At 42.9% G+C, this 1,153,433-nt stretch overlaps 1 protein-coding gene, 4 non-coding genes and 1 pseudogene across 5 annotated transcripts; 4 read left to right on the forward strand and 2 right to left on the reverse strand.

Annotated features, from left to right (window-relative positions):
- Positions 1–87,464: 87,464 nt before the first annotated feature.
- On the reverse strand, positions 87,465–662,195 carry LOC126184299 (uncharacterized). The gene is made up of 5 exons (XM_049926676.1): positions 662,176–662,195; positions 661,526–661,912; positions 468,328–468,360; positions 221,359–221,406; positions 87,465–87,578 (listed from the first exon to the last, which is right to left on the reverse strand). Exons 1-5 carry the CDS (start codon positions 662,193–662,195, stop codon positions 87,575–87,577), a joined length of 492 nt encoding a protein of 163 aa, XP_049782633.1. The 3' UTR covers positions 87,465–87,574.
- Positions 289,855–289,929, forward strand: Trnas-cga (transfer RNA serine (anticodon CGA)). Its single transcript has one exon. It is a non-coding gene; the product is annotated as a tRNA-Ser (tRNA).
- On the reverse strand, positions 515,293–515,366 carry Trnas-cga (transfer RNA serine (anticodon CGA)). Its single transcript has one exon. It is a non-coding gene; the product is annotated as a tRNA-Ser (tRNA).
- Trnas-cga (transfer RNA serine (anticodon CGA)) lies at positions 515,792–515,865 on the forward strand. The gene has a single exon. It is a non-coding gene; the product is annotated as a tRNA-Ser (tRNA).
- Positions 516,092–516,165, forward strand: Trnas-cga (transfer RNA serine (anticodon CGA)). Its single transcript has one exon. It is a non-coding gene; the product is annotated as a tRNA-Ser (tRNA).
- Positions 662,196–1,120,785: 458,590 nt separating the features above from the next.
- LOC126185778 (5S ribosomal RNA) lies at positions 1,120,786–1,120,903 on the forward strand (annotated as a pseudogene).
- The last annotated feature ends 32,530 nt before the right edge of the window (positions 1,120,904–1,153,433 follow it).

The following is a 1,153,433-nucleotide window of genomic DNA, read 5'->3' on the forward strand; positions in this document are numbered from 1 at the left end:
AAAAGATGAATAAATAGCAAGGTGGAACCTCAGTTTTTTTTCTCTTTCTGTTATGAACGCGTCACCCCCGTGTGATGTCGTCGCACAGCAGATTTCTCGTCTGGCGTTTACTACAGGAAAGAACTGCTTTCCCCGGTTATAGACAGCGCGAGGAAGTGAGAAAACAGTGGAAAGTTTGGCAAAACAGAACCATAACTCACAGCAGGAATCGTGCAAGTGGGTTTGCCAGAAGGATGTGTGGACGAGGCGCAATATGTGCTTGTCGCGGCCGCAATAATAATCGGCGCGTAGCTGTGAGTTACGAGAGCCGCGCACGTGCGCTTTATAGCCCTACTTTCAATTACTCCGCCACAATATCAGCGCCCGCCTGCCATTACACCCCACAACACACATATATTTATCAAAGCACTCTACGTTTTACTTCTTGTTGGCTCTATCCTCTGATACCGTTTGCCTTTTTGCTGCTTACTGTCCGCATATGTTGTCAAACGATAAAAAAATGCAAAATGTTTAATTTATTGTGCTTACCGTGCGTAGATGTTAAACACTGTGGGACAAAATGAGGAAATGGAACACACTTTTGAAGCTGACAGCATGACGAGTTGTCCTATGCTGTCAGCTGCATAAGTACACGGTGTTTCATACGTGATGTGTGTACTGTAGGACTTCCTGTTCCAACCTACTATACTGAGTTGTGCTAGGAATAAACTGAAAAATATACACTAAAGAGCCAAAGAAACTGGTACACCTGCCTAATATCGTGTAGGGCTCCCGCGAGGACGCAGAAGTGCCGCAACACGACGTGGCACGGACTCGACAAATGTCTCAAATAGTGCTGGAGGGAACTGACACGATGAATCCTGCAGGACTGTCCATAATTCCATAAGAGTACGTGGGGGTGGAGATCTCTTCTGAACAGCACGTTGCAAGGCATCCCAGATATGCTCAATAATGTTCATATCTGGGGAGCTTGGTGGCCAGCGGAAGTGTTTAAACTCACAAGAGCGTTCCTGGAGCCACTCCATAGCAATTCTGGACGTGTAGGGTGTCGCACTGTCCTGCTGGAATTGTCCAAGTCCGTCGGAATGCACAATGGACATGAATGGTTGCAGGTGATCAGACAGGATGCTTCGTACGTGTCACCTGTCAGAGTCGTATCTAGACGTATCAAGGGTCCCATATCACTCCAACTGCACGCGCTCCACACTATTACAGAGCCTCCACCAGCTTGAACGGTCTCCTGCTGACATGCAGGGTCCATGGATTCATGAGGTTGTTTCCATACCCGTACACGTCCATCCGCTCGATACGATTTGAAACATCTACATCTACATCTACATTTATACTCCGCGAGCCAAATAGTTCAAATGGCTCTGAGCACTATGGGACTTAACTACTGAGGTCATCAGTCCCCTAGAACTTAGAACTACTTAAACCTAACTAACCTAAAGACATCACACACATCCATGCCCGAGGCAGGATTCGAACCTGCGACCGTAGCGGTCACGCGGTTCCAAACTGACGCGCTTAGAGCCGCACGGCCACACCGGCCGGCTCCGCAAGCAAGCCACCCAACGGTGTGTGGCGGAGGGCACTTTACGTGCCACTGTCATTACCTCCCCTTCCTGTTACAGTCGCGTATGGTTCGCGGGAAGAACGACTGTCTGAAAGCCTCTGTGCGCGCTCTAATCTCTCTAATTTTACATTCCTGATCTCCTCGGGAGGTATAAGTAGGGGGAAGCAATATATTCGATACCTCATCCAGGAACGCACCCTCTCGAAACCTGGCGAGCAAGCTACACCGCGATGCAGAGCGCCTCTCTTGCAGAGTCTGCCACTTGAGTTTGTTAAACATCTCCGTAACGCTATCACCAAACGCTATTACCAAATAACCCTGTGACGAAACGCGCCGCTCTTCTTTGGATCTTCTCTATCCCCTCCGTCAACTCGATCTGCTACGGATCCCACACTGATGAGCAATAATCAAGTATAGGTCGAACGAGTGTTTTGTAAGCCACCTCCTTTCTTGATGGATTACATTTTCTAAGGACTCTCCCAATGAATCTCAACCTGGTACCCACCTTACCAACAATTAATTTTATATGATCATTCCACTTCAAATCGTTCCGCACGCATACTCCCAGATATTTTACACAAGTAACTGCTACCAGTGTTTGTTCCGCTATCATATAATCATACAATAAAGGATCCTTCTTTCTATGTATTCGCAATACATTACATTTGTCTATGTTAAGGGTCAGTTGCCACTCCCTGCACCAAGTGCCTATCCGCTGCAGATCTTCCTGCATTTCGCTACAATTTTCTAATGCTGCAACTTCTCTGTATACTACAGCATCATCCGCGAAAAGCCGCATGGAACTTCCGACACTATCTACTAGGTCATTTATACATATTGTGAAAAGCAATGGTCCCATAACACTCCCCTGTGGCACGCCAGAGGTTACTTTAACGTCTGTAGAAGTCTCTCCGTTGATAACAACATGCTGTGTTCTTTTGCTAAAAACTCTTCAATCCAGCCACACAGCTGGTCTGATATTCCGTAGGCTCTTGGTTTGTTTATCAGGCGACAGTGCGGAACTGTATCGAACGCCTTCCGGAAGTCAAGAAAAATAGCATCTACCTGGGAGCCTGTATCTAATATTTCCTGGGTCTCATGAACAAATAAAGCGAGTTGGGTCTCACACGATCGCTGTTTCCGGAATCCATGTTGATTCCTACATAGTAGATTTTGAGTTTCCAAAAACGACATGATACTCGAGCAAAAAACATGTTCTAAAATTCTACAACAGATCGACGTCAGAGATATAGGTCTATAGTTTTGCGCATCTGCTCGACGACCCTTCTTGAAGACTGGCACTGCCTGTGTTCTTTTCCAATCATTTGGAACCTTCCGTTCCTCTAGAGACTTGCGGTACACGGCTGTTAGAAGGGGGGCAAGTTCTTTCGCGTACTCTGTGTAGAATCGAATTGGTATCCCGTCAGGTCCAGTGGACTTTCCTCTGTTGAGTGATTCCAGGCTCGTCCGACCAGTAAACATGTTTCCAGTCATCAACAGTTCGATCTCGGTGTTGACGGGTCCAGGAGAAGTGTAAAGCTTTGTGTCGTGCAGTCATCAAGGTTACACGAGTGAGCCTTCGGCTCCGAAAGCCCATATAGATGATTTTTCGTTGAATGGTTCGCACGCTGACACTTGTTGAGAATCCAGTATTGAAATATGCAGCAATTTGCAGAAGGGTCGCACTTCTGTCGCGTTGAACGATTCGCTTCAGTCGTCGTTGGTCCCGATCTTTTTCCGGCCGTAGTGATGTCGGAGAGTTGATGTTTTAGCGGATTCCTGATATTTACGGTTCACTCGTGAAATGGTCGTACGTGAAAATTCCCACTTCATCGCTACCTCGGAGATGCTGTGTCCCATCGCTCCTGCACCAACTATAACACCACGTTCAAACTCACTTAAATCTTGATAACCTGCCATTGTAGCAGTAGTAACCGATCTAACAATTGCGCCAGATACTTGTTTCTTATATAGGCGTTGCCGACCTCAGCGCCGTATCCTGCGGGTTTACATATCTCTGTATTTGAATAAGCATGCCTATACCGGTTTCTTTGGCGCCTACAGTGTATGTGTACTGATAACTGTGATCACACAGTATACATACTAGACACTTTATCAACAGGTTGGAGGAAAACAACAGCATACATTGGAAGTAGTACTACGTCTTTGTCCTGTGCTCGAAGTTGTACATGGGACAAACATTTACTTTCATATACTCATATTTGCCCAAAAGTGGAATCCCACGTGAAGTGTCGTGTCACCAAGACATAGTATGTTACCGTCGTGTTGTCACAAATTTTATTGGTCATCTAGTTGTCTGTTCCAGACAGAATGGTCAAAATACAATGCTTTTTACAGTCATCACTTTATCAAAACTGGTGTGTGAGGAACTTAAACTCTGATGTCATGCATCACTTTTCTACGAATATCTATGCAATTTATATCTTTCTACCTTGGATATTACTTTACACGCAAGGTTTCCACTACCAATATCTGCTGCTATTATCAACTATATACGGACTGTAAGTTTCACAGTTAACTATCCGAGATATTAACAGTGGACGGATCGGTCACTATACAGCTCATCTCTTCCCATTTCAGTGCTACACAACTACATGCGATCACCTATACCATGCAGAATGATTCTACCATTGTATCATCTCTACAGGATACACCTCAACGGGGCGTAAATATTGGCCTGAGTACAAAAACATTACCAGTGGACACTTGAAGCGTGAGAACAGGTCGCCTGGACTGATGAGTGGCCGTATTACTTATACTCTCTTATTTACTTCCTGGGAGGTTCTTGCCCGATGGAATCGTTTCTACTGAATCCACTTCGGTTGTGAGTGTTCGACTGTGTGATATGTAACAGTATAGTGTCAGCGTCTGTGTGTGATGAGCGTCTGGAGAATGCAGTATCGTGTTTTTGTCGTTGTTGTTATTAATGAAATGGAGTGGATGTGTCGGAACATAACCTTCTCCTCGTAAACAGCATCTTGGGGACGGCCAATTATATATACAAAGTGTCCCCATTTATCTGCGACAAGTGGACGAGTTACTGTGGGTATCTGCAAGGAGTGTTAGTACACTACAAAGTCTATTTTGTGTTACGCTTTTAAGAACGACGCGTTTATGTGAAAAGTATACTGTGATTTATTTATTTATTTATTTGACGAAGCTTCAGGAGAGCATGTGGATTACCGACTAAACAAGAAAGGGCGCTATTTAAAACAGACGTCCTGCTGCTCATATTTTCGTAACGATCAAAGTTACAAGAACGGCAGTCATGCTCGTTAATGTCCCGCTGGTAGCTTAACAACATTTTCGTGGAACATTTTTTACTTTTCTACTGGAAGAAAAAGTTATTTGTGGTGGTCAGGGTAAATGGGACACACTATTTATGCTCCGCAAGCCACTGTACAGTGGTGGCCGAGGGTACTTCCTACTAATATTATCGATTTTCTTCGCTATTCCTAATCTTAATTTTATTCTTCTTATATCCCTACACGAGATGTACGAGGATGGCACCAAATTGTAGAATTGTGTTCATTGCATACTGGTTCTCTATACTTACCCAACAGGGCTTTGCGAGAATAACATCACTTTTCTTCCAACATGATGAAAGAGAAATATCGATGTCAGCAGCATGAAGGCGTTACACAGGTACGACATACTTTACATTGTTCTGTACCTGAAGACTAACAAAATCATCTAATAATACAGCGAAGTTACCAACATTATAGTAGCATAAAGCAAACAGAACATGTAGGACACTTCATCATAATGAAACGAAGATGAGAGTGTGAATTCCTGTCCGAAACCGGTCGCGCATGTGCTAAGTAAATAAGTGCATCACAGATTGACGGACAGTACGACAGTATAAAATGAATTTTTCAGTGCTTATAAACTAACAGAGCGACGCACCGTTTCCAGGATAGCATAGAAAAATCTCAGTTGGTAATGTCGGACTACGAGAGTTTCTTGTCGAACTAACGGTTAATTTCTTCAGAACTCTGAACTGAACCTGAATTCTGCTGGACAGAGGTAGCCGTGATTGTAACCGATGTTACATATTTTGCATGAAGTGGAAGAAGATCAATGACGCATACTATAATCTGCTATTCATCTGTTCTTCTGGCATATAGAGCGTGCAGCTCACTTCAGTCCGCTTAGAGAAAATCAGATTTAAGAGGCCCGTGCGATGGGCTCCGCAAAATCTGGAGCGAGCGACGGTTCTATTAGCTAATCAGCTGCAGCGCAATTGTGGGAAGGTGAAGGGTGGGTGACACATTCCAGCGTGTTGGCGGTGCAGGAATAGGCAATTAGCGTAGTGCGGAGCTGCGCGCGGGCCGACTTCCCACGGTGGGCCGGCGTCGCAGAGGTCGGCTGACATTGACCTCAGTTAGCTGGCCCGGCGGCCGCTCAACTGCCCACCGGCCAAATCTGTTGCCGCTCAAAACAAGGCCCGCGGCCTGCGGTGGCACACTCGCTGCCCCAGGCCACGGGGCTCTATACTCTTCACATTCCTAGAGCTAGCTGAGATACATCCTCTCAATCGTCAAACCAGCTCCTTGGCTGCTCAATTTCAAATTCTGTGAATTGACAGTGCCTTCCAGAGTGAATTTTCAGTCTACAGCGGAGTATTCTCTTATCTGAAGTTTCAAATCTGTGATCTTCTAGGGCTTTTCCAGGACAGCTAGTTCCGCAAGGTATACAGGACATTTGCGAAGTTTGAAAGGTGCTAGTCAAAGTAAAGCAGTGAGGCGAGTCGTGAGTCGTATTTGGATAGCTCAGTCGACATATCACTTGCTTGCGAAAGGCAATGGTCCAAGCCAGGTACGAGTCCTGCTCCGGTATACAGTTTTAATCTGTCAGAAAGTTTCAGATCAGCGCACACTCCGCTAAGGAGTGAAAATTCAATCTGAAAACAAACCAACAGTCTGTGGCTAAGCCATGACACCGCAATATAATTTCTTCTAGTCCCGCAACGTATGCAGGAGAACTATGGAATTTGGGAGGTAGGAAATGAGGTACTTGTGGAAGCAAAACGGTGAGCGTTTGCCTTGAGTCATGCTTGGATAATTCAAAGCGGTGGAGCGCCTGACCGCGAAAGTCAAAAGTCCCATGTTCAAGTCCCGGTCGAGCACACAGTTTTAATTTGATAGAGCCTTGGCCGGCCGGAGTGGTCGAGCGGTTAAAGGCGCTACAGTCTGGAACCGCACGACCGCTACGGTCACAGGTTCGAATCCTGCCTCGGGCATGGATGTGTGTGATGTCCTTAGGTTAGTTAGGTTTAAGTAGTTCTAAGTTCTAGGGGACTTATGACCACAGCAGTTGAGTCCCATAGTGCTCAGAGCCATTTGAACCATAGAGCCTTGTTTCAATTTATTTCACCGAGTGAGCTGCAGTATTTGAGACACATGTCTCGTATTAGGGAGGAGCGAGTTCAAATTTGCCAACGTGTTTTATGCCGGCGGCGATAGAGAGCACTGGGTGCATCCGACTGCAAATTATTGCTCATGTCGGCACCAATGACTCCCGCCGTCTCGGTTCAGAGGTCATCCTCAGTTCGTACAGGCGGTTGGCGGAGTTTGTGAAGGCGGAAAGCCTCGCTCGCGGGGTGGAATCTGAGCTAACTATTTGTAGTATCGCTCTCAGAACCGATCGCGGTCCTCTGGTTTGGAGCCGAGTGGAAGGCTTAAACCAGAGGCTCAGACGATTCTGTGGAGATCTGGGGGGCTAATTTCTCGACCTCCGCTATCGGGTGGAGAAATGTAGGGTCCCCCTGAATAGGTCAGGCGCGCACTACACGTAGGAAGCAGCTACAAGGGTAGCGGAGTCGTGTGGAGTGCACATTTGGGTTTTTTAGGTTACAGAATTCCCTCCCTAGGCCCGACAAGACGCCTCCTGAGACGCGACAAGGTAGGAGTAGGCAAAATGCAACATAGAATAACAATATTAATCTGCTAATAAGAAACTGCAGGAGCGTCTATAGAAAGGTCACAGAACTGCTCTCATGAATAAACGGTCACAACGCCCATATAGTACTAGGGACAGAAAGTTTGCTGAAACCAGATGTAAAAAGTAATGACATTCTAAACTCAGATTGGAATGTATACCGCAGAGACAGGCTGGACAGTGAATGGGGAGGCGTCTTTATAGCGATAAGAAGTGCAATAGTATCGAAGGAAATTGACGGAGATCCGAACAAGTGTAATAATTTGGGTGAAGGTCACGGTTAAAGCAGGCTCAGATGTGGTAACTGGATGTCTCTATAGGCCCCCTGGCTCAGCAGCTGTTGTGGCTGAGCACCTGAAGGATAATTTGGAAAATATTTCGAGTAGATTTCCCCACCATGTTATAGTTCTGGGTGGAGATTTTAATTTTCCGAATATAAACTGGGAGACTCAAACGTTAATAACGGGTGGCAGGTACAAAGAATCCAGTGAAATTTTTTAAAGTGGTTTATCTGAAAAGTACGTTGAGCAGTTAAACAGAGAACCGACTCGTGGTGATAACATATTAGACCTTCTGGTGACAAACAGACCCGAACTATTTGAAACAGTTAACGCAGAACAGGGAATCAGCGATCATAAAGCGGTTACTGTATCGATGATTTCAGCCGTAAATAGAAATATTAAAAAAGGTAGGAAGATTTTTCTGTTTAGCAAAAATGACAAAAAGCAAATTTCAGAGTACCTGATGGCTCAACACAAAAGTTTTGTCTCAAGTACAGACAGTGTTGAGGATCAGTGGACAAAGTTCAAAACCATCGTACAATATGTGGTAGATGAGTATGTGCCAAGCAAGATCGTAAGAGATGGAAAAGTGCCACCGTGGTACAACAACCGAGTTAGAAAACTGCTGCGGAAGCAAAGGGAATTTCACAGCAAACATAAACATAGCCAAAGCCTTGCAGACAAACAAAAATTACGCGAAGCGAAATGTAGTGTGAGGAGGGCTATGCGAGAGGCGTTCAATGAATTCGAAAGTAAAGTTCTATGTACTGACTTGGCAGAAAATCCTAAGAAATTTTGGTCTTCTGTCAATGGTTCAAATGGCTCTGAGCGTTATGGGACTTAACTTCTGAGGTCATCAGTCCCCTAGAACTTAGAACTACTTAAACCTAACTAACCTAAGGACATCACACATATCCATGCCCGTGGCAGGATTCGAACCTGCGACCGTAGCGGTCACTCGGTTCCAGACTGTAGTGCCTAGAACCGCTCGGCCACAAAGGCCGGCGGTCTTCTGTCAAAGCGGTACGTGGATCAAAACAAAATGTCCAGACACTCTGTGACCAAAATGGTACTGAAACAGAGAATGACAGACTAAAGGCCGAAATACTAAATGTCTTTTTCCAAAGCTGTTTCACAGAGGAAGACTGCACTGTAGTTTCTTCTCTAGATTGTCGCACAGATGACAAAATGGTAGATATCGAAATAGACGACAGAGGGATAGAGAAACAATTAAAATCGCTCAAAAGAGGAAAGGCCGCTGGACCTTATGGGATACCAGTTCGATTTTACACAGAGTACGCGAAGGATGTTGCCCCCCTTCTTGCAGCGGTGTACCGTAGGTCTCTAGAAGAGTGTAGCGTTCCAAAGGATTGGAAAAGGGCACAGGTCATCCCCGTTTTCAAGAGGGGACGACGAACAGATGTGCAGAACTATTGACCTATATCTCTAACGTCTATCAGTTGTAGAATTATGGAACACGTATTATGTTCGAGTATAATGAATTTTCTGGAGACTAGAAATCTACTCTGTAGGAATCAGCATGGGTTTCGAAAAAGACGATCGTGTGAAACCCAGCTCGGGCTATTCGCCCACGAGACTCAGAGGGCCATAGACACGGGTTCACAGGTAGATGCCGTGTTTCTTGACTTAGGCAAGGCGTTCGATACAGTTCCCCACAGTCGTTTAATGAACAAAGTAAGAGCATATGGACTATCAGACCAATTGTGTGATTGGATTGAAGAGTTCCTAGATAACAGAACGCAGCATGTCATTTCCAATGGAGAGAAGTCTTCCGAAGTAAGAGTGATTTCAGGTGTGCCGCAGGGTGGTGTCGTAGGAGCGTTGCTATTCACAATATACATAAATGACATTGTGGATGACATCGGGAGTTCACTGAGGCTTTTTGTGGATGATGCTGTGGTATATCGAGAGGTTGTAACAATGGAAAATTGTACTGAAATGCAGGAGGATCTGCAGCGAATTGAAGCATGGTGCAGGGAATGGCAATTGAATCTCAATGTAGACATGTGTAATGTGCTGCGAATACAAAGAAAGAAAGATCCCTTATCATTTAGCTACAATATAGCAGGTCAGCAACTGGAAGCAGTTAATACCATAAATTATGTGGGAGTACGCATTAGGAGTGATTTAAAATGGAATGATCATATAAAGTTGATCGTCGGCAAAGCAGATGCCAGACTGAGATTCATTGGAAGAATCCTGAGGAAATGCAATCCGAAAACAAAGGAAGTAGGTTACAGTACGCTTGTTCGCCCACTGCTTGAATACTGCTCAGCAGTGTGGGATCCGTACCAGATAGGATTGATAGAAGAGATAGAGAAGATCCACCGGAGAGCAGCGAGCTTCTTTACAGGATCATTTACTAATTGCGAAAGCGTTACGGAGATGATAGATAAACTCCAGTGGAAGACTCTGCAGGAGAGACGCTCAGTAGCTCGGTACGGGCTTATGTTGAAGTTTCGAGAACATACCTCCACCGAGGAGTCAAGCAGTATATTGCTCCCTCCTATGTATATCTCGCGAAGAGACCATGAGGATAAAATCAGAGAGAGTAGAGCCCACACAGAGGCATACCGACAATCCTTCTTTCCACGAACAATACGAGACTGGAATAGAAGGGAGAACCGATAGAGGTACTCAATGTACCCTCCGCCACACACCGACAGGTGGCTTGCGGAGTATGGATGTAGATGTAGATGTTTTCGGTGGTTTCCGTAATCACTTGAGTCTAATGCCACGTCGGGTCTTGAAAACAAGACTCTGACCAAAAGGCACCTGATCCTTGCCCAGTCTCTGTTTGTCTCGATGTTAGAGAGATCAACAAACTCTAGTCTTCCCCCTCCACTTAATTTCTCGTGGCTTTAAAGAATGTCCATAACATCTCACTGTCCCATTTTCATGGATTTTCATCAGCTAAAGTGTCCGACCCTGGTAGCTGAGTGGTCAGCGCGACAGAATGTCAATCCTAAGGGTACGGGTTCGATTCCAGGCTTTTCACCGCTCAGTGACTGGGTGTTGTGTTGTCCTAATCATCATAATTTCATCCCCGTCGACGCGCCAGTCGCCGAAGTGGCGTCAAATCGAAAAACTAGCACCCAGCGAACGGTCTACCGGAAGGGAGGCCCTAGTCACGCGACATTTACATTATTTTATCAGCTCAATTCAGTATTTATGTTCTGCGCTTAGCTTTCGAACTTTTCGATCTACCTATTGCTGACTTGCAAAATCTTCCATTTTCCCCACCTTAATTATATTTCTGAATAATTTAAATCTTTAACTCCGAACCATAGAGAGAAAATGAGTTTTCTTATTAATTATTTGAATATGAAAGCATTGGTTCTCTTGCTCACTCATATGATTCCTTTCCGAGATACAGCGTTGGTGATGCACAGATGTAATTTATACGCGACAGATGGGAAGACCGGAATATGGAGTTTTACCTTTCTCATCATAATTCTTCTGGGTGTACTGTCTCGTCACCTTATAAAATATTTAAAATGTTTAACTTCAAAAATAACGAGACGTTTCGGCCGTGTTGCAACGGCCTTCCTCTGAGGAATTTTATAAGATGACGCGGCAGTACACCCAGAAGGAGTTTAATAAGACTGACACATGCCACGGCAGCCTATTTACCCCGCCAGTCCAAAACGTTTCGAAAATGGGGTTGGTGAAAAATAAAGAAAAGCTGAGATGGTGGTGGCCTTAATGCTTCAGGGGTTCTACATTATGTCTCGCCACACACTTGACTATAACGTACAAAAGCTTCATACAGCCATATGAAACTTTCTGAACAGTCGTACTTTGGGATGTTGCTGAACTCACGCGTCTCATTGATTTGAATGTCAGTTACACAATCAAAGCGGTGACCCTTTGTTTGAATTTCTGCACTTTTTTGTGGCAGGTTCGTAGTGATGAAGTCTCGTCACCCGTGACGATCTTCTCCAGAAAAGTATTTTGCACGTTTCGCATTTCAAGTCATGGAACGTGTCGTTGTTTCTGTTCCGGTGTCAATGTGTGCAAGACAGGCTTCGCAGACACTTTTCTCTTCTTCAAAACGTTCTGGACAATGTCTTCAACAGTTTATTTAGAGATGTTGCTCCACTACGATCTGTGACACAGCAGCGTTGACACACTACGGCCGCACGTTCACAACTTAAAATTACCTGCTCACAACTAGCTGGTCGAATATATATCTATTGTTTACAGTTGTTAGTTAAAGCTACAACCATAGTTACTGCCCTAGCGTCGTTTATTCCCCAGGAATAAAGACAGTGTCCGAACATTTTTACGCCAGTCTATACTCTGTTTATGTGGGAAGGCCACGGCCGACTTTCTTCTTCATCCTACCTTAATACGAGCTTTTACTTTGGCTTAATTCGATGGGACGTTACACTCTGATCTTGCTTTTTTCGTAGCAGTGATTAGTATCATGGAAGGTGAAATGTGTATATTCGCCAATACATGTTATAAGTTGTAAAAAATTTCTTTCTCTTATAGAAAAATTTCAAATGTTATTAACTGCTGTAGCAAAGAAGTCGATTGTCTCCATGTATGGCCGGCCGTGGTGGCCAAGCGGTTAAGGGCGCTACAGTCTGGAACCGCGCGACCGCTACGGTCGCAGGTTCGAATCCTGCCTCGGGCATGTATGTGTGTGACGTCCTTAGGTTAGTTAGGTTTAATTAGTTCTAAGTTCTAGGCGACTGATGACTTTAGAAGTTAAGTCGCATAGTGCTCAGAGCCATTTTTTTTCTCCATGTATGCTAGTTTCGGCGCCTTTCAGCGACGCAACGCTTTGAAGCACTCCAATTTAATTCACACAATAAGCTAGCATCGGTAGGCAACATCAGTGCATATGCTACGTTATTAAAAATTGTTAAATCGTGGGCTTCATTTTCACTTTAACAGATTCAGTTCTTTCTGTCCTTAGTGGTTTAAAGAAGATGGAGTAATTACGCCAGAAGGCCGTGTCACATTTCAAGGTAAACTGGATAATTTGCTTTTTCTATGTATGTAAATACGCAAAATATGCATGCACTCAGGACTCCACTACGCATAGAATCTCTTTGATAAAGTTTCCGTGGCAGGGTGGTAACAGAAGTATCCGGCTTTCTGGATGGCTGTCTGTGGTAGTGTAGTGGTCACTCTTTGACAAACAAATTAAGATGATTGGCTCTCTTGTACGAGGGAAAATTCACCATATTGAACGGCAGACCCAGTCTGATAATATAGTCACAAAATAACCGAAAAACCTTTCAGAACCGTTTCGTTATTAATATTAATATCATTCAGACTCTTTGTTTCTACATCTTCATCTAAATCCATACTCCGCAAGCCACATGACGGTGTGTGGCGGAGGGTACCTTGAGTACCTCTATCGGTTCTCCCTTCTATTCCAGTCTCGTACTGTTCGTGGAAAGAAAGATTGTCGGTATGCCTCTGTGTGGGCTCTAATCTCTCTGATTTTATCCTCATGGTCTCTTCGCGAGATATACGCAGGAGGGAGCAATATACTACTTGACTCCTCCGTGAAGGTATGTTCTCTAAACTTCAACCAAAGCCCGTACCGAGCTACTGGGCTTCTCTCTTGCAGAGTCTTCCACTGCAGTTTATCTATCATCTCCGTAACACTTTCGCGATTACTAAATGATCCTGTAACGAAGCGCGCTGCTCTCCGTTGGATCTTCTCTATCTCTTCTATGAACCCTATCTGGTATGGATTCCACACCGGTGAGCAGTATTCAAGCAGTGGGCGAACAAGTGTACTGTAACCTACTTCCTTTGTTTTCGGACTGCATTTCCTTAGGATTCTTCCAATGAATCTCAGTCTAGCACCTGCTTTACCGACGATTAATTTTATGTGGCCATTCCATTTTAAATCACTTCTAATGCATACTCCCAGATAATTTATGGAATTAACTGCTTCCAGTTGCTGACCTGTTATAGCGAAAGATGGCTGGAAAGACCAGGTATTAGTGGTAGAATACATAAGGAAATATATTTGGAAATTTCTGGTAAGGTCTTATGGGGCCAAACTGCTGAGGTCATCGGCCCCTAAGCTTACGCACTACTTAATCTAACTTAAATTAATTTACACTAAGGACAACACACACACTCATGCCCGAGGGAGGACTCGAACCTCCGACGGGGGGAGCCGCGTAGATCGTGACAAGTCGCCTCAGACCACGCGGCAACTCCGCGCGGCTAATACATAAGGGTAACCCAGTTTCGGATGCAGTGCCATTTATCGATCAGCATCCGCTGCAGATGCATACATGATGACGCGTTATTACAGTTCTTATTTAACATCACCTCACTAGGAAGTTGTTCTTTAAATCGTATGTTGTACTTTGTGTGAATGACTTGCATTTCTTATCCCCAGATTTTCGATCCAGAATACAGCATAAAAGAAGTGTTGTAACTGAAGTTCCTGGGGGCGATTAGAATGCTGAGAATCATGGGAGAGGTGCTGACTGTTCATCCTAAGATTATATTCCCTGGCTTCAAGCAGACAGCGTCCTCTGTTGATACTAAGTGAAATGCTGTGCTAATACAGACCGAATACGTACCCATCTTCCTTAATTTTTTTTCACGACAGTCATGATCCACCTCACATTATGGATAATTGACGGAAAGACAAAATCTCATCCACTCTACGACGTGCATGCAGTCAAATTTTCCTTTTACCCCATACCCATTAAATCTTTAGGAACTGAACTTCACCAGAAAGTTTTCCCCCGCGACCCCTGCCCACAGAAACGCAATCTCGGTTTCGACTTCATCACAGGCGACGCATTTAACCGCCCTTACCGGAGACGACTTTATTGTGTGAAAAGTCGTAATCTGAAAATTCGTATCACACGTCTTCCTGGCGTCGTAAACCTGCCCCTAACTTTTTCAATGCGTACTAACTTTATTATAAACTCGCGGCCGTTCCTTCATTTTGAGCAATGCCGGAATGAAACACGACAGTTGTAAAACAGGATAGCGAGGTGTGCAGGATGTTTAATTTGTGCTTGCCGTTATACGGCTCGCGTCAGCGCAGGGAGGGTTACGAGAAATCTCGCTGTGCAGAACGTGACCACCTTCATATTTCACAGTAGCACCATAATAAATTTGTATGGAACTTAAGTTTCTTACTCGTGACACCCTATAAAGGAAGAACAATGCCATCGGCAGCACAAGAAAACCGGGCCTACAATCGCTAAAGAATCATTGTGACATCAGAAAAATCATACAGGCCTAGTCCCGAGCTCCCTGTCACGAGCTGAAAGCTGTAGATCTATTTTCATAAAGCAATTCGCGTTATCCGATAAGTCGATTGGCACTTATGTAACGTTGTGTAACACATACTGTGAATAGCAATTAGTGCACGTTATGTAAGCATATGTCGATGGTCTAATCCCTAAAATCTGAGGATGGGGTTTTGTTCATCTTCGCGAAGTGTACACCTTGTTGACTATTCTTTACATGTTATCTAAACTGTGTGATCAAAAGTATCCGGACACCACCAAAAACATACGATTTTCATATTAGGTGCATTGTGCTGCCACCTACTGCCAGGTACTCCATATCAGCAACCTCAGTAGTCATTAGGCATCGTGAAAGAGCAGGATGGGGCGCTTCGCGGAACTCACGGCCTTCGAACGTGGTCAGGTGATTGGGTGTCACTTGTGTCATACGTCTGTACGCGAGGTTTCCAGACTAATAAACATCCCTAGGTCCACTTTTTCCGATGTGATAGTGAAGTGGAAACGTGAAGGGACACGTACAGTAGAAAGGCGTACAGGCAGACCTCGTCTGTTGACTGATAGAGACCACCGACAATTGAAGAGGGTCGTAATGTGTAACAGGTAGACAACTATCCAGACCGTCACACAGGAATTCCAAACTGCATCAGGATCCATTGCAAGTACTATGACAGTTAGGCGGGAGGTGAGAAAACTTGGATTTCATGGTCGAGCGGCTGGTCATAAGCCACACATCACGCCGGTAAATGGCAAACGACGCCTCGCTTGGTGTAGGGAGCGTAAACATTGGACGACTGAACACTTGAAAAACGTTGTGTGGAATAACGAATCACGGTACCTAATGTGGCGATCCGATGGCAGGGAGTGGGTATGTCGAATGCCCAATGAACGTCATCTGCCAGCGTGTGTAGTGCCAACTGTAAAATTCAGAGGCGGTGGTGTTATGGTGTGGTCGTGTTTTTCATGTAGGGGGCTTGCACCCCTTGTTGTTTTGCGTAGCACTATCACAGCACAGGCCTACACTGACGTTTTAAGCATCTTCTTGCTTCCCACTGTTGAAGAGCAAATCGGGGATGGCGACTGCATCTTTCAACACGATCGAGCACCTGTTCATAATGCATGGCAATGGCGGAGTGGTTACACGATAATAACATCCCTGTAATGGACTGGCCTGCACTTTGTCCTGACCTGAATCCTACAGAACACCTTTGGGATGTTTTGAAACCCCGACTCCGTGCTAGGCCTCACCCGTCGACATCGACATCTCTCCTCAGTGCAGTACTCCGTGAAGAATGGGCTGCCATTCCACAAGAACCCTTCCAGCACCTGATTGAACGTATGCCTGCGAGAAGTGGAAGCTGTCATCAAGGCTAAGGGTTGGCCAACACCATACTGAATTCCAGCATTACCGATGAAGGGAACTTCTAAGTCGTTTTCAGCCAGGTGCCCGGATACTTTTGATCACATAGTGTACGTGACTAACCCGAAATCCAGCGACAAACGTGATGGCTGTTCAGCGAGATTTCCTGACTATTTCGGTATGAGGAACCCGTGGTCATCCGTTGCTCGTTCTATAGTAATTTTTATCATCATTTATCTTTGTATCTGCACTTCACTGAAAGTATTTGCGCAACAGAACATATGTCGAGGGCATGTGCTATTTGTTTTGTTTGGAAACAACATTTTACATTACTCAAGACAACTGCGATTGACAACAGTGTTTATTTTTTTAGTGTATGGCGTAATACATTACATGAATTAATTGAATATAAATAGTCTGTAATACAAACACGAAGTATGTGTATAAAAACATACAGGTCATATAAAAAGAAACAAAGAAAAGATATGAAAATACGTGAAGTATATAAAAGTACAAAATATACAGAAACACGACCACAGCCCAATGTCCAAACTGCTGATTATTCTATGGGCTTTTCGGTAGCATACAGGAATTCAGAGCGGCCACACCAATGAAAGCTGTAAGTGGGTAATCTTGAACTCTATGTTTAACTGTCTGCCTAGCCATGCCAGAGTCGCACTTGGGGTAATCTATTTTCTCCCGGCTATTTTCTCCCGAGTCAGCAGAGCAACAACAGTTTGTTAGAATTTTATTTGGGGTAGGCCAGATTTTGCGAGGCTTGTCGAATCCGGGTGGTATGGTGCACGGCATGTTAAGAAAGGCAGGGGGTGCCTGTGTGGTCCATTCCTCTTTCTAACGATCACTTAGACTGAATTCATTTCCGTTCAAAATTGTTGCACTCTTTAGCTTCAAATGGATCTGAGCACTATGGCACTCTTTAGGGGTTGTCTCACTGTCGGAGATGTATTGTTGGACCTGCAGAAGAGGGTTGTCTTCAATCCTTCTCAGTTCTCCAATGAGCGATATCTCTCGTCGCAGATGAGGAAGAGCTGCACGGTTCAGCGTGCGGTCGCCTTTATTATTCCTATCGCAAGGCACACAGTTTTTTTTAGTTGGACATCATTGTGACAAGTGTAAGTATTGCTGAGCCAAACTGGTGCACAATATCCCACTACCATGCAGACTAGACCAAAATCTGAAGGTCGTAGCGTGGTGAATGAAAATCCCCATAAAGTGCCAGTTAGTTATTGTAAGGTATTGTTGCGAGTTCTGAGTTTGACAGCTATGTTTGAGAGATGATCCTAGAAGCTCAGTGTTCTACCTAGGATGGCACCTTCCTATTTTGGGTGTCAATTGTAGGACAGGTTTTCGTTCTCAAAGTAAATACTGAGTTCTCTGATGGCTAACTTGTTGCTGACTTGGAACGTAAGGACTTCTGTCTTTTTGTCACTCGGTTGCAATCTCCAATGGCGGAAGTATTTCCCATTAACTTTTAGCGCCTTCGTCAAGATGTTCTCACTGGCCTCTGTATCCTGACAGTTTATTGCCAGGGCGCAATCTTCAGCATATCCAAATTTCCGTGAGGTGGTTTCGGGCATATTAGTTATATAAAGGCTGATTAACAGTGAAGCCAGTACGGGACCCTGCAGGAAACTGGTATTCAGCTTGATGTAAGCACTCAGTCACCAGTGATCACTTGGAAGCATGTATCTAAAAGCATGGCACTAATAAAGTTGATGATAGTTTTGCAACGGATCACTTTCTTGAGTTTTTATGTTATACCCCATCTTCAAACTGTATCGTATGACTGCTGTGGGGTCGAGATACACGGCTGGGGTTTTAAGCTGTTTTGGTAGCCTGCTTCTATGAAAGCTGTTAATGAAAAACCATGATCCGAACAGTTTCCATGAGGGTGAAATCTGCCTGTTCAGTTGGAATATGTAACGAAGGTGATCTTGCCAGTTTTCAAAATTAGGTCGGCGAAGTGAGAATAAAGGGCAAATTTTCATTATTTGATGTCGTATACGTCACTACGATATAGGCTCTTAGTATGATGCTCCGAGCAAATCAAAGCCAGATTTTCCCCCTTCAGATAAGGTTTCCTTCGGATTCCGCGTGTGTCTTCTGTATGGCTACCAGGTCGATATCGTTTCACTTAATTTTTATAGGATTTGACACTTAGCTCTGCTTAGTAATGTACGATTGATAATTCGCCCTCAAACTTGCATTCCGTATTTCTCGGCTTCGTCTCTAGTTTGTTTTTCCGGTAGTGTCAGTTAACAGTGATACATAGCAGTGTGGATACGTTTACTGCCGGAGAGTTGGTCGATATGCCCGTCGTGTATACTGTCACTGAATTGTGTGTCGTAATTATATTATTACTCTGTAATGAACTGCCGTGGACCACCGGTCTTATCAGCAAAATACTTAGGAAGTATCCGTGAACTACCTCTGACACTTTGGCGGTGGTGTCCGAGTCCACCCTGTATGTGCCGGACCAGACCTCCATATTGAACAGCTTCTTTGTGCAAATGGTACTCTCCCGATGGGCCAACTGAAAACACGTCACAGACCAGCTCAAAGTTTTAAATATCTCCTCTCTATTTCTTTTAATGCCCACACAGAACTTCTACGCTGTGGGAACTACACCGTTAAACGAACAGATGCAGCTGAGAGTTTTATTTCACACCGATTCGTGATTGTTCAAATGGTTCAAATGGCTCTGAGCACTATGGGACATAACTTCTAAGGTCATCAGTCCCCTAGAACTTAGAACTACTTAAACCTAACTAACCTAAGGACATCACACACATCCACGCCCGAGGCAGGATGCGAACCTGCGACCGTAGCAGTCGCGCAGTTCCGGACTGAAGCGCCTAGAACCGCTTGACCACCGCAGCCGGCGATTCGTGATTGTTACTGAGGATAAACTGCCACATTTAGAATTTGATTGTCTATTTCCTTATTTGCGACACTGAAGTGAAGACCCCGAAGTTATCTCGATGGCTTATCTTTCGGAGCTGACATCGGCAAAATAGTTCGTATACGTAAAGCAGAGAACTAAGGGAAATAATGGAACTGTAAGAGCTAACCCGTAGAACTAACATTTACAGGAAGTCTATTCGATAACGTCGAACAGATAAAACAGAACATGATTTCTGCATAACTTAGGCATTATGATAAACAATCTTAAAACATTATACGCGTCAGGTATATAAAAAGGCGCATATCCTTCATTAGTTGATAGTGTACTGACAGATGTTCAGCCGAGTTGTTGTTTCCATTTTTTGCAAATATTGAGCATAAAATGGAGACAACATCTCGACTGAAAACCCAAAAATAAACCATTAATGAATTATGAAGAGAATACTTGAGAGGTCACATGGTGAATGAGTGATAGTCATCATCAAAGAGATACGCATCTGAGTACACATACATCTGCATTTGTTTCTTCCACTACTTAAAATATTTTTGCACATTATTTTCTGTAGAGCTTATAGAGCGAATCGCCGTTTCTCCCGTCGGTGGAGCACAAGGTCGTGTTGCCGCGTAATGATACAGTTCAAGGACGAGAAGTATCACTCATAGCATGTTAAGACAAATAGCTCCTTAGTGATGAGAGCAACTGTATTTTTTGACGAGGTACATATTCTGATTTCGCGTTGTCTGAGCGATGTGCTAGTAGTTCTGACAAAACGTAGGGCCTACTGTTTGCCATTTGGAGCCAAAGATTCACACACCTAATAATCACGTAGTTGCACGGTATGGCACAGTGGTTAGGTACCGCAGAGTACAATAAATATATTTATTGTAAATCTCCCATTATGGCTGACTGCGTAAGCAGAGATTTTCGTTCGTTAATCATAAGTTCATGCTTGTTACGCACACCATCTTTCATTATTCGTATTCGTGGTTAATAAAATGCATATCCTGTTAGGGCATTTTGGTTTAGGGCAATCATCTAAACATTGTTTTCCTATATAAGTTCATACGTTGTAGGTCACGGACTGTGATGAAATTTTAAACAGTTTTTCGTCTCTAAAAAAGTAATAAATGAAAAACTATTCGTCGCATATTTCGACGTTTGGTTGGAACTTCGTCTTTAAAAAAGTCGATATTCTTTTAGTGAGAAACATTCGTTCAGAATGTCATCAAAATCTGTAATCTATTATTGCCGGCTTCTACTTTTGTGCCCGTGCTCCGCCTCTAATGTTATCGCCGACGTCGACGAGACATTATTCTCTAACCTTTAATCCGTCTTTCCTTTAAAAATTTTCATTGCACACCACGTTCACAATATGCAAGTAACCTAGGACGTGCGAACTATACTCACAATAATTCGTTCCAGCTGGAACGGACTAAGAGGAGCTCATAAATTACTTTCACGAGCACGCGCAGCTAATAGTTCGGGTCAGATCGTTCGGAAATTTACAGTAAATGCTACTATAAACCACATTTAAAGCAAATCCCGAGCCATTCCTCTTGGGATGTGCCGCACGATGAATTTTTATGCCCCGCGTAGAGACTGATAGTGCGGTAGCAGCAAGCCAGAAGCTTTATACGCTCCTGGGAGGGTTGCTCCATACAAACATGCATACATGACATCTGCCGAATAATTGGTTATTTCTATTATTATGGCCGCCGTTATGTTTACTGCCCGGCCATCGCGTTATGGGGTTATTATGCACAACTGCCCGCTACAGAAACGGCGTATAAATAAAATAAGGTCGGCACTGGCTTGATAGCCGAATCTTCCCCAGTCGGGCAGTTACCGTCCTCCCCTGCTGCCGATATTGCAATTCCATGTTCCTCGACTTGGCGGAGGCGTTTTACTGCACTTTTACGGTCGCGCAAGGTGTGGGGGTTATGGCGATTAAAACGGGGCTCGTAAACCGCGTAGGGATGTGGGTCAGTGAGATATACCACTTTGTCACCCACGCCCGCCTTGCTCGATTGCGTCGACTGCGTCCTGCTTGCACTCATTCTGTTCTTTTTCCGTTCTGTCCGGAGATACACATCTTCATCAACCGAACCGCTCTCTTCAGAGACCGCATTCTGCTATCGTTCTTGCGGATTTCCCATATAATTACAAGAGAGGCCGCGGTTTGGATAAAGTAAAGGTGCAACATAATTTATTTTGCTGTAAAATATCTTAGTATTTGACGGAAATGATGTTGAGAAAACATTGACATAATAAAAATACTACGAGTGAGAAAATAGGACAAACGCCGAACTGTTACTGGTGCCTAATAAATTAACCTGCTGGAACTTCAGTATGTACACCATAATTAATAGTGAAAACTAGAGTGGGGTAAATAATATGAGTGTAATATTGCATCCAAATGCGGGGACGACACCTGGATGCCTCTGTTAACAGATACTACTGTTATACACTGAGGTAGCAAAAGTGATGGGATAGCGATGTGCATATGTACAGATGGCGGCAGTATCGTGTACACAATACATTGGCGGAGCTATTATTTGCACTTAGGTGATTGATGCGAAAAGGTTTCTGACGTGATTACGGCCGCACGACGAGAACTAACAAATTTTGGACACGGAGTGGTACTTTGGACTAGACGCATGGGACATTCCATTTCGGAAGTCGTTTGGGAATTCAGTACTCCGAGATCCACAGTTTCAAGAGTGTGCCGAGAATACCAGATTTCACACATTACCTCTCACCATGGACAACGCAGTGGCCGATGGCCTTCAAAATATTCAAATGTGTGTGAAATCTTATGGGACTTAACTGCTAAGGTCATCAGTCCCTAAGCTTACACACTACTTAACCTAAATTATCCTAAGAACAAACACACACACACCTATGTCCGATGGAGGATTCGAACCTCCGCCGGGAGATGGCCTTCACTTCACGACCAAAGCAGCGGTGTTTGCGAACAGTTGTTAGTGCTAACAGACAAGCAAAATTGCGTGAAATAAACGCGAAGCCAATATGGGACATACGATGAACGTATCAGTTAGAACTGTGCGGCGAAATCTGCGTTAATGTGCTCGTCTCGTGACCATATCGACTGGATACTACAAGACTGAAAACCCGTGGCCTGGTCAGATTAGTCCCGATTGTAGTTGGTACGAGCTTTTTTATCGTTCAAGTGTGGCGCACACCCTAAGAAAACATGGACTCAAGTTGTCCACAAGCCACTGTGCAAGCTGGTGGAGGCTCCATAATGGTGTGAACTGCGTTTACAGGGAATGGACTGGGTCGTCTGATCCAACTGAACCGATCACTGCCAGCAAATGGTTAAGGTCGGCTACTTGAAGACCATTTGCAACAATTCATTAACTTCATGTTTCCAAAAAAACGATGGAATTTATATGGATGAAAATGCGCCATGTGACCAGGTCACAATTGTTTGCAATTGGGTTGAAGAACATTCTGCTAATCAGAACGAATGATCTGGCCACCCATCGAAGATTTATGGGACACAATCGAGAGGTAAGTTCATGCACAAAATCCAGCACCGGCAACACCTCCGCAATTATGGATGGCTATAGATGTACCGGGTGATCAAAAAGTCAGTATAAATTTGAAAACTGAATAAATCACGGAATAATGTAGATAGAGCGGTACAAATTGACACACATGCTTGGAATGACGTGGGGTTTTATTAGAACCAAAGAAATACGAAAGTTCAAAAAATATCCGACAGATGGCGCTTCATCTGATCAGAATAGCAATAATTAGCGTAACCAAGTAAGACAAAGCAAAAATGCTCAATATGTCCACCATCATTCCTCAACAATAGCTGTAGTCGAGGAATAATGTGGTGAACAGCGCATGTCCGGAGTTATGGTGAGGCATTGGCGTCGGTGGTGGTGGTGGTTAGTGTTTAACGTCCCGTCGACAACGAGGTCATTAGAGACGGAGCGCAAGCTCGGGTTAGGGAAGGATTGGGAAGGAAATCGGCCGAGCCCTTTCAAAGGAACCATCCCGGCATTTGCCTGAAACGATTTAGGGAAATCACGGAAAACCTAAATCAGGATGGCTGGAGACGGGATTGAACCGTCGTCCTCCCGAATGCGAGTCCAGTGTGCTAACCACTGCGCCACCATTGGCGTCGGGTGTTGTCTTTCAGCATCCCTAGAGATGTCGGTCGATCACGATACACTTGCGACTTCAGGTAACCCCAGAGCCAATAATCGCACGGACTGAGGTCTGGGGACCTGGGAGGCCAAGCATGACGAACGTGGCGACTGATCACACGATCATCACCAAACGACGCGCGCAAGAGATCTTTCACGCGTCTAGCAATAAGGGGTGGAGCGCCATCCTGCATAAACATCGTACGTTCCAGCAGGTGTTCATCAGCCAGGCTGGGGATGATGCGATTCTGTAACATATCGGCGTACCTCTCACCTGTCACGGTAGCAGTTACAAAACCAGAATCACACATTTTCTCGAAGAAAACAGGCCCGATAACGGTAGATGTGGTAAATCCAACCCATGCCGTGACTTTCTGGTCGTGCAATGGAGTTTCCATGACAGTTCTAGGATTTTCGGTAGCCCAAATTCTGCAGTTGTGGGCGTTGACAGACCCTCGGAGCGTGAAATGGCTTCGTCGGTCCACAACACGTTACTCACCAATCGTCATCTTCCGCCATCTTTTGAAACGCCCACACCGCAAACGCCCTCCGCTTCACTAAATCGCCAGGTAACAGTTCATGATGCCGATGGATTTTGTACGGATAGAATCGGAGAGTACGCCTAACTGCCAACCAAACAGTAGTGTATGGAATGCTGGTGCGACGTGCGACTGCACGAGCGCTGACTTCCCCGTACATAGACGAACCGCCGGCCGCGGTGGCCGTGCGGTTCTAGGCGCTCCAGTCCGGAGCCGCGCTGCTGCTACGGTCGCAGGTTCGAATCCTGCCTCGGGCATGGATGTGTGTGATGTCCTTAGGTTAGTTAGGTTTAAGTAGTTCTAAGTTCTAGGGGACTGATGGCCACAGCAGTTGAGTCCCATAGTGCTCAGAGCCGTTTGAACCATAGACGAACCCGCTACAGTCTCCATTTCTTCTTGAACTGTCTCAGCAGCATTACGCTTTGGGCTCGGTCGGCCACTACGGGGTCTATCGTCTAAACAACCCGTGGCTTCGAATTTCGAAATCATTCTCGCCACAGCTGCATTTGTCAACGGACCTTTACCCGTTCGAAAACCCTTCCTATGGCGGTAGGATTGTAACGCTGAACTAGCACATTCCCCATTCTGATAATACAGCTTCACTAAAAGCGCCTTTTCAGGTAACGTCAACATGCTGCGACTGCTGGCGCATCTGATTCTCTCTCTCATTACAGCTCCTTTTATACACGATTGTCATGCGCAGTCACTGACGTTTTGCTGTCCATCGCCGTCTGTCGGACATTTTGTGAACTTTGTGTTGTTTTTTTTTGCTCTAATAAAACCCCATGTCATTCCAAGCATGTGTGTCAATTTTGACCTCTCTATCTACATTATTCCATGGTTTATTAATTTTTCAAATTTATACTGACTTTTTGAACACCCGGTATTATGGCTCAATAATTCTGCAGGTGCTTCCAACGACATGATGAGTACATGATACTTCGACGTGCTGCACTGCAACAGGAAAAAGAAAGTTCTGTACGATATGAGGAGGTATCCCAGGATTTTTATCACTTCAGTATATAACAAGTAACGTGCTGAAGTAGTACTGTACTTCTTGTTAAGGTGCTGTAAGTGAATTTGTGCCCAATTACATGAGGACTTAATTGAAAAGTTTACATTTCAAATATGTTTGTACTAACTGGGACAATATTTCGCCGGCCGGTGTGGCCGAGCGGTTCTAGGCGCTTCAGTCTGGAACCGCGCGACTGCTACGGTTGCAGGTTCGAATCCTGCCTCGGGCATGGATGTGTGTGATGTCTTTAGGTTAGTTAGGTTTAAGTAGTTCTAAGTTCTAGGGGACTGATGACCTAAGATGTAAAGTCCCATAGTGCTCAGAGCCATTTGACAATATTTCATAGCGAAGTCAGTAGCGGATCGTAAATACACATTCGCAATTATCTCGTTTGCGTACCCACGTTTACTGGAACGAGTTTCGTTTCTGCTACCATATTCTTTCACCTGCGTTAATTTTCGCTGTTAATTGTGATATTCCTTGTACAAAGCATGTTACGTAACACGGCACGCCCTTTATAATAACTGACAGCAGGGTGAAATACACCTACCTACACGAATATTACACGGTAAACCCAGGTAGTTGCTCTTTGTGACAACATTGTAGATGGTAAATATAAATCGTATAATCGAGAAAAATAGAAACGACCCACTGTCCATATAACCTCAATAGGTGACCAAATGATGTCGCAGAGTCTATGGTATGTCAGTGCTTTATGTTACATCCTAAATCACTGTAAATGATTTCTCTGTACACAAACGGCAAACTACATGAGCTGCTCACTCTCGAATGTTTACAAAATCTTTTAATGACAGTTCTTTACAACGGTACTCTGAGGCGTCACTAATTCATTACACCGCGAAGCTGACAACAAAATCTCAAGTGGAGGTGTATACAAACTTGCTTCCAGGAGACAGAGTAGTATCCAGTCTTCTTGTAAGGAATTTTGTTACAGCGTACTGGCGAGGCGTCGGTTATGGGGAAAATTAAAACCTAAATGAGGCTGGCTACGTAATTATCCGTTGTCAGCGAGTCATAAACAGACAGAACCACAACCATAACGACTACAGCCAAGCCGAAGGAAAGTCCTTTTTCCGTGACGCATCGCTATTGCACTTCAACGTGTGCTGGAGCTGTAGCGACACAGGGCTTTCGTCGCGGCTACGTCGGTGTGTTCCCAGGAAAACAGAGTTCTGACCAAGCGAAATGAAGCAGTCCGGAGATGGAGCTAACTACTGGGTGATTGTAAGTGCAGTGCAGCTACTCACAGAGATCCAGTGTCGGCTGTAATTATGATACGATAGCGCAACTTGGTAGATATTCTAATGCGTTAATGCAGAAGCGATTTACGCTGAAAAGAAAGGTTCCTATTTTGGCCACCAGATGCGAATCTGGCGCTGTGAATGCAAGAAAAACGTATAGAAATGTCTCCATATGTACAGGTTAGGAACGAAAAGTGGGCAGAAAAGATCAAACAAGTGAAAAAGTCTTGTAAAATATAGATTGCTGCAATCAGTCGTCGCTGAGTGCAGCCGCTTTCCGAATGGAAGGTAACCTGAAGTGAAAAAGGCATAACGTTGATATTATTAACCGCCGGTTACACAATTTCTTTAATACGAGCATCGGAGACGTCGACGAGATGCTGTATAGCGCCAGATTTGCACCTGGTGGCCAAAATTGGAAATAATTTTTATAGCGTAAATCGATTCCGCATTAATGCATTAGAAACTCAACCAAGTTCCGCTGTCATACGATAATTAAATCCCACGCTGCATCTCTGTGACTAGCTGCACTTTAATTATAACCACCCGGTATAATTATGCCGGATGGTTTTCTACTGGCGGCTCATCATGTTAGTATTCTGGAAAATGAAAATACGACTATGTTGCATCTGTACCCAGACTCAATGCCGTCGTCGAAACAATTCGGTGTAGGAGCATGCAATCTGAACTACACCTCAGTATCTCTCAGTAACATGCGCCTATTTTGCTTCAGGCAATGGTGTGTCAATAGTATTGTCTAATAAAATCAGGAACCATATGTGAAGGAGAATAACACCCAATGATTGAGGGTCTCATTCGTGTTTTCATCTTAAACACTGTCTTATTTATTGCTGGACAATTGGTTAGTAGACACGAGCATGCAGTGCTCCTTCGTGAAGCTATTGCTGAAACGCATTTGGATTAGTATCAGTCAGTGGTAGCTGTAGCATCAGAACTCTGCTACTTGGATGTAGTTTGGCTGTTGCTTCAAACATCCGTGAAAATGTATCACTAATAAGTGGCCGATTCAACATGCAGCCGAGATCCACCGTAACTACGCAGTATGAAATGCTTCGCCTGTAGCTTCTTCCACAGTCTACGAACGTCGAAGTACGAGTCTCTTCGTAATGTCTGTCTTTATCTGTCCTACACCCTGCTATATGCAATTGCAGTTCATGAGACAAATGTTTCTACTAATCACCAACGCCGCACAGCAGTTATCTAGTAAAGCTGTTTTACTGCTTTGGAGTAGAGTCGGTAATGCCTCATACTGTACCTACTTCCGATATGGGCTACCTAGAAGACGAAGAAAAAGGAAGCAACTAGCATAATAAATTAAAGAACCAAAAGAAATGGTAGTACAGAAGTTGTAAACATTTTTAAACACTTAATTCCCAGTGCTAACATTTAAGACGAAGTGCAGGGTGGTTATAATCAAACTTTCTCTACCTGAGAGGGCCCTCCTTGAGAAAGAATGATCGTAGAACAATGAAACATTGTGGAAACATTTGTAAGGACATGCAGAAGAGAAGTAACGAATAAATCACTGAAATAAACACATTTCAATTTCCACATGACAAGGTAATATTAGTTAGTTGGGTACCATATTTACGTTCCAGGTTACCAACGTTGCTCAAGGTGACGACTATCTGCATCCACGAAAGCCTGAAACAGCACTAGAGACTGCCCTACTGCTGTCCGAAACATCTCAGGTGGAATGTCGGCTACATCCCTCGCTCTGCTCATCTTCAACCTTCAGTGTATGTCAGTGTCCCGTTAATAAACCGCGTCCTTCAGGTAACCGCACAGCCAGAAATCACACTGGTCCAAATTTGGTGATCTTCGTGGCCGCGTAGTTTGGGACGACAGATCAATGATTCGGATTTATGAAAATACGTTGAGTAACCGTGTGACCTCACGATCAAGGTGAGGTGGAGCTTCATCGTGTATTGAAACAGCTGAATGCAGAACACATCTCTCCCTTACAGCAGGGATCACATACTGGCGAACCAGAACACAGTAACAAGTGCCGTTCACGCCGCATGTCCTTGGTTCTTTGGAGTACAAGTTCCTCACCAGTAACTGCGCCTAACGGCAAGTCATGACACTAACACTACCAACAACGCAAATCCTGCAGCACACAGCCTGAACAGCATTCTTATTTGGGTACTCATCCGGTATATAGTTTTCCGCCTATACTGCCTCAAGTAGCCAAAGTTTAACTTTAACTACCCTGTACTTCGTCATAGTGTTATCACTGGCCATTAACTGCTCAAGAAATGATTATAACTTCGGAACAACTCTTTCTTTTGGTTCTATGATTTATTATGCCATTTATTTTCTTTCTCTTCTCTCTGTTGATAGTCCGTATAGTAGGCTTAGCACTACATGAACCTGCACTCCCTCACGTTGCAGCTATCACTTGCTTCCCTTCCCAGATATCATTCCCGGTATAGGAACGTCACTTCAACGTAAATCCCAAAATACACAACAAATTAACGAGTGAAAGAGCGCTTATACATCGAAACTGTGTATTAATCCTTGGCGTATAAACTATCCAGTAAACACGCTGGCGCAGATAATCTAATCGCTTATTGGTCATTTTACACGCCAGGTGTTGTACACAGTAATTGGTTCTGACAATTTGCTCGTACCGAGTGACATGGTGCAAATATCAGGAATCTGGAATAACAGTGTTCAAATCCCCCGCTAACTATCTCCGTAGCTTGTTCTCCCGGTTACCCTAAACCAGTGTCAGGACAGTGAATTAAAAAAAAAAAGATTACGGTTGACTCCTTTCGTCATCCCCGTCCGAGTGCGAGTTAGTATACCGATTCTAATGACGTCTGTTTCGATGGAAGGTTAAGCTCTAAACTTCCTTCTATCGTCGACTGCTGGATAGTTTGTTCTCTTTATGTTTACGACTCTTCAAATTTTTATTTTGTGTGTGGGTTTGTTGTTTGTTATTTTTTGTTTTAATTATCTTTGTTACATTTCTGAGGCAGAAATGGGAACCAGCCCGCAATTCGCCTACACGGGCTTGGATTTCATCCATATACTACTCCTAGGCTAGCCGGAGTGTTACATCAGTGGATGTCAATCAAACGCACAGACTCGATCAACAACTAGTTCACCTCATTGTCTCGGGAACTAGCGTACTACGCATTGCAATGTATGAACGGATATCTTACGATGTACAATATAAATAAATCATTCATTGGGCAGACAATTAAAAATGTGTACAGTGTGATGACGAAATAAAATCACGTCAATATGGCAGCATTCACTTATTATATACTACAGTATATGACACCGTGCGTGAAGTACGTAAAATGTCCTCAGCTGATGCATTGGGTGAAAAATGACTTTCCTTGCTTGGAGTACCAGTCGATGGGTAAGAATGGATGAAATTTACTAAAAACCCAACGAACGCAAAACATGTGAGATTATCAAGTGGCAGGTAAGAAATTTTAATCGCAGTCGCTACTTTACGTGCACTCTGGTCTTCGACAAAGCAGCAGTCATTCACTAGAGCGATATCCCACAAATAAATGGTTACACCTGTCGATTTCATGTTTTCTAATCTTACTTTCCAAATTCCAAATAAAAAAATCTTTAGCTCTTGTTTTATTTCTCTGATTCATATCTTGTCCATCAGTGCGCAACCTTTGACTGTCCTGATAACTTTCTGAATATTTTGGTATAATGTTCAGTAGTCTCCGTTGGCACGCAACAGACTAGTTATGTAATTGCGATTTTTTCGGTTTATTATCCCATTTATCTTCGTTCCTGTGAAACTACTGCCGCAACATTGAAAAATGTTGTAATATGTGGTCACCTTAACACGAAATGATCCGTTTTCTCATTGGCGCCTATGTACAGACGCAAAAGCACTGTGGTGTGGTGGCTATCGCTGTGGGAACAGGTCAGGGTAGTGTCGTTGTGCCGCTACTGCATTTTATTAAGTTAACCAATACAAAAGGAGCGTATAGGCCAGCTCTTTATCAATAAACCTATTCATACAGCTTTGTATCAGTTTTAAAGAACCACTAAAACTGGCGGAAAAACAAACCCGAGTCGGTACCGGGCAACAGCGAATACAAGCTGGGAGCGAAGAGTAAAGTGGACGTTACTATCGTCAATAGCATGTACCATGAGTGTGTTGAGTAAGTTTGTTTCCAAACAAGACATCAGTGCATACCGCCGACGTCTAAACTGTTGTGCAGATATTTTCAATGTGGTACAAAAATAAATGGGGGTAAGAAATCCAACAAAATGGAATTATTCTGGAACGAGCCATCGAAGACCACGGGTCCCCTACACAAAAATACTCAGAAAATATCCCCAGTAGGTAGAGTTCAGGTCCAACCCGGATAAAATATAATATGAATAATTCAAGCACTGTCGGAAGGGTAGAAAATTTTAGTGACAAGGGTGAAATCCTAAGGGAGTCCCACAGGGCTCAATTTTCGGTCCACTCATGTTCTTTATATATGAGATTGACATTTCACTTTATATTAAACAAGCAGAATTGGTACTTTTTGCATACGACACTGGTGTTATAATAACTCCCATTAGAGAGAAAGCAACAGAAGAGATGGTAAATGATATTTTCCAAACAATTACAAAGAGGTTCTCAGAAAATGGAGTCTCCTTAAATTCTGAGAAAATATACCATATTCATAACTTGTATTTAATTGTCTCGATCACATAGCGTTTTGAATACAGTTACCGGTTTCTATTATGCAATAGCCATGGTCAGCCTCTACAACAGAAGTGAAAGAAACTGCATTACTAGCTACTACATTAAGAGATTAAAACTAAATGATAAAAAGTTATAACAAAAACACAATCTATCTCTCATTCTGCTGCACTGCAACAAGTCATAACACACAAAAAATGAGTGAGAACTGCCACGCATGCTCCAACCAGTTATACACAGGGTGTAAAGCAATCCTAGGGATCGTTGATGCGTAAACAACGCAAAATAATTATACGAGATAATTAACAGGAATTTCATTGCAACGTGTAGTTTTTAAATTATTCTCGGTTACATATAAGCAAGAAAGATTTTTAAAAACAAGTTTAGCCATACGAAAAATGTATTTGTCTTCTGACAGTTAAAAACCGGCCGGAATGTAACAAAATGTTCAAAAACTAAAAAATTAAAAATTGAAACTGATTACAGAAATAATTCTAAAACAGAATACGTCGTGAGGGCTATAAAATTAGTCTTATAAAGGAAGAAGAGGAAATAAACTTCGAGAACATGCATAGTATCCTGTTTCTCATAGTCTATTCCAGTTTATATTTTTATTAGGATAGTAAGTAATAAAGACTATTGTAGAGTCTGAAGATGGTTATTCCATAGCCGAAACGTAATTCTATTCGAAAAGCTGTGCTATCAAGACAACTAAATAAAAATTATATACATCATTATCGCTTTCCGGATGTTCATTGTATGTCACATTCTGTACACAGGGTATTCAGTTCTGTATCAACAAATGTCGTACCAAAGATTGATGTGGCGCATGAGTAGGAGTTAATAAATAGCGTTCCAAATTTTTGGGTGTACATACCGACGAATACTTGAACTGGAAGAAGCATGTTACTGAGCTTCTCAAACAATTAAGTTTACCTACTTTTTCTCTTGCTAATCTTGGGAACAAACTGCCCGATATAGTTGGCATATTTCCCCTTGCCTTATGGAATAATTTTCTCGGGTAACTCATCATTTAGGAAGAAAGTACTTATTGCAAATATGCGAGCAGTAAGAATGATATGTGGCGTTCACCCAAGGAAGCAGTTTAACTGCGCCCTAACAGTACATATATTCTATAGTGAAATTCGTCATAAATAATCCATCACAATTTGAGATGAATAGTGATGTCGATACCTACAACACTAGAGGGAAAAATGACCTTTATTACCCATTATTAAAGCGGTGAGTGGATCAGAAAAGAGCTCAATATGTAGTAACAAAAGTTTTTGATCATTTACCCAATAACTCAAAATGTCTGATAGGTACCTAAGCAAGTGTAAAATCTGACTTAATATCATTTCTCCTGGACACTCCTTCTATTCCATTGTCGAATTTATACTTAAAAATTGGTAGCCAGTAAAAGTTTGCTTTTAAGTGTTGTTGCGTGAGTAGGACTGAAAAATAACGTGTTCATTAATGTTAACACCAATCATGTATACATATGCTGTAAACTGACTCATTCCACATCATCTCGAGAAAATAATCGTTTAAATGATCAACGAAACATGTAACTGACTAACTGAGTGGCGAAACGAATGATCCTGGTTAGTTTCAATGGACTAGCGAAGGCCTTAGCCTCTGTTTATGACGAAATGGCGTACTATAGCTTTGGTCCACTTGTGTGTGATAGCAACATAGCAGCCACCGTCTTTACGATTCTGCAGCGGAGCTAATGGTCTCGCCATACGGAAATGGCCGACGATAGACAGGTGGAAGGCTGTTCAGTGGTACTTGTCCCAGCACATATCCCTTCGTAGGCTACAACACGGCGTCAGCACGGGGCAGCACTGCGGATTACCTACTTAAGGGGTGTCCGGCGGCGAATGTAATGTTGTGAGAGGGGCTGTAATTTAGCGGGCTGGCCCCTGTTAGCGCCCGCTCTATCAAGAGCTCCCCGCAGGCTGCTCACTAAAATTAAACGGCAGCGTGCAAACAAAAGTAGGCGGTCACGCCTGGATCGACGTAAACAAGGGCAGTATACCGGCCACTAGTGCTTACAGGCGCCACACCATTCTCACGGTCACCTATACACTCGTGCAGCACGCAAAAATCGGCTTGTCGGCTGTAGTGTTTTATCCACACTGTTTTCATTACGGGCTTACTATGACGAGTAGGCATAAAGATTTAATTATCAATTCGAAAAAAAAATGAGCTACAACCACGACATTTCTTCCCTACATATTCTCCCTTCAGCGCGACCGACCGAGTTAGCGCAGTGCTTAGCACCCTGGACTGGTATTCGGGAGGACGACGGTTCAAAATCCCGTCCGGACGTGTCGATTTAGGTTTTCAGAGATTTTCTCAAAATTGCGTAAGGCAAATATCGTGAATCTTGAAAAATGAACAGTCAGTAGCTGTTGTATGATCATTTAGCAGTATCACCGGTTTCACAACGCTAGAGTTGCATTTTTAGGTACACCTAAATAAAGGAAAATAGCACATGAGGGATTTAAAAATTATGAAATTTTTTAGAAATGATAAGAATCTAGGGAGAAGAAAATATTAACGTGATATACGATATGTAACGGACAAAAACAAATTTAAATATAACACTACTTTATATGCAGGGCAACCACAGCCCAAATATTCCATTATTTGAATGAACAAGACCTCGTCAATTAAATTTTCATCTTCAAGTGCATTTCAAAAGATTAAAGCTTCTATTTGAACCGGATAAATCCATTTTAATAGGTACAACGTTCTTACTATGATGTTTTTATTGGATTCTTTTTTTAGTTTGGGGATGGGCTTAGAACCCAATACATTTTATCATAGACGCTCGCACATTCGTGAGTCAGTAGTTTTAAATACCTGGATATAAATGTTGGGAATGGCTTTATTCGGTTTAATTAGAACCTTTAATCTTTTGACTGTAAGTAGACATAGACCTTAACGCTTTTATTTGTCTGTGTCTTGGAATGGCTCAATTTCTGGTAAATTCTTTTATCTCTCTGTATACAGTGAAGCACCTGAAAGTGCAAATTTAATTTGTGAAACCAGTCATGATCTCCAATAAAGAATTCTAACAGCCGCAGCGGTATTGCTTATTCCAATCATTATATATAATAGTCAGCTTACTTATTTTCATATCACGCACATCAAAAAGCTTAGCGCTTGAATGTCCCATCATTCCCAGACAGGTTACAGTACATTCGTCGAAACAGTGACGATAGTCAAAATTTGAAACAGGCGGAAGGAAGAAGACGGCTATAAAAGCAGAAGAGCTTTAAAAAGAACAATTAAGTTTGAAAACAAGGAAAAGGGGGACTTAAAGATGAACAGCGATATTAAATAGTTGTCGCGATCAAAACACAGGACGTAGTGAAAAATACAAAAGAAAAAGGTTCGTAGAATAAAATTAGAATGAATAAAAGAACGGTGAAGAGACACAAAACAAAAACATGTCTTACCCGTATTACCCCTTTTTTAGTGCTTTCCACTACGTCCTGTCTTTTGATCGCGATGACTATTTAATATAGCTGTTCATCTTTAAGTCCCCCTTTTCCTGGTTTTGCAACTTTATTGTTCTTTTTAGAGCTGTTCTGCTTTTATGGAAGTCTTCTTCGTTCTTTCTATTTCAAATTTCGACTGTCGTCACTGCTTCGACGAATTCATTATAACCTAACGGGAAGTGATGGGACGTCCAATGCCCTCAACTTTTTGATGTAAATGATCTGAAAATAAGTAAGTTGACTACTATATTTAAATTGGTTTTTTGTCAGTTTTACGTATCGCATATCATGTCATATTTTCTTCTCCCTAGATTCCTGCCATTTCTAAATATCTTTTATAATTTCTAAATCCCTCATGTGTTATTGTTTGTTGTTCAGATGTACCAGAAAATACAATTCTGACGTTGTGAAACCGGTAGTACTTCAGTTGTTTGGGGTTTATCTTTGAAGAATGTATACCTTCTGCTACAGATGCTCATATTATAAAGTTTCCTTAAATGTCGGAATGGTTCCTGTAAATGGACACAGCTGATTCCCTCCCCCTTCCTACCTCAATCGGAGCTTGTGCTCCATCTCCAATGACCACGATGTCGACGGAACGTCAAACACTAATCTCCCTTCTTTCAGTGCGACGTAATTTTGCAGTGCTGGATGACTTGGCGGAGACTATGGCTGTAGAAGTCTGCATTTCGGCTGTTTAAGAAACGTTCCATCTGCTTAACAGTCACCTCGCCGCCAGTCTGAAAACGCCTGCCAAGCAATAACTCTTCATCCGAGAAAAGAGGAAGACGTGATTGATTTCCACGAGAGGAGAACACGAAAGTTGAAGCAAAATTCGACATTCCACAGAAGCAGCTTGCGTCGTGTACAGATTGAGCTGATGCGTTCTCCTGGAGAAAAAAAACACACCCCCCCCCCCCCCTGAACAATTTACCAGGAGGCTTCGTCTTCACAGCACCCCGAAATCTGTGCAGGATATTTCGGTAGTGTGCTCCTGTGTCGGTTCGCTCCTTACGAGTCTGTTAGCACCACATCGTGACAAGCCTCCCCCCTTCCCCCCTTCCTCCCCCCCCCCCTCTCTCTCTCTCTCTCTCTCTCTCTCTCTCTCACACACACACACACACACACACACACAAGTACCCAACTCAGCATCTCTTTACCTTACCTTGATGGATCGTCTCGTCACTCCAACACAGACTTTTCCAAGAGTATGTAGTCTGCGGCGTTCGCACAACACTGCGAATGAGTCTCGTTTGTCCATTGTCGATAACGCACTCTAATCTTCTTGGGCGGTTTGTATGTAAAGGTTGTTGGAAAAGGTATTCCATATTTATAGAGGCGATAGTATGGACCAAAACAAGAAAAAACTTCCTATGAACATGCACTCTAAACAGCACATTTCAAGAGCCATGAGCATTTGTTCATCGTCTCAACTGTGAAACATATCTCTACTACTGCAAGCTCCTTGCTATTAAGTACGACCTACGGCATGCAGTAAACAAATGTTCTGTTACGGTGAAAAAGCAGAGCTTCTAATGTATTTATTTATTTATTTAGCGTATGGCTCATAACATCACAGTAAAAATTACAGAAACAACACGATTTAAAAAAAATCACATATGTATAAACAGAGCAATAAATAACAGTTTGTATATAAGGACACCGCCAATTGTAAAGTTACACTCACAGAAGACCAGTCACAAGCAGACGTCCAGCTTAGATAGTAAATAGACGATTGCCTCTTGGGTCGCCATCAGGAAATCTTGTGGGTCACCCTCGTATGCCCTTAGTGGGCATTCCTGCACGATGTGTTTGACCGTCTGTCTCTCAGCGCCACAGTCGCAAACGGCCGAAGGAAGTTTACCCCATCTGTGTAAGGAGTCGGCACATCTCCCACAGTTGGTTCTGATGCGATTAAGAGTTGACCAAACTTTGCGAGGGCAATCAAATCCTTTTGGTTTTCTAAAGATGCATGGCATACTGTGGCAGTTTACTACTGTTCTGCTCTCCCATTCCTCTTTCCATCGGTCATTTATTTTGAAGTTGGTTTGGTGCAGAGCCTGTGCGGTCTTTAGTGGAGGGTGCCTAGACCGGAGTCGGTTTCCTTGGATGTCGTGAGTATCTTCATGGATTTGTAATTGAGGGTTGGTCATGATTTTTTGAAATTCTCTAACCAGAGCGTGTTCACGGCGCAGGTTAGGAGGGGCTATGTTACTGAGAACGGGCAGCCACACTGTAGGAGTTGGCCTGATTGTGCCTGATATAATACGCATTGTTGCATTAAGTTGGCTATCTACCATGTGTGTGTGTTTGCTGTTGAGCCACACCTTCTAATGTAATCTGCTTGCTATTAAAAGGGGCGACCAAAAAGTTTCCGTTCCGACGCACCAGGTTGAAGATACCCGTTTGGTAAAACACTGTGTTCTGCTGCTTGAATAATTTCGTAACTTCCCGCTGCACACCCTCTTCCGACAGAGATCGTCGACCCTTTAGGGCTTTCTTAAGGGACAATAGGCGTAATAATCGCATGGGGAGAGATCAGAACCATAGGTCGGGTGCTCGAGTGTCCCCCACTTGAGTTGACGTAACTTCTGCGTTACGACATTTGCGGTATGGGGACGTGCGTTATCATGGAGCAGCAGCACCCCTTGCCGCGCACCATTCGGCAGAAATGCTCACCTATACGCATTCTTCATTATCCGGTGGATAATGTCCTTCGGCAGCCAAGAAAAAACAGCACATTGGTCCTGTTTAAACCCATTTGGCAATAACGTCACAAAGTTCAAGTTTCCGCATTTACCGCAAGCACGCCCTATAGACACGAATGCCACACTAATCCCTTGCCTACATATCTGTGCTTGTATACCTACACCGGAGTCGTGCTACATTGCATATACGCTGCAGCAACGCCCTCAAACAGAAACTTTTTGATTGCTCCTTAAACATATGACCTGCACTAGTGATCAATTGCTAAGGAGGCACTAATTATGGTGCCCATTCATAATAAAGCATTTTTGTCTTGTTGTGGCCCATACCACTGCCTATCAGAACATGGAATACTCTTTTATTAACACCTTGTATACAGGGTGGTCCATTGATCGTGACCGGGCCAAATATCTCACGAATAAGCGTCAAACGAAAAAACTACTAAGAACAAAACTTGTCTAGCTTGAAGGGGGAAATCAGATGGCGCTATGGTTGGCCCGCTAGATGTCGCTGCCACAGGTCAAACGGATATCAACTGCGTATTTTTTTTTAAATAGGAACCCCCATTTTATTACATATCCGTGTAGTACGTAAAGAAATATGAATGTTTTAGTTGGACCACTTTTTTCGCTTTGTGATAGATGGCGCTGTAATAGTCACAAACATAAGGCCCACAATTTTAGACGAACAGTTGGTAACAGGTAGGTTTTTTAAATTAAAATACAGAACGTAGGTACGTTTGAACATTTTATTTCGGGTGTTCCAATGTGATACATGTATCTTTGTGAACTCAAAATTTCTGAGAACGCATGCTGTTACAGCGTGATTACCTGTAAATACCACATTAATGCAATAAATGCTCAAAATGATGTCCGTCAATCTCAATGCATTTGGCACTACGTATAACGACATTCCTCTCAACAGCGAGTAGTTCGCCTTCCGTAATGTTCGCACATACATTGACAATGCGCTGACGCATGTTGTCAGGCGTTGTCGGTGGATCACGATAGCAAATATCCTTCAACTTTCCCCACAGAAAGAAATCCGGGGACGTCAGATCCGATGAACGTGCGGGCCATGGTATGGTGCTTCGACGATCAATCCACCTGTCATGAAATATGCTATTCAATACCGCTTCAACCGCACGCGTGCTATGCGCCGGACATCCATCATGTTGGAAGTACATCGCCATTCTGTCATGCAGTGAAACATCTTGTAGTAACATCGTTAGAACATTACGCAGGAAATCAGCATACATTGCACCATTTAGATTGCCATCGATAAAATGGGGGCCAATTATCCTTCCTCCCATAATGCCGCACCATACATTAACCCGACAAGTTCGCTTATGTTCCACTTGTCGCAGCCATCGTGGATATTCCGTTGCCCAATAGTGCATATTATGCCAGTTTACGTTACCGCTGTTGGTGAATGACGCTCCGTCAGTAAATAGAACGCGTGCAAAAAATCTGTCATCGTCCCGTAATTTTTCTTGTGCCCAGTGGCAGAACTGTAGACGCAATGCAATTCCTGGTGCATAGAAATATGGTACGAGTGCAATCGATGTTGATGTAGCATTCTGAACGCCGACGTTTTTGAGATTCCCGATTCTCGCGCAATTTGTCTGCTACTGATGTCCGGATTAGCCGCGACAGCAGCTAAAACATTTGTTGCAGGTTGTGGTTGACGTTTCACATGTGGCTGAGCACTTCCTGTTGCCTTAAATAACTTAACTATCCGGCGAACGGTCCGGGCACTTGGATGATGTCGTCCAGGATGGGCATTTTGATCACAATAGCCATACAACACGATATCGACCTTTTCCGGAATTGGTAAACGGTCCATTTTAACACGGGTAATGTATCACGAAGCAAATACCGTCCGCACTGGCGGAATATTACGTGATACCACGTACTTATACGTTTGTGACTATTACAGCGCCATCTATCACAAAGCGAAAAACGTGGTCCAACTAAAACATTCATATTTCTATACGCACTACACGGATATGTAATAAAAATGGGGGTTCCTATTTAAAAAAAACGCAGTTGATATCCGTTTGACCTATGGCAGCGCCATCTAGCGGGCCCTCCGTAGCGCCATCTGGTTTTCCCCTTCAAGCTAAACGAGTTTCGTTCTTTATAGTTTTTTCGTTCGATGCTTATTTCGTGAGATATTTGGCCCGGTCAGTATCAATGGACCACCCTGTATATCCCTTCCGCCGTGTTCATGCAATATACGGCTGATTATGTACATCACTCTGAGGATGCATGGAGAGAGGACGCGCTCGACATTTCTCCTTCTAACTTCTCGCTTCGCAGTATTCGGTTCCGTGACAATTCTTATACCTCTCCTGGACTATCCATTGTTTCTCAGGAAGCATTTCAGGTATTGCATCTGGTGTGCGAGGTGCAGCGGCTCGCATATTAGTCACGCATGTTTGGTTTTGTAAGATATCTTTTCCATCGTATTGGTTTTACGCTGCTGTCGTTACACCTGTTGAAATTTTCTTCCCTGCAGACGTGGCACATGTCCTGTGTTCGGCGACCCTTCCGGAACTGAAGTGCCAACTCTCCTATAGAAGATCGAGCGAAATGGTGAAGCTGTTAGGACGCCGGACTCATGTAGGTAATGAGAGGGGTTAAATCGACATCATGGAATTCTAATATATATTTTTCTTGGCTTTACTAATACAATGATTCTTTCAAGGAAGCCGAGGCCGGGTTCCTTGTCCTTACTCAGTCTCTGATGACTCGACTGGTGACAGTTATATTTCCTTACGGGCAGTCAGTCAGACAATCCATACCTTTTTGACAAATAACTAACAATACTTAACAAGGAGACGACTCTTGAGTTGCCACAATTTGACCCAGACTTTGGAAAGCAATCCGTACAAAATTAAAATTTCCAGACCGGGAGCATCAGAAGGACTGAAGCACTTCTGGTAAGCTAAGGATAATGAGAAATGTAAAAATACAAACTTATGCTTTACTAGTGGAAGACAAATTAACAATTACGTCTTTCGAAGAATGTAGCCGATACAACCACAGGAAAGTCCGATGTACTAACATAATAATATTCTATTAGAGATTAAATTACCACTTTTGTGGACATACAGGAGTCAGCTGTTCAATGTCGTCATGCACTGATACGATGTTCTGTGCGTGCTGTTGAGAGACACAGCTGCCACGGCGTGTACGTGTTTGAGACTGACACTTAGCCCTTGGCATCTTGCAGCACACAGCATGACCTAACTATGCACAGGATTCTACATTTTACATTAATGAATTACTACTAGGATAATATCGTATATTTCAGTAAAATGTCAATATTTTTGAGCGTTGACGGAATTTATGGTTCATAGAGACTGCCAGTCTACATGGAGGTCGAGAAAATAAAGGTGAGAGGTTTGATAACCTCTGCTACACGCAGTCAGTGCCTTGGCCAGGTTTCACGGCGAACTCTCGTAGAGCGCAGTGCGACTGCAGAAGACCCACCTTACGTGACTGCGGTGCGGTCTTTTGTCCGGTGCTGTTACGCTAGAATGAATAAACATGAGCTCAGGTTAACGGGATATACAGAAAAAAAAACGTCTCACACAGAGAGCCGCTATGCTCGTGATTGTTTTATTTAATGGTTATAATAGAGTATCTTACATGAAAATGAGTCTCGACCAGAAAAACAATTTTTGCTTAGAGCTCTGGCTTTCTATGAAACGTTCCCACAAGTCTATCATGCTCAGAATCCAGTTTAGTTGTTGAGACTGATACTAAACACAATACGCCAGATAGCCAACTAATGAACAGTTGACATTTTATCGCATCAGTTGCGCGAGTAATTGACTAGTTCATGGATGGAAGAGCCGGCCGGTTCAGTCTGGAGCCGTGCGACCGCTACGGTCACAGGTTCGAATCCTGCCTGGGGCATGAATGTGTGTGATGTCCTTAGGTTAGTTAGGTCTAAGTAGTTCTAAGTTCTAGGGGACTGATGACCTGAGGTGTTAAGTCCCATAGTGCTCAGAGTCATTTGAACCAAGGGTGGAAGAGGTAACAAGGAAACACGAAACACATATTGTCGCGCATTTACAACAATTCTCCTTTAGTATTCTGATGTCTTATTTCAGTACTTATTGCAGATCTTCTAAATGCATCACACTTTAAAAAAGCATCTGCAGTGCCAAAATAAAATATGTTTTATGTCATAATAAAACTAAACATCAAAATTTTAAGAATGGAAAGCAAGACTGTGAATGTTCGTCTTCTACATATTTATATAGCAGCCTTGGTTGTGACTTAAAAAAGCATCATCAGATAGCAACTCATTTTCGTGTTGGAAGATAGTAATATGTAGGAAAATATAAAACACCTGTAGCAAAAGCTAAATTTCTAACAAAATAAATAACACCGTTTGCAATAAAAGCAAACTGTGATAGAACATAACAATAGCGTCGTTGCAACGACTTCATTTTATATTTTTGCTATTCTTTGATTCGTTGCACAAATCAGATACTATCTAATTTTAGATCTCGAAACACTCTAGCTACGAAGAGTAGGTTCAATGTGATACGGATCCCGAATGGTCGAGTAGTGTTAACGGTAAACCTTCGGAGCGTTTTGTATTGAAGTACCTTTGTACATTAACTGCGTTTTTCGGTATCCACAGCCCTCCAACTTGGTACCAAAAAAGAGCCTATGCAATTGTTACATTTCGCATTTTCATATTCTTGCACCAAAGTACTTATATGATTTGACAAAACTCATTTCCCTGTCAAAATCCTATAATCAGGCACAATACCCACACATTTAATGTATTATACAGTTTCGTTTTTCTACATTTACAAAAAGCTTCTAGAGCTTGAAGAAGACTCTGCAAGGGACTGGACTCTCGAGTAGTTCTCTTTGGGCAACACTCATGTACAACAGCATCACATGCGGAACGTCTGGCGATACAGCTAACATCATCTGTCAAGTTGTTAATGTGTACTACGAACAGCAATACTCTACCCGGAGTCACACTGGGAGTAGTCTGTGGGTATGTATAGGATAACAAGCTGCATTATAGCTTCGGAGAAATATTCAGACCAGTCGCAAACTGTGTTACATGTCCCAGTTAATAGTATTTTCTTAGTAGGTTGTGGCGCTGCACTGAAAGTTTTAAAGAAAGGGGTGTGGAGACATGCTGAAAAGTAAACAAGGACATTTGCGATATAATCACGGTAACTGACAGCCTACATAGCATTAATCATGGAAATCTATTGGCGTAAGAACAAGAAAACTGACAAAAGAGACATGCGCTATTTATTTTCCTTAGATATGATACAGCAAGCTTTTTGCGAAGTTATATAAATCATCAAAAAAGGCAAATAGTATACAGTTATGAAAACAGATAATTTTGGATAAACTGACGAACTACTGTAGTTTTAAATCTACGCGGAAGGACACGCATCGCATCTGTTGCACAGTACTAGTTGTAATTTAAGCATTAATCATGAGATAATACTGCGAATGAAGTCGCACAGATGACCATAATCATACGACACAGATTAAATACTAAATGTAAATGTTTATCCTTTTCGGGCATTGATTTTATCTTGGCACGGAGCTTATGAGAAACTTGACACTATGTCAGTTAGATAAGACACATACGTGTAGGAATCAGTCGTCTTATTTTTCTGAGAACCTGTTGATGACATTCGCATGAAAATGAGAGGAGCAAACCAACGCTGTATGTCGTATTATCGTCGAACTATGACATAAGAACGAGCATACTGGCTCAAACAGGAAAGAATTACGTCGAGAATGCAACAATAGAAAACTAGTAGGATGAATTAGGGAAAGTAGAATTCTTCTATCTTTTCTTTCGATTTTTGTTTAAAAATCCTGCAGGCAATGAGGTTATTAGATATGGATTTTTATCTTGTTTTCCATTATCACCTATTTGCTATAGATATCATCCTGCTTCCTTCACAGGCAAAGTTTGCTCCATTGTCAAATATTTTGTTCTTGCGTCAAAAAAATTATAATAATTTGAGTACACAAGGAATGGAAGGGATAAGTGCGTATCAAAAAAGCATATGCTGGTGTAGCTAAAGCTTGAAATATCATTTATTTAGACAGACACATAGGAAACTATGTAGTCTTACTGTACTGTAACTGTTCATTGTTCTTTACAGATGAGAGAACCCTTAAAGGGTGCATAATAATATGAAGCATATTAAAGTTTCAACGGAACGTTTACGCAGACAGAGTTAGTGAACACTGAGAGCGTCTCTGACTCCAGTACTGTGCAAACATAACATAACGAGGCGAAAAATGAGCTGCACGGACGTTCACACTTTGTAAATTTGTCTCATTTTTTTTGCAAGATTTTTCTCTGCATGTTATAACAAGCTACATATCATTAGGCTCCTTTTTTCAAGGAATCTCGAACCCTATTTAAGAGAATTATATAATTAATTTACCTGATAAATGCAGCATTAGCTAAGCCCACTTTAGTCGAACAACGCGTGTATTTGAAAAATTAATGATCGGCGCGTCTCTCAAATTCACTTTATGTACAATTACACCATTTTCACTAATGACTAACCATAAATATCAATCATACGGCAGTGGTCACTTCAAATTTCTGTTGGAGTCACTTCTAGCATTTATCTGCATAGATTAATACAGTTACATAAACCACCCAGTGTGATATATACATCACTCAGACATTTCTCACTCTAATTAGCATCGTTATGACTAGTAACTAGACATGTACTACTCTCATTTATGAGGCAAATAAAAGCTTTTAATTGGTATCTATTTTCTCTCCGCTCGAGACGAGCAAATTACCAACTGGCCAGAAAAGTTGATGCAAATTTCCGATAAAATTGCGCTAAGCCACTAAATTTTTTAGTTATTAATTTTCGTTGATGAAATGTCTAGACACAGACACACTTGCACAGCAGGGCTCGCAGGTTTAGCACACGTAAAGACAATTCCGGGCCTCAAAGTCGCGTCTTTTACACGGTAACTGCTTCGATATTGGTTCACTACAGCACAAAACAGCTAACTCACTCCATTTATGGACATCAAACAACACCCTTCCTCTCCATTTCGAGCTGCTTATTCATTTGCATTTCCAATGACCACCTGAAATATTTGGCTTGGAAAATGCCGTTAAATTTGGGCGAAAAACTGTAGGGGCCTGACGGAACGTCGGGGATGAATATATTAGGTAGCTACTGGTCCTATAAAGTGTGTAGTGTATGTTGCCATCTCCGCTATAAGCGCCGTTACACTTAATTGGCAAGGCTCAGCTGGCTTCTTTGACACCGCGCAGTAGGCAGCCGCGCTGCGCTGACGCGCGTATTACGGTCATTAGCACCAGCGTCCCCTGGGACCAGGTTAATGAATATATGCACTTAAGAACAGGTATTTGCAGAAAGGCAGAAAACTAATTCGTACATCGTGTGAAAAACGGTGCTGCTCTGTCGAACGACAACCTTGTCTGCACATCTGCTGTGAAGTTCGTGATGCCTGTCTGAGAAAGAAATCAAAGGATCTCCCAATTAAGTGGTTTTATTTTCTGGAGGAGCGGGATTTAAATGCATCCCTGACGATCTTAATTAGGTCATCTGTGTCTACTCTAAATCGCTTCAGACGAACTGTCCGCGTACTTCCTCCGGCGTGGACATTGCCGATTTCCTTGTCCGGTCTTGTTCACTTGCTCTTGTGATTCGCCTCTAACGATATTGTCGTCGACGAGGTGTTGCACTATAAACTTCCTTTTTAATATCCAAGAGAGAATGTACATCTGAACATTTAACCTTCAAGCTTTGGGCTGCATTTCCTCCAACGGTTCTGTAAACCTCTGGTGCATTTTTAACGTACGCCGGAATAATAAACCATGTAGTTAACAATTACATTGATTCCTTGATATGTACTCTTGCCTTCACACAGAAGTACTTTGGAAAAAAAAATGTAGTTACTTAAATTAGAGATATAAATGGTCATGGCATTTAGCCATTTTACCTCTGAAGATGTCTCCTGCTGTCGGACAGGAAACGTTAGGAGAAAGTGTTATACATTGACCACGGCCTAATAGCCCAGAAGTTTTAAATGACGTCAGTACCATCAGTGAAAGCTTACATTGTACGATTGGATCCGATGTTGATTTCCTTAGGTAATGGATGACTCAGCTTATGTATCTGTTGCTTTCAGCATAAGGCACCTATTTCCTTGCATTTCAGAACGCTGTACAGATCATCGACGTCACATTAAATACCGCGTTTTCTACAAGTATGCTGTCGCCGAACACAGCCTTATGAACACAAATACGATTATGTTTGATGTAAAGGAAAAATTAATCCATGAACCAGCCTGCTGGGATTCTGTCATCAAAGAATAGGTTGAGATCAGAATGTTTAACAACAGATTTAACAGGGTCAGCGGCTACACCGGTATTGGTGTATGGAATGGTCGCTTGATGCTGAAAGGCAATAGAGAAATGAACAGCCGAAATCAGCATCGCTGCTAATGGTCTTCCGTCATAGACACTGACGTCATCTCGTGTAGCATATGGAATTTCCTTAACTTCATAATGTCTCCATCACATAATTTGCTCAAATAAATGAATTATTATACGACCCAAGTATAACTTCGGGCGATGACGACAGAGGAGGTCGTCGAAAGTTTGAGGCTGAATATACAGAGAGTCCCATTTTAATCTATACCAGCCGATATCTCTGGAGCGCCACAATTCTGCAGAATAAGTCACTAGTAAAAGTTGTAAGGTTCGAAAATTGTTCTGAGCACTATGGGACTTAACTTCTGAGGTCATCAGTCCCCTAGAACTTAGAACTACTTAAACCTAACTAACCTAAGGACATCACACACACAGCCATACCCGATGCAGGATTCGAACCTGCAACCGCAGCGGTCGCGCGGTTCCAGACTGTAGCGCCTAGAACCGCTCGGTCACTCCGGCCGGCCCGTAAGGTTCGAAGGGAGGTCATGGAGTGGTTACCTTGAAATGACCCTGAACCCTGTTTTCAAGATTAAACCAAGGTCAAGTTCATTTTTGCAAATGGTAACCCCAACTTCAAGGCTAACGATGTGCGAAGTCCGCTGGGCAACCTCCACGTGGTGCACATTGGGTTCCGCAAATGCCAATGATATTTGCTTTCAGGTTAATCCCTAATGCAGAATTTCAAGGCCATTTCAAGTTCACGAAAATTTCACCAGTAGAAAGAGTTCAGAAACCATACAAGATTTTCACTGAAAATTTTTCCCGATCTCGCTTCGTTCTCGAGATACTGGCAACCTGAGAAAGCCGTGAGTAACCGTGAAGCATTCATTCGACATTCACACATGTTTTGGGCAGTGGAAGGAACGACAGCAAACGTATGTGGAGTTAAATAGGCTTATAGGGTGGTTGTAATTAAACTTCCTCTACTTGAGAGGACCCCATGAAAAATGAGTGATCGTAGGGCACTGAAACTTTGTGAAAATATAAGGACCAGAGGAAGAGAAGTAACGAATGAACCACATAAATAAAGAAATTTTAATTTCGACTTGAGAAGGCCACATTTGTTAACCGTGTACCATGTTTACGTTCCAGGTTAGAAACACTGCTTAATGTCACGACCATCAGCATCCAGGACAGCCTGGAACCGCACTAGGGATCCCGTTTCCAACTGTTCGCAGCACTTTTCGACTGGTGGGCCATGGAATGTTCAGCTTTCTTGACAAAACTCATGGACGACTTGAAGATCGCACATTGCGTCCAGTATTCTTAGCCGTGGCAACAGCAACTTCTTCAACAAGTTATGAGGCAATTAATGGTCGGCCTCTCCCAAGAGCAATTCCCAAATTCCCAGTTAATTCGAACTTTCGAATCATATTCTTCGACCCCAATGTGGAAAGAGGACATTCGTATTCCTTTAATGCGTCCATACTCGCGAAGAGCAACAGCACTATTGGTGTTGTGTCCAAAAAACAGCTTTGCGATTAAAGACCTGCTCACGTTGTCCAGGCCCAGGTTGACTGTCTGCAACTGTAATGCACACTGGTGCTTGTGTTGCAGTCCTACGTCGCAATACCGGCGCCTAACAGCAAGTTATGACACTAACACTGCTATCAACGCGAATCATGCGGCGCACAGTCTGAACATCATTGCTGTAGTGTTGGGTTCCCATATAGTAAATAGTTTTCTGTGTACACTGTCTCAAGAGGCGAATACTCTGAAGGAAAACAGCGCAACCTTAACACATTTGGTAGGTATCCAAGCTTGTCGCAGCGGTCTTGTTTCTTTTTTGATCCACCTCATACTCTGCCCTTCCAGGAGAACAGTAAAAACATTCCTCATCCACTGCAACGGAAACGATCGATTCTGATGAAACATTCACAGAATAATACTCAGTACAGAGTTGAAAATGAGTCGCGCAGCGAAAATTCACCGTGACAGGTCCTTAGCAATACGAGTAGCCTTGACTCTTTTGTGCCGACGCAGTACAGCGCGATACAATCAATCAAATAATTTTATTCTGCATTTGCGTTCTGTAACCACACAGCCTGACAAAAAAAGTGTAGCACCCAGAAGAGAGAAGTGAACGTAATGAAACTTAAGGGGTAGAGAGCCGTTGTATCCTTTCCTGAGGCAAACAGGCACCCAAATGTTGTAACTTGTACGTGACATCCTCCATACTCACACCGAGACGCAGTTGACGTCCGATCTGACACAACACATTCTGTAAAGGGGACAACTCTGGAGATCTTGCTGGCCACGAGAGAACCTCAACATCATGCAGACAAATCATAGAGAAATGTGCCATATTTGGGGTAGCATTATCTTGCTGAAAAATGGCACCATGATACTATCGCATGAGGGGTAACACATAAGGACGCAGGATGTCTGAAGTACCGTTGTGCCGCCAGACAAGTCCCAGTCACGATCAGCCGTGACCCATTGACACCCCACAACATGAGGCCAGAAGTAACAAAGCTGTTCCTTTCGAACACATTGGAAGAATTACGCATCTCCCCAGATCGCCGCCATACTCCTGGATAGTGCAGAACCGCGATTCACCACTGAACTCAACGCGATGTTATTTGTTAGCAGTCCACGCTTCTTGGTCACGGCGTCACTCCAATTGCAGCCGTTAGTGCGGTGTTAACAGCAGCGTACGCATGGCACGGTAATAGCCTAGTTCAGCCAATGGTGCGGGATGAGACCGAACGTTGCAGGGAGTCTAGTGCTTGTTCTCAGATGGTAGCCGCAGATGAAAGGGATTACGATGTGGTTGGTGCACAGTAAGACGATCCTCCCTTGTGTTAGCTTAGTCACCCGGAACCTGATGACGATCATGCCTGCACTCAAGTACATACGCAGTCCAATATCGAGCCACTGTCTCATACGAAAGCCCCAAAAATCTTAATTGCACTGTTCGACTAGCTGGCAAAAATGGAAACACATTACACATAATAGTACCCTTTCAGGCTCTGTTTGACTGCGCGGCCCCTCCCGCAGGAGGTTCGAGTCCTCCCTCGGGCATGGGTGTGTGTGATGTTCTTAGCATTGGTTAGTTTAAGTTAGTTTAAGTAGCGTCTAGGCCTAGGGACCGGTGACCTCTCCAGTTTGGTCCCTTAAGAACTCACACACATTTCAACGCAGACTCTTTTTGATTTCACTAAATCGCTTCAGGCAAATGCCGGGATGGTTCCTTCAAAAACACACGGCCGTGTTCCTTCCCCATCCTTCTTTAATCCAAGCTTGTGCTCCGTATCTAATGACCCCGTTGCCGACGGGACGTTAAACGCTACTCTCATCCCTGCTCCTCAAACTCTGTCAGGTGTTTATAATGCTATCGCACACGGGTACGCGACATCTCCGTGTCCTTCAGACCGATCACTTAACGTCTGACGCTGTTATTCCCCCTTATACGCTACCAGCCCTGGTAACAACTCTAAATATAAACCGTTACCTCTCACAGAAAATTGCAGCTGTTAATCATTTACATACCAGCCGATGGTGCGTGCGTGTACGAAGTGAAATTGACATCCGACCGTGCCTTCTGGATGCTTCATTTTTTTGTCTACACAGCTGAGAATGAAACAAGAATCCATCTCGTGTTTGTATTAATAGATGTGGAAAACCAGGGTGTCGTTATTAATCCGGTGTACGAACTCGATTGGAATTTGACAAAACTTCTTGTGTTGGACGTAAAAAAGCTGCTCATTCCGTCATGCACATAAGCCAAGTAATATATAAGACAGATAAAAAAAAGCGAATGAAACACCAGACGGCATTTCTTCGACGCAGGAGCTACTGTCAAAATCAGGATTTATACGAATGGTGTAACCAATTCTGGGATAAAACTGTAGAATTAAACTCCATTTACGATAAAATTTCCATCTCGAAAAGTCTTTGTATATGCTACTTGGGGTGTAAAGCAGTGGAATAAAGCTGTTTAGAATTTAGCATCCCGTCCACATGGAATCCATTAGAGTTGAACTCTACGTCTACATCCATGCTCTGCCAGCCACCATACGTGCGTGGTGGATGGCACCTTGTACCACTACTAGTAACTTCCTGTCCTGGTCTGCTTCCATACAGAGCGAGGGAAAAGTGACTGTCCATATCCCTCCCTATGGGCCCTGATTTTCTTATCTCATCTTCGTGGTCCTTACGAAATGTTCGTTGGCGGCAGTAGAATCGTTCTGTAGTCTGCGTCAAATACCTGCTTTCCCAACTTTCTCAAAATTTTCTCAAAAAGAACGTCACATTCCCTCCAGGGATTCACATTTGACTTACAAGGCATCTCCATAATACTTGCGTGTTGATCGAATCTGTCAGTAAGGAATCTAGCAACCCGCCTCTAAATTACCTCTTGCCGTCATTCATTCGACCTCATGGGGATCCCAAACACTCGAACAATACTCAAGAATGGGTCGCACCAGTGGTCTATACGCTGTCTGCTTTACAGATGAACCACATTTTCCTAAAATTTTTCCAATTAATCGAAGTCGACCATTCGCCTTTCCTACTACAATTCTCACATGTTCGTTCCATTTCCCATCGCTTTCTAGCGTTCGCCTAGAAATTTAAGGGGCTTGACAGTATCAAGCAGTACACTACTAATGCTGTATTTGAACATTACGGGATTATTTTTCCTACTCGCCTATATTAACTTAATTTCTTTCTACATTTAGAGCTAGCTACCATTGATCACACCAACCAGAAATTTTGTCTCTGTCAACTTGTAACCTCCTACAGTCACTCAACGACGGCACCTACCCGTACACCACAGCACATTAGTAAACAGCCGCAGACTCCTGCTCACCCGTTCTGTAAGATCATTTATGTGACTGAGAATAAGATTCAAATGGTTCAAATGGCTCTGAGCACTATGGGACTTAACTTCTAAGGTCATCAGTCCCCTAGAACTTAGAACTACTTAAACCTAACTAACCTAAGGACATCACACACATCCATGCCCGAGGCAGGATTCGAACCTGAGACCGTAGCGGTCGTTCGGTTCCGGACTGTAGCGCCTAGAACCGCTCGGCCACTCCGGCCGGCGACTGAGAATAAGAGCTCTCGTATCACACTTCACTGGGGCACTCCTGACAATATCCTCATCTCTGATGAACACTCGCCGCCAAGGACAACGTACTAGGTTCCATTATTTAAGAAGTCTTCGGGTCACTCACATGTCTGGGACAATATTCTGTACGCTCGTACCTTCCTTAAGTCTGCAGTGGAGCCCCGTGCCAAACGCTTCTCTGAAAATTAGAAATATGTAATCTGATGTTACTCTTCATCCATGGTTCACAGGCTATCATGTGAGAAAAGGGTAAGCTGAGATTCGCACGAGTGACGCTTTCTAAATCGGTGCTCATTTATGGACAGGAGTTTTTCCATCTCAAGGAAATTTACTGGAAATTTGTGGTAAGATCCTATGGGACCAAACTGCTGAGGTCATCGGTCCCTAAGCTTACACACTACTTAATCTAACTTAAACTAACTTACGCTAATGACAACTCACACACCAATGCCCGAGGGAGGACTCGAACCTCCGACGAGGGGAGAAATTTATTATATTCGAACTGAGAATGTGTTCAAGAATACTGCAGCAAACCGATGTTAAAGATATGGGCCTATAATTTTGTGGATCCTTCCTTTTGCCTTTCTTGCATATAGGAGTCACCTGTGCTTTTTTCCAATAGATCGGTATTTTGCGCTGGGCGAGACATTTGCGATAAATGCACGTTACGTAGGGAGCTAATACCGTACAGTATTCTTTGTAAAACCGTACTGGGATTCCATCCGGATCTGGTGACCCTTTCAGTTGCCAATGATACCTATACTACGTCCTCCACACGGGTGTCTTAGCAATGGTCAAACGACGGTATGTCTGTACGATCATCTTGCGTGAACGACTTCTCAAATGCGAAATTTAAAACTTAAGCTTTCGTTTTGCTCTCCTCTACTGCCACCCCAAACTTGTCAATGAGTGACTGGATAGAAGCGAATTTACGTGTGACCAGAATTTCCTCGGGCTCTCGGCAAGAAGTTTGACAAATGTGTGACGGTGGTAGCATTTGTATGCTTCGCGCATCGATCTATTTAGAGACGCACGAATCTCTACTAGCTTTTGTTTGTTGTCATTTTCACGTTCTTCTTTGATTCCTCAGCATTTTCCGAATTATATCATTAAATAACGGTGGCTCTTTTCCGTCCCTAATCCACTTTCTCTGCGCATTCTTTTCCAGAGCGTGATTTATAGCTCGTTTAAGCTTTGCCCATAATTCCTCTACGTCCATCATACTGGAACTAAATGTTGTCCATTTATTATCTAAGAGAGATGCTAACAACTGCTTATCTGCTCTTTCTAGCAAAAAATCTCTGCTAACCTTCGTGATTGATTTATTAACTTTAGTAATTATCGTCGCTATGATGTCGTCATGATCACTAATCCCAGTCTCTATACTGACGCCGTCGATACAGTCAGGCCTGTTTGTGGCTACGAGGCTTAAAGTATTTCCATTGCGAGTGGGCTCTCGAACTAGCTGCTTAAGACAGTCTTCGGAAAGCCTGTTTAAAAGCACTTCACGAGAACGCCTGGTCGAACCCCCAACAATGAGTCCCTAGACGTCCCAGTCTGTACTCCAAAGTCGTATTGGCAAGGTCGGTGAAGTCATCTGGTTGCGGTCTTACCGAAATAACCATTCTAGTGCATTGGATGAAATTATTTTGAAAATTACGGCAAGCCTAATCAGACTTCCTGTGCGACGATTTCAATGCCGCTATTTGCGAATGAAAGTCTAGTGTGTTAACCAATGCGTCACCTTGCCTTGTTGAACAGTGATGAAAAATAAAAGGAAGTAATAGTAAGAATAAGGATAACAGGAAGATTAGAACTGAAAGTACTGTTGACGATGATACTTCTTAAAATGTAACACAAGCACGACTAGGACGAGCATGGGGAAGGAATTAGGCCATGTCCTTTTCAAAGGAAATATTTCTGTTTTCATCTTAATTGGTTTACGAAATCTATTGCACACCTAAAAGTGAATCTCTCCCCTCTCGGATGAGGTGCACTGGCTCAGCAACTAAGCCACCTTCTTCGGTGGGAGTAATAGTGTCTTTGATTTATATAGTCAGTGCTTGTGACACGCAGCTGGGTGCGATTTTAAGCTTGTTTTTCACGACAAGACTGAAAGAATGCTGAGCTGCTTCGCCTCTCCAATCTTCAGTACTCGAGCCATAAACGGAAACATATAAATAATATTTCAACGGTTTTTGCTTATTTCACTGAGAGACATCATCATACGTGCTTTCCGTCCGCCTTCAAAATACTCTGATGTGCTCGCAATTACGTAATCTTGATATGCTCAATTTTTCTTCAGTTCGTGGTGATGTCTATCAAAAATCACCACCGACAGCTTCCAAGAAGCTCCTACAGAAGCCAATAAACCACTTCTCGAGAGCCACTTCTGCATTCTTGCGCAATGTGTTACACTTCTGATGCGAGACTGAACAGCAGCTTTTCATTTTATTTGTAATAACGCACCACCTAACCGTCAAAATCGTCGTCGGTGGGCAAGTTTTTCTATGCGACCGGAATTTCGTGTAACGTCTGTCGCCGCATTACGTAACTGGAACAAATTGGTATCGTGGCTACGAAAATTACTCCCCAAAAGAAGTCGCCGAGCGCTACTCCCTCATTAAATAATGCTCCTCCTGCAATTTATTTGTCGCCTTTCAAGTTTTGCTTGACGATTATCAGATAATTTTTTGTCATTCGGCCAAGTATACTGTCCCTTCTCTAGCGAACGCAGTAAATGGCAGGTTTATTTTCAATAGCGGTAAAAAGCATGCATGCTGATTAATCCCAATCTTCGATACTTATAATGTTCATAATATGAATATATTAATACGTATTACAATTTTTTGCGTTAATTAGCTAGTCTACCCGAAGTACATGTAGAAATCTCTCCCTTTTCTTCCATTACGTGCAGATTTATTAAATCGTATGACACATGTCATTATAAAGGAAACGGATTTGTTTTTAAAGTAAGCGTGTCTTTATCCTTTGACCTCCGCTTGAAAATAACGTAGTTTGTGTTCCCTCTCCAGAAGACACGATCCTTTTGGAAGGTGTCCAGCGAAGGAGTCCCTGATCTCAAAATTATCTCGAACACTAAGATTGATAGACGAATGAAACAAACGGTATGTTTATTGTGAAGAATTTTATACAAAAGTTATACAGAATTTTCGAAACAGTTCGAAAAGCTGCAAACACATAGAGATGTAATCGCAATACGTAGTGCCTATAAATAGTGTGCCTCAGTTCAGAGCGATCAGCTCCGCCATTGAAACGCGAAAGGAGGTTAGTGTTCCGAAAAAAGTGGTGAAATCATGTATTCCATTGAACTTGTTTTCTGATATTGGAATACTGCAGGTTAGAACATAATTCTACATCAACAAGGTGCCGTTTTAAAACAAGATTTAATGTTCCAAAAATACTCGATGCGAAATCTATTCGCAAGCTCTTCCAACGGAGAGGCAGCGTGATCGCTAATCAGTCGAGGAATGTTGGCCCCGTGCAAACTGGAGTTACTCCTGAATATTTCGTCTCGTTTTCTGGAATTATTAAGCACATGACGAGGAAATGTAACAGAGTCTAGTTTTCAGTATTCCAGCACGCAGAAAATACTGAGACAGAGCCGACATATGTTTCCATTCAAAATCCAAAGCTACCAGGCTCTAGCTGTAAGAACTGTACGACAGCGGGCTGACTTTGCGAACCAGATTCTCACAATGATTGATAGTGAAGGATTTGATGTTGTATTCATCTGGTTCACAGGTGAAGCATACTTTCACCTGGATGGAGTCGTGAATGAACAAAACTGGGCTTTCAAAAATCCCGATTTGTGTGAAGCGAAACCACTGTACTCTCCCAAAATTAGCGTTTGGGCTGCGGTATCATTGGCCCTTTATTCATACGAGGAACGATCACTAGCGAACGTTACGCTGCAGCGTTGGAAGAACGACCAGGCACCGAGTGTTTCATGCAAAATGGGGCCAGACCACATAGCACAGAACAGGTATTTCGCTTTCTTGATGAACAATTGGGGAACAGAGTCATTGCGTTGCATTATTGCAAATTTACTGACACAGGGATGGAGTAGCCTCCATGTTCGCCCGATATGATTCTTTAATTTCATTGTTCGTTTGCTCCATCTCCGTACTGCGAGTGGAGGACATTTCGAAAAGACTTAGATGTAATTGCAATGACTGCTTGCAGAGGACGATACTGATACCATACGAGCTGCACAGCGTACAGCTTCATCTGTTAGCGGCTTTTCGAACTATTTCGAAACTTATGTATAACTGCTGTACAAAATTGTCACAGCTTTCACAGTAATCATTTCTTCTGCTTCACTCGTCTATCGACCTTAGTCTTCAACATTTTAAATTTGAAATCAGGGACTCCTTCGCTGGATGCCCAGTATATGCTTTGTGCCTCCAGTTCATTTACATAAGGTCCGCCTGCTTAGCTGAGTGGTAGCGTGCAAGCGGGTTCGATTACGGCCAGGTTGCAGATTTTCTCTGCTCGGGGACTGGGTGTTATGTTGTCCTCATCATCATCATTTCACCCTCGTCACCGGCGCGCAAGCCGTCCAATATGGCGTCGACTGAAATAAGACTTGCACTTGGCAGCCGAACTTCCCTGGTTGTGGCCTCCCGGCCAACGATGCCATACGCTCATTTCATTTCCATTTACATAAAGAGCATATCGGATAAATCTTTCTCAGTACCTGAACTGTAAGAGAACGAGTTTAGAGAGTCCACAGGGTAAACCCGAAAAAATTTCGTACATTCTTCTGGGATATTTTTTGAGTAATTTGGTATACGGGACTTATTGTCTCCGTGGCTCATTACAGAATAAGTGCATTTCGTTTAATTACTAACCCCCGTTATCTTCATATCTGTTCTGCACAACAGTGCAAATATCGACAATAAGTGTCATGTGCTTTGTTTGGAAATAAACTTGTTTGATTCATTCACTGTACTCGCTGTTGACAACATTAACGCCCACGTTTCTCTTGACCCTAAAGACTGCATTAAGTACTGCTCAGTTGTCTTTCGGTTTGTTTTTTCGTCAATTTTAATTGTACATTAACAAGGATGCACAACAGTTTCGATACGTTTAGTGATGAAGAGTTGGCTGATATGCATCTTCTACTATATGTTGGTTACTTGGTTGGTTGGTTGATTTTGGGGAGGGGAGCAAACAGCGAGGTCATCTGTTCTATCGGATAAAGGAAGCAGGGGGAAGGTAGTCAGCCGTGCCCTTTCAAAGGAACCATCCCGGCATTTGCACGAAGCCATTTAGGGAAATCACGGAAAACCCAAATCAGGATGGCCGCACGCGGATTTGAACCGTCTTCCTCCCGAATGCGAGGCCGGCATGCTAAGCACTGCGCCAGCTTGCTCGGTGCTACGTATTCACCGAATGCACTGGAAGAGTTACGCAACGTCACTATGCAGTGCGCTTCCCGCAGCGACGGCAACCATATCACAGTGTTTTTGCATCTAATGGATTTTGCCTTACTGTGTGTTTTGCGTTGTACGTTTTGATGAAAGCATGTTACAGGCTTCCTCACCACTGTGAAAGATCTTTTACAAAAATAATAGTTATTGGGGTAACAAGCAGAATAAACCGTAATTATATTATTGCTCTGCAACGAGCCATCGTAAGCCATCGGTACGAAATACAGAAATACTCAGAAAGTATCCCTGAATTACCTCCAAATTTTCTCGATACAGTTAAGTTTCCCCCAATATGTATAATAGGGCTATCTTACAAGAATTCTCGCCTGCGACCCTACGCCTCCCTACGAGGGTATCGGAGGGCCTTGTATACAATGCACATCCGTTATCTTGCGATTGAAATTTGCCAGGAAGAAGCGGTGCGAATAGCAGTAATCTAAAAAGGAAAAACGCTTTGAATTGAAGATGCAGTGGACATTGAAGACATTGAAATGGAGCTGTCTCTCAGACAAATTGTGATGAGAAGGGAATTTGCTATGGTTATGAGAACTGCAGGTATCCCTTGCAGTAGTTTATAGAAATCAGTTGTTCCATTACGAATTGCTTTCAGTGGAATTCCATGGCAGCTGTAAATTTCAGCTTCAAAAAACGTATTCCGCTACAAATTTCATTAATTAAAGTAGCTCAGTCAAACATTGACGATGAAGTAAATCGACCGTGGCCTATTCGGAAGGACTGTTCCGAATATCGTCTGAAGTGTTGTTGTTGTGGTCTTCAGTCCTGAGACAGGTTTGAAGCAGCTGTCCATGCTACTCTATCCTGTGCAAGCTTCTTCATCTCCCAGTACCTACTGCAACCTACATCCATCTGAATCTGTTTAGTGTATTCACCTCTTGGTCTCCCTCTATGATTTTTACCCTCCACGCTGCCCTCAAATACTAAATTGGTGATTCCTTGATGTCTCAGAATATGCCCGCCAACCGATCCCTTCTCCTAGTCAAGTTGTGCCAAAAATTTCTCTTCTCTCCAATTCTATTCAATACCTCCTCATTAGTTATGTGATCTACCCATCTAATCTTCAGCATTCTTCTGTAGCACCACATTTCGAAAGCTTCTATTCTCTTCTTGTCTAAACTATTTATCGTCCAAGTTTCACTTCCATACATGGCTACACCCCACACAAATGCTTTCAGAAACGACTTCCTGACACTTAAATCTATACTCGATGTTAACAAATTTCTCTCCTTCAGAAACGCTTTCCTTGCCGTTGCCAGTCTACATTTTATATCCCCTCTAGTTCGACCATCATCAGTTATTTTGCTCCCCAAATAGCGAAAGTCATTTACTACTTGCCTCTCATTTCCTAATCTAATTCCCGCAGCATCACCTGATTTATTTCGACTACATTCCATTATCCTCGTTTTGCTTCTGTTGATGTTCATCTTATATCCTCCTTTCAAGACACTGTCCATTCCGTTCAGCTGCTCTTCCAGGTCCTTTGCTGTCAGTGCTGAATTACAGTGTCATCGGCGAACCTCAAAGATTTTATTTCTTCTGCATGGATTTTAATTCCTACTCCGAATTTTTCTTTTGTTTCCTTTACTGCTTGCTCAATATACAGATTGAGTAGCATCGGGGACAGGATACAACTCTGTCTCACTCCCTTCCCAACCACTGCTTCTCTTTCATACCCCTCGACCCTTATAACTGCCACCTGGTTTCTGTACAAACTGTAAATAGCCTTTCGCTCCCTGTATTTGACCCATGCCACCTTCAGAATTTGAAAGAGAGTATTCCAATCAACAATGTCAAAAGCTTTCTCTAAGTCTACAAATTCTAGAAACGTAGGTTTGCCTTTCCTTAATCTATTTTCTAGGGTAAGTCGTAAAGTCAGTATTGCCTCACGTGTTCCAACATTTCTACGGAATCCAAACTGATCTTCCCCGAGGTCGGCTTCTAGCAGTTTTTCCATTCGTCTGTAAAGAATTCGTGTTAGTATTTTGAGGCGCGGCTTATTAAAGTGATAGTTCGGTAATTTTCACATCTGTCAACACCTGCTTTCTTTGGGATTGGAATTATCATATTCTTCTTGAAGTCTGAGGGTACTTCGCCTGTCTCATACATCTTTCTCACTATATGGTAGAGTTTTGTTAATCCTGGCTCTCCCAAGGCTGTCAGTAGTTCTAATGGAATGTTGTTTACTCCCGGGGCCTTGTTTCGACTTAGGTCTTTCAGTGCTCTGTCAGACTCTTCACGCAGTATCATATCTCCCATTTCATCTTCATCTACATTCTCTTCCATTTCCACAATATTGTCCTCAAGAACATCGCCCTTGTATAGACCCTCTATATACTACTTCCACCTTTCTGCTTTCTCTTCTTTGCTTAGAACTGGTTTTCCATCTGAGATCTTGATATTCATACAAGTGGTTCTCTCTTCTCCAACGGTCTCTTTAATTTTCCTGTAGGCAGTATCTATCTTACCCCTAGTGATATGCGCCTCTGCATCCTTACATTTGTCGTCTACCCATCCCTGGTTAGCCATTTTGCACTTCCTGTCGATCTCATTTTTGAGGCGTTTGTACTCCTTTTTGCCTGCTTCATTTACTACATTTTTATATTTTCTCCTTTCAACAATTAAATTCAATATCTCTTCTGTTACCCAAGGATTTCTACTAGCCCTCGTCGTTTTACCTACTTGATCCTCTGCTACCTTCAATATTTCATCTCTCGTCTGAAGTATCGTGGGCGAAAACACGAAGAACTTATATTTTGGATGATCAATGGGGACGTTGATTCTGCTTCGCCCAGAAATGAGTCCACTGTCACAGCCATTGCGTCACCCCTGTGGAGGCAGGCCGCCGTCTACATAGGAGCGTCTGGCAGGCAACGGGCACTTGGGGCTCGGAGTAAGAGAGCCGCATCCCGACCGCGAGCTAGCCAACGTGTCCGGCGGGCAGGCCGTAAAAAGGCCACGCGATGAATCATTTATCAAGCTATAACTCGGATCGCAATGATCTTCCGCTCCTGCGCCCTCACCCCAGTAGACCCTAAAAATTGATCAAAGGTGCTGTGCACCTCCTCCCGTTGCCTGTCCCCATATTCTTCCTAGTCGTATTTCGGAGTAATGGCGCTTTTGACACATCAGTGTAGGTCCTAGAGCTTCCGCGTCCAGTTGGCACTATAGGCTCCCGATAAGGAGGACCTTAGATGATAGAAATAGGGGATACGTAGTGTAATCGATAGCAATCAGGTTCCTTTTCCTACAATTTTTGCAGAAAGGCAATGTAAGTAACGTATTCGATTTTCGACACAATTCTGGGTGGCAAAGTTCTCGCCGATAATTTCAGGTTATCTAACCAGATGTCGCCAGATGTGTTTCTTTTTGAAGATCAGTCGCTTCTTTATTCTTACTTCCTTTCTTGAAAAAAAAATAATAAGTATCAGCCCCACTGGTCTTTTCTTACTCTTCTTGCTTAGAATATCTGGACTTCACAGCATGTTGATACTGACCAAGTCATACAATTATAGATTTTGAAAGAAGAGTGACTATTTTAATGTACTTAATTGTTTTTATTTCCAAAATACTTAGGCAGCTATAACTTTCTTTTTTATTGGTTCCCTGAGCTTATTTTTCAAGTTCATTCGATAGTTCGAGAGAACAGTTTAGTACTATTACACATATGACGGTTGGCAGAGAAACTTTTCGCAAAAGAAACCGGAAATATCACGAACTTGAGGCGAACGTCTGCCAACAAAGTGCAAATTCACCACCGTTGTGAGATCTTTAGATGAAAATGGAAGGGAAAAGACGCCGAAACTGTCCTCGAAAGTAGCACCCGTGGCTTCCTTTGCAAAAACTGTCATTGAACGCAATGACTTATGTTGCATTACAATGCTCCTCTTTTCACGAGTTATTGAATGACTGGAAACTCCATTTTATACTGAAACAGCGATAATTGCTTTTTTATTTCTTTAATCATAAACGTTTCTAATATTACCTATACAATAAAATACTGGTCTTTTTATTTACGCCTTGACCCGATATCTTTACTGCTTATTAAGTACTGCCAGTGTCCGAATTACGTGATACACAATGCATATGACGTGAGGAACTTATGACTGTCTGATCAGTACAATCTGTTATTCTTTCATATTTTTCCAACTTGTTGCTGGCGTCGTCAAGATGTTACTTAACTTTATATACTTTAAACTGTTGCTTTAACAGAAGATCTACTACAAGGGCGTGCTAAAAGTAATGCTTCCGAAATTTTTATGTAAAAACTCTTAAGTTTTTAAATAAAACAAAAGTAATGAACATACTACATTTTTACTCTTCATGTCTACATATTTATTTCTCAATATAGTCACCCTAGCGACGAAGACATTTCACCCAACGAGAGACTAGTTTGTTGATATCGTCAAAGTAGAATGTTGGATATTGTTGATGGAGTCACAACCTTACCTCTGCTTGCACCGCTTCATCACTATCACGTGAATTCCTCGAAGGTGTTCTTTAAGTTTTGGAAACAGATGAAAATATAATGGGGTCATGTCAGGACTGTATGGAGGATGATCGAGGATAGTGAATCCATAACTTCGGATTGTTGGAGATGTCGCAGCGCTCGTGTGCGGTCTGGTATTGTGATGCTGAAGGAGAGGGTGATGCACGTGTGTACAAACTCTTCGAATTCGAAACACGATTAGAGCACGCTTTTTCTCAGGCACCGACATAGGTACGTTACACACCACTTTGTTACACGCAACATTTCGGCGCCCTCTAGCGCGTAGGGGCTGCAAATATGTAGACATGTAGAACAAGACATTTAGAATGTTACTCATGTTTGTTTTATTTAAAACACGTTAAGAGTTTTCGCATAAGAAAATCGGAGGCATTACTTTATAGCACCCTTTGTAGGAGTCTGTCTGATAGCAAATGACCCAAACAAACACATCGCCCGCAAGCATGGATATATAAGTATTTCCAGATTGTGACACATTTGCCCGCGAAATTTAGAGGTCCCGAGTTCGAGTCTCGATCCGGCACACAGTTTTTATCTGCCAGGAAGTTTCACACTCAAAAAAGTAACTTCTTGGGCCACGTCCTCACAAATGCATTGTGAAAGGATTGTAGGTGCATAAAACATCTTTATCTCTGTCTGGTCATCTAGATCTAGATTTGATGCGATTTCCCAGCACCGTTTAAAACGAATACTTGAGTGGTTTTACTCTCCCAACATCGTTCAGTCCGAGTTTGTGTTCCATCCCTAATGACATCATTGATGGTTCAAATGGCTCTGAGCACTTTGGGACTTAACATCTGAGGTCATCAGTCCCATAGAACTTAGAACTACTTAAACCTAACCAACCTGACATCAAACACACCCACGCTCGAGGCAGGATTCGAACCTGCGACCGTACCGGTCGCGCGGTTCCAGACTGAAGCGACTAGAACCTCTCGGCCACACCGCATCATTGGTGACGGGTCGATAAATAACAATTGGATTGTTGTGGTCTTCAGTCAGTGCCAAGACTGGTTTGATGCAGCTCACCTCGCTAGACTATAAAGTGCAAGTCTCTTCCTCTCCGCCGGCCGGTGTGGCCGTGCGGTCTAGGCGCTTCAGTCTGGAACCGCGTGACCGCTCCGGTAGCAGGTTCGAATCCTGCCTCGGGCATGGATGTGTGTGATGTCCTTAGGTTAGTTAGGTTTAAGTAGTTCTAAGTTCTAGGGGACTGATGACCACAGATGTTAAGTCCCATAGTGATCAGAGCCATTTTTTCTTCCTCTCCGAATAACTACTGCCACCTGTTCATTTTAATAAAGTTACTGCATTCATCTCTTGGCCTCCCTCTACAATTTTTACTCCCCACACTTCCCTGCAATACTAAACTGATCATTCCTCGATGTGTCAGAATGTGTCCTATCAACAGATCCCTTGTTATGGTCAAGTTGTGCCACAACTTTAGTTTCTCCCGAAGTGTATTGAGTATCCCATCATTAGTTATCTGATCTACCCATCTAATCTTTATCATTCTTTTGTAGTACAACATTTCAAAAGCTTCTATTCTCCTCTTGTCTGAAGACAAGGCTACAGTCCTGACATGTACCTTCAGAAAAGACTTCATATCACTTAAACGTTTATTAGATCTTAAGAAAAATCTTTTCTTCGGAAATGTTTTTCTTTCCATTGCCAGTCTACATTTTATATCCTCACTGCTTCGGCTATCATCAGTTATTTTGCTGCCCAAATACTCATGTACTGCTTTGGTATCCCTTTTACTAATCGAGTTCCCTCAGCATCGCCTGATTTCATTCTACTAAATCCCGATATCCTTGTTTTAATTTTGTTGATTTTCATCTTCTAACTTTTTTTGAAGACATTATCCATTTCGTTCAATTGATCTTCCAGTCCTTCTCCATCTCTGACAGAGTCACAACGTCATAGGCTAACCTTTAAGTTATTATTTTTCTTTCTGAACTTTAATCGCCTTCTCCTTTGTTGCATTTACAGATTGATTCCTTCCTACTTCGAGGCACAGGAGAAATTACTCGATTCCGCGTTAGTGGTCGCGCGGAGGTATCCAACAGACGGGTGATAGGTTCGTCGATTGGCAGCCGCTGAAGTTCTCATTGTGGCATGATCCCGTACCGTAAGATGGAGAAATATCGGACAAAGGGATAAATTCGCACGGGAACACTATATTTGTGTTCATAGGTTGGTGCCACTTAATGCAAACTGGCATTTCGATTACTCGTTTTGATGATTACACCTTACGGATTGTCAAGCAGATTCAAACATGCATTGTTGCCCTAGGAACTTGAGACTGTAGTATGTTGCAGATTTCAATGCAATGTATAACTATTGCTAGTTATCTTTATGGGAATACTTTCGTCATTGTACTTGAAGAGAAAAACATGGTAAGCATAATTTTCTTATAATGGAAATGGAAATGAGCGTTTGGCGTCATTGGCCGGGAGGCCCCTCGCGGGGCAGGTCCGGCCGCCTTGGCGCAGGTCTTATTACATTCGGCGCCACATTGGGCGACCTGCACGCCGGATGGGGATGAAATGATGATGAACACAACACAACACCCAGTCCCTGAGCGGAGAAAATCTCCGACCCAGCCGGGAATCGAACCCGGGCCCGGAGGACCGCAATCCGTCACGCTGACCACTCAGCTACTGGGGCGGACTTCTTATAATTTACTTATTTAAATATTAAGAGGGAAATGTGAATGTAGTTTGTCCATGCATTTTACTTGCACTAATTTGTAGGAAACTATTTACTGATATCTAAGTGCTTTGGGGGAACATCGGAAAATGTGTGGATTTATAAAAGGAGACTCGGTGCCCTTCCGAGGCGCAGATATGAGCATCAAAATGTTGAAAAGGCAGGTGCTGCCTCAAGATCAGAAAACTGTCGTACGAAAGGCATAATGCAAATTTATTATACCACGTACAATAGTAGATTACAAACACGTGATTGGAAGGAAACAGCTTAACGGGCATTTTGTCGGAATAGTAGCAGAAGTGAGTGCCAAAGAAGTGGATGTCAAATTTCTGCGTCCATTTCAAGGCAGCAGATCTGTGTTTATTTTTCCTTAGGTTGCAGATGATGATACTGTAGAAAAACACCAAACCGTCAGAGTGTTGCCGACTCCTAGAGAAAGAGAGAGGAGACTGGTCCCGGCGGAGGTTCGAGTCCTCCCTCGGGCATGGGTGTGTGTGTTTGTCCTTAGGATAATTTAGGTTAAATAGTGTGTAAGCATAGGGACTGATGACCTTAGCAGTTAAGTCCCATAAGATTTAAAACAAAACAAAAACAAAAAAAGAAGGGGAAAGGAAATATTTATCCACTGAGAACAGATTGCAGATTTATGATTGATGCTATGAGTTGACTGTCATTGTAACCGAATATTTTCTAAATGTGTGTGTCTAAATTTTTCTAAACATGTGTCAGCTGTTTTCTGAACACGCGTAAATTATTTTGTGATCATGTGTAAAATATTTTCTAAACATGGAAAATGAATTTCTAAGCAGATGTATTTTTTAAAAGGATAGTTTGTGTCCGAAATTAACTCACTGAAGGGAAATGTGGAACTTGGGATGGAAATTCAAGGAGCCTCCGAAATTACATCGTGCGGGGTAACGTCGGACACTTTCGTTTTTTATGATCTAGTAGCTTTTTTTTATCATATTTTCTTCAGTATCGTCCCAAATATCTCGCCCTTTTTGAGACATGAATTCAATATTCTTTGCGAAGCTGCCTCAAAGAATACTGCAGTTCCGTCCGATATTACTTCACCTTGCGGTATCTCGACAGGACAGAACTGACAAGGTGACGGTACATTTGTTCTTTCAAACATTCATGTCTAACACATCTGCGAACACATTCCTTGTGATTCGAGAGCGGAAACATCCAAATGTAGGCAACCTGAAATGTTTTCTGTTGTCTCCTTAACCTATTTCAGGTGGATATTCTCAAAATCCCTTTTCAAAAGGTCGCAGCCAATTCCTTACCCCCATATTCATCCAGCTGAGCTTCTGTTCTCTCCCTAACAACGTCGTGTTCAGAGGACGTTTAACTCCATAAGGAAAGGTATATAACGTAAGGATATCGGGCGATTTTTCTCATCTCTCTGAGGTTTCCAGAGCAGTATCAGCTACGGTACAGTTTAGCATTTGCATTTTAGTGCGGAAAAGGTCGACTAATTTTAATGAGACTGGACGGCAGCAGAAGTGAGACGTTTTGGCAGGGCGCCGATGACAGGCAGGCTCCCAAGCTGCGTAATGGTTCGCCGGCCTCCCGTCCCCCGACCACATTCCGAGACAACTCCGGCCTATACGGCCCGCTATTAAAACTAATATTACGCATTATGTGTCCAGGCTAACCATTCTCTTCCATTTTGAGCCGCTCGTCGTTTTTAAGTAATAAAAGATTACGGCCACCGGAATAATCATAAGGGGATATTTTCGTCTTAACTGGAGACAGCGAGCGATTCTTTCTGCTCGAGGTATCTACAAGGACATATTTTAAGAAGAAAGTACATAGCGCAAACTGCTCGATTTACATACGTAATTATTCATAACGACGTTACACGGCGTGATATTACCCGACTGGCTGCTTATCCCCTACTGGCGGGGAATTTCATTAATACAGCCGAGTTAAAAAGCGTTGCCTTTTTTTTATCAGAAAACTCGAGGATCACATCGGATACACGTTAGATATGGTGTGGATTCCGTTGATAACAACTGCAGACTTGCACAAACACCCAAATTGTTTCAGTTATTACGAAACTTACCGCTGGTCGAGTTCACTGAAGATATGTTGCGGTAAAATTTAAGTGAGGGGATGGAAAAAAAATATTTAAAATTTTTTGAACATTAATGAAGCTCAATTTGATATGATTGTGAACTTAGAACGTAATATTACGTCGCACTAGGTGCTCGGATTCAGCTCACGCGAATTAAACTGGAATCACGCGGGCTGTTCCATGCAGAACGTGTTTTTGCGGCAGTAATTCTCCGCGCAAGCCTGGCAACCTGCGAGCAAATACACAGACGGAGCTTTCCTCGGCGAGCGATTTCCGACGCAGCGCGCGGGGTCGGGGCGCCCTATCCGTGTTGCCAAGAGGCGGTCTCGGAGAAGAACAAAATTCCATTTGAGCGTGCCCCTGTACACATTACGGGGGAGAGCGCCCGCCGAATGGCTGTCATTATGCAAACGAGAGGGTCGCCCCGGCCATCGCGGAGTTCAGAGGTCAGTGTGGCCACTACAGCAAGGTGACGGCGTAGTTACGACCGCAACGAGGGGACGGCTGCCTGTCGCCGCAACCAGCCTATCTTGACCGGCCGCCCATTCCCAGTCCCGCATCCCGGGGTCGCCAGCTGATCATTATGCCTGCACATCCCCAGTTTCTTCTTTACTACGCGCAATTCTTATTAAACGGTGGTGTAATGATGTCTCTTAATACAAATTCATGTTGCAACTATGATATGTAGTGGAGTACGAACGTAGAGTGCCTCTTTCTCTCGGTTTAGTTTCAAGAACCAGTTTTAAATGAAGACTCTTGGAATGTACTACAACCGTCTACGTATCGCTTCCGCAGACAGAATCAGCTGATTACTCAGCGCACAGAGGCTTTTAACCAGTCAAAGTTCTCGCCCTTCATAGGCGACCAGAATGGAAAGAACTCCTTAAAACTGGTAGAATGGGATCTAAATCTGCATCTGCATCTGCATCTACATATATACTCCGCAAGCCACTGTACGTTGCGTGGCTGAGGGTAGCAAGTACCAGTACTAGTCATTTCTTGTCCAGTTCCTCTCGAAAAAGGGGACTGATGACCTCAGAAATTAATTTCCATAATGCTCAGAGCCATTTGAACCATTTGAACCTCTCGAAAATAGAACGAGGGAAAAAATAATTGTCTAAAAGCCTCTTATTTCTCGAATCTTATCTTCGTGGTCTTTACGCGAAAGGCACTTTGGCGGCAGTACAATAGTTCTGTAGTCGGCCTCAAATGCCTGTTCTCTAAATTTGAAAAGAGCGTCGTCTTCCCTCCAGGTATTCCCATTTGAGCCCATGAAGCATCTCCGTTATACTTGCGTGCTTGTCGAACCTACCGATAACAAATCTAGCAGCCCACCTCTGAACTGCTTCGATGTCTTCCTTTAATCTGATCTGGTGAGGATCCAGAACACCCTAACAGTACTCTAGAGTGGGTCGCGATAGAGTTCTACACGCCGTCTCCTTTATGGATGATCTTCACCTTCCCAAAATTGTCCCAATAAAACGAAGTCGATCGTTCGCCTTCTCTTCTATCAACAACAAGTGCTCATCCAATTTAATATCGCTTTGCAACGTTATGCCGAGATATTTAATCGATGTGACTGTGTCAAGCAGCACTCTGAACCTTACAGAATTGTTTTCACTACTCATTCACACTTAGAGCAAACCCATTCATCATAACAACTAGAAATTCTGCGTAAGTTATCTTGCATACTCCTACAGTCACTCAATGATGACACCTTCCCGTGCACCACAGCGTCATCAGCGAACTGACGTAAATTGCTACACACCCTGTTCGTCAGGTCATTTACGTACACCTCTGCCCCGCACATCACACTAATTCTCAAAGTTTAGATGTAGGGGTTTAAAAAGGACCCTTCCACGATTCATAAATTGTAGCCATTAGGTGGGTACAATCATGTTGTGTTATTTGACTCCTAAGGGGAGTAACTGGGCACAGCTTTGAATGTATCTACGTCTACACACGTACTATGCAAAACACTATAAGAACAAAGGAAGGTATAATTAGCCTTGTAACATATGTTGGGATTCCTTCCTGTATTAATCGCGTATGGAGCTGGCCAAAAATGACTATTTGAATGCCTCTGTGCGCGCTGTAATTAGCCTAATTTTGTCTTGGTGGATTTTGCTGATGGCACATTACTTCTGGCAGAAATACCCTAAAGTTTTCAACTGATCACTGCCAAGCTATAAGTAATGGTCATTTCTGCGGGGCTAAAAATAAATGATGAAAAGACAAAAGCAATGTGCATATAAAGTGGAAATGTATCTGCGGAAATTACAGTGCAACAGAAGGTACTACAAGACCGAGTCCCATATCGCGACAGCCTTATCTGTAACAACGGAGATGTAGATACTGACATTAACAGCAGAACAGGGAAAGCTTCTGCAGTCTTCCAACGAATACGATACAAATGGCAATTAGGCTCTATAAGTGTGTCCACAAAGATAAGACTGTACTCTTTTAACATCCTACCGATGGCCACATAAATGAGATCTTGAAAATGTCAGTGAAATAAGCATAGAATCTCAATCATCTGCACCAATGTTGCCAGAGGCGAATTTTGAAGATAAGTCATCGCGGCCACGTTTCAAATGATGAAGTGTTGAGAGGAAGTGCTCTACACAGTCTGCACAAAATCGTTGCTGAACGGAGACTGAAACTTGCGGGGCATGTTCTGTGCATGAAAGATGAAGTACCCTCAACTCAACATTTTTGTGGAAATCGATGGATTGATACAAAAGTGAAGGATCTTCAGTGCATGGACAGAATTGGGAGAAATCTGGCATCTGATCGAAGTCCGGTGGAAGAAGCTTGCTGCCCGATGTGTTCTCTGGCGTTGGAAGAACTAAGCCATTCAAAGATCCCTACGGGAGTTGCTATACATTATTAAATTCTTTGCTCAGTACCGGTTCTTGTAACTTTGTAAAAAGGATTCCGCGAGATAATTGACGTCTGTTTTAAGATGTCTGACACTTAAGGTTTCACAGCATTTCCGTGACGCTCTCCCATGAGTCAAACACATTTGTGAGCATTCGTGCTGCCCTTCTTTGTATGTGTCCAATATCCCAGTTAGTGACATTTTGTGCGCGTGCCACACACTTGAGCATACCCTTCATGACTAGTACTGCTGGAAGAACAATGCTGCAGAAAAGTAATTTAGCCACAGCCTAGGGGTTTTCTTTCAGCAAGAATTTTCAGTCTGCAGCTAAGTGTGCTCTATTATAAAACTTTATGGCAGAGAAAAAGAACCCCACATTCCACTGCAGGGTGAAACTTTATTCTGGAAACAATCCCCTAGGCTGTGACCAAGCCATTTCTACGTACTATCTTTTCTTCCAGAAGTGCTAGTCCCTCAAGGTATGCAGGAGATCTACTGTGAAGTTTGGAAACTAGGAGAGAGGTACTGACTGATATAGATCTGTGATGGTGAGTCGTGTGTTCTACCTGAATAGCTCAATCGGTAACGATATTGCCCCGTAAAAGCAGGTTTCAGATTTGAAAGCCGCGCGGGGTAGCAGCGCGGTCTGGGCGCCTTATCACGGTTCGCGCGGCTGCCCCTGTTGGAGGTTCGAGTCCTCCCTCGGGCATGGGTGAGTGTGTTGTTCTTAGCGTAAGTTAGTTTAAGTTAGATTAAGTAGTGTGTAAGCCTAGGGACCGATGACCTCAGCAGTTTGGTCCTATAGGAACTTGCCACAAATTTCCAAAATTTTCAGTTTTGAGTTCCAGTCCAACACACATTTTTAATCTATTAGGAAGTTTCGAAAGTGCTAAAAGTCTTCTGAGTATATGTTAATTTATAGACTATTGCCTGATCCACAAAGTTACTCCAACAACCATCAAAGTGCTCTGTGGGTAATCTCAACCTGTTGATTTGCAAATGTCTTAGAGAAGGCTTTCGTAGTTTTAGATGCTGTACGAAATGTGCAGATAGTTTCCGTGGCGGTGATAAAATTTTACAGTCGTGATGGAGGAGGATTAACATAATAATTTGAGACAGTGAACACTGATCCGAAAATGACTGAGTCGAAAGTTACGAAGCTGTGGAATAAGATTCAAGTCGGAAACGAGAACCTTCGAACTGTTCTTTCTGCAGTGTCATAAAATGATTTATTATGTACGTGATTGTTCACATTATATTAAAGACAAATCCGACCAACTTATAGGAGTATATCGTCAGAAGTCTTGTCAGGCAACTACATTAATACATTGCACTCGGCGTGATATGTGTATTGACTTGAACTGTCATGACGGAAAGGACTGTAAGACTGCTTTCCGTGTGTCAAGGTGAAGCGTACAGTCGATCTGCTGCAATGAAATATTGTTGTACAGTGTTACAGACTTAGCAAACGTGATTTCCGTGCTCTGTAGACAAGCTGAGAGTTTGTATTGTACTAAGTACCCACGTCAGAGATCTCCCTCGTACATCACGTTTCTCAAACTGCTCCATCAATTAAAGTGAACTGGATAAGTAGTGCTACAATAGAACGACCGTGAAAACCAACAGACTGTAGAGGCTCGACATCGAATAATCGTGGATGATTTGTCGTTAATCAGCATTCTATCAGACACACTTGGATTTGGTATTGGTCTCGGTACTGTGTGGAAAGTAAGACGGAAACAGTAGCTACACTCCAATATTCGCAGAAAGTGCAGGCTTTAATTCCTTCTGACTTCAGCCAATGAGTGCTCTGCCAAAGAGGAGGGTAAAGCTACTTTAAGTATCTTATTTTTGGCCTCATAAATTGTACTAAATTCCATACAACGCATATCATTACCGCCTGTTGAGAGGAAAGGATAAGGAGCTATTGTGAGGGTTCTATGGCCAGCAGTACCAAGTGATTCGACTCCAGAGTCCAGGATTGATCTGTAAAGACTTTCGGGGAATTTCAAGAACCTCGATGAAATTGATCCGCACTCTTAAGGCAAACAATCAGAACACATGTTGACGCCAGCTATACTCGTAGTGGCCGATTATACATTTTACTCTGTGTTGCGTAACACAGTAAGCTCCTGTTCATTAATCCTGGCCTGGCTTCGGCAGCTTATTAACCAAAAATGAAGAACTGTGCAGAATCTCACAAGGAATTTAACTATAGTAACTAAACACTTCGTGATGCAACACCATACGTAACCTCTAGCAGTCCACTACAGCATAACTAAACCTTCATGATCTATTTCGTATCGGGAACTGAATTGTCTGGGTGTAGCAGACACAGGAAACCTCGCTTTTGGCACGCAACTAAAAAACTGCTGTCTTTCATACAGTCTTAGAATTTTTTTCTACCCCTGCTTGCCTTGGCACTTCTTTCCATCTACTCTAAGCTCTTTCTTTAGATATCCCTCTACTTTCATCCACCTGTGGCCATATCCGAGAGTGGACGTGACCAAACACGTGGAATGCGTCACGTCGTGGTGGCTTTCTAACGTTCGCGTTGGTCAGTTTGCACTATGGTGAAGGCGGCATTCTTTCTCTAGGCGTTACTTGCTGTGAGAAGGAAGGTGGTTCCAGCCTGTTTATGTAAGCATTCCTGTAACATCTTTGTCCCTCTCCTCTGTTTTGTCCTCGGTACTTGTCTGAGTAAAGAAATATAACTTACGCACACTGACTTGCAAACTACTGAATGGCATCAAGCCTTCCTACGCCTTTTTACTTCTTAGGCCAATAAAGAAACTTATTCAGCTTAAGATACATTTGCCAAATAAAAACTAGTATTCTTACGTGGCTTACTTCAGACGAATCACGAGGAAAGGCATCAGATTATATTTGTATCCTCATTATTTCTGTCTTTTGCAAAATTGATGAGGGCAATAACTCCTTTGTTCCAGTATTTACTGACGCTAAACTTTCTTAGATTGATGTTATGGAATCAGTATGATTATGACAGTGGTTTCAGTAGTTGCACAGACTGTTTCATGGAGGAGAGTGTATGGAAAATGTAAAAATGTAATTTACTGGTAAATTAATGAAACAGTATAGTGTTTAATGTCTTAATTCTAATGAAGATTTAGAAATCAACACATACTTAGAATTACCATTCCTCAACTACATATTTTGTACATCTTTTTTCATTGGGGTGAAGCAGCTAATTACTTGTAGAGGTACTGAGTGGACATCAAGAGACCCTCATTCTTTCAACGACGATTGATATGGAGTAGTGTCTTCCTTTATAACATCAGGATATTTTGGAGCACAGAAGTAAACATACAAAAATATCGCCAGCAAATGCCCGCAACTATATAACTTCTGTGCATTAACTACTTTACAACAATAGTCCTCAAAACAGTAGCTGTCTGTTGTTCCTTACCGGATATTCCCGCAAGTACTTAGCTGCCTCGAAGTGAGAGGACGATTATATCTTTTCGTACGATCGAGTTTACAAGGGTGTATCTAATCGACTTCGTAAATTGTTTATATTTAGTTGTAGCGAAGACGGAATTCATCCTTTTAGACAGCAGGTAAAGACAAAATTCCTCTTCATTGGTAGCAGGCACACCTACTAGGCGTTTCACTGAAGCACATCACTAAAAGTAGATTTCCTTTCACTTTAGTAGTAAATAAGACGGAAAGGTGACATCATTTCTCTGTTTTATGCTTACAGTAATGGTGTCTGTTATTTCAGCTGATTTCTCGTTCTCATGTATCATCATTAACTACTCAATACTACATGATGGATACGTAAGGGTTTTTTAAAACACGCTCATTTACTGGTGACATTTACTTGCAAACACCTGCGCCTGAAATATCAGGTTATTAGTAGCAGTTGGCACATTTATTTGACGATTTTATTTCACATTCTTCCCTGGATCTGTCATTTTCCTTTTAATCTGGTCAATGGAACGAAGTACTCGGCAGTTCAGGACAGCATTAACACTTGAACTTCGTGCTCTGTCATCATAGCGATTACATACAATATTTTTTTTTCAAATGTAGTGAAAGTGTAAGCGTAATCTTTTATTTTAGTATACATGATAAATTCTCTCAACACCGTAATAACATTTTGAAAAATCTGGAACTTTCTATTCCGTATTTACGTCATTTGCACTATACGAAGTTTTGGCAGTTGCCGGCTGCCTAAATTGAAAGAAAAAAATCATAAGTAATGGAAGAAAGGTCACAATCGACAGAGATTTGTGCTCAGCTGGACAAGGTTGAGAACGGAAATAGCCCACGGTCCATTCGAAGGTACTGTCTCGGGATCCACCTAAAATGATCTAGGTAAACCACAGAAAAGCAGAGTTTCAATGGTCTTGAGTGGGCTTGAACTTCGCTTCTACCAAATTTGTGTCCGGGGTCAGCTACTGCATATCACTCGGTAAAATTCGGACGTAGCGATAATAAAATACGCTGAGTGATAAAAAAAAGTGAGGCACCCACAGTGGGAAGAGAAAACGAGAGGACACGTGACGTTATTATAGTGGAAATGGAAATGAGCGTTTGGCGTCAATGGCCGGGAGGCCCCTCGCGGGGCAGGTCCGGCCGCCTTGGCGCAGGTCTTATTACATTCGGCGCCACATTGGGCGACCTGCACGCCGGATGGGGATGAAATGATGATGAACACAACACAACACCCAGTCCCTGAGCGGAGAAAATCTCCGACCCAGCCGGGAATCGAACCCGGGCCCGGAGGACGGCAATCCGTCACGCTGACCACTCAGCTACTGGGGCGGACGTTATTATAGTGATTTGACCTGACAAAGAACTTGGCAGTATGTGCCTACTTATCAGTATGTCGTTACAAGCGCTCTGGCCTGGATGCACGTACTGACTTGGTTGGGGTGTCACACAGCCGTTGAATCCTCTCCTGAGGCATGTTGCCCCACAACGGTTGATATTCTCAATACTGGCACTGGGACACAGTCCCACATGTGTTCTGTCGCATACAGAAAAATTTGAAATTTGTAGTAAGTTCTATGGGACCAAACTGTTGAGGTCATCGGTCCCTAGACTTACACACTACTTAATCTAACTTAAACTAACTTACGTTAAGGACAACACACACACACACACACACACACACACCCATGCCCGAGGGTGGACTCGAACCTCCGACGAGGGGAACCGCGCGAATCGTGGGAAGGCGCCTTAGACCGCACGGCTACCCCGCTCGGCTCGGGGACAGACCTGAGAATCATGCTGGCCATGGGAGTACTTCAAAATCACGCAGTCATTTCACAGCGATACGTGCCATATCTGGACGAGTACTCTACTGTTGAAAAATTTCACCGTGATACTATCGCACGACAAAAACACATCACAGCTACTGTGATACTGTCGCACGGCAGCTTTGGATGTCCGTTACATTGTTGTGTCGTCAGAGTTCCCTCAATCACTACCAGCCGTCTCGCGAAACCATACCCGATGGCTCCTCACAACACGAAGCCAGGAATAACACCACTGTGCGTCTACAATGCATTGCAAGTATGGGACCTCTCCTCAGATAACCTCCATACTCTCCGACGGTGGTCATTGGGGCATTTGGGAACTACGACTCACTGCTGAACACAATGCGACGCAATTCACTGGCGCCTCGGGCATGGACGTGTGTGATGTCCTTAGATTAGTTAGGTTTAAGTAGTTCTAAGTTCTAGGGGACTGATGACATCAGAAGTTAAGTCTCATAGTGCTCAGAGCCAATTCACTGGCAGTGCATGCTGCCCTGTCACGACGCCATTCCAAATGCAGCCGTTTGTGTTATAACGCAACATACGGATGGGACGGTAGTTTCGTAGTACGGCTGCTGCTAGTTTCCTACCGATTGTGCGGGATGACATAATGTTGTAGGCAGCCCATTACTTGTTCTCGGGCTGTACGGCGGGCAACAGTCATGTTGGTATTCCTCCGCTGTCCGAGGTGTCTCCAGACACGTCTTGACTAGTCATCGGAGCTCAATTCAAAGCGAGACTCGTCACTGATGACAGTTCTACCCTAAGATTCCTGGTCGAAAGTGTCCAACACCACTGAAAACGGGCTTGTTGATGTACAGAGGTCAATTGCAGTCGCCGGCCGCGGTGGCCGAGCGGTTCTACGCGCTTCAGTCCGGAATCGCGCTGCTGCTACGGTCGCAGGCTCGAATCCTGCCTCGAGCATGGATGTGTGTGATGTCCTTAGGTTAGTTAGGTTTAAGTAGTTCTACGTTCTAGGGGACTGATGACCTCAGAGCTATTTGAACCATTTGAATCAATTGCAGTCGGCAATACGGCGATCCTCTTTTGTGGTGGTCAGACTTTGCCGACCGGTAACTTGACGACGGGTGTATCTGTCCTCAGGTTCCTATGTAGTCCAGCATCAGGTCGCTGTCATACCCGATTGCCCCACAAATACGGATATTGCACGTTTCGACGTGCTGGCCAAATGGTGACCCACAATGAGGCCCTTTCAAACTCTCTCAGATGCCGACAACGCTGACTCACACGAGTACGTGGCAAATCCGTGTCCTTCACAGTGACCACTCAATATGTGACACTGTTCACGCCCCTTATATACACTACCAAGACAGGTAACAACTATAAACACGAGCAACACTAAATCACTCTGATGACCGTTCTGCCTGTCACATAGAATTGCAGCTCCAACACAAGGGGCGTTCAGTAAGTAATACACACATTTTTTTCTCGCACAATTTCGGTTTAAAAATGTAGAATATGTTTTGGGACAGCGTGGAAAATTTGCGCTTCAGCCCCTACAGTTTCTGATAGGTGGCGGCGCTGTACGTAGCCAGACAGAGAGCTGTCATTCAGTTTCTTTTGGCGGAACACCAGAGTATCGTAGATATTCATAGACGCTTGCAAAATGTCTTCAGAGGCCTGGCAACTCACAACAGCACGGTGAGTCGTTGGGCGAGGAGTCTGGATCATCGAACCAAGGTCACGCACACCTATACAATCTCTCACGTGCCGGCTGGCTGCACGCATCTGTGACCCCTGTAGTGTTGCCACGCGCGGCCACTCTCATTCGAAGTGGTCGACGGATCACTGTCAAACACCTGGACGTCTCTGGTGGTAGTGCTGACATACTCTTCCACCAGTCGGGGTGTCCCCGCCACGTTCCTCGTCGCCTAACAGAAGACCACGAAGAGCACGAAGGAGCATCTGTGCGGAATGGCTTGCGCGTTACGAGGCTTATCGTGACAATTTTTTTTGTCGGACAACGCCTTAGGCGATGATACACGGTTTCATCACTTCGAACCGGGAGGAAAACGGCATTATATGGAGTGGCACCATACAAACCCCCCCCCTCCCCCCCTCTGAAGAAACCGTTCAAAGCCGCACTCTCAACCGATAAAGTCATGGAGACGGACTTCTGGGATTCAGAAAGGGTTTTTCTGTTTGATGGCCTCCCTCACGGTGCAGCAATCAACTCGGACGTGCACTGTGCTACCCTCAGGAAATTAAAGGAACGACTTCAGTGTCTGCGTCGGCAAAAAAATGCAAACGAACTTCTCCTTCATCATGACAACGCAAGGCCTCACAAAATTCCGTGGACCCGAGAAAGCTGAGAAGACTTTCAAGCAAATTTTAAAGAATGTAGCACGTTGTCTTTACCTTTCCTTAGCCACAGTATTGACGATATTCCCTGAATGCTAAATTTTGAGTAGGAGGGATGGATATGTCTATGATCGTTTAAAGTTGTTCACCTGATGATGCGGCTTGAAGCCGCGAAACCGGTCGTGTGTTAATAAAGAACAATGTCATAACCTGTAAGCTGAGTTCTTCCTAATATCATGCCTTTCAACAGCTGCGGTTGCCCGGAATATAAAATAGTTTGGAGAGGTTATTGTTGCAGCATAGGGTTTGGCAGCCAAAAAAGTGGGGAATAATATAGTATATTGGAATCCTGAATAAAACCAACCTACTTTCAAAAAAAAAAGTGTTGTCTTACTTGTTGACCGCCCCTCGTAATTTACATACACGTCGATGATGTGTACTTGTACGTGCAAGAAGCTACATTGGCATCCGACCATTTCTTCTTCATTTTTCACTCTTTTTGTCAGGCTGTGTAACTACACCAGAATGACGTGTGAGCTGTGATGATGCACCTTATACTTCGTGAATTAAATCTCGCAATCTTTGTTTGTTATATGCAAGTGAAGATGTAAGTGCGACAAGCTAGCGAGAAGTGTAGCCGGGCAGGCGTCCATGCACGAATTTCATCTGGTGAGCAGCTGCGGGCGCCGGACTCTCCCCGTGGCCAGGCGCGCGAAGATTGGTCCGGGAGGACGGCCGCGGGATCAACGCCAAGAGAGAAGCAATAGCGGCCGCGGACAGCTGCTGAATAAAATATCGTATCGGAAGTCCATTTAGCGGGACGCGCCTCCAGCAACAGATCCCACTTTCTATTAATGCCTGCCAATTTGCGGCAGGGCTGCGTCGCCGAGATGACTTCAGCTACGCGCCCCTCTTGTCCTGCTATTCCTAATCCGGAGCACGTTTAGTAGTGGAATTCAAATGTGAATACAGCAACATCGCTCAATGGAACTAGTGCCAATGCCAATCAAATATCTTATAAGTGCCGTCAAAGATGGAGTGAGACTTCGTAAGAAAGACATTTTCTGTTGTTCTTGCCATTTGTTCGACGACTGGTTGGATGCAATTCTTGTGCAAGTCTTTTTATATTTTCATAGTTACTACGACCTACATGCATTTGACTTTTATACTGTATTTAAATTTACGTCTGTAACTTCAACCCCCCCCCCCCCCAAATCTGCCCTCGCCTTCGCCCCCCCCCCCTCCCCCCACACACACCCACACATCCACCACTCTGCCGCCCAGCACACATCCAACTTCCCAACTTCTCTCAGTTATCAAATACAGTAGAGCATCGATTATCCGAAACTACTGGGAACGCGGAGAGTATCGACACAACTGACTTTTCGGATAACCGAGCTTTTATGAAGAACTTAGTGTACCAGTGTTCATAGAAATAAGAAACAAAGCTTTTTCGTGTATATTTTGTATCTCACGTCTTACAAATAACAAAAAGAACTACGTAATAACGCAGAGACTACATATCCTAGACTTAGAAGTTCAAAATGGCAACTAACGTAGCCCTGCAGTTTAGGAAAAGAAGTCAAAAATTTGTTTCTGCCTCAGAGTGGAGACTCTGTTTTTGTCGCCATATCTCGCAAACGTTTTAAAGACAGCAACTGGACTGAATCACAATCCTCTTGTTGTTCTGACCACTTCATGCCTGTCTCAAGGCAGTGAAAGCTTCCTCCTTGGGTGGTACTTTTCCCCGTAGGTAGCGGTCATCCACTGCAGTAGTAGCCTTTGGGCGGCCTGAGCGTGGCATGACACCGACACTTCCTGTCTTTCTGTATCTCTTCCATGTCCGAACAACATCGCTTTGGTTCACTCCGAGACGGCTGGACACTTGCCTTCTTGAGAGCCCTTCCTGACACAAAGTAACATGCGGACATGATCGAACCGCGGTATTGACCGCCTAGGCATGGTTGAACTACAGACAACACGAGCCGTGTACCTCCTTCCTGATGGAATGACTGGAACTGATAGGCTGTCGGACCCCCTCCGTCCAATAGGCGCTGCTCATGCATGGTTGTTTACATGTTTGGGCGGCTTTAGTGACATCTCTGAACAGTCAAAGTGACTGTGTCTGTGATACAATATCCACAATTAACATCTGTCTTCAGGAGTTCTGGGAGCAGTGGTGATGCAAAACTTCTTTGATGTGTGTATTATATGAATGATTGGCGTCTGTTCTTTTGGACATGTCCAAATCCACAAACTTCAGTTCGGAAGCACATTGACATTCAATTTGCCGGCCGCGGCGGCCCTGCGGTTCTAGACACTTCAGTCCGGAACCGCGTGACTGCTACGGTCGCAAGTTCGAATCCTGCCTCAGGCATGGATGTGTGTGATGTTCTTAGGTTAGTTAGGTTTAAGTAGTTCTAAGTTCTAGGGGACTGATGATCTCAGATGTTGAGTCCCATAGTGCTCAGAGAAATTTGAACAATTTTTGACATTCGATTTCCAGCGGGAATCTAAAATTATGGATCATAAAGGACATGGGCGGGGACGGCGGATATGTGGCGCTAGGTAAGAATGTTCGTCGGCCTGGGAGCAGTCTGCTGCACATTTGCCATAACTACTGTGTCTGGGGACGCAGTGGTTAACGCAACTGCATAATAAGCGGGAGATCCCGGATTCGAATCCCGATCCAGCACACATTTTCACTCATCGCCGCTGATTCTGCATAAAGTCCCGATGTAGCTGATATTATTAGTTCCTTCCTTTTCCTTTCCTTTCTCTCCCCGACCCCCTCCCCTCCATATTCGATTTACATAGAAAGGTAAATATCTTGTTCCATCTTCGTGACTTTCAACTCCCTTTCTATATTTCTTCATGGTTTCCTGTGCCGTTTGCTCTATATATAAGCTGAATAACACTGGGGATAGGCTACAGCCCTGTCTCACTCCCATCTCAATTACTGCATCCCTTTCATGTCGCTCGATTCACATGTGCTTTCTGGTTTCCGTACGAGATATAAGTAACCTCTCGTTCCCTGTATTTATCCCCGGTAACTTCAGAGTTCGAAAGAGAGTACTCGAGGCAACACTGTCAATAGCTTTGTCTAAGTGTGCGAAACTAATAAATGTGGCTTTGTTTTTTCTTGAGCCTACCTTCTGAGGACGAGGGAGAAAGGGGCGACGAGACCTGGAGGCTCTGAAGTAGCTCGGGAAGGCAAGGCGCGAGCTCTGAGCCGGGAGCCGGGAGGCGGTCTGCGGCTGAGGGAGGGGGTGTCCGTTGATTTGCGGAGTCGGGCCATCAGCGCGACACGAGGTCTAATTGACGGACGCCCTCGGGGCCGCGTCTTCATTACGCAGCCAAGATTTGCCGCCTTCCTTCCGCTCCCGCCCGCTGTTCTCGCTTACACGCTGTGCCGCTGCAAATTGTCCTTATGGCAAGGGTGCAACCGGCCTGTGACCGTCTCATACACCAGGGGCAGTCAGAGTTTTAATTATCGCCTCGAAAAATGAAGTTACCTAATTAATTTTTATTCGCATATATATATATATATATATATATATATATATATATATATATATATATATATATATATATATATATATAGTAAAAATTGGCACACATGCTTGGGATGACATGGGGTTTTATTAGAACAAAAAAAAATACAAAGTTCACAAAATGTCCGACAGAAGGCGCTGGACGGCGAAACTGCTACCGTGACGGGTGAGAGGTACGCCGATATGTTACAGAATCGCATCGTTCTCAGCCTGGCTGGTAAACACCTGCTGGAACGTACGATGTTTATGCAGGATGGCGCTCCACCCTATATTGCTAGACGCGTGAAAAATCTCTTGCGCGCGTCGTTTGGTGATGATCGTGTGCTCAGCCGCCACTTTCGTCATGCTTGGCCTCCCAGGTCTCCAGACCTCAGTCCGTGCGATTATTGGCTTTGGGGTTATCTGAAGTCACAAGTGTATTGTGATCGACCGACATCTCTAGGGATGCTGAAAGACAACATCCGATGCCAATGGCCGGCCGGTGTGGCCGTGCGGTTAAAGGCGCTTCAGTCTGGAACCGCGTGACCGCTACGGTCGCAGGTTCGAATCCTGCCTCGGGCATGGATGTGTGTGATGTCCTTAGGTTAGTTAGGTTTAATTAGTTCTAAGTTCTAGGCGACTGATGACCTCAGAAGTTAAGAAGCATAGTGCTCAGAGCCATTTGAACCATTTGAACCGATGCCAATGCCTCACCATAACTCCGGACATGCTTTACAGTGCTGTTCACAACATTATTCCTCGACTACAGCTATTGTTGACGAATGATAGTGGACATATTGAGTATTTCCTGTAAAGAACATCATATTTGCCTTCTCTTACTTTGTTATGCTAATTATTGCTATTCTGATCAGATGAAGCGCCATCTGTCGGACATTTTAGAACGTTTGTATTTTTTTGGTTCTAATAAAATCCCATGCCATTCTAAGCATGTGTGTCAATTTGTACCTTTCTATCTACATTATTCCGTGATTTATTCAGTTTTCAAATTTATACTGACTTTTTGATCACCCGGTGTATATATATATATAATGTGTGTGTGTGTGTGTGTGTATGTCTGTGTGTATGTTTGTACATGTTTGTGGGCTTGGCAAACATGGAAACCCCTCCCCACAGTATCACAGGACGCCGCTACAGAAGTAAAAAACAAAATGGCGCAATCCGTTGATAAAGCGGATGAAAACTCCGTCCACAGGCTCTAGCGGGCCCATCGGTACTGACAGACCGCCGTGTCATCCTCCGCCAATGGCGGCATTGGGTGTAGTGTGGAGGAACACGGGGTCCGCACAACTCTCCCTGCCGTTGTCAGTTTTCTTGACCTGGAGCCGCTATTACTAACTCAAGTTGCTCCTCAAATGACATCACGAAGCTGAGTGCACCCTGCTCTAGTCCTCTCACCAAGGAAAAATCGCTGGGAGTACCAGGAATCGAACTCGGGTTCTGCGCGTGGCAGTCATCTGCGCTGGGAACTCAGCTACGATAAAGCGGAGTGTCGTGCAGTAATTCCTTTTCTGTGAAACAGGAAATGTTGTATCTGTGTCAGGCCAATCCAGAGGACTAAATAAGTCGTCTCGATTGGACTGTCACAGCTCCAACATTTCCTCTTCAGCTGAAAACGAATTACAGGACTCCAGTTCGTCGACGGGGTGTGCCATTTTGTATTGATCCTCTAGTGTCGTGCAATAGAACTTCGGTGTGGCGATTTAAACGTGTATCAAGAATTTAGACATGTTCCCGTACCTGAAAACAAACAAAAACTTATTTATATAACTATGTATATTTCTTCGAGATTATAATTAAAACTTTTTTACCCCGTAAAAATCTCAGGATTTGGGTACGACTACCTTGTAAAGCCCCGTAATCTATGCACACAATTTTTTTAAAAAAATTACTAAACGTATATGGTACACTAGAGAACCTCAATTTGTAGCACCATTGCCTAATGGTAATACGAACAAACAAGCGAAGTACCTATCAAAACTATGTCACAACCGAAAACTCATGTTTTGAGCCGCTTCTTCCAGCTGCAAGGTCTCCTTTAGGTCGTTCTTTGAACGGCTTTGAATTATATAAGGGGAAGTAGACCCTTTCGTAGGTTGTTCAGGGATATTTTCTGAGTACTTTGGTATACAGGACACATGGTCTCTGGTGGATCGTTACGGAGTATTAATATGTTTTATGCGGTTTTGTTGTCACAATTACGTTTGCTACTCTGAAAATCCGCGTTACACAGAGAAGAAGCGTGTAATATGCAATCGTCAAAGCTTACCACATATGTAATGGAACAACCAGCAGACGAAACGTGTGTAGTTTTATCACTACGGCTTAATCAGTGTGCAGTATAGTACGCAACAATTGCACAACTGTCCCTTACAGGCACTGTTCAAAATGTCGACCATGTTGATCACACAAGAGCAGAGCTACTCAAAATGTGTTCCGCGGAAGATTGGCGTTCGTCAGGAAGTGAATAAGTGCTCCGTGAGAAACTACTAATAACTGGCGTCTTTTCAACATTTTGACGAAACTATTTTTTTTTAGAATTTTAGTAAGATTTCTGTGTTGTTAGTTATGTTTTAAGTCCTCCTTCGTAGATGAGTGGCCAGCTTAGATGGCTGCCATCCAGAGGATCCGGGTTTGATTCCCGGTACCACAAAGGATTTTTTTTTTTTTTTTTTTTTTTTTTTTTTTTTTTTTTTTTTTTTTTTTTTTTTTAGGAGGACTGGTACGAGTTGCACTCGTGACGCTAACGGAGGAGCTACTTGACCGATCAGCAGCGGCTCGACGGTTTGGGTACTCTGCAAAACGGCAGGGAGAGCGATGTACTGACCACATGCTCTCCCCACCGCATCCATATGATGGCGCAAGGCAGAGGTTGACACAGCTACCGCTAGTTATCCCTGGGACTTTTCGGCCCGGCGAGGAGTTCGTTCTTATGATTTAAAATTGAAGTAATCACTGCATAAAACAAGTTTTCTACATTTTTTAGAAACAATTATTAACCTTCAAAATAAACAAGATGTCTCAACACAGTACCAGGATTCTCAAAGTGTTCCATCTGGGGAAAAGTTTGGGAGCCCCTGTACTAGCGCGTACAGCGACGCACCATCGACTGTTTTAAAAACTCAAGAATCCTAATAGTTTAGCGAGCTACTACTACGGATGTGACAATCATAGCAACAAGTCCTTGTGTGTATCGCAGAGAGTCTCGTATACTAGGTTCTTCACATGTTTCTAAACAAGACACAAGCAGTGTATACTGCAACACTGGAAATACTTAGCACATATTTTCGATGTAATAAAGACACAAAGATAAAGGAGTGAATGAAATCAAACGAAATGCGATTACTCCGCAACGAGCCACCGTTCGCCACGGGTCCCCTATACCAAAATAATAAAAAAAACGTTTTAGTAGTAACAGTCCACATTATGATCTCCTAAAATGTTCCCAAATTCACAGATCATATCCGCGGATAACCTGAAAAAATTTGTCTACTGAGTCTGAATTCGTCCTGTACAATAAATCAGGCTATTTAAATCTATTTTTTGTAGGTAATACCTGCCAGATTTTCAATCCTAAATTACAACACGTCACCCACCACATATTATGCCTATGTTCATGATGTATAGTGCTGCAAATGCCAGTTTGCCATGATGCACATACACTGACGACACACACCAAGTTTGGCGCAAGAGTACAGTCATTGGGTAGTCGGCCGGACAACAGCTTGCGCAAACCAAAGACTTCTGAAGGGATTGGTGCTCTAGGTTCAAATGGCTCTGAGCACTATGGGACTTAACATCTATGGTCATCAGTCCCCTAGAACGTAGAACTACTTAAACCTAACTAACCTAAGGACATCACACAACACCCAGTCATCACGAGGCAGAGAAAATCCCTGACCCCGCCGGGAATCGAACCCGGGAACCCGGGCGTGGGAACCGAGAACGCTACCGCACGACCACGAGCTGCGGACTTGGTGCTCTAGTTTTTGAGTGCATATATACACAGCCGAACCCCCATTAGCATGACCACTACCCCTTAGGTGGTGTAACATACACTGAAAGAGTGGGTATGTAAGTGGACTAGGAGGCTGAGTGTACATTTCTCACTGTTATCATGGTTCAGACAACAGATTTAACCAAGTTATAAGAGGAACGAGTATAGACAGTTCGATCAAGCGGCGAAGACTTTCTGAAAATATGTGCTTCGTGACCTGTTGTTGTGCCATTGTCATGATAGTGTATAATGTGTTGATCAAATGACACCATTGCCGATGTGGCCGAGAGGTTCTAGGCGCTTCAGTCCGGAGCCGCTCGACTGCTACGGTCGCAGGTTCGAATCCTGCTTCGGGCATGAATGTGTGTGATGTTCTTAGGTTAGTTAGGTTTAAGTAGTTCTAAGTTTTAGGGGACTGATGACCTCAGATGTTAAGTGCCGTAGTGCTCAGAGCCAACAGAACTTCATGTGACACTTACGTCTGAGGTGAGATGAAGGGAACAGGGTGTGTCGAGTTCAACCAACATGCTACGGTTGAACATCTTGCAGTCCAAATAAACCAGGGGGCAACCAAGCTTGTTTCTTTCGCTGCCATTTAGCGAATTTTGCATTATTTAGGACTATGAAGCAGACAGCTCGTGCCTGATTCCATTACAACTAAGACGGAGAAGACTTGTATTTTCTCGGCAGTCTTGAGCCTTAGCAGGTACTGATTAGTGTCCTTTATAGCCATATTATGTTCCAGAAAGTTTCTCAAGAGGTTTTCCGGTGTTAGAACCAGACTATAAATCTGCTGATAAAAGCGTGCAGCTTTGCTTCTGGCACCTCTCGACATGCCCAACTGCTGTTGTGAATACTCGATAGGTGGAAAAGTATAGATCGAAGAGAATCAGGAAGAACATGATGTTTTCTCGTCTGTGATTCATTTACTGGGTCCCATCGGGCTCAACACAGTAGTTACCGAATCAGTAAGCGGCCATAATTGTAACCGAAAATTGACGATACCTTTTGGACAGCGCAAGCTGTTGTCCGGCCGACTACCCAATGACTGTACTCTTGCGCCAACCTTGATGTGAGGCGTCAGTGTATGTGCATCATGGCAAACTGGCATTTACAGCACTATACATCATGAACATAGGCATAATATGTGGTGGGTGATGTGTTGTAATCAATAGTTACGACCGACACGAATTGCGAATGAGCCAGTTCAAAATCACAACCTCTTGGAAGCTGTAGAAAACAAACTAATCCCTTCGTTCGGTATACTGATGAAATTATACGGAAACAGTCAACAATTCAAAATGGCTCTAACAAGGGAAGCTCCCCATCGCACCCCCCTCAGATTCAGTTATAAGTTGGCACAGTGGATAGGCCTTGAAAAACTGAACACAGATCAATCGAGAAAACAGGAAGAAGTTGTGTGGAACTATGAAAAAATAACTAAAATATACTATTTGAGTAGTCCATAAGCAAGATAGGCAACATCAAGGATGGCGCGATCTCAGGAGCGCAGTGGTCCCGTGGTTAGCGTGAGCAGCTGCGGAATGAGAGGTCCTTGGTTCAAGTCCTGCCTCCAGTGAAAAGTTTAATATTTTATTTTCTGTTTATGTGACAAACTCTTATGTTTTCATCACTTTTTTGGGAGTGATTATCACATCCACAAGAAAACCTAAATCGGGTAAGGTAGAAGAACCTTTTTACCCATTTGCAAAGTGTACAAGTGAGGTGGGTCGACAACAAATTCCTGTCATGTGACGCACATGACTTCACCAGTGTCGTATAGAATATATCAGACTTGTTTTCCTGTGGAGGAATCGGTTGACCTATGACCTTGCGATCAAATGTTTTCCGTTCCCATTGGAGACGCATGTCCTTTCGTCTACTAATCGCACGGTTTTGCGGTGCGGTCGCAAAACACAGACACTAAACTTATTACAGTGAACAAAGATTTCAATGAACGAACGGACAGATCATAACTTTGCGAAAATAAGAAATTAAAATTTTAACTCGAGGGCGGACTTGAACCGCTGACCGTTCGTCCCGCAGCTGCTCACGCTAACCACGGGACCACGGCGCTCTTGAACTCAGACTATCCTAGATGTTGCATATCTCGCGCATAGACAACTCAGTTTGTATATTTTGCTTATTTTTTCATAGTTCTATACAACTTCTTCCTGTTTTCTCGATTGATTTGTGTTCAGTTTTTCAAGGCCTATCCACTGCGCCAACTTATAACTAAATCTGAGGGGGGTGCGATGGGGAGGTTCCCTTGTAAGCACTATGGGACTTAACATCTGAGGTCCCCTAGACTTAGAACTACTTAAATCTAAGTAACCTAAGGACATCACACACATCAATGCCCGAGGCAGGATTTGAACCTGCGACCGTAGCAGCAGCGCGGTTCCGGACTGAAGCGCCTGGAACCGCTCGGCTACAGTGGCCGGCTCTGCCAACAGTACTGATATTTTCTTCCTAGCGTAGCAGAAAACTCATGCTTCCATTTGTTTTGACAGACGCGTCACTAATTACTTAAATACAGTGTGCGATCTGCTGATGCCGTACTCTAGAACTCATTAAGTATCAGCTTTGGATTTGGATCGAAGCAGTCTGATCGCCGATGCCCCACGAACACACAAAACACCTCTCTGAATCGGTTTTATGAAGTACAAGTACATCACATTCTGATAAACATCGTAACAACTCACTCAGTATCACTCTTTTTTCGGCTTTAGTAATTTCATGGACTTCTCTGATTGTATTACAGGTCTGCAGTTTCTCTGTGCAAAAGTGTGCGAGCAGAGTTCCCGGCGATCCCCCATCGTCACCCTGTCGCAACTTTCTTTTTTCTCGGAGTGTAATATGCAACTGATTCTCGATGAACCGAAATATCTGTCTTTATATACATAGAGGATGGTGATGATGTTTGGTTTGTGGGGCGCTCAACTGCGCGGTTATCAGCGCCGGTACAGATTCCCAACCTTTGCTCAGCCCAATCTCGCCACTAATGATGATGAAATGATGAGGACAACACAAACACCCAGTCATCTCGAGGCAGACGAAAATCCCTGAGCCCGCTGGGGATCGAACCCGGGACCCCGTGCTTGGGAAGCGAGAACGCGACCGCGAGACCACGAGCTGCGGACAATAGAGAAGGGCTGCCCTTAGAGTCGTCGAGCGCATTTTCTCTGGTGTTTCGGCAGATATTTGCAATTTCATTTTTGTTGTAGGTAGGTAGACTGAGCTGAAACAAATACTGCACATCACGTCCTTCATGTGACGCCCAGTGTCAACCGAAATTGTCTGTTTGTTCTCATTAAAATCAAATGATTTTAAAGCGAAATTTTACAAGCACATTCGATAGAGCAGTACCTAAATTAGTCTAGCTCGAGATGCGGTTTAGTGATATGTTTTAACAGTTATGGTGAAACACGGAAAGTAAACAGTACTCCAGCAGCGACTGAGCAGCGCTGCTTTGTGGTGGCAGCAAGCGCGGGACAGGGCCAGGCTGTTGCTTCTGAAGTACTGGTTATTCTTCCTGTTTTACTGTCGCTTTTAATACATATCGCTAAACCGACTATCGTACTAGACTAACTTGGGACCGCTCTGTCGAATGGGCATATAAACTTCCTCTTTAAAAATCATTTTGTTTGCAATGGGAAACAAACCGGTGTTTTCTGTTTACCCTGCCGCATGAAATACGTAATAAACAGTATCTGTTTGCAAAACGAAATACCAAATACCTGCCGGAACACTAGAGGAAATACGCCTGATGGTTATTAGAAGAAACACTCGCTACAAGCACAGCAAAAGATGCAGTTATTGACACTTACCGTCAGTGCCACAGATCGCAGAGCTCTCAAGTCTTTGCAATGAAGTATATACAGCGACTGGTACTCACCTGCAAAGAATAACATACGATTAAGAAGTCTGCTTAACAGAATTTTAGCCGACATTACACTTAATTATATATTAACTAAAGAACAAAATATACTAATGAGATGCTGTTGACAGTTCGGCTGACATAGTATGGGCGTAAGAAGTATAAAAATGTTGTATAATATTAATTCAGACAAACGAAAATGTTTGTGATTTACTTTGAGACCTACGTAGCATACGAAATTCAGCTAGTTTGTAGTGGGAAGTAAAGTTTCCTTTACTATTCATTTAGATACGGTAGTTAATCGTGAGGAGGGAAGCCAAAGAACGAAACAAGAGGATTCTGCACAAAAAATATTCATAGATTTACAACGTAACAAAGGAAATAGTAAAATGAATTGCATTAAACCTCTCCCATTTGCTGAGAGCTGTACTAATCCACTGACAGCAAACATAGACATGAAGATGAGTTAAGCATTTCATGTTGCAAAATATTCTGCGCTATAGATTTGGTATCCAGCGATATTCTCTCTCTCTCTCTCTCTCTCTCTCTCTCTCTCTCTCTCTCTCTCTGTGTGTGTGTGTGTGTGTGTGTGTGTGTGTGTGTGTGTGTGTTTGCGCCCACGCGTGCGTTCGAGCACGAAGAAATCGTATGTATTACGTTAAGTACTCTTCAGTGTTTCATTTTCTAGCTGTAAAAAGCGACGCTTATAGCGGGATGTACACGTGAATCTTCTATAATTAACCTTCGTGAAACTGACTAGCCGTTCTTGTGCGTGATAATACACGCATAATCTACACAACACGTAAACGACTCTCTCAAAGCTGAGGGTAAACCACTGATGAAATTTCATCTGCGGCTGTTCCTACACCCGTTTACAAGATATATTGGAAGTATTATTCCGCATCCCTCTTTCTTGGAAAACATGGCGGCTGGCACCACGTCGACGATTAGTTACATGAGGATGGTAGTCAGCTGTGCATTAGCGCCGCTCTTCATGCACGACGTAATTTTTTACAATCCAGTAAGCTCTGTTTTCTCTACTTCGTTTCTTTATGGATAACGGTTATCTCTGCGCCGACAAGAAATTATCAATATTACTGTTTTAACTTCCATATTTGTTACGTTTTACAGTACTTTCGAGCATCAACATTTAAACGAGTTAGGAAAGAACTTACAGAATAAGTAAGCAGCTACGAGATTCCAAACGAGTTAACTGTGCAGCCGAGCACCGTCGTGAATAGAGGCACGTAGCAGTGGAAACACGGATTAAAGATGCGGCCACTCATTCTTCTGGTTAATTATGCGCCGGCATAACGCGTGTCCTTCCACCCTTCTGCAAGCCTAAGGACATGCCGCAAAGCGGTGCACGACGCTCACATTCACAGACCTCTTCTCCAGTAAGCTCTAGATTAACATGAGAAATATGACTTCGAAAACAAAGTCTGAAAATTTTTTTTGTCAAATGATGTTCCTCTTCACCCGGAGATGCTTTGTGTATTAACTGAAGTGCGCGCCAAAAGTAAAAAAATAACAACATGCTTACTGTGTGTACTTTGAGAAAATGGAGCACTTAAACGTACAGAAATCACGTAATTAACATTATCAAACGCTTAACACAGGTTTCGTAAACAACGACCATGTGAAACCCAGCTCGCTCTGTTCATACACGAGACCCAGGAGGCTGTAGATACTGATGCCTAGGTTTATGCCTAGTTGACTTCCGAGAAGCATTCGATACAGTTTCTCAGTGCTGCCTAATGAACAAAATACGAGCACACAGAATATCAAACTGCGTAGTTGGATTAAAGAGTTTGTAATAGACAAAACACTACATAACATTCTCAATGTAGAGCAATCTTTAGACAGAAAAGTGATTTCGAGCGTTTCCGATAGAAGTGATGTAGGACCATTACTTTTCACAATATGCACAAGAGACGTATTGGGCAACTTGTCAAGTTCTATGAGGCTTTTCCTGTCCGGCATATTTTGACAGACTGCAATTTTATACCGTGATGCAAGGGCAGAAGCACAAGTTGATGTGGATCTGCCCTGTGTTTTAGCTAACGATGAGACGTGTGTGTCTAGGGTTTTTAAGTTTTGTGATGTGTCTGGACTCTGGCCTAAACTTTTAGGCTGGAGGTTTTAGTGTATTGCAGAGTGGCTGACTCCTCCCTTTTTTCCTTGCGGTCAGCCAGCCACTTCCATCTGCTCCATTGTTTTAGCTCCCTCTACCTTTTTCTTCCTGTGTTGTCCATGTTTTACTGCTGACGCCCTGCTTCATCCCACGCTTCGGTGTGGGTGAGCACATATTTCTTTATGATTGTTCCCTGTGTTTTATGTTCCGTTTGATGTAAATGTTCTGAGTTTTTTTTTCTTGACACCCGTCTCACTATGATACTGAACGGGTGCTGAAGACCTTGCTGTCGTGCGCCCACAAAACCCTTCTACTACTACTACTACTACTATGAGGCTTTTCGCTGATGATGCTGTTGTATAGAGAGAAGGCGCCACGCTAGAATATTGTATCGAAATGCAGGAAGAGAAGCAGAACATCGACGCTTGGTTTAGGGAATGGCAACTTACCCTAAACCTAAACAAATGTAACGTATTGCGTATAAGAAGACAGAATGATCCATTATTGTATGACGACACGTTTGAAAAACAAACGCTGGAAACAGCTACTTCCGTAAAACAGCTAGGGTTGTGCGTACGGAGCTATTTCAAGTGGAACAACCACATAAAACTAATCGCAGGAAAGTCAGACGCCAGACAGATTCATTGGAAGAATCATCAGGAAATTTAGTCCGTCCACATAGGAGCTAGCTTACAATATCCTCGTTCGACCAGTACTTGAATACTGGTCGTCAGTGTGAGATCTGTACCAGACAGGATGAATAAAGGAAATACAGAAGATCCAAAGAGAATCAGTGTGTTTCCTTACAGGTTCGTTCAGTAAGTACGAAAACTTCAAGGAGATGATCGGCCAACTACAATGGCAGACCCTGCAGGAGAGACGGTTTGCATCTTGACCAGAATTCCGAGGGCGTACGTTCCTAGAAGAGTCAACAAATATATTGTTTCGTCCTATGTATATCTCGCATAGAGACTATGAAGACAAAATCAGAGAGAGCCCGCACTGAGACTTAACCGGCAATCGTTCTTCTTGCGACTGGAACATGAAAGTGGGAAATGACAGCGATATGCAATTCACCCTCCGCGACGTATCGCGAGGTGGCTTGCGGAGTATACATGTAGTCGTATATGTAGTTTCATTTTACTGCAAATATACTGCATTTGCAAAAATACCTTGCTTAGGTTCATGAAAGCTAAGATTTCCATGTGATACCACTTGACAGGACTGTGATGTTCCAAAAGTAGTTTACTAAAATGGCACATTTTATACAACAGTAGTACAGTTTAGGAAGAGTACTGACGGTATAATGCAGTGTGCGACGAACTAAACTTTTCTGTCGTTTTTGGTTGTGTGAATTATTGTCGTCGGTGATAAAGAAATTCGTTATTCACGACTGTAATTAACCAATAGCGTAGGAAAGTATCCTCAACATCGGAAATAGAAATCGAAAACATAGTAATCGGGAAACAGAAATAAAGTATTGATTCCATTCCTTTATCCAGAACTAGGTGACTGATTAACTAGAATTTACACCGTTATTAGTAAGACGTTATAAAAAGTTAATCAACATAAAACGAGACGGACATTGTTCGAAAATGCAGTCAAGGCTGGAACTAACAAGGGAGAAAATTGCGTGCTGGTAATAACGAGAACAAAGTGTAAAGCATGACACTTTTTGTCGAAAGAGAAATGGTAATTAAAAACTCCTGAAGCAACAGCAAAACTGTATTGCTTCCGACTGTACGTCTCTTCCAACAATCTCAAGAACATTTAGGTAATTAATATTTACAACTAACCTTTTAAGGTAACAGGCAGCAGACTTTGTATTGTTCGGAGCTACGTACATAAATGATTCCAGAATGAGATTTTCTCTCTGCAGCGGAGTGTGCGCTCATATGAAACTTCCTGGCAGATCAAAACTGTGTGCCGGACCGAGACTTGAACTCGGGACCTTTGCCTTTCGCAGGTAAGTGCTCTACCAACTGAGCTACCCAAGCACGACTCACGCCCCGTCCTCACAACTTTACTTCTGTCAGTACCTCGTCTCCTACCTTCCAAACTTTACAGAAGCTCTGCTGCGAACTTTGCAGAACTAACACAGCTGAAAGAAAGGATATTGCGGAGACATGGCTTAGCCACAGCCCGGGGGATGTTTCCAGGATGAGATTTTCACTCTGCAGCGGAGTGTGCGCTGATATGAAACTTGCTGGCAGATTAAAACTGTGTGCCGGACCGAGACTCGAACTCGGGATCTTTGCCTTTCGCAGGCAACATAAATGATGTTCTGTTCTTCACTGATGTCAGTTACTGGTGTATTCTAGTTTTCTTGTATTTAATCTTCATTGACAGTGATGTCACTGGAGAAAAGGAATTCGCCCAGCTTTGGGAAGGACGGGGAAAGAACTTGGTCGTAGGAGTGTTGCGGCAAGATGCTTACCGAGCGTCTAAGGCGATTTCGGAAAAGCGCGGGAGTATTACTGAAACGATACATTTAGAATCTGAACATGCATATCGCTCATTGTTATTAGAGCGTTTTACAGCTATCTCAAGTCTCCGGGCTGGACTCTGTCGCAGGAATATAGACGCCAACACCTTCTGGATAAGAGCATGCCTGCCGCAGGTGCAGCCTATTTACCGACTATCGCTCCGAAAGGAACTGCAGTGGTAAAGTACCGAACTATTCACCCAATATCACGCCTGTCAGGCGTGGAAATTACGCGTGGGAAAGAAATAGGATAAACGTTGACTGCGGAGGGTTCATTCGTATGCACTACCACTGGGTTAAGAATGACGATGGTTAAAGTTTACACTGAGAAATAATGTTTCTGATGAAAATAATAAAAATTAATATGAAGGAACTACTGTAGAGAAAAGGAGATTTAAATGATTTCTATTTTCTCATCCCACTCCTTCCAGCCATTAAATAGCAACAGTCCTCGTGCAACACAATTTCCCAAAATACTGAAGAAACTGGGAAAAAGGCAATACGGAAAACAAGATATTAATTCCGCCCGTGCGTACTGATAAGAAATGAAGTTGTAAATTTCAGCAACTTACGTATGATTATTGACTTTATTGCTCAAAATGTTACAGCCTTTCTTGGCTCTGCGGTATTCTATTAGCCGACATCCAACGCAATAGTCTGGGAATGTCTACATTTAGATGTTAAGTGGTTGATGTACCTTCATCATCTTCAAGTATCTAGTAGAAGAGTATTGAACCAGTTAGGGACGCTAACATCGCCTTTGATCTACATTTACTCTCTTACAAAGCAGTTAAATAGGATCGGTAAGAATTTGAGAACAATGGTACAATCCATAAGTATATCCTTGGAATTAATACAGTAAGACCTCCATTATTTACGAATGAACCATATTGTTGCACAGAAAGTGGAGAATGATGCGCCAAAAAATTTATTCAATAGCCTCTCTAGTGAATGCCAACAGACAGTAAATACAAATTTAAAAACCAACTGAAATCATTCTTGCTTTACATCCCCGTCTTCTCCATAAAGAAAATATCTATAAATAATGTGTGTGGTGTGTGTGTTTCAGTAAACCAATTTAATCACGCACTGAGTACAATGTAAACTTGAGTTAGAAATTCTCACCTGATCTGCATGGAACCACAAATTAATGAAGAAAATATATTTTTTTAAATTAGTTCGCAAGTCACACATTGTAAAAAAGTACCAAAAAACGGCGTTATGGGCGTGTTTCCTTTCGGAGATAGTATGAAGGAAAGCAAATCTTTTCCTTCGCTTTTATAGAGGTCATTTTCCGTAACACGTGAAGAAGCTGTAGCGCTCGAGGAGTCGACTGCATTATGCATCTCATCACAACAGGGAATACGGACCGAAGTTACACTGGGAATGGAGACAGCCTTCACTTAATTTGTGCAGGGATTATTATGGCCTCATAGCTCATTTATCACCGAGTGCGGAAATACGAACAATATGTCGCGACATAAAGCAAGAGCGGAGAGCAGTTTCATTACTCGTCACCCTAACAAATAGACACGAATTACCATAAAGAAAAACGTTGCACCCAAAAGGAAATTACCTCAGGCGGCGACGAGGGTCGTGGAGGGTGTTCATTTCCTCAGACGGGGCACTCCAGTCTCCAGATCCAATAAACTGCCTCCCGCATTTGTTTCCATTTCTTTCAATACACCGAAGGGATGGAGGGTCCGACCAACGGCTTTAAGCAATTACGGAAAAATCCTGAAGCGTCAGTTTCTAAAAATGTAGCTCCAGCAACACACAGACAGAATTTAGTCAACATCGTTATATCGGCATTTTTGCGATGTAGACTCATGAATTCATATACCATAGTTTGTAAAAATTGGAGTGGGACGATCCCAACAAATCCCGATATGTTGATCGCAATAACACAGAAATGCTTTTCGAGTCGAAAACAATTTAATAATGAAAAAGTGTACGTAAAGAACTCATGTGTATTTACAAAATTAGCATATGGTTATTTTTAAAACTGTAGATACAGACGTCTTACGACGCAGCATTTATGAAGAAGATTAACAGAAGAATGTGATGTGTAAAACAAAACGTATGAGATACGTATAAAATGTCCAAAAAATGGTGAAATATCAACGCCCTTTCAAGCCATGAATCCCTTACACGAGTGTGAAAAACTGCATTAAAAAGCCCTTGCTTGAAAAAGCAAGGAATCACAAGTTTTTCTACGAATACGTGATGGATAGGCGGTAGCAGCAATTATAGCTTCGACAGTCTAATTTTTCAGTCAAAGATCACTTTACATTTGCATGAAAATATACAGATATTTCAGTTCTTTAACATTGCACGAAAACAGTTGAGTGTGAGTATTTTTATTTCATAGATGAATAACACTTTAGCCCCCTAGAACACGCATACATTATCAACAACACATTTAATCTGAAGTGTTACTCCACGAGTGTTGACTGGACGCTGTGAATGAAGAGTTAGGCATCGTCACTTACAGCAACAGATCTCTTGCTGTTATAGTCTGTAGCATATATCTTCAGCTGTCGTACAAGGAAAACAAGGAGGAGATTTGTCACAACTACACAATGGATATTGTAACTAATAAACTGATTTCGATGAAAGTAGGTAACTTTGAAAGCCTGTAATAAATATGAACTCATGAAAATTCTCTAGTTAAGACGCAGACATTAATTAAGGAACTTGATTACTCTTACGGTGCTTTAGTCTTGGATATACAGGGCGCGCATGTTATCAAGACACACCTAATGCTTCACAAACGACTGTATATGAAGGGTAACGTTTCGGCAGTACGCAAAGGAACATCTATGTTTCATCTTACTCTTTTTATAAATACCCTAAACTACTTGAACTGCTCAGATTTCGAAGGAGTAACACGACTTTTAATTTTGAGTGACGTACTTCTTTATCTGTATTTGAGTTTTTGGAAGGGGACTAAAACTGTATAACGATTTTAACGTCCACAGTGAATCTTCTACAAAAGAAAAAATGTAGGTAACAAAAATTAATTGTAAGGTACATCTTTCACCTCTATTGTCTGTAAAATATAAAATCCACTAACGCCTTGATAATTAGAATACTTCCCGAATGTTTTATGCACAAAATTCTAATGTGAACATTGAGCATGAGCTTTTATCACTATACTAGCCTTTTTGAGGGATATCGGATTTCGTTTAAAAGAATGTGTTTCACTTGCGTGCGATAAATATGTTACGCGTCTTAAATACACAACAAAGTGATTAACTTTATCGATATACTGAAATAACTACTTCTCTGTGGAATCGCAGAGTTCTTCCAATGTGATTCAAGAGCCCTTGAAAATAGAAGTCTACAGATAATACACTTATTAAATTAAAATATAAAAATTATCAGCTGCATATGAAGATCAAAATAGACGGTATAACGAAGTTTCTGCTCGTTATCTCAGATTTAATATTTAATGTTCAACGAAAACGAGTCAGCTCTTGGCTTTCATATTTGGCATATTTTCTGTATGCGAAAAATTCTTTGTGAAATCTTTAAAAACTTAATGTTCTTATACTTGAAAGGTTCTTGAAACCTAATATACAACGCATAATTTAACACATCGCTAGATTAAAAAAATTCTAAAGTTAACGATACAACAAAATACTGGTTTTCTTACGAAGAATTTGTTATCTAAAACATTGCTTCGGTATCTCCTTTATGAAGTATCAGAGGCGTTGATAGTAAATGTGTTACGACCGGCTTTCTGCGCCGTGCATTTGTTTCTGTGTTCCATTCTGCACAAAAGCAAGTACAGAAGTGACATTTTACTAAGCGTCAGGGAGAAAGGGATCGTAATTATAAAAACAAGACACGTTTCATTCAAAGAGACTCATACTAATTAAAAGAGCCCGGCAGCAATTTGTTTGCTCGTTGTCCCGTTTCTTATTCCAACTGTGTGTTAGCCATTTGTTCGCTTCGTCCCCCCCCCCCCCCCCCCCCCACGGTCCCCCGCCACACCCCTACCGGCTAGCGCGGCTCCTTAATTTTTCCCCTTCCTTATTTATTTTTCCCCTCTCTTGTCTCAGCCTTTCATTCCTGCAGGCGCTAATGGTGTGTTAAACGCGCTGGTACCCTCTGGTTCCCGAGGAAACCAAGCGAGCCAGCCGCCAGCAAGGAGCAGAGCTTAGTTTCCAGTCTAGTATGTTGCTTCGGGCCATTTAGTAACTCCTCTTTCATTAAACAAACGACACACGGTAAAAAAACGTCGCAACAGGATACTCCGACGAGAGGATTCTTGAAATGTCGCCGGGGTGTTTAGCAAATTCTTTATTTAATCTCCTGGAAAACAGACGACAGTGCTGAAAAAAAAAGGAAGAATGCCATCCAATTGGGAGTTTCTTTTCATTATGATGAATTTTCGCGGAATTGTGAAGCATCTAAAACTCCCATTCTTGTTTTCTCCTTGTGTTATTTAAAAAAAATACAAATCCTGTCGAACGAAATCCACAGAAGTGGTGCATGAGTGGACTCATTTTCGAAAGTCTGAGTTCAAATCCCCGTCGCACTACCCACAGTTATGTCTCCCGTGGTTTCTTTTAGTCACGTCAGGTGCATGCTGAGTTTGTTCCTTTGAAAATGCCTCTCCCATTTCTTGTCCCAACCTTGTCCATCACGAGTTTGGCATTCTGTTTAATGGCCTCTCCATTGACGGAACCTTTAACTCTAGTCATCCTCCTACTCTAGGCACTACAGTCTGGAACCGCGCGACCGCTACGCTTGCAGGTTGGAATCCTGCCTCAGGCATGGATGTGTGTGATGTGCTTAGGTTAGTTAGGTTTAAGTAGTTCAAAGTTCTCGGGGACTGATGACCTCAGAAGTTAAGTCCCATAGTGCTCAGAGCCATTTGAACCTTCTACTCTTTAATGTCAGACAGTTTTATAAAATCATGTTAGGCTTTTATAAGTAGGATGGTGCTACTGATACGTTAAAACCGTGAACTGAGCCTTGAAAAAGGAAGGAACATTATTTATCAACGTCCAGTCGACATCGAGGTCATTAGAGTCGAAGTCCACGCTTGGAATGTTTCGAAGACAAGCAAGGAAATCTACCGTACACTTTAAAACGAACCATCCCGTCATTTGTCGGTAGCGATTTAGGGAAACTATGGAAAATTTTAATTTGGATGGCCGGACGCGGACTTGAACCGCCATCCTCCCGAATGCGAGTCCAGGTCGTGACCACTGCGACACTTCGCACGGTCGGCTTCAGGCTTTGAGCTTCAAACGTTATAGAGGAAGCTGAGCATATGAGTCCAGCTCGAGATCAGACAGATAATTTGAGTCTGTCAGGAAGATTTACGTTACAACATATGTGACGGACCTGTTTCGGAACTGTCCACAACGAGTTACGTCAGTATTGCCTTGTTTCTGCAAGGAGCGGAATCCACTTATGAGTCAGACACAGAGGATCCAACGTGATAAGTTTCGATACATGGACTGTGTTAAATGTGTGAATGTGCAAAGTACACCAGGAAGTTTAACTGAAATTAATGCAATTTCTAATGACTATGCTGTATATATAATATTGTGCACCAAATCTGTAGTTACTCCTTCTGTGGCTAAATGGTTAATGCCAAACACCAATAAATATTTAAAAAATTACAATAGTGTTAGGTGCAGAAAAATAGGATATACTCTTCGGACTCAATTGAAATTCTAGTTGAAAGCAAATCAGAGATCTCAGAAGAAATAGGAACATCCCGTGACTTATGTATAACAGAGCGAGTATCGCTTACATGGAGTAAAAGGTAGAACAATCGCGACAGCGTATTCATCCGCGAAAGGAACAAAGATTATTGTGCAGCGAACGTATTCTATTTTGTACGCTGCAAGGAAGGGTTAAAAATTGGCGTGAAGATCGGGCGCCTCTAATTAACACTTGTTCCGTTAGTAGCTTAGAAACATAAAAAAGAGAAACTTTTAGAAACGTCCGCACTTTTAATTAAGAGAATTTACTGCTGATAAACTCCTGCACGTCGTAACACATCTCTCAGTCTCCTCCCACACTCCCCCTCAGTTTCTTCAATGCACGCTGCTCATTCTGAAGAGGGAAAGGAGAATAAACGCGGCGTCTGTTCGGTAATTAAACATTTCTCAGCGAAAGAATTCAATTACTGCAGAATAAACTTAAATGCTTTCAACACATTGACTGAAAATATTTATGGTCTCGGATATTAACAAAAGAATGCTGTTCCCTATTGAGTTTTCCTGTTACAGTCACTTCTTGGGCACATTGGGTCTAGGTTTCACTTTATAGTCTTTCATTGTTTCTTTATTCGTTTCTCTAGGGAAAAAATCGTTGTGCACGCCCGTTTGCAGTATAAAATGCCATAGATGCTAACGACTGTTCGGTTTTCGACAAGCCGTTGAAGAAATATGTTATAAATCTCGCAGCCAATAACAGGGTAAAATCTTATACTCATAAGATCACAAAACACTGTTATCCATCTATTACTTAAAGGACGTAATGTTAAGTTTATGACCAACCTCTTGGAGCATTCCATCGTTTTACATTTATAGAAATGAAAATAATTACTAGCCCTTATGTATGTTCCCACTGAAAACGATGCGCCTACTTCCTTATTCGTCTTCAACCGACCAGAGCTTGAGCATCGTCTCAAATCACCTCACGTCGAAATTTTATTTTGTCAAATATTTTTGGATGGAGTGAAAACAAGACTCTTTGATTTTCGTCCAAATTTTCGTAGCAAAAAAAAGAGCGAGAAATGGAGGAATGAGGTGTAAAATTCACGAGCGTCACGTCTACTTTTTCAAAAAAGATTTAATTGATTTCTGAACAGAATTAGAAAGTAAAATATTTGAAACAGTTGTTCAAATATTCTATGAAATGTCTAAAGGCAAGTACTAAAACAGGTTATCAAACATTTGACGTGCCTTCGATTGATACTCGAAATAATATACAGCAAATGAGGGGACGACTGAGAATTTGAAGTTCAACGATTAACTTGGAGATTTAAAATGTTAAAGATACGAAATCATATTTGTCTGGTCGAGACCGTGCAGTCTGTGCTGTGTGACCTTGACATTTCTATCATCTATGGCCAGAGGTGTAAGAAAGGTCCAACATTTTTCAGTTTCTAACATATATGACTATGATAACATTTTTCAATATACGGGGCGGTCAGACACAGTCTGAAAAGCTTGTCAATGTGCTGCAGGGTGGGTTATGTTGAGAATTCGATACGTTGCGTCGTTTCAGAGTTAATCGTCATTGAAGTTAGCCGATCAGGCCTTTGTGCTCTCAAATTCAAGCGGCCCGCCAGACACAATTACTGTCAGATGTTGTGATAGTGTAGATGACAGCGCACGAGAATGCTCACTCTTTAGCTCGGATTCGATCCTTACTACCGTACCCGTGTCCAATCTTTGGCAACATCGTCACTCGCGGCCAATACAATATGTGAGAGAAGTTGCCTGATTGGCTAACTTCAAATTTGCTGATTAAGTCGGGAACGTCGCAACGTATCGAATTTTTTTCTTAAAAACTATTTTTCAGCAGAACCTGCGCTGCAATATCAAAAAGTGGCTCTGAGCACTATGGGACTTAACATCTGAGGTCATCAGTCCCCTAGAACTTAGAACTGCTTAAACCTAACTAACCTAAGGACATCACACACATCCATGCCCGAGGCAGGATTCGAACCTGCGACCGTAGCGGTCACGCGGCTGCAATATCCTTAAAAACTTTTCAGACTGTTTCTGACAACTCTGTTTACTCCTTCCAACATCAGGAAAGTGAATGCGTGAGGAGCAAGAAGTAATGTCTCCGTCACACGTGATTTTGACATCACTGTTCTTGTTTACCCATTTTTCCGATATAAAAGTAAATATGGAAAGAAAAGAATAAAATTATGTACAACCGTAACTCAGACAGCAGTTACAATCAATCTAGGGATTATATATAGTGCTCTTTCTACATAACTAGCACATGGACGTTGCAGCTGCTACGTTTCTTTGTTTCTGACTTTAAATATATAAATACTTGAGTTTACATACCAACGTCAACCATATTTTTATTTTAGTGTTCGAACTGAAATTTTCAGTGGTTCTAGAAAATATTTCCCTGGCGGATATTTCTTAAAATACTCAGAGCTGCTGTGTGGCAATGACATAGTTCCTTGATTTGTGAAATTATGTGTGAAAAGGTTTCAACAGTTTTAGAGCCTGAAAAAGCTTTTCACTAGAGAATCGCTCAAATACTAGAAACAGGGATGCGTGTGGAGAAAGAAGTAGTATAGCTCCTCACAGTGCTGTTGATAACACTGTTCTTGTTCACTAAAGTTTGTCAACAGGAAAAGGTTAATCGAGAAAATTGAATAAAAGTGGGACATTCGACCAGTAGAATTTGCACTCAGTGAACTCGTAACATCATTAATGTATGATTATCTCAGCTGTCACGGATAATTATTTCCAAAGCTACAGTATCTCAACTGTTTACATATTTTACCGCTTGACTTCACACGGCAATTGTATTACAAAGCCACACAACCGCAGGCTGCGTGGTGTACATAATCGGCAAGACAAATATCCTCTACTACTCTTTAAAATTCTAAGTTCAACGCAGAACTTCAAATTCTCAATCGATACCTCATTTACTCTACATGATATCGAGCATCTTTCGAATGTGCGTCAAATGTTTGCCTAACCTATTTTATTACTTTATTTTAGATAAATCATTTCACAAAATATTTGACCGATCTGTTTTCCAGGTCTTTTCTTTCCTAACCATAACACTGGGTGTCATCCATGTAGCTCTTATCAATGTTTATTCCCCACGAAGTTGCAAAGTGCAATTGTTATCATAATCATATAAGCCGACGATTGTTGCATCGAAAAAGACGACATCTTGCCGTCTGTACGGAATTATTTGAGACGATGGCACAGATTTAACTATGACGTTGGAGCCCTTGCAGTCGGAGAGGACAGCGGTACATCGCTTAGGGTAGGCACAATAAATCGTGACGAGTGGAAAAGTCTCTTCTTGGGACCGAGCATATGACACAAAGGTTTTAACGTGGATTTATATTGCGGATGAATGCGGTTGAGATCTTGTCCAATCATCCTCATTTTGAGTTCCGTTAATTCCCCTAAGATATTTAATTCGGATATCGGTCAAGTTCCTTTAACAAAACTGCTATTCCCATGTATCCTTCGCACCTAGAGCACCACCTTTAATGAAATCATCCTGAAAGGGACTGTAAACCAACTTCCTCTTAGTGGAGGCACACCTGAACACTCGCGGTGACTAACCAAGTCCTTGGATTCAACTTCTATTTGTATTTATCGAGGTGTCCTGTTGCCTGATCTTCGTTCAGAGTTTGATGAAAAGCTAGTTACCTTTCGGATATGGCCATTAATCTTTATTTTACACGGAGACATTAATATTTCCCGTAAGAACGCAGCCTACATAAATTTCACACCAAACTTTTGCCTTCCTTTTCTTGTGTCCCTTCTTCTCGGATCAACTTCACGTCTTTCGGCACTTAAATCTCGTCACGGCTCACGTGAGTCTGCTTAATATTTATTGCCATGCCGGAGACACGGGCGAGGCACTTATTTAATATCGCCACCCACTTTCAGGCCGGCTGTGTGTTTAGGGGAGTGCAAGTTTGCCCGCCTGGCCGGTCCCTGATTTATGACGGCGGTGCCTTGTGAGCCTGTGATGTATCGCACACGCCTCGCATTATGCCGCGCAACGATTCCACAAAGACGGCCGTCTCCACAAATGCCACTCGCGGGCTCTTCGATTGGAACAATTATGCAGAAATTTCAAGTATGAGCCCGCTATTTCTTGTAATGATGAGTCTTTTTTCACTCTTTTTTACTTTTTCATTCCTGCGTTCTGGTTACTTCTTTTCTACTTCTTGGTGAGATAAGGTGCTGGATCTCGCTTTCTGTGCATACCATTTGCCGCCGCTGAGGCAAATCCTCCTCCTCTCCCCCAACACGTGTGCACAAACGACTTAAAACTGCTCCGACCAGCACACCTAGCTCTGTTCTAAAGGTGAAGGAGAGGTATCTCATGTGATAAAAAAGCAACTTCTTTTTCGTTTGATGCATGATACTGAAAGACACAGGTGACGAACTATGAACGCACATATCCTGTATTCAAAATTGTGCTAAACAGACAAAACATTTATTTAAGGCAAAGATAAATATTGTAGAGCACATCAACACAGGTAAAGGCGATTATGTAAAATAATCATAATTTTTAGGTCTGTTTTCACAGAAAGAATTGGTGTAATTGTGATTAACCGTCTCTCTCTCTCTCTCTCTCTCTCTCTCTCTCTCTCTCTCTCTCTCTCTTATTCGCAAAACTTTATACCAGTTCATGGTGCAATAATAAAATCAGCGAACTGAAAACAGGTGAGTGAATGTGCAAGAGACAGATGGAAAGAGATCGGGGGAGGGGAGAGAGAGAGAGAGAGAGAGAGAGAGAGAGAGAGAGAGAGAGAGAGAGGAGAGAGAGAGAAGGAGAAAGAAAGAGAGAAAGAGAAAGAGAGAGAGAAAGAGAGAAGCATGAGGTCACTTTCTCTTACAGAGTAAGATAAAGCTGTCTGAATGAATGAAAACAGCTTCATACCAGGTTATTTTCCGTAATGTGCTAACCCCTTTTTTATTACAAGGACGTAAATTAGGTTACAAAATAAGATATTTTACGCACACACATAGGTGTCTTTCTACCATGTCTGTAATTGGAAACTTTTAACCTTTTAGTGCCGTAACCAAAACGGTCCCCATAAACATTCTGTTATGTTGTAGTGATATCGATACTACACTATCTGCAACTATCTAGTTTTAAAATTACTATTTCTCCACTAAAGAGACGCTAAATTTCTGCATCAAATTGTTGTTTGTTAGAATATGTCATGCTGACCGAATCCAGAAATGTTCTCAGAATGGTTTAGTAGAGTATGTTGAACTTCGTCGATTAATTTGTACTGAGCTTCCAATCCTCGATGAGCCGAAACATTATGACACTGACCACACCGAGACTGAATACCGCATGGTGACTTTGAGAGCACGTGTTGCAGTGATTCAAGTACGATGCGCATTCAGTTTTCGGTAGAAAAAAATGCAGAATTTGTTGAGGGTCATCGTGGAATATTACCGCTTCAGCCTATATCATTTCAAGAAATTCCGATAGGTGGCGGCGTTATACGCAGCCTTCAAATTGCCGTCTGTAACGGAGAAGTGTTCCAAACAGAGAGCTGTCATTGAGTTTCTCTTGGCGGAAAACGAAAGCATCGCAGATATTCGTAGACGCTTGCAGGATGTCTACGGAGACCTGGCCTTGAACAAAACTACGGCGACCATCGAGCGAGGCGTCTGTCATCATCACAACAAAGTCGCGATCTCTCGCGTCTCCGTCGGCTGCAACCATCAGTGACGTCAGCAATGTAGGTACTTTCGGAACTCTCATTTGAGGTGATCGACGGATCACAACCAAACACCTCGCTGCTCTACTGGACGTCTCTATCGGCAGTGTTCACACATTCGTCCACCAGTTCAGTGGCGTCAAGGGGGAGCTCATAGGACGGCAGGATTGAGGTCTGTTTGTTTTCTGATTAAAGCCCGTTCTGCCTCGGTGCCAGTGGCCCTGTTTTGGTCACAGGGAGGCCAGTTGAGAGCATCCTACCAAGCTGTCTGCTTGCTAGACACATTGGACCTACACCTGGAGTTACTGTGCGATTTCGTGTGACAGCAGGAGCAGCACTCTGACTGAAAATTTTCTCGTCAGTCTTGTGATTCGACCTGTTATGCTGCCATTCATGAATTGCATCATAGGGTGGTTTTACCAGCAGGATAACGCTCGTCCACATACCGCCGTTGTAACCCAACATGCTCTACAGAGTGTCGACATATTACCTTGGTCTGCTCGATCATCATACACTATGTGATCAAAAGTATCCAGACACCCCCAGAAACATATGTTTTTCGTATTAGGTGCATGGTGCTGCCACCTACTGCCAGGGACTCCATATCAGCGACCTCCGTAGTCATTAGATATCGTGAGACAGCAGAATGGAGCGCTCCGTGGAACTCACGGACTATGAACGTGGTCAGGTGACTGAGTGTCACTTGTTTTATACGTTTGTAGGTGAGATTTCCACACTCCTAAGCATCGCTAGGTCCGCTGTTCCGATGTGGTAGTGAAGTGGAAACGTGAAGGGACATGTACAGCACAAAAGCGTACAGGTCGACCTCATCTGTCGACTGACAGCTGAAGAGGGTCGTGATGTGTAATAGGTAGACATCTATCCAGACCATCACACAGGAATTACAAACTGCATCAGGATCCACTGCAAGTTCTATGACAGTTAGGCGGCAGGTGAGAAAACTTGGATTTCATGGTCGAGCGGCTGCTCATAAGCCACGCATCACGCCAGTAAATGCCGAACGACGCCTCGCTTGGTGTAAGGAGCGTTAACACTAGACGATTGAACAGTAGAAAAACGTTGCGTGGAGTGACGAATCAGGGTTCATCATGTGACGATCTGATGGCAGGGTGTGGGTGTGGCGAATGCCCAGTTAACTTCATCTGTCAGCGTGTGTAGTGCCAACAGTAAAATTCGTAGGCGGTGGTGTTATGTTGTGGTCGTGGTTTTCATGGACGAGGCTTGCAACCCTTGTTGTTTTAGGTGGCATTTTCACAGCACAGGCCTAAATTGATGTTTTAAACACCTTCTTGCTTCCCACTGTTTAAGAGCAATTCGGGGATAGCGATTGCATCTTTCAACACGATCGACCACCTGTTCATAATGCATGGCTTGTGGCGGATTGGTTACACGACAATAATATCTCTGTAATGGACTGACCTGCACAGAGTCATGACCTGAATCCTACAGAACACCTTTAGGATGTTTTGGAACTCCGACTTCGTGCTAGGCCTCACCCATCGACATCGATACCTCTCCTCAGTGCAGTACTCCGTGAAAAATGGGCTGCCAGTCCCCAAGAAACCTTCCAACCCAACACCTGACTGAACGTATGCCTGCGAGGGTGGAAGCTGTCATCAAGGCTGAGGGTGGCCCAACACAGTACTGAATTCCAGCATTACGAATGGAGGGGCGCCATGAAGTTTTATGTCATTTTCAGCCAGGTGTCCGGATACTTTTGATCACATAGTGTATCTGTCTCCATTCGAGCACATATGGGACATCAGCGGACGACAGTTCCAGCGTCATACACAAACAGCATTAATCGTCCCTGTACTGATCGGCCAAGTGCAATAGGCATGGAGCTTTTTCGTTGTTTTTTTGTTTTTTATCTTATGGGACTAACTGCTAAGGTCATCAGTTCCTAAGTTTACACTCTACTTAACCTAAATTATCCTAAGGACAAACACACACACCCATACCCAAGGGAGGACTCGAACCTCCGCCGGGACCAGCCGCACAGTCCATGACTGCAACGCCTTAGACCGCTCAGCTAGTATGGAACTCTATCCCAAAAATTGATACCTGCGCATCTCTACGACACAATGCATTCACGTTTGCATTCTTGCCTTCAACTTCCTGATGGTTCCACTGTTTGTTTATGTACCACAATTTCACATTTGCAATGGCTTATTTCCCGCTTACATTAACCTGTTATCTCGTAATGTTAATAACTTACATCTGGTACCTATACAAATATACTCCCGAAATTTCATTAGTCTACATTAATTTTTTTGATGTTGCGATTTTTTTCCGTCAGTGTATTTCGTTGCACGAGCTTATTAACCGGGGTATTTCTTCCATCTGCAGTCCTGTGTTAAGTGTGACGCTTCCTGACCTGGCACGGGCGCGTCGCGTTAAGCAGTCGAGGCAGCGGACGAGGAAGTTTCTTATTGTGGTAGCCATCCGGCTCCTCGCTTAGGAGGGACATCAATATTTCACGGCACGCAGCGCGCGCCCTGCGGATCAAAACACATGGCTCGGCCGAGGCCTTTTCAACGTGGATTTAACATTAAAATATTCGCCCAACTGTCGGAGACCACATCGCGATTTGTGAAAAAATAAAAAAGCAATATGCCGGAGAAGAAACGGAAGGCGAGGCGTCTGGCGCCCCCGTGCGTGGGAGAGCGCGGGGTCGAATAAAGCAGGCAAATGTACGGCTGGCGGGAGCCACGAAGAATGGAGGAAGAAAGGGAAATGACATGCTGCTCCCGCGAGGGTTGTACCGGGTTACTGGGTTACACCGAGGGGAGCGCCTCCCCGCAAATCGTGACGAATGTCGAGAGGTGCAGCCCTATAAACCTGCAATATTGAAGAGCTGCGCGTGTTTTATTGCCGCTTGTAAGACAGATACGGGCTCGCTAGGTGGATACGTACAATTAGAGCGATGAACCCTCCTACGGCGCTCGCCGAGACGAGGAAACAACTCCCATTTTCTTATTACAAGCCGCGACATATGCAGTCCCTGTTGGTCTGTTGTCTGTCCAGGATTGTTAGTAGAAGTATTCGATCTGAAGAGCAATACACAGTCTGTCCACTGCAAAGATTGAAGAGTTAGTTTGGTTCCACAAGAATTGTGTGTGTGTGTGTGTGTGTGTGTGTGTGAGTGAGAGAGAGAGAGAGAGAGAGAGAGAGAGAGAGGGAGGGAGGGAGAGAGAGAGAGAATTTTTATTTGTGTGAAGAGCAGAGGACAGAGCGAGGTGGCGCAGTGGTTAGCACACAAGAATCGTATTCGGGAGGACGACGGCTCAAACCCGCGTCCGGCCATCCTGATTTAGATTTTCCGAGATTTCCCTAAATGGGTGAAATGGCTCTAAGCACTATGGGACTTAACATCTGAGGTCATCAGTCAACTAGAACTTAGAACTACTTAAACCTAACTAAACTAAGGACATCACACACATCAGTGCCCGAGGCAGGATTCGAACTTCCGACCGTAGCATCAGCGCGGTCCCGGACTGAAGCACATAGAACCGCTCGGCCACAGCGGCCGGCTTGATTTTCCAAAATCGCTCCGGGCAAATTCCGGGCTGGTTCCTTTGAAATGGCACGGCCGACTTCCTTCCCCATCCTCCCCTAATCCGATGGGACCGATGACCTCACTGTTTGGTCCCCTCCCCCAAGTCGACAACCAAGAAGAGAGAAAGAGGCGAAGCCTACAATCCACAACTATGAAATGTGTTGGGACAAATCCAGCATTAAACGATGCAAACCGACTGTTCACTAAATTTTATTTTATGAAGAGAGTGTTTTCTCTCCAAATTAATGTAAACTGCAGTCCCTCAGTGTTTCCCTACAGCAACTGCATTTATCATAAAATATGAAACATTTCAATGTATTCTTAAATTTTTTTCACATCCACTGAAGTGCTGTCATTTCTGGCCACGAAACATTTCGGATTTCAAGTTTTAAAAACAGGTGAAGATGTTTGCTTCGCTAAAGTTAGACGCACTACTCAACCACGGTATAGTTGTATTTGGCCCTTACAGAAAGCACGCGGTGACGTTACAGTTAACAAGTGCAGTGGCGACTAAGAAAAAGGCATTGTTTCGTCAATGTTATCTGGTGAGCTGTGCATGTACTGTCAACCCCTATCACACTCTAACTCACGACAAGTCGAGCAAAACGTCCTCACTACCAGGTGCAAAATATTGTGGTCGACTAGTTGGACGAAAGCTAGATATATTTTGTGGTAAGTGCTATAAAGTTAAAAGAAATACTTTCGGATAAAAAAGTGACTACATAGTGCGTGTCCCGAAGTGGGCATCGAAGAATACCGCTGCCTCGCAGACGAGCACGCGGCACGTTTTCCGTGGCGGCTGCTAAAGAGAAGAACCGGCCCTACTGGAACGGACTCCAGGAGTGAATGAATGCAGCAGGACGCGCTGAATAGAAGCCAACTCCAGGATGGCTCGACATTTTCAGCGCCGCGCAGAAGCCGCGGAAAAAGCTCGTCCTGAACTCAGGCACCCAGCGACAATACGTGTGAGCGGCTGAAGTGCGGTTATGTATGGATTTTGCTTTCACGTACGACTCGTTATGGAGGCCTCCGTTTTAATAAAGTGAAAACAAGCATTTCGTATGCGGATGAACGATAACTACACTATTCATACCGATTGGTTCAATGTGGAAGGAATGTTAAAGCAAGGTACACGCATTGCGCAGTTAGGCGTTACCGAGTGTTTTTTGGCTAGTAGTTATAGTGGACATAGCAATTCCGGTTGGACGCTCACTGACAGTTTTTGTGTACCCGGCCACTACAACGTTTCATCTCCCCTGTAGCAATTTTTGCATACGTAGTTCACTGACCGGATTTTGACCGTGTTTGGGGAATCGAGTGAGGCGAGGGTGATTACATCCCAGCCGTCAATGGGGAGACCAGTGCATGTCTGACAGATAGTTTACTACGCGCAACGGAAAAAATCGGTGATGACTATTTGTATGTGAAGGGCACAAAGAAACTTTAAGTGGGAATCCCACTGTATAGGACATTATTCCAGAGCGTGGGTTGGAGTTATGTTGAGTAGTGAGACAGAGACGTGATATTCAGCGCCTGAATAAGCCAGACAAACGCGCTTGTACTTGGTGAACACTTCGACCATTATTCATTTACACTTTGTCACTCTAGACCAAACCTTAGAAAGAGATACATTTTAGCTTTTTTTAAATGTCTGATGTTAGCAAAAGCTACCACTGTAATAATAACACAAGGGACAGACTATTTCTAGTATCATCCAACACACTATCCGTCCCAAAAGTAAGGAATACCTTACTCGTGAATGATAATTTTAGTTCTGAAGTGTACATCCGTAATAAACATCTACGTCGATAAATACACTGGCGTCCAAAATTAAAGCAACGAACCGCTATTTCCCCGCCTTGTGTCTAGCTCTCCGTATAATAATTCTAACTGTCAACAGATGTCTGTACAATCGTCCTTTGCACGGAAAACGGCATTCACGTCAATGGACAACATGTCAACGATGACGTCAGGGCACCTACCAAACAGGGTAGTGTTTGCCGGGTAGTCACACATCCACAATCGCTGTGTGTATAGTCACCGATGGTGCAATATGGCACAAAGAAGATACCTACCAGACTCTCTGCGGTGGAGGGCCGTAAGAAGAATGGAGGCAAGACAGTCGAAAACTGATGAGACCCGATGACTTAATGTAAACCGTTCTGTTGCTTCTCGGATGTGGCAATAATTTATAGAGATGGCCATTATGTGGATGTAAGGACACGATGGTACCGCCTTAGCACTGCGCAGCAATTGGCATCTGACCTCGCAGCATCCATTGGACGCGTTGTATCGAGACAAAAGTTGCACAGAAGAATTCGGCAGATGGCCTTTATTGTTGGAGACCTGCTGTATGTGTACCTGTGACGCGTCTTCAGAGAAGGGAACGTCTAGAGTGTAGTCGCCATTATGCCACCTGGGCCGTCGAACAGTGGGCCGTTGTTCTTTTTACAGATGAGTCCCAATTTGATCTGGAGAGTGGTTCTCGACGCTTTCGCATCTGGAGAGAACGTGGAACACGATTTCGGGACCCAAACGTTATGGAAAGAGATGGTTATCGAGGGGGATCCCTAATGTTGTAAGCAGGGATTATGTTGAGCTCAGGAACGCCTTTTCATGAAATTGTATGTATGATTCGGCAAGGTTTAAGTGCTGTCAGGTATTGTGACGAGATCTTGGGACTTCATGCGCGGTTGTTGCGAGGTTGTGCGGGCCCTGACTTTGTACTGATGGACAATAATGATTGACCTCCTAGAGCAAGAGCGGTTGATGTTTTCTTGGAAACGGAAGATATTGCACGCATGGCGTGACCTGCTCGCTCTTCGGATTTGAATCCCACAGAGCATGTCTGGGGTGCACTAGGAAGACGCGATGCATCATTGCAGCATCCACCAACCACTCTCGAAGACTTGCGAGCAGCTCTCCAGAAAGAATGCACGTTTTTGCCTCAACATGAAATTGACGATATCATTCACAGCATGCCCCGCCGTTGTCAGGCCCGTATTGCTGCCAGAGGTGGTCACACCCCATACTGAGCATATTAACCAGTTATCGGAATGTGCGTGCAAGTCCGTTAAGTTGGATAAAACGAAGAACATTTTTGTCTACTGTTATGCATATTGCAGTTGTTTACGCTCTGTTTTCTTTACATTGTTTCTACTTTAATATCACCTGTATATGCTGCTTTGTGGCAAAATAAAGACATCCTTGCAAAATTCCCGTCTGTTGCTTTCATTTTGGAGATCAGTGTACATTACTTGTGGTATGACATAATGATGCAGATCGTAAAAATTGAATTACTAGACTATTAATATTGGTAATGATATCTACTTTATGTGAAGAGCACGATATCCGGAGAAACACGGTCAACTCTAATATCTCAGTTTCTATGTACAAAATTTTTTTTTAAAGCATAAGAATAATTCGAGCCGTTATGTCAGTTGTGAATAGTGATGAGACCAGAATGTTAAATTAGTATCTGACACGGTTTTTATTTTTAAAGTACTATTCCAAAAAGTTACCATCAAAAAGCAGTAATCGATAATGTGATTACTACTGCTGCTGGACGTTCATCAAAGATCTTTTCCTTTATTTTGCACTGTTATAAGTGGGAAGTGCTAGTTCCAAAATGCTCCTTGCAAATATTATCTCATTTTCTACGAATTAATAGTGTTTTTAGAGATGTTACAGTTACACATTCAGCTCTGAAACAGGTGTTGTTAAAGGAGGAGAATTGGGGTTCGACGTCCAGCCTGTGACGAGATCGCTAGAGACGGGATACAAGCGCGGATAGGGAAAGAAATCTGGTTCGAGTCCTCCCTCAGGCATGTGTGTGTGTGTGTGTGTGTGTGTGTGTGTGTGTGTGTGTGTGTGTGTGTGTGTTGTTCTCAGCCTAAGTTATTTTAAGTTAGATTAAGTTGTGTGTAAGCCTAGGGACCGATGAACTTAGCAGTTTGGTCCCGTAGGAACTTACCACAAATTTCCAAAAACTCGACCTTTTCTTCTATTATCGCATACTTCCGCCCCTGTAAGGTTTCACTATTAATTATGATATATCTTTTATACACGGTGTTTCAAGAGGAATAATATGTAATTTAGCAATTATTAGTATAGATTAATTCGAATAAAACACTCCATATAAAATTTGTCTATTTATTATTGGTTACATAGTTACAGCTATTAAAATGTACGCAATGACATTCTCAGACAACGTGTTAAGTACAGGGTTACAACTCAGTCCGAAGTATTTTTTCATGATTTCCACCTTGAACTTCAATGCTCTTTCGACTTACCATGACGATATCGGGTGTAGCTTTACTGAAGGTATCGTAGCATTCGTCTATCAGAGAAGCACTATTCACACTCCCAACGATCAGTTGGTCTCTTTTGTTTACTTTTTCTTTGCAGACATCGTCTTTTAATCATCCCCACAGGAAAAAATCTGAAGGTGGTAATACCTGAACAAGTTGGTGCCCAAGAAACGTGAATATTTTTCCCAACCCATATACTGGGGAATGTTAGGCTTTGCCAATGTGTAATCTGACTCCTAGAAGTTTGAGTTGCCCCGTCATGCTGGAAGAACGTACCCGTCGTTTTACCCTAGCAACTCACTTACAGTATTGCTGGAAGCTCATTTTGAAGAAAGGCTAGACAGTGGGACATGTAAGATGTTGACCGGAGATAATGAAATCTGGAGCAGCACAAATATAAATAAAAAGGTGGAATCGTAGGGTTTCGTTGGCTGGGAGATGAGTAAAAGGTAGGTTCAGGAGCCCAGTCGAATAGGGTATCTTCCTCTGTTCACAACGGCTCCTTTCTCTGCGTGTATGTGAGAGTTGTGTCGTACTTGCATTTGCCGCGTGTAGGTGTTTGTAACGAATATGTGAATATTGTGTTGATTTTTTGTCTACATCTACATCTTACTCCGTAAGCCACCAAATAGGAAGTGGCGGAGGGCACTTTTATACCACTAACTGAGCCCTCCAACCCTGTTCCGCTCGCAAATAGCGCGTGGGAAGGATGATTGACGGAATGCCTCCGCATTAGTTCTAATTTCTCGAATTTCTCCTCGCAGTCATTACGCGAGACGTATATAAGGCAAGTAATACGTTTACCGGCTCTTCCCGGAAAGTGCTCTCTCGCAATTTCAATAGTAAATCTCTCCGTGATGCACAACGACACTGTTGTAACGTATGCCAATGGAGTTTGTTGAGCATCTGCGTCAAGCTCTCGCACCGGCTAGACGGTCCCGTGACGAAACGCGGCGCTCTTCGTTGGATCTCCTCTATCTCTTCTATCAGTCCTACCTGGTAGGGATCCCATGTAAACGAACAATAGTCAAGAATCGGTCGAACAAGCGCCTTATAACCCACTTCCTTCGTGGATGAGTTACATTTCCTTAAGGTTCTTCTTAAGGATCTAGGTTAAAAAATGGCTCTGAGCACTATGGTACTTAACATCTGAGGTCATCAGTCCCCTTGAACTTAGAACCACTTAAACCTAACCAACCTAAGAGCATCACACACATCCATGCCAGAGGCAGGATTCGAACCTGCGACCGTAGTGGTCGCGCGGCTCCAGGCTGAAGCGTCTAGAACCGCTCGGCCACACCAGCCGGCAAGGATCTAGGTCTGGCATCTGCTTTTACAACTAGCTTTTTGTGTGGTCGTTCCGTTTAAGGTCGCTCTGGATAGTTACTCCTGGATATTTTACGGTAGATACTGTTTCCAGTGGTTTGTCATCAATAGTGTAGCCCTAACGTAGTGGATTTATTTCATATGCTCGTGATCAGAGAAGGGAGAGTGGGACACCTGATACCGGTACAAAACCTACTCCTCATGAATAGCACCAAACCTTGGGTTCACGTCCACATGCCACGGACGAATCACCATCGACAGTGTAAAATGCCCCCCCCCCTCCCCCTTACTTAGACAGTGCGGAGAGGTTTGCAGTTTAACCCTGAATATTGGCACCTAGGGTGGTGATCGAGAAATGTACATCACCACATCTCCTCCTGCGCCGGCCTGTGTGGCCGAGCGGTTCTAGGCGCTTCAGTCTGGAGCCGCGTGACCGCTATGGTCGCAGGTTCATATCCTGCCTCGGGCATGGATGTGTGTGATGTTCTTAGGTTAGTTAGGTTTAAGTAGTTCTAAGTTCTAGGGGACTGATGACCTCATATGTTGAGTCCCATAGTGCTCAGAGCCATTTTTTTCTCCTCCTGGTGCTGGCCGAATACAGACAGTGAGAATTTCGTCCACCACCAGGATACGAACCGGCTTACCGCCGAGTCGACTGCCATCACACAGACATACGTTAGCGACCACGGCTACGGAGGCCTATAGTATAGAAATAAAAATACATGTAGAACGGAGACTCAGTGACGTGTGTCTGATGAGGTGGAATGGAAGATCGCTGTTGAGCATTAACTAGACGTAAAACTAGCACTAGAGCTTTATATCAGTTCTGTTACTTAAGGGGAATTTCAGACGTAACGGTATCAACTTGTGTAACATGGTGTCCTCTGAAACTTCCTGGCAGATTAAAACTGTGTGCCGCCGGCCGCGGAGGTCTAGCGGTTCTAGGCGCTCAGTCCGGAGCCGCGCGACTGCTACGGTCGCAGGTTCGAATCCTGCCTCGGGCATGGATGTGTGTGATGTCCTTAGGTTAGTTAGGTTTAAGTAGTTCTAAGTTCTAGGGGACTGATGACCATAGATGTTAAGTCCCATAGTGCTCAGAGCCATTTGAACCATTTTGAAAACTGTGTGCCGGACCGAGACTCGAACTCGGAACCTTTGCCTTTCGCGGTAAAGTGCTCTACCACCTGAGCTACCCAAGCACGACTCACGCCCCGTCCTCACAGCGCACACTCCGCTGCAGAGTGAAAATCTCATTATGGTGTCCTCTGTTCAAAGAAGCTGCTCACACCTCGGCAAGTTATGGGCTCGTTCTTTGCACTAGGTGCTTCGTACGCCGCGAGTAAGCCTTAGCCCGCTCGGCTGTGCTAGGCTCGCCGTTCTCAGCCGAGGGTAGAACATAGGCGCGGTGTCGAGGGCGGACGGGGTACGCCAAGTCGCGGTAAAGAATAGTGGAGCGCGACGGCCGCGGTATAGGGTGTCGAGTTATGCATGGGAATGAGCCCCTGCACCCTCTTCAATCACGGGCAGAGGCGAAATTGAATCCGGTGTTGTGATACACGCTAATCCTGAGAGGCCGCGCCGTGCTCAGCATCGCAAGCCCGTCCGCGGCCTCAGGTGGCGCCGCCTCCTCCTCTGCGCTTCTTCCTGCTTCACCAACAGTCCTCGATACACAGTGTCTCGCGTCTTGTCTCACCTGTGGCTGAAGATAGCCAGCTGCCATACACGTTACTGGTAGCAGCAGGTTTTCCGGCCACACTTTGCCCGAGGCACTCTTGCTCTGCAATAAAATGCAAATAAGGCAGCAGTACTTAGCAATGGGACCTTACGAACTTTGAAAGTTAGAAGATTTTCGACTGCTGTTAAGTATAAATTGTTTTGTCTTACCGCATAGTGTAACAGGATTGTAATAGGTCGATAGTTTGAATCCTGATAGAAACTTTTTTTTTACTGTTATATGAATTCGTTGTTTATTAACAAATAGAAAAGTTACTTAACGAACATTGAATACTAATTTTTCATGAAAATAAAATTTTATTTTTAATTAATATTCACATGAAAACGTAAGTATTTACAGTAAACTGAAATTTCGTAAAAGATGCGAAACATCACATATAAAATAAACATCATCTTTTATTTCTAGAACTTAACAGTATTATTGATATACAAGGTGCATTCAAAAAGTAACGAGCAGGCAGCCGTAAAATGGAAACGCTAAAACGATCGTAATGGCATTGCCTGCCGAAGACTGTGCTGTCCCTATAAGAGCGCTGATGTCCTAAATTCGCTACTAGGGGGGCGTGGCCGCACACACTCGGGACGGCAGAGCGAGCGTACCCATGCATCGGCTGTCCACCGCACTCAGTTGTGCTGCAAACAGAGAAATAATAGTTTCAAAAGAAGAACAAAAGGGTATAGAACGGTTCCTTATACTGGAAGGAGTGCGTGGAACGGCGGCGTAACATTACGTTGCATTCAGTGGTATTCATTTTACGGACTCTGGGTTATTTTTGAATGCAGCTTACATACAACTTTTATTTAACAATAAGCAAGCCGCATGTAAGTATCAAATTTTATTAATTTTCATATGAACAAGAATTTACAACAAAAAGATGTTATTTTTATTAAAATTATGATTCAATATTTCTTAAATGACATTTCAATTTTGTAATTAACAGCGAATTAAAATAAAAGGAAAAAAAGAAGTTACAACAAGCTAGACACGACCCTGCCACAGCACGATTACGCTATGCGCTTAGCTACTGACGAATACGTCAAGAAGCTAAAAATAATTTTTTCTTAAACAACACTCCGAAATCTTCTCATCCTCAAAGGTAATATTTCCTGAGTTTCTTTGAGAACTGCGTCGTATAGCATTAACTAATTAATGTGGGGTCACTGACATTGCAAAATCTGTAACTGCGAAGAAAATCTAAGGTAATAGAGTCCGTAAGGTCTCCTTGTCCGACGACATCCACGTCTCTGAGAAGAGCAAGGAACTGCGATACGAAGCATCTCAAGCTTGAGGTAGCCTGTTAGAAACTTGTTATTGTAAGAAATTTTCATGAGCGCTCAGGTTTTCTCGCCGTGATACAGTAACAGTGCGTTTTCCAATGTTCAACCAAGTTGTTGGTTCTATTTTTTCTGGGTGATATTTTTCAAAAACAATTGCAAAGTTTAGGATTGTTCAGCATTTGAAATATAATTAGATCTTTTTCATTTTCTTTAATTATTATTTTAATTTTTTAAATTTCTTCGTTCATCTAACTTCTACTTAAGCTTCATGGAAAAACATCACACATTGAGTTTACGCCAGATCCAAACCTTCGGGGACAGGAGGACTTCTCCCTACGAACCAAAGAAAAAGTGCTCTCGATAATCGGACAGTCAACAAAACAACACAGAAAAACAATTTTGTGTTGAAAATATAATTACGTATGAAGACATGTGCGGAAAAACCGGCTAACCCTCAAATGTAAAAACTTAGATATAAGTGTTGCCATCTGTTGCTGGGTACAGGAACTATCAAAATTGACATTGATCTCACCCCTAAATATCACTTAGTGGTAACCCAATGTCAGTTTTGATAGTTCCCTACCCAGCAACAGGTAGCAACACTTATCTATAAGTTTTTACATTTGAGGATTAGCCCGTTTTTCCGCGCGTGTCTTCATATTTGGAAATGCACGGTCTGCGAGAGCATCAAGGGAGTTGATTCTCCAAAGCTAGGCCTCTGTACACTGTGATACGTAAACCGAGTGAACCTGAACTCTACTGACAAAATTTATGTGGTTTTTTCAGGGTAATTCTCTTAGTATTTTACAAGGGTATCTTGGTCGCCAATGGCCCGTGACGGAATAATAATGTACTTATGATCTGTTCGGTTTGTTTACCAGTGAGTGACCTTACCTTCTATGAAAATACCAGGTAGTTATAATTAATCTGACGGTGTCCCGAGTGCTGCAGTGCGGGTTGTATACATCGTAGTATACTGAAACAACTTAGGTATGTTCATTAAAAAGTACGCTAGCGGAGTATACTGAAAAAAATAATAATTCCACTTCCTGCGATCAGGTGAAAATTTGACGCAGGAAGCAGTCATAATGAGAATGTGTCCTGTTTTGACGTCAGTATGCTGTTTGTCGCTTGTCGTAGCGTATTGATTTCTTTTGTGAAGTGACTGTTCGTGTAAAGGGTTAAGAAGGTTTTCCATACGAAACGCAATGGCTGTTGAGGAAAAAGACCGTGCCCTGGTCGTAAGTAGTTTTATTAGAACACCACCAAGAGCAGCGTTCCACCGCGTTAATGTCGCCAGGAGAAACACACGCGAAGAGGGTCCATACCAATAAATGGGCTAAAAAAGTGATGAAGAAATTTTAAAAAGCAGGTGAATTAGGTAGCGCAGCATGGAGAGGCAGGCGGCTCACTACCTTGGCTGTTGTTGACGAAGTTGCTGTAGCCACAGCGGACAGTGCAGCACAGACCTCAAATTCTGCAGCCAGTGCTCGAGCTGTGTCACGGGAATTGTCTTTCCTCTGATTATCATTTAAAAAGATTTTGGGGCGCATTTTACATTATTATCCCTACAAGGATGTGCACCAATTCAAGTCTCAAGAGTGGTTAAAACGCCGCGAATCTGCATTTCCTTTTTATGTCACGACTGGAAATGGATGATACGTGGCCGGGGAATATTCTTGGGACGGACGGGGCGTGTTTTACCCTGCATGGTGCCTTGAGTGCACAGAATTGTCACGTTTTCCGCTCTTCCCCGCCACAAGTTGTGCAGGAACACCCAGTGCACTCAGCTTTTGTAACTGTGTGGCGTGTTTTCGCAAGCTCCTTCGTTCTCGGTCCGTTTTTCTTCGAGGAAATGACTCCTCGCCGGCCTGTTAGGTGTACAGTGACATCTGCATGTTATTAAGACCTCCTCCTGTAACACGTGATTCCAGCTCTGCAAGAACGCAACTGTGTCTACAGTACTATTTTCATGCATGATGAAGCGATACCACATGTCACTTGCCAGGTGGATTTGCTTCGAGAAACCTTCGGTAACGACCGCATAATCTCTAGGCAATTTCGAGAAGTGTGGTCTCCCAAATCCCCCGACCTAAATTCATGTGACTTCTGGTTTTGGGAATATTTCTGAAAGATCGTGTTTATCAGGGATGCATTCGGACTACTACTAATCTGAAGGATAGCATACGGTGACATATCAGTATAATTACACCGGATATACTGCGAGCAACTGTTGACCATGACGTGTAACGGTTGCGGCGTGTTGCTGAGTCGGGAGACCATACTGAACACATGTTGTAACTTGTGACCATATCCTAATAAACGTGCCAGAATCAATCACCGTTTTAATGTGTTTGGTCATTCCTCCTCTTTTTCCTGGCCCCGCACTACATTCTGCCTGCTTAAAGAGCCACGTTTTCACCTGGTGGCAGAAAGTATAATTATTACTTTTCAGCATACTCCGCGAGCGCCCTGGTTAATGAACGTAACTGCGATGTTTCAGCGTTCTGCGATGTGTACAGCCCCAACTACAGCATCTTGTACTATCACAATAGTGAACAATCCTGTAATACGAATTCTCCAAAAGTTATAACAAATAACCCTCAGTAATGCAACAACCCTCAGAATTACTGTGATGCGTCTGCCGTCGCTACAAGTACAGCTTAGCCTAGTGTTGTTGTACCGTCCTTCCACTGCATTCAGTAAATCTACACATGACGTACATATTGACTAAATATTCTCCAATATATCTATCCATACTATCATGTACGATTATTGACGTACAACTAACGCTTCCGCAAAAGCAATATGAAACAGAAACGAAAATTACTGAACGTTATCTTGATGCCCAAAATAAAGTGGGCATTACTGTTGTCAGCAGAAAGTACCGTGAGTGAATGGAACAAGTTTATTTTTTTTAAAAAAAGTGGAGCGTACTGTCGGAATTTGCACTGTTGTGCAGAAGTGCAATACAAATAGAAAAATGACTTTATGTTTGAAATTAAACGGAATATAATTACCCTGTAACGAGGCGCTGTTCCCAAGGGTACCTAGTACTAAATACTCAAAAAATGCCGGCCGGAGTGGCCGTGCGGTTCGAAGCGCTACAGTCTGGAACCGAGCGACCGCTACGGTCGCAGGTTCGAATCCTGCCTCGGGCATGGATGTGTGTGATGTCCTTAGGTTAGTTAGCTTTAATTAGTTCTAAGTTCTAAGCGACTGATGACCTCAGAAGTTAAGTCGCATAGTGCTCAGAACCATTTGAACCTTTTTGAACTCAAAAAATAGCTCTGAACAACCTTCGAAATTTCGTATTAGTAGTAACTGCCTTCATCATCATCATCTCCTATAATATTTACTACTAATTCTGAAAAGCTGGGTACACATGATTAGAATAGGAAAAAATGGCTCTGAGCACTATGGGACTCAACTGCTGTGGTCACAAGTCCCCTAGAACTTAGAACTACTTAAACCTAACTAACCTAAGGACAGCACACAACACCCAGCCATCACGAGGCAGAGAAAATCCCTGACCTCGCCGGGAATCGAACCCGGGAATCCGGGCGTGGGAAGCGAGAACGCTACCGCACGACCACGAGATGCGGGCAGAATAGGAAAAGCAAGTGTTTGTTACCTCACATAACGTAATGCTGAAACCCACAAATTATCCAACATTATGACAGACTCAAGTAGAAGTATCCAAAACCTCAATGCCCTCAGCAACGACTACAGTATTTGCTCTAGTTTGCTGTTGTTTGAAAGCCAGTAATGCATCGAACGCGGACTAAAGCGAACCAAAATTCGACCGTGTTTTATGTGACAGCGCAAAGCGTCAATGCGAGACGATAAAGTTCTCCCGGTAACCCAGTTTTGAGTGTACCGTAAGCTGCGGGCAGTAAAAAGCAGACAGCATTATTTGCGTGCCAGTGGGGCGGTTGGCTCCCAAGTCACGGCGGCGCGATGAGCCTGTGACGCATTCCGCATCGCTCCGTACCGCACGTCTCAGCTTCCTGCCGCCGACACCGCACTCCGGATTTGCTGCAGGTCACTGCCCGCGGCTCCTACGTTCCACAACAGGTTTTCAGTCTAGCGACGTCATTGTGTTCGCTTTGCGCACCAAGTACACCATTTTGTGATTAGTCGCGAGCAAAACTGGCCCAGTACGAATCAGCGCGGTTCCAGGGTCCAAGGTTTGGTTCGGCAGGAGTGGGAGAAGGGAAGGCGTCACAGTCATTGTCTCTCGTTTCTCCTCCCCCCCCCCCCCTACCACTACCACCACCACCACCACCACTACAAATATAATTTGCCGTTACCTCTAACCCTAATCTTAACGTGCCACGTAAGTGTACGATTATAATAACAACAATAAAATTTATAACCTATTTTAATAAATATAATACTAATAATACAGTGTTTATGTCATGGTTAGAACATTGCTGTACCTATTTCTTCTATTTCTTTGTCCCGTTTCAGTACGATGCCCATAGTGCCGCCACCAATCTCGCCGAAACGGAATCTGTATATCCCATTTGTCGGCATCTAGAATAAATCTAAGCTCACCGGACAACAAATTACTCCCCCGCACAGAAATCATTATAGACATCATTTAATACCGTGTAGTTCCGTCCGTGGAGGTGATAACCGCTTGGATTCGTTTAGGGAATGAATCCACAGGGTTGAGCATCTACGTCGCAGCAAAGTCAAAACACTCGCCGATGACTTGTTAGCGCAATTCCACCTAATTGCGGGGATCCTGATGTCGCCAGTTTACCCGCTGTGCCATGATGTCCCACAGATATTCTATGGGGTTCAAGTGGCCGGCCGTGGTAGCCGAGATGTTCTAGGCGCTTCAGTCCGGAACCGCGCGACTGCTACGGTCGCAGGTTCGAATCCTGCCTCGGGCTTGGATGTGTGTGATGTCCTTAGGTTAGTTAGGTTTAAGTAGTTCTAAGTTCTAGGGGACTGATGACCGCAGATGTTAAGTCCCATAGTGTTCAGAGCCATTTGAACGGTGAACAGTCCGCCGCGAAACAGTAACAAATCCAGCAATATCACACACTGTATGGCCATGGCACGGCCAAGCACGATTGTCCCTTTTTGCCACTCTGTCACGTCCTTACATTTACCCACGTTTACTTACAATATCCGCTTGAAATACACTGAAGAGCCAAAGAAACTGGTACACCTCCCGAATACCGTGTAGGGGCCCCGCGAGCACGCAGAAGCGCCGCAGCACGACGTGGAATGGACTCGACTTATGTCAGAAGTAGTGCCGGAGGGAACTGACGTTATGAATCCTGCAGGGCTGTCCATAAATCCGTAAGAGTACGAGGACGTGGAGATCTGTTCTTAACAGCACGCTGCAAGACATCCTAGATCTGCTCAATAATGCTCATGTCTGGGGAGTCTGATGGCCAGCGGAAGTGCTTAAACTCAGAAGAGTGTTTCTGGAGCCACTCTGTAGCAATTCTGGACGTGTGATGTGTCACATTGTCCTGCTGGAATTGCCCAAGTACGTCGGAATGCACAGTGGATATGAATGGACGCAGCTGATCAGACAGGATGCTTACGTACGTGTCACCCATCAGACTCGTATCTAGACGTATCAGGGGTCACTCGAAATGCACGCGCCCAACACCGTTACAGATCCTCCACCAGCTTGAATAGTCCCCTGCTGACATGCAGGGTCCGTGGATTCATGAGGTTGTCTGCATATCCGTACATGTTCATCCGCTCGATACAATTTGAAACGAAGCTCGTCCGACCAGGCAACATGTTTCCAGTCATCAACAGTCCAATGTCGGTGTTGGCGGGCCCAGGCCCTCGTGCTGCGGGTATGAAAGGCTGTATTCTCCCAACAGTCAGGCCAATAGCCCGGTCACTGTGTCGGCCTTGTAAGGGTACAGATATCGATCCTATACTTGAAGGATCTAATCTCCTATACACTTTTTTGCTACAGCAGAGTGGCGTCTATAATGGGGATGCTCCACAGTTCTGAAACGGAGTGATTGGTGCCTGGAGATCGTTTGGCGCGAAGGAATGATTCAGCCGTGCCGGAGTATGCCTGCAGGGCATATTCTTATGACACGTGCTTCCAACGACTGCGTATAAAAATGAAGTATTTTGTTGAGAGATTACGGAAAGTGACGCTAGAGCCATCACGTGAGTGCCACGCGGATGTGTGTGAGCGAAGTGAGAATTTTGAAGCATATTATTAATATCATATTGGAGGAGTTGTTATAATGTGAAAAGGAGCTCGTGCAGTAGGTAACCTGTAATGGTAAACTCATATAAGCTCGTGACAAATTGATTGTAACCTTTGTGTGGGTAAGATCAGATCAAGTAGGGAAATGATAATCAAGTTTAAAGCGGAATAAATTAACTGTGCCGTACAAAAGTAATGATGTATTACAACCTAGTCATTATTATTACAATATTTTGGAAGGGAAGAAATTATAAGATAGTGTGGTACAATAGATAGAGCTGTGGACTGACGGTCAGAACTTAAGTTATCAGCGCATGCCCATTGGGAGTAATTTCTCTCTCCAAATCTAGCTACTTATGAATGTCCGATGACTAATTTTCCAACCAGCCAGACTTAAGCAAGTGATGATCAGTAATATATCAATAAACAGTAAGGGGGACCGCGTATAGCTTGCACCACAGACTTTATATCTTTATCATTATTATATTAAAACATTATATAATAATTATTTTTATTATTATTGAAGCGTTAGACATCTGTGGCAGTTTTAAAGTGAAAGTGACGACAAGCTGAATGTGAGAGGATGGTGGAGCTCTTAGCAAACTGAAGCCCCCGTACAAATCCGAATGCTGGGTCCGCGCCTCATCCGATTTCAATTGGACAGCGATGTGCCTACCTACACGAGTTGGCTTATTTGTTGGAGCAGGTTCTTCTTTGCCCGCACTTCTCATTGGACCCAGTCTCAGAGCTTCAGTAATGGCATTCATCTACCCTCTACCACTAACATTAGCAAGTCCTGATCAACGTGCCGACCCCGTGCGGAGATGGGATGAAGGCCAGTAAAAATGAGATCAACAGTACCCAAAAACAGCATTTCTACAGTCGCTGCCAAGAAGAGCCGGCCTGGACATTCCACTAGTGATCGCAGTTATCATTCACTGGATTCAGGGCTGCACTAGAGTTAAAGACAGATCAGTGTGAGTGAACACTGAAGTGTTCCATGCACCATCTCCACTTTACAGTTAAGTATTTGGAGGGTGTCTATAATGAATTATTGTAAATTGTTACTAATCTTTGTTGCTATCATTTTGCTGTAACTGTTGCCTACTCCTGTACCTTCTACGGACGTGTGTAGATAAATGAAAAAAAAAATAATAAAAATAATTATCGGGTTCCGAACACGGGGCGCATAAGTGGAAGGTCGTGTTGCTAGCCCCTGTGCCACCATTTACGCTGAGATTATCGAGCGCTAAAAGGTATTTAAATTAAATTGAAAACATTGACCGCCGTTTTCTCAGAAACAGTTGTGTATCTACGGCTAAGCCGAGACACGTATTCGCTGATTTTGACTCCTCTTCCACTGAGCGACGTTTCTGGGAAATCGGGTTATGGCACTTGCCGTGTTCTACTCGCGAGCGTTGTATGTGATTGCCGTTGTGTGGTTCAACACGTAGCATCGCGGAAAGCTGTCTAAGGTGTGTTTTTGCTCCACGACAACGCCCCAACTCATTCTGCACAGGGCACGGTCACACATGCTGCTTCTCTAGGAAGTCAAATTTTGCCTCACTTGTATCCTGCGACAATGTCACACAGTGAAATATTATTCTTTCTTCGGATGAAGAAACCATTTCGTGGCAGGGGTTTCCAGAACGACGAAGAGGTGATTTTCGAGTTGAAACGTTTCCTAAACAGCCCACATGAAGTCTTCTATATCCATGGTACTCCCCAAATACCTAACGTTGGGAAAAATGTGTCACATTTAAGTGTGAGTATGTAGAGAAGCACTGACACCTTCACTAGATTTCACGGTCGCATCCTCATTTTTTCGAGGTGATTAAAACTTAACGACTACCCCTGCTTATTTTCTTCTAAATCCTTAAGAAAAACAGTAGACTCTAGCAGCGTTAAGCTTGGACTCAGGATTGTGTCCAGGAGATATGCGATAAATATGAACTGTGAGGATCTCAAAATCAGCGCTGTGTCATATATGCGCCCTGGCTGGAGACGAGCCGTGACGGAGAATGGATGCTGCGTGTGCGGCGAGCTGCGCACACACGAATACTGGGAATGCGGCATAATGAAAGGCTGGGGGCCGGCTCCCCGACCTTCAACTCGCCGGCCCCGGCTAGCGCAAGCTCTCCTCGCACTCGCTCGGCGGCCACACTGCTCGTACTCCGCAGCCACCACCGCCAATATGCTTCCCATCGGCGTCTGAGAGCCATCGGGAGAAAGCTGAAGCTATGCCATACTGCTCGTGCTTAGCGGGACGAAAAACGGAGAACTACGGGGGTCATTCCGAAACTAATGCCTCCCATTTCTTCCTGTCTGTTGACTCTGTGTGTCCGAACTTCATTCTGTTGGTGCTGTACAAACTTTCGAACCTTTCCCGCTGATGCCCTCTCGGTTTCATTGCCCTGTGATAGATTACAGCAGCAGGGGAGCGTCCTAAAAGGGCACCTTGTGCGTGCAAAACAGAGATGTGTCACTAAATCAAAAATGGTTCACATGGCTCTGAGCACTATGGTATTTAGCTGCTGAGGTCATCAGTACCCTAGAACTTAGAACTACTTAAACGTAACTAACCTAAGGACGTCACACACAGCCATACCTGAGGCAGGATTCGAACCTGCGACCGCTCGGTTCCAGACTGTAGCGCCTAGAACCTCTCGGCCACCTCGGCCGGCGTCACTGAATCCCTCACTGATGAACAAACTGCACCACTGATATCCATCGGCGCTTGCTACAGGCGTATGGAGACGATACAATTGACCTGAGTATCGTGAGGCGGTTGGTACTGCGTTTCGGTAGTTATGGAAAGGATATGCACAACAAAACATGAAACAAACATGTGAATAACAGATGCCAGATTGAGATTCATTGGCGGAATCTTAAGGAAATTCATTTCTCCACGAAAGAAGTTGTTTGCAAGCTACTAGTTCCAATAATCATTAAGTACTGTTCATCAGTCCGGAATCCTTTCCAGATAGAGTTAATGGAAGAGGTAGAAAAGATTCGACGATGAGCTTCGCGTTTCGTCATAGAATCCTTTAGTCTGCTCGAGAGACGCTCAAGAAACTCTATTGGAAACGCAAGAGAGGCACTGCATATCGCGGAGAGGTTTGCTGTTGAAATTTCGAGAGCGTGCTTTCCAAGAACATTCAGGTTACGTATTACTTTTTTCCACATACGTCTCGCGGAATGATCACAACGAGAAAATCAGAGAAATTCGAGCTCATGTTTAGATTTATCGACAGTCGTTCTTCCGAAGCGCTATCCGATAATGGAACAAAAAGGGAAGGAAAAATCTAGTGCTAACGGAAGTACCCTTCGTCACACACCGTCATGTGGCTTGCGGAATTAAAATGTAGGTGTAGATGATTCGACTCTATTACCTTGAACAAGAAGTTACGCAACTTTGGTTATTGCCGAGTGTGTGCGAGCTTGGTCCCGCGGCAGCTTACACAAGGAAAAGTAAATGGAAATTTGTCGAAAGCTGCTGGATGGATGAGAGGTTCATGGTGACTGTTTTCTGAACCTTTTCAATAAGGCCAAGGTGGAAAATGAATACGTCTTTTTAATAAATGAAAGGAATCTTCTATTTTGTCTAGTGCACGCACGGTTCGCAATACACAGTGCTTTGTGTTAATTTGTGTGCTTTATTGCAGTTATAATTAATGTTTCTTGATTTCTTATAATTATGATAATTTTCAAATGTTCTGTCGCTCTTCTTTTTCAAAATTAAGTATCACATTTTTTTTTACTGAGACACTTCTGGCGTATTTTAACATTGTATTAGTGGTCTAAATAGCTTAAAATAAAAATTAAAAATTTAGAACAGTTCTGGGCGGGAACGGACTAAAAATAACTTGGGTTGAGTAGTGTCAGATATATTTGCCTAGGATGCCAAACCACTCGGAGTGGGGCATGGTTTTTGCTTGCAGAGGAAACGTATCAGGGAGGAAATGTTGATCTTATTGTACTTCCGGTGCTTCTTTAAGGTCCCGTTTATGGTAGAATAATTAACAATGAAGAAATAGCCTGGATTTGTCAACATTCAGGATAGAAATCGAGAAGAGCTTTGTGTGATAACCATTTCGGCATTTGGGTAATGTCATTGCGGAACGTACGTACGGTCCAAAGCATGGTATCAGAGAAATTATTCGAGCAGTATTGGCGGTACTACAGAACTGATTGACACAAAGCTTGATAAAAATAAATATTGAACTACAGAATTGTATATGTGAACTTAAAATGAGCGACTCTGAAAGCTTTTAGCGATTACTGCAACGTAATATTAATGTGAGAGTGCCCAAAAGGTCAATAGAATGATTTTTTCTTGTATTAGAGCTTTTACCCGTACAGAAATGACAGTGAAGTGACATGTTCACCATATGTCATCGAAGATCGAGGTTTTGTTCCACACTGACCTACAGATACCGCTAAATTGCGAGAATGAACTCAAACCGCAGCTGTTAAAATAACACCTCACTTTATGGAACAGATTTTGCATTAAAATGACTTCACCTACAATATTTTTTGTGTCGCCGAGTATAGACAGATATGTTCAAAATTCCTATTTAATTCGGAAAACGTATGTTTTGCTTAATAAAGAGACCTCAACTGATTCTGTAAGTTACATGAACAGATTTATACATTGTGTGAATTTTGAAGGTTTGAGAGCGTGTCGAGTATTCCATGGAGTTCCGGGATTGCTGACCTGGTGATCGACATTTTACTACAAAATTTTGGCTGAAAACTAGGCAGATATCTGCAGATAAAACCCAGCTGGAAGTGGTTGCCTGGATATCAGCCGGAATATGGCGGCAAGATGTTGGCTTCATCTGGCTGCCATCCGGAAACTTAACGCGATAAATTTGTCAGTACTTTTGAAGATACGTAGCTATTATTCAAACCTTATGTACAAAGTTTAAAGTTTGATAGAGTCGTCGATAAAATCTTGCTAGATGATGAAAGGAGACGCACTTGAGCACAATCAGACTGCGAAGTAAACTGTACAGAAGTGGAGAAGGGGTATGTCTTTTGTGAGCCTAAAGCGAAAGTCATTGATGTAGACAAGCGTTTCACGTGCAGTGACAGCAATGTAATGACCGTTAGCATTCAGAGGAATTCTCTTTAAATTATAGATAAATGTTAGCGCACCGAGCAATTTTCTCTTCAACTTGAGACGTCTGTTAACGAGATAGTCATCTTCGAACCAGATCCAGCGACTACAAGGTTCTCTTCGCGGCAAACAAGAGTGGTTAAAATACAGTAGTTACTTCAGTGTTTTCACCCGATCGGGCTTCTTAGACATCCATTTGCGACCGACCTGATCTCGTTTCTACAAAAAGCTCCCGTGTGGAAGGGTATAGAGGTAGAAGAGTCGCGGATCAGTCCCTTTTCTGTTGAGAGAAATATACACCGCGGAAAGGAAGGCGCGTACTTAAAAGCGAAGCCGGCTTGTCGTCCTGCTTTCGGAGGTCTTTACGGCGTCGGTGGGCGCTATCGCGGCCGTCTGACGGAGTTATTGGCGAGGCAGGCCTGGCCAGTAATAAATGTGCGTGCGCTCGGCAGGCGTTCTATAATTGTGGAGCCTGCTAATGTGACGGATCTATTGCCCCCATTTGTATGGTTCGCTAAACGGCGATTGACAAGGGGACCCGAGTCGGCTCAGCATAAATATTGGGCAGCTGACAGCGCCGCCAGACCGTCTTCAATGACCAATAAATTAGAGTCCGGCCGGCCACACGGAGGTAAAAAGCAACGCGGTCAGCGCGTACTGCAGCAACCAGTTCAATATCGGCCCAGGGTCTTTGAACCTGCCCCAGAAGCTGTCAATCTGCGCGCGTGCCACTGCCGCTAGTCTTGCCATTCAATGACGCAGTAAATCTCGGGCGTTTCGCCCAACAGAGGGTATACGCAATATACGGCGACATAACGGCTTCTTAGGTGCAACCAGTGCGCTGCAGAATGGGTGATACTATCTCTAAATACGCGAAGTTTTTTCGACCACATTAATCAGCCAGCCTCAGTAGCTGAGTGTTCCTGTGTGTCTCATTCTAAAGCGAAGGACCCGCATTAGACCCCCATCCTGACAAAACTATTTTTATGGTAAGAGGACTGAAGAGTATTTCGTAGGTTCTTAAAGAAGGTTAGAGGCTTTGGTCTGGAAAGCTGTCATTATCGGCCGGGAGAACGGTGTGCTACGTATTCCCGTCCAATGACTCCCCAGAGGCTGTAACATCAAAAGGTCTAAACCGCACGCCCTCCTGAATCTCATCATAGGTTTACCTGCGTCATTCCTTCTCAGGGCGTAAGATGTACAGGGTGGACACGAACTCCACAGACAACGTTTCGGGAGTTGTTCAGGTATATTTCCTGAGTATTTTGTTATAAGGGCCCGTGGTATTCTGTAGTTCGTTACAGAATAATCACGCACTTAGGATATATTTCAACCTCCATTTGGGATCAGGGCAGCATTTGCCTAACGAGCGTGGAAAATGGCACAAAACCCGCACTCATAATGGACGGTGTACCAGGCGAATGGTCGTTAATCCGCTGCGCTGATTCGATCCGGATCTGCCTCACCTCCATGTCTCCCAATCCAGAGTGCTTCGCGGTGAGCTAAAATAATAGGTCAAGATCGTGCTTGCATTTCGAAAAGGATTTAAATAAGGATGAAAATACTGAAGGTTTCTGGGCGGAGTGTGCAAGAAAAAGGCAAAAAACAATGTTTCCATACATATCAAGTGAGGGACATAACGTTCAATATAATTTATGAATCAAACTGCTGTCATAAGTGTAGAACTAATTACAAGTCATAAAAGTTTACCTAGTCAGTACAGAAAGTTACGAGACTGGATGAGCAAAAAATAGGTAAAAGTTGAGATGGCGGTTTTAGTGCTTCAGGTATTCTACATAATCTCCCCGCCCTTTGTTACAATGCACCTTGTGAAATTGTCAGAAAAGTCCTACTTTGTGGTGTCGTTCAACTCGCGCATCATGTCGGCTCGAATGCCCGTTATGAGGCCAAATGTGAAACTTTGCACTTTGAAGTTTTGTGGTAGGTTCGATTGATAACACGAAGCCCTGTCACCCCTGCCGATTTCTTCTAGAAAATAACTGCCCACATCTTGTAGTTCAGTCAGGTCACGGGAGGTGTCCAAGCGTCGTTGTTTCTGTTCGGGAGCCAAGGTACACGGGACAAATTATGCACACGCTTTTCTCTTCTGCAAAAAATTCTGGAAAATATCTTGAACTTTGGATGTAGGGATGTTACTCTGTTGCGATTTGTTACACAACAACGTTGGCACACAACGACTGTACGTCCACTACACAACACTGCCTGGCCACAAATGACTGGTCGAATGCACACCTGTTGTTTACAGATGTTAGTTCTTGTTGCCTCCGTAGTTGCTGCTCTGGCGTTGCTTATGCGCCAGGAATAAATCATCTCGGAACTTTTTGGACGGACGGTGAACATATCATAATGTAATTACGATGTTCACAATCAATGTAGATAGTTTGTTTCTCCCATGGCTCGTCAGGGGCTTTTTCTCTGGTGTTTCGCCAGATATTTGCAATTTACTTTTTGCAATATGTAGCTGGGATCACTCCGAACAAATACTGCTCATCACTTCTTTCACGCCACGCCCAGTGTCGACGTAAGTTGTCAGCCACGCAGCAGCATTTTTCAGTCGCTGCTGTGCTGGAGTACTGGTTATTATTCGTATTTTACTGTCCCTGTTAACACAGATCGATAAAATGAATATCGCACTAGACTAATTTGAGACAGTTCAGTCGAATGGACAAGTAAAATTCCACTTAAACCATTTTGTAGGTAACGGGAAACAGTCCGACGCTTTCCGTCAGCTATGGATGTCGCAAGGAAGACCTGATGAGCAGTATTTGTTTGGACTTGCTCAAGCTACACATTCCAAAAACAAAATCGCAAATATCTGCCGAAACATGAGGGAAAATGTGCCTGACGACTTTTAGGAGACACACGATGTGTGTGTGTGTGTGTGTGTGTGTGTGTGTGTGTGTGTGAGAAAGAGAGAGAGAGAGAGAGAGAGAGAGAGAGAGAGTGAGAAACTGGATAGCATGTCATGAATCAAAAGCTGGAAGAGTGGCATATGTACGAAGCATTAGGAGCATAAATTCCTTGATCCTGGAAAAATTCTCACACAGCACAAAGTCACACTATGAGGGTATGCAAAGTAAAACACTGACATTATTTTCTGCTGGCTCAGTATCGGCAAGCGAGGCGAAGCTGTTGCCTCCGCTTTGGTTTCGTTTAAAAAGTCCGACTGCTAAAGTCAGTGCGGTGTCTGTGAATACGTCACCACACCGCGGCACGCCTCGGGTCGGCTCGCCCAGCGTTCCAACAGGTGACGCACGCGTCCGTGCCGTAAGCTGCGGTCCCAGAGGGCGCCAGCTGCGGCCGGACAAATCCCACTTAAATTAAACAGGATTGCAGCAGCCCCCACGGCGCCTCACTGCCCGCTGCTCGCTGTCCTCAACTTCTGCTCTTCCCGGTCGTGCTCCCCCATCCCTCGACCGACTGGACGAACCAACTATCTTATAGAAGAGACCAACAAAAATTTCTGGCTTCTTAGTTCCGCCTCTGTATTCAAATGCTATCGTCGGTCAAACACTTAAGCTTGTTTGGCAAGCTACCGACACTGTGTGTAGACAAAAGTACGAGGAGGTGCTGAAAAGTAATGCCTCCGAATTTCTTATGTGAAAACTCTTAAAGCTTTTAAAATAAAACAACCTTTGTTAACAGTCTACATCTTTATTCATCATGTCTTTCTCAACATAGTCATCCTGGCGACGATCTCATTTATCCCAACGAGAGACCAGTTTGTTGATCGTCGCTGTAAAATGTTTCACTTTGTTGTCCGAGTCGTGACCGCACCTGTGCTTCATCACTATGGTAGTGAAGTCCTGGAAGGTATTCTTCAGTTTTTGTAGACAAACGAAAATCGGATGGGGCCAGGACGCGATTGTACGCAGGATGATCGATGACAGCGAACCCAAGGCAGCCGGCCGCTGTGACCGAGCGGTTCTAGGCGCTTCAGTTCGGAACTGCGCTGCTGCTTCGGTCGCAGATTCGAATCCTGCCTGGGGCATGGATGTATGTGATGTCTTTAGGTTAGTTAGGTTTAAGTAGTTCTAAGTTCTAGGGGACTCCTGATCTCAGATGTTAAGTGCCATAGTGCTTAGAACCATTTGAACCCAAGGCGTCAGATTGTTGCAGATGTCGCAGCGCTAATGTGTGATCTGTCATTGTCATGCTGAAGAAGTGGGTGCTCCACGTGTGGACGAACTCTTCGGTTGAAAGCCGATTACAGCACGCTGTTTCTCACGTAGCGGCATAGTTACGTTACAAATGGCTCTGAGCACTATGGGACATAACATCTGAGGTCATCAGTCCCCTATAACTTAGAATTACTTAAACCAAACTAACCTAAGGACATCACACACATCCATGCCCGAGGCAGGATTCGAACCTGTGACCGTAGCGGTCGCGCGGTTCTAGACTGAAGCGCCTAGAACCGCTCGGTCACACAAGCCGGCAGTTAGTTTACACACCACTACAGTTTGGAGCCGTCTAGCGACAGAGGGCAGTAACTTGCGTCATCGAAACGGGAAATTCGACCGAGTAAATTGCATGAAATGTAATACCTAAACCGATATTGAGAAGAGAATAAAAATTCGGAGGCATTAGTTTTCAACACGCCCTTGTAGAAATAAGTAGGAAACTAAGGATGGAGAAAATTAACTGTCTTTCACGTTATACTAAAAAACTAAACTCCGCTCGAACAGGCCATGAGGGCGCGATGGTACCGACCGGCCGTCGTATCACCCTCAGCTCACAGGCGTCACTGGATGCGGTATGGAGGGGGATGTGGTAGCACACCGCCATCCCGGCCGTATATCATCTTACTAGACCGGAGTTACTACTTCTCACTCAAGTACCTCACAAGGGTTGAGTGCACCCCGCTTCGCAACAGCGCTCGGCAGATCGGATGGTCACCCATCCAAGAACTAGCCCTGTCCGACAGCGCTTAACTTCGGTGATCTGACGGGAACCGGTGTAAACAGTGCGGCAAGGCTGTTGGCTTGACTTTATATTGCATAACTAAAAAATTAGTAAAAGAGATGAACACATGAAATGTAGAACGATTATACAGGGGGTGTAAAAATATTTAAAAAAAAAAGCATTCGATATTTTGAGATCTGGTAGTATGAACCAAAACAAAACAAAAATGACAAGTGAACATGGGCTTTAAATGCATACTTTAAGAGCTATGAGCAATTATTCAACTTCGCTACTAAGAAATATGTATCTCTCTCGGAAAGTTCATTTGCTATTACGATCGAACTGGAGAAGATAGTAGAAAAAATGAGAACTCGTCATTCTGTTACTCTGAAAAGGTAGAGTATCTTGTGTATTCTACTTGCTATTACATACGACCTGCAGTTGTGAGACATCGCTTAAGTATGTGATCAATATGGTATCCATTCGTAGTAAGGCATGCTTAGGGAATCACGCACTCTGAAAAACTCCAGCAGGTTGGTCATCGCTTTGATGGCAGACACTGATGTGTAGTTTTTGTACGTGAGTGATGGGGCTTGCAAACTCCAAAGATGTCAAGTGTCCCCACAACCAAAGATCCAGAAGTGTATGACGGGGGAACCTGCCGGACAACGTACTGGTCCTCCCTGACACAAACTGGTTTCATTAGAACTAGCCAATGCGCTTGCTGTGAATACGGCTTACTGCAGCAACACTAAGAGATGTTTACTGCACTCTGTAACCATGGACAGTAACAGAGTAACGTGTCCTCATTTACTTACAACATTGTGCAGGTTGTTCGTAACAGCGAAGGACTTGCAGTAGAAGAGATGTGTTTCACAGTAGCAGAGACGAACTAGTGCTCATAGCTCTTAAGGTATACATTTTAGAGCCCATGTTAAGTGGACTTTTTTCTTGGTTTGGTACATACTAGCACCTCAAAAAACATGGAATACTTATTTTTAACACCCTGTAGGCATTTGAAAACTGCAGCATAATATTCGTCTGTCAAGTTAGAAGAGGCTGAAAGGAAGGCACGTGGTTACCGTAAAGACGAGGTGCTTCAGTGTAAGGCGTTCGACTCGCATTCGGAAGGAAGACAGAGTTGAACGTTCCGTTGACACGGGAGTTATTAGAGATTGAGCACAATTTTTTATTTAACAAGGATGGAGAACGGAATCGGCGTTGTCTGCTTTGAAGGACCCATCTCGAAATCGGTGTTTAGCTGTTTATAGACATCACGGAAATTTAAATGTGGATGGCCAGACGGAGACTTGAACTCCAGTCTTTCTGGACGCGAGTTCAGTATGGTACCCACTGAGAGACATCGCACGACCATTCAGGAGAAGCCGCCCGAGTTTGTTTTTCCATGATTTCACTGACTCATTCTGTGGAAAGGACATGGCCGATTTCCTTCCCAATCTGTGCCCCATTCCAGCTTTCGCTCCAACAGTGATGATGATGATTGGTTTGCGGGGCGCTCAACTGCGCGGTTATCAGCGCCCGTACAAATTCCCAACCTTTGCTCAATCCAATCTCGCCACCTTTATGAATGATGATGAAATAATGAGGACAACACAAACATCCAGTTATCTCGAGGCATGTGAAAATCCCTGACCCCGCTGGGAATCGAACCCGGGACCCCGTGCTCGGGAAGCGGGAATGCGACCGCGAGACCACGAGCTACGGACTCGCTACACCAGTAATGACCTCGTTGTCGACGGTTTGTTAATCATAACTCTTTTTATTTGTAAAACTGAGTAAAGAAGCTCAGTTTTCCGGAAGCACTACAGAACAGAAGTAGTAAACTGTGAAGCGTTGAAGAGTAGAGAAGTAGAGAATGATCGTGAATATGTGACCATCGGGCTACGGGTACATTCTGCCTGCAGTATTCTCATGAAATTTATCACGTAAAACGAAACGATGGTCAACCACCTAAGTATACTAATGGTGATAAACGCCTTCTCTTGTTTTGACCATTATGGTTATATTGCATTTCTGTAATAAACACCCGATCTTTGAAGTGTAGAGGGCATTTAATATCATAATTGTACGTCAGAGAAGATGCATTTTAATTGCACGTTATTCTTAATCACATGTACTCAATTAAATGAAAGTTCTTATGTGCAGGATGTACGATACCGTGGTCCACTCTGTATTCTTTATACTCGGGGAGCCATGTCCTACGCTTTACAGAAGTCTTAAAAATAAAGTATTAATCCGATAAAGACGCTTCAGATACAAAATTCAACATATTTTTTCGGTTGTAATGTTTGAATTTCGTCATGTTCTCTTTAGTATCAGTAGCTGATTTGTTTAAACTTTCTGTTTAAGAAATTAAATATTCAACGAAAAGGAATATTTTCTTCCGTCATGTTAATTGTGCTCCCAGTCTGTCAACTAGCAGTTATATTTTAGGAAAGAAGAAAACCAAAAACACGTCACCTTCGAAACGGAAACGTGGTGAAAATCTCAGAAGAGGACATTTTCAGTTGTGATTCTAAAATAATATTGTAAATTTCTTCTAATTTTTAAGCACACCCATTCCAAAAGTGTCTTAGCAGTACACTTTCTATTACCCAGCTGAATCGAGGAAAGATAACAACCTCAACGTGAAAAAATATTAAAAAAATGAAATAACTGCAGTTAACTATAACGTTTCGCATGTCTATTAGACCTCATGTATGCTAACAACGACGACATACTACTGCTGCTGCTGCTTTGGATCTGAGCACTATGGGACTTAACATCTGAGGTCATCAGTCCCCTAGAACTTAGAAATACTTAAACCTAACTAACCTAAGGACATCACACACATCCATGCCCGAGGCAGGATTCGAACCTGCGACCGTAGCGGTCACGCGGTTCCACACTGAAGCGCCTAGAACCACACGGCCACAACGGCCGGCTGCTGCTGCTTTCAGAGGCACGTTATGAAGTTTTCAGATATCTGTGATGCCATCTGGATACTAGAGTACAATGAGTGGTTGAAGGCCTCCTCTAGCATCTTCATGGAAGTAAAATATATTTTGTTTAGCATGCTATCCATCCAGTGGCAGTTTACTAAGCATTTAAACTGCTGAGAAAGCGAAAGGCTTAGGATCGTGAAATCATCATCATGGGGAACAACTTTTGTAAGCTACAAAATGTTCGCTGGCGCTACCCGGCGACCCAAGGCGTCTTTTACAATCACTTTATTGCAGTGCCTGTCTTATTCCGAATTACGATGCAATGTTCCTTTGACACGCATGCATGGGCGAAGGAACACGTACAGCGGTGACTACAGCCGTTATGAAATACGTGAAATGCATTCGCAGTTGTGAATATGGACAACCATCAGCTGCACAATGGAGTGATGACAATGAAAATTTGTTGTGGACCGGGACTTGAACCCGGATTTCCAGATAATCACGAGCAATCATCATACGATTTTTCCCACTTGTCGCGATCCTTCATCTTAACTACTCTTTTCTTTATTCGTCTCTTCTTGATATAAGGAATAAAGTTTTCTTGTAGAGAACAAAGAAGAAAAACTCCTGTTACATGAATAAAATGTTGCAGCTAAAATGACGAAGCTACTAAATATTCTACTGTGTGAAAATAAGACGATGTTTCCAGAACGAGATTTTCACTCTGCAGCGGAGTGTGCGCTGATATGAAACTTCTTGGCAGATTAAAACTGTGTGCTGGACCGAAACTCGAACTCGAGACCTTTGCCTTTCGCGGGCAAGTGCTCCACCAACATTTTTTTTTTTTTGCAGAATGTTGTAACAATAACAAACATAAACGCTTCTAGCATTTTTTTAAATACATAAGACGATGACTTTTATAAAATAAAATTTTTCTGGGAAACGTAAATAAGTGGACTTTTTTTTACATAATAGTGAAAAAAAAAATCCTACTTCTGTCAGTACAAAACAATAACGGTCTACGTTCATCTTTTAGGCGCGTACCTCGCTAATCCCGTTATACCTCGCGTTGGTGTCGGGTACGTCTTCACGTGTGTTTGTGGATCCTCTCCACTGTCCTGGTCCTTTCTTGTTCTGATACTTATAGACAATAATTACATTCTCCTACCCGGGACACCCCAACTGGGTGGGGGATAAAGCAAGGCACTCCCTAAAAAATTTGCGTAATATGTTCGATATCTCGGATGTCTCATAAGCTGTGAGAGTGGTGATGTTTGGTTTGTGGGGCGCTCAACGGCGTGGTTATCAGCGCCCGAACTATTACTCAATCTTTGCTCAGTCCAATTTCGCCACTGTCCTGGATGATGATGAAATGATGAGGACAACACAAACACCCAGTCATCTCGAGGCAGGTGAAAATCCCTGACCCCGCCGGGAATCGAACCCGGGACCCCGTGCTCGGGAAGCGAGAACGCTACCGCGAGACCACGAGCGGCGGACGAAAATAAGCTGTGAGTGATGTTCCCGTAGTAAGGCCCAGAAGTCGAGCACATTCTTACTGTACCTCGGAAAAGATAACGCACAGTCAAACCTCGAATCCAAGTCACTGCGTTTGTCTTTGTTCGGGGATAATATGTCCTATCTGGGAGAAGTAGTGTGCGTGGTTCTATTGTTTGCGGCCCCACCAGAAGGAGGAAGGCGATCATTTTTTTTGACCAAACACCATACGTCCGCCGAAGGTCCGCATATCAGGCGATGCTCCTCTGTGTCTATAACATTGCACTGCGGACACAGTGCCTCGTCCGCCATATGAATTGTATGCAACCTGGAACGAGTCACGTATTTCCCATTTACCATCTGATACCACAGTGAGCGCGTTCCCGTATCAAGGTGTGGGTGGTGCATTGTACGCCATACCACTGACCACGTAACTGTTGGTTGGCGGCGCTCTACGGCATTATTCGGCCGTCGTCGAGTCAAGATGTGATATATATCACGTGCCATTGCCGTCCTGGTAGTCGGTAGTTCCATATGTACATAACTGTGTTCCACAAAAAAGGTTCGCATATGGGGAAGCGATGGTGAGATGTGAGCCACCTCTACCGGAGCCGAACGAGAAGGTGGAGCGAGTTCGTCTATCAAGGTGCCCGTCAGACTTGTCTGGTGTCGTGTCCACATCTTTATCATTGTGGTTACATAAATAGCCACTGCTCGGTTGCGTACGTGGACTAGTCCAAGACCTCCACGACTACGAGGAAGGGTGAGGGTTTCGTATCCTACCTTAAAAAGCAGATCCTAGTGCCGCCAGGATTCGGCGGGCCAACACCACCGGCATAGGAAGAACTTGTGCCAGGTGGGGGATGCGAGAAGCTAGATAAGTGTTGGCAAAGATGACCCGTTGTATCATATCCAGTGCCCTTAACCTGTGACTTCGGACACTCGCACGAATTGTTTGAAGAAGATGTCTGTAACTCAGTGCCGCCGTGCGTCGAACGTCTGTAGTGAAGATAATTCCTAGGCATTTCATCTTGTTGATCGGCTGTAATGGTGCTACACTTCTTGTCGGGAGTCCTCTCCCGATGTTCATCGCTCCCGACTTTGCCATGTTCAGGCGACTTCCCGTAGCCATACAATACAAATTAATCCAATGCAAGGCCGCTCTTGCCTCGTCGCCTGACCGTGCTAAAAACACTAGGTCATCTGCGTATGTTCGGCATATAAACTTGTTGTGCCTTATCGTCATTCCTTGGAGTCGATTCCGGAGCCCGCAGAGCAGTGGCTCGACAGCGATGGCATACAATATCGTTGACAGCGGGCACCCTTGTCTGACCGATCGTGAGATTGTGATGGGCCCCACCAAGCGTCCATTGATGAGCACTTTGGATGCGGCTCCGTGGAGTAGTCTCATGACGACGGTGACAAAACTTTCCGGAAACTTCATTTTCGACATCACGTCCGTGAGATAAGCATGACTCAACCTGTCAAATGCGCGATCAAAGTCTATCGATAGCAATACACCCCGGAGACGACATGTTGATGCCAGTGCGATAACATCGCGGTAGTCGCTAAGTGCCGTTTGTATATTGCTATCTCCTCCTAGCTGGGTTTGGTCGAGTGAAATCACTTGGCGTATTACGCGTTTAAAGCGTGCTGCAAGTATCCTGGCGTAGACCAAAAAATGGTTCAAATGGCTCTGAGCACTATGGGACTTAACATCTGTGGTCATCAGTCCCCTAGAACTTAGAAATACTTAAACCTAACTAACCTAAGGACATCACACACATCCATGCCCGAGGCAGGATTCGAACCTGTGACCGTAGCAGTCGCGCGGTTCTGGACTGAGCGCCTAGAACCGCTAGACCACCGCGGCCGGCTGGCGTATATCTTGTAGTCGCAATTAAGAAGAGTCAGTGGCCGGTAGGTCTGTATCCCTGTGCCGCCAGATGGTTTTTGGATGGGGATGATCATTCCTTCCACGAAGGAGGATGGAAGAGGCACGTTGGGAGACATCAATTCGCAGTACATGCCAGTCCATCGTGGAGTCATTAGATCTTTAAATGTACGATAGAACTCTAACGGAAACCCGTCGAGCCCCGGCGATTTGTGCGACGCTCCCTTACCAATCGCTTCCATTACGTCGTCAACTGTGACTTCACCTGTTAACTCCAGGTTGGCCGACTCGTATAGACACGCGGAGAGCGTTCGTCGGACCTCATGAAAGGCTGCCTGATCGTGTTCCGCTTCTTCATAGAGATGACCGTAGTGTTCCACAAAAGCGTTGGCAATATCTTTTTGCGTTGTCATGCGGCGACCATCTGGCAGTACGACCGTCTGTATTAAGGTTCTGCGGCTACGTTGTTTTTCTCTGATAACGTGATAACACCCTCCAGACGGCGGCGCGTTATGGAAATTATTTGGACCTGTGCTCATTTTATACCGGCACGACGCTCCTGTGAAGGTGCTTGTACAGAAAGTTCGCGGAGCATCGTGAAATAAAATTCCGTCGTGTGTCGCCTCCACATCATCTGCTCTCTTCCGTATGCAATTAACGCTCGGCGCAATGCAGGCTTAACGCATTCCAGCCACCACTGCAACGTCGTCGGATATGTCGGAAGGCGTCGTTCAAAAATGTTTCAAATGGATCTGAGCACTATGGGACTTAACATCTTTGGTCATCAGTCCCCTAGAACTTAGAACTACTTAAACCTAACTAACCTAAGGATATCACACAACACCCAGTCATCACGAGGCAGAGAAAAAGGCGTCGTTCACACACGTGCCAAGTGTCTTCGACTAAGCGTCTGCACTCAGGTTCCCTGAGGTGTGCTGTATTCAGTTTCCAAACACTGTGACTCCTCCACACTTGTTGACGACTCAGGGAGACCGTGCATATATATGCTAATGAAAAGGCGACAGGCCACAATTCCGCATCGAGGATCGCAGTTTCGAGACGACGTGTTACGTAAATGCGATCGAGACGACTTGCGAAGTGACTTGTGACTTAGGTGTATCCACGTCTGTCGCCATGTATCGTCTCCCATGTATCAATGAGATTCATGTCCTGTACGAGTTGCCGCAGCTCCGGGCATGAAGTATAACGTGGGTGTTGATCTTTTGGTGCGAGCGCGCAGTTGAAGTCGCCTCCAAAGAAGACATGTTCATACCGACCTAAGAATACTGTTGCAATCTCCTCTGCGTAAAATCGGGATCGGTCGCGCCGTCTGCCGGTGTGTAAATGTTAACGACACGTACTCCCAGCACTGTGAGCGCCAGTCCTCGCGCTGACGGCAGGTACACCACGTCCTCGGTTACTATGCCGCTACGTAGAAGTATCGCTGTTCCGCTGCCGCCGTCGGTAGTAGGTGTAATGTACGTATCGTACTCATTGAGGTCGGGGAAGCTCTCAACACATACTTCCTGCAGCAGAACGACGTCGACGTCTGACGCATGCAACATGTCTCGTAATAATTGCAATTTGACAGGCGTTCTGATCGTATTAATATCAATAGAGGCTGTTCGATATGCCTGCCGCTGTTCCTCAGTGCGTAAAGTGCACATGAACGCTTATGTTAATTTGTGTGCTGCTTCCCGGTGACATGCTGTCTGTGCATCAGTCTGCATCTTCTGCGTGGTTAACATCCGGTGGACGCAGCACTCGCCATTGCGGGTGCGTCGTCGGTCTGTGGGTCAGTATCGGATTTGTCGGCCCAGTTCCTGAGCTGGAGGTCCAGCTCCCGTCGTGTCTCTCCGGCCTGGCTGACCGAAGGCGGTGGCGTTGCTGCGGTGGGTGGAGGGACTCCTTCCGTCGGCTTTCCGTCCGGTGTGTCTGTATTCAACCCCTGTCTAGCATGATTCGCGTCGTATTGCTGTGTGGGAGGTAGAACCTCCCATTGCGCATCCGGATGCTCGGTATCGACGTTACACCCATGTCCGTCTGACGTGGACTGCAGTAAGCAGGTATCCGACGGCGCTAGCCGTCGTTTCTTGTAGCGCTTCGGCGGTCGCTGTTTACGCGTGTGCGCCTCCGTATCCGAGTGCGGAAGTGACTCCCGGTGCTCAGGGACGAAAGCAGCTGTCGGCACAACAGCAGGATCAGTTTCCATACCTCCTATCGATCCTTTCCGCTCGGTTAAGGGCGTCGTCGGCGCCGGAGCGGCAGAAGTGTGCGTCGTTTCGTCACTGGAGGCGGTCTCTGCTGCAGTCGGTTGCCGTAAACTGTCAGGATTCTGTAGCTGGTCATTCTTCGAGATGGGATCTGTTCGAAATGCGTCCGCATACGTTAGTGGCAGCGGCGTCAACGTGGACGGAGGCACGGGTTCGCCGTTTGGAACTTGCACTATCCTCCGCTGCATACGTTCGGAACGGACGTGGCCCTCTTTCGCTCAGCCTGAGCATGTTTTGGGTTGTCCATCGTAGATGACTATAGCTCTGCATCCGCCGATGAACAAGTACGAGGGTACATGTTGTGTCAGTTCTATTATGATTTGACGCACCCCATTGAGAACGGGGTAAGTCGTCAAGTTGGATCATTTTTCCTCAACGTGGCTAAGCACTCTTCCATATGGGCTTAAGGCGTCAACGACCAAGTCAGACAGAACCTCGAAGGGAAGTTCGAAAATACGTATGTTTCATAAGCCTAGTCCTGCGTGATCAATAGTTACTTCTCCAACATGTCCATCAGAGTGACGAAATTTGAGTCCATGTTCAGTATCTCGGATGATTCTGTCACATACTGCATCGTTAATCAGCTTGACGTAAACGACACTGCTCACTATGGAGAGGTGGATTCCGATAAGTTCGTTGTAGTCAAGTTTAACTTCGTCTCGTAGGAATCTTTCTATTTCGTAGGCTTTCGGTCTCGCATATTCATTCGAAAAACTAACTTGAGAGTCGACTTGCGGTATGCATGCGCCATTCTATATCGAGTCGTCGTAACGCGCGAGTACGCCGAAGAGGTAAACAACTGCGCGAGCGCGAACTTCTCCGGCAGGGACGTAAACAGACGTCCGTGCAGTAGCACCGCCGAAGGCAGACTGTAGCTGAGCCACCCAAGCACGACTCACGCCCCGCCGTCCCAGTCCTTACAGCGACGCAGCCTTTTTTTTATATTGGACGATAACACCATAGAACACAAATGCAGCTTCGTAGTTTATGTACAAAACTGTCCTAGAGCCGCATCTTTATTTAAAACACCAATTACAGCTTAATTTTCCGCCTAGATTCGAAACACAGTATTCTATTTTGATATCCGGTATTAGTGCATGCTCAACGTTTCGGTAGAATCCATTTCATCAGCAGCAGATGTTGGTGCCTATTATTTCCTTATTCCTCTGCATACGAATACTGCATAATCTTATACAATTTCTTATTTTAAGTCATAAACAGTGGTTTCACATTTTAAAGAAAAGTAATTCTTGGTATTTCGGTGTTTCACATGTATTATTCCATTTCTTTCATTCGGTCCTGCGTCGTCTTTTACTTTCTTTTACCATAACATGGCGCATTTCCAGAATTAGCATTATTACTGTTGTGTACATAGTTCCGCGTAGTCAGCGCGTACACAACTTTCGCACTAGAGCGCGCCCCGCTAAGCACAACAGCGCAGGCGCAGCGCTCGTCCATCTCCGCACTACGAGATGGCGCTGCCTTAGAGACGAACCAAATTCTGCTTCCGCCGATCCGCGTATTAATATGTAACGCAGCCAATGAGATTGCTGCTAATGTAGAACCTTTTCTCCTCGCGGATCACAATCGCGCAGTGATGCCTGAACGCGCGAGGTATTATAACGAGTGTACAGACCTCCGATCATCCAGTTTGCATTTGTCTGCACCAGTCTGTACCAGTCTATAGTCAAGTTTCAGTCTGCACCTAATAAGATTATCATATTCCTGTACATAGCCATGAAGAGAAATGTATAGACACTTTGTCAAGTAATAGAGATATGTGAGAATAAGATTAACGTACCAAGACCAAAGGAACTTCAGATTGTCAATTGTAAATAGCATCCAGAATCAAGTTACATAAGGTTTATGCTTGTTACTATTTTAATAAATGTGTGTGAAAATTAATCAAGTTCTGTTTAAAGTTGGTCACTGTCAATCTGCTACTCTAAGAGTGTAAGTGGCATTTCTATCGTCTGACCTAACGGCAGAAGATAAACACGCCACGATAAGACCACGAGACATATTGCTGCCACTTGCCTACTTCGTTAGAGCGACAAGTCAAATAATCTGATGGTGTGTGTACCGAAGGTCTTACAGTACGCACACCATAATTACAAAATTCTCATTCTGTTTTATATTTGTGTTTCAGTCATGGTCATTACTGCATCGATTATGGAAGTAGTTTTTCTTCTACATAGCTCCAGAATTTTATCTAGGACTGTTGCATTCGCACTCTTCTTTGTTTTGTCATCTCTTGTCTCCGTACTTGTCGGTTTTTCTCAGGCTTTCGAAATTAGCATTGAAGAAGTTGTTAATCATGTGTTGTTGAGGCAATATGTCCATTTGAAATGAAGTTGTATCGTATATTAGTAAATGCAACTTTTTGGTGACTTCAGCAACCTGATTTCGTCACTGTAGATAACAGAGCCTGCGCATATAACGACCGTTTTTGGTAACCATTTTATGATACAGTTATTCATTGTGTATCATATATGTTTGTTTTATTTCTGCCAGACTCTCTGTGAATATGTTCTCGTTTTTATGTGTACATTATACAGGGTGTTACAAAAAGGTACGGCCAAACTTTCAGGAAACATTCCTCACACACAAAGAAAGAAAATGTGTTATGTGGACATGTGTCTGGAAACGCTTACTTTCCATGTTAGAGCTCATTTTATTACTTCTCTTCAAATCACATTAATCATGGAATGGAAACACACAGCAACAGAACGTACCAGCGTGACTTCAAACACTTTGTTACAGGAAATGTTCAAAATGTCCTTCGTTAGCGAGGATACATGCATCCACCCCCCGTCGCATGGAATCCCTGATGCGCTAATGCAGCCCTGGAGAATGGCGTATTGTATCACAGCCGTCCACAATACGAGCACGAAGAGTCTCTATATTTGGTACCGGGGTTGCGTAGACAAGAGCTTTCAAATGCCCCCATAAATGAAAGTCAAGAGGGTTGAGGTCAGGAGAGCGTGGAGGCCATGGAATTGGTCCGCCTCTACCAATCCATCGGTCACCGGATCTGTTGTTGAGAAGCGGACGAACACTTCGACTGAAATGTGCAGGAGCTCCATCGTGCATGAACGACATGTTGTGTCGTACTTGTAAAGGCACATGTTCTAGCAGCACAGGTAGAGTATCACGTATGAAATCATAACGTGCTCCATTGAGCGTAGGTGGAAGAACATGGGGCCCAATCAAGACATCACCAACAATGCCTGCCCAAACGTTCACAGAAAATCTGTGTTGATGACGTGATTGCACAATTGCGTGCCGATTCTCGTCAGCACACACATGTTGATTGTGAAAATTTACAATTTGATCACGTTGGAATGAAGCCTCATCCGTAAAGAGAACATTTGCACTGAAATGAGGATTGACACATTGTTGGATGAACCATTCGCAGAAGTGTACCCGTGGCGACCAATCAGCTGCTGATAGTGCCTGCACACGCTGTACATGGCACGGAAACAACTGGTTCTCCCTTAGAACTCTCCATACAGTGACGTGGTGAACGTTACCTTGTACAGCAGCAACTTCTCTGACGCTGACATAAGGGTTATCGTCAACTGCACGAAGAATTGCCTCATCCATTGCAGGTGTCCTCGTCGTTCTAGGTCTTCCCCAGTCGCGAGTCATAGGCTGAAATGTTCCGTGCTCCCTAAGAAGCCGATCAATTGCTTCGAACGTCTTCCTATCGGGACACCTTCGTTCTGGAAATCTGTCTCGATACAAACGTACCGCGCCACGGCTATTGCCCCGTGCTAATCCATACATCAAATGGGCGTCTGCCAACTCCGCATTTGTAAACATTGCACTGACTGTAAAACCACGTTCGTGATGAATACTAACCTGTTGATGCTACGTACTGATGTGCTTGATGCTAGTACTGTAGAGCAATGAGTCGCATGTCAACACAAGCACCGAAGTCAACATTACCTTCCTTCAATTGGGCCAACTGGCGGTGAATCGAGGAAGTACAGTACATACTGACGAAACTAAATGTGCTCTAACATGGAAATTAAGCGTTTCCGGACACATGTCCACATAACATCTTTTCTTTATTTGCGGGTGAGGAATGCTTCCTGAAACTTTGGCCGTACCTTTTTCTAACACCCTGTATGACCAAGTTTGTTATATTCCGAAAATGACTTCCTTTATAAAAGTTGGATCATGACCAACATTGTGGTACTTGAAAATGTCCAATGGCCTAAATCGTGATTGTAAAGTAGAATAAACGATCTAATCCAAGTCAAATGGCGAAACTTTCATTTAAAAAGTACTTCACGATTTTTCGGCTTTTGCAAACCAACTTTTTCTTTCGTTGCATTTGTATTTTTTTCGCTTTGTTTTTGTAAACATCGTAAACGTTGTTCCCATAGACATAGTAGGGGCGAGTGTTGCACCTGGAAGATAGTGTACCTAGCAACGACATAATTTTGCTCGTAGTTATTTCAATCTAGAGACCGATTTTAAGATCGCATGACTGTCGCCCCAAATCATGGTAAAATTATCATCTGCTGTGGTAGTTGCCAATGAAAAGAAACATGTTAAAATCTAATGACTAATTTGTGATAGACCTGTATCAGCTTTGTTATAAGGAACAACAGTTGGTCCAATTCTTGGAAGAGAATGGAGACGGGGAGGTAGCGACTTTAGGATGTCTGGCGGCGGCAGCGGGAGCAGTAGACAGCAGGCCGTGGTCGAGGTCGGGAGAACGAGTGTGGGGTGGCGCCGGGAGGCTAGAGGGCTAGAGGCTAGGGCGCTCGGCTCGATCGAGCCGCACCTCGCAATGGCTCCATTCTCCGGGAAACAAGGCGGCACTTTCAATATTTTAAATGACCGGCTGTCCGGCGAGGAGGCGGCGCTAAACTGCCGATGCGATCCGATCTGCGGGGATGGAACAGCTGGGGTGGAAGGCCACGCCGCGATCAATACCACTATTGTTGTCGGCGCGCTGCTGAGGCGCTCTCTTTTTATGTACACACCTCGGGCGGAATCGTCACTGAAGTAATCTCTGATGTGAGAACTTCCGCTCGCGCCCCAGGCGCCGATGCGCTTCTAATATTGAACAGCTATACGCAAGAACTGCGTACTCGCGCGGGATCGAAACCTAAGAGTCCCACCCCTACCTACCGCCGCCTCTGGGAAGAACTGGCGCTAAAGAACTGACGCTCAGTCAGTGGAATACATATCACTGACTGAACATACTGACATCATAGTTCAACAGAACTTAACCCTACTCCACTAAAGAGGATAAATTGTTACATTACTACTAAACCATAGTAAATTGCTAGTCCAAATTTATTCAAAGTAATTCAAAATTTATAGGTTATGCATTAGTTAATTACTATTATTAGATCTGCAATGGTATGTTAGATACCAAAGTATGTATAAAACGTCTTGTTTTATACACTAGTTGCCGGCCGCGGTGGCCGAGCGGTTGTAGGCGCTGTGTCCGGAATCGCGCGACTGCTACGGTCGCAGGTTCGAATCCTGCCTGTGTGATGTTCTTAGCTTGGTTAGATTTAAGTAGTTCTAAGTCTAGGGGACTGATGACCTCAGATGTTAAGTCCCATAGTGCTCAGAGCCATTTTATACACTGGCGCAATCGTAAATTTTACGAGGGTTTAGTAATCTACGGTTAAAGCTGTATTTGCACAGGTACGGCTGATTATTAACTCACAGGTTGCTCCCTTAGTTACTACGGGGCTTTTTAATTATCAACAGTTATTAGATAACATTTAGCTGGTATAAAAATATTTCGACAGTTTCCTTGTAAAAAACATCATTTTTAAGTATCATATAACAATGAGCATAATTGCTGTGCGTAATTACTGTAGAGAAACAAGTAAAAATTAAATTCGGTCTAGCCTGACTGGTATTCAGCCCCTCCGTCTTCGCCGAGAGGATAAATACAGAGTTGCATCACATATCGAGACACGCGAGTCGTAACTATCTTTAATATGCAACTAATTAGCGACATAAGAGTCGAGCCATGAAGAATTTCTGAATTGGCATATTCTATTTATTTGTTGCAACTTTCAGTAACTAGTCCCAAGCATAAACCCACAAATAAGCTTTTTAATCACTGTAATTGATTCTTAATCTCCTACAGTGGCGCTGTTTCTTACATAACACAGCAGCAAACGACATATTTCTAACCTCATACACAAAGTAGGGGAAATAAGTTCACCCACATGTAAATGGGCACAGTAGATTGAAACCAGTTACACGTTAAAGATGAATTTTATAAACTAGTGACTATTTGCATTTTATGCCATTATGATAAAAATTAATAAAAATCGATTTATTTATTCTTAAAAGGGGTAACAGATATTATGAAATTAATAACAATTCTTTATTTTTATGCACAGCCCAATGGAAGCGACATCGTGGTTCTACGAGGGCGTGCTGAAAAGTAATGCCTCCGATTTTCTTATGTGAAACTCTTAAAACTTTTTACATAAAAGCAAGCTTATTAACCTTCTAAATCTTGATTCGTCCCGTCTGTGTCTCTATTTCTCAACGTAGTCGTCCTGGCGGCGGACGCATTTCTCCAAATGAGAATCCTGTTTGTTGATTGTCACTGTAGAATGTTGCTTCCACCGCTTCATCACTATCAAAGTGAAGTCCTCGAAGGTGTTCTTTAAGTTTTGGAAACAGATGAAAATCAGTTGGGGCCAATCTGGAACCGCATGGAAGATGGTCGACGACACTGAACTCAAAGCGTCGGATTGTTCAAAAACGGCTCTGAGCACTATGGGACTTAACTTCTGTGGACATCAGTCCCCTAGGACTTAGAACTACTTAAACCTAACTAACCTAAGGATACCACACACATCCATGCCCGCGGCAGGATTCGAACCTGCGACCGTAGCAGTCGCGCGGTTCCGGACTGGAGCGCCTAGAACCGCTCGGCCACCGCGGCCGGCTCAGATTGTTGCTAATTTAGCAGCGCTCGTGTGTGGTCTTCCACTGTCATGCTGAAGGAGAGAGTGTTCCACGTGTGGACGAACTATTTGATTTCGAAATTCCATTACAGTATCCTGTTTCTCACATACCGACATAGTTACGTTACACACCACCATATTACGCGGTACAATTCGGAGCCCTCTAGTAGTAGAGTACTGAAAATATGTAGGGATGAGGCATAGGGAGATAGAATCTTTGTTTTATTTAAAAAAGCTTTAAGACTTTTGATATAAAAAAATTTTGGGGCATTACTTTTCAGCACGCTCTCGCAAATTAAAAATCCAAGAAAATAATTCACCTCAACCGCAATTACTATGTTGACCACCGTAGACTCTAATTCACATCAAAAAGGACGCCTTTCGAAGATCGAGCTACCATATACTGACACACACCATCAAAAGAAAAGTTTGGTCTTCCGAAACGCGTCAGTTTTAACAGAACAAGGTTTCAAGGTGATTAACGTTCCGAATGTGGCTGAGACGAATTCTTCTCTTAAACTGTAACAACGACTCAGTTTGAGGATTAAATATGTAGTCACTGGCTTTGTTAAACGTACAGTACTCTTCACTATTCGATAAACCATCCAATTTTCGGTGCACTAAGACGTTACGAGCGGCCAGTATGGCAACCATCCGATGCAAAATTCATTTCAGGTAAGTGGCACCTTTCAGATAACTACTACTACAAGTTTACTGCATTCGCAGGCAGATACTGATAAATTGACAACGTCGTACTGAATATTGTAACAGAAACAGAAGATTAAAGTTTAGCGTCCGTCCAGACAAGGGCTTTGGTGTTATCCCGGCATAGGTCGTAAGAGATTTAGGGGAAATCCAAGTCAGGGTGGCTGAACGGACATTTGTACTCCGCTGCTCCCGAATGAAAGTTAGGGATATAACCAGTGTATCGCGAGCTTCAAGTGACAGAACGCTGGTCAAGTGAAGCATCCCACCCATGCACCTAACACGATTTAGTGAAACAAAACAAAAATTAAATTCGGTCTAGCTTGACTGGTATTCGCCGAGAGGATAAATACAGCGTTGCGTCACACGCGAGTCATAACTATCTGCAATCTGTGTTTGATGACCATCTGAAGACACACAGGTATCCAAAAAATGGTGGTTTTTATCATGGATATTGAAGAAGAATTATCTATTCCCGAACAAGAAGGACATCTATGGCGGTACGAGCCGTTGACTTCTTCCTGATGTTTTCCCAAGTAATGGACTCTGGACTGGGACCTCCTTTTACTTACCTGCATGATTTATCTAGTGACTATAGCTTCACTTATCCCTGCTTCGCTCACTGAATTTGGGCGACGACGGAGATACAAAGAGAAACGTCAAGTTTACCATCGCTTAAGTGTATCTCTATGATATTGGTTAATTTCCACACCTGCGTAATACGCCTTATGGAATGAGGGGAAAAGATATTGACGGCGAGTATCCGTTCGCCGGATAGGAACGTTAGGGTGACGTCGTCGACAACCACTGATATTTCTACAGACGTACACTCTGCCATTTTCAAGGCAAGTCTGCAGCAAGTAAGCGCTGTGCAAGCGCTTCCACAGAAACGCCGTAAAGATAACATACACGCACGTACTGTAAGCACTATCGTCATCGCAAACAAAAGATGACCGACGTGAGAAATTATCGATAGACTGCACAGCGCTTACTTGCTGCAGTTTTGCCTTGAAAATGGCAGTGTGTGCTCGTGTCCAAATATCGGCGGCTGTCGACTACGTCACCCGGTTACTTTATCGTAAGTTATTTGAACACTGTATAGGCCGGGAGAAACTTGCGTCTTACATTGTTTGCCTGCACGAGGAGGAAATGTACGGTGCTTGTGAAGGTTTGATAACATTGGCAGCAGTAGAGAAAGATTGCAATGTGCGTTGTCGTTTTTGCTGCTGTGTCGTGATCAAAATATTGTTCCAACGTTTGCCAAGGTTGTGCATCATATTAATACTCCTGCCGTCAACATCCAAGCGACGTGCTGGCCTAGCTCTTGTTCGCGAAAGGATCCATTACACTCGTCAACACCTGGATTTAGTTTCCAAGGAATTGTTCTGGCTTCATTTAATGGTTGCTTCTACAATTAATTCTTTTTCTTGAGGTTGGCTGGACAGTGCTTCATGTTCGCATTCTGACTGGGTATTTCATTGTATAACTGCCTGGCATTTGGCGAAGTTTGAACGTTTCCAGGGCTCATAGTCTAGTACTATTGCTCGACGTTCTGTGGTTAATCTCGCGGAGAAATCTTTCGACGATGCAGCTTTATCCATGTAAGGAAAAGGTTTAAATTTTGTACCGACTCGTAAGCGTTTTCCAGTGGATGATTTTATTAGTTCAACTGAACAGGCTGTTTTGAAACTACCTCCAAAACATCACAGTGGATGCAAGGGATACTTTACGTTCACTCAGAGTTGATCGGATACTGTTAATTTACCTACGGACGAGGGCAATGCTACCGTTGTTTTGGGCAAGCAGGATTACGTTCGAAAGATGCAGTGTTCACTGTTTGACTCAACGTATTGTAGGATCAGTGCTGCCACACAAGAAGTGTTGAGAGAAGGACTAACAGCCACCCGTAGAAAAGTTCCTTATCATAGGAGACCATCAAGACTCTCAATTCTTATTCTGTTGTTCCTCCTAGGTTATATGGACTCTTAAGGTCCACAAGGAACGGGTTCCTATTCGTGAAATTGTGAATAACATTGCTGCTCCGACATATAGTACAGCAAAACACCTTGTTACCCTATTGAGCCCTACAGTACGTCGGTGTGAGCACCACATTAAGAACTCGGCAGATTTCTTTCGTCGATTAGAGGGTATGCCTTAGAATGACTCTGATATTATAGTAAGATCTGGTGTGGTCTGTCTCTCTTCACTCGTGTTTCTCTGTCTGATTTGTTACGGTTGATTGAGGTTAGATTTGGTGCCGATTTAACGAACCTATTTCGACATGTGTTGAGTTCCATTGCTTTTTATTGAATGGCCGCTACTACGAGCAGAGAGATGGAGTTGCAATGGGAAGCCCGTTGTCACCCATTATTGCCACTTTGTTTATTAAAGGTTTTGAGGAACGTGAACTGGAGTCGCGGGGTTGAAACGTAGGTATTTTTTCAGACTTGTAGACAACACTATTGCGTGGGACTTATGGAAGTGAGAGTTTGAACGACATCTGTATTCAATCCACATGAATATTCATTTGAGGATGGGGATGGAAAAGGGCCGGCCAGAGTGGCCGAGCGGTTCTACGCGCTACAGTCTGGAACTGCGCGACCGCTACGGTCGCAGGTTCGAATCCTGCCTCGGGCATGGATGTGTGTGATGTCCTTAGGTTAGTTAGGTTTAAGTAGTTCTAAGTCCTAGGGGACTGATGACCACAGCAGTTAAGTCCCATAGTGCTCAGAGCTATTTGAACCATTTTTTGATGGAAAAGTATGCCTGTTTTCCCTTCCCTTATGTGGTGGTCAGGAGGATACTGGATGGTACGTTGGGATATACTGTTTACAAGAAGTCTACTCACACTGACTTGTGTCTGCAGGCTGCCAACTGTGACCATACTGCTCAACGTGAAGGGGTACTTCGTACCTTGGTTCACAGTGCGCATGTCATATCGGACCCTAAGAGTTTGTCAGCTGAATTAGCCCATCTTGAAGTCACCTTTTGTCAGAATGGTTATACTGAAAGACAGACTTGACGTGCGTTGTGCTATCGACCAACAGTGCGCCGGGTGAGTGATGATAATACCAAGGTGGCACCAAAGCCTACGGCCCTTTCGCCCTACGCAGGGAGCATTTCAAACAGAATTGGTCATATTTTGCTGAAGTAAGATGTGGTGTCTGTTTTTCGAACACCATTCAAGATCAAGATCCTTTTAGGTTCCGTAAAGGACTATCTTGGTTTGCATAAGGCGGGTAACTATAGTATTCCTGGAAGTTGTGGTATGTCATATGTTGGTCAGACTATCAGAACAGTGGAGGACCGATGTACTGAGCATAAGCGGCACAAATGCACATCAGCCATTGCAGAACATTGTCTTGACTCCGGTCATACTACCATGAATTGGCAAAGAAACCAGTATTGGCATGCCCATTCAAGTACAAAAGGTACGTAAACAGGCAGTATACGGCGCTGTGTTTGCCAACGTCTATATAATACAAGTGTCTGCGCAGTTGTTGGATCGGTTACTGCTGCTACAATGGCAGGTCATTAAAATTTAAGTGAGTTTCAACGTGGTGTTATAGCCAGCGCACGAGCGGTGGGACACAGAATCTCCGAGGTAGGGATGAAGCGGGGATTTTCCCGTACGACCATTTCACGAGCGTAGCGTATCAGAAATACGGTAAAACATAAAATCTCCGACATCGATGAGGCTAGAAAAAGATGCTACAAAAACGGACCAATGACGACTGAAGAGAATCGTTCAGCGTGAGAGAAATGCAACCCTTCCGCAAATTTCTGCAAATTTCGATGCTGGGCCATCAACAAGTATCAGCTTGCGAACTATTCAACGAAACGTCATCGATATGGCCTTTCGGAGCCGGATACCCACTCGCGTACCCTCGATGACTGGACGACACGAAGCTTTACGTCTCGCCTGGACCCGTCAGTACCAACATTGGACTGTTGATGACTGGAAACATGTTGGCTGGTCGGACGAGTCTTGTTTCAAATTGTATCGAGCGGATTGACATCTACGGGTACGGAGACAACCTCATGAATCCGTGGACCCTGCATGTCAGCAGGGGACTGTTAAAGCTGCTTGAGGCTCTGTAATGGTGTGGGACATGTGTAGATGGAATGACATGGGACCCCTGATACGTCTAGATACAACTATTACAGCTGAAACGTAAGTGAGCATCTTGTCTGATCACCTGCATCCATTCATGTCCATTGTGCATTCCGACGGGCTTGCACAATTCCAGTAGGACAATGCGACACCCCACACGTCCAGAATTGCTACACAGTGGCTCCAGGAGTTGAAACATTTCCGCTGGCCACCAAATTCCCCAGACATGAACATTATTGAGCATATCTGAGATGCCTTGCAACGTGTTGTGCCGAAGGGATCTCCATCCTCTCATAGTTTTATTGATTTATGGACAGCCCGGCAGGATTCATGGTGTAAATTCCCTCCAGCACCACTTCAGACAGTAGTCGAGTCCATGCCACGTCGTGTTGCGGCACTTCCGCGAGTTCGCGAGGCCTTGCACTATATTACGCAGGTGTACAAGTTTCTTTGACTCTGCAGTGCATGATACATAACAACACCAAGATTCTGGCATGCATTTCCAGCTACTGGGATAGTGTTTTTAAGGAAGCTGTTGAAATTAAATTAGGAAGTTACTTTATAAATAAAGATGTGCGTTTTTGTTTGAATTCTGCATGGAGTCCCACTCTGTCACTTGTCAAAAAACAGAGGGGCAGAGTATATGGTATCTCATCCGTTGATTATTAATTTCACTATCGATAACTTCTGACGTCGGTCATCTTTGGTTTGGGATGACGCTAGTGTTTACAATGTGTGTGTGTGTGGCCCTGAGCACTATCGGACTCAACTGCTGAGGTCATTAGTCCCCTAGAACTTAGAACTAGTTAAACCTAACTAACCTAAGGACATCACAAACATCCATGCCCGAGGCAGGATTCGAACCTGCGACCGTAGCGGTCTTGCGGTTCCAGACTGCAGCGCCTTTAACCGCACGGCCACTTCGGCCGGCAATGTGTGTGTGTGTGTGTTATCTTTACGGAGTTTCTGTGGAAAACGAGGTTTAATTTTGCTCGCACAGCGCTTAGTTCCTGCAGTTTTGTTCCTGTCGAAATATCGGCCGTTGTCGGCAACGTCTCCCGGCTGCATTCCCGTAAATTATTTGAACAAGTTAACTCTTTTTTAGCACCAGGCTTCATCATCTGTCGCTTCCAAAGCCAACATAAGACACACAGTCGTTGACGTGTTGCACACTACTTTCAGTTTTATACACTGAATCGTAATATTTGTTTGTTATAATAAAACAGAAGGGTGTCCAGTGAAACTGTCTTTGCCAATAATGGTAGCCAGACTCCCATTCCTCGTCTTCCAGTCAGTCCAACCACCCGACTAAATTTACCTTACATTGTTTGTATAAGTAATGCTCTGTTTAAAGAACAACTAACAAGCTATTGACCATACCTGACAAGATAAGACTGTGTGGCTGGCCGGATTCGAACTTGGGCATCGCCCACGCGATGTCGTCAACCTAACGCATTATCATCCTTGGTATGGCTGTAATAAGTAATTACAAAACGGCCATCCAAAGAGATGTAATGCTTCTTGAATCCAGACCCATTGCAAGACAGAACATAGATTTATGCAAGTGCTCGATGAAATATTCTCATCGTCACTCATAAATGATGTTGATATCAGTGACATTTAGTTTCGTTGTTTCTATATGTTGCACAATAAAGTGGTAAAAAGTGATGTTTTGGTGTACAGAATAGTTTAATTTATACGGATTTTCAAATCATTGATGTCATGTGGGATTCGTTCAGGGGGATAATCTGGGATACCAGTACGCCATTTTACTTTTTTCTCCTATTGTTGATTTATCACTAAAGGAAATTTATCCAAATTTGATAAATGTTTTTAGGGATTTTTCTTCTTCACATTCAACTATTGAGATGACTGATTTCAAACGTGTCCGTGCTTCTCTCGAAGATGATATACATGAATGTGGTACCAAAACTGCAGCCGCAGATGAAAGCATCCAGAAAGTGTATACGATGACAATAAACAACCGATCTCTGAATCAGCTGGCAGCGTAGCCGTGTCAGAAGGTAGAGTGAGCTACATTTCTCAAGCGTTGTGCAAAATGGGCATTGTCGAATGATGGCCTAAAACAAATATGGAACAGAATTTCTCAGCAATGACTGGACTATTTTGCGAAGATTCCTACTGATTTTGTGCGGCGATTTATTGCTCATGACGAGACGGGGGACCTTCAGTTCACCTCATACACGGGAAAGCTATCGAACCAATGACTGCAACACGGAAGCTGTATACCAAAAAACAAGTACTCGATTCTAACTGACACAAAGAAAAAGAACGCTACAGATACAAATCGCTTGGTTAAATGAATACAAAATGCATAGGAGGAGACAAGACAATGCACAAAGGTGTTTTACAATGGAAAAATGAACGTTTTGAGGTACTAATTTTTGAAACATCCAGTCTATTCACCAGGTTTGGCACCTTCTGCTTTCCAACTAATCCCATGTCTAAAAGAATTTGTGGCTGGGAAACTTTTTGAGTCCAATGAAGAACTTAAGGGAGCTATGGATGGGAATTCTGCAGACCTTCGTGAGTCACACTTCACTAATGGAATCTACTCACCGGTAAAAAAAGCATTGCACACTTGACCTAAAAAAACAAACTGGAAATTAATTTTTTTACCTACCAAAATCGCAATTTTTACTGTCAAGTGGAGAACTTTTGTCCATACACGACTCCACATCTACATCTACATGTACACTCCGCAAGACACGTTACAGTGTACGGCGGAGGGTTCTTCTGGTAGCACTATCTCCCCACCCTGCCCCCGTCCCACTTATCCTGTTCAATTCGCGAATGGCGAGTGGTAATCGGTAGACCTCCGTATTAGCTCTACTCGCTTCATAGGACGTACATCGGAGGAAGTAATATGTTGCCCGACTCTTCCTGGGAGCTACTCTCTCCGAGTTTAAATAGTAAACCTCTCCGTGGTTCACAGCAGCTTTCTTGTAGCGTCTGCTATTGGAATTTGTTGAGCATTTTCGTAAGGCTCTTGCCCCGACTAAAATCCCGTGACGAAACGCGCCTCTCTTTGTTGAATCTTATCTCTTTTTTCTATTAATCCAACCCCATAAAGATGCCAAACTGATAACCAACACTCAAGAATCAGTCGAAGAGCTTTGTAAGCCATTTCTTTCGTGGATGAATTACTGAAACGATTAAAGTAGAGAAATGCCGCAAAGTGAGACTATATAACACTCCAGTTAATTTTGCTGCCGCTTTATAGAGGGGTCGTGAGCGAGTGGGGTCCGGGAGGACAATCTTGAAAAGAGAGTGGAGGCTGAGGAATGCAGCGGGCGCCGATATTGAAATCTCCGTGCGGATTATCGCATTCCCACCGCCTTTTGTGCGAGTCGCTCGCGTTTATGCTCGTGACATCCGCAATTAAATGCCACCACGTCACGAAATACTCCCAACCTTTGCCCCAAATATTTCAGTTGCAACACACGAAGTTTCTGTCTTTCCTGTTCTTCCAGGATACGAAAAAAATACATAAATAACTTTCACCCGTCATAAACAGCAAGGTTTTTCATCCCAAGAGAGAATTCAGCTCAGTACACACAGAACCAATGAACAAAGCAGTCACAGAATTTTCTGTTATACTAAAACAGAGAATCGTAATTCCGAACAGTTTAAGAGACAGATGTAAAGTGAAATTTGTCGGAGGAACATCTTAGCAGCTTGAAATACTAAATGAGTTAAGACATGGAGTGGCTTATCATTTTTACTTTTTAACAGTACATTAGGGGCTCCAATTTTATAAAGTTAAATCCATGTTTACCAGATGCAAGTCAAATGGAAATAACGGATTCGCAGATGTATCCAGGATAGTTTCGGGAAAACAATAATAATCTAGTACTCAAATAATCATTTTGAAGAGGGAGTAACGAACAGCACTAATGGCAGAATTCTGGTTGAAAAAATGAATAGGGTTCATACAAATATCAAAGATACGCCAAAATACACAGAAAAATTAAATAGCAAGACAATTAGCGCAGAGTCTGTATTTGACAGTGTCAGTATAGGTCGATGCAAATGTCCTTCACAGATGCATCCATGTCTGAAGGAACCCACTCTGCCGATAACCTACAGCCGTATTATATTATGAAATGTATCTGCAAACAGCGAATACAATATTACACCAGCTGTACGGCTTACTATAAACACACGAAAATCTGTGCCAGGTTCGAGTCCAGTTCGACGCAAATTTTCATGTGTTTATAGTAAACCACACAGTTGGTGAAATATTGTTTTCGCAATCTGTAAATACATTTCATAAAATAAATAGCAAGAATCATCGACATTAAATACTTTCGAGAAACCATGCCAGAAAGTGATTAGAAATATCTGCAGTACATACAGGGTAGTCAGAAAAAGTTTGAGCTTATAACGGCGTTAAAGGGCAGCTTGCGCTGAAAAATAATTGCCAAGAAAGAAATTCTATGGGTTGCGCCTTTTCCGAGTTAATTAGCATTGAAATTATCCAATTAGACCGTTACGGGCGCTGCTTCAAGCGGCTCGACAGTGGCCATGTCCCCTTCGTTCAGTTTCGTAAAAACGAACAAGAGAGCAATACAAAAATTGGACATAGGATGGCAGTAAGGACCGAACCCGAGCCAAAAGCTTAGCAGTCTCGTGCTCCATCTACACTATGAGAACAACTGACACTGGGTTATAAAAGAGAGTTACAATAGCGGCAACGAATGTTGCGAGCTGTTAATATTGCCAGCAGCAACCACTGCCTGAGAAACTTGGTTGGCAAAGACGGATACAGGCCTTGGACACCATAATCCTGCATTTGAGGAGCATGCTATACAGGAAATTTTGCAGTGTGGAAACCGCACAGGCAACAATTGTTAGATTATCGTTGGATTTGGCTCAAAATGGCTCTGAGCACAATGGGACTTAACATCTGAGGTCATCAGTCGCCTAGAACTTAGAACTAATTAAACCTAACTAACCTAAGGACATCACACACATCCATGCCCGAGGCAGGATTCGAACCTGCGACCGTAGCGGTCGCTCGGTTCCAGACTGTAGCGCCTAGAACCGCCCGGCTATCGTTGGATTTCCTTGCGGCAGTGGAAGCCTAGTTCTACCATAATAAAGAGACGAGACCTTAGCGAAACTTTAGTTTGGTATGCTGTTGTTTACATATGCATACAGGTATCACATGCTTTTCTAAATTTGCAAGAGACATCACTAACATATCCGGTGTTATACAAGTACGTCTTACGTCCTTGGCAGTCTCGACAAGAGGAGTTGTGAATGGACTGATGGAACAGAGTATGTTTGAATACGTTATAGTGTGTGTGTGTGTGTGTGTGTGTGTGTGTGTGTGTGTGTGTGTGTGTGTGTGTGTGAGTAAACAGTGAGTTGTTTTTCATAGATAAGGTGAAGCTATATGATTGTAAAAATCAAAGATATTAAAAATTAAAATCACAGTTTCAAGAAATTTGTAGGTGCAGATGGCTTAGCTTCGATACAACCACCTTTCTACAGTGTATCCCGAAAGGTACTTCACAATTTCAATTGTCATATAACTTGATCTGTGATTAACTTACAGAAAAAAAGTAAAGTTTGTCTGATGCACCGAAACAAAATTCTTTTTTGGAAGGTATTGAATAAATGGTTTGCCTTTCTAGGTGACAAGAGCAACATAACTGAAAAAGTTTTTTCTATGTTGTTGCAGTGTGGTGGGAGCACCATAACTGAATGGAGTCTGCACAGGAAAAGGCACAGCTGGGGACGGGACGTTAAACCCAGTCTTCTTTCCTTGCTTCCTTCCTTCCAAAACGCACAGCTTCGTTTGTCTCGACGCGAAGTCAGACACCGAATTCCAGACAAATTTCAGAACGCAATACGCAAGACCACAACCCTCTCTCCCATCCATAAAAAGTGCACAGGAACCTCATGGAAATCTGGAGTGTGAATTTGAAGCACCATGTAGGCTGGTCAAGGAGAAGTGAGGAAGACACGGAGAGAAATCGACAGGTTTTCCAGCGTTCATCACAGTAGTCTGTTCGCAAGGCACCAAAAGAACAGCGGATCCCTCGTACGACAGTACACTACGTATTGCTACTGTGTCTTCATCCGTTTCCGTACAGACTGCAATTGTCACAGAAAATCGAAACCATATGACAAGCCGAAACGTGCTTCGCTTAGTCAGTGCATTATTGCATTTATCGATAGGAATGAATAATTTCTGAAGCGTGTTGTATTTTCAGATGAATCGACTCTTCACGTGTGTCGGAACGTTAATAAATATAACGCATGCAGAACCTCATTAAAGTCTCCAAAAAATCTTTTTGTTTGGTGCGTCGGACGAACTTCACTTTTTTCACTACGCTAATTACAAGTCGAATTATCTAATATTGAAGTTGCAAAGTACCGTTTTGGACACTTTATAATTTTCAATACAACGAAACTCATGTTTATCTGCTGCAGAATACCGATGTCTTCTCCATAGCACAGCAATTGCCATTTCTTTGTTAGCCTGTTCGTCAGCCAGACACGTCAGCAATTGAACGTGTGTGAAATAAGGTCACTCGCTAACTGACCCATGATCGACCTTTGGCATTCACGACCAGTCATCTGTGAACTCGCATTGAAACAGCCTGGTAGGAAATACCGTAGAATTATTCTCTACTAAACTGTCTGTTTCATGTAACTCGTGAAGAAAAATGGATTTTTTATCGGTGATGTGATTCTACTGGTTAATCGTTTGTGTCGTATATGGCATTAGTTTCAAACTTTTTGGCTTTGTCACAGCCTAGGTGTACAAGTTACACTTTCCTAGAACTTACACTGTCACCAGACAAAATTTTCTGCTACTGATCAGACTATGTCGTGTACTACACACGCGGCTAAGCTGTAACGAAATATTTAATTCCTCGATTAAGAATGAAGCAAGTAGGTCATCTTCTAGTGACAAAGAAATTGCCTGCATTCTTCTTTCATTTCTGCTCGTTCTTTGTTCTTTCGGTGTTAAAGCACTTCAAGTTTGTAAAATCAGTTAGGAGCTGTTTAATTAAGCGGAACGCTTGTCTGTAACCGAGGTCAGTGACTCGCTAGTAGTGTAACTGTGGCCGGCACGGATCTAGATAGGTAAATTATGTTGGAAGCTTGAGTGCGTAGCGTAGAACCGGGAGAAAGTTTTTGCCATTGAAATCACTGCTCGGCCGTTTTACTGCCCTAGACTCTGTATGAATACCCATCATGCTCTGCAATGATGAGGTACTTCTCAATGACGACCACAGTGTTGGGCATGATTTTAATATTATGGAGGTGGAATTTTATATTTTACTGTTGCCTTTCGACTATTTTTAACGTCCCTCTGCTACATGTAACCGAGTTATAGCTAATTTCGTTCTGAAGAAGACTTTTTATAAATGTAGAGACCACGGTCAATGGGTTTAAATAGAACTTCCATTTTGCAAATGACTGGCTGCTTATTATTTCTTCACGAAGATTTTGGTGCAACTTTACTGTGCAGTATCTGAAAACAACCCACTTGTCTCTTACCACTGTTTACAACGGAGGTCTTCAAATAAATGGGAAATTCTTCCAATGTCGATGACTCTCGAAGACAAATGCTGAAGGTTTTGAGGATGGCCTCGTTACTCATCCTTAAGCAGGGGAGGCAGCGCCAACTCACGCAGACAAGCCAGTGGGTCGGCAGCCACTCTACTTAAAAAAAAAAGGTTGTCCGACTTTTTTCTCAAACGAGAATGGCCTAAAGGTGACGCTAAAGACGGGCCGCCACAGAAGGGAATGAGCGCCAAATGAAGAAGTCAGTCCACTAAAGACGCGGCCGGGGTGAGCGAACGGCGCCTGCCGCGGGGCTCCGGCTCCTAACATTCCTGGATGTTTATCCTACCACGCAACGAAATGACTCGGGGAGAATGCGGAGATAAAGAGGAAACCAACACCTCGACCGCCCACTTCCGTCACAGATAATAGCGGGATTTATAATTCATGCGCACACAGCGCGCGCTATCTGTCACATCAGCGCCGGCGCGCCGCGGCCGCCGGCTGGCGCGCTTATCTCGTAGCGATTCGATTTACTCACTCGCCGAAACCGCGGCGAGCGCTGCGCCGAGATGCGCCAGACAAGAGGGCAAGCTCTCAATCCGACGGCCCATCTAAATGCCCCCCGTGCGCGTATTAGCAGCAGCTACCCTGCCGGCTGGAACGGCGCCAGTCGACCAGAGCAGACAACCGACTACGACACACGTTTCGATCCTCTCGATTTACGACTACAGTGCATTTTCAACCTCGTCTACGGTAATACGGTAGTACCGATAACACATGCAGCTGAACTGTTAAGAATTCGTATACATGATCAGTGGCAAAGAATCAAACAGATTACAAATTACGAGCTACTTCGTAAGTACTAGGTTGATGCGAAAGTTCACAGTGTTTTTGTTTTCCATGCTACTATTCTGGTTGCTTTGGGTTTATTTATCGACTCTCATATTCTATTCGTAGTTCACTGTTGCTATTTGAGTTTACAAAAAATGGCTCTGAGCACTATGGGACTTAACATCTGAGGTCATCAGTCCCCTAGAACTACTTAAACCTAACTAACCTAAGGACATCACACACATCCATGCCCAAAGCAGGATTCGAACCTGCGACCGTAGTGGTCACACGGTTCCAGACTGCAGCGCCTAGAACCGCTTGGCCACACCGGCCGGCTTGAGTTTACACACTGTCATTTGCAGATAGTGACTGGAGATGTGAACGACAGAAAATGGAGTGCCAAGTGGAGAAATCAGAGCATTTCTGACATATTCTTCCGTTCGAGTTCAGTAGAGAGATAACAGCGGTGGAGGCAGCCGGAAACATTTGCGCCATGTCTGGGGTTAATGATATTGGATAGAGCACGACAAGAAAATGGCTTTCTCCTTTTAAGGAGGATCGTTTTGACGTTAGTGACTCTCATCTTTCAAGAAGACATTCGGGGTTAGACGAAGATCATTTAAACGCATTGCTGCACATTAGTGTATTCGAGAAATGACAAATGTGATGAACTGTGATCATTCCGCCATTGTGCGACATTCGCATGCAATGTGGAAGGTTCAAAAACCTGGTGTGTGGGTACCGCGCGCTGTACACAAAAATCAACCGTTGGCAATATGTGCACCTGTGCTTACTCGTCATCAAAATGGTTCAAATGGCTCTGAGCACTATGGGACTTAACATCTGAGGTCATCAGTCCCCTACAACTTAGAACTACTTAAACCTAAATAACCTAAGGACATCACACACATTCATGCCCGGGGCAGGATTCGAATCTGCGACCGTAGTGGTCGCGCGGTTCCGAACTTAAGCGCCTACAACCGCTCGGTCACAACGGCCGGCACTCGTTTTACTGCTTTTCCCGCCAGATGCCGCCTCCTCCGTCGTTGACCAGTTAGTAGCTATCATCAGTGCCTCGAGACGTCACTCCAAACTTCAATTAAATATGCATCAGGTAACAGTACATCTATTACGCACCCATCATTCTACTTCTTTTTCGTCTTCTTCTTGTTATCAGCCATTACAAACTTTGACCAGCTTTGGCGTCCTCAACAATGTGCCTCCATCCATGCCTGTTCTCGCTTTTCTGTTCCATCCTCGGATCTCCTTCTTGGTAAGGTCAGCCAACACATTATCCTGACCTCCAGGTTTAGGTCGATCCTTCTGGTGGAATCAATCTTCCTTTCATTATTTGTTTGGTTGTCCTGCCATCTGCCATCCTCTTTAGATGTTCTAACCATGTTAAAATCCCTACAGTAGTTCCTAACAAATAAGTCTTCACATTTAGACAAAAAAAGCGCAGCGGGGGACTTCAGTTCATAATATGTATAGAAGTCAGGGTCAACTTTATGCCAGGGGAGTTAAATATCTAATGCAACACTTTTTTTCTGAAAGCGTGTTGGTTTTATTCATAACTCCAATACACCATATTATTCCCCACTCTTTGGCATTAAAACGGAAGACGTTGAAGTCCAACACTGCGGGAGTCACAGCTGTGAGCGGCCAGCCGGCACGTGGGAGACCGGACAGGTTTGCGCGACCTTGTTGCGATGATGACAGACGCCTCGCCCAACAACTGACCGTGCTTTTGTTCACTGCCAGGTCTTCGTAGAAATTCTGCAAGCACCTACGAATATCTGCGATACTCTGGTTTTCCACCAAAGAAACTCAATGATAGTTCTATGCTTGGAACGCACCTTCGTTACAGACGTTATAGCGCCGCCACGTATCGGAACTTCATCAAACTATAGGGGACCTAAGCGGGAATATTCCACATTATAGCGCCGCTAAGTATAGGAACTTCATGAAAATATAGGGGAATTAAGCGGGAATATTCCACGATGTCTCACCACAAATCCCGCATCTTTTGAACCGACAATGGCTAAGAAGAAAATATGTTGCATCACTTTCTCTTCTCTCGTTAGATGTGGGTCTGCAAACGACATGTAACAAAACTGGAAACCGGTAAACCGAATAAACATAAGAAGTGCCATCAGGCATCATGTTTTCACTTACTAAATATTTCGTAAGTTTATGTCTGTACCAATAAAAAAGGAATACATCATATTTGCATTACCATAAAGAGGAAAGCTTAAAATTTTCAAATTTTTACGTGCACCAGCGTCCCATCCTCGACAATCCCTCTGTAGCACGTCTCTTGCGACGTTTATGATGGCTTGGTGATATGTCTTCTCATCTCTGTCAGTGTCTCTCAAGTATAGACATATAAACACTGTCCTTGATGAAGTGTCAAAGGAATAAATCACAGGCTAAGTGACCCTACGACTGCCGTGATCATGTCCAAAATGTATTGTCTGGGTCCACCTACATGGTACTTGACACGCGAACGTATGTCGCTACGGTGGAATCTGTCTTTTCTTTCTCCTCCTCCGATATAATTTTATCATTAGCCTATGACAGAATGTGACCACGTTCCCGTACTGTCCAATAACAGTTTCCCCGGCGAAGAAAATTGGCCGGCCGAAGTGGCCGAGCGGTTCTAGGCGCTACAGTCTGGAACAGCGCGACCGCTACGGTCGCAGGTTCGAATCCTGCCTCGGGCATGGATCTGTGTGATGTCCTTAGGATAGTTACGTTTAAGTAGCTGAAAGTTCTGGGGCACTGATGACCTCAGAAGTTAAGTCCCATGGTGCTCAGAGCCATTTTTGAAGAAAATTGAGCAAAAAACACGTAATTTAGGAATCGGTCGAAACACGTTTTCCTCTGACACAACTACAGCACTTTGTTTCTCTGACCCGCATATCCATTCATCATTCCTACTGGTCTTTCATGATTCATGATGATTCCTTCTGGAAAACAGAAATCCTCCTCGCCAAAGGCCGTAAAATTCTCAAAGCCAGCCTTACTCTTTACGTAATCATTTGATTGCAGGTTATACCCTTTAGCAGACTGTACTGTGTCTACTGCCAGCGCTTCCTTTTGATATTCCCCTTGTATATGTTAATAACGGTAGCTGTTGTCTGGATTCCCGTAATGTTATCTGTGGACTCCGTAGCAAAAGTCTGAACGCCTTAACAACTGTATCTTCATTTAAACTTATCTCCAGTATTATCCTTTTCTCTTATGGCAGTCGTAGCCTCTGTCGGAAACATTGTCCGACTTTCCTTCCTGTTGATGTCACTGGAGAGTTAGACATTAAAAGTGTAGTCCAAATGTCAAAAGAATCACAAACAAATTGTGTCGTTGTGATTAAAAATGTCCGGAAACCCCCCAAAACATATGTTTATCATATTAGGTGCGTTGTGCTGCCACCTAGTGCCAGGCACTCCATATAAGAGACCTCAGTAGTCACTAGAAATCGTGAGAGAGCAGAATGGGGCGCTCCGCGGAACTCACGGACTTCCAACGTGGTCAGGTAATTGGGTGTCACTTGTGTCATACGTCTGTACGCGACAGTTCCATATTCCTAAACATCCCTACGTCCACTGTTTCCGATGTGATAGTGAAATGGAAACATGAAGGGAAACGTACAGCACAAAAACGTACAGGCCGCCCTCATCTGTCGACTGACAGAGACCGTCGACATTTTAAGAGGGTCGTAATAGGCAAACACCTATCCAGACCATCACACAGGAATTCCAAACTGCATCAGGATCCACTGCAACTACTATGACAGTGAAGCGGGAGGTGAGAAAACTTGAATTACATAAGCTACGCATCACGCCGGTAAATGCCCAACGACGCCTCGCTTGGTGTAAGGAGCGTAAACGTTGGACGATTGAACAATGGAAAAACGTTGTGTGGAGTGACGAACCACGGTACACAATGTGGCGATCTTGTGGCAGGGTGTGGGTGCGGCGAATGCCCGGTGAACGTCATCTGCCAGCGTGTATAGTGCCAAAGTAAAATTCAGAGGCGGTGGTGTTATGGTGTGGTCGTGTTTTTCATGGAGGGGGCTTGCACCACTTGTTTTGCGTGGCACTATCACAGCATTGATATTTTAAGCACGTTCTTGTTTCCCACTCTTGAAGAGCAATTCGGGGATGGCGATCGCATCTTTCAACACGATCGAGCACCTGTTCATAATGCACGGCCTGTGGCGGACTGGTACCACGACAATAACATCCCCGTAATGGACTGGCCTGCACAGAGTCCTGACATGAATCCTATAGAACACCTTTGGGATGCTTTGGAACGCCGACTTCGCGCCAGGCCTCACCGACCGACATCGACACCTCTCCTCAGTGCAGCACGCCGTCAAGAATGGGCTGTCATTGCTCAAGAAACTTCCCAGCACGTGACTGAACTTATGCCTCTGAGAGTGGAAGCTGTCATCAAGGCTAAGGGTGGCCCAACACCGTACTACTGAATTCCAGCATTACCGATGGAGGGTCAAAGAACTTGTAAGTCATTTTCAGCCAGGTATCCGGATACTTTTGATCACATAGTGTATGCAGGTAAGACTCCGTGTTCTCCAATAATTACAACGTCCACGATTCCTCCAATTCGGTATATAAAAATCAAACACAAACGTGTAACTTCAAATTTTCCTCGTTGAAACTGTGGTAAGTTCGTGTGTAAAAAAATGGCTCTGAGCACTATGGGACTCAACATCTTAGGTCATAAGTCCCCTAGAACTTAGAACTACTTAAACCTAACGAACCTAAGGACACCACACACACCCATGCCCGAGGCAGGATTCGAACCTGCGACGGTAGCAGTCCCGCGGTTCCGACCTGCAGCGCCAGAACCGCTAGACCACCGCGGCCGGCAAGTTCGTGTGTTAACATTCAGTAGGTGAAAATATATTCTTATGAAACTGACCAATAATTTTTAACCGCCCTGTGTAATATTCCATGCGACAATGAGTGGCGAACGAAAATTATGTAGCTATGTAGAAGTTCGTAAAACCACCTGATGTGGCCAGTCAGAAACCGTAATAAATTCTGCGTTGGCTTCATGTTACTTGTTTTCATAAGCTTGCCTTGTACTGTACAGACTGTCGCATGCGAAACAGACAAACATCGTTCTCGGCAAATCGTGTCCACTAGGTGCTTTAATCATCTCCTGTCAATAAAATGGTGTGTTACAGCCAGATAATATTAAACGAGAGACATTGCCAGTTTAAGTCAGTTTACTGGGACATTGCGTTCTTTAATTTTTCTCTATCGTACTGTTTCGCAACGTACGATTTATCTCCACTTTGTATACAAAAGGGTACACGTATCCTAGTCGACTTTTTCGGTAGCTAAAAATAGTCAAAAGGCCTGATACAAACTATTAGGAGCATCTATCGTGTTACTTCATTTTCAAATAATACACCACGAAGGAGCTGATGAATGATCCATGCCCAGTGACACAAGAATTGTTCGAAGTGTTAGGCGCATATAGTTAGATTAGTTTAACAAAAAGAAAATTATCTTTCAAGAAATGTCGTTGCAAGCAACAGTCTCACATTTTCTAAGACTCAAAAATTCGAAGCTAGAGAGCTATAGAGGCGGCATGGGTCAATATTCTGCAGGGGACTTCCAATGACTTGTTGAGTCCATGGCAAGTCGTGTTGCTCTAATACGCTGGGCAAAAGGAGGTCCGACACGATATTAATAGGTATCCCAAGACTTTTGTCACCTCATTGTAAAGTGGGGAGCAATTTTACAAACGGCAGCTACTATTTGTGGCTGTGGCGGTCTGGCGGTTAGAGAGCTAACTCCAACCACGTAGGTCTCGGTTTGAATCCCAGGTTAGAAAGAGAACTTTTCCTCGTTCTAGTCTCTCCATGATTGCCCCAGATCAACTCAGCCTACTCTCAGTGCCACAAACCTTACATTTACCTTTATCGGTTACTATTTGCGTGACGAACTTAGATGTAAGAAGAAATCCTGATTAACATTCACAGTGCAAGCCGTCTGTTAGAAACGTCTTTCATATTACATGTTGAAGGAAGCGCTTCATGGCATTCACTTCAGAAATGTTACAGAGATTCATCATCAGGCAACAGACCGCTCCACTCGAACTGTCGACACATTTGTTGCTGCGTACGATCTCCACATCGCCAGCAACGGGTTATACACAATGCCGGTGACTACTCTAAAGGACAGCAAAGCTTTCAAACATGTATCTGTAGTGTATAAGGTGTGAATAAATAGTTGCCACTATTAAGGTTCCAAGCCTCGTATATCCACGGTCATAAGCATCCACTGTTCTGGAACTTTAATTCTCATTTGTTGTTTAGTAATTGGAGTTAGTGTCCAATTCTTCCTCTACTATTTTATTCCTGACATGATCGCTCAGCCTTACGAATTTTACGTTCGATCTTCATTTGCTCGGTTATTCATTATTCACGTCAATAACCGATACGAGCACTGCTTATTTGAAAACAATCTACCCGTGCCAGAATTAATATTATTATAAACGGCTTTTATCAGATAGAATATTTTCTTCTTTGCATGTAATTTTCAGCCAATATAGGGTAGATATCAGCTGCAGAGAACCTAGAGATACGTGTTACAGTCCTGAATACAGGGAGAGTTGGTTCCTTTGGGATCCATGTTTCTTGTATTAGATGTTAAGCAAGAGAAAGTGCAGTTTATATCTGCACTATACGCCTTTTCTATACAAGACAAGACGCACCTGTACGTATAGGCTGTGTTCGAGTCGTGCAACGTCTTGGTTATAATATTGCATTCCTTTAACACTTGCTAAAGATCTCTTCATATATTTTGTTGCACTATGAAAGTGTGCTTCATGCCTAATACTCCGTTAACAATAGTGAGATTGTGCTGGTTTTCATTCACGGGTCAAAATTTTGTGCAAGAAGAAGAATATTTTTAGGTAATTAGTATCAGAGTCATAATTGTTATGCACGCAGGTTAAAGTCTAACAGGTAGTATGGCTTAACTGCATAGTTTTGGCTGCTACTTAGGTCTCATGGAACTTATTGTTACAAATAAATATGAAGAGTTTTCGGAATCCACCTAGACAAGCGTGGAATTCTAGCAGGGATATTTATTATGGTTGTTATTTTGTGTTAAGTGTATGAAAGTGATCGTCAGAAAGGGTAACTTGTCTCTGATCGAGAATTGTTGATGCGTACATCTACATCTACATTCTACATCTACATTTATACTCCGCAAGCCACCCAACGGTGTGTGGCGGAGGGCACTTTACGTGCCACTGTCATTACCTCCGTTTCCTGTTCCAGTCGCGTATGGTTCGCGGGAAGAACGACTGTCTGAAAGCCTCTGTGCGCGCTCTAATCTCTCTAATTTTACATTCGTGATCTCCTCGGGAGGTATAAATAGGGGGAAGCAATATATTCGATACCTCACCCAGAAACGCACCCTCTCGAAACCTGGCGAGCAAGCTACACCGCGATGCAGAGCGCCTCTCTTGCAGAGTCTGCTACTTGAGTTTGTTAAACATCTCCGTAACGCTATCACGGTTACCAAATAACCCTGTGACGAAACGCGCCGCTCTTCTTTGGATCTTCTCTATCTCCTCCGTCAACCCGATCTGGTGCGGATCCCACACTGATGAGCAATACTCAAGTATAGGTCGAACGAGTGTTTTGTAAGCCACCTCCTTTGTTGATGGACTACATTTTCTAAGGACTCTCCCAATGAATCTCAACCTGGTACCCGCATTACCAACAATTAATTTTATATGATCATTCCACTTCAAATCGTTCCGCACGCATACTTCCAGATATTTTACAGAAGTAACTGCTACCAGTGTTTGTTCCGCTATCATATAATCATACAATAAAGGATCCTTCTTTCTATGTATTCTCAATACATTACATTTGTCTATGTTAAGGGTCAGTTGCCACTCCCTGCACCAAGTGCCTATCCGCTGCAGATCTTCCTGCATTTCGCTACAATTTTCTAATGCTGCAACTTCTCTGTATACTACAGCATCATCCGCGAAAAGCCGCATGGAACTTCCGACACTATCTACTACGTCATTTATATATATTGTGAAAAGCAATGGTCCCATAACACTCCCCTGTGGCACGCCAGAGGTTACTTTAACGTCTGTAGACGTCTCTCCGTTGATAACAACTTGCTGTGTTCTGTTTGCTAAAAACTCTTCAATCCAGCCACACAGCTGGTCTGATATTCCGTAGGCTCTTACTTTGTTTATCAGGCGACAGTGCGGAACTGTATCGAACGCCTTCCGGAAGTCAAGAAAAATAGCATCTACCTGGGAGCCTGTATCTAATATCTTCTGGGTGTCATGAACAAATAGAGCGAGTTGGGTCTCACACGGTCGCTGTTTCCGGAATCCATGTTGATTCCTACATAGTAGATTCTGAGTTTCCAAAAACGACATGATACTCGAGCAAAAAACATGTTCTAAAATTCTACAACAGATCGACGTCAGAGATATAGGTCTATAGTTTTGCGCATCTGCTCGACGACCCTTCTTGAAGACTGGGACTACCTGTGCTCTTTTCCAATCATTTGGAACCTTCCGTTCCTCTAGAGACTAGCTGTACCATGTACTGTACATGAGGACAATGGTGTACAGCGAACAGGAGCTATGAAAGGAAACTTGAATAATTACATTTTAAACTGATTAGTAACAGTTACAACACTCACAATGTTTTTGTAACACTACTAAAATCAGAACTTTGCGGATGGAATAAAAATTTAGAAATATATGTTTATTTAACCACATTATGCAAGTTGAATGCTCCCACGGCAAAGGAGGACGTACAAGAATTCTAATCGTTGCAGTGTCCTAAGAAGCAGTAGCATAAGAACAGGTATCATACTGGAAGAGAAGTTTGTTTCAACAACGGAGTAGCGTCGTGTGGCATAAGTCGTATTTATTGGAGGAGTAATCGGCCGAACAGGTTAGCCCGGATTTCTGGTACTTGTAATTTCTGTAGCCATAACAGTCATACTGCAGCCAACATTCCATTACGGAATAAAGAGTTCTTCAATTATTACGATCAGTTACGCCTACCATCACGTACCAATGGCAGTTCCATTCGCCATAAATTTAAAGTGTCGTACCTCGTAAAGAAACAAATGCCACAGATGTTAATGTGTTTCATGGAACGTCGTGTGCGATATACCTCCCACAGAAGGAATGAGTTCTGGTTCCAGTTTTTCTCACGTATTATTCGATAAATTTAGCGTAGCTCTCCTGAATATCTGTATGATATTAGTGTGGAGTATCGTTCAAATAAAACGCAATAAACATCGCATAAAATATGCACATAGCCTGGCTGGTGTGCTAGAATCAATATGGCAAATTCCAGCACCGAGGCTGTAAACATTTATATAGCTCGTAATGAAATTTTATTTCTGTTGGCAAAAACAGTACTAGCTCACGAAGGATTTACATTGATCAATTATTTATAAGGCCGCTACACATTTCTAGGATTAATCTCATTAATAAAACGTAGCTTTGCAACTAGTTCATTTATACTGTTAGTAATTTGTTGTTAAGTAACTATCAAGCAAAGAGGAATACCATAACCTTTATATCATTAACATTTGATAAGAGGCATAAGGATAAAAGCGAGTGAGTGAGACGGTGCAACTGTACTTAAAGGAACCTGTCCCGTCAACGGTTCAGTCTTTATGCACATAAAGTTCAAAACTGAGCGACTCATCTGCGGATTACAATGAATCGTCTACTGACTTTGTCGTTTTCATCATGCTCTGCGAGCACACCTAATAACTTCTCTCGCGGCACTTGACGAATGGGAATGGGTGTGTTTTCAAAACAGGGGTGCAGAAACATGGAACAGTCAATCCAGATGGTAGCTGCAAAATGTACTATCTATAAATAACACCTGGAAAACACAGAGGGTTGTTTGGGGAAGGAGACCAGACAGCGAGGTCATCGGTCTCATAGGACTAAGGAAGGATGGGGAAGGAAGTCGGCCGTGCCCTTTCAGAGGAACCATCCAGGCATTTGCCTGGAGCGATTGACAGAAATCACGGCAAACCTAAATCAGGATGATCGGACGCGGGATTGAACCGTCGTCCTTCCGAATGCGAGTCCAGTGTGCCAACCACTGCTCTACCTCACTCGGTGGAAAACACAGAAAGGAGAGTTGCTGGCACAGAATTTACGGCTTTCACGACAGAAAGTTATAGAGCAACGTTGTTCTGAGGACTACTGTTCCACATTTTGAATTGCGCCTCAAAACCGGATGCATCTACATCTAAGCATTGTTTAATCTGTACTATATCTTGGTAGAGGTATGATTCGCTGTCCACTGTATAGACTAATGTTCACGAGCTTTTTGCCGCGATCGACAAGAGAGACAGTTTTGAGAACTATCTGTCCCCCTACTGCGAAATGGTACTGTTCAAGTCTCAGTCTGAAAATGTCAATTTTTCTTACTGATTTTCTCTTAATATGTAATTCTTTAGCCGGCCGGAGTGGCCGAGCGGTTAAAGGCGCTGCAGTCTGGAGCCGCACGACCGCTACGGTCGCAGGTTCGAATCCTGCCTCGGGCATGGATGTGTGTGATGTCCTTAGGTTAGTTAGGTTTAAGTAGTTCTAAGTTCTAGGGGACTTATGACCACAGCAGTTGAGTCCCATAGTGCTCAGAGCCATTTGAACCATTTGTAATTCTTTTTGTCTGACATTTGACTGCTTCCAACGTATCCTTCTTGGCCTTATTGGGTTGAATGGGGTGGAGTTATTGGACACACTGTATGCCCAAAAAGGCCGTTTACTACTTTCTGAAATTTCAATTTAGAACATACCTCAGCAGTTTTGAATGAACAGATATTTCTTTTCTTAGTAATCACGAGCTATTCTAAAGGCATTCGAAGTTTACAGTTAATCACCAGAGATGATTGGCGAAGAAAAATCGTGAAACCTTAGGTAGTCTTATTTGGTGCACCTTCCTTAATATTATTCATAAAACAATTATATTGTACGTATTATATATTAATGTAAAATATTTATATACATTACTATAACTATTTTATTATATAATAATATTTAGTGAAGTGGTTACACGTCGCGATAACAACACTGCATGAAAAATTATAGCGGATCACATCCAACATATCAAAATTTCCCTGCGAAATGGCGTCATAAAGTTTCTACCAGAGTTCAAAGGCCACTAAAATTGGCTGTCAAGCGAGTCAGCGACAATGACCGGGCTTCCCTCCTCCACATTCATATGCACACAGTGCATTGCGGTCGGACCGGAGGTAGCTGATCCCAATCTCGCTAGTGTAAGAAGTTTCATTACTAGTATTTAGCCGGCAAGAAGATGCAAGAGGGTGGTGTGATATACAGTCCGTGATCACCAGACCGTGTACGAAGTACCCTGGGGTTAATTCCAAAGCCGTCTGCACTACCTAATGGAATGAAATATGTGACACTATTATTGGTCCGTCAGTTGGATGGGGTCGTTATGCTCCGAGGTTCCCATGGTGGTATGCAATAGGAACGGACTATGTACCTGAAACGTCTGTCATTCTGCCCTTTTCTTTCATCAACAGAAACAGAATCATAGCACTACACCGCTAAGGCTTTCACAGCAGACTTCCTTGCTCAATGGAGGCAAACTGCAGGAAACGATCCCTGAGAGGATGAGGAGCAAAATAGGTAATATGGTCATATAGTCGGAAATGCGTTCCATGGGAAGTTCACCCACGTGAAGCTGGAGATAAAAGATCTTTGGCGGCGTAGGTTTGAATGATTGAAAGCACACAAGAGAACACACCAGAAAAGTGGGAATGTTCCGTGTGTACTAGTGTTGTAGCTCCACGCTCAAGACGGCAATGAGCTGGAGCACCATGATGTGGTAGCCATTACCCTTCGTACCAACAAAGGCACATCTTCCAGGAGAGGAGACAGGGTCATCCGCAGGAAACGCAGATAAGCATCGCCTGTGAGGCGTTGTGGAAGGATGACTCCCACGAGATGGTACCCAATAGCCTCGCCATCTCATTAAGGCTGAACCGGTGTTTATGGTTCGCTGCCACCATACCATGTGGATTCTCCATAGCTCACAGTTGGGTGTTGTGATGGTTGACGATACTGCCCCTCGCAAAGGTAGCTTCATCTGTGAATATGTGAATGACAGAAATCCCAACACCGTGGTGGCGTGTGCGAGGAACCAGCGACGAAACTGTCGCCACCGAGACAGTCCATAGGTAATAAGGCTTGCACGCACTGTAAATAATTCGGATGGTGGCAATCAGCGTAGAGATCACTCCACACCCCGAGCGAGATGGCGGAGTGTCTAGCACAATGGACTCATTCGGAAGGTCGGTGGTTGAAATCCATGTCCGGCCACCAGGTTTAGGTTTTCGGTGATTTCCCTAATTCGTTCGAGGTGATTGCTGGGGTGGCTCCTTTCAAAGGGCACAGCCGATATCCTTCCCCATCCTTGAACACAGACGGAGGTTGTGATCCAGCTCCAATGACCACGTTCTTCCCCGAATGGGGCCTCCCAGCCCTTAATGCTACGCGATCATTTCATTTCATTTCATGATGGCAGAGTACCTGTCTGGCACCGATACCGAGGTCACTGTAAAAGGTTCTTCATCTCCAACTTCAAGTGGGGTAACTCCCTTGGAACACATTTCTGGCCTCATGTCCAAGTGACTTTTTTTGCTCGTTATTGTCTCAGGGATGGTTTCCTGCAGTTTGCCCCATTTATCAAAATCATTTTGTAGATACAGCTCAACCGAGCGAAGTAAGTGCATGGAAGGACAGCGGTCCATCTTGGAACTGAATACGTGCGGTATAATAGCGAGTCGATGTTAATTGTTTCTTTTCTCCCGAGAGGAGAATGCCTGGGATGTAGCGAAATGAATGTACTTAGCGTTACTTTTTTTATCTAGGAACACGAATAGCTCCATTTCTTCCAACAGACATAAAATATAACGTCTTTCTGCTAGACCCACAACTCACTTGATAGAGACTTAACACTGGACACTATGTTGAGAAGTCGTTAGAAGGCCTCCTTCACAACGTCAAAGCACATTCACGTGGACCTTGGGGAGGTCTGTAACCCCGCACATTTGCGATTCCCAATCTCTCGTAGAAGAGCATGGAACTGATTTTAATTGCGAATCACTATGAACTGTCAGGAACACAGTTCACGGATTAGCCAGTGCTCGACATCAAGACGTGTGTCAATAGATGACAGAGAATTATTTCTTGTGTCACGCATCAAAAGCCCCACGCATTATATGGAACGACTCTACGCAAGCAAAAAAACCAATTCTGTCTTTATTGCTTTATTTTTACGTATATTAGGCAATTAGTGGTTCTGGAAAGCGCTATATTCTATTTAGATTTATTCGAATGCGAAATTTTCTGGAGCATGTTATGTAAGCTTCAGTAATCAAAAATCAACGAGACACTTAAATCACCGTGTTGCAGATGACGAACAAGGCTCTCTGATCCCGAAATGTCATCTCTGAATGAATAAAAAGATAGCTTTTGAGTGAGAAGACGGTCGTCCGCTTTGTTCGGACTGCATTCCTTGCCAGGGCCCAAGCGACTTAAAAACACGGCGCGGACAGTCTACCAAACAAAACAAGAGAGACTTGGGAGGCTGTGGAAATTGAGCACAGAAAATGACGGTCATTACGCAGAGGGACGCGGCTGTCAACTGGCAAGCAGCCGATCACGTCTCGCCCGGCGTTCGCAGCGTCTAGATTTAAACACATGCTGTCCTAATCAGTATTACAGCTCCCACCTTACTTCAGCTTGGATTTATTCTCACACCATTCTGTTCTAAAATACGAGAGATTACCGGATTTTGGATTTCAGGAAAAAATACCATACCATATAGTCTTCAGCTTGAATAATTTGGCGAAGAACGAAGGTTGGAGTTCATCATCGCGCTCGTATCTAGACCTGCAGAGACACAGCAGTCTCACAAATATTCCTAGACTGGGAATGAACTTGATGCGAACACTTGAAGGCATTCTCCCAGCATTCTCGTGAAGTTATTTAGGGAAACATCTGCTTTAGTGGCTGGGAGATCGTTAATTAATATGCAAGGAATGTCAGGTCAGTTATTTGGCCTGACTATGTAAATTATAACTATTCTTGCTATTTCTGTATCACTACAGATAATTTCTAAAGAAAATTTAGAGCAGATGTAGGTTCTAGCAACTCCCATTTTCTGAGTTTCACTTTTCGCTATCAGAGGCGAGTGCTCTGCTTTCAACTCGTTCCGATAATGCACACTCAAATATTTTCACCACAGCTGGGGACATGTGCGAGACAGCTTTCATATTCTGACGCATGGAATAATCGCCAATTACCCATTCCTACTACTAGAGACAAACCCTATAAAGCTTGTTCTTTTCTAACAGACAGGAAACTCAAGATAACAGCTGTTGATGGACATATATCGGAAAGCCATTTGTCTTCCCTCGAAGGTGTACAGACTTCACGTAGGTTTTACTGCATCGGCATCAGAGGGTCACACTACAGTGGCTGCTCCCGACGGCTCGGCTGTTATACTGTTCCTAGCTGTTTCCTGGTAACCACTCCTCCTAACTCATGGTACTAACTGACTTGGCCCTACGCGCTAGCCGTTTACACATCGGTTTCTCAGGGGCTTTTGTGTGAGTTTTTGGCATAGAGATATTTTACACTGACTCTTCAGAAAGTCTACGTAAAGATTCCTGTAAAGCCTTCTAGAAGATTCTCGAACATTCTGGCCAGCGTCTGCTAGTTACCTCGGTGCCTGAGCGTGTTGCCCCCACATAACCATTACGGCACCGCCGCTTCCTCATCAGGCCGTCAACAAATCTGACTTCTTACTAAGTGCTGTCCCACTTTTTGATGTCCTCCTGCAACCACGCTTTGTACTACTTTAATAATACTCTTAACGATGTTTCTCTCCTTTCCTCGCAGCCATGTCACTCCTTATGAAATTCGATAGCCATGGCAGTAAACCAGAATGTGTCACTAGGACGGATTTCAGCAGTGACGTATGGGACAACTAGGTGAGACTACTGAAAGACGTAGACGTAAGGTGATGTGTAGAACTTATGTTCAGAAAAGAAGGGAGCTGAAGAAATAATGTCTCATCAACGAAAAGATCACTGATGACGAAGCAATGGAGCCACCCATATATTACTTATTTATTTATTTATTGGAGGATCAAAGACCTGTTACCTGGTGTTTTAAATTTTCATTGTCATATTTTTTGTAGTTTTTTGTTTTGTTTTTATCTACAGCATTTGACAAAGAATAATACTTTTTAAAATAACAGTAACATAAGGCCGAAATATAAATAAATTTTTTTTTTCAGAAGAATGTAAACAGATGGTAGAATAGAGGAGAAATTTGTTAGTGGCATCACCAATTCTGACCGGCGATGAATACCTCGGGATGATTTCTTCGAGCTGTTGACCGCCAGTCACAACAAAAGAAGTTTGGTTAGTACTAGAGAAATAGTACTAGATCTACTGCATCATGCGGATTAACTACTAGGGCTGGTGTGCCGGCCAGCCTGGTTGTTGTTTTTAGGAGGTTTCCCCGCACCCGAGTAGGAAGACTACCGCGCTGATTCCCATGTCCCACCTCAGTTCCACGATTTGCAAACATTTCGAAAACTCTCTCACACTTTAGCATAGATAACACTAGAAACGGACAGAGGAGGTATATTCTTTGCCGGTGGTTTGGGGGGGGGGGGCAGTGACTACAGGAAGGGCAACACCGCCAAATCAGAAAAACATGCCGACCCCATGAAAGCAAGGGATAAGGCTAGGAAAAAGAAAATTGGAGGGGAAGCGTAACATTGAACTGGAAAAGGGTATTAAAGGAGCTCGGCCGTGTCCTTTACAATGGAAAAATCCCAGTATTAGCCTTCATCATAAGTAGAAAAGGAACTAAAATCTAAATCAGAGAGGTCAGATGGGGACTCGAGCTCGTCTCTTCCCGAATCCGAATCCAGTGATAGAATCACTGCGCCATCTCGCTCGGTTGGTATCCGGGAGTATCGAAATACATATCTCCGCCCATCCGTCACGCCCAAGTCGCTTTTCCAACAAGATCACTTTGGATTCCTATTCCCATCCATGGCCAACCAAAGCAACAACCCGTCTCTAACGAGCCTGGTGGTGAGTGTAAGTTGCATTATGCCGAAAGTTAGACTTCATTATTTCGTTCACATATTTTTCACAGAATTTAGAAGAGCACAGGAGGCCATCACGAGACAACATTGCACATTATCTCTCTTCATTACAGTATTCTTCCTAATACGGTGTATCTGTCGCCTATGTGCTGTGCAACATCGACACGGACATAGGAGACTAGTAGGCAATACTTGTAATTTCCAAACAGTGTCTAGCTTCGAATGTACAGAACAAACTGATTGGAATGGCTCTGAGCACTATGGGACTTAACTTCTGTGGTCATCAGTCCCCTAGAACTTAGAACTACTTAAACCTAACTAACCTAAGGACATCACACACATCCATGCCCGAGGCAGGATTCGAACCTGCAACCGTAGCGGTCACGCGGTTCCAGACTGTAGCGCCTAGAACCGCACGGCCACACCGGCCGGCAAACTGATTGGAACCAACGTGCCGCAGACCGAGAACGCCTCTGGAGCTCATTTATTTGGACAGTCGGCTTCGGTTAGTGATCTATCCGACATTCGACTGAATGACGTACGGGAGCAGCATTATTCATGGCTCTAGGCGGGACGCGACGGCTGCCGGAAACCGGTCGGTGCGTCTGTCAGCCCATCCCTGACCTAATATCGGCCCTCTATTAGCGATTCCGGGCGAGTGCATTTCGGCAGACGGCTCGGCTCGCCACCCCAGCTGAATGGCTCTCGCCTCGCCCTCCTCTCCACCACTCCTCCCCCCCCCCTTCCCCCTCCCTGTCACACCCGGCAACCAAACGGCCAGGCCCTCGCAATCCGCAGCTCCCGCTAATACCACAACGTCCACACCTCTCAGCCAAAGTCGATTCCCCTCTCGTCAACGAACGTTGAGAAAGGTCTCAATGGAAATGGTCTGCCGTTGTCTTAGCTCTGGTTCCTGTGTACTTGTACCACGGTCACACCAGAGGAGCGAGGCGCATACAAGAGGAAAGTGGCCCTTGCGCATGCGCAACTGGAGTAGCGAAGTCCTGGCGGCAAACATCAGCCGACTCATTGGTAGCGTAGTAAGTGGACTAATGTTGGTTGTTCAGACTGCAGCGTAGGCGCCAGCTGACAAGCCTACAAACTGCTACGTGTCCTCTCAATGCAAGTAGCGACATCATTCTCCACTATGCAAGGCATCTACATCTACTGTATAACCCGTAAGCCGTCTTATGGCGTATGTAGGAGGGACCCACTTCCCTCTTCATACAGGTTGGTGCGTAGGAAGAACAACTGTCTCAAAGCCTCCAGATGAGATCAAATTGCTCTGATTTTTTCATCGTGGTCATTTCGCCATAATTATATGATAGAGAGAAATACGTTTCCCAACTCTTTTGGATTACATGAAATAAATGAAATGTATTCGCAGGTGCGAATACGGACAACCATCAGTTGTATAATGTAGTGACGGCAATGAAAATTTGTGCCGAACTGGGCTCCAGATTTCCTGCTTTACGCGAGAGATCGCTTTACCCGCTTTTGCTGTCTGTTGCACGACTCACGACCAGGCCCATATTTCATGCGCCTAGTAACCTACCAGTTTACCATAATAAAGACTTCAGAAATTATAGAAGGGTGTACAACTGTTCCCTGATGTATACCGTTAGTGTCTAGAATGATACTCGAAAATGCTCTCCTACTTGTTTTAACTTCGACTTAATTTCAGTTTGATAAGTACAGTGAGGCACGAAACAATTTAACCATTAGCATGACATTTATCTACATATAATGGAGATAATAATTACATTAGTATTGAACCTCTCTGTTTAAAATTACAGAAAGTGCTTTGACGTACATTGTGCAAGCAACAAATTTAAGGTTTTTTTTGGAATAAAAGTTGTGTGTTGTTACGGAAGATTTATTGTTCATTTCTTTTTATTTTTGTTTCATTTGATTCCTCCTTCTCTATATTTCTGTACCTAAATGGAATCATTTTCTCCCGGTTTCTGTTACCGTTCTCATGCCACATACCGTAGATGTAAATTTTTCTCATTGTCAAATATCATAGGTCATTTTGAAGTGTCTTGTGAACGACATGTTTTACATTTTTCACAACCGCCTCACATACACCACATTAACTTCCCACGTTAGGTATTGCTTCCATGTGTTGCATAAATTCGCGAGAGCTCATCATATAGTTCGCGCATATTTGGAGATGCACTCTACATTCTTCGTACATTCTACCATTTCATACATGCAGGGAGGGTGCTCACCTTCTCATGAACGTTACCTTTTTTTTATTTCATTGAACTTTTCTTTTCTAAGAACGGCGATGATAGTCTCGGGGATGTGGCTCTGCGAATATTAATTTAGCAGTGCTTGCTCTTTCCTTCATAGAGTTTTATTAATGAGACACCATTGAAGACAACGTCGTGTCGCTGGCAAGAAATGCTGGTATCGCGCGAGGCACTCCCGCTACTTAGTATTCAGGGCAGCGATACCGTGTCCGCAGATACCCATCGCCACATGCAAATTGCTTGCATTCACTCTCGCCTCCCGAATTGGCACTTGATTTATAGGGAGGATGCTACTCGTACATTGCCGCCTAGCAGGGCAATTGCAGTCTAAACCGTAAGAAGAAAACCTCCCGACATAAAAGACTGAGTCTTTAAAAAACAGAGGAGGATGAGATGTGAGATGGCAAAGATCGACTTAATCGAGCAGGATCTGTAATGAGATACTAGTAAGTTGGAATATATCATTTGAATAAAGACAAGCAGCGATTTTCAGGGAGCCTCGCCTAGTCCAATTATCAGAATCTGGCTCAGCTGTAAGACTTTTGTAAGCAGTTTTCAACGCTGAACTTGATCAATAATTGAATAGTTTCCGTTGACACGCTCTATTTAGCATTAAACTGTAGGACAATTACACATTCTGCCACGTCCCCTTATTTGGAGATGAGATATAGAGTCTTTCTCCCGCTCTCATACATTAGCGTCGTCTTAATCTGCGCCAGTGATCTCTCCTTGGACAGAATGAAAAACAGTAAGACTAAGAATGTTAACGGCGGTGGTGGGGAACAATTCCTTTTGTTGGTAAACGGTAAGTCCTTAGTCCCAACTTTACTTCTAGCAGTACTTGGAATCTTTCACTGTGCCCCCTTGAATTACTTCGCACACGACTATATATATGTATATCTAATATCTTCACTCAGTTTTCTGTAACTTCAGCTAGAAGCAGGTCGGTGTGAAAGAAAGTAGGAAGATTAGAGCATAACGTTCTGTAGGGGTCGAGGTTATTGGTGACGAAGAATAGTACAAGAATAGAAAGGAAGTCGGGGTTCGGATGTTTAAGGAACCATCCCAGCATTCATCTGAAGTGATTTATAAAACCCATACAAAATTTAAATGTGGAAGGCTGAATGGGTATTCGAAGAGCTCCCTCCGAGCGCTTGTTAAGAAGACTAATCACTCAATGGGCAGGATCACTCGGTACGCTTGTACTAAGGATCTGTCGTCCACGAATTATTGTACTTGGCCGTTATCGGAAACGCGCGGTGACGTTACAGTAGCCAAGTACAGTGGTGGCTAAGGAAAGCGCGCTGCAGAATCAATGCTTTCAGATCAGTTGTGCGTGTACTATTAACCCCGACTACGCGCTGACTCACGACAAGCTGATCGAAGTTCCCTCACTCCCTGGTGCAATAATACTGTGGACAGCTAATAATACTGCAATATTTCGAGTGGCTGCTCTGAAGCAGACAAGGTGAGAAACTTCTACAGTGCGCATGACATACTTCATACTCCTGAGGCATGCACACTGAATTTCAGTTTGAAGCTTGATTCTTATTTCGTTTACCAGAATTGTTGAGTGTCATTAAATGCTTTCAGCTTCTAGATATACGATAGAAACATTCATAGTGAGATGAAAGAAGTATATGAGTGTAGTAAATCACACAGGGCTTTCTCATTCTTCGAGGAGGAAGACTCGAGAGAAAGTAAGAAAGAAATGGTAATCCACCGCTAGCTAGATATAAAACATCCTGCCAGTTGACTGTAAGAAATGAGAGAGTTCTATTGTTATTTTGTAATTGAGAAACAAAATGATTAAAGATGCAATTGAAAAATATCATCTCCTCGCCCTCAGAAGGACAATGTATAGATTTAGCGTATTCGGAAAGCTGGTCACCATTATCTTCATGCAGGTGTGTTTGCCGTAGGACGAAACCCTCACTTACCGCTATTATTCTAGACTTCTGGCTGCCTTAAGGGACGAAGTGAGATTTTAGAGATGAGGAGTGCTCACGAAGGCAGGAATACTGTTAGCGGGAAACGTAGAAGTTCATTCTACTATGTCTTCAATTCATTTCCAAAGTTTCACAATTGAGGATCCCAACTTGCCTTAGTTCCCGTATTTTGGAGATATTGTGTCGATACACGTATTCACTTTTCTGAAAGCCTATTTTAAAGGCAAAATTTTCTCGTAATTCATTGGGTCCTCCCTACATCTGAATCAGTTTTTCAGAAAAGAAGTCCAGATTTCTTGTTGTGATACTTCGATTGATCAGTACTTTTCAATCACGTTACTAATGCCTACGTGCTATCGTCAACCCGAAGGTAGGCTTAACACCGCAGTGGTTTACTAGGAAAGGTCCTATTGGAGGTCCTACACATTTTGTTCTTTCCCAACTCTGAACTCTCAGTTAAATGTGTCCTCCAAACCACAGTGTTATTTTGCACCTACACAAGTCATTGCCGTAGACGAATACGATTACAGAAACAAGTTCTTGGTCCGACTAGAGTTGAACTCCCTCTTTTACATACTTACCCACTTAGACACGGATCACATCTGACATTCTTACTGATCTGTTACGTAAGTTGTATTTTAGTCAACCCACCGAACGAAGTAGCTAAGGCACTAAACTGATACTTATGAGTAAGAGGAGTGGGAATCAATTCCCATACTGGTTTCCATTGCTAAGTCATTTAAAATGTATGCCAGGATGGTTTTTTGAACTAACTTTCTTCCCTCATATTCCAACAACTGAGATGGGGGTGCTTTCGTAATGAGCTTTCAGTCTTGATGATCTACTACACACTCAACAATTAAATTGGTTACTCCTTGTTGGTTTGGCATATATGATACAGCATTCTTTCATCTTTTGATAAACTAACTCCGTTTTCGCCTGATCCAACAGATCCTCATCTATTACTTTGTCAGCGACGTAAGTGTTCATCTTCTTTCGGCAGTGGTATATTTGATTTTTCCCGTTCGTTATGTAAAGTTGAATATTGCGGGGAATTCAGCTCCCTACGATGGTCCTTTTTTATTCCTATAATCCAAATCTGGAAGTACTTCTACAATTGATAATTCAGGGATTGAGGTCTCTGATGTTGCTTATGTTTTATATGTATTGTCGGTGAAACGTGTTGCCTCTGAACAACGGTATTTTGAAGAAGAGTATACAATGCATAACGTACGCACAAAAAACGATCCAATCACCGTCTCGATACAACTGTCATCAATTGCCAAAACTAGTCCAGCATATATGTATGAAAAATTGGTCCAGTAATGTAGCCTATACGGCTGAACGTACCTTATGTCATATATCAGTTTTATGTGATTGTGCAGCTATTTGATCAGTATAGCTATTGGGAGTTTGAGAGATAACTGGCACAGCTTCAGTTGGAGTATATGGCAGGTTGTAATATGCGAAAGAAAACAAATCCGATAGTGAAGGTGTAGCGAGGCTGGCGTTTCTCCTTAAATTTGCGTATTCTGAGGAGAAATCTCTGTCATTTAGGAAAACAGTTGACACTCATCTAAATGAATCGACAACTCAGACTGCAGAATCTGAAAAAGAATATATTAAATAATAATGCCAGTTACTTTCAAAGTTTGGTATCTTATTCCCACAGACCAGTCAAGAAAGCAAAGTAATATTATCGTGTCGTCCCAATAAAAGGGAAATTTCGTGAGAAAGATGTGATCAGAACTACTGTTCAGGTTGACAAAATGGCAAATTTAATGTCCAAAACTGATCTGTACTAGTTTGTGTAACCGCTTCCGTCACCCAGAATCGTATTTCATCGTCGACAGGAGGAAATTGCTGTAATATCACTTAATCGGCGAGTCTTATAAGCGATACTCATCTCCACCACATAATACAGAAACAGCGGTGACTCTTTTGTTGAAAAGTCTGAGCAGAACTGTCGCGACAGAATGAAAAGCAGTGTTTCAGAGAACTGTGATTTAATGCCCCGCGTCAGAAATCGCTGCACGTATAGAATGATTTATTGCTCTCATCGGTCGACCGCTGAGGTTACATCAAAACATATATCCATATGTGGAAACAGTGACTTAATTGTTCACGTAATTTCACGTAACCCGAGCCGAGCTTCACTCTGGGTTTCGTCGTCGAGTGCAACCTATACACAAGAGAAAGCAAAAAGACTGTCCAAGACAACGATACATGTTTTACTCAAAAATCTCGTGATCTTTAAAAATGTAGTGACAATAACGATACAGTCACACAGCATGACAAATAAGAAACAAATTTGTGGTAATAATAAGAAAAGAACGTTCGACATACGCATGGCTGCTATGAATTACAAAGGCACTGTATGAATTCCGTTAGACTTCAAGACGAGACTGGTTTGCTGATACTGGGTAAAGTACGGAAAAAGTGTCGGATTTTAATACACGACTGTAGCGTCTCATCAGCCCTAACGTCAGCTGGAGAGAGGTATCAATATTTTGACACCTTATACACCCACAAATTTTTTACATAAGGGGACATTACAGGCGAAAAGAACATACTTAGCGTCATCTGTCACCTGACGAAATAAGCTTTGTTAAAATGAAATTGTTTGTAATACTGCGTAAAAGCCATGCTAGCGCCGGTTATCTAGATATGTACACTCTTCTTTACGAATTTTCCCTGCTTTATCGTATATACTTTCGCTTTGTACCGAAGGCGTATCTTTCACATTAATTTCATCGTTGCAATAAATACAAAAACATATGTTTTCCATAAAATTTCGGGCGTGCAGCCGCATAAATTCAGTTTCTTCTTCTAATATTTCGGCTGAATACCGTCCAGCCACCTTCAGAGTGAGCCGAGGTGACTAACGCTCCAGCTTTTTTTTTTTTCCTTTATTGATTTTCAATTCCCCCTGAAGGGGACGGGCTGGCAGCAGCTTAGTACGCTGCTCTACAGCCTACAGACTTTTATTTTAAAACACGGAAGAAGAAAAGAAACAAGAAAAACAGGGGATAAAACGGTGACGTCAAGTGTAAAATGGCGGAAAAATGCGGAAAGTTAAAACAGAAAGCGAAAGGGGTTGGCAACGTTAATAAAAGACACAGGAATCAGACAAGTAACATAGTACACACACAATTAAAAAAACACGACGATAGTCTGGTTTCTGTTCACAAGAGATAAAAGGCACACCCAGCGACAGTATGATGGCGGTTCGCAACACTTCCCAAAAAACACAACACGGAACACTCACTGTAAAACACTCACTGTAGAACACTCAATGTAGAACACTCAATGTAGAACACTGCACGAAAATGGCGGCACAAAGATGACACCCCCGAGCCAATGGCAGATGGGGGGGGGGGACCTGGAGGAGGGGGAAGAACAAGGAGGGAGGAAGGAAGAAAACGAAAAACGGGGGGGGGGGGGGACCAAGGAGGGAGAGGACTAATGAAAGGGAAGAAGGGCAGATGCGAGAGGGAATGAGAGGAGGCAGAGGAGGGACATCTAAAAGGACTCGGGGGAGAAAAGGGGGCAAAGAGAGGGGAGGTGCGGGAGAAAGAGGATGGAAGGGGGGGGGAGGAGAGAGCCTGGGAAAAGGACAGAGGAAAGGAGGGGGAATGAGGATCAGAGTTGATAAGAGGGATAAATGGAGGGAGAGAGGGCATCATCCGGGAGGGGGAGTTGATGGAAGCCACCTTGGGAAAGGAGATGTAGGGTGTAGAGATGGAGGGTAGGGGGGACAACAGTGAAGACATGGCAGGGGGCGGGGATGGGAGAGGAGAGGTGCAACCAGGGGGTGAGGGGGTTCAAGGCGGCGGGAGGTGTAGAGGATGCGGATATGTTCGAGGAATAGGAGCAGATAGGGGAAAGGAATGAGATCATAGAGGATCCGCGTGGGAGACGGGAGGCGAATACGGAAGGCGAGGCGGAGTGCATGACGCTCAAGGATCTGGAGGGACTTATAGAATTTGAGGGGGGGGCAGATATCCAGGCAGGACTGGCATAACAGAGGATGGGGAGGATTAAGGATTTGTAGGTGTGAAGGATGGTAGATGGGTGCAACCCACATGTAACACTCCAGCCCTTGCTACGTCCTTTTAAACCCGAGGACTGAACCACTGCGGATGCGGCCAAAGATAAACAAGGCGCCAGAGACGTTGATGGGCGGCAAAGAGGTGTAACATACGCATGGAAATTAAATCTATGGCTGCGCAGTCGATCCACAGGGTGATATCGATGTCACGGAGAGCTGTACCGTCGCGACGTCTTTGTGTTTTAATTACATAAATTGCCGGATTCCATGATTTGTCCAAGCTGAAGCCACTATCTCTATTAATTAAATTCGTCGCCAACCGAATTTCAATTGCTTCTTTCACTACTGAGTCCCAGAAAGATGAAGCAGTGGTTCAGTGCCCGAAATTTTATGGAACAGTCTTTACGCCGCGAAAACATGAATATGAACATATGTTTTTTTCCAGCTATTGCAGTGATGATTGATGACATTTTGATGTCGCTTGGGTAGTGGTGCCAACAGTTTTGGAACATTTTGTAGAAAACATTCACCCAACAGCGAGGTGATGTGAAGAAATTTAAATGTATTTCAATTTCCACCCATGAATTCATTAAATACGCGGGTAAATAACATTGGAACATGGAAAATCGCGATATGCTACCATCATTTTCTTGCGTATGTCAAACTGTTGTTGTTGTTGTCGTCGTCGTTGTCAAAAAAAATGGCTCAAATGGCTCTGAGCACAATGAGACTTAACATCTGAGTTCTTCAGTCCCCTACAACTTAGAACTACTTAAACGTAACTAACCTAAGGACAACACACACATCCATGCCCGAGGCAGGATTCGAACCTGCGACCGTAGCGGTCGCGCGGTTCCACACTGAACGCCTAGAAGCGCTCGGCCAAAACGGCCGGCCTTGTCGTTGTCGTCGTCGTCGTCGTCAGCTTGAAGACTGTTGTAATACAACTTTCCACGCTAGTCTGTGATGTGCAGCCCTTATTTTAGGCAAGTTGTGGAATAAATTTATTTTTCCGCAATTCGAGTCTGTGCCTTTTTAAGATTTGAAGATGGCTTTGCTATTCTGTCAAAGACGACAAAGGACTTTCAATGACAGTTTAACAGAATGGATAGTGTCTTGAAAAGGAATTATAAGATGAACATCAACAAAACTAAAACAAGGGTAATGGGGTGTAATCGAATTAAATCAGAATGAGAGTAGAAAATGAGAAACTAAATGCATTAGATAAGTTTCGCCATTTGGGCACTAAAATAACTGGTGATGACCGAAGTAGAGAGAATGTAAGAGACTGGCAATGTCAATAAAAACTTTTCTGGAAAAGAAGAATTTGTAACATCTAGTACCAATTTAAGTGTTAAGAAATCTTTTATGAAGATATTTATCTTGAGTTTAATATTGATACATGGACGATAAGCATTCAGACAAGAAAAAAAAAAAAAGGTTTTGAAGAATGATCCTATGGAAGAATGCTCAAGATGGGATGGGTAGAACGAATAACAAATGAGTACTGAATCGAATTGAGGAAAAAGAGATTTAGGACACACATTTAGTCACGCCAACTAAGGCATCATCAAACGCGGTAGCACTGAAGCGAATTGGGGGCAAAAATTATAATCCAAATTTACTAAGGTATCAGACTTAGGGAGCCATCAAGGAATTATCATTTTATTATTGGAAGGAAATGGGAAGGCGTAACAGATTATATATATATACAGGGCTATTACAAATGATTGAAGCGATTTCATAAATTCACTGTAGCTCCATTCATTGACATATGGTCACGACACACTACAGATACGTAGAAAAACTCATAAAGTTTTGTTCGACTGAAGCCGCACTTCAGGTTTCTGCCGCCAGAGCGCTCGAGAGCGCAGTGAGACAAAATGGCGACAGGAGCCGAGAAAGCGTATATCGTGCTTGAAATGCACTCACATCAGTCAGTCATAACAGTGCAACGACACTTCAGGACGAAGTTCAACAAAGATCCACCAACTGCTAACTCCATTCGGCGATGGTATGCGCAATTTAAAGCTTCTGGATGCCTCTGTAAGGGGAAATCAACGGGTCGGCCTGCAGTGAGCGAAGAAACGGTTGAACGCGTGCGGGCAAGTTTCACGCATAGTGATGTGAAAGATTCAGTGTTTAAACCTCCTCTACCAAGAAACGTGCCAGAACTGCGAGCTCGCATTAACAATGCTTTCGAACTCATTGATGGGGACATGCTGCGCCGAGTGTGAGAGGAACTTGATTATCGGCTTGATGTCTGCCGAATCACTAAAGGGACACATATCGAACATTTGTGAATGCCCAAAAAAACTTTTTGAGTTTTTGTATGTGTGTGCAAAGCATTGTGAAAATATCTCAAATAATAAAGATATTGTAGAGCTGTGAAATCGCTTCAATCATTTGTAATAACCCTATATATATATATATATATATATATATATATATATATATATATAGAGAGAGAGAGAGAGAGAGAGAGAGCCGGCCGAAGTGGCCGAGCGGTTCTAGGCGCTACAGTCTGGAACTGCGCGACGGCTACGGTGGCAGGTTCGAATCCTGCCTCGGGCATGGATGTGTGTGATGTCCTTAGGTTAGTTAGGTTTAAGTAGTTCTAAGTTCTAGGGGACTCATAACCTCAGAAGTTAAGTCCCATAGTGCTCAGAGCCATTTTAGAGAGAGAGAGAGAGGGGGGGGGGGGGAGATAGATAGAGAGAGAGAGAGAGAGAGAGAGAGAGAGAAAGAGAGCAAAGCTTGAATACAGTAAGCAGGGTTGAAATGGGGATGGCTTGCGGTAGTTACGAGGAGATGAAGAGGCTTGCACAGAATAGACCAGCGTGGAGGGCGGCACGAGTTCAATCTTGGGGCTGAAGACCACAACTACCCCATATGATAATACTTCTGCTAATAAGTGATGGTCTGATACTGTGTCAAATACTTGTAAGTCGACAAAAACTTGATCTACGTTGCTGCCTTGATCCATGGCTTTCAGGGCGTCTTGTGAGAAAAGCACTAGTTGGATTGCACAAGAGCAATGTTTTCAGAATCGATGCTGGTTAACATGGAGGATGTCTTTCTGATCGAGAAACCTCATTACGTTTGAGCTCAGGATACGTGATAAGATTCCAGTACAGCAGGGTATCATAAAATTGGACGGTGTATGATGGGCCTTTTTGGAAAATCAAGCTGTCAAGCAGTTGAGACAAACAGTTCTCTGCGACCAGCCTCCGTCGGACCAGCGAATGCGCTCCAGCAGAACACGTGCCCCCCCCCCTCCCCCCCCCCCCCCATACCTATGGGCAAGAAAGGAGGTATGAGACACTAAGCGGGAACATAAATCGCTGTTCCATGCTGTCTCATCGAAGCAGATATCCTGCTGCTTTTTCACGTGAAATTTGTAAGTTTTGGTACTCTTTTTAGATGCAGAGATGCATCCGGGGAGAGGCAGGTGGGCCGTGATTGGCGAGGGCCCGCCGTGCGCACAGGAGTGAAGAGGCAGCCCACGCCGGTGCGGCGGCGGCAGCGGGAGCAAGGTCAATTGGCCCCATTAGCCCCGACCGGACACCAGGCCTTCCACCGCACCGATTAACCCAGCACGCTGGCCGCTGCACCATGCCGCCGCCAGCCCACCGCCTTCTGGACGCGCGTCTCACGCTGCGTCACTCCTCGCCGCTCAACGTCCAGTCTCCCAGGCCACCGTCGGTGCCCCGCTCTGGAATTTTGTATGCGTGCCGGAACCATTTAATCAGCGAAGTTCACATAAAGGCGGAAGCTGACATATTTTCATGACAATTTTCAGCATACGATATATGAAACTTCCTGGCAGATTAAAACTATGTGCCGGACCGAGACTCGAACTCGGGACCTTTGCCTTTCGCGGGCAAGTGCTCTACCAACTGAGCTACCCAAGCACGACTCACGTCCCGTCCTCACAGCTTCTCCTGCGAGAGCTTCTGTACAGTTTGGAAGGTGGAAGACGAGGTACTGCCAGAAGTAAAGCTGTGAGGACGGGGCGTGAGTCGTGCTTGGGTAGCTCAGTTGGTAGAGCACTTGCCCGCGAAAGGCAAAGGTCCCGAGTTCGAGTCTCGGTCCGGCACACGGTTTTAATCTGCCAGGAAGTTTCATATCAGCGCATACTCCGCTGTAGAGTGAAAATTTCATTCTAGATACGAAATATGGTCCAGAACTACAAGATCTCCGTAGTGAAATGCCTTGTGCAGGTGTATGCACAAACGACGGATTAATCGCTACGCTCTGCCGGTTTCGAAATACAGCGTGTTTCAAAAAGTTTCATCCGATCTCACAAAACTATACCCCCTACACGAATGAAGACAGAAACTTCAAGTAGACGTTAACTGACGCACTGAACTAGAATTTTAGCTTGGCCCTAGTTTGAAGTCGTTAGTTCATGTGGTTGCTGGTACGGGCCTTCCCGGCGCAGCTGGCTAGCTCATCTGTTACCGAATGTACGTCGAGACGAGCTGGAGATAACACAGGAACAAGAGGCATTCTGCGTTCTGTTTCAGCAGGTGCAATTCAGTTACAACCGTGCGACGTAATTTTCGTCGAGTGCCCGGTGTTGCACCTTTTACATTTCCAACCATTCGACGAGAGCACCAACAGTTTCACGTTCAAAAAATGATTCAGATGGCTCTGAACACTATGGGACTTAATATCTGAGGTCATCAGTCCCCTAGAACTTAGAACTACTTAAACCTAACTAACCTAAGGACATCACACACATCCATGCCCAAGGCAGGATTCGAACCTGCGACCGCAGCGGTCGCGCGGTTCCAGACTGAAGCGCCTAGAAACCGCTCGGCCACTGCGGCTGGCAATAGTTTCATGACATTGCCTGTTTACGTAAGAAATCCAGAGGTCGCCCCTCTTGCTCGTCCAAGGTGCAAAGTGCATTCGATAGTTCTGCACGTCGTCCACAGAAATCTACTTGTTATACCAGAAAAGAGTTAGTCAATCTTCATGTGTCTATCTGGGGTGTTTTGCGGCGACGTTTGTATTTCAGACCATACAGAATTCAGGTTCTTCAAACTTTTCTTGTTAATGATAACAACCTGAAGAGCCACCTGACGGTGTGTATCGGAGGGTTTCGTGAATTCATTCTCGGTGTGGAAAAGATGATAGTAGTTTCCTTTCACATTTACTGCTCGGTGATAAGGTTACGTTGCATTTAAATCCAAAAGTGAACCGCCACAACCTAAGAATATGAGGAACACAACAACCACGAGGATTCTCCAAAACTGCTTATGTTCTGCGCCGTTTCCACAGGAAAGAGTTACAACCCCTCCTTTTCTGCGGAAAAGACGGTTACATGAATCAGATATCTCGATATGCTGGAGATGTGCCATTTTCCACAACTGTGAGATTATATCGAAAATTTCAGTTTATACGGGATAGAACACCACCCCTGTGATACCTCCGTTTAAGAGGAAATTTCTTCAACGATGGGTCGTGCACCATTGGGCACCAAGGTCACCTGATCCCACTGCATTATTATTATTATTATTATTATTATTATTATTATCGTTGTTGTTATTTTAGGGACTTTCGATGACCTACGACGCCGCACCGCAACAGTAGTTACTCCACACTTGCCCCAAAAATATGGAACAATAGATGGAGCGCCTGGCAGAGGTCGCGTATAACATCAGCGAAAGATAAATTAAAACTTTGATTATATACCAAATGTTATGGTAAAACTGCAAGGTTGCATAAGTAAAAGGTTGTATAAGTAAAAGATATACCTTTGTAAAATCGAGTGGTTCTTTTGAAAATAAAGACGTTGTAGCCCTATGCACGAGTTAAAATCTACCCGAAGTTTTATGTGGAAAAATAAAAGAAAAGGAAAGCTCTGCGGGACCCATCGATCACCGTGTTATCCTCTGCCAACGGCGTTATTGGATACGTTATGGAGGGGAGTGGGGTTCAGCAAACCTCTCTCCCGACTGTTGTCAGTTTTCTTTACCTTGGAGCCACTTGTTCTTATTGAAGCATTTCCTCAATTGGCCTGAAGAGGCAACATCCACCCCGTACCCGCCCTCCAGGCAGTACCGGGAATCGAGCCTAGATCCTCCACATAGCAGCCAGACACGCTGACCACTGAGCAATCGGATGCATAATTTTGGAACACCCTATAGGTTTCTGCATATGGCGAGCTTTTAAGCACGTTTTTGAGTCTGCTACAGCTATTATCGTCTTATTTTCATGAAATGTAAAATGTTAGAGTAGGATATATCCATATAATTCCTTTGTGAAGCGTTTGTACGTTTGTGACATACATGTAAGGTCTCTATGGATCGTACAGTGAAAATTACCCCACTGTGTAAGATGGACGAGTGGATGGGCAGGGGATTCGACTTTCAAGCGTCAGCAGACTTTTTCTCTTTTCTGAACGATATGGAAATATGGCAGGAAATATTCCAAACATGGCTTCGGAAGTGAAAAGCTGTGTCGTTTGCGAAATGTCGACAGAACGATCTCTAACAGAATACATGATGACGACGAAAGAGCCATGGACGTCAATTACCGCAGCCTGTAATTCGCGTGCTCGGGCTTTTTTCGTATTACTTACACCACGAGTTTCGCCAGGTTTCTCCCAAACGTCAAAAGACGCAAGCTACGAAACTAATATGTTGTATATTTTGTATGCACGTAATACACCTTGGCCTCTAGATTTTCATTTTCTTTCTAGAATTTTTAGAATATTTCATTTTATAATCAGTACCTACCAGATAATGCAATGGTAAAAGTACCTGGTACCTCTCCTCACATGCGGCGATGTGGCGCCGTGGTTACGGTACTGAATTCATATCCAGGAGGAGTGTGGTTCATAAACTGTCCTCCCATTCAGATTTAAGTTTTTCGTGTTTTCCCAAGTCGATTAAGCTGAGTGCCAGGAAAGCTCCACAACACCCAATTTCCTTACCTCTTCTTGTCAATTCCGAGCATGTACTCTGTCTCTAATGATCTCATCATCGACGGGACATTAAGCCTTAATCTCGGTTCCATCTTTCTCCTTAAGAAAGTTCGATAACGAGATTTAACGCGCTGATTCTTGATCGGAAGTATTCGGTTTGAATCCTTGTGACTGGCTGCATTTTCATCGTCAGGATTTGATCAGAAGAGGACAAAGTTGTGTCCATTTCCTGAAATTTGGAAATTTGTGGTAAGGTCTAATGGGACCAAACTGCTGAGGTCATCAGTAACTAAGCTTACACGCTATTTAACCTAACTTAAACTAAATTACACTAAGGACGACACACGCAGCCATGCCCGAGGAAGGACTCGAACCTCCGACGGGGTAGCCGCGCGGACCGTGGCAAGATGCCTCAGACCGCGTGGCTACCCCGCTCGGCTCCATTTCCTGGTCATAACACTTCAAGTTAATGTTCTGTGTTCAACTTGAAACTTCTGTGTCGTGTTTTGTAATTTGTGACATAATGATCAGTTGTGGTAAGTTGAATGTCGGACGGCAACGGCGGGGTGCTTCGTGCTCCTCGACAGACGTAGGCTATCTGTCACCCTGGGGTTTCAGCCCTCTTATTCGTTTTGGGAATCATTCACAACAAAACAAAACCAGCGCCACACTACACAACTGATTACAGTCATCCACGCCACAACATAAATAAACTCAATACGCCACCCACAGCTGTGACTTGAATGCCTTCTTCCTCTTAGGCCGGCCGCGGTGGTCTAGCGGTTCTGGCGCTGCGGTCCGGAACCGCGGGACTGCTACGGTCGCAGGTTCGAATCCTGCCTCGGGTATGGGTGTGTGTGATGTCCTTAGGTTAGTTAGGTTTAAGTAGTTCTAAGTTCTAGGGGACTTATGACCTAAGATGTTGAGTCCCATAGTGCTCAGAGCCATTTGAGCCTTCTTCCTCTTAGCACCATTTTGGATACGTTATCCGATATCGTCACCACACATAGGCAACATTTATGTGAATTTACTAGAGATCCGCTTCACGCAGGCTATAATTCACGCATATTACAACTTTTTCTTCCTTCACCCAAACTTTTCTGGAAAGGCTGCGAAACGAAAGCTGCTATCCGTCCCCGCTTCTCTGAGTCATGTCTCCTGTAAACTTAATACAGATGAAACGCATTAGACCAAAACCTATACGGCAAGGAAACTATATTTCTGTGCTCCACTACACAATTCGACTGTTTCTGTAACGTAATTTCACCAATCCATTCAATAGATTTTATGAAAGTTTTCTTCCGTTTTCAATAATTATACTGATCAAATTTAAAAGTAGGGAAATGATAATAGTTCCCAGAGAATTGGCTCTATTATTATAGAAATATATCCCTACCCGACAATTATATGTTGTATCTATTTGCCTAGGTAACAGGTGTAGTTGTCTGCCTTGGTAGCTGCGCGGTCAGCACTGCAGATTGCTAACCGAAGGAGCCAGGTTCGAATCCCGCTCGGGGACTGGCTGTTGTGTTGTCCTTACGTGCGTATACTCATAATTGACATATCATTATTGAGATGGCTGTATGGGCTTCGAAAGCTGAAAAGCTTAAAAAAAACACATGCTTTTACAGACGATAACGATCATAGGTTCATATCGCAAAAAACTACTATTACTGATCGGACACCAGGGCATTAAATCGAGTTATCGAACTAGCTTAAAGAAAAGGAAGGAAGGAAGGAAAGAAAGAAGGAAAGACTAGGGTTTAACATCCTGTCGACGGAGAGATCATTAGAGGAGAAGCGCAACCTCAGATTGGGGAAGGTATCAACTCTGGCATTTGCCTTACGTGATTTTAGGGAAATCACGGCAAACCCAAATCTGCATTCCTAGACGAGGCTTTGAACCTCTGTACTTCGAAATACAAGTCTAGTTTTCTTTCCACAGCGCCATTTCACTCTGTCTTAAGGAAAAAGATAGAGCAAAGTATACATAAATAATAATATGTATGTTATCAAGGCGCATACTGCTCGTAACGATATTGTTTCTATACACTAAGTAGCAAATCACGTGAGGCAATACTGACCTTACGACTTATCTTATAAGAAAGATTAAGGAAAGGCAAACCTACGTTTCTAGCATCTGTAGACTTAGAGGAAGCTATTGAAAACGTTGACTGGAATACTCTCTTTCAAATTCTAAAGGTGGCAGGGGTAAAATACAGGGAGCGAAAGGCTATTTACAATTTGTACAGAAACCAGATGGCACATATAAAAGTCGAGGGACATGAAAGGGAAGCAGTGGTTGGGAAGGGAGTGAGACAGGGTTGTAGCCTCACTCTGATGTTATTCGATCTGTATATTGAGCAAGCAGTAAAGGAAACAAAATAAAAATTCGGAGTAGGTATTAAAATCCATGGAGAAGAGATACAAACTTTGAGGTTCGCCGATGACATTGTAATTCTGTCAGAGACAGCAAAGGACTTGGAAGAGCAGTTGAACGGAATGGACAGTGTCTTGAAATGAGGATATAAGATGAACATCAACAAAAGCAAAACGAAGATAATGGAATGTAGTCGAATTAAATCGGGTGATACTGCGGGAATTAGATTAGGAGATGAGACACTTTAAAGTAGTAAAGGATTTTTGCTATTTGGGGAGCAAAATAACTGATGGTGATCGAAGTAGAGAGGATATAAAATGTAGACTGGCAATGGCAAGGAAAGCGTTTCTGAAGAAGAGAAATTTGTTAACATCGAGTATAGATTTAAGTGTCAGGAAATCTTTTCTGAGAGTATTTGTATGGAGTGTAGCCATGTATGGAAGTGAAACATGGACGATAAATAGTTTGGACAGGAAGGGAATAGAAGCTTTCGAAATGTGGTGCTACAGAAGAATGCTAAAGATTAGATGGGTAGATCACATAACTAATGAGGTGGTATTGAATAGAATTGGGAAGAAGGGGAGTTTGTGGCACAACTTGACAAGAAGAAGGGACCGGTTGGTAGGACATGTTCTGAGGCATCAAGGGATCACAAATTTAGCATTGGAGGGCAGCGTGGAGGGTAAAAATCGTAGAGCGAGACCAAGAGATGAATACACTAAGGAGATTCAGAAGGATGTATGTTGCAGTAGGTACTGGGAGATGAAGAAGCTTGCACAGGATAGAGTAGCATTGAGAGCTGCATCAAACCAGTCTCAGGACTGAAGACCACAACAAGAACAACAACAACAAGTAGCAACTGACAGAACTTACTTCTTACGGCCAAAATCAGTTTTTAATACAAGGTATAGCACGAGACATAAAGGATGTCTCGTTGTTACAAAGCTGGCCCTGCAGGTGGTACAGCGCAGCTTACAACAAATGCTTTCTGTCGAACTACTTCGTTAGAATTCGGGCGCCACTGCCAGTCACATAGCTCTAGTTCCGATGTCGTAAGACCACTGCAAGGCCGTTGTGTAGAAATGGCTAGTTCTTTGCCACTTATTGTATTTACTGTTACAGCGCGCATACGGTAGAAACACAAACAGATTTCGTTCGTTATCGTGACGTCTCCGCTTTCTTCGAAATGAAATCTAGTCCAGACTTCCAGTATTGCATCTGGAACACCGTAAACGAATGTACCGTAGCGAATCTTGAGTCAAGCCAAAGCAAAAAAACATTTACCGAAAGCTCGCTTACAGCAAAGAATGTCGGCGGTTTTTGTAGCAATCAGTTTCCAGACCCTCAAAAAGTACAGCAGCCGGCGGTTCCTTTTGTTACACTATACTGCAACAATTTGGCTCACTCGGTAATTACGCTCTAGCGGTGGAGATCTCTCCGTGTGTCGCAAGCTAGCCATTTAAGCAATGCACCGCTCCGCAAAGCGCAAGCACAAGAACTACGAAATTCCCAGCCGAGGCATATTGCAGCATAAATATTCGCCGGCCTTATAGCTTTCGATCGGCCGGTACTGGTATGCGAACGTTGTGGTGACGCTTTCGCTCGGCTGCTACTGCTTTCACATACTGCTCAGTTTTTACTAAGCGCCTGAGCAGAATGACCTATGGCAGCCAGCAGCGTTCCTATAGAAGCGCCGCGGAACGCTCGCTTCTGCACTGCCGCCAGTCCGTGGGGAAACACTCTGGGGCAAACAGCAGGCACGTTTCGTGGCTCTTCACTCTGTGATTCAGGAACTGCAGTTCATGTCTCAGACACATAAAGAAACGTTCTCTGGGAGTTGGAAAGAGTGTGCGTGTTAGAAGAAAAAATGCATATTGTTACCAGCAATACTTTAGACTGCACTGTATTCTGATGGGAACTGAAACTTCAGCTTTCTACTTTATTGCCAGATTATGGATATAAACGTCTGGAGTTTGATCCCTGATCATTCTCAGAATTTTTATGTTGCGCTTATTCACTCTTTCACGTAAGACAGCTAATAATGTGAAAAACGTCGGTAAACACTGTAGTTTGGAATTCACGTTAAACTTGGGCCCCTCTGAAATTGTCTGAGTAAGTCAGTGCAGAGGTCGGAGAAAGCCTAGAGACATCTACATATACGTGATTACTCTGCTATTCACAACAAAGTGCCTGGCAGGGGGTTCAATGAACCACCTTCAAGCTGTCTCTCTACCGTTCCACTCTCGAACGGCACGCGGGAAAAACGAGCACTTAAATTTTTCTGTGCGAGCCCTGATTTCTCTTATTTTATCGTGATGATAATTTCTCTCTATGTAGGTGGGTGCCAAAAGAATGTTTTCGCAATCGGAGGAGAAAACTGGTGATTGAAATTTCATGAGAAGATCCCGTCGCAACGAAAAACGCCTTTGTTTTAATGATTGCCACTCCAATTCCCGTATCATGCCTGTAACACTATCTTCCATACTTCGCAATGATACAAAAAGAGCTGCCCTTCTTTGTACTTTTTTGATGTCATCCGTCAGTCCCACCTGATGCGGATCCCACACCGCACAGCAATACTCCAGAATAGGGCGGACAAGCGTGGTGTACGCAATCTCTTTAGTAGACGTGTTGCACCTTCTAAGTGTTCTGTCAATGAATCGCAGTCTTTGGTTTGCTCTACCCTCAATATTATCTATGTGATCGTTCCAATTTAAGTTATTTGTAACTGTAATCCCTAAGTATTTAGTGGAATTTACAGCCTTCAGATTTGTGTGACTTATCGCGTAATCGAAATTTAGCTGGGTTCTTTTAGTACTCATGTGAATAACTTCACACTTTCCCTTATTCAGGGTTAATTGCTACTTTTCGCACCATACGGATATCTTATCTAAATCATTTTGCAAGTCGTTTTGATCATCTGATGACTTTCTAAGACGGTAAATGACAGCACCATCTGCAAACAATCTAAGACGGCTACTCACCTCTAATAAAGCGATGTCTAGCAAAGGACTTTGCTGGTCAGGCCAAACTAGTGGTTAATGTCAGCTTTACTATCCCTGCCAGAAAATGAGTGGGGTTCAAAATGGGATCTTACCTGTAAGGTTTGAGGTGTTGGCTTCAGCAGCTGTACGACGATCGCTCTTATTGTAGCCGCTAAATTTTTCGTGTACATTTCTCTAGCAGAAACGCGGAAATTACGGGAAAGTTGGGATTTTAACATTTTTCCCACAATACTAATGGTGCATGATAGCACTTGCAAATTTAATTACGACCAGACGAACGGAGGCGGCGTTTAAGTCAATAGAAATGCACTTCGGAGGAGCTGCGTTCCGTCTCCAGATGTAGATTATCTGCGAATTCCCTAAATCATTTTTGGTAATTTCAGAGTTGATTCTTTTGAGGAAAAAGAAGGAACCATGTACGATTTTCATCACCATATTTGTTCACCTCAGCAAGTCCTGTGTCACTTATCTCGACATCGACTAGATGTTTCACATAAACCTACCTTCCTTTTTCCGGTGACGTTCATTTGAAAAAATGAAACATCTAGCTTATCATTGATTGTTTATTTAGGAAGTAAATAAAATGCTTATGCATGCCCTCTTCAGATCACTGCTAGACATATTTGCCGGACAGTTATTTAGTTATCTGGTAAAAGAAATGCTTTGACGCTTTAGAAAGAGAGCCACTGCTCAGAATGACGTTATATTTGAACAGCATATGAGTGACGCATGTGGTAACGTCATGGAAAAGAATTACCAGTAGCTGGCGCTGTTAGTGCCTTAACGTAAATGGGGTCTGCTACAAATAACAGATGAATCGCAATACGATGGCTGTGGTTTGAACTGCACATCACACCATCCGTACTGTTCAATGTGCATGACTGCACAAGTGCACTGTTAGTTAGGTAAGCCCATCCACCACGGCGTGGTTGTACCATACAAATGGGAAAAATCATTTTTTAATTGTCCTGAGGCCAAAAACCACATACAACGCAAAATGAGGAAGGTTTTTAATTTTCCTGCGGCCAAAACACGCGTGAAAAGCAAAATGACATCGGTTTTTAACTGTCCATGGCCCAAAAACCGCATAAAAAGCAAAATGTCATCGGTTTCTAACTGTCGTGAGAGTGACGCAAGTCATGTTCAATATGCTGTCCACCGTGTTCTGACACAAGCTGAAATAGAGAACAGATCTGAGTGTATCGGGGGTCACATTCAGAATTCATTATGCAGTGTTTGTCTTCATTTTAGTTACGTTTGTAATTGGAACAGTGAACACAACATTTTTCAGATAGCTCCATAGCCAGAAGTCACACAGATTATGACAGGTGATCTGGTCAGTCAGGCTGCAGGGAAATGACATCTGGTAAGTGGAGTGTTTCCAAAGTGCAACTGCTTCATTGGCTGTGCCATGAGCGAAGGAGACTCTCACAGCATTCGCCACTGACGGCACAGATAACAGGACTCGCAGCACTCATCTGCTCGAAAAAGCACGGCCCCACTATAAACGATACACCACACAGTCACCTTCGCAGAAAGAAGTGGTACCGGTTGATGTGCGTGCAGATTTAGAAATGGAAATGGGCTTCATTAATCTACATGTTCTATGGCCATTGTAGATCCTTAGCAGACATCGGACCAATGCCTTTTTTCATACCCTTGAATGTCCGGAACATCTGCAGGGCTACTGGCGCACAGTCACCGTTCTTGTAAGAGCGCTTTACCAGCAGCAAGCGATCCTTCGTGGAAACAACCGTATTGAGCGTGTAGGACACAAACTGAGGAACAGCTGTGCGCCGCGCGTCTGTTGGCGTGCATATTCCGATGTTTACAGCGCCATCTATTGATAATATTTTCGTTTTTCTTTCCTTCATGACGTTCCCCCTGCATCAATAACACTCTGTTCATATTTGACGTCGTTCTTAGGTGTGATGCTCTTTCTACAGCGTTTTTAAACCGTAACTTTAATTATGGACACCCTACGTTGTACATTGTTTTCTCGTTTTCCTTTTTATTTGGATTCCTTAAAGAGATGGGGATAATCTTTTAGAGTTACGGAAGACTATCTCCAAACAGGCATAAATACTCGGTAACAGTTGGAGGAAAAAGTGTGTGACTGGTTTGCTCAGAAATATCCCACTGCACTCTTTGTCTTCTCGTGGGCACACTGGCTGGACATTCCCCGGCGACCACTTTTTACCAGTACACGTTTTCGATTCGATAGGTGAAATATCTGGCGATCGCTCGGACAATGGCACAGCTGGAAACAGCCCAGTGCCAAAGAACTCAGGTGCATTCCGAGCTGGAGGTTGATGCACCTAAAGCTGATGGGAGCAGAAGCCAAGAAACTTTACAGAGAACGACTGTAAGCCATGACGTAGGAAACACTGATATGTTGCTAACAGTTTTGGAGTTGAAACTGCACATGTCATAAATGTCAGAAGAAACGGCAGAACTGCTGACCCTGTCTCAGTATTGCTCACTGTCTTTACGGAATTCTGCAACTCATGTTTGCAAGGCTGAACTTTGGAACTTCGCCATCTGAAGGGATCAATCAGAAACTACTATGAGTAAGACATTTAATTTTTTTTTAAATACGGCATTGGATACTTATCAATGAAAAGGTTTAAAGCTTAAAATGTAGGGGCAGAAGTTTTAATAATCATGTGTACCTTACTGCCTTATCAGTCTCCAAAACTGCATTACAGATACAGCAACGATTTTCTACTGTTGTCTTATTGACGGTTTCATAATAAAGTCAGGTTACAGTTTAAGAAGAGGCCAAACATTAAGATTTATGAAAAGTGTAAAGTAAAGAGACGTCACAAAATTTACGTCTGGATCAGGTTTTCTGTGTTCTTTTCTGTACAAGTATAGTATCATTTCCAATATGCAGGCCTTGAAATATCTCAAGCATCCCTAAACTTGAGAACATCTATCCTATGGCCAGTCTCTATTTTATGAAGGGTTTCTTTGATCAGTGTGCAGACACAAGCCAATGAATCACAAGCATCCCTAAACTTGAGAACATCTATCCTATGGCCAGTCTCTATTTTATGAAGGGTTTCTTTGATCAGTGTGCAGACACAAGCCAATGAATCATCAGTGATGCTAATATCTTTGAAAATGCTCACTTTCTTTGTAGAAGCCATAGCTTTAATAATAAAGAAATTGTGGACATTCAAGTGAATACTTTTAAGTGATTCACCAACCATCACGAGTCGCTTGGGTCAAACGCCTTCGTGCCTTTTTTTAATTCTTACGGACAAGGAGAAGCCAGAGGTAACAGATATACAGATAATCAATTTGAAATCCCTTCTCAATAGCACTCAATATTTCATGCGGCTAAAGAGCAAGTTGTGTTTCACAAGAACTATGTTTTCTAAATCCATGTTGACTGCGCGTCAATAGATCGTTTCCTTCGAGATAATTCATAACGTTCGAACACAACATATCTTCAAAAATCCTGCTACATTTCTACGTTAATGATATGGGTTCAAAATGGTTCAAATGGCTCTGAGCACTATGGGACTTAACATCTATGGTCATCAGTCCCCTAGAACTTAGAACTACTTAAACCTAACTAACCTAAGGACATCACACAACACCCAGTCATCACGAGGCAGAGAAAATCCCTGACCCCGCCGGGAATCGAACCCGGGAACCCGGGTAATGATATGGGCCTGTAATTTAGTGGATTACTCGTAAATGGTTCAAATGGCTCTAAGCACTATGGGACTAAACATATGAGGTCATCAGTCCCCCAGACTTAGAATTACTTACCTAACTAACCTAAGGACTTCACACACAACCACGCCGGAGGCAGAATTCGAATCTGCGACCGTAGTAGCAACGCGGTTCCAGACTGAAGCGCCTAGAACCATTCAGCCACGGCAACCGAGAGCTATGTCGACTAACAAAACATCGTTACTCTAGTCTTTAAAGCAACCCATTTGCTCCATGCAAGAGATAAAAAAAGACCCTGATCCGATTCTTTTTCATGAATCTTAGTTATTAAAAGGAAAGTTAATGGTTAACATATCGTCGAAAACGAGGTCATTAGAGACGGAGCACAAGCTCGGATTAAGGAAGAACGATGAAGGAAATCGGCCGTGTCCTTTCAAAGGAACTGCCCCGGCATTTGCCTTAACAAATTTAGGGAAATCACAGGAAACCAAAATCAGGATGACCGAACGCTGATTTGAACCGTCATCCTCACGAATGCGAGTCCTGTGTGCTAACCTCTACTAGCTCGCTCGGTCTAAGTTATCACTCAAACAGCAAGTAAAACTGACAGACAAGTGCAGGAGAGATTGAATCGTTCTTAGACGTAGGCCACGGATGGTGACCTCACTTTCGCTTGGCAAATGTATTGGTAACACATTAAAACAATTCGCTAGATTGCCTTTTAAGTATGAAATGGTCCTTAACGTTTTGTATCTTTATAATGCAATACAATTTTTTGGACACTTGGTACTGAGCACTCAAATACAGTCAAGTTTCCAAGTCTTTTCAAGTTGTTGCCCTTGATCCTGACTGGTTGACATGCATAAATATGGAACCATCGCGAGACAAACTGAGTACCAGACCATAATTCGAAGACGAACATTTATGTATTGCTAATTCATGTTCACTGGTTTTAACTGTCCTCGCTAGTTTGACGATAACTTTCAAGTCTCGAAGCTGGCTCCTCTGCCCCATTTAAGCTTTTAAGTGATTATTACTGAGATAAATAATTTACAAAATAACGTTAACGTGAGGCTCTTGCAACGAGGGATTAATAGTTGCCCTAATAGCGCTGTGTGTAGAAAAAACTAATCACGGCTCTTTATTTAAACGTTTTACCCTGGAAAGGTTCTGGACAGAAAACTGAGGTAGAATTTCTGTACAGTGATGTTTCAAGGTGAAAACTAGGGACGACGGCTGTCACTGAAACGTCTGGTTTTCTGTTATACTAACGTTCAAAAATAATCGGTTTCGGAAATAAGCGATTTTCTGTTTTTTTTTATTACTATCACTTTCAGTAATAAACATAAGCTTTGAATATTTATTGAAAAATTCTAATGAAGGTGAATGTCTAAGAGATCGCGATCGGTATGTGGTTGTGTCTGTGGCAGAAATCGGTCTCATTATCTCCAGCATAGATTGTGAAGGTGAAGGAGATGGGGGCGGCGACAGCGAGAACGGAAAGTCACTAGTTGATGATTACCCTGCATCTTCATTTTTGGATGATGTGAAGCAACCACAAAATAAAGGGTTCAGTTATTATCTCAGATTTGTCGCTCGTCATTAAAATAATAGGTGTATCGATTAAATCTGCCTTCTCTTCCAATTAACATCGGGGATATTTCCTTCTTATATGGTGTTGCAAGTTTGTTGTGCCTCCTTCCGTTTTTAATCTTTTGAAGCAAATAGAGCATTGTACTTCATTGCTCCCTCACTTCGTATAATACTTCCACACTAGGGATGGTATCATTCTGAAATACAACTGACGTGCGGAGACGACAGCGAGAAACTGCTGTATAGACTAGTTTGGGGCAAGTCTTGTACACTGTACGTACCCGCGTACCGTCTAATACACCAAGTCACGTGGAAACACGTCTGTGTTGCTAGTTTCTAACTGTAGGTGTTGTTATAAAAATAGTGCCGATCGCTTTCCCCAATTTCTACAATAGTCCAATATTTGAAAACAGTGGATCATTTACGAATAAACATTATTAGTTTTTTAAAAAGATGTTTTAATTACAAGCAAAAAGTTTAGCACTGCTGCTATGGCAAGCTGATAAGCCGTTCTTTTACCCAGTTATTATCAAAAAATGAAGAAAGGACCTGTTATAACCGATACCATACAAATACCGACAAATACCGGTTATTCAGACTAAAATACTGGTATCGGTTTTAACCTTTGGTTTTTCTCGCACCTCAGGTACGTATTGTTTAACTGATTGAAATTCGAGAATATTGTGAGTGAAATCATTTGAAGCAACCGCGTATAAGTTACAAAGGCGCATATGAAATAGCTAACTGTGGCGCTCGATCAGGAAGTGAGAATTACGCTGTTGCTCGTGGTACTCTCAAATGTCCTGTCAGACGCTTCTGTTTACAACATTCTGAACAGACCGTTCTCAGCGGAAAGATCACAACCGCATGGGTAACAATTTCGTGGTGATCAACGCAAGTCTATTTCCCCAATATTTTCATGCCGATTATGTAAATTAATACTGTCTCGTTTATATCACAGGGGGAAACACACTGTCTAGCGTAGAGGTCTGTACGAAAGCATTGCAAGCTAAAAATGGAATGCAATTAAGAGTTTCTGAGAGAAGAATAAAAAACACGAGGATGGTTGAGAAGATGAACACAGTGTGCGGCTATGTAAATGGATGTACCTGTGGCGCAACGGAGTAATAACTTCTCTCGCAGCGGAGCTGCTCTCGTATGGCTGTCAAAGTAACTTGGTCTGACAGTTTCCACAGACGTCGCCAAGTGCTGCGAGATAAATGCGCGATTCACCAAAGCAGAAATCAATGAAATTTCCTCTCCAGGACGGCCAGCATACACAACTTACAATGGTTTTCATGTTAAACAAAAAGCAAATTTACTCGTGTGTAAATCAGAGGTACATTCTTACATAAAGATAATTAATCTGAGCGAGAGAGTGTGAGATCTGAACAACTGATGTATTTATACCTACTTCATAGACGTCAGTGGATAGCTTGTACATCAACTATATTGAGCGATTTAAAAGTTAGCTAAGAAAAGTTTGCAGTTTTTCTCATTCAGCAGAAGCCACAGACGGAAATCTAGGAGGACAGGAAGTAATTTATGAAAATAATAAATAACATTTTTTTTCATTTTCGCATTGTTAATGAGTACAGCGTTCTAACAGTTTAGCCTCTTTGAATGCAGCAAGGAGAATTTTCATATAAAGACTGCAATTCTTAGTATGTTTGAGTGCAAAGATGGTGGAAAATAAGAAAAAAAGGTGCTCAACAGGATTGATGATTCCATTTTTATTCACAATATTGCACCGACTGATCTATAAGTCGTCGCCAGGTGCTGCGAATGATGGATTTAGCCGCGCTCGCTTCCAGCTCATCAGACTTTCTAGTTCGCGGCCATACGTCGAAAACTGAAAGGGAGATTAGGGCTTAAATTCGCCAACACCGATCTAATTAGAGGCGGTGGTCCTCCTCGGTAGATGCAGGTAAGCATGGCAGATTGCCAACCGAAAGGGCCCGGGTTCGATCCCCGGCCGGGTCGGAGATTTTCCCCGCTCGGGGAGTGTGTGTTGTGTTGTCCTTACGTTCGTAACTGACAAGAAAATCGTCTGTAATAAACTGTCACATCGTCTTTCCGTGACTGAGAAGCCTGAATCTGCACGAACCGAAAGCAGATAAATTGAAATAAAAAAAAAAGGCAAAGCGGAGCACAAGCTCAGATTGAGGAAACTTGTGAAAGGAAATCGGCCGTGTCAGTTTCAAAAGGCGACATTTCGGCATTTCCCTTAAGCGGTTCAGGGAAGTCAGAGAAAACTTCAACTGGTTGATAAGTGAAGGTGAACCCGAAGGAACCCGCAACGTGAGCCAGAGATAAATAAAGTATGTGTGTTTCAAAGATATTCTATCTTCTGAAATCATCAAGCAATGCATCTGCAAAGCAAATCACATTCATACACGCAACATAAATAATATGTTGAAATCTGCCACGAAAATAATTTCAAGTTGTTTTATAATTTTTATAACTCAGGTGTTAAATTACCAAGCAGAAATGGTAAATTTTGATTTGTCAGCTGTTCAGTGCTCCAAGTATTACATGCATGGATAGCCGAGCGCGTTAACGCTGTGCGTCCTGGATTCTGGGAGCGACCCTGCCCCGGATCGTATCCGCCGCACGGATTAACGACGACGGCTGGTGTGCTAGCCATCCTGGACGCGGTTTTCAGGCAGGTTCACACATCCCACTTGGTAATTTCCGGACTGGTACCCATGTCTAGTGTAAGCTACTCGCTACACAAATATTTAGTAAACGATTTTACAGTTGAATCTCAGACTTAATCTAGACACAGACGTATACCGTCCCGTGGAGAGTGGTGGCGTCAGGGACGGCATCTGTCTCCAGCTGTCATTGACATTTCCAAAACCCGTACAGTGCTGACTCCATACAGAAACGGAAACAGGCAGGGAAAAGAATAAGGAGTGTTCCAAGTATGAACCCGGTGAGGTTTCTATTTTTGAAAGCATCGCAACAGAATAAAATTATCAAGCATCATTAATAACAGATTAGAACGTAGACGACGTACGCTCATAGTATACAGTACATATCATTATTCAGGCTCATATTTCATTTTTGTCTGTGTAGCAAAAGTATTCTCTACAGTCCTGAGAAAAGCTCAGGGTATTTGGTGTCCATGGCAAACTATAACATCTCGCACCATCCACCCCCACCCCCCTCCTCCCCCGTACCTACCGGCCACCTACCCGATGTCTTACCCTTTTTTTCTATTTCTTTAATACTCAGTCCTGCTTAGTCGCCGGCCGGTGTGGCCGAGCGGTTCTAGGCGCATCAGTCTGGAACCGCGCGACCGCTACGGTCGCAGGTTCGAATCCTGCCTCGGGCATGGATGTGTGTGATGTCCTTAGGTTAGTTAGGTTTAAGCAGTTGTAAGTTTTCGGAGACTGATGACCTCAGATGTTAAGTCACATAGTGCTCAGAGCCATTTGAACCATTTTGCACCTGCTTTGTTTATTCGTTACTGAGATCAACACGACTTCACAACGACGTAAAATGCTCGCATTTCAATAAACTGGAGAAAAAAACGGTCCAACGTTGCATTTCTTGCGACAGTAACGCGATTCCTTTTCATTGTTTCACTGCCGAGCAACACAAAACCAAACGCTATACATACTCTTTACACTTTCGTTGGCTTACTTGACATAACGAGTGGCTCCGTCTCCTAACTGAAGAAAGACGGAAGCGTTTATATACCGAGAAGGTGCAGGTCTTCTCGAACTGCTGCACAACACAAGACAACCTGAGTCTCATTTTCTGCCTCCTCCCCATTTCAGTATCCTGCAATATTGTCCATTCTCTTTATTCTACGAGGGCCGGCCAAAAAGTAGTGCTTCATAATTTTTTTTCTCCTTAAATAAAGTTTCTTAAGGGAAATTTAGAATTTAGCGCTATTCGGCAATATTTCTTCCCAGTCCTCTGCAGTAGTAATTTTCTGTGCCAACAGAGGCAAGTGTTGCAGTCGCTCGCAAAATGGGCGACATCGAAGTTCGTATTAGACAACGTTCTGTGACTGAATTCTTGGATGCAGAAGGTGAACCTCCCAGTCGCATTCATGAAAGACTGGGATATGTGTATGGTGACGCAACAATGGATATCAGCACTGTTAGACGACGGGTTCGTCACTTTAATGAAGCTGAAGGACACTGTGTCTTCAGACAAGTCTTCGGCCTAGAATGTCATTGACTGGAGTAGAATTCTATTCAGTGATGTGTCCCGCTTCGAACTGAGCCCCGATAACCAGCGAAGATCTTCAAATGGCTTTAAGCACTATGGGACTTAACATCTGAGGTAATCAGTCCCCTAGAACTTAGAACTATTTTAACCTAACTAACCTAAGGACATCACACACATCGATGTCCTAGGCAGGATTCGAACCTGCGGCCGTAGCAGTCGCGCGGTTCCGGACTGAAGCGCCTAGAACCGCTCGGCCACCGCGGCCGGCAGCGAAGATGTGTCTGGAAACGCCCCGGACAGTAGTGGGATACAAACCTGATTGTCGTCCGCCATATCGTCCGACAACCAGGAGTGATACTCTGGGGTACCATTTCATTTCATAGCTGGACCACTTTAGTTGTCATCCGCGGCACCATTACTGCACAGCGGTACGTCAACGATATTCTACGCCCCGTTTTGTTGCTCTCCACTGCAAGCCGTCCTGGGCTTGCATTATAGTATGATACCGCATGCATACGCAAGGCGAGAGTTACTACTGCCAAACCCTACCTTGGACAGCAAGATCGCCGGATCTCTCCCGATTTCAGGACGTTTGGAGCGTTGTGAGCAGAGCCCTCCAACCGGCTCCTGGTTTTGACGAACCAACGCGACGATTGGACAGAATTTGGCACGATATCCCTCAGGAGGATATCTAACAATTCTATCAATCATTGCCAAGCCGAATAACTGCTTGCATAAGGGCAATAGGTGGAATATCGCATTATTGATTTGTTCAATTTGTGAAGCTCTTTCTCTTGACTGTATCATAGAATTGTTCTGAATTTTTAATCATTTGTTCAGTCTCCACACGCTCATCATATCTACCGATTTCCGTCTCATTCTGATGATTCCCTCGTGGTCGGACCTTTTTTTTTCTTACAGTGTAGCCATTCTTCATTTCTTAGCTCTATTTGTATGATTGTGCTTGTCGTATTCTACGCGCTATGGCCGGAAGAATACATTTTGGAGCCACTGTAGTTGTTATCAGAGAGCGCCGTAAGGTGGTAGTTGTTAATGCTAGCTGCTGGGCAGCGTTGCGTTCCAGGTCACGTGCTGTCCCCTGGGGTGCGCGGGATCACACGTGTGTAATGGCGGTCTTAGCCCGGCTTGCGAGCATTACGGCGCCCTGCACCAAACCACACAGCTGCTAAAAATCGCATCCGCCGCTGGGTCTCCTCCACTGCTTCTCGTTCTGGTTGTAGTGCCTGCTGTTTCGGCGTTCAAAGAAATTTTGCCTTCATCGGAAAACAATATGAGCAAACTGCTACATTTTAGTGAAGCCAAAATGTACATTCGTCTGGTGTTAGATGCCTACATTTGTAAGTATACTCCGTAAGTCACGTCACGGTGTGTGGCTGAGAGTACTTTTTGTACCAATGTCAGTTCCTCATTTTCCTATTCGTGGCGCGAATGACTAGCGAAAAGAACGATTGCTGGTAAGCCTCCGTGTGAGCTCGAATCTTTCAAATTTGACCTTCATGGTCTTTTCACGACATATATATGTAGGAGGAAGTAATATACTGTTTCACACTTCAAGTACTGTACGCTCTCGGAATAGCTATAGTAAAGCACATCGTGATGCAGAACGCCTGAGGATATGATAAAAAGTTCTGCGTCTTTAACAGAGGCTGTGACGATGTCAACGATTTTTTTTCTTTCTGTTGACACGTGTTGCGAAGTAATTGAACTCTGTGCAAAACTTTATCTCTGGAACGTTACGTGTTCTATCAGAACAGCTTACAAACCAACGGAATTCGTGTAAAGTTAGCGAGGAGGCCAGCTATTTTATTTTCAACAATTGTGAACTATGGCTGCAGTACATTAGGACATTGCTTTTATAAAACAGATCTGAAGATGGTCGTTATAGGCCGAAACTGGTAATCTGTTGACAAAAAGTTTGTGACCATAGACATAGAGTAAAGGAAATATAATTATGAACTAATCCGTAAACCCAAAGGTGGCTGTACTTTCCTTGAAGGTTATCCACGTGAAGAGCGATCCATCTATGGACAGATTAAAATGTCGATTAAATAAATGCACAGTATGGTATAGGATGGTGGGTCATAGCAAGGAGGTAGAATGATGCGTACTGGACTTTAACAACTGTTCTGCAGGCTACTTAATGGAATGCCTTGAATCAAAATCACATTGTAGTAAAACTATATGGTGTATTCATCAAGGAAACAGTTACAGCTATACATTTGATATTTGCTGCCAAGTAAATCGATATTCAGTCACAAACTGAAGCAACAGTACTTAACTGATATATATTCTAATTAACACTCGGTTTAACAGTTATATTTCAATACCGATTAAATCTCAATATAGGGTGTCGTATGTAATAGGGATTCACAATACATAATATTTCGTAAGCTGTGCAAAATATACAAACAAAGGTAAATTACTGTGTACCTAATGCGCCTAACATTTTTATTTATCGAGATGCCAAAATAATAAAATGTTTATTTTTTAAAACTAAATAATTTTTCTTAACGGAACTCAACAGGTCGTGAGGAATACCCTTGTTAATGTCTACAGCGAAACTTTTCGCACAGGTGGGAGGACAACCTAATATCAGTGGAATTGCACGTACACCCTATTTCCTATTTTTTTCCTGATATATTTTACTGCGAACACTGAAATTTCACTGTGTACCTCATTTCGACAGACCTGATTACCGATAAAGAAAATTACATCGTGTCATGAGAAAGATGATTGCTTCAAATTCATGGCAAAGTACAATGTTGCAGTTGTTGATCTTGTGGTAAATTACTTGCTCTTTTTACTGAATACATCGTTTAAATATTTAGAATCATGTATGAAGTGCAAGACGTATCACATTTGTGCTAGGTATCTTTCGTGGTAACTGTCAAAAGTAATATTTGTTTTACTAAAGGTTTTGTTATACAAATAGTGCCAAACTTTAACACAGATCTCCAATGAAAAGCACTTTCAGAGATTTACACTTTGAGAGTTATCGTTTCTCGGGAAAGAGAACTAGGTGATGATACACGTATCTAGAACGATTAACAAAGGATCCTATAAAGGAAACCGGAGAAACAAGTAAGAAAGGCAGAGAGGGAAAAAATACGAAACGAAAGAAAAGTAACAATAACACAGCAGTGGACACAGTGACATTCGGCCAACTCAAATCAAAAATCACTATCTTGCTTCTGCTTCTCCTTCTCCTCCTCCTCCTCCTCATCATCAACATCATCGCCGTAGTCTTCAGAATCTATCTGTGTCCTGAATATACACCAAAGGAGGAGATGCAGTAGCTGTCATACTTAACTCATATTCAGTTGGAACGGGCAACAAATCTACATTCGGTTGAAATTGTCGCCCAGAAATACTGACTTACGTTTCCCTACAAAACTTCTTTGGAATGCTGGGCTGGATCGTTGAACAAGGCCTTGCCTAATTAATTTCCTCATCTAGTCTTGTGCAGTTGAGCCAGTTCGTCATTTCTAATGAGTTAAATGTTGACGGTATTTTCAACTCTAATTCTGATTTCTAGTCTGTGTCATCACAGAAAAGGACTCGACCAATGCTGTTGCCTTATTGCAGGAAGATACAGCTAAATGACCTGACCTACAACTACATACATACTCCGCAAGTCATCATACGGTGCATACTGTAGTCATTTCATTTCCTGTTCGACTCGTAAATGGACCGAGGGAAAAACAACGGTCTATCTTCTTCAGTATGTGTCCTAATTTCTCTCAGTTTGTCTTCACGGTCCTTACGCAAGGTATATATTGGTAGTAGTAGTATCGTTCTGCTGTCTGTCGCAAATGCCACGTCTATAAACTTTCTCAATCATATTTAGCGAAAAGAACGACTTATCACGTCCAGGGATTCCCATTTCATTTCGTAGAGAATTCTCGCAATACAAGGCCGATGACCGAACCTGCCGGTAACCAGTCTACCTGCCCGCCTCTGAATTGCTTCGATGTCTTCCTATAACATGACCTGATGTGGTTGTCAAACACTCGAGCAACAAAATGGCTCTGAACACTGTGGGACTTAACGTCTGTGGTCATCAGTCCCCTAGAACTTAGAACTACTTAAACCTAACTAACCTAAGGACATCACACACATCCAAGCCCGAGGCAGGATTCGAACCTGCGACCGTAGCGGTAGCGCGGTTCCAGACTGTAGCGCCTAGAACCGCTCGGTCACCCCGGGCGGCCACTAGAGCAACACTCAAGAGTAGATCGCACTAGTTTTAAACAGGCGATCTCAATACATGAACTACACTTTCCTAGAAATCTTTCAGTAAACCGATCTCATCATTTGCGTTCACTATAACAGACATGTCCGCCTGCTAAGCTGAGTGGTAACGTGTTTGCCTCCTATGTAGCGGGCCCGGGTTCTGTTCCCGACTGGGGTTGGAGATTTACTCCGCTCGTAGACTGGGTGTTGCACGAAGGTGATAATTGAGGAGAGCACAAGTCTCCCATTGTAGCGTCACATGAAATAAGACTTGTAGCCAGCGGATGAACTTCCCCGGCTGGAGCCTCCCGGCCATCACTGCCAGACGGTCATTTCATTTTTGCCCTTTTACTACTGAACTTACTTGCTCGTTCCATTTCATGTTACTTTACAAAATGTTGTATTCGAATATTAGATTACTGTTTTTCCTACTCATCTACATGAAGTTACACTTTTTCCACGTTTAGAATAAGCTGTAACTCATACCACAAAATAGAAGGTCTATCCAAGTCCTGTCCTGTACTGTCCTACAGTCAGCCAACGACGAGTTTCTCGTACACACAGCATGATCGGCATACAGTGGCAGACTGATGTTCAACCTACTGTCATACTGTTTATAAATAGAGTGTGCTCAGAAATAATTTGAAAAGCTAGTAAGTGTGTTGCAGGGTATGTTGTACTGAGAAATGATTGTTAAGAATAAATTCTGTATGTTGCACCGTTTCCGGGTTAATTAGCACTGAAGTTAGCCGATCAGGCTGTTGCACGCACAGATTCAAGCTATTCGCCAAACACAAGTAGTGTCAGTTACCCCCATAGCGCAGATGATAGGGTGCGAGATTGCCCAGGCTTTGGCTCGGGTTCGATCTTTACTATAGTTACATGTCCAATTTTTGCGTCGTTGTCTTTTTCGAACTTAGGAAACCAAAAGAAGAATACGTTTGGTGACCGCGTCTCTGGCGAGCCCCTTGAATTTGCGCACGTAATGGCCTGATTGGCTAACTTCTATGCTATTTACTCTGGAATGGCGCAACGTATCGATTTTTTTTTCTGAACAATTATTTTTCAGCACAATCTGCACTGCAACGCCCTTACAGACTTTCAGACTGTTTCTGACCACCCTGCATAGAGAACAAGAGCGATCATATCACACTTCCCTGGGCTCTCCTAGCGACACCATAGTCTCCGATGAACATTCGCCGTCCAAAAAACGTACTGTATTCTATGACTTATGAAGTTTCGAGCTACTCATAAATCTGAAAATCTATTCCGAGTGCTTAGACCTCATTGCTGATGTGATTTCTACATCTACATCTACATTTATACTCCGCAAGCCACCCAACGGTGTGTGGCGGAGGGCACTTTACGTGCCACTGTCATTACCTCCCTTTCCTGTTCCAGTCGCGTATGGTTCGCGGAAAGAACGACTGCCGGAAAGCCTCCGTGTGCGCTCGAATCTCTCTAATTTTACATTCGTGATCTCCTCGGGAGTTATAAGTAGGGGGAAGCAATATATTCGATACCTCATCCAGAAACGCACCCTCTCGAAACCTGGACACACCGCGATGCGATGCAGAGCGCCTCTCTTGCACGGTCTGCCACTTCAGTTTGCTAAACATCTCCGTAACGCTATCACGCTTACCAGATAACCCTGTGACGAAACGCGCCGCTCTTCTTTGGATCTTCCCTATCTCCTCTGTCAACCCGACCTGGTACTGATCCCACACTGATGAGCAATACTCAAGTATAGGTCGAACGAGTGTTTTGTAAGCCACCTCCTTTGTTGATGGACTACATTTTCTAAGGACTCTCCCAATGAATCTCAACCTGGTACCCGCCTTACCAACAATTAATTTTATATGATCATTCCACTTCAAATCGTTCCGCACACATACTCCCAGATACGACAGAAGTAACTGCTACCAGTGTTTCTTCCGCTATCATATAATCATACAATAAAGGATCCTTCTTTCTATGTATTCGAAATACATTACATTTGTCTATGTAAGGGTCAGTTGTCACTCCCTGCACCAAGTGCCTATCCGCTGCAGATCTTCCTGCATTTCGCTACAATTTTCTAATGCTGCAACTTCTCTGTATACTACAGCATCATCCGCGAAAAGCCGCATGGAACTTCCGACACTATCTACTAGGTCATTTATATATATTGTGAAAAGCAATGGTCCCATAACACTCCCCTGTGGCACGCCAGAGGTTACTTTAACGTCTGTAGACGTCCCTCGATTGAGAACAACATGCTGTGTTCTGTTTGCTAAAAACTCTTCAATCCAGCCACACAGCTGGTTTGATATTCCGTAGGCTCTTACTTTGTTTATCAGGTGACAGTGCGGAACTGTATCGAACGCCTTCCAGAAGTCAAGGAAAATGGCATCTACCTGGGAGCCTGTATCTAATATTTTCTGGGTCTCATGAACAAATAAAGCGAGTTGGGTCTCACACGATCGCTGTTTCCGGAATCCATGTTGATTCCTACAGAGTAGATTCTGGGTTTCCAGAAACGAAATGATACGCGAGCAAAAAACATGTTCTAAAAGCCGGCCAGTGTGGCCGAGCGGTTCTAGGCACTTCAGTCTGGAACCGCGAGACCGCTACGGTTGCAGGTTCGAATCCTGCCTCGGGCATGGGGGTGTGTGATGTCCTTAGGTTAGTTAGGTTTAAGTAGTTCTAAGTTCTAGTGGACCTCAGATGTTAAGTCCCATAGTGCTCAGAGCCATTTTTTTGTTCTAAAATTCTACAACAGATCGACGTCAGAGATATAGGTCTGTGTGGGGGCGGCTCCAAATTCTGTTTCACGGCGTTCCCGTACAGTCCACCGCCGCATCGTGCCCGTTTAGTAGGTAAACGCGGCCAGCCCAGCTAGCGGCCAAACCTTTGGCATTAGCTGCGGGGACATCAACGATTAACCCCACAGGAGACTCGCCGCCTTCATGCCTCCCCGTTCCCAGAAATCGCCGCATGTGGTCCGCGTGGCGTGCGCTTCGCAGGTGTTGTATGGAAGCGGAGAAATAAATCGGATGCGGCGCCGTGAAAGCTGGACGCGCGGCCGCAAAAGCCGGCGTGAAATATCGCGTGCTTAGGCCGGCGCCGCGCCGCGCTGGATTTATGTCGACGAAGCGTATGAAGTCCATCGGACGCAGATAAATCAACTACGGCCTCAGACTGCCGCCCGATCGGCTACCGTTTGCTATTTAATTAGGCCTGCCCTCTGTTCACTGATGGCCCCAACTCCCAAATTACACAGGAATGCGGCAAGGATGCAAAATATTGCTGCGATCGGCTTATCGGCTCAGGAGCCATTAGTTAGCAGTCGCGCGCTGGCCCCGAAGATGGATGAGTAATGGGAGTAATAAAAATCCGATACCCAAAGGGCCGTCACAAAAATAACGGAAATGCCACGGGGAGGCCGTACGCCGCACTAAAAGCTGCTTCGCGTCTTATTGCTAGTATGGGCACAAGATTTCTGTTTAGCGTACACGTTTAACGGTACTCTGCATTCCGCTTAAACTCGTCAATCGTTTTGTCATGAAGGGTCGATTTATTGCTGCGGAAGACAAATGGCCTCTGGAAAAATAATGATTGCATCGTAGTCGACGTAGTACTGTAGTGAACCATCCCCGCGTGGATAGAGCGTTGTGTGGTGCCTTGCAAGGCCAATGCACAGTGTTTCAGAAATTCGGAGAGACTTAGAAAATCAAAGCGAATCAGTCGGACGCATAAAAAGGCTACTGACCTGCTGGTTGATTTCACTTGTTATCTTCACACACCTGAACAAGTTTTGGATTTGAGAATAGATTTATTTACATGTAAAATCCGGCGACAGCTACATCGCTACTCAGTTCGTCAATGACAGCAAAATAAAAAATAGAAAAGGAAATCAACACCATATGAATCCACCCACAGACTTTCACAACCATAGAAGCCTCAAAGGAAACAGAGAGAAGTGTGGCTACAGTTAAAACACTGGGTCAGCATTACGGAGGAATGGGGCTCAAATTGCCTCCCGGACTTCAATATTTAGGTTTAAAAGCACCGTTGCCGGACATACATTAAGTATATGCTTCAGGTAGTAGAAATGTTTTGGATTCTGTACAAGCGCTTGTGTTTCGGTATTCACCCAACAGTGCCCCGATAGAGAAGTCGTGATCATTCAAACTATTAATACGTAAGTTCTCTGCGAAACTTTATAGTTCACTATGAGAAGACTGTCACATATTCCCTAGAACTAATTCACTCGAAAAGATTATTATACTGATATGCTTCAAAGAAATGACACGTACTTACTGTCAGCGGGAAGGTTCCACTTGGTCTGGTACGACTGCTTTAGACTAGAGGGTTATCGTAACTATGCGTTCAATAAAGTGTTCTATGTTCATTGAGTGTCGCAACAGAATAATAGTTGTTTCTGAGAAAATAACCATCTCAACAGATGTAGGACATGTTGGAACGTTATTATATACCTCAGCTATGAATATTCTAATGGAACGCTAATTTTCCAGACGCTCATTAATGTCAAACCAATTTACAGAATACCTAACAATGATTCGACACTAATAGAAAGCCGCTTTACTAATAAAGCAGTGCAATTGGCGCGTCTGTTTGCTTATTATAAATGAAAGGTCAAAGAATGAAAGTGCTAATCCTCAATTTAGTAAAGAATAGACTGACTTATTGTGTTTTAGAAAGTACCACATTCGAGTAACACGTAGTTTCAGTTGTACTACTAGAAAAAGTTGTCTGCCATTGAATTTTTTTGTTTTTTACTGTTTTTATGTTCTTGATTTTGAATTTAACTCAACGTATAATAAGTAATATTTCAAAATTCACTCCTGTTGTTCAGCGCTTTCTCCCGACGACCACTTCAAACCTCTACAGGTGCATGACGCCGTTGTGTCTCGTGGAGAAAATAATTAATTTGGTTCGTTGGCTGGCTGGTTTATTTGGGGAAGGGGACCAAACAGCGAGGTCATCGGTCTCATCAGATTAGGGAAGGATGGGGAAGAAGTCGGCCGTGCCCTTTCAACGAACTATCCTGGCAACTGGGTGAAGCGATTTAGGGAAACCACGGAAAACCTAAATCAGGATGGCCGGACGCGGGTTTGAACCGTCGTCGTCCGGAATGCAAGCCCAGTGTGCTAACCACTACGTCACCTCGCTGAGTATGATTAATTTAAGTTATAATACGGTACAGATGAAATTCTTGCATTTACTGTACCGTTCAGGTCATTTACAGTCATTTAAGAAAGACAAAATTCTCACTGCCGTTGCCCTGTTGTGTTTCTGCAAGACATGTTAGACATTAGAAACCTAGCATATACCAAATCTGCTAGTTTAGTCTGCGCTACCTGCTAGTGATTATACGATCAGCTTGCCTCTTTTTTTCCCCCCCATCAGGCACAGATGAAGCAGGCTGTAAGCACCTAGTGTGTAGGGTGAATCCGAACTGCACTGACAAAATTAAAGAACTTTTTGAGACACATATTCTGAGTATTTTGGTGTAAAACACATATGGCCTCCGTTAGATCGTTACAGAGTAATAATTCAATTACAGTTAATTCCATTTGTCATCCCAATTACCTTTTCTGTGTAAATTCCGTTACAAAAGTGAAAAAGCCAGTAGTGTGACACCACCGAAACTTACAAAACATGACTGTTGTCAACAGCAAGTACCGTGAAGGAGTGGATTAAGTTGTGTTTCCAGACAAGACAGAGCGCACACCGTCGACCTTTGCACTGTATTGTAGATATTTTCAATGTAATTCAGTTACAAAGATAAACAGCGGTAGGCCATCAAATGAAATGCAGTTATTCTCTAACCAACCACCTGAAACCACGAGTCCTTTGTACAAAAGTATTCAGAATATATTAGCAGACACTTGGAAGTTATTCTCAATGCAAATATGCTAGACTCTACCGGAATTCGCCTCTCTCGCTAGCTTCCGGGATACACTCTAATAAATATAAATAAATAAAAACTGAAACACCGCGAAGGTGCCAAATTCTGTCAAATAGGCGCATTAGAATTCCGAGATGGTTGGAGGGTCTTACCCATAATGCTCCAAGCTTTCGCAATTGGGAAGATATCCGACGACCTTGCTGGCCAAGGTAGGGCTCGGCAGGCACGAAGACAAGCAGCAGTAACTCTCGCCGTGTGCGGGCGGGCATTACTTGCCATGAAGGGTAAGAAAACGGCGCATAGGATATCGTCGACGTACCGCTGTGCTGTAAGAGAGCTACGGAAGACATCCCAAAGAGTATTGCTATAATAAGAAATGGCACCCCAGGCCATCACTCGTGGTTGTCGGGTAGGATGGCGGGTTGATATCCCACCGCTATGTGGGCGTCTCCAGACACTTCGTCACTGGTCATCTGCGCTCTATTAGAAGCAGAGCTCATCACTAAAGACAATTCTACTCCAGCCACCGAGATTTCAGGCCGACGACGTGTCTGGAGACACAGTGAAATACCAACCAGAGTGTCGCCCGCCATACGGCCTGACAGCCAGGAGTGGTACGACAATCCATTGCCAGCAGGCATGTCCGAAGGAACAATTACATCGTAATTCGGAATAATATAGGCGCTGCAGTATTGTATTTATCCCCCGAATCCGGGCAAGCTAATCTCAAGTAAAATGTCTTCCCTGTACGGGAATATACATAATGGACGTACGAGTACAGGTTGTAGACACATAGCTGACGATATATGGAAGTTTTGGTCGGGCCGTGAATCATGCTCAGGTAGCCAAATTGTAAGTCGACCGCTCGCGATAAGCGGAAAACTCGGATTCGAGTCCCAATACGGCACAAATTTTCATTGTCGTCATTCCCTTGTACAGCTGATGGTTATTCATGTTCGCAACTGCGAATACATTTAATGTAATGGATGGTATTTCATTTCACGGTAGGACTCCTTTGGTTTTCATTCGCGACACCCTTACAGCACAGTGGTACGTCGACTATATTCTACACCTCGTTTACTTGCCCTTCGTGTGCAAGCCATACTGGGCTTACATTTCAACAAGACAATGCCCGCCCACACACGGCGAGAGTTGCTACTGCTTGTGTCCGTGCTTGCCAAACCCTACGTTGGCCAGCGAGGTCATCGGATCTCTCCCCAATTGAGAAAGTTTGGAGCATTATGGGCAGAGCCCTCCAACCACCTCTAGTGATTTACGAAATTGTAAACATTTGTTTGACTGCACATGTACATCTCATCTCCCGATTACCGTCCCATTCCGGTAATTACTTCGCGGTGCCTCATTTCTTTCTCTTAGAGTGTCTAACTCATTCTCTCCACAAGGCTTCCTTGACAACACTCGCTTCGTATCACTAGTTTCCCCATATCTTTTCGATACTAACTAAAAAGATTCCGAAAACGTACAAGTTCCTATTAGCTCATTCATGTGGAACAAAATTAAATCAAAACAGTAAATAGAGGTGATGTTAATAGGCTGGGGATTACAGAGAGGGCTCCTCGTGAGGGCGAGGTGCTGCCTTCGTTAGGGGTAGCTTGTACCTACATCCTAGCAACAATGTCGACGATTGGCGTCTTTGTTTCCTCCACAATAAGAGCACAGACTTCTGAAAGCAGCGTCGCTCGGTATGTTTTATTAGATAGTGTCAGCAGCTTTGTGGCCGCCTCAAAGAAGGCTGCCGGAAGAAAAGTCGAACGGAACGGAACGGGGACAAAGGCCGGTACCGTACACCGTCTTGGCATGCGAGGCGCGCGGGTGCCCATTGTAGGCCTCGCACGCGCCATAGCCGACGCGTCGCGTTGCCTTACATAATTTAGGCCATATCGCCGGCCTTCTCTGAGCACACCTCACAGCCGGAGGCGCCTCTGGGTAGCATAACATTTTCTCATCTTCGCATTTCTCTGTACAAATTCATAATCGCCTGCACTATTGTCAATATACAGGGTGTCCTATTCCTCTTGACTACTTTTTGCCCAAAAGGAAAATAAAAACGAAATGTACCAATTACCGGGTAAAAATTAACCAGAATGTAGAATTAAAAACACCTGCAGCTTGTGAATGTAATTTATTTATGCAACCAGTTTCGACGTTTCAGTACGCCATCTCTAGACCCCCTGGCAAAGGTGTACGTGGAATCTAACCCCACTTCCTGTCGAAATAGAGGCCAGTATTGTGTAAATGGTATCCGTAGAGTTCTAGTTTCAACAACGGGATTAGTTCATCCTCAGCGAAATATTCGTAAGCGCTCGTTGTACCTGTTTCAGACGCATGTATCAAGCAAACTGTGTTTCTAATAGGCAGTCGTTCATCTGAGCTATCCGAAACTACAACTTTCATATTCGCATAGCTTAAAATCTATCGCCAGCTCTCCGCTATCCTTCCGAGGGCAGAAATTCGTGATGGAAGACCAGGCCATCACATTCTCTAACCTGTTAGGAGCTGCTTGTAGTTACCTGGTAACTTATCGAAACAGGTGAAGTAGTAGTACAATAGTTCCTCCATACGTGAGAGGAGTCTGATTTGAATTCTGGTCCGAACATCGTGACTGAAGTTTTTAAAAACGGAAAATCAATGAAAAAAAGCGAGGTTGCTCGACTTCATTAGCGGCAAGACCCTGAGTGTAAGTTTCACCCTCCTGACTGCAGAGGTTTTCTGTCTTCGCACATTTTGGCACTTCTCTTTCGTGGTTCCTGAATACTGTGTTTTAAGTGTAGCTGGTTATTGCAGAGTGTTATGTGGCATGCGTCTAGAGTTGGTGTGGTGTTTATGTAATTCATGGCCATGAGACACAACCCACTCCTCTTGAACTTCACCAGGGAGCCGCCGAGCTTAGATCTGCGTCTGCTGGATGGATCACCGTGACTGTGTCGCGTGCGCCCAGTTCGTGAAACACTGCATGAGGGTTTAGGATCTAATCCACGAACTCGGTAAATATTTGTGCCATTTTACACAAGAAATTTTCCTGAAGACCCGCACTCGTGCAGTTCGTCTAATTGTGTTTATGATCAGTAATCATGACCTCGAGCCTACTAAAAAGAAGAAAATACAAACCTTTTTTTATTCAATATTTTACTGACGAAAACACAAATGTGAGGGAAATGTAGAAAAAAAATCAGTCACAGAATAGAAGCACTTAGCATCACCATTACAAACAATTCATAGGTAAGAGGAAATGGTTCAGGATGATAGACGGATGTGTAATGTGAAACGATACCGACTACCTTCCTGTTCCACTACAAACACACGCGACATTATATGTAATCCAAGCCAATTTTGAAAGAACTTAAAACAAGAGTCGTGATGTTAATCGGTTAAATCGACGGTTAGCAACAATTTTGGCTGTAAGAGGGGGTTGCGTTCTATGTGCAATGAAGATACGTATCTGGGTACAGGTTGGCAGAGCAACAACTATTTGAGCTATAATACTGTAATGGAAATATAAAATCTGAACTATGGCGTAGTTAACTGTAATAAACGATGAGCGTTTTATGAACTGTAAGTACTCCAAAGCTTCAGTCTGTGTCGACATATCTGTTGCGCACTACGTAACTGATGTGTGTATGTGAAGACTGCCAAATTTCACCGTTCTTCGGAGTGCACGATATAATATAAGTCCCCCCTACAACTGACTGGGTAAGTCATTTCCAGTGTGGTTGGAAGGCAAGAGCAAGCATCCGATAGGACCATTCCTTCCACTGTTCGAACCAACTTTTGGGTTGGGGACAGCTGTACTTCTGTACTGTTATACAAACTTTCAATTAGACATTCGGTATCTGCGAGTAAGTCGCAAGCATTTATTCTAACTGTTCCTCTCTCTTGCCAGTGTTGTCTTCATGCAGAGATCAGGCAAGAGAATTCATCTCATCTATCAACTACGGAACAGGCTGTTTCCTCAATTTCGCACAATACACTGATGAGTGTTTCGCTGCCGCACAAGCTTCACCGGTAAGAAAAATCAGAGCGATGCAGCTTCACTTACCGAGCGTTCACGGACGTGGGGTTGCTCACATCGTCTACGGAGTGTTTCCTGCAAGAGAAGCAAGTACCCACACCATTAGCAATTGGCTCATCGTGAATTTCCCGTCCGTTACCGAAATCAAAACCTAAATTGCATTAAAAGCCCTAAGGATACTTGTACAAAAAACATGTATACGTCACTAAAAAAGCTGATACTGCTGAATAGCCATGGAATACGTTCTTTTCGTACATGCAAAGTACTGAATTAAGAATTGTGAAATATTTTTATTTGGCTCGGGGAAAATCCCTACTGTGTCCTTTCCCAGTCATACCGTGCGTGTCCCCTTTAATTCTCGTCTTATTTTTTGTCATCTGAACGAGATATCTTCAACCTTCCGCGGCAAAACATGAACATATATTGCAACGGGCAGATAACACGAGACACTGTGTTGCGAATATAGGCAACTGGAGATGGAGGGCTAGAGCGCTAGGATACAATGCGTTGCTGAACAATTGTAATTCAACACACAACAACCTCTGCTAAAGAAACGGGCAAAATTTCGTCACTGATTGGTTTTTAATCACAACAGACTCGTAAAGTGATAGAGATATTAAACATAAAACCTAGCCCGAAAATAGCTAACTAAATTCTACAATCACTACATAAGTTAGAAATGAAGGCATAGAAATTAAAGGAGTGTTTATTGCTGCGACTGAGTGATACTGTTTTCACACAAATCAGCCTCTGGTAATAGATTCTAGACTGATGTAGTATTATGCAGAGAAAAATGTACGTCAAGGTAACAAAGAAGGAAGTACATCCACGGAAAACCTAAATTTGTCATTTTAACAAAGTAATTTTTCGTTTCACGGATAATTTAAAGCTTCTGAGCTGAGTAACAGCCAATGAAAATAAAACAAAGTATCTCAAAAATTTTAATAGTGAATGCGGAGGCACCACATACCTTTCTACAGCCCTCTGTTCGAACGGTGACTGACGATGGTATCGATGTTATCAGTCTGTCGTTGTATGCGAGAAATTGTTGACATAATTAATATATAGAACTTTTGAAGGTGTGGACGGTGGATAATTTTAGTCCTATTTGACGGAACTCACTTTGGAGCCTTACATCAGTAATCGCAGTACACGCACAGATGGCGAAATCATCATTCGAGGTGAAATTCAATTCAGAAGCTTCGTAGGGGCGTTTCTGTAAGAACATATTTCTTGTAATGCATGAGCGATAGTATAAAATTAAAAGTGAAACCTTCTGTGTGATTCAGAACTGGCTATTTGTTGTTGCCTGTTTTCTTTTTGTGGTGATGGTACTTTCGTGACTCATCAACAGAGTCCAAATTTCAGCACTAACTTTCTTCATATAAGTGCAAAAAGAAAACCATGACTTAAATTTCTAACACACATGCTGAAGTGGAACACTGTAATGCTTAGAGATATTGTTTTTATTACGAAACCGAAGATATGTCGTTACAGATATATGGTTTTGTTGATTAGGGGTGATTCAGTTTCCTTATTAGAAAGAACGTCTTTCATACACTTGGTGAACTTTTCATTGGACTGTGCGAATATTATGTCCTATGTGTTTCTAAATATCGCTCTAGGCAGGTCATATTCCATTCGGTCTAACACTTTGGAATACTGAGCCTGAAATTTTTTTGCCAAAGAATGAATATTCTAGTGAAATCATGTGGTTTTTTGTGTGAGCAGAAAGTGTGGGGCACACAGCGCAAGTGTTCATGGCAAAGTGTTAGTCGATATATCTGAGTTACCTATGCCTTCATCCACCTGTGGCTGTGGCATCAGTTGTATCGTGCAGATGGCTGCAATATGTAAATGTGCAATTCAGTGTTGTGTTCGTATTGTTTCGCATGCTTATGGTGCTTCCCGTGTTGTTAGCATGCTTATGGTACTCCCACTCAGTCATTCCTCTCTATCAGCATCACAGAGATCACTGAGCATAATGTCTCACACGAGTAGATTACTATCACCTATCTCTTACGCTTTCACGCCATGAGACACTGAAGAGAGATTTGTATTTCACCTATTACAATGGAACACAAACTGATGACAAGGATCTGCACCATCTCTCCTCTCCTACATTAATTAATTTTTGATGTAGAAAACTCTCTCATCATCATACTTCATATGCGCTACTTACTGGTCGATCACAACTTCATTAACACAATTTTGCGTATGCGACGTCACAGGAATGTCCGTGTAACAATATGCACAATAATAATGTAATGAAATACAAAGAAAACAACTTTATATACCACTAAAGTTGTAGTACTGTCTGGTAACGAGTGGGGTGTTTCAAAGCAGCGTGCTGGATTCGCATCTCAGCGAGTCCGTCCATCTTGGGATATTGCTGTGTCCTCCAGAAGAACACTATACGGAGAGAGTGCCACACGGCATGGACAGCCTCCAGATGGCGCAATATAGCTATGGTCAGACGCTACATAGATCCCACACAGCACAGACTGTGTTATGCTTCCGCCTAATGTCACGCAAGTAGTTTCAAATGGTTTAAATGGCTCTGAGCACTATGGGACTTAACTTCTCAGGTCATGAGTCCCCTAGAACTTAGAACTACTTAAATCTAACTAACCTAAGGACATCACACACATCCATGCCCGAGGCAGGATTCGAACCTGCGACCGTAGCGGTCGCGCGGTTCCACACTGTAGTGCCTAGAACCGCTCGGCCACTCCGGCCGGCAAGTAGTTTCCAAGTGAGCATCCATCCGCCAAAGGTGGATGTCAACGGACACACAGGTCCACTCAGAGAGGGTATCAACAGACATTTCGACAGCAACACCGAGCCTCAAAACCACATCAGGACTACGTAGAGTCGCCACCCAGACTGGACCTTCTACTAGTTGCATTTGCCATCATTCGAAATACATTTGCTGACTGCGAATTTCTTCGCATCAACTGTGTTAGTTATAGGTGCACTACCCGTTAGTGACATATGAAAATGTGTGCCGGCGCGGGAGTCGAACCTGACTTCTCCGCTTATCCGGAGTGGTCTCCTCAACAACTTCAGCTCTCCGTGCACGTTCCCCAGACCGACCCAAACCTCCACATGTCACACTGTCTGCATCCATATGTCATAGTCCACTGTGTCACCCAATGCTCGTATCATTACTTGGAATCCATCAACAAGGAGGATAAGACTACGACGAATCGAGACCAATGTTGTCGTCGTCGTATGCCTAGGTGGTCATACGTCGATAACAACTATGGTCTCGATTCGTCGTAGTCTCATTCTCCATGTCAGTAGTGGGTTATGACGTAGGGAGTAGACAATGTGACATAAGGAGAGTTGGGTCTGTTCAGGGAGCGTGCACGGATGTCCGAAGTGCTAAGGCGACCGCTCCTGGTTCCAGTTCAGATCCAGCACAAATTTATATCTGTCACTAATATACATTTTATCTATACCTAATACAGCTGATACGAAGGAACTCGCTGTCACCGAAAACATTTCGAAGTGTTTCGTACAGCTGTGGATCGTCAATAATGCCTGTTCTTCCAGACACGCAAATAAAATTTAATCGTCATTCGCTGTAGTCAGTACTAGACTAGTGTTCAAAGACTGATTAGTGAAAGTGAATTTCGAACTTCATTACAATGCATTCTCTTCAAATTCAAGTTATTTAGTCAATTAATTCCTTTGATAAATTCTTGTAAATTCTTGTTAATTTGTGTTGCACTCGTTTTACCGTAGTCTGACTAAACCTATTATGCCCTGTGACGGGGCTGTGCAATTGCTGTGTGCAAGCAAGCCACCTTAATAACAGAAACTACATTCGGTTGTAGGGGGTTACCTTCCTTCCATATTTATGCTCGACTCCGAGGGTATTTATAATTTCTTAACTGCTGCAGAGAGCTGGAATAGGCAGTTGCACAAAGATAGAGCGTGTTATTTCCCCAACTACAATCAATTCTGAGCGAGTACTCGATTTCTAATTATCGCGCTGCAGACGGGACAAGAAACTGATAAAAAGTGTTGACTACGAGCTCTCGAATACAAGAGGCGCTGCAGAGACTAGTAGCTGAGAGCAAAAACGAAAAGGAAGGCGTGGGAGTGCGGGCCCACCCAGCCAAGGGTCACGCGAGCGTGAGTGTGCGCTCTCAGCTCTGCACTCCGCGCTCTGCACCACACCTGCTCTCAGACAGCCCGTCAGCTACGAGCAATCACAAAAAGTCCAAGCAAACCATCTACGGCTCACCTGTTAACCTATGAAGAAATTTAGAAATGTTCGAGATAATTTTGCTTTATCAATGATATTTTGGGAAAGTCGAAGCTGTTTAGGGATAGATCACTGAAGAAAAAACTGCAACCAGCGACACCTTTTTTTAGCGAATGATTAATTTCACAGCCATCTTCACACGACAGAGAGGATCTCTCGTAGAAATTCCACATATTTATCTTATAGTAAAGCAAAATATTCATGATTTTGTAAGTTAAAGTTTTTTCACATTATATGTAAGATGCATAACTTTTACTTAATTGAGGAGAAGTTTTACTTTATTCAGTACAACATCGAGGTCTGCTTCATTGATACGTGACAAGCTCAACCATGGAGTAGACTAAGGATAAAAATGGTGGACACTAATGTTTACGTTCACTATGTTTGCGTCTGACTTCGGATACAAGAAAACTCGGTTCGAAAGAAAAGAGATCCATTGCTAAGTAAACATTATGTGTTATTTAGAAAGACTTGAAGCTTTCGTAGGCAACTTTTTACTTTCACCTGGATTAGTTTCGGTACTGTTTTTCCATCTAGCTATGACGTAGCAATCGCACACAGGTAAAAGCTATAACTTTCGTTCAAATGCACGATAAACTTTGAGGAGAACTTAGAACCCATGTCCAGATATTTGATATACTCGTATGTCAAATATTTAGCTCTTATTATGCACATGGATATAAGGTTTTCTCTATATTACGAGCTTAGTGTTCAAAAATCGTCGCAAAACATCCACATCTATATCTGCTTAACCATTCAGCAATTCACGTTTAAGTGCATGGCAGAGGGTTCCTCGAACAACCTTCAGATTATTTATCTACCATTCCACTCTCTAACAGCGCGTGGGAAAAAAAGAGCACGTAAGTCTTTCTGTACGAACTCTGATTTCTCTGTTTTTATTGAGATGATCATTTCTCCCGATGTAAGTTGATGACAATAAAATATTTTCCCATTCAGAAGAGAAAGTTTGTCACTGAAATTTCGTAAAAAGATCTGGCCGCAACGCAAAATGCCTTTGTTTTAGTGATTGCCACCCCAACTTGCTTATCACATCCGTGACTAACTCCCCGATTTCTCGACAAGACAAAACGCGCTGCCCTTATTTGAACTTTTTCGATGTCAGTCCTATCTGGTGATGATGCCATACCGCACAGTAGTACACCAGCAGATGACGAACAAGCGTCGTGTAAGCAATCACATTAGTAGACCTGCTGCATCTTTTTAGTGTTCTGCCAATAAAACGTAGTCTCTGGCATGAATTTCCCCTCAACATTAGGAAATGTAATCATTCCAATTTCAGTTGTTCGTATTTGTGTCGCGCGGGATTAGCCTAGCGGACTAAGGCGCTGCAGTCATGGACTGTGCGGCTGGTTCCGGCGGAAGTTCGAATCCTCCTTCGGGCATGGGTGTGTGTGTTTGTCCTTAGGATAATTTAGGTTACGTAGTGTGTAGGCTTAGGGACTGATGACCTTGGCACTTAAGTCCCATAAGATTTCACACACATTTGAACATTTTTTCGTATTTGTGATTTCTAGGTATTTAGTGGAATTTCCAGCCTTTAAATATGTGTAATTTATCATCTAACTAACATTTAACAGACTTCATTTCTTATTCATGTGAATGACCTCAAACTTTTCCTTATTCAGGACAATTGACACTTTTCGCACCATACAGATGTCGATTCCAAGTTATTTTTCAATTGGTTTTGATCTTCTGAGGAATTTACTAAACGGTAAATGAGAGCATCATCTGCAAACAATCTTATGAGGGCTGCTCAAATTGTCTCATAAATCGTTCATATAGATTAGATTAGGAACTGCAGAGGACCTAGAACACTTCCTTGAGGAATGCCGTTTATCACTTCTGCTTTACTCGATGATTTTCCGTCGATTACTACGTACTGTGACCTTTCTGGCGGGAAATAATGAATCCAATCACACAAGTGAAGCGTACTTCATAGTCATGCAGTATTATTAGAAGTCACTTGTGACGAGTGGTGTCAAAAGCATGGTGCAGTAAGCTTCTGTGCAACACGAGGCAAGCAATCACTACACAGAATGTCCGATTAACCGTCATTTGACTATTTTTGTAAACATCAAAGCACGGCTTTGTTGGCATGCAACCAGAAGAAAAAAGCTGTATCATGTAGTGTGTGGTCAGCAGCCTGATCTCCATTTTTTCCCATACAATCCGGAAGCTGTTTTTTTTTTTTTGTAATTGAGTCATGGATTGTCCCCAAAATTACTATTAAACATTCCTCACTCTACAACCTTGTCCCATTTAACAGTAAATTCGCTGACATGTGAGCGTGTATTGCTTTCGTTAGTTACCAGACCGTGAACAAGTTGTAGGTGTCTGAGCCTGCGCCCGAGGTTGCCATTTCGCGATGAGGCATTCGTGTTCGAACCAGTGGCAGGCTGATCGTATTCCGGTGCTAAAGGGGGACTGACGAACAGAGCGGTGGTGGCGTAGAGATCCTGAGAACCAGACTGATTTCAATTTTCACCATTATGTGATGTTGCATATCAATCAAAATCATGGACTCATAGTTCGGAGCAGCCACTGTCAAAATCCTGGCCCGATATTTTCGAAGTAGGTTTCCCTGCCTTTCCCTACCACCTTGGGCGAATTCCACAGTGGTCCCCAGGTGTAGCTTGTGTCCGATCCTTTCCATAACTCTTGTGGAACAGAACAATGTCCTGTCTTTGATGTCGATGTCGATAAGATGTTAAATTCTGCCCATCCTTCCCCTCTCAAATCTCTCTGCACTTTCGTACAGAGTAGGATGTCTTGGAGACTCGTAAAGGCAAAGTATCAGCCAGATACAGACGTTAAATTTGTCAGCCATGTTGTTCTGTATCAAGAGGAGAAAACTAAGATTCCCGTACCTTTTCATACATTTCCAATATCTGTAACAGAAATACAACGTTGCACTTCAGAAGCAGTCACAGAAGTCATCTACAGTAACACTTAAGACACATTAATATCCCTCAGAAAGGGTGCCGAAGTGTGCGAATTGCGAAGGCAAATCAGAGTTTTCTGCACTTCCCCCTATATCTGCTAGTTAACAATGGCACACAAATTAGTTTTGAAGCGTAAAATCCTTTATGAGACATTAGTCTAAAAAAGATAAATAAGACGCTCTGGTACACGTGTAGCAATTGCCAGGTACTACGAGTTAAATTTGTAATTCTGTTTTCGTAAGAGCCGTACATTGTTAAACATCCGTGAGGTCAGTAGTAAATTTGAATTCCTGGCAAACGAGGAAGAACTCAACAAGGTGTTAGTAACCATGTCACTTCTCGATTTTTCTTGGCACAGTTGCAGACAGTCATTTGGTGTTGCCTTATTCAGATGGATGTAAACGAACTTGCGTATCCTGGCACCTGTGCCAGTAGGCAGTGACGCCAGGCAGTGCCAGGAAGACAGCTGTGAGTAAGACATCTAAACTTGTTTCGAATTCGATACGTGCGTGTGAACACAGCTCTCGCAGTTGCCCTGCATCTGATATGAGGAGGCAAGTACTTAACACTGTCTCAGTCTCCGGTGTTCCGTGTCCTGCCGTTGTCTACTTGTGTGTCGGTGACGTAAATTATAAGGCTGCGCAGACCTTCTGTGGCATACACTTACATTCAGTAGGGCACAAACGGTCAGTCTATTAGTATAGACTCAAAATACTGAACTATATAACATCATGTAGGTCGAGTGATGTCCCTTAAGTAATCGAATCGAATACTGAAGTTTCTAGGGAAGAAGTTTTCGAAACCAATATTCAGATATGAAATATATCATTGGAAAAGCGACTTATAACATTGAATAAATCATGGAAGATATCTCTGTGTAAACTATAATTATTTCTTATTATTAAAAAGACAAACTGGATTCTTCAATAGCACATACAACATTAAGAATATCTTACCACCTTCTGAAACTGCTGTTGTCCTTGTATTGCTGAATGCTCTGCCCTACGTGGATACCAGTGCCACTAGGCTCTGTGAATACACATTTCACAGATTTAGTGGCCCTTTTGCAGTGTCTTGCTGTTTTGCGACAAATACTTAGCAACTTTTGTAGGTCGCACACAACAAAGAACGTGATTGGTTGTACGACCAGTGGCACACGTTTGTCACTAGAAGCTGACACAAAATGTCTTTTAAAGGCTCATGTCCATATTCAGATCCCATTGATATCTAAAGTGGCAAATGACACACTGGGCCATTGCTTTCACTCCTTCACGGGGAAAGCTCGACGGGATAACACTTTAGCCAACCGCAGTGGCCGAGCGGTTCTAGGCGCTTCAGTCCGGAACCGCGGTACTGCTACGGTCGCAGGTTCGAATTCTGCCTCGGGCATGGCTGTGTATGATGTTCTTAGGTTAGTTAAGTTTAAGTAGTTCTAAGTCTAGGGGACTGATGACCTCAGATTTTAAGTCCCATAATGTTTAGAGCCATTCGAACCATTTTGATAACACTTTATGGTACACACACAGCCAAATTTGGTATGGCTGGTACTGAATAAACGTTAGGAATGTTGCAAATTGTCATCACCTCTTTCTACCACACAATATTTGACGGTGAAAATAGTAGAGAATTAAAAGAGAAGTAAACTAACTATTGTTATCAGATATAAACAATCATGTCAAGTTGTCTGCAGGAATAAACATTTCGCAATATGTGAGCCATGAATAATGGATCTCTAAACGTGGAGGATATCGTTTGCGTAACGTAGATCTTCATTTAATACTGAGAGACGCGTGACTGGGCGCCAGGTATGAGCAAGATAGTTCTTTTTGAGCGTGTGATATATGTGGTTTAGGGAATGATGTAAATCTTTGAGAACCATTGGCTGGAAACATACTCTCATCTACACTGATATTCCGTTAGTCTTGTTGACAGAAAACTCACTTCTACTAGGGGTAATCTTACACCTCAAATACAGATATATTGTCCCTAATAATGATAACTGTGCAAGACTGAATTCTCTAAGTGGAATGTTCCACTATAGTCCACTACGTCGACTAGATGCATTATACCAAAAACATCAGTCAGCCATATGCCACGAATCAGCAGATAATTTACGATACTGGAATCAAGGTAAGTTAGATTTTTATGATCATCAATTGCAATAAAGTACTTAAAGAATTTAGCACTTCTAAAATGCTTCTAACCAACTCCATATTTGGGACGATGAATATGGGAAATTGATACACATTCATATCTGCAGCGCAATATGGAATCAAAAGGACAAGTCACTTTCCGTCGATACTGAGAGTAGTATATATAGGTATATGTTACACACACACACACACAGACACAGACACAAACAGAGAGAGAGAGAGAGAGAGAGAGAGAGAGAGAGACAGAGAGAAAGAGAATACAGGCTACTGGGTGCCTTACTGCGTATCACAATAACTTGTACCACAGACTTTGAATTTCCGTTCCACAGTCTCGGTGCGTCATCAGGTCAAATTAATAACATTATTACTTACCGTTGTTGAAGACACAAAAATTATAAAAGATAAGTGCACTGTAAATGAAAGCAAAAACATGTGTGTAAAGTGTAAGTAGTAAATATAGCACACGTTCAATAAACAGATTTCCGCTGAAAGCTTGTTTTCCGCACAGGAAAGCTGTGCAGATGTTGATAGAATAGCCGCTCTGGTAGGTGATAGCTGTCTGGTTCAAATCCTCATGTGAATCTGGATTTCACATCAGATGCAGTGACTAATCAGTTTGGGACATCTGCTCTATCTGGATGGTGTGCGACGTGATAGGAAAGATGCGTAATACGAGCAGAAAATATGGAGGAGCAACTCGCTCGAATCCATCTACAGAGAATGGGTAAGCTGCTGAAGCGATTTTAAGAAAAGGCAGATTATGGTGTAACGACTGGTCGAGACGAGAGTCACAGAAACATCATATATCGTCAAGTATTCCCGTGTTGCTATAATCAGTATGTATTCGGAGCGGATGAATGACAAAGCTATGGATGGCTGTCTATACTTCGTCAAAGGAAGGACACATCGGAGGTTTGCATGCTTTGTAAATCATAACAGGTAACTATAGTGGACATACCGACGGCACGCTGCAGTACTGGAGAGTGGCCAAAGGTCATGGGAAGGTACTAGATGTGATGTCGGCCACAGTAGGCCGTCGATCGCTCCGTAAGGCACTGCGTCTTGCACCGATAATCATCCCATGTTCCAAGTCGGTTAACTCGTGACTTGCTCCAAGTTCGCTACACACCTGTCTGCAACAGACTGCTCAGATATCGTATAAATCGCTAGCGGCTTTCTCTCTATCTGTCCGTAACACATTCAGCTGTCATACACGGCACATATTTAAATGTGACAAACATTCCTGTGACTTTTGACCACTCACGTTAATCCAGAGCGCACTGTTCATGGCATTGTACTGTGAGGTGGCCTATTCAGCTGACGATCGGTAAGCGTGTCTTCGTTTAGCAGCGGCATGAAAACTACGATTGCAGTGGCGAGGAAAACATCGTCATTAACCAGTAGAGCAATGGAAACGAATTGCCTTGACGGAGTAATCACGTTTCCAGTCACGCCACATCGGTAGTTGTGTCAGGATGTGTCCTCTTCCGATATATCGGCTGCTGGAAAAAATATGAGTGCTACAGGAGGCGTTCTACTGGGGCCTGGTATTGTGACAGAGGGACAACAAATGCTTTGTAGCATGTCAGTAAAGTTGTTGACGACTTGAATGCGTTTGTATCAGATGACTTCCACACATTTAAAAGCAACTTGCAGCACGCACTAGGCCAGAACTGTGATACAATGAATTGAAGAACGTGTTAATGAATTCTAGATGATGTCCTTGCTCCAAAATTACTAGTAATTCAGCGTCATCGGACTTATCTGACATGTTATAGAACACAGCCCCACAGGTAAGAGTCCATCTCCTGGTAGCTTATTTGAATCACGTGTCCTAGTCGTTGACATCTAGTGCTAAGCACCGCCGATAATGTATCCAGGCTCTGTACAATACGTGTCATCTAGAACTAAAGATGTTACGTGTGTCAAAAGTTGACCAACGGGCTACTGGAGAGCTAGAATGTAAAAAACTAATAACAGTAAATGAATTTCATACACAAAGGAACTGGCTTCTAAGTCACTCGTTTGGCCTATTCTTAGGCACTGCACATGAGTATGGCACCCTTCAGAGATGATATTAATGGAAGAGGTAGAGAAGATCCAAAGAAGAGCGGTGCGTTTCGCGACGTGATCGTGATCGTTTAGTAAGCGTCAGAGCGCCACGGGCATGCTCATCAAACTCCACTGGCAGACGCTACAGGAAAGGGGACATGCATCACGCAGAGGTTTACTATCGAAATTCCGGGAGGCTATGTTCCCAGAAGAAACGGGCAACATATTACTTCCTTTACATACATCTCGCAGAATGATCACGAAGAGAAAATTAAAGAAATTATACCTCATTTCGAGGTTTACCGAGAGTCGTTCTTCACCCGCACAATTCGTGAATGGGACGGGAAAGAGGAGAAACGGTAATGGTACAGAAGAACTCTCCATCACATATCGTAAGGTGTCTTCTGGAGTGTAGCTGTAGCTGTAGATGGATAACTTTCGTGAAACTGCAGAGGAAAAGCCCATACGATCCATACAAATTACTGTCGCAAAAATCGTTTTTGGTATAACTAAAGTTAGAGTAAACAGAAGTTACAGCAAACTATTCGATAAATATGTGGTGGCCTAGGCAAGGAGAAAACAATACTTCCGAAAAAAGAGCTCTCCGACTTTGTGCAGCGTGTTAATCGTGGATATGGGCCACCACACTGGCTTAGTAACGTTCCATAAATATATATTGCCCCGTTTGGCGGTTTCTGACGATGTCTGGACAATCTGACAGCTTAAAAGTTGAGTGAAACTTATACGGGTCAAATGGTTCAAATGGCTCTGAGCACTATGGGACTTAACAGCTATGGTCATCAGTCCCCTAGAACTTAGAACTACTTAAACCTAACTAACCTAAGGACATCACACAACACCCAGTCATCACGAGGGAGAGAAAATCTCTGACCCCGCCGGGAATCGAACCCGGGAACCCGCGCGTGGGAAGCGAGAACGCTACCGCACGACCACGAGCTGCGGACGATACGGGTGATTTGCGCCTTCTGCAGCGATTGCTACTGTAAGACGCGTTTCGAGTTTTCGCTAAGCCTGTGGTGTAAGTGTTTCTACCACGCTTAATTCCAAATTTTCTGTTGATTGCTGATGCAATTTAAGTACTTGTAAGTCAAAAAGTGAACCTCAGATACCAAAATATTTACGATCTCACTACATCAGTCGTATAACAAAATTACCGCCAAAATATAACAGCAACCTGTCATACGCTTCGAAGAAAAAGAATAAAAATGTCTGAACCTAACATTATTACTTGTACTGTATATTTGAATATATCGGAATGCATCAAATTTGAAATAATTGGAATTAACATCATTATGACGAACTAATTTACTGAAAATGGACTGATGAGACAAAACCCTATTCGTCCATCTTTGGAAAAAAGCAAAGCGATGATTTTGCCTTGCATGGTTTTTAAATCCCCTGGGTAGGCTACGGGAGGTATGTGGCACCATACGTCAACACGCAAATCACGCATATCCCGCAACTCGCGGGCAGTTTTAGACTGGGAGAATCTGAAACGGGAGTTCGCCATCATGATACTCAAGCCCCTATAACACAATTATGGCCTTGTTATACGGATAGTTACCCTGCTGGAAGATGCCATGGCAGTTGGGGAAGACATCAAGGATGGAGGGATTCACGTGGTACGCAATAATTTCCACGTTGTCCCCAGTTCTCGTGATGCCTTCGATTACTTCAATATGACCGAAGCAAGTCGAGATAATGTCTCCTATAGCGCAATACTGCTCCTGCCTGCCTGTGTTCGTCGCGTGGTGCATGTTTCGATCGGCCGTCGACATTGTGTATCAAGAAACGTGATTTATCCGACCAAGAGGAGCATTTCCATTGATACATTGTCCAATCTCGATGAGCCGGTGCCCAGAGCAAACGCAGTTGACGATGTTGATGGGTCAACAAGGGAACACGTAGGAATACGTGTACTCCGAAAACGTTTTGCCGCACCTGCATTGTCCTGTGTCGCCAGATCTGCCACAGATCGCCGCCTATCTAGCTTTACGGATCGTGCAATCCTCTTGCCAACTCGTTCTGTGATGAGGCTTGGACGTGCAACACTTCGTCGCCTATTTGTGGTGTCACTGTCCTTCAACCACTTTCTATAGATGCTCACGTCAGCAGCACGCGAATGGACGACCATCTTCGTCGTTTCCAAGATAACTCGCTCCTAGGCGCCGGGTCGTAACAAGCTGCCCCAGTCAAAGTCACTTATGTCACACTGAATCTCTCCATCTGCTGCCCTTACAGTCGCCAGAATGGTTCGCCATTCGTCTCTGCTCAGCTTATACAGGGTCAGCAAGTCTGGAAAGCTTGTAAGACTGTTGAAGGCTATGTTGTGCCGGGAAATAACTGTTAACACAGAAATTCAATACGTTGTGCCGGTTCGTGATATTTAGCTGTGAAGTTAACCAATGACGTCGTTGCGCGCACAAATGCAAGTACTTGCACGCTCTAAAATGCGGTAATGCACAGACATTTGTGGGTCCGTGAGTTACCACTTGTTCAGATCCTGATTACCAGTTAATATGTGTCTTTCTCGGAAGTCTCTGGTAGGCTACTAGAATTTGCAAGCGTAACGGCCTGACTGGCTAACTTTAGTGCTAACTAAATTGGAAACGGCGCAACGGATCGAATTTTTTCTTAACAATTATTTCTCAGCACTGCCTACCCTGCAACACCCTTAAAAGCTTTTCAGACGGTTTTGGGCCACTTTGTATACTTCCCTTCACATGTCATACGCCTGCAAAGGCAGCAAGCGGCATAAAGGTTCGTGGAGGGGAGTGGTCTAAATGTTTTGGCACCTCAGTGCGTGTTATGCAGATAAAACACAAACATCTACCGCCAGGGAATTGTCAAATGCGGCGTAGAACATTTACGAAATTCTGAGCAGTGCTCCGGAATGTTTATACATACAATGTGTTTGGCAACTAAATGCGGCGTCGTTGGTAGTGCAGTTTACTGCTTATGGTACGTACGTAATTTTTTGTGAGCATTTAAGAAAAGAGGCAGTAGTTTAGGGACTCCGAGGATCTGGAGATCATAACGTGAACAACGTACATAATTTCAAAACGGAACAGGTAACAACGACGAAGTCGCCATTCTGAAAGTGCACAATTTGCAGCCATCAGCGGCAACGCCAACTGTGCAGTGCTATGACAAAGAGTCAGAGGTACAGTGCAGAATACTCTAAGCCCGCCTGGTGGAGCAACTGCCTGCTGTAACGTCTGGATTTCAACTATTTAGGCACAAAGGAAGATTCAGCTCGGAGACTCAGCGAAAACACGCAATGAAGGTACCTCATTCAAATGATTTGCTATGAGGGCTAAACGTTACCCGCGGAAAGCACATCCCTTCAATTATTCGTCAAACTATTACATCAGTTTACAACAAGGGATGTAGTTCAATAAATCGCCGATAAGTCGCGCTGAAAGAGGTGGGTTAGAGATGGCCGTCGACGCGAGACAACGGTGGCAGCGTAGTCCACTGAAGCGTTCAGGGATGACGCCACACTATGCAGTGTCTTGGTTCAAATGGCTCTGAGCACTATGGGACTTAACATCTGAGGTAATCAGTCCCCTAGAACTTAGAACTACTTAAACCTAACTAACCTAAGGACATCATACACATCCATACCCGAGGTAGGATTCGAACCTGCGACCCTAGCGGTTGCGTGGTTCCAGACTGAAGCGCCTAGAACCGCTCGGCCACATCGGCCGGCCAGTGAATCGGTCTTAATGATGACTGTGTACCATAGGACGTTATAAGACGGAATTGCTACAATTCAAATCCACGAGGAAATACAGTAAATCTTATCGTCATAGATTGGAGTGCCTCATAACTCATTAAAAACGCAGTTCATGTTACGTTCGTTAATGAGCCAACACTATCAAATGACTGTTGAAATAACTGTTTCGTACAAAGCATGAAATTAAATGCTAACAGTTAAAATGAAATCTTCGAAAAACCCATTGAAAACTTCAATACAGTTACAAGGTTTCTTCGCAACATTATTCGCAGCTCTTCTGAAGACCTCTTCGCGTATATTTATGAGGGTAACACTGTTGACGAGTCCCCTCCTGCAATTACATTTTCTTTGCTGTCTTCGCTTTGTATTCATCCAAGCAGTATAAAGTCTAATAAAGTAAGTTTGGACGAATAATGTAAAATATGAACGTAAATGGTGTGGCCGACCCATTGCTATGGTAGAATGAAGAGTCAGATGGCACATTATCTGAGCGTATAACATGCGAGGACTTGATTTTCCTGTGCAAGACATCTCCCTGTGGCACTCCTGCAAGACGATGCGATATGATAACCGGACCAGTCAAACGACTGGCAGCCGCAAAGCAGCAATTATGTACAGAGAAGTGATACTGAAAAATATTTCTACACAGTAGGATTAGAATTTCCGTCACACAACAAATGTGAGTTACGAATGTAGCTTATGTCGTCACCCGTGAAAGTAAACTGAAAGTAAATTCATTAGTAATCAGTATGAATGGTATTAATCCGTGATTTCCAATTATGAATCGACAAAATCCAACTCTTCGAGCTTATTAGTAGATATAGCAGCAGTTGATGATGCCATGGATATAATCCATGTCGACTAAATGTTAGGTATATCTTTATATACTGATCATACATGAGTGTTGAATTTGTGACTTCTTGACGTAGGACAACTGTAGCTTCTATTTCGACCTCACCTTCTTCAATTCCACTTTAGGTAAAAATATGTGCACTGGGAAGTGTTTAAGTTCGCAAAAAACACAAGGGAACACTTTTGAATCCGTGAATATGAGGATAGAAAACCGTCTGCGTCATTCTCCGCAGGCATTAGTAACGTTTCCACCTGAAAACCTCCAAATCACGTCGACCTAATCAAGATGTCTAAAGGAATACGGCATTGTTTTGGATACTACTTTGTCAAACAATGACAGTATTGGAGAACCTTGACTGTTATATATTTTATTGAATGACGAGTTTCGACAGAGCTGTGCTGCCACTATAAGGATCTGCAGGAGGAGGAACAAAAGTTGATAAGAAAATATTTTACAATCATGATATTACAACTTGATAAACTGTCTTGTTACATAACCTATGGACTTATAACACACCTTACGTTGCAAAAATTTCGAAACATAAAGTTTGTTATAATTCCGAAGGTTTTTCAGCAAGACAAATATCAAGTTATAATATCATGATTGCAAAATATTTTCCAATCAACTTTCGTTCCTCCTCTTGCAGATCCGATGACACACCGGTCGAGCAATAAATTTCTTTTTTAGCGATCTAATCTCTCCAAGTTTTCTTCAGTTGCCATGACTGTTATATGACATATAATGTGTATTGTGCACAATAGCAACCAACCACAATTTGATTTCGCATTATTTTACTGAAAAGGCACTATCACCGCTGCGTAAATTACAGAGTCATCACCTGACAGTTTTCACGTTTTTTTGTCAAAACGACATAAAACCGCTGCTTTGAAAAAAAGTACGCAAGTATCTGACGCTGAATGTGTATAGCTGAAACCGGTAACGGTGCATTTTCAGCAAAGCAGACTGAAAGAAAATTGCTGTTGGTTTCTGCCGTACGCTATAAACACTGTTTTAAACACTCGTGTTGTCATAGGCAGTAGGCCTGAGACCAGAATCACGCCAGCGATCATCAGATTAAGCTCTTGGGTCCGAAATGTACGTGTCGACTCGAAGCAGCCGTACCTCCACACACACTAAAACCTGGACAGTCTGTTATAAAAAGTTTTTAACACGGAACTGTCAAACAGAAACCTCCCGAACTGGTAGGTCCTCCTGGAAGACCCTCGATGTAGAACATCTCTCTTTTATCCGAAGCACGCTACGGTCGCAGGTTCGAATCCTGCCTCGGGCATGGATGTTTGTGATGTCCTTAGGTTAGTTAGGTTTAACTAGTTCTAAGTTCTAGGGGACTAATGACCTCAGCAGTTGAGTCCCATAGTGCTCAGAGCCATTTTATCCGAAGCAAAGAGTACAGTCCCTATGTTTTCGCACCGTTTGGATCGTAAACACACGCATCGCTGGTTGAAAAAATGTCGGTAGTAGTTTGCGCGTATAGAAGGCGACTGAGGTGAGTATGGGGCGCTCACCAGCATGTGGAGTCCGGCGGGGGCGTCTGCGTGTGCGACTGCATGACGGTGGGCCGGCATGGCCCTCGCTGCTGTTGCTGCTGCTGCTGCTGCGGCGGCGGCGTTTTTTGCGCTGGCGCACTCTCCGTGTGATTAAGCCGCGCCCGACAGCACGCTGCTCCCCTCGCACCCCCCACCCGCCATCCCTTCCCCTCTCCTTCACTATCCCCCTTTTTTTGATGTTTCGTTTTCTACACGATTTTTACTTGTCTCACCCCCTTCCCCCCTCTCCTTCCAACCGCTCCTCAGCTTCACGGGGCGGCCGCTCGGGCCACCGGTGCGAACAAAAACACACCTTACGGTGAGCGACACGATCACATGTATGAATATTAATAAATGTGTGCCACCAGGGAGGGCCAATTATTAGCAGTGAGGTCCCCGTACTTGGCGGCTAGGGCTCTAACTCGTTTGGTTTCCGTCCAGTTGGTCCACTATTCGCAGAAGGCCGAACCGCCGACGGGCGTTAATTAAATGCAAAAAGTTTGCAGGAAATGTACACCATAATCAAAGTATTTGTAACACTGCAACTAATCTTACTCCTATCCACTTACATTTTTACGTTATGTCAGTCTACAAAAACAGAGAGTGAACTGTAACTGCTTACAGCCTATGACAGTGGTGTAGCGGAAGTCGAGACAAACGTTTTGATGCAGGACACTTGTGGTCTGTCAAGCCGGGAAACAATCTCAAATTTGCCTACAAAAGCCACAACGGTATAACGCATGCTCGCCGCGCCAGATGTTGAATATACTCTCGGTTTCTCATGCCAACGGCTTAGTCGTGCACTTTAAAAATTTTAAAATTGACATTGGTGCACATTTTACCTTACAACTTTTACAGAATTCAAGATCTCGCGCGGAGCGTTAATGGTGTATCTTAGGTGGATTTTATAGGCCAATTTGAGGTTGTGTCCTGGCTTGATTGACCACAAATGTCTTATAACAAATTGTTCGTCTTGAGTTCCCCTAAACCACTGTGGTACGTTGTATATCCTGTATACCTATATTTGGTCAAAAAGCTATTTTTAATTCATTAATTAAGTCTTCCGTCGGAATTGCAAATAATATTTTTATTAGTGACTAGTTTCAAACTTTTAGTTCATTCTCAATCCAATGTCAATAACATTTTATCTTCTAACGTAGGTAGTTGTTTGAGAATGAGCAAAAAGTTCGAAACTAGTCAAATGTCAAATGTGTGTGATATCTTATGGGACTCAACTGCTAAGGTCATCAGTCCCTAAGCTTACACACTACTTAACTTAAATTATCCTAAGGGCAAACACACACACACACACACACACACACACACACACACACACACACACACACACACACATGCCCGAGGGAGGACTCGAACCTCTGCCGGGACCAGCCGCACCGTCCATGACTGCAGCGCCCCCAGACCGCTCGGCTAATCCCACGCGGCGAAACTAGTCACTAATAAAAATATTATCTGCAACTCTGACGGAAACCTTAGTTAATAAATTACAGACATATTGAGCTGCTGATCCTTATACCAACACAATGATGCAATTACATAAAAAGACAAATGTTTAAATTATATTTTTATATTTCTTCGTATTCTGTCGGTATCATTATTTACATATCACATGTTAAATGCCCATTTTGCACAATTCGTAATTTTTATATTCTCCAAATAACTCCAATAATTTTATCTACTCTTACGTACTAACATTTTACGGAGACCGCGACTCTAAACAGTTATGCGCTACAATTCTAATTCATTGTTCTTAAAACCACTAAACAAGCCGCAAGTGCGTGAAAATGGTAACATGCTCTTGCTCTCTCTTATTACATGTTTTAGAAATGAGGCTACATGTTCCAGTTTTCATGTTTCTTGGCATCTTCGTATGTGGTGCTGGCACATTTATAATTGCCGCAACCACTCCGAAAGAGATATTTTTTTAAACATGCATCAAATATCCTTACAACTTCAACGCGGAGTCAAAGGATTTACTTAATCCTCTACCCACTTCTCAACGATTTACTTTGTTTTCAGCAGCCTGTTGTTGAGAAACGACTACTGCATTCACTTCTGCAACGTAGCAGAATGTTGATTGTATACAGCGCCAACCAGTTACAATTTGGTTCAGATTTACTTTATTACATAGAAGATCAAAGCTGTGTACATTCAACATTCTGTACTATAAAACGGTCACGGTTCTTCATCAACGTCATTATTTGGCAAAATAGCAGCTACTGACTCAATAGTCTCTCAGCTGTAGCAAAGCTACACAGCTTGGAACATATGACGCCATAATGCAACAAGGACTCCCCTTTTCTGGGCGCTGGTCTTCTGGATGCCTTTCGCAAATGACAGCTTCTCTCATTTATGTGGCTACTCGCTAAACGCAGAGCTGTAAATCCACCAATTATACTCTCCCAAATGCCGAATATTCATAGTAGTCATATATAACTGTGACTGGACTTAAATGTAGCAAATCGCCCCGACATTTTCACGCTCTAGTTTAAAAATAACCCAGACTTCAGGCAGCTGCGTGCTATCGCGCCATTGATTGCAGAAAGCCCTCGATGTGTTCGGGGAAGTTCGCAACGGCTCGGCTGTGTACCTGAGGCTGCTGGGTCCAGCAAATAATTTGGAAACTTGTTCATCTTTATAATCCCCAGATCTTTCCGACTTAGTATCGTCTGAAATCAGACATGTCTATGAACTGTCGGTCACGGAGAATCAAACTACCATAGCTATTCCTATTCACCAGAAGAAGTGTGTGTTGGTTGCACAGTCTCTAAGTGGTGAAGAAAGAGGTTTTTCTAGACTGTCTCTAGAATGAGATGTGCACGATTCTAGGAGGAGGGGCCGAATTAAAGACATCTGGAGAGGAAGTGCAGCAACAGTGGGCATCACGAGGAGCTGAAACTCTTAGAATGGCATCGAGGCTACGGAAAAACCAATGGCGGAAGTCCGTCTTTACAGTAGCAGAACAATAACCATCTCATATTTTGTTGCACGAGAATCTTCAGACTATCGTTTTTGATACCCCTTCGACGTTAGGAAATTCATATTTTTAACTTTTGGTGCGCATGCATTCATTGTTAATTCGTAGCTTCGTGAGTTTTCTCCAATTCCGTGGTGGCAGGGAGGTTACATTTACAACGGAGACATAACTTTCACATCAAAACCAGTGAACCAATCACTTAATTGGTTGATACCTTCCCATGGACAGGTATTGCGGCCTTAAGAAACTATTCACATAGAGAAAACTGGCGAATTACTTGAATGAGCTGATCTTACTTCTGCCCCTTTTTTGTCTTCATAGCTACACCAGGTTATAGTTCCAAAATTTCTAAAATATTCTCAATGAAAAAATCTTATATCTATGAAAATGAATGAAGCTTTAAGTGTGGAAAAGTGTGGAACGTGCAGTAGGAGTTGCCGTATTGGAGAGAATCATGGGGTGGACTCGGCGCGGGCCGCAGACCCTGTGGTCCGCTTGCAGCCATTCTCAATCTGACGTGGGAATGCGGTTGCGTCATCGCCGTACCACCGCCGTTGCGGCAATTCGTGTAAGAAAGGCCGCGCGCAGAAATACGCGCCGGATCGGAACGGTAGTAAATTTCTCTCCGCCGAGTGAAAATTTAGCTACCGCTGCGCCGAGGCTCGGTCGTGTTGCTACACTCACCGATCTCACATGGCCGACATTCCGTTATGTGATAGGTAACTCACACCGAGGAGCAATGCTACAAGCTAGTTGCTCATCAACTCGTCTCCGCCTCATCCTTGGCTAGAAGGTCGAATTAGGTAAACGTAAAGGTATTTTCAAAGTAACTCGAACAGTGACAACCTTCAGTCTCTGTCACTTGAAAAAGCAAAGACTGGTTGGACGTCCCATCGGCATCAAGGTCATTACAGAGCAGGGCTAGCACAACTGTAAAAGGTCCTGAGAGAACATCGGTCGCGGACTTGCTTAAGGAACTGTTCAAGCTTTCACCTGAAGTGATTTAAGGGAACCAGAGAAAACTAAAAATTGAGTGGTATTTGACCTTATTCTCATCGAACATATGTTTATCGTCTTGATCTTCACGTCACCAGCCGCGTGGAGTGGCCATGCGGTTTAGGGCACCATGTCACGGATTGCGCGGCCCCTCCCGCCGGAGGTTTGAGTCCTCCCTCGGGCATATATGTGTGTGTGTGTGTGTGTGTGTATGTGTGTGTGTGTGTGTGTGTGTGTGTGTGTGTTGTCCTTAGCATAAGTTAGATTAAGTTAGTTTAAGTAGTGTGTAAGTCTAGGGACCGATGACTTCAGCAGTTTGATGCCTAACAATTCACACACATTTGAACATTCACGTCACATGCCTAGGAGTTGAAGAGATGTAGAGTTTTTGTTTCATGTTCAAGTAGCTGCCGTCATTGCACTTGATGTCTGATATCACTGACTCCATTAAATGTACATTTTGCGAAGACACACATTAATCCCGGAAGAAGGAATAGGGCTTACTGAACTTTATTCCCTCGCGATTCACGCGAAAGGAAGTCGTATTGGGATGTGTGATGGACATAACGATGTAAACCGTTATCAGTCTCGAGGACAAGGTATGACACAAAGTTATTGCCTCCTAGATGATCCGCGGTATCCTACTATGACTCCTTCGACGAGCACACAGCCATATCCGTCCCGGGTCCTTGTGAAAACTATGCTACTGTTCCCACTGTAATGCAGTCTTCTTCCACAGGACATTAGCCTTTCACAACCAGAAAAGGTTCTGCAGTCACGCTTGGGAACAACGGTGAGTGGATATATTACCTGCATGTGGGGAATTTTGCAGCGACGTGAAATTGCTCGCCGTCATGTATATTTGTGCCGAATTTATCTATCTATGAACAAAACACCTTGTTAGTTTAGTAGCTGCAGCTTTAAATGCTTGTTGTGGTGAAATGGGCGCTATTTTATGTAAAGTCAGGCAAATAAAAGTATCTCGCAGAACAGAGTTCGAGTGTACAAAGAACCACAGCAGAGAAAATGAAATACAGCGCTGACCTAACTGTAGCAGATGTCGAAAGTGATCATCATTTACCTCTTGGCACTTCTGGCCACTGGTCAGCAAGCTGCTGAAGGCGGATCGAAGCTGGACTGCCAGAAATGCTGCAATCACATCCGAAATATTCTGCTGTAGTTCATGAAGACTACGAGGTTTGTTGCCACACACCTTAGACATGAACGCTCCCCACAAAAAGTAATCACACGCTGATGGATAAGGTGGTGATGATGATGTTTGGATTGTGGGGCGTTCAACTGCGCAGTTATCAGCTCCCGTACAAATTCCCAACCTTTGCTCAATGCAATCTCGTTACTTTCATGAATTATGATGAAACGATGAGGACAACACAAACACCCAGTCAACTCGAGGCAGGTGAAAATCCCTGACATATCAGGTGACCTGTGTCGTCAGCTAGGACCTCTGACAGACTGACGTCTGCTGAGAAATCTGTACACGTGCTCCGAAGTTTGGTCGGCTGTATGAGCAGTTGCTTCATCCTGTTGTAAGTAACTGCACGTCTTTTCCTCCTCCGTTAATGCTGCCACAAATGGTTTCAAAATGTTGTCAAAATGTGTCGGGTGAACGAAGATGGGACCAATAATGCGACGTGCAGACACTGCATACGAAACCCCAACCTTCTGATCATGCAACGGTGTTTCGTGGAAGCTACGCGGATTCTTCACTGCCCAGAACCTGCGATTCTGCGAGTTGACATAACCACTCAGGCGAAACCAGGCTTCATCAGTCATAAAGAACAGATCCATGTCCAAGCCATTCATTGTTATCTGAGTGAACAGCGACTCACAAAACTGGAGGCGCTGAGGAGCATCTGCTGGATTTAATGCATAAACAACAGACTCTCGGTACTGATGCATGTGCAGGTCCAGGTAGAGTACTCGTCCACATGTTCGACATGATATGCTGGTGTCTAGCGACAGGCGTCGGGTTGATTTGGTAAGACTCTGAAGCATTCTCTGGTGAACTGCAGCCAGATTTTCTGGTGTGCGGGCGTGTTTCGGAATGTTTTTAGACTTGTTCAAAACATCCTGTCTGACGCCATTTTCGGACTAAGCGTTGCCTGACATTCTTTAGTGGCACTCTGATATCATTTAACTTCTCAGAAAACAACTGGTCACACCGTTTCCACGACTTTGTTGTCACGTAACTCTCCACAATGAACACCCGCTGCTCCACAGTGAGTACCATCGTCCTCTTTGCACTGAGACACTCGCACTGACACAGCTCGCACTAAGCTCTGAACCGGTGCGGATGCTGGCTGTTGTGGCCGAGCGGTTCTAGGCGATTCAGTCCGGAACAGCGCTGCTGCTACGGCCGCAGGTTCGAATCCTGCCTCGGGCATGGATGTATGTGATGTCCTTAGGTTAGTTAGGTTTAAGTAGTTTTAAGTCTAGGGGACTGATGATGGTTCAAATGGCTCTGAGTACTATGGGACTTAACTGCTGAAGTCATCAGTCCACTAGAACTTAGAACTACTTAAACCTAACTAACCTAACGACATTACACACATCCATGCCCGAGGCAGGATTCGAACTTGCGACCGTAGCGGTCGTTCGGTTCCAGACTGAAGCGCCTAGAATCGCTCGGCCACCTCGGCCGGTGGGACTGATGACCTCAGATGTTAAGCCCCATAGTGCTTAGGGCCATTTGAACCATTTGAACCGGTGTGGATGACGTGGCGGGCATACACGTGGTGTGCGCGCACGGGTTGTGGTTATATGCAAACATTCACGTCCAGTCGTATCCAGTCATCTGAGATACTTTTATTTGCCGCACTCTGTAGATACGGCAAAGAACAATATGTGACTACCAGACTGACGCATCTTCCTCAGAAATGTAACAGCAGTTGCGAGGAGATCGGCAGTAAGACGCACAAATAATAATGCTGACAGGCTATCACATGAATCATAAAAATTATTGGAACACTGTCGTCCGCTTGCAGCAAACGTACTGCGAAGGGAAGGTTGCGTTCGAAGATTTCTAGGACTGATATTGTTGCGAATACGGTCACTGGTGTTAAATCGTAGATGAGGAAACTCACTTACAGAACAACACGGAACGAGATGACTTATTATATTTCTGCTTATGAGAATACCCACTAACCTAATCCGGATTTTTATAGAAGTTATCACATTATTTAGGAGATATATTATTCCCGGTGTTATTTTTGGCTGTCAGAGGAATTTCGTTTAGATTCATTTTGCAGCATGAGAGTTTGAGAAGGCAGCCTTGTTGACAGGTTGTGTGATCGACATGAGAAATTTGTTGTGTTCAAATGTGTGTGGAATCTTATGGGGTTTAACTGCTAAGGTCATCAGTCCCTAAGCTTACACACTACTTAACCTAAATTATCCTAAGGACAAACACACACACCCATGCCCGAGGGAGGACTCGAACCTCCGCCGGGACCAGCCGCACAGTCCATGACTGCAGCGCCCCTGACCGCTCGGCTAATCCGGCGCGACGAGAAATTTGTAATCTCCGTTCATAGACCTGTTAATAACATAGCTTCACGTAAGTGGAAAGATGTACGCTGCCAAGTTAAATGTACACTAATTACTGTAGAATAATTACTGTAGGCTGAACGCTCATCGTTACCTCACGGCAGTGATAACATTAAGCGGCCAGGCCTTGCAATCAGTTCATTGATCTTTATTACACATTGGGCCTACACATAAATAAACTGAGTGACTTCCTTCTAGGTTGTATCAAACGAATTATCACAAACGTTAAAGATTCGAGGAGATCTGAACTTTAGGCAAAATAACTAAAGAACTCCGCAACTCTTTCCATATGATCAAGATTCAAAATAATTCTCAGAGAAATATAGCACCCTGTTCGGATGTTAAATCAATGTCAGAATGATCATTTTTGGTCTTTGTTCACAGCTTCACTGAATTTCTCTTCCCTTTCTTACTTTCATTCACAGCCTTGGAGTCCCGAAGGGGTTAGTGGAACATGGTATAGCACAAAAGAATGGACAGCAGCATGGCAGCACAGCATATAAAACTATCCAGCACTATTTTCGTGGTTCTTCAAAAATTCAGTGGTACTAGGACTACTTCTACTAAATTTATTTATTTTTTCAACAAAATTTTTCAACATGTATAAGCCAATTCTAGCGTAGTTTATCCCGAAGCTTTGAACAATGTAATACTTTATGTCAGTTTTTGTTTTTATCTCTATTACATTATATCCCATATGACAAACATACTCTGAAGGGGCAGTCAAATGAAAACGGGGCAGGTAGAAAAAGCGAAAGTAAACAGTTTATTTCTTCAAAAGTAGTTGCCATAACTGTTAATACATTTATCCCGCCGAGAGACAAAACTGTCAATGCCTCCATGGAAAAATATTTGCCGTCGCCTATGGAACCGTGATTGTACCCAGGCACGCGCCTATTCGTCCGAAGCAAATCGATGGACACGAACGTTTTTCTTAAGGGCTCCAGAAATATAGAAATCCCATCTGGAGAGATTGGGACTGTATGGAGGACGCGTAGGGCTTTGTAGCGAAACTTCTGCGCCGTAGTCGAAACAACCTTGGCAATTTGTTCCGACAACGCTGCAGAAGTTTCGCTAAGAAGCTCTTATGCATCGTCGATACAGTCCCGATGCCTCCTCAATCATTTTCCATAGTTTTGAAGCCCTGAAGAAAGATATTCGTGGCCGATGATTTGCTTCGGACGAAGAGGTGAACACCTGGGTACAATCATGGTTGCGTAGGGAACCGCAAACATTTTTCCCGTGAAGGCATTGACCGTCTTGTCTGTTTGTGAGACAAATGTATTAACAGTTATGGCGAATACTTTTGAAATCATAGACAGGTTTACTTAATTTTTTCCATCTGTCTCGTTTTCATTTGACAGCCCCTTATAGATTTCTCTAGCAATATTTCGATACACCACTGGTATTTTTAGAGAAGGACACGCTCATATTTACTACAATAAAGATACACCGTGATAGTCATTAGTCTACGTATTGGATAATGAAAATATTCTCATAAGTTAATGTAACGTCTTGTTCCAATGAAGAAAGAGTAATATTGATGTCGTCGCGAATAAATATTTAGCCAGGGTAGAAACGTGGCCACCGAAAGATAATTATCTGAAACTTTGAAAGAAAATATGTGTTGCCATACTACAGAGATTGTACCATTTGCTGCTCCCGTTGCAGATTTTTTTCAGGTGACGGCTGAGTGTGGCCGACTAGCTGCCTCGGGGAAGCAGGTAATCCCAGTACAATGGCAACTCTTTCTCTCGTCTGCTCGCAGCCTAATGCTATTGATCAAGTCCTAATCCGCGCCTTGCGATAACCAATGGAGCGAGAACACACAGCCACCGTAAGGTGCGATTTTCTGGTACAGTGTTCTTGAGGCCCTAATGAGCTTATCCGACAGCAGATGTTCGGCGCGCCTGCGGCCGTTCCTTCGGGACGTCGCAGCTTGCGCGTTGCGTCTTGGCTCTCACAGAAGAGAATGTTGCGGGGCCAAATCACAAAATGTTAGCGTTGCTCGGCTTTCAGTTTACGGCTGAACGGTGGAGCTTAACCCTCCGGTGCAGCTCGCGGTTTAGATGGGCAGCTGGTATGGATGGAAAAGAGTAGCGCCACGGACAATTCGCATCGGTATCTTTAAGTTTTCTGCTTCCACTGTTGCGACCGATCTGTTAGGCTGTTTTAGCGTAGACGCATAATGGTTCTTTTGCGTGCGGAATGGTGAGGCACGTCTCCGATTGAATGTTGTTGTTCCTGGGATTTTCTGAGCAAACTAAATGCTCACTGGATAGACAAGTTCTGTAAGTTATGCACTCTACTAAATATAATAACACGAGTCTCCTTACTTAGTTAACTTACAAAAATGGTTCAAATGGCTCTGAGTACTATGGGACTTAAGATCTGAGGTCATCAGTCCCCTAGAACTTAGAACTACTTAAACCTAACTAACCTAAGGACAGCACACACATCCATGCCCGAAGCAGGATTCGAACCTGCGGACGTAGCAGTCGCGCGGTTCCAGACTGAAGCGCCTAGAACAGCTAGGCCACCGCGGCAGGAAGTTATCTTACACTAAGGGATGTTGCGCTATATAATATGTTTCATAATTCCTACTTCAGGCGTCTATGTGTTGTAGAGGGGTCTTGGCTGATAAAGTTTTGATCAGTAACCCAAGTCCGGAAATGTACACTTTGGACGTAAAATAAGTTTGAAGAACGGATCACTTTCAAATCTCCCGCTTAACGGTATGCACACAGCAGCGAGCTCTGATCTGTGTGCTCTACTGGAGCTGTTCCACGTGGTGACCCTACTGTTCATTGCGCGATATGAATCTGAGACCCGAGCTTTCATACACACGGCCGACAAACAATGAAGTACGTCCCCGGATCACCACAGGCAGTCTTTCTAGTTGCGAAAGTGCCAGTTTCTCGCAATAGTCGGACGAAAATGGTACGTGATGGACTGAGGCGATTCGTGAAGCATTCTCCGTATATTCGTTGTACAGTTCTACCATTATGTGCCGCACCGAGTGACGAAAGATTTAAAAGTGGTCTGTTCTTCAAACTAATTTCGCGAGGAATGTTCAATACGTAACGCAACACAATTTTTTCTTCAAAATGCCAGTTTTATTCCGGATTCCAAAACATTATATTATTTCCTATTCTTTTGGCTGGAAATCCCTATTTTTCGTCGTAATCTCCGTTGAATGCGGCGGCCATACACCTCCTTCGTGGGAGGGCCTGTATGCCCGCACTCAAGTTGTCGACGTCGGAGCCAACAACTTGTTGCATCAATAACCTCCGCATCATCCACATATTGCTTCCCGTGGAGTGCACTGCTCATTGGGCCAAACAGATAGAAGTCGGAAGGTGTGCGATCTGTGCTGTAGGCTGGATGAGGAAGAACAGTCCAATGACGTTTTGTGAGCTCCTCTCTGATACGCATACTTGTGAGGCCTTGCGTTGTCATGGAGAAGGTCGTTTGCATTTTTGTGGTGACGAACACGCCGAAGTCGTTTCTTCAATATCCTGAGGGTAGTGGGTACACACCTTTGAGAATCCCATCTTGTGGACGAGTGTGTCAGCGCTTCCAACAGACACTTCCAATTTTGCAGTGATCACCTCGAATGGGAGGGTCCGCACGTTCCAGCACTGCAGGAGTCACAGCCGTAGCGACCAGTCGGCACGCGGGAGATCGGACAGGTTTGTGCAACCTTGTTGCGACGACTACAGACGCCAGCGACACGACTCACCGTGCTTCTGTTCACGGCTAGGTCTCCGTAGACATTGTGTGGGCGCCTATGAACAACTGCGATGCTCTGGCTTTCCGCCAAAAGAAACTCAATAACAGCTCTCTGTTTGGAATGCACCTCCGTCACAGACGCCATTTTGAAGGCTACTTGTTACGCCGCCACCTATGGGAACTTACTGAAACGATACGGGCTAAAGAGAGAGTATTCCATGATGTCCCAAAAGAAGTTCCACATTTTTTTTCAAACGAAATTGGTCTAAGAAAAAAAAAGTGTGCTGCATTATTTATTGAAGGCCCTTCGTATATCCAAACAGACCATTTTCAGCCATGGGTTCCTTATCTAACTTTATCTACTACGTCCCCTCTGCAACCCATAAAAACGTGAATAGGATTTATAAAAATCCTGTATACTATATTTGGACGGAGCAGATTCATGGAAATCTCGTAATTTTGCACCGAAATAAACTGACGAGGATCAAAATCCTGCTCCTGTCGAATACTAGTTCAGCGTTTTAACCTCTGCGCCGCCTCGTAAGACGACAAAATTGCAAAAATTTCCACATATCATTAAAGAATAATCTAGCTTTCGTTTAGATAAGTTCTCTACGCAGCGTTAAGCAAAGTAGAAAAACTTAGAGTTCTCGTGTGCACAACTGGAACTTCTGAGCTTCTTATTTAACACTTTCTTAAGCTCAGCATTCTATAATTCATGATCGATCAGCCTGCCCATGCCTGTTTCAAGACTTCTCATTAATTTCAAGGTTAATATTTGGTGCTGCTAGGTCCACTTCCATTGGAAAGTTATTTTTTTCTCTTACTTAGGAAGCTTCAGCGTATTTCCAATGATATCTGTCTTAAGTATATAATAATTTCGTATAACTGAATCGCTCATTTGGATGCTACTTCTGTATCGCTAAACTACCCCAGTTATCAAACCGTGGAAAGAGGACCTACAGTTTAACGTGCAATCCGAACCAAGTGTCGTTCCTGACGAAACGTCACACCATTGACGAAAAAGCAAAAACGACTGCAAGCATACTTCGGTCTGGGATGTCGATAAGACATCATCGCCAAATACAATACTAATGTTACGCGACGATCAACGAGTGAACGATCGATTGAACTAGAGTGGGATAGTATTCGTGGTCATTTGTCCTGCCTCTTCTTACAAGGGTCTGGATTGTGAATGGACAGTTAATGCGACGGGCACATACTATGGTTCACTCTCTCTTGTATCTTGGAATACGGTCTTAACCCTGCAAAAACGTAATCTTGTGCGACCAAATAAAATGTGCATATGATTAACTTTGCTATTTGGGGGACAAAATAACTGATGATGGCCGAAGTAGGGAGGATATAAAATTAGACTGTCAAGATAAGCATTTCACAAGAAGAGAAATTTGTTAACATCGAATATAGATTTAAGTGTTAGTAAGTCTTTTATGAAGGTATTTGTCTGGAGTGTAGCCATGCATGGAAGTGAAATATGGACGAAAAACAGTTTAGACAAAAAGAGAATAGAACCTTTCGAAATGTAGTGCTACAGAAGAATGTTGAAGATTAGATTGGCGATCATGTAATTAACGAGGAGGTAAAGAACAGAATTAAAGAGACAAGTAATTTGTGGCACAACCACACCAAAAGAAGGGATCGGCTGGTAGGCCACGGTCTGAGACATCACGGTATCACCAATTTAGTATTGGAGGGAACGTGTGGGAGGTAAAAATCGTTGAGGGAGACCAAGAGATGAATACAGTAAGCAGATTCAGAAAGATGTGGTTGAGTAGTTAATGAGAGACGAAGAGGCTCGCACAGGATAGAGTACCATGGAGAACTGCATCAAACTAGTCTTCGGATTGAGGACCACGAAACAATAACTTACGCATAGGAACATTGCACCATTTTTTGCGATCCATATTTATGCGGTCGAACCAAAATCATTCAGACGTAGAATATGTCAGAACTAAAATGTTCTCGATGAAAGTCGAAAATTGAACACTGGTTACAATTTTGAAAAAGAGAAGAATTTAAGCAGCCTCATGGAACAGTAAATAGAAATAAAATATTTGATAGTTAGTTAACGTGGATAGCTGAGGTGCTACAAGAGTACTTAAATTTTTATGGAAGCATGGTGGTCGTCAACCTCCTCTGAGCACTTCAGTCTCAGTTAGAGAAGTTGCTTTACCGAATTTTTATCAGTCTTAATTCTCAGCATCCTGTAATCACTGTAGCAGCAGCAAAATACGCAGTAAGGAAAATTTGTCATTTATTCACTAGCTACACTGCGGTTCAAATACATTGGTTCCAGGGAAGCTCTGTTACACGTCAGGACTAGCGCAAAGAATTAAGTACGCTCTAAGCTCTTCAAGGTAATTCTGTTCTCACAGAAATAGATTTAGGCACTCAAAAGACATGGTAAAAAGGTGAGCGAGAGCAACTGCGTGCGGTAGATGGTAGGAAGTAGCAGAGGGAAGCGCAGCGTGGACCTGTTGACATCAGGTACGTGCGCTACAAACACGCCAGATTCGATATGGTGGTCACGCGGCTGAGAGATAAACAACCTGACCCCCCACCAAACACAGGCCACATTCATATTCAGATCCCTGGACGTGGAGGCTCACAGCCGCCGTACGTCGACCCGGTTGCACCAGCTTCTCCGGAGATATTTTTCAAGTTGAGTACCTGAACGTATTCTTTTCTCTGCACTTCAAGCTGCCCTCTACAGATACGAGAAGAGAACTAGGAAGTACGAAAAAACCCAAGGATGTCAGCTAGTTTTCGGAGGCGCCATCCTTAGAATTCTCGGGACCTCTTTCAAGCAGCAGATGATTTATAACACACGTTTCAGTTCGGAACCGGCTTTTAGTATAGCCGACACATTACATCACTGTAAGAAAACTTCCGTTCGTCGGCGTATAGTTCACATTAAAGTACTGTCACTAATACTTCGCAGAGAAGTAAAATGCGTTATGCTAACTTCAAAAGCAAAAGAAGTACACTGAAGATATGTATGTAAAAACTACACTATGTGATCAAAAGTATTCTGACACCCCCAAAAACATACGTGTTTCATATTAGGTGCATTGTGCTGCCACCTACTGCCAGGTACTCCATATCAGCGACGTCAGCAGTCATTAGATATCGTGAGCGAGCAGAGTGGAACGCTCCACAGAACTCACGGACTTTGAACGTGGGCAGGTGTTAGGTATCACTTGTGGCATACGTCTGTACTCGAGATTTCCACACTCCTAAACATCCCTAGGTCGACTGTTGTCGATGTGTTAGTGAAGTGGAAACGTGAAGGGACACTACACCACAAAAGCGTACAGGCCGACCTCATCTGTTGACTGACAGTTGAAGAGGGTCGTAATGTGTAATAGACAGACATCTATCCAGACCATCACACAGGAATTCCAAACAGCATCAGGGTCCACTGCAAGTACTGTGACAGTTAGGCGGGAGGTGAGAAAACTTGGATTTCATGGTCGAGCTGCTGCCCATAAGCCACACATCGCGCCGGTAAATGCCAAACGACGCCTCGCTTGGTGTAAGGAGCGTGAACATTGGACTGGGAAAACGTTGTGTGGAGTGACGAATCACGGTACACAATGTGGCGATCTCGTGGCAGGGTGTGCGCATGGCGAAAGCCCAGTGAACGTCTTTTGCCAGCGTGTGTAGTGCCACCAGTAAAATTCGGAGGCGGTGTTGTTACGATGTGGTCGTGTTTTTGATGGAGGGGGCTTGCATCCCTAGTTGTTTTGCGTGACACTATCACAGCACAGGCCTACATTGATGTTTTAAGCACCTTATTGCTTCCCACTGTGGAAGATCAATTCAGGAGTGACGATTGCATCTTTCAACATGATCGAGCACCTGTTTATAATGCACGGCCTGTGGCGGACTGATTACACGACGAATTCCCTGTAATGGACTGGCCTGCACAGAGTCCTGAGCTGAATCCTACAGAACACCTTTGGGATGTTTTGGAACGCTGATTTCGTGCCAGGCCTCACCGATCGACATTGACACCTCTCCTCAGTGCAGCACTCCGTGAATAATGGGCTGCCATTCCCCAAGAAACCTTCCAGCACCTGATTGAACGTATGCCTGCGAGAGTGGAAGCTGTCATCAAGGCTAAGGGTGGACCAACACCATACCGAATTCTAGCATTACCGATGGAGGGCGTCACGAACCTGTCAGTTATTTTCAGCCAGGTGTCCAGATACTTTTGATCACATAGTGTATGTATAATCAAATGAGTGTTATGATCAACATGCGAGATTAAGACTGAATATGGGGTGTGGGCAAAAGAGTTAAAACTTGTAAACATCGTGACTTGAATGGAGGAAGGATGAACAGAAGGTTACAATGCAGTTGGTACCGAAATCGTAGGAGGGAACAGTAACTGAGTTGGATAAATTTGTAGGAAGAAATCGAAAAGTCATACTGATCAAGCGTGATGCTGCAGTACTATCAATTTGCAGAATCCATATCAGTCGGGATCATGTGAATACAAAAAAGGCAGCACGAATAGTCACAGTCTTGTATGACCTAGGAAAATGTGACACCAAGTCTGAGAAATATGGGCTGGTAATCACTTGAGCAACAATAGAAAATATCTTCTAAAACCGTACTTGGGAGGATGTGCACAAGCAGGCGTTCCTTAAACACTCCTTCTATCAATACGTGGTATAATAAAAGGTACTCTTTTCCTATTATATTAGAGTGTTCAAATAGTCTATTTGAAGAAACCATTCCAGTATCTCTCTAAAGTCGTTAGATGAAACCACGGAAAATCCAAAGTGATGTGGTGGATTTAAACCCCGGTCCTCCCTAATCCATTTCTAAGGCCTTAACCACTCAGCCACTCCTGTCGATTGTGAATAGCCAGAAATTGCATTCCTACCAACTTTGGACTGCTGGTTTTCATAAAAACTCAGCAGTGTGGGATCCGTACTAGATAGGGTTGATAGAAGATATAGAGAAGATCCAACGGAGAGCAGCGCGCTTCTTTACAGGATCATTTAGTAATCGCGAAAGCGTTACGGAGATGATAGATGAACTCCAGTGGAAGACTCTGCAGGAGAGACGCTCAGTAGCTCGGTACGGGCTTTTGTCAAAGTTTCGAGAACATACCTTCACCGAAGAGTCAAGCAGTATATTGCTCGCGAAGAGACCATGAGGATAAAATCAGAGAGATTAGAGCCCACACAGAGGCATACCGACAATCCTTCTTTCCACGAACAATACGAGACTGGAATAGAAGGGAGAACCGATAGAGGTACTCAAGGTACCCTCCGCCACACACCGTCAGGTGGCTTGCGGAGTATGGATATAGATGTAGATGTAGACGTAGAATATTAAAGGTGAGTACTGCCCTTAACTTTCAAGTAACTTACGTTCCCAGAAGTTAAATCCTCAGGCTTGCCTAGTAAATTCTGATGCCTCTGGCTGCCTCTACAGGCCCAGACAATCTGATTCGTGTTTCTCACTTTAAGTGATGCTCAAAACACTTCCTCAGTGTTGTACAGGACGAAATATCACTCGTTGGTATAGTGGTGGGTTCTCAGCTTTACTCCTCGATGGGGCTGAAGTGACACTTCAACACAAAATGTCGGATGACTTTATTAGGACTTGAACAAGATGAAATACGTAACTCTGTAAAAATCCATGTTCACAGGAATGTTACGAGTATTCATCAATGTCACTCTACATTAATGCATCAATTGTTGCAGACAAGGTACTAGTCCCTTCTCAGAGAGTACAATTGAGTATAAACAAATACGCAGATTTCTGTCTAATGCAACTGTCGCACTGCTGCCTCAGTAGAGAGACGTTGCTGTCGACTTCGACGATGACGGCTGACTGGACTGCGCAGCACTGCGCTCTGTCGGAAATAAGCGAGCTGACGCTGTGGCCTCTGGAAAATCTTCTGAGCGTGTCTACGCCATCGCCTCTCATTTTCCGTTGCTTCAGGCAGCGACTATGTTTATTTAAGGTTCCTTCGCGAGGTACCAACCTTGAACTGTCTCTTCGCTCTTCGGACGACACCACTCTCGGAAAAGCTATAGTATGTGTAATTTGGATCCAGTGACAGCCGAACTATCTCCAGTTCTCTTATTCTGTGCCACAATGACACCGCAGACGTGAACGATTTGTCATGACTCTGACGGTGTTTCAGTTTCGAATTGTCGAAGGAAGACTAGGCAGAATTAAATGCATCTCAGGTGAAATATTAATTGGCAATGACCAGTGCCTTCCATTATGTCATATAAGTTTCAACTACAATGGAACAGAGCTGTCTACACTATTCTGTGTCTTCTTCTCACACTGTGTATGTGTATTACACTTTCACTAATCTAAGATATCATCATTAGTGTCGCACTTCTTTTAGCGTCACTTCAAATTATTCGTTGTGTCACGTTGTCATCTATGCGAATGATGTTTTTTTATTAGTTTCTTCCCATCTTTAAAAGCTTCTGAGCAATATGTCGGAGTGGTTAAGGCACTAGACCTGCTTTCGTGAGGATCGGTACCCACTCCCCATCCAGATACATTTCATTAATCACTTCTGGGAAATCCCGGAATGGTTCCTTACGTACACCATGGCCCCTTCCTTTCCTCTTCCTTGTCTAACCGAGATAGCGGTTCAAATGGTTCAAATGGCTCTGAGCACTATGGGACTTAACTGCTGAGGTCATCAGTCCCCTAGAACTTAGAACTACTTAAACCTAACTAACCTAAGGACATCACACACATCCATGCCCGAGGCAGGATTCGAACCTCCGTCCGTAGCGGTCGCGCGGTTCCAGACTGTAGCGCCTAGAACCGCTTGGCCACTCCGGCCGGCCCGAGATAGCGCTTGGTCTCTAATGACCTCGCTGGCGATGTGATGATAAATTCTAACCTTCCTTCCGCAATAGGTTCATTGCACGTATACTTACGACACCCAACATTTAAAACTTCACACACCACTATAAAAGAGTAGTATCCTATTACTACAATACAAAGTAGTCTCAACTGCAATCACAAATACTTGGGTGTAACAGTTTGAAGGGGTATGAAACTGAATGTTCACACAGGCTCTGTCGCATGTAAAGCAGGTGGCAGCCTTCGCTTCATTGGAAGGATACTGGGAATATGCAATCAACCTATAATGGAGAATGCTTACAAAACACTCGTACAATCCATCCTAGAATATCGCTCAGATGAGTGGGACCCGTACAAAATCAAACTGTCAGGAGATACTGAACGTAAAAAAGAAGAGCAGCACGTATGGTCACTGATTTGTCTCAGCCAGCAGAGAGCGTCGCGAAGATGCAGAGAAACCTGACTTGGCTGACACTTCAAGAGAGACGTCTATTTAAACAGTGTCAAGAGCCAGCATCAAGTAAAGAATCTAGAAATGTACTAAAACCCCCGATTTATGGAGCCCGTGGGGACCACGACGATATCTTTAAACTAATTACGACGCGCACAGAGGCATTTCAGCACTCATTCTTCCCACGCTCCACTCACGAACGGAAAGGGCTGAAGCCATAATAACTACGAAACAGGAAGTACTCTGTACTTTACAATGTCTTGCAGGGTATAGACATACTGAACGCATTTTAGAAAAGTGTGGTTCATGTGTAAAGAAGACCGCATGTAATAAACTAGTGCGACCCATTCTAGAATACTGTTCGAGTGTTTGGGATTCCCACCACGTCGGATTAAAGGACGACATCAAAATAATTTAACGTCCTAAAGATATTTACCGGTAGATTCGATCATCACGCAAGTGTTACAGAGATGATTCGTGAACTCAAATGGGAATCCCTGGAGGATAGACGATGTTCTTTTAGCGGTACGCTATTGAGAAAATTTAGAGAAACGCCGACATTTGAAGGTGACTGCAGGACGATTCTACTGCCGCCAACATACATTTCGCATAAGGATAACAAAGATGAGATAAGAGAAATTAGGGTTCGTACGCAGGCATAGAAACAGTCCTTTTACCGTCGCTCAATTTGCGAGTGGGACAGGAAAGGAAATGACTTGTAATGGTGCTAGGTAAACTCCGCCACGCACCACACGGTGGCTTGAGGACTATGAAGGTAGATGTGCTACTACACTGTAATAGCTTGACTATCTACACTAATTGTATTTATTTCGAGGAACGAATTGTCATGTCTTACTAAACTTGCACTGCTCTTTAAGGACACTTCATACTTCGCCAAAATATCAGAACCTCAAATTAATTGTATTAAAGCATAACATTATTATAATTACCACGAAATCCGTGCTAGGCAACACTCGAACGTGTGAAAGATCATGTGCAGCCAGGTAGTATAAGCGATGAGTACACAGACTGTTGTAAGAGTCTGCTTGTATTTCGGGAAAGCGACAAAATAAGGTTACGTAGACCTTTCACTCTTCTGTTCAGCGTGTAATGTTATCTTAAGTATACAAGGTGTTCCTCGTAAGAGTCGTCTGGAGACTTTTCTCTGGTGTTCGGCAGATATTTTTATTTGTTTTATTACGTTTTATGTTTTTGCAGCATGCAGCTGGAGTCAGCCAAACAACAATTACATCTATCACACCTTTCATGCAACGCCCAGCATCGGTCGAAGGTGCCGATTTATTTCCCACTACAAAAAAATTAAGTGGAATTTTACGTGCCCATTCGATAGAGTGATAGTCATTTTACCGACGTGTATTAACAGGGATAGTAAAACATGCAGGATAACCAGTAGCCTAGCAGCTACAGCACCTCCCTGCACTGACTCCTTCCGCCAAGCAGAAGCGCTGTTCAGTCGTTGTTGGAGTACTGACTGTTCTTGGTGTTTTGCTGTTCCTGTTAATACATATCGATAAAACGAATAACGTACTAGACTAATTTGGAACCGCTCTATCTAATGGACAGATAAAATTCAGAAGGCTGAAGGCTGATTTTCTTAATTTCTGAATAATTCACAGTTGCTGAAGAGCTGCACTATGTTAAAGATGGGCACATAAAATGCCACTTTTAAAGTAATTTCGTTTGTAATGTGAAACAGACAGACGCTGCAGGTGACAAATACGAAATTGCAAATATCTGCCGAAACACCAGAGAAAATGCGTCTGACAGGGGACCCTTGGTATAGAGACTACCGGTCCTGTTTCTGAAATATGTAGATGTCTATTCAGTGACTGTCACTATGTTGACATTATGTAAAACTGAAGATCTGTGCTGTAGGAGAACAACTGCAACTCAAGAACACGGCGCTCAGACTGATGAATGGCTTATGAAACTACGTTAAAAAAAAAAAAAAGTTCAAATGGCTCTGAGCACTATGGGACTTAACTGCTGAGGTCATCAGTCCCCCAGGACTTAGAACTACTTAAACCTAACTAACCTAAGGACATCACACACATCCATGCCCGAGGCAGGATTCGAACCTGCGACCGTAGCGGTCGCGCGGTTCCAGACTGTAGAACCAAGAACCGCTCGGCCACCCCGGCCGGCAAACTACGTACAAATATAGTCGATTTCTCCGTTCTTCAAATGAGAAACCAATTTAACCCTTTGACTATCAATATTTTTGTTCTGAGTGAAACACATTAATGTAAATTAATTTCAGTTATGCCATAGTCGTATGTAGCAACACTAAAAAAAGAAAATCTCCTGCTGTTTCGTATTCCAACGCGGGGAGAGTAGATACATACAGTGTTTTGTTGAAGTACCAGGAAGTTATAATTAAAGTGCAATTACTCACGGTGGTGAAACTCGGTAGATATGCTAATGTGTTAATGTGGAACCTATTTACAATGGAAAAAAATTAGTTCCAATTTTGGCCACCATGTGCAATCTGGCGCTGTACAGCATCTCGTCGACGTCTCCTGCTGAACAAATCGTGTAAGCGGCTGTTAATAATAATAAAATCAACATTTTGCCTTTCTCACTTGTTTAGCATTTTCTGTCCACATCCCGTTTCTAATCTATTACATTGGAAACATTTCTATATGTCTTTCTTGCATTCACAGGCCCAGATTTGCATCTGGTGGCCAAAACTGAAACTAATTTGTTTCCAGCGTAAACTTGTTCCACATTAACACATTAGAAAATGTACCAAGTTTCGCTGCTATACAATAATTATACACCAAACTGGAGCCCTGTGGATAGCTGCACTTTAATTACAACCATCCAGTACTGTTGGGTTTCAGAAAACGTCTGTTTTAAAACTACAAGGCATACAGAAAACAGACACACATCAGTGGATAGATCATCTCTGCAAGTTTATAACTCGCAATATAGGTGCTCAATATGGATACTGCTTGTGATGCGGTAAATGTCAGTAAGTGAGTACAATCCATGACGCGAATTGAATGATAATTAAATCAAGACCCTACGATGTCGACAGGCGTTGATATACATCAACGCGGACAGTTGAAAATGTGTGCCCCGACCGGGACTCGAACCCAGGATCTGCTTACATGGCAGACGCTTTGTCCATCTGAGCCACCGAGGGCACACAGGATAGTGCGACTGCAGGGACTTATCCCTTGTACGCTCCCCGTGAGGCCCACATTCCCAACTTAATGTCCACACACTACATTTGTAGAGTCCCTGCCCATTACACTCATTATTCGCGGCAGACAATCTTACCAAGTCCAGTAAGAGTTCGGGCAATACGTGTACATCTGCACAGAAGAAGAAGGTCAATGGCCGGTTAGCAGTAACTATACGAAGATGGTATCTGTTCTTGCAGGCACGTCCGAAAGAGCAGATACCATCTCTTCATATGACACCAATTTTCCAGTAACGTGCTACAGCAGCTTGCTATGCAAATGTGTTCACTGGGTTGCCTATCTGCAGTGGAGAAGTAATCCAACACGACAATACGGAGCAGAGGTTTAGCGATTAAACTTGAAGATAGCACAATCTACAGGTACAGCCTGTAATTGGAAGAATTCTGCAAACTATTGGCGGCTTCCCCTTACCAGCGAGACATTGATACATAGCAATATCATGCAGCAAATTCCCACTAGTTAAGCTGTCGTGGCATACGTTCGTCCCAGTGGTAGACAAGGGTTAAAACTGGTTAGCACCTTCCGAGCATGTCTTTGCTACTTTCGCGTACTATAAGGATGTGTAGCATTTACCAAGAGCTCATAAAAGAAACATGAGAACCCACTATCTTTCTCCAGAGAAACGATTTATTTTTTGGCGTTATAAAATGTGGCAACTGGAACCACCACGTAAGCGATAATTTGAGGTGAACCGGGCTGCAACATCGATGCAACCACACCGTTAAATTTTGTTTCCTAGCTGAAGAGCAATATGGGGAAGCCGCAGACGGGCTCGCATCTTCTGGTTCACGTCGCGAGGGAGAAAAAAAGGCGTAATGAAGGCGGTTAGCCAAGCTGTTTGCCTCGCGTACTTTCTTCCCCTTTTATTGACAGTAACGCTCACATAGATTCCGCGGTTAACTGCGATGCGCGGCCACATACTGGCAGCCATTCCGCTAAAACCGATGGTGTCAATACAGCACCCGGGGAGGACGCCCTCAGCACGGGGAGCAAGTGCCTACTTGAATTTAAAATTTCATGAGGGCGAAAGATCAGCGGCTCTCCGAATGTTTGCACATCTCATGTAAGATAATAGCGGGCCAGAGCATAACCCTTACGTGGGCGGTCTTCCGTTTTCCGTCCCTGGCGAATCGAGTTCGACAAATGTGCGAGCGGAATTTACCGATGCTAGGTCCTGTGCACTCCACCGTCAGATCTGAATTTTTCAACACTGTAACCACACAATCACAAGAGGAAGCTTTCACGACCTGCTCATTAAAACGTCTCTTCGTAGTCTCTCTGCAATTCTTGAAGCGGAGAAAGACTTTCAAAGTATTCTTACTGCTGTTATCTCGAATAACTACAGTATTGTGATGCAGAATGTTTATAACGCACAGCAGCAATCAGCCACAATTTGAGTTTTGTTTATACTATCGCAAAAGTACAGTTAACGGTTTTGAATTTACAAATTCATCGTCAGACGGCTTGCATGCCACTATCAAAACAAATGGTACGGTGATTTAAAGGTGAGCTGCCGTGAAATGTCCGCCCGCTACATTCGTTTTTAGCGGATTTCTACAACAAATAACAACCACGTTGTAGTTTTTTCACATTCCTCATAGTGTTCTTGATTACTAGTCACGTTCGATGAGATATAACACAAATTGTGGAGGAGTATCACGTGTTCTGACTGACTTCTACCAAGCGAGAACAAAATAGGGAGTACTTGTTTACTTTTACAAGCTGGTGTGTTTTGATAAAACTATGCAAACTGTTGACGATGAATATGTTAATTCGAAACCAAAATCAATTTGTGGTTCGTTATTGCTGTTCGCTATAAAGAGTCTACAAAATACAATGATCTAGGATAGTGCATAATTTCCCTATCACGTCCTCACTAACTAGAATAAGCAACGAATATGGTCATCATATTATCATGATTCCAAAAATAAACGTTTTCGTGTTTTTACTCTTTCATACTTACTGATAGCTAGATATGACTATTGTACAAGCTTGGAGGAGTGAGAAATTGTTTCTTTTACAGAAGACGTGTTATAGTGCTTTTATTTTACAGAAAAATCCGCCACTGAGACAGAACGACGTGTTGCAAAGTACTTGTTTTCAGAAGAATTAGGCACTAAATCCTAGTCTGAACTCCGTGATGTAGGTATCCAGTGGATTTTCTGAAACCACTAAATCACTTCAGGTAAATTCCAGCATGACTACTTCAAAGGGATACACCTAACTTACACCATCTCATTTTCCGATTAATTCAATGTTCCTCCTCTAACGTTCTCGACGTTCTTAATCTCATACATTTTGGAAATGATAATTTCTCTGCTGTGTGTACCGGACCTGATAATGTAAAAATAGTTTTCCGTGATACTTACTAATTACTAGTGAAATTTAAACCATAGATTTCAACAGCATACTGCCATCCACAAGTGCCTTACTAATGTTTGCGTGTAATATCTAAGACCGTCGATTTTCAAACATGTTCTACCTATGGGAATCACACCAAAAGATTTTACAGAAACATCCAAGAATAATGAGATTTTCACTCTGCAGCGGAGTGTACGCTGATATGAAACTTCCTGGCAGATTAAAACTGTGTGCCGGACCGAGACTCGAACTCGGGACCTTTGCCCGCGGAAGGCAAAGGTCCCGAGTTCAAGTCTCGGTCCGGCACACAGTTTTAATCTGCCAGGAAGTTTCATCCGAGAACAATGTATCCTTAGTTATATGTAATGTGTGTGTTTACATACTTTCAATGTATATGTTACCTTCACCGTAAGATATATCACACAAGAGAAGTGGGATACCTTTGTTGAACCTATGGCAAACTATCTAACATTCCGTCTTACTTGTACTTTGGACCATCTTTCAATAGATTTCTCTTACACGATTTCTCAGAAACAGGCACTTTTTGTAAGCATGACACTTCAGTGCTGATTACTTAAAAGTAATGACGTAGTTCATAAACAAAAACTAAACAAACCAGCGCCAGAGTAAAAGTAATAACTCTCTCTAATCGTCCTGACGAGCCAGCGGTGAGGCAAGAGAAGTAATAAACAAAGCAGAGAGTACACACATACAAAACCGTAAGCGTACTTGCGCTTGGTTTCAGTTTTATACATCAGCGTCATACAGAACCCATCACCAGTGCTGGGTAATACTCTTCCTCATTTCCTCTGCATTCAAAAATCCATAACTGGAAACCGCTCTTAACTGAGTTACTAACAGTCACACCAAGTCTACGAACATTTCTGATCAGTGGTGACGAAACGCAGAAAAACATATGCGCGATGTCTACGCTGCACCTCACCTAATAACTAAAACTTTCTGTCTTTTGAATGAGCGTACAGTTCTCGTACAACGAAGTCCATGTTTTTTTTTAATATCTGGTTGGCTTATAACTGCATTTACTCTCAACTTTGTTTATTGCTACCTTGCTTCAGCTTTATGAAAGTGTGTGTGTGTGTGTGTGTGTGTGTGTGTGTGTGTCAACCGTTTCAAAGGAACAATCAGCGAATTCATCTGAGATAATTTAAGGAAACAAGGAAAATGGTTATTTGAAACGTCGGGCTAGAATTAGACCCCCAACAATCTTCAAACAATGAAGTTCTAAACGTGCATCTACATTACACCATGATTCTCAGGTAGTGAAGGCTTTAAATTTATCTCTGAGTTTCAACTTATGCAGAGCTATGACTATTAATTTAATAAATATGGAGTCACTTTAAATAAGAAAGAGTACTCCCTCTTACTTAAGTCCCATAAAATATACTGCGAACATTTAACTGTACACATAAATACATCATTTTCTTCAGTCTAGCGTACTACTTGCCTTGGGAAATAAATACGCACAATGTTATGCTGTGACGTCCACTGCCTTTCTCATGCGCGGAAAGATCTGAATTAAGCCTTCCAAGGCATCTGTAAGGACCATTGCTTCTATTCTGTTCACTATTTCGACGGTGTTCAGCTTCCTCCAGCTGATTTTTTAGTAACCTTAACGGACGAGCCTAAGATGCCACGTCTTGATGGGGGCAGCTGCTTATCTTCCGAAGAAGGGTGCGTGGGCCCGTGAACGAAACAGTGGCCTCGCACGATGTAAGTAAACAGACTCAGCAATTCAACTCCAGTATCGTTAATGAATGGGGGAATCGGTCGCTTGTTCTCTCTCTGGAATCGCCGTCACGCTGATAAGATACCACAGGCAAGTTCACTTCCGATAATGGACATTCTTCGTCTCTACAGGTTCCCTGCGTTAGATCTTTATAGTAATCACCGCCAGTGGAAGTGGAAGTAGCTCCCGGAGATAAAAGGAAGAGAGCAATCTGGGTTTGTGGCTCCCGCCTCGTTTAATTATGCTACAGTATTTCTCACTCCAGCTAGTTAGGTACAAAAAATTCTACAAATATTGTTAAAAGTATTTGTCTTCATGTTTATGCTCTGATTATGTGCGTGTGCTGTTCCTCCTGCAACGTTTCCTCGTTTTTCTGGAAGTAAACTTGAAAATGAGTTGCGAATATGTAGCAACCGAGTAATGCATGCGTAACAACTGCTATGCAGGATACACCATTCAGTACTAGAATGTCCTAAGAATAGATGCGAGGAACAGAAACGATGTGAAATAATCCGAATAAAATATTGTCACACAGTAATTGTACCACGATTATAGAATCTAATGAAAAAAAGATTTGGTTACTACTTATCATTCTCAAGCTTTTATTTACAATAACTGACTTTATCATTTTTAAAAACCTGAAACAGAAGTCAGAAAACGCTTGATATTTGTGTTTTTGCTGCAGGTACAGGTGAAAGTAAATATTGCACGTTAATGTGACATAGTTGTCTACGATTAAAAGAATATGGACAAATTCTTATGGCATACATAAACTCTAGCGCGAAAGCACAATAGTATTGTTGCAATTAGTTATTTAAGATTGGTGGAAATTGGAAGTAATTAAAAAACCGAGAAATTAGTTTTTTTAATTTATTTATTCCATTAGTTATCTCCGCTCTCGCTCTCATCCGATCAGACAAGTAACATGCCACATCAAGTGTACGTAACGACTAAAGAGAAGGAAAAAGGGGAAACAGAAGACCACAGGGAGAAAATTGTAGATGACTTAGTACAAGAGGTGGAATTCGTACTACACACAGGCACTCAGGAATAGATTGAGATTCTGCTACCGTAACTTCAGGGGCTATGACTGAGGTTTATTTTTGGATTGGTGAAACGTGTAGCTCCGCTGGTGTTAAGAAGGTTTCACTAGGCTACTGTACAGGGCATAGAAGAATGTACGTAACTCCAAATCGCTGCCTTTCCTAAACCTTTCTCGTGTAGAGTTAGTGAAAAATAACTATTTCTGTGGCTCCGAACGAACAGTTACCTCTCCTACCTCACAGTTACAGTCCTTAATTGAATTTCTTTGAAATACTGAAATACGCTACAAATCTTCGAATAATTGCCGATTCAGTTCCACGTGCGTCTAATTAATAGTTTTGTGTGGAGTAAACGGAGCTATAGAAACCCTCCGATCTCTCTCTTCAGGTCGACTTGATGAGGATTCCAGCAACATCCCAACATCGTTTGCACGAGCCTCATGTGTGGCATCCTTCGCGGATCCACTAATTTTACTCAGAATTAAACCAATACAATCATGTCTTACCTTCACAGTTACCACCATATATTTTTGTTTCGCTCAGTTTCATGTAACATATCATTTGCTCTACGAGATTAACCAATGTAAAAACTGCAAAGACTAATCGATGGTGGAACTGAGTATTTTATCTCATATACATGTCACCTTGCAATTATCGACATTTTAACCGTGAACCCATTCACTACATTGTCTGGAATACCCCAGTCATCCATCAACGATATTTACCCGTAGAAATCAGCAGCAGCATCGACACCATCTGAAAGTGTTTTTCACTCTGTAACATAAGATGTTTATTTAAATTATATGAATGAGTGACGTCTTTCGTTCTTTCGGACATATCCGAAAGCACAGACACCATGTGGAATCCGCAGCTGTCATACATATTATGTAAACTGAAGGTGAAGGAGGAGAAAATGAAGGAACAGGAAGGAACTCATGATGTTAGCTGCATCGTGACTTCATGGAGAATCAGCGGCGACGAGTGAAAAAGCGTGCCGGACCTGGATTCGAAGTCGGGATCTCCTGCGCCACCCGGACACAGTTTGAGCGCTCTTGTGCGAACTATCACGGTACGCCTTCCGGCCGACCTTCATTCCCACCCAGCGCCACCTTTCCACAGTCCCAGTACCAGTCCACGTACTTCCTGCTCGATGGTTTGGATTCTGCAGGAGGTCGAACGTTTCCGTAATATGTATCACAGTTCGCGGATTCCGCGTGGTGTCTGTTTTTTCGGAACAGACGCCACGTATTCATATAATTGAGTAGCCTCTATGGGCAATAAATCCACCACCTTCAGCGCGATTCCTCCTCCGGGAATCTCAAAATGGCGAGCATGGAGAACATAGACGGGGACTGTGGATAGGAGGCGCTGAGTGGGATTGTGAGTCGGTCGGGAGACGCACCGGGACATTCTGCCTAATTGCGCTAAACACTGTCACCGGATAGCGCAGTGGTTAACGCAACTTCCTAGTAAGCAGGATGAGATACCGGGTTCGAATCTCGGTCTGGCACACATTTTCACACTGCGCCGCTGATTCCGCATAAAGTCCCGATGCAACTCACATGAGTTCCTCCACTTTCCTTTCCTTTCTGTCCCCTCCACCTTCACTTTACATAAAATGTTTATGTAAATGCTGAAGAACGATTCTCTTGGACACATACAGTGTATAAAGTAAACGACCTTCGAAAGAACTGGAAGACGGTCGTTGCCTAGTAGCTAACCTATCGAAAAATGTCTAGGAGTAACTATCCAGAGCAATCGTAAGTGGAATGACCATATAAAACAAATATTAGGGAAAGGGGATGCAAAACTGAAATTCATACGAAGGATCTTAAGGAAAATTGGCAACGGCCTTGCCGCAGTGGATACACAGGTTCCCGTCAGATCACCGACGTTAAGCGCTGTCGGGCGTGGCCGGCACTTGGATGGGTGACAATCTGGGCTGGCATGCACTGTTGTCATTTTTCGGGGTGCACTCAGCCTCGTGATGCCAATTGAGGAGCTACTCGACCGAATAGTAGCGGCTCCGGTCAATGAAAACCAGCATAACGACTGGGAGAGCGGTGTGCTGACCACATGCGCCTCCTACCCGCATCCTCAACTGAGGACGACTCGGCGGTCGGATGGTCCCGATGGGCCGCTTGTGGCCTGAAGAGGGAGTGATTTTATAAGGAAAAGTACCACGCCAACGAAAGAAGTGGCTTACAAGGCGCTTGTTCGACCGACTCTTGAGTACTGTTCATCAATCTGGGACACTTACTAGGTAAGACTGCTAGAAGAGATGGAGAATATCCAACGAAGAGCAGCACGTTTCGTCACGGAAACGTTTAGCCGGCACAAGAGCGTTACAGAGATGATCTCGAACTCCAGTGGCATACGCTACAAGAGAGGCGTTCTGCATCACGAAGAGGTTTACTATTGAAATTTCGAGAGAGTACGCCAGGAATAGTTAGCTTCCTCCCACAAACATCTCGCGAAAGGACCACGATGCGAAAGATCAACTATTTAGAGCCAATACAGAGGCTTGCTGACAATCAGTCTTCCCACGCGCCATTCGCCTCCTCGAAGTCCAATGTAATCACATGTACTGAGAGTGGAATACACTGTTGAGCCAAAACACTGGGACCCACAGCGTGGTGGTCCACCTTTGGAGTGCAAGAAAGCAGCGATTCTGCTTGACATAGATTCAACATGATTTTGGTTAGTTTCTGGAGGTTTGTTTAACCAGATTGTCTACGTACGCGTCACGCAATTCCCGTATACTACGGTAGCGGAGGCGGCAGCCGATCGGGTCCCAGATACGTTCCATCGTTTACAGACCAGGCAAATTTGGAGGCCAAGACATCAACGTGAGTTCACTATTACGCTTCTCAAAGCACTTCAGCACGCTTATGGCAGTCTGAAACGGGCGGTTATTCTACAGAAACACGCCATCGCCGCCGGGGAACATGTTAAGCAAGAAGGGATGCAGGCGGTCCACAATAATGTTTGCGTACTTCACAGCTGTCACGGTGCCTTCGATTACCACCACAGGTCCCATGGAAGTCCAGAGGAAAATCCCCCTTAGTACATAAGTGGCCGCATTGATCTGCATCCGTTGCGCGGTGCATGATGGAGCAGCCGTTGGCCTAGAAGGTGATGTGTCTGGACACGACCAACCAATAGGTGTAACGAGACACGTGATTCACCCGACCAGGCAAACACGTATCTATCGATCCACGGTCGAAGATCAATGATCCTGTGCCCACTGTAACCGTAATCAATAAGGTCGTTCCGCTGGAGATTCGAGTTCTCCCTCGGACAAGGGCATGTGTGTTGTTCTTAGCATAATTTAGTTTAAGCAGTGTTAAGTCTAGGGACCGATGACCTCAATAGTTTGGTCCCTTAGGAATTCACACACACACACACACACACACACACACACACACACACATACACGAGGTTGTTATGCCAACAGAGGAACATGGGGTAGTCTGCGGAGGAGCCCAATGTTCAACAACGTGCGTGCAATGGTGTATTCCGAAACATTTCAGCCTGCACAAGCATTCTGTCGTGTCGCCAGAACTGCTATGATCGCTACCTTTCGTTATTTACAGAGCCGGCAGGTCTCCGAGATTCACGTTCGGTGATGATTCGTGGACGTCCAGCTCCTTGAAGTCTACTCCTGATTTGATCGTTCTTCAACCCTATTCCGTCGGTGTTCCCGACAGTAACACGCGAGCGACCGACGAACTTCGACGTTTCCGAGGTGTTCGTCCCCAGCTGTCGGTAATAACATTTGCCTTTGTCAAAGTCTCTGTCAGTGGTTTTTCACCATGCATGGCGAAAAGCGAGACATTCTAGCAACCATATGGGCCACCCATATGGTCGCTAGAATGACTCACTTTTCTCCCTGCCCGGGTTAGAGCCTCACGTACCCGCAACGTCGCCAGGCTACATTCAGTCCCACGCTGGGCCGTGGCCATAATGGTTTGGCTGATCAGTGTATGTCTGAAACGAGGGTTCTTCTGAAATCTATACTGGTTAACTGAAAAAAAACCTGTTTGTAAAGCAACGTTATTCCAGTTTGGAATATATTTCATGATCCTGCAATAGTCGACGATCAAGAATATTGGTCATAAATTTTCTCTGTTGGCCTATTCGCTGAGTGAGACAATCGGAAACTATACTCCAAATGCACAGTCCAGTCACATTAATGTGACCACCGTCTACATTCGAGATCAACGTGCAATAACCACTAACAGATGGCAGGTGGCACCACTAACAATGCAGGGCATATATATAAAGTGTGTTTCGGTGGGGTGGGAGAGGGGAGAAGATGCGAACAAAAAGTGCAGTCGTTGTCGTAATGTGGTTCAAAAATGGTTCAAATGGCTCTAAGCACTATGAGACTTAACAGCTGAGGTCATCAGTCCCCTAAACTTAGAACTACTTAAACCCTACTAACCTAAGGACATCACACACATCCATGCCCGAGGCAGGATTCGAACCTGAAACCGCAGCAACCGCAGCAGCCTCGTGGTTCAGGACTGAAGCGCCTTGAACCGCTCGGCCACCGCGGCTGGCTCGTAATGTGGAAACGGAGCGATTTATTTTAGGTCCAAAAGAAAATCATCATTTGCTTTCGAGTCAGAGTTGGAAACATTTCCGAAAAGGCTGTGTTTGTTAACTGCTCGCGTGCTGCCGTGGTTAAAGTACACCGTGCATGGTATAATGAAGCTATCCAAAGCCAGCGGCGAGGTAGCTGTGTGTACCACTGGTCATAGAGGACAGAGGTGAACGATGTCTGCGAAATGTTTACTGGCGAATAGACGTGCTACTGTTGTGCAACTGACAGGCCAGTTGAATTAACGGACTACCAACAGCGGCCCCTCAACGACTGTTCAGCGAACATTGCTGCGTATGGTCCTCCGCAACAGGTACCTGGTTCATTCACCCATGCTGACTGCTGGAACCTGCAAGCCAATACCTCAAGTGGACGTCCACTTAGTGGCGACAGTTGATCTTTTCAGATGAGTCACGTTTTATGCTTCATCGGACAGTTGGCCACTGGAGTGTACGGCGTGAAACGTCTGGAAGCAAACACCGTGCAACAATCGTCGGAAGGCTCCATGAGGGAGGGCATTCCCTCGGTAATCTCGTCGTTTTGGAAACATGCAGTTTGTTTTTTCCTCGGCGTGGTGTCATCTACCACACTGCTTGCTGTGCACGTGCGTGGTTCGAAGAGCACCAGAATGAGTTTACTGTACCCCCTTGACCACCAAATTCCCTAGATTTAAACTAAATCGAGAATCTATGGGATCACCTCGCTCGGTCAGTTCATGCCATGGATTCTCAACCGAGAAATCTAGTGCAGCCTGCCACGGCTCTAAAATCTGCCTGGTTCCACATCTGTGTCAAATATGTTGAAATGTACGTGAAATCTAATGGGACTCAACTGCTAAGGTCATCAGTCCCTAAGCTTACACACTACTTAACCTAAATTATCCTATGTTCAAACACACACACCCATGCCTGAGGGAGGACTCGAACCTCCGCCGGGACCAGCCGTACAGTCCATGACTGTAGCGCCTTAGACCGGTCGGCTAACCACATCTGTGCCGATACCTTCCAGAACCTGACTGACTCTCTTCCTGCACGCCTCGCAACGGTCCGCGCTGCAAAAGGTGATTATTCAGGCTTTTGACAGCTGGGCACATTAGCGTGACTGGACAGTTTAAGACGATAATTATATAATGAAAGTAAGGTGAGTGACCAAAAGTTTAGGCCATTCTTGTCTGATTAGAAGACGCCTTAATGTTTCGGGAGACGTTGCACGTGGCGCGAGTGCACCTGTCTGTGCGCAGGTGTGTAATGTAATCGGCAACACGTCGCAAATTAACCGAATTTGAATGTAAGATGATAACCGATAAAGACGCATTGGCTATAACATATCGGTTTTTACGCAGGAATTCGGATTTCTCAGGTTGCAATGTCTAGAGGGGGAAGGGTGTTGGCCTTTAATACAGCAGAGACAAATACACGTATAAACTGCCGTGCAAACGAATACATGCCACATCGGCTGCATAGTTCCATACGTCTACATCCACACGACTAGTCTGCAGCTCACACTTAAGTGCCTTCCACAGGGTTCGTCCAACTTCTTTCACACTGTTTCTCTACTACTGAAATCACCATCAGTGCGCGGGAAGAACGAACAGTTAATTTTTTCCGTGCGACTTCTGATTACGCTTATTTCATTATGATGATCATTTCTCCCTTAGTAAGTGGGCGCAAAACAATGTCTTCGCATTCGGAGGAGAAAGTTGGTGATTGGAATTTCGTGAACGGTGCAATCGAGGATCTACTGTGCCACAGACCGCCGCCAATTTGAATTTTCAGTGTCAGAAACCCGTTTCTACCAGGACTGTACGATGTCGAGTACAGATGCACCTTATAGGCTTCAACAGAAAACTACAGACTTGTTTGACAGTGCATTTCCATGTCTTTTGGCCAATAATTCGAAAATGGAACAATAAATGCATCAATGTCTCTCATCGTACTCTTTTTCCAACGGAGGTGGCTTTCTAACTCGGTGATGCTCGCTTCAGTAACACACAACACTCGTTGGAGCTCGTGCGGCAGTCAGGCGGCGGTAGCGTAGCCGAGTCAAGTCTGTTTAGAAACACGGCCGTAATCTACTCACTCACTTCGAGATGCTGCCCTATCGCACATCTGCAACTGTCGCACCTGCCCATTTGTAATATTCAAACCGGAACACGTCTTCTGGGACCGTATTTCAGCAGATAAGTGCCTAGACGCAGAAAACGCAATAAATTTGGCGGCCCGAAGAAGCGAAGCGTAAACGAATATGGGGAGGCTGATGGGTTAGCAAGTGGTCCGGACACGCGGAGATGCCCGGCATAGCGGGGTGACAAACTCCGGGATTAATACGAGCCGCACGCGCAGCTACACGCGGCTGCCGGAATGCGCGCCGCCATATTCTGCGAGCGCCTTTCCTTTCTGTTTCTTTTCTTGCGCCACCGCGGCCCGCCTTTAAACGCCCGCGTCGTTTCTCAAATCTAAAAAGTAATTTGATACAGGTGAATGAATAATAAGATCTTTTTAGTCGTGGGCCACAAAGGAAAAAAAGGATGAGGTACACGAAAATCCCCTATCCAGATTTTGACAAGAACACTGCACTTCGCGTTGCAATATTTCACTAACTCATTTCCGCACAACTCGCTACTCGCGACCAGGAAGCAGAATACGTATTCGTAATACGTTCTGTCCCAGAACACGTCTCCCCATGGAGATGAGTGGATGGAGAGGCTCAAGATATGTGGATTCTCAATACTGACACAAGAGTCATTAAATTATTTACACACGGTTCTATTTAGCATTAATTAAAATTAATTTCCCGCATTGATACACAGGCTGAGTTTGCTAAATGGGGACAAACGGCAGGAAATGTTCCCTGTATGATAAGGAGCAAAGAAGTCCATATGGATGTATGGCCGCAATGCGTTCCAAAGGAGAAACACCCACATGAAGGTGGAGATAACAGATCTGTGATAGTATACATAGGTATCAATAACTGAAAGCACACATGAGAAGACACCAGCCAAGTGGGAATTTTACTTCTGTTCTAGTGTTTTACCTCCACACTCAAGAGGGCGGCGAGTTGTAGAACAAAGGGCGTTTAATAAGTAACGAAACACATTTATTTTCTTGCCAAATTTCGACTGGAAAAATCCGGAATTTGTTGTGGGACATCGTGGAATATTCATGCCTCAGGATCAACAGATTCATGAAGTTTCGACTGGTGCTGACGCTATATGTAGACTTCAAAATGGCGTCTGTAGTGCAGGTGCGTTCCAAACAGAGAGCTGTCATTGAGCTTCTTTTGGCGGAAAACCGGAGCATCGCAGATATTCATAGCCACCTTCAGAGTGTCTTCGGAGACCTGACAGAGAGCAAAAGCACGGTGAGTCGTTGAACAAGGAGTCTGTCGTCATCATCGCAACAAGGTCGCGCAAACCTGTCTGATGTCCCGCGTGCCGGCCGGAGGCTCACAGCTGTGCCACCTGCAGCGTTCGAATGTGCGGACACTCTCATTTGAGACCATAAAGAGCTACGACAGACCTTCTATGCGGAACTGCTTGCTCGTTACGAATCGGGTGGTGACAATTTTTTGTCGAACATCGTCATATGAGACGAAGCATGAGTTCATGAGTTCGAACCGGAAACAAAGCGGCAATCCATGGAGAGGCACCACATCACCTCTCCTCCGAAAAAAGTTCAAAGCCGCACCGTCAGCCGGTAAAATCATGAAGACGATGTTCTGTGACTCTGAAGGTTTACCCTGTTTGATGTCCTCCGTCATGGTGCAACGATAAACTCTGAAGTGTGTTATGCAACCCTCAGGAAACTGAAGAAACGACTTCAGGGTGTTCGGCACAACAAAAATGCAAACGAACTACTCATTATCCATGACAACGCAAGGCCTTACACAAGTCTGTGCATCCGGGAGGAGCTCACAAACCTTCATTGGACTGTTCGTCATCATGCACCCTTCAGCCTGGATCTCGCACCAGCCGACATCCATCCGTTTGTCACAATGAAGGGTGCACTTAGCTGGTAGCAGTTTGTGGATGATGTGGAGGTTACTGATGCACCAAGACGTTGGCTCCGACGTCGACCAGTGGCGAGGTACCATACGAGCATACAGGTCCTCCCACTAAGGTGACGCAAGACCGTCTCATTGAACGGAGATAACGTTGAAAAACAGGGATTTGTAGCCAAAAGAGCGGGAAACAGTATGATGTACCCGAATTCTGAATAAAATCAACCTGCTTTCAGAAAAAAATACGTTACATTACCTACTGAACTCCTCTCGTAGTAGCGACATTACCGTTCATACGACCAAAGGCACATCTTCCAGCAGGGGAGACAGGGTCACTGGCATGAATTGAAGATTTATCTCGTCTGTGAGGCGTTCAGGAAGGATTACTTGTCTCACGAGGCGGTCGTCATTAACCCTTCCCAAATATCGAGGCTGAAATGGTGCTGATGGTTCGCTGCCACCATATCATTGGGGATCCTTCTAGCCCACGGAATGGCGTATCTGGGTTGACAATACCGCAGTCTTGAAGGTAGCCTCATCAGTAAATGGGATGGATGACAGAAATCCCAGCACCGTTGTGGCCTGACTGAGGAACCAGCTCCAAAACTGTCGCTCAAGTGTGTCTGTAGGTAATAAGGACTGAACGCGCTGTAAGTGATACGGATAGCGGTAGTTGTCATGGAGACTGTTCCACACAGTCGTCTGGCTTATTGCAGCTGGTGTGCCACCTGCCTGGTACTGATAACGGGATCACCGTCAAATATTATCTCTCTCCTCCTCCAAGTGGGTATACTTCCCTTGGAAAGTATTTACGGCCATACGTCCATATTAACTTTATTGCTGATTATCCTCTCAGGGGTCGTTTCCTGTAGTTTGTACCCATTTAGCAGGCTCACCCTGCGTAACTGACGAATTTTTGGGTGATCTATAGAGTAGCAGGTATTTTAATAATTCTTTTGCCCTACTACTGTGACGAGATATCCTGAAAAAAAAACTATATGCCGGACCAGAAGACGAAGGGTTCACTTTGAACCCTTTCACTTTTGCGAGAAGTGCACTATCCAGTAAAGTGACGACAGGCTGAAGTTTTGGATAGAGCCTCACTGCATGAGTTGTGTACCACAGAAGCATACTAAAGATTAGGTAGGTCCATGAAGAGGTTCTGAAACGAACTGAAGAGAAAACCAATTTGTGGCACAACTTATCTGAAAGAACGGATCGGTTGATAGGAGATATACTGAGGCATTGTCAGTCTAATAATGGAGCGAAATATTTATCTGCGGGGTTGGAGGCTAAAAGTTGCAGAGGGCGACCAAGGCTTGACTGCAATAAGCCAGTTCAACTGCGTGTATGACGGGCTTTCAATACATAATGCAACACATTTTTTCTGAAACTAGGTTGTTTTTATTCAGGATTACAATAGACTATATTATTCCACACTCTTTTTGCAACAAAACCCTATTTTTCAACCATCTCAAAGATCCGTGGGAATACCAGGAATTGCACCTGGCTTCCCCGCAAGATAGCCAGACGTCCTGACGACTGTGCTACGGAGTCAAATCGTGGGACTGAAGACCTCAACAAGAACACGCATAACTGCATAGCGCAATGTGTAATACTCCACTAAATGCGAGGGTCTGGGTGAGTACTTTCGTATATCTAATGAATCTGAACAGATTTTTCGTTTGTTACATAACAATTTGACTGTTACCCTACACATCTTCGCTATCCGATAAGCAACAGTCTAACACATTATACTCTGAAGATCTTTTCCTCATAGCAGGCCGCTATGGCCGAGCGGTTCTAGGCGCTTCAGTCCGGAACCACGCGGCTACTACGGTCGCACGTTCGAATCCTGCCTCGGGCATGGAAGTGTGTGATGTCCTTAGGTTAGTTAGGTTTAAGTAGTTCTAGGGGACTGATGATCTTAGAAGTTAAGTCCCATAGTGCTCAGAGCCATTTGAACCATTTTTGTAATACTGATAAAAAGAACAAAAGTAAAAATTTTCGCGCAAAGATACCAAGTAACATATTAAGAAATGTCCACGTCTTACCCTTATATTCATTAATCCGGCTATCTCTGGTAGTACCAGCAAAACAAATATCTGCTGTCGAAGGTCAAAGGCACACATCACATACAACAGCAAACAAATGGATGTCAGTTTCTCTGTGTATAATTACTTCAGTGGAAACAATATGCTATTTTATTTAATATAAGGACGGTAAGATAGTCTCTTAGTAAATGCTGAAAGTACTGTTGTGCTTATCGTGAACATTTTCGAGGAAATGAATGCTACGTAGAGCCACGCGGGATTAGCCGAGCGGTCTAGGGCGCTGCAGTCATGGACTGCGCGGCTGGTCCCGGCGGAGTTTCGAGTCCTCCCTCGGGCATGGGTGTGTGTGTGTTTCACACACATTTCGCTACGTAGATGACGTTCTAGATGTAAAAATGGGAATGGCGAAGACAGAAAACGTATACGGAGCTTAATCTGCTCCTGCCGAAGCTGTGCGCCAGTTCAGATGAACGATGATCCTCAACCGCTCAGAGTGGCCGCGTTGTTTAGGATGCAATGTCACGGATCGCGCATCCCCTCCAGCCGGAGGTTTGAGTCCTCCCTCAGACATGGGTGAGTGTGTTGTTCTAAGCGTAAGTTAGTTTAAGTAGTGTGTAAGTCTAGGGACCGATGACCTCAGTAGTTTGGTGCTTTAGGAATTGACACATTTGATGATCCTCAAAACATTATTATGCATTTGCTTGACTAATCATGTATAGACGTTTCTCACGTAATCAGTGCAGTGGCGCTCAGTTTTTCAGCTTGAGAGTGTACAGTACAATCTACCCAACGACAGCGACAAAACAAAAGTGATGTATTTTCTTTTCGGCAGGCAGACGCATGCGATATAACCTTGTATGAAGCGCTTTTACGATGTCGCGGTTTATGCAGTACGACCACGGGAAAGAATTCGTGTAGTCAGTTCAATACGCTTATAACAGGAACTGGGAAATGACCCGACAAATCACTATCATATCTTATCGCGACTGTGCGGCTTGTCCCGGCGGAGGTTCAAGTCCTCCCTCGGGCATGGGTGTGTGTTTGTGTGTGTGTGTGTGTGTGTGTGTGTGTGTGTTTTTACTTAGGATAATTTAGGTTAAGTAGTGTGAAAACTTAGGGACTGATGACCTTAGCAGTTAAGTCCCATAAGATTTCACACACATTTGAACATTTTTTTTTTTTTTTTTCTTTTCGCGACCAGACCTCGGGAACTGCGAAGGGCTACAGCGCTCCATCATCACTGTGTCGCATTTCTTGTTCCCTTAGGCTAATAATGTTGTATAATGGTCTGCAGGAACTCCTCACGGAATAAATCTCTTCACCTTTCTCTTGTCCCATCCCGTGAGCCACGAGCTTCTACCACCGGGAACAGAATCGAGAAGTTTTACAGTACACCAGCGACGTCTCATTCTGACGAGATAATCTGCTCACGCAAGAAGTTTGCTTCTGATTAGTCCTAAAATGCTGTGCTGTAGTGCATTTAATCCAACTAAGAAATCTATCAGATTCCCAATTCTCCAGTGGCTAAGTTTTATGTCAAAAAGTTGGGCCTAGCGGTCCAACGGTAAGGCGCGTGTCTGGAAACCTGGAGGTCACGGGATCGGATCCGGGGCGGAGCTCAAAAATTTTCAGTCTGCCTCTGATCTAGCTTTCACCTCTCAATGATATGGGGAGTCGCCAGGGACGACATGTGGTTCGGATGCTACAATAAATTACAGGTCCCCTGTCCACGATTGGATAACTGGGGTTGATGAGGCAAACGCAAGTCGCCTAAGCGGCGACCAATTGAAAGACTTGCACTCAGCCATTGAACCACACGAATTAGTTGTAATATCGGAAAAAGCTGCTTCTCAACAGAGTCCCTCAAAAACGAGAATATCGTAATAGTCTTGTCTGTGGGTCTTTCAAAGCTCACAAACATACTAATTTACTGGTACTGTCAACGTCCTGTTCCTCATTAACACGAAATTTCTGTTTTGTCAACTGATGTAAGCAACTGATGTAAGATGTATTAAGATCGCTTTCAGAATTTTTTTCTGTCTTTAAACACACACTAACATGTTAGTCCTCTATCGAAATAAATCTCCGGTTGAGTGAGACATAAAATAATGTTGCGCAGCCCGAATTAGCGTTAGGCGAGTCCTGAGCGAAGGCAGCTTGGGAAACTCAGCGAGAGAGCCAGCACTGGCGAAGTGTGTGCCGGTCTAGCTGTCGAGAGCGCCTCCAGCGGTCTACCGTACAAGATTGTACCTGATCGCTGTTGCTGGAAATTGGCAGGGACTCCTATCAGTACCAAGTCTTGATACCTTCTCTACAATAGATAGTATTTAAAAGCCAAAACCAGCGTACTACTCAGCAAAAATATAAACTTCTTTTTAAAACAGGAACACTTTTCATTGGACAATAAATGATCGAGTCACGACAATAGTAAAGAGTGCATTTTAACATCTACTTTGAAACTTTAAGCTGTAATGAAGATGTCATACGACGACATATTACACACGCGGTAACGAATGCTTATGAAAAGTCTGATCAGTATACAAACTTCAAGCATTTATTTGACATAATTGTAATTGCAGTTAAGGGATTAACTATTTTAGAGTAAAGTAACAACAAATCACAAAAGAAAATTTTAAAATTACGCACACAATAATAGAATGAAACATTGTGTACCTATCAAGAAACTGGGGCCAAAATTGCCGTGTTTGGTGTTGGTAGATGAAGCTTGAAAGTGACACACTGTGATGTCAGTAGTTTTAATGTGGGTTTTAAGCTGTATTTTTATCTTCCTTTTTCTGTATCTGGATGGTAAAAGTAAGAATTTGGAGGCAGAGTGGGGGTGGAGGTATTTAAGGAATGAACACGCAGAGCGAGGTACATTGTACGAGCCAAGGCTTACTTGTGTGGGATTCGCGTGTTATTAGAGTCGGAAAGTTTAGTAGAAGTTACGGAGACAGATTGTGGGTTGCTGGGGCGGCGTAGTGTGAAATTTTGTACAATTAAGTGCGGAAGCAAAAGTTTCGTGCTTAGCAGAATTGTCATTTAGTGTCACCAAGTTTTACCGATTTACAGTGAATAGGCGGTACTGTCAGTTTTAGTAGCTGATTCATGACTGTTCAAATGGCTCTGAGCACTATGGGACTCAACTGCTGTGGTCATAAGTCTCCTAGAACTTAGAACTACTTAAATCTAACTAACCTAAGGACAGCACACAACACCCAGCCATCACGAGGCAGAGAAAATCCCTGACCCCGCCGGGAATCGAGCCCGGGAACCCGGGCGTGGGAAGCGAGAACGCTACCGCACGGCCACGAGATGCGGGCCCCCGATTCATGACTGTCTTAAACTTAGTTTACGGTGCTGAAATTTGCAGAACCAGTTGACAGAAATCTGTGGCTTAGATCTGAAAGGTAACCTCACTAGAGCAGTGTCACGTTTGACTAGATACTCGTACGCCCACTCTGAGGAATGGACTGCCGAAGTTTGTTACTTAAATGGAATATCAAACAAATTCACGTGTGTTGCCTAGTTACTGATTACCCACTTCCTATATTTCAATAATCACTGGTGTTATTCGCAGAAACTGAACGTGAGTGGAACAAATTGGTACCGTGTGTGGTCGTTACCCTAGGCAATCATGAGCCTAACAATCTAGCGGCCACACATCGCTATAGCAACGTTGGTGCTGATGGGAAACATTTACTCCTATGAGATCGCAAGGTTTTCAGTTCATCGTCTCCTAAGGATTAGATGCTGTTGTTACCTGTTCCGAACTCTATCGTCCATTCAGCCAGCCATCCATTCATCTACCTCTTACGAGGTCTACCTAGTTCTCTCTTCCATTGCACCAATAATTTTTTTTATCTTTTTTTGGCAATCTGTTTTATGTCATTTTATCAAAACGATCCTCCCATTTCATTCTGTTCACTTCTTTCTTGTCATTAACTGAAAAGATTTTTACATCTGATCTTGTTATTTCATTCCTTCAGTTATTGCATCTATTCATAGAGCTGGAAGCCAATCATCCCATCAAATAAAAATGTGTCTCATCTTTCCAATAAATAAAAAAAATGGAAAATTCGTTCAACACATTTGGGGATGTAGTTAGTATAACAGCATTAAGAGGGCCCAATTAAATATTTAGTGACGTAAATGCTGAAAAACATGTGACAAGTTCACTTACTCTACTCAGCACACCAGCATGTACGCGGCGATGTCCCAGAAAACTCACTCAATAAGCACGATGACCACCCATCAAGCAGTTAGGGTCATTTGTGCCATATTCGTTCTCCGGCCGCTATTACATCCTTACACTCAAGTACTCGACATGTTAATTAGTTACACCGCCAGCGGAGGAAAATGCAAAACAAAGAAAAAATTGTCTTTAAACTGGTTGACCCCTCAGGCAAGTACTTCATCTGAAAATAACAACTTGATTTCCACCTTCTATTACGCGTCTTGTCACTTTGACACTTCCTTATAATGAGACACTTCAGATGAACAATTTGCCCCCTAAGAATTCTCTCTCTTTTCACATTTAGGTACCGTGGTCAAGCTGTACACCACCTTTACAACGTGGCTCCAGCGTCGGCTAATCTCCACGAATTTACCACGCAAAATCGTTCCATTGTGACCTAGCTCGGACGGACGTTTCGGCGAAATGCTACGGTGTTTAGTGCTTACTCCAGTAGCAACCCCGATAAACAAAAAATTCCGTGCTAGTCATGCTGCAGAGAAATCGATAGTCATCATCACCTCAAAATTTAAGCCTTAAAGAACCTGTTCTCTCGCGGCAAAAAAGACTACTGAGAGACTGTGGCTCTGTGAGAATACCATTCTCCGACCGTTCAGGAGGAGGGGTGGGGGCAGGGGTGGGACTTTTATAAGCTTACGCTGGGCAACATTCCAAATTGCCGCCTATATTTCTTGTCACGATTCGTGAGGCATTCTTCCTTTTTTTTAAGTATACATGTTTCATTGTCCCACCTAACTCCTTCCCAGAGCGAGATTGTGTATTATTTTCAAACGGTGCTAGGTTTCCTGACTTATGTTCTGTTCTATCATCTGCACTGTGATCGTGTTAGGAGGCACGCGTCCTCGTGACACTCGGTTGCTCTAGTGCGCCAAACCACGTTTCGCCGTTTTGGGACGCTACTACGCGTATCACGTGGATGGCACTGTGGTACGAGTAATTCGGTCAGCTCATAGATGAGGTAACTGGGCTCAAAATCCTGTCTGACTGTCTAGGCACATTGTTCCCGTTGTTTCATCAAATCACTAGAGGTGAATGCTGGAATGTCTCCTTCGACAAAGGCATTGGCAGTTTCTTGCCAATGTAGTGACCTTGGCATTGACGATACATTAAAATAACGAAGAGAGATAAAAAAACTTCGTCATATTTTCAGTGGTATGATGTATGGTCAAACCGTTAGGACAATACCACATTTAGTCACCGTGTATCAATCAATTTAGAAGAAATCCGACTGATGCGTTAAGGAACTTCCTAACAGAATAGCGTTACCACTATCTTCGTCTAACCTTTGCCGCTATTTGTGTATCTGGTGAGAGCTTTATGGGGCTGGATCGACAAGCTTGGTAACTTCTATCAAATGTTAAGCGACAACGCTGTTAGTAAGTGTGGGCCTTGCATATGGTCGTGAAAAGTTTAGAAACATACAATGCATAGTTGTTTGTAGGAAGCTGTAACAAATGTCACGAGTTTTTTTACACGTAGATAAAGATGAGCATCATTTAACGATAAAACATTTTCATTCGGGGAGTGAACTACATTCGGCACAGAAATGTAATTGTTTATTAGCTTGTTGAGATTATTTGAAACTGGTATGAGATGGGTAACCGAAGTTTCCCACCGAGCACACTCTCCATACTTTGTCCCATGTGACTTGTTTCTATTTCCTAATATCAAGAGATTGGCTTAGAGAGAACACATTTTTGTTGAATAAACGGATTATTTGCGCTGTATATGATTATTATGCATAGACGGGAACATTACTTGGCTTTGGCTATCAGAATTTCATTGCTGATAATGTATTAACTACAGTGAGTATCACGATGCGAAACAATTTTTCTTTCCTAAAAACATTTTGCTTCTTATTTTGTCAAACTCAGACTTCCATTAGAATAACACGTAAGACGCAGGCAAATTGGTGAATCGAAAAAGGCTTGAATATACGTGTGAGGTTAATGACTGTAAGCTTGGAACAGCTTCACACACACACACACACACACACACACACACACACACACACACCTAAGCAAATGCGAACTGGTTCCCATTCTCAGACTCAGAAATACAGCCCACAACAGCTTTAAAAAATGTACGTTCATACTATACCAAGGACATGTTGTAGCGCTAGGATCGTTATCTGGAGCAGCTATACAATACCACGGAATTTAGATGGAGAGTGTGTCAATCACGTGAAGTCGCTGAGTAAGTAGGAACAACTGCAAAGTAAAATAAGTATAAGAAAGCTTTATATGCGTAATGTAAACTGTTTTGTGTGGTTAACCCATGTCTTCCTCAAGGAGTGAATCTTATAGCAGAAAAATACTGAGGTTAAGACCAACTGCAGCTATATTCGAATATTCATATGTACAACCGAACGATACGCTAAGAAATTTATAATGAAAGCTCCAATGAGCATATTTTGGGTCGTAAATCAAGGAAGAAAAACGTTTAACATTCCGCCGATGACAAAATTTATATTACAAACTGGCTGACAAAAAAGTTGAAGCACCCAGAAGACATGGTCAATGATTAATACAATTTTGCACATGTATACTCCATCAGCAGGTATATAAATGATTAAAGTTGAAACTGTCTGTGACAGGTAGGACGGCCACTAGAGTGCATTAGTTTAGAAGCGGGTGGACAGTGTCAGACGTTAAATGATCACTGTGAAGGACACGGAGGTGCCTTGTACTCGTGTGAGACAGCGTTATCAGCACCTCCAGAGTTTGAATGGAGCCTCGTTGTCTCATTGTGGGTCTCCATTTGGTCGGCTGGTCGAACCGTGCAATATCCAGATTTCCCTGCCATTCGGATGTGTCAGTGAGCCTATGTTGGACGGCGTGGGAAGGTGAGGGTCGGCATACTCGTCGACAAGGATCCGGTCGACCTCGTCTGACCAACATGATGGAGGATAACCGTAATCGGCACCAAGCACATCATAACCCCTTCACGTCTAAGTCTGCCATCCAAAAACAAGTAATGGCCTCTGGGAAATATTCTGTTTTCTACCGCACCATTGGTAAGAGATTAGCAGCAGCCGGACTAGGGAATTGATGTTCCATGCGTAGGCTGCCGTTAACACCACAACTGGTCCCGGCGGAAGTTCGAGTCCTCCCTCGGGCATGTGTGTGTTATCCTTAGGATAATTTAGGCTAAGTAGTGTGTAAGCTTAGGGACTGATGACCTTAGCAGTTAAGTCCCATAAGATTTGACACACATTTGAACACCACAACACAAACGGCTGGCTACATTTGGCGAACCGCAGTTCTGCACTACCCTAGATGACCAATCGTCGACGAGCATAGCGGCAACTTGGGGAGAGGTTCCATTTCTCAAACGATTTGGAGAGGCACAGCAATGTTACTCCTGGTGTCATGGTATAGGGAGCCATTGATTGCGACTTCAGTCACGCCTGGTAGTGACAGAGAATTGTAATGACACAGTGGTAGCTCATGGACATGCTGAGACCTTAAGTGCTCTCACTCATGCGGCAGTAACATGGTGCCATTTTTCGAGAGGACAATGCTTGTCCACACATGGCACGTGTCTCTCTGAACCGTCTGCACGATGCTGAGGTGCTGCCGTAGCCAGCGTGATCCCAAGATCTGTCTCTAATAGAACACGGGTAGGCGCAGATCGAACCATCACTCGTTTCCAATGCCAGTAGCAAGGATGGGGAAGACATTTTATAACAGTTGAGGGCCACCTTGCCTCAGGAGGATACAACGTCTTTATGACACCCTTCCAACCTAACCAGTGTATGCATCCTGTCAGAGGGGGCGCAACGACATTCTGAAAAGTAGCCTCATATTGCCAAGTTATTTGTATATTTGACTCTATAATGTAATCACTGAAATAATGTCACATACCCTCTGAAGCTGTGAATTTTCATTCTGTTTCCTCCTACCTGTTTGGTTGCTGCACTTTTTCTGTGTGGCAGTATAGACAGAGCACATCTGATATGACTAGAACGTGAAAGGAAATTGGCCATGTCTGTTTCGAAGGAACCATCACGGCATTCGTGGTTTAGGGCAACCGCTGCAAATATAAATTTAGATGAATGTGGCTGGATTTGAACCCTGGTCTTCCCGAATATGATTCATGTGCTCTATACATTTCGGTATTGGGGTTTTCATGCGCACGATGGTGCAGCGTCTATGTGAAACTGTCGCTATTGTTCTGTTCTATAGCGAATTATGGCTGAAAATTTTGGAAATTTGTGGTAAGGTCTTATGGGACCAAACTGTTGAGGTCATCGGTCCCTAGAATTATGGCTGAGAATACATGAATATCGGAAAGCCATGCAAATGAATTTCAGATAATAGCCAGAACCAGCTGTAATGAGCGTGTCGAAAATCGACGGACTATGAAAAGACGGCGCAGTAGTGCTATAGACTGTTAGTTGCCGCAGGCCAAGGCAAGGCGCTAGCCTGCGTGAGCCACACAACAAACAGATCTGTTTTTATTATCGCCACTACAGTGTGAAATCGGTGCTTTAGTCTGTTAAATAATGGATTTAATCGGTATCTTGGACTATTTCTGTGTGTCTTTACCTAAACGTACGAGGGCTATTTCTTTAACATCCGATCGCTCGCGGAATTAAAACCACCGTGAAAATCCAATGTGTAGCTTTGCACAGATGTGTTGCGCAGTGTCTCTAGTATACCCGTCTATCGCGTTACGTCGCACCTTTCTGTTATGAGGACACAGTGAGCACGTAAAGATGTCTAGAAGGTAGTGTCACCCACCAAATTAGAAGGTCTGGTGAAGGGTTTCGCTTGATTTTATGCAGCCCACATAACATAACTATCATGCGTTTCTTTTTTCACGACACTTCTCGCCCGCAGACGGCAGGTGAAACGAAGGCGCTACTGCAGCGTCTTCAATGGGAAGCGTTTGATCGTCCATCATTCAGCCCGGACTTGGCTCCCTCTGATTTTCGTTTCTTCGTTCACATTAACCGCTGGCTATAAGGACAGCATATTGGCACAAACAACGAGCTGCAGACCAGCGTAGGGAATTGGTGGAGATCACTGGCGGTTGCCTTCTATGAAGAGGGTATTGGAAAGTTGGTACCACGCTACGACAGATGTCTAATTCGAAACGGCGACTATGTAGAAAAGTAGCTGAACGATGTAACTAAATTCTGCAAATAAAACGTTTCTGATTTTCACTGCGGCTTCTATTACGTAACCGAACGAAGGTAGCAAACAAATAGCCCTCGTAGACACTGGGTGATGCCATGATGATGTTACAAAATTTCAGTGATAAAGAAAAAGGGTAAATGTATCAGTTTCATGTAACGGACCCGACCGTGTCAAAGCGAAAATCTACACCGTTCCGCCTATGCCTCGAGCAGTGCTCAAACCAAGGACCCAGATTTCCGAACTCTGATCAAGATGTATAGAATTCCGACTGGCTGGCTAGTTTTCGGGGATGGAACTAAACAGCGAGGCCATTAGTCCCACCGGATTAAGGAAGGACGAGGAAGGAAGTTGGCCGTGCCTCTTCAGAGGAACCATCCCGGCATTTGCCTGAAGAGATTTAGAGAAACCACGGGAAACCTAAATCAGGACGGCTTGACGTGGGTTTGAACCGTCGTCCTCCCGAATGCGAGTCCAGAGTGCTAACCAGTGCGCCACCTCGCTCGGTCAGAATTCCTACTGAATACTTCGGAATACCCTCAGATAATGACCCCTGTTGATGGGCTAGTAACGGTGCACTTAATTTGATTTCAGAGAGGCTGAAAATCATAGGTCTACGGTACAGTAATAATAAAATTAAATTCCATTTACGTACACAAGTTTCACAAGCTGCTACATTTACGACAGTTGTTTAAAGTGGCGTCACACAGCTTCAATATAGGCATAGCATCGTCGCAAAAAGTTCTGTCATACCGAGAATTCTTGCCAGGAAGTCCACTTCACACTCGACAGGTGTATCGTGCGCAAGACTTTTTACATGGCCCCATAAGGAAAAGATCAAGTGGGGTGAGATCAGGCGAACGTGTTGGCCGCTAAGCAGGAACTCCTCTGCCTAACTCTGTTTGATCCAGGTGTTCAGGAACATTCAGTTCAAGGTGAGGTGGTGCTCCGTCGTGTTGGAACCGCATCCGTTGACGAATAACAAGTGTGGCATATTTCAGGAACCCGGGTACTATGTATTCCACTTTTAGAAGTATCAGAACGATTTTCGGTTTTGACTTTCGACTCGCAGTTACTAATAGGGTACATTCTGATTGGATACAATTTCACGAGGAAATGCGCACAAATTATTATAAGCTAGTGTTCCTGATTAGTTCGTGAGTCATTATGTAACGCGTTCTTACTTTATTTTTTGAACGCGAGGAACATCGTCATTGAAACATACAGTGCTGATCTTAACTGATAAATCTTTTATGTATTTTGAGAAAATTAGACCTTCACAGTGTCAAGAGTGCCCACAGGGAAGTGTGATAGGACCTATATTAGTTTCTATATACATAAATGATCTGGCTTACAGGGTGGGCAGCAATCATCGGTTGTTCGATGATGATTATGTGGGGTGCGGGATGGTGTGGAAGCTCAATGACTGTAGGAGAAAACAAGATAACTTAGACAAAATTTCTAATTGGTGTAATGAATGACAGCTAGCTCTAAATGTAGAAAAATGTAAGTTAATGCGGAAGTGTAAGAAAAACAAGCCTGTAATGTTCGGAAGCGGCATTACTAATGTCCTGCTTGACACAGTCACGCCGTTTAAGTATCTGGGTGTAACGTTGCGAAGGGATATAAAATGAAACGGGCATGTGAGGCTCATGGTAGGGAAGGCGAATGGCAGACCTCGGTTTATTAAGAGAATTTTGGGAAAGTGTGGTCTATCTGCAAGCGAGACCCCATACAGGACCCCAGCGCGACCTACTCTCGAGTAATGCTCGAGTGTTTGGGATCCGCACAGGAAGACATCGAAGCAATTCAGAGATGCGCTGTTTTATTTATTACCGATAGGTTCGGACAAAACGCAAGCGTCCGAGAGATGCTTCGGGGCCTGAAATGGGAGTCTCTGGTGGGAAAGGGACTATTTTTGAGGAACACTACTGAGAAAATTTGGAGAATCGGCATTTCAGGTTGACTGCTGAACGATTCTACTGCCACCAACATACATCTCGCTTAAGGTTCAAGAAGATAAGTTACGATAAATCAGGGCTCATACGGAGCCATTTTGACAGGTGTTTCTCCGTCGCTCTATTTGCGAGTGGAATAGGAAATAAAATGAGTAACAATGGTACAGGGAACCCTCTGCCACACACCGTACGGTGGCCTGCAGAGTATATATGTAGATATAGATGTACCTTAAGACAGAGGGCAAAAGATGAGGGGAAGGAGGAAATTTGTTGACAGTATTCTGAGTGTTCTTTTCCAGTTGATTATGCTAGGTAAATCTAATAGACAATATTCGAACAGGTTCGCGCATGGGACTTTAATCAGTGTGCTATCTTCAGCAATACTTTTCCTGATATGTGAGAGATACTCTCATTGCGACAGTGACCAGAACGTTGGATTTATGAAAAACGTGACGACACACTCACAGAAGCGTAAACGTTTTACTGAACGCGAAAATGAACGCGGAAGCATACACTCGCAGCACAGTGTGCCGTTTGCTTACATGTGAAGCTGGGCATTTGAACAGAGAGACTCATCATGCGAGCATCTAGTGTGTCTTGACAATTACTCTCGTACTTCGGAGGAAAAAACGACAAGCTGTAAAACATCGAACACTTACGTTATTTCTGTGTTTTTCACCTGCATCAGCTTCATTGCACACTGAGCTCCTTTCAAAAATTAGCAACACGTATTCCTCAAAAGCAAATCAAAAGATTGCGTCCGTTCCGCACGTTCCCGGAAATTCTGAATGCCAAAAGGCGGCAGTACTGCAACGTAGCCAGTGTTATAGAGCTGAGCAGCAGTTAGCGCACACTTTGTTGGCGAGGAGCAGAAGTGGGAAGCTGGCCGAAAAAAAGAAGGCGCTACAGGAGTTCTCACGACTCCCACCGTTCGTTCAACCTCCCAAACTGAGGCGCGCAGCACGCCGTTTCGTCAAGCACAATGAATAAAACATGGCGGCCGCGCTGCATACCCCCGACATTGCGAAAACCATTCAAAAGATCGAGCGGTATCTTCACCTGAAAACTTCCAAACAATAGATCCAAATTACCTTGATTGCCACACAGAATAATGGAGGAGCGGCCCTCTGTATGTGCAATTATGCAAAATGAAAATCGTGATAAAGAAATAATCCTAACGTAATTACACCTCGTCTTCCCGAACAGAAGATGACAGCACACGGTACGCGGTAATGCACTTAAAGGTTTCACTGCAGTAACCGAACGTGAGATACGAGTAGTTTCCAGCCTGTCAGGTTGTATCCGGAACACTCTGAAGAGACTGAGACGTCAACGAAATCGTGTAGTTAGTAATAACAGGTTTCGTGTTTCTTTCCATGACATGAGTTCACCGAGTTTCTTAATTTCTTTACATATTAGATAAGTACCTCTGTTACTTTTCATTTCTTCTTTACATTCGTACATAAATGCGTCCTTACGTTTTCTACATGTTATAATCTGCAATTTCGATTCACATTATTACGACCAAAAACCCTGTTTGCCGTTTACAACGTATTTCATAACACATCTGAAGTAGATACAGAAGGGAATACATGGCTCTTTCGTTCAGTGGTAAAGGAAGCGATCATTCGAACATGCGGACACGGTTCTGTGAAGGAGGCTGCGGGTGTGGAGGAATGGGTACGTTATTTAAACTTCTTCTGCGACGTAAGTGTGAAACAAATGAACTAATGGCTCCATTGCATATAACCATAGTGGACTTTGTAGCGTTCTACACTTCTAGGTCTACTTGAAAATGTCCGACGTACGTAAGTATGTGACATACAGTAGTGTCAAACAAACCAGGGGAGAACAAAATCGTGTCTCAGTGAAACCTGCAGAATTTGGGGTTCCGGAGGCAGATCTGCCTCGGTAGCTCAGTTGGTAGAGCACTTGCCCGCGAAAGGCAAAGGTCCCGAGTTCGAGTCTCGGTCGGGCACACAGTTTTAATCTGCCAGGAAGTTTCATATCAGCGCACACTCCGCTGCAGAGTGAAAATCTCATTCTGGAAACATCCCCCAGGCTGTGGCTAGCCATGTCTCCGCAATATCCTTTCTTTCAGGAGTGCTAGTTCTGCAAGGTTCGCAGGAGAGCTTCTGTAAAGTTTGGAAGGTAGGAGACGAGGTACTGGCAGAAGTAAAGCTGTGAGTACCGGGCGTGAGTCGTGCTTCGGTAGCTCAGTTGGTAGAGCACTTGCCCGCGAAAGGCAAAGGTCCCGAGTTCGAGTCTCGGTCGGGCACACAGTTTTAATCTGCCAGGAAGTTTCATATCAGCGCACACTCCGCTGCAGAGTGAAAATCTCATTCTGGAAACATCCCCCAGGCTGTGGCTAAGCCATGTCTCCGCAATATCCTTTCTTTCAGGAGTGCTAGTTCTGCAAGGTTCGCAGGAGAGCTTCTGTAAAGTTTGGAAGGTAGGAGACGAGGTACTGGCAGAAGTAAAGCTGTGAGTACCGGGCGTGAGTCGTGCTTCGGTAGCTCAGTTGGTAGAGCACTTGCCCGCGAAAGGCAAAGGTCCCGAGTTCGAGTCTCGGTCGGGCACACAGTTTTAATCTGCCAGGAAGTTTCATATCAGCGCACACTCCGCTGCAGAGTGAAAATCTCATTCTGGATGTCTCGACTGTGTTTAAAAATACACATATTTGCCTACTGCCTTCTTACATCTAATCAGCAAACGAAATTCCTTAGTCATGATCAACAGCTAAGGCAACTCAACTCACACACACTGTTCTGTAAAGATATACAAGGAAGTCTGTTGTACGTTGACTATAATATAACCCGAAGAGTTTTAAATTCTAATTCATTTCACAGTTCCTCGTAGCCATTGTCCACGATGTTGCTCTGAACTTAATAGTTTCCAGTACTGTTTATAAAGTTGTAACTGCAACATAAATATAAGCATTCTCAGAGTGAAATCTTCACTCTGTAACGGTAACACTCTGAAGTGAAACTTGATAGTTGGCTGGAACTGTGTGTTAGACCACGGATTCGAGTCCATGGTTTTGCCTTTTGTGAGCAACGTTGAACCAACGGAGACAAAATAGCGCGTTTTGCTGTGCTACTCGATGTTACAATATCCCTGTACCACTTGTGAAGTACTCACATACATACAAAATCCCAACACATATTGGGTATATATAGATACGCCTTAATGTTATAGACAAGCTCGCCTGTAGGCACTTAATTAATAAAACAAATCCCCAGTTGCTAAAGAGGCAGAGTGTTTACTCACTGTCAAAGGGCCTCTCTCCTGTACAGATACTCTTGTCTGCTCGTGTCAATTTTTTGAAAGTTACCAACAGTTAATAGTACCAAACAGTCAGTAAAGGGGCTCGTAGATTTGTGTACCCGTGTTACCTTTCCCTGTTTTCAGTTAAATAGTTTACGAAGCTGAAAATAAAGGAAACTGACTCAGTCTTCCTTGTTGGTCATACAGAAGTTAGACCACATTTTCCGTAATGTGTAATTATCCTCCCCTCTTCCGTTTTTTTCCACATCGCATAATTGTTACTCTGTTGGGATGTAACGCAATCACCTTCTCTTCCTAGCTCCACAATGTTTTCTGAAATACTGAAAAATTGCAGGACCATGAGACAGACAGCACGGAACTTGCAGAATAACGCCACAAATAATACATTACTGATTAAATTTTCTGCTCAGTATAGTAACACTCGTCCCTTCAAGGAAGTCATTTTCCAGCATCATGCTTTTTTAAAAATCTGAAACAATCTCTAAGATGTTATTTCAATGACAGTTAGCTAATTTCACCCCTTAGATATTACCAAGGAATGTCACACAATGCAACGTGTTATATGCTTCCATTTCCCGGCATTTCATGATCCAAGAAGCAGTATTAAATACGTAAAGTGCAATCAGAAGAAAACCCAACAGCCGCCACAATTGGGCTATGGAATGGTCCCATTCAAAGGTAATCACAACACCTGTTAAGACATTTATCCCATTGGGAGAGGAGATGATCAGTTCCTGTTTCGTAGAGCGCAGTCAGCCGCTGACGAATCCACAGCTGGCCAGTGTGGCCGAGTGGTTCTGGGCGCTTCAGTCTGGAACTGCGCAACCGCTACTGCCGCAGGTTCGAATCCTGCCTCGGGCATAGATGTGTGTGCTGTCCTTAGGTTAGTTAGGTTTAAGTAGTTCTAAGTTCTAGGGGACTGATGACCTCAGATGTTAAGTCCTATAGTGCTCAGAGCCATTTGAACCATTTTTTGAACGAATCCACAACCGCACCCACTCGTGAACTTTCTCGTCCGACGTCCACGCATGTCTTTTTTGTGGTAGCCAAGTGTGTGAAAATCACACGGTGAAAGATCCGGGCTGTACGTAGTATGGTGCAATGTTTCCCAACCAAATGGCTGCAGCGTAGCCTTCGTCCGATTGACAGTGTGGGGGCGGGTATTATCGTGCAACAGGATCCTTCCGTCCGACAGAATGCCGACAGCCCGAGGGTAAACGAAAAGTCAGTAATGGAAACATTCCACATCTCGCCCGCCAAAGAAATTCAAAGTTGTTCACAAAAGTTCCTGTAAGGTCATGATGACCTCCTTCTTCGACTCAGGGCCCTCTGCTCGTCGAGTTCCTCGACCGTAGAACCACAATCAATGTGCAACCTACGAAGATATTTTGCAGAAACTGCGGCGCATGCTAAAATCAAAACGCCCAGCAATGATGTCGGACGGAATCATCCAGATGTACGATAACGCCCGCCCGACGCTGCCAATGGGATGAAGGATACGCAAGAGTGATTTGGTTGGGAAACACTGTAACATCCTCCGTCATCCCAGATCTTCAACCGTGTGATTTTTCACATTTTTGGCATCCTGAAGAAAGATATGCATGGACGACGGTTTCAGTCGGACGAGCGCAAGAGTGGGGTCGATTGTGGATCCATCAGCGACGGATCGTGTTCTACGTATCAGGAACTGAATGTCCCGTCTCCCAGTGGGATAAATGTCTTAACGCGTGTTGTGAATACTTTTGAATGGAACCAATCCACGGTCCAGTTGTGGCGGGTTTTCGGTTCTCATATGACTGCCTTCTTATAAACATGTAAAGGCGTCCCATATCTCGCTGAATTAACAAATACTGTACTTTTACATATACAAGGTTTACATCTTGAATGAGAAAAATGTAATTCATATTCGGATCTAGTCATCGTAACATCAGACACAACATGTTACGTTATAATTTGTCACCATATGTCCCGAAATAACGAAGAGTCATGTCATGGCCAACGTATTGTCAAGCTTATTGACTATGGTATTATCTATAGAAAGATTGTCACGCTAGAAAACTATAGTGAAATGCAGGAATACCTGCAAACATTATATGAGTGGGGTGGGGTTGGGATTAGCTGCAGACATGGAACATGAATAAATTTAACGTATTGGACATAAAAAGACCAAGATTTCCATTACCGTTCGATTACACTATTAGCGATAAAGCTTTGGGAACAATGGTCCGCCTCCGTAGCTCAGTGGTCAGTGTATCTGGCCGCTATGCGAAGGACACGGGTTCTATTCCCGTTACTCTCAGGGATTTTCGGTGGGAGGACTGGCACAAGTTTCACTCAACCTCGTGATGCCAACTGAGAGAAAAGTAGGCAAGAAAGCGGGCAACGACTGGGAGAGCTGTGTGCTGACCCCACATCCCTCCACCACGCGTACAGTGACGCCACTGCCACAGGATGACATGGAGGTCGGTCGGCCGCGATTGGCCCATTAGGGCCAGAATGCGGAGCTTTACTTTGCTGTCGAAACCGGTAGCAACCGCAAGATACCTAGGATTCAGCATCCACATCAACCTAAAGCGGAATGACGATATAAAACTAATTGGAGAAACAGCAGATGCCAGGCTGAAATTCACTGAAAGAATACCATGGAAATAAAATTCATCCATCAAAGACGTGGCTTACAAAACAATTGTAAGACTGGTTCAAATGGTTCAAATGGCTCTGAGCACTATGCGACTTAACTTCTGAGGTCATCAGTCGCCTAGAACTTAGAACTAATTAAATCTAAGGACATCACACACATGCAGGCCGGAGGCAGGATTCGAACCTGCGACCGTAGCGGTCGCTCGGTTCCAGACTGTAGCGCCTAGAACCGCACGGCCACTCCGGCCGGCACTTGTAAGACTGATTCTTGAATACTGTTTATCAGTATGGGACGCTTACGAAGTTGGATTAATAGAAGATACAGGGAAAACGCAACGTAGAGTGGAACGTGTCATCACGGGGTCATTCATTAAGCTCGAGAGCGTTATAGATATGCTCAGTAAACTCCAGAGCATACTCTACAACAAAGGCATTATGCATCACCGCTAGGGTGTTATTCACAGAATGAATGCTCTAGGAGTGGGGCAACATATTACTTCCTCTCACATATGCATCCGAAATGGCCACGGCAAGAAAATTTGAAAAATTAGAATTGGTACGGAGATTTATCGACAGTCGTTCTCCGCTCGCATCTTTCGCGAATGGAAGAGAGAAGGAGGGAATATATACTACTAACAGAAGTACCCTCCGCCACAGCCGTAAAGTGATTTGCAGAGTATAGATGTAGATTTAGATTAAAATTAAACGTACTGTTTCGTTCAATTCAGTTAAACTGCTTTGCAAAACAAATTTTTTACTGTTTATGGGATGGTGTACGGAGCTATAATGATATACTTTCAAGGCTAGTGAACGAACACTAGAAATGTCAGAGAACAGCAGCGGGAGACGCAAGAGAGATTGCGCGGTCCAGTGGCCGTGCGGCCGAATGGCGAGGGACGAGGGACGAGGGACGAGGGCAAGGTGCAACTGCGGCTCGGAAGAAAGGCTGCGTCCAGTGGCCGCGGTCCCCCCGGATGGCGCGTATTAAGGCCCTTATACCCCAGATGATATCATCAAGCAAGAGCACGCCAGGATTAAGGGAACGCGCCGCGCCGCGCACCCTCCCTATTTGCATAACCAGACAAGGGACAAGGATTCGTCCCAGATTAGGGTTAATAAAGCAGAATAACAGAAAAAAGCCGCCCGCTGCCGGACACTGATTCCGCCGTCGTAAAACAGTCTTCAGAAACAATTGCACTCGTTAAAACTGAGCGGCCGGCTATCGCCCTCGTGATTAAATTCCACAATACACACACCGCCGAGCTGCCGCACCCAGTATGTAATTTTAAATCGAGTTGCACCCAGAGACAAAAATTAACTTAGTGCTAATACCGATACTCGAGCCCGCCCGCACAGTCCACTGCGCAGAACTCTGGCGAACAAAATGCACAGCCGTGTCGCACTCGGGTAAAATATGAGCTTAAGTAACTTGGCTCGCAACCGGGAGGATAGCGTTTCGGATTGTAATCCGGTCATTAATATTTAGGTTTTCCATGGTTTCCCTAAATATTGTAAGGTAAATGCCGTTACGATTCCTCAGAAAAATAGAGGGGCCATATCGTTCTTCATCCTTCGCAATCGGAGCCCGTGCCCCATCTCTCATACAATCGATATTACATCGCTCGTCTTAATAACACAGGCATTGCAGTTTCTTAATTACCTGCTGATACCAGGCATCGACTTTCAATTAAAATGTCCTCCTCCTGTACGGGAATAACATAATCTGTACGAGTGCGGGTTGGGACGCATGAAAGACGATATATGGAAGTTTGTGTCTGGCCGTGAGTCATGCAAGGGTACCTTGAGCGATTAAGGTTATCGCTCGCGTAAAGCGGAAATCCGGGTTCGAGTCCTCAAAAATGGATCAAAAGGCTCTGAGCACTATGGGACTTAACTTATGAGGTCATCAGTCCCCTAGAACCTACAACTACTTAAACCTAACTAACCTAAGGACATCACACACATCCATGCCCGACACAGGATTTGAACCTGCGACCGTAGCGGTCGCGCGGTTCCAGACTGTAGCGCCTAGAACCGCTCGGCTACTCCGGCCGGCTTCGAGTCCTCCTCTGGCACAAATTTTCATTATCGTCATTCATTATACAACTGATGGTTGTCCATGTTCGCATCTGCGAATACATTTCATGTATCTAACACAATAGTCGTTGGGTTTTAATCTTAATGTTCCTTAGAATCGATGTGCCGTATTGACAACCGTAGGTCTGCAATATCGGCCTATTCGTATTTAACTGTGGTTTGTAAGTGGTTCGGTGCTACATCCACGCATATTTCGGACTGATTCCTCATTTTCACTTGAGGATTACACTATAAAAACAGTTAATATACGAAAACCATTTACCATGTACACGCGACTGAGTACTCAATTCTCTCTCCTGTTCTGGGTATAGATGACGTTAAGACAACACATCCCTTCCCGCGCCCGGGTTCCCGGGTTCGATTCCCGGCGGGGTCAGGGATTTTCTCTGCCTCGTGATGACTGGGTGTTGTGTGATGTCCTTAGGTTAGTTAGGTTTAAGTAGTTCTAAGATCTAGGGGACTGATGACCATAGATGTTAAGTCCCATAGTGCTCAGAGCCATTTTTTTGAACACATCCCGTTACCCGATCACAGAAAGAATCCAAAATGAGCAAATGGCGGGTACAACTGGACCCGAGGCACTAAGAACAACACAAAATTGAGATGTAAATTTATTTCAGTGCTGTTAGCAAAGCAATACTTTAAGACTGACGTAACGTTTCCCATCCACATCTTATAGTATCCATTACCCGTCGCGATAGAGAAAAAATAATATCTGTCTTGACATTGTGATTTTTACTGCTTTACTGTTTCACTAAGTCCATTCGAGCGACTGAGCTATCTTCTGTGGTTAAGACAGTGCGCTCTTCTGAGACAGAAACATGATTCCAATCTCCAGACAGCTGGCCACATTCAGGTTTTGCTAAATCATCGGAGGTGAATACTGAGACGTTTCCTTAAACAATTATGACCGATATCCTTTCCCACTCAGTACGAGATTGCAAATAGTCTACACTAACTTCAACGGTGACCGTACCTGAAACACCAGTCTACCTTTTTAAACGCGTAAAAATACGAGGCTTGAAAAGTCTATAGTAACCTCGGTGCTGACGATACTTTAAATGCTAATATACCTTTTCACAGTGTAATCTCCGTTCATTAATTTACTTTTTTCGGTTTACATTATAAATATGGAGGAGGAGACCGAGCATGTGCTAGTCGTTGGTAACATCTCGGCATTCTTACGAAAACGGTAGAAAACGTAGAGTCAGATGGCAGAACGGGGATTTGAACACTGCACGTTTTGAATATAGAAATGGCGGCTACCTCACTTCATCGAACATTTTTTGAGTGGCGTATCCGAGTTGTTTTATTTAAACATCACAACGAATCAGCAGCAACATTTCAATTAGTTTAGTCTTATAGTGTGTTTTAATTAAAGCATACTCTTTCTCGGGAAGCAGGACAATTTAGCCTCTATTATTCCCGATTATTTTTCCGAAAACATCGTATACATTCATGAAAAGTCTCACTAAATAGAAATAAATGAATTCACATAAAAACACCAGGAGCAACTATCACTGATATTTTTATATATAAGTTTTTAAATGCTTCATCGACTCAGCAAATAGTTACAGGTAAAGCTGACAGGGCCAGGCCGAAGGTAGCTTTCAACACCGCACTGGTTTATTATGCGTGATCCAATGGGAGGTGGTAAGCCGTTGTTTTCCTGCGACCTCCGAACTGAGGTACGCAGCCAATTATAAGGGGATCTACCGTTTATTGTGGATTCCGAACGACGGTGCAGCTCGGAATTTTTCATATTAACGTTCGTTATCACTGACGAAAGAAGAGGTAAGGGATACACAAAAATCCTAGTACCGACCAGAGATCGAAACATTGAACTTTGTAGTCTTACTTTGTCACTTTCCCTCCGAGCTACGTATCTAATGGAAATCTAACGGACGCTCCTACGAAAATGTGGTTCCTTTTACTTCACACAAACAGGAGTCACCACCTAAAGAGGCAAATATTTTGAGATTTTTAAAAATGTGTTCAAGCCCATTTTTACGTAGTGGAGACGATTACTTCATTCAGCAGCTTTATTTCGTGATGATTTACTGTGCAAGACTACTCTCGCTCACGGTTTAAGTGACGCAACCCCTCCAATTAAAGGGAAACTGTGTCTTGGGCGCGATCTGATAGCCACTGACGAAAGATGTGGGCTACGTCTCCAGCAAAATCGGGAGAAAGGTCGTGATGCTGGTGAGTGAATCATGGCGGGGCAGGTGCAGTTGGACACAGGCCGTGGCTGCCCGAGCCTCGTTGCGGGCCGCTACTATTATCCAATTGACAAACATTTAGCCTCTATTGTCACCACTTGCTCCAGGAACCTGAGACACTGCGGCAACTTGGGCTTTTCTTCTACAATGCCCTCGCTACTCTCGAGGAAAGGCAGATTTCTTAAGTCAGAGGTTCGCGTGATAACTGTAACTGTCCAACAGTTGTACTTGGATGCGTCACACATCACGACAGTGGTCTGAGTTGTGGGCATACAGTTACATAAACCTGCCGCAGCGTGGTAAGAAATACGCACGATTCTCTACCGTTCCGCTATGTGGTCATTCGATTCGCAGAACGAACACACTTTGAAAAGGGCTGGTAGAAACGACGCAACAATTCCCTTATTGAATAACGAAAGAACGAGTCATTGAAAGTGTCTTGCGGATTGAACCATTTTGAAAACCGCCTATAGAAATAATATGAAAGAACATTACCAGGCATTTAAATGGAACTAATCGCAATTACAATTTCAAGTCATCTGTCAGGAAGATTGCCAACACAATTTATCGTTGTGTCTCCTCGATTCTGTTTGTTATTCCTTACGAAGTAAGTCGTTTATTTGAGTCAGGAACCATTTAATCAAATTTTTATGGCGCCGTTATTACGAATACAAGAAGGATGACTTCAAGTCATTCCAATACGCTAGAGTCAAAATTATAAAGGCAGAGGAAGGATCTAAATTGAATATTTTGAGATAAAGAACCAATAGTCATTATTGAATATTTCTGGTTCTAATGGGTGTTGGATGAACAACACATGTGTATGTAAATTACTTCTATTTCTAAACCGACGTAAGTTTCCTGACGTAGAGAAATAATACACTATACACTGTTATCGGTGATGTGTCCACGTTGTAATTTTTCCTGTTGGATTACATGCAGTCGTTGGTGTATAAGCTCCCAGTAGGAAATGAAGAGGAATAGGTTTGCAAGATCCTAGCTGCTTGTCTCGTTCTACATTGGACAACAAGAATATCTAAGGGAATATGAACGGTCGTCAGCTGCTATGATCATAACTTGTTGCTGTAAGTAATGAGTTGCTTTTGTCAACGAAAACAACGTATGTGCAATTCCGAACACTAGTACCTTCTGTGAAAGAACCTAGCTTAGTATCCTTTACCTTCTGTATAAGTCCCATCCCAGAGATTTGGAGCATTCTGTTTAAGGGAGTATACAGAAAAAACTACTATCCTTCGTAAAACTGCTTTCTGTTACTTTAAGTAAAAGTTCAAAATTTTCTCCAGTCTAAAGTGGAAATGGCAGGAGTTGTTTCACTTGTCCCCGGCACAAGATGGGGAAACATGTCATACCCCTGTCATCGAAGCACAGTAGGTACCAACACAATGTACTACACCTGATTGTCCGACAGAGCTGAATATGAAATGCTCCACAAATACTTCCTCACCAGATCTGTTCAGGTGCATTACGATGAAACTAATAAACTGTGCTCCGAACATTTACTCACCGGTGCCTAAACCTATTGCTTGTATGTATGTACCTAGTTTGTACGTAAGTTACGCCATCATACTAGTGACTTTTAGCCTTTCTTATAATCTTTGCATGTACTTCGTCGGTATATAAGCATTGATCGCGATCGCAAACACGATTTCCTTTCAAATTTTTAAAATTTTAGCATCTATTCGACAATAAGACATTTACAGACGGAATAATTAGACAGCTAGGGAATATTAGACGAATGACTGGACCGTAGCGAATTTACAGATCATACCAACATTCGTGTGACTCTGGTCGAGGTAAACCACGATCTCTACTTCGGAATGCATGGACTGAAATCCAGACATCGCTCCACATGAAGACAAGTCCAATGATCTAACCACTACACCACCATGGTTGATTTCCGTCAAGTGTGATTACTGACGCGAAATTCGACTATGCACAAAGTCCCTTTGGTAGTCCCGTTATCTTGATGACAGAAACACCATATTGTTCGAATCAGATACATACGATCGCGTGTTTGCTCTGCAGGGAGCGAGCGAGGTGTCGCAGCTCTTAACACTAGAGAGGAGCAGAATTCATATCCCTGGCTAGCCACGTCGATTCAGTTTCGCTGTGTATTTTTCTAAATCTCCTCATCTGAATTCTTGGATGATTTCTTCAAAGAAATCCGGACCGATTTTCATCTACGTGTCTGGATGACATATGGTATTGTCTCTCCAATGACCCAGATGTCGATTTCAATTAACAACAGTACTGAAGTCGACGGCTCGTTAAACTATAATTGTCCTTCCTCCGACGAGGACGGGACATTGAACTGACTTTATTATTCTTATTATTGTTACTACCAATTGTATGATTTATTTGTTACTTTTTAAAAACTTATCCTCTTATGTGTCTAAAGCATGTCGTCCAACACGCAGTAGTATCCTCTAAGTTCTTAAAACTAATAATGCTAGTGCGAAATTTATTATACTGTTATAATACTAAATACATTATCCCTTAAAAATGAGTATTGTAAAAAAACTAAAACTAAAATTAATACATTAAAGTCACTTTTAGTGTTCCCAGCTATGTGGATTTCCTTTGATGGCTTATAGAGACCTCGGTAATTCTTCAAGTTTTGTATGCACTGAGTAGGAAAATAACTACACTTATGGTCATTTGTAATTTTCTCAAATATTATCCATATACTGTTCGTATTCTATACGTAGTTCTCAAGTTATTGTGAGGTTCCGTATCTCTCGAGACGGGACAATTCCATATTGGTTTCTTACTACTTATTTAAACTAAAACTAAGGTTAACCCAACGGTACAGACCGCCCGCTGTGTCATTCTCAACCGACAGGCGTCAGTGGATGCGAATATGTAGCGGCATGTGCTCAGCACACAGCTCTCTCGACCGTTACGCTTTCATGATCAGAGCCGCCACTTCTGACTCAAGTAGCCTCTCCATTGACCTCACAAGCGCTGATTGCACCCCGCTAGCCAGCAGCACTCAGTAGACCCGGACGGTCGCCCATCCAAGCGCTGGCCCAGCCCGACAGTGCTCAACTTCGATGATCTGACGGGGACCCGTGTTACCGCTGCGGCAAGGACGTTGATACCATTGACGTAAGTAAAATTTAATATTTTCAGTACAGTTAATTGTCTAGTTACTGAGCGATTCCCCAAAACACCACGTCGTCGAAATTCTTTGTACACGTGGTATCCTGTTACTAGTTAATAATGTACATTCTAATACAAAAAAAAAGAAGCACCACGAAGGGATTATCCAAATGGGACGGAAGTCAGTACATGTGATGTACATATACAAACAAATGAATAAAATTTCAGAAGAAATTGATGATTTATTCAAGAGATAGAGCTTACAAAACTGAGCAAGTCAATAGTGCGTTGCTCCGCTTCCGGCTCTTAAGCAAGCTGTTAACCGAGTAGGCTTTGATTGGTAGAGTTTACGGATGTCCTTCTGAGATATATCGCGCCAAATTCTATGCAACTGGCGCGTTAGATCGTGAAAATCCTTAGCCCCTTAATGCTCCAACGTTCTCAATTGGAGAGAGATCCGACGACGTTTCTCTGCCAAGGCAGGATTTGGCTAGCACGAAGAAAAGCAGTAGGAACTCTCGCCTCGTGCGGGCGGGCATTATCTTGCTGAAACGTAAGCCCAGGATGGCTCGAATGAAGGGCAACAAAACGGGACATAGAATATCGTCTGTACTGAATAGAGTACTGCTGTGCTGTAAGGGTGCCTCACCCAACTACCAAAGGGGTCATGCTGTGAAAAGAAATGACACCCCACACCATCACACCTGATTGTAAGTCAGTATGGCGGGCGGGCGGTATTCCACTGCTGTTCTGGGCGTCTCTAGATTCGTCTTCACTGGTCTTCGGGGCTCAGTTCCAAGTGGGACTCATCACTGAAGCCAATTCTACTCCAGTCAGTGATATTCCAGGCCTAAGAAGTCATATAACAATGTCGAACCCCAGAGAAACGGGAAATCTCAAATAATAATAATAATAATAATAATAATAGTAATAATAATAATAAGAAGTAGACGATTACCTGCAAATCACTTTGTAAGTAGGCTGTTTAGGTTTTCTTATTGGCAACGTTACGTAGCGCTCTGTATGAAAATCACTGGCTGTGCTGTGTGCAGTCTGTGGCTAGTTTGCATTGTTGTCTGCCATTGTAGTGTTGGGCAGCTGGATGTGAACAGCGCGTAGCTTTGTGCAGTTGGAGGTGAGCCGCCAGCAGTGGTGGATGTGGGGAGAGAGATGGCGGAGTTTTGGAATTTGTTAGACTGGATGTCATGAACTGATATATATATTATGACTATTAAGGTAAATACATTGTTTGTTCTCTACAAAAATCTTTCATTTGCTAACTATGCCTACTAGTAGTTAGTGCCTTCCGTAGTTTGAATCTTTTATTTAGCTGGCAGTAGTGGCGCTCGCTGTATTGCAGTAGTTCGAGTAATGAAGATTTTTGTGAGGTAAGTGATTTGTGAAAGGTACAGGTTAATGTTAGTCAGGGCCATTCTTTTGTAGGAATTTTTGAAAGTCAGATTGCGTTGCGCTAAAAATATTGTGTGTCAGTTTAAGCATAGTCATGTATAATTGTTGAAAGTGGACGTTTCATAACTTCAGGAAACTCATGCCTCACCTTCAGCACCATTAACGTCTATTTTACATCTACTTCTATATCAATAGTCTGCGAACCACTGTGAAGTGAATGGCAGAGGATACTTTCCCTTGTACCATTTATTAGGGCTTCTTCCCCTTCCATTGGCGTCCGGAGCGCAGGAAGTGAGATTGCTTAAACACCTCCGTGAGCGCTGTAATTTGTTTAATCTTATCTTCACAGTCCCTATGGGACATTGCGCTGGGGGTTGTTGTCTATTCAAGATTCCTCATTGAAGGCTGGCTCTGGAAGATTTGTAAGTTTTTTGCTGGGTAGTTGGCGTCTAAGAGTTCAGTTGTTTCTTTTTCTCCCATAGGTCAAGCAAACCAGTGACCATTTGCGCTACTGTTCTCTGTATATTTTCAATACCACCTGTTAGTGCTTTCTGTCACGGGTCCCTCACGCTTGAGCAGTATTCTAGGATAGGTCGTACGAGTGTTTTGTAATCAGTCTGTTTTAGACTGATAGCATTATCTTATTATCCTATCAAGAAACCGAAGTCTGTCATCTACTTTACCTGTGCATGGCCCCAGGTGACCTTTCCATTTCAAGTCCCTACAAATTTTTACACTCTATTGGCATCTTCCTCTCACTCATGATGCCCCTTCTTTCCTCTACAGACAGCGCTCGATGCAAAACGGACGTATGGTAAGCCACAGCCAATGTGGACACTTTGAAATGAAATGATCGTATGGCATTATTAACATGAAGACCCATCTGTTTCTTTTTTTTTCTATGTATTTATTGGACTTCGGTGTAAGCATTTGGTCAGACAAGTGAGCAATTATAGATTTGGTGTACAATATCATACATATAGCATGGGCATCGGAAAATACATTAACACCAGTCAAATTTCGTAGTACACTTTGTATATTAACACATTCAACACAGTTCATATATCACATCCTCTCATGCTGGATCCTTTGTGTCTGACTTCTAATTGGATATCCGCTTCTTGCAGAAACAGGGCAAAACTGACGTAGTCCGTTGTGGACAACTGACAAAACAAGTCCGTCACATATGTATGTTTGGGAATTACTGCTCTGATCAAGGCCATGAGAAACTAACAGCGCTCTCTATCGTAACGCAAACACCCGAGTAGCACTTGGTTGAGGCCTGCAAACTCATCTGACAACGCGGTACGAAGATGGCTCAACTTTCATCCTGTAAAGATGTGAAAGATAATAGCCGTAATCTAGCAGGATGCGCGTTGAAGTAGTGGTATGACGCCTAAATAGCTTGATCTGGCTTTATCTTGGCAATGTCTTCCTTTGGACTGTTGTGAGATCTGCCACGTCTGTGACCATTCTTGAAGGACTTGAATCCAGCAACAAAATTTGTGCCGGCCGGTGTGGCGGAGCGGTTCTAGGCGCTTCAGTCTGGAACCGCGCGACCGCTACGGTCGCAGGTTCGAATCCTGCCTCGGGCATGGATGTGTGTGATGTCCTTAGGTTAGTTAGGTTTAAGTAGTTCTAAGTTCTAGGGGACTGATGACCTGAGATGTCAAGTCCCATAGTGCTCAGAGCCATTTGAACCATTTGTGAACAAAATTTGTATGTGGGAAGCAAGTGTAGTAAGGCTGGCCTTCAATCACACTTTGTTTCGCCTTGTCTGGAGTTGTTCCGTTGCCTGATGCAAGTCTCTCTATTTGAAGCCACTTCGGAGATTTGTGCGTTCATGAAGAAAATAATAATGGCGTGTGACAAGGGCCTCCCGTCGGGTAGACACCTCGCCTGGTGCAAGTCTTTCGATTTGACGCCACTTCGGCGACTTGCGTGTCGATGGGGATAAAAAGATGATGATTAGGACGACATAACACACAGTCCCCGAGCGTAGAAAATCTCACACCCAGCCGGGAATCGAACCCGCGCCCTTTTTTTTTTTTTTTTTTTTTTTTGCATTTTGTTCGTTATTGATCGTTGTGTTCGGTCGTTGCGGACGTCGCAAGACATCCTGTTCAAGTTCGGTGGTTGATCCTTCCACTCAGTTTTTTATTACAGAGGCCAACCGGCTCTCTGACCGAACACGCTGAGCTACCGTGCCGGCTATGCCCTTAGGATTGACAGTCCGTCGTGCTGACCACTCAGCTACCAGGGGGGGACGTTGATGAAGATGAGGAGGTACGATTAGGACAACACAACCATCCGATCCTTAACAGAAGAAAATATCCAACGTGGTCGGGAATCAAACCCGGGACCGCACGCTCCAGAGGCAGCGATAGTGACAAAGACCAGGAACTGAGGACGTGGACACAGCCTCGCAGTCCGAAAGTTCCTCCCCGGTGTGCCAGACTACATGTGTGCAAACATGAGGGAGATGTGGCCCACATTTAAACAGTGACGCCACGAGCCGTTAGGAAAGAGCACTCGCGGCAAAAACGAAACAGGTAGCCGGGTATCTGGGTATCGGCTGACAGTGGCGGGACGAGACACGTCACATTTGCTTTGAGGGAGCCGTATTAGCCGGCCGCGGACTTAAGGAAGCGCAAGATTTACGAGAGGTCGGGCCCCGGCCAAAGATCATTACCGGGCCGGCGTCGTATGTCGCCGGCGCGGAAGTATGCAGTACGCCGGCCGCTGCCCATTTTAGGAAGGTAGCTCTGCGTGCGCATGCGCGCGATCAAAGGCGCAGCCCAGCGCCGTGAAAAAGCGCGCAACATATTCGTAAATTAAAATATGCGCGCGGCCCGGCTGCCCGCCGACACGACGCGTAACAAGGCTTCCATCAAGGCTCCGCTCGCGTCTGCTTCCTTTTGCCCCGCCGGGAATTCTAAACGATACCATTACGTCTTGTATTACCAAACACAGAACAATGTCAAAACGGTTCTCTCTTTTTGTAATGCGTTATTTATATCCGGGGTTTTGCCTTAAATTTTATTCCTCCGGTTTTTTCGTTATTTTTGTTCTTCCGTCGCGGCCGTCGTAGCGTAGAGCAGCTCCGGGCAGAAAATTCCGCATGTCTGGTGGCCTTTGTGAGGCAGACAAAAGGCTCATCGTGGACGGCCGTGTCGCAGCTGTGATTTCTGCTGATTGTGAGCCGGCGCATTTACATCGGGACACTTCCTACCTCCCCCGAAATCGTGTTGCTGCGCTCCCAGGAACCGCTGCCGAAATTCGAACTATTTTGCTTCGGAGCATACACGTTCCTCGATACGCCCCTCTGCGGTTTCGCTTGCGTACGTATTACTTTGAAGCTAGGCTTGGAAAATTTCGTACGAGAATTTGTGTTCCAATGGACAACATTATAAACATATACTCTGTAACTAGAGGTCTGCCCCGGTGTAGATATCCAGGACAAATCAGCGGTAATGATAACATTACGAATAAAAGCCTGCACCGGTAGGAATATCTGTTGCTGTATCTGTGGATATCCGCAAAATAATTAATCTGTGGTTAAAAATTAAAGGACAGTGTAAGTATTACGATTTTCATGTATTTGCATAATACGCTCATTTGTAGTATGTCGTATAAAATCAGTGAATCCATCAATGTTTCTCTTAAATACAGAGTGTTTTCAGTGTCTTTGCATCATACGTCTAGGGATGATAGTTCACGTCATAGTGAATAACTTTTGTTAGACGCAATATCTTCGCACACGCTCCCTGACGCCACAAGCTTCATCTTCAAGGGGCGATCAAAAACTTTCCGTTTGAGGACGCTGCTGCGGCTTATATACAACGGTTCAGATGCTGGTACATAAGCACCGACGTGTACGAAAGGGATTAGTGTGGCACTGGTGTCTCTCCGACGTGCGATGGGTAAATGTGAAAACATGAATTATGGCGACGTTACTATAAAAAGTGTCCAAACAGAACCAACATGCTGTTATTCTTTTCTTGACTGCCGACTGGCCACTGGAGTAACACAGCAGCACGCAGACAGTTCATAGAGACACGTATCATGTGTGGACGAGTAACTCGACGTTACTGTTTCATGAGAACTAACACATGAGGAAGTGGAGTAGAAATGTGCCGTCAGAGTTCCCTCAGTCATTACCAGCTGGGACCTGAAGTCATATCCGATGGTTCCCTGCATCATGACGCCGCTGTGCCTCTCGAAAACATTGGAATAATGGGACCTCTCCCCAGGTCACCGCCATACTCGCCGATGATGTTCATCCGGAATAGTGCAAAATCGTGATTTATCGCTGAGCACTATGTGACACCATTCATCAGCAGTCCATGCTCCACAGTCGTGGCACCACTCCAAACGCAGCCGTTTGTGTTTTGGTGTTAATGGCAGCCTACGCGTAGGACGGTAATTCCCTAGTCTGGCTGCTGCTAATCTCCGACCAATGGTGCGGGATGACACAGAACGTTGCAAGGAGTCCATTACTTATTGTCGGATGGCAGGCGCAGATGTGAAAGGGTTGCGATGTGCTTGGTACACATACGGCGATCTCCCTTTCACAAGGAGTGGACCGGAAGCTTCACGGCGAGTATGCCTGCCATCACGTCCAGTCCAGCATCAGGCCACTACCACAGCCGAATGCCCTACAAATTTGCATATTGTGCAGTTTGACAGCAGGCCAGTTGAGCTGATAACGCTGTCTTACAAGATTACATGGCATTTGATGTCGTGCATGTCCGTTATATACTCCAAGAGGCCTGCTGACAACACTAAACACGGATAACACTAACGCACTGTTGTTGTCCTCCTACCTGTCTCAGTGAATTGCAACACTAATCACTTGCATACCTGTCGATGGTGTGCAGGTGTACATTGATATCCTACCTCATGTTACGTGTGCTTCACTTTTTTTGTCAGACAGTGGTTTTGGGCAGTCGATTGCTTTCCTGTAGAATGTTACAGAGAATATTGTCGAGAGCTTGGAACTTTATACTTAATCAGGGCGAGAAGAACACTGCGAACATTTGATACGTGACATCGGTGGTTTTTCGGTTCGTCGACAGCCGATGGTGGCTGGCAGTGAAGGCCACGGCGCGCCGTTGAGTCAGCGCAGTCAGCGCGCATGCGCCAGCGCGAGAAGAGCGGCGCCGAGTTGATTTATCGGTCGCGTTATGAGAACTCATAAACACGCCGGCAATCGGAATTTGCCGGACATTTATATGAAGTCCTTCATCACGGCCGCATTCCTCGCAATATGAGGTCTGTTCTCGGCGGGGCGCCGCTGTTATGGAGATGATAGGGCGACGCGAGGCGCGGCCGGCCGCTTTGCGCGGCTTTTACTGCGCCAACACTTGCGGCTTTACGGTGTCGTTCTCACGGAAATCTAACAGGTGGCGAGTAACCGATGTATGGTCTGGGGCCACACTACGCGCCTTTTAAATGCCACCTTCCGGCTCCCGTGTTACGCACCGGCCATTCGGCATAAAGTTACCTGCCGCACGCGCGTTTCGGCTACCTGGGGTCGAAAAGAAGATGTAAACCACCGGTAATCATTGCCGTAACAGTAAAATTCGCATTACGTTTTAGCTGTCGTTGGAGGCCTTGTTCCAAATTACACCTTTCCCAAGCCGTAACAGATTTTATGCCTCATTACATTTGCTGTAACATCGAAGTCTCTCGCCCTAAGTCCGTATGTTATTTTTTCCGTGTTATTCCGCTAGCGTCGCAACCATGGCGTAGAAGTGGCACTAACCCAACATACATTTTAAGCAAATAGATAGTTTCCAATGATTCTGAACTACTGACACGATTTCAGAAATTTTTACGGTGTTCATTCACGCTAATCAGTGCGGCTCAGCAGCGCATTTCATCCCGAGTCTGATAAAAACGGAATGTTTGAAATTGATATAAAGATGGGGCCTGGCAGCTAAGAGGTTTTTAATCTGTGACCTTACGTGCGGTATTACCCAAACTGCCTTTTGTTTCAATTTCACGTTAAACTACAGTAACCCCGTCCCATCTACTCACATTCATAGCTTTTTCAGCAGATTCTTAGGCAAGGACCGAACTCACACGTCTCCTGAAAGGAAGCAAAGCAAAATTTCACGTTCTGGCACAGACGGGCCAATAGTTGCCTACCGACCTCCGTGCCATCATTCGGATGCGGTTTGGAGGAGCATCCGGTCAGTACACAGCTCTCCTAGTCGTTGCAGGTATTGTTGATCTTGAAGCCTCTACTTCTCACTTAAGCAGCTCTCCAGTTGGTCTCAAGAATGTGAGTGCACCCCCTTCCAGTCGTCCACCGTGGACAATTCACTCGCAACACCGGGAATCGGGCCAGGGTCCTCCGAGTAGCAAGCAGACGCTCTGACCACTAAACTATGGAGGCGAACAAGTCTCAAGCAAAGTACTCTTCTTTTCCAATAAACTTTCACGACGACGACCGTAATGCCGACCTAAAATGCTCTGCTTTTCAGAAGCTCAAACACCTTTGATTTTTTCTGCTCTTTACCTCAACATAATTAGTCACTGTAAATTAGGCACAAACTAGTTAAGTTTTTGTCATCTTTTTTGTTACGTGTCATTGCTGTAAACTCAGCTAAGGTCAAAAACTGAGTTAGTTCCTTAACCTGGAAGTAACGATAAAATTCAATCACTGTTGAAATAATTTAATTTTCCTTATGCAGGGTGAACATTAATAAAACCGACAAACTGCAGGGACGGTTTCCTAACTGGAACTGTAGGAAGAAAAGTCCTATGAACATGTGTCCGGAAATGGACCGTCTGCGTGCAACGACAACAAACCGTTCCGGAACACAGTATAGAACTGAATCGCATCCACGTCACACAGGTATGCAAAGTGGCCTCCATGGGATTGCTGGCGATAGGGATAGTAGCGATTGTTCTGCTGGATACACATAATCGTACTTTGGCTTACACCATGTTGGCGGATCACTTACCTGGAGCGTGTACTAGGGTTCGTCTCAATGTTCTGTAAAACCAGGTGTGGTTGGCGTCTGTGGGGGCACTTGTATTGGTATAGCCGTGCTGCCTCTCGACCTTTCCTATCTGCTTGGCCGTACATGAACACCATCTCGGCTTGTTCCCGACATGAATACCGGACCATTCTGTTGCTTTCAGTAGCTGTGTCAATCACACAGCCTGCAATACTGGAGGAACACACGGCTACCACGGAAACGACGCATTTCCGGACACATTTTCATAGGACCTTTTTTATTCCATTTCCAGTCATGAATCCGTCCCTGCAGTTCGTCGGTTTTTATCAATGTTCACCCTGCGTTCCTTGGAGTCATGCAGTAGCTGTAGACCGTTTATGATCAGCTACGCAAGGGAACACTGTACGTGGAGGTGATGGTAAACTTTGTGCTCGCTTGGTTGAAATTATAAACTAAAAGGCATTTTTTTTGTGTGTGTGGAAAATGAGTATTAAGGATGGCTTGTGTATTAGGTACATAGGTTGAATTACTGCCAGAGTGAAAAGCTAATCAATGCAGGGAATTCTAAATGCAGTCTACACCATGTTTTCACAGCCCAATAAATATTTAATGATAGAGCGTTACAGCCGACTCTGATGCAACATTGTTTTCAACTTGTTGCTGTAAACGGTTTCTTCTGTTGTCAAATCTAGTGTATCCGTTGAATTTTCGTCGAACATTCTAAATCGTCTGCTGTGATGTGTAAGTCCATATCAATTGTTTCGAGTCAGATACATTTTAATCTGGAAGTCATGTTCGAATACATGAGCATCAATTCTGCTAACTCACGACAACCCATGCATCATTCGTAGCAGCGCTCGCTTATATTCTTGTACTTCAGGACTGCCAGTTTCGGCTACAGGAGTACATCATTTGCTGTCTTACGTCTGATGAGTGATACTCGTTGTCGGATCAAAATATGTGGACACCCCTATACAATACACTAATGACGACAAGATGGGCCGGCCGCGGTGGCCGAGCGGTTCTAGGCGCTCAGTCCGGAACCGCGGGACTGCTACGGTGGCAGGTTCGAATCCTGCCTCGGGCATGGATGTGTGTGATGTCCTTAGGTTAGTTAGGCTTGAGTAGTTCTAAGTTCTAGGGGACTGATGACCTCAGATGTTAAGTCCCATAGTGCTCAGAGCCATTTGAACCACTAAATGCCACGAGAGGCAGACTCGCCAGTATAAAAGGAGGCGGAGAGTATTTTGTTGTCAATAGAGAAGTAGTAAAAGCTCAAGGGTTCTCTCGGGGACATTCCAATCCTTGTAAAGCTACCAAGTCAACTGTTGGTGGTGTAATTGTGAAATGGAAACTCGAAGGAACAACCAAAACTAAACCAAGACCATGCAGTCCTCAAGTACTTGCGCCCAGGGATCGCTGAACATCGCAAAGGGTGGCTGTAAAAAAACCGACTGAAATCGTCGGAAGGTATTACAGTAGAATGGGCTGGTCAAGAGAGCCCGTTACTTAGAACGTGGACGAGTCACTGGATGTCACCTGAGAAGCAAACCCATCAGGGATATTCCAAACCTTGTAGAACTGCCCAAGTCGACTGCTGGTTTAGTTATGGTTGTCCCTTCTTGTTGTCACTTGCCACTTATATCACCAAGACCAAGCAGACCTCATGTGCTGACGGATTGGAACCATCGAGCATTCGGAGGCTCGTCGTAAAAGACTACGTGAAATCAACGAAAGAAATCACTCACAAGTTCCAAAGTGCTACCAGCAGTCCACCTAGCACAGTGACTGTGCGTAGGTAGTTCAAAAAGTGGCGTATAGTGGTCAAGCAGGTATTCATATGCCACACATCTCTGAAGCGACGCTTGAGGTGACGTAAAGAACAACGCCACTGGACGCTGGGTAACTGTAAGTAAGTGTATTCTATTAATGAATCACACTGTACCTTACGGCAGTACGGTGGAAGGGTTTCGATTTGGTGAATACCTAGAGTACGTTACAAGCCATATTTAGTGCCAACAGGAAATATGGAAGAGATGGTGTTGCGGTATGCAGTTGGCTGCCGTAGTTAGGGTGGGGTCTCTCTATTGCGCTAGGAAAATACTCAATGAGGAAGGACCTGAACACATTTTTCAACACTGTGTACTGCGTACAGTAGAGGAACAGTTAGGAGACAATTATTGATTATATCAGCAGTGCAGTGCACCCTCGCAGAAAGAAGCATCTGTGAGCAATGCGTTGTGGACAATAAGATTCTTGAAATGGACTAGCCTGTCCAGATTCCCAACCTGAACCGAAAGGAACACCTTTGGGATAACTCGGAACGTCGACTTCGCTGCAGCTCGCAGCTTCCATATTCACCACCTTCTCTGGTTTCGGCTATTGAGGAAGAATGGGAAGCCATTCCTCCACAGACATCCAGACACCTTATTGAAAGTTTCCCCAGCAGTGTTCAAGCCGTTATAAAGGCGAAGGGTGAACACATCCCTCATTAACATTCGCTAGTAAATACCCTGTCCCTTTTCCTCAGATATCATTGGTGAATAACTAACTGCAAAACTTCTGGTCTGTAAGTACTCAAACACACGTGCTGTTCATGATAGTGACGATAACGCTCCCATCCACATATTAAACGACAGCGAGCGCCGCTGCATCTGCTGGGGTGGGTGTAACAAGGATAGCGTAGCTTAGTGTTGAAGCATCGGTCGTTAGCCAGGTAGGACAAATGGCTGCTGTCGTCATCAGTGCAGACGTACCCTGATTTCGGCCGTGTGTTTCCCTTAAGATAGTCTACGCATGTTTCTATACATGTTTCCATACCTTTTATTTTGAATCGTCCCTCATACCTTCTTGAGCAAGTTGATACAAATTCTCCACTGACAAACCGCAAGACGCTAATCTACGCTTTAGGACATCCTTGTAGTGGAGGTATTGACTCTCAACCTTGCGCTTGCAGCTCTGAAGTTCTGAATAAAGTACAGCGCCACGTAACCACGTCATTTTAGCTGGCCCTTCATACGAATTTCGTTGTTTTGCACATGTTCTTCCGTTTCAGTTTAAGAATTTTCGAAAGGCGTTTCATGTCGGAGTTTCCCAAATGTTTGATATCACCTCTGCGCAGACACCAAGCGATAGATACATACAGCAGAAAGAGCAAGATCGAGGGCTGATTTGGTTTTCACATTAAATCGTGGGTGACCCTGCGCTATGGTTTAATTTAGTGAGGCAGCAGCAACAGTATCAGCAATACGGGTAGTTATTTATGTTTATAAACTGTTGTTGCTCCAACTCATGCTTCCCAAATATCAGAAAGATATCACTCGTTCCATCTTGTTGGTGACTAGTTTTATGGGGCTGCTGATGACAGGTACAACTCTGGCAGGTAGCACCTACGTTTTTGCCACAATTATCAACAGACAAGATTTCCGCCAAGAGGTATATGTGTGTCCGAGATATTGTGGCAGACTATACATAGAATAATTTTGTCATACGATCTTTGCTTTGGTTTTGTCTACTCACATTTTAAAGTTAAATAAAGTATCAACCCTTAGATACCTGTTGTTTAGTGAGGCAGCAGAAAACAGGAAAATAAAATATTGCCAAATGAAGAACAGACTGGAGATACAGACCGAAAAAATGAATTTTAGATTGACAGAGAGAAAAACAAAAGACAAATATAAAACAGTGTTTACAATGTCAGTTGCTGGAAACAGGAGAATGGAGGAGGACATAAATGTATTAAGTCTCTCTCTTGCTCGTGTAAAAATTTATGTCAGTGCCCAAGCACTGGTGGTCTGACTTTGTTAGGCATGGGAGGCGCGCAGGGGAAGGACAGTTAGTAGCTTCCAGCGTTGTACTTTCATTGCGATAGTGAAGCTTTTGCTGGTGCGGAAGATAGCTCTGCTGTGTGTCGCGGATTTGTAGAGAGATCGGTAGATAACATCTGCAAGTGGCTCTCATAAAAGGCCCGTAAACCGGCTTGTTATGCTCCGAGATTTAATAACGGCTCCGTGTGACGACACAGTGCGCTCTCATTGCCAGCCTCGCGTCTGCACGTTGATCGCACCAACCGCGTTCCCGGTTGGAACACCGCACTCATTTGCATGAACGGCCAGACTACAGCATTTCATTTAAGTAGCGGCGCCTAACCTTTAGCCTAAAAAACAAAATTTACCTAAGTGTTATAGGCAAAGGATGACACTAAGTTTTGCATTGTAAATATGAGAGGAAGTTCTTCAAAAGAATAAAAAAGGTTGCGTTATTCTCCTCTACGATGACTGATTATGTAAAATTAGTGTTGTGGCAGGACTAGTTTTTGAGCAGGAAGAACATTCCTAGTTTATCGACAAGTTGGTGTATACACATGGCTGACCAGGAAGGAAAAAACAAAGCCATTCCCGTCGACATCGAGATCCTTTCAATGGAAACTCAAATGGTTCAAATGGTTCTGAGCACTATGGGACTTACCATCTGAGGTCATTAGCCCCCTAGAACTCAAAACTACTTAAACCTAACTAACCTAAGGACATCACACACATCCATGCCCGAGGCAAGATTCGAACCTGCCACCGGAGCGGTCACGCGGTTCCAGACTGAAGCGTCTAGAACCGCTCGGCCACACCGGCCGCCTCAATGGAAGCCTCCGGCCGTCTACCTGGTGTGATTTAGGAAGCTAGTGGAACATCTAATCTGGATTTATGGATACCGATTTGCAGCGTCCAGTGTCTTCAGGTCTCTTCCACCTATACAGCCTTCTCTCGTGATTCTTAAACCAAGGGTTAGCTATGATTAAATTATGCTCTGTAAAAAATTCTACGACGCGGCTTCCTCTTTCATTCCTTTCTCCCAGTCCATATTCACCTACTACTTTTCATTCTCTTCCATTCCCTACTATGAAATTCCAGTTCCCATCACTATTAAATTTTCGACTCCTTTAACTATCTGAATAATTTCTTTTATCTCATCATACATTTCCTCAATCTTCTTCTCATCTGCGGAGATAGATGGCATGTAAAGTTGTACTACTGCGGTGGGTGTGGGCTTCGTGTCTATCTTGGCTGCAATAAGGCGTTCACTATGCTGTTATTAGTAGCTTACCCGCATTCCCTTTTTTTTTTACTCATTATTAAACCTACTCCTGCATTATCCCTATTTGATTTTGTATTTATAATCCCGTATTCACCTGACCAGAAGTCCTGTTCCTCCTGCAACCGAACTTCCGGTAACATAAAGAAATTAAAAAAGAATTATCTTCGATAATGGGCTATCTTGAGTAATTTCTGTTCACCCGAAAGTGAAATTGGGAGCTAGCTGAGGTATATGCGGCAGCTATGCGTCGGTTCAGATTTATACCTGGCTGTGCTGTGAGAAACACGACGCTAACAACGAAAGGCGAAGGGGCACCGCCTGCAGAGTGCCCGACAAAAAGAGCCAGCGGCGCGTCGTCCTTAACGTATGTAGGCATTCGCAGTCAGGTGCATCACGAGCCGCACGCCATGAGTTATGGGGCGATGCGTAATTGGAACCAATGTTGTCCGAGTGTCACTCCATATTCATGGTAGCCAGAAAAACTTAAGACACTGCCTGCACATCGTCTCCAGCGAAACCGAGCATCCCTTCCCTTGGCCAAGGCAACCGAAACAAACTAAATTTTCAAGAAATGAAGTTCTTTCAGCATAAGAAAAACATAGTTGTTTGTAATCCGCCCTAATAGACGATGTCAGTGGGACGGTTGTCACATTTGAAGTTTTAACTCGTCAAGGTAGTCGGTTTTGCTTGGCATGTGAATTAAATTACGCAAATAAACTAGTTAGGATCGAGAGCAGAAGTGCTATAGAATGAAATAGTTTGAACTCAAAAACTTAAAAAAAATAGTCTATTTTCTTCGATCCTTATGTGTATCATTATTATTGAACCTTCATGAACAGGATCTTTTATTTCAGTAAGGATATGTTATTAAAAGCGAGATTATTCATGTAATGAAGTTATATCTGTTGTACAGGGTGGTTAAAATTAAACTTTCAATACTTGGGCCTCTGTAGACGGAAAACTATTTACCGTATGGGTATTCAACTTTATAGGAACGATGTTCCGACTGTGCGCTGCAAGATTTCCTTTGTTATTAGTGTTAGTATCATGACTAGCCGGACTTGCCGTTAGGCGCCGGTACTGGTACGGCAACGTAGGGTTGAAACACAAGCATCATTGTACATCACAGTTGCAGACAGTCAACGTGGGCCTGTGCAAGGTGAGCTGAGCTTTATTCGCACAGCTGTTTTATCAAATCAACAGTAATAGTGTTCCTGTTCTTCGCGAGAATCGACACATTAAAGAAACGCGGAGAGGTAATCTTTCCGTATAGGGATTGAAGAACACGATTCGTAAGATCGGATTACCTGGAGATTTGGAAATTGCACTTGGGAGAAGTCTAGGATCAGTTGCGCCAACAGTTGTTCAAGAAGTTACTGTTGCCATGACTAATAATGCTGGAAGCAATGTGCGATCTTGAAGCAGTGCACGAGCTGCCTCACCACAGCTGAAAATCCATGGTCCACCGTTCGGAAAGTGCTACAAACAATTGTAAAATTGTAGCTCCACTGGGGTTCCAGGATGTCGTGGCCGTAGATGGTTGTCACGTTGAGCAACGTTTATAACCTCGAACGTGAAAGTGGTGCACAATTAACAAATATTACCATCTCATATGGAAATTTAAATGTGTTTCTCCCAGTAATGTATCTGTTATTTCTCTTCAGCACGACTTTACAAATGTTTCCATAAAGTTTCATTGTCCTACGATCTCTCTTTCTCCATGGGACCACTCTCAACTAGCGAAAGTTTAATTATAACCACCCTGTATTACTCACTTGTTTCAACGTAGCACACGATTTCAGAAATAAAAGCAGGTGCGGTATCTATATATATCTATGGGCAATGAGTCCGCCCCCGGTAGCTGAGTGGTCAGCGCGAGAGAATGTCGATCATAAAGGCCCGGGTTCGATTCCCGGCTGGGTCAGAGATTTTCTCCGCTCAGGGACTGGGTGTTGTGTTGTCCTAATCATCATCATTTCATCCCAATCGACGCGCAAGTCGCTGAAGTGGCGTCAGATCGAAAGACTTGCACCAGGCGAACGGTCTACACGAGGGAAGGCCCTAGTCACACGACATTATTATTATGGGCAAGGAAGTAAGAAAAAACAGAGTCTTTCTGCAGGTGGTGAAGATACATTACTCTCATGCTTGGGAAAATTTCCAACTGCAAGGAGGATACACGTAACTGAAATTAACCAAATATCAAAGATTAAGTAAATGTGAATACTTAATTGAACACCATCCTTCCCTTCTAGAATTTGCCATATTCAGATGTAATAAGACACTCCAAACCACACTGATGTAGAGACTGCCGTTCAGGTTACCCTCAATAAGTCCGAATCGAGATAGATTGTTGTACCCAGTTGCGTCCCAAGCCATGATTTTGCTATGCGGCTGAAATACACTGCTCAAAACAATTAGGGAATCAGGTGAAATATCATACACAGTAGACATATGGTAACGTATTTTATTCAGATATCGATTACAATTGTAATTTTTGTGTGATACAGTACGAAATTTTCTGTCTCAACCCTTTACTTGAGATTTACATGGAGTTTACGTAGAGCGAGGCACCAAGGGGCGACCATAATAGTGGAACAGTCATTCTCGTTGCCCTCTAATATGGTGTGTGATCACCTCGGACGGCCAGTACAGTTGCATGGAAAGCATGGTGTTATCAGTCAGCTCTTGAGGGATATTTGGCAATTCTTCCAGGAGTGCAATATCCAGCTCTGCAACAGTTGTGGGAGGTGCGGGTTTGGCTGCAATGCGTCTGCCAAGTGCATCCCGGACATGCTCAATCGGGTTTAAGTCCGGTGAACACGCTGGCCACTCCATTCGTTCAGTTCCCTCAACTTCAAGTACGTTGTCCACCAGTGCAGCTCTGTGGGGACTAGCGTTATCGTCCACTAGAAGGAACCCATCTCCCATGGCGCCAGCGTGGGGCACAACGAAAGGTCTAAGGATCTCGTCTCTATACCTCTGAGCAGTCAAAGCGCCATTCTCAACGGCATAGAGGTCCGTACGTCCGCCAATACTGACTCCTGCCCACACTGTTCGTCCACCACCATGATATGGTGATGTTTCCTGCACATAAGCAGGATTGTTCAAATGGTTCAAATGGCTCTGAGTACTATGGGACTTAACATCTGAGGTCATCAGTCCCCTAGAACTCAGAACTACTTAAATCTAACTAATCTAAGGATATCACACACATCCATGCCCGAGGCAGGATTCGAACCTGCGATCGTAGCAGTCGCGCGGTTGCGGACTGAAGTGCCTAGAACCGCTCGGCTACCGCGGCAGGCCAGGATTGTTCCGAGTTCCACGTTCTCTCCAGATGAGGGAACGACGATTGTCCGGCTGAACACAAAATCTTGACTCATCTGTGAACAGCACGCGGCGCCATTCTTTACGACTCCAAGCCTGATGTTCCTCCGCCCAGTTTCTTCGGGCTAAAGGGTGTCGTGGATTTAATGGGACACACACCATAGGCCTCCGTGCGTAGAGGCCACATTCCCGAAGGCGATTTCGGACTTTGTGTTGATATTGCGCGTCCTGTTCCTACCTGGAGGGTGCGGTGCAGCTGATATGCATTCAGCCTCCTGTCTCGACGGGCTGTTAACCGGAGATAACGGTCATCTCTTGCTGATGTTATACATGGACGACCTTCGCCTTGCTTTCTTTTAACGGTTCCTGTTGTCTGAAATCGCGTCCAGGCCCTGGAAAGTACACTTTGGGACACTCCAATAGCTGCAGCCACATCCCTCTGTATCTGTCCAGCTTCCAGCCGTCCTATGGCTCTCCATGCCATAGCTTCGGGTAAGTCACGTTGTTGATGCACTGCACTACACTATCTGAACCCAAATGCTTGTGCAATTCGTTTGGTAGAATAAACACAAGTCAACACCAACTCCTCTGCAGGAATTTTCCGTTAACACCACTATCTCGGTGACCGTCAAGTTGTTGTCTCCATTCCGTAGAACCGACAGAAAGACGTCGAACCATCTTAGTTCTCTGCCGATGACAATGCTTCAGAATCTAGATATCTCAAATGATCCCCTAATTGTTTTGACTAATGCATAAAGGCTGGCAGATATGGTCACACTGTAGCTTCTGGAACTTACAAAGCTGTAACCGTTGGAAAGAATGAAGCAAGACACGTTCGGAAGCATTAAATTTTACTGAGGTTTCTGGACAATGGAAAGCCATGCGATGACATCGTACTGCTCCCGTCTTTTGCAAAGCTGGTGTCACGGATAAGTCCACAACCACTGCAGTAATTCACTATCGACACAACTTCACGGGTGAAGATGAACTCGTCGTTATAGCCACACCGCAGGATGGCAAGGATGGCGATCATCTCGTGCTGTGTATACACTGAGTGGTCCACTACGTGGTCGTCGCTATATACGACATCCACATCCTGTGCCAGTCGAATTATCACGAGGAGAAAAATACGTTGTCAGGAGGCCGATCAATCTGCCACATTCGAACTCTCTCACAGGCATGTGTGCTTTGATGTGGGCGGGGCATTCTCGCACTTGAGTTTACTTTTCCACGCCATTTGACGAATCTTCACTGAATGAGCTTGGCGTGACAACCACCTTTTTGATCAAATAAGAAAGAGCGCTGTTGGGTCTATGTGTGCATTGTATCCCTATAAGTACATTCTGTTTTTGGTACAATTTTCTTCATGTATTTCGAAGTTGTAATCAACACTTTCATTTCTTCACGATTTCGTTATTCTCGCTTCTCTTGAATACGAGTCCGTAATCTCAGCCAACTCGCTCGGCGAAAGTGTACGAGAAATGAAGGCTACGGTCGTGAAGCAATAAATCCGCTGGAAGATGCTACAGATTCAGGGGCAGACACACAGCGTCCCGAGCGTTGAGAAGTCTCTAACGAGCCATGCAAACATAGCGCCTCACAGAGCCCCACACTCCAACTTAAGGATTGCTGTAGCCAGGGCCGCTCTTTCTTCTCTATGCCATACAGGCTACTGTGCACCTGCCAGACTCCCGAAAGCTAAGACTTGCCTCTTGTCTTGCCGTTGACATCTAACGCATTGAAAACTTATTTACAGGGTTGCTAAAGCAGAGAGGTAGTTGGTGAATTTAGTTTCCAGGAGTTGTTTGGTGAATACAGTACCGAATATGGTCAAAAGTGTAAACACACAGTTCCTCGGACAAAACAATAATTACTTCTCGCTGTAGATCCAGAATTAGTAACAGATGGTCATGTGACCTTCCACCGCAGACATGTCATGCTAATAAAATGATGGATAGTTGTCGGTATATGTAATTAGCGCAGTAAGATTGGGCGAAGTGTAGACGTTACAGAACAGGTGAAAAGAGCTATCGTGTTTTGATGTGCCCATAACCACACCGTGAATTATGTTGCTGGTGGAGCGGTGTCCAAATCACCATCCGGGCATCCAGATTTAGTATTTCGACGGTTTTCCTAAATTCAGCATGGTTACAATTAATCTTAGACTACTTGAGCAAGTTTAGACGCAATACTGTTTACCATATCGGCAGCCGCCCTGAGTGGTCGTGCGGCTAGAGGCGCCATGTCACTGACTGCGCGGCCCCTCCCACCGAAGGTTCGAGTCCTCTCTAGGGCATGGGTGTTTGTGTTGTTCTTAGCATAGATTAGTTTAAGTTAGTTTAAGCAGTGTGTGAGTCTAGGGACCGATGACCTCTGCAGTTTGGTCCCTTAAGAACTCACACACATTTGAACATTTTTGAACCATATCGGTATCCAACTTGTTATTGGTGTTAGGGACATGACTTTCCTTTAGGCGCCGGTACTTGTACGGCCACATGGGGTTGAAAAACAGGCATCAGTGTGCAATTCTGTTGCAGACAGTCATGGTTCTGGACAAGGAAAGCAGGGTTTTACTCGTAAAGCTGTTTCATCAAAACAACAGCAATAGAGCTGCTACTCTCCGCAAGTATCGACGCATTAAAGGAATACAGAGAGGGGTCCTCTTTCCGCATCGAGGATGGAGAACATGATTCGGAGTTCGAAGAAACTGGCGATTTGGGAACTGCTTCTGGGAGAGACCGACGGTGGAATGCGCCACAAGTTGTAGAAAAAGTTACTATTGCCATGGCTGAGAATGCTAGATGCAATCTGCGAACTTCAAGCAGTGCACGAGTGTGCCAGGAGAGCTGAACATTCCATTGTCCACCGTTGGAAAAGTGCTGTAAACACTTGTGAAACTGTTCCCGTACAAACTTCCAGACTGTCGTAGACACAGATTGTCGCCACATTGAGCAACGTATGCAACCTGGAGCTTAAATGTGGTATACAACTAACAAACGTTACTCTCTCATTTGGAAATTGAAATGTGCGTGTTTATTTAATGACCTAGTAGTGATTTCTCTCCCGTATGTCCTTAGAAATGTTGCATAAAATTTCGCTGTCCTGCGGTCACTCAGTTCTCGTGAGGCTCTTCTGAAACATCGGAAGCTTGATTATAACAACCCTGTAGATTAAAGCGAATGACTGAAAAGATATTTTCAAATTAAATGGTGTATTTTCCGCCCATATTTATCTTACGAAATTGTGCTTAGTTCCTAATGGTAGTGTCATAGATTGGAAGCTAGACGCAGTCTCCCATACTCAGGTCAACTCATTCCGGTTTTGTAACTGAATGGATCGTGAAATCGATGGAGCTGATTTTCAGCTACAATGACACTTGCACACAGAAAAGTCGTAGAGGCAAATCATCTTCAAAACCCCCAATCACCAAAAACTCTACTGCATTATTTCTGTGGTTTTCAACGCGTGATTTACAGAAGTTTTATTTTAAGATTTATAGTGTAGGTATAGGTTTTATTTTTATGCTCAATCTTCGGCGACTGGCATAGTCATATTGTTCAGGTTCTGCTAGCAGTGATATTTGGTGCGATTGTTGCAACATATTTGCTTTTTCCGTATAAATTCAACTGAGCGGCCTCGTGGCTCAGTAATTTACTTACTGCATAATAACGCCCTAATTGTAAATCCTGTCATATTATTACAAACTGTGCCGGCCGCTGTGGCCGAGCGGTTCTAGGCGCTTTAGTCCGGAACCGCGCTGCTGCTACGGTCGCAGGTTCGAATCCTGCCTCGGGCATAGATGTGTGTGATGTCCTTAGGTTAGTTAGGTTTAAGTAGTTCTAATTCTAGGGGACTGATGACCTTAGATGTTAAGTCCCATCATAGTGCTTAGAGCCATTTGAACCATTTATTACAAACTGTAAGAGCGAAATAAAATGTAATATTTACTCTTGTAGTCTGTTGCCTCAGAATAACCTATTGAATTAAGCATTATTTTGAGGAAAAGGGAGTGTAGACAGAAACGTATTGTACCCGTCGGCAGGGTTAGCACTGAAAGGTTCACCCGCCCGCCTGCATGTCGATATGGCGGTGTATTGCACGCCTGTTTACGGGAGTGCTGTGTTGGTTAGCCAACTGTACGTGAGATAAGCCAATTCAGTACGCAAGCATGAAGAAAGCTGTGCACTCGTGCAGACAGGCTGCTCGACAGCTTCATTAGTGGCTACACCAGCCTATGGACATTGTCTTACAGGAGCTGCTGCGAACAAGGCGGCAAATCGGCAGAACAGGGGAGACTAGTTTAGCTAGATACGCAGGTGCGCAGCCGACCCGGATGACTAGATCTGCACTCACAGCTAGTCATACCCAGATATGAAAAACTTCATCCTATAACTATGAACATTTCATTTATTGTATATTGAAAGACCTGCTGCCTATTTTAAAAACCAGGTCGTACATTTTACTATTTTGCATGTTACAATACATTGTTCCATTTTTCTACCGTTTTTTGAGCAATAAAATAAGAGCAACAATAATGAGTTGGTAGTGGAATAAAATGAACATAAACTGAAGAAAATAAAAGAGAACCAATTTAAAAACTTAAGAAGAAGCTAATAGATGATAGGTGAGGTTTTTAATGGAAGGAAGTATCCCACTACCTGGCTGTTCCAGGTGGGAGGGCATCGGAACAACTTCGAGCCAGTCACAGATGGAGCAGCAATTTGCTTAGATCTAAGTACAAATGATATTAATATGTTGTTTACAATTTTCCATTAAATATAAAAAATTAGTAGGCATTTCTCATGAACAATATCGCACATGAACAATATCACACAAATTAATTTCATCACTTAAGTCATTACGGCCTTAAATTAAAGAAAATATCAGTAAGCCTTATAAACATTAGTGGTTCCTGAGGAACACTTACGTGTTTTTTTTCTGACATGGAAAAAGAAGTTAATGGAGACAAAATTCAGTACTACTGTGAGGTTATTACTTAAGATTCTTATGATATATTTCACTCATATATGTGTAGCACTGCAAGAAAAGACAGACTGAGACTGCTGTGAATGATCAACACGAGAAATATTTATCTAGCCACAGCAAGTAGAAAGCGTTACCTTTATGTTCTTCAACTTGAATCAGTTTTTGTAGTATATGAAATTTGTTAGAACGTTAGTGACCTACATTTAGTTCTGCTACAGTACGATACTTCACTAAAAATTGTGTTTAAATGTATACATGCGTTGTTTCTTTCATCCTTGCACTATATTTGTAAAGCAATAAACAAGGCTACGAACGATTTTGAGACCTGAGTCATTTGCTTTTCCTTCCTATCGTCGTGTGAGGAAATGATTTGGAGATTAGGGCGCTTACTTCATTTCGCTGCAGAACACGTGCTGATTGGATGAATCTCTGTCACGTTTCAGGTTATCAGAAAACAATAAGAGATTATCGTCGTATTATTTGTAGTACTAAAGCAACATGCAGCACTGAAAACTGGACCGCATGTTTTGTATCGGAATATACTGCCACTTGTCATTAAGATGATGAGGTCCCATACTCCGAGGAGCATAGGGGACGATGGGGGAAACCCACACCGCCGCGCTAGGCAAGGTCCTAGCGGAGATGGTTTGCCATTGCCTTCCTCCGACCGCAATGGGGATGGATGATGATGAAGACGACACAACACCACCCAGTCATCTCGAGGCAGGGAAAATCCCTGACCCCGCCGGGAATAGAACACGGGACCCCGTGCGCGGGAAGCGAGAACGCTACTGCAAGACAACGAGCTGCGGGCACTTGTCATTAAAAGGCATGAGATTTATCCTTTACCTTTCAAAACTCTGTATAAAAGCTGAAACTATGTTCAGCGCGTGAAAAAAACTGCTGAAAACGCTTTGAGTCAGATCTCTTGGTAAAATCGCAATGCAACATTTGTAAGGGGACTAAGTAGGAATCTCGCAGTCGTAACGTGCAAAACCCATAGCGAGTTATATGGAACAGCATTAACACATTGTCCAGATACTTCTGAGGAACTTTACACAGCAACTAGTAATGTTATGTAGTGTAAAGATATACAGTCGTTTCCCAATACCATTCAACGAAAATTTTGAAATAATAACCTAACCACAGATGTAATCCATTCCCTTCTTTTCAGATTAACATTTCACGGGATGTTTATGAAGCCACATACAATTTTCCATTAAATCACTTTACTGCGGATTATAAACGACACGAACAGCCACTGAGACATTTCTTTGTAAAAATTTAATACATTTTAATGTGACGTCTCTAAAAATGTAAGCACGAGTTCCATCATTCCTGTGTGGACCGGAACACCCTTGCTAACACCCCACAGCTACAAAAATGAGGTTTTTTAGTTGCTGAAGAATGTTATTTTCACTTGATACAGCTCGGACTTGATAAATCCGCAGACGAAAAATTCCATTCGGGACAAATCGGGTGAGCGGGTAGCCCAAGTCTTGGCGAGGCACGGTCAGTCTCCCATCAGAAGTGACATTCGCGTGACCTCGGACAGGTGGGAAATGGTGCCTTGTCGCTGAAGAGAAGGTGATGGATTAAACCTTTGTTTCTAGCGGCATTCATTAACTCATATCACATAGCTTGTGGTAGCATAGTCCTCACATTCAAGATTATAGACGATTTGAAATTGTAGACACGTTTGTCCGATTTGAATCGCAGTGTCTTCCATACGCTGCTGATTAGGCCTTTGGTTGATGTTGTGTTGCTTAGAGTAATCACTTCCTGAATCCTTTCTACACATTCTTCTGCTACAGCCAGCCTTCCTGAACGCTACGCATTACTAACACGATTAGTTCGCATTAATTTGTTGATCATGTTCCTAATTGTAAGCCTGTAAGGAGCTGGTTTGTGTAATTTACGTGCGAAATTGTTCCGCGTCTCATGATACGATTTTCCACGCAGTCGGTCAGACACAACAGCTGTTAATTTTTCTGTTGCGTACATTCATTTAGATTCTGTGCAAAAAGTCAAAATTTTTAACGTTAAGACATAAATGGAAAGTGACTTTATAAACATGCTGCATTGTCAGTCTTCATAGCCGAGACTTCTAATGCACGCTACAGCAGTAGCGCCCGATATGGAAAACTCCGATTCGACTCTTGCATATACGCTCTGGTATTATGCCAACTAGAGGAAAAGACTTGAATGCTTACATTTTAGTAGACATCAGCCTCTACGTCAGTGTCTTGGCTTGAACCCCAAACGTTTCCACAGTGCCTTACTGAGTGAGAGCGTGTGACACTTTTGATCTAATCCGTCTGCCAAGTACTGTGTAATGCCACAGCGCAACAAATTTACCTGTCACTGCACAGTTATATTTTGATGTTTTTGCTCAGATGTTAGGCGCTGCATCAAAAACAAGATAAATAGACAATAATTGTATAAAACGTTTCACTGCTAAAAATACTCAATTTTACATAGTGCTTTTTCTTCAGAAAAGTCAATAATAGACTCCACAGGCTTGAAATGTATGCAGTCGTTCGAGTTTTGAGGACAATGATAAAATCAAGTGGCTCTGAGCACTATGCGACTTAACTTCTGAGGCCATTAGTCGCCTAGAACTTAGAACTAATGAAACCTAACTAACCTAAGGACATCACACACATCCATGCCCGAGGCAAGATTCGAACCTGCGACCGTAGCGGTCACTCGGTTCCAGATTGTAGCTCCTAGAACCGCACGGCCACTCCGGCCGGCAAGAGAAAATACTATTGATGTCTTACGCAAGATGCTAATAGAGATGGGTTTGTCGTTATCTTTCCTGTATCGTGTGGATGACTGCCGTAAGTGTTTGTGTAGTGTAATGCTGTGTTGTTATGGATGATCATGGAACACAAAAACGGAGATGGTGATATACTGAGGAGGTACATAGCTAAACCTCTTGGATTACCGAGCTGAAATTCCATATCAAATTACCATATTATAATCATCACTTGTGTAGCCCTCTACCGTCAATATATTGCAGAGAGGCTTAAAATTTAATCGATGACTTTGGCACACACTAACGATCGGTAACTATACTAAAATCTCTCCTTCCTTAGTTGGTGCAACACAAGTAATGAAAATTTGTTCTACCGCCAGGTTTAGACGTAGCTACCTTCGGATCGAATACCAATACACTTGGACGCGTTAGACATGTGAAATAAAGAGGTGTGTGTGTGTGTGTGTGTGTGTGTGTGTGTGTGTGTGTGTGTGTGTGTGTGTGTGTCTGTGTGTCTGTGTGTGTGTGCGTGCGTGCCGGCGCGCACGCATGCGTACGAGCGCTAAGTACCGTACAGGTTACCAGGAAATTTTACAGGGATTATAGTCTTATACAGGTATTGGTGATGAGGCAGAAGATCACAATACACGTTACGTATGCGTGTATTAACGCGCGTAACACATGACTGTGACACATATAATATTAGAACTTTACCACTAGAGTACAGCATCTCTTAACGTATCGTTACAGCGCGGAAGAGCTGTAAAAAATACACTGAGGTGACAAAACTCATGGGATAGTGATATACACGTGTGCAGATGGCGCTAGTACCGTGTACACAAGGTATAAAAGGACAGCGCATTGACGGAAATGTCATTTGTACTCAGGTGATTCGTATGAAAGTTTCCCAGCGTGGTTATGGCCGCACGACGGGAATAAAGAGACTTTGAATGCGGAATTGTACTTGGAGCTAGAAACATGAGACACTGCATTTCGGAAATCGTCAGGGAATTCAATATTCCGAGATCCGCAATGTTAAGAGTGTACCGAGGACACCAAATTTCAGGCACTCCCCCTCACTACGGATAACCCAGTTGCCGACAGCCTTCGCTACCGACCCAGACTGGAAATATGTGGTAAGGTCTTATGGGACAAAATCGGTCCCTAAGCTTACACACTACGTAATCTGAAACTAACTTACGCTAAGGACAACACACACACCCATGCCCGAGTGAGGACCGACGGTGACAAGGCGCCTTAGACCGCTCGGCTACCCCGCGCGGCCTAACGACCGAGAGCAGCGGCTTTTGCGTAGACTTGTCAGTGCTAATAGGCAAGCATCCCTGCGTGAAATAACCACAGGAATCAATGTGGGACGTAAGACGAACGTATCCGTTAGGAGTGTGCGGCGAAATTTGACGTTAATGGGCTATGGCAGCAGACGACCGACGCCTTCAGCGCCTCTCCTGGACTCGTCACCATATCGGTTGGGCCCTGGACGAGTGCAAAACCGTGCCGTGGTCAGATGGGTCCCGATTTCAGTTGGTAAGAGCTGAGGTTAGCGTTCCAGTGTGGCGCAAACACCACGAAGCCATGAACACAACTTGTCAAGAAGACACTGTGCAAGCTGGTAGTGGCTCCATAGCCGTGTGGGCTGTGTTAATATGGAATAGAGTGGCTCCTCTGGAGCAACTGAACCGATAATTGACTGAAAATGGGTATGTTCGGCTACTTGGAGACCATTTGCAGCCACTCATAAACTTCATGTTTCCAACAACAATGTCATGTCACTGGGCCACAACTGTTCGTGACTGGTTTTAAGAACATTCTGGACAGTTCGAGCAAATGATTTGGCCGCCCAGATCGCCCGACATGAAGCCCATCGAACACTTGTGTGACATAATTTACAGGTTAGTTTGTGCATAAAATCCTTCACGGGCAACACCTTCGTTAGTATGGACGGCTATAGAGACAGCATGGCACAGCATTTTTGGAGGGAACTCAAGGGAGGTCTGACACGACGTTAAGAGGTACCTCATGACTATTGTTACCTCAGTGTATGTCTGAAAGGCCGCGCGCAGGTTCAGTCTTGGTGCTCGGCCCCTATTTGAGCTACGAACATGGGGTGAAAAATTTATCGTTTAGGCAGGACCAGTGGCCGATGGCATAGACATTCGAACATCTGTCTTACCACAGCTATATTACGGTATATTAAACAAGGTTTGAACGACGAACCGGAGCTGGCGCCCAGGAAAATTCTGCGAATCGATTAACTGCTTTTGCTAAAGATTTTAACTGGGCTGAAATTAATGCTCAGCTAATGACTCCCTTTGTAGTGCACGGTTCAGATTTTACGTGCAAAAACAGTCACCCTTAAATAACTCCGGACTGGAGCGAGGTTGGTGATTCAAATTTGGTCTACCAATGTATCGGAACCTGTTATGAGGTAAGTTTTAACCATCTGAAAAGATACTGCTTTGTTTGTACTGTATGTGTAAAAACACGCTTTGTTTGGGGAGGGTTTTGAAGCGCACCATACCTATACCTTAAATTGTACAAATCCGTTAAAACTTTGCGCGAAGGTATACAAATGGATAAGGTCAAAACGAAATTTTTTTGTGCAATGATCTTTGTCCCTTGTCGAGGCACGATGGCTTAAAGTCGACCTAAATGTAGCACGTAAAATTCTTTATTTCATGAACTGAATGCACGGAAACGGTTTAAAGTGAATTAAATAAAAACTGAATTCTTACGATGAAACTGAAAACTCGCTTTCGAAAATCTAGCTTGAGTCGGACCTTACGCGGAAAAAATACGTTTTTGCGAGTTTTCTTACGCTGTCACTTCAGTGTTTCAAACTTGTGTGAATCGGTTCAAATTTTGCAAGAAAATAGACAATACATATAATTAATAGCCATCCCGTTGTTTTGTAAATGCTTTATCCGTTGCCACGATATAAACAACATGTTTCGAGAGACAATAAAAATAATACCTACACCGGATAAGTCGTGACCTGAGTCGACAAAAATCTCCATTGGTTGCCGAGCTATGGCAGTCTAATGTCAACGTTATCGTAGAGTAAAAGTTGGGAACCAGAGTGAAAAATGCTCCTATCGATGCTTACACAAAAGAAGGGCGAATTCGTCCAGGGCAGAGTTAGGGATGTATTTTACCTGGCCGCTACAGAGATATTTAAATCAAAACATCCCTACATATTAGCACTTCTTTACGAGTCAACACTGCTTCCCCAGCTCAGTGAGCTTTTTTAGACCCCACCTCATGTTAATGTATGGTGAGGGGTTTAAGAAGAAATAGACACAGATTTATGTGCTCCTACAGAGTGCGCTGCATCTACAATAGGAAGTGTACAAGAGCGGGAGTGAATCTATAATAGGAAGTATCGCAGAGTGGTAGCTTTAATGGCACATTGTCTCATACTGAACCAGATGAAGAACGCCATTCTGAATGACATGATAACATGTGCCATGTTATATGACGTGACGTCATGCATTATGTTACTTTACTTGACACGATGGATTGTATTACATGACATGGGTACTAATACCAACAAGTAAAAAAGTGCGTATGTATCAAGATGTTTTGATTTAAATGTCTTTGAAGGTGCCAGATAAGTGGAAAAGTTAGTTCCCTTCTTTACATCCTTAAATCTGCCCAGGGCATATTCCCCTTTTTCGTGTTACGATAGGAGCAGGTAGTCATTATGCTTTAATTATCATCTAGATGATATAAAATTGTCCAATTTGTTTTTTCAGGAACGTGTCTGCAGTCCTGTTACGTGCTGACTGTACTGACGGGCAACTCCACGCTACACTGACGTAGCATAACGCTACAGGAGCCAAATGAAAATGGCGTAGTCCATTGGCGGTGGCGTACCGCGCGGTAGTGCGTTTTCTTCATTTTATGAGCAACAACTCCGCATGAATCTACGTTGAGTTGGTGAAAGTGTATAGCATCAATGAACCATCATATGACACTGCGTTCAGATGGCACAGACTCTTCCATTGAGGTCCAAAAAAGTCTGAATAACGAAGAATGAAGTGGCGGACCATCTCCTTGTGGAGAACCGCAAACAAGTGAAGGAGCTGATGTTCGAAGATCGACGTATTACAATAGAGGCGATTCTCTAAAAAAATAATATCACTCACGGATCAGTTCTCAACCACCTGAACGCCATTTTGAACATGACAAAGGTCACTGTCCCCTGAGTTCCACGACTGTTCACACCCATTCAAAACTCCCGGAGAACTGAGGCCGCAGGTAGAACGTTACAGCAAGTCACATCAATCCATATGACTTCAAAAGCTGCCTGATCACCGTGGGCGAGTGCTAGGAGTATCAGTATCATCCCGAATTCATGGGCAAAGCAAACAGTGGAAATACGTGGATTAACCAAGATAGAAAAATGCTAAGACCCAACCATCATCGGGCAAGGTGGTAATGAGTATTTATTGGGATTTCCACTCTAGTTGTGTGACAAAAAGGTAAGTTGGTAGGCGTGTTTCTACATCGAAAGATGATGACTATTCCAATTTCACGCCAGTCGCATAACAGAGGCACTAGTAGCGCCACTATGAGGATGCAAATCAGATTTGATTTAAATACACGCTGTAACGGTCTTGAGTGTTAGTTACCTTTCAGATTGGGCGTGATGAGTTGATGTTAGTGAAGAATGCCTTTACGGCAACAAAGACGCCATTATGAACACCTCACTGACTTTGAAAGAGGTAGTGTAATAGGGCTATGAGAAACTGGATGTTCCTTCTGCGATACTGTAAAAAGACTCGGCAGGAATGTAGCCTCTATATATGATTGCAGGCAGCGGTGGTCACGATAATGTACGGTCGCAAGAAGACCGGGATCCAGATGGCTACGTACACTACCGAGAGGGAAGATCTTCGTGTTCGGCATGTGGCTCTGTCGCATCGTACTGCATCTGCAGCAGCAATTTGAGCAGCAGTTTGCACCACAGTGACGCAACAAACAATTGCAAGTCAATTACTTCAACGACGGCTCAGAGCCAGACGCTCTGTAGCGTGCATTCCACTGAGCCCAAGGCACCGTCATTTTCGGCTTCAATGGTGTCAAGCGAGATCTCATGGGAGGACAGAGTGGAGGTCTTTTGTATTTTCTGATGAAATTTGGTTGTGGCTCGGTGCCAGTGATGCACGTGCGTTAGTTAGAAGGAAGTCAGTTGAGTGCCTGCCAACCAACCTGTCTGTGTGTTAGACACACTGGACCTACACCAGAAGTTTGGTCAGGGAAGCGATTTCGTATGACAGCAGGAGCAGTCTCTTGGTTACCCTCCATACCCGCACTGCAAATCTGTATGTCCTTCTTGGTGATTCGACCACTTGTGCTTCTATTCATGAACGGCATTCTATGGGTGTTTTCCAACAAGATAATTCTTGCCCACATACCGTTGTTATAACCCAATACGCTCTAAAGAGTGTCGACATGTTACGTTGGCCTGCTTGACCACCAGATCTGTCTCCAATCCAGCGTATACGGGACATCATCGGGTGATAACTCCAGTGTCATCCACCAACAGCATTAACAGTCCCTGTATTGTCCGATCACGTGTCACAGACATGGAACTCAATCCCACACACTGACATCCGGTATGTATACAACACAATGGAGGAACGTTTGCGTGCTTGTATTCAACATTCTGCCGGTTACACCGTTTATTAATGTGCGAGCGTTTCACATTTGCAATGGCTTAACTCGCTCTTATATTAACTGATGATCTTGCAACGTTAATCACTTAAATGTATTACCTGGACAAATTTATTCCCCAAATTTCATTACTGTACATTAATTATTTTTTGGTGTTGCGACTTTTTTCTGTCAGTGTATCATGCTCGTAAGTTGCAAAATGTCCTAGGAGCATAATTTCATTTATTTATTTATATCGAGGAGCATACTAATGGAATTTTCTGACGAGATTACGTGGGGCTGTCCAAAGGGGTGGTTCTGCTCCACCAAAACGCCCCAGAACACAGCCACACGTAATGCTTTTCCGTGCTATCAGATTTTGCCTCGCCCCCTGATTCTCGTGATATGGCACCCAGTGACTTCCTCCTCTTTCATCGGATGAAGAAATCACTGCGTGGCAGTCATTTCCAGGATGATGACGAGATGATTTCAGTGGTAGAACGTAAGCTGAATAGCCAAAATGCACACTTCTGCTACCAAGGTCTCCGCCAAGTCATCCATCGTTGAGAGAAAGTAATGTACACCTCCGTTGTTTAGTGATCAGCGCGTGTGCAGGACACAGGTTCCATTCCCAGTACTACCAGGGATTTTTCCTTGGTGGGAGAACTGAAACGGGGTGCACTCAGCCCAGTGATGCCAACAGAGAAGTTACTCGACCGAGTAGTAGCGGCTCCAGGTCACAAGAACTGGTAACAGCCGGCAGAGCGGTGTCCTGAACCTACGCCCCTCCAGACTGCATCCAATGACGCCACTGGCAGCGCTCGACACAGCGGACAGTGTTCAGCTAGCTTCAGAACATGGACAGAATAGAAATAGATAAAGGTGTGCGTTCCGATTTTACTCTCGCGGAATATTGTGTAGATAGCACTGGTGCACACTTGTCGAATGTGGTGGTAGGTTTCCAGACAGAAGTCGATATGATACGTGTCATTATTTCCGGCAAAAAGTGAACCGGACAACGAAACATTTTTTCAGATATTATTTACGTGGTTTTTATGCAGGAAGTACAGCGATCATGCCCATTTGTCGAGATAAAATTAGGCGAGGAGCATTCCAGAACGAACATTTATGACATTTTTAATCGGTGTAATGACGTATATCGAATGAAAATTAAACGACTACCGCTATTATTCGAAATCGTTAACTACAAAATTTCCCTTGCGTGGCTCCACTTTTGAAATGGCTCTCCTACTACCTTAATAGTAGGCCTATAGTTAACAAGTTCAAATGTATTTACGTGCGCATATTTGTGCACTTTTAGTGGACGCGGGTCATTTATCTAGTGCGGCAGTGTTACACAGTAGACATTTATTGTGCAATAATGATCAATATTCTGCAAATAATGGACAATACTATAGAAATTATTGTGCAATAAAGCAAAAAAAATATAAATGAATTAAAACTGAAGTAAATACTTGCTTCATTATTGAATTGAAAATTAATCAATAATTGTGGATAATTCTGTGATGAACATTTTGAACGACTTTTTTTCAGCATCTGCTTTCCATTCAGAGAACTGAAATCGTAGCCAAGTACTTGACTTTGTACGTGATGTATGGGCTGCAGGACTTGACCTTCAAGTCGCGGCTGTACAGTAAAAATTGTTCGAGGACGTAGGCAGTCCGTTTCAGCTGAGTGCTGGTAATGAAAGGCAACTGTGATTAATTTTATCGAAATTGTGGATAAGGTGGAACCAGGACCAATGGGTACGCGATGGATTTGACGTTGTCAGTAAGCAGTGTTTGGACGGAAAAACAGCATTTGTAATGATTACCATTCGCGTTCGTATTATCGTTCATTTCAACACTCCGTGCTTTATATTAGTGTGATAATGTTAATTTTATATTATACAATAGCAATAACGAAGGAAGCGAAAAATGTGACTAAGATTTCCATTGAAAAATGTATAATATCAAATAAAGCATTCTCAATGTGGCAATTCCGACTCCTAGTTCGTTATAAGCGACCTCGGAATATCTTGTACCCTAAATTTTACTCAAATTCGCTAAATTTATAAATTCTGATCCGCCATATTGGATTCGCCAATTTGAATTTTGTAATTTCATCATCGGATTCATAATCAGCGACCTCAAAAATGTAAAAGGAACACAGTTTTGTCGGATTTTATATCCATTTTTCTATTATGCCAGGTTATCAAGTGAGTTAGCCCACTGTGCGCGGCCGATAGGTAGGAACGGGTTCGCCAGAGCCTGTGGGCGGTGTTTTAGTTTAGAGTTGAAGGATGAATATTTAGAGAAGGACTGACACCTACATCAAGTTTAGTAGCCCCGGCTTGATTTGTTCGAAGTGATAATTGAAACTATATCATAACTGTTCGTACGTGTGACTAGTAGAGCTGAATGAGCTGAAGACAAGTAATGGCCAGACGCCTTGCTGCAGTGGTAATACTGCTTCCCGTAAGGTCACGAAGGTTAAGCGCTGTCGGGCTTGGCTATCACGTGGATGGGTGACCGTCCGGGTCTGCCAATCGCTGTTTGGCAAAGTGGAGTGCACTCAACCCTTGTGAGAACAGCTGAGGATCTACGTAATAGAGACGTGCCGGCTCCGTCACGAAAACTAACAACGGCCGGGAGAGCGGTGTGCTGACCTCGTGACCCTCCCTCCCCCCCCCCCCCCCTCCAATATCCGCCGACAGTGACGCCTTTCGGCTGAGGATAACACTATAGTTGTTCCGTACCGTTGGGCCTCCCGTTCTGGCGGAGTTTAGTTTTAGTTTATAGACGAGTAATCGTTCTGATATTTCTGGCTACGCCTCTGAAAACGCGTAGAGTTGTGAATTACACAAAATGAGTTTTATTTATACATAATTGATCATTCGCAGACATCACACTGTGGTCCATAAAGTTCGAAATAACATCGTTGCTAGGAGCCGACAAGATGGCTTTTCCAATCTCTGAGTGTTGTGTGGAAAGCGAGCTACCTGAGGCGCCGTTTTCCGGAAGCGACGACGCGTGGTACGACGTGTGCGCCTGTCTGCGTCTGCACGGCAGCCGAGGGGTCAACGAGCAACGAGGTCGCCTGCCCACTCCGTTAAGGCGGCGGCTGCCCCGGCGCACGCTCCGCTGCCCGCCGTGCGCAAAAACGCTCCGGCCAGCTACGCACAACGGATCGTGCTATTCCACGCCGCGCTGCTGTTTACATATGATCCAAGTCCAATGGCTCCCGACCTGTCCGGGACCATTAACCTGAGTGTAAACAGATATTAGCTAGTAACCCTCTTCGCCCTCACTATCATCAACATTGCGTCTAACTAAATTTTAGAATGAAAAAGAATGAACTTTGAACACTTATTTTTAACGGAAGAAATGTTTTCGCAATTGCAGCACGATTAGACTTCAGCTGCACAACTGATTAGTGAGACATGAAAATCTGTACGGAATCGGGACTCGAACCTGGATTTCTTGCTTTATACGCGCTGTCGCCTTGGCCACTTTTTTATCTCACTTTGTTCGTTGCATTTGCTCGGGGTGGACGTCCCATGAAACCCGTTCAAGTTCATAGTTGATCCATTCATTCAATTTTTATTACAGATTGCAGCTAACCCTCTGAACGACTGAACGAACATGCTGAGCTATCATCAGCTACCCGAGCATGCTTTCAGGACCGCCCCAAACCGCCATATGTTACCGTAGGTCCACATCCTGCACTCGCACAGTTGCTGAAGGACTTTGCATAGTACACCGTAAAACACAGACGCTGCAAAATAGTACTTTTTTAAAATGACGAAAGATAGATTACATTTAGTTTTTGTAGGTGTTTTACTAAACACCAATGAGACAATTGGTACAATGAGACAATTGGTAATGCTTATTTATATCAACATTTTTATAGAATGACGAAGCAGTTTTTAGTGCATCGCGAGCGCTACCTACACCTCCTCAGAAACGAAATCAATCTGTCCACATTGGGGGTAGACACCTGTTACAAAATATGCTTTCTCTAGACCACGCCTCTGCGAAGCGCCACCCATGCCCAGCACCCCCACTTAAAGTCAAGTAAGTTAAATAGTGTGCATTGTATTTTTTGTTTGTGAATCAGTTGTAAACTGACAGACTTCAAACTGCCACTAATAATAATATAATAACAACACTGTATAGGTCTTACGGCAATGTAGTAGTGGTTACACAGTTACTCTTGTGTTCTGCTGTTAATTAGTTCGTTTATCTGTTGCAAAGCGAATAACGTAGCAAGTACTTTGTGATAGGTACCTACCAACAGCAGAAGACATTTTCATGAGATATTTAAACATATATGACATAAATATCTGAGCCAAAGGTTTTCAGTGACATTATGCGCATTTGTGCATCGAAAGGAATCGTTGATTACAGGTGAAAATTTGTGCCGGCGTGGGACTCCAACCCCAATCTCGCTCTTAACTCGGGCAGTTGCCTTAACCGCCTCGGCCATCCGGGCTCGCTTCCCGAATTCCCACCCTGTTACGCACTTCTACCGTAGCGTCACCTAGCCATGAACCCCTTACTCGCCATTTCGGAACGCGGATGCACAAGAGATCAGGTCTGATGTACATCCGCAGTGAAAGAACAGATCTATAGTCGCCGAATCTTATATACAGGGCGACTCACCAACTATTACCACCTATAATAACTCCGAAAGTACGATAGTAGCTGAAATGTTTGTGGGACAAATGTTGCATGGAACAACGAGGGCCATAATATGACGTTGGTTTTTTGTTGCTAGATGGGGTCGCTTCAGAGATATGAAGGTCTACTTTGTTTTTTTAAATGGGATGCTATAGCTTTGTATTTATTTTCTGATAGAGGCTAACGAGACGAATTCAATGACGTGGAACAGGAAGGTCTTCAAAGGTCAATGAAGGTCACAAAGGTGGCATGACCGTCCATTTACAGAAAGCGTTCGAAGTGTTGACCATTGGTATCAATGCAGTGCTGTAGTCTTCTTATCATGGATTAAGTGGTATTCCTTATCACATCGGCACTTATCAATGCACGTACAATTCTCTCTCTCATATCTTCAGGTGTAGTTGCAACGTCTTTATAAATAATGTCTTTTACGAATCCCCACGAGAAAAAATCCACAGGCGTAAAGTCTGGCGAACGAGCCTGCCACGACACATCTCCGCGTCCAATCCAACGCTTTGGGAATTGTCTCTGCAACTCATTTCTAGCCAGCAGCGAAAAATGTGCCGGGCACCCATCGTGTTGATTCTACATTCTGTTACTTGTTCCCAAAGGTATTTCTTCCAAAAACAGACCCAATGTTTCTTGCAGGAATGTGGTGTACTTCCTACCATTAAGATTTCCTTCGTGAAATAGGTCCCAATAATGCTGTCCTCCAGAATCCTACACCATACATTCACCGACCACGGTTTTTGGTGTGCAACTTGCAGCAGTCAACATGGATTTTCAGTTGCCCTGTAATGCATGTTATGCAAATTAACATTTCCATGGCTCGTGATTGTATAAAATCAGATTAATAAATGTGTCATCACTCTGAATCTGAAGTTGAGCCGATTGGTAGAATTCATTGCGACGCATACAATCAGTACCAGTTAATTCTTGGTGTAGACTGATGTGATAAGGATGATATTTATGGCGATACAGAACACGAACAACACTACTCTGGCTCATGCCAGATTCCCTTGCGATTTGACGCGAACTAACGCCAGGATCTCGAACCACAGTGGCAGGGTACCAATTTTCGTTTCCTCGTTAGTAACTTTCTTTTTCCGGGTATGTTTCCGATGCGTTAAAGATCCAGTTGTTCTCAATTTATCAAACACATATTTAAATGTACGGCGTGCAGGGTGAGTACGTTGAGGATATCTTTCAGCTTAAAAGTATCTACCTCTCACTGAATTTCGTTGGCATTCTCCGTAAATGGGAAGCATATCGACTTGTTCTTCGAAGGAATACATCATTCACTTTCCCTTGATTAGACGATAGTGTTACCGTTCCTGTCAGTGTTGTATTACGAAACCGTCGAATGGTGTTTACATGTCCATGGCACGTATTCAGCGAATAATTACTACGTATATTTGCACGTTGTACGAGAGAGAATTGTCAGAGCATATGCTTCGAAAAGTGCCGAAGTGATAAAGAATACCACTCAATCCATGATAAGGTTGGAGCACTGAACTGATACCAATAGTCATCTGCCGGCTGCGGTGGCCGTGCGGTTCTAGGCGCTCCAGTCCGGAGCCGCGCTGCTGCTACGGTCGCAGGTTCGAATCCTGCCTCGGGCATGGATGTGTGTGATGTCCTTAGGTTAGTTAGGTTTAAGTATTTCTAAGTTCTAGTGGACTGATGACCTCAGAAGTTGAGTCCCATAGTGCTCAGAGCCATTTGAACCATTTGAATAGTCATCACTTCGAACACCTTCTGTAAATGGACGTTCATGCCACCTTTTCGACCTTCGTTGACCTTCGAAGACCTTAGTGTTGCACATCAGTGGATTCGTCTCGATAGCCGCTATCAGAAAATAAGTAACAAACTGTAGCATCCAATTAAAAAAAAAAGTTGACCTTCATATCTCTGAAGTGACCCTACCTAGCAACAAAAAACCAACGTCCCACAAACGTTTCAGCTCCTATCATACTTTCGGAGTTATTCTTGGTGACAATAGTTAGTAACTCACCCTGTATATGTGGTGTCTGTTATATCTGAGTTTTAATGTCATAGATACATGATACAAAGTGCAAAGCATGTGTGTAGTGCGTGGACTGGGTGAGGCAGATGATGTTCATCATTTGTTTCACGGGATTTAGGGCCCTCCACATTGTTTCATATGTTAATGCTAGTATTTATTTAAAAAATTTAAGTGTTGCTAACTTAGGTAACTAGTATGACACTCTCATTAAATAATTATATTAGTGGTTGATGTTCTTAGGTTAGTTGGGTTTAAGTAGTTCTAAGTTCTAGGGGACTGATGACCTTAGAAGGTAAGTCCCATAGTGCTCAGAGCCATTTGAAGCATTTTTGAATGATATTAGTCATAATATTTCACAAATAGTGTAATTCCGTGACCTGAACTCAATCGTACCTTTTAGTTTTTGCCTTTCGTGAAGTAATTACCACAGGTTGGGAGCCACTGTACTAGTTGGACCCTGCTGTTTGGGAAACAGCGTGAAAGATTTGCGCAGCAAAACCTGAGAGTCTTCTTTTTAGCTGAGACGTGTAAAAAATTTCAATCCGGTTTCTGGACTATGTGCTCAGTATTCATTGTACATAGTTCAGAAGAAGAAATGATAAGCATCTATGTGCCAACTCAGATTTTACATAGAAGCACCAAATGAAAACTGCTCTTTAATCGATCATGGTAGATAACATTCAGTATAAATGTAGCGGTTTCGCGCTGAAACAACATGTATGATTGTTACCTTTGTTGTCTCACTTTCCAACTAATATAGTAAAGGGTCCATACTCGGCCCATTTCTTTCTCTAACATCCACCTATAACAAACCAAGGGATATCCGGAGTTACACCAACATATTAAGCTTACAAGTGACACCAGCGTTCGCTGTAATGAGTATCGTGAAAGTACAACAGTGAATGTTATCAATATCCGGCAAAAAAATTGATTACAACTATAACAGAATGCAGTGCCCTCAGTTTCTTTCACACAATGCACATCACAGGAACATTCAAAATGGAATAAAGGGAAGAAAGAAATGTTGTTGTTTAACATCCTATCTATGCCGTGGTTATCACAAACGGAGAACAGACCGTAACTAGAAAAGGACGGGGAAGACAATTGGCTGTGGTAAATCTATATTCGGCTGTCCAAGAAAATCCCACTCACCTGGAATGTAAATACGTACTTCAATTTCTGTGCCATTTCGCTCGATAACCTCACTTTGAACCCACACATTGAAGATCATATGCAGTTACCACTGTAATTGCATCCATCGTTGCTGAAACTCATAAAATAATGTTTTCTGTTTCATTGCTTTTTAGTTCATATCGACAGATAATAAGAGATCTTTCCATGATTCAGGGCTCTTGCTCCATGCAGAATACTCGTAGACTGAAACACTCACACAAAATACCCGCGTATCAATTAGCTCTCATAGTCAAACAATAAGAAGAATTTCTTACGTTTTCGAATTAAATTTGATTCAAATTATTCAGTTTCATTCTGGATGGACTAACAGTCCATCTGTTAAACTTCATCCAGCGTGAGAAGCGTGTTTAAGCATGGACATATACAGGTCTGTCCAAAAAGAAGGAACAGATTTCAAACGTTTATTGCTTCCAAACAGCAAAAGATAGAAACAGAATTCCAACGTTCCAGGAAAGGGAACAGTTCAAATTGTTACGCATTGAATATGAGCACCATGTGTTTCACGAAAAATGTGAAAACGGCGGCTCTTTTCCTGCAACACACGAAGCAGATGGTTTATCGTTATCGAATTCACAGCTTCAACAATGCGATGTCGCAAACTATCAAGAGTGTCAAGCATAGGGGTTATAAAAGCGCAGTCATTCACGTAACCCCACTGATAAAAGTCAGAAAGCGTGTGCACGTCAGACGTGACCTGAATGACACTGTTGTAGGACGTTGGAGTGGAAGAGGAGGAGCGAAAGATGAACTTCATCGCTAGTAGTCTCCGAGGTCTTCAGACCTCACAACTTGTGACTTATCTGTGAGGTTTCATAAATGATCGCGTTTTCATCCCCCCCCCCCCCCCCCCTATGCCTGACGCTCTTTGCCGCAGTGGATCCACCGGTTCCCGTGAGATCGTCGAAGTTAAGCGCTGTCTGGCGTAGTCAGCACTTGGATGGGTGACCATCCAGGCCGCCCCCATGAGCTGTTGCCATTTTTCCAGGGTGCACTCAGCCTCGTGATGCCAATTGAGGAGCTACTCGACGGAATAGCAGCGGCTTCGGTCAAAAATACCATCATTACGACCGGGAGAGCGGTGAGTTGACCCCACGCCCCTCCTATCCGCATCCTCCGCTGAGGATGACACGGCGGTTGGATGGTCCCGGTAGGCCATTCATGGCCTGTAGACGGAGTGCTATGCCTGACGCTCTTAGACGTCTCTGACATCGCATTGTTGAAGCCGTGAATTCGATTACGAGAGACGGTGTGGCAGGAAATGAGACACCGTTTTGATTTTTCGGGTGACACATGGCTGTTGACATTGAATGCATAAAAATTTTAACTTTCCTCTTTTCAGGAAGGTTGGAATCGTGTATCTATCTTTTGTAGTTTGTAAGCAAAAAGTGTTTGAAATCTGTTTCTCCTTTTTGAATAGCACCGTATTTCGTAATGACGTCCGTCGTATCGAAATGGTGTAATCAGCTGACAAGATGCTTCACATAAGTTTCCTTCACAGATTGCCCGTTTATCCACGGGACGTGCATTCTGACTATGCCAGAACTCGTTAAACAATGATCTCCATCATGCGCTTGCTGCCAGCTCGCCAGGCCTATCACGAATAACGTCAGAAGCCGTTCACGGATGATGCTGTAGGATATAGGAAAGTTGAAATCCCAGAGTACTACAGAGAACTGCAAAAATATCTACAGAACCTTGATATTTATTACAGGGACTGGTAATTGACCATCAACGTAAACAAATATCACAGATTTTGCTTAAATAGGATACGTTAACGGAAAAAGTAACAACCGTAAAATATCTGGGAGTAATCGTCCGGAGCAACTTAAAGTGGAACAATGAAACAAAATTAACGTTAAAAAATGCAGATTACAAACTGGGACACTTACCAATTAGGCTCATTACAAGAGATAAAAATATCTGAAGCAGAGCTGTGTGTTTCTCCACGGGTTCTTTAAGTAAGCGCAAGAGCCTTACCGAGGTACTCTTCTAACTCCAATGGCAGACGCTTCAAGGGAGACACATGCATCACGGGTGTAATTACAGGTAAAATTGTCACTATTTGATCAAAATATCCGGACATTGACCAGCAGACGTCACGAGAGACGGATCCGCCGGTGTAAGAGGGGTAAAGTTGTGAGAAAAGCTCTTACACCAAAACAGATCGGTCAGTAGAGTTCACTGAGTTCAAACGTGGACTAATCATTGGAAATCATCTTAGTAACAAATCCATCAGGGACATTTAAACCGTTCTAAAGCTGTCGTATTATTTAAATTGTGAGCGATGTGACTGAAGTGTAAACGCGAAGGAACAACCATAGCTAAACCAAGACCAGACGCAGACCTCATGTACTGAAGGAGAGGGACCGTCGGGAATGCGAAGTGTGGTTGTAAACAATCTCATGAAACGAGCATAATGAAACACTCGTGAGTTTGGAAGTGCTACCAGCAGACCACCTAGCACAATGAAAGTACGTGGGGAGTTAAAAAGAATGAGCTACGATTGTCGGGTAGTTCCTCAGAAGCCACGCGTGTCTGTAGTCAGTGCTAAGAGAGGCACGAGGCGGTGTAAAGAGCGATGTCACTGTACTGGAAACGAGTGATTTGTGGTGAAAAATAACGCTGTACCCCGAGGCAATCAGATGGAACGGTTTGCGTTAGAAGCACACCTGGGAATAATTCCCTGCCATCATTTGTGGGTCAATAGTGAAAAATAGAGTGCGTGGTATTAGGGTATGGGAGTGTTTTTCGCAGTTCGGTGTAGCTCCTTACTGCACGTAATAAAACGGTAATTGCGAAAGGATGTGACACATTGTTTGCATCGGCATGAAAATGCGCGCTGCCATAAAGCAGTACCTGTAAGGTAATGATTTAGGGACAATGACTTTCCTGAAGTGGACTGGCCTGCCCAGAGTCCCAACCTGAACTGAATGGAACACCTTTGGGATGAATTAGGACGTTGTATCGGCTCTAGACTGCAGCGCCAATCATCACTACCTTGTCTGGTTTCGGCTCTTGAGGAAGAATGGGATACTACACTCCTGGAAATGGAAAAAAGAACACATTGACGCCGGTGTGTCAGACCCACCATACTTGCTCCGGACACTGCGAGAGGGCTGTACAAGCAATGATCATACGCACGGCACAGCGGACACACCAGGAACCGCGGTGTTGGCCGTCGAATGGCGCTAGCTGCGCGGCATTTGTGCACCGCCGCCGTCAGTGTCAGCCAGTTTGCCGTGGCATACGGAGCTCCATCGCAGTCTTTAACACTGGTAGCATGCCGCGACAGTGTGGACGTGAACCATATGTGCAGTTGACGGACTTTGAGCGAGGGTGTATAGTGGGCATGCGGGAGGCCGGGTGGACGTACCGCCGAATTGCTCAACACGTGGGGCGTGTGGTCTCCACAGTACATCGATGTTGTCGCCAGTGGTCGGCGGAAGGTGCACGTGCCCGTCGACCTGGGACCGGACCGCAGCGACGCACGGATGCACGCCAAGACCGTAGGATCCTACGCGGTGCCGTAGGGGACCGCACCGCCACTTCCCAGCAAATTAGGGACACTGTTGCTCCTGGGGTATCGGCGAGGACCATTCGCAACCGTCTCCATGAAGCTGGGCTACGGTCCCGCACACCGTTAGGCCGTCTTCCGCTCACGCCCCAACATCGTGCAGCCCGCCTCCAGTGGTGTCGCGACAGGTGTGAATGGAGGGACGAATGGAGACGTGTCGTCTTCAGCGATGAGAGTCGCTTCTGCCTTGGTGCCAATGATGGTCGTATGCGTGTTTGGCGCCGTGCAGGTGAGCGCCACAATCAGGACTGCATACGACCGAGGCACACAGGTCCAACACCCGGCATCATGGTGTGGGGAGCGATCTCCTACACTGGCCGTACACCACTGGTGGTCGTCGAGGGGACACTGAATAGTGCACGGTACATCCAAACCGTCATCGAACCCATCGTTCTACCATTCCTAGACCGGCAAGGGAACTTGCTGTTCCAACAGGACAATGCACGTCCGCATGTATCCCGTGCCACCCAACGTGCTCTAGAAGGTATAAGTCAACTACCCTGGCCAGCAAGATCTCCGGATCTGTCCCCCATTGAGCATGTTTGGGACTGGATGAAGCGTCGTCTCACGCGGTCTGCACGTCCAGCACGAACGCTGGTCCATCCGAGGCGCCAGGTGGAAATGGCATGGCAAGCCGTTCCACAGGACTACATCCAGCATCTCTACGATCGTCTCCATGGGAGAATAGCAGCCTGCATTGCTGCAAAAGGTGGATATACACTGTACTAGTGCCGACATTGTGCATGCTCTGTTGCCTGTGTCTATGTGCCTGTGGTTCTGTCAGTGTGATCATGTGATGTATCTGACCCCAGGAATGTGTCAATAAAGTTTCCCCTTCCTGGGACAATGAGTTCACGGTGTTCTTATTTCAATTTCCAGGAGTGTATTTCTCTACAAGAATTCACACACCTGACAGTGTCCCGAAGAGAGTTCACGAAGGCGAAGGATAGACATACCTGATATTAATGTCCGCTAATAGATGCCCAGGTACTGTATATCCTGTAAAATAAGAACAGTTAGTGCTCGCCGGCCGCGGTGGTATCGCGGTTCTAGGCGCTCAGTCCGGAACCGCGTGACTGCTACGGTCGCAGGTTCGAATCCAGCCTCGGGCATGGATGTGTGTGATGTCCTTAAGTTAGTTAGGTTTAAGTAGTTCTAAGTTCTAGGGGACTGATGACCTCAGAAGTTAAGTCCCATAGTGCTCAGAGCCATTTGAACCAATTAGTGCTCGGATGGAGGCTACCTTAGGCTAGCGGAATTGCGAAGTGCATCTGTATACAGCGTACCCATTACCCTGCTGGTGATACTTTAGGCTGTAGTCGGAAACGTACCAAACATTCGACTGTGTCAGATCGCAGGAAATCTACAGTCAGGAGTACTGATCTATCATTTATTGCGCGTTAATTCGACCACAGTTTTCAAACTTCATGAAAACCCCATAATTTCATAGCGGTTTGCGGTGCTTTAGGAGAAGTTAATGAGAAAAAAGCAAAACAACGCAAGTACTTGTGCTCTGTAGAGTGTAAGAGTCTCAGTTTTGCAGTTCCTCCATCATGATAACAGAATATCGCTGGAATTATTTTCCAGAGTGATAACTACAAAATGCTAATAAGGACCGTGACTAGAAGTGTGGACAACGGCTGTCAAAACAGCGTTGCCAGAAACTTCTCGTTGAAGGAGAAGTCATCAAAGACGGTGTGCAAGTTCAGGCAGGAGAACAGGTGGGAAGGAACTCAGTTGCGTTATTTACAAGCGAACCCAGCCGGGCATGGCCTAAGCAATTTCGGGAAGCCATAAGAAACTTACGTCTGCATGACTGTACGTGGACTTGAACCCTGCTCCTCCCAAAAACGAGTCCAGTGTCTTCAACAAAGCACCATCGAATTCGTTAAAATTCACAACACCTTTTATTCACTGGGCAATATCAGCAAGTCGCTGAAACGGAGCACATATTTCCTTTTCTTCTGTGTGAAAATCTGAAGTTAGCGAAAAATCGCAGCTGGCTTCTTTCCCCCGTTACAAATACAAACAACGCGGCGCGCGCTTTATTTGTTTCACCTTGATGGCACTAGCGACGGCGCCATCAAATGTTCGTTAGCGAGGAGGACATTAAAGCACAGCCAGAAGTGCGAAGCTATTTTTTTGTATTTTGCGTGATCTGTGCCCCGGCGTGGCGTGTGCAATATGACCGGGGCCCGCGCCCCTCCGCTCCTTGCGCCCTAAAAACCATTACGGCTGCCACCTCTCACATACTGCGCTAGCGCGCACTCTCCGCTAGCTATCTCGCGAAAGCACCAGCTTTTGCAGGGATGCTTTTGTCTAATAATGACAACACTTCTACGTAATTAACACATTTCACGAGCAAGCTGTCACGGACTGTTACACCGTTTTCAGTACCTCTTTTTGTGACAATGTTAACATCTCAGTATTTGTTCGGATTCGAATTTTGTGTGTCTTCCAACCGCATAAAGAGAATCATTTCCAGCTTTTTTTATGGAAAAAACCGCCCAAAATGTCAATGTATCGTTACGCCTCGCCTCTGAAAGCAACAATGCCCCGTCTGCTGAAGGCAGGTAGTCGGAAACCTTCCACAGACGGTATCTTTACGACATGTCTCTTACAATGTTGGCCTATGAGTCCAGAATATCATATGAAAATGGCCCAGGATACCGTCTTGGGACCACTTCCGTTCGTCTTTATATAAATGACTGAGCAGTAAATATTAACAGTAGCCTAAGACTTTTTGGAGATAATGTTGTTACTATTATGAAGAACTGTCTGAAAAAAAAGCTGCACAGATATTAAGTCAGATCTTGATGAGATTTCAGAGTGATATATAGACCGGGAACTTAGCTTCAATGTTCAAAAATGTAAACGTTTGCTCTTCACAAAACGAGAAAACATAGTATCCTGTGATTACAATATCAATACTTACTATAATATTGAACAATATCTCTGTTGACAATTCACGTTATACAGTGTTCCTTCAGACATCCATGCATGCCTCAAGGAACAGACACTGGGTAACAATCCACAGCTGCTTATTAAATATTACGAAATTTGATTCGCAAATTGTGAATTGACTGTACTATTTATCAGCGACATATGAAAATTTGCGCCGGAGTGGGACTTGAACCCGGATTTCCCGCTTAACATGCGCTGTCGCCTTAACCACTTTGGCTATCCGTGCACACCTCCAAGACCGATCAGAATCTCCACATGTCACACTTGTCCACATCTAGTGCGCGCGCTCACACACACACACACACACACACACACACACACAGTGTGATTCCCACCAAGAAGGAAAATTCGATCGCTACGTAGTTTCTATTCCGTTAGAAATTTATGTGTACATGTCTGAAGGAATATTGCATAGCCGGCCGGTGTGGCCGTGCGGTTCTAGGCGCTTCAGTCTGGAACCGCGCGACCGCAGGTTGCAAGTTCGAATCCTGCCTCGGGCATGGATGTGTGTGTTGTCTTTAGGTTAGTTAGGTTTCAGTAGTTCTAAGTTCTAGGGGACTGGTGACCTCAGCTGTTGAGTCCCATAGTTCTCAGAGCCATTTGAACCATTTTTGAATATTGCATAACGTGAGTTGTCAACACAGACATTGTACAATAACATAATACGTATAACGCGCCTCTACGGGTTAAAATGACGATTACATCGAATGTCCCTCTCTGGTGAAAATCACATGGTGTGTGTGTGTGTGTGTGTGTGTGTGAGAGAGAGAGAGAGAGAGAGAGAGAGAGAGAGAGAGAGAGAGAGAGAGAGAGCATTAGGAGACTTGGGCAAGTGTGACATTTGGAGATTCGGATCGGTTCCCTGAGGCGTGTTCCAACAACCGAAGTGGTTAAGGCAACCGCGGGAAATGCGAGTGTGACTCCTGGTCCAGCACAGATTTTTATACGTCACCGATAAATAATACAGTTGAAGTCAATTTAAATTTGCAATCTTTGAATCAAGTTTCGTAATGTACAATATCAATAAGTCACAACTGGGTTTGGTCAACTCATAAAAACACATGGGTGCAACAGTTTGTAGGATGTGCAATGGAACTGTCACATAGGATCGTAGATAAAGCGGGTGGCAGACTTTGTTAATAGAATACTAGGGAAATACTATCAGCCTACAAAGGAGATGGCTTACAAAACACTTGTGCGACCCGTCTTAGAACATTGATCAAGTGCGTAAGACCCGTACGTCATAGGACTAACAGGGGATATTGAACGTATACGAAGGTTCAAATGGTTCAAGTGGCTCTGAGCACTATGGGACTTAACTTCTGTGGTCATCAGTCCCCTAGAACTTAGAACTACTTAAACCTAACTAATCTAATGTCATCACACACATCCATGCCCGAGGCAGGATTCGAACCTGCGACCGTAGCGGTCGCGCGGTTCCAGACTGTAGCGCCTAGAACCGCTCGGCCACCCTGGCCGGCATACGAAGAAGGGCTGCACGAATGGTTAGGCATTTGTTTGTCTCGTAGGAGAGGGTCACGGGGTACTGAATAAACCAAACTGGCAAACGTCTGAACACAGAAGAAAACTACGGCTTGGAAACCTCATTAGAAAATTCCAAGAACCAGCATTACGTAATGAATCTAGGGACAGTAGAGATCGCGAAAACAAAATTAAACTAATTACAGCGCGCTCAGAGATGTTCAAACAATCGCTCTTGCCGCACTCCATACATGAGTGGAACGGAAAGAGGACTTAATAACTGTTACAATGCAGTGGGAATTATCGTCTGCCCTGCTCTTCACAACGATTTTTAGAGTACAGGTGCAAAAGTATATGCTTCACTGATAGGATTGGAACAGTCTAGTATCGTATACACGAAAGTGTAATAGAGAGGCTCCTGGAACTTAAATGGCGATCGAGGAGAATAAGATACGAGAGCAACGCGTTGGAACAACTGTCTCATTAGACAAAGACAGAATAAGAACTGAAATCAACCACTACATTGTTCTAAGAATTGTAGTGATATTCATTAGAAATTATTTAGCAAATATAAACGTTAGGATTCGAACCCGGGCCCTCCAGAACACGAACTCATTGATAAAACGTAAGAAGTGATAGTCTCTATGACTGAGGCATGCCTTGTTAGCGCTCGTCCTACCGATAATGAAGACACTAGTGATAGTGCAAACTTGGATGGAACGAAAATGGGGATGGAAACTGAGTGTGTACCTTTCAAAGGAATTATTACTCCATTCGCCATAATCGATTTGAGGAAACCAAAATCTTAATGGGTCGACGGGCTTCATTCTTGGTTCTGTAGAATGTGTGAAGCTCTACATCAAAATCGAAGGTAGATGTACGAATTCTGATAATTTATTCTCCGGATTTGGCCAATAAGCGAAGAAAAGCTGCCAGCGTGCAGGGCCCGCTTGCCAGATGATGCTCTATGTAGCATTAACGAAACTGTTATAGATTCCTCATGGATATTAAATGGGATATTTCATTCGAAATGTGAGGTTGTTCTCTTGTAACCTTGCTGGATAAAGAAAAGCAAAAAGTATTTCAGTTACATTATGCGACAATCTTGCTGCTTCCATTGTACACACATCAAAAAAAGTTTTGCATCACCCATGCTCCCAGAACACCTGAAGATAGACGGTGACTGTGGATACAGTATCACAGGCACAGTCCCTTTGACTGCTTAGAAGTGTCACTAAACCCGACCAAAGTTGTAAACAACCATGCATGAGCAGCGCCTCTTAGACGGAGGGGTTCCGACAACCGATCAGTTCCAGTCAATCCACCAGGAAGGAGGTACACGGCTTGTGTTGTCTGTAGTTCAACCATGCCTAGACGGCCAATATCGCGATTCGATAGCGTTCGCATTGTTACTTTGTGCCAGGAAGGGCTCTCAACAACGGAAGTGTCCAGGCGTCTCGGATTGAACCAAAGCGATGTTGTTCGGACATGGAGGAGATACAGAGAGACAGGAACTGTCGATGACATGCCTCGCTCAGGCAGCCCAAGGGCTACTACTGCAGTGGATGACCGCTACCTACGGATTATGGCTCGGAGGAACCCTGACAACAACGCCACCATGTTGAATAATGCTTTTCGTGTAGCCACAGGACGTCGTGTTACGACTCAAACTGTGCGCAATAGGCTGCATGAAGCGCAACTTCATTCCCGACGTCCATGGCGATGTCTATCTTTGCAACCACGACACCATGCAGCACGGTCGAGATGGGCCCAACAACATGCCGAATGGACCGCTCGGGATTGGCATCACGTTCTCTTCACCGATGAGTTTCGTATATGCCTTCAACCAGACAATCGTCGAAGACGTGTTTGCAGGCAATCCGGTCAGACTGAACGCCTTAGACACGCTGTACAGCGTGTGTAGCAAGGTGAAGTTTCCCTGCTGCTTTGGGGTAGCATTATGTGGGGACGACGTACGCCGCTGGTGGTCATGGAAGGCAAACGACTGTATGATGCGTAAAAATGTCATCCTCCGACCGATAGTGCAACCATACCGGCAGCATATTGGCGAGGTATTTGTCTTCATGGACGACAAGTCGCGCCCCCTACGTGCACATATTGAGAATGACTTACTTCAGGATAACGACATCGGTCGACTAGAGTGGCCAGCATGTTCTCCAGACATGAACCCTATCGAACATGCCTGGGATAGATTGAAACAGGCTGTTTGTGGACGACGTGACCCACCAACCACTCTGAGGGATCTACACCGAATCGCTGTTGAGAAGTGGGACAATCTGGACCATCAGTGCCTTGATGAGGTTGTGGATAGTATGCCACGACGAATACAGGCATGCATCAATGCAAGAGGACGTGCTACTGGATATTAGAGGTACCGGTGTGTACAGCAATCTGGACCACCACTTACGAAGGTCTCGCTGTATGGTGGCACAACATGCAATATATGATTTTCATGAGGAATAAAAAAGGCGGAAATGTTGTTTATGTCGATGTCTATTCCAATTTTCTGTACAGGTTCCGGAACTCTCGGAATCGAGGTGATTTAAAACTGTTCTTGATGTGTGTACGTGTAGCGTATGGATCTCAAGAATAACGTAAGTGTTATTATTGAACAACCGGAGGAGTACAGACATTGTTTTCTCGTTCCTTATGTAAATGGAACAGAACAGAGAACCGGGTGAAATATGTTAGCCCTTACTGTTCAGTCACCGATCAACTCATTGGTGATGGAGCACGGACGCAGATTGAACAAGGACGGGGAATAAAATCTGAAGTATCCCTTTCAAAAGAACTTTATTCCTTCAGTTTGTCTTTGGGAAAGGTAAAGGCATTAAAGTGGCAGTTCTGACGTTGCGCTTGATAATGGAAGCAAGGCTTAAAAAAATCAAGACCCCGACCTAGAAAAAAATGTTACACAATGCAAAAAGGTGCAAGATGTTCGAAATTCTCAAGAAAGTAGATGCAAGCCACAGGTAAGAAAGATACGTAATATACAATCTGCACAAAAACCAAGAGAGAAAAAGAAGAATGGGAGACTAAGAACGAAGTACTCGGACTAGGAAGCGTATGAGACAAGGATGTCCGTTTCACCCCTTTTGTTCGATCTACATATGGAAGAAGCAATGACGTAAATGAAAGAATGGTTGAGGAGTGAGATTTAGATTAAGGGTAAAGGAACGTCAATCATAAGATTCGCTGATGACATTGCTGTTCTGTGTGAAAGTCAAGAGGAACTGCAGAACCTGTGCTGTAATGAGCGCACACAATGAAATGAAAGCAAACCGAAGAAATACGAAAGTAATGAGATTAGCGATGAACTTGAACATCAAAATTGTGGATCACGTAGCAAACGACCTGAAGGAAATTCCCTGTCTTGGAAACAAAATAACATATGACGAACGAAACAGAGAGGACATAAATAACAGATTATCACATGCAAAGAGGGTATTCCAGACCCAGAGAAGTTTTTTATTATCAAATATAGACCTTCATTTGAGGAAGAAATTTCAGGGAATGTACGTTTGGAGCACAGCACTGTATGGTAGCAAATCATGGACTGTGCGGAAACAGGAAAAGTAGAGAATCGAAGCGTTTCACATGTGGTGGTACAGAAGGGTGTTGTAAATTAAGTGTACTGATAAGATTAGGAACGAGGAGGTTCTCTGCAGAATCGGCTGTGAGAGGAACACGTGGAAAACACTGACAGGGAGAAGGGAGAGGATGGTAGAATATTTGTTGATACATCAAGGAATGACTTCCATGTTAATTAAGTGAGCTGTTGAGGGTTAAAACTGAATGGGAAACAAAGTTTTGAGTATATCCAACAAATAATTGAGGACACAAGTGCTGCTCCGAGATGAAGAGGTAGGCGAAAGAGAGGAATTCGTCGGACCACATCAAACAAGTCGGAACACTAATGACACAGTTCGTTTCTCTGTTCATGAGTCGTCAAGACAGAAGTTTCTAGGAATGTACGAACCACTAGCGGAAGGAGTTACATAAGGCAACCAGAATTACAATAGGTAGTAGTAAGATCAAAGAAAGACCACTGAGCAGCATATTTACACACAGGCGTTGTTTTCTTTATTTTTTAATCTGTGTAGGTACTTAAACGTACCATTCGTTGAGGTTATTGCAATGCGAGAGCAAGCGTGTGCCCCACTTCGTTTATAGAAGACGTCCGACTGTGTAGCATGAGAGCGCGCTAGTGTTTTAGTTTGTTTTCACTTGTGAGTCGGCTGTTAAGGGGGCAGACTAATGCGGCCGCAGAGGAGGCTGAAGCTGAAGTTGCAGCCAGCGCGAGGACGGCCGCGCTAAGTGCATGTGAGCCAGGAAATGAACATTTGACGCCGCAACGAGCTCCGCTTGTAACCTCAATCTTGAAAACGCTTCCATTTCCTCGCGTTAAACTAGCTCTTTCCTCCAGATGGCTTAGGGCGCAATCTGCATATTTTGCACATCATATTACAAGCAGTTGCCGGCGCAGTATCGTGTGTAAGACGAGCGCTGCTCTGAGCACCCCTGTCTGTCCGAGTCCACGCTGCTTCACCCCTTCTGCGCCCCCGCGCGCAAATTCTGCCGCTTTCACACACTCCACATAAACGACAAATAACGGAGTTCCGAGTCACATAGAATTTTAAGATTGGAAGATCGACGAAAATACCCAGATTAATTATACACTTCTAGCTCTTCTGTTAATTGAGCCAGGCCTGATGAAAACAACTTAGCATTCTTAGGTGTGCCGTGGCGCAAAACACCGCTTTGCTTTTAACACGTCGAGAAATATGAGCTATCGTAAATGGGTCATTATTTCTCAACTGCGGAAAACGACCAACTTGTATCATCGTAGTTTACCATGCAGTCTTAGTAAATCTTATTTATTTTCCACGTTTCAAAAATAAAAACCAGATGCCAATGATCGAAAACTTTTTAAGGAAAAAAAATTGTTTATCGTGAAGAAGGAATTACAAAAAAAATGGTTCAAACGGCTCTGAGCACTATGCGACTTAACTTCTGAGGTCATCAGTCGCCTAGAACTTAGAACTAATTAAAAATAACTAACCTAAGGACATCACACACATCCATGCCCGAGGCAGGATTCGAACCTGCGACCGTAGCGGCCGTCGGCTCCAGAATGTAGCGCCTAGAACCGCACGGCCACTCCGGCCGGCAAGGAATTACAAATATTACTTTCCTGGAGAGATGACTGATAACACCATTCACAATGAAATTTTTCTAAAAGGTAGAAGGTTTTCGCGGTGTACGTATTTTTGGATGCTGATTCCAGGTAAAGTACTTCAGAAACATACAGTTTTGATATAAATTTAGAATTTCTGTGAGATATGCAAAATGTAGCCATGTAATTGTTTGTGATTGCAGGCCTTTTTGGGGCATTCCAATGATAAAATCATCTTAGGTGATGAGCAGAGTGGTGACATCCTCTTGTCGCAACGAGGCAATGAGTTTCTTAACCGTCATTTTTAGACGAAGATGATGGGCACGAGACTCATGATAAAATCTTCTCGGGTGATCAGCCGAGTGATGCCGTTGTCATGTCACAACGTTGTGCTCATTATCTTCAGGTGAAGATGATCATATTCGCCTGAAGATGATGGGTACGAAACTTATCGAAACGTTGCGACAAGTCGATACCACCACTCGACTGATCACTCAAGAAGATTTTATCACATTTAATTGTTATAAAAATGTCAGTTTTGTTCTGTGAAGGATCGAAATGTATCCGGCTACAAAGATAAGTTTAGTTTTATAGTCTATAATACAGATATCCATATATTTTGGTGATATTGTAATGTTCAGTCCTATACGTTTGTTTCAAATATCGTTTTTCGTGCAAACTTCAACGACGAGTGATAAATCGACTGGTGCTTGCTTTTGGGAATTCCATGGCTTCAAAGCATTATATTACTTCTCCTGACCACTGCCGATACATCTGTGGCAAACTTGTAGTGAAAAAGCAGTAGCGGACTATCTCAGACTCTGTCAGGGAAGTGTATTTTGCGTACTGTGGCGTAAAGGTTGGGGATCAGAACAAGTCATGCGCCCCACATCGACTGTGTTCAAGTTGTGAGGACCCTTGCTTCCTATGAAAATGGAAAAGTCGTGGTAAAGACAAGCACTGTTCTCAAAGACTCTGGCCAATTCCGTTACCGTAGCTACAAGAAGCTAAGATGAAAGGAGGTAAGTTTGGAAACTGACACGCGAAACATTTGAAGACGAAGTGAACGAAATTGAAAGATCGTCTTCCAAGTCCTTTAAACAAGTTGTCAACAAGTTTCTTGGGAACTGTAAAGATCTTGATTACGGGAAGCAACATGCTGGATTACTTCAAAGTATAGGATGCTTCAAATAACTTGAAGCTGAACTTTCTGAACTCTCGTGTCAGTGTTTCCTAGAAAATCTAGTTGCTGTGAGTGAAGAACAGGGAGAAAGGTCCCATCAAAACATTAAACAAAATGGAACAGGGGTACCGGTATCGATGAAATGTCAGCATGATAGCTGGCTACTGCTGGATGCTGCATGGGGAGAATCATCAGTCAGTGCACACAAGAAAACTCAGCGGATATCTGAGAGAAAAGAAAATAGACATTAAAATTTATGCCTTTGCATTATATCTGTAGAACATAATATTTCATTATAATGTTGGGAGTGCCACAGTCTATCTTGCTTTTAACAAGGTTTCCCTGAATGCTTGTTTTGTATGAATTTCCTAGAAATTCATCATTATCTTGTGAATAAATCTCAAATAATAGAGGGAAACCATTAGCGTTTTTGAACTTAGCATATCAATAACATTAGAATCACCTGCAATGACTAAGAAAAAATCGGAATATATTCGTTTGTAGACACGTGTAACGTTGTTTCCTAACAGATGTCAGTTGTCACAGAGCTGCTGACCTATTTTTAGCGGTTAAGTGTTAGAATTAATGAATTTTCTTAACAATGAAATTTGGGTGATCAAACCAACTACAGTCATAGACTCCGACGATGTGAATCGTATCAGGGGAATAATTGTGCAGAAAATTTCGTCTATGATCGTGACCTAATGCCTAAATACCATATTTCAGCTACATAGTATACACCATCCATGAAAGACTGAATTTTATAGCCACAAAAAACTTTAATAATAAACTAGAAATGTCTTCTCTTGCCAGTACCTGGATAACCATATAACAAAATTAAGTAATGAATCAAGCAACTGCGCTTTAGTAACTGTCTTTGTGTAAGCAATGTCATTTCTCTGAAAGTTTCTTGTCAATGTATTTCATCCAACTTTCAAAACTGATCAGGTAAGCCGGCCGCGGTGGTCTCGCGGTTCTAGGCGCTCAGTCCGGAACCGCGCGACTGCTACGGTTGCAGGTTCGAATCCTGCCTCGGGCATGGATGTGTGTGATGTCCTTAGGTTAGTTAGGTTTAAGTAGCTCTAAGTTCTAGGGGACTGATGACCACAGATGTTAAGCCCCATAGTGCTCAGAGCCATTTTTTTGATCAAGTAAGTCGTGTGCAAATAAACACGACTGGTTATTATATAGCAACATCAAAAGTGTGTGACGAACTGAAGTAAGTTGTAAGCAATTATCTTAAGACGCAATGAACTCATAAGTATTTCTACGCAGCTGTAATACGACTTCAACAAAAATTAAATGTCGAGTCAATTTCGCCATTGTTCTGACAGTGGCACCTACCCAGATTATCTCAAGCGTTCCGTTCATTAGGTGTATTCTTGTAAAAGGTAAAGTGCTGAAGCAACTATACTATAGAGGAGACGAACTCTGTTCCTCAAGATGTCATTAGCTGCAGATAATTGGTGAATGTTACTGCCACGGTATTATTCTGCACTGGGTTTCAAGGCAGAGGTTCTCACGTAAACCGTCGATGGCACATAGTTTGTTCTTGTACGCATTACCCTTACGGTGACACTACGGAAAAAAGTCAGGGGTGGGAGTCAAGTCAGATGTACATAATTCTTTGGACATCACTGTCAGGGAAAAATGATACCACCACAACCGTACTCGCTTTAGCCATGTTGCATATTGGCCCAGCTTGCTTGTACCAAGTATTAGTTCCTCGTCAATCAACTGCTCCACAAATGATAGGCAGAGACACGGATTTAGTGGGGAAGTGGAGCGGACTGGTTGTACATTGAAGGTCGAACGCTGCATATTACAAAAGTTTATTAATTTTCAGTATCCCAAAAAACTTTTTTTATAAATTGGCTGAACAGTCAACACCGTGCTCTACCATTCCATTTACTTTGCAAACGGCAAGTGTGAGTCTCTTCCTTTAAATCCAACAGTTATTAGCTAATCAGTTCCATCTTACACTGACATCCTTTTGTTTTGTTTTCTAACATTCACTTACAAGAGGTTATGCAAAGACAATAACCAAAAAAAGAAGTTTACACAACGATATTAAAACAATTTTTAAAACTACCTCCATTGAAGAAAGTTGAATTCCAATCTCTTAAGTCGAAATAATAACTTAAAAAAATAAAAAACTCAGAAAATATCAGAAGACAGTTCTTTGACAACAATCTATAAACTAACAATTCCAGAGGATACTTGCCATTATATTTCCACAGGTTAAATCAGTCTACCAAAAGCATTTACGAGAACACTTGATAACAAATAATTTAACCACATCTCACGCAGAAAACGATCAGTTTAAGTTCTCACGCGATCGTTTACAGGTAGTTAACCGAAGGATATGCAGTTTATAAAATTTAGTTTACCAAGAACAGTTACCAACATATTAATCTGAGAGTTCTCCACGATTTCCGGTAATTACTACATTGTTCCAATACACACAGTCCTCAAACAAGTAAAATTCCAGTGTGCTATATAATCGTACACGGTGAGATGTTACAATTACAAACAAGACAACCTTTTATTATAGTACCATGCACAGAATAAACTTTCTCAAAATTACATAACATCTACCCACCCCTTGGACCTGTCGTGCCTTTGTACTACTCGTGCCACTCTTCTCAGGCCTAACTACCACAACTACAGATCCTTCTCAACCAGTACAGTACGTTACTGTTCGTACCTCATTTCCACCAAACCAAATCAACTTATTCGTTGCCGGCGCCGTTCATATTTCTCTCCCTCTTTGATCAGCTTGTTAACACAGTTCTACGAGGTTCTAGAACAAGATCATTTCATCGGCTGAAACCGAAACCAGTAGCCTCGGTGTCAATGTCCAAAAGCGTCAAAAGTTCCAAAAGTGACATACCATCGTTCTACACAGGATGGCTCCCATGGCGTGCCGTCTCATTCTTCCGAACTCGCGAAAGTCCGACCATGCGCCTTCGTTGACACACGCACGCTCTTCTGCTGCCAGCAGCCTCATCAGAGCCCGTCCGCTCGCTCGCTGTCAACCTCGCAAACTCTTGCTGTGCGTACAGCACAGCTGGCGCGCCCCATCTCCAGGCCTCGCACACCTCATCCATACCGTCAAAGACATTCTGTGAAGATAAACCACTTAATCCATTCCAGTAGAAATCTCGAACCATCTAACTTGGTTTAACAAATTCATCCAGTACGCTTCACTGGTGACATTTGTGTAACAAAAATTAGTAATTTAAAAAAAGGCACAGATAATGCACAGAACACTTCCACCTATTGTTTGGGAACGACTGCATGCTGGTCGTCACTGCTCCGTAAGCTCCACACTGAAACAGGAGACAGACACACAGGTCGCGGATCCTCACTGTTACCACATTCACAGATGCTGCCACGTCGACGACTTACGTGAGAACACCCACCGTGAAATCCGATTCTCTGGCAGCAACATTCAGGAACATGCATTGCCGTGTTGTACTGTGTATACAGGTGGTGGGACGCTACTTCCAGCAACTGCTGTAATGTGCTTTTATTTCTCAATCATAAAGGTATGTCATGAGCAAATTTGGTTTCATTTCCTCTTCTACTAAGAATTTTGTAACACTTTTCCTGCAGCCACTTACGAGACGGAAACCCTGTAACTGTAACCCTATCATCAGTTTGCTACAGAATACTTGAAGATATTCCCAATTCGAGTACCATAAATTTTCTTGAGCCAGAGAAGCTTATGTCGACGAATTATCACGGTTTTAAAAAGCATCGCTCGTGTGAAACACATCTTGTTCTTTTCTCACATGATATACTGCGAACTATGGATGAAGAGAAACAGAAAGATTCTATATTTAAAGATTTAAAAAAGAATTTGACACGGTACCCCACTGCAGACTGTTAACGAAGGTACGAGCATGTGGAATAGGTTCCCAGTGAGCGGTTGGAAGACTTCTTAATAATAGAACCCAGTATGGTGTCCTCGACGGTGAGTGTTCATCACATACGAGGGTATCGTCAGGAGTGCCCCAGGGGAGTGTGACAGGAGCACTGTTATTTTCTGTATACATAAATGATCTGGTGAACAGGGTGGGCATCAATCTGCCGTTACTTGCTGATGATACTGTGGTGTACGGGTGTCGAAGTTGAGCGACTTAGATAAAATTTCTAGTGGATATAATGAATGGCAGCTAGCTCTAAATGTAAAAAAAAAGTAAGTTACTGCCGATGAGTGAGAGAAACAATCCAGTAATGTTCGGATACAGCAATAGTAGTGTCCTGTTTGACACAGTCAAAGTGTTTAAATATCTCGGTGTAACGTTGCAAAGCGATAGGAAATGGAAAGAGCATGTGACAGTTGTGGTAGAGAAGATGAATGGTCAACTTCTATTTACTGGGAGAATTTTGGGGATGTGTGAGTCATCTGTAAAGGAGATAGCATATAGCACGCTAGTGCGAACTATTCTTAAGTACTTCTCGAGCCTTTCTGATCCTTAAGATGTCGGATTAAAGGAAGACATCGAAGCTTATTAGACGTTCTGAGAGAGCAGAATGAGACCCTCCGCGGAAGTCACGGACTTCGAACGTGGTCGGGTGATTGCGTGTCACTTGTGTCATACGTCTGTACGCGAGATTTCCACACCCCTAAACATCCCTAGGTCAACTGTTTCCGATGTGACAGTAGAGTGGAAACGTGAAGGGACACGTACAGCACAGAAGCGTACAGGCCGACCTCGTCTGTCGACTGACTGTTGAAGAGGGTCGTAATATGTAATACACGGACATCTATCCACACCATCACACAGGAATTCCAAACTGCATCAGGATCCACTGCAAGTACTATGACACTTAGGCGGGAGGTGAGAAAACTTGAATTTTATAGTCGAGCTGCTGCTCATACGCCACACATAACGCCGGTAAATGCCGAACGACGCCTCACGTGGTGTAAGGAGCTTAAATATTCGACGACTGAACAGTGGAAAAACTTTGTGTGGAATGACAAATCACAGTACATAATGTGGCAATCCGATGGCAGGGTGTGGGTATGGCGAATGCCCGATGAACGTCATCTGCCAGTGAGTGTAGTGGCAACAGTAAAATTCTCAGACGGTGGTGTTATGGTATGGTCGTGTTTATCACGGAGGGGCTTGCTCCCTTTGTTATTTTGCATGGCACTATCACAGCACAGGCCTACATTGATGTTCTAAGCACCTTCCGGTTTCCCACTGTTGAAGAGCATTTCGGGGATGGTGATTGCATCTTTCAAACCGATCGATCACCTGTTCATAATGCACAGCCTATGGCGGAGTGGCTACACTACAATAGCATCCCTGTAATGGACTGGCCTGCACAGAGTCCTGACTTGAATCCTACAGACCACCTTTGGGATGTTTTGGAACGCCGATTTCGTGCCAGGCCTCATCGACTGACATCGATACCTTTCCTCAGTGCAGCACTCTGTGAAGAATGGGCTGCCATTCCCCAAGAAACCTTCCAGCACCTGATTGAACGTATACCTGCGAGAGTGGAAGCTGTCATCAAGGCTAAGGGTGGGCCAAGACCATATTGAATTCCAGCATTACTGATGGAGGGTGCCACGAAGCTAGGTGTCCGGATATTTTTGATCACATAGTATATATTCAATCTGGATTCTCATTTTTTACTGAATTGTTTTAAAAAATGCGAGTGGGCAACCTCTACCCAAAAACTGGAGACAAAGTCTTGTCACTCTCTTCTGATTTTTGATGGACTTCGGGTGTACGCATGTAAGATTCCTCAATGCGGCCAGGGCCAATTTGCTCTTTCATTATTCTCCTACCGAACTCGTCCTGCGTCTCTAATGTCATCACTGTCTACGGGATTTTAAACTCTAATCAATATACCTATCGCCTCTCTCCTTTCAGCAACGTCAGAATTTTATGCACACGCAAAAGTTGGGCAGTGTTTCACCGAAGCGTGAATCTACTCGACGAAGGCGGAGGGGACAGCGCCAACTTCTTGCGGCAGCGACGAACTTGTTGCAGCCCCGCACTTAATTATAACAAGCCAATCGCGGGGGAATGGCATATATTCCTGCCGGCTCCCCTGCAAAGAAGCCCTCTGCACATTTGCATAGCATTCAAGTAGCAAGATACTGCTCAGACCTCATCAGGACCTGCGTCCCCTGCCACTTTTCTTGCAAAAGTTGTCACGCTGCCTACAAGGGACACTTTTACAAGCGCTTTTACGTCTCTGGAAGTGTTGCACTATGAAATGAAACTTAGCAAGCTCAGAAATATTTCCGAGAAAAATAAATTACGCGAGTTTGTTTGCCTAACTGGTTGTTAAACGCCTTCTGTCAGGTCAGCACAGACATTAGTGTCACTTTATTCTTACGTCTGGCTGCGTCAGAAACAAATACAGAATTCATTTGAAGCCTGAGTATCTAAGGGAAATCCTGTTATCTCTGCCTCGTGCACTCCGATTAGGAATTGAGAATTTTAAAACTTAATGGAGAAATTTTTGAACTGTATCTGCTGCAAATCCACTGTTCTCTTGAGAACGTTTTGAAAATGCAACTTGAAATATTTTCCGTATTTGGTTGATAATGAAAGATTATTACAGACTATGTTATATGTCACTACAGCATGTCAAAGCATTTTAAGGATTGACTGTTTGTCCATTTGGAAGAATGGTCATATGATAGGGCATCCCACGTGATTTTTTTAAAAAAAGCGCTGTGTGACATAGAACGGAAAGGGATTAATGCACTGCGCAATCGAAGGCATTCGAGAAAATCGATTTGCAACGCAAATAACCTGTCTCCTGCCACACCAAGCATAGTTGCTTAATCCCATTTCGCGTGTCATTTATTTTTCTTTTTGTGTCTTCCGAAACAGTTTCAGGTCTTTTCATTAATGCTCATACTAAGGAACGTGGTACTTAGAATAGATTTTCAAATATGGACTAAGATTATTTTTTCGCAAAAATCATGCATTCAACGATGTAAACGCTTTATTTCCGTCATTATTTCCCTCTTTCTTCGCTATAGCTTCTACTATTGTGGGCTTACTCAAATTTTTGCTCTCTCTGCAGCACAAAGCTGTTCCACGCCGGACCACTAGAGTCATATCCGTACAACAGGGGCTGGGGTATCAACGAAGAACCTCAACAACTGCGTGGAAAAACAAAAACTGCGGAAGTGCGATAGGAGCTAATTAGTCAGTGTTAATTATTCTTAACTTATGTTCCCCTTCATACAGAGTAATCCAGAAGTGTTGCGACAAACTTCGAGCGTTTGTAAAGAGTGTCTTAAGGAACGAATCTAGCATAGGAACCCGTGTCGGGGAACGTCGTGCAGCAGCTATATAGAACATCGGAGTTACAGACGCCGGCGTGTACCATTGGACTATTTTTTATCATTGGACGTTTTTTCTTGTTTTGGCGTATACTTCCACCTCTGGAAGTTGCTTACCCCGCAGTTTTAGCAACTACAGTACCGGTACATGTATTCCACTGTCAGAGGTATCAGAACGATTTTCACTTCTAACCCAGCGACTGATTCGTTCCCGGACCAGGGTCCCTTAACTCTGATTGATACATTTATCCTTTTACATTATCCCTTAACTTTGACACTCTGTAGCGTCGTTGGATGCCGTTTTCGGTCACGGGCTCCTATCCTCATGATGTTATTCAAGACACCCTCTACATCCCCTCGAAGTTTGTTGGTGAAATTTTGTGGCACCATGTATATATATATTTCAGAACTTTAGTAGAATGCTGATGCACTGTAGGTATTGTCTTAAATTGTCAGCTATCCTTTTCTCGCTTTACCTTTCTCCTTTTTCTCCCTCCTCCTCCTCCTCCTCCTCCCCCCTTTCTTCTTCTTCTTCTCCTCCTTCTTCTTTTTCCTTCGTATTTCGGTTTTCGAACAAGAGAAAGATAACCTTTCTACTACGAATCTATATTTTTCTACCACCAGCTTCTCAACAATTCGCTGATATTTAATTTAGTACTATTTTTCCATCTTTGCATTGTATCTTGTGAACATAGCGCGTGTGTTATCCATCATACTTGTCTTTATTTTCTTTTGATATTAAAAGTTCTTAGTGTTACAGAATGAATCGTTCACTCTGCAACTGAGTGTGCGTACTTCGGAAAATTTCTGACGAATGGAACTCGGATAGGGGCTCTTGCCTTTTTACCGAATGAGCGATCAGTGCAAGAGCTTAGGACCCATCATTACGCGTTAAACAGTATCAGTAACCCTGTCCCATCTTTAAATTTTCCATTGTGATGGATGATAAATAAATTAGCTTCTGGCTGCAGGGATTTTTTTCAATTTCTTCCTTGCACTATCTATTTCGGCGCTACCAGAACCATATTGAGATGCACCTTCTTACATATATCTAACCCGTATTAAGTTAAACTATCTCGGGATTATAGGTTGCTGCCATCACCGATGAACTGTACGTGCAACAAACCCGTGTCTACAAAACCACTACCGATCACTGAGATGTTAGTTTTGTGCAGTGTTGGAAAGACAGGTTTGTTTCTCGAATTGATGGTCGCTGATGGCAGCTAATTTTAATCCCCAGTAAGTTATAAAACATGGATTAGAGGTATGTTACCAGGTGCATCTGAAGATGGGGTTGGTAACCCCTAAATTGGTAAAGCAATAAAGAAATTGAAAACCATGCTTGCTCCGAGAGGCTAATTTATTTATACTTTCAACTTTGTCCCACTTTTTGTGTTCAAGTTAGGGGCACATTTTTAGTCTGTCAGGAAATTTCAGTTCTCAGTGCTTTTAGTACTCTATGTTCTTTGACTTGTTTGCTTTATTTCCTTGTAGTACTCCTCTTGTGTTTCTAAGAGATGCGGCAGATGAATGGATACTTTACTTAAGATATTTCTTTTTGTTTAGTATCCCACTACTTCGACGGAGCTGGAGGTCATTTGGTACTTATTTATATAATTTGCTGTTGTCCTCAAATTCATACATTTCTCATATCCATTAACGACAAAATGGGACAATTATTACCAAATATATACATTTAATATCAATTTGGTGGTTATCATTGGCGTCGTACCAGGTCTTAAAGAAGAAACGGAAAAAAAACACGGATCACGAGAGCGTCAAGTCGGTTTATTTGAGAACGGAGTCTTTCGCGACGGCACAGTTGTGCAAAACATTCTTGGACTTCTTGCCTCATCAGTTCAGAGTAAATCCTGGAGGTTTTGAAGATTACCTCCATCGTATTAGTCAGGTGCAACTGACTGTCAAAAAGCAAGCTCTCGATGCAGAGATATTCGTCGCAATGTTTACGCTATAATGGCACCGGTGGCGCTATCAGCGAGGACGTTGACACCGTCTGCGACAGCATTATCTAATTACCGACCAATCAGAAGCCGTCTAAGGGAAATATAAGGCCACTACAGCAGCAGTTTTGACATAAATTTGCTCCTGACGAAGACGATGAAGGTAATCGACGGAAGCTCGCGATGTCACCCCGAACCGACGCGGCAAGAAGTCCGAGAATGTTTTATGCAAGTCGGTTTAATTATTTTCGAATAACACCGTACGTTTGAAAAGGAAACTGTTGGTCGCAGTCACTCGTCAAAGAAGATGAAGAATCAGACAGTATCGAATTAATCCAAAGTGAGCAAGAAAGACGAAAAGGAGCTGGCAACTGGAAATATCAGTTAGCGGCAAGTGGGCAGTGCCGCGAATTACGCATTGCTAAGGAGCCGCGTCAGGAAGGTTTTCCTTTTGCCAAGAGCTGACAATACGGAGACAACAATGGCATGTAATTAAAAGGCTAGGCGGCCGCCGTTAACGAGCCGTGCTGGAATCTCGGCGGCTAATCACCCGAGATATTGTTCCGCCCTCCTCCTCTCCCGCTCACTGTTTTTCCTAGAGCACCTTGGCGCCCAGCGCTTTCCGTTCACTATCTGTCACTTGATTGTCTTATAGCAAAGAGAAGACGAATGTGCAATCCTTCGCCGCTCTGGCCGAGTTTCTTATATCAACTTACACTTTCAATATTTTTATTTACATGGCTGAACAACTGATATAAGGATGCTACCACGCTGAAGTATTTGAGCTGTTGCCACCACAGTGGCTAGAACAGGTCGGTATGGAAAGTGGTCTCAGTGTCGTCTGAGATCGCACTGACAGTCTAAATGACATCGTTCGCAGAATCTGCAAGACAAGGAATCACAGAACGTTCGGTCGTTGTGAGATCATCGGGACAAGGTAATGGGTGAACTCCATATCGTAAATCGACCAGGTACTGGATATTTTACACATCGCCATCTTAAGGGGTTACTGCTAATACCTCAATTAGGATAAAACTTGCGGGATCTGGTGTCTTGGCCAACAACAACGAAACAGATGACAACATGAAAGCACCTTACTATTCAGAACTTTCTTCACGCTATGATGAGCGAAGGTCAGTGCCCTGTTCGTGTACCTCAGCTGATTCAGAACCTTAGGGCGCAGAAATTTGCTGACGAATACATAAACGTAAACATCGGCCAAGGATTAGGTTTTTTCCCTGTTCCGACAGACCGACTGCTGCCTACAATGCAGTTCGAGGAGCGATCTATGATCGTGGGACATGTGATCAGCATGCAGCATGTTGTCAATCCCTCCAGCTGTTATTGCCAGTAGATGAAACCTGATGATGCCGCTGCTTCTCTATTCAAGCCGTTCCTTGTTTGGTGTCATGAGGATGTGTTTTCCCGATTCCAGATATATCTGAGGAGGTACCGGGAATCGAGCCCCAGTCCTTCCACACCGAAGGCAGTAACGCTAAGTCCACGAATATAAACACCCTAAACATGGTAAAAGGGCTCCTGGACTTAATAAGTCACGCCTTACGTGATGGCGATGGTGTTATCGGTACACATTAAACTGCAAAGCAAGCTACACTTCAAGTAGGTGATGGTCCTAATACTGACGTCATCTGTCTGCGTTGAAATTCAGCGAACTGGTAAGTCTGCTTGAGGAGCTAGCAGGCGAAAGATACGATGCTCTCACAGCAAAAAATTTGCAACTGTTTATTCAGCTACTTCATCCCGCTGACAACCTGAACATTTGAAAAGGCAAGTCACCATCTCAGCGAGTACAATGTGTGTGCGAGTCGGTTGATGAAGACTGCACAGACATGAGTGTTCTTGCCTTGACCGTGATGCCACCTATACCTGTTTTTGTTCGGATGGATGGCTACGTCCAGTAACCGCGTTTAAAGTGATGTATGCGAACTACGTCTAATCGCTGTCATCATCAAGGATGAAATGGATGCTACATTCTACCAGAGAATTGTATACAGTGTAGGAGCTCATCAGCAGATGCAAAGGGAAGAGGGAGCAATTTCAATATACTCTGAGATTTCTGTCTATGGACCTCTGAGCACTGTTAGCTAGCGAGATGGCGCTGTGGTTGAGACACTGCACTCATATTCGGGAGAACTGTATTTCAGATCCACCTACGTCCAGAGAGATTCAATTTTTCCACAGTTTCCCTAAATCACTTTAGGCAACTGCTGACGTGGCTCCACAGAATATACCTCGGAAATTTCCTTGTCATCCTGAGACAGCGCTTCAACCCTAACAAACCGAATCTGGGCTGGACGTTAAACTACAACTTTCCTTTCTTTATTTGATCATTAACAGTAACGCGTTAGGTCGGTTATATGTATGGCAGATACCCAAGCAATCTTTTCGGTCCAAGTCCTGTTTATCTCCTACTGTTTATTGTGGCGATGGCACTAGAGACGTGGAGATGAGATTCATGTCATTCGTCTGACACACCAGTACCGATACCTTTTCACTGAGTAACTATGAACTAAGGTCCCTAGGGTATTGTAAGAGTAAGGTCGATGGAGACGGGTTAATGGTGGGAATGGACAAGGGCGTATCAGTGATTTCAATACAGCTGCTCCAGAATACGACTCGCGTTTTAACCACTGCATCAGCTCGCTAGTTACAGATATTTTAGCAGAGCGAGTGCATCTCGGGGTACACATGTCTCTCTTGATCCGTCATGAAGACAGTGACCTACCCACTTCACATAGCTGCCCCCGCTCAGATGTAAGTTCTGGGTAACTGAAATGTCCTTTAGTGCTTGGCCCTGTCTGGACAGTCACCTGATTTAAACCATCGAACACGCCTAGTAACAGAAAGACGGCTGCAGATTTCCCCCTCCATCACCCCAATCTGATCTCAGAGTCGCGCTGAAAAGCTTCTACATGAAAGATGTTCACAAGTCTTACGGATTAAGAGCATCTTTACGACAGAGTAAATGAGGCTTAAAAGGGTATTAACAAAGTTCTATGAGGCGTTCTAATTAAACCTAGATTGATACCAGTATACGTATTCAGTATTGGTCCAATGATGTTTAGATCCTCGTAGTACAAACTATTCAGTAAGGGCGTTGTTCTCCTCCAACTTTGTTTAGAGCAATAGGCAGAATCTGTAGCAAGCAAACGGTATGTCTCTGATAGTGAAAGTTGGCTGCAATGGTAAAAGGAAAGTTCAGTTCTCCCAGTGGAGATTACTGCTAAGAGCATCAGTCACTGCCTTCCTCGAGCCAGGCATCTCAATCGATAGAGTGGGGCTTTCGAGTATCAATTATTATCTAGCCTGGTAATCCAAGGCCTCTATTCAAGATAGCAGCGAGCATGGATAAATATACCTGATATATTGTGGAGGATCATATATAAGAAATTTCTGACCCACAATCAGGCACGTTCATTACTAACACTGGGTGTAGAATACACTGTCGAGACACCTGATTGTGACAGAGACCAACATGCGCCGCTGTTAGAATGTACTTCCTCACGTATGCCACAACATGTGCACCGGCAACGAAGGTACTGACAGTATGTGAACACGCATATACCTCACTGTCCTTGTGATAGAAAGGAACTATTTATTCAATTTTCAAGTAGACGTAATCATTCGATGTCGGACCAGATGGACGCTATTACTAAAACAACGACGTTCGTGAAGTATTTTTGTGCTTTTGTGCAGAAAACTTATCGCAAATGGATTAATAGCAACATTGTTAAAAGCTGCTGTGGAGACTGCGGAACTGGATGTGCCGTTGATGGATAAGGTGAATGCCGACGACGACATCTTATGTAGCCTGACAGAAGTACAAAATTTCGAAATTACTCTCGTGTCCCGCACTGCAGTCCGACATTCGCTTTAAACGGATGCTGTAAATAAGGTTCGGCGGTATTTATCGCTTCGTTAGGTCTGACGATAGATTTTAAGTGTAGGTTTCATCTGCTGCATTGCGTACATGTGACTACCTCCACAATCGGTGCTCATTTTTTGAGGGTTACAAAGGAATTTTGGTGAAAATAAACTGCAGTGACATGCTATAAACGAAGCGTTGTGCAGCAGGGAGAGGTTTACTATTGAAATGTAGAGACCGTACGTTCCAAGAAGAGTTGGCCAAAATGTTACTTTCTTACACATACGTCTCTCAAAATGATCACGACCAAAAATCGTCGAAACTAGATTTCATACGGAGATTTACCAACAATCATTCTTTTTGCGTATCATTTGTGAGTCGAACAGGAAAGAGGAAAGTGAAGATAGTGGTACCGGAAGTACCCACACGCACACGCACACGCACACGCACACGCACACGCACACACTACCTGACAAAACAGAGAAGCACCCAGATGGGAAGGAGAAAACGAAATGAAACAACACACGTTGAGAGGGTATGTGATGCTATTGCACTAATTGACATAGAACTCGGCAGTATGAACACATTATTATAATGTCGCATCCTCTGTGGCCTGGATGTATAATCCGATTTGGGGGGGGGGGGGGGCATAAAGCCGTTGTACCCACTCCTGAGGAAAGGTGCCCCACAACTGCTGTAGCGGGTCCTTCCTATCCTAGGTTCTGGCATTAGGACGACGTTGGAGACCCAGCTGGTCCTACACACGCTCTATCTGGGACAGATCCTAAGAAAATATCGGCTGCGCGAGTACCCCAACAGCATGCAGACAGACACACGTGCGATGTGTGGAAAAGCATTGTCCTGTTGAAAAATGGTTTCGCGATCCTGTCGGAAGGCGGGTAACATGTGAGGATACAGAATGTCCGTGACGTACTCCTGTGCAGTCAGAGTTCCTTCAATCGCTACCATTCTTTGAGTGTCGATAAGTAATGTAGATGTGTTGCGTTTTTTGTGGAGTACTTCTTTTATGTCGCATGGTGTATTTGGTGTATATAATTCTGTGTGTGGTATATAGTCCAAGTATTGGAAGCTGTGAGCCACTCGATGACGGTAGTAGTAACACCGCTGCGCCTCTCCAAAACATTGAAATAATGGGACCTCTGCCCAGGTCGTCGCCATATTCATCGACGATGGTCATTCTAGGCAGTGAAAAACCGTTATCTATCGCTAAACACTACGCGACACCATTCATCAGCAGTCCACGTTTCCACGTCGTGACACAACTCCAAACGAAGCCGTTTGTGTTATCATGTTAATGGCAGGCTGCACATGGGACCGTATTTCCCTATCCGGCTGCTGCTCCTCACCGATCATTGGTAAGGGATCACTCAGAACGTTGCAGGGAGTCCATTCTCGGATAGCAGGCGAAGATGTGAAGGGGTATGATGTGCTCCGTGCACAATACGGCTATCCTCCCTTGTGGTGGTCACACTTGGTAGACTGGAAGCTTCACGACGAGTATGCCTGCCTTCAAGTTCCCATTCAGTCCACCACTGGGCCACTGTGACATCTGATTTCTCCACAGATAGTGATATTGCACGGTTCGACCAACCAGCCAAATGAGACCGACAATGAGACCCCTTTCAAACTTTTTCAGATGCTGAAAACGCTGTGTGACACGAAGTACGCGGCTTCTTCGTGTGGACTTCACAGTGTTCACTTAACATCTGTCGCTATTCGCTTACGTTATTCACCCCACCAGGCCCCGTAACAACACTGAATACGGTCGACACTAATGCACCCTGGTGGCCGTTCCGCTTGTCATATATAATTGCAGTTTGCATCATTTACATCCCCGCCGATGGTGTTGACGTGTACTAGGTTACATTTACTCCGTGGTGCTTCACTTGTTTGTCAGGCCGTAAGGAACTCACCTGCATGTGTTTAACAAAATTATTACCGGTCGAAATTATATGTGTGGAAACGGAGCTCGGGCGCGGATTTTGAGGATACATGTTAAGGGTCAGTGACCTAAGGAAGTCTCATGGTGATGAAGTGTTTCCCTTATGTTACTCTAAAACAGAAGTGCTGACTGCTACGCAAACAGTGGGCTTAGTATGGCACACACAGCAATATGAAACCGCACGGAGGAAGGTCCTCGGGTTCGGACGAATGGAGAATAAGTGAGCACCATCTGGTACATATGTCCGGAAGACCATGTCCTGGTGTAAGCGGCGGGACAGATTTGGTGGAGTCTTCAAAAATGACGAGGGGAGCAGCAGCGACTTGGGTGCGGCGCACATCTTTTTCGCGTGCACCGCCGCTAAAAAGTGCAATAGTTGGAAGAGTGCGTGGTGAGCCGGTGCGCCGCTTGGCAATGATCAATCAAAGTGTCCACACTCAACAATGGCGAGTAATGAGATGCGGCCTCCCGAGCAGGCGAGATTCCAAACATCGGTCGGCACATTTCATCAACATGGACGACACACCGACAATGGCAGGCGAACCGGTCCCGGCGATACTTCTTGTTCTCAATCAGCGGTCGCTCCGCCGCAACCCCCTTTTGTAGCCCGCCACTCGCGACTGCAAGACCCGCCGCAAAAAATACAAAAATGCCCTGCGGCTCGCCCGACAAGGTCAAAATAATTATAACAGTCCACCTGCGCCACCGAGACTCTTGACAGAGGTCAGTTCTCTATGTGCCGCGGAAACGGCCGACACAAAAATATCTCGCGCCATGTCGCGAGTACGGTAAAGGAAATGCTTTGGGCGAACTGCAGGAAACCACCGTCTCTTGCTTACACAGCTACGGGACCAGCAAGAGGTGGCTGAACGCCACAGTTCAAATGAAATAAACAAATTAAAAGTTTCAGAGTTTCCATAATGATGTAGTACCTGGTCCACTTATTGTAAAGCATATCATGTTTACGCTGACTTCGACAGCATTTATTCACTTTTATTTCTTCAAAAACAGACTGTGTTACTTACGTAAGTAGGTAAATCAGCTTATTCCTCCAGTTACAAATTTTACTTACTCAGAAATCTTCACACACTGTCTTAACGACCTGTGAAGCTTTTATAGTGTTTTTCGTTATATTACGCTGTGAGTTTAGTGAGTAGAAAACAATTTTTTGTTTAAAAATATTAATATTTTAAGTACAGTATAATCAGTCGTTTCTATTTGGACTTCCTGACTGTCTAAAAACTGGGCTGTCACATATCATTTATGCACAGATCAAACATGTTGTAGGTCAGGCAAACGTGTCAAAATTGCATAACAGCTGTCTTTAGAGATTCACTGTTTACTGTCCATCTGTAATTTACACACGAGTATATCTATGAACTCTGTATTTCTTGTGTCAATCAGAGTTTTGATGCAGTTCAGAAATTTGATAAGGTAGCTTAAGCTACTGAAATGTGCCCTATAATGTGTCTGGAAATTCTTTCTATGCTGCTTTTTACTTTGTATTGTGGATCTGAGAAGTGAATGTGTTAGTTTATGTGCTCTGCTTCATTTTAATAGAAGTCAATCTAACTCTTTTCACCTGATTAGTAGAATATGTTCGCTGCAGCTATTTTCATCCAGTGTTCATTGCGCATTTGAACTGCGTGGCTAAATTTGACAAGACACCCTAGATCAGAAACGATACATCGAAATGTCACGCGAAAGTTAGAGACTTTGTCTCTGAGCACTATGCGACTTAACTTCTGAGCTCATCAGTCGCCTAGAACTTAGAAGTAATTAAACCTAACTAACCTAAGGACATCACATACATCCATGCCCGAGGCAGGATTTGAACCTGCGACCGTAGCGGTCGCTCGGCTCCAGACTGCAGCGCCTAGAACCGCACGGCCACTCCGGCCGGCCAAAGTTCGAGACTTTGGACGTTTAGTTAAAAGAGTAAAAATTTAAATTCCCATAACACAAACTAATAGATGATGTAATCGATTTCCTACGATTGACGGATACAGCTGTATAAAAAGTTAACAAATTGATATTAGTCTTCTTATTTAAGTTTTTCCAAAGTCATTACATCCGTTCCTTGCTCCCGATGTTCGTTGTTAATTATTAATATAGCGGAATATACACCTAAGTTCTTCTCGATCATCTCCTCTTTTACTTTATATATCTACAGCGACATATACGAGTATGCTCCTCAGGTCGTAGAAAAGTGAGCAGAGAAGATTACTTCGGAAAAATATCATACAACCCCTGCCGTGTACCATTTGCATATGGAGCGAAGCGAGGGCAGTTGTCTGCATGTGTCCATAGGCACCAAAATGCTTCTAATGTTATTCGCATCGTTCCTGTGACATATTAAATGGAGACCGCAGGGTTGTTACACAACTGCCTCGAACGGCAGTACTCTAAATTCACCCAAGAGGGTTTCACGAGAACGTGTCACCCTTCGTACAATGATTCCCACTTAAGTCACTTGACTTCTCGGCTCTACTTTTGTCTTGGTGTTTCAGCAGGACGGCTCTGAATTCTTTCGAAGTCTGCTGTTACGTCCAAGTGACGCGGATGCCAAACAAAGGAGAACTACTCTCGAGTAAGTAGCTTTTACGTGTGCTTTTCTTCACAGACGCGGCGCACATTCCCAGAAACCTCCCAACATACGCAATTCTTCCTTCCCTTAATACATAAACTATGTGATACAGTCCACAAGCTTAGCCTCTAATCTTGTAATTCGGTACAATCGCGTTAATTCTCTTTGCGGTGACCGTTACCTTGTATCTATGCACACTGTCGTTCATTCCAGCCAGTGAAAATACTATCTAAGTTGCTTCCCCTTTCGCTGCAGCACAGCAACACAAACAGCTGGGATTGGAGTTTTGGTGTGACCAGGAAGCATGGACTGCTGATGATTGGCGTCGCATTGTGGGCAAAGATGAATCACAGTTCTGCGTTACTCCGGATGACTATCTTCGGCGAGAATGGCGGCAGCTCCGGGAAAGCTCTCATTCTTCCATTGTTTTAAAGAGGTGTCATGGGGTGGACTTCAGGTCACGGCTGGTAGGGATTGAGGAAGCTCTGATGGTACAATTGTACATCACGGACATCCTGCGTCCTCTCGTGTCACCTCTCATGTGCAGTATCGTGGCGCTGTTTTTCAAGAGGATAATTATCATCTAAATAGAGCACGTGTTCCATGACCTGTCTACATGATGAGGCATTATCATGGCCAGCAAGATCCTCAGATCTGTCCCCGATAGAAGATGTGAGAGATCAGTTCGGACGCGAACGACATCTCAGTGCCAGTATCCAGGATATGGAGGACGAACTGCAGCAGTTGTAAGGCAGATTACTTCAGTAGAGTATACAGCGGCTTCATGGCACCTTTCCCAAACGAATCAGTGCATGTATCCAACCAGAGTGGGCACATCATCGCACTAATAAGTGGATCATACTGCCTGGCGACTGCTCTAGCGCCTGATAGTTTGGCAACCCCTTCGTCACCACTTGGATGAGGTTTTCCTACCCTCAAGCAGTAGAGCAGCCGCCAGGCTTATTTGGTGTCGAAATTTCTGAGGGTACACTTCCAGTGAGCTCAGCAAGTGTGTGTGGGTGCCACCGAGTGTATTGCCGAACTCGAGGGGGGGGGGGTCTTAGAGAGACATTTTGCTGTTTTATTTACGCACATATTAATGGTGCACTCCTAAGTGATCACGCCACAGGATGGAGAAAAACAGGAGGGTTAAAAAAGAGTAAGTACCCTTTTCTGCTTCGGATCGCGTTTAGATTTCTTCGATGGTTTGAAACGATCCCTAGCTGTTTCATACTGTACACTAAAGCAGAATTGTGGTCACTTTGCACTCCAAAGGGGTGCGATCACATTTAATGGGTATGCAGCCCCAAAGTGTCCTTAAAGAAGGCCTGAATCCGATGGGTGTTGTGATTCTGACCTCCACTGCAGATAGGTCAAAAGAAGGGGTGAAATGTGGGTAAGAAGGAATGTGACAACCTTCTCATCGTGTGACACGTCCACTGAGGCGTTGGGTAGAATTGTGGCGAAATTTGGTGCCAATGTCGCATCATTAACCCACCTTACAGCTCACATGAACTTCCGTGCTGTGGCCTTTCCTGCGCATGTGTCGACACCTTGCTGTTTGAAAAGTCGCCGAGCCCGAGGGTGACGTCACAGTGGGCCAAGCTTCTGCACCACTGCAGAGGAATATCATATTGCAGTGCCTGTGTTGTTCAAAACATACACTCATATATGTCTGAAGGAACGTTGCATCGTACTTTTGAACAATACAGGCCCTGCAGTGTCATATTTATCCGCCAACACATTGCACGCGACTTTCAATTAAAATGTCTCCCCTGTGCGGGAATATAAGTAATGGATGTGCAAGTGCAGGTTGGAGACACATGTTTGACGACGTATGGAAGTTAGGGTTTGTCCGTGAAGCGTGTTCGGATAGCCTAATGACATACCGACGCGATTACTCAGCATGTTCTGTCAGAGGGCTTGCTGCCCTGTGTAACAAAAGAACTGTGTGAAGAAATCAACGATGAACTTGACTAGATGTCATGTGACGTCCACCCATATCAAATGCGAAAAATAATAAAGAACATAATGTTTAAAAAGTGGTATGGCATCTGATCGGGGTAAGCGGGCAGTCCGGGTTCGAGTCCCAGTCTGGCTCAAATTTTCGTTGTCGTCATTCCATCAAACAGCTGATAGTTGTCCATATTCGCAGCTCTGAATTCGTTTCTTGTATTATAGAGGAAGGGTGTAGGCACCTTTGAGCCAAATTTCAAACTTATGCGTCGCAGTGGAAGGCAATTAAGGGGTTTCGAAAAAGTGACCATTCAGTTCTGTTGCGCAATGAAGATCAGGCACCCACGCTTCTTGACCAGCCTTCATTTATCGCAGCGAGATGAAAAAAAATAAACAAATGCATTCTGTGCCTTTTATTTGGGCTATGCAATTCCACTAACACCATTGTTCTTTTTACCCACTGAGTTTTGTTCTAACGTGATGACTTTGTATAAATCCAGTAGTGTTCACCACGTTTATTTATCAATAAGTGGCAATATGTAACATTGGCATGGCATTCTTTTGTAATACATCTAGAACACGAGGTAGCAACGGTAGGCCTTGTAAAATGTATTTAAACAGTTTTTAATCTGCGACGTAGGTAAGACCGACAAATAAAAAATTCTGGATTTCCAATTTTGGTAACAGTTTTCTATTGGACTTTCCAGCCGGAGAACGCTAGTCGTTTTATTACTATTCTGTTCCCCTAATATTTACACATAAATGAACAGATGGTCAATGTACCGTAAGTCAGTATAGTGCGATCAAGTCAAAATAGTACCCTTACGACCGCGCGTGAGTACCGAGCAAAAAGCGAAGGTGCGGTGGGGACAGAGCGAGCGTCTGGCGGCTTGCAGGGCGTGTTTTTGTCTCGATACGTCTGGCTGCAGCTCGAACAACGGCAACACAAAGAAGCGCTCCTGTACACTTTTTCAGCGTTTCCTTCGTCTCAGACGTATCGAGGCGCTACTGCAGGGACAATAGGTACTGTCCGTGGTTATGGTGTTAGCGTCTCCCTAACATCCAAGTCATTAGACACGGGACGTTCCTGCTTAGACTAGCAATGAACGCAGAGCCGCCTCCGCGTTGAACAGTACTGGGCGTAGCTTACCATTGTCGATGCAGCAGGAGCAAATATAAAAAGGACAGCCCTCTTGTTAATCCTGAGTGAACTTTCCAAATTTGACAGCTACATAATTATATTACAGCACCTGGCTCAGGTTTCTGTTACGTAAAAGTTACTTCCATGTCGTACCTAATAGTAAAAATGTCGATAGCGTGACACACCCAATTGCCTTGGCCTTAACCAGCTTGCACGGCAGGACACAAAGGTAACACACACTCGTCCCTCGTCATATCTGTCAGCATGTACTCAAGTAGTTTATACGAAAACTGAAGGCCAGCCTAGTATTCCACAGGGGAGCTATCTTGAAGTTCACAGTCAGCCTGTAGGTTCCCCAATGGGCAAATGGAGACCAGAGCTACACAGCCCCTAAACTCGTTCGCTATGGGACAATGGAATTTCATTTGAGCACACAAATATCAGTATTGGACGAGGCATCTTAGTTGTTGAGGAACTGTGTTCGCCCGTTGAAAGCTCAATCACTCGTCCAGCCACCCGATTTTAGATTTTCCGTATTTCCTTTAACTTATTCCGGCGATTGCTTAGAATGGCCACAGCAGCTTAATACCCCAAATTCACTCCAACTGCACCAGCGCTTCGTCTCTGATGACATCGATGTCGGTGTAGCAAGAAACTAGAACTGTCATTCCTTTCACAGTTAACCACTGAGAACCAGAAGTTCCCCGTCTCACTGTAATCAGTCAGTCTCTCTATCAAAGTCTGGAAATTGGCATTTGAGTCGGTCTTCAGCCGCTGTACGAGGGAATAGTTAACAGGTCTTAGCCATACAGTAGTAAATTATGTACTTTGTCATTTGAAAAAAAGCACTTCTTTTGCTACGGCGTCCTCATTTAGGTCTACGCACTATAGACTATATACCCACGGCTCATGTAATATTTTTTGTTTTTGGTCAGTTGGTGCCAAGCCGTGTGGATAGAATGGACGTTCGAATTACTCATACCTCAGATCCTTTAGTTTTCCCATTGGAAACCGATCTTTTTCGACAAATGCATTTGACTTTTTCATTTTGTTGTATGGGCTTCTTTTTTGCATCCAGTGATCCAGAAGATTTGCGTGATATTTGTCAGTAATTCTTCTATCATTCTGAAAGCGATCAATAAAAACAACCTTAGTAATACTGGCCGTGTACTTTCAGGACTCGACTGTTTTCATACCTATGCATCACTTTTTATCTTATTATTACTGTTTTATTTCTAGCGTGACTTGTCGTACCAACTTCTCTGCCACTGCAGCAAATCTATGCATAAAATCAAACAGATTCTTTTCAAAATAGCCAAATTATGCCGAAAATTTCGTTTCTGCATTTTATATTCGTATTTCATACAACTTAAATCACCCACATTTTCACATCTTATTGAGCAACCTCCCGTTATTTTTGTGTTTGTAGTTTTGGAACATCCTACACGTGAATCAGTTTCGAGAGCAGACTGGAAAGTCAGATGACCGATCGCCAGTTCTCGAAGATATTATGCCCTTTCATCAGCTTTAGATAGGTTTCTGTTAGCGAAAAATTTTACAAAACAGTAAATTTTATGACGAGACAGCATACCAGTTTCTCCAGTTGAACGGAACACACACAAAAAAATGGCCGGCAACACAGGGTGCATCATAATTAACAGCAAAATCCCAATAAACATTCCGCAAACGAATGTATGGTTACTAGGTGCTTAGTTCTGTATGAAATATCTTTATAGTTGACATGAATGTACTGGATATGACAGCTTTCGATTAATTCCTCATGTCATTGGGCTCAAATTGCAACCATTGTCTAACTTAACAAGAAACACAATGGTGTTGCTGCACGTTACATGTAACAGTTTACTTCATACTCATGAAGGATTTGTTCCTAATGTCGTTCTCGCCTTTGAATGCACCCGTCTCTTAAATGAGTTACGAATTATTTCAAACAGTCAAGCATTATCTCTTAAATCTTGACAATAATGCATAATTCGCAGCTTCAGTTCTTCAACCATATCAGCGGTAGTGCTGTACTCTTCACTTTTGATATGACCCCAGACTGAAAAAAAAAAAACAAAAAAAAAAAAAACCAGACGATTGAAGTCAGATGGTCTCGGAAACCAATTAAGTGCGCCTCTCGACCTATTCACCTAAGACCATATTGGCGTTTATCATATAGTATTACATCAGCAGCAGCGTCACACACACACTGCATAATGCTTCAATGTCGTGTGGTTTGTATGTTGATAGCCGGAAGCTTTTGGTCTACCAATGGACTTACGCTGAATTTTAGGCAATTACGAGACAATATCAAGAAAACTGTAGACATTTTGTGTGGCGTCGGCACTCCGGCCCAGTTTAAATGGACGAAGATTTTAATGTAGTCCTGCATCGCTGGTTCATTCTTTTAGTTACGCGGTGAACCTGCTACTATTACGCCGTCGACTATTTTTTTTAATGCTAGTAACGTAATACAACGGCATGAACAGATCTGCTGGAGAACGTATGTGAAATTTTTATGACTATGGCTTTAGTTATATGGTATTAAATTTTCGTTTTAATAAGAGTGACTACTCGTACAACGACCTTGAGGAAGGGCGGCGATGACCACGCTGTTTCGTGCCCAAAAATTTTAGATCCACCCATCCACACATCAGCAACAAAAATATGCCGGTGCTCCATCACGTATTTACCACATTCCCCAGCCAATGACACCAGTGAAATCTGGGCCCATTAGGTGTGGATTTAATCGAAATCTTCATATTTCAAATACATCTGGGACAATATCTAATATTTCAGCTCGTAACCACACATTCCCAGTTAAATCTAGGTTTACTGGAACATTTACTGGAGCATCTACATCTACACGATTACTCTTCAGTTCACAATTAAGTGCCTGGTGGAGGGAACCATCTTCAACCTATTTCTCTACAGTTCCACTTTCGAACAGCTCGGGAAGACGAACACTTAAATCTTTTCGTGCGAGCTCTGACTTCTCTTATTTTATTACGATGATTATTTCTTCTTATGCTGCTGAGCGCCAACATAATATTTTCACATTCGAACGACAAAGATGGTGATTGAAATTTCATGAGGAGATCCTATTATAGTAACAAAAATGTCTCTGTTTTAGGGATTGTCACCTCAGTTTGCGTATAATATCCGTCGCACTCTTTCCCGTATTTCGTGGTAATACAAAACGAACGGCCCTTTTTTGGACTTTTTGGATGTTCTTCGCCAATTCTAAATGATGTGACCGAGCGAGGTGGTGCAGTGGACTCGCATCCGGGAGGACGACGATTCAAACCCGCGTCCGGCCATCCAGATTTAAGTTTTCCGTGATTTCCCCAAATCAGTTCAGGCAAATGCCGGGCTGGTTCTTTTGGAAGGTCACGGCCCATTTCTTCCCATACACTTCCTTAATACGAGCTTGCACTCCTTCTCTATGACCTCGTTGTCGACGGGACGTTAAACACTAATCTCCTCCTCCTCTAACTGATGTGCATTCCACACTGCACAGCAACACTCCATAAGAGGGCGGACAAGCGTAGTTTAAGCAGTCTCTTTAGTATTACTTAGTAGTCTCTGAGTTATTGTATATTCTCATTCGTGTCAGTTTTTGCTAATAATAGCTATACGACATTTCGTTTAAGGAGAGGGTGAGTGACTTATAAAGTTTTGTTTATTTATTATACAGTTGACAGGGTTGCTGCGTCCTACATACGCCAACTAATGCCCCCCTCCCCCGAGGCCTCCGCCCTCCGCCCTCCGCCCTCCGTCCCACGACTCCCGCCTCCTGCCCCCCACCCCCGCACCCGGCCCCTGTGACCGAGTGCTGCCCTGTATGATCATGGCCACGCCGACACTTGCTAGCATCTGCCCACCAAATGTAAACACACCTCGCAGCCGGAAGAAGAGTGTCAGCAAACACAGAATGCCAGCCCGTATCATCTCTTCTAAGCTTAGGGGCAGTACGTAAACATCTAGCAACCAGAAGTGCAGTGCCATCAGCTGTCAAAACTTTGCACTACAAGCCTTGTTCCGTTGTTTCTTTTATTATAAAAAACGATATTCAATTATTAAATATCTTTTTATTGATTTAATGACCTGTATTCTGTTTTTATATTTTACGAATAACTGACAAATATTATTGGTATGTTTTATTGTATTCAAACTACAGATTGTCTTATAGAGGACGTTCGCATCTAACGCAAAATGTGTGGAAAGGAAAGTGCAGTTAGATGTTCCTATATAACTTCCAGAGTTTTGGTTTTACGTTCAGTTTGACAACACACGAACATGTGTTCACCAAATGTCGCTTTTAGGTTTGATCCACAAATATTTGAACAGCACTTTACTTAGCTGACAAGCAGACCTAGTAAACATATTCTTGCTTTTTAAGATTTTAATATCAACTTTTTTTATTTTCAGTATTTGAAGATGACCATCGTGGCCGAAATAAGTTACGACTGTGTCATAAAGAAAGTGACTGCGTCAGGAAATAAACAAGACTTTGTAATTGTGATACAAACTGTATAAGTGAATTATTCCGTAAATCGAGCTGACACACGAGTTACGTTATTACGCAGCGTGTACCAATCTAACTAAAGCAAGATTAGGCTGCTGTCAACGCCATCTGTGAACAAGGCCGCCAACTTTGGAGCTCACCCTCCCAGAGCCACCCCGCGGCGTGTTGCCGTGGTGCGCACCCCGTGCAGCGGGCGTCGGCGGCGGGCGGCGACCCGCGCCCTGCCTCGCAGAGATTTATCTGGCTTCGTTACCGCAACAAAAGGACACGGCGCTGGCTAATTCATGCAGAGGCCGCCCGATAAGGCAGCTCAGACAATGGTAGGTTTTTCTGCACGGCAGACGAGGCGGTCAGCCGCGGACGCAGACGGAGCCGGCCACGTCCGTCACCGCTGCGCAACGCCCACTCGCATTAATTGCTCACCGCAGACTCCTCACTGCCCGCTGCTGCTTCCCAGTTCCGGCTGCTGCATTTCTCTTGCGCAATCAGTTGCAAACCGCAACAGCACACGCACCGAAGTGCAGCTGTATCTACTTGCCATTCGTGTGACTTTCCACATTAGTGATAATACAGGGTGATTCAAAAAGAATACCGCAACTTTAAAAATGTGTATTTAATGAAAGAAACATAATATAACCTTCTGTTATACATCATTACAAAGAGTATTTAAAAAGGTTTTTTTCACTCAAAAACAAGTTCAGAGATGTTCAATATGGCCCCCTCCAGACACTCGAGCAATATCAACCCGATACTCCAACTCGTTCCACACTCTCTGTAGCATATCAGGCGTAACAGTTTGGATAGCTGCTGTTATTTCTTGTTTCAAATCATCAATGGTGGCTGGGAGAGGTGGCCGAAACACCATATCCTTAACATACCCCCATAAGAAAAAATCGCAGGGGGTAAGATCAGGGCTTCTTGGAGGCCAGTGATGAGGTGCTCTGTCACGGGCTGCCTGGCGGCCGATCCATCGCCTCGGGTAGTTGACGTTCAGGTAGTTACGGACAGATAAGTGCCAATGTGGTGGCGCTCCATCCTGCTGAAATATGAATTGTTGTGCTTCTTGTTCGAGCTGAGGGAACAGCCAATTCTCTAACATCTCCAGATACTGTAGTCCAGTTACAGTAGCACCTCCGGCCGTCCAGAACTTTTCCCTTTGCACAAACACCCATTCTCTGTAAACTGTTTATACCAACGTTTAATACACCACCTATCAGGAGGTTTAACACCATACTTCGTTCGAAATGCACGCTGAACGACTGTCGTCGATTCACTTCTGCCGTACTCAATAACACAAAAAGCTTTCTGTTGAGCGGTCGCCATCTTAACATCAACTGACGCTGACGCCTAGTCAACAGCGCCTCAAGCGAACAAATGTACAACTAAATGAAACTTTATAGCTCCCTTAATTCGCCTACAGATAGTGCTTAGCTCTGCCTTTTGTCGTTGCAGAGTTTTAAATTCCTAAAGTTGTGGTATTCTTTTTGAATCACCCTGTATAATAATGTCGTGTGACGACGGCCTCCTGTCGGGTAGACCGTTCGCCTGGTGCAAGTCTTTCGATTTGACGCCACTTCGACGACTTGCGCGTCGATGGGGATGAAATGATGATGATGATTAGGACAGCACAACACCCAATCCCTGAGCGGAGAAAATCTCCGACCCAGCCGGGAATCGAACCCGGACCCTTAGGATTGACAGTCTGCCGCGCTGACCACTCAGCTACCGGGGGCGGACACATTAGTGATGACAAATATATACACCTATAATGAATTTCCACTCTGCAGCAGAGTGTCCGCTGATTCGAAACTTCGGGGCAGATTAAAACTTCAGTCAATCTTGGGAAGTATAAGAAGAGGTGCTGGTGGAAGTACAGCTGTGAGGGCGTGTCGTGAGTTGTCTCAATCGGTAGTCGCGAAAGGCAATGGTCACAGGATCCACTCCCGACCCTGCGCACAGTTGTAATCCGCCAGGTAGTTTCACCTACATCCAAATCTATAACCTGCAAACCAATTTGAAGTCCATGGCAAAGGGTACTTATAATTCTATCATTTTAAGGCCTTCCTCCCCTTCCATTTGCATCTGGAACGAAGGAAGTATGGTTGCTTAAACGCTCCGATCTGAAATGTAATTTGCTAGAGTTTTCTCGCGGTCATCCCAGAAACGGTACGTATATACACTCCTGGAAATGGAAAAAAGAACACATTGACACCGGTGTGTCAGACCCACCATACTTGCTCCGGACACTGCGAGAGGGCTGTACAAGCAATGATCACACGCACGGCACAGCGGACACACCAGGAACCGCGGTGTTGGCCGTCGAATGGCGCTAGCTGCGCAGCATTTGTGCACCGCCGCCGTCAGTGTCAGCCAGTTTGCCGTGGCATACGGAGCTCCATCGCAGTCTTTAACACTGGTAGCATGCCGCGACAGCGTGGACGTGAACCGTATGTGCAGTTGACGGACTTTGAGCGAGGGCGTATAGTGGGCATGCGGGAGGCAGGGTGGACGTACCGCCGAATTGCTCAACACGTGGGGGTGAGGTCTCCACAGTACATCGATGTTGTCGCCAATGGTCGGCGGAAGGTGCACGTGCCCGTCGACCTGGGACCGGACCGCAGCGACGCACGGATGCACGCCAAGACCGTAGGATCCTACGCAGTGCCGTAGGGGACCGCACCGCCACTTCCCAGCAAATTAGGGACACTGTTGCTCCTGGGGTATCGGCGAGGACCATTCGCAACCGTCTCCATGAAGCTGGGCTACGGTCCCGCACACCGTTAGGCCGTCTTCCGCTCACGCCCCAACATCGTGCAGCCCGCCTCCAGTGGTGTCGCGACAGGCGTGGATGGAGGGACGAATGGAGACGTGTCGTCTTCAGCGATGAGAGTCGCTTCTGCCTTGGTGCCAATGATGGTCGTATGCGTGTTTGGCGCCGTGCAGGTGAGCGCCACAATCAGGACTGCATACGACCGAGGCACACAGGACCAACACCCGGCATCATGGTGTGGGGAGCGATCTCCTACACTGGCCGTACACCACTGGTGATCGTCGAGAGGACACTGAATAGTGCACGGTACATCCAAACCGTCATCGAACCCATCGTTCTACCATTCCTAGACCGGCAAGGGAACTTGATGTTCCAACAGGACAATGCACGTCCGCATGTATCCCGTGCCACCCAACGTGCTCTAGAAGGTGTAAGTCAACTACCCTGGCCAGCAAGATCTCCGGATCTGTCCCCTATTGATCATGTTTGGGACTGGATGAAGCGTCGTCTCACGCGGTCTGCACGTCCAGCACGAACGCTGGTCCAACTGAGGCGCCAGGTGGAAATGGCATGGCAAGCCGTTCCACAGGACTACATCCAGCATCTCTACGATCGTCTCCATGGGAGAATAGCAGCCTGCATTGCTGCGAAAGGTGGATATACACTGTACTAGTGCCGACATTGTGCATGCTCTGTTGCCTGTGTCTATGTGCCTGTAGTTCTGTCAGTGTGATCATGTGATGTATCTGACCCCAGGAATGTGTCAATAAAGTTTCCCCTTCCTGGGACAATGAATTCACGGTGTTCTTATTTCAATTTCCAGGAGTGTAGTTGTACCATATTCCACGACACCTCACTTAAAACTGGCTCTTGAAACTTTGCAAGTAAGATTTCACTGTACAGGTGTCGCATTTCTTCAAACGTCTGCCAGTTTAGGTTTTTAGGTATCTTCGTGACGCTCTCTCACGAGACAGACAAACCTGTGACCGTTTGTGCTGCTCTTCTAAACTATCTGATAATAAGTATGCGAACACCACTACGTAATGCGAATCTGACTGCTGGAAATCACCTGAGGCAGGCCCTCCAGTATAAAAGGGTGATCTAATTAACAGATATGTAAGGGACGTGTCAACCCTTCTAAAGATGCCCAGATCGACTGTTGGTGATGTAACTGTGACGCGAAAACACGAAGGAACAACTACAGCTAATCATGTACTGACGGACAAGAATTGAAATTTGTGGTAAGGACTATGGGACCAAACTGCTGAGGTCATCGGTCCCTAGGCTTACGCACTACTTAATCGAACTTAAACTAACTTACGCTGAGGACAACACACACACCCATGGCCGAGGGAGGACTCGAACCTCCGACGGAGGGGAGCCGCGCGAACCGTGACAAAACGCCCTAGACCGTACGGCTATCCCGCTCGTCTGACGGGCAGGAACCGTCGAACACTGCGGAGGGTGTTTGTCAAAAAATGGCATGAATCAGCAGAAGGAATCATTCGAGAGTTCCGAAGTGCTACCGGCAGTTGTGGTTAGGGTATGGTCCCACTATTGCGCTTAAAAAAAACACTGAATTAAGAAGGATATGAAAATAGTCTGTAGCATTGTATACTGCATACAGTAGACAAACTGTATGTAGATGGTGACTTTTATCAGCATGACGATGCACAATGCCATGAATAAGGATGTATGAGACAATCGTTTGTGGACAATAATATTTTTGTAATGGACATGGAGCCAGAGGAACACCTCAGAGATATATCAAAGCATCGACTTCGCTCCAGACACTAGCGTCCAACATCACTAGCTCTTGAAGAAGAATGGTCTACCATTCCAACACAGACACCTCACTGAAGGTGTCCTCATCAGCGATCAAGTCGTCATAAAAGAGAAGTGTGAGCCCACCACTAATTAATGTCCGTTAATAGGTGTCCGGATACATTTGATCAGATAGTGTACGTATAAGTGTCAATATCCCCTGTTGAACGTGCTTCGTACGGGTCTCACTTACTTGTTCAATATTACACAATGGACCGCACGAGTGTTTCTAAGCACTTTTCTTGCAGACTGCTCGAAATTTCACAGTTTCCTACCGGCCACTTTCTTTATCTACGACTGAACATACGTCGTCATTCCATTCGATATGCGCAGAGACTGTTATACCCTGTAATTCGATTAGCTGACTGTTACCATTTATGACGCATTTATATTGGAATCATAGGATAATACGTTTTAGAGTTACATTTTGTAACATTTTAAACAAGTCACCAGTCCTTTCAGCACATTGAAACTTATAGAAATCTGACAGGTACTGCTTTTGAAATACGAACAACCATCACCTGTATAAGAGAATGACGACAATAAAAATTAGTGACGCACCGGGACTCGATCGCGGATTTCCCGCTTTACGCCCCCTGTCACCTTAACCTATCGGACTATCTGTGCGGCCGGCCGCTGTGGCCGAGCGGTTCTAGGCGCTTCAGTCCGGAACTGCGCTGCTGCTACGGTCGCAGGTTCGAATCCTGCCTCGGGCATGGATGTGTGTGATGTCCTTAGGTTAGTTAGGTTTAAGTAGTTGTAAGTCTAGGGCAGGGCTTCCCAACCTTTTCAGCTGGCGGACCCCTTCTTCAGTCGAAAATCCATGGCGGACCCCTAGTCAGTCAGGAGCACAGTAACTTTAAATTTCAGAGTGAAACCCATGGGAACTGAAAGCTTCTTAATGCAAGTGCCATGTACCCAATGGCCCTCCCTCCCCCCCCCCCCCCAGAAGTATCAACAGTCTTTGGTTTAGAGATGAATGAAAACAACTTGAAATTAACGATCCAATTTGAATTCCCATTGTATCCAGACACTTGCTAGTGGATTTACTCCCTTTGTTCAACACACTATAGCCTGATTAAAATTACTTAGTAATTGAAATTTCACACGATGGAGCTGTCTTCCTCCAAGAGCAATCAACATCACGTCCAAACAGTTCGCTGTTGACAAGCTTCCGCTTATGGTCTGTTCACTTCCACTGTTTGGCTATTGTTGTGTAAGGAGCATGCATATTTCGTAACAGTCGTGTGTGTGTGTGTGTGTGTGTGTGTGTGTGTGTGGTTTTTCGTGAAATCCGAAGAAAAATGTTCAAATGTATGTAAAGTCTTCCTTTGGTCGTCCTCCCTCCTCATTCATTTCAACTAGAAACTTCCCTTGTTGTGAAGGCGATGGAGAAACTGCACCCTTCTTCAATGATCCTGACTTCAGCCACCGATCCATGTTAGAAGTAATAAACTGGTCAAAAATCGACTAATGAAATATGTAGTGCACTGACAAAGCACGTTTAACATTTAATGATGCCTGGGGCCGCATACGTGCCAGCGAGTGCTGTGATTGGTCGACAAAGCTCGCTCCGCGCATGCGTAAAGTGTTCCAGCGCATCTAGCGCCGTGAGCCGGCGCACAAACGACCCCCGTATTGTTGCGAAACAGTCGATCAGAGAAGCCGCATTCTCCGCACTAAACTGTGTATACGTTCTCACTTAGGAACCACAAAGGCTGCTTGGGGCTACGACCTGATGTAAAAGTACACGTTTTTCACACGAAAAAAAAATAGTGATGAATTTGATTTTCAGATCTTTATTCAATAATTTTACTCATTATTTTACACGATTTGGTGAAATGTGGCCGCGGACACCCTAGAAAAAGCTGGCGGATCCCTAGGGGTCCGCGGACCACACGTTGGGAAGCCCTGGTGTAGGGGAATGATGTCCTCAGATGTTAAATCCCATAGTCCTTACAACCATTTGAACTATCTGTTCGCCACTCACGGCAGACTTAAACTTCGATATGTCGTCGTTCCAGCGGCACAGCCTGTACTCGTAGATACATTACGTAATTCTCGTACTGGGGCGGCTATTTTAATTGAAAGTCGCTCCCAGGAATCGTCGGATAAATACGATAATGTAGGCAATGTTCCTTCCTTCGGATATGGAGATGGGAAGTGTTCCGATCACCGTCCGTCCATCCATCCAGATTTATATTTTTGGTTATTTCCCTATACAATTAACGTAAGTGCTGGAATAGTTGTTGTGGAGAAGGATCGGCCGAATTCTGTCACTTTTTTTTCAGTTTGAGTTTCCTAGTCTACGTGAAAAAACAGTTTATCCTCCTCCTAATTGGCCTTTAACAGTCAGTCGTTTTAAAGAACTCTGGACGTCGCAGGAAATTTTGCTCCGCTAACGTTCTCGTCTCAACACAGATATATGAAATATGAACTAGTACTCTTTTCGTGAACGTATGTTAAAATACGGATCTTCTACATCAAGTTCATTTGACGAGTATGGTCGAGAAAATGTTTTATATTCCGGGACAGTTTATAAAAAATCTAGTTGCCATAAACATTTTGTTCTCTTGAGAACTATATTCCACATCACAATAGGTCAAGTACCTCACTTATTGTTTGATCATGCATCAAACAACAATGAATGGATTCTAAGGACATAAGGGCATGGAAATATCGACAGAGTGTTAGTACCGAAAGAATTTCCTATTTCGTTTTGTTAAAACTGTAATTTACGATCGCTGTGGTTCCTAAATGACGTCAAAAATATTTTTACTATACGTTAGAAACACGGTTGTTACACACATAACAAAGGACAATGCCAAACCAGTAATACAGTGTCATTCGACCACTATTTTCGACGCAAAACTGTGGTTGAACATGTTCACGGTGGCTTTATTGGGCAATTATGCAACAAAAGTCTTTTTTCTTTTTAGGGTAAACATGAATTTATTTATGATTCAGATTGTATATACGATTAAAGTATTCAAGGAGGATTCAATATTTCAGTAATGCCTAAAAAGTGTCCCCTTAGAAACAGGAAGATTTGGTTCACACAGTAATTGATTGGCATGACTGATTACGAAAACGAAAAATAAATGACTACCGCCACGACGTAGCCGTCTGCGGTCGTTTCCCAGGTAGCGGAGAACACATGCCGAGCTGTCGATAACATTTTCAGCACCAGACGATGTTCTCAGTTCCCCTTCTTAATTAATTGACAACGATTTAGATGTGAAAGGCCTGATACTTTTTGCTCGTTTATGGAAACGAGAAAAATATACAGTATCACTAATCGGGACGCTCACGGGCCCGACTTGTCGGATATAATAATGTAAAAATTTGATTAAACGACACATGCACATATTAAATCTCGTCGATGGTGTCAGTTTTTACTGAAGCCGGAGTAATGTACTACCGAAACTTAATTATTGCTCACAGTGATATCTGTGGAATAATCTCCTTCATAACACTGTCGTGAAAGAAGTAGCGCCACTAACGTTAAAATGCTCACGGCAGCGGTGGGAAACTACGTCACCTGGTAACAAGGGAGCGTCAGTGCACCAGTCACGACCAGCGACTTGTCTTTGGATGAATAATCGTATTATCTAAAGACATAATTAGCAGCGACATAATTGAATTACATACTAGTTGATATACGCCCTTGTAACTGTAGCTTCGAAGGATTCCAAAAATCATTTCGCATTTTGGAAACAAACGACTGACAGATTTTTCGAATGTACCAACAACAGTAAAATATTTGTAATTTCTATGCATCGGTAAAAATGCTGGTTGTATTTATGTAGGCGAAGGTCCTAATCGCATCTGTACAACTTTAAAAGTTTCATTGCAACACATTGTCTACCTACCGGAACAGTCGTGCGTGTGAAAGTGCAGATTCCGGAACGCGTAGGTAGATCAGCCCCGGACCGAATTTGGCAGGCGGATTAACGACGACGGCCGGCGTGTGGGTCGGCCTGGATTGGTTTTTAGGCGGTTTTCCACGTCGTACTTGTGAATACCGTGCTGGTACCAAAGTCCTGCCTCAGCTACACGATTCGCAAACATTCAGAAAACTTTCGCTCACTTTCACATGAATAACACTACAAGCAGGCAGTTGGGGTACACGCATTCCGTCTCAGGGGGTAACGGGGTGGCGACAAGGAAGGCATACGGCCATCCCTAAAACTAAACATGCCAAATCCGTAAATAACTATGTCAACTCTCCTCCGATACGTGACAAAGGCACAAGATGATTGCATCATATGGTGTAGTATTATAGTCGGTAGGAACATCCCTTCTCATTAGCTTCTTTTCCGTATTTAAATGCGGTTTCGCATTCCAAGAGAAGTGGTTAACTCCGCACTCACATCCAATGGAAGACAGTTACAGATTCCTGTACATACACTGATATTCACCTTCTCTGTGGCTACCCTAATCTGCTTAAGGCGAACGCCAGGAGAACTCGTTAAGCAAGGTCACGGCCGATTTTCTCCGATATCCTTCTTCGGTCCATGTCGGTGAGTCGTGTCTAGTAAAGGTCGACATAGACATTTCGTTAAGCCCTACCCTTTTATATAGTTTACGACATACATAAATTAAGTGATGATGACGATGACGATGATGATGATGATGATGATGATGATGATTATTCATTTGTGGGACTCTCAGCTGCGCGGTCATCAGCGAAGTCTCAATTTTTACACGGTCCAGTCTAGCCACTGCCACGAATGATGATGATAATGATGATGATGATGATGATGATGATGAAATGATGACAACAAAACAAACACCCAGTCCCCGGGCAGAGAAAACCCCCAACCTGGACGGGAATTGAACTCGGGACCCTGTGATCTAGAGGTAGCAACGCTAGCCACTACACCACGAGCTGCGGACTGCATAAATTAATTGGTCGATAGCGTCGGGAGCTCCATGAAGCCGGTGGTAGAGGATGCCGCAGTATCGGGAAATCGCGTCTCGATGAAACTGTTGCGAAATGCTGGAAGACCTACAGAAGAGCGATGCTTACTGCAGGGACCGATAATTGTCCATCAACATTAACACAAACACCAGGAGTAACCATTATTGCTGGATTCAGTGACTGAAAATCAATCACCTGGAACCAGTTACAACCGTTAAACGTGTAGGACCACGGATTCGGAAACATTTTAAGTGAAACGATAACATAAACCAGTTATATGAAATATAGGTGGCATACTGAGACACCTCGTAAGAGTAGGTACTAAGGAAATATGACTCATCCGTAAGGAAGCAGCGCATGAAACCAACATTCCGCCGATTCATGGGTACTGATGACCAGTTTTGGTCTTTTATAAAGTCAGATTAAGAGATATGGTCTCAAAAGTAGCAGCACGTTAACACCAATGGTTCGTTTAATAAGCCCGAGAATGTTAAAACTCCGAGAAATCATGGTGGCATATGAAGTACCATCTTCCCATAAGGCACAAATAAGTTGGTATGCCAAGTAAAGGTGTAGATGCAGATGTAGACCGGACTTTCAGGCCTCACTGAAACATACAGTATGATACATATATTATTGTAACTTCAATTATGTTTTATCATAAAGATAAGAATACTTTCGTCTTTTGTAAAGATATGTTTTGCCTATTCATGTTATGCGTCTTCAATGATCTATACAGAGTGTTACAAAAAGGTACGGCCAAACTTACAGGAAACATTCCTCACACACAAATAAAGAAAAGATGTTACGTGGACATGTGTCCGGAAACGCTTAATTTCCATGTTAGAGCTTATTTTAGCTTCGTCAGTATGTACTGTACTTCCTCGATTCACCGCCAGTTGGCCCAAATGAAGGAAGGTAATGTTGACTTCGGTGCTTGTGTTGACATGCGACTCATTGCTCTACAGTACGAGCATCAAGCACATCAGTAGGTAGCATCAACAGGTTAGTGTTCACCACGAACGTGGTTTTCCAGTCAGTGCAATGTTTACAAATGCGGAGTTGGCAGATGCCCATTTGATGTATGGATTAGCACGGGGCAATAGCCGTGGCGCGGTACGTTTGTATCGAGACAGATTTCCAGAACGAAGGTGTCCCGACAGGAAGACGTTAGAAGCAATTGATCGGCGTCTTAGGGAGCACGGAACATTCCAGCCTATGACTCGCGACTGGGGAAGACCTAGAACGACGAGGACACCTGCAATGGACGAGGCAATTCTTCGTGCAGTTGATAACCCTAATGTCAGCGTCAGATAAGTTGCTGCTGTACAAGGTAACGTTGACCACGTCACTGTATGGAGAGTGCTACGGGAGAACCAGTTGTTTCCGTACCATGTACAGCGTGTGCAGGCACTATAAGCAGCTGATTGGCCTCCACGGGTATACTTCTGAAAAATGGTTCATCCAACAATGTGTCAATCCTCATTTCAGTGCAAATGTTCTCTTTAGGGATGAGGCTTCATTCCAACGTGATCAAATTGTAAATTTTCACAATCAACATATGTGGGCTGACGAGAATCCGCTCGCAATTGTGCAATCACGTCATCAACACAGATTTTCTGTGAACATTTGGGCAGGCATTGTTGGTGATGTCTTGATTGGGCCCCATGTTCTTCCACCTACGCTCAATGGAGCACGTTATCATGATTTCATACGGGATACTCTACCTGTGCTGCTAGAACATGTGCCTTTACAAGTACGACACAACATGTGGTTCATGCACGATGGAGCTGCTGCACATTTCAGTCGAAGTGTTCGTACGCTTCTCAACAACAGATTCGGTGACCGATGGATTGATAGAGGCGGACCAATTCCATGGCCTCCACGCTCTCCTGACTTCAACCCTCTTGACTTTCATTTATGGGGGCATTTGAAAGCTCTTGTCTACGCAACCCCGGTACCAAATGTAGAGACTCTTCGTGCTCGTATTGTGGACGGCTGTGTTACAATACGCCATTCTCCAGGGCTGCATCAGCGCTTTAGGGATTCCATGCGACGGAGGGTTGATGCATGTATCCTCGCTAACGGAGGACATTTTGAACATTTCCTGTAACGAAGTGTTTGAAGTCACGCTGGTACGTTCTGTTGCTGTGTGTTTCCATTCCATGATTAATGTGATTTGAAGAGAAGTAATAAAATGAGCTCTAACATGGAAAGTAAGTGTTTCCGGACACATGTTCACATAACATATTTTCTTTCTTTGTGTGTGAGGAATGTTTCCTGAAAGTTTGGCCGTACCTTTTTGTAACACCCTGTGTACAGCTTACACATATTTTGTTGCGAGATTTGTGGTAATTCTTTTGCAATTTGTTTGGATCTAGTTGTTTCTATTTACAATTATATGATTGGATTCTGTTTTACTTACATTCATTTCTGTGTCCTGTTCATGCGGCTATTTGTTGTCCCATATGTGCTAAGTGCACATTGTATGTGTTTCGTCCAGTAAATATATTTTGCACGTAACCTATATTGTAAGAAACTGGCTGAGGGACTCTGGGACAGTGAAGTGGAACACTGGGGTGGGGATGATGCATATATATAATGTGTGTGTACCTTTATTATTATTATTATTTTCATTTTTTCATATTTTTAAATTATTTTTTGTGGTAGACTGTGAATAAGTTTGGATATTCGTCTTCTGTTATTGTTCTTTTGGTCATTGAGAACATTTTTGTTTTTATTTGTGAAATCTCTCACAAAATATGCATACTTAAATAATTTTATATGTTTTATAGACCACTGAAGGTGCCTAACATGAATAGGTGAAACATGTCTGGTACTCAAGAATAAATTTCAGTTGCAAAATTATTTTATCTTTATGATAAAACATAATGGAAGTTACTATTAGCAACTGAGGAAAATGGCTGCAGATGTTAACAATATTATTGTAAAATATAACTCATAATTACCTGTTCCAGTGACGCGTTACACCATCATTCACTGGAAGGTCTGGTTCCTAATGAGTCATATATACGACCTAATTTAAAAGTGGCTTCTACCGATGTTTGCACCATTACTTCCCACAATATTACGAAGTTGAAGGTATTTAAGACTAGGATCTCAGTTTATATTGGTTAATACTTTGCTGTGTTACTGGCAGACTCTGCATCGAAAGGACATCGGATATTCTTCCCCCTTTGTACTCAAAGGGAAATCCAGCGTTTTTGTAGAGCACTAATGTGACAAAAAATGGATGAAAGTCACAACAGTAGTAGTGGTGGAGATTTTTGATCGTAACATCATGTTAATTTCTGGCGCAGATGATGTAGGCTTAGTTGGAATTGATATGAACACTTCCTGAAAACGCTTGCCAATAGCGAAAAGGTATGCGCCGCATAATTAAATCGTATTTGATGGCCACTAGCAAAATACGACAGTAACTAGTCAATGTTGAAAAAAAGGAAGCTATCATATGAGCTGGATTAATAAAAACATGAGAATGCTGCTGGGAGTGGAAAAAAAGGAGAGTCTCAATCTTGATTCTCACTCCAATTACCTGAGGCGGCTAGGCGGCTAACATCGGACCTGCCTTACGACGATGCTTCATTACTTCCTCACATGCACCGATAATCATCTCCACGGTCAATATGCATGTTTTAATCGATACTTTGTTAATTTTATGTTGGAAACAATTCATTTTTTTCATTACATGTGCTTACTATCAGCGAGACTATTTTGTTTTGTAATCATCCCGGTATATCTTAGCGAGGTCTTTTAGACCTTTTTATGTTCCATGTTTAATATGATCTTGTAGTCGATACAGACATTCTTACCAGTTTCCCACAAAGGAACTACGAAATATTCCAAAAGCAAACGTTATTCGTTTGAGACAATTGCGTGTAACTTTAAACACGATTGGTTGCTTTATTATGACATCCACTTTGCCTTTTTACACATACTGTTTAAACCTCAGTTTAGAGTAAGTTTCTAATTTTATTTCAAAGAAATAAGCTACTGCACATCTAGAAAGCCAGCGTTTAAGGTAGAAGAAGAGAGACATTGAAGATGGTCCATAGCACATGAGACTACCACTGAGCGATAAGCGAGATATGCCTAAAAGAAGACAATGCTCTTCGTGTTTTTTGAAAGAAGTTTATCACAAACGGGAATCAGATGATACTGAAACTACGGTGATATTATCACTAGTAAAGTACAAAAAAAAATCTGGAAGTGGAAGTAACATTCTCTTATTGATAACTGCACAGTCTGTTAAAAGTAGTATACGGTAAATGCAGGCGAATACGGACCACATATGAAGGCCTCGTACTTCGAAAACATTTTACTCAGAAACTTACTAATGCTGCTTGCTCAAGTCGATCATATATCATAAATGTGATGCATTGTCGCTATATTAGGTTGAATCATATGAAAAAGCTGGTGTGTGAACATCGGCAAATAGCCGATAGAAGGATGTGTTGATCGTATCGTCCGCGATATGCTGCAGCAGTAGATACTATCCACTAAAAGTGGACCAAGGTAACTTACTCTTCACCCGAAGAAATCAATGTGTATTTTTATTGGAACTGTACACCAAAGTTATTAGAAAAACATTGAAGTTGTACCGATGACAGGTCCTAGATACGGAAATGGTTAATTTCTGCAGAAAAAAGTTATATACGGCTTTCTCCATGGTGGGGGGAGGGGGGGGCTGTTTTGTGAAGGATGAATGAATAGTTATTCACTTCAGAATTATTTGAAAGCTGGTAAGTTAAGAAAAGTCGCGATTCCTTCATGTTTTATGTTATTTTGAAGGCTTTTGAAGGATTATAACTAAAGAAACCATCAATTACAATCAAATACACAATAATTCTGCCCTATACTTCGCACCTTATCTTTGCTATGTCCTTTTCAGACACGAACTGACTATTATTTGCTTCGGGCTCTCGGTGAGCCAACGCGTGGCAAGATCTTAAGTGGCAATGGAAGTAAATTAAGTGGTGAGGAGTGGTAACGAAACCAGTCACAAGAAAATTCAATCTCGTTGTATCCAAGCGAAACGGCGCTTTGAAACCATTGATGGTCGTATTGTATTGAAATCTTCTATACTCATTCTGTTTATACAGTGAAAAGATCAAATCGATTTTCCTTCCCTCCCCTGCACGTGTTTTGCATGAAAAAATTCCACAGTGAAACCGACAGTGCCCCCGGTTAAGGATTAATCCGAACACATTTTTTCGCAGCCTTAAATAAACTTTGGAAACAGCCACAGATTACCCCAAGAGCAGTCACTTGCTCGTGTGACGTTCCACAGCTTTGGAACGGAAACCTGAGTAGTGACCACTCTGTTCAGGACAATAGCTGTAAGCCATTTTACATAGGTAGTCCCAGTCTTCAAGAAGGGTCGTCGAGCAGATGCGCAAAACTATAGACCTATATCTCTAACGTCGATCTGGTGTAGAATTTTAGAACATGTTTTTTGCTCGAGTATCGTCGTTTTTGGAAACCAAGAATCTACTCTGTAGGAATCAACATGGATTCCGGAAACACCGATCGTGTGAGACCCAATTCGCTTTATTTGTTCATGAGACCCAGAAAATATTAGATACAGGCTCCCAGGTAGATGCTATTTTCCTTGACTTCCGGAAGGCGTTCGATACAGTTCCGCACTGTCGCCTGATAAACAAAGTAAGAGCCTACGGAATATCAGACCAGCTGTGTGGCTGGATTGAAGAGTTTTTAGCAAACAGAACACAGCATGTTGTTATCAATGGAGAGACGTCTACAGACGTTAAAGTAACCTCTGGCGTGCCACAGGGAAGTGTTATGGGACCATTGCTTTTCACAATATATGTAAATGACCTAGTAGATAGTGTCGGAAGTTTTTATGCGGCTTTTCGCGGATGATGCTGTAGTATACAGAGAAGTTGCAGTATTAGAAAGTTGCAGCGAAATGCAGGAAGATCTGCAGCGGATAGGCACTTGGTGCAGGGAGTGGCAAGTGACCCTTAACATAGACAAATGTAATGTATTGCGAATACATAGAAAGAAGGATCCTTTATTGTATGATTATATGATAGCGGAACAAACACTGGTAGCAGTTACTTCTGTAAAATATCTGGGAGTATGCGTACGGAACGATTTGATGTGGAATGATCATATAAAATTAATTGTTGGTAAGGCGGGTACCAGGTTGAGATTCATTGGGAGAGTCCTTAGAAAATGTAGTCCATCAACAAAGGAGGTGGCTTACAAAACACTCGTTCGACCTATACGTGAGTACTGCTCATCAGTGTGGGACCCGTACCAGATCGGGTTGACGGAGGAGATAGAGAAGATCCGAAGAAGAGCGGCGCGTTTCGTCACAGGGTTATTTGGTAACCGTAATAGCGTTACGGAGATGTTTAGCAAACTGAAGTGGCAGACTGTGCAAGAGAGGCGCTCTGCATCGCGGTGTAGCTTGCTGTCCAGGTTTCGAGAGGGTGCGTTTCTGGATGAGGTATCGAATATATTGCTTCCCCCTACTTATACCTCCCGAGGAGATCACGAATGTAAAATTAGAGAGATTCGAGCGCGCACGGAGGCTTTCAGACAGTCGTTCTTCCCGCGAACCATACGCGACTGGAACAGAAAAGGGATGTAATGGCAGTAGCACGTAAAGTGCCCTCCACCACACACCGTTGGGTGGCTTGCGGAGTATAAATGTCGATGTAGATATAGATATTCACTGAGGGGTGATGTTTTTAAGCCAAGATATGGCACAAGATGTGTCCATACTGGAAAAATAATTTTTTTGATATATTCATGTTCCTTTTAACATGATATCAACACTCTGGTCGTTAGCGAAGTATGAAAAAAGCCTAACTGTGCAGAGCTAGTAACTTCGATGCCACCTATCAGAGAATTTTGTAATTGTAGACGCAATGTCAGTCTAGTGTTAATTCTCTTTCTGTAGAGTGAATGACGCCGGAGTCTAGAGCCGACCATTCACATACATTCTTCTGTGATAGTGCAGTAAGATAAAAGCTGGCTGCATTGACGATTTTTGCGGCGACAAATATTAACGCACGAACTTTCATCACGCTTCTATGACTACGTCAGCTTTCAGCGGACGAAGTACCTGCTGAAGCAAAGGTAGCCTGTCAGTATCGAGATGCCTGTAGCTGAAAACTCTTTAGACATCAGGAACGTGTTCGTCGTTACGGTGATCACAGTAAGTAACGATCATTTCTGGCAACGCGGAAAGGAGGGTATCGTGTTTTGATGAAAAGGCATTTTCCGAATGACTATACACAAAGAGAGAGAGAGAGAGAGAGAGAAATAGAGATAGAGATCTTACTTCTAATGAGCTACGCTGCAAGTTGTGAGTACCTGAATCTCCATTCTTCTGTACGTTTCGCGAAAGGTTATTGTTCATTCCTCATACTTGCTTAAACTGTTAGAATTCACGCCATATTATGAATTTATTATAGCCGCAGAATTTCGATTAGCTGCTTTTGGCTGTTCTTAGCGTGCATGACGACCAATCGGTAATTCGACACGTGTTCTGCCCCCCATTGTCGTTCTTGTCTCCGTTATTAGTTCTTTATATTTTCCTATACCCATGCTCAGTGTGTTTTAATGACTTTTTATAGTTAAAATAATTTTAATGGTTCATGAATTCGCACTTTCGGTAATTTGTGTGGTTATGCACTGGTGTGCCATTAGTATTCAAATGGCTCTGAGCACTATGGGACTTAACATCTATGGTTATCAGTTCCCTAGAACTTAGAACTACTTAAACCTAACTAACCTAAGGACATCACACAACACCCAGTCATCACGAGGCAGAGAAAATCCCTGACCCCGCCGGGAATCGAACCCGGGAACCCGGGCGCGGGAAGCGAGAACGCTACCGCACGACCACGAGCTGCGGACCATTAGTATTCGGCCAACTGTATGCTTGCATTCCGACTGGAGTAAACGTTACGTTTATGTTCGTTTCAGTAGAGATTAATTTGAAATTATTGTTACGGATTTCACACACCAAGAGTCCTCGGACTATCTTTCCACATGGTCAAGAGTTTGACTTCTTGTAATGGACTGAGCTACTTGTATGCTCCTTGCACACACCTGGCACATAAATATTCTTTCTTTAAGCATATGAGGTAAGTTTTCTGCTGCACGAGCTTACGAGATGCGGGACGTATGCATTGAAATTCCTTTGCTGAAATTATTATTAATTATTTCAGCTAAGGAATTTCGATGCATACGTCCCGAATCTCGTAAGCTCGTGCAGCGGTAAACTTACCTCATATGCTGAAAGAAAGCCCATATCGATGATGTTCCGTTGAATGGTTCGCACGCTGACATTTGTCGATGGCTCAGCATTGAAATCTGCAGCAATATGGGGAAGGGTTGCATTCTGTCACCTTGAACGATTCTCTTCAGTTGTCGTTGGTCCCATTCTTGCAGGATCTTTTTCCAGCCGCAGCTATGTCAGAGATTTGATATTTTACCGGATTCCTGATGTTCACGGTACATTCGTGAAATGGTCGTAAGGGAAAATCCCCACTTCATCACTACCTCGAAGATGCTGTGTCCCATCGCTCGCGCGCCGACTATAACACCAAGTTCAAACTCAATTAAATCTTTATAACCTGCCATTGTAGCAGCAGTAACCGATCTAACAACTGCGTCGGAGACTTGTCGTCTTATATAGGTTTTGCCTACCGCAGCGCCGTATCATGCCCGTTTACGTATATCCGTATTTGACTACACATGCCTATTCCAGTTTCTGTGGCGCTTCAGTGTGCGTATAAAAATATTTTGACAGCCTACGGTGAACTGTTGAATGGCTTTCTCATTAAAAAAATAATTACGTAATTTTATTTTTTCAAAAATGGTTCAAATGGCTCTGAGCACTATGGGTCGACATCTGAGGTCATCAGTCCCCTAGAACGTAGAACTACTTAAACCTAACTAACTTAAGGACATCACACACATCTATACCCGAGACAGGATTCGAACCTGCGACTGTAGCAGTCACGCGGTTCCGGACTTCGCGCCTAGAACCGCTCGGCCACCGCGGCCGGCTTATTTTTTTCCGACATATTAATTAAATCGATCTTTTTCATCAGAAAAATGTTCCTTAACAAACCTATTATGAGTAACACTTTCGTCGGACCCGCAGAGATAAAGCTTACTTCAGAACAGTTTTTTTTTTTTCAACTCGGAACATACTTGGGTCATTTCTCACATCATTTACCATTTCGCCACACAGTGGTCGTTCGACCTCTAACGATAAGCGCATTGTTCGCATATGACAATTAGTTCAAGTAACCGCCGACAACCCAAACACAAGAACGTGAATTGCGAGTCTGATCGCAGGCAAGTCTGTGCTGAGCGGAGTAAAGCACGCGCCTTTCAGCGCCGCGTCTGTGTTGTCCTGCAACGAGCGCCGGCCAACGTCCGGAGCTGGTCGCACCTATCTGATGTCCTCTCCCTCTTATCCTCGCGCTTTATCAATATTGCCGCTCCTCGATTATCATATCGAGAGTAAATATCTAACTACATATCCGCCCCGCGGCTTGCGATGCACGCGTAGATAGTTTCCATGAGAAAATTCGGGAGCCCGAGGAAGCGCGCCTGCTTCGTGTGTCGTGTCCATTTAAATTCTCTGAGATTTGGTGTCGACATGTGGAGATAAAGCTTACTTCAGAACAGTTTTCCACGATATACGTCGATGTCCGCTTTGATAACCGTACTGATACTTCTTAAACAGCGTCCGTTACAGTAAAAACTGTGGGTTCTCAAAACCCTGTTATTGATGTTGGTTTGTTATGTATTTCGCCACTTCTTGTTAAAACCGAGTACTCGAGGAAACTGAAATGATGGGGGAAACTAGTAAATAGGACGGTGATATTTTACTACCGAATATCAATCTCCTTTACGACCTACGTCCGTTGCCGAGAGCGCACACTCAGATGGTATGGTACCTTAGACAGCAAGGTAACCGACTGGCGTTGTCGTGGTGGAGGCAAATTTTCAGCTATATTATCGGCTTGTTAGAAGAGGAATATCAGATTGTATGCCTATGTCTCTCATTAAATCTACTGCCTCTCCTCAGCTTCTCATATAGAGAACCACGTTACGTAGTTGATCCTGATCTGACACTAATCTCTGAGGCTGCGGCAATTGGTGTTAAGCTCCGAGGCTTATTTTCTTCAGAACTTTCCATAATCATCCGTAGCAATACTATACTACACAGTCACTCGTGATGGTCATCCTTACGATACAGATGCACAGACGACACGATTCAGTATTTAGAACAAATAACCACTAAAATGAATCACACTGTTCGAATGATAGCAATTCCAACCGCTGATCTTTCACTGTAGTATTACAACAGCAGTCTGTAGTTGAGCCCTAGCAGGCTAAAATTTCTAATATCTCTTAATTTCTGCTTGTGTTAACATAGCGTTGTTGCTTAAGGTACTGAGCTCGCATTCAAATCGTCGGCCGTTCAGCCACATTAATCACTTCCGTGATTTCAGAAAAAAATATTTTACGTGAATGGAGGAATGTTCCTTTTTAAAATGCCGTGTTCAGCTAATTCTTCCATGCGAGCTAGTCTGCAATCTAGAATAACGTTATAGTCGACCGAATCTCAATTCATTGTTCCTTATTATGTCTGTTGCTTGAAATAGAGTTTTGAGTATAATGAATAATAGAATAAATATAATAAATCTGTGGAAGCTTTAGAGCCTACACTGAAATGTATTTGAGGCTACTAAGATGAAAAGCGAAACTTGTGGGCTGCGCGTAGCGGTTTAATTTGCAAATTAATTGAAGTTTCGATACAAGATTTTCATCTTCGGGTCATATAATAGTTTACATGGCAGCTTTGCAGATCTTCGTTTTTAACAAAAAACCTCTGGTTACAGATATCGGTGTCATTTCCTTCTCCTACTTTAGTATGTTACAGCATCCGGTCACGAAAACTGACAACGGCCGGGAGAGCGGTGTGCTGACCACAATCATGCCCCTCCGTATCCGCACCCGGCGACGCCTAAGGGCTGAGAATGACGCGGCGGCCGGTCAGTATCTTTGGGCCTTCAAAGTCTGCTCCGGACGGTGTCTGTTTATGTTGCAGCATATCGAACTAGGCGGTTCTGCACTCGCATGCGGGAGAAGGGAGGGTCACATCCCCGTCTAGTTATTTAAAATTAAGTTACCTGTGAATCACTTATATCGATGAAGGGAAGTTCTGAGATGGTTCCTCTGAAAACAGCGTGGCCCATTTCCTTCCCTGTCGTTGTCCTCCCCGATACTGTAATCCGTCTTTTATAACCTCGAAGACGGCAGAAGGTGAAATGTAATCTTTCTTATTTTTAAAAGTACATATCCCTCAGAAAAAGTGCTAGAACGCCATATAAGGAGAGATTTGTAAACACAGCTGCGTAAGGTTCACGTACGAACGTCTTCAAATAGAGGATAGTATGCCGCTTGCTGAATCATTTGCAAAACCTCTCAAAATTCATTATATCTCAGTTGGGTCACTGTATTTTAGAAAAAGAAAAGGTATACTGGAGAGTTACTTTTTGCTCGTTTTCCAATTGATTTGTATTCGGTATGACCTCTTTGTCAAAAACACAACGTCATACAATACATCTTGAAACACGGTCCAGTCACATTAATGTTTGACGTCAACGTGCAGTAACCGTTCACAGTCAGCAGACGGCACCATCAGCAGTGGAGGGCGTGCGAAGCACGTCGGGGGACGCGGGAAAGAGTGCAGTCGTTGTCATGTGTAAATGGAGCGAGTTAACTGACGTCCAGAAGGGCATGATCATTGGCTTCGGGCCAGGAAGCATTTCCGAAACGGCGAAGTTTGTAAACTGTTTGCGTGCCGCCGTGGTTAAAGTATATCGCATGGCAAAATGGCGCTATCCAAAACCGACAAAGAGGCAAGTGTAGAGCACCGCAGGCCCATAGATCACAGAGGTGAATGACGGCTACGGAAATGCGTACGGGCGAATAGACGTGCAACTATTGAGCAACTGACCGCCCAGATGAACCAAGACGCTATCAGCAGTGTCTCCTCAACGACAGTTCAGCGAACGTTGCTACGTATGAGCCTCTGCAGCAAGCGCTTGGTTCTTGCAACCATGCGGACTGCTATTCATCGGCGACGAAGGCTGGAATTTGTACACCAGTACCGGAAATGGGCGTCCACTTAGTGGGGACAGGTGGCCTTCTCAGATGAAATATGTTTTCATCTCCTCTGGACAGAAAGCCGTTGGTGTGTGCGACCCTGCAACGATCGCCGAAAGGGTACAGGCCGGTCGAGAGAGGGTTGTGGTCTGGGGAATGTTTTCGTTGCATTCCCTAGGTGACCTAGTTATTCTAGGAGGCACAGTGGATCAACATAAGTACGTATCTATCCTAGGGAACCATGCCCACCGCTACATGCAGTTTGCTTTTTTCCTTGGCACGAATACGTCTACCGGCAGGACAATGCCACGTATTTTTAACAGTACAGATACTTGAGAAAAAGTGCCAGGACGCCTTATAAGAAGAGATTTGTAAACACAGCTACGTTAGGTTCACGCACGTATGTCTTCTAATATAGAATAGTATGCCGCTTGCAGAATAATTTGCAGAACCTGTCAAAATTCACCAGATCTCAGTTGGGTCACTTATTTTAGTGTACGTGTGTGGTTCAGAGACACGTCCATGAACACCAAATTCCCCGGATTTAAACGCAGTCGAGAATCTGTGGGACCACCTATATCGGGCTGTTCCCCCCACGGATCCTCAACCGAGAAACCTAGAGCGCATCTGGCCTCGGAATTGGAGTCGGCATGGCTGCACATCCCTCTGGGTACATTCCCAAACTTCACTGAGAATCTTCCTACACATCTCGTAGGGGCAGCGGTGCAAAAGGTGGTTATTCAGGCTTTTGGAGGTGGTCACATTAACGTGACTGGACCGTGTATGTTCTGGAAAAAGTCATACTTACTTAACACGGACCATAATACTTCGGAGTGGAAATGAGAAAAACATTAATAAATAAACTCATGTTCAGAAAAAAAAACATAACATCTTGAACGACTAGAGATCGGACGTTCATATTCACAGGACATGTACATTAGTATATTCTGCAGAAATGATTAGCATTTGAACCATGCCGGCCCGCAGGTTCAAGGTCACACCAATGTCAAATGGCTCTGAGCACTACGGGACTTAACTTCTCAGGTCATCAGTCCCCTAGAACTTAGAACTACTTAAACCTAACTAACCTAAGAACATCACACACATCCATGCCCGAGGCAGGATTCGAACCTGCGACCGTAGCGGTCGCGCGGTTCCACACTGTAGCGCCTGGAACCGCTCGGCCACTCCGGCCGGCACACCGATGTCACGGCGCAACACCACCCACCGGTAAAATGTGCCTGCAGATCTCGTTCTTGCTGTAAATTGAAGGTAATGGACCAGTGCGACGTGAGCAGATGTGCAGAATGCCTCGTACACGTATGCGCGAGCCGTAGCGTCAAATCGGTGAGTACTGAAAGAGGGCGCATTACTGGCACGAGAGACTGTGCTGCATCCATATGGGAAATTGTTGCTCTTGTGGGACGAAGTGTTCCGGGAGTGCAACAGGTGTGTGCAGAACTGTTCACGGAAGGCCGTAGAACCTCAACGAGAGACCACCCCCCCACGAGAAGGCCGACAACTCATCTTAATGGCATTGCAGGGCAGATCTGCGTCGTGCTAGGCTCTGGCGCAACAGTGGACCAGAGTAACACATCGTACACCATCAGGGGTGACAGTCCGTCGCCATTTATTACGGCAAAGGTTACGTGCGCGTCGTCCGGTTCTCCGCCTACCTTTGACGAATGTGCAGAGACGTGCTAGATGACAACGGTGTATGGAACGACGTCACTGTGTACAGGAATGGCAACAGGTAGGGCCCATGGCGGACCCTGCGCCTACTAGGCAGCACACACTTGCTGCACTGAGGTGATTGAAATGTTAATCTTTTCCGCAGAACGTACTACTGTACATGACCTGTGAATATGAATGTCCTATCTCTAGCCGTTCAAGGTGTTCTGTTCTTTTTTTTCTGACCATGAGTGTAATAACAATACTACCTGCCACTGGAAGAGAGGGTTGGGTTGTTTGGAGGAAGAGACCAAACATCGAGATCACCAGTCTCATCGGAGTTGGGAAGAAGCGGGAAGGAAGTCAGCCGTGCCCTTTCAGAGGAACCATCCCGGCATTTGCCTGGAGAGATTTAGGGAAATCACGGAAAACCTAAATCAGGATGGCCGGACGCGGGATGGAACCGTCGTCCTCCCGAATGCGAGTCCAGTGTGCTAACCACTGCGCCACACTGGAAGAGAAGTGACGATCATGTGTACCTCTGCAAGTGTATTACCACTTAAGAAGATAACAAAACCGTCAGTCACCTATCTGAAGGTTTATCTCCTAACCCAATTTCATTTCCTTACTGCTGATGAGAGGGGAAAAAAAGTGATAAGAACTTTGAACTTCATTGAGTTCATCCATCGAACGAGGTGACGCAATGTTATGACACTGGACTCGCATGCTAGACGATGGCAGTTCAAGTACCCGTCTGGCCGTCTACATTTATGTTTTCCATGGTTTCCCTCAATCGTTTAAGGCAAATTCTTCGCTGGTTGCTACCAGTAGGACTGCGCTTATTTCATTCCCTATCCTTCCTATTGAGAGCATACCCTTCGTCTTTGATTATATCGTCATCTAGGGGTCGTTGAACCCTAATCTTCTGTCCTTTCGATTTCAGCAACATAGGTCGGTAAGGTTACCCATAATATCTTTACTGTCATGTCCACAAACATTGCTAGCGCTGATTCGGTCCTGCAAAATAGCTGATGGTCATTGGATAAAGCTAGGTGACGAAAAATCTTGGCTTCAAAGTTCACTCGCATTTGTTAGGCTTATCTGCACGCCCGTCATAACCGTCCTTAATTCTTAACGCTCCGGTCCTTAGCGAGTGAAGAAGAGGAGAGGGGAGGGGAGGGGAGCTGCCTGTGGCCCGTGGACGCCGGTACTGTATACTGTTTATGCTCATTTTATGGACTGTTTCGATTTTCAGCCGGAAGGCATCTAGATACGTTGCCTAAGAAAATGGCGCGAACCGTGCATCCGATAAACATACACATTCAAATGTTAGTGGGCGGCAATTAAATTTAGGATGCTGTGCAGCGGCACGCCGGAGAAAAACGTAACGTTTAACGCCGAGTTAAAAACCGATAAAGGCGAATCCCGCGGCGTCCGATGCGGCAGATACAGTGAGTGGCCCGGCGGCCTCTCACAGACTGGACAGCCACACGGCGCTCCGGTCCTGCCGGAACTCGCCACCACTTCCGTAATGGCCGCTGCTATCAACCAAGCCCAGCCACGGCTCCTTTACATTATATAACTGCCTGATGATCTAGATTATATTATTTGACCGTATCTGAAATAACAGAGTCTCTTCGTACAGACGCCGCAAACATTCGTAGGTTCAGCCATTGTGCCACGAATGCGACTGGCGACGTACGGCACCCCGGAGATTTGCAATGCGGTTTGGTGTTGGGACCAGATACGATGCAGTTGCTACCATAATTTAGCTTGTGAGATTGTATGGCGTCGCAGACCGTTCGTCTTTTATACCTGTCAGTCTGGATATGCATCTTAAGCCCCTTTTACAAGAGCGACCTTCTTGTCTCAATTGAGAACTCGTGGCAGATGATTCTACTGCAGAGCCTCTGGTGTTTCATTCTTGAACTGAGATTCATCTGTCGCGAGAGACCATTTTTGTTTATACGTCGGTTCCAAAACTGTGTGTGTTGTGAAGATGTCTGCTTTTCAGTTTGTCACCTGAATAGTGAAAGTGGGGTTTATGTGTGAATTCATAAGGGACAAAACTGCTGAGGCCATCGGTCCCTAGATTTACACACTACTTAAACTAACTTAACGCTAAGGACAAAACACACACACACACACACACACACACACACACACACACACACACACACATCCATGTCCGAGGGAGGACTCGAACCTTCGGCGGGAGGGACCGCAAAATTAGTGCCATGGTGCCTCTAACCGCGCGGCCACTTCACGAGGTTTATGAGGGACCGTCCTTTTTACAGAGAGTAAGATCGCGGTAACAGAATTAAGGAACTTGCAATGACAATACAGATTATTAATAACCAAAGCAAAATTTGTAGTGAACATACGTATGGTAAACTCCTAGAACAGCTGAGAACTGAAATAATGGAAATTTTTCCTTGGCCTGTTCGATCATCAGATCTGTCAGATCTGTCTCCAATCGAGCACATGTGTAACATCGACGGACGACGATTCCAGCGTCATCCACAACTAGCATTAACCGTCTCTGTATTGGCCGACCAAGTGCAACAGGTATTGAACTCCATACCACAAACTGACATCCGGCACATGTACAACACAATGCATGCACGTTTGCATGTTTGCATTCAACATTCAGGCGGTCCACCGGTTGTTAACGTACGAGAATTTCACATTTGCAATGGCTTATCTCGCATTTAAATTAACCTGTTAACTTGCAATGATAATCACTTAAATATGCTATCTAGAAAAATTTATTCTCGAAATTTTGTTTCTCTACATTAATTATTTTTTAGTTTTGCGATTTTTTACCGTCAGTGTGTAAGAGACCGCAGCGAAATTGGTTAATTTACAGTGTTAGCAGAAGACACCAGCAACCCCTGTCTTTGCGCATACACCGTATTCAGAATAGTCAGGATTTTAGAATCTTTACTCGTCACAAAAAAAAGAGGTCAGTGGACCCAAAGGTGACGTGGTGATGGCTGATTTACACGCCGTCATGTGAGGCGCACTCTTTACTAGTAGTCGATATTGACCATAAAGTCACTCGTATAAAACAAGTTTTAGACGCTGTTGATGCTATGAACTGCTTTATTACATCTACTCACATCTACTTTACAGTGAGCGTTAAAAATGTTGCTGTGTTCCTTCAATTTACAGATCTGCCTTCTTTACAACTTCAGATACGGCTGCCCTTAACTGTAGCTTCTTAGACGGTTTCCTGTATCGATTTAACATCAGAAATAAACCACCGTCACTAAACAGTTAAACACGCAACACAAACACAGCGAAGTACACACGATTCGCGAATCAATATCGTGCACGACGGTCTTCGCACAGTGACGAGGGGATAGGAAAGGACAGAAGAGTAGGGTTCAAACTCCCACCAAAAACATGGTCATTAAAGTCGGGGAACAAGCTCGGACTGGGGGTGAATGGGATAGGAAATCGGCATTGTCCTTCTCAGAGCAGCCATCCCGGCATTTAACTTGAATGAATAATTTCTGGCATCATTACGGAACACAGCGATCGTATACAATATTTTAAACCTTAAAGTAACACTGATAAATAGGTATTTCACGGGTCTTAAATTCTGTTTATTACTCTATTTGCTACGAACAACCGATTTTGTTGCTATTGCTATATTTACAATAGTTTTTATGGTAAGCTTGAGTACTATTTTTAGGTTTCTAAGTCGGTGGGCTTGAGATATCAGCGGACAAATGAGTAATGATATGAGCATTTATTGATGGTCTCTGAGGCACTCGTCTTCATAGCTGGTTTTGTGTCCAGCTAACATTTACCATCTATGGATTTACTCTTCTGCTATAAACGACGATCAGTTTAATTCACAGTAACATTTCCTGTATTGGGAAGTATAAAATAAATACGAGAGTCGTTTGTAGGCATATTTACAGTTAGGTTTTCTCCGCGCCGTCACGGAAACAAGTACACTGTCCAGTCACATTAATGTGACCATCTGTCAAAAGCCTGAATAATCACCTTTTGCACCGCGGCCAAATGAACTTCCGTTGAGGATCCATGGAGCGAACAGTCCGACAGAGGTCGCCAGGGTAGTGTGGTAAACTCGCCCTGGAACCCTCTGAACCACGAACGTACACTGCGAGCCGTGATACGTTGCATTGTGCTGCCGGTAGATGCCATAGTCGAGAAAAAGCAAACTGCGTATAGGGGTTGACAAGGTCCCCTAGGATAGATGCATACCTGTGTTGAACCGTTGGGCCTTCCAGAATGACGACATTACCAAGGGAATGCTACTAATACATTCCCTAGACGATAACGCCTGGACCATTCCGTCGATTGTTGCAGGGTGTCTGCTTTCAGACTTTTCACTCCGAAGGGGCATAAAACGTGATTCATCTGATAAGGCCACCGGTCACCATTCAGTGGGCGTCTAGCCACAATACTGGTGCGCATATTCCAGACTTGGTCGCCGCTGATCAGCAGTCAGCATGAGTGCATGAACAAGTCGCCTGCTGCAGAGGACCATACGTAGCAATGTTCGCTGAACGGTGGTTGGGGAGACGTTGTTGGTAACCTGTTGGTCCATCTGGGCGGTCAGTTGCTCAACAACTGCACGTATATTCGCCCGTACACATCTTCCGCAGCCGTCGTTCACCCCTGACATCTATGGTCTTGGCGCACCATAGACGCCTAAGCGCCAGTTTTGGATAGCGCCGTTTTGCCATGCACGGTACACTTTAACTGCGGCAGTAGTTTACAAACTTAGCTGTTTCGGAAATGCCTCCACCCGGGGACATTTCCTGCATGCGGTACAAATCTTCGATATAGTGCCTCTTGAAACATTGAATAATACAGTACTGGCCATTAAAATTGCTACACCACAAAGATGACGTGCTACGGACGCGAAATTTAACGGACAGGAAGAAGATGCTGTGATATGCAAATGATTAGCTTTTCAGATCATTCACACAAGGTTGGAAAGTTTCCAACCGACTTCTCATACACAAACAGCAGTTGACCGGTGTTGCCTGGTGAAACGTTGTTGTGATGCCTCGTGTAAGGAGGAGAAATGCGTACCATCACGTTTCCGACTTTGATAAAGGTCGGATTGTAGCCTATCGCGATTATGGTTTATCGTATCGCGACATTGTTGCTCGCGTTGGTCGAGATCCAATGACTGTTAGCAGAATATGGAATCGGTTTATTCAGGAGGGTAATACGGAACGCCGTGCTGGATCCCAGCGGACTCGTATCGCTAGCAGTCGAGATGACAGACATCTTATCCGCATGGCTGTAATTGATCGTGCAACCACGTCTCGGTCCCTGAGTCAACAGATGGGGACGTTTGCAAGACAACAACCATCTGCACGAACAGTTCGACGACGTTTGCAGCAGCATGGACTATCAGCTCGGAGACCGTGGCTTTGGTTACCCTTGACGCTGCATCACAGACAGGAGCGCCTGCGATGGTGTATTCAACGACGAACCTGGGTGCACGAATGGCAAAACGTCAGTTTTTCGGATGAATCCAGGTTCTGTTTACAGCATCGTGATGGTCGCATCTGTGTTTGGCGACATCGCGGTGAACGCACATTGGAAGCGTGTATTCGTCATCGCCATTCTGGCGTATCACCCGGCGTGATTGTATGGGGTGCCATTGGTTACACGTCTCGGTCACCTCTTGTTCGCATTGACGGCACTTTGAACAGTGAACGTTACATTTCAGATGTGTTACGACCCGTGGCTCTGCCCTTCTTTCGATCCCTGCGAAACCCTACATTTCAGCAGGATAATGCACGACCGCATGTTGCAAGTCCTGTTCGGGCCTTTCTGGATACAGAAAATGTTCGACTGCTGCCATGGCCAGCATATTCTCCAGATCTCTCACCAATTGAAAACGTCTGGTCAATGGTGGGCCAGCAACTGGCTCGTCACAATACTCCAGTCACTACTCTTGATGAACTGGGTTATCGTGTTGAAGCTGCATGGGGAGCTGTACCTGTACACGCCATCAAAGCTCTGTTTGCTCAATTCCCAGGCGTATCAAGGCCGTTATTACGGCCAGAGGTGGTAGTTCTGGGTACTGATTTCTCAGGATCTATGCACCAAAATTGCGTGAAAATGTAATCACATGTCAGTTCTAGTATAATATATTTGTCCAATGAATACCCGTTTATCATCTGCATTTCTTCTTGGTGTAGCAATTTTAAGGGTAGTGTGCGTTGGTTACGGAAGAACGCACTATATGTGCACCAACAACTTGCTCACGTTAGAATACACTGAGCTCCGACATAGTACATTAGCAACTACACAGAACACTGTTCTAGCCACGATTGCTACTTGCAACGTATTATTGAGTTGATTATTGACAGATGCCGTTCATTGTCAAATAGAACAACGCAACCTGCAGAATACACTAGTATCTGCATTTGTGTTCAAGCTTGTATCTCTCGCGATGGTCCTATATTTTCTTTTTGTCCACCCTCTATACTTCTGGTGACTGGAATTTATTGTATCACTCACGTGATTTTATTTTAGTAAAAAAGTTTGATTACTGAGCACACCTCCTCCTCTGAATCTCATGAATCACATCATCCAGCTTCTTCTCGTGCTTAACTCATATTCATGGACTAGCGCTGATAATACCCGTCAGACGACTACTCGTCATTCCCATTCGAATATAAGCTTGAGTTACATCGAGATGTCGCGCTTAAATTACGTGTAAAGATCATCTATATCTTTAATGTAATATTTCCATTGTTGTGTTGGATTTCCTGCCAGAACGTGCCCAGAAATATCTGTAAAAAGCTTCGAAGGTCTCAAGAATTGCAGTGTCGCTCAGAAGATGGCACCAGTAGGAAAACTAATGGGAACATTTGAAGGGCTTATTTTAATAGTGGTACAAGTCCATTTTTGGTCATTCTGAGATACAGAGTCCTAAAGTTAAATGAACACTGAAAAATCTGCAGTTGAGATACCAAAAGTATTCAAGTATATATACTTGAAAAATCTGCAGTTGAGATACCAAAAATATTCAAGTATATGTACTTGAATATTTCTGATATCTCAACTGCAGATTTTTCAGCGCTCATTTAACTTTAGGACTCTGTATCTCAGAATGAACAAAAATGGACTTGTACCACTATTGAAAGAAGCCCCTCGTTTAATGTAAACCTTAATGAGAGATGAGAAGTTAACCGCTGTTTTAAAGTTTGTGTTAAATCAACGTTTCAAATAAAAGAGAAGGAAGAAATATATCTGCGAGGAATAGAGAAAGTTCGTGAGGGACAGAGGCTCTGGTATGTTCATATTTTTCTAATCTGAACAAACGCCTGCTATAAATGGTAGTCCTTGTGCACATTATCACAATAATTTCTGTAGAAGTGACCTGAGAAATAAAAAGAGGATTAATTATGCTTAATGAAGCTCTACGGATAAATGTATGTACGGATATGAATAAAAAAGGCACAGCAAACTTTCTGAAAAGGGTTAATTAAAAGCTTGCCTGGCCAAAATGAGACAAAAGTGAATCTGATTAGACTGGAAGCAAGGTAAGAGAGACATCACACGTTTGGCGTGATTTCCTGTGCGTGTAGGTCCGAGCCGTTTAACGCAAACAGTGAAGACACGTCCGTGGCGTGTAATACTGGCCTCGTGACGAATTTAAGTGGGGCCTCTCGGTCATAACGGCTAATCGAGCCATTCATGCCGTGAGCTGTTCGGCCGAGCCCCAAGGCTGCTGCCGGCCCGGATATTCTGCACACCGGACAGTCGGCCGCTCCACTCGTAACAAACATTTTCAGCAGAAAACAAACAGTTTTTTTTCTCCCTTCCATTGAAATACAGTCAGAGACCATTCGGCAGCTGTAAGTAGCGTGTTCTAAAAAGCATACTAGTATACCACCTAATGTACTACTCTTTTGAACCTGTCGATAATTTCGCTGAAAATACTCCTTTGTTCGGGAGCACTATTTTGATGCTACCGGCTAATTATAATTAAAGTGCAGCTACTTGCGCAATTCCAGTGTGGGCTGTAACTATCGTATGGCAGTGCAAATTGGTGGATTTGCTAATGCGTTTTGCGGAACCGATTTACGTTGGAAGAAAAGAAAAAAAAACGTAATTCCAGTTGTGGCCACCAGGTAAAAAATTGGCGCTGTACACAGTTTGTTGGACGGTATGACATCCACGCTATCATTCGACAAGCCTTAAAGTGAATGAACAATATAGCTAATGAGAAGAGAGATCGTGCACTGTCAGTGAAACTATTTTATGTGAACGGCAGAAATTACAGGGCTGCATTGAGAGAATATCGCCGTCTGAAAGGTCTGAGGAGAAGCGCGATGTCATTAAATGGTTTAAAGGAGATGATAATGAAATTCGAAACCACGGGTGGGCTTGGTTCAAATGGCTCTGAGCACCATGGGAGGTGGGCTTGGTGTGGCACCTGGAACAGCAAGACATCCTATCACAGTGGAAGTTATTGACGAGGTTGCTGTTGCTGTAGCTGACCATGCAGCACGTGCAACGTGCAATGTTAGTACTCGTGTACCGTTAAGATAATTTTCCATCCCAAGTTTTGTTGTGTATTTTACACTGGTACCGGTAGAAGATCCAGACTGTGCAGTAATTGAAACCTCACGATCCGGAGCAGCGTTCTGAATTTGCTCTACGATTTCTAGCACCGATCGAAGTTGATGACATGTGGGCAGGCAATATTCTATGGTGTGAACAGGCGCATTTCACAATAGAGACGCCGTCAATACACAGAAGTGTCGAACTGGGGTGCTGTTAAAGCACGTGTTGTGCGCAAAGAGCCACTGTACTCGCCGTATGTGGCTGTGTGGTGAGGATTCACAAACACCTTTACTCTCGGTCCGTTCTTCTTTGAAGAGAACACTCTGAGAGGACATGACAGGTGAGCCGTGACGTCTGCACGTTATGGAGACCTCCTTGTACAGCACGTGATTCCTGCTTTGGTAGGGCACACTTGCATGAAAACCCACTGTTTTCATGCAAGATGTGGCAAACACCTCATGTCTTTCGTCCTCGTAAAGATCTGCTTAATACAACCTTCCACGAAGGTGTTATCTCCTGAGGTTCTCTACATGCATGTCCTACAAGATCACTTGATCTGAATCCATGTAACTTTTGGTTCTGGGGATGTCCAAAAGAACGCGTTTACCAGGAACACGTTCGGTCTCTATCCGATCTGAAGGCCAGTATTCAGGAGGACGTTGCTCGGATTCCACCGGAACTTCTGAGAGCAACTTTTGACCATATCGTTCTACGGGTGCAGCATCCCGTCGACGTCTCCGGTGCTCATATTGAACAAACTGTATAAGCAGCAGTTATTAATAAAATCAAAATTATGCTATTCTCACTTGTTTGACCTTTTCTTTCCTCGTCCCGTTCCTAATCCATTACCTATTGAAACATTTCTATACGTCTTTCTTGCATTCACAGCGCCAGATTTGAACCTGGTGGCCAAAAGTGGAACTAACTTTTTCCCAAGTTTTCCCAACGTAAAACGGTTTCGCATTAACACATTGACTATCTACAAACTTTCGTTTCCATATGATAATCACAGCCCACATTGGACCTTAGAGAGTAGCTGCACTTTAATTATAACCTCCCAGGACAAGATAACGTAATACAGAGACATAATACAGAATAAGTACTCCCATAGCCAAAAGTATCTGATCGCATTGGATAGGCCTCAGCATTCCCAGTGGTTAAAATGAAGCTCACTTAATAATCGGAATTACACATTTTTATTCACTATACTGGTGTCTCAGGCATTGCCTTGATACAGACAATCAATAATGAACAGAATATTTCGACTTGTGCTTGCTCGTTGTGGGTGGCATCAAATTACTAGTGGTTTCGTCACCCGAATCGACAACAATTTTTCACTGTTTTATTGAGACGTTTTTAAAACAGGCACACAAGAGATTTCTGTCACTATACACTTTCAAATCACGTAACTCAACTGAGGAAACTTCTTTGGAAACAGCAGAGTAATTTTTAGTAATTTTTATCTCGCTTCCTTCGCTTGAACGGCTCTAACACATACTTGCCATTTTAAGGATTAACTGTTTGTTACTGAGACCGACGGTTCTACGATGTAAGGCGTCGCAGGGGTAAACTTAGATCGGTACTGACACGAGCAGTCGTGACGTATTTCTTTTTTTATAACATTTCTCTTAAAATCGTGTCGATTAGAGTCTGATGAGCTAAGTACAGAAATTATATCGATAAAAAATTATCGAATATGTGACAGTAAGCGCGACTTACATTTGTGATTCTCAGAGGCAAGTGGCTTTGAAATTCTGAACAGCTACTTAATCATTCATCACAGTCGAAGGTAAACCATAATTAATATAAATTAGATTTCATTTTGGTGCAGTCTAAATAAAATGGCAAGGAAAATAAAACCCAGAGAGATTTTTACGAAGACGCTCGCAGGTATCACAGGAGAAGCATCACCGGCTGTCGGTGACTTCACCGGTTCAGCTTCACCCTCAATACATTCACCCCCCTCTCTCCAAAGACGAACCCACCAAGGAGGGATAGTATTAAGAAACTAGAGTCGTATTCGGAGGACGGCGGCTCAAACCCTTGTCTGACAAATCGTATATGGACTTTCTACGATTTCTCTATACTACTTAGTGCAAATGCCACGATTGTCACGTTGAGGAGTCACGGCTGGTTTTTTTACCCAATCCACCCTTGTGCTCCGTTTGTCGACAGAAAGTTAAGTGCTAGTCTCCCTTCCGTTATTCATCCAAAGAAGAGCTGAATTCATGGAAATGCGACCAGAGGCTACAATGAGCAACCGTAAACTACAGGCGACGGTACTGAAACCATGAAACACCTACTACACTAAACGCGAGGGCGTTTTCTTTTTTTTTTTTTCAAGGTCAGATCGTTCGCGAAATGAAAACCACGCTGAAAATGCGATGATTCTTTGCGCAGACGTGATGTGCAGTGTCTCTAGAACGCCCGTCGATCGGGTCTAGTGGCATATTTCAGTTATGAGCGCATAGAGAGCTCGAAAAGATGCCTAAAACAAGTGTCTACCGCCAAGTATGAAGTGCGTGCTGTCATTCGATTTCTTTATGCTGAGGGATTCCGCCTGGTTTCCATGCAGCCCACATAACGTAACTGTCTAGAGTGAAAGCAAAGTGCGGTAATGGTGCAGGAACTCCGAAACAGGACGTACAGGCAGTCAGGGAAGGAAACGAGTGTAAACCCATGATCTTTCTCGGCGAGTGTATCAGACGATTTGAGAAAATGGTCTACGAAGGGCAATTCATAACAAGAGAAGAGGAATATCGTCATCAGGCATTGTCCATCTTCGTGACAATTCTCGGACGTGCACTGTAGCTGCAACAAGGGCGCTCTTGCAAGTTTTCTGATGGGAAGTGGTTTATCGCCCACTGTACAGACCGGACTTGGCTCCGTCTAATTTTCATTTCTTTGCTCACATGATACGCCAGCTTTGAGGGCAGCATTTTGGTATAGACGAAGAGCTGCAGACTAGCGTAGAGAATTGACGGAGAGCACGGGTGGCTGCCTGCCCTCTATGACGTGTGCATTGGGAAGTTGGTACCACGATACAACGAAAGTATAAGCAGGAGCGGCAACTATACAGAGAAGTAACTGGAAGCTGTGCCTGAATGTCGCAAATAAAATAAATATGATTTTCAATGAGGTTTCCATTTCGAAACCGATCGGATCTTCAAAAAAAGGCGCTTGTATTATTCATAGGGGAAAATGAAAGTGTTCAAGGCAGAAACCAAAGCCGCACGATCATGAATTAGTATTGACCTTAAGTGGGAGCCTGTTCAGAACTAACTTAATGTCTTCTGTGCATCTCAGTAAAAACAGTGCGTTCTGGAAGACTGCTTTCACAAGAATTTCATATCTGTCCTTTATATACCGTACTTTATATTAATATTTTGTCTTGTTGCTCCTTAGTGAAACAGTTTCATGTTTAGTAACGAACGAACATTTTGAACATCTCAGTGTGATACGAGCAGACTCACATTTGTATACTAGGGTAGGACCCTTGAAAAGGCTACAGCCAGTTTCGTGGTCCGTCCTTACCAATCGAACTTATGGTTCGTTGCCGAAGACCTGGTTCTCGACGGAATATTAAACCCTAATCTTCTTTCGTTCCTGCCTTTAAGTCTTTCAAAGCCGTCATTAGTTGACAACGGTATTCTTACTGTATTTCATATTTTAATAATAATTATGTGCAATACGTGATGCGTACTGAAATTTAATAAAGTCTCTTTTGTTTTTGCTTGTACTTCTTACACGGTATTTAATATTTATACCGTTAATTATTAAGACACGAAACACAAATTTTTAAAGGAATACGCTTACTCTGCCGTTGAGCTCATATTTGTGGCCGCATTGTTGCACAGGACTCATGAATGTTTTCGTCACGTATTGTGTCACTTAGTTCCGTTGGTAGTGACGGGTAGGATATGTACTGTACTGTGCATTCCTTCCTCAAAATTTGACAACAGATGATCTATAACCTTAAAGTTAAAACAGTAAAAAAGTCTGCGGCATTATTATCTGGTCTGGCAACGTGATAGGCAGCAAAAGATACGTACGATCACTTAAAACGTATATACAATCGTTAGCCGGGATTCTTCATTGTCGATATAACAAAAGGATCAACAGAATACCACGAAACGGCAGTATATACTATCTACAACCACCTCATGATTTAGCGTCAGAAGGTTAAGAGTCCAATGCGTAAGGGTCTTTCGGTGTCCACCATACATAAACCTTACAAGGTGTTGAAGACAAATTTTAGTGTGATATATCGGAGAACACTGCTCTCTTCCAATCATGCTTGGATCGTGTTTGATGGTCTCAGTAGCATTTCCTTAGAGGTTCTTGTTAATCACAAGTTTTGCATACAGCTGCGCTTCTTAAGTCGTTACAGATTTCATTGAAACGTAAAAACAAGTTGTTCGAGTCTGACATCGTTTCCTCATGTTTCATTTACTGTGACAGCCCTCTTCAGTGTTCGGTGATTTTGACAACTTAATAACCGTCGATGATACCTTGCAAGAGTCGTTTACGTCATCACCACCTTGTACCCTGTTGCCGACGATATAAGCAAAGACATTTGCAGTCTCTGATGCCCTCTCTCCAACAAGAAGTACTCCACCAATCTGCTCATCCTGAAAGTCACTGAGGTCCCCAATTTCACCTTATATATCTCTGGCTAACTGCATAATTGCAATGCCAGCAGACAGCTTAGTGTGCAGTAAGCTTAGCTTCTGCACTCCAATAAGAAACAATAATCACATTTAACGAACGACCAGCGTTGACACTCGTCTTCCCGCCTTCCACTTGATCGTTGTGGCCGTCTTTTCATAGCTCTTGGAATCCAGCAAATAACAGTCTTGATGCTTTTGCCATCCATTCGCCTGTCTGCACGACCTACCAATCTTCATTTCATTTCCTTTATATTCGAAATTTTGCCTTATTTCGGTATGTTCTCTGGTTCATTTCTTTGCTGCCCTGCTTCTAATAATGGCCAGCATTCTTAGCTCAATTTTTCACCTGGAGTCCACAGTTCTCGAAATCACTGTCATAAGTCAGTACTGATAGTAGACACTGCTTGAATACTTAATGTTTCACACACATGGGAAATTTAGTTTTCAAAATTCGAATTAGTTTACCAGAAAAAATTCACGTATCTTCTCTTCCTCTGTTTATTTTGTTGTCGACACAGTCGTTTCTACATCTACATTTATACTCCACAAGCCACCCAACGGTGTGTGGCGGAGGGCACTTCACGTGCCACTGTCATTACCTCCATTTTCTGTTCCAGTCGCGTATGGTTCGCGGGAAGAACGACTGTCTGAAAGCCTCCGTGCGCGCTCGAATCTCTCTAATTTTACATTCGTGATCTCCTCCGGAGGTATAAATAGGGGGAAGCAATATATTCGATACCTCATCCAGAAACGCACCCTCTCCAAACCTGGCGAGTAAGCTACACCGCGATGCAGAGCACCTCTCTTGCACAGTCTGCCACTTCAGTTTGCTAAACATCTCCGTAACGCTATCACGGTTACCAAATAACCCTGTGACGAAACGCGCCGCTCTTCTACGGATCTTCTCTATTTCCTCCGTCAACCCGATCTGGTACGGATCCCACACTGATGAGCAATACTCAAGTATAGGTCGAACGAGTGTTTTGTAAGCCACCTCCTTTGTTGATAGACTACATTTTCTAAGGACTCTCCCAATGAATCTCAACCTGGTACCCACCTTACCAACAATTAATTTTATGTGATCATTCCACTTCAAATCGTTCCGCACGCATACTCCCAGATATTTTATAGAAGTAACTGCTACCAGTGTTTGTTCCGCTATCATATAATCATACAATAAAGTATCCTTCTTTCTATGTATTTGCAATACATTACGTTTATCTATGTTAAGGGTCAGTTGCCACTCCCTGCACGAAGTGCCTATCCGCTGCAGATCTTCCTGCATTTCGCTACAATTTTCTAATGCTGCAACTTCTCTGTATACTACAGCATCATCCGCGAAAAGCCGCATGGAACTTCCGACACTATCTACTAGGTCATTTATATATATTGTGAAAAGTAATGGTCCCATAACACTCCCCTGTGGCACGCCAGAGGTTACCTTAACGTCTGTAGACGTCTCTCCATTGATAACAACATGCTGTGTTTTGTTTGCTAAAAACTCTTCAATCCAGCCACACAGCTGGTCTGATATTCCGTAGGCTCTTACTTTGTTTATCAGGCGACAGTGCGGAACTGTATCGATCGCCTTCCGGAAGTCAAGGAAAATAGCATCTACCTGGGAGCCTGTATCTAATATTTTCTGGGTCTCATGAACAAATAAAGCGAGTTGGGTCTCACACGATCGCTGTTTCCGGAATCCATGTTGTTTCCTACAGAGTAGATTCTGAGTTTCCCTTAGCTGCCCTAAATAAAGTTGCTAATCGACTGCTTCTATGACTTCGTCTGTCTCTAAACTGAAGAACGAGCAGATAAGTCCTCGCTCTCTCTATTCAACTGTACCCAAATAAATTACAAGGGGCACCCACCAGCTGTTTCATCAAGATGAACCGGCAGCTTCGCCGCGCGTTTTAAATCAGTGACGACGCATTGCTCTGACACTGCCCATGAGTACATATTTTCCTCTAAATGTAATAAAAAATATACAGAATACAGAAATTAGTGACTCGTAACTACCATAATAATCACACATCAACAGACTATGTAAGTCAGCACACGCTGCACTACACTACTACACGGGAAACAGATTCATAGTGTGCCTGTGCGCTAGAAAAGGCGTTCTTCCAGAAAAACTGTTTCCTCCACCACAAGCACTGGTTTTCGGTTTTATGATTATAAATTATTTTAAGCTTTATTGTATATAATTTTCAGGAATCCTTTCCTGTTTTCTCCATTAGGTTCTTCCATCACTTATTCAAATGTATGTGCATTAGCAGCAAACGATGCAGTGTCATCAGTGAAATGAAGGCTTCACCTGTACGTTCCGTTAACTCGTATTCCTTATCGCAGTTCTCATTTTTGGGATCTGAAGACTTTCTACTGTCCTGATGTGTTTAATTGTTTGTCTCTAAATCTATATCTACATACATCCTCTGCAAACTACCATATGGTGCATGGCGGAGGATACCTTTTGCAACTACTAGTCATTCCCTTTCTTTTTCCACTCGCAGATGGAGCGAGGGAAAAACTGTCTATATGCCTTCGTACGAACCCTACTTTCACTTATCTTGTATTCGCAGCTATGCAAGCGAGATGTACGTTGGTAACAGTAGAATCGGTCTGCAGTCATCCGCAAATGCCGGTTCTATAACCTTCTCAAAACCAATATTTTGTGTAGACAGTGCTGGACAAATTCGATAAACTTTAAAAATTGCATCACATAATACACAGCTCTAATTTCTTATTTTTGATAAAATGATCGATTTAGGTCATGTATCTGATCAGTTGGTAGTCCCATGACATGGTTGTTACACGTTGGCAGTAGTATTAAGAATGGAGCATATTAAGAGTTTCAATGCGTATTGCAACTGTGTATTGCATAACTGAATACTTTTTTTCGACTCGAAGGAGGCCATGTGCAGCTCCCCGGTTCACAACTCTTGCTTCGTGCCGGTCGCTGCAACTTCCTCACCCCCCTGTGCTCTTGTTCCACATTTTCGTGTTTGCCGTTGTACTCTCCAGGCGTTAATAGAAATAAGAAAGTACCACTGAGTGCTATACGATGCAATTTTTAAGCTTTTTCAATAGTGTTTTGCGAAAAAAACTTCGTCTTAGTTCAAAGGATTCCCATTTGGGTTCACAGGGCGGTTTCGTAACACTAGCCTGTTGATGGAATCTGCTGGTCACAAATCGAGCTGCACGCCTCTGAATTGCCTTCAGCCTGATCTGGTGGAGATCCCAAAGACTCGAGCAATACTCATGGACGTGTCGCACTAGTGTTCTATACGCGGTATCTTTATAGGTGAGCTATACTTGTCTTGAACTCCCCAAATAAATTTCGTACTACAGACCTTACGTGCTAGTTCCATTTCATGTCCCTTTGCAACGTCACGCCTAGATACTTAACCGACGTGTTTGTGTCAGGTAGCACACTACTAGTACTGTATACGAACAGAATACGGTTTTTTACCCACTCCTCTGTGGTAACCTACTTTTTTTACATTTATAGCAAGCTACGATTGATCACACCAAAGAGAACTATTGTCTAATAGTCGTCCTGCATCCTCCCACAGCCACTCAACGACACACTCTCCCATACATTAGAATGTTATCAGCAAACAGTCGCAGACTGCTGTTCGCCTTAACCGTCAGATCATTTATGTGTATAGAGAAAACGAACGGTCTTATTACTCTTCCCTGGAGCACTCCTGATGATACTCTTGCTTCTGGTGACCACTCGTCGTCTAGGACATCGTACTAGGTCCAAATACTGAATATATCTTCGAATGTCTCACATATCTGAAAACCTATTCCGTATCCTCAGACTTTCAATAACAGTCTGCAGTGGGACACTGCGTCAGTCACTTTCTTGTTTCTGGATATCTAGAGATGTGGAATCTACCTGTCGCCCTTCATCCACGGTTCGCAGAATATCGTGCAAGCTGAGTTTAGTACGAGTGATGTTTTTTTTTTTTAATTTGTCTTGATTTGCGGACAGAAGCTTCTCTGTCCCATGGTTTTTTTTGTATTCGAACTCAGTGTATGCTCAAAAATTTTGTTGCACACCGACGTTAATGATACTGGTCTGTAATTTTGCGTGTCCGTTGTTTTACTCTTCTTACATACGGGAGTCATCTGCTGGATTTTCCAGTTTCTTGATACTTTACGATGGACAAGAGATTCACAATAAATGCAAGCTAAGTAATGGGCTAGTGCCGACGAGTTCTCTCATAAAACTGAATTGGGATTGCATACGGATCTGGCGACTTATTCGTTTTCAATTCTTTCATTTGCTTCTCAGCGTCAGGGATGCCTATTTCTAAATCCTTTTTGGGGGAGTCTGAGCGACGGTCAAACGATGGTATGTATTTACAAGCCTCCTGAGTGAGTGATTTTTTTTTTAAAAACGCGATATTTCAAACTTCATCTTTTCCTTTCGCTGTCTTCTATTGACACATCAGACTTCCCGACGAGTGACTGAATAGAAGCCTTTGACTTGATGAGCGAGTTTACGTAGAACCAGAATTTTCTGGGGTGTACGGCAATAGCTTTCTTTAACGTATGACGGTGGAAATAGTTGAATGCTTCACTCATTGATATTATTACACGCGCACGAATTGCTATTAACGTCTATCTGTCAACATTTCTGCGTTCTTTCTTGAACTGAGAGCGCGACAGTCTGTTCCCTAAGGATTTTAGAATTTTGTTACTAAACCATTGTAGGTCATTTCCGTCCTTAATCCACTTACTAAGCACATATTTCTCCACAGCGCGATTGACAACAGTTTAAACTTTGCCTGTATTTCATGTACGTCCATCACATTGTAACTAAATGATTTCAGTTCTTCGTCTAAGTGGGATACCAGCAACTGCCTATTTGGTCTTTCCAGCAAAAAAATACTGTTCTAGCCTTCTCGATTGATTTATTAGCTTTAGTAACCATCGTTGCTATATATCATGATCGCCATACATACTGTAGGAAAGGGGGGCGTGGTCGAAGTAACACGTGGTAGGCAGAGATAATCCTTGTCAAAGATAAAACTTAACTATCGATTGTCGTCTTGTCAAATATAAAACTGTCTAGTGATTCTGCAGGACTACTGTCCATATGTCGCTAAGTTTCATTGCCTCCGCTCTCGGACGTCCGACCAGTCAGTCGGCAAGACAGCGGAGGAGCGCCTCTGAAGATGTCCAGCGCAGTCCTGGACGAGAAGTCAATTTTACTATCGATAAAAAGCCCTGGTACACCCTGAAATAGCCCCATATTATCACACTACATCCACCTAATATCATCGTTGCCACATCACGCTCAAGCAAACAACATTCAACAGTTTCTCGCCCGCTCTTCTGAGTATCACAACTCGCACCATGTCTCATCTCTCCGCAAATGCTCCTCCCACTGCAGCATAGGATTTGTTTGACCTCCCTAAGCGACAACACTCATGCATCGACAAAGTCAATTCTTCCTTCTATCAAAAAAGTCGTTTTGCCGACTGCGAAGAGAAACGTATAACTTCACTGATGCAATAAACTGAAATGCTGATAGAAGAATGCGTAAAACTGTCCATTGTTGTAGGTTTTTATTTCAGAAGTCGAAATATGCCATTCGAATTCAAACGGGAAGATAGCTACTTTTAAGTGCACCGCCCTATACCTACATCAGTACAAATAAAGCTGTCCTTCACTTAAAGACGCGGTAAGTGATAGTTAGCCAGCGACCAACTTTGACTTCACCCAAAGCGTGCTGAGCTGGTTATACGGTGACCTCTGACATGGGAAGTGTGATGCTTTCTATGACTCAGGTTATTTTAGATTTTAAGAATATTTTATGGATGTATGTCACGTAGTTGTTACGTATCCGAAGACGCACTTGGATATACACTCATGGATGTAGTTCGAATGATGCTGATTTCAAAGCGTCGTCGTCAACCTGTATCAGGTGGCAGCAAAAACTGGCAGTATCGATGCGGCTACTAATGTCGGTACACGATGTATGTTACAGCCCCGAATACGAAACAGTAATATCAAGCTGCGAAAAACAAGATCACTCTTACTGAACCGGAAAATCGACTTGTCTCGTCAATAGTACGAGTAGCATGCCTTGATTGCTGCGACAGAAGTCTCGAAACGGAAGTAAAAGCGAATAATTAAAGATTCAAGTGCACCGGAGACGCTACAGTTCTGCTGTAATTTTACAAAATTATCGTACTAATTACCTATGAACCGTTGGTGCATTCATTAATGGATCGTTTCCCCTTTAAAATAGAGCTTCTGATACAAATATCAGAAACTTCGGTTCGGTGGAACACTCAGCATTCCGTGTCCCAGCAACACCGAGGTTGTTAAATACGAAAAAGGTGTAATCTAGTTTCTCTAGTTTGTGGAAGATAATCAAACGAAAGAAATTACCTCAATATTTCTGTGCAACAATTCAAGAATTTACGGGCTGCAGTAGACAAAATTCAGCAACATACAGACAATGTAATACATTATTAGACGCTAACTTTTCAACGGAAGTACTGACGTAGTAGCTCCGGATGTACATGCGCGAACTTCTGTTCTAAATAGCCTGTTTCCCGAACACTGGCGGCTAACCTTACATTTCAGTAATGATACCACTAGAATTGTGCGTCTGTGTGTTCAAAAATGCGTTGAAAACCATATAGATGACATTCAAGTGATTAACAACCTTATCTTGGCCAGTCTTTACACAAAAACATGGCCTTCATTTCTCTTATATGACGTTAATTTCGCCAGCGTCCGAATTATGCATCAAGCTTATGCAAGTATCTACGAAAAAAGGATCCACTGGTGTCATTGATTGTAAGAGAGATAGTGCTCTTCTTTATTTTCAGTAGGGAGAATAGGGAGAAACGAACAATTATATATATATATATATATATATATATATATATATATGTGCTGGTATTTCATTTAATGTGTCCTGAATTTTTACGGGAATCTTAATATCTTGCAGTGCCTATTTTTTAACTGATTACCAGTTTTATAAAAGAAATGCCTTTCTGCATGATAGTAAATGTGTAGTTAGGCAACGTTTTTCATCTTTAGTCACATACAAAGTGCGATTGGTAACCTTCATCGGTAAGTAAATTCTTTCAACTACCGTTTGCATGATCTCTATCTTCTGAAAATTTAATAATACTGAAATCACGTAGTGTATTGAAAAAACCAACGTCACTACTACTGCTGCCGACTGTGTTGTGTTACACGCTAGTGTATACTGGATACCATCTGCGAGATTCAGTACTACAGTATAGCCTGAAATCAAGTTTTACTTTAACTAACTAAATTTCATATGCTCACAGGCAGATACAAGCCATTCAATACAACAGAATCGAAAACTTCGGTGGTTACCTGTTTCAAACTGATTATTTTTTCAAGCACAATGAAGCTGGGGGGACACAGTTTTTACATGTTTTAATCTAAGAAAATCATAAGTATTTCCTGACAATCAAACACTGGACTTCCACATCAGCAGTCAGGAATACTGATAGACTTTGGAGGCGGCTAACTTTACAGATGAGAGTCTGTGCGTGTTAAATGATCTTTATCACTAGTTGGTGAATACATAGTTTGAATGCATCACCTTTGATATCTAAAATGAAATGTGATTTGGAAACTGTGACTGATCATGATAGAAACTTTTAAAAAAGGTTTGAGTCAGGCGCTTTTATTTTCTTCCACTAAGCGTTTCGAGTGCTCACAATTTGATCTTCAGGTGGATCAACAGATTACGCAACAATTTCTGTTCCTGTGTGTAGCCAGGTGTATGTCTTATCCTTCATTTCGAGTATGTTTCACCAGAAAGAACACAGAAATTAATTATTAATAAATATTGGAATTATTGAATGGCATCCAAACACAAAACAAGAAAGTTTGCAAGTACTATAGGTTAAATACCATATTTTGTGACTGTAATAAAGTCTAATTAAGACCAAATGCGCTTCGTTTTATTCTAAAGTATCTTCAGCAGGCACCGTAACAATATAATTTTTCTTATGGTTTTAGTTTCCTTGGAACATGAGCAGTTCTGGTGCTTTAACTTACCACTATACACAACATTATTTTTTATCGTTACTCACGCTGTTTTGTTTCACACGCCATTCTTCAAGTTCTTTTCCTCATATGTGGTAGATTTCAGCACACAGCACTTTCACTGACCCTAATTTTTTTCGGGTTTTTCTGTTGTGGGGGAACACCGCCACTTAGCCACTTCGTGTAATCTTTTTTTATGTGCGGAATACGTTTGTCTTTTGTTTAGATAGGTGGTAGCGGGATTGTTCGCTGTTGCTCTACTAGTGTGAATGTTTATAGTTTTCGATTGGCGTGTGTGTGTGTGTGTGTGTGTGTGTGTGTGTTTGTTTATACATTTTACACACACACACACACACACACACACACACACCAGTCGAAAACTATGAACACTCAGACTAATAGCTAACACTCCCGCTACCACCTAACTAAACAAAAGAGAAACGTACTCCGCAAAAAAAGCAGTTTACAAATGCGTATTTATAACTATTCTCAGTGTTCGTTTTTCTGAAACATATTCGAAGTGAAGGTTAAAATAGACAATTAGCTACGCCCAGAACCAGTAATTTTAACTTAAACCTTTGACCCATCTGGAAATGAGGGTGTAAGCCGTCACGTCACGTCTTGGAAGCAAAGAAAAGAGACTGATGCAGATTATTTTTTTTAATTTATTGGATAAAACCATGCAGCGACGTCCACAAGTGATAATAAGATGTTTTTAGCATTCACGTAGATCAGCTCTCAGACAGTTGCAAACCACCATTTCGTTCTTATTTCCAAATGGAAAACCAGTATTTATAATTAACGAATGATTACGAGTTTACCTAACACATGGCGTCATAGTCAAGTTGCTTTGCTATGATACAGTAACACACATGTAAACAAAGTTTAGCTATTTGGGAAAGTTTCCGATAAAAACTAATAAATAATAACCAGAAAAATGAATGGTTTTTTATTATACAGGAAATACATTGCTTATATTTATACTCTGGAAGAAATATAGTAGTATAATAAAAATCGGAGAGGCATCCTTGAAATTTCGATGGATACACGATGTCAGTAAACTATCTTTTTCATTTCTCCAGGTGATTAGTACCAGTGTTAAGCAGAAGAAATGTACGAATACATTCTAAGAAGAGCCAAAATGTGTTATTCCTGTGAGATAAATATAATTATAATTATTCTTTTATAAATAAAACAACTTTCTTGTCCCTTAATGTTTGTATTAACTGTCATACACGTGTTTCGTCTATTACGTGAAAACCATCTTCAGGATGCGAAACGCCTATGGGATAGCAAATATCAACATTGTTGTTCTCCAAGGATTTTTTTTATAAATAATCATTCTTATAGCTGTTGCAGAAAATAGCCTTTTGCTGCAAGCTCGTTAAGATACATTGTTTTCAATCGATTACCCAAACTTCGTAGTTATTTTTCATGCTCAGATAAAGCTCACACTCATGAGAGTGGCAAAACTAAAGCAAAGGCTGTGAACAGAAGAGTGAGCGACAAAAGCAATGGCCATGGAGGCGGCTGAATGCTGAAGCCTTTGAGGGGGGACATGTTCCACCTGCAGCTAAAACATCTTGATAAGCTTAGTGGTTAACTACTGCTAACATTACCGCAGCCAGATAAAGCTCAATTTATAGGAATGCTCCTTTGAATACAATGTGGGACTGTGCTACTTCAAACGTGCTTAAATTTGGCGATTAAATCTTACTTCGAGGTAAAACCTTGTCTTTGTTCTCTTGTTGTTCAATTATAACGGACAACTAACTGAGATATATTTGTTCAGCGCATGGCGTGCCACTTTCTCTGAGTTGCACAACAAATAAAAGTTACTTTCCGAGGGCATCAGCGCGGCGAATCTCATATTCGGTCGTCAGGTAAACTACTGTATATTAAATAACTCGTTTCCTAGTAACATTTTAGCTGTAACAACCACCACTCATAATTACTCAAAACTAACGTTTTGATAGTTTCCTCCCATTGTAGATAAACTGCAACCATACATTTATATTACTAGGTTGTGTTTTCACTGAGTTAGTAATGAAACCCCAGACATTACTAGGTGGAGCCTAGTACAAGAGTAGGAATGGAGATTAGGAGTCAACATCGAGTCAATGACGAGGTCATTAGGGACAAGGCACAAGGTAGAACTGAGGAAGGATGGAACAGGACATCGGTCATGGTTTCTTCGAAAACGTTCTGATATTCGCATTAATTCAATTACGCTTGTAAATACGATGGGCGGATGGAGGGTTGAATCCCACTTCTGTTGTTGCGATCTTCAGTCCAGGGACTGGTATGATACAGCTCTCTATGCTACTCTATCCTGTGCAAGCTGCTTCATCTCCAAGTAACTACTGCACCCCACGTCCTTTTGAATCTGATTAATGTATTCATCTCTTGGTCTCCCTCTACGATTCTTTCCCTCCACGCTGCTCTCCAATACTAAATTGGTGATCCCATGATGTTCCATGACTCCACAGCCAAGATGTCTGGTAACCACAAAGAAAACAAGCCATGTATCATACATGGCTACGCTCCATACAAATACTTTTAGAAAAAACTTCCTGACACTTAAATCTATACTCAATTGTAACTAAATTCTCTTCTTCAGAAACGCTTTTCTTGCCATTGCCAGTCTATATTTTATATCCTCTCTACTTCGACCATCATCAGTTATTTTGCTACCCAAAGAGCCAAACTCATTTACTACTTTCTTACTTTAAGCGTCTCATTTCCTAATCTAATTCCCTCTGTATCACCTGATTTAATTACACTACATTCCACTATCCTCGTTTTGCTTTTGTGATGTTCATCTTATATCCTCGTTTCAAGATGCTGTCCATTCAGTTCAGCTGCTCTTGCAGGTCCTTTGCTGTCTCTGACAGAATTATAATGTCATCGGCAAGCCTCAAAGTTTTTATTTGTTCTTCATGGATTTTAATTCCTACTCCGAATTTTTCTTTTGTTTCCTTTACCGCTTGCTCAGTATACAGAATGAATGACATCGGTGATAGGCTACAACCCTGTCTCACTCCCTTCCCAACCACTGCTTCCCTTTCACGCCCATCGACTCTTATAACTGCCATCTGGTTTCTGTACAAATTGTAAATAGCCTTTCGCTCCTTGTATTTGTCCCCTGCCACCTTCAGAATTTGAAAGAGAGTATTCCAGTCAACATTGTCAAAAGCTTTGTCCAAGTCTACAAATGCTAGAAACGTATTTTTGCCTTTCCTTAATCTATGTGCTAAGATAAGTCGTAGGGTCTGTATTGCATCACGTGTTTCAACATTTCTACGGAATCCGAACTAATCTTCTCCAAGGTCAGCTTCTACCAGTTTTTCCATTCGTCTGTAAAGAATTCGTGTTAATATTTTGCAGCCATGGCTTATTAAACTGATAGTTCGGTAATTTTCACACCTGTCAACACCTGCTTTCTTTGGGATTGGAATTACTATATTGTTCTTGAAGTCTGATGATATTTCGCGTGTCTCATACATCTTGCTCACCAGATGGGCTGGCTCTTCCAAGGCTATCAGTAGTTCTAATGGAATGTTGTCTACTCCTGGAGCCTTGTTTCGCCTTAGGTCTTTCAGTGCTCTGTGAAATTTTCCACACAGTATTGTATCTCCCACTGCATCTTCACCTACGTCCTCCTACCTCCTCAGTGCCTCACGTGTTACATCAGTTCGCTTATGTGACTCCACGTGCCCTATTGGCTATCATTATTTTCGTTCTCGTTCGTTTTCTTAAATAATTTCGGGAGAATTCCGGAATAGTTCCTTCTAAAATTCAACGTTCATTATTTTCCGTAATTGCTGCCGAAATTTATGTGGTATTCTTTCTTCAACTACCTCATTCACGAGACGGTGCTACCTCTTAAGCAAAACATTAATAAAAATATTCACGATTTAGGTCTGAGGTGAAAGTTTTCCTCATTAATTTTTATGACGTTAGAATGGTCTGTTTATGTTGCTGTAAGAAGTTTCCAGTAGGCCTTTATGTAGGATTTCTTTATGGTTGGAACACATCTTTCTGAGCAATACACTATCAGTTTTCATAGAGCATCGCTTGTGATATGATATAAAATAAGAAAAGAAAATTTGTGTTACGTAGGTGCAACACACTGTTTCCAGTTACAGACTGAACATTTTTATCTCATCTCAGACAGATTTATTTCCAAGTCATTATATTGATTTGACTTCTGTAGGGAAATGCTTAATTGTGAATCGCTGCAGTCTCTGTTCCGTAAAGGCGCCATATCCTTATCCGAAAGCCAGTTCCCATACAAAATATCGTTACTTGGTGCAATTCCGTAGATGTTGGCATACCCGTGGTTTGCTCTAACCAGTGTAACCGCGATTCCGATTCTTCAATCAATGGAAGTTCTTGGCAACTCAAGATATTTTGGCACCACAGAACAATGAAGATGTTATTCGTGACAAGGGAGAAGTGAACGCGAGCGAAGAGACAGACTGGTAATATAAAGCATTAGGTAAGATGGGAAAGTTGTTGATGTAAGAACGGTAGTTCTTCTTTAGTTTTGCTAGTTTGGATTTAGTGAGTTCCCATGATACAAAATGCTAATCAGACATACTTGCCACGAGTCACCGTTTGTTGGGCCTTTGCGACTTCTTCAGTAACTGAAAGCTGGTGGGAACGCTAGATATTTTGGCGCCACAAAACAATGAGGATGTTATCGATGACAGGAGAGTGAATGTGGTGGAAACGCGAAGAGACAGAGTAGTAAGAGCAGCCATTAGGTCAGAAGGGGGATGTTTAGTGTCGCTACGAAAGTGACATCAAATTTTCCGCCGGGCGATCTTACTTATGAGTTACAGCTGGCCGGTGGGGCGGGAGTTTTTCTGCACGAGCGTCTGTCCTTATCGGAGGCGGTCGTCAGCAGACGCGCTTGTCGCCAGCGACGCAGCCACGGCCGCCGAAGCCGCCAGCTCGCCAATACAAACAAGAAGAACAGGTTCTTCCCGCCAACATGAATGGAGGTACAGCACTGGCCAAGCCGGCCCTTCCGGAACAAATAGCGCCGCTCTCCGGAAATTTCTCGCTTCGTAGCGGTTTTCTCGACTTTTACGTCGCTAATTGCGCGCTGCCCCGTGGCGGATTTGACGACTTGCGGGCCTCTAACAGTAATTCATTATCCACGCAGGCGAAATTAGTTATGGAGACACAGTGGGAAATATTGAGAGATACGATCCTCCTCACCCCAGTCGCCTTCGTTTTTTGGTTCCTCGAAGGGAACTGACCGAAGGAACGTGGAGCGGCAGGAGTCTCTGTCACCGACACCCTCGGTGACAGCTTCAGTGCTGTAGAGAAGAGATTTTTCCACGAACTGGCTTTTCACTCCGGTAGTGTGTTCTTGAACTCTGTCAACAACCATCCTCAGACCCTACATCGACATCTACGTACATACCCTGCAAACCACTGAGTACTTATCACGGAGCCACATGTTAGTGTTTCTTCCCGTTCCAATCGCCAATGGAACGCGGAAAAACGGCTGCTTAAATGTATCTGTGCGTGCTGTGATTAATCTAATCTTGTCTCCACGGTCTCACCGGGAGCGAAAAGTAGGGAGTTGAAGAATGTCTCTTCTAGGATCTGCCAGTTCAAGTTTTTCATCATTTTCGTGACGCTCTCCCGTGATTAAAACAAACCTATGACCACTCGCACCAATTCCCATCTTTGCATTCATTCATTGCCGGCCGGAGTGGCCGTGCGGTTCTAGGCGCTACAGTCTGGAGCCGAGCGACCGCTACGGTCGCAGGTTCGAATTCTGCCTCGGGTATGGATGTGTGTGATGTACTTAGGTTAGTTAGGCTTAAGAAGTTCTAAGTTCTAGGCGACTGATGACCTCAGAAGTTAAGTCGTATAGTGCTCAGAGCCATTTTTGCATTCATTCATTATCCTCCGTTAGTACTATGTGATATCGGTTGCACACACTTGAGCATAGGTTATTCATTAACTTAATCCTAAGCTGCAGTTTTTCTTTCATTGTTGATGCAAAGCTCTTATAAAACACCTTTAGAATGAGCGAGGAAATCCATGTTAAAAGTTAAGCACTAGTAGATCGGAGGATTGATCTGAATACCACAGTGGGTACTAGACATCTGTTTTCCCGGTAGAGGTGTGCCCCAACCTTCCTCCGACATAAAAACCGTTCGAACACCGTACAGTCGAGAATAGGTATGCTAATCAGGCAAAATCGCCGTGAGCATTGAGGCATTCAACCTATTCATGCACCAGGTTAAAGTTACTCGTTTGGTAAAACGCCGAGTCCCGTGGCGTGAAGAAGTCCGTAACTTCCTGAAGCAGATCCTCGTCTCACAGGAATCATCGATCCTTCAAGGCCTCATCTAAGGCGCCGAAGGCGTGATAATCGCATGGGGAGGGATCAGGACAATAGGGCGGGTGCTTCGAGTGTCTCTCACTTGAACTGCCGGCCGCTGTGGCCGAGCAGTTCTAGGCCCTTCACTCCGGAACAGCACTGCTGGTACGGTCGCAGGTTCGAATCCTGCCTATGGCATGGATGTGCGTGATGTCCTTAGGTTAGTTAGGTTTAAGTAGTTCGAAGTTCTAGGGGACTGATGACCTCAGATGTTAAGTCCCATAGTGCTTAGAGCCATTTGAACCATTTTGAACCCACTTGAACTGGAGTAACCTCTGTGTTACGACATTTGCGATATGGGCACGTTCGTCATGAAGCAACATCACCCCTTGCGCACCATTCCCAACGCTGGTTTTCGACAGACTTGCCACCCATACTCATTCCCCATTCCCCGATGGATGTCTATCGACGTATATATTCCGGCAGCCAAAACACGAACAACTGCAAGCTGGTCCTGCTTGGAAGCATTTAATAATAACATCGCCATAATTCACGTTTTCGCATTTGCTGCAAGCAAGTGGGAAACACGGCAGAGCCACACTGATCCCTTACTTACATGTCAAAAATGGTTCAAATGGCTCTGAGCACTATGCGACTTAACTTCGGAGGTCATCAGTCGCCTAGAATTTAGAACTGATTAAACCTAACTAACCTAAGGACATCACACACATCCATGTCCGAGGCAGGATTCGAACCTGAGACCGTAGCGGTCGCTCAGTTCCAGACTGTAGCGCCTAGAACCGCACGGCCACTCTGGCCGGCACCTACATGTCGGTTCTTATACACCCGAATCGGACTCGTGATATGTTGCGTATACGCTGCAGCAATGCTCTAAAACGGAAAATTTTTGATCGCCCCTTACATTTTACTAGCCAGTCATAGGGAGAGACGAAGTTTAGCGTAGTACAGAAAAAGAAATATCGGACAAAGCAATACTCGCAACTCGAACTTTCACATTTACAGTATAACAACTAACCACGCACTCAGGAAGCGACACTGGCCGTGTGGAACACTAGAGTGGGGCTAAGACGTCGATGAATATAACCAGTAAGGTTTTCTTCAGCTGTTAGAGGCAAATACCTAAACACCACATAGGCTGACTGCAGTGTCGCTGCTTCAAAACGTATTATTCGCAATCGAGAGGAAAGCTTCTCCACATTTACTGTTTCCGTGCTTTCCCTGCATTCATTTAGGCTCATGGCGGTATAGGCGGTAACCAGTGATTAACAAACTTGAACGCGCCCTCAATGTCCAATTCACAAAATGCAAGATTCGACCTCTAAAACCGGTAAGTCGATAAGATATCGAGAATGGAACTGCCTCAACTGTTAAACATGTGTGTGTTGTGTGTGTGTGTGTGTGTGTGTGTGTGTGTGTGTCAGCGTCTTTGTCTCCTTGGATTACATCTCACTTTCTTACACCAGGAATTTCTCAGTAGTTAAAGTACAAGAAAGAATACACCGTGTCGGCGCATCGACGAGGTGTCATCACTGCATGGAGCACTTAGAAATAAAACAGTTTCCTGCGGCAGTCTCTGTCTACACTGTCCATTCACATTAATCTGACCACATGTCACAAACCTGAATAAACGCATTTTGCAGCGCGGACGGCTGCGGAAGGTACCGACAGGGATGTGGTCCCATGCCGACTCCACTGCCGCGGCCAGCTGCGCTAGGTTTCTCAGTTGAGGATCCATGCGCGTGCGGGCCAGATCGAGGTGGTCTCACAGATTCTCGATTGGGCTTAAATCCGGGGTATTTGATGGATAGGGGAGTGCGGTAAACTCATCGTGGTGGGCTTCGAACCACGCACGTAGACTGCGAGCTGTGTGGCACATTGCATTGTCCTGCTGGTAGATGCCATCGCGCCGAGGAAAAACAAAAACTGCAGGTAGAGGGGAACATGGTCCCCAAGGATAGATACGTACTTGTTTTGAATCTATGAGCTTTCCAGAATGATGAGGTCACACATGGAATGCTCTCAGGCCTGGACCCTTTGGACGATTATTGCAGTGTGTCTGTTTTCAGATGTTTTACGCTGTACTCGCCAACGGCCACCTGTCTGCTGTAGCACAAACCGTGATTCATCTGAGAATACCATCTTGCGCCATTTGGTGGACGTTCAGATGCGGCTTTGGCATGGAAATTCCAGTCGATGAACAGTAGTAAGCATGGGTACATGAACCAGGTGCCTGCTGCGGAGGCCCATACGCAGGAACATTTCCAGAACGATCGTTGAGGAGACACTGTTGGTAGCCCTTTGGACCATATTGGCGGTCAGGGCTCAAAAGCTCAACGTCTTTTAGCCCATACGCATTTCTGCCGCCATCGTCCCCCTTGTCATCTATGATCGTTGGTGCACCACGATTGCCTCGGCGCCGGTTTTGGATAGCGTTGTTTTGCCATGGGAGGTATACTTTAACCACGGCGTCACGCGAACAGTCTACAAACATAGCCATTTCGGAAATGCTTCCACTCTTGGCCCGAAAACCCATGATAATGCCATTTTGGACTCAAGATAAATCGCTCCGTTTCCGCGTCCCTCCGACACACTTTACATAACCTCCAGTGCTACTGTTGGCACCTGCCGTCTGTGAGTGTTGCACGGTGACGTCGAACATAGGCGGTGGTCACATTAACGTGACTAGACGGTGTATTTTGCCACTAAGCGTTTCAACGGTTCACACCGTGATATTCAGGTGTTGTTTAGTTACGAGGGCAGTTCAATAAGTAATGCAACACATTTTTTTTCTCGGCCAATTTTGGTTGAAAAAGCCGGAAATTTCTTGTGGAATATTTTCAAACATTCCCGCTTCGTCTCGTATAGTTTCATTGACTTCCGACAGGTGGCAGCGCTGTACGGAGCTGTTAAAATGGCGTCTGTAACGGATGTGCGTTGCAAACAACGCGCAGTGATCGAGTTTCTTTTGGCGGAAAACCAGGGCATCTCAGATATTCATAGGCGCTTGCAGAATGTCTACGGTGATCTGGCAGTGGACAAAAGCACGGTGAGTCGTTGGGCAAAGCGTGTGTCATCATCGCCGCAAGGTCAAGCAAGACTGTCTGATCTCCCGCGTGCGGGACGGCCGTGCACAGCTGTGACTCCTGCAATGGCGGAGCGTGCGAACACACTCGTTCGAGATGATCGACGGATCACCATCAAACAACTCAGTGCTCAACTTGACATCTCTGTTGGTAGTGCTGTCACAATTGTTCACCAGTTGGGATATTCAAAGGTTTGTTCCCGCTGGGTCCCTCGTTGTCTAACCGAACACCATAAAGAGCAAAGGAGAACCATCTGTGCGGAATTGCTTGCTCGTCATGTGGCTGAGGGTGACAATTTCTTGTCAAAGATTGTTACAGGCGATGAAACATGGGTTCCTCACTTCGAACCTGAAACAAATCGGCAATCAATGGAGTGGTGCCACACCCACTCCCCTACCAAGAAAAAGTTTAAAGCCATACCCTCAGCCGGTAAAGTCATGGTTACAGCCTTCTGGGACGCTGAAGGGGTTATTCTGTTCGATGTCCTTCCCCATGGTCAAACGATCAACTCTGAAGTGTATTGTGCTACTCTTCAGAAATTGAAGAAACGACTTCAGCGTGTTCGTAGGCACAAAAATCTGAACGAACTTCTCCTTCTTCATGACAACGCAAGACCTCACACAAGTCTTCGCACCCGAGAGGAGCTCACAAAACTTCAGTGGACTGTTCTTCCTCATGCACCCTACAGCCCCGATCTCGCACCGTCGGATTTCCATATGTTTGGCCCAATGAAGGACGCAATCCGTGGGAGGCACTACGCGGATGATGAAGAAGTTATTGATGCAGTACGACGTTGGCTCCGACATCGACCAGCGGAATGGGAACGTGCAGGCATACAGGTCCTCATTTCAAGGTGGCGTAAGGCCGTAGCATTGAATGGAGATTACGTTGAAAAATAGTGTTGTGTAGCTAAAAGATTGGGGAATAACCTGGTGTATTTCAATGCTGAATAAAACAACCCCAATTTCAGAAAAAAAATGTGTTGCATTACTTATTGAACTGCCCTCGTACATAGCCGGTGTTAGTGAAGAGTGCAGACGTTTTTTGACAGAAGAAGACCAAGAGCAATATAAGTTATTTGTGTCTTTTCCTGATGATAAATATTGTTTTAACGTCAGCAAAAGACCCAACATAACTTATATTGCCCTTGGTCTGCTGCTGTGAAAAGACGTTTGTGCTCTTCACTAAGGCCAGCTATGTAACTTAAGTACTCGCCTGTAGATGATGGCGTGAACCTTTGAATCACTTAATGGCAAAATAAATAACCGACTGACGCATAAAACTGTTTATTTGTATGTATCAACAGTCGCAGCCCTCATGAACGAATTATTCATAAGCATGGAGTAGAGTCTTCGCATCGCTTTAGCATATCCAGACGGCTCAGACAGTTTCAGACATGCAATTTCAGCCAAGAAGACATTCCGCATTCAGACTGAAACTCTTCGTTTGTCACCATGTGGATGCTATGGGAGGAAACGAATGTATGAATATCAACAGACAGACTAATCCTTGGGTGTATCTGATCCTGTGACGTTTCTTTCGTTATTGGAAGGCTACATTACACTGATGAGGCTTGTTTTGTTTGTGGTTACCAGACATCTTGGCTGTGGAGTCATGGAACATCATGTCTCATTATGCAGACAAATGCTAGAAACATCTGGAGTGTGCTCTCACCGATAGAGTTGATGAAGGCGCATTAGCTACAAATACACATACAGGTATCAGCCAAAAAAATTGTGACCATCAGCTTAATAGTGTGGTGATCCATCTTTGGAGCTGAATACAGCAGCGATTCTGTGTGACACGGATTCGACAAGTGTTTAGTAGGTTTCCGGAGGTATGTGGCACCAGATGTCTACGCACAGGTCACGCAGGTCCCGTAAATTATCGGGCCGGTGGTTTGTGGGCGTGGAGCTGACGCCCTAGAGCGTCCCACGTATGTTCCTTAGGGTTCAGACCAGGCTAATTTGGTAGCCAAGACATCAACTAGAGTTCACTGTCATTTCTCCTCAAACCATTGTAGTACGGTTCTGGTTCTGAAACACGGAAGGCTACCCTGCTGGAGGATGTCATCGCTGTCTAGGAAGACACCGAGGGATCAAATATGAAGAGCTGCAGGCCGTCCACAATAATATTCACGTAGTCCACAGTTGTCGTGGTACTTCAGATTACTACTTTACGTCCCATGGAAGGCGAGGTGAATGGCCCCAGTATCATGATACTGCCCCTACCGGCCTACGTCCGTGGTGCGGGGCGTGTTTCGAGCCGTCTTCCGCATGTATTATGGCGTATGCGGACACGACCATCGACCTGAAGGAATGTAATAATCCGACCAAGCGACACTTTTTCATTGATCCACTGCCCAGTCTCGATGATCCTGTGCCCACTGAAATCTTAACTGACTATGGATTTGGGTCATCATGAGAAGACGTATGGGTCGTCTGTTGCGGAGCTCCATGTAAGACACCTTGTCACCTCCTCGCGGATTTACTGTCCTTCAGCCACTCTCCATAGATGTTCCTGACAGGAGCTCCAGATTTTCAGTTTCCGAGATGCTCGTTCCCAGGCGAAGGGCAAAAACCACCTGTCCTTTGTCAAAGTCACTTATCTCAGTAGATTTCCCCATTTGTGGCCCGTATGTCGCTACTATGATTACCCTCCCGGATAGCGGTACGTGCTGCACAGCCGCTTCCGGGACGGGAAGATAATCCGACCGCGGATCGAATCCGCCCTTCCGGATTAACGGCGAGGGTCGGTATACTGGCCAGCCTGGATGAGGTGTTTTGGCGGTTTCTCACATCCCATTACGTGCATACCGGGCTGGTATTCTAGTCCCGCCTCAGTTACACTATTCTCAAAAATTTTGGAAACTTTAGAATAACACCACACACAGCACGCAGACATTTGGGGTACTCGTATTCGTCCCGAAGAGGGGGGGGGGTTGGTGGTGCGGGGGAGGGGGTAACGAGGAAGAACATACGGGCACCCCTTAAATGAACCATACCAAATCCGTAAATAAACATGGCGACCCTGCTCATCTTCCTCACACAGTCAACCCACTACACACAAACTTTGTACCTCGCAACTTTAACAATAAAATTGAGACATATGTGTCACATTCCTTAAACATCTCATGCTAATCGCTTTATCAGAGAGGTAGGTAGTTCCCGCAGGAGCCCAGAAGTTGTTTCATGATTCAGTTCGCAACAATAAACGAACAAATTGACAGCACAACACGATAATATGTATGTAACGATTACGAAAATGCTGTATGGTCTACAGTATTATTATCATCATTAATATTAGTTACCGTGGCTAGATCCAAACCCTTGATGGCCTAACGTCTCCCAGTTTCTGTCAGTTCAGAAGTAAAGAGTCTAGTAATCAAGTGATTTACAAACAGTAAGTACTCTGCACACATTTAAATTTTGTTGATTTTAAATGGGGGTGTATGGTGAGGGTGAAGTTTGCGACGCTAGGGAGAAGACTGATACAGAGGAAACATGTTTTGTTCAAATGTTTCAAATGGCTCTGAGCACTATGGGACTTAACATCTTAGGTCATCAGTCCCCTAGAACTTAGAACTAATTAAACCTAACTAACCTAAGGACATCACACACATCCATGCCCGAGGCAGGATTCGAACCTGCGACCGTAGCACTCCTGCGGTTCCAGACTGCAGCGACAGAACCGCACGGCCACCACGGCCGGCGAAACATGTTTTGTATCAAGTGTCTACCCTCAATGTGGATGGTTAGTTTTCTTTTCTTAGAAGCAGTTGTAGCTAGCACTCACGATCACTGAGAACTGCATCATCATTCCATGAAAAAAATTGTTAGAAAGAAACAGCACCAATTCCCTCATTGAGTCATTATTTCGTGGTTTAACAAAACACGATAAAAATTTTAACATTTTTCAGCTTCCATCGATTTAAAAGTATTGATTTAAATTCTAAAGTTTAGTTGGGCACTATGTTAATAAGGGTGAGGTGGGGGAAGGAGGGTAGTACAAGCTGATATTTGAATTCACTCAGTGGTAATGGACTCTCTAAGGTTGGGAACCATTGATCTACAGCGTAACGTAAAAGGAAAACTTCAGTAAAATATATATATTTCTCATATTTTTGCAGAAGTGGAGAGTAGACTACAGTTTCAGCGCGTACACCACAATTTAGTCTGAGATATGAGCTAATCTGATGTTCATAAGACAACTGACAATACTGCGTAGCAAGAAGAGTCGATTCTCAATCCTTAGCCCTGACTGCTAGCTCTGTTCTGTGTTGTGCCCAAGTATACGTAAGGCCTGGGAATGCAGCGGAGTACTTGCTCTGGTCGTCAAGGGCCCATTCTTGGTTCAAATGGTTCAAATGGCACTGAGCACTATGGGACTTAACTTCTGAGGTCATCAGTCCCCTAGAACTTAGAACTACTTAAACCTAACTAACCTAAGGACATCACACACATCCATGCCCGAGGCAGGATTCGAACCTGGGACCGTAGCGGTCGCGCGGTTCCAGACTGTAGCGCCTAGAACCACTCGGCCACCCGGTCGGCCCCATTCTTGGTGCACTGACCAAGTGTCTACAGCGTTGCCACACAAAGTCGACAGTTCTGATGTCGGCTGCATCTTTGACAACACTTTCGAGTATCTGTAAGAAGACAGTGCTCTAACGGCAACTTAACCGTCGATGGAACAACATTCTGTAGGTAACTCCACTAGTCGTAGAAGGTGCCTCGTTGACACACTTCGTTAACGTAGTTCGTATCCTCCGCGCTAGACGCCTCCACATATTAAAAACATCTAATAAGGCTCGGCGGTAAACCAGAGCCGACTGTCGCCGTAATTTGGCAAGGACACAGCCGATTTAGTATTCGAGTCACGCCGTAATAAAGATTCATTAGAAGAGCGTTAATAACATTCTCAAACTGATAATAAATTATAACGGCTCGTATGATTAATCCTGGTTCACCCTCGCGCTGATAGGGAGTCAATTTGGTAATGCTCAACGTGCCTCGGATAAGACGGCGGCGACGGAGCCGCGGCTCGCTCGCTTCTTAATATACATAGCGCTCGCCCGCCTCATGAATTATTTCATTCCGCAGCCGCATTAGATGAATTAAACTACAAATAATGCAACGGCCACAGGGGCAACTTAAGGAGATGAACTATGGAGGCAGGGCATCCGGCCGTAAAGAGCCACCTCACCGATACTTCAAGGATTCTTTTAAGTAAATGCGATTGCATATAGCCACCTCTTACTTTCACTTTAGACGTAAAGGTAGAAGCGCCTGCAGGCACGCTTCTGTAACAATCACCTTTGTTACAGCTTAATCTATTATCCATTTCAACATTTTGGCGCGCTGATTAAGACATTGGGTTCTAATTTGAGAGGAGCTGAATTCAGATCCACTCCCGCCTATTACAGTCCAAGTTTTCTGCAATTTCCACTAATTACTTCAGACGAACAGCATAATAGCTCATTCAAAAAGGGAATTATTGATTCCTTCTTCCAGTGCTCTCCAACTTATTCAGTCGTCCGCCTGTGACAACTTCGACGTCGACGTGACTTCAAACTCTAAGCTCACCTTTCCTGGGGTGAAAACGTTTAAACGGTCGTTAAGTGTTAGTCGGTCGAACTTTCTTGTTTGACAATATGTCGTCAGCTTTGAGCCGCTACTAACTATGAAGCTAATAATGCGTAAACAATCGTTGAGCCCACAGCGGACAGAGCAAGTCTGTACATATTCTTCGTACAGTATTTGTTTTGCCTGTGACGTTGTCATACCAGTGTAGGTTCATGCGGGTGATTGCGACGAATTAGCTTTGTGTGAAGTTACAAATTGGTGTATCGTGGAAAGTCGATTAGCTAGGACACAGATTAGGGTGTCTCTATGAAGATGTTGGGGAACATTACTAGGATCCAAAATGAGACAATAAAAGTATTCGTCGGAATATAAGTGAAAATTGGTACTTAACTGAAAATTACAAAATAATGCAAGATGTTGACTCGTATGACCCGTAAATATGCTCGGAGTTAAAGAAAACTGAAGTCAGAGGAAAGCTCGCATCGAAAGGAATCCAAAAAGCCTAAAAATTCCAGTACCGGACGAATGCGAAGGCCACAGCAGAGTGGAAACAAAATGAAAAAACCGCCCAAAGCGATTAAGCAGCTCACCCATCGGGCATGCAGCGACTAGGGACAGTCCAAACGTCTACGGATCATGTGCTGACGTCTCTGGAAGGCAATACAGAAAACAGTAATAATATAAACATAGACGGCAACGTGACACCGCCATAAGAAGGTGAAATCATATGAAAAGGCGAGGGATGACAAGAATAAAAGAAAAAGGAAAAATAGAAACGGAAATGAACGAAAAAGGCGAAAAGAAAATTAAGATGAATGACGGATATATGAATCGGCCACGTCACTAACTGCGTCAGCAAACATAATCATGTTGTCAGCTGACGCTACATGCCTTAAACTTGCGATTTACCTATTTTTAACCATTATACTACTCTCCATAACCACTGAATTACAGAGATTGATAATAAAACCACACATTTATACGAAACACTTTTCGGAATAAAATTTACGGTGCGGGTGGGATTTGAACTGCACACACAGAAATTCTTTCTTTGTTTCACGGTTACTGCATCTACATAAATATCTGCATCAAGCACTTCCCTCCACTCTTTCAGATCGGATCGCTGATCGCTCTAAGCACGACGGGACTTAACATGCGAGGTCATTAGTCCGCTAGACTTAGAACTACTTAAACCTAACTAACCTAAAGACATCACACACATCCATGCCAGAGGCAGGATTCGAAATTGCGACCGTAGCAGTAGCGCGGTTACGGGCTGAAGCGCCTAGAACCGCTCGGCCACAGTGGCCGGCGACTCCACTCTTTCAACTGCAGTTAGAGCAGCGCGCAGTTCTTCTTTAGCTTTCGAAGAAATGCAAGGAAAGATCGAATTTAAGTTCCTGTAAATGATGAAGTCATTAGTGACAGACCACAAGCGCGGATTACGGAAGGCAATTACCCAAGTTCTCTCTGAAGGTACTCTAACGCATTTGCGTTCATCTATTTCAGAAAGAATAGAAAATAAGATAAATGTGAAAGGTCAGATGGAGATCTGAACCTCTCTCCTTCCGAACACAATTATAGTGTCAGCTGAAGAGGAAAGGTATCTGGTGTCATTTGTTGTTGTGGTCTTCAGTTCGAACACTGGTCTGATTCCACTCTCCTTGCTGCTCTGTCCTGTACAAGCCTCTTCATCTCCGAATAACTATTGCAACCTGCATCCATTTGCTCGTGCTTGCTGTAGTCCTCTCCTAGTCTCCCTCCACTATTTCGAACCCCCACATTTCCCTTCAATACTAAATTGATGATTCCTTGAAGTCTCAGAATGTGGCCTATCAACCGATCCTTTCTTCGAGTCAAGTTATGCCACAAATTTCTTTTTTCTCCAATTCTATTCAGTACTTCATTACTTGTACGATCCACTCACCTAATCTTCAGCATTTTCCTTTTCAAGCGCTTCTATTCTCTCTTCTTGTCTGTAGTGCTTATCGTTCACATTTAATTTCGGCAAGAGGCTATACTCCAGACAAATACCTTCATAAAAGACTTCCTAACACTTAAATTTATATTCGATGTTAACAAATTTCTCTTTTTTAGAAAGGCTTTTCAAGTCATTGCCAGTCTATAACATCTGTACCTCGGCTATCATCAGTTATTTTACTGAACAAATAGAAGATCTCATCTACTACTTTTACTGTCTCGTTTCCTGATCTAATTTCCTCAGCATTACCTAATTTAATCTGACTATATTCCATTGCCCTTGTTTTGATTTTGTTGATGTTCATCTCATATCCTTCTTTCAAGACACTGCACTGCACATTCCGTTCAATTGATCTTCCAAGTAGTTTGTTGTCTCTGACAGATTTTTAATGTAAGCTGCAAACCACAGTTTTATCTCTTCTCCCTAAAATTTGATTCTCTCTACAAATTTTTCTTTGGTTTACTTTACTGCTTCCTCAATGTATAGATTGAATAACATCGGGGATAGGCTACAATACTGTCCGAGTCCCTTCTCATGCACAGCCTCCCATCCACGCCACTCGACTCTGGTGTCTGTACAATATAATCTCTCGCTCCCTCTTTTTCATTCTTGTTAACTAGGGAATTCGAATGAGTTTATTACAGTCAGCATTGCCAAAAGCTTTCTCTAAGTCTACGAATGCTATAAATATGACTTTGTCATTCTTTAACCTATCTTCTAAGACAATTCGTAGTGTCAGTGTTGCCTCGCGAGTTCCTACATTTATCCGGAAAACAAACTCATCATTCCCGAGTTTCGTGGGAGGTAGGAGGGCGCGATCAAAAGCAATGACTACGAATTTTTTATTCTGTCTCAGTATCAGTTGAGGAATTACATGACACGCCTTTCACACGGTCGACCTTCCCGATTCGCTGACGCAAGTTGCAATCCTCTGCCTTCTAGATGGCTCCGACTTGTAGCGTGTAACATGACTATGTCGGTGCAAGTAACCTCAGCGTGTGTGACAGACCTCGGAGCGGACGACTGTGTACGGCAGTCGACGAGACTTATCGCAATAGGGCTGATGAAGTCATCAGCGCAAGTCGTCGGATAACACAGACACAGCTGTCGGGTATTGGGGCTTGTCACGAGAGCGTGTACAGGTCATCGCTGCAGAATTGCGGTATAGGAAACTCTGTGCACAGTGGGTGCTTCGAATGCTCGCTCCTGACACGGAACAGCGGAGACTTTACAACTGCCAACAACCACATTTGCGTTTTGAGCGTGAGGGTGATGGTTTCCTCAACAACATTGAGCCAAGTAGTGAAAGGAGGGTTTACCATTTTGACTCCGAAAACAAGAGTGCATCAATGGAGTCCCGCCAAAAACTATCACCGATGCCGAAAAAGTTCAAGACCACGCCGTCGATACGAAAAGTTATGCTCGTAGTGTTCTGCGATGTTCAACGTGTGGTGCATTTGCAGTACATGTCTAAAAGCATCACAGTAAACTCTGTACTGTACTGAGAGACCCTCAGAAAAGTGAAAGCACGAATTCGAAGACGTACCCAAACTGGTTTGAAGAACATTCTGGACGATTCGAGCGAATGGTTTGGCCATCCACGTCACCCGACATGAATCTCATCGAACATTTATCTGACATAATCGAGAGGTCAGTCTGTGCACAAAATTCTGCAGGTGCAACACTTTCGTAATTACGGACGGCTGCAGAGGCAACATGACTCATTGTTTCTGCAGGGGACGTCCAACAACTTGTTGAGTCCGTGCCATGCCGATTTCCTGTACTACGCCGAGTGAAAGGAGGTCCGACACGATATGATGAGGTATCCCATGACTTCTGTCACGCACTTCTCGATATACTATAGCTGTAGGATTTGAAATGTCTGAAAACGTTGAAAATATTCACATACGTGTTAATAAAACATTCGTGGCGTAATTTCAAAAAATACTGTTTTTCGCCTTGACTGATTTGTTCGAGACAGGGAGAGGAAACAACAATTGAGATGAACTTCGATGTAATGTCTGTGCGCATAATTGTGTAGTGGAAGAAATTTACTGACAGGAGTTTTTCCTTTTTACAGTACTGGAAGGAAGTGGAACCGGCGAGTTCAGGCTGCAGACAGAGCTTAATGAAATATTAGAAGCGGGGAAGACAGAATGTCATACTGCGTGGCGAGTCGGTGACGGGGCGGAAGCTTGCGGGGGATTACAGCTGTCGGCTGGCGGGCCGTGGCAGCTGCTAATTGCAGGTTCTCCGTGCAGTAGTCCCGGTGAGTGATGGCCCAGGCGCCAGCACTGAAAATTAAACGTGGCCCAGCCGAAGCAAAAGAGACCACCACGACCCACCCATGGAGTTCCCCGTCCTCAGATCGGCCAGTGTGGCCGACCAGCGTAGCGAGACGTTGCCAGCGGCCACTAACTCGAGTCCCGTCTCGTACCACCTCCGACAATGTGCTACCACAACACTGGGGTGACGGAGCTTATGGCATACTTCGTAATATCGTGGCGGACCTCCTTTGTCAGGCGTAGTTCGGCAACTCCACATGGCGCGGACTCAACAACTCGTCGGATGCCCCCTGCCTCTATACCGTCAATAAATGCGAAAGCGTTGCCGGTGTAGGATTTTGTACAGGAACTGTCTTCTAGTATGTCCCACAAATGTTTAATGGAATTCATGTCGGGCGATGTAGGCGACCAAACCATGCACTAGAATTGTCCAGAAAGTTCTTCAAACCAATTGCGAACAATTGGTGCTCCGTGACATGGCGCATCCGTTGTCATCCATAAAAATTCCGTCGTTGTTTGGGATCATGACGTCCACGAATGGCTGCAAATGGTCTCAACATTCATAAGACCCACACCATTCCATGTAAACACAGCTCACGCCATTACAATACCACCACCAGCTTCCACAGTGCTTTGTTAACAATTGGGATCAATGGCTTCGTGGGGTCTGCACCACACTCGAACCCTACCATCACCTCTTAGCAATTGAAATCGGTTCTCATCTGACCAGGCCACGGTTTTCGAGTCTTCTAGGATCCAACCGTTATGGTCACGAGACGAGAAGAGGCGCTGCAGGCGATGTCGTGCTGTTTGCAAAGGCACTCGCGTCGGCCGTCTGCTGCCATAGCCCATTAACGTCAAATTTTGCCTCACTGGCCAAAAGGGTGCGTTCGTCCTAAGTCCTACATTCATTTCTGCGCTTATTCGCGCAGGGTAGCTAGTCTGCTCTCGGTCATCAAGTGAAGGCCGTCTGCCACTGCGTTGTCTGTGGTGAGAGGCAATGAAATTTGGCATTCTCAGCACACTCTTGACACTGTGGATTTCGGAATATTAAATTCCCTAACGATTTCCGAAATGGAATGTCTCATACTTCTAGCTCCAGCTACCATTCCGCGTTCAAAGTCTTTATTCCCGTGGTGCGGCCATGATCATGTCGGATACCTTTTCACATGAATGACCTGAGTACTGCTGACAGCTCCGCCAATGCACTGTTCTTTTGTACCTTGTGTAAGCGATACTATCGTCATCTGTATATGTGCGTATCGCTATCCCACGACTTTTGTCACCTCAGTGTAAAGGGCCTCTTCGCTGATAATTTGTTAGTTTTTGACAGAAAATTCGTAAATATAATTTATTCAATCGCTCACCCCGAATCACAGGCACTGCGGACAGCGACTGCTGTTATCTATGCATAAAAAACAGTATGTGGTTAAAAACAAACTTTAATAATGAATTATACCTCTTTTAAAATGCAATTGGGATTTCTCATTGCATATGCACTGCGCAGTTAAGCAAACCAGATGCTGTTATTTGGCAACAAGATGTGTTGTGTAATAATCACACAGACGATAAATACTGACAGTCCTTTCATTATTGTCCAGGATTTTAAGGAGTATCATTGAATACACTTCTTCATGCCATAGCTCTAACTACGTTGTAATGAGGGAAAAGCAGGAACGAAACAACTGCAGAGTTACGTTAGGAATGGTTGTTCGCTTCTTATCTGCTGTGGCGTGTGGAGGAAGTGGTCTTAATGTGGTCTATCGCTTACTTTTTAAGGTAAAACTTAAGTTCGTTTGGAAGTAAGCAAAGAACACTTTGAAGTGTCATATTTGTTTTCATTATGATTAAGTGTAGGACATGTTCACTATTTTTCCTTATTTTGCATTTAAAGAATGTTGACAAAACCTCGATATGTGCTCTAAATTGGGGCTAGTTCTAAAAATATTGAGATATCATTGACAAAAGTTCAGTAAAACGAAGGAAAACCAATCTTTTTAAGGAATACAGTATTAGGAATATTTTTAACACAGTCGAAAAAGAATATGACGTATTTCTATTTTTAAATCAATGGTGCATCAAAAAGTGTGGTCACGTGATGTAGTACATTCTAACCAATTGACCAAAGTCACAAATATAAATGTATTTATCGGCACCTGCACATTCGTTATGTGCCCACATATTACACATGACGCACACAACCCATAGCTCTCCTTACACCCACCAGAAGAGTTTCCTTCACACAGAATGCATTCTGAATCTTCACTGTTTGCCCTGTTTTTTTCCAGCAGGGAAGTCTAAATCAGTCAGGTCGTCAGCAGTTAGTGACGTGGCCGATTCATATATCCGTCATTCATCTTAATTTTCTTTTCGCCTTTTTCGTTCATTTCCGTTTCTATTTTTCCTTTTTCTTTTATTCTTGTCATCCCTCGCCTTTTCATATGATTTCACCTTCTTTTGCAAACTTAAATTTATTTTTCGCAGCGGATTCTTTGGGAAGGTTGGTAGGAATGTTTTCTTCAGAAGGTCTACAACGATTTGTAACATTGTTTTGCAAAGAGTGCTAGTTATCGGGACAGATCCTAAGGCCTTATGTCCTTTGTTACTTTTCACTTTGTTTGCGGTGGAAACAGGAGGAATTTCGTGAGGATCAACAGTCGATGAGGTAGGCCTGTTTCACTGGGGCTCTTGCATTAAAGGGGTTGACACGTGTGATGTCACCGGCGTTAGACTACCCGACATGTGTGTGTGATGTTGAGAAGGTTGTTCGCGATCATTTTGCTGAAATACTGACAACGAGCTACAGATTTTCGCTCGCCATTCGTGGACTCCAAGTAGTCAGCTTCAGTGACGACATTTTTGTTTAGAGGTATATTCCTGTGACTGCGAAACCATTGATTGCAGTTTCTTCTGTTTCTACTTTCTGATTTGCATTTCCAAACAATTCCGTCATTTCATAAATGGTTAGTGTTCTATCTGAATGGCTATGCCATTACCTTACCTCTTCACTGCAGTAAGCTTCGAAAGATCCCAGCAGTCTGTGGGTAATGTAGGTAAGTGACATAATGAGCTCGTGATTACATATTACACTATCAATGAGATCGAAATTACGCACATGAGTGAAACGTCCATCCAGGATGAGTAAAACTGGAGATTCTTTTGAGGGATTCACTTTTTCTACAAAACAGTTGAACCATGTACAGAAGAGGTTGGCCTGCACCTACTCTGACGAACGTAGAACACCTATTGTCCCTGGAGGAAACCCTCTCATTAGTTGGTTGTTGATGTTGTTCTAGGGAATAGGGCTAAAGGAGGGACATAATGTCCAGAAGCACTCATACAGGCAATCACTATAATCGTTGTACCTCGCTCAGCAGAGGTAAGGGCAGCAATTTGCTGCTTTCCCTTCCGCCCACTTACATAAGGAATTTTACTTTGTGCAATTGTTAATTCCATCTCAGCTACATTGTAGAACCTGTCAGCCGGAAAGCTGTGCTTGAGATAAGCCTCCTGCAATAGATTAAAGGAAGTGTCAACATTTTCTTTATTAAATCCTAGAGCACATGTTGAAGTTCCACAGGGCTTAAGTAAACTTCGCGCCTTGGAAAATGCTTTTAATGTCGATATTGGCACATTAAATATATTAGTAGCCTTCAATATTCCTTAGTTTTATCTATGACTGCACGAATCATCTTGATCGTTTCTGTTTAATTCTATTTCTTCCTCTTTTCCTGTTCGTTGTGTTTTGGCTCTGTTCTCGACATTCTAGAACGAAAGCAGCACAGTTAGTCATATAGACAAAATGGTCCAAAATCTGGTTATAGACCAGATTTAGCCCATGCATAATTGCCAGAATTTAGACCATAATCACTATGTAATTCTTAGATTAGTTATAAAACAACGGAAAGTAGCTTTTAAAACTAAAGATGGTCTAAAAGCTGAGATTATTCTTAACACGGCATACTAGAGAGATGACTATTCCTAAACACAGGAACTGTATGAAAAAATAATGAATGCATACGTACGAAAGTTTTAAGATGGCCGAAACTGAGTTTATGTTGACTACAATCGAATGCGACAATGAACTGACGTGGCGGTTCTACAGAACAAGTGACGTGGCCTGAAGCGCTGTTTTACATGTTTCCGCTAGGCTACAGCACCTCCAAGTACGAAATATCAAGCTAGCCCATATTTAGACCTTAGCCAAAATTCTGACCACTTCCTATTAGAGCCAAATGACTCAACTCATTTTATTCACTCTGTTTCCGTTGAACATCAGTTTCCAACAAATCGTCTACATATTATATTGTTTGCTTTAATATTTGCTCAGGGCACAGACTGAATGATATCTTGGATAGACTACAACTCCGTCTCGCTTCCTTCTCAGCTACTACTTCCCTTTCATGTCTTTCGACACTTACAACTGCTGTCTGGTTTCTGAACAAGCTGTACACAACCTTTCGCTCTCTGTATTTTATCCCATCTATCTTCAGAATTTGAATGAGTCTATTCCACTTAATGTTGTCAAAAGCTTTTTTTAATCTATAGATGCTATAGACGTAATTTGCATTTCTTTAACCTATCTTCCAAGACAAGTAGTAGGACCAGTATTGCACCTCGAGTTCCTACAATTCTTAGAAACCCAAAACGATCTTCCCCGAGGTCGGGTTCTACCAGTTTTCCGATTCTTCTGTAAATAATTAGTATCGGTCTCATGCAATAAAATTTCGAAATGGAAAATTTTTAAACAATTTTTCCTTTCGTGATTTATTGTATCCCAGAGCGATTCTGAAGTGCGGTTGCAGATATCTTGTTGCTGGAGGGGCAATTGCCTGGTTATGAAACGTGGCATAGCACGGGGTAATGATGATCTCATGGCTTCTGAGCTGATTGGCCATAATAGCTCGCTATCGGGTGTGGTTGTCTGCAGCTGTTGGAGCGAATTTCGTTTCTCGGTGTGGACCGGGAGCAGTGGCTCGTGTGACGCTTTCACTCGGCCCTCGCGTTCATTCTTCAGGCGAAGTGCAGGAGCGAGCGTCCGCAACGCTCTCCGGGCTTATCCACGGAGAGAAGGAGCGACCCGATACATTCCATAGTGATCGGCGCCCCGTCAGTGCGGACCATGTGAATGTAGATTGCCTGCTTTACCATACCGCGCCTCATCCGGAGAGGATTCTCACCTCCCGCCTCGCTCGCCGAAACTGATTCCAAAAGAACTTTTGATCTCCCCTCGAAACACGAGTTTCCAGTCTGTGTTGACAAAGTCTCCTTTGTTGCCCATAAGCATTTGGAATAGAAGATGCCTATTTTCTAGAACGATCGGCGAGTCACCTGAATTACTAGAAACGGCGGAGAATTCACTTCGTTCTATCAGCCCCGACGTGCCGCCTAACGAAGTAGCGTCTGATAAACTATCTTTGTACTTGGGAAATTGCAGATGTTCAGAAGACGACATTGCATCAACTTAAACTGAAGTAATGTTAAACAAACAGAATCGAAAACAAAGTAGTCTTTTCACTAGCTTACTGAAACAGGCCTACATGTTAGATGCAAATGCGCGATTAGAAAACGTAGCTATGCCTGTTTCTGTAGGGGCAGCTCAACTGCATGGGACCGCCAGTCACCAATTGTTTACGGTTCCAGTCAGCTATTATTTACATTTCTTTATTTAAAATTAAATTTTTATCAATAATTTCCCGTCTGTAAGGCCCCTATCCTACCCCGTAATTAATTTTTTTCTGGCTTTCGTAGTATATTATTGTGTGTGTGTTTTTTTGTGTTTTCGTCTCATCTTCTTACATGTCATTAAGTGAGGAAGTTTCAAAATGGTTCAAGTGTCTCTAAGCACTATGGGACTTAACATCTGAGGTCGTCAGTCCCCTAGACTTAGAATTACTTAAACATAACTAACCTAACGACACCACACACATCCATGCCCGAAGCACGATTCGAACCTGCGAGCGTAGCAGCAGCGCGGTTCCGGACAGAAACGCCTAGAACCGCTCGGCCACAGCGGCAGGCGAGGAAGTTTCCAAAATAAGAATTGTAATATTTCGGAGTTTAACAAAATTGAAAAAAAACTGAAACATAGTAAGGAATATTTTTCTAGTGGTATATAATTGTAACAGTCATTAAAAACCGGTTCTATGAACTCGGTACGCCGAACTCAACTTCCTGCGATTCCACCAAGAACATGAACCATATACCATAGTAGATTTACGGACTGTCACTAGTTTTTCTTTCCTTATTATGATGATCCTTAATTTGCACCTAACAGTGGATTTAATTGTTTGAATATTCCATTGTGCCGTATAATATTGCTTTGAGATTGCGGATTTGTGACGTCATGTGTTGCTAACAGCAAAAAATGTAATTTTATGTCTACTTACAAAAAGATTGTAATTTTATGTCTCTTTCTAACATTTGATGGAACCTTCAGATATCGCCACTGTATACGAACTAAGTAGAGAGACAGTGTCAGTCTAAAGCATTTCATATGGCTGCGAATCATAGTGATGGAATTCATAAATATAGGTCAGAATATAGACCCGGAGCACGGTTGGTAATGAAGAATGTATGCAGTACTTTGTATCACCACAGCTAAACGGTAGTTTCATTATTATGGAAGGCGCTGAGAGTGAATAGAACTGCACGATTCAATTTCTGACCTTTAGATATCACAGAGATAATACTAGGGCGCTCGCAAAACTCTAAATTGCTCTAAATTGAATCTCCTCCCTCACTGTCCCTCTTCCTTGTGCACATGCTGGAGCGCGATATAAGATTCCACCAATATTCCTGAATAAGGCGCACATTTGACGAATTCTGCTGAAAACATTTTACTTTCACAATAAATTCCTAAGCGAGCTTCAAGGATAAAATGATATTCAAATCAACTACAGTTTAGTGCAGAAAGCAAGAAGCAAACTGACTTGCAGAGAACGGTTGTAACGCGGGTGTGTTCCTGATAAAACGGTATACAAGTAGAGGGTGAAGAGAAATAACCAGTTAAGAAGCATCATGTTCTTTACAATCAGCATGTAGCAGAATTTCATATCTGAATGCTGGAATCCGTTTCAGAGGGGAAGCCTGTAACTCAGAGACAGGAGTCCAGTGTCATGTCTTAGCAGGGTGTCTCAGGAGGAATGGTCAGTATTTATGGATAAGATAGGAAAGGTCACTCCAAGCAAAAAATTCCAGCAAGCATGGGCTCTGAAGTGCATACCTTAGGAGCTATAAGCACTTGTTCATCTTCACTACAGTGAAACACATCTCTTCTACTTAGCAAGTGTTCACAGCTCTTGAGGTATGCATTTTAGAGCCCATGTTTACCAGACTTTTTGCTTGGAATGATCGTTCCTGTCATATCCCTGCATACTGACTATTCCTCCAGGGACACCCTGTACTTAGAAGAAGAAGAAGAAGAAAGAAAGAAAGAAAGAAAAAAAGATGGAAACGACTATACATAGAGACTCGAGCTCTCTTTATTGAACCACAGTAAGGTAGTGGGGTAGATGATGGCGCATGGCTAAGATGTTTACTACTGCGGACGACTTTTATTTGTTCCCCATGCAGACATCTTCATCTCATTCTCACCGTTTCTTTTCGCTGATGGAGACGAGTACTAACGTTTACCCCCGAAAACGGCACCAATGGATATTATGTGAACTTTTATGTATCTAAGACAAACACGTACTCAAACACACTACCTGGTGTGCCCGCGTGCGCACAGACACACATACACACACACACACACACACACACACACACACTCACACACACGCACGCACGCACTTACTGCAGGTACGCAGCTTCAATGGAATAATTATTTTTGCGCTTGTCACTCCAGTGGCGTCTGATGAATGTGCCAGGCAAGAACACTAGGCCGCCAGTTAGAATATGGCTTGGGACTTAATCGATCTGGGAGGCCAGCGCGACGTTGAAGGCTCAGTGCGGCGATTACAAAGCCGAGAGCGCGGCAGCCGCCTGATTGCCGATAGTATTCATGAGCGCAGAGAAACGAGCTGGCTTCAAGCTCACTTACAAGAACGCGCTCGATGCTACACACTAGCATCAACATACGCGCAAATGCGATCGTCCGTTCTTTAAGCGAGCTCCCCGCCTCGGAAAGTTGCGACTCGCGATTTTCGCCGTACGGCTGCAACGTTTGTTTCAGCTGGCGCGCAGACAGGCTCGGTTGTCCCGATGTAAGGATATTGCTGCACGTGGAAAGGCAGCTCAGATGTTTTGTCGTAGATTAGAAGAGCTGTATTACAGGATCAATAAAAATAAAAGTATTTTTCCCACTAACTTGCAGTTTTACTTAAAAACAAGTAAATGTACATTGGAGGCGACCAGTTTTAAATGTAGCTTTGCAGTGCAAGTACCACTCAGAAGTTGCTGCTACCATGGAAATTTCCAGTCTCCTTCCTCATCGTCCACGTCGTTCCATCAAGCACGAATTGAAGCTGGATACATTCTCTGGCGGCAACTAAATCGTTGGCGCACTGGTACGCAAAGCTCTCTGATGCGAGTATGCATCAGGTAGTGAAGTTGGATTTTACGGTGGCTTCTGACGTTTCTGCGTCATAAAAATTCGAGGAGGTGACTGAGAACCGAATCTAGGACCTCTATGCCAATAGTTAGCAATTCTAACAACAAGACCAATTTCTTTTTCTAAAAAAATAGAAACAGATGGCTCCCTTGCCATCTGAGATCTTGAAATAAAATAAGGAAGAGTATTTAATATTCACTTATGCAGGTTCTATCCACTATGAGTCACGATGATCAGAAGTTGACGTCTGGGACAGTGGCTTCCGTAACATTCAGAGTAATTAACTATTATTACATTACTTGTTGTTAGAGGTAAAGGTTTATTTACTCTGGCATTCTAAAGCTTGATTCTTGAATTTTAGTGTTCTAGAAATAACAAAAGCACTTCGTATATGAGGAAGCAATTGCAGTAAACACTAAACTGATAGATAAGCAGTATGTTATAGTATTGTACTGACATCCGTTTTCTATCAATTTCAGGGTGGTCTCACCCTTGGTTAGGCAGATTTCTGAAAGACAGCTAAGCAGGATGAAACTTTCGAAATCTGGTTTGTTAGAACTAGTGATTTTGCGAATCTGAAGAAATTCTGCGCTTGATAATTTCTTCTCCATAAGGTTATCGTAAAATACCACTAAAAATGAAATAAATTTTCCAGGTTTTCCAGGAGACGAAAATTCTTGCTTTCATTTAAAGTAAGAAGCTATCATTTATTTCACCGAAGTACACGGTTTCTACCACAGTGGATAAAATGACAAACTACAGTTAACGATATTTATAGGCATTTTGAGATGACTTCACGTCATTTCCTTGCTGTGTCGGATGTAATTTAGAGTTATATCTGATTCAGTTCGCCCATGTGCAAAAGAGTGAAACTGGAGGGTAACCCACTTACCTCGCAATTAGTTGAAATTTAGTATAAGAGATGATCAGGAACGATGCGGAAAAATAAGAGACTCTCAAGATAGATTGAACTTTCAACCGTAGGAATATTCAAGTTTTCCAATGTACTTTGTTGAACACTTAGCTTTGAATAGTTATAGTTCGAAGCTTATCAGCAACGACAAGCATCATCAAAGAGATCGAATTTATACTGTACCTCAACATCAATACTGAAAAGTGCATTGCGCGCCAGAGGTCATTGTACACAAATTCTAAAATAGTAGAAAAAAAGGCATTGCCAGCTTTTTTGTTTAGAATTAGTCTTTAGCCTATTACCGATCTATATCTACATAGTTACAATTTGGTAACTGTCATAAAGTCTTTAATGTGTGTGCATAGCACCCTTTCACGGCAAGGAAAATTAAGAAAGATATTCGCCGGATAAAGGCCGATTTCTAGAGAAGATAACAGTGAAATTTATTGTTGATAGGTCTTAAAGAATAGTAGAGCATCGGAACTTGTATAACATAAACAGGCAATACGGCTGCAGCGACACCAAATTGCAGGCAAGCGAGTAATTACTGGTAAAACGGCGTGGAGTGGAGCGACAAGGGCGGAGGACGGAAAGCAGCTGTCGCAGCGCGGAGACGATGCACTCCCAAATGAGGTTAACACACCCCGCCTGCCGCTCCCTGCTCAACAGCCTCCGGATGCGTCATCTAAGAGCCACCTGATCGATACACCAACAGCTGATGCTTACCCTCTCTCAGCTTTCTCACATAGCAAGTAAGGGCTTCGACAACATCAGTCCTTGGTTCGTCTCTGCAAAAAATGATTGTGTTTCTATTTATGACCCCTGTAAAGATGAGGACGTTAAGAACCGAACGTGTCCTCAGGATCGAGGTCATTCGAGATGGGTCACTAGTTACGTTGTAGAAGGGGTCGAGCGAAATGGGGCAGTGATCGGGTGGCATTGTATTCGGATGGTAAGTAAAGTTTTCATCAACCCGCAGGTTAGTTTGAACACCTCAATGCTTTACTAAGCATCATCCTACTTGAGATGGTATACCCTTACCTTATTCTGACCTTCTAATTGATTTACAAAGCCAGCTATAGGACAACCTACAGTTTAATGTGTGCTACGATCCTTGGTTCAACTCGACATATTTTACAGTAAATAAATTGCGAGAGATGGGAAAAGCAATAAGCGACAGAAAAAAGTCCTAGAACTGACTGGGACTGAACACACTGGTCATTCATTACCTAGTGTACATTTAAGCACTAAGCCAAGTTTTCTTTTTCTCGCTTGCAAAACGAGCCTAATCGATGTCAGCTTCTTCTGCCATAGAAGCAATTTTAAACGGAGTGTTTGCCAACACTATGGTATATAAGAAATTGGGTTGTTGATCCATATACTACGCCAAAAGTAAAAGAAAAAGGAAAAGAAATATTTGAAGCTGAATCCTCTACCTTGTATAGGTTCGAAAGGGCTGTTGCTCAAACCCCACCTGGCTATTCAGATTAAATATTCCATCATTTTTTGGCACTGCATACGAGACATTATTAAATCTTGTTTCGATATTCGGCTGAAAACCTTCCAGCCTGTCCAAACATGATCGCTTGCAAGATTTTTAAAGCACTGCGGAGAAATGGTGAAATATTCGAGCAGCTGGGAAAGCTTCAAGAGACAGATTTTATGTTCAGCGACGTGGATTCCTTTGTGTGAGAGTAGCTGATCTTCCTTCCCCATCACTGCCCGATCGAACCTGTCCTTCATCTCTAGTGACCTAGCCGACCAAAGTATGTTAAACCTAAATCTTCCCTCTTGCCTTCACTCCTTAGTCTAGGATGCTGGAAGGAGTCAGCTATGACCTAATTATGAGATTACCTGAACAACCGACTTAACTGAGTGGGCCCGTCGACAGTTCGGAAATTTGGATGGCGAGGCGGGAATCTGAGCTCGGCATCTTTAGAATGAGAATCTAGTAGATTAACCACTGCGTCGCCTCACTCGGCCTCTCTCTTCACAGACACAGTTGTCAGATACTAATAGGGCCCTCAAAATACCACTAAGAACTTTTGTGACTTAAAGTACCATTGTTAGACACCAGGGCGGACCGGGATGGCCGAGCGGTTCTAGGCGCTCAAGTCTGGAACCGTGCGACCGCTACGTCGCAGGTTCGAATCCTGCCTAGGGCATGGATGTGTGTGATGTCCTTAGGTTAGTTAGGTTTAAGTAGTTCTAAGTTCTAGGGGACTGATGACCTCAGAAGTTAAGACCCATAATGCGCAGAGCCTTTTGAACCATTTTTAGACACCAAAAATTTTCTGCAAATGCATCCTAAGCCAACTTACTGTTTCAGCAATGGCAATTCGACTTTAAACATTCAGTCGTCGCTATGTCGGCTACACTAAAGCACTGAAGTTTTTAAGTCGGTGAGTGACTTTCTAATGTAGCTTACAGTTTTTTTAATTGTAAAAATTAGAATATCTGATGGCATTTGGAAACTTATTAGTTCACTCGTGTAAAAGGAATAAAACGTAACGCAGGTAGTGTGTGTGTGTGTGTGTGTGTGTGTGTGAAAGAGAGAGAGAGAGAGAGAGAGAGAGAGAGAGAGAGAGAGAGAGAGAGCGAGACCGTTTACTGCAATTTGTTGGCATTTTTCATGTCACCACGAGACGTCGAAGTCAACAGCGAAAAGTAGCCATTTGATAAATATGAGGTGACGCAGGAGACCGTTAACATTTAAAAATGCGTTAAGTCACGGAATAATGTAGGTAGAGATGTAAACATTGACATACGTGACTGAAATGACATGAGGTTTTATTGAAACCAGAAAAAGTGCAAAATCCATTTCCACATGCGGCTGGACTGCAACGTCAGTGACTCCGCACGATGTGATGGGTACGCCGACATGTTACAGAATAACATCATGCCTTGAGTGGCTAATAAACACCTTGTGGAAGGAATAACTTTTATGCAGGATGGCCACCACCCCATATTCCTACACGTGTAAAACGTCCCTCGTGTACATAGTTTGGGGAGGAACGCGTGGTGAGCCGCCACTTCCGCCATGTTTGGCCTCCAAAGTACCCCTGACTTGTCCGTGTGATTACTGTTTGTGGGGTTACCTCAAGCTGCATGTCTACCGCCATCGTCCGACCTCATTCTGGATGCTAAAAGATGACATCAGACGACAGTTTCTCATCGTACCTAGTAATACACTGTACTGTGCTGTTCACAACATTGCCCCTCGACTAGAGGTATTGTAGGTGATTGAAATGTTGAGCGTTCTTTTGTAAAGAATATTAGCTGTGATAAGAATCAATTGCTATGCTAACTATTCCTTTTGCATCGTATGAAGCGTCAGCTGTTGATCATTTTTCTGCTTTATTAGGTTTCAATAGCACCCCATGTCATTTCAGGCATGTGTGTCAGTTTTTACTTCTCTACCTATATTATTCCGAGAAGCATTGAAGTTTCAAATGTTAACAGAGTTTTGGGTCACCCTGTACAATACGACAATGGTGCCAATTGAAGTCAGAACTAACAGAACTAAAATTAATCAATTCAGTGTTGTTTTACTCTACATGTAGTGAACTACATGTTACATTTTTTCAAAGCACTCTTATGTATGTTACTCTTCATTTTAAGAAAGGATGGTTGTGGACTCTGATACTAATTCCTGAGCTGTTCGTATTAGCAGTACTGACGGCTGCAAGATCTTGGAAGGGTGCAAAATTACTTTCTCAGCCCCCTCAACTTTTCAGATGTCGATAACCAACTTTGCATCATCTGTCATCCAAAAGAAGTAGGTCGCACACATTGAATAACCCAGATATAAAGTGGGTAGAAGTTTCGTGCAGTAAAGCTAATGCAACTGGGAATAAGAAGCCAACGGACTACGCAATCAGTGCAGGTTCATCTATTGAAAGGCAGTGAATTCGTTACAAATCAACAGTATAAAAATTTCGCCTTTCACTTGCATTATAACGCGGCCATTGAGCATAGTCTAAAAGTATTGCTTTAGTAGTGATACGGAACTGAGTGCAATACTTATTCCAAACCTGAAGGCATAGTGAATGAACCGAAGTGAGATATTTCCATACATGTGTGATTCCCCTCGTAAGCAGCTCGTAAATTGTATCTGTCTAGTTACTACAAGCCGCTGTCAGTCTGCCATTTAAGTGACATACATTTTCGCCTACAGTTTCGCAGACAAGGTAATGAACGGGATAATAGAATACCGCAGTCAATCTAGTCAGACGGGACCGGTTGAAGTTCGCCACGTAACGGGTATACTAGCTTGGCACGGCGACCGTGCAGCCAGTTTTTCGACGTCGCACAGAACTTCGGCTCTCACCGGTCGTGGACAGTGAACGGCTTAACAAAGAACTGTAAGTCGAGATTTCGGAAACGGTTTGATATTGAACAAAGACGGGCGAACACAATGAGCGGAATCAACAAGAACTCAGCGCTGCAGATTGCTAATCGAAGGGGCACGAGTTCGATTGCCGGCCGCGTCGGAGATATTCTCCGCTCGGAGACTGGGTGATGTATTGTCCTTGTCTTCGTACCGTCATAACTGACACTAAAATCGCCTGCATGGCGTCACATGACAAGTCTAAGCATATGCGAAACCAGTACAGGCTTGGTCCTAACGAATGTTCTGAATTTTTCGAACAACACTGTCGTAACTTCCACAACTGATATGGCAGTATGGGCACGTCCATAAAGCTACTTTAAAAAAATGAAAAAAACTACAGCTCTGTACTCCACAAAAGACGGTGGAGCTGGAACGAGAAATGAGTGGCTATCCGAAAAAGAATGAGATCGAGCAAATGAGACAGAGACAAATTTGAAGAGAATGAAGAACGACCATTCCTTACGTTCCTTTCGTTCAGTTTTGTGAACTGTTCCTTAGACCAGTTTATTCGCAAGCGGCCCATCTCTAGTTAGCGTGCGAGGTGACCAGTCGTTTAAGCTATGGGGTAACATTGGTCAGAAGTAGGGTTCAGATTCCAGTATTGGCATTGACGCTTCTTTTACAAAGTAAATTATTACAGCCAGTTACTAACCATGTTTTCTTTCACGAGAGTATTCGGAAAGTTAGATCCGATCGGGCGTGAAATGGTAACCACAGTGAAAATCCGATGAAGCTTTTCAAGTATGAGGACCTGGTGAGAGATTTCGCCTAATGTCATGTAGCCCACATAACATAACTGTCATGCGCTTCCTTCTCCACGACAGTTCTCGGCCGCACTATTCAGGGGCAATGAAGATACTCCTGCAGCGTTTGCGTTTCATCTCTGCTCACGTGAACCGCTGGCTATGGAGACAACATTTTGGCACAGACAGCAAGATGTAGACCAGTACAGAGAGTTGGCGGTAAACACAGACAGCTGTCTTCCATTACGAACGTACTGGAAAGTTAGTACAGCGCTACGACAAATGTCTAGTCGGATCGGCAACTATGTAGAGAAGTAGCTAGAAGGTGTAGCTAACTGTTATAAATAAAACATTTTAGATTTTCACAGTGGTTTCCATTTCGCGACCAATCTGACCTTACTTTCCAGATACCTCTCATAAAAAGTAATAAGAGGCTGTGGAAGCTCACAGGACAAAAAATTCTGATATTTCTGTTTTCGGTTGCTTACCTAGGTTAGTTAAGGCGAATTCCGTTGTGGCTCCCTTGAAATGGACAAAAGCGAACATTCTTATCAGTGTTTCCGTATCTAATGACCACTTTCGTCGTCTGGATGTTAAATCTTACTCTTCCTTCCTTCTGAATAAACTTTTCTCTTGTAGCTTTAATTCTTAGGCAAGGCAGAAGTTTTTCTTCAAATAATCCCAAGAAACGAGAGTTGTGATTCGATAGGAAATTTTGGAGTACGTACTGAATGTGTAGTTATCCTGTTCATGACAGACAGTATATGATACCTGTCATACTGGACACATTATAGCGCTTCGCATCGAAATTAAAATATTTTTCGCTACAAGCTCAGTTTAATTTTCAGCACGAAAAATGAGTACTTGAAAAATATAGAAAATCGATAGTTCCTGTAACTGATGACTTTTATAACGAAATGCTTTATATTTGCAGAGGCATCATCCGCGAAATTTTTGATGCCTCTTCTCACAGGCCAATGTTGAGGAATTACCTGTCAAAACAAATATCATCACACGACATATGTGATACTGAAAGATGACGTCAAACATCCGTGCCTGTATACACTATCTGACCAGAAGTATCCAGACACCTGCCATTTGAAGTTAATATGCGGTGTGTCCACTTTTCACCTTTTTGACGGCCTGCGCTCTGCTCGAGATATTTTCAATGAGGTGTCTGAATGTCTGTGGAGGAATTGTAGCCAATCCTTCCTCAAGAGCCGAAACCAGAGAAGATAATAATGCCGTACGTTGGAATCTGGAGCGACGTCGACATTGTAACTCATCCCACAGATGTTCCATTGGATTTAGGTCTGGACTCTGAGCAGGCTAGTTTTCAGGAATGTTATCGCCTAAAAACCATTACCTCACACACGCTGTTTCATGACAGGGTCCACTGTCATGCTTATACAAACGATCGTCGTCTCCGAGCTGTTCCTCTACTGCGTGCTGTAAGCACGACTGTACTATCGTATCCCTCCGTTTTTAGCGTCCTCTTAAGAGCAATAAGGGAACCACATCCTATCCAAGAAAAACACCCTCACACCGTAACTACACTTACTCTGTACCTCACTGTTGGCAGTACGCCCCATGGCAGGCAACGTGCTCCAGACATTCGCGAGGCCCAAGCCCTTCCATCGGTTTGCGACTGGGTAGAGAGCGATTCATTATTCCAAATCACTCGTTTCCTCTCATCCACTCTCCAGTGGTGACGCTCTTTATGCTTAGCACTGATTACAGAAATGCGTGTCTTCTGAGGATCTGCTCCACCATTGTACCCCAATCCTTTTAACTTCCAACGCACATTCACTGTGCTAGGTGGGCTGCTGGGAGCATTTCGAAACTGACGAGTCATTCCTGATCACTGATTTGCTGCGATTTTTTACTACCACCCTTCGCAATGCTCGACGGTTCTTGTCCGTCATATCATGAGCTCTGCCTAGTCTTGTTTTGGCTATGCCTGTTCCTTTCGCGTTTCCATTTCACAACAACATCACCAACAGTTGTCGTGGAGAGCCTTAGAGGGATTGAGGTGTCCCTGGTGAAATTGTTGCTCAGGTGAAATCCAATGATTAGTAGACGTTGGAAGCCAGTGAGCCAACCTGACTGACCCATCTTGCTGTTACTGCTTCTCTGCTGACCACACAATACTCAAACGGTTCGAATAGCTCTGAGCACTATGGGACTTTACATCGGAGATCATCAGGCCCCTAGAACTTAGAACTACTTGAACCTAACTAACCTAAGGACATCACACACATCCATGCCCAAGGCAGGATTCGAACCTGCGACCGTATCGGTCGCGCGGTTCCAGACTGACGAGCCTAGAACCGCTCGGCCACACCGGCCGGCACACAATACTCCCCGCCTGACTTTACACTGGCGGAATCACCTCTCTTCACATGTAGCGGTCAATTTCTTATTACATAGGAGTGTGCGGATACTTTTGATCAGATAGTGTAAATGAGGAATATCTAACTTGAGGATAGAATGCCAGCATTCACCTTCATATTAAAGTAGATCTAAAGTAGGACTTGTTTTCCAGAGGCAGAAGGCCCCTGCTTTTACAAGTTATTAGAGACTCGCGGAAAGAGGTGATACTGCTCAGTACAGCCGTAATCAAATCTGAACACGAGAGTGAAAATAATTACTTCTGCTAATAATTTTCAAGGACGTTTCCTTTCGCTCTCCCAAAACCACCGTATAAGTTTAATGGAAGGAGGTTTGGCGGGAGGGATGGGGGGACTCATACCAATACGCTCATAAACGTTTGTACAGCATATTTTCATAATCTTCTGTGAAGAAGACACTTTCTCGAAATTTTACAGCATGCCTTCACATTCGGGTCACATCTGCTGTACAATATCTACTTTACTGTCGTTTGTGTAAGGAATGAGACTTCCACAAACAGTGCTCTTCTACAATACGTTATTGTTTCTAGAATAAGTCAGATCTGATATGTAACCCTGAGTGAACAGTAGTACTCTAGATCTGGTCGTGAGAATGTCCTATAAACTACTTTTTACCATAGAAGACAGGATAAAAGAACGATAGAGAATGTTAATCTCATTGTTTTGTTTTTTCGAGATGGCCTACACGAAGTACTGAATTTACGCAGATCACAGCCCGAAGGATATCAATGATTTTTGTTTAAAAACTACATCTTAATTAATTATTTGTTCTAGACATAATCTTCACAATAAACGTTATGGTGTAAATCCTGTCAGCGGAACAGTAACTGCACACGCTTATGTATTTATATACTGCATACTGGCCATTTACGGGCTTGTAACTAACTACTTATTTGTCTTTAAAGCTCTGTTTGGCATGGAAGACGTAGTCACTGCAAAAGGAATCTGCGTTACGAGAGAACCTTTATCTACAAGACTTTTTAAAATATAATCAAAGAGATTAACTGATTTCTGCATCAAAGAATGATATAACACAAGGCAGTAGGCTTAAGCACCATTTGCGAACTAGTATTCTATTAATGAATGTAACTATTTGTCTCAGATGTTTGCAATATACTGAGTTCCTGTTCTTCTGTAAGTTAAGATTGTGTAGCTTATTTTCAGGTACGAATTTTCTTTGAAAATTCAAATGGAACTCTATACCCACGGTTTCCTCAATTACAGACATGTGGTAAGTCAAGAAAAATGTAACTTTCGTCTTAAAAAAAAGAAAAAAATTACTGTCCGGCTGCAGTTTGTTTACAATCTCAGTGTTACAGCCACAGACGACGAACGCTTTTCTGCAGAGCCATATACATATCAATGTGGATTCACTGCGACGCTCATTTGAAATTCTATTTAGCCTCCACTTTCATCTCATAGAACATCTAAATTAATTCCCATCAGTCAGTTTCTTCTTTTAGCCTAGTGAAATATGACGAGAGCAAGTCCAATAACTGTCTTGAAGCTCCGTCAACATTCAGTAATAAAGCAATTGGAAAAGATCTGTTACGACACGACTAATTGCGGTCTGTGAAGCGACAGGTGTACATCAGAATTTTTAATTTCAAATGCGGCGGACGTGGACTTGCCGGGGTATTATTTCATGTGAGATACAGGCTTGTCTCAATTGAAGGCGTGTGTCCATCAACAATGTCATAGTAGGAAATTCTTTAGACTGTCTTATGCGACCACACACAGTATACGTCTGTATTTTCGCTCTCGCTCGCTCTCTCTCTCTCTCTCTCTCAGATTGTCAAGTGGAGCAAAAATGAACAATACTGCCGTCAATTTGCGATTAAACTAATCCTAATCGACACGATTATACGATTGAAGTGAAAAACACCCCACCGACGCGCCATGTTGAAGGTTGTCATCCGGTGAAACACCGTGAAGAAGTCCGTAACTCTCTGCCGTGAATCCGACACGAATAGTCGACCTTTCAGGGTCTTTTTAAGGGGTCGAAGGCGCGATAATCGCATGGGGAGAGATGAGGACTATGGGCGAATGCTCGAGTGTGGATGAAGTTGGCTTCCCAGATCGACTGGCGTCTTGTGTCGAAGCACGACCAGCGCGAAACTTTTCACACTTCCACAACGGTGGTTTTCGACAGACATGCTACCCCATACATATCCCTCACTCTCCCATGGATGTCTACCGATATTTGTCTTTCGGAAGCCAAGAAAAGAATAACAGCACGCTTGTCCTGTTTGGACGCATTTGGTAATAATGTTGCCGTAGTTCACGTTCCCGTATTTACCACACGCATGTTGGAAAGACACGAATGGAACTCTAATCCCTTGCCTTTGTGTCGGTGCTTACATACTTGCATCGGAGTCGTGCTATGTTGCATATACGCTGCAGCAACGTCCTCAGACGTAAGCCTTTCTATCGCCACTTATAATTTCAAGTCGTCACACGACTGCGTTCACGCCTTCCATCACGATGGAAATTTTTACCAGTAGATAGATGACAAACAGAAACTGAGAACGGACCATAGCCTGCTCGATGTGTGATGCAGTGTGCAGTTAGTCATGTCCCTTTTAATCACGTCTTGTTTGGTGTCTGTCTCATGATGATGACGATGATCATAATAATGATGAGGATGTGAAACAAGATGGTGTAGAAGGGCCGGGTCAAGCTGTACACTACGTCGCACTTCCAGCCAGCTGTGCTCCGACCTTAGTTCACAGCATTCTAGTTCTGCACACCGTACTCGCTGAATGAACTGTTAGTCCTATCCTCGACGGCAGGAAGATATCGCACGATTCGACGGTTGGTGGACATTTCTCAGGTACGACATATTGCACCACGCGACAGCAATGTGGGCCAATAAATAGTGCGGCTGGCTCCAGTAGCCCGCATTGTTGGACCGCGCTACTGAAAAACGCCCGCCTGCATGGGGGCACTCGCCGAATCAGCCCGCGCGGAAATTTATCCGCTGCAGATGACAGACACAACGGCGGCTGACAGGAAGGAAGGAGACATTGCGACACCTGTCAGCAAACAGTTGTCAGCACCTGGAACACTGGCAGATTAGAACTGCATGTCTGCTCTCTAGGTAAGCACTGGGCTGGTATTAATGCAAATCATTAACTGTGGGACTACTCATACCGTATTATTAACAAGTACAGGGTGAGGCAAATAAAAGTGGCCCCAAGAACAGAGTTCCAGGGTACAAAGAAAAACGGCAGGGAAAAGAAATACAGTACTAACCTGACTAGAGCAGATGTTGCAAGTGACCACCATTCATGTCATGGCACTTATGGACCCTGGTCAGCAGGATGCTGAAGGCTGATCGAAGGTGGACTGCTGCAATTGCTGCAATTTCATCCCAAATGTTCTGCTGCAGTTCTTGCAGACTATGAGGGTTGTTGCGATACACCTTAGACTTAAGGGCTCCTGACACATGGTAACCGCACACTGAGAGATCAGGTGACCGGGGGTGGACAGCTAGGGCAACGACAAGACTGACCTCTGCTGACAACTCTGTCAAGCGTGAGGATTGTTCAAATGTGCTCCAAAGTTCGGCCGGCTTTATAGGCAGTTGTTGTAAGTAACTTTAGGTCTTTTCCTCCTCCGTTAATGCTGTCACAAATTCACGTCCAATCGTTTCCACTCGTCCGGGCCACTTTTATCTACCCCACCCTGTAGTAAATTCATGCAGCAGATGTAATATTTCAGTGTGTATGCCACAATTTTTAGATTTATATGAAACAGAGAATGAGGAAAGAAAGGGATGCTATGGGTGGGAATTCGTGGCTTCCAGTCACAAAGGGCAATTTGCTAATGCAGTGGTGAAAGTTGACAGTTTGTGCCTGACCGGGACTCGTAAACGGATTTACCGCTTCTCATGAGCGGCTGCCGTAACCGCTTCGGCCATCCGGACACGGTTCCCGAGCGATTCAAATTTCCAACTTATCATACGATGCAATGCAGCGTCCCTCGTCCATTAACCCCATTCTCATAGATCATTGATTACCGTAGGAGTTCGGACGATATTAGTGTATTCACACTGAAACAAACGTCAAGGAGCCGTCTCGCTCTTACATAAAAGTATATATTTGATTGGTGTCTGTTCTGTCGGACGTATCTGACAGAACAGACACCGCTCAAATACATAAATTACTATTTTTATAATTTATGACATCATGAGGCGATCAGTTGAAATGAATGGATGTAGCACCCATCCTAAGATGACTGTGCGGTGAGGTTCGTATTTCATAAAGACACGATCTCAACCATTTTTGTGGTGGTTCCTTGAGAGCATAATTGAGAGCAGCGCGTATTCTGTGTGGGAGGCCTGTTTCCTGCAAGATGTAGTGTTTGTTGGGATTTTGCAGCATATTAAAGCATTCTATCGTTCAGTTATCAGGTGTTTGGAAGTCGCAATTCAGGGTACTAATAGAGCACCATTCGGATCACACACTCATGCTAAAATATTAGGAAATAACTCTTCACTCGTACTGCAGCGAACTTCACGACCATGATTCACGAACAAGGATTGAACATAGGTAACGTTTAATAAGACTGATAGTCTCAATCACGAATACTTGTGTTACACAGGATTAAGTCTTCGAGACTACACCTTCGAGAAAAATATTATGAGCATTGCTCTCGAAAGATGAGCCTTACAGGAAATTAGCAGCGTTAGTTTGGTAGTCACGGTACGCTGCTCTCCCTCTCTCTCTTGTTGGGCAGCGCTCGGATCTCCCTAAGCACCTCGCCCGAACTGCTACTGTTCTGAGGACACCCTGGTTGCGTTTTAAATCTGCCTCTTAACATAGGAAGTAGACAGTGAATGAGCCGGGAAAAAACTCAGAGGAGTCATTTAATCTAATTAAAAAACAACTACAGTCTGTCTATGGCTAAAATCACTAGTTAGCAGAACTGGCTCGCTCTGGTGAGCGCCTTCAGCAGACGTTTGACGTTAACTGCAAGGCCATTTCCACTGACGGTAGACTACTGGCAAACCTCGCCATACCAGTGGGTCTAGGGTGCTTTTATGCATACGTTTACTTGTTGCTGCAATATCTGCTGTAGTCCTACCATGTTTCTTCCAGAACCCACCGCTACAACGTATGAATTGTGTTACTTTGATATTAGCGATATGACAATTTCTGATACACGCTACATAATCTTCTGTCGTCGAGTTGCTTAGTTATATCATTCGTAGATCAGATACACGGAGTTTATCGAAATGAAATGGAATGAGTGAGTGTGTAGACAATGTATACATGATTTGTTTGTGAGTCTTGCTACAAGCAGCCATTTAGAGGTCACTACATGGCACACTGGCTTAAATGTAATAAGACTAACTATATTAGTCTTAAATATCACTCGTGTAACTAGTGATGCATTTCAATTTCTATTTGCAATTTTTTAGCTCAACATGTTACCACTAGCTTTTACTGCTACACCGTCTCATTTGACAGAACCCTTAAGATATCAATCATGGAGAAAAATTCTTGGCCTCCTTTTTCGTTTGTCTACTTCGATATAACTGCTGAATGATAAATGTCAAGTATTATATTGATATGGAAATTTCTATAAACAAACTTTTCTTAGACAACTCTAGAGACAAATGCTATTTTGTCGAAAACTGAAATTTTGAGAACCGTGGCTGTAATAATTTGAGGTTTATTATTCAAATAGAAATATGCCTCAAGTACCGTTTAAAATTTTTTTCAATTAAACCATGACCCATTTCGGATTTCTTACAAATTATGTTACTCATGTGAAGCTGGGTAAAATTTTGTAAATGTTTATCGCGTGTGCTGCCATTAAACATAAAAGTAAAATCTTTTCCAATGAACTTAACAGCAATCACATAGTGCACGTCCACTTATGTGTTGCTTTTAAAGTTCTAAAAAACACGCGGCCATTTCGTCAAGCAGAATCATAAAGCACAAAAGTTTTCACCACAATACATATTTTACCTTTTCATAAATGTTTTTATAGAGGTCAAAAGAGCTATATCTCTAGTAACTATTACCAAATAGTGAACAAAAATACTTTCTCTCTATACTAGTGCTGCAAACCAATTACGAATACCAAACTAGGCCCAAGCAAGAAAACAAGGAAATCCCTAAGAGCGATCTGAAGACGGATTTTTAAGAAATCCGAAATCGGTCATGGTTTGATTTTAATAAACTTTTTAAAATCATTCTTGTGACTGGTTACTGTTTCAGCTATAAACCTCATGGAGACAAATGTTTAACAGTGATGACTAAACATCACAAAATCACTGAAGTGTAGCCAACAATCAGTTAAACACATAATACTAGACTCTCAACTGCAGGCATCTAAGCTTTATGGTACTAACATGAAAACGTTATGAATGTCTCAAAGAGCAATGCCATTCCAAACTAGGCCCAAGCAAGAATCACAGGATTAAAACACAGTTTTAATCTGTCAGGAAGTTTCAAGTCACTGCAGAGTGAATATCTCATTCTAGTCCATAGTTAATTCAAAACCAGACATGTATCACGAACAATTCGCTGGTCAGTAATGAACAATTCATATATGGTCTTGTATGACTAAGAGTCAGATGACGGAAACAAGCTTTCTACTTTCCAGAAAACAAATCTAGCAAAATGTTCTCTGAACTATCCTCTGTCACGTTCTACAACATTTTTGACATTGTGGTTGGTATTTGAGAGTGATCACTATTTCGTATAGATGGAATCCATGATGGCATCTAATAGCGCCAACATCATCGCATCTGATTTTCGTCTAAGTACGACACTGCATAACGCACTCTGTAGGGCAGTATTCACCTGTACAGTGTTTCACACGAACTCAGCCATCGATGTGATTCACATTGAGCGAGACCCACAAAGACATCTCGATAATCGACATGTTAATGCGAGCATCAGGGAACTCATTTCAGCAACAGGTAGCTTTTTCTTGGTGCTAGGGGTTTCCTCGGCCAACGGACTTACCACAGTGTAACACCACTTCCCGTCAGATCACCGAAGTTAAGAGCTTTCGGGCTGGGTTAGCACTTGGATGGTGACCAGTTGGTCTGCCGAGCGCTGTTGGCAAGCGGGATACACTCAGCCCTTGTGGGCAAATTAAGGAGCTATTTGATTTAAAAGTAGCGGCTCCGGTCTCGTAAACTGACATACGGTCGGAAGAGCGGTGTGCTGACCACATCCCCCTCCCTATCCACATTCAGTGACGCTTGTGGGCTGAGGATGACACGGCGGCCGGTCGGTACCGTTGGGCCTTCATGGCCTGTTCGGGCCGAGTTTATTTTAGTTTTTAGGGGTTTCCTGGAAAAGGGAGTTCATGCACACAGCGTAGCAGAAGCTGGTGAACTGTGAGGTCAGAGAACAAAACACCTGGTGGGAATATTTCAGCGCTTAGAGAACACTCAATGGCCGTCTACGGAAACACACTGTCTTGCTAATGTCTATCACCCAAATCAAAGTATCACGTTGTGGGCCAATTTCAGGTTTAGAACTTTGCCAGTTAGTTACACATGCAACACTGCAGTTGAACTGTTACTGCACGAGTTAGAATTTCACAGCACGACCAACAGCATTCACGTAAGAATCATTTTTGGTTCTCGTTCTTATTCCGTAACTTGGTAATGGAGCACTTTTCTGAAAGACGAAGAATAGTGATCCCTGGTTTGACAACATACGTCGGGTTTCTGCACTTCCTTATACATCTTATCGTTGCCATTCATAAGAGGCTGCTCAGTCCGCACTCGAAATGTGTAATTCTAATCATTTATGTTCCACACGTCGGTAGTGTTCAGTGCACGTGTGGTACCGATTTATAATTCTACGAATATCTTAAAAACAGTTGTATCAGACTAGTCTGACAGAAATACGTCTCTGGTGTGCTCGGCTTTGAGTAAACTTCATATGAATGGAGTGTGTCTGCACAGCAAATTTATGGGTAACGGACCATCGCTTCAGCGATAGGTTTCTGAGCTCGAACTAATGTGTGTTACTGTTTTACCGCCACATGAGAAGAACGCTAACGCGTCCACGGAATTTCTTCGCTCTAGACAGCACGGTATGCGGGGCTTTGTCTGAAAGTTTGTTTAGGAAACATGGCCGACGGACGTGACGATACTCACCTGTCAGACCAGCACAGCGCCTCTTCCTGGTACCTGAAACACAAAACACTTTGGTGAGGAAAGTACGGATCCACACGAAATCTTAACGAGAGACATTTTGTGAGAAGACATGCATGCATATTATAGCAGTATCACCAGCAAATTTCTAAGAAGAGTGGTTCTTGCTAATTTTCAAATTTATAGAGGGCCAAAGACCGTCAGCACTTGTGTTTCATTTATTAAGAGCGACAGCAAATAGGAGACAATTCTAAAAATTTGATTAACTTGACCCTTAAACCGAAAAGAGGTGTATGATTTTTTTGAATAAACGATTTCTTTGCATGTAAGAGTAAGATCGTTCGTGTCTGTTCTTTACACATGTACCTGCACCAGATATCAAGAAGTGAAGTAAGTGAAGCGAAGTGGGGAGAGAGAGAGAGAGAGAGAGAGAGAGAGAGAGTGTGTGTGTGTGTGTGTGTGTGTGTGTGTGTGTGTCCACGATGGAAAGATGAATGTAATGAAACGTGAAAGATACATTTATTACGGTTCAGTGGATACCTTCCACACAACATATGGAAGTACTAAGCAAATTTTCGATAGAGAAGTGAAACATTCACTGCTGCGACTGAAGGCGCATTAATTACGTGAAAAGGTGGAATGGAGGTAAAATGCTGAACTCAGAGTTGGGAAGAGCTGAGTTCATATCGAAAAATAGGCTCACTATTTAGGTTCAATGTTTTCCTTACATCATTCTGCAGGAAAAACCTTTAATACACTAACGCTAATTTCTTCCGCGAACAATAGCGAACTGTTTCCGATAAGCCTCCCACTTGCCTGAACGGCAACAAGCAAACAATTCCTCATAATATTTACAACAGTGAGACATAAATTCTTGTTCTCCGTTAGTTATAATTTGTATTTATGTACCTTTTGTAATAAGATGCCTCTCACACTACATAAAAGGAAATAAACGGAAAAAGAAACGGCGCAGAACACTAATTTGCTGGAAGTCAAAGGTTGGCTATTATGAGGCGATGAGACACACATATATAACTGCAGGTCACCTCAAGATCTTCGATTAGATTTTGACCTACCTACTTATTATTCACGTCAGTTTATTGTCTGCGTGGGTCTTCTGTATCCACAATATGTAATGGACACCACTTAATCTTTGTGGCTAGTAACTCCGTTTGTATCAACAAAGTGACTGTAAACTATTGCCGAACCAGCTTTTAACGTGGGTGAGACACTGAAATGCTGAGACGGTTTCTTTCGACAGCTAATAGCCGACGCCCTCCCGTACCCCTCTCTTACTGAGATAGAATTGAGTTTGCGATCGCTTAGCCACCAAGAGAACTAAAAAAAATGTTCAAATGTGTGTGAAATCTTATGGGACTTAACTGCTAAGGCCATCAGTCCCTAAGCTTACACACTAATTAACCTAAATTTCCTAAGGACAAACACACACACCCATGCCCGAGGGAGGACTTGAATCTCCGCCGGGATCAGCCGCCCTAGACCGCTCGGCTAATCCCGCGCGGTCCCAGAGAACTGTCGTGATTTTCTTAAACTACTTAAGCCGAATACAGAGACGGCTCCTTAGCAAAACCAACGTGAGTTACCTGTTGTATCATTGTACAGAGGAGTACTCAAGCCTCCAATGACATTGCCGCCCTCTCCACGTTTGTGTTTAATTCCTGATTTTATTCGCACCTTTCTCCAACTCCAAACCTGTCTCTTAACAGTCCGCTCTTATATCCGCAGAAAACTTTGTTATGGAATTTTAAAATTGCATTTCGTGCTCACGACGTTAGGAATGGATTTCTGCGTCTGAAAACTTTACTTTTTGCTGTTAAAGTATCTGCTTTGTTTTAAGTGAAAGAACCACTACTGATACCTCTTCGGTTGTGATTGGCATCCCGCGTTCTTTGTGGGCATAATGATGAAATCTTTCATCGCCGAACACATGATGGCCATTTGTATCCTACAATTTCTCTTTCATATTTCGAGCTGTTATTCACCTGACATTTCATTTCCAAAGATCATCGTTGTATAAACATTTAAAGAGATTGCAGAAGTAATGTGGAGCGAAACTGAATGGAGCTAAATTGAGCAGTCAGTCACCTTCACCGGCAGTGCTTTCGATACCAGCTGGCTTCATACCCAACATTTTTGTGTCGGGGTCAGCCAACGACTGTGAGGAGCACGTAAACTAACCGGCTTGGTTGCCAATCGAGTGCTGCAACTGACGTCACCACGCTTCATCAGCGCCAGATAAACTCATGCAAGAGTGCGTTCAGTGCAGCTGGTATACCTCATATGGTTTATAGTCTGGCGTGTTCTGTACGATCAACAGCGACACTCTGCCCACACATTCAAATATCGCTTGTATATCATACGTTCATTCCTGTGTGTGTTTTTTCGATTCTTTTCACTTATGAGTTTAAATGCGCCAGTGGATCTGCTTCAACTTGTGGTATAACCATGCCAGCTGTGTCTGTCACAGTTAAATTTGTCATTCGACTGAGACTCTCTCATTCTAGCAAGTGTGTGGATAGGTAATGGTGTGATTTATTTGTATGCAGTGTACCATCTCCCGTGCAACCTATCGATTAACATGTACGTAACTTCTCAGTAGCAAATGCCATAAGAGTTCTGGAAGAAGTCTAATTGAATATTTGTCAACACATGTCGTTTCAACACGTTAACTCATAATCATATCCAGTTTTCAACCAGAATACATATTTATCGATACTGGACAGAAAGTAATTTGACTAAGAGGGCGAAATGCTTTTGAATTCACGATGGCTGTATTCGACCGAACCAGGTCGGACAGCTTAATGCTCAGCGTGGTAGCTTACGAGACAGGAATGTGAACCAGACGCATGTCGGTTCAAATGGTTCAAATGGCTCTGAGCACTATGGGACTTAACTTCTGAGGTCATCAGTCCCCTAGAACTTAGAACTACTTAAATCTAACTAACCTAAGGACATCACACACATCCATGCCCTTTGCAGGATTCGAACCTGCGACCGTAGCGGTCGCACGGTTCCGGACTGAAGTGCCTAGAACCGCTCGGCCACTCCGGCCGGCACGCATGTCGGATTAGCGCTAAGCTTCACAAGCAGGTTTCAAAGTTGACATAAATATAAATTTTCCCAGGTAGTGAAAATATTGGACGCCTTACGACGGTATGAAAGTGAGGAGAGAGAGAGAGCTAGTCGTATTAAATTTACTGAATGAACCCTATTTACAAGATCGCGATGGAATCATAAGATCAATTTGTGCTATTCCTTTTTCAATTCTTCTGTGGCTCTACTGTTCCTACACTTGACTCGCATTCGGAAGGACGACGGTTCAATCCCGCGTCCGGCCATGCTGATTTAGGTTTTCCGTGATTTCCCTAAATCGCTCCAGGCAAATGCCGGGATGGTTCCTTTGAAAGGGCACGGCCGACTTCCTTCCCCAACCTCACCTAATCCTCTGAGACCGATAACCTCGCTGTTTGATCTCTTCCCCAAACCAACCAACCAACAAATCTACTGTTCGTTGTGAACCTTCGCCTCCTCAACAGTTCGCCGGCAACTATCATAATCAAATGCTCGACCTTTCATCCTCTACAGCCCATCTTCTGCAGGTCCTCCTTGACTACACCAATCCAGCTGGGTCTCTGTCGACACCATCTTTTTGGAACCCCTGTATTTCCTTCTAATATCCTTATCTTCCGCATCACTCACCCGTGCCATGTGCTCGTCCATAAAAATCTCGCTATTTTCACTATTCTTCTAACAGGTGAGTCTTTACATACAGCGTCCAGCACACGACTGTGCTCCTCCTCCAAATTCCTCTTTCACAGTTTGGGCCACGATTCTTCGAAGTATCGGTCTTTCAAAGCGATGTAGAATTAGAATATCTTTTGAGATTAATGACCAAGTTTCCGAGGCATGTGTGTGTACTGGTAGTATAAGCGTTTTGTTACCAATTAATCTGCCGATTATTCTTTCTTGATTTTACAAGAGGTGTAATTTTAATGAGTGACTGTCAACTGTATCCGGACACCCATATGTAATGCGGAACTGAGCACTAGATATCACGAGAGGCGGATCTGTCAGTATGAAAGGAGGCGAGGAGTAGTGTGTTGTTGGTAGAGAAGCGAAAACAGCAGAATGGGTCGGTCAGGGGAGCTCAGTAACTTCGAACGTCGACTAGTAATTGGATGTCACCTGAGTAACAGATCCACCAGGGACATTTCAACCCTCCTAATGCTGCACAAGTTGGCTGTTAGTGATGTAACTGTGACGTGGAAACGCGAAGGAACAACCACTGTTAAACGAGGCAGACTTACGTACTGATGGATAGGGGTGGTTGTAAAATATCGCATGAAATCAGTGGAAAGAAAGACGCTTGAGTTCCAGAGTGCTACCAGCAGCCCACCTATCCTAGGAAGTTAAGGAGAATAGGGTACAATGGGCGAGCCGCTCCTCATACGCCTTACATTTCTGCAGTCAGTGCTACGCGACGCTTGAGGTGGTGCATAGAGTGACGCACTGGACGGTGGATAACTGGAAACGAGTGGACATTAACATTACTCAAATGGACTGCCTACGCAGAATCCCGACCTCAACCGGATGGAACAACTTTGAGATTAGTTAGAACGTCGACTTCACTTCAGACCACAGCGTTCAACACCACTACCTTCTTTGGTTTCGGCTCCTGAGGAAGAATGGGATGCTATTGAAATATTCAGACCGCTCACTGAAAGCGTGCCCAGCAGAACTCAAACCGACACAGAGGGGAAGGGTGGACACACCACATATTGCATTAATATCAACTTACAGATGTACGAATATTTTTGTTTACACAGTGTGTTTTAAGTGCAGAACTCTCTGAAATGTATAATTTTGCACAGTTAGTCAAGGTGGCATTTTCTTAAATGCTTTCCTAACTGTCTTATATTTTGTTTTCTGCTGACTGATACTTCCACTATATGAATCAAATTTGTGATTACCAAAGGGTCGGAGTAAGAGCTATTTTAAAAAAATTCTTAGACTATCATGAAAATATCTGTAATGTGGTGCAACAGATAACGAGGCAGACGACGGGAGATTGGAAAGTATTGCAGATAAACCCTAAATGTGCAGTATGTACTATACGTAACGGGGGTTTCAGATAGAGATGAAAGACCGGAAGACTTGAAGATCGATAGATAGTAGGACAAAAAGGACCCCGCATAGTGTATTACGGAAAGAGCGGTGGAGGAAGACAGCAGCAAGTAAATCACGGAGTAATTTCGAGGCGCGACAGCGGCGACTGTGAAATACGTGCCGAGTGGACAATGCCGCGGCGGGATGCCTTCGCGCCGAAATATGAATTAGGCGTCGCGCCGCGCCGTAAAACACGCCCGACGCGCCTGCTGTTTTCTATTCAATCAGAGCGTGAGCATGCGTCGTATATTTGCCAAGCCGGAGTCTTCAAAACACACGCGAGGCTTGTTGACGGGTGATAAGTGGTGGCACGTATGGCACCCCACGTTCCACTCACACTAAGGGGAGCTCTGACCCGGCAGTTTTTCTTTGCGCACGAGACGGACCCACTGTGGAGGCGTGTTAAGAAACGCAAGCAGACGTTTAGCCAATAGGACTGCACATTAGCTTGAGGCTACACACACTGTTTCATTCTGCCAGGAAGTTTCGAAACCGTGCACTCTCGACTGCAGTGTAAGAGATTCATTCTGCAAACAGTAGCCTAAGATGCGGCTGACCCATTTCTCTGCAGCATTCTTTCTCCCACGAGCAGTATTCTCGAAGGGTATTCAGTAGGAATTCTATGAACTTTGGAATGAAGGAAAGATGAATTGGTGGACGTGGGGCTGCGAGGGCGTCCTTATAGCTCAGTCGTTAAGATCATTGCCCGTGGGAGACAAGGCTCCGGGGTCGAGTCCCGGTCAAGCACAGTTTTAATATGTCAGGAATTTTCAAAACCGTGTTCATTCCACTGCAGAATGAGAGAGTCATTATGCACATTAACTGTTAGCCAGTGGAAGTAAGTTACCGATGTACGTTGCACACACCCTCCGCCTCGTTCACGAGTAGCTGCATAGTACGTTGTAACACTCCCCCCGAAGAAGCAATGTTACATTGCTCACCTTCTCATCACCAATTCCAATGCTATCCTATTTTCCCCCAAACTGTGTGTTACAAGTTTCTATTTCCTGCGTAACGATTTGCATCAATTTTCAGTATACAGGGTGTTTCAAAAATAATATACGTATTACAAAGTATTATTTTGTCCAAACTATCGATCGCTTCTCCTCGGCTCGGCTATAGGAGAAACGAATACATAGTCTAGTTTATATTAATAGCCGCCAGATGTCAGTTGTCTTCTGTTTTGCTTGGTAACCTTCATAAGTTTAAAACAGCTACTCTGCAGCACAAATCATTGTGTGTTCTCGAGTTTGCAAAGTTTAATTCCGTGATTACAGTGCAAAGACGTTTTAGGTAGAGGTACCAAATTGATGCTCCTAATGGGTTGAACATTCGCAGATGGTATCGGCAGTTCCTATATACAGAATATGTATCTAAAGTAAAGAGTCCTGGCCGCCCTCGTGTTCCTGAAGAAAATGTTGCACGAATTCAAACTGATGTCCAACGTAGTCCTTCAAAATCAACTCGTCGTGCCAGTCGGGAGTTTCAACTGCCTACAACAACTATTTGGCGTGTTTTGAGACGTCGGTTGGTTATGATGCCGTACAAGTTACAGCTGTTACAAGCTCTGCGTCCTGATGACAAACGCAAACGTGTGGCATTTTGTAACGAGATTCTTGATGCTACGACAATGATAACACTTTCGCACAACGCATCATGTTTACTGATGAAGCGACTTTCGATGTTAATGGTCAAGTTAACAAACACAATGTTCGAATAAGGGGCCTAAAGAACCCACATGCAGCCATCGAACATGTACGAGATTCAGCCAAAGTCAATGTGTTTTGTGCGATATCCCGATCATCTGTTTACAGCCCATTCTTCTTTGATGGAAACACGGTGAACGGTCAGCAGTATCTCGCTTTGTTACAAAACTGATTTTTCCGAGGCTGCACGAAGACAACTTCAATTTTCAACAAGACGGGGCATCCCCTCACTGGAGTCGCCAAGCGCGTGAAAATCTGAATGAAGCTCTACCGAACCGTTGGATTGGTCATCAAGGAGCTGGCGACTTAGCATGTCTGAGCTGGGCTCCACGGTCACCGGGTTTTATACCCTCTGACGTCTTCCCCGAGGTTTCCTTAAAGACAACGTTTATGTACCAACACTCCCACAGAACCTGGAAGAGTTGAAAAACCGGATCCGTACTGCATAACATCAGCGACGAAGGACATGCTTGCCCGAGTATGGGAGGAATTTGAGTATCGATGTGATATTGTTCGTGTCGCTGATGGAGGACATATTTAACACCTGTAATCTGAACTTGAGGGGTTCGTAAATATATGTGTAAAGATTCATATTCCAATTTCTTAAAGTTTAATAAATATATGCATTCGAAATAGGTATATTCTTTTTGAAACTCTCTGTACTTTGAGAATGTATTTAGGATCGGACAATGACGCGCACAACGAAGGCTTCTGTTTAGAACAGTCAGTTACGGTTAACAAGTTTCCCATTTATTGCTTCATTTGTTAGTCAAACACCAATAATCGAAAATTCACACCCTCTGAAAAATGAATTTATGCCATGACCATCACTGATTTATTTCAGACTGGGAATAAAGACCAATGGTTACACTAAAATGGTGAGTCCAGCGAGCATGCAGCGCGAACAATAACGATGATTCACAGAACATTGTTGAGGTAAACATTACTTTTACTGCTGGATACAGTGGAATCAGTTGTTACTACATGGTTGTTGATGGTTCAGTATTCAACCAAATGAAACAAAAAGCTTAAGAACAGTGTCAAAAAATTGCACAAATCTGTGACATGTGAGATGACAGGATCCAGACAACGTGATAGTAGCAAGCCACGGAGAACGAATTCATGAAGAAATCATAGGTTTCCAGCTGAACTACCGAAAGAATGTTTTTACGTCTTGTCATTGATGTCGTCGTAGATAGAGCAGTAGCACGGTAAGAAAAAGGCTAGATAAGGAAACGACCGTGGTCGTCTTGAAGGAATCTTCCAAGCATTCGCCAGAAAAATTTTAGGAAACTACTGAAAGACTGAATCAGTGCACTGTCTCAAACTTGAACCGTATTTTTTTTTTTCAAAATACAACCATCTCTAAAGACCTCCTCATCTATTGGACGTCAAATCCTTATCTTACTTCATTTTTCTTCAACAATTAGAGATTAGCGGCTTAGCTACTGCGCCACCTTAAGGCGTTTTCCAATGTCTTGTGACGAGGAAACGAATTACGCAACTCCTCTTCGTGCCCTTCGTCAGCACGTTAACTGCTGGAGTGGTGGAATGTAGGGCTAGCAAGTAGATTTCCTAGTTGAGAAAACCGAAGTTCAATTAACAGCTCAGGGCTCCTAATTTACGCTGTCGATTGTGCCCCTAAATTACTTTACACGGGCGCTGCGGAGATGGCAGCGGCGGTAGATGGCTCCTGCCCATTTCCAGCTCACACACAAAAAAGGCGGATGCGTTTCGCTTCCAGTAAGCGCATCGTCGTGCATGAGTAATCAGATCCCAGGCTTCGCCGATGAGCTTAGGCTGTGTTTTGTACAGCTCTTCGAGCGGTTAGCATGCTTCTATTGTTTAAATTGTGGGAATATCTTATTCTGAAAATAGTCTGTCACATCTTGATTCTACGATAGTTCATGTGAATAAACCCTATGACAGCTGATTGGTAGAACGCACCGGAAAATGTATCAATATATTACTAGTAAAGTGTCGTTATTCAGTAAGTTCTTTACAAAGAGTGTGAATTTGTTTACCGAAGCAGTTTGTATATGAAGTCAAGTCAGCGTCACGACATGGGATTTTCAGGCGGAAGCAGTTTGCACTGAATACATACGTAGTTACATACTGACAAACTATCGTCTTTTCTAACGTAACAGTTTCTAACTATCACTAATTGTTGATTGAAGGTCGTACCTAGCAGAAACCGGGTGTAGGCTTCTACATCCATATCAGAATTCAAATGTAGAAAAACGAGAAGTCTGTCCAAAAAGTTGGTAACTTTTTAAAAGTATTTGTTTCATGCACAATACTAGTGATTTTTCCTCCCATTATCATTAAACTTTTGTGACTCAACAGTATCCCACTATCTTTCAGTGTTAAAGGAATAGATTATCTCGGAGTTTAGCCATTACAGTGAACTCAAAAACTTAAATAAAAATGTCACTGCTACACAAAGAAAGACAATCTAGTTTTCTCCTCGTTCTGGAGCGAAATGGTATCATATATCCTTGGTTTAGCCCGTAAATTAAAGAACATTTTTTGAATATACGAAGTACGAGTTGTTCTATAATGAAGACTGGCGCCAAATGTATCACTCACAAACAGTTCATTTCAGTTTTTTAACACTCAATAGTTCGGAAACATCGTAAATGAACAATCTGCAACAAGAAAATTATCTAATTCCATTACCACTCATTCGTTTCAATGTGCACAACAGTGGTACCAACTGTGAAAAACTCAATTCCGTGGAGTAGTTACAAGCCTCGTAACCTTAGTTTCCGGATATCGCTCGTATGACTCGGCCGAGGCCTTGGGTGTAAGAAGTCTGCATTTTGGTTGTTCAGAAAGCATTCCATCTCGGAAATCACCTCGTCATTCATGTCACGCAGTGGTTTGTTCATCTGTCCAAAGGGGGAGAAGTCATTAGGTGTCATGTCAGTTGAAGAGGAGTGGGGAAGCAAAATTTGAGAGCCCAAAGGAGCAGCATGTGTGACTACGTCCTGTGCAGGATGAGGGTTGTTGTAGAGGAAAAGCATCCCCTTGGACATATTGCTGCGATGTTTCGTCTTGACAGTCTCCTGTACCCTCGTTGGCAGATTTTGGTTGCGTGCTCCTATGACGATTGACCCTTATAAGCTTGATCTGTTAGCACCAAACCGTGGCAGTGCCAATACACACTCAGTCTCACCTTGGCCGATAACGGTTGGGTTTTCGACTTTTATGACTGTGGTGAGCCCATATATCGTCATTGCTTGTTTTGTCGCTTTATCTCTAGATCGTAGTGATACGCTCAACACTTGTTCACACTGTTCAAGTTGGCTAAAGGGGGGTCATCTAGACCGGCCCGGCTGTTTCAACATAACCGCTGGTTGTGAGTAGTCGACGAATACAAGCGGGCAGCGAGGTTTTTCATGTTCAAAATGTTGTGTAAGTTGTTGAAAACTGGTCCATGACTGATTTTCACGTTTTCTATTACCGCCTCGACTTCGACACGTATGTCTTGGCGCACCAAGGCCTCCACTTCTGTTGTGACTCCCAATTATTCACAGAGACATATTCTGCGATTTCTTTCTTCGTCGTTCAGACTTGTCTGACCACGCTGGATCAGTCTGAGCCACTTAGCCACTGTCATGTAAGATCATCGGACATAAAATTTGCCACTCCAGTGCGCACGAACAGATGAACCGTTAAGCCTTTACAGACGTTGCAGCGAACGAGTCACGCCCTCAACCGCGCGCACACAGCCTCTACTTGAGTACAAGGCAGTAGCGATCAGCAAGATATTTATGTTTCAAGCAGACATTGTACATATACATGGGTAACATAAGGACGTGACTGAGTGGCAAAAAGAGGCGATTGTGTTTGGCTGTCCCCATGGCCATACCGTGTGTGAAGTTGCTGGATTTGTTAGAATTTCGCAGCTGACTGTTCAACGTGTCTACAAGCAGTGGTGTAACAGACGAGGTCACGAAACACGTCGTCAGAATATCCTGACTGCGAGGGGCAGAAGACTCGTTTCACCGCTTGTCAATCAAAATCGCTTCCAAATCCGACAGGAATTATTGCAGGCAATGAATGAAGATCTATCCCAAAGTATCAGCGAGACGGGACTGCATGCTATGAACCTTTGGATCCATTCACCTCGCACAGGCACATGAAGACGGCAACAGAAAATGTCATAGGTCTGGCGCAATATATGACTGGTTTTCTTAGCAATCCCCCATCCTATTACATCTCGACTAGACTGAAAAATCACCTGACTTGGACCCCACAGAACATCTAAATGGCTCTGAACACTATGGGACTTACCATCTGAGGTCATCAGTCCCCTAGAACTTAGAACTACTTAAACCTAACTAACCTAAGGACATCACACACATCCATGCCCGAGCAGGATTCGAACCTGCGACCGTAGCTGTCGTGCCGTTCCAGACTGAAGCGCCTAGAACCGCTCGGCCACCGCGGCCGGCTACAGAACATCTGTGTGACACGTTGAGACAGCGGGCAAAAGCCTGATATCAGCTTCCCCGCAATTTGATGGGATTGCGTGATCAAATCCTCAGTGTGTGATTTAAAATGGATGCGACGTACCTACACAATCTTGTGGACTCACTTCCTAACAGAATCCAGGCGGTTATCAAGTCAAGGAGCGGAATTACACGGTATTAAATAATGCTTGTAATGATTTCTATAGGGGTGACTAAGTCTTTGTCCGGTGAGATTATTATTATTTCTTTATTGTTGCGTTTCATCCACATTGACAGTTTGGGTTAATGGTGACTAGTTTCACGCTTTTACTTTCATTATTGAACCACTATCAAACTGGTCACCAAGAAGCAAAATAGTCGCAGCACTGATATGGAAAAATGAACAAATAAAAAAACTGAATACAGCTAAGGATCCTTTTACCAGTACAATGTCGGAATTCCACACTGTTTCATATGTTGGTGATTTGTTGTCTTACAGATCCTCCAGCTGAGCACGGATTGGCTGGCTCTGAGAACTATGGGACTTAACATCTATGGTCATCATCCCCCTAGAACTTAGAACTACTTAAACCTAACTAACTTAAGGACATCACACAACACCCATGAACACGGATTGGTGAAACGTTGTTCTCCTTCAAAAGCAGAAAACGAATTACCTCAAGATTGTCTCCTCGATTTTGTTTTAGCTGTTATAGCTGCGTGGTGCAGTATTTCACATGTTGTCTCCTTTGTTGTAAGATCTCTCTTTTCAGACAATCGCAGTTATAGAAGCTATTTTTATATGTGTTGTAGCAAGCCTAGACAATAGTTCAGTAGGCTTGACTCTCATAATCTCGATTATGATGCTGCTGCTATCAGAGTAGGCTTTCAAAGAGTGGGGCGAGCGGCGTTGCGCTTTGACGTAAGTAGACTTCAGCAGCGGCGGCGTACAGAATGTCTGAGGGCGTGTCTTCGTCGACGTCTCTCATTCGTGGCTGCGTCTGGCAGCTTGTTGTGCCGTCGTGCGGTACCCACTTTACCATAGAATCTCACTCTTCGGACGACACCACAGTTAATGGTTCAAATGGCCCTGAGCACTACGGGACTTAACTTCTGAGATCATCAGTCCACCACAGTTATATATGTTAAATACGGCATTTTGCGACTGTAATAAAAGTCTTGTTAAGATCTAACGTGTTTCGCCTTATTTTAAAGCATCTTCAGTGGTAGATTTTTTATTTATTACGTCAGTCTTCTCGTTCTTCTACACATACATGGCGAGATGGAAGTGGTTCTTCACAACACAAGAACGTGAATATATTTAGCGTTAGTGAATGTACTGTGCACTAAAATCTACCACATTTGTGTAGAAGAACGCGAAGATGACATAAAAAACCTGACCACTGAAGATGCCTTAAAATGAAGAGAAACGCGTTTGGTCTTAGTAAGAATCTTATTACAGTCGCAAAAGACCATATTTGACCTATGTAGCTTGTACGGTATTGCGTCACGAGGTGACACAATGGACTCGCATTCGGAAGGACTATACCAATCGGCGTCTGGCCATTCAGATTTTGGTTTTGCTAACTTCTCTAAATCGCATCACGCAAATGCCGGGATGGCTCCTTTGAGACGGTGTGGTCGATTTTCTTCTCCAGCCATGAAACAACCAGAGCTTCTTCTTCGTCTCTAATGACTTCGATGTCGACTGGACGTTAAATCCTAGTCATCACTAATTCAAGGCATTTTTCCAGAGAGACTGAGATATGACACTTTTAAACACCTTTAGAAGATAGGGGATAAGAGAGAGGTTAGTAAATGCCGAGCGGTTTCACTGCGGACATTATTTTCCAAACTTTTTGAGAATTTGATGTGTTGTAGAATAATATCTCACCTTAAAACCACCATATCCTCAGTAAATCACAGTTTGGGTTTCAGGAGAATTACTCTACTGAGAATGTCATTTACATCTTCACTCAACAAATTTTACAAGCATTAAATAATAAAATAACGCCGGCTGGCGTTTTCTGCGACTTCTCTAAGGAATTTGACTGGGTGAATCACAGTACTCTTCTAGATAAATTGAAGTTTTATGGGACTGTTGGGGAACAACCAACCAATGCATAATGCATATCTCATCAAAATAATATAGAAAGTTGTTCTTTGCAACTCAACCAATGTAGTCCTTGGAAGTAATTGTGATTGGGGGGAGGGGGGGGGGGGGGGGAGAGAAACTGAATATGAGGTTCCCCAAGACTCAATATTAGGTCCACTATTGTTCTTCATAGATGTGAACATTCTTCCGTCTAATATACAACAAGTAGAATTAGTTCTTTTTGCTGATAACACTAGTATTGAGTACTACAACAATGATAAGCGTAACACATGGTGAGGAAATAATGAATATGGTGGCAACTTCAAATTCTTAGGTGTCCATATTGACGGGAATTTATGCCGGAAAAGGCACATTTTTGAACTTCTAAAACAACTTAGTTCAGCCAAATTTGCACGTAGAGTCACTGTAAATCTTGAGGAGAGACATATCAGTAAGAGGGCATATTTTCATTCAGTAATGTCATATGGAATAATGTTGTGGGGTAAAGTCTTCGTTGCGCAAAAACGTGTTGTAAGTGTAATATGTGGTGCTCCTCCACGTTCGTCTTGTAAACATCTGTTTGAGGTGTTGGGCATTGTGGCTACTTTTCGCAGCATGTATAATTATTCGTAAAGTTCGTTGTACATAATCCACTACAGTTCAAAAGGAACAATGATGTACATACTTACAATACCAGAAGGAAAAATGGCATTCATAGTCCGCATTAAGGTTGTATTCAGCACAGTGATACAAAATGCCTGACAGACAGCAATGTAAAATCTGAAAACAAACTGAAAAATTTTCTCCATATGAATGTTCAACATCTAGCCATATTTAAAAATTAACTTGCGATGTTAATGTAAAATGACTCGTTCTAAAGCATTACAATTCATAGTGTAAAACGATCCATGACACTAACTACTTTTTTTATTTATTTCAGTTCGTGCCAGGACTGCAAACTTGTATCTGCAAACGGTCACAAGTTGATGGCTCAAATGGCTCTGAGCACTATGGGACTTAACTTCTGAGGTCATCAGTCCCCTAGGACTTAGAACTACTTAAGCCTAAGTAACCTAAGGACAACACACACATCAATGCCCGTGGCAGGATTCGAACCTGCGGCCGTAGCGGTCGCGCGGTTCCAGGGTGCAGCGCCTAGAACCGCACGGCCACTCCGGGCGGCTCACAAGTTGATAATGTGCCTTTTTTTGAGATGATAATTAAAACCTTGTGACCTCCTGTGAATCTTTCAATAACCGACCACGCTTCAACAATACTAATTTTTGAGGAGCCCTCGGTTCTAGTCACATGTAGCCTTATCGTCGATAAAGCTCGAAAGCTCGCCCTGGCGAAACACGTTTGTCAGAGCGTACTGCGCTATTACACGGCGTATAGCGAAGTTGTAAGAACTATTGTTCACTCAGAGGATGTTTCTCTGGCACAAGAAGTTAACCATTTCCAAGAACCAATACGCCACTCTGAAGCGGTGTCGCTCCCGGACTTGGGAAGAAATTTAAGACCTTCGAATGATGGTATTCTCAATATTAAGCATCCCACGGGGAAAAGGGAGAGGGGGACAGGGCGGGGAATAATTGAGTGAAGGCGAGAAGCGAGGAGGAGAAGGCGCGATGAGACGGATGTGTGATGGCTGAGCGGCCGCGCCCTCCCCTCCCCTCCCGCATTACTCACCCTTGATTTACAGGGCACGGCCGATTTATTGCCGACTTTTGCATTCATATCGCGCGCGGCCGCTACACTCATATAAAAAGCTTTTCGCTGTAAGCCGCCCTAGAAGCGCGCTGCTCGCCGCCTGGGGTGGCCTCTAGGTGTCGCCAGCAAGGCGCCGCGCCGCCTCAGCTCCAAATTACTCCCGCCAGCTCGCTACAAATTAACGGCTACTGCTCGCAGCGAGCAATCAAATTTACATTCGTCTGGATACATAATTTTAATGCCAAGTCTGCGCTTCCTCTAACAGAGCAGTTGGACTATCTACATAGAGTATTTATCTAAAAAAAGTTCTTGGTAGCTCTACGACAATACAACACTTTATTTCTCATAGGGAAGGAACTTGAGCATTAACGTCACGTCAACGTTGACACGATTGGAGACGAACTGCTAGCACAGGTGGCTGATGCATTCACTTAAAGTTATTAAGCAAACGACAGGAAGCCTACATTAGGATGTCACGGACGGAGACTCGAAAGCTGCTCCTTCGAATTACGACTTCCATGTCAGTGCTACTGCACTATCTCGCTCGGTCTTTATCTTTAGACTGTTCTTATCACTTTAGAAACTTAAAAATAATTTTTTGGACTTGAGGTCCGCCAGTTATGCAAAACACCATTTTTATCAGTAACCAAACATGTTTCGGCACCACTGTGCCATCATCAGTGGGTTTTAGTTTTTATTTTTCTGCAATGTGAACATTTTTGTTACATGATTATAAAATTATGTGCATTTTTAGTTCAAACAACAGATCGTTTCTTTTTGTAAATGCCTTTACATTTGGTGAGCATGAATTTTCTGGACCACTTTTGTGTTAATTATTGCAGGTAGCCTATCATCGGCAACCAAACTATGTTGATGAGAAAGTTTTTTTTGCTATGAGTTAACCTATCTTCTAGAGTGTAATTTAGTTTTTCGCGATGTTTTCGCTCCTATTTTCTATTTATTTGCGTTTTTGTGAGGCAAGCACTTCCGTTCTCCGAATCATGCTGAGACGTTGTGATGCATACGTAGCTATAACAAGTATTTTCCACAAATAACTTAGTAAAACAGTTTTCACTACACCAGAACACACTGTTGCAGATGACAAGCTACCTGTAATAATTAACCCGAAAGTGGTCCAGAAAATTCATGCTCACCAAATGTAAAGGTATTTAAAAAAAGAAACGATCTCTTGTTTGAACAAAAAATGCATGTTGTTGTTGTGGTCTTCAGTCCTGAGACTGGTTTGATGCAGCTCTCCATGCTACTCTATCCCGTGCAAGCTTCTTCATCTCCCAGTACTTACTGCAACCTACATCCTTCTGAATCTGTTTAGTGTATTCATCTCTTGGTCGCCCTCTACGTTTTTTACCCTCCACGCTGCCCTCCAATGCTAAATTTGTGATCCCTTGATGCCTCAGAACATGTCCTATCAACCGGTCCATTCTTATTGTCAAGTTGTGCCACAAACTCCTCTTCTCCCCAATCCTATTCAATACCTCCTCATTAGTTATGTGATCTACCCATATAATCTTCAGCATTCTTCTGTAGCACCACATTTCTAAACCTTCTATTCTCTTCTTGTCCAAACTATTTATCGTCCATGTTTCACTTCCATATATGGCTACACTCCATACAAATACTTTCAGAAACGACTTCCTGACACTTAAATCTATACTCGATGTCAACAAATTTCTCTTCTTCAGAAACGCTTTCCTTGCCATTGCCAGTCTACATTTTATATCCTCTCTACTTCGACCATCATCAGTTATTTTGCTCCCCAAATAGCAAAACTCCTTTACTACTTTAAGTGTCTCATTTCCTAATCTAATTCCCTCAGCATCACCCGACTTAATTCGACTACATTCCATTATCCTCGTTTTGCTTTTGTTCATGTGCATCTTATATCCTCCTTTCAAGACACTGTCCATTCCGTTCAACTGCTCTTCCAAGTCCTTTGCTGTCTCTGACAGAATTACAATGTCATTTGCGAACCTCAAAGTTTTTATTTCTTCTCCATTGATTTTAATACCTACTCCGAATTTTTCTTTTGTTTCCTTTACTGCTTGCTCAATATACAGATTGAATAACATCGGGGACAGGCTACAACCCTGTCTCACTCCCTTCCTAACTGCTGCTTCCCTTTCATGCCCCTCGACTCTTATAACTGCCATCTGGTTTCTGTACAAATTGTAAATAGCCTTTCGCTCCCTGTATTTTACCCCTGCCACCTTCAGAATTTGAAAGAGAGTATTCCAGTCAACATTGTCAAAAGCTTTCTCTAAGTCTACAAATGCTAGAAACGTAGGTTTGCCTTTCCTTAATCTATTTTCTAAGATAAGTCGTAGGGTCAGTATTGCCTCACGTGTTCCAACATTTCTACGGAATCCAAACTGATCTTCCCCGAGGTCGGCTTCTACCAGTTTTTCCAATCGTCTGTAAAGAATTCGCGTTAGTATTTTGCAGCTGTGACTTATTAAACTGATAGTTCGGTAATTTTCACATCTGTCAACACCTGCTTTCTTTGGGATTGGAATTATTATATTCTTCTTGAAGTCTGAGGGTATTTCACCTGTCTCATACATCTTGCTCACCAGATGGTAGAGTTTTGTCAGGACTGGCTCTCCGAAGGCCGTCAGTAGTTCCAGTGGAATGTTGTCTACTCCCGGGGCCTTGTTTCGACTCAGGTCTTTCAGTGCTCTGTCAAACTCTTCACGCAATATCGTATCTCCCATTTCATCTTCATCTACATCCTCTTCCATTTCCATAATATTGTCCTCAAGTACATCACCCTTGTATAGACCCTCTATATACTCCTTCCACCTTTCTGCTTTTCCTTCTTTGCTAAGAACTGGGTTTCCATCTGAGCTCTTGATATTCATACAAGTGGCTCTCTTTTCTCCAAATGTCTCTTTAATTTTCCGGTAGGCAGTATCTATCTAGCCCCTAATGAGATAAGCCTCTACATCCTTACATTTGTCCTCTAGCCATCCCTGCTTAGCCATTTTGCACTTCCTGTCGATCTCATTTTTGAGACGTTTGTGTTCCTTTTTGCCTGCTTAATTTACTGCGTTTTTATATTTTCTCTTTTCATCAATTAAATTCAATATTTCTTCTGTTACCCAAGGATTTCTACTAGCCCTCGTCTTTTTACCTACTAGATCCTCTGCTTCCTTCACTACTTCATCTCTCAAAGCTACCCATTCTTCTTCTACTGTATTACTTTCCCCCATTCCTGTCAATTGTTCCCTTATGCTCTCCCTGAAACTCTGTACAACCCTCTGGTTCTTTCAGTTTATCCAGGTCCCATCTCCTTAAATTCCCACTTTTTTGCATATAATTTTATAATCATGTAACAAAAATGTTCACACTGCAGAAAAATAGAAACGAAAACCCACTAACGATGGCACAGTGGTGCGGAAACATGTTTGGGTACTGAGGAAAACGGTGTTTTGCATAACTGGCGGACCTCAAACTCAAAAAATTTTAACTGCAAACACGGCCAATACAAGAAGCTGCAAATCAAAAAGATGGACACTCAAAAATAATAATTATACGCCGTGACGTTGGTAGTACCTGAAAATATACGCGTTCACACACAGAGAAGAACAGAGACGGAAACAATGTTTCCTACAAAAAAAGATTGAATCGGAAAAGCGCAAATGGGAATTATAAAAAATGCAGATTTATGTGCACTCTAGATATGATCTGTACCATTCGGTCTGTCCGAGGTTCTTTCAGCTAACAAATATAATAGCAGCGACATAAGTAAAAGAAAGTGTAGGATTTTTAATAATAAAATTTGAACAGGTGACCATATTTTCAATACGTGCAGCAAAAAACACGAACTCGTGATGACAAAGGCACGATCGAAAACATACATATGCTATTAAATCTTACACGAAACTTATATTAGAAGCTAGCGGACACAGAAAGGCTAAAATTGTTAGAAAACGCCGAAGATACCTCAGAACTATCGTTCAGAGATAAAAACAGTTAATGCAACAGCAATTATGAAAATATGCACAATTAATCGAAAATTGGAAAAAAGAAAAAGAGGAATTTGGCTTCTAACGAAACACATTATTTGACGCACATCTACATCAACATACATAATTCTCAAACCACCGTACGGTGCATGGCGGAGGGTACCTTGTACCACTACCAATAATTTCTTTTCTTGTTGCATTCACAAATAAAACGAGGGTAAAACGACTGTCTAAAAGCCTTCATACGGGCCCTAATTTCTCTCATCTTATCTTCGTTGTCCCTACACGAAACGTGCATGCTGGCAGTTGGATCGTTCTGCTGTCGGCCTCAAATGGTAGTTCTCTAAATTTCCGCAATAGTGCCTTCTGGAAAAAGCATCATCTTCCCTTCAGGGTTTTCATTTGTGTACAAGACGTACCTCCGTAATACTTGCGTTCTGATCGAACCTACTGGTAGCAAATCTAGTATTCCACTCATTAGTTCTACTAGGGCCTGGGGTATAGTAATGCCTCTGACTTTTTTCTGTGAAAACCCTTTAAGCTTTTTAAATAAAACAAGCGTTATTAAAATGCTACATCATTATTGTTCATGTTTACATATTTGAAGCTCTCTGCCGCGAGAGGGCTACGATTTATAGCGTGTAACATGGCCATTTGTTATGTTACTATGTTGACGCGCGATAAGCAGGGTGCTGTTAGCGGGTTCCGAATTCGAAGAGTTTGTCCAAACATGGAGCCCCGTCTCATTCACCATGACAATGCCGGGCCACTCACCAGCGCCGCGACATCTGCAACAATCTGACGCCCCGTGTTCACTGTCATAGATCATCCTCCATGAGGCCCCGCCTCGGCGCAATCCGAGTTTCATCTGTTTCCAGAACTTAAAGAACACGTTCGAGGACTTCACTTTGACAATGATGAAACGGTGCAAGCAGAAGTGAGGTCGTGGCTCTGTCAACAAAGTCAAACATTCAACAGAGACGATCAACAAACAGGTCTCTCGTTGGGAGAAATGCGCTCGTCGTCAGGGTGACTGTGTTAAGAAATAAATTTGTGGCCATGAAGAATAAAGATGTAGAATGTTAATAACGTTTGTTTCATTTAAGAAGGTTTAAGAGTTTTCGCCGGCCGCTGTGGCCGAACGGTTCTAGGCGCTTCAGTCTGGAACCGCGCGATCGCTACGGTCGCAGGTTCGAATCCTGCCTCGTGCATGGATGTGTGTGATGTCCTTAGGTTAGTTAGGCTTAAGAAGTTCTAAGTTCTAGGGGACTGATGACCTCAGATGTTAAGTCCCATAGTGCTCAGGGCCATTTGAACCATTTTTAGGAGTTTTCATATGAAAAGTTCTGAGGTATCTCTTTTCAGAGCCACAGAGTATAGCAGGGCTATTCGCGTCATTTCAGATGTAAGCCCTACATACTACGACACGAGAGTTTAAAAAAAAAAAAAACTGTCAGCGTGATACAATTATGGTACGCTAATTGACAATATATTTCAGTATATAAAAAGCATTAAACAAACGACTGGAGAAGGCATAAATCACAATATATAAAAATAGGTGGGCTATGCCACCCAGTCAAGAGGCTATTCCGGCCGCTGTATTTCAGCATTTGGCACAAGTGAACTTTTTCTGTCCTTTTGCACCCACACACACTACGTGAAACCATGTAGCACACTGCTGGCACTTTAGCAAGAGGAGATGTCTATAACACTTGTTATGTTTCTATGATCATGAAACACTTGGCTTTTTCCTTTTGTATGTACGGGCCATCTTAAAAGAAACGAAGAAAGCACACCAGTTAAACTAATAATTTGACTGAGAAGAAACAGCCCCACGTGTACGGTACGAAAGAGCCCCATGTGCAGACATTTAGAAAAACGCGGCAAATCAGACCTCTGTGGAAACAGCCAGCAGTATTGGTGTTCTAACACAAGTAACAATAAGAATTTAAAATTTCACGTTACTGTGCGTGGTACATATTAATTCGATAGGCTGTATTCCTTAACTGTGGCAATAATCCATCACAGTTCGCTTACCTATAGAGTTTGTTGTTCTGTCTTGACAATAGTATAACAGGGAACATTATCACTAAAACCACATGCGGCGACAAAGAGATACTGGCACACACTGAAGGCAAAACGATTTTGACTCTGTGAGAAATTAGCACACTGTTGCAATATTTCTTATTTCAGGCGGATTAGCCCCGCGACTGGAGTAGCCCCGATGTTCCCTAACCATTCAGTTATTATTGGTATTGTTGTATGCATCATAGATAGAAGTGACAGTTAATTAGTGTGCGAAATAAGCAAGTATTCAGGTTTGTACGTTTTAATACACAACAATCGCGACCGTCATTGACGCACAAGTATGTTACACGACTTGAAGGACATCACTGTTAGAGGGAAGGAAGTAGCACATGTAAGCATCGGTGGTGAAGCCTGAGGGTCTGCTCAAAAGGGGATAATTTGGTTCTTCTTAATTTTTACCATCATTCAGAAAAAGGGTTCTCCTGCGAAGCTGTAGTGGGAAAAGATTTGAAAGCATCGGAAGTAAACTGCTGGGACTTCATCGGATTGTTCCACTGATTACTCTGATAGCCAGATCTAACATCGATTGACCAGCATCATCACTTCCCAGCTTTAGTTGTGAAAAGTACTCTGCACCAAAGAAAATTAGAGTAAGGGAGTCTCCTTCAAGCAGAGGTCCAACCGCTCTCCAGAAGTTACGTTTTTTGATGACGGTAAGGCGTGAGTGTTCAGGAAAAACTAAAAAGATCTTGCATTCCTAGGATCTTAAGTATTCCACTTCCGTCTTACGATAAACTTAGGTTTGATGGAATCGCACTTTCAGTCGTACTGTGCCCGTGCGTCACTAACCATTTTCCGACCTGTAAGTTACAATGCTAAAATGGGATTTCAGTTCGTAGGCCAAAACAAAACAAAATTGTGGCAAAACGAGATACGATGAATCTCACCGAGTAATTCCTAAAGTTTATTACGAAGAATCGTTTCATAGACACCAACTAATTAGAGCACTATTTGTGACAACAATACCATGATGAACCCATTTCACTACTGCAAGTGTCATTTAAGAATGATCGTTTCCAATACAAACGATAAAACGCACCATTTAATTTATATTAATGCTTGACGACGTTTCGAATCTTTCTCTCGTAATAATTTAATCTACGTAATTATTATGCTGCGTTGGAAATAAGGAAGGAAAGAGTGTATTAGGTATTGTCTCGTCGACAGCGAAGTCACTGGAGATGTAGAACCAATTCAGTTGGACGGGAATGTAGGAAGAAATAAGCCTTGGTCCTATCGGAGGATTCATCCGGTATTCGCCCTAAGCTATTCAGGGAAACAACAGTCAGGATGTGCGGATGGGAATTTGCGCCACATTTCATCTGAATCAGAGTCCTGTATGTTAACGGCTGGGCCCTCCTTTCATTCTGTCGCAGTACAGAGGAATTTATTCCGTTTCGACACCAAAAGAAGTTGACACCATGGGGAACTCCTTTGGAGGTAGGATCGGTGATGCCAATAACTACCAGACAATGAAGGATATCCTAGAGTTGAGGGCCATACATGTTAAAATCTACATCTATCCCTCGGCCGGGCATTTTTGAGCCGTCCCCGAGAACTTTAATACCTGCTAATCCAAAGTACAGACCACTGCCCTTAGAAGTGCCCACGGAGCAAGCTGTTTCAAAGTCAAAAAACTTCATTTAAAAAAAAAGTAGTAATCTTAGAATTCTACACAGCTTTCCGCATTCAACAGCACCGGCACGAGATCACAAGGTGCCATGAAATACGTTATAGCTTACGTACAAGACAATGGTGACAACTTGAGCTTCTGTGTTCTCATTCAGTGCCCAGCAAAGCTTATTTGGACGTGACGGACATGGACATAGCACGGAATCCGTGTCCTATGAAGGTGGCTACAAAGTGAGCGCACCTCGGCAGCTCGCTGACCAGCGGACACCGGTCGCCTTCAGTATTCTGCGCCAGCGACCGCGTCGCCAGTAAAGGATCCGGGCGCGCCAGCGAGTATTCCGAAGGGCAGAGTCTCTTTGACGGGCCTGATTTACGTGTCTCAGGTCCCCATATAGCACTCTAGGGAGACGCCGGAATGGTTCTCAACAGACAGAAGCCTCTGCTTTTACGTTCCCAGTCACTAATGAAACTCGGTACTACGCTGCGCGACTTGTAAACCGTATGCTGAAGCGATACTGTGCGTACCGAAAACTGTTACACATAGGATGGACATCATTTGCGTCCTAAATGTATGGTTCTTCAAAATATAGTTCAGCATAGCTCGTGTTTTGCGGATTCACCTTTATGGGACCTTTATCACCCTCCCCATCGCTCTGTGTCCTATGAGAGTGTCGTGTAAAGTGGACAAATTCCAGCGTGGAATAGCAACTCTTCAAGTACGGTTTCCATGCCTAGCGGAACGTAACTTGTAAGAGGAAATAACAATAATAAGTAAGTAGTAAGATATTTTTCTATTGGTAAATAGTTTAGAATATTTTCAAATAGTGGTTCATGAACTTGCGTTAGTCTGCTCTGAAGCTCGTCTAAAAATGAACAATGATGAAACCAAGATCGTGATGAATGAATGGATAGAGTGGGAAAATGTACTCGTATCTGTTGGAAGTAAGTTACTGCTAAGATTCACGGAATATGTCTATCTGAGTCAACTTGTACATATGAAAGGTCAACTAAAACCAAAACTATTTCGACGTATTAAATTAGGCTGGCAAGCCTGCGGGAGATGCTCTTCAGTTTTAAAGTCTAAGACATCGGCCGAGCTAAAAAAGAAAAACAGTTTTTGACCAATGTGTGCCGCCGGTAATAACTTATGGCTGGGAGACATGGACACTAAATGTATTTATTGTTGGAAAACTAACAGTAACCCAAAGAGGAATGGATAGATCAATGTTGAGCCACACGAAGAAAGACAGAAAGAAAGCAGTTGATATCAGATAAACAACAAGGGTCAATGACATAATGGAAAGAGTGAATACTTCAAAATGGCAGTGGGCTGGTGACATCGCTCGAAGAAAAGATGACAGGTGGTGAAAACCGGTACTAGATTGAAGCCGAGTTTACAAAAAAGAAAAAAAAATGGTTAAGGGGAGGACCACCGCACAGATGTGACAGAGACTTAAGAAAGATAGCTGGACTGAATTAGCAACAGGAAGCTCAAGACCGTCGGAAATGTAAGAACCTGCAGGGCCCCTATATTGCACGCCGAATCAAGGAGGCCACATCCCCAAGCGATCGAATTGGCTGATGAGGATGACGACGACGACGACGACAATGATGATTAAAGAGTAAATAACAGCATACACTAATGAACCAAGACATTACGATTGCCTGCATAACGGCGTCTTTTTTTCACTTTTGGAACGCAATATACCAGCGATTTTGCGCGGCATGGATTCAACAACTCCTTGAAAGGTTTTCTGAGGTATACGACACCAGATGTCTAAACACAGGAGAAGAAATTCCTATAGATTTCGGGCATGTGGTTTGTTGGCGTAAGGCTGTCAGTCGGTAGTGTCCTAGATATGTTTCATCGTGTTCAGATCAGGCGAATTGGTGGCCAAGATATCAACAAGAGATCAATATTATGCTACTCAAAATACTGTAGCACCATTCTGCTCTTGTGAGGCGGAGGGTTATACTGCTGGAAGCTGTCATCGTGTCGGGCAAGACACCAGGCATGAAGGGATACATGTGGTCCGTAATAATGTACAAGTACTCCACACCAGCCGGCCGGGGTGGCCGAGAGGTTCTAGGCGCTACAGCCTGGGACAGCGTGACGGCTACGGTCGCAGGATCGAATCCTGCCTCGGGCATGGATGTGTGTGAGGTCCTTAGGTTAGTTACGTTTAAGTAGTTCTAAGTTCTAGGGGACTGATGACCTCAGATGTTAAGTCCTATAGTGCTCAGAGCCATTTGAACCATTTTTGAACTCCACACCTGTGATACTACCTTCGAATAGTACCATAGGTCCTGTGGAAGCCCAGACAAACTACCCACATAACATAACAATGCCCCCACTACTCAGTTTGGATCACCTAATGTGGACTTGAACTTCAGTGCTCTCATATGTCATTACTTGAAGCATATACAGTTTTATGTAGAATCTGAAGTACGAAGCACCTTGGCTTACTTCTATATGCACTGAATTACCAGGTGTCAAAACCTCCCGAAGTTCCACAAACACTTTTAGAAACAACCGCGAATCCAATCCTGAATCCTTGAATTTAATAGTAAATGGTTCAAATGGCTCTGAGCACTATGGGACTTAACTTCTGAGGTCATAAGTCCCCTAGAACTTAGAACTACTTCAACCTAACTAACCTGAGGACATCACACACATCCATGCCCGAGGCAGGATTCGAACCTGCGACCGTAGCGGTCGCGCGGTTCCGGACTGTAGCGCCTAGAACCGCTCGGCCACCTCGGCCGGCAATTTAATAGTAGCTGAATCCAATCCTGAATACTTGAATTTAATAGTAGCTGAATCCAATCCTTAATCCTTGAATTTAATAGTAGCTGAAGTCTCATGATTAGAATATTTTCAGCTATTTTACTATTATGCATCAATTGGCAGAAGGAAATAAAGATCTAAAAATTATGATGCCAGGATAAGGCAGTGGGACATTCCTGATGAATGGTATGTAAGCCATTCAGCAACTTACGAAAGCGAAGATCTTGATAATATATTTATATTGATAGCCAAAGGCAAGGTAATTTTAATCTAATAGTCAGAGAAGGTAAATTAACGATGTTGAACCCAATAATGGACATGAAAGTCAAGCACCGGAACGCCAACATAAACATCGCTCCCGACTGCTCTCGGCCCACTTCTACAGCAGCATCAAGCTTAGGCACTTCGAGACCAGCGACTTAGGAATTGTATATACTGAAGAGATTTCTTATTTGCATGTTTCCCTTTGCTTGCAACACTTCCGTATTATTTTCGAAGTTAAGTATTGTCATTGTTCATTTCGTAATAAAACTCATTAATACGATTTGTTTTAATGTTGTCTAGCGATCCGAGAAGATAGGCTTCCTAACCCCCCCCCCCCCCCCACATATTTGACGTCATGACGTCAAGGCAGGATTTAACAAAAATTCTGTGATTTTACTCTTTTATAACTGTGCTGGCATCCTCAACTCGCAGATGCAGAATCTCACGATTGGAAAAATCAACCAGATCGGCCCATTTTACTACCGTAACCGTTTTTCCGTGGTAACCTGTTCCCATTAGCAAGAATTATCTGAAGGAGTCGGCAAGCCGCACGGTATATGTCACATAAGATTCCTGTACAGGGTTTCGCCACATGGCAGTGACAATACACAGTATAGATATCAGTCAGTGTTATTCACAGTGTTTCTTCTGGGGCCACAGCACAGATGTCGCGGCTTCGTCTGAACCGGTGAGGCTGGTCATTGGATTACACTGGAGCTAGAACACACGGTTTCGTCAATTTAGTCATGGAGTTGACCTTGTTAGTTTGATAGTTAGATTTTGGTAAAGAACTTGCGACCTGGGATTCTGATTGTTGGTAAGATACTGTGGAGACTTGTCGGGTCCTTATGTTGGCTGTTACTAGCTCTTGCCGTCTGGTGACCAATTTCACCGTCTCGCTTAGTTCACATTACCATACACAGTGGTATACGTCGGAGGGAAATAACAATGCAGACTTTATTTAGTGGATATTCTTAAGAATTTCAGTCAAAACTCAGGACGCTGCAATCCTCCAGGTAAGAAGAATCATTGGACAGAGTGCAAAGATTGCCGGCCGAAGTGGCCGTGCGGTTCTAGGCGCTGCAGTCTGGAACCGCGATACCGCTACGGTCGCAGGTTCGAATCCTGCCTTGGGCATGGATGTGTGTGATGTCCTTAGGTTAGTTAGGTTTAACTAGTTCTAAGTTCTAGGGGACTAATGACCTCAGCAGTTGAGTCCCATAGTGCTCAGAGCCATTTTAGAGTGCAAAGATTCTAGTGCCCAGTACTATCTGTCTACAAATACCAGAGACCTGTAAGAATCTACTGAATTAGCAAGACTCTGACCGCTGAACTATGTTCAAATGGCTAATAGACCTTTCTACTTATAACTGCTTACATTTTTTTTTCTTTTCTTGTCAGCAGAGACGTTGCAGCTGTGTGTGTTTAAGTATCACATGTCATAGTAAATTACACGACCCAATTAATTTAATAAAACTAGACTCAGGCAGTTCCTGCCCATATGCATCGTTAATTTGGAGTTTATGGAAGCAAATGAGCATTAGCTTAAAGTACTACGTTCTTATGTTTGTCCGTATTTTCTCATGGATGTTTTTTCTTATAATTTCTTTGTTTACTAACGCTGTTTGTTTCCATTCGGTTACCTTAAAAGTTATTGATTTTTGAATTCCCACTTGTCTTTTTTTTCGTGAATTCGTGTAACTGTTCTGTTTTCCTCTCTGGTAGTTGCATATAACGTCTGATGACGTGCAAGGAGAGGCTTGTTCTGCATATTATTATTATTATTATTATTATTATTATTATTTTGATGTTTTCTATCTTCAAATGAAATTCTTTTAGAAGAGCGAGGGTAGGGGTGACTGTTTAACGCGTAGTTTATTTTAGAGCGTCAGTAGTTTGCTAGGATCTTATAGTTTGGTACATATCTCTATTCATTGGTGATTCCGAGCATGTGGAAGGAAGCCCTCTAAGTGTGTGATGATTTTGTGTTTGTTCTTTGGTCTTGGGAGGCCTTTTTTTAAAACTTGTGCTAGTCAAGAATGTATGCGAGAGAAGAAGTTATCATTAGTTTCATTTCCTGTAGTTTGCTTAAAGTAGGGTAGCCTCAGCTTGCTTCCCAAATGCGTATTTCTTGGTCGAATATTGTACATGTCAGCCAGTCGAAGGTAACTTCAAAGTAAAGAAGCACGTAACAAATTAGTTCAAAAGCTTTTCGTGATTCTCGTCCATGCGGCCTGTGGAAACGGTACATTGTACTTAGTCGGGTTCCGTAGCCTCATGCTTTCCGGTGGCCCACGGGCAACAGTGAATCTTTCATTGATGGAAAGACGTGACTGTTAGATGCTACAGCGATTGTTGTTAGAGGCTACTGACGAAGCAGCACACCTTTTGTAGCATTACGAAACGAGCAATTGGAGCGCGTGAAATTCACGCCCGTCTTGTCTGACAGCTAATCGTAAGTGTTACAGCATCCGATATCCTCCCTCACTAGCTAATGTCATGGTTCGTAAGCAGAAAACGATTTAGAGCCACACAGGAGGAACAAAACATTGACGAGAAGCCTTAAGTACGTTCGATAAAAAAGTTCTTAGCAAGAGGGATTTTAGTCTGTATATACCTACAAGAGAGAACAAAACGAATCTGAAAATCGCACTCTTAAAAGAACAAAACTTTTGATTAGGAAAGCATTCATATCGTTCTGTTCTCTATATTCCCAAAATCAGACGCGGAGTGATAAAACGATACTAAACTTTAGCATGCATAAGCTGCAAGTGGTTATTCGATTGCACTAAAAACTGTTTTAAAGCTTAAGTATTACACTTTGAAAATATAAAATGAGAGGAAAAAGAGCTATGATGTGAGTAAAGTCATTGTATCTATAACTTTTTTTTTTCTTTTATCAAATACCTGTTCGGGCGCTATTGCATCGTCACCATTTTATTTTTCTTACTCTGACAACAACGCGAAAATGGATAATAATAATAATAAAATAATAGTAATAATAATAATATTTGCAGCCGTTATTCCTTAGTTGCTGCTTCAATTATGTTTATCATATAGGTGAGAAAAATTCTGTCTTTTGGAGCTAAATGTTTGTTTCTAACGAGACATGTATCGTCTGTTCATGCTAGACATCATCAGCGATTTATAATATGAGGGACAGTGAAATGAAAACGAGACAGATGGAAAAGTAAGTAACCTCTTTATTATTTCAAAAATGGTCGTTGGCAACATTTGGACGGGCATTATCCCATAAAATAATGATGCCTCCCATCAACATTCCTTTGCGTTTGGACTTGATGCCGGGCCCAAATGTTGCCAATGTTATTTCGACAACGCTGCAGAAGTTTCTCTGGGAAGCCCTTATACATCCTCCATACAGCCCCGATCTCTCCTCATACGATTTACATATTTTTGGTTCAAAATGGCTCTCAGCACTATAGGACTTAATTTCTGAGGTCATCAGTCCCCTATAACTTAGAACTACTTAAACCTAACTAACCTAAGGACATCACACACATCCATGCCCGAGGCAGGATTCGAACCTGCGACCGTAGCGGTCGCGCGGTTCCAGACTGTAGCGCGTAGAACCGCTCGGGCACTCTGGCCGGCCATATTTTTGGTATCGCGAAGAAAGAAATTCGTGGTCTCGAATTGGTTCGGACGAAAAGGTGCTCGCCTGGGTACAGTCGTGGTTCTGTAAGCAAATCACAAAAAATTTTCCATGAAGGCACTGACCGTCTCGTCCCAGTGGGAAAAATCTATTGACAGAGACGGTGATTAGCGTTGAAATAATGAACAGTTTACTTACTTTCTTTCTATCCTCCTAGTTTTCATTCGACCGCTCGTCTATAAAGAAAATTATTCAGTTATACATATTTTGTTAGGAGATCTTTAGTATTTTCTGGCAGTACATTTCACTTATCTAACTATTTACAAATATACTGTTTCGATTTATTACTTACTTTCAATTTTACATTCTTCTTATGCACACCATTGTTCTTTTGTGGGCATACATCCATTGATTCTTCTGTAGACACTACATGCACACAGTACATTTCACTACACGTAGCCTTTCCTATTCCACACTGCCCATGGCCTTGCTCAGTTGCTGTAGGGTTAACTGGTCATGCGCTTGTGTGCAACAGGAAAGTTTATATGTAGGAAATGCGTTATGTGCATTTAGTGTCTACAGAAGAACTATGGGATACATGAAAGAACATAAAACTAAAAGTATACGATAAATCAAAGCGTCTATTTGTCAACATTTACCAAATTAAGTATATTGCCAGGAAACACTACATATCTCCTTACAAAATATGTGTAACCGGATCATTTCCTTTACATGATAGACCAATGATGATGTCTAGTACGAATATGCGAAACATGTTTGGTCAATTGTAAAAGGCGAAATTTTTCTTACCTACATGACAATAATAATGACAATAATAATAATGTGGTGGCTTGTAGTTTAAATGTGAAAAGAATTTGCATCCATCAGCTACAGTCTCGATCGACGTATGAGTGGAGAGATCACTAAGCCTTCAAGAAACTGGTTTATTCGCAGTATGGACACTCGTTTGCCAAGCACAACACACGAAAGTATTCGATCAAATTTCAACTCAGCCTTACTGGTTCAGACCATGCCTGGTAACCACAAATCGATATAATTCTCGACTGTTTCCTTCAGAAAAGACACAACAGTTTCTTTGATTCATACTTAAAGAAATGCTGTCTCGTCCGTGATGTCAATAGGGCGTTGTACTTACACGGAGATTAAATGGTCCCCAGGATGATGTATTTTCTTCCGTTACATCGGAGCCGACGTCTAATGTTGTACATTATGTAGGACTAGTTTGGTGCTTTTACCTCGCTAATAGAGTTTATTGCCAAGTTATAGCATCATTATCAATTTGGGCAAGGTATGGAAAGTCGCTTTCGAGTGTAAAACGAGGAAGAATATTGTCTAATTTACCGTTATTCGTAGATTCTAGGCGATATTTTAATGTATACAGGTGAAGTTAAAGAGTAGAAGCTAGTTTTTTAGTCATAACATAAATTAGCTTCTCCACATTATACTTCATATTTATGTTTAACTTCAAGTATTGATAACTAGATACAATAATATATACCTTACTCTAAAATCTATTTAGTGTTCGTCTTACTATATTCGCTTGTATCAAACCTTACGGACACGAAATTTACCTCAAAAGTGAAAATTTTCTGAGATCTATTGTTGAAACACTAAAATTGTTAGAACGTAGCAAATAATGAGATCAGTACTTATGACACAGGACGAAGTAAATCGTAATATTTATCGTCGTTGGGAGAAAAGTAAAATTCTTATCACATTACCTGAAAAGTATCCGGACACTTCTATGTAATGTGGAATTGACCTGTAGATGTCACGACAGGCAGATCTACCAGTATAAATGGTGGCAGGGAGTACTGTGTTGCCAGTGGAGAAACAGTAACAGCAGAAGAAATCGGTGAGAAGAGCTCAGTAACTTCACACGTTGACCAGTCATTGGATATCACCTAAGTGACATATCCATTAGGTACATTTCGCCCGTCCTAAAGCTGTCCAAGTCGACTGTTGGTGATGTTACTGCGAATTATAAACGCGAAGAACTAACCACAGCTGAATCAAAACCAGGGAGACCTGTTTCACTGACGGCGTGGTATGGTCGAGCACTGCGGACGGTGGTTGTAAACCGTCAGCGGAGGAAATCTCTCGTGAGTTCCAAAATGCGACCAGTAGTCTACTGTGCGTACGACATTAAAAAGAAGTTATACAATGATCGAGCAGCTCCTCATAAGCCACACATTTCTGTAGTCAGTGCTAAGCGACGATTGAGGTTGATTGAAGAGCGACACCACAGGGCAAATAATTACGTTATATCCTGTGCCAATCCGAACGTACAGTTTGCGTTTGGCGAATGCCTGGTAAACAATTCCTCCCATCGTCTGCGGTATCCACAGTGAAATCCAGAAAAGGTGGCATTACGATATGGCCTTTGTTTTCGTGATTAGCATGTGGTCCCCTTATTGCTCTGACAAATACGATAAATGCGGGAAGATAGGAACGTATTTTATAGCATTATGTACTCCTTACAGGGTTCAAAATGGTTCAAATGGCTCTAAGCACTATGGGACTTAACATCTGAGGTCATCAGTCCCCTACAACTTACAAGAGAACCTCCCCATCGCACCCCCTTCAGATTTAGTAATAAGTTGGCACAGTGGATAGGCCTTGAAAAACTGAACACAGATCAATCGAGAATACAGGAAGAAGTTGTGTGGAACTATGAAAAAATAAGCAGAATATACAAACTGAGTAGTCCATGCGCAAGATATGCAACACCAAGAGAAATGTTAGCTGAGGAGCGCCGTGGTCCCGTGGTGAGCGTGAGTAGCTTCGGAACGAGAGGTCCTTGGTTCAAGTCTTCCCTCGAGTGAAAAGTTTACATTCTTTATTTTCGCAAAGTTATGACCTGTCCGTTCGTTCATTGACGTCGCTGTTCACTGTAATAAGTTTAGTGTCTGTGTTTTGCAACCGCACCGCAAATCCGTGCGATTAGTAGACGAAAGGATGTGCCTCTCCAATGGGAACCGAAAACATTTAATCGCAAGGTCATAGGTCAACCAATTCCTCCCCAGGAAAACACGTCTGATATATTCTATACGACACTGGTGGCGGCATGTGCGTCACATGACAGGAATATGTTGTCGACCCACCTAACTTGTACACTTGGCGAATGGGTAAAAAGATTCTTCTACCTTGCCCGATTTAGGTTTTCTATTGGATGTGACAATCACTCCCAAAAAAGTGATGAAATCATAAGAGTTCGTCACATAAACTGAAAATAAAAAATTAAAATTTTTACTCGAGAGAGTACTTGAACCATGGACTTCTCGTTCCGCAGGTGCTCACGCTCACCACAGGAGCACAGCGCTTCTGAGCTCACAGTATCCTTTATGTTGTATATCTTACGCATGGACTACTCAGTTTGTATAATTTGCTTATTTTTTCATAGTTCCACACAACTTCTTCCTGTTTTCTCCGTTGATCTTTGTGCAGTTTTTCAAGGCCTATCCACTGTGCCAACTTATAACTAAATCTGAAGGGGGTGCGATGGGGAGGTTCCCTTGTTAGAACTACTTAAACCTAACTAACCTAAGGACATCACACACATCCATGCCCGATGCAGGATTCGAACCTGCAACCGCAGCAGCCGCGTGGTTCCGGAGTGAAGCGCCCAGAACCGCTCGGCCACCACGGCCGGCTCCGTACAGGGAAGGAACAATTTAGAGACGATGAATGTATCAGCATTACAATGCAAACTGTCATAAAACGACATCTGTGAGGCAATGGTTTATGGACAATCACTTCCCTGAAACGAACTGGCCTGCCCAGAGTCTCGACGTGAACTCAGCAGAACATCTTTTGGGATGAGTCAGAACGTCAGCTTCACTCTGTACCTCAGCGTCTAACATCACAACCTTCTCTGGTTTCCGCTCTTGACAAAAAATAAAAACAGGGTTCCATTCCATCGCAGACATTTAGACAACTCAATGAAAGTGTCCTCAGCAGAGTTCAAGCCGCCATAAAGGCAAAGAGAAAAAAAAAAAAAAAAAATGGTTCAAATGGCTCTGAGCACTATGCGACTTAACTTCTGAGGTCATCAGTCGCCTAGAACTTAGAACTAATTAAACCTAACTAACCTAAGGACATCACACACATCCATGCCCGAGGCACGATTCGAACCTGCGACCGTAGCGGTCGCTCAGTTCCAGACTGTAGCGCCTATAACCACACGGCCACTCCGGCCGGCGGCAAAGAGCAGACTCACTCCATACTGATGTTCACTAACATGTGCCTGGCTACCTTTTATCACATAGTGTTTCTGGCACGAAGGGTGAATCAGTAATATTTACACCTTTAAGAGCCAGGCGTCTGACATGTGTGTAGTTCCTCTGAGACTTCTCTCCAAACGGACGAATGTAATAGGGAAATGTAATAGGGAAGAAACCGAAGTAGGAGCCAGCAGGTGCTGGACGTGGAGCGGCACGTGCTTCGGATCAAAAAGGCAGGCACCACCGACAGCAGACCAATGGCGGCCATTTGCTCTCGGCTTTTCTCCTGCATGTATAGGCGAGCGGCGCCGTTATGAATGGCCGCGGCGCTGCTTAGCCGTCCGCGCAATAACCGCCAATTAACAATGCGCCTGCGCCGGCTAACGAGCCTCACCCCACGTCGCTCCTTTACGTAACCGCCTTACGCGTACGTTTGCGTGCAAGAGTTCAGGCCGCAGCATCCAATTATTGTGCATACGTCCACCACGATAGCGTGTAAAGAACCGAACCTCGTACTTGTTGGTAGCATTAGATGCAACAGTTATAAATCTTGGTATTATTTAGCCTTTTCCAGTATTAAGCTTACGGCAAATTAACAGAGTTTTTTTCCAGATGTATATCTCTTTGTTGGCACAGCATTGTCAGTGGTGTTCCATAAATATTTTCCATAAATGATTCGTTTTTACATTTAAAGAGAATTATGCATAGAAAAGTGAAGATTTGTACACGTTAATTACGTCATTTATTGCTTAATCTGAATATAAAAAAACACACAACATGTGAAAAACGCTTATGCACTGAAGAGCCAAAGAAGCTGATACACCTGCCTAATATCGTGTAGGGCTTCCGCCAGCACACAGAAATGCCACAACACGACGTGGCATGCATTCGACTAATGTCTGGAGTAGTGCTGGAGGGAACTGACACCATGAATACTGCAGGACTGTTCATAAAACCGTAACAGTGCGAGGGGGTCGAGATCTCTTCTGAACAGCACGTTCCAAGGCATCCCTGATATGCCCAATAATGTTCACGTCTGCGGAGTTTGGTGGCCGGTGGAAGTGTTTAAACTGAGAAGAGTGTTCCTGTAGCCACTCTGTAGCAATTCTGGACGTTTGGGGTGTCGCATTGTTCTGCTGAAATTGCCCAAGTCCGACGGAATGCACGACTCACATGAGTAGATGCAGGTGATCAGACAGGATGCTTACAAACGTGTCACCTGTCAGAGTCGAATCTAGAAGTATCAAGCGTCCCGTATCACTCCAACTGCATACGCCCCACACCATTACAGAGCCTCCACCAGCTTGAACAGTCCCCTGCTGACATGCAGGGTCCACGGATTCATGAGGTTGTCTCCATACCCGTACACGTCCGTCCGCTCGATACAATCTGAAACGAGACTCGTCCGACCAGACAACATGTCTCCAGTCATCAACAGTCCAATGTCGGCGTTGGCGGGCCCAGGTGAGGCGTACAGATTTGTGTCGTGCAGTCATCAAGAGTACACGAGTAGGCCTTCGGCTCCGTAAGCCCCATGTTTGATTGAATGGTTCGTAGGCTAACATTTGTTGATGGCCCAGCACTGAAATCTGCAACAATTTGCGGAAGGGTTGCATTGTGTCACGTTGACCGATTTTCTTCAGTCGTCGTTGGTCCCGTTACTGCAGGATCTTTTTCCGGCCTCACCGATGTCGGAGATTTAATGTTTTATCGGATTCCTGATATTCACGGTACACTCGTGAAATGGTCGTATGGGAAAATCCCCACTTCATCGCTACCTCGGAGATGCTGTGTCCCATCGCTCGTGCGCCAACTATAAAATCACGTTCAAACTAAATTAAATCTTGATGATCTGCCATTGTATCAGCAGTATCCGTTCTAACAACTACGCCAGACACTTGTTGTCTTATATAGGCGTTGCCAACCGCAGCGCCGTATTCTGCCTGTTTACCTATCTCTGGATTTGAATACGCGTGCCTACGCCAGTTTCTTCGGTACTTCAGTGTAATATCACCAAGGATAATGCATAGCAAAAACGGCCTTGCCTCGTTCAGTACACCGGTCTTCGTTAGGGATGGAAAAAACCGACAGATTAAAACGGATACCGGTATTTTAGTTCCGAATAACCGATATTTTTCAGTATTTGTTTGGTCTCGTTCGTAAAAGGTGTTTTTCATTTTTTACTAATAACCGAGTAAAACCCGAAATATCAGTTAGCCATAGGAACAGGGCTAAAATTTTTCGCTTTTAAATAAACGTTTCTCAAAAAAGAAGTAATTTTTATACGTAAAATATTGTTTATTTTGAAGCATTGCATTTGTATACAAAATGAGAAATGCGATTGGTGTTATCTTAACGACAATACTGGCAGAAACGAGCAACAAACGAATTGCAGAATAATTGGTACAGCATTGCTGAGACAATAACGTCCCTGTTTGCGTGTGTCGTGGCTTCAGGTACGAGTGTATGTGTAGTGTGCAAGACTTGCCCCCACTTGGTCTATAAGTTAGTTTCTCGCTGTCATCGCCATAAATCCGTTGTACGACGGAACTGCACCAATCCCAATCTGGAAATATTTTTACGAAGTGACGTAACAATGAAGTACAATGCTTCATTTGCTTTAAAACACTAAATGTGTGTGTGTGCCAATTCTATGAAATAATAAAAGAGAAAGGAGATTATATTAACAATAACAAATTAAAAACTTAGCAACCATTCATTCATAATGCACAATAAAAACAGAAAGTAGTTGATCTGCAGCCGGCGTGTCCATAACATGTCTTTTCGAGGTTGTAACCTTTGAAAAGGGACAAACCAACACGTTTCAGAGTTCTTCTACCTCAGTTTTCACCGTTTGGCGCTGACTATTCGTAATACCCGAATACTTATATGATTACAACATGATTTTTGGTAGAGTTTCAGAAAATTAGAATCAGTGCGAGAAGACTGATGATTTTTTTTTCTAGTATTCAACTACGTATCACTTCCCGAGAATAGCAGCGAACAGTGGACGTACAGAGTTTTCTTTGATTTACCTATTTAATTTAATATTTTGATTCTATGTGTCTTGAAACTGAGGGAGACAATATTTTTCAATCTTTCTTCTATTTATATTTTTACTACAGGAAATAACAGGGACGAAAAACCGAAAATCTGTTTATTTCAGAAACCGAGATTTTGAACGGTTTTACAATCAGGCTAAACTGGCGTGGAAAGAAACCGATATAACATGTTAATTCAGCAATAACCGCCCTCCCTAGTTCTCGTCACATAACCGAAGTTAACCAACGTCGGGCGTGGCAAGTATTTGGATGGGTAACCCCCTGGGTGCGCCATGTGTTGTTGGCAGCTTTCTCTTTAACTTTACAGCAAAGGGAAAAAGTGGTGGTGGCGCAGAGTTAATGATCCCCAGACTCTGCATCAGGGTCCTAGATAAAATTCTAACCCCTTCTCAGTGTGTCATGTAGTGAGAGCATGTGCCTCTATTGATGGTGATTAGTCCATCGGATGGAGACCCGCCAGGCTAGCCGAGAGCGCTAATGCGGTGCTTCCTGGACTCGGGTAGGCGCGCCGGCCCCATACCGAATCCGCCCGGCGGATTAACGACGAGGGCCGGTATTCCGGCCAGCCTGGATGTGATTTTTAGACGGTTTTCCACATCCCCCTAGGTGAATACCGGGCTAGTCCCCCGTTCCGCTTCACTTATACAAGATTCGCAGACATCTGATGAAAAACGTTCACACTATTCCATGGTTTACACTAGATGCAGACAGCTGAGGTACACTACTTCCGTCCTGGGGGGTTCGGGGTGGTGACAGGTAGGGCATCTGGCCACCCTCTGCAACTAACACTGCCAAATCAATAGTAACACGGCCGACCTCGCGCGACGCGGGACAAAGACCCCAAGAAAGAAAGAAAGAAAGAAAGTAAGTCCGTCGGATGGACAAGTTAAGCACGGCGACCACCTTGGTGGTTTTCGAGTGTAGTAAGATATGTGTTGAAACGCGGTTTCGCCCTCTCCCTTCTCTCAACATCATAAGACATAAACATGACAACACACACGCACACACCCATTACAGTCACCAACACTTACCAGACAACTTTAAACACACAACTACCACACTTTGTGAAGGAAATGTGCCATTGTGCATGAAGGACAGACAAACATTTTTACTTAGGTGACTCAATTCGCCACTCGGGGTCTCACAGCCAACAAAATAATACGTGTTTAGTCTCACCAATAAGGGGGAATACGTTTCGTAAAATCCTTCATAATCTTTTGTACGCTTGAGACACGAAAAGCGAAATAAAATATCTCATATAACATCACTAACGTAAAACAAGAGTAATTGACTGTGTTCGAATTAAATCAGGCGATACTGAATGACTCATGAAGTGAAAAATCGCTCTGAGCACTATGGGACTTAACATCTCCGGTCATCAGTCCCCTATAACTTAGAACTACTTAAACCTAACTAACCTAAGGACATCACAAACATCCACGCCCGAGGCAGGATTCAAACCTGCGACCGTAGCGGTCACGCGGTTCCAGACTGAAGCGCCTAGAACCGCTCAGCCACCCCCGCCGGCACTTACGAAGTGAGACACTAAAAATAGTACACTGGTTTTGTTACTTGTTCTGAGGTAGAGATGATACAAGGGGCGATCAAAAAGTTTCCTTTCGGAGGCCGTACAGGTCTGAATGGGTATGCGAATCAGGCAAAATCGCTGCGAGCGTTGAGGCAATCATCCCACGTAGGCACCGAGCTGAAGATACCCGTTTGGTAACACACCGTGGACTGCTGGTTGGCCGAGCGGTTCTAGGCGCCACAGTCTGGAACCGCGCGACCGCTACGGTCGGCAGGTTCGAATCCTGCCTCGGGCATGGATGTGTGTGATGTCCTTAGGTTAGTTAGGTCTAAGTAGTTCTAAGTTCTAGGGGACTGATGACCTCAGAAGTTAAGTCCCATAGTACTCAGAGCGATTTGAAAAATTTTTGATCTTGTTTACTCGAAAATTTAAGATAACCCGAAACAGAACCGCAACAGACACGACTCGCATACAGAGACGGACGCGATTCCAATTCTAACGTAGACAATAATTCACTGCTTTGTTTCTCAGTTGGGTTGAGATATTATCCGTAATTAACTTGCTACTCAAGCAGGGTAAATGCAATTTTTGTGTTCAGAGTTGTTGGAAAATATTTCTTTGGAAATTAGAACTGGAATATACTTCCCACAAAATTCAGCTGCTGCACGTCTCTCAATGCCAGTGATGCAGTGACTATGACATCAATCATCGGAAATTGGTGGGACGAAGATTAGAGTCTAATTCTCATCGATGTCATTTGAGATGAAGGGTAGGCACGAAAGTGACAGTTTTAAGGAATCATCTCAACATTTTCTCATGGTGACCCAGGGAACACAAAGCAAATCCAAATCATAACATATTAACAGGGTTTTCTTCCAGAGAAAAAGTTCAGTGTCTTAAAAACTGCGCCACTTCCGTCAGTTTTCTCGATAGATAGGTCGCGGGGGTGTTGTGGCATCATTGTCGATCTCTCTCAGGTGAAATGTCGCCTGTAGGGTTGGTAAAACACCTCGGTCTACAGACAAAACGCCCAAATCAAGTATTTTAACGTCTCGTACGCACGTATTGAATAATGTATTCGTCAGAAACCAGTTCCGATTAGTGACACGGCATCTGTCAACATGAACTGCAAAAACAAACTGCAAAATACATTGAAGTTAACAGTGGTATTTTCGAGCACGAAAAGCTAATTCTCTGTTTCCTGTACATCGTCCAGTTCTAACAATGTGAAACAGATCCGAACCCATGCAGTATACAGTACGTGTTTGCGCTGTGTACGTTGCATTCATTTCAGAATAGCTCGTCCTATCACCTGCTTTCTCCTGGAAACACCTAGTATTTAGATCTACAGAAAGTGTTTAATGTTAGGGAAACCTACGTATAAATTGAAACATCGGCACTATTTTACCTATATATGATGCACACTCTCAGAAGGACTCCACGATTGAGATTAGCATTACATGCTGCACAGGGTACCAAATCGACGTCGTTTTCACCAAATCATCGTCGTGCCACGTAGATCGACCTGAAGTAGCCAGCTCGTAGCCGGTAACGGAAGAAATATTCTTGGGTTAAATCTAGACAGCAACCAGAAAGGGAGATGTTAACGTAAAATTCTAGATGACTAGATTATGGATCAGAATTCTTTTACGGACATCTTGTTCAGTTACTTTGACCAACGATTAAATCAGCGAACTATACACCTTCACTCATTACTTAACATTTCAATACTGTCTCGAACGTTAAGAACGCTAAGGCACAGGAAGTTTCTGAATGTTCTGGGAGTCCCCTTCCGTCTCAGACGTCGACTGTTTGTTTAAAAAGAGACATGTTTCTAAACTACCATTTAGTGTTCTTGTAGTCGCGCAACCTAATGTACGTCCTGTTGTTCCCAATGAGTACGAAAAGCGCCAAAACAATTAGTTGGCAGCAGGCTGTGGGAACGCCGCGAGTGCGAGCGCGCCGCGGCGCAGGTCACAAAGCCGCTAACAACCGCTGCGAGTTATGACCTACGTACGATAGGAGCAGCATGTATTCTGCTAAAGCAACAACAGTGCCTTCAGAACTATCTAAAATCTGGAAGTGCGCCCTGCTGTAATTAAGTTTTCAGCGTGCTGCAAGCTTAATATATCAGCAGTGTTTTAATATTTACGTCAGCCCGTATGAGTCGGCTGATAACAGCTTACTCCTGAGCATGCCTTGTTCTCTCGGTTAAGTGAGTCGTAAATTTGAAAGAGAGATTCGAGTTACCGGGAACGAGTTTCAGATGACGCTCTACTAAGTCAGGAACTTGACTCAGACGCTGTGCTCTGTTCTACTAAAGTCTCCTCTTTCTCCCATTCCAGCCACAAAGTTCGCCCTTTTACTTACAAAGAAATGTCAGGTTTCTTGCCAACAGCACCATTTGCAACTCCCTTGAAGTCCAAGAACGCCACTGCAAATTTTTAAAAACGTTAATGGAAAGACAACTAAATTTCTCGACATGGGAATTGTGGCAGTGACTAAGAGTATGTACACAAACGATAAATATTTTGCTGCCAAAACGTAAGTCATTGACGTTGATCACCATAAATATTTAGGCTCGTAGCCACAGTCTATATGCAGGCGCCCTGCACGTTAATTACTTAAACAGCAAACGTCATATAGCCACAAAGGAATTCACCATAGTTTTCGCGTATAAAGTTTTCTCCTATCGCCTCAAATTTGGAACGTACGTATATATATATATATATATATATATATATATATATATATATATATATATATATATATATATATATATGTCTCCTCTTTCTCCCATTCCAGCCACAAAGTTCGCCCTTTTACTTACAAAGAAATGTCAGGTTTCTTGCCAACAGCACCATTTGCAACTCCCTTATATATAGGGTGAGTCACCTAACGTTACCGCTGGATATATTTCGTAAGCCATATCAAATACTGACGAACCGATTCCACAGACCCAACGTGAGGAGAGGGGCTAGTGTAATTGTTTAATACAAACCATACAAAAAGGCACGGAAGTATGTTTTTCAACACAAACCTACGTTTTTTTAAATGGAACCCCGTTATTTTTGTTAGAACATCTGAACATATAAACAAATACGTAATCAGTGACGTTTGTTGCATTGTAAAATGTTAATTACATCCGGAGATATTGTAACCTAAAGTTGACGCTTGAAACCTCCGACGTTCAGTTGCGTGTTGTAACAAACACGGCCCACGGTCGGCGAGCAGCATCTGCAGGGACATGTTTACGATGACGAACGTGTTTACGAGTGTAGCTGTAGTGCACTGTTGTGGTTTGGTCTAGCTGTCGCAGTGTCCGCATGTAGCTCTTGCTGCTATTGTTATTCTGCATTCGTCTCCGCACGCAGACCAACTGTAGTACACCATGTTACCAGACGTCTGTGATAGTGTAGTGTTGTAGGAACTGTGACCATGGTGTATTCGAACTCTGAAAAGGCGGAGATGATATTCATCTATGGCGAGTGTCGACGAAATGCTGCTGAAGCCTGCAGGGTGTATGCAGAACGGTACCCGGACAGAGAGCATCCAACGTGCCGCACATTGCAAAACATCTACCGCCAACTGTATGCAACAGGTATGGTCGTAGCACGCAAACGGGTCCGTAACAGGCCCGTCACAGGAGAAGTGGGTGCAGTTGGTGTGTTAGCTGCTGTTGCCATGAACCCACACATGAGTACACGGGACATTGCGAGAGCCGGTGGACTGAGTCAAAGTAGTGTCATGCGCATGCTGCATCGTCACCGCTTTCACCCGTTTCATGTGTCGCTACATCAGCAATTACATGGTGATGACTTTAATCATCGAGTGCAATTCTGTCAATGGGCATTAACAGAAAATGCGTTGCAGTTCTACCTGTTTACCGATGAAGCGGGTTTCACAAACCACGGGGCAGTGAATCTACGGAACATGCATTACTGGTCCGTGGACAATCCTCGCTGGCTCAGACAGGTAGAGCGACAGCGACCGTGGACTGTAAATGTATGGTGCAGAATCATTGGCGACCACCTCATTGGTCCTCACTTATTTGCAGGGGCCCAAACAGCTGCAACATACATCGCCTTTCTACAGAATGATCTGCTAACGTTGCTCGAAAATGTCCCACTGGAAACGCGTCGACGTATGTGGTATCAGCATGATGGTGCACCTGCACATTCTGCAATTAACACTAGGCTGACCCTTGACAGGATGTTCAACGGGAGTTTCAAAGGACGTGGAGGACGCATAAATTGGCCAGCCCGTTCTCCTGATCTTACACCTCTGGACTTCTTTCTGTGGGGTACGTTAAAGGAGAATGGGTACGGTGATGTGCCTACAACCCCAGAGGATATGAAACAACGTATTGTGACAGCCTGCGGCGACATTACACCAGATGTACTGCGGCGTGTACGACATTCATTACGCCAGAGATTGCAATTGTGTGCAGCAAATGATGGCCACCACATTGAACATCTATTGGCCTTACATGTCGGGACACATTCTATTCCACTCCGTAATTGAAAACGGAATCCACGTGTGTACGTGTTCCTCACCCCTCATGGTAATGTACATGTGCGTCAGTGAAAAAGACCAATAAAAAGTGTTAGCATGTGGACGTAATGTGCTGTTCCAGTCTCTTCTGTACCTAAGGTCCATCACCGTTCCCTTTGGATCCCTACGTAATTCGGTGCTCTCCGATACACACGATCGAACAGCGGAGGGGTGGTACTCAAGCGTCAACTTTAGGTTACAATATCTCCGGATATAATTAACATTTTACAATGCAACAAACGGCACTGATTACGTATTTGTTTATATGTTCAGATATGCTAACAAAAATAACGGGGTTCCATTTAAAAAAACGTAGGTTTGTGTTAAAAAACATACTTCCGTGCATTTTTTTATGGTTTGTATTAACCAATTACACTAGCCCCTCTCCTCACGTTCGGTCTGTGGAATCGATTCGTCAGTATTTGATGTGGTTTACGAAATATATCCAGCGGTAATGTTAGGTGACTCACCCTATATATATATATATATATATATATATATATATATATATATATATATATATATATATATGTGTGTGTGTGTGTGTGTGTGTGTGTGTGTGTGTGTAACATAATTAATGGCGTAAACGCATACAGCTGAAAATACACGATACTAGAAGCAAAAAACTCTCCGTAAACATAGGGTCGAAAATGCATACCTGAATAGCTACAAGCAATTTTTCATCTTCGATACTGTGAAGCAAATCTCTTCTACTACATTTTGGGAAGAAGTCATATGAACCAAAACAAGAAAAAGATGTCCAGTAAACATGTGCTCTAAAATGCATACCTTAAGAGCTATGAACATGTGCTCATCTTCGCTACTTTGAAACACACCTCTTCTAATGAACAATTGCTCCTTACTTTGAAAGTATTCATTTTAGAGCAAATGTTTACTGGACATTTTTTTCTTGTTTTGGTCCATACTACTACTTCCCAAAATGTGGAAAGCAAAGATCTTGCAGTAGAAGAGATTTGCTTCACAGTATGGAAGATGAAAAATTGCTTGTAGCTCTTAAGGTATGCATTTTCGACCCTATGTTTAACGAGACTTTTTTGCTTCTAGTATCGTGTACTTTCAGCCATATGCGCTTACGCCATTAATTATGATACAACCTATATATACATGGGCCAACCGATTTGCCGCAGTGGTAACACCGGTTCCCGTCATATCACCGAAGTTAAGCGGTGTCGGGCTGGGATAACACTTGGATGGGTGACCATCCGGTCTGCCTAATCTAATTTGCCGAGCGCTGTTGGCAAATGGGATGCACTCAGCCCTTGTGAGGCAAACTAAGGAGCTACTTGATTGAGAAGCAGCGGCTCCGGTCTCGTAAACTGACATACGAGAGGGGGAGAGCGGTGTGCTGACCTTATGCCCCTCCATATACGCATCCAATGACGCCTGAGGGATGAGGATAACACGGCGGCCGGTTGGTATCGTTGGGTCTTCATGGCCTGTTCGGACGGAGTTTAGTTTAGTTTGTATATACATATTGGTAACTGGCAGAAGACACTGGAAAACAAGTCAGTGAAGTAGAGATGACTAAAGTGGATGACATAAGTATAACTATTACAAATGGAAATGGAAATGGGATGGACTAGTATCCTGGCGGATGGATAGTAAATGGTCCAAGGATTTCTTGGCTGTATTCCAAGAAAGGGACGCCGCCCTAATTTAAGGTGGATACACGACATTATGAAACATTCAGTAGCAACATAGGTTCGTACGGCTGAAGACAGTATTCCCACAACCCACTCGGTGAATACCGGGCTGGTGCCCACATTCCGTCTCCGTTACACGATTCGTAAGCATTTCTCAAACGTTTCACACTTTCAAATGGTTAACAATAGTCGCAAACAAATGAGGTCCATGAATTCCGTCGCGAGAGGTGAGGTCGAGAGGATAAGACGGGAAGCGGTGGGCGGGAGAAGGGGGGGCAGTGGGCACAGGTAGGGCATCTGGCCACTCTGTGCCATTAACACAGTCAAATCCAGATTAACATGCCGACCTCGTGTAGGTACGGGAGAAAGGCCAGGAAAAGAAGGTGAAGATGGCTGAAGTCCGTAATTTACGGGGAAGTATAGTGGAAGCGTTTATCCAAATGGCTGATGATGTGATGTTGATATATGATTATGCTAAATGTGTCTCGCAAAATGCACTTTAAAGAAAAAAATCTTCCCAAAAGTAATGGTCTAAAAAAATCCAGTACATGTCGTTGGCTAATCATTAACAGAAAATTGAGGAAGCTCTTTCGAGATCAAATCGAAGCCACATAAATTTTGCTCTTAAAATATGGAGAAGAAGGCTCTTAATAATTTTAAAATCTGTATTATCTGCTGCAGTATAATACTGCATATGCTGCTAGAAACCAGACACTGTGAGGGTTCATCTCCTCAAACAAATATGAAAGTCTCGTCTCTGAAGATTTCTTTCTTTCTTCCTTTTTTCAAATTTTATTTGTGGATCTGTGTAATTGACAGCTGAATCACAGAACTTTTATTCACTGAAGACAAATATGTAACTGTTCGCGTTCATCTCTCGTCAACATTGGAGATAAAAGTCTCACTGGTACTTAAGTAAACTGATGAACTGTCCCCAGACAAATGAAGTGGAAAGAGTTTTTAGTGATTCTGAAGAAACGAAAACGACGTAAAGCGCAATGTAAGTAGACAACGGAACTGTTCCGACCAAATGTAACCTAACACATGGGCAGGGGGTCAGATCAACTTCCGTATCCATTTCTCTCGTTCACCTTCAACAGGATAAACAGGTCTCCAAGCATTTTCAGTGTTTCATACGAAGCCAATAATGAACTCACAATCGAACCGTGAAGCACTTAAAATACAGGGTGATCATAATTAAACTTACGCTCCTTGAGCCCATGTAGACGGAAAGCTATTTACTGTATGGCTACCCAGCTTTGTAGGAATCACGTCCAGACTGTGCTGCAGTTGTTAGTTGTGTTAGTGTCATGGCTGGCCGTTAGGTGTCTGTACTGTTACGGCGACGTAGGGCTGAAACACAAGCATCAGTGCGCATTGAGAATTTCAGACGGTCTACAGAGGCACGGACAAGGTGAACAGGGCTTTCATTAAAACAACAGCAATGGTGCTTCTGCTCTTCGCAAGTATCGACGCGTTAAAGGAATACAGAGAGGTCTTCTTTTAGCATCAGGGTTTAAGAACATGATTCGAAAGTTCGAATTGACTGGAGATTCGAGAATTGCTCCTAGGAGAGGCCGACAGACAATTGCGCCACAAATTGTTGAAGAGGTTACTTCTGCCATGACTGAGAATGCTGGACGCAATGTTCGATATTCAAATAGTGCACGAGATGTGTCACGACAGATGAACATTCCATAATCTACAATCTAAAACTGCTGCGAACAACTGTGAAATGGTATCTCTAGTGTGGTTCCATGCAGTAGTGGATGCAGATAATAGTCACATTGTAAAACTTTTGTAATCTGGAATATAAACATGATACGCAGTTAACACACGTTACCGTCACATATGGAAATTAAAATGTGTTTTTTTTTCGATGGTTTACTCGTTATATCATTTCCGAACGACCTTACAAATGTTTACACAAAGTTTCATTGTCCAGTTTTTCATGGAGGCCCTCTCAAGCAGCGAAAGTGTAGTTATAAAGACCCTGTAATACTCGAAGTTCCCTGAGATTATTAAATGACCAAATAGCATCAGAAGTAAGCTAGAATCTCGCAGAACGTCGTGGAAGAAAGTATAGTCAAAGTTAACATTCAGAAGAAAGTAGAAACAAGAAAATCATTTCTTCAGCTTCATTCTGAAAAGTAGTCAAGAATAAAATGAGAGTTATATTTTCCTGTGAATTATATGACTTCTTCTTGTTAATGACTTAATGTAAAAGCTACGTATGCGAGAAATGTATTCGAAAGTGCAAAGTTACTGTTTAAAGTTGTTGGGAAACCGCGAGGAATGATTTCTAAACGTATACTCAACATCCAGAATGAGATTTTCACTCTGCAGCGGAGTGTGCGCTGATATGAAACTTCCTGGCAGATTAAAACTGTGTGCCCGACCGAGACTCGAACTCGGGACCTTTGCCTTTCGCGGGCAAGTGCTCTACCAACTGAGCTACCGAGCACGACTCACGCCCGGTACTCACAGCTTTACTTCTGCCAGTACCTCGTCTCCTACCTTCCAAACTTTACAGAAGCTCTCCTGCGAACCTTGCAGAACTAGCACTCCAGAAATAAAGGATATAGCGGAGACATGGCTTAGCCACAGCCTGGGGGATGTTTCCAGAATGAGATTTTCACTCTGCAGCGGAGTGTGCGCTGATATGAAACTTCCTGGCAGATTAAAACTGTGTGCCCGACCGAGACTCGAACTCGGGACCTTTGCCTTTCGCGGGCAAGTGCTCTGGCTGTGGCTAAGCCATGTCTCCGCTATATCCTTTCTTTCAGGAGTGCTAGTTCTGCAAGGTTCGCAGGAGAGCTTCTGTAAAGTTTGGAAGGTAGGAGACGAGGTACTGGCAGAAGTAAAGCTGTGAGTACCGGGCGTGAGTCGTGCTCGGTAGCTCAGCTGGTAGAGCACTTGCCCGCGAAAGGCAAAGGTCCCGAGTTCGAGTCTCGGTCGGGCACACAGTTTTAATCTGCCAGGAAGTTTCATATCAGCGCACACTCCGCTGCAGAGTGAAAATCTCATTCTGGAAACATCCCCCAGGCTGTGGCTAAGCCATGTCTCCGCAATATCCTTTCTTTCAGGAGTGCTAGTTCTGCAAGGTTCGCAGGAGAGCTTCTGTAAAGTTTGGAAGGTAGGAGACGAGGTACTGGCAGAAGTAAAGCTGTGAGTACCGGGCGTGAGTCGTGCTCGGTAGCTCAGTTGGTAGAGCACTTGCCCGCGAAAGGCAAAGGTCCCGAGTTCGAGTCTCGGTCGGGCACACAGTTTTAATCTGCCAGGAAGTTTCGTATACTCAACATGTTCTGTCGTTCGTATAATTTAAGCTATCTTAAATCTGGAACTGTATTTCTGTAAACGAATAGTATACGTCTTTAATAAACAGCACAAGTATTTCTCGTTGATACACAACACTTTCCTCGAAGTTACGTCATTCCGTTGTTACATTTTACATGTAGAGTACATTCAGCACTGTGTGTTTTCTGCACTTAGGATACTTTTCTAAAAGTCTCGGTGTAAAAAAAAGCTATCACAAGAATTCGAATGTCCCATCTACCAACTACAGTGAGCATTAATTTTGGGATTGGATTACAGAAGGAACGAAAGTCCACAGTTTCTTTTCGTTCTGTACACTGAACACACAGTGGGTTTATCCTTCTTCTTCTTCTTTTTGAAGTGACGAACGAATGTGTTGCCGATTTACAAAATTTCATTCCTACATAAAAACAAAAAATGAAAAATGGGCAACTGGGTTGTTCTCAAAGATAAGAGCCCACAGCTTTGGTGTTTAGAGCTAGATATACGTAATCAGTCTCTGCGTTCAATACATTAAAGTAACGTGCTCCAAAAGCTTATAAGAGAGTATTGCAGGTTATGGCTGTTGTTAGTGAAGGAAGCGGCGTGAACTGACTGTGTGATACAGTATACTTTTTCTCTTATGAATCGACTTTTAGATATGAGGTCTGAGTGACTCACATTTCAATCATCAGGCAATTTAAGTTAGAAAATGAGGTTGACTGAAACGTGGAAAACGCATTAACCTCTAACATTAGCAACAAGTGCTGGAATTGACAGTTTCACCCACGTACTAACATAAGAACATCCAAAGACGTTTATCGTGTTCTCTGGCAAATGTCGCATTGATATTCAATATTTTCAAAGACCGTGTGGGTCGGAGTGCCTTATATCGCTTCGTCTCCAAAAACCATCCGTATGTCATCAATGAAAAACCTCTGAAAAAAACCACTCAGAGGATTACGAGTAGGGTGATACATTCAGTCTTCTAGAGAAAAGTCTTTCAGGTACTCCTGACTAAGAAGATGGATAAGCGAGGGGTGCTAGTACACAAAGTACAAAAAAAATCTCAGTGAAAGATTTAGCAGATAATTATCGTCGGCTCTAAGTTAAATTGATTATATGGTCAACCTGGTCGGTTGGTTCCGTGCATATCTGTAGAAACAATCATCGAGTTACCGTCCGCGTGATTTCTTGAGCGAGTGCTATTTGGAAGAGGTTATGCGTCCGTCTCTAATAAACTAGACGTCGACGGGGAGTTAAATTATCTTCCTTCCTTCAAGTTATGCTATGACTGGAAAATACTTGCTTCCTTGTACTAAACGGCTTTTTTTCAAATTTAGTATTCCTTGACAAGCGAGGAGATAGTACATCTATTCTGATCCACAACAAGATAACTACGACATTCCGCTTTCATCGTTGTCCGCTAACGCGTAAACGTAGCAGCAGTAACACAGTGCAAGACGAAAGTGAACAAATCCAGCAGGGTTTCGTACGGTTGAGCAGTGCGTGATTCTCCCATTGCTCCGTTCAGAGACCTGACATGAGATTTGAAATCACGCTCTGCTGTGCCGTTAATTAACACGAAACGTAAAGATCTGACGGAAATAAATCCAATTTACTGCTCCACCCAAGTATTTATACGCAGAAGCATAGGGGAAGCTCTTCGTTCACAACGTTCCCATGTAACTATTGGTAATTATGATACATGCTACGAGATGTCTCTTTAACCCTACGATTTTCTCCGACGTTCCCCTTTTGCTTATAACTAAATGCTATTTTTTTTTATTTAGCGTCTTTCCCTCATTCCCAAAAAGGGGCGGATTGGCAGCACGTTGATGGTTGCTCTTCAGATACGTGAGCTATACACATAAAAGAATGTTTAAAAATGGAAAAATGATGAAAAATACTCTGAAATGACTGAAATACCTGCGATACCTGGGTGGTGAATGATTACAATGTGCGATTTCAAACTAGTGATCGCGACATGAAGGTTGATTTTGAACTGTTCTGAGTATTCGTCCCGGTGACGTTGTCCTGATAATCGGATATTTCGACAAGCTGACTTATTGCTGTAGAGGAGAGAAGTGGTTCATATCACTGTCCGGCCATCCAAATTTAGATTTTCCGAGATTCATTAAATTACTGAAGACAAATTGCCAGGATGGTTACTTTTGAAAGTGCACAGTGGAATTCATTCCCCGTAGTTCCCAAACCCGAGCTTGTGCTCCGTCTTTAATGACATCGTCGTAGATGGCACTTTAATCCCTGATCTTTCTTCATGCCTTCTAAGAGTGGTATCTCTGCCTCGCTGACTTATCACCAACCGACGACCACGCACACTCGTGAAACTGCAGCGCAAATTTCAAAGTTACTTTTATGAATACTCTTTGTTCGAAAGTAAGGGGACATTTATCACTGAGATAGCAAACAACTGAGTTTTTTTGGTATGAAAATGCTTTTATATTTCTCCGCACCCCCATTTTAGGCCAACAGACTTCATTCAGAGCTTTTTTTGTGAGAAGATGCGATTCTGGAAGTTTTGCAAAATATATATCCTCACAAGCGACTTTTACACCACAAACCTTTTTAATGCAGGAGTAGGCGGAGATCAGAGTGCTGAAAACATGGTGGTCGAAGTGGATGCACCGATGATTCCTACTTCAAGTTCCTCAGTTTTCCCAGCCGGCCTCTGGTGGCCGAGAGGTTCTAAGCGCTTCAGTCTGGAACCGCGCAACCGCTACGGTCGCAGGTTCGAATCCTGCCTCGGGCATGGATGTGCGTGATGTCCTTAGGCTAGTTAGGTTTAAGTAGTTCTAAGTTCTAGGGGACTGATGACCTGAGATGATAAGTCCCATAGTGCTCAGAGCCATTTGAACCAATTTTTTCCTCAGTTTTCCCATTATTATTTTGTCCTTTGAAAGGTGATTAATAACAAGAATTTCTTTAGTATCTGCAAGAGCGTTGGGCCTAATCTTTCCAGCAGATGAAATCGATTTCGTGTGTTTTTGGTGCGCCGTGCGGGATTAAAATGGCTCAAATGGCTCTGAGCACTATGGGACTCAACATCTTAGGTCATTAAGTCCCCTAGAACTTAGAACTTAGAACTACTTAAACTTAACTAACCTAAGGACATCACATACACCCATGCCCGAGGCAGGATTCGAACCTGCGACCGTAGGAGTCCCGCGGTTCCGGACTGCAGCGCCAGAACCGCACGGCCACCGCGGCCGGCGCGCGGGATTAGCCGAGCGGTCTCAAGTGCTGCAGTCATGGACTGTGCGGCTGGTCGCGGCGGAGGTTCGAGTCCTCCCTAGGGCATGGGTGTGTGTGTTTGTCCTTAGGATAATTTGGGTTAAGTAGTGTGTAAGCTAAGATTTGACACACATTTGAACTTTTTTTTGTTTTTGGTGCAAGGATATCGACTTCTACCCACTACTTCTATTCACATTTCGTTTCAGACGTAGACTGTTAGCCTCACGTTGTATCGACAGCAACAAACCATTGCACGAAATAAGTTGAATTTTACGTTTAAAAATGCTCCAAATGTTAGTGAGAAAGTCGTTACCATTTGCTTAAAGTCAGAATTTTATTAACTGTGGTATCCACCTCAAACAAAGAATTCTCGTAGCTAAACCTTCCTGTAAAATGTGTCATACTCTTCTTTGCAATACGAGTAAGGCGTTTACTGTTTCACATATCTAACTGCTGACTAACCAACACCCTACTGTCCACTTTGTCGGTTTTTCCAACCATGGTTACAGTTCTAGAACGTGTTGCACGTGGAAGATCTTCGGGAAGAAAATCGTTTGAACTCAAGTCACCCATTTCTGAACTATTGAAATGCAAAGAGCAAATTTCTTATAGACATTCACCAGTTTATAACAAATTTCCGATGGCGGTAAATAGCCAGTGCACAATTTCCTGCTGGCACGCTATGGAAGCACGTACAGCACGACTATACTAATAATCCGTACGAACGAAACATTACTGGACATCAGATTGAAGCTTATAACTAAATTCGTATAACAGTTGGCCAGGAAAGCCAAAGGGGTTGGTTCAGACGCCATCACTTACACATTCTTCCACAAAATGTGTTGTGTCATAAGTGTATATGCTGAGTGGTTGTGTTATATGATCATGAAATTAGGGAGTGGATACAACAAGGTGCTTGTAAACAGCTCAATTCTCTCAAAAAGCACCAAGGGGGTCGCCGAGCTTAACGTCCTCATCTTACCCCCAGTTCATAATAAACAGTGCCTCGTGCAGTCAGACTATGAGACACTCTGGAGAGAGCTTTGCAATTTAAGGCAAGCCATTGGCACCAGTTGTGGTATCAGGAACAGTACGCCACCACTTCTTATCCCCTTACAGGTCACATATTAGCGGTGAAAGTTTCTTCCACTATGAGGATTCGAACCGACTATCGGTACCTGTGATTGCATCGCCATCGCACAAGCGTGCGTTAGCGATGTTTATTAGATATGCAGGTAAAGTAAACATTTTAAGTTAATGAGCATCGCGTACCATCTATAAACAAACAAAATTTATTAGTTATCATAGTCATATTTGTGCCACACATTTTAAGTTGTCTTCGTAGCTTGTTTTTAAGGACGAGTGTGGACTGAGCATAACGTACTATGCATGTCAGTGACATCAAACCGTAGTCTTCACATGAGTTCCAAAAAATGGTTCAGATGGCTCTGAGCACTATGGGACTCAACTTCTGAGGTCATTAGTCCCCTAGAACTTAGAACTAGTTAAACCTAACTAACCTAAGGACATCACACACATCCATGCCCGAGGCAGGATTCGAACCTGCGACAGTAGCGGTCTCGCGGTTCCAGACTGCAGCGCCTAGCACCGTCACATGAGTTCAATATAACGGTTATTGTTATACTTTGTACTTAGACCGAAACTTTACTGTTGCACTTATTTGCCCTGTTCTTACACATTTATTTGTTAATGAGAGCAAAGATGGATTATTTCTGCTGCTATGGGTGCAAATGAAAATGCGTAAAAGGGGAAAAGGTAAGTACCATAGACGTCTGATTATAGTCATAATAATAATAATAATAATAATAATAATAATAATAATAATAGCAGCCATTATTTTGCCTTGAGAAACAGCGAGACCCAATGTAAACATAATAATCACATGATAATTTATAAGAGCGTGTGGCATTAAACTCAAGAGACAAATATTCTGTTACGTGGGAGTGTGCTACCAAACAATCCGTCGACTGTATGCATATTTCGAACAATTTTCACCTGAAGATAAGGTGTATATGTAACATTCTGAGTCATTACCTCCAAATTATACAGAGCTTTTAATCATTGTTCTTATTTTGAAGTATTCACACTAGGAAACTGTTTTACTAATGGCTGTGTCGAGGAGGATGAGCATATGCGATTAAAATTTTATATTCACTAAGAATTAATGAAGATGAAACATATGACACCAGATCATTAATTTGTCTATTAAACACGTGCATAAAATCCACAACACCTTTAAACGAGATCTGTCTGTATTAGCGACGTAATGGCAATGGAAGGACAATAGTTTTGAAACAACAAACACTGCACACATTAACATGCCTAATACGGTGTAGCGGAACCGTTGGCATTAAAAATCGCTTCCAATTGTCTCGTAACGGATAACTACATGTCCTATATTGTTGTCCAGGGAATCCTATACCACTCTTCTTGAAAAATAGCGCCAAGTTCAGGTAACGATGATGGAGATCGGTAGCGATAATGCAACCTTATCTGCAAAATAGACCACAAAGGGTCAATGATGTTGAGATCTGTAGACTATGATGGCTATGGGAGCCGCGAGAATTCACCTTCGTGCCTACGAAACCAGTACTGGAGACACGAGTTGTGTGAGCAGGGACCCTGTCTTCTTGGAACACAGTTTCACCATTGGGGAACAAGCATTGTACCAAGGATTGGACCTGATCAGCAAATACGGCCACATAATTCTTGGCAGTAATCAATACTTGCCGAGTAACCATGGGGCCCATGGAATATCACGATATGGGTTTTAGAATTTTATCTCACTCTGCAGTTCCTAGCTAATGAAGCACTCCTCGTGTTGTTTTTGTACTGACAGCGTTCGTGAGTGCGACATTCAGTTCAGCAGTGACTTTTGCTGATGTCCTCCTCAGTGACCGTCTGTCACAATCCCTCAACGCACACGTTCTTCCACATTGTGACTTAGCGGATAGTTTTCCTCTTTCCCTGTATGCGGTAGTACACCAAACACTTCCGCTACTTTTGGTTACGGAAGCAGTCACCATACTAGCACCAATAGCTTTCCTACGTTGGAATGCACTGGGCCCCAACATAGTGCACTTACAACTATGCTGAGAACTGTCCTGCCCATGACTGGTACTTGCGACGTATTGAGGACATCGCACCTGTGACGTCAGAGACAACAGCGGAACCTCCAGGATTGGTTAACACCTGCATTTATGTTCAAGCACGCATTTCCCACAACGTTTCCATATTTTTGTTCAACTTCTAAATCTACAGAGCGCTTACGGGTAAACCTTACGCTCCGGCCCGTGTGACCGAGCGGTTCTAGGCGCTTCAGTATGGAACTGCGCGATCGCTACGGCCGCAGGTTCGAATCCTGCCTCGGGCATGAATGTGTGTGATGTCCTTAGGTTAGTTAGGTTTAAGTAGTTCTAAGTTCTAGGGGACTTATGACCTCAGATGTTAAGTTCCATAGTGCTTAAAGCCATTTGAACCTTACGTAGTACCGTGGTCAGGTGCCTTTGGAGGTAACGTAAGTTGGCGACACAATTTCTGTTCTGCGTACGCTGCGAAAGCTTACTTACAATGTTTCCAAATGGTGCTGTAAGTGAGGAGTAGGAGAATAAGCTACAGTTCTCTACGTATCTCTCCCGTGGGGGTCGCGACGAGAACTTTAGACCACGGCAGGTATTAGATCGCGTGAGGCCCGTAACACTGATTACCTGCAGGGTCCCTATTCCGCCATATGTACTGATATTCCTTTCAAGCATTTTATTTTACTTACGTTCAGCACGTGAGGGTAACGTCTAATAAAATTTTATTTCATTAATTTAAGCTGTAACTAAGACGTTGCACATCGAATTTTGAACCATCACCTGAGCAACGTCGTTAACATTATTCAGTAAACTAGAACCACCCGTCACAGTTGACTCTTAATTCTGTTTAAATAGCAAGGAAAATCATACAGTTGAAATAAAATGTTTTAGACGAAAACATACATATACTGTGGATACACTGAAACTGACCAAGAGATCTAAATACTTTTAGTTTTGTTTCCACAAAGGAGGCATTAAATGATAACCACTGTTAAATATGTTTACCGTCGCTCGAATCACTAGTAAGCAGAAGTGACATATGTCCACCGTAGCAGGCGCTGATATTCGCAGACTGTCTCAAAATTGAATTTAAATCTCACATTAAAAAATAAAATGCACCACATTATAATGTTATAAAATTTCCTTAGGGGCAACTAAGCAGCTGTGGTACACATGCAACATAATATAGGCGAACCCCTGCAGCACAGCAAACCTGACTGGCGCCGCCATCTGATTTCATGCAATCTCCAAACATCAACAACACGGCAGCTGAACACACATAAAATGCAGACAAAGCCCACATGACTGTGTACCGAGCGGCAGATTTTATGATCAAATTGACTTCTCAGACGACGACATCGGCATGTATGTTACACGTACGCTGACGCTGGCCCAGGAGACATCGTCGGTGTCCCGCTTCATCGATGACAGCTCTCTACTAACACTCCTGACACCCATGCATGAACTGTCGCTACTGTCAATAGAATACGCCAATAGTCTTCCAACCGCCCCCCCCCCTCCCCCCGCCAAGTGATCCAATGTACCGTGTGGGTAAACTGACTCTGGACAGACAGACCACTTTCAGCAAGCAAGGAGGCGTTTAGGCGATCATTCTTCTCGCGCTCCATACAGGAATGGAACGGAAAGAAGTCTGATGAATAGTAGAATGAGACGTACCCTCTGTCATTCACTTCACAGTGGTCTGCAGAGTATAGATGTAGACATTTTTATTTTATCCATTCGAAATGTCTGGTGAAATTCTGCGACTTTAAGAACGGTGGGTTTGGTTTTGAAATAACTATTGCTGCTACCAGTCATGTTTTCTTTCAAGTATTACGTTATTATTTGTGACCGACGTTCAGATTGTAGAATACATAAAATAACATAGGATATGAAACTTCCTGGCAGATTAAAACTGTGCGCCCGACCGAGACTCGAACATGGGACCTTTGCCTTTCGCGGGCAAGTGCTCTACCACCTGAGCTACCGAAGCACGACTCACGCCCGGTACTCACAGCTTTACTTCTGCCAGTACCTCGTCTCCTACCTTCCAAACTTTACAGAAGCTCTCCTGCGAACCTTGCAGAACTAGCACTCCAGAAATAAAGGATATTGCGGAGACATGGCTTAGCCACAGCCTGGGGGATGTTTCCAGAATGAGATTTTCACTCTGCAGCGGAGTGTGCGCTGATATGAAACTTGTGTGCTGTGAGTACCGGGCGTGAGTCGTGCTTCGGTAGCTCAGATGGTAGAGCACTTGCCCGCGAAAGGCAAAGGTCCCAAGTTCGAGTCTTCCCAAGTTCGAGTCTCGGTCGGGCGCACAATTTTAATCTGCCAGGAAGTTTCATATCAGCGCACACTCCGCTGCAGAGTGAAAATCTCATTCTGGAAACATCCCCCAGGCTGTGGCTAAGCCATGTCTCCGCAATATCCTTTCTTTCAGGAGTGCTAGTTCTGCAAGGTTCGCAGGAGAGCTTCTGTAAAGTTTGGAAGGTAGGAGACGAGGTACTGGCAGAAGTAAAGCTGTGAGTACCGGGCGTGAGTCGTGCTTCGGTAGCTCAGATGGTAGAGAACTTGCCCGCGAAAGGCAAAGGTCCCAAGTTCGAGTCTCGGTCGGGCGCACAGTTTTAATCTGCCAGGAAGTTTCATATCAGCGCACACTCCGCTGCAGAGTGAAAATCTCATTCTGGAAACATCTCCCAGGCTGTGGCTAAGCCATGTCTCCGCAATATCCTTTCTTTCAGGAGTGCTAGTTCTGCAAGGTTCGCAGGAGAGCTTCTGTAAAGTTTGGAAGGTAGGAGACGAGGTACTGGCAGAAGTAAAGCTGTGAGTACCGGGCGTGAGTCGTGCTTCGGTAGCTCAGGTGGTAGAGCACTTGCCCGCGAAAGGCAAAAGTCCCAAGTTCGAGTCTCGGTCGGGCGCACAGTTTTAATCTGCCAGGAAGTTTCATATCAGTGCACACACCGCTGCAGAGTGAAAATCTCATTCTGGAAACATAGGATATATTATTCATATTCTACCCAGGGCAAACAAGCAGAGATTTTCATACTAGGTATGCACACCGCACTGGAGTCTACAAAAACACCACAGACTCACACCAGCAATAGCAACACACGTAAACGCAATAAAGTACCTGAATTGGAAATGTAGTGAGAAATGTCAAAGCACTTCACCAACTACATAAAGGTCATAAAATGGATATGTTGCAAGAACAGGAAATATATTCACGTCATAAGAAATATGAGAACCAAACTTTGAATGAAAAACTGAAAAGTGAATAAATTCCTCAGATGCGCAGACGGCATTATTAAAGATTCAAATAAAATAACGTTATATAGCAATAAGTACCACTGAAAATAATATATAAGCAAAAAATGGTTCAAATGGCTCTAGGCACTATGGGACTTAACATCCGAGGTCATCAGTGCCCTAGACTTAGAACTACTTAAACCTAGCTAACCTAAGGACATCACACACATCCACGCCCGAGGCAGGATTCGAACCTACGACCGTAGCAGCAGCGCTATTCCGGACTGAAGCGCCTAGAACCGCTCGGCCACAGCGGCCAGCAAGATATAAGCAAATAATGATGCAGATTACTGATGAAACATACCATCCGCACGAAAAAATAGTACATAAACGCCGTCGACGATCTATAGAGTGCTCTCTGTTTACTATGTCAATATATTTCTGACTGTTTTCTTTTGTGCCTTTGCTATTTTCAGTGTGTGCTGTCCACTGTGAATCTTGTGAGTAGCGTTTAAAATGTATGTGTTTCTCTACACGTGGACTACAAGCAAACCATAAATTAAAGTGTTTTACTAAATTCATCACTAACTATACAGGGTGTTTCAAAGTGTTTGCATCAAAAGTCAAAGGGTGATAGATCACGTCATGGGAAAGAACTTTGGTTAGAGACAAAATGTTTGCTCATGTTTCCCGGCGACGCTGAGCATCATTTCATTGAATTCACCAGCCCTGGGACGACGTGATTTCAACAAACTATCAGGGTCTATTAACCAGATGTGCTGCATCTACGTACTACCTAACCCATTAAATTGATAGAGTAATTTTCAACAAACCTTTAGAATGAGTGTCTCTAAGCGGAAAATGTTATTTTGGAAGTACGGCCTATCCTCCTTCACGTGGACCTGGGCAGGGCTATAGGCAACACACATTGCATAGGAAAGTCGCAGAGTGCCTACTTCAGGCATGGACAACCATTGCTGGCCGCCGGCCGCGGTGGTCTCGCGGTTCTAGGCGCGCAGTCCGGAACCGCGTGACTGCTACGGTCGCAGGTTCGAATCCTGCCTCGGGCATGGATGTGTGTGATGTCCTTAGGTCAGTTAGGTTTAAGTAGTTCTAAGTTCTAGGGGAGTGATGACCACAGCTGTTAAGTCCCATAGTGCTCAGAGCCATTTGAACCATTGCTGACCCGCGGGCATGATTCACGTGCTTAAGCTCACGGGCCGTCTCGTCACGTGACGCGAGAGCAGCGCTGCTCGTGCAAAAAGTGAAAATCATACAGTCCCATGTCGTTAATGTTCATGAGATAACGCACAGATATGAATGGCGCTCCTTTCTCGATACGCCATGACAGCAAATTATGTCTTAAAACACACGTTTTTGAGAGTACATGCGTTTCATTTATATTCATCCCATTTTCACATATTTAAGTTTGCTTAAGTGTGGTGAAGATTATTTCTTTGCTTATGATGTTTTACAACAGCTGACTTAAAAACTTCCGTTGCGAAAATCTTCAACGCCGTTAGCAAGGAAATAATTTTTATGACACGTAAATAAATGTAAACATCTGAAGGAGAAATGTAAGGCATCTATATCTACATCCATACTCCGGAAGCCACCTGACGGTGTGTGGCGGAGGGTACCTTGATTACCTCTATCGGTTCTCCCTTCTATTCCAGTCTCGTATTGTTCGTGGAAAGAAGGATTGTCGGTATGCCTCTGTGTGGGCTCTAATCTCTCTGATGTGTCATCATGGAAAATAAACGTCTATTAAAGCACATTAAAAGTTAACCAACAGTTTCAACATCTGCAGTGTACTAGTACGTCCACAACGGACAAGAATTATTTACTAATGTTAATAGGAGATAAAATAGCAAGATAAAATACGGCAGTGAGATAAGTAATTGCATTTGATATGGAAATAAGGAGGAAGTTTGCGATTTTTAGGCACAGGCAGGTCATTCCAGTGATTAAAACTTAATGCGTTCGTGTACAAAATAAGCTAGCGTTTTTAAAATATTTTTTCCAAAAATTCTTTTGATGACTGATTGCAGAAGTATCTGAAAATGTGTCTCGTGCCGAAATACAATGCGAGCGCCACGTGCATCGCTCCCCCCCCTCCACCTCCCTCACCCCTCCCCCCTCTCTCTCACCCTCACGAATTTCTTCCACGAACTAGCCCGAAACCAATCGCCGGCCATATCCAGCCCGCGGGTCGCAGACAGCCCATCCGTGGCCTTTACCATAACCAATCACACAAGACGCCTAGTGTGGCCGGGAAGCATCAACGAACATTATGTGTTCAACTAAAGTTGTTCCCAATGACAATAAACGTTTGTTTATTTTCTACGATACTGCGCAACCAAACACAGCCAGCGCCAGCAGCGGCCGCGGAGCGGAAAAGCGGTGACTGGGCCGGCTGCGGAGGAGGGAGCGGAGTGACACGGCGGGTATAAATCTGTGGCGGAGCAGGTTTGGCGGCGCCCCGCCGCGCTGCCAGCCTGACGGCCGCCGCTCAATTACTATCTGCGCTGATAGCCGGCGCAATTAAAATATTTCACTGGCCGCCCCCAGCGCCACTGTTTGTTATTGCGACGCACCGATAGCATCGGCCGGCCGCTGTCATCGCCTCGTAACACGAGGGCCGCGTTTGTCGGAGCTGCGCCGCTCCAGGTGGCTCTCGACGATCCCTCCTCATTAACGCGGCCGCGGCGAATAATTTATATTGCGCGGCAGAGCGTATCACGACCCACTTGTATATCCGACGCGACGCGAAGCGCACGAGTGCACGCGCGCCGACCGGCGACCCGGCGGGGTAGAGCTGGACGCGCATCGGGGATGCGCTGCGCGCCCGGAATGCCGGGCGCCGGGTTTGTCGCGTGCGCTTCTTCTTACATCCGGGAACAACGGCAGGATTTGTTCGCGGCCGACACTCGTCACAACGAGTGCGTCACCCGTGCAAGTTTCTACTTTCATCCTGCCGAACACGCAAAGCTGTACTACGAGGGCAGTTCAATAAGTAATGCAACACATTTTTTTTCTCGACCAATTTTGGTTGAAAAAACCGGAAATTTCTTGTGGAATATTTTCAAACATTCCCGCTTCGTCTCGTATAGTTTCATTGACTTCCGACAGGTGACAGCGCTGTACGGAGCTGTTAAAATGGCGTCTGTAACGGATGTGCGTTGCAAACAACGGGCAGTGATCGAGTTTCTTTTGGCGGAAAACCAGGGCATCTCAGATATTCATAGGCGCTTGCAGAATGTCTACGGTGATCTGGCAGTGGACAAAAGCACGGTGAGTCGTTGGGCAAAGCGTGTGTCATCATCGCCGCAAGGTCAAGCAAGACTGTCTGATCTCCCGCGTGCGGGCCGGCCGTGCACAGCTGTGACTCCTGCAATGGCGGAGCGTGCGAACACACTCGTGCTACTCTTCAGAAATTGAAGAAACGACTTCAGCGTGTTCGTAGGCACAAAAATCTGAACGAACTTCTCCTTCTTCATGACAACGCAAGACCTCACACAAGTGTTCGCACCCGAGAGGAGATCACAAAACTTCAGTGGACTGTTCTTCCTCATGTACCCTACAGCCCCGATCTCGCACCGTCGGATTTCCATATGTTTGGCCCAATGAAGGACGCAATCCGTGGGAGGCATTACGCGGATGATGAAGAAGTTATTGATGCAGTACGACGTTGGCTCCGACATCGACCAGTGGAATGGTACCGTGCAGGCATACAGGCCCTCATTTCAAGGTGGCGTAAGGCCGTAGCATTGAATGGAGATTACGTTGAAAAATAGTGTTGTGTAGCTAAAAGATTGGGGAATAACCTGGTGTATTTCAATGCTGAATAAAACAAACCCTGTTTCAGAAAAAAAAAATGTGTTGCATTACTTATTGAACTGCCCTCGTAATACCGAAATAATTGTACGAGGGGCATTCGATAAGTAATGCAACACATTTTTTCCTTGAGCACTTTCGAATGACAATATGCGGAATTTGTTGTGGGACATCGTTGAATATTCCCGCTTAAGCCGCTATTTCGTGAAGTTCCAAGAAGTGACGGTGCTATACGCAGTCTTCAAAATGGCGTCTGTAACGGGGGTGCGTTCCAAGGAGAGAGCTATATAAAGAGACATCCTCCTCCATCGATACTTTTTCTCAACAATAGTTTGCGATACCTGTATTATTTTTCGAATTTTGGACAGGTCAATATTATCTCAGTTGCTTATCTGAAGATACACATAATTTTATACACAGTATGTTATATTTCAAGCTAAAATTTACGAAAATGAAGTACTTTATAAAATGTTTTAGTCTAGATGTTATAATCGATAAGTACTAGCTCGGAATGTACGGTTAAAATTATTTTCTTAGAAACATTTAAAATCACGAATTATTTGGTCCACTTAAAATTTCTATTATTAATTATACAATACTGTACTGGTTACTATGTTTATTTCGGGATTCGTTTATTAAATAATAATCGAAAGTAATAATCTAACAGAAACTAACAGAAATTCATTTGTTAAAAAAATTGTAAACCCTTTGGATAATAGTTATTTCCGCAGAGTGTGAGTGTGGTAAGCATACCTCTGATGTGATCTGACGTATTTTTGTATTTTGTGCGAACAATGTAATTTAGGCTTTTTAATGTGAAAAATCGAAAGACTGTATGATATACTAAAATGTAGCAAAATACACACATCAAAAAAAGTTTTGCATCACCCCGGTTCCGAGAACTTCAGAAGATAGGCGTTGACTGCGGACATTGTATCACACACACAGTCCCGTTGACTGACCAGAGATGTCACTAAATCCGCCCAAAGATGTAAACGACAATGGATGAGCAGCGCCTATTAGACGGAGGGGTCCGACAGCCAATCAGTTCCAGCCATTCCATCAGGAAGGAGGTACGCGGGTCGTGTAGTCTGTACTTCAACCATGCCTAGACCGTCAATACCGCGGTTCGATCACGTCCGCACTGTTACTTTGTGCCAGGAAGGGCTCTCAGCAAGGGAGGTGTTCAGGCATCTCGGAATGGACCAAAGCTATGTTGTCCGGACATGGAGAAGATAGAGAGATAGGAACTGTCAATGAGATGACTTGCTTAGGCCGCCCGAGGGCTACTACTGCAATGGATGACCGCTACCTACGCATTACGGCTCGGAGGAACCCAGACAGCAACGCCACCATGTTGAATGTCGTGCAGCCACAGGACTACGTGCTACGATTCAAACTGTGCGCAATAGGCTGCATGATGCACAACTTCATTCCCGACGTCCATGGCGAGGTCCAACAGTGCAACCAAGACACCATGCAGCGTGGCACAGATGGGCCGAATAACATGCTGAATGGACCGCTCAGGATTGGCATCACGTTCTCTTCACCGATGAGTGTCGCATATACCTTCAACCAGACAATCGTCGGAGACGTGTTTGGAGGCAACCCGGTCAGGCTGAACGCCTTAGGCACACTATCCAGCGAGTGCAACAAGGTGGAGGTTTCCCCTGCTGTTTTGGGGTGGCATCATGTGGGGCCGACGTACGCCGCTGGTAGTCACGGAAGGCGCCGTAACGGCTGTACGATACGTGAATGCCACCCTCCGACAGATAGTGCAACCATATCAGCAGCAAATTGGTGAGGAATTCGTCTTCATGGACGACGATTCACGCCCCCCATCGTGCAATCTTGTGAATGACTTCATCCAGGATAACGACGTCGCTCGACTGGAGTGCCAGCATGTTCTCCAGACATGAACCCTATCGAATATGCCTGGGATAGACTGAAAAGGGCTGTTTATGGACGACGTGACCCACAAATCACTCTCAGTGATCTACGCCGAATCACCGTTGAGGAGTGGGGCTGTCTGAACCAACAGTGCTTTGATGAACTTGTGGTCAGTATGCCACGACGAATACAGGCATGCGTCAATGCAAGACGACGTGGTACTGAGTATTAGACGTACCGGTGTGTACAGCAATCTGGACCACCATCTCCGGAGGTCTCGCTGTATGGTGGTACAACATGCAACGTGTTATTTTCATGAGCAATAAAAAGGGTGGAAAAGTTGTTTATGTTGATCTCTGTTCCACTTTTCTGTACAGGTTCCGGAACTCTCGGAAATGAGGTAATGAAAAACTTTTTTGATGTGTGTGTATTAACGTAACAACAAAAATTCTGTAACAACAATTTTCAAATTTGTTTAGATCAATCCAACCGCGAGGACCCACAATGTGACATTTTCAGCTTTAAGAATCAGACCCCTAGGCAAGAAGAGCGGGAGACAAATGTACAAAAGAAGCTAAGTAAACTAGAAAGTTTATTGTAATCTTCGCTTCTCTCAAAATTTTTATGAAAGACTTTGCTTATTGTGGACAATAGCTGCAAGTAGGAAGAAGGGATGGATTACAGCTATCATTGAGTTTCTTTTGCCGGAAAACCGGAGCATCTCAGATATTCATATGCGCTTGCAGAATGTGTATGGAGACCTGGCAGTGAACAAAAGCACAGTGAGTCGTTGGGTGAGGTGTCTGTCGTCGTGGCAACAAGGTTGCGATCTCCCGCGTGCCGGCTGGCCTAGGAAATTGAAGAAATAACTTCAGCGTGTTCATCGCCACAAAAATGCAAACGAACTTCTTTTCCATAAAAACTCATGGCCTCACACATATCTGCGGAACCGAGAGGAAATCACAAAACTTTATCCACGCTCATCCACCCTACGTGGATATCGCACCTTCCGACTTCCATCCGTTTGGCACAATGATGGATGCACTCTGCGGGAAGCAGTACGTGGATGATGAGGAGGTTATTGATGCAGCAAGACGAAGGCTTCGACGTCGACCAGATGAGTGGTACCATGCAAGTATATCCTTATTTGAAAGGTGGTCTAAGGCCGTCACATTAAACTGAGATTAGGTTGAAGAATAGGGTTTTGTAGCGAAAAGAGTGTGGAATAATATGGTGTGTTTAAACCCTGACTAAAAACAACATGCTTTCGGAAAAATATGTGCGGCATTACTAAGTGAGCGCCCTTCGTAGTACACCCGTATCATTACCGCCATTAGTCAGAAAGGCAGCGAGTTTTTATCTGGCCTTTTTATCAGGCTTACGTAATAATCGACACTGTCTTAGCCGGCCGGAGTTGCCAAGCGGATCTAGGCGCTACAGTCTGGAACCGCGCGACAGCTACGGTCGCAGGTTCGAATCCTGCCTCGGGCATGGAAGTTTGTGATGTCCTTAGGTTAGTTCGGTTTAAGTAGTTCTAAGTTCTAGGGGACTGATGACCTCAGAAGTTAAGTCACATAGTGCTCAGAGCCATTTGAACCATTTTTTTTTTACACTGTCTTAAAGACCCTTCATAGCTCACACGTCTCAAAATCCTATCGAAGTCTCGCACACAACACTACTCAATAATCACACATACAACATCTGATTGAAACTATCCAGACACGTGTTAGTGAAATCTAATATGGGATGTGTCCACAGCTCGCCTTTATAACGGCCTTGACTCTACTGGAGACAATTTCAATGAGGCGTCTGAATGTTTGTAGAGGAATGGCAGCCCCTTCTTAATTAAGAAGCGAAGTCATAGAAGGTAGTGATGTTGGACGCTGCGGTCTGGAGCAAAGTCGACGTTCTAACTCATCCCAAACGTGTTCCATTAAATTCAGAACGAAACTCTGGACAGGCCCGTAATTTTCAGGAATTTTACTATCTATAAGCCATTGTATCACAAATACTGCTTAATGACAGAGTTCGTTGTCATACTGGTACAGGCAATTATCGGCTCCAAACTATTCCTCTGCTGTACGCAGCACACATTGCTTTAAATTATTTCCATATCCCTACACATTTAGCGTTTTCTTAAGCACAATAAAGGGACTACAGGTTCATCCTAAACACGAAAACGATTCCCCTACCTAAACACCACCACCTCTGTACCAAACCCTACCCTCGGATTGTTCGGATTGCCATGGATTATAGCGTGATTCATCACTTCACATCATGAATTGTCAGTCATCCATTTCTAGTGGTGTCGCTGTTTCCACTACCTCAAGCGTCTCTTAGCATTAATTACAGAAACTGGTGGCTTACGGTGCGTCGCTTGGCCATCGTATCCCACTCTTTAACTCCCTACACCCAGTCACTGTGCCAGTTGGACTGCTGGTAGAGCTTTTGAAGTCACGAGTGATCCTTTCCGCTGATTTCATGCGATTTTTTACAGCCACCTTCAGTAATGCCGGACTTCCCTGACCATCAGTACATGAGGTCTACAAAGTCTTGGTTAAGCTGCTGCTGTTCCTTGGTCTTTCCACATCACAATCACATAAAAAGCAGTCGACTTGGGCAGCTTTCGAAGTGTTGAAATGTCCTTTATAAATTTGTTCCAGGGTGAAATTTGTTGACCAGTGCGCGTTGGAAGTCACTGAGCTCACGTGACACATACTGCCGTTACCGCTTCTCCGCCCATTACTTACTGTGACCTTTCTGACAGGAAATCACGATTCTAGTAGCGCAACTGAGACGATACTCCATAAGCACGCAATTAAATTAGAAATCGCTTGTGTGGAACGGTGTGGAAAGCCTTCGGTGAGTCTAGAAACATGGAGTCAATTTGAGATACCTGGCGATAGCACTCATTACTTCGCTTGAGTAAAAGCTACTCGTGTTTCACAAGAACGATGTTCTCTGAATCCGTGCCGAGAATGTGTCAATCTACCGTATTCTTCGAGTCAGTTCACAATATTCGAACACGGAATGTTTTAAAAAATCTTGCTTCAACCGATTTCAGTGAACTGAATCTGTAATTCAATGTATTATTCCTACCTCCTTTCTTGAATATTGGTGTCAAAAAATGGCTCAAATGGCTCTAAGCACTATAGGACTTAACATCTGAGGTCATCAGTCTCCTAGACTTAAAACTACTTAAACCTAACTAACCTAAGGACATCACACACATCCATGCAAGTGGCAGGATTCTAACCTGCGACCGTAGCGGCAGCGCGGTTCCGTACTGAAGCGCCTAGAACCGCTCAACCACAGCGGCCGGCTGAGTACTGGTGTGACATGTGCAACTTTCCAGCCTTTCGGTACGGATATTTCGTCGAGTGCGCGATTGTACATGATTGTTAAGTATGCAGCTATTGTATCGTCGTGTTCTGAAAAGAAGCTAACTAGTATACAATCTGGACCGTGCTTTTAATTGATTGGACTTGCTTCATTACACCGAGGACATTTTTCTCATTTTGGCAGCTTTTCTTTACTTCCTCTGCAATGCTATTTGGTACGGATTTGAGACTGACGAGCAGTATTCAAGTACCGCTCGGACAATACTTTTGTGAGCTACCTCATTTGTGGCTAACGGCCTTGTCGCAGTGGTAACACCTAAGTAAAGCGCTGTCGGGCTGGGCTGGCACTTGGATGGGTGACTATCCGGTCTGCCTAGCGCTGTTGGCAAGCGGGATGCACTCAGCCCTTGTCAGGCAAACTGAGGAGCTACTCGATTGAGAAGTAGCGGCTCCGGTCTCATAAACTGACATGCGGCCGGGAAAGCTGTGTACTGACCACATGCCCCTCCATATCCGCATCCAGTGACGCCTGTGGGCTGAAGATGACACTGCGGCCGGTCGGTATTGTTGGGCCTTAATGGCCTGTTCGGGCGGAGATTAGATTAGACCTCATTTGCAGGCGGACTACATTTCCTATGGTGTACGGTGTGTGACGGGGGGTATGTGGTAGCAGTATTATCACCTCTCTCTTTTCAGTCATGTCTTTTGCTTCGGTAATTCCCAACGGCAAAAAAGGGCAGCAAACGCATCTGGAAGTACTGTGCTGCCCTCAATTTTTTGATGTAGTTCTTGTGCAGATATTGTTCTGACGCACGAAATCACAACTATCGACGTTCTTCCTTCCCTATGCTTTTCTATGACTATCAGACACGGAATACCACAGCGCATTGCCACAGGCTGTAAACTTGTTTGTGGAGCCCTACCGACATTCACGTAGAGCTGCAGGAAAACCGCCAGTATGACTAGTTGAGTGTGGCCGGTCCAGGATTCGAATCACGTCGTGGAGCTACCGTATTCACGAGTCTCGGCGCTCCTTCTCGTCGCTGCCGTGCCGCCTGGCAGGCCTTTGGGCTGCTTTGCATGTCGGCCCATGCGCAGCCACGGTGACGGCGAGATGGTCCTCTGCACGTGGCCCTTACCTGCCACGAAGTGTACAGCCAGAGCACGCAGTGCCAAAGACCCCAGCAACGCTCCAGTAGCTAAGGCCGCCGGGCCACATCGGCATTTTCGAGCGTTAAGCTCCAGCGCTAACATACATTGAACGATATGGCACATGGGCATGACACTGCACTCCTAACCCCGTTCCTCTGTACAGATTAAGGTATCAGGTGGTTTTCTAAAATTCAACGAGTCGACCTTCGGAATGGCTGCACCGCGAAGACACAGTTAAATTCTTCCTTATTTTTCTTATACAATCAGTTCGTAACCATTAACGTACAATGCCTGACAAAAATTGAACCAGTCGGAGGATGTGGTTTGATGGCAGTGTAAGTTCATGCAGGTACACACTGTCGACTGGTGTGTAAATAATTTAGTGGCAGTTCTCTGTGACAGGTAGAACGGCCACCTGAGTGGGTTGTGTCCGCTTCTAGTGTTGTTACCACAAGCGGTAGGTTATACGCTGAAGAGCCAAAGAAGATGGTGCACCCGCCTAATATCATGTGGGGTCCCCGAAAGCACGCAGAAGTGCCGCGACACAACGTACCATGGACGCGACTAATGTCTGAAGCAGTGCTGGAGGGAATTGACACCATGAACCCTGCAGGGCTGTCCATAAAACCGTAAGAGTAGGAGGGAGTGCAGATCTCTTCTGAACAGCACGTTGCAATGCATCCCAGATATGCTCAATAATGTTCATGTCTGGGGTGTTTGGTGGTCAGCGGAAGTGTTTACTTAGAAGAGTATTCCTGGAGCGACTTTGTAGCAATTCTGGACGTGTGGGGTGTCGCATTATCCTGCTGGAATTGCACAAGTCCGTCGTCATACACAATGAACATGAATGGATGCAGGTTATCAGACAGGTTGCTTACGTACGTATCATCTGTCAGAGTCGAATCTAAACGTATCAGTGGTCCCATATCACTCCGACTGCACACTCTCCACACCATTACAGAGCCTCCACCAGCTTGAAAGCTCCCCTGCTAACATGCAGTGTCTATGGATTCATGAGATTGTCTCCATACCCGTACTCGTCCATCCGCTCGACACAATTTGAAACCAGTCTCGTCCGACCTGGCAACAAGTTTCCAGTCATCAACAGTCCAATGTCGGTGTTGAGGGGCTCAGGCGAGGCGTAAAGCTTTGTGTTGCGCAGTCATTAAGGTTAAACGAGTAAGCCTCCGACTCCGAAAGCCCATACCGATGATGTACCATTGAATGGTTAGCACGCTGACACTTGATGGTCCAGTATTGAACTTTGCAGCAATTTTCGGAAGGGTTGCGTTTATGTCACTTTGAACTATTCCCTTCAGTCATCTTTGGCCCCGTTCTTGCAGGATCTTTTTTCCGGCTGTAGATGATGTCGGAGATTTGATGTTTTACCTGTTTCCTGATGTTCGCGGTACACTCGTGAAATGGTCGTACGTGAAAATCCCCGCTTCATCGCTACCTCGGAGATGCTTTGCCCCATCGTTCGTCACCTACTGTGACACCAAGTTCAAACTCACTTAAATCTTTATAACCTGCCATTGTAGCACCAGTAACCGACCTAACAACTGCGCCAGATACTTGTTTTCTAACATAGGTGTTGCCGACCACAGCGCCGTATTCTGCCTGTTTACGAATCTCTGTATTTGAATACACATGCCTATTCCAGTTTCTTTGGCCCATCAGTATATAAGGGGAGTGAACAGCATCAAATCTTGACTGATCACTGTGAAAGACACGAAATTGAACGGTGCTCGTGAACCACGTGAAAGAGTTTGGAAGGGACCTCACTGTGTATCTCTAGCCGGCCGTGGTGGCCGAGCGGCTCTAGGCGCTTCAGTCTGGAACCGTGCGACTGCTACGGTCGCAGGATCGAAGCCTGCCTCGGGCATGGATGTGTGAGATGTCCTTAGGTTATTTAGGTTTAAATAGTTCTAAGTTCTAGGGGACTGATGACCTCAGATGTTAAGTCCCATACTCCTCAGAGCCATTTGAACCTTTTGTGTATCTCTATTTGGCCACTGGTCGAACTGTGCAATATCCAGATTTTTGGGGCATTCGGATATGACAGAGGCCCGATATTGGACTACATGGAACTTGAGGGCAGGGATACACGAAGTCAAGTTTTCGGTCTACCACAAGGGAGGATCGCAGATTGGGCATCAAGTACATCGTAGCTCCTCCAAATCTGCGCCTGCCATTGAGAACATGTAATGGACTCCTTGAAAACGTTCTGTATCACAACGTACCATTGGTCAGGAACTAGCATCAGCCAGACAAGGGTATTATCGTTCCATACGTAGGCTCTCTTTAACAACAAAACACAAACGACTGCGTTCCGAGTGGCGCCGTGACCAGGAAGCATTGACTGGTGACCAATGGCGTCGCTGTTCTATCATGCCCTGGACGACCACCGTCGGCAACTATGACAGTGACCAGGGAAAAGTTATTCTTACAATGGTTTGGAGAGGCACAGCTGGTTTATTACTGGCCTCGTGGTGTAGGGAGCCATCGCATATGACATCAGTTCATGGCTGGCAGAGACAGAGGGAACTCTGACGGCACAATGGTACGTCACCGACATCCTGTGTCCTCATGTGTTACCGCTCATGCGACAGTATTATCATACCACTTTTCAACAGAAAATTCGCGTCCATACATGGTACCTGCCTTTGTGTAGAGTCTACGTGGTTCCGATGAACTCACGTGGCATAGAGGTCTCCAGATCCGTCCCGGACAGAGCACGGGACTAGCTCGGACAGTAATTCCATCTCACTGCCAGTATCAACGATATAAAACATACATGCATGATACGAAGGCTGCAGAACAGCTTGAATCAGGAGAGCACAGAACGGCTCCATTAAATCCTTTACAACCGAATCAGTGCATGCATCAAGATCAAACGGAATGTAACGTCATACTGATAAGTTGGCTCATACTACTTTGCAAATTTGATCCGATTGAAACAGCATCACATTCATACCCTCTTCCATTTAACGGCATTTTACTTTCACTTTTAAGGTCGTCATTTTCTACAAAGAGCCGGCCTCTGTGGACGAGCGGGTCTACGCGCTTCAGTCTGGAACCGCGCTGCTGCTGCGGTCGCAGGTTCGAATTCCGCCTCGGGCATGGATGTGTGTGATGTCCTTAGGTTGGTTAGGTTTAAGTATCTCTAAGTCTGGGGGACTGATGACCTCAGATTTAAGTTCAAATGGTTCAAATGGCTCTGAGCACTATGGGACTTAACATCTGAGGTCATCAGTCCCCTAGAACGTAGAACTACTTAAACCTAACTAACCTAAGGACATCACACACATCCATGCCCGAGGCAGGATTCGAACCTGCGACCGTAGCAGTCGCGCGGTTCCGGACTGCAGCGCCGAAACCGCGTGGCCACCGCGATCGGCAGATGTTAAGTGCCATAGCGTTTAGAGCCATTTTTTTCCTACAAACAGCTGCTAATTTTATTCAGAATAGTTTGCTTCTCATCAGTTTCGACTTTCATTACCTAGTAGCCCCTGTAGAATAATTCTTGGTGCTGAAGAGAAACAGTTTTTTTCGTACATTAGGTGAGAGGAGCAGCTTCTGCTTCTTATGAATTTCTATTAAGCGCAGTGACTGGGTTGTGAACCTGGCTATTCTTATACAAGAAGGTCAGAAAAGTGTGAAAGCTCGTAAGGATGTTTCAGGGCAAGTTGTGCTGAGAAATAATTGCGAAGATAAAAATTTGATACGATACTCCGTTTCCGAGTTAATTAGAGTTGAAGTTAGACACTCAGGCCGTTGGGCACGCAGATTCAAGCGGTCTGTCATAACAAACGTGTTCTTCGTTGTGCGCTTCGTTTGGTTTCCTAAAACCGAACAAGAGAGCGATACAAATATTGGACATGGGACGTTAGTAACGACAGGACCCGAGCCAAGGGCTGAGCAGTCTCGTGCGCTCTCATCCACACTATGAGAAAAACAGACACTAATACTATCTGGGAGGCCCCTTGAATTTCTGCGTGCTACCGTCTGACTGGCTAATTTCAATGCTAGTTAGCTCGAACATACCGAAATTTTTTGCTAACAATTATTTGTCAGCACAGCTTATCCAGCAACACCCCTACAATCTTTTCAGCTGTTTCTGACCACTCGATATAATTCAAACTGAAAATCGACAAAACAATAGGTACAGTCGGAGGCACAAAATCTGATAACTTCTCGTGAGCCGTGAAGGAAATGGCGTCGAGTGAAATACAGATGGCGATTAACACAACAGCTGGGAAGGGGAGCAGGCGCAGGTAGGTACAATTAGATGGTGATTACAGGGCGGGGTGGCGCGTCGGCCGTTACGGGCACGCGGCTGACACTTGCGGACACGTGTTGCCGCCAACTTTACATGCAGCGGCTGCGCCCGCGCTGACGGATGCGCCACACGCTCTCCTCATATCCCGCAAAACCGACCGCCGCACCTGCGCGCTCCGTGTCTTTCAGTTGCGAACTTTGGTGGCCGCATTACAACGGAATCGTAATCCATTTTATAGCACGTCGGTTTCCGCGGTAAAACTGCAATGCCAAGCTGAACTCCACCGACAAAATTCTGGAGGTTGTTTGGAAATATAAGGGACAATCAAAAACTTTCCGTTCGAGGGCTGCGAAGTCCAGAATTGGTATGCCAATCGGTTAAAATCGCCGTGAGCATTGAGTCAGTCATCCAAACGACGCATCACGTTGTAGATACGCGTCTTTTAAAATGCCGTATTCTGCTGCGTGAAAAAGTCCGTTAACAGCCTGCTGCACATCCTCGCCTGACAGGAATTTCGACTCTTCAAGGTCTTTTTTAAGGGACACAAGGAGTGATAATCGTATGGGCGAAGGTCAGGAATATGGGGCGGGTGCTCAAGTGTCTTCCACTTGATTTAGAGTAACTTCTGCGTTACGGAATTTGCAATATGGGGACGTGTTTTATCAGGAAGCAACAGCGGCGAACTATTCCAAAACGGTGGTTTCCGACAAACATGCGGCCCCATATTCATTCTCCGATGTACACCTGCTACTGTTTGCACTTGGGCAGCCAAGGGAAGAGTAACAGTACTTTGATCTTGTTTGGACGTATTTGGTTATAACGTCGCCATAGTTCATATTTCCTCATTTACCGCACGTACGTCGGAAAGACAAGAGTACCACAGTAATCCCTCTCATACTTGTCGGTGCTTATATACCCGCAGCGGAGTCGCACTGCGTTGCAAATTCGCTGCGGCAACACCCTCAAATAGGAAATTTTTGATCACCCCCTTTCATCTTTTTAGTATCTTGGCATCGAGGACTCTTCATCTTCGGTGGCTCGTTACTTAGTAGTTGCATTTCGATTAATTTCTTATTCATCTTTACCACATGTCTGCTCTGCACTGACAACATCTGAATAGCAGTGCCAATTTCGACGATATGCGCTGTATATGTTATACTGAGACGGCGAAAGTCATCGGATAGCGATGTGCATTTCTGAAGAGAGCCATAGAATCACGTATGCAAGGTATACAAGCCCAATGCACTGGCGAACCTGTCATTTGTACTATGAAAACGTTTACGAGGTGACTGTTGTCGCGCGACGGGAATTAACAGACTTTGAACGCGGAGTGGCAGCTGCAGCTAGACGCATGCGGCATTCCATTTCCAGTCGGCCGGGGTGGCCGAGCGGTTCTAGGCGCTACAGTCTGGAACCGCGTGACCGCTACGATCGCAGGTTCCAATCATGCCTCGGGCATGGATGTGTGTGATGTCCTTAGGTTAGTTAGGTTTAAGTAGTTCTAAGTTCTAGGGGACTGATGACCTTAGAAGTTAAGTCCCATAGTGCTCAGAGCCATCTGAACCATTTGAAACATTCCATTTCTGAAATCGTTAAGGAATTCAGTATTCGGAGGTCCACATTGTCAAGAGTGTGCCGAGAATACCAAATTTGAGGCATAACCTCTCACCACGGACAACGCAGTGCCCGACGGCCTTTACTTAACGACTTAGAGCAGAGGCGTTTGCGTAGAGTTTTCAGTGCTAACAGACAAGCAATACTGCGTGAAAGCCGCAGAAATATCTGTGAGACGTAAGACGAACGTATCCGTTACGAAGTGCGGCAAAATTTGGCGTTAATGGGCTATGACAGTAGATGGTCGATGCGAGTGCCTTGGCTAAGAGCACATCGCCTCCACGCTCGTGACCGCGTCTGTTGGACCCTAGACGACTGGAAAACCGAGGTCTGGTCATATGGATCCCGATATCAGTTGGTAAGAGTTGATGGGGGTTTCGAATGTGGCGCAGACCCGACGAAGCCATGGACTCAAGTTGCCCACAAGGCACTGTGGAAGCCGGTGGCGGCTCCATAATGGTATGGGCTGTATTTACATAGAATATACTGGATTCTCTGTTTATGTTCGGACATGGTCAAACATTCATTTTGTACATTATTTGATGGCTGCTGGCAGTCGCCATACAAAAATTGTCAATTTCAGCATTATCTTCCTGACACAAACATGCTGCTTTTCATTTTATAATCCATCTGTTGTCCCCAGTTTCAGTGTCGACGGCTGATCATGAACAATAACTATACGTCATTAGAATATTAGCTATAAACCACGGTTACCAGCAAACTCTTATTGACAATATTTTAAAGGAAAAGCTCAAAATTCGAGTTAAAACACACTTGCATCCACTAACAGTGTCACAAACGATTACAAGGAAAAATAAATGTATTATCATTTGTCCGCAGACAATCAACCAAAATAGTAATATTTTTATGAAAAATTAATTTTCAGTAACCTGCTATACCGCAGGAACTGTAGGTGAAAGTTTGTTTAAATAAAATTACGTACAGTCCCTGGTGACTTTACACGAAACTGTCTGGAAACAAGACACAGTTATTTAGTGGTTGTATAAATACTGCATTCTGGATTCTTTCCCCGCTTGAAATAATGGACATGGAGAGGTACAAGAACCATCCTGTACAGCTACTGAATGAATAAGCAGACTTCAGATACTCTCCACTCTTTTATATTGCCAACCCTGACTGAATGTCCGGTCCATTTTTGTTACATTTTGTCCCACTATAAATGGATTAGCCAGTAATGTATTTTTGTATTGTATGAGTGCAAACGAAACATTTTACTTGTTTAGAATCAGCAATTAATTTCTTTTTCTAAACAGTAAATTCTTTGCTTTGTTTATGATTCTGTCAGTACGCACAACAACATCGTTTTCAGTGCTGTTACGCAGTGGGCTAATCCGAAACCGAGGTCCCGGAATTGATACTTAGTGAAACAACAGGCAAATAATTGTGATTTTCCAATTTTTGTGAACATAAGATCTTGGCTCAGACACATTTTGGCTGATGCAGTGATGTTTATCAGCTGCACAGTATACTCACAAATTTCATGAGCATACGAATATATTCATTTATATTTCTTCAAAAACCTAATAATACTGTTACTGATTATATAGAAAAACTGCCACTGCTAATTCAAATCTCAATAGGCAATTTTATTGTTTTAAGTAGTATGCTACATGACCCTGTCGGTTCGATAATGAACAAAACCATCACTTAAAAGTTTGTCACTGCTGATAGGAACCTATTGTTAATTCTGAAATTGGACAGTTAAGGAATTATAATCATTTCTGCACACAATTTCCTTACGTCGCCGAAGCACTAAAATCTCTGAGGACATACGCTTGCCAATCCACAGTGTATCTTTCCTCATATTCACTTTTCGTTGAAGTTTTACTATTTGAATTTAGCAAAAGGCTTGGTAACTCCTTTGCGTCCTTTTGTAGTGTTTGCGACGTCACTCTTCCTTTCTTCTTTTTGATATTTCACATCAGCGCTGATGTTCAGAGCATCTCAAGGATTTAAGTTAGTTTGTTACTTTTTATTTTCTTTAGGCTCAATATTCACCAATGCGGACTGTGGCTACTGACACACACATAAATATAAAAATTCCTTCTAATAGCTTCATTGAGACTCTTGCTCTTCGAATAGGTCGTTAACATGAGAAGTATGTTTGGATCAGATTACCAAACGATGAATACTCTTAGGACTATTATTCAGTTTCTTCAAGTGATAACTGCTATTATCTGTAACTTCTTAGTCGTGTTAAGACAGTATGTATGTCAGTTCTTATAAAAATCTCTCAGGGGAGTCTGAAAGGAGGTATTTCCTTAGTCTTTGAAAGAAAGTGTTACATTAAAGTTTCAAACACTTATATTTCTTTTCTGGCCTGTTTCTTGAGCTTCAAAGTTTATTAGTGAAAGAAATATATTTAAAATAAACTTTCAATGCTTTTTCGCCATGAAAACCTTTTTTGAATGCTTATGTTATTTTACGCACTAAGAAAAACATAATTTTTTAAATGTTTTAACATAAGCGCATGTAATTCACTGTCTCCAGACCCTGACTAGTGTATGTAATGGAAAACTAGGCTAGTCTATTAATAAATGTCAACTGTACATCTACATGGTTACTCTGTAATTCACACGTAAGTGCCTGGCAGAGGGTTAATCGAACCATTTTCATACTACTTCTCTACCATTCCACTCTAGAATGGCGCGTGGGAAAAAGGAACACCTAAATCTTTCCGTTCGAGCTCTGATTTCTCTTATTTTATTATTATGATCATTTCTCCCTATGTAGGTGGATGTCAACAAAATATTTTCGGATTCGGAAGAGAAAATTGGTGATTGAAATTTCGTATATAGTGTGAGAGAGATAACTTTTAGGAATTGTGTTTTCTTCAATTTTATTGACAGTCTTGATCCTTTCTTCCAGGGTAACTAGTCCCGCAAGCTTCATGTAAAAACTTCGTGAAGTTTGGAAGGTAGGAGTAAAGTACTTGCTGAAGTAAAGCTGTGTGGACGGGTTGTGAATCATGATCTGGTAGTTCAGTTGGTCGAGTACTTTCCCGTAAAAGACGAAGGTCACAGGTTCGAGTCCCTGTCCAGCGCACTGTTTTAACCTGCCAAGAAGTCCCATATCAGCGCACGATTCACTGCAGAGTGAAAATTCATTCTGGAATAGTTTCGTTACTTTTCACTTTCAGTTAGAAATTTACTGCTGATTAAAATGAAGCAGATACTCAACTATAAGTTTCTTTGCGCGTATTATTAACATAGTATGATTTCTGAAAAATATTGCAGCAAAGAAATACAAAAAATCACTGGCAGAAGAAAACGTAATTTCGGGAGGAGCGAACTTCAAACCACAACCCCGTGATGACGAGGTTCTTCCAGATTTCTATAAACAACTGAATGCCGGGATGGTTCCTGGTTCCTACAACACATTAATTAATTGTTCGACAAAAGATGCTTTGTGGTAATATTTCACTCACCGGACTATTTTCGGACGTTGCTCATCATTAGCGGTATATGTTTTATACAAAAGACATATATTTCTTATTACAATTAGTTACTTACAATGTACATTTTAGTGTTTTATGGATATGTGGTTTTTCAATTCACTCTAATTCGAGTTGCCTTATACGTTGTAATGATACTTGAATTACGTAACCATTATGGTACCTCACCTGAACCTCTCGATACCAGTAATATTCTACTGTGTTTCTGTAAAGTAGTTGACATATTTCTGAGACAACATTCAGATTTGATTTCATTTGTGATACGTCGATATGTTTATATTGCAATGATATTATTCTTATGTGTATTATTTCTTTTGTCACTATGATCTTTGACGTACTTGACTCTGATTTTTGGGCGCGTAAGCGATTGTTCGCTAGTTGTTAACTTGTTAGAGAGTCGGACCTTGAGAGAGTCAAGTCGTGGACGTCATGTTGGAAAGACGAATATTGTCGTCAGCTTATAAAATGTGAACTTTAACAGTGACTGTGAGGAAGATGTTCTCAAGTATGTTTTGTATTGTGAAGTGATGTTTTGTGTGTTACGTGATATTGCAATAAAAGCAATTAAAAGGAAGTGTAACTTAAATTCGGAGTGCTGATTATTTTTTTTTTTTTTTTGCATCACTATTGTGCTAACTTTGAAAGGTTTAATCTTCAAGAATGGTTTGAGAAGCGCATCTACAAAACTTTTGAATATAGCAGAATAAAACCTAGGCCTCTTTGCATCCGAGCTTGGAATCATAATCACCTAGATTTTCAGCGATTGAGCCATGATAATACGAGACCAGCGTGGGAAACACAAAAAGATGAGTGCCTAGTTTTTCATTATTACATGAAATGACTATTAACTGTGCTCTAATGACACCTGTCACATAATATGACTGATGTTGACCGAAAATGCAGTATTTAGCAGCGTGAGCAACACCACAATCGTTATTAAAATTTTGACCTTTGTTGTGGTAGGGTTATTAGAACGTGATGGTCTCTAGCGTATCCCAGTGAGAATATTTCTTAATGTTCATGTAATAACAGGCTTAAATGACATATGTACACACAATATGTAATCAGAATAAGGAATATTTATTGAATATATGCAGTTATCATTGGTAGTTGCTGTACATGCAAAGATTACTTTTGGTATACATCACAAAAGGTATGTAATGCTACTTCTAATTTGTATTATCTGTGTTAACAGAACACAGAATTAAATGTGTCTCCATTAAAATATGCTTGTGTTATATTCGATGAATTATTTGTTTTGTAAATCGCTCTGTTCGTATAAAATAATGTCAGGATGTTTCGTTATACATGTGAAAATTACTGTTTCTTCAAAAATATTTCGTAAACTGCCTTTTTCGGCGATATATAGGACTGATAGGTATTGCAGGTATTGTGTCATGTCACTGGCTGTGTGGTTTTGTTATTTTAAGATAAAATGCGATAAATGTGAGAAAATTTACGTAGGACAACCTGGACGAAATTTTAAAACAAGATTTAAATAACATCTGAACCTAATTGGCAAGTTAGTACAGACTTGAAATAACACAACAACACTGCCAGTGACACGACACAAATGCCTGTAAATCCTACACATAGACCTTACTAAATATTTTGGAAGAAATATAAATTTTCGCATATATTGCGAAACATTCGAACTTTACTTTAAAGGAAAAGACGGAACTAAAAGTAATAAAATAAAAAAAAATCCATCGAAAATTTTGCTAGTATTCTTTAATGAAAACACGTTTCTTTGTTCTGCTAAGAAAGGTAATAGAAACAAGAAGCAGCATTATATCTGTCACGTGATGTATAATAAAAGTAGTATTTCCATGCACAGCAGTTGCCAACGACAACTACATATGTTTTGTAAACAGTTCCTTCTGCTGTTTAAATATGTGTATATATAAATCACGTAATTGTATTATTACATGAATATAACGAAATATTGTGATTCGGATGCGCTAGGGAACATCACATTTAAGGCAAGTCGAATTACAATGAATTGAAATACCGCATATGCATAAAGACATTGCAATACACTCTGTAACTTATTGCTCGTAAAATAAGAAATAGGTGTCTCTTGTGTTATAGAGATACCGCTCATGATGGGCAACGCCCGAGCCGGCCAGAGTGGCCGAGCGGTTCTAGGCGCTACAGTCTGGAACCCCGCGGCCACTACGGTCGCAGGTTCGAATCCTGCCTCGGGCATGGATGTGCGTGATGTCCTTAGGTTAGTTAGGTTTAAGTAGTTCTAAGTTCTAGGGGACTGATGACCTTAGCAGTTAAGTCCCATAGTGCTCAGAGCCATTTGAACCATTTTTTTGGCAACGCCCGAAACTAGTCCGGATAGATAAAATACTATCACAAAGCAGCTTTTGTCTAAAGGTTAATTAATAATATGACATATATACAGTTTGTGGTGAAGGTTGAATGCCTACGGCGTGAAAGTTATTCTGTTCTTGCAACAGAGAATGATGTTCATTTACATGGAAATGACTGAAGAAAAATCTTCTTGGAACAAACAGTGAAATGTTGATTAGTTTCCACGCATTATACCACAATACGTGTTGTGGAGAAAGAATAGTAACACTTAGCTCGCTTCTGTTGTTCATTCAACTGCTAATGTTTTACTAGGACGGAATTCCTGTTCCGTGGAGACTTGGATGCACGTCAAGAACAGAAGCAGCTGCGATAACACATAAACGTAATGTGTCTGTCGAAGTACTTACAACCTCTACCTTATACTGTAGTTCCTACAATTTGCAAACGCTGTGTTACAAATTATCTTATTTTACTAAGCACGCAGAGTGCGTGACATTCCAGGGAGAGAGGGAGGGGGAGAGGGAGAGAGGGGGAGAGGGAGAGAGAGGGAGAGGGAGAGAGATAGGGAGATAAAGAGAGAGAGAGAGAGAGAGAGAGAGAGAGAGAGAGAGAGAGAGAGAGATACTCAGCTCGAATCCACGACTCGAGAAAGGAATAAGGAATATCACACGGAAGCAATGAAGCACATGTACTCTGTTTTAGTGGTTTTCTAAATTTATTTCCCTGAACATGGAACGTACGAAACGTCATCTGTGCTCGAAGATTTTACATATACCAGCAAACATGACCGGTTTGTGTGAGAGACCGTCTTTCTGTCTGTTTCTCCTTGTTCAGTATGATTATAGGATACTTAATTTGTTTTGACATCGATGTTGACGAGAGTTTGTTCCTCTAGCAATAAACTAACATAATAATAAATATACATTTTAAATAATGAAATGACGGATTACAATTTGAACTGGACTGATATTGTGATTAATTAATATTTCCGCTCAGAAAATTTGACAACGTCCAATTCAAAAAAATTTCCACAATGCAAACATTTAAAAAGCTGCGATATATTAACTTGCTACTAATTAAATTAACTGAACTTATTCATTCCTTCATGATAACCAATATGCTTTACAAATTTAGGCAAAATCGGTAAGTGACAGAGACAATTTATTTATTTAAAATTTTGCGATTATGACTAATTTTCAGGATTCTAAAATCCTAATAAGCAGGGATACCGAACGAAGTCAATTTTCCTCAGTTGTTATTAGACAGTACACAAATGCAGTTGTAAAAAGTAAGAAATTTTCAGCCTCGAGAAGGACCAAAACAAAGGAAAAATGACGCAGACAAAAAATCAAAAAGATCGTACTGGGTGTGTCTTCCAATATTTTGACACTTACTTATCAATTTTTGAGCAAAATTCAGAAAAACCTAACTACTTCAACAGTATTTACTGTGTCTGTATCGGTCAGGGCAGTTTTGAAAGATAACGAATGGAGAAATTACCAAATGTTGCCAGATTGCGGCGTATGGTGTGTTCTGCTCTTATCTGAATCCTGTGATTAATCTACTTTAACGACGTGTATGAAATGAGGGTAGGTAAAAAGGGTTTCTGAACCCATGTTAGTATAACGTATTTTTATTTTTCTACGAGCAAGGAATGTGTCCTGAAAATGTCACCATAGCATTGGACAAAACAGATTGAGACTAAGAAAAGTAAACGAGCTTATGTGCTTCATTGTAAACGACAGTGAAGGTTATTCTTTTGTTGTTGACCTCAGCATCCAGTTGATGCTTAATATCCTGAAGGTGATACTTCAATAACAAGGTCCGTTAGTCTTGCGTTCTAAAAATTTTAAACGTTCGAAATCATCGATTGGTTGATCGTTTTGGAGCACTCACAGAAACAAACGAGCAAGGTGAGGGCGGTGGTCCGGTTGGGGGTTGCAGAATGCCTCTTAGGAAAGGTATCACGTGGCAGTGTGATGGAATTAATTAAGGGCCAGTGATAAAGAGCGTGGGCCGGCCGCCGCAGCAGATAAGGCAGGCGGGGCTGGTGCTTTCAAGTCGCCGCCCGCCGACCGCCGCCCGCCGACCGCCGCTTCAGATCCCCATCTCTCGCCAACCGCAGCCCAACAGTTGACTCACGTCCAGCTACCGGACCCCAACCCCGGCCCGAGCTTTCAGCTCTCTGACAGCGCTAACAACCTCATTGTCTGCCACTCCGTAATAAAAGAGACATCTGCTGTTTCTAAATGGCGTCAGGCTTTCATAATTGCCTATTAACGAATAACGGAAGAGGAGTTAGAAAAACGGGTGATCCCTACTGCGCGCAGACCCAAAATTTTACCTGCTCTTGAAGTGGTCAACTGCGTGCGCTGTCACTTTTCGAAATGGGCCGCCTGCGCCTGGTGGTCACTTTCTGTGTCATCTCGACTGCGCGCGGGGGAAATCTCAAGTTAAATTGGCACTACAGTATTTTTATTTCATTTTCAGAGACTTTGAACACTGTATGACTGCTAAGCTAGACCAGTCATAGGCATGGTCAAAAATGATTGATAAAATAGTCATGTCCGTAATGGGGCACTCTCAAGGTATTTGAAAAGGCCCGGAAACAATTTCGTTTCTTATAATAGCAAAAAACGTTTTTCCAAAAAATTCAAACGTATCATAGTTCCATTTCTGTACTTTCAAATCAGTTCGTGTATATATTGCTCTTGTTTTTCAGGTTTTTTTGTTAGGACGGTTAGGCCTCTATATAATTCATTTTCATGCAGGTCGCTTTCTGAGTCTGAACGATGGCGTCAACGAAATGTAATATAAGTGGATATGCACTCTAAAAATTAAGGCCGAAAGCCCTATGATATATCTCACTGGCATTGGTCGTTCTTTCAAAATTTATAATATTGTAAATCCAAATTTTGGGAGGAAAGACACTTTCTGAATCTGATGTGCGTTATCACATAATCACCAAAACATGCAACATTTTCACTTTCATATCGAGTCCATTGGAGACAATATATTTAAAAACTAATTGTAAAGGTCTCTCACACAATTTAGTAGTAACCTTCCATTTTACTCTATTGGAGTTATTTGCTTAAGTTATCAACGACTACATCGTTATGACTGACTTCATTAGTAAACATAATGTGGGTTGAAGAATCGTTTAATTAAATATATGTCTTAAGGATTATTACTGTGCAGCTCCACGCTACTTCACGTTGCGTTTCTCTGTCTTTCTGAAATTTATTTCTTCCAACAACGATCAACTTCTGGCCTTTTTCCCTTATCACCTGCTCCACGGGAACGTTACTAAGCATTTCTAACTTACTAGTCACCTACGAGGAATAGGATCCGGCACACCCAGCACAGCACCCGGAAAAGTCACTAATGATAACTAATGATAACAGTGCTACCAACAGTTCAGTGCAAACATTACCAAGTATCAAATAACACATGTGCAATCAATACATTTATAATATATCACATCGTGCACAGTCGACCGGTTTTCTGAGGTAATGCTGAACCTGTTCTCAAGCAGTTGGCAAAACCGTAAACCTTTTCGTGTGCAATCGGCACCCACGGTATAAAAACGCTAGAATAGCAAACCTGAGTGTCTAACTAACGAGCCTCAAGGCTTCGCACGGATAACACTGATATCTGCGGCCGGATGGCTTGTCCGGCATAACAGTAATAGATTATATACATAATTCTTACTCTTGAATTAGTCTATGTCTTATTGAAATACCATTAAAATCTCTACGGTAGGGAACGCTGTGACATCTGCAATAATCCGACGCCTTGTCGTCGATCATCCTCCGCATGGCCCCGACTTGGCCCCATCCGATTTCCATCTGTTTTCAAAACTCACAAATCGTCATCGAGGATTTCACTTTGATAGTGATGAAGCGGTGCAAACAGAGGTAAGGTTGTGGCTCGGTCAACAAAGTCAACAATCTACCGTGAATGTATGAACAAATTTGTCTCCCGTTCGGAGAAATATGTTCGTTGGCAGGGCGACTATGTTGAGAAATGAATATGTAGATATGAAGAATAAAGGTATATAATGTGAATAACGTTTTTTTTTATTTAAAAAGCTTGAAGAGTATTCACATAAAAAATTCTGAGGCTTTTCTTTTCAATATTATTTATCAACCATCTCTTCTATTTTCAAACCGTTCCAGTTTGCGCGGTGGTATGGCCTTGGATAACATTTAAAATCCATGTCTCGTCATCTAGATTTATGTTTCCCGTGATTTGCCAAACTCTCTTGAGGCAAATACCGGGCTGGTTCTTTGAACGGGTCTAGCTTCTGCTGCATATCCAGTCACTTGGTCGTCGTCAGGACGTTTAACCTTAATCTTCCTTGCTGCCTTCCTTCTGTCCTGTGCCTTCAGTACTCCTTCACTGGTTCTTTAGACTGCTTTGTTTGTTCTTGTATCATAGGTCTTTCAGTCTTTTCGATACTTCGTTGGACTTTAAAGTCTGTCAAATTTGTACTGTAGTCTATAAACGTATTTCTGGATAACAGATGTGTAGGATTCCTAAGAGAATCCGTAGTCGACACCTTGAAAACTGATTCTCGTTGTCTTCAAACTAGGTTTACTTGAAATAAATATTGATCTTCTTCAAGTGATAGTATTTATATTACTCTTACGTTGCTTTTCGTTGTGTGGAAAATGTCCTCTGTTTACCCTTCAGGATACGGATCCCACAGACTTGAGCAGTATTCCCGTACAGACTGTACAACAAATCTGCCGGAAATATATTTAACTAACGAACCTTAGTTTTACTGTGTCCATCCAGTGGATAATATCTTCATATTTGGATTACTTACAGCTGATATTTTATGATCATCGCCACGCATTGTTTTCTTAGTAATCTTTCTGACATAACTGACTTCCAAGTGTGACTTGTTAACTGAGTAATAACAAGATACTACAGTTTTATGTTTTATAAGGAAAAGAACTTTATGTCTCTACATGCTGAGAGCTAATTGACAGGTTTTACACTAAACTGATGTTTTCTCAAGATCTCATTGGACATTGCTATGCCGTTAACTCTTACTCCTGCAGTTTCCCATATTCTTCGAGATTATATTAATTGCAGTGATTTTACTGGGATTGTTTAGTAATGTAATACACAATGAAATTGGCTATCAATCGATTTCCAGTGTGATCCGAATCAAAAGTGTTAAGTAGTTGTTTTATGTGACGTCGAGTTTAGGATTACTAGGGACTAGATCCAATCACAGTTTTCACGACAGGAAAAGAGCCAGTAGTAGCCTTTTTGGTGGAGATATCGCAGACTACGCTTGCGTGCCTTGGTGTAGGAAAGAGAAGCCCATACGAACTTAAATACTGAGAGGCACATCAGGATGTAGCCCTTGGTTTACGACAATAAGAGTCCACACTACGATCTCAACATCGTCACAAAGTAACGAACTCATCAAGGCACTGTAAGCCGGTAAATCCATTACAGTGATGTGAACGTTACACTTCACTTCGTTCTTTATCGCTGTAATTCACAATCACTTTAGTTATAATGTAACATTTCTAACATATTTATGGGCTATTCCGTCAATTCTTACTATAGCAATTTAATGTTGGGAGAATGCAAAACACCTGTGTTATTGCAAGTGACTTGAAAAAATTCTGTTTATCATGAAAGATAAACTGCAGGGTACGTATTGTAAGGGAAGCTAGCATGTTTTAAATAAAAGGTAGTGTTACACTATAGCTGTCTAGTCTTTCCTGCAAGCTTCTGCATTTGCCGATTTTTCCTTCAGTTACTGATGCATCCCGAACTCAGACCCAAAGCCGAGCCGACATCACGAATGAAATACGATGTACAGTCTGTTAGGTAAGATAGTGGTCGGGTTAATCAGTAGAAAAATGTATTTCACAGCAAATTAAAACGTATATATACATCATACATGAACAAAAGAAAAATGCAATTAGTATCTAATAATACTTCCAGTCAGCCCCAGCGTCGATAATAACTGCTTGGCATCTTCGAGGCATGTCTGAGACCAAGTTTTCCGCGTATTCAAATGGTTCAAATGGCTCTGAGCACTATGGGACTTAACATCTGAGGTCATCAGTCCCCTAGAACATAGAACTACTTAAACCTAACTAGCCTACGGACATCACACACATCCATGCCGGAGGCACGATTCGAACCTGCGACCGTAGCGGTCGTGCGGTTCCAGACTGAAGCGCTTAGAACCGCTCGGCCACACCGGCCGGCTTTCCGCGTATTGATGTGGAAGAGACCTCCAAACGGTTCGAATTGCATTGACAACTGTTTCAAAGTGAAGATCTTTCTTCCTTGCAACTTCGTTTTGATTTAAGACTATACATTTTCAACAGAACTAGCATCAGGCGACTGTGTGGTCCAATCTATACCTGCACACCTTTCTCCTTTTTGTAGTCGCTTCTCATAGTTACACATCACATCGTAACGGTTTTTCTTTAATTTTGTGTTTGTTTGACGTAATGTAGATGCAGATTCAATTTTTAACCAATTTATTGCGTGCTACCACTTTTGTACAAATGAATTTGATTTCCCCGTATATTTAGACACCGCGGAATGATTCATTTTCGGACCTTTAGGAGAAGCACAGCCTCAAAACGCGACGCGTAAGCTGCACTCATGTCTGTTTTATTGTATTTCAGTCAATAATTCAAACTGAACTAATGCTGTAAGGACACTGTATGAAGGAGAGAGGTTCCCTTTGTTGGGTCGTGAAAAACTAAGGCGATATCTTTTACCATCTGTGAGTAATGCCTCCACGCTGTTACTTAAAGGACTGTATGCAAGGATGTGTTCGTAAACTGAAGACAAATCGTCCTGTGTTGCACTCCGATGGCTCCACGAAGAGCAAAAGGAACAAACCTACGTTGCAGAGACTTAAGTTTGGTACAAAGCCCGAAGATCCTTGAGTGCGTGTAGAAGACATTACAGCTGCGTCTATCCATTCAGTCGCTCTCACACGGCATAACGGTCCGAATTCGAAACGCAAGCTGGTACACAAAGCGAGAGACGATTCACGTCGCACAGTGTGAGACCTTCCGCAATAAAAAGCCAGAACGAGGCGTAGCACGTCGAATAGATTTCTGCTGCAAACGATGTGGAGTAGTTAACCCGGACACATTCTTGCATCAGAAGCCCCGTATCCCGATGAAATACATCATCCCATTCAAGCTGACGCCTATCATTGAGATTCCTGTCCCAGTTGTATGTGTTCTTCAATGCTTTTTGGGCTACGAATACGCGGGCTCGTCGCTCGCAAATGAGCAATGCTTATTAAACATACGCCGAAGGAAATTCACGCCAGGCGACACAGTTACTGTCGAGAAATTAGACTCGGAGAAATTGAGCGTGTTCAACGGCTACATTCCGAGAAAAATAGGCACACCGCAGGCTCGGTCTTCTCTGTGACACAATGAAAAAAATATGAGATATTTCTATGCAAAACCACCACAAAGCTGTTAAAATCCTTGTAGTTATGGCAGTACTTTCAGCACTGTATTATCGCCTGGTAGACCTGGACATGATGTACTATCTGCTCAAAAGTATCTGTACACCTATTACTGGAAATTAATATTGGGTGGGTCCACCATTCGACTTCATGGCGGCTTAAACTCTGCTGGGCACACTTTCCACGAGGTGTCTGAATGTCTGTGGTAGAATGAACCCATTCTTAATCAGGAACCGATACTAGAGAAGATAGTTAAGTTGGACGCTGTTGCTGGAGCGAAGTCGACGTTGTAACTCATCTCAAAGGTCTTCGACTGCGTTTAGGACTTCATTGTCCACAAATTATTACCTCACAAATGCTGATTCATGATGAGCTGCATTGTCATGCTGATAGAAACTCTACTCACTATCTACGAACTGTTCCTCTACTCTGCACAGTACACAGTGCCGTAATCTGTATTCATATCCTTCTGCATTTAGCGTTTTCTTACGTGCGGCAACGGGACTACAACTAACCACGAAAAACACCCGAATACTGTAACACCACACAGTACAGATGATGGCAGGTAACTTTTTTCAGGTATTTGCGAACTCCTAAACCCTTCTATCGGATTAACACAGATTATAGGGTGAGTCATCCCTCCAGATCACTTGTTCCCATTTATCCACTGTCCAGTGGCGTCTCTCTTTACACCACCTCAAGCGTCGCCTGTCACAGGCTGCAGAAATGTGTGGCTTAGGAGGAGACGCTCGACTATTGTACCTCCTTCTTTTTAAGTCCCTATGCACAGTTATTGTGCTAACTGGTCTCTTGCAGCAACTTCATTCCTTCCGCTGATTTAATGAGATTTGTGCAGCCACCCTCCACTGTGCTCAACAGTCTCTGCTCGTCGTTCTTGGTTGAGCTGTGGTTGTTCCTTCGTATTTGTACTTCACAGTCACATCAGCAACAGTCGACTGGAGCAGCCTTCGAAGGGTTGAAATATTGATGATAGGTCTATTACTAAGGTGACGTGCAATGATTAGCCCACTTTTGAAGTCACTAAGCCCTCCTGATCTATTCATTCTACTGTTAATGATTCTCTGCTGGCAACACAGTTCCCCTCGCCTCGATTTCTTCTGGCGGATCTGACCCTATTGACATCCAGTAGCCGGCCGCGGTGGCCGAGCGGTTCTATGTGCTTCAGTCCGGAATCGCAAGACTGCTACGGTCGCAGGTTCGAATCCTGCATGGAAGTGTGTGATGTACTTAGGTTAGTTAGGTTTAAGTAGTTCTAAGTTCTAGGGGACTGATGACCTCAGATGTTAAGTCCCATGGTGCTGAGAGCCATTTGAACCATTTTTGACATCCAGTGGTCGATTCTGCATCACGTAACTGTGTCCGGATCCTTTTGACCAGATAGTGTATATAATAAGAGCAGACAATTTTATGGTGGAGACGTATTTAATTACGACTGTAATATTACATCACTAATCACATAATCGAAATTTTTAAAATGGTGTATACCACACGCCTAGAACTATGAAATATGCTTGGAGCCCTAATTTATTTGTCGTGCATTGATCCAGGTAGAGTGTAACAATGTGAAATGTAGCTGTTACTGATGACTAGCATCACGGTTCTGCTGTATATTATGGTTGTGTTTACAGACCCACGTAGTTTCACAGCGCTAAATAAAAATATTACATATTTCAAAGTTACAAACATGTGGTTTAGATCATTTTAAAATTCTAAAGTAAGTTATTAATGATATGATTATCGTATTAAATATGTCTCTTCCTTCATAAAATTATAAGCTCTTATTACATATTACACCCAAGTCTGCCGAACCATGACATATTCTCGTACTAAGTCTCAGAACAACAAAGATTTCAGCAGCTTTGTGGTAATTATAAATAAACATGTCGGTCATGAAAGCCGTGAAACCCAACTTAGGATTATCTGAAAAAATATTGAGTGATCTTCATTGAAACTTCCTGGGAGATTAAAACTGTGTGTGCGACCGAGACTCGAACTCGGGACCTTTGCCTTTCGCGGGCAAGTGCTCTACCACTTGCCCGCGAAAGGCAAAGGTCCCGAGTTCGAGTCTCGGTCGCACACACAGTTTTAATCTGCCAGGAAGTTTCATATCAGCGCACACTCCGCTGCAGAGTGAAAATCTCATTCTGATCTTCATTGGTTACATAACCAACATTCTCTCGAAAAATGTACTTGCAGCATTCCCGATGAATTTCATAGACGTAATCTGGAGCCCCACAAACATAAATAAAATGTCTAGATGTAAACTGCCTATGCGACTTCTCACTGAAAAATGATTTCAGTATGAATTATTTGCATAAATTTTCGATTCTCCATAGCACTCGACCCAGAATATTACTCCGCTTAACAATAAATGACACCTATGCTTCTGGGCGACAGCGGTAACATCGCTAACAGACTCGTCGTATTCACAGAGGTAAACGCGAAATCTGAGACAAATGGTACAAATGGCTCTGAGCACTATGCGACTTAACTTCTGAGGTCATCAGTCGCCTAGAACTTAGAACTAATTAAACCTAACTAACCTAAGGACATCACACACATCCATGCCCGAGGCAGGATTCGAACCTGCCACCGGAGTGGTCGCTCGGCTCCGGACTGTAGCGCCTAGAACCGCACGGCCGATCCGGCCGGCAAATCTGAGACACTAAGTAGCGGAAAATCTGTAATTTTGCAAGAGATATTTCGGTTTTATCGCGAGAGCAACAGGTTGAATGGAAGAAGAGCGCTCTTGAGGCGGTGACGGAGTATGACGGCCATCATGAGCGTCCCCGAGAGAGCCCCATCGCAGGTACCTGGCGTGTAGACTCCGAAAATAAAGCAGAAACCACGCACATAAATCTGTCCAGGGTTCATTACTAAACGTGTCGGTTTAATTGAAATCTCGTGTTCGGGACACGCGTAGTTGCTCCCCTGGGCGGCGCTATCTGGCGTCGTGGGCCCACACCCTAACATCTCGATAGCCGACCGCCGACCGCCGACCGCCGTCCTGCGGAAGTCGCCGCCCTCGCCTCGCACGGAAATTAACCGAGGAAATCACTGGCCGCGGTGTGCTAACCCGCTGCACACACGCCAACTTCATCTTATGTCAAAAGCCTTCTCACACACTAGGATGTCGTACGCACGGCCACTTATTTCTCACACTGCTGCAACTGCCAAATGAACGTTGTGATATTGTTATGCTGAATTCTTCGTCCCTCTTGTTAGTCCAAGGTCGACTGCATGCAGTCCGTCTACAACCTGTCAACTGCTTCGGGCGGAAGCCTCTATGTACATAGTAGCCTAAATTTTCACATAGTAAAAGCTGGTTCTGATGTACCATAACAGATACTTCCAGCCACAACATAAAATTATTCGTCTCTTTTTGTACCAGTAGTTTTACGCATATTTACTCCAACGTCTCTCGTCGTGTGATTAAAGTTCCACCGGTGGTTTCCTTTTCAGAAATTATGCCCAACGTTACCAGCAGTAATAATTACCGTTTATTCGCAGTGATATAACGCAGGATGTGACTCTTAAATCCAGGCCAAATGAACTTTTTTTTAAGCAAATTCATTAAAACAAAATACAAATAAAAATTGTAAATCCTTTTACATATAAGTAGTGGTGTCTTTCAAAAGTAGCCCCCTTCGCTGCAGTGACTGCCTCCAATCTTGTCCTGAAGCGATCGCACGTACTGTTCGAAACAGTGCTGTCCATATTCGCTAATGCTGCTTCGGTAGCGGTGCTTCGAGATGCGACATAAGGGTACGTCGTCTTATTGGTAACTCTTTTGAGCACGCTCGGAACATAGTACTCGAGGGGGTTCAAATCCGGGCTATTCGGGGGGGAGGGGGGGCAGAACTCCTTTGACCACAACATGCCATAGTTATCCGAGAGCCAGGTTTGGATTAAATGGCTCGTATGAGGTCCTCCTCTGCCATGTGACGCATTGTTCGCTCGTTTACATTCAATACTGACGCCAATTTCCTCAGCTGTTTGCCCGAGTGCTCCGAATTCAGTGCCTGAGCCTTTCCTATGACTGCCGCAGTTCGTGACACGCTTTTCCTGGAATGAGGTTTCCTCGTCGGGTTAGCACAACCTTACCCAGACTTCTCGAAAGCGTTATACTTGGCCACAATATCGTAAACAGTTGATTTCTGGTACCAGAAGAATCGAACTATTTCAGCTGGCGAACGCCCAGGCGAAAACCTTCGATATTCGCGGCTCTTCGGTTGTACTCCGCACTTGTCCGTAACATCTTGGCAGTTTTGAGGTTGAATGTTTACTAGATGCCTATGGCTTTCAAGAACGCCAATCGCTACCTACGGCGGACCTACGATATGAAGGTAAATTCAAATTGAAATTTGTCCGGATTTAAGCTCCGCGCTCTGTGTGTTTGTAGAGGATAACTTCCCACCAAGTCTGATACGAGAACGCTATTGAACTTACGTTTTCAAATTTATTACAAAATTATTTTGAGCAATTGAAGTATCACATTTGAAACACGAGGTCAAAATACCTCGATTCAGATAACTAGCATAATCCAAAGGACAGGCTTTCATTAATATTAATTATCTGAAACATCGATAAAAATACATCGATAACTTTCAAAACACACCCACCTTGATGAAAACCGATTCCCGGGATTGTACTCTCCTAATCACCATCATAATAATATCCAGTTTTGGTTTAGGCACCCTTGCCTACTCCAATCTGAAGCAGACTGCAATGAAGATTATTTTATTTTACATCTTTATTTCGGTAGGACCAAACTGAGGAGCAAATGTCCATGGCCTTGTTGATTTGTAATTATATCAAACAATATTTTTACATTAGTTATCCGACTGTTGTCGATCTGTCGGTTAAGACCCTTTTTCCTCAATAACTGAAAGACATATCAGTTTCAAATTTATGTCAGATACTAAGTTCTGCGGTCCGTTGGCGATGTAAAAAAGGTAAGCTTTTAAATCAGTGCAATGAAAATATACGAGCATTTACGTCACATGTTTTGATATTTGCAAACTTACTCATAAAAATCTGTTGCGTACTTCCCTTTGACCTAGAATCATGAAATTTGTCAAGAAGCAGGGTTTCATAGTACAAGTGAGGGACGAAGTCCGAAAATTGTCAATTTGTACTTACATCACACGACTTTTTAAAATTTGTTATTCGACTCTGTCTCTCCGTTTCTTAAGACCCCTTTTTCTGAGGAACAGGTAGACATATTAAACTGAAAAATATATGACACACCAAGGCTGAGGTCCCTTGGTGGTGTAACAATTCAAGTTTCCAAGTCAATGCACTCAAAAGGTGCAGCTATTTACGTTACATATTTTAATACTCCCAAACTCACTCAACCAAGTCTATAGGGTACATGCTATGTACATATGAATGTTGTTGTTGTTGTTGTGGTCTTCAGTCCTGAGACTGGTTTGATGCAGCTCTCCATGCTACTCTATCCTGTGCAAGTTTCTTCATCTCCCAGTACCTACTGCAACCTACATCCTTCTGAATCTTCTTGGTGTATTCATCTCTTGGTCTCCCTCTACGATTTTTACCCTCCACGCTGCCCTCCAACACTAAATTGGTGATCCCTTGATGCCTCAGAACATGTCCCACCAACCGATCCCTTCTTCTGGTCAAGTTGTACCACAAACTTCTCTTCTCCCCACTCCTATTCAATACTTCCTCACTAGTTATGCGATCTACCCATCTAGCATATCACTAAATTTGTACGGAACCCTCAATCCGCGATTTCTATTTGCACTCTTTTTTTATTCAAACCTCAGTTCACCTCAGACATCTAATGAAGACATTTACCTATAAACCTGGACAAGTACATCAGCTAAGTATTTCCTCCGCAGTTGTAGATTTGGGTACTTGCTAATGGAAGGCCCGATTATACGACAGAAAATAAACATAAGCAGATATTGCTTTCCCACGGATTCAAGTTACAAAATCACCGTTATTTAATACTAAATTAGACACTTCACGAGTGAATTCTTTCAGAAAAAAGATAACAGTTTAATGTCCCGTTAATGATCCGGGCATTAGAGATGGAGTACCATCTCGGATTGGTAGAAGTATGAGGAAAGAAATCGACCTCGCCCTCTCCAAAGAACCATCCCTACTTTTGCTATTTGCAAGTTAATGTTCATGACCGCCCAGGGATTTGATGTGATGTCCTCCTGAGTGTGAGTTCGTTGTCTTCCAGAGCTCTACGTCGCTCTGTACCACGTCTTTCCAACATTATGTAACTTCCTTTGCTCTGGACGATACGTCGTTACACAGGTTCTTCATGCAAAATTTTGTACAGAAATTATTTTCTTGTGATATGGATCCAAAGCTTCCATAGAATTTTAAAGGACTGAATCTCGCTTTCAGCTGTTAGAATTTAATTTTACGATTGCCTAACATAAACCTATATGTCAAAACCTTATGCTTGAAAATATCCTAATGCCGAAATTGCAGTCGTAAAATAAAATTGTAATAGCTGCAAGCAAGATGAATTCCTTTTAAAAATTATACAGAAATGTATGACTTTATTTACCATAGTTTCTTATCGGCCATAACGTTCTAGTGATGGAGCTGTGAAACGCGTTCTTCAATTTTTACAAGCAAACTTAAAACGTTAACACGTATGCAAATAACGTAAGCCAAACTACCATGAAACAAAACGGGTGCCATTACTCGTGCCGCCAAAATCAGACGAACGGAAAACTATTTGCTATCACAAGCGCTACTCTGAGTAGAGAGCCGCTACACATTCTCATTATGTAATGCTGACACTCTAAGGTCAGTAGCAGCTGTAAACATGAATCTTATTTCTAACTGGCAAACAGAAAACCAGGTTACCATTTGAGAAAGGTTACAGTTTAGCATTTGGGATGATGAGGTTTCAGAAATATGTTCTCTTGCATCTGCATATCTTCCTGCCGATGATAAACACTCGCAGCGTGGTTTTAAACAACTTCGCTCAATCCACATTACTCGAATAAAAATTGTGTGCAATTGGAGAAGTGGAACATTTATAAATATCTCTTGTATGGCCACGAAATTCTGAGAAAAGTATAAAATAATAAACTTATAATGTATTATACTTCCGAGGTTTAAATAGGTGTAATCCTCAGCCAAAAACATTACCTAAACTGCTGCTCTAATCAGTCAGTAAATTCATCTGTGCGGGATTCTAGAAGAAGCTAAGCCATGTAGTGATGAAAGTTTAGTAGAGTGCAACTGGAAAACGTCATACATGGAAGATGGAGGCTAACGTACATATTTGTCAGTAGCATCTGCGACATTCTTCAAACACCAGAGGAAAGAGAGAAAGTATCATAACATTGTATTCTTTAATCTTGACCAATGATCATGTCATCTTCGCTTCTGTGAGAAAAATATGCAACTTGAATTGCTTTGTTCTTTATTGCTGTTACATAACGATCATTGAGCTAGTGCCGTCAGGAATTTGTTAACACCACATGGCATGCAATCGCTGGAAGCTCAAAGAGACCTTTGGCAGACAGGACAACCTCGGGGTGATTTCTAAGGCTTTGATAGCACAGAAAGGACGTAATTTGATTATTTCTGTATGAACTTCTTACGAAAGTAGCCCCAGAAAAGACGCTGTCTATTAAATCGCTTTGGTGTTAACACCAAATTTCAGGTTGAGGACAGCTTTAGTTAGTTCTAATGAAGTTTATCATCAGCAATGAGAGACAAACAACAAGAACACCACCAACAGTCATTTTTTCAAACGAGGAAAGCGGCTCTATTTGGAGCTTAATGAAGAAAGAATAATGTTTCTCGATTAATCTGAATCTGTGAGGCAATTCGGAGAAGCCTCACAGGAATGTAATTCAAGGAAAACCGAAATTTTAACAATTGAGCCAAGCATTTTCAAATTCGACAGCACACTGCAGACCAGGGACTACGATACCAACAATAAAATGCTATAGTTCACGGGCCACGGCATCTCCCATTCCTATGTGCAAACGTCGTAAAATAATAATAAAAAAAACACACACACATATTGTTGGCAAATGACACAGGTTCTTCCTGTAACTCACATACATCTGCGGCCAAGAAATAGGTACCTGGCCGAGGACTAGATTCCTAGCAACGTCACTAATATATGAAGAAATTGAGAATGCTTAAGGTGCAGTGAAAATGATTGTTTGGCTTTTCCGGACACGTTAGGTGAGTTAGTTAATAAATCACGACAAACTGTGAAGGTAGGTGGATGTCAGACGCTGTTGATGCATGTCATCGATGCCATTCGACGTCGGTGACCAGGTCTCATAACAGCAGATGTGGTCCAGTACCCTGGACGCTGCTTATAGTTGTCAAGAAATTGAATATCCGCTTTGTTATAAACTAATATCTGACTTAGTTGGAAGATGACGAAATAGAACCAAAATACATAAAAAATCTTTACTTTTATCCAAATGCACCCGACCACCATCCAAATTCATGAAAATTTCGATCGTAGCTTATCCTCGTAATTATCGTGTAGAGAGAAGTGAGAGCATGTCACACATACTGAAAAGAATTCCTGTGGCATATTTTCTTAAAAATAAATGAGTAACTTGCATGAACAAACCACTTGGTGCACTATTCAATTTGCCCCCTGCTTGTTACAGTAGCCAGTGCAGTCAATAAAAGGTAAGTGACTTCTAGACAATAGATAACTTGCAGACATGTACCAGCGGCAGCGTCATGTCACGAAAACAGGTTGGTGAATTTTGCAGTGATTCCGATACCGTCAGCCGGCTGCTTCCAACGGTACAGCGCCATGTGCACAAGATCTCCAAGGTTGTGCAGCTTTCATCCGCTAGCCTCTGGGGAAAAGAATTTTATCAAAAAACTGAAGATTTTTCTATTTATATTTCTCCTTCTTCATTGTCAGCGTTCTACGCTCATGTGTAGCAGCATTTGTGCGTACTCAAAGAATGCTGAAGACAAATACACAGGCAGTGGAAAATATAATTTCCTAATTTTGAGATATCATTCCATTACTTTTAGAAAAGATAAATCTTTTTTATATATAAAAAGCAATTATCACACAATTTTGTCAATTACTTCCAAGGATAATATCACTTAAGTTGCTGTTGGTGAAGGAACGAAGATTTGGTTTAATGTCCCGTCGACATCGAGGTCATTAGAGACGCACTACAAGCTCGGATTGTGTAAAGGATGGGGAAGGAAATCGGCCGTGCCCTTTCAAAGGAACCATGCCGTCATTTGCCTGAAGTGATTTTGGGAAAACACGGAAAACCTAAATCTGGATGGCCGAACGCGGGTTTGAACTGTCGCCCTCTTGAACCACTGCGCCACCTCCCTCAGTTTGCTGTTGGTATCCTTCAAGAACCTTTCCGTGGTTTTTGTGGATCATTGTGAACGGAATGGCGGAAACTTGCTATTTTATTGCCACCAGTATTCCTCAATTGTTCCGGATGACGTGCATTGAATTTTAAGTGAGGCATCCGCAGCCGGAAAAGAAAGCATCACACCAGGATGAGTGCAGGACACTAGCAGCACACATCAAGAAAAGAAATGAGAGTACTTGTGAAAATCAATAAGTGTTGAGACGTGGGCACAATTATCTCGAAGACTGATTAAAAATGCTTCATGTATGATTTTCACAAACAACTTTTTCGTTTGTTTTCTATTGCACTGCAAAGAATGGGAGCGATCACTTCAAATGCAGGGATAACTTCTACAGCGGACTTAATGTGTGTATTTTAATTTTGTCTTCGTGAAGAAGAGGTGTACGTTCAAAGATGGATGAGAAGCGACAGTTGGCAAAATAAGGAAAAGGACGCCAGTCGGTAACCTTTCAGTGAGAAGCTACGAGGCAATATTTTTACCAACAGCAGGTGCTATTTTATTAATGAACCTAACCAGTCCCTACTTGTCCGCTGCAGTTTCTACGCTGGTAATGACGACAAAAATAAATTAAAGCGAGCGTCATGGCCTATAGAGAAATAGTTGGAAAGTTCTATATTGTACACTCAATACATGTCCCGTGATGAGCTTTTCGGGAATCAAAATGAACGACCGGATAATTTATGCAGTTAAGAATATTTTTAACTGTTACAAGCTTCCACAGCCGATACACTGCCGTTTTCAGAAAGAAAAGATAGAACTTTTCCTTCTCTGAAAACGCATTCACTCTGTTGGCACTCACTTGCTTAGGCCATTATTACACTGTCAAATTTCTTTGACAAAGAAATTTGATTACATATTCTTCATATTTCTTAGACGCAGCATAAAGAGGTGTGTTACACAAATGGTTCAAATGGCTCTAAGCATAATGGGACTTAACATCTGAGGTCATCAGTCCCCTAGACTTAGAACTACTTAAAACCAACTGACCTAAGGACATCACACACACTTATGCCCGAGGCAGGATTCGAACCTGCGACCGTAGCAGCAGCGCGGTTTCAGACTGAAGCGCCTAGAGTCGCTCGGCCACAGCGACCGGCGAGTGTTGCACAGCTATCAACTATTTCATCATAGTTGCTTCAGAATGGCTGACATGCAGTAACAGAAGAAACGCCTGATTTCAGCCGAAAATTTCTATTTTTAATGCTTTTAGTTTCATAGTTCCCAAACGCTAAACGGGGCAGTAGTTTTTCCAGTACGAGTACGATGTGTGATTAAACTAATATCCTACCGCCTGCTAATGTTAACATATAATTATAAAAATCTGAGTGTAATGTAATGTAGCTACACAGATCACAGTAGCCTAGTCGGAAACCTATCACTGAAAATCCTCTAATACGAGAAACGAATTTTCGCTTGATATGCTTAAATCCAAGAGAAACTGATCATGAGTATATTTGTGTGCTTACCAAGCATCCTCTGATGCATTAACCCAACTGCAGTTCGCTCCGCGAATTTCTTTACGGATTTCAACTCATTTCAGTACATTTAAAACTGGGCACGGTTTTTACATTCTTGCACATTAGCTGCTATTTATTCGTATAAAAGACCATTTGGCCTTGTCCTTGTTCCTACACCTTGCGTGTACCTATCAAATTTCTCTCTCCTGCGTTGGGTTGTCGACTGAAGGGACCAAAATGCGTGGTTATCTATCCCTCTTTCCCGGCTGCAGCTTTTAGCACTCTAGTATGTCCGCCTGTGTCGTTTTCATCTTTACATATCTTAACCTACACCTACCAAATGTTCCATTATATTTTTTACAAAACTCTGATCCTGCTCACTTTCAGCTACCATTGCTGCATCATCAATCAGTCGTATTTCGCTAATTTTCTATCCCTGACAAACAACAACAGCTCTTTGATTCAAGTTTCAATGAACAATTTAACACGAATGGTGATGATGAATTTGCCTTATATATTTCCTGGTTTTGACTTCTTATACAAATCTCAGTGCACACTATTCCACTTCGTTTTGAAGAAAGAGAGTGGGTTCCCGTCTCCCTGCAAAAAAAAAAAAAAAACTTTCATCCCAGATTATAACACGCCTTTCTGTATTTACGGTGCCACAATAAGCTCAGAAATACGCCGTCTTTCACGTTCTGAATGTGCTTCTACGCTCCATGTATATAATACACAATCGTTTTACAGTGTCCGTACTGGGTTGTTACAGTTGTGAAGTGTAGCTACTCACGGAGATCTAGTTTGGTGTGTAATTATCGTATGGCTGCGATACTTGGTGGATACACTAATGAGCTAATGGGGAACCAATTTACGCTGAAAAAATTAGTTCCAATTTTGGCCGCCAGGTGCAAATCTGGCGCTGTACAGCATCTAGTCGATGTCTTCGGTATCATACTGAACAAATTGTGTAAATGGCTGTTAATAGTAAAATTAACATCATGTCTTTCTCACCTGTTTGATCTTTTCTGCCCACGTCCCGTTCCTAACTCATTGTATATGGAAACATATCTATAGATTTTTCTCGCGTTCACAGCGCCAGATTCGCATTTGGTCGCCAAAATTGGAACGAATTGTTTTGCAGCGTAAATCGGTTCCGCATCAACGCGTTAGAATATCTACCAGGTTTCGTTGCTGTACAATAATTACAGCCCACACTGGAACTCTGTGAGTATGTGCGCTTAAATCATAACAACTCAGTTACATGGCTGCCGCTTGCAGTAAACAGAATAGGATCGCTTTCTTTGATCAAATCTAAAATATATTTGATAAACCAGCTTTGTCAAAAAAATCTAAGAGTATAATAGGAATCTTACCCTTGTTTTGGACCTCCTGCTCTCATCCGTGCGATTCTTACCACCAGAAAAGCCTAAGTAACACGACGCTTATCCAGAATAGCTCATAAGAACCGGGTGAAACCCTCAAGCGCTTTGGCAAATACGGTGTGAGTTACAAATGCTAAGTAGACTTCTTCCGTGGATCAAGTATCAAAAAATTTACGTTATACCTCCTAAACGCCAAGTCACGAATAAAAATACAGTTATTCTTCTCTTTTGAACATTTCAGGTAATAAAAGTTTCCTGCTCTGTTATGGCAAAGGATGCTACTTTATCTCTCCTTGAGTTATATCGTAGTGGAGTGTAGGCCGAAGGTACGAACGTCCGAGAGCATTTACGAAATCTCATGTGAGTACACTCGCTTGTGTATGTGTGAGTGTGTGTGTGTGCGTGTGTGTGTGTGTGTGTGTGTGTGTGTGTGTGTGTGTGAAAGAAAGGGGGAGTAGAGAGAGAGAGAGAGAGAGAGAGAGAGAGAGAGGGCAGGGACAGGTAATGTGAGAAAGGAGAGCGTAAGGGAGGGAGAGAAGGAAAGAAAATTAAGGTTAAATGTCCTAGCAACAGCGAGCTCATTAGAGACGGAGCACAAGCTTCGATTACGAAAGGATGGGAGAAGAAATCGGCTGTTCCCTTTTCAAAGAAACCATCCTGGCATTTACGTGGAGCGATTTAGGATTAATCACGGAAAACTAAATCTGGATAGCCGGACGGGCATTTGAACCGACGTCCTCCTGGATGCAAGTGCAGTGTGCTAAGAATTGCGCCAACTCAATCGGTGGAGGGAGAGAGTTATTAGGGGTCCAAAGTATAAAAAGAGTTTTGTACAATTTGTTCTTGATCGATTATTTGATGAGATTGCAAAATTCTTCTTTTATAAATGAGTCAGTGGCCACCTAACGCTGGTTCACGTTGGTCTGTCAATGTGCGTCAGGAAGGTTGTCAGTGCCCGTGTTCCCAGGTACACAAATTGTTTCGGCCTGAGCTGGGCAGCTCATCTCTGGGCAGGAGGGGAAGGGCAGCACCTTACGATAGAAAACAATATCGATAATTGGCGTGATAGCGGCGTACTACAATATATAAACTAAGACATGCTCTCAGAGAGTAAACCGAGCAACCTCTACATAAAGGCAGCTATTTAGCCTTTATCTTACTGCAGTTGTGACGCTGGTAAAACGGAAAAAAAACAGAGGCTTTTCCCGGCGAATCAGATTTTGATTTAAACTGGGTGCATGACGGAACCGCCGGCGATCATGATAATAAGAGAGATTAAAAAACGAAACGCCCCCAAACGCTCCCACCGGAACAAAACGAGGAAACAAAATGGAAGGCACAGGTCAGTCAGTAGCGAGCAATCAATATTTATAGGTCAACTTTTTGTAGTGAGGGCTGCGAGGACAATTATCGCCGTCGGTATCGCCACTTAACGCCCATAAAGCAGATCTATCTCAATCAATTTGGCACTCGGTTCTCCCTTTTTGCGCGCGAGTTTCAATCTGCGCGCCGTGTCCGGCTGCGGCGCGCCCGTGTTTTAGTTATGTTCGTAATAACTATCCTTACGGCCGCCATTACGCCAGGCGCACGATTTACACCGCAGCGCAGCGACCGCTGGCGGGCGACGCGTTTCCGCGCTGCGCCTCGCGGCTAATCGCCGGTTATCGGAAATACGATAGACGGACGCCTCGAATCTCGGTGACCAGCCCCTCGCCCTACGGAACGGAAATGACGCGCGCGAGGCGCTGGACAGCTACCATCTGGCGATGAACAGTGCTGTCCTACCAGCTCGAAGGTAGATAGGACGGCACAAGCTTAACGTTTCGCCTACATTCAGGTCTTTAAAAGAAGCTGTCTTGTCTTTTTCGAGAATATTCAGCGGAAACTCAAACTTCTATTGTATAATCAGTCGGGATTCGAACTCCGCTGCTCCCGAATACGAGTTCAGTGTCTTAATAGCTGTACCACATAACTCGATGTCCGTATCTGTAGCTGAGTGGTCGGCTGACTGCTGAGTGGGATACCCGGATTCGATTCCCGGTACTGCCAGAAGATTTTCCCTGGTGGGAGGACTGTAGCGTTGAGCACTCAGCCTCGCGAGGCCAACGGAGGAGCTACTTAATAGAGCAGGATGAAGTAACCTGGAAACGACCGGGAGAGTGGGGCAGAGCGGTTTGCTGATCACATGACCCTCCATACCGACTCCGATGATGCCATTGGCTGAGGATGACATGGCGGTCTGTCAGGCCCGATTGGCCCACCAAAGGCCAGAATGCGGAAATTTACCTTTACCTTACCTAGCTCGATGGAACTACTTCCGACTTGTTGGTCTGCTCACAGGAAATTACGAAGCTGACGCCTACAGGTTTCAATAACGGCTGCCAAGGCTCTGTCTTTTCTCCACTCTTCTACATCCTTCACACTTCCTCTACAGAAGCCCTACTCATCATTCTTCAGAAATCCCAAAGATCGTTTCAACCACCATCTCCACAAGTTTACCTCCCGGTGCAACCGATTACTCTCCAAAATCAACCCTTCCAAGAAGCAGGTAATAATTGCAGGACGAACCAACCACGCTCGTGTCTTCTTCACAAACTGCAACCGTCCTATCCCATTAACTAACACTCTAAACTGCCACGGACACTCTCTGGACCGTCAACTAACAAGGGAACCCCAACTACTAACCATGCAACAAAGGACACTAATTTCCCTTCTCTTCTCTTTCACAATAAACACATTCGTATTTTCTACAGTTCTCGCAAATTTGATAACACCTACTTTATTGTTTCATCTCAGATTACTAATCATTCTACTCTGTCATGCTTCTATTAACTCATCTCCCCTAACCTTACACCTAAACACTCTCCACGTCCTACTCCGACGGCCTCCTCCTCCTGCTCCTCGTTGATGAAACACACGTAGGTGTCTACCCACTCTTCCAGAATACTGCTCTTGCTGTCCGTGTCGGGGATCCTCTTCGTCTCCTCTCCCACTCTCTTCCCTCCATTTACAACCCCTGGTTCGGACACATTCTCCCCAACTCTTTCATTCCACATCCTTTTTCTAAAAGACTCTCCTACAACAACGCTTTTCACTTACTACTCATCTCCAGCAATCCCGACCAGTAAAGTTCCTTGTTTTATAACGCTAAAGTAAATTTACTATTTTAAAGAACACAACAATATTTGATTTCATATCTTCAATATAAAACAGCCAGTTTTAACAATTTAAGAAATGTGGCTGTTATATGCACTACCAACGACCTTGCTGCAGTGACAACACCGGTTCCTCTCAGATCATCAAAGCTAAGCGCTGTCGGGCTGGGCTAGCAGTTACATGGGTGACCATTTGGTCTGCCCAGCGCTGTTGGCAAGCGGGGTGCACTCAGCCCTTGTGAAGCAATCTGAGGAGCTACTTGATTGAGAAGTAGTGGCTCCGGTCTCGGAAACTGACATACGGCCGGGAGACCGGTGTGCTAACCACATGCCCCTCCATATCCGCATCCAGTGACGCCTGTGAGCTAAGGTTGACACGGCAACCGGTCGGCGCCGTTAGGGCTTCATGGCCTCTTCGGATGGACTTACATCCACTGCCTGATAAGAAATGAAGCACCCAGAAGACTTGGTAGCATATCAGTGTAACTTCTCACACAAACACAACGTCGGCGGGTATGTTTAATTACGGTTGCAATTCCCTGTGACAGATAGAACGGCCAGCAGAGGGCATTAGTGTCGTTCGTTGTTGGCGTCGTCATCAACCTCTTAGGGTGCCTAAGGGAAGTCAGCCACGTCAGATGTTGAGTGACCACTGTGAAGATCACAGAGATGCCACGTACTCACGTGAAACAGCATTATCGACATTTGGCAGAGTTTGAAAGGCGGCTCATTGTGGATCTCCATTTGGCCGGCTTGTTGAACCACGCAATATCGAGATTTGTGGTCCATTCATACGCGACAGTGGCCCAATGTTGGACTGCACAAGAAAGTTACAAGGGAGGCTCACCGTATTGTGCACCATGTACAACATAACCCCTTCACATGTGTACCTGCCATCCCCCGTAACATTCTGCATTCTGTCTCTTCCTGCACCACTGGTCAGAGACCATCAGCAGCCGGACTAGAGAATGACCGTCCCATGTGTAGGTTGCCGTTAACACTACAACACTAACTGCTGACCGGGAAGCACGGATTGCTGATGAATGGTGTCGCATTGTGTTCGGCGTCGAATCGCGATTCTGTACTGCCCCGGATGACCATAGTCGGCGAGTATTGCGGCGACTTGGAGACAGCTCCTATTATTTTTATGTTTTGAAAAGGCATAGCAGTGTTATCCCAGTCATCATGGTGTGGCGAGACATCGGATATGTTTTCAGGTCATGGCTGATAGTGTTAGAAGGATATTTGACGGCACAGTGGTACTCCAAGGACATACTGCGTCCTCATGTGTACCCACTCATGGAACAGTATCGTAATACCATTTTTCAGTAGGACGATATATATCCTCACAATGTACGTGTCTGTATGAACTGTCTACGTACTATTGAGGTCATCCTGAAGCCAGCAAGACTCCTAGAACTGTCTGATGGAACACGTGTGGGACCAGCTCAGCGTCAACTACATCCACTGCCAGTGTCCAGGATATCAAGGATCAATTACGACAGCTGTGGGCCAGCTTGCCTCAGGAGGGAAAACGACGGCTGTATGACACCCTTCCTAAGTGAATCAGTGCATGCTTCCGGGCCAGAGATGGTATAACGTCGTACTGATAACTTGGCTCACATATCCTCTGAACCCGTGTGATTCATTTCATTTCCTCCTCCTCTTCTTCTGGATGCTTCACCTTTTTTTGCCAGGTAGCATATTTTTAATTTTTGAAGGAACTTTTTTGTTTTATTAATGACCTCGGCTGAAAGACGGTAATGAACCGCTACCAGCCTACACACGCCATGCCAGACCAAAGGATGAAATAATAAGGAGAAAAAAACGCGACTGCCAGAGAAAGAAAAGCTTCTGTCCTAAAATGAATACGCATGTAGTAAAAGCCGCTCGTGCGAAGCGCACAAAATATCGCAGACACAAGTGCACAGCCAGAATATGACGTTCTCAATTTGATTGAGGCCGCCATGACAAGTTATTCAGGACATCAGATAAGGATTCTATCAGATAATGAGGTTCACTGACTTAAGAAGTTGATTTTGGGATTAAATGTGTAAGTGGTAGTGGCTTATGATACTGCTCTAAAAGTTTTCTCTAGTAAACTACAATAATCTGTTATGGTCCCTCATTCGTGATGAAATGTGCTCTGGAGCTCTAGAATTTCATTGTACATATATGAAAGCTGCATAATTGTCAGAGACGTCAACGAATTTTCCATGCCCAGTACACTATATCCTCACTGTTCCTCTTCGAAATGGGGGAAATTTTTTTAGAGCTTAACGTCCCAGCGATGTCAAGGACATTAGAGACGGAGCGCAGGCTCGGAATGGTCACATTCGGGGTAGGTTATCGTCTGTGAGCTTATTTAAGGAACCAGCCAGAGATTCGCCTCAGATGATTTGGCAAAACCACAATATATCTACATCGGTATGGCCGGACAGGGTAGGGGACTTGAGTTAAGTACCTTGACCAATACAGGACCTGTTTCGGCTTTACTGTTCAGTATGAGTGTCATTACTCTTCTTGCCAATTCCTGCACAGAAAATCACATATACCGATGAACTTCATCTAACCGAGCTGAGTGGAAAATTTTAGGAGGTGGAACAATTGTTAACTGATGCTGTAAGTAATGTTTCCAGCTATAACAGACTGAACTAAATTGAACTGCATTTTTTATAAGCCGATTTTTGCGTTGTCAAAATCTATAACCGTAAATCTCCACGTGAATTGGAAAAAACGTTGACTCTGGAAGTATTTAAGTGTGATTATATGTCGTATGAAACACGAAAATCTCATTCATTACATACGAAACAAAGGTAATGAAATAGGATAGTTTATTTCGAGGAACAATGGAGCCAACGTATGTTGTCCTTCCAGATGGATCATGTGAAATGTCGTCGCTTCTGTGTTGCACAGCGGCAGAATCCACCTAACATCAGCGAACACAGGCACATCAGGTCGTAATGCCACTAACAGATCCATGAAGAATAATAAAAGGGTGCTTCAAACCTGTGCCTATGTGCCGTCTCTGCTATCTGGCTGGCAATGGTCCACCTGGCTTCTAGCCTGAGTTTGCAGTCAGATCTAAACGAGCCAAGGCAGCAAAAAAACGTAGTTCATCCCACTCTTTCCATATCACAGCGCAAAGGCACATCCGAAACCTAAGAAAAAGCTCAATGTACACTGTCCACAAGGCGATCTCCAGATAGGAAGAAACGAGGATGCAGTTATGGTAAGCCACAACACGTTCGTCGAAGTGGCCGGACGTAAAAGAAACTTTCCCTGCAGGCTTCGTGTCTGGCTGCGAAGAGCGGAGCACAAAATCTCGTCTGTAATGTGAAGATAGAAAGCAAACCAATATCAGTAAGAATGGATCAAACAAGAATGTAACGACAGCCACACAATGTAACATATGAGCTTTAAACGTCTGACTGTGCGTGTGCTTGAAAAATTTTTGCGATGTATAAACTGCGCCAGCGTCTTTGTTCCCCTGTTGGAAGTATTACGTAACACTCTTTTATTGCTATCGACGTGCTTGCCAAACATTTTTTGTCGAATTTTGTCTTTCTCATCTAATTTAAATACTTACTATGGTTATAAGAAATAAAGAAAATTTATACATAATAAAACCCAAACGAGCACGATGTACTTCCTGGGGTGGAAACTGAAAGAGGATGTGGAGGGAGGAATACTAAGATCAATCGGATTGAGAAATGAAGTTACATTATTTGTAGAAAGCTTCAGTTTCTGGATAAGTGCGGAGAAGAGGGGAAAATGCTATGAATTTTTTTGCTATATCAAGTCTAAAATTAAAATTTTTTGTCTTCATCAATATCAAGCAACTTAGTGACAAAAATGTATGTGATGTCTTGTTTGGGGCTCAGTAATCAACTTCAATAGGAGAATAGCATAAGATAAGAAAAGGGAAACGTATTTGACAGAGAGGTGTTTTATCAAGAAGAATACGCTGAAGACAGTCCTCAATCTCCCGGAAATTTCATCAAAATTTGACATAAAATGTAAACCACTTTAGCAGACACTGCAATCGCGAAAAATGTTGTTGTCAGTCGAAAAAAAATTATTACTGAAAAACCGCAAACAGCGGTAATTACAATTAGTGAAGTATTTATTTTAATTTATGACCAGTTTCCGGTGTGAGCTCAGACTCAAAGAATAGCTTGCATTTATTGATGTTGTTAGAGTTTAAAACATACTAACTCAAACGAGAGTTTAAGGTACGTTAATTAATTACCTTGCTATTAAGAACATTAACGTACAGGCTCCTGAAATTCGATAGAAAACGTTATAACTTATACTGCATGGAAAGAAAATGGAAATCCAAAACTAGTATTTCGTTTCATACAGTAAAGAGGAGTTCATCTGTGGATAAGCGCTACCTAATCCACGTAACAGTGTTGAAAAACGTGATAGTTTTCGACAACAGTTATAGTGATACACTTTTAGACGAATCTTAGCCAAAAACTAGCTATAGAACCATTATAAGTAATTTAATATGCAGTGAACACACGAAGAGAAATGGAGAGAAAGTGACCGACCGAAGATGAACCAAGCTTAAATGACGGGGCTCATTTTCGAGTGGATAGGGGTTTAAATACTCATGTAGCCAGATTTACATCTCCTGAGATTTCAATTTAATGCTAGCACATATTATTTAAGAAACTGACAGCCAATCTTCTTCACTAGTCTTGTCTGTTTGAACTAGATCACTTCTCTAATGTCCTCAACGTTGACTGCACGCTACACTCTAACCTCTGGGTTTTTAGCAGAGAAAGCGGGTGGCAAACTTCCGTTCTTAACAGCAAGCGTACAGAATCCATACGAAGGAGACTGGTTACATAATTGTCGTGTGATCCATTACTGTATACAGCGGCACCACTTGGGATTTGTACGAAGTCAGTCTTAAAACGTAATCGGACGTACTCAGTAGTTGCGCTGTCATATTATCATCTGGGTGGTTCAAGCAGTATGATAGATTAGCGCTAATATGAAGTAAAATTTCATAGGCAATGATAGAATGTTGTGGCATTCGTAAGAGAAACTACTGGCAAGGACTTGAGGACGCTATGTTGGGACAGACTCTAAGATGACTTCCACTATCTTCAAAACATCGCCCACGTAAATACTTAAGCACTAGAAAAGAGGCATTTTTAGATAAGCTTAGACCTTAAGCTACTTTGTACTTATAGTAATGAAATATGGGGGGATTTACAGTTGTAATGTTTCTGAAACAGCTACAATTTTATGACAAAGGCGATAGACATTTTCTGAATAACAAGCAACAATGTAAAACTACGGTGCCACATAAATCTGATGTCTGCTTTCAGTGGCGGCCTCATCTTGGCAACTCTGTCACGTGTACCCTTTTACGACATGAAGTATAGCTGACGTAACACGGTAACGGAATACTAAGCAGCACTATGTACAGAAATATCCTAAATTTCAAGCAGTGCAAAAACACCTGAAAATGCTGGAAAAGGTCTATGGAGACGGTGCCCTTCACGTGATGATCTGTATGATTTCGCCGCAGTCTCGTGCACATAGTCATGAGAACATGAAATCCAAACGACGTTGCGATATATCTACAACTGTGAAAATTAACTAGAAAATGTGTTTCGCTAAACTTTCTTGTTACAGACGACACATATCAAACAGTGCATCAAATTTAAGGCGCCAGTCTCAAGTTTTTAAGTCGTCTTCTAGTTATCACATTATATTCTGTTTTATCGAGTTTTTACAGTAAACATTTGCTATATTTCAACCTAAACTTCACTTTTGATATAATGATATTTTATTTCTTCTTGATAAAGATACGGATCGAATTTTGTTTTATGTTGACAACTGTTCTTAGCTGTTTCAAATAAGGTAGATGTTTAACATGTCACTAGAGGTACTAAAGAGATGACTACAAATCAGTATGAAATAACGACGAAGCTTACTAATAACGTTAAGGGAAGCTCGTTCAAAATTTTTTCTCATGGCATCGATAGTCATACGTTTATCCTAATTGACCGTACTGCAGAATGCACGTGCTTGAACCACATACACCAAGAGTCAGTGCTTTTCAAGAGCACAGATTCTGGAAAGCAAGTAACCCTCAAGTTGAACAGCTTTATAAGTGAAGTACATCATGGGCTGGTCACGTTCGTTACTCACTTCTCTGGTACTTATCAGTCAGTACACACGGATGATTAAACACTCGTCTAATTGTTAAGCAAACCGTGTCCTGTGTTTACGGTGTGTGTCGTCCTTGGTATAAAACTACGCTGTATGACGTCATGGAGTTCTGGATAGACATACGGAGAGCGTAGCGACTTGGGACGGTACATCTTCGTACGGATGCACTGTAACCACAAAGGAAGACTACAATAAACCAACAGCAAATAAAGAAATATAGCGTTAAAATATTATTATTGCCCGAAAATTCGCCGAAAACAATTACAAGCGATAAATAATAACTTAAATGCCATGAATTTCATATCTGATTTCGGTCTCAGTCCTGTTGCTAAAAATATTTTTCCGATGTTATTGTGCCGGCCGAAGTGGCCGTGTGGTTAAAGGCGCTGCAGTCTGGAACCGCAAGACCGCTACGGTCGCAGGTTCGAATCCTGCCTCGGGCATGGATGTTTGTGATGTCCTTAGGTTAATTAGGTTTAACTAGTTCTAAGTTCTAGGGGACTGATGACCTCAGATGTTAAGTCCCATAGTACTCAGAGCCATTTCCGATGTTATTGAGAGACACGTAGCTGTTATATTGGTGTAAGTATAAGCATCAAAAGATTTCATTTGAAGAACGCTGTTAATACAGACAAGAAGTTTAGGCTCGTCGAAACTGTACGTCGTTATTTTGTACTAATAAATACTGTTGATAGTGGTCCAACTGCTATAACGAAATATATAATTAGAAAGCTTCGGAGCAAGGATAAAGAAATGTCATTCAATCAATCGGGGAAAAATTAATAAATTAATTTGTATTGTGGAAATGAACATCACATCTCACAACCATTCTGAAACATCACTTTCGTTTCCTCCGTGCCAAAACATGACATCAAGGTGCATAAGGAATTTCTAGTAAGAAGAATGTTTTCATGTAGCTTGTGCCATTTAAGTAAATCTTAAAGCTGTTTGTATCAAGGTTACAAACACAGCATTTTAAGCATCCTATGGACAACATGTGCAGCAGTTTCTTGCATGGTCTTTCAAAGCACTAGAATTTTTTTTGCGAAAGGTCTGTAGAGAAGGGTACATTCCAGAAAACAGATGAGCACCAACAATCCAGGGGATAATTTATTGGCTATCAGTGTGCATATATGAGAGAGATTCTTATTCATAATGCACTTCTAACCACCTACTCTATCAGTTTACACTGCTCTGCAGCTTGTTTAGAATGTTGACTATAGCTGCCATAACCAATCCATTCCTTTGTATTGCTCTACAAAACAAAACGTGCGCCTGGAAATACTGCGATACATTATCCTGCTCCTTGAGACATAGAACTCCCAAGTAGTCTTTCAGGCTCATATTTCTGTACATCTCTAGAAAGGAGAATACCGCCAACCATAACATGTAATTCTGGAACTCCATATTTAATTTGCGATGATTACACGAATTGATCCATCTGTTTCCCTCCGAAACGCAACAGAGTACAGTAGCGCCCTTATCGACTGGTCGAGCTGTATAACTTAAGTTGTATTCAATACATAAATAAAGCCAACTGGCAAATGAACACACCCTCAAGAAAAAAATTAACGTTTCCTTACACAAATTTTTTTCTAGTTTTTAAATCAGGATGTTTATAATAACTGTAACTCTTTCAGGATCATCTGCTTGTACAAAAGTTGATGAGTTCGTTCGCTAAAAAGCAAGTAATTTGAAGGAGTTTTTAAAATACGTATGGTCACCAAATCGTAATGTTGTTCACGAATAGCAAGAATAGAGTTAAAAGTATAGAATATCCTTCCCGTGTGCTGTCTCTCTCACAGATATCTACAGTCACTGCACAATATCGTCATAGATTCAGAACCGACCATCTAGTATCATGCTACAACCGTCTCAAATCTTTGAGTTACAAAGTCTGTCTTCTCCGTAGACATCTTTTGTCTTCTGCTTAGCTTCATTTCTCCAACTGAAGAATTTAGAACTCCTTACTACGGTTTAAAAAGCAGCAATGTGTCAATTTATTGTAACTAATTACTGTTCCGGTTTTCTCCTGTGACCTGTAAGTAAATAAGGGAATACACATACAGGCGATGGGATAACTGCAGGCAACTTTTGTGCAGTAACACTTGCATGTCTCACGTTGACCAACTTTTTCGTTTGCATTTCCTTACCTGTGACAGCTTGAGCAGGTCAGTATCCGATAAAGTAATCAGTGCTACAACAATAGCGACTTCCCACCGCAATCGCACACGAGGAATCACCAATCTTCACGTCACTTCCGCAGTGTACTGTGCATTCAAAAGCTGCTGCTAACATTTCTTCTGACCTTCCGCACGACTAGCTGTTCATACCTCCATCGCTTCCATAACTGTATTACGCGAACTATGTTTTCATAAGTGTGTTAGCTATTCAGAGCTTAAAACATATGAATGAGAGCCATCAAAATGAATTCATCTAGAATCAAATCATCAATAAACTTTTCAGAATCTTATGTTGCACATCCCAGTACTGCTCAACGTAATGTTCCATTGGTTAGAATGAAAACCACTCAGCCGGCCGCGGTAGCCGAGCGGTTCTAGGCGCTTCAGTCCGGAACCGCGCGACTGCTACGGTCGCAGGTTCGAATCCTGCCTCGGGCATGGATGTGTGTGGTGTCCTTAGGTTAGTTAGGTTTTAGTAGTTTTAAGGGACTGATGACCTCAGATGTTAAGTCCCATAGTGCTCAGAGCCATTTGAACCATTTTTGAAAACCACTCAGTAGTACGCTCATGTTCGTTTCTATTTCTGACACAAAAACAAAATGCCTAGAGAAACTGTATTTTCCAGAAACATGTGAAACATTCACCGATTGAGGTGTCTCAGTGGCGATCGCATTAAACTCATATTCGAGCACAGCAGGGTTCAGATACCCGTCTAGCCATACATTAAGCTTCTCCACGATTTCCGTAAATCGATTAAGGCGAAACCGGACACGCCGATTTTCTCCCCAATCTTTGTCCTATCCCAGCTTCTGCTTCGTCACGAATGGCCTCGTTATTGACGGGAAGTTAAATCCTTATTTTCTTTCCTTACTTTTTGTAGAATGTTCTTGGAGAATAGTCTTAAGATGTAGTTTGTCAAATACCTTCAACATCCCATATTTCAGTTCACCGTTGGCTTTCTTCCTTGCCTGTCATATTTGTTATATTGACTTGTGTGACCTTTCTGATGGACTCTTCTGCCGCTGTAACGTGTTCCATTCTAAGTGGTCTGATAGACTCTGAAGCGTGGGAGAGATCCTTCCTGCTAACCAAAATTACATACTTAGCCCACAGTATCGGCTGGGACAACATACACCATAGCAGCATTATAGCAGCGGTAAAAATTTTGGATGTTAAAGGGAAAACTGGAGAACATGCCTTACTTTCTTATTATGTAGTGTCTTTTAACTTGTTTACAAATGTCAGCAGTAAGTGGCAGGGAACACATTTATCATTCGACACAAATGGGTCAATTGCAAGCCATCTCATGTGCGTACGAGAACATTCGCATAAAGCCAATGCGACTAAATTAAACTACTGCTGAATTAATTACTTCCTATTATGACATCATTAAAAAACTGGTGAGGCCCCTAAAACCGTGTTCAACGGGATTGCCAGTTCCTTCTTTCTGTCCCGGATTGGAATTGTTTACGTAGACAAGTGGTTTCGAACATTCCTAGTTCGTACCAAGTGAGATGGTTAATTCATTGGACTCGTATTAGAGATGTCCCTCTAGATTTACATTTTTTGTGAAATCTCTAAATTACTTCAGGGAAACATCAGCCTATTTCCTTTCATACCCTTGTCCAAATCTATTTTTTGTACAACTTTAATGACCTCGTCCTCGATAGGATTCCGTCCAACAGTAGCCGGCCGCTGTGGCCGAGCGGATCTAGGCGCTTCAGTCCGGAACCGCGCTGCAGCTACTGTCGCAGGTTCGAATCCTGCCTCGGGCATGGATGTGTGTGATGTCCTTAAGTTAGTTGGGTTTAAGTAGTTCTAAGTGTAGGGGACTGATGACCTCAGATGTTAAGTCCCATAGTGCTTGGAGCCATTTGAACCGTCCACCAGTTATTTCCGTTCGTGAGTTTACACAACTGAAGTGTTTGGTGTAAGAAAAATTTGGGTGCAATATGCAAGGATAAGTACTCTATATTTTTAGAGCGCGTCATATCCAGACCCATGCCCGATACTTCATCTCACAAAAGATGAACAACGAAGAGGTGCAACACCGCTTTAGGAAACTTTGGTGTTTCTGAATATGAATGATATGCCCACACCTAGTTTACACGAGGATTCTGGTCAACATTCTTAATGACATTACAGGACAGAGGTGGCAGAAAATTTTAGTGAAGTAAATGATAAGAAAAAATCATTGTTGAAATCTATGCCGCTTTAGTTCGGAATCTAATTCTACATTAACAAACCAAAACTTTATTCACTGAATGGAGCGTGTGGTGAAAGAAAACTCTTCTACATGTAGTATATCAAAGACGAATTCGCAATTGCACTACGCACTCTTTAAATGCTTAACCGCACAAATAATCTAAAGATGACAAACCACCATCAGAATAAGAAACTGAAGTTCTCAACATCAAAACAATTAGTTGAGAGGCGTAATCTTAACTCCATCAGAAATGTTAAAGAGGCAGACCCTAACCACATCAGCTGCAGAAGTCGGTAAAATGGAGCAACCCACAGACAAATGAAAGATAACGCTGGTACACGTGGTCAACAAGATAAGGGACTAACAAGACAGCAACAACTACCGAAGTAAGTTGCATCTTTCAGTTGTCTAGAAATGATATCTGGATAAGATTGAGGAAAACTTAGATAAGCAAGTCGTCGATACCAAGAATGCTTTGGAAAAGGGCCACTCCTAAAAGTAATTGTAGAAAGCTAATCGACAAGAAAAACATGATATTTTTGACAGAGGCTTTCGACTTGATGGGCAAAGAGACATTAGAGAGCATCACCATTAAATGTTTCATGAAAACCATGTTAGTGAAAATAATCGAGAAGAACCTAACAAATCTAGCCTCCAGGGTCGAGATCACAGTTCTCCTAATCCTGCGGAATTAAGTAAATCATAAGTTTAAGTAACGGATTGCAACTCCTGCTCAGTTGCATTCTGTGGAGGAGAAACAAGATTTCGAACTCAGAATGTGATGATCCTGTAAGAAGCAAAATGTGCTCAGGAAAAATGAGAGAAGTGCCTAAAGTCAGCTGCCTCGAAGAGGCGAACACAGAGACTGACCTTTTGCAGATCACTGTATCATCAGGGCTCAGAAGGTCAGCAGGACAAAAAAAAATCGTCGCAACGACAAATAAGGAACAACATTCTTTGGAATGAAGGTAGGACAGACAGAAAGAATCAAAAAGTTCAAGTATCTTGTTAAGACTATGCGGGTGAATGATTGAGGGGAACCAAAATGGCCCAGTGGTACGACACTGGAATCCTATTCGGGATTACAGCAGTTCACATACCTATCCGATCATCCAGATTTACATTTTCCTTAATTTTCCTAAACCATTTAAGGCAAATCCGGAATGGTTCCTCTGAAAAGGAAACGGCTGCTTTCCTTCCCCATTCTTCACCAATCCGAGCATGTTCTCCAATAAGACATCGACGAAACGTTAAACCCCATTTCTCCTTGCGAATGGATTTGGAAGATCCACTGATACAGATCGATTCATAAAAATGGGCATACCGTATGAGTTGACATAAAATATTACAATAAAAAATACATGTCCTAGAAAACTGAGGTAATGCGATACAACCGCGGTGAAAACAGATACGTGTTACACCAATGAATGTCGAAGAAAGAAAAAACCTGCGAAAAATGATGGGCGTAAGACGGAATGAAGATGGATGGAAACTTCTAAACAACAGGAAAGTCCGGCAGAATGTAAAGAGAACTTCTTAAATCGTGAGGAAACGGATATCTTCATTTCCAAGACGTCTGTATTGAATTAAGGAAAATAAACTACTAACCAAATTGATAAGTAACCACTGTAATAAAACTATTATTAATGGTTGGGTTACGGAAAGTGGAATGACTTAGGAAAGTGCAACATTTGAGAACGAAGTAAGAAGGAAAACTAGCGTTTAACGCCATGTCGTCGACGAAGTTATTAGTGACAGAGCACAAGTTCGGATTAGAAACGAATGCAATAGGAAATTGGCCATGCCATTTCTGAAAGAACAATACCGGCATTTGCCTTAAACGCTGTGAGGAAACCACACACCTTCGACTGTAAGCACTATGTCCTAAACACTGCTCTACCTTACTTGGTTCCAACATATTAGAGTCTCAGATGTTAGAAGGTATTCATCAAAGAGTAAAGCACAAAGTTCATATTCGAGGAAGGTAATAGACTGAAGAATTAAGGGAGTAGGGCAGTGACTGCGTGATGGAGCGCAAGAGACATTACAAAATAAAAATAAATGCGAAAATGGAAAGACGACTCACTTTATGTTACGAAATGGAAGACGTGCGAAAAAAATGTTACTGTAAACAGAGCCCTGACTGATTAAAAACAAATTTGGATTACTTAAACAACTTCCTTTTGTACAATATTCGAGAACTTTTAACTGCACCGTAACAAAGTGAGGCACAACATTTGTAACCACGGAAATGTGTACTTTCTATCCGTGTTTGATGTAATTACTTATTATAATTATTCATCTTGCTCTCAGTATTTGATTCCGAGGATTTCGATGTACTGTAATTACACAGATGTCAAAACATAAACGAACTGTGAATGGATTTCCGTCTGTGGGGTGATCGACACATACGTCTCATTTGAATGTGAGGCCAGCTTCTGAGGTTTCTCTTAAAAAATACAATTAGTGGGCTATTCATACTTTTATATAGTGAAATTTTATTTCCAGGGAAGTGTAAAACAAACTGAGTCAGTGGAATATGTACACGTGTCCTTTATCACAATTAGTTGTCTTCAACAGATGTGTTGAAGCATGCAGGGCGGTAAGAAACAGTGTAAAAAGCTTGCAAGAGTGTTGCAGGGTAGGTTGTGCTGAGAAATAATTTTTAAGAAAAAACTGATACGTTGCGCCGTCTCTGAGTCATTTAGCACTGAAGTCAGCCAATCAAGCAGCTGCGCGCGCAAATTTAAGCGGCCGGCTAGAGACGGTGTCACCAAACGTGTTCTTTTTGTTTCCTAAAACCAAACAAGGGAGCGATACAAAAATTGTACGTGGAGCGATAGTAAGGATCGACCATGAGCCAAAGGCTGAGGAATTTCGTGCGCTATAATCTACACTATGACAAAAACTGACACTAATTGTATGTGGTGAGCGCTTGATTTTGCGCTCGCAGCGGTCTGATTGGCTAACTTCAGTACTAATTAACTCGGAAACGGCGCAACGTATCAAATTTTTTCTTAACAATTATTTCTCAGTACGGTCTACCCTGCTTTTCAGACATTTTCGGACCGCACTATGTATTATAAACAGAGAAAGTGCTCTGAATCTGCGAAGAACATGGAGTACATTTGTGCCACGAGCACAATGACGTGTAGAGTGGCCTATACCTGCACGATGCCGGTGTTGGCAACGAATGTTCCATGCGCGTGTAGTGCCACTCCACCCACGCACTCTCGCTTCCTTTCAGCTGACAAGTTTCCAGCAAATAAAACCTAACCGCGGCTACTTTCAGGTAGTAACAGCCACTTCAGCCCCCAATCCAATTCCCGACACGCTCTTGCTCTGCAAAAGATCTAGAAATCAAAGACGTAAAGTGTCTGTTAGTAGTCTGCGTAGAGACGCAGTGACGGCGGACGTGCTAAGCCGTGTTCGCTGGCGGGTCCGGAATGTGTGCCAGCGGGTTCTAAGCGCCGCACGGGAGCGCCCTTACAGATCACTTGATCGTTATTCAATATCTTGACAGCTGAACTGCGGCGGCTTGTTTTCTACCACCGAGTATCGTTTCAAACTGAGGTCATAAGGGCAACATGAAAGGAATCGGCCACAGCGCATCGGAAGGCTTTGTCCAGTGATTAGCAATTACTCAATTATGATAATGTCTCTCGAATTATCATATGCTGCTTCACCAGACGCTCAGTGGTTACATAAACATTTTAATCTCCAGGTGTATTCTCTGCAAGAGATCTTGAGTTGATTTAACTGCGTGTTTTGTGCCTAAGTTGATTCTGTTAAATAATCTTAAAGCCTTGTTCGAACTCTTTATACTGTATTGCTTTGTACAGGTCTTCCCACATTTCTACCACGCCGTTGGCAATATGGTTCAGCAAGCCCAAAAAGAATTTAAACAAATATTGGGGTCGTTATAGACCGAGAACTGGAACATCGACGAGGATTCGTGAAGGAAATGGCGGTGGTGTCCTTCAAGGAACATATCTGGTATTCGTCTATAAGGATTTAGGGTCACCACGGTAAAACGTAGCAACACAGTTGGATTAGGATTTTAGCTCCGCTTTTCCCCAACAGTAGCACACTGTCTTCGCAACGCCATCTCGCTCGGTGCGAAGATACCCATCCAACATACAGAGGCTCGCTAACTTTGTCAAGAATACTTTCACAATGCCAACAAATAGATTTAATAGCCGGCCGGAGTGGCCGAGCGGTTCTAGGCGCTTCAGTCTGGAACCGCGCGACCGCTACGGTCGCAGGTTCGAATCCTGCCTCGGGCATGGATGTGTGTGATGTCCTTAGGTTAGTTAGGTTTAAGTAGTTCTAAGTTCTAGGGGACTGATGACCTCAGATGTTAAGTCCCATAGTGCTCAGAGCCATTTGAACCATTTTTAGATTTAATACGTAGAATTTCAAGAAACATGCGGGTGACAGCTGTTAGTTACTTGCGGTCAGCCCTTTTGTTTCCATCTTCGAAGTACTACGCAAAACAGAAGCACATATTAGGGAAGCTGAGATTCAAACACGAAGAGGTAAAAGTAAGATAGTGTTTTTGAGAAAGTCTGATTTCAGTAACGGAAGTATCACAGACAGCCAATCCCTTTCTCGCGTTTGTACGCATGGTCTCAAACACGATCACATCGGTGGGGAACGTGTCTATAACTTTCTTGTTCATTAATCGCCTCTGCTTTCGCCACCAAAGCCGTTCAGCCAGCCTATGCCGACATGTAATCGTATATCAAGGTCTGTTATTTATTGAAAGCTACGCCAAAGCGTTGGCACTAGTACGACTGTATGCTATTTCAAAGTTTCATAACCTGCTTTTGCCTAGTGACTAGAGCAGTTTGTTGCAGCCTTTTCCACTACTGAATAAATAAGTAAGCAGTGCCTGGCGTTTGTAACAGATGCAAATATACTGTTGCTTTGATACTCCATTACGACATTCAGGATGGAGAGTCGTACGGAGGACGAACTCTGCATGGTGCCACCACGTTCGTCAGTTTCTCCTGTTTATCTGCATAAGAAAGCCAGCCGAATAGTCAACTTAAAAACAGTGAAACATTATTCTCTAACACTGACAAGTATCAGCGACTGAAAACACAGGGATTTACAGTAGTTTTACATATGGAACGGCAAGAGGTTATCCGAAACCCGTGTATTCTCGGGATTTCGTGAAATGTTTGTACCATGGAGAGTCCTTAGTAACAGGGCATTTAGCGTTTATAATAAACTTCGTTCTGCGTTGCATTCTTATTAGGTTATCTAGTTTTCATTGAACTAAGCAGAAAATAAAATTCCAGAAATGTCAGGTACCTACTGTTTCATTACCTCTGTAAATAACCTTCGGAAGCCTGTGCTTTACGTAAAAAAAATGTAAAGCGACAATAGAAAAAAGAAAAAAAAATTACATCTCGGACAGGAAGTTTGGGCAGTGACCAACGTAATAAATTCTCTATGGCTACGGATTACCCTGGTTTAAGGCATCGAAAGCGTAAAAAATACTTGAAATCACTGGGTGGTGAACACTCAGTTCTTTCCCGGATCACTGATGATAGTAATATAACGGAAGATCAAATAAACTGATCAGGCGTATCGTTCTCTTCAATAGTAACTTCCAGAAGGGAACTAGAACGTAATTGTTTCATTCCAGTATCACATAGATTGTGGCGGCTGTCTAAAATATGTGTACAGATCGGTCTGGTGCTTCCTTGTTTGCCCAGTAATTGAGACTCTTTAAAGTTTCATCAAGTTCTGCCTAAATCTACATCTGTCACATTCAGTGGGAAACTATACTGAAAAGCATTAAATAATATGAAATTTTTAACTAAACAGCAGGACGCAAATGTTAAATATTGCTTTAAATGTATCATCCAAACGATTTTTCTATAATGCCCCCCCCACAGATACTCAATTCATTAGTCAAGATTCTGTCAATTTTTAGCTCGAAATTTAAATTGAAATAGACAAAAGAGCGGCTGACACATATGAGGCTGATCACTGACCACTGGATAAAACGTAGATAGTTGATGTGAGGATCAGAGAACTTCCTGCGTAAAGTGAAAAGGTGTGATAGTATACTAGTAGTATTGAACAAAATCCACGGTTAGCATCCAACGACTCTCAGAAAAAATAGCAGGCATACATGTATAATCTGTGCAGGTATATGTGGACGGCAAACATCGCGATCGACGAAAATTTATATTCGTGGCCAATGAAGAATAAATCTACATATGAACAAAGCACAGTACAATTATGCTCATAATTCTGTTTCAGGAAGACAGTAGTTTCAAAATAACAATCTTTAATAACCAAGCACAAATGAGAAAATAAAAGTATAACAACACTGCGCAATGTATTTAGCATACGGATAAAGATTTTCCCTTTTCAGTGAAAACAATATATAATATAAAAGTACAAAACTATATTATGACATCATTACTTAATTCTATGATTGAGAAAATGAAAACTTTGATTGTTATAAATAAACACACAGAAGACAATGTTTTTCAAAACATATTTTTTAATTTTCTCTGCGTTTGGTAGCACTTTTACATTTCCAACACACGATGTTGCTAAATTTGGCGTTCAGAAACAAAAACTTCGGCAGAGAGGCAACATAAAAAAATAAGAAGAGCAGATATGCAGAAAAGAAGGAAATTTACTGAGTAGAGAAACAATTATGCAGTTAACAGTTGCCTGGAGTGAGATAAATGTATTTGGCGTTGCATCTGTGAAAACAGATGACACCGAATGGGACAGATTCGCCGAACATGGTCTCGGCCACTAAAACAGTGGACGTATTCGTGGTTTTAAGACGAGTATACATTAAACATGACTCTTTGCCTCAGTTTGATTAATCTAAATTCAGAACTGCTAGAAGTCCAACAAGCCCCAGAGAAAAAACCTTCAGTTCATTTTGAAATTCAAACCGCGGATGTTTTGAAGATATTTATCAAAAACAAAGTACTTTTCGGTATATATGAAGGCTATGTCCCAAGGATATGTCGGTTATACAAGTTATTGGTAATTGACTAGAACAGACAACAGTGAGTAATATTCCGGATGATAAGGTTCAAAAGAAACGAGTATATCAAATCGAATGCAGTTAAATAAACAAAATATTAGTACTATGGAAGGGAGAAATCAAACGGAGTTCAAAGGCTTTTTTTATTGCGAAAACGTCACTGTTACAAAATTATTACATGTAAACAAACTGTCAAGAAGAGTGTTTTGGACCAAATATGCTAAAGAGAATGACAGAGGGTTACCAGCATGAGTACACGAGATAAACATAATTTGTACTAGTATTCTGAACATCATCCATGTAATGATGTTGCAACTATAGGAACTCACATTCCGCCATTACCGTCAAGAAGTCAATTGAAACTAGACGTGTAGGAGTCGAAGGGGGGGGGGGAGGGAAGGTAGGGGGAGGGGAGGTTGAGGGAGGGAGGAGGTTGAGGGAGGAGGGAGGGAGCGGAGTAAAAGCTGTCAAAGCGTGTAGCCACAAGCGGAACAGATATTTCAGAGAACTCTGCAATGTTCTTGTGGAAATTTCAGTAACGGATAACACCTTGAAGAACTTTTTTGAAATTAGTGTTTAGCATCAGTTGAGAGCGTATTAGCCATTACGACACAATTTTCTGGGTTGAGCCTGTGACGCGAGATGGAATCTTCGGCAGCCTTGTCGATAAAAACATTCCAACATTCGCAGGGAGTGTTTACGAGCAATTTCTGTCCGATGATTTATCACTGTGCAGTAACGTTAGATATTATCCTGCAGGATGAACAGATCACAAAAATAAGCCTTTGAATTTTCTTTCAGGATGCGAATTTTCTAGTTTCCACACAATAGCTCCTAATGTCATCTGGAATTCTTTTAACCGAACGGATGTAACACACTGGTATTATTCGAAGTGGAAGTAATCCCACAAAGTACCTTATTGATACGTACCTACAGTAAAAGCGAATGCCGGCCGAAGTGGCCGTGCGGTTAAAGGCGCTGCTGTCTGGAACCGCAAGACCGCTACGGTCGCAGGTTCGAATCCTGCCTCGGGCATGGATGTTTGTTAGGTTTAACTAGTTCTAAGTTCTAGGGGACTAATGACCTCAGCAGTTGAGTCCCATAGTGCTCAGAGCCATTTGAGCCAGTAAAAGCGAACGCCCGCTTGTGAAATCAAGGCCGTGATAAAAAAAACAGCTATTTATGCTTTGATTTTATATTGTTTCCTCGGGTACAATGAACTTTTTTGAGGAGCAGGAAAGAACGCATGACTGAGTAACTGTACTACATTTCTTGCTCGTTTATTTATGGACGCTAGGAATGACAGTGTGACAGCATAACTTAGTGTAGATTGATTGACTGAGTACTTTATGAAATACACTATGTCAAGCGAAATCAGCTAAAATATCGATGCCATAAACTGCTGTTAGACGTGTCTTACTTCCTTATTTTTATTTCAGGAGATTATTTGTGAGATGAAATTAGAAAACTTTCTTCGCGGATTTTTGCACAAATAGTTTGCGTTGAAGTTCAGATAATGTGCGTTGTTGTTTTTTGCCCCATTGTGTTGTTTAACTTTTCATCGACAGCGGTGCAATAGGTGCAGAAATTGTTTTATTACATATCAAATGTATGACTATGTTCTTCTCATACTCATTTCGAGATACGCTCTTCTCCATTCTTGTCTTCTCGCCATCGATATAGCACGATACACTTTCCGCTCTCCAGTTGAACGTTTCAGAAATCGTTTCGCAGTGATGGAAGTCAGATATTTGGTTGTACTGAACTATGTGGGAGCAATGGCCAGAATACGTATCTGAGCACACGAAAGTAGTCACAACAGTCTCGATAAAAGGAATTTGTATAAATCCATGTAACTTACCAAACCCATTTTACAAAATAAATTTCCCGAAACTATCTGTATCCATGACCATGTTTCTAATGTTGTTGTACATCCTACTGTGAACTTATTATTTCTGTATTTTTCCTGGTACTTATGACATCTCTCCTGCTATTACATAAAACTGAAACTAGGTGTCCCAAATTCCGGCGAAAATGGACTACTTAAAATTAGAAACAAGATTTGTACGATACTCTGCCTTTTTGTTCTCGGTACGCTTACCAGTTGTGGAGGCCTCTTTCCACTGATGTCTATGTGCAAGTGAGGGGCTCTGTAGATATGCTTATTATTCTCTTTTGAAAAGTTCATACATTTGATTGGACGGTGATGATGGGTTGCAGTTGAGGTTCCAGCACATGGAGGTATAGACTAAGTCCTCATAACATTTTACACAAACGTTGTATAATCCACAAAATTATCAGTTTAACGAAAATACCGTAGAAAATAGCTCTCAATAGGTAATAAGAACACCAAAACATAGAGTTCAGGAAAGAAGAAGTATTCTTCAGCGATGCAACAAAGAAAACGTGCAACAGTTTGACCATGGCCTTTATTGTGGAAACAGTAGAAGGCTCTCCCCAGACAGGCCAAGGAATTGCAGACAAAAAGCTCTTGTTCCGATAATCAAGCCAGGGTGTTCTAGAATATGAATTCAATGAAAATGTGGTGCGCCACCTTTTCGGCCCTGAGTGAAAGGTCACCAGCACTGGAGATGAGGAAAGTTCCCGAGCGTCGCAGCCACCTGCCACACGATTGCTGTCATGAAAGAGTAACTGTGGGTAGGTCTACACGGATACTCCTCTGCTTGTATCACCACTTTTAGTTAACACGGACTTTTGTAGCTGACTAAGTATGAAGCAGAGAACAGTTAACTACCAAACATTTTCTTAAAATTCAGTTGTCTGTTAATTTTAGTACAGGATTTTTTGAAAGAAAGGTGTCCCACAATCCTGCAGGAGATAGTACAGATCAAAACTGCCCTCACTTGTCTTCGCTGCCACTATATCTGAAGCGACGGCCAACGATAGCCAGAAAATCCTGCAGACGCGACTGTTGCGAAAATCTGGTTCCATTCGGGTATAAATCGATGCTATTGTAACTAAAAAAAGAAACTCTAATAGTAACTGTAACGAAATTGTCATGATGTGCAAGTGAGTCTGTGACTGTCTACTATTAACAGAATACATGGAAACATGTGTCAGTTTAATCAGATGGAAATAAACTTGTACAAAGTTGAAAGTTGAATTTACACAGAACTTATTTATGGGGTGAAGAAGTTACTTTACTTACAAAGACAGATCGAGCGACAGTTTATACGCTGTTTATGCAAGGTGATCAGAAACAATCTGAAAAGCTTGTAAGAATGTGGCAAGGTAGGTTTTGCTGATAAGTAATTATTAAGAGAAAGATTCGATACGCAGTGCTGTTTCTGCGTTAATTAGCATTGAAGTTTACCAATTAGGTCATAGCGCGCGCAAATTCAAGCTGCCCGCCAGAGATGGTGTCGCAAAACGTGATATACCTTTGGCGTCGTAAAAGCAAACAAGCGAGCGATACAAAAATTGGACATGGGACAGTATTAATGATCGAACTCGAGTCAAAGACTAGGCAGTTCCGTGTGTCATCAACAACAGGCTATGACAACGACCGACAGATTGTAATTTTGTGCGCGCCGCGTACTGATTAGCTAACTTCAATGCGAATTAAATCGGAAAAGATGCAATGTATCCAATTTATTTTCTGAAAAATTGTTTCTCAGCACGGCCTACCCTGTAACCCTCTTACAAGCTTTACACGTTGTTTCTGACCACTCTGTACATTCACGTAGTAGAATAATTTTTCAGCCGTACTGATACTTTAAGATTACAATCGTAGATAATTACATTTTGGCACAAACTTCATCAATATACAGCATATTTTAATTATTATCGATTGAAATGCGATTTCTAGAGGGCAAAAGAACGGATTTTTTTTTGTCAATAAAGTCTCAGTCTGAAACAAAGCCTCTGTAGAATGAATATAAACAGTCTCGACCACAGGAAACTTTTTGTTTTGAGGTTATCTGTTTCGGTCTGTTTTAGACCATCTTCAGACCTCATGTGGTGGCGGTGAACGGAGCATGCTTTACGACTCCACGAACGCTAATTGCACAACCGCATGCCATCGTGGTATGAAGGCTGAAGATGGCCTAAAACAGACCAAAGGCGGTAACCTTGAAAAAAATGTTCCTTCTTTTAAAGTAACAAAAAAACCACTATTCTCCAAGAGAAACATTCTGAAAAATTAAAGGCTCAGTAAGTTTAACAAAGATATATTTCACTATTATGCTTCAAGAATACAGTGGGGCTTGCGTTGTGGTTGCATGGTCGAATTGATTAACTGGTAGTCAAGCAGTCTAAACACAATTCTTCGGACCAGAAGCGCAGCGCCACACTTTGTTCTAGAATTCACCACCAAAACAGTAATCTAATATAGTGTATATATGACCTGAGAGCTTGCACGCGCTGTGACATGGATAAAGTAATTCATCACTCAGAAGTCACCACGAAAAAGCGTGGTTCATGCCTTCAGAACCTGCAGTTCTTCGCACACACGTTTCAGGATCTTCTTCTACTCGTCACAGCACTCGATCTCCCATATTTGGAGTTAGAAGTGTGCGAGATCTACTGCGATATCTTGTCCGTGACTGCAAGTCGTAGGAACAACTTGCTCAGCATTTTTCAGATGGCATGCGGCGTTGAGGGTGTCATCCGGCGTACGTGATACGTGCCTGGCAATTAATGTCTTCGGCTAAACCGTAGTAGAATACCACGTCTGCCATTTCCAGTTTGAATACCAGAACACCATTCCACTGTTTACATTATTCCCATTCCACGGAATCATGAATCCTGTCCTGATGCCGCCACAATTTCAGAACGATACGTACAGAACGGCTGATGCAGGAGACGATTGTGTTTTTTATGTCTGACAACAGCGTCACTGTCAGAAGACGAAGTAGAGAGACAAACACAACAATTAAGTTGCAGACAGCTTGCAAATATGGCAATCACAGCTATGAGTAACCATCTTCATTAATACCTAAGAACAACCAATAAAAAATGTACACTTAACGTCAACAGGACGACAACCTACAACATTGAGTACCGACCGTTCTTCGCACAATAAAATGTCTCGTATTTCACCTTGTACTGGGTGGTCATAAAAGAACTTAACATATTCTAAAATTCATACAAACGAAACGGTACAATTTCTTCTCTTCAGATCTTAACCTGTCTATAAAATATCTCTGGAACCTTTTCTGTGTGTGGGCACGTCACTTTTGTTACAAGATGCCGTCGCCAGAGGGTGCTAGTGTAGGAAATGGCACCTACACCGCAACAGAAGCGCTGGTGGGTCTTTCGGTAAGCGAAAAGGGACACGGTAACTTCTGTTCAACTAGAATTTCGCAATCAAATTCACCAGGAAACAACTAGCAGAGTCTCCATATTGCCTGTTGCAAATATTTTGCAAAGGCAAAAGACCTCCCCGCCTCCTGTGTCGGAGCAAGATGTTGATCGTGTTTGAACAGCATTCTTGCGAAGTCCACAGAAATCAACACGCCGAGCAAGTCGTGGCCCCACAAACAACCATTTCAAAAATCCTGCGTAAACGCTTGCGCACGCAACCGTAGAGATTACAGTCGGTTCAGACACTCAATCCAGGGGATTATACTGCACGTCCTGACTTCTACATCGAGATGTTAGCGAGGATGGACTATGACAAAGACAAATCAAAGAGGTTAATTTTTGTGCTGAAGCAACGTTTCATACTAATGCTAAAGTTAATCAGCACAAAGTTCGTTTTTGGAAAAAGAAAACGCCAATTCCTCCATCATACATGAAAGAAATTCGCCATAAGGGAATGTGTGCTGCACAGTGTCGATGGGGAAGGTCTATGGACCCTTCTTTTTCACTAAGAAAACCTACAATGGGATTTGCTGCCGCGACACACTTAGTGGCTTCTGCCTGAATTACAAGCAGACTTTAACGACTTCATATTGCAACGAAGTGGTGCACCTCGGTGTGCGGGAACACCTAACCACACAACCTCTTGGACAACGGAAAGGCCGTGCAGGTGCTGATGATGACGTGTGGGGCGCATGGCCACCACGATCTCAAGACTTAACCTCGCGTGATTTTATATGGGCTTATGGTAAAGAAAAATATTTTCTCCAAACCCTGCCACATTCTTTGCCACAGCTACGGCAGTGATTCGCATTACAACGGAAAATGTAATAACGAAACGCAGTTGAGTGCGTTTTTAAGAAAGAAATAGAAAATACTCCTTGTGTAAATTTACAGAGGCACCCGTAAGTTGCATGTTGACGTTATTTCTTCATTGCCACCGCGAAACAGAAGGGCCTTAGCTTTTGATTACGAGTTTCATTAAGTTCATAATCACAAAGACGAGAGTAAGATTTTAGGTTATCTCCATCTCGACCCAGCTTGACACCTGATACATAAAGTCTCTATTTGAGGCTGTATACCGACACAGACAACAAAAATATATGGGAAATAAGAAAAAGTGGATAGTGTGACATACGGTATAATTTGTACACTGTCTGGTGTGCTCCAGTTGGTGTTGCGTTCTATTTTGTTGGGATGAAAACGAAAGCCGGCTGGTGTGGCCGAGCGGTTCTAGGCGCTTCAGTCTGGAAACGCGTGACCGCTACGGTCACAGATTCGAATCCTTCCTCGGGCATGGATGTGCGTGATGTCCTTAGGTTAGTTAGGTTTAAGTAGTTCAAAGTTCTAGGCGACTGATGACCTCAGATGTTAAGTCCCATAGTGCTCAGAGCCATTTGAACCATTTTTTTGAAAACGAAAATGCAGCGAAGGTAACGGTGTGAAACGTCATACCTTCACAGTGATGTAGGGTCTCAGCTAGGCAGACGGGAAAATCATATGTAGTGGAAACAATCAGTCCGCATAGTGAAAAAACTATAGCACAACAATATCCTCTGAGACAGGGTATCAGAGCTAGATCGCTCTCCACAAGATTAGCTTTTCTGCTTGTAGGAGCGTTCAACGTCCGCTATTCAGAACACTATAAAATTTTGTGATACTAGTATCCCGTTCATGGACAACAGTTATGCGGATACGATGTTGAATAACATTGTTATCCATGTGTAGAGATGCGTTAAGCCTATTAAACTGAATATGAAACACACCCTTTTACTGCACGAAACATTTCACTGTCCCGACATTGTAGGACCATCTATAACTGTTCACGAATGCCACTTCAACTGGCAGCTAGTTTCAAGTTAGTTTTGCAGGTCTTTTGTAAGTGGAAATATGTGAAAAATCTGACTCTTGTGACCACGATTGTGTGAGGCAAAAATGTTTCAGGTTCTCTTCTGGATCTCAGCTCCCTACTGCAGGTGAATGATTTTACGAGTACATGCCAAGTACCTCAGGCCCATCGTTCTGGGCCTCCACCGTATGATACTCAGTGGCTTGTACGGTGTCTCACTCATTGACTCCCTTAACCAATTTTGCCTAATCAAATAAGAGGAGGAAACATTATTTATACAAATACTGGATGCAGCTGCAATTCTGTGTTACACCCTTAGCTTCTTCTCTGTCACTGTAACTGAGCAGTAACGCGTTCAGTATCCGGTTCTGCCAACTATTATCCTTCAGGAGTTACTTGAAGTTCTTTCGGTTTCGAAATCGGAGACTAGAGTGAAAGAAAATGGTGTGCTCACCAAAACTTCCATCCAACGGTACAGCATGCAAAAGACGAGGCACCACCTCTTTTTGCACAGTCAGTTGTTTCCTGTTTCGCCGGCCGTTGTGGCCGAGCGGCTCTAGGCACTTCAGTCTGAAACCGCGGGACCGCTACGGTCGTAGGTTCGCATCCTGCCTCGGGCATGGATGTGTGTGATGTCCGTAGGCTAGTTAGGTTTAAGCAGTTCTAAGTTCTATGGGACTGATGACCTCAGATGTTGAGTCCCATAGTGCTCAGAGCCATTTGAATCATTTCTTTTGTTTCCTGTTTCGAATAATTAGATACAGGAAAACAGACCAGTTAGGCAAGGTAAAGGAACAACGTAAAATTAGAAATTAACGTCTCGTCGGTGATGAGATTATTGGGGACGGAACACAAATTCAGATAAGGCAAGAATGAGGAGGTAGACGACGGTGCCTTTTTCAAAGGAAGTGTCCCAGTATTCGTTTTAATCGATGTAGGAAAGCAACAGAAAATCTAGATTAGACTAGCCGTATGGGGATTTAATCACTCCTCTTATCCAGAAAGCCAGACCAATGTTTTCTTATACCAGATCCATAATTATTTTAAATTCTCCAGTAAAACTTAACCGAAATCTTTGAGTATTAGTAATAATCGAACAATACGAAAGTGTTAGATAGATGCTTGGCGTACTCAGATGGGAATCCCTGGAGGAAAGGCGACCTTATTTTCGAGGTACACTATTGTGAAAATTTAGAGAACCGGTATTTGAAGCTGACTGCAGAACGATCCTACTGCCGCCAACATACATTGATCAGCCAGAGCATTACGACCTCTGTGCCATCGTCCAGCGCCGGTGGTCACGTGCCCATTGCCGATGTCGTGGTGTTAACATCGGCACATGCATGGGACGTCGGCTGCGGAGGCCCATCGTTAGGAATGTTCGGTGCACTGTGCGTCCAGGCACATTTGTACTCTTCCCAGCATTAAAGCCTGATGTTACTTCCGCCACAGTTCGCCGCCTGTCCTGTTTTACCAGTCTTCCCAGCCTACGACATCCGACGATTTTGATATGTGGCCGCCCAAACCCACAACGTCTGGACGTGGTTTCACCTTAGTTTCGCCACCTGTTGAAGACACTCACAACAGCACGTCTCGAACACCCGACAAGTCATGCAGTTTCCGAAATCCTTGTGTCGACCCTCCGGACCATCACAATCTGCCCTCGGTCAACCTCAGATTGATCGCTCGCTTTTCCCATTCCACACACAGACGGCATACTTATTTATACTACACGCACCGTGCGTGTGTCGGACTAGCAATCGTTCTTCACCAAGTGACGCTGCTCTCGCCTAGATGGGTTTATATCGATAGTAGGTTGGTGGTCATAATGTTCTGACTGATCAGAGTACATTTGGTGTAACGACCATGAAGATAACATACGAGAAATTAGGGCTCATACGGTGGCACACAGACAGTCGGTTCCCCTCACCCTGTTTACGAGTGTAACTGGAAAGGAAACGCCTATTAGTGATAGGCACCGTACGGTGGCTTGAAGAGTATGTATGTAGGTGTAGGTGTAGGTGTAGGTGTAGACAAATTTCATATTCGTATTTTCAGGTTCAGGACCATTCTTACACAAAGTCAACGACGATTAACGAAATTTGTTTTTAATAAAAAAATATTGTGATCATAAAGTATCTCTCCCATCGGCTACACATTTCAGAAAATGTGTTGGTATTGCTAAGATTGTGCCAAAATATATTCCTACTTAAGCATCAGGATCTATTCGAGAAGTATGTTGTTGATAAGAGTTAACAGCAATTAACGAAATTAACTTTTTTAAATTTTTTATGTTAGGTGGTGCGAATAAGTTGCCCGCCCCCTCCCACCCCCCACCCCCTTGGTAGTACATATTATGGATAATGAAACTTTCAGTGAAAATGAGACGTCAGGTAACCTCTTAACGCCTGAATTAATTTCTTGATAAAAAATAATAATAAAAAATTGTGGCGCTTTAGAGGTACTTGAAACACTCAGGAGAATGCAGAACTTGTCGGAAGCGTCGAAAGCTTCAGGCAGAATCAGCTGCTGGCGGCAGTGGTGCTCAAAAGCAGTTAACCTTCCAATTATTAGTACAGCTTTGGTATGTTGCAGATACTCGACACTGGGCGTTAGTGGGTTCATTCAGAAGCTATGAGCAATTAAACAGTATACATATTTTTAGACCACTCTGTGCATTATCAGCACAGGATCTTCCTTTGCGAAATTAACTGGCAAAAATTGAATTCCCTGTTTCGCGCTTGTAGTGGAAGCACGGCCCCCAGACTGCAGGGCCGGTGGCCGGCAGCGTGTCACTCGGCGCAGCTCGCCGGTTCGCTAACCACGAATGTGAGCGGCACGACGGCGGGCAGGCCGCTGTTGACACTAGCACGCGGCGCAGTCGGCGGACGGCGCTCCGCGGATGAGTCGTAATGGCGGGACGGAATCGTGACCGATGGCGGCCAATAATTTGTCCGTCTGATTGCTGACCATCTGTCGGGCGTAATAACAAGCCGCCCCGCGCACACACGCAGCTTTAATTCTCGATCGCCTTAAAGCCAGCCTGTAATTGTGGCGGGTAGGCGCGGTGTCGTAGCCGGGCCCGAGCGACTCCGGCGCGGCCACTATTACCCGGTCCCGTAGGTGTCCACTTACCGGCCGCCGCAGCGGGCCACCAAACAAAACGCTAAAAAACCCACGGCCGATACAAAAAACCGGGGTCATTACGGTCGTTCCGTCCTCTTTATTCGTCGTTAATCATTACGGGATACGCAGCCTGCCCATGCCGCTCGGCGCGTCATGTTTAGATGCCAAATCCCGGCCGCTGTGGCGTCCCATCGCGTTACCGAATTTAGTGCGCGGGATATATTAGTGCACACTTACACGTTACCGAACTCCGTCCGCTACAAAAAAGGCATGTATGATACGCGTTTGCACAACTCTAATGCAAAGATTACCCACTAACTCTTTGCGCTCCAATTAATAATTCGCTGTTAATAGTCGTGTAATAACTTCTGTGATTCGTAACATTTTTCCTGCTGTCTCTAGACAAAAAGGCCAAACGATGAATACAACCAGTGCTATGAACTAACGACTTTAGGTCAAGATTCCCGGACAGTCAGCGTGTGAATCTTAGGCGGTTTCCCATTCTCATCCTGGTAGATTCGCCATATTTTCCTCAGAAACGCAACACATGAATAGTCGAAAAACAGAAAACCAGAAAAAATTTAACCCGTTTAGGATCTAACTTCCTATATCTGGATATGTACGCTGACGCGCAGTGAGCAATCAGATACAGACCACACTAACAAAATAATAATAATAATAATAATAAAAACGAATCAGAAATAACAGAAAGAAATCGATTTAAGAATAAAATATTCAATTTAGGATTTTGAGACAGAAGCAGTAAGAAATTTGAATCAACATGGACAGAAGAAAGGAAAAGACAAGGGAAGAAGAAGGCGTACGGAGAAGATAGCAAACATACAAGACCGAAAAGCAGCTGAAGTTGCTACTAAGATAAAATAATAATAATAATTACTATTTTAGTGGTAATAATAATTACTGAGTGACTTCCGACTTATGTCAAATCATTTTCTGGAACACAACTTACTAAAAATCACAACTGCGAAGAAAAAGAAAGTGTGGTTCATTGACACAGCCGTCCCAGATGCTACCAGAAACAAATGAAAAAATTTCTAGATAAGAGGGTTTGAAAACAGAAACACGGCTACCCTAAGAGTGACTGTAGTTCCCGTGGTTGTTGGCCCAATGGAGCAGTACTAAAAGATATCAGCGGGCATTTGAAAACCATTGAAAGTTATAAAATGTTCATCTGCTAACTACAAAAAGCCACGTTTTTGGGATCTGCCAGATTTATCCGGCCTTACATCATGCAGTCCTAGACTCTTGAGAAGCGTCCGTTTAGTGATAAAATATGAAATTCAGTATTTTGATCCCATTTCCTATGTTTATTGTTACTATAATAATAATAATAATAATAATAATAATAATAATAATAATAATAAAAGGAAAAATAACAACTGTAGTGATTAATTACGAATTTTTATGGGCTAAAATAGGTTTTTCTTTTCATTGTGAACTTATCTCTCCGATTGAAAACTAGGTCACTAGCAGCGATGTAGCCCAAATTATACTTGCGTTAACAATGCAAAGCTACTGGCTTCTTTTTTTACTCTCAATGTTGACATACCGACAACAAGGAAGTTTATAAGGAGGGCTGAAGGCAACGTTGTCCAAGAGCCCTTGTCAGGATTCGCCTGGAACGGTTGACCTGCATAGAACGTATACCTAGAGCAGAATAAGCAGAGTGAGATTTTATCCCGGATTCTTCCAATTAGTAGCCATACGCAGCGCCACGTCATTACAAAGGAATAGCTACTACGCCAACTTCTATTCTGATATTTAACCCTCAACCTCGTTTAGCTCACATACTCGTAGCATCGCAGACAAGTCACAGCCTTAATAAACTGGGCGATATCGTCAAACTGTGCACGAGATCCAGAACGAGGTGACTATGTGATTACACTGAAACCCAAGGTGTCGTGTTTGTAGAGTGAAGAGCCAGACGGGGTTAAAATGGTACCGCCCAGCATAAAGATAAAGCATCATTGCACTGAGCTCTATTGACTAAGGCTCGGTTTACGTCCCCAGAGATGAGATGTGAAACTCCATCCGCAGGCCCTGGTGGGCCCTTCGGTACCGACCAACCACTGTGTCATCCTCCACTGATTGCGTCATTGGATGTGGTATAGAGGGAGCGTGGGAACAGCACATCGCCCTGCCGGTGGTTGTCAGTTATCGTGTCTTGGAACCGCTACTACTTTGCCAAGCAGCTTCAAAGCTGGCGTCGTGAGGCTCAGTGCCCTTCGCCCCATCCCTTTCATGAAAATAAAATCCCTGACAGTACTGGAAATCGAAGCTGGTTCCCCCGCATAGCTGTCAGCTGCGTTGCCCACTAAGCTACAGAGACTGATACATGAAATCTAATACATGACCAAAATGCACCAACAAAATTACTCTGTTGTCGAAGAGAAACTATAATAACGCATGCTCTTAAAAATACATAGACATATGCTAGATAGGTCACAACTGTATCGGCTGTAGCAGTGAAACAGAAATACTGATAGTCTTACATTGTGAATGGGAATTTTGTTGTTATAGACCACGTCTAAATTGCACACCACATGGTCGTGGAGGTCGTTAGATTGCCTGGTGTCGCTTGTATCGTAGTTTCACATATAGTATCCCAAGAAGTGAAAAAAAAATATTTTCATAGCCGAAATTCGATTGGTAAGATAGACAAAGGATGTTATGCAGTTTACGGTCACCTGAGGGTGCACCAAATATTCGGAAATTTAAAACACTTCTGAGATACCAAGTTGGGTAAATCAGTCCTAATGGTCCCTAGGCGCTTGCGAGCGGAATAGGCTACGTTTCGTCTCTGGTTTTGTACTTACCTCCATAATCAGCTACGCATACACGACTTTACACTGCGTGCTCACGTAGTAAAGGATGGAAGGAAGATAGAAGCTCAACGGGCAGTCGGCGACAATGTCATTAGAGGGAAAGAACATCGTCCATATCCTTTTGAAAGGAAACATAACATCCCGAGGTTTCCCTTAAGCAGTTTGATGAAACAATAGAGAACCTAAATCGAGGTGTCGCGGTGGGGATTAGATTCGCGCTTCTCCCGAAAGTGAATCCCCAGCCGTACCCACTTAGCTATCTCTCTCGGATGCTGCCATAAAAATCACCCACACTGAACCTATAGACTGTAGTAAATTGCTGTCATCTCCTGGAGAAATGATACCAGACCTAATCACAGATGCCTGTGAAATTGTGGGGGCTGAAAGAGCATGAGGGATGCATCAGCCATCAGTCCTACATTAATTTACTTTATGCTAAAGAAATTCGCCAATGAATCCTCTATTTCCACAACGTTTTTGTTAGTTCGCTTTCTTGTCTGTCTGTCTGTTCGGTACAAAATTTGAAACTGATTTTAAACCAACTTCCCGACAAGATTTAAGCTTAAAATCGTAAATATAGCTCAGAAGTGGATGATAATGCAATACTAACTCGCTTTCTCGTCGATCTGCTGTCGCAGGGGTGGTGGTGAAAAAGTTTGGCTAACGCCTGACATCTCAACTACCCTGCAAGACCAAGGTGGTGTGTGGGTAGCATCGGAAAGAGTTCCAGGTGGTATGCAGGCGGATAGGCACAGCTCAGCAGAGACAGGAAGAGAGAGGAGATGAATATATCTTACTACTCTGTCTATCTGTTTGGCAAAAATTCTGAAATTCATTTTGATCCAACTTTGTATTGAGCTAGAGACTTAAAATTTTAAACAAAGTTCAGAACTGGATGATAGTGGAATATTAATTCGCTTTCTTGTCTGATGTGTGTTGGAGGGTACTTTGTGTACCGCTGCCATTTCCCCCTTTTCCTGTCCCGTTCATGAGAAGAACGATTGCTGGTAAGCCTCCGCGTGAGCTCCAAGCTCTTTAATTTTTACCTTCTCAGTCTTTTCCGGGATATAAGTAGGAAGAAGAAGAATATTTGTTGAATCAGATCATGACAAACTGAATAAACCTGAAATGTACCCCATGTCTCTGTTATAACCTAGTTAGTATGTTTGAGATCGACTGAAAAGTTTCACATACACAAGACCAAAAACCAGAAAATAATTGTTTGAATAAAAGCGAATTTTAATATACCACTTTTTAAAATCGATCTAAAAATGTTAAAATAATTTCTCCTAACCCCATACAGATTCCTAATCCCGAATATACAAATCCGAAAAATTTTGTATGAATATGAGCGAAATGCAATACACACGTAACTGAGGAATGAATAGTTCACCTCCTTACTATTACCGGTTGCATATGACTCCCGTGTTTTAGACCAAATGTGTGTGAAATGTTATGGGACTTAACTGCTAAGGTCATCAGTCCCTAAGCTTACACACTGCTTAACCTAAACTATTCTAAGGACAAACACACACACCCATGCCCGAGGGAGGACTCGAACGTCCGCGGGGACCAGCCGCACAGTCGATGACTGCAGCGCCCAAGACCGCTCGGCTAACCTCGCGTGGCAACTCCCGTGTTTATTTTTTAATATTACAAGTATTTTCATAGCTATTAAGAAGTCACAAGTATGGAGTTAGGGGAAATTATGTTACACTTTGAAGTCCCATTTAAAAAATGTGGTACATCAAACATTTATTTGTATTGGAATAATTTTCGTTATTGCACGCATTATATGATTCTCGAAAAACCGAATGTCATATTTTCAGGGACACACACACTTCCAGTGCAGAACAGACAAGAATATTCATCTGGTTTTATACAACAAATGATCGATGTCTCCCCCTAAATAATTCCAGTGATGACTGGATGTTTATATAATACAGGCGTCCGCTGAAGTTATCAATCAAACAAAATGCTTCCTCAAAGACTTGCGTATGATACGAAGATTGTAGTACCACTCGTCTTAGTAAATAGATTGTTTTATGTCGAAACCGTTGCAAAAAGCCTAAAAATCTTGCAATCACCGTCAGCACTACTATTCTCCGCATGCTCACACGTATGCACACCTTTAAGCTTCGTCAGCTGCGAAAAGATGTGCGGATAAAGTGAAGCGCGCTGGGGAAAAGAATTTGTTACGTACTTGAGAGTGATCAATTGCGTTCTGCAACCTGCTCTGACGTTACTTGTACCAGATGGAGCGCTATTTTATTCTGGACGCGAATAGTACTGTTACTAATACGCGCATTTGAAGAGTTCTAAGTTACGTGAGCGTAATGAAGCGGGCGAGCTTCTAACGAGCGCGGTGTCACACGGGCCTTAGCGAGGCGGCACTTTTTGCGCCGCCTTTCGAGTAAAAATGACAGCACAAATAATGGCATTTCTGCTAATGAGGCAGGCTGGGAAATTAGAACAACCGTTGATTCGAAGAACGGATATCGGCCTCTGACAGTGTGCACGGCTTCTTCCTCACAGTTTCTTTGTTTTCCTCGTCTGATTGTGTAACGTTGTACATAACATACCGGGACATTACTAAGTAACCGTTAAACCGCGACTTATTTACAAAGAGTAACTAATGCAAATGGTGTATTCCTAGAAATAAGATGGACATTACCTAAGTATATCCTTGGAAGAGAAGTTGTGTTTTCATGAAGATTTTCCTGCACCTTCATGGCTAATTCTTTAAGTTATACTCAAATATGTTACAGCATCGATGCACAATCGAGTTCCAATAGTACACAGTTCATACATTAAACTCCATGGCTTTTTAATAGTCAACAGAGCACGAGAAACTGGTTAAAAATACGAGATAAATAATGAAATCATACCCATTGCATATCTTTTTCCCGTTTTATTTTAAACTACGTTTTTCGGAACCCATCAATAACGTTCGCGCTATGCATATGTTTTCCTATGACACGTCTGCTTCTGTTTAACCTTACCATAACGTCAGTCGAAAATACAAAATGGTTCAAATGGCTCTGAGCACTATGGGACTTAACATCCGAGGTCATTAGTCCCCTAGAACTTAGAACTACTTAAACCTAACTAACCAAAGGACATCACACACATCCATGCGCGAGGCAGGATTCTAACTTGCGACCGTAGCGGTCACGCGGTTCCAGACTGAAGCGCCTAGAACCGCTCGGCCACAACCGGCCGGCCGGACGTTGTCGAAAGAAAACGTTAAATCCAGAGGTCACACGGGTGCTACTGAAAATGTCAATAGTTACCAAAAAAGGGAAACTACCTTCTACATGCACTCATTACTAAAACCGACAATATACGATTACACATATAAAATTTCGAACGGACAAATAATAGAAATTGGCTTACACTTGATAAGTTTAAGTATCATTGTTATAATGCTCTGGCACTCATTCGCCTTATTGCTTCACAGTGTTGTTAAGTCTGTATTACAATTAATTTTACACACTCTTTGAAATGTTCTTTGTTCACTGCAAATACGATCTGTTAGTTTTTCTAATCTTTTTAATTTTTGTGCACTTTTTAGACAGAAAATCTGCTTCTTGATTAGCATATAAGCGGCAGTGAGAGGATATCGACTGAATTACAGTTTTCTTGTTCTTCTGCTTTAGTAATTTAATTAATTCTTGGATTTCTTTAACTCGAATGATTTTTGGGAAATTGTTAGTTAATAACTGCTGATATTGCTGTTCTGGAATCACAAAATTGGCAGCTTTGTGCAATGTGTGTAAAAGGTAGTTTAGCAGACTTACGGCAGTACTGATAGCTTCAACTTCATAATCAAAATTTGAGTGGTGTGGAGATCCTGAACTCTGGTAGAAAGAGGAAATTTAGTTTTATATTCCTACGACAAAGTTTCCTACATTTTCCACTAACGATCCACCTGTTTAGGAGTGGAGTCGCTGATCTTCAAGGTTCTCTCAGATTTACTGTTTCCGGTGCTGTAGCTCTCATGATTAATTTATCTGTTTCACTTTATCATAATTAACCATTATGCCTAGTTGATGTTGTAATTGAGGATAAGTTTAAGAGAGTGGGAATATAAATTCTTCGGCATCAACTTTCGGCAGCTTATATTGTGATCAGACGTCTACTGCTTTTTGGATGCGGCCTATCTGTGTTTTCAACTGTGTCTGTACACGCACTTCAGCTGACTCGTGTTTTGAAACCAATCTGTAATAGTGGTAGAAAACATCTTCTGAAGGAAACCTATCAACCGTGTAGCAGCCTTGACTGACATCATCACAAAGTCTAAAGAAGTTGTCGTCGAGAGATGATTCATTCGCTAATATTTCATGCAGCCATAAAAAACCACTCACCTTCCAAATGATCAAGAGAGGCTTCATTTCGCTCTCATTTGCGGACTCTCATTTAACCAATTTCTGAAGTGAAGTGGGCGCGCACACGAGGTTTCCCCAAATATCGGCCACGCAAGATGAGGCAATTCTGCAAGGGGACGTCCCTTGGATGTTTTGGCACCGAACTGATTCGGAAGCAGCAATCCAGGAGGTGCAAACCACATAGAATTACGTTAATGAGCGGCGGGCCGGTGTCCCGTGTTGCATAACAAGCAGACAGGATGTTGCAGGCGGCGGCTACGCACTGCGCCACAAGTGACGACCCGGGTCCCGGCAGCCGAATAATCTCGCAGCCGAGGAGACCCCGCGCTCCCAAAATTATCCGCCAGCCCGTGTGACACACTTTGACCCAGAAAAGACGCGACAGCGATTTAGCAACGGTACGAAATAAAAGCTGCGCAACGACGGAATCCCAGAACCGGCGAGGAAGTCCTGTTTTGCTTTTCCACGTCGAGACATCAGTCGCTATTAGAGGCCATCGCCTTCCCTTGATAGAGCCTTAATAACAGCTCGTCCTCGCACCAATTTGCGATGCAAATTTTGATAGGGTGTAATTTTCGGAAGTGTGGGTTTGAGCTCGTAGGGAGGCTGTGTGAGAGAGGTGGGGGAGGTGTCGGGCGAAGGAAAAGAGGGGAGAGTGGTGTGTGTGTGTGTGTGTGTGTGTGTGTGTGTGTGTGTGTAGAGAAGGTGGGAGAGAGGTACACTTTAGACTATGTGTTCAGCCAGCGGCGCCGTACAACGGCTGCAAATGACATTTCATCTGTGTATTAGGGTCACAGCTAATGAAGGCCGCGCGCCCGGGTACTTATTGTTTATTCAGAATTAAGTTGAACGGCCGGCGGCGATGCAAGCGGTGCGCTTGAGATCCGCGCAAATTAGACCGTTACACTTCTTTAAGAGATTGCGCCAAAATGAAATGGGCTCCGCATAACGAGAAGGCGGCTGCAGGTGCCACCCACGCCGGCCGCCTCGCCCTCTACAGCCACCCCCGTTACTGAAATTACTTGGCGGCGCCTCTGCCGACACTTCCGCTACTTTCTCGGCTTCTGCCGACCAACGCCTCGAGCTTATTCGACCGAACGTACACTGTAGATACAGCCTTTGAGCTTCTCTCGAGAACAGCTACTTTTAGAAGCAGGGAGGGAGTCAACTTGTCGTCCGTTGTTGTCGTCGTCATGATCCACAAACCTGTGTGAGGTACGATACTAGTGGTGAATATCTCCAGCACGTTACTGAGCGAGGTGACTCTGTTGTTAGCACACTGGACTCGTATTCGGGAGAACGACGGTTCAAATAATCGTTCGGTCACCCAGATTTAGGGTGTCCTTGATTTCCCCAAATCACTTAAGGCACGGCCGCTTTCCTTTCCCATCCTATCATAATTCGGGCTTGTGTTCCGTCTCTAATGACCTCATTGTCGAGTAATCTTCCTTCCTTGCTTCCTTTTCTTCGGCACGTCACCGGCCGATGTGGCCATGCGGTTCTAGGCGCTTCAGTCTGGAACCGCGTGACCGCTACGGTCGCAGGTTCGAATCCTGCATGGATGTGTGTGATGTCCTTAGGTTAATTAGGTTTAAGTAGTTCTAAGTTCTAGGGGACTGATGAACACAGATGCTAAGTCCCATAGTGCTCAGAGACATTTGAACCAATTTGGGCACGTCACATACTATAGGTATGGTGTGATTATAATTAAACTTTGACTACTGGAACCAGTGTAGTACTGTAAGGACACCCAACTTTATACCAATGACGGTCACACTGTGTTCCGCAAGATTTACGTTTTTAGTAGTATTAGTGTCACAACTCGCCTTTCGGCGCGCGTACCTGTACAGCGACTAAAGCTGAAACACAAGGATCAGTGTGCATTATAGATGTAGGCAGTCAACATGTATCTGAACAGGGTGAGCAGGGCTTTCCTCTTAAAGCTAATTTATGAAAACAACAGTAGTGCAGCTGATCTTCGCGAATATCGACAATATCGTCACATCGAGTAAAGCAGAAGTGATTTCTGGCGTTCCCCAAGGTAGTGTTATAAGCCTTTTGCTGTTCCATATCTGTGTAAACGGTTTGGGAGACAATATGAGCAGCCGTCTTAGCCTGTTTGCAGACGACGCTGTCGTTTATCGACTAATAAAGTCATCAGAAGATCAAAACAAATTGCAAAACGATTTAGAAAAGGTATCTGAACGGTGCGAAAATTAGCACCTGACCCTAATTAACGGAAAGTGTGAGGTCATCCACATAGGTGCTAAAAGGAATTCGTTAAACTTCGGTTACACGATAAATCAGTCTAATCTAAAAGCCGTAAATTCAACTAAATACCTACGAATTACAATTACGAACAACTTAAGTTGGAAGGAACACAGAAAATGTTGTGTGGAAGGCTAACCAAAGACTGCGTTTTATTGGCAGGACACTTAGAAAATGTAACAGATCTACTAAGGAGACTGCCTACACTACGCTTGTCCGTCCTCTTTTAGAATACTGCTACGCGGTGTGGGATCCTTACCAGATAGGACTGACGGAGTACATCGAAAAAGTACAAAGAAGGGCAGCACGTTTTGTATTATCGCGAAATATGGGAGAGATCGTCACTGAAATGATACAGGATTTGAGCTGGACATCATTAAAAGAAAGGCGCTTTTCGCTGCGACAGAATCTTCTCACGAAATTCCAATCACCAACTTTCTCCTCCGAATGCGAAAATATTTTGTTGACACCGACCTACATAGGGAGACACGATCACCACGATAAAAGAAAGGAAATCAGAGCTCGTACGGAAAGTTCTTTCCGCGCGCTTTACGAGACTGGAATAATAAAGAATTGTGAAGGTGGTTCCATGTACCCTCTGCCAGGCACTTAAATGTGATTTGCAGAGTACCCATGTAGATGTAGAATGAACACGGAGAGGTCCCCTTTCCGCGCCGGAGTTGGAATGCACGATTCGCAAGTTCGAATTAACTAGCGATTTGAGAATTTCCTCTGGGAGAGGCCGACAGCCAGTTGCGCCACAAACTGTTGAAGAAGTTACTCTTGCCGTGGCTGAGAACGCTGGACGGAATGTGCGATCTTCAAGCAGTGCACGAGCTGTGTGACGACAGCTCAACATTCCGTGGTCCACCATTCGAAAAGTGCTGCGAACAATTGTGAAATGCTATCGTTTGTGTGATTCCAGGCTGTCGTGCATGAAGACGGTCGTCACAGTGAGCAACATTTGTAACCTGGAACGTAAACATGGTACACAGTTAATAAATGTTACCATCTCATGTGAAAATTAAATTGTGTTTTTTTCAGAGGTTTATTCATTACTTCTCTTGATCTCTTTAAAAATGTCTCCACGTAGTTTCATTGTCCTACGATCACTCGTTTTTCATGGAGGGCCCTCTGAAGTAGCGGAAGTTTAGTTATAATCTTTCTGTATTTAGGGAATACACTAAGTAGTGATATCAAATGGAACGACAACGTATGATCAGTTTATGGAAGTCTCAGATTTTCTGGAAGAGTTCTGGGAAAATTCGATGATTCTGGAAAGAAACTCGCATACAAGACGCTAGTGTGACCGATTGTGGAGTGTTGTTTTACAGATTAGCCTGCTTACAAAGTAGGTATGACGTCAGACATCTAACGAATTCACAGATTTTAACAGGTGGGTGTACTCGACATAAAAGTGCAACAGAAATGCTCGAGACTTCAAATGAGAATCCTTCGAAGCAAGACGATGTAGTTCTCGCAAAATACTGTTGGGCGAATTTACAGAGCCTGTATTCGGAAAAACGCTATGCGATGCCACCAACATCGTCCATCCGACGCTAGAATAAGATGTGTGAGATTAGAGCAAGCCGTCTCAGTTGGAGAATGCAGTATCTGCGGTTGATCTAGTGGAAACGCTGCCCAAAGTAGTGGGTTCGAGTCCACTTAGTCCTTTATTTAGCCAGCATGAAAGCTCAGCCTGTTGCGTCAGAAGACTAGCCACACTCTGTAATACGAAAAACCGAGTGGAGTTCTCATCTACTGCATGTCATGCGACATGCACGCATAACCACTCTTTACAGAAAACGACTAAGAAACAGAACTAAAGGAAGAAGACAAAAAAAAATAGTTCGCATTGCTGTCTTTGGCGCGGAAGGCCCTGGGTTCGATTCCAAATGCCTCCACGGATTTTTGTGGGGGAGAGGGGAGGGAGTCGGTAAGAGGGTCCACTCAGCTTCGCGAGGCCAAACGAGGAGCTGCTGGAGTAAAGTAGTGGCCGTATCATCAGTATTTATCTTCTGGTGAAAACGCCTGGTGGCATTGGCGTCAAGCTGATCACATGTCCCACAATGATATATCACTCTGCTTACTTCCTTGTAGGCAGCAGTCGGCTAGTAAGAAGAGGCTTAAAGCCTAACCCCGCAGGGTTGTTTACGATTATGCTTATGTTTACTTTTACGCAATTTGTACACGTAAGGAATCCTACAGCTAGTCATTTTCTCCCCGCAGAACACGCGAATGGAACAGGAAAGAAAATCTTTAACATTGGTACGGTGTAGCCTCCGCCGCACACTGAAATGTAGCTTGCGGAATAAATAGGGTTGTCAGAAACAGTCTGAAATGCTTGTAAGGGTATTGCAGGGTAGGTTGTGCTGAGAAATAATTGTTAACAAAAAAAAATTCGATACCTTGCGCAGTTTCCGAGTTAATTAGCATTGAAGTTAGCCGACCAGGCCGTTGCACGCGAAAATTCAAGTGGCCCACCAGAGACAATTAGTGTGAATTGTTCTCATAGAGTAGAAAATAGCGCACGAGACTGTTCAGTCTTTGACTCTGGTTCGATCCTCACTACTGTCCCATGTCCAGTTTTGTATCGCTCTGCCGACCGGTGTAGCCGAGTGGTTCTAGGCGCTTCAGTCTGGAACCCCGCGGCAGCTACGGCCGCAGGTTCGAATCCTGCCTCGAGCATGGATGTGTGTTATGTCCTTAGGTTAGTCAGGTTTAAGTAGTTCTAAGTTCTAGGGGACTGATGACCGCAGATGTTAAGTCTCATAGTGCTCAGAGCCATCTTTTTGTATCGCTCCCTTGTGAGGTTTTAGGAAACCAAACGATATACACAGTTGGCGACACCGTCTCTGGCAGACCGCTTGTATTTGCGCCCCCAACGGCCTGGCTGGCTAACTTCAATAGTATTTAACTCGGAAACGGCGCAACATATCTATTATTTTCTTCATAACCGTTTCTCAGCACAACCTACCGTGCAACCCTCTTAATAAGCTTTTTAGACGGTTTGTGACCACCCTGTATGTGTATATGTAAGTACCGACTCTCATCGCTCACAGATTTCTACCTGCCGCCATTGAAATGAAACACAGCATTACTGCATCGTGACTGGTAGCAGTATAGCACAAACAAATATTTAACTTTATATTTGAAATTAGATACATCATAATTTGAGACACTTATCGTTTTTATAGGTATTAAAAATGCTGTCAACTTGTTACTGAAGCATATAGATTGGCACTAAATGTCATTATATTCCTTAGCATTACATTTCAAATAGGCAAGGTGCTTAGGATAGAGCATTCTCCCAAAAGGAATCAGCAAAGATTCAAGAAACCACTCTCACTATGAATGGCGGTCTTATTTTGTCCGATCTTGGAACTGTGGATTCACATCGAACCTGGCTGTTTCCTTATACAGTCATGCATGCTAATGTACATCTCCACAGCTGCACTATCATACTTAACTTCTTTTCTTTATTGTGACCTTTATCCCGTATCTTCACGGGAGCGGCATGCTAATTTCCGGATTTGGCAATGTTACTGATAGAGGTTTGCCCGAAGCACTTCCTGTCGCCACTCCAACTATCTGCGTCTAGTGTTATCCCACGAGAAAGTGCGAGACCGTGTTTCGAAATGTTTCCGAATCTTGTAACCGAGGCGAGCCGTGGGTGCCACCCTGGTATTCACCTAGTGGGGTGTGGGAAACCGTCTACAAACCACATTCAGTCTGGCCTGTACATCGGCCGTCGTTGTTAATCCGCCAGGCGATTCGATCAGTGCGTCTCCACGAATGGCGGAAAGGGAGTACCAACGCGTGCGGCTATCGGGGCGGGTCAATTTTGCTGCAGTACAAAATATGTGATTCGGAATAGTTTACGAAATTAGACACTTCATGCGATAATTCGCACTTACATGTTTATAGCAAAGAGAAGCACGTAGCGGCCTGAAAGTTTGAACGTCAGGCGTTTCTCTGGGCATGATCCTGCTGAAAATAGCAAGCCTTGTCTTCCTCCTACCTAGGAAACAGTTTGGCAGAAAATTGTGGTGGTACCAGCAATTTAACGTGAAATCCTTGGCACAGTGTTATCTGATGTGTCTCCTATACCCAAGTGAAGAAAGGGTAGCCACGTTAAGTAAGAGGAACGTTCAATAAGTAATGCAATACTTTTTTTCTCGGACAGTTTCGGTTGAAAAATGCGGTATTTGTTGCGGGACATCGTGGAGTATTCGTGCTTCAGCTCCTATACTTTCATGAAGTTTCGATAGGTGGCGGCGCTCTATGAAGCCTTCAAAATGGCGTCCGTAACCGACTTGCGTTCCTAGTAGACAGCTGTCACTGAGTTTCTTTTGGCGGAAAACCAGAGCGTCGCAGATATTCGTAGGCGCTTACAGAATGTCTACGGAGACCGGTCAGTGAACAAAAGCACGGTGAGTCGTTGGGTGAGGCGTCCATCATCATCAACAAGATTGCGAAAATCTCCCGCATGCCTGCTGGCCACACACACCATCAGGAAATTGAAGAAACAGCTTCAGCGTGTTCGCCGCCTTCTCCATGACAACGCAAGGCCTCAGAAGACTCTGTACTTCGAGAGGAGCTCACAAAACTTCATTGACCTGTTCGTCCTCGTCCATCTTACAGCCAGAACCTCGCACCTTGCGACTTCCATCTGTTTGGCCCAATGAAGGATGCATTCCGCGGGAAGGAGTACGTGGTGATGGGGAGGTTATTGATGGAGCAAGACGTTGGATCCGACGTCGACCAGTGAAGTGGTACCATGCGTGGAAAGATGCCCTCGCAGTCAGGTGGCGTAAGGCAGTCACACTGAACGGAGATTATGTTGAAAAAATATAGTTTTGTAGCCAAAAGAGTGCGGAATAATATGGCACATTGGCATCCTGAATAAAAGCAACCTGCTTTCAGACAAAAATGTGTTGCATTACTTATTGAACGCCCCTCGTGAAAAGGAATTGGTAGTGTAGGTGCAGGACTTCGTTACGTACGGTTTACAAAGGTGTGCACTCCGTCTAAGTCACCAACTGCCAAGCATGCGTTGGACAATAATGAATCAACAAAAAATGTATATGAAATCTTATGGGACTTAGCTGCTAAGGTCATCAGTCCCTAAGCTTACACACTACTTAACCTAAATTATCCTAAGGACAAACACACACACCCATGCCCGAGGGAGGACTCGAACCGCCGCCGGGACCAGCCGCACAGTCCATGAATGCAGCCCCCAGACCGCTCTGCTAATCCCGCGCGGAAATGAATCAACAATGGATACATTAGAAAAAGGGACAAATAATGTACGAGGATGAAATAAGTGTTTTGATGCATTTAAAAAAAAGTGAATTTAAATGTGAAGAGAAAGCAAGGAGTGCCTGGAGGCGCGCTTTACAGTGAAGCTCCATTAATAACTGAGGGATTACGCACTTCTGTGGCTGAAATTCGTGTAAAATCACCGTTCATCACTCCACAATACCCAGGAAAATTTTTCAGTGGCAATCTACGTGCAAAACACGCTCCAGCCAATTGCCAGTTGATACGCAAAGGCATGGCAGTGTTACACATGCTTTTTGTTTTGTAATGTACTACACTTATTTTGACCAATATAAATGTGAAGTAACTAGAACACAGGAGTAAAGCATAAAATGAATACAAAAAACGTGCAATGAGAGTGGAAAACTGCATGAATGCTATGTGCAGTCCGGACGTATGGCTAGTAGCTCATGGAGCTAGAGACAGAGTGACAATAAGCCTATGTTTAGGTTACTTTTAATCAAAAGCGCACCGCTATTCGAGAAATCTCCTCGTGAGTACTCAAAATAGTAGCTCGTTAGCTTCATATTCCATGGGTCGTTTGCACGCTACATCGTAATGATGGGGAGTCATTTTACATTCACATAGGAAAATATTTTGTAAACGTGCCTACATGCCGATCATTTACAAGCTATCGTTCTTACTGCTATTAAACATACAGATGTGAGTTGGTAATTTCTATCGATCACCTTTTGCGCATCACAGTGATAGAAATTATTCTGCGGAACAGAAGCAGTTGTCAAAGAGAAACATTTTCAGTTAATTTTCAAATTTATTTTGCTGTAGTGAGACATTTTATATCATTGGGCAAATGATCAAAAACTTTAGATGCTACATTATGCACCCCTTTTTGTGCTAAATACAACCTTAATGTGGAGTAATGAATGTCATTTTCCCTTCTGGTATTGGAATTATGTACATCATGATTATTTCCTGTTCATAATCACTTCGATCAGCTGCTCGACCTTTAACGAATTGTATTGTGATTTTCTTTAGTAGCTTATGGAATTTATGAGTCATTGTTAACTACGGCCTCCTGACTGTTGCATCTCCTTCAATTTAATGTAAACGATATTAATTAATTTTGATATCCTTGGTCTTTCGTACTCTACGTGTTTGTGTGTGTGTGTGTGTGTGTGTGTGTGTGTGTGTGTGTGTATGTGTTCTCTGGTATCATCACTTATAATGTAATTACATTCTGAAAGCCTTAATTCGTCTTGAAAATTTTATCCCTGATCTTTGCAGTCTGCTTCCAATTTGTTTCACTATTATTCCGAGTTTCATTGGCATTTCATTCCATTGTTTCTATGAAACTCGATCCTAGGTGCTTTCTTTGTTCTATTAGTCAGTGTTCCCCGAGTACACAGATTTCTGGCTCGATGCTGATTAGCCTTTAAATTTGAATCATATCCTTAAACGTAGTAAAGTTGCTACTTTTCCCTTCTATAAAATGTTTGATGGCATGTTAGTCTGCGGTCAGTACATTTTGAAACATATGTCTGTAGATGATGTGACTGTGAGTCTTCTTATGAACATCGTTAAATTCTCCAGTATGAACGGCAATTTATAGGAATGCTATAAAATTAAAAGCGTAAAGAAAGAATAATATATAAGAGATAAGCAGTTGCATAAAATAAGGAAAATAGACAATCCATCCTTTTGTCAGCACCAGTACGAATAGCCCTGTCTACTCCGCAACTGGAAAAGTCACCGTAATGTCATACTCATCATTACGGACACATTAATCGTGAAGTATGACCTAAAAACTGATATTTGTAGGACGAGAACTAAAGTGGTTAATTAAGTAACGCAAAAGTACACTTTTCCCAACTATAAAATTTTATGTGTTCCGGCTTTCCCTATGAAATTCCTTTAAACTACACACTACACATATTGCCCTTCAACTGTTCAGCAGCCGAAAGACCCTTCCTTACAATGCACCACTGCAGATGAATTTCGGATTCCTTTGGAACACAGCACTGTGGTGCAGTCTGCATAAGAGATTTATTGCCGTGTAACGAACTCATCGGCGGCCCGTAAGGTGGCGGCTGCACGACAGACGAGCAACCCTCGCGAAATAAAATATTCATAAGTATACAAGGTGCTTCTTGAAAGGAAACTCCGCTCATCGCACATTTCCTCTCCCCTCACAAATTTGAATACCGCGAAGTAATATGAATGCGGTATGAGGAGCTGGCTCCCTACTTGCACATGCACCTGTAGCGGCAGCTGCAACAGACAACATCAGCCGCAACACCCCACAAGACTGTCCACTTGTTGACAGGGGCGCAGTATTGATGCAGTTAAGGGCTCAGTAGAAAAGATGTGTACTATCCTGACAACGTGCACAGGGAGTATCGAAAGATTCATCCAATTAGGGTGCGCAGAAAAGTAATGCTTCCGTATTTTTTAGGTGAAAATACGTTCAGATTATTAAACAAAACAAACGTTATTAACATTCTACATGTTTATTCTTCATGTCTCCATGCTTGTAGCACTATGCCGCCAGAGGTCTCCGAATTTTAACGTGTAACTTGGCGGTATGTCACGTAACTATGTCGGAGCCTGAGAAACAGCGTGCTGTAATCGAGTTTCTAACTACAGAAAACTTCGTCCACACGTGGAGCACCCTCTTCTTCAGAACGACAATGCCAGGCCACACACGATCGCTGCGAAATCTACAACAATCACATGCTTTGGGTTCACTGTCATCGGCCATCCTCCACACAATTCCGTCTTGGCCCCACCTAATTTCAAAGACCACCTTCGAGTACGTCACTTGGACAGCGATGAAGCGGTACAAGCAGAGGCGAGATTGTGGCTCCGTCAACAAAGTCAAATTTTCTACAGTCGCCCTTTCAACAAGTCTCTCGTTGGGTGAAAGTTGTTCTTCGTCAGGATGACTATTTTAAGAAATAAGAAGAATGTAGACACGAAGAACGTAGAATGCTAATAACGGTTCATTTAAAAAGAAACTTTAAGAGTTTTCACAAAAAAAAAAACTTTGGACACACTACTTTTCAGCAAGCCCTCGTACTTCCACATACGCCTCGAAATAAAAAATTTTGCAGTGGGGCTGGATGTAAGTTGCTGGTTCATGCGGTTCCCGGAAGGGTCTCTCTGGAGCAACTAATTAACTCGCTCACTTAGAAAAACCGGCTACAGGAAACACGTACCTGTATATATTCGAGATCTGGCTTTTTTCCACACTTGCGAGAAAATGCTGAAAATTTCATTCTTCAAAATGACTGAAAGCCACCCTACTGTCCCTTGAATATCAGAGCATTTCTTAACAGTTAGCTGTGTGACCGATAAGGAGCCTATAGATCGCGCATTGTACCACTGGACTCCAACGTCGCCTGACCTTATTATATGCGTTTTGCTCGTGGGGGGTTATGGAGCCCTCTGTTTATGTGGTTCCCCTTCAAACAACTTTGGATGAACGGTGACGGTGCGTAACTAAAGTGAATGCAGTTAACTTCAGACGTGCTCGCGTAATGGTTAGAAAGTTGCATAGAGAATATCAGAAATGAGATTTAACCATTAAGTTAGAGAAAAGGGAATATTTGATTACAGGGTCAGTGAGTCAAGACCTGACGTTCGATTTTGGGGTAGTAACGTCTGTGGACTTGTATAAATATTTGGGAGTCATTATTAACATAGGAGGATCCAGTAAAAGCGAAATTAATAAGCGGTGTGGGCCAGGTAGATAAGCAGCCGAACTATTAAATAGAGTTTTATGGAGCACGTGAATTACGTCAGAAATGGAGATCCTTCTTTTGTTGTGTCTTTGTCCCGCATCAGCGCAGGGTCGCTTGCTTATTAACGGATTTGGCGTGGTTGGTTTAAGGGGTGTCCGGCAGCCTTTCCTGACACCACTCCGTTACCCCCTGTAATGGAACTATCTGCGTGTAGTATTATTCTTGTGAAAGTGGGCAAAAGTTTTCTAAATGTTTGAGAATCGTGTAACTGAGCTGGGTTTTGGTGCCAGACCGGTATTCATCTAGTGGGATGTGAGAAACCATCTAAAAACCACATCCAGGCTAGCCGACACGCCGATCCTCGTCGTTAATCCGCAGTGTGAATTCGACCCGGGGCCGGTGCTCATGCCCGTCTCGGAAAGGGCACTAAAACAAGCATGGTTCAAATGGCTCTAAGCGCTATGGGTCGTAACATCTGAGGTCATCAGTCCCCTAGACTTAGAACTACTTAAACCTAACTAACCTAAGGACATCACACACATCCATGCCCGAGGCAGGATTCGAATCTGCGACGGTAGCAGCAGCGCGGTACCAGACTGAAGCGCCTAGAACCGCTTGGTCACAGCGGCCGGCTAAATACGCATGGCAATCGAGCCAGGTTAGGTAGAAAGCGAATATTAGGATTTTGGAAAGTATTGTAGAAAGTGTAGAAGCATCTGAAGCACAAACGTGAAATAAGTAAAAGAATTAAGAGGAAATTATTGTCAATGGAGATGGAACTATGGAGGTGTTGCCGTAGGTTGTCACTAATGGGTAAGATTAAATATGAGGACATACATAAGGGAATGGACCTGGAAACCACTGTAGAGGATACATTCGACGCAAAACTATTACGATGTTATGGGTAAGTACGCCGTTTGAGTGGCCTAAGAAGGTGATGGAATGAATCCTAACTAAGACAAGAAAAAGAGGACGCTCGAAAAGAGATTGGTACAGTGAGACGTAAGAGGGGTGTCAGAGAGGAATCTGCAGGTGGAAGATGGAAAAGATAGAAAACTTTGGAACCTAGGCTGCAAGAAACAACACCAATGTTATACTAAATCGCAATAAAAATGAAAATTTTGATTCTAAAAGTGATTGTAAAAATTACTTAAGGGTTGCATGTGCAAACATGGAATAGACATACCCTTGTAAAATCGGTCCTTCTTTTTAAATAAAAATTTTGTGCTCTTATGTGTAAGTTGAAATCCACCACTAATATCTGTCTTTATTCATATATAAGATTAGACGGGTAGATCACGTAACTATTGAGGAGGCACTGAATAGAATTGTGGAGAAAATAAATTTGTGGTACAACCTGACCAAAAGAAGGGATCGGTCGGTAGGACACAATCTGAGACATCAAGGGATCACCAATTTAGTACTCCAGGTAAAAATCGTAGAGGGAGACCAAGAGATGAATACAGTAAGCAGGTTCAGAAGTATGTAGGTTGCAGTAGTTACTCGGAGATGAAGAGGCTTGAAAAGAATAGAGTAGCATGGAGAGCTGCATCGAACCGGTCTTCTGACTGAAGATCGCAACAACAACATGTAATATTATGAAATCGGATGAATTGCTTTGAAACACCCTGTATAACTATGTTCCTATCTTCGTGATATTGAATACTTCGTGACACCACAGAAGATAACAGCATACTGACACCAATGCTAAGGATATGCACGGCTTGGTCACGTGACGTGTGTATATGGTGAAGGGTGCTGTAGTCTACAGTAATGCTATCTACAGAGAAACGTAGAGAATTATTTATATCCCCAGGAAGAAAAATAACACAGCATCAAACGACCGTTTTAATGTACTGTTTAGTACAGGATGCAGCGTAATAAGCAAAAAAGAGGCCTTGGGCGGTCTGCATCTGCAATAATTCCAAACTACGCCGCTGTCTATTGAAAAGGCTGCGCAAGCGTCAACACAATTAAAGTCAACGGATTGGCTTTGGGATATTGCACTAAACAAACATTCACATTCAGAATACATCCAAATTTCATTACCTTATATTGTGTTTGCTACTTTGATCATGCTCTAGCTGCGCTATGGTTTATGCACGATTTCAAAACAACAATTAAAGCACTTAATAAACGTGTGAAGAAGAGCAAGGAAGTATAGCCTGAAAAACGACCACTTATAATAAACCACTTCTGTAGTCAAATTAGTCTGCAGGTCGATGGCCGCATTGCGCTTACTGACACTATGTAATCCAATATGAAGGTAACTTTCATTTACTGCTAACATTATTTAAAATAAAATTGTAAGTCTACACTAACGATTTTCTTTATGTCTACAGTAACTAATTTACTTATCAATTTTTATTGCCGCGGGTTTTGGTATGCATTCACAAACAACCATGTCCGTTGGGCAGGACGTATTGTATTGGATTCCGATGTATCCTACAGTCCTCTAGACGCCCAGCAAATTTTTGTGTGTGTTTTTGGGGACTTGCTGAGATGAGGCAACTCTTCACATTAAAGGTTATTACCGAGCTGGGAAACAATGGACACTCAATAGAGACTTATCGGATCAGCTGCCGTATTAATTCCCCGCGGCGCGGCGCTGCGCTGCGTTGCCTGCAGCTTAGCCCAAGTGCCGTCTATCAGATGCTGCACTCTCCTGACAGCTCATTGGAAAGGCTTTCAGTTACTTAACGTGCTTCGCTCAGAGCTGTCCGATATCAGATTTACAAGTATTCAATTTGCTGGTTTGCTTTGTTGATGACATATAAAACGCAAATAAATACCAACAGCTGTATGATCGACTGTGCTAATATGGAACCGTACACTGAAATTTACCGACCAACCCCGAACGCTTTAGTTTTTCACTGTATTGCATAGTGCCATTAGTTCAGAAGATATATTGATCTTGCTTTTCTTCTGAACTTGTCTTGCAGAAAGCGACAATTGTGCTGTCGACAATGCTCCCCCAATAATCTAGAGGGAAAAAAACTTTAGCCCTTGCGTTAATAATTAGCATAGCATTCGCCACGGAATCTGATGGGTGGAAAAGGCGACAAAGGGTACTTCATTGCAGGCTCTAGTGGTCATATTGGCAGAATAGTTGTACTGGCAATTACGGAGGGAGAAAAAGTGCTCCACGATGACACCTTTATTTAACTGAAGAAAGAAAAATGAGAGAGAGAGAGAGAGAGAGAGAGAGAGAAGATTGGGGGAGGTGGGTTTAGTGACAATCCTTGTGTGCATACATTTACTGACGTATTAGGGTATTCTATGGAACGAATAATTCTGGGAGAGTCGTTTTACGACGTTTAATGCAACTTGTATAACCGACGATAAAATTTATCACGTTAATGAAATTTCTTAAAGTATTTTCAAATTATGGTGGTAATTCCTCCAAATGTTAGACTAGATCAGCACACAAAACGTCACAACAATCCTGAATTCAAAAGCAATGTTTCATGTTCGCAGATATCGGGCTCGTGATAACTAAAATAGTATTTCGAATGCGATACACGAAATGCTCTCTTATTTTCAGTGACGTTAAGCACTTCTGACGTGATATATCTAAAAATAGCGTCGATTACTAGTTAGTCTCCTAATTATCCACGTTGTTCCTTCTTACAGTCTACGATAATACAGCGAAACGTTTGGGTTAGTGAATTACCAAATATCCGTGTATTAGAGGAGAGAAACTGAAAGGTATTCCTAGTCCAGGATACTACAGTATTCGGAATTAGGGTAATTGTCTAAGATAATAAACTCGGCAGTAATTATAGACTGTTCAGGTCAATTTAGACACAAGAGAGACCATAGATGTGTCGGAAACGTAGCTGTATATTCACTGGTGACCAATGATGCGATTTTTTTTTGTGTCTAATTTTTATACTGACCTTGCAATACACATTTGAGCTTTCTCGTATTATACAGTGTCCTACAAAATCATAATAGTATTTGATTCTTCTGCTTCCCGCCATAGTATTTTATAACAAAATAGTGCACAAATGTACCGCCCGTGTTATTCTTCCATAAAAAAATCAACGCACCTGATGATAGCGATAGGATCAATAACTAAATCATTGTGACTTTCGGACACCAACAACCGACAGCACAGCCATGAGCTCTTTTGTCATTATATTATGGTCTTAATTCCACTGTATTTCCGAAAAATGCAACGTCTACAAAGAAGACTTCGTTGAGATACTTCGTCACCGTGAAGAAAGAGATATACGAATAGAATGAAAATTTCATTCTACAGCGGAGTCTGCGCTGATATGAAACTTCCTGGCAGATTAAAACTGTGTGCCGGACCGAGACTAGAACTCGGGGCCTTTGCCTTTCGCGGGCAAGTGCTCTACCAACTGAGCTACCCAAGCATGACTCATGCCCCGTCCTCACAGTTTTACTTCTGCCAGTACCTCGTCTCCTACCTTCCAAACTTTACAGAAGCTCGCAGGAGAGCTTCTGTAAAGTTTGGAAGGTAGGAGACGAGGTACTGGCAGAAGTAAAGCTGTGAGGACGGGGCATGAGTCGTGCTTGGGTAGCTCAGTTGGTAGAGCACTTGCCCGCGAAACGCAAAGGCCCCGAGTTCGAGTCTCGGTCCAGCACACAGTTTTAATCTGCCAGGAAGTTTCAGATATACGAATGTTGACATCAGGCACCGTCTTTTAATGAAGTATGAGTTATTTAGTAGCACCTAATACAGTCTTTCCCCGAAGCATTTCGATTTAAATGAAGTAACGATATCTACAACAAAAACTACCCACCTATTTATAAACGTATTGTAGGTAGAAGTACAACAAAAGATTGGTGAAATATAGGAAATAGATTAAATTAGGGTAAGTATTCAACATATAAATTGTCTACCGAAGGAAATGTAAAGGTTGTAATGCGCCATAAACAATTATTGCGAGGTCAACATCACAAATAACGACAAGAACATTCTGCAACTGACTGCGGTGGTACATACGTCAGCAATATGTAGGGTTTTAATATGTGTATTCAAAACTTAAGCGACTGAAGCAGTTACTCGAAATTATGGATAAGTCTAGTCGAGAGTTTTACGAAAGGACTGAATAAGCTAGTGAGAAGTACAGCACATAGTAATTACGTGAAAGTATAAACGATCCTTAGTCACAAAAAATACATTTCGTTGAAGTATCCTCTATATTCGTAAAACAGTCAATAAATTTGGAAATTGGAAATCTGTGGTAAGTTCCTATGGGACCAAACTCCTAAGGCCATCGGTCCCTAGGCTTACATACTACTTCATCTAACTTAAACTAACTTACGCTAAGGACAACACACATAGCCATGCCCGAGGGAGGACTGTAACCTCCGATGGAGGGAGCCGCGCTAACCGTGGCAAGGCACCTCAGAACGGGCGGCTCAATAAATTTACACAACATCCAGTTTACGTAGTTTTGTGGGTACGTAGAAAGATTACTCTTACAATGACGTTTAAAAAGTATCGACTGTTTATGTAAATGTAAATTAATATTTGTAGCAAACTCAGACCGTAAAAGGAGCCCTTGCTCCTATGCTTTACGATGAAACCCGGCGAGACAACGTTAACATGTAAAAAGACGTAAAGTCTCTGTACTCAAAACTTGAAGGTTTTAAATACTACACGAAATGAAATAGATTCAAATTGCTTTTTAACTTTGCAGTCATGACAAATCTTAAATCATGATTCAAATTATTTAGATGCGAAAAGTCACATAAGTTCATTCGTTACAACTTCCATTTTGTTTTACTTACTAGTGATTCTGTCGAACTGTTATCCAAGAAAACGAGACAAGAAGATTTCCTGAAAACACACACACACACACACACACACACACACACACACACACAAACACACACACACACACACATACACACACACACACACACACACACACACACACACACACGCAGATACAGAGAGAGAGAGAGAGAGAGACAGACAGACAGACAGTTAGCCTCAGGGAAAGCCATGTTCCTTTATGTGTGAACTATGTAAGAGCTCTAGAAACCAATGCGTCTAATTTGTTAATTGTAGTGGCGATCAAACAGAGAAAAATAGTAAAGGATTAGACGTGAGCAACGTAGGAGATTCTTGATCAGCTGGACATCTTGTGTGAGTTATGCGTTTCACATTGTTCCCTAATAAATCTAGTTCAGGGTAATACCATGAATTATCATGATATAACTATCACCATGACGACTTCGCTGAGTGTCGTAGATCTACGGCTACAGTATTTTAAAAAAAAATACGCATTAGAAATACTATTAAGCACGAATTGAATGGTGAACTTCAGTTCGTTGGAAATTGCAGGAAACAAGGTCAACTTCAGAGTCTGAAATGGGAGGATGGCTAAAGTAAGTGTGACTGAATAAGGCTCTCGAAAAAAAAACATTTTTTCCTGGGAAGTTTATAGTATATAGAACCGATCCCATGATATCATCAAAGTAATCTTCCATGAACTTATTATTCAAGCTACATTAAAGGAAAGAAAATTCTGTAGTATTATTGATCAACTTACAATTTATTTCTTATGTTGTAAAGAGCAAAGTCTTTTTGTTACATTTATGTTTCTAAAATGTCCATTTGATGATTAAAAAGACAGTTTTTAGATTGGAAATCAGGTCTTCGGTTGAAGATAATTACAGAAAACCCATTTACATCTTTTGGCTACTGTATTCCAGATCGTTGTTTCTTGTTGGTTGGCAGTACATTAAATAAATTTTTTCCTGGCCATTACTACCGAAAGATTTAATAATAGACCATTTTCTAAAAGTATGGCTGTCATATCCATTTGCAAAAACGCCTTGGGATACTCAGTATACATGAAGACGAAGCGCAACAGCGCTTACAAACAAGCATTTCGGAAGTTTGCCACTGCAAATTAAAAACAAGTAATTTTTCTACCCTTTACAAAATTTCATAATAAAGAAGATTATTTAAAGTTAAAAAGTCAATATTTTTTCTTGCACAGTGACAAAATATTTTTATAGACATTGCAAGAAAATTATTAAGCTCATCTTAATAGCTGACATTTGAAAATTAGCCACGGCTCCTTCAGTTTCCAACAGTGTTCACCATTGCAGTCCTCCTTAATGTTTGGCCTACGACGCATTATACCCGGAAAAACTGACAGGCAACGGGCTGGTGCGGTATGTTTGTGTCATGCCCTTGCTGCGTATCACAAAGCGCACGGCTAACTCTAGCTGCAGTAGTACGAGAGTAGTACTCTGCCTGCTGGTACGCGTCTTAAATGAATGGGGATAGCTGTCACATTTTATTAAATTACCGCCAGGAAGGCAATGAGCCTATAACAGGTATTAAGAGCAAGCGAAGTGATTTAAATTATTAATAATTTGTTTTCTTGATTAAGCAAAAAAACTAAAAGTTCTTCATTGGCTTTTCATACAGAATAACGAATTTCGTATTCAAAAGAAGGCAAGGTGCGATCCAGTGAACGTCATTACCAAACCCACTGTGGGTTTAAAAGCTTAAACTCGTTAGAGCGACTACAGAGAAGATACGTGTAGTGGTATAATAGTTGAAATACCTAGAAATTAACTAGCTGTAGTCACAGTAACTCTCCTAAGAGCGCCATATTTGATTATTCGAAGTTATCGGAGAAACTACATGGGAGGCGACGAAGCGTGCAAGAACAAATATGCCCACTACTAACACAGTTCTCTGCCGCAAAATGCGAGAGGTTTTTGCGCATTATCGGTGCACGCTTTAGTTTTTACTTTCAGCTGGTTATATCTGTCTAGTGTTACTTCTCTTATGTTACCAAATCTACGTCAGTGCCTATCTGAAATGTAAATGGGGAAGTGTACAGTAAAAAATTCCAATATTACAAGAAAATAGAAAATACGTATAGAATTAATGCAGTTTCGTTGAAGTGATCAAAATCTGCATTACTGATCAAAGGACAAAACTAGGGTAAAGTATGAATTATGTGTCCTTTGCGTTAGAGAAAGGAAGCATAGACTGGGACGAATAATGCATTACGTTTAGAAAACAATCATTATCATCATAATACATTAATAATAAAACAATTATTACGTATGCTGTACCCAGGTTGATCGATTTAAATTTCCAAATAATGCTTTTTATATTACTCCCAACAAAATTCGAGAACGTTTCTTTGAACAGTATCACTTCTACTGCAAAATACTTTGGGATTAAGTGTAGTAAAAGGAGCTATCTAAATATTATGACAGGCGATCAAATTTGGTTACATACGAGTCACAAAAAACACAATCAGTTTGTAAATAACCGTCATAAGCTCTGCATTATGAACACCGGTTATAACAATTTTTATCTCATCTGAGATGCGGAAACCTTAGCGAACAAACAGAATACAAGTACCATTTAAGGCTCATATTTCGTAAGTGGCTAAATGTTTGTCTATGATTATTTGTCTTTCCCTCTCAATGACCCTAGAACAAGATTGAAAAAATACGGCACTGGAAATTACTAATTACGCTCATGCTTGTGCAATGATTTATTTTGCTCCTGAGAGAAAACTACACATAGTGTCCAAGAACAAGAGTGGCGGATATGCATAGATGAAAGTGGTGGTCATACTTCTGTTACCGTTCAAGGACATAAATTTATACAGCGAACAATAAGAAATGTGTAAAGAGATTAATACTGTTATCAGACAACAATTTTTGAGAAAAGATAAGTTCCACTTTTAGCACTAAGTTTCTCATTATGCGCGATTCTCTTACACACTGTCGTGACAACAGATTTTGTGTATGCGGTAAGTGACACTAGATGCTCCTCCTTTTTTTAGATTACTTATGAATCAGATAAACATAAAAATGTTTCCGTTTTCCATTATGTGGTCGCTTCGCGTAACAACCAATTCACATGCGTCAGTGTCTGCCTCAGAAAACAAGTACCTAGCCATAATAATAATAATATTCGTATAGCCAGGAAAAAATATTCTCAAATATTGGCAAGAACAAAGCAAAGCAGCAATAAACATTCGGATGACGCAAAGTCCTGAATGCCTTCTCAGTGGCCCAATAAAGCAATTAGTCTTAAGTTTCAAAGTGTAACAAAAACTGGTTTACCATCCAAAGACACGGGGCAAAGCAGGGAATTCCCGCGTTAGGAAACAAGCAAGAAAGGTCAGAGTTTAACGTCTTGTCGACAATGTGGTCATCAGCGACGGAACACCACCGCTGTTGGAGCGAGGTGGGGGGAAAAATTAGTCGCGGATTCTGAAGAAACTACCCCAGCATGCGCCTCACGTGATGTACTGAAAACATGGGAAAACTAAAGCCTTATGGCAGGGAAGAAGTTTCAACCCCTCTCTTCCCGCGCGAGTGTCCAATGTCTTAACATGACGCGACCTCGTAAGATGAAGGTCGTTCGATTAGGCAGGTTCCTTGTGATCAGCTTACAGCCGAAATCTGCAGCGGAACAGTTTCTTTGTTCAGTTTCTTTCCTCTTCCTTTCTGGCCGCTTTCAGGCATGCTCTAGCGAACCAATGATTACTCAGCATTTTCTCTTGGCACAGGATCTGTAGTAGTCTCATCCGAGATCTTTTGAGGATGCACTACTGCTGATACATTTTGAATGTATTATTTACCTTGCAATACAAACACGTGACGATGTGACGTTTTTATAGCAAAATATTTATGACCTGTAAGAATGTATATGCTGTTCACTTCAGGAAAACGAAAAAAAATAAATAATCATGGTGACATCAAACTGGTACAAACACAAGAAGTGAAAGTCTTGGATTTGTTGCAACGGGTCTGAGAAAATGCAGTGTATTTGTAAAATGAAATCGCATAGAACGCGTTATGGCGGACATTTCTATTGTTCCCGTGTTAGGAGTCCTTATCAAGTAGCCGGACACTGAAAGAATTCGGAGACACACTATTAGGATCATAACAGGTTGGTACAGCAACTACGAACCTCTAACAGAAATACTCGCCGAAATTTGTGGGAATGCGTCGAAGAGGGTTGACGAAATTCTCGCCAAACCCTGTTGAGCAATTTCAAGGAATTTGCATTCGAACAAGACTGTGCGACCATTATGGCGCCACAATCGGGTATCTGGTGTGGGAATCACAAGAAAGAGATTAGGAAGATTAAGGGATGTACACAGAGGCATACACCGAGTCATTTTTTCTCCTTCAAGACGCAAATAAAACTGATAGTAATGGTACGGTGTACCCCTTTCCCATAGAATGCAAAGTGGCTAGTGGAATATATATGTAGCTGTAAATACAGAATCACCTTCGATTTCCACAACTACTATAGTTGCCCAACACATTCACTGCCAGAACCCGGAAACTTTGAGTAACGGCGAGCTGTGGCTTGAGTAGTAGTTGTCAAATGGTTCAAATGGCTCTGAGCACTATGCGACTCAACTTCTGAGGTCATCAGTCGCCTAGAACTTAGAACTAATTAAACCTAACTAACCTAAGGACATCACACACATCCATGCCCGAGGCAGGATTCGAACCTGCGACCGTAGCGGTCACGCGGTTCCAGACTGAAGCGCCTTTAACCGCACGGCCACACCGGCCGGCTGACTGACAGAAGAGATAGAGAAGATCCAACGAAGAGCGGTACGCTCTTCGCGGGATCGTTTAGTCGGCACGAAAGCGTTACGGAGATGCTCAGCAAACTCCACTGGCGGACGTTACAAGAGAGACGTTGTTAATCATGGAGAGATTTACTATTGAAATTTCATGAGAGCACTTTTCAGAAATAGTCGGACAACATATTACTTGCCCCCATATAAGTCTCGCGTAATGACCATGAGGAGGAAATCCGAGAAATTACAGCCAATACAGAGGCTTAACAACAATCATTCTTCCCACGCGCTATTCGCTACTGGAACAGGGTTGGAGGGCACAGTTGGTGGTAAAAAAAGTACCCTCCGCCACACACCATTAGGTATCTTGCGGTGTATGATGTAGATGTAGAGGGAGCAGCTGTTTTAGCCGTTACACGTCTTGTAGGATTTTCCGTGTGTAGACGCCCAGCGGTATTCAATCTGGAGGACGTGGAGAGAACTTAGCTGCGCACCTTCGTTCTATTCACTGCTCAGGAAGATTGTTAGAAAGATCAGTTGATACATTTGGTGACACCGCCATGAGAAAACTTCTTGCTTCTGTAGATCATACGAATGGCGACTGACCCAGATGCGCTCAGTATTTCAGTTACCTATTGTCGCCTCTGTGCATTCAAAATAGAATGGCCCATTTACATCGCTGTATGCCAATCCAGACGAAGCATCGCTTTCCAACGTTTTCGACCAACCAAAGTGGGTGTCTTAGTGTATACATCTATTTTATCAGTTTTTTGGTAATAAATTAGTTTCATTGCTGCTTTCGCTAATTTCTATACGCTTTCTATCAACAAGAAGGGGAATAATATTAACGGTGCCGAGTTTTTCACTCACACACTGCACGCTGAAAATACTAGCCCCAGTCTCACGTCTCAATACTGTTTACTAATAGGTTTCGGTAAATGTATAGAATGTTCCAACATCACAGCCAAGCAAGTTGGGCTTGTTGCTGAGCCATCTGTCCCGTGTCTCCACGTGGGACCATCACACACCATTTCTAACTTATGACGAATGGAAGACATTGTAATTCACGTTGGTGGTACTGCTCGAAATGTCCAAATGTGTGTGAAATGTTATGGGACTTAACTGCTAGGGTCATCAGTCCCTACGCTTACACACTACTTAACCTAAATTATCCTAAGGACAAGCACACACACCCATGCCCGAGGGAGGACTCGAACCTCCGCCGGGACCAGCCGCACGGTACTGCTCGATACTCACATTTCTGTTCATCTTCGATGGCGTTGTTAGTTGACGACGACGCTAGCACACCATATTTTAGTGTCATTTTTTACAAGAATATTACATTAAACGATATTTTACAGTCCATGTTAAGAAGATATTACATAGACATCGCTTACTAATGAGGGCTCACGTTTTTGAATACTATCAGAAGATTGAAGGAAACCAATGCCTCTCTTGTGCCAACCACTCCATCTCATAGTAGTACTCGCACGCTACGTCCTCAATTATTAGTCAGATAATTCCAATATCTTATTTGAGGATCCTCCCTTTACTTCCTGGTAGAACAATGTCATATGTAAGGTTGAATGAAAAGTAAACTGTTTTCGTTCAACTGTTCAAATGGTTCAAATGGCTCTGAGCACTATGGGACTTAACTTCTGAGGTCATCAGTCCCCTAGAACTTAGAACTACTTAAACCTAACTAACCTAAGAACATCACACACATCAATGCCCGAGGCAGGATTCGAACCTGCGACCGTAGCGGTCGCGCGGTTCCAGACTGTAGCGCCTAGAACCGCTCGGCCACTCCGGCCGGCTTCAACTGTTCCCATATATGTCTTCCCCTACAGATTTATCCTCTACAGCTCCCTCTATAGATATGAAAGTTATTCTCTGATGTCTTAACATATGTCCTATCGTACTGTTCCTCCTCCAATGTTTTCCCTATGTTCCTCTCCTCGCCGATTCTGCGGAGAAGCTGCTCATTCCTGATCTTGTCAGTCCATCTAATTTACAACACCCATCTATAGTACAGCCATCTCTAACACCTTGATTCATGTCTGTGCGACTGAAATTTTTCCAAAAGCGTGATGATATGTATCCAGTCTCGTAGATTCTACACACTGACTTGAATTTTCGATTGAACACGGCTCACCCCAATGATTTTAGAAATTCCGAAAGAATGTTATCTGTCCTACCTGCCTTCTTTGATCGCAAGTCTTCCAAATCACTGTTAACCTAAGATTCTAAAACTGGATCCCCTTTGTCTTCCGTATCGACTCCCACGTATTATTCCATGACGTCATTAGACAAGTCTTCCCCTTAGTTGAGGTTCTCCAAACACTCTTGCCACCTCTTCGCTTCCTCCTGTGCATTTGACAGTAGAGTTCCCATTGCACTCTCCATGTTGTCACCCTTGCTTTTAATTTCAGTGGAGGTTGTTTTGGCTTTTCTACGAGGCTGAATTAGTCCTTCCGACGAAATTTTTTTTTTTTTAGATATCCTGACTTTTTTCGCAGCCATTTCGCCTTGGCTTTCCTGCAGTTTCTATTTATTTCGTTCCTAAGTGACTTACATTGTTGTATTCCTGTCTTTGCCTGAATATTTTTGTACTTCCTTCTTCCGTCCACTGGTTGAAGTATTTCTTCTGTATCCAAGGTTTCTTCACTGTTGGCTTCCTTGTGCCTATATTCGTCTGTCCAATTTCTGTTATTACCCTTTTTCGCTCTTCAACTGAACTGACTGCTGTGGTATTCATTATTGCAGTATCTACACACTTAGAGAACTTAAAACGCATCCCACCATTCCGTAGCACTTTAGTATCCCACTTGTAACACATTGATTCTTCCAGGCGAGTCTCTTAAACTTCAGACTGCTCTTCGTCAATACTAAATTCTGATCGGAATATACTTCTTCCGCTGAGTGCGCTTTACAGTCCAATATATCATTGCAGAATCTCTGTCTGATAATGATGTAATCCAGATGGAATCTTCCAATGTGTACCGGCCTTTCTTGCAGAGGAATTAAGATTTTTTTCATTTTCTGAGAAGCCCCTTTGGAGGTGTCAGTTGTACAAGAATTATAAGAAATAGTTGTTTTGGCCTACAATAAACGTAAGAGGTGGAATGTCGTTAATATTGTGTTCAGTCTTATAGAAAATAGAGCGGTAGTGAAGTCCAACCATTTACAACGAGTTAGAATCTGTACAGTAGCATATTATATTGACACAGCTAATTATAAACAAATGGGCTATTCATTTTATTAAGGACGTTACAGGCAGCGCTTATTTTTATTTTCTTGTGGAAGCTGTATGGTTTTTTGGTTTCTGTATCTCGAGCTGCAATGACGAGTTTCGCAAAGGACTAGTTTAGTAATCATACGAAACGAGAAGGTGTGAAGGGCCCACATACATCAAAGATCGAGATATGGGGTGAATAATAAACAGTTCGCGATAGGAACCAATATCCTCTGGGTGTGGGAAGGTTCACAACTTACAGAACTTCTGAATCTGCACGAAAAGCTTGGATGGAGCCGGGCAAAGGTGGTGGCCGCTCGTTGACAATAGCCGTGCTTGTGAGCGTCGTTAGACGGAATTTGGTAATTTGTGGGGGCAGCGGCAGCCCGCAGAGGCGGGAGCTATCCCGCACGCGATCGGCGTGCCACCGCTGGTAATTGCATACGACTTCGCGCTAATTGCCGTAATATATAAACGCGCCACAATTAATGTCAGCCTCTTAGCATAATGAACACGCCCGCGTCGTTACTCATACCGTATATAAACATACATTTACAATGTCAGTGCCACATTTTCACCCAGATACGTTTCTCCTGCTGAGCGTGTTAGAATTATGAGTGTCATTTTATTAAGAAGGATGATTAATCCAATTTGCGTGTAAAATTTCTTGCTCTATTAAATTTCAGGTCCAAAGAAGTCCGTCGTTCATTTTACACTTGACGAGGCTCCCTCCAGTATATCACTCTATTAGGAATAAACAAATGAAAATCAAAGCTGTATAGTAAAGACAGATCTGTCCATGATGATGAGCAGTTCGTCGATTAACTATACTGTGTAAGTAACTAGAGAAAGGCCATTTGTCTCCGAACTCGAAAAAAAGACGTGAGGAAGATGTGCCATCGTGGCTTTGCAACTGAGAAAAGAACCATTCTTTCGACACAAAAAATTTTACTGGCCTGTCATTAGAGTCGAAGAAAGAAGAAGGAATTAATTGGACGACGTCAAGTTCACGGAACCATTCTCACATTCGCATGGAGTAATTTTAGGAAACTATGGACAATCAAAATATGATGGCTCTGCGGTGGTTTGACTCTCGTCTGTCACGAGTATGAGTTTAGTCTCTAAAACACCATTTCACCTTCATGCTTGGTGGCTACACTTTGGACAAAGTGCAGCCACAGTTAAACTACTACGTACTCTTATTCCTACCCTCCTTAAGTCGCTCGACGTCAGAATTGTGGTTAGAAGTAGACTTGTGTTCTAAGGTTCGGTAGTTATGGTGCACTATATAAACGACATAGAAAATGATAGGATTGCCGGTAGTATTAGTAGAATTGGTAGAGTTGGTGGGGAAACAAACACAAATGCATGTGTAAGAGAGAAATTGGGAGCCGTCGACTTCTCTTTTCTTGTTGTTTGTTTTGCGCATAATGAGAACGGCGCATCATTCAGTGTTAGTCCTTACTGAATATAGATTGCATTATATAAGTAATAAAAATTAGTTGATCACGTAACTTCTGCTCTGTTACGTAACCAAAGCATTTATTTTTGATGAAAGTACAGTTTACATTCACAGACATAAAAAATATGTATATCTATTATATTTATTTTGTTCTCAATAGAATGTCTTCATCATGATCAAAGACAAGAGTTCACTGCTCTTACTCATAAATGAGAAAGTTGTTTATAAATAACAGGAACATGTTTTATATAAGTTCGACGAAGTATTGAAGCGACGTTTTATGTATTTTGTTTTGTTGTATTTTTATTTTGCGTTTTTGTTGAGGAAATGGCATTTTCTAGCGCTATATGATAAATCTGTATTGCTTTCTTTATTTTTGCTACAACGGCCCTCTGTTTCGCGTTAAAAATCAACAAAAAAATGTGTGTGAAATCTTATGGGGCTTAACTGCTAAGCTCATCAGTCCCTAAGCTTACACACTATTTAACCTAAATTATCCTAAGGACGAACACACACACCCATTCCCGAGGGAGGAACCGAACCTCCGCCGGGATCAGCCGCACAGTCCATGACTGCAGCGCCCTAGACCGCTCGGCTAATCAACAATTTTCGAATAAGACCCGAATTAAACATTGGTAGTTTCAGTTTTAATATAAATACCTTTTATTCTTAAATAGCAGACTGCACGATAACTCCGTAGAACAAAAATGTTCCGTAGTTTACCCGGCCATTTATATACCCTCACTCAGATTCTAGACCGTTCACCACTTCTTGTTTTTAGTGGATTATAGTAAGACACTGATCGAATTTGTAAAGAAAGTGATTGTTATGAGGTAATCCCTGATAGATAAGAATATACCCAATGTACAGGTAACGGGGGTCCGACTTCAACTGACCATAGCCACTAGGAAAATTACCGTAGTCTACGCTTACTTATGGCAGCTTACAGTAGTTTTACAACTCGAGGTAGTAGTATTGGACTCAGCTGTCTTTATTTATGACGTACATATTTACTTTATATTATCGACTTCTGAGTTAAATAATTCCAAACACAGCCGTCCATATTGATGTCCAGATGAGGAGACCACGGAGTACATCGAGTAGATCATATGGCTTACACATACGGCGTGAACCAGAACCCCATCGATAAAATGTCGAAGATTGTTCACGGATATTTAATGGTTATTTTGATACAAGGGATCTGTTGTCTCCGGTAGCTCCTAATAATGTAGGCTAAAGGTATAATTATGATTCATTCGGTTTGTTACGTCAGTCATCTTTGTTTCTGTGGAAATACCCTCACAACACTAATAAAGTCACCTAAACGTACAAAACAAAAGAGCCATCAGAGAGCTGCAAAAGTATTATGATGTTACTGTTGTCTCTGCGGGAACAGTCGTTGTGCCGCTCTTCAAAAAATGGTTCAAATGGCTCCAAGCACTATGGGACTTAACATATGAGGTCATCAGTCCCCTAGACTTAAAACTACTTAAACCTAATTAACCAAAGGACGTCATACACATCCATGCCCGAGGCGGGATTCGAACCTGCGACCGTAGCAGCAACGCGGCTCCGGACTGAAGCGCCTAGAATCGCTCTGGCACAGTGGCCGGCTGCCGCTCTTCCATTGCATTCAGCGAATCCGTGCACAAAGTGCATATCGGCCAATCTTCAACAGTATACTCATCCATGATGCTCTGTACCACTGTTAACATACAACTAACAATACCACGGAAACAAACACGGGGCAGAACCAACCAGTGCTGAATGCAAACTTGAGGGCGACGACTGAATTGTACATTACTGTTACCACCAGTAAGTACTGTGAGTAAATGGAATAAGTTTGTTACCAAACAAGACACACAGCACATACCATCTACATTTCCACCGCTGTGCCGATATTTTCAGTGCAACGCAAATACAAACGTAAATGGAAGTGCGAAATCAAACGAAATGCAATTATTCTGCAACGAGCCATCGAAGACCGTGGGTCCTTCGTATCAATATATTCAGAAAATATCCCAGAACAACCTCCGAAGTTTTGTCGATCGAGTTCGGGTTCATTATGTAGGAGTTCCATTGTCCAAGCCAACCTAATAACCAGATGATCCAAGAACGCGCTAACAACAGTTATTCTAATAGATAATAAAAAGCTTTTCATAATACGCTCAGTCTCTCTGACATTCGCATGTGCCTCAACGTTATCAACTTCTACAATAGACCGACACAGCGGATCTACTGTTTGCAGGCAATTTTATTTGCTGTATCTGCTCCGTGGCCTATTAATCTGGACAACTGTATGACGGTCTGAATATGGGGTAATATAACATAATGTAAATATTAATATCATAAATAAGAACTACTGAGTGGCGCATAACGTCCAAGACGTCTATCTGGAAAGGAGGATTACACAATACAGAAAAGAAAACTTATTCCTCGACATCAGATTCCAGACGTCGAAAACATAGCTGGTACCAGCGTGAGTCTGAATCTCCCAAGAGCAGAGTGCTCTTAGGCAACAAAAAGCAAGGAAGCTTGGCCTCTGCGTATTTGAAATCATTACTTCTGTTTCAGTATCCATCGATTTAATTAACTGGTACCATCGTCTTGGGAAATAAGGCAAAATTACCGTAAAGAACATCGTGATATTTAAATACAGGTGATATGCTGCCCCAACAGTAATTTAATCCGAAATTTCAGCTATGCTATGTATGAGAGAATGCATATTTTGAAATCACGGTTCCGAGAAAACATCAAAATAGAAACAGTTTTTGGAAAATTAAACACTTTACGAATTATTGTTGCTGAGATCTCACCATTCATAGGCTTGAAAGCTACAGATTTTGCACCTCGTAGGGTCTTTCAACTATATCCTACGTACGTGCCCATATAGATACAATACAGAATGATTCGGAATAACAAGCGCGAAGGTAAACATGTAGCCGAATACGAGCTTCTGTTCTCCAAACGATGATATCCGCTCGAAACAGAATTTTATCAGGCGAGTTGGTGCAGCTGTACTCAAATCCAATAAAGAAATAGTTCAAATATCTGCCTGGCCATTCTGAATCAGAGATATTGTCGATTCGTTAAATCACTCTATGGCTACACCGAGACGGAGACCTAGACAATGGCACAGACAGCTCGTTTCATAATTCCTGCCAAATCTAAATACGTGCACTGTATCTGGGAATTTTATTGTGGAACAGACAATGAAACCCAGCTGCTTAAACTACTGCAGGGTATCAGGTAACAATCTGCAAAAATGCATTACCTAACAGTAAGAAAAATAATGTGTGAGAATTTAGTCATAAACAACGGGACAATAACTTTTCCAGCTTATCATCGAAAGAAAAGACATAGAGAAGAGCGCATTGTATTCATAAATACGATATTAGTAAAAAAGAGAATGAGTGAAAAGGGCGGGTGCCACTCATATTATATCCAGTTTTTAAATTAGAAATAAAACTGCAGTTTCACGGCCTGTTATGAGCCAGTTTTCACACGCATCTATGACTACATGAATTCTTCTTGGGAAGTCTATCAGCTGAAGTAATTGCCATGTCTGAAAAGTAAAATAACATAGTTTTGTATCGCCGAGTAAGTGCGACAGGAAACAGAGACAGACAATGCTAAGGAATGTCAGGAACTCTTACCACTGGTGCTGATTAGGCGCAATCGATGTTGAATTATTGTGTGAAGTTTTTCAAGTGCTTCTTTTGGCTAGTGTATTAATAATGTCAGACCAGAAACTGTGGTATACATACAACTGACACTTCACAACCTCAAAGCACTTAGTGTATGTGATATATTTGAGAAAAACACTGAAACAAGTGATTATTTTCGTGTGTGGGGACTATATTATTAAGACAGAGATGATACTGTGATCAAAAGCAGTCCATATAAAAATTAACACCTAAATTATTCATTCTGATGGATCATTTAGTGGTTACTTATGAATGGAACTATGTTTACGTTTTTAGGTTTGCATTCTCACTCGGAGGAAGTTAATTAACAGTTTTTTTTAACAAGGAGGATGTATTTTCAAGGCACAAGATTTTAGTAAGTACCAAAATTATGAATTTCCGTAACTGTTTGCTGCCACGATCGCACCAGTGTTTCACTGTCAGTTATAAACGTCATATGCACTCAGTACTGTATTATCCAGAAGCGATAATTTTTGCACACTTTCATTTGAACTACTCTTTAGATTTCTGGTTTCCACTTAATGCGACAATAACTAGTCACAAGTAGTAATAGTAAATTAAAATGTAAATACGCTTGCGTTTTACGTCTCTAATAAATTCGCTGCAACTTCCGTAGACAAATTTCGAAAGAAATCCTATTCGGAGATATGAGCTCGTAATCGGTCACAATCAATAATTTATCATGATTTTTTTAATAAACAGTAATTTCCCACTGAGAATACGGACATTATAGACAGTCATAAAAATTAACTTTTTTCTCATACAAATTGACTAAGATGGTAGGCGTCGCGTCAGAATGCTGACTTCAGTTTCTTACAAGATTTTTACACTTTACCAAAGTAACATACTTTTCATGCCAAGTACTTTTAATCATTTTCAACTCTTTTGGACTAACATAATTTGCTTACTTTTTTATTTTTAAATTAAAAATATTTTCATACATGGTGTAGACGTTCTCTTCACAGCTGCGGAAAGTATGTCTGCTCATGACCCGAACAAGAGTAATCTCAAATTTAAAATAATGTATATATTTGTACGACATGGTGACGAAGTAATATTTCTAAAAACGGAGCAATGAAAACACCGTAAAAGCACTGATGGCCTAGATGTCGAACAGCAACGTCTAAGTCCTGAAAGCATTTTATTATAAACTTCGTATACGTCTATACGATATACGATTATAATAAAGATAACTTTTTGATCCTATTACAGGGGAAAATGTACCCCTCAGAAATACTTGCTTTAATTTCAGGTCTCTCATTGTTTCGCAGAATATAGCGAGAGATTGAAATAAGAACTGAAAGGAAGTCATCTGCGATGTGACTGAGTAGGCACATGCGATTTGTGTCTTAAGAGTCTCGTGGCGACGTGTCACGCTAGCGTTGTTCTCTGATCACAATAACAGACAAAATTAGAGGTGCACTTCGTTAAAGGTTACGGGCAGTTAGTCCAGCGTTTCAATTGAAGTTTCAGATAACGGTAATTGTATCTCACCGCACATGTGGCCGCAGCGTGAAGCGAGGTGACGCGTGCACTCAGCCTGTGAAACCGGACAGCGAGCATACAGCCATCACACCGGGCGCTTTCGGCTCAGGCTGTCTTATTACTGTCACACGCGATCGCTACCAGTCTCGCCGACACAAGGTTCGCACAGGTGAAACAGACGACAACGATTGGAACTAACACGAAAGGAAACTTTGTTGTCTTCATGAGGTAACGTCTCGGGGCTCGACATCGGGTGGTTTCAGTGATATGCTGTAAGGCCCACCAGTTCTACGTCGAAGTCTGATTCTCTGCACTGCAGATTCAATAATAAGCGTGAAGATCAAAGTATAGTGAAGTCACAAGGGTGGATTCTTGCGGGTAAGTCTTTAAAGAAATCAAGTGGGTATGTTCTTGAGAGTCAATCAGTAAATGAAATGTCCGCAGTTTATGGTATACGGATTAGCATTGCTGCCTCTAAACAGTGGGTCCTGGGTTCGATTCATGACCAGGTCGGAGATTTTATCCGTCCGGAACGTGGGTATTGTGTTGTCCTCGTCATCATTTCAGCACCATCGACGCCAAAACCGCCGAATGGGCGTCAAATGAAAAGACAAGCACTAGGCGGCAGTACAACTCCAGATGGGGTCTACCGACCACTAATGCTGCCGGAAAGTTTCATTCTTTTTCGTCAAAGGATTTAAGTATAGTCTATTAAGAAATTTTCGATGAAAAAAATTGAAATTAGGAGAATGTCAAAACTGCGCTGCAACGTATCGTGTGATGAGAGTTGACATATTTCATTGGATATTCAGAGCCGTGGTGGAGATTGAGGCGGTGTGGGGAGCGTGTAGGGAATGCCATGGAGCGGCTGTAGGGTGGGGGATTGTCCCGAACAAGCGGTCCAAGTTGTCTGCCCGCTGACCGCTGACCCACGGCACAGCTTCCTCTGTAGATTGCCTCCTCTATTAAAGCCGCCATTACAGATAATCTGCCGCCTTCTGACCATGATCTGCTGTGTACTAAATTAGTTTGTGCGTCTATTACCTTTCTCAAGAAACGCCTAAAGCCATGTTAGTGAGTTTTAATAGTCTTACAACCCCTCTTTTAAAAAGCCTACCGTTTCAGAAGGGTTTTCATCGAGGGGCTAAAATATTTCCCTGCCGATAACCTTCGAAGTCAGGTTTTTTTTCGTTTATGTCGCCGAGTGGTGGACTATTTTTTATTTGTACATGTAGCCCTCTTCACACCACAGCACACACCGTGAGCGCCACTGTCTCATTTACATACGCAGCTCGGCTACCTGATGTCATAGCAACACAGGCATTTGTTTCTTGTTTCGGCTACCTACAGGAATCGCAGCTCACCGACACCGTGAAAACGCTAACAAGTGTATTTCGGCAGCTCGTTTCCTTGTCGGGACGAACTTCCAGCGCCTAACAGCCCACATTCGTAACAGTTCTAAAGCACGGCAGGTATAGCTATGTTTAAGATTATGCAGTAACCGTCAGCAGAGAACTTCATTTATCGAATTCGTTCTGGAAGGCAAATGTGTAGACCTTTCCTGTAAAGTGAAATCGGAAGTCTAACTATTTTCGCGAAAAAACGCTACGGAAAAGGCGTATGATCCTCGCCGTAATCTTTGTGACGTGCATACTATCGCTACCATCAAGTTTTGAAAAAGATTTGTTTGTTACTGTAGAAGGCGGAAAACAAGTTCACTATCACACAAGTGTAAAAAGAGCGAATTCCATTCCACTAGTTAACAAGACAGTTTGAATTTCGAATTCACTTTTATTGAAGTAAATTCCAGGATAGCGTCAAGCAAATAGGAAGATTTCGTACATTAAGTAATTTTAAAAATGCAAATTATTGCATAAAACCGTGTTCTGAGTACAGAATATTCTGATTCTCATTGCTTTACATTAACGAAATTTACGCTTCCATTGTATAGCAACTAAATCAGGTTAAAATCAAAATACGTTTCGTTGAGGGTACGAGGAGTTACAGAAATTTTTGTTCAGATCGTGTCCAAGAAGAAAACATTCTCGTAAGTATACCTATTTTTTGAAACTCAGTCTGCTTTATGGAAAAATAATTGTTATTTATAGTGCTCTCATGGCGATGAGCCAGATGTAGAGTTATAACTCATATTTCCATGGTTACAGTTTTTTTATACTTTAAATTTATCGTTTGATTGATGAAAATTGGAATAAGATGTACCTTACCCGCCGGCCGGGTGGCCAAGCGGTTAAAGGCGCTACAGTCTGGAATCGCGCGACCGCTACGGTCGCAGGTTCGAATCCTGCCTCGGGCACGGATGTGTGTGATGTCTTAGGTTAGTTAGGTGTAAGTAGTTCTAAGTTCTAGGGGACTGATGACCTTAGAAGTTAAGTCCCATAGTGCTCAGAGCCATTTGAACCATTTTGTACCCTACCCTGTGTACCGAAATTGAAATTTTCTGCGATGTTCTGGTATGAAAATTTCGTATACGTGTATTTTGAGACGTTTCCTGTCTGTAATTTGTAGCGTTGATCAGTGAAGCAAACTCTCTTCTATGTACGTTTTGAAATACATACTCATACACGAAATGATTATATTTGAACAATGGTACCGATTTCAATGTGAATGTAAAATGTAATTTCATTTTCTTAAGACGAGTCCAGTTTCTGACATACGACAAGTAATTTCTGGAAAAATCCATGAGTAAAACTGCAGAAACTCAAGATGGTTGCACAGATGATGCACCAATAACAGATGAAAAACCCAAAAGTCAAACAACATAAAATAAACACTGTGACATCGTTATCCTAACTGTCTCATAGACAAGAAGAACCTACAGAATAATGATTAGAACGGAAAGTCCTGGTGGATGGTGCGCTCTCTGCAACTGTTACGTGAAAAGAAGGGAAGTGACTTGACGCAGTCATTGACTTACATTATATGAATTTGTTTTCCTAGGCCTAATGAAAAATGGTATGGGTTCTGTTTATTATGTACAGCAACAAGTAAAATGAATTTCGTTAACTATAATACAGTGTAACGACCGTAGATAAGTTATTTAGAGGAATGTTGTAGATCGATAACGGACTCGCTGTGAAATGTACTGCTGTTAAAATTTTTACTCAAGAATATGGGATTGGCATCATCTTTCTTTAAATAAGTAACCTTCATAGCGCCTCAACTTTTTTGTTCGGTATAGTTCTGGTTACAATTTCAGTTCCCTTGTCAGAGTAGATAAAGAAAGTACTATTCAGCAAACTTTAGCATACCGACTAACATTCATTTACTGTATTACAAGCACATGTAGCCATCTTAACATGCGTTTCGAGGTGAAAGTCTCATAACATGAATTTAAATAAATAACCAACATGTTACGTTATGTTTTTAGTCTCTTCCGATTACCGATATTTTTCACTGAATGACGGTTACAACTGCACGGTACAGAGGTCAGCCATGTTTGAATTGGCACATACTCACAGTCATCCTCACAATTACGATGGAAATTCTGCGAAACCGGACTTGCAGCAACAGCGCAAATACACAAGTGAAGCATCGGTATGCATGTTATTTCGTGAAAATCGTCTTCCATGTTCCCGTCCTATAAAGCTGCAGTTCACCGTCACTGGGTTGCAAAGAAGTGTGGCCATTTTACTTTCTTTTTTTTTTCATAAACTGAGTATGTGAACGTATCCATGTGTGAAGCAGTAATCTTATATCGCAGTCGTTCTTTTGGACTTCTTAGCGCAGGAGGATTGGCAGCCCATCAACCCTCGAGAGACTTAATCGACGGGAGGTCCAGGTTCGACTTCGATCCGAAGCCGATTCCGCGTGATAATTACTATGTAAGCAGTGAGCCCGGCGGCCGAAGTCATTAATCTCTGATCTGCGAGGTTGATTGCCAGCCCGTATCTGCGCTTCGCGAAGCATCCGCAATATACCACGAGATTGTTACCCGGCCAGAACGGAGCGTGCCAGATGGGGGCACTGCGCGCTTCATTACGTCAATTATTTCATCTATGGAGATTAGCTGGACGTTATCAGCCGATCTGGCAGCCCGCACAGCCTCCGGCGTCGACGGGAAGAGCGCAACACGAGGGCAAGCAATTAATAAACGCGCTATGCGTTCAGAAACGAAATGAAGAAAATATTTTAGGTTGTGATTAAAGGTCAGTTTCAATGACGCACTTCACTACAGATTGCTTGGTTGGACCATCCCCTAAAACGTTTGTGGTTGCTTCATGTAGGCTACGCTTTTCGAGTGCTATACTTCCATTCGGACATACATTAAGGAAACTTACAGCATTTATCTATTGTAAAAAGTTAATTTCTAAACAAACATCTTAATGATTTGGATATACTCACTATTTAAGCAGCGAAGTTCAGGGTATGGAACATAGCTTGTGGAAGCAGGTCAAAATCATGTTCGACATTAACGATAGGAAGTAACACACATAGCAATTCGTAGCGGATCTCTTCATTGACAATTGACGTGTCATATTTTCAACACATGGGCATTGCACTGCATTTTTGTTAGCACTTGCTTTTATAGTCACAAAATGTTAAAAATTATTTTCTTCATAGTCTGTTGTGGTTTTTTTTCGTTTGCTATTTATATTATATTCTTGACACATCTTTTAAGATTATTGTAACGCTCAAATCAGGTGGAGTAAAATAAACGGCGATATTAGTAGTAAAATGTTCAGGAATTGATCATTCTGTATCAGCCAGCAATCCATCTGTATCACTGTCACACCCTAATATCGCTAACAAGAAACAGTATCGGCCACCACAATATGACGATCCCAAACGCCAGAAATCAAAAAATGAATCCTGAAATTTCATGCATAGAGTGATGTTTTGTTGGACATAGGCACATCTTAACACTATTACGTGTGAAAGAAGAAACTAATAATACACTAAAACAGTCTGGTCTTGGTAAGTATTGAGACATACGGCTACTTATATAAAAAAAAAGTGTGAATGTTTCGGGGGAAACATGTATTTCATGGAAGGCGTCGTACAGTTGTTCTAATCCATATAACGTCGTTGTACACTCCTCGACTTTAAGTTGCTCCCACTCAGTCCCACGTACGTGCAACGTTTGCATTATACACAGATAGTAAAGACATAATCCTACCCTCAAATACTGTGGGAATAGTTTCCAATGAGAAATAGCGTAGCATACTAAAAAGTTGTGACATACAGTGCTTGTAATGGGATTTGAATGATTCAATACGTTTTACTGTGCAGCTTTGGGGGACTGAACATAACCAGTTGCCGAAACGTTGAGAAGAGACTGTGCAGTTTCTATACGTTAGTTACATACGAGACCTGCATTGTATAAGAAGGTAAAACAACATTTTTATATGGTATATCTCCCAGCAAATAGTAGGATCTTTTCAGTAATATGCATTTATTAGCTAGTTAACACTCTATAGCAATGCTCCGCCTCAGGTGGTAAGCAAAGAGTGCTTTTTTTAACGTTAACTTCTCTTGACGGTTGTCACTCTAATACGATAAATAATTTTCGCAATAGATAGTCAGTATACACAACTGAACAGTACACTGCATTGACTCCTTAAGTTGACCTGGGTTTTCATTCAGAGTATAACAACTCTTGTTCCTGTTTGCTAGTGAATACGTGTTCGCCTGTCTATCTGATACGGCGACTGTATACAAGAGAAACAGCATTGTCACGCTGATGTCGACAGAGTTCCAGCTTGTCCAGATCGTCGGCTGAATACCGAAAGCACTTTCTATCGCGAGGGGGACAAGACTGTGTAAACAATAACTTTCGATTACAGCACGGCAGTTAGATGTATTTTACTATTTACCCGACACAAGAAGCAGTAAAATCATACTTCTAACATACCGGAAGCAACTCTGCAACTCTTAAAAGAACTTAAAAGAGTGAACTTGGCATTTCTTACGTTGAACGATCTCTTCAAAAGTTCGGTAGTACACGAATTGTGCGTGGTGTTCGCTTTGACACTAGATTTACTGTTTGGAATAACACTATTAACAAACTAATGTTTTAAAGTCATTCATTCATTTTGTAACACATTTTGAAGCCTACGGTTAATGGTTTGTCACGAAAGTTGGTAGGGCTGCCGTACTCTACAATCTGCTGCATATTAAAGGATTCATTAAAGACGTAGGGAGTGTGAAATTTTGCTTAGATTCAACAAAATGAAATACTTTAATTGTTCTCCAAATATCAGCCTTCATGTTATTAAAATATTCCAACATCTCAACTATCAAACTTTGACTGTGAAACCAGATGCAAATCCCTTTAAGGAGCTACAAACATGAACGGTCAATATATTATCAGTAGAACACTGTGAGATCTATTTCAGATCCCTTTAATGAACACAAACAATGAACAATTATATCATCCGCAGAACAGTGTTGACTTCTTCCAAAAGTTTAGAATCATATCATCGACTCGCCTTTAAGATGGCTGTGTGTTTGACAGCCGAAGTACTACTGTTCTGGATGCACGATATGACGGTGATGGAAATTTTTTTTTACTGTTTTATTCCATATAGTTAATACATTACTATCCGCTCGTAAAAATACTATTTTCTGTGAGTGGTCTAGCACGCATGCAAAAACAGTAGAATGGGTTTGTTCTGTCACTGCTGGACGTGAGTGGTCTAGCACACATGGAAATACAGTAGAATGGGTTTGTTCTACCACTGCTCGACATTCAGTATGTCAAGCAACTGTTTGGCAACCGGCATATTTTTCTGTGTGTAATCATATGTTATCCACGTAGGTGTAATTCGGACTGTAGCTTTAAACAATTATTCCAATAATAGCCTCTTATAGAAAAATCTCAACAGGAAATAAAAATGAACTAAAGCAACTATTGCAACTTCACGTATGCCTTTCTAGCACCATCATCGAACGTGTATAACATAACTAAGAACCGTATTAACAGATGTGGTTAAGTTATTTGCCTTTCAATAAGCAGGAAGATAAACAAAAAGCTTCTTCGTAAATTATTAAACTATCCAAAAACGTGATTAAAATATAATTTCATTCTCTACTGTCTTAAACAGAACCAAATAGTTGGAAAAAATCTGATAACAAGTCAAAACGCAGAGAAAGTGTCATGAATTCGATGCTTATGTTTAAAATGAAAATGTAAAAGAAGTATCTTGGTTTGTAATATGCGCACGCCATAAAGAAATGGGAATTTTAGTAGGTAGGAATTCTCCTGAGAACGAATTTCTGTGTTTATTAATAGTAGAGTGAAGTAACTATTGCAACTATGTATCCTTCATTCCCCACAGACAGTGACATGCTACACGTTGTTAGAAGCAGACTATAGATTCTACAAAAAACAAACATGCTTCCCGAAAAAAATTAAACATATATAAAGAATATGAAGATTTGAAATTATCAAAATAACTAAACATGAATGACTTTTTTAGAATAAACCTATTCTATAATTTTAAAATCACTTTATTTAATCACGCTCCCAAATCATAAAGCCTATGCGCAGGTATGTACTCAGTCGGAGCTGAATAAGTTTTTCATTGTGCTGCGTGATAGTAAGTAACACCTTTTAAAATGACAACAAATTTCGATCAACACTTGAGCAGCTTTTACTACAACTGCTGTACTGTGAAGAACGTTAGAACATCACTGTTGTGAGTAACATGTCTCCCCTTCAGGTATGTCAAATTTTCTTTTCCTGGACACTGTGTCCACAAATTTATTGATTAGCCAATGTTACTCCTGAAAATATTCTAGACAGAGCTATTTTCATATTTTGCGAAGTGCCTCAATTATTTCATTCCATTTTCACATTTGTTACTAGTCAAGAAAATGACTGCCTGAATTACCTACTTGCGTGAAATTAATGGCTAGTTACAACGAACCTCAAAGAGTTCACTCACAAAACTATCATATATCGTAAAGGTCAATCTGTCGTTTTCACTTACGAACTTCGCACTCCACACTCCATTAAAGTTTTAAGCTCGACAATTCCAAGCCTCACGGATGTCAGCCCACTACCAGAGGTTCCTAAAACACTTTAACGTTAACCTTGCAGAGACAAATAAGATTGTTCGTGCTTCATTTAGAGACAGTGCATGTTATGTAAACAGGCGATTGTTCATGGAGAGTTAGCGTGATTGAAAGAAAACGAGAAAATAATTCGGCGGTGTACTTGTTGAAACAGTTATTCTTACTTCGTCATTATCGATTTAGGCAGACCACATGAAACGAAAATCGCCGTAGACGTACACGGACGTGAATCCCGCTTTTCCAAAAGCGCGCCTGTTCTCTGAACCACTGTCCCCTCTTGAACGGTCATTGGAAGCGAAGTCGAATACATTGTATGACAAATTATATGCGGCATCCTCCGTTCAGTGCACCAGATCCAGTAGTCGTTTCATGTGTCTTTCGTGGCAGAGAATGCCAAGTCGTCCTCGCGAAGTTGTAGGAGGCTAATCCGGAAAGTATGGTTACAAGAATTTTTTGAAGTACAAAAAATGAATTTATTTTAATAAAATTTGCATGCATTGTAGTATAGGTCTTGCATTATTTTTCCACATATCACCATTCACTTCAATACACTTTTTTCATCCATGGGACGAGTTTTTTTATCCCTGTGTCATAGACATCTTCCGCCATCATTTTCAGCCAGTTCTTCACTTCGATTTTTCCCTCGTCGTCGTTTTAAAAGTGTTTTCCACGAAGATGTTCCTTCAGTTAGTGATCAGATGATAGTCACTAGGTGCGTGACCGGGGGACTGAGAGGGGTGGCTTGAAACATCCCAACCAAACGAAGTCAACAACTCGTGTGCTGCACGAACGGTGTGAGGACGCGCATTGTTATGAAGGAAACAGACTCCCGTTGTCAGAATCACGCGACGATGGATTGCATCCAAAGTTTCTTCATAGTTTCACAATATCTTGCATCCTTTATTGTTTCACCTCTTTCCAAAAAGTCAACGAGGACAGCCCCCATTTCTGTCCCAAAACACTGACACTATGATTTTCCTCGCTGTTTGGTGAGTTTTCAATTTTTTGGCTGAAGTAGAATGAGTGTGGCGCCACTGAATTGATTGCCGTTTGCTCTCTGGAGTTGGTGATAAGCCCAAGTTTCATCTCCTGTCAGTATAGAGTTGAGAAAAGCCTCGCCTTCAGTCTCAAAACGATCAAGAAATTCGCGAGCGGCACTGACTCTGTTCGTTTTGTGTGCTTGGGCACCCATCGCGCACACAACATGCGATAATTTTGGCGATCAGTTACGATTTCATGAACAACAGTTCGTGAAATGCCTGGACAAACTGCATGCAGGTCGTCAGTTGTCGAACGGCGATCAGAGAGAAGATGTTCTTCAATTTTCTGCACCACATCATCAGTCACAGCAGACGGCTTTCCACTTCTGTTTTCATCGTCAATTTCCGTCCTTCCAAATTTGAAATTCCGTACCCATTTCGTCACATGCTGCCTTGTAATTACGTCCTCTCCATAAACTGAAACAATTTCGCGTCGAATCGCAGCTTCGTTCATCCCCTTAGCACTTAGGTAGCGAATTACAGCGCGTACTTCGCATTTGGCGGGAGCCGGAATGAGAACGCTCATTTATAACAGTCACCACAAGATTAATCGACGAGCAACTGATTGTTGGAAATGCTCGTTCCTTCCGCTGGCTTCCCGCTACACGGAAGTGTGACCAACTTCCCCCACGGACATTCCATGCTGAAACTACACGTCTTGTAACCACAGTTTCCGGTAACCCTCGTATTTTGTCAAAAGAGCGTTAGCTACACCGATGGTCCGACGATTGTTCTCCCTTCAGCCTACAACAACGCAGGACACCACGAGAGCTGGAAGGGTTTGAGCTATATCAATGTTGGGCGCACAAGTCTGGGTGTAACTGGATGCGTGTGTAGGAGGCTGAACATATAGTAAACGAACATCGACACAAAAGCTCCCAACAAACACAAAATATGGCACTCGTTTTTTTAAACTGAGAATGGAATTTCTCGCGATGATGGCCTTTTGTAAACTAGCCACGAACTAATTTTAAAGAGCGATATTTTGCAGAGATATCGTAGTCACTTTAACAGCACCTTTTGACAAACAGAAATAAAACTACAAAATAAATCTTAAGCACAATTCTTATTGGTTTCTCCGTCTTAAGCTTACTGCAGTTAATGCCAGTGAAAGAAATAACGACACTTAGTTCGAATACGCAGATCAAAAGAGTCTGAAATCGTCTTGCACGCTCTCCGGCTGTGATCTCCAGCCCGTGCCTAGTTAGATACCATGCAGCCTACAAAGTTCCTTTCCACTAGAACACTTCCTACATATATCTGCATCCAACAAAATTCATACATTTCACTGAAAAGTCACGCTACTAAGCGAGGTATGCAGTTGACAGTAAATCATGAAGATGCTAAATCTGTGCTGCTGTTCATTTCATTTTCTTTTTCTTTTTTTTTTTTTTTTGTTTAGATTGGACTGGGTAGAGATACGAGAGCACAGTGCAGGATCGTTTCAGTTCCCCTTCATTCATGTAGGATGAAGTATGTGCTGGTACACATGACGCCTCGTCCGGCAAACCTAGTGTAGGCTTCCTTTACAGATAAACATTCATCTGAACCCTCATTCTCCCCCCTTTCTCAGCAGCGGGAAGGACACCTTCTTCCTGAATCATAGCACAGATAACGTAGTGATTTGATTCCATCGATCTAGTAGTGCATAGGAAGGGTAAATAACAACTGAAGAGCAACACCAGGAATGAAAGGCAAATATACCACTGTTTCTAGAGCCAACGCAAAAAAACGTGATCACATGTAGTCACAGGGCAGTATTAAGTTTGATATTACTGACGTGTTTCGCCCAACAATCCTATAAGGACGTACTATTTAGACCAAGTACTTTGCAGCTACAGATCGAAGGGTTAGCTGCTATTGTCAGATTTTGAAGGTATTTCGATATGAGTTTTCAGATGAAATGTGGCTCGCACATGACCAAGTGTGAGACACTAACGAAGATAAAATCTTGATAGTAATATTAACAAAACATAACCTTCGCCAAATGCACATCGAAGACACGGTTGTACAGAAAACGAAATTCTTATTTTTATCTCCACTGCTAGGGCCTATAGCCATAAAACTCTTGAAAATATTACCACGTAAGCTTATTGCCAACATTAGTAAGATACGCCGTCTACAAGTGAAGATCATAATGTGTACCGCGGTGATCTATAGCTCCCCTATCAGCTATATAGCCTTTTACTGTAGAGTGTTTCTGTGCCATAGCACACTGTTTTAACACCAGATCCGAAACAAAAGTTGTTCCAGCAGATGTCAAATCCTTCGATGTTAAAATAAAGTAAAACATTTTCGTTTTTTCGTATAACGTGTTTTATTGAAGCGGAATGGCGCCCCGCCACATTTCTGTAACGTAAACTAGAAGCTATAATCGTGTGATGCTACAGCCGCGATAATAAAACCACTATGCACTAGTCATCAGAAGATTATTGCTGTGATTTCGTGAACTTTTTCCTATAAGACCATGGCTACCTTCACGACATCTATGGGAAATATTAAACCTATCTTTGTAAACCCAGTATGTTATCAATTTCTGCACACTGGCTCAAGAGGGAAACAACATTTTCATTGGATGACTGTAAGCCAATATTAACAAGAACTTCCTTATAATTTCCAGGAAAAAAGCAGGGACGTCGAAGATTTAATCCACAAATATTAAAAATACCGTTTCCAGACAGTAATTCAATATTTCTATTAATCATTAAATACAGATCGCCTGGTGATACTGACTTCTCGTTGATACGCGCTACAGTCTCTTCCGATAACAGAAGCATGTAAATAAACACAAACACACATGCCTATGGTCTCACATATACCGCGACACATTAACACCTCTTTGAAGTGCAAGACCTCTACCCCAACGAAGAATAGCCTAACAAGAATCTAATATGACATACGTAAAGTCTAAACAAACATCTGGTATATTTATAACGGCAAATCCATTTCCAACGAAGATAAATGACACCACTACCAAACAGTTGAGACATTATGATAAATCACGAATGTCAATGTCATCGAGAAAATGTAACGACAAATATAGTGGCAAATATTCGGACGCAAGATCCAATACGGTATCTGGATGCGTTAAAGTTCAAAAGAATTTTATTCCCTAGCGGAATGACTGTGTGTAAAAGCACGGATGAGACGTCTGAAATTACATAGAGTACGAACGGACGACTCACGATTAACTACGATAATTTTCAGTGTCGTAAATGGGATTCAAAAACCAAATTCCTATGACTAATCAATACCCAAAAGAGTATCAAGAAAGTCGCTGTTGACCTACTGGCAACTGCAGAAAGCACACGGAGTCTCAGAAGACCTTTCCACGTAAATTCACCACCAAACAACTAACCGAAAGAACTCTGAAATTAAAAAATACATGGACACTTAAAGATCGACAGACTCATTGTAACAGGATAAAGTATTGGTTGGAAGAAGTAGAAGAAGAATAAGAAGAAGACTGAAGATAAGTAGTGATTGTACGTACTCTTTGAAAGGCTAAACGAAATAATGAGAAATAATTGCAAATCTAACATTATTTTTTCGCTACCTCGTGTTCATAACTGCTTTTATTTTTTGTGTGCAATGCATTTCATCTTTATTGAGTCGTCAGATATAAACATACTGCATAAAAGGACCACTTCGTGTTTCTTCTCTGAGAACTGAATATAAGCTGAAATAAAGGAGGTGGATATATGGTATATCTGTTTAGAAGTTTCATAGTGGCAAAACTCGAAAAACTAGGAAAGCTTCTATTAGGCTGCCAGACAACCTTCCTACCGCATTTTATTTTGCATTTAGTTATTAGAATACAATGTGTGTACAACTTTTAACAACTGACGACGAGTCAAATGATCAACACCCCACAAATAAATAAAATACCCTATGAATGTAACGTTTGACGTTATCATTCAGCGGTATGATACCTCACAAACCATACGTGTATGGAAAAAAATCATATTTCAACCACCAAGAGCTAGTGTTAGATAAATACTTATTTACTTCTAGTTTCGATCTTCAGGCATCAAAATAGTTTACAGTAACCCACATTGCAACAATGCTTTGACGTCAAATACAATAAACTCGGCACACACCGTCAGGTGGTTTGCGTAGTATGGATGTAGATGTAGATGTAGATCTCTGCCATCAATAATAAAGCACATTAAGAAATCAATAGTAAAATCTAGAAACAAAGTTAATCTTCGCCTGCTGTTATGATACAATTCCATCTTCTCATTATGAATGAAAAAACCCATAACACTGGTGTATCAGGTACAAATATGTATGTGTATGTGGCTGTGATATTTTTATAGGATTAAAGATTTTAAAATAGGGCAATTACAGAATATCTCAGTTGGTTTCCAAAGATGATAACTGTTGATGTTTGGCTTAAGACAAAAACGAGAGTGATTATTGCAGTAAAAACTGCGATGTAAAAGAATTTAGGTTAAAAACAATGAGTGACACATTATATAATTCACTACATGACAAATTGCAACAACTGTTGAGAGAGGAAAAATAAATTCAACAATATACAGTAAAACTTGGTGACATGTTCCAAGGAGGTTACTGAACAAGATAATCCATTTTTAAAGGTTCAATAACACGAACAGGAACAACGTAACAAGTGGGACTAAACCGGTAAATAGTAAATAATAACTACTGTGGACTGTTTAACCAGTGTCGCGTGTTTTCTCATTCGTAATATATATAATATTCTACAAAGAACTGTCGGAACAGTCGAGTAATACAATTCTACCTTTCGGTTTGGAAGCACTCCATGTACTGTGTAGAACTTGATCATTGATCACATCGGTAGACGAAGATTAACTATGTTTGTGAATTTTAATACTGACTGGTTAACGTACTTAATTTTGAAGGCAGCGATGCAGAATAGCTTTTATTTAATTTGATGTCGTATCATTGTTGCCATGGACTCTGCTGTAAATAATCTTGATACCTGAAGATAATGTGAAGTAAATAAAACAGATTGTATATAAAGAACTACTTAACAGCAGATCCTGGCGGTTGATATGTGTATTCATTATATATTACGTATACGCTGTCCAGATAGTCAATATGTAATTGCCAAATACATAATAGTTGACGTGTAATGTATTTCGTTTCCTGTGAGATGCCTTAGCATTTTTGTGGAGTGTCCTAGACACTGACATCAGTGGGCCTCAGTGTGCCCAGCGTCAGGTGTAACCTCCACCGGTAGACAACAAAGAAATTTACCAAAACGAAGAACACAATTAAAATCCATACTTGAGACGATTTTGTTACTTGTCACGTAACACGACTGGCTACGCTGACCAAATACGGTAGAAGCAAATAAAAAAAGAAAGGATGTTGATCTGTATTTGTTTCGAGCAGTTGGAAAAATCACATAACACGCGAAGCAGCTACAGGCAGGCACAGAGAGTCTTTGCAGCGAACAGTGAAAAAGACGACTCAGCTGTGAAATGTAAAGCTGTCAGCTCCCACGCGTCCCGCCGCCGGCATGTGTAACAGCCGAACCCGCCTACCACCGCCGTGGCCCAAATTGATATTATTACACCAAATAGTCGTATATTTCCCGCCGTACAAGTTGCTAAGAGCTGCGTACGTCTTGTTTATTGGGATAAGCCCGGAGCTGCTGAGTAATGCGCACAACTGAATTGAATTAACATAAATAGAAGCCATAATCATAAGCACACTGTAGCCGGAGAGAAATTTTGTATTCGTGTTAACTCTACACTGGCGCGAGTACCGACGGGAGGCATCGACGGGAGTTGTTGAGCGGACACGTTTTATTGTCGGGTATAGCGGAATATGGCTACAAGAACATCAGTAAACGTTAGGTACACCAAACAGCTATAATTACTAGTAGAGATGTGAAATTTTACTACCTCTCTCCAGTTTTTCTGACGGCATTTTATCGATAAATACGTTGTCTACTGTAGTGCAGCAGCACTGACATAAATAAGGGGGTTTAGCCTAAAGGAAATTACTTCGTTCTTTGCAGTTCCTAAGTTCTTTGACGAAATGCTTCGTTCTTCTGCAACCACACGCTAAAAGCGACAGATTTATGTTGCGAAAACGTTGCATTTTCAGTTCACGCGTGAGAGTAGATTTAAAGTTGGAGTACCAATGAGTCTGAAACTGTCTAGAAACAATCACTATTTTCAGTCAGTCACATATTTATTTACCAAACAAATCAGTACATACTGAACGAGCTCATAATCATCACTTGGCTTTTTATATACAATAAAAAAGTTATATCGGTACCTAATCAGTTTATTTTAGACACGAAGTGTCTCTAATTACAATCCAGATAACTGAAATAGATGTCTATGTTAGCCAAAATTGTTACATAGGTACATAAGTACATATGTACAATTAACGTTCCTACTAATGCGAACTGTGTTAATGTAGTCACATGTCGAAGAAAGGTATGGCCGGCAAAGAATAAACGCATTCGGAAATTGAAAGTAAATGAAATAAACGTAAAACGGCAAAAGCAACAGGGAACGGAAGACAGACAGCACAAGATCCTTCCCCCTCCCCCCCCCACCTCCCCCCGCCACACGCACACACACAAAGATACTATGAAAAGAATATGGTCAATCAGGTTCCTGGACTTAGCCCAGACGCACACTTCAGATAACAATACAGCATGGCTCATTAATCAGCACAACACAAGCAGCTCAATGCGGGACGTGTTTGAAAAAGATTTCATACCCAGTTCTACAGCAGATTTCAATGTAAATAAATTATGCAATCGGAAAGAAACCGAAGCAGGAAACGCGATGCGGGAGGCTGATGTGTGTGTCCTCTGGGAAAAGATACGGGCAATTTTTTTTGCTGTGTTTGTGCTACCATTTTTTTGCTGTGTTTGTGCTACCAGTCCACTCAGTCGAGTTGACAACGAATGTTCTCCCTGGCTACCCGCGTTCATTCACCAAGAAGTACACAGGTAACACGTGTTCCATGTAAACGGATAAATTTTATTCGGTTGACCATCTTAAGAAAATTTACTCTCTTTTCGAAACATCTCTTTAATTTTTGTCAGTAGTAATGCGGCATCAGAAGGCTTTCCATTAATTTAGAAGTTTACCGTGGAAATATTAGAAATATGCAATAACTTTAGGGCATTTTTAGGTAATTACAAATAGAAAACTTCTGTTTGGATAAGCTGCATCATCACTAACTTACTCCCGTCATCACAGTTGGAAACAATTGTCAATAATTCGGCTGTGCAAGATGAAGAACTTTTAATATTTTTAGAAAGATCTGTTTATGAGGACAAGCAAGTCTCTCTTTTCAAATTGTCACTTAGTTTATCTGAGAGGAAGCAGTCATTTTCAGTAACTGACGCACTTCAAAATATATTGTCGATGTAAACAGTCCAGTCTTTTGTAATGTAAGGTTCGTATTGTACCGCGAGAGCTGAAGCAGTTCTTTCTGTGCACATCATTATTTGTCCCCAAAAATGTCGACGTCAGGGAGAGTTTCCCTCCGTCAAAGAGTCAATCAAATGCCCCCATCTTCTCCCAGCGACGCTTACTATTTCTCCGCAATGACGCCTTATTTTTTTCCTATCATCATGACTTGTGTTTTATCATCTTCCTTTTTCATTCCCTGTCCTAATCCTCTCTCATGTCTGTTCGTTCTAGAGCTCACAGCTCCAACCTAGCTGCGTGTAACTTGTCTTTATTGTAACTGCGTAGGCTTCCGCGGCCAGCGTCAGTCGACATAAAAGTTTTCTGAGAAAATTGTGTTTCTTTTTCTTTTGTAGCTACTACTGTTCCCAGTATTTATGTCATAGTACATTTAATTGTTGGATCCTATATTAGATCTAATTCATAAAATTGTCGTAATGGGTATACTGTAATGCAAAATGCCTCGTTAAATGTAAGAGAGGGCCTGATGGTCCTACAGTGTGGTAACTGCTTTTTCTTCTTTTCGTCAGGAATGGTGTATAAATGTGGCTAAGAAGTATAAGATGACGGTTTCGGAAGACAAGCTCACCTACAATGAGAATTAGAAATTACGTATCTGAAAGTGTGTTAGTCTCGATGAGATAGGTATCGCGGTCTTGAGCGACCATGACGGTTTATCAGAGTATGCTGTTTGCCCACAAACATAAGAAACGGAAGCAGTTTTTTCAAACACACTTGTACTACCCAGCGACATAATTTTTGCGTTATACTGCTGATGTCCCGAAGGTAGAAAAATTTTTTTTCTCAACGATGCTCGCTTCGAAGCATAATACAGCGGCAATTATTCATCTGTCAGCAGGAGAGAAAACGCAGAAGACATTATGAAGGGTACTCGGTGATCCGTTACACAAAGATGGACGTATTTCAGTTGCTGCGAGATGATAATTAAGGTTTTCTTGCGCTTTGACGTGGCGCAAGGGGGGGATTCAGTTTCATATCATAACAGCCAAATTATTCCAACTCTCGACCGGCCGAGAAAAAGGAGGAGTGTCCTTGGGGTCAGACTACAATGGCAGCGGGATTGTGCCATCTGTCACCGTGGGGCACATCCATCACGCGCATCGGCAGCGCGCAAGAAACCAGAAACTGGCCCCGAGCCGTGGCCGTGCCATATTACTCCTACCTGCGACCATCCGCTTGCCTTCTTCGGATCTCGCGTCAACGTCCACCTATCTCCCAGTCGCTTTGTATTATATTTGGGCCGCTAGCATCCAGCAGTGCCGTAGATAATGTCTGCATTAGTTTCACTGCAAAGCTTCTTCCGAAAATGGGGCCGAAGATTTCATTCGGAACTCAAAAATGCTTCACAAAATGTCATGACCTCTACTTTTGTTGTGACCAGCTGCCACCCACACTTAATAATTTTGTGAACGATTTGCAGGCATCGTCACCCACAGCGAGCAAACTGAATGAATATTAAAATTACTGCAAGTAGATTCACGTAACATGGACGAAAAAATATAATTTTGGGGTTTTCCATGTTACAAACTGATTCGCTGATGTCTGTGACGATAACTGGAAATCTCACAAAATCAACATAGCATTTTCTGCATCAGGCAAATTATTTATCACCAAATAACATTGTCCCGGTACATTTCGAAAGGATGGTACCATATTCAACTGTGTACGTACGTCTTTAACACAAAATTGAATATAACCAGAGCACACGTTAGGTTTTTCACTGTGACTGGGCTGTATAGTAAATTATTTATAATAGAAGAATTCCATATTAATGTACTGTGGCTCTTAATATTATTACCATTATTGTTGTTATTAATAATTGGGAAACATTGCGTGCAGTAACATTTTAAACGAAGGTCGTACGTAAAACCAGCAGCTAATCAATCCCATTTTCCAAACTATGCAACTTGGACTACGTTACACTGTATTTTTATCAGTGACAAAGAAAACATAATGTACAACTCAATTAATCGTAGTAGTCCTTAACATCAATTGTCAAAATAAATATTTATTCGTTGTATGAGCTTACATATTCCATTTCCTCTGGACAAGGACGACGCTATTTTGTCACATTATTTACGTGGCACATTTATCAATAAAATCGTAATTTAAAATATTAAAAACAGACTGTATGCCCCGGTATCATTCAATTCCACATTAGATATCTATGTAGGGTGTAGATATCTGATGATGGGGTGTTACGAAAATACTTTGTATCAAATTTTGTCGGCAATAAAAAAGGGAAAAGCGTAAAACGCGATTATTTGCTGATACAACGAAAACAAAACAAGAGATGAAACCACTTTCCAGCAGCAACAAACTTCAATAATTGCAAACATACGTATGCGGACATAAATTGTAACTATACACACATTCAATTGCACGAATATTTCTGGCATATAACTGCACAATTGCGCCTATTTTCTGATTAGATGAAAAGCAACTTCTGTTTCCATGCAAACTCAAAGCCTGGAATGCAGACAAAATTCTTATCGTAACACAGCAGGACACAAAATTTGAAAGGGAAATCAAATGCCTCTTTTTTTAAGAAACCCTTTCAGAAAATTTTCTAAATCCCAATAAATGATATAAAATCCGAGAAATTATTATGCAGCTGTTTGAAGGCAGTCACTAATAAACATACTTCATGTTACTAGCAGATAAAAATTAAATCTTGGTAATAAGATCTTAAATTTTCATGCAATTTCACTGTTCGCTCAAGAAGTCTTAATATTTTATATCTTCTTGTAGCGGGTGGTACAGAATTACAACATGCGTTCTACAGTACAAGTCTGTAACGGACTATTCAAACAAGACTGTCCAGATAGTCGGGTAATAAACATGGGAATTTACTGCTGTTTCTATATATTTGTGAAACGCACTAGAGCACAAACAAAACTGATTACTGTATTATAAAACTTCAGGTGTTTTAGATGTTGTCAATAGTATGATATTGTAACCATTATGATACTTTATTTTGATGCTTTAAAAGATATCTCTGGGTTAAACTGACGCAGAAAACTCTTAAAATCCACAAATAGTATCAAGTAAAATGTGATTTAGAACTACTCTTTCCCCCTTTGCCTGTCATATTTATTTTTTGAGAATGATCTGCTTAATATAAGACGATCTGTATTTAGTGCTCTGTTTGAAAATAATAAGTAATTTTCTAATTGACTACTGTAAAAATATTTGCCAAGCACTTTAAGGCAAGAGCGGTTTAAAAAATGTTTCCCATATTTTATTTGAGAACGGGAGGAATATATTCTTTTTGACATCCTTGCCTTTATTAAAACACAACACTGTGAATTTATGCCAAGACAATTTGCTAAGTAATAAAAAGGAGAATTATTTTTAGTTTATATCATCTTCTAATACCACAAATTTATTGATAGGAAGACAAAGTTTGAAAGGATTAAAATATGACTCTCAGTAACAGAAAAGAAACTTTCAGCATATTTAGCATTGTATGTAGTATTCCGTTCCCCATCAGTAATTTACGGTAATGCTACTTAGGCATTATTGTTATACTGAATATCAGTCTGGGAAGCAAAACACAAATACAAAAATGCGTCATAATACACTTTAAATAGGTGCTGAAATGGCAATCAGCAACTCCTTCTTCCACTTACAGGAGGCATATCAAATTTCGCGTTGCAATTCACAGCTCGAACATTCAGAAAAATATCTGTCAAATTTTATACGTTTGTTCGATAGGCAAACTAAATCCCAATATTACCAGGTTCCAGAAATTAAATCATACGTTTTGCCCTCTTGTATTTTAAACCGAGTTACGTATTTTTGTCGTAGTGATTTTTCCTTTGCTTGAAATTAAATGACAGCCTCGCATGTAGCAAGTAGCGTTTTAGAGGAATGAGTATACAAAAATAATTGCTGGTGGAAGTTGCCAACTCTGGAAGCGAACCACAACAATGAGAAAATATCCGCTAAAGCATCCCCTGCTCGAGCGGCCACTCAGGTGGAGTGCTCCTCGTTGAGCATCCCCATCGCAGAGTCGCGTGCCGCTAATTACGCACGAAAGGGGCGCTATGCCGCCCCTAATAGTTTTTGTAACTCTCTCACGGGCCATTCACAAACCAGGATAGTCACGCCAGGCTCCACAAGTGCTTTCTCGATCCTTTGACATTCACGAAATTATTAAGCTACCCTATTCCAAGACAAACAACACGTCTGCCTTCCTTACAAATTTTTCAGTTATCAAAAATTAGGCGTGATGTCAACGGACACATTGAGTAAACAAAAGAACTTATCAACTCTTTTACAAAATGACTGAAATATGGCTTCTCCCTCAGTTGTATAAAAACAATTGGTATGGAGCGAGTGTCTATGTAGACGATGCAACTTAATATTTAGGTACGTTTGTTGTGAAACCAGATTCTACCTTCAGCTCTTCAAAAATGTCCGTGAAAATCGAGAAGGTTTTAAACAGTAGCCATTATCATTTGTAGACGATCTTCTATCAACACATAAAAAAGGTAAGTAACTGCGCAGCGGAATAAGCGCGATTAATTTTCTGACATACTCGCCTTGCTTCAAATTACCGTGCAACATTTTCAGTGACAGTGTGTTACTGCTGCAATACATATGCGCTTGCTTTGCTGCATTTTAATATGCTCTTATATTTTCCAACCCGATGTGCTTTTGTCAAAATATATTTACACCTTTGCGACAAGTTCTTTTTTTTCCTTTCCAGTCGGTGTGCAGTGCTGACAAGTGCATACCGCGCAAGAGAAGAAGAAGCAGATCTCAGCTGCAGTGGAGGAAACGCAGAGGGACTATAGGAGCAACGCGCTTCGATACTCAAGATGCTTCACAATTAATTGATGAGATGCAGACGTAGAAAAGCCACGAGCGAGAACAAAAGCGCTTGTCCAATTGCACAGTGACAAGCCCTTGAAATATAGTTTACTATTTCTCTCAACAGACGATTTGCAGGCTACATAGCTCGCGAAAATGTTTTGCACTTATTTTAATAATATGTTCTTTGTTACTTTTGATGTTTCTAGATTCTATTTGAGGAGATGGAAAGTGAGACTTTGCACTGATGATGGTACATTTTCAAAAATGTGAAGTTTTACCGCTGGGGCAATTGTCTGAAAAATCTGATCAAAATAAATGGAATAGTATGCTATATGTGGTTGTGTTGTGTACATTAATTACAACTTTTGCTGTATCCCCGGCCTAGATTTGGAAAGACACTCGTACTAAACAGTCTCTTGGGATGGTCGACGTTTATTATTTCACACGTGAAATGATATTTTTGGCATGTTTCTTCAACAAGTGCAATGGAAGATGATGATTGGATATTAACAACAAAGTCCTCATACTGTCGCAGTAAGTACAAAATGCTTTTTTGGATCCAAATCGCCATATAAACTATACTCATGGAGATGCATTAGGACATGTTTCGTCTTCTTGTCACAAAGACAGCACTCAGAATTACATTTTGGAATAATTACGTAACCTCCTGTGCACTATCTGAATATGAATCTGAAAAGGTTCGAAAAACTAGTTTATGTAATAAATCACTGTTTTAAAAATGTGACTGGTTGCCGTTTTCTGAGTTTTATTCAATAAACATTCACGATTCTTAAACATCCTAAGGGATAAATTTAATCTAATGAGGTAGCGTTACAATGAAATTCCTATTCCCGATAGGCGCTTAGAATAATGCTTCAGGGATGACCTACGTCTCACAGATCCTTCTGCGAAAGCGCTTCCTTTAAGGCAGAGTTTTATTTGTAGTTGGCCTCTGTTGTTCATAATAAAAAACGGAAACGTATTTTTTTAAGGACACTTTTCTCCACTGTTGAGACCTTGGAGAAAGTTTCCAAGTTACATGATACGCGTTAAGAACTTTGGTGAAAAATGTAGTGACTCCCTTGTTCTTAGAATACAATACATATATGTGTGGTGGAGGAGCGGCAGCATGTGGGCCTGGACCTGTGCGTGAAGAAGCGTAGGAGAGCGTGTGAGTGCGAGTAGTGAATGGCCAATTTGACAGCAGCGGCCTAGCAGCCGTCTGGATGCTGGTGCAGCCGACCGTGGCGCGTCTGATGGAACAACTCGCCGTGCGACAAAAGCCCACTGCCGCCTCTTTTTGTGCTCTTTTTTAATCGGCCTAGCATAACGGTATGCAGGCGGCCTTCCAAAATAGAAGTAAATGAGAGGCCCCTCGTGGCACTAGCGTTGTTTATGTCCGGCCGGCGTGCGAAGAAGAACGCGCGTCAGCCGCTGGCAGCTCCACTTGTGCGGCACGCAAATCGCGGGTCGCTTCACATCAAATAGCAAACCGGTCTCGGGGCCGGGCGACGCCCGTCCCGTGCGTGTTTACAAATTCTCTCGCGAGCGAAAGTGACAGCTCACTAATAGCCGGCTGGCGCTAGGAGCACGCGCGCATGTAGTTTCAAAATCCACCCACAAGTACACAGTAGCTCGAAACGAACCTAACTCCTTGCGAAACGCCCTTTCTTAGCCACAAAAATGCAGTATTATTCCTAACAAGAATTTGTGCAGCGAATGCGGTTGTCGTCAGAATATTTTCCGCCGAACTGATCATTCTTTCCGCTGTATATTTTCCGAAATGTTGCCCCCAGAGGTATAAAAAATTGTAAGAAAAGAGGAAAAAAGAAGAGAGCTTGTTGGTCGACGAGTATCCAGGCATCTTGTCAAGACCGGTTCTGGTCAAATTCTTCTTTTAACTTGATGTAGCGGGAAAGGGTTTAGCATGGAAATGAACAAGCGGTTTTTTAGGTTAATATCCTGCGTAAGACCTTTTTTTACCGACTCCGACATTAGCTGTACTCTCGTCCATCAGTCACCTGTTGTCCATGTGCAAATGAGATAAAAGAATGTCTGTCAAAAGAGAGGCATAACTGTAACAATCTCTCGCAGAAGAGGCTGGCCATTGCACTCAGCTCCGTTGACACCAACAGCCAATAAGTATGCGGCGGAGAAATTGTGAATTTCATTTTTTTTTTTTTTTTGGGAAATAATCTAATTAAAGATGACAATCTTACTGTCGTTCCCTTCAACGAAAACTTGAGAAGTTCAGTAAGGTGACGCCATCTTTCGCCAATCAGTACGTCAAAATAAATAAAAAGAAAGTTAGAGCTGTTAAAATATTTGTAGTTGACACAGGTTTCGAAGGCCGGTAATAAATGTACGAGATGACGCTATGGGTGACGGACACATCAAAGGTCAGCATCCTATTGTGGGTACCATAACCTATTACCTACAATAACAATGCGCGCAGACTTAAACAGTGCGGTTTCTTGCCGTGACGTTTCTGCGAGGAGGAGGGGGTGCGTTGCTGCTGCGTCGTTATGCCCGTGGTGTGTGACGAGAACACAGGTGACACACGTGGATCGACGACCGCGCTAAGGAAAGCTGTCGTCCCGCCGGCCTGCAGGGCGCGTCGACGGCTGGGTGAGGAGGGACGGCGACTTACGACAGCGGAGAATACGAGTAGCTAGGGTGAGCACCTGTAGTACGGGAAGGGCTGCGACACGTGGAGGTCGATGGGCGCGGCGCCGGGCGGGCCGTATCCGTGGTGGTCCTGCATGACGGGCACGGCGGCGGCGTGGTGGCGGCCCAGCACCGCGGCCCACGGCGACGTGTAGCCGCTCTGCTCCATCACCGCAGCACCCTGCACGTACACACGCGCTCGGTCGCGCTCGCGGCACGCCGCACTGCCTGGTCTCCGCACGCCGCACGCTCGCGCACCGCACTGAGGCGCGCACACGTGCTGGCCCGCCGCCGTGGGCGGGAGCCACGCCCCCCCGGCCGAGGCGCGCGCCCGTTGGCCGCCGGCCGCCCCCCACCCCTCGCCCCGCCCCACCTGCCACGGGGCCGCCCCGCGCGGGCGCACGCTGCCAGCCGTAAGCACACCCGCGCAAACAATCGCACTCGTAATTACCGACGGTTTTTTGACTCGCCACTCGTTTCTTTTCGTATCGCGACTACCGCGAGATACTGTGACGAAGCGCCGCCCTATTCTAGCGACTAATGGAAATGATCTCAGACGCGAAGCTAGAGTTACATTATCGCTGAGTGAATTCCGTTACCGGTACTTGTGTAATCCTTCACTCATTATATACGAACGTGCAGTTCGTCGTCATAGACGTAACTATACATATCCCGTGTGACAGCCATATTGTCAAGTAGGATAACTTTGTCAAACAGGATAAGTTTGCCAGTTTTTGAAAACGGCTGTAGCCTATTTAACGACCTGCAAAGTCCCTTAATTAGCCAACAGAGGCACGATTGTTTGCGCTGCACGCAGAGTACAGTTAGCTCGTTTGCGACATTGTACGTGTTTATTACATGTCTTTGTCGACATTTTTGCTTCCGTCTTGGAGGAGACGATATACTGGTAATCTTCATATGTGTCTCGCCCTGCTCATTCACTCACATCTGAGGAAAATCTACTTGTTTTGCTTGAAACGTTGCATAATTTTCTTTCAAAATCAGTTATACATGAAAATATTATGTTATATTTGATTTCATAATATGACTTGAGAATGTTTCCCACAGTTTGATGATAACTTTGTCTTCGAAGAAGTAGATGAAAGAAGAACCAACATAAGGACATATTAAACTATAATCAGACGAGTAACTAAAAACATTCTAAAGCCAGGATCGCATCAATATTTTTTTTATTCAAAACAATCGATTGCGGCAGACTTTGTTGTAATCTTCAGCCAGCAAAGTCTGACAAAACCACTCGTTTTAAATAAAGAAATATTTACGTGATATTGGCTGTAGAATGTTTTTAGTAAGCAAAACAGATCGCTCCTTCTGTCTTCTCAAAGTGAGAAAATTCAATCGGACGAGTATTACTTTATCTGTTAGAATGGAGAATAGATGCGTTTACAGAGAGAATGATGAAGGCTTTTGAAAATAAAATGCTGCGGAAGATATCTGGACCAATTTGCGAGGGAGGAGAATGGCGAAGGAGAAAGAACAGGGAGCTCATGGAGATATACAGGGTGAACCATGACTCCACCGACAAACTTTCAGAGGTTGTTCAGGGATACCTTCCGAGTATCTTGGTACGAAGGAACCACGGTCTCCGCTGGTTTGTTATGGAGTTTTTGCATTCCGTTTGGTTTCTTGCCCCAACTAACTTCGTATCTATATTGCGCTGAAAATAGTGCACAACAGTGCAAATGTCGACGGTAGCCGCTTCGAGTATTGTTTGGAAACAAATTTATTCCATACACTCACGGTACTTGCTGTTGACAATAATAACGGCATTACGCCCACGTTACTCTTCGCCCTCTGTCGGGTTTGTTTTTCCAGCAGTGTTAGTTGTACGTTAACGGATATACAGAGTAGTATGGGTATGCTTACGGATGGAGGGTTGACAGATGTGTACTTCGCGTGTGGTTTCACTGAATGCAGTGGAATAGCGGCACAACGACGCCTATACTCAGCTGTGCCGGCAGTGATGGCAAACACAACACAGTCCTTTTGCATCTGTACACAGGCTTTACGGGAAATCAAATGTGTTATACGTTTTGTTGATTGTGTATTGCAATCTTTTTCAATGTTTCGACGTCATTTTCACAGAAACGGAGGTAGCTGGGCTAATAAACTAAATAAATCATAATTACATTATTACTCTAACGAGCCGCCGAAGACTGTGGGTCCCTTGTGCCAAATTACTCAGGAGGTATCCCTGAACAACCTCTGAAGGATCGTCGGCGAAGTTCCGGCTCACACTGTCTAATGAAGTAGATGTCCAGGATAGGGCAGTGCCACGTTTATAGAGAGGAGGAAGGATCAAGATTGAGAGCAGTGTCAGAGGAAAAAACCGAAAGGACGTAGACCTTTAGACAGACCGAAAATAAGACCGAGAGAGCGGGTGGTCACGTATCTTCAGATACTTGGAGCCAGGGAAGAAGATGCCAAGGATAGAACGCTGTGGAGAAGGCTACATTACAACCCCAAAAACCGACTGCGGTTTTTAAGCCAGGAGAGTAAGAGTAAGTGGTGTTACCCCAGGAAACTTGGTGGAAACTGAACAACTTTGACAACACAGAATTTCGTAATTTTCTACACTTTTCCACGCATTTTTCAGATCTTGCACTAAAGTTTTGTTTTATATGTTGTTGAAATACCAAGACGGATCAAGATCAAGATGGGTGACCGCATGTAATAAAATTATGAGAATGCTGGTCTGCAACTTGCTTCCCTGCAGTGGTTAGTAACGAGATGAGCAGAGGAGAAACAACCGTAAGAGATAATATTCCGCCTAGAACTACTAAAAATAAAGAAAAGTGCCTCCATTCAAAGACACATCAGCGTCTGGCTGTGTTGAGTAATGCTGAGGAAAATGAGAGGCTAAAACATGTCGTTGTCGGTTCTACGGAGATGAAAAGAAATGATAGAGAGAAACGTTTTTATTTCTCAAACATGCGTGATGAAGGGTTTTCAATGTACAAGTCATTATGCGTGTAATTGACCATCCTTCCAATAAAATCCTGGAAAAATTATCCTTTTCTGATTAAAAATTCTGAAATTTCTTTGAAGTCGAAAGAGTGTGTATTTAAATTTGCCTATTTTAATGTTTTGAATATTTACACGTGATACACATCGTTCCAAAAGAGCTATCATATTTAAATAACCTTTCCTCTCTTATTTTTTGGTAATTACCATCTGTTTTATAACAGCTGGGAAAGTTGTCCGTTTTCATGTTAACTTCATTATCGCTGATTTTTTTAAAAAAATTTACTGATTAATGTTATATTAATTTATCAAATCCCTGTAAGTTCTTAAACTAGAGCTCAAGGGTAAGGCTATATAATGGGTTTGAAGGATAGCCTATATCAATTTACACATAGTTTTTGAAATAAATGAAATATTTGGTGGAGTTATCCCTTTTGACGATACAGTATGTTTCTTATGATTGCATTGTAGATCCATACAGGTTATTTTGAACGCAACAAAATATTGGACACAGTCCCTTTGAGGATATGGAACAAGCAAGTTCTCACGAGCATATGATCCGAGAAGCTTGGTTTCCAAGCAAGAGGCCATACCATGTAGCACCTTACTCAGCACTGGTACAGTCCAGTAAACGATAAGCCGCCACGTGTCATTAGAGGGGGTGTTCCAATGACCCCCACAGATTTCGAAACATCTACGACCACGACGTAACGTGGACTGCCGCATTCGTTCTAACAGGCCGGCCCGAACTCAGGTGGCATTACAGGCAGCATGACTGAGTTTTTCCAGTGACGGGGATATGGAACACGATACCTTTAAGCGAACCTTTTTCAGGGGAGGTCCGAAATGTTGACGTTGAGCGACTGCCGAAACACGTAACTGGTCCGGAACATCGGCTGAGGAAGACACTTTCGTTGTACGTTCGCACGTTCACGAGGAAGTGGGCTGAAGCAACGACATGTAGCAGCATTTGTACCTGTATGCCAGCGAAGGCACTGCTTCCATAGCGTGCCTCAGGACGTGCAAATACGCGTCGCCTCCACGACGTGGTTACTAATATCACAAGCTCTTCCGATGTCGGCGGTCGGCGAACAGCGGGGCATCGGATTCCAGTGTATCCCAATGATGAGTGTTCTGGAGGTTTAATTACCATTTCTTATAAAATTTGCCAATGCGTTAGCCTCTGCTGTACGTTATGAATAACGTGTGTGAATCACACTTTTCCGGAAAAGATTATTTATTCAATACACTTTATTTAATCGTGATATCTCAGTTTGGCTACATTGTTCAGGTTCATCCTACATAATCACCAAATCCTTAATTCGACTTTGGCCTCATTCGTCAAGAATTTGTTCGTAGGTCATTACCTATAATCTCCCGTAGTCCACCATTTTTATTTGTCTTTTGGCATAATCTTTAATTTTAGGAACAAAGGCGTTTAGCTAGGGACTGGAGACGCTAGAAAAAGAAATCGGCCACACCGTTCTTAAAGGCACCATCCCGAAATTCATCCTATGCCATACAGGGAAACTGCGGGAAACATTGTTTGGGACAGGTGAAGCGCCGATGGGAATCTGAATTTCAGCCCTTTCTTTTAGGAGCTTCAACCACCGCGCGCTACGCCTGCAGATTGTGTGTGCAGACTATCCTTTACGGTATTCCATGAACTGAAAGAAGGAAATTTCTGTATAGCCATTTTAGCTAATTCAGATGTAGGTTCTTGGTGAAACTTTGTATACTGCATTAACTATACGAAATAGTTTTGCTTAGTTTTCCGAAACTTTGTTATTTTCGTAAGATCTATGTTTCTGGTTGTAAGCCAATTATCCAGTACACAAATAATTCCAAAGATAGCAACCAAGCAAAGATAAAAACATTTCAACCCCAAAATCTAACGATTCATGATTAAAACTACAAATATCTGTTGACCGTTCCGACATAGATGAGTTTGTATTGTACAGCCTTGTAACATTCATTAGGACATAATTTACTCTAATTATAAGTAAACATACAGTGCTGAAGAGCTATGTGCACAGAAACGGGTATTTCTGTGATTATCTGCTTATATATGCAGACACCAAGATTTTTCTCGCATGTGAAAATTGCAACGTTGTTTACAATCCGTGAATAATTGAAATGAGTTTGCTCATTCAATAGTAAATGAGGGGATACGCGGATCTGTCTCTAATTGCTAATATTTGTAATTGAGTGAACCTTGCATCCTTTCCCTTTGTGTGTGGGACTTCTACATCTGTTACATATTTGTGGTTCTGGTTCAGGCAATGTTCAGCAAAGGAGGAATCTGGCTTCTTTAATCTCCAGCTTATGTGATGTTTCCTGGGTCCAGTATGGGTTGACTTCCCAGTCTGTCCTATATAGCTGGACTGATGCTCTTGACAGGTGTTCTTGTGAACTCAACTTTTCATGATAAGTTAATTATACTTCAAACTGATGAAACATCTTTCTAATGTACGTGGGACTTCGAAAATCCTAGAGAATCCCTTTGTTTTTAAAATGTTGCTTATCGTATTACATGTTTTACCAGTAAAAGGCAAATTGTGCCACCGCTAATGCTTAGTTTCGAGAACTGAAATGAGCCCTTTTAGTACTTCTTGCCCACATCCACACACTGAATGTTTCAGGAGAAAGCATATACGAGTTAAGGGATGATAGTATGTGCTAATCGAAAAGTAACGTAATATTTAAACATGAGGTTTATTTTTATTAGCTTAATAGATGTGGTTGTTTGATAATACCTGCAATGGAAACAGTTCTGGTGACAATAGACTACATTAATAGGCTATTAGTTGCGCGAATTGTCAGTTTCCTTTAGTTACTGATGTTGTACTGTTAATCACGACTTTAGTCTACATACTTACTACTTGGGACTGGCTCATCGTCCACTGATGTCAATATAGGTTTCTGGAAGTGCTATCTTTCGGTACATTACTCATTAGTCGAGGTCTTAGATTCACAATGAAATGGGACACACAATACCTCAGCGTTTTCCTTAAATTTATAGTCTGTGGGAGAAAGCTCGAGTTTAACACGGCATCGAGATCAGTCATAGCTGTAGAGACGTAACACGTGCTACCAACGAGCATAGCTCCCGGGTTCCAACTGTGACGATAAGGTGTACTGTTCGGAATAGCCAGCACGAATAATGAGACCAGTAAAATGTTAGCTGTTAATGTCACACCTTGTGCAGTAGATGCCAATGGCAATGGAATGCACAGTGCCTATAGAAAGGGATCAGCTATAGAACGTATGTTCTACACTCCACGTAACTGTCGTCGCAAGTAAACTTAACAAATAATGAAGAAACAGTTTAGGTCTCTTGGTATGTTTTGTTGAGATAATAGCTTTCGAATTTTGATACAGGCCATCCCCGGAACCACACATGCAATAAAAGTACAAAGCTGATCGTAATGTGACAGTACGTCATGATGTTTTATTTTTTATTCGTATACTATCACTGTTTGTATTGTTTACGCCACATTAGATCAGCTTTGTACTACAGTACTCCATTACCTACATTTATTAGATGTATACATCTGAGAATTACTTGTATCAAGGATCGGAATCGGTGATCCTAACAAAACATAACAAGTGACCCAGACGGAGTCTTATTTTATTGTAATTACAGCTGATCACAGTTCCCTGAGACATCATATCTTCAATTATAATATTTTAGGAAAAAATGCATTTATCTCTCTCTGAGAATGGTGAATGAAACAAGGACTTTCCACTGGAATAAAAACATTACACTGCATGAATAAATTTTCTGAGATCTCAGTCAGTTCACTTCCGCTATCAATTACAATATTGACTGGGATATGCTTTACCATGGCATTCACAATTGGTTGAATTTGAAAGGGTTGGTTCTGTTCTTCTTCTTCTTGCATCAACGAATCCTCCACTGAATCATACATGAGTCTTTTCAGGAATTTCCCTTGTGAATTCGAACTTTCTGTAGGATAAGCTTCGACTGCTACTTCTCTCTCTTTTATTTCCTCTTCTCTATTTCTTCCTTCATTTACGCTTTCTTCAACATCCTCTACTTTTTCCTCATCCTCGTCTATCTTCTCCTTCTTCGTCGCTACTTCCACATAATCGCATCTAAATGCTCTAATTATCGCTTCTTAACTTCCTTCATTATATACGTTGGGTTGTGTACCCTCTAGTAACCTATTTTCAACTTCTGTCGACTGCGCATTATCCTCATTGAATTCGCTTTCCCTGGTTTCCATCTCAAATAGCTCTGCAATACTCATTACTTCGTCCTTTCCTCCTACATTCGTTGTGCATGCCTCTGGTAATTCATCTTCCTCGTCAGTATTCTCCCAATTAATTTCGTCCCAACACGATATTGTTATTTTCCTGTCTTCGTTTTCATCTGGTCCCTACGGATTTGTTTCTTCCTTCTTCTCTTCCCGTGATAAGGTATTTACTTCTCTGTTCAAGGTGCTGCAATTGTCCTGGGTCGGTGCGTCATTCTCTTTGGCATGGGCGCTTAGCTGTCAATTCAAACGTTTTTCGGGGTTTGGTGGTCTTACCTCCACCTCTTCTATCTGTATTCTCTTTTCTTGCTCCGCTTGTTGATATTGGTTTCTTTGTTGATAATTTGTCGGTCTATTGGTTCTCCAATACCCGTTCCGGTTGTCGTTATTTCCTCTGTAATAGTTGTTGCCGTTCCTGGGTGAATTATAGTTATTGCCATATTCTCTTCTAAATCCATAACCGGTTCTTTGTTGAAATCTATTGTCGTTTCTTGGTGCGAAGTTATCACGTGGTTCGTAATTATTGTTTCTTCGTACTGTGTCTTGTGGATTCCACTGCTTTTTGCTTTCGTTTTCACGCGCGTTTCGTCTTTTTCTTGCGTCATCTTCCGAAAATATGAACTCTAGTTCCCTTAGAATACCTTTAAATGCTTCGACGTCATTGCCTCCGCGACCTACTAATGATTGCTGGTATTTCAATGGTAACTTCATCGCGCATAATTTAATCAACTCTCCGTCACTGTATGGTACATCTAAGCATTGATTTTTCTTTGCCATTCATTCGAAAAATTTCACGGGACTCTTCTCTCCTGAATTTTCAAAATATGGGTTCTGTAATAATTCGTACTTCACTCTGTTCTGTGCTTCGATGGACCAATATCGTGAGAGAAACTTCTCTCTGAAATCTTCGTACGATCGGCATGTCGCTGCAACATTCTGCATGGTTTCTGCGACATGTGTGCACATAGAAAGTCTAATTTGTGTGCTAGCGTCCAGTGTTCTGGTAATCCTACTCGGAATTGATCAATAAAAGTTCGTGGATGTAATGAGTTTCCTTCTCGAAAGTGTTGAAATTTTCTGACTGTGAGGAAATGATTGTTGTCGTACTTCGTCATAGTCCCATATGAAATTCGCGATTCTTCGCCACTTTTGCTTCTGATCATTTCTCCCGTCGTTCTTTCCGGTTGTGGTAAAGTCATTGGATATTATCCACTGTAACTTTCGCCTACCCTTGCGTAGTATCGTTGGAGTGGTACGCAATAATTTTCTTCCATCGGTTGTGAACGTGTAGCTGAATGCATTGCACTGCACTCTTCGCGACCTGCCTTTCCATTGTCAGGTATTGGTTCGGTATCTTGTCTGGCTAATCTTGCTGCATCATTGTACGATCCAAACTGTCTTGAAACATACATTTGTGGTTCCGCATGTGTTTGTGATGACGTTTGTTCATCAAGAATTTCGAAACGTGTTTGTTGCTGTGCAGGATGTCTGATTTCACGTATGTTACTTTCCGCCTGTGATTGGAATCGCAAATGCGTAATATCTTCGTTAATTGCTTGTTTTTCCGGTGCTGTTACAGATACGGATGTGGTTGCAGACTCAGTGCTTGTTCGATCCTGTTCACTATGCTCTTCAATGGTTTGCAACAACTCTGTTCGCAATTTCTGAAATTGTCGCTTCGTTTGCGCTTCTATTTTGACTATGCGGTTATCATATCTTTTCAAAATATGGCTCTGAGCACTATGGGACTTAACATCTATTGTCATCAGTCCCCTAGAACTTAGAACTACTTAAACCTAACTAACCTAAGGACAGCACACAACACCCAGTCATCACGAGGCAGAGAATATCATATCTTTTCAGCGCTGCTTTTGTGATACGTTTGTGTAACACACTGTTTTCAACAATTTCACGCACTGTACCTGCTGCTTGTCTAGTAATTACGTTTATCTGTTTCTCTAGTTTCTTGAATTCTCCCTGGGTGTTGTTACGTAATGTTTTGATCTGGTCCTGAATGTCATTACGCAATGTTTGTACGTACACTTGTACCTTGTCAATGTCTGTTCTCAATTGATTGTGACCTGTTGTTAAGTTTCCTATCTCTTCCCGAGATTCTTTTGCCTCGTCTTCAATATGGCTTAGGTGTAACTGAATTTTTTTGTTTTGTTCTTTAATCTCACGCATTTGTCTCCCGGTTACTGCATTCTGAATTTGAATTTGGTTCGCTATGTCTTTATTTTGCCTTGTCATGGTTTCTCTAATTTATTGTAATAATTCTGCCCACCAGGTCCTATTGCGTTTTCTTCCGACGTCCTACGCTCTGTGTTTTCGCCCAAGTGCTGGTTCGCAACCGATTGGCTTGAACTGTGCTGTGACACGTTTCTGCTCGCATTCCTTGTACTCTGTGGTGAGGGAGCTCTGATTACTTGTACTATGGGTTCTACGTATTCAAGACGCAAGTTAGAATCCTCATCGACTGTCTCTCTACTTTCCTGCTCCTCTGTCGTATGCTGACCTAGGTTTTCTGTGCCTTGGCGTACATTATCCTCGTTATGGTGCGTTATCTGTCCTATTTCTCGCGATACTGCATCGTCTGTTGTACTGTCCTCTATTCTCTGTCCATTTTCATGCTGGGTCTCTACCTCAATTCGGTCAAGGTCTCGATCTGCCATTGCTAATCTTTCAGAATCCCTTATTTTCTGTTTTAAAAGCAATTCACGCGCCCTACTTCGAGTCAAAATGCGCTCATAAGATCTCACGCGTTTCATAAACTTTTTGTTCACACGACTTGACGACCCAAGACTGACAATCCGTTCACTTACTTGTTGGGTCAGAACCAACTTGTCAACGATGTATCCGCCACCTGTGCGCTTGCATTGCAGAGAAAACTTAATTCTAACAATATTAAAATTCATAACTTAATTATGCTATTGTCTCTGCTAGAATTCTCACGTTATATTGAATACTTTCTTACTATCTATCGCTGCAGCTACTGTTTTCGACTATTTATAACTTTAGGAAAAAATTTTTTTTACTACGAAAATTTTTCAACAGGATACTTTCTGACCTAGTTAGGCATGTGGTCGCCCTTCAATCAGGGTATTTTACCATCCTGGCAGGGTCGCCATTCTCTAACATTCTGCGTGGTGTCTGTTGTTCTAAGTCATGTCTCCCTACCACTTTCGCGCAACGACAATCTGAGCGTGTTTTTTAGGGAATTGACTAGTTTGAACCTGGGACCTGTTGCTGGTAAGGAGACGCCAGACCACACATGACATGTAGAGTTCAGAAGAGGTCAGTGAGACTAGCTATGATATAACCAAATACTTAATGATTTCAGCATCAGCTCCACTGCACTCCCTGTAAAAGAATCTTAATACTAACTAAATTTAGTGGAAGGGGTTCCAGGCTTTCCTATTTTTAGTTAGCTGGTAAAATAACGTCGAAAAAGCAGTTAAGTTTACCATTGGAACTTTTATTCTACTCACAAAATATTGTTTATAAATTGCACTATTGATAAAAGGAAATGTTTTAATACAGGACGATAAAAACCAACTGTGTTCAACAAAAATGTGAACGAATATTCCCTGAGTGGGTTTCCAAGTTCTACAGTGGATCGAAGGATGACCTATGCCATATCACATCTACAACCTAGATTTAAGTTAAGTTTCATAAAAGAGAAAACTATCAAAATGGTCTAAAGTGACCCTCAATTATCTATAATTACTTATCTATTTTGTCGTAAATTACAGTGGTTGATGTGGCTTCTTAATAATTATATAACATAAAAACCATCGCGTTTCAGATTTTTACTTCAAGTGGCAAATGTGAACACCATGAGATTTAACTGACGATCGACACTAGTATTACTTAAAAAGGGGATGTAACAAAAAATGGCTCTGAGCACTATGGGACTTAACTTCTGTGGTCATCAGTCCCCTAGAACTTAGAACTACTTAAATCTAACTAACCTAAGGACATCACACACATCCATGCCCGAGGCAGGATTTGAACCTGCGACCGTAGCAGTCGCGCGATTCCGGACTGAGCGCCTTAACAACGAGACCACCACGGCCGCCCGGGGATGTAACAGATGAGACTTCTGCAGTTCTGAGTGAAGCCTTATGCGCTCAAAATTGCGGCATCGCGTGCGTTCATTACCTCGTCGGTGTTCGTCAGGGGGCGGCGGCCGGCGCAGCTCCATCCAGCTCACCGTCTCCGAAGCAACTCAACTCTAACTTCTCCTTACTACAATTTACCGAAGTTGGTTTTTAAAAAAAACTGTCTGGCTGTGTTTTCATCTGACCAATCAGGGTCTCAGTGTTAACCTTAAGCTCCGCCTACAAAAATTCTGTCTATCCAATGAGAAACGTTATACTTTTCGTGGTGGGGCAATGTTTTTAAAGTTTGCAACGTAACAGAGACGCGAAAAAGTCTCATGCTAAAACTTGCAGCTGGTGTGGCCCTTATAGTGTCATCGTAAGATCTATACTGTTCTTCTGGAGGGCCTTATCTTTTAACATGGGCTAGGGGGTGGTCCTGTCGGTTACTTTTCGTGGTGGGGCAATGTTTTTAACGTTTACAACGTAACAGAGACGCGAAAAAGTCTCACGCTAAAACTTGCGGCTGGTATGGCCCTTTTAGTGTTATCGTAAGATCTATACTGTTCTCCTGGAGGGCTCTAGATTTTAACATGGGCTGGGGGGTGGTCCTGGAGGTTAGCTGGAAAAGTGGGTGTCCGTCCCTTATCGTAGGGCCTTCTAGCTTAACACGGTTCTGCTCTCGGCTTCTGTTCTCGTTTCTCTCCTCGGAACTGCGTCTGTCTCACGGTGGGAAGGTATGACATGCATTTAGGCATTCTTGTGTTAGTCTGTGGTATTCCATTTGCTCACTCGTTACTCGTATTACTTTGGTTAATTTAATGTCACGATTTATTCGGAGCTATGTGACATACTACTGGATTTGCTTATCATGTCAGGGTTTTCATGGAAGGTGTTGGATTTGCCTGACACCTTACACACTTACTGCAGGAAGATCACAGCCGAGCTCTCTGCGGCCAGGACGATCAGCCATGTATGCATTACTGTGGAACTCATAGCGATTTAATGAGAGTCTGTGGTAAGTGATGCCGGCCGGTGTGGCCGTGCGGTTCTAAGCGCTTCAGTCTGGACCACGTGACCGCTACGGTCGCAGGTTCAAATCCTGCCTCGGGCATGGATGTGTGTGATGTCCTTAGGTTAGTTAGGTTTAAGTAGTTCTAAGTTCTAGGGGACCGATGACCACAGATGTTAAGTCCCATAGTGCTCAGAGCCATTTGAACCATTTTTTTATTTTTTGGTAAGTGATGCCATGGATCCGATTTCGAACGAAACGATCATGCAGTTTATCTCGAAGGTGAGTGTCCTTCAATGCACGATAGTAGAAGGTGAATCTGTCAAAAATGGTGAATTGTTAGATATCTAATTACCAATAATTAAACGGCATGTAGAGGCACATCGATAGACATACAGAGATGCGAACGGAGCATCTAAGACGCTACCACCACTCCGTCTACAGGCCACAAGTGACCCATCGGGACCATCCGACCGCCGTGTCATCCTCCGAGGAGGATGCGGATAGGAGGGGCATATTGTCACCACACCGCTCTCCCGGTCGTTATGATGGTATTCTTGACCGAATCCGCTGCTATTCGGTCGAGTAGTTGCTCAGTTGTGATCACGAGGCTGAGTGCACCCCGAAAAATGCCAACAGCGCATGGCGGCCTGGATGGTCACCCATCCAAGTGCCGACCACGCCCGACAGCGCTTAACTTCGGTGATCTCACGGACACCGGTGTATCCACTTTGACAAGGCCGTTGCCCATCTAAGACGCTAATTTAAAGAAAATGTATCTACTGTGGCTAGTCTAACGTGGTGACAAGGAAGAAAGTGTAACGGAGCATCATATAAACACCACATTTTGTCACGCATCACGAAGAAGATCGACATATTGTTTCAAATGCTTTCAGCACCGAAAGAGAACTGTCGACGATACTCTTCATGCAATTCGCGTTCCATAGAACATAAGAGCAGGTAATATCGACCAAGTGATACAAATGCGGACGGAAATTCAGCAACTGTCTGCAATACTGATATCGGAGAAATTGGGAACGAACAAAGATAGGGTTATTATAACAGTCCGCAAAGATTTATTTATATGGAAGATCTGTCCCTGATTTCTGTTTCACAAAATACAGAATAAAAGATGGAAAACTACATGGATGGAAACTGCTGAACCATTTAAGATGATAGAAACCGTTTATCAAATTCATAATGTGATTATGTGTGATGATAAAAAAACATTTAAAAATATATCAGTCACGGACGTTTTTAAACGACAGAAATGTGATGCTTCATAAGATCACAAAACATCTAATAGTAACTGCCTAGAGCGACAAACACTAGAACGATTACGTAAACCAGTTGTAGGAAAAGCAGATACCTGGCTGACATTCATTAGTTCAAACCGGAATGTAACTCATTCACGATAGAAGTAGCTCTCAAAACATTCGTCTGACAAGAGGCTTGGCACTCTATAGTATGGCACACTACTTAACAGATAGGATTTACATGGAAAATAGAAAAGACCCGAAGAATAGAGGCGTAATAGGTAGATTTAGTAAGCGAGAGACTATTATGATGGTTCTCATCAAACTCCAAAGCTGTAAATTCCGGGAGCCCTTCCCGTATTTCCAGTACTTCTTGTCCATATCTACACACTGTTTTAGCTTAAGAGATGTGGCTGTCTGATAATCCTCCAATGGCAACAATTCTGGTGGTAATAGACTGAATTAATAAGCTATTTGTTGCGCATATTGTTAATTTTATTTCATTACTGGTGTCAGTCGGGACTTACGACCTGGGGTTGGCTTATCGTCCACTGACGGCAGTGTGGGTTTTTGGAAGTGCTACATTATTACGCGTATGTTGAGGCGTTAGAGTCCCAGCAAAATGCCGTTTCACCTGTCCAAAGAAGCCCTCACTTTGTGTTTTGCTTAAATTTATACTTTGTGGAAGTCTAAGCAAAGCTGGAGTTTAACATCGCGTCGAGATCGATCACGGTGTTTGAAGACCGAAGACTTATAACCAACGAGCATAACATCCGGGTCACAGTTGTGAGGTATAGGGAGGACAGCATGAGTAATAAGACTAGTAAACTGTTAGCTGCTAATGACTTACTTTGAACAGTAGACGCCAATGGGAATGGCTTGCAAAGGGTGACACACATTCCCTTCTCTTACACCTTGTGAGCTGAACACGGCGTAAAAAAAAGACAGAGTTTAGCACTCATGTGGAAGCTTACAGACACTAGTTTTTCCCACTTACCATTCGCGAATGGAACAGGAGAGGGCTGTAAATAATTCTCCGCGACACATCGCAACGTGGCTTGGTGAGTACAGACGCAGATGGAGACGTAAATGTAGACTTCGTGCTGTCTGTTTCATCCGCAATAGGTTAGGCAACCATCGCGTCGCACTGCACAGCTGTCTGCTTCAAATTTCAGTGAATGTCGTACACTATGAAATAGAGGCTTGATTGATTCCAGATAGGCCTTTATCAGCAGCAGCCTTATAAATTTTGTCAGTACGGTCTTGTGGCCAACAGGCGAATAAACATATTGTTTATACTTCTTGTTTCCTCCGTTTTATAGAGATTCTTCTACAGACTGAACGTACTCCGCCTAAAAAATAAAAGTGAAGCACCCAGAAGACATGGTCAGACGTCAATGTAATGTATACGTACATCCCATCGGCGAGTATGTAAATGATTAGAACTGCAGTTGTCTGTGACAGACAGAAAGGTCGCCAGACTGCATTAAGGTTACCCGTGTACAGTGTTGTTACCAGGCCTTGTAGGGACTATGCCATCATGGACAACTGGGCAATGCACGCAAGAGACGTGAACAGCATCGGATTTTGAGTGCTCACTTAGGAGGATGCAAGACTTCGCGTACTCGTGTGCGACAGCGATGTCGACGCCTGACAGAGTTTGTAAGAGCCTCATTATTGAGGATCTCCATTTGGCAGGTTGGTAGAACTGCACAGTATCCAGATTAGTGGGGCCCGTTGTTGGACTGCATGAGACTCGAGGGCAGGCATACTCGATTTCAAGGTACTGATCGATCACATCTGATCACCAGAAGGGAAAACCGACGCATTGTGCACAAGCATCATAACACCTTCATATCTGCGCCTGCCATCCGAAAACAAGTAATAGACCCCCTACAACATTGTGTGTCCCCCCAAACCGTTGGTGAGAGATTAGCAGCAGTCGGAGAAGTGAATTACCGTCCCAAGCGTAGGCTGTCGCTAACAGCACAACAAAAACGATGCGTTTGGAGTGATGCTGTGACCGCGGATGAACATCGCCGGCAAGTACAGCGGCGACCTGGGATGAGATCTCATTCTTCCAATGTTTTGAAGAGGCACAGCGGCGTTACTCGTGGCGTCATGGCGCAGAGAGCCAACGGGTATGGCTCCAGATCACGGCTGGTCGAGACTTAGGGAATTCTGACGGCACATCGGTACGCCGCGGACATCCTCATGTCTTATCTCCCATACGACAATTCGTGTGGCATTTTTCACATTTTTCAATAGGATGACGCTCTTCTATATGTAGTTCTTGTCTTTTTAAACTGTTTGCGTGATGTTCAGGTGCACCTGTGGACAGCAAGATCCTCAGATCGGTTCCCGATGGAAAATGTGTGGGACTTGCTCGGAAGTTAACTCCCTCCCATTGGCAATATCCAATATATGGAGGACCAATTACAACAGCTTTGGGTCAGCTTTCCTCAGGAGAGGATAGAGCGGCCTTCCCAATCGAATTAGTGCATGCATTTAGGCTAGAAACGGTACAACACTACACTGATATGTGGTCTCATACTGACAAGCTCTTTTTGAATTTGTCTCAGTTTTGTAATCACTGAAGTTACATCATATACCTTCTAAATCTGTGCAGCTTTGTTTCGTTTCCTCCCTTCCGTTCTGGGTGCTCCCCTTTTTTGACATGCAGTATCTCTGGAGATATCAAATTCAGTGCTAGACACATCAATGAAACTTTTATGTGGTTACACAAACAGTAAGTCATCTCATTCTGTGGCAGCAATAAGATTTACTGTCCCTTGTACTTTGTTGTTGCATTACCCATGCACCCATTAATCTCATGCGTAAATTTGTCCATGAACCAAGTTGATGTCACTGTATCACTGTTTATACGATTGATTTCCCAGAACTTAAATCCTTTTTAAACTGAAGGAAATTACAACTAAAAGCGCAACACTAAAAGAATTCATAACAGCAAACAGAGACGAAAACAATAAATGAATTCACTAATTAGAAGCCGGCCGGAGTGGCCGGTTCTAGGCGCTGCAGTCTGGAGCTGAGCGACCGCTACGGTCGCATGTTCGAAACCTGCCTCGGGCATGGATGTGTGTGATGTCCTTAGGTTAGATAGGTTTAATTAGTTCTAAGTTCTGGGCGACTGATGACCTCAGAAATTAAGTCGCATAGTGCTCAGAGCCATTTGAACCATTTTTTGAACTAATTAGAAAGTGAGAGGTCCTGGGATCGAATCCCGATCGCACCGCGAAAACCTTCAGTTTGCATTCAAACAAGCCCTCAGCTCTTAATTATGTGGAGAGTCGCCAGGAACGACATGTGATTCGGTTCCCCAGTAGAACTGTAGGTCCCCTTTCCCCTGCTAGATAACCGATATAGATTAGGCTCACGCAATTCGGTGAAATGGCGTCCGATTGAAAGGCTTGCATCCGGCCATTTAGTCACAGGAAATTACTATTAGTTATTTACTTACGTGTCCCCTAGATCACATCTTGGATAACTATTTTGATATGGAACATGTAGTTTCAACAACAGTTGCACACATACATTAAAACACAAGCTTGTAATTTATGCGTAATTAATTGGCTTTTCAGCTGTACTGAGGAATTAATTTGTGAAATGGCAGCTGTCACAGAGAACTAAATTTAATCTGCATTTACAATCATAACTTCTCCCACTTATATTTGTCATTTATGTGGACAGATTGTAAAAGCGTTTTAAAACTGTGAAATTTACCCCTTTACGTTATATCATTTTCCTCAGAGGATTGTATGTGTATCACAATTACATCCAAACTATAATGAACTGTTAACTGTTATTATTAGTAATATTTTATAAGAACAAAAAAAAGCACAGAAAATGATGAGAAAGCTACCTCCACCTCGACGGGGGAATCTTACTTTTGCGGTTGGCAGACTGCTGTGCCTGCTTTCCATAACTTACTGCAGCCCCGGCAAGCGTATCCTCCTTTCCCCTGTGAGTTGGTGGCTGCCTGTATAGGCCAAACTACCAAACTACAGTACTTCTTTAACTACAACAGAACTGTAACTACGTTTGACAAAAACTCTCTTTATTATGCTACAAATCATCGGCGACATGTACATGATTGTCTAATGACAATGATCATTCTGTACTCCTCTATTATTTCCTCATCCACTGGTGATGACTTCTCAGTTGTTGGTTCTTGCCATGTGGTGGCGCAAACTGGAAAGTCATGCAAGTCCTTGTAGCAGCTTCAGGAGCATTCATTCTTTCAGCAGTATCACTACCGCTCAAGCTGCGAGCGCAGCATCGCTGGTACGATTCATCACGGAACGTACTCCTCATACAATCAGACTGAGATCCTGTCATTTGTGCTGTGGTGTATATCAGTTCCCAATGTAGTTGCCTTATTGGCTCAATGTCACTGAAGATCGGCTTACCCCGACATTGCACGACAACGTGCTCTGGGGTTCTTTCGTCACTATATTCTCATTTAACTCTACGGTCACCCACTTCTATGTACGTGAGTGGCAGAAGGCCCCTGTACAGGTGAAAAGAAAAAGAGAAGGAAGAAATTTTAGTTACTGGATGACAGTTGAAAAGCGCTCCATGGAGAAGTTTTAGCCACTAGCTGATATCAGGAACTAATCTTGTTTTTTTGGCCCTTATCAATATCTTCACCTTTCCATTCTTTCCATCCTTCAGTGTTTAAGATGGAACCTATATGTTATTCTGTTCTCATTCCATCAACCCGTACACCTCTTGAAAGTCACTGCTTTGTAATCCAAGGTATTACTCCAAGATGAGCACGAGGTCCCGGGTTGTATTCCCGGCGGGGTCAGAGATTTTCACCTGCCTCGAGATGGCTGGGTGTTTGTGTTGTCCTCATCATTTCATCAGCATTCATGCAAGTGGCAAAATTGGACTGAGAAAAGGTTGGGAATTTGTACGGGCGCTGATAACGGCGCAGTTGAGCGCCCCACAATCCAAACTCATCATCATCATCATCCTCATCCAGGCGGGTGTAAAAATGAATGTGCGCAACGGAAATACTGAACGCGATAATGAAGATTTGTCCCTGTTTGACTACCCCCTGAAGCAGATCTTAGAGTCTCTTAATTGTGATTACCAACTTCTTGGTCTTTAACACATAAATTACAGCATGAACATAAATTAATGATTAAGGGAACTAGTTACTACCAAATGGTAAATGTTATTTCTGCTTATACATTTATTGTAGATTAAAGCCCTTTTATACAATTACAGATGTTTATATATCAATTTGCAATGGACATAAAGAGATACAAATGGATTTCCTAACTAATATGATTGATCAATTGCCAAAATCAGCCCCTTTTTATGGCTACCCGATCTAATATAACTAACACAAGATGACTGACATCACCTACGTACCAAACACTAGAAGACACTACTATCAAAGATGATCTAAAGTGGTGTGCAAACTCAGTGGAAATAAAATTTACGTGATCATAGCTGTTTAGCTTTATAGCCCTAATAAGCCAAAGCAATTAGCAATATCACTGTATGAACTGCATCCGGTGCGTCGGAGTGATGGTTCTCGTACATGACTGGGATAATGGAAGGAACCCAGCAAAAAAATAAAACTCTTTCAAACACTAGGACGGCAGAAGGAAGTCCTCTGACTGTTATAACATAATACTGTCTTCTCCTCTCTGTGTTCTACAGACAAGAAACGCGAACTCCAAGCCGCAAGGACGGAATTCAGATAACGTCTCTACGTGAGTATAGACAGAGGAAGTGCTCTCAATCATTGAACGCTGCGTACTCAACGACGATTTCCTACCCAGAGGCGAAGTCCAGAATCGTATAAGTTCGCAACAGTACAGTGCCTAACCGTTCTAACTATAAAATCTCCTGAGAGCAAAGACAGCAAGTCCGTCTGTACCAACAAAAGCTGATAATGAATGACCGTCAAATCCGTGCGCTCAAAACGGAAGACTTCTTCCCTCCACTGCTGGCTTCCCAGCAATGCTCGGCTCCCCTCCCTCGTAACTCAGAAGGTGAAACATATTCGCGAAACCAAGGAATATTCTCCTTCCCTACAGATTCTTCCGAACGCCGACCAACCAAATTTTAGTCTTTTGTCGTCCAGCGCGGAAAGTTTGCAAGGAAATACCTATACTCATGCAATGGTACGCTTCTCAGAGTAAAAATCCTCGGAAATAACGTAGCCTGCGATTTCCGAGGTAACGCTTCCTCGTTCGCTTTGCTGGGTCCAAGATTTTCGGAGTTTCGGAAGTATTATCCGGTTATCCTTCCGGCCCCCGCTGAAATACCGGCCGGTCGCTATGTATTGTGCTTCCGCGCTCAGGTGCCCAGACCGTCCGTCTGTTTCGGCTACTTCCTGTGTCAAGCACGACCAACACACCTGTGCTGGCTCTTCCACCCAGGGCTTGAGTTATGCCTGCCGTTTCATTTCCACTGGCCTTCCAACCTCTAGTAGTATAGGCAATCATTCATTACGCCGTTCTGATAATAAAGACACTCCGTCACCTTTCATGCAATAAGCGTTAACAACTATTTACAAGGTGTACGTGAAAATGTCAGTCTTCTTTAAACATTGATATATACGATGTACAACCTACCAAATCCTACCTAATTCCGGTTGTAAATCACGGCAAAGTATGTAAATAAGTGCTTGTAACGTGCGAAATTATAGCCACCTTACATTAGCTAGACCTCGGTGCCGAGTACCTGGGCCGAATACGTCTACAGTTTGACTGACAGTGACTCTATGGAGACAGTGCCTAATGCCTCAGTGATCCATTTGACGGCTCGAACCGATGTTTGGCCATCCAGGTTTAGATTTTTCGTGATATTCTTAAAACTACTGGAGTATATGCCAGGATGGTTTTCTTAATAAATGACAAGGGCAGTATCCTTCTTTATCCGACCCAATTCCAAGCTTGTGCTCTGTCTAAAATGACCTCCTCATCGCCGAGACGCTAAACCCTGTATATCTGTATACATTTCCATCATTATAAAATGTCCATGCTGTGAAATTTATCAGTTCTGTGGTTAAAAGCCATATTCAAAACATGATGGTTTTGGTTCTCAGTGTGATACGTAAATTAACAAATTGTGTACGTTATGATCTAAAATGGCGGTCCGTTCGAGTTTTTCGTACAATGTGTCAGATAGATGCTACAAATGAAGTAGGCACGTGACCTGACTTGAGCCATCAGCGTAATGACGCCCTATTTTAACATTTTTATATCCCAGTTGCCACATAAGAGTACACTGTGGACGTAACCATTTTCTCGCAAATGATTTTTCAGCCTGCATATTACAGTTCCATTGTGGACAAGATTCTCCCTTGAGAAAATATTACCCAAACCGTTTAAAAATCATTCATGTGAACACTGATCGACTAAAACAGGTGAAGCATGCGGAAGGGGAGGAAGAAACGAAATGAAACTTGGCGGACTGAGAGGGTATATGATGTTATTTCATTGATTACAACATCAAGTCAAATTTAAAAGGAACTAGGCAGTATGAGCCCACCTATCAGTATGATCACCTAACAAGGCGAAGTAAATATTCCAGAATTCGGTTCAAGAACAGCTTCCAACATGAGTAACTTAGAAGTAGATATCCTCGGAATAATGAAGCAACTTAAATCACTTAATGAAAGCAGGTATTCCCGTCCACATAGTATACTAATTAGGTTCCTTTCAGAGTATTCTGACGCAATAGCTTCATTCTTAGCAATCACTTACAACCGCTCGCTCGACGAAAGATCCGTACCCACAGGCTCGAAAGTTGCACAGGTCACACCAATATTCAAGAAAGACAGTAGAAGTAATCCACTAAATTACGGGCCCATATTATTAATGTCTGTATACATTAGGGAACGTATATCGTGTTTCATGTTGAAAAAAGGCATCGAGATACTGTCGCATAGGAGGTAACAAAGGAGGACGCAGTACGTTGTTTCGTAACGTGACCTAAAGTCATAACCGATGGCACAATGACGCCAAGAGTAACACCAATGTGCCTCACCAAAACACTGAGAGAATGGGACCTCCCACCAGGTCACCGCCATTTTCGCCAACGATGGTCATCCGGGGTAGTGCACAGTCCGATTCATTGCTGAACACAATGTGAAGTCATTCATCAGCAGTCCATGTTTGCTGGTCACGGCACCACACCAAACGCAGCCGTTTGTATTGTGGTGCTAACGGCAGCCTATGCCTGGGGCCGTAAGTACCTAGTCCGGCTGCCCATCTCCGACCACTGGTACGAGATGACACGGAATGTTGCTTGGTGTCCATTACTCGTTCTCGGATGGCAGGCGCATCTGTGAAGGGGCTACGATATCCTTGGTGCACATTGCGGCGGTCCTCCCTTGTGGTAGTCGGACGTGGTCGCCTGGAACTTTGACGACGAGTATATATGCCATTACGTTCCGATGCAGTCCAACTCCACGCCACTGCCATGTCCAAAAGGCCCAGAAATCTAGTCAAGGAACGATTCTACCAGCCGCCCCAATGGAGATCCGCAACGAGGCCCATTCCAAACACTGTGAGGTGCTGATAACACATTCTCACAAGAGTAAGTAGCATTTCTGCGCCCTTCATAGTGATTAGTCAACATCTGACGCTGTTGACGTCCCTTATATACCCTACCAGACCTGGTAACAATACTAAACACGAACAAGGCTGATGCACTCTGGTGGCGTTTCTTCCTGTCACAGAGAATCATTTACATACTCGTCGATGTTAGGTTGAATCCGACCGTGCTTCACTTTTATTGCTAGGCAATGTACTGTATTATTATTTGCTATGTGCTTTATTTCCAATGACGCAAAATAGCTGCCTATTTTTGTAGTATTATCGCTGACGACATAGCATTTATGACGCCATATAGGGTACATAGAAAATTTTTATGCGAATATTTCAGGTTTCTGTTATGAAAGATTTTGCTTTGTGCCAGACGATCTGAAATATTGAGACTGGTAGTAAGCATGCGTTCGATTGTTAGCAGTTTATGGTCTCACACAAAACTGACTTTCTCGAAATGTTCACGAGATGTGGAACACCGCCTGCACAAAACACAGGGTTCTTCATAATTGCTTTTACAAGCTTCCGGTCGTTGTAAGGGAAACTTACTACATAATGTTTTGATAAGGATTTCACGTCCGGAAATGTACAGTTTGGGTAAAAAATAAGTTGAAAAATCATATAATTTTGAAATCTTCCGCTTCTTGGTATGTTACGTAATGGTAAAGCTGCACAATGAATGTATCGAGAACGATTTCCGGATTGCCTCACTCCATCAAATACCATTTTCGTCCGACTACAGTGTCGGTTGCGAGAAACCGGTACGTTCTCAACTAGTAAGGCTGACTATGGTGCTCCTCGGACATGTATGTGAAAGCATGCCGCGAAGATACAGCTTGTGCAACGAACAGCAGGCTCGCCACGTGGAACAGGTCTTGTGAAGCACACGGGTCAGAGTTTTGGGCAAAGCGTCACGGGGGAGATTTGAAAATTATTCAGCCATCAGATTTATTTCACATCCAAATAGTATACTTCCGGACGTGAATCCCGCATCTGAACTGTATCTAAGAAGCAATCCCTACATGCCACCCTTTATCGGGCGCATTTTTTGTGGCGACTCAGCGAAGGTAATTTTTTTTGCATCGAATTAGAATTGTGATCTATTTATTATATTTTATTTTTTGATAATTTTATTTTTGTGATTTAGGTCTAAAAATTATGCTGGTAAATATATCACCACAGTACTTTTTTAAACCTTACATTTTCGGTGGTAAACCGATTTGTGAGCTTTACACTTTGGTGGGAAGAAGATATCCCATTTCCATTTTATAAGCTGTAACATGTTGGCATTACATGTAAAATTTTTTTAAGAAGACGGTGATTTCTTTTTATTTTACTTTATTTCAAAAACATTTACATTACAAATTTACAAGTAATAATTGTTTTTCAACAAAATGTTCAAATGATTGTTACATTTTCTTTTTATTTCCCATGAAACTGACGGAAGCATTGTTCGATACACAGGGGTACGTTGCAGGAGCAGCATACATATTTTGTTCTCTTGTCACGAGCTTTTGTTGAACACTTTCGGCACCGTCTGTAAGTTGTTTCTAAAACAGGTATATGATCGCCTACTTTTGCCAGTCTAGCATGATCTGGTACGGTGTTCTGCCTGGTTAGAATGGTTACTGGACGTCCTTTTTTTTGCGGGATGTAAAGCCATCTATCAATTGTTTTGCGAGTCGTAGTCGAAAGTTCACTTGATCATCATATCCCTCTTGTCCTTTATTAGTTTTCTACAATATAAAGGCATTTACAACTGCCATGTCTAATAGGAAATTGAGAGTCCGATGCCACCACTTACGAGAACGTCGACCTATTGCATAACGTTCCCTAAGTTGATCAAAGTGATCTACACCTCCCATTATGGGAGAGACGTCTACAGACGTTAAAGTAACCTCTGGCGTGCCACAGGGGAGTGTTATGGGACCATTGCTTTTCACAATATATATAAATGACCTAGTAGATAGTGTCGGAAGTTCCATGCGGCTTTTCGCGGATGATGCTGTAGTATACAGAGGAGTTGCAGCATTAGAAAATTGTAGCGAAATGCAGGAAGATCTACAGCGGATAGGCACTTGGTGCAGGGAGTGGCAACTGACCCTTAACATAGACAAATGTAATGTATTGCTAATACATAGAAAGAAGGATCCTTTATTGTATGATTATATGATAGCGGAACAAACACTGGTAGCAGTTACTTCTGTAAAATATCTGGGAGTTTGTGTGCGGAACGATTTGAAGTGGAATGATCATATAAAATTAATTGTTGGTAAGGTGGGTACCAGGTTGAGATTCATTGGGAGAGTCCTTAGAAAATGTAGTCCATCAATAAAGGAGGTTGCTTACAAAACACTCGTTCGACCTATACTTGAGTATTGCTCATCAGTGTGGGATCCGTACCAGATCGGGTTGACGGAGGAGATAGAGAAGATCCAAAGAAGAGCGGCGCGTTTCGTCACAGGGTTATTTGGTAACCGTGATAGCGTTACGGAGATGTTTAACAAACTCAAGTGGCAGACTCTGCAAGAGAGGCGCTCTGCATCGCGGTGTAGCTTGCTCGCCAGGTTTCGAAAGGGTGCGTTTCTGGATGAGGTATCGAATATATTGCTTCCCCCTACTTATACCTCCCGAGGAGATCACGAATGTAAAATAAGAGAGATTAGAGCGCGCACAGAGGCTTTCAGACAGTCGTTCTTCCCGCGAACCATACGCGACTGGAACAGGAAAGGGAGGTAATGACAGTGGCACGAAAAGTGCCCTCCGCCACATACCGTTGGGTGGCTTGCGGAGTATAAATGTATATGTAGATGTAGATGTAGATGGTATTGTATGTTGCCACAGCTGTGGGACACGTAACCATGTCGGTTGTGCCATCCTTATTCTTTCTTGAGACAAGTGTGGTATCTCTAGGATTGTCTGAAGTTGTCAAAATAGTGACAGGTTTGTTGTCCATCCATTTTATAGCTGCAATGCCACGTTGGCATTGAAACTGAAATTCTCCTCTTTTCAAGGTACATTTATCTTTCATCATTGAAGGAAGCCCTTTCCGGTTTGCTCTGACAGTCCCTATAGAATAGATTCCATTGTTCAAAAGCATTTGCATTAGATTCACTGTGGTGAAGAAGTTGTCAAACGCTACTAAACTGTTACTATATTTCAGGTCTTGGGTGAGGCTAATGACTACACGCTCTCCCAGAGAATTTTCTGTACATCCGTCATTTGATTTTCCTGTGTAAATATCAAATTTTATGACGTAGCCAGTCTTTGAATCTGCTAAACACCATACCTTGTATCCTCGTTTTACTGACTTGAGAGACATATACTGCTTGAGCGAAGACCGTCCCTTGAAAGGTATCATGCTTTCATCCACAGCCAATACCTTACTAGCAGTGTATGGTTTACGAATTGTGTTGTTCAGAAAGGTTATAAGAGGTCTGACCTTGTGAAGTTTATCGTGGTTTCCATGCCCTCTTGGAGGATTCAGCCTGTTGTCATTTATGTGAATAGTTTCACATATCTTTTTGAAACGTTTGCATGTCATAGGTTTCGATATGTAAGGCTGACCTAAGGCAGGTTCTGAACTCCAGTAGTGCACTATACTTGGCAACACAACCACACCCATCAAGATATTCGTTCCAATCCAGGCCTGTAACTCCTCTACAGATAAATTTGTCCAGTTATTTGTTGACTCACTTACAGTCTGACCAGATTGCCGCTTTTGTTTCTGTTGCTCTGCATACAGATTTGTCTGCTGAACCACATACTCCAGCATCTCATTGGTAAATAAAGAAAGGAAGTAGTCTCTCTCTGTGCTGTGTTTTGTCGACGGGTGGTTGACAACTGGCTCTCCTTTTGCATCAACGCGAAGAAAGCCGAAAACTCCAATGCTTCTTCTGGTGTGTATTTCTTAGTATAGGCGTGCTTCTTTGACTTTTTGCTACGAAAAGCAAAGAAAGATTGTGAGGCGAACAATTAGTGATAATGTGATATTCCAATTATGTTTGCCACCAATATTAAAATTTACTTACCACAATGTGAAAATAGTAAAGTTATGAGCTGATAATAGTGACACAGACATATACTTCAGAAGCGAAGCAAACTCTTCCGACAACAGTAGTGATCCCGCGATACACACAAACTGATTGTTGTAGAAGTTTTCATACAACTGGTACAGTGTACCACCACAACATGTCAGGCAAATACAGCGGTGGTAAGACGTATTCCCAGAAGCATTGTGGTACCTCGACGTTTGTGGTAAGTATGCTTCCAAAGGACCACAAAAGACATTGTAGTATATATATTTCCCGAGCCCCATTCAGAAACGACTTTTGGTGGTAAGCATACTTCCCAAGAACCCTGGGAACACCATTATTTGGTGGGATATATACTTCCCACATCCCTAAAAGCTATGTTTAGCAACAAACAGAAACCAGAGCTAGTGCAGCGGACTACCACTAGGGGCCAGGAGCGTACGGAAGTGGGAACACGTATTTCCATGAATGCAGTAAAGGAATACCATTAGTGGGAAGTATATCTCCCACAGCCCGCGAAAGGGTTAACAGAAATTTTGAAACACCGTGTATATTAAAACTCCATACATTTTGCTCCCTGTGGTTTAGGAAGTTTTAGCCTCCGTAAACAGCAAAATACAGTATCATTAGCAATGTCCAGAATAAAGTACTATTGTAAACCCTACAATAGTTTACTTCAGATGACTCACACTTTAATTTGAGATGCGTATATTGCAAAGAAGAACTGGGTTTTACGATTGAAACTTTACTGCGGACGTAAGAAACGAGAAAAATTGGACTCATCAGGCTGACGCGAGTGTTAATAATGATGAAATACTAAGCTACATTTGCCATTAAATTTTTCTACTGTTCATACGCACTCGGCTGAAAGTACAAATGACACAAGTGCTTGCTCAAGCAAAGAGTAAATGACTGCCAAAGTTAAATGACTTTTATAAATTATGTGAGTTACTATCGAGACATTAGATATTTTTTTCCTAATGGTCATTTAGTCTGTGTATAGCTGTAGATATCGTAGAAGTTTTAATTCGCCAGTAGTATGTTTCATAAGATATTAAAAATACTCATACTGCTTGTGTCTTAAAACGTTTTAGAGTACAACAGGTAGGCTACAAGTGTAAAATAATTTTATGTACTGTGCTTTATTTTGAACCATTTTTTGGTTCTGCACACATGATATACATAGTACAATACACGTTCACTATAAAACAACGATATATGAGAAGTTATCGCGAAATTAATACAAGCTGAAAAACTACAGGTAAGTAGGAAATAAAATTAATATAGCAAAACGTATATTATTGGTGTGGTTGTTCATAGTAACATTCTATAACCCCTCACAGTCAGTGCCTATAGACTCATAATCATGTATTTCCGTGGTATCTCTTGAAGAATGTCCTTCCTGAGGCAATACTCGTGATGCTGTACCACTGTGGGATGCATTTTTTCAATCTTCCTCGTCTATTTTGACCACGTCATTTTCTTTCTACACTACCTCTTCTAGTACTCATGGTAACCACTCTCCTGGAACGGCATATATTGTTACAGATCACATGATAATGTGGAGGGATGCAATTCTTCACCTCCTGAAGATTTTTCCGTTTTTAAAATTTTATTTAAAACTCATCTTAAGGCAAAGGCAGCAGAAGAGATGTTGATAGGGTACCAGTATTGGACCTCCTAAGATCCGCTTCTGTAAACTCAAGATCCCTTCATTAGTGAATCCTTGAACCGCATTGTAAGAGGATTTTCTTTTCTGATTCAGATCCAGGTGGTATTCCACTGTTCTATTTTGTTTCTTTGTGCGTCTTTAACAACTTCGTCCTTTAGTATGGCATCCATGGCATTACTCGAAAGAAAGTTTTCTATTTTAATTTCCTTTACAGAAAACTTTCTTCTGACCTAATTCATTGCTACCATCCTCTCTAACAAATACATGTTTGAAGTGCTTCTTGGCTTTTTTCAGAGAGGATAAAATCCTTATCACATTCTACGTATGTATGGCGAAGCTCAAGGACCTTATGATCTGGTGTGTTAATATGATGATTTTGCCTAAAGATGTGCAAGCGGTATTTCAAAATATGGCCTATTTAAACATGCATTAAATATTGTCATAAGTACTTTTAAAAGCATACACATGAAGCTATTGCTGTACTTTCAAAAAATACATGCTTGAACCTTCATTAAATATAACAGCAACCGTTCTGTCTGCCATTTCACTTTTACTAGCTGTATTCTAAATGCAGTCCAGGCATTGGCTTTGCGCTTAAACTTCATCATCAGAGACTGCGGCTCTACGCAGGAAATCGCTTGTACTTCTTTTTCGCAGAAGAGATCCACACTTCGTCTTTCCAAATGTGTCTTTAGATAGTTTTCTTTTACAATGTCACTTGTAGCACTTGTACTCTCAGCCGTCATTTAATCATAGAAGTAGAAGTTTTTTATTATTATTTGCTCGTGTGTAGGGTCTTCCCAATTTCTTTATGAAGAATATATATCGGGTATAAAGAAAGACATAGATGAATAAATATATTTATAAGCACGCTGCTACGTTTTTTTCGTGTAACTGTGGAGTACTTATGGCCTGACGCGATCGATAGTAATCGGTCGCTTTGACCTCCAATGACTCATGTTCTATTCAAGTTACGTGCCTGTAATTTATACCAGTTTAGGTTCACACTAATAGCTTTCTAAAGACACGTCGATCGACAAAATCGGACGAATCGTTTAGATTTTGGAAATTCGTTGCTGGGTGTTACTTATATAATTTATCGTCAGATACTGTACTTTAAACTAATAGAGATACTGAAAACCTGATTACACCATCAGAATCGTCGTGCAAATAATGGTAATGTACATGTTTCTTTTTGAGGTATCACGATTGATCTGGCTACTATTAATTCCTATACAAACTGTGAAATGCCTGTCATGATGGTTTCACAAAGTCCGCCATCTTTGGCACTCTCGGCATACAAGTCTCTTTCATCAACACAGCGTCACCAAGGAATTCCTAGCCACGTGATCGGCCTGGACCATGCACTGGGGCTACCCCTCTTGTCCAGCTAACGTTCGGCAGCACGTGTTTCCTGCCGGGCCCCGGCTTGCTGAGCGGCCCGTGCGGCCACGCCAACTCCGAACTTCTATTTCCAGGGCGCCACAACTCGCCCGTTACCTCACAGTCCCGACACCTCACTGTTTAGGCAGAGTAAGTATAGATTAATCAATCAGTTCGTAACTTTTGGTGGACAACATACAGCTTTACCGATAACCAAACTGTGTCGGCAAACAGTTTACACCTCCCATTTTAAACAGTTTGCTGATATACATTGCCCCCCCCCCCCCCCCCCTCTCCCGACATACACACACACACACACACACACACACACACACACACACACACACACACACACAGACGCACTTGTAACAGCGGGAAAATAACGACACTATATCCTTCCCCCAATAGCGCTGTTTATTTGAGCCAATAATTAATTTCAATAAGTCGGATACTACTCACATGAAAAAAAGTTTTGTATCACGCCGGTTCCCAGAATTCCTAAGGATAGACGTTGACTGTGTATACTGTATCACATCTGCATTGTTACTTTGTGCCAGAAAGGACTCTCAACCAGGGAAGTCTCCAGGCGTCTCTTGTTCGGACATGGATGAGACACAGAGAGATAGGAACTGTCGATGACATGCCTCGCTCAGGCCGCCAAAGGGCTACAACTGCCTACGGATTATGGCTCGGAGGAATCCTGACAGCAATGCCACCACGTTGAATAATGCTTTTCGTGCAGCCACATAACGTGGTGTTGCGCCTCAAACTGTGCGCAATAGACTGCATGATGCACAAATTCACTCCCGAAGTCCATGGCGAGGTCAATCTTTGCAACCACGACACCATGCAGCGCGGTACAGATGGGCCCAATAACATGTCGAATGGACCACTGAGGAATGGCATCACGTTCTCGTCACCGATGATTGTCGCATATGCCTTCAACCAGACAATCGTCAGAGACGTGTCTGGAGGCAACTCGTTCAGGCTGAACGCCTTAGACACACTGTGCAGCGAGTGCAGCAAGTAGGAGGTTCCCTGCTGTTTAGGGATGGCATTATGTGGGGCTGACGTACGCCGCTGGTGGTCATGGAAAGCGCCATAACGGCTGTACGATACGTGAATGTCATCCCCCGACCGATAGTGCAACCACATTGGCAGCATATTGGCAAGGACGACAATTCGCGCCCCCATCGTTAACATCTTGTGAATGACTTCCTTCAGGGTAACGACATCGCTCGACTAGAGTGGCCAGCATGTTCTCCAGACATGAACTCTATCGAACGTGCCTGGGATAGATTGAACAGGGCTGTTTATGGACGATGTGACCCACCAACCACTCTGAGGGATCTACACCAAATCGCCTTTGAGGAGTGGGACAATGTGGGCCAACAGTGCCTTGATGAACTAGAGGATAGTATACCACGACGAATACAGGCATGCATCAATGCAAAAGGACGTGCTACTGGGTATTAGAGGTACCGGTGTGTACAGGAGTCTGGACCATCCCCTCTGAAGGTCTCGCTGTATGGTGGTACAACACGCCATTTGTGGTTTTCATGAGCAATAAAAAGGGCGGAAATAATGTTTATGTTGATCTCTATTCCAATTTTCTGTACAGGTTCCAGAACTCTCGGAACCGAGGTGATGCAAAACTTTTTTGATGTGTGTATGAAAGTAAATGTCCAATATATTTACACTATAAAAACTAATAAAGCTACATAAGTTAAATAGTAAATCTCATCATTATGATAAAGAAGATTCATCTCATATCTCTTTTGCAATTAGCTTCCCGTACAAAACTTAGTGCCAACATATCTCTTAGATCTGCAATTAACTGACTAGAGAGCTAAGGGAGTCAATCTGGCTTTTACAAGGCATCATTAAAACACCTCAAATAAAACAGATCCCAAAAAGGGAAAAAATGAATAGTGGAATTCAGAGTCACATGAGCTAGATTATAAAGTGGTGTATATGAGACAAATTACTCAGAAATTCTCACTTTACATGGAACTCAAAGTTGGTTAGAGTGAATGGCATAGACTATGTGTAATTCTTTCTGCCACGGAACGATGAAAATAGCATTGTGGGCGGCAGCTGGAGCTAGGAAAGAGACGGCCGGCCGCGTACTAAAATGGCATACATTCTCGATCTCGAGAGTAGTATATTCGCGGAAGAAGCAACACAGTTAACACAAAAGCTTCTAGAATAACAAGTGACCTGTGAAAAATTTCTCCTATGCGTCATTTCACTCAAATTTTAATCACAAGTTTATTTATATTGTAACAAAACATTTATTAAGTCTGAGAGACCACATGATCTAGTTACCGCACAGGTGAAACTAACAGAACTACGTTATATTATCAGCCGTACTGAGAAACTGTTTTACATAATTTCCTTATAACAACATATAACATTAAGAATATTTTTTGTTTTAACAGGTCACTGGGCACCATATCTCTAAAGTTATGCAAGTTCGCTGGTTCAAAATTTTATCACATGGTGCGTCAAGGGTTATAGTAATGTGAGGCATCAGTGGATGCCGGAGAAAGTGGAGAGGCAGGGAACGGCTGCGTAGGGTGCGTTCTGATTGACCGCAGAGATGCTACCAAAAGGTCTACATTTAGCTCGCCATGAGTATATTGTGATGCAAAGTCAAGGTGACGAAAGGGCAGAAGGGAGTGATTGCTTTGAGACGTACGAAAGGCATCCTGTGGAGGAAGTTGCGATTTTCGCTAGTGTATTGCTGAATATATCTCACCTGATATGAACCGAAACATTATAAGCACTGCCCACCGTTAGAAAGAATTCTTTCTGGAGTCGTTGCGGGCACGTGTCACGATAAGGGCAGTATATAAGAGGAGCAGAGACGAATCATTCTACCGACGATACGGCCGCAAATGGGGAAATACAGTGACATAACCGACTCTGACAAAGGGCAGACTGTTCTGGACCGATGTGTGAGAACGAGCATTTCGGAAACGGAGAAGCTTGTCGGCTGTTGACGTGCAAACTGTCGTGAGCAACTATGGAAAGTGTTTGAAGGACAGTGAAACCACGAGTGTGCAACAAGGTGCTAAGGTGCCCATGCCTCATCACGGAATTTGGTGAACGGAGGTTTGCATGCACTGTATAACAGGACAGGCAGCTGTATATGGCTGGCCGGCCGCGGTGGTCTCGCGGTTCTAGGCGCTCAGTCCGGAACCACGCGACTGCTACGGTCGCAGGTTCGAATCCTGCCTCGGGCATGGATGTGTGTGATGTCCTTAGATTAGTTAGGTTTAAGTAGTTCTATGTTCTATGGGACTGATGACCGCAGCTGTTAAGTCCCATAGTGCTCAGAGCCATTTGAACCATTTTTTTTTATATGGGTTATCTGCACGCAGAGTACATGATGGTTCAGTCAGAGACTCGTGGGGGCAGTATTATGCTATGTGGGACTTTCATCTGAGCTTCCATGAGATTTAGGGTAATATTCGAAGGCACAATGACATCTGTGCACTGCGTGAACGTTGTTGCGGGCCGCCTGCGTCCCTTCATGCTTAATGTCATCCTTTACAGCCGGCCGGTGTGGCCGTGCGGTTAAAGGCGCTTCAGTCTGGAACTGCGTGACCGCTACGGTCGCAGGTTCGAATCCTGCCTCGGGCATGGATGTGTGTGATGTCCTTAGGTTAGTCAGGTTTAATTAGTTCTAAGTTCTAGGCGACTGATGACCTCAGAAGTTAAGTCACATAGTGCTCAGAGCCATTTGAACCATTTTTTTCATCCTTTATATTGATAACAGCTTCCTACAGTCTTAGTGTCTGAGATGTTTCATGAATCACGATGAATAGCAATGATGTGGAACGAGTCGTTTTACATTCACATCGCAAATTAATTTGTGAATATGGCTACATGCTGGACCTTCATATTTTCTTTCTTTTTTTTTTCAAATATACTGATGTGGGGTAGTAATCCCTACCCATCACATTTTACAGTTTTATTTTATTTATTTAATTTTTTTTTCATCGGTCTTGTGGCTGGTTTGAAGCGGCCCGCCACGAATTCCTCTCCTGTGCCAACCCCTTCATCTCTGAGTAGCACTCACAACCTAAGTCCTCAATCATTTTCTGGATGTATTCCAATCTCTGTCTTTCTCTACAGTTTTTGCCCTCTACACTCCATCTAGTACAGTGGAAGCCATTCCCTGATGTCTTAACAGATATCCTATCGTCCTGTCCCTTATCCTTGCCAGTGTTTTCCACATATTCCTTTCCTTTCCGTTTCTGCGCAGAACTTCCTCATTCCTTACCTTATCAGTCCACCTACTTTTCAACATTCGCCTATAGCACCACATCTCAAATGCTTCGATTCTCCTCTGTTCTGATTTTCCCACAGTCCATGTTTCACTAGCAACAATACTGTGCTCCAGACGTACATTTTCAAACATTTCTTTCACAAATTAAGTCCTATTTTTTTACTAGTTGACTTCTCTTGGCCAGGAACGCCATTTTTGTCATTGCTAATCTGCTTTTGATGTCCTCCTCGCTCTGTCCGTCATTTGTTATTTTGCTGCCTAGGTAGTAGAATTTCTTAATTCATCTAATCCGCGACCATCAATCCTGATGTTAAGTTTCTCGCTCTTCTCAATTCTGCTACTTCTCATTACTTTCGTCTTTCTTCAATTTACTCTCAGTCCATATTCTGTACTCATTAGATTTTTCATTCCATTCAGCATATGACGTAATTCTTCTTCAGTTTCACTCAGGATAGCAACGTCATCAGCGAACCGTATCACTGATATTCTTTCACCTTCAATTTTATTTCCACTCCTGAACCTTTCTTTTATTTCCATCATTGCTTCTTCGATGTACAGGTTGAATAGTAGGAGCGAAAGACTACATCTCTGTCTTACATCCTTTTTCATCCGAGTGCCTCGTGCCTCGTGCCTGTAGGTCGACAAATCCTATGAACGTGTCTTGATTTTTCTTTCGTCTTGCTTCCATTATCAACCACAACGTCAGAATTGCCTCTCTTGTGGCTTTACCATTTCTAAAGCCATTCTGATCGTCATCTAGCATACCCTCAATTTTCTTTTCCTTTTTCTGCTTATTATTCTTGTCAGCAACTTGGATGCATGAGCTGTTAAGCTGATCGTGCGTTGCTTCCCGCACTTGTCAGCTCTTGCAGTCTTCGGAATTGTGTGTACGTAATTTTTCCGTAAATCAAATGGTATGTCACCAGACTCATACATACTATACACCAATGTAAATAGTCGTTTTGTTGCCACTTCCCCCAACCCAACGATTTAGAAATTCCGACGGAATGTTATTTATCCTTTATGCCTTATTTGATTTTAAGTCCTCCAAGCTCTCTTAAATTCTGATTCTAACACTGGATCCCCTATTTCTTCTAAATCGACTCGTGTTTCTTCTTCTATCGCATCTGACAGATCTTCCCTTCAATGTACTCTTTCCACCTATCCGCTCTCTAATCTGCATTTAACTGTGGAATTCCCGTTGCACTCTTAATGTTACCACCCTTGCTTTTAATATTACCGAAAATTATTTTGACTTTCCTGTATGCTGAGTCAGTCCTTCCTTTCTTTTTCGATTTTTTCACATTCTTCGTGCAACCATTTCTTCTTAGCTTCCTTGCACTTCATATTTATTTCATTCCTCAGAGACTTGCATTTCTGTATTCCTGAATTTCCCTGAAAATGTTTGTACTTCCGTCTTTCATCGATCAACTGAAGTATTTCTTCTGCTACCCATGGTGTCTTCACAGTTACGTTCTTTGTACCTATGTTTTTCTTTCCATCTTCTGTGATTGCCCTTTTTAGAGCTTTCCATTCATCTTCAACTGCAGTGCCTACTGTGCTATTCCTTATCGTTATATTTATAGCCTTAGAGAACTTCAAGCGTATCTCATCATCCCTCAGTACTTCTGCATCCCATTTCTTTGCGTATTCATTCTTTTTTCTGTATGTGCTCCTGGGTACGCCATACCATCTAGTATCTGATTTCATAATCTCTGTCTGACCATGATATAATCTAAATGAAATCTTCCCGTATCACCTGGCATTTTCCAAGTAAATCTTCTCCTCTTGTGATTCTTGAACAGAGTATTCGCTATTAGTAGTTGAAATTTACTGAAGAACTCAATTAGTCTTTCTCCCCTCTCATTCCTTGTCCCAAACACATGTTCTCCTGTAACCTTTTTTCCTACTCCATCCCCTACAACTGCATTCCAGTCTCCCATGACTATTAGATTTTCATCTCGCTTTACGTACTGTATTATCCTTTCAATATGGTCATATACTCTCTGTATCTCTTCCTCTTCAGGTTGCAACGTCGGCATGTATATCTGAATTACCTTTGTCCGTATTGGTTTGCTGTCAATGCTGACAAGAACATCCCTATCACTGAACTGTGTACTGCAACACACTCTTTGCCCCACCTTTCTATTCACAACGAATCCTACTCCCATTATACCATTTTCTGCTGCTGTTGATATTACCCTACACTCATCTGACTAGAAACCCTTATCTGCTTGCCATTTCACTTCACTGACCCCTACTATATCTAGTCTGAGCCTTTGCATTTCCCTTTTCAGATTTTCTAGTTTCTGTATCACATTCAAGCTTCTGACACTCCACACCCCTACTCGTAGAACGTTATTCTTTCGTTGATTATTCAATCTTTTCTTGATGGCCATCTCCCCCTTGGCAGTCTCCTCCTGGAATCCGAATGGGGAACTATTCCGGAATCTTTTGCCAGTGGACAGATCATCATGACATTTTTTCAACTATGGAACACATTTCCTGTGGATACACGTTATGTGTCTTGAATACAGTGGTTTCCATTGCCTTCTGCATCCTCATGCCGTTGATCATTGGTTATACTTCCGCCTTTAGGGGCAGTTTCCCACCCCAAGGACAAGAGAGTCCCCTGGACATCTGTCCGCTCCTTCGCCCTCTTTGACAAGGCCGTTGGCAAAATCAAGGTGACTTCTTAGACTGGAGTCTTCTGCCGCCAATGCTGATTATTAATCGAAACTTAAGCGGTGGCGGGTTTCGAACCCGATACCGAGGACGTTTTGGTTATTAATCAAAGACGCTACCCATATACCATGGATATAGGTGTACTGTAATAATAATAATAATAACAATAATAATACATAAGGTAATACATATATAATATAATATAATAGGTAATTAACGTAATAACAGAGATTCTTCTGCGTAGTAGAAAGAATTGTCAAGGAGAAACTTTTACAGGTTGTTTTCAGATTTTACTTGCTATCTATCAGACATTTTATATCACTGCGTAAGCAATCGAAAACTTTTGTTGCAGCATTGTGCACCCCTTTGTGTGCTGAAGACATACTTAATGTGCAGTAATGAATGTCATTTTCCCTTCTACTATTTTAATTATTCACATCGCTGTTCCTTTTGAACTGTAGTGGATTATTTACAGCAAACGTCGTGAGGGAATAAATATACTGTGAAGCAGTAGTCAGAATGCACAATTCCGTAAACAGTTAACTACAAGATGATCGTGGGTGAAAACAACATATTGTTTTTACAGCACGTTTCTGCACAACAAAGACTTTCTTAAAGATGAACTACCCCAGTAAATTATTCCTTTTGACATTGGTGAATAAACATATGCAAAATATGTCTACTTACTGATTTGTCTGTTCCAAAGATCTGCAATACTCTAAGAGCAAATGTGGCTGAACTAAGTTGTTTTAGGAATTCCAAAGTGTTCTTTTCTCAGTTTAAATTCTCGTCAGTGTGGACACCTAAGAATTTTGAAGTTTCACCATATTTATTATTTCCTCACCATGTGTTACACTTATCATTGACCGAGCTAGGTGGCGTAGTGGTTAGCACACTGGACTCGCATTCGGGAGGACGACGTTTCAATCCCGAGTCCGACCATCCTGATTTAGGTTTTCCGTGATTTTCCTAAATCGCTTCAGGCAAATTCCGGGATGGTTCCTTTGATAGGGCACAGCCGATTTCCTTCCTTAAACGTTTCAGGCCGATGACCTCGCTGTTTGGTCTCTTCCCCCCCCCCCCCCCAAATCAACCCCAACCCAACTTATCATTGGTGCTGCACCCCTATATGTGCAAAACTGACTATGTTCTGTCTCTTTAAAATTGAGGATGAGACCACTCACAGAAAACCAGCCAATGATACTTTTGAGAACCTGGTTTACCACTTCTTATATTTCTGTGGATTGATTACAATGTTAGTGTCATCTGCAAAAACAACTAATTCTGCTTTCTGTTTATTAAACGGAAGTTTGTTTACATAAATGAGGAACAATAGTGGACCTAAGACTGAGCCTTGGGGAACCTCATAAGTGATTTCTCCCCACTCCGAATTATTTCTTCAGACTATATTAATTGAATTACTAAGCACAAATTTCGTATTCTTTTGATTAGATATAATATTTCCATTGGTTTGCTATACTATCAGTTCCATAAAACTTCAATTTATCTAGGAGGATACTCTAATTCATACAACCACGCCTTAGACACGTAGCAGTAAGTACCAGACGACGCTATTTTATTATTTAATGCTTGTAAAATTTGGTGAATAAACATGTAAATTGCGTTCTCAGTGGAGCAACTGTTCTGAACGCAAGTGTGACTTTCTGAGGATATTATTGTTGAGATGATGAGATACTATTCCAGAACACATGATATCAAAAATTTCGGAAAATTATGTCAGCAATGAAACCGGTCGTTAGTTATTGACATCTCTCTTATCACGTTTCTTAACGAGGTGCTTAATAACGGCACATTTCAGTCTCTCCGGAAAAAAGCATTGAGTTAGTAATGCGATACGTATTTCAGTTAAAACCGGGCTTATTTTTTGGGAACAAGTTTTTAGTACTCTACTGAACTCAGTTTGTTATCATGGTACCAGATTCGCCTGATCTGAACCCGATGGAACTCACTTGGGACACTGTCGGGCACTAGCTTTGCGTCCACAAACCATCGGGCCTTAATTCACAGGAATTGCGTGACTTGTGCGTAGAAATCTGCTACCACGTAAGTAGGACGGCAAGGTACTAACGGCTCCAAATTCGACCTTGAATGCGATCATTCACCTTGAACACATGACGCTTTTGTTATGTGTCGACAGAAGTGCCGACACAGTGTTATTTTGAAGGGGCCGAATAGGCACGCTATAAGCTCACCCAGAATATCGTGAAGTCTGAAACAGGATGCTCAATGAATGCTAATAAGAAAAGTACGTTGCTTTGGGAATACTTAACTTTAATCCATCCTTTTGGTATGCATCGTTTATGGTGAATACAAGTAAGACTCTCTCCAGATATGGTTAACTGCGCCTTGCTAGGTCGTAGCTATGGACTTAGCTGAAGGCTATTCTAACTGTCTCTCGGCAAATGAGAGGAAGGCTTCGTACGTCTAGTCGCTAGCAATGTCGTCCGTACAACTGGGGCGAGTGCTAGTCCGTCTTTCTAGACCTGCCATGTGGTGGCGCTAGGTCTGCAAGTCTGACAGTGGCGACACGCGGGTCCGACACGTACTAATGGACCGCGGCCGATTTAAGCTACCACCTAGCAAGTGTGGTGTCCGGCAGTGACACCACAGCTTTCATGCCCCCACTGCTCTCCCGCTCCCCACCCGTCCCCTTTCGATATCAGTCCTCTCTCCCCGTCCTTCTCCTCTCACGTCCAACAATCAATCACAGTCTAGGACTGTAGTGGACATTAAAAGAAAATAGTCAATCACAATCTTCAAAAATGTTCAAATGTTTGTTAATTCCTAAGGGACTAAACTGCTGAGTTCATCGGTCCCTAGACTTACACACTACTTAAACTAGCTTATGCTAAGAGCAACACACACACACACCCATGCCCGAGGGAGGGCTCGAATCTCCGGCGGGAGGGTCGCGCAATCCGTGACATGGCGCCTGAGGCCGCGCGGCCTCTCAGCGCGGCCACAATGTTCAAAAGTATCTGAAATCTTCTTTTGTCATGTTCGAAGATACGTGAAAATACACTATTTTCACCTCTGTAATATTTATAAAGATGTTTATGTCAAATACTGTACCTGTCATCTAATACAAGTGCACACAGCGTCAAAAATACTTAAGCTTCACCTGAACTGCGTAAAAATGGCGTCATGTTCAAGAAAAATATTGCTAATATTACAGAATTTCCAAAATTTATCTAAGATTCAACTGAATTACATGAATTGACGCTATTCATCATACACACACACACACACACACACATATATATATATATATATATATATATGAAACACGTTACAAACTTTAGTGCAGTTCGAAGAGTGGAGCGCGCGCGCTAGAGAGAGAGAGAGAGAGAGATGATGATGATGATGATGATGTTTGGTTTTGTGGGGCGCTCAACTGCGTGGTTATCAGCGCCCGTACAATTATCCAATCTTTGCTCAGTCCAATTTCGCCACTTTCCTGGATGGTGATGAAATGATGAGGACAACACAAACACCCAGTCATCTCGAGGCAGGTGAAAATCCCTGACCCCGCCGGGAATCGAACCCGGGACCCCGTGCTCGGGAAGCGAGAACGCTACCGCGAGACCACGAGCGGCGGACAGAGAGAGAGAGAGAGAGAGAGAGAGAGAGAGAGAGAGAGAGAGAGAAGGGGGGGGGGGGAGGAGGTTCTGTGCAAGACCTTGGGCACTGAAAAAGACCTCGTCTAATCAGCAGTAGAGTGTTTCATCGCTTGCCCATCTGCGGGCAACTCAATGTAAGACATGTCTCTTGCTAGAGAGATTGCCATACCCCTGCAGAGAGAGAGAGAGAGAGAGAGAAGAAGCCACCAGCCTTGTTGTTTTGATAAAGGGTAGACAGCTCTGTCCCGATGCCTGAGTGCGAGCATTTTGAAAACGGCGTTGCGTGCTATTGCCATGAGCAACTATGTAAAGTGGTTGAAGTATGCTGACCAATGAATACACGACAAGATGTTAGACGTTCACCACTCATCACAGAATGTGGTGGTTGGAGACCTGCACGTTCTGTAAGCAGGATAGGTGGCGATCTGTGGCAGGTAAGAACACAGAGTTCATGAGTGTGCAGGCACAAGTGTATCAGGACACATCGTTCCGTGCACATTGCTATACGTGATGAGTATGATGACCCACCATATTCATTATCGATCCATGTCCGTGATGTAGAAATACCCTCAAAGCCAAGAGGCTATGCTCGTACAAGTAAATTATGCGTTGTATTCATCGGACTAGTGTCGTATTGCGTAGTTTTTTGTTAATAAACTTTCACTTTGAATTACGTTGACACGATACTTTAAATAATATAGACAGACGTTGATCATTGGTGTTAGGCGTTTTAATAATGCATTGGATTAAAATTTCAATATTTCCTCTTCTATTGTTCTATTAGTACGATAACTCTTGCTGTTTAAATGATTATCATTACTTACAACTTCACCTTTAGAGAAAAGAAAAAAGACACACACTAAAGCTGTTACACCATAATGACGACTCAAGGCATAGCTGAGGAAACAGCTGATAAACGAAAAGCAGATTGGACACCTATTCACTTGCAAAGCTATCCATGTTGTTATTGTGCAACTAACACTCCCGAAAAAACAGACCAGACCACAAATGAATCGAGTTTTAAGTATACGTTACTGTTGTCAACAGCAACACACGCAGTGCATATCTTCTTAATTTACAGATATTTTTGGTATAGGAAATCAAACGAAATGCAACGAGCTACTGGAAGCCAATGATTCCTCAAAATTTTGTTGATTTATTAGGTGTTGAGTAATTGCAGCGACTATTAATAGCCAGAGTTTCTGCTGTATTGAGGTGCAGTTTGCTCAGAATGGTTGAGCAAATAGATGTACGTGACTGCAGAGTTCCTAAAAATTACTTTTTGCAAAACAAGCAAATAATTTGTTAGCGTGGAATAATAAGAAGCGTTCGAACAGCAGAAATTTCCCATAGTCCCAAGAAATTCTCCAGAAAAAAATTTCTGGTGTGCTCTATACAAAAATGTTGTTCTCAGAGGCCTAGTACAGTGTATAACGTTTTCGTGTTTCAAAGGACACAGGTACAGAGTTTGCCCATGTGGGTTATTGGCTACTGAGTGGAGGAGATGATTAAAACATCTCATGATACATACACTTTAGAGCCACAGGAAATTGGGGTCGGACTCACTGTTATCTTCTCAGAATGTGCAGCACTGTTTGTCCGTCTAATAGCCCCTACTATGGAATGCGATGGATTTTGTCCTAAAGGTAAAATACGTCAGAAGTATAGGACACAATTAGAAACAGCATCTGTTGTAGTTGTGGACTTCTTTCTAGAGATTGGTTTGATGCGGCTTTGCATATTCATCTATTACCTCTGCACAGCTACTGCAGCTTACATCTGTTTCAACCTACATAATGCATTCAAACCTTTCTCTCCCTCCACGATATTTACCTAGAAACTTCCTACTATCTCCAAACTGGTGATTCCTGGTTCTATCAACTAATCCAACTAATCCCATATTTCAGTCAAGCTATAAATTTATTCTGTGCTGCAAGGTAAAGCATATACCATAGTGTGGGATCATTATAATGTTTGGCTGATTTTGAAAGTGGGTACTTGATAGCATAGAAACACTCATTTCTTACCAGTACCAGTGTGTAGTACCACTGTTCCGAATTCTATTTCCTCAAAGTGCCATGTTGTTTCCACTGGGTGAGAGCACAAGTTAGCATTATCAGCAGAAGATTACAAATGTTCTAAGCTGTAAGATGATGTTAATACCTTAGAATCGACGTCACTATAATGTTTGGCTGACTTTGAGATCAGCGTAAGCCAAACTAAGATGATTTTTTGACAGTTTGGACATGGGATTGACAGTGTTTAGCCGGCCGGTGTGGTCGAGCGGTTCTAGGCGCTTCAGTCTGGAACCGCGGGACCGCTACGGTCGCAGGTTGGAATCCTGCCTCGGGCATGGATGTGTGTGATGTCCTTAGGTTAGTTAGGTTTAATTCGTTCTAAGCTCTAGGGGACTGATGACCTTAGAAGGTCCGCAGCTCGTGGTCGTGCGGTAACGTTCTCGCTTCCCGCGCCCGGGTTCGATTCCCGGCGGGGTCAGGGATTTTCTCTGCCTCGTGATGAATGGATGTTGTGTGATGTCCTTAGGTTAGTTAGCTTTAAGTAGTTCTAAGTCCCATAGTGCTCAGAGCCATTTGAGCCATTTTTGACCTTAGAAGTGAAGTCCCATAGTGCTCAGAGCCATTTGAGCCAGATCATTCGGATAGTTTTGAACATAGCCAAGATGGCAATGGGGCTACACTGTGACTGGCTGTTTCGTCTTAATGGCCGGTAAAGTTCTGTTTAGTGCTAATGGCCACTACTGTGAAGTTATTGAAAAAGGTACGTGGCTTGTAACGTGGCGCATGAGAGGTCTGTAGGTTGTGATGTCACAGGTGGCTGCATGTGATGGCCACATGTACGACCTTCATGGCCTTTAGCTGAAAGTTCGAGGTCGAATTTTGTCGCCTTAGTAATTGCCAATCTACTCACATAACTCCGGAAACTTACCAAGGATTTGTCGAATCTCCGCCACGCAGCATCACTACTGAGCTGCATTCCATAAGCGGACATACAGCCGGCGGTCGTAAGGTTATGATTCATAATCGTGTATTTCGCAGTGGCCTATCAAAACGAGAGAGAATGGGCAGTCACGAGCTGAGAATTATAGATATTCTGCAAGGTTAGGAATGCAAAACGAGAATTAGTGCTCGATGAGTTATTAATGATTATTAGCAGTGTTCAATTACGTGGTTTATTGATGAGGAACACAGGCTGTTTTAAAATGATACATTCAGTTTAACAAGATTATACTTTCTGCACGAATCAAGTTAGAAACTTGGGGTGACTTTGAACGTACGTATCTAAATTAAAAGTTTACCTTGGTATAACTCGTAAGCTCCGGTTCATGTGCTAGCTAATAGGTGTCTCCTTGGTGCACGTCCTCACTCGCTTTCTAATTCATTACTAATGCGCGTCGAGTCGAGACGATTATAACGTAGCAAGACACGCGTTTAGTCTCCTCCATTTCAACATCTGCTATTCATTACAGCTATGCGGCGTAATTATCGTCGGGAATATGAGATTATACTTCCTAAAGCTGAAAGAATTCGACGATGGCATGAGCATTTGCCAGACAATGGTTGCACATGTAAGTTAAAATCCACAGCCGCTCCCCGTGTGCTCGTTCAAAACGTAGAGAGCATTCAACAGAATTTTGGACGTAGTCCCCAGGATATCTATTCTTCGCTCCAGCCGAAAGTTAGCCATTCCTCATGTATATGTCTGGCCTTCTTCTGATTCGACTTTTATGTTTAAAAGTCCTTCATGATAGTTTAAAGAAGAACATACAGATTTTTGTGAATTCATTCTGAGTGTGGAGATGGAAGATGACAATTTTCTTTCAGATTCAATGTTAAGCGATGAGGCTACGTTTCATTTAAGTGGAAAAGTGAACGGCTAAATTTGAAGAACGCGAGGAACACGGCAGGCACGTGCCGTGGTCGAGCACAAAAGACTCACTCCAAAGTTTCTTGTGTATGGTTCCACTTCTCAATAAAATGTTTACGACTCGTTCTTTTTTTGAGAAAAAAATGGTTACAGGTATTAACCTCTATATGTTGGGCATTTACCTTTTTATACAATTTTGTGAATACGCCAAAAATTGCGTTTTTCAACAGGACGGAGCACTACCACTCTTGACCATCCACGTAAGAGCATTTCTTAACAATGAGATATCTGAACGATAGACTGTCCGCAAGGGGCATACTGACGTGTTATTGCACCATTGGCCTCCAAGGTAGCCTGATCTCAAGATATGTGATTTATTTTTGTGGTGGTCTGTGAAGAAGACCGTCTAAGTATCTCTCCTCCCAACAGCTTTAGGTGAACTGGGATACCGCGTAAAAATAGCAGTGAATACGGTAACTCGGCATGCTCTCAAAAGTGTGAGACGAGTTTGACTATTGTCTGGGTGTTTTCCGTGTGTTCGGTGGAGGGGACATTGAACATTTGTAAAGAGCAAATGAAAACTTATATCCTAAACGTAGTCTAATTGTAAAAATTACCTCAATGTTGTATACGCATGCAAGCAATAGATACACTTCTGTAAAGTCAAGTGGTTCTTATGAAAATAGTGAATTTTATAATTCTATTTCTAAGTTAAAATTAACTCTAGTTTCTATCTTCAGTCATCTGGAAGATATGGTCTTATGAAATCGGATGAATGTTTCTGAAATCGCTATTGGGAAGAGACTTACCAGAAAATCATATCAGCGCCTACATTTTTGCAACATTTTAAAAGGAAGTAAATCGGCAGTCCGCGTTTCCGTAGCTATCGAGTTGCTTCAGTTCAAATGGCTCTGAGCACTATGGGACTTAACATCTTAGGTCATCAGTGCCCTAGAACTTAGAACTACTTAAACCTAACTAACCTAAGCACATCACACACATCCATGCCCGAGGCAGGATTCGGACCTGCGACCGTAGCAGTCACGCGGTTCCGGACTGAAGCGCCCAGAACCGCACGGCCACCGCGGCCGGCCAGTTGCTTCAGTCTCAACAAACACCAATGCGAGCACAAATCAGCGGAACACAGTTATAGCCAGGTTCAGACGAAACACACTGACTGTTTTCAAACATATACCCGATAAGAACTAGAAAACGGAATCTACACTTTCGAGGGCAATTCTAGTACCGACTAAGCTATCGAAGAACGACTTATGACCCGACCACGTGACATGATAGCCGCGCGGGGTAGCTGCGTGGTCTAGGGCACCTTGTCACTGTCCGTGCGGCTCCCCCCGTTGGAGGTTCGAGTCCTCCATCGGGCATGGGTGTGTGTGTTGTCCATAGCGTAAGTTAGTTTAAGTTAGATTAAGTAGTGTATACATTTAGGAACCGACGACCTTAGCAGTTTGGTCTTATAAGACCTTATCACAAATTTCCAATTTCCGTAACATGATTTCTGAGAGCATCCCTCGCTTCCCTTCGAACTATATATCACCTGACGAAAAATTACTGCCGGCAGATATGAGAACCATATGCAAGAGCTGAAAAGAGTGGGAGGAAGTAAGGGTAGCCAGATTCCAAGAGTGGTAGGTACGGCATATATGTGGGCTGTGCCAAATACTAGCATTATTGTTAACTGTAGAATTTGAAATGTGTCTTGTGCGTAATTAGAGGTATTGCCGGCAAGAAATATATTGTTCCAAGAATGCGATAAGAACGCTCGCATTTCAGCCTTCTCAATAATCTTTTGACAAAGATTTTACCTACAATGCAGACTCTTCCAAAGATCATACTAGTTCCACACCATTGGGCTCATAGTTAAATGGTAAAGAATTTTCTGAATTGGTTTAGCAACAATGATCCTCGGGGATACTTCGAACTGCAGCTGAAAGTTGATAATGGTGGAGGAAAAGTACCGGCATGTGTCCTGTCTAGCACTTCGTTAAAAAGCTGCAATTGCTGGAGAGTGGAAACTTTGATCTTTCCCGTCTCGTTTCCAAAAGAACAGTCGGGTGAGAACTTTGTCGCATTTTCTGCAGAGTTACATCCATTAGATTCTTACTTACTTGTATTCTCAATGTTTCCCGTTACGTTAGCAACAGACACCAGCAGTGAAACACGTTGAATAGAAAATGTGTTATTTGTTCAGCAGAATCACGATTCTACTTGTATATGAATGTTTGTTATATTTGTCGAAAAGACAATCGAGACGATGTTATCAAGAGGAATAGCAAACTGGAGGAGGCTGACTCAAGTTTTGAGGGTACTTCAGCTATGTTGAAATGGTACCTATGTATACATCAAACTGCTGAATAACTTATTTTTGTTTTTGTTCGACATCTTAAGGAGAATAGCAAAATTACTAACTTGTCTTATAAGACAAAATGCTTTGGGGCTAAGAGTGCAACTTAATAGAACGAGGAATTTTCAACATCAGTCGCACGTCTGGGTCATTTGAACTTGAACTTCTTTGAAATCTCCAAGATCAGCTGAAACAGTGCACCAAACATCAGCGATGATATTCTAGTAATCTAGCTCATATGCCCGAGTGGTGGCAGAAACAGCGGTGAAGTCTTCCACAGGCATAAAATTGTAAAGTTCATTCCATAACAAAACATAATTATTTAAGATTCTTGGGTGTGCTATACGTTTATTACCTGGAATGTGACTGATTTTTTTATGTTTAATGTGCTAGTTCTTCGCTCAGCACAACTCTTAACCATTCGACTAAATAGTGGTGTCAGCGCTTTTTCCCTTCGCTATTCATTCGGTGTGTGATGGACGTTCACAGGTCCACTGGATGTTTGCACAAAAAGAGGCGGTCTAGCGAGCTAGCGTCACAAGCTTTAAAAATGAATGGAAATGACAGAAGAGAGGGATGAGAATTCTCGTTATCTGTTATGCACTCGCATAATCGGCGCATACTGCAAATTTTCTATGAGACGACATAACAATAACATACAGAAGGGATTTAAAGATTTAGTTGACAATGAAAGAGAAAAATTACAACGATTATTAGACAGGATTCAATGTTCTGTACACCAAGTAGCATTTTAATCTTTATTTGCAGGCATGGACAACATGAAAAAATTTCAGGTACGAATAGTAAAATTTCTGAAGTGGCAAGCATCATACCGCTGAACAAAGAATATATTATTGCAAAGTACGTTGGTTAAGTCAAGGGCCATGACTGGAACGATTTTAAATTTAAAACCCCATATTGTTGAATTTATAAAGGGAAAAGGACTGCAGGAATGAAAATTAGAGCATCTGGGATGGATTGCAGACCTCGCATTTTGAGTGCACTTGGCTACACGCTGCCCACAGTAAGACACTGCAAGGTGTTAAACAACTTGTTTCTGATTTGATTGAGATGTATTTAAAAATAAAATCGCATTGTAGAAGGGACAAATTCAGACCAGAAGAGTCCAGTTCCCTACGCTCACTGATATTAAAGAAAACGCGAGATTCCAAGAATTCATTGTCGCGTTGAAAGAATACAAGGAATTTTTTTCTAAACGCTTTGGGAAAACTGCTAGTCTTACATCTATTTCTGAGCTGTTTTCGATACAGTTTACCATTTCAGTTTTAAGTGCCCCTACGCATGTGCCCGTGTAACTGATTGATCTGCAATGTAATTCCCATTTTAAAGACAAACCCTTTTGTATTAAAATTGTCCATGACGTCTATATTGTTTTCGTCAGGTATAGTTTCCACATCTTCATAATGAGGTTGAAAAAGTGTTACAATATTTCGATCACCCTATAATTGTGAAAGATTTTTTTTTTCGATTATGAAACAAAATAGGTCACGATTACATGGCAACCCATGCACAAAAATCTGTAAATATGTCCACGTCTATCTGCATGCCGACACTTCGTACCAGGGAACAATTGTATTATGTCTTAAGCGCACCAAAAATAATTAAATAATATTGAAAATTTGTTTTGTTTGTCATCTGTGTTGTTGCGAAATGTGGAATACAAAACCAATTCGTATACGATGAGACTGCATTGTCATTTAAATGCTGAGCATTTGCAGCTTCCCTCTCCACACGCTCAGACCATGATATATATTAGCACGTTTGATTTTCTAAATATTATTCTTCCATTCCAACAACAAATTTTTCAACGTGCTCTTGATGCTACCTCACGTAAGTGAACGGCACACCATCTCTTTTCAAAACATACAGTGCTGCTAATATGTCACCTCAAATGCAAATATTACTTTTCCTACTGCTGTAGCTGACGCCGGTAGGAGTCTTAAAACCAATTATTAACTAGTGCGGGACGTAGATGAAGATTTAAATCTATCACCATACATTCTAATCTAAATTGTCAGTCGTATTACTATACGGATTCTAAGCAGATAACAGGATTGGTCATTCATCATGGATGTGGCAAAGTTCATGCCATGTTTCTTCCAAAGTTGAGGTGCACATAAAAAAATAAATAATGTAAACAGTAAATGGCATATAAGAAGTGCTAAAAATACGATGGCCTTAACACTGCCGAAGACATCAAACGTCGCGACAACGTATCGTCCTGACACTTATCCGTACAGAAAAACCATCAAAGCTGCATTATAAGACGTTGAGTGTTTCCAAGAGTCGTAAGTTTAATTGCAAACACAACTGTAGTGGTATATTTCCTACTGATGCCATGTTATGCATAATTTTCTATGTTTTTAATTATGCTTGGTGCCGGTTCATGCGTTGTTCCACAAAAATATGGGAAGCGAAATCGAGTAACTTCGTGGGATATTTAATGAAAGCAAAATGTGTAGCTTTTAATCGAGCTGTTTTCTGATTTCTCTTAACCTTCAACATAAAGAAAAATTATAGTGAGCATTCAGACGAAATTATGAATTTGTGTTAACACTTGTATCCTTGCGCGGAGAGATGAAATTACACCACACGATTTATACACCTTTTTATTTGAGATACAGTAACACGTATCATATAACAGCCATTAACGGTTTCAGCCACACATTGGTCATCTTAAAATTCAGTGCGTCATAAGTGGTATTTGGTGTATACAATTTGGTTCAAATGGCTCTGAGCACTATGGGACTTAACATCTATGGTCATCAGTCCCCTAGAACTTAGAACTACTTAAACCTAACTAACCTAAGGACAGCACACACATCCATGTCCGAGGCAGGATTCGAACCTACGATCGTAGCAGCAGCGCGGTTCCGGACTGAAGCGCCTAGAACCGCTCGGCCACAACATGCAATTTGGTTCTCAGATCTCTCATGTTAAATGTAGTATGATAAGGCTGTTCACCAAATGCCATGGAGGTATAGAATCTGAATGTGGCCAACATATTGCCGAAACTTGTAAAGGTCGTTAGCATATGACAAATAAACTCATCGGACAAAAATTAGTCAACCCTGGGGGCAGTCAAGGATGAATTTGGAAATTTGTGGTAAGGTCTTATGGGACCAAACTGTTGAGGTCATCGGTCCATACTTAATCTAACTTAAAACTAACTTAAGCTAAGGACAACACACACACCCATGCGCGAGGGGGGACTCGAAGCTCTGACGGTACGAGCCGCGCGAACCGTGACAAGACTATCCCGGATACCCCGCGCGGCACAAGGATGAATCTTCAAGCCTTTACAGATGGCGCAGCGATCTACATCTACATCTACATCTACATCTACATCCATACTCCGCAAGCCACCTGACGGTGTGTTCAACGGCGAGCGCACTACCTCCACGTGAGTGCAAGGAAGTAGCGATCAGTGACACATTTACGTCCGAAACAGTCATTGTACGTAAACATGAATAAATATAAGGACTTGACAAAGTAGTAAAAAGGGAAAATTGTGTTTGACCATATTCCTGGCCATATGGAATGTGAATTTCGCTGGATTTGTTGGTTTTTTGCGGCGGACTGTTCAAAGTTTCCACACGCAGTGGTGTAAGGTACGTAGCCACGAAACACGACGTCAGAATTTTGGCCGAAAAGATATCCTGACTGAGAGGGATCGGAGACTCGTGTCACGGCTTATGAATAAAAAGCGCTTCAAAATTCGATAGGAACTGCTGCATTCAGTGAAAATCTGGAGTCGGTCACCTCGTACAAGTCCATTGTTCACACGGGCACATAGTTTTGCGCGTCTACAAGGGCGTCTAGAAATCATAGAACGACGACAGTATTTCTCTGGCGGACGTAATGTAGTCTTAAAAATCACTTTTATACCTGTATTCTAACGACACACGTCGTCGAATGCACCGAATGCCAAATGAAGGATTTCAACCTGACTGTTTGCAAAGTTAGGTTCAAGCCGGAGGTGGGTTTATGATGTTTTGGGAGTGTTCCTCTTACCATGAATTGGGCCCGCTCGTAGAGGTGATCACTAACATGAACAAGCATGTTTATTGAAACGTCGTGAATGATGAAGTGTTCCCTTTCAGTCAACTCCAGTGTGATGAGTATGCTACTGATATCCTAATTTTCAAGACGACTACAGCAGAGTTCATTGACTGGAAAAATATGTGACTGATTTTCTGAGCACTGCCCCACCCTATTACACCACGACTGTCTGCAAAATCACCTGACTTGAACCACATAGAAAATCTGCGGGCCATGTTGGAATAGCGGGTAAAACACCAACGTCAGCATCCAAGAAATTTGGTAGATTGCGTGATCAAATCATGGGCGACTGGCTTAACCTGGTACGACGTTCCTGAGCAACATCGTGGACTCATTTCCTAACCAAATCCAGGAGGGTATTAAGACCAGGGTCACAATTGGACGGTATTAAATAATGCTTGTAATGATTTCTCCAGGGATGACTAATTTTTGGTCCGGTGAGCTTATGATTGTGATAAAAAGGAAAGAATACATTAATCACTCTCCTCCATAGACTGAATGTTGCTTTATTCCAACAACAAGAATTATTTCGTCAGTAACTTCCAAGTCTTAAGAATTCAACGTGAGTCGAAAAGCGGCGTAACATCACTGAGTAACGAAGTCCTAAGCATAGCTTCATTGTGAGACACAATCATTAAAGAAGTTGTCTTTATAATCCGTTAGTGAGATAAAGAAGTTGTCTTTATAAAATCCGTTAGTGAGATATAAGGTCTATGTACTCCTAGTCTGAGTCTCGAATGGTGAGCTAACAACGAGCGCAAGACTAACTTTCAACTACATTGCAAAATCCACATTCTAGCATGCATCATTCACTCTATATATTCATCAGATATTGATTTCACTTTCTTATGTTTGCTTTATCGACTTTTAATATGCTGGTCAATAGGAAGTGATAAGTGAAATAGCACATATTCATATAGACAGAGAAGGAAGAAGAATTCCTCTGTGATTTGGCTCCAAGAGGCAGCCGTCTGACAGCCTAGAGTCCACAGGAAAACTAAAATTGAGTACATATACACGGGACCTGAATTAAGTTCGTCCTAAAAAAAACGAGTTCAGTCTATAAAATAGTGCGTCATCACGACAACCGGTCACGATAGCTGATAATTTTGTAACGTTCACATCTTTCGTTGCCTAGCACCTAGAATACAATGGTTGTCGGAAAAAAACTTTTTAGCACCGTGAAAGATTAATTGGGAAAAGCGAGAAACTTTAGACTCATTTGAAAAATGGTTGCAAAAGCTTTCAGTAGACTGTGATTGAACATATCCTGCAAAATGGAGCGTTTGTCTGTCCCCCATCAGCCCCGTCTGACGAACTGTCAGTACTGCTACACCTCTAATAAATGTCCTGTAGCAGTCAGACTACTTTCGAAAAACTAGATCGAATACAAACTGATACAGGCAACAGTTTGAACTCAAACAGGAAAAGGACACACAACAAAAACATAACATTTCGGGTTTCCACGGGAAGAAACAGTCTGCCTCGTTAGCTGATGGCTCCTCGCTCTGTTATGCGACCTTTCCCCACCAGTACGTGTATGCTCACGAGACCACAACACATATCAAAAACCGGTACTTTCCTGCAGGTAGAACAACCTTATTGTTCACTGAAGGTCATTCGCTCCAGAAATAACGCACTCGACATTTTTGAAACATCAGCTCCGCAACGCAGGGCACGCGACTCCCCCACCTCCCTTGTGAGGGCTGCCGCCTGACTTTCGATCTCGTGAGCTCCGTTCCACGTAACAATTTTACAGTCAAGCCCTTCAGCCAATGAGATTCAGTAGCAGAACTGATGCAATTTCATTGACCACTCAATGTTTGCTGCATTTTTAACTGTAAATTCGTTATTATGAGGGCGCATTGAAAAGCAATGCGCTCAATTTTTTATGTGAAAACTCTTAAAGCATTTAAAATAAAACTAACGTTATTAGCTATCTAAGTCTTTATTCTTCATCTTCACATATTTGCAGCCCTCCGTCGCTAGTGGGCTCCAAATCGTATCGTGTAACATGCCGATGTGTATCGTAAGTATGTCGTTGAATGGGAAACAGCGTGCTATAATCGAGTTTCGAATTCGAGGAGGAGGAGGAGATTTAGTGTTTAACGTCCCGTCGACAACGAGGTCATCAGAGACGGAGCGCAAGCTCGGGTTAGAGAAGGACGGGGAAGGAAATCGGCCGTGCCCTTTTCAAAGGATCCATCCCGGCATTTGCCTGAAGCGATTTAGGGAAATCACGGAACACCTAAATCAGGATGGCCGGAGACGGGATTGAACCGTCGTCCTCCCGAATGCGAGTCCAGTGTGCTAACCACTGCGCCACCTCGCTCGGTTCGAATTCGAAGAGTTCGTACAAACACGGAGCACCCTCTGATTCAACATGACAGTGTTAGACAACAGAGGGACGCTGCAACATCTGCATCAGTCTGACGTCTTGGGTTCACTGTCATCGGTCATCCCCCACACAGTCACGAGTTAATCCTATCCTATTTTCATCCTTTTCCAAAATTTGAAGAACACCTTCGAGGACTTCAGTTTGATAGTGTTGAATGGATGCAAATAGAGATGAGGTTGTGACACAGTCAACAAAGTCTAACACTCGAAGTGACGGTATCAACAAACTGGCCTCTCGTTGGGAGAAAGGTGTTCGTTGCCAGGATGACTATGTTGAGAAATAAATATGTAGACATGAAGAATGAGATGTAAAATGTTAATACGTTTATTTTATTTAAAAAGCTTTACGAATTTTCACATACAAAATTCGGAGGCGTTACTTTTTAGCACATCGCCATATTTTATGTAAAGTTAATGTAGAAATAAAACAGTAGATATTGAAGTAGGCCTATTGTAGAACATTAGGCACTAGGCTGTAACACAAATAAAAGAATGAGCGACCATTTCCTGCATACGCTATAGTAATCGTCGACAAAGTGCTGTTTCCTGCCTGGGCGTTTTGAAACTTTATTTCCAGGGCCAGTCATTCGCCCTTAATTAAGCTTAGTAGACCTCGATCACAGCCCATTGTAAGGATTGTGGAAAGGCAAGTCCATTAGCCCGAGGCTGGAAAAAGCTCCCTTTTCCCATATGTTGGCATCCAAAACAGACCAAGGACACAGCCCACTGACGAGGCAAAGAGTGATATGTTTCACTGTGCATTGCATTTACCTATTCTGTGATATAATTTCCTTTTCGTCACATATGCATTGCAGTTTTCACGAACATTAGCGCCGTTACAGAATGAAAAATGTTGGGAATAAAAGATCGAAACAATACTGTAAATGCCTGGAACTCTAGTGGCGACTCTAAGGACAGCGAACTGTGGAAAAGTGTTGTTGGTAGTTGGCCTGGCAACGCCACGATCCATAGCAGGCTGTGTCCGCGTTGATATTCGTCGATGAGGAAGAGAGTTGGATCATTTGGATGGAGCGACACTTGGGCGGAGAGACATTTCTGCGGAGTCAGGGGCTCTTGCTGGGTTAAGTGGCTTTTCGCAAGTAGTGTATAGGCACACTGGTTGTGATGACAGACTGATCTGTAACTTAGCCTGAGGTGTAGATTAGACAGTAAGATATAGTATTGTACGTAGGCTGTTTAGGTTTTTATGTTGGTAACGTCACGTAGCGCTCTGTATGAAAATCACTGGCTGCGCTGTGTGCAGTCTGTGGCTGGTTGGCATTGTTGGAATATTCGCTATTGTAGTGGTGGGCAGTTGCATGTGAACAGCGCGTAGCGTTGCGCAGTTGGAGGTGAGCCGCCAGCAGTGGTGGATGTGGGGAGAGAGATGGCGAAGTTTTGAGAGCGGATGATCTGGACGTGTTTCCATCAGAAAGAGTAAATTTGTAAGACTGGATGTCATGAACTGATATATATATATATATATATATATATATATATATATATATATATATATATATATATAATGATTCTTGAACACTATTAAGGTAAATACATTGTTTGTTCTCTTTCAAAATCTTTCATTTGCCTATCAGTAGTTAGTGCCTTCAGTAGTTAGAATCTTTTACTTAGCTGCCAGTATTGGTGCTCGCTATATTGCAGTAGTTCGAGTAACGAAGATTTTTGTGAGGTAAGTGATTCATGTAAGGTATAGGTTATTGTTAGTCAGGGCCATTCTTTTGTAAGGATTATTGAAAGTCAGATTGTGTTACGCTAAAAATATTGTGTGTCAGTTTAGTGTTGATCAGAATAAGTAAAGAGAGAAATGTCTGAGTACGTTCAGTTCTGATCAGCTGTTTGAAAATCAAATAACGTAAGAGGTTTATGAACATAGTAATTCATAAATTTTTGTAAGAGGAGGTTTCGGTATGGTTGTGAAGAATCCAACTAATGTGAAAACAGAAACCCTGGTTGTGGTGACAAGATTGATCTGTACCGTAGCCCGAGCTCTAGGTTATTTTGGAATGTGACAGTTTTGTTTTGGGTTGATGAAGTCAACGAATGTGAAATCAAAAAACTATGTACATTGTTATTATTATTATATTCGTGTCAGAAACATACAGGCACTTGTACATACATGTTACACAGTTATGATTAAATTACGTGTGACCAAATCTTGACCAACTCCAGTGCATTTTCTGTTGCTTGTTGAAGATCATCTTCTATTCAGGAGACTGGGCACAATCGACACCGAAGCATGTGCCGAACTGTCTGCTCTTCTCCACAGTCACACCGAATATCATTTGGTTCAGTGTATCCCTATGTTGCCAAGTTATCTTCTGATCTTCCAAATCCGGATCTCAGTCTATTCAGGGACTTCCAAGTTGTCCATTCCCCGTCATTATCTGGAGGTAAAACTTCAACAACTCTTTTCCAGCCATGGGGAAGGTAGGTCGTAGCCCTCCATAGTTGCAACCTAGCTTTTTCAGTAGTGGTTCTAAGTTCCTTTGATGCCCTAAGGAAACTCTTCCTTGACTTCAGTCGTTGCGGATGCGGTTCATGCCCATACAGAGGATAGGTGATTTCCTGTTCCACTGCCTTTCTTATCTCTCTTCGAACAGGTGGTGGTGTTATTCCTGCGAGGTGCTAAAGCCATTAGACTGGAGTGGATTTCAAGCAACCTGTTATAATTCTGCAGGTTTCGTAGAGAGTTACGTCCACCTGTTTGGCATGAATTGAATTATACCAAACAGGACAGGCATACTCTGCCGCAGAATAGAATAGTGCCGCAGCAGATGTTCGGATTGTTTCAGGTTGAGTACCCCACTGTGATCCGCCCAGTTTCCGTAGGAGGTTGTTCTTGGTGTAAACTTTCGACTTGCATTTCATGCAGTGATTTTTGAAAGTGAGAGATCTGTTAAGTGTCACTCCATCTTCAAGGGCATTCGTGAGGTTGTTCTCCACTGACTCAAATTGAGCTCTGGATGGCTAGAGCGAGGGCGTCAGCATATAAGAAGCTCCTGATGTTTGGGGCTATAGGTTGGTCGTTCGTGTATATATTAAACGGAATTGGAGCCATAACACTTCCTTGCGGGAGGTCATTCTTCTGTAGTCTCCATCGACTACGCTGTCCTTGAAAGTCGACCAAGAACCTGCGATTCTGCAGAAGGGAGGCGATGAGTCTGGTTAGACCTAAATCTTTGGTCAGATTGTAGACCTTGACTAGTAGTAGCTTCAAAGCCATCTTCTGTAAACTGTGTGAGATTTAGTAATTGTCCAGTACAGCTTTTACCTGGACGAAATACCGATTGCTGAGGTATAAGTGAGGGGTCAGTTTCAGGTGATAGGCGATTTAAAATCAGTCTTTCCAGCAATTTGTAAAGATGACGAAGCAGTGAATCTGTTCTAATATTCTTTGGATTATTTCCTTCTTTGCCAGGAATTTGGTTTCTGCTTACACAGTTATCGAAAAGTTGGAGAATCCATTTCTTTGTATTTAAGCCGAAGTGTTTGATTTGCTCGGTTCGTATATCATCCAAGCCAGCTGATCTGGTATTTTTACTTTGTTTGATAGCCTTCTGTAGTTCTTCCATGTTGAATCTTGATGTAAGGTCATTACTCACCTCTTCCTGTTCTCTTTGCAATTTCGGTTTTTGTGATTTGTGTGTTGGCTTCCCGCTCATCAGTAACTGATGTGCTATTTGACTGGCAGTGATACTGTGATGTGTAATGGTCTTAGTCGGATCATTGTTTAGGCGTCTCAGAGGTCTCCATGCTTTATGGCTGTTTGTTTTCAGATCCAAGTTTTCTATAGTTTTTCTCCACTTATCCCGTTTTGTCTCCCTAATAGTGGAAGTAATCTTGTTACCTGCTTCCACAGTTGCTTCACTGAAAGGGTTTTCTTCAAATAAGTAGCTGTATTCCGCTAGTAGGGTGGCTTGGTCTGAAGTAAGCCCAGGGACATAAGATGTTCGACAGCCGCGAGGGATAGACATTCTGGAGCTTCTCTTTACAGCCGCCATGAAGGTGTCATAGCATTCGGGTATTGGTTCTATATGAGATACTTCGATGTCCAACAATTCCGCAAATCTTGACCAATCGGCCTTCTTAAAATTAAACCTTCTCCAAAAAGATATTTTCTGTGGTCTTATAGTAGCAAATAATTGACACATTATTGATCTACGCTGCGAGTTGGGTATTGGGGAGCAGACAGATTTTACACATTGTTGGCTGATACTGCTGTTACCAAAAATTAGGTCAAGATTGTAAGCTCGCCTCTACCTGCCGCTGTTAAAAGATCCAGGTGACTTGCTTCTGCCTATACTTGTATTGCGGTTCCATTCTCATCTTCATGATCATAGCCGCAGACGGTACTATGGCTGTTGAAATCGCCGATCACGATCTGCAGATGTTTATTTAGAAAATTGGGTGGTTTTTTAACAATGAATTCAGCATCAGGTGGTTTATAAAGCGATGTAATGATGCAATTAACTGTTTCTAGAATAAGAATTTCAAACTTGTTTTCCTCCGTGAATACTGTGGATAAGAGCTGGATATCTGAATGAACAAAGATTGCACTTCCATATTTATCACGTGGTCTTTCGATGGCGAGACGAATTCCGTCCATTTTTGGTCTGCCCATGTCACTACTTCTATGTGCCTCCTGTATGCACATTACATGGCACTGGCGCTGACTGCATGATTCTCGTAGCACTTCTTCTTTGGCTGGTGTTATGCATTCTATGTTAATAGATGTAATCGCTAGCTGTGGCCCTGAAAAGGGCTCAGGTACACACATTGTGTGTCTTGCGAACAGCTGTAATGTCCACGCAGCATCACTCCGCACAACTCACAAATGTCACAAAACCATGACGCAGTGCGACCGGTGATGTGGCGGATGTGATGTGACCGATATCAACGACAGCCGATTTCTCGTACTCCTTACAACAGGGGTGGCCGAGAATTCGGCTTTCGGACCATGCTCTAGCACGAGGGCCATAGCGCTCAATCTGGCTGGCGCGTTTCCCCCACCGCCACGCCACGCTTTCTGAGCGTGAGGAGGGGGAATCAGCGAAAGCGCCGCATTTAAATGGCAATACAGTCGCACTGTCTACGACTTTGTTTTAATTTTCACATTTTTCAACAACACAGATGAAAAAAAGCCAATTTCAGTATTTTTTAATTTTTTTACACTCTGAAGACATAATTTTTATCTGGTACAAACTTTCGGCATACGGGCATGTGCAGGGAATTTCAAACATTTTTGCACGTAATCGTGACTTATTTAATTTCATAATCGAAAAAACCTCTTTCACACACATACGTTGGTCGAAATATTGTAGCACTTTTGCAACCTCATTATAGAGACGTGAAAACTCTATTTGGGGTGAGCAATAAAGACGTACTGAACAGTTTTAAGCCGGCCCATGTGGACGAGCTGTTCTAGGCGCTTCAGCCCGAAACCACGCTGCTGCTACGGTCGCAGGTTCGAATCCTTCCTCGAGCATGGATGTGTATGATGTCCTTACGTTACTTAGTTTTAAGTAGTTCTAAGTCTAGTATCAGATGTTAAGTCCCATAGTGCTTAGATCCATTTGAACCATTTTTTTTTTTTTTACGGTTTTAATGTTAAAGGGGTGCTTGCAGCTGAAACGGCAAACAGTCTTGAAAAAAGCTAGAGGGGAGATTAAGACTGGCAGCGTCCTCAAAATGTTTAAGAACTATTCTTGCAATTCTTTCAAGACTACAAAGAATTCTTCAAACCTCGCATTTTCCATAATGCCCTGAGAATAGGGAAGTGGACTATGTGCTACAATGTGACCCTTCTACAAAGCGATTTTCTTTTTAAATCCATTCCTATCACATCAGAAACAAATTTTTTTTTCTCTCCTTGTAGTGTCTTACTGTGGATAGTGTGCAAGTAAGATCTACAATCCATTCCGGACGTTCTAAGTTTCGTTTGTGCACTTATTTTTCCTTCATAAATTAAAAAAATGACGTTTTTTAAATCGAAAAATCTTGCCCCTTGAGTATTTTGCAGTAATGTATAAAGTTTCCATAGTCCTAGTTCAGTTCAATCGAGGAGTGTTGCAACTGACTGCGAGGTCAGAAATTTCACTATTTGTACCACCAATTTCTTAACATGCTCCGTGGCTGCAAATTTAGCACAAAGTGCTCCTTGATGTACAGTTCAGTGACTTCCTCCTCGGGATCGTCGAAGTATTTGCTCTTTCATTGTCAACTAAACATTTAACATAGTTTTTAATGCTGTTTCATAGCAAGTTTGCAGTATCCTTTGCTTATATGACTACATAATGTACACTGACGAGCCAAAGAAACTGGTACACCTGCCTAACATCGTGTAGGGCCCCCGCGAGCATGCAGAAGTGCCCCAACACTACGTGGCATGGACTCGACTAATGTCTGAAGTAGTGCTGGAGAGAATTCTGCAGGGCTCTCCATAAATCCGGAAGAGTGGGAGCGGGGTGGAGATCTCTTCTGAACAGCACGTTGCAAGGCATCTCAGATATTCTCAATAATGTTCATGTCCGAGGAGTTTTTATGGCCATCGGAAGTGTTTAAATGCAAAAAAGCGTTCCTGGAGCCACTCTATAGCAATTCTGGGTGTGCTGGACGTCGTATTGTCCAGCTGGAATTGTGCAAGTCCGTCGGAATGAACAATGGACATGAATGGGTGCAGGTGATCAGACACGATGCTTACTTACGTGTTACCTGTCAGAGTCGTATCTGGACGCATCGAAGGTCCCATGCCCGCATCTCGTGGTCGTGCGGTAGCGTTCTCGCTTCCCACGCCCGGGTTCCGGGTTCGATTCCCGGTGGGGTCAGGGATTTTCTCTGCCTCGTGATGGCTGGGTGTTGTGTGCTGTCCTTATGTTAGTTAGGTTTAAGTAGTTCTAAGTTCTAGGGGACTGATGACCATAGATGTTAAGTCCCATAGTGCTCAGAGCCATTTCAACCATTTTGAAGGTCCCATATCACTCCAACTGCACACGCCCCACACCATTACAGGGGCTCCATCAGCTTGAACAGTCTCCTGCTGACATGTAGGTTCCATGGATTCATGAGGTTGTCAAAAATGGCTCTGAGCACTATGGGACTTAGCATCTATGGTCATCAGTCCCCTAGAACTTAGAACTACTTAAACCTAACTAATCTAAGGACAGCACACAACACCCAGCCATCACGAGGCAGAGAAAATCCCTGACCCCGCCGGGAATCGAACCCGGGAACATGAGGTTGTCTCCACATCCGTACACGTCCATCCGCTTGATACAATTTGGAACTAGACTCGTCCGACCAGGCAACATGTTTCCAGTCATCAACAGTCCAATGTCGGCGTTGACCGGCCCAGGCGAGGTGTAAAGCTTTGTGTCGTGTAGTTATCAAGCGTACACGAGTGGGCCTTCGGCACTGAAAGCCCATATGGATGATGTTTCGTTGAATTGTTTGCACGCTGACACTTGTTGATGGTCCAGTATTGAAATCTGCAGCAATTTGCGGAAGGGTTGCACTTCTGTCACGTTGAACGATTCTATTTAGTCGTCGTTGGTTACCTTCTTGCAGGATCTTTTGCCGGCCCCAGCGATGTCGGAGATTTAATGTTTTACCAGATTCCTGATAGTCACGTTACACTCGTGAAAAAGTCGTACCGGAAAATTCCCACTACGTCGCTATCTCGGAGATGCTGTGTTCCATCGCTCGTGCGCCGATTATAGCACCACGTTCAAACTGCCGCTGTTTCAGCAGTAACCGATCTAACAACTGCCCCAGACACTTGTTATCTTACACAGGCGTTGCCGAGGGCAGCTCCATATTGTGCGTGTGTACATCATACCTCTGTATTTGAATACGCGTGCCTATACCAATTTCTTTGGCGCTTCAGGGTATATTGAGAATTCTCATCCCTCTCTCCTGCCATTCCTATTAATTTTTAAAGACTTGTGACGACAGATCGCTAGATAGCCTCTTCTTGTACAAACATCCACTGTCGCTGCGAACGTCCTCCGTACTACGAACAAATAGTGAAGGGTAAATAGCGCTGACACTACGTGTCTGCACGACTGAAGAGAGTAGTGGCGACCGAATTACGCCAGGCAACAGTACTCACTGAAATGTCGCGTTGCTCCGGGTACTTACGAGGAGGACCGATCAAAGCCGACACAGACCGGGCCTTGGCCCGCCCGTGGCCCACACATGCTGCACATGTGAAGTATGGCACTCCGTGGCCGGCGCTGCCTTGGAGGATATTGAGACTAGAACGCCTACCATTTTCCAAGATCAGTAAAAAATGTAGAAATCCATACATTTTTTAAAAACGTACGTGTGTATGTTTGTGCATGTATTTTCCTCATCTCCTTCTAAACCACTGGACCGTTTACTTTAAGCTTGGTACACATATCGCTTACTGTCTGAACGGAATCGTTGTGGTGTAAGAACCACCATCCTGTCAAAGGGGTGGAAAAATGGGTGAAAAGAAGTGTAGCCCATGACGCGCGAATACCCAGATGTATTCATCCAGCATCTGAGAATGAGAGCATTTAGTGACTCAACAAGCTTTACACATCATTTCAACCCTTAACGAAACTTTTATTTTATGACAACCTCAGTATTTTCACTGTTCACGCAATAAAACTCCCGCATCTTGTATGATGGTGTAATTTAATACTTCTTTGCTACTGATTGCATTCGCGACACATTTCGAAGGTAGTATTCACATATAATACTGGATGCACCTGTAAAATTATATCATTGTAAGAAACAATTTCAGGAGGTATGACGTGATAGACACCGAGATGCGTAAAAAAACTATTGCATCATGCTTGATCTTTTGTTATTTCTTTACTACTAACTCTTGTCGCAACACACTTCGCGGACAGTATCCACACATGCCACTGAATGTACCTACAAAATTATCATAGTACGTCACATAGCTAATGAGATATGGCTACATAAACACTGATATGGGTGAAAACGAAACTACAGGGTGAAATTTGCTAGAGACACAGGTGAACTATGAGTACAAACATGTTTGAAATATGACAAAGGTATATGGAATATACGTGAAATGTGCGTACATAGGCAAAGGCACGGTTAAGAAGCTCCTCCTAAACCCTTGCATGGACTTCAGCCGTACCTGGTACACATACTACATCCTACCAGCAAGGAAATATTGTGGGGGTACGAACCAGCAACATTCTGTAGCGGCAGGAGCGATAACATGGAGAGAGATGGTCGTAGGAGGAGATGGTCGGGCAGAGAGGGTAAGGAGTAGATGGAAGCAGATAGGAGCGAGAAAGAGGTCGACAGAGAGAAGGGACAGAAGGAGACGGACAGAAAAGAAAGAGGAGAAGATGGACAGAGAGAGGAGGAGAAAGAGGAGGAGGAGATGGACAGAGGGAAGGGGGGGAGGAGACAGAGGGGGATGAATTGATGGACAGAGGGGAAAGGAGCAGGTGGACATAGAGGGAGGAGCAGATGGATAGATAAGGGAAGGAGGAGGAGGGGGACAGAAAGAGATCAAATAATAGATAGCTGCAATAAATACGTACCCGGGCAATGCCCGGTACTCAGCTGGTTTGTAGCAAACGACGAACAACAGGAATGATGGTAGTGGATGCCAGTGTTCTCGTCGAAAGTTAGGAGTGAGTGCAACCCTTAGGCCAAGTGCTAACTCAGGTGATACCCCGTTTCGTCACATTCTGAGCACTACCTTCCTTCTAACGTAAGAAAGATCTTTCACTTGAGGTATGCCCACGTCTAGTAAATGACACTGCGGAAAATGCGCTTCATTAGCCGAACCAATTGCTTGTGAAACACGCGTATTACTCAGAAGCTAGACCCACTGGATTAAAATATTAAAAACATAATAACCACCACAATTTCATGTCGTATCTTGCCATAATGCTGTTTTCTGTGTGCATTAGCCGCAGGAAATAGCTATTATTTTGAACTTCTTTTATCAGATTGAGCTGAAATTCTTTGAGCGAGAACAGCAATACCAATACCAAGCAAGCTGCTACGCTGGCTCACTGGACTCGCAGCTGGGGGCTACCGGTGTTCAAATGCATGGCAGGGCACTCAGTTTTCCCTAAGTCGGTTGCCGGCAGGATGGCTCCTTTTGAAACGATACAGACCACAACCAAGTGTCGTATCCAGCACATTAGCAGTCATCCCGTGACCTGCAGTCAGTGGCCTGCTGACACAACGCCCCAGCAGAATGAGGGAGCTCTCGCCGTTCAACCCACTGCCGTGTGGCAATAGCTGGCCTTAGGTCACTGGGCCCTTTTCGAGAAGCTTCTGTGTGACATTGAAATACGGCAGTGCGAATTTTTCCGCGTGGTCAGCTTGAGATGTCGGTACTTAAATTCCCCAGGACCAGCCTGGCTAGGCTACGCTATAGCACTTAATGTGTGCCACCTTACCGATGACGCAGCAGCTACCACCGTCGCCGAGCCTCGAACTTTCGACGACCGAGTGATCACCCAGGCGCTTGTGATCACTCTGCCGCATCCGTGGGACAACGACGCTGGGAGCTAGCCGTCTTCGCATAATGGCGAGGTTCAAACTGAGCACTCCTTCGTTCTGTGCCACTGGGGTAAGACGCAGCCTGCGGTATTTTCTGTGACAGCAGCTGACGCCGCGGTCAGTTTTACTCGAGACGTCAACTGACGCAGTAGCGGGGTCCTCATTAGCTGACCAGGCCAGCGGCGACAGGTCAATACACCGTGAGGCGCTGTGCAGCTGTAATTGTCGCACTAGCCAAAGATGAACATCAGCAGCATCAAAGACTGAATGAATGTATATAATGCACGAGCAGCGTTCTTCTACTGCATCCACATTCATTTGCGGTAGGCCGGCCGGTGTGGTCGAGCGGTTGTAGGCGCTTCAGTCTGGAACCGCACGACCACTACGGTCGTAGGTTCGAATCCTGCCTCGGGCATAGATGTGTGTGATGTCCTTAGGTTAGTTAGGTTTAAGTAGTTCTAAGTTCTAGGGGACCGATGACCTCAGATGTTAAGTATCATAGTGCTCAGAGCCATTTGAACCATTTGCGGTACAGAACCACCGACCACATCAGGCCGCACCAGACACGCTGTTGCACTTTGGAAGGTACACGGTCAAAATTTTTTCTCGCCTTTCCCCCAATCCAAATTCATACCCCTGCTCTAGGGATCTCGTAATCGTCCTCACAGTAAACTCTAATTTTTTTTGATAGAAATATCTGCGGAACCAACTCAATTTACGCTAAAGAAATTTTCCAGTATTTTAACAACCAAAACATTAGAAATGGGTGAATAGGTTAAGACAAAAGAGCGATTGAATGAAAACAAATACAACGAAGACAGAAAAAAAGGATACTAACAAAGGGAATATAATAGTTCGCGTGGTCTAGAACAGAGTTGATTCTAGTCAATAATAATAATAATAATAATAATAATAATAATAATGATATGATTGCATAACCCCAGAACATCGAAACAAAATCGATAGGACCAGGCAACAGTCCTGAGTCCTTATTCCAAAAACAGTATCTACTGAATTCTATTAATAATAGATTTCGTCAAGAGAAAATCCATGAACTTAGAATTTAAACCATGCACTATGTCTCTAATCGCCTAGAAGTACTGCGCAAGCAGAATATAAAGCACTATTTAGTAGAAACCCGCAGATTATTGAATAATAGCCTAGGGGAAGGTAGAGGATTAACACACATTTGGTCTAAAAATAAAAGAAGAAGGATTGATTTATTACACAAACTGAGTAAAACTGGTGCAGTGGTAAATGCCCTCGATTTATTCGGGGTAGGCGAGTAGACAGTCCGACAATCCCGATTTATGCTTTGCGAGATTGGTGAATGCAGATTCAATATCGAGGCTTGTACAGGTGGGCGACTGTCTCGTCGCCAAGAACGCCAAGAACTTCATGGTAGACACTCACTCTTCTCATACTACGTCAAAATAATTTCATATGTCACTCGGCTGATACTACGAAAGCAGAAGATGTTGATTACTTTTATTCATGCAGCTGTATTTACAGTTTTTGCTCGAATACTGCTGTCAGACTAAAACAAATATGAGTAATAGGACAACTGAGAGAATCCGGATTGGAATCTACTTATCTTTTCACCCCGAAGTGATGTCGTGCTGAAGCAACGAATGACCTTGTCGATTCAAAACATAAGCGTTTGATTGCATTCTGAGACTTTCCCTCTTCTCTTGCCACTACCAGCTTGGCTGGCACACCGTAACTGACCTCCTGCTGAACTGCTGAGCAAGGTGAAAGAATCTTCCTGGCAGATTAAAACTGTATGCCTGACCGAGATTCGAACTCGGGACCTTTGCCTTTCGCGGGCAAGAGCTTCTGTGAAGTTTGGAAGGTAGGAGGCGAGGTACTGGCGGAATTATAGCTGTGAGGACGGGGCGTGAGTCGTGCCTGGGTAGCTCAGTGGTTCAGCACTTGCCCGCGAAAGGCAAAGGTCCCGAGTTCGAATCTCGGTCCGGCACACAGTTTTAATCTGCCTGGAAGTTTCATATCAGCGCACACTCCGCTGTAGAGTGAAAATTTTATTCAAGGTGAAAGAATGCTTTGAACACTAACTTCATATTTCCTTATATTCAAATTGCATTTCGACTCCCCTGAGGTGTGTTTTCAGTGATTCATCTGCCTGACTAGAAATGAATTCGAGGATGATTCCTCGAAGATTCCCATGGTTGATTTCCAGCCACGGCTATGTCCAGAAAAGGAGCACAACATCATGAATTCACCCAGGGTATCTTCCAGAGATCACATACTAAATAAAGCAGGGTAAGCGATGTTTCACAGACACCATACCTCCCTCTACAATGACACGTGTAAGCATAAAAAACAAGTTTACATTTCTGTTGTAGCCTTGCATACTGAAGTGTCTCAGTCATTACAATCTAATCATTACCGATACCTCGGAAGTTTACATTACCTCGTAAATCCTATAATGCCTTAGATGTCTCTCTCGTTCACTCTCTCTATCTCCTTCTCTGCAGAAGTGAAACCACTGTGCTCGGTTCCTGGGTTCGATTCCCGGCGGGGTCAGGGATTTTCTCTGCCTCGTGATGACTGGGTGTTGTGTGATGTCCTTAGGTTAGTTAGGTTTAAGTAGTTCTAAGTTCTAGGGGACTGATGACCATATATGTTAAGTCCCATAGTGCTCAGAGCCATTTTTGAACCACTGTGCTCTCAAAAGACGTAGGACAGGTCAAAGTAGTATTAGGAAAAGAAATATTACGTCAGTGGTCTCCACTGTCAGTTTTAAAACTGAGCACTGGCAAAAGCTTTCTAGTTTTGGGAGGAATAAGTTACGTGGTTCTTGATGAGGGACTCATTCCACAATTCCAAAGGAATGGTTCAAGGAAAGCAGGGGAAGGCTATATGTAGAGGAACGCAGTTTTTCTGTTTGCTCAGTCCCATCGTGAGTAAATCACTCAATCAGAGCGCTTGCTTTACTCTTACAGGCAGTAACAATTGATCCAAGTACAATGTTAACGTGACTGAGAGACTGTCGCGCGTGGTAGGCATGTGATCTGAGGCGTCTGTCACGATCCGCGCGGCTCCCACCGTCGGAGGTTCGAGTCCTCCCTCGGGCATGGGTGTGTGTGGCGTCCTTAGCGTAAGTTAGTTTAAGTTCGATTAAGTAGTGTGTAAGCTTAGGGACCGATGACCTCAGCAGTTTGGTCCCATAAGGCCTTACCGCAAATTTCCAAAATTTGTGACTGACATTTCCTATATTCAGTATATTCATTACTATAAACTCGGTCATCATTAATAATGTTATTATTATTTATCATTAATAATATTCTGAGAGCACTATCTTTCCAGATGAAATAAATAAATACGGTAATAGGAGAGTTTTTCCTATAACTTTACTTCCTCTAATTACATTTAACGCACCTCTTCATCATTAAAAGCCACTCATTAAACCATTTTCTACAAATATCTTCTGTCAGATGAGACCATTCTCCGTCTCCCGCCATCAGGTGGTATCCATCCAGAGAATCACCTTCTTATCAACAGAAAATAAGTTTCAGATGAACTTCGTCTACCACAACGGAAAAATCAAACACGAAAGTTCTCTCGATGTTACGGAGCATTCTCATAAAGGAAGAATATGGATACCGATCTTGGACGCATGGTTTTAAGCTCCTATGCGACTTCTCTGTAACTATTTTCTGATAGTCTATCGAAACATGTTTCGACTCTTCACTAAAGCTGAAGGAAAAATTCACCATTAGCGTCTGGAAATGACCTGACTTTTAGAACAGCGATATGTGCATATTCATCGTCGTATGCTGTGACGTTTGCACCCGTAACCATGCTATGTAGGTTAAAATTTATTGTCACTTCTTTACTCCACGAGACCTTTTATGCCGTCTGTTCTCTGATCCTCTTCCAAAGAGTGTCGTACTCACAAAAACCGGGCTTTTCCACTTGACGTCGTCTTATGCAGCGTTGTGATATCCTGGAACAGATTGGGCCAAGGAATGCTCGTCATGGTTGTAATAAATATACCTATTGTTCCCACTAATTTCTGTTATATCCATACAGTTCCTATATCATTCGGAAAATGGTAACTTGAAAACTATTAGAGATACAGAAACATGGTTTGTTGGAAAACTTTTTTTTCCTGATGTGCTGCAATTTCAGTGTTTGCCTCACTCGTCGTTCGTAGAACATCGAAGTGATATTCAATTTCTGCCCCATGTATGGATCAACATTACAACATCTAATCTGGTTGGTTCACTGATCCGTGCCCGAAGAGAAGGAATGTCACTGACTGGTGCTGTGTATACGCGATACTTGACAAAACCACACAAAAAGAAGTTTATGGGCGTGACATCGGCAGAGCGTGGAGACTACGCGATGGGACCATACGATCCATCCGCCTCTTCGAAAATGTGTCTTTCAGCACATGCTGCACGTTCAAACTCCAATGTGGTGGTGCAACATCGCGCAGGAAAATGATTGATGGGTTAGCTCTTCGATCTGAGGTAGCTCGAACTGTTGGAGTATGTCCAGATATACATTTCTCATTATGGTTTTCTCTGCAGAGACTTATCATTAGGTCACACCAAATATTAGGCTTCGGGATACCAAACATGTGTGAACGTATGTTGTGTAGGTGTTCCGAGCTCCATGTCCTAATCTTGCTGCGATTCACATGTCCAGAAATGTGGAACGTTGTCGGCCGGTGTGGCCGAGCGTTTCTAGGTGCTTCAGTCCGGAGCCGCGCGACTGCCACGGTCGCAGGATCGAATCCTGCCTCGGGTATGGATGTGTGTGATGTCCTTAGGTTAGTTAGGTTTAAATACTTCTAAGTTCTAGGGGACTGATAACCTCAGATGTTAAGCCCCATAGTGCTCTGAGCCATTTGAACCATATTTTTGTGGAACGTTGCCTCATCTAAAACACGCAGTTGTTGAGTTAGTTATGTCAGCACATATGGAGACCAGCATGGGTCACTCGAATGCACACTACAGAGGACGATCGTCTGGCTACAATGGTTGGACTATTTTCACTTCGTGTGCAAAACGACGTAACCCCACATGTAACACTTTATCGACAGCTGATCTAGTTTCCTGCTATTCGTGTGATGCCCGACGATCTGACTTCTGCGGGCAGCCTTGAACTGCGGCTTGCGCTGTGTAAATACGCGCTTGAGACAAACAGAGACGTCCACTTCGAGGAAGGTCTCCTTAAAGTTTTTGAACCACCTCATTACACTTGTTCTTGCCGGTGATGACCTCCCACACTGGCGTCGATAATCACGCAGTACCGTTGAGATTTGGACTCTCCACTCCAGATAACACATGGTGACTTGTGATCTGTCACCAAATGGTGACACTCCAAGTCAATTGTGCAACAAAGTACAAAGAAGAAATCGAGAGCTTCTAAAAGTTTTACAATAAACCACGATTCTCTATGTCTGACAGCTTCTAAGTAATTGTTGTTTGAAATGACAGCGGGACTAATGAACACCCTGTGAAGTAACATTACCTTCGGTGAATGAAGAGGAAAGTCAATATGAGCCACTAGCATCCTCGAAACGGAGAAAACACCTCCAAAAATTTCAGAAACATGTGGGTGTAGTACAGTGAAGTATAAAAGTCCCCGCCACGCACTGAGTACTTTTTCTCGGAGCTCTGTCTCTCTCTCCCCTCGAGAAAGATTCTACTGCTTCATTACTCGTCACTCTTAATAAGAGATATGGCTACGCATTACTACCACACATTAATGCAGCCATGTGGTACGCTTACTAAGAGGTGATGCACAAACTCCATTGGCAGTCGATACCATTCCTCTGAAATGGTTTTGTTACGTTCGGAATAGCAGCTGATAGAGGCTGACAGGCTGCAATTCGTCTTCCTTATTCAGTCACGACCAGTGTGACGGTGGGTATCTGCAAGAAATGCTTCCGATAGTGCAGACAGGTGGTTTCGCCCATGGATCAAATGCAGATTTAGAGAAATGCATATGGGATTGCATTACCCAATCTCTGTACTTCTGCGTATTGACAGTATTCCTCCATTCGCTAAAGGTGACGGTAGCTACTCACATCCAATGACGTCTCTCATAAGGGTCCACCACAACCTCTCTTTCCATGACACGTCTGTGACGGTGCTGTGGGCCACTATAATTCCACGTGAATATGCACCGATAATAATTCCACTAATTCAAGTGTGATTGTTCTGTGCAAAATACATTTTTTGATCTATTCGCGGACTAATTTCTATTGTGGTTTCTCCACAACCTGCGGGACAATTTCTGCTCCGCCGTAGGCAGTCCGAACAGATGCGTAAGCGTGCACCTCTTCACCTCCGATACACGTCACGCGCTACGTCGAGCAGCGCTTTCAAAATTTCGCGAGTCAGTTTTTTAAAACAAAATATTTGTGAATTCCTAAGGGACCAAATTGCTGAGGTCATCGGTCCCTAGACTTACACACTACTTAAACTAACTTACGCTAAGAGCAACACACACTCATGCCCGAGGGAGGACTCGAATCTCTGGCGGGAGAGGCCGTGCAATCCGCGACGTGGCGCCTTAAACCGTACAGCCACTCTGACGGCGAGCCAGTTTTTACAGACGATTCTAACAATGCGTTAATGTCTCCGGTGTGGGTATCGTGCAGAGACATTGGTAATAAAACTGCAGAGATTAGGTCACGGGCGGAAGTATACCGTAAAATGGGGCAACTTTGTTATTGAGGTATTACTGTGTGACAACAGCTCGCTAGAGTTTCTGTTCTTAAATGCTCTAACTCTGGACAACATTAAGTAAATAGTGGTTGCAGTGGGTTCTTATACATCATTGCCGTTAGTGATGGAAGCTTCAAATACGAACATTACACTTGAGCTGATCACAAAGCCACTTTTTTGCTGGTAGAAAGGCATGTTTGTAGATTTTTTAGAAACTTTGAAACGTCTCTGTGAAGTCGTTTCATAATACCCTTGTCGGATTCGGTACAACCTATTCATTTTACTACCTGACTTTAGCTCAGTTTATGAACTCTTCCAGAAAGACTGAGCACTCAAATAAGGCCTATTGATTATTATATGTTTGTTTTAATGTGGGTTTCGGTTTTGTTTTGTGGGAATCGCTGAATTGGTCATCGTCTGCTGGGAGCAGGCGACGTTGCTTCTCGTTCAAAGGAGAGCACAGGATGACCAACTTAAATTTCCAATACCTGAACAGAGAGGTTTCCCCATCTTAGTCGAGGGCTGTGTCGAAGGCTGTTTTTGTGTGTGAGGTTGGTGACGCAGGGCTACCCCTCTGGTAGCTTCCGCTGCACGACGAGCTAGGTAATCTGGAAAGGGATGGGCACTCTTCGGTGAACGCTTGGTGAGTACGGATCGTAGCTCTTAAGGAGCGTTTCAGGTGATAGGAATCAGGATGAGTTAGGACTTCGTTATCTTTAACTGGTGAAATACTTGAGAACTTAAGCTTATCTGAAGCGTGTGAAGCGAGTTATTTTTTTTAATGATTTTTAATCTTATATTTTGTGGAAATTGCTTTTGTCTTTGTGAGTCGATTTTGTGCCACGTGTTTGGTAATCAATGACCCTTCTGGTTCACCACGGCATCGCAATAGGCTTTATTTTAACACTTTGCTTGTTTAATGAGCTACAATTTCTGTAAGAATATCTGCTCTTTCGTGCGCTTTCTACAAAGCAGCACAACAGTTTGAGTCAGAATGCACCACGTGCTCTAGTTCGGCCGTTTGCAAGCATCAAACGCAGTTAGGATGTTAAATAATTATCGCACAGCCTTGTGTATTGGTTAAACCTCTGTCCAGAATAGAGCATGCGTAGAATCGTAACTCAAATCTCACTTAGATACTTTTATGATATTAATGCAAAGGAGATGATACTATAATTGTGTCCCACCCCCGTCTTCTGTGTTTCTTCTTGCTGTAGTTAAATTGTGCTCTGTTTCATTCTCACGTAATTCTTACTCAAATATTTCGAGTCAGGCACCATAATGTGCAGTTAGGATATGCAACCAAATACAGGGCTATTACAAATGATTGAAGCGATTTCATAAGTTCACTGTAGCTCCATTCATTGACATATGGTCACGACACACTACAGATACGTAGAAAAACTCATGAAGTTTTGTTCGGCTGAAGCCGCACTTCAGGTTTCTGCCGCCAGAGCGCTCGAGAGCGCAGTGAGATACAATGGCGACAGGAGCCGAGAAAGCGTATGTCGTGCTTGAAATACACTCACATCAGTGAGTCATAACAGTGTAACGACACTTCAGGACGAAGATCAACAAAGATCCACCAACTGCTAACTTCATTGGGCGATGGTATGCGCAGTTTCAAGCTTCTGGGTGCCTCTGTAAGGGGAAATCAACGGGTCGGCCTGCAGTGAGCGAAGAAACGGTTGAACGCGTGCGGGCAAGTTTCACGCGTAGCTCGCGGAAGTCGACGAGTAAAGCAAGCAGGGAGCTAAACGTACCACAGCCGACGGTTTGGAAAATCTTACGGAACAGGCTAAAGCAGAAGCCTTACCGTTTACAATTGCTACAAGCCCTGACACCCGATGACAAAGTCAAACGGTTTGAATTTTCGGCGCGGTTGCAACAGCTCATGGAAGAGGATGCGTTCAGTGCGAAACTTGTTTTCAGTGATGAAGCAACATTTTTGCTTAATGGTGAAGTGAACAGACACAATGTGCGAATCTGGGCGGTAGAGAATCCTCACGCATTCGTGCAGCAAATTCGCAATTCACCAAAAGTTAACGTGTTTTGTGCAATCTCACGGTTTAAAGTTTACGGCCCCTTTTTCTTCTGCGAAAAAAACGTTACAGGACACGTGTATCTGGACATGCAGGAAAATTGGCTCATGCCACAACTGGAGACCGACAGCGTCGACTTCATCTTTCAACAGGATGGTGCTCCACCGCACTTCCATCATGATGTTCGGCATTACTTAAACAGGAGATTGGAAAACCGATGGATCGGTCGTGGTGGAGATCATGATCAACAGTTCATGCCATGGCCTCCACGCTCTCCCTACTTAACCCCATGCGATTTCTTTCTGTGGGGTTATGTGAAAGATTCAGCGTTTAAACCTCCTCTACCAAGAAACGTGCCAGAACTGCGAGCTCGCATCAACGATGCTTTCGAACTCATTGAGGGGGACATGCTGCGCCGAGTGTGGGAGGAACTTGATTATCGGCTTGATGTCTGCCGAATCACTAAAGGGGCACATATCTAACATTTGTGAATGCCTAAAAAAACTTTTTGAGTTTTTGTATGTGTGTGCAAAGCATTGTGAAAATATCTCAAATAATAAAGTTATTGTAGAGCTGTGAAATCGCTTCAGTCATTTGGAATAACCCTGTATTTAGTTACAATTAATAATTTACGTGAAAGATAAATTCTTTGGTGTCGATCTTACCCCATTACTCTGATTTCCATTCCTGAATTAATCAAGTTGCTTCATGCACGACAAGGAGTGCTATTTATCTGGTTGCTTAAAGAAATTTGTGTACTTGTAATTAAATTATTAAAGCAATTAAACTAATAATTCTCCAGCTCCGTTTTTTCTAAATGGTTAGGAAGGGTTTGGGCTGGTGGCGACCCTGAATTTCTGAATTTTTATCATTATTTGTGTGAGAGAAGCAGCTAGAAATGCGAGATAACATATATGGCTCGATGAGCAACGTCATAAACATGGTAATATGTTACAACTTTCTGCTACTGCCATTAACTTTGAAGAGCTGACTAGCTGAAGATAAGTTGATATAAGCAAAAAAAAAAAAAAAAAAAAATGGTTCAAATGGCTGTGAGCACTATGGGACTCAACTGCTGAGGTCATTAGTCCCCTAGAACTTAGAACTAGTTAAACCTAACTAACCTAAGGACATCACAAACATCCACGCCCGAGGCAGGATTCGAATCTGCGACCGTAGCGGTCTTGCGGTTCCAGACTGCAGCGCCTTTAACCGCACGGCCACTTCGGTCGGCTGATATAAGCAAGTTATGTATGCAGGCTGTTCTTTATATGAGTTAAATTTTACAAAAAAGTTACGGCAACCACTGGAAAAGTGAATAAAGTTGTTCAGAATATTGTATTGAATGAGTCATGACTTTGTTTTTTCTCCTACCACTGAACTTCTAAGTAAGTGTCTATAGGTTTGAACTAGTTATCTTCTTTACAAACTATAACGTTAAACGTATAAGTTTCCACTGAACATATGCGTAAGTGTGCAACAGTTGTATTTAACTACCTTAGTTAATGCAGTTCAGTTTTTTCCACTCTTACTTTGTTACGATAAGGATAGTCCTGTACATGTTTGGATTTTAAGAAAATTAGAAAAAAATCCCAGCAATTGAAAAACTTTCTCACAAATATTCTACTGTGTATGGGTAAAAGAAATTCATAAAAATGGGCGCATTTCTAAACAATGTTATAAGTGTGTTTCATAAAGAAATGCTATGGCAGTCAATCTTTGTGACAACTCTACTTTCCCTGTCTTAGACCTCACATCACAACGTTGTTCTGAGGCGGGGGGTTAACTTTGTGACTGTATTCCATATTCCAAATACCTCACCGCCCGTAAAACCTTTATTGCTATCAGAATTAAGGATACAGGGTACTTTTCCGGTTCAATATTATGTAAAAATTAACACCTATTTCTTTCAGGCACTGTTTGTAATGAATATGTTTTACAGATTTTTGTTGATATCAGATAATGCAGAAAACTTTCTAAACAAATTAGAAGTATTTTGCATATTTTTGAACCGGCTTAGGTTTATTGAAAAAATTACAAAAACAAATTGATGCAATTACTTTTCAAAAATGCTTCCTCAAATTGAGGTACCATTTAATCCATTGTTATACATTTGAAGGAGGCCAAATGTTTACCAGATATGCATGACATGATGGCTGAGGTGCTAAACCTATTTAATTCCACCTGTTATGTATATTTATATAATTTTTTCCTAATAAAGATGTTATTTTTTCTATAATTTAGTGGAGTCTGCACTAGAGCTTAGGTCTACTACATAAGTATGGACTATTGCAAGTTACAGAAAAAAATTAGAGCAATGCTTTGTAAACTTTAGGAAATATTTGTGCCGGCCGCGGTGGTCTCGCGGTTCTAGGCGCGCAGTCCGGAACCGTGCGACTGCTACGGTCGCAGGTTCGAATCCTGCCTCGGGCATGGACGTGTGTTATGTCCTTAGGTTAGTTAGGTTTAAGTAGTTCTAAGTTCTAGGGGACTGATGACCACAGCTGTTAAGCCCCATAGTGCTCAGAGCCATTATTGAAATATCTGTACCTAAATTATGAAAAATACAACTTGCGGGAAATTGCGACTGAAGATGTGAGTCCAATTAAACTGTGCCTCAGAACATTCCTGAAGCATAGTTTTCATCCTGTAGCATTACTTCATCTTCAAGCTTCCTCTCAGCATTGCTTTTAGCACTTCTTGCTTCTTCGGTACTTTGGTACTTTGAAGAGCGCATCTTTAAGCTTCATGCACCTGTTGTCTGTCACACGCAAGCAATTGATCTTCCATGTTAGATTCACATTTTATGCCTAAATTTCTTAGGACTTCCAACCTTCCTATCACTCCAGCATTGAAACATATCACTGCATCTAGTACACCACCTTTTAATGAATTCAGTCCTACAAAAACATTCTTAGGTAATCTTTCCAATATGCAATGGTTGAAGCTTTCAATTGTATTCTGAGTGCCCCCATGAAGACATTTACTAACAAAACACTGTCACGCAGGTCTATAAAAATTGCTTTTATTTCATTCACAACAGGCTCAGGAAGAGAATGCTTATGATGGTATATTTGACCACTTTCTTTTGCTTTTTGGTAACCACACCAAGAATCTGCTCCTTTACGGCAAAGTCTGTGAACAGGGTGGTCATCTGTGGACAACTTATGAAAGTAGGTGGCCCATACAGCTTTTCTCATTGCTGTAACTTCATTCAGAAGTGCAGTTCATCTAATGGCCACTCCATAATAACTCTGAAGAAGGTCTATTTCAGTTTCTGTCAATCTGCCTCGGACAGATAGATTTTCCATCAGATAGCAACTTTCCTTTCATTTCTCTTCGTAGCTTCCTCAATCTAGCACCTATCCTCTTTTGCGCATGTCCACAACACTCCAGTTTTATTACGAAGGCATCACCATAAACATTGAACTCATTAATTTTATTGAAAGCTTTAGAGCCCACATTGCCTAGGTACTTCGTATATTTAACGCTATAAACGGGCATAGACCTCTGAAATATTTTTAGAGCTCCATCACACTCCATACTTCCACTGTAACCATCATAATTCTTAGAACACTGATGTTCAATATGTCCTTCAGTGTTACCATGGCTGGTGTGACAGTACTTAGATAACCACTCAATATCAACAACTTTTCCATTTTTCAGAGAAGTATCACTTACAACACCATTCAAGGAACGATGTCCTCGACTTTGCCATGTCCCATAAAGTTCAACAGCAATGTCACTGTTTCCACTAATATTTACAGTTTCTTCTACTACACGTTACATAGATGCTTTAGACACAACCGTCAAGGCACCTAAAAGTCTTTTTATGTACTTGCTGAACCTACTGGGAGGAGGAGGAAGGTCCATCAAACCACAAAACGTTTGAGCAGCCTATTCTTCTTTCCTATTGCACGCATTGCATACACTAACTTCAAATTCACATCATATGAATTATGCATAAGGTTCGAAGTCATTTTCGAGGTAGATTTATTGCAGGATCTACACAGAACAACTAATTTTGACGCTAAACCCTTCCTGCTACTATGTTGTTCAGTTATTTTCACACCGCCTTCACGATCACATTGTCGACACTTCCTTCATCAAAGAAGATAAGATGCCCACATCAGCAACAACAAATCCACTACAAACAGTGTCATTGTTAACACAAAAATTTGAATCACCGGGAGACGTGACATGTGGGAGTTTCTTCCCTGAAGAACTGATACACAGGTTACTCTCAACAGTGAGGCTTGCTTTGTATGTGAATTGGGTATCACGGAATTTTCTTTTATTGAATTTCTTGGTGCGTGGCATAGTTCGTATTTATTACACACTAAAGGATATGTACTTCCACAAATACATGTAGCACTTGGGCAACAAACACTCAGTAACACGTGAACGAACTGCTTCAGCGAAACAAAACTAAATACTAGCAAAGGTAATCATTTACAGACACTAGAAACCTGCACTGTTACCAACATATACAATGTATCATAAGTATAATCGCTGGAAACAGAAAGTACACAGTTCTTTTCGAAATAATACTTTTTTCTGTAACAGAAATAAAGGGGGCATGGCGGCATACATGACCTTAACTTTAAAATTTGGTATATATAGGTTATTTTTCATTTGAAACCCCATAATTAATATATCAATGTAATCGGGAAACAGTATAGAATTTAATAAAGTCATAAAAAATTTCGATTTTTCCACCATTTGTAAGTCCTCTGTATCCTTAAAGAATAAATGATACAAAATTCCATGTATGTAACGTTCAAATGTTTCCGCACATATTTGTATAAGATTATGTTGCAAGTTGTCAGCTAAAAGTGTCGCGAAGTTGCCAAGTTTTACTGTATGAGAAATTCGGTATTCTGTAATGTCATTACCCACGGATTACTGATTAAGGCGTAGTTGTAGAGAGATGTTACGGTTACTATTACTGGTAGCTGATGTTATTTCAATGTTAGAACCATTTATCGCTGAGCTCAGAATAATAACGCCACATTTCTTTTCCTCTTGTGTGCTGAAATCATGTTACCGCAAACGTTTCACTATCACTAATATCCCGAAGTTTTTATTGCGTCTGAAACCGATATCAACAGTACAGATGTTCAGGAAGTGAGTTACAGATTATGTGAATGAGGTCACGTGTCACTGCACCGGTATCGGTACTTGAAAACTGTAATAAGAACGTGGAAATACTGAAAGGGCAATGCTAAGATATTGATCACGTTTTCTGAAGCATGGAGGCTCTTACAGCTACAAATAAGTTTTCCATGCTTTTTCTCCAGTTCATCCTACGTGATTTTTGGGGTAATAATAAACGTCAGCTCCACTGATGGCTGCAGAAATCTAATGGATTACGGGTATAAATGCTGTCACCATAATAACATTCATTCTGAATACACACTCGATGCTCTCGTTTCTTTCTCCGAAAGAGCTACATGCATCACAATGATATAAGCACTGCTAAAGGGCTAAGGTACGGACGTTTAGCTTATTTTCATTGACCAACCGAATGAAATATAGCTACAGGTCACCAAGTGGTTTCCTTTTATTTGATGTCAGAGGTGACTTCGCTGAGCCTGTGATGAAGAATCTTTCACAGCAAATTATGTTTGTTTCTATCTGTTAGTGTTGATGTGTATTGTAGCTGCTCTCATACATGCGCTTACACAGAATCAAAAGAAAATTCCTAAGAGACTATTTCCGTTTGAAGATTTGGTTGACTGCTCAAAAAGCGTTATGGAATTTCAAAGGAAGGAAGGACGGCTATGCCATTAAAGACGGAGTACAAGATCGGAACAGATAACGATAGAGAAGAAAATCTGACGTACCCTTTTAAAAGAAACCATGCCGAGATCGATCTTAAGCAATTTAGCGAAATCATAGAAATTCTAAATGTGAGTGGCCATTGGGGGATCTGAACCATGGTCTTCCCGACTGAGAGTCTAGTGCCTAAACAATGCCCTATCTCACCCGCTTTCGTGAGATATCACACAAAACAAAAAGAATAATTGGGATTTGCGTTCCGTCAAGATCGATATCTTTAGGGGTGGCAAACGAAACAAAACCACAGGCTGGAACGAGTTTCCTTTTTTCTGTTTACCACGTTTTAGTGCGGTGAAACAAACTTTTAAATTGTGAAACACGAATAATAAGGCGAGAGATTTTTACTATATAGCGATTTATTTTGACACAACTTGTTCCAAATTTTCATTCATTTCAGACGTCGGAAGCATCACTTAAAAGAAGTTTTGCAGAATTGCTCGTGTGAAGCGAGCATAGCTTCTTTACGCTACCGTGATCTACAGTGCTGGATGCAGTAAAGTGATCTAATGTGCCCCATGAGATTACAGATATATGTCTTTCACCGAGTATTGTAATTTTCTAATTATAAGGAGGGATGCTTTTTCTACGTGAGACAGAAAGTGAAAATATTACTGGTATATTTCAATGCATCTTGCAACAAGAAGATTGGTTGAACCCCAAGCCAGTTAAATGAAATAAATCTTCTTTAAAAAAAAAAAAACAGATTTACCTTTCCTCTTTCCTCACCATTTCGTTGGGACAGTAGTTTTGTACGAGGGGCCCCGAATAAGTAAGTTTCCTTATTTTACATATAAACAATGTTACACCCAATTTATCATGTTGAAATAATTTTATTGGCGTTGGACAATGCTTCTGTTACTTTCCAAGAGTTTCTGATAACGTGACACAAGTTTTTCCAAAACAGTGTTTTTCAAGGTTGTGTACTGTGCTCGTCTCGAGGAAACTGCGGGCTGTCGTCGAAAGAAAACGTCCTAGACGTTTGTCTTACAAAGTTCTCTTTATTAATGACAATGATCGGCCTTATACAGCAAGAATGTCCCAGGTGGAGCTCTGAAGACTCAACTAGGAAATATTCTCGCATTCTCTGTACTAATCAGATTTTGCCCCAAGTGAATTTCACGTGTTCCCCCAACTCAAAGGTCATCTTGGAAGTAAGTACTTCAACACCAGATGATGGAATAATGTCAACAGTGAACACCTGGTTACGAGCACGGGCCCTACCTGGTACAACACTGGTTTAGAAAAAACAAAAATTGTCTCTAGTTAACAAAAATGCCTGGAAAAAAGTGGCACCTATGTAGAAAAGTAACAGATGCGCTATATAATATCAAAAAGTTATTTGAACACGATAAATTGTATAACATTTTTCATAAAATTGGGAAGTGTTGTTACTGGACGCCCCTCGTATTTCTATGCCCAATAGAAAATTCATTTCTCTGTTAAATGAGTGATTTTAATGTAGTGTAGTGTTAAGTTATATTTTTGTTTACGAGGTGTGAGACATAAGCGTAAATATTGTAAGACAGAAAAATAGCACAATATGAAAAGCAGAAAAAGAAGAAAAACTGGAAGATTTGTAAATCACGTCCCTTCAGAAAGAGCTATGTAACGGTATCGAACTGTCGCATTTGATGTAGCAACCTTAACAGTATCAACTTATTTTTACGAAGTAAGTGTTTTCCCACGAATGTTGCTGAGGTGTTTGGAACGACAATCGTTAAACCAATCTGTAGCAGAGCCGCAGTAAATATTACATCCAGCAGTAACGGAAGTAAATGCACACTGGCATATTCGAGCATACTGACCGCTTCTTCTTCAGTCGAATGCGCAACAAAACTGAGAACAGCTAATATCGTTTGCTTCTTTTTGCACTATTTATACTAACGGGTGCCGCCTGAGATTGTTGCTCGCACTACGTATCACATAATAACCCGTCTGTGCTCCATAGCGGAGCAATTATCCATTGCGGCTGTAACTGTTACACGGCTCACAAACCATAATAACCGTAATAAGGCCTCCCTCTCCAGAATGAGAGCTCGTTAACGAGCCGCTAGCGCTCAGCCTCCGGTAAGGTCCGACGTCTGCACCGCCACACAAGCACACACGGAAAGGAAAAGGCGCGATATACGTTACGATTTACTGCGTATAGGGTGGGAAGTCCAATAGAGAGGAAGCGGTGGGCAGTGATGGGTATCGAAATGACTCCAAGTGAACACTTGCCAGCAAGGTTGTTCCAACAGTTACATCTCTGCCTGATTAAAAAATACAAAATTGCCGGATTTCGTAATCAGATCTTTGAAGAATCTCAGATTGGCCGAGCACTGTATTACGATAAAGACATGCCCGTTCAGGTAAGACTGATTTTCTCCGGAGAGAAATTTAAAGTGAACAAACGAAAAACGAAAGTAATCTTAGTACTGAAAAATATGGGAGAATTTGAAATCAATATAGAAACTGATGAAGTCAGAATTTATCAGATGAAACAATTTTTCTATCTCGGTAGGCAGGACACTTAGAAGATGCAACAAGTCCACTAAAGAGATAGCTTACACTACACTCGTTCGTCCTCTGTCAGAGTATTGCTGCGCGGTGTGGGATCCTTACCAGGTGGGACTGACGGAGGACATCGAAAGGGTGCAAAAAAGGGCAGCTCGTTTTGTATTATCACGTAATAGGGGAGAGAGTGTGGCAGATATGATACGCGAGTTGGGATGGAAGTCATTAAAGCAAAGACGTTTTTCGTCGCGGCGAGATCTATTTACGAAATTTCAGTCACCAACTTTCTCTTCCGAATACGAAAATACTTTTGTTGAGCCCAACCTACATAGGTAGGAATGATCATCAAAATAAAATAAGAGAAATCAGAGCTCGAACAGAAAGGTTTAGGTGGTCGTTTTTCCCGCGCGCTGTTCGGGAGTGGAATGGTAGAGAGATAGTATGATTGTGGTTCGATGAAAAAATGGTTCAAATGGCTCTGAGCACTATGCGACTTAACTTCTGAGGTCATCAGTCGCCTAGAACTTAGAACTAATTAAACCTAACTAACCTAAGGACATCACACACATCCATGCCCGAGGCAGGATTCGAACCTGCGACCGTAGCGGTCGCTCGGCTCCAGACTGTAGCGCCTAGAACCGCACGGCCACTCCGGCCGGCTGGTTCGATGAACCCTCTGCCAAGCACTTAAATGTGAATTGCAGAGTAGTCATGTAGATGTAGATGTAGTTCAAGGGGCGCTGAAAAGCAATGCCTGCGAATTTTTTTTTTAATGTGAAACTTTTCAAACTTTTAAAATAAAACAAACGTTATTAACATTTTACATCTTTAGTCTTCATGTCTACATATTTACTGCTCAGCATAGTCACTCTGGCGACGAACACATTTCTCCCGAGAAGAGACCAGTTTGTCGACACAGTCATTGTAGAATGTCTGACTTTATTGACGGAGTCACAACTTCACATCTACTTGCACCGCTTCAACACTATGAAAGTGAAGTGCTCGAAGGTGTTCTTTAAGTTCTGGAAACAGATGAAAACTTGATGGGGCCAAGTCGTGACTTTGGGGAGGATGATCGATAACAGTGGACCCAAAGGATTGGACTGTTGCAGATGTCGCAGCGCTCTTGTGTGGTCTGGCATTGTCATGCTGAAGGAGAGGGTGCTCCACGTATGGAAGAACTCTTCGAATTCTCAACTAGACTACAGCACGCTGTTCCTCACACACCGACGTGGTTACATTACACACCGCCATGTTGCACGCTACAGTTCACAGCCCACTAGCGGGGGAGGGCTGCAAATATTTTGACAGGAGTAAAGCTGTAGAATGCTAATAACATTTGTTTTATCTAAAAAATTTTAATAGTTTTCACATAAAAAATTCGGAGACATTGCTTTTCAGCATGACTTCGTACTTTCATAGCAAGACGCATCGTAAATATTTACTGTGCGGTACAGAAACAGCCTGAACCGTACACTCAAACTGGCTTGGAGCTTACAGACCCACTGAACTTCCACTGCGCCTATACTGCGGGTCTCATGCCATATCAGGGCTCCTCTCTCCTTTTCTTCTCCATCCATCACCATCTCTTTCCCTTGCAACCACTCCTCTACCCAGACGACACACTAATCTAAAGCCTCGGTCTTTCCCACCGACTGTATTTCCCACTATCTACCTCAGGTATAGTGTGGTGGTAAGTTCTTATGGGACCAAACTGCTGAGGTCATCGGTCCCTAGGCTTACATACTATTTCATCTAACTTACACTAACTTACGCTAAGGGCAACACACACACCCAGGCCAGAGGCGAGGGAGGACTCGAACCTCCGACGGGGCCAGCGGCACTAACCGTAGACCATGCGGCTACCCCGCGCAGCATTATCCACCTCATCTCCTACCTCTCATCCCCATAGATTTTCCTATCAAACAGACCCCTATCTTTCTATACGCACCCATCAACGCGAGTGAACATACTCTTTCCTCCGGCAATGTCTCTCACCCTAGTGCAGGACCTTCACTTCACAAGTGAAAGTGCAGTGCTTCGGTGTTTGTATCAGAAGAATTTCATCTTCCTGCGACGAATTTTTAAAATTTATATGTTTCAGTTTTTTATCTGTCCTCCTTCATTTTTTAATTTAAAGTAGAAAACAACACCTAATTTTGTGTATAGTTCTCATTGCATTTTTTTAAATTTACTCTGCTGAAAAGCGGACAACCGTAAGGCTGACAGCCCACCTGCCCGCCCATCCCCGAGGGGATGAAATAACACTAAAGGGAAGAAAATATATACTGCCAGATGGCAGCCTGTTAAGAACACACTGGTCTACACCTGAGTACGGACTCTGTTGTGTCACGCAGTTTCTTCGTACGTTTTGCACTCTTTTGCACAGTGGTGTATGTGGCAGCAGTGCTCGTTCCTCTAGACTCTCTGCTCCAAAACATACACCAAATACAATTTAAGACTTTCCTGGCCTGTCATTAATGACTGGGGTTTACCATTTTGTTCCCGAAAGAAGACGTAAAACAGAAGAAAATGTATTGGTAGATTATGTAACGTTTGTTTTTAGCGGTACTGTCCTTTTATCGGATGCTTCACAACTTTAACTAAATACCAGTACAAATTCTATTGGTAGTTTTCTAAGTTTCTTTCACCGTGGTATCAACACTAACCTTAATGAAAGATGGACGTGGCAAAATACTTGACAAATGGACTCTTTTTCAAGAGGATTGGGATTTATGCTACTGCCCGGCCGATATGATTAAGGAGGCGAATACCGGGTTGGTTCCATTAAAGAGTCGCAGCCGATTTCCTCCCCAGTCCTTGCACAACAGAGGGGTTGGATTGGGTTGTTTGGGGAAGGAGACCAGACAGCGAGGTCATCGGTCTCATAGGATTAGGGAAGGATGGGGAAGGAAGTCGGCCGTGCCCTTTCAGAGGAACCATCCCGGCATTTGCCTGGAGTGATTGAGGGAAATCACGGAAAACCTAAATCGGGATGGCCAGCACAACAGAGGATTTCGTCAGTTGATATCGATGGGAAGTTAAATACTACCTACGATTCAACGTAACTGCTTACATACTCTACTGAAGCCTCCTATGGACTGACAGTAATGATTATTTCGTAATGGCACATTTGCTGCAACAGGTCATATATTTAGTATTAGTTCGAAATATTTGAAACAAAGAACAAAGACAAAATATAAAATAACATTAATATAAATACTAAAAACAGAAATAAATGCAGCCTACTATCTTGTTTTGAGAATAGGAGCGGAAGAAAGAGAACTACAGAGGTATATGGGTATTTTTTTAATGTATTGTCGTTTAGAACGTACCCTTACAACCATATAAATAGAGGACTGTCAATTATGACGATTCGAACGTGAGTACAAGACAACACCCAGCCCCTGAGCGGAGAAAAATCTCCTAACTGGCCGGGAATTGAACCCAGGTCCTTCGGTTAGCATTCCGCCGCAATGATCGCGTAGCCATAGAGGCAGAAAGGTATAGGGGTTTACACATGCGGCTGTAGCAGCAATGGATGTGGATCAAGGGGTGCGGGGGGGGGGGGGGTGGGAGACGGGAAAAGAGATAGAGAGAGAGAGAGAGAGAGAGAGAGAGAGAGAGAGAGAGAGATGGATGGGGGGGGGGGGGAATAGTGAGTAAAAGGTGAAATACAAGTAATCAAGAGAGAAGGAAAAGCTAGATGAGGCGAGTGACTGAAAAACGTTTAAAAATAGTTTTCACACTACACTGTTTCTACTACATGTATAGCAGCGCAGTTATCGGCACAGTTTGGTTTTCGGAGCTGATGAGGTCGGCTGGGTGAGGATACTTTAAAACCAAAAATCAGGGGTGCATCAAAACAAAATGAAATTAAAATGCACGGTAAACTAATTTTCATTTGCAATGTTGAATCTTCATCTTCTTTTTATTCATCTTCTTTTTCATTGCTCGTTCGGGTACTCTGAGGGATCGGCACTGTTATATGGGTTGGAGCAAAGTTAGAGATAACTGCGGTCGGATGCCTTTCCTCCACTCCTTCTCGAAACGGAATCTGCGTACCCCATTTGTCTGCGTCTAGACGTAAATCACATTTTCAACTGTGAAAATGTCTTCTAAATGTTAGCATGGTGTGTATCTGAGGCGTGACGTGGATACCAGACCGGCGGTTACTGACTTGGATGTGGGAAACCTCCTGAAAACCACTTCCAGGCTGGCGGGCTCCCCAGCACTCGTCGCTAATCCGCGAAGTGGATTCCATCCTGGCTGGCTCGACTCCTTGAATACTAGAAGTGGCACGTTAACGGCTTTAACTTGCCGCTACCGGCTCTCTGGCCGGTTCCTTCAGTTTTTCAACAATGTAGTGTCAAATACGATAGTGTGGTGATTAGCATCTACCACACAACACCGAGAGAGGTTCATGACTCGGGGAATCCACGCGGCCGCGTCGAAAACTTGTCGCCAAGAGATCGAGCCGAGCACAGCGTCGTATCGGTTTCAGGAAAGTTAAAGAACTGGATTCGGCGAAGGCGATTTTCTGTAGCCTATATACCGCTATAGATATATCGAATGGAAGTGTTGCGCAATCGTATAAGGTTAATGCGGCTAGTTTCTTTTGGCGGGACAGGCAGCAGACGGTGACATAGTGTTTCCGTATTCTCGGTACACATTGTAGAACTAGTCTGGCTCCTAATATAGGAAGCGGGCGCTGCGGACGGCGGCCGCGCAAGAAACGCAGCCGCGGAATGCGTCGCGCCGAGCCCCGCCGTGCCGTGGTGGCGTGGCGTGGCGTAGCGTGGACCGCAGCCGCGAAAACAAAGACGCCTGCCCTCGCTGCCGTCCGGAAACGTGCACAAGACTCGCCCGCATCAGTCGCTGACGTCTTGTACCTCAGCGTAACAGGTCATTTTTATTTTCTAATTTTCTTTTTTTTCCTAAGTGATGATGGTGCAGTATTCCTTTGAGATCTCACTGTTCGCCATTAAAACTACAGCATCGGAAAGGACAACAAATAATGAAATTCTGCCAATTGTGCGTACACAGTATAGCAGATATATCAGCCCACCAGACAAAAAACCAATCACACCAGTATGCACGCCCAGATGAATCGCTAAGCCTTTGCAGATGGCCCAAAGATCGAGCCAAGTGCTAAGTGAGAATAAGGCAGTAGCGATCAGTGCAGACATTTATGTTTCAAGAGGACATTGTACGCAGACATTGGTAAATGTAAGGAAGTGAAAGAGTGGCAAAAAGTGGTAACCGTGTTTGGCCAGGCCTATGGCTATACAGCCTGTGAAGTTGCTGGATTTGTTGGTGTTTCGCGGACAACTGTTTAACGTATCTACTGGAATGGTGTAACATCTGTGGCCAGGATACACGAAGTCATAATAGTGGTAGAGAAAAGATCCTTAGGAATGCCGGAGACACATTTCACAGCTTGTGAATCAAAATCGCTTCTAAACCCGACAGATTGCTGCAGGCAGTGAATGGAGGTCCATTCTAACCTGTTACCGAGAACATTGAGACGGAAACTGCATACAAAGAACATCTGGAGTCGGTAACCTCGCAAGACGCCAATGCTCACACAGGCACCTAAAGATGACAACAGCGAAGTTCGTCGGGCTGGAAGAATGCGTGTCTGATTTTCTGAACAGTCCCCCACCCTATTGCATCTCGACTGACATGCAAAATCACCTAAATTAGACCCCACGGAAAATCTGTGGGACATATTGGAAAGGCGGGTAAAATACCGATATCAACATCCCCGCAATTTGGTGAAATTGCGCCATCAAAACCTCAGCGAGTGGCTTAACCTGGATTCCACATACTTTCGCAACCTTGTTGAGTGGCTTCCTAACCGAATCCAGACGGTTATCAAGTAAAGGGCGGAATTGTACGTTATTAAATGATGCTTGTATTGATATGTCTAGAGGTGACTAACTTTTGTCCGGTGAGGTTATCATTAAATTTGTTGGTGACTTGGGTGTACGCCACCCATCCAAAAAATTTCGAGACTGATTTTGTTCCTGGCGTATAAACGTTGTCAGCGCAGTAACTAAGGTGGCAGCTTAAACTAACAACTGTAAACAACGTAAGTAGCTTCGGTCAGTGGGTTCTGACAGGCAGTGTTAAGAAGTGTACGTGCTACCGTAGTGTGTCAACGCAACGTCGTTGTGTCACAAACTGCAGTGGTGCAACACCTCTAAATCAAGTGTCCAAGCTATTTTCCAGAACGTTTTGAAGAAGAGAAAGTTTGTCCCGGAACATTGACTCTCGAACAAAGATAACGACACCTGAAAGCTTGCCACGACTTGATCAAAACGCTAAACGCGGACAATCTTTTTCTGAAAAACATCATCGCTGGTGACGAGACATGGTGTTATCAATACGAACCTACAACTAAACGACCAAGTGCAGAAATTTATATGAAGCATCAACACTTTCACGACATAACTGACGTTGAAGTCAAAGTGACGCACGATTTGGACAATGTCTCAAAGAAGGATTTTTCTGACACCTTAAAATGATTGCATTAACGTTCTGATCGTTGTTCTCTAGTGTGGTGCGCATGACCCATTAAGGTCACCATCTTAAGTTTTCTCCATTTTTTTACTAATCTAGCTTCGAACCTTCCTGGACTGACGTTGTATGCAAGTATTACTCGCGCAAAACAATGTTAACACTTGGCGCTCTGGTTGATGGGAGCGACTGTAAATGGGAAATGTCTTTAGAGTCGCTTCCATGAGCCACCGCGCCGAGTGTCAACTTCGTTTGCGCGTATAATAGGACGATTTAGTGCATAGAACTCTGTCCCAGCTGGGCATCGAGTCGAAAGATCAATGATACGGGTGCGTCATTTCATGCTGCTTCAGTGCCTGATGAACTGGAGCGTGCCAGTCTCTCGGCAACACATGACCAATTTTTTTTTTATTGAAATTTCCGTCCTTTGCCTATATGTTGTAATGGTCATTTGTTTGAAATTCTCGCGATTTCAAGTTTATACCCATTATCAGGTGCAAAGACGAAAGATCACAAAATGTCCGACATGTCTAAATGATATATTATCGTCGAAATATTGCAAAATATTCATTGACTCATTGACACGACAAAAGTCGTGGGATACTTCTTAATGTTGTATCGGACCTCACTTTCCCGGCGTGGTGCAGCACCTACACGTGGCATGGACTCGACAAGTCGTTGAAGGCCCATGCAGAAATATTGAGCCGTGCTTCCTCTATAGCCGTCCACAATTGCGAAAATGTTGGCGGTGCAGGATTTTGTCATCCATAAAAATTCCATCTTTGTTTGGGAACGTGATGTCCACGAATGGCTGCAGGTTGTGTCCAAGTGGCCGAACATAGCAATTTCCAGTCAATGATTGGTTTAGTTTGACCAGAGGACACAGTTCACACCTGTATGGAGCCACCACTATCTTGCGCAGTGCCTTGTTGACAATTTGGGTCTATGGCTTCATGGGGTCCAAGCCACACTCGAATCCTACCATCAGCTCTTACCAAATGAAATCCGGACTCATCTGATCAGGCCACTGTTTGCAAATCGCCTTGGGTCGAACAGATATGAAACGCAATGTCCCACTGTCTAGCTCCAATTACTATTCCACGTCCAAAGTCGGTTAATCCTGTCGTGCTGCCATAATCACATCGGAAATCTTTTCAAAATTATTCAAATGGCTCTGAGCACTATGGGACTTAACTTCTGAGCTCATCAGTCCCCTACAACTAAGAACTAATTAAACCCAACTAACCTAACGACGCCACACACATCCATGCCCGAAGCAGGATTCAAACCTGCGACCGTAGCGGTCGCGCGGTTCCAGACTGTAGCGTGTAGAACCGCTCGGCCACCCCGAAATCTTTTCACATGAATGACCTGTGTACAAATGACAGGCCTGCGAATGCATTGCTCTTCTCTACGTTGTGTACGTGGTACTACGGCCATCTGCAGATGTGCATATCGCTATCCGATGACTTTTGTCACCTGAGTGTATCTCGTCATATAGGATACATCAATCGTCACACCACTGGATGTGAGTGCGAACTAAAAATAGAAACTGGCTATAAAGCTGGAACGCAGTGGTGTAAATAAATGAAGATTAACACATACAGTTAAATGGCGAACATTGCATTCAAAAAGTACTATAGACTGTAGTCACCAACGAAGGAAAAGAACCCGTGATCACATGTTTTCAGTAGGTGAAACATATGGAAAACATCCTGACGAGGGCAACGTTCGAACACCTTCTGTACCGAGAAAGCTTATAACAGTGGGGGCAACTTGCAGTCTTCCCGTATCTTGTGTAAAGATAATGTCACGGAGAAAACGAAAGTAGGGCACAGCCACTGGCCTCAACACGTTAAAAATGTAAAATCTGCTTCCCATAGGATCAACTATGTGAATCAGAGATAATCGTATTGTGTACACCTTGGCACCTCGTATTACTACGCACAGTATAATATCACCAGTATGATGATAGCGAATTTAGTCTGGCAACGTTCGTTCTTCACTGAGGTCCCACAACGGACGCCAATCATGATGCTAATGCGCAATCACGACTCGTCCTCCAGTATTGTACTTGGACACAACACCCTCGGCACGCCTATCTCAGCTACGACAACAGTGGTCGCTCTGCAGAAAGATCTTGATGGACCAAAATAATCCAACAGGCCGTGAGCATATTTGTCTTGCTGCAGACAAACCCATTTCCTGAGTCAAGGTGCATGGGGTAGCTCTGCGGTCCAGTCCGGCCGAGCAAATAGTGTGCCTGTCCTCTAGGCGCTAATCGTTCGTGGCCTCTGAAATCCTATATACCACGTAATATGCTCCTCCTAAACCCACTTATTCCGTATTCACATGATAGTCATGAGATGCAGACCAACTCGAGCAGCACTATTGTGGAACAGTAAATCGCAATCTTGATATGCCACGATCCTCCCTCTGTGCTGATAGACGTTTCTCCTTACTGCATCAGGCATAACTCTTCACTACATAGTCTTCCATTATATATAAAATGTAGATAGCGTTACTCGCACGTGCTTTGTGTGTGTGTGGGCTGAAGTGCTTATCACTTGCATACAGACCTGTAGTACGCTTCCTGCTAATCGGAGGTTTGCTGCATTCCGTCTTCATCGTGCTGCAAATGTAAATGTCTTGCAGCATTATCATCAATGAATATTATGAACTGAAGTAAGCTGTTACGTGTCTGTATGTGAAGGTTAATCTCAAGAACTAGTGTAGGGATTTTGATACAGTTTTTGCTAATAGGTAGACTAATTCACGAGGAAAGTTTGTGTATATAATTTGTAATTCTAGGCATACCGAGCGTGTAAGATACAGAGTAGCCCACTAAATATATACATTGCTTGACTGTCCATAACTTCAAAATTAACTGACCGAAATGTCTCATTATTGCTAGCGTAGTAGTTTACTGATCTGACAGTATCCACATAGCTGTTGTTTTGTTTTGTTACGTGATAGTCGCCACATAAGCGTTGTTTTATTTTGTTATGTGATGGTGTTTCGTATGCTACAAGTAAAGTGCAGAGATGGTTGTGTGATCTGATGAGACACACTATAAACTCACGAGGGGACCTTCTGGGAGGTGCATCGAGTTATGAGCTCCCACTTCGCCTGCTTATAGTGTGGATAGGCACCTATCACACCCTAAAATTGTAGGTGCCAATGCCACCTCGTTTTTGAAATATTGCCTGTTAAGATTTGGGCAGCTCTTTATGTACAGAAAAGATTCACTGTTGTGGCAAGTGAGCGAGTGGCCGAGTGGCAAGCGAGCGAGACTCCCGTCCATGCGACCCTGCGTCCGCATTGTTGCTTTGAGCGCCGGCCGGGGTGGCCGAGCGATTCTAGGGGCTACAGTCTGGAGGCGCGCGACCGCTACTGTCGCAGGTTCGAATCTTGCCTCGGGCATGGATGTGTGTGATGTCCTTAAGTTAGTTAGGTTTAAGTAGTTCTAAGTTCTAGGGGACTGATGACCTCAGACGTTAAGTCCCATACTGCTCAGAGCCATTTGAACTATTTTTTGTTTGCTTTGAGCCAGGAAAGTGTCCAGGCTTCTCGGAATGAACCAAAGCGATGTTGTTCGGACATTGAGGAGATACAGAGAGTCAGGAACTGTCGATGACATGCCTCGCTTAGGCCGCCCAAGGACTACTACTGAAGTGGATGACCGCTACCTACGGATCAAGGATCGGAGGAACCCTGACAGCAACGCCACCATGTAGAATAATGCTTTTCGTGCAGCCACAGGACGTCATGTTACCATTCCAACTGTGCAGATGATGCACAACTTCACTCCCGACATCCAGGGCGAAGTCCATCTTTACAACCACGAAACCATGCAGCGCGGTACAGATGGGCCCAACAAGATGCCGAATAGACCGATCAGGATTGGCATCACGTTCTCTTCACCGATGAGTGTCGCATACGCCTTCAACCAGACAACCGTCGGATACCTGTTTGGAGCCAACCCTGTCAGGCTGAACGCCTTAGGCACACTGTCCAGCGAGGGCAGCAAGGTGAAGGTTCTCTGATGTTTTGGGGTGGCATCATCTGGGGATGACGTACGCCGCTGTTAGTCATGGAAGACGCCTTAACGGCTGTACGATACGTGTATGCCATCCTCCGACCGATAGTGGAACCATATCGGTAGCATACTGGCGAGGCATTCGTCTTCGAGGACGACTGATCGCACCCCCATCATGCACATCTTGTGAATGATTTCCTTCTGGATAACGACATCGCTCCATTAGAGTGGACAGCATGTTCTCCAGACATGAACCCTATCAAACATGCCTGGGATAGATTGAAAAGTGCTGTTTATGGACGACGTGACCCACCAACCACTCTGAAGGATCTTAGCCGAATCGCCATTGAGATGTGGGACAATCTGGACCAACAGTGCCTTGATGAACTTGTGGGTAGTATGCCACGACGAATACAGGCATGCATCAGTGCAAGAGGACATGCTACTAGGTATTAAAGGTACCGGTGTGTACAGCAATCTGGACCACCACCTGTGAAGGTCTTGCTGTATGGTGGTACAGCATGTAATGTGTGGTTTTCATGAGTAATAGAAAGGGCGGAAATGATGTTTATGTTGATCTCTATACCAATTTTCTGTACAGGTTCCGGAACTCTCGTAACCGAGGTGATGCAAAACTTTATTGATATGTGTAGTATAAACAAATGTTATTTCGTACTCATCGTTACGTGTTGGGAGTTTTATTTTTTTCGCTTATTGGCCTTCGGAACGTGCCCATGCAGCCATGTCAACACCGGACATGTTACACTACTGTTTGTTTTGAGTATTCGCAGTCTACATTACTTTAAGTCATACCCTGGACGAAGTTAGATAGGCCTAATGAAGGACAGATTCAGATATAAAACAGATTTTACATCCTCAGTATAGGGAAACGAGTAATCAAGGCGAAAATGTAACACTGGATACACAGAGATAGTGTGCTACAAAAATCCTACTCGTAACACAAAAATTGCCGTTGGTATATATCTGGAATATTCTCACTTCAATCCATATTAATGAATATGTATGTAAATTAGTTATAAAATATTCTTTTGTGTATCCTGTAAGAATTGTTTCAGTAGCTGCGGATGTAGAATTGAATATTTGTGCAGATTTGTGTACCATCTAGGCAGTACATGCGAACAGTAAGCAAGAACCGGATTTGCATATTATTACCGTGTGTATAGATACACCAGTGGAGATAAATACACATAGGACGTACGTAGTGACACACGTTTATAGGGTAAGCATTCTAATTACGAAGAGCATTAGGTTAGCAGAGCAGGGAGCTATATTGGGATGTTGGCACTGCTGAAGAGTTAGTACAGTATTTTATACGTACTATGTAGTTGGATACTAACTCGGTTTTGAGACCATTTGAGAACTGATGACCAAGAGCCCGATGATTACTTGCACGTACATTTATGGGATACGATTTCCAAGGACATTATAAGAGTGTATGGTTTGGATGTTCTTCCTCTCCGAAAACACATGAGCGGTGGCGCTGAGCCGTTAGAGGTGTCTGCTGAATTTCAGATAATTAAATTTAAACCGTGCTATAACTTTCGTGAAGATCTTTGATGTTTATGTCTTATCATATCACAGTACTCTAGAAATCATGGGATGAATTAATGAGTAGTGACTGCCTTTTATTTTAGATGTCCTTGACCACTGCTCTTGTCAATGTGATGAAAACCTACACTACTAGCCATTAAAATTGCTACACCAAGAAGAAATGCAGATGATAAACGTGTATTCATTGGACACATATATTATACTAGACCTGACATGTGATTACATTTTCACCCAATTTGGGTGCATAGTCCCTGAGAAATTAGTACCCAGAACAACCACCTCTGGCCGTAACAACGGCCTTGATACGCCTGGGAATTGAGTCAAACAGAGCTTGGATGTCCTGTACAGGTACAGCTGTCCATGCAGTTTCAACACGATACCACAGTTCATCAACAGTAGTGACTGGCGTATTGTGACGAGCCAGTTGCCCGGCCACCATTGACCAGACGTTTTCAATTGGTGAGAGATCTGGAGAATGTGCTGGCCAGGGCAGCAGTCGAACATTTTCTGTATCCAGAAAGGCCCGTAAAGGACCTGCAACATGCGGTCGTGCATTATCCTGCTGAAATGTAGGGTTTCGCAGGGATCGAATGAAGAGTAGAGCCACGGGTCGTAACACATTTGAAATGTAACGTCCACTGTTCAAAGTGCCGTCAATGCGAACAAGAGGTGACCGACACGTCTAACCAATGGCACCCCATACCATCACGCCGGGTGATACGCCAGTATGGCGATGACGAATACACGCTTCCAATGTGAGTTCACCGCGATGTCGCCAAACACGGATGTGACCATCATGAGGCTGTAAACAGAACCTGGATTCATCCGAAAAAATGACGTTTTGCCATTCGAGCACCCAGGTTCGTAGTTGAGTACACCATCGCAGGCGCTCCGGTCTGTGATGCAGCGTCAAGGGTAACCGAGCTGATAGTCCATGCTGCTGCAAACGTCGTCGAACTGTTCGTGCAGATGGTTGTTGTCTTGCAAACGTCCCCATCTGTTGACTCAGGGATCGAGACGTGGCTGCACGATCCGTTAGAGCCATGCGGATAAGATGCCTGTCATCTCGACTGGTAGTGATACGAGGCCGTTCGGATCCAGCACGGCGTTCCGTATTACCCTCCTGAACCCACCGATTCCATATTCTGCTAAAAGTCATTGGATCTCGACCAAAGCGAGCAGCATTGTCGCGATACGATAAACCGCAATCGCGACAGGCTACAATCCGACATTTATCAAAATCGGAAACGTGATGGTACGCATTTCTCCTCCTTCCACGAGGCATCACAACAACGTTTCACCAGTCAACGCCGGTCTACTGCTGTCTGTGTATGAGAAATCTGTTGGAAACTTTTCTCATGTCAGCACGTTGCAGGTGTCGCCACCGGCGCCAACCTTGTGTGAATGCTCTGAAAAGCTAATCGTTTGCATATCACAGCATCTTCTTCCTGTCGGTTAAATTTCGCGTCTGTAATACGTCATCTTCTTAGTGTACCAATTTTAATGACCAGTAGTGTAGGTCCATGCAGAGCTGCTTGCTTTGGTGTGAGTTGCATTTTTCTTCAAAGACCGAAAGTGCATGAAGGAATTGGCGGTACATCAGTAACAAAATGTATAAATAATAACATTGCCGAACATGGAGTGGAATTATGTGAAAATTGATGAAAGTTAAATAAAACTTCGATGAATTTTAGAGGCTCGCGGATTTTGTATAGGACATGGGGTGTATAATGTAATCAGCTGATATTTAGGAGCAACACCGTACGTTTCAGTGTGTCACTAAGCAATCAGAAGAGGTGGCAGGTATAGAAGAGCCATTGGGTAGCTGGCAGCATAATCAGCTATCCTTCACACCAACGAGAAACTAAGTAAAAATGGAATCGCCATTAAAACAAAAAGTGACGAAGAAAAAATAAATAAAGAAGCTGAAACACCTAAAGAAGACACAAGACTATGTTACTGACAAACTTTCAATTTTCCAATAAGGGCACCAATCTTCTCATAGTCTCTTAACCGATGTTGTCTCGTTTGCCATTTTCAGGTAACAAAATTTCGTAAAAATGCAGTTTTCTTGGGCATTACGTGGACTGGCAACCACAACTCATCATTATGTTCTTATTTTCACGAAAGTTAAGATATACAAGAGAAAATTAGAGATAAGCCTCTTTTGTCGAAGTTGTAGCCAAACTGTATATTTCTCGACCTGCAGTTTGATATTTTCATCTTTGCAACACCGAAGTTGAACAATCTGCGAAATATTAAATGTATTGCACATCCAGGTCTTAGATGCAATAACTTATGTTCGTTAATTCGAGTAAGAAGTAGGATTTCAGATTCAAATCCCATAGTGAGCACTATCATATTCAAATTTGTATGACCACAGTTTTTTCAATATCGTATGGTGTATTTTATCTGAGATTATGTGTAATGCTCTGCACATAACCACAGCGCTTCACCGTTCTATAATATCCGGCGTGCTTTAGACGATTGTAAAAAGCTGACAGAAACAATGAAGTCAGCCAAAACTCCAAGAACTGTCTTGTTATAAACATAGCGAGCTCCGCGAATTTCGCTTTGCTTTCTATTCATGTCATGTCTGAATAATGCTTGCACTTCTGTATATATTAGTCCTTCACAACTAACTAGCATACGTAATATTTATAAATCTTTTAACATTGATGTACTGCTCGTGCTTAAAAAAAAATTATATGAAGTATGTCGCGTAGGTCTACGATGTTCTCTTTAAACAGAACGTTTTAAAGATTCTCGTTGGCTTGAGCTTGTTGCCGAAGAACGAAATGGATAGCCTTCGCTTAAAATTTGTGCACATTTGGCCTCGGTAAAGAGGTTTTTGTTTTGTGATATTTTTCTCCACTATAAATGTGTGATTGTTACATCTAAATCTTCCGCTTGATGGCTACTGAGTATCAAACTGAGTGTTGACACCAGGGTTCCTTCAGACTGGTATACGCTTTTTAAAATGTCTCCTCACCTATTTCACTCACATATACGTCGAATGAAGGTTTCGTTCAGTATATTTGATTTTTTCCTTAAATGCACATGATTCTCAAGTTTTTTCTGAAGATATTTTTGTAGCGTTTATTCCTTCCGATGCAGAAAATCTCTTTGAATTGTTGTTTCGTTAACATCCATTTTAAAACAGTAAATTCTTTCCGTTGTAAAGAAGACTTAGAATTGATGAGTAGTATTTATTTACTAATTTATGTCGTATGGTTGGTTATTTTAGACAGCGTGTACCATCAGATTTTCAATTGATTAACTAAAAAGTAATTATGACTCTCGATTTCCAGCTAAATTTGTAAACAACGAGGAGTATTCAATAAGTAAAGCAACATATTTCTTTTTCTTGGCCAATTTCAGTTAAAAAAATGCAGAATCTGTTGTGCAACATCATGGAACATTCCTGAATCAGCCGCTAAAGTTTCATGAAGTTCCGATAGGCAGCGGCGCTATACGCGGCGTTCAAAATGGCATCTGTAACGGAAGAGCGTTCCAAGCAGAAAGCTGTCACTGAGCTTGTTTTGGCGGAAAACCAGGGCATCCCAGATATTCATAGGCGCTTATGGAATATCTATGGAGACCTGGCAGCGAGAAAATGCACGGTGAGTCCTTGGCCGAAGTGTCTGTAATCAAGATCGCTTCAACCTGTACATCTCCCAGGTGGCAGCCGGCTGCACTCTGCTGTGACTACTGCAGTGTTGGAGGATACGGACTCTCTGATACGAGGTGATCGACGGGTTGTAATCAAACATCTCGCTGTTCAGCTGGCCGTCTCTGTTGGTAGTGTTGACACACCAATTGGGGAACTCAAAGATGTGTGCCCTTTGGCTTCCTTGTCGCCTAACAAGAGACCATATAGAGCAACGAACAACCATCTGTGCAGAATTAAAAATGGAAATGAGCGTATGGCATCGTTGGCCCGGCCGGCCGCGGTGGTCGTGCGGTTCTAGGCGCTCCAGTCCGGAGCCGCGCTGCTGCTACGGTCGCAGGTTCGAATCCTGCCTCGGGCATGGATGTGTGTGATGTCCTTAGGTTAGTTAGGTTTAATTAGTTCTAAGTTCTAGGGGACTGATAACCACAGCAGTTGAGTCCCATAGTGCTCAGAGCCATTTGAACCATTTGAACCATCGTTGGCCGGGAGGCCCCTACTCGGGGAAGTTCGGCCGCCAAGTGGAAGTCTTATTTAATTCGAAGCCACATTGGACGACTTGGGCGCCGGTGATGAGGATGAAATGATGATGAGGACAACACAACACTCTGTCCCCGAGCGGAGAAAATCTCCAACCCGCCCGGGAATCGAAGCCGGCCCGCTTGCATTGGAGGCGAACACGTTACCACCCAGCTAAGCAGGCGCACTGGGCAGAACTGCTTGCGCGCTACGAGGCTGAACATGACAATTTTTTGTCTAACTTTGTCACAGGCGATGAAACATGTATTCGTCTCTTAAAATTGAAAACAAAATGACAATCCATGGAGTGGCGTCACACCACTTTCCCTCCGAAGAAAAAGTTCAAAACCGCACGCTCAGCCGCTAAAGTTATGCCGATGGTCTTCTGTGACCCTGAAGGCGTTACTTTGTCTGATGTTCTCCATAACAGTACAACGATCAACTCTGAAGTGTATTATGCTACCCTCACGAAACTGAAGAAACGACTTCAGCGTGTTGGTAGCCATAAAAATGCAAATGAACTTCTCGTTCTCCATGATAACGCAACGCCTTACCCAAGTCTGCGCACCCGAGAGGAGCTCACAACACTTCATTAGACTGCTTTTCCTTATCCACAATACAGCGCGGATCTCGCACTTTACGACTTCCACCTGTTTGGCCCAATGAAGGACGCACTCCGTGGGAAGCAGTACGTGAATGATGGGGAAGTTATTGGTGCAGCAAGACGTAGGCTCCGACGTCGCCCGCTAAAATGTTACCATGCAGGCAGGTATACAGGACCTCCCAGTATGGTGCGTAAGTCCGTCGCATTGAACGGAGATCATTTTGAAAAATAGGGTTTTGCAACCAAAAGTGTGGGGAATAATATAGTGTATTGGAATCCTGAATAAATCCAACCTTTCTTCAGAAAAAATGTGTAGCACTACTTACTGAATGCCTCCTGTAAATTCTGAATCCTTAAGAGCTACCGCTGTGGATACTACATGTATATGTTTAGCTACGCTTGTACTCGGAAAGCCACATTACGACGTTTAGCATCGCTAGTGTCATAAGTCTCCTTAGAGAAGTTCATAGACTCCTAACCACAATCTATGTGATAGAACCAGAAAGAAACTTCGTCAACAAAGCTAGGCGCGTGGCGCATTACAATACCTCAGAACCACAGTTAGAATATCAGAAGCAAGTACATGGCAGGGCAGAACGTAGACTCCAGCAAACACAGATTTACAGTGTTGTGTACCCGATTTATAACGGGTGATGAAAAAGTCAGTATAAATTTGAAAACTTAATAGACCACGGAATAATGTAGATAGAGAGGTAAAATTTAACACACATGCTTGGAATGACATGAGGTTTTATTAGAACACAAAAAAAACAAAGTTCACAAAATGTCCGACAGATGGCGCTGGACAACAGAACTGCTACCGTGACAGGTGAGAGGTACGCCGATATGTACAGAATCGCATCATCCCCAGCCTGGTTGATAAACACCTGCTGGAACGTACGATGTTTATGCAGGATGGCGCTCCACCCCATATTGCTGGATGCGTGAAAGATCTCTTGCGCGCGTCGTTTGGTGATGATCGTGTGCTCAGCCGCCACTTTCGTCGTGCTTGGCCTCCCAGGTCCCCAGACCTCAGTCCGTGCGATTATAGGCTATGGGGTTACCTGAAGACGCAAGTGTATCGTGATCGACCGACATCTCTAGGCATGCTGAAAGACAACATCCGACGCCAATGCCTCACCATAACTCCGGACATGCTTTACAGTGGTGTTCATAACGTTATTCCTCGACTACAGCTGTTGTTGAGGAATGATGGTGGACATATTGAGCATTTCCTGTAAAGAACATCATCTCTGCTTTGTCTTACTTTGTTATGCTAATTATTGCCATTCTGATCAGATGAAGCGCCATCTATCGCCATAAGTTAAACTTTTGTATTTTTTTGGTTCTAATAAAACCCCCACGTAATTCCAAGCATGTGTGTCAATTTGTACCTCTCTATCTACATTATTCCGTGATTTATTCAGTTTTCAAATTTATACTGACTTTTTGAGCACCCTGTATTTCAACAGAGCTGGTGTATTTCTGGGTCCAGTATTACAGTCACTTTCTGTAGACGTTACCACTCAAAATTCGTTACATATGGATTTCATGTATTAAAATACACTCTAAGACCAAAAACGACGCACCACAAAGGAATGCGACGAAAACCGGTAGATGTTATATACAGGGTGACAATTTTTGAACTATATGAAAAAAAACGTGAATTAGTTCAAACCACGGCATGCACACACTTTATTCGACATTTAAAGGTCACTGCAGATATCCGGATTTAGGTTATGACATGTTCGATATATCTGCCATCAATGACGATGATGTGGCGCAGACGAATAGCGAAATTCTGCATGAATTGCTGAAGTGTCAGAAAATCGATGCTGTCGGTGACCTCCTGAACGGCTGTTTTTAGCTCAGCAATGGTTTTGGGGCTGTTGTTGTACACGTTATCTTTAAAATAGCCCCACAAAAAGGAGTCGCAGGTGTTCAGATCCGGGGAATATGGCGGCCTCCAATCAAATGAAAGTGGGCTTCGTCGTTAAACCAAACCATGTTCACATCAAAGTCCTGTTCGTCAATTCTGTGGACAAAAGTGTTGGCGAAACAGAACCGCTTTTCCATGGCACTAGGGCTTAATGGCTGACGGCTTTGAGTTTTGTATGGAAAGAGAGGCAGGTCTTCGCAATTTGCCACAGTGTCTACCAGTTGATTCCCACCTGTTGCGAGCCCGTGTGATCGATTTCCTGGGGATTGTTTGAAACACAGCACGTGTGTTCTCGATGTTTTCAGGCGTTTTCACCTTTTTTGGACGTCCGACAGTGCCAACGCTGTCATCACGAACACTACCCGTTCTCTCAAACTTGAGAATAAAATTATTGATTGTTATAACAACTGGACCGGTTGTCTTCAGCTTGAACTCGGTCGCAGACTTCCTTTGAGCCGCAGTTGGGCTGTTATTGCTCGCATAGTAGGCCTTCACAAGCGCTATACGCTTAATCACGCTGTACCGTGACATTTTCACGTGCAAATGGCTGACAACAACAAGACGCATGCACATGCACATACTAATACCCATCATGCCCCTCGGTCAACCTTGCAGTTTGAACGTTCTAACGCAATCCGTGCACAAGTTATGACGATTTTATTTCATATAGCTCGATACTTGTCACCCTTTACATGTGGACAAGGAAATGATTACAACTTGTGAAAACTTGGATTATTATTCAATAGAATTAGCTTTTGGGGTAGCCACTAAAGTGTTGGTCCGTCTCTGGCCATTATGCAAGGAGTTACTCGGCTTGGCATAGACTGATAATGTTGTTGGATGTCCTATTGAGGGATATCATTCCAAATTCTATCCGACTGGTACGTTAGATCTCAAAACACCGTTCTGGTTGGTGGGCCCCCGCCCATAATGCTCCAAACGTTCTCAATTGGAAACAGATCTTACTGGCGAAGGTAGGGTTTGCTAAGCACCAAGACATGCAGTGTAAAATCTCGCTGTGTTTCGGTAGGAATTATCTTGCTGAAATGTAAGCCCAGGATGGCTTGCCATAAATGGCAACAATATTACGGGTAGAATATCGTCAACGCATCGCTCTGCTGAAGGGTTCCGCCGCTAAAAAACCCAACGGGTCCTGCTATGAAAAGAGATATCACACCGTACCGTCACTCCTGGTTGTCAGGCTGTATGGAGGGCGACAGTCTGTTTGGTATCCCACCTCGTCTGCGGCGTCTCCAGCCACGTCGTTGCTGGTCATTGGGGCTCAGTTCGAAGTGGGACAATTCTACTCCAGACAATGAGAATCAGGCCGAAGACCCATTTGGAGACTCGACGGACAACGATGGGGCACCTACCTGACTGTAGCCCGCCATACAGCCTGACAACCAGCAGTAATTATCTGGAGAGCCATTTCTTTTCATATCAGGATCCCTTTGGTTTTCATCTGCGGTAGCCTTACAGCACAGCAGTACGCCGCGATTTCTATGCCACATTCGGCTTACATTCCAGGAAGATAATGGCCACTAGTACAGGGTGAAAGTCCCCAATGTCTGTCTTCGTGCTTACCAAACCCTACCTTTGCCAGCAAGGTCGCCGCATCCCTCCCCAATTAAGAACATTTGGAGCACTATGTGTATTGACGTTCTAATATGCCAATTACATAGAATTTGGCATGATATGCCTCAAGAGGACATACAACAAGCCTGTTAGTCAATGTCCAGCCGAATAAATGGTTGCGTAAAGGCCAGGGGTGGACCAACAAGTTATCGATTTGCTCAACTTGTGATGCTCTTTCTCGTAAATAACTCATCTACTTTTTCTGAAATACTAATCATTTGTTTGTCTGTACATGTACACCACACTTACTGATTTCCATCCCATTTGGATAATTTCCTCGTGGTGCGTCGTGTTTTATCTTGGATTGTATTTAGATTATTCCAACTTTCTGCTTACAGGTGGGTTTTTTTCCAGTAATGGGTATGCTACTGCAGTTTTCTATACACTGTAGTCTTTACTTCAAGGCTTCTTCCTGAAAAAAAACAAATCTCCCAAATATTCAGTTTATCTTGTAACAACCGTAAAATTTTACAACTTCGTTACCTTGGAGATACCAACTTTCAGTAACGTGCTCTGAATACTAATATATCTTCAAGTAGTTTTGTATGTTGCAGAGCACTGCAGCACCATTCATATGTTTGGAAGCATGTAAGGAGGATTGAAAAACGGCATATAAGTGATCGGCGGCGTGTCAACACTAAATTCTTAATACTACCAGCGTAATAGGTTCACTAAGCGTACTATTACATTAGCGGTATATTTTTCTGACGAGTTTGGTATAACCTTTCTTAAAATTTCTAGGCGTGTTTCTAATGGTAGTATGAAGCTAACGTTTTTCTATGGACAAGAAAAGTTGGGACAGTGTACGCTATGAAAATATCATTGCATGGAGACTGATAAAATATTACATGTCCATTTTTTAGAAAAAAGTCACGTAAGGTATGTAAATTCATAATGAAAAACCCATTTAATCAAATGTTTAATTGATGCGAAGGAATGCGATGAATTACCGTACTAGTTGTTGTTTGCAATTGACTAACGTAACATTACACTTCATTTACTCTTGATTCAGATTTGTATGCCTTTTATGAATGAGAGGACGTTGAAAACATACTGGACAGTTCAGAAGCAGACGGGCTGCCAGGGCAGTAAAAGTAGGCAACATGCTCAGAGCCATTTTGCAGAATGACGCCCAAGGGATTCACCGGACACCTCTTTGTGCGCACTGGAGCATCCAAAGCATTGTGCGCAAACACAGATAGCATCGTCGCTGCCAGGGCTGATGTATCGAGAGACTTAGAAAAATTTCGGGCTGATTAGCACTTTACCATTGCCAAAAGTCTTTGGTGCTGCCAAAGACTGATTCTACAGACGCTTCAGCTTCCACCTGCAGAACTATGGTGACACTGAGCTATAGCTGCGAGACAATGCATAGAGAAGTTAAAGTAATTTTATAAAATTTCGACCATTTCAAGCTTAGCTTTGAAGACATGCATTTTTAATTCAGTGATCATACTGCTTTCACTCCAACCACAGGTGCAATGTATTCCCTTCTGTAGTACTATTTGACTTTCAATTAACATCACGACAATCACTAAACACTTCGTGAATACATTTAAGTCACTTGCGTGATTATTCACATCCTTCCTACTGACCCTTTTGTCAGATGTGCCAAGGTATTATTAGATTAATATTGTCTTTTTTTGTAATTTGTTTTACGAATAACTTTATAAGAATAAACCAAAATAAGTGTGATTCTTGTCTCATTTAGTCGCTGTGGGACCCCTAATTCATTATTTTACACGATGATTAATTAACATGTGTCAGATACAGGGCTCAGTTTCACACTTTTACATAAATTAACAACCGCTGAGCCGCGCGGGATTAGCCAAGCGGTCTGAGGCGCGTAAGTTCAAAATGGTTCAAATGGCTCTGAGCACTATGGAACTTAACTGCTGAGGTCATCAGTCCCCTAGAACTTAGAACTACCTAAACCTAACTCACCTAAGGACATCACACACATCCATGCCCGAGGCAGGATTCGAACCTGCGACCGTAGCGGTCGCGCGGCTCCAGACTGTAGCGCCTAGAACCGCTCGGCCACTCCGGCCGGCGGCGCTTCAGTCATGGACTGTACGGCTGGTCCCGGCGGAGGTTCGAGTCCTCCCTCGGGCATGGGTGTGTGTGTTTGTCCTTAGGATAATTTAGGTTAAGTAGTGTGTAAGCTTAGGGACTAACGACCTTAGCAGTTAAGTCCCATAAGATTTCACACACATTTGAACACATTTTTGAACAACGGCTGAGTAGTGCCCATTAGCAAGAAACGTTAACTAAAACGCAATTGAATTCTGAATGAAATAATAAATAATTTAAGCTACTGTAACAGTGCCTCTGAAATGACAGGCGCACAAGCGAAACTTCGGTAAAAAAAATTCCAGAGAGACTTTTCAGAACTCCCTCTAACTCATTACTCATGATAAACGCGTTCGTGTATAAAATAAAGCCGGAAGGTTTGAGGTTAACATCTCGTCTACGTGGAAGTCATTAGAGATAACAGCAGTTCAGATTGTAGAGTATTGGGCATGATCTGCCTGATGTTTTCGAAGGATCCATCGCTGTATTTATCCCTTCTAACAGCTGCTCCTCCACTGAACATCAGGATACGGAAAAGTGTCATCAAAGTCCGATATAATCCACAAAAATCATTGTACAACATTGACCTACAAACATCGACTGATGAAGTCTGCTGTCATGGTCTCCACAAGGCACGGCCACAATAAGTTCAGTGAATTTAGCTTGGAAACTACAACCTGATAGAGGTTAAAACAACTAAGTTCTTGAAACATTGTTTCCACTATAATTCAGATGGACACGTGTAATATTTCTGGCTTAGTCAGCCATCATATTAGGCTCCAAGAAGCTGCTCCGAGGAGATCAGTGGAGATGCAAGAAGTTTATAGATGGCGAAATGTGCTGTGAGGTACCTGTGACAGATGTTCGATTCGGTACCATTCCGTGAGAAAGACTGCCTGCATAATGCTACTGCTCTGTGATTGGCTGTTGTGTTCGAAGCAAGGGCGTCAAAACGTTAAAGTATTGTTATTATTATTAGTGACTTCACTTTTTAATATAAATATCTCTCAACAGCTGACTATCAATCAGTCATTTTAGAATTATTAAAAGCAATTTATATCAAAAACAAAAGACTGACGAAATTGCAGACGAAGCACTTCGGAAGCGTTCGGGTCACGCCCTTTCTGGTATGGCGCGTGAAGTGTTTTGGGCTGTTCGTCACTCTGGATTAGGCAGTCGAGAAGAACAGACATGTTGTCTGTCGTAGGACGTGTTTCCAATTTAAGTTCCTGTTCGTCACTCTGGGTTAGGTAGTCGAGACGTACAGTCATGTTGTCTGTGGCAGAATGTGTTTGCCAGTATTCAGCACTCCGGTAGTTATGAGGCACAGACAAAAAAAAATGGTTCAAATAGCTCTGAGCACTATGGGACTCAACATCTGTGGTCATAAGTCCCCTAGAACTTAGAACTACTTAAACCTAACTAACCTAAGGACATCACACACATCCATGCCCGAGGCAGGATTCGAACCTGCGACCGTAGCGGTCACGCGGTTCCAGACTGAAGCGCCTTTAACCGCACGGCCACACCGGCCGGCGGGCACAGACACGTGCCACAAATAGTGTAAAGCTACATTTTCGTAAACATTGTGTATGATCATGTACTTTGCTGTATCAGAAAGTGTTGTATTAAGATCATGTAGTCTTCTCGTGTGGCTATATTAAAATACACGAGTGGCATCCCAAAGAAGTGATACATTATTTCAGAACAGAACCTCGCTAAAAGTCAGTTTCAGCCTCAAGATACAGATCTGCAGTAATGCAGAGGAGGTAAAGGAGGATGATCGTTATTAACACCAACAATCGATTCCATTCTTCCTTTCTTGCCGTACACGACACATCGACATTTAAACATCTGGTGACAGAAAAAAAAAATCATGTAGTATACTTCGAGTAATACCATAAGTCGCTTGTGGCACAACTTGAGTCTCAGTCTGGTACACAGTTTTAATCTGCCAGGAAGTTTCATATCAGTGCACACTCCGCTGTAGAGTGAAAAATTTCATTCAAGGCTCAAACTACTCTGACAATGCACTTTCTCTACCTTTCCCAGCGTAATTCATGACAAAGTAATTCAGGGGTGAATGGCCGGATTCTGTGTCCAACGGGCGCAGCATTTAAGCAATATTTCGGCAGTTGATCAGCGCATCTGATGGTGACAAAATGGTCACCTTGAAACGTCCCCTTAGAACAATTGTACAAGACTGTGCTTAAACTGACACACAATACTTTTTTAGCGCAACGCATTCTGACTTTCAGAAATCCCTACAAAGGAATGGCCCTGACTAACATTAACCTGTACCTTTCACAAATCACTTACCTCACCAAAAATCTTCGTTACTCGAACTACTGCAATACAGCGAGCGCCACTACTGCCAGCTAAATAAAAGATTCAAACTACTGAAGGCACTAACTACTGATAGGCATAGTTAGCAAATGAAGGATTTTAATAGAGAACAAACAATGTATTTACCTTAATAGTCATAATATATATAGCAGTTCATGCACAAATTTCAAATCTCCGCCATTTCTCTCTCCACATCCACCACTGCTGGCGGCTCACCTTCAACTGCGCAACGCTACGCGCTGTTCACGTCCAGCTGCCCAACACTACAATGGCAGACAACAATGCAAACTAGCCACAGACTGCACACAGCACAGCCAGTGATTTTCATACAGGGCGCTACGTAATGTTGCCAATAAGAAAACACAAACAGCCTACTTACATAACCCCCATGCTCCCCACAAAAAATTTTACAAATTGTTTTGGGCACTGGCCAATACAGATTTGAAAAACTTTTTCATAATTACAGTAAGAAAGATATAAAATGCACACACTTATTAATACAATGTTGGTCAAAAGCTAAAATTTTCTCACAGTCCATAACGATAGTCCTGATCATTCATCATAATAGTAATTACAGTTTTTTTTCACATAGTCTCATTAGTAAAAGAAATTGCACACAAAAGTAGTGGGTTTCCATGCAGTCTTGAAGAAGTAGTGTTGTCCTTCCAACGGAAAGACAGTGCTGACTCTTGACATGCAGACAGGTAATGGGCCACAACAGAGCAAACCCACAGCAGAGTCAGTCGAAGTTTTGAAGAATATTGGTAAGTAGGTCATCACAGAGTAGACCCACTGTAGTCTTGGTAGAGAGTACGGTATTGGTGGGCCACCAGAGGTGCAGACCCACTGCAGTCCTTGTAGAAATAATGGTATTGGTGGGCCATCAAAGATGCAGACCCACTGTAGTCCATGTAGAGACGGCCAGCAGCCATCTGTTGCGACTGTGCAGGTGCACATTCACCATCGAAGAGTCATGCGGAGAATATAGCAAGTCCATAAACCACCACTTGTGCACTCACAAAGTTTTTGGAATTGTCCTTAGAACCAGCAATGCTGCTATCCAGTCCCTTGCTGAATTATTAACACACGTACAAACACTATCACTCCCTACTTCTCACATATTGTCCATATACTACGACCAACAGAAATGTGTGCAGTGAAATGAATGCTTACAAGTTACTTAATGTGATAAACTGGTGTCAATTACAATTTTATAACATAAGAATACAATGACAAAGGTACAAAATACATCATTAAAAACATAACAATACAGATAACATTTGTGGTACAGGCTTTACAAAAGAATCGAACTAACATATACATCAGTGTTACAGGAATTATGGCATAAATAAATACATAAATGATCAGAATAACTTTTGAAACATCAACTTTACACATGAGCATTAAAACAAAACAGAATAAATAATGTCTAAGCATATTTACAAGGTAAATAACATATTATTAATGCCAATTATATGTGAGGATAACAGTATTCCTCATCATAGTGAATGTAGCTTAGTATTAGAAGAAGAAAAAATTCTATGAGACAGTACACAGAGACAGGAAGAAAACAAATACACAAGGGTACACAAACACATAGTGGGATAACACAAAAGGAAAGGACGGGGTTCGTTTTCAGTGTAACATTTGGTACTGCAGTCCAACCCAAAACTTCATTCCATAGATCTTTCGTCTTATTTCAACCTTTGCTTCCACCAAAAAAATCCTATCCAAGCATACTTTCTGTATTTATCTCGCATAACCTCTCAGTGCATTTCTTCAAATTCCTCACAACTCATTCTCTTATAGGCTACCCCCTCTTAAGCTAACTTAAATCTACTGAGCTCAGATGCTAAACTAAGGGACGAGGCAATGCAGCAGCACAAAACAATTAACCTAGCAATAAACAAAAGCTACACTAATTACACAAACTACAAGAAAAAATCAGATGTTTCCAGTGAGGTATCCTGGCAGGGTCGCCATATGAAACGTCCCCTTAGAATAATTGTACAAGACTGTGCTTAAACTGACACACAATATTTTTTTAGCGCAACGCAATCTGACTTTCAGAAATCCCTACAAAGGAATGGCCCTGACTAACATTAACCTGTACCTTTCACAAATCACTTACCTCACCAAAAATCTTCGTTACTCGAACTACTGCAATACAGCGAGCGCCACTACTGCCAGCTAAATAAAAGATTCAAACTACTGAAGGCACTAACTACTGATAGGCATAGTTAGCAAATGAAGGATTTTAATAGAGAACAAACAATGTATTTACCTTAATAGTCATAATACATATAGCAGTTCATGCACAAATTTCAAATCTCCGCCATTTCTCTCCCCACATCCACCACTGCTGGCGGCTCACCTTCAACTGCGCAACGCTACGCGCTGTTCACGTCCAGCTGCCCAACACTACAATGGCAGACAACAATGCAAACTAGCCACAGACTGCACACAGCACAGCCAGTGATTTTCATACAGAGCGCTACGTAATGTTGCCAATAAGAAAACATAAACAGCCTACTTACAACCTGTATGAATATTGTGCCCTTTGGAAACTGATACCCGGCCGAAATAGTTCATCCGTGAACTATTTCGCTACTCTGAAAATTTCCCGAAAACTCTTCACATTGCTAACACGCTGTGCTCACGAGTTCTATGGGTTATTAACCGAAATACGCTTTAAAAGAATTACACTAAATAGAATAACCTCTCCCTCCCCACAGTATACTCGGGAGCCATGGTGACAATTCACCATAATTCACTACTGGCACAATTTGTTGACCACCATCTTAAACAGATGTGGTGTACTGCCAATAAATAGGTGGGAAAATACTTTACTATATGATTACACCCTAGCAGAACGTTTACTAGAAGCTGTCATGTGTATTAAATACGGATTGTTGTGAAACGATTAGTTCAGATTAATACAGGAGCTAGAGAACATAAAAAAATGTAGTTAGGTAGTTTGTTAGGCAGTTACATGTTCCATAGACCATTTCAACCATCATTTTATCAAAATGACCTGGAACGAGTCACTTTACAGGATGTGTGTCCATGATTAGACATTAATGAAAACATACGGTCTCTGAAGTCCGCTTATACCGTTAGGAAATATTTTGTTAGCAATGCTGACGTAAGCTGTTGCGTCGGTGTCGCTGACTGGGAATGAGTACTGCCATTCAAATATCCCCAGTTCTCATCTTTGGGCGCACGTGACTTGGCCAGGTATTCGACCTCGTGGTCATCAAAAGCGATTCGATGTTAATGTGTTGGCCGGAATTCTCGGTAATAGGCTGGTCGAATCATACTTTCTACAATACGGGGAAATATTTGTTGCCAGACCTGCTGGAGAACGTACCCCTGAATGTTGGGCATGGGATGTACTTCGAGCACGATGGGGACGCCAGCCTAATTCAACATTGCCGTGAGGAATCATCTGAGAGCCACCTTCGGGAATCGATGGATCGGTCGAGGTGCCCTGTGGCATGGCCACCCGGGTCATCTGACCTCACTTGTGGAAACAGAAGACCTCTTCGCTATAACTGCCGTCGCTGCTGGTTCCATTGCGAACATACCAGGAATCTACGAACGGACACGGCAATCAATGATCCGACGACGTACTGCGTGCGTACTGGCCAATGGTCGCACATTCGAGCAGTTCCTGTCACTTCCAGTGCCGTAATTAGCATGCTAAATTACCTGCTGTGGAAATCATCCCTAGAATTAGAAATAGTCATGAGGGCCATAGGTACCAGAACTAACTATATATATGGCAGCTTGTGTATTGAGCGATTTTAAAGTGGAACGGCAACATAAAACTAAAGGCAGATTTACTGAGCGTCCTCAGGAAGTGTAGTGCACCCAGGAGGAGGTAGCTTTCAGTACCCTTGCTCGGCCGATACTTGAACATTGCTGGTATCTCTGGGGCTCTCACCAGATAGGATTGATAGATGAAACAGACAAGATCCAGAGAGGAGGAGCACGTTTTGTCACAAGTAGGTTTAGTATACGCTGAAACGTCATGGTGATGCCCATCCACCTGCTGCGTCCGACGCTAGACGAAAGGTGTTTTACATGAAGAAATGCTTTTCTGTTAAAATTCTGAGTGCTAGGTTCCTAGAAGGGTAAATCAGTATATTACTTCCTCCTATGCATCTCTCTTGGAAAGACCACGAAGGTAAAATAAGGGAGTTTCGCGGTATATCTGTCCCCATTTCCAGCCTATACTCTGTCTAATGACTGTAACCTTCCCTCATTCCCTTGTAGAAGCACATGAACTACCATCGGAACTGCGATGGAAATACAGGAGCGCGAAATACTTCCTGAGACGGTGGTAAACTGAAAACTAAAGAGTTAACAGCGAAGTCTAGCATCTAACGTGATACTGCTGCTACTGATTATGGGTTTAAGAAGACCAAACTTCTAAGCAAGGTCATCAATTCCCCATTAAACACTCTTCCCCATCCCCTTCCATAGTACGACATTAATGTACCCCATCAATGTGCAAATGTGATAAAGTCTTCTAAACGTTTGCGTAGCGTGTATTGTCCGACATGATGATAATGGATGCATAAAGAAGTTATTCAAATTGTTAATCAAAATTTGTGCAATGTTTCTGAACAGGTGACACAAAGTATAACTTGCACATGAATACATGGACAGGCTCTCAAGGCTAAAGCAAGACTGTGCGACCTTCCACTTTAACACGAGGGTTGCAAGTTTAATGTTGCCAACTACGTATTTACAACTTATACAAAATAACTACATGTTTAATGCTTAACAGTCCTTCAGAATAGTCACCAGCAGTGTATATAACCCATTGCCAGCAACGTAGAGGTCGTAGGATACACTTAGCAGCGCCAGTTGTTTTGACAGTGCGAGTGGAGCGGCCAATTGGCTGACGAATCTCTGTAATAGTTCTGAAGCGAATGATATGAAGTACTTGCTTCAGTTTATGAATCAATCTGAAATCACAAGGGCTTAAGTCCGGGAGAGTGGTGCGTTGTACAGCACTTTGATGTCCCATACATCGGACAAATCAGTTACACATTGCGCCATATACGCCAGAGCACTGTCCTGCAAAATGATGTGTGGTTCTATAGAAACTGTTGCCACGCCTTTCTCTAAGACGTTCGTTTTTGGAACACAGCCTGCAACCAACTTAGAGAAAGAAGCGCCGACACTTTCTGCAGAACCACCCATCATTTTTCAGGACAATGTTCCGGAGTATATGGCGCGAGATGTGACTGTTTTGTTCGCTCGATGACGCCAGGAAGTGCTGTACCAACCACCACACTCTACATCTACATCATCTACATCTACATCATACTCCGGAAGCCACCTAATGGTGTGTGACGGATGGTACGTTTTGTACCGCTAACTGAGCTGTCCAAATGGTTCAAATGGCTCTCAGCACTATTGGACTTAACTTCTGAGGTCATCAGTCCCCTAGAACTTAGAACTACTTAAACGTAACTAACCTAAGGACATCACACACATCCATGCCCGAGGCAGGATTCGAACCTGCGACCGTTGCAGCAGCACGGTTCCCGACTGTAGCGTCTTGAACCGCTCGGCCAATCCGGCCGGCAAGTAAGCTCTCCAACGCTGTTCTACCCGCGAATAGTGTGTGGGAAGAATGATTGTCCATAAGCCTCTGTATTGGCTCTAATTCCTCGAAGTTTCTCCTCATGTCATTACACGAGACGTATGGGGACGCAAGTGATATGTTTTCCGATTCTTCCTGGAAAGCGCTCTCTCGAAATTTCGATAGTATACCTCTACGTGATGTAGAACGCTTCTCTTGTAATGTCTGTCAATGGAATTTGTTGAGCATCTCCGTAACGCTCTCGTACCAATTAAACGGTCCCATGACGAAACGTGTCGCATTTCGTTGGACATTCATCTCTTCTATCAGTCCTATCTGGTAGGGATCCCAGACAGATGAACAATACTCAAGAATCAGTCGAACAAGCGCCTTATAAGCCACTTCCTTCGTGGATGAGTTAATTCCCTTAAGATTCTTGCTATGAATTTGAGTCTGGCATCTGTTTTTCCCGATATTTGTTTTATGTGGTCATTCCACTTAAGGTCGCTCTGGATTGATACTCCTATATATTTTACGGTATATTCTGTTCCCAGCGGTTTGTCATCAATAGTGTAGCTATTTCTTTTTCTATGTATGCGCAGTATGTTACATTTATTTACGTTCAGGGTCAACCGCCAGAGCCTGCACCATTCATCAATTCTCTGGAGGTCTTTCTGCAAATCGTTACTATCTCCTGGCGTTGCTGCTTTGTTATAGACAACCGCATCATCTGCGAACAGTCTCAGAGTCTCCGACATTTTCTAATACACCATTTATATATATTTTAAGCGAAAACGTTCCTATCTCACTTCCTTGTGGTACTCCGGAAATTTTCTTTACATCTGTCGACTTTGTTCCGTTAAGAACGGCGTGTTGAGTTCTGTCGGCACGGAAGTCTTGAATCAGTCGCAAATCTGCCTCGATACTCGATAAGCTCGTATTTTTTTTCACTAAACGGCAGTGCGGGACTGTGTCAAATGTCTTCCTGAAGTCAAGGAGCATGGCATCAACCTAAGCGCCATTGCCTACGGCGCTGTTCATATTTGGAGCTTCAAATGGTTCAAATGGCTCTAAGCACTATGGGACCTAACATCTGAGGTCATCAGTCCCCTAGACTTAGAACTACTTAGACCTAACTAACCTAAGGACAGCACACACATCCATGCCCGAGGCGGTATTCGAACCTGCGAACGTAGCAGCAGCGCGGTTCCATACTGAAGCCCCTAGAACCGCTCGGGCACAGCGGCCGGTCTATTATGGAGGAACAGAGCGAGCTGAGTTTCGCTGGATCTCTGTTTGCGGAATCCATGTCAATTTTTATAGAGGAGATTTTCGTTGTCCACGGCCGTCATAATTCTTCAGCATAAAATATATTCTATAATTCTACAACAGCCTGACGTCAACGATGTAGGTCCTACAGCCCTCCTTAAAAATGGGAAAGACCTGCGCTTTCTTCCAGTCGCTAGGTACCCTTCGTTGCTCAAACGATCTACGATAAATTAATGCTAGAAGGGGAGCAAGTTCTTTCCCATAATCCTGACGCCTTTCCACTAGTAAGTTATTGTAGTTGTTTTTTTGTTCCGCGATCTGCTATCTCAACATCTGTCAATTTGAAGTTCGCACGACTATTGAAAGGAGGGACCGCGTTACGATCTTCCGCGATGAAACAATTTTGGAAGTCCGAATACAGTATTTCGGCCGTCTCTCTGTTATCTTCCGTTTCGGTGTCAGTCACTGAGTGAGTGAATAGATGATTTTGATCCACTTACTGCTTTTACGTATGACCAAAACCACTTACGATTTTTGCTCAGATCGGCTGACTAAGTTTTACTCTCAAAGACATTGAACGCTTCTCTCATTGCTCTCCTTACTCTCATTTACGCTTCGTTCAGCTTTTGTTTGTCAGTTAGGTTTTTACTTCTCTTGAATCTCAGCTGAAGTTCTCTTTGTTTAGGTAGCAGTTTTCTAACACGGATGTTAAACCATGGTAGGTCTTTCCCATACCTTAAGACCTTACTCGGAACAAACTTGTCTACGGAATATTGCACGATTCCTTTGAATTATTTTCCTTTCGTGTTCCACATCTTTGTTCTCATCACCGAAATTTTGGTGCTGACTGCTGAGACACTCTGAAATTTGTATATTGTCACTCTTGCCAAGCAAAAATATCTTCCTACCTTTCTTAATATTCTTTGTCAAAAAATTGTTCAAATGGCTCTGAGCACTATGGGACTTAACAGCTGTGGTCATCAGTCCCCTAGAACTTAGAACTACTTAAACCTAACTAACCTAAGGACATCACACACATCCATGCCCGAGGCAGGGTTCGAACCTGCGACCGTAGCAGTCGCACGGTTCCGGACTGCGCGCCTAGAGCCGCGAGACCACCGCGGCCGGCAATATTCTTTGTCAGACGCGTTGTCATAGGCGCTATCACAGCCTTATGATCACTGATACCTTCCTGTACGTCAACTGATTCGATAAGTTCAGGTCTGTTGCCATGAGGTCTAAGACGTTACCTGCACGAGTTGGTTCTCTAACTATCTGCTAAAAGTAATTTTCGGACAAGACATCCAGAATAATGTCACACGAATCGCTGTCTCTGGCACCAGTTTAGACAGCATGACACTCCCAATCTATACCTGGGAGGTTGAAATCACCCTATATTACAACAGTATGATCAGTAAAATCACTAACGATGTTCAGCAAGTTCTGTCTGAAGCGCTTTGCCACTAGGGCTCCTGACCCAGGCGCTCTATGAAAGCATCCGATTACCATATTTGGTCGATCTTTGATTGTTAACTTCGCCCAGATTAATTCACAATCGAAATCCGTGATAACCTCGCTAGATTTTATCGAATTATTTACTGCAATTAACACTACACCACCATTGACAACTAACCTATCCTTACGCTAAATATTCCCATCTGAATTTAGGATCTCGTTATCATTAACGTCTGGTTTCAACAAACTTTCTGTTCCTAATGCTATCTGTGCATTCCTTCATACCTTCCATACCTTCAGTAAACGATACTAATTCCGGGACCTTTCTTTAGGTGCTCCTGCAGTTTACTAAAATCACATTAACCTTTTCTGTCTCTGATCTACGACGACGAACGTTCTCTGCGGACACTGTGGCTAATTTATCAGGCAAATCGTCTTTGATCCCAAGGAAGGGTTTCTCTGACCTAAAAAGCCCCATGTGCACGCTACACATACTCTGCCACCCCAGTATCCGCTTCCTGCGTGTAGTGCACGCCTGACCCCTTAAGGGAAACCCTACAATTCTGTACTCGATAGCGGAGATCTAGATACCGTCGCAGAGTCGTCTGAGCCTGTGGTTTAGACCATCCGTTCTCCTCCAAACTAGAGAACGGCGATCAACCCTGGGAGCGATGCTACAAACAGACAGCGTAGCCTGCACCCGGAGGGGGATGCTAGTTGTCTTCACCAAATCAGCCTTAGCACCTCAACCCGTTACTAAGGCGTAGGGAGAAAGCCACCCAATCTGCTCCCTCTTTCTCCTTCCGCCCAGTGACACACGAATCCACCACCTTTTGTCACCCCTTCTCGAATGAGGACGGACCGGACAGATGGTTATGTATCAGAAGATGCAGCGACACCTAGGTCACCAGGGGATTCCAACGCCTCCAAAGGTGTCGCAGATCTCGTTCCCAGCGCCGCAACTTTGAGCTTTAGTCCATGTCGACGGTAGCCAACACTGCTTCCATCTTTCTGCGGACAGCAGCCAGTTCTCCTCGGGTCCGCTCACAACAAACACACCTCCTAACCATATTGTACTGTGTAAAAATAAGATCTCAAATGGCACTACTGAGTTTGGAATGTGCGCAAAATATAAGGACGATAATAAAGAAATACTAAAAACTGCCGTGCAGATTTCTGACTATGCCCTTAAACAGAAATAAATTTCTCTACTGAAGTGAATGTATCTACAGTTACCTGTTACTAGAAACAATGCTTACCCGAAAGCTACTGCACGAGATAAGTTTGCAAACTAATAGAATGCACTGAACGAAACTATATGCTGTGTACCAGCACGAGATATAAACTTAGTGTTGTGACGTGGCGGCCTGGCGGAGGGAAAATTACACTAGGGAGCCGCCGTACACAAGGATATGCACCAAGACTTAAGCAAAAATGATAACTTACATTAATTTGCTAACCACTAGTCTCAAATTACTGTGAATCAGACAACCGCTGCTCTGCTACCGCTGCTGGTGCGACTGCTTGGTTCGGAGTCTGCCTGTACACTGCCCGGTCTTAAGTCCTTGTGTCTTCAACTTAATTCGCTTCAGAAATATTACAAGGATTCGTCGGGCAACAGACCTCTCGTCTCACCCTATCAATACGACTGGCGCTGCTAAGGGTATTCTACTACTTCCACATTTCTGGCAACGGGTTATACACAATGAAGGTGACTACTTTGAAAGACAGTAAAACTTTGAAACGCGTATCTATTTTTATAAGTTGTAACATAGCAAATACACACATCAAAAAAAGTTTTGCATCACCCCGGTTCCCAGAACTCCTGAAGGTAGACGTTGACTGTGGGTATTGTATCACATACATAGCCCCGTTGACTGTTCATAGATGTCACTAAACCCGCCCAAAGATGTATACAAAGTAAAAAAGATGTAAACAAAGTAAAAAAAGTTTTGCATCACCCCAGTTCCCAGAACTCCTGAAGGTAGACGTTGACTGTGGGTATTGTATCACATACATAGTCCCTTTGACTGTTCATAGATGTCACTAAACCCGCCCAAAGATGTAAACAATCATGCATGAGCAGGTCCATCTTTGCAACCACGACACCATGCAGCGCGGTACAGATGGGCCCAACAACATGCCGAATGGACCGCTCAGGACTGGCATCACGTTCTCTTCACCCATGAGTGTCGCATATGCCTTCAACCAGACAATCGTCGGAGATGTGTTTGGAGACAATCCGGACAGACTGAAGGCCTTAGACACGCTGTCCAGCGAGTGCAATAAGGTGGAGGTTCCCTGCTCTTTTGGGGTGGCATTATGTGGTCCCGACGTAGTCATGGAAGGTGCAGTAACGGCTGTACGATACGTGAATGCCACCCTCCGACCGATAGTTTCACCATATCGGCAGCATATTGACGAGGCATTCGTCTTCATGGACGACAATTCACTCCCTCATCGTGCACATTTTGTGAATGACTTCCTACAGGATAACGACAGTGCTCGACTAGAGTGTCGAGCATGTTCTCCAGACATGAACCCTATCGATCATGCATGGGATAGATTGAAAATTGCTGTTTTGTGGGTGACGTGACCCACCAACTACTCTGAGGGATCTATGTCTAATCGCCGTTGAGGAGTAGGACAATCTGGACTATCAGTGCCTTGATGAACATGTAGGTTGTATGCCACGACGAATACAGGCATGCATCAATGCAAGAGGACGTGCTACTGGGTATCAGAGGTACCAGTGTGTGCAGCAATCTGGACCACCACCTATGAAGATCTCGCTGTATGGTGGTACAACATGTAATGTGTGGTTTTTATGAGCAATAAAAAGGGTGGAAATGATGTTTATGTTGATCTCTATTCCTATTTTCTGTACAGGTTCCGGAAATCTCGGAACCGAGGTGATGCAAAAGTTTTATGATGTGTGTAGTTGGCACTATTAAAGTGCCAGCCTCCTATACGGGTACGCTCCCAAGGCAAGAAACAAAACTATGTGAGCTAACAAACAGTTTTAATTACAGCAGTGCATATTTTGCCCATCAGTGTGCAACACCCTAAAGTTTAATCCAAAGACCGAATGCATTCTGAAGTAAGATTTTTGCTATACAATAAGATAACAGTGCACTGTCATGCGAACAGCTTTGTTTACTGCAGCTAGGAGAAAATAATTATCTGTTGTAATTTGGGGCTCTTTCTATTAACAACTGCTACTGATAAACAACATGAGACGAATTTTTCCGTAGCAGGTGATACCTTTAACAGTTTTTAAAGCTGTTTGAAACTACATCTCAATATCTTTGGCAGCAGAAGCGTTTTTAGTAGGTTCACTTCTCGGAACAGTGCAAGGAGCAGCCAACGGTCCACAGGCAGTTCAGTCATTCTCAAATCGAGAATGAAGACACGCGGGTTGAAAGCGAGAGTAATGCTCTGAGCTACATTTCCAAATTGCCAGTCATTTGTCAGAGACACAGTGAAAGCGCTTCGCCGCTTCAGTTGTGTCGAAGGGCGCAGAGCAGGTAGCGCGAGAACGGCTGACAAGCAACTGTGGGCCCCGATCAGAGCGACAAAGAGACCGCGACTAACCTCGACCTGCCGCGGGAACAGCAGCGCAGCTAATCGCTACACTACGCTGCTGGGACGACTTCAGGTCCTCCGGCGACGCGTGCACTTCAATTTTTCTTCGTTTAAACATTTCCAACTTCTTCGTGTCCATATTTCTACCTTATCTACTTTAAAATTCTATTTCATATTTTCATTAAATCTGTGGTATTGATTTCTCCGCGAAATAAACGGAACCATGTAGTCGTCAACATACTTTCCAGCGTACTCACATTTTGGTTTACATGTTCTGGAAGGCATCATACAGTGCAGTCGTATCGGTTCCTATTCGGTTTCGCTAAGGAACTGACAGAAGTACTGTGTATTGGACTGGGGACCTAGAAACGACGGAGAGGCTTCGTCCCACCGTAGCCATCAGTGGTTCACAACCCCATAACAGGCCACAGAAGTCCACAAACCTCACCGCCACCCGACACCGAACCCAGAGTTATTGCGCCCCCCCCCCCCCCCCCCACCGTGGCCCCCTTGGATTGTCTCATACGAGACGAGTGTAGCCCCAAATGTTTGCATGGTAGAGTAATTATGGTGTACGCGTGCGTGGAGACAGTATTTGCGCATCAATCGTCGACAGAGTGTAACTGAGGCGGAATAAGGGGAAACAGACCGCATTCGCCGAGGCAGATGGAAAACCTACTTAAAAATCATCCACAGGGTGGCCGGCACACCGGACCTCGACACTAATCCGCCAGGTGGATTCGTGCCGGGGATCGGCACTCCTTCCCGCTCGGGAAGGTTCAAGTGGTTCAAATGGCTCTGAGCACTATGGGACTTAACTGTTCAAGTCATCAGTCCCCTAGAACTTAGAACTACTTAAATCTAACTAACCTAAGGACATCACACACATCCATGCGCGAGGCAGGATCCGAACCTGCGACCGTAGCAGTCGCGCGGTTCCAGACTGTAGCGCCGAGAACCGCTCGCCGCTCGGGAAGCAGCGCGTCAGACAGCGCGGCTAGCTGGGCGGGCGAGGGAGTGTTATTACTGTGTCTCTCTAACACACCGAAGTATTTAATGTTGCTGGCGCTGTTTCCGTTTGTGTGAAGTGATAGTATCACCTTCTGTCGCCTAGCCACAAACTGTTAATTCAGTAGCATGAAAGGAAGTTTTCGATATTATCGCTGGCGACAAAGATTCATGTGTACGTCTTTGCATCGAGGTAAACAGCGTGAGAAAGAATACGAAATTGGATCTTTGGTGAGATACCAAACGGTATTAGGCAGCTATTAGTGGGTAGTGCCACCGATTATTTCACAACTTTTTTTCATTACAGGGTCACGCTTCATGTTTGGGGTAACACCGATTGTTAGAGACAGGTTGTGGCTATAATAGTGCTGTGTGTTTGGTAGTGAAATTTTATTTTTCATAACTGAATATACAGTGTCGGTGTGTGCTGCACCATTTAGTCGAACGTGTAACGTATAACATTGTTGTTGTCATCTTCTGTCCGAAGACTGCTTTCATACAGCTATTCACACTAGTGTAACCTGAGAAAGCCTCTTCTGTTTGTCATAACTACTGCAACCTACATCCATTTCAACCTGCTTACTATAGTCAGGCTTTGGTCTCCCTCTGCAATTCACCCCCTCCTCCCTCCCCTCCCACTTCCTTTGATTACCAAACTGACGATTCCTTGACACCTCTGTGTGTGTCTTAACAACTGGTCCTTTCTATTACTCAAACTTATTTTCTCCACTATTTGAGTCAGTGTGTCAAAAAATGGTTCAAATGGCTCTGAGCACTATGGGACTTAACATCTGAGGTCATCAGTCCCCTAGAACTTAGTACTACTTAAACCTAACTAACCTAAGGGCATCACACACATTCATGCCCGAGGCAGGATTCGAACCTGCGACCGTAGCGGTCGCGCGGTTCCAGACTGAAGCGCCTAGAACCGCTCGGCCACATTGGCCGGCGTCAGTGTGTCCTCATTAGTTTTTCGGTCTAACCATCTAATACTCAACAACATATTTGGAAAGCTTTTATTTTCTTCTTGTCTGAATTGTTTATCGTCCACGTTTTCCTTAAACATGCCGTCACCTACAGCCTTACATTACTCACCTGCTTTGCTATTCTGCACTTTCTGTCGATCTCTTCTTTTAGAAATCTGTATTCCGTTTAACGTGCTTCATTTGCCGCCTTTTTATGTTTTGTCGTTTCGTTAGTTAAATTAAATATCGCATGTACTATCCAAGGACTTCTACTAGGCTTTGTCTTTTCACCTATTTGATCTTCTGCCGCTTTCACTAATTCATCTCTCAAAACCATCCAGTTATTTTCCATTGAATTCATATCTTCCTTTTCCGTCAATTTTTGTCTAATGGTACCTTTGAAACTGACAACAACTTCCGCTTCTTCCAATTTATCCAAGACCCATCTCCTTAATTTCCTACCTTTCTGGAATCTTTTTACTTATAAACTCTTAAATAAATGCATTTCATATACCGTGTATCCCACCTTCAGGTGAATTTCCACAGGTGATTCGGCAGATATTTGGATATTTATGTTTGCATTGTGTAGCTGGAGTCAACCCAAAGAAAAATAACATTCATCACATCTCTCATGTGACACCGAGTATAGACGAAAAGGGTCTGTTTGTTTCCTATTACAAACAAGATGATTTTGAAAGTGCTCATTCGACAGGGCGGCGTGAAATTAGTTTGGTGTGATATTAGTTTTGTCGATATGTATTAGGTTGGTGTATAAGTTCGTAGCGGTTTTGTTTTGCATGTTGGAATTCCGGTTGCTGTGGGTTTATTTATAGATTTCCATTTTTTATTTGCAATTCATTATTGCTATGTGAATTTACATATTGTCATTTAGACATTTGGAGATAGTGAGTGGAGCTGTGGACGCTAGAAAATGGAGTGTCAAGTAGAGAAATCGGAACATTTCCGACGTATTCTTGTATTTGAGTTCAATAGAGGAGTGACAGCAGCGGAAACAGCCAGAAAATTTTGCACCGTGTATGGAGGTAACGCCACTTGACAGAGCGCGAGAAGAAATTGGTTTTCTCGTTAGTAACTCTCCATGTTGATGAAGACCTTCGGGGTTTGATTTACATCGTTTATGCCCATTAATCCACAAAGATCCATGTTACTGTACTCGAGGACTGCAAATGTGATCAACTGCGACCATTACACATTGTGTGACATCTGCATGCAATGGGCAAGGTTCGAAATTAGGGTACATGGATACCGCACGCTCTATGGCAGAATCACAAATATCTGCGGGAGGTCATATGTGCATTTCTGCTTGCTCGTAACAACTGGCTCGTGAACAACACCTACCGTTCCAATCCTGTACCGTTACTGGTGACGATAAACTATGTCTTTATGCTGACATAAGGAAAAGAAAGGAATGGTGGAGCTCAAATAAAGCAGCAACTCCACTACAAATACCTGCACCCATCCACAAAAGATAATGTTATGCATCTGGTGAAACAGCGACTGTGTGATGTACTTATACTACGAATTGCTTCCCCGAGGTGTAACCATCATTGCTGACGTTTATTGTCAACAAATGAGACGTCTTGCAGGCGCAGTCTAAGAACGACCAGGAAGACTACATAAAGTGATGCTACTCCACTATAACGTCCTCCCGCATTCTGCTGGACTGACGAAAACTCTACGGAGGAGGTGGGTTGGAAAGACATTCTGCAGCCACCTTATTCATCTGATCTTGCACCCTCTGCTTTTCACCTTCCCCACTCTCAGTCGAACAATCTTCAAGGAATTTCCTTTCCTGATGAAAATGCGCTCCGCACATGGCTCGACGGGTTCTGCTCCTCAAAACCACGTTATTTCTTCAGTCGCCGAATCGAAAAGTTACACCAGCGTTGCGACACTGATGTAAATAGGGAAGGAGAACGTTTTATTGAAGACTTAAGTTTCTGTTATGTGTATCTGTTATGGAAAAACGCCATGAACGTATGCACCAGCCCAATATTTTGAAGGTGTCCATGTAGATGTACTTAGAGCTATTTCTGTGACAGTGTCACCTTTAGTCGCCTGGCCACAGACTTACTTAACTCAGTAACAGTAAAGGGAGTTTTACATATTAACTCTGGGCATAAAATTTACACTTGTATTCTTCCATCGAGATGGGCAGCATGAGAAAGAACACGGAAATGCGTGCAGATCAGGAACTCTTTGGCGGGATACCAAATTGGATTTAGGCAGCTACTCATTGGTAGTACCATCCATTATGTCACAACCTTTTTTCATTACAGATCATGATTCATGCTTGGTGCAGCATGGATTTGTTTTTCGCACGAAGGGTCTGTGTATTAATATTTAGTATTGAAATTTTATTTTCTCATGAAGTATCCTCTTTGAATACACTGTGTTTGTGCGTGTGTTGCACCACGTAGTCAAACATGTAATGTATCGCGTATTTGTGGTCTTCAGTTCTACGAGGTGCATTGAAGTTCTAAGGCCTCTGATTTTTTTTCTCCGGACTGGAAAGAGATAGAAACATGCACATTGTTTTAAAATGAGGCCACGTTCATTGTCAATACGTCCCAGAGATGGCAGCACCGTACGGAAGATGGAATTTTACCGCCAGCGGCGAGAATGAGAACTGTTTTAAATACTTAAAATGGCGACGTTTTCCTTACTTGAACAGCGTGCAATCATTCGTTTTCTGAATTTGTGTGGTGTGAAACCAATTGAAATTCATCGACAGTTGAAGGAGACATGTGGTGATGGTGTTATGGATGTGTCGAAAGCGCGTTCGTGGGTGCGACAGTTTAATGAAGGCAGAACATCGTGTGACAACAAACCGAAACAACCTCGGGCTCGCACAAGCTGGTCTGACGACAGGATCGGGAAAGTGGAGAGAATTGTTTTGGGGGATCGCCGAATGACTGTTGAACAGATCGCCTCCAGAGTTGGCATTTCTGTGGGTTCTGTGCACACAATCCTGCATGACGACCTGAAAATGTGAAAAGTGTCATCCAGGTGCCACGAATGCTGACGGACGACCACATGGCTGCCCATGTGGCATGTTGCCAAGCAATGTTGACACGCAACGACAGCATGAATGGGACTTTCTTTTCGTTGGTTGTGACAATGGATGAGTCGTGGATACCATTTTTCAATCCAGAAACAAAGCGCCAGTCAGCTCAATGGAAGCACACAGATTCACCGCCACCAAAAAATTTCGGGTAACCGCCAGTGCGGAAAAATGATGGTGTCCATGTTCTGGGACAGACAGGGCATAATCCTTACCCATTGCGTTCCAAAGGGCACTACGGTAACAGGTGCATCCTACGAAAATGTTTTGAAGAACAAATTCCTTCCTGTACTGCAACAAAAACGTCCAGGAAGGGCTGCGCGTGTGCTGTTTCACAAAGACAACGCATCCGTACATCGAGCTAACGTTACGCAACAGTTTCTTCGTGATAACAACTTTGAAGTGATTCCTCATGCTCCCTACTCACCTGACCTGGCTCCTAGTGACTTTTGGCTTTTTCCAACAATGAAAGACACTCTCCGTGGCCGCGCATTCACCAGCCGTGCTGCTATTGCCTCAGCGATTTTCCAGTGGTTAAAACAGAGTCCTAAAGAAGCCTTCGCCGCTGCCATGGAATCATGGCGTCAGCGTTGTGAAAAATGTGTACGTCTGCAGGGCGATTACGTCGAGAAGTAACGCCAGTTTCATCGATTTCGGGTGAGTAGTTAATTAGAAAAAAAATCGGAGGCCTTAGAACTTGAATGCACCTCGTAAAACTGGCTTGAAGCAGCTCTCCATGCTAGAGTATCCTGAGCAAGCCTCTTCATCTCTCACATCTGCTGCAACCCAGATCCATTTCAGTGCGCTTATTACGGACAACTTTGGTTTTTATCTAGAATTTTCCTCTCCACACTTCCTTTCAATACCAGACTGATTATTCCCCAGTGTCTCAGTGCGTGTCCTCCTAACAAGTCCCTTCCATTACTCGAATTTCTCTTTTCATCTGTTAGATTCAGTACCTCCTTAGTTGTTTTTCGGTCTGCCTATCTAATTTTCAGGCCAACAGCCTTGCCACGATGGTATACCGATTCCCATTAGATCACCGAAATTAATTGCTTTCGGGCTTGGCTAACGTGTACTGTTGGCAAGCGAGGTGCACTCAGCCCCTGTGAGGCCAATTGAGAAGCTACTTGATTGAGAAGTCACAGCACCGGTCACGAAAACTGACAACGGCCGGGAGAGCGGTGTGCTGACCACATGCCCCTTCGTATGATCATGCGGTGACGCCTAAGCGCTGACGATGACACGGCGGCCGGTCGCTTCCGTTGGGGCTGCCGGTCGGTTCCGTTGCGCCTTAGGTAACCTGTTCTAGCAACATATTTCAAAAGCTTTTATTCTCTCACTGTCTGAACTGTTCAGCGTCCACATTTCGCCCAACCATGCACGCCTTATACTAAAACTTTAAACTTCTCACCTGCTTTGCCGCCTGTCGGTTCCTGCCAGTCTCACTGTATAGACGTCTGCATTTCCTTTAACTTCATTTGTTGCGTTTTTATATTTTATCGTTTAGTTAATTAAATTAAGTAGCTCGTGTGTTATCCCAGGATTTCTGCTAAATCTTGTTTTTCTGCCCATTTAATCATCTACTTCCTTCACTATTTCGTCTCTCAAAACTACCTAGTCGTTTACTAGTGTATTCAGCTCTTTTGTTGCCATCAATCGTTGCCTAATGGTATCTTTGAAAGTCTCAACAACATCTGGTTCTTCCAATTTATCAGGGTCTCGTTCCCTCAATGTATCCTTTCTGCAATTTATTCAGTTGCAAGTGCTTAACTAAACGCACTTCATGTATCTGGCATCCCTCCTAAGAGTCTTGACGCGAATTTTCTGTGGTGCTTCGGCAGATACTTGCAGTTATATGTTTGCAGTGAGAATCTGGAGTCAATCCAAACAAATACTGCTTATCACGTCTTTCACGCGACGCCGAGTGTCGATGGAAACCATCGGTTAGACGCATTTGGAGGGATGAATTGTGTATGTGATGAGAGAAAAATCTGCTTTTGCATCAATGCTGATGTGTGGGCCCGACGACGACAAGGAAAATTACATTACTGGACTGTATGAGACAGAGACAAACAGGGCTAATTCCTGGCATGCTGAAATGGAATACCATAGTCTACAATGATAAAATTACTCTTAGCATTTGTTGACAGAACGTTGAACACATTCCAGGCGTTTCCTGGAACATAAAAAAGAAATGCCCTTCCGGAAGGACTCACATACTTGCGTTATCCATGGCCCCATCCGAGATGTTCGTTGAGCTCCCTTGTTAGCACGATCTTCACATTTGTCCCTCTGTACGTGTGGAAAATAAGGGACGGCTTCGCAACCGGTTTCCGTTGCTAACAACATCCAACGAATAATTGCTACAACAGGTGGAAGTAGCGTAAAACAGAAGCAAATGAATATTCGATAGTCACGTCTACACACGTTTGAATGACTGCATTATAGCTTTACGACGGTACAAAATATAGAAATTGTTGTCCAAGACAGTAACACTGTGATGCTAAGTACACTTTGTGTAAGGGCTTCATTCTTGTGGAACTATTGTATCAGGGGTTTCATTTTCGTTTCCGCCTATATAGATACTATCGTAGGCCTATATAGAAACAATGAATGCTACTAACATATTTCATTTCGGCGTATCCCCCACTTCGTTTCCTTCTAATTAATTACAGAGTCTAAAAATCATCGCATTATTTTCCTTCACTTTATTAATTACGAGCCAGTGGCCTTGCTGCAGTGGTAACAGCGGTTCCCGTCAGACCACGGAAGTTAAGCGTTTTACACAAGTGTTAAGTGTTTTATACAAACACTGTAACACATTATTTCATTAGTACTGTTTGTTTTTTTGAATACAGTTTTCTGTGGATACTTTCATACTAGCTTATTTATTGTACTTTGTAGCATATTTATATGAATTGTTGTCGCTGTTTGCGGCATATTTTCTGTGCTTTTTCAAAAAAATGGTTCAAATGGCTCTGAGCACTATGGGACTTAACTTCTGAGGTCATCAGCCCCCTAGAACTTAGAACTACCTAATCCTAACTAACCTAAGGACATCACACACATCCATGCTCAAGGCAGGATTCGAACCTGCGACCGTAGCGGTCGCGCGGTTCCAGACTGTAGCGCCTAGAACCGCTCGGCCACCCCGGCCAGCTGTGCTTTTTCTGATGCCGTTGTTGTCGGCATACATCATGTCATCTGCAACTGTGTCGACGGCTGTCAGTAAACAAATACTAAAACATGGACTTATGTATGTCAGCATCATAAGTTCACGTTTTTTTATTTGTTTACTAACAGCCGCTCATATAATTGCAAATGACATGATGTACGCCGAAAGAAACGGCAACAGAAAAAGCACAGAAAATAGGCCTCAAACAGCGACACCAATTCTTAAAAAATGCTATAACGTACAATAAATAAGGAACTATGAAAGTATACACAGAAAACTATTAAAAAAACAAACACTACAAATGTGATAATGTGTTACAGTGTTTGTATAACTATGCTACTCGTATTTTCTGCATGTTGTAGGTGTAAAGAATCCGCTGATGATGGAGATATTTGTCGCTGAAACTAGTCTGGGGAATAAGCAAATAAATAACAAAAAGTATTTTCCATCAAGGCGGACTCGCAATTCCTATATTGTATGACCGGTAGCTACTCCGAGCGAACTGCGCGGGATTAGCCGAGCGGTCTCAGGCGCTGCAGTCATGGACTGTGCGGCTAGTCCCGACGGAGGTTCGAGTCCTCCCTGGGGCATGGGTGTGTGTGTTTGTCCTTAGGATCATTTAGGTTAAGTAGTGTGTAAGCTTAGGGACTGATGACCTTAGCAGTTAAGTCCCATAAGATTTCACACACATTTGAACATTTTTGAACTCTGAGCGATTCCTGTTTTATACATTTGCACTGTATTAGCTGAAAAGAAACAAAATGCGAAATTACAGCAGGATGTAGAGCTCGTAGTGTTACAATAAACACACTGTTAAGTCAAAACATTACGACCACTACCCAGCGCTACACTGAATGCCGTCTCGTGGCAATTCTGGCACGTGACGCGATAAGCAAAGTATATAAGCGGAGCAGAGATGAATGGCGAATTATTGTAGTGAATATATGGGCTGCAAATGGGAAAAATCCATTGGCACAAGCGATTTCGACAAACGGCAAGTCGTTATGGCATGACGCCAGGGAAGTATCATCTTGAAAATGGTGGAGCTGTCGTTAGCTTCCACGAAGGGTGGTTGAAGGGTGATGTAACCGCGAACAGGTGACAACGTGTTGGGTGTCCACACCTTATCACATTACGTGGAGCCCGGAGGCTTGCCCGCTCTCTAAAGTAGGACAGGTGGCGAACAGTGGCAGATCTAACTACAGAGTCGTGTTCCTTATTGCGTCAGGTCAGAATGGTCGTGCCCGGATAAACTATCATACTGGAAGACAGCTGCTAAAAAATATACCACGCCACTGACGCGGGCCAGTAAGAAGCAGTGTAATGCTATGAAAGACATTTACTTGGGCTTCCATGGGACTTTGGTGGTAATCGAAAGCACAGTGAGAGCTGTGCACTACGTGAACATTTTTGCGGAAGACTTGAATCCATTCCTGCTTGATGTCTTTCTCGATGGCAATGATATCATTCAACAGGACAACTGTGTAGACTCTTGTACCAAGGGAGCAAGGGAGAGGATGTTGTTATGGGTGGCCAGTATTCACTTCTACAACACAAATGCACACTTGGATTGACACGGTTCTTTATTTACGAGAACGGGAAGCTACTTATCTTGTATAGAGTCCATGTGTCGTGGTACAGGCTCAGCTATAATAGTCCTCTTGCAGACAATACCGATAATCTTGCTATTACACTAATCTGGCCACGCTATGTGTTGGCGTAGCCTGTGCTGAACTATGCCGCTCCACGAATTAATGACGGACGCCAACCGGATGACTGAGTAAGTCAGTGAGGCCCTCCAGTCAGCGACGGCGGCCTAAATACTTGCTGTCGAGAGGGCGTTGGCGGCGTGTTGTTTATCGGTGTGTCTGGCCTCTCTCGTGATAGGCGCACTTGGTCCAGCGCCTACTATCGATCTTCTCACTACATCTTTGCCGAACAGTGCGCTGGCGACAGCTTACGCCAGCACACATTGTCTGTCTCAGAAGGCCAGAATAGTACTACAGTACTTGAGGAACATGATAGCAAACTCATGTTGATGCGGTGGCCATCAAATTCGCCTGATAAGAACCTGATGGAACACATTTGGAACGCTATCTGGAGCCAACTCCGTGCACAGAATCCACATACACGTATCTTACGGGAGTTCCGTCACCAGTGCGTAGACATCTGGTGTCACATGCTTCTGGAAACCTACAAATGACTTGTCGAATCCAAACCACGCACAATCGCTCCTGCATTACGTTCCAGGGATGGACGAACACGGTGTTAGGTGGTCGTAACGTTTTTGCTCATCAGTGTATGTGAAAACCAGTGAAGTCAATTACGGCAGCTATATAACACAACAGCACTTTCAAAATTTATGTCTGTTAAATGTCAATTTTACTGTTATTCCGTCCAGTTGTTTCATTTTTATATGCTGTAATGTGAGTGAAGGAGCAAATAATAATGATAGAGTCTGCGACATGCAACATTTACTCTTGAGCACTGATTTCCATAGTTTTTATATTCAAAGATTTTCATGATGTCTTCTACATTCGAAGAAGTGTCCTCCGGAGCATGCAATTAATGCACTCTGTTTTACCTGTAATATGGTGGAGAGCCTTGTTTGAGTGCGTCGTTCCTTTCCTACTGATGCTTTGTAGGAAAACGATTAAATGAAAGTAGAGACCCACAATCATTAGATTTAAGTTGTGGATTGTTATACTCACTTTGTCTGTTAACGCTAGCTGTTATATACAAGCCGGCCGGTGTGGCCGTGCGGTTAAAGGCGCTTCAGTCTGGAACCGCGTGACCGCTACGGTCGCAGGTTCGAATCCTGCCTCGGGCATGGATGTGAGTGATGTCCTTAGGTTAGTTAGGTTTAATGAGTTCTAAGTTCTAGGCGACTGATGACCTCAGAAGTTGAGTCGCATAGTGCTCAGAGCCATTTGAACCATTTTTTTTTTTTTTGTTATATACAAAACTAGTACCGACTGCGTAGCACTGATTAATCGTGTTTGACACTTTGACGATAAAAACTCATTCCGTCACTTTACTTATAATTCTCGCATTTTTCTATTCTAGATGTTGATTTTATCATTGTTTTTGTGCCCACTCCCGCAGCATCCGTCGTCGATCGCTTCTCTGCTACCGTTCGATTCATACTCCGACACTGCTCTGGCGTCATTTTGGCCGGACGCGTCCACCTGCGTCGTACGCCGTAATCACGTGAACAACCCACAGGGGTTGACAGCAAAAAAGCAAAAAGCACACTCCTTTCACGTGATCCTAAGAGGAATGTAATACTCTTCTGGACAATTATAGTTTCTTTGCGATACTTTGATGAGCAAACAGCTAAGGGCAATGATTCCAGGAGCAAAGTTAAATATTCATTTACATATAAATAATTTGAATTATCTGCACATCAATGAAAATTTTAGATCTCTAACGTCGATCAGTTGTAGAATTTCGGAATACCTATTATGTTCGTGTATAATGACTTTTCTGGAGACTAGAAATCTACTCTGTAGGAATCAGCATGGGTTGCGAAAGAGACGATCGTGTGAAACCCAGGTCGCGCTATTCGTCCACGAGACTCAGAAGGCCATAGACACGGGTTCCCAGGTAGATGTCGTGTTCCTTGACTTCCGAAAGGCTTTTAATACAGTTCCCCAGCATATGAACTATCAGACAAATTGTGTGATTGGATTGAAGAGTTCCTAGATAACAGAACGCAGCATGTCATTCCCAATGGAGAGAAATTTTCCGATGTAAGAGCGATTTCAGGTGTGCCACAGGGGAGTGTCGTAGGACCGTTGCTATTCACAATATATATAAATGACCTTGTGGATAACACCGGAAGTTCATTGAGGCTTCTTGCGGATGATGCTGTAGTATATCGAGAGGTTGTAACATGTACTGAAATGCAGGAGGATCTGCAACGAATTGACGCATGGTGCAGGGAATGGCAACTGAATCTCAATGTAGGTAAATGTAATGTGCTGCGAATTCATAGAAAGAAAGATCCTTTATCATTTAGCTACATTACAGCAGGTCAGCAACTGGAAGCAGTTAATTCCATAAATTATCTGGGAGTAGGCATTAGGAATGATTTAAAATGGAATGACCGTATAAAATTAATCGTCGGTAAGCAGATGCCAGACTGAGGTTCATTGGGAGAATTCTAAGGAAATGCAGTCCGAAAACAAAGGAAGTAGGTTACAGTACACTTGTTCGCCCACTGCTTGAATACTGCTCACCGGTGTGGGATCCGTACCAGATAGGGTTGATAGAAGAGATAGAGAAGATCCAACGGAGAGCAGAGAGCTTCGTTAGGATCATTTAGTAATCGCCAAAGCGTTACGGAGATGATAGATAAACTCCAGTGGAAGACTCTGCGAGAGAGACGCTTAGTAGCTCGGTACGGGCTTTTGTTGAAGTTTCGAGAACATACTTTCACCAAGGAGTCAAGCAGTATATTGCTCCCTCCTACGTATATCTCGCGAAGAGACCATGAGGATAAGATCAGAGAGATCAGAGCCGACAATCTTTCTTTGCACGAACAATACGAGACTGGAATAGAATGGAGAACTGATAGAGGTACTCAAGGTACCCTCCGCCACACGCCGTCAAGTGGCTTGCGGAGTATGGATGTAGATGTAGATGTAGATATCTGAAGACATAGTCACCTTACAGCCTGTACTCCATTGTCTATTTCATCTGCCACTCATGCGGTTTCGCGACATGATCTTATGCCCAGAGTTAGTGCCTTGAGAGTAATGAACGTAAAGCGTCTCTATCTGTTAATGAGAAACGTATTATGAAAGTTTTTGAAGGTCTTTCTTCGCCTGGCCATAGCACATTAGTAACTCAGTAGTGCGGCCTCATCGACCACTCGATGCTGACTTATCTCCACCGTTTACATCGGTTTTCTCAAAGTGTAACCACTGCTTCTCCGTCACGAAACTCCTCAGTTATCTCGATGAGCCTAACGGCCGCTGTCTCCTAAGAAAAAATCCTGGCAATACCGGGGAACAAAATCGAATACTCTGCTGCCGGCGCAATAGTTAATGTAAAGAGGCCTGGTTCGTGTAATTTATTTTGCGTTGTGTTTTGAACTCACAACTGAGAAAGGAAAAGGCAATACTGACTTTTACGTCCTGTCCACTTCGAGGTCATTGGTCACGGAGTATAAGGACTATAAGCTAGTACTTACGAGGATAATGAAAGAAATGGGCTTCGGCATTAAGTAATCATCCCGAAATTTATTGAGCACTCAGCTACCTAAGCGAACTTGCTTCCGTACAAGTAGAATTTCTTATAAGCCGGTGAAACATTTAGTGCAAAATTTTTGCATTGTCTGATATATCAGGGTTTAACTTCCGTTACTACACTCTCAAGCGTATTTCTTTACGCAACTATCACATTTGTGTGGTTTTTATTGCAATGAATATTTTTGAAGTCAAACGTACTGTGGTAATTGGAAGTGAAATTTGCAACTGACTCTAACAATAGGACGTCGTAGGTATTTATCATCACCCCACTTTCCTGGGAACAAACGCATAAGAAGGTAATGATGCTGTGCAAATCAAAGGCGTTAATTATGTATTACAGTATTTATCAGGTAGCCATTGCACAGGAAAGCTGTACAAATAACATTTCACAAACCATGTGAAACTAATTTAAAAAGTAAGTCGTCCCTGTTAAGAGGCAGTCGTTACCAGCAGAGTTTAAGTATATTGTTAAGACTCGTCAGTACTGTAAATACATTTATCACTCTGTAGGACAAAACGGTCAGTACCTTCATGGAAAAATATTTGCAGTAAAAAAAATAAAAGAATGGAAATTGCGTGGGGAGAGATAGGGGCTGTATGGAGGTGTGCAAAGGCTCCCGAGTGAAACCTCTGCAGCGTACTCGAAGCAACGTTGGTAACATGCGGTCATGTCACATGTCGCCGTTGAGTGCCCTAAATCCACACACACACATATCACGACCTGCATTGCCGATACAGTATGCATTATAGTCAGGTTGCCTGAAACTAAGTTCAGCTGAGAAAACTGACGCACTCATTGAACTCGGAGAAGTACCAGCAACAGTGAAGTTGTCGAAGCAAGTATGACCAGCGTCGCCTGCTTTTTGGGCGCGAGCTGCAGCCTGATACACTTTTGTCAAGAGAAAGCCTTGTGCGATGCATCGAGATTCCCACTACAGCCGCCGGGCTTAGAGAATTCAATAATTTGTGAAACTATTTATTTCATGTGGCAGAATTAGAGGTTTGAATCCCTCTCATCTAAGGCCCGTATTACTGTGTCAAATTTCTTTGGAAAGATGTTTAATCAAAATCCGTTGGTCAAATCTTTGACAGTGAACTAGGGAGTTATTAAAGATTTCTTTGATAGAAGAGCTTTGCTCGAAGTTAGACGGTGGACCTAGTTCGCCATATTGTATACTTATTTGACTCGCTTCAGTTGCTTCTAAGCTGTAAAATGACTTTAGAGTTTATTTGGTGTGTGGCTGCCACCACATTGATAATTTGCAGGTATGAATAAAACGAATTTCTTCACACACCGAAGTCACTGATTATACAGGATTGTCTGAAACGGTCTAAAAATCGTGAAAGGTTGTTGCAGGGTACATTGCGATGAGAAATAATTGTTAAGAAACAAATTCGATACATTTCACCGTTTCCGAGTTAATTAAGCATTGAAGTTAGGCAATCAGACCGTTGCGCGTGCAAATTTAAGCTGCCCGCCAAATACAATTCGTGTTAGTTTTCTCATAGTGTAAATGATAGCGCACGAGACTGCTCAGCCTTCGGCTGGGGGTCGATCCTTACTACAGTCCTACTTACAATTTGTTACGTCGCTATCTTGTTCGGTTTTAGGTAATCAAACGAACAACACGCATGGTGACACTGTCTCTGGCGCACGCAACGGCCTGATTGGCTAACTTCAACGCTAATCAGTTCCGAAACGAATTTTTTTCTTAGCAGTTACTTCTCAGCACAACCGCCATGAAACATCCTTACAAGCTTTTCACACTGTTTCTGACCACCATGTATAAACCGAACTAAGCGGGTAGACTGTCATAAAGTTGTATCATCACCTGCGTTCGAAATGGCTGCAGCATGAATGATGTAAAGAAGAAATTAAATGGATTAAGGTATTTATGGTGATGTGGAAACAAAAGTGTTGTCAGCGAAGTGTATAAAAGTGAAATAAATATATTTGTTACTCTCCATAATGTAACCTAACCTTCATATATTCCTCCTTTAGTAATTTATGTATTGGTCCACATGTTTCTGGAACAGTACGTGGTATGTTACGCTGTGGGATGCAAGTAATATATTGCAAATTCAAATTAGCTCTCGCCTGTTACTAAAAATCGTAACTTAGCCATCAGACGATCTTTAGTAGAAGTAGAATTTCTTAAATGAATATCTTGTTTGCAGGTATTATTATAAAAACGTAAATAATCGGTTAGACTATCACAAAGAAATAGCTGCAGCCATCAGCTGTATTCAAAATGGCTGTGCTGTGGATAATTTCAAATTGAAATGTTTGTTCTTCCATTCTCAAATAATTTTCGTGGCTCCTTATGTCCTCGCACTGTAGCTCACGAAGGAAATTCTGATGAACACTTCGAGCTTCTCTTCTCACTATCCATGGTTTAATCCACAATCGTTTCCGTTTCTCTTTCCTTTTGAGAAATGCGCGCGCCGCCAGCAATACATTAAATGCTGCTGAACAGCCCATTAACTGTTCAGCATTCATCCCGCAAAAACTATGGCGAAAAATTTGTCAGTAGTGTAATAGCTCCAGTGAAGTACTCCGGTCAGAAAAGTCTGGCCGAAGTCTTTAACAAAGGTCTTTGATCAAAGAACTTTGACAATGTAATGCAGGCCTAACGAAGCTTCCTCTGTAAGTCAGCATTACAGTGTGCGTAGTAAATGATAGTAGCAGTAGTGAATCAGTCATCAGTCTGAAGATGGTTTTGAATACCACGGTGCTTTACTAGGCATGGTCCTGTTGGTAGTCGCATGCTGTTGCCTTCCTTTGATCTTTGAACTGACTTACTCAGCCATTTATAGGGGTACCGACAGTTTAACGTGGATTCAGCACCACAGCGAAGCTCGGCATTCTTCATACCAACAATCATTGCCAGAGTGAAAGAAGTGATAAGTGACAGGCAAAAGCCCTAGGATTGTGAGGGCACCGAACTCGAGCCTCTGGATTTGCAGCCACCGAGGCACATAGTAACAGTAACAACAATAATAATAACGATAGTAACTGATGTGGTAATCGTTACAAAATGCACAGTATATGATCAGTCCATAATAATGATAGTATTAAAAATGAAAATATCAATAAATAAAGTATTTAATATACGGTATTATAGAAGTGTCAGTTTAATTAACACTCTCTTAAATGCACTAAGTCCTTTTTTTTTTTTAATCTGAGTAAAGGCATCAAACAGAAATGTACGAGACAGTACAAAAGGAATGAAAAAAAGTTAGGTAGTTGATTGGTCACGAGAAGAGCAAGTAACAACAGGGTACAGGTAGAAGATGAGAAGGGGAAAAGAAAACAGAAATAGATAAGGATGAGGATAGCACGGATAATGTCGATAATGTGAGAGAAATACTGGTCCTCTGTTGAACGGAATGATGACAGTTGAGATATCCGGGGAGGGAGGCCACGCCAATGATAAAAGGTAAGGCTTCTATCTACTCTTGAAAGCACAGCCATTTTGAACAGAAAGCTGATTACTGGATAGTTCGTTTCACAGTCGTATAAGTAAAATGGAGATGGAGATAAAGATAAGTTTATTGTTATACATACGCACAGCTAATGTGCTGTGTGTACCACATCATGTACTGCAGCTATATAATGATGGTAGGTACTGTACATGATACGCAAGGAGTAGTATTGAGGACAACAGCAAGTAAGAAACATATGAAGAAAATAGAGCTTGTGAAAATGATGTCACTTATGCGACGACGGGACTTCATTGGAATTCCTTCTTCCCTGCTATTTTGTGGAATTTAAACCTTGCGATTATTCCTTCTATTCTTGTTGCGCTTTTTCTAGTTGTTTTTCAGTTACGGTTTATCTTCTTCCTTATTCAGCCCCTTTGTTGTATTCTGATGCTAACTGGCGTTACCAAAGAGCAGTTACGGCCATCTCGTTGAGACTCGGAAATGTATATTTTGTGTCCAAGGGACTGAATCTTCGGGTTTTGCGAAGCCTACGTCTTCCAGCAGACAGAACGCCATCAGTGTGGTGCACCATCCCTGAAGGTGGAGCTCCACAAGTAACAACATCCTTAACGCTCGATCCTGTAGAGTTTGGAGACTCATGATATGCTTTTCAGCGACGTTGCCCCAAAGTACAGCAGCGTACTGGCGTATAGGGCACATCAGCACCTTGTGCGTGTCACGCTGAGGTGTGCAGGCAACGTCGAGTTTGGATTCAAGAGTCGGTTATACGGTTGCATCTTCACTAACTGAGCTCAGAAAGGACTGGTGTGCTTAAAGTCAGTGTCAAAACCTGTTACGAAGGTATTAGAAGAGGATCGCACACTAATTTGATGAGCTACGCATTTTTTATTTTTTATTTTACACGCCTAGTTTCACAGGACCAAATTGAGGAGCAAATCTCCAAGGTCACAGAATGTGTCAGTACATGAAATTACAACATAAAAGTATCAACAGATAAATAAAATGTTTATGAACGGCTGAAAGCAAGGGGAAACTACAGCCATAATTTTTCCCGAGGGCATGCAGCTTTACTGTATAGTTAAATGATGATGGCGTCCTCTTGGGTAAAATATTCCGGAGGTAAAATAGTCCCCCATTCGGATCTCCGGGCGGGAACTACTCAGGAGGACGTCGTTATCAGGAGAAAGAAAACTGGCATTCTACGGATCGGAGGGTGGAATGTCAGATCCCTTAATCGTGCAGGTAGGTTAGAAACTTTAAAAAGGGAAATGGATAGGTTAAAGTTAGATATAGTGGGAATTAGTGAAGTTCGGTTGCAGGAGGAACACGTCTTTTGGTCAGGTGAATACAGGGTTATAAATACAAAATCAAATAGAGGTAATGCAGGAGTAGGTTTCATAATGAATAAAAAAATAGGAGTGCGGGTAAGCTACTGCAAACAGCATAGTGAACGCATTACTGTGGCCAAGATAGACACGAAGCCCACGCCTACCACAGTAGTACAAGTTTATATGCCAACTAGCTCTGCAGATGACGAAGAAATTGAAGAAATGTATGATGAAATAAAAGAAATTATTCAGATAGTGAAGGGAGACGAAAATTTAATAGTCATGGGTGACTGGAATTCGGTAGTAGGAAAAGGGAGAGAAGGAAACGTAGTAGGTGAATATGGATTGGGGGGGGGGGGGGGGGGGAAGAAATGAAAGAGGAAGGCGCCTGGTGGAATTTTGCACAGAGCACAACTTAATCATAGCTAACGCTTGGTTCAAGAATCATAAAAGAAGGTTGTATACATGGAAGAAGCCTGGAGATACTGACAGGTTTCAGATCGATTATATAATGGTAAGACAGAGATTTAGGAACCAGGTTTTAAATTGTAAGACATTTCCAGTGGCAGATGTGGACTCTGACCACAATCTATTGGTTATGAACTGTAGATAAAACTGAAGAAACTGCAAAAAGGTGGGAATTTAAGGAGATGGGACCTGGATAAACTGAAAGAACCAGAGGTTGTACAGAGTTTCAGGGATAGCATAAGGGAACAATTGACAGGAATGGGGGAAAGAAATACAGTAGATGAAGAATGGGTAGCTTTGAGGGAGGAAGTAGTGAAGGCAGCAGAGGATCAAGAAGGTAAAAAGATGAGGGATAGTAGAAATCCTTGGGTAACAGAAGAAATATTGAATTTAATTGATGAAAGGAGAAAATATAAAAATGCAGTAAATGAAGCAGGCAAAAAGTAATACAAACGTCTCAAAAATGAGATCGACAGGAAGTGCAAAATGGCTAAGTAGGAATGGCTAGAGGAAAAATGTAAGGATGTAGAGGCTTATCTCACCAGGGGTAAGATAGATACTGTCTACAGGAAAATTAAAGAGACGTTTGGAGAAAAGAGAACCACTTGTATGAATATCAGGAGCTCGGATGGAAACCCAGTTCTAAGCAAAGAAGGGAAAGCAGAAAGGTGGAAGGAGGGTCTATACAAGGGCGATGTACTTGAGGACAATATTATGAAAATGGAAGAGGATGTAGATGAAGATGAAATGGGAGATATGATACTGCGTGAAGAGTTTGACAGAGCACTGAAAGACCTAAGTCGAAACAAGGCCCCGGGAGTAGACAACATTCCATTAGAACTACTGACAGCCTTGGGAGAGCCAGTCCTGACAAAACTCTATCATCTGGTGAGCAAGATGTATGAGACAGGCGAAATACCCTCAGACTTCAAGAAGAATATAATTATTCCAATCCCAAAGAAAGCAGGTGTTGACAGATGCGAAAATTACCGAACTGTCAGTTTAATAAGTCACGGCTGCAAAATACTAACGCGAATTCTTTACAGACGAATGGAAAAACTAGTAGAAGCCGACCTCGGGGAAGATCAGTTTGGATTCCGTAGAAGCATTGGACCACGTGAAGCAATACTGACCCTACGACTTATCTTAGAAGCTAGATTAAGGAAAGGCAAACCTACGTTTCTAGCATTTGTAGACTTAGAGAAAGCTTTTGACAATGTTAACTGGAATACTCTCTTTCAAATTCTGAAGGTGGCAGGGGTAAAATACAGGGAACGAAAGGCTATTTACAAATGTACAGAAACCAGATGGCAGTTATAAGAGTCGAGGGACACGAATGGGAAGCAGTGGTTGGGAGGGGAGTGAGACAGGGTTGTAGTCTCTCCCCGATGTTATTCAATCTCTATATTGAGCAAGTAGTGAAGGAAACAAAAGAAAAATTTGGAGTAGGTGTTAAAATCCATGGAGAAGAAATAAAAACTTTGAGGTTTGCCGATGACATTGTAATTCTGTCAGAGACAGCAAAGGACTTGGAAGAGCAGTTGAACGGAATGGTCAGTGTCTTGAAAGGAGGATATAAGATGAACATCAACAAAAGCAAAACGAGGATAATGGAAGGTAGTCGAATTAAGTCGGGTAATGCTGAGGGAATTAGATTAGGAAATGAGACACTTAAAGTAGTAAAGGAGTTTTGCTATCTGGGGAGCAAAATAACTGATGATGGTCGAAGTAGAGAGGATATAAAATGTAGACTGGCAATGACAAGGAAAGTGTTTCTGAAGAAGAGAAATTTGTTAACATCAAGTATAGATTTAAGTGTCAGGAAGTCATTTCTGAAAGTATTTGTATGGAGTGTAGCCATGTATGGAAGTGAAACATGGACGATAAATAGTTTGCACAAGAAGAGAATAGAAGTTTTTGAAATGTGGTGCCACAGAAGAATGCTTAAGATTAGATGGGTAGATCACATAACTAATGAGGAGGTATTGAATAGGATTGGGGAGAAGAGAAGTTTGTGGCACAACTTGAGTAGAAGCAGGGATCGGTTGGTAGGACATGTTCTGAGGCATCAAGGGATCACCAGTTTAGTATTGGAGGGCAGCGTGGAGGGTAAAAATCGTAGAGGGAGACCAAGAGATGAATATACTAAGCAGATTCAGAAGGATGTAGGTTGCAGTAGCTAGTGGGAGATGAAGAAGCTCGCACAGGATAGAGTAGCATGGGGAGCTGCATCAAACCAGTCTCAGGACTGAAGACCACAACAACAACAACAACAACAACAACATGAGTCAAAAATAAAGACAAGCCATAAGTTTATGTAAATGCAATCAACAATATAGCACAGGAATCAGCTTAATTTTTCAAGGAACTCGTCGACAGAATAGATGCAGTGACCCATGAGGAAACTCTTCAGTTTCGGTTTTAAGGCGCTTGGATTAGTGACAAAATCTTTGAATTCTTGTGGTAGCTTACTGGAAATGGATGCAGCATTATACTGCCCATTTTTCCGTACAAGAGCCAAGGAAGTGCGATCCAAATGCAGGTTGGATTACTGCCTATTATTAACTGAGTGGAAGCTACTGATTCCTGGGAATAAACTAATATTGTTAACAAGAAACGACAGTAAAGAGTATATATATTGAGAGGCCAATGTCAGAATACCCAGACTAATGAACAGGGGTCGACAAGAAGTTCGCGAACGTACACCACTTATTGCCCGAACCACCCGCTTCTGAGCCAAAAATATCCTTTGAGAATGGGAACAGTTACCCCAAAATATAATACCATCCGTCATAAGCGAATGGAAATAAGCAGATGGGACTACTTTTCGTGTCGAAATATCACTTACTTCAGATACCGTTTGAATAGTAAAAATGGCAGCATTAAGTCTTTGAACAAGATCCTGAACGAAAGCTTACACAACAGTTTACTATCTATCTGAACACCTAAAAATTTGAACTGTTCAGTTTCACTAATCATATGCCCATTCTGTGAAATTAAAGAGTCGGGTTTTGTTGAGTTGTTTGTTATAAATTGTAAAAACTGCGTCTTACTATGATTTAGCTTTAGTTTATTTTGCGCAAGCTATGAACTTATGTCACCAATTGCACTATCTGAAACCTAGCCAATGTTGCACACAACATCCTTTATTACCAAACTAGTGTCATCGGCAAATATAAATATGTTACAATCACCTGTAATATTATAGGGCATATCATTTATATAACTAAGGCACAGGAGTGGCTCCAGCACTGATCCCTGAGCATAATCTCGAAGACACTCAATTGACTGACAAAGGGGTCTTCAGCTAGACAAATCATATTTAGACAAATCTAAGCTGTGGATGAAGTTTTATTTTGGGCACGGGTCTAAAACCTAAAATTGCTCCTGATAGTCGTACTCTAGCTATTGGATCTTGTCAAGGCCAATCGGAACGCCGCGCATACGACCGATCCCAGTAATCTTCAATACTTAGTGATGACTCCCAGTCACAAAAAGTATACTATCTGATCGAAAGTATCCGGAAACCTATTAGTGGACATTACTATGGAGAATTCCCACCCTTCCCCTTCATGAGGGACTGAACTTTACTGGCGACACTTTCAATCAGGTGTCTTAAAGTCTGTGCAGGTATCGCAACCTATTCTTCCTCGTGAGCCGAAATAGAAGGAGGTAGTGGCGTTTGACGATGAGACTGGAGCGAAATCGACGTTCTAACTCATCCCAAAGGCGTTCTGTTGGGTTCAGGTCGCGACTGTGGACAGGCCAGCCCATTCCAGGAATGTTGCCACCCACACACCATTCCCTCACAGATGCTGCTTGATGACATGGTAAGCTGTCACGCTGATACACTCATCGCCTCCAAACCGTGCCTCTAGTGCGCGCATTACACAAGGCTGCAGGTTTGGTTCATGTGTTTCTGCATTTAGCGTTTTCTTAAACACAATAAGGAGACCACACCTTAACCACGAAAAACATCTCCACACGTTAACACTGTGTCCTCCGTGCTTCACTGTTGGCACTACACGTGATGGTAGGCAACGTTCTCGAGACATTCGCCAGACCCAAACCCTACCAACGGATTGGCTCAAGTAACAGCTTGCTCCTCCATCCAAATCACTCTTTTCCAGTCACCCACTGTCCAGTGGAGTTGCTCTTAGCACCACCTCAGGTATCGCTTAGCATCGACCACAGAAATGTGTACCTTATTATCATTGTACTCCACTCTGTCTAACTCTTTACGCTTAAGAATTGTACCAGCTACACTGCTGGTAGCACTTTGGAACCAAAGATTAATTCCTTCCGCTGATTTCATGTGAGTTATTTATAAACACTCTCCGCAACGCTCAACGGTTCCTGCGCATCAGTACATGACGTGTGCCTTATATTCACGTACCTATGGTTGTTTCTTCGTATTTCCATTTCACAATCGCATCACCAATATACTTGTAGGCATCTTTAGAAGGGGTGAAAACAAATACGTCACTCAGGTATTATCCATTGACTACTCCACGTTCGAAGTCACTGACCTTTCCTGGCCGACCTGTTCCGCTGCTACTGCTGCTCTACCGCAACACAACACTGCCAGCTTCCTTTTATACTAAATGGTTCGTGACATCTAGTGGTCAATACCGCATTACGTAGCGGCGTCCGCATTCTTTCAAGCCGATAGTGTTCGTAAACACGAACTGTATGTTGTCAACGCTTTGCAAAGATGTGATATTTTGTAATCCGATTATCCACGTATACATATATTTAAAATTATGAGAAACCCGGGCTTTGGGCATTTAAAATTGGACTTCGCCTGCTCCCAGTTCTGGTCTGAATGTCGAAGTAGACCTCCTGGACGTAGTAAGGGCGTGACGCCGCCTGAGTAATTTGGTTAGCTGCGCTGGGATGAAACCCCGGCTGGGTGAATAGCAGGAGAGTGCGGGCAGGGAGGTGCCGGGGCAGGACGGCGGCAGCTGCCGGCGGGCACCCTAGCGCTCAGCGCTCCATGGCCGCGCGTTTCACGCCAAACCACAAAGGCCCCAGAAAAAGAGAGCTCGGAAAAAATGCTCTGCTTAAGAAGGAGCGCAGCCGACTGTGAAATGGTGGGTCTGATAAGTGGCGGGCGCCCAGCACCACTTTCACAAAGCTCGTTGCGGGCCGCGCCCGTCACCGCCTCCCTGCCACGCGATGTTTGTCGCGCCGCTGCCTTTCTCGACTGTGACTTTAGTGCATTGACATTTTGCTTTTGCCACCTAAAAGACAAAACAATCTGTGCAGACGTAGCTCTGTGATTCATTGCTCGCGTTAGTCATCCCGCGACGCTGATTAAGCGCATGTGAGGCGCAAAGAGAGCTTCTCTACATGAGCTGTCATACAAGGTGTTCCTTTTAACTGATGGCATTGAAATATCTCGAAAACTAAATATAGGTTCAAAAAAAGTTATGCTTCCAATTTGTTTTGATTGAGGGGGCCATCCAATGATACCACACTCGATCCCTCACTCCACGACGTACGTGGGCGGTTGGGGGCAACTTTGAAATCTTCAATGGGAACCACTGCTTTTTATTACAGATTACGGTTCTACGGCAAAATCTCCATACGTTTTGTCGGAAGAATTTTCTTCTTTTCGCCACAGCTGGATCTGTAATCGGAGGAACAGAGATGGGAATACAATTGCAATTTACTACATGCTACTCAGTGGTCCCTGAATATACAATGGCACGTGGGACCCCACCTCCACGCTGCGAGTGTAGGACAGACCAGTATTTCATAACGTTTCATTCGAATCTCCATTCGCAACATTATATTGCTCCGTCATATCGAACAGGGGACTACTCAACGCGCCACTGTCACCGTGGCTCGAGGCGAATGGTTCTCTACTTTTCCAATTAGAGTAAGTGTTCAAAGGTAGTACCGCCAACTTCAATACACTGAGTGATCCGCTTTTCAAATGACCGTACACAGGACAAAATCATATCTGCGGGAATTTTAGCACAGGAGTTTCTGAAACGATCGGCAATGTCCTCACGACCTGTTGGCACTTTCCCATATACAAAGGAATCCGGTGACGTCAAATCCAGCGACCTAGGGGGCCAATCAATAGGGCCACCTCTGCCGACCCACCTACCAGTGTAAACACGGTCTAATATCTCCCATGCTTCAGTTGCGTAATGCGCTAAGTAACCGTCATGCTGAAACAACATACGTTGTCGAACGTCCAGGGCAACATCCTGCAGTAGTACCGATAGTTCCTGTTCCAAAAACTTTCACTATTTGCGTCCATTCTACATGCCGTCGATAAAATACCGACCAATGAGTTTGTTTCCCATGATGCCACATCATACATTAACCGACCAAGGACGTTGATGGTCAACTTGCTGTAACCAGTGGAGATCGTCTAAACACCAGTAATGCATTAAGCCGGTTAACACTAACGTGGTTTGTGAATGTAGATTCATCGGAAAATGGCACCTCGGCAGAGAAAGTGGGGGTCGTTTGCATTTCTTGACGTGCCCATCCACAGAACACTACCCGGTTTTGGACATCGGCGCCATGAAGTTCTTGATACACTGACACGTGGTGTGGATGATACTTACGAGGATGCAATATTGTGACAATATTACCTACGAGCATACCGGAATCGCGGTGTAGTTGCCGGGTTCATTCGTGGGTTGTGGTGCACTGCCGCTACTACAGCTATTTCATTACCTTCTCCTGTAACGCGTTTGCTTCGGTTCCTTTTGCTAGCCTTTACGCTACCATCACACATCATAAAAGAACGAACGAGAACTAACTCTCGCTTTAAACGCTTTGCATACAAGACAACAGCAGTCACAACATTTCAAAAAAAAAATGGCTCTGAGCACTATGGGACTTAACATCTGTGGTCGACAGTCCCCTAGAACTTAGAACTACTTAAACTTAATTAACCTAAGAACATTACACACATCCATGCCCGAGGCAGTATTCGAACCTGCGACCGTAGCGATCACGCGGTTCCAGACTGAAGCGCCTAGAACCGCACGGCCACACCGGCCGGCCAGTCCCAACATTTCTCCTACATTCTCCGCAAATTAGGTTCATTTCAATTTTTCGTTCTGTTGTTGCAACATTCATCGTTGGCTTGCACATCTGTTCTCGAAATGATAGGTAGGTGTGCAGACAATAAACATTGCGCATTTATTGTAGTGTCTAGAGCCAGTCTTGTTCTACGGCCGGCCACTGTGGCCGAGCGGTTCTAGGCGCTTCAATCTGGAACCGCACGACTGATACGGTCGCAGGTTCGAATCCTGCCTTGGGCATGGATGTGTGTGATGTGCTTAGGTTAGTTAGGTTTAAGAAATTCTAAGTTCTAGGGGACTGATGACTTCAGATGTCAAGTCCCTTAGTGCTCAGAGCCATTTGAACCATTTCTGTTCTACGTCTGCATGATACATGAGTTCCGGTCGCAGTGTACTGCCTGTTATGATACGTCGTAATTCGCTACACGGCCACGGTGGCGCGCCGAGTAGCCCCCTGTTCGATTTGTTGGAAAAATACTACGTTGTGAATGGGGTTTCCAATTAAAAGTTATGAAATACTAGCCTGTCCTACCCTCGCAACATGGAGGTAGGGTCGCACGTGCCATTGTATATTCAAAGGCCATTAGATAGCATGTCGTAAATTACAATTGTGTGCCCATTTCTATCCCTCTGATTACAGCGCCATCTGTGGTGAAACGAAGAAAATGCTTCAGACAAAATTATGTAAATTTTGCCGTAGAATTTTAATCTGCAACAAAAAACGGAGGTTGCCATTGAAGATTTCAAAGTTGTCCCCCGCCACCCACATACAGGGTTGTATCATTGGGTGTCCACCTCCGAGACAAATTGGAATTACTACTCCTCTTGATCCGATGTTTAGTTTCGAGATATTTCAATGTCTCCAGTTAAAATGAACAAACCTTATGTGATAAATTCACTCTCACCGATATAACACACATGCTCAGAAAGTGATTGTCATCGGACTAGCAAGAGGAATAATGGAGGACATCTAAAATCAAAGGCAGCCTCTAAGGACTAATCGTCCCACGATTAAAAAATATCTTGATATAATAAGATAAGATGGCGATCCAGAAAGTAAGGTTCTATCGGTCGCGAATTGGAAACCACTGTGAAAGTCAAAAATGTTTTGTTTGCAACAATTATCTACATCTTCCAACTACTTCTTCACATAGTCGTCGCTCCTACATAGACAGCCGTCGTAGCGTTATACCAACTTTACAATACCCTTGTCGTAGAAAACAGCACCCTGTGTTTCCCGTCAATTCTCTGTGTTGGTCTACAGCTCGTTGTTTGTGCCAAAACATTGTCTTCATAGTCAGGGGTTCATGTGAGCAGCAGAGATGAATCTCAGGTGGAGCCAATTACGAGATGTATCGTGCGTGATCAAACACTTTGCATCGAAAATGCTGCAGCAGTATCTTGATTGCACCTGCAGAGTGCGGCTGAAAATTGTCATGAAGAAGGAAACGCGTGGTAGTTATGTTATGTTTGCTGCATCGCGTCAGGCAAATACTCTTACCAGGCCCTCATACTTGGCGGGAGACACACTTTATCTAGCCATCTTTACGTGCTCATCGTGCGCCCAGAACTGAAAATAGCGATTTGACGCGACCGACGTTCATACTATAGACAATGCCCAACACATCTGTGCAAAGTTTCATCGTATTGTCACTTTGGTTTCCATTTCGCGCCCAACCTAAGCGCCACATCTCTAAGTGTTTGTGGAAAGGAAGAAGATTCAAACCATATGTTCTTGAAATGTCCTCGGAAAACGTATCACATCAACGTCCTTACAAGCTATCTTCGGGCTCTTGATCATCAGTTTCCAAGCAACCTTCAAACCTTGTCAGCTTCCAACCGTATAGCAACGTATGAAATACTATACGAGTTCAGTAACAATGCGAACATCCAGATATAGCTCCCTGCGCTGTTACTTTAATGATCTTGGTAATTATAATGCCAGGAGAAGACCACAGCACAATTAACTGACTATACTCCTACGTGGAACTCTCAGCCTATAAATGTATGTCACTAAGTTCCTCTTATTTGTATGTGTCTGAATACTGGTGTATCTATACGTATGGCTGTAATGTCCAAATATCTTTACTGCACACTGTCCAGATGGTACTTGTAGACCTGCAGAAATATTTAGTTATCCATCCGATGCTTTTGAGACAATTTTTACAGGACATACAAAAGAATATTTGATTGTTAATTCAGATACAAAGCCATTAATATGGGTTGAATTAGGAAAATCCTAAATGTGTTGCCAGTAGGATTTACACTTGTTACAGCTGTGTGTCCTGTGGTACATTTTCGTCTTGTTAACTCATAAACAGTGGATGTAAACTTTGGTTCATGACGGGATTTGTCCTTTGTTAAGCGTATGTAACTTCGTACCAGGATACGACTTACGCTAACGTATACTCTGTATTATCAAAACAAACCACAGAATCAGATTTTCGGTGTAGAGATGGCTGTCAGGGTACTTACCGAGAGCCAATAAATTTTAAAAAAGCTTGAGGAGAACAAAATATAAACCTTACAACAAAATGAGTCATTCGCAAGAACAGAATCATCTTCATCTTACTGCAGGAATCACTTCAAAACCCTGCCACTTTAAGCTTCTTTGCAGGTCTAATGATGTCAGTGTCACTCGAATCGTCCTGAGAACCATAAAAACATTCATTCGCACAGTTATCTGGATCTTCATTCTCACTAGGAACATCTGAATAATCATCGTCAAAACCTCAGAAGGGATTTCAGATTCGTTCATTTCCTTCCATTTTCTGAATAGGACTTTCTACAAAAGCTGAAGGAACATTAAGACGAAAATATCAACTATTTGAAATATCAAAATACAAGAAAATGCTAAATACGCGAAAAGTACATGAAAGCAATCAAGTGTGATACATTGATTGCTGGTGTAAACATCTAAATAAATGAAATAGTCACAGTGTAACTCAGATGACGGGATCTACAGACAGCGTGTGGAAAACACGAGTAATCTAGAGATCCGTCCGTAACGGATGGTGTGCGAAACATGTCTAAGCTAGGAATACGTCCGCATTGCGTTAACAGCCAACTCCTGTAATGATTATTGTTTGTTGTAAGTCGAAACGTCGCTCGCTTTAACGTTGTATTCTTCTTCCGCTTGATGTCTGTCCCGAACGAAGTGGCGCCATGGCTAAACACTGATCCTCGCCCGACCATTCTGTGGTTTATCCAGATCGCTTAAAGGAAATACCGGTATACTTCCTCTTAAAAGACCGTAGTCGATTCCGTGCTCGAGTCATGTCGCATCAGAGCTTGTGCTGCACTATTAGTAACCCCCGTCGTCGGAGGGACAATAAACCATCGTCTTCTTTCCTTCCTACAAATAACGTATGTTAACCTCTCTATCCTCCTGACACTATTTCAATCAAATTTTACGAAGTTTGCGTTTTCATAAAAATTGTTACATTGTTACAGAAGCTCCAGTAACGCTACGGCACCCATTACAAAAAGTAACTTGTATTCTTTCTGTTTTGTGATGGAATGTTCTTGCCTGTCATAAATAAATATATCTCTAGTCTGACAGAGACGAAAATCATAACGTGATTCAGACTCAAAGATCCGAAAATGTTGCAGCTAGGTTTCTGTCTAACACATCAGTGACGGATATGAAGTGTATATAAGCAAATGTTTATAATCTTAAGAGAAAAATATGTGAAATGTGCACAGATCAAAACAAAATTATTTTCAAGCATACGTGCGTTCGTGCGTAGGAAAGAAAGTGGGAAAGAGATGGAGGGAGAGAAATACAGGATGTCCCAGGAGGAATGGTCAATATCCAGAAATATGACAGGAACGATCCTTCGAAGCAACAATATTTAGTAAGCTTGCAGCTATGAGCACAGCTTCATCTTCAGTATTGTGAAACAAATATCTTCTACTGCAAGCTCTCTACTTTCCACATTTTCGGAAGGGTTAGTATGGACCAAAACAAGAAAAAATTGTCGGGAAAACATTAAATCTAAAATGCACACCTTAAGAGTTATGAGGAGTTGCTCAGTAGAAAATAAGTGTTTCACAGTGTCAAACATGGGGAATTGCTCTTCAGTTATCCATCTTAGAGCCCATATTTACTAGACTATATTCCTTCGGATGATTATTCCTGTCATATCCCTGAATATCGGCTACTCGTACATGAGAGAGAGAGAGAGAGAGAGTGAGAGTGAGAGAGAGAGAGACAGAGAGACCGGCCGTGGAAGGAGGAGATACGGTAGTCCGAACTCATAACAGTCGGGATTTAGGAACTGAGGTGTCAGTCACGTTTAGAACCAAACACGGGCACTCCGACTGTTCGAAGTTTACAATACTACGAAATTTATTCACCAACTTCGACATCAACTGTATTAGGTATGGAAATATTACCTCTTGGTGACATGAAAATTTGTGCCGGATCGAAACCTCGATACGCCACGCTGTACGCTCTTATTGCTCGCAGCTTTACTTGGATTTCTGCAGCAGAGTTAATCAGAGAAACGTCTTCAGCGGTAGTGTTATTGTCATCGTTTTGTACGCCTTGCCTTGTAATACTTGTTTACAATGTCTGTTCCTTCAGACATGCATACGTGTCTAAAGGAACACAGGTTGTAAAACAACTTTACAATAATGTAAATACATAAAACTGCAACCAGTCACTTATTCTGAATAGTTATTTATTATTGCATGAACCTGTTTTCGAACCTATTCAGGTTCATATTCAGATAGTTTCCCGGAAGTTAGCTATCTGTTTCTAGCATAATGCTGGGTGCTGGCTCTGTGACAATGAAATGGAACATGCTTTAACGTATCGCCATGAGTATTGTTTATCTGTCTATATGGATGCTAAATATTTAGTTTTGTACGTACTGCGACGGTATGGGAGGCTATTTTCTGTAGTGTCCATCTGTCTGCTTCCATTGTGATGGGCAGTTGGTACACCACTTGTGTATAAGTGTGTGAAGTGATGTACCAACTGGCCATCACAATGGGAGCAGACAGATGGACACTAACAGTAAAAAGCCGTCCATACTGTCGCAGTACTTTTAAAACTAAATATTTTGCACCCATATAGACAGATAAACAATACTCATGGCGATACGTTAAAGCATGTCCCATTTTATTGTCACAGAGCCAGCACCCACCATTATGCTAGAAATAGATATGTAACTTCCGGAAAACGATCTGTATATGAACCTGAAAAGGTTCGAAAACTGGCTCATGCAAATAAAAATAACTATTCAAAAAAAGTCTGATATCAGTTTTATGTATTTACATTCAATCAACAGTTACGGGTTCTACAATATTCGTAATGGATAAGCTTAACTTTACAATAGTTCCTGATCTTAAAAAAATTCTGAAGAAAAAACCGCACGGCAGGTATTTTCTCTCGACAAGCTGAGGGTTTATCATAAACGTAGTTTTTCTTCATCTGATAACAATATTCTCCTCCACAAACACTTTGATTAATTTGAGAATGGACTGAACAGATCATGAACGGGAGAATGTACAGTTTACCAGTGGCTTAGCCCAGAACTCCCTACTGGTAATACCTATTCTTTTCAGTTGTCGAAAACACAATACGTGTTGTGCGTAATAAGTTGTTAGTGTGACTACTACAGTTACATATACACTGATGACCGAAAATATTATGACCACTGCACACCACAAAACTGAATGCCATCTGGCGGTATTGGAGCCATATAACGAGTTAAAGAAAGTGTATCAGCAGAGTAGAGACGAATGGGAAATTGTTCTAGCCATAATACGGACCGCAAATGGTGAAATCCACTGACATAAGCGACTTTTACAACGGCAGGAGGATTGTGGGACCTGGAACCTGGGAGCGAGTACTTCGGAAAAGGTGATACTGGTTGGCTGTTTGCGTGTCACTGTCGTGAGCATCTATAGAAAGTTGTTGAGGAATGGTAAAACCACCAGTAGGCGAAAAGGTGTTGAATGTCCACGTCTCACAGCTCACACATGACACCGTACTGTTTATGAAGAATTCTACCTTCCTTCTCAGTGTCTTGTCGTACGGAGAGTGAGAGTCCAGTTTACCGTTCGTATTTCACAAGGGCATCGCAAGCTAAAGATAGTCGCTGCCAGATGCAACTACGAATGAGAGTCGTCGGTGCAGAAACGCCATCAAGAGGTTCCACACGTCGCCGCTACTGGAAGACTACTTACGTCAGAAGGCAGCTCCACAGTTACATCAACATAACACATATCTGGCAGCGCTAGTATTAATAATCGGAACTGTGTGCCAGAGTATAAAGTTAGATTTACATTGAACTGTGACTGTACTTCAGTACCATTCAAGTACACTCCTGGAAATGGAAAAAAGAACACATTGACACCGGTGTGTCAGACCCACCATACTTGCTCCGGACACTGCGAGAGGGCTGTACAAGCAATAATCACACGCACGGCACAGCGGACACACCAGGAACCGCGGTGTTGGCCGTCGAATGGCGCTAGCTGCGCAGCATTTGTGCACCGCCGCCGTCAGTGTCAGCCAGTTTGCCGTGGCATACGGAGCTCCATCGCAGTCTTTAACACTGGTAGCATGCCGCGACAGCGTGGACGTGAACCGTATGTGCAGTTGACGGACTTTGAGCGAGGGCGTATAGTGGGCATGCGGGAGGCCGGGTGGACGTACCGCCGAATTGCTCAACACGTGGGGCGTGAGGTCTCCACAGTACATCGATGTTGTCGCCAGTGGTCGGCGGAAGGTGCACGTGCCCGTCGACCTGGGACCTGACCGCAGCGACGCACGGATGCACGCCAAGACCGTAGGATCCTACGCAGTGCCGTAGGGGACAGCACCGCCACTTCCCAGCAAATTAGGGACACTGTTGCTCCTGGGGTATCGGCGAGGACCATTCGCAACCGTCTCCATGAAGCTGGGCTACGGTCCCGCACACCGTTAGGCCGTCTTCCGCTCACGCCCCAACATCGTGCAGCCCGCCTCCAGTGGTGTCGCGACAGGCGTGAATGGAGGGACGAATGGAGACGTGTCGTCTTCAGCGATGAGAGTCGCTTCTGCCTTGGTGCCAATGATGGTCGTATGCGTGTTTGGCGCCGTGCAGGTGAGCGCCACAATCAGGACTGCATACGACCGAGGCACACAGGGCCAACACCCGGCATCATGGTGTGGGGAGCGATCTCCTACCCTGGCCGTACACCACTGGTGATCGTCGAGGGGACACTGAATAGTGCACGGTACATCCAAACCGTCATCGAACCCATCGTTCTACCATTCCTAGACCGGCAAGGGAACTTGCTGTTCCAACAGGACAATGCACGTCTGCATGTATCCCGTGCCACCCAACGTGCTCTAGAAGGTGTAAGTCAACTACCCTGGCCAGCAAGATCTCCGGATCTGTCCCCCATTGAGCATGTTTGGGACTGGATGAAGCGTCGTCTCACGCGGTCTGCACGTCCAGCACGAACGCTGGTCCAACTGAGGCGCCAGGTGGAAATGGCATGGCAAGCCGTTCCACAGGACTACATCCAGCATCTCTACGATCGTGTCCATGGGAGAATAGCAGCCTGCATTGCTGCGAAAGGTGGATATACACTGTATTAGTGCCGACATTGTGCATGCTCTGTTGCTTGTGTCTATGTGCCTGTGGTTCTGTCAGTGTGATCATGTGATGTATCTGACCCCAGGAATGTGTCAATAAAGTTTCCCCTTCCTGGGACAATGAATTCACGGTGTTCTTATTTCAATTTCCAGGAGTGTATAAACAGTATTATTGTACTCGGCGACAGTAATAAATATACAGGATATTTGTTTTAACTTGAGACACCAAACTATCCCGAATTTTCAAATCAGAGCCCCTCATTTTATTGCATATTCGAGTTCTACGCCAAAAAGTACTTACGGTTTACCAAATCAGTGTTTTCAATTCATGGAATGGCGCTGGAATCGACAGTTATCAAGTGTGCTGCTTTTGCAATTAAGAACCGGCGGGTTTGATTCTACGTTTCATTTACGATATAAATGTGTTGTAAAGGTGTTCCTACAGTTGATACTTACGTCCAAAATTTACTTTAGTGTTGCGCATTTCGTTGTACAGTACAATATGGTTAGCCATTTCATTGTCTGTTATAAACTACGTTTAGCGTAATCCAGGAAAAACGATGTGGATGTAACAGTTTGCTGTTCCCATCGGTATGCTTGATATCGGTAAGTCAATTTGCCTCTCACCATTGGAGTGCTTGAGTCCACTGAGTATCGATGACACGTGCACCTTTCAGTGTCATATCACTTCACGGACATTTCACCGTGTTACAATGGCTGTGGATGGAAACACACACCGAAATCAGCAGCTCTGATGGCGGGGCTCTAGAGCGGCCACCGAATCAAGCGTGGGGACCCACCATAATCAACGCTGTAGGGCACAGAAAACTACGTTACCATACAAGTATCTTATGTGCCAGATATGTCAGTGTCTAGCGATATTACTTGTACCGTACAATCACATTTTCAACACTCAAGTAACGTTTGAATATCAGTAGCAAGCAAAAAATTGTTCAAATGGCTCTGAGCACTACGGGACTCAACTGCTGAGGTCATTAGTCCCCTAGAACTTATAACTAGTTAAACCTAACTACCCTAAGGACATCACACACATCCATGCCCGAGGCAGGATTCGAACCTGCGACCGTAGCGTTCTCGCGGTTCCAGACTGCAGCGCCAGAACCGCGCGGCCGGCCATTTCGGCCGGCTCAGTAGCAAGCCCTAGAACACAAAGGTTTATATCAACATCGTAAATGAGATGTATGCAGTAAATGTGGGGGTTCCCATTTGAAAATATAAAGTTGACCACACCCATGCAGAAGGGGCGGTTAGGAGGTGGCCAGTTGTAGCACAGATAAATGTCCTCTTTACTAATACAAACTTTTCACCTAGCTTTTCTTTTTTTTTTTTTTTTTTTTTTTTTTGTAGGATGTGTCATTTTCGAGAACATGGAGGTCTGCAGCAGACGACTTCTATGTTTTTCCATGCTGACCTATAAACTTCGTCATTTACGGATGCCGTGGGCGTAGAAGCATTGAGACTAGACCATGGATCAATGGAACCGTGTCGCCTAGTCGGATGATTCATTTTCTTCACCTTCGTTGTGTTTCTGCGAGATCTGTGCCGCGGGAAGCAATATGTTGGTTGTCTCTTCTAGAAACTGACGATCTCGGAATATTAACAGTAAACCACATAGTAATGTATAGCCCCTCTCTTGTAGCGTCTACCACTGGGGTGGAATGAACGTGTTCGTGTATACTGAACAAACCCATGGCGAAACATGCTTCTTTGCCTATGATCTTCACTATTTCCTCTGTCAGTACCACCTGCAGATGGTCACAGACTGAAGAGAAACAGTCTGCACTTGACTGTTCGAAGAGACAGAATGAGGTTTTGTTAGTTACCTCTCTGTCCACTAAATCCCTACTCGACCTAAACGCTGTTGTCTGAAGAACATGGCAGAAGCACCCGTTCCAATAAGAGAGAAATCCTTTCTGTCCCACTCTATTGTTCAGCCATTTTCTCGAAATCCTTCTCAGTAAAAAAAAAACCTACTCTGGAATAGCCTCCGCAATATATTAGGGAAATAAATAACAACTCCTGTTTCAGAAGGCAGTTAATGACATATCAGCTAAATCAACGATTATGATTACAACTGTTACTGAACGGACTCGTTGCTCTTGTACATCATTCTTTCCAATCTGAGTTTCCTCATTTCCCACTATTCTTAGCTGGTGCAGTGCTCCTTAAAGTTACTTTCCCTAGAACTCGCTGTACCAGAAAAAATCTACTTTGTACACTTCCAATGGTTTTCTCCACCGCCACTATCATTATCGTCATTATTATTGTCATTACTACTACTACTACTACTACTACTACTACTACTGCTATTATTATTATTCTTACTACTACTATGATTACTATCAGTAGCAACAACTGCAGTAGCACAAATTCCCGTATTAACTTTATTAGTTCACAGTCAGTATCATTTAGTCACATTGTCAGTATAGACACTTAGATAATTTTAGTACTGTTTGTCTTACAAGGGAATGGTCAGACTTGTCATGTCGAAACCTGTGTTGCTTTTTTTACCACTGTGAGTTAACATTGCAAGAAGTCTGTATGCAGAATTTTAGCTGCTGACATGACCTGGAAGTCTGTAAACAATTTGATGAAGTAAGACATTATTGTCGCATGGTTTCCGCGCTTATAACTGCCTCTTATACAACCCTGACCTCTCTCGCTACGTTATACCAACGCCATCTAGGGACAAGGTGGCGTTAGCTACGCGCCGCTCTCTTGCCACAGCGGTGAGAGAGCTGATTCCCCCAGTGAAAGCGATCGTATGATAATTAAACATTCGTTGACAAATATGGCTGATATGTTATCTACGACATTCTTTCCAAATAGCTATGAAATAGACACAAATAAATATACGGTTTAGAACACGTCCAAATTTTATTTCTTGTAATTACCGCAAAAATGCGAAACATTGATACAATGTTCAAAACATAGGTTTTTTGTGCACCAAGAACATACAAGCAAAGACGACATATGACAGCCCTGCGAATCACAGACGTTGTTAGATGTCCGTAGACAAAACTGGACTGTTGTTAGGAATGAATCAGGCCTAATATAAGCATATTTCGAGGAGTGCCACGCATATTTAATAAAATTCTGAAATCGTGGGGAGGAAAATTGATAATGTACTACTGATTGCAGCTTGAGAATATTGTCACGGTGATAGACAGGAAATTGCAGTGATCAGCACACAATAATTTTCTCTGTTAGTTTTCTGTAAAATGCCTTCCACTGGCGGAAAAATTCTCTGTCTAAAGGTTGAATTACGTTAGTCGTGCCTGGTGGAATCTGAAGCATCTCTACTTCTTTGTCAGAGTGGGCTCGAAATACAGATTTTAATGAATCAGACCTTTTATGACCTGACCACGAATCTAGAAGGAGAAGAGATTTGTTCCCGCAGATCGGAAGAAAAGCATGACGCATGAAAAGTGTAACGTTTTCGTTTCCCATTTTTCCAGACTTCGATGCGTCTACTACAAGACTTTTTGCGTAGAACATTGTTCTTTTGACACGTGGTCCAAAACGTCCAGTTGGTTCTTGAAGACACACATATATTTGAGGCAGCAATGAACCACCCAGACTAATTATGGGCATTATAGTGTATGAATGGGTGAGCGCAGTCGTGGACTGTGCAATCGCCTCAATATGTTTTTCTCTTTTGAATGGCAGTGTTCTCTTCACACGCATTTCTTTTTGAAAACCTGACTGATCTGCATTGTACACGTATGATTCACTAAAACTAGTGATCTTATTTTTTGCATTCGTAAGAAAAGCTTCTATCATTTCGATTTGTGTCACTTCATTTTCCGACCTGTTTCTCGATACAAATTTTCTTATTTTTCTTGCCACAATTTTATGTGATCTTTTGAAGCGACTAATCCAACTTTGAGAAGCTGTAAATTCTTTAGCGCCTATCGCTTTGTCAATCTCTAACGCCCAATCACGCAAAGTTGTATTGCTCACACCAAATGATTGTTGTCTGGCATCGGCAAATAGCTCAAAAAGTCGCGCATTTATCTCCGTCGCAATTTCCAGTCGACTATTACGTCGTCGAGCGACTTGCTTTTCCATCTATACAATTCACGTTCAGAACGGACAAAGCGATACTTATTTTGAACAGTACTGACACGTAGGCGTTTCTTACCACTTTCGTTCAACCAATACGTCACCGCTTTTCCTTTGTCTGATAAGGTAATTGTAGTTGCTGGTGTTACTTTCGGAGATAATTGATGATGGTACGTGGCACTATCACTCGAAGAGTCTTCATGAGTGCAACTTTCGTCGGTGTCTTCGCCGTCTGTAGAGTCACAGTCTGCAATATCGAGTGTTCCAGTTGATTCTAGCCACATTTCTGCGCCATTTACATGCTCGTCTAGAAGTTTAACAACCATGTCGCACAACACATAGTCTTCACGCGTGTTTTCTGTTGATTGCTTCATTTGGCGTCTGTGGTATATCTCCATGGGAAGCAGCAAACCATTTACAAGGTTCGCCATCACCTGTGAGGGGAGATTGAATGTTCACCGTAAAGTAGCTTGCGGAGTATAGATGAACATGTACAGAACATCTTTCATATCTCTAACCAGTTTCAGGACGGTATGTTTCGAAATACGTACCAGAAATTAAAAGGACGTGCATGCCACAGAAACGAATATTCGTTTCCCCTTTCCACCAAAACCTTGCAACGATATTCCTCTTTAGTGAACGCCGCGATAAGACGGCCGCTCTTCCCGACCATGCGCACAACGCTCGCGACTCGCCATTTCCAGGGGTGGCCAGCCGTCACTGCAAGCGCCAAGCAGGAAACACAGCCATGTTCGTGATTTTTTTAGGTGACTTCCAGTTCATGTCAGCAGCTACAATTTTGCATACGGACCTTTTGCACAGTTAAATAACAGTGCTAAAAAAATCAATACATGTTTCGGCATGACAAGTCTGACCATTCCCTTGTTAGTAAAATTATTATTCCTTAGGCAACTACGAAGAAAAAAGGTACTATATGCGTGAAACTCTTGTCTGATGTAACAGAGAGCGTGATGCCCCTAATCAGAACAGATTAAATAAATATATAAAATACAACACCCCTTTCGTGTAAGCCCGAGGCTGCTTTCATGTCTGAAGGTATCTCTTCGTTATGATCGACATGTTGTCTTGTATTTGCTAGGAACAGTGTCCATCACATAGCTGGTCTGGTATTCCGTGCGCTGGTATTTTCTTCATGAGGCCAAATTTCGGAAATGTATCGAAAACTTTTCGGAAATCAGATGGTTCAAATCGCTCTGAGCACTATGGGACTTAACATCTGAGGTCATCAGTCCCCTAAAACTTAGAACTACATAAACCTGACTAACGTAAGGACATCACACACACCTATGCCCGAGGCAAGATTCGAACCTGCGACCGTAGCGGTCGCGTGGTTCCAGACTGAAGCGCCTAGAACCTCTCGGCCATTTCCGAAGTCAGTGAACACAGTTCCAACCTGGCCGAAAGTATCTACTGTCTTTTAGAGCCTTGTGTATAAACACAGCGAACAGATTTCGTAATTCATATTTGTGTTCCGCGAATTTCTCGGCACCACAACAATACGGACAGACAACATTGTTAATGTCGTGAATGTAAAGCGAAGGATTGTTAAACTGCAGTGGCATGGAACTTCGTTGAAGTTTATCTGGATTTCGGCCCACAGAGATCTGAAACAAAACGAGAAAACGGGTACGTGCCCCTCTTGACAAAGGGGTTAAATCACAACGAGCTATCACTTATCCACGATTTCAATGCATTTTACCACTTCCAAGAAACTAAAGCGTGTCCGTACAACGCACGAAATGAAGGGTGGGAAAAAGTCACGATGGCAGAGAAGCCACGAGTAATACAATGTGCAACGCGCTGACATTCATATCTACTGTTTTAGCGACAATCTTCCCGGGCACTTCACATGTGCCGGCCGCGGTGGCCGAGCGGTTCTAGGCGCTTCAGTGTGGAACCACGCGGCTGCTAAGGTCGCAGGTTTGAATCCTGCCTCGGGCATTGATGTGTGTGATGTCCTTAGGTTAGTTAGGTTTAAGTAGTTCTAAGTCTAGGGGACTGATAACCTCAGATGTTAAGTCCCATAGTGCTCTGAGCCATTTGATTTGAACTTCCCTTGTTTCTGAAGTTCGATCAGGTGATCGAGCCGGAAAATTCTCTACCACCTCTTTCTAATCACTAGTTTGGTGGTGTTATTGCTATTCTTGTAGCTAAAGCATTATGAAGCTGTCCATGTTGAAACAGATATTAGTGACCTTGTGGCTTTCATAGTGACAATGATTACCAAGGTACAAAGGGCAACTAAAACACGTGGAATGGTTTAAATGTTCATCAGACTACATAAATAGATAGTAATGTCATATCTCAATGAGGAACATGGAATATTTGTCTCTGGGCAGTAGCATGTGGAGAAATTGTGTCCGAAATTTAAAAGATAATTGACCAAAAACTGGACATCTATTAGAGACGATCAAACAGTTTCTGTTCGAAGGCCGTACAGTCCAGAATCAGTATGCCAATTAGGCAAAATCGCCCTGAGCATTGAGCCAATCATCCTACCGAAGCACCAGGTGGAAGATACCAGTTTGGTAAAACACCGTGTCCTGCTGCGTAAGGAAGTCCGTGACTATGTGCTGTACTTCATAGTCCGACAGGAATCGTCGACCCTTCAAATCCTCTTTTAAGGGACTGGAGTCGTGATAATCGCTCGGGGAAGAGATGAAGACTATAGGTCAGGTGCCTGAGTGTCTCTCACTGAAGTTGACGAAACTTCTACGTTACGACATTTGCCATATGGAGACGTGTGTTTTGTGTCGAATCGCGACCAGCACGGAACTTACAATATCGTATTGCACTGCCTGTGTTATTCAGAATTCCGATGGGATTTTACTTCGGACATGCAGAAATTTTCATTGTCCTCAAATGGTTCAAAATGGCTTCTGAGGTCTTCAGTCCCCCAGAACTTAGAACTACTTAAACCTAACTAATCTAAGGACGTCACACACATCCATGCCCGAGGCAGGATTCGAACCTGCGACCGTAGCGGTCGAGCAGTTCAAAACTGTAGCACCTAGAACCGATCTGCCACCCCGGCCGGCTTCATTGTCCTCGTTCCGTCTTACAGCTGATGGTTGTCCATATTCGCAACTCCGAAGACATTTTACGTAGCGTGGAACTTGGCGCACTGTTCCACAACGATGGTTTTCGATACACATGCTGCCCCATGCACATTCTACATTATGCGATGGTTGTCATCGGTGTTGTCCTTCGGCAGCCAAGAAAAGAATAACACACGTTAGATATGCATTTTGTAATAATGTCGCCATAGTTCACGTTACGTCTTTAATGCACGCTTGTCGGAAGGACACGAATACCACACTAACCCCTTGCCTACTTGACGATGCTTATCTACCCATAGGTTCTAGGCACTTCAGTCTGGAACCGCGTGACCGCCACGGTCGCAGGTTCGAATCCTGCCTCGGGCATGGATGTGTGTGATGTCCTTAAGTTAGTTAGGTTTAAGTAGTTCTAAGTTCTAGGGGACTGATGACCACAGATGTTAAGTCCCATAGTGCTCAGAGCCATTTGAACCATTTTTATATACCCATACCGGTGTCACGCTACGCTGAATATACGCTGCAGCAACGCCCCTAAACGGGAACTTTTTGATCGCCCCTTGTATGTACTGGTAGAACAATTCATGATGGGAGGAACGCTCCGGGTTATGATGTTTCCATAAAGAAATAGCAATTACTTCACAACAGCACTTTTGTAATTTGGTTGTGAAGGAACATATGGAAACGGAGTTCAGGATTTTTCTTTTTTGCTCTGATATTCTGTTTTTCCGTGTCTGATTGCGTTTACATACGACCAGAATTTCTTTGCCTTTCGTAAGAGGTCTTTAGATAAGATTCTGCTACGGTAGCCCCTGATAGCTCTACTCATTGCCTTTTTTACAGCCAAATGCGTTGCATTTGCCATTTCTCTAGCTATAGCTTTATATTTTGTTTTACACCTATCGCGCCGCGATGCACCGGAGTTAGTTTTCTCTGCCTGCCACCCACAGCATTCCACTCGGCGACACGTGGCTGCCTATTGAACGTGAGTGCCACACCCCATATCGCGCTTTTGTGATTCAGCATGAGTAGCAAGTGTCTATTGTGTTGGCGTTTCCAGTACAGTTTCTACTGCATCGTCACACTGAAAGGGTGGGTCTGAAGAACATTATTTTCATGCATACATTGTCTTCAGCGGCTTTAGGATAATGTTGGTTTATTTATTAACATTACCGGTGATTTGACCCTTCACTGTCGATTGCTGTTTCAAATGCATCCGTTCGGTCTGTTATCAATAATTCACAGCTGTAATTTTACCCTCTTAAAAAAACCTAGAAAAATTTTTTTTTTCACTGAAAGATGTTTATATGACTGGTATTGTGAAAATTATCCATTTTTAATGAATGTTGTAAATATCGTCACAATTTATCATTAGAGTTCTTTGCCTGCAGGCACGTAACGAAAAACTATCCAACAATTAATTTTAAAAAAACGTACCTGTCATTAGTCATAAGTTCCATTCTGCCATACTTTACATTAGAAACAATATGATGATATACAGGGTGAGTCAAAAGTCCATTAACATTTGAAATTGCACTAGTTCAGGGAATAACGTAGGTACAGAGGTAAAAATTGATATACGTCCCTGAAATAGTACAAGGTTTATTGAAACCAAAACCGAGTGCTAAAATTGGCGAACAGATGGCGCTGGACAACAACATGTAAGTGACGCCGCATGAGAATCGTGTGTAGAAAGAATTGTAGTGAGAGAGGGAGTCAGATGCGACAGCAATTGCGGAATGTTGAGTTTACCAGGAAAGCCACTGTTAGTGAAGCTTTACTATCAGAATAGAGAATCCACTATCGCAGCTTTGCGATCCATTCGCCATAAGAATAGTATTCGTACGGTTAAATGTACTGTAACATATGTCGCTGCGAAGAAAATAATCACAGAGTCCGAAGCCACTGGTTCTTTAGACGATCGGTCCCACAGTGGGCGACCAGAGGTGCTACTGCTGCTCGGACAGTTCAGGAACAAATGGTGACATTAGCGGGTTCACCTCCAAGTAAGCGTTCGTGAAGTCGCACGTCGCACCTGCATTCCACGCACTACTGTTTCGGAAACACTAAAAAACACCCTCATATGCTATCCGTACAAAATCCAGCGTCACCATGAACTGTTAGCTACCCATTTGGTAGCGCGGATAGCATTTGTGGTGTGGTCACTCAAAAAATGGGGGAACATGTCGATTGATTGTCTAACGCGTTCTGTATGGAAGAAGCCCATTTCACACTCGGAAAGTCTGACAACACCCACAACTGCAGAGTATGAGCTACCGAAAATCATAGAACTGTCGTGGGAAGGCCATTGAAGGATGAGAAAGTCACGGCGTGGCGTGAATTTAGCACAACAATCCTGATCCTTTCCTTTACCTTCGAGGAGGTACGAGTAGCTGCTTTACAAACTGTCGGCGTGACGGGTCCGAGGTACGCATGATGTGTTACAGAATTGTGTCATCCTTAGCCTGGCTGATAAACACATGGTGGAAAGTGTGACTTTTATGTATAATTGCTCTCCATACGTGTGAAAGATCTCTTGGGCACATCGTTTGCTGAGGCTCGCGTGCCACTTTCGCCACGCTTGGCCTCCCAGGTGCCTAGACCTCAAGTTATGTGATTATAGATTATGGGGGTACCTGAAGTCACAAGTCTACCGCGATCGTCCGACCGCTAATATACTGTACATTGCTGTTCACTTGATTTTACCTCCACTACAGGCATTGTTGACGAATGACGACCGCCATGACGCACATTTATTATAAAGAATATTGTCTTTGCTATAAATTAATTGAGATACAAATTATTGCTTTTGTATCATATGAAGCGCCATATTTTGGTCATTTCTTGCACTTTTTTGTTTCAATTAAACGTCACGGTATTTCAAGCATGTGGGTCAATTTTTACCTCTCAACTTACATTATCCGGCGAGGTACTAAATATTCAAATGTTAACGGACTTCTAAATCACCATGTATTTATTTATTAGTTTTTTGATTTCGCCATAGAGCACTGTTAATATTGATTAAAGGTATTATATACCTTCCAGTGCGACAGTGAGTGGAAAAGCCGAAGGCTTTAGGGAAGGCAGTGCCAGCGGCTGGTCTGGCGAGAGAAGGGAAGGGTGCGCCTTTACCTGCCCTCTGCCTCCGAGCTCCGTTTTTTTGCGCCGCGCCCGGCAGCCAAGTGTTGCTTCTACGGTTGCGACTGACACCCGATAAAAGCTGATAACAGCTTTATTTAATAAAATGACGAGGACGCCGCTCCCGTCTGAAATATCCCTCGGCTCCCGGCCACAGGATTTGTGTTACACGGCAGCGAATATATTTGTCTCCTCGGTACATCTGCATCTCCATCTGCGTTCGCGGACTGCCGTCCTCTCTCCGTATTTATAGTGCGGCACGCGCTTCTTGGCACCGGCACCGCGGGCTCCGCTTCGCATCCAGGTCGAGGACGAAGATGTGGGAAATTATTTTCTACCCCCAGAGTTAGTACTTTGGTGAAACACCATATATCAGACCGGTCTCCGAAGCAGAGGTAGGCTGGCCCTCGTTTCTCAGGTAGCCGGCTCGAATTCCGACAGTGGAGAATACCGTCATTACCAATATCATCCAGGAGGAGGAGAGATGGCAGCGTACATAGTGTGCCTGTGTCCTGAGTTTTATTATCAGTCATTAGGCACTGTTCCTAGGTGGCTGGTGATGTGGTATTGTTGAGGGCGATCCGTCCCTCAGGTGGTGACATGGCATTCGGTGGGCTGCTTACAAGGGACCGTACGAACTTGCCCTCGCCGCTTTGATTCATATTGGCAGAGAGTATGGAGCACGTCTAGGACGTCGACGTTTGTAAACAGGAAGACGCAACTCCCGACCGTCTGCTGTAAGATCGAGTTCGGAAATTTGAGGCGTGCTTTTTCAGGGTGAGGCAGGAGGAGAGGTGCATGCTTTGAAGGGTGATAGTTCTGGTGATTCTGATCAAAAAACTTCTAATGAACATATGCTCATTTCTTACCGTATCCGACATACATACACATCTACATTTATACTCGACAAGCCACCCAACGATGTGTGGCGGAGGGCACTTTACGTGCCACTGTCATTACCTCCCTTTCCTGTTCCAGTCGCGTATGGTTCGCGGGAAGAACGACTGCCAGAAAGCCCCCGTGCGCGCTCGAATCTCTCTAATTTTACATTCGTGATCTCCTCGGGAGGTATAAGTAGGAGGAAGCAATATATTCGATACCTCATCCAGAAATGCACCCTCTCGAAACCTGGACAGCAAGCTACACCGCGGTGCAGAGCGCCTCTCTTGCAGAGTCTGCCACTGGAGTTTGCTAAACATCTCCGTAACGCCATCACGCTTACCAATAAACCCTGTGACGAAACGCGCCGCTCTTCTTTGGATCTTCTCTATCTCCTCTGTCAACCCGACTTGGTACGAATCCCACACTGATGAGCAATACTCAAGTATAGGTCGAACGAGTGTTTTGTAAGCCAACTCCTTTGTTGATGGACTACATTTTCTGAGGACTCTCCCAATGAATCTCAAACTGGCACCCGCCTTACCAACAATTAATATTATGTGACCATTCCACTTCAAATCGTTCCGTACGCATACTCCCACATATTTTACAGAAGTGACTGCGGCCAGTGTTTGTTCCGCTATCATATAATCATACAATGAAGGAGCCTTCTTTCTATGTATTCGCAATACATTGCATTTGTCTATGTTAAGTGTCAGTTGCCACTCCCTGCACCAAGTGCCTATCCGCTGCAGATCTTCCTGCGTTTCGCTGCAATTTTCTAATGCTGCAACTTCTCTGTATACTACAGCATCATCCGCGAAAAGCCGCATGGAACTAGGTCATTTATACATAGTGTGAAAAGCAATGGTCCCATAACATGCCCCTGTGGCACGCCAGAGGTTACTTTAACGTCTGTAGACGTCTCTCCATTGAGAACAACATGCGTATAAACTTGTACTACGTCTACATCTACATTTATACTCCGCAAGCCACTAAACGGTGTGTGGCGGAGGGCACTTTACGTGGCACTGCCATTACCTGCCGGCCGGTGTGGCCGTACTGTTCTAGGCGCTTCAGTCTGGAACCGCGTGACCGCTACGGTCGCAGGTTCGAATCCTGCCTCGGGCATGGATGTGTGTGATGTCCTTAGGTCAGTTAGGTTTAAGTATTTCTAAGTTCTAAGGGACTGATGACCACAGATATTAAGTCCCATAGTGCTCAGAGCCATTTGAACCATTTTTTTGTCATTACCTCCCTTTCCTGACCCAGTCGCGTATGGTTCGCGGGAAGAACGACTGCCGGAAAGCTCCCGTGCGCGCTCGAATCTCTCTAATTTTACATTCGTGATCTCCTCGGGAGGTATAAGTATGGGGAAGCAATATATTCGATACCTCATCCAGAAACGCATCCTCTCGAAACCTGGACAGCAAGCTACACCGCGATTCAGAGCGCCTCTCTTGCAGAGTCTGTCACTGGAGTTTGCTAAACATCTCCGTAACGCTATCACGCTTACCAAATAACCCTGTGACGAAACGCGCCGCTCTTCTTTGGATCTTCTCTATCTCCTCTGTCAACCCGACCTGGTACGGATTCCACATTGATGAGCAACCTGGCACCCGCCTTACCAACAATTAATTTTATATGATCATTCCACTTCAAATCTTTCCGTACGCATACTCCCACATATTTTACAGAAGTAACTGCTACCAGTGTTTGTTCCGCTATCATATAATTATACAATAAAGGAACCTTCTTTCTATGTATTCGCAATACATTACATTTGTCTATGTTAAGGGTCAGTTGCCACTCCCTGCACCAAGTGCCTATGCGCTGCAGATCTTCCTGCATTTCGCTGCAGTTTTCTAATGCTGCAACTTCTCTGTATACTACAGCATTATACAGCAGTTTGAAGGTCACGGGCGTCCGTCGCATGTACTTCTTCACCAGAACTCACATGCGAATATAACCAAAGTGACAGTAGGCTACGTAGTGTTGCCTTTACTGACCATTTCGTACGTATTTTCAGCACGACGGAGCTCCTGCACATTCCGTACGGCCAGTGACACAGTACCTCCCTGAAACTTTCGTGTTCGTTGGATCTGTCGCCGTGGATTCCTTTCTTGGCCAACGAGGTCACCCAGTCCTACTACAATAGATTAATGTTTATGGGGTTGTCTTAAGAGTAAAGTCTTCAAGCGCCGAGTGGACACAAAAGGGGAACTTCTCGCTCGTATTTTATACGCGTGTGCTCGAGTGACGGACAGTACGAGTCAGCTCAGATCAGCAGCCCAGTAGCTGTCTACAAGAGCGGAAAAATGCATTGCTGTTGACGGTGGGCTTTTTGCACTTCTTTTGTGAGGAAGTGTACACAATTAAATAAAACGTTATCTCACAATGTTTCATTTACTATCACCTGCATTTGTTCTGTTCCCCATTGTTTTCATTAGTTTCTTCGGAACATGTAAAAAGTATAACCTAAGTTCATACGATGTTTTTTGTTCAGAATTACTATTGTTATCAGCCCTTATAGCACGTGTACTTTGTATGGTCGCAAATATGGAAGCAGCCCGCAGCCGATCGAGTAAGTATGTAGTTGCATAAGCGCGAAGTCTCTGAATCGAATCTTACTGCTGATGCTTTTTTTTTCATTCCCACTCAGTTCTTTATCAATATTTAATGCTTCATTTATATTTACATAAAAATTATTCTCGAAAAATGAGAAATACTTTTTTCGCATGGACGCTAGAAATAAAAAAAGGATACACGAGAACATTCCATCAAATCAGCATAGTCATTTCATTTATATCATTGTATCTGCATTTGTGACAAGTATAATGTGTAGTCTATGAAGCACTGCACGAATCAGGATGATACTGATCGTAAAAACATGGAAAACAAGAATTATTGCGACATTGAGCATATGTTATGAACGCCGAATACTCGCGTGTGCATGATTTTTCAGTGGGTCTACTGTAAAACAAACTTGGTTTACATTCGTAAACGCTTCTCTCCCATCTCACAATTGACTGGCGTACCGCGCGTACGAATCATATCACCGTATATTGGTACAGACAACTGATGGTGTACAGTTGATTGAATTTCTATGCAGTCTTCTTTAGAAGCTATCACTCTACTTTGTTCGATAACGTACGCGCAGTTATGTGGTAGTATTATAAGATACTTCACCTACATGTACAAAAAAAAAAAAAAAAAAAAAAGGCGCAAGCCGTCACCAGCAATGTACAGTTGGGAGGAATTACTTTAATACTGCACCTTGGCAGAATAATGCTGGAATGAAAACAAAAAGTACCCGTAGCCACGTTACAACCAGGAGCCTCGCGCTTATGAAACTAACCGCTTACTCGCTTAGATGCGGATTCCTTTAATAATAGTGACCATATAAATTACGTAATTGTGAAGAGGCCTAAAACTTTAAAAATCGATTTTTTTGCAAAAGGCTGAGAGTTGCGACTTCCTGTTTACGTATGTTGAAGCCTTATTCGAGTCCCATGCGCCCTATCAAAACGAATCAAATCGGCGAAGAGAAGTTCGTAGGTCCCTTTGTTACCGCTACTGTAGAAGAACAGGCCAGTGCTGTACTCGAGCATCCAACTTCACTTATCCTCTTCTTCGTCAACTACGCAAATCCAATACTATACTCTGCACGAAATGTTTACAGTGAAAGGGAAAACTAAAGCACAGCGCTCATCTGTAGCAAAGAAAAGTTGACAATGTCAATTAAGTTCAGTCAGTCGAATAACCTTTCGTATTCCTTAGCCGGTAATACCACATACTTATTTCTTTCATCATTTATCTGCAACAGAAACAGTTTGATGTTTCATTCTTACTGTTAGAAAATTTGGTATGTGTCAAATACTACAGTCCTATGATTGCTGCTAGTCTAGGTACTACGGTCGGCCGAGCTGTTTCCACCTATTTACATGGTACAAAATCAACCACAGTAGCATTATCTTCTAGTCTGTCCTAATACTTATTTCCCGAAATTATAATGTTGCTCCTAAAAGTCTTTTAATACAGTTTAATGTCACACATTTTGACACTGACAACTGATTTCGTTCCAGTACTGAATATATTACGGTAAGTTAAAAACGAATAAAACGGCTTGCTAAGACTAATCGTACCGAACTAATCTAATACAATCATACGTGAGTGGCATTAGATTGAAATAAAAGACACTTTAATAAATCAAATGTCGTGCGTTTCTCCACTTCACACTATGTCAGGTCAGCATAAAGTTACTGCTGATGCCATTTACCTTTTATGGCCTTTCCTCTCTTCTTGATATCTTGCAGTGTTGTGAATACTACCTCCTTTCTCGATGTTCTTTCTGCTGTTGGAATACGCCAATATTATTTCAGTTAGTATCCTTAATTGAAAAACATGGAAGAAGGATTAGGGTTAAGAGGCCAATTTTTGATAAGGGTGGGGATTTTGAAATACAGTGCTTTAACTACAAAACCAAATCGTTCGGTACGTTAAGTTCACTTAGTGCTTGACTCACGTCTTCGTCTCATTTGCTTTTTGTACCATCGGGTAGGCTCTTAGATACATCCATCATACCGAAAGTACTTTTCGCCCTTGAAGTGGGTCCATATTGAACTCTTCTTCTCTTTATCTCTGAATCCCATCATTCGCAATTTTTTATTTCATCATTGTGTAGAATGTGGGATGTGATTAGACTTCGTCATTGTTGTATCTGCAACTGGAATTGCCACTGCAGTTAAGTAGCTGTTGCCGTAAAAACAGTCATCATATGAAAACTATAAATGTTTCTTAAAGTTAGAGTTTTAGATGAAGGATAAGGATTACATAATTAATTATTTCACTGTATGAGAAATGTTAGTGAGCACCATTCCTTTACTGTGTTGTAAAGCGGCACAGTGGGAATACGTGGATTATGTGACTTGTCTAAACCATTCCGGACACATTACAAGATGAATCCCTAAAAAATATCTCCAGCGGCTCGACTGTCGTTATCGAACAAAATGGAAGGTAACTCATTTATCTTGTTTTAAAGAGCAACGAATTTGTTTATCATTCTATGAATTTGAATATAGATGTTTTCCTGCTGTCTAAATAGTTTTCTGTATTCTTTAGTGTGGACACCTCGCTATACTACCTCCTTTCTGCCCACATGTGGTTCTGAATCAAATTAAAATGTGAATCTAATGAATCTAATTAATGTAAATGTGAATCGCCGAAAAAGGTAAGATTAGAAAATAGCATCGCAAAGACGTCAATGTTTTACGATACCACCAACTGAGAAGGACAATGACAAGCCGGAGGATTGGATTTATATTTTCTGAGGGAGACATTAAAGTATTAGCTTGTAATGAGCTATAGAAGACCTAAATATGAATAAGCACACTTTTATTTGTACCTCACTCCCTCCATATGTGGATTCACTACGACAACTTCCTCAGTGAAAATTGTAGGAAGACATCTCACTCAATGAAAATTGCGTGAAGATATTATTCTGTGACTTCTACTTAACTGTACAATTCCATCATGAAAGCTATGAGCGGAATCAGTGAGCTTTAGAAACGGAATTGAAAACTTTGACATAACTTAATATTGTTAGACATCGTGTGATGGAATTTTTAAGACTTCCGAAATCAGTACGCTGATGCCATCACTCGAATATAAGATACTGTGGAAAATTTACATTTTTATTTAGCACGAGCTTCAGAGAAATCGCAGAAATATTTTACTGATGTGAACCGAAGCCGTGGAACAAAACAGCGCGTTATTCATTTTAAGGGAAGGGCTTTCACACACAAATCACAGTAGTTATTCAAGAGTGTGTTTTATGAACTGCTGTTTATTATCGCGTGAGATGCCTTTGGATGTCTTCACGGAAAATTTGATTGCACGCTCAAATGCCTGGTTTCAAAAAAGGTTCGATACGCACCCCCATGCTGGTTCGTAAACAAGTTAAAGTCTCGTCAGTTACCTCATAAATCTGTGAGCTGATCAAAGACTTCCCAACTGGCAACCTGCGGAGGAAGGGTCGTCATCAGAGACATGATTAACGTCAGGTCTCCTGCTGTGCAACGTAATAGAACGCCGTTTCTCACAATATACGTGAAAGAAGACCGATAAAAGGTCAAGAGCAACCGCAAGATGCTCTCAGATGAAGCTGTTCAAATAGCTAGAGGAATTGGAGAACTTTGCTGAGTCATGCAAGTCTTTGCAATTTCTTTAGATTATCCCTGCATGTGTGGTACTGTAGATTAAAAATGACTGAAAGCATTGCAGACAAACCCAGTTATCACAATATTGCGCTTGAGTATAAATATACTCAATAATTTGAGTTACAGTAGCTTTCGATTGCCACGGACACAAAGACCGCAGAGCACGAAATTTTCAGGTAGGTAATAAAGAGCTGAAGTAATTAACGCAAAATAGTTTTTTTCCCTTACGAGACACTCATTTCTCCATGCTAACTTTAAGAACAAAAACTAAGAAATGGCATTGGTAGCACTTCCGAATATGTGCTGCTGACAGTTAAGACACTTAACACAAAGTGTTTGGGATGAAGATAAATAAAATTAAAACAGTGGTTTTTAAGGACAGATCCTTCTGACGTTCAGTATTCTATATCTGATGGGTTCATACCTGCCTGTTTGTTTATTCGAAGAGATGATTTAACAGTCATAATATCCATATTTGTTGCATGATTATATTGTCAAAATCAACAAATTCTGTCGTCCTGAAATTAGTGGAAACAAATATGTCAAAGAAAACAAGTTTTCAATGAGTAATTTAAGTGTATCCACCATTTTGGCTTGAATTTCCTTCATACAAAAGAAGGCTTGTACCCTGAAGTCCAGCTTAATTTTCAGTTAATGTTCAGGGACAAACATATGCGCTGTGGAAATGATGCGTAAAACAAAGGTCTGCCACCATAAGAAAAAGAGCGAAGGATGGTGGTGTAATAAATTGAAACATATACGATCGGTTACTATCTTCGTTTAATCATTTCATAGTTGATATAGTTACTGAGTTCCGTTACTGTCGTTAATATAAATAGGAATTAGAGGACTGTTTTAGTCGTGAGCCGCTACAGTCTAGGACGAGATAATATATTTTAAGTGAAGTAGGTCTAATGTATCGTTTGAAATATACTTTTAACTTTTTGTCGCATTTGTTTTGTTATGTGAATAACAACAAGCGCGAGTACTGAAACTTGTCTATAACATTTTGTTCTCTCATTCGCACGCTACTTAATCATTCCCGTAGCATGACTAATACTTTTAAAGGGAGAGTTATCTTCCAGCCGTTCTGTTGTTATTACTACTACCAACTAATATCCCTTCGGTGTGAACAGTCTTCGCCATAGGTTTTCCAGTGCCACCTGTTACTTTGTGACTCTGGCCAATTTTGTCCTGAAAACAGCCCAACTCATACCTCCATCTCACTGTTTGCTCTGCTTGAGCTCCATATGGTTCCTAGACCTACAAGCAGTAGCTTAAATTCATTCCCTGACCACTTGTTTTACATCTAATTTCTCTTTCAGTATTTCAGTATCAGTTGTGTTCTTTCGTGGAATATAAAGCCCATTTACTATCGTTTCTCGGTGCGCTATTTTTATGCCTATCCTTTCTTCTCTGCGACGAGCTACGTTTTTACACCATGCTACAGAAACACAGTCAGAGGAATATTAAAAGTTGTAAAGGTTTTTTCTTTGGATATTTTCATTTACAAACAGTTAGCTTCCTTTTTAGCCTCTGAGCTTCCCAAAAAGTTCTCCATACATATTCTGGCTTTGCACGATATATACCGACCGAGGTCAGCATCGTACCTTACCGACATTATTAAAGTGAAAGATCGAGACGTGACTTCATTGGTTTTGAATATCCGATGTTTCATTTTCCTTTTCTTCCTCCTACATTTGACCTTCACAAGTCATCCTTCTTTGTGTCATAAAGGATACGTAGTATTCCCATATCATTAGGCTCTCTTCCCATTCCGTTCGCGGAAGAACGAGTGTGTGTGCGCCTCTGCACAAAGCCGAACTTTTTTTACTTTCACTCCCACGAAAATAACGGGAGATGCACGTGTATGTAGAAGGAAGTAATATGTTTCTTGTCTCATCCTTGGGACTTACGCTTTCGGAATTTTGATGCACAATGGCGTTTGTAACGTCCCCCAGTGTCGTTGCTGAACATTTCCTTAATGCTGCCGCTCTGATTGGACAAACCAACAAAAAATTACATATTTCTTCTTTTACTATTTTCCGTGTTCCGTTAATCCATTTTATACCGGTGTCCAGTCATTTGCTTCTATCTATTTGCCTTTCTTAGAATAGTGCAGTCTGAAATTCACATCATCGTGCCTTCAGCTATACTTCTACATGATTGTTCTAAAACTGCAGCCAGTTTATTTTGTTGTATAGGAGCGAAGCCTCCAGAGCATCGTCTTGTGTTATAATATTCCTGTGATGAATAGAACTTCTATTACAATGTTGTTCAGGCGATCGGAATGAACTTCTTCCATTCTTCGTACTTTTGTATGAACCTATTTTGAGTGGATTTATGATCATATCTCGAGAATTTCTTCCGGAAGTCAGTTTATTCTCAAAGCTGCTTTTTGTTTTCTGTTTAGTACGTAAAATATTCAAATGGAAGTGCAATTTACTGTATATTCCGCCTTCGGGTACAGACGCAGTCATTTCTTTATGCGTTTGGGTTCATCTATACCTCCATTACGATTTACAACATTTCCCGCATATAGTTCCTATATATTATGTTGACAAGACTAGCATACTTTGGTAATTAAATGGTAAAAAAAGATGAACATTAACGAAATACCAATTGAGTAGCTGTTGGATTGCACCGGAAAGAGCTATACTGATGAAATATAATACAACACTTGACCGAAGTGTGCAGAGCAGTATAATCATAACAAGAAAGGAAGCAGTTTAACTTAGGTGCTGTAGTACCTACGGGTTATGTGTTAGTGTGTCAGGTTTCATTCCGTTAATATAATCCGATATTTAGCCAAAATGTCTAGACAACACTATTTCAAGGACATGAAACGCGGGCAATAAAAAATTCAGGCAAGAAGAGGATAGAAACTTTTGAAATGTGATGCTACAGAAGAATGCCGAAGATTAGACGGGTAGATCGAATGAGCAATGAAGTGGTACTGAATCGAACTGGAGAAAAGATTTCTGACACAACTTGAATAAAAGACGGGATGGGTTGACAGAACGCATATAGGAATCGTCAATTTGGTAGTCAAGGGAAGTATGGAATAAAAATTGTAGCGTGAGTCTTTAGCTAGAAGACAGTAACTTCAAATCGATGTAGGATACTATAGTCAACCAAGGATGAAAATGATTGCTCGGGGTAGACTTTCGTGGAGAGCTGCATCAAACCAGTTTCCAGACTGAAGACAACAACATGTACCAATTTTGTATACAATATGTTACTCCGAAGATACGAAAAAGAGAATTTCATATGGTTTCGTTGGTATCGTATGTATCTAATAAAATAACGACTTAAACCTCAGGTACTGGACAAAATTTAAATGCTTGTGGGGTTACTCCTAACTTTCTTTAAAATAATTTTTCAGTTTCCTATGAATTTATTGTGTTTTGATTTTCGTCAAGTGTTCTGTTTTCTACACAGCATTTAACAAGATGCAGCAGCTCTCTGGTCCGGTTTGCCTGTCGTGGACGTTTGCTATTTCTCTTGCGCTTTGTTGATGTCTGTTGCTATCGTGTTACTTGGATACTATGCTACTGTGGTATCTACGTTTAATAAACGTTATCAGTATTTGGCTAACGTGGTTCGTGAATACCTTATTTCCATTTTATCACTGCCTGTTAGCCCATCTAGAATCATTTAATAATGTGTGAGAAATTTTCAGACATTAACGCTGTCAACGCTTTTGTTTCATTAACAGTGTTACTAAGAAGAGGATACTCATTGATTCAGTAGTATGGTTTTCTATGGGGTGCGGCATGATGTAGGATTATTTTTGTTATCGTCGTTTCACTTCGTCTGAAATTCGACACAGTGTTTCCCGTTTATTATTCAATTAACATAATTTTTCACAACTACTATGCGTTGAGAGGTTAAACCACTTTCTTTTTTTGTGTCTTTATTCTGTTTGTTAACACTGTTTTACTCAAGTAAGGTTCAGCACTTACTTTAGCTTCAAATAACCTCTCTATGTTACAATTAACGTTCGTTACTCGGTTCTCCAGTTGTATCATCCTCAGTTCCACTCTGAGACTCTTCCCTCAAAATGTGACGCTCAGAAGTTCTTTCTTCCCTGTTTGCAACGACTACTAATCGTCCAGTCGTGCTGTCAAGTGTATGCCTCAAGTCTTGTTTTAATCCAGGCTGTTTTCTGACATTGTTGTACAATTATAGTGTTTGGATTTTTCATTAAGTCACTCTGAAGATGAAGAATCAGTTTTGTCACGTCTATTAGTTTGTGCCGTTTCTAGCCCTTTCGTTTCGTCTGTTTAATCAATATCTGGAGTGTCCTACTTAGTCGCCTACTAACCACTTTGTTGCTAAAGTAGAAAAGTTAATTAGTAAGTCAAGTCACATTCAGTAAGTGCTTGTACATAAAAACAACTTTTTGCTTTATTTTCACTAATATAACATGGTACCAAAATCAACGTTATTATTAAAAGGAATTTATGGGCCAAGAGTGATAAAGATTAAGGATGACGGAGAGTTGATTAACCGTGAAGTGAACTGTGAGAAACAAGGACGACAATTAAGCTTCTTTGGACTAAATTATCGACTGTTATTCTCGCTATTGAAGGCGCAGTCTTTAAAAGTCGCCTCAGTTTTTCGGCCCGTCATATTTGATTTTATTTCAACGTAGCTCTAGATAGTATTCAGCCTTGATGCGATGACAACAGAACCTAACAACTTATCACAAATTGTACCCGTACGTAAGAAAAAAAATATTTTGCGACTTTTGGGAGAGTATGCTTTACTGAAGTATTTTGACAACCAAGCCATTTTGTAGCCGAATCTGTTACTTCCCAAACGGTAATTTACATTGTTACAGCTATCCTCCATTATACAGTGTTTTAACTATTATTATATGCACTCCAATCTGAATATCTGTAATTGAGAAAATGTTGTAACCAGTGGCTCCTCAAAATCAATCCTTCCAAGACCCAGGCAATCATCATATGTCATACCACTCACTCCTTCCGGCTCCTTGATTTTTCCCTTACCATCTGCACTCATCCTATCTGTCTCTTACCCACCCTCACCTACCTTGGACTCTCCATTGACCGTCATCTCACCTGGATCATTCATCTTTGCTCTATCCAATCCAAAGCCCACAACCGCCTCCATCTCCTTAAACTCCTGTCTGGCCGGACATGGGGGTTGAACCCCTCTACCATCCTCCACACCTACAAATGCTTAATCCATCCCATCCTCCGCTATGCCAGTCCCACCTGGATATCCACCCCCCCCCTCAAATTCTATAAGTCCCTCCAGATCCTTGAGTGCCATGCACTCTGCCTCACATTCCATATACACCTCCCATCCCCCATGCGGATCCTCTATGACCCGATTCCTTTCCCCATCTGCTCCAGCTTATGATAAAGAGGTACCGTTTTATGGAGGAAGAGGCCCGAAATCACTTACCTCTTACAACTTACCAGCTAATATCCCCCTAACGAGGCAAAGAATATAACATCAAAAAGCCACACTGAAAACCAATCCATATAAAATGTTGCAAATTTAGTTTGTTTGTTTACGTTTATATACCAAGAAGCCGGCCGAAGTGGCCGTGCGGTTCTAGACGCTGCAGTCTGGACCCGCGAGACCGCTACGGTCGCAGGTTCGAATCCTGCCTCGGGCATGGATGTGTGTGATGTCCTTAGGTTAGTTAGGTTTAACTAGTTCTAAGTTCTAGGGGACTAATGACCTCAGAAGTTGAGTCCCATAGTGCTCAGAGCCATTTTTATACCAAGAATCACACCGAGCAATCAATGATTTATTACCGCATAGTAATTGAACACTGTTCAGTCAGACTGTTAAGCATTATTCCTGATAGAGATCGCATTTACTCATATGACAATATATTCTTTTTCGTTCTGTCAAACTATTTTTTGAGGAGTTTACCAGCGATTACATTACAGGAAATGCATAAGGCAGGTGTCACAAGCACGAAGTTACAACGGATCGGAAATTTAACGGAATGCCATTACGACGATATTAATAATACAAATTTTATCTTGTGCAGATATAACATCACTGGCACTTCAGACAGCATACCAGGCATGTTCAACGACACTAAACAATTATAAAATATGTTTCATTAAATTATAATGAGTTTCCTACGATAAATGTATGTCTCATCAGTCCATCAGTTTAAATAAGCGAACTGTAAGTGCTAAGTAGACAGGAAAAACGATATTATTTAATGTTCTGCAGACATTCAGATGATCAGCTTTGTTCCATAGAAAATATAATAACAGAAATTCAACAGGTAGGCTATTATTTAATATTAGAACTTTTCTCTTGCAGTTTGGGTCCACCAGGAAAAACATGTAGCTTCTACGTACCTATACAGTACAGCACCCATGAAAAAATATGCCAACGAAAGATATCTAACTCTCTGACTAAAATTAATGCAGCTGTAATTTAGATTGGAACTGGTGAGGAGAGTTGCACAGCGATTGTTAAGGCACTTGACTTGTTTTAATGACGATATGCGTTCAAATGCCCGTTAGACCATCACAATTTAGGTTTTCAGTGGACTTGTTTTATTGACGATGTGGGTTCAAATACCCGTTAGAGCAGCACAATGTAGTCTTTCAATGGCTACCCTAAGGCGGTTCAGCAGCTACGTCCTCCAAAAAGGCTAAGATTGATACCTTTTTGCATCGCTATCCCACCAAGAGTTAGTTCTTCGTATCGACTGCGATGTTTACGGGACGCTAAACCACAGCATCATTTCCTTCCGGTGTGGGAATAGTAATTTTTCCAATATTAAATCTCTCGCTGAAGTCATTCGACTTTCTTTGTAGTAAAAATCGATGTTATGCATTTTGAAAAACCGTATGTACACAGGCAACGCAGTAAATTACCATCAAAATACCACTGCGGAGAAAAAGGAGCTGTATCGGGGTCATCTTAAAAATTGTGGTGCCCAAAGCTAAGGGTTTTTAGACAATTTCCAGTAAAGCACATAGTCAAAATCTATTCCAAACGCTGGTCATATCATTAACATCTGCAGAATAAAGTTGTAAAAATGACTTCTTCCTAATTCATACAAACCCTTATTCTTAGTTGCAGAAAAGATTCGAGAGCTTCCACCACCACGTATTGTATAATAACCACCTGAAATACACATATTTTGAATTCATTATGTTTACTTGATTTATAGCCTTCTGTCCTTGTCTTAGCCATTGGTCTTGCTTTTATTGCTGTCAGCTGCTTCTGCAGACAGCGAAGAGGAAGAAAGAAGAAATAAGAAAATGACATAACAAACCAAAGTAAGGCCAATTTCACCACCAAACGCAGTTGGGTGGCGCAACCCCAAGGTCTGAACCCCAGTACAACGTGGGAACACAACACCAGTAACAGAAGGTAATGAGCTCTGTGACGTACTCAAACTTAAGTCACTGGGTTAAACAGCGATCTAGTACTGTTTTCTGATGACACTGTGGTGAATAAGAAATTGTCGTCGTTGAATGACAGCAGGAGGATACAGGATGACTTTGAAAGAATTTCTGTTTGGTGTGATGATTGACGGATTGCTCTAAATGAAGAAAAATGCAAGTGGATGAAGATGATCAGAAAAAATAGTCATGTAATCTTCGAATACAGTGTAATGGTTTTTGCTTTACACGGTAGTTAAGTAACTAGGCGTAACGTTTCAAATCGACATGAAATGTAATGAGCACATATGGTCAGTTACAGGGAAGGCGAATGATTGATTTACGTTTTTTAGGAGATTTCGATGACAGTGAAGGACATCTACAAAGAAAACTGTGGATAGAACACTTGTGCAAGCCATTCTTGAGTACTGCTCGAGCTTTTGGTAGGGACTAGATCAGATTAAACGAAAACATCGAATCAATTCTGAGGTGTAATGCTAGATATGTCATCGATACTTTCCATCAGCACCCGAGCATCACGGAAATACTCCGTCAACTCAAATGGAAAACCCTGGAAGAAGGAAGACGTTCTTTTCACGCAACATTATTGAGAAAATTTAGAGAACAGATATTTGCGACACACTGTAAAACGATTGGTAGGCAGAAAGACAAGCAGTAGAAACTCTCGTCGTGTGCGGGCCGCCATTATCTTGCTGAAATGTAAGGTCAGGATGACTTACCATGAAAGGCAATAAAACAGGGCTTAAAATATCGTCAACGCACCATTATGCTGAAAGGCTGCCACGGCTGATAAACAAAGGAGTCCTGCTATGAAATGGAATGCACCCTAGACCATCACTCCAAAATATTGGGCCGTTTGGCGGAAGACAGTCAGGTTGGTATCCCACCGCACTCCGTGGCGTCTAAAGACACGGCTTCGGTGCTCATTGGGGCTCGGGTCGAAACGCTTCTCATCAGTGAAGACAATTCTACTCCACTCAATGAGATTCCAGGCCGGATGTTCCCGACTCTACTGCAAACGATCTTGTTGGTGTACAGAGGTCGATGGCAATCGGTACAATGGCTGCCGTGAGCTCAGATCCCTTCCTGTGAGTCATCTATTAATGGTCCTTGTGGTCACTGAAGCACCAGTTGCACGTCGGATAGATGATGATGATGATGATGATTCCGGGGTTCTGAGTGCCTCTCTGACGATTGCCCGGTCTTCACGTTCTGTCATCTCTCTAAGGCTGGCTGGTGTGGCCGAGCGTTTCTAGGCGCTTCAGTCTGGGACCGAACGACCGCTACGGACGCAGGTTCGAATCCTGCCTCGGGCATCGATGTGTGTGATGTCCTTAGGTTAGTTAGGTTTAAGTAGTTTGAAGTTCCAGGGGACTGATGAAAAATGGCTCTGAGCACTATGGGACTTAACATCTGAGGTCATCAGTCCCCTAGAGCTTAGAACTACTTAAACCTAACTAACCTAAAGACATCACACACATCCATGCCCGAGGCAGGATTCGAACCTGCGACCGTAGCGGTTGCGCGGTTCCAGACTGTAGCGCCTAGAACCGCTCGGCCACACCGGCCGGCTGGACTGATGACCTCAGATGTTAAGTCCCATATTGCTCAGAGCCATTTGAACCATCTCTCTAGGTCAACCGTTTATTTCTTGACGCTTTGTTCGGCCATGGTCCGTTCATTCCTGCCAACATCGTCGAATAGTGGCATCGCTCCTATTTAAATGTCAATTGATTCTAAGATTACAGCAACCGGCTTTTTTGAGTCCAACTACACTTTCCCTCTCAGATGCTGTCATCTGCGTATATTGTTCACGCTCTTGTCTGGGAGACATAGTTACTGTCCAAATGAGTTCACGGAATGCATGTCCCCTGTTTACTATCCTTGCCAGCTGCGTGGTGAAACTGCCCTGAAGCGTCACAGCATATTCATCCGCCGGCAGCCAAAGATTGCAATTTGTTGTTTTCCATAGATACCTCTATGAATATCAATTTATGAACAATTTGCGTAACTCCTTCGTCGCTGCCTTTTTTTTTTTTAAAAAAAAAAAGCAAAGAAAGCCAGTGTATATAGAGAGTCGTTTTGTCTCGCTCCATTTGCGAGTGGAACATGAAAGGGGGTGACTAGCAATGGGACAAGGTACCTTCCACCATGCATCGTACTGTGGCTTTCAGAGTATAGGTGTAGATGTAGAAAGGGGTGTGTAATATCTGCTAGTGAAACCATTTAAGCTCCATTTGATAGGAAGCTCCATTTACTCTATATATTTGTGAATGGGATAAGTAAGGATTAACAATTGTTCAAATAAATATGAAAAATTACCGAAAATCTACAGTTAGTTGACGAACATATCGGTATGGAAACAATTATCAACGTGAAGAGCAGGATCCAGCACAGAAACTGATTGGTGATTTCACAGCAAAAATATGTATCCTCACCAAAATAATTACTATACAGAAAAATGACGCATAACAAAACTCCGATCGTATCCTACGTCGAACCATCTGCTTACGAGAAGATTCACGTTGGCAGGAACTATGTAAGTGTCTTATATCTGTAATATTTTGTATGGAAATCATACAGCAACAAAAGCGGAAAATACGTGTGTGTCTTAGAATTGCCTGAGTTGAATATTTGTATAAAAATGAGAGTTTTTATGTAGTAATGGTATTACTGAATATATTCTTTGTTTCGATTGAAGACTTGGCCGCCAGGAAGCGACGATGCAGTGGCGTCTGTATGGCGTAGCAGGTGCCAGTGCGTAGGAAGGCTGTCCTGCGAATACAAATAGCACCCACAGCTAGCCACTCACTCTGTAAGCAAGCATGGCGGCTCCACAACATCAAAACTCCAAACAAGTACGTTGTATCTTCATGAACCTTTTCTTTATAGCAGAGCGATCTGTTATTGAGAGGGTAGCTAGCGATATACTCAAGAGTCCAGAACATATTCATCGAAAACATGGCATGAATTCATCCGTAATAAAAAAGATAAAGGTGGCTACAGCCAGTTCTTAATGCACTGAACGTTCTGAAACAACTCTTGAACACTTTTGTTAATAACGTAGATTTTGTTCATATTTAGATAAATTTCGACACAAGTACCAGTCATGAAGTTGTTCAGTTTACACACGGAATAAGGTGTCTCACTGACATTAATCGAAGAATTTTTAAGTTATCTTTATCAGCACATATAGAGGTGCACCCAGGAGGCTACCTTGAGGAAGCAAGATATCAAATAAATTTAAGTGCTTTAATTGTCATCATGTCTTGTGATAATGAGAAACTCCACGTGTCGTTGGTACTTCATTCCTTTACGCACTACATCACAATCAGTTTTATGAAAACCAAACTTTTCACCTGTACACCGCAAGCTGCGGTGTTGCAACTGCAAGCAAGAAGTAACTGAATAAAAAATTATATTTCTGTATTTTAGTTCTCATTTCTTAAACCAAATAACAAAATCACTAGCGTTATCATTGTTTTCAAACTTGGTACAAAAGGCGTCAGCCACAAAGCCTTTCTGGAAAAAAATTGGTGGTATATTTTTAAGTCAAAACTAAAGTATTGAGTTAATTGTGTTAAAATACTGTACGACCTGATGTGTAGGATCACTAGGAGCATTGTACAAATTTAAAGAAGACAGAATGACGTATGTGACTTAATGCCGGTCATACGAAAAAAATGGTCCGACAGGTTCCTTATTCAATCATGCTTAAGCGAAAAGAAGACTGCTCACATCCCTTAAATTCTCATCTATTTCAGATACACGAAGTACAGTGCAGTCGTACTGCTTTACTGGATAATAATCAGTTAGTATACACTTCTCTGTATACGTTTCCATCGTCAGGATTCCGAGTTACGCAATATGAAGCTATTTTAGAGTAAATGGTGCTTCTCTTAGATGAGTACTTTTTTATATAAAGGTGCTTTCCATAAAATGATAATAAAAATATTCCTTATGTGGGTTAAATTAAGAAGCTCATTATAAAGAAGAAAAGGAAATTCGCCTTCAGAAAAACAAGGAGTAAACTGATATTAAAACAGCTACAAATGGAAGGAAATTAATATTAAAATCTCGTGCTAGTCTACACAGGTTTATAATTAAGTAAGTTAGGTATGTGCTTAAGCTACTTGCAGTCCCAAAAAGATCTTCTTGCTGGATCATTTATTGGCAGTAAGTGTTAAACTAATTTTTTCTTGGAAATTAAGGAAATAAAAAACTACAGTTTTGAATAAGATTTACGTCTTTTCTTATCAGTGTTTTCCTGATACTAGATTCTATCCCTTGATTCTGCACCAAATCCACGTGATTATTCAGCACGTTCCAGTCGAAACTATTCAAGCCCGTGGAATATTGCCACCAAGCAACGTCACCATTTAGCATCCCGCTCGAACTGATATCTAAACGACCGTCGTTTGACTCCAAATTTAGTGACCTTAATATAAATGTTTTGTATTTTCCGTTAGCATTCCTCTGAGACTGAAAAGTGGTACACGGATGGCCGGCTGAGCGGTTCTAGGCGCTTCAGCCTCAAACCGCACGACCGCTACGGCCGCAGGTTCGAATCCTTCTTCGGGCATGGATGTGTGCGATGTCCTTAGGTTAGTTAGGTTTAAGTAGTTCTAAGTTCTAAGGGATTGATGACCTGAGATGTTAAGTCCCATAGTGCTCAGAGCCATTTGAACCATTTGGTACACGGATGCATCTCAAAGCTGGATACGATCCCGTCTCCAATAATTCCTCTGTTGGCGAGATGTTAAACGCTACTCAGAAACTGTCTCACTTATTAAATATTCCAGAATGCGAATCAAGAAAAGTTGCCAACATGAGTAACTTAGAAGTAGACATCCTCTGTGTAGCGAAGCAGTGTAAATCACTCAATAAAGGGAAGTCTTGCGGTCCACATTGTATACCAGTTAGGTTCTTTGTAGAGTGTGCCAATATAACAGCTCCACACTTAGCCATCATATAAAAACGCTCACTCGAATCAAAATCTGTAGCTAAAGAGTGGAAAGTTTTACAAATCACACCATACTCAAGAAAAGGAGTAAACCGCTGAATAACCATTCCATTTAACTGATGCCGACGTGCAGTAGGATTTTGGAACATGTGCTTTGTAGGATTATTATGAATTACCTTAAAGAAAACGATCTGTTGACAGATTGTCAGTACGGATTCAGAAAATATCGTTCTTATGAAACACAACTAGCTCCTTATTCACACGAAGTAATGAGTGCTATAGACAAGGGATGTTAAACTGATTCCATATTTCAATATCTGCAGAAGGCTTTTGACGCCGTTCCTCACAAACGACTTTTAATGAAATTGCGTGTCTACGGAGTATCATCTCAGTTGTGAGACTGAGTTCGTGATTTTTTCTCAGAAATGTCACACTTCGTAGTGAATGACGGAAAGACATTGAGTAAAACAGAAGTGACATCCTGTTTTCCCTAAGGAAGTGTTATAGGCCCTCTGCTGTTCCTAACCATACAAACGGTTTAGGAGACGATGTGAGCAGCCCTCTCTGAGATTTTTTGCAAATCATGCTGTCATTCAGAAGATCAAAACTAATTGCAAAATGATTTAGACATGTTAGTATGGTGTGAAAAGTGGCAACTGACTTTAAATATTGAAAAGTGTAAGGTCATTCACATGAGTACTGAAAGGAATCCGTTTAATTTTGGTTACACGGTAAACCACACAAACCTAATGGCTGCCTTTCAGCTAAATTACTAAGGATCACAGTTATGAACAACTTAAACTTGAACGATCAAATAGATATAGTTCTGGGGAAGACGAACTATTTTGTGTTTTACTGGTAGAACACTTAGAATATGTAACTGCTTAAACTACACTTGTCCACCCTGAATATGCAACAGATCTACTGAAGAGGCTACCTACACCACGCTTGTCCGTCATCTATTAGCGTATTACTGTGGGGAATGAGATCCTTACCAGATATGACTGCGAAAGACATTGAAAAAGTTCAGAGAAGGGCGTCTCGTTCTGTATTATCGCGAAATAGGGGACATAGTGTCACGGATATGATACGTGAGCTGGGATGGCAATTACTAAAACAAAGGCGTTTCTCGTTCCGGCGAGATCTTCTCACGAATTCGGTCACAAACTTTCTCCTCCGAACATCCAATAAAATAAGAGAAATCAGAGCTCGCGTGCAAAGATTTAAGTGTTCCTTTTTCTCGCGCATTTTTCAAGAGTGGAACGGTAAAGAAATGGTCAGAAGGTGGTTAGATGAACCCTCCGTCAGGCACTTAAGTGTGCATTGCGGAGTAGTCATGCAGATGTAGACGTCGGTGGGACTCCTTGTCTTTCACCTAACGGATAAAGAATGTTGCCTCACTTCTGAATGCAACACGTTTCGATTAACGCATCACGTTAATTCTTGATTTCTGAGTAGTCGCAGTTATGCTTCTAATAAATAAAACACAGTCAGCCTCCAACCACTGTATGTCTACACTCAGAATAGGTATTCTACTCCTCATTTCACTGTTGTAAAACTGAGCAGTAGTACCATGCGTAATTGTAAAACATGGTGACAGTTAATTATGAAAGCGAAAAAATTATCACATTCTGACCGGCTGCGCAGTTTCATCTCTTTATAATATAAACAGTGAAATTAGATATCTTACCAGCATTAAAACAGGGAGAACAGCATTTCTTCAAGAGAGAACAAAGGCAGTTGCGTCTTTCAAATGTCTATAGTTCTATTGTTTCATTTCAGAGAATAATTTAAGTCCTCTATCAAATCACTGAAAAAAAAGGAAACTATGGAGGAAGAGCTACCGTGGTGACAAACCTCGTAAGGGCTTGTTGGATTGTATTTGAATGAATCTGACATCTGGGACATATTGCTGAGCATCCACTACATTTAAAGCGTTGTGTGCTCATCAGCTACGTATCCGTACAACGAGCTGTTCACGAAGAGTCATCGCTAGTTGTTGGAAGCGTTTCCCTGACGTGGCGGCGAAGACAACAAATACCTCATTTAAACATTTGGTAAAATGGTTCAAATGGCTCTGAGCACTATGGGACTTAACATCTGAGGTCCTCAGTCCCCTAGAACTTAGAACTACTTAAACCTAACTAACCTAAGGACATCACACACATCCATCCCCAACGTGCGGTTCTAGGCGCTACAGTCTGGAACTGAGCGACCGCTACGGTCGCAGGTTCGAATCCTGCCTCGGGCATGGATGTGTGTGATGTCCTTAGGTTAGTTAGGTTTAATTAGTTCTAAGTTCTAGGCGACTGATGAACTCAGAAGTTAAGTTGCATAGTGCTCAGAGCCATTTGAACCATGCCCAAAGCAGGATTCGAACCTGCGACCGTAGCGGTCGCGCGGTTACAGACTGCAGCGTCTACAACTGCTCGGCCACTCCGGCCGGCAAACATTTGGTAAGTGATAAATTACTCTCACCTCAGTCGAAACTCATTTAATTTCGTTTTTCGCCGTGTTTAATATTCTCGTTTTAGTGAAAAGGACGTTTGAATCATACACGGTGAACAATAGCTCACCTGAAATAAAAAGTGATGTGCTGCTAGACAATTTACGCAATCGTTATTTGCCATCTCAAGATAATCATACTAATTGCCAATTTAGGCCAATAAGCTTACAGGAGCTTACTTTTTACATAATTTTATTTTTAGCAGAACACTTACTTCATAGCATTTTAACTACTGTACCTAAATCGCAAAACATACGTCATTTTAGAAGTCTTTACCGGAGATGACTCAGACTGGTGACGTAAATGACATAATGCAGTTCTTCGATTGCTCTCAAAAAGAAAAGAAGCATTCAGTGGCTCTAGATGCCGGCAGCTCTATAAGGATATCTGCTTCAAAACAAGATAATGCAGCGATTGATGTTCCCCATAGTTACAGCAGGTTGGCAGTATACACTACATGGACAGTCTCGGAAAAGTACACGTCTTTTTTTAAATAATTCACTACACAATCCTTATTTAAACATTCCCAAAATAAGTAGTGAAATAGTTTATTGTTACACAACAGCTCCGCCAGTGTACCAATGATACAAACGATGTGACGCAGCCGACCTTGGTGGCCGAGCGGTTCTAGGCGCTACAGTCTGGAATCGCGCGACCGCTACGGTCACAGGTTCGAATCCTGCCTCGGGCATGGATGTGTGTGATGTCCTTAGGTTAGTTAGGTTTAAGTAGTTCTAAGTTCTAGGGGACTGATGACCTCAGCAGTTAAGTTCCATAGTGCTCAGAGCTATTTGAACCATTTGATGTGACGCCAAAATACGAGTAGCTGTAGTGTCAGTCATAATAAACAACGAGACACAGCTCCATCCCAGCAGAAGACGGCACTGACATTAGTTTCTGGCCAACCGATGCCACCCCCTCCCTCCACATACCCTACAGTCTCTCCAGAAGCTAAAAGTAAACAATAAATTCTATCTTAATTTAACTGAAGACAGTTTTTTTTTAAGTAAGAATTTCCTATATGCATAAACACCTGAAGATAGGCAGAACATGCTCAAAACGCGCCGTAATATGTTTAATTAAACATAAAGCAAATAACAGGTAGCAGAAAATACAAATAAATAATTAATCAGCTAAGCTCATGGTTCCTAAACGTAGCCAGTATGGCTACGATTAATTAAGAAAGAAGAGGTTTGTTTGTGTGTGTAGTTGTAAATAAACTTCACTACACTGTCCAACGATTCGGATCAAATAAACATTCAGAAACAAAGTGCGATACTATGACGTGATTATTATGACTTTTTTATTAAGTAGATGTATTCACCAGCACTTTAAATTTTAGTGCTACGTCTTTCACGACGTTCCCTACAATACTGTACCACTGAATCAGTTGAGGTACAGCGTCCTCGAAAAGTACAAAATATTCCAGAATGTTTTTTCAAGTGGTTGCGACTTGTTCTTTGCAACGAGTTTCCGTCACGTGGGAGGCTGGAATAATTTGTGAGAATACTACATAGTACGACAGTACTATGTGCACAACGATACACACGCAAGAAAATTAAGATATCAGAATGCGAACTACCAGGTCCAAAACTGAGAAGTGACTAATTAGCGTGAAAAATGCTGGAACTTTGTGCCTTGTAATGAGAGTTAATGCAGATATATTTATACTGTATTCGTTGAAACTTGCATTGAATGTTTACTTCTAAAGAATGTATAATCGATTTTCAAACAGTCGTATAACTTACTTTACGTTTGCTATAATTAGTCATAAATTTGATTCTGGCGATTGTGCGTTATCTTCTTGACAACAGATCAAACTAATATGCGGCTAGCTCGTTTAGAATAATTTTGAAACATTTCTGTTTGACTGCAACTTCATAATTAGAAGAGGTACAGGATATGTTCGTACATGTGCCGTACGGCGGGCCAGGTCTTTCTGCGCAGGGGTGTTGCCGACACGCTTTCACGTGGGATGTGGCAGGTTGGAGGAGGCCGCTACACGGCGCCCGGTGGGGGGCCTTCAGCCAAGACGTGCACTTCGAATCCAGTTTCTTCTGAGTTGCTGTAAAGAGACGGCATCAGGAGTCGTGAGGCGCGCCTTATAACGTAATATGTCAGTCCCGGAGCAGTTACTTGCACCCTGCAGCGCACAGGAAAAGTAATATTTTATCTTATGTGATGAGACTAGCAAAAGGCTTTAAGCTAATCAGAGTTGACTATTTCGGCGTTAATAAAATTTAAGTGACAGGCGTCCAACAAGTAAGACTTTTACATGTTTCCTGTGCACAACATCAAGGAAAATGATACAAAAGAAAAATTAACTTCTAGGAGAGAAACAACAGGTGACTGATGATTCTATACGATGGAGAGATTACAACTGAACAAGGTAAAAATCTGCTTACACAGTAGGAAGAAGACCAAAACATTCTCCTGAAACAACAGATCATATTGGCGTAATTCTTAGAGGAATCAAATTATGTTAGATATAAACTATTTTATATGAAGACTAGGTACTACAGTACTTGATGTATTGTTAAAATTTTGCTGCTGACTGCTGGAGACAGTATATAAGATCCGGATGACATCTGGTCACAGACGAGATTTAGGTATAAATAACATAGTGTCGTCTGGTCGTATCACAGGCAAAGAAAACATATGTACACAAGTTAACTAAGAATAAAATGAAAAGGTTACAAATACTACACAACTATTTTTCATAACTGGACAGCTGCATGCCGCTAACTTGAACTTTTGCTAAGCCTGTCAGTCACAAAACGCAGACTTTCCAGTGAAACCATAAAGCCGAAGATTATTTGTGCTTCTTGTGATACCATAACCAAGTAGACTGAGTAATTTCTAAGTGGTTCATTCTTCTGTGTGGCCAGAAGGAAGCAGTAATTCGAATATCATACCTCTTCCAGTAAGGTGTAGTTCATTTTTCAACAAATCCGTTTAACATGTCCAGAGGCATAAACTGTAGACAACGTGTAATGATTCGATATGTCTCACTGATAGCTGCAGTCACTGCTTTTGTATGCTGTGATCTGTGTCATACAAGACATGAGTACTGTGATATACAGGGTGAATCACATAAAACTTACACAGCAAATATTGTGGAAATAGAAAGTGTTGTTCAAGTGCGGTTTTCACAGACTGGATAGTCAGGGGCCAGCATTTTTAGCTAATAAAAAGATTGTAATAATACTTAGAAAGAGTATTTTTTGTGCAAACATACACTTTTTTAAATGAAACAATGCCTACTGACATTAACGAACTAAAAGTAGGGTATATTAGAATTTCGGTGGTGTTTGTTACAGGACTCGAGTGCGAGTCTTTTACGACATACCGCATTTTGAAAAGTTCGCATACCGACATTTGTGTGTGCCATTAAGTCTGCGTTCATGCTAGGTACGATGTTGTTAAGTTTGCTTACAGTGTGCTTGTGCGTTCCTTGAGTGCCCTGCGACTTGCTAGTCAGTCAGTATGTCACAGTCCAAGCAGTGGGTAGCGAGTGGACGATAGGATTTACCAACGCAGTAAAAGCCGGCGTTTACATATGGTTAATGGAGAGTGTAGGAAAAGTGCAGTTCGTTCTTGTACGGTGTATTGGGCTAGATCTACTAACAGATCTGAACCATCTCCGCAGTTATTTATTAACCTCTTCAACCAGTTACGTGAAAGTGGTAACGTAACACGTCGACAACATAACTGAAGGAAACAAGTGACGACAGAAGAGAGGAAATTAATGTTGTTGCTGCTGTTGCAGTTGATCCACTCGTTGGCCCATGGGCAATCACACGAGGAAGTGGCATGAGGGAGGCAAGTGTCCTACGCATTCTCCACCGACATAGGTTCCATCGCTATCAAATCTGTTTTCATCAAGAACTGCATGGAAACGATTATAAGAATAATGTTAACTTCTTTACATGGACGTTAAGACAGGATAAAAAAATGGCTCTGAGCACTATGCGACTTAACTTCTGAGGTCATCAGTCGCCTAGAACTTAGAACTAATTAAACCTAACTAACCTAAGGACATCACACACATCCATGCCCGAGGCAGGATTCGAACCTGCGACCGTATCGGTCGCTCGGCTCCAGACTGCAGCGCCTAGAACCGCACGGCCACTCCGGCCGGCTAAGACAGGATACTCCACACGTGTCATTTATCTTGTTTAGTGATGAGGCCACATTTACCAATCATGGCCAGGAAAACCGCCGAAAGATGCACTATTCGTCTGTCGAAACTCCGCATTGGCTTCGTCAGGAGGAACGTCAGCGTCCGTGGAGTGTACACGTGTGGCGTGGGATAGCGTACCATCAGCTCGCAAGCCTGTGTTTCATAGGCGGAATACGCAACATGCACTAGTATCGCAGCCTCCCAGCGGACAATGTTCTACGCACTCTTAGAGGAATCTGTGGTGCCAATACGATGGCTGACAAGCCCATAGTGCACGAAGTACTACAACATATTGTCTCTGAAATTATTGGTATATCGGAGAACCACTTAAATAATTTGAAAATTCAGTGGCTTCCTTTACCGGGATACAGATTAGCTGGCTGTTTTTCAAGGAGTTCCTTGCGCGGTGGGGAAGTGGCTATGTACGTAAAAAACAGTATTCCATTTGAGTCCATAGACGTATCGTGGCACTGCACAGAACAGATATTTGAATATTACGCAGGGGAGGCTGAATTTAGTGAAACTAAACTTGTAATTGTTGTTATTTATAGGTCCCTTAACTATGAAGACAGAGCATTTCTGCTCAAGCTAGAGAGGATTCTTGATTCACTTTACAAAGTAGTACCAGAAATTAGTTATATTTGGTGACTTCAATATAAATTTTGTGTATGACGGTGCAAGAAAAAGGATGTTGGTGGATCTCCTAAATTCATATGATCTGATGCAGACTGTGCTTTTCCGACCAGAGCAGTAGCACAGCCATAGACAATATTTTTATTCATTCATTACTAAATGGTCATTCCGTTATAAAAGGGTGAATATCGTTTTAGACCATGATGCACAAATTTTAACACTAAAAGGCTTTTGTTCTCAAATAAATGTCACATTTAATTACAAACTATGTAGGACAGTTAATACAACAGCAATAGAGAGTTTTTTAAACGTCGCCAAGGAACAAGAGTGGCAGGATATTTATAGTGCCGATAACATATATGACAAAAATAATGCTTTCCTTATCACATTTATCATGCTCTTTGAGAGCTGCTCTCCATTGGAACGTTCTAAACGGGGTACTAGCAGTAATAGGCAGCCTAGGTGGCTGACTTGTGGGATAAGGATATCATGTAGAACAAAGCGTGAATTATATCAAAATGTTAGAAGTAGTCACAATCAATTTACAGTAGCCCATTACAAACAGTATTGTAAGGTGTTTAAAAAATGTTATTAGGAAGGCAAAGAGTATGGGGTACGCAAATAGAATAGCTAATTCACAGGATACAATTAAAACCTTATGGTCAGTTGTGAAGGTAGTGTCTGGTCAACAGCACACAGTCGACGATATAAAGGCAGTTCGCAGTAAAAATATTTCTGTTACTAATAAGTCAGATATGTGTACAGTATTTAACAATAACTTTCTGAACATTGCTGGTGAATTAAATAAAAAATTATTTTCTGCAGGGAATCATAAGACTTTCTTGGTAAATGCCTTTCCGAGATTAATGTCTGAAATACTCCTCTGTGATACAGACAAGAGGGATATTGAGTCAATAATTAAATCACTGAAGACTATAAGCTCTCATGGATATGATGGAGTGCCTAGCAGAATATTAAAGTACTGTGTTGCAGATGTTAGCCCTGTATCTAGCTATATTTGTAATTTTTCCTTTAGTCAGACCTTTGGTCAGTTTCCTGAACGATTAAAGTACTCAGTAGTAAAGCAGCTTTATAAAAAGAGAGAAAAGGATAACGTAGACAATTTTAGACCTTTTTCTATGCCATCAGTGTTTGTTTAAGTTATTGAAATATATGTGTATATAAGGATAATTGATCATTTTATATAACATAATTTGCTGTCAAATGTACAGCTCGGCTTTAGGAGTGGTTAAACAACTGAAAATGCTGTATTCTTTCTCTGTGAGGTACTGGATGGGTTAAACAAAAGGTTTCGGACTCTAGGCATATTTTTTTATTTAACTAAGGCGTTTGATTGTGTTGATCACAAAATATTTCTCTAGAAGTTGGACCATTACGGAATACGGGGATTAGCTCGCAATTGGTTCACCTCTTACTTTAGCAACAAACAGCAAAAGATCATTATTCACGATGTTGAGAAGGGCTGTGATGTGGGGTCTGAGTGGGGAACATTCAAGTGGAGGGTGCCCCAGGGATCAGTGTTGGGGCCACTCCTGTACCTTACTTATATAAATGATATGCGCTCTAGTATTACGGGTATTTCTAAAATATTTCTGTTGGTTGATGACACTAGCTTGGTAGTAAAGGATGTTGTGTGCAACATTGGCCAGGTTTCAGATAGTGCAGTTCATGACCTAAGTTCACGACTTGTAGAAAACAAACTAACGCTAAATCACAGTAAGACTCAGTTTTTACAGTTTCTAACACACAATTCAACAAAACCTGACTTTTTAATTTCACAGAATGGGCATATTATTAGTGAATCTGAACAGTTCAAATTTCTAGGTGTTCAGATATATGGCGAACTGTCGTGGAAAGCCCACGTACAGGATCCTATTCAAAGACTTAATGCTGCCATTTGTACTATTCGAACCGTATCTGAAGTAAGTGATCGTTCGACACGAAAATTAGTCGACTTTGCTTCCTTCCATTCCCTTACGCCAAATGGTATTATATTCTAGGGAGACTCTTCCCATTCTAAAAGGATCTTTTTGCTCAGAAACGGGCAGTTCGGGCAATAAGTGGTGTATGTCCACTAACTTCTTGTCGAGCCCTGTTCACTAGTCTGGGTATTTTGACATTGGCCTCTCATTATGTATATTCCTTATTGTTGTATCTTGTTAGCAATATTAGTTTATTCCCAAGAATAAGCAGCTTTCACTCGGTTAATACTCTGAAGAAATCAAACCTGCATTTCGATCGGACTTCCTTAACTCTTGCGCAGAAAGGTGTGCCGTATACTGCTGCATCCATTTTCAATAAGCTGCCACTCGAATTCAAAAATCTTAGCAGTAATCCATGCGCTTTCAAATCGAAACTGAAGAGTTTCCTCGTGGGTCATTCCTTCTACTGTGTCAGGGAGTTCCTTGAATAGTTAAGCTGATTCTTGTTGTATTGTTGGTTGCGTTTACTTAAACTTACGGATTGACATTTTTCGTATTCATAAATATTTTATTTTTATCTCTTATTTCTTTTATGTTGTAATTTCATGTACTGACACTTTCCATGAGGTTGGAGATTTGCTCCTCAGTTTAGTGCTACGGAAATTGACGTGTAAATGAAATAAATAAATAAAAATAAATAACAGATCATTGTCTTACAGATGCTGCTTTGCGAGATGATCTACTGTCATGCTGATACAATCATCGTCACTGAACTGTTCCTCTGTTCATATCCTTCCGTATTTAGCGTCTTCTTATGTGCAATAAGGGGCTCACATCCTAACTACGAAAAATACTTCCTTATGGTAAAACCACCTGCTCTGTATTTCACTACTGGCACTGTACATGATAGCAGGTAACTTTGTCCAGACATTCGTCAAACCCAGACCCTCCCATCGGATTTCCACTGGATATAACGCGATTCATCACTCAAACTCACGCCACTTCAAATGTCGTTTAGCAAATGTGTGGCTTGTGAGGAGCGGCTCGACCATTATTCCCCACCATTTTTAACTCCCTAAACACAGTCATTGTGGTAGATCGACTGCTAGTAGCACTTTGGAACTTAAGAGTGACTTCTTCAACTGATTTCACGCGGTTGTTTACAGCCACCTCCTCCCCCCCTCCCCTCTCTCCCACAACGTTCGTCGGTCCCTCACCGTCAGTAGAGGCGTGCCTTACTTTGATTTAGCTGTGGCTGTTGCTTCGCGTTTACACTTCGCAGTCTCGTCACCAACAGTCCACTTCGGCAGCTTTAGAAGGGTTGAAATGTACCTAATCGATTTGTTTCTCAAATGATATGCAGTGACTAATCCACGCTCGAATTGACTGTGACCTCAGGAGCGACTAGTTCTGCTTCACTGGTTTTTTACTGACAAAACAATACTCCCCGCCACTGTTATACAGGTGAGTCCGCCTCTCGCGTCTTCTCGTGGTTAATTTCGTTTTAGAAAGGGCTGTCCGGATACTTTTGATCAGATAGGGTATGTATTTCAGGATTACGAGGTATTCCAATGGTATTAATTCCTAGAAGAAATTGCACTGTTCCTCAGACGGAAAATATATGTTTGTGTTTTCAGAGGTTTCATTCTAAAAGGTTCCTTTTATAGTATTCAAAGAGTGTTTCGGGCTGTGAAAAACTTCTGCTTTACAATTTCAGATTTCTTCCCTTGTGCTGAGACAGCACGATTGCCAGCTTAGGTACAACTTTGGGTCGCTGCAGGTAGAGGTTAATCAGTTCCATATGTGTTGAACAAAGATGACGCCAATAAACTTGCTTAAGGTAAGCCTTTCTGTTGTGACTTGGCAAGACAGCCAAGTCACTATGCGAGGATGCCGAAATGCACGCGCTTAGCTCACGCAGGCTTGCGTGAGGTCTGGAACAGTAAAGTAGTTGAGTCTAGTAAGAAAAGAACGTAGTTGCTGGAATACTTAACTTTAATCCATAATTGTTGTACATCGCTCTTGATGATACATAAGTGCAATCTCAATATACACTGGTTATGGCGCCTTGCTAGGTCGTAGCAAATGACGTAGCTGAAGGCTATGCTAACTATCGTCTCGGCAAATGAGAGCGTATTTGTCAGTGTAGCATCGCTAGCAAAGTCGGCTGTACAACTGGGGCGAGTGCTAGGAAATGTCTCTAGACCTGCCGTGTGGCGGCGCTCGGTCTGCAATCACTGACAGTGGCGACACGCGGGTCCGTCGTATACTAGCGGACCGCGGCCGATTTAAAAGCTACTACCTAGCAAGTGTGGTGTCTGGCTGTGACACCACACTATCTTTGTTCGTCTGTCTGCTTTTATGGCTTTGGAGTTCCGTAAGAAGTATTCAGTCGTGAAGAAGATTTCTGGTAGTGTAGATAAAGAAATTTTGTCTTGGGAGAGAAGATATTATGATTAACATTTACACGATCTGTCGTTCTCGGATCAGCAGCGGGTCGATTTTGTCATTTATTAATTGCAAGATTATTCTCTCAAGCAGCACATAAAAGAGACAAATGAAATCTGTCATTAACTTCATGAATTGCTGCGATATTTGCTGGCAAAGCTCTCCTCAAAATTGTTTATATTTTGTGGTATTGTGTTTAGTTATGCTGTGTCATTCCTGTTGTTTGTGCTCACCTCTTGAATCATACAGTACGGTTGCCTTGCCAGTCCTAAACCTCTCATTAACCATTTTCAGTTCAACTGATGAAGCTTGGAAAAAATATGTGTTTTCTTCACTAAGTCGCCTTATGACGGTTTTCACGTCTGGTTTGATGGAAAAAGTTGGATGATGAACGTTAGAAACGGTTGATAAGCAATCTAATCTTTAGTACTAAATGAATACATATTTACATAGATGCACTATTTGAGAGCCAGGACTGTAGAATGCTCTTGCTTATGTCAGCTTCCATCATCAACTTTATTCTTGTTGGATCTGAACCTGAGACATGGAAGACCGTATATGTCCTTATAATGTAAACGTTCTCTCCATAAATTAATATTCATTGCAAGGTCTATAGTACTCTTTCAGCATGCCAGCAATTCGAATTTTAGCCCTTAAAGGTGTCTTGTCCTACAGTCTCTCCGCACAGCAGCCCTTGAGTTCTATTTGATAGTCACCACAGTAGTCATTAAGTATGGTTGTGAGGAGTAATCGAATATTTTCATGAACAGTAGACGAACGTATCTTAGTCATTCGTTCTATGGTCCATCTCCTTTTGAATCAGACTCCCAGCTTGGAAGACTATGTTGAATGTTCGGAAAATGCGTACACATACATAATATTGCTGAGCTGGGCAGTCCGTTCTAAAAAGTAAGACACAGCTATAGCCTCACTGCTGCCTTCTACTGGTACACGAAACAGGGAGGTTGCTATTGTAAGTATGGGAAAATACATACGTTCAGTAATGACAACAGGGCAGTAAATTTTGTACTCTGGAAGGTAGCCCCATGCAAAACTGTGACACAATAAATTTCTAGTTTATATTATAATTTATAGGTGGCACGAAGGTTAATTCTTCAATTGGAAATTCATAAACTGATGTTATGCTACCGAGCTATAAGGAATTATCCCAATTTCATTCGTACCTATACGACTTACAATGCATTATTTGCTTTCACTTCCATATTGACTGTACGGTCTTTCAGCCATTGGCAATAATCCTAGAATCTTTGGACGCCTCTGCAAAAATTTCTGTGTGTTTCTAGGAAGTCGAAGAGAACACATTTTTTATAGTGACCGAAATCGTGTAACATTTATTCTTTGGCTGTGACGTGCCTCCAATATTTATGGATACAGCACATGCAGTAGGTTCTAAAAAGAACCATTTGGTGGAATTCGTCGTTAGTTGCTGCTTTTGTAACGGAAGTATTGGCAGGTGAAACAACATTTTTAAGGAGACCCATTTGACGTAATTTTTTTTTCACGTTGTCGCGTGAAATGACTGAATAATATTGCAGAATAAGTGTCTGGCCCATTAATATACGATAATGGAATGGCTAGAAATTATGCCACTCAAAAAATGATATATCACATTGCTCGTACCTTCACCACATGATGTGGATTGTAGACTCTCATATAAACTAGGAGGCATCTTCTTCTCCGTGATAAATGCTATTTAAATGTAATTTGTTAACTGCTTGTGCATCACATGCACCAAAACCCTGGTGGGTACGCCTATCAGCGCAAAATGGCATATGTTAAAGGACAGGCCCTTACATAGTATTCTGCTGAGTCTACTTTTTACGACCATACAAACTGTTGGAGGTGTAACGGAGCCTGCGTTTTTTTAACAGACTACCGGCGGTTAGCCTCCACTTCCCGCCTCTCAACATCCGATTGAGGCACAGAAGTCTGCCTCAACAATCGTATGATGACTAATTGTGGGATCGCACACTATTCGAAACTTCACTCTCTATAAACCTCCTGACAAGGGGACCGTACGAACGTCGCCCCACCGATATGATTCATATTGACAGGGTTTGTAGGGCTCGACTAGGACTTCAACATACGTAAACAGGAACACGTAATTGTCGACCATTTTCGAAAAAATCGAGTTAGAAAATTTTATCCGTGATTACGTACTTTGTATGGACGCTATTTTTCATGCAGTCCGCAGTCGATAGAGTAATCTTTTAGTGTTATAACCGCGAGGTCTCTGGATCGAACCTCGTTGCCGGTACTACTTTTTTATGTGCTATCGGCACCAATAAAAGGTGATATGCTTCGATATGCGTCGTAGATCGCGAAGTCACGTGCGACTGTGAACTGTTTATAAATGTAAACCAAGTTTGTTTTGCAATAGACAAACTGAAAAAACCACGCACACGCAAAATTTCGGCTTTCGTTACATGTGCTGTATGTCTCTATAATTATTGCTTTCCATATATCTACCACCAGTATCATCACGATGGGTGCAGTGTTCCTTGGGTTACACATTATACTTGTCACAAATGTAGACACAATATCACAAATAAAATAACTATACTGATTTGATTGAAAGTTCTCGTGTGTCTTCCTTTTATTTCCGATTTTCTTGGAAGAAAAAAAAACCTTGCTCCCCTTTTTTCGGGATGAAGCTAGGAAAATAGTAAATAAATGATTAGGTGTTGATAATTTTCATGGTCGTAATGAATCTGTTGTTAGAAATACGTGGGAATGAAAAAAATGGCTCTGAGCACTATGGGACTCAACTCCTGAGGTCATCAGTCCCCTAGAACTTAGAACTAATTAAACCTAACTAACCTAAGGACATCACACACATCCATGCCCGAGGCAGGATTCGAACCTGCGTCCGTAGCGGTCGCGCGGTTCCAGACTGTAGCGCCTAGAACAGCTCTGCCACCCCGGCCGGCGTGGGAATGAAAAGAAAACCGTTAGCCAGATTCGATCCAGAGAAGTAGCATTTACGAAGCCAACAGCCCAATCGCTTCGCTATGGACTCCTTCAGTACTATCGGCCCTACGAAGTACGTAAGCATGCCTGAAATTTTCGATCTCGGTTTTCTCGAAAACGGTTAAGAGTTGCGTCTTCCCGTTTACATACGTTGAAGTCCTACTCGAGTCCAGTACCCCGTTAATATGAATCAAATCGATGAGGGGGAGTTCGTACGGTCTCCTTGTGAGCTGCAACGTGATCTTACTCACTTTTATAAAATGGTACGTATGTTTCATTCGAGAAGTCTTTATTCGATATATCTCAGATTTCATTTATGTGTTCAGTTTTGATACCCTCATTGCTCAAAATGTTAGTCACTCACTGAAAACAGCAGACTGGTCACTTTGGGGCGCTGCAGATGGCATAGAACTGGCCGCAGGTGGTCATATGATCCTCCATCGCTGAAGTAGATCACATAAGTCATTGCAGTGCTATGTATGAGCCATTCGACTGTACGGAATCAGCGCACTGAGACGCATCTATGCGGGGACGTGACAGATTGGCTTAAAAGAGCTACCGTGTTTGGACGTTTATATTAACAGCCAGTGAATCAAGCTGCCCATTATGTCAGTGTATCAACGCGGTCTGTCCAACGCGCCGACAAGGAATGGCGCCCGCTTCAAAGCCGAAAGAAACTGCAGCTGTTACTGAATAACGGCCCATCTCAACCAGTTTTCGAGCCAACATTACGAAGCAATCTGCATGCAATGGACATCTGCTGTCTGGTACTTAGCAAAAGGCCATTGCTTACAGCGTCACATAAAGTTGCAGGTATTCAGTAAGCTAAACAACACAAAAACTGGCGAGTAGCTGTTGAAAGGCGTGTAGAGTGACGAGTGGCGATTTTGCCTGTTTCAAATGAAGCAGGACGTCTAGTGTACCGACGACTCAATGAGGCGTTTAACCCGCAATGTGTGGCCACTCTCGTCTGCCAAGACGATGGGAACCATTTTCACAGATCTGCCACGTACTTTTCTGATTTTACAGACACTCGGGCACCCTATCGCATCTGTACTAGCCCGCCAAATCATCCTATCTTAATGCCACAGAGCGTGTATGGGACTATCTGGAACAGTGGGTGGAATATAGCAGTGAAAAACCCCGCAGTACGGTAGCTCTACTGGATCTAACCGTGAAGGAACGGCGTCAGCTGGATGTGGCGTATCTGAAGATACTTGGGATCTTTCTTCCTCGCCGATCTGAGGTCATTATCAAGGCCATAGGCGGTATATACGATATTAGCGTAATGTTTTGAGAGAGAGGAGCAGGAAATAGAAAAGGGAACGACTAGTAGTGGTACAGGGTACCCTCTGCGATGCACCGCACGGTGGCTTGCGTGTAGCATGTGTGTAGAGGAAAGAGAGGGAGTCAAAGTTGGTTCGTCTGGTAGCACACACCATTGATTAGTATGGGAGGCAAATTATTATTTACTGCAGAAGCCAGGAATATGAGACTCAACTTTGAAAAATTCAAATTGTTCAAATGGCTCTGAGCACTATGGGACTTAGCTTCTGAGGTCATCAGTCCCCTAGAGCTTAGAACTACTTAATCCTAACTAACCTGAGGAAATCACACACATCTATGCCCGAGGCAGGATTCGAACCTGCGACCGTAGCGGTCACGCGATTCCAGACTGAAGCGCCTAGAACCGCACGGCCACACCGGCCGGCTGAACTTTGAAGATTACAAACTAAAATATATGAAAACTACAGCCTATAGAATGACACACGTGATGGAAATAAGGTAAATCCAACCGATTAACCAGGCCTACATTATAATAAAGGACTTACACAGTCCAATCACATTAATTTGACCACTACTTACATTTTATGTACACGTGCAACAACTATTCGCAGGTGGCAGATGGCAGCACCAGCTGTGGAGGGTGTATAAATAAAGCATGTCGGGGAGATGCAGAAAACTGTACAGTCGTTTCGTAATGCGGAATCACAGCGATTTATCCCACGTCCAAACGGACATGATCATTGGCTTTTCGACTAAGGATGGAAGCATTTCTGAAATGGCTAAGTTTGTACACTGTTTGTGTGCCGCCGTGCTTAAAGTATACCGTTCATGGCAAAACTGCGCTATCCAAAACCAGCACCGAGGCAACTGCAGTGCACCATGGGCCATAGCTCATAGAGCTGAACGACGGCCGCAGAGATGTGTAAGGGGGAACAGATGTTCACCTGTTGAGCAACTGACTGAACAGATGAATCAACGGGCTATCAACAGTATCTCCTCAACGACCGTTCAGTATACGTTGCTGTGTATGGGTCTCCACAACAGACGCCTGGCCCATGCACCCGTGCTGATAGCTGTCCTTCGGCAACGGAGGCTGGAATTTGCACAAAAATATCGAAACTAGAAGTACACTGAGTGGCGACAGGTGACCTTTTCAGATGACTCACGTTCTGTGCTGTATAGGAGAGATGGACATTTTCATGTACGGCGTGATATGTCTAAAAGCAAATTTCCCCAACCAGGAGCTAGCGTTTTGGTCTGTGGCATGTGTTCGCGGCATACCCTGCGTGATTTTGTCGTTCTGGAAGGCACAATGAATCAACACAAGCGTGCATCTATACTTGGGGCTCATGTTCACCCATATACGCATTTCGTGGCATCTACCAGCAGGAAAATTCAACCTGTCACATAGCTCGCAGCGTACGTTCATGGCTTTACGAGCACCAGCATGATTTTACCGCATTCCTCTCACCACCAAACTTCCCAGATTTTAAACACAATCGAGAATCTTTGAGACCATCTAGATGGGACTGTTTGCACCATGGATCCTCAATCGAGAAACACAGCTGGCCACTGCACTGGGGTCGGCATGGCTATACGTCCCTGTCTATACCTTCCAGAAGCTCATTTACACTTTTCCTGCGCATCTCGCGGCGATCGGCACTGCAAAAGGTGGTCATTCAGGCGTCTGACATGTAGTCAGATTAATGTAAGTGGACAGTGTATAAGATAGCATCTCTGAATTCCTAAATTGAGGGTAATGAGATGCCCAAATGTGCAGCAGTGAGAGCTTCTAAATTTCGTGGAACAGGTAGAGGAAGTGCGCGTGAAGTTCCAGGAAAATATCTTACGCAAAGCGTGTCCATAAAGCGTCATCATTGGTTGTTTTGGACCGCGACTAACCACAATACAAACATGTTCGATTGGTGACGGGTCAGTCGAAAAAGCTTTGAAGGCGGTTTCTGTACTCCTCGCTATATGGGACCGGACATTGATGAAATATGGTAAATGGAGTTACCTGAAAGTGCGGGAGGTGGTGGCGGTTGCTCTTTCTCTAAGATTTTCTGAAGGAGTTGTAGCTATTTAAAATAAACTGGGAAAACGATACTAGGGTTAGAATGAGCCCGAAATTTCCCGATACGGTGCAGAGCTCTACACAGCATTCGCGAATATTTGCTGGCAGGTATACGAAACAGTAATCGGGACTAGCTAACAGTGCAGAAATGAGGTACAACCCATAAATTGGTCAATGAAGTTCTTTCACAGTTTGAAAAGTTTATATAAAATTTGACCATCCCTGACATAATAAAACAATCACGGCTTCAGAACACACAACAAAAGTTATACTATATCATCGTAGTTCACAATTCAGGCACCTCTCGAAAGGTTGGTTCAAATGGCTCTGAGCGCTATGGGACTTAACTTCTGAGGTCATCAGTCCCCTAGAACTTAGAACTACTTGAACCTAACTAACCTAAGGACATCACACACATCCATACCCGAGGCAGGATTTGAACCTGCGACGTAGCGGTCGCGCGGTTCCGGACTGAAGCGCCTAGAACCGCTCGGCCACCGCTCGAAAGGTTGCTGTGCACATACAAGTATTCATAGAAAATACCGGGATAGGTGATGCAGTGATTAAGAGACAGAGTTCGTATTTCTACCATTAAGATTTAGGTATTTCATTGTTTCTCTAAATAAATTATGTTGTTTCTGCAGCTGGTACGAGGTGGAGCAGGCGCTTCAGCATTTACTCGTATTAAATGGTTCAAGGACAAGCATATTTATTTATGCTGTTTACAAGAGTGACGTATTTATGCATAACATTTATATCCTTGGTAATTCCTGTTTCACACTGTCTATTACAGTGCTGTAGATCGCGGGCTAGCGCTTACAGTCTACATCCACTTGCTAGCTGTTATGAGATAAGTAGCGTCGTGCTACGTCCTTCTATTCTGAATGCGAGTCCTCCGAGATCTGGGCGGGGCTCGGTGTGCGGTGTCTTCAAAAAAGCCCGCGGGTGGTTGCATTTCCATGCTGGGAATCGAAACGAGGATGGTGTCATTTGGTGGCGTCCGTGACGCCACCCATCGGAAGACGGCGAAGTCTGGATAGAGGAAGATTCGAGGCGGCACTCTGTTTAATACTTTGACTGCCAGTCACTTATGTAAATCTATCCACCCTAGTGCCAGCCTGTTACCTACGTCTCTATCGAGTGCTGTGCATTTATACTACAAGGTGACTCTCTGGTAAAAACTCAAGAATCAACGTAAATCTATTTACCTTACTTTGAAATAAAGCTTATTAATTGGTTTTAAGGTAAGCGTAACTATATTATTCTGCTGTTAAACCTCTCAACGTCACATGAGGTGAAAGATATTGCCTGTTTCAGTGGCAATTTAGCTTTTCGTTTACAGTTTACGAGTAAAAACTACGAGGTTACGTCTCTATATTCAATGAAGTGAAAGAATAGACACTGTCGAGTCACATTAATGTGACCGCCTGTCAAATGCCTGAATAACCATCTCCTTTGCAGTACGGACCACTGCGATACGTCCAGGAAGAGTGACTATGAGGTTCTGGAAGCTACAGACTGTGACGTGGAGCCATGCCGACTCTGGTACCAGCGCTAGGTTTCTGAACTGAGGATCCATGATGCAAACAGCCAGATCAAAGTGGTCCCGCAGAATCCGGACTGGATTTAAATCGCAGAGTTTAGTGGCCAGGGGAGTACGGTAAAATGATACTTCTGCTCTTCGAAGTACGCACGTAGTGTGACACATTGCACTGTTCTTGCTGGTAGATGTCATCATGCCGAGGAAAAACCAACTGCATGTGGGGGTGGAGATGATCCCCAAGTATAGATGCATACTTGTGTTGATCTACTGCGCCTTCCACAATGACGTGACGCCCAGAAATGCTACGGAAACATTCCCCAGACCATAACGCTCCCTCCTCCGGCGTAGTCACTTGGGTGATTGTTGCAGGGTGTTTGTTTTTAGATGTTTCACGTTGTGCTCACCAACGCCCATCTGTTCGATGGAGCATAAAACGTGATTCATCTGAAAAGACCACCTGCCGCCACTCAGTGGACGTCCAGTTACGGTATTGGCGTGCAAATTCCCGCCTTCGTAGCCAATGAATAGCAGTCAGTCAGCACGGGTGTGTGAACCAAGCGCCTGCTCCTGAGGCCATATGCAGCAACTTTCCCTGAACGGTCGTTGAGGAGACACCGTTGGTAGCCTCTTGGTTCATCTGTGCGGTCACTTGCTCAACAGTTGCACGTTTGTTCGCCTCTACACAGCACTGCAGCTGTCATTCACCCCTGTCATCTACAGTCCGTGGTGCACCACAGTTGCTGCGGTGCCGGCTTTGGATAGCACCATTTTGCAATGCACGGTATAATTTAACCACGGCAACACGCGAACTGTTTAAAGACTTATCCGTTCGGAAACGATTCCGCCCTTGGCCCGAATGGGTCAAATGGCTCTAAGCACTATGGGACTTAACATCTGAGGTCATCAGTCCCCTAGACTTAGAACTACTTACACCTAACTAACCTAAGGACATCACACACATCCATGACCGAGGCAGGATTCGAACCTGCGACCGTAGCAGCAGCGCGGTTCCGGACTGAGTGATCATGCCCTTCTGGAAGTTAGATAAATCCCCACTTTTCCACATTAGACAATGACTGCATTATTATCCGCTCCCCCCCCCCCCCCCCTCCGACACGCTTTATACACTCTACTGCTAGTGCTGCCATTTACTGACTGTGAGTGGTAATTTCACGTTGACTTCGAACATAGATGGTGGTCACGTTAATTTGACTGGACTGTGTGCGATGAAATGGAACAGTATATTACGAGGAAGATTAATATTTCAAATAGTTCTTTTTTGTGTTGTAGAGCTGGCTCCACACTAAACGCCACTTCGCGTACAGCATATGTGCTCGAGTGATCTGCAGTTGATGGTCGCTCACTGACACTCATACGCAAAACGACTACAATAAATTTTCGAATGTCGTCCTGGGTGGCTGTTTTCCTGTCTGTGTAAGGTAAACCGTAAGTAGGATCTTCATCTGTGTCGGCAGCATCAAAACGATCTCTACGATCATCTTCAGATTCTTCGAGATTGCGAAGAATCTGTGCATCGCTGAAACAACTGTGACCAGACGTATTGCTTCCAGTACACAACGCACGAACAGTGCTGTCTCATACTCACCTGACTAATTTGTTTCGATTATCAGACTGCATTGTCGTGAACCAGACTGGCAGAAATGTGTACTAGAAGTATTTATACGCCGTCATATATCTGCTGGACATCTAACAGCTGAATCAGAAATACTGCGCGTAATTTTGCGGGCGTGGTGGCCCTCACTAAGATGTTGTGCCCGTAATGTTAGGAGCATGGCAGTCTTTCCTATATGGAAAACAACGTAATATTACAGACATGGAACTCTAAGCATTAAGAGTCTTGTCTTCCGCGGCGATATGTGCAGCGCGTGGAGCGCCGTGTGTGGTCGCCAACGACAACATCGATACTGCAAATTCACTTGTATACCATGATGACATATATCTGCTGGACATCTAACAGCTGAATCAGAAATACTGCGCGTAATTTTGCGTGCGTGGTGGCCCTCACTAAGATGTTGTGCCCGTAATGTTAGGAGCATGGCAGTCTTTCCTATATGGAAAACAACGTAATATTACAGACATGGAACTCTAAGCATTAAGAGTCTTGTCTTCCGCGGCGATATGTGCAGCGCGTGGAGCGCCGTGTGTGGTCGCCAATGACAACATCGATACTGCAAATTCACTTGAATACCATGATGATTCCTTCATAAGCCATGATCACTTTTGCCCCGCCCGTACTTGTCTGACTCAGTTGCTGCAGTGTCGGACACTAATACTAATTACCTGGATGTACGTGACGAGAATTCATTTCCGCTCTGTGTGGGAAGCACTCATCTTATGTACTTTGTTGTAACATAGCAAACTTGTGTTCGTGTCTAGCATATCAATAGAAGTCGGGTAATACAAATGACGTGGCAGATAAGATAGGTCTTTCCAAATACATGCAGAACGAATAAATGCATGAAGGTGCCGATTTCGCTAATTTGTAGGGGCAATGTGGTGAATTTTCTGATGTAAGCAATAACTGACTTTTATTGTTGCTGGAATTTATTTTTTAAATCGAAGTAAGTAGTATTTTCTATAGAAGGGGGGAAAGCTTTATAATTGTACTTCAGCTCCATAACATGTGTGGAACTTTTCCAAATTATAATAAGGTAACACCGCCGTAAGTATGTCACGGCGACAGAAGAAAAGGTTCCACTAACGTATGCCTTACTCTACCGTATGTAAGTAAACAGGTCACTCTGGTGCTGTTCGTGCGTTTATTACTATGGCTGTCATATCAGTATAATTAATGTATGGAATATTGGATTTTGGACATCCATTACTTATGGATCATCTCTATAACAATGTCAACCTCGTCCAAGAACTCCTTCAGAGGAATAGGTATGTTACTGGAAGCATCAGGAAAAACCGTAGAGGCAACCCATTAGAAAATTAGGAACGGTTACTTCAAAACTAAAAAAGGTGGAAGTATTAGATGTTTATGATGACGAGAGAATCTGTGTACTCAAATAGAAAGACAAAAGACAAGTACTGATGATCTTATTAGAGTTTTCTGGGAAGTGTTTGATACCACAACTCGTCGAGGCGTTGTAATTCAGAAACCTGAGATGGTTCTGAAGTACAAAAACGTACATTTCGATCAAATGACGGCATATTACAGGATTCAAAGAATGAGTCTTAAATGAAAGAAAAAACTCGACATACATTTTCTCCATTTATCCCTATATAACTCGTATACAATATATAACAAATATTGGCCAAAAAAGTCCTTATGACATTCGTAATTCAGTAATAAAATCCCTACTTCCCCCTGTTACACACACGCGTGTTGGGAAAGCAGGAGGACGGCGTAGGTTATCTTGAACCTGAACAATTCCCAACAATTAGTAATAAAATGATATTTATTAAGTATGGAGAGATACTCAACTTTAATGATGCTCCTAAGACGTTCGAAATTGCTAAAAGTTCTTTAAAATATGAAGTCTTGTGACTGTGGCTCTGAGTACTGTTTACGTAGAATCGAGAGCTGGCGTACGATGCCTACTGAGCCAGAGTCTCGGAGACGACGGACGAACACTGCAGCTTGTAGACTTGTGAGTAACCGGAGACTGTACACGACTCGGCGCACTTAAGAGAACTGTTTGCCATAGCTCAGTGCTATTCACACACGTGATGCCTAAGGGGTTGGCAATTGCGGCCCCAGACGGACCTCGGTGTAGTTCGTACTGCCAACCCATTCAGGTGCTGCGCTACGAGAGTTTCGAGCGCGGCTTGTCGATTGTAGTGCGTTACTCTCTGGAGTCGCAAGTACCGTAACCACAACGCCAACAATGAGTCGACCTTTTAAAAGAACTGGTGTCAAAGGACTATCTGATAATTTCCCCACAGAATTTGAGAAGTTTGATCTGCATACATATGCCAACTTTATGCATAACAACCTGTTTTCAATATTATCGTAATATATGACACTTTCTTATTTTGTGTGTGAGTTTTTCAAAATGTAGGATATATATTTATTTAGATCTGATTATGATTCAGTTAAATTATAGTTTTTGAAATATGAACCGCTTTTTTTTAATCAAAAATCTAATTTCAACTTCTAAAAAATATATACGTAAAAACTGGCCAAACGGTAATTTTTAATTCAGAAATTTGTACATTTGAATTGGACTACGTATTTTCTAAGAACAGCCAAACATAAACTTCTACTATTCAAGCCAGCAAGGCACGTCAAAATCCTTTCACACGGACGGCGAGCGCGCGGGCACGCTGTCTTCCGCAGCTTAGTGTCTAGGGGCTAGCGTTACTGCCTCTTTATCACGGGGTCCCGGGTTCGATTTCCGTCCTTGTTCGGAATTTTCTCTGCCTGCGGACTGGGTGTTTGTGTTGTCCTCTTCGTTTCTTCATCATCATCATCATCATCATCATTCGTGGCGGTGGCTAGGTTGGACTGCGTAAAAATTGTAACTTTGTACGGGCGTTCATGACCATGTAGTTGACCGCCTCAAAACCAAACATCATCATATTCATCATCGTCATCATCATCACGCTCTCACTCATTGAGAAGGGTTAGGGGCAACGCTCCCTTACTCCTTCCGTCGCTGGCTATGCATTGCAGGAGCGTGCCGGCGCGCTCCTCGTGTTGAATGCCTTAAGGTACAGCTTAGAAAGGAATATCACCAATTCTGGCTTCAGTGACGTATGCCTATTACTTATCTTGTAATATGGACTGACACGAGGAAGTTTCTGATAGCTTTTCTGTCTTCACACCTCGTGGAAAGGGATTTCTTCTAAAATATTAAAAAAGGAAAGAAACCAGACTGGAAATCAATGACCAAAGAGATCTAAGGATAAACGTAACTAAACTGAATCAAAACGTTTAGCATTTGCTAATAAAACATCTAGCTCATCCCCACATCACAAGCATTGACGAGGGTTGCCCAGAAAAGTAATGCATCGCATTTTCTTTTCTTCAACAAATCTTTATTGAACATAATACACACACAAAAGAATGGTGTTTTATCTACACACCCTATTTTTCCACGTAATCTCCATCCCGTTCTATGACGTTCCGCCAGCGCGAAACAAGGGCGTTTACACCCCGTCGGTACCAATCCTTGACCTGATGACGGAGCCAGTGCTTCGCCATGTGAATCATCTCCTCATCGCCCTCAAAATGTCTTCCACGAATGGCATCTTTTGGTGGCGTCTCTCCTCGCGAATGACATCGGCTTGCTTCAACATGTCAGGTATGACAGCCGTGGATGGTCTCCACGACCGCTGCAAGTCGTGCAGCTCTGCCTCACCCTCCGTGCCCAGCGACTAACTATACTTCTGTCGACAGCAGATGCTCCATAGACTTTGCACAAGCGTTTGTGAATATTCCCCACTGTTTCTTTCTCTGCAATGAGAAATTCAATCACGGCAAGTTGCTTTTAACGTACATCACCTACAGATGCCATTATGAAACTGTCCTGCAGCTACGCTATCTGACGGAAACTTGGTGCGCTCACTCAGGAGACTTCAAATAATACGTACGTAACGTTTCGCATTTGTACCATCCTTTTCGTCTGAGGAAAACTTTCTGGGCCACCCTCGAACGTATTAATTTTACTAGAGTTACATTTTGTTACTTTAAATCAGCCTGTGTTTTCCTCTACATCTCTACAGACAAACCTGTAAAAGTGAGTAGCACTGAAGTCGACGAATTTGAAAAATTCAGTATATGAAAGGCAACGGGCTACCCAAAACAATTAAAAGTTGGCACATGGTCTACAAGACAAAAAAGTTTGGGTATCTCTGCTTTATGTCCTGTGGCTGTTCGGAGTCTCGTGAATAAAAGGAGATCAATGATGCTATTCTTTAAAAGCCCGCTCCATACGCTGACAGACGAAAGTCAATGTCCATGCATTTCTCCCAGCCGGCTTGGGTTTCCAACTGATCGCTAGTGCATATTGCGAAGACTGGTTTACACAATGGCTTGTCAAGCGATTTTTTATCCGTAAACAGCATCTTACACTGAAACACTGCATCACTTTTCAACTTTCCTAGACACCATTCGGAGAACTACAAGCGGTTTTGAAAGTCAATGAGATGAAGCTGTTGATGGAGCGAAATGTGGAATGGATGGAATTCTTTGGAATGTTGTATTCGGAGAGCAATCCTTTGGCTGGTCCCACTCGCACATTCAGGCTTCCTGGTAATGATCTCTGGTTTGAGTCTTATTGCTGTTAAAATGGTAGTTCCACTTCTCTCATCAGTTGCTGTTGTTTTTTTTTGTTGGTGTATTTTATTCTTCACGCTTCCACAACCTTGAATTTTTTAAATAATGTTCGTAAAGATAGATCGTGTGGACTTTCCATGATCAGGACACATTTCAGCATAGTATCAAAGTGCTGCTCCAACAGTTTGGCGACGCAAAATTGTGATAGTCTGAATAGATTCACGGACAATTCGTCTGATGGCTACAACAGCCGAGTACAAACTGACAGGCTTCAACAGCACAGCTAAAACCACAAAGCGTACCTGAGTTCAGTGTTTGCTTACATTTGGTACAATTGGCAAAGCTTGTGAGACCTCTTCGCCTGACGAAGGGATAGTGGTTTGCAGCACTGTTAATTTGTTACTGTTTGATCAAGTTTCAAACATGTCATTCAGTTCCTCCTCGAAGGCCCTGTCTTGTGTCACACAAAAAAGTTCTGTTGCGCCAAAAAAATCGGTGTCATTAATCGTCGATCGTGAAAGCTAACAAATATTTGCGTATTTCAGAAATTTCGCTACTATATCAGCTATACCTTAGTGGAAACCTCACATAGATATACAAGGTTAGTCTAAAAATATCGGAGAATGATCTCGTAAAATAAAGAAAACAAGAGCTTGTTACAAACAAATTGTCTTACTGGCCTTCAAAGTAATCACCATTAGCTACAACACACTTCTGAAAGCGATTGTAAAGCTGTCATCTGTCAGGGGAGGCTTGTTGTGGAATCGCTCTTAGAATCGTGTACGCGCGTTGTTGGATATTCGCACCACTAGAGGAGATGAGATCTGGTGCTACCCGTACGGTCCTGAGACCAAGCGATAGTCAGTGACATAGTGTTCAAATCCCCCCCCCCTCCCCCCCCAAACAAAAAGAAGATACAACCCAAGTTTAAGGCGATGTTTATCGCCTCTTTCGACGGTAAGAGCTTGATCCATTATGAATTTCTACCCGAGGGAGGCGGGGGAGATGATGAACACCATGCCATTTACTGTCGCTTGGTCTCCGGATCGCACTGGTAACACCAGGCCTCTTCTCCTGTAATGATGCGGATATCCAACAACGCGTGTTAACGATGCTTCGAGAGATCCCACAAGAATGATTTGCTAACAGTTGCCAACAGTTCTAGAACCGATGGTAGAAGTTCGTTGTAGCTAATGGTAATTACTGTGAAGTCCAGTAACGGTATTTTGTTTGTAACTCTCGGTTTCTTTATTTTCTGTGAGTATTCACTGAGCTTTACAGACGCATCTTGTATTTACTCATGTATTTGGAGTGGCCTGAATTAGGTGCCTTGCCATGTTGTCTGTCGAAGGGAAGTGGTCGTCGTTACTAAAAATCACTGCATTCGTGCAATAATATAGTTTGGGTCACTTTATCCCTACATGCTCCGCTAAACGTGGAAAGGATATCCCCAAAATACTGAGCGAGAGGACGCAGTGGTAGCTTCAGTAGACATGTGTTCAGAAAGACCGGGGTTCAGATCCCAGTCTGATTCTTCAGATCGAGATATTTCATTATTTGGGCAACAAACTTAAGGTAAGTGCCACGATGGTTCTCTTGCACAGGCTATATTAAATTTAATTCGCATCGTTATCTAACTGGAGCTAGTGTCCAGTTATTAATGATCTCTCGTCTATTGACTGTTAAAGCTGTCTGCCTTTTTATTTTCTAACCCCAGTGTAGAAAGATTGACTCTACATGGTGAAAGAAATATTTAAAATCAGCCATAGTGAAACAAACGCACCACTGCTCTGAACAAGCACACATCGCACTCATCCACACATTACAGACACAAACTCGAGTACACTTCGCTGACTAAAGAAGATTAATCCTACCTCAGCATTTCCTATGAAACTGGACCACAAAATTTGGTTTAGAACTGTTGACGAGGCACACATGTCATTAGACATCCAACTCGTATTACACTTGCTTGCGAACATATTTACCAGCTATTTTATTTCGGAAAATGTGTGTTCAATGCCATTCTCAGTTCGTAGGTTGATAATTATTGCCTTACGATATTCGGATGAATCGCCTCTTTTATATGTGACGTCAAAGAATGAGAGGAGACCAGAGACCTGATGTCAATGCCCAGAGACCAAGCCTCTCGTATTTTGATCAAGCCAGCGCATGACGCATATCTTTATTCTTGAATGAATGTGGAAATATAGTTCTACTGAACACAATTAAGTCCCATCTCAGTTTGTAGAATGATTATCCATGCACTTTGATCTGGAAGGGAAATTATATCCATTACGGTTACAGTAACATCGTTGAAAGAAGTCAGGTTGGTGAAGGTACAGTCAATATGTAGGGAGTCATAAGGCAGAATGAGTGTAGTGAGCTTCGCTTCATCCTTGGTATTCGTAAGAATTCTGTTAAGGCTCAAACGTTCAAAGTTGAGATACTGCTGCCACATTCGCGACTTTTATGGTTTTAGTCGGTCCGGTCTCATACATTGCGCGTCCGCTTCAGGCTGCTGCTGCGGATGAGTTTCTCGCAGTTAAATTGTCCAGCATCCCGAATCTGAATGTATGAAATGTATTTGGAATTTAATGCCATCATCCGCAGTCTTTAAATCTCAGAGTGAACATACCAAAACGTCAAAAATCACATGTGATATCTACAGTTAACAATATTCTCTAACTTCCTGTTCGAGAAATACGCTCTCATTTTTTGCGTTTGCGAACATTTGAACGCTAATAAAACGATAAGTGCCTTGAAGAGAAAGTCAATCATTTTATACACGTGTCACTTATCAAAAAACGTGAAGAGGTTTCACATGACCTGCGAATATTAATTGAAGATTTGCGGTGATTTGAAATGGCTACAACATGGATTTCTTACTGATGCCACAGCACTGATGAGCCACGTACAGAGCAACTGATTTTTCGTCAAAAGAGAAACTATAAAACAGTCCTCACAGTACGTACGTAATATGAAAGGCTCTGGAACGTCGTTGTGTGTAAATGTGTGTCGTCGTTTCCTGAAAGTTAGGCACGCCGGTCACTCCAGTGATACAAAGACCCTTTATTGGACCCAACAGTGTTGGGGAGGCAGGTTTTATTTCGCGAAGGCTTCTGTTTGCCGGCTGGTGTGGCCGAGCGGTTCTAGGTGCTTCAGTCTGGAACCGCGCGACCGCTACGGTCGCAGGTTCGAATCCTGCCTCGGGTATGGATGTGTGTGATGTCCTTAGGTTAGTTAGGTTTAAGTAGTTCTAAGTTCTAGGGGACTGATGACCCCAGATGTTAAGTTCCATAGTGCTCATAGCTATTTGAACCATTTGAAGCTCCTGTTTAGCAATATCGAAAAGATACGGGTGTAAAGCACCGTATGAGGGTGTGGGGAAATATTGGATTCTTACAAACACTTACCTCTGGTAGTGCTCCTCAGGAAACATACTGAGTAGTGATACGAACGTGTTTTCTCCTGCTTTACCTCTCGTGAAGTAGCAACCTGATCATTCAACACGAAAAACTTCGTACGCATCTGTATATAATGTACTTTTGCAGTTTGAAACTTCCTGGCAGATTAAAACTGTGTACCGGACCGAGTCTCGAACTCAGGAACATTCCGTTCCGAGTTCGAGTCTCGTTTCGGCACACAGTTTTAATCTGCCAGGAAGTTTCATACCAGCGCACACTCCGTTGCAGAGTGAAAATTTCACTCCAGTTTATATTTTTGTGTGGAACGTCTAAGAGATTACTTTAGCCTAGATGATTAACGCTTGATAGTGCGGTAACGCTCGGCTCGGAAGTAGCAGGTCCGAATTATTGTGCTGGAAGAATTTTTCACCACCAATATTTGATCGGCAAGAACACATCTGCTAGTTTTCTTGTTAACCATCCATTCATTCGGCTATGTCCGATTAGGATGACAAATGAAACTGTTGGTGGTGATTATCAAATGGGAACGTTAAGGTTTCCGCGTGGAGTGGCCTCGTGGTTTGAGGCGCCATGTCACGGATTGCGCTGTCCCTCCCACCGGAGGTTCGAGTCCTCCTTCGGGCATGGGTGTATCTGTTGTTTTAGCATAAGTTAGATTAAGTTAGTTTAAGTAGTGTGTAAGTGTAGGGGTCGATGAGCTCAACAGTTTGATCCCTTAGGAATTCACACACATTTATACATTCGTTAAGGTTGACGATCCCTTGTTGTTAGAAAGAAAAATGCTATGATTAGGCAATATGAAGCACTGTCTCCTTTATGTCTCTCGTCATATACAACAACAGAAACCCGAAGCTACACTCTACAAAACACAGTCATCTTAGAGTGCTACAGCAAACTATATGGGCGATCAAAAAGTTTCCTTTTGAGGGCGTTGCTGCAGCGTATATCCAAAGTAGCGCGACTCGTATGGAGGTATATTAGCACCGACGTGTAGACAAGGAATCAGTGTGGCATTCGCGTTTTTACGACGTACTTGCTGTAAAAGTGGAAACATGAATTACGGTGACGTTATTACCAGTTGAGGCCAAACAGGACCAATGTGCTCTTACTCTTTTTCTTGGCTGCCGAAAGGCAAACATCGGTAGACACCCATCAGAGAATGAAGAATGCGTGTGGGGAAGCATGTCTCTCGAAAACCACAGTTGTTGAATGGTACACCAAGGAGTGGTGTTGCTTCATGGTAACGCACATTCCCACATCGCAAATGGCACATCGCAGAGTTACGCTAATTCATGTGGCAGACACTCGAGTACCCTCCCTGCCGTGCTGATCTCTCGCCGCGCGATTGTCACACTTCTGGTCCCTGAGAAAAGACCTTGAAGGAACGACGATTCCTGTCGGCCAAGGATACGCAGCAGGCAGTTACGGACTTCTTCACGGAACAGGACATGGTGTTTTATCAAACGGTTATCCGCAACCTGGTGCGTCGGTGGAATGATTTCCTCAATGCTCACGGTGATTTTGCCTGATAGGCATACTGATTCTGGACTGTACGATCTTCTAAAGGAACCTCCTTATGTTACGAGGGCGTCCAGAAAGTAAAGAACGATTGAGCCCCACGTCCGCTGCCGATCCCCCACGATCACTATCACAAGAGTGTCAGTTATCCCCACGCCCCGTCTCACCGTGAGCCAAGTTTTGTTGCCGAGCGATCACACCTCTTTGTTCAGTAATCTTTCGAAGTGGCGGCGCCCATCGAAAATCTCGCCAAATGTGAAGTGTGTCGTGCCATTCGCTTTCTGAATGCACAAAATGTTCTGCCTATCAAAATTTATAGACAAGTATAAAATGTTTGTGGTGATAGTGCAATGAGCAGGTCTTCAATGAGGAAATTGTCGATTATGTTTAATCGAGCAAGAACCAGTGTGCACGATGATGATCCGAGTGGGAGCCCATCAGCCTCATTACGGCATTAGCACGAACGCAAGAAATGAAATGATCGTGTGGCATTGTTGACCGGGGGCTCCTATCCGGAGAAGTTCCGCCGCCGGGTTGCAAGTCTTATTTCAGGTGACGCCACACTTGGCGACTTGCGCGTCGGTGGCGATGATGGATGATGAGAACATCACAACACCCAATCCACGAGTGGAGAAAATCTCCAATCCGGGTGGGAATTGAACCCGAGCCCTCTATATGGTAGGCAAACACGTTGCCACTCAGCTAAGCAGGCGGACAAGATCGCAAGAACTTCATGTTACGTGGCACTCAATGATTTTCAGTTGTTTCCGAAACTAAATAGTTTCCAAACAATGGAGACCTCAAACAAGCACTGACAACATGGGAACTGAAAAATTGGTCCCACGTCACAATAAGTGCCTTGACAGCTAAGGTGACTTCATTGGAAAGGTAGGTAAGATACTGTAGGTGCGGTACTGCAAATTCATAAATAAAGTTTTATATTGATATCGTTTGTTTTATTTAGTTATGCCAAAATGTTCTTTATCTTCTGGACGACCCTCATACATACATGGCTATAACACTAACATTACGCAAAGAACCCACCCGGATAGCAGAGCGCGTAAACGTGCCGTTTTCCGCATGCGGGGACGCGAGCCTGCCCCGAGCCGAATCCTCCTCGCGAATTAACGACGAGGTCAGGTGAGTCGGACAGCCTATACGTGGTTTTTGGGCGGTTTCCCACATCTAAGTAGGTAAACACTGTGCCCGACCCCAAGTCCAACCTCAGATACACGCTTTGCAAACATTGAGAAACACGTTCTCCCACTTGAACATGAGATAACTCTAGATGCAAACAAATGGGGTACACAAATTGCGTCCGTTGGTGGGGGGAAGGGGGATGGGGAGTGGTGGCCTCAAGAATGGTATCTGGAGACCAACTGCTTCTGACATTGCCAAAGCCCCTGTAACAATATCGAACCCGTAAGAGAAACGGAAGAAGTGAAAAGAAGAAGAGGAAGACGAGACTCACGTGACTTAAAGAAACGACGTCCAATGAGTGTGGGTAAAGCGTCTTTTCAGTATGAGCTGTTGATCCCTTCCAACAATCCATGGCCAACAGTGCCATACGATATTAAAATTTATCGTCGAAAATTGCGTTTGTAGAGAAGTTGTAACACTACTATCGATATTACCTATAATGGCTTTTATTTGATGTGACTTCTGTATAACCACGCTCTTTGATGTAGCAGCCATGTAAATGTTTTATTCATTATTTATGATAATTTATGAAATTGTAATTAATCTATGGGTGGAATTTCAAAAGTAATATCCTTTAAAACAATGGTAAAGTTAAAACTTTACTTGTAATACTGGTCAATGCATAGGGCATATAGGTTTGTGATCATGTAAAACATGGAGGAAAAACCCTCTGCAACTAAACTGGCTTGGTAGGAATAGAAAAGGTGGATCTGGAGGTCTAATTGCAAAGCTTCTTGGTGGCATGAGTCAGTTCATGGCTAGCAAAGTGTTCGCATCTTGTGAACTGAACGAGGCAATAACTGCAAGATTATATAATATAGCCTCGATTGTGGACGTAATTTGGCTTATTATTCATGGCATACTTTCAATGGCTCTGTACTACGAAAATCTGACGCTAAGAGAGAACTTTCAGAGCTAGTTACACAGTAAGAGCCTTTTCTGAATAGCACAGGAGACCGACATTACCACCTCCATCTCAAATTACCAGTTGAGTACTGTAAAACTTCGTGAACCAGCTACGCAGTTTCTTTTTCAATAATAAGTTTGTGTTCTGCAAACTTTGTGTTGAGCACTTTTATTTTATCCTTAGCCTTTGCCTAGACAGGGCCCTATCCCAAGTGCTACGATTATTCCGGATATCCTATTTTATGTAACTGAAAAGCAATTAGCTACCTTAACAAAAGTTAACAAACTATGTAGAATTGTAAAGTGCGTAATTATTTATTGAGCATAAGTTCTGAAATACTCCACGTAATTTTCATAAAAGGACACTTAAAAGTTTCATCAATATACAGTTGCTAAGAGAAGATTTATAATTTTCAGTTTAAAGATTCTTATTAGTGAAATAACATTGTCTATAATTCCATGTGTTGTGTAGTTAATATGGTTTCTCATTTTGTGTTGTGACTAAAGTGCTCGGCCTTAATCGTAGTCTACTGACAGATTCATTTCTGCGTCCCCATGCTAGTAGCGGAGCGAGATTCAAATTTTATATTTACTGTGTTAACATTTGCGTGCTATAATAAGCAACTGGCTACAACTACTCCATGTACTATATCCAGGTACCATATGTTCCATTTGAGCTAAACAGTATAAGGAAGTGAATGCACCTCGACAATAAAAATAGTAATCAGTGCAAATAATGCAGTTACTTGAAAACTACTTCAATAGTAGTAATTTCCAATAATTAGACTGAAAGAAGAAACCTTTGTCCAAGTTAGTACTCGTAGTAGTGCTGCACCATCAGTAATCGTTTACCTATAGTGATTATTAGCTTCCTACTGTAATGTACATATAGTAAGTGTTACTGAGAGCCAGTTGTTGCCTAAACGTATTAATACTCCTCCCGTGTAGATAATGTCAAACCATTTGTACATTACTTGCTAAACTCCGCTACTGCCTACTATCTTATTAGCAAAAGACAATTTCGCTATCAAGTAAAGTCAACCCCAAGAGTTAACTTTCGTCATGAACCGTGCTGGTATTTGGTACAACGTTGCCTAATTAGGCTGGCGACCGTTTCCTTTTACGTAATTACAGTTTACCTAATTACTAATAGAACCCTGGTTTGATTCCCATTGGTTCTGATATTGCTTCATTTCAATACAAATCTTTAGAGAAACGAAAATAGTCCGATACCTTATCCAGCATACTCACGATCACGGTCAAAGTAACAATCCTTTCACATAAATAACATCATCGGTGTATTGATAATGTAGTCGTAGCCGGTAGTTTTATTAGTGACTTCAGGAAGTGTTACAAGACCATTATCTTTTTGCGAACTAGTGGTTAAATGACCAGGAGTCAAATTTTCGTCTAAGATTTGCGTTACGCACGAGACGGTAGCTGGTACGAGGGGAAATGGCGAGGTCGGAACCGAGCGCGGGGCTCTCCCGACGGCGGCAGGAAGTGCGCCTTATCGGTACCGATGCGGGCGGCACGGTTGCCCAATTTGAAGTGTCCCGTGACTCATATTTACGGAGGCGCGGGTGTAGAGTTACCGCAGGCGGATGCGCTATCCCGCGGCGATCTGGGCCCGGCGGCCGCACTGTCCATCTCCGGCGACAGCTCTGGGAAGCCGGCGCGCCGCACCGAGCACCAAGCCAGTAGCCGCCGCCCCCGCCGCTGCTTTTTGTCAGTCACGCTCCGCCAGCGCCACCGCCCGCTCCCACCCCCACTGCTCCGCCTCCTCTCCTCACCGCCTTGCTCACAGCTTCGCTATTCTTGGTGTGTGCGCATGAGTCCGGTTCCCTTCCGCCACCGTTAGCGCGAGACCATCATTTTGTATAATATATAGTCTCACATGAATTGTTTGCGGTCTCCCGTGCTGCTCCTGACCAATGTAAAATCACCTACTGAAGTACAATTAACCGACCAAAATATGAGGGGCGTTCAATATGTAATGCAAGACATTTTTCTCGGCAAATTTCGGTTGAAAAAATGCGGAATTTGTTGTGGGAGATAGGGGTATATCACCGTTTCAGGCCCTATAGTTTCATGAAGTTCCTATAAGATAATATATGTAATATAGTTGCGTTCCAAGCACAGAGCCGTCAATGAGTTTCTCTGGCGTAAAGTAAGAGCATCGTAGATATTCATAGGCGCTTGCAGAGAGACCTAGCAGTGAACAAAATCGCGGTGCGTCATTGGGAGAGGCGTCTGTTTTCATCACAATAGGGTCGTGCAAACCTGTCCAATCTTCCGCCTGCTCACCGGCCGCACACAGATGTGATTTCTGCAATGTGGGACTTCAACGTGTTCGTCGCCACATAAATGCAAACGAACTTCTCCTTCTCACTTCTCATGACAAGGCAAAGCCTCACGCAAGTCTGGGCATCCACGAGTTCACAAAACTTCACTGGACAGTTCTTCCTCATCCTCCCTACAGCCCAGATCTCGCACTTTCGAACTTCCCTCAGTTTGGCCGAATGAAGGAGGCACTCCACGGGAAGGAGTGCGGGGATGGTGGCGAGGTTACTGATGCAGGACGTTGTGTCCGACCAGTAGAGTGGTACCTTGCGGGCATATAGGCCCTCCCAGAAAGATGGCGTAACGCCATCGCATTGAACGGAGCTTACGTTAGAAAAAAAGGTTTCGTAGCTCAAAGAGTGGGGAATAACAATGGGGTATTGAAATCCTTAATGAAAGCAACCTGCATTCAGAAAAAAAATGTTGCATTAGTTATTGAGCGTCGCTTGTACATTGCTGGCCATTAAAACTGCAACACCATGAAGACAGCATGCAACACTACAGGTTCGTACATGCAAATGATTAACATTTCAGTGCAACCGTAAAAATTTGCCTGGGGCGTCCAGTGAGTAAGTTTCCTTATTATGAAATAACATTATACACGGTTTATCACTTCTAAATATTTTTATTGACATAGCACAATGATTCTGTTATCTTTCTACATAGTCGCCATGTTTTTCGGAGCATTTTTCGTGATGTGACACAAATTTTTCCGAACTAATGTCGTATCAGGTCGGGTCCTGTGCTCGTAACCAGCTGTTCACTGTTGATGTCACTTCATCATCGGTGTTGAAGTGCTTACCTCCTAAATGACCTTTGAATTGGGGGAACGTGAACGTGTGAAAATCTCTTGGGAGAAGATCTGGTGAATATTGTTACACGTAGATGGGTCACAGTGGGAAAGGATGGACTCATTGATTGTGTCTGGGTTAAGTTTGTCTTTTTCTAAGTGAAAACATTTATTAAAGACCAAATCTGCATAAAAATTTCTTTTCAGATTTGTCCATAATTGCCATAAACACTGAAACATTGAAATAATAATTAATTTCAGAAGCTAACATTGAAAAACAATACAATAGTTCTGAAACAAATTTTATAAAGGAACCAAAAACCTCTGGATTGAATCAAAAAGCTTCACAATTTAATAAAGCAACCAAGTCTTTTTCTACAGTAAATTTCAAAGGTGTTTACTATGTGTTAATCATTGTCGCCACTGCCGTGTCCTTATAACAGCGTACTAATAACTGTTTCAACAAGTGGACCTGAACTAGTAGCTCATATAGAACCATCTTTATTTCACAATACCATCTAGGAAATATGTCCTCAGCAACTGCCTCGTCTCTAAACTAAAGCTGCACAATTACAAAACATCAATTTTTATCATCCTGGTCAGTAGTAATAAAATGGATTCACCATCTAACATTGTAGCGCAAAACAGACAATATTATTTCCGAGCGACAGTGCTTGTAACGATATACCATAAACGCAACAGCTGCATTTCACTTCACACATTTGTCCTCCAGGGAGACGTTATGTGCACACCGGCTGTTGCAAGCCGCTGTCTCCCACACACACCGTGCAAGTCGCTAAACGCTCTGTCGAGTGTAGCGTCCAGTAAACAAATGGCGGCGCTCGAAACCTCCGCCCCGCTTCAGACAACCAGCGTACCGTTCTCCACTGTCCGTCGGCAAAACTGTTACATACTCTGTCGTCAACTTTCTTCTACCCCGAAGCTCGTTCGTGCGTCCAGATAAACCAGTTTGAAGCAGAGGGGTTCCGCTACACCGAGACAATAACGTCCCGTCAACCTAGTTCGGCTGTTGCTAGCCTAGATGAAAACGCTGTACACGGGCACATTATGGAGGATGCGGGAACACTTCCCAGCTGAATGTTACGACCGCCTGGGTCATCCGTGCTGCATAAACCTGAGGAAAAGAACTTTGTGAGACAAAAGTCCAGGACTTTTTCTTTTGATGCAGCTCGCAGATTCGTCAACACATTACAGTTACCTCCTTGCATTCATTGTGGTGTTGCGAGGCTGGTAGTTAACGAATAACAACCCCTAACAGTCCCAAAAGATGGTTACCAGCACTTTCCATGTCTAACATGTGACCTCTGCCTTTTTTGGGGTGATTTTCGGCGTGTTTCTTCCACGCCATACTCTGACGTTTTGTCACAGGGGTGTAATTATTGAGCCAGGTCTCATCCCCATTTGAATGCTCATATAGCCTTCCCCATAGACAGAGGATAACTCCAGATAGTTGCTTTGCTTCGAATAAACGCGGTGTTGCCGCTATCTTCGAGATGTCTGTGACGCTATCTTTCAACAAGTTCCCCTTGCTGCACTGAACTACGGCGTTACAGATGGTGATCAATTGTTACCCGGGCCAGAACGCTGTCCAGATCTGTCACCCTCTGAAAAAATATCATTTGTTGCTGAGAGACCTGGCACACCAGCACTCACCAGCCACTACGACTGATGGACCCTGACATAGAAGGACGTATTCGTCTCTGTCAGCCAAGCTCAATTCGACTCGATACACAGGAGGATTAGTGCTATTGATGTTGCCAGAGGTGGCAGCTTCATGCACTTAATTTCACACGCAGTGTACCCCAAAAACTCCAACAATTTTAATCAGGTATTTTTCCCATATACTGAATAAGCAGAATCAGTAAATGTTTGTTATTAGCTATCCTTTCTGGTGTTTTAGCTGCAACAGCAAGTAGCGCAGCTCGCATAGAAAATTATGGTTCAAAATATTCTTGGATATTACTAAGTCTCTGAAGTCAACTTGTAATGTCGGGGAGCGTTTAGTTAGTAATACTGACGTAGGCTGTTGTGACGGTGTCGCTGCCTGGGAATGTGTACTGACTTTCGAATATCCACAAATGTCACGTCTGGGCGCATGTGAATCCATGAGGCACTCGAACTCGTCCTCATCAATAGCGATTTGGTGTTCATATGTGGCCAGGCATTCTCGGCGATAGGTTGATTAGGCCACACATTGTTCCATTCCACCGCAGCGGACACATAGCATCTTCATGGGACATGTACCTCTGAACGTTAGAAAGAGGCTGTACTTCTAGCACGATGGGGCGTCAGCCCATTTCAGTACTGCAGTGAGGAATCATCTGAGAGCCAAGTTTTGGTATCGATGGATCGGCAGAGGTGGCCATGGGGCTTGGCCGGCCAGGTCACCTGGCCTCACGTGTCTGTATTTCTTCCTCTGGAGGGGTAAGGAACAACTGGTGCATGAAATCGTTGCGCAAACAGAAGAAAATTTCGTTGTTAAAACTGCCGTCGCTGCTGCTGCCTTAGCGAACATGCCAGTTATGGTTAAAATAGCTCTTAGCACTATGGGACTTAACTTCTGAGGTCATCAGTCCCCTAGAACTTATAAATACTTAAACCTAACTAACCTAAGGACATCACACACATCCATGCCCGAGGCAGGATTCGAACCTGCAACCGTAGCGGTCGCGCGGTTCTAGACTATAGCGCCTAGAACCACTCTGTCACTCCGGCCGGCAAGCCAGGAATCTTCGAACGGACAAGGCAATCAGTGGTCCGACGATGTACTGCGTGTATACAGGCCAGTGGTCGCTCATTCGAGCAGTTTCTGCAAATTCCACTGCTGTAATTAGCGTGCTAAACTACCTTATATATAAATCGGCCCTAGAATCAGAAATTGCTTTCAGGGACCGTATGTGCCTTACCTAAATATATTTGTTTTGATGTTCTCTTCCTGCTGTATTAGTCTGAACGAATAGTTTCGGAACACCCTTTATACAAGTATAGTAGGACCCGTGGAATGATACAGAAAACTGGGACGCATAATGAGAGTTATAGGTCTCTGTACGTGTAGTTAAAGCACAGAACATGAGGTAGGGGTACAGTGAACAGAGACAGTCCTGGATGGAATCTGTGGGCCGCATTAACAGACGTTGGTCCAGTACTTCAAATGGTTCAAATGGCTCTGAGCACTATTGGACTCAACATCTGAGGTCATCAGTCCCCTAGAACTTAGAACTACTTAAACCTAACTAACCTAATGACATCACACACATCCATGCCCGAGGACCGTAGCGGTCGGTCCAGTACTACAAGCACTTTTGGATGAGTTTTTATTTCGTTATTTCGAACACCTGTTTAGTCTGGATGGTTTCCCATCTCAGCCACACAAAGAGCGAAGACTCGTTGGTGCACACTGTACAACACAAGATGAGAAACAGAACCTACAACATACTGAAACATACAAAAAATAAATTCTTCTGCGTTGCAGCTGTAAGAGAAACAAGCCCGCATCTCGTGGTCGTGCGGTAGCGTTCTCGCTTCCCACGCCCGGGTTCCCGGGTTCGATTCCAGGCGGGGTCAGGGATTTTCTCTGCCTCGTGGTGGCTGGGTGTTGTGCGCAGTCCTTAGGTTAGTTAGGTTTAAGTACTTCTAAGTTCTAGGGGACTGATGACCATAGATGTTAAGTCCCATAGTGCTCAGAGCCATTTTGTAAGAGAAACAGGGAACAGAAAATTGGAACTTAACTCTTAAGGTGAAACTATCTTGGCCTGGCAAAGATATGGTGTTGAATCAATAAAATTTATTTTTCTTATGTTGACAGATTTTGCACAATAACCTAAGTCAACGATCAGTGTGATCTATTGATTAATTATCCTTATGCGGGTTCTTAGCGATGTCATGTTGTGTATTTCGCCCAACTGATACACTCTAATATGGTTCCCTTGTAAAAATAATTGTTTCCTACCGCATATTATCAATGGAAGTTCGTATAAAGTGTGTGATGGTTTATAAAGAGGGTCACCCCTCGTTCAGGAACTGAGAAATGGGCGACTGATTTCAAACGAGTCTTCCTTCTCTGAAAGATGACCCATGTGAAAGACGTTCCAAACCTGAAAGTGCAGATGAAGACACTGATAACGTGCACCATATGTTTTCGGACAACCGATAATTACAGGTGTTCGAAATACCTAACACCAGTGGTATAACACAACAAAGAAAACGGTCATCTAACGTGCAGAATTAGCTATGAGAAAGTTTTGGGCAATGCGTTTGTTGCGGTTGGTGAATACTGACCAAAAGAAAGTGTGAAAACTATTTTCTTAGAAATATTTGGACTGTTGTAAACAGAACATAAGGAATTTTTGGTGGAGACAGTTGCTGTGCATGGTGCGCGGTCGACCACTGCACGCCACAATCAAAATCCAAATCTCTAGATCTACATCTACTTCTACATCTAAATCTGCTTCTACATCTACTTCTACATCTACATCTACTTCTACATCTACATCTACATCCAGTTACATACTCTGCAAACTGCTGTGAAATGCATGGCAGGAGGTATTTCCCATTCTACCAGGCACTAACATTCATTTCCGTTTCATTAGAGTCTGGAGCACGGGAAGACAGCACTTAAATGCCTCCGTATGAGCTGTAATCAGCCTGACCTTGTCTCTGTGATACGGTAAACAGAGGATTGTAGTATACTTTATACTTCTAGATTTCTTGCTTGAAAAAAAGTCCTTCTAACTTGGCTAGTTGGCTTTACCGAGCTATTTGGCAGGCATCTACAAACATCTTCTGGTTTAAATTTTCAGCGTCTCAAGAACCATTTCCCGTAGGGAAAACAAATCTGTAACCTCCATGTCGCCTGTCGTTCAAAATCACTTGTTAGTCCTATTTGGTAATGGCTTCTCAAAAGCAATATTCTAGGATTGGTGGCACTAGTGTCTTGTATGCAATCTCCTTTGTAGACTCAATGCAGTTGTCAGTATCCTACAAATGAACTACAGTCTACCAGATGCTTAACCTACTATTGAAACTACACTGACGGAAAAAAATCGCAACACCGAAAAATAATTAATGTACAGAATGAAAACTCGGGAATACATTTGTCTAAGTAACAGATTTAAGTGATTAAAGTTGCAAGATCACAGATTAATATAAGCGCTTTCCAAATGTGGCGTAACCGCCAGAATATTGAATGCAAGCATGCAAACGTGATAGCGTTTTTTTGTGCAGAAGGCGTATGTCAGATTGTGGGTAAGTACAGGCACGGTTTTTTCTGCTAATGGATGACGCTGGAGTTGGCGTCCGATGATGTCTCATATGCGCTAGACTGGAGAAAGATCTGGTGGTCGAGAAGGCCAAGGAAACATGTCGACACTCTGTAGACCATGTTGGGTTACAACAGCGGTATGTGGGAGAGCGTTATCCTGTTGGAAAAAAACTCTGCAATGCTATTCGTCAATGGTGGCACAACAAGTCGAATCACCATACTGAAGTACATATTTTCAGTCATGGTGATTAGGGCAACCACGACAGTTCTTCTGCTGTCATACTGAATCGCACCCCAGACCGTAACGCCACGTGTAGGTCCAGTGTGTCTGGCACTTAGAAAGTTTGGTTGCAGGCCCTCAACTGGCCCCCACGTGATCAACACATGGTCATCACTGGCACCGAGGCAGATCCAGCTTTGCCGGCCGAAGTGGCCGTGCGGTTAAAGGCACTGCAGTCTGGAACCGCAAGACCGCTACGGTCGCAGGTTCGAATCCTGCCTCGGGCATGGATGTTTGTGATATCCTTAGGTTGGTTAGGTTTAACTAGTTCTAAGTTCTAGGGGACTAATGACCTCAGAAGTTGAGTCCCATAGTGCTCAGAGCCATTTTTGAACCAGAACCAGCTTTCGTCAGAAAACACAATAGACCTCCAACCTGCCCTCCAATGAGATCTCGTTTGACACCACTGAAGTCGGAATTTGCGGTGGTTTGGGATCAGTGGAATGCACTCTACAGAGCGTCTAGCTCGGATCTGTCCTTGAAGTAACCGATTTGTAACAGTTAGTTGTGTCAATGCGGTGCCAAGTGTTGCCCAAATTGCTACCACAGATGCAGTACGATGCGCCCGAGCCATACGCCGAACAAAATGGTCTTCCCTCTAGGTAGTGCCACGTGGCCGTCCGGAGACCGGTCTTCTTTCGACTGCACATTCTCGTGACCACCGCTGTCAGCTTCTCGTAGTCCTACTATACAACTTTTTCCGATTTCAGTCGCCTTAAAGGCATTCTTGACTAACATCAATTCACCGTCCTCAGTCTTAAAGGTAGCTAACATTCACGACCGCTATGGCGCGTGTTTAAAGCAGACCTGACTTGCATCCTCACAAGGGCAGTACTAGCGCTACCCTTACGCGACTCGAAGGAATAAGCATAATTTTTCAGATGTAGAAACAAGCCTACCAACTTTCGCTTATCTCGCACGATTCCCTCTTAGCGTTGCGATTTTTTACGTCAGTGTATGGTTCAAATAGCTCTGAGCACTATGGGACTTAACTTCTGAGGTCATCAGTCCCCTAGAACTTAGAACTACTTAAACCTAAGTAACCTAAGCACATCCATGCCCGAGGCAGGATTCGAACCTGCGACCGTAGCGGTCACGCGGTTCCAGACTGTAGCGCCTAGAACCGCTCGGCCACAGCGGCCGGCTCAATAAGACTGCATCTAAAACACTTTCTTCATGCAATATGAAAAAACGCTGTGGAATTTACACTGGTTGGCGTGGAGAAGAGGCTGGAAAAGAATATGTAAACACAGCGATAAATGCGTTGTTGAACATAAACGCAGATGCTGTCCAAGCCTGCAGGTTGCGTTGTTGTATTTGACCACGAGCGGCACCTGTGCAATGTCTTCAATATGTTTCAAGTGTCATTGTGGTCAGAACTGTGTTCTGTGCAGTTGTGAGGGCTTTATCTTGGAGCTAAGTAAATTCGAACGTGGGCGAATTGTTGGCGCTCGTTTGGTAGGTGCTTCCGTAACCAAGGGAACGGAAGGTTTTTGGTGCTTTAAGAGGCATTTACCGAGCTAGGTGAGGCATTGATTGACACACTGAACTCGCATTCGGGAGGCCATCCAGATCTAGGTTTTCTGTGGTTTCCCTAAATCGCCACAGGCAAATGCCGGAATGGTTCCTTCGAGGAGCACAACCGATTTCCTTCCATTTCCTTGCACGAATCTGAACTTGTGCTCCGTATCTCATCACTCCGATGTCGACGAGAAGATAAACCTTAATCTTTCTTCTTCTTTCAAGAAGCACTGTATCGATCAATTATACCTCATAGAGGGAATGCGGAAAAACATCATCCGCTAAGTCATACCGCGAACGAAAGTGTGTTTTGAGTGATCGTTATAGACGATCATTAACGAGTTATGAGTAATTAGTGGACGACAGATGCAGGAGGTACTGCACAACTGAATTTCGCACTCACGGAACCTGTCAGCACCAAAACAGTACAAAGGAAGTCCCATGAGCAGGGAACAGCAGGGTGAACTTGAATTCCAAATCTCTTTAGTGATGCAAATGTCCGTAACAGGAAAACGCGGTGCCGAAGACATAAAACTTGGATTGTGGAGCAATGAAAGAATGTCATTTAGTCGGACGAGTCCCCCTTCACACTGTTTCCAAATTGTAGTCGGGTTTACGTTCCAGGAGTGAAACATAGCGAACGTTTATTGATGATTTGGGCACCCATATAGTGGTATTCCATGAGCACCATCGTTACTCTGCAATATCGCATTGCTGCCAAGGTTTATGTCACCATTTTGGCTGATCAGGTCCATCCCATGGTACAATGTTTGTTCTCCGGTGGTTACGCTGTTTCAAGAAGGCAGGGCCTTGTTCATACAGCTAATATCGTACAGGGCTGGTTTTGTGAGCACGAGGCTAAATTATTCCATTTCCCCTAGCCAACACAGTCACCAGATCTAAATATTACTGAGCCTTTGTGGTCTGCTTTGGAGAGAAGTGTGTTATTGCTATTCACCTCCATCATCGTTACCTGAACTTGTCACTGCTTTGCAGGAAGTATTGTGTGAGATTCCCAGGAAAACCATAAAAGACTTGTATTTCTCCATTCCGAGGCATTTGGTAGCTGTTTTGAATGCCGACGGATTTCCCACACCCTATTACACAGGGTAATGTGTTGTGGTTCAATATTTTCTCCATTCCCTGTGCCTCGTTATGTTTCAGCTCAGAATACGTTCTAAAATTCATCAAATGGATGCCAAACATATTTAACATTCGTTCTGTGCATCACTTCTGTTATCTCTCACATACAGCTGTGATCAGTGCTTTCTTTCTTCGGGATATATACCCTATATTATGATTAAAAGTGAAGTTAACTGAGTCCCAGGTTCTGTACAGAATCTGATGAAAGTTTCACCGGGCCCCGGACTCTGGATTTAAAAACGTGGGAGGCAGCCGGTGGCCCTGCACCAGAAAACTCATAGTCGGATTCATCCGACGGAACAGTCAGGGGATTGTTTTGGGATATGAGTTCTTGTTATTGATTACTCTGCAAAAGCTTGAACAATAAGTGGCGAATACTGTAGATTTGCTGTGAAATAAAAGGACACCGTATCTCTCTAAAAAGTTGTTCTCGAAATAAATGCATTTCTAGAACATCAAGCTTGTTCAGCAGATCTGAGTTTTTCTGGATTCTGCCTATTCCCATACCAGAGATATTTTTATGCCTGGAAAACGCTTTGAACCAAATGAAGAGACTGCGTCAGCTGTATACGGATACTTGCAGATCTTCTTAAATCGCAGATAAGAAGTAGAAACACCCTCAAAAATCACTGGACATAGTAAACTGATGTAATAGATGAATGTATCGGAAAATCAGTAAATTTTTGACTAAAAATCACTTTGATCTGAAAGTGGGATGACCCCTTCAATGTGGTTACGGCAGATTTCTTTCTCCGTCTTTACGCAGTTAAAGTAATGCTCCAGATATAATGAAATCAGTGTTGCCAAGACATTAAACTCGAATTTCCCTTGTTTCTTCCGTGATTTTAGGGGGAAAACTTGACTGTCTTTTATTACGCTTAGAGCTGAATAATGGCTAAAGCTGTCACCAATCCGAAGATTATTTTGAATACCACGGTGCTGTACTAGGCATGGTGCTGCTGGAGGTGGCGAGGACCTACAGTTTAACGTGGACTCCGAACACCTGTGCAGCTCCACATTTTTCACTTCAGTTAACACTGCCAGAAATGAAAGAAGTGATAAATGACAAATGAAAATCCTAGGGCTGACCAGGAATCGAACACAATTCGATTGGGTCCCCAGCTTAGCACTTTACCACAGTTTTTTTTGTTCGGTCAGTTTTTTTATCGGTTTTTCGTCAGTGGTCCTGTACGGATGTTGCTTGTTGTTCAAATGGTTCATATGGCTCTGAGCACTATGGGACTTAATTGCTGAGGTCATCAGTCCCCTAGAACTTAGAACTACTTGAACCTAACTAACCTAAGGACATCACACACATCCATGCTCGAGGCAGGATTCGAACCTGCGACCTTAGCGGTCGCGCGGTTCCAGACTGCAGCGCCTAGAACCACTCGGCCACTCCGGCCGGATGTTGCATGTTGTCTTTCAAATTTTATCGATGAGAAATTCAACGACTTTTTCTTTTATTACATAGGGCGGCCAGTCCCCTGACAGAACACACTGAGCTACCGCGCCGGACTTCATGCATTTCCCACTCAGCCACCAAGCAGCTAATTTGGATATCAGTCGTATAGTCTCAGCCGAAGGTGATTCAGCGAGAGCACAGAGTAGGTTCCCGTAGAAAACACTGGATGGGAACTAAAGATCGAATTTAGAGAACTTTCCATATTAAGTTTAGGCATCCAGTATCTACTTTGAAATGCGTCTCTAAGACAAGCACTACGGTGTAATGAGACTGTGAAGACAGCGTGGCGCAGCATAGCAAGCGTGCTCAGCAGCTGTTGAAAACACTGTCCACGATTCTTGCTGTCACCGTTTCTTAAATGTAGAGAAGATTTTAGGTTCCTCTGTCGAATGACCATATAACATGACAATTTAGACAAAATTTTGTTTGTTGTGATACACATAGTTTTTCGTTGACACCAGTCTTGGAATGGTACTCTGATACACAGAAATAAAATAGAATTTTAAAAACACAAGAGACGATGTATTTGGCGATCCTTAGAAGAGAAAATTGAAATATAATGGTCTACGGAAATAATTTAATTGAATTTATAGGACTTTACGTTCATAGTATTCCTAATAGAGTAATAGAGAACCCGTAAATTCCTAATTAATTAATTCCTAAACAATTAAAAACTGCTTCGTGTCGCTTAAGTTGTGTTATGCGCAACACTGAGTTTACGAGTGTGCAAAATAATCAAGTCTTAGTAATGAAAGGGTTTCAGACAGGAGTGTGCTAATCTGGATGTATGGTACTGATTTACGTTACGATGGTGAGTCGTATGGAACATTACTTCGGAAATGTTTGTAACTGGTGAAGACTGACAAGTGCCTCTAAAATGTAAATCTGCACCTCAACAGATGGTATCCAGTGTGGTAGCTCGACCAGCCAAGTGCAGTGTAAGCTGATACAGAAGTTGTTGAGTACCGGATTAATGTTTCTTTGTCAAATTACTGGCAAAATTCAGCTCATTTCATGTAAGCAACACTAGAGAATAGCTTTTGTTATACAGAAAAATATCCCTTTACAATCCACGATATCTTTTTAATGCACATTGTTAGGTCTTCAGCGTAACTTCAAATCTCTAATTTTCCTCACTGATTCAAGATATAAAGTCAGTGGTTTCCATTAAATGATAATACTCGTCAAAAACAATATGCTTAATATTCGCAACAATTTTATATAGTGAGATATTCGAGGAAAAATGTGCGTTAATTTTGTTAATCGACTGGTGTATGATTTTATAGGCGTTTGACATTTTCCCAAAACATGGACATAATGATATAAAGCTTGCTATCTATTTTTCGCAAAAATAGTCTGTAAATGAGCTAACTGTGATACCCAAATGTGCCAGCATAACTCAATATCAGCCACGTTATGCAACATCGCCATGATATACAGCTAAAACTGCTATTCGGTACCCAGCATTCTTCAATAGAATTATACATACTGCAACATACAGATTGATTTAACATGCACACACGGAGGTGAAGTGAACGCCACTAATACATCGTACACTTGCCAGAAATAATGTTTCCAACAACTAATCAGACGCCAAATTGAACAACGATATGGAGGGAAGTGGCGCAGTGTGTAAGAGGATGGTTCAGATCCCCTTTCGGCCATCCAGATTACCCAGATTCAGGTTCTCTGCGGTTCTCCCTGGTTTAAGTCAAATACCGAAATGTATCCTTTGATGGAAACATGGCCGAATTGACAAGTTGCGACGTGGTCGCGGAATAAAGCAGGAAGTGTAGAATTATTGTCTTTTGTTTCCGCCACTGATCACAAAATTGGTCACTACTAACTGAAACCGATATTCTAAAGACCAAATGTTTTGTGATGAGTAGCGGAAATAAAAGAAATTCATTCTACGACCGATTTCCTTCCCTACCCATCCCCAGTATGAGCTTATGCTTCGTCACTAATAATCTCTTCGACCAAGAGAGCGTGAACAATCAAATCTTCCTTGTACCTCGGAGCAACATTCATTTCATTAAATGATGTTATGTATGTTTTACAACGGCATAGAGTATCACAAAATTAAATGGTAGATGTGAGCGAGTAAACGACAATTTCAAAAATAATGGTTCAAATGGCTCTGAGCACTATGGGACTTAACATCTGAGGTCATCAGTCCCCTAGACTTAGAAATACTTAAACCTAACTAACCTAAGGACATCACACACATCCATGCCCGAGGCAGGATTCGAACCAACGACCGTAGCAGCAGTGAGGTTCCGGACTGAAGCGCCTAGAGCCGCTCGGTCACTGAGCCGGCGACAACTTTACTATGTTACATTTAGCTTCTTTACCGACTGCCATTAAAATCCTTTTCGGTGAAGAAATTAACAATTCTACCTTTTCCTTCATCTTTAATGACCCCATCTTCATTGTTAAACTGTATTATTCCCATCGCGATGTTAGATGTCAATGGCTTGAGGTCAGTATTTCCTTAAAATGGGCAGCGTAGTGAGCGCGCCCGTCATGTGTTTCGTATCGTTTTCTAAATACCTCGTCACCTAATTAGTGGCAAGCAGGAATGGATTAACGACGTTCCCTTCGCGGGAAAAGTGATAGAAACGCCTCGGCTTGAGGGAAAAGACCGAACACGCGCTTCCTTTTAATTGAGAAATTACTTGTAGACAATACAACTCGGGCGTGATCCGCACCGCAGTTGCGGCGGAGTTCATCTCATCGGATCTTAAATATCTGGGAGAGAGCAACTTATCGACGTCGTGCTGGTTTGCACGCCCATCCTCAATATATCTCTCAGATGAAGGGCCTCTCGTCCCGAGAATAATACACTGAAGCGCCAAAGAAACTGGTATAGGCATGCGTATTGAAATGCAGAGGTTTGTAAACAGGCATAATACGGCGCTGCGGTCGGAAACACCTATATCAGACAACAAGTGTCAAACGCAGTTGTTAGATCGGTTACTGCTGCTACACTGGCAGGTTAGCAAGATTTAAGTGAGTTTGAACGTGGTGTTATAGTGGGTGCACGAGCGATAGGACACAGCATCTCCGAGGTAGCAATAAAGTAGGAATTTTCCCGTACGACCATTTGACGAGTGTACCGTGAATATTATGAATACGGTAAAACATCAAATCTCCGACATCGCTGCGGCCGGAAGAAGATCCTACAACAGCGGGACCAACGACGACTGAAGAGGATCGTTCAACGTGACAGAAGTGCAACCATTCGGCAAATTGCTGCAGATTTCAGTGCTGGGCCATCGACAAGTGTCAGCATGCGAACCATTCAACGAAACATCACCCATATGGACTTTCGGAGCCGAAGGTCCACTCTTGTACCCTAGATGACTGCACGACACAAAGCTTTACGCCTTTCCTGGGACCGTCAACACCGACATTGGACTGTTGATGACTGGAAACATGTTACCTGGTCGGAAGAATCTCGTTTCAAATTGTATCGAGCGGATGGACGTGTTCGCATATGGAGACAAACTTCACAAATCCATGGACCCTGCATGTCAGCAGGGGACAGTTCAAGCTGGTAGAGGCTCTGTAATGGTGTGGGGCATGTGCAGTTGGAGTAATGTGGGATCCCTGATATGTCTAGATACGACTCTGACAGGTACACGTACGTAAGCATCCTGTTTGATCACCTGCATCCATTCATGTCCCATGTTCATTACGACGGACTTGGGTAATTCCAGCAGGACAATGCGACACCCAACAAGTCCAGAATTGTTACAGAGTGGCTCCAGGGAAACTCTTCTGAGTTTAAACACTTGCGCTGGACACCAAATATGAACATTATTGAGCATACTTGGGATGCCTTACAACGTGGTGTTCAGAAGAGACCTCCACCCCCTGGTACTGCTGCGGATTTATGGACAGCCCTGCAAGATTAATGGTGTCACTTCCCTCCATCACTACTTCAGACATTAGTCGAGTCCATGCCACGTCGTTTTGCGTCACTTCTGCGTGCTCACAGGGGCCCTCCACGATATTAGGGCGGTGTACGAGTTTCTCTTCATTGTATATGTAAGGGAGGTCGGTAAGTTTATTACACAGAAGAAATTTAGTAACGTTAAAAGAACAAGGATACGTGACGAAAGAGTACACAGTTTGTCGAAACAAAGTTTAATCACCTGCTCGTAGCCCATAAGGCTGCTTGGAAAGTAGAACGTATCGAAGGGGCGCCAGAAGCGGTAAATTCTCACGTTGTTTAATCCGCTGCTATGTGCCAGGTTTAGCTCGTGCGGGATCGGGAGGAATAGCAGTTGGTGATGGTGTCGGATGCCCGCAGCATGGCTTTGGCCTGTCAAAATGTAGTCTCAGTGCTAGTTGTAAATCAGTGTTCATAGGAATGCGAGTGCCAAAATGCGATACGGTCCCTCGTATTACTGGGCGAATGTCTTGGTTTTTCTCTTTTTAATGCCAATAGAAACCAGTCCCCTTGTTGAAAACAACTATAATTTTCTTAAATGATGCTATGTACTTCATATAACGGCATGCAGTACGTGAAAAGAAGAGAACAGATACATAACTCATTTCAGTGTTCACAAAATTAAATGGTAAAAATGAGGGGCAGCACTGTGCAGGGGCAATGAGGATGCTCCTTCAGCGTTTTCTATGAGAAGTCTTTGATCACCCACAAAACAGCCCGTAACTGACTCCTCCTGAGTTTCATCTCTGATTACATGAACCGCTGGCTACGAAAGAAACTTTTGGCACAGACCACGAGCTGCAGACCAGCGTAGAGTATTGGCAGAAAGCACAGGCGGCTACCTTCTATGATGATGGCAATGGAAAGCAGGTTCAGAGTTACGATAGTTGTATAAGCCGGAGCGGCGATTATGTAGAGAAGTAGCTGGAAGGTGTAGCTCACTGCTGCAAATAAAACATTTTTCACTTTTACGGTGGTTTCCATTTTTCGACCGATCGGACCTTACTTTCGGAATAGCCCTCGTAATCCTCCGCTGTACACTGCATAATGAGGACGCTCCTGCAGCGCTTTCGATGGGTAGTGTTTGATCAGCCACCATACAGCCCGGACTTGGCTCTGTCTGATTTTCATCTATGCTCACATGAACTGCTGAATATGAAGACAACATTCTTGCAACAAGCTGCAGATCAGCGTAGAGAATTGGCAGACAGCGCAGGCGGCTACTTTCTGTGACGAGGATATTGAAAAATTGGTTCAGTGCTATGACATGCCTCACCCGGAGCGACAACTATGTAGAGAAGTAGCTGGAAGGTGTAGCTAACAGTTGCAATTAAAACATTTTTTATTTCACTATCGTTTCCATTTCGTAACCGATCGGACTTACTTTCCGAATAACCCTCGTACATCCACATAGCTGGTCAGCGTGCACAGCGTAACAGTAACATGCTGGAGTAGCTCGGTAACTATACATTTCCGGACCCATGTTGTCATAGCGTTTTTCCTTCTTGTGTTATGTGGAATCGATTCCTGAAGTTCTGCTGTCGAGTTTTGAAACATCCTGTAAACAGATTGTTTCCCATCCTCGTGATTCCATTTCTAGAGGTAGTGGAACGTCGGTACATTTCTGTATATGCCGAATCTCTAATCTTAACATCATGACAACTATGCGAAATATACGTTGGAGAAATTAATAAAGACCCTGATTCATTACGCGATTGCAGAGAATTTCAAAAATAATAGTTTCAGAGATACCACACCTTACTTGTAGCGTCCTCTTTTAGAGTTTTTTTTTAAATATTTCTGGGACGCTCTCAGGCTGACTAAAGCCTCTCATGATATCTCACGTAATTATTCTCTGAATCTTCTGTAGCTCTTCCGCTAGCAGAGCCTGCTTAGAATTACCGACCGACGAACAATACTCAAGGACTGGTTGAGGACTCTGTAAGTGTCGTCCTTCGTGGGTCAACAACAGTTCCAATATATCTGTGTGGCATAGGTCTTCTTCACGGATATATACCTGAAAACATAAAAAAAACAACGTATGTTCGCTCCTCCGTGGAACACACTCACCTGGTTGTCATCTGTCACAAGCAACACTCCTGAAGTAGTCATCAAATTGACAGAAATACACCGCCACCGATTGAACACCTGATATCTTGCCTCTGCTGTCTCCCAGCGGTCTACTTGGCGGACTTCAACAGTCATCATACACAGTGGAAATACAGGAACAACGAAAGCATCGTTGAAACACTAACGAACTTGGCCGATGATAACAGTCTATTTCTGCTACTTGATGCAAAAATGAAGGGATCTTTGAATAAGCTGCTTGGAACCTAGAATAAAACCCTTATTTATGCTTCGTAAACAAGTACGATGAGAATACACCGCTGCAAGGGACCCTCAAAATATTTCAGGATTCCCTCACAGCCAACATCGACGAGCTCTAATCAAAATAGGAATAAGCATCCCTCTGATTAGAAGGTATTCCCGTCCAAGGTGAAGTTTTAAGACGGCAGACTAAAAGAACTTCCCCAAAAACCTTCACAAATCCGTAGGCTGGATTCCAGGTGTTATCGAGAGCTATCAATGATTCAGAAGAGCAGTGACTGAAACAGACGAGAATATCATCCCTAGAGAATTCGGCAAGACGTACATAGTAGAATGGAACGGTCAATGCGAAGCCTGTACAAGGAGTCCCTTCAAGGAGGGGACAGAGATATAGCTGACGATCTGCTACGCACACTGCAAATGGCTCGATGCGAGAAATGGGCAGAAACAATTACGAATATGTCGTTCAAAAGATCTCGCTGAGAAGGCTGGGCACTTTTAAAAAAATTAGGTGGAAGTCTTCAGGATACAAGGGGTGAAGCGCCCTAGCACGCCCTAGCACCCAGATAGGACTGCGAATCACTTCGTGCGTTAATAACTTCGATGTTGAGCACCCATATCCCACGTTGTGACTGCTTTAATAAACCCAGGGGATACAGCACACACCACCTATATCATATATGAATTTACGGCTTTGAAGACATCCAGCTCCCACCAGACCGTATTTTTCCAGACATTTATTGTCAAGGAAAAACAATGTCACTCAAATAAATTAAAGCGAGAAAGACACTAGAGCCTTATGGCATTCTTCCTTAATTCACCCTAATCTGTTGTAAATATACCAAAAATGGTTAGGGGATTTCTTCACTTTTATCATGAAGAGAAGGAGAATCCCGAAAGGAATGAAAAGTTCTAACGTCATCGCTATCCTTAATCCAGAAAAACCAAGAAACAAGCCGAAAAACTATGGCCCAATAGCCCCTCTTAGCTGAATATACAAGCTTCTTTAGAGCGTCTACAAAAGAATCTCGGCTACAATACTTGAGAAAAATCCAGTTGAACAAGATGGTTTTCTTCCATAAAGAAGCTATACATACCAGATAATGTCACTCAAGACCTATACAGAAACAGGCTTTCGAGAGAATTTAAAAACAACTGCATTAATAGATCTCTCGGCAGGTTATAACACACTATGGGGACAGGGTTCTTTCTTCTAAAGCATTCAAAAATTCTTATGGAAAAAAAATTCCACTTTATCAATAGCATACAGGTCATTTCGGGTCATACAAGGCAGCAGGATAAACTCTTTAAATACGCTAAATGATGAACTACCTCAGGTAGTATCTGTACTCACTCCACTGCTGCTTCATCTGTACATCTCCAATACGCATGGAATTAGATTTTAAGTTCGAATATGCCAATGGCTGGGCGATGGCAGTGGGACATCGAAATTTTTTAGAAAAGGAAGCCGTCTTAACAAAAAATGGTTCAAATGGCTCTGAGCATTATGGGACTTAACTTCTAAGGTCATCAGTCCCCTAGAACTTAGAACTACTTAAACCTAACTAACCTAAGGACATCACACACATCCATTCCCGAGGCAGGATTCGAACCTGCGAGCGTAGCGGTCGCGCGGTTCCAGACTGTAGCGCCTAGAACCGGTCGGCCACCACGGTCGGCCCCGTCTTAACACCTTATTCGGCTGTATTGGGAACATGCTTTCAAAGATGGACACTGAAACCAAACCCCACCAAGACAGAGACTGCTTGCTCTCATTTTTGCAACAAATCGGCAAATAGAACGCTCCAGGTTTATTTTGGTGATTTTTTTCGTTCTGCATTTAGACTAATAGGGCGAGCCAATTAATAAGTTATGTGCGGGTTGTAGTGATACACTCAATCCATTCAGCCGGGACCAACGGCCCCACCTTGCAGCTCTTATGCTACAAATCTGAGGCCACGTGCTCCATTGCCCATGCTGCAAGACATGGAAATGCGGTCTTGTGGACATCTTTTGTCCTCTTTCTTTGTATAAATGGCAGCTGTTTTATGATTATAAAACTATTATACATCTTACTGGAAATAGGAAACTATAAAAGAAAAAAATGTTAAAAAAGGGTAATAGAAGAGGATAAGATAGTTTGAATAGTAGCGCTGCGAAGGGGGGAGGTCCCAGAATGTGGCATCGGGCCCGACATTTCTGTGCAGTGCCTTCCAAGGTTACTTAATAAGGTATGTTGATATGATAGTCTACTTAACTCTAAGTTAGTGTTTTACAGTTTTACCGTGGCGTCTGATACAACAACCGGCCACACGAGGTTGTACATCCTATTGATATGTGTTATGTATACTATGTGTTGTCTCTTTATGTATTCTATCGTGTGTTTAGTCTTATTCTAACTTGCGCTATGTGCTAAAAAGTGTATATTATTATAGTAACAGGTTTAACGTGGCCTCTGGTACAGTAACCGGCTACCATTAAATGGTAACTATATCTCTACGGTTTGATCTGTGTTTAATGTTCCTATGTTTGGGTGTCTACATGGTCTTCATCATGTGTTATGTCCTCAGTGATTGAGGAGTTCGTAGTACTGGGTTCCTCATCTGATCTACCCAGTCGTCTCTCTGACGTCTGCTACGATGCTTGTTAAACCTAATTTGTTTGTAGATGGCGGGTTCTGTCTTAGAGTTGTGGCCTGTCAGTTCCTTTAGCTGTCCCAATTTTTTTGAGTCCTTAAGTGTGTTTTGTAGTGGTTCTGTTGTGATTCCTGTTATGTTCCGCCGTGTGTGCGAGTACCGCTCACACTACAGAACGGTGTGTTCAAGGAAACCACGTTCACCGTATTGGCAGCTGCCGTCTGCAGAAAGTGAGAAGCGCTGTTGGTGCGCTGAATATGGACAGTGCCCAATCAGGAAATGAAGTATGCTGTGGCCGGGATTGGCATGATGCACCTGTCACTGTTCGCTGATGTTCGGGAAAAAGTTGTAATCACAGCGGCCTTTGTCACTTAGGTCCCATTCCCGTTGCCAGAAATCCAACCGCCAACTACTTAGTTCACGTTTGTGTTCGATGTCTTCCCTTGTTATTTCCCTGGTCTTATCGTGTCTTCTCCTCTTAAGGAAGTAGCATGTCGCCCGATATCTGATCGTTATGTCGATCGCGAAGACACCGAACACCACACATAGTGCCTCTGTTGAGGTAGTGCATGTCCTCGACAGCCTGAGTCTGCAATCGACAGACCACTGCACCACAGTCAGCACTCAAAGTATCTAGGGGTTTCATTGGTTCAGAGACTGTATTATAAGAAGCATCCGGAAAACACCGCTGTGAAGAAACAACATCCTACATAAGCTGTGTGGAACGGCCTGGGGCTCCGCTGCTAAAACTCTGCGCACATCAGCACCTGCACTGGTCTAGTATACTGCGAAAAATGGTGTCCCTGATGGCTCAACAGCACATACAAACACAAACACTAGACGCAAAGCTGTACAACACAATGAGGATTATCAGTGGTACAGCAAGATCAACTCTCGTCTAATGGCTGCCCATACTGAGCCTTGTTCCGCCCCCCGAGTTTAAACACTTACTAGGCAACCCACTACTCCCTATCCATGAATACGACGTTATCACAGAAAGAAACCGGCTTCGATGAAGAAAACCATCCGTGCAAACAGCCATGGAATTGAACACGTCTCAGTTCAACTTAACCGATTCGTGGGAATGACCTCCGCACAGCCATAACTTGCCCTGCATAAGAAAGAAATCCCTAGGCTTCAACAAATCGAGCAAAATATGGACCGCGATTAATAGAATATGCAGTAATCATGGCAGAAGCACGGATAGATGGGATAAGGTTTCATCTCCAAAATGTAGTTGTGGAGCAGACAGGCAAACAGGTCGTCACATTGTTACAGAATGTCCTAATAGGGCGTATTGTGGAACTTTCGACGGTTTCCTGGCGCCAACGAACAGCGCAACTGATAACATCAAAAATTTAAATCTCTGCTTATCAATTACATGTGTTATTGTTTGTATCATGTTTAATATTGTGTTTAAGGAATACACGATAAATAAATAAATACTGAACATTTCTTTTTCACTGTAAGGTGAATGCCGTACTGTAATCTTTTAACATCCTTCACACAATTTCGAGCGGATGTAAAATAAAGTAACTCCAGCTACATCATATGCCCGTTCTAATAGTGCCGCAAGAGACACAGTCGTTAGAGTACTACAGAAAAAGATCCTAGTAAGACGTGTGAATAAAACAGTACTAGAGTACATGGCTATTACGTATGCAGTAGCTCATACATCGATGCTCAGAGCACACCAAAACCTAACCGTACTGCATTTATGAGACTGATATTCGTATACGGTAATGAACATTTACAGCTCAGCCAAACATTTACCTTTGATTTATATCGTCGAAGTGTACAATGAACCACAATGATTTCTGCAGAGAGAGTAAATTATGGTCGACATTATTTCAACAACAAAGCAGATATAAACATGTTTCTCGTAGAAACTACCAGTAAGAAAAAAAGCACTCGAATCCAAACACATACACCTGGAACCTACACTGATACAAAATGTATCCAACACGCATCGTGATGTCGCACCGACAGTGTTACGTCTCACAGAACACGATCAAGCAAACCTACATCTCAACTTCCGAGACAGAAAAGCCAAACATCCATAACCCACAACGGCATGAACACATTTATTATACTGTATGTATGTCTTAAACAACTATGTTGTAGTTGTGTATAATATGACTATAGTTTCATTCCAAATATTGATTAGATTAACCACAAATGCAATATTCAAAATACAATATTATAATATATCGTTGTTAAAAAAATAATTATAGGTTCTAAGCCTTCAAAAACACAAAGAGCAAACTGACTTAATGTACGCCGTACCACCAAAAAAAAAAAAAAATGTGGTGGACACTCGTATTGCTCCAACAACGCTAACAATCATTTTTCCAGTGGAAAAGCTTCTAGCAATTCCGTCAATGTGTGTTGGAGAAATTCAAAATACCACTAAGTATTTACTTGATCATTAGAAAAACAAAGATATGATGGTTTTGTCATGGATGAGTCCACACGTACTATTTATGTTCCAGACGTGCTAGTTGTCTCGCTGACGCAACCAGTGTGGGTTTTCTTCTGAAGAGTAGTGGGCGTTCCGGATATTTTCCTCACAACTGGATTCGAAATTAGCTTTGTCAGTGCAATTTATATCATTCACAAAGTCCAGATTTTGATTTATAAATGAGGTGTGGATGATGAATCTTGTCTGAAAATGAACTACACTTAGTGACTGGTGAGTACGTATGTTGGTGGATTTTAAGTCACTCTTTGATCGCATATGTCTTTTAGCTTTGTTTTAGACTGGTTTCGATTTATGAAATCGTTATGAGACCCATCTGTTGTTCTCAGCTAGTAAACAAAATATAAGAAAAACTTGTAGCTAAGATAGGCTAAGTTATAAGGTGTAAAATCATAATAAAGTTGTGATAAACACAAATGACCATTAGCCATTATCAAGTTCAAATTGTTCAAATGGCTCTGAGCACTATGGGACTTAACTTCTGAGTTCATCAGTCCCTTAGAACTTAAAACTACTTATACCTAACTAACCTAAGGACATCACACACATCCATGCCCGAGGCAGGATTCGAACCTGCGACCGTAGCGGTCGCGCGGTTCCAGACTGTAGCGCCTGGAACCGCTCGGCCACCCAGGCCGGCCATTATCAAGTGTTTGTCACAGTTTCATTATACTTTTATATCTTTTGATAGTGCCTATCTTGGCTACAAGATTTTTTATCGTTTGTTTACCAGATTAGAAAACCAAACGCACCTGACGTTGATCTCGTAGATCGATATCGGTCTAAAATGAAGGAAAAGGAGAAAAAATTCGGTATATTTCAACGAGATTATGTCACACTTTATGAACATGTAAGCGCGACGGAGGAAAGGAAATATCATTGAGAATTTCGCACTTCCATTGCCTCTAACAGGTCTTCTGCCTTCTTTGAAGGATTCTGGTTCGGTTGCATCTGGCCAGTAAAGCGGATCCGTGCCGCCAGTCGCTGAAACACAGTTCGTTACCTGCAGTATGATCTGGATACCTCCCATCCTCAACTTGCTCTGCTTATAATCTAAGCAATTCTATCGACATTCTCTGAACGCCGTAAGTATACCAACTGTCTATTCGTTGGAATATACAATCACTGAATCAATAACACGCACAAATTTAAGACTATTACAGTAATTTCTGACGCTATACCGCCAACACGCTCCTTCTAAGACGGGAATAATGGCACTAGCGGCATGGTATTTGCAGGTACGCAGTCTGGCGACAACATTTCACAGTCCCTTTGGTTGAATGACATCCGTGGCAGGCACGTTGCCACTAAGAGTTTTTTGATGCCGGCCGGTGTGGCCGAGAGGTTCTAGGCGCTACAGTCTGGAACCGCGCGACCGCGACGGTCGCAGGTTCGAATCCTGCCTCGGGCATGGATGTGTGTGATGTCCTTAGGTTAGTTACGTTTGAGTAGTTCTAAGTTCTAGGGACTGGTGACCTCAGAAGTTAAGTCCCATAGAGCTCAGAGGCATTTGAACCATTTAGTTTTTTGATGTTGTCACTGAAAAATGGCTCTGAGCACTATGGGACTTAACATCTATGGTCATCAGTCCCCTAGAACTTAGAACTACTTAAACCTAACTAACCTAAGGACGTCACACAACACCCAGCCATCACGAGGCAGAGAAAATCCCTGACCCCGCCGGGAATCGAACCCGGGAACCCGGGCGTGGGAAGCGAGAACGCTACCGCACGACCACGAGATGCGGGCCGTTTTCACTGAAACGGGGTAAAATGGAAAAAAGTATTTAAATAAAAAATGCACCGTTTAAACAGTTCATTTAAACGGAATTATTTTTTCCCGCAGAATCACATTTGAAATGCTGACATTGAGCTCGTTTTCTCTATTTTCTAACAGTTTCCAGCCAAGGTAACTGTTACCTTTCTGCTCGCCCTCACTGTCTTGCCAACAACACACATTACCTGTATAAAGATTGTGTGTGATGTTTTCGAGAAAGAATTTCTGCGTAGTAAACCTAAAGCAACCTGTATCTTATATACACCACTATTTAAAAATTATTGAAGGAATTGAGCTGTGAGGGTAAGTCGTGTATGGTGAGTCATAAATTGGCACCTTAGTCGGTAAGAATATTCCTGCGAAAGGAAACTTTCCTGGTTAGAGTCCCGGTTCAGCAAACATTTTTAACCTGGCAGGCGTTACAGTCACAAACTCTTTAAAATATATGTATTTAGTTGTCATTATGCTCGCATTCAAATGGCTAAACTCGTTTTATTACACTGTCAGTATCGTCAACCCCATGTTTTCTGCTCCTGTAAAGGGTTCTAGTAGACGATGTCTTCTTTGTCTTTTGTTCATATGAATATTTTGGAGGCAGCATGAAATGCTTAAGCGTAAACAACTGTGACACATCTTATACATATATTTCAACACACGATTATGTGAGGGGAAAGGAACGAAGATAGCAAGCACAAAAAAAAAAAATGTTTGAAAGGTGAAGGAAGGCACGAGTCGCACCGAGTACAATGTGGGCAGAGAGAAAATTGATGGGTATATCGAGAGGAGAGTTACAGTTATAATAATAAAAATTATTTAGTTTTCTTTCGAATGCTGCGTGATTTTGTACTGTTCGTAGATCACTTGGCAGCTTTTACAGAGAATACGTATGTTTTTGGATAGGGTCCGCCTTTAGCAAAACACAATTTTGTTTTTTAACCCAAACATATTTCACTGCAGTTGCAGCATCTTCAGTAGGCTTTTATTTTATAGCTGTTAAAGATAAAGAATGTTCTTTACTGTTAGTGTGCATGTAACTATTAGTTTTTAAATCATAATTACAGGTATTTGAAACAACACAAAGAATTATGAATTCATACCTCTTTACTACATGGTGTGGTTTTTCTGATATATTGATTTTCTACAGTGACTGTTTGGTTCTTTAGTTTGTAATCTGCAACCACTTACACCTTAAAGTAGATAAACTGTTTACGACAAAATTACGATTTGAAAATTGGTATTTCTATGTTTGAAATTAATTGATTCTGTGTGTGTGTGTGTGTGTGTGTTTACATTATGTTTCACTGAAACTTAGTTTTCTTTAAGTTTTCTTTTTCCTCATCTTCATCACTGTCAAACACTATACACTGAGCTGTCACTATCACTGTTTCACTGTTTATCAGCTGTAAAAACAAACATGGCGGACAGTGAAACAGTTGAAGGTGTAAAAACAAGATGGCTGACGGTGGAACAGTTGGAGGTGTTCCTGGTTGTTGTTTTGAATCTTTCAGAGATGTCTGTGCATTTTTTGTTTGTGTGAAAAGGGAGGGAGAGAGAGAGAGAGAGAGAGAGAGAGAGAGAGAGAGAGAGAGACAGACAGACAGAGAGACAGAGACAGAGAGAGAGAGAGTTGCTTTCAGTGTTTGGGGTTTTGTTCAGTCTGTGTAGCATATATTGAAAGGGGGTAAAAATAGCCTACAGGACAGACAACTCAACACTGAGAAAACTAAGGACAACCAACACAAGCACAGACAAACACAACACATCTGGTATTTACTAACTAACATGGCAGGACTACAAATAAGTTTATATAGACAAGCAGAAACTTTAATACCAAATACACAGAACACAGAAGAGCGTTAAAAAGTAACAGCTGTCATTCCACATTTGCTGAACACCTTATGGACAAGAAACATAACCCAACAAACATCAATACTGATTTGAAAATTCTCAAATGCAGCAACAGCAACCCCCCTCCCCACAAAATCTAATAATTGGAGAAAATTATCAGATACAAAAAGCCAGAGTGGAAGGAAAGCAAGTTATAAATGAATACACAGCTCTCTGCAATGGAACTCTGCTCTCTGCCCTCAAAGAATTATTAGACAAGACCAATCCCTTTACAAACACACGAAAAAGTACTTGTAATAATAATAATAATAATAATAATAATAATAATAACAGTAATAATAATCTACATCTACATGGCTACTCTGCAGTTCACACTTAAGTGCCTGGTAGAGGGTTCATCGAACCATTTTCATACTACTTCTCTACCATTCCACTCTCGAATGGCGCGTGGGAAAAAGGAACTCCTAAATCTTTCAGTTTGATCTCTGATTTCTCTTATTTTGTTATGATGAGCATTTCTCCCTACATAGGATGGTGTCAACAAAATAATTTCGCATTCAGAAGAGAAAGTTGGTGATTAAAATATCGTAAATATATGTCGCCGCCTTTGTTCCAGTGACTGCCACCACAACTCGCGTATCATATCAGTGACACTCTCGCCCCTACTGCGCGATAACACGAAACGAGCTGCCGTTCTTTGCACTTTTTCGATGTCCTTCGTCACCTTCCTGGTAAGGATCCCATACCGCGCAGCAATATTCCAGCAGAGGACGGACAAGTGTAATGCAGGCTGTCTCTTTAGTGGGTTTGTCGCATCTCCGAAGTGTTCTGCCAACAAAGAACAGTCTTTGTTTCGCCATACCCACAATATTATCTATGTGGTCTTTACAATTTAAGTTGCTCGTAATTGTAATTACTAGGTATTTAGTCGAACTGACAGCCCTTAGATTTGTGCGATTTATCGTATACCCTAAATTTATCGGATTTCTTTTAGTACCCATGTGGATGACCTCGCAATTTTCTTTGTTTAGTGCTCATTGCCACTTTTCGCACCACACAGAAATTCTCTCTAGATCATTTTGTAATTGGAATTGATCGTCTGATGATTTTACTAGACGGCAAATTACAGCGTCATCTGCAAACAATCTAAGTGGGCTGCTCAGATTATCACCTAGATCATTTATACAAATCAGGAACAGCAGAAGGCCTATGACACTACCTTGCGGAACGCCAGATATCACTTCTGTTCTACTCGATGATTTACCGTCTTTCACTACGAACTGTGACCTCTCTGAGAGGAAATCACGCATCCAGTCACACAACTGAGACGATACTCCATACGCACGAATTTGATTAATAGTCGCTTGTGAGAAACGGTATGAAAAGCCTTCGGGAAATCCAGGAATACGGAATCGATCTGAGATCCCTTGTCGACAGCACTCATTACTTCATGGGAATAAAGAGCTATCTGTGTTGCACAAGAGCGATATTTTCTCTATCTGTGTTGGTTGTGTACCAATAAGTCATTTTCTTCGAGGTGGTTCATAATGTTCGAGTACAGTATATGCTCCAAAATCCTACTGCAAATTGAGGTCAGTGATAGGGGCCGGTAATTCAATGGGTTACTCCTATATCCTTTCTTGAATATTGGTTGACCTGTGCTACTTTCCAGTCTTTAGGAACAGACCTTTCGTCCAGTGAGCGGTTGTATATGATTGCTAAGAAAGGCGCTATTGTGTCTGTATACTCTGAAAGTAACGTGATTGGTATACCATCTGGACCGGAAGACTTGCCTCTCGTAAGTGATTTTAGTTGTTTCACAACACTTAAGATATCTACTTTTATATCACTAATGCTAACAGCTGTTCTGGTTTCGAATTTTGGAATATTTATAAAAATAATAATGAAAAATTCTCAAATCTGCTCTCTCTCTCTCTCTCTCTCTCTCTCTCCCCCCCCCCCCTCTCTCTCTCTCTCTCTCTCTCTCACACACACACACACACACACACGGAGAATTAATTTCAGACATAAAAATAACAATTTTCAAATCGTAATTTTGGCTTAAACAATTTATCTACTTTAAGGTGTAAGTGGTTGCAGATTAAACCACACCATGTGGTAACAAGGTATGAATTCATAATTTTATGTGTTTTTCTTTTTAAAATATCTGTAATTACGATTTAAAAACTAATAGTTACATGTACACAAACAGTAAAGAACATTCTTTGTCTTTAACAGTCATAAAATAAAAGCCCACTGAAGATGCTGCAACTGCAGTGAAACATGTTTGGGTTAAAAAACAAAATTGTGTTTTGCTAAAGGCGAACCCCATCCAAAAACGTATGTATTGTTAAAGCAAACAAGGAAAAAAGAACTTCAACCCCAAGATGATTATTTTACAGAGAAGTCTGCTGATGTGAACAAGAAGTTAGAGATGTTTGTGCAGTATTTACACATGCAGAGACAAATTTATGTTTTCTCCTATAGTTATGGAATGATTGTAAGTATTTGGTATATGAGGAGAGGTCCTCATAATTTCAAAGCTGAGGAAGCGGCGAACATCACATCGCTTGACTACTTAAATTTTTTCTGGCTTATAATAGATTAGTGACAAAAAATATAGTGCTAGAAGAGGGTGTTACAAAAAGAATGGCCTGATTTTGGACGGTAAGAATTACGAAACATGGGACGTGCTGGCAAGGCAATGTGTATTGTTTGAATGGGTGTGGCCTCAGTCAGAAGTAAGATCAGAAGTAAGATGGTGTCCACTCAACAGAAGGCGTTTTGTGTGCTGTAGTTTGCAAAGAGAGAGTCAATGATTTCGGTGCAGCTTGCTTTTCGCCGGCGTTTTGGTATTGATCCGCCTCCACTTAAAAACATTTGTCGTTGGGACCGCCAATCTGAAGAGGCAGGCTGCTTGTGCAGAGATATGACTTCAGGTCGGCCTCGAATTTATGATAACATAGTGGAAAGAATTCGGCAAACGTTTGAGCAGAGTCCACGAATGGCTGCTCGCTGCGCTACCAAAGAACTGGCAATGCCTCGTCTGATTGTCTAGCAAATGTTAAGGCGTCGTTTGATCTATAAACCATACAGACTACAGTCAGTGCAAACTCTTCGTGTTGGCGATAAAAGGAAACGGGTTGATTTCAGCAATGTCCTGCTAGGGGACATGGAAGATAATACAATTTTACTGCGGTTAATATTCAATGATGAAGCAACATTTCATTATAGTGGTGTTCGCCCCGATAGCTGAGTGGAACAGTTGGCCTTTGACAGTGCTGCGGTGAGGACGCTCTGTTTGTGTTCCTGCCGCGGAGCGAGCGCTCGTGTTGTTTACATCGTACTCGGCCGTTTCGCGCGTGCCGTACTTAGCATATAGATCACCATGGCGCACTAATACAGAAAATCAACGGTCAAATTTACGTTCCGCAACGAATTTGCACGACCCGAAGCACTTGAAGTCGAACGACTCCTACGAGAAGAGGCAAAAATCACGGCGACTGACATTCTTGTCATTCACTTGTCCATTGTGAGCAGCATCGTAAATGTTAAGATCATCAGCGACGCAACATGTGGACGGATCCTTCGGGAGACGAAACAGAACCTCCGTTTCTGCCACGCTGATGGCAATGTGGGGACTGTGCACGTCGATTATTATGGCATGGGACTCCGCACGATCAGACTTTTCGAACTTCCATTCGAAATACCGGCGGAGGACGTCGTGGCAGTGCTGCGCCCCTACGCCATGGTGCATAATCATATTGCGGAAAAATGGACACAATTCCAGACATATCATGTACTGAACGGAGTCCGACAGGTCCGAATAGAACTTAAAAGACATGTACCTCCATATCTGAATATCGGTGGTTGCCGTGCCATCATCATCTACGACGGGCAACCGAAGACCGGCTCTGGTTGTGGGAAGGAGGGACACCTCACATCCGAATGCATCCAACGTCGAATCACTCAACTGCCACCAGGTGACGCGGAGTCGCCATCGCAGCCGACGCTGCTTCCTGTGACTTAGGTAGCTGCCCTCATGACCGCCACCACTTCACCATGACAGCCGATATCCACTGTCGAGTCGCAGCTCCATCCTCCAATACAGGGCGATGACGACACATCCGTTCTACAAGTTACGGACTCAACCCGATGACGCTGCCCCCGTCGACGGATGACGCGATACAAGACGATAGCATGGCAGTAGTCGCGCTTATTGTGCCAACGGCGGCCTTTGCGCCGGAACGTCGGGAGTCGTGGCCATCGTCTGACACAGAAGGACACACCAGAAAGCAACGCTATACACACACACACACACCACAAACAAAAGACGAAAGATAAACACAGAGCGACAGATGTCAATACTACACACCGTAAACACACACATGTTGCACACAAAATTTAAAGTGCAAGTGATGTATACGATGTGTTGAAACAAATCTGGGTGAAAGAACGCCGGAAATCGGCAACTGGAGCATGGAGACTAATGAACACATCTCCAGAACCACGCACATAGGCTAACAGTGCTATAAATCGTAAGTAACATACAACAATAATTTCTCAGCACGAAATTTGTGCTACAGTAGTTGATTCTAACCCGAAAAACAAGAGAAAATCATGACAAAATGTAAAGTAGTAACATATTGTAACTACCACATAGTACATTTATCATATGTATAAAAGGAAACATGTATAAAAGGAAACATGTATTACAGGCCACTGAAGATGCTAAACAAATAAAAGAAGCGAAACGCTTATGGCAATAAACAAACTGCCTCCAATTAGTTGCATAGACAGAACACACCACTACGAATTTTGAAGCAACTAAGGAATGACGGACAACAGAAAAAATGACTTCCTGTAAATGTATAAAAATTAAGTTAATGCAGATGAGTAGGAAAGATAATCCAATTACGTTAGAATACAGCATTATTAGTGTGCTGCTTGACACAGTCACGTCGATAAAGTGTCTAAGCGTAACGTTGCAAAGCAATATGAAATGGTAAGAGCCCGTAGGGACGGTAATTGGGAAGGCGAATGATCGAATTCGGTTTGTTTGTAGAATTTTAGGAAGGTGTGATTCATCTGCAAAGTAAACTGTGAATAGAACACAAGTGCGACCCATTCTTGAGTACTGCGCGAGTGTTTGGGATTCCCAACAGGTCGGATTAAAGGAAGACATCGATGCAATTCAGAGACGAGTTACTAGATTTGTTGCCGGTAGATTCCATCAACACGCGAGTATTACGGTGATGCTTTGGAGAACTCAAATAAGAATCCGTGGAGGTAAGACATCCCTTTCGCGAAACATTATTGAGAAAATTTTGAGAAGCGGCGTTTTAAGTTGACTCCAAAACGATTCTGTTGCCGTGGACGTACGTTTCGCGTAAGGACCACTGAGGTAAGAGAAGAGAAAATAAGGCTCATGAGGAGGCATTTAGACAATCGTTTTTCCCTCGATCTTTCTGCGAGTGGAACAGGAAAGGAAATGACTGGCAGTGGTACAAGGTACTCTCCGCCATGCACCATACGGTGGCTTCTGAATGTGTTCGTAGAGGTAGATGCAAATTCAGATACTCCCTTGTAAACGAAAGTGTTTCTTCTGAAAATAAAAAATCTAACAGTTGTATCCCAAAGTAAAATTTCAATCTTAATTCACATTGGAGACGCTGTATTGTGATTATCAAAATTGCTGCAGAAGTATCCGAGGTTAACAGTTGATTTCAATTACCACAGTTTTCTCTTTTTCGCAAAGGAAGATACAGTGTGCCAAGTCACATTTTACGATGTAAATCGAGATGTACAATGACATCACTGCATGCTTTTTAACAATTTGTTTCTTCTGACGAGACAGTGAAACGCCGTTTCTGCCGTGGCTGTTATCTGGTGGGGCACTCCAGACCAGCTCTCTATTTTCACGCAGTCATTTTTGTCCGCGTTGTTGGCGACGTCATCTGATTGAAACCGAAGTACAACGATCAGACCTGGCCGAGAAACAGATTTAATTTCACGGTGAATTTCAATCGGTGCTCTCTCTTTGTCCACAAAAACTGAATAAACGCCACACTTTTCTCAGTCAGTATAATAATACTTTATTTTCAGAGCTTAGGAAAAAACAAAACAGATGAAACAAGATCTCGTTCATGGTTCTACGTATCGACTAAAATCCATTAGCTATGGAGCTGCGGTAATTAAATACACAGTCTCATTTCCTTCTCTACTGTAGGGGCAGTAACTTCTAAGATAACACCGAGAAAATTTTGAATATAAATTCACTCGCAGATCGCCAGTAGATGAGGAGCCGGAAATTTGAGTCAACAAGTGGCTACATAATAATTTTGGTAACTCAAAGACCATGACAAGCAATTGCGAGGTAATATAACATTGAAACACATGGCATTTATTTATAATTGTTTTATTGCCGATACCAAGCCTTTCCTCGTGTTCTTTCTTCATCATTCTTCATATGTTCTTTATTTCTTCCTCATTTTCCTTACCTTATCCCGTATCTTCCCTGGGCTGACGTGTTAACGTTTGGATTTGACAGTGTTAATGGTAGAGGGGACGGAATTTGTGCACCATAACAGTTTGCATCTGGTGTGATCCCATTTAAACACTAATTAATGTAATTAGCGAATACATTATTAATTAAGTAGTACCACAGTCAAGACAACATACGCAACAGATGTAATCACATCATATCTATGTCAAATTGCCATCCCTTGCTTCTAGCATTAAATAAACTTTCATTTTTAATTTAAAATACATCCACAACCTATTATGTATCTTATTTACCATTTTCTAAGTTACCAACAACCTTAAACAAAATTGTTTATACACATTTGTACTTTAACAAATTATATATATATATATATATATATATATATATATATATATATATATATATATACTTTATTTATTTCTCAAGTAAAGACCTGCTGCCTGCTGTTATATAGCAGGTCGTACATTGTATGATTATACATGTTAAATCGTACAAATTCTGTTAAAATTCTCAAAAACATGTTCTAGTAATAAAACATGATTTAACATGTATAATCATACAATGTACGACCTGCTATATAACAGCAGGCAGCAGGTCTTTACTTGAGAAATAAATAAAGTAATAAAATGTTATCCTATTTAAAACATTTGAACGTTTTTGAAATGTTGGCGAATTGAGTAACTGAAGCAGGACGTGGGTACCACCCCGATATCGAAATAATCCGATGTGGGAAATCGTCTAAGTACCGGATACAGGTTGGGCGAAATACCGACCCTCGTAGTTAATCCACCGGTTGGATTCGATCCGGAGCCGGCCCGCCCTCCCGAATCCCGGAAACGGGGTATTAACGAAGCCAGTTATGTAGGTGGGCGAATGAATTAGGTGTATTAGAAAAAAATGTTAATTTTATGTGAAAGCGGTGGCCAATTGTGCTTTTTTCACTCAGATATGAGTCTGTACCCTAATGAGCACTTTATGTTAATTATTATATATTTTATGTCAAATTAATTTCAATTTTTATTAGCTACCAAAGATACCACTGTTCTGGTATTCTGTAAACGTGCCTGCAGTTACTCATTCGCAGTGTGAGTAAACAGAGAGTTAGAACGGCGAGTATCTTTAACTTCTTGCTCTTCTTTTCACCTATTCTTGAACAAAAAGTATTGAACATTTGCAGAGTAATTTTGCCTTACGCAGTTCTTTCATCGATTTTTACTGACAACTTGCCTGAAGTGAAACTGTCCCCATTGTCTTTTCAATGAGTGATAGAACCGCTTCTGCATGTCTTGCTCGGCGTGTACATTGAATTTTCCAGCAGATCGAAGAAATTACTAGAACAATCTTTGACCTTATCAGAGATTTTGGCCTGGCTGCTTGCAACCGAAGATTCGAGATGAGAAAGAATTACAACCGTAATTTATACCCACACACGACACACACAAAGAAAAACCTTTCTGAAAATATGGCGGTAGTCAGAAAGAATGATCCGAATGACTCCAAAGTCTGGAATGTGTAGTATATCAGAAATAAGGGTTTGTGAAACTGTGTTTACATACGCCTAGCAGTGCCAACTTTGTGTAATCAGAAGACCACGGTTCTGCACAGTTCAGTCAGTGAAGAATCTTTTGTAAATCTTCGTCGCCAGTTTAGTAAAGGACTCGTTGCTACTGCTGTACACGGCTAGTTGCCACTGTTTTTACTGTAGTTGAGTTCGTGAAACGGCTTCTGGTGCAGTACACCGCTAAGACAATTTCTCCCTGCCACTATTACACAGCTACGTCCCAAGGTCAGGTCACAGGAGAGGAGTACGAAGGTTCTACAGCACTCCAACAAATTAGTAACAAAGTCACACAAATGAGTTGAAAAGGTTCACTTATCTTGGTGACTAGTTGAATATTGAAGTCTGCAACACTGCTTGTAACATAACACAAAAAAGGCGCTCAACGGCTAAGTGCAAATAATCGTACGTAAACTCCACAGTGCATAGCAAACGCAGTTTACAACAACTGTCTGTTCACTTCTGAGAGTACACTAAACGACGTTCCCTGTTTATGTCAGCCCTGGACGATGTTCTTTAACCAAATGGGCGACAACTGCTCTTCTAACTTCCGAGTAGGCTTCTGTCCGCTGTCGTTCGGTCATTGGCGGATTGTACTCGGCCGGGAATTGGCCGAGGCCAAGTCGATTTCTTCATTCTCAGCGACGTCCGTGGCGCTGGTGTAACTCACGCAAGTGGCGAGTCTCTATGACACTGGCACCAGCTCGCATCTTCGCGCCTGTGGTGCTTTTGCCCTGGCAGTATGTTGTTCGAACGACACAGCAGAATCATAAAATGAAATAGAAACGTGAAAACAATCACCAGTTCGTCATGTCATTCAGCATGTTAGAGAGGTTTAATAGAGTAAAATGACACTTTCTGTGTAGTGGATTTGCCATAGCCTGGCATTTCGACTGGTAAGATGAAGCAGCGGACAGTGCCTGCTACACAACGCACCCTGTAACCACACTATGGAATAATCAGTGTTGTCCACACTGTTGGCTCGTTACCTGAACACTAGAACGACTTACAATGGATTTTTTATGATGGTTAGGTGTTGGCGGTGATTCTCCGCATGGAGCAGAGAAGGCAGCTCGTAGATATAAGAAACCCTTTGTCGCTGTTTATTTATATTCGTTAGACATCGATGTTCGTAGCGTCGATGGCGAGCGCGACAAGTACACCGACACGGCGACTCTCGGTACGCCGACCTCCGATCGGGCTATATAGGCTGTTGCGCTGACTCTGCACTACCACTGCGGCTGCTGAACGTCGTTGGCATCTCAGGCTGCTTCCTCTAGGTGCTCGGCCCTGCGTCGCTGCTGTCACTGTGAGTATTGGCTGCAATGTGCTCCCAGTCACACATGGTGTAGGGGTCCTCTGCTGGAACCTCGGCAAAGATGAGGATGGCTGGACCTCCGTATCGTAGACCAGTGAAGGTAGCAAAGTGCTGCACTACCCAAGTGCCTCGGTGTTTAGGCGACACACAGAGATTCGAGGCTGTGTGACAGTAGTGACGTCAGCGTCATTGTTATGTCGTTTATCGGAGCAAACTTGACGTCATACTAGCGCCAAGCTATTCAACAATTACAGGCTGGACCTAAGAGTTCAAATGCAGTTGCCTGGGGCTAACTAGATTAGAGAGATTACGTTTCTGTGTTATGCGGAAACGTCTGGAGTAGAGGTCTGTGATAGAGGTTCGGCAGCTGCCTAACGTTAGTGCGTCGAACTGCAGGAGCTTCCTGATGGCTTGTCAGGGTCCCAGGTCATTGAAGCAGTGGCACAGAAGTGTCTGGCTGTTGTGAAAGTATCTGAACGGGCAGGGCGTTGACCAGCTGCTGTCAGTGCGTGGAACACAGCATTCTGTCTAAGGCTCTGAGCATGAGCTGTTTCCTATTCTTTTACACGACCTTACCTCTAAGAAAAATCTGGCCATCTGGGTTCCTGTTGATAACAGACTGTAGCATAAGCACTGATTTGCTTGCAAGTATTTACACTTCACACCCTCCACATTGCTCACAGTGGCTGTCGGCCCTTTACACTGTTTACGCAATCTCACAAGCACTGACTTTGTGGTCCATTATTTATTCTGTCCTTCGTAAGACTGTTCCTCATTGGTGCCGTTGTTAGTGGTTTGAGCCGTTGTTTGTAGGTTGGTATGAACAGGATCTGAACAACTTTTCGCTTGTACTGGTAGTAAGCAGTACCTGTTACCGATAAAATCACGCTGGCAACTGAGATTGTGGTTCCTACAGGTACGAGTTCGAAATGATGTTCTGTACAACACATTTTCATGTGGTCTAAATGGTTCTCCATTAATATGCAAGCATTTTTCATAGCCATCATCTGATCCAGGGAGGCGAGCCGAGTCGGGTCCAAACACCCACGCAGATAAGTTACGTGTACAATGGGTAGGATCTCAAAAGATACATTGGGTAGGTATATTAATATATAAGTGATATTAAGGGTTGTGGTTCTAATGACGGTGGCGGATAATCTGAAGGTTGGTGTGGTAACACCAAATAGGGTGCTGTTGTTTAATAACGCTTATCCCTTTAGCTCTATATGCTGTGTGCCACTGTAACGACCTTGCGCATAACAAATAACAACGATGACCATTGGGTTTACCACAGAGTATAACCAGCGCAGTCCTGCTCCTTGGAAGAATTCCGTTTTAACTGTGCTTATCTCTTTAGGGCATTCCATTCCAAAGAGGATGAGCTTGCATGAATTTGGGATAGTGTGTACCTGTTGTGTAGGGCAGATGGTGATTGGCCCTAGTCTGTAGCACAGTAATTCCAACGTGCAAAGCATGGCTTGGGACTGTCTTTTCAGGGTCACTAATAATATTTCGCCTGCTTTCAGATTCACGAGCTTCTGCGGGGCTCCCCAGGCTACAGGGTAAGTATGGAGGGCATAACACTCAAATCTGTAGTCTCTGCAAGTTAATGATAATTGTATATGAATTTTCAGCCGATTGCCCTCTTGTGCACTAGTGTACAGCGATAAAAATTCTTCCCTACCGCAGTTAGCAGTTGTAATGGTGCAGGCAGTTCTGCCTGAATCTTACATAACCCTTCTAGGAACTGATCCATGGTAGGAGGATTGGTTTTAAATTATTAAAGACAGCACGTAATAATACTATGATTACTTGCGTCTGCCGATGCCTGAAAGTGGGACATCAGTATTGCAGCTAAGGAACATAGCTGTCTAGTATTATTTACTACATCATTTTCAAGGCCGGCGAGCTGCCAGTATTGTAGGTCTACTGTTCCCTGGTTTACTTCTAAATCCGGTTGTACTTTCTGTACTGCCTTATTAATCTTCCTTAGATCATCTGTGTTCGCTGTACGGAAAACGGTTTCCAGATTTCGACCACCTGTGTCTAGCCAATCAGTTTTTCGTCAGACTCATGGGACTAACTCCATAATTTGGCGTAGCTGCCTCTTAAATCGTATAAAAGCTGACTTTAAAAGCTGATACTGTCCCTGTGTATCGTTAAACCTTCTCTTGGTTTTCATCACGACTTTTAGATTGCTGAAAGTATTTTATAACCGCTCAATTTCGTTTACCAATGCCCAAACTTTAAAATTCAGTCTCAAGGTCCACTGATGACATATTATTACGTCTGGTTGTTGTGTGAACAATATGTCACTTATTAGAAGATCTACCTTGAGAGCTTCTGCCAGGCCACAACAGCACAGCGGACTTATGGCAAGGCTTCTCATGTTCTTTTTCCCCTTCTTCCTGAGCTCGATACCTGGTACTGGAACTGCCACCCTCCGTTGGAGGTAGAACTACACCACGCCCTAATGGGAGAGGAAATCCTTTTGTTACTTGATTATTCCTGCTCATGGCAATGTGTCGGAATAACTATAGAAGTGTCCTGTCATGTTCGCCCAGTTTTTCACTTATTTTATTTCTTCTCAGGGACGCCCATCCTCTATTCCAAAGATGCTGCCAGCAACGGTAGCAGCGCTTCTGGGGTCCCTTTTAAAGAGTTAACACGACATGCATGCAATGCCGATGTGTGGGCTGTTAGTGGCAGCTTAACAGTAATGGGGGGAGGAGGGGTGTCATTTCTATTACTTGATAGGGCCCTTGATAATTTGCAAAAATTTTTAGTCTTTCCCTTTGTTATATATGAGTTGGTTTGCATCACCCATTGTCTGACATGATTCTTTGATAATAATACATTTTTAGTATGGTTAATTGTGACTGCGTTGCGGACTGCTCACAGTCTAGGTTAGGACTCTGTGTTTCCCACCATTCTTCTGTGTCTGCAATATCACATTATATGGCGCACATTTTGCAACTAAGAATATCTGCGTTGCCATGTGATTTACCTGATCGATATACAACTTCAAAATCGAATTCACTCAGTCATAACGCCCATACAGTTAAAACACCTGACTGGATGTTTGGGCCCTAGTAACCGTCTGCAGTGCTTTGACGCATCGTCCATAAAAACAGCAACAGACACACACTTCCCCTAATATTAGGGCTACCAATTCTTTCTCAGTAGTCTAATAATTTTTCTGTCCCTTACGAAGTTGTCATGACTCATTTGCTATTAGGTGTTACTGCTTGTCTACTTCCTGGCTTAAAGAACAAATTGCTGATGTCAGATGGCAGTATAAATTACTTTTTGCAGTCTGAAAAAGTGAGAACTGGACTAGAGGTAACAAATGATTGAATTTTAACTCCATTTTTTTAATAGCTGGGTGAGGTGCTTTAAAATTTCAGGAATTTGGGAATCAATTTTCTATAGTAATTAGCCTAAATAAGACAGCATGCCCTTTCAGTAGTGTATGTCGGAAAATTTCTCGTGACATCACAAGTATACACTGTCCTGGCCGATAATAAGGCCCAAGTAACAGACTGCTTGTGATACAAAATAGGATTTTTCTGGGCAAAAAGTTAACTGTCGTGCACATAAACGGACAAAAAGTTCGTATAAGTGCATTACATGCTACTAGATACCCTTGGAAAACCTAATGTTGTCTAAATAGTCCATGCATTGCTTTACTTTTGATCCTCGCACTACATCATCTAACGGGTGCTGGAAGGGTGCAGATGTGTGTTTCATACCAAATGGTACATAACTATATTATAAAGGTCTGGATGGCACTGATAATACGGTTTTCAGACGTTCTTCAGGCGTTACCTGTAACTGATGGTACGCACTTCGCAGGTCCATAGTTGTAAAACAACTACACTGGTCCAGATTATCTGTAGTCTCTGCTATATACGGCATAACGTAAGTGTCTGTAACTATATTCTGGTCTAAATAAGGCTAATCAGAACATTATCGATACGCCTTACAGCTATCTGACTCCTTTAGGACAATGACAGAAGGAACTGACCAAGGGCTGCTACTCTCTTCTGTGATTCCACCTTAAAGTTATTGATTTATAAACTCTTCCCTGACAGGTGGCAAATGTCACAGAACCCTATATAGTTTCCTATCGACAGGCAATTCCTTCCAGGTGGGAATATGATACTGAGTTAGTGGTGTGAAAGGCAATGGTCCAGTCAGTGTACACAGTTTAGCCAGCTTACTTGGCTTCTAAAGTCCTCCTTGTGTTAGTGTTCGCTTTCTGTCCATAAAATCGAGATGTGACGGTGTTCCATTCAGTTCTAGTACACATTGATCTGAGTGAATTTTGACGTGATCCGCAACCAGGAAATCTAGACCAAATATGACTTCATAGCCTTATCAGTTTAGAGAGAGCTACGTTTATCCAGAAGTTACTTTCCACTATTCGTATTCCTAACACTGACAGACCGAGAGAATCAACATGACCCACCAATGCCATTTAACCTCCAGTATGGCTGATTTAATTCTACTACACCAAATATACTGTTACCATTACTTTGGATCTACTGTCTAATAAGAATTTGCACAACTTCCCCTTTCACGTAGATTCTCAGAAAAGAGTCGAACACTGATTCTGCGCAGAGGTAACACATGCTAAGCTTTACAGGCAGCATTGTACAGCGGACATACCGCTCCCTGTTCTCAACTAACACTGTGACCACCTTCCGTCTCAGTCAACTTTTGCATGTACAATACCGTTCCGATTTTCCAAAACGTTTACATGTTTGGAGTTGCTGCTCCCTACAATTATGCTTAACGATATCATTTGAAACACTTGATACTTGTGTTAAATATCATTTACTTTTCCAGTGGTTTGGTGACATCAATTTCAGCTAATGCCACCACAGTGTATACCGCTTCATTCAAAGTCTTTGAAAATAACAAACAAACTCTACATGACATTTTCAGTGATAATTTCCATAAAAACTTATCGACTCCCCTCTGTTCAACTTCCTGTCTGTATTTGAGGCACCTAATCTAGCAGATTCTGAATAGTATCCAAAGCCAGAGCTTGTTTAGACATACTGCTTACTTACTACTACTACAAGTACACAATATATCCAAAATAATAAAGAAGAAGCAAGCGTAGGAGAAACAACGATACAGGTCCACGTTTCTGTACCACCCAGAAATGTGTGGAACAAAGTTTGTGAGTGAGGTCCAGCTGCTACCTCACGTTAGTGGGTCGAACTGCAGAAGTTTCCTGAAAGCTGGTCAGGCAGTATGGAAGCGGTTCACTGTTGGTGGAGTTACTGAACAGTCAGGACATTTTCCTGGCGACATCGAGTGCTTGAGATCCAGCGCCCTGTCTCAGGCACTGGTCACATGCTGTGCTCTGCTCCATTTCAGGGTATTGCGTGTGGTGGTCGATGATATCTGCTGTCTGATGGTGCACATGCCATTACATTTGGTTCATTTTTCCAAAAACCATAAATGCGACAGACAGAAAAGGCCATGTGAGTGCCACTGCTGTCATGTTGATCAGTAAGTTGCAAAATGTAGCATTTTCGAAAAAGTTCTTCCTCAGTCTATTCTTCATTGGTGAATACGCGAAAGTTAGATCCTACTGTAGCGAGTGCAGTCTGAAGTATGAAATGGTGACCAATGTTGCGGACAAGCATAGCATGTTAAAAATCATTGAGTACAGTGTGAAGGCTGTAATTAATTATTTCGCTGTTCGAAGATTAAAATGTATATTAGCATTACCATTTTCTACAGAAATCGTTGCTGCTATTTTCGATATTCATTTTTCAAAATAAGAGAGGCACGAATGATCTATCTTCAGTCTGCCTCTTACTGCATCTCAGAGTGCAAGCATGTCTCGTATTTGTTCATAAGTTGTTTAGATATAACCCTGATTTGGTATATGTTTTTGAGGTTTCTACCTCTCACTAATGATATGTGGAGTTTGTTGTATTTCCGTATAAATTACATTGGAAGGAGATCAGTTTGGCGACGTGTCGACTTGCGCGTCGTCTGCGCATCATTGTGTGCAGATTTGCATGATATAGAAAACGTCGAACCCTGTAGTCTAAAATCGTTCAACCAAGTCTGAGAAGGAGGAGGTTAGAGTTTAATGTCTCGTTGACAACGAAGTCATTAGAGACGGAGCACGAGCTCGAATTAGGGAAGGACGAAGATGGAAAGCGGCCTTGCCGTTTCGAAGGAACCATACGGGCATTTGCCTTAAACGACTTAGGGAAATCACGGAAAACCTAAAAAGGATGGCCGGACGCGGGTCTGAACCGTCGTCCTCCCGAATGCGAGTCCAGTGTGCTAACCACTGCGCTAACCCGCTCGGTGCGAAATCTGATTTAAGTCTTTTTATTTGATGCAAGTCATTTTGTTGCTTTGCGTTACATTATATGCAAATACGGTCTGCCGTCACCACAATCATCTGGTTGCCCACAACGATTTGTAGCCTGACAACTATCTCCGCAAGTAACCCAATTAATGTAAGTCGACCTTCTGTAGCGGATGTAATACTACTATGGTAGTAACATCTTTAATTATACTTGTCATACGTCATTTCTGTGTGGACATTGGACGCGTCCCGAGTTCCGAACAATTGATGTTTCCAAGAATGCAAATCAGCATATCAGTCTAAATTTTAAATTACATTGCAGACTTATTGGGATACGTCACAAGACTAAACTCCAATAAACTGAGTGGGTATCTGATCACTAATTGACACATCAGGGAGATATAGCCCAAGGAACTTTCACTGTTGCAGGTATCTTAAAAGTTGGCTGTCACATTGTAACTTTCGGTATTTAATTTGCTAGTTCTTACATTACAGCTATTTGCCTACTTGTCATTGGTGAGTTTATGCAAAGATGCAGTTCTGTAGCTACTACCAACCTGCCAAAAAACTGTATCAACTTACCCCAAAATATATCAGCTTGCCCAGAAAACATATCAACTCTCCCCAAAAAGTATCAACTTGCCCGAAAAGTTTCGTCAGAGAAAGTTTACAATGACTACAGAAAAAAAGTGAAACACCCAGTGGTGAGTGGCATATGAAAACATCAAATATTCCATAAATAAATAATGATGAAATTACTCCACTGAGTTGGATCCTTGCCAACTGAAACAAAACTGGGTAAGATGATAATGATACTGGGAGGAAACATGTCTCAACACCTCTATCTTCCCAGAGGTTTTGTTCGACAATCGTTGTTTGATGTATTAACAAAAAGCATTTGCATTCTGATCAAGTTGCTATGGATTCAAAGATTCTTGGATTAAGTGCTTTTTGTGTGCGGAAAATGTTTTCATGTTTACTTAGCTAATGCTCAGTGCACTTCATGTTGTAAGGTATATCTGCAGTAGTGCCCATGTGTGTATTCTGCAACCAGTTTTTACATATTCAGATGAATTTAATGTATGGTACACGCATAAAACTATATTTGTGTAGTAACCTATAATTTATTGAAGTACTGTCAGTGAGTGAGTTGTGTGTCTTTCAGTAAGGTATACAGACAATTTAGACATAGATGTATATAATATCAGGCTCATATAGCTTTCAAAGAGTGGCACAGAAATTGTACATTCGTCATCAACAAGTGCACCTTAACCTACACTTTTTATCAGCAACGCCAGTATGCAAGCTGCATATATTTTTGTAAGTAATACAGGGAATTTAGATCTGAAAATATTTAATTTGAAGCTCTATTGCGTTCGCAAGATGTGTTCTGAGCTCGAAATATTACAGTTTTGTTTTGAAGCGAAGTCTAAATTTTCTAAATCTGTAATTTTACTTAGGTATTACGATAAACAAACTACATCTGATTTTTGTGCTCGATAAACGATCAATAATTTTGTGAAATGTTTTACTTCTGAGATATCGACTCTGTCATCTTCTTTGAAGAGGTTATGTTTCTGTCAATGTCTGTGGTCATGTTATGTGTAAAAAAAGGAGAAGTTGTCCAGTTTAGTGATAGATGGTAATAAGAACATATCCTTCCTTCCTAAAACGGTGTTTGGCTATGTTGCGTGTGCGTGGTGTTTTACAATTCGTATTATAGATCTAGAAAAGGCATATGACCGGGTTCCTAGGAGGAAGTTATTGTCTGTTCTACGAGATTATGGAACAGGAGGCAAACTTTTGCAAGCAATTAAAGGTCTTTACACAGATAATCAGGCAGCAGTTAGAGTTGATGGTAAATTGAGTTCATGGTTCAGAGCAGTTTCAGGGGTAAGACAAGGCTGCAACCTGTCTCCACTGTTGTTCATATTATTTATGGATCATATGTTGAAAACAATAGACTGGCTGGGTGAGATTAAGATATGTGAACACAAAATAAGCAGTCTCGCATATGTGGATGACTTAGTTGTGATGGCAGATTCGATTGAAAGTTTACAAAGTAATATTTCAGAGCTAGATCAGAAATGTAAGGACTATGGTATGAAGATTAGCATCTCCAAAACGAAAGTAATGTCAGTGGGAAAGAGATACACACGGATTTAGTGCCAAATAGGAGGAACAAAGTTAGAACAGGTGGACGGTTTCAAGTACTTAGGATCCATATTCTCACAGGATGGCAACATAATGGAAGAACTGGAAGCGAGGTGTAGCAAAGCTAATGCAGTGAGCGCTCAGCTACGATCTACTCTCTTCTGCAAGAAGGAAATCAGTACCAAGACTAAGTTATCTGTGCATCGTTCAATCTTTCGACCAACTTTGTTGTATGGGAGCGAAAGCTGGGTGGATTCAGCTTACCTTATCAATAAGGTTGAGGTTACGGATATGAAAGTAGCTAGGATCATTGCAGATACTACTAGATGGTAACAATGGCAGGAGGGTGTCCACAATGAGGAAATCAAAGAAAAACTGGGAATGAACTCTATAGATGTAGCAGTCAGGGCGAACAGGCTTAGATGGTGGGGTCATGTTACACGCATGGGAGAAGCAAGGCTACCCAAGAGACTCATGGGTTCAACAGTAGAGGGTAGGAGGAGTCGGGGTAGACCAAGGAGAAGGTACCTGGATTCGGTTAAGAATGAATTTTAAGTAATAGGCTTAACATTAGAAGAGGCACTAATGTTAGCACTGAATAGGGGATCATGGAGGAATTTTATAAGGGGGCTATGCTCCTGACTGAACGCTGAAAGGCATAATCAGTCTTAAATGATGATGATTTTATTATTTGTTGGTGTTATTTAGACGTTTTTTTACAGGAAATAAAGTATGTAATGGGTTTAGAGGACCTTAGCGCCATATTTCCGATTGAAAAATATACTGCTACGCAAAACTAAAGCCGAAAAGTAACTTCCGCACGATGTATCACTGAAAACTAACATAACTCAATGAAACGTGGACCACACAAAGAAAGAACTGCTGCAGTATAGTGCAGAACGCAAGTGAAAGAAATACGCAAGAAATGACACTTTTATTCAAAGTAAATAATTACACTGGTGTCACCATCATTTACTGTGGTACCCTGGGCATCACAAAGGTGGGACATGGTTCTCAATAGAATGTGTGATCACCACAGACGATAGTGCATGCTCTAGAATCTGCTTCCAGGCTGGTCACAAGGTTGGTGAAGAGCTCTTGTTGAAGAGCTTTCCACTTCTCTCCGTAAACATTGCGCTTTTATGAATTGCTGACGTATTTTTGCAGACATTTTAAAAGTTGAATTGGCACTGTGACGTTTGGCAAGCGTCCTAGATGTGGAGTATAATTATTATCTGTTGTGTCTTACACGACGGTACTTCAATCGAATTACGAGCAACTACAAGTGCAGCCATCTGTTGGCCATGACAGGCACCTGGAGTATAAAGCTGCAGTTGATTTTATTTTTCAGAGTAGTATTAAAAGTAAAATTTACCTTCAGCAACTATGTGTTACTAATTCGTTAATTACACTGCATAAACGTTTTTTTAAATAATGGAGAGAATTTTTTACACTCATTTTCTTTTTCTGCAGGAAGTTTACCCACCTTCATAGCAGACCACAAGTGTTTCTATACGAAAATAACGTTAGAGCACGTACTTTGCAATTCGCGATCTTATGTTAGACACAAATATTGCGCGCACGCGTGCCCGTGTGTGTGTGTGTGTGTGTGTGTGTGTGTGTGTGTGTGACGTGGACGTTGCATTTTTAACGTTGCTCACATATTTTTACGTATGACTGACTTTGATATCAGTTTCAGAGACGACTTTTTGACGTGACAATAACGTTGTTTACTCTCGTCGAAAAGTATACTTTCAACAGTAGTGCCCAAGTGTGTTATGCGAGGTGGCATAAATATCGTATTATGCCAATTAGATGTCAGTAAGACAATACTTGGAACAAGCAAAACACTTAGTGAGTTCAGTCTTCCCAATGCCTGCCTGCCTGTTTACCTTGTGACATGTGACGTAGAAATACTGGAAGATAGACCCTTCATATACTTTTGAGTGTGTTCGAGATGACTACATTGTGATTGGCTGTTTCATTTTAATGGTCTGTTTAACACTTTTAGCTGTGGAAATGCTGCAAGTTACACCCCTTACGTTATTATTTGGAAAAATGCTTTTGAACAAGCGGAAAAAGATCAGAGTTTTCGGATACTACTGAGCATGGCCAAAATTACTGCATGTTATACTCCACATGTAATTGTTTGCATAAATACTTTCGAATATGATGCAAAAAATTCAGTGAGTTTGAAAACTTCAGTGCATAGTCAAAAATACTGCAAGTTTTACCCTTTATGTATTTTTTGGGTATTGGATAGATACTTTTCATCATTGTGCAAAAAAGAATCAAAAGTGTTTGAATTCTTTTGAGCACCCTGTAAACTACTATGAAAGACTGCAAGTTACAATATTCTGAATTTTTGGGATATATATATATATATATATATATATATATATATATATATATGTGTGTGTGTGTGTGTGTGTGTGTGTAATGCAGCTCGGCGCAATTTTTACGTATAGTGTTCAAATTACGTTGATTAAATACAGATTTATATATGGAAATATACTTGACTTTCACGGAAATAATGCAACTTTTCGCCATTTTTACTCATCATTTGCAAAATACGCTGACTACATGGAGAGGTATGTACCTGCACATGAATATGTTTGGCATTTGTAAATAATGTCTATCTTTGACATTCAAGTCAAGGTTACGTACTTTTCTTTACTGCTTGTCTTCGATCTTGGCGTCTTGCTTTAATACTTCGCTGTGACTGGCTGGTGAGAAAGGGAATGGGTGTGTCGGGTGCAAAGCACAACTGGGATTTGCTTTTTTTAACTTGTTTTATTTACTTAATCTTTGAAACTACATTCTGATTGGCTGCTTGATTTTAATACTTCGCTATGATTTCCTGAAGAGGAGAAAGGAGTGGCGTATCAAGTACAAGTAGACTAGTTCTGCTTTTCATGTTTTTAGATTTTTTTAATTTTTTTATTTCTCGCTGTCTTGCACTTAAGAATTTCTAGCCATTTTGCATATCTAAATTTCCCGTCAACGCCATCTTGGACTTTTTAACTATCCGCCATCTTGATGATGTCATTGCTCCTAAGATGTATACAATCCTCAGCCACAGTGTGTAGGCAACCCGATGGCCAAAAGTTAAAGTAGTCCAGAATCAACATTACTAGCACTACTGACCGCAACGCAGTCAGTTTAAGAAAGCTGATGAAGTGAGTTAACTACGCGTTAAAGCAGTTATAGTATTCATAAGTACACTTCTACATATCTACGAAACATAAACCTTATTTGTGGCGTGTGATAATTGCAAGCATAAAGTATGCAATCTTCGAAAGGAGACGTTTCCTTCATGCAGGTGTCCACCACATTTACTTACGAAAGTTGGACATTCTTACTTCGTAAGGGAAACGCACCCATTGTGATAATAATAAGATTGTATTTAGTGTCAAAGCGATCCCAGGATGCTAGATGAAACATTATTAACACAGTGGTCGTGATTCTCCTTACGACATAAAAATGGATAACTTTTGTAAATTGACTCTTTGTCAGGCTACAGTTATTATGTGGAGATTTCCTGGAACAGAACTGACAATAATGAAGAACAATGAATCTTGTGATAGCAGACTGCTACAGAATAGCCTGTTGGCGTATCATACTGAAAGGCATTACTGTAGCTACTTTGTCCTCTGTTTGTCACGTTGTTCCCGCTGTTTCGAGTTGTGATATAACTCTGTTTAATTCTTCGCTCGTTTCGTAAATCAAAGATTGATTGAGAAACTCGATCTATGCCTACTCGATTACCCTCTGTTCACCACAACCATCGCCGGCCGCGGTGGTCTTGCGGTTCTAGGCGCTGGAGTCCGGAACCGCGGGACTGCTACGGTCGCAGGTTCAAATCCTGCCTCGGGCATGGATGTGTGTGATGTCCTTAGGTTAGTTAGGTTTAAGTAGTTCTAAGTTCTAGGGGACTGATCCCATAGTTCTCAGAGCCATTTGAACCATTTGAACCACCACAACCATCATAACCTAAAATTTCACGTCATACAACTTGTTTCTGATTTACCATAACAGACAGTATTGACAACTGCATAAAACTTCTTAAAATTTGTCATCTCTTTCCATATATACGTTTTTACTTGTATTTGCTTTGTCAGCTTTGTTCGTATGGTTCAAGTTTTCGTATTTTTTTTTTTTTTTTTGTTTGTTTTGGAAATTATGCCCAGCATTGCTAACCTCTACTAGAATTCAGATTACTCATAGTGACAGAATAGGTTTTGTGGGGGGATGGCTTCCACGAACTAATGCTGCAAAGCCTGATCTGAGAGCCTTGCTCAACTTATTTTTCGACAGTTGCTTTAAAAGACATTACGAAGCAAGTAAAGTATCGCAGTCTATGTACAAGGTCTAAATACTTCGAAACAGGCAATTTCTTTAATCGAAAAGGCAGTGCTCCAAATGTGATTCCTAATTATGGCTGAAAGGTTATTAGCCGAAATATCGCCTCAAGATGTCGACGTCATCCGACTGCAATCCCGAACATTATGGAAAATTTTCCAGTTAACATCAATTAATTAAAACACTGATATAATTGTATCAACAACTTACGAGATTCTATTCCAATATCGAAGCCCAGAGTTGTAATCCATAATTAAAATGCAATCTAATCACATTCTGTTTAACATGTAATTTAGAAATTTTATGTTTTAACCCTTCTGTCCGTTTGTTAACCCGGTTCAGCCAGTATATTATAAACATGATTTTCATGGAAACAGGACCGACAATCTGAGCGTTCTAAAACACTTGTTTCAGTTACTGAATCATATTTAAAATGTGACTTCAGAGTCACAGAAAATGTAGAAAAATTCATTTTCTTCATAAAACTCTGTGTAATTCTGATGCAGGGCTTTCTTCGACTGCATAGAATTGACATAACAAGCCACTATAATACAAGAAGATATCTCAGATGAATGTGGGTAGGTGTGGACAGTTCAGGAGGGTGTTCTGTTTGTTACGCCAGTTCTAACAGAGTATGGCATGATTGTCCGGGAGACCCGGAAGGGCTGGTTCAGCCGTCTGAATTGGAAAGGTGTTCTGTATTCTTCGCACCTTAGGCACCTTTCTTTCGCGAGGTGTAATTGTTATGTGTTGTTGAAGTGCAGACGACTGCAATAGGTGTGTGTAATCATGTATGTGTTACATGATGATGAGAAAAGGCAGACGGTGAAACCAGGTGCCGGCACTTAGCCTACACCGCTCGAATAGCACCAAGGTGGTCGCCGGCTTAATGTGTCTGTCCGATCGACGGATCACTATCAAAAACGTCACGTGGTTTCACTTCACGAGACACTTTCGATACTGGCGCAAAGACTGGCGATAAGCTTTGCGTCACCACCTCTTCTCCCCTGAATGGCCAAACACTGGCACAACCAGGATTAGAACCGGCTTACCTCCGATTCGAGCGCTACCGCACACGAGTGCGTTAGTGACATAGGCTATGGAGGCGGGTTTGTCCCTTACAAATGGCATTATTGAAAGTGTCTGGACACTGTTATTAATTTAGTGCAAGGATTAACCTGGCCAAGATAAGTACAAATAACTCCACACGAGACGCTGATTTGAGAATCTACTGGAGGCTTTTTTACAGAACAATAAAGTGTAGGCAGATCTAAGAGTCAGCACATCATGGACAATCTCACTCCTGAATTTAGCACGATTATAGAGCGTGTTTAAAAATTAAATTAGCAGGCAAATAAATTAATCTTCTGCTTAAGATAAAACTATGTCACGAATGGTCGACTAACACTAGAGCAAAGAAGAATGGTTGCAAGCGTGGTGGAAGTCTTTGGTTCACTGATTGTAGCCTGTCTGAAAGTTCAATTGCTGCGTTACGATTCATAGTATCTGTAAACAGTTTGTTGCTATTGGTTCGGAAGCGCACGATTACAGAGGAAATGCAGAGCGATTGATAACACGTTGAAGTGGCATAAATCCTGCTAAAGTACAACAAGCTTTGTTACAGAGTCCATAAAAGTGCTATAGATGGTACAGTTTGGACTCAGGTACTGCACATACTGTAGTGTGGTAATTGCTAAATACAACTTCGCATTAAGACGATACGATGTAGAAGTCGTGAAAGCACTGAATTCAAGACAAAAGCATACAGGCTTTGTATGCCGCGAGATGTTAGCTGAAATGACAAGCAACCAACAGTATGTGATGTCTTTTAGTGGTCAAGTGATATTTCACGCAAGTAGACATGAAAACTAAAGAAACGTTGTTGAGCGTTCATACGTCTTATGACAGCACGAACGTGACTTGCCGCAGTTGAATGTGTGGTGTGTAGTTACTGCGGCTCTCACTTTTTCGATACTCTCCAGTGAATTCAGTTGTCTATGAACAGAGCCTGACTACACAGTTCGTCTAAAAACTTCCGAGACAGATTTTATTCCTGGCGTATAAGTGACGTCAGCGCAGTAACTATAGTACTAACATGAACTAACAACACTGTAAACAACAGATGTGCATACGACCACTCATTTGTGAGGAGGCAGTAGTCTGTCAACGTTATTCTGTCATAAATCAGAATGGAGCAACATCTACTCGTATAAGTCAGGTCTTCAAGACATTCTTCAGAATGTTTTGAAAAAGAGATAAGTTTGTCCCGCACACCTGAACTCCAGCACAAAAACAACTAGATTGAAGTGCAAAACGCGGACAGGTCTTTTCTCGAAAAAATTATCGCGGGTGAAGAGACTTGGTGCTATCATACGAACCTACCACAAAATGACATACTGCAAAAATTTACATATAGGGTCAACGCTTTACAACATATACAACCTTCAAGTCACTGTGACACGCGATAAACGACATCGCAAATACTGACTTCTCTGAAAGTTCCACAGGATGTAGTATTAAAACCCGATCTTAACTTCTTTTTTCATTAATCGCCGGCCGGTGTGGCCGAGCGGTTCTAGGCGCTTCAGTCTGGAACCGCGTGACCACTGCGGTCGCAGGTTCGAATCCTGCCTCGGGCATGCATGTGTGTGATGTCCTAGGGTTAGTTAGGTTTAAGTAGTTCTAAGTTCTATGGGACTTATGACCTCAAATGTTAAATCCCATAGTGCTCACAGCCATTTGAACCATTTTCATTAATCCAATCACGAAATTTTTTCAGAGCTGGTGCATACCAACTGCGCATTTCTATGTCGCTGGATAGACTGCGCTGAACATTATGTTGGCCTCTGCAGGACCCAGATTAAAAACAGCTCCAATTATCATTATGGGTTGCGATCAAAAGTCGTGTCTATAATAGAAATTTACGCGTTTTCGGCTACTTCTATAATTGAATGGGGACTATGCTATCATATGCGCCCTGTGAAATTAATTCTCCACAATTGCAGATGTCAAAAAACATCCGTGCATGATCTCTTCAAGAACTAGTTCAAACTGTATAAATACAATAAGATGACTCTGCGGAAGCTGATGTTAACAGACAAGCCGCAGTGATACAACCTCTCAAGTGCCATGTTGTATTACACAGATAGAAGACCTTGTACTCACCTTCACGTTTACATTCCATATTTAGGAAGCAGTTACGAAACACAATATCAGAGTATGGGACACAATATCCATGTATTTTGCTCGAACAAAGGTTAGATAGTTGCAAAGTTAATGTTTTGTGCAGACTAACGCTCTTTTTTCTCACAAACAAAACAATCAAAGTATCAAAGTATCTAAACATATTGACCATGCATTTTTATAGCTTGCTGACCTGCGATTGTACACTGGTTTCAGCACAACGGTGACCAACACCAATGTCTACAGGAATTGTGGGATGGTCTTGATGAATTTTCTGTAGAACAGTCGATGAGACGATATGGGTACCTGCTGTAACCAGCATGGTGTCCGGACTTCGTGCTCGTTTGTGTCTCCTTATGGGGATACTCTAAGAATGGTTGTTACGGCACTAAAATTTGTTATCTTTAAGTTATGCTTTGTCTATATTACAGTCCTGCATATAAAGTTATTTTCAAACTTACGAAAATAAATATTCTTTTGCAGTTCCGATACTATTATCACAATTATGTAAGTTATCCCACGCGTGAATAGCAGGACGCTTACACTCTTGCACGTCATAAAACGAATATTTTTGAGGTGAAAACGTCGAAATTTTTAAGCTGCCAATATACAGTGAGATACTGAATTCATGATTTACCTTTTAACATTTTCCACGTAGCGGTTTTAAGAACTCCTTAGAAAGAAAAAAGTATCCACGATTACACAATACTTGTCAGCGCCTTAAACATTTACACTACCAGTATATATCAGCCCCTTAAACATTTACACTGCCACTTTCTGTACTAACGAAGTATCAGTCACATTGAATTTTAGGCCTAATATAGGATAGAAAGGCGTTTACTTTGTATCCATTGCAGGAAAAAACACATTCAGGAGCAATAAAACGAAGAGAACCACTAGTTTCAAATAACTGAACCAAATTTATTGAAAATATCTGATTGTAGCGTCAGGTGTAAGCAGAGCAACACGAAACCCCAACAACATAAAAATTCTCCGGAAACAACTCGCTTTTGCGATAGCGACATTAGATCACCGAGAGTACTTTCCCGTAAAATAATAAGAGAATTATCACAATTGTAGATCATTCGACATAGTCGTCTTGTGTAGCCAGTGTACATTTTGTTTTCCGTATTTAGTTCTTTCGCGTGTACTTATTAGTTGTTTACCGTTTTTGTTTCCACTGGTTTCTCTAGGTATGATTGGTTATGTAATTTTTTATTCTGTCTGTCGTGGCTGTTCCACGTCAAACTCATCTGTACCCAGAGGCATACTATAATCTAAATACGAGTCAATAAATGACACACAACCACGCGGCATGCAGCCGTCATGTTGGAGGCACCAACAAATAATTGGTAGCCCTTTTTTTTAATATAAACAGATATATGTAATGAAATTTAGTTCTGTTTGCGTAAAATAACCGAAAGAATATTTTCTTTTCATCTTGGATGCCTCTAAATGATTACGGCGAATGTGTTTTTTAAAATTGAAGTCCACTTTCTTTAAAGACGAAATAAAAATATCAATGTAGAAGTTTTAAATTGATCTACTTGTGTTATAGGGTAATAATGTTACAGAAATTTTGGTTAGTGTGCTACAATTAGCGGTAGTTTTTAGCTCAGGTAATTATAAATAATTAAGTGGCTCGAAACCATGCGAACCGATTTTGTGAGCTGTAACAAGATGATCAGTGCGCCGAATAAAATATCGAAACTGAAAGATAGATACTTAATGAAACAGAAAACTACCCCTAATCAAACAGCGTCTTTTGTACATTATAAAAGACATCCAATGGAATTTTGAAAGACTCGGTGTATAAATAAGTACCGTGTAACTGCGATGTGAATTTTTCCTTCGAGTTCCTTCCACTCGTAATCTGACTGCGTTCTGCTACGCACTCTAAACCGTACTATAAATTTCAATTTTCTTGTTATCAGTAATGTACCGACATGATTCGTACCACTTAAAAGACGCACATGCTATATTCTATGTTAATGCGCTGTAGCGGACTAAGGGACACATAATGAAATATGCACTACTAGAGCCACAACAGCGCTCATGCCACTGTTAGAATTCGTTAATGGTACATATCCAAATCCACTTACATTCTCAGCGAGTATGGTTAAGGTGTGAGTGAAAAATGGCTTTCTATATGCTTTGGAATGACCTCAGAGCTGTCTTATGTTTTTCTCGTGCAAGATACATGATGAAGGAATCAGAATTTTCGCAGTCCTCCTCTTTGCCACAAGCACATCAACAAATTTAATTTGGTTAATCATCTTCCATGCTACTGATTTCGAACGCCGTTTTACTACTCCCAAACATTTGAACATTGTGACGAGCTGCAAACGTTTAACACTAATATTTTAATCGGATACCCCTTGTTATGGAAATTATCTTGCGATTACTCATATTTAGAGAGGGTTGTCATTCATTACAAGTGAAAAGATTGCCTCTAGGGTATGTTAAGATAATTTCGGCGTATACGGAATTTTGCAGCCTTTTGTTATAAGCTTGCTCTGATGAATCTCTCTTTTAAATTGTAAGACATTTCCAGGGGCGGATGTGGACTCTGACCACAATCTATTGGTTATGACCTGTAGATTAAAACTGAAGAAACTGCCAAAAGGTGGGAATTTAAGGAGATGGGACCTGGATAAACTGAAAGAACCAGAGGTTGTACAGAGTTTCAGGGAGAGCATAAGGGAACAATTGACAGGAGTGGGGGAAAGAAATACAGTAGAAGAAGAATGGGTAGCTTTGAGGGATGAAGTAGTGAAGGCAGCAGAGGATCAAGTAGGTAAAAAGACTACGGCTAGTAGAAATCCTTGGGTAACAGAAGAAATATTGAATTTAATTGATGAAAGGAGAAAATATAAAAATGCAGTAAATGAAGCAGGTAAAAAGGAATACAAACGTCTCAAAAATGAGAGCGACAGGAAGTGCAAAATGGCTAAGCAGGCATGGCTAGAGCACAAATGTAAGGATGTACAGGCTTATCTCACTAGGGTTAAGATAGATACTGCCTACAGGAAAATTAAAGAGACCTTTGGAGATAAGAGAACCACTTGTATGAACATCAAGAGCTCAGATGGAAACCAAGTTCTAAGCAAAGAAGGGTAAGCAGAAAGGTGGAAGAAGTATATAGAGGGTCTATACAAGGGCGATGTAATTGAGGACAATATTATGGAAATGGAAGAGGATGTAGATGAAGATGAAATGGGAGATATGATACTGCGTGAAGAGTTTGACAGAGCACTGAAAGACCTGAGTCGAAACAAGGCCCCCGGAGTAGACAACATTCCACTGGAACTACTGACGGCCTTGGGGGAGCCAGTCCTGACAAAACTCTACCATCTGGTGAGCAAGATATATGAGAGAGGCAAAATAGCCTCAGACTTCAAGAAGAATATAATAATACCAATCCCAAAGAAAGCAGGTGTTGACAGATGTGAAAATTACCGAACAATCAGTTTAATAAGCCACAGCTGCAAAATACTAACACGAATTCTTTACAGACAAATGGAAAAACTAGTAGAAGCCGACCTCGGGGAAGATCAGTTTGGATTCCGTAGAAATACTGGAACACGTGAGGCAACACTGACCTTACGACTTATCTTAGAAGAAGGATTAAGGAAAGACAAACCTACGTTTCTAGCATTTGTAGACTTAGAGAAAGCTTTTGACAATGTTGACTGGAATATTCTCTTTCAAATTCTAAAGGTGGCAGGGGTAAAATACAGGGAGCGAAAGGCTATTTACAATTTGTACAGAAACCAGATGGCAGTTATAAGAGTCAAGGGACATGAAAGGGAAGCAGTGGTTGGGAAGGGAGTAAGACAGGGTTGCAGCCTCTCCCCGATGTTACTCAATCTGTATATTGAGCAAGCAGTATTGGAAACAAAAGAAAAATTCGGAGTAGGTGTTAAAATCCATGAAGAAGAAATAAAAACTTTGAGGTTCGCCGATGACATTGTAATTTTGTCAGAGACAGCAAAGGACTTGGAAGAGCAGTTGAACGGAATGGACAGTGTCCTGAAAGGAGGATATAAGATGAACATCGACAAAAGCAAAACGAGGATAATGGAATGTAGTCGAATCAAGTCGGGTGATGCTGAGGGAATTAGATTCCGAAATGAGACACTTAAAGTAGCAAAGGAGTTTTGCTATTTGGGGAGCAAAATAACTGATTATGGTCGAAGTAGAGAGGATATAAAATGTAAACTGGCAATGGCAAGGAAAGCGTTTCTGAAGAAGAGATATTTGTTAACATCAAGTATAGATTTAAGTGTGAGGAAGTCGTTCCTGAAAGTATTTGTATGCAGTGTAGCCATGTATGGAAGTGAAACATGGACGATAAACAGTTTGGACAAGAAGAGAATAGAAGCTTTCGAAATGTGGTGCTACAGAAGAATGCTGAAGATTAGATGGGTAGATCACATAACTAATAAGGAAGTATTGAATAGGATTGGGAGAAGAGAAGTTTGTAGCACAACTTGACCAGAAGAAGGGATCGGTTGGTAGGACATGTTCTGAGGCATCAAGGGATCACCAATTTAGTATTGGAGGGCAGCGTGGAGGGTAAAAATCGTAGACGGAGACCAAGAGATGAATACACTAAGCAGATTCAGGAGGATGTAGGTTGCAGTAGGTACTGGGAGATGAAGCAGCTTGCACAGGATAGAGTAGCATGGAGAGCTGCATCAAACCAGTCTCAGGACTGAAGACCACAACAACAACAACCTGATGAATCTCGCCAATGTAGTGTTTCTTGTTTTTGACAACAGATGCAATATGGTGTTCTCGGGTTGCGCTACAGCTGAAACCTCCTGCTGTCATTGAAATACACTGACAAAACAAGTTACTGTTGTGCGACGCATGTAATGGTGGAAGCATAATTATAAATCTACTTTAGAGCTGCAAGACGTAAGTAATACACTTACTACTTACTAGGAAGTAAGTAATAACGCAAGAAGTAGGCAGTAACTTTATTTGTACGCAATAGGTATTATGAGACCTGTAGTGCAAAGTAAATAACGTAGTTTATCTATTTTGTAAAGTACGCGAAGACAGGAAGTCAACGATTGGTATTACTTGAGTCGGACTCCATTTTATTTCACTCAGTTGCACAACTGTTAAAGTTGTTCTTACATTAGTTCTCGCGTTCCCGCAAGACATCTATGGCAAATGTTACTGAAGCCAAGTATTTCACACACGTAAATATAAAAAAAAATTGAATTTTTGACTATTGTCAAATTACCTATCATACTGTGCCTAAATTACCTTCATTTACGTCGACGGTCGAGGCCAGATGGATACGACAGTCGAAGTTAAGCATCGTCGGGCGTGGCCAGTACTAAGTAGATGGGTTGCCGTCCAGGTACGCCGCGTGCTATTTTCGATTTTCCCTTTGCTTTTACGACAGAGGGTACAGGACGAGTTACAACATCACCAGTCCTTGGTCTAAGGTTCTGGACTGAATTCCACACCTCTCTGCTGTGTTTCATGAAGTACGGGCATGCGACGTCGTTGATGGTTATCCGTCCGTGTGGCGGAGACGATAAGCTCGGAGACACCGTTGGTGCTGTTAGAGAGGAGTAGGCAATGTTCCGATACTACGTATCACACTCCTTCCTCTCATGATCTCCAACACTACACTTCAAACAGGACAGTCACCTACAGTTAACAGATCTACTTACCCACACAACTTTCATACATCGAGTATGTTGCCAAGTATAGTAAAAACTTTCATACTTAGGCGGCTGTACCTGCCCTTTCGGGGTTTCCCTGCCGTTCTTGCCGTACGTCTTTACTTTTTTACCTTCCCTTACAACAGAGGAATTATTTTAAATATACACGAACATGTAAAATGTATTTTAAGTTTTATTGCTGGTATATTTTGTTTCGAATTGTTCAGGATTTGGTTCAACATGGCCCCTAAGAAGGACGCTTCTGATAATCAAGGAATGCGTGTGAAACTAGAACCTATAGAAACGAATGAAGTGAGAAGTTCACAAGTGTGCATAAATTACGAAACTTGAAATCTCTTGGTTGCTACTAAACGATTGGAATGTGAAAATATGATTACACTAGCGAACCCGGCAATGCCTCGTAATTGCTAAATATGTATGGGAACTGGATATACGTTCTGATCTTCTCCAGCTCTCTTTGTCTATCAGCTTCTCCCCCTTCTCTCTGTTCGTCAACTCCTCGCCTCTCTCCCTCCATCCTCTCCTTCCCTCTTTCCCAGTGCCCACTTCCTCCCCCCCCCCCTCCCAACAAACACACCACACTCAGACTATCACCTTTTCCCCACTCTCGCTGATCTTCAGCTTTGTTTAATGTTACAACCAACGAAAACTTGACTGATAATTGAAGTCGCTTGAAATAAATGCGTAAATTGACTGGGGTCATTAATATACGGAATGTGAGAGGCCTCTCCTGTTGCTGAATCTGTAAGGATAGTAGCTTCAATGACAGTATTTCGCATAATTTTGATCTGCAAACGAGTAGTTTTACAAAGATTTTGACGATTTATATTCCGAGGCAGTATTCTTATCATAAGCCGATAATCCATAAAAGCAACTTTTTCTGTTAAAACCGACTGTGAGGAAGAAAACAAAACAGGGCCTTGTGTATACAGTTTTTGTTTAAAATCATGTATAAGGAGAAAGAATATATGTGGGAGAAACTATTTGTCTAATGGTTTAAATGCCCTACGATCGCAGAAAAAACTGACTGTCAGAAAGAAAACCATAACACACATTTTCACAGGTATGCATTTCCTTTCTCGCAGTCGGTTTTAACAGAAATTCTATACATTGTTGTCTAAAAAGTATATAGCTTATGACCGACAGAATGTTTATTAGAGTACTGCGTAAAAATTTGAAGTAAATCTATCAAGAAATCTTCGAGATTAAATCGGTCAAGTACTTTTCGAGATTTGTGGTAACAACGTTAAATAACGACATATCCTTTATGTAATAGTAGAAAGCATCAGAACTACATGGTGTCCAATACAACACTACCAAAAGTCTATGTTGGACAATAAAGACACTAAACACCCACAAATGCAAAAATCGGGCAGACCACTTTTATCATCGGCTGAAATAGAGCAATAGATATTTCTGATTAACCGTGTTACATGTCAGAAAATTGTGTACGATTTAGTTGCAACACAAGAAACAGAGCATACGCTTATTTCTGCAAAACAGGTGGCCAGTAAGCGGTCTAAACTCAAAGAACGTTTTTGGTTAGAGTTTAAGGGTTCCAAAGAATCTGTCGGATATGTAGAAGGTTCCTAATGGACCTAAGGAGTCAACACAGCATCAGAGTAGAAGGAAAAAGGATTCGTTTGCCAAAAAGATTCCAGTTCATCAACATCTGTTTACACAACTGTAAACAATTCCACGTAATTGAACCCAGTTCATCAAAACAACAATGTAAAGGCAACGGGAAAGATGAGGACTGGTTTTGTGATGCCTGCTAGAAGACTTATTTATATGTTGTGAAAAAACAATAGGTGCATCATGGACATAATGCCGTCGTTGCGTAACACCATACGATGACAGCTGCCAGAAACAACCGAGAAAGGAAGCTGGTTACATACGTGACGATTGTTGTCAACACTGTGAAGATGAAGACTGAGGCAGTAGGTTGAATGAAGCTTTATTTGGGATAGTTAACTTAACCACTACTGCAGAATTACCTTACCTGCTGCAAACGTGCCCTCCGCTGTGATCTTCAAGTCCATCATCAATGATAAACAGTGCTAAGATTAAGAAGAGCGTCTTACGTTTATCATATGTGGATCCCATAGGAGGGGTGCCTCATGCTGTCAACAGAGTAAGTATGCATGAGCCAAAGATGAATAACCAATAGCTGTGAAGCATGAAGCGTTCTCAGTCTAATGCGGCATCTCTGGTGTCTGCAGACAAATCAATGTGACCGTGCCATCGTTTGTGTAAGAGATGTTACTTTGTTTTGCCAGAAAAGTGATAAGTGTAATAATAGCGCAATTAAACTTTGAACAACTACTACTGCATGTCACATACGATAGTTTTTGAATGGTTCAAGCTTTTCAAAGATAGCCAAGAAGACGTTGAAGATGACTCACGCTTGGGACGCCCTTCAGTATCGGAAAGGCATGAAAATATCGAGAAAGTAGGAATTCTGATTCTGCTCGACTGGCGGTTGAGTATTCGATCGACTGCTGAAACTGTAGGAATTGTCAAAGAATGTCTAAGACAAAAATTACATCACCTATTTACTATGAGAAAAGAGTTTGCGAAACTGGCTCTGAAAATTATCTCGAGCCAACAAAAAGAAGCTCGTGAAAATGTTTGAACGGACACTTTGAATACCACTGAAAGTAATCCTAATTTCTTGGAAAGAGTGATAACATATGATGCAGCTTGGTTTTTCACTGATAATCCAGAAACTAAGCGCCAATCCTTGCAATTGAAGGGTTCACCTAAGGGCCCACCTTCACCGAGAGCGGAAGAGCTCGAATGAGCTATTAAAGATTTATCCTGAAGGTCACACTATCTATCAATATTATTAGCTCGAGGTTATTGCTCAATTCCGTGAGAAAATAAGGAAAAAACGACACGAACTGTAGTAAAACAAGTCATGGAGTCTGCATCAAGACAACACACTGGCTCATACCGCATTATCAGTTAAGAGGTTTATAGCGAAGTACAGCTTCGCAGCGTAAGATCACCCACTCTTCTCGACTGAACTAGTACCATGTGACTTTTATCTATTCTCCAGGGTCAAATCGCTATTAAAAGGAACAAGCTTTCGGTCCGTTGAAGCAGTGAAAGAAAAAGCAGTCCGTGGCAGCAAGGAGCCCACGGAGGAAGACTTCAAGCACTGTTTTCATCAATGGAAAATTCGAATGGAGCGTTGTAGTAATGGAAGAGAGAGGTATAGTGACAATAACTAAATAGGTATGTTTCTTAAATAAAATGTTTTGCAGCAATAGTCCCGTTATTTTATAGCCGGGCATGATATGAAGTTACTTAATAAAATAAATTACGACATGTTTTTAATTTCACTATAATATAAGAATATGCGATGTTGAAAATACTGCCAAATTCACTCACATTATCCCAACGTTCTGCCTTTCCGATAATTCAACCACGGTGCGCTCCTGTAAATAACAGCATCGTCCGCGAACAGAGAGAGTTGCCAACTCTATATAACAAGTTGTTAACCAACGTCGCGCGACCGCTACGGTCGCAGGTTCGAATCCTGCTTCGGGCATGGATGTGTGTGATGTCCTAAGGTTACTTAGGTTTAAGTAGTACTAAGTTCTAGGGGACTGATGACCTCAGATGTTAAGCCCCATAGTACTTAGAGCCATTTTTTTTGTTTACCTACGTATATTGCGAACATTATCAGCCCTGTACGCTTGCTTGGGAATTTCTGCTCTTACTTCCGTTTCTGTTGAACATTCATCGCACATAATAATGCACTGGGTTCCACGAGTCAAACATTCTTCAAGCCAATCGCACATTTGAGGTGTTGCGTATGCTTTCGGATTGGATTGGATTGTTTTGGGGGAAGAGACCAAACAGCGAGGTCATCGGTCTCATCGCATTAGGGAAGGAAGTCGGCCGTGCCCTTTCAGAGGAACCATTCCAGCATTTGCCTGGAGCGATTTAGGGAAATCACGGAAAACCTAAATCAGGATGGCCGGACGCGGGACGTTGCGTATGCTGCTGATAATGATTATTAGATGGCAGTGTGGTACACTGTCGAACACCTTTCGGAAAGCTAGGAAAACGGAATCATCGGTATACAGGGGACTCATTTATCTTAACCACCCCTATAGTTTTTTGCCTGGAAGAAAAATGAAAAAAGTATAAAGCAAGTGTTGTTTAGCTATCAAGTGAACAATAATCAGCATGATTGTCTTTCTTGTAACTGTCTTCATTACGAAGATAAACACCAGTCCTTTTTTATTTGGCAATCCACTTCCCCTGCTCTATTTCTGTTCAAAAACCTATCACGGTGTATCTGTATGTGACGTTACTGAACACCTAACACAAATTTGACTTCGACTCTCCTGTAATAGCAGGCAGTGCAGGTAGAACAACATACCGTTTAAAAATGCTACAGTATTGTACTACGTGTACCAGTGTACGGGAACATTATTACAATCATTGTTCCGTTAAATTATATTCTCCGTAGATACGTAGCATTTCTACCTTCTCTTCGTTGGTGTATATTGTATTTTGTCAAAGCTGTTGACTGAATGACTGGTCTAAAATTTCCGTGTTTTTCCATTTCTTTGCTGTCAGTCTCAGCAAGTGGACGAGTTACGTTACTCCTGAGTACCTACACTGTGTGACAGTATAGGGAGTCCAAGTCAGTTTTATGATACGTGTTCAATAATCTAATGATTATGTGAATGGTACACCATGATAGGGTTCTGAACAAATATTAAGGAGAGGAGGTGGATTACCGAATAAAAAGTATAGGGTTAATTTTAAGAAAGACTTACTTCTCTTTATATCTTCGCAACGAACTAAGTTGCAAGAATGACATCCATGAGAGTTAATATTCCCACGGTAGCTTAACATCATAATGTTCGAGCTTAGAATGTGATTTAAGATCCTGCAACAGACAGATATTACTGATCTTGGTCTGCAATTCTACGCATCCATTATTTAAGTGAACAGTAGTGACATATGCCGTATACCAACCACGTGTGACTGATCGCAGCGCGAGTCTGGCTCGATAAATACGAGCTAACAAACCATTCGTGTCATATTCACTGTAAAATTTAACTGAAATGTCGTCGCATTCTCGTGTCATGTTGGTTTTTTTTTACACCAGGCTTGCTTATTTAAGTATTTCTCATTTGTGAATGTATGGCGGTGTCAAACATTGTTATGGAAGTCGCCCCATTTGTGATTCCATTTGTAAACCCATGATGTATTACTCTGACCAGTCACGTTAATGTGACTAGCTGTCAAAAACCTGAATGACCATCTTTTGCAGCGCGGACCCCTGCGAGGAAGAAAGTTGTGGAAGGTACCAGCAGAGATACGGAACCATGCCAACTCCGGTGCTGTGGCCTGCTGCGCTACCTTTCTCGATTGATGATCCATGGCGCGAACAACCCGATCGAGGTAGCTCCAGATTCTCGACTGAGTTTAACGCCGGGGCGTTTGGTGGGCAGGGAACTACGGTAAACTCACCCTGGTGCTCTTTGAACCTCGCACGTACACAGCGAGCTGTGTGACACGTTGCACTCACCTGCTGGTAGATCTCATCGTGCCGAGGAAAAACACACTGCATATGGAGGTGGACACGATCACCAAGGATAGATGCATAGTTGTGTTGATCTACTGTGCCTTCCAGATAGACGAGTTCACCCAGGGAATACCATGAAAATATTCGCTAGACCATAACGCTGTCTCCTCCGGCTTGGATTCCTTGGTTCTAGAAGTTTCACGCCGTACACACCAACGGCCATCTATCCGACGAAGCATCAGATGTGATTCGTCTGTAAAGACCACCTGTCGCGACTCAGCGGAAGTGCAGTTGCGGTACTGGCGTGCAAATTTCAATCTTCGTTGCTGATAAATAGCAATGAGCATGGGCGCGCGAACCAGGCGAGAGCTGCGAGATCTAAACGCAGCAATATTCGCAGAACGGTCATTGGGACGACACTTGGTAGCCCCTTGGTTCATGTGAGCTGTCATTCGTTTAACAATTGCATGTCTATTCACTCTTGCAAAACTCCTCAGCCGTCTTTCGTCCTGGTAATCTATGATCCGTGGTGCACCATAGTTGCTTCGGTGGGGCTTTTGGATAGCATCATTTTGTCATGTACGGTATACTTTAACCACAGCGGCACGCGAGAAGTTTACAGACTTAGCCAGTTGGGAAATGCTTCCACCTTCAGCCTGAAAAGCCCGGACGGAGTGGCCGAACGGTTCTAGGCGCTTCAGTCTGGAACCGCGCACCGCTGCGGTCGCAGGTTCGAATGCTGCCTCAGGCATGGTTGTGTGCGATGTCCTTAGGTTAGTTGGGTTTAATTAGTTCTAAGTTCTAGGGGACTGATGACCTCAGAAGTTAGGTCCCATAGTGCTCAGAGCCATTTGAACCTTTTTTTTTCAGCCTGAAAACAAACGATCATGCCCCTTTGGACGTCAGATAAATCGCTCCGTTTCCCCATTACGACAACGACTGCACCTTTTAGCGCGTCTATCCGACACGCTTTATATACCCTCCAGTGCCAGTGCTGCCTCCAGCCATCTGTGAGTGGTTATTGCATATTGACATCGAACACAGACGGTGGTCACATTAGTATGATTGGACTGTGTATTTTGCCTCTCTGTTTGTTGTCTTCGGTTCCAAATGGTTCAAATGGCTCTGAGCACTATGCGACTTAACTTCTGAGGTCATCAGTCGCCTAGAACTTAGAACCAATTAAACCTAACTAACCTAAGGACATCACAAACATCCATGCCCGAGGCAGGATTCGAACCTGCGACCGTAGAGTTCGCTCGGTTCCAGACTGTAGCGCCTAGAACCGAACGGCCACTCCGGCCGGCTCTTCGGTTCCAACGCCTGACTGATCTGCCACTTCTTGGGTGGAAGATTACATACCACCTGAATATCCTATAACTTTCTGTTAAGTAACGTTATGGAAATTATTGTAGACTTCGTGCTTACTCTTGATTACAGATGCACGAGCTGAAATTAGGTTTTCACTAAAGTCTGCCTGCATCATCATTTGAAACAAGAATATAGGGTAGACCAATGTCACGTTATTTATCAAGTAAAAAATATTATCTTGTTGTGTACTGCAGCATTTTGCGATCTTTTTTTATCGATAGATTCAGAAGTCACCTGAATCTTGAATTATTTTATCAAATTCATTTCCAGCGAGGCGCATTCCCATGGTGCTTAATTCTGTCCGAGCGATTAATACAGATTACGGCTGTCTGCAATTTGCGACGGAGTGTTTGCTCGTATTCGTCAGCTCACGTAGTGTCAGTGCTTTTACTCCAGGCTAGGGCACGAGACGACAGAAATAGTGAATTTCCATACGTAACTACGATCAAACTCTGCCTCCTGAATAACGTACGAAGCGAGTGTCGACTTGGAAATGTAATGGAGAAAATTCACCTTCGGAAACTGACACAGCGTTATCCTGCAGCCGATCCGCTGAGTAAAAATATAGGCCTTCAAAGGCCGCACACGAAATAAAAGACGCACGCCAGCAACGGACGCGGTCAAACCCGCCGATCAGGACGTAAGAAAACTCAATAGCACGTAAGACAATGAAGACAGGAGGTCGCGGGTTCGAGCCAGCCGCCGGGGAAAAAGTTGACGAGTCCCGCCGCCCTTATATAGAAAGCTGCAGCGGCCGCCCACTTTGTTAGCAGGTTTATTTGCTGCGACAAGCCGGGACAACGGCCTAATAACTCGAGACCGTCCATCTCGCGTACCATAATGACGCACACGTCGACGATAAATATTTTAATCGCGGTGCGGTTGTGGCTAGCTGTCCCGGCGATGTTCTGCAGCGAGAAGGACATCATCCAGCCCCAGATGCAAGCTTGTCTATTCCAAGTGAACACCCTGCGCCAGTCCTTACTTTCTGCTGCCCTGTCCCTTCATTGTAATTCAGTGTGGCTGATTTAAAAAGACATGAAATTCTCCTTGGTTCAAATCAGCACCATCACAAGTCGCTGAGCTCATTGTTGAGAGCCGTGACCCCACGAACCAGGCGTCTCCGTCCTCGACGTTTACCAGTTTCTCTTAGAACTTGATGAAGAGGAAAGCCAGAGATCTTCTTGATTTAATGCATGCACCTGTTTGCTGCTCTCCCCCTCAGTAGCTTGCCGTCGATCTTTCCTTCCACGATTATTTTCTCTAGGTTTCCTCCATCTCTTCTCACAATATTGCCAAAGAATTGGATTAATATTTTGGGTGACAGAGGAAGATAACGCCTGGAGATATTGTGATGCTCACTAATGGACACATTTCTTCCTTTTTCAGTTCATGTTGTGCGCAGCATCCTGCGGCAGCACCAAATCTCAAATCCATCAATGAGCTGCTTGTCTCTGGCCTTAAAGGTCCAAGTTTCACAACCATGAAAGAATATGGAAAGTATGAATATTTCAAAAAGCCGGACCTCTGTGTTCTGACAGATCTTGGTGAATTTACTCACAGCCACTCGCGCTAGGGTGATCCGTCTTCTCATTTCATTTTCACCCCTTCCCGTATCACAGATGGTTGGCCCTAGATAGATGAAAGAATGTTCTACTTCCAGTTCCTTTAATGGATTTGTGAGCTGAACCCGTGCTCCTCGATTAATTATCATGAGTATGGACTTGTTGCGACTGAGGTCTAACCTGTATGAAAGGCTAATGTCCTTTACTTTCGTAAGTATTCAGCAAGTTCATCTTCACTGTTGACTAAGAGCACGGTGTCATCAGAAAATCGAAGGCTGTTAATAGGTCTACCACCAATTTAGATGCCTTACTCCATCCAACAAGAGCATTCCTAATGACATGTTCTGCGTAGATGTTGTACAGCTGGGGCTATAGAACACAACCCTGTCTGTCATCTTTTGATATATTAAAGAAATCAGACGTACCAGCACTTGTCTTCACAGTTGCAAGATGATTATTGTCCAGATTTCTAATCAGCGCTGTCAAGTGTGGTGGGACACCAGGTCCTGCAAGCACCTGCCGCAACTTTTCCCAAACAACACAATCAAAGGCTTTCCTATAGTAAAGAAACCAGATGAAGAGAATAACGCAGAACTCCCACGATTTCTCGGTTATTTGTCGTATGCTGGGAATCCTTTCACGAATTCCATTTACTTCAACAGAACCTGCACATATACAACTATTCTAACATTGACACTAGGCTTAGAAACACACTAACACACCATCGAGTAAATTCGGTAAAGTGAAGAGTCTAAATACTGTTTTCAGTCTACGACAGAAGAAAAAGTCAGAGAATGCTAAAAAAAGGTTCGCAGAAGAACTTCTGTGAAGTCTGGAATATAGGAGACGAGGTACTGGCGGAATTGAAGTTGTGAGGAGGGGTTGTCAGTTGTGCTTGGGTAGCTCAGTTGGTAGAGCACTTGCCCACTTAAAGGCAAAGGTCCCGAGTTCGAGTCTCGGGCCGACACACAGTTTTATTCTGCCAGGAAGGTTCATGTCAGAACACACCCCGCTGCAGAGTGAAAATCTCATTCACGGAATGCTATTTTGGTTCATATTAATATATTGTAGCCATGGCTCCAGCAATGCTCCTCTGTTTGTTAGGTTAGGTGAGGGGAAGAGACAGTGATATACAAAGTCTCGAACCCCCCTTGCTACTCTTCATCGTCTCTCCTGCTCGTCTGCTTGATGCACCTCTTTCTGTACAATGTGATAACAGCATACTATAGTGTTTGTGCACTGACTGTTTGTACTGCACTATAACAATCCTAAAAGACGGTCGGTATTATACTTTGCTTCGTTATGAGAAGGGGAGTGCACATCTTTTCAAAATTATCTCAGCAAGTGACGAACTCACGCCTCTACAATTACAGATGTAGTTTGATATGTAAAATACTGTGCAACAATTCTAGGACCTGGCCAACATCTCAGACGAACATGTAAATGGTTCTAGTCCGTACATGTTAAATCACACAAACATTTCTAATTTCCCAATAGTCTTCTTGCAAGATAGACTTTGTGTAGCCACAAAGAAACAACGTTTCCCAAGTTTCCGGTTTATTATTTATTGGCAAAGTATTTTTTCAGTGACAAATTAATTACATAATTTCTTTTATACTTCTATTGAAAATCCGTAACCTGAATTACAGCACATGTTTCCATATTACTCTGTATGGCTGCCATATTGTTTTTTATGCTGCAGAATGCAGCATTACCGAAAGTCCATAAAAAAGCTAGACCCAAGGATAGGAGCATTGAAAGGTGTGACTACATTTACATTGTTTGTGAATAATTTCGCTTTTAGGGCTACATTACAGAGAAAGAGCTCTCTTGTCAAGGCGAAAAGAATAAAACGTATTTCTGCGTTGATAACGTAGCGACGATTAAACGAAAAAAGAATTTTTCACCGTAGAGCATGGGTGTCAAACTGATTGCCCGTGACGTAGATCTTGGTACCCTACCATATAATCTTCAAATGATGTGAGTGTGTGTGTGTGTGTGTGTGTGTGTGTGTGTGTGTGTGTACGTATCGATCTTCAGATATCGAAGAGAATTACCCTTCGTTATTCATTAGCGTATCAAAGTAATTATATATTATTATTGAAAAAAGTATGGTTTTATTATGAATGCAAGTTGACTATACAGACTTCTTTATACATAATCTTACGGTAAAGACTTCAACACAGAAAATATATTAATATCTATCAAAAAAGTAACTAATTTGATTAAGTCTCGAGGCCTAATTCAACGACAAATTTCTGCTTTCCTAAGCGAATTACAAGGCAATGATGATTACAAACATGTGAGACCAAGTTAATGCATTCAAATACAAATTAGTTCTTTGGGAAAAGTAATCGAAGAATGAAGGGTTGACTCGTATCTCGATATATAATATATACAAATACAGTTTAAGAGAAATTGTATCGTACTAGAAACAACGAAGAAAAGGTGAGAAACCTGGGAGTAAATTTGAAACAAGTTTCACAGATTTTAATACTTTAGAAAATAAGTTTTATTTGTTTTCTTTAATTTTTAAATTAATATTTCAGTATCACATAATGAAATGCAAATGGAGGTAACTGAAGTCGAGTGCGATTCATATTTGAAGGCAAAATATTGAGGAGGATATGCTTGAATTTTACAATGATTCACCTGCAAGATTTGAAAATATATAAAAAAATCGCATATGAAATTATAGCTACGTTTGGAAATACAGAACCATAGGAGCAATTACTTAGAAACATATGTGTAATAACTCCCCTATCAGATTCAGAATTATTGATATTCATTAAGGATCAGTCTTGATATTGGTTAAACTTCTTATGAAGTTGAAGTTGAAAAGGTATTATTAACATACATCTTGCATCTCAGTATTATCCGGCCAGAGTACAGGGCATCCGACTGTTTGAATATTAGTGCGACCTGTATGGGTGTCTGTGCTTCATACAGTACCGATATGTAGAGAATGCGGATGACTCTTTCTCTGCACAAATACGTTACTAGGACAGGTATACTTTGGAAGTAAGGATGCGATCTTATTTTACAAATTCGTCACTCTACTGCAGTTCCTAGTCTCACGCGGACGCAGTAACGGACATTCATCGTAATTCAGGCTCGTCGAACGCAGCTGTCAGTGCATCTCAGTAATTCATCTTAAAAACAAATTTTAAGAAATGCAATTATCAACACGAGAGTGATTTTTCGTCTGCACGTGATTCGCATCACTCATGGCCACGGAGTGAATCAGGACAGCATGCCTTTTGTTCTTTTGTTTATTAGGCCCACGTAGCTATTAAAGAACGACGCGTTAAATCTTCAATTTTTGCAGCTCTTTTTGAATGAAAGACTGTAATAATGTACTGAGGACTCTTGAGATAAATGTTCAGACTGAACCTTACAACTAATTATACTTCATTTTTACTCTTGTACTGTCAGAATGTTTCAGTTGGCAGATAAAAGTTGGGCTAATAGGTAAGTAAAATTCCTTATTTACAGTTATCGTCAGACATATTTATCATGACAAATCGTGTGAAATGGACTACTGTGTGTATTTATCTGAATTATTTCTTCAGTCTCTTCTTTTAAGTCTGATTTAGCATTTCACAAGTTATTTTTAATGTATATGCTGTCTCGGAATATTATAAGACCGAAATTCGAAAAGAGGAAGTAGATTTAAACTTATTTTGAAGCAAAGACTACAAAAACAGCAAAGCATGCTTCATAAATATTTCTCACAATTTTGTCAATGCTTGCTTTGCTGTTTGGCTCAGTAATTTGAAGTAAACAACCATTGATCTTAAATTTTAATTCGACTCTCAGACAGGGACATTCAACGATATCCCCTACACAGCGACCAGAGAAGTATCTGAACACTTCAGTTTGCTCATATACTTACAGAATTCCATATACTGAAAACATTTCTATTTTTATATTCTTTTACATTCCTTCAGCTGACTCATCTAAAGTTTTTTTTTTATCAACGGTTTTCATCAATTAATGAAGTCAATCAGTCTTGAAATGGCGAATAAATAAACGTTCTTTTTTCATATAATTAATTTTATAATCTCACAGGATTCGAGAAAGCGTACAATTTTGTATAATATACATGTTTTCCTCGTACTAAACTCACTTTGACAAATGTTGAATTGTCAAACGGCTTTTTATTAAGACTTATTTCCAGTGGCTAATGGTTTAGCTCACTGAGGTCAACGTACTACTAAAGACAAAGAAAGTATTTTATGGATTCGAACATGCCAGTACTTCTTAAACATGTTGTTGTTGTTGTGGTCTTCAGTCCTGAGACTGGTTTGATGCAGCTCTCCACGCTACTCTATCCTGTGCAAGCTTCTTCATCTCCCAGTACCTACTGCAACCCACATCCTTCTGAATCTGCTTAGTGTACTCATCTCTTGGTCTCCCCCTACGATTTTTACCCTCCACGCTGCCCTCCAATACTAAATTGGCGATCCCTTGATGCCTCAGAACATGTCCTACCAACCGATCCCTTCTTCTGGTCAAGTTGTGCCACAAACTTATCTTCTCCCCAATCCTATTCAATACTTCCTCATTAGTTATGTGATCTACCCATCTAATCTTAAGCATTCTTCTGTAGCACCACATTTCGAAAGCTTCTATTCTCTTCTTGTCCAAACTATTTACCGTCCATGTTTCACTTCCATACATGGCTACACTCCATACAAATACTTTCAGAAATGACTTCCTGACACTTAAATCTATACTCGATGTTAACAAATTTCTCTTCTTCAGAAACGCTTTCCCTGCCATTGCCAGTCTACATTTTATATCCTCTCTAATTCGACCATAATCAGTTATTTTGCTCCCCAAAATAGCAAAACTCCATTACTACTTTAAGTGTCTCATTTCCTAATCTAATACCCTCAACATCACCCGACTTAATTCGACTACATTCCATTATCCTCGTTTTGCTTTTGTTGATGTTCATCTTATATCCTCCCTTCAAGACACCATCCATTCCGTTCAACTGCTCTTCCAAGTCCTTTGCTGTCTCTGACAGAATTACAATGTCATCGGCGAACCTCAAAGTTTTTATTTCTTCTCCATGGATTTTAATACCTACTCCGAATTTTTCTTTTGTTTCCTTTACTGTTTGCTCAATATACAGATTGAATAACATCAGGGAGAGGCTACAACCCTGTCTCACTCCCTTCCCAACCACTGCTTCCCCTTTCATGTCCCTCGACTCTTATAACTGCCATCTGGTTTCTGTACAAATTGTAAATAGCCTTTCGCTCCCTATATTGTACCCCTGCCACCTTCAGAATTTGAAAGAGAGTATTCCAGTCAACATTGTTAAAAGCTTTCTCTAAGTCTACAAATGCTAGAAACGTAGGTTTGCCTTTCCTTAATCTTTCTTCTAAGATAAGTCGTAAGGTCAGTATTGCCTAACGTGTTCCAGTATTTCTACGGAATCCAAACTGCTCTTCCCCGAGGTCGGCTTCTACTAGTTTTTCCATTCGTCTGTAAAGAATTCGTGTTAGTATTTTGCAGCTGTGGCTTATTAAACTGATTGTTCTGTAATTTTCACATCTGTCAACACCTGCTTTCTTTGGGATTGGAATTATTATATTCTTCTTGAAGTCTGAGGGTATTTCGCCTGTTTCATACATCTTGCTCACCAGATGGTAGAGTTTAGTCAGGACTGGCTCTCCCAAGGCCGTCAGTAGTTCCAATGGAATGTTGTCTATTCCGGGGGCCTTGTTTCGACTCAGGTCTTTCAGTGCTCCGTCAAACTCATCACGCAGTATCGTATCTCCCATTTCATCTTCATCTACATCCTCTTCCATTTCCATAATATTGTCCTCAAGTACATCGCCCTTGTATAGACCCTCTGTATACTCTTTCCACCTTTCTGCTTTCCCTTCTTTGCTTAGAACTGGGTTTCCATCTGAGCTCTTGATATTCATACAAGTGGCTCTCTTATCTCCAAATGTCTCTCCCTCAAAGCGACCCATTCTTCTTCTACTGTATTTCTTTCCCCCATTCCTGTCAATTGTTCCCTTATGCTCTCCCTGAAACTCTGTACAACCTCTGGTTCTTTCAGTTTATCCAGGTCCCATCTCCTTAAATTCCCACCTTTTTGCAGTTTCTTCAGTTTTAATCTACAGGTCATAACCAATAGATTGTGGTCAGAGTCCACATCTGCCCCTGGAAATGTCTTACAATTTGAAACCTGGTTCCTAAATCTCTGTCTTACCATTATATAATCTATCTGATACCTTTTAGTATCTCCAGGGTTCTTCCATGTATACAACCTTCTATCATGATTCTTAAACGAAGTGTTAGCTATGGTTAAGTTGTGCTCAGTGCAAATTTCTACCAGTCGGCTTCCTCTTTCATTTCTTAGCCCCAATCCATATTCACCTACTACGTTTCCTTCTCTCCTTTTTCCTACACTCGAATTTCAGTCACCCATGACTATTAAATTTTCGTCTCCCTTCACTAACTGAATAATTTTTTTTTATTTCATCATATATTTCTTCAATTTCTTCGCCATTTGCAGAGCTAGTTGGCATATAAACTTGTACTACTGTAGTAGGTGTGGGCTTCGTTTCTATCTTGGCCACAATAACGCGTTCACTATGCTGTTTGTAGTAGGTTACCCGCATTCCTATTTTCCTATTCATTATTAAACCTACTCCTGCATTACCCCTATTTGACTTTGTGTTTATAACCCAGTAGTCACCTGACCAGAAGTCTTGTTCCTTCTGCCACCGAACTTCACTAATTCCCACTATATCTAACTTTAACCTATCCATTTCCCTTTTTAAATTTTCTAACCTACCTGCCCGATTAAGGGATCTGACATTCCACGCTCCGATCCGATTCTTAAACACATATCAAAAATATCTTCTTTCAATCAAACACTTTCTATTCTAATCTCCACAAAGCTAACGAATGTAAGGAAGGCACAGTACCTCCAGTGTTATGAACTGAAGTCATTTTTGTAATTTGCGGGTGACAGAGCTTTTATATGTATACCTTATAGCTTCATTTCAAATCTTTAAGTAGGATATTTGATTTGTTGTCATACTATATGGTTTGAAATTTCTTTTAACCTAGGCAGATCATGAGCTAAAGTTTGTGTGAGCTGTGCCAAACTGAGTGGTTCTGTTTTGTACGAAATAGCCAGAGTTGCTTGTGTACACTGTTTTATAGAATCTACTAAAACAAGTTTCATATTCAGCCATATTCTTGCATGATGTAGTTTCTTAACAGCCTGACTTTCATCCTTTTGCTCCAAAAAGTAATTTTCTGCTGCAGTTTTATAGCGTACATATCTATATTAGCTATAATATATTGATCTGAGATGCCACTACGTTGGGCTGCAGTTTTGTAATGAATTCTCTCTTGCACTTACCCTTCCTTTATCAGCCGTGCAATGTTGAAGTGTTGCTCATATTTTTACCTGTAGTATTTATTCATTTCTCCATTACACTGCATCACTGTGAGTAACTGTAACACTCCTTTGTACTACTGCTGTAGTTAAACTATGTTTCTGCTTCTATCAAGTGCTTCAAAATATAGAAAATTTGATGCAATCGATCGTCTGCTCGAACCGTGAGAATAAATGTACACAGAAAAGCATAACACTGTGAAAGTTTAGGAATTAACACATTTACTTCATTTTACATAAAAAAACTCTCGGATCAGCGTCTATTAACTGGAACTCTTTTTCCTATAATCTGTCATTGCAGTTACATGACTAAGGCTTGGAAGTAATCCGAAAATAGATTACCCAACATTTAACAATCAGTCACATTTAAGATTAATATTCATATAGGCCGTTCATCTTTCTTCAAATGTTATTCGACGCTGATTGCTGTTATTAGTGGTACACAAATGATTGCAAAGCAGTCATTCGTTTGTAAGGGTGTAATAACAGCTACAAAAATAGAGCCAAGGCGTGTTCGCACTTTTCTGCATATAAATGAACCGAAAACAACATGTGAGAATAGTTTCTTAAGTTATCAGTAGCTTCTTTGTATTTTGTCCAGTTTAGTGAGAAGACAAAAAACTTCGTTCAGTTGATAAGAACAAGGGAAAAAGAAGATTGTTTTGCAAGGAGAAAGGGAGAGGAAACCAAATTAAAATTTTGAATGAACAGGGGAGCTTGGAATTGGGGTGGGGGCAGGGGTTATAGGAAGATTAGGCGGAAAGGTGACAAATGAAGCGAAAGCAGGGCTCGCTGCAGTAACTTTAATGACTGCACAGACATAAAAACAGCGCGGTTACGACCTCGCTGAGATGTGTTTCATTGGGAATGTCTCCGGGTGAGTAATATCCGCTAGGGGAAGCCTTAGCTGCAGTAAACATATAGCTTAGCGTACAGTAGACTTTTTATTTCGAAGTCGCCATAGCCTTCAATTCCTCCGACTAAGAAATACATAGTGGCCAGATGCACCGAAGCACCGAAACCTTCTCGGAAGGCATGCAGTAGAATGTTATGCTTAGTGAACTATGGGTACATAAAGCATAGCTCGGTATCACACATATTTTAGTGAATTGTGTATCTTCATGATGACACACTACACCTGTGCAAGGAAACGAGATAGAAACTGCCTGAAATAATTCTTTTGATTTTTACAAAATCTATATCGCAGAATAATTTATCGTTAGATGGAAAAACAATGGTGAACCGTTTTGTTAAGCGATAACAGAAACTGTTACTGAAATAGAGCAACATACCTTGATTGTGTACACTTCCTCTTCTTTGTTTCTGAGTTTGCGTGTGATGCCAACCTCACGGTAAATGCCTTTACTTTTCAGCACGTAAATCGTCCAGTGGCAACGTACATTGTATTTTTGCTCTCTCTTCCTTAGATGACAGCACTCGCTCGCATATTTATTTCGCAGCTCTTCCATCACGCTGCTGGAAACTTCTTCCTTATCATAACCGTTTCCTGTGCATCCTTTTCACGCACCAGCTCTGTTATTTTGAATTAACTGTGACTTTTCAAGTGAACTAATATTGACGCATGCCGTCTCATACTACTACTCCTTACATCCTCTTTATAGCCTAGATTTCATTGAGCAGTCACTTCATTTTCAGTATCCTTACATTTACTTCTTAGCAGATTATCAGTTGCTTATTTGCATTTGTTAACCTTGTTCGCAAGGTAGTTACGAGTTTCTTCTTCACCCAACAATAAGAAGTATCATTTCTTTAGTTGTTCTATAGCGTTTTTTATACCCTGACTTTCTGTACTTGACTATTTCCTGCTTCATTATAGACTATGCTTAACCTAATTATTGGATAGCTACTTCCAATGCATGGTCTACTGAAATAAGTAATCACTGTTTCGGATAAACCTTATGATTTCTTAGACTAGCGTTTGGAGTCACCTCAGTTTCTAGCATTACGAACACCATTCTTCAGTGCTTCCTAGGAAGAAAGACCCGTATAGCGTTGTTGACAGAGAGACCCCAAGAAGTAAGTTCAGCCACTTAATCGGAAAAGGTATCCCACAATGGTCTCTTTCCTCTTGGTGTGTGGCAGTTGTATCTTAAATATATTTCTTGATTGTAGGTGAGTAATGGAAGTGTATACTAGGGTGATCCTTATTTTCTTGAGTTTCGTGTTTTCACGAACACCCGCTACGTTTTTTCCTTTTGTTTTAAGAAGAACGTTAACACTTATTTTTGTTGAAACTGAAGACGAGGAATCCACCGCGCAGTGATCGAGGAGCTGCGTCATGTCAGCTGGTAGGCTGTCATTGCTAGATTACTTATTGTTGGCTAGTTTTTTTTATTGCTAGCTGATTCTCTTGCATTAAGGTATCCCACTTACCTCTTCTTCCACTTGCAGGTTTTCTCTTAGTTCCCATGCTTGAGTATTCTTTGAGTATAATAATCCCTTAAATTACTCTGTCCAATGATGTAACATTCCTTTCTGTAGTGCTATTAGTTCACTATTATTTCCTCTACAGTATCTTATTTTTGGTTGAAATTCCTTGCTAAGGTTCTTGACCTTTCATTAGAATTCTGTTGTTTGTTACTGCTTACGCGTGTGCTTGGCTGCTATTATATTTCAGAATGAAATTTTCGCTCTGCAGCGGAGTGTGTGTTGTACGAAACTTTCTGGCAGATTAAAACTCTATGCCGAATCGAACCTCGAGGTCGGGACCTTTGCCTTTAGCGGACAATCGACAACCGGCTAGGCTACAGAAACACGACTCGAGACCCGTCCTATAAAGCTTTACTTCCGCCAGTACCTCACCTCCTTCCTTCAAAACTTCACAGAAGCTCTCCTCCAAAACTTTCGGGACTAGCACTCCTGGAAAAAATGATATTGTGGAAACATGGCTTCGCCACAGCCTGGGGTATGTTCCCAGGATGATCTTTCCCTTCTGGAGGACCATGGTCATATAGAAATATTTGACAGAAAATTCCGCCATTTGACTGTTAATTGTTCAGTTATTTTACACCGTCTTGTTTTCCGCTTTGTAGCCATTCTCAAGTGCATGTTGAAATGTTAAAATACATCTGACCTGTATGTGACATGTCATCGTCTGTGACAGGGTATGTATTCGTACCCTGTAATACCACAATTGATCTATAAGAACAGAAATATATTTTTTCGACGATGACATGTCACAGACAGGTCAGACGTATTTTAACATTTCAGCATGCACTTGTGAATGGATACAAAGCCGAAATCATGATTGTGTAAAATAAATGAACAGCTAACAGTCAAATGGCGAAAATTTCTTTGAAAAAAATTTCAGAATGAAGTTTTCTCTCTTGAGAAAAGTGTTGACTTTCTTTCAGTCAAGAATTTGGATATGTTGAAGAGGTTAAGCGCGAATTTAATTTCTTACATAAGGTTCTTTTTTCTGCTTCCTTCCTTAGTGCCAGACCGGTTACGAAAAGTCATAAGGTGACATATGGTGTGTCAGGAAGAGAAATGAAGTTAATGTAATATTTTAAAGGACTATTAACAGCCTATGAAGAACAAAAGGAATTAATTCTGCGATGTGTACAAGGTCACTGGGGGCAATAACCTGACTGTAAAAACAGAAGACGCTAAATAGAAAATAGTGTTAAAACTCTTACTGATTTATGCTGCAGTCACAAATTTCTTATGCTATATGGCAATAGTGTTTTACATAGTAGTCCTTAAATGTCTCCCATTTAAATATTTTTAAGCATATTTGCGAAACATAGATACACAGCTTGATTTACAATAGAAAATATACACACTTATCTTAAATAAATATTTAAGTCCGTTGCAGCATGGGTCAGTATTAATCAATTAGGTGGGGTCGATTCCCGGCGGCGTCAGGGATTTTCTCTGCCTCGTGATGACTGGGTGTTGTGTGATGTCCTTAGGTTGGTTAGGTTTAAGTAGTTCTAAGTTCTAGGGGACTGATGACCATAGATGTTAAGTCCCATAGTGCTCAGAGCCGTTTGAACCATTTTAATCAATTAGGCCTATAATGAAATTTGGCACATTGTCAAAACATGCCAAAAGTAAAAAAAATGTAGGGGAGGGGGCAGTACTCAAATCACTTGACAGTTTTATTTATCCACCAGATAAGGACCATCCTAATGCTAGCAGTCCGCACACCCTTTAGTAATAATAAACAATACCAAATGACATGATGCAACTTCTCGGCCACTGGGGCAGGAGTTCCTCGTCTTCAATTTCAGAACAATACGTCTTTAAATTCTTCATAAAACACAAGAAAAATCTAGTGTGTGTGTGTGTGTGTGTGTGTGTGTGTGTGTGTGTGTGTGAAGGAACTCGATATTCGAAACAAATAAAGGATCACCCAAGTGTAGACAGAGTGGTGCCATGACTGTGTTGTATCGTGGTTACAGAAGAGAAACGGCCGTCATACAGCGGCGTGCATCTGGGTTTCGATTCAGGTTCACAGGCTCCTACTGTCTCCCCCGCACGAACCCCCCCCTCCCCCGCCACCCCACTTCCACCATTACCAAACATAACTAACCGGCTCCTCCACTTTTAAAGTAGCATAGATGTCTAGGACTTAAAAACATTAACAATAAAATATATAAAATGTGTTAACTAGATAATAATTTCCTTACATCAGAGGTTAGTAGATTGTTTAAGCATAACATCCGGCTAATTGCAATTCAGAGAAACGCACCATTTAAGAAGCATTTGTCAGAAACTTTGAGACGTACTTATGCTATGCAAATGATTTAAAGCAATTTCGATTGTGTCCTAATATACTTGGCATTATCAGTATTTCAGTTAGTACTGTGCATGTGATTATAGGTCTGCCAATCATGCCTACGCGAGGTTGTAAGTGAGGTAGGATTGCTGCTTCTGTCAGTGAGCCTTTACCCAGATGAAATGTTTTTTGCTGCCGGTCAGGCCGCAAACTCATCCACTTGGTCTAGCACTCAGACAAACTCTGAGAAGTATTCAGAGTTAAACATAGTTCGCAACCTTCTAAGCTTCGTAGGAGTTTACTAGATTCAGTTTTCATGCTACTTTATTCTCCGAAAGTTATCTGAGAAATTTGTAAATTGATAATGTAGAAGTAGGAGGAATACTTAGTGAAATGTTCTTTTGGTGGGGGAGAGAGGGTTCGTTCCCACTAGGATCCGCGCCCGGACACACCACCTATTGCTCTCAAATACCATGAACATAACAGTCGAACTTAAAGTCCCCGTCCGACGGACGAATCACCATCAATAGTGGCACATATAGTCACTTCAGAGACACTAGGGAAAGGTTTGGAATTTAATCTGTGACACTGAAACAAAAGCAAGAACCTTACGTCCCCACCTCACATCCCCATACCGGTCAAATACTGTTGGTGAAAATGTCTTCCACCAGGAGGATTCAAACCGGTTACCTCTGAATCGAGCGTCACCTGCAACTTCTCTAACTTGATGCTAAGCTTCTCTTGGTCTCTCGTTGTTGATTGTCCTCTAACTTTTAATAACTTTGACGAGCATATGTTAATTTTTTTTTTCAAATAATGTTCCCTGCCTGCTGATCTGATTGGTAACAAGCAGAAGACTAAATATTCGAATTATACTGAAGCGCCAAAGAAACGGGTATAGACATGCGTATTCAAATACAGAGATATGTAAGCAGGCAGAATACGTTCGTCAACGCCTATATTAGGGAACAAGTGTCTGGCGTGGTTGTTAGATCTGTTACTTTTGCTACAATGGCAGGATATCAAGATTTAAGCGACATTCAACGTGGTGTTACAGTCGGCGCACGAGCGATGGGCACATCATCTCCGACTTAGCGATGAAGTGGGGATTTTCCCATACCACCATTTCACGAGACCGAGCGAGGTGGCGCAGTGGTTAGACACTGGACTCGCATTCGGGAGGACGACGGTTCAATCCCGCGTCCGGCCATCCTGATTTGGGTTTTCCGTGATTTCCCTAAATCGCTCCAGGCAAATGCCGGGATGGTTCCTTTCAAAAGGGCACGGCCGACTTCCTTCCCCGTCCTTCCCTCATCCGATGAGACCGATGACCTCGCTGTCTGGTCTCCTTCCCCAAACCAACCAACCAACCAACCATCTCACGAGTGTATCGTCAATATCAGGAATCCGGTAAAACATCAAATCTCCGACATCGCTGCGGCCGGAAAAAATCCTGCAAGAACGGGACCAACGACGACTGACAGAAGTGCAACCCTTCCCCAAATTGCTGCAGATTTCAATGCTGGGCCATCAGCGAGCTTCAGCGTGCGACCCATTCAACGGAACATCATCGCCGGCCGCTGTGACCGAGCGGTTCTAGGCCCTTCAGTACGGAACAGTGCTGCTGCTACGGTCGCAGGTTCGAATCCTGCCTCGGGCATGGATGTGCATGGTGTCCTTAGGTTAGTTAGGTTTAATTAGTTCTAAGTCTAGGGGACTTTTGACCTCAGATGTTAAGTCCCATAGTGCTTAGAGCCATCCGAACCATTTTTTTTTTTTTTTGAAACCTCATCGATATGGGCTTTCGGAGCCGAAGGTCTAATCGTGTATCCTTGATGACTGCAGGACACAAAGCCTTAAGCCTCGCCTGGGGCCGTTTACACCTACAGTGGACTGTTGATGACTGGAAACAGAAACATGTTGCCTGGTCGGACGAGCCTCGTTTCAAATTGTGTCGAGCGGATGGACGTGTGCGAGTACGGACGCCTCATGAATCCATGGACCCTGCATGTCAGCAGGGGACTGTTAAAGCTGTTGGAGGCTCTGTAATGATGTGAGGCGCGTGCAGTTGGAGTGATATGGGACCCCTGATACGTCTAGATACGACTCTGACAGGTGACATGTACGTAAGCATCCTGTCTGATCACCTGATTCCATTCATGTCCGTTGTGCATTGCGACGGACTTGGGCAATCCCAGCAGGACAATGCGACATCCCACAAGTCCAGAATTGCTACAGAGTGGCTCTGGGAACACTCTTCTGAGTTTAAACACTTCCGCTGGCCACTAAACTCCCCAGACATGAACATTATTGAGTATATCTGGGATGCCCTGCAACTTGCTGTTCAGAAGAAGTCGCCACCTCCTCGTACTCTTACGGATCTATGGACAGCCCTGCGGAATTCAGCGTATCAGTTCCCTCCATTACTACTTCAGACGTTAGTCGAGTCCATACTACTCGTACAAGCTTTTTATATGTAGATATTATTATACAAAAACCGTAAAAATTAAAAGGAACCAAGACACAACAGGTAGTGACTGAAGTCTGCTTCACTAAAATCGGTATTACTAGATAAAGGCAAAAACTGTTAAGTACAACGTCATGGGGTTGATTTTAAGGTATATGGGCGTCCCTAATTCAGCCAAAAATTTATAGAAATAGAATTTCTCCAATTTGAATAATTAACAGTGGTTCATGGTGTGGGTTCCTGTAGTCATGTCCTAGTTCATGAACCACGGGCAACGTATGAGTGGCCAAGTAAGTGGTCCCGACAGTTGGGATACCAGTTACTTTGGAATAAGGCAGGGCATCTCGGACATATTCTGAGTCGTGGTCACCTTTGTACTCATACGGCGAAGACTACCAAATCCACCGGTTAGTCCCTCAACCGTTAGGGGTAATACCCAATGGGACTCAGGGCAAGTAAGGCCAGCAACCTGCTTCCCTGGTACTTTAAATATGATGCTGGCAACAATCAGAGCAAAATGCCTCGGACCTTTGGAGGTGACAGAGTCCCACCTCTAACTGACAAACCAGGGACTCCTAAGATACGACTTGGCAAACAAATGGTAATGAGATGGGGAGCTATTAATATCAATGGGGGCTACTCTGGGAAGAAGGTAGAGCTGGCAGAGGCTGCACGTAAGATGGGGCTGGACGTTTTAGCTATTAGTGACATTCGTGTAAGGGGTGAGAAAGAAGAGGAAGTGGGAGAATACAAGGTCTACCTGTCAGGAGTAAAAGCAGGAATAGCACAATGGGGTGTAGGGCTTTACATCAGGAAAGAAATGGAACCAGCGTAGTTGCAATAAGGTATGTAAACGAACGACTGATGTGGATAGATCTGACAGTGTCTAGCAAGAAAATTAGGATTGTTTCAGTATATTCGCATTGTGAAGGGACAGATCAAGGTAAGATGGATAGTTTTTATGAGGCACTCAGTGATGTAGTTGTTAGAGTAAAGGACAAGGACAGTGTTCTGCTCATGGGTGATTTTAATGCCAGGATTGGAAATCGAACAAAAGGGCATGAAAAGGTTATGGGTAAATTTGGAGAGGATATGGAGGCCAACAGAAACGGGAAACAACTCTTGGATTTCTGTGCCAGTATGGGCTTAGTAATCACAAACTCCTATTTTAAACATAAGAACATTCACCGGTATACTTGGGAAGGCAGGGGAACCAGATCTGTCATTGACTATATAATAACAGATCAGGAATTCAGGAAGGCTGTGAGGGACACACGTGTATTCAGGGGATTCTTTGATGACACTGATCATTATTTAATCTGCAGTGAAATTGGGATTGTGAGGCCGAAAGTGCAGGAGGTCAGGTCCATATGTAGGAGGATAAGAGTGGAGAAACTTCAGGATAAGGAAATCAGGCACAAGTACATAACAGCGATCTCAGAAAGGTACCAGTTAGTTGAATGTAGTCAATTACAGTCATTGGAAAAGGAATGGACAAGGTACAGGGACACAGTACTAGAAGTGGCTAAAGAATGTCTTGGAACAGTAGTATGTAAAAGTAGGATGAAGCAAACAGCTTGGTGGAATGACACAGTCAAGGCAGCCTGTAAAAGGAAAAAGAAGGCGTATCAAAAATGGCTACATACTAGAACTCAGGTAGACAGAGAAAGTTATGTTGAAGAAAGAAACAAAGCCAAACAGATAATTGCAGCATCCAAGAATAAATCTTGGGAAGACTTTGGAAACAGGTTGGAGACTATGGGTCAAGCTGCTGGAAAACCATTCTGGAGTGTAATTAGCAGTCTTCGAAAGGGAGGTAAGAAGGAAATGACAAGTATTTTGGACAGGTCAGGAAAACTGCTGGTCAATCCTGTAGATGCCTTGGGCAGATGGAGGGAATATTTTGAAGAGTTGCCCAATGTAGGTGAAAATACGATCAGTAATGTTTCTGATTTCGAGATAGAATGGGATAGGAATGATGATGGAAATAGGATCACATTTGAGGAAGTGGAGAAAATGGTCAATAGATTGCAGTGCAATAAAGCAGCTGGGGTGGGTGAAATTAAGTCGGAACTCATCAAATACAGTGGAATGTCAGGTCTTAAATGGCTACACAGGATAACTGAAATGGCCTGGGAGTCGGGACAGGTTCCATCAGACTGGAAAAAAGGAGTAATCACACCAACTTTAAACATGGAAACAGAAAAGATTGTAACAACTACAGAGGTATCTCTTTAATCAGCGTTGTGGGTAAAATCTTCTCAGGTATTGTTGAAAGGAAATTGCGAGTATTAGTTGAGGACCAATTGGATGAAAATCAGTGTGGGTTTAGGCCTCTTAGAGGTTGTCAGGACCAGATCTTTAGCTTGCGGCAAATAATGGAGAAGTGTTATGAGTGGAACAGGGAATTGTATCTATGCTTTATAGATCTAGAAAGGGCATATCACCGGGTTCCTAGGAGGAAGTTATTGTCTGTTCTACGAGATTATGGAATAGGAGGCAAACTTTTGCAAGCAATTAAAGGTCTTTACATGGATAGTCAGGCAGCAGTTAGAGTTGACGGTAAATTGAGTTCATGGTTCAGAGTAGTTTCAGGGGTAAGACAAGGCTGCAACCTGTCTCCACTGTTGTTCATATTGTTTATGGATCATATGTTGAAAACAATAGACTGGCTGGGTGAGATTAAGATGTGTGAACACAAAATAAGCAGTCTTGCATTTGCGGATGACTTAGTTGTGATGGCAGATTCGATTGAAAGTTTGCAAAGTAATATTTCAGAGCTAGATCAGAAATGTAAGGACTATGGTATGAAGATTAGCATCTCCAAAACGAAAGTAATGTCAGTGGGAAAGAAATATAAACGGATTGAGTGCCAAATAAGAGGAACAAAGTTAGAACAGGTGGACGGTTTCAAGTACTTAGGATGCATATTCTCACAGGATGGCAACATAGTGAAAGAACTGGAAGCGAGGTGTAGCAAAGCTAATGCAGTGAGCGCTCAGCTACGATCTACTCTCTTCTGCAAGAAGGAAGTCAGTACCAAGACTAAGCTATCTGTGCACCGTTCAATCTTTCGACCAACTTTGTTGTATGGGAGCGAAAGCTGGGTGGATTCAGGTTACCTTATCAACAAGGTTGAGGTTACGGATATGAAAGTAGCTAGGATGATTGCAGGTAATAGTAGATGGGAACAATGGCAGGAGGGTGTCCACAATGAGGAAATGAAAGAAAAACTGGGAATGAACTCTATAGATGTAGCAGTCAGGGCGATCAGACTTAGATGGTGAGGTTATGTTACACGCATGTTAGAAGCAAGGTTACCCAAGAGACTCATGGGTTAAGCAGTAGCGGGTAGGAGGAGTCGGGGCAGACTAAGGAGAAGGTACCTGGATTCGGTTAAGAATGATTTTGAAGTAATAGGTTTAACATCAGAAGAGGCACCAATGTTAGCACTGAATAGGGGATCATGGAGGAATTTTATAAGGGGGCTATGCTCCAGACTGAACGCTGAAAGGCATAATCAGTCTTAAATGATGATGATGATGATGATGAATAATTAACATACTTACAAGTTAATGTAAAGAAAGTAGACATTCTCGGAATCAGAAAAATTAGGGATACAAAACTATGGTAATGAATTTTGGAAACAATCATAATTCAAGACTGGAATTTTCTAGAAGACGAAAACTTTGAGTACTGATAGTTTTTGAATTATGAAGTTTTCGGGGAAAGTAAAATGCTTGTTGAAAATAGAAGAATGAGGGCTTGCAAATTAACTGTAACGATTTAGAAACGAACAATTATTTCCTTACAGAAAATTTCACCTTCATCTATTTTGCGTGTGTAATAAATGGCGAATATTTTTTTAAAGAAATATTTCGGTAAGAACGAAATGTACCATGATCATCAGTAGTCCGGAAACTTGTGAATAATAATTTTTAATGAAATACAGAATGAATATTGTGAACGATAAATTTTAATGAAATACAGCATTCATAAAAAATTACATATTTCCTATAATTGTCATGTACGTACTATTAACAGAACGAGTTCAAATAAATGAAAATGTACGTTAACGTCAAGACTGATATCACAACACGTTGGATAGTCCCAACGCGCTTTTAAACATCCCACAGGCGTGCCTTAGGCAGCTCGGCTACGTAGAGACCTCCTTAACCAAAAAATCACAGCTTTGTGAATTTTGGTTAACCGCACTGGGCCATCCATGAGCGTAGGCCATTCACTTTCAGTGGGTTTGTTTGCAACTGTCGCAGAGCCTCTAACAGCAAGTATCGCACATGAAGCATCAGGTAGTACTGTCGGAAGTTTGGTAAAATCCCGAATAGCGTTTACCATTTATTTTTGAATCGTAGCCTATCTCCCAAGATCTCACAACTGCAGGAGTAATTATTAATTATTTTACAATGGTTACAAACACATATATCGAACGAGAGGAAAGCTGCATTCCAGACCGCAAAGGCGTCGGTGACGTAGGTTGCACTGACTAGTCGCAACAGAGCAGTTGCCACAAGTTCCTTGGTTTATTCTTAGAAACCGTGCCAGACAGAATTATCGCACGAAATTGGACAGACATACCAAACAAAGGCGGATCCATTGCTAGATCAAAAGTTTATTAACAACGAGTTTGGAAACAGTGAATCCTCAAACGCCTGAAAAGATAGCAAGGATACATAAGGTTTTCGATTTATTATACATACGCACACCTATATCCTTTAAACAACAAAATCTGCGCGATCATCTCAGACAGCAACAGGAAAAATCACATGGAGGAAGTCATCCCATAACTATAACGGAACGTGTCTGGAGGAATGTCCACCAAACTTTAAATCTGACAATATACTGGCTAGCGACAACACACCATGGAAAACAATTTGATCCAAATTTGCATGCCAGACTTGCGATCAAGTAGATACGCTAATTCATGACATCACTTGGGGTAACGCAACAGCAATTCCGACATAGACGTAACATCCACAGGTAGTCATCAATGGCGCAGCCCGTAATAAGGGACACAACGAATGTAATACGACAAAAGAAACTGTGAAAACACATCCAGAATATGACGGAGCAGTCTGTATGATATGCCAAATAGTCACGTACATCTCTACCCAGACATCAGTGACTACCATCCGTATGTCCAACATAAACTTATCAAACTCACATTTGAGAAGAACTAACCGCGAATTGTTAGCAACATATTCAATACAGTGAGTCAGCTTTCGTATTAATATTTATTTCGTTAAGTTATGAGTGTATTAAGAGCTGTTTGTCATTCGACTATGTTCTCTCCATAAGGTATAAAATCAATTCAGCAGCCGCGCGGGATTAGCCGAGCGCTCTCAGGGCTGCAGTCATGGACTGTGCGGCTGGTACCGGCGGAGGTTCGAGTCCTCCCTCGGGCATGGGTGTGTGTGTTTGTCCTTAGGATAATTTAGGTGAAGTAGTGTGTAAGTTTAGGGACTGATGACATTAGCAGTTAAGATTAGATTGTTGTTGTTGTGGTCTTCAGTCCTGAGACTGGTTTGATGCAGCTCTCCATGCTACTCTATCCTGTGCAAGCTTCTTCATCTCCCAGTACCTACTGCAACCTACATCCTTCTGAATCTGCTTAGTGTATTCATCTCTTGGTCTCCCCCTACGATTTTTACCCTCCACGCTGCCCTCCAATACTAAATTGGTGATCCCTTGATGCCTCAGAACATGTCCTACCAACCGATCCCTTCTTCTGGTCAAGTTGTGCCACAAACTTCTCTTCTCCCCAATCCTATTCAATACTACCTCATTAGTTATGTGATCTACCCATCTAATCTTCAGCATTCTTCTGTAGCACCACATTTCAAAAGCTTCTATTCTCTTCTTGTCCAAACTATTTACCGTCCATGTTTCACTTCCATACATGGCTACACTCCATACAAATACTTTCAGAAATGACTTCCTGACACTTAAATCTATACTCAATGTTAACAAATTTCTCTTCTTCAGAAACGCTTTCCTTGCCATTGCCAGTCTACATTTTATATCCTCTCTACTTCGACCATCATCAGTTATTTTGCTCCCCAAATAGCAAAACTCCTTTACTACTTTAAGTGTTTCATTTCCTAATCTAATACCCTCATAATCACCCGACTTAATTCGACTACATTCCATTATCCTCGTTTTGCTTTTGTTGATGTTCATCTTATATACTCCCTTCAAGACACCATCCATTCCGTTCAACTGCTCTTCCAAGTCCTTTGCTGTCTCTGACAGAATTACAATGTCATCGGCGATTAGATTAATACTAGTTCCATGGATCATGAATACGATATTTCGTAATGATGTGGAACGAGTCAAATTTTCCAATACATGACATAATTAAGTTAATTTAACAACATAATAAAGTTAATAAAACAACTTTTGTTTTTTTTAATTTTTTATAATTTTTTGTTTGGTATTTTTTCTTTTTTTTTCTTAATTTATATCTAAAAATTCCACTATGGAGTAGAAGGAGTTGTCATTCAGAAATTCTTTTAATTCCTTCTTAAATACTTGTTGGTTATCTGTCAGACTTTTGATACTATTTGGTAAGTGACCAAAGACTTTAGTGGCAGTATAATTCACCCCTTTCTGTGCCAAAGTTAGATTTAATCTAGAATAGTGAAGATCATCCTTTCTCCTAGTATTGTAGTTATGCACACTGCTATTACTTTTGAATTGGGTTTGGTTGTTAATAACAAATTTCATAAGCGAGTATATATACTGAGAAGCTACTATGAATATCCCTAGATCCTTAAATAAATGTCTGCAGGATGATCTTGGGTGGACTCCAGCTATTATTCTGATTACACGCTTTTGTGCAATAAATACTTTATTCCTCAGTGATGAATTACCCGAAAATATGATGCCATATGCAAGCAATGAGTGAAAATAGGCGTAGTAAGCTAATTTACTAAGATGTTTATCACCAAAATTTGCAGTGACCCTTATTGCATAAGTAGCTGAACTCAAACGTGAAGACCCATAAGATTTCACACACATTTGAACATTCATTTCAGTATGAGTGTGTCATGTACAAGAAAGTAGACGTCTTCATTTAGGTATAACACAGAAATATGTAGGTGCGTCAAATGGAATATTAATTGTAACTCTATTAAAGACAATAAGCTTTAAAAAGTAGTGACATAAAAAATCCTATACTTTTTGTTTCATATAGTTCCTTTTTCGTGAAGTTATAAGGGAAAGAAGCGCTGGCATGATGCAGTGATCGCTCAGCCGTAAGGACATCAATATAGTCGTGTGCTGGACAGATTAAAGTTCATAGCTTTTATGTTGAAAAATTAAGACTAAAATTTTTGAAACTGTATGTAGATCTTCAAGTGCGTCTCACTAGAATCGCCGCCAAGAAGACGGAAGCCGATACGGACATATGCTTATGAAGTAATTTTCATTAATTGTGTATTTCCTACGATAGACAATTTTTTACATTTTCCCTGATAATGAAAATTGGAAAGAAACAGTTGTTAACATGCGTAGGAAAATTGTGTCACTGAGCACCACAGCATCACTCATAGTGATGGAAATTGTGTCATAATAATAATCGTCCGCTGAGAAGAACACAAAGAGATGGAGATGTGTGTGTGTAAAGGAAACGACGACCTCAATGGAATCAGCAGTCTCCACTGGCTTCGTCATTTGTATCCAAGTGTGTGACAGACTAAATGCATCGCATGTATTACAACCAAAAGAAGGACAGACATCACTGGAATTCAAGATGTCTGCAATGACTACACTCCATACTCGCGAATTGCAGTTGCTTCCCTTGTGTTGCATAAATTTCCGGAACAAACAGTGGCTTGTGAAACAGCAGTTTCTTTTTATCATCACCATGATGCTAGACTGCAATCACAACAGGGAAAGAGACGCCACGACCTTTAACTTTAAACTAGTTACGAACGGTAACACAATGTTTCTTGCATTATAATGTATTACCTCAGATTTTCTTTCAAGATGTTTAAAGAAATTTCAGTTACTGTTGCATTTACCGTAAAAGCGAAAGGTTGTTGCTTATGTCCACATCCAACAGAGTGGAGTCTTAGGTGACAACTAAACCATACGCAACTTATACTAGTGACTGGTTCAAATGGTTAAATGGCTCTAAGCACTATGGGACTTAACATCTGAGGTCATCAGGCCCCTAGAATTAGAACTACTTAAACCTAACTAACCTAACATCACACACATCCATGCCCGAAGTAGGATTCGACCCTGCGACCGTAGCAGCAGCGCGGTTCCCGACTGAAGCGCCTAGAACAGCTGGGCCACAGTGGCCGGGAAAGTGACTGGGTACCGGGTGACTGCAACTCCATGCAGACAGAGCTAACTACACGAGCTCTTGAAAATTTAAAAGTGAACATGTTTGCGACAAAATATCGTCCGGTTTGTATTTTTATACAACAATGCCACCAAACGTAACGATTTTGCAATACGTTCCTGTGCACTAACTACTGGAGTTCATGAGGCTCTTACATAATACACTTATGTTCAGAAAAAATAGAACACCTTGAACGACTAGATATAGGACGTTGGTATTCACAGGACATGTACATTAGTATGTTCTGCAGAAATTTTTAGCATTTCAGTCACCTCGATTCAGCACGTCGCCTGTTGCGATGTAGGCACGGAGTCCCCAAGGGCCTTGTTAATTTGTTCCATAAGTGATGGCATCGACTCGTATAAGGCGAGAAAGTCGTTCTGTGGTGTAGCCATCCATCCTCTATTCATCTGGTTCTAAAGTCCATCTGTGGTGGTTGGCATTGGGTCACAGCGCGGCGCCCGTCGTTTCACCATATCCCACACATTTTCGATTGGCGACAAGTCTGGTGATCTGCTTGCCAGGCCAATAGGCTGGTGTCCTGTGACAACAAGAAGGCGCGTGTTTATGCGGAAGCATGAGGTTGTGTAGAAACATGTGATTATGCGTTGTATTGCTGAAAAACGGCGCCTGGGGTGTTGTGCAGAAAGGATATTGCTACCGCCAACTGTGATTTGTGGTTGTACCCAATAGCACTCAACATCACAAGGCTTTCAGTTGGCGCTGTATGTCTTTTGAGAATGCAGTCACTGAGATGCCACTCCCCCTGTCTGCGACGAACCAAAATGAGACCATCATTTTCAAACAAACAGAACCTGGTTTCGTCCGAAAACCCTGTCTGAAGTCATTCCTGTACGCAGTTACGTCGTGCCAGACACCACTGCCGTCTAGCATGTTTCTGCACATTCGTCAAAGGTTGGTGGAGAAATGGACGAGGTGCACGTAACCCGTGCCGTAACAAACGGCGACGGACTGTCACCCTTATAGCGTATGATGTATTGCACTGGTCCACTGTTGCGCCAGAGCCGAGGAGGACGCAGACCTGTCCTGCAATGCCATTGGGATGAGGTGTCGATCTTCTCGGGAGTTGGTCTGGATGGTGCGGCCTGACCCATCTCGTAATGTTCTGCCGCCTTCCGTGAACCATTCTGTACACACACGTTGTACTACCGAAATACTGCGTCCCACATGAGCAGCAGTTTCACGGATGGATGCATCATATTCTCTCACGCCAATAATGCGGCCTCTTTCAAACTCACTGATTTGACGATACGGTTCGCGCATACGTCTGCGAGGCATACTGCGCGTCTGTTAAGTCACACTGATCCATTATAGCGGGAACGAGAGCCGCAGGTACATTTTACCGGCAGGTGATGTTGCGCTGCAATATTGGTGTTGAACTTTAATCCGCCGGCCGACAAGGTTCATGCTAATCGTTTCTGCAGAGCATACTAATGCACGTGTTCTGTGAATATGAACGTCCTATCTTTAGCCGTTCAAGGTGTTCTGTTTTTTTTTCTGAACATGATCATTGCTCATACTGCCAAATTTCACATAAATCAATCACCTTAATGGCTCAAAATGTATGTATAAAGTACTTTCTAGTGATCTGAAGCCAAATCATGGAAAGACACAAGCCTGTGCATTCCATCTGAGACATAGGGAAGATAAAATGAAACTGAACATCACTTGGAGAGGAGAAAAATTATTCCACTGCGATCACTCCCAAATATTTAGAAATAAATATGGATCGTTGTCTTACATTAAAAGGCCACTGCGAATAAATGAAACTCAAAGTATCTTCGCGGAAAAACATCATCCGTAATAAATGTAAAGCACAAGTTTGCTTTTGTTCTACAATATTACTTTTACTGTAAACCGGTTTTCAGCTTACAAGGCCATCTTCAGACATTTGTAAGCCGAAAACCGGTTTACAATAAAAGTAATATTGTAGGACAAAAGCAAACTTGTGCTTTTCATTTATTATGATGTTGTTCTACCAGGAACTGACGGAAATTTTCTGTTAACATCATCCGTAAGTTTAGGGGAACCACCTGGGACGATCAACCAAAGTGCTTCGAACGTCTGCCTTGGCACTATGTTTCTCCGCAGCACAATATTCTCCATCAACATACCAAAATTCGGCGCATGCCAAACAGGTTGATACAACCTTGAAGGAGACTGGCCGCATTAAGACATTCTTTCTACGATTATCTTCTGTCAACAAAGAGTACCTAATTATGGGTGTAGCACCGCCAGGTACTTGCAGGAAAGCAGCTTCAGAAGTAGAGAAGAAGAAACAGAAAACTGATCCCAGGCATCCCTTGTTTGACACGAGCCTCAACTAGCAAGACTCAGGGCTTCATGTAGTCAAGTACAGCAATTCCTTCATCTCTCGGAAGTCACTGGGTGGAACTTTGGTGAGATTATTGCCTAAGGCACACGCAACGAATCTCAAAGAGGAGACAATCGCAGGTTCACACCTGTCGTGGAAGACTGAACAGACTGAGCACTGGGGTGTCACGATGCAAAGCCATCCTCGGGAGATGGGGCTGCGGCAGTGAGGATGAAATTTACCAAAGTTGTGACATGAAGGACCAAAAACGCCTGCTGGTCTTGCTGCAGCTAATAAGAAAACAGTCAAAACCACCGAATTCTGGGCTCTCCACAGAATATGAGGACAATTATTTTGCAGGTTTTTTTTATATTCCTGAGTGTTTTCCATGGATTCTTATTTAAAATATTAATCTACGTATTTTTTATTGTTGTTACTTTCTATACGTACTTCATTCAATTTGATGCTTAACTGCATTTAAATTGTACTGTAACAATTTCATGGCCTAGATATGAAAAATAAAACTATACTCGTAAGCAGTTGCATTTTAGACGTGTACCTAGCAACTTGTAGCCATTAATTTTACCTGATGAATGCATGGAGGCGTCGTGGTGCCGTATTGTGCCATTATCGTTTCTCACTATTCGTCAGCAAAAGTCATCGTTTATGATGCTTCGAGCTTCCAGTGCCTTCATCCCGTGCCTGTACTAAACAGTGTCACCTGTGTGGTTTCTGTAGTGACCCATAGCGGAAGGTGGATCTAATGGATGGCTGCTCATTGGTTATTGTTCAGCATTGAAACAACGTGTGGTGTCATGCTTTGTTGTCCTTGTGTCCACTGCTGCAATCCACCAGAGTCAACGGGCAGTACTGCCATTACCACGTCGTTTCGTACAGCTGCTGACAAATGCGACGGAGGATTTCAATGAATTGATGTACTTTCTTGAGACGGTGTCACGAAAATTCACAGTGTTCGCACGGTCTCAGAAATGGGAGTGTCCCATGGGTCGAATATCAGTGATGAGGGTGCGATGGTGTCGTGCGTCTTGTCGATCCTGTGATCGATACTCATGTGGACGAATAGTAAAAGTTCTGACGACATTCCAGTCATGTGACACGGTAAGTTTTCTAGTCGCCTAGGCAACAGGAAGAGTTTCTCTGCAACATGGCAGCTATCTGTTATTCAAATGCTCCTGAGCGTTGGTCGAGAAGCCTTAGCTCAAGCGCTAAACGCAGAATGCCGCCTGACTGTGGAGATGTCGCATCGTAAATATAGGCAAACCTTGGATTAGTAAAACTGGAAAAAAGTCGAAGACTGCAAGCGATAAAGGTTATGACTATGCATCTGCTCATGAAGATGCTTCAGTAACAGCAGAACAAAGGGCATTAAAGCATAAATTGTTCGAATGTTTATCCTATTTGGAATATATTTGTCATTCTTTCTTCCAGATATTCCCGTATCTACAGCACTATCAGGGTGAAAAAGATTTGAGAGCAACGAAAAACTTATCGAAGTTACGGATGGGTTTTATCGATCTCCCAGAATGGTACTTCAGGGCTAGAATCTTCTCACTAAAACCGTAGTACACAGAGCGCATCACCTTTAAGGGGAGACAGTGTAGTAAAGTGAGTTCTATTTTTTTACCTGAAAACAATCTTTTGCCATTAGTCCCAGACCGTTTCACCTTGCCTTCGTAGGCTGTCTGATGAAACAGACATCACTGCAATCCATCCAGATATGTTGAACCTGCGGTGTAACGAAAACAGTATTTATTACATATCAAGTTCAGCATATATGAGTGGTTTGTAATGATATGTAATTGCATTTTCATTGATTTGATCTGAATCCATCTATACATTTCATTTCGGTGCACTGATTAATGTTATTTCATTCCATGAGCTGTCGCAAAGTACTGCTTCACCTGTGGGCGTAGAATGCTAAGCGAAAACAACCTGCATTGTTGTGCTGGCACCAAACATTTGGAGCAGCTTGATAGCGAAGGCAATCGTGAGGACAGAGTTGGATAACCATCAACGCAGTAGAGAGTAAATTAAGTAAAGTGTGGGACCTGGTGCAAAATATGCTACAAATTAGTAACAAACCACATCAGTCTGATTCGTGGAAAGGTTCAGTCGTGCAGTTGCAAAGGAAAAACAATTTTATGTGCCCCCCTTCTTTGGTTCACAGTTTGACTGGCAACCTAGATCAGTGCTCGACACACATGAATAATATATATGGAGAGAAGTGTCAGTATAGTGAAAAAGTTACAATGGTACTCAGTTCAGAACTCGACAATCTGGAAATTAACACTGCCACTGGAAAAGGTTGAAGTATCGCACTGGAGAACTGCTGTCGGTTAAAGAAAATGAAAATGAATCACAAGGACGCGCTTTTATACAAATTATTTTTTATTTGGCTAAAACTATGTGATATGATACATGAACTGTTGTAATACCAACTATTTCGCTGAACTAGCCATAAATGGGCATCTTTTAGGCCTTACGTAGTCCTGCTGCAGACATGGAATGCATCCACTGTAAAACGCAGCAGAAAATACATTGCCTTAAAAAGAGACTACACTGATGAAGAACCCTGCAGAATTGTTGAGCCATGCAGCCTCTATAGCCTTCCATAATTGCGAAAGTGTTCCGGTGCAGAGGCTTTTCTGCACGAACTGACCTCTCGATTACGTTTCATAAATGTTCGATGGGATTCATGTCAGGTGGTCTAAGTGGCCAAATAAGCCTCTTAAATTATCCAGAATGTTCTTCACACCAATGGCAAACAACAGTGGTCCGGTGGCATGCATAAAGATTCCATGGTTGTTTAGGAACATGAAGTCCATGAATAGCTGACAATCAACTCCAAGTAGTCGAACACAATTATTTCCATTCAGTGGTAGGTTCAGTTGGACCAGAGGACCCAGTCTATTGCATGTAAACACACCCCACATCTTCATGGAGCTCACTCCAGCTTGCGTAGTGACTTGTTGACAACTTGGGTCTATAGTTGGTGGGATCTGTACCACACTTGAGCTATACAAGACCACCTACAATAAATCATACCTTAAGGCACGTCGCGGGGAAAAAATCAGAGTGCTTGTGTTTCCGTAACGTGTGTGTGTAATATTGTATACGTCACGTTCAAGAGATTATTAGCGAAACCATTTATTACTACCTATTATTTATGCAATATGCTGTAAATGTCGCCACAGGTGCTACACTAGTATTTATTTTCTAGATTCTCTAGTAAGGTCGTCATAATTTAAAGTGTATTCTGTTCTTGCGATGGGTCGTAGCTGTTGTGTACCAGGATGTAAATCCAATTACGGCAGAAAATACGATACTTCAACATTTAAGTTTCCCAAAGAAACAGCATTGAGGATCAAATGGATTGAACTAATTAATAGAGATAATTTTCAAGTGAACGATAAAACTGTGGTACACAATAAGCATTTTGAACCTAAATTTGTGATTAGGGAAGACATTTTTCCTGTGGAAAATAGTGAACCCATACGTGTGTCATGAAAAATACCAAAACTAACAAATGATGAAATTCCAACTATCTTTCCTAATCAACCTCCTTATCACACAGTACCAGTTCTTAAGGAAAGGAAGAATCCTGAAGAACATGTTCAGTCGGCCGCTGTGGTCGAGCGGTTCTAGGCGTTTCAGTCTGGAACCGCGCGACCGCTACGGTCGCAGGTTCGAATCCTGCCTCGGGCATGGATGTGTGTGATGTCCTTAGGTTAGTCAGGTTTAAGTAGTTCTAAGTTCTAGGGGACTGATGACATCAGATGTTAAGCCTTATAGTCCTCGGAGCCATTTGAACCATTTTGAACGTGTTCAACAGCTACTGGAACGTGATGAATGTACTTTCAGTAATCAGTGCAAAGTGACAATGTGAAGCGAAGTGCAGAAAAGGAACGTTTATTCATTTAGACTTTTAGTACAGGGTGACTACGTATCTTTTTTTAAAAATTAAAGGATGATTCAATCAGTGATGTGTCATTTATTTCGATGTGCTTCAAGATATCAAGTTCCTTGGAAGTAAAAGTGTTTCGCAAAAACGTGTGTTTGCCTACAGAAACGTTGAAATGGATCTTACAGTCTGGGGAGCAAGAGAACTTAAAATGTGACAAATGGAGGAAATCTGACAATCTGGTGAGTGTCCTAAATGGTTTCACAGATAGCTCTATTGGTACCACTAACAAGATTATAATTTTAGTCAATGTTCTCAAGCAAGTACTGAAAAATGGTAGTGATTTTGATGATGATACAGCCCCTAAATAGAATTTGTTTTGGAGCAATTTCAACTCGCAATAACTAAACAAAGTAGATATTCTCCTGAGCTTTTGATATGGGCAACAACCATTTGCTTTTCATTTCCTGTGCCTACCATCACTTGAGAAAAACAAATGTGTTAACATTACCTCATCCTGTCTATTTAAGGCAGTTTCTATGCAAAATGGGTCCAAAAGAACCTTGTATGGGTCCATCACACGTAGCTTTTTTGAGGGAAAAAATAAATTTCTTCAGGAAAATGACAAGGTAATTTCAGTGATGGTAGATGAAGTTTATGTTACCTCGAAATTCTCTTATAAGGCAGAAAAGATACTTGGTGTTTCCAGAATGAGATTTTCACTCTGCAGCGGAGTGTGCGGTGATATGAAACTACCTGGCAGATTGAAACTGTGTGCCCGACCGAGACTTGCCCGCGAAAGGCAAAGGTCCCGAGTTCGAGTCTCGGTCGGGCACACAGTTTTAATCTGCCAGGAAGTTTCATACTTGGTGTTGCTGACAATACTACAGATACTACAACAGCAGGTACAATGCAGGTTTTCATGGCATAATCTTTACATTCTGATTATAAAGAAGTAATTGCTCTCTTTCCTGTAAAAAATGTTAATACTGATACACTACTGAGAATGAGAGTTGACATATTAAAGATAATGCATGAGGCTGGATTTGATGTAATATGCCTGGTAACAGATAACCACAGCATTAATAGGAAAATGTATGAGCTTATGTGTGGTGACATTTTACAGCCGTGTATTAGAAATTGAATTGCTCCATCCAAATTTCTCTTCCTTTTGTTTGATAGTGTGCACTCGCTTAAGTGTACCACAAATAACTGGTTGAATGGAAAAAATGAATCACTCATAATACCAAATATTGTGAATACATTTGCTTGCATTAAGGCCTTTCTACACAGTGATGAAGGGAATGCTGCATGTGAATATAATTTCAGTAAAGCAAAATTTTTAGATTTGAGGAGCCTGTTTCATTCTGAGAAAAAAGAACTCTCGAAACTTGCCCTAAAGCTAGTGAGAAAGGCAGTATACACAACTAATGTAGAGAGACAGAATGTTACCCTTGCTCTCAATTTTTTTGATTCTGAAAGTGTGGCAGCACTATAAATTTTGAAAAGTCAGGGGATTGGGATTTCTGATGGTGCTATTGAGTTTTTAAAATTAATCATTAAATGGTGGACAGTTTCTAATGTGCAGCATCCCATGAAAGGCCAATACACATCAGATGATAATGCTAGCCCAGTCACTGGACCCACTGACTCCAAAATTCTCTTCCTTGAAAATTTGAAAACATATGTTGATATCTGGTATGCATTGCCTATTCATGGAAAACTAGCCAATGATACATATACTGCTTTCTCTCATACACTTGCAACAACAGTTCAGTTATGCAGTTATATTTTTAACAAATACAACTGGTCCTACATTCTTACAGCAAACTTACACACAGATACCTTAGAAGCAGGATTTGGAGCTTATAGAAGGCTAAGTGGCTGCACATATAATGTTTCAGTCGAGCAAATCTTGGAATCTGAGAGGAAACTCAAAGTAATAAGTCTACTAAACCTCAGACCTACTAAATATGGTGAGTTTACTTTAAATGATTTTGCAGCAAAAGTAAATTACAGCATAAAACACCAAACGTAAGACAATTTAGATAAATTAGTACCTGGTCTAGAGGAACTAGCAAACATTTTCATGATGGATAAAGATTCGAAAGTCTTGGTTTGTATTGCTAGCTACACTAGCAAAACAGTGCTTGAAAAGCTGAGAAAAGGTGGAAAATGTTCAGATTGTGAAGAAATGTTACAGACAGAGGATGAAATTTTGTTGCAGTGTGTAACCAAAGAATATCCTTTCCTATTTCAACCTACTGAATCGTGGGGGAGTAAAGTGTCGTCCTCCGTAATGATTTCCTTTTCTTGTGATACATATCTACATCTACTTATACATGGATACTCTGTAATTCACACTTAAGTGCCTGGCAGAGGATTCCTCGAACCATTTCCATACTACTTCTCTACCGTTCCACTCACGAATGGCGCGTGCGAAAAGGAACACCTAAATCTTTCCGTTCGAGCTCTGATTTCTCTTATTTTATTATGATGATCATTCCTCCCTACGTAGGCGAGTGTTAACGAAATATTTAAGCACTCGGAAGAAAAATTTGGTGATTGAAATTTCGTAAATAGATCTCGCCGCAAAGAAAATCGCCTCTGTTTCAGTGACTGCCACCCCAACTCGCCTATCATATCAGTGACACTCTCACCCCTGCTACGCGATAACATGAAACTAGCTGCCCTTCTTTGCCTTTTTTCTATTCCTCCCTCAATCCTACCTGGTAAGGATTCCACACCGCGCAGCAATATTCCAGCAGAGAACGGACAAGTGTAATGGAGGCAGTCTCTTTAGTGGGTTTGTCGCATCTTCTAAGTGTCCTGCCAACAAAGCGCAGTGTGTTTCGCCTTACGCACAATATTATCTATGTGGTCTTTCCAATTTAAGTTGCTTGTAATTGTCGAATTGACAGCCCTTAGATTTGTGCGATTTATCGTACACCCAAAATTTATTGGATTTCTTTTAGTACCCATGTGGATGACCTCGGACTTTTCTTTGTTTAGTGCCAATTGCCACTTTTAGCACCATACAGAAATTCTCTCTAGATCATTTTGTAATTGGAATTGATCGTCTGATGATTTTACTAGACCGTAGATTACAGCATCAACTGCAAACAATCTAGGGGGGCTGCTCAGAAGATCACCTAGGTCATTTATGTAAATCAGGAACAGCAGAGGGCCTATGACACTATCTTGCGGAACGCTAGACATTAATTCTGTTCTACTCGATGATTTACCGTCTATCACTATGAACTGTGGCGTCTCTGAGGGGAAATCACGAATCCAGTCACACAACTGAAACGATACTCCATATGAACACAATTTGATTAACAGTCGCTTGTGAGGAACGATATCAAAAGCCTTCTGCAAATTTAGGAATATGGAATCTGAGATCTCTTGTCGACAGCACTCATTACTGCATGGAAATAAAGAGCTAGCTGTGTTGCACAAGAACGATATTTTCTGAATACGTGTTAGTTATGTATCTATAAGTCGTTTTCTTCAAGGCGATTCATAATGTTCGAGTACAGTATGTGCTCCAAAATCCTACTGCAAATTGAGGTCAGTGGTATGGGTTTTTAATTCAATGGGTTACTCCTGTTTTCTTTCTTGAATATTGGTGTGACCTGTGCTACTTTCCAGTTCTTCAGGAACACACCTTTCGTCAAGTAAGCGGTTGTATAGGATTGCTAAGGAAGGCGCTATTGTGTCTGCATGCTCTGAAAGGAACCTGATTGTGGTATACCATCTGTACCGGAAGACTTGCCTTTCTTAAGTGATTTGTTTCGCAACACCTAATATATCTACTTTTATGTCACTCATGCTAACAGCTGTTCTGGTTTCGAATTCTGGAATATTTACTTCGTCTTCTTTCTTGAAGGAATTACGGAAAACTGTATTTAGTAACTCTGCTTTAGTGGCACCATCATCGGTAACATTTCCATCACTATCGCGCAGTGACGGTATTGACCTTTTTTTTTTGCCACTAGTGTACTTTACATGTGACCAGAATCTCTTTGGATTTTCTACCATATTTTGAGACAATGTTTCATTGTGGAAACTATTAAAAGAATCTGGCATTGACGTCCGCATTAAATTTCGAGCTTCCGTGAAACTAGACCAGTCTTGGGGATCTTGCGTTCTTCTGAACTTGGCATGCTTTTATCGTTGCTTCTGCAACAGTGTTCTGACGTTTTGTGTACCATGGTGGATCAGTCCCGTCTCTTACTAACTTACGCGGTATGAATCTATCTATTTCTGTCGATACTGTATCTTTGAGTTTGAGCCATATCTGGTCTACACTTAAATAATCAGCTTGGAAGGAGTGGAGACTGTCTCCTACGAAGGCATCAAGCGAATTTTTAATCTGCTGTTTTAAATAGATATATTTTGCTCTTATTTTTAGTGGTTTCGGTTGATATGGTTTTGAGCCCCGCTACAATGACCTTGTGTTCACTAATCCCTGTTTGCGTCATGACGCTCTCTATTAAATCAGGATTATTTTTTGGCTAAGAGGTCAAGTGTGTTTTCGCAGCCATTTACTATTCGCGTGTGCTTATGAACTAATTGTTCAAAGTAATTCTCAGAGAAAGCATTTAGTACAATTTCGGAAGATGTTTTCTGTCTACCACGGGCTTTGAACATGTATTATCGCCAACAAATGATGATAGATTGAAGTCTCCACCAATTATAACTGTATGAGTGGGGTACTTATTTGTAATGAGATGCAAGTGTTCTTTGTACCATTCAGCTATTATGTCATCTGAGTCTGGGGTCGGTAGAAGGAGCCAATTATTATTTTCGTACCGCTGTTGAGTATAATCTCTATCCATAGTAATTCGCAGGAAATATATTTCAACTTCACTACAAGATAAACTACTACCAACAGACACAAACACACCACCACCTACTTTATTTAATCTATCCTTTCTGAACACGGTTTGCGCCTCTGTAAAAATTTCGGCAGATATTATCTCCGGCTTTAGCCACCTTTCTATTCCTATAACGATTTCAGCTTCAGTATATATAAACTTTTTCAAGTTCTGATTAGCGGTACACATGAATCAGAATTTCTCAAACTTGAAAATCAAAGAGATGTAGTACTTGCCTTAGGAATTGAATTATGTGAAATGCCATTAGTAACCTCAGTGATGTGTGCAAATGTGGCATTCTTTTAAAGACAATAATAAAGAAAAGTATCAAAGTGCTATCCAATATTTTTATTAATAATCATACAAAACTCTTGAGTAAAGTGTGTTTCAAAGGAAATTGCTCGAAGAGCAGTAAAACAAAAAAGAGGAACTCATGGAGACACCACAGCAAAAATAACAAAACGCAAAGAGGCCAAGCTGAGCAGCAAATAAATCCAACAGGTACTCAAACCATTTCTAGCATTTTACATAATGACACTGACTAGAATTAAGTGCAGTTGTTTAATATAATTTTGAGTTTTAGCTGTACCCTTCACTTATCATTGCGATGTAGCTTCTATTTTGCAAATTATTGTTAGTGTCCAAATATGCAATTTGAATGCGTTGTGTAGTAGTGTGTTTGCATTTGATTTTGTGTTGCATCTCCAAATTTTACTTCGTCGTAGTACTTATTACATAATTTGTGACTTTAATACAACTTTTTAATTAAGTTTGAATATAGAAAAATACATAACAATATGACATTTCTCACGAAATTTAGAATCTATTTTCCGTTTATGAAGTTTGTAAATAATACGTATTAGGGTACCGCTGAAATACTTGGTCTAAGACTGCCGCCATCTTGGTTTCTGTGTTGTGGTCTGATTTATTGTAGGTGGTCTTGAACTGTACCATCAGCTCTTACCAACTAAAATCGGTACCCATCTAACCAAGTCACGGTTTTCCAGTCATCTACGGTTTAACCGATATGGTCACGAGCCCAGGAGAGACGCTGGAGGCAATGCCGTGCTGTTAGCAAAGGTATGCACTTCGGTCATCTGCTGCCATAGTCCATTAATGCCAAAATTTTGCTGAACTATCCCAACGGATACGTTCGTCGTACATCCCAAATTGATTTCTGCGGTCGTATCACGCAGTACTGCTTTTCTGTTAGCATTGACAATTCTACGCAAACGCCGCTGCTCTCGATCGTTAAGTGAAGGCAATTCGCTACTGCGTTGTCCGTGTTGAGAGGTAATGCCTGAAATCTGGCAATCAAGGCACATTCAAAGCACACTTTTCACACTTTGGATCTCGGAATACTGAATTCCCTAACGATTTCCAAAATCCAATGTGTTATGCGTCTTGTTTCAAGTACTTTTCTGCGTTGAAAGTGTATTGATTCCCGTCGTGTGGCCATAATCACGTTGGAAACCTCCTGACGTGAATGACAGCTCTGCATATGCACTGACTTTTTATACCTTTTGTTTGCTACACTACTGCCATTTGTAAATGTGCATATCGCAATCTCATAACTTTTGTCACCTCAGTGTAAATTGGATGTATTTTTAACTTTCTGTGACCTCTTAGTGTTCTGTTTAGATATCCGCTTTAACCATTATTTTAAATATGTTTGCTACAAGACACACAATGCAAACTAGAGCCGAGGAAAACTGCCACTGGCGGCAGAGTATCTGTATTTAGACCCACCAAAAGTTTTGGAAATTCCCGTAGTATTCTAGAATGTTATCTAATGTAAACAAAAATATTCCATTATTTAATTATAAGCTACACATTAAACTTATCACAAAGAAGCAATTAAACTAATGTGGTGAGAATCTTTTCTCATTTAAGTATTTGCTATTACCTGAGCTCACGTTTTCATGTGAGAGCTTTTCAGACAGTAATGCAGAATCTGTGTAACACTCAGAGACATCTGTGGCTATGGTATATTTTGCATATGTTGGAATTAATGTATTGGAAAATGATTTTTAACTAGGAAAATGACATACAGAAATCTGTATTTTGGTGTAAATTTTCCTGTTGATTGTATAACTATACGTTGGTACTTATCATATCTTTGTTTATTGTGTATGTTTTGTTGATATGAAAGGTGATACATTACACCATTTTTCTGACTGACTGTTAAACTGTAGGGTCGCTGATAATAGAATAGAGTAATACAACAATATGTTCATAAGAAGAAAATCAAACAGATGTCCAATCGAAATTTTTGGTTGATGATAGACTAAATTGGAATCTTCATTGAGGTACTGAAATGCTGTACTTGAAACCTCCATCTACGACGTTTTTTAATACAGAAATTAGATATGGTCGTAATATGATGATCATCCAGATATCCTGTGCAGGACTCTGACATTGGACTTTTCTGTGATGATGGAAGTTGAAAGAGAAGAAACAAAAAGAGTAAAATAACGTGAGGTCCTACCGTCGGGAAGCTCACCTATTCTGTTGCACACTAAAACCAACAGACAGAGGGGGGTAACAACATTACCCGACCAATCACCAGTAGAGCAGTGAACTCTGGCGACTCGTAGTGCACGTAACGAAATACTGATGACGGATAAAGTCTCTTCAGACATCTCACTAGACAATAAGTGAGTACCTCGTCTAGCAATTTACGAATATGACGGATTACATGACAAAGCATTTGAACAGATGAAAGTCAGACAGGAGGATTGCCATGCCCCAGCTACGTAGTAGAAGCCACTGGTCTACTAAGAGCTGTGAAACAAACCTTACCGGAAACGTGTCACGCAGATTAACCGAAATACTGGTGTTCGTGGTCGGCAAATACGACTGGCGGTTTCAGACAATTATTCGTTTGAAACTCTTCTAGTCTTCTTAAATTGGCTGTGCATTTGGCAATCTTTTCTAATGGTATGTCATTATCCCGTTCCCGAAATTATCTCAATGTGAAATCAGTTCTACAATGCATGATCGGTCCCAATGTGCCAAGAACACCTTTGATGAATCAGAAGGAATTCGTAAATCTGTTTAGAATGTAACCAAATCTGATGATATGAAAAAGTACTCTTACCGTTACGAACTCGATTCCTTTTTTTATATATATATATATATACACGCCGTCTTCGTGTAAGTGCCACGAAGCGGTTAGTAAGTGAATCTGACCGGAAACGATCAAGATCACTACTCTAATGCAACATTAATGATCCAGCGACCGCCTGAGGGTGCTCATGTACTAAACAATCAGGAACAAACGAATCTGAACCCACATTAAAGCTACTTTCCGAAGTTTACAGACCGGAATGCGTGAATCAGCGATATAGTTAAAACTTTTTGATGTAACTGGAATATTTGTTTTCCGTTGCACTATGTAATCTGTGTTTCATTAGAATAGCAGTGTCTTTTGTTTAGAAATATGTTTTAATCAAAGATACAACAAAACATGAAAGAGAAGTAACTCCGACATGTTGTACTCAGAAGTGAGATTTAACCCGGATACTTCGGAACACAAATGAGAATTGTGTGAGGAAAGGATCTAGCATATCTTGGGCAATGGAAATCTAAAGGGAGAGTACAAGGCGGGGCTGTATGAATGGAAGGAGACCCTAAAATTTCCTAGTGGTGGAAGAAATTTGGATCACCAGTGTTTGTCGAGCAAGAGGAGGAGAAGTGTTGGCGCAGAGTTCTCGACCACCAGATAGTGCAACATTTTGTGAATTAAATTCCAAATGTGTGCGTAGTGTCGCGTGAAATGAGTGCATGTAACATTGTCGATGGTGATTCGTCTGTCTCATATGGACCTTTGGCCGGACGATGATCCTGCGAGGTAGCAAGTTACATTCGGTAACAAACTGTAAAAAGCACTAGTACTCAAACCACTGACCCCACCACGACTGACAATTGCAAGGTGTTGAGAGCATTACACAGGTGCCATTCGTTGTCAAATACAACAGCGCAATGTGCAGGCTTGGTTAGCATCTGCATTTATGTTCAAGCATGCTTTTCCCACGGTGTTTACACGTTTTTGTCTAACCTCTGTACATACACAAGCAATTCTCATGCACCGTGTAGTTAGAGGCCATTATGTGGTGATCAAGAAAACCATTCCCGATTATTGTGCGACTGAAATTACCCATCTGGGTCTCTCAGCTATGCCATAAGACACTTTTCGTCTTTCTCTACGCAGCAGCATGACCTCGCTTCTCTTCGTGATTGTCTCACATATTTCGTACGTTGTGTCTTCGAATGTTAGCATTATTGGAAGGAAAAGAAAGACTGTGAACTAACGCCCCATTGGCGATGAAATGGTTAGGGAAAAGGGTCAAGAAAAAAATTCAGATAAATCATCCTGATATTCTCCGTATTTCATTTAGAAAAACCACAAAGAACCTAAATCTAGATGGCCGTATAAGTATTTGAAATCCGTTCCTACGAACGTCTCTCGCAGTTAAAAAACAAGCGACATTTATCATAGCCACATGATGGACAGCTTCCCCTTCCGTAACCTCCTCATAGTACACAATGGGTAGAACTAACTGCAATAGCTAATGTTTCATAAAGGGTGTAGTTCCATAGAAGGTTCTTCTTATTAAGGTATTTTTCACTTAGAATCGTCGTACGTCGTAAAAATATGTTTTCCTATCACGTTAAGCCTATTTCTGCCGAATGGAAGTACCTTTCAGATAACAGATACTTAGTTTTCAGCGCAAGATCAGAACATGCAATGAGTTGCCCATTCAAAAGTGAAATTGTCCAATTTTCACCGTTTGCAGTGCTATATGGGATGAAGTAACGTGATTACCACGTGAACTGGTTCGTCCGAAAATTTTACCAAAAACGCTTTCGCTGTAAATTGCATATTTCGCCAGATATCCTTTCTGTAAAAATTAAAGTAGAACATATTGTTTTAAGAAACTTTTAACTATGCCAATACGCATTTCAGACTTTCACCCATCTTCAGTTGGCGTAAGATATATTCAATCTTCAGTCGTACATCGTTAAAAACACCGACAGCAATTTGGATGCTGCAACTGTCCTTTGCAAATTAACGATTTTGTTTAGCTACGTGCCGAGTTGTATATTTACAATATATTACTGGTTACATATACTTACTTTCTACTCTGCTTGTTGTTACTCCGATTTCTGCCTTTATAATAGTGGCAAAAACACACTTTCACTTGTATTTTTCTCAAAAACAGCGCAGCATCCGTCTGGTTGTCCACTGATATCTCTATTTACATCCGAAATTTAGACTTATGATAAAATTTGTATGTTACTTACAGGTTCTGAAAGCACTGTTTCTAACTTAAGCTTCTGTGTGCCAGAAAAACTGGAACTGCTTAGGCATGAAAGTGTTGAGAGCTTGCATTGTTATTTAACAAGCGCAGTAGCGACTGGTTAATTAAAGTATATAGAAATGAAATATAGAAATAATATAGTAAATTTTATATAAAGTATTAATATTAAATATTTTAAACACTGTTGGAATGGCGTTTACATTAAATAAACGCAGAGCAACTGATTTTTACGTGATGTAAAATTACCACTTGCATTGGATGTGATTACACTGGGTAACGTTTTTTTACAACTATCCTTGGAGTGTGGCTGAATAAGTAAACTATGGGAATTCCTTAGAAAAATTTTGTTGGGTAATTCCAATGTGACCAAACAGAATCAAGTGTTTTGTGTGTGCTTATTCGTGTATTCCATGAACAACACGTCAAGAAAGCATAAAATGTCCGATTTTGTAAACTTTGTTTGGATATAATAAAATGTCCAAGTCCTTGGACGGATTTAATAACAGTTATTGGAATCACAAGAAAGTTGTGGGTCCATTACAACCCCAGCGTGCTGGAGATACAGAAATAGTGAATTTCTGAGTAGTATCTTATGATACGTGAAATAATATGAAACACAGAATTTATGATTTTTATGATAAATAGCTTCATGAATATTAATACCGTATGTTTTGTTTAGAAGTCAGTAAAGTGTGTTCACTAAATGCTTGATCCTTAAATAACGGAATAAACAACATTTTGATAAAAGGACTGAAATTTATATAATAGTTTAAGTTTCAGACTGCTGACATTACTTTGCCTGTTGGATAAAATCTCTTGCATACTTGTTGCTGTGTAACAGTACCTTAAAGAAGATTATTTTTCATAAGAACTCTCCTTTGTACGACGTCCTACAATATCCACTGACATCTCTTCTGGAATCACGTAAACCACCTTGGGATGATTCACAAATTATTATTTCTTTCGGCTTGACCTTCTGGTGGCAACAACGCTGGAGTGAGCGTCCACCCAGCAACGCTCATCTGGTTGAAGACGCAACAAAGAGCATTAAAGGATTCTCAAGTACCACGCAAAACCTAGTCGAGGCTTGACCGCAGTAGAACGAGTCAAGGGAGGTATGGTTACACCTTGAAGAACTGGGGTTTCTGTTCATCTGCTGACTGTGGCAGTGGAGTGGAGAAGAAAACAGTAGGACACATTGTTCATGAGTGCCCACTGACGGTTATCTGAGGACTTTACAAAAAATGGCTCTGAGCACTATGGGACTTAACATCTATGGTCATCAGTCCCCTAGAACTTAGAACTACTTAAACCTAACTAACCTAACTAACCTAAGGACAGCACACAACACCCAGTCATCACGAGGCAGAGAAAATCCCTGACCCCGCCGGGAATCGAACCCGGAAACCCGGGCGTGGGAAGCGAGAACGCTACCGCACGACCACGAGCTGCGGACAGGACTTTACACCAAGCGACTCTGAGTGCTCTGGACTGGTTGTCACATTTGGACATTTATATTTGACTGTAGATGCTTAGTGTACTTGTAAAACCATACGATAAATAAATAAAAATAATCTGTTGGATGGTATTATTTTCATTTGCTGTGTTGTCCAAGGGATGAGAGAATAAATGCGGCATGTATAAAGTAGTTATAATTAAACTTTCACTGCTTGAGAAAGCATCCATGAAAAAAGATTGATCGTAGGACAATGAAACTTTGTTGAAACATTTTTAATAATGCGCAGAAGAGAAATGACGAACAACACAGGTGAGGGTAACATTTTGTTGTGTGCGTACTGTAAGACCTTCGGTACACACACCATCAGATTATTTGACTTGTCGCTCTAACGAAGTTGGCGAGTGTCAGCAATATGTCTCGTGGTCTTATCGTGGCGTGTTTACCTTCTGCCGTTAGGTCAGACGATAGAAATGCCACTTGCACGCTTACAGTAGCAGATTGAAGGTGACCAACTTTAAACAGAACTTGATTAATTTTCACACACATTTATTAAAATAATAACAATCATAAACCTTACTTAACTTGATTCTCGATGTTATTTAAAATTGACATTCTGGAGTTCCTTTGGTCTTGGTAAGTTAATCATATTCTCACATATCTCTGATACTTGACAAAGTGTCTATTCATTTATCTTCATGGCTATGTACAGGAATATGGTAATCTTGTTAGGTGCAGACTGAAGCTTGACTATAGACTTATACCGACTAATGCAGACTGATGCAAACTGATGCAGACTGACTAATCGGAGGTCTGTGCACTCGTTATAATATCTCGAGCGTTCAGGTGTGACCCGCGAGGAGAACAGGTTCTACGTTAGCAGCAATCTCATTGGCTGTGTTACATATTAATACGCGGATCGGCGGAAGCAGAATTTGGTCCATCTCTAAGACAGCGCCATTTCGTAACGCGGAGACGGACGAGCGCTGCGCCTGCGCTGTTGTGCTTAGAGGGGCGCGCTCTAGTGGGAAAGTTGTGTACGCGCTGACTACGCGGAACTACAGGGTGTTTCAAAAATGACCGGTATATTTGAAACGGCAATAAAAACTAAACGACCAGCGATAGAAATACACCGTTTGTTGCAATATGCTTGGGACAACAGTACATTTTCAGGCAGACAAACTTTCGAAATTACAGTAGTTACAATTTTCAACAACAGATGGCGCTGCGGTCTGGGAAACTCTATAGTACGATATTTTCCACATATCCACCATGCGTAGCAATAATATGGCGTAGTCTCTGAATGAAATTACCCGAAACCTTTGACAGCGTGTCTGCGCGGAATGGCTTCACATGCAGATGAGATGTACTGCTTCAGCTGTTCAATTGTTTCTGGATTCTGGCGGTACACCTGGTCTTTCAAGTGTCCCCACAGAAAGAAGTCACAGGGGTTCATGTCTGGCGAATAGGGAGGCCAATCCACGCCGCCTCCTGTATGTTTCGGATAGCCCAAAGCAATCACACGATCATCGAAATATTCATTCAGGAAATTAAAGACGTCGGCCGTGCGATGTGGCCGGGCACCATCTTGCATAAACCACGAGGTGTTCGCAGTGTCGCCTAAGGCAGTTTGTACCGCCACAAATTAACGAAGAATGTCCAGATAGCGTGATGCAGTAATCGTTTCGGATCTGAAAAATGGGCCAATGATTCCTTTGGAAGAAATGGCGGCCCAGACCAGTACTTTTTGAGGATTCAGGGACGATGGGACTGCAACATGGGGCTTTTCGGTTCCCCATATGCGCCAGTTCTGTTTATTGACGAAGCCGTCCAGGTAAAAATAAGCTTCGTCAGTAAACCAAATGCTGCCCACATGCATATCGCCGTCATCAATCCTGTGCACTATATCGTCAGCGAATGTCTCTCGTGCAGCAACGGTAGCGGCGCTGAGGGGTTGCCACGTTTGAATTTTGTATGGATAGAGGTGTAAACTCTGGCGCATGAGACGATACGTGGACGTTGGCGTCATTTGGACCGCAGCTGCAACACGGCGAACGGAAACCCGAGGCCGCTGTTGGATCACCTGCTGCACTAGCTGTGTGTTGCCCTCTGTGGTTGCTGTACGCGGTCGCCCTACCTTTCCAGCACGTTCATCCGTCACATTCCCAGTCCGTTGAAATTTTTCAAACAGATCCTTTATTGTATCGCTTTTCGGTCCTTTGGTTACATTAAACCTCCGTTGAAAACTTCGTCTTGTTGCAACAACACTGTGTTCTAGGCGGTGGAATTCCAACACCAGAAAAATCCTCTGTTCTAAGGAATAAACCATGTTGTCTACAGCACACTTGCACGTTGTGAGCAGCACACGCTTACAGCAGAAAGACGACGTACAGAATGGCGCACCCACAGACTGCGTTGTCTTCTATATCTTTCACATCACTTGCAGCGCCATCTGTTGTTGAAAATTGTAACTACTGTAATTTCGAAAGTTTGTCCGCCTGAAAATGTACTGTTGTCCCAAGCATATTGCAACAAACGGTGTATGTCTATCGCTGCTCGTTTAGTTTTTATTGCCTTTTCAAATATACCGGTCTTTTTTGAAACACCCTGTATGTACACAACACATTTGTTGCTTGCATACCATGATTACGTTCCAGGCTACAATCGTTGCTCATTGTGACGACAATCTGCATCCATGATAGCCTGGACGTTTCTACGGTTACTTTTTCACAACGGTTCGCAGCAGTTTACAAAAGGGGACCATGGAATGTCCAGCTGAGGTGATAAAGCTAGCGCATTGCTTGAAGATCGCGCATTGTGTCCAGTATTCTCAGGAGCTGCACCTGTAACTTCTTCAACAATTTCTGGCGCAATTGGTCAGCGGCCTCTCCAATGAACAATTCCGAGACCGTCAGTTAATTCGAACATCCGAAGCATGTTCTTCAACCCCAGTGCGGGAACAGAAACTCTCCGTATTCCTGTAATGCGTCGATTCTCGCGAAGAGCAGCAGCACTATTGATATTGTTCCAATAAAAAAGGTTTGTGAGTAAAGCCCTTCTCACCTTGCCCAGCCCCATGTTGACTGTCTGCTACTGATCTTTGTCTTTCAACCCAATGTCGCCCACAAATACTGACACCTGGCGGCAAGTCATGCCACTAACAGTACTAAAGACGCAAATCCTGTAGCACACATTCTGATCACGATTCCTATGAAATTAAGTAACCATACGGTAAATAATTTTCCATCTACACTGGCTCAAGTAGCAAAAGCTTAATTATAACTATACTTTATATAAATTCCGAATCATTGGCACTGTGAATAACTAAGTGCGAGCGTGGGATTCTGATTGTGCAGCCTTGTGTGAGTTACATATGTACACGCGGGGAACTGATTATTGTAAAGCAACCAGTTTTCGGTAATTTACAAATATAATACTTACTTCCGTCTTTACGATGATTAAAATGGAATTAATTTGATTTTTTGGGTATGTGTCACTTTGTAGTGCCGTGTGAATTTATTTTGGAACTGGGAATGGTCCAAAGAGGGAGAGTATCGAATTATGAAGCTGATTGGCTACTGTGTATTTTGGACAGTCAGAGAAGAGATCTTTCGCATGATTTGGTACTGCGAGAAAAATTTAGCGCCAGAGTCGGTACTAGTCTGTAGTCAGCTCTTGTGACGTGACGGTACATATGCCAGAGCTCTAGGCATTTTCGTTAAGAAGAGTTTCTGAAGAATTTGATTAATTAGTAAAAGTTTCAGCCTTTTCGTGGATGATGTCTACAAAAGTTTCGAATAAAAATTGTGGCGTGCTATGCGGCCCCCGCTGCTGCTACGGTCGTAGGTTTGAATCCTGCCTCGGGCATGGATGTGCGTGATGTCCTTAGGTTAGTTGGGTTTACGTAGTTCTAAGTCTATGGGACTGATGACCTCAGATGTTAAGTCCCATAGTGCTCAGAGCCATTTGAACCATTTTTCTGTGCAGCCGTACCTGAACTTTCAAAGATCTAAAATTGATGATCTGAATAGTACTACTGTATTTTTAAAAACTGTTCATAAACTGACAAGGACTGCAGTACTTTCAATTACACGTCTGATTTGAAATCTTGAAACTGACTACTAGAAATAGTGTGCTGTAAGTGTGTAATTATAAGTGCAAACAGAGACTACTTTTGTTCTTTCTTTTCTGGAACTGTAAGCTAGGACATGGTAGCAAACGCGTGTACTCAAACTAACATTACGTGACATATACAGGGAAGGGATATTTTTTCCACCATGTACAAACTCTAGGTATTGATCTATGATGGATACGGAACAAAAAAGATCTAATGAACTTATGTCCGGAAAATACATGGTTTGCATGCTAGAGACCAATTATTCAATCATGCATTGTTACAAAGACTGCGATCTAATACGAGCTGTACCATGCAACCACAGTTACAGTATGTGTTGAAAATGGTTTCAATGTGCCTCAACGCAGGCGTGTACGCGCCGTAGCACGTTCTGTCTCACACGTTCACATCAGCCAGGCTGCATCCCAACAGTATCAATGGCAGCATGAACACGCTGCTCCAGTGTCTCCACATCTGGAATTGGCTCTGCATACTCGATACTTCTGAGATGGCCCCATAACCAGAAATCGCAAGGAGTTGAGGTACGGTGAACGAACAGGCCATACAGCTGGACCCCTCGTTCTATCCATCGACCAGGAAGACACAACTGAGATATGTTCGGACGTTAACGGCGAAGTGGGCTGGAACACCAGCGTGTAGAAGCCACATAACTCTTCGAATCATCAGTGGCACTTCTTTCAACAAGGGAGGCAAAGTCACCCGCAAGAAACGCCAATAGTTCCGGTCTGTTAGGCGACGTGGAAGGAAGACTGGTCCCACAATACCAATTATCACGGCCCACATATTCCGGCTGAATCGATGCTGATGATTCGCTGGCACCATACAATGGGGGTTCTGCATACTATCCCACAGATGACTGTTATGAAAGATGAAGACACCGCTCCCCGTAAAATTGGCCTCATCCGTGAATAGGACGGATGACACAAACCCCGGGATTGGGGTTGCCAGGTGAAGAAACCACTGACAAAACTGCTCCCGATGTGGGAATCTGTAGATAGTAAGCCATGCGCACGAGCCAGCCGGTGTGGCCATGCGGTTCTAGGCGCTTCAGTCTGGGACCGCGCGACCGCTAAGGTCGCAGGTTCGAATCCTGCCTCGGGCATGGATGTGTGTGATGTCCTTAGGTTAGTTAGGTTTAAGTAGTTCTAAGTTCTAGGGGACTGATGACCTCAGAAGTTAAGTCCCTTAGTGCTCAGAGCCATTTGAACCATTTGAACCATGCGCACGCTGTAAGTGATAAGGGCAGTAACAATTGTCATGGAGAATGTTCCACACGGTCGTTTGGCTTACCCTGTACTGGTGGGCCAACTGCCTGGTACGGACACGGCGGTCGCCTTCCACAATGTTAATTACATTTTCCTCCAAGTCTGGGGTCCGAACATTTCGGGTACGTCCTTCATGAGTTCCTGCTACCTGAAACGACCTTGTCTGAGACGAACGGTGACACACTGTTGTTGCAAACACTGAATGCTGCGGTTGTTGTCAGCGGGGATAGGTCTCCTGATAAAACCTTGCTGTCCGCCACCCGTTACCATTTGCCTTTTCGTAAGTAAACACCATATAGGCAAGCTCTCGATTAGAATACGGAACCATTGTGTACAACGCTGTATCACATTCACTAAAAGGTGATTCAGCAAGAGAACTGAATCGGACACAACGTTACCACTTACTATGGCAGGAGAGGCCGCTAGGGCATAACGTATGAGGAACGGCACTACCCTCTAGGAGGAAACAATGCAAACTGTAACTGTGACTGCATGGTACAGCGCATATTAGACCGCAGCATGATTGAACAAATGGTCTCTAGCACTCTAGCATGGAAACCGTGCATTTCCGAACGTAAGTTCATCAGATCGTTTTCGTTCCGTATCCTCTCATCGATCAATCCCTTAGAGTTTGTACACGGTCCACAAAATCACCCTGTATTCAAGGCAAAGACTTTTCCTCGCTTAGTACTTAAAGTCATACCTACTTAAATTAACTCACCTTCCCAGTATAATACAGTTAAATACCTCCATGCACCCTTTTTACATGTTTACTGCAGCTAGATTTTTTTTTAATTTTTCTCAACTGAGGAACATAAAACGTCGCTTCTGGGCAGGCCGTACTTCTGAAGAACTCTCTAAGGGAATACTTCCTAGTCCAGCAGAAAGATAGAAGATTTCGTGCCACTGCAAATCTTTTGAAGCATATTTTGTGCGCTAAAATTTTATACTAATGTAACGCTGTTCTCAAACTCCATGAAGTATAATTAAAGTGATCTTCGTCAAGCATCTCTCACATCTATCTGATATACTCCTCCTTCTTTATTTGGAAATCTCCAGCCTGGATTCCTTCCTCATTACTCAGACTGTCAACAAATCTAGCATAAACTGTAGGTCAGTAGGAAGTCGAGACTAGGTATTAGAAATAAGCTATATACTCGGATTTAAATTAGAAGAATGGGAAAATACTGCACTATGATATTTTTTGGTTTGCAGCGCTTAAGTTGAAGCATTGGCCTATCGAGAGGTGACCATATCCTTGGAGACCTCAGATGGCACCACACGTTTTTATTAATGAACAGGCGATTGAAATCCTTTACACGTACATGAATATCTAGATCTTCCCATGAATTCAGTGCCTCTTTGACGTAACTGTTTGACTGCAAAAGCACCACAAGGAAAATAAACTGTCCAGAGGAGAAGTACGCTCCTCTGACGATCATGTGAAAGGCGTATGTCATGCTGCTTTGTTGTTATCAACCCTAATGGGCTGTTCATGTGATTACATGAAACAAATGTGCACACACCCGAGGGAAGCTATGCCAACTGAGTGATGATTACACTGTTCAGTGAAAGGATCGACGATATAAGAAGTGAGGGCGTACGCAAGAACATTGACAGAATTTGTATGTGGAATAGAACTGAATACGACGTTGCAAGAAGGACGTGAGTATTGCAAGTAAAATAATGAAACCATTATATTTGACAAAGTTTCTTTTCAGGATAAATTTCGTATATCAGTTGCAAAAAAAGTGTCTGATATGAGAAACCAAAGTGGTTGAGTCGTTGCTGGTTTAATTATGTACGGGTATAAGTACAGATATTTCTATCGGCAACTGAGGACAGATTTGCTGAACAACATTATATCAGTATTTACGTCATTTGCAGACTAATAATTATAGCTATGACAAGTCAAATGCTTTTACGTTTCGTAGACGTCTATACTGATAGGCTTAGTCCACTCAGGGGAGCAGTTACGACTGTGCAGAAAACATCGGTAGTAATTTACATGGTGTGTTTATAGGAAGACTGGTCGACACGGAGACAAAACAACCAACACACTTATGGTGTACATATTAGGGTACCACATGTAAAAATATCTGCTCTTATACTACGTGATCAAGAATATCCGGACACCCCCAAAAACATACGTTTTTCATATTAGGTACATTGTGCTGCCATCTACCGCCAGCTACTCCATACCAGCTACCTCAGTAGTGATTAGACATCATGAGAGAGCAGAATGGGGCGCTCCGCGGATCTCACAGACTTCGAACGCGGTCAGGTGATTGGGTGTCACTTGTGTGACACGTCTGTACGCAGGATTTCCTCACTCCTAAACATCCATAGGTCTACTGTTTCCGATGTGATAGTGAAGTGGAAATGTGAAGGGACACGTACAGCACAAAAGCGTATAGGCCGACCTCGTCTGTTGACTGACAGAGACCACCTTCAGTTAAAAAGGGTCGTAATGTGTAATAGGCAGGCATCTATCCAGACCATTCACACAGGAATTTCAAACTGCATCAGGATCCATTGAAAGTACTGTGACAGGAGGTCAGAAAACTTGGATTTCATTGTCGAGCGACTGCTTATAAGTCACAAATCACGCCGGTAAATGCCAAACGACGCCTCGCTTGGTGTAAGGAGCGTAAACATTGGACGATTGAACAGTGGTAATACGTTGTGTAGAATGAAGAATCACGGTACACAATGTGGCGATCCGATGGCAGGGTGTGGGTATGGCGAATGCCCGGTGACGTCATCTGCCAGCGTGGGTAGTGCCAACATTAAAATTCGGAGGCAGTGGTGTTATGGTTTGGTTGTGTTTTTCATGGCGGAGGCTTGTTGTTTTGCGTGGCACTATCACAGGACAGGCCTACATTGATGTTTTAAGCACCTTCTTACTTCCCACTGTTGAAGAGCAATTCCTGGATGCCGGTTGCATCTTTCAACACGATCGAGTACCTGTTCATAATGCACGGTCAATGGCTGAGTGGTTACACGACAATAACGTCTCTGTAATGGACTGGCATGCACAGAGTACTGACCTGAATTCTGTAGAACACCTTTGGGACGTTTTGGAACACCGACATCGTGCCAGACCTCACCATCCGACATCTATACCTCTCCTCAGTGCACCACTGCGTGAAGATTGGACTGTCATTCCCCAAGAAGCCTGTCAGCACCTTATTGAACGTATGCCTGCGAGAGTGGAAGCTGTCATCAAGGCTAAGGGTGAGCCAACACCGTATTGAATTGCAGCATTATCGATGGAAGGCGCCACGAACTTGTAAGTCATTTTCAGCCACGTGTCCAGATACCTTTAATCACATAATGTATATCCGCTGCCCCTGTATTAAAAGTTGGTGCAGATGAACAAGGGGAAAAATAGTAATCTACATCTCGAAACGAATAATTGCGGGTTTCTTCTTCCATGTAAGCATTTTTCTACAAAACGTCTGATGCTGGGAGGTAACACATGCACCGTATGTGCTGGAGGTATTCAAATCTCCATCAATCACTACAGGTTTTACCGTCTAAAGCTGCCTCTAGTACGAGGTGCATTCAAGTTCTAAGGCCTCCGATTTTTTTTCTAATTAACTACTCACCCGAAATCGATGAAACTGGCGTTACTTCTCGACGTAACCACCCTTCAGACGTATACATTTTTCACAACGCTGATGCCATGATTCCATGGCAGCGGCAAAGGCTTCTTTAGGAGTCTGTTTTGACCACTGGAAAATCGCTGAGGCAATAGCAGCACGGCTGGTGAATGTGCGGCCACGGAGAGTGTCTTTCATTGTTGGAAAAAGCCAAAAGTCACTAGGAGCCAGGTCAGGTGAGTAGGGAGCATGAGGAATCACTTCAAAGTTGTTATCACAAAGAAACTGTTGCGTAACGTTAGCTCGATGTGCGGGTGCGTTGTCTTGGTGAAACAGCACACGCGCAGCCCTTCCCAGACGTTTTTGTTGCAGTGCAGGAAGGAATTTGTTCTTCAAAACATTTTCGTAGGATGCACCTGTTACCGTAGTGCCCTTTGGAACGCAATGGGTAAGGATTACGCACTTGCTGTCCCAGAACATGGACACCATCATTTTTCAACACTGGCGGTTACCCGAAATTTTTTTGGTGGCGGTGAATCTGTGTGCTTCCATTGAGCTGACTGGCGCTTTGTTTCTGGATTGAAAAATGGCATCCACGTCTCATCCATTGTCACAACCGACGAAAAGAAAGTCCCATTCATGCTGTCGTTGCGCGGCAACATTGCTTGGCAACATGCCACACGGGCAGCCATGTGGTCGTCTGTCAGCATTTGTGGCACCCACCTGGATGACACTTTTCGCATTTTCAGGTCGTCATGCAGGATTATGTGCACAGAACCCACAGAAATGCCAACTCTGGAGGCGATCTGTTCAACAGTCATTCGGCGATCCCCCAAAACAATTCTCTCCACTTTCTCGATCATGTCGTCAGACCGGCTTGTGCGAGCCCAAGGTTGTTTCGGTTTGTTGTCACACGATGTTCTGCCTTCATTAAACTGTCGCACCCACGAACGCACTTTCGACACATCCATAACTCCATCACCACATGTCTCCTTCAACTGTCGATGAATTTCAATTGGTTTCACACCAAGCAAATTCAGAAAAAGAATGATTGCACGCTGTTCAAGTAAGGAAAACGTCGCCATTTTGAGTATTTAAAACAGTTCTCATTCTCGCCGCTGGCGGTAAAATTCCATCTGCCGTACGGTGCTGCCATCTCTGGGACGTATTGACAATGAACGCGGCCTCATTTTAAAACAATGCGCATGTTTCTATCTCTTTCCAGTCCGGAGAAAAAAAATCGGAGGCCTTAGAACTCGAATGCACCTCGTACCAAGGAGGTTATTGCCTGATGTCCTGCCATCCTGTTCTTTCCTCTTGTCAGTATTTTCCGTATGTTCCGTTCTTTGCAGGTTCTACTGAGAACCACAATAATCCTTAGTTTATCGGTCCAAATAATTTTCTACTTTCTTCTGTAGCACCACACCTCATACGCATCGATTCTGTTCTGTTCCGGTTTTTCCACTGTCCATGATTCACTACCACACAATGCTATGCTTCAAATGTGCATTCGCAGAAATTTCTTCCTTTAAATAATGTTGCATTTCGAGTTGCCACAACAGCATTTCGTAGACTAGAAAGTAGGAGACAGACCAGGGTAGATGGCCACACTACAGAGTATCAATAGTCAGCGCTGTAAATGAATAATCAAACACATTTAGTTATCTTTTGAGAAGCAGTCATGTAGAATATAAAAAGGATTTCCAATCTCTGAATAAAGTCTTTTTTCATATCAACAGTAAACTACCTTGCGAGCTGCGCTGGTTCTCACAGACCTAATTAACTATGAAGTCGACAGCCGATGTCCCGTGGTGCTGATCTGGCGAACTATGGAGACGATCTGCGCTGACGAAGTGGTCGTCGAGCGCGTCCTTTATGCCATCGCCGGAAAGGGCGCTGGTGTCGTATAGTCTTCCTAGAGGGGAGGCGCGGAACCTGATTTGCTTATACTGTACGCTGACGCCACCCCTCAGAGTCTGCAGATACTGACGTTCGCGCTGGCGAACTTTTGACGGCCAGAGCACGAGTGGTGTCTTACGATGAAACCACAATTAAGACCTGTTTTTGACACCAGTAGACTTCTCTTGGCCAGGAATACCCTCTTTGCCCGTCCCCACATTTGTATGTGACGGTTCCAGTTTACGTTGTTTGTAATCGTATTTTGTTGAATCTATAACTTTCAAATTTGTGTGATTTATTGCGTAACCAAAATTTGACGGATTCTTTTTAACACTCAGGTGAAGGACCTCACACTTGTTATGTACTCCTAGCTTTGTCTGTGATGGTTATTTTGCTTGCAAGGTAACAGAATTCCCTAACTTCGTCTATTTAGTGAGCACCAATTTTGATGTTAAGTTTCTCGCAACTCCCATTTCTGCTGCTTCTCATTACTTTGGTATTTTACCGGTTTATGGCGTATTTTTAATATAAAGACTATGGTAGTCAATGGTCAAGTATAAATATTGCGAGCTGCAGACGCTTTCACAAACAGTGGCTGGCCGCTGTGGCAGAGCGGTTCTAGGCGCTTCAGTCCGGAACCGCGTTGCTGCTACAGTCGCCAGTTCGAATCTTGCCTCGGGCATGGATCTGTGTGCTGTCTTTAGGTTAGTTAGGTTTACGTAGTTCTAAGTTTAGGGGACTGATGACCTCAGATGTTAAGTCCCATAGTGCTTGGAGCCATTTGAACTAACAGTGTCTTTTTCAGTCAGATTAGATGACACGAAATTAAACGCATTGCGCAGATAAAAGTAAAAATTGACATTTCAGATGTAGTAAACATCAACAGACAGTTGTTACACGAAAAATCAAACATCCGTAAGTGTTCCAACTACACTTACATCTACAGCTATGTGACATCCAGTAGGGGTTCATCGAGTCACATTCAAACTTTTTCCTTTACCGATCAACTGTCGGGAAACGAATACCAATTTTTTTTCTTGCGAGCTCTGATTTCTCTTATTTTATTAAGATGGTTATTTTTCGATGTAGGTGGGAGTCAAAAAATATTTTCGCAGTCAGATGAGAAAATTAATGAATCAAATTTCGTGAAAAGACCGCGTCGCATGAAAAAATTACTTTATTTTACTGATTGCCACCCCAGTCCAGTAATGCCCGTCACACTCTCCCCTATTTAGTGCTAATATAAAAAGCGCTGCCCTTTTTTGAACTTCTTCGCTGTACTCTGTCAATCCCATTTTGTAAGGATCCCGTATCAAGCACTAGTATTTCAAACGAGGAATAACAAGCTTAGCGCAGACAGTCTCTTTACTGCATTTGTTGCACGTTCTAAGCCTTCGGTTCGCCTTCCCCACAACCTCTTCTGTGTGATGGCACCAGTTTAGGTTTTTGTAAGCATAATCCCTAGGTATGTAGTTGAATCTACAACTTTCAGACTTGTGTGATTCATTGTGTAACAGAAATTGGACGGATTCTTTTTAAAACTCATGTGGAGAACCCGACACTTTTTATTATTTAGAGTCAATTATCACTTTTCGCTCCATACGTATATCTCATCTAAATCATTTTGTAACTGGTTTTAACCTACTGGTAACTTTACTAGATGGCAAATCACTGCATCGTTTGCAGATAATCTAAAAGAGTTGCTCGTATTGTCTCATAAATCGTTTATATAGAGTAATTAATGAATTATACTATGACTGTAAATTAACTATGCTCGACATTCATTCAGTAATAGTATACATGTCTCACCATGCCAACTAATTATACAGCAGACATCTGACTATCTGCACATCGTTTAAATACATTTTCGACGATAGGGCAGAACATTTTGTTCTAAGTTGTTCAGCGTCACAAGATAAAAAATTTTGTCGATAATAATATTAAATTATAACTGTCCTAGATCCGCAAGTTGGTTTGCACACCACAGTGCGTCACTAGGAGCGAACCTATTGATGTTGATACGCCCTTGCCTTTTTCCGACCTTTGAATGACTTACCCATCGTAATAGGGGAATCTACAGTTTAATGCTCACTACAGACTGGGTTATAACTTAGTATTTCTCAAACATACACATCATTGCGAGAGTAGGGGCAAGCAACAGAAATATTGCACAATCGACCGGGGTGTGAACCACGTAACACCGTTAAGTTGAGACTTGACCAGCTAACTACACAACGCGTCATACAGCAAAACAAATGAACTCAGACAAAGCACATTCATGTCAGAATTAAGGACACACTGAAGATGAAATTCCGAGTGAATAGTTTGAACCACTGTGATAAAACAATAACTGCTACAGCAAAGCAATTTAATTTCCGTCACGAAATGGACCTACGCGGCAAATTTACCCACTGAATGTGAGATGACGTCACAGACGACGTTCAAGCCTGGAACCACTATATCCTGTACATTAGTCTACGAATCCAGACAATAAATGACACTGCTACTCTTCGTCAACTCACGTCCAACCTGACGTGAATAGGACTGAATGTCCTGTGACTAGGGCCTCTCGTCGGTTAGACCGCTCGCCGGGTGCAAAAAATGGTTCAAATGGCTCTGAGCACTATGGGACTCAACTGCTGAGGTCATTAGTCCCCTAGAACTTAGAACTAGTTAAACCTAACTAACCTAAGGACATCACAAACATCCATGCCCGAGGCAGGATTCGAACCTGCGACCGAAGCGGTCTTGCGGTTCCAGACTGCAGCGCCTTTAACCGCACGGCCACTTCGGCCGGCTGCCGGGTGCAAGTCTTTCGATTTGACGCCACTTCGGCAAGTTGCGAGTCGATGGGGATGAAATGATGATGATTAAGACAACACAACACCCAATCTCTGAGCGGAGAAAATCTCCGACCCGGCCAGGAATCGAACCCGGGCCCTTAGGATTGACATTTTGTCGCGCTGACCACAGAAATTTCGTTTAGATAGTTTGTGGTATTCTATCTATCGCAAAAAACCACATACTGGAATTCATGTTATACTTGAAGAGGATGGGTTCTCTTCGATGTAACAGTGGTATAATGACAACCCGCTGGACTAGCTTTTAATAACCAATATAGCGATAATGATTCGGAGATCAGTGTCTTCTCATACCACAGAACACGCCGAACCGAGAAGTAACGGGCCCAGTATCAGAAACATTTCTGCCGAGAATGCGAGCTGGCTCCCCACACGTGGCACTCCCGATTCCCCACTCGAGACGGCACCCAGGAGACCTACAACCAGCCCTCTGTCCTGGCTTCGCCCGAGAGGCAGCGCGGTCTTCGTAACACAACCAGCAAATGAAGATGTATTACACGGCGGTAGCGTTGTGAGCGATGCAAAAGTAAAATGTTGTATAGCTTCAGTGGGTGGACGAGTTCACAGCCGCAACTAACAGAAATGGTTCAAATGACTCTAAGCAGTATGGGGCTTAACATCTGAAGTCATCAGTCCCCTAGACTTAGAACTACTTAAACCTAACTAACCTAAGGACAACACACACATCTGTGCCCGAGGCAGTATTCGAACCTGCGACCGTAGCAGCAGCGCGGTTCCGGACTGAAGCGCCTAGAACCGCTCGGCCACAGCGGCAGGCCAGCTCGCAGAGTAATCGTGATGACTTGTTGTCGTGGATTAACTGTGGTGACTTGTGGTCTGATTTCCGGGATGTACTGGTGTATTTTCAATAAACGACTGCCAAAAATGGTTCCGAAATTAATCCAGCAAACATAACAGAGCGTTTAAATATGTCTTGTCTAAAATGTATCCTTTAGTACAGTGACTAAAATTGTGGAAACATCACGTTTAATCAAACGTTCCAGACGAAAATAGTATCAGAGAAGCAAAAATAATATCGGGGAAGCAAAGCTAATATAGCAAATACAGGTATTAACAAATGTTGCCTTTTATTCTAATTAAAAATTGAAACCACAACAAAACAAATTTCTACCAAAATTCTATGTGGAACTACAAAATTATCACGCGATGGATGGATAATAAACCGGTCGGATCTAGGACTGATGAACACAGGAAAGTGTGCGCTAGTAGCCATTTAATTTTAGGAGTTTCTCAAGTGTGAAAAACTGAAAGGAAGGCTTGCCCTTGATGAGTATGACTAACAGAATGCGGACGCCTCTGTACCTGGTTTATGAGAAGTAAAAAAAGAATATAATACAGAATACTGGCAGAAGTAAAGCTGTGAGTACCGGGCGTGAGTCGTGCTTCGGTAGCTCAGTTGGTAGAGCACTTGCCCGCGAAAAGGCAAAGGTCCCGAGTTCGAGTCTCGGTCGGGCACACAGTTTTAATCTGCCAGGAAGTTTCATATCAGCGCACACTCCGCTGCAGAGTGAAAATCTCATTCCAGAAAATAACAGTCTACAAATATTCTGAAGAAAATGAAATAGCTACATATTTTGGAATCTTTCTGGTTCAAATTTAAATATTGTATTAAAAATTTTGATAAAAAGAAGACATTCTATGTTATGGCGTCACCAGAAAGCAGTCACTGTTCATATCATTTTCTGTTATTTCGGGTGACATTGATAATTGTCAAATTACTTATAAACAGTTAAATTTGATTTTATAATGTAGAATCCAGGATCTACGAAGGTTCATCAACAAAAAGTAACGCTGAATACTGAAAGCACGTTTGTAGAGCATACAAGACGTACAGGCGAAGCAGCACTGCCTGTATCAGCAGGAAGTGCTCATGTTTATAAATACATTGAAATGTTGTCATAAATTTCAGTACTAGGTGAATAAGTATGTCTCACCATCTTCTATAAATCAGAATTGTTAAATGAATGCACCAGGCCGGAAGCGAACTTGTAATCGACATGTTTGAAACCAGTGACAATTACTTTTTCAGTTTTTCTGCTTGTTTCGTTTCATGAGGGCCTACATCCCGACTTTACAGCTCATCCTCTGCCCATCAAAACCACCTTCGTCGGCGTCAGCTTCTTCTGGCATGGAAGAAATGCATCGACCTCATTTACTTGCGGTACGATGGACATGGAAGAATTATGGGCAAATTTTAAACACATTGTAAATCACGCATTGGACAAGCATGTGCCGAAAAAGTGGGTTACGGACGGAAAAGACCCACCGTAGTTTAACAGCGCAATTCGGAGAATGCTCATGAAGCAAAGACAGTTGCACTCGCGGTACAAGAAAGACCGGGAGAATGAGGACAGGCAAAAGTTAGTAGAGATTCGTGCTGCTGTAAAAAGAGCGATGCGCGAAGCATTCAACCACTACCACCGTCATACCTTAGCAAAAGATCTTGCTGAAAACCCAAGGAGATTCTGGTCTTACGTAAAATCGGTAAGCGGGTCGATGGCTTCCATCCAGTTACTCACTGATCAGTCTGGCCTGGCAACGGAAGACAGCTAAACGAAAGCTGAAATTTTAAATTTAGCATTTGAGAAATCTTTCACGCTGGAGGATCGTACAAACATACCGCCGTTTGAGTCTCGTACAGATTCCGGTATGGAGGACATAGTGATAGACATCCCTGGGGTTGTGAAGCAGCTCAATGGGTTGGAATAAATAAATCACCAGGTCCTGATGGGATTCCAATTTGGTTTTACAGAGTTGTACTCTACTGCATTGGCTCCTTACTTAGCTTGCATTTATCGCGAATCTCTTGCCCAACGTAAAGTCCCGAGCGACTGGAAAAAAGCGCAGATGACGCCTGTATATAAGAAGGGTAGAAGGACAGATCCTCAACAGTACAGACCAATATCATTAACATCGGTTTGTTGCAGGATTCTCGAACATATTCTCTATTCGAATATAATGAATTTCCTTGAGACAGAGAAGTTGCTGTCCACGTATCAGCACGGCTTTAGAAACCATCGTTCCTGCGAAACGCAACTCGCCCTTTTCTCACATGATATCTTGCGAACCATGAATGAAGGGTATCAGACGGATGCCGTATTCCTTGACTTCCGAAAAGCGTTTGACTCGGTGCCCCACTGCTGACTCCTAACTAAGGTACGAGCATATGGGATTGGGTCCCAAATAGGTGAGTGGCTCGAAGACTTCTTAAGTAATAAAACCCAGTACGTTGTCCTCGATGGTGAGTGTTCATCGGAGGTGAGGGTATCATCTGGAGTGCCCCAGGGAAGTGTGGTAGGTCCGCTGTTATTTTCTATCTACATAAATGATCTTTTGGATAGGGTGGATAGCAATGTGCGACTGTTTGCTGATGATGCTGTGGTATACGGGAAAGTGTCGTCGTTGAGTGACTGTAGGAGGATACAAGATGACTTGGACAGGATTTGTGATTGGTGTAAAGAATGGCAGCTAACTCTAAATATAGATAAATGTAAATTAATGCAGATGAATAGGAAAAAGAATCCCGTAATGTTTGAATACTCCATTAGTAGTGTAGCGCTTGACACAGTCACGTCGTTTAAATATTTGGGTGTAACATTGCAGAGCGAAATGAAGTGGGACAGGCATGTAATGGCAGTTGTGGGGAAGGCGGATAGTCGTCTTCGGTTCATTGGTAGAATTTTGGGAAGATGTGGTTCATCTGTAAAGGAGACCGCTTATAAAACACTAATACGACCTATTCTTGAGTACTGCTCGAGCGTTTGGGAACCCTGGCAGGTCGGATTGAGGGAGGACATAGAAGCAATTCAGAGGCGGGCTGCTAGATTTGTTACTGGTAGGTTTGGTCATCACGCGAGTGTTACGTAAATGCTTCAGGAACTCGGGTGGGAGTCTCTGGAGGAAAGGAGGCTACTGAGGAAATTTAGAGAACCAGCATTTGAGGCTGGCTGCAGTACAATTTTACTGCCGCCAACTTATATTTCGCGGAAAGACCACAAAGATAAGAGAGATTAGGGCTCGTACAGAGGCATATAGGCAGTCATTTTTCCCTCGTTCTGTTTGGGAGTGGAACAGGGAGAGAAGATGCTAGTTGTGAACGAGGTACCCTCCACCACGCACCGTATGGTGGATTGCGGAGTATGTATGTAGATGTAGATGTAGAACTTTTTGATCGTTAATCCATACAGTTTGCGAAAAAATAAAAACTTTCAGTACCCAAGATCCCTTAAATTATTCTTTATTGTTGATAACCGGTTTCGACAGTTGTAACTGTCGATAACATTGTGCATATACATGGAAACTACCTCCTATCATGGTTTATGAACAAATGTTTGAGAAAAACATGTTTGTTTGACATGACAAATACGGAAGTAGAAGCTGTACATTTATGTACCTTCAAAACATTTTTATTATGTAAAGTGTTTCATTTTGAGTTAGTTCCTCATGAGAAGTTGTCATTATGGTAGATAAAATGCAACTTATTACACACGATGCAACACATTTTATAACAATTTTGTAATGTATGTAAATGTGCAGTTTCCAGTTCTGTATTTGTAGTGTCAAACAAACAAGTATATTTTCATACATCATCATAGAAGATATTTTCCATGTATACAACTTTTGAAATCGTTTTCGACTTTGTGAAGCTGCACCCTACTAATTCTCTATTTGAAAGTTGCAGGACTGTTTCTCCTACTCATCAGCATTAACTTACACATTTATACGTTTAGAGCAAGCCGCGATGCATCACATCAAAACAAATTTTGTCTACATCATCTTGTATATTCCTACAGTCAACGACGACACCTTCCCGTACCAACAGCATCATCATCAAACAGCCGTAAAGTGCTGCTCAACCTGTGCGTCAGGTCATTTACGTATATAGGAAATAATAGCAGTCCTATGACACTTCCCTGGGGCACTCCTGATGATATCCTTGTATCTGATGAACACTCGCCATCGAGAACCACATACTGAGTTCTGTTATTTAAGAAATCTTCGAACCACTAACAAATCTGGGAACGTATTCCATATGCTCGTACCTTCCCTAACAGCCTACAGTGGGACACAGTGTCAGGTGCTTTCCGGAAATCTTGGTTTATGGAATCTGCCTGTTGCTCCTCGTCCATGGTTTATAGGATATCATGCGAGAAGAGGACAATCTGAGTACCGCACGAGCGATGTTTTCCATATCCGTGCTGATTCGTGTACATAACCTTTTCGGTTTCTAGGGAATTTAGTATATTCGAACTCAGAATATGTTCTAGAGTTCTGTAACAAACCTGTGTTAAGGACATCGGTCTTTAACTATGAGGGGCAGTTGTTTTACCTTTCTTGTATGCAGGAGTTACCTCCGCTTTCTTTTTTCCATTCGTTTGGAATTTTTCGCTGGGCGAGAGATTCGCGATGAACACTGGCAAGGCAAGGGACAATGCCGCAGAGTAAACTCTGTGAAACTGATTTGCGATTACTCTTTCAGTTGCTTCTCTACGCACGGGTGCCAATTTTTATGTTCCTCATTCGAGGGTTTGTACGACAGTCAAACGGCGATGTGTTTTTACGATCCATCAGCTTGAATAGTTTCTGAAAAGTGAAATTTAACGTTTCAGCTTGGCTTGTTCTGTCTTCTATTGTCACAACATGTTGGTCGACGAGTGACTGGATAGAAACTTTTGACCCACTTGATGATTTTGCGTATGACCAGAATTTTCTCGTGTTCTCGGCAAGATCTTTCGCTAACGTATTAAGATGGAAGTAGTTGTATACTTTGAGCACTGATCTTCTTACGGACGCACCAATTTGTACTAACTTTTGCCTGTAAACATTTGAGCGCTCTTTTTTGAACTGAGAGGGGAACAATCCGTTTCCTCAGCAGTTTTCGAAGTTGATTATTAAACCACGACGTGACCATTCCATCCTTGAACCTCTTGCAATTTACAATCAGTTTAAGCTTTCCCCATAATCCGTCTACGTCCGTCATACTGGAGCTAAGTGATGTCCATTTATTTCCGAAGTGTCCGCCTGCTTAGCTGAGTTGTCGGCACGGTAGCTCAGCGTGTTCGGTCAGAGGGTTAGCTGCCCTCTGTAATAAAAAAAAACCTGAGTTCGTAGATGAACGATGGACTCTAACAAGAATTATGGAATGTCCACCCCGAGCAAATACAACGAACACTAACGAACAAAATTAGATCAACAAAAAGAAAGTGGTTACGTGTTTACATACCACGCAACGGGCCCCGGTTCGATTCCCGGCCGTGTTCGAGACCTCCTTCGTTCGTGGACTGGCTGTTGTGTTGTCCTCATCATCCTTTCATTATAACTGACACGCCATTTGCCCAATGTGGCGTCACCTAAAATAAGACTTGCAACTCAGCGGCCCGAACTTCCCCGGATGGGGCCTCCCGGCCATCAATGCTACACGATCATCCCTTTTTTCTTTTTTCAGTGTCTAAGTGGGATGCCGAAAACTGCTTATCGGCTCTTCCTAGCAGAAACACACTGCTGGCATTCTTGACGGATTTATTCATGGTAGTAACCATATTTGCTGTAATGACATAATGATCACTAATCCCTGTTTCTATACCGACATGTCGATAAGGTCAGGTCTGTTTCTAGCTACAAGAACTAAAATATTTCCATTGCGTGTGGGTTGTCTAATTAGTTGTTCACGACAGTTTTCGTGACAACGTATTCAGACGTATTTTATAAGACTGTCTGTCTACATTACATGCAGTGTATCCAAAGATGATCTAGTCAATACACCGCAGGTTAAAGTCGCCTCCACCTAATACTGCATGATCTGGGTATTTCCGTGAAATTCGATCTCAATAGGGTCAATACTTTTGTCAACTGCAATGAACACTCCACCTCTTATGGGATGATGATGAGGATGTTTGGTTTGTGGGGCGCTCAACTGCGTGGTTATCAGCGCACGTACAATTATCCAATCTTTGCTCAGTCCAATTTCGCCACTTTCCTGGATGATGATGAAATGATGAGGACAACACAAACACCCAGTCATCTCGAGGTAGGTGAAAATCCCTGACCCCGCCGGGAATCGAACCCGGGACCCCGTGCTCGGGAAGCGAGAACGCTACCGCGAGGCCACGAGCGGCGGACACCTCTTATGGCGTCTAATCTGTCATTCCGAAATACATTCCATGAGACGCTAAATATCCTAGAGCTTTCTACCTCGGGTTTCAGCCGACTGTCGGTCTCGAAAATTATCAGAGCTTGAGAAATTTCGTGGAGACCATTAAATTTGAGAACTTTGTCACTTATACTTCGAGGATTTACTGTTAAAATTTTGACAGTCGAAGTGTGTGTATTTTGTACGCGACCTGCATATTGAGTGGCGACCGTTCAGCAGAGCACTGCATACTACCACCTAGCCTAAAAAACCCTCATGTTACTCGACAAGTACTCCGCTACCCGAGTAGCTGCTTCCTTTGGTAGCACACATCTGACTTATCAAAAGAAGTCCTACAGCTCTGCACCATATATCCTCGGTCCAGAAACTGCATCGTACCAAGAACGACGTCTTGAAAGGACATAAGTTCATAACACGTCGTTTATAATTATAAACAGCCAAAAATACGAAGATTCTTTAACCACTAATATTACGTTTCCCGTCATTTTATTCCAACAAATCGTACTGAAAACGACGCGTTTTCAGGATATCCTTAATGTGCTGGTGCTTTGAAACAGCATATATTTGTGGGATGCAAATTATAAAAACAAAAGACATCAAATATGGGACCAGCTGCAAACGATGTAATCCAATTGGCGTCTCTCAAATTCTGTTTTTTACGTAGAATAACACCTTATTTTTCACTGGGCACGTTCATCTCCACAGGGTAAAATTCTGACTTGTCTTATTCACTATTTCTCGCTTCGCAATGCTTTGTAAACTAAAACTTCTGTCACAAACTTGACCAGCTCATTGTTCGTTAACACTTTCACGTCGCACATGAGGATGGGTTTAGGTGATGAAAAGAGTCGTCGGTCGGATCGGAATACTTCTGATAGGGCAGTGACGCGTGCCGCCGTGCGCCGAAGAAAGGCCCGTATCTTCCTCGTCAATTGTCAAATGAGAATCTGGTCGCAAAAAATGAATATGTGTGTGCAAGCGCGTCTACCAGACGGCAGCGAACACAATGTTGTTTTTGTTGGACTGTTACCGTGTTCATAACCACATCGTGCCACATAAATCTAACATGCGATGGTAGTGCACTGTGTTGCATGTTTCCCGATATGTCTGAGCAGTCTACCTAGATATTTGTTTACCCTCGGGTGGGGCTGAGTATTTTCTACCAGTCTGAGATAGATAAATAGTTCAAATGGCCCTGGGCACTATGGGACTTAACATCTGAGGTCATCAGGCCCCTAGAACTTAGAACTACTTAAACCTAACTAGCCTAAGGACATCACACACACCCATGGCCGAGGCAGGATTCGAACCTGCGACCGTAGCAGACGAGCGGTTCCGGACTGACGCGTCTAGAACCGCTCGGCCACCGCGGCTGGCATGAGATAGAAGACACCCACTAGTCCAGTACTGATTCTTCTGTACAGTTGATCTCCAGGAAGTATTTCGCGAATATACAAATAACCAGTTCGTAGGAATGACGTAAGTCTAAAGCGTTAATCATGTGGCCGGAAGAAAATGTTCAAATGTGTGTGAAATCTTATGGGCCTTAACTGCTAAGGTCATCAGTCCTTAAGATTACACACTACTTAACCTAAATTTTCCTAAGGACAAACATACACACCCATGCCCGAGGGATGACTCGAACCTCCGCTGGGACCAGCCGCACAGTCCATGAATGCAGCTCCTGAGACCGCTCGGCTAATCCCGCGCGGCGTGACCGGAAGAGCTGGAATAATTGTCTACTGATGGAATCTCAACGGGCAATGAGAATCTCGTGCGTACGTTCGAGGTACGTGGCAGGACATCCAAGTTTAGGATTATAGAGCACCGGACCTCCGTTATAGACTGGTGTGGTCGTATAGACTCTCTGAAAACGTTTAGATTTATAGATGCCCAGCAGCAGTACGGGGTATGTAGTGTGTAATGTCATTTGGAAATGGTAAGACAGCAGCAGTTTGACGGATTTAGGAAAAAACTTAGATATTGGCGAAATGAGCTCGTTGAAGGCGATCTAATGTCCTCGTCTTTTGTTTGTGGAACAAGGCTTCGAAGAGCAGAAGCGTATGTCGCCATTACTGTCAATGAGATATTAAGGGTGTACCGTCATATACATCCGTTTATGCTTTCTTACAGTTTCTGTGAGTAGCCACATCGGAAATTATTGCATGCGTATTCTGTCCTAAAGATACGATCATCGATTTGGAGATATGTAAGTTTGCTCCGCTGTCTTTGTGATGAAATGTTTCTCTGTCTGTATGTCCACTTCGCTGTGAAAACAAAGTAAGACTAGCGTCATCTGCATCACCTGAACAACAGGTTTGCCCTCACAGAATCCTGTCAAAGTGTGGTGGAGTTTACTAAGAAGTGGTGGTGTTGCAGTGGCCTACAGGGTGGATTACAGCGGACAACTCTGCCTTGGACGTCGTTAGAGTGGCATGTAATTTTAAAGGGCTTGATTAATCATTAGATATATCGCCTATCTCTTGTTTGATTCACTTTGATTCTGGTTCGCCACACATAAATGCAGGCTCATGTTAAAGTAATAAAGGTTGGATGGAACTTAAAGGTTGTCATGGAAGCAAAAGCTTACAGATACTCTACTCTGCCATGAACTTATTACTTACTGGAAATTTTAAAAAAAAGTCAATGTAGAGTGACTGGTCATGTGATCAGGAAACACATAGTCCTTACATAGTGCGAGTATGTGATCACAGAACCCCATAGCTAAGCACTTCTGCGTGAAGATCAACAAACAACAAGGATAAAAGGGCTGATACCCAACGCTAAGAGTACAAGCAACAGTTTCAAATCCCCATTCAGTAGTGTCAGAGGGCGATAATCTTAGATGGTGTGAGGGTGGGTTTGTTTAGGAATTAGAAGTGACACCTTCTACAAGAACAGGGGTTCCCAGTAGAAGTTCATTTAACATGATCATTGGTCACCTAAAATATGTTAGTAGGTTTTTGTAAAGCTCTGTTGGAAGACCATTCACGCCAGGCGATTTTTTTCTGGGTGCACTTTAAAGAGTGTGGAGTTCATGAGGCGTAAAATGCATGACGGACTGACAATATTGTAGCAGGTTATGAGTCACAGTTGGGTCTAGTGTACTGAGCCAGTAGTTGAATATCGCAGCGCGTATGTTGGCTGAACAATATAAGATTTCGAAGTGTTAGGTGACGTCTCTTTATCTCATTCTGATTGTCTACTGCATCCCGCAGGGTGTGCATCAGTTGTTCTTGCAGTGTACGATGCGCGGAATATTTGTAGTGGGAACATTTTGCAAAATCTCGGGCCCGAATATACTGACGAGCAGTAAATCTGGCTGCGATTTAAATGGCTTTAAACGCCCAATAACAGCGGTATTATTCGGAAAATTGTTAATGTTGTGGGTTGGCAGGAGAGCCAACACCGGTTTTGAGAGGAAGCCGAAAGGCACACGTTTTAGCTCACGCAGGCTGGTGTGAGGTCTGGAACAGGACAAGGAAATTAGACTGTAGAAAAAAACTGACGTAGCTGGTGGAATACTTAACTTTAATCCATAAATGGTGAACGTCGCTCTTGACGGTACATGTTTTACAGCATCAATAGTAACTGGTAATGGCGCCTTGCTAGGTCGTAGCAAATGACGTAGCTGAAGGCTATGCTAACTATCGTCTCGGCAAATGAGAGCGTATTTTGTCAGTGAACCATCGCTAGCAAAGTCGATTGTACCACTGGGCGAGTGCTAGGAAGTCTCTCTAGACCTGCCGTGTGGCGGCTCTCGGTCTTCAATCACTGATAGTGGCGACACGCGGGTCCGACGTATACTAACGGACCGCGGCCGATTTAAAGGCTACCACCTAGCAAGTGTGATGTCTGGCGGTGACACCACAGTTAAAATCACTATATTTTTGCCTTAGTGTGAAGGACCAATATGCCTTAGATTTCAGTAAGAATACTAATTTGGCTTTAACATGTTGTGAACATCATGTTACGTTGTTCGGATATTTATGCCGCTGATGGACAGAGCTGTGCCATATTGTTGCAATTCAAGTTCCAACCTAACATCTGTCAAAACTTGAGAGTTGTACCGCCAATGTCCACGTCAATGATAACTTTGCTCTGGTGTGTAGTTCAATGACATGTGGTAAGCTGTATTATCCGAAAAGGAAAATGGCCATTATTCGCAGGCTTGGATCTTTTGTGACAAATCGAGTTGGATATAAGTCCTCCATAATGTAGAAATAGCCGTGGTGTTCTCCGATTATCACATTAACTAAATTGGGTGTCTGACCATCACTAGCTAGAAAGCACTCAAAATCACCGCTCATGATAATCTGTGAGCGGAAATCATTAACTTTGTTATGTTCCACCTAAAGAAAACACGGAGGGCAGTGCGAGTCTATGAACCGTGGGAGGGAGCATTTACTCTCTAAAATAAAATAAAAAGGTCACAAACTGAGCAATTCAATAGTGCTAGGTCCACTTCTGCCCCTTTTGCAAGTAGCTCTTCGGTTTGACATTAATTAACAGAGTTGCTGGATGTGCTCCTGCCCATAATGTTCCAAACATTGTCAATTTTGGAGAAATCCAGTGACCTTACTGGCCGAAGCAGTGTTTGCCAAGCACGAAGACAAGCAGCATAAACTCCCGGCGGACATTATCTTGCAGAAGTGTAAGCCAGGATGGTTTGCCATGAAGGGCAACTAAACTGGGCGTGGAATGTCGTCGACGTACCGCTGCGCTGGAAATGTGCCGTGAGTGACAACCAAAGAAATGACACCCACGACCTTGAATCCTGGTTATCGGTCCGTATGGCGGGTGACATTCAGGTCGGTATCACACCGTTGTCCGGAGCGTCTCCAGACATCTTCGGACTGGAATATCATTGACTGGAGTGGAATTTGTCTTCAGTGATGAGCCCCGCTTCGCACTGAGTCCCGATGACCAGCCAAAACGTGTCTGGAGACGCCTAACAGCAGTGAGATTGCAGCCTGAATTTCGCCCATCATACGACCTGACAACCACAAGTGCTGGTCTGGGGTGCCATTTCTTTAGATAGTAGGACCCCTTTGGTTGTCATCCGCGACACCCTTGCAACACAGTGGTACGTCAACGATTTTCTACGCCCCGTTTCGTTGCTTACCATGGCAAGCCGTCCTGGGCTTACGTTTAAGCAAGATAATGCCCGCCCGCACACGACGAGAGTTTCTACTGCTTATCTTCGTGCATGCTAAACCTTACCTTGGCCAGCAAGGCCGTCGGATCTCTCCCAGATTTAGAACTTCTGGCAGATTATGGGCAGGGTCCTTCAACCAATTCGGGATTTTGACGATGTAACGCCCCAACTGTACAGAATTTGTCAAGATATCCCTCAGTAGGACATTCAACAACTCTGTCAATCAGCACCAAGCCGAATAACTGCTTGCATAACGGCAAGACGTGGACAAACGCATTACTGAGTTGCTAAATTTATGGAGCTTTTCCTATTGAACAAAACATCCATTTTTTCTAAAATTGTAACCATATGTTTGTCTGTACATGTACATCACGTCTACCAATTTGTGTGCCGTTGTCCTTTTTTTATTATAATGTATGTTCAAGAAGAGGCTGTTAAACTGAATGCTTTACCATATCCTGACGGAAGGAGCCTTAAAGGGTTGCATGGAATGCACTGTTCGTACGTATGTTCAATATCGATTCGTGTCCTAGTATAACTGCTGTTACGTAAGTGACGGCTTCCTGGACGAGCGCCACGTCCACACCCGCGGCCCATAAATATTAGTTAAATGCTAGTATTTTATTTGCGGAATAAATATGACTGAAGTTCAGGGTGGCCATTTTATATGTTTATATTTAAGAGATCGAGCTGTGTTTTTCCTTGCCTGAGCAAAATTTTGTGGAACAATAAATATGCCGGCCGCTGTGGCCGAGCGGTTCTAGGCGCTTCAGTCCGGAAATGCGCTGCTGCTACGGTCGCAGGTTCGAATCCTGCCTCGAGCATGGATGTGTGTGATGTCGTTACGTTAAGTAGTTCTAAGTCTGGACTGATGACCTCAGATCTGAAGTCCCATAGTGCTTAGAGCCATTTGAACCATTTGAACAATAAGTATCACATTGAAACAGTTTCTGTACATCACTAGAGAAATAGATTTAATTAGAATTCTCCTACAAACCTTTCAGTTGAGACTACATGTTACGCGTCTGCAGACTTGATACTGTGGTAAGCTCATCCATTAAGACATACAGGGTGTATCAAAAAGAATCATTTGATTTGGCACGTCTATATTTCTGAAACTAATAAACATATACAATGAATTTTGTTTTTTGATGAATAGGGAACTTAAAACGTTTTTTTTTTCATACCTTTTCATATGTGGTCAATATGCCCCCCTTGCGATGAACGGCATATGTCAACTATGGCGGATGTGTTCGACGTCTGTGCCAGACACTCGGGGACAGCCCGGCGATTGGCATTTACACGAACAACCTGTTTCTCGGAATTGTTCGTGCCATCGTCAAATTCTCTGTGCTGAAGGAGGATCCACACCATACCTAGTACGGAAGTCACGCTGAACAGTTATTACTGACCCGCACTGCGCATAACATAGAACACAAGACGCTTTCTGTTGTCTCTACACCATTTTTACTAGAACTGAAGTGGGCGTACACTGCTGCCACCTAGCTAAAAAACTCGAGAGTTGGCTCTTTCCTAACAGTACATCGTTCACGCACATATCTCAATTAACATAATAGTTATATTTTTTTTCAAATCAGATGATTAATTTTGATCCACCCTGTATGTCAAGTTAATTTTATGTGGGAGTTTTAGTAAGAATTCTTTACTGATTTTCCAAAGACAAGTACGTTATTGAACGTACTTTAGTGATAGAACTTGGTGGGAAAGGTAACATGTTAACATTTTCATATGCTGTTCTTTATTTGGCGCCCTAAATGTGATAAAAATTAGAACAATGAACTCAGAAGGAATGAAGGAGGACTCATGTTCTAATGTGATAAATGAAACATATGTGTTCACAGCCAGTTATTTAAAGTCAGTATCTAAGATCACTCCTGGTCAATCCGATAATACAACAGTCGAATGAATATTATAATAAATTATAGAAACCTTCATCACTTTCTTTGGCAGTTCTTTTCTACTACTAAGTGCAGTACGAATAAGCAACCAATTTTGTTTACAAATTACATTAAAGTATCATGTAGGGGGTAGAGACAGATGTATCATAACACGACCGACACTCATTTTCCATTTACTTAATTTCACTAGTTAGAATACAATACATAACTAAAGAAATTCAACAGAAAGGGCAAAGCAAAGCTTTACACCAAGAAAATAGGAAGCAATCAGAAATAAAATAAGGATGTAAGGTCAATTGTGGAAGTAGCAACGGAGCAGAAAGTAGGTGCTCAACGTTTTATTCCGAGACGGGTATAAGAACGCAGTAAAAATCAGCTTCCACGAAAATCGTTAAAGTTGTTATGTTCATTCTAAAGAAATCACGCCGGGCAGGGAAAGCCTGGGATCAAGACGGGGCATATACAGTACGTTCAAGAGGAGCAGGTCGTTAATCTGAAAAGCTACGACACGTCCCGACGGAAGGTACGTTAAATGGTTGTACTGAATGTCCTGTACGTGCATAAAGATGGTCCCTGCCTGACCAGGTACTGGTTGGCGTACTGGGCTCGCATTCGTGAGGAAAGGTGTTCGACGCCCCGTCTGGCCATCTCTATCTTTCCACAATCTCCACATATCGAATAAGGCTAATATCTGAATGTTTAGTCTGAATAGGTAACGGCCGTTTCCTGCCCAGTCATGGCCCAGTGCGAATTTGTGCTTCTTCTCTAATGACTTTGTCTTCAGTGGAACCATGAATTATGATTATCCTTTCCCCAGTGCATTGCATTTCGTCTTTTACAGAATGAAACTGTTGTTGATTCACAAGAGTTGAGGAAATGTTTATTCTTGCTCATAATTGGCAAGTTGCAGCAAAATATTATTGGTACAGACAAGTATATACTAGGGGAGAGTGTTCTACCCGGAGAATAGTGTACGTAGGAGTACATGAAGTTCCCTGGTCGGTGCTTCAATCTAGTGACTAATTTTAAAATCACAAATAAATGCGCACTAGGGAGCGCCAGACACCGTTTTTGGCGCTTTCTACTTTTTTTTGTGAGGCATGAGTTTGTGTTCCGTGCAGCCTTAGTGAAGGTTACATATTAAGTGCTGTATGATATATTAAAGCTATTTGGAGGATATTGTTAATTCTTCGGCTACAGAGCTGTATGGTGATTATGTCCGTTCTTTTCTTTTTTTTTTTAATATAGTTACCTAACGTGTGGAGGTCAAGCCATCCTTCGTCGGCTGTGCTCAGTCTTGTATCTTAAAAAGGAAGCAGATCTTCCACCATGAAATACGTGATATTTTCAAATGAGCTGAATTTCTTTAGAGTGTCAACAGTTTTCCCTATCTTGAAAATGGTACTTTGTGTTTCCAGAATGAGATTTTCACTCTGCAGCGGAATGTGCGCTGATATGAAACTTCCTGGCAGATTAAAACTGTGTGCCCGACCGAGACTCGAACTCGGGACCTTTGCCTTTTGCGGGCAAGTGCTCTACCATCTTTTTTTTTTTTTGTTATAGTTCGTTGCAAGTGTTCGTGGCGGACGTCCCCAGACGCCCTTTTAAGTTCGTTATTGATCCATTCACTCAGTTTTTTTATTACAGAGGGCAGCTAACCCTCTGACCGAACACGCTGAGCTACCGTGCCGGCAGTACCATCTGAGCTACCGAATCACGACTCACGCCCGGTCTCACAGCTCTACTTCTGCCAGTATCTCGTCTCCTACCTTCCAAACTTTACAGAAGCTCTCCTGCGAACCTTGCAGAACTAGCACTCCTGAAAGAAAGGATATTGCGGAGACATGGCTTAGCCACAGCCTGGGGGATGTTGTCTTTTTAATTAGATTAGATTAGATTAGATTAGAGACACATTTGACTCGACTTTGAATGATGCTCAAAATCGTATACAGCAAATGAGGCGCCGATTGAGAATTTAGAATTCTATGTTTAGCTCAGAATATTCCAAATTCAAAGCGTTCCAGAGGGTATTTACCCCGTGGAATATGTAGAACTCTGTTTTCCGTTGTGTGGCCTTCAAATATTACTATAATCTATGTCCGATGGTTTAAGGAAGTTCCAATAATTTATTCGTCTCAATAATTTTCCAGAATGGAATCTTTCAAATATTAGGGACGAGAAAGCGTTTGACGCAAGAAGTAAAGTTTCCCTTACGAGTGCTGCCGACATCATTGTTCTTGCTCACTCACTTTTCCCCATGGAAAAAAGTGAAAATTTGAACCTTTGATCAGATAGCATTTGGAATCGTTTCATTCCGTGGTTCCAGTACGCCACTAACGTGTAAGCATCTCAGCTGCTACGGTTTGCATAGAAATGGTAATTATGTTCATAAAATATTTAGCCGCTTGACTTACCATACAGTATCTTAACTGGTGACATATTTTACCTTTGGATTTCACGTAACTATAGTACATCCAGCTCAAACAACGGCAGACTGCGCAGTTTACACACTCCACCAGACAAATATCTTCTAGTTATCTTTTAAGTTCTAAGTTACATATTCCAGCAGACAAACGACTCCTAGTACTCTTTAAAATTACAGGTTAAAAACTGAACTAATTCACCTCATTTACAGCACAGAATTTCGAGCATCATTCAAAAGCGGGTCAGATATTTCCCTAATCCATTTTATTTCTTACTTTAAGGAAACATTAAACAACACAGGTGTTATTTTTTCAGTTGTTTTTACTTTTAAGTTTTGTTCAGAAAGCATGAAATATGGTTTGCAAAACTAGACCTCATGTTACGGTGTTTGATACCTTATTTGTCCAATTCCCACTTTTCGTTGCATATGAAGAGACGGACAAAAATCCATTGTGTAATTTCTAGGGAGTTTTGTTTTCGCTTCACTCAGGCACTTGATTTAAAATTAGTAGCCAAGGGCCCTTGAACTTTTAGCTTGATACCTACACAATTTTTTTTATAATTTATTACTTTGCAAATTTTTTTTCATGTTGAGGTGATGTGGTACTGAAGCAGTTCCGTTAATGCCAAACAGTGTCTTCCGTTTGTTAGGACATTATCGATAACTAACTAAATTCGTCATGGCTGAAATATCTTTGTCCCGTTGTTCGCAAAATTCGTGCAGGGCGATCATCAGAGGTCTCTGAAATATAATTCTGCCATCGCCGTATTTATAATTTTTCCTGCAGATTGCAGGCAGGTCGCAGTGAGACACAGATGGCTAAATCTAGTACCACGTAAGAACCGTCGCATAAAGAGAACTTGCTCGATCTATGAGACTCCGTAGAATGCGGACTGACTTCCTGGTGCAAGCCTGTCAGAGTTAAACTTCGCGTCTTGTGGATTCGTGTGGTAGCTCTTCGTGATAAGTGACATCCGTTAGCGGAGAGCGTGACCGAGCCTCCGAGCACAGGTCCGATTATACAGGCAGCAACACAACCAGGCTCCCATACAGTACGTTACACTGCAGCCTGCGGCAGTGACGCAACATCGGCTCAGCAGATCCTAAAGCAATAACAAACTAAGGTCGATGTAAAAAGAATCCTGCGACTGCCGCTAGTGACGTCACTGGCTGAGTGCTACGAACAAGCATGTCCAGGAGCTAGCAGTTCATGTTGCGATTTTCAGTGTGAAATTTTCGTATATACGTTCAAGCTGTCACGTACTGTGCATTTGATGGAGATTACAGTACGCTGTAGAGGAAATGAGAAGGGTGAGTAAAACTATAAACATTCTTCAGCGATATGAACTAAAATTTACCTCCGTCTCTTATGTAACGGGGATTCTGTAGCTCAATCATATGTGAAAAGTACAGCTTTTATATCAAGGAGCGAAAAGCTAGTAAGTAGAAGAAACCATTACACAGATTATGCACTTACATTGCCTGCTAAAAAAGTGAATCAACCACAAAAAATGATTGAATGTCAATATAATTTTGAACACGTACACACCATCGAAAGATACGTAAATGATTAGAGTCGCAATTTGTAGGTAGAACGGCCACCTGAATGTTGTTCGTGTTTAGTCTTGTCACCACGCCTGGTAAAGCATACTGGCTGGTCAAAACAGTGTCATCTGTTTCCGAGTTAATTAGCATTGAAGTTATCCAATCACGCCGTTTCGCGCAAATTCAAACAGAACGCCAGATGCAATTTGTGTCTCACGAGACTACTCAGGCTTTGGTTTGGATTCAATCCTTACTACCGTCCCATCTCCAACTTTTGTATCTCTCTGTTGACCTCTTTCAGGAAAGCAAATGAAGAATACGTTTGGCGATACCGTCTCCGACTAGTCACTTCAATTTGCGCGAGCAACTGTCTGAGTGGCTAACTTTTAATACTAATTAATTCGTGAGAGGCGCAAGTTATCGGATTTTCGTCATAACAATTGAACGGAATGGATAGTGTCTTGAAAGGAGGATATAAGATGAACATCAACAAAAGCAAAACGAGGATAATGGAGTGTAGTCGAATTAAGTCGGGTGATGCTGAGGGAATTAGATTAGGAAATGAGATACTTAAAGTAGTAAGGGAGTTTTGCTGTTTGGGGAGCAAAATAACTGACGATGGTCGAAGTAGAGAGGATATAAAATGTAGACTGGCAATGGCACGGAAAGCGTTTCTGAAGAAGAGAAATTTGTTAACATCGAGTTTCGATTTAAGTGTCAGGAAGTCATTAAGAAAGTATTTGTTTGGAGCGTAGCCATGTATGGAAGTGAAACATGGACGATAACTAGTTTGGACAAGAAGAGAATAGAATCTTTCGAAATGTGGCGCTACAGAAGAATGCTGAAGATTAGATGGGTAGATCACATAGCTAATGAGGAGGTACTGAATAGGACTGGGGAGAAGAGAAGTTTGTCGCACAACTTGACTAGAAGAAAGGGTCGGTTGGTAGGACATGTTCTGAAGCATCAAGGGATCGCCAATTTAGTACTGGAGGGCAGCGTGGAGGGTAAAAATCGTAGAGGGAGACCAAGAGATGAATACACTAAGCAGATTCAGAAGGATGTCGGTTGCAGTAGGTACTGGTAGATGAAGAAGCTTTCACAGGATAGAGTAGCATGGAGAGCTCCATCAAACCAGTCTCATGACTGAATACAACAACAACAACAACAACAATTATTTCTCAGTTCAACCTACCCTGCAACACACTTACAAGCTTTTCCGACTGTTTCTAACCGCCCTGCACAATCTCTCCATTTGGGCAGCTGGTCGAATCATGCATGTCCAGATTTATGGGGTTTCGGATGTGACAGTGGCCCAATGTTGCACTGCACAGGAATGTGAAGGCAGCCATACTCGCTGACAATTTTACGGTCGATCAAGTCTCAAAATCATAACGAAGGATCGCCGTATCGTGCACCAGATACGTTGTAACCGCCTTCACATCTGCACCTGCCATCCGAGAAAAAGTACTGGACTACCTGTAACATTCTGTGTTTCGAACCATTGTCAGAGACTAGCAACAGCCGGACTAGGGAAGTGCCATCCAATCCGTGGGCTGCCATTAACGCCAAAACACAAACGACTGTGTTTGGAGGGGTGACCGGGAAACATGGACTGCTGATGAATGGCATCACATTGTGTTCAGCGATGATTCGTGATTGTGCACTATCTGTTATGGTCATTGTCAGCAAGTATGGCTGCGACCTGGGCAGAGGTCCCAATGTTTTGATGAGACACTGTGGTGTTACTTCTGGCGTTAGAGTATGGGGAATCATCGGATAGGACTTCAGGTCACGGCTAGTAATGATTCAGAGAACTCTGCTGACACAATGGTACGTACGAACGTCCTGCGTCCTCATGTGCTACATCTCATGCTATGCTATCACGGTGTCATTTTTCAACAGCGCAACGCTCATCAATGCATGGCACGTGTCTCTAGGAACTGTCTGTGTAATGCTCAAGTACCTTGAAACTAATAAGCCTACTTTTAATAATTGGAAAGTCTATGTGTGCCAACACCTCTGGCTAGTAATGCCAAGGCTAGTACTTTTAAATTCCGATTATAGTGTCTGATCTAAAATCGCCATTGCTACCCTACTTCTAAACACTAACACAGCTGTGCAAATTAATTTCGATATCACTTAATCTAAACTTCATTCTGTTATTTGTAAATGAATGTAAATAACGATTATCAATAATATTCAGAATGACTTTCTCATGAAACAATCACACACAATGGCTAAATGTTAGCAACAAAAACTGTGCACTGTTATAAAAACGCGTCTCTGGAATTTATATGACATTTCGTAAGTGTAAACGGTTCCTAATATTGTCACAAAAGGTTCGTTTAGGCCTCACAGTAATTTCTTACTTCGCAACAGATTACTCAGCTCTACTGTATCTGCATTGCAAAAATGATGAGCTGAAGTAAATCACCGCGTGACAGTTTGCCTTTTTAATTCTTTTACCAGGCTGCATTAGCAAATTAAACTTTTTCGACCATTTTTCAAAAATGATAACCACTGATCAGGCAACTGCGCAAGGTGTGAACGTGCAACTTTTTATCAAACACATTTTTCACTTAAACTGTGAGAATAAACTTCAGTGTAGTGTTTCGTAAACAAGTATGAGCGTAACGAGTTCGTTTGCGTGGTCATCCTCCGCAGCAAGCATAGAAACGTTTATATTGCAAATAAAACGTCTTCTCTTGCTGCACTGTATTTTATTTTCCCAGGCGCGTTTCGGCTTTTTTCACTTTAAGGCATCATCAGTGGGATCTATAATGATACAGTTATAACACACTTTGGTTTTGATACGTATTACTCGTAGATTATAAAACAGTTCACTTCTCGCTTTTTATGTAATAAGTGATTACTTATTGTTCTTCCTGTTTTTAGTTGGTATCTGTGTTTCTCCTCATCCGGTCACATTGAGGTCGCACTACGGCTCCTACCGAGCGAGGTGGCGCAGTGGTTAGCACACTGGACTCGCATTCGGGAGGTCTACGGTTCAATCCCGTCTCCGGCCATCCTGATTTAGGTTTTCCGTGATTTCCCTAAATCGCTTCAGGCAAATGCCAGGATGGTTCCTTTGAAAGGGCACGGCCGATTTCCTTCCCCATCCTTCCCTCACCCGAGCTTTCGCTCCGTCTCTAATGACCTCGTTGTCGACGGAACGTTAAACACTAAATTACGGCTCTATTTACGAAGCATAGGCATGTTTTTTGTGTTTCGGACATTTTTCTTCCCAATTTTCATTTTCTTTGCAATTGTTGTTTTGATGTACTATCAGTCTTTTGTCATTAATATAGACATAACATTAATATAGACATAACTACTTTGAGTGCACTATGTATATCGTCCTGTTTGGCTTGCTTACGTACTCGTGCATGCTGGCAACCTAACGAAGTATATGCTGAAAACTAACGTCTGTTCATTTCTGTTATGTTTCTACCTGTGTGTGTGTGTGTGTGTGTGTGTGTGTGTGTGTGTGTGTGTGTATGTGTGTGAGCGACAGAGTGTATACATGGTTAGATTTTTTCTTTTTTTTTTTTCTTTCCGAGTTTTGGTTTAAGTGTTTTGTGACGAGAGGTTCATGGACAAGTGAGTAGAAAGGGGAATGGGAATATTATTATTGTTATTATTATTAGTATTATTGTTATCATTGTTATGATAATCCTCTGTTGTAATGTTGCTGTATTATTTTATCTATTTGTGTAAACAATGAGTTGTTTGGTATATGGACTTGATCATTCAACAGGGTTTTCCTTTCTTCTTTGGTTTTCTTTATGTGATAATTTTCTTCATGGCTAAGAGGTGTGTTTTATTGTTGATTCTAATTTTTTTCATGTGTTCTGTAGTTGCTGGTTTGTTATTGTGTTCACTTAAGTGTCTACAAATGTGGAGTGGTTTGTCACATACTTCCCGGCTCTCAAGTGACCTTTGTATCTGCCATCAAATGTTCTGGCTCTTTATCGTATTTATTTGCCATCACAAATGTTACACTGTAATTGATATATGCCTGCTTCCTGGCATATATCTCTGTTTTTTGTCAGTTTTAGTGTCTTTTCGGCTAAAGTTGTCTGTTTTGTATGCTATGTTTATTCCCTGTCTTTTGAAAATGTTGGTGATTTTATGTGTGAGTTTGTGTTTGTATGTCATTGTGTGTCTTTCTCTCACGTTTTCCTGAGTATTTTGTGTGATTGTTATGGTATTTAGTTAATGTGATTGTGTTTGGTTCTGTTGTGATATCAATGGCTTCGTGATTTCTGCTTTCATTTTACTTTTAATTTTTTGTTTCTTTTTGTGATTACATTTTGGGCTATCTGAATTATTATGTCCACTTCTTTTTGGTAGTTTTCTTCGTTGAGTGGAACTGTGATGAGTCTATGGAGCATGTGTCAAAGTTGCTTGCTTTGGGGAGTGTGGGTGGTTCGAGGATTGGGGATGATAATGGCAGTTGCTGTGGGTTTACAGTAAATTTAAAACATGCTTATTGATGTGCCTTTTGACTATCACCTTCAGAAAGTTCATTTGGTTATTCTGTTCTCTTTCCACTGTGAATTTTATATTTTTATGTACCTTTTTGATGTCAGTACGTAATTTTTCAATTTTTGTTTGTGGTTCATGTATTAAGTAGAGGATGTCATCCATATACCTGAACCAGTATAGTATGTTATATTCTTTTGCTACTATTTTTGTGAAAATGATCTGTCCAGTGTGGTTTTTAAAAATATTTGCTAAGGCTCCAGACACTGGGGACATCATTGGTAATCCTTCTCCTTGTAAATAAAATTCATTATTGAACTAGAAGTAATTTTGTTCTTTTATAAGCTTTATGAATGTAAGTATTTCCTTAACATGTTTATCAGGGAGCTGACTATGTGTTTTCAGGTTCTTATCTATGATTTCTGTTCTTTCTGGTACTGGTATGTTGGAACACATGCTTTCTATAGTAAGTGAGAGGAGTGTTGCTGTGTCAGGGATTTTTACATATTTTATTTGTCGTATTACCTGTGTAGCGCTTTTAATGGTTCTGTCTTCTTGCACTTTGAAATTTTCAGACGGTAATTTTAACATGTATATTGCAAACTCATAAGTGGGAGATTTTCTGAAATCCAATACTGGTATCACAGGAAGATTTGTTATGTTGATCTTTGGTTGTCTTTGGAGGGCAGCTGCAGTGGGATTAATCTGTGTCAGCTTTCTTTTAACTGTGTTAACCTGTATGATGCCCACATTCTTCAGAATGACTTTTTACTTTTCTGTGGAATCTGTCTGTTGGGTCTCATTTTAATTTTGTAATATTATTTTGTGAGATGGATTCTTGTGTTTTTTCAATGTATTGTTCTTTGTTTATAAGCACTTCTGTGTTCCAATGGTCTGCTTTTGAAATGATGACATTCTGATATTGGAGTTTTTTCATAAGTTTTTTGAGTGTTATAGCTTCTGCGTTTGTATTTTTTTGAGTTGTTGTGTTCTCATATTGGGTATTATATTGCGGATTTCCTTTTTTTACTAGTTCTATAATTAATCGAATGTTCACACTGCTGTCTTCTCTCCTATCGTCCTTTGTCAATACACTTTCCTTTTGTATAATTAGATTTTCTATGTAATCTTCGCCTATTTCTGAAATTACATTGTATTTTAATTCTTTCTCCAATAGTTGTCTTTATTTACTGTTTATTTGTGTGTCTGTAAGGCTTACTTATCTTGAGTAGAAGTTATGTGTGTTTTTGTCGCTTGTGTGTAGAGCTATTGTGTTGTGCATGAAGTTTGTGGAGTTGTTTAATCTTCCTTCTATGAACTGTTTCCATTCTTTGTACAGCAGTTATTGCGTGATTTTCGACCTTTTTGAACAGATGGGACGTAACTGCCGTATTATTAACGGTGTTTTCAATTTGCAAAAAATGCCTTACGTAACTCGTAATTTAGCTCCTCTTTTGTAGAATGTAGAGATTTCATTTCGAATTTTAACTACATTTTCTGAACAGCATGCATTTGTTTTTGAGCGCTGGGTGAACTGATTTTAATATTTACATTGATATATTTAGGTAAAAGATCGTTACATTTGCATATGGTGTTGAATTTTGTGTGTTGTATGATGTCATGGACATTCGGGTGAAGTCTTCAGAATTTCTGGTATAGACCACATGGAAATGACTGGCATGGCGTGAATAACGAGTGTGTTTGCATGGAAAGCCTCTGCAGCAACAACAGAAATATTTGATTTGTAAATAAAAACGTCGTCTCTTGCTACACTATATTTTATTTTCCCACACACATTTCACCTATTTCCACTTCAATGCATCATCATTGGGGTCTCTAATGATACAGTTATGATAAATTTTTGTTTTTATATGTATTATTCGTAGATTACAAAACAGTTCACTTCTCGCTTTTTATGTAAATAAGTGATTACTTAGGGTTCTTCCTGATTTTTTGTTGGCATCGGTGTTTCCCCTCACATGGTCACATCGAGGCCGCACTACTGGTCTATTTATGAAACTTAAGGATTCTTTTACACTTGTTGTTTTGATCTAATATCAGTCTTTTGTCACTAATATAGACATAACACTAATATAGACATGATTACTTTGAATACGCTGTGTATCTCATCATGTTTGGTTTGTTACACCTAACGAAGTACGTGCAGAAAACTAACATCTGTTCATTTCTGTTATGTTTGTGTGCGTGTGCGTGTGCGTGTGCGAGAGAGAGAGAGAGAGAGAGAGAGAGAGAGATAGAGAGAGAGAGGGGGGGGGGCGGGAGAGGGAGAGAGAGACAGAGAATACATACACAGATTTTTTCTTTTCATTTTTCGAGTTTTGGTTTAAATTTTTTGTGTAGAGGATCATGGTGAAGTGAGTGTAAATGCAGTTGGGAGGTATTATTATTATTATTATTGTTATTATTATTATCTGTTTTAATGTTACTGTATTATTTTATCTATTACTGTAAACAATTAGTTGTTTGGTGTATGTACTTGATCATTCAGCAGGGTTTTCTTTTCTCGTTTGGTTTTCTGTATGTGATAATTTTCTTGCAGGGTTGTAATTATTTGCATGTCTTCTTCTGTAGTTCAGATGGTTCAAATGTCTCTAAGCACTATGGCACTTAACATCTGAGGTCATCAGTCCCGTAGACTTAGAACTACTTAAACCTAACTATCCAAAGGACATGACACACATCCATGCACGAGGTAGGATTCGAACCTGGGACCGTAGCAGCAGAGCGGGTCCGGACTGAAGCGCCTAGAACCGCTCGGCCACAAAGGCCGGCTTCTTCTGTAGTGGTTGGTTTGTGGTTGTGTTCTCTTAATTGTTCTGCTAATGTCTTTCTCTCTCTCTCTCTCTCTCTCTCTCTCTCACTCACTCTCTCCCCTGTCTCTCGCTCTCTCTCTGTCACACACAAACACGAACACACGCACACACACACACACACACACACACACACACACACACACACACACACACCAACAATGACATACGACAGTCACATTTTTTTTTTTAATTACAATGAAATCCAGACCAATAGCTGCTTACAGGCGTTGATAAATATCAGCGGAGACATTTGAAAATGTGTGCCCCGACCGGGACTCGAACCCGTGATTTCCTGCTTACATGGTAGCCGCTCTATCCGACCGACTCATCGAGGACACACAGGACAGTGAGACTGCAGGAACTTATCTCTGGCACGCTCCCCGTGAGACCTACATTTCCAACTTATTGTCCATACACTACATTTATAGTGCCCCTGCCCACTATATTCATTACCTGCGGCAGTCAGTCTAGTAAGTTGTAAAATGTGGATCTCACGGGGAGCGTGCCAGGGATAAGCCCTGAGGTCGCACTGTGCTCTGTGTCCTCCATGGCTCAGTGAGATAGAACGTCTGCCAGGTAAGCGGGTAATCCTGGCTTCGAGTCTCGGTCGGGGCACACATTTTCAACTGTCCCCGTTGATATTTATCAACGCCTGTAGGCAGCTAATGATCTGGATTTAACTATAATTTCATTCTTCGAGAGCTGCAACATCACCAATGGTATCTGTTCTTTCGGACAAAAGAACAGATACCATATTCACATTTTTTTGTTCGTTTCTTTGGTGATTTCGTTTCAGCATCCAAATTACTTGATAATATCACGAAGACAAAACTGAAACGGGGGATGTACAAAATAACATGGTATCCCAGGAGCAATGGTCAGTCTTCAGCGATACCATTGGAAGCAAAGAAGTCAAGTAAAAATGGGCTCTAAAACGCATACCTTAAGAGCTGTGAGGACGTCTTCATCTCTGATGCTGTGAAACAAGTCTCTTCAGCTGCAAATACTTTGAGGTGGTAGTACAGACCAAAATAAGATAAAATGTGTAGGAAACATGCGCTCAAGTATGGAATACGCAATGCTTGCAGTGGATGAGAATTTCTTCACAGTATCGAAGAGATGAACACGTGCTCGTAGCTCTTAATGTATGCATCATAGTCTCAATGTTTACTAGTCTTTTTGCTTTGAATGATCATTCCTGTCATATCCCTGAATACTGACAGTTTCCCTGGAACACCATGCATATACAGTCGAAGGAGAAAATGTCATCATTTAAGAAATACCGGATAGCTGTCCACGAAACATTGTAGTTACAGCAACCAGAGTCAATTTCGGAATTGACGTACGAACAGCTAATACAGGACCACCAGCATTATATATTCAATTACAATGTGTTTCTCAGCTAAATGTTTATTAAAAACTGCAGCATTCTTTCCAGCTACAAAATATTCAAGATGCATTGATCATAACCAGTTACCTGTCTTCATCTTGTGGATAAGATAACTTTGAAATATTTTTCCCTTGCTCGTCCTGTAATTTACAGTTCAACCTGGTACACAGCAGTTACTCCCAATTTACAGTTTCAAATCAAATACCTGGACCATGTAACAGACCGATACAACCTTTTCCAAACAAAAAAAAACAAAAAATAGCTAACTAAAATACACGGTAGCTATAATTAAACTTCAGCTACTTTAGACCGCGTAGACGTAAAAGCATTTATTGTGTGGGTATTCAGTGTTATAGGAATGATGTAGAGACAGTGCCGTGCAGGAGTTTCGTTGTTAGTAGTGTTAGTGTCCTGACTTGCCGTTAGGTGTCGGTACTGGTATGGCAACGTGAGGCCGAAACACAAGCATCAGTGTGAATTACAGTTGCAGACAATCTACATGTGCCTTGTAAAGGTGAGCGGGCTTTACAGGTAAAGCTGTTTTATCCAAGCAATAGAATTAGTGCTGCTGCTCCTCTCGACTTTCGACACATTTATGGGTAAGAAAGAGGTCATCTTTCAGCGCCGATGATGTTGAAGAGCATGATTCTAAGTTAGAATTACCTGGTGATTTGGAAATTGTTCCAGGGAGAGGCCGACGGGCAATTGCGCCACAAGTTGTTGAAGAACTTGCTGTTACCATGGATCAGAATGCTGGACGCAATGTGCCATCTTTAAGCAGTGTGAGAACTGTGTCGCAACAGCAAAACATTCTGTGGTCCACCATTCTAGAAGTTTCAGGCAGCCGTAGAGCCATCTCTAGTGCGATTCCAGGTTGTCATGGATGCCAATGGTGGACATGGACTGGAGCAATGAAAGAAAGTAATTTGTCGGATGAGTCTTATTAGTAGTGGAGCTAGGAGAGCGCAACCCCACTTTCCATTGTTGCCAGATGTTACCAAGATAGTTCAAATGGCTCTGAGCACTATGGGATTTAACATCTGAGGTCATCAGTTCCCTAGACATAGAACTACTTAAACCGAACTAACCCAAGAACAACACACACATCCATGCCCGAGGCAGGATTCAAACCTGCAACCATAGCAGCAGCATTGTTCCGGACTGAAACGCCTAGAACCGCTCTTCCAATATGGCGGCGATTATGCCATCCAAGATGGCGGCCTGTAAAGTTGGAAAAAGCGCATGATGTCATCCAAGATGGTGGAATTTGGCGGTAAGATAGGTCATTCAGACTACCTTCACTAACCCAGCCCCGTCCTCCAGAAAATGGTGGGAATTTCAAATTCTATCATGACAATGCAACACACCACTACTACCTCTACTAACCCAAGAAAATGGCGGGAAGGTGGGTCACTTAGGCTACCTCTGTTAACCTAAGTCATTCGACCACCACCTCGTCCTAGGAAATGGTGGGAAGAGGACTCGACCTGTGCTGGACAGAAGTCTTTATTTTGCATGCACTATTTATTTAAACAATTAGAGGCAGTACCACCATCAAGTGTAGTCGCCTTGGGATCTGCAGTCCAACTGACCTAGTACACAGTACTGCCACCAGAGGGCACTGTCGTCCATTCCATTCTGTGAGGTAATCCAAGATGGCGGCCATGACGTAAGCTGATGACACAAGTTCCGTTATCCAAGATGGCGGATTTTCGTGGGAAACAGTGTGTTCACCATGAGGTGTGGACGTAGTACACAGTACTGCAACCAGAGGACACTATCATCCATTCCGTGACATAATCCAAGGTGGTGGGGGGAAATGGTGGGAAACAGTGTGGTCACCATAGGGTCTGGAATCCAACTGAACTGGTACACAGTACCGCCACCAGAGGGCGCTGTCATTCATTCCATGAAGTAACTCAAGATGGCTGTCTTGCGGGGAAAATGACTCAGCCTGCACTGGGCTGCTGGAGAAAGGAAGGACTGCACTTATTTATTTTGGAACGATTTATTTTGGGATGGATTTTAGATAGTATATTTATCACACTGATACAAAACACACACTCTGACTTGCTTGGGGTCATGCCACACAGTCTGGAGACCTGTAAACTACTCGAAAATTACTGAAATAATGCTCTGCAGACACGCAAACAACTCCTAAATTACCGAAATAATTTCAGTACGCAGACATGCAAACTCCTCCTAAATAATGCAGTACACTGATGTGCAGACACGAAATCAACTCATAAACTGCCCAAATAACGCATAGCACAGGCTACAGACCTGATCACAAAATAATGCAACAGACAAGCAAACACCATGTGCAGGCACTGCCCACTGCCCCCCTATCCACTGCATAGGAGGCTACCGCACATGCTTACAGAAGTTGGGATACACCTGCAGCCCCTGCGAAGTGACGTGGCCATCAGATGCCAAGCCACGCACAGGTGCCCATTCAGGTACCTTAAGCATGAGGTGGAGGCATCTCATTTATACTTGACACCTAAAAAATTACTCTAGATATATGCGATCACCTAGGCACCATTGCTGACATGACCAGACTGGAGTGAAGTCCTATTTGCAGAGTACAGACGCTCCAAGGGCGTGCGTGTGTCAGTGCTGCCACAAGGCACCGTCAGACACAGGCCAGCGCCAGCCATCGCTCACACGCCGCTGCTGCCTACAGCAAGCAGGTGATAGTTGGGTCTGTTTACGGGTATACAGTTAGAGTTCTCCGAGTGTTATACCAATGTCACAGAACTCAAAGGCACACTCACGCTGATCCCATACACGAGATGCCTCTGTTTATCATTGCTGAAGCAAACCTGTGAATACTGACGTCACAGAATAGCACAGGGTGCATTGTTCCCAGCGATCCTAACGGGACGTGCGAGCTGCATCTAGCTGTGCACACATATCCAGCATGGCTGATGCATCATGCATAATGTTTGTCCTGCTATCAATATACCCTCAGAAACATTAAACCTTCTCACCGTTAAAAGTCTCTGCATGCTGATGAAAACACTGTTATTCCATAAAAGCATTCCTATTGTTTGGAAAGAGAGCACTCTTTAAGCACACACAGAGGGGATCAGAACAATTACACCAACAGAATTCGAAGCACGGTCTTACAGAAGAGAAATAAATTGCCATAATGTCTGGTATCCTACAGCTACAGGTCTGTAGATGTCCTAATGCCACAGTGGCGAATGAGTGATGGCATCCCCAGCAGAGATGGATGGTCTGCTTTAACCTGTCTTTGAACACTTGCTTTATCAGAACTTTCAGTACATACCTTGGCCCCATCTTGTTTGGGTCAGTTTGTAGACACGCCTAAGTCCTAGCAAAAAGAATGTCTTGTGAATGAATAGAGTGTTATGATTGTATTTTGTACAGATCACCATATTGCAAGAACAATTAAACAATGCAAAGTGGCCTACAGATCATCAAATATGGAAAGACACTTACTCAATTACACTGCTTGGATATTATAGCACGAAACAGATCTCCAACCCAGCAATATATCACCGCATACTGTGTCGATGTAGTAGACATACAATTCGTACCCTGCACCATACAAAATCAGCCCTTTTACATAATTCATACGTATAACGTGAAGACAGACAGCACCGTATACACTCCTCGCATCACTAGATATCTCCCTGCGAGGTCGGCGGTAATCCACCCCCAACAGGTGATCAGAGCGCCCTCAGCAGACGGAAGTCACTCTCAGAACAGTGCTACAAATTCGGGCTCGTTCCCCTATGGCACACCGAGTGGTTCTAGGCGCTACAGTCTGGAACCGCGCGAACGCTACGGTCGCAGGTTCGAATCCTGCCTCGGGCATGGATGTGTGTGTTGTCCTTAGGTTAGTTAGGTTTAAGTAGTTCAAGTTCTACGGGACTGATGACCTCAGATGTTAAGTCCCATAGTGCTCAGAGACATTTGAACCATTTTTGAGCCCCCTTGGCACAAACGCGTTACTGTGTCTGGTATGGACCTGCTTGCTTGCTTACTTTCCTACACCCATCTCGAGACTCTGGGATTACAAAAACACATGTATTTTCGTATGGTTTGCCATAATATTATGCCACTTTCGCGGTACTTCTCGATATCAAGCACACAGCAGTATCCTACCGATCACTCAAATGGCTCTGAGCACTATGGGACTTAACATCTATGGTCATCAGTCCTCTAGAACTTAGAACTACTTAAACCTAACTAACCTAAGGACATCACGCAACGCCCAGTCATCACGAGGCAGAGAAAATCCCTGACCCCGCCGGGAATCGAACCCGGGAACCCGGGCGTGGGAAGCGAGAAAGCTACCCCACGACCACGAGCTGCGGACTACCGATCACTCGCGCAACGTAATTCCGAAGATATAGACTGGAAATTATTTATCTACAATCCCAAGACTCTAAGTGGGGCGTGCTGTAAACTACTGACTAGCTAGAAATTTGCCGCGTCTGCGAAGACATTTACGCAGAAACTCGAAAAATATAGAGGGAACTGATATTTCCACTCGCAAATATCGATGTCGGTGATGTAACAGATTCCAAATCATCCCTATAATTTACAGGGTCAACTAAGGTGTTTCTCACGTCTAGAGAACCGGCAAACGTGTCTTCCACATGCTAGACGCACACACCACAATCGATCTTCTCTCAACTAAATAAAGGCGTGAAATGCGCAGAAGCAGTCAACCGAACAATTTACATGGAAGGGAATAACGGTACAGCACAAACACTCCTCCATATTCAATATTCTCAAATTTCCACGCATTCACGAAAGCTATCCAACACATACTAAATACTAGTTCGATATTCGGTCTTCTAGAGGACAACATGGTTAAGTAATCTACATTTCTACACTCCAACAAGCCTCCCCATTCGGACAGCTCCTATCGTTGATGGGAAATGTAAATCACCCCTGCACATGTCACCGACGCTGCATGCCAAGCACGCACAGGTAGAATCATCATCCTAAGAAATCGGTCACATACAAGGTGTTACAAAAAGATACGGCCGAACTTTCAGGAAACATTCCTCACACACAAAGAAAAGAAATATGTTATGTGGACATGTGTCCGGAAACGCTTACTTTCCATGTTAGAGCTCATTTTATTACTTCTCTTCAAATCACATTAATCATGGAATGGAAACACACAGCAACAGAACGTACCAGCGTGACCTCAAACACTTTGTTACAGGAAATGTTCAAAATGTCCTCCGTTAGCGAGGATACGTGCATCCACCCTCCGTGGCATGGAATCCCTGATGCGCTGATGCAGCCCTGGAGAATGGCGTATTGTATCACAGCCGTCCACAATACGAGCACGAAGAGTCTCTACATTTGGTACCGGGGTTGCGTAGACAAGAGCTTTCAAGTGTTCCATAAATGAAAGTCAAGAGGGTTGAGGTCAGGAGAGCGTGGAGGCCATGGAATTGGTCCGCCTCTACCAACCCATCGGTCAGCGAATCTGTTGTTCAGAAGCGTACGAAAACTTAGACTGAAATGTGCAGGAGCTCCATAGTGCATGAACCACATGTTGTGTCGTACTTGTAAAGGCACATGTTCTAGCAGCACAGGTAGACTGTCCCGTATGAAATCATGATAATGTCCTCCATTGAACGTAGGTGGACGAAACTAAGATTAGCTCTAACATGGAAATTAAGCGTTTCCGGACACATGTCCACATAACATCTTTTCTTTATTTGTGTGTGAGGAATGTTTCCTGAAAGTTTGGCCGTATCTTTTTGTAACACCCTGTATATGTTTTATCCATGTACTTACAACTAAATGTTACGATCGCAGTCTCAATTGAACGACATTCGACAATGAGCGAAGTATTGGAAATACACCCTGTTGACGGCTGTGGCTCTGGAAATAGAAATATCAGTACCATTCTTATGGACATACTCTTCCCTTTGCTATCACAGTAATCGACATTAAATCCATACGTTCCTTATGAATGGACATAGTCATACTTTATAAGCCTGATGCTCAAGGCGAACCTATCACACACCCCCTACTACTAAATATAATACTTCGCCAATAACTGATCGCTGGCGATACAAAATAATACTGACCGAAAATCAACGATGGGTGGACATGTGCCGGCCGCGGTGGTCTCGCTGTTCTAGGCACTCAGTCCGGAACCGCGCGACTGCTACGGTGGCAGGTTCGAATCCTGCCTCGGGCATGGATGTGTGTGATGTCCTTAGGTTAGTTAGGTTTAAGTAGTTCTAAGTTCTAGGGGACTGATGACCACAGATGTTAAGCCCTATAGTCCTCGGAGCCATTTGAACCATTTATTTGGACATGTCTCATAAGTTTTTCTTGTGAGTGCTACCACTGTGTCTTAGAAAGAAAGGTTTAATCGTCTTACAAACCACCAGATGTTAAAAAACCCGATCCCAACAGCTACTGTATATTACTGTAACAAGTGGTCCTTGTTCTACATGTGCACACAGGTATTCATGTTAAAAGTTATACCAGCTTTATACATCCATGTATGGCATTACCTATGAATCACGTGATTTTTCCAGACAAATACCGAGATGGTGATCGTAGGAGTCTATATCATCAGACCAGCAGTCTGGTTACACACAGCCCATGATGCAACCTCGTCATAAAATCGCTGAATTTGGAAAGTGATTCAGCTAAGGAACGTGGTATGAAACCGCTGTTTACAACCCCCTCACGCCGCCGCCACTAGCTATTTCTCCACTATCTGTAACTTATCCTGTCTCGATACATTGTCAGAGGTTCTGCGATATATCCACTGAGTTATAGGCGATGACTGCTTGAGAAGGATCACAAACAGTAGTAGATGGTGTTCTGTGTTACGCTACCTGCTAGAAATGATGTCTATGATTTGGAATCAAGTATTTCCATTCAACCACATACCTGTGGTGCATCCTATGGAGAAGTCATCTACTGGTTACAGCCACAAGTGAATCATATTTCTGGCGCTCTCATATCTCAAAACGAGTCACCTTTCTCGAAACTGTCTGCTACAATAAAATTCCGAAGTTGTTTTAGTCGGTCCCTACGCATCTTATGACTGCTGCCATTTCCGCAGCTTTGCACAGGTGATCATTCCAATTTAAGTCGGAACTGGGTAGAAGTCAGAAAAATCCATATCCACTATTTTCTGCAACCCGTGTAGAAACAAAGCGAAGTGACCTAAGTTAGTGAGACAAGACCGTGTTCTGAACATTCGGTGGAAATTGGCACATTGTGGTGCGTCCCAAAAGTACATACAGATACTATAGTCCGCAGCAGATCCAAGCCCCTCAGGTCCCATTCATGTCAATTAACCCAACATGCTATCATCGTTATTCTGTACCATACAACAGAGAAAAATTACGAAATATAAAAGCTCCACTAACTTCATCCGATATAGAACTTGATAAGATTTTTACCACATCTCTCTCCTCCCATATATAGAAAACAAATACCATCTGTGTGCCAGCATCGAGCACATGTGACAATCCTATTAAATATACTGGTATTGATCAACTACACAGACCAGTTTAAAGTTTCATAACCTGTACTGTAGGAGGATGACCGTATCCCACTGACTATACTGTAAGTCGCAAGAGATGCTCCCTGTGACTCTGTGTCATTGTTTGAAATATCGTTTTCTTTCTGCTCAAAGACGCTTTGTACACTACCATACATTTTGATTCTCCCCCACGACTTCGAGGTCTGTGTCAGATTCTAAACTGACATTAACACGTTCTGATCCATTGCCCCTCGCAGAAAACTAGACGTCGCACGGTGTAAACCATGTTGTTGCTGCACCTACCATAACATGCCACACTCACTGGATGATTTTAAATAAAAGACAGTTACAACATAAGAGAACCGGAAGAGTTTGACGGGCGTTGTGGAGAGTTTCCAAACTGCTGTCCGAAAGTGATTGACGACCTCTTCAGTTAAACTCATCTGTCACAGTGATGGAATAGCTGATAGCTCCACGTCCCATTTCGACTGATTTCTCATATTGTAGTCGTGTACGCGATCACTGTTTCGGTGATATCCGTCCCAAGAAGGTGTTGTCCCTCCACCAAAACTCTTTCTCCAACTCAAGCAAGCGATGTCAGTCAGTCATTATGTGGTAACCAACAGTGTACCAGTGGATGGATGGGATGGAAAAGACACCCCCGATGTACTGAAATAATAAGCATTACAGTTGATTGTGTGAACAATTTAACCAATTTTACAATAATTTCAACACTGACCAATGATGTGACAGCATGTTTCTCAGTTTCAATATCATAGCTAAACCACCCGAAGTATCATTGCGAATGTGGATAGTTGACTGTGCAGTATGTCCATTCATTGTTAATTCTCAAACACATCCATCATCAAAGTATACCAGACAGCGCTCTAAATACAGTAGCACCTCGAGCATAGTGCATAATTTATGATCTATTTCTATGCGGATGGGAGCCACAGAGCATTCTCGCAGTCTTAGCATCAAATTAGAGACTAAAATGCCTCCCCACACTGTCTCTGACCAGCCCACTCTGCAGTACGGTTACCGATTTAATCTGCAGCTGACCGGAAGTAGACAGCTACATTCCGCATCTCGTGAATGAATGGAGGTAGCCGAGTCCTCACCCATCCAAGTACGCAAGATTTCTCCAGATGCTCCCATGTCGAGGAGGTTAGCACCTCTTATCGGTGTATAGTAACAGATTTTAAAGTGTTGTGTTGTAATAGCAGATGGTTAAGAAGAACAAGAAACGGGTGGTTTTTATGCTTGATGGAGCTCCAGACAGATGGAGTTCGAAGAATTTTACGAAAATCAACTACCCTATGATCTCTAAACTATGGTTCTAGAGCCTCGGATCAGTATCTGGAAGGTATTGGAAAGAGAGAACATAAACACACGCACTCCTAAGTCTACAACGTTCCGCATATAAAACAGGCTATTATGTTAGATCGCCTGAGTTTCCGACCCATCAGTCGTATGGAATGCAACGTTGTTAATATTCCAATGTAAGAAATATATTTCAAGCGCATGACATACATCCTTCTTCCCGGTTTCTCTATGATAAACTATGTTATCGAACTGTAAAACGAAAAAAATACTTTCTTAAAACATTGGCTCCGTGTAATATGAGCACAACATAGCTTTCCAGAGACGTATAGCGTGCACTGTTCACATCCGATCACGCTTCAGAAATTATACTATGCCTGCATCAGCATTATACAAAATTATGGTTTGTAACGGGAAATAACTCTTACAAGGAAACAGATAAACACATAGCAGCAGTGTCCGAAATGTGAAAATTACAAGTCATTCCCCCGCTAACTCTGTAAACAGCACACCGGTCATGCAAATGTATACACGGCGATTGTAGTGGTTCACAAGCACCTATCGCTAACTTAGTTATGATGCTGAAGTCTTGATTTTACACCCAAATTGCGACAGGGGGAAAGAGTATATCGCATAAATCATAGTTCCTTTAGAAGAATGTGTCACATTTCATCACACATGATGTGGAAGTCCTCTGATGACCGATAGGATTACCGTTAACGATCGCAAGTAGACAGTGTTTAAATCACATACAGAACACATGGCTCTATACGAGTCGAATGCAGGCTATGTCACGCAACTGATGCATCCTGACAGAACAGTGGAAAAACTGACCTACAGCAACTTCTCCCTCTCTAGAATGCATCGTCAGTCTGTCATTAAATCGTACCTCGTTACAGCTCCATCTCAATTGATCACCCCGTCCACTCTCTGTCATCCTTTAACGCAGATGCATGTAATTTTAGAGGCGGATGGTCCTCTGTCTTCCTGAAAAGCGTCAAATACAGTAGTCAACTCACGTGCATCACTGGTACCTCAATAGACATACAGTACAATGCTGCCTCGATGGAAAAAAAAAAAATTGACCGCTTCCCTGATTCCCTTCGCTTCCATGTTGACGTTTTCTCGGATTCCTCTTGGTGCCGCATACTTGTTACCATGTACAAATTACTCCGCGCCAACCAGAAGATATGCAAATACTTCCTCAATTTCCCAGTATTTCGGTGTATATTCGGTCAATTTATATCCCCCCCCCCCCCCCGCCGCCATTTTTCGCAGTTCTCTCGATTTTATGTCAGTTCCATCCATGCGATCATAACATAACCTCTCGTTTTGTGTTCTAGAATTGCTTGTAAATGTAGTACATCTGCCAACACCTAGCACAAATGCACTAATCGGCAGGCGTAGTGTAGTACTGTATTCGATTTATCCAGTCACCTCCACATTTGGAAAGCGTTTACTCTCTTTTCTGCAGTGTCAAACGTATGCACCGCAGCCCTTGAAGTACATGGGGTGTGTTCAGAACTGCAGACACAGCTGCCCGATGGAAAGGCGTTGGTGGATCACGGTCAATTATAGCAGCAGATGACCACTAAATTGTGCATTAGGCAAGAGGGTACGCACTTCAAACACGGAGTGTAATTGCAGCCACGTTTAACAGGATTGCAAGGTACACAGCATCTCGCTCCGGAGTGACACGATGACTGTGGGGAGGTTGTTTCTCTGCCCGACGACCAGATTGTTGTGATCCGTTGACACCTGCACAACGGCGACACCGTTTGCGATGGTGCCAAGAGCATAGGAACTGGGCCAGTGAGAAGTGGGGTCGCGTTCTCTTCTCGGATGACAACAGGTTTGGTGTGAGATTCGGGACTAGGATCATATGACGAGAGGTGGAAACCCATAATGTTCCCAGGAACATTGTCATACCTGATCGTTATGGTGGTCCAGGCATTATTGTGTGAAGAGGGATCTGCGTCTTTTCAGGAGTTAATTCTTCACTGTCTTCATTGTTGTGCGTGACAGTGCGCACCCATATCGAACAGTACAGGTGGAGCAGCTCTTAGAACGAGAAGGGATATTCGGTGTACGGACTGGTGTACCTGTTCCCCTGACTTACATCTCATCGAGCACGTGTCGGATCGTTGGAGAAATGTACTGCAGTACGTTCATATCACCAACGACCATGCAGTAGTTGTCAGTCGTGCTGGTGGGGGAATGGAACGCCCCACCACAAGAAGCTCCTTACCAACCTTGTGGCCAATATGGGAGCATGTTTCACGGCATACACACCGAAAGGTACTCAGTGACCTCCAACGACTTCATTCTTGTCTGTGACCAAGAGGGAATCCTAACTTGTAATTATGAGTCACTGCTCCACAGTCCAGTACTCACCAGCGTTAGTTTACCGTTTCGTTTTCAGGTGACTGAATATGCTGCCGTACTGAAGATTAATTCGTCGTATGTCAGCTAAAGTCAGTTAATTTACGATCCAAAATTTCTATAATTTTAAATTACAGCTCACGCATCTGTGCTTAAACACATCGAGGGACACATTGCGACAGTGTACGGGCATGCCTCGACACACAGCGAATAACCACTCACAGCACAAACTGTTCCAGTGACTTCTTGGCAGGTAACCGGATAGTAACTTTAACAACAGAAATACTTTACACCACGTGTAGTCAAGTTGCGGTCTGAGATACCGGGCTGTTCCCGAAATGTTCTCCAACTCGTGTTTATCGTCAGTCTCCCACGCTGCTCCGGTACACATTCCTCCCATCAGGGATTACGCCCATTTGCGGCGATACCAAGGTACACATTCCGATGTAATGTCTAACACCCAGATGCTAGGAAGCGGCTAAACACGGATCGGAGCGCGCCGCAGCGACTGCGTCGCGGCTACTGGCCACTAAGTGAAGGTAAAGACTGCCCAACAGCCAAATAATGTCTGCTGCTCGGTTAGCGTCGGTAAATAAGTCAACAAATTTCCCCCTGGCGCTCGCTACCTGGCCCGAGTAACGAGATCTCCTTGTTTACGTTTACAAGGCGCACCGCGGGCCGACAAAGCCACTTTCCCAGAATACAAACACCACAAAAACAGTATGCAAAGCGGGAAAGCGTAAATCCATCACTATAAACAAATAAATAAGGCACAAGGGTGACGGGCGGCGGGCAACACGCCGCTTAAATCACGGGATGCTGCACGCATTTCAATCCGCGCTGGACACCGAGCCGCGGAATAAATCCGCTCCGCTCGTGTCTACGAATCAAGCTGTGGGTGTCGCGGGCCTGTGCAATGTGTCGCGTGCATTTTCACCGCTCGTTCACCTGTCTCTACCGGTACGTTTCTGTACAGCAGCTCAGTAGTAACTGTTCGGTGTAGGCTCGCGTACTACAATCTGTCACTTAGTACTGAACGAGAGGCAAACAGTTCACTACCGTAAAATGCGAATTGCTTCAAACATATCTTAGAAAATACGACATGTACGATGCGTCTGAAAGTGACATAGATCGCATATGGTAACAATACACATCAACACACTCGAGGCTGGCCTCAGACACTCTAGATGGAGCAGCTGGACTGCTGTTTTCAATACATTTTTCAAAAATCATAGCTTTGCGCCTGTGCATGATGTAAACTTGTCTGATATCTCGTTTGAGGCGATGTAGCCTGGTTAATTTCTACTTAAAATTTTTGTTAAAAATATTGAAATTAGGAGATATGCAAAATGCTTTACTGAATCTTGTTTTTATTCTGCAAAACAAATCTTGTACACACTTTTCCTACTTATAATTTACCGGAGTGTGGCATGTTTTGAACACTCAGACGTGTAAAGATCTACATTACAAAAAAAAAAAAAAAAAAATTGGCTCTGAGCACTATGGGACTTAGCATCTGAGGTCATCAGTCCCGTAGAACTTAGAACTACTTAAACCTAACTAACCTAAAGACATCACACACATCCATGCCCGAGGCAGGGTTCGAACCTGCGACCGTAGCAGTCGCGCGGTTCCGGACTGCGCGCCTAGAACCGCTAGACCACCGCGACCGGCTCTACATTACAATTTGGACACCACAAGGACCTTCTTTCCAGCCTCTAGTTTTACTGACATCAAATCACGCTTTGCAGACACGTGTTCAGTGTGATTTTTTTTTCTCGATAGGTGATACTTTTTCGTCAAAATATTGCCGACTAAGGCCGCTCGTCCAAGAACCGGAGAAATACTTGGCAGACATCCGCTTGACTAACTGCCGCTGCGCGAGTCCTAGTCGGATTCCGTCCACAATGTCTTAATGTCTTACATACAGCTGTAGCTGATAGTGTAATGCGATACTGACACTATTCCTAAACATCAGTTTCAAAAATAAATAATCGAAATTTTTGTCAGTACTAGATGCGTGAATGATACAACTGAGTAACGAAATAAAGAATGTCTTCTATAAAACCTTTCTATGAAATTTCATGTGTTCTTCGGAACAACGGCCGGTATACCGGCCACACTGGATGTGTTTTTTTGTTGTCTCTCACATACATTAGAATAGCTGAATGGAGCGCTAGTACCTATGTCCCACCTCGGTCACACGATTGACAAATATTTCAAATACGTACAAACTCTTTCACATGGGATAACACAAGACGCAGACAAATGGGGTACACAGATTCCTCCCTTGTAGGGGCGGTAGCGGAAGGGATGGAGACCGGAAGGGCATTTGGTCACCCTCATCTACTAATAATGTCAAATCCAGATTAATATGGTGACCCCGTGATGACACGAGATAAGGCGAGGAAGAAGGAGAACGAGGAAGTATAATGTTGTAACTCTTCGCTCTGATTAGCTGACTTCCTGAGTAAGCCTTCAGTCAACTGCCTACAAATCCACACCAATTAAAGCCACTACGCAACACCAGACCTAAATTCATATCTGAGATACAGATACTATGAAAAGCTCAAAGACCCTGTTGCCTTTTCCTGTACTCACTTACCTTGGTTATGTATCTACGTCTACACTGTTAGAATGAAAAATGTTCCCCACGAACATCTGGGGCGTTGTGTGGCATTCTGTGGTGTTAGCGACGATTCTTGATAATTCCAATGTGTAAGTAGACGACCTCGTTGGAGGTCACAGAAAGCAGCGTTTCCCGGGGCCCTACCTCTCCAACTCCTGGAATCATGGTGTGGGGGCTATTGGATTTGACAATAGCACTGATTTGGTAAGTGCTGCAAGGAGACTAAATTCCCGCCAGTATGTGGCAAAAATGGTATACCTGTTGTCATACATTTCACGATAAGAATGCCTAATTCTGTAATTCAGTGTGATAATGCAAGACCTCTATCAGTACCACCCATTTGGGGTCCTCGTCGTTCCAGGAAAGCTGAAAAAATGGTTATTTAAATGCCCCTGTACGTGCTGTATCTAGCCTACCCTTATTTTCGCTATCCCCACGGAAGCGATACGAAGTGGATTGTATATTTCTTAACTTAATCCTGGTTCTAGAAACTTTGTGAGCTTCCGTTGGACAGTTTTATATAGCTTGAAGTGTCTGCTGTTTTAACTTTTTCATTATTTTCATGACACTGTCAAATAAACCTGTGACCATTCGTGCGGCACTTGCTTCTATACCATCAATTAGTCCAATTTCTTATGAGTCATGAGCCACACGAGTGATTTGTAAGAAATCTCCTTCGTAGATTGATTTAATTTTCCCAGAATATAAAGTGTTAAATCCAGGTCTCTAAATGAGTCGGCTGATTCCAATTGTGACTTACTGATATTGTAGTAACAAGATACTACGTTTCTTCGTTCTGTGATATGCACAGTTTTACACATTTCAACATTTAAAGCAACTTGCCAGGCTCTGAACCACTTTCATATATTATCAAGATCTAACTGAATATTTGTGCAACTATTTTTCAGACAGTACTTCACTACAGGTAAGTACATTATCTGCAAAACATCTGAGGGTATTATTGATATAGTGTGTCTTGTCATTAATGCGCAACTAGAACAGAAAGGGTCCCAACACGCTTTCTCGGGACATTCCGGAAATTTTCTGTAGATCTGTCGATAAACTTCCATCCAAAATAACATGCTGTATCCTACCCACCAACATATACTCAAGCTAATCACAAATTTCCCTTAACACCATATGTCATCGCACTTTCGTTGGTAAGCGTTGGCGTGTTTCTGGGTCAAATGACTTTGGAAATCAATATACATCAACATCTACATGTACATGAATACTCCACGAATCACACCTAAGTACCTGGCAGAGGTTTCACCTAAGCACCTTCCCAATAATTCTCTATTATTCCAATCTTGGACAGGGCGCTGGAAAAACGAACACCTAAATGTTTCCGTGCGAGCTCTAATTTCCCTTATTTTATTATGATAATCGTTTATCCCTATGTGTGCCAGCATCAACAAAATATTTTCGCAATGGAAGGAGGAAGTTGGTGTTTGAAATTTCGTGAAAATATTCCGCCGCAACAAAAAAGTCTTTGTTTTAATGACGTCCACCCCAAATCCTGTATCATATCAATGACACTCTCTCTCCTATTTCGTAATAATACAAACGCGTTGCTGCTCTTTAAACTTTCTCGTTGTACTTCGTTAATCCCATCTGGTAAGAATCACAGACGGTGCAGCAATACTCCAAAAGACGACGGGAAAGCGTAGTCTACGCAGTTTCTTCATTATTTTGGGTTAGTTGCCAATTTTTGCATCATACAGAAACCTTTTCTAAATCGTTTTGTAACTTTATCTTCTGATGGCTTTAGTAGACAATAAACGACAGCATCATCTGCAAACAGCCTTATATGGCCGCTCAGATTGTCTACTAAATCATTTACATGGATAAGGAAGAGCAGAGGGCCTATACCCCCACATTGGGGAACGCCAGAAATCACTTGTGTTTCACTCGATTACTTTCCGTCAGTTACTACGAACTGTGATCTTACTGACAGGATATCACGAAGCTCGTCACGTAAAAGACGATATTCCATTTGTACGCAATTTCAGTACAAGCCGCTTGTGTGGTACAGTGTCAAAAGCCTTCTAGAAATCTAGAAATATACGAGGGTTGTCCAAAAGGTAAGTTGCGATCGGTCGCGAAATGGAAACTACAGTGAAAACCAGAAACGTTTTATTTCCAACAGTAAGGTACACCGTCCACCTACTTCTCTACATAGTCGTCGCTCCAACTTCGAGGTTTTTCGTAGTGTTGTATCAACTTTGCAATATCCTCGTCATAGAAAGCAGCCGCCTGTACTTTCGGCCAGTTATCTGCACTGGTCTGCACCTCGTTGTCTGTGGGAAAATTTTGTCTTCATAGCCAGCGGTTCTTGTGAGCAGAGATGAGACTCAGAGGGAGCCAATTACGCACTGTATTGTGCGTGATCGAACACTTCTCATCGGAAACGCCGGAGGAGCGTCTTCATTGCCCCTGCAGCGTGCGGCCGAGAATTGGCATGAAGAAGGAACTGCTGGACAGTTGTGTTATGTGCGCTGCTTGATACAGGCGAAGTCTCTAACCAGGCCCTCATACTTGGCGGGAGACGCTATTCCCTACGCATTTTACGTGCTCACTGTTCACTCAAACCTGAAAAGAGCGATGCGACACGATCGTCGGGCATACTAGAGACACTGACCAACGCATCTGTGCAAAGCTTTACCGGATTTTCCCAGTGGTTTCCAGTTCGCGACCGATCGGAACTTACTTTGTGGACAACCCTCGTAGAATCAATTTGGAATCCTTTGTCAATGGCACTCAATACTTCTTCTGTGTAAAGAGCTAGCTGGACGACGTTAAAGGTCTCCCAACCCAAAGCGAAAGCAAAGGGTGCATGGCGCAGGGGGGGCTGCGCAACAGGGGACACTACACCTGTCCCCTCAAGGCTCTGGTTTGAGAGGTGGTGCGGGGCGGGTGCGACGTGGCGTTACCTTCGGCTGCGACATGTTGCGCTGGCCTGGCGCTGCTACCCCCCAGAGCTCAGGGGCACACACCAACTGTGTCCCTACGCCGGTGGCTGGTTTGCCGTCGTGGGATCCTGCCCCAAGTCGGCAAGTGTGCTTCGCCGCGCCTCTGGTCTTCCGAGGCGTGTTCCGCCAAGCCCAGGGGGTGGTAACACAGCCTGGGTGAGGTTAGATGGGCCCAGACCCGAACGACTGGGTGACCGGCCCACCACTTGAGTAGGAGTAGGTCCTTGGCCGTCAGGTGGAAGCTTGGGCCAGTAGGGGGCGAAGGGCGGGAGGTGCATCCGCCTCCCCGGAGTGCGGGGTATACTTGCCGGTGCGAGATAGGTGAAATCGGAGGTGGCTAGTTATCGAAGGGGACCAGTGCGCTGGAAACGGCGCGCTGAACCGGGCAGCTCTGAGGGGTCCTTGGTCTAGGGGCGAGGCCGGTGGACGAGCTGCACTTTAGTCCCCCCCCCCCCCCCATGCCAGAGGAGCTGGTCCGGGGCAAGAGAAGTGGCTCCCAATTTTTTCGCTTGTCAAATATGAAATGATGGCTACAGATGAGACAAGCGAATCGAGTGCGCCCACGAGGGCTTCTATGTTAGCTGATCTCTCGCCACAATATGGCTTGAATCAAGCGACGGAGGAAAGTACTATAGAGCGTTTCATGAGGTTAAGCCAATTTATTGACCAAAATGTCAAAAATGGGAAAATCAGTCAGGCAGCCGTTCAAACACTCAAAATTGAGCTGGTGGCATGGTCAATTGCTAATGCCAAGTTAGAGGTCGGGATAGAGGAGTTAGAGAAAGAAAATGACAGGCTCAGGAAGCAACCAACAAAGCCATGGGCCGGTGTTGTTGCGCAAGCGGCAACAAAGGCTCAATCCACCACGATTGCGAAAGTGTCGAAACGACCTGACACAGCGGTCTTTTTGCGACCACTCCCAGGACAGGACATTAAGAAAGTTCAGGAGGTCTTTGCAACCTCTCAAGGCAACCAAGAATGTAGTCATTGTTGATGTTGCCACAGAAGGGGATAAAGACAAGATACTGTCAAACCAGAAACTCTGTAAATCAGTCCGGTGTGAGCCCCCACGAAAGAGGAACCCACTGGTCATCCTATATGATGTTCCAGTTTCACTAACTGATGAAGACCTTTGTGACACTCTGTACCAACAGAATCTAGACGACATGGACATTGAGACTTTTATGAAAGATTTTAAGTTAAGATTCAGGACAGGACCGAGGGACCGAGATGTGGTCCACCATGTGGCGGAGGTCTCAGGGGCTCTCTGGAAAAGACTAACAACAATGGGCAAGGTTTACATAGGCTTTCATGCCATAAATGTCAAGGATTTCCTGGTGGTACCTCGTTGCCGCAACTGTGCAGATATCGATCATATACATAAATGTTGTACTAGGAAGCCGACTTACTCCAGGTGTGGTTCTGAAGATCATCTCAGAAAAAACTGCAGTAAAACAAGCGTTTGTGTGCCATGTACACGTAGAGGTAAAAAGTCCTGCGGGGCATCTGGCAGAAACTGCCCAACCTACAAGATGTTAGAACAGCGCTTAATAGCCAGAACTGATTATGGCTGACGCTGTAAACCAAAGCAGGACAGCTAAGAAAAGGAAATCCCCCAGTAAACAAAGAAGAGACGCTGAAAGAGCACGTAAATTCAAAGAATTCATAAATCGAGTACAGAACATTAAGAAACAAGAAATAACCATGAGAAGTGTAAGTATACAAACAGAACCAGCAGAAGAAGCAGACGAACAAACAACTCCCATAAAAGATATAACCATACAGGCTGAACCTGTAAATTATGATCCTCCAGTTGTCACCTCCACACTGAACCCTGAAGCGGCAAACTTTGTCGCCCGATCGGCTACAACAAGTCAACCTACCTCAACACTAAGCACCCACACGCTAGCTAATGACCCAGAACCCCAAGACACAAACACCACAATCCCCACACAAGACGACACCCCCAAAGCAATCCTACAGGATAGCTCTGTTACAAGCACAACACAACTGGACGCAACAACAGCAAGACCCACGGGAGTAGACCCTAGGAGAATCTATCCAAACCTAGAATTTGCTATGCAGCTCTCCCGCCTGGAGCAGCTGGTTATCCTCACCACAGCACTCCGGCACGTCGTACGTGTAGGGCATAAATATGGAAGAAGGGTCACCTTCTCCACAATGGAGGCTGTAGACAGAATACAGTTGAGGTCAATGAACCTTCCCACCGAATTCGGAGCCTTGCGTGACTTGCTCAAAACAGTGTTTGAAAGGAGAGGGGAAATATTCGAGTTGGACGAAATATATGCACAGTCTGTCCTGGCCAATGGGCGAATAGCGTCAGACTGGAACAAACCATGGCCCGAATGTAATTTCCGCACATATTTCCCATAATGTCACCAAAAGTCGTAATCGGACAAATTAACACCCACAATAGCCACCTTGTCATGCAGGAGCTACGAAGGATAGTGGAGGAGCTGAGACTGGACGTAATCTGTCTGCAGGAGCCATATTCTCGGGCTGGGCAAATCCCCTTCAAGTCAGCCTCCTGGCAAGTCATCTCCACTGGGGAAGACCCCCAAGCAGTTGTGATCATCACGAATAAAGGGCTGAGAGCAACAACAATAACGCAGCTGTCAAACGGCCACTGTAACGTCGTGGAATTACAGACGCCCCTTGGCTTGGTATTCATAGTTGACATGTATTTCCAGTACGGAGGGAACATTGAGGACCACCTAGATCATCTTGCAGAAATGACCACGGCGTTACAAGGCAAGAAGGTTATCATCACGGCAGATATGAACGCGAAATCCCCCCTATGGTACAGCGGCACCAGAGATGCAAATGGCGGAAAGGCTGAGGAGTTGATCATGGCCCAACAGCTTGTTGTGGCCAATAAACCAGGAAATCCCCCCACCTATATAGGTGGAGGTGGATTAGGGACCAACATTGATGTCACCCTGGCCACATATAACATCAGTAGTAACATCCAAAGTTGGGTAGTTAAAGATCAAGTCACCACAAGCGACCACAATCTGATCGTCTTTCAACTCAGTCAGGAAGAGTGCCGCTGGGACCTGGGGTGGGGAAACACAGTATAACTTCAATAAAACTAACTGGGAACGCCTGGCTCGAGAGTGTAGCATTCCTCCATTGCCCGAGGGCGACCTGGACGTGGATAGGTACCCCGAGGAACTGGTGGGACCAGTGGTTATGGCGGTAAAAGCCGCTGTTCCGACTACGATAAGGGCCGTAGCGGCCTCCCCGTCGCCATGGACTGCCGACCTCGAACGTCTGCGCCAGTCTGTCCGACGGGCGTCGAAGTACTACCAGCGAAGTGCCGTCTGGCCGGAAAAACAACAATGGTTGCAGCAATATAGAGAAGCAAAGGAAGCATTCCAGAAAGAATTACAACAGGTAAAGATGAAGAGCTGGGAGGACTACGTACTAAGACAATTTGAAACTGACCCGCGGGGAGTTCCCTACAAGTTGGTCAGGGAGAAGATAAGGTCCCCAGCGGTCCTCTCAACTCTCAGAGAGGCTGGAAGAACAACAGAGTCCTGGCGGGAGACCGCCGAGGACCTCCTGAGGACTCTACTTCCAGATGATGAGGAAAATGGAGAAACAGAGACCCAACAGCAAATACGCAGGGCAGATCAGCAGGAGTACGCCAACAACACCCGGTGTGCCCTTTTTCTGAAGAAGAAATTGCTGCACAGATAAAATCGCTAAAAAAGGGGGAAGCACCAGGGCCAGATGGTATAGTAGCGGAGGTGGTACAGTTCCTCGCCCCACAGCTAATAGCACCTCTCACAGGTTTATATAACGAATGTCTTAGGACTGGTAAATTCCCAAAGATCTGGAAAAGAGCAAATATGGTCATCATCAAGAAGGGCAAGGACAAAAATCCCATGGAGCCAAAGTCCTACAGACCAATATGTCTCCTAGACATCATGGGGAAACTGTTAGAGAAGCTGTTGGCTGACAGACTGACCGCACTTTGTGCGGGATGAGCGACAGGCAGTTCGACTTCCGGCCGGAGCGATCGGCGTCTGACGCAATCGCCCTGGCGGATGAGGTCTGTGGCTCTGCCCCGTACAAATATGTGATCGGCATCATGTTGGACATCAGTGGCGCCTTTGACAACCTGTAGTGGCCCTCGCTCTTCTACCGCTTGCGTGAGAAGGAGTGCCCAGGGCCCCTCTATGGCTGTCTCAGGAGCTATTGCATGGACAGGGAGGTCTGGTTATCATCGCCTAGCGACAAAATAAGCAAGACCATTACGAAGCGGTGTCCCCAGGGCTCCGTACTGGGGCCACTCATTTGGGACGTAAACGTAGAACCACTGCTAGGAAAACTACAACTCAGCGAGGACGTGCTAGACGTGATAGCCTACGCTGACGACCTCATCCTGTTGGTCGGCGGCCGTAGCCGTGAAGAACTTGAACCAAAAGTAGAAAGAGCAATCAACATACTAGCTGAATGGTGTCAACAAGCTAAAATGAAAATTGCACCAAATAAGTCAACATACTTTCTTCTAAAAGGCAGTCTGGTCAGGAATCCCACAGTAAGAATTGATGGAACACCGGCGTCGCGAAGCGCGATATCTTGGAGTAATCATTAATGAATAATGGAGCTATACATCTCATATCGAAACCATTACACTACGCGCCATAGAAACCCTGAACAACCTCATCAACATTGGTCACAAAAGATTTCACCAGCCACCCGCTCTCATCAAATTATATCACAACAGCATCCTGTCATCAGTAGTAGGTTATGCGTTTGGGGTCTGGGCTCACAGGCTCACGAGGGTGATGCCGGCCACGGCCGTGAGAAGGGTGCAAAGAAACATGATAATGCGGTCTGTAGGGGCCTATAGAACGACTCCTGGGGGGGCTCTATTGGTGCTAATGGGATTATGTCCGTTAGACATAAAGATAAGAGAACAAGCCGCATGGTACTAGATCACTAAGGGGAAAATAGATAAGACAAGGGACATTTTGGGGGTTCAGGTAGGAGATAAACCTGCCATAAAGAGAAGGGGGGAGGAGTTATGGCAAACATCAAACATCTTGGGAGAATGAAGAAACTGGTAGAACGGTCTTTCAGCTGCTACCAAATATCAAAGAGCGACTTGGGATGACCCACTTCGAGCCAAGCAGGGGACTATTGCACTTTCTCACGGGACATGGACCATATCCGACATATCTATGTCGGTTTGGAAAAAGAGCTACACCAGCGTGCGACTGTGGCGCCCAAGACGGAACACCTGAGCACATCATCTATGACTGCCCGTTATATGATGACGTGGCGCATGACCTGCGAGCGCAATTACCCGATCACGACACTTATGCCCTAATACGACGTGCCGATACCTTCAGTATTCTCAACACATTGGCAAACGAGGTATCACAGAAGATCTTGCGAGACTTTTTAAGAACCCAAGATAGATGATACTGAACCCGGAATAGACTGAGATGTACTCGCCATGCCGCCGGGTGCGGAGCAGGCCAGTCTCCCTTGACTGGAATCCGCCGCACTACTGGACCAGGCCAGCGAGTGCATCACCCACCAGGCTACGACAACTGCACTCTACTTAGACATAGTACTAATTAAACTAGCAGTATTAGTAGACTTAGAACACTAACAAATACTAACAAGTAGCGACTGCGGCGACAACACAGACTTGGCCAGCCCAGTGCCAGGGGCACGCTCACATGGGTTTAGCTCAGTGAGTAGGCCTTAAAACAGTAGGTTTGTAACACCAACTGGCACACCTGTAATCGCTGCAGAATACACTAGAAAAGTAGAATAGCCAATCAGATTAACCTTGTCCACAAGTAAGCCAGTTACAAAAATGAAATGTAGAACTTGCTGTATTCTTAGTAGTATAATACACAGAGCCACTAATTATTGAGGTGTTGGGTTATTTTTGTATTTCCATATAGTTGTAATGTATTGTGTTAATAAAAATAAAAAAAAGAGCTAGCTGACCAAAGACGAGTGACTCGAGTGTTCTTTCGAGGTGTTCGACCTGAAGAGGGCCTGGGGCAGAACGCAGAAAACGTAACTGAATGGCATACTACACTCCTGGAAATGGAAAAAAGAACACATTGACACCGGTGTGTCAGACCCACCATACTTGCTCCGGACACTGCGAGAGGGCTGTACAAGCAATGATCACACGCACGGCACAGCGGACACACCAGGAACCGCGGTGTTGGCCGTCGAATGGCGCTAGCTGCGCAGCATTTGTGCACCGCCGCCGTCAGTGTCAGCCAGTTTGCCGTGGCATACGGAGCTCCATCGCAGTCTTTAACACTGGTAGCATGCCGCGACAGCGTGGACGTGAACCGTATGTGCAGTTGACGGACTTTGAGCGAGGGCGTATAGTGGGCATGCGGGAGGCCGGGTGGACGTACCGCCGAATTGCTCAACACGTGGGGCGTGAGGTCTCCACAGTACATCGATGTTGTCGCCAGTGGTCGGCGGAAGGTGCACGTGCCCGTCGACCTGGGACCGGTCCGCAGCGACGCACGGATGCACGCCAAGACCGTAGGATCCTACGCAGTGCCGTAGGGGACCGCACCGCCACTTCCCAGCAAATTAGGGACACTGTTGCTCCTGGGGTATCGGCGAGGACCATTCGCAACCGTCTCCATGAAGCTGGGCTACGGTCCCGCACACCGTTAGGCCGTCTTCCGCTCACGCCCCAACATCGTGCAGTCCGCCTCCAGTGGTGTCGCGACAGGCGTGAATGGAGGGACGAATGGAGACGTGTCGTCTTCAGCGATGAGAGTCGCTTCTGCCTTGGTGCCAATGATGGTCGTATGCGTGTTTGGCGCCGTGCAGGTGAGCGCCACAATCAGGACTGCATACGACCGAGGCACACAGGGCCAACACCCGGCATCATGGTGTGGGGAGCGATCTCCTACACTGGCCGTACACCACTGGTGATCGTCGAGGGGACACTGAATAGTGCACGGTACATCCAAACCGTCATCGAACCCATCGTTCTACCATTCCTAGACCGGCAAGGGAACTTGCTGTTCCAACAGGACAATGCACGTCCGCATGTATCCCGTGCCACCCAACGTGCTCTAGAAGGTGTAAGTCAACTACCCTGGCCAGCAAGATCTCCGGATCTGTCCCCCATTGAGCATGTTTGGGACTGGATGAAGCGTCGTCTCACGCGGTCTGCACGTCCAGCACGAACGCTGGTCCAACTTAGGCGCCAGGTGGAAATGGCATGGCAAGCCGTTCCACAGGACTACATCCAGCATCTCTACGATCGTCTCCATGGGAGAATAGCAGCCTGCATTGCTGCGAAAGGTGGATATACACTGTACTAGTGCCAACATTGTGCATGCTCTGTTGCCTGTGTCTATGTGCCTGTGGTTCTGTCAGTGTGATCATGTGATGTATCTGACCCCAGGAATGTGTCAATAAAGTTTCCCCTTCCTGGGACAATGAATTCACGGTGTTCTTATTTCAATTTCCAGGAGTGTAGAATAAATCAACTGTTAGATTCTAGTATAAAAAATGGTAAAATAAGTAACACAGCAGTACTCTCTATCAAAAAGGAACTCGCCGCCTGGTGCGAAGCTCGAGGGGCGACTAGAAGAACTAGAAAAAGAGAATGAACGATTGCGGAAACAGCCCACTAAAACGTGGGCAGGGGTGGTCGCACAAGCGGCCACCAAAACACAAACAACCAAAGAGACCATTGAAAAGGTGTCCAAAAGGCCTGACACAGCTGTCTTCTTAAGACCCCTGCCAGGTCAGGACACCAAAAAGGTACAAGAACTATTCACAACCACTGTAAACCCGGCAGCAGACAAGATAAAAATAAACAAGGTTAAGGCAACCAAAAATGTTGTAATAGTAGATGTTGCCACTGAAGAAGACAGGGGCAAGATACTTAATCACGGCAAACTCAAAAAGATCGTTAAGTGTGAACCGCCCAAAAAGCGGAATCCCTTAGTGATCCTGTATGACGTGCCCACCACAATAAATGAGAATGATATTTATGAAACAATAAATCAACAGAATTTTGAGGACATGAGTCTGGATAATTTCAAAAAAGAATTCAAACTGCGCTTCAGAACTGGACCTAGAGAGCGCGATGTAGTGCATCATGTAGCCGAAGTCTCGGGGAGTATGTGGCGTAAGCTCACCGCTATGGGCAGAATATATATGGGATTCCACTCGATAAACGTTAGGGACTACCTCGTAGTTCCCCGGTGTCACAACTGTGGAAACCTCGACCATGTTCACAAACACTCTGAGCGAAAGTCGGCTTGCTCCAGGTGCGGCGCAGAAGATCATACTAGGAAAACCTGTGGCAAAACAGGGATATGTATCCCTTGTATAAGAAGAGGAAAAAGGAACTGCAATGCCACAGGAAGAAATTGCCCCACATACAGGTCACTAGAACAAAAACTTATTTCGAGAAATGATTATGGCTGAGTCCATATCAGGCAACAGGAAGCCTAAAAGAAAGTCTCCGAGTAAAAGGGTAAGGGATGCACTAAGGGCCAGCAGATTTTGAGAGTTCTTACAAGGAGCCACCAAAACTCGGACCAGAAAAGTAGACACAAAAGATGCTGGTGTACAAACGGACCCCTGTGGTCAGATTAGTGCTCCCTCTCCCCCAAGCCGGGGACTAAGGTCGCTTGAAGAGCTAGAACGATCAAAAGGGCGTCCTGTGGCAAAACAACAAATGGAAGCACCAAAGAAACTAAAGATACAAATTAACACAATAAGCAGTACATCATCCTCTATAAACTCCTGCACACAAAAAGGTTTGGGCGTAGATCCCAACAGGGTATACCCCAACCTAGAACACGCATTACAACTAGCGCGCCTGGAGAAGCCGGCGGTCCTCACCACAGCCCTGAGGCATGTGGTGCGTGTCGGTCATGGATACGGCAGAGACGTCACCTTCTCGGTAATGGAGGCTGTTGATAGAATACAGCTAGAGACAATGAATCTCCCCACTGACTTCGGAGCCCTGCGTGACCTAGTCAAAAAAGTCTTTGAAAGGCGAAATGAGAAATTCGACCTCGACGAACTTTACAGTCAATCTGTCATTACAAATGGAAGAATAGCTCACGATTGGAGCAAGAATTGGCCTGAATCGCACATTAGAACATACTACGCACGTGACCCATTTAAACGTAGGACAGATTAACTCACACAACAGTAAATTAGTCATGCAGGTACTCCGCAGAGCCGTGGAGGAGAGGAGTCTGGATGTGCTCTGTCTGCAGAAACCATACTCCCTGTCTGGGCGAATCCCATTCGCGGCAGCAAGCTGGCAAGTCGTTCATAGTGGAGCAGAACCCAGAGCAGCTATATTGATCATCAACAAAGCGCTAAGAGCCACAGTTCTCTCTCAGTTCTCCGACGATCACTGCAACGTCGTGGAACTACAATCACCAGCCGGAGTACTGTACATCATCAACATGTACTTCCAGTTCGGCCGGGCAGTAGATGAATTCTTAGACAAACTCATACAAATAACCACGGCGTTGCCGGGACGTCGATGTGTCATTACAGCAGACATAAATGCTAAGTCCCCCCTGTGGTTCACCGGCACACGAGACGACCGAGGAGAAAAGGCCGAGGAGACCATCATGGCGTTACAGTTAATGGTCGCCAACAAGCAAGGTAACCCGCCCACCTACGCAGGAGGTGGGGGCGAGGGCACGAACATTGATGTCACATTGGTCACGCCCAATCTCGCCACCAGAGTAACAAATTGGATGATCTGGGATCAAGTAACAACCAGTGATCATAATCTTATTACATTCTCATTTGGAGACGAGGAGTGCCGCTGGGACATGGGGTGGGAGACACAGTTAAACTACAACAGAACTGACTGGGACCGCCTGTCAAGGGAGTGTGAAATACCGTCATTGCCTGATGGTGACGAAAATGTCGAAGGATACGCCGAGGAACTGGTGAAAGCAGTTGTCAGGGCGGTAAAAGCTGCCGTACCAACCAGGAGGAGAGCCGTAGCGGCCTCTCCGTCACCATGGTCAACCGAACTGGGACAGATGCGCCAGTCCGTTAGGAGGGCGAGGAGGTACTATCAGCGGAGTGTCGTCTGGGAGGAAAAGCAACGCTGGTTGCTAAGATACAGAGAGGCAAAGGAGCACTTCCAACAGGAGCTTAAAGCAGTAAGGCTACAGTGCTGGGAGAAGTATGTACAGACACAATTAGCTACGGACCCATGGGGCGTACCGTTCAGGTTAGGACGGGAAGAGATTAGGTCACCCATGGTGCTGTCCACCGTCAGGGATCAGGGCAGGATGACGGAAACCTGGCAGGAAACTGCTGAGGTCCTCCTCCATGTCCTGCTGCCTGACGATGGCGAGAATGATGACTCTGAGGCACAACAGCAGATTCGGAGACAAGATCAAGAGGAATACCGGAACAACAACATGGTATATCCCTTCTCCGAAGAAGAAGTAGCCGCTCAGATAAATGCTCTTAAAAGAGGCAAGGCTCCTGGCCCAGACGGCATCACTGCAGAGGTGGTGCAATTCCTGGCCCCCCAGTTGGTAGCACCTCTCACAAAGTTATACAACGAGTGCTTGCGGCTCGGGAAATTCCCCTAAATATGGAAAAAGGCCACAGTAGTAATAATCAAGAAAAGCCCAGACAAAGGTCCACAAGAAGCTAAGTCCTACAGGCCCATCTGTCTACTAGACACACTGGGGAAACTTTTTGAAAGGTTGCTGGCAGACAGACTGGCAGCACACCGAGTTTTGTGTGGGATGAGTGACAGACAATTCGGCTTCAGGGCCGGGAGATCGGCGTCTGACGCCATCGCCCCGGCTGCGGAGGTCTGTGCCTCTATCCCGCACAAATACGTGTTCGGCATCATGGTGGACATCAGTGGCGCCTTTGACAACCTGTGGTGGCCCTCGCTCTTCTCCCGCTCGCGAGAGAAGGAGTGCCCGGGGTCGCTATATGGCTGTCTCAGGAGCTATTGTGAGAATAGGAAGGTTTGGCTATTGACCCCTAGCGGGAGAATAGGTAAAAAGATCACCGAAGGGTGTCCACAGGGATCTGTCCTGGGGCCACTCTTTTGGGATATTATCATGGAACCCCTCTTGGACAACCTACAGAACAGCGACGATGTGCTAGAGGGCATAGCCTATGCGGACGACCTCCTCCTGCTGGTTGGCGGCCGTAGCCGCGAAGACTTAGAGCCGAAAATTGAAAGGGCCATATCAATCCTAAGTACATGGTGCCACATGACCAAAATGAAGATTTCACGAACTAAATCAACGTACCTACTCCTAAAAGGACAATTAGTTAGGAATCCAACTGTAAGAATAGATGGCTCACCAGTTCTTCGATGCCATGAGGCGCGATACCTGGGCGTAGTCGTCGATGAGAGGTGGACTTATGCATCACATATTGACACCGTCACACAGAGATCATTAGGAACATTAAATAATTTAATAGCGATTGGTCACAAGCGGTTCCACCTACCACCAGAATTAATCAAATTATACCATAACAGCATACTGACATCAATTGTAGGATATGGGTCAGGAGTCTGGGCCCACAGACTCACGAGGGTAATGCCTGCCATGGCTGTGAGAAGAGTGCAGCGGAACATGCTTCTCAGATCAGTAGGGGCATACAGAACAACACCGGAAGGAGTCCTAACAGTACTAATGGGGCTCTGTCCGCTTGACATAAAAATCAGGGAGCAAGCAACATGGTATTGGGTTAAAAAGGGTAACAGGGATAAAATAGTTGATCTAATGGGAATTTATGTGAAGAACAAACTAGAAATCAAACGCAGGGGGGAAGAACTCTGGCAAGAACAATGGGATAATGAAGAAACCGGTCGCAGAACACACGAACTGTTGCCCAATATCAGGGAAAGATTGCAGTTAAATCACTTTACACGATCACGAGGACTGCTGCACTTCCTCACAGGTCATGGACCCTACCCGGCATACTTATGCCGGTTCGGGAAACGGGCTACACCAGCGTGTGACTGTGGGGCCACACCAGGCACCCCAGAACACGTGGTGTATGAGTGCCACCTCTTCGACGATGTAGCGGCACAACTACGCCAGCAACTACCCAACCATGACACGTATCACCTGCCCAGGCATGAGGACCATTTCTCAATCTTGAACAAATTAGCAAATGAGATCTCACTCAAAGTGATAAGGGAATATCTCAGGAACAATGACTAAGATCTCATTACACCCAATCTGACTCCACGCACCTGTCCTGTTTCCGCCAAAGCGTGGACTTGGCCAGCCGCCTCACGGCTGGAATCCGCCACGTCTGGGATTAGGGGGAGGGTGCGCCCAATTACCGATCTAATACACTCACCGATTTCGACACTAGGTTAAGTTAGGTTAGATTTAGGATAAGCTAGGGTAACAACATTAGTAGAGTGCTGCAGCGATCAACAACTCTGGCCAGCCCGGTGCCAGGGGCACGTTCACCGGGATTAGCTCGGTGAACAGGGCCAACAACATAGGTTTATACAACGCTGGCACGTCTGTAACGCTGCAGGTAGAAGTGGATTAGCATAAGTAGAATAAAATAACATAGGAAGACATAACAGTAGTGCCCATAGTGAGAGCAAAAGAAAACTAACATAGAGTAAGCTGTACTACTAACACTTGAATTGTATCAACTAGGACCCACTAATTGCATAAGGTGGTGGGTTGTTATGTATCATATATATATTTGAAGAATAAAGATTTTTTGAAAAAAAAAGAGCTAGCTGCGTTTTACAAGAACGAAGTTTTCTATATCCGTGCTGACTGTGTGTCAATAGACCGTTCTCTTCGAGGTAATGCATAATGTTCTAACACAACATATGCTTCAAAATCCTGCTACACATAGACATTAATGATATGGGTCTGTAATTTAGTGGATTACTCCTACTACCAATCTTTAACAATGGTGTGACTTGTGCAACTTCGCAGTGTTGAGGTACGGCTCTTCAGTCGAAGTGAGCGGTTGTATATGATGGTTAAGTATAGAGCTATTGCTTCAGCGAACTCTGAAAGGAACCTAATTGGTATACAGTCTGGACTAGAAGACTTTCTTATATTTAGTAATTTAAGTTGTTTTACTACTCGGAGGAAGTTCTTCTAAATTACTCATGTTGACAGCTGTTCTTCATTCGAATTGTGGAATATTTATTTCGCCTTCTTTTGTGAAGGAATTTCGGAAGACTGTGCTTAGTAACAGGTGCTTTGACAACACTGTTGTCGATAGTATTTCCATTGCTATGACGCAGAAAACGCATTGGTTGTGTCTTGCCGCCATCAGGCAATACATACGACCAGAATATCTTTGGAGACAATGTTTCGAGACAATGTTTCGCTGTGGACACTATAAGTATTTCGCATTGAAACCCGAAAAAATTTCGAGCTTCTGTAAACGATCGCCAATCTTGGAGATTTTACGTTCGTTTAAATTAGGCGGCGTATGTTTTTCGTTGTCTCTGCAACAGTATTATGACCCGTTTTGTGTACCATGGGGGATCTGCTGCGTCGTTTGTTACTTAATTTGGTCTCAATTACTGTCGATACCATTTCTTTGAATTCAAGCAACATCTGGTCTACACTTACATTGTTAATTTGGGAGGAGTGGAGATTGTCTCTCGGGACGGCGTAAAGTGAATTTTTGAATAGGTAATTTTCAGATAATGTGTTTAACACATTTTCGGACGATGTTCTATGCATACCTCCGGATTTAAACATGCATTATCACTAACATATCGAGGGTAAATTAAAGTCACTACCAACTATAATAGTATGAGTCAGGTATGTGTTTGAAATTAAACTCAAATTTTCTTTGAACCCTTCAGCAACTGGATCATCTCAGTTGGGAAATCGGAAAAAGGCTCCAAATAATATTTTATTCCGGCTGTCAAGAATGACCTCTGCCTATACTAACTCACAGGAACTATCTACTTTGATTTCGCTAAAAGATAAACCACCTCTAACAGCAACAAAGACGCCACAGCCAACTATGTTTAGCCTGTCCTTTCAGAACACCGTTAGGTTCTTCGAAAAAATTACGCCTGAACTTTTATCTATCTAATTTACTTCACTAATGATCGATGATTTCAAAATTCCTGCATGTTAAAAAATTACGCCCGAACTTTTATCTATCTGATTGACTTCACTAATGAGCGATGATTTCAAAATTCTTGCATGTTGGCTGTCAGGAGGTCATTGTGTTCGAGATTACCTAAGTACATCCAAGCTCAGAATATGTGCTTAGATTCTACAACAGATATTGTCCGGTAGTTTCGTGGTACACTTGTATTACCAGTCTTGTAGACGGATGTGGCCCGTGTTTTCTTCCAAACACTGTTGACAGTGTTCGCAGAAATTACGGTATATTGTGGTTAAGACAGGGGCAAATGCCGTATGTAGTAATATCAGCTGCTTCGCGACGTCATTTACATTAATTTCTACACTCCTGGAAATGGAAAAAAGAACACATTGACACCGGTGTGTCAGACCCACCATACTTGCTCCGGACACTGCGAGAGGGCTGTACAAGCAATGATCACACGCACGGCACAGCGGACACACCAGGAACCGCGGTGTTGGCCGTCGAATGGCGCTAGCTGCGCAGCATTTGTGCACCGCCGCCGTCAGTGTCAGCCAGTTTGCCGTGGCATACGGAGCTCCATCGCAGTCTTTAACACTGGTAGCATGCCGCGACAGCGTGGACGTGAACCGTATGTGCAGTTGACGGACTTTGAGCGAGGGCGTATAGTGGGCATGCGGGAGGCCGGGTGGACGTACCGCCGAATTGCTCAACACGTGGGGCGTGAGGTCTCCACAGTACATCGATGTTGTCGCCAGTGGTCGGCGGAAGGTGCACGTGCCCGTCGACCTGGGACCGGACCGCAGCGACGCACGGATGCACGCCAAGACTGTAGGATCCTACGCAGTGCCGTAGGGGACCGCACCGCCACTTCCCAGCAAATTAGGGACACTATTGCTCCTGGGGTATCGGCGAGGACCATTCGCAACCGTCTCCATGAAGCTGGGCTACGGTCCCGCACACCGTTAGGCCGTCTTCCGCTCACGCCCCAACATCGTGCAGCCCGCCTCCAGTGGTGTCGCGACAGGCGTGAATGGAGGGACGAATGGAGACGTGTCGTCTTCAGCGATGAGAGTCGCTTCTGCCTTGGTGCCAATGATGGTCGTATGCGTGTTTGGCGCCGTGCAGGTGAGCGCCACAATCAGGACTGCATACGACCGAGGCACACAGGGCCAACACCCGGCATCATGGTGTGGGGAGCGATCTCCTACACTGGCCGTACACCACTGGTGATCGTCGAGGGGACACTGAATAGTGCACGGTACATCCAAACCGTCATCGAACCCATCGTTCTACCATTCCTAGACCGGCAAGGGAACTTGCTGTTCCAACAGGACAATGCACGTCCGCATGTATCCCGTGCCACCCAACGTGCTCTAGAAGGTGTAAGTCAACTACCCTGGCCAGCAAGATCTCCGGATCTGTCCCCCATTGAGCATGTTTGGGACTGGATGAAGCGTCGTCTCATGCGGTCTGCACGTCCAGCACGAACGCTGGTCCAACTGAGGCGCCAGATGGAAATGGCATGGCAAGCCGTTCCACAGGACTACATCCGGCATCTCTACAATCGTCTCCATGGGAGAATAGCAGCCTGCATTGCTGCGAAAGGTGGATATACACTGTACTAGTGCCGACATTGTGCATGCTCTGTTGCCTGTGTCTATGTGCCTGTGGTTCTGTCAGTGTGATCATGTGATGTATCTGACCCCAGAAATGTGTCAATAAAGTTTCCCCTTCCTGGGACAATGAATTCACGGTGTTCTTATTTCAATTTCCAGGAGTGTATATCACTGATGTATTCAGAGTTCTGAGAATTCAACTGGGGCGATGTTCCTGAGTGTTTCTTCGTAAAGCAACATTTGAAAATGGAGTTCAGCGCCTCTGTTTTTGTTTTACTACCCTCAGTTTCAGTTCTTGTGTCACCCATGAGTGTCTGAACAATAGGGTGATGCTGCTAAGCGGTGTAACATATGACAAATATCTTTGGAATTTGTGAGAGTTCTTCCGATAAAATTCTGCTGTGAAAGTTCCTCGCTGACGTATGATCTACTTCCTGTTTATCTAGTATTTGTACTGCCCGAAGGTATAATTATCATACACTATTCTCGTTCCATCATCTCATTACTAAACGTAACCACAGATATTAGTCCTCAGATATCATTCCTACGACCCGCCAGGTTAGCGAGAGCACTAATGCGCTGCTTCCTGGACTCGAGTAGGCGCACTGGCCCCGCATCGAATCCGCCCTGCAGATTAACAACATGGACCGGTGTGACAACCAGTCTGGATGTGGCTTTTAGGCGGTTTTACGCATCTCACTAGATGAATACTGGGCTGGTTCCACATCCCACCTTAGTTACACGACTCGCAGACATTTGAAACACGTTCGCACTATTTCATGGTTTACACTTGACACAGACAGCTGGGTACACTGATTCCGTCCCAGGGGGTATGGGGTGGCGGCAGGAAGGGCATCTGGCCACCCGTGTCAATTAACCATGCAAAATCCGATTGTAACACGGCCGAACCTGCGCAAACTGCGGGACAGAGGCGTAAGTCAAAGAAGAAGATATATTATTCCTATATCAACAACACTCTCGACACAGACTATCTTCACATGCTAAATTATTTTCAATCCCCCATCATACTAGACTATCTTTACATGCTAACTTATTTTTAATAAAATAAATCTAGTACCACAAATCTCAAATTTTTGCTCATTACGCTGTCTCACACAAGTACGCGGCATCTCCGCTTTGTCCTCAGTAATCATTCAACATCTGACGCTGTTCACGCCCTTTTATACATTACCAGGCTTCGTAACAACACTAAACATGAACGACACTAACGCATCCTGTTGGCTGCTCTACTCGTCGCAGACCATTGAAACTCTAGTCGTATACATACCCGCCGACATTCGACCACCTCTTCTTTGTGTTTCATGTTTTGTCAGGTAGTGTGTATCTTTCATGGATTGTCAGAGAAATTATTATTCTATGTGGTTTGCAATCCAGTGGATACTTTTACGTGCATTAACTGCAGTACGTCAAATTTTTTACGTCGCTCAGACGAGCGCGAGCTAAAGTCCGAAACAGCACAGGATACTCTATCTGTTGGCTCCCTTAGGGGAATTGGAGGGATTTTCATCGAGGCTGAACATAATGCGGCGGACGGAAACCTTTCGCAGCTGGGAATATTCTGAAGATTTACTGTGACGTCATAGAAAATTCTCTGTTTGTTAGTGTGTCAAATTTAGTCACGAGTTTGATGTCGTTATTAGCTGCAGAAGTGGCTGAACCAAAGAGAATTCCCCTCGACAAGAAAGAAGGAATCCATTCGGTAGCTATTTTTCTAAAAAGTCTAAATTTATAACAAACTTCAAGAGATTCTGAAGTAGAGAATTTTGTGGAAAAATGTCAGCTACGCCATTTTCAAATAGATAAATTTATTATTTGGCTTCAGCTAGTTAAGGTAACCATGGAAAGCCTAAATCTCGGTGACTGGATGTGTCTACCATATTCTTATTTGTAGAGTACCATCGAAAACTCGGAATTTAGATGATGAAGTTAGCATTTTAGCGCAGCAGGACGTAATTTTTCGGAAGTAACTTTGCTGTAGTAATAGCGGAAAGGCAGTTGTTGCTGTCAGAGTCGTGTGTGTGATAAATGAGCCCAAGCATGTGGTATTATTCGGCGATATCTTTACTTTAGATTTGGGAGCTAATGAATAGCTGGAGGAAGTAAAGGCTGACACAACGTGCGTCTAGATAGTTATTCAGGTAGCCATAAACGATACTTTTTCTGTGGGAATTTAAGAGATGCGTAAACAGGCGGAAGATGGCACTGCTCTCGGCAACGCCTGTATAAGGCAACAAGTGTAAGGCGCAGTTGAGAGATCGGTTACTGTTGCTACAATGGCAGGTTGTCAAGGTGAAGCGGTGCACGAGCGATGGGACACAGTATCTCCAACGAAGCGATGAAGTGGGTATTTCCCTGTACAACCATTTTCCGAGTGTTGCGTGAATATCAGGAATCTGGTAAAACATCATATCTACGACATCGTTGCGGTCGGAAAAAGATCCTGCAGGAAGGGGACCAACGACGACTGAAGAGAATCGTTCAACGTGACGGAAGTGCAACCCTTCGCAAATTGCTGCAGATTTCAGTGCTGGGTCATCAACAAATGTCAGCGTGCGAACCATTCAAACATCATGGATATGGGCTTTCGGAGCCAAAGGCCCACGCGTGTATGATGACTACACGACACAAAGCTGGGTACGTCAACACTAACAATGGACTATTGATGACTGGAAACATTTTGCCTGGTCGGAGGAGTCTGGTTTCAAATTGTATCGAGTTGATGGACGTGTACGGGTATGGAGACAACCGCAGGGAATCCATGGACCCTGCATGTCAGCAGGGGGCTGTTCAAGCCGGTGGAGGCTCTGTAAAGGTGTGGGACGTGTGCAGTTGGAGTGATATGGGACCCCTGATACGCCTAGATACGACTCGGACAGGCGACACGTACGTAATCATCCTGTCTGATCACCTGCATCCATTCATGTCCATTGTGCATTCCGACGGACATTGGCAGTTCCAGCAGGACAATGCGACACCCCACAGTCGATAATTGCTACAGAGGGGCTCCAGGAATACTATTCTGAATTTAAACCACTTCCGCTGGCCACCAAATTCCCAGACACAAACATTATTGAGCATATCTGGGATGCCTTGCAACGTGCTGTTCAGGAGAGATCTCCACCCCCTTGTACTCTTACGGATTTATGGACAGATCTGCAGGGTTCATGGTGTCAATTCCCTCCAGCGCTACTTCGCAAATCGAGTCTATGCCACGTGGTGTTTCGGTACTTCTGCGAGCTCGAGGGGGCCCTACACAGTATTAGGCAGGTGTTTCTTTGGCTCTTCTGTGTAACTGGCATCAATTTGTAGTAGAATTCTGACACGGATACCGTTCTCTAACGAATTGAAATACGTCAAAGGGAAGCATCTACTGGCATATAAACTGCAGAGATTCCGAAAATATCTTTCTTATTAAACACAAGTGACTTTTTATTTACAGGAAGTAATGCGTGCTATCGACGTGGATCTCATGTCGGCTCCATATTTCTGTATTTACGGATGGTTTTCGACGCGATTCCTCACAAGTCAGATCTCGTTCCTGTGGCGTATCGTCTGAGTTGTGTTACTGGATTCGGTAGTTTCCTGGCTGGAAAAGTCACAGTTCGTAGTAATCTAACGGAAGTCTTCTAGTTTCCCAAGGAAGTGTTACACCTGCTTAGGGCGGAGTGTGGAAACTGACCATAAACAATAAAAAGTTTTAAACCCTCCAGTGAGTAATGGATAAATTCCGTTAAATATCGGTTACACGATAAATAAAACAAATTTAAACGTTGTAGGTTCTACTAAATACCTACGGATTACATTTAGAGATGACTCACATTGATTGGAACCATTACACAAAAATATTTTGGGGACGGTAAACCAAAGCCTGCGTTTTACTGGCAGGTCATTTAGGAGATGCGGGACGTTTACCAGATAGAATTGACGCAGGATATCGACAAGTTCAAAGAAGGGCAGCTCATTTGGTATCATTGCGAAAGAGGTGAAAAAGTATCACGGATATGATAAGGGAATTGAGGTGCCAATCATTAAAACAAAGGCGTTTCTTGTTGCGACGTGTTCTTTTCCCGAAATTCTAGTCAACAACTTTCTCCACTGAACGTCAAAATATTTTCTTGACTACCATCTATAAATGGAGAAATTACCATCGTAATAATAGAAAAGAACTCAGAGCTTGGAAGGAAACATAAAAGTGTTCATTTTTCGAGTGTACTGTTCGAGAGTGGCGCGGTAGAGAGATAGAGGTTTTCTGAAAGAGGTTCTCTCCATTCTCCGCCAAACAACTAAGTGCGAGTTATAAAGTAATCATGTAGACATAAATACAGATGCATACTTCCAGTCTTGTGGTCCGATCTTGGAATTTCCGCAAAGGCTTCAGTACATACATGCTCCCATGAGATCGCGCTGTTAAGAATAGGCTAAGCTAATTTTCACATTTGTCGACCATGTTAGGATTGGAAACACCACAGAAAATATCATCACCACCAACTGGAAGCATCAGTCGTGTCCTGCACAGAGAACCGAACTCTTCAAAACAAGTTCTGGCGCTGCAGTCCGGAACCGCGGGACTGCTACGGTCGCAGGTTCGAATCCTGCCTCGGGCATGGGTGTGTGTGATGTCCTTAGGTTAGGTAGGTTTAAGTAGTTCTAAGTTCTAGGGGACTTATGACCTAAGATGTTGAGTCCCATAGTGCTCAGAGCCATTTGAACCATTTTCTTCAAAACAAGCTCAGCAGCATGGCGCGCCTCGGTCCGATCATCGAATTGTGTGAATGTTTTGTTACCTGTTCGTGTGGATTGTCTGTTTCCGGTGCTTCGAGCTGTATGAATTGCTGATTACTTTTATCGGTGCACAGTGGGCATACACCGTGATGTAGCTGGGGATCTCGGAAGCGTCTGTTATTCATAATGAATAATAGACAATATGGCTAAATTCGAGGATCCAGCAGGCAGTACAGACAAGAATATTAGAAAGGAAATAGAGAGGACAGAAAAAGCTAGATTATATTCTTTTTAGTGAAACTGAAGTGTAGCAAAAATATAGATCCACAGTGACAATGTGTTTGACGAATAATCGTACGGAGAAAATATTAGAAATGCATAAGTTCTCAGAAAGTTCTCAGAAAGTATCAACAGAACTTTATCGTTGGTGGAAATCTGACGCTGAAGTCGAAGAAAGAACCAATGAATGAAAATTTAAATTTTTTATGACAACATCAATTGTTCCTAAGTGTTTGGACGTGTTAGAAAAGGAGTCCCTTGCAGGAAAAATATACATTGCCCTCTCTGAGCTGTATGAAATGAATTCAGCAGAATTAAATGAATAAGACTCGCCTCCGTAGCCGAGGTCGCTAACGCTCGACGGTCCTGTGGCGCTCGGCTCGGAGGTAAGCCGGTTCGAATCCTAGTGGTGGAGGCAATTTTCAGTGCGGGTATGTGATGGCGTAAAGTTTCTGATCTTCAGTCGTTGCACCCATGTACTGGATTAAATCCCAAGTCTCTCCGCAGTGTCTCATGAAGTGCTGAGGGTATGTGACATTGTTGATGCGCGCCCGGGTTCCCGGGTTCGATTCCCGGCGGGGTCAGGGATTTTCTCTGCCTCGTGATGACTGGGTGTTGTGTGATGTCCTTAGGTTAGTTAGGTTTAAGTAGTTCTAAGTTCTAGGGGACTGATGACCGTAGATGTTCAAGTCCCATAGTGCTCAGAGCCACACTGTTGATGGTGATCCGTCCTTTGGCTGGGGATATCAAGGTCTTCGACCCACTTGCTGCTTCCCGAGAGGCGCAGGCTATGTGCGGGACCGGGTTTCACCCTTTCTCTACCCTTCATGTATAACAACACATAACCAACACTACACCGTCCAAGCACTCATCACAGTCATCCACACGCCACAGATACATACATAACACTTCATGACATATCTGAGGAAAGCAACGGCAAACCATATCCAATAGCACACTACTATGGGCCCCTGTGCAGGATTCCTGCATCTGCTCCCCGGCGCCCATTCCGTGAATATGACATGTGGCGTTCGCTGTGTTATTCAATGGTTTGGTATTTAACTAATTTGTAAATGGAAATGATAATCTTATTTTATTACATTGAGTAATTACTAAATAATTTTTCTCCCGGCTAAAGATTTGATCAAGCTGCTAAAGAACTCCAAGTTAACGTCGTGTTAAAGTGTTGTCTGTAAGTTGTGTGTCACTAAATCACATTTCATACAACGGATTCTATACAAGTATGGATTATGATGGAAACAGCTATCTTCAGCAAAATGATCATTAAAACCACCGAATATCAGCCACGCACAACACTGACGTATGTTACCTGAAACAATATTCTTCGCAACTCGTGCGTAATTAATTTCGGCTCCATACATCAGCTAGAAAAGTTTGTTAGAACGATCGTGTTATGAGCACTATTTTTAAAGAACCAATCTGATCCGAATCATTTTCATTAAAATGAGTTCGGAACCACCGGTGCACATTTATTTTTACACATTTGTATTACGTTCGGTATTTATGTCTGCAGAGTTGCGTAATTTGAATTTGCCGCTGAGACAATTGTTAAGATGGCGGCAAACAGTTGATAGAGACTTTCTAATGTTAGAGCAAATAAGTAAATATTTAAAATGTTTATTAAACGCTATAAAATCTACTTTCGTATTGTGCACTATTTAGACTTCATCAAGCAAACATTTGATTTGTTTCTAAGGAAAACACAGACAAGAACGCGATACAAATCGCTATTATCAATGGCTGCGCTACTTGCAGCGGAAAGAAATAATTAACACAGACAATGCTCACTGAGAGAGGAATTAAAGTTACAAATAATTATTCACTCATATTTATAATAATAATGAACTCTATTTTCAAGTAATAATTAACAAATAATTACAATTTCTTAACAGACCTCAGTTTGATATGCGTCCGCAATCTACAAAAGCCAACCAACAACAGGTAAAAACAAAGGAAGATAAACGCAGATCATAAAAAGAACTTACAATTATCATTGTCTTTGTATGATACACATCGATATGTCCAATTACATCATATCATATTCTATAAATAATTAATATTTTTAATCTTTTTCACTATTTTTTCATATGTCGAATAGATAATGTTTATAACTGTTACAGGCATAATTTCCACTCGTCGCACTGTAGCTAAAATTTATCTCGTGGATGTTACAGACACTAATTAAAGTGTTTCTTCCACACTGGAATTAGAACAGTTTCTGATTGATCCCTCTAATATTATACATAAGAAAACTGTAAAACGGTGAGATTAGTTCGAATTAGTATATGAGTCGAAGATCTGCAATGAAAAAACTAGTATTCAGTTTTGAAGTGTGGAAGGTATTATTGAATGTTCAACAACGTAAAAAAAGAAATACGTAAGAAAAGTAGAGAATGGACAGAACAAACTCGAGAATATTCCGGGAATGGAGGGAATGGCAAATTAAAATAAATTCCGCAATTCGGTACAGTTCCAGAACTCCAAAGTTACTGAGAGCAGCCAACAGCCCCTACGTTTCGGGCACTAGTGGAAATTGCTCAACATCGGAATGTGGTGACATACAGAGTGCAGACAGAGATCGAAACCGGTTCCAGTCGTAGACAGAGTTTGAGAACGACCAAAACCCCGCCGGTGCCGGATCGAACGAGTTAACTACAGTATGACGAGCTGAATCCTCCTCAGCATTACTACGCCAGGCGCGAAGCTTCCCCCTGTTCGCCCACAAAATCTATACGGAACTTGAAATTTAACGAAATACGATGATGAAATCAGAGGAAAAATCAATTAAGAGACTCAATGGTTATTTCGGTGAAACATAAATGACGTGGGCCAGAAACACGCTTCGAACAGAGAGGTGCATATTGTTTAAATGAGTACTTGGTATATAAGTGTGATTTATTATGTAATTACGAATTGTATATCGAAAAACATCTGTTAGAAAAAGTTTTTATAACATTTACCTTTATCTCTGGAATAGTGGGAAGACACACAATGCACGGTTTTCGTCTGCTAGGGGTTTTACAATCTTTGGAGCATATCGGAAAGGAGGCTGTAATTGACTGATCAATCCGGTATCAGAGCGGTTGAGATTTGAATTATCGTGCCCATGTGGTCGGAGAGACAAGGTACACTTGTGTCTCCGCTGAACCCCGTAGTAGTCATATCGTGTGGATGCTGGATGTAGTTATCTTGGTTTTATTGGTTCAGATTAGATGATTTTCTCTAATTCTTTATTTCGATGGTCATTTCTATGCTGCAACATAAAAGAATTTATGGTGAGGGCGTGTCTTGCTAGTGCTCTATGGCCTAATAGTTAATTTTAAATGATTTTCAGCTTTATAGATGTGCTTACTTTGAGAACAATGTTAACTTTGTTGTCCCAAGCGAGAGTCTTTGTTCCTAGTTCAAGGATTAATATCGGTCTTTCCTTATCTCATACGTGAATATAGGTAATGCTTCACGTTACTACCCCATTTACATAACATTTTCTAGTTTTAAAGATTATATGAAGTTCCTCCTCATTCTAGTTTTGATAATTTGTGGTTCTGTATTCCATGTGATTCTATGGAGAAGGTACGTAATTTCATTACATATATTTTGCGCTTATTTCTCCCAAAAAAATCAAAAGTGATTTCGAATTCTCTTCATTTATTTTTCACTCCGAAGCCACTTATAGCTTATCACGTTTCCATCGTCAGATCTCATGTTCTCACGTATCCACTGTCTGAGGTATAGCTGATGTGAGCGCTCTTAACTGATTGCATTCTACCTTCAGTAGAATCGTTATTTAGGTAAGGTTCCATCGGCAGATAATAATTATACCTATTTCTTTGCATGCATATCAAAGGATGCATAAGGTAGATCTGATATGTTGAGAACCTCGAGACCCGTGCTGCTCTTGAAAATGTTGAGAGTGACTATTGTGATTAAGGAGGCTTAAAAGGCCGTTTTCAGCAGCTACAAGATCAGACCATCTAGCTTTTAGCCCAGTCTTATTTTGGTTCTTGACTCTAAATTTTTGTTTACCTCTTCCAGGACAGTTCACAATAGGTCCGAAAAGAGAGGCTCGGTAGCACACCATAATGTAAACCTATGTGGGTGAGTTGTCGGAAGAGTTATCATAAATGGTTCAAATGGCTATAAGCACTATGGGACTTTACATTTGAGATCATAAGTCCCCTAGACTTGTGTTGTTGTGTTGTGGTCTTCAGTCCTGAGACTGGTTTGATGCAGCTCTCCATGCTACTCTATCCTGTGCAAGCTTCTTCATCTCCCAGTACCTACTGCAACCTACATCCTTCTGAATCTGCTTAGTGTATTGATCTCTTGGTCTCTCTCTACGATTTTTACCCTCCACGCTGCCCTCCAATGCTAAATTTGTGATCCCTCGATGCCTCAGAACATGTCCTACCAACCGATCCCTTCTTCTAGTCAAGTTGTGCCACAAACTTCTCTTCTCCCCAATCCTATTCAATACCTCCTCATTAGTTACGTGATCTACCCACCTTATCTTCAGCATTCTTCTGTAGCACCACATTTCGAAAGCTTCTATTCTCTTCTTGTCCAAACTAGTTATCGTCCATGTCTCACTTCCATACATGGCTACACTCCATACAAATACTTTCAGAAACGACTTCCTGACACCTAAATCTATATTCGATGTTAACAAATTTCTCTTCTTGAGAAACGCTTTCCTTGCCATTGCCAGTCTACATTTTATATCCTCTCTACTTCGACCATCCTCGGTTATTTTACTCCCTAAATAGCAAAACTCCTTTACTACTTTAAGTGTCTCATTTCCTAATCTAATTCCCTCAGCATCACCCGACTTAATTTGACTACATTCCATTATCCTCGTTTTGCTTCTGTTGATGTTCATCTTATATCCTCCTTTCAAGACACTGTCCATTCCGTTCAACTGCTCTTCCAAGTCCTTTGCTGTCTCTGACAGGATTACAATGTCATCGGCGAACCTCAAAGTTTTTACTTCTTCTCCATGAATTTTAATACCTACTCCGAATTTTTCTTTTGCTTCCTTTACTGCTTGCTCAATATACAGATTGAATAACATCAGGGAGAGGCTACAACCCTGTCTCACTCCTTTCCCAACCACTGCTTCCCTTTCATGCCCCTCGACTCTTATAACTGCCATCTGGTTTCTGTACAAATTGTAAATAGCCTTTCGCTCCCTGTATTTTACCCCTGCCACCTTCAGAATTTGAAAGAGAGTATTCCAATCAACATTGTCGAAAGCTTTCTCTAAGTCTACAAATGCTAGAAACGTAGGTTTGCCTTTTCTTAATCTTTCTTCCAAGATAAGTCGTAAGGTCAGTATTGCCTCACGTGTTCCAACATTTCTACGGAATCCAAACTGATCTTCCCCGAGGTCGGCTTCTACCAGTTTTTCCATTCGTCTGTAAAGAATTCGCGTTAGTATTTTGCAGCTGTGACTTATTAAACTGATAGTTCGGTAACTTTCACATCTGTCAACACCTGCTTTCTTTGGGATTGGAATTATTATATTCTTCTTAAAGTCTGAGGGTATTTCGCCTGTCTCATACATCGTGCTCACCAGACTTAGAACCACTTAAACCTAACTAACCTAACGACATCAGACACATCCATGCCCGAGGCAGAATTCGAACCTGTGACCGTAGCAGCAGCGCGGTTCCGGACTGAAGCGCTTAGAACCGCTCGGCCACAGAGGCCGGCGAAGCGTTATCAATCCGAAAATTTATTGTACGTGGTCTAATTGCTGTGCGGCAGACCGCTGTGCGATGACGAATACACGCGTCCAATGTGCGTTCACCACGATGTGGCGAAACATGGATGCGACCATCATGGTGCTGTAAACAGAACCTGGATTCATCCCAAAAAATGACGTTTTGCCATTCGTGCACCCAGTTTCGTCGTTGAGTACACCATCGCAGGCGCTCCTGTCTGTGATGCAGCGTGCCGGCCAAAGTAGCCGTGCGGTTCTAAGCGCTGCAGTCTGGAAACGCGAGACCGCTACGGTCGCAGGTTCGAATCCAGCCTCGGGCATGGATGTGTGTGATGTCCTTAGGTTAGTCAGGTTTAACTAGTTCTAAGTTCTAGGGGACTAATGACCTCAGAAGTTGAGTCCCATAGTGCTCAGAACCATTTGAACCATTTTTTGTGATGCAGCGTCAAGGGTAACTGCAGCCAAGGTCTCCGAGCTGATAGTCCCTGCTGCTGCAAACGTCGTCTAACTGTTCGTGCAGATGATTGTTGTCTTGCAAACGTCCCCATCTGTTGACTCAGGGATCGAGACGTGGCTGTACGATCCGTTACAGCCATGCGGATAAGATGCCTGTCATCTCGACTGTTAGTGATACGAGGCCGTAGGGATCCAGCACGGCGTTTCGTATTACCCTCCTGAACCAATCGATTCCATATTCTGCTAACAGTCATTCGATCTCGACCAACGCGAGCAGCAATGTCGCGATACAGTAAACCGCAATCGCGGTAGGCTACAATCCGAACTTTATCAAAGTCGGAAACGTGATGGTACGCATTTCTCCTCCTTACACGAGGCATCACAACAACGTTTCACCAGGAAACGCAGGTCAACTGCTGTTTGTGTATGAGAAATCGGTTGGAAACTTCCCTCATGTCAGCACGTTGTAGGTGTCGCCACCGGCGCCAACCTTGTGTGAATGCTCTGAAAAGGTAATCATTTGCATATCACAGCATCTCCTTCCTGTCGGATAAATTTTGCGTCTGTAGCACGTCATCTTCGTGTTGTAGCAATTTTAATGGCCAGTAGTGTAATTAGAAAGGGACCACAAGATCAGGCTCGTAAAAGATGAGGAAGATAACCGGCCGTGTCCTCTTCAGTGGAACCATGCCGGCATTAGTCTTAAGCGATTTGAGACGGTAGTCCTCTTTGGAAGTTTCATAAAATCCAATTTGAGCTTAAAATTTTCACTAGGATGTCTGCTTTATTGTAGTGTTCATCCCAAGTTCACCAGAAACTTCATCATCGAGCTACAATGCGATTGGTGAGAAAGCGTCTCCGAAATCGATTCCAACCAATGTGGCAATACGTAACTTCAACGACGGCCTAACAGGCATTATGGAAACTATGAACACGCTTGAACTTGATATCGGACCAGTCTATTACAACTGCTGCACAAATGCGGATGAAAACCGTATCGAGAGAGCAAAGCAGCGGATGGCAGAACCTGTCAAAGAGGCCAGTAGGACATTCAAAAAATGGTTCAAATGGCTCTGAGCACTATGGGACTCAACATCTTAGGTCATAAGTCCCCTAGAACTTAGAACTACTTAAACCTAACTAACCTAAGGACATCACACACACCCATGCCCGAGGCAGGATTCGAACCTGCGACCGTAGCAGTCCCGCGGTTCCGGACTGCAGCGCCAGAACCGCTAGACCACCGCGGCCGGCAGTAGGACATTCATGGCCACCACAAAGAAGATGGAGGAGGACCTACTTTTGGATCTGGAAGAATTTCTGTATGGTCCAGGGATCGCTCGTTTGAAGTATGTTTAACTTAACTACAAAAAAGGTAACCCAAAACTTTAACGAGTTCTTCTTGAGACTATATTTTTCAAATTGGCGAGAAACATAAACTGAGAACTGTACATACGATTTGGATCGGAATTTTGATGCTAGTATTCTACACTGAAGCGCCAAAAAACTGTTATAGACATGCGTATTCAAATACAGAGATATGTAAACAGGCAAAATACGGCGCTGCGATTGGCAACGCCTCTATAAGACAAAAGCGTTTGGCGCAGTTATTAGATCCGTTATTGCTGCTACAATGGCAGTCTATCAAGATTTAAGTGAGTCTGAACGTGGTGTTATAGACGGCGCATGAGCGATGGGACACAGCATCTCCGAGGTAGTGACGAAGTGGGGATTTTCTCGAACGACCATTTCACGAGTGTACTGTGAATATCAGGTTCAAAATGGTTCAAATGGCTCTGAGCACTATGGGACTCAACAGGTCATAAGTCCCCTAGAACTTAGAACTACTTAAACCTAACTAACCTAAGGACATCACACACACCCATGCCCGAGGCAGGATTCGAACCTGTGACCGTAGCAGTCCCGCGGTTCCGGACTGCAGCGCCAGAACCGCACGGCCACCCCAGCCGGCCGTGAATATCAGGAATCTGGTAAAACATTAAATATCCAACATCGCTGCGGCCGGAAAAAGATCATCCAAAACGGGACCAAGGACGACTGAAGAGAATCGTTCAACATGACAGAAGTGCTACACTACCGCAGATTTCTGCAAATTTGATTTTCTGAGATTTCAACAAGTGTCAGAGTGCGAACCATTCAACGAAATATCATCTATATGGGCCTTCGGAGTGGTCGGACCAGTCTCGTTTCAAATCATATCGAGCGGATGGTCGTGTACGGTTATGGAGACAACCTCATGAATCCATGTACCCTGCATGTCAGCAGGGAACTCTTTAACCTAGTAGAGGCTGTGTAATCGCGTGGGGCGTATTCAGTTGGCCAGATGTGGGATCACATATGTCTAGATACGACTCTGACAGGTGACACGTACGTAAGCGTCCTGTCTGATCATCTGCAACATTCATGTCCATTGTGCATTCCGACGGACTTTGGCAATTCCAGCTGGACAATGCGACACCCCACACGTCCAGAATTGCTATAGAGTTGCCCCAGGTACACCCTTCTGGCAACCAAACTCCCCAGACATGAACAGTATTGAGCATATCTGGAATGCCTTGCAACGCACTGTTCAGAAGATATCTCCACCCCATCGTACTCTTACGGATTTATGGGCATTTCTGCAGTATTCATGGTGTCAATTCCCTCCAGCACTATTTCAGACATTAGTGGAGTCCATGCCTCGTAGTGTTGCGGCATTTCTGCGTGCTCGCGAGGGGCCTACACGATATTTGTCAGGTGTACTAGTTTCATTGGCTTATCAGTGTACACTGAATTCTCTAGCCTACACAGCCGTTTTGCTATATCGCCAAAAGTGTATTTTCAGTATGCAATTTTGTCTCGATGTTTTGGGCAATGAACATGACATTTGTTTCAACACGTCACCATTTTGTTGTTGACGAATAATATTCCAGTAACGGTTAAGCGAGGGCTGTGTAAGCTATCTTCTTCTTGGGTGGACTACGCTTCCTGAGAATTCTTCCAATGCATCTGTCTAGCACCTGCCTTTCCTGTGATTAGTTTCTTGTGGTTGATTCACTCTAAATCGCACCTTACGTGCATTCCCAGATATTCAGTGTAACTGCTTCCAGTGATGGTTCAGCTTTCGTCTAAAGGTACAATAACGGGTCTATCCGCCTATTCTTCTCTATATATACTGACTGACTCATCGTCGCCAAGCCAAAACCGCTAAGGATAGAAACTTGAAATTTGGAGAAGGTGTGGATCTTATACTTTAGGTACCGTTTAATAAGGTATTTTTCGAAATTTCAACCCTAAGAAGGTGAAATAGGGGATGAAAGGTTCTTTTTTTGATGTCGCTCATAAGGCAATTTTGAAACTAGACATTCGAAAATTGGTATTTGTTTTCTCGATCAGAAATAAAGAAATACGTTTTTCAGCAGTTTTGGAAATTTAACCCTATGGTGTTGAAATATGGGGTGAAAGCTTTATTTGAAAGTATATCTTTATTAAAGAATTGCTATAGTATTTTTGAAGCCACATCTATGAACAGTGGTGTTTGACGTCTCGGTTACAAATAAAAATATACGTGTTTCGGTGTTTTTGGAAACTGAACACCCGAGGAGGTGAAATAAGGGTTGAAATTTTTATTAAAATATTTTTATGACAGAATTTTTACAGCAAAATCTATGAATATTTAAAGTTGGCTTCTCAGGTTGAAATAAAAAATACGTGTTTCACTTTTTCTGGAAATTCAACCCATAAGAAGATGAAATAGGGAGTGAAACGTTTTGTGAAAATATTTCATTGCGAAAGCATTTTTAAAGCTAAACGTTTGCAACTTCTTATCTGGTTTCTCGGTTGGACATGAAAAAATTCGTGTTTCCCTGTTTTTGGAAATTCAAGGAAGTGCAATAGGTGATGACAATTTTTAAGAAAATATTTCCTCACATTAAATAAAATCTTAAAACTGAATTTATGAAAATTGGTAGTTCACTTCTCGGTTAGATATAAAGAAATATTTGTTAGGGGATGCAATTGCTATGGAAATATCTCCACAAGAACACAAAAGGCATAATTAATGAAAACTTTGGAGTCTAGCTACCAGAATCGCTTTTTGGTCAGAAATACAGTCGGTATAGACCATGCTTCTATGGCCTTAATTAGCGTGTGAAGCTTAGAAAAGTGTAGCAATTTGTGAACAACAGAAAAATTCGGTTAAATAAAAGCAAAAAATATCTGCAGGCCATACTGTCTACGCAAGCGAAGCAGCAGACGCTAAGCTAGTACACAATACGTAACATTTGTTTTAGCTGACAGTCAATTGCCACTCTCTTTTTACCAAGCACAGCCCCCCTTGAGGCATTCCTGCATTTCACTTAGGCTTTTTAGCTGTGCGACTTTTTCAGCAGCATAATCCGTGCACATTTTGTCAGAGGTTCTAACGTAATGCACTATGTTATTCGTATGTTTTGTGAACAGTAATTATCCTATAACGTTCCCTTAGTGTACGCCCGAAGTCACTTTTACATCTGAAGATTTACTTGCATTAAGAATGACGTGCTGTCTTCTGCTTGTTAGGATCTGTGCAAACGAGTCACAGACCTGATCTGCTAATTCATAGACTCGTAATTTGTAAAGAGAGGTTTAATTCATCGTGGTCGTCTTGCGGTAAGAAGCGGACCTCGAAAAAGATAGGTTGTGGGATGGAATCCTGGTCAAACCACAGAGTTTAATGTCTGAGTTTTTACCTAGCATTCACCCCTCAGTGATATGGAGATTCGCCAGAAATGACATTTGGATCAAATTCCACACTAAACTACATTTCTCCTTTTCCCGACTGAATGAATGGCATAGGTTGTGGACACGCAAGTCGCTGACGTAGGGTCCTGTTGAGAGACTTGCACTCAGCCATTAAGCCATACGAAATTATTGTTAGTACATGACATGCAATATACAAAGCTTTTGTTTTGTATCTGTGGTTCCAGATGGACTGAAGACTACAGTAAAAGAATATCTAACCTTTGTTGATAATTTTTATCTTCGTGTGTCAGCCAGGATAGTCGACGAGGGCGATACTTCCTTCTAGTAAGTAAAAATATATATTTACTCTATTACCCAACGAAGATAATAGGAAACGATAACATTTTTAGACTCGCTGAAAGCATTTCCGTGTCTGTATGTGAGAAGGCTGGCACCTACTGGGAACACGGTGCTGCTGGCCATGCGTTGTGTCCATTGGCGTCGCCGGCGCGTCGTATCCCTGTCTGGTGATTAACAAAACGTTCCCGGCGTGGCTCGGCGAAATGTCACCAAATGAGAATAATTGGCGCGCTGCGCGTGCGACACACGCGAAATACTAATTGTGTTTGTCCGCGCCCCACCCCTTTCGCCCGTAATGCCGCACGTGACTCAAATGTTTGCGAGCGCTTCTTTTACAGAAGCCGTACAATTTGTCAAAACCCCGGCACGATTTTGATTCAATTCCGGTCTTTTTTAATTCCCCGCTGGCCGCGTTCTGAATTTCACACCGCGCTCCAAGTCCGCCACATATTTTGAATGCTAAACGGCAGTTGCTAATCTTTGTGTTTCACATTTCCGCTGGCGCCAACCGAAGTTGATTCACTCGCCGCGGCAAACACGTCCCTTGTTTTCTAGCGCGGCTTGTCCGCTGAAAGGAAACACAAACACACTGTTCGTTTCTAATTGCAAGGCCGTGTCCAGCCTCTTGTTGCTGTCAGCATGGAAGAGCTGCAGAAATGTTTCATTAAACAATGGACGTGTAACATTTCTCGTCTGATATTAATTTATTTTTAGGCATCTTGGGTACGTTTGCTTATAAAATCAGACATGTAAAAATTAGACTTGTAAAAATAAGAGTTTCTGTAAATCTACTTTAGTAACTCTGTACTCAATAGAGTTTGAGAATGTACTCTGAATCTGACGAAACTCATGGAAGTGAATCTGATCGAAACGTCGCTCCTTTTCGAAAACTTCAGTCTACTGGAAACCAGAGAACAATATATTAGTTTATCCGAAGTGTTATCATTAGCAAGTTTTCTAAGAGTACACTACACATCGATGAAATATCCGTACACGTACTACCACCAACCGACACGGGCTTTTATCACACGCTGGTTGGCCGAAACTAGGACACATCAAATTTCTGATTGTTGCTTTCGCTACACTATTGTTGTTGTTGTATTGTACGTTTTAACTGTTTTCGGATATTCCCCGACACATATTATGTAACAGCTCAGTAACACAGGGGAGGACGTTTGATTGTTGGACAGGGAAGTCAGCTTTGAGAAACTCTCACGTAACTGCTACCACACATATGATGAAAGCATAAGCTTCATGTCCCTAAATTATGGATTTGCACAGACGACCATAGTGTTGAACTATCCTCTAGAGAGCACGCCTACAGCCACAAGCTTACTTCGTCTCACATTTCGATTACATCTAAGAGAGAATAGAACATTTTAGTGGGTGAGGTATACCATCGTAACCGTCCGATGTTGATGATAGCAGGAACTTACAGTCCTCCAAGAAGAGTTCTTTTATGTCCTGCTGCGATACATCACCGGAGCACTGCTGCTCCTGCGCTGGACGCCCAAAGTTGTACGAATCATGTGGTGGAAACCTGAACTGTGATAAATCAGATAGGTGCTGCAGAAAATCTAGTGGTTCCCGTAAATCCAGCTGGATTAATGATTATTATTATTATTATTATTATTATTATTATGAGCAGCGACAGAGAGAGATGGAGGAATTAATACTTATATTCGAACGTTACAATCTTTTTCTTTTCTTTTCATTCCTGGAGGCAGTAGCTGATCTCTGCATTTGCTGACGCTTTGTGGTGGTGGTGTACAAACTAGGTACACAGTATGAATACCAAGTCCCTCCCATAGTGCTGTGTACCCTAAAAGGGGCAATGGCGGTGGAGGTGAACCGATAGGAGCACACTACACCATTGGTGGAGCGGAGACTAAAATTTTTGTGTAATAGATTTCGGTTATTAAGATTTGGCTTGGACAACTGAGAAGCGGGAGTACTTAGTGATCTTGGCGATAAATTACGGTAATTAAAATGTTAGTCATACCCTTTAGTTAAGTCCTCAATAAACGAAACAAGAGCCCAAGTGAACGATTTGTTTACATAAGGGTCATAAAATTTGCCCAGGGGAAGTGGCTACTTTGTTTACATAAGGACAACAATGGACCCTTTGACGTCATTCCCGCCTAACCCCACTAGTGACGTTTCAAACAGATTCCCATTGCCAGTTTATTTATTATGTGCTATTGACCTCTTCGGAGATTTTTCCGAATGTCTTGTCTTCTTTACTTGGACGTTGCTAGGTAATTGTTCAGCAAAGATACCTACACTATCCGATCAAAAGTTGCAGAACATCTATGAACGTACACTAATAAGGGGTGTTTCCACTCTTATACTTCATGAATACTTTAAATCTTCTGGGGAGATTTACAACGGGGTGTCTGAATGTCACCGCCCGTAGTGGCCGAGCTGTTCTAGGCGCTTCAGTCCGGAACCGCGCTGCTGCTACGGTCGCAGATTCGAATCCTGCCTCGGCTATGGATGTGTGTGATATTCTTAGGTTAGTTAGGTTTATTTAAATAGTTCTGTGTCTAGGGGACTGATGACCTCAGATGTTAAGTCCCATAGTGCTTAGAGCCGTTAGAACCATTTGAATTTTGTCTGAATGTCGGTGGAAGAGTGGCAACCATTCTGCTTCAAGGGCATGGAGCAGTGAATGTAGTGATGTTGGACGCTGTGGTCTGGAGCGAATTAGGCGTGATAACTTATTCCAAAGGTATTTAAATGGGTTCAGGTTGGGACTCTGTGCAGGCCAGTCCATTTCAGGAATGTTGTAGTCCACGAGGCATTGCCGCTTTATGACAGGTGCATTGTCATGTTGATACGAACAGTTAACATCTCCGAAGCGTTCCTCTACTGTACTAAGTACACAGTGCTATAAAATGTGTTGATATCCTTCCGCATTTACCATTTGCTTAAGTGCAATAACGGTACCACACCCCAACCACGAAAAATACCCCACGCCGTAACTCCACTGATGGGACTATACAAGATTTCAGGTAATGTTCTCCAGCCAGTTGCCAAATCCAAACTCTTCCATCGGACTGCCACAGGGTATAGTATGATTGATATCTCTAAATCCCTCTTTTCCATTCATCCACTGTCCAGTAGAATCGCTGTTTACACCACCTTAACCTTCATATAGCGCTGACTACAGAAATTTGCGGTTCATGAGGACATACTCGACCATTGCATCCTATTCTCTTTAACTCCATGCGCTCTGTTATTGTACTAATTGGACTTTGGAACTTATGAGTGATTCGTTCAGCTGATTTACTGCGAGTTTTTACGACCGCACTCCGTTATCATCGACGGTCCCTGTCAGCCAGTACATGAGGCCTACCTGACTTGGTTTAGCTATGGTTGTCCCTCCGCGTTTCCACTTCACAATCACATCATAAATAGTTTGCTTGGGCAGCTTTACAACGGTTGAAATGTCCCTGATGGATATTTTTTACACAGATAACATCCAATGACTAGTCGACGTTAGAATCACTCATCTGGCCTGAAGGACACATTCTGCTGTTGCCACTTCTCTATTGCAAGCACAATACTCCCCGCTTTCTTTTACACTGGTGGGAATATCTCTAAGGCTCTTATTTTCTTTGACAGCAAAAGAAATAAACGGAAGATCCTTGAGTGTTTTTGGTGAAACAATGCTTTTCAAAAATAACCATCCGATTTGTCTGACATAAAATGCGTATTACCACTTGTGTTTACAAACCTTTGTATGCAGAAACGATTCAAAATGTAAGGGTTCCTCATAGCCGACATTTCCGTCTCGTGAGAATCTGCAGGTGTAATCATATTTGAGGTACTTTCATTTATAGCTCAGACTCAGTTGCACGTTTTTATTAAATGACATTTTTCGATTACTCAGTATTATCTTCAGATCTGAAACAAAGTAAAACTAAATGTGTAACGACTAATATTTTACAATAAGTAGAAAAAAGACTTGTACATAGTGGTAGAATTTACGTAAATAGTTGCGTCATGTCTGTTCAGGACGTCATATCAGAGTACTGTGTTTTGCAGCTGCAGTCAATGTTTTAAACAAGTACCTGCTGCAGGTAGGGGAGAGGGGAAGGGGGGAAGGATGGGGTGGCCGGAAGAGCGGGAGGCAGAAGGGAAAATTGGATGAGGGTGATTGGGGGAGGAGAAAGAGAGCAAGGAGAGAGTTCTGGGAAGTCATGAATTTAACAAGAGGAGTTTTGCTAAAATTATAAAAAGTAGAATTATGTAAAAATTCCCGTTGGGATTGGTTTCCGTAGATACTGCAAAACTCCGTCGAACAACGCCACCGAGCAGAAGTAAATGTGATTAATCGTTACTGTCACACCTTGTTCCCCCTAACTTTAGATGCTACTCATAATTTCACTTTTATAACTTATTTTTCTACACATTTTACGGTTTTGTACGTCCAACGTTTAAAAAATATATCATTGACTATTTATACATCCGTTGTTCCAGGTCTATGCGTTTAGTATTGCAAGGAGAATTTTTGTACAATTTCTATACTTTCAGAGTAAGGACATAGGGTTTTATACTTTCAATGTATCACACTTTTAACATTTTAAAACACTAATTCAGTTTCAGCTACTTTACTTCAACTTTTATAGTAATCTATTTTATCCCCTTCTACAGTTTTAGAGATCCATTGGTCGACGCTTTAAGGTTTCTTACGTGACTGACTTTTTGCCATTTTAGTATAACATCTTCTCTTTTTAAACCCACAGCATTCCAGTAACTACCCATTCCTCCCCCTCCCCCTTCCACCTCACTGGCCTTCTTTCCTCACTCTCAGACCCCTTCGCTCTACTTTATAATTTTATGCTGCCTGCATTTTAGAAGCCCATTGTATTACAACATTAGTATTTTAACGAGAGTTTTTACGTAATTACACATTCTAAAATTTCAGCAAGATCCGTCTTGTTATAGTCAGTGCAACCCCATTACCCCCTCCCTGCTTCCTTTCCCCTCACCCGATCACCCTTACTCCATTTTCCCCTCCCTCTCCCTCCTTTATTCTCCCCCTTTTCCCCTATCTGCACCACATACTTATTTAAAACACTGACTGCAGTTGCAAAACACAGCACTCATATATGAGGTTCTGACTAAACAAGACGCACTGCTGACCCAAATACTTAGGTAAATTCTTAATTTAGTTACAATTTTTTCCACTTACTATAAAGTAAGTAACAGTATATTTTTACTTTTCCTTTGTTTTAAATCTAAAGGCGATCTTGAGCGATCAGAACATGACGTCTAATTAAAAATGTGCAACTGATGCTGAACAATAAATGAAAATTATTCTAAATGTAAGAGTTGCGTAATGAATAATGAAGAGGTATGTGGTGGAAATTACTGAAGAAAAAATGAATGAGCTTTAGGAGAAGACATAATTATGAGTACGATGAAAATGTCGGGGGGGGGGGGGGGGGGGGTAGAACGTGCACCATGGTGCATGGATGGAATATTGACCATGAAAGTACTTTTCTGGACTACAGGAGGCAAGAAAATACCGAGGCTTTGACCTTGCGAAAAGATCAAAAGATGACACTAGAAAACACACAGGAGCAAAATAGTTGCATGTAGCTTAAAACCATACTGCATGAAGATCTCCAGAGTAGGCTCTCATCCATCAGTGCGTGTCAAAACGCTGTCGTTCATGGCACTATGTTAAAACGTTTCTTTTCGACGAAAATAAAAAGTGGGCTTATAGAGGAGACAGTTACCTTTCGAACGTTTCTGGGCATTCTAACAAATCTAGAGACTCCTTAAAAATTGAAATTTATGATTGTTGTTAGACTTGCGTTAACTTGTTGCTAGTCCTAAACGTAAGTAAATGTGCTTCCAGTAAGTACATACATGATCGCTTCACACTGCCATTGTGCAGAGACAATATCAGATATTTCAGCTAGGAAAATTCGACGTTGTAACTATCTCATATGCTACACGAAGGCACTTAGACATTAGATCAATTACTCAATAGCAAATAAAAAATAAATATAAAATTACATACAAAAGGAACTAGTTAAAGTCAGGTAAAGAAATCTGAAAATGAGAGTTAAATCTGTGGAACCCGGTAAAATGAGATTAAAATTTTTTATACAGCTGACGACTGATTTTTATTTTGGTGGAAATGTCTGTGCATTTGTATGCGTATGCCACAACATTCATCATAAGTTTGCGTTTATAGCGGACCTGTCTTCAGCAAAATGAATCGAACAATTTACAACAACGCCAAATTTCCTTCGCGAAGCTGCATTTTATAACCAGAACAGTTAAGTATGGTACGTAAAAATAGTGAGATGCGTGAACGTAGCTGCGATAATGTGGAACAGCTGCACGAGAAGCGCGTGTCGGCGTGCTCCTACCTGCGGCGGCGACCCTCTCGCTCGTCAGCGCGCTATTTGACGGCTATTGCGCCTCGCCGGCTGCCGACGGGATTATCCTTAATAAAAGACAGAGAAAGGCAGCCGACGTCTGCGCGGGCGAAGAGGCATTCAGAACAAAGCGGATGAGAGTCGGCCGCACTTAATATTAATTAATGTGACAGGTAGTAAAAGGAGTAACCGCAGGAGCCGGGGAGCGGGCAATAAAAGTGAGCTCCCGACACTCTAATGAAGACACTCGGGCTCTAATTAGCCGCATAACGAGTTGTTCCCACTCGGCACGCGACAGCCACTAATGTTAACAGTCGGTCGTCCCCTCAAAGCCGGCAAACGGCTCATAAAGCTCTTCACACAGGATGGGATATCAAGGCACAAAACGAGCCACGCCGACGAAAACTACTAGCTCAGTGCCGAGCTGTTCCCTTCGTGTACGTCGTGGACCACCCGCGGAAATCTCAACATCTTAATTACGCATGCTTCGCAGTTACAAGTTCGTCTTCTCATACCCCCTCCCCCCCCCCCCCCCAAATCTCGTACCCTCTATCGTTCTTATTCTCTAACTTCATCACTGTTTAGTGGATATACAACCGTCATAGATATACAATGTGTGATCATAAGTATCCAGACACCCCCAAAAACATACGTTTTTCTTATTAGGTGTATTGTGCTGCCATCTACTGCCACGTACTCCTCAGTAGTCGTTAGACATCGTGAGAGAACAGATTGCGGCGCTCCGCGGAACTCACGGACTTCGAACGTGGTCAAGTGATTGGGTGTCACTCGTGTCGTAAGCCTGTACGCGACATTTTCACAATCCCAAACATCCTTAGGTCCACTGTTTCCGACGTGATAGTGAAGCGGAAACGTGAAGGAACAAGTACAGCACAAAAGCGTACAGGATGACTTCGTCTGCTGACTGACGGAGACCGCCGACACTGAAGAGGGTCATAATGTGTACTAGGCTGACATCTATCCAGACCATCACACAGGAATTCCACACTGCATCAGGATCCAGTGCAAGTACTATGACAGTTATGGGGGAGGTGAGAAAACTTGGATTTCATGGTCGATCGGCTGCTCATAAGCCACACATGACGCCGGTAAACATCAAACGACGCCTCGCATGGTGTAAGGAGCGTAAACATTGAACGATTGAACAGTGGGAAAACGTTGTGTGGAGTGACGAATCATGGTACACAATGTGGCGATCCGATGGCAGGGTGTGGGTATGACGAATGCCCATTGAACGCCATCTGCCAGCGTGTGTAGTCGCGGAGTCGCCAGTGTTATGGTGTGGTCGTGTTTTTCGTGGAGGGGGCTTGCACCCCTTGTTGTTTTGCGTGGCACTATCACAGAACATGCCTACATTGATGTTTTAAACACCTTCTTGCTTCCCACTGTTGAAGAGCAATTCGGGGACGGCGATAGTATCTTTCAAACGATCGAGTACCTGTTCATAATGCACGGCCTGTGGTGGAGTGGTTACACGACAGTAACATCCCTGTAATGGACTGGCCTGCACAGCGTCCTGACCTGAATCCTATGCAACACCTTTGGGATGTTTTGGAACACCGACTTCGTACCAAGCCTCCCCGACCGACATCGATACCTCTCCTCAGTACAGCACTCCTTGAATAATGGGCTGCCATTCTCCAAGAAACCTTAAAGCGCCTGATTGAACGTATGCCTGCGAGAGTGGAAGCTGTCATCAAGGCTAAGGGTGGGCTAACACCATATTGAATTCCAGCATTACCGATGGAGGGGGCCACGAACATTTAAGTCATTTTCAGCCAGGTGTCCGGATACTTTGATCACATGGTGTATCTGACACATATTCAGTGGCTTTTTCTGCGACACTCTGCCCATAGAAACATCGAAATGATCATAACTGCAAGATAACTCTTAGTGGTCACACACCTTTGCGTTCATCCTTGTCTGCCCCAGACTGGTGAAGGCACGGTAGCTCAGCGTGTTGGGTCAGACGGTTAGCCGCCCTCTGTAATAAAAAAAAGTGAATTAATGAAACGACGATGAACTTGAACAAGCGTCATGGGACGTCCGACCCGAACAAATACAACGAACACTCACGAACAGAAAGAGATAAAGTGGTAACGTGCTTGCCTCCCATGTAGCGGGCCCGGGTTCAATTCCTGACTTGGTTGGAGATTTCCTCCGCTCGTGGACTGGGTGTTGTGTTGTCCGCCATCATTATTTCATCCTCATCACCGGCACGCAAGTCGCCCAATGAGGGGTCGACTGAAATAAGACTTGCTCTCGGCGGCCGAACGTCCCCGATGGGGCCTCCCGGCCAGCAATGCCATAGGATACTTTCATTTTTTTGTCTGCCATCTTCACTATCAACAGACTATTCCGTCTTCATTTATTTATAAAAAATTGTAATGGTAAATGCATCTCTAGAAACGTAGGAGAAACTATTATGAGGGACATTCAACAAGTAATCCAACACATTTTTTCCTCGGCCAGTTTCGGTTGAAAAAAAATGGGTAATCTGTTGTGAGACATAGTGGAATATATCCGCTTCCACCCTTATAGTATCATGAAGTTCCAACAGATGTTGGCGCTACGGCTGGTCCCGGCGGAGGTTCGAGTCCTCCCTCGGGCATGGGTGTGTGTGTGTGTTTGTTCTTAGGATAATTTAGGTTAAGTAGTGTGTAAGCTTAGGGACTGCTGACCATAGCAGTTAAGTCCCATAAGATTTCACACACATTTGAACAACATTTTTTGATGGTGGCGCTCTACCTATCCTTCAAAACGGCGTTTGTAACAGAGGTGCGTTCCGAGGAGAGCTGTCATTGAGTTCCCCTAGCGGAAAACCAGAGCATTGCAGATATTCATAGGCGCTTGAAAAATGTCTACGGTGATCAGGCAGCGATCAAATGCACGGTGCGTCGTTGGGCGAGGCGTCTGTCATCGTCGCAACAAGTTCGCGCAAAACGTGTCCGATATCCCGCCTGTCGGCCGGCCGCATAAAGCTGCGACTCCTGCAAATTTGGAACGTGCGGACACTCCCATTCGAGGTGATCGACGGATCATATCAAACACATCGCTGCACAACTGGACTTCTCTGTTGGTAGTGCTGACACTCTCGTCCACCAATTAGGGTACTCAAAGATGTGTATCCGGTGGGTCCCTCGCCGCCTAACAGAACACTTTAAAGAGCAATGAACGACCATCTGTACGGAATTGCCTGGGCGTTACGAGGCAGATAGTAACAATTTTTTGTCGAACATCGTCACAGGCGATGAAAAATGGGTTCATCACTTGGAAAAGGAAGCAAAACGGCAATCCGTGGAGTGGCGTCCCACCAACTCTCCATCGAAGAAAATGTTCAAAGCAGGCTCCCTCAGTCGGTTAAGTCATGGCGACATTCTTCTGGGGCTGTTAAGTGGTAATTCTGTTTGATGGCCTCTCTCACTGTGTAACGATCAACTTTGGAGTGTACTGTGCTACCCTCAGGAAATTGGAGAAAGTACATCAGCGTGTTCGTCGCCACAAAAATTCAAACGAACTTCTTCTCCAGGACAACACAAGGCCTGACAAGTCAACACACCTGAGAGGAGCTCACAAAACTTCATTGGACCGTTCTTCCTCATCCTCCCTACAGCCCGGATCCTTTACCTTCCGACTTCGATTTGTTTGGCCCAATGAGTGGTGCACTCCGCGAGAAGCAGTGCGTGGATGACGGGGAGCTTATCGATGCAGGTACCATGCGGGCTTAAGGGCCCTTCGAGCAAGGTAGGCTGAAAAACAGGGTTTTCTAGCCAAAAGAGTGGGGAATAATATGGAGTACTGAAATCCGGAGTAAAATCAATCTTTCAGAAAAAATGTATTGCATTACTTCTTCAATGTTCAACGTACATTGCAGTGGTGAGAAAGGAATGTTTATACACACAGAAATGTTTACAACTTCAAATTTAAAGGAATAGTCACTATGAAAATAAACCAAGTAATTATCATGTTTTATTTTATTTGTTGAGCTCGTCTAAGAAGAGCATATAGGACTTTGCAGCACTGTTTCTCTTCCTTTGCTCCCAGTGTATCTTCATTCGTTTACTGTGTTTCTTTATACGCTTTTCCGTCCAACCTGAATTTTTTCAGATAGGCTTTTCAGCAAGTTTGTGTTTGTGAATTACGGTTGTAAATTTCCTTTATCGATAAGGCTAAGTTTAATAGTTTCTTTGTGAGCTCCTTGTTGTCAATTCTATATAGGTGACCATGAAACTGTAATCGCCATTTCCGGATAGCATCTGAATTTTTTAGCAACTCGATAGACCTCTTGTGATTTCTTTTTCATCCGAATTCTATTTCTTTCATTTGATTTGGTTTTAAGATATTTCTGAGAATTTCTCTTTGTTGTTTTTCAATTTTTGTTTGGAGCCTGCCACAAATTATCTTGGTTTTAGATGTTTAAAGAGCTTCTGTTTTATCAACAGTGTTTAATCTCATAGTTTTCCATTTTGTGAGATAGGTTTTTCTGTCTGGTTCAGGTGGGTGTGTATGATATTTGTCGTTTTATAACTTTTTCTTTCTTACCTTTTAACTGGGTGGACTGAGAAGCTGCTGTTACGGATCCAAAGCTCCGATAAAGCGGGAGGGTTGGCGCTTAGAAAAGCCGTGAAAAAGTATCCAGGAAAGATCATGAGGCAGTCCTAAGGTTATTACGTTATTTACTCGCTTGAGATCGGGTAAGATCCTCTTACATATTCCACATAAGGATGATGGAAACGTCTGCAAATAAAGTATTTCTCGTTTATTATTATTATTATTATTATTATTATTATTATTATTATCACTGTTGTCGTTGTTATCAATAAAATTAGGATAGCATACTTAAACTCAGTTCTTTCTGACTTAAAATTGCTCCACTACGGTTACAGAAATATTACATTTTTCGCGATAAAGGAAGGAAGGAGGGCATTATTGTTGCATCAGCAGATACGTAGTTAAACGTAGTTTGAAACTGGAGTTGTTATTCAGTTTTCTGATATAGAGGTGTGTCATTTCAGAGTCGGGTTCCTGGTACTAAAGGACTTCGATAAAGCGGTTGAGAGATGTAGTGGGAGAGAAAGAGTTTTTCTTTGACGGAAACGAGTGTTACTGTTGTGTTGTTCAGACACATGTGTTAATGTCGAGCCGCGCGGGATTAGCCGAGCGGTCTCAGGCGCTGCAGTCATGGAGTGTGCGGCTGGTCCCGGCGAAGGTTCGAGTCTTCCCTCGGGCATGGGTGTGTGTGTTTGTCCTTAGGATAATTTAAGTTAAGTAGTGTGTAAGTTTAGGGACTGATGACCTTAGCGGTTAACTCCCATAAGATTTCACACACATTTGAACATTTTGTTAATGTCGAGGAGAGATATGAGGGACTGTGTACGTCGATAAGACGTTAGAGGGGAGAAGGTGTATGGTAATCTCTGGGCTTGTCTGCACATAGCTCTGATAGCTGTGTATAATGTGGTGAAATATGCTCAAAGAGTAGAACGTCACAGATATATCTAACGCAGAAGATAGTCACACGTTTCAGGCGCCGTAAGCTTTCCTGAGAATCGTAAAGGAATGTAAAGACTTGTTCGATGACCATAGTGTTGGCGCAGTAGCTGATTAGGGACTGAACGTCATCAGTTCTTCTACACAGCCAAGAAGTATTGATAACGGAGGACTTTTACGTCAGAGGCCGGCCGTAGAGGCCGAGCGGTTCTAGGCGCTACAGTCTGGAACCGCGCGACCGCTACGGACACAGGTTCGAATCCTGCCTCGGGCATGGATGTGTGTGATGTCCTTAGGTTAGTTAGGTTTAAGTAGTTCTAAGTTCTAGGGGACTGATGACCTCAGATGTTAAGTCCCATAGTGCTCAGAGCCATTTGAACCATTTTTTTACTTCAGAGGTTCGACCAGCTCCTTGAGGTTGAGCTCTTCTATGGCACCTACTGGGAGCAACTTACTTCGCTTTACAGACGTTGAGGACCTTTAGTGCGGATTAATACAGTGAAGCTTAGCATAGTAGCTCATGCCCTGAAACGTACCGTTTTCCCGCTACACGCTAAATACCTAACAAATGTTTAAATCTCCCAAATTTTAACACCAGTGACTGGCGTTTTGTTTACATGCCATTCATCTGAGTGCGTGATCTGTCCAGAGAGGTTTGTACCTCCTGTTGTGCTTGTGGTCTTTGTTCGTACAGTACTACTGTACAATAGTAATCATTCACTACAGTACAGCATGTAGGCTGTAGATACATTTAAATTTTAGTGTGCTGCTGTTGAACATGGTGAACTACGCGTTAATGGAATACGCCGACATAATGTTAGTGCACGGCGAAGTGGAAGGGCTGATGGTTAATTTTATGCGGAGCTTTTTCAAAAAATGGTTCAAATGGCTCTGAGCACTATGGGACTTAACATCTATGGTCATCAGTCCCCTAGAACTTAGAACTACTTAAACCTAACTAACCTAAGGACAGCACACAACACCCAGCCATCACGAGGCAGAGAAAATCCCTGACCCCGCCGGGAATCGAACCCGGGAACCCGGGCGTGGGAAGCGAGAACGCTACCGCACGGAGCTTTTTCCACATCGCCCGACACCTTCGCGCTCCTCTTTTCTTTGGTGTGCCAACGGGCCTCAGAGAGTGGTACATTAACCACTAGCAGGTCCGACTGCGGTGCTCCACGGCTGCGCCGCACACCCGACGTTGAAGAGGCTCTGTTCCTTGCAGTGGAGGGCGCGACGACGAGTACCAGAGAATTAGCAGGTAGACTGAATGTGGATCACCAAACTGTTTGCCGTGTTGTGCATGTGGTTCAAATGACTCTAAGCACTATGGGACATAGCATCTGAGGTCATCAGTTCCCTAGACTTAGAAATACTTGAACCTAACCAACCCAAGGACATCACACACATCCATGACCGAGGCAGGATTTGAACCTGCGAACATAGCAGCAGCGCGGTTCCAGACTGAAGTGCCTAGAACCGCTCGGCCACTGCGGCTGGCTGTTCTGCATGTGCAGCAGTTATATTCGTACAAGCCACGCAATGTACAGGCAACGCAACCACAGGATTCTGCGTCAAGAGCTCACGCCAGCAGGTAGTTCTTGTGCCGTCGTGTGCTTCCCGCGGTGGATCCTTTTCGCGGATGAAGCCAAGTTCAGCAGGGAAGGTGTTCTCACTTCCCACTACACTCTTGTGTGACCTGATGAAAGCCGGCATGCTGCACGTTCCCACGCGTTTCATCAACGACACGGTCAGAATATTTGGGCAGCGTCCCTCGGTGGACCTGTAATTGGGTCGCACCTTCTTCCACCACATCTCATGGGTGCAGCGTACTTGTCATTCCTTGGCGACGTACTTCATCGGCTCCTGGAAGACGTGCAGCTGCATGTGTGACCAAACATGTGGTTCCAGCACAATGGCGGACCACCTTATTATTCATGTTCGCTCAGAGATCATCTGGACGATTTGGGCAACAATGAGTAGGTTCTGGTGACTATTACTTGGCCTGCACGTCCTCCCGACTAGAGCTCGCTAGGCTGCTACCTGCAGGATGACATGGAATCCTTGATTTACGAGATACATTGGCATCCTAGGAAGACCTGCTGGTGCCGGTCGTAGCTGCGGCAGATGCTGGATGACCAGGGATTGGTGATCGTGTTTTCCGGTACGTGGTACGGAGGTACCGTATCTGTGTTGACGCCGGTGCTCGTCATATCGAGCCGTACTTGTAAGTGCATCCAGACAACAAGCAGCAGGATTCACAGAGCAACGATTATTGCAGTACTTTGCGTGTAGCGGGAAAACGGTACGTTCCGGGCATGAGTTCCTGTGGTATACTTAACAGTATTTGTCTCCACTACAAGTCCACAAAGTCTGTAAACGTTAGGCCTATTTTGTTACATAATATAGATTCCTTTGCGTCTATCTTGGACCCCGGAACTCTGTCACAGTTGCAGGATGCCTATCTGATGTCTTCTAGACGAAACAAGAATTTAATTTTAATTATTGGATAAATTTAAAAATTTAAAATGCTATCATAATCTATTCATTAAGGGTTATCATACGTTAACAGCTTAACACAACAACACAAGTATTAGAATTAGAAAACGTGTTTGTCTTGATGCAGCGTAACTGACGGCGAGCGAATACCCAGACTTCATACACCCAGTGTTTGAGAATGCGAGCACTTAGCGACATTCAACTAATTTTACATACATTTTCAAACTTTTCTAAGGTTTTTCTCAATTACATGCTTAGCGTCAAATATTTAAGTCATTAACTCATTTGTAAAGTAATCAGACGGTTGAAACTGCTTTATACATGGTGGTTCGATTGTTTAAGGATTCGGGCCTTTTCTGGTTGTCCCTAGGCGACCACTGCTGTAGAAAACTACTGGATGCTAACCGTCCAAGTGTTTGAAGGGATTAAAGAGTAGTTAGAGATGTCTCATTACGGTGTAATGGATACTGTTTAATGAGCACGGTGGTTAAAACTCCGAGGAGAGGGCTCCCGCTCAGTGTGGAGCAACGTACTGTACTGTTGGGAACGCGAGCCGCGCGAAAGCGGTGGAGCAGCTGTGCGACGGTTCGCTTGCGGACCACGGTGTGCGTGACGTCAGGCAGTTAGGGTTAATCTTTTAGGTAAGTTGCAGGTCTCGGGGCCCCCTTTATAGGGAGCGGCCACCCTAAGAGTGCTCCCAAGTTTTGAAACATTTTATGGGCGGCGCGGCGCGAGATGAAGAGAGCGGTCGGCCGATCGTAAAGCGGCGCTGGTCAGCGGCTGGCAGCAACACGGCTCCAGCCGCTACCTGTCCGCCCGCGCGACACACACGCTGCGCCTGCAGTTCTGCTGCTCAAACTTTATCGCCGTGTCTCAAATGCTCTGTTAACATTCAAAGCTCCTCACGATCGAATATTGGACTTAACGGCACGCAGCAGTCGCTACGCCTTGCAAAAATGTAAATAAACTGATGACAGAGATGAGTAACGTCTGACAAGTTTATTTGTAACGAATAACGATTGACATGTCATGAAAAATTCAATCGGCTTCTACAAATAATAGGTGCGATGAAAAAGCTTCCGTTCGAGGGCCGTATACTCCAGTGTCGCTATGCCAATCAGGCAAAATCACCTTCATCATTGAGGCAATCATCCCAATCGACATACCAGGTTGAAAATACCCTTTTGGTAGAACTCCGTGTCCTTTTGCGTGTAGAAGACTGTAACTGCCTGTTGTAGATTCTCGTCCGATAGGAATTGTCTACCATTTGGGACGTTTTTCAAGGGACGGGAAGCGTGATAATCGCATGGGAAGGGATCAGAACTATAGAGCCGGTAACTGAATCTCTTCCAACTGAGTTGGCGTAGCTTCCGCGTTACATTTGCGATATAGGGACGTGCGTTATTATGAAGCAGCAGTACCCCATCGCTCATCATTCCACAACGGTGGTTTTCGATAGACATGCTGTCCCATACACGTTCTTCATTCTCCGATGAATGTCTATCGGTGTTTGTCCTACGGCAGCCGAGAAAAGAACAACAGCACGTTGTTCCTATTTGGATGCATTCGTAGTCGCGCTACGTTGCATATATGCTGCAGCAACGCCCTTAAACGGAAACTCTTTGATCGCCACTTATACACAAAAACATTATCAAACTAACGATAATTCATGAAACTATTCAGTCTGCGGAATATCTACATCTACATCGACAACCCACAAGCCATCTTATGCAGTGTATTTGTGGTACCACACACATTTTTCCCCATCCCTGCTCTTTTCGCGAATGGAGAACGACTGTCGATACATCCGTGCGAAGTGGATTTTCTTTTATTTTCTCGCCATCTTCATTCCGAGGGACGTATGTAACGGGAACTAATTTCTCGTGAAGCTCTTCATTGTACGTACGCTACGTACGCTCTCGGAATTTGAACACTAAACGTCTCCGTGAAACATAACGCCTCGTTTGTCCTTCGAGTTTGTAGGTTGTGTACTGCATTGCGATTGGTGTCCTTCTAAGCCCAGACCGCTTTTAGCTACACTCTTTTATATCAATATTCGTTACCCAATAACCACCTCTGAAGCTTAATTTGACTGCGAATTAACCAAAAGAAGTAAACATAGTAGCATACACTTACAGAAACACTGCACAACGAAAAATTGATATGTATAGTTTGTACGATTCAACATCAAAAACTGTGAAATCACTCTTAAAAGCCTCTCAAAATTACAGACAGTAATGTGGTTAGCTAATGACGGCACTATGGGTAGAGTTCTCTTGACTGTAACCACAGTACTTTAATCTGAAAATGGCCTAGTATTGAAGACGCTTCACTCAAGTGATTGAATAATGACGTTGCCCAAGAACAAAATCTAGAAGTAGTATTACAAAATCTGAACGCCTTAACACCATATTCTACAAAAATTATTGCATCAGAACAACAGCGAACCTGTTACAAACAGTTTCCGTGGGGAAACATCCGTCCCAACATCATTGGCGAGACTCACATTTCAAAACCGGATAATTGTATGTGCAGAGAGCGGGATATTTATTAACAATTTGTGGGAGAAACTGTATCTGACTGAACTATATGTGTTTCATAGATAACCATTGAACTGATAAAGAGAGTAATGGCAACAGGTGTCGTCAAGATGGCATCAGCATTATGTGTTTCAATATTACACATGAAAATTAATTAAATGACTGAAAAGTGTATAAATGCTTAACCACAATGCTGTGATAACGTCAAAAGAAGCAAAGAATAGATATTCATAACGCGAGCTTTATAATACACATGAACATGAATCGAATTTCCAACAATCACAGAAATACAACTTTTCTATTCACGCATCCCAACAGTGCATTAAAAAACCTGCAGGGCAGGAGAGGATGACTAAATTGAGTGTATAAAGCATTAGATTGAATAGCTATGAAACAGTCCTATTGTCAGCTTCCATATTACGAAAAGCAATCGATCTGGGAGTCTTTGTAATACCAAGCGACTGTATTAGAGTCCACGCTCACAATTCATCATCGAACTAGCACGCGAAATGATAGCGACGTAAACTTTAAGATACTAATATCTCTCTTGTGAGATGTTTTGAAATCCGCATATTAATAATCACTTCTAATAGCTGTAACGATCTCATCAAAACTCCAGCTGCAAACACTAGCTCTGATCAGCCTACAACTCATGGCTACCGCGTCCAGAACACCTCACAAGTCTATTCAAACTTCGTAAGCCTAATGACCAACTCAACTACTCTCGCACTTGATTGATCGTACCAAGCGGAACTCTCCAAAAATGAAAAGCTTTACTACAGCAGTGTTTCGCAAAGAGATAGCTCAACGAGCGATGAACAATACTCAAGAATCTGTCCGACAAGTATTTTGTATGCCGCTTCTTTTCTGGATGAATTATATTTCCTTAAGATTATTTCAGCGGATCTGAGTGTGGCATCTCCTTTTCCAACCATTAGTTTTGTGTGGTCATTCCACTTTATGTCGCTCCGGGCGGTTACTTTCAGGTATTTATCGGCTGTTTCTGTTTCCAGTGATTTTTCATCAATAGCGTAATCGAACAGAAGTGAATTGTTTTGCATATTTGTTGGCAATATTTTAGACTTACTTACGTTCAGGGTCAACTGCCAGTCACTGCACCAATCACCGAGTCTCTATAGCCTACGGCAGTCGCAACTTTCCTATGGTCAAAAGCATCGCCTGTGAACAGTCGCATGGAGTTTGGCCAAATAGTACTCCATACAGCATAAGTGAATTATGGATATTATGGATGAAGTCATTTCCCTGCGTCAACTGTTTTATTTTGAAATAATTACTTTATTTTATGACTAAGCGATAAGCTAATTTCGCCCCCATGACCATTATCAAGCTACAGCACAGTAAAAATTATAATGCATATGGCATCATATATTCCACATATTTTTGTGAAGCAAGCAACATGTGATACAGGTTTCAAACAACCACAGTAATTGCAGACAACCTATGTGTACGACGTGTCTCAGGCGGTAAATCCATATGAGGGGTTGTTTACAAAATGTCGACAAGTCCAAAATGGCAATTTTTCAGAAATAAAAAAAATTTCCACCATTTAAACCGAAGCATGAAAAGCGTTCAAACGACGTTCATAGCATGTTAAAGAGGAGCAACCTTCCCACTAATGTTCATTGTTAAGTATACTTTCTATATACTCGTATGGTATACAGGAAATTAAGGATAAAAAGGCTCTAATATTTTTCACTGAACTAATTTACCGTGTTTTAAAAGTGGTGTTTGGGAGTATTTAACAATGAACAAAATCGCTCTGAGCATTATGGGACTTAACATCTGAGGTCATCAGTCCCCTAGGGCTTAGAACTACTTAAACCTAACTAACGTAAGGACATCACACACATCGATGCCCGAGGCAGGATTTGAACCTGCGACCGTAGCGGTCGGGCGGTTCCAGACTGAAGCGCCTAGAACCGCTCGGCCACACTGGCCAGCTAACAATGAACACAAAATAACTTTATTTTCCTTGCTACAAACTGAAAACAGAGGTTGGAATATTCCTTTTATTCCGATTATTAGTTCTTATTCATCCTCGCACCCGTCACTGCTATCATCATCATCGTCATCACCATCATCATCATCATCATCAACAACAACTTCAATCTCCTCCTCTTCATTAAAATTTCCATCTGCGGTATCATAAATGATGTGGTTGTAGAAGGCTTTGTCATCTTCTTCCAGGAACTTCGTAAATTACAAACGATTTCTGGCTTTAGCTGGCTGAACACCTAAAGTAGATCCAAAGTAGTATATTCTTTAGTACGACGTATCTTAATATGATATGCCGTTTTCCATGGACCAAAGTAATTGTTTTGCAAATTTTCAAACAGAAAGGCCCAGTAGCACGTTTAATGTCTATGAAATCATCATTAATTATCTTCATCTCGAATGGGTGAGGTTATGTCGGAGCTTCAACAGTTTTCCTGACTCAAATTTCAGAAATTTATACAGTCTGTATCCTCGCACTGGAAATAAATATGTGATCCTTTCCTACACCTTCAAGATGTGCACTTGACTGTACAAAGACTGAACCACAACTTTATTCTGCCCAGAACACCCATCACAAATCAGAAGAACCTTGTCTCTTCGATGTTCCAATGGAATGTGGCTTTGATATTTCAAAATCGTGATGTGATTTCCTGTCAGAGGGGTCATAGTTCGTAGTAATTGACGGAAAGTCATCGATTAAAACAGAAGTGATTTCTGGTGTTCACCAAGGTAGTGTTATAGGCCCTTTGCTGTTCGTTACCTATATAAACGATTTTGGAGACAATCCGAGCAGCCGTCTTCGGCTATTTTCAAATGACGCTGACGTTTATCGATTAATAAAGTCATCAGAAGATCAAAACAAACTGCAAAACGATTTAGAAAAGATATCTGAACGGTGCGAAAAGTGGCAGTTGACCCTAACTAACGAAAAGTGTGAGGTCATCTACATGAGTGCTAGAAGGAACTCGTTAAACTTCGGTTACACGATAAATCAGTCTAATCTAAAAGCCGTAAATTCAACTAAATACCTAGGTATTACAATTACGAACAACTTCAATTGGAAGAAACACACAGAAAATGTTGTGGGGAAGGCTAACCAAAGACTGCGTTTTATTGGCAGGACACTTAGAAAATGTAACAGACCTACTAAGGAGACTGCCTGCACTACGCTTGTCCGTCCTCTTTTAGAATACTGCTGTACGGTGTGAGATTCTTACCAGATAGGACTGACGGAGTACATCGAGAAAGTTCAAAGAAAGGCAGCACGTTTTGTATTATCGCGAAATATGGGAGAGAGTGTCACATAAATGGTACAGGAGTTAGGCTGGACATCATTAAAGAAAGGCGTTTTTCTTTGCGACGGAATCTTCTCACGAAATTTCAATTACCAACTTTCTCCTCCGAATGCGAAAATATTTTGTTGACACCGACCTACATAGGGAGGAACGATCGCCAAGATAAAATAACAGAAATCAGAGCTCGTACAGAAAGATATAGGTGTTCAATCTTTACACGCTCTATGCAAGATTGGAATAATGGTGAATTGTGAAGGTGGTTCGATGAACCCTCTGCCAGGCACTTAAATGTGATTTGAAGAGTACCCATGTAGATGTAGATGTAGATGATTTCATCAAGACCATTCCTTCCTTCATGTTCAAAACAGCTGTAAATTGAAACTGAGTCATCTTCCAGATTGCGAATCCCAAACACACAGTACTACAGCTGCCTTGAGTAGTAAAATCCATTTGACTGAAACTGCGGAATGAGCAAGTTCTTTATATGATCAAATGAAATAAAATTAACGAGCCCTTGTCTTGCTTTTCGAATATAGTTCCGTTTCATGCTTACAAAAGCTTCTGCCCTTTTCTAGTGCAAAGTCTTTTGCAGTACTAACTGTCTTCTCAAAATATCTTTCCTCAACTTTGATTCGGATGTTCAGTGAATCACATGTATTACATGTACCAGGCCTATAATATCAAAAATGTACGTTGCATGTTTTATAAAACGTCCAGTAGCTTTTATAAGGAAGAATGATACGATACGTGTGTGAAAATTCAAGATTCATATCACTTATGGTCAAATCTTCTGGCAGGTATTTTCGATTTAGGTTATCACACAGAGAGGAGTGTGACTGCTGTACTTTAACGAACTTTAGTTGACATTCAGTTGACAGTCGGCTGTGGTATCATTTTTCTTCTGTTTTATGGGAACCTCTTTTACATTTTGTAGACTACCCATACATTACAAGAGTGTTCTTTATTCTTACAGTGTGTGCTTGGTTATTCCATGAAAGCTAAGGAATGCTATTTTGCAAACTGAAATATCCCTACTTTCAATTCTCAAGTTGAAGGAAAATGCAGCTCCATAACGACGACGTCCGTCTTCGTCTGCAGTCCTGGGGCTCTTCCTCTGAATGTGGTGCATGATGATCAGTCCAGCAAGACGAGAACAGGAAACCAACGAATCATTGACCTACTTCAGCTTTAGTAGAAATAACAGGGTACTAGTCTGCTTTTTGTAGAAGAGCAAAATTTTCAGATGGATATATCTTTGGATCTGTAGACATTTGCTGAAACAAATTCCGTAGTGAAATAGATGCACTGTCGAAGAAGAGCAAGGCGGTGTTAGATCAAAAAATCCGTTCTTGGACGTGTCTAGCTTTTGTAATAAGCCACATATATAAATAAAAAGGAAAAAAATGCGAGCCTTTTGCGGGTGTTGCCACCGTGCCAGCTTACAACACATTAAAATACTTAGGTGTAACTGTGTAAAATGAAAATACACTTAGCTTAGTTACTATCTTAAATTGAAACATGGCTGTACACTGTATGCCCAAAAGTTCCGAAACTGATTTTATTTCTTGCGAATAAATGTCAGTTCTAGCTGCCTCCGTAGCTGCTACGCTAACAACTGTAAACAACAAATGTACATTCAATCAGTCATTGTGAAGGAGAAGTGTTAAGTAGTGGACGTGCGATTGTAGTGTGTCAGTGTTTCTGTGTGACAAATTTCGATACAGCAATATCTCTAAACCACGTGTTCTAGAAGAGAAAAGTGTGTGCAAAGTTTGTTCCGCTCACCATTGACTGCCAAACAAAAACAGTGACGCGTGGACGCCAGTCGCGACTTGAGCGAAATGCAAATTGCGGACAATTCGTCTCTGGAAAAAAAAAAAAAAATCATCACGGTTGACTAAACTTGGTGTTGTCAATACGAAACACACACAAAACAACAAAGTGCAACAATTTACTTGCAGGGCCAACGCTTTGGCGGTATAACCGACATTCAAGCCAATGTGACGCGCAAGTTGCATAACAGCGCAAAGAAGGACTTTCTGATAGTTTCACAAGTTTTTATGGACGTTCTGTGTGTTGTACTCAAGTAGTGGGAGTCGTAAATTTTCTCATTTTTGATAATCCAGTTTCGAAACTTTTTGACTGATGGGTTATCGTTCCATGGAAAATATTTGTGTTCGATATAAAATCATTTTTATATGTACGGAATAAACTGGGCTTAAACGAGATCATTAGAGTACTAAATAATTTATATGAAGAAAATAAATACCGACAGCCGTATTTTTATTAATTATTTTATTTGACTACCAATTTCGGTGGCTCATTGTAACCATCTTCAGGCCCCTGTATAAATCGACAAAATCAAGCGTACAGTAGACAACAAATCTGATACGCAATATCAGTTGCTATTATTTAAAATAATTTAACCATACATTCACATCAGAAAGCGTATAAGAAGAGAGATCGAAGATATCAAGATGTTGAAGTCAACCGTATGACATAAAACACTGGTCATGTAGCCATTAACTGTAGTAATAAAAACTGCTTAAAACACAATACTGACATAATATTATGAAATAAAGTAAAAGTTCTCATATAATGTAGTTAGAAAAGTCTTGTTTGAAACATGCGCTTTTCTAATAACTACAATATGAAAATTTTTACATTATTTTGTAATATTACGTTCGCTTTGTATTTTTAGCGGTTTTGTTACTACAGTTAATGGGTACACTACAGTTCTGTGACCTATGTTAGTATTTCATGCAGTTTAGTTTACCACCTTGATATCGTGGATCTCTCTTCTTATATTTTTATCAATGGAAATGTAAAGTTAATTTATTTTAAATAATGACAACTGATATCAGATTTACTGTGCATTGCAAGCTTGACTTTGTCGATTTATGCAGTGGCCTAAAGACGGTGACACTGAGGCACCGAAACTGGTAGTCAAATAAAATAATTATTAAAATTATAGCTGTCAGTACTTATTTTCTTCGAGTCTTTGACCAGCCGGAGTCCCATTCCGTGTACACAAGACTGAGCTAAAGAAATCAAATAATATATTAGTTCGTTAATATATAATATATGTATATACTATAAAAAGCAGCAGCCTACACACAAGCGCGTGCACGAACACCCGCACACACAACAAATGTAAAACATCAAACACAACAGATACAAAAGACAGACCAACACACAACAACAGTTGGCAACATTACACACCGAAAACAAACATATGTTGATCACCAAATGGAAGTGAAACATGTGATGTGACAAGTGTGTATGAAACAACGCCAGAAATCGGCCACCTGGATTATGAATAACAACAAGTACATCTCCAGGAACACACACATGTGTTAACAGGGCTGCAAATCGTAAGCAACACCGAACTATGCATTCACAATAGGAAACTTGTACTAAAAAAGTTGCTTCTAACCTAAAAAAAAAACAAGAGAAAAACACGACAAAACGTAATATGTCAGCATATATCTATCACATAATACCTTTATTGTATGTATAAAAAGAAAGATGTATTTCAGGACACTGACGATGCTTCCCAAATAAATGAAGCGAAACGCGTATGACAAGAAACAAACTGCCTCCATTTAGTTGCATAGATGACACGTACTTCCACGTTATTAATAAAAGTTTTGAATCACCTCCGTACGTCGTGCAAGTGTGTTGCTATTGTGACTGTTCCTGTATTAACCGATCACGATATTATTGCGCATGGCCTCCCGTGCAGATTGTCGGAAAAACGCAGTGATATGACAGTAAGAAAGTATAGGCGTGACTAATGAAAACGCTTCGCATTGTGATTGATTTCAAGACAATTGCGCTTATTCTGTCAAATGGTTTACAGTGTCGTTGTGAAATATCACGATGAAAACTCACCATAAACCGACTGATTCGTCCTCACTCCCAGGTGCAATAGTATTGTGGTCGGATAATATTGAGTAGCCTCTTACGTTGTTTTTAAATATACACACCGTTACCATAAGCCACGCTCAAATGGATTACAGCATTTCAGCTGAAAGTAAACGACCTGTGTGGACGCGTTTCAGGCGTCTGTATAACAGTAGGGTAAACATCCACCATGCCACGAAGGACAATCGCGACCGCCGGCCTCTGTGACCGAGCGGTTCTATGCGCTTCAGTCTGGAACCGCCCGACCGCTACGGTCGCAGGTTCGAATCCTGCCTCGGGCATGGATGTGTGTGATGTCCTTAGGGGAGTTAGGTTAAAGTAGTTCTAAGTTCTAGGGGACTGATGACCTCAGATGTTAAGTCCCATAGTGCTCAGAGCCACTGGAACCGTTTTAATTTCTATCTTCTATTTATAAACCGATAATTTTAAAATTTTAATTTCTTAAGTACTTTTAAGTCTATAAGTATTTTAAGCTGCAATATTATTAATCCGTATTACAAACATGAAAAATCAAATATGTTTCGAATTCTGTAAACGTATTTCATATTATGAAAATACGACCTGTTTAAGCAACTAGATGGCAGCGGCAAATAAAGTAGGGAAAAAAAGTGCCAGAACCAAATGTTAAAGTCTTCCGTCTCTCATCATCACCATACAACACAAACATAACACTACTCTTTACACCCGTCCATTACTCTCATCTTCACTCCATAAACGCGACATACTATACAACTTCTCAAATTCGCTCAAGAAAAGAGGTCAATCTGCACGGAGGAAGAACACCCCTTCCGACAGGCAGCTGAACCAGCCCCGTGTGATATCCTAGACACAGTAATGTTACCACCGTCTATTTTCAAAGTAAATGTGCAATAAGCACTTACAAACGACAGGAGGTAGCACTAGCAGTGGAGGGTATATTAAACGTGTCAGGGGGGGCACGGTAAACAGTAAAGTCGTTGTCGTAATGTGGGAACGGAGTGATTTGTCTGACGGTTAAAAGGTCATGATCGTTGGCTTTCGGGCATGGGTGGAAGCATTTCCAAAACGCTGTGTTAGAAAAATGTTCGCGTGCCGCTATGGATAAATTATAGCGCGCTGATAACTGTGGTGCATTACGGGCCGTAGATGACAGGGGTGAACGACGACAGGGAAGATGTGCAACTATTGAGCAACTAACAGCTCATATGAACGAAGGAGCTAGCAACAGTCTCTCCTCAACGTCTGTTCAGTGCTCGTTGCTGCGAATGGACCTTCGCAGCAGGCGCCTGGTATATGCTCCCATGCTGACCGCTGTTCATCGGCGACGAAGACTGGAATTTGCACGCCTGTTGGTAACTGGACGTCCACTGAGTGGCCTTTTCAGCTGAATCAGGTTTTATGCTCCATCGCACAGACGGACGTAAGCGTATGTCGTGCGAAACTTCTGAAAGAAAAGGTTTCAGGCTGGAGGAGAGTGCATTATGGTCAGGAGAATGTTTTCGTGGCATTCCCTGGGTAATCTCGTCATTCTGGAAGGCACAGTGGATCAAGACAAGTCTGCATCTATCCTTCGGGACCATTTCCACCCCTACACGTAGCTTGTTTTACTTCGGTGCCAACCGAGCGAGATGGCGCAGTGGTTAGCACACTGGACTCGTACGCGAAAGGACGACGGTTCAATCCCACGTCCGGCCATCCTGATTTGGGTTTTCCGTGATTGCTCTAAACGGCTCCAGGCAAATACCTGGATGATTTCTTTGAAAGGGTACGGCCTACTTCCTTCCCCGTCCTTCCCTAATCCGATGAGACCTATGGCCTCGCTGTTTGGTCTCTTCCCCCAAACAACCGCACTCCTTCGGTGTGAAGGCATATACCAGCAGGAAATGCAACGTGTCACACAACTCGCAATGTACGTGCGTCGTTCGAAGAGCACCAGGACGAGTTTGCCGTACTGCCCTGACCATCAGACTCCCCGGATTAAAACCCAATCGAGAATCTGTGTGACCACCTTGATCAGGCTGTTCACACCATAAATTCTCAGCCAAGAAACTGGGGGCAGCTGGCCAGCTGGCCATGGCACTGAAGCCAGCATGACTCCACATCACTGTCGGTACCTTCCAGCACTGACACTCTTCCTGCATGTCTAGGAACGGTTCACGCTGCAGAAGATGGCCATTCAGGCTTTTTACACTTGGTCACGCTAATGTGAATGGATAGTGTATTTCCACTTGTTTTCGCTTACCCTAAACACACGTAGGGTTGGCAGAAATTCTGGTCACGTGACAATGTCAGATTCAGTTACCAGAAAAAAGGCGCGCTTTGGAGAGGCCCTGAGAATGGATAGTTAATAAACTTAGTGAATTACCAATAGTGTTGTAAATATTATCAAATACATAGGTTAGTGTTTAGAAACCAATGTTAATATAATTATAGCATGGTGTAATTTATGAACAGTACCACAGATTGCTGTGCGTACTTATCTAATCACAGCCACGTTGCACAAAATGTGCAACAAGATTCAGTGAATCCAGTGAGAAAGTGCTGACTCTGTTGTCGGGGTTTATTGTATTGTGAGAAGACGCAGTGAGTTAGAATCGGGAAAATGTTACTCATATCCAATGAAATGGCGGAATATATACTTCCTGCACTATAAAACTACACTGTCGAGTCACATTATTGTGACCGCCTGTCAAAAGCCTGAATAACCATGTTTTTCAACGCAGATCACTGCGAGACATGCGGAAGAAGGTCGCTTAGGTTCTGGAAGGTACCGACAGGGAAGTGGAGCCATGCCGACTCCAGTGATGTGGCTAGCTGCGCTACGTTTCTCAGTTGAGGGCCCATGGCGTGAACATCCCGATTAAGGTGCTTCGGAAACTCTCGATTGGCTATAAATCCGGGGAGTTCGGTGGCCAGGGAAGAACGGTAAACTCTTCCAAGTGCTTTTCGAAACACGCACGTACACTGCGAGCTGTGGAACACATTGGATTGTCCTGTCTGTAGATACCATCGTGCTGAGGGGGTGGACATTGTCCCCAAGGATAGATGGATTCTTGTTTTGATCCATTGTGTCTTCCAGAATGACGAGATCACCCGGGGAATGCCACGAAAACATTCCTCTGTCCATAACGCTGCCTCCTCTGGTCTGGACTCTTCCGATGATTGTACCAGGGTGTTTGCTTTCAGACGTTTCACGTCCAAGAGAGCATAAAACGTGGTTCATCTGGAAAGATCACTTGTCGCCCCTCAGTGTGAGGCGTGGGGTCTTATATCGCTCCTGTCTAGAGAATGTGTATCGGGAGAATGATTCGTGCGTGCACAGTGACACATGGTCTGAAGTGAGTTCAGTCGAGTACGTAGTTCTAATTTTCACCTGCTAGAGGACAGTAGTGCACAGAGACATTCAAGAAATAGGTCAAGAGAATACTTTTGTGAACTGTTCTGTTCATTTCTTGAAGGATGTTTTGTTTATTTATGTTTGTTCAGTTTTGTATATGCTTTTAGTAGTGTGAATGTAGTGTGAATGATGCGTGAACGTAGTCTAAAGTAAATATGAAGATCACTGTTCTACTGATAAACACTGTACGAGCTAGCGTGAGAAATTTTGAAGACAGTGTGAATGCACACTACGGGGAATTTTGTATCATAAATGTTGAGTAAGTTTATGGTAAAAGAAAAGCTAGTTCAAGTGCAAATTAAAATAGTTAATAACGTAAAGTATGAACAAAACATCAGAATGTTAAATATTTATTTCGGGAAAAAGTACGGTTCGATAGTGTCTCCATTGTTGATTAATTGGTCATGAAAAGCGCGGACTAACGCGGGAGAAAAATGTTTTTCTATTGGCCTTATAGAAAACTGACCGACCAGAACGGAGTATTCTTCGAGCGTCTTTTCTCTTGGAGGAAGAGAATGCTTACTGCAGTCAAGTGGTCGGAGCCCAGCCTTTCAGTGCTACGGTCGCGTGTAATATGAGCTCCGAAGGAAGTTATAATTTGCCGGTTCTAGTTGTGCTATATATTTCAAAAGTGTTTTAAAGTGAAGGCATATTTATTCCGGTGTGTTTATTAGAAAGTACTGATTTTTAAGTAATTTTAGGTGTGAGAAAGAGACAGTAATTCCGAATAGCATATTGAGCAAATCGGTGACTAAAAACTTGATTGCATTAGATACCGATAAACTTATTAGTATTACGAGCATTTTCATGTAAGAACAATCCGTGCTTAGTAGCTGTTCAGATTTCAGGAAATACTTTACCATAAACTTGCTAACGTGAATGGAAGGGTTTCTGCATGACTGTGTCAAGATTAGCACGGGCTTGGCAGTGAACGTGTACATTATAAAGGTTCAGAATATACCGAAGTTTTGCCAGTATTTCCACCTTTCATTCAAAATTAAGACCTTTTCCCCATTCCCGGAATAGCTATGCCTGGTGTGAGTTGCCGTACGGTAGGTTTCTGCTCGGCTTTCCTACCGGCGATCTCCTGCAACGAGTTCACAGGTAAGTGCAGGTAATGGACGAAAGGAACCGCACCGCCTCAAGTGGACGTTCAGTTGCGGTACTGGCGTGTAAATTACAGCCTTCTTTGTGGAGGTCCTTACACAGCAACGTTCGCTGAACGGTCGTTGAGAAGACACTGCTGGTAGCCCCTTGGTTCATCTGGGGGTCAGTTGCTCAAACGTTGCACGTACATCCACTATGCACATTTCTTTAGCCCTCGTTGAGGCCCTTGTTATCTACGGTCCTTGGTGAGCCACAGTTGCCTCGGCGTCGGTTTTGAATAGCGTCATTTTGCCATGCGCAATATACAAGGGGCGTTTGAAAAGTCCATGCAAAAATAAAAACTACTCATGTGTTTGGGGTAAACCTTTTTTATTTTTCGACATAGTCTCCTTTTAGACTTATACACTTCGTCCAGCGCTGTTCTAATTTGTTTATCCCTTCCGAATAATAGTAATTGTCCAAGTCTGCAAAACAGTTACTAGTTGCTGCCATCACCTCCTCGTTTGAATAAAATCTTTGTCCCGCCAGCCATTTCTTCAAATCAGGGAACAAATAGTACTCCGAGGGTGCCAAGTCTGGAGAGTAGGGAGGATTTGAAAAGAGTTGGAATCCTATTTCCATTAATTTTGCGACCACAATTGCTGAGGTGTGTGCTGGTACATTGTCGTGATGGAAAAGGACTTTTTTGCGGTCCAATCGCCGGCGTTTTTCTTGCAGCTCGGTTTTCAAACGGTCGAATAACAATAAATAATATTCACCTGTAATAGTTTTACCCTTTTCCAGATAGTCGATAAGGATTATCTCTTGCGAATCTCAAAAGACACCTTTCCGGCTGAAGGAATGGTCTTGGCCTATTTTGGTGCAGATTCTTCCTTGGTAACCCATTGTGTAGATTGTTGTTTGGTCTCAGGAGTATAGTAATGTATCCATGTTTCATCTACAGTGACGAAACGACGCTTAAAGTCCTACGGATTCTTCCTGAACAGCTGCAAATCATCCTTTCAACACTTCACACGATTCCGTTTTTGGTCAAGCGTGAGCAACCGCGGAACTCATCTTGCGGACAGCTTTCTCATGTGCAAATGTTTATGCAAAATATTATGTACTCGTTCATTCGAGATTCCCACAGAACGCACTTTAACTTTTCTGTCATCCATCACCATACCATGGATTTTATCAATAATTTCTGGAGTCGTAACCTCCACAGAACGTCCAGAACGTTCAGAATTACTTGTGCCCATATGGCCACTCCGAAATTTTTGAAACCACTTATAAACAGTTCTAATCGAAGGTGCACAAAGAAATAGACCAATATCGCTGAAACTTGGTGTGCGTTCTTTCTAAAGATGCTACTAACTAAACATCATCTCGATACGCGCCGGTGGTGCCGTCTCTCGAAATTTGCACGGGCTTTTCATACGCCCCTCGCACTCCAACCATGGCGGCATGCGAACAGTTTACAAACGTAGTTGTATCGGAAATCCTTTCACCCTTGGCCTGAAAGCTAATGATCATGCGCGTTTGGACATCAGACAAATCACTCCGTTTCCGCATTACGACAACGACTGCACCGTATACCGCGTTCCCCTGACGCGCCTTATATACTCTCCACTGCTAGTGCTTGCACCTGACGTCTGTCGTCTGTGAATGGTTACTGCACGTTGACCTCGAACGTAGGAGGTGGTACATTAATGTGACTGAACCGAGTATATTTAAATAAGAGAAAAGAAGCTATTATTTCGCATGTGCAACGAAAATTCATTCTGACCCCGAAAAAAATATTATATTTCCATTGAAAGTCAGTTTATTGTAATGGCCCTGAAGTCGATGGGAGGTTGAGCTCTATATTTCTGTATTTTCCTTTTGAAGCTAGCTCTTCCTGCATCAGTTTTTTTTTTTGCTTCAAATTATATACAAAGGAAACAAAAATTAATTTTACTCAGCTCGTGGCTTTCAGATTTAAAAAATGGTAAGCGTGTCTCGCAACCTAGGAGACCGCGGTTTGATCGTTACTTGATAGCGCACCTGCCTCCCATGTTTATGCGACAGCCAAGCTGAATCATACACTAGACATGCTGCCCATCTACGTGTTCATCGTTGAGCAATGTAGCTTACTCACCACACCAGGTCGGAGTGGGTAAAACAAAGGTGTGGCAATAATGTCTTAGTAGTCCTCCATTGTTTGAGTTACAATTAATACTATGGAAAACAGTTTCCACGTTCGCAGTTCGGAAAAATTAGAACTAATTCTTTATGAGACATGGTTGTTCGAGGTCATTAATATGAAACTAATTAATATCTAAAAAGCACGAGGAGCTTCAAGGTGGTGTAGATAAATCGGAGGAGTAAACGTGTTTTAAATTATTTGTACGAGAACCTTGTATTAATTTTTGTTCAGGTATAACTCGAATTGAGTACACTCTCCATAATACATGCCATTCTTTACTACAAGTGTCTTAAAGGGTTCGTTCTCGGTAAAATACGGGTATTCCGGAGGTAAAATTGTCCCCATTCGAATATCCGAGAAGAGACCACTCGACGGAAGCCATTAGCTAAAAAGGCACAGCTAATTTTTCAATGACGGAATGCTAAGGCAGACACTAGAGGATCTGGAGGTAACAGTGGAGAAGATATTTTAGGTACAACTGAGATGCAATGACCAGGAGGCAGGAATGTTCTTGGTTTGGGATCATAGGCTTGTTCTTACAGGATCAGATCAAGGTATAGTGGCAGTACCCATAGTAATCATCATCATCATCATCATCATTAAGACTGATTATGCCTTTCAGCGTTCAGTCTGGAGCATAGCCCCCCTTATACAGTTCCTCCATGATCCCCTATTCAGTGCTAACATTGGTGCCTCTTCTGATGTTAAACCTACTACTTCAAAATCATTCTTAACCGAATCCAGGTACCTTCTCCTCGGTCTGCCCCGACTCCTCCTACCCTCTACTGCTGAATCCATGAGTCTCTTGGGTAACCTTGCTTCTCCCATGCGTGTAACATGACCCCACCATCTAAGCCTGTTCGCCCTGACTGCTACATCTATAGAGTTCATTCCAAGTTTTTCTTTGATTTGCTCATTGTGGACACTCTCCTGCCATTGTTCCCATCTACTAGTATCTGCAATCATCCTAGCTACTTTCATATCCGTAACCTCAACCTTGTTGATAAGGTAACCTGAATCCACCCAGCTTTCGCTCCCATACAACAAAGTTGGTCGAAAGATTGAACGGTGCACAGATAACTTAGTCTTGGTACTGACTTCCTTCTTGCAGAAGAGAGTAGATCGTAGCTGAGCGCTCACTGCATTAGCTTTGCTACACCTCGCTTCCAGTTCTTTCACTATGTTGCCATCCTGTGAGAATATACATCCTAAGTACTTGAAACCGTCCACCTGTTCTAACTTTGTTCCTCCTATTTGGCACTCAATCCGTTTATATTTCTTTCCCACTGACATTACTTTCGTTTTGGAGATGCTAATCTTCATACCATAGTCCTTACATTTCTGATCTAGCTCTGAAATATTACTTTGTAAACTTTCAATCGAATCTGCCATCACAACTAAGTCATCCGCATATGCAAGACTGCTTATTTTGTGTTCACATATCTTAATCTCACCCAGCCAGTCTATTGTTTTCAACATATGATCCATAAATAATATGAACAACAGTGGAGACAGGTTGCAGCCTTGTCTTACCCCTGAAACTACTCTGAACCATGAACTCAATTTACCGTCAACTCTAACTGCTGCCTGACTATTCATGTGAAGACCTTTAATTGCTTGCAAAAGTTTGCTTCCTATTCCATAATCTTGTATAATAGACAATAACTTCCTCCTAGGAACCCGGTCATATGCCTTTTCTAGATCTATAAAGCATAGATACAATTCCCTGTTCCACTCTTAACACTTCTCCATTATTTGCCGTAAGATAAAGATCTGGTCCTGACAACCTCTAAGAGGCCTAAACCCATACTGATTTTCATCCAATTTGTCTTTAACTAATACTGGCACTTTCCTTTCAACAATACCTGAGAAGATTTTACCCACAACGCTGATTAAAGAGATACCTCTGTAGTTGTTACAATCTTTTCTGTATCCATGTTTAAAGATTGGTGTGAGTACTGGTTTCGTCCAGTCTGATGGAACCTGTCCCAACTCCCACGCCATTTCAGTTATCCTGTGTAACCATTTAAGACCTGACATTCCCCTGTATTTGATGAGTTCCGACTTAATTTCATCCACCCCAGCTGCTTTATTGCACTGCAATCTATTGACCATTTTCTCCACTTCCTCAAATGTGATCCTATTTCCATCATCATTCCTATCCCATTCTACGTCGAAATCTGAAACATTACTGATCGCATTTTCACCTACATTGAGCAACTCTTCCAAATATTCCCTCCATCTGCCCAAGGCATCCACAGGATTCACCAGCAGTTTTCCTCACCTGTCCAAAATACTTGTCATTTCCTTCTTACCTCCCTTTCGAAGGCTGCTAATTACACTCCAGGATGGTTTTCCAGCAGCTTGACCCATAGTCTCCAACCTGTTTCCAAAATCTTCCCACGATTTCTTCTTGGATGCTGCAATTATCTGTTTGGCTTTGTTTCTTTCTTCAGCATAACTTTCTCTGTCTACCTGGGTTCTGGTATGTAGCCATTTTTGATACGCCTTCTTTTTCCTTTTACAGGCTGCCTTGACTGTTTCATTCCACCAAGCTGTTTGCTTCATCCTACTTTTACACACTACTGTTCCAAGACATTCTTTAGCCACTTCTAGTACTGTGTCCCTGTACCTTGTCCATTCCTTTTACAATGACTGTAATTGACTACATTCAACTAACTGGTACCTTTCTGAGATCGCTGTTATGTACTTGTGCCTGATTTCCTTATCCTGAAGTTTCTCCACTCTTATCCTCCTACATTTGGACCTGACCTCCTGCACTTTCGGCCTCACAATCCGAATTTCACTGCAGATTAAATAATGATCAGTGTCATCAAAGAATCCCCTGAATACACGTGTGTCCCTCACAGCCTTCCTGAATTCCTGATCTGTTATTATATAGTCATTGACAGATCTGGTTCCCCTGCCTTCCCAAGTATACCGGTGAATGTTCTTATGTTTAAAAAAGGAGTTTGCGATTACTAAGCCCATACTGGCACAGAAATCCAAGAGTTGTTTCCCGTTCCTGTTGGCCTCCATATCCTCTCCAAATTTACCCATAACCTTTTCATACCCTTCTGTTCGATTTCCAATCCTGGCGTTAAAATCACCCATGAGCAGAACACTGTCCTTATCCTTTACTCTAACAACTACATCACTGAGTGCGTCATAAAAACTATCCATCTTATCTTGATCTGTCCCTTCACAATGCGAATATACTGACACAATCCTAATTTTCTTGCTAGACACTGTCAAATCTATCCACATCAGTCGTTCGTTTACATACCTTATTGCAACTACGCTGGGTTCCATTTTTTTGCTGATGTAAAGCCCTACACCCCATTGTCCTATTCCTGCTTTGACTCCTGACAGGTAGACCTTATATTCTCCCACCTCCTCTTCTTTCTCACCCCTTACCCGAATGTCACTAACAGCTAAAACGTCCAGCCCCATCTTACTTGCAGCCTCTGCCAGCTCTACCTTCTTCCCAGAGTAGCCCCCATTGATATTAATAGCTCCCCATCTCATTACCATTTGTTTGCCAAGTCGTATCTTAGGAGTCCCTGGTTTGTCAGTTAGAGGTGGGACTCCGTCACCTCCAAAGGTCCGAGGCATTTTGCTCTGTTTGTTGCCAGCATCATATTTAAAGTACCAGGGAAGCAGGTTGCTAGACTTACTTGCCCCGAGTCCCATTGGGTTTTACCCCTAACGGCTGAGGGACTAACCGGTGGATTTGGTAGTCTTTGCCGTATGAGCACAAAGGTGACCACGACTCAGAATACGTCCGAAATGCCCAGCCTTATTTCAAAGTTACTGGTATCCCGACTGTCGGGACCACTTACTTGGCCACTCATACGTTGCCCGTGGTTCATGAACTAGGACATGACTACAGGAACCCACACCATGAACCATACCCATAGTAATGTATAATGAAATTGGAAATGGAGTAAAGGGCTGTCTGCAACATACAAAACGAATACTGGTAGGAAAACGGAATGGATGTAAGAGGTAGTTAACATTTCGCTTTCGCTACTTGAACCCGCATGAACGTAATACTATTTACTGGATGAGTACTCAGCACAATAGGAATGATGTTCAGGCTGAGCGCCGCAGGATTTACTTTGTGAGAAGCGTGAGCGTCGGGACTTGCCGTTAGGTGCCGGTACTGGTACGGCGACGTAGAGTTGAAACACAAATCAGCATGCATTAGAGTTGTGGATAATCAAGATAGGTGTGGAAAAGGTGAGAAGGGCTTTATTCACAAAGCTGTTTTATCAAAACAATACCAATGGTGTTCCTACTGTTCCCGAGTGTTGACGCATTAAGGGAATACGAGAGGTCCTCTTTCCGAATCAGGGTTGAAGAAAATGATTCGGAAGCTCGAATTAACTGGCGATTTGAGGATTATTCCTGAGAGAAGCCAACAGCCAACTGCACCACAACTTTTTGAGGAATTTTGTGTCACCATGGCTGAGAATTATTTTCCTCCATATATTATACAGACTTCCTTGCAACTGAATGATCACTGTATAAAACTGACTTGTAATGGTCGTTGCGATAATGCCGAAACAGTTGTAGCACACCTTTTAGTTCTGTATGAGCATTTTATGTGAGTATTTGATGTGTATATTTTAGAGTTTTTGGTGCATAAATACATACAAATTAAAAGGATTGTTGATGCAATAAAATCCTGGCCCGGAAATTTGATGAAGGTTGAGCACCAGCATAGTCGCTAAGGGATGGACGATGGAATTAATTATGTAGCATGAAACTCTAAACCATATTTTGGCTTACACTTTGTAGAATATTATGTCCCCCTCTTAAGTCCAATAAGTTCACTAAGTACACCTGCTCTTTGTGCCAATGTTATGACGCGGCACCCTAACATAGCCCCATAGGAAAGGAAAGTGGAGGCTGAGGTCAGGAAAGCACCGAGGTAAATGAACTCTCTGACTGAAGACGTTTGTGGGAGACTCAAGAGCGTGTTCGTCAACGTGTCTCGGGCATGGGTGTGTGTGTGTGTGTGTGTGTGTTGTCCTTAGCTAAAGTTAGTTTAAGTTAGACGAAGTAGTGTGTAGGCTTAGAGACCAATGACCTCAGCATTTTGGTCCCATAAGACCTTACCTCAAATTTCCTAATTTTCCGTCAACGTCTTATTGGTGTCGCAAACTGGGAACGACCTCCAGGACTTCAGGCAAGATATTTTGTAAAATGTTTTTACTTATGCCCACCTTCGTACCTCAGTGGTCAGTGTGTCTGAATGCTATGCGGAGGCCACGGGCTATATTCCCGGTACTGCCAGCGATTTTTCGTTAGTATGAGGGCTGGGAGGGCTTTCAGTCAGTCGTGTTATGCCAACTGAGCAGCTATTTGATTGAGAAGTAGTGGCTCCAAGATCAAGAAAGTCGACAATGGCCTCACCTTATTGGCGGAGGTTGACCATGCGATTGGCCGGTCCCGACTGGCTCCTCTGGGCTAGAACGCGGAGGTTTGATTTTTTCGCGGTAGTCATAGGCGGAATTAATGATCGTGTTTGACTTTAAATTTTGGGACATCATCATACAGATATAGAAACTACAGTGGAAAACGTTAACTAGTTCCGAAATCAGGCCGGGTCATGTTTTAAAGAAGTTACTTATTAGACGGAGGTCCATGTTTTCCTTGTATAACCTGCCAGATGGTTGAGAGACATAAGAAATTGCGTATTTTCTTGTTCCCGGAATGGAAGCTGCACTTTCCAGGACACCTCAAACTCATCGAAGCCCGAGTTTTTGCTCAGTCGACCATGTCTCCTTCTCTCCTGGCGATTAGAGGTGACCAACCGTAAGTCGCTCCTTTGAAAATGTTTCCTTTTTTTCATTGCTGAATGCAGCTACTTCTGTTCTAATTTCTCCTTAACATAAAGATCTCATCAAGTTCTTCGAAGCTCTAAGGAACCTTCGTACAGCAGTACTATATTCACATCAGATGATGACTGGATAGAGCGCATGTGGTACGTGATACGCACTCAGGAAAACATTGACCTGATCCAACATGTTCCACCGATACTACCAAAACAGATGGTTCAAATGGCTCTGAGCACTATGGGACTTAACATCTATGGTCATCAGTCCCCTAGAACTTAGAACTACTTAAACCTAACTAACCTAAGGACAGCACACAACACCCAGCCATCACGAGGCAGAGAAAATCCCTGACCCCGCCGGGAATCGAACCCGGGAACCCAGGCGTGGGAAGCGAGAACGCTACCGCACGACCACGAGATGCGGGCACCAAAACAGAATAATGTGCTTTATTGTAACAAAGCACCGGCTTGCTTTATCAGCTCTTGGCTTGTGTGAACCACTACACTACGAATGCTGATAAACCTTCTGAGATTTTGTCATTTTGCAACACCCAGGGTGCGGTACCGTGAGGGTTAGTATGAAGAACACTCTTTTCAGATTGCATCATTATATTTATAACTGATGGTATTTGGTAGCAGATATGTGCTCGTAATGTGAGGCATCATTTCTGTTCCACTTTGCGTTTTTAGTAAGCAATATGTCTTATAGTCCAACTCTAGCACACTGGAGTCGCATTCGGGAGGACGACGGTACAATCCCGCGTCCGGCCATCCTGATTTAGGTTTTCCATGATTTCTCTAAATCGCTCCAAGCAAATGCCGGGATGGTTCCTTTGAAAGGGAACGGCCGACTTCCTTCCCCGTCCTTCCCTCATCCGATGAGACCGATGACCTCACTGTTTGGTCTCTTCCCCCAAACAATCCAATCCAATCCAACTCTAGCTCTTTCCTTCAGTGATCTAGAATGTAATAGCAAATACGTCATTTTTTTGTTCACAAAAAATTGTGGTGAGTTTCACGATATGGTAAAAATATATTATAAGTAATCTCATGTCTCCTAAGAAGTTTCGTAGCATGGAGTTTATAATGACAGACTTAGTAGTGAGAGAGGTCGTTAACCGTGCAGAAGCTTGCCACGAAATATATTGGCAGTCTGAAAGTTTTCAGTGTAAGAAATTTGCATCTCGTTGCAGTTAAACTAGCACGATGAACTTGAGGACAGCCGAGCTGCTTATGGAATCGAACGTGGTACATTTAGAATACGAAAATCGTCGTTGAAGGAATAGCAAGATGAATACACGCCCTTAGCAATGTCACGCAGTTCAATATCGTAAAGTGACCCGCTGAAGACAACACAACTCATCGTTTATTTTGAGACATTTTTATCTCACAGAATGATGTTTTGTCGTAACGATTCACACTTCATTGCAATTAAATTTCTTTTTTAATTAGAAGCCGCAAATAGACTTTATTCAGGCTGTTACGATTTTCGTAACAGTTTACACAGTGTAAAGTCTACAATAATCATTTCGTGCGAGGCGTGAAAGAATCGTAGGTGCAATCAGTGCTAAAGTTTTCAGATGGAACACTTTAAAGGCCTTAAGATTATCTATTTTAATGGTATACATCGCAGTCTGTGTAGTGGAGTTTTATACATCTACATACAATGTTGTTTTATCTTCACTACTTAATTTCCTCCACATGCATGAAATTTATCTATGATTAGTGTTACGTAACTGCGAGTGTATGAGCTTGTACACTATATAGCCTTTTACGCTAATGGGAAATCTATACCTGCCTACTTCAGCATTATTAAAAGCATCTCGAATACTCTTTTTTCGGAAACAAAGAACAATAGCCTTCTTTGGAATGTGTTTCTACTAATTTGTGTACTAACAGAGATATGATCCTGTCACTCACATAAATAAATCATTTGACTGAGAAATTTTTTTCTTTTGGCTTGTTTTAATTCCGACGAGGGTACAAAGCCAAGACGTGTATATTAATAAAATAGCGTCTGTCCGGGGCAGAGCAACAAGTAATGTACTGATGCTCCGAATTTTCGTCCATGACTATGCCGTATATTAAATTTTTAGTGTTTATCAGAAGCAATCAGATTACGAAAACATAAAAACGTTGAGTAAATAATTTATGGACGTCAAAGCTGTGTGTAAAGAACATTCAGTGGAATGTCGCACTTCACTTAAAGAGGTAGAAAAGAGTTGTGGTCCAGCCCAGTGAAGTCACTTCGACAGACAACACGGGAAACATATGGTCGTATATGCCCTTAATCCTTTGTGTGTGTGTGTGTGAATTCCTAAGGGACCAAACTGTAGAGGTCATCGATTCCAAGACTTACACACTACTTAAACTAACGTATGCTAAGAACAATACATACACCCATGCCCGAGGGAGGACTCTGAACTTCCGGCGGGACGGGCCGCGCAATCCGTGACAAGGCGCCTGAGACCACGCGGCCTCTCCGCGCAGCCCTTAACCCTTTCAAACCCTCTGGCTACAATTTTGTACATTAATGCTATTTTGTCTAAAACTGACATGGTGACACCGTGGCTGTGTACAATTAATGTAGGTTAATTCTTAAAAAGAAGAAAACAGCAACCGGCCACTATTAATACTGCTATTTATTTAGGTAAATAGCACCGTTACCGGTTTCGAACTGGCAAGTTCATCATCAGACGGCATATTCCTAAATATATCCTGTAACTTCGCAACAAAAACGCGCGGAATTTTAGACGTAAGTACCATAACCACTTAACCTCACATATTTATTTACGCTGTATTTAATCATTTGGAGGTTAGTTATTTTTACATAGGGCGCTTCTAACACTGTTTTCTACCGTAGGGCAACCACACACCAAAAATACTTCGCCACAGTGGAATAATAAAAATCGAAAACGGACGATAATGTAAAATGTATCTTGAAAATCATGTGAACAGCCGTCTGATGATGAACTTGCCAGTTCGAAACCGATAACGGTGCTATTTACCTAAATAAATAGCAGTATTAATAGTGGCTGGTTGCTGTTTTCTTCTTTGTAAGAATTAACGTACATTAATGTGTACATTAACTTTTACTGTGTCTTAGCTGCAAGAGAAGTATTTTTTCCCAACGGAAACCTGAGGTACACATTTGTGAAGCTTCAAACTTTTCATTATGCGCAAGTGCTGCCAACTGTTAGGAATCACAAACACAATATCAGCAAGTCAGTGTTGCAGTGCGCAGCAACTCGTGACCACCAGAGGATACATATGTGATAGGTTCGCTATATTTCATTGTGTAACCGAATATTGTTGTTGTTACAGTGGTGGTCAAAATTACAGCAACAAACTGCTATTTCCCCGTCCTGTGTCTATTTCACGATATAATCATACAAACTGTCAACAGATGTCGTTACGATCGTGTTCTGCACGGAAATCGGCATTCCGATCAACGGCCAACCACTCCAGCAATGACGTCAGGGCACCCATCAAGCGGGGTAGTGGTTAAAGGATAGTCCCACATCCATAATCACTGTGTGCACAGTCACAGACTGTTCAGTATGGCACAGACAAGACGCCTACAGAGACTCTGCTGTGGTGGGTCATAGGAAGAATGGAATCAGGAGAGTTGCAAACTGATGCGGCCCGATGGCTTAACATGAATCGTTCTGTTGTTTCTCGGGTGAGGCGACAGGTTTAGAGACAGAAACAGTGGACAAGGACTGGACCGACCATGTGTGACATCAGAAAGATAGGACCGATATATGGCTGTAAGGGCACGCGGGTACGGCATTTGTACTTCACTGCAATTAGGATATGACGCCGCAGCATCCCCGGGACGTGTGTATCGTGATGTAGTCAATCAACAAAGGAGGTGGCTTACAAAACACTCGTTCGACCTATACTTGAGTATTGCTCATCAGTGTGGGATCCGTACCAGATCGGGTTGACGGAGGAGATAGAGAAGATCCAAAGAAGAGCGGCGCGTTTCGTCACAGGGTTATTTGGTAAGCGTGATAGCGTTACGGAGATGTTTAACAAACTCAAGTGGCAGACGCTGCAAGAGAGGCGCTCTGCATCGCGGTGTAGCTTGCTCGCCAGGTTTCGAGAGGGTGCGTTTCTGGATGAGGTATCGAATATATTGCTTCCCCCTACTTATACCTCCAGAGGAGATCACGAATATAAAATTAGAGAGATTAGAGCGCGCACAGAGGCTTTCAGACAGTCGTTCTTCCCGCGAACCATACGCGACTGGAACAGGAAAGGGAGGTAATGACAGTGGCATGTAAAGTGCCACACACCGTTGGGTGGCTTGCGGAGTATAATGTAGATGTAGATGTGGAAACGGTGTACAGAAGACTTCAGCAGAGTGGCCTTTATTGTTTCCTGCTTTCTGCTTTGAGACCTGCCATCTGTTTACCGCTGGCGTGTTTTCACAGAAGGGAACGTCTAGAGTGGAGCCGTCAATATGCCACCTGCACGGTCGAACGGTGGGCCAATATTCTTTTCACGTATGAGTCCAGATTTTGTCTGGAGAGTGATCTCGACCTGGAGTGCATTTGTAAGACGATTTCGGGACCCAAACATTGTGGAAAGAGACCGATATCGAGGAGGATTCCTAATGGCGTGGACAGGAATTACATTGACCATTCGAACACCTCTTCATGAAATTTTACTGGTGAATCAGTAAGATGTAACTGCTGTCAGGCATGGTGAGATCTTAGGACCTCATGCGCAGTTGTTGCGAGGTGCTGTGGGCCCAAAGGTCGTACTGATGGACGATAATGCTCGACCTCATAGAGCACGGGTGGTTGATGTTTTTTTGGAAACGGAAGATATAGCACACATGGCGTGGCCTGCTCGCTCTTCCGATTTGAGTCCCATAGAACATATCTGGGATGCACCGTATCCTAGAGGCCAGGACAGGGCCGACCATGTGTGACATGGTTATCACGTCAGCATCCACCAACCACTTTCAAAGACTTGTGAGCAGCTCTGCAGGAAGAACGGGCGTTATTGCCTCAACTTGAGATTGATGACATCATTCACAGCTTGTCCCGTCTTTGTCAGGCCTGTATTGGTGACAGAGGTGGTCACATCTCATACTGAGCACATTAACCAGTTGTCAGAATTTAATTTTTGGAGATGGGACAACGTTTCGATCGGAGCAAACAGATGTAACCTTGGTCACGAAGAAAAACCATCTGTGGAGCTGAAAATCACGTAATAGAATATTACGCCAAAGCACACTAGCGAGCAACCCGTTACTATGAATTCCTGGATATCGCTGTTCAGAAATGACCACATCGACAGTACATAAGACAAAATCGACTGAACTTAACAGAAAGAATCATGTTGGCTGCACGCATAGTCTACACTAAGAAAAGTACCCAACTAGACGCATTGGTCAGCGGTAGAGAAGTCATACTTCTTCTGACCGTCCATATGGCCAAGCTAACTCACTTCTTAATAGCCCAGTTATCTGAATGGTCAGTAGGACTCCGCCTCAAAGTACAGCGTACAGATATATCCCTACTATGCGCCCAAAGATGTGACTCCGTAGCACAGGAGAACAGTGCACAGAGTGCCTTCGCATCTAGCTAGTGACGTATTACTCCCTTATTGATATTTAACATGAAAGAAATTTTCTACCAGATGGCTTTCAATTTCTTCTCGCCGCATATTCTTCCAATCTCTTCATTTTCTGAGCTGGTAGGCACATAAACTTTTACCACTGTGGTGGTGTTGTTTCTATCTTTGCCACTAAAATGTGTTCACTACGTTGTTCACAGTAGTTCATCTGCATTCCTATTTTCTCATTCATTATTATGTCTATTACTCAGTTACCCCTATTTGATTTTTTTTTTTTTTTTTTTTTTTTTTGATAACGCTGTACTGCCCTGGCATGAAATCTTGTTACTACTGCCACCACACTTTATTAATTCCAACTACAGCTAACTTCAGCATATCCATATCCGTTTTCAAACCCTCTTACCTACCTACCCAATTACAGGGACCTATCATTCCACCCTGTGGCCCGTAGACGGCTAGTTTTTTTTTTTTTTTTCTCCGGGTGACAACACCCTCCTGAATAACCCCGCCCGGAAGAATATTTTACCTCCTGAATAATTTACCCGGGAGGATACCATTGTTATTAAGCCATTCAATAGAGCTGCATTTTCTCGAGAAACATAATGCCTCACTTTCGTTCTTTCGCAGTATCAAGGTAGTGGACAGGATTAAAATTACAAGGGCCGATCAATCAATCATCCACACTGTTGCCTCTTCAACAACTGAAAAGGCTGCTCTCACTTTTCAGGAACCACATGTTTATCTGGCCTCTTCACAGATACCTCTCCATTGCGGTTTCATCTACATTGCGGCTATCTGTACCATCGAGGCACGGAGGCCAGTCCACCTCGGTAACCAACGTCCATGGTTCGTAGCATTATTGGCCCTTAAATCATATAGCTCATCAAGGACCTTGGAAGAAGTGAAATGTGGGCTATACTAAATTATCACTACGGTAAAATTTGTATTGCATGCATCATAAAGGGAAAATGAGGAGTTAAATTACTGATTTAATAGAAAACGAGAGAAGTCTGAAATAGGAATGGGAAAAAACCAACCGGTTAAATTCGATACCGGTATTTTAGTTTTCTATAATCGGAATTTTCGGTATTTATTCGCTCTCGATTACAACAGATGTTTTTAATTCTTTTTACTAATAATCGAGTAAAACACGGAAATATCAATTAGCTATTACAGCAGTGCCAAAAATTTTTCCCTCTTAAATAAATCTTTTTTAAAATTGAGTAAGTTTTATTCCTAAAACTTGCATTGGTTTTAAATACTGCGTTCATATAGAAAACGGGTAAATCGATTAGTGCTATTTTAAAAACACTGCTGACAGAAACGGCATAAGATTGGTACAGCATGGCTGAGACAATGACGTTCCCGTTGCCATGTGTCGTGGCTTAAGATGCGTGTGTACGTGTAGTGAGCAAGACTTGCATCCATTGCGTTGCAGAATGGCACCAACCCTAGTCTGGAAATATTTTTACGGAGTGATGTAGCAATGAAGTACAATGCTTCATTTGCTTTAAAACATTAAAGATTTGTGCTCCGGTTCTATGAAATAGAAAACAGGAAAGACATCATGGAAACAGTAATAAATTACAAACTTAGCCACAGTTCACTCAAAGTATACAATAAAAATAGAAAGTAGATGATTTGCTGTCTGTGTCTACGTAATTACGCCTTTACCTGCTTGTAACCCTTGGAAACGGACAAATTAACACGAAAAACAGAAATTTTCAACATCACTTTTCACCCTTTATCACTGACTATCCGTAATGCCAAATAGTGGTCTGATCCCCGATTGCAATATAATTTTTCAGTCACTTATTACTTTTCGAGAAAAGCAGCGAATGGTAGACGGACAAAGTTTTCTTTTATTTGCCTATTTAATATAATACTTTAATCCTATCTATCTTGAAACTGAGAGAGTCAAAATTTTTCAGTCTGTTTGATTTCTACATTTGTTACAGGAAATAATGGGAATAAAAAATCGAAAATCGGTTACTTCAGAAATCGGTTGTTTTGCGTGGTTTTAACAGTCGAATTGGCGTGAAAAAAAATAGAATCTAAAACCGGTTACTTCAGCGGTAACCACCGTCAGTAGTCTGAATTTTACAGAACTGTTTAGTACCACATGTATAGGTGGAGACAGTGCAGTAAAATCATGCCGGGATGGTCTTCTGCAGTATTCCTATCGGGTGAAGGTCATTTCTAAGAAACATCATCAACTGCTGATGAGACAAATGTTTATCCACTATAAGTTTCGATCAAAAGATCTATTTCATCAGAAGCTCTTGGCTGTTCTTAAATATGACTTTCTAGAAATATTTATGTGCTGTGTGTACCATTTGCACAACGTTCGAGGCCGTGCTGAAAAGTAATGCCCCCGTTATTAACATTCGACATCTTTATTCTTCGTCTCTGTATATTCACTTCCATAATAGTCAACCGGGAGTTGAAGACATTTGTCTCAAAGACAGACCAGTTTGTTGATACCATCACTGTGAAATGTGTGAATTCGTGGACGGAGTCACAACCTCACCTCTGCTCGTGCCGCTTCATCGCTATTCAGGTGAAGTCCTCGAAAGTGTCCTTCTAGTTTCGGAAATCGATAAAAATCGGGTGGGGCCAAGTCGGGACTGTATGGAGGATAATCGATGAGGTGAACCCAAAGCGTCAGATTATTGAAGATGTCGCAGCGCCCGTGTGTGGTCTGGCATCGTCATGGCGAAGGAGAAGGTGCTGCACGTGTGGACGAACTCTTCGAATTTGAAACTCTATTACAGAATGCTGCTTCTCACGCATCGACATAGCTAATTACAGACTGCCATGTTACATACTGCAGTTCGAAGCCCTCCAGCTGCAGAGGGCTATGAATACATAGACATGAAGAGAAAAGATATAGAATGTTAATAACACTTTTATTTTATTTAAAACGCTTTCTACATCTACATCTACATGATTACTCTGCAATTCACATTTAAGTGCTTGGCAGAGGGTTCATCGAACCACAATCATACTATCTCCCTACCATTCCACTCCCGAACAGCGCGCGGGAAAAACGAACATCTAAACCTTTCTGTTCGAGCTCTGATTTCTCTTATTTTATTTAAATGATCATTCCTACCTATGTAGGTTGGGCTCAACAAAATATTTTCGTATTCGGAAGAGAAAGTTGGTGACTGAAATTTCGTAAATAGATCTCGCCGCGACGAAAAACGTCTTTGCTTTAATGACTTCCATCCCAACTCGCGTATCATATCTGCCACACTCTCTCCCCTATTACGTGATAATACAAAACGAGCTGCCCTTTTTTGCACCCTTTCGATGTCCTCCGTCAGTCCCACCTAGTAAGGATCCCGCACCGCGCAGCAATATTCAAACAGAGGACGAACGAGTGTGGTGTAAGCTGTCTCTTTAGTGGACTTGTTGCATCTTCTAAGTGTCCTGCCAATGAAACGCAACCTTTGGCTCGCGTTCTCCACAGTATTATCTATGTGGTCTTTCCAACTGAAGTTGTTCGTAATTTTTACACCCAGGTACTTAGTTGAACTGACAGCCTTGAGAATTGTACTATTTATCGAGTAATCGAATTCCAACGGATTCCTTTTGGAACTCATGTGGATCACCTAACACTTTTCGTTATTTAGCGTCAACTCCACCTGCCACACCATACAGCAATCTTTTCTAAATCGCTTTGCAACTGATACTGGTCTTCGGATGACCTTACAAGACGGTAAATTACAGCATCATCTGCGAACAACCTAAGAGAACTGCTCAAATTGTCACCCAGGTCATTTATATAGATCAGGAACAGCAGAGGTCCCAGGACGCTTCCCTGGGGAACACCTGATATCACTTCAGTTTTACTCGATGATTTGGCGTCTATTACTACGAACTGCGACCTTCTTGACAGGAAATCACGAATCCAGTCGCACAACTGAGACGATACCCCATAGGCCATAGAGTTTCCACGTAAAAAATCACGATGCATTACTTTTCAGCACGCCCTCTTAGATTCGATTTTAATATCCGATTACAACATTTTAATTTACGTACTCTATCTCCATTCTGACTGATTCCAGTACGTAAGTGAAGGTTCCTCATCTCATATTTTGTACATTCTGAAACACCTTTGTATTAGGCTCTCATGTAACGTGCTCCATTACAACATCTGTAATACTACATGTATGAATTGTGTGTGTGTGTGTGTGTGTGTGTGTGTGTGTGTGTGAATGTATGTTTTGATGATGATTATGAGAGAAGGAAGAAGGTGAAACCCGGTGCTAGCACATAGCTTACTCGTCGCGAATAGCACCAAGGGGGTCGCCATGCTTAACGTCCCCACCCGACGAACGGCTCACCCTCAACTGTGTCACATGCCCTCTCTTCGTGAGAAATTGCGGAGAAGTTTGGTATTTAAACCAAGACATTGGCACAAAGTCTGGTACTAGGTTCATTATCAGCCAAGTTTGCTGGTGGAATTACAAACTATAACTGAAATTGTTCAACTCCGTACAAGAAGTTAGAGTAGTCGTAATTTTCAAATCTACGCTTCAGAAGCGGTTGTACGTCTGTATCCGGCATGAGCCAGGAGTCCATCCCGACGCGCGGAATAAAGTCATTTGTCGGCGGGCAGCGGCAGTACGAGATGCGCATACGACTTCCGGCTTTTCAGCTCTCGCGAGAAGCCTCAGTGCGAAACAAAGTGTGAGCTAAAAAACCGAGTGATGGAGAGTGTGTGCCGGTGCGCTGATTAACGAGCGACGACACGCGCGGCCGCGCCACGCCGGCGCGTTCCCGTAATAAGCATGCGCGTGCCAGCGCCGCCTTTATGAGGGATTGTGGCCGAGCGCCTGCCGCACGCATACGCAATCGGCGCGCCGCCTGCGCTGCCATTGTGTGCGTCGCCGCCGCTGCGCCTGCCCTGTTCACGCTGGTCCTGCCGGCGCCGCCTGCGGCTCACCGAACACCCGAAGCTACTACGTACCCTTCCGTTAAGCAACAACGATATAATGTCTCGCAAGAACTTCACAACTTTTACCTGCTCAGTACCCGAACTACACAACTTTGAAGAAGGGCATTACAGCTAGCACCGAAAGTAAGCAACTAGCTGCATAGATGCGAATTTGTCTTGGTCACTCCCCACAACTCGTCAGTGACCCGTATTGCAGGATTGGCGCAACTTTAAGATAGAGAAACCTATTACATTTCAACAAAACTTTTAAAAAAGATAAATTATTATCTTAAATATCTTAACTCGCAGAAAGATGATGAAAAGTTCAAAAATGGTTCAAATAGCTCTAAGCACTATGGGACTTAACATCTGACGTAATTAATTGCTCTGAGCACTATGGGACTCAACTGCTGTGGTCATAAGTCCCCTAGAACTTAGAACTACTTAAACCTAACTAACCTAAGGACAGCACACAACACCCAGCCATCACGAGGCAGAGAAAATCCCTGACCCCGCCGGGAATCGAACCCGGGAACCCGGGCGTGGGAAGCGAGAACGCTACCGCACGACCACGAGATGCGGGCACATCTGACGTCATCAGTACCATAGACTTAGGAACGACTTAAACCTAACTAACCTAAGCACAGCACACACATCCATGCCCGAGGCAGGATTCAGACCTGCGACCGCAGCAGCAGCGCGGTTCCGGATTGAAGCGCCTAGAACCGCTCGGCCACAGTGGATGATGAAAAGTATTTAACCCTACATTACTAAACCATTGTAAAATTTTCGATTGCAATAGGGTATAAAACAAGGCGCATTGTATTTAATTTAGTATGTATACCATTGGAGATATAATAAGGGTAATTAAAAACGCATAACCTACAAGTTATGTAAGGCAACGGCCTTGCCGCAGTGGATACACCGGTTCCCGTGAGATCACCGAAGTTAAGGGCTGTCGGGCGTGGTCGGCACTTGGATGGGTGACCATCCAGGCCACCATGCGCTGTTGCCATTTTTCGAAGTGCACTCAGCCTCAAAAAGTGTTCAAATGTATGTGGAATCTTATGGGACTTAACTGCTGAGGTCATCAGTCCCTAAGCTTACACACTATTTAACCTAAATTATCCTAAGGACAAACACACAAATGGTTCAAATGGCTCTGAGCACTACGGGACTTAACATCTATGGTCATCAGCCCCCTAGAACTTAGAACTACTTAAACCTAACTAACCTAAGGACAGCACACAACACCCAGCCATCACGAGGCAGAGAAAATCCCTGACCCCGCCGGGAATCGAACCCGGGAACCCGGGCGTGGGAAGCGAGAACGCTACCGCACGACCACGAGATGCGGGCGACAAACACACACAACCATGCCCGAGGGAGGACTCGAACCTCCGCCGAGACCAGCCGCACAGTTCATGACTGCAACGCCTTACACCGCTCGGCTAATCCCGCGCGGCGCACTCAGCCTCGTGATGCCAATTGAGGAGCTACTCGACCGAATAGTAGCGGCATCGGTCAAGAATACCATCATAACGACCAGGAGAGCGGTGTGCTGACCCGACGCCTCTCCTATCCGCATCCTCCACTGAGGATGACACGGCGGTCGGATGGTCCGGGTAGGCAACTCGTGGCCTGAAGACGGAGTGCTTTTACAAATTATGTCTTTCTTTGAATAGAATGGGGAGTAGTGAACTTTACAATGGTTTAGTAGTAATGTAACACTGGCACCCCTCTCCCCCTCCCCCTCCACCTTAGTGATCTAGTGTGTGTACATAAAACGATCATCAACTGCAAGTACGTATGTTCAGAAAATAAAAAGTTGGACAAAATATGGAAACATCGCGAAAAATGCATACTTGAGTATAATTGCAGATGATAGCCAAGCCTTCAGACTGCACATGTGCAATGTCCTCAATACGCTGCAAGTGTCAGTAGTGTTCTGTGTAGTTCGGCGTGGATGATGTCGGAGCTTCGGTGCTTCTGGAGTCCTCGTATCGAAGATTTATACCGCATACAGAGAAAGTTGAAAAACAGCATCCGCTAAGTCACAACGAGAGCACAAGTGTAAGTGATTATGATGGACGGATGCTGAAGAACATTTTGATGAAAAATAAGAGGAAAACATTTGCAAAAGTCACTACAGGTCTGAATGCCGCCCTCGCAAACCTTGTCAGCGCCGAAACAACACCTAGGGAGCTTCAGAATTTGGGAACTGGAGGGCGGGCAACAATGCCAAAACCACACGTCAGTGATGCAAATGCCATTGACGGGAAAACATGTTACCGAAGCCATAAAACCAGGACTGTGAAGCAGTGGAAGATTTGTCATTTGATTGGATGAGTCTTGTTCCACATTGTTTCCAACACCTGACCTAGCTTACATTCCAAGACTGAAACGTGACGCGGGTACGGTGATGATTCGTGGAGCCATATCGTGCTATTCCACGGGCCCCGTCATTACTCTGTAAAGACGCATTACTGCCAAAGCTTATGCGACCATTTAAGCAGATCATGTCCATCGCATGGTACAATGTCCGTTCCCCAATAGTGGTTCTGTGTTCCAAGACATTGTTTGCATCGTCCAGGAACGGTTTTGTGAGAGCAAGAATGAACTGTCACTTCTCCCCTGACAGGCACAGTCACTTGATATCAATATTACTTAGCCTTTGTGGTCTACTTTGGAGAAAAGAGTGTGTGATCACTATCCACTTTACTTATCGTTACCTAAACTTGCCACTATTTGACAGGAAGAATAGTATATGACCCTCTTGAAATCTTTACAGGACCTGTATTTATCCATTCCGGAACGACAAAATTTGTTTTGATTGTCAACGGGTTTCCTACACCGCTTTGGGCATGGTAATGTGTTGCATTTTTGGTATTGCCATATTTTCGTCTACCTCCTGTAGTTTTAATCTCACTATAACATTTGAGGTATGTACGAAACACACTGCTAAGTACAAAATTCTTTCAAAGTTCATCACTGGCGACGCAACTTGGTTTCATGGCTATGACCGTGCAGCTAAGTAGCAGTCGTCGCAATGGAAGAGTACTCCGTCACCTGGGCCAAAACAACCTTGACAAGTCAAGTGTAACACTCACAGTTGATTTATTTATATGGAGTCCGTCCTACCTAGTCAGGCGGTCAGCAAAGAATACTATCGCGATGATCTAAGGCGTTTGACGGAGGGTATGTGTATTTTATTTGCTGACTTAATTTTGACCAAGAATTGTTTGTAAGGCGAAAATAGAAATACTTTGACTTAAAAATATAACAAATCATTTTAGTTCTCACCTACATCCTAATGGAACATAATAATAAATAACTTCCTGAAGAACAGGAAATCCCCAACAGTAAAAACTGTGACACACGAAGATAAACAACATAAATACAGCTGGTAGAATGGGGTACATATTCAAAACACAGAATTCCTGTAGCACACAAAACCAGCATTTAACTAGAGAAGGGAATAAGACATCCACTAAAAATGTAGAAAGTCTGTAATATGTCATTTAATCTGAAAATCAGGTATAAGACAGACGTGGAGAAACGTCAGGACTAAAAACATTAGAACAGATCTCAGGTTATAAAACATCACAAGTAGTTATACCAGCAATTAAAAATTGAAGTAATTATTGCAGACTCACACAACTAACATTTGACAAACATTCAAAAAGTCTTGGGCAGCAATTTACTGGAGATCTGACACACAATTAGACTATTACTGAGAAATGTCGAAAGTTGCTTAAAATATTCTGTGTTCTACCAGATATTTTTCCAATGATAGCTGACAAATCAAGTGGAAAAACAATTTTATGTACATATATTCGTTCCCAAACAGTACTCATATAACTTACTAAATTTGGAATGTTTTATCAGTTATTCGGTTTGAAATTTGTGTAGACACTTTTTACCGTCTAAATAACATTAAATAAATCGCTGTAACTGCATACGAGATACTGTAATAAGCAAAAGAATTCAAAAAGAAGAGACGTTGTGGCTCAAAAGGATTATCAATGCCAACCACGAGTGAAAGAATTGTTTTTCAACCACTACTTTATTTTTAAGAAAAATATTCTTGCTTCCGTCTCACACACCATTCTCGAACAATATTTCAGATCTGTAAACAAACATGACTCACTGAAGAGGACACAGTGGCACTGACATACGTCTTTCTTTCCTTTTGTTTCTTTGTTTTTTTAAGAGTCGAATCTTTCCCAGTATTTTGTCAGATTCATTTGTAAGTAAAAAAATTAGCCAATGTTTTATTTTGGTCCACATTCTTAAGAATGAATTCACTTACGAGCGTCTGATGACTTAATATTAAATCTAAGCTTACCAATTTACGCGTATAATATCGGATCTCAGTTCTGTTTTCCTGATATGTTCCATGTTCACATAGGATTTTCTCGCTTTCTGTATCTAATCTAAGCAAGTCGACGGAACTTTTGGGACACGTGTTCTGTCTGGACCCGCCGTCCCAGTTTCTCTATTGAAAGCAAATAAACAGCTTCCATTGCACGCGTCAAATGGCAGAAACGCAGTGAAAACGCGAATCTAGCAACGCACCGTGGTGGAGGAAATGATCCCAAAACTTGCAAGACAGATTTGTTTTTGGATAAGTCTACACTTGTCCAAACACTATTTTTTCTTCTTTCCTACACAGATATGTCTTCTGAAGTTACAGCGTTGTCCGTGTGTTATTTTGTTTTTCCTTTAATTTTATTTCTATTAGAAAAAAGTAAAAAGCTGCTGTTTACTATCTGTACACATAGACTCTCAGTTCTTAAGCAAAATTTTCACAAATTTGAAACAAGAAAGCCCACCGGTGTGACCGAGCGGTTCTAGGCGCTTGTCTGGAACCACGCGACCGCTACGGTCGCAGGTTCGAATCCTGCCTCGGGCATGGATGTGTGTGATGTACTTAGGTTAGTTAGGTTTAAGTAGTTCTAAGTTATAGGGGACTGATGACCTCAAATGTTAAGTTCCATAGTGCTCAGAGCCATTTGAACCATTTGAAACAAGAAAAATATTTTGTTGTATACGAAGTTAACAAATGCTATGACTTCTGTGGCTTTGTGTTTTCTTTATTATAGCTGTTTTCCTTTTGCAGTTTTTCATCTGAAACCATACAGAACATTGCACAGAAAATTTATTTACATGGAAAATTTACGGCTGAAGACGTTAGACTGCTGTGGTTAATATTTTTTTTTCTACGTAAAAAAAGGTGTGTGTGTGTGTGTGTGTGTGTGTGTGTGTGTGTGTGTGTGTTTATGGGTTTGGGTCGCCTGACAGTTCTTTGAAAACAGACAACAGTTCCCTTGCAGAGATCTGTGTACTATGGTTTCTCGTGGGCCTATTTGTTGCATTTCAAAATTTTTAGGTCAGTTTTGATCTTTGGTCCATATCCATAAAGAGTTTTACGAATAAAAAATGGCAGTGGTCACTTTTTAGTGCTCTAATGTGTTCTGTGTACGTATATATATTCGTGTCAAAGGAATCAATTACAAGGGAACTAACAGAAATTAACAGTTATAAAACATGTGAGTAGACAATGGACATTAACATGTAAACATGAAAATGGACAAAGAAATCTATAGTTAACTTGCTTTTGCCCAAAAGTGAGCTGCGTTCGAAGCATTACAGTTATTAAACAGTTAGAAGTAATTGTACATAAATGAACATTCATAAATACACTTAAGTATAGACTAAAAGTCATTGAATTAAATTGTCTTCGCCCAGAAACGGGAAATATCTAAGGCATTAGACCTGGCCAGCATCAACTCTTCTTCGGTGCATGATGACGGGCACAGACAGTAGTTGCGCAGGTCTGCTCCTCTCCACACTCACTCAAGTTGAGGGTCCTCTAGCGTATCCCCATTTTTTACACCGCCCAACACCAGTTCGTTATCTGTTGAGGTACTTCCGGTTAAACCAGCTCTCAATATCATCGGGAAGTAGTTCTTCTTTAGTTTGTCTCCAGCCTAGAGGAGCAGTCTCTACTCTTTCTCCACATGTCTAGCCTTTGGTTTGTGTTGATGTTTTTACGCAGACACTTGCAAAACTTTTTCTGGACTTCAAGCGAGACGGTGCTGGCGAATGGCCAAATAATGGGTGAGTGTCAGATGTCAAGGCTCTACGCCCTGCATCACGCCTGATGTCGGGCGGAGCTATACCTGCTAGATGATACAGGTGCTCCACTTTAGTGGATCTCAGGCACCCAATGATTATGCGGCACGCCTCATTCAGAGTGGTGTCCACGTACCTAACATGGCAGATGTTATGCCAGACAGGCGCTGCATATTCGCCTGCAGAGTAGCACAACGCCAAAGCCGAAGTCCGAATAGAGAGTGTCTGTGCATCCCAGTTAGATCACTTTGGCTTTCGTATTCCTTGCGGACAATTTTATTTTGGTGTTTTTACAATGCGTTTTGAACGTTACGGTCCGATCTAATGTGACCCCAAGATACTTTGGGGAAAATGAATGTTCAAGTTGAATTCCATTCCATGGGATATTTAGTTGTTGGTTGGCCTGTCTGTTTTTTTAGGTGCGTTTTCGTAGGGTTAGGCCTTAAGTTATTATTTTTGTAGAGCCGTCCTACTTCCTCCAGTGCTTCAGAAGGCTTATTTTAGATGTCATGGAAATCCTTTCCCTGGGTGGCCAATGCGAGATCATCCGCATTCAAAATTGTTCAAATGGCTCTGAGCACTATGGGACGTAACATCTGAAGTCATCAGTCCCCTAGAACTTAGAGCTACTTAACCTAACTAACCTAAGGACGTCACACACATCCATGCCCGAGGCAGGATACGAACCTGCGACCGTAGCGGTCGCGCTGTTCCAGACTGAAGCGCCTAGAACCGCTCGGCCACACCGTCCGTCCATCCGCATACAGAAAAGTCCTGGTGTACAGCGGGAGTGGTTGATCATTCATATACATATTAAAGAGTATAGAGGCCAGAACACTGCCCTGGGGTAGCCCATTCCTCTGTAGTCTCCATCTACTGCGCCGTCCTTGAAATTCCACGAAAAATCTCCTGTTGCTAAGGAAGTTGGCTATTAATGTGGTTAAATTAGAGTCATTAGTAATGTCATAACATTTTTTAGGAGTAATTTATGGTTCACAGCGTCGTATTCACAGTGTCGTACGCAGCAGACAGGTCAGTAAAGGCCACACCGGTTATATACGTGATTCAAAACCGTCTTCAATGTACTGGGTGAGACTGAATATCTGTGATATGCAGCTTTTTCTCGGTCTAAAGCCAGTCTGTTGAGGTATGAGAGCAGATTCAATAGCTTCTGTCAAGCGTTTCAGAATCATTCTCTCCAAGATTTCATACAAATGGCAAAGAAAAGGAATGGGACGGTAGTTCTTAGGGTCATTGTTCTTTTTACCGGGTTTAAGCATAGTGATGACATGAGCTTTCCGCCAGACTTTGGGGATCCTACCAGAGCATAAACAGTTGTTAAAAAGATCTAGAATCCATTTTAGTGTTGCAGGACCAAAACGTTTTATTTGCTCATTCCTAATATCATCCAGCCCAGCAGCGTTTCCTTTTTTACACTTACTAACCGCCCTCTGCAGCTCTTCCGAGCAAAAGGGTCTAGACAGTCGGCAACAGAAGTACGCATGTTATTAGACTTTGGCTTGATGTTTCGGTTATCCGATTTCCCATCTAATAATAGTTGATGGGCAATATCGTTGACTGTTATGTTTGCAAGGAGGGTCGCACTAGCAGGGTGTCTGAGAAGTTTCCAGGCTTTCTGGCTGTTCTTGCTGAAGTCAGTTTCCTCCATAAGCTTTATCCACTGATCCAAATTAGTGGCTGATATTGATACAAGTAATAGCAATCCACGAGATATTGTTTCTTCGCCAAAAGGGTCTTGCTCAAATCCTGTGTAGTAGCGATCAAGATCTGGTGCTATCTCAGGGGACAGTCCTTGCACTTATGTATTTCGAAATCCACGAGGGATGGACATTCTAGAACATTTGTTCACAGCTCTTACGAAACGATCGTATTGCTCAGGCTACGGGCTGATATGTGTCACCTCTTGATCAAGAAGAGTTGTAAACTTCTTACAGTTTGCCTTTTTAAAGTTATACCGGCGGTGAAATGGAACAGACTGTGGACATATTGCAGGCGAGATCTGACACATGATTGGTCTATGTTGATATTTAGGGGTCGGCGAGCATATTGCCTTTCTGTGCAGCTGTGTGATGGTGTCGCTGGCAAATATGAGGTCAGGATTGTATCCACGCTTCCATCGCGCACATCTGAAAGATGGTGGCAGCTTACTATCGTGTATAAGTGTCATAGGCCCAGAATCCGCCCAATTTAGGACTGCATCTCCATTGTCATCTTCAGTATAACGCCAACTGGTACCATGGCTGTTAAAGTCGCCTATTACACGCATAGCTGGCTGACTATGGAAATTAGGTACTTCTTGAAAAATGAAGTCTTCTGTAGGACGTTTATAAACCGATGTTACCGTGACACCATGTAGCTCAACTGTTATGATTTCAACATTTTTCTTTGCAGTAATTCCAGTAGAGTTAATATCTAAGCTGGATATGGAAAAAATGGCGCTGCCATACTGACTATGAGGTCGTTGTGCGACAAGTGTCATGTCAAGTACTTTGGGGCGCCTGTCTTGAAAGCCCCGATGTGTCTCCTGGATGCAGAGTATGTCACAACCACTGCACTGGCACAGCTCCTTAAGGAGTGCCTCCTGCTGGTTTCTTATGCCCTCTATATTGACAAAGACTATAGTCAAAGCTGGTCCTGATATGGGCAATTTTGAGACACGCTGGGTTGCCATTTCGATGGCTGATGCCTACACACACACACACACACACACACATCCTTTCACATACGGAAAAAAACAGTGTTAATCATAACAGTCTAACATTCTCACTCGTAAATTTCCGATGTAAATAAGCCTTCTATATTAAATTATTTATGGCTAAAAATTACGAAATGTAAAATAACAACAGCAAAAAGAATGCAAAATACACAAGCCACAGAAACCACAGCATGTTTTAACAAGACACATAATTATTTTCTGTATTCAAATTTATGGATACTGCGCTTAAAAACGGAAATTATACATGTACAGATATTAAAAATCAATTTCCCTGTTATTTAGTTAAAAGAAAATAAAAAAACCTACTGATTTTGCTGTAACTTCAGCGAAACATGTCTCGGTGGAAAAGAAAAGAACTGTTTTTCCACACCTATTCAAAAACAAATTTATTTGCGTGCAAACACGGGCATAAGAGTGAGCTTCGGTCTACAGATGGGTATAGATGAAAAAATGAACCATTATGATTTGTTATAAATTACTTTTTATACGACAGACACACGGCTTTCCTTTTCCAGCTAAGTCCAGCTACCAAAACACTAATCGATAGACGTCCAACAAATAACTCCGACTCTCATCGTTCACTTCCTGATTTTAAAGATAGGTATCTGGAGTCCTATTTTTCCGTCGCGAATTGTGTGAAGTTTTCTGTGGTGTCACCGCCAGACACCACACTTGCTAGGTGGTAGCCTTTAAATCGGCCGCGGTCCGCTAGTATACGTCGGACCCGCGTGTCGACATTGTCAGTGATTGCAGACCGAGCGCCGCCACACGGCATGTCTAGTGAGACTTCCTAGCACTCGCCCCAGTTGTACAGCCGACTTTTCTAGCGATGCTACACTGACAAATACGCTCTCCTTTGCCGAGACGATAGTTAGCATAGCCTTCAGCTACGTCATTCGCTACGACCTAGCAAGGCGCCATTACCAGTTTATATTGAGATTATAAATCATGTATCAACAAGAGCGATGTTCTCCAGTTATGGATTAAAGTTAAGTATTACATCAACTACGTACTTTATTTGCTACTATACATTCCCTTAACTGTTCCAGACCTCACGCCAGGCTGCGTGAGCTTAAAAGCGTGCATTTCGGCCTCCTGTAGCAACACGGTGTTGGCTCTTCTGCCAACACAATATTTTCTTCGCCCAAGTGCTGACCACGGACACTGGGACGAAAACTACAAATGTAAAAGTAACATCTGGTGTGACCCAAGAGGGTAATAGCGCCGTTTACAGTGTATGTAACTGGTGTAGTGGATAACATCGTAAGCTACGCGACGCTGTTCGTAAACCATACTGTTTTTTTGTAAACACAGCTAGAAGCTTGCAACGAAGTGCAGGAAGACCATTCGGCTGTTAATCCCAGACCCAAGTAAACGAACCGTGTTGCACATAAATAGGCGAAGAGGTCAGTTGCTGCTCCAGTGCACTATTAGCGATAAAGTACTGGAAGCAATAGCATTCGGAAAATAACTAGGAGTAACCATACGGAGTGATCTAAAGCGTTATGGCCATATAAACCTATTTGTGGGAAAAGCAAATGCCAGACTGAGATTCATTGAGACACATTCATCCACGAAATAATTTCTTGAGTATTGCTCATCAATCTGGAAACCCCAGCGGGTTGGATTAATAGAACACAGATACAGGGGAGAGAGAGAGAGAGAGAGAGAGAGAGAGAGAGAGAAAAGATCCAACGAAGAGAGAGCGGTGCGTTTCGTTACGGGATCATTTAGAAAGCGCGGGAGCATCACGGAAATTATCATCAAACTCCAGTGGCAGAAGCTACGGGAAGGGCGTTGCGCTACATGGATATGATTCCTGTTAAAATTCAAAGAGCTTCAAAAGGAATCGGGAAAACGTATTACCCCCTCCCGTGCAAAACTAAACTCCGTCCGAACAGGCTTTGCCGGCTGCGGTGGCCGAGCGGTTCTAGGCGCTTCAGTCTGGAACCACGCGGCTGCTGCGGTCGCAGGTTCGAATCCTGCCTCGGGCATGGATATGTGTGATGTCCTTAGGTTAGTTAAGTTTAAGTCGTTCCTAAGTCTACGGGGCTGATGACCTCAAATGTTAAGTCCCATAGTGCTTAGAGCCATTTGAACCATTTGAACAGGCCTTGCATGGCCCAACGGTACCGACCGTCCGCCGTGTCATCCATAGCACTCCCTCCCGTATAAGTCTCACAAAATGACCACGCCGAGAAATTCAGAGCTATTACCGCCTATACGGAGTAGGGAAAAGCGTGGGATGGGTGAGGGAGCCATAGTGGTACCAAAAGCAATCTTTGTCACACACCTTAAGGTGGCTTGCGTAGTACACATGTAGACATAGCAGGGTGATGCGGTTTTTTTTTCACTGTGTTACCTGTGTTATTCATAATCCGGTTAAAAGATCATTACTTCCAAGGTAATAGAACCTCTGTAGACATGTGCATACACAGCATATTCTATTAAAAAAAAATGGCTCTGAGCACTAGGGGACTCAACTGCTGTGGTCTTAAGTCCCCTAGAACTTAGAACTACTTAAACCTAACTAACCTAAGGACAGCACACAACACCCAGCCATCACGAGGCAGAGAAAATCCCTGACCCCGCCGGGAATCAAACCCGGGAACCCGGGCGTGGGAAGCGAGAACGCTACCGCACGACCACGACATGCGGGCTATATTCTATTCGATGACAAGGTTGTTATAGTGGGGCACTGGTTACCTATCTCTCTAGACTATATTCTCTGTGGCATGATGAAAGAACGGATTTATGATACGAATCCCCCTCGTAGTAGGAGGGACGAAGAGTAATTTTAAGGACTAAATTCCCAGTACACCAGCCCAGTTTCTCGTCGGCTCTTCCTCAGTTCCCACAGCGTGAATTTTGAGTGCATTATGTCGGAGCTAAGTGAATTCGAACGTTGGAAAATTGTTGGTGCTTCCATAACCAAGGCAGGCGAAGTATTCGATGTTTCAAGACGCACCGTGTCGAGGATGTATAACACGTACAGGGAAGGCGGTTAAACATCAGCTAAGTCACAAAGCGGATGAGAGCTTCAAAAGTCACTGTAGGACTGAATGTCACACTGACGAACACCGTCAGTATCAAAACGAGGGGAAGGGAGCTCCATAAGCTGAGAATTACTGTGCGAGCTGGAATTCCAAAACCACTCATCAGTGATACAAATGCCCATCACAGAAAAATGTGGATTCGAAGCCATAAAACCTGGACTATGGAGCAAAGGAAGTATGTCACTTGATCTGATGAGTCTTGTTTCACACCGTTTCCAACTTTTGGTCGGGTTTACGTCAGAAGAGTGAAACATGGCGGGGGTTCGGTGATGATTTCGGGGCCCATATCGTAGTATTACATGGGCCCCCATCGTTAGTGTGAATGGCTGCATTACTGCCAAGGGTTATGTGACCACTTTGACAGATCAGATCCATCTCATGGTACAAAGCTCGTTCCTCAATGGTAATGCTGTGTTCCGAGACGACAGAGCCCCCGTTCACACAGCCCGCATCGTCCAGGACTGGTTTTGTGAGCGCGAGGATGAATGTTGCATCTCGTCTAACCACCAGTCACCAGATCTCGATGTTATTGAGCTTCTGTGGTCTAATTTGCAAAAAGGGTGCGTTATCTCCATCTACCTCCATCATCCTTATCCTCCGAGCCAGGTGACGCAGTGGTTAGCACACAGGACTTGCATTCGGAAAGACGACGTTTCAAAACCACATCCGGCCGTCCAGATTTACGTTTTCCCTTAATGTCCCTAAACCTCTCCAAGCAAATTTCACTATGGTTCCTTTAAAAAGGGCAAGACAGATTTCCTTCTCCATTATTTTGTATTCCGAGCTTGTGATCTGTCTGTAATGACCTCGCTGTCGATGGGGCGCTAAACCATAATCCTCCTTCCCTTGTTTATCGTTACCTGGACATGCAACTATTTCGCGGGAATAAAGCTATGAGATTCTCTTGATAACCAACAGGAACTGTATTTATCCATTCCGAGGCGACTAGAAGTTGTTTTGAATGCCAACGGTTTTCCTCCATCGAATTAGGCATGTTGGTGTGCTGTATCTTTGGGGTTTCCACAAGTTTTTCCAACCCTGTACATCGTCTCACACCATGGTTTGCCGTCAGTGACACTGGGAAATACGATGTCTTTTTGTTTTTGCTGTGTTACCTACGTTTTTAGCCAGGAATTCATTTTCGTTCTTGACCTTCCCCAAATGTGCAGAATAAGAAGGAAACAGTAGACACACGAGCGAGTACTCGTTACGTTAAAAAATGTGTGTGGCAAAGCTACAGCCATCACAAGTAAAGGGTTGTATTACATTTAGAACGAGAGATACAATCTACATCTACATCTACATTTATACTCCGCAAGCCACCCAACGGTGTGTGGCGGAGGGCACTTTACGTGCCACTGTCATTATCTCCCTTTCCTGTTCCAGTCGCGTATGGTTCGCGGGAAGAACGACTGTCTGAAAGCCTCTGTGCGCGCTCTAATCTCTCTAATTTTACATTCGTGATCTCCTCGGGAGGTATAAGTAGGGGGAATCCGACAAAGTACAGAAATTCACATGAAGGGATAATGCTTATATGATATAACAGACATTCAGACATTCAAGTCAGTGTGAGTTGCGAGTTAAACAACATTCCAAAGAAGGAAGAAGGACTTTTCTGACTGTTGCACATGGTTGTATGAACATTCCGCACGTTGTACTCGGGGAGGGGGGGAGGGGACTATACAGAACATCTCTAGCATTAAAACCACCATCTTAAACTTTCTTTTATCCCAGTCTCGAAACACTTTTGGGCTGCGGGATGGTACAAACATAAGTCAGATACGAGGGCACTTACGTATTCAACAATCTGCCGCAGAGTATTACTGTAAATGTTTTGTAAGTGCTGGAGCTTAAGACTGAATTAAAGAACTTTCTGTTTGGCTCCCCCTTCTTGTTGATCGAAGAGTATCTGCGCAGAAGCTCTTAAAATTAAATATTTCGATTATTTTATAATCAAAGTTAGCGCTATAACGCAATAAATTATCGCAGTATGAAAACCTGTCTACTTGTTGCACTTAAATAAAACGTACGCCTTTGACTTTTTTCTGGATTTCACGGACCGTTCTCCACTGCATCCCACCGATCCTTCTCTCTCCGTAATAGTAATGCAATGCACACGGTCGAGCTGAAAAGTAGTGCTTCCGAATTTTATACGCGAAAACTCTTAAAACTTTTTAAATAAAACAGAATTTATTAACATTATACATCTTTATTTTTCATGTGTACGTATTTATTTCTCAACATAGTTACCCTGTCGACGAATTCATTTCTCCCAACGAGTGACAACTTTGTTGATACAGTCATTGTACTAGTAGTATGTTTGACATTTTTGACTAATCCACAACCTCATCTCTACTCGCACCGCTTCACCACTATCAAACTCAACTCCTCGAAGGTGTTCTGTAAGTTTTGGAAATAGATGAAAATCGGATGGGACCAGTTCGGCTCTGTACGGAGGATGATCGATGACAGTGAACCCAAGGCGTCATATTGTTGCAGACGTCGCAGCGGTCGTATGTGATCTGACATTGACATGCTGCAGGAGAGGGTGCTACATGTGTGAGCGAACTCTTCGAATTCGAAAGTCGGTTACAGAACGCTGTTTCTCACGCACCGATATTACGTTACACACTGCTTTGTTGCGCGCTACATTTCGGAGCCCTTGTAGATGCAGAGTGCTGCAAATATGTAGACCTGAAGAACAAAGATGTAGAATGTTAATAACGTTTATTTTATTTAAAAATCTTTGAGAGTTTTCGCATGAATAATGCGGTAGAATTACTTTTCAGCACGCCTCGTACAAAAAGTGTAGTTTAGTGTAATGTCGATGTAGGTGTTTTAAATATCAACACAGTAAAAAGTCACAATCTGTTGATCGATGGAATGACATTTTCCTGGAGTTATATTAGTCTCAACTTTTTGTCAACGAAGATAGAAGACGAAGTAATGAATCAAAATTTGTGCCACTGCCAGGACTTGAATGCAGGTCTCCTTCTTACTAGGCAGATGTGCAAACAACTGAACGACCGTTGCATTGTGTTAGCGAGGGTATTGGACTTCCGTAGGCTGTGCAGCTCTGAGAGCCAGGGTGCAACGGTGGTGTAGTGGTTAGCGCCTCTGTTTATGAAGGAAAATACCTGGAGTCAGGTCCCAACTGTCGCACAAATTTTTATTCATTACTTTAGCTACTATCTTTATCGAAAACTCACAACCGTTTGATTTCTTATCATTTGTAATTTCCAGCGTTTGCAGTGCAAATAATTGGGTGCATGCTGCAGTTCCACTCCGTTTGTGACGATAGTAAATGAGGGTGAAACGCTGACCTACTGCAGTGCACTGGTAGCCGGATACGAGGAAACCGGAGCCGCAGGAGCGCTGTCTGGGACTGCCTCCGACGTGGGCGCCCTAAATGAACGTCGTTCGGGCAGGCCGCGGGTTAGCCGCTGCCGCTGGCCGCTGCCCGCTACCGTTAAGGGGCAGCCTTGTGCCGTCTGCAGGCTGGCAAATAGCCCGCGTCACGGTGAGTCACGGCCACGCTACAGGGGCTTCTGCCGCACCACGCCTCTTGCCAACCGCGTCGCGAGCTTGGGTTTCACCTGCATACTTTATCTGCCGCGCACTGTCATCGCTACCTCTCTTCTTGCAAGACGCTGAAGATCATCTTTCGTTGCGGCGGTAATGCCGTGACCTCGCGAACAATTAACTTCCGTGACCACTGTAATGTCTCTGACGCAACAGCCATAATCTCTTCATTGGATTCGGGACGTTTTTCAGCCATTAATCTATTTAAATGTTGAACTAGATGGAGATCAGAAGATGCTAAAGCAGGTGTATAGGGTAGGTGTTCAAACAACCAGAACTTTGAATCACTCAGTTTTCCCAATGTCAAAACATCTTTTGGGTAGGTTGCATTGTCTACGTCTCTTATTTGTTACAAGGTTCAGCAACGCGAAGGTCTTCCTTATCAATAAATATGTTTCACAATAAGGAAGAAATGAGAATTAGAGTTTAACGCCAAGTCAGCTGCGCGGTTATTACAGACAGAGCGCAAGTTCGGATTATGAAAGGATGGGGAATGATATCGGCCCTATACTTCTTAGATGGCCATACCGGCATTTGCCAAAAGCGGTTTAGAGAAATTACGGAAAATTACAATCAGGATGGCCGGAAGGAGATTTCAACCGTCGTCTTACCGAATGCTTGAGTTCCGTCCCCAAGGGTTCGTGTCTCGTAGTTTACACTTTGAGATGGTATCTGAAAACTACATGATAAGGTGATCGTCAGCTAACGCAATCTCACAATGCTCATAGTCTCTTTCCTATTCTGTGTAATCTTTGGGGATATGGACCGCGTTCTACCAAAAAATCTTACTCATTCCGGAGTTGACGTGGTTCATTTTGAGTCTCGCTCCTAAGGCACTACTGCAGGTTGCCAATTGTGCTTAACATTCATGAGTTGAATTTCTTTAAGGAATGTCTCTAGTCCATATAGTTAATAAACAGCCAGTTCAAATGGCTCTGAGCACTATGGGACTTAACATCTATGGTCATCAGTCCCCTAGAACTTAGAACTACTTAAACCTAACTAACCTAAGGACAGCACACAACACCCAGCCATCACGAGGCAGAGAAAATCCCTGACCCCGCCGGGAATCGAACCCGGGAACCCGCGCGTGGGAAGCGAGAACGCTGCCGCACGACCACGAGATGCGGGCTAAACAGCTAGTAAAAGACACTTCACCAAACCAACCATGTGGGGCTTTTTTAGCAAAAACCCCTTAATTCATCGCCGGCCGGGGTGGCCGAGCGGTTCTAGGCGCTACAGTCTGGAACTGCGCGACCGCTACGGTCGCAGGTTCGAATCCTGCCTCGGGCATGGATGTGTGTGATGTCCTTAGGTTAGTTAGGTTTAAGTATTTCTAAGTTCTAGGGGACTGATGACCTCAGCAGTTAAGTCCCATAGTGCTCAGAGCCATTTGAAACCTTAATTCATCATCCATCTGATAGATGCCATTGTAATTCACAAACGACGCCACTGACCGTGGTCGTCAAGTTTTCCGAACAGTCCTGAAACGGGATGATTACTATGCTACGTATCAGAAAACTGAAGGTCAGAGACACAAGTGGACATTTTCTTTGCGGATAATTTACTTTATTGTGAGGTCGAGAAAATCAGTCATCCAAAGAGGGCATCGTTATTAGTGCAACTTTTTGTGTTGGTACACATTGGGCACTTACGGAATTGGACATACGGGTGCAGCCTTCACGGTCTTCTCTTAAAACAAGTGCTGTTGTTTGCTTGCCTAAGTGTGGATACAAGGGCGAATGAGAGTGATGAGGACTGCTAGTGTGTAAGAGCATAGAGCGGGGGGAAGGGGGGTTGATATTGCCAGGCATGACAGAACATGGATGTACTATCGCGCTTGAAAGCATCCGAACGAACGGAATTGCGTGTACCTGATTTGTATGCAACCCACATAAAGTAACATTTCTGTAGGTCTTCTAATCTTTGTCGGTACAGTCATTTGAGGATACAAAAGGTTAACTACAAGAGACCACTAGAGAACATTGCTCTTTATGGCAATCAATGCAGATGAAAATTAATACCACGATAATGCAAGGATCAGGAAACACGTTACTACAGATGGCAGTATTTTAACTCTTCTAAACCCAAATTTATTACAGTAAACTACATTTCTAAAATTAAGTTTCAATTTGAAATTACATGACGATACCGGCCAGAGTGACCGAGCGGTTCTAGGCGCTACAGTCTGGAACCGCGCGACCGCTACGGTCGCAGGTTCGAATCCTGCCTCGGGCATGGATGTGTGTGATGTCCTTAGGTTAGTTAGGTTTAAGTAGTTCTAAGTTCTAGGGGACTGATGACCTCAGAAGTTAAGTTCCATAGTGCTCAGAGCCATTTGAACCATTTTTACATGACGATAATATCTGTACTGGGCCGAAACCCGGGACTCCTATCCAGTAACTACTGTCCCTGTTAACTAACCACGAAAGATCTTAAATATTGTTTCACTCACAAATAAGGAAGTATATGCATGTTTAAACTTGAAATGACGTGACTTAAAGTTTTGTGCTGCTCTAGTATTCAAATCAAGCCCCTAACTGATTGTTTCTTAATCATAATCAAATCGAAATTGTCACCGGTAGTGAGATCACTGAAACTGAAATAACGAGACGAACCAGATTTGCCTTACCGGGATTAGAGTCCGGCGCTTGTCACCGTTATTTTGTAGTCACGAACATACCTTATATATCGCTTTATTAAACCTGTATCGAGATGTGCGTACGTTTGAACTGGAAATAACGAGACGAAAAGTTTAGTGGAGACAAGGAGTTGAACCTGAACATATCATCTACGTTGACTACACACTAAGATACGTTAACTTCCGAATTCGTTTTCACCAGTAGCTGTTAGTGGTATGGTTGAACCTAAAATGATATGAATAAAACCTGACGGAGTCGTTATTGCCGACAACACACGGAGGGACATTACGAATCAATTATTTTTCTCCTGTAATTTACTGCGTGCATGCTACAGCTTGAAATGACACGATGAAAATTTTCTACCGGACCAGGATTCGAACCGAGGCACGAGACTTTCGTGGACACCTTGAGAAGTGTGAAATTTTGGGGAAACAAGACATGACGGTAATTTATTGTCCCGAAGGTGTCAAATCCCGCGAAGGGGGTACTCTGAAGTCGAATCCCAGTCCAACGCCAATATTTTCAACATCTCATGGTCAAATACAATTAAAGTTGGCGTTCAGTGGCCTTAGATAACGACTGATTTATTAATAAAATAAAATTTCTGGTGCAAAGGAGCTTATTGGTGACAGAGTTACTACATTCCAGGAATTCTACCTCTGTCATGGTCCAGCCTAGTACACAGACTTTACGCCAATCGGTAGCAAACGGACATCATATTTATTATGGGTTTCAAACCACACGTTATTCAGCCGGTGTTACCAGAATTGAAGTGGGTCTGTTCATCCTTGTTGAAAATGGTTGGCTGAACTGTGAATCGAAGCTAGACCTTACGCGTATGAAACTGGAACTATGGCTCAGACCACCGTGCTACACATACCTAAGAGCTGGTACGCCCACCTTCGGCGCGTATAACAGAGGCCTCGCGTCGTGGCATGGGAACAATGTGGCCTTTGTAGGTCACTGGAAGGAGTTAGCACCACATCTGCGCACACAAGTGACCTAATTCTCGTAAATTCCAGGGAGGGCAACGATGAACTCTGACGCCTCGTTCAGTCACATCCCAGAAATGTTCGATCGGCTTCAGATATGGCCATTACGTCCACTGGAACTCGTCAGTGTGTTTCTCGAAGCAGCTCATCACACTACTAGCCTTGTGACATGACGCATTATCTTGAAAAATGCAGCTGCCGTCGGAAAACATGATCGTCAAGAAGGTATATGTGATCTGCAACCCGTGTACGCTACACCTTGTTCGTCATGGTGCCTTGCATGAGCTCCACTGGACCCATGGATGCCCACGTCGATGTTCCTCAGAGCATAATGGAGTCGCCGCCAGCTTATCTTCATCCCATAGAACAGGTGCCAAGGAGCTGTTTCCCTGGAAGACTACGGTTTCACGCCCTCCCATCGGTATGATGATGAAAGTATAGGGATTCATCAGACCATGCAGCACTCTGTCACTGCGCCAATGTCCAGTGCCGATGGTCATGTGCCCATTTCAGCCATAGTTGCCGATGTCGCGGAGTTAACATTGGCACAGGCCTGGGTCGTTGGCTCTGGGGGCCCATCATTAGAAGTGTTCGGTGAAGTGTGTGTTCAGACACACTTGTACTCTGCCCAGCATTAAAGTCTGATGTTTGTTCCGCCACAGTTCGCCGCCTATCCTGTTTTACTAGTCTGCTCAGCCTTCGAAATCCAACATTTGTAATGAGGGATGGCCATCCAACGCCACGACGTCTAGACGTGGTTTTACCTTTGTTTTAACAAGTGTTGAAGACACTAACTACAGCACTCCTCGAACACCCTACAAGTCGTGAAGTGTCCGAAATACTCGTGCCGAGTCTCCGTCTACTCGAAATTTTGTCTCGCTCAAACCCTGATAGATCGCGCGTCTTCTGCATTGTATACACGGACTGCACGGTAACTGATACTACATGCACCGTACATGCGTCTGACTAGCAGTCATTTCTCGCCAGGTGACACTGCTGCAGCCTGGACGGTTTTATATCGATAGTAGGTCGGTGGTCATAATGTTCTAGCTGATCAGTGTATAGTTGTTTCAGGTTTTTGTCGTAACAAATAATGCTCCACACTGGGTAAGAATTCTGACTTCCTCGAGGTAGAGTACAGCCTTTTCGAAACATTCATTACAGCCTGTTCTAAACATTCGTTTACTTGTTCGTCCGCATCGACATTCACCAGCTGCCTCGGCTATGGATTGTGTACTTTCCACTTGATTCTGTAACCACTGAATTATTTTCGCATAGTGGCCATCTACAAGGACTAGTAACACGGTAGGATTCGGAAAATTTTGCTGAAACTGTTGGTTTCAACATGAGTGGCTGTATTTACGATCTAGTGATGAACCTGGTGCAGCGTAAACACAGTAGAGGTACTGAGCCCACTCGTTTCAGCCCAGTCAGGTTCCAACTGTCGTCTGCTACACACCCGCAGAGCACCAAGTTATGTATTAGGTCTTGATTTCTTAGTAATGCTAGGATGACTAGGATGTGTGCATGCTGTGTAAGGACGCAGGAGGAGTTGGCCGCAGTTCGCGAACAACTGAAGGGGCTGTTGGCTACGGTCAGTCGTGTACAGGCTGCAAGCTCGAGGTGTAGTGGTGGCGGCGCATCTGGTGCATCGGATACGGTACCTCAGGTGTTGAAACCACGGTCTCTGCTCCTGAGGCACATTTTAGGGGATCTGACGCAGAGGACACGCCCTCACTGCAGGGTGAGTGGCAGGTGGTAATGCGTTCGCATCACTCAAGGTGGAGTATCAGTGTTGAGGTTGGCCGTCTGTCCTCGCCTATTCACCCTGTGATTGGACAGGTAACCGCTTGTTCAGCCGGGTCTGAGCAGGCACACGGGAGGAGGGATTTGCTAGTCATCACGATCTCTCACGTTAGACGCGTTATGGAGTCTCTTAGGGAAACAGTGTTCAGGGCCACAAACAAAGCCAGCGTGTACTCGGTAAGTCTACCGGGGAGCCTCATACGAGATGTGGAGGAGTTCTTGCCTGTGACTATCGAACCTTCAGGATGCAGTCTTCTGCAAGTTCTTGCTCATGTCGGCGCCTACCATACAGCTCAGACTTGAATCCCTCTGGTTTTCACCTCTGCTCATATGAACTGCTGGCTATGAAGACAACATTTTGGCACAGACAACAAGCTGCAGATCAGCGAGAGAGACAGCAGAAAGCACAGGCTGCTGCCTTTTTTGACGACGGTATTGGAAAAATAGTACAGTGTTGCGACAAAAGTCTCAGTCGAAGCGGCGACTGTGTAGGGAAGCGAATAGAAGGTGTAGCTAACTGTTCCAAATAAAACAGTTTTGATTTTCACTGTGATTTCCATTTCGTGACCGATCGGTCCTTACTTTCTGAACAGCCTTCGTATAAGGTGCTTTTGTTAAAAATATCACACTGTGCTGTTTGTTCAAAGCGTGTGGTATCACCGTAATTTGTTTCAATATAACATTGATCAGTTTTTGTGTTGATGTTCCTTAGATAAAATCATTCAAACTTGTAGGTAACAGTTATAGGTATATTGCTAACGTCAATTTGAACAAACTATGACAACACACACACTAGTAATAACATAGGTGGAACGTTGCAGAAGTTAATTATTTGAAGCAGAATAGTAATGGTTTATGCTATCGTTTTTTATAACACTCTAAGACGTGGTCTGAGCATCATTACAGCCGTTGACGATGCGCATTTAACTGGTGTTTATTAAAAAATCCATTGAGAGAACCTGTTAACCTGTTTCCTTATCACAAGCTCCTGCTCTAAAAAATGGTGAAACTGACGTTTTTGTACTTATATCGGAATAAAGTCAGTTTCTCGACTCGAAAATCATTGTTATTTTTTTGTCCAACTGCCTATACATTCTAGAATCAAGTTTTGGTAGTTGCAGTTCATCACTATTCTGAACAATATTTCCATCATGTACTACTCGCAGAAATCATACGAGTCAGAATAGTGTCAGTTCTTATCTTCATAAATTACAATTTGCTAGCGTGTTTTTGTGTAGTATATGATTTTTTTTCCATTTAGGAACTGACCACCCATTGTAGGGCTCGTAGAACTCATACAAGGAAGAATAGTGTTACTTCTTAGATTCAAAAAATACAGTCTGAAGTTCTCTATTTCTCCCCCTCTCCCCCCTCTCCCCGCCCTCTCTCTCCACCCAACCCCATCCCCTCTCCCCACCCCACCCCTCTCCCCATACCATCCTCACCCCACACCACAGCTCTACACTTCGTTTTTAACCAGCGTTAGGCTTTCTTATGTGGGAAACGGAAACTTCTTGCTAATAACAGATTCTTGGAGTAGTCAAAGGAATCCTGGTTTGTACGATGACGTCTTTAACGATGACGCGGATCTTGGAACTTGCATGATTAACATCAAAACACCAAAATGTACCCCAATCTGCCAACCGCTCGACGTTTACAAAACGTGGAATATAAGTATCACCACTTGCCACAAGGATTTTTTAACCTTACGGCCGGCGCACTAACAGTTACTTTCGCGAAATCTAAGCGATCCAGGACAATATACAGTCTTCGCGAGTTGTCTTTTATATTATTACTGAAAATATACGTTTATTAACAGCCTATCTCTGACGTCATCCGAGGCATCGCGCACTCCGCCGTTCGGCTGATGCGGATCATATACTGGCTGGGTGCGAAGAAAAGCCTAGTCTTGCCTCTCAGGCTGTATTTCTGTATGTGGCGTAGTGGACGGCCAAGGGACCTCTATGTCCACGGTAGTAGACTCTAAACGGCCACTTTCTCGGGCACACAATAATTTATAACACAGTTGCGCATTAATTTTCAAATTTCGTAATTTTTGTATGCATGTAAGTAAATTGGTTAAAATCCCAGAAAATGTTTAAGCTCGCCTGCATTTAAACTTTGACGTCTAGATTTTTCAGAACAGAACTGACAGTAGAACCTGACCTCTGAACTACTACTTTAAGAGACCTTGTATTTGCTATTATTTACATCCAGGCCTTGAAACTTGTTATAGTTCTATTATTTAATTGGTTTCATCACTTGCTGTAACCAAAACTTTCCAGCATTAATATAACATCTACTTAATCTACTACAAATAAGGACGTTTTAGTTCCAAATTTTTCTGCCAACTACTCGAAAACTATTAGAGATAGCTCAGCGGGGTTACATAATTAAAAATTTTATGTTGAACTGAAGCTTCAAACAAATTTCCATATTTCTTCGTCTAATATTTAGCGCCTTCAATTTTTCTTAAACATTCGGATTCTGACCAAAATGATTGTTTAATCACATTGATACTTGCAGCAGTTAATCTTGACATACATATGCTTATTACGACCAATTGTTGGGTTTATATCTTTATTATTTAGCGCCACTTATTTTTTTAAACCATGTATTTAGGGAAAAATATTGACCTGATCATTCTGAGATTTGACCGCTCACAAATTAATGTACTAAAGCACATGCTAACAAAGCTTGGAAAAGCAACTTAACTTTTTAATTCCATTCTTAAATTATGGTGCAATGCTTGTGTGGTACGCACCGACGCGTTGAGGTGATGTGGCACAACTAGCAGTGAACTGGGGGTAAGTCCTGGCACGCTTGCACGTCTCTGTATCTCTCCAATGATACAGCGCTTGTTTCGCCACAACTCATACGTTATTTTATGTTACTTTTCAATTGTCCTCCACAGTGAGGTGACAAAAGTTATGAGATACCTCATAACATAGTATCGGACCTCCTTTTGCCCTACGTAGTGCAGCAGCTCGACGTGGCATGGACTCAATAAGTGGTTGGACGTCCCTTGCAGACACATTGAGCGACGCTGCCTCTACAGCCGTCCTCAACTGCGAAAGTGTTAACGGTACAGATGTTGTCCACGAACTGATCTGTCGATGATGGCCCATAAACGTTCGATGGGAATTATGTCGGACGATCTGGGTGGCCAAATCATTCGCTCAAATTGTCCAGAATGTCCTTCAAACCAATCACGAACACTTGTGACAAGGTGACAGGACATCGTTGTTTGGGAACATTAAGTCCGTGACTGGCTGAAAATGGTCTCAAGTAGCCGAACATAACCGTCTACAGTCAATGATCGGTTCAGTTGGACGAAAGGACCCAGTCCATTTCATGTAAACACAGCCCACACCATTACGAGGCCACCACCAATTTGCACAGTGTCTTGCTGACAATTTGGCTTCATGGCTTCGTGGGGTCTGTGTCACACTCGAATCCTGCCATCAGCTCTTAGAACCTGAAATCGGGACTCGTCTGACAAGGACACTGTTCTTCAGTCGTCTAGGGTCCAATCGATTTGGTCACGAGCCACGGGGAGGTGCTGCAGATGATATATTTTTAGGAAAGGAACTCGCATCGGTCGTCTTCTGCCATAGCACATTAACACAAAAGTTCTCCGCACTGTCGTAATGGATATGTTCGACGTATATCCCATATTGATTTCCGCTGTTATTTCACGCGGTGTTGCTTGTCTGTTAGCACTGACATCTCTTCGCAAACGCCGCTGCTCTCGGTCGTTAAGTGAAGGCCGTCGGCCACTGCGTTGTCCATGATGGGAGATAATGCTTGAAATTTGGTATCCTCGGCACACTCTTGACACTGTGGGTCTCGGAATATTGAAATCCCTAACGATTTCCGAAACTGAATGTACCATGCATCTAGCTCCAACTACTATTCTGTGTTCAGAGTCTTAATTCCAGCCGTCCAACCATAATCAGGTCGAAAATGCTTTCACATGAATCATGTGAGTACAAAATGGCAGCTTCGCCAATGCGCTGCCCTTTTGTACACGATACTACCACCATCTATATATGTGCCTACGGCTATCCAATGACTTTTGTAACCTCAGTGTACATGAACTAATATGACCAGTGTTGAAAAAAAAATAATTAAAATAAAAGAAATAGCATGACATAATCCAGCGATCCACTGATTACGGAGTTTTAACGCTAACCACTTGATTGCCGTCAGTTCGTGCTTGCAATGCACCGGTGCATATTCGCCATGGAAAACTTCTCTTGCAATTTTGTCGAGAGTAGTATGCCTTACTATTTGCACGTTTGTTTCCTTAATGGACTACTCAAAATGTACAAAGTCTGAAGTAAGTCGTGGACTGTCCTTGTGAGGGAGTGGGCTCCGTTATCTGACGGAAGGTGTGCTCGTGTTGCGAGCCGTTGAAAAGAACTCTCGACCGTTTATGTAGTTGATGCACATATCGGAGGTCCCCTGTCGATTTATAAGTGTGCATAAAATTATTTTTCTTGGTTACTTGGAGCCAGTGAGATGGCTCTTTCCAGAGACTGGCTGCCGCATGTACTAAGATATGTTAAGCGATCACAAGCAAAGAAAATTTTTCTCGGTTGTGGCAGGAGGCGGTGGGTGCTAGAAGGGGTGGTGGTGGTGGTGGTGGCGAGGAGCAGCGGGGCCAGTGCCGGGCCGGGTGGATATGTCAGCGGTGGAGGCGGCAGTTGGGGTAGCAGCACAGGCGGCGGGTTTTGGCGCCTGCGGGCCCCCAGTGGTCCGTTGCTGCGGTAGCACAGACAGGGATGCGCAACATTTCGTTGTAAATACGGCTGTGGTTACCAGGTACGCGCAGCCCTTTTTTTTCAGCGGTCATTGTGCATCTACACTACTGGCCATTAAAATTGCTACACCAAGATGAAATGCAGGTGATAAACGGGTATTCATTGGACAGATATATTATACTAGAACTGACATGTGATTACATTTTCAAGAAATTTGGGTGCATAGATCCTGAGAATTCAGTACCGAGGTCAACCACCTCTGGCTGTAATAACGGCCTTGATACGCCTGGACATTGAGTCAGACAGAGCTCGGATGGCGTGAACAGGTACAGCTGCCCATGCAGCTTCAACTCGATACCACAGTTCATCAAGAGTAGTGACTGGCGTATTGTGACGAGCCAGTTGCTCGGCCACCATTGACCAGACATTTTCAATTGGTGAGAGATCTGGAGAATGTGCTGGCCAGGGCAGCAGTCAAACATTTCCTGTATCCAGAAAGGCCCATACATGACCTGCAACATGCGGTCGTGCATTATCCTGCGAAATGTAGGGTTTCGTAGGGATCGAATGAAGGGTACAGCCACGGGTCGTAACACATCTGAAATGTAACGTCCACTGTTCAAAGCGCCGTCAATGCGAACAAGAGGTGACCGAGGCGTGTAACCAATGGCACCCCATACCATCACGCCTGGTGATACCCCAGTATGGCGATGACGAATACACGCTTCCAATGTGCGTTCACCGCGCTGTCGACAAACAGGGATGCGACCATCATGATGCTGTAAACAAAACCTGGATTCATCCGAAAAATGACGTTTTGCCATTCGTGCACCCAGGTTCGTCGTTGAGTACACAATCGCAGGCGCTCCTGTCTGTGACGCAGCGTCAAGGATAACCGCAGCCATGGTCTCCGAGCTGATAGTCCATGGTACTGCACACGTCGTTGAACTGTTCGTGCAGATGGTTGTTGTCTTGAAAGCGTCCCCATCTGTTGACTCAGGGATCGAGACGTGGCTGCACGATCCCTTACAGCCATGCGGATAAGATACCTGTCATCTCGACTGCTAGTGACACAAGGCCGTTGGGATCCAGCACGACGTTCCGTATTACACTCCTGAACCCACCGATTCCATATTCTGCTAACAATCATTAGATCTCGACTAACGCGAGCAGCAATGTCGCGATATGATAAACAGTAATCGCGGTAGGCTACAATCCGATCGTTATCAAAGTCGAAAACGTGGTGGTACGCATTTGCCCTCCTTACACGAGGGATCTCAACAACATTTCACCAGATAACGCCGGTCAACTGCTGTTTGTGTATGAGAAATCGGTTGCAAACTTTCCTCATGTCAGCACGTTGTAGGTGTCGGCACCGGCGGCAACCTTGTGTGAATGCCCCGAAAAGCTAATCATTAGCATATAACAGCATCTTCTTCCTGTCGGCTAAATTTGGCCTTTGTAGCACGTCATCAGCGTGTTGTAGCAATTTTAATGGCCAGTAGTGTATTGTTGGCAGTTTTAAATCCACATGATGGTAGATTAATTGTAACTGTGTCCACGAAGAATTTGTTCATTAACAGATTGCGCTGGATCTCTGCACCTCTCTCAGAACATTGCTCAGTCTCTGCTGTTTATGTGGTGTTGACATATACACTTCGTATTATTTCTGTAACTGTTTACGAGTCTTATAGTAACATCGTATCTCAAACATTGGGAAGGTTAAAGGTCTTTTTATTACGCCTGGGTGCCCTGGTAGATCTCGTCCCAGTGAGTGTTCTTGCTGAATTGCATTTACAAGTCTTATATGATCACTGAAAACTAATAATATTGCAGGGTTTGTTCGTATCTTGTTGTGTCAGGTTATTGTGCAAACTACTGATATTGCAGGGTTTGTTCGTATGTTGTTGTGTCAGGTTATTAATAATGCCTTGGCTTTCCGCTATGGAAAACGTACATATATACACGACGTCACTCATTTCTAATACTGTGATAAATTTTGTGCTAACAATTTTTTTTTAAGCACTGAAGTGTGCTAGCTGTCGAGCGTGCTGCTTTGGATCAGTTTAAATTAGTCAATAGCGATGACAATACTCGGATTTCCCTGTATGTAAGATGCGATATTTATAGTAGTGTTGCACATATGAGTCATATTGCAGACCTTATTTTATTTATGCATCGTAATTATAATTACATGCCTTCATTCCACCTTGGGAGTACTGGATGGCTGCAAATGGGTTACTCACGCGTAAGTGCGACTTTTAAAAGCATGATGGTTGGGAGAGGAGGGGAGCTTGTTTCTGACTGGGCCAGAGGGGAAGAGTTGATGGGAGGGGAGTGTTTGATACTTAATCTGTTAGTAACGTTTATGCTCAACGGCGTTCTCAGATTTCCTCTGGTGAGCATGCAGGTATCTGCGAGTTATGACAGGTTTACTGGGGTGGGAGGCTCTCTCCCTGAATATCAGATTTTCGTTGCAATGCCTTTTAGGCCAGCCACCAAGTCGGAGATTTTTACACCTATAATAATGAAACTTTTCCTATCATGCCTGGGAGGATGACCTGGTTTATTGTTGGGCTGACATGTGGAGCTCTCTCAGTATTCTAAGTGGGTATTTGTTGCAGTCTTTGATATTTCCACCGACACGTTGGGATCTCTTTGCCATTATTACCATAGGCAGGGGATCGGTTCGTTATAACTGATACAACAGCAGTGTCTTGTGTCAGCTACCAGTCTGGAGAGGATTAGGGTAGGTAGTGATAACGATAATCATTTTTGGCTTTAGTAAATATTTTTAAGAAACTTGCAGTTTCATTGCCATAAAATTATTATTACGGGATTAATAAAAGTTTTCCTAAAAATAATTTTGCGTACTCTTACCCCATGCTTTGGGATAAGAATACGTGGGCCTGGGCAAGAGTGCGCAGTGCGTTCTTTTACCTTCAACTGAGGAAAATATAAAGTATTACAAATAAATAGATGGAAAAACAGATTAAGTACTCTTTGTTTCTCGGCGTTTTCAAAAAATAAATGTGACGATCTGAGGGTAAGGCTGAAAAAACGTTTGTCGACGGAAATTCAGTGCTGCACTGTTCATCTTCCCATGAAGACGTTTTTGTGAATCGGTCGATGTGCTCACTGCTTTTGTCGGTTCTAAGACGTTAGGCAGCCTCTGAAAACCCGGTAGCTTTGCATGCTTCTTGCCGTATTGAGCTCCCGTTTTCAAAGCTCTTACAGCGGCTCTGTTAATGGCTGTCGAGCTGACGCTTACAGTAGGTTTCTTAAAAAAAAAAAAAAAAAGGGGGGGGGGGGGTGCCACTATGGAAGATGTGATTATATTCTAAGTGTGTTTCAGAGTTAGGTGTGTTTGAAAAATTCACTACCCAATGAAAGAGAAACTACAGGAAATAGAAATTGGTTTAACTTCTCTGAGATGAATAACTAGCCACCTAAAGTAAATAAACAACAAAAGAATTCATGAATACGTTAGGAGAAAGTACGGTTATAGGGGCAAAAGTTGGCAAATATTTTCTTGGAGTAAAAGTGCGCCTTGCGACCTTCTACCCCACAAGTCCTGCGTACTTTTACCTCATTCCACTATTTTCTTTTTCGGCAGTCTGCAGATAACTCCACAAATAAAGTCGTGGAGATCAAGGTAGATATTGGAAACCACCATAGCTGTCAGTTCCGGTGCACAGTTTATCAAATTTTTAAGTAGACTTAGGTTCATCTAACACTTAATCAAAACTAAACAAATTTTACATTGAAAATGTACTGAATTCACTTTCTGCATTTTCTCCAGCTGTAAGCGTCTGACTGCCACGAAGTTTCAGAATAGGTCTTAGGAGATGACGACGTATGCGCTGCCTAGTGGGAGTACCGTGAACTTCTGCTTTAGGAACCTGAAAACTTGATGTGTATTCTTCCCCTACGCATGCTTTTACTCCCATGTACCGAAAAACTATTATAACAAAGCTTCCTCGTTCATCGATTGGTAGGAAGGGTGGTAGTGGGGGGGGGGGGGGGGGCAGTGTTCAAGGCTATACACACACGTCGGTGTTACGATGTTAGAGGAGTGAGCTAACCTGCAGGCGATATGCTTTTCGCTCTGGAGGTTCCAGTTACTCGTCAGTTCTATCTCTAGGTGTGTATTTTGTAAAGCTGTATTAATTCTCATACATAAACACTATCTTTGGTTGGATACATAAGAAATTTGCTGTGAGATCACACAGTTTAGTAATGTAGTGGTGACTTAGCTGGGGTTTGTCTATCGTAGTCAGTGTGGCATTTCTTACACAAACAATATCTTTGGTTGGAAACTGGTAATGTTTATAGAATTTGCTATGACGTCATTAATATGATGTGACGTTACTATTCCTACCAAAGTGTTCGTTTCTAACAGCATGACATACACACTAGTAATGAAGTTGTGGGTTAGCAACGATAAGCAAATCAGGTCAATACTGCCTTGTTATTGGCTGAGGGCATCATGGCGACAACGCCGCACCGTGACATGACGTCAAAAGCAGTGGGTCTGAACTAACATAAGTGATTTAAAGTTTGTGAAAAATGTGAAAATGATTATGTAAATCGTCGAATACGAAAATGTTAGAAAATACATAATTACCTAGGTTTCGTTTTTGCTGGTGCCTTATATGACGAAATGTTAAATTATTATTAACAAATAGAATTCAAGTGACATGAATTAAAGTAATTTGTTATTAACAAACAGACACAGCCTGATCCTCTTCGTATGCTACCCAGCTCCTGAGTGAACTCGACACATTTTTGTCACTGACTAGCTTGCAAAAACAGAAAACCACAGGTGTGTGTGAAAATTATATCGCAAACAGCACCTTTCTTCGTATCCTCATTTCTGAAATGTATGTCATTACAGTTATAAAAATAATTCTGGGACACCTTTGTTACTAACAGAACAAAGCTTTATCTGTAGTAATACTGAAAAAACCATAACGGTGCGGAAACATCAAATTAGTGAGATCCAAATGAGCAGTGTTTGAAGTGGACCTCCCCCGTTCACCGTGAGTGTGTATGTCCACAACATAATGTGCACTTATGTTTACGTCATTATGGTTATAAACAAAAAGGAATAGAAGGAAGAAAGTGCCAGTAGAGGGCTTCCTGCTGCCGAAAACGCCAAATAGATTATTTTCCAACCAGGCTGGATGATAAATGTCAACATTGTCTTTTCCTTTAAACTCGGCTTTTCACTAAACGTCTACACAATTATGTCGTCTTTCTATGTATTCATCACATATTGTATTGACGTATACCCACAACCGTGCGAGCATCGTATTATATTCGACAAACGCACATGCATGGAAACCTGCGTGACTTTGATAGATGCCTTACGCAACTACAAGTTGAAAGAAGACATCTCGCAGAGATTCAGACCAAGGCAGTGGAGAATAATTTCATAACGATAAACTTTTAGATGTCGTTTTACGGAGTTCTAAATTCTAGCTTTCGAGAAGAAATTCCCTCCATTCTTCTTGGCGATATTTCACACGATAAATGACACAAATCTAAAGGGTGTAAACTCAACTAAATATTTATGGATTACAATGATGAATAACTTAAGTCGGCCGGCCGCGTTGGCCAAGCGGTTCCAGGCGCTTCAGTCCGGAACCGCGTGACCGCTACGGTCGCAGGTTCGAATCATGCCTCGGGAATGTGTGATGTCCTTAGGTTAGTTAGGTTTAAGTAGTTCTAAGTTCTAGGGGACTGATGACCTCAGATGTTAAGTCCCATAGTGCTCAGAGCCATTTTTTTTTAGCTGAAGTCGGACCGATGATATACACTCCTGGAAATGGAAAAAAGAACACATTGACACCGGTGTGTCAGACCCACCATACTTGCTCCGGACACTGCGAGAGGGCTGTACAAGCAATGATCACACGCACGGCACAGCGGACACACCAGGAACCGCGGTGTTGGCCGTCGAATGGCGCTAGCTGTGCAGCATTTGTGCACCGCCGCCGTCAGTGTCAGCCAGTTTGCCGTGGCATACGGAGCTCCATCGCAGTCTTTAACACTGGTAGCATGCCGCGACAGCGTGGACGTGAACCGTATGTGCAGTTGACGGACTTTGAGCGAGGGCGTATAGTGGGCATGCGGGAAGCCGGGTGGACGTACCGCCGAATTGCTCAACACGTGGGGCGTGAGGTCTCCACAGTACATCGATGTTGTCGCCAGTGGTCGGCGGAAGGTGCACGTGCCCGTCGACCTGGGACCGGACCGCAGCGACGCACGGATGCACGCCAAGACCGTAGGATCCTACGCAGTGCCGTAGGGGACCGCACCGCCAATTCCCAGCAAATTAGGGACACTGTTGCTCCTGGGGTATCGGCGAGGACCATTCGCAACCGTCTCCATGAAGCTGGGCTACGGTCCCGCACACCGTTAGGCCGTCTTCCGCTCACGCCCCAACATCGTACAGCCCGCCTCCAGTGGTGTCGTGACAGGCGTGAATGGAGGGACGAATGGAGACGTGTCGTCTTCAGCGATGAGAGTCGCTTCTGCCTTGGTGCCAATGATGGTCGTATGCGTGTTTGGCGCCGTGCAGGTGAGCGCCACAAGCAGGACTGCATACGACCGAGGCACACAGGGCCAACACCCGGCATCATGGTGTGGGGAGCGATCTCCTACACTGGCCGTACACCACTGGTGATCGTCGAGGGGACGCTGAATAGTGCACGGTACATCCAAACCGTCATCGAACCCATCGTTCTACCATTCCTAGACCGGCAAGGGAACTTGCTGTTCCCACAGGACAATGCACGTCCGCATGTATCCCGTGCCACCCAACGTGCTGTAGAAGGTGTAAGCCAACTACCCTGGCCAGCAAGATCTCCGGATCTGTCCCCCATTGAGCATGTTTGGGACTGGATGAAGCGTCGTCTCACGCGGTCTGCACGTCCAGCACGAACGCTGGTCCAACTGAGGCGCCAGGTGGAAATGGCATGGCAAGCCGTTCCACAGGAATACATCCAGCATCTCTACGATCGTCTCCATGGGAGAATAGCAGCCTGCATTGCTGCGAAAGGTGGATATACACTGTACTAGTGCCGACATTGTGCATGCTCTGTTGCCTGTGTCTATGTGCCTGTGGTTCTGTCAGTGTGATCATGTGATGTATCTGACCCCAGGAATGTGTCAATAAAGTTTCCCCTTCCTGGGACAATGAATTCACGGTGTTCTTATTTCAATTTCCAGGAGTGTAGATAATGCTGTGGGGAAAGAAGACCAAATGTTGCGATTTATTGGCAGAACGCTTAGAATAAATAACAGATCTGCTAAAGAGACTGCTTACAATACGCTTGTCCGCCATCTTCTGGAGTACTGCTGTGCTGTGTGGGATTCGCATCAAGTAGGATTGACGGAGAACATCGAAAAAGTACAAAGCAGGGCAGCTCGTTTTCTATTATCACGAAATAAGGGAGAGTGTTTCACAACTATGATACACTGACTGAAGTGGCAGTGATAATAACAAAGGCGTTTTTCGCTGCGCCAGGAGCTTGTCATGAAATTTCAAGTACAAGCTTTCTCCTCTTCTCCTCAGGTTGTGAAAATATTTTGTTGGTGCCCACCTACATATGGAGAAATGATCATCATAATAAAATAAGAGAAATCAGAGCCCGCACGAAAAGATTTAAGTGTTCGTTTTTCCCGTGTGCTTTTCGAGGGTGCAAGGTAGAATGGTTCAAAAGGCTCTGAGCACTATGGGACTTAACTGCTGTGGTCATCAGTCCCCTAGAACTTACAACTACTTAAACCTAACTAACCTAAGACATTACAACATCCAT

Source organism: Schistocerca cancellata, chromosome 4 (assembly GCF_023864275.1).
Source record: "Schistocerca cancellata isolate TAMUIC-IGC-003103 chromosome 4, iqSchCanc2.1, whole genome shotgun sequence".
In the NCBI taxonomy this organism is placed as follows: domain Eukaryota; kingdom Metazoa; phylum Arthropoda; class Insecta; order Orthoptera; family Acrididae; genus Schistocerca; species Schistocerca cancellata.

What these genes read in the sequence shown, in the direction of transcription:
- LOC126184299 (XM_049926676.1), bottom strand. Translation starts at nt 662,195, where the DNA reads ATGGCTGTCACACGGGATAT. An exon ending in ATGGCTGTCACACGGGATAT is followed by an intron (nt 661,913 to 662,175) that starts GTATAGTTACGT and finishes TACGGCTGGCAG; the next exon opens with CGTGCGCCCGCGCGGGGCGG. An exon ending in CAGCCCTTCCCGTACTACAG is followed by an intron (nt 468,361 to 661,525) that starts GTGCTCACCCTA and finishes TTTGTGTTTCAG; the next exon opens with GTACCAGGAAGAGGCGCTGT.